The 1,153,433-nt window shown below is 34.3% G+C and overlaps 1 protein-coding gene and 1 pseudogene across 10 annotated transcripts; one reads left to right on the top strand and one right to left on the bottom strand.

Annotated features, from left to right (window-relative positions):
* Positions 1 to 322,467: 322,467 nt before the first annotated feature.
* On the bottom strand, positions 322,468 to 1,124,322 carry PCDH15 (protocadherin related 15). Of its 10 annotated transcripts, none has more exons than XM_063103017.1 (36): positions 1,124,232 to 1,124,322; positions 991,969 to 992,034; positions 847,243 to 847,403; positions 838,538 to 838,693; positions 812,503 to 812,622; positions 799,429 to 799,539; positions 786,337 to 786,507; positions 719,679 to 719,787; positions 697,391 to 697,503; positions 678,508 to 678,714; positions 667,997 to 668,131; positions 666,365 to 666,514; positions 646,798 to 646,991; positions 627,786 to 627,918; positions 599,957 to 600,036; positions 590,244 to 590,337; positions 571,325 to 571,453; positions 537,886 to 538,191; positions 535,254 to 535,478; positions 519,562 to 519,678; positions 488,510 to 488,650; positions 486,108 to 486,220; positions 462,841 to 462,950; positions 460,715 to 460,855; positions 426,761 to 426,888; positions 384,386 to 384,601; positions 375,675 to 375,763; positions 356,152 to 356,328; positions 345,485 to 345,703; positions 343,270 to 343,278; positions 342,272 to 342,427; positions 333,177 to 333,195; positions 331,426 to 331,464; positions 327,347 to 327,417; positions 326,359 to 326,467; positions 322,468 to 323,016 (listed from the first exon to the last, which is right to left on the bottom strand). In XM_063103017.1, the coding sequence occupies exons 1-36, from the start codon at positions 1,124,320 to 1,124,322 to the stop codon at positions 322,468 to 322,470; spliced, it is 5,154 nt and encodes a 1,717-aa protein (XP_062959087.1). The 10 variants fall into 10 exon arrangements, with proteins under 10 accessions (XP_062959087.1, XP_062959088.1, XP_062959089.1 ...); XM_063103015.1 differs by lacking the exons at positions 322,468 to 323,016; positions 327,347 to 327,417; positions 331,426 to 331,464; positions 333,177 to 333,195 and adding exons at positions 324,496 to 325,377; positions 340,087 to 340,092; positions 673,263 to 673,283; positions 992,552 to 992,566; XM_063103018.1 differs by lacking the exons at positions 327,347 to 327,417; positions 331,426 to 331,464; positions 333,177 to 333,195 and adding exons at positions 340,087 to 340,092; positions 992,552 to 992,566.
* Positions 767,144 to 767,902, top strand: LOC134382616 (small ribosomal subunit protein uS2-like; annotated as a pseudogene).
* Positions 1,124,323 to 1,153,433: the final 29,111 nt, after the last annotated feature.

The following is a 1,153,433-nucleotide window of genomic DNA, read 5'->3' as shown; positions in this document are numbered from 1 at the left end:
TCCTAGAGGATAATAAGATAACCTTAATATATCCATTACTTTTTTCTCCTCTACCAATCATCATAAAATAGTCATTATGTGTCTTTTGGCATACGTCAGTTCATTTTATAAAATACAGGCTTGTCCTATTTCTAAATGTCTTAAATATTCTAGTTAGTTTTTGTTATAATTTAAGCTCTCTAAATGTATATTTTTTCACAAGAGACATGACTCTTTGCAACTTAAAACAAGTTTTAATTTAAAAAGTTAGAATTACATTGTTATTTATGAAGGAATGTGGAGTATGAATAAAGCAAATGTACTTCACAGGGCCTGGTTTTCCAAAGCCTCACAGTTTCAAATATTGACCTTGCAAAGGACAGCAAATTTTTCCCAGGCTATAGTCTCTGTTGTAAGATAAAGAATTGTAACACAGTGAGGTTGCTGGCTCAAAGACAGACAGGTTGTGGCTGATCTTGTACTCCCCTGCCACAGATAAAATATTGAATGTTTTATCAGGTATAAATATCTTCTACAAATATTAATGCTTATACAAATTGTAAGAGCAATTACTCTACAGTATCTTCAGTAATACAGTATATTCATTTACTTCATTTGACATGAGAGTCAAACATCACTGTAGATTCAAGTCAATAAACATTTTCTTGAAAAGTATAAAAATATAGTAAATGTCAAGCAAATTGCTCCTCTTTCTCACATAATTATTTTTTTCTTCATAAAATTAGAGGAGATATTTCTGGAGCTATTAGTATTGACCCTTCCTCCCATACAATTTCTAATAGATCCTTGAGGAGAACATATGCTACAAGCTGCTTGAACTTTATGGTTTTGAGAGAAATGAAAGGTTTCTGAGTAAACAGTGTGTTGTAAGTAGATTCATTCAAGTGTCAGGTGTGCTTTTTCCATTACTAAATTCTAATTGTCCCAAGACAGCCTCCCCAAATAAGAACAGCTCCTCAGGCAGAGCATGCACATGAATCAAAATGCATAACCTACTCTAGATTATTACATTTTACTTCATACACACATTAACATGGAAAAACATATACTTAACTTCACGTTCTATAGATGTCTATTTTTACAACATAAGTATTTTACTGCATTTATTTTCATATTTATCTCTATAAATTGAGATTATGTTTAATTTTACATTAAACTTAACTCATCCAGAGAGGAATTTTGGTTATTATGTCATGAGGAGGTCAGTAATTCTCCTCTACAAAAAATGAGAATAAAATTGGGGGGAAAAAATGTCAAAAGAGGCACTTCACAGCACTGGAAATTAACTAAAGGCAGAAAACAATTTGAGATTTAATTTTTAAAAGCTGCAAAGGCATCATTTAGGAGTTACAGGAATCTGGGGATGCTTGCCTGGGATTGAACACATTTATTCTCACATTCTCTTCTAGGTCAGTAAGAAATCTAGTATTAACAAGCTGGAACTGTAGCCAAAAACTAGTAATTTTGTTGGTAAGGATTTTACTCAATTCTGTGAGGTAGGTGAAAATCTATGGTTTGGACAGCTAAAAGTGTCCAACTTATTTGGAAAAAAGTCCCTGAGGACTTATTTGGAAATAAAAAATAATTTATTTGGAATTAAGCCCCTCAGGTTTGTTAGCCCAAGGCATGATCATGGTATAAGTTGAGCAGCAGAGCAATCAGAAGTGTAATGAAAGTGAAAGACTCATTGAAGATCTAATATAAGTTTTCTACATATCTGTGGCTGAAATGAAAATATACATGAATGGGGAAGATGAGAGTGACCTGGTAAGAAATAATAACATCACTCATTTTCTATATTTACTTCTAAACTTTGTTTTTGTTAAGTATAGAAGCAAAACAAATGAAATAGAAAGTTAAGAAGAGCCTTCAGAAATAGAGTCACAGTGATTAGAGATCAAAGGAAAAAATGAGAGCAGTGTGGGCATCCCCCTCCCAACAGATGGCAGGAGCACAGGACTGCAGGAGCTGAGGGCAGCTCCCACTGCCCTGTAGATGGCCCACTACTAAACTGCATTGACAGAAGTAGAGCCATCAGTGGAGCCTGAGGGAAGAAGTGAGCAAGAACACACACACACAATCAAGTGGTCTGATTTACAGAAGGAATTATGCAGCCACACATGGTAGCATGCCCGGGAATTGGAGGTACATTTGCAGCCCACACGACTGCCTTCATCCAGGGAGAGACACAGGTAGAAATCCCTGAGAGTGTGGAAACAAGGATACCCAAATCGAGTAAAGAAGAAAATTCCCAATCACCAGCAACCCATCTCCCAACCAGGGGAAGCAAGGACCCAGAAGTCATCTCTGCCTGTAGGGAAGAGGAAAGAGAAATCCCTCCCAGGGTCAGTCTTTCAAACTGAGAAGCTCCAGTATACCCCCAGGGTCACAGTATGATAGCCAGGGTGCCAACAAGCCCACTCAGGGTTATCCATGCCAGCCAAACAGCCATAGGGCACCTGGGTGAATCTCTCAAGAACTTGAGAGCTTTACCACATCCTTGACAAACTAACACAGTGTCAATTACCTGAACAAGGAATCACTAAGTTCCCAACTGCCCAGAACGTGGAGGCACTCACTGGCAACTCCAACAGTGAATACTGCCATAATACCCCTTTAGAGACTACAATACTGCATCTACGTAAAAGCAATACTAAAACACCCTTCTCAATGGTCAATATAAAACAGATCTACAGGAGGAAGTGTCTCTCCTCAAAGCCAACTCCAGTGTAATAGAAGAAGCAACCACTCCATCAGATAACTAGACATCAACATGAGATACTAAAAACAAGAAAAAGCAAGAAAATATCACACCACTGAAGGAATACAATAATTCTCAAGTACCAGGCCCCATAGAGCAAGAAACCTTTGAAGTGACTGAAAGGAATTATAAGCAACAATCTTAAGGAAACTTAATGACATACAAGAAGATTCAGTTAGCACAACAAATTGAGAAAAAGTATCCAGGATATGAGGAAGGAAATTTGCAAAGAGATTAATACCTTCAAAAAAGAATGTAGCAGAACTCCTGGAACTGAAAGATTTATTCAACAAAATAAAAAACAAACAAACAAACAACAACAACAAAAAACACAACCAAGATCTTAAGCAGCAGGTTAGAATAAGCAGAAGAAAAAATTGCTGACCTTGAAGACAGTCTTTCAAAACAACCCAGGAAGACAAAAAAAAAAAAAAAAGAAGAAGAAGAAAATAGTATTTTAAAAAATGAAGAAAATCTAAGAGATTTAGCAGACAACCTTAAGAACACAAATACTAGAATCAGAGGTCTTCTGGATGGGAAGGAGAAAGAAAAAGGTATTGAAAACTTACTCAACAAAATAACAGTGGAAAACTTCCCAGGTATAGAGAGAGATGTAGAAATTCAGATCCAGGAGGCTCAAAGATCCCCAAACAGATTCTATCCAAAAAGGTCCTCTCAGAGACACATTATAATCAAAACTGTCAAAGCTCAAAGACAAAGAGAGAATCTTAAAAATAGCAAGAAAAAAGTGTCAAGTCACCTATATGGGAGTCCCCATTCTACTAACAGCAGACTTCTCAACAGAAACTCTACAGGACAGAAGAGAATGGGATGATATATTCAAAATACTAAAAGGAAAAAAATTCCATCAAGAATACAATACCCAGCAAGGCTACCACTCAGAAATGAGGGAGAAATAGTGTATTTCCTAGAAAAAAAAAATGTAGGAGTTTACCACCACACCACCACACAATCGGCCCTACAAGAATACAAGAAATCCTCAAGGGAATCCTCCATCAGGAATCAGAGAAATGGTAACCACTAGCAAGATTACACAAGAAAGAACAAAACCCACTAGTATAGCAGATGTACAATGAGAAGGAAAAAGAAACTATACCTTACCACCTCAAAAAAACAACAAACACCAAAGACAATCAATAAAAGGGGAAGAAAGGAAGAAAAAATATTTAAAATAGCCAAATGAAAGTCAATGAAATGCTGGAGTAATACAATACCTTTCAATAACAGCCCTAAATGTAAATGAATTAAATTCACCACTGAAAATACACATGATGACTAATTGTATTAAAAAACTAGACTCAACTATGCAGTATCTGTAGAGAGCACCAACATTTATGGAGCAAATGTACTTCACAGGGCCTATTTTCTGGAGCCCTGTAGTCTCAGATTTAGCCTAACCTTTTGAAATTACATATAGAAATGTTAACCTTGCAAAAGACAGGAAACTCTCTTCAGGCTAAGGTCTCTGATGTGGTTGGAGAGTTGTGGCACAGCACGGTTGCTGGCTCAAGGACAGACAAGTTACTGATTGATATGTAAAGATACTGGGAAATTGCTCTAGGGAAAAACAGTGTTTGCTAAGATCAAGCTTTTGTTGGTGGATTGACTTAACCTTTGGAAACTGCATTATGGAATGACACTTTGCTTGTTTCACTGAATGTTACCAGCTTCTACTGTTAAACTATAATTAGCAATAACCACACCTATGTTCTTTTCCTGTAACTTCCTGGTCTAGAGAATAAATGTGGGGTGAGAACTCCAATTCATGGTTAATTTCCCAAAAAGAAGGAATATCTCACTCTTGAGGGTTCCAGGAGATTAACCCCTTCAGGATCTCTCACTGCTTGGAAGAAATAGGCTTTGAATAATCCTTTTTGTAGCTCCATCACCCAGCAGAAAAGAGGTGACAAATCCATGGGAGGCAAAGCAACAGTATCTTTAAGATACTCACCTCACCTGTAAAGACACACATAGATTAACAGTGAAGGGATGGAAAAAAATGTACCATGCTAATGGAAACAAAAACAAGCAGGGGTAGCTATTCTTACATTGGAAAAAATAGACTTTAAATCAAAAACCACAAAAAGAGACAAAGAAGGCCATTATATAATGATAAAGGGATCTATTCAGCAAGAAGACAAAGCAATCATAAATATATATATACCCAACACTGAGGCACCTAGGTATGTGAAGCAAGCACTATTAGAAGTAAATAAAGAGATAGACCTCAGTACAATAATATCTGGGACCTAAACACCCTTCTCTCAGCATTGGACAGATCATCCAGGCAACAAATCAACAGAGAAACACACGATTTAAAATACACTTTGAACCAATTGGACCTGATAGATATATACAGATCATTTCATCCAACGACAAACAGAATGTACATTCTCATCAGCACATGGGATATTCTCCAGGATAGACCACATAGTAGGTCATAAATCAAGTCTCAACATATTTTTAAAAATTGAAATCATTTCAAGTATCTTTTCAGACCATGACAAATTAAAACAAGAAATCAATAAAAAGCAAAACTTTGGAAACTATATAAATACATGGAAATTAAACCACATGCTCCTGAATGACATGTGGGTCCAAGAAGTTAAACAGGAAATCTAAAAATTTCTTGAAACTAATGAAAATAAAGACACATCATATCAAAACCTGTGGGATACTACAAAGGCAGAACTAAGAAGGAAGTTTATTGAGATAAGCACTTACATCAAAGAAATGGAAAGATTTTAAATAAATAACCTAATGCTACACCTCAAAAAATGAGAAAAACAGGAACAATCCAATCCCCAAATTAGCAGATTCAAAGAAATAATTAAGATCACAGCAGAACAAAATGAAAGAGGACCCCAAAAATGATACAAAAGAGCAATGAAACAAAATGTTGGTTTTTTGAGAAGATAAGCAAAATAGACAAACTGTTAGCTAGGCTAACTAAAAAAAAAAAAAAAAAAAAAAAAAAAAAAAGAAGAGAGAAGTCCCAAATAACAAAACAGCCAATACCACAGAAATACAAAGAATCATTAGAAACTATTATAAACAACTATACACCAACAAATTTGAATACCTAAAAGAAATGGTTTAATTTCTGGATACATGCAAATTACCAAGACTTAACCAAAGAGAAAAAGAAAATCTGAACCAACAAGTAATGAACAATGAAATTGAAGCAGTAATCAGCCATCTCCAAACAAAGAAAAGCACAGAACCAGAAGGCTTCACTACTGAATTCTACCATACCTTTAAAGAGGAATTAAAACCAATTCCTTTCAAACTGTTTCAAAAAATAAAAACAGAGGCCATGCTACCAAACTCATTGTATGAGGCCGGTATCACCCTAATACCAAAAGCAGACAAAGATACAACTATAACAACAACAACAAAAAAACTACATGTCAAAAAATCTAATGAACATAGATGCACAAATCTTCAACAAAAGAGTAGCAAACAGAATACAACACCACATCAAAATATATATATATATATATATATATATATATATATATATATATATATATATATATATATATATATATATATATATATACACACCATGATCAAATGGGATTCATTCCAAGGATGCAAGGATGGTTCAGTATATGCCGAGTCAATAAATGTGATACACCATATCAACAGAATCAAAGATAAAAACCATATGATTATCTCAATTGATGCACAAAAGGTATTTGACAAAATTTAACATTGCTTCATGATAAAGACTCTCAGCAAATTAGGTAGAGAAGGAAATTATCTCAATACAATAAAAACCATTTATGACATACAAATTGTCAGTATCATCCTGAATGGGGAGAAGTTGAAAGCTTTTTCCCTAAGAACATGAAGAAGACAGGATGTCTACTCTCACCACTCCTATTTACATAGTATTGGAAATACTAGCCAGAGCAATCAGGCAAGAGAAAGAAATAAAAAGTATACAGACTGGAAAAGATGAAGTCAAATGTCCTTGTTTGCAGATGACATGATCCCCATATATAGAAAAACCTAAAGACTCTACCAAAAACTCTTACAGCTGATAAACAATTTCAGTAAAGTTGCAGAATACAAAATCAATGTGCATAAATCAGTAGCACTTTTATACTCTAATAATGAACTAGCAGTAAAAGAAATCAAGAAAGCAAGTCCGTTTACAATAGTCACCAAGAAAATGAAATACCTGAGAATAAATTGAACCAAAGATGCGAAAGATCTCTATACAAGAGCTACAGATCACTGCTGAAAGATATTTAAGAGGACAGAAAAAAGATGGAAAGACGTTCCATGCTCTTGGATTGGGTGAATTAGCATTGTGAAAATGTCTATACTACCCAAGGCAATGGCTGTATTTATTTCTGAAGCTGGTAATAGAAGATAGTGGCAGTGGTTTAAGGCCATTTTAGAATATTGCTTCAATTTTCTGAAAATCCCATTAAACTCATAGTTACTAGAGGTGGGAAAGGGGGAAGGGAAAGGGGTTTAGGGAGTAACTGGATAAGGGACACAAAGAATAATTAAATTTGTTGTGGCATGCTAATAATATTGATTTGATCATCACATACCATACACAAATATCAAGAGTCAACTCTATACCCCATAGATATGTATAACCAATTATGTTTGAATTCAAAAATTAATAAAAACAAAATAAAACAAAAACTGTGTATACAAAGATCCAGAGGATTTTGTGTTTTCCTTAATAGAACATTAAAACATTGAACACTTCAAAGACCTGTTTTATTATCTGCTATTATAGACTGAATAATGGCTCACCAATGATGTCCACCTCCTAATCCCTAGAATCTGCTAATATGTTACCTTACATAGTAAAAATAACTTTACACATAAGATTAAGTAAAGCATCTTGAAGTAGGAAAATTATCCTGAATTATTCAGGTGGACCCAATGTAATGATAAGGCTCCTCATGAAAGGGAAGCAGGATAATCAGAGTTAGCAGTAGGAGATATGACAATGGCTGCAAGAAGTTGTAGTGATGTGGGGAAATTTCCAGAAGCTAAGGAATGCTGGTGCCTCTAAAAGCTGAATAAGGTAATAAAATGGATTATCCACTTAGTCTCCAAAAGAAACCAGTAGAGTTAAAGCCTTGACTTTAGCCCCAGTAAGGATGATTTTGAACTTTCAACTTCCTGAACTGTAAGATAGTAAACTTGTGTTGATTTAAGCCATTAAGTTTGTCTTAATTTGTTACAAAAGCAATACGAACCTAATATATCTGCCATATTCATGATTTACTCTGATTAAACTTTAGCTTGAAAGATGACATGGTATGAAGGCTAGAAGAGAAAATCAGGGCATATTAAAGATTTCTATTCTCCTGCTTTTCAGGATTCAAATAGATTCCCGTAGACCATTCAAACAGCTACCTTAGAATCATTAAAGCCCAGAATTTTAGTTTGGAAGAAATGTGAAGTATATTATATAAATGTTTTATTTCATAGTTGAGGATACTGAAATCCAGAAGGGTGAATTGATTTTTCAAAAGACACAAAGAGCTGCCGTAGATTCAACAATCAGTGTTGCAAACATTTAGAATGACCAGGTGGTGTCTCCATTGGAAAGAACAGATGCTAATTGGCAACCTCAAATATAGTCTACTTGAAAATTGTATTTCCCCTTTAATTTAGTCTTATAAATATATATGATGATTGTGAAGATTAAATAAAATGGGGATTTTAAGTGTAAGTATTTATGTAAATTTTAAACTATAAAGCCGCTGTTAGATTCAGTATTTTGATCTGTAAATAGATTTTTCAGCTCCTGATTTGATAATCACATATTGCACACAAATACTGATAGTCAACTCTGTACCCACAAATATGTATATTCAAATATATATTGTTTCAATAAAAAATAAGAAAAAAGAAAGATTTAATTTACGTTTAATTTACAAAAACTTTTTCCCTTTAAAAACAAACTATTCTGTAAAAGTAAGTCATTTTTTCTTGGGAATAGTTTGCCCTTTATTGAAGTGATCACTATACTCCTATTAGTAGCTAACACATTGTAGACTCTGAGACTTTTGTTGACTATCTCCTTCCACTCTCTTATGATTCATCTATTTATTCATGTGTGGTATTAAGTCTCAAGATTGTAAGTTGTAGAAATATTATGCCTTTTCTTTTCAGATAAGGGATATTTGTCACATTTATACCTTCTTTTTTGGGTATCTTCTATGCCATTAAAAGATGGTTGTCATTTTCTGACAATGTGTTTTAATCCAAATAAAACTGTGAAAGTTCATAATATGGATGCCAACCTAGTTTATTACTCTGCACTGTGAATGAACATTTATTTAACTTACTGAAAATGCTGTAAAAAATCTGCCACATTTAATCTTGTGCTGCCCTACTAGGTTAACTGAAAAGACGGAGCTTGAAGGAAATGTCAACTTTAGATCAAACAAAAAAGGATATTTCAACTTACTGTTGACAGAATGTCTCTAAACCCATTTAAGAGAAAACAGTGTCAGCTCTCTGAAAGTGGCTAACCCAATACTTCTAGCTTCTGACAAATGAAGAGTAGGACCTAAAAAATTGTAAAAAGAAAAAAAAAATTATTTTTTCCCAGAGCGCTCACCCTTTTCTGGTGAAATGTCCAGAGATATTTGCATTTATATCTCTGTACACCATCAGAAATACGTATATAAATATATACGTATATAAGTATATGTATATATTATATAAACATGTATGTGTATAATTACATTTAGCTCGTGATCCAACAATAATAATGTGTATGCATGCATGTATGTGTCTGGCTATATTGCAGGAGTCACAGGCTAAACGTGTACAAAGGCCAGGCACATAATAGTGAGGGAAATGGCTAGAATATATATGCATTTGTTTGTGTGCTTTATGAGTAATAGAAATTGTGGCAAAATCAAAAGTCAGACAACATGAATGCCTGTGCCGTTTGAATCAGGACACCATTTCTCAGATACCTCCATATTTAATAGGGGGCAATATGTTGCCAGACATAACACTTGGTAAAGAGAGGCTAGAAATTAGTGTTTTTATGTAAAGTCTCCTGGTTTTTAAATGTGGACCTAGTTTTTTACAAGATATTATTCTGGGCACTTAAAGTGTTTCTAACTGTCAAATTCTGCCAAACTGCCAGCCAATCTGACACCTTACAAAATTAAATAAAATTATATGTTTACCAAAATAGCTTTATAAATTTCATTTTATATGACCAAGGCATAAGGTGTTCTCGTATCCTTTAGTAGAGAAAGCTAAATTATTTAATTTTACTAGGACTAAAGGAATGAGTAATGGTAGAATTGTGTATACAGGAAAATCTTCAGCCCTCATCCATATCATTCAACAAAAGTGACTAATTTTTATATTATTCTTAAATCCAGTGCACAGTCTTTAAACATAAGAACCTACTATAAACATAAGAATCAGCCTAGTTTTAATAAAAGAAAATAGCATTCTTGCTTTGAGCTGATATGTCTAATGTTATTGTAATAATGACTAATGAAGATAAAAAGCTTTAAGTATGTTTATTTGTTCCTTAAACATAGTAAATTCATCAGAATTAGGTTATATTTATATTGGTTGTTCATTGATATAAGAAAATAGTTGCTTATTTAAATCTTGATAAAATTATTTCAGGCTTAAGATTTCTTATGTATCCTTAATTTGCAGCAGAGAAAAGATATTCTTCATGAAACTTGACAGTATTGTAAAATTTACTAGTTTACTCAATATGATATAGATATTGAAATTCTAATTATTTCTGACTAATTAAAATACTAGGGTTTTTCAAAATGAGTTACATTTTTCAGAATTCTTAGAAAAGTCATGATACTTTCATAGGAGTATTAATTATGTGTATTAAATTCCTTTATTAGTAGGCCAACTCATTGTACTACACTATGATTCAAACACTTTTTGTTTAAACAAATCATGTTTTTTAACAAAGATTTTCCTGTATGATAAAATTCAAAATTGAGATTTATCTCTATGTGAGTTACTTCTTTCCTTCATGACAAATAGCTATGATAAAACGATCATTCTTATAGTGCATAGATTTTTTAAATGGTCAATAATTTTCAAAGATGTACCTACAATGATCTTAACTACTGAAGGTGCAAATTTGGTGGCATTATGTTTCAAAGTAAATATTTAATCTTAGTTTTAATTAATTTTTATTTTTTTGGTCATGATTTGTTCTTAAAAATGGTACTTACCCTGGAAAGGTATTTTTCTTTTTATTTTTCTCAATCCGTAGCATAATGTAATACTATTTAGATGCTTGGCGAGTAAGTAGGGATGTGACCAAAGATAAAATGATCAATTATCATAGACATGTAATAATTAAAATGTTGGAGAAAAATTCAATAGTATTAAAGATTGTCTTGGAAAATAGAGTGGCACATTATTATTCACAATGTAAGTAAAAAAAAGTAAAATTATTATTATTTCATTATTACCGGCACCTGTTTTTCTTTGTAATTTATTTATTCATTCATTTATTTCACAAATCTCTGCCTAAATAGTGTAGTGGCTTCCCCTACATACCGACTATACGTAATATTACAAGGTGTGAAAATGATTTGGCTGAAATATACAGTTTAGCTCCATGAATCCAAACTCTGCCTCCGTGAATGCTTCATTGAATTTGCCAAGATCATAGGTACAACAGTTGAAATGCATTTCTTTTTTACTTTGACAAATGCAATGTTAGAACTTTGAGACAATGTAATTGGTTTTCGACTCCAACTGAACAGTTTTACATCAACTACCTTAAAATAATGATGATACTATAATTTTCAGAATGTGAGGATATTGTCAAAAGTAGACCTTCCTCAGTGAGCTTGTATATCACTGAAAAACTCATTTCAGCCACAAATAGACATAATCATTAGACACATGCAGAGAGAGACTCAAGGCCACTTCTTGGAGCTGCCCCTGCCTTCTTTTGCCTTCAAATTTCTTTCTTGCTTGCTTAAAGACTTTTCCACTCCTAATTTTTGCACAGGTTCTCCATTCTGGAATTGTTCTTTTTGGCATTTAGAACAGCAAGCTTTTTAGAAGTTTCACCAGAGTTTTTGTTTAGATTAGGTAACAGCTCATTCTATAGTCATCTGCAGAAGATGTTCAGGTGGTGGCACACTTTTAGCTGTGTTCATTACAATTTGAAGGAGTAAGTGACAGATATTTTAAGGACCATAATGAATTAGATCATATGTCACTTGGCTGGGATGTCCAACAGAAATTTCTTAATCAGGCTGCTTGTCACTGAAGGCAACTGGTTGGGTCTGAGACTGAGGCTGCCTCAGTGGCAGGTAGGAGGAATTAATAATCATTTAAATTCATTAATATTCATTAATATTTAATTAAAATTGAAATCTACTCACAGACATCTGATCTAGGTGCAGTCTGAAATTAATACACAGAATACTTCTTCTGAGCCATCTTTAAGCATTCAAAATATGTCAAGAAAATAGTTTTCATTATTCATAAATATAGATGCATTGCATTTTGCACTTATTTTTGGTATTTTTAAAAATCTTTCTTTGTTTTTTCCTGTCTTCTGAATTCATAGTTATGGGCATGAAGCTTAATATGTAAAATCAATAGTATTTTATTTTCAGTGAATTTTTAAATGTATTCTCTTCATTAGCTTGTATGCAGTATAAATATTTCAACCATTTGCTTCCAAGCATTTAGTTCTGGTTTCTGAGATATGGGGGGTGTGTGTGTGTGAGAGTGAGTGTGTGTGTGTGTGTGTGTGTGTGTGTGTGTGTGTGTGTGCATGCACATGCATGTTTTGGGGAAGGCATCTTCCTGATAGATAGAAATAACTTAAGCTAAGTTTGTAAAACTCAGGTGAGTCCATTTTTATCTATTCATTTATTTTTGTTAGATAGAAAAGATTCATCAGATGATCCACTATCACAATCATCTGCAGAACCTCTTTTTTCTCAGTAGAAAACATGTAAAATGAGTCCATCCATTTGAAGATGTTCTGTGCGTATTTTTAAATTATCACTTCAAAAAAGTAATACGCTATTTACCTCCTATCTCAATTTAACATTTCCAAGTATTGTTACATGTAGCGCTGCATTCTCCTTCTAATATATATTTATTTGGTCCTTTAAAGTGAGTGACAAGTTTCTCAGCATTAAGACATTTTAATAAATAGTGCAGAATTTCTAGTCAGGAAATAAACATTTCTTTCCCAAATAATTAATTATGAAAATAGATCTAAATAGTATTTACATAGTCTTACATTTTAAGAATAACACTTCTGTGACAAAGCTTTAATACATTTTATTACCTAAATTTCTTTTTGATATTATTTAATCCACAAAAATTATTTTTAGAAACTTTCTTTAAAAAGATTTGTGTCTTAGTTTTATAATGTTATCTTTATCCAGCCTAATTAAATTAACTTAAGGTGGTCTTAATTAATATTGTCATAATAATTATAGTGAGCATGATGCCATTGATGCCTTGGTATAAAAGATTTTCTAAATCCGAGATAACAATACCATACCCTACAATTGATTTTTTTTTCATTTTGTTTAACCACTGCTTATCATTACCATTTTAGCAGTTTCAAAAACCTCAGCTCTCAAATTAAGGAATTGACTGGGACCTCTAATTCTAAAAGTCTAATCTGTTTGCCAGATTTTCTTATTATCAGGTTGGTTAAACTGTGAATTGTTTCCTAGAATCTGTTTCTTGTATATTTCTGGGTTATAGTTGTCTAAAAGAGGAACTGTGCAAAATTTGGGAGTGGGAAAGACATCAGAGATCTTTATTCACTGAAGTTATCTGTGATCAAGTACAGTGATGGACAGATACAGAAATGCCTCCTGTGGAGATTACCCTCACTCCTGCTCTTCTTTCAGGTGCTGTCTATACTGATCGACCGCAGCCCCAGGCACCACAGATGCAAACCATGTGGTCCAGGAAAAAGTAGGCTGGCTGGACAAAGATTGTAGCACTTGCCAAAACCTGACAGGACACCAACTTTCACTTTGAAAAAATCAGCTTCTCTAAGATTGCAAATTCCCATATTTATAAAATAAGGGTAGAATGACTACCTTATAATTTCCTTTAGAATTAAATGCTAGTTATTTGAGAAAGTAACTTATAAACTACATCACAATGAAATTTATGTAACTGGAGTATTTTCTGACTGTTATTAACTTCACACCAACATATTACCCATAATAAAATCAGCTATTTTGCCTAAGTTGCAACTTTTTTGATTCAAATTTTCCAATGTATATTATTTGTATTAGGTTATATTCATTTACTGAAGCCTATTCTCTTACATGAGACATTTCATTTGACATAACAGCATGAGACTTTTTTGCCTGGCATGCTTCCTACTGTGACTTGCAAACACCAGAAGGATAAAAATAGAAAGCAGCATTATAAATTAAAGACAGGGTTTCATTGTGTGGGGGAGACTGACAAAGCCACCAAATAAGCAATAATAACAATTATAATATGACATCATAATATATAATACAATATAATATAATAATGTAACTTTAAGTCAGTGTTGTGTATTAAATTGTGTCTCACAAAAAAACTATGTTAAAGTTCTAACCCCTGTATCTATATATGTGACCTTTTTTGGAAATAGGTTCATTTTAGATATAATCAATTTAAAGGTGATATCATACTGGATAAGTGTGAGCTGTAATCCAGTGACTATGGTTTTCATAAGAGAACGGAGAGGGATTTTTTGTTTTGTTTTGTTTATTTATTTATAATTGACAAATAACAATTGTACATATTTATGGGGTACAGAGCAATATTTCCATACATGTATACAATGTGTATTAATCAGATCAGGGTAATTAGCATATCCATCACCTCAAACATTTATAATTTCTTTGTGTTGGAAACAGTTGAAATCCTCTCTTCTAGACATCTGAAAATATACAATAAATTATTGCTAACCATAGTCACTTAACACTGCTGTAGAACACTAGAACTTATCTTTCTATCTAGCTGTAATTTTGTACCCATTAACCACCTTCTCCCAATCCTACTACCCTGTCCATACCCTGCACCCAGCTACAGTAATCACTATTCCACACTCTACAGCTATGAGCTCGACTTTTTTAGCTCCCACATATGTATGATAACGTGCAGTATTTATCTTTCTGTGTCTGACTTATTTCACTTAACATAATGTCTTTCAGGCTCATGCAGTTGCCACAAATGAGAAAATTTCATTCATTTTCACAGCTGAGTAGTACTTCATTGTGTACGTATACCACATTTTCTTTATAAATTTATCTGTTGATGGATGCTTAGGTTCATTTTGGCTATCTTATAGTGCTACCATAAACATGGGGGCATAGATATCTCTTCAGTACACTGAATTCCTTTCCTTTGGCAATATTTACATACAGAGACATAGGTAAATAGGGAAGAAAACTATGTGAAGACGGAGACAGAGATTGCAGTTATGTTGCCATAAGCCAAGAAACTTGCTGCCAAGGATCAGCAGTTACCATCAGGGACTAGTAAGAGCAATGAAGGATTCTTTTGTAGAGCCTTCAGAGAGAGTGTGTCTCAGCTGACACCTTGATTTCAGTATTCTAGTGTCCAGAACTGTTTGAAAAAAAATTTCTGTTGTTTTAAGCTCCCGGGGTTCTGATATATTTTTGCTACAGTTCTAAGACACTAATACAGCCAGTTTCTGCAAAGAATGCTCATTAAAGTACTAGATCTGTGGCATTTTAATAAATTACCTCAGAGAAAAAAGTTTGTAGTCAAACAAATTTGTAATATTGTAGGTTTTATTTATAAAATTGAGTAGATTTAATTACTGCATTATAATGTATGTGTATATTGTTAAATTTAAACAGAATTTTCAAAGCCATTTGGAATAGGAAGAAGATTTTAATATAGCATTCATAGGACTGGATATCCTAAATGATAAACTTCAGAAAACACTGCTATAAGCCAAACTAGATTGTAAAAACAAAATGTATACCAAAATGATATTTCAATATAATAAGCAAGGTTTATCCAGGAATTATAAAGTTCCGGTAGAATACTAGGTAATATTTTACTGATAAGAAATAAATACATAAATAAGAAAATAATTAATTATTGTAATCATGAGTACACTGAAGACAATCAACAGAATAAATACAACACAGGTTTCTGGCCATAAATTATGTAAGAACAAGAGAATATTCATTACAAAACTTAAGAACCATTTTACTAATATCAGGAATATAAAAAATTTCCTATCAATAATTTTTTATATTTATTGTTAAATATTGGCCTAAACATTTTAGTCAATGCAATCACCTAAAACATATTAATAGTTGTAATTATTCAAAATAAGAAGATGAACTTATCATTAGATGCAGAATACATACTCTACCTATACAACTTAGAGACTAGTAAAAAATAATGAAATGTAGTTATTAAAATATTTTATACATTTAGTGATATATTAAATTGTTCTTTATATAATAAAAAAGATACAAACCATATGTGATACATAAGCAAATATATAACATAGCATATATTGAATGTATGAAATATATGAAATGCATGTTTTATATTAAAAATATCTCAGGAGAAAAATACAAAAAAATCCAAACTTTCAATATTAATCTTTTTGTTAAATAGAGGTGATTTTAAATTTCTTTACTAAACATTTTGGCATTTTACAATTTTTTTTTAATGAAATACACACTAATTATATATACAATTGCATGAAATAATATATATGTTTTTGCAGACCATATAATTACGTATTTAGAAAACTGAAAATAATCTATGAAAACACTATTGCATAAACAAAATAATTTACTAAGGTTAAAGGTTGTAAAATAAATATATAAAAACAAGACCCTCATTATATAGAAGCAAAAACTGATCGGGAGAAAGAAAGCAGAAGGAATAATGTAGAAAAAGACACACCACCAACCACCATTTAGCAAACATAAGTGGTAACAGCATACATTAAATGCAAAACAAACAAACAAATTAGCATAAAATTAACAAAATAGGAAAAAATAGAGAATTGTTCTGAAGCACAGGAAAGTAGACTTAAACAGTGGAAGCCCATATTACGCTCTTAGATAGGAAGGGTCACATCATAAAGATGTCATTTTGGGGGCCAACCCCATGGCTCACTCAGGAGAGTGTGGTGCTGGGAGCGCAGTGGTGCTCCAGCGCTGAGGCCACAGGTTCGGATCCTATATGGGGATGGCCGGTGCGCTCACTGGCTGAGCACGGTGTGGACCACACCGTGCCAACGGTTGCAATCCCCTTGCTGGTCAAAAAAAAAAAAAAAAAAGAGAGATGTCATTTTTTTTCCAAAAGTAATTTATAAATTTAATTCAATTCTAAAAATTCAATTCTAAGCCCTGTTTTCTGTATGGAATTGGGTAAGAAAGCTAGCACGTTAATTTGGAAGAAAAAAAAAAAAAGTAAGACTATTTAGGGAAATATTGAAAAAGAACTAGCTTTATCAGTAATAAAAATAGACTTTTTTTATAATTTAAAACCATTTTTTTTTGGCTTGGATAACCAAGTAGAATAAAATATACAAAAACTGGATAAACACATGTGGGAATTTAGTTAATGATAAATAAACACATATTCCAAATCTGTGGGAAAATAGGAATTTTTAAATAAATGGTATAGGGATAGCAGAAGAGCCATACTCAGAAAGGTAAAATTCTCTGCATTAATTGGTGCTGCTCTTTAGAATTGGAGCATTTCTTCCTCCAGCCTCTTGCTTGATCTTCCTTCTGTCTCCATTGTCTCAGCACCTAGCTCTGCTGAGGGATCCCAATTTTGTTACATCATCTACCTAAGTACATTGCTATTCTCAGTAGGTAATGCTGTTATTTGAAAAAGTATATTATAAGCACTTTTGTCTTTTTCAGAATTTTTTTTCCTTACCCTAAAATAAAGTGGTTTATTAACAAATAACTTTGAGTTTGAATGAAATGCCTCAGCTTCTGGGTATCATCATCAGTGCCACACTCTTTGGTTCTGCATTACATTTTGTTAAAACAGGACTGTTCTGGGGTTGTCTACTTTAAAAATAGTAAACAGTTGAGGAAACAGAAATAGGGGGACTTGTAAAAATTGTAATATAATCACACAATTTTTAACATTTTAGATATTTTCTCCCACTATTTAGGGCCCTAGGAAATGCAAACTACTTCATTCTTCAAAGATCATACCCGTCTTTTGGATTATTTTAGTTTAAAAGAAGCTTTTGTTCTCAAGGCTGGTATTGAATAAGGCCAGTTTTCTTTCATTCTGCATCTTAGACTCACTTTGCTCAGCAGGCAGTTATCTGTATGGTGTTCAGACCCCCAGGAGGCATCATTATGTTGCATTGAATGAGATGCTAGCTATGTGCAAGAAAGTAGTCTAACCTAATGTTACTAAAATAAAGTACAAAGGGGACTTTAAATTTCTCTTCCTGAACTTAATACAAGCTTAATAGGTAACACTAGTACTTGCAACGAATAAGCCCAGAGGGTCTTGTTTAGTATAGTAAAATTTCGTGAACAGACCTCATACATTTTAAAGTTATATCAGCATTGAGTATTGCACTTTATTCTTGCTTTGCCTATGTCTTTTTGTTCAAAAAATATTTTTAAAATATACAAACACATACTTTCATCAATTTTAAAAAGACTTGGTTATGCTGTAGAAATGAAATGGAGATACACCAACACTAGACTACGGTGCATTTTCTCAAATGAGAGTAGCATACTAGCTTAAAAAATACTCACTTTGAACTTTATATCATCGTCATAGAAACTAGGGAGAATTTAAAATCGTATTTTAACTGTTAATTATAGAATGGAAAATAATTTTAAATAACAATGTATGATTCCAATAAATTTACCTTTTTAAATAGAAGTTTATATTAAATAACTTTATAGTAATCAATATGTGATTCAATATTGTTACCAGGGCCACTCAATTCCTGGCTGAGGTTCCCCAAAATTTGACACCAGGTGCGTAGGCCCTGCTGCCTGGCCCCAGACAAAAACAAACCATTCAAAAGTCAAATGTTAGTGAAAACAGAAGTCAGGTTTTATTCAGAAATACTGGTGACCTGAGGAGCGACGTTAGGCTAACCCATCTCTCTGGTAAACCTGAAGTTGAATGGCCAGGCTAATGCCATCTCCCAAATACAGATTTACCGAGGCCCCAGCGAGATTCTTTCTCTCATGAGTATATCCCTCCCTGCACTTATCTCCTAGGAGGAGATAGAGAAGCTGTTCCTCTTCTTCTCCCTGGAGGTAGACGGGGCACTTTACTCTCTCCCCAGGTACGTGAGATCTCACTAAGGGACGGTGCACCAATTGTTGGACTCAGTGGGAGGTTGGACGCAGAATTAACTCCTCTAGTCCTTGGGCCCCTGAGACATCATTGAGCCCATTGGTAATTTGGATTTGAGACTTGCAAGTCAATAGGAATTGTGTTTCCGTGTTTCTTGTTCATCTTTGTCATTGTGATTGTTGTGTCTGTGGCTATCTTAGAGTAATGGGTCTGGTTGTTTGTTGTTGTGTGTCATTAACTGTGGTCCTGTATAACATAATGGGACAAAATTCTTAGTCTTTGGTGTCCTGCCTGTTATTTGTTTGTTTCTGTATGTCTGTCATCATTGTTGTTTGTAACCAAATGGAGCAAGCGCCATCTCAGCTGATTCACATGGCAGGCCCCTTGAATGCATGATTTCTAACTTTAAGTATTTCCCTGAGGGCAGCAAATGTCAGTCAATGGATGTCAGTCAACCCATTTGATCTCCAAAAATTCTCTGAACTTGACTAGCCAACTTTCAATGTTGGGTGGCCCTCATATGGAACTACTGATTTTCCAAAAGCTTACCAGGTCCAAGATGTTTGTCTTGGGCACCCTGGACATCCTGATCAACTGCCTTACATACAGGTTTGGATTGATATAGTCTCTGACGAGCCATCATAGTTAAAAAAAATGTCCTAAGATGAATGGAAATAGAACACCATCTGTGCTTTTTTTTTTTTTTTGAACGGTAAGGGGATGAGGTGCACCGGCCATCCCTAGCCGCACTCTCCCAAGTGCTGGCCCCCAACTGTGCTTTTAACTAAGCCTTCTCTTCCAGCTTCTCCAAAGAAGCCTGCAGCCCTTTCAGTGACTCCTGTCCTCCCTGACACCTCTAAGACCCTGATCTTTCTCCTCTCCCTGCTGTTCCTCCAAACCCTGCACTCGCTCCAACAGGCTCCCTTGCCTCCCAGAACTCCTCAAGGCCAGGCTCCCTTCATGGTTTACAACTGGAAAACTCAAAATCCTTCTTTCTCAAAAAAATCTCAGGGCCTCATCTCCCTCCTGGAGATTGTTTTCTTTATCCACCAGCCTATGTGGGATGATTGTCAGCAGCTCCTGCAGACTCGCTTCACATCAGAATAACACAAGAAGATCCAGAGGGAGGCCCTGAAAACTGTTATCAGTCATGATGGCTGACCCTCTGATGATCCCGTTCACCTTGAATGCATGTTCCCCTCTAACAGACCTGGGTGTGACCCAAACATGGACCAAGGTAAGGGGGCTCTCGACCTGTATTGCCAGACTCTCCTTAGGAGACTCCACACAGCAGCCTGGAAGCCCACTAACCTATCAAAAGTAAGTGAAATTATTCAGGGACCAAACAAAACCCCTGCTGCTTTCCTGGAACACCTTATGGAGGCTTACAGAACCCACACTCCTGTGGACCCTGAGGCCCCAGAAAGCCAGTGGCTGATAAATATTGCCTTTGTTACTCAGTCAGCCCCAGACGTTACGAGAAAGCTTCAAAGACAGGAAGGATTAAAAGGAAAAGTGTTATCTGAGCTGGTTGAAATTGTCCAGAGGGTCTTTAACAACAGAGATAGTCCAGAAGAGAAACAAACCAAAAAGCTAGATATTATGGATACCTTCTTCAGCCTCCTGCTGGCCGAAGTAAGCCAACCTCTCTTTGCCTTTGAATGGACTGACCCTGGGGGAGGATATTCTGGACAATTAACTTGAACTCACCTTTCCCAAGGATTTAAAATTTCCCCAACTTTATTTGATGAAGCCCTTCACCCTGTTTGTTGCTGAAGTGTGAGGTATTGCCAAGGGGGTGCTCACCCAAGCCCTGGGACCGTGGAAGAGGCCTATAATCTACCTCTCCAAGAGGTTTAACAGTGTAGCCACAGGATGGCCATTCTGTCTCCAAGCCATGACAGCAACTGCTTTACTAGTAAAAGAGGCCAACAAGACATATGCTTAGTGGCCCCCCATTCTGTACAGACTCTCTTACAAAGAGCACCTGAACATTGGCTCACCAACTCTTGCTTCACCCAGTATCAGGCTTTACTTCTAGATCAGCCCTGAATAAATTTCCTAAAAACCATGGCTCTAAGTCCGACTACCCTCCTCCTGGATGACTACCCAACTGAGCCTGTCCATGACTGCCTCGAAACAATCGAGACTCTCCAAGGCCTCTGGCTGGACCTGACTGATGTGCCCTGGACAGAGCCTAATGAAATGCTGTTTACTGATGGAAGCAGTTTCATCTCCGATGGAATCAGGTATGCTGGGACAGCCATGGTAATTTTAGATTGGGTCATTTGGGCTCAAGCCTTAAGCCAAAGAACATCGGCTCAAAGGGCTGAACTCATAGACCTAACACAGGATTTAAAGCATGGAAAAGATAAAACTGTTAACATATATACTGAAAACAGATATGCTTTGCCACTGCCCATGTTAACGGGGCCTTATACAAACCGAGAGAACTATTAACATCAGAAAATAAATAAATAAACAAACAAATAAATAAATAAATAAACAAACAAACAAAGCAAAAATACTAGCTCTCCTTGAGACCATATGGTATCCAAAAAGAGTGGCCATCATACATTATCCGGGACACCATAAAGATAACTCGTTTGAGACCCAAGGCAATGCAGCTACAGATTTGCCTGCCAAAGAGACCACATTAAAACCAGTGGGGCCATTTGATTCTTTAATAGTCGTTTCAGCACCTCAATTGCCAACGACCCCCATTATACTAAAAAGAAGTAAAACATGCTAAGACCTTAAAAGCCTCCAACAATGCCATGAATTAGAAAATTCTGCCAGACTACAGGATTTATTTGCCACAGGCTCTAGGCAGATTGCTGATTAAACAGATACATTAAGGAACACACCTTGGATCCACAAAATTAAGTGAACTTTTAAAACTATTATTACATCTAAGATCTTGACAAAATAACAAAAGACATTGTTACCAGATATGAAATTTGTTCACCAGTAAATCCAGGGCCAAAATCAAGGCTTCCCATTGGAACCAGAACACAAGGAACCAACCCTGGTGAACACTGGGAAATTGACTTCACCGAGGTAAAACCTGGACAATATGGGTATTGCTACCTTTTGGTGTTCATAGACACTTTTTCTAGATGGGTAGAAGCCTTTCCTACCAAAACTGAAACTGCTCAGATAATGCTAAAGAAATTGTTACAAAAAATTGTCCCCAGATTCGGGCTACCTGTAGCCTTGGAGTCTGACAATGGACCTGCCTTCATGGCACAAGTATCTCAATTACTAGCAAGTAGCCTAAACATAAATTGGAAATTACATTGCATCTACAGGTCACAGAGTTCAGGTCAAGTAGAACGTATGAATAGGACATTAAAATAAACTCTAACCAAACTTACTGTAGAGACTGGCGAAAATTGGGTGAGTCTCCTTCCTTTCGCTCTCCTCTGAGCACACTGTACTCCATATGTCTCAGGTCTCACTCCCTTATGACCGATCCCAATGTTACACAAAGTTGCTGGCTGTGCTTAACCCCAAACCCCCTTATTATGTGGGATTAACTATAGACAATATTAATATCTCCACCTCTTTAAGTCATAATTCCTCCATTAGGTACTTAAACCTAACCCATATTAACCAACATCAACTTTGTCCCTGGGGTCGAACACCTAAACTAACACCAGGTGGCATCCAAGGCCAAGGACTTTGCTTGTATCCCCCAAACTATGCTTCCTGTCTAACTATCCCAGGGGTTTATTCCTAGCAGGTAGGAATATCTCTACTGGGTCAAGTCTGGTCATTTCAAGAGGATGAAAGCCTCAAGTGTGGGAATTTCCCCCATTCCCTGGATGTGTGCACCTAGCACACTTCCTTCCCCCACCCCTTCTTAAACCCTTTTTACAAATCAACCCACTTACCTAGTGGCCCCAGCTCACACTTGGTTTACTTGTTTAATGGGATTAACTCCTTGTATTTCTACCCAATATTCCACCTTTTCTAATGTCTCTGGAATGTGTGTTCTGGTATACATAGTACCCTGAGTATATTATTATAAGGGAGAAGCAGGTTTCCACCATTTTATTGCCAAAAGAGCGGCACCAATCCTAATCTCCATATTAGTAGGCTTAGGGGTAGCTGGGTCTACCACTGTAGGGACAACAGCCCTAATTACAGGAAGGCAGAACCTCCAAGAACTCAGTCAACAAATAAATATCGATTTAGGGGAATTAAAAAAATCTGTCAATAGATTAGAAAAATCTTTAAACTCTTTAGCTAAAGTAGTCCTTCAAAATAGATGAGGTTTCCTTAAACAAGGTGGATTATGTGTAGCACTCAGAGAAACCTGTTGTTTCTATACCAACCATTCGGGTATTATTAGAGACAGCCTTACATTAGTCAGAAAACACATTAAAGAAAGAGAAGAATCATATAGTAATAATAAAAATTGTTTTGAAAATCTTTTTTCCTGGTCACCTTGGTTAACAACATTAATAACAGCAATCTCTGGTCCCCTAGTCCTCCTTCCCCTCCTAGTTACTATTGGGCCCTGCCTAATTTCCTGCCTCACTAGCTACATTCAGAATGAGTACAATCAGTCAACCTCCTTGTTTTATGTACTAAGTACAACAAATTAAGTATTAATAAATCAATGGTTTGATTCCTTCCTAAAGAGGAGTTGAAAATGAAATAGAGCTCCCTACACCCTCATAATGTATGCTATCTGCTTCTGTGTAATTGCTTACTTAACCTAAGTAACTCCATTTTACCCCCTGTCTGACCAGCAAACTACCCCCCCCGACATGAGAAGCCATTGACCTTCTCATAGAAACAAAAACTGTTGCATAGAAATAGGAGCCATATACAGTAAACTATTACATGGGAACAGGAACCATACACAGTGAAAATTAGTATGCTTGCTTGCTCTAATAGCTCATTTTTGGCTTCTGTAACTTAGCTACCTAGCTTGCTTTGTGCACCTGGACAAACCTGTGTGCCAACGGGATGGGGTTTTTGCCTTTAAAAACCCCACAAGACCAAAGCCTGGGGCAGTTCTCCCTTGGTTGCTCCTTGAGAGACAGTTGCTGGGCTGGCCAGCTGGAGTGAAAGAGAGTGAGGCATAGCTCCAGAGACTGAGCAAGGCCCATGCCAAGTTTAACACAAAAGTAAGAAATACATGCTTACAGTTTAGTACACCGTGCAAGTTGGCTCAAGAGAGTGAGCAGCCACCTTCTAAAAGTAAGCTTAAAACAAAAGTAAAGCATACCCACCTCAGTGGCAAAGTTTAGGTCGGCTACTGGAAAGTGAGGAACATCCCGACCTTCTGTCAGGATTCAGTTTTTATAGTTTTGCTACCTAATGAATATTCAATTAAGGGGTGGTTCTCAGTTCTGTAACATTATGTAACATAGTCTTGCACATGCTCAGTGGGTCTTGTTTTGGAGCATACTCAGTTGGTCTTGTTTTGGAGCATACTCAGATGGTCTTGTTTTGGAGCATGTTCATCGGTTAAATCTTATCACATGTACCAGATATATTCAAGAATGACATCCTAGTGGAAGGTCATTCAAAAGATATGGGATAAACTCCCTTCCACTGAGCATGCTTGGCTACCAGGGTTATATAACTCTTCTTCTTTACCAAGCATGCCCAGCCACTGGATTTGCACAAGCCAGCCCCTTGGGGACTCAATTTCCTTGTGCTGGTACCCAAAATAGGTGTAACTAGCAAGAGTAACTTTCCTTTGGGGAAGGGCCTAGAGGAGGGGTCTGAAAACTTGGGGAATGGCTTGAAACCCAGAGATGTATCCTGTAATCTGAGGCCAGGAAAGCTGAGCACTTCCTATCTCAGTAACTTGATTAGTATAGTGAGTGTGTTAACACATGTAGATTAGTAGTATATTTACCAGAATAATTTTCTGTGACAGCAGTGTGATCTGAAATAATCTTCCTAGACTATGACTGGCAACTTAAGCTTAATGATACATGTAGTAAAAGTCAGGCACAAATGTATACTGGTGTTTTCTCACCATCCCAATTAAAATTCTTTTAATTAAGAATTATATCATTTAAAACAATTTTTCTGCATGAAAGTCAGCTGGCATTGATGGACATTGTTCTATGAAGCACTTCATATCTGGTTCTGATTTATCTGAGAGCCCAGATTCTGATTGAAATATTCACATGGGTTTCCATTGGTATAAGTACCTGTGCAGTGCTAGGGCTATGTCTCACGGACCCCTCAAGTGCACTGTCCAGACTGGGTCACAAAACCCTCCACATGCAGGTCTGTGAGCTAGGTAATAGGAAAAGGTCCTGGGAGCCATGGGTGAAGAAATAATAGGCTTTATTCAGAGCTAGGAGCAGCTGCCCTAGTGGCTTCCTAGGGTGTCTTCAAAAGTGCCATGTGTCAGAGCCCTTAGTCCCTTATATTCAAGTCCATAATCCAAAACACCTCTGGTGGTGGCTGCATCCCAGAATAGAAGTGGTCAGAAAGGGAAGGTGGAGCCTCAACATGGCCATGGGCCCTGCCCACACCGGATACTCGGCAAGATTCTGAATACCCTAGGGGTCATGAACATTCTTCTATATTTTCCCAACAACTGTGTACAATAAGACATAGATGGGTCTTTACTTCAGGATTATGGTGACATCAGTATTTTCAAAGACTGATTATATTAGGAGCTAGAATTTACTATAGGCTCACAGTAAGCTAGGCATTGCAATATTTATTACCTATGTGTTAACATGTTCCATCCTCATAAAAACACTCTAACATACCTACTATTATTCACATTTATGGATGGAGAAACCAAGTCATGAAGAAGTTAAGTAACTTACTGATGTCACACATTTTATATGAATCACAGTCAGAATTTTATCTGAGGAAAAATGACAACAGATGACTCTGCTAATATGCTGAAAAATGAATCATATTCCATTGATCGTGCAATTAACTGAGGTAATTAATTAATTAATTTAATAATTAACTGAGTTAATTATTAAAACAGTGCAAAACATCTAGGATCTGATGTCAAATTTTGTTCTACCTTCTGGAAAACTAGAGAGAATATTTAGCCAGTGTAGGGTAAAAGCAGATTTTTGATTTAGTCGAGTCAAGCTTATTGTTCCTGATTCTATAGTTCCTTTCCTGTGGGTAAATCAAGGTTTTCAAACAAACTGCTGAAACCTATATATTTATGTCTCCAGCCAGGATTTCCTTCCTGTACTTCAGAGGCATATGTCCAAATGTCACTCCAATACCACCATGTGTAGTCTTTAACAGCAATTTCAATTTTAATATCTCAAACTGAACTTGCAATTTCCCATTCCATTGTCTTGCTCATCTCAGTAAAATACAACTCCATCCTTCTAAATGCTTAAACTTGAACTCATACTTAAGACTTCTCTCTCTTTTGCACTCTACATCCTGCCAGTTAGCAAATCCTGTCAGCTGTACTATTAAAACAAATTTGAAGTCTGATAAGTTCTCACTGCCTTCGGTACTACCACTCTCTTACAAGCCAAACCACCCCCTGGATGATTACACTAAGCTCCTGTCTTCCTTAATTTCACTCATCCTTCTTTCTTCTACCAGTTTATTTTAAACCCAACTGCCAGAAGAGTCTTTTATAAATGTCAGATTATGTCGCCCCTCTGTTTGAAACTCTCTAATGACCTCCTATCATCCAGGATAAATGAAGAAAGTTCTTAGAATAGTGTATTAATCTGTTTCTATTGCTTGCAACAAAATACCTGAAACTGGGTAATTTGCAAGAAAACAAAATTTCTTACTGTTCTTGAGGCTGGGAAGCCCAAAGTCCAGGGGATACTTTTGCTGAGAGGCTTCCTTGGTATTAGCTTCAGCAACACAAGTTATCACAGTTCAAGATGGTGGAAGCAGAGAGACACTAACCTCCTCAGTCACTCTCCTTTTAAAGCCACCAGAACTGAGATAGGAGGTGCTCAGTTTCCCTGGGTATGGGTTTCAGGCCACTCCCCTGGATCTCAAACCACTCCCCTAGGGCTCAAGCCCCTCCTCCAAGCCCTGAGTTACTGCTGCTTGTTGTACCTATTTTCAGCACCAACACTGGGAGACTGAAACTGCAGGACACGGAATTACGTACGTTCAGTAGCTGAGCATGCTCATTAGAAATGAGTTAGCCCTTGAATGACTTTCAAGTGGGGGCACTGGAGAGCACCAAATACACTTTAAGTAATTTACAGTGTGTATGTTGGAAGTTGACCAGTGAGCATGCTCCAAAGAGACCAACTGAGAATCTACAAGGCTACCTTGTTATGGAATGGACTCGACAGAGAAGTGGTTAGCACTCAGAAGGTTAGAAAGTCAGGTCAGGCTCAGATGAGCTAGTGCTCCAAGATCTGATCTCTGAGTTTAGGTCTTATGGGGTTTATAAATGCAAACTCTTCTGGGTTCTTTTAAGTTTTGTTTTCCCAGCATTCATGTAACTTGTGCAGTAGTAATTTTCATTTTCCTAGCATTCAGGTAGCCAGTGCAGTACCCATTGTGTTAAGCAAGCACATTTACAAAAGCAGGAGTGCAAGCAGTTGATTATGAGTAAAGCTGATATAATAAGCAGGTTCTGTTTTAAAGGCAAAACAAGCTACTGAAAGAATTAATTTTGAATTTTCACAACATTTTCCCCCTTTGATGCTCTCTCTAAGCATTGGAATGAGCATCCATCTTCAGAGTTTCTGTTTTTGAGGGGTAATAGAAAACATTCTTTTGTGTGCTCTTAGGTTCTACTTTGAGGTTAGGACAACCAGGTCTCTAGTAGTTATGGCAGGTGCATGGGGGCAAAGAAAGGCTTGTTTTTAGAAGGCACACTGACACCATGAGATGGCTAAGAAACATTCTGTTGACAGGAGATAGAGAAATATTAGCAAAAACTTTTCTGTAGTATTCCAATCCTCTGGGGTTACTGCTGTCGGTCCTATAGCAAAAAGAAAAACAAGCAACACAATGAACACGAAAGTCAAAGGGTGACATATGCTTATAATTTCATAAAAATAAATCAGTGTGCTTGTCTCACAGCAGCAAGATCCTCAGGCTTCAGCCATGCATAGATCAGCCAGCCCACGAACTGGCTGAAGCAGGGTTCATCAATTCCTCAGTCTTCAGCCTTGCACAGACTGGTCAGCTTCCAGTGTGATGAAGGCAGGGTGGTGACGATTGGTGGGGCATCTCTGGAACTGGATCTTGAGCAGGTCAGAGGGATCAGCCTTCATGGACCATGAGATGGCATCATCTGAAGGAGCCACCTGTTTTACCCATGTGTGCTGGATCCAAGAAAATAAACCTGCAACCTTAACTGCAGTAGGGGTAGTTAGTATATGTGGCCCTGTCCAAATAAATTTTAAGGGATCCTCTTTCCAGTCTTTTACCCATACTGTGTCACCAGGTTGGAACTGGTGTGCCCAATTTCCTAAAGGAATGGGAGCTCATTTAAAAACTGTCGTGATTATCTGTCCAAAGGTCCTGGCCAGAGACTGCAAGTATTGATATTTGCATCTCCCCAACTGGTGGGGATCCCCCTGAAGTCTAGCTACAAGTGGGGGTGGTCTCCCATACATGATTTCAAAAGAGGAATATCCTGTTGGCCGCAGCATACATCGGACCTGTAACAAAGCTAAGGGAAGCATATCTTTCCAGGGTAGCCCTGTCTCCTGCCAAAGCTTGGCTAAAGTGGCCTTTAGGGTCTGGTTCATGCATTCTACTTTCCCTGAGCTCTGTGGCTGGTATGCTGTGTGGAGCTTCCATCATATCCCCAGCATTTGGCCAGTCCTTGAACAAACTCTGCAACAAATGCTGGCCCATTGTCTGATCGTATAGTTAGAGGGAGTTTCTATCTTGGGAAAATTTCTCTTAAATGGGACTTCATGATCTCCCAGGTTTGCTTGGAACATGTGGGCAGTGCCTCCATCCATCCGGTGAATGAACATATCATTACTAACAAATATCTGTAACCCTTGCAAGACTTTTCTTTAGTGAAGTCCACTACCAGGTCCTCAAAGGGCGATGTCCTGACTGTCTGGACTTGGGGGGGCCGGCTGGAGCCCTTGCTTAGCATTGTTTTGGATGCAGGTCGGGTATTGGAAGCTGACCTGCGTACAGAGGGAAGCCAATCTTGCAATGAAACAGTAATGACTCAAAATGGCCTCCAGGGCCATTGTTCCCCAGTGAGTCAGTATGTGATACTCCAGGACTAGTCAGTGGGCCAGTTGTTGAGGAATCATTAGTCTGTGGTCTGGGAGCTTCCACCATCCTTCAGGGGTTTTCATTCTGCTTTCTTTTTCTGCCCATTGTGTCTCTTCCTTTGTATACTTTAGTTGTTATGCCATCTCTGGCACCAGCATAATTTTGGTAGTCTCATTCTGGTCTATGGCAGGCTCTGTTTGGGCAGCTGCTTTCTTGGCTGTCTGGTCAGCCAGTTGGCTTCCTTCAATGATCCTGTCAGTCCCATTTTGGTGTCCTCTGCAGTGTATAACAGCCAGTTGGGTGGGCGCACGTACTGATTCGAGGAGCTGGAGAATTTCTTCCTTATTTTTGACTGTCTTTCCCCGTGTCATCAGCAGACCCCTTTCTTTTCATAGGGCCCTATGGAGGTGTAAGTTTGCAAAGGCATATTTAGAGTCAGTGTAAATGTTAACCTGTTTTCCTTTCAAGAGTATGAGCACTTGGATTAGTGCCCATAGCTCTGCTTGCTGTGCTAACCAATCTTGTAGCAAGGATTTTGTCTCTACCACCTCTTTGTGAGTTGTTACCAAATATCCGGATCATTGTTGTCCTTCCTGAATGTAATTGCTCCTGTCTGTAAACAGTTCCATGTCTGGGTCAGTCTGGGTCAGTCAAGGGCAAGTCCATCAAATAGGGCCTGCTGGAGTATATTTCATCCATTAGTTCTTCACAGTCATGGCCTGGGGAGCCAGACTCAGCAGGTAGGAATGTGGCTGGGTTCAAAGTCTGAACTATTTCAAGGCAATTGACATTTCACCAGGATTCCAGCTTCTTGTAACCAGTGGATGTGTTCTTGGATTCCCAGTTGGATTCTCCTGGGGGATTGGGTATTGTTTTACCCTGACCAGTGTGGACCCTGGTTTCAGTTCTATAATTATAGGGGCATGGTTCATTACCATAACCAGAGGTCCTATTTCCACCCAGATGGAGGGAAAGTCTCTAAAGAAGCAGTCGTTTAAGTGATCCAATGGTCGTAGGTTTGAGTCTCCTTTGGTCTTGTTGTATAGGCACCACTCCTCTTCCCTGGGCACTATTATAGCCATTACTAAGGTCTTCTGGTTATTTAAGTTCAAACAGGCTGCCTCCCTGGGTGCAAAGATTACTTGTGCCACTAGTTTTCCAGCAAATCTCTTCCTAGTAGGTACTGGACAGTCAGGCAAATATAGGAATTCATGAGTCACCATGTGACCCCTGAAGTGACAAGTTCTGTCCCTGCAGAATAGCTAGTCCACTTGTGTCCTTATAGCACCAATAATGGTGGCTTTTCAGCCTGAGAATGGGGCCACTGGGCTGGTCAGTACAGAGTGTGCTGCCCTAGTGTCCACTATGAAAGTCATAGGTTGGCCCCCTACCATCATTTTGACCATGGGTTCCTGGGGGACCATGAACAGGAAGCCCAGTCTCCCCTAATCTGAGTCTGTCTCTGCAAAGCCAATGAGGTCCTGGAACTCTTGGCTCAATGGTTCAGGCTCATATTTTCTTCCCTCAGAGTGTGTCTTTACTTGGGGCATCTTGCCTTTGGATTTTTCTCCCCTTTTTGGACATTCCCTTTTCCAGTGGCCAAGCTCCCTACAGTAAGCACACTGGTCATATTGTAGGGGTGATCATCCTTGTCAGCAGGGGTTCTTCTTAGATGCAGAGTTTTGGTCTAGATTGAGTGCTGCTGCTAAGAGTGCCACTTTTTGTCTTAGAAGTTTATCTTCCTCCTTTTCGGCCTCCCAGTCCTGATTGGCAAATACCTTTTGGCCACCTCCAGGAGATGTGTGGCATTAATCCCAGCAAAACCTTTCAGCTTTTGAAGTTTGTGATGGATGTTGCCACAGTCTGCATTGACCATCCATTGATTCTCAGCTGCCTCAGGAGTGAATGGTGTGTAGACCCAGAAGGCCTTGAATAGCTTTGCATAGAATTCTCTGGGTGGATCATCCAGATTCTGGGTCATGATAGTTTGCTTTGGGTTTTCTGGCCCCTGCTCTCAGCCATTGGAAGAGGGCCTCTCTATATTGGCAGGTCAATTTTTCCTTTCTTCTTTGTTGAAGTCCCAGTTTGGTGCAGCATACAGTGCTGCATCATTTGCCCAGGTCTTGGGATCCAGGGTGGCTATAGGCACCTGGTCTTGTAACCATTTCCTGGCTCCTTAGAGGATGTTTTGTCATTCCTCAGTATTGAAAAGGGTAAGGAAGCTGATGACAGTCTTCCCAGGTGGGCTGATAGGTGAAGAAAATTGACTACAAGAGATTTATGAGAGCCTGGGTTTTTTCTGAATATGATGGGGTATGGTGTTTCCAATTCAGGAGATCCATAGTTGTAAAGGGCTGGTAGTAGAAGAGGGGGCACCTGGCTGGATGCTGCCATGTAGGTTGATCTGCTGCAGGCCTTGGGTCTCCCACAGAAACATCTGGAGGCTGGGACATGTTGGGCAGAGCAGAGTCACACTCCCATCATTTCAGGACTCTCTGGTGGTGATGCCAGTGGGGCAATGGTACTGAGGCCGGAGGGCTTTATAGCAGGGAGTGCCTGGATATAGGCATCCCTGAAGGAGCAGGATATGGTGGGGGCAAGTGTTCTTCATCTGGATCTCCTTGATATAGAGGCCTTTTTGTTTCTTGCTGACTGCTTTATGACATTCAAACTGCCCATGCAGTGAGAACCTTACACATTCCCTTATGAACACAGAACTGGATCCAGGGCAGCAGGGTCAGAGCTGTTGCCAACCAGGAGTGTATATATGGAAATTGGTCCAGGTGCCCTAATTCCCCTGTTATGACCTCATAAACTGCTCAAAACTTTGGGAGGTCTAGGGTCCCTTCTGCAGGCTGCCTGATGCCAAAGGTGAGCCATTCCAATTCACATAGGGTCCTGAGCTTCCTCGGGGTCATTTTAATTCCATACTTCCCAGAGTAGCCTTTCTTTAACATATATTCAAGGACAGTAGGTTTTGAAGCACTTGTTTCCATATTTAGCTTTAGCCTCCTGCACCTGCCTCAGGCATTTATATCCAAAATAACATTGGTGTTGCCATCGAACAAAGGTCCAGATCTCCCAAATGGCTCTCTCATAAACTGGTGTAAGTCTGTGGGCAGCTAGGGACTGCAATGAGGAGACTGTCCTGATTTTATGTGCCAGATGGCAAGGTTTCCAGGCATAAGGGAAATGAGAGCCTGAGTCTTTTGTTACCTGGCAGTCCAAGTGGATTTGTAGGGTGTACACAGAGACCAACAGCCCATAGACTTGGGCCTCCTTGCCATAGGCAGTTGACCAAATTCTGGGAGAATAGAGGTGGACAGAGAAAGTTGGACAGTGACAGAAAGGTGTACTAGGGTATGGCTCCAATCTGGGTTCCCTTCTAAGTGGTTGAGTGGGGGTTTCAACCCTGGGAATGTATGGAACTCATGCATGGGGAGGGAAACTCCATAGCAGAATGGGCAACTGATCTCCCAGAGTAAACAACACAAAAGGATGTTTCTCTCCTTGAGAGTCAAGTAAATGTTGCCTAGGTCTGAAAAGAAGTGTTTATTTCTCTTTTGGAGGCACTAGGGGTCATTCGGACATAAACAAAGGCTTTCCCTCTGCTATATGTGGGACCTCTCCTAGATCCCTCCCTACAATGGAGGCACAAATAGACAAAGGGTGGGGAATTCTCTCTCCCTTTTGGAAAGGGAAACAAACTGGCATCCTCCTGGCTGCATCCCCTGAGGGACTTTAGATCCATCTTGGCTCATGTATATCCATATAAAGCCCAGATCTGGTCCAGTCCACCAAGGACTGGAATCACCATTATGCCATATGACATGAACATGGAACCACAGGTTAGAACCCACTCAGAAACTGCAGCATAGCCTTGGTTCCACACATAAACATTCAGACCACATTCACACTGAGGTCAAAATACTTTTCCCTCCCCCAATCTTGACCTGATCTGAATAGATGGACATCTTTAAACAGACGGACCTCACTACAAAGTCCTTAGACAGATGGTCATCCTTAAACAGACAAACCCTCAGGGAGGCCCTCTAGGAGGTGATTAAGCTCCCCTTCCACCTGGACGCAGGCCTGAACGGAGCTGAATATGGTGTGTGGGGGTGGGGTCCTACCTGTCCTGCAGATGGTGGGGGTCTGACTGGTCCTTCCCTCCATTGAGTCCAGCTGGACAGGCACTCCCCAGGATCAGTAAGGTCCCATTGTTCAAGGTTCCAACAAAATGGTCGGGTGATGCCTCTTCAGTCTTTCACAGCACTGACTATCTACCTGGTCATCCCACCCAGACTGGTGGCTCAAGGGGCCAGTCCAAATAGCTTCTCAGCCAATGCAACAGAAAACGTTATGGAATGGACTCACAGAGAAGCAGTCAGTTCTCAGAGGTTTGGAGAGTGAGGTATTTTATTACACCAGCGGGCCCAGATAAGCTAACGCTCTAAGATCTGAGTCCTGAATTTAGGTCTTACAGAGTTTATACAGTCAGACTCTTCAGGTTCTTTTAAGTTTTGTTTTCTCAGCATTCATGTAGCTAGTGCAGTAGTAATTTTCATTTTCTCAGTATTCAGGTAGCCAGTGCAATAAGCAAGCACGTTTACAAAAGTGGGAGTGCAGTTGATTATGAGTAAATAATAAACAGGTTCTGTTTAAAAGGCAAAACAAGCTACTGAAAGAATTAATTTTGAATTTTCCCAACAATGTTTCTTAACCAGTTACATAACTGGGGACCACCCCCTCAGTTGAATATTCATTAGACTATATGAATATGTATAGAATAGGTTACTGTATAAATCAAGTATGTGATTTTTAAAAATCATAAAGTTAAAATATTCTACATACAAAGTAACAGAATTGAATTAACTTTACCCACTTTTCTTCTTTTCAGCCTTTTATATTTGGAGCTTATACTATAAAGTAAATGGGAACTTAGGGTTGCCACATTTTCTTGATAAATTGTCCATTTATTATTATGAAGAAGCGTTCCTTGTCTATAGTTATGCTTATTGCTTTAAAGTCTATATGGCCATAAATTAGTAAAGCTACAACAGTTTTCCTTTCTTTTGTTTAGTGTTTAAATGATATATCTTTCTTGTCTTTTACTTTAAATGTTTTCTATCCTTATGGGTCTCTTATATGGATCATATAATAGGGTCATTTTGTTTTTTTAAACCAATAGATAATCTTTGATGTAAATAGTAATGTGTTTGGGCTTAAACATATTAAGCCCATATTAACATTAAAACATTTCATTTTGTATTTGTTCTGCCTATTATATGTTCCTTTTTATCTCCTTTTTTCCTTCTTGCAGGTAAGATGCCTTTTAATTCTTTTTTTCCTTATTTACTTGTTAGTTTTACAGTATTTAGCAATGATTTCTTGTTGTTTGAGACTACACTAAGAATTACAACATATTTTTTTTTTTTACTGTAAATTAAAGCTTTTAGCGTTTCTCGCAAAACACAGACAAAAGGAAAAGAATGGGTCGCTATATCAAAAATAGCAAATATTCAGTTCTCTTTGCTGCTAGTGAAGCCAAATATTGCTCTTATATTGAAGTTCACATCTTTACCACATTCATGAAGCACTGGTCTAAAAGTATTATGACCTATGTGTCACTTAAAATTAAACAATTTTTTGATTTTTTCTCATAATAAAAGTAATTTCAAAATATTAATTCATCTTTAGTCAATAACTTTTTAACTATTACTTATATATTTCCAGCCTATAAAATGGTTTGAATTCTTATACAACACAAATGACACCATACTGTTTTTTTTTTTTTTTCTTTTGCTATTTAGATAAATATGTGCCAAAATCAGGTGGCACAATTCATTTATTAGCATTTGGCACACCAGGTAAAATGAGAAATTTGGAAGACTATCTAGCAGCATGGGGCAATTTTCATTCTAGAACTTAGGGAATTAGCTATGTGATTCCCGCTGGTTTTAATGGGAGTATTGTGAATAATCCATAAAACTATAATGTATTCTTTTGGAAATTTCCACAATGGATCAGCACAACATTATATAGCACAGGTGTTTAATTGGTGATGGATGTAACATCAGGGGTGAATGCATTAAGACCAAAGAATAAAAAATCAATTATTTGCAAAGTTAGGAAGGTCTTAAAAATAAAATGGTTGCATTAAGTTTGGCACAGATTTGAAATTTGTTACTAAGACGATCAGAGGTGACTATCAAGTGAAACTAATCTGCATATCATTACAGTGGCCTGGGTGTAGATATGTTTCTTCTTTTGCTTAGTAGTGATTTAAGAAAACACTTTTAAAAATTCATTGTCAGTATTTTGGCACATGTATAATTCAATTTCCATAATAATTAATTTTCATTTTAATAAGTCTTATAGAACTAAAAAAAAAAAAGCCCTCACAAATCTCAATTTTAGATATTTGAGTGCGAAACTTTCTTCATCATTATGTTAACAATAAGATATTCCTAATACCTAGAGAGGTGTTCTTCAGGAAAAGAGAATGAACTGTTATTTTTTCTACTTTTCAGTGAGATAGCAGGACCATTATCTTGCCACATAACACAAATAAGGCTAAGAAACAAGAGCTGCCTAACAAACTTAGGTTAAATTTCTCTAGTCATTTTTATCCAATGTTTTTTTTTTTTTCTTTTTAGTCAAAATGATTATGCAGACATCAGCAAGATATGGGATACCATATCTTAGCTACTCTAGACAGAAATGTTTAGTTAATCCTTATTTTACAACACGGTAATAGGCATATCAAAGTGAATGCATTGCTTACAAATTTATTGTCAAGACTACCATATAGTTAGTAGGGCAGAAACTTTGTTTTCAGAATATAGATGTTACTGCATTGTCTATTTTTTTCATTTGTCTGGGTAGTTACACATATGTTTTAATGACATGAAAACAATCATGAACTTAACCATTTGAGATATGTATTTGCATATTGCACAATGTGCACTGGGAATGAGGAATACCAACTTGTGCTTCAAAGCTAATCTTTCCATTCATTCAAATACCTGTTTTTCCACTTTAAATTTTTGTATGGCTATGCATTGCATAGTTAAACAATCTCTCCGGTTGTGTGTAGGAGACCAGAATTTATCACCTTAAAATATATCTCTTTGGAATAAAACTAATTTTGAGCTGATTATTTTGAGAAACAGTAGACACAGGAGAAACTCTGAAGACAGAGCATATGCTTCCCACTTGTCAGGGAAACTTAGTTATAATGGAATCTCCATTTATAATGGTGTCTCCCTTTCTGTACCAGGAAGAGAAGGATGACTGTTAATCCCATGAGACTCTTACCAATGGAGAAAGCATTGACTTAAATCTTGCCTAAAAACCTTATCCCTGTTTTTCACACTTTTCCTGTTACCTCATGACTTGCCTCCCTCACCCAGAAGCCCCAAATCCCTTTTCCTTTAGTTGAAGAGAGTATATAAACCTAAATTCGAAAGATCCCTTTGGGGTTACTTATCCCTGAGTTTCTCTCAGGTGTAATGAGATGTATATGTTAATGAACTTCTGTTTTTCCTTTGTTATTCTGTCTTTTGTCACAGAGACCAAGACAGGAACCTAGAAGGGCAGAATGAAGTTTTCATCCCCTACAGATGCAAACACAATTTTAAAATACTTATTTAAAAGTCATACAATGTAAGATAAACTATTCTATCTGAGCTTTTACTTTATGATCTTAGAGGGTGTACTTTAAAGATTAGGTGATAATAGAAGACGAGCAGTACACATTCAGCATTGGAGCAGTAACTCCTGATTGTTGTGTTCTCTTCTGCCTTTTGTCACATTTTCATGAACGTTAAGAATCACCTGGAAAGACTGTTAAGCACACATTGCTATTGTCCAGACCCCAGAGATTCTGATTTGATAAGTTTTAAGTGGGATCTGGGAAACTGCGAGTTTAATAAGTAGTCTCTATTGTGACTCTAGGGTATGTGGTTCCTGGGTAATAATTTGAAAAATGTCACCATAGGGACTGAGATGATGCTTTTATTCGGAGATAAAAGAAAGAAAGAAAGAAAGAAACCTAGCATCGTACAGATTCTAAGAAAGTTGTAAATTGTCCTATTATTTGTAAGGCAGAAAGAAAAATAGACATTTAAATTATATTTTTATAAGTACAATTTGTACTGAGTTCTCATTAACAGAGTCAGAATTTTTGCATTCTTCTCAAAATCTCCAATCTTTCAATTAATCAATAAAAATACAATCAGTTCTCCATCACTATGAGAACCTATTGTTTTGTTTTGTCTTTGGTATGGATTCAACATAATAATTCAATACATATATTCATTGTGTAATGACCAGATCAGGGTAATTAGCATATCCATCACCTTAAAAAATTATCATTTCTTTGTGATAAGAACATTCAAAAACTTCTGGAAAGGAAGGAGGAGGGGTTGATAGCAAGAGACAGGTCAGTGTGTACAAAGCCACAGTTAAATATGAAGAATATGTTTTGTTGTTCAATTGTATGGTTGGATAGTTAGAGTTAACAACATCGTAATGTATATTTCAAAATAGCTAAAGACAAAGTTATTTTCTAATTAAATGAAAACTACAGTATTTTTCATGATTTCTCACATGTAGTGTAGTCTAATAATTTTGTTTCTAAATATATACATGAATTAAACCATTATTTCCATGCTACTAACATTGCTTTTTCAAGTTTGAAAGAAAAACTTTTGTCACCTCATGTTCACTGTTAAAAATTTCTAATAAATTTTATACAAATAAAATAAAAATAGATCAAATACAAAAAAGATACAAATAGATTGTGTGCAAATAAGGCTGTTCATACATACATAGAACACATACAATAATGCACAATTTAAAAAAATACCCGAAGTATATTTCATGGAAAAATCTCCCTAAATTATTAGCGATTTTAAAAGTATAAAATTATAATTTTTTAAAAAATATTACTATCTATAATATGCCTCTTTTTTAATTAACAAATTTAGCAGAAAAATAAAACTCATAAGATCTATGTGGCATCTTTAGCATTAGCGCATCAAGATGAAAGTTTCAATATGGAATATACAGTCGCTTAATAGAAAGATAAACATTTGAACTAAACAAATGTTCATGTTAAATTCTCTTTGATTGTTTTAATATATACTGAAAAACCTGAATATAGAAATTATGAAGTTATCTTGACTGCTTAGGATACTGAAACACAAATTCTAGGTAGCTGTTAAATCTAAATACTCAGATTCTGCTTTCTGGTTAAGAGAAATGTTATAAATAACATACATGTACCCAGCTTGGAATGGTATTAAAAATTGTTATACTAAATGAGTATTGGGAGACTTAAGTTGTCTTGCTACTTTGTCATGTAAAATCAGCAAGTTTGTGTTTGTCAAGAAATAAAAAACTTAGCTATTCCTTTAAAAAATAAAGCAAACAACCTCCATTGCTTATATGTGTTTAACAAAATGTAGGATCTATTTTAAATTATTTTATTATGTATTAAGATTTTAATGTTTTGATAAACTCTTAATTGATTAGCATATTTCCAGAGGGAAAATGAATTTATTCTCTTTCATTCCCATGGTAAGTACAAAACCCCTATACATAATTTGCCTTGGGATGGTAACTCTAAAATAGCTGTGTGAGTATCCTGGGAAATATTCTCACCAGAGAAACAGTGATAAAAATGTAATAGATTGTTTAAAATAACTATTACGGTATGGAAGTTTACCAAAAGCCATCACTAAATTGAGAAGAATTTGTTAAAGAATATGTACTGGATCTCAGTAAGGACAATGGGAAACTTTGATTTTTAAGTCAGTCTGTTCCCCTTCCTCCTACCTCTATGTTGCAGAAGTTCAATACTTTGCACCTAAGGTATCCCGTGAGGATTGGCAGCTCCTATATATCTCACAGTTAAAATCCATGTTGCAGAGGTTCTTTCCAGAATGGATGTGGCAGGCTATGAAGATTGGTGGTCTGTGGTATTGCCCAAGTGGGCTGACTTTACATGGAGAAGAGCATAGAAAATTTCACATACAGGGGTATCGTTGCAAACCATTTAAATCACAGTGGTAAGAAATATGGGGAGGCAGATTTTTCTATGATATTACTAGAGGCACACAAAATGGCAATACAGCCAGAAATTTAATAAGAAGGTCTAAGGAGCGAAACAGCCAAATAGGAACTTCTTATAATCTCAATCATCTCTAGTAGTCCAGAAGAGTGCATGCGAGGATAAGGTAGCACCTGCTTAGTACTTGCAAATAGGTACTTGAAAGCCGCTAATTTCTGGCTGAATGTGCAACAGATTTGTAAACTTCCTGAACTATGAATGCATTCTCCATCAACACACAGATATAGTGACAAAGCATGGAAGCTGCATTGACTTAGCAGTACTAAGCAAAATGTCAGTCATTGGCTGATCACTAATTTAAGCTGATACAGAGATATGAACTGTACCGACATGCACATAATGAGAGTTCCAAAAGAAGAGGAAAGAGAGAAAGAGGCGAGAAATATCCATGGAAATAAGGACCAGTACTACCAAATCTGATGAAAAATGTTAATCTACATACCCCCAAAGCTCAATGAATTTCAAAGTTTATCTGATAAAAACAAAGAGGTCCACATCTGGACACAGTGTAGTCAGACTGCAGTGAGCCAATGACAAAGAATAAATCTGAAAGCAGCAAGAGAAAAAGAGCTCATCATGTACAATGGAAACAAAATAAGATTAACCTCTGAAATCTCATCAAAAATTATGGAGGCCAGAAAGTTTCTGTGTAGTTTGTCTAATAACATATTAGTCATATGTGACAATAATAACACAAAAGAGAGAAATAGAGCTATATTGAAGAAAATGTCTATATATTACTGGAATTAAATTAGTGTTAAATTTAAGTAGATACTGATAAATTAAAATGTATATTATAATCATTAGAGCAGCCACTAAGAAAATAACTCAAAGTATATTATCAATTTCAACAAAAGAATGTACTCAAAAATAGTATACAAGAAAGTATTCCTTAAACACCAAAACATCAGTAAAAGAGGAACAGAAAAAAAAAAAAGACATGAGACACATAGAAAAAAATAACAGAACAGCAGACTTAAATCAACCATATCAATAATGATATTAAATGCCAGTGCATTAAACACTCCAATGAAAAGGCACGAGGTGTCAGACTGAAGAAAAAATAATGTCCCAACTATAAGTTGTCTATTGTTAAGATCTGAAGATGCAAATAGCTTTCATTACAGTAAAGAGATGAAAAAATATACATACCATACAACAGCAACTGTAAGAGAACTTGTGAGGCTATAATATCAGACAAACCATACTTCAAAACAAAAATGTTACTACAGATAAAGAGGGCTACATTCTTATATTAATAAAAAGTCAATCTATTAGGAAGATATAGTGAGCATAAACATGTGTGCGTTTATTAACAGCACAGCAAAACATGTGAAGCAAGTACTGACAGAAATTAAGGGAGAAAAAAACAATTCAGCAATGGTCTCTGCCCACATGGAATTAAGTCAGTAATCAAAAACAGAAAGAAAAAAGGACATTCACAAATATGTGAAAATTAAACAAACCCTTAAACAACCAGAGGGTTATAAAAGAAATCACAAAGGAAATTAGAAAGCAGTTTGATCTGAATGAAAATAAATTAGAAAATGCATCTAAAGCAGTGTTTAGAGGATATTTATAGCTATAAACCCTTATGTTAAAAAAAAAAAAAAATCTCAAACTAATGACCTAAACTCCCATCTTAAGAAACTACAAAAAGAAGAGAAAACTATACCCAAAGTAAGAATGAAGAAAAACAGAGTACAGTCAAAAATAAAGAGAAAACTAATGAAACCAAAAGTTGGTTGTTTGACAAGATCAATAATAGTGTCAAATCTCTAGTAAGACTTAACAAAGAAAAAAAAAAAAAAGACAAAAGACATAAATTATTAAGGCCAAGAATAAAAGTAAAGATATCACAATCTTATAGACATAAAAAGGTTTATAAAGAAATTTAAGCACAGCTGCATGCCAACAAATCAGACAACTTAAATGAAATGGACAAATTTTTAGGAAGACATCAATCATGGGTATTGTTTTAAGCCAATGTGTTTGGTATGATTTGTTGTGCAGCAACAGGTAATGAAGCCTAGGTACATCCCTCGATCATCTGGAATGCATTCTAGTGTGTGATAAGGATCTTATTTAATCTTTTTCACAGGGCTAAGCATTTGTCCCAGAAATTGTAATAAAGAGTCCATCTTTGAGCAGTGATTTGAGATATTATCTTTATATCTTATACTAATTTTTTATACCTAATTGGCACGTTTTTTGTTTGTTTGTTTGTTTGTTTTTTGCTTCTCAACTGGTCTGTTTTGCTATTTATGCTCTAGTATCATATTGCTTTAATTATATATTATTATAATTTTAATGTCTGGTACGATTAATCTTCACTTCAAAATTTTTTCAGGCTACTTTACATGTCTATTTTTTATATTAACTTTAATATCAACCTGTCTAGCTTAATTTTTACTGATTTAAATTTTATTTTGGATATTATTTTTTGCTCGTTACACTTATTTACTTATCTATCTATTCATGTATTTATTTATCAACCTACAATAACCTAGCCATTATGAAAATAATATAATTTGCACACTAATTTAGCAACTTAATAATTCTACCCACAACTAAATAAAATTTACTGTTTTTTAATACATCTTTGAATTCTTAAGGAAAATTTACTTATCTGTTTGGTAAGAAAATTAAAGTAAAAAAAATATACCATATGATGATTAATTTTATGCATCAACTTGACTGGGCCACAGGTGTCCGGATATTTGGTCAAACATTACTCTGGGTGTGTGCATGAATGTGTTTTTGGATGAGATGAACCTTTGTATTAGTAAACTGTGTAAAGCAGTATGCCCTCCTTAATGTGAGAGATCCTTGTTTTATCAGTTGAAAGCCTGAATGGAACAAAAGGCTGAACCACCCATGAAGAAGAGGAAAGTTTTGCTGCCTATTTGCTTGTGACTGGGACATCAATCTCTTCCAGCCTTCAGAGTCAAACTAAGATATTGGCATTTCTTGGGTTTCAAACCTGCCAGCATTTAAACTGGGATTTACAACAATGTCTTTCTTGGTTCTCGGGCCTTCAGACACATCGATTGTCCCTGTTCTTTAGTTTGTCACTTGCAGATCTCGAGACTTCTCATGATTGCATACACCAATTCCAAACACACACACACACACACACACGCACACGCACACGTGTGCACGCCCTATTGGCTCTGTTTCTCTGGAGCAGCCTCACTAACTCAGATATTGTCACTGAGAAGTGGGATGCTACTGTAACAAATAAGCAACGGAAGAAGATTTGGTATTGGGTAGAGGCTAGAATAGTTTTGAGGTGCATGCTAGAAATATGGATTTTAAGGGTGATTGTAGTGAGATTTCAGACAGTAATGAGGAACATGTCATTTAAAACTAAATGAAGGGAGATCCTTGTTAAAAAGTAGCAAAGCATGTTCTCACTCATATGTGGGAGCTAAAACAAAAACGAAAACAAAAAACTAAGCAAAAATTTTAAATGGATAAATTAGTAATAACACGTTGAAATTTTAGAAAGAGTAGAACTGTGGCTACTAGATGTAGGAAAGAGGAGGGAAGGGAGATAGTAGGAAGTTCGTTGATGTACACAAAATTACAGCTAGATAGGAAAAGTAAGTTCTATTGGTACACAGTCAAGCAAGACATCTATAATTAACAATAATTTACAGCATGTTTTCAAATGGCTAGAAGAGAGGAAATCAAATGTCCACATCACAAAAAGTGATTAAGTTTTGCAATGATGAATATGCTAATTATCCTGATTCAATCATCACAAATCATATACATGTATTGAAATTTAACTCTGTACTCCATATATATGTATAATCAATATGTTTCAATTAAAAAAAAAGTAGCAAAGAGCTTGGCTGAACTGTTTTCTAGTGTTTTGTGATTGCAAGCAATGAAATTGGATGTTTAGCTAAGGAGATTTTTCAGCAAAGTGCTGAAGGAGTGGCTTGGTTTCTCCTGACTGCATATCGTAACATGAGAAAGGAGAGAGATAAATTGGAAAAAAAAAAAAAAAAAGCAAAAAGGGACCATATTTTAAAGTTTTGATACATTTTCAGCCTATGTATATTGTGAAAAAAGAGAAAACACATACTAAAGAGAAAATCAATGGTGTGGCTGGACTATCACTCAGTAAATAATTTATGGGATTATATAAGCAGAAACATTGACTGAAGAGAAAGGAGACAGGATGAAATGAAGAAAGGTTGTTAGACTTCTAGGATCTGAGACACAGAATGATAGAGCTATTCAGCTACAAATGCACTATTCTTCAAGAGGAGGAAAAAGTAACCCAAAGGCAGTTGAGAGATCATCAGAACCACCAACTTTGTTTCAAGAGGCCAGATGGCCTCTGTCTGTAGCCTTGGGGGATTGACTGCTCAACAGAGCCTTGGGTGGGGGACCCTGAGCTGGAAGTGCTGCATGGATGGGACTCTTTCCTTGAGCCATGGAGGTGACACTGCCATCCCAGTGGGCTTGGAGGGCAGAGCATCAAACCAAAGAGAAATATTCTTGAGTCTTCAGATCTAAAGGAATTTGCCTTGCTAGGTTTTGGACTTGTTTGGGATCCATCACTTTTTTCTTCCTTCTTATATTTCCCTTTTGAAATAGGAAGTTGTATCCAATACCTGTTTCATCACTGTATTTTGGAAGCACATAACTTGTCTGGTTTTATAGGTTCACAGGTGGAGAGGAATTCTGCTTCAGGATGAATGGTACCTTGTATCTCTTCCATGTCTGATTGAGATTGTATTTAGATAAAACTTTGGACTTTAGAATTTAGACTTAATGTTATAATAAATTAAGACTTTAGGGGCTGTTGAAGTGGAATAAACATATTTTATATGTGTTAAGGACATAAAGTTTGGGGGGCTAGAGGTGGAATTTTAGGGACTGAATTGCTTTTACCCAAAATTGTTCTATGTTGACTCCCTGAACCCCATGTGACTGTATTAGATATAGGGCCTTAGAGGTAATTAAGGAGGTAATTAAGGTTAGAGGAAATCATGAGTGTGGGATCCTAATCTTACAGTATTGGTAGCCTTAGAAAAAGAGGAAGAGAGAGAGAGACCTCTTTATGTGATGCAGCAAGGAAAGGCCATAGGAATACAGAGAGAGATGCCAGAAATAGAGCCCTCATAAGAACCCAACCTTACACCCTGATCTCAGACCTCCAGCCTCCAGAACTGTAATATATTTTGGTTGTTTAAACTACCCAGTTCATGGTATTTTGTTATGGCAGCCCAAGCTGACCAATACATACTGATAGGTTCTGAACATAACCGGTGCCATTTTAGGTAAGGCCAAGCACAAAATGGCCCCAACCCCCCCCTCCCCCCCACCGATCCCTTTACGAGAAACCTCATGATTTCTGAGAAACAGAAACCCTTTTGCTTCCGCAAGAGTGCAATTCTCCACCCTGGTCTGCATTAGCATAATGTCCCTCCTTGATGGTATCAGCCAGCCCTTGGTGCCCTGTATAAGCTCTCTCACCCCCACACCTGGTGCTGTCCTCCATTTTGAGGGTAGCCTGGCAGATTCTTTCCCTTTAATAAAGCTTGATTGGTACCCAGCATCTCAGCTCTACTTTCTTTCACATACCACATTTGAAGTCATTGCCATTTTTTGTTGCTGAAAACAATTTATTGTAATCAGGAGTATCTATTTTAATATCCGCCTATTTTGTGAACCTAGAGAATCTTGTAAATTCTCTTTGATCCTAGACCAGACCCACCTATTGAGGCAATTAGATCAAATTACTGAAAGTGCTTTTAAATTCCGATATTACATGAACAAAAAGTTCTGCATTTTTTTTTTTTTTTTTTTTTTGTAATTCATGAATGTTCATGTTAATGACTGTGTGATACTTTTACCATGTTAGAGTTGATTCAAATGTCTGGATCAGCAGATATTTTCCATTTTGTTAATTTAAGCTGACATGTAAAAAATATGGTCTTGAATAAAGTCTCACCAATGTTGGCTTACTTTGATTTTTTTTTTTTTTCCTTTGGGTAAGCTGTTAATATAGTAATACTACCTGTGAGACACTTATAGCCTTAAAACTCAAGAAAGTAACAACAAGATGTGCTTTAATGTGCTTTTATAGAATCATTGTGTTTCCCTTTGGCTCTTGACTTGATTTTAAAAGCAATGACCATACTACCACTTTAAATACAATTTCTTAAATTTAAGCATTTATAACCTCCTTTTTCTGAGAATCTATGAACATTGGGGGCAAAAGTAGGACATAAAGCCTGCTTGCTTAGCTTTACAGAAAAATTGAGTCTTTGATTACTAGGCATTGGCACAGATTTCCTCTAATTAAAACAGACAAACTAAAACATGGTGAAATATGCTTGAAAGTGATACTATGTAAATTAAAAATTCTCTAATAAGAGATTCATTTTGTTCTTTGTCATCTTTGCTTTTAATAAAGATAAGCCATATTTATGACTCACTAAGAAAACTTGGACTTATGAAAGTCTCTTATTTTTTTAAGGTCTAAAAATCCAGAAGAAGTTTGGGATTTGCATAAAAAATAATTATCTTTTGTTATCACGCAAGTAAATCATTGCTTTTGTAATTATTTGTATAATGTCTGTTTTTCTTGCTCTACTGTAAGTTATATGAGTGGAGATGTGTCAGACATTTACTTTTGCGGTCTATGTCCAGCATAGTACCTGGCGCATAATAGATATTTAATGGCTTATTAACTAAATTAATTACTGAAATTACTAAATATTGTGTGTCAATTGCCAGTGTTTCTGAATATCAAATACATTTTGCTTTTTCTGCATCAAAATGATTGCATCATATTTCAGTCCAGATATATGTATTTTAGGAAAACTTTCAAGGTTTTATAAGGGATAATCCAAATCAAATGCCTTTGAACAAATGACATATCTTTTTCTGTTGGTTTTCAAATGACTGATCATGTAAGTATTTGCTGGATAGCAAAGATGTTTTCAACAAAAATAAACATTTTGCATAAGATCCATTTTTTGTTTTTCTTTGTCATCAGGTATTTCATATTAATCTTTACAATTCTCATTCTAATATTTAATAAAATTAGGTTTTTTTCATGATCTACACAAGAATATTTTTTTCATATGCAGATATTAACAGTTAACAGTAACTTTATTTCATTTACACAAAATCTTAGATGTCTGGTAAATCTTTTTTTTTTTTTTTAAACACTGGCAGCTCACCGTTTGCAGAACTATTTTGGTTATTATTATAATAACACATGTTCACTTTGCACAACACATTTGTCCCTAGGATACTGTGAAATTTGGGATGAAAATGTGATTTTGCAACATGGACTTAAAAATTAAGCGAAGAGGAATTCATTAAAATATGATCTATTCTTGATGTATCTTATCTTGCCACAATAAATAATGCATGGATATGCATCTGCTAAGGAATAACATGATTTTCATAGGCCCACATTTATTTCTTTTATAACCACATCTTGCATCATAATATTTAGTTTCACTACTGTGTTCCCAAATTCCCAATGTTGGACTTTAATGTCATGTTTATTTGAAAAATATGCAAATATTGCTGTTTAGTATGCATCCTAAAAATATTTTTTAGGGTAGGTAATAGAAATGGGAAGAAGATCACAAAGTTACCTGACCAAGCTCTTTCTCTGAGTAACTTATAAATTTTTGAGGAGATAGCATTACTTATATAGAATAATTAAGAAAAAATAAAATTAACCATTCTTTAATAAAGTACTAAATTTAATAATTCTAATATTGATTAGCAGATGCAATGATTTTTAAGATAGAATACTCAAAATTTTTACAATATTTTCAGCCCATGCTTTCTAATGACAACAAATTGCTTAGCTTTGATTTCTGTTCTTGTTCCTGTCCAGTTATAACAGAGAGTCTTTACATATAGGGTGATGGGTATGAGATTATCTGAATAGAAATTAGGGTCTTTGGCAGGAAATTATTACCTAAGTACAGTAGAACACATAAATCTCTAAGATTTTAATAAAAATTGCTGTTGAGATAAATTGATTCTCTTATATATGCTTGTTTACTTCTAACTTACATATTTATTGTTTAAAAATCACCTTAAAACGTGTGACATTCGATGCTCTGACAGATTAACCTAAGTGAATAGCTGTAAATTCAATTTGAATTCTAATTAAATATAAATCTCTTTTAGTAATCTGAGCAGGGGGCGGGGGTGGGGTGGAGAGCTAGTCACCAAAGAAATAGAGTTTGAATGCTCAAATCACTTTATACAGAAAACTATGTTTATTTTCTCAGCTTTGATGATGAAAGTCTTTGCAAACCAATATTACCTAAATTACTGTCAAACTGTGGTATTGTTTCAAAAACTTTTTCACTTTCTCAAATATTGTTTTCTTTTTTAAAGCAGTTGACATTGTTAATTGTCATAATTATTCCTTTGTTAACTGCGGAAGAAAACTGCTAATAGAATCAGAAGGAAAATAAATACTAAAACACTTTCCTTATTTTTTTTTTCATTTCTGTAACTTTATACAACATAGGCAAGCAATCCAAATGGTGTTTTAACAAATATTTGATCTTGGTTACAATCATGGAGATAAATTAATAATCTGAGTTAGATACATAGATTATTATATCCACAATATGTGTTAGAGTGCAGTTACTATACAATAAATTATTGTCTTCTTGCTATATAAAATGGAAACTTTGGGCCATCCAATTTTTTTTTAACAGACCTGATTTTGTGCTTCTCTTTCAAAATGTGTCTCAAACATTTTGAAAATGTGTCAAAGGAAAGATACTACAATTTTCCAAAAGCCACTAAGCCAAACATGTATGCAATCACACTCTTCAGCCATCTTCAGCAATCACGCTCTTGTTAGATATTATTTAACAAGAACACTTGTCATGATTGTTTAAAGTTCTGTGGGTATCATGTCAGAAACTCTATAATTTTCTTTTAGATAATTTGCTTCAATGTAAATAATTCACCACCAGTAAAACTTCCTATGCTTTCATGTAACTAATGCTTAGACTTCTCCAGGGCACACTTAACTGAAAACGGACAGTTATCAATTTTACTTAATAATGCTTTTAAATAATTAAAAACATGACTTTGTAAAATCTAACAATGGAAAAATAACCAGTTTTTGAATTACAAATTTTAAAAGCTGGCATAATTCTGAGAAATACATAAATATATGTTCAACACATAAGTATCTGTTCATAGTAGCATCTATACGTACATTAATCAGAGTTTTTTTCCTGCTAGGGCTCACAGGCTAGCCAGGAAAAAAGGAGTAGAAAAATGAAAATGATAATATGCAATACATAATAATGAAAACATATAGAAAAATAGCAAGAGAATGCAAAAGGAAAAAGTCTTTAATCTTGATGCAGAGGTTGGGGTAGGCTCCTCAAGAAAGTGCTATCTGATCTGAATCTTGGACATAATGAGAAAGCATTCCAAGCCCTGCATTTACATGCTATTCTTTAAGGTATAAAAGATTGTTACAGTGGAAACAGGCTTGAGATGGGGGAGAGGAGATGTTAGAATAAAAAGTTTTCATTTGGGCATACAAGGTTTGAAATATTTACCTGTTACCTAAATGGAATCATAAAATAAGCAGTTTCGTATCCAATTCTGCAGCTCAAAGTAGAATTCAGTTGTACATACAAAATTCATGGATGTGCATGGTATTGAAAGACATAGGAAAAGGCCAAGGGTTGACAATCCCCCTGTGAAAGGCCAGGTAGTAAATCTATTAGAATATGAAGGCTTTACAGTCTCTCACAACTACTCAACTTCACCACTGTAGTAAAATTATAGCCAAAAATGATACATAAATGAATAGGCATGACTGTGTTCCAATAAAACTTTATTTATAAAACCAGTCAGGGGTCAAATTTGTCATGGGTCATAGTTTGCTGATATTTGGTTTAGACATAAACTGTCACAGGTTATGTAATGACCAGCTCCTATTACTTGTCATACAGACAAGTATGCTAGCTTTCTCACTTATCTATCTGCTCTCAACTTTATGTCCCCACAATTTACCCTAGGTGTCAGCAAACTATGGTTCAGGCATCAAATATCCTTGCCATCTCTCTGTATCTTGGCAGAAATAAAGGAAAATATTGATAGAGGTAAGTTGATTTTGGTTTTAGAAAACAAACAAACAAACAGAAAAATAAATGTAGAGGGAGAGATTAGAATATAAAAGGTAAAATACAAGAATACTTCAAAAAGTTTGTGGGAAAATGGAGTTCAAAGATTATATGAATCTTTCCATGAGCTTTTTGAAGACATCTCATACGTAATCTCTAGGTTAAATTCCTGAGAGGAAGGAAAATGTATTAGTCAGGACACTTTACAGTGCATAAGAAGAAATTCAAATTAAATTAATTCAAAAGCAAATATTTGAAAATACTGTAAAAGAAAGAAATATATTTGCTCACATTATAAAATTATAAAAGGAATTGAGATTTTTGTAATTTAAGAATATGGAAGTATGAGGCTAATAAAGAATCAGTGATGTCAGTAAAGAAATGGGACTAAACTTTAATTAGGGTAAGAATCTGGTGTAGAAGAACTAACAAGATCTTTATTGGCTGATATCTAGCCGATATCCTTTGGAATTGCTGTAGTAGTTTTTAAAATGTTAAAATGTGTTCATGCTCTTGGTAATAGGAAAAAAAAAAAAAAAACTTCTCCCAGGCCTTAAGGACCTCTTGCTGTTACAACCTCCCTGCATCCTCTCTTGCTATCTCACAACTCTGTCAAATCAAGGGTTACTGCAAAACAGGGAGCTCTAGACTCCAGCTCCAGCTCCACGTTCTGCACCATCTTGACAGATCTATATTGAATATTGAAATTCTGAGTGTGTTGAATACCATCCTAGATTCCACCAAGACAAGAAGCAATGATCCAAGGGTTTAAACACGGCTATGAATTGGGGGCCTTATTCAGCTCCCCTGGAGAGCCCACATTCATAAAATAAAGGCCAAGTGTTCAATAAAATTGAATACAGAAAAAATATGCCAATTTAGTTAGTGACCAGAAACGCAAGGATTGTAGAGACTAGAGGACAGTCAGATGAGATGTTGTATAACACGTGTGTGGGAAGATGCAGACAACTTATCAGGTTATGGCCTGGGTCCAACCAAATCTTTTCTGACTCCTTTGGGGTTACTGAATAATGTCACTTCTAAGCAAAGGGAGTCTAAACCAGATTTATGGAATTTGTTGAGACCTATTAAAGGCTTTTTTTACCTATAGAATATCAAATAGCCATTATATTTTACACCTTCTCCATAAACTTCAGCCAGATAGAATACTTATATTAAAATTACAAAAAGACACTCTCCCTGGGGGAATCAAAACCCAAAAGGAGCCCTCATCATGAAACAATAGAGAAATGGCTCGCTTCCTTCAGGCTGGACCCCCATGATTGAGACTCACAAAGAGGATGGGCTGGATTTCAACATTTGCCTGCCACCTTAAGACTTTGGCCAAGCATTTCCATGCAAGACACAGACTACACCTTTATACCAGATTCTGATGAACTCATTTTATTCACAGCATTCAGTGTTTGGCTGAGTTAATTATACTGATTAGTTACCTTGACAGAATAATCCAGCCTACGTAAAATGTCATATCTTAGCAGCTGTGGAGAAGCCAGGGCAGAATTCACAACTTTTATTTGTATGTATCCCATATTTTGCTAAGCACACAAAATTGCTCATATTGCCTTTATTTCGTCTTTGCTGTTCTTAGTTACACCCTCATAATAAATATGTAAGGTTGAATCCATAGGCTTTAGGCTATGAGCAGAGCAGTCTCAAAACTTATTTTTAAAGTTAAAGAAAACACTTCACTATATCATTTCTCCCTTATGGTAGTACTGAACTCTTATGAAACTGTTTCTCCTATGCTCGTATATACTGCTTAAATAAATCTCCTAGACCGTAATCACACTCCATCTTGTTCAGTGTGTCTGCCCTTTACTATAAGGTTCTTTCCTCCAAAAGTTGGCTAAGTTTTCACATATATATATATATATATATACACAATACAAGAAAAATGAATTATTTATGAGTTTGGATTGCCTGAGATTATAGCTCTCATAGACACTCATTGCAATCTTAAAATGATTAAGGAAAAATTGATTTTATTCTTCAAATAAGCCCATGGCCTGGCTTTTGAAGTGCATTCTTAGATTTCCAAGAGAGTGTGAGGGTGCAATACATCATGCAGAAAATGACTCTCTGGTGATTGTTCTATTTCAATACATCACAGGTACAATGATTCTATAATAATATACTGCCAAGTGTCACATATCAAAGGAGCACTGTGGAGCAGTCACTTTATTTATTTATTAATGCTATCCATCATTGAAGTCACTAGCTGATGCTCAGGGTCATGAACCCAGATAGGAGATTCTGCATCATTGTCATTATGACAAGCAATATCTTTAATGCCAAGTTGAATATAACTGAGTTCACCTTGTGGATACACAACTGTGAAAACTTTGGTGGGGAAGCAAAAATTGTTTATGTTGTCAAATAACAAGTAGAAATTTTAATACAAATTTCATTTTAATAATTTGTAGTTGTTATTTACAACTCTATTCACACTATATAATAATTTTAAACTTCATAGTGTATTTGATTATGAACAATGATTAGCTTATTTTTTAATGATTTAGATTAATATGCTTATTCCTTTGATTAAGGAAATTTTATATACTGTATAATGACACATTTTTGTTAACTTGCTATACATTTCTTTTTTTTTTTTCTCCTAAGTTTGATAATGCAAAGCCTACGCAGTAAAATTACCCTTGGAAAAACTCATTTAACTTACTTACATTATTTGCACAATAGCTTCTCCTTATAAAATTATTTATTTACATTAATTCTACAATACTCTTTCCAAAGGACCAGTTTTTATCTTATATAACCCTAGAAAAACTTGCCTTATGGAATAAAGGAGAAACAAATATATTTCAATCTTCCAATAGAAGTTATATTATGACATTTTTGTTGCAGTCTCTTGAGACCAATGCAATTATTCTTATTTTACCAAAAGAGTGCTTGGAGGAGATATATACTCTCAAAAACAATTGAAAGCAATACACCATTCAAGTAAAGAATATTTATTCTTGAAAAGCAAGAGACATCCTCTGTTCTGAGAAGAAATCTTTCCATGATACCATGTCTATCCTGAGGTAAAATAAAGTTCATATAAAAATCATGATAATAATAAAATAGGGGGAAATTATATTGTAATTGTTTCACACTAATAGGCATGAGCAATAAGTCCTTCCACTGAGATTCAGTATGGATTCAAATAGTGCTGCTCAAACTGATATCCATATATTTACTTTTGCAAGGCATCTAATGAAAGAGCCACCTTCTCTTTTTTCCCTCCCCTAGCCAAAAGGAATGTTCTAGGGTATCCATAAAATTTTTCTAAAATTTTGAAAGTTTTTGTATTCACATAAATATTCTGCATAATATTAATCATTACATTACAGAATTATATTTATATCACAGAATCATACTATGCATATCTTTGCCCAGATTCGTGTGCTTATAATCAAGCCTGTGCTTTGACATTGTACACTGTACAAAACATCAAAGGGCAGGCAGCCAATTCAAAACAGTAGAATTGATACTGGAGGAGAGGATCTGAGGAGGCTCTATAGCCAACCTCAATCCACCCTGTCCTCTGACGAGGTTGTTCACTACACCACAGGAAAGAATTCAAGAGCACAGTCACAGTAGAAAGTGAGAACAGGTTTAATTTAATGACATCAAGACATACAGGCTTCACAGAGAGAGTGCGGCCTAGCTCCAGAGGCTGAGTAGGGCCCACACCAAGTTTAACACAAAAGTAAGAAATACACATGTAAAGTTTAGCACAGAGTTCAAGTTGGTTAAAGAGAGTAAGCAACCACCTGCAAAAAGTATGCTTAAAACAAAAATAAAGCATACGCACTTCAGCTGGCAAAGTGCAAGTTAATCCTAGGAAAGTGAGCAACAACCCCGCCTTCTGCTGGGATTCAGCTTTAACAGTTTTGTTACCTAATACATATTCAGGCTATCTAATAAATATTCAACAAAGGGGACGGTTCCCAGTTACATAACATAGTCTTGCACATGCTCAGTTGGTTTCCTTTTACAGCATTTCGTTGTTCAAATTCTATCACATGCACTAAAAATATTCAAGAATATTCTGTGCTCTTTGGGGCCTCTAGTGGAAGTTCATTCCAACAATAAATTCCCTTCCACTGAGCATACTCAGTCCCTGGGGTCATATAAGCTTCTGTAAATTCGTTTTACTGAGCACGCTCATTTACTAGAATTTTATAACTCCTTTCTACGGAGCACACTCAGCCACTGAATTTGCATAATTCTGCCCCTTGTGGTTTCAATCTCCCCATGTTGGTACCTAAAATAGGTCCAATAAATGGGGGAGTGGCTTCAAGCCCAGATGTGTCCTGAAATCCAAATCAATGGAAACTGAGCATCTCCTGTCTTGAAATGAGATGAAGTGCAAGAAATCATACTTATCTTCCTACCTTAAATAACTAGACATATAGCCAAAATATATGAAACAAATTATTTTTTAGACATTAGGGAAATAAATAAAGTGAGCCTAAACAAAGTAGAAGCTCTTGTCTAGAGGCAGTTGCCAGCATAACAGTAAAGTTGAATCCAAACAGAATCTAGCATTCTGGATGAGTTGAGTTTGATTTCAGAAATTCCAAAAGGCAGGGAAGCTAGAATTTGTGGAGCAGAATATTAGGGAAGAAAGAGAGCTACATAGAAAAAGAGCTCCAGAGACCTGCATGAGGGTACCCTTTAGTCTTTGGCTCAATATTGACATGTGTGTGGATAAGAAAGAACCATAGAAAGCAACAGGCAGAGCAATTTCTGCAGCTCACAGAGGCTGAGAATATTTTATCTTTCTACCAAACAGGAAAGAACTTACAATAGGGAATGTATCAGAAAAAAATCATCAGAAGGGTATTTCCTAAGTAGGCTGATGAATACCCACCATAACAGAGCTTAATAAAACCAGCCTCACAAGGATCTAATTCCAAGTCCCTTAACTCTGTGCCAAAATAAAATCTAACACTATTTAAAGGAACACTACAAAATGAAGCAAATAATATAAAACGTATGATGTCTAACATCCAAACAAATATTATCAGCCATGCTATAGTTTGAATGTGTCCATTACAAAATTCAGGTGTTAGTATTAAGGGATGGAGTCTGTAAGAGGTAATTGGGCAGTGAAGGTTTCTCCCTCTTGAAGGGGATTAGGTGATCTTAAAAGGCATTTGATGGAAGTGTTTGGTCCCTTTTGCTCTTCCATGCTTTTGCCATATGAGAGCACAGCATTCTCCCCCTATGGAAGACACGGTGTTTGAAATACTATCTTAGACACAGAGACTGAACCCTCACCAGGAAAAGAACCTGCTGGTGCCTTCTTATTCTCGGACTTTCCAACCTTCAAAAATGTGAGAAAATAAATGTTTGTTCTTTATTATAAATTACCTAGTCTGTGGTATTTTGTTATAGCAGCATAAATGGACTAAGAAAAATGCAAAGGAAAGCAGGGAAATATACCCAATAATCGAAGATAATTGATAGATATAAAAATCATAGAGTTGATGGATCTAGCAAACAAAGACATAAAAAAGCTAGAAACATAATTATCAATATATTTTATATGATTGAGAATATAGAGGGAAACTTGAGCAACATCAGGTAAAAGATGGATGATTTAGCTTAAAAATGGAAATGATGGGGGAAAAAAAAGATACCTGAAAAAAATGCACTGGATAGACTAAAAGAATATTGTAGACAAAAAGATCCATGAACTTGAAGACAAATCAACAGACCTATCTAAATTAAAGAGGAAAAAAAGTCTTAAAAATTTTAACAGAACATCAGTGACATGTGGGAAAATATCACCAACCTAAAACACATATTTGGAGTCTCAGCAGAAGAAAAGTAGAAATGTATTAGAGAAAATAATTATTACATTTTTCCAAATTTGATGAGAATTATAAACCTGCAATTACAAGATGCTAAGTGATTAAGACACAAATTAAGCATATAGAATTTTAACAAAGAACACCACAATCAAATTACTTAAAACAAGTGATAAATAGAAGAGTTAATATCAGAAACAGAAAAAAAAAAAAAAGAAAGCACGTTATGCATAGAGGAACAATGGTAAAAATAGCAGCAAATGTTTGTCTGAAATCACGCAAATTGGAAGACAATGGGAAGACATCTGTAAATTTCTGCTGAAAAAGTCAACATAATTTTTTTTCTTTTTTTTTTTTTTTTGTCTTTTTGTGACCGGCCACACTGCGCTCAGCCAGCGAGCGAACCGGCCATCCCTATATAGAATCCGAACCCGCGGCGGGAGCACTGCCGCGCTCCCAGCGCCGCACTCTCCTGAGTGCGCCACAGGGTCAGCCCAAAATAATTTTTTAATACAGCAAAATAATCTTTAAAAACTAAGGCAAAATAGACTTTATAAAACAACAGAAGTGGCAAAAAATCTAGATAACCCAATGTCAGCAGACCCATGCTATGTGTAATATTAAAAGACATACCTAAAAAAGAAAGAAAAAACAAAAAATGGTGCCAGATGAAAATTTGTATCAACCCAAAGGAATTAAGAGCATTTTATATAATATATGTAGGCAAATATAAAATAAATGCTCAATACTCTGGTTTCTCTTCAGATCGTATAAATCTTTCGCCTTTTACTAAAATAAATGATCATTTTTACATGTTTTAAAATATAATTGTCTATTTAAAGTAATAACAATTATTATGTCATTTATGGCACACGGAGAAGTAAATAATAAAAAAAGGATGAGGAGAAATAAAAATTACATTACAAGTATCTCAAATTTTACAAAAAATTGTATAATTATATCTGAAAACACATTGTGATGAGGTAAAAATACACATGAGGGGTCCTCAAAAAGTTCATGAAAAGATTCATTTTTCCAAGAACTTTTTGAAGTATCCTTGTATTTTAAACTGTGTAGTATGCAAACACACACATCCACACATACAAACAAAAAATATTTATAGCTGAAATATTTATTATGTGCACACATACAAACAAAAAATATTTATAGCTAACATATCAGGATTTAAATTAAAATATAATCATAAAAACTTCATTAATCACAAATAAAGTAGGAAAACAGAAATAAGAACAGAAAAACCAATGCACAAATATAAAAGAAATATAAAGTTTGCAGTTTAAAACTTAGCTATTTTGATAATTAAATTATCTGTAAATAGTCTAAAAACCCCATCTGAAAGGCAGAGATTTTCAGATTGGATGAAAACAAGATCAAAGCATCTGCTTTCTAGAATGTAATTTTATAAATAAAGACAAATGTATGTTAAGTGCAGGTTAAATGCTAAATGTAAAACAAACAACAAACAAACCAACAAAAAACCTTACAAAAAAACAAATATCTGTAGTGGTTATATTAACATCAGACAAATTAGATTTTGTAAAAAGACCTAAGTCATCAGGTAGGTACTTCATAATGACAAAGAGCTTAAATATCATAGCTGGTAGAGCTGAAAAGACAAAGAGACAAATGTACAATTATAGTTGGAGTAGGAACACTCATCTTTCAATAATTTATAGAAAAAGGAAAGAGAAAATTAATATAGATAACAACACTTACATGACACTGTCAACCAAACTGATCTAATTGACATTTTTGGAATGCTTCACCCAGCAAGATGACAATATATATTTTTGCCAAGTACTCATACAAACAAAATGCTTACCAAGATAGGCCATATTCTGTACTATAAAACAGGTGAATAAATTTAAGAGAATGGTCATACAAAATATTTTTCTGACAACAACTAATTAAACCAGAAAATAATTGCAAAATGACAGTTCCAAAATCCCCAAATTTATGAAAATTAAAAAGCAAACTACTAAATATCACAGATCAAAATATAATTAAGACGTAAATTAGAAAATAGGTTGAATGGGATGAAAATAAAAGCTCATCATGCCGTAATATAAGCAATGAGGCTAACACAGTACTTAGAGGACTATTCATAGCATAAAATGCTTGTATTGAAAAATAACTAAAAATCAATCATCTCAGCTTTCCCCTGGACAAATTAGAAAACAAGAGTAATTTAAGCCCAAAATAAGTGAAAGAAAAAAATAATAAAGATATCTGAAGAAAACATTAAAATAAAAAACAGAAAAAAACAGAAAATAAGTAAAATTAAATGCCGATTCTTTGAAAAGATCAACAAAATTTATAAACATCTAACTCAAATGATGAAGAAAAAAGACAGAAAACAAAATTACTAATATCAGGAATGAAAAAGTGACATGACTGCAAATCTTACAGAAGTTAAAAGTATAATGAGAAATATTATAAATAATGTTATGACATTAAATTTGACAATTTAGATGACATAAGCTAATACCTTGAAATACATGTATTATCAAATTCATTCAAATCTAGTCTGAATAGCCCTGTCTACAAAGAAATTTATAGTTAAAAATCTTCTCACAAAGAAAATTCCAGGTCCATACTAATTCTACTAAACATTTAAGAAATAAATCATGCAAATTAATATCTAGTAAATATTCAAGAAAGTAATATTATAAATTCTATATAGATTTCCGAAAAATTGAGCAGAAGACATCATTTCTGAACTCATTTTATGAGGCTTACTTTATTCTGACACTACTACCAGGTAAATCTATTAAAAGTAACTACAAACTAATATACCACACAAGCTTATGTGAATAAATTCTTAAGAGCATTTTAGTAAATCAAATCTGTCAATAAATTAAAAATAAATGATATAATACATGATTACCAAATGGTGTCTATCCTAGGAAAGCAAAACTGGTTTAACATTGTAAATCAATCAATGCACTTTACAATATTTACTACAGAGCTAAAAATGAATATCCATATGATCATCTCAACATGTGTAGAAAAAACTTTGACAAAACTTAATACAGATTCATGAAAAGAACTCTCAGCAAATTAGAAATAATAGGTGTCTTCTTCAAACCAATAAAGGGTGTGTATAAATAAAACTTTGCTAATGTTATGATTAATCATGAAGACTAAATTCTTACCCCAAATATCAGAATCAAGGCAACAATATCCACTTTCACTACTTCTATTCAGTAATGCATTTTATGTCCTAGCCTACACTATATGCAAGATTTTTAAAAATTCCTGAAGATAGAAAACAATAAATTAAAACTGTCTTTATTTGCAAAAAAATCATGTTAGTCTATGTAGATAAGCCTGAGAAATCTACAACTCACTACTGGAACTAATAAGTAAGTTTAAGAAAGTCACGAGACACAAGATTAATAAAAGTGAATTATATTTCTCTTTGCTAGCAACAAAAATAGAAGATTAAAAGTTTAAAAACACATTTTAAAATATCTAACAGTACAATATCCTTCAGGATAAATTTAACAAAATAAATGCAAGTGAAACCATCCAAAACTAGCTGAAGCTGGTTTTGTTTCCCTGTCTCAACCTGTTTTACAAATTATCTTGCAGAATGCAAGCTGAGCATAGGCAGAGATAAGGACCTTGAACTCCAGATGACCACAAGCACCACAGGAACCCAAAAATTTTCTGCAAAAGGACTGGATTCAGGGCCAACCAATAAGCCCTTGCCTGTGTCATGTGGCCTGACCCAAGCTCAATCAATTACTCTTTGCCTAGTCATACAGTTTGAATATGAGGCCAGCCAATCTCCAGTCCCTGATCCTTCCCAATCCTTTGAAAACCTGATCAAGCCCTGGTTTAGGGAGACAGATTTGAGATGTGCCTCCTGTCTCCCTGCCAGTTGAGCTTGCAATAAAGTCTTTACTTCCATAAAAACTGGTGCCATTGTATTGGCTTCTTTGTACATTGGGCAGTGAGCCATTGCTTGGTAACACAAGTATGGCAAACAGAAAACTACAAGATCTGAGAGAAAATAAAAAGGATCTATATGCAAAGATATAGATTGAAAGACTGAATGTTACTAAGATGTTAATTCTCACAAAATTGTCTGCAGGTCTAAGGCAATCTCAGAAGTCTGTTACTGTAGAAACCTAAAAGTTAAACCTAAAATTTCTATAGGAATTCCAAGGAACTAAACTAATAAAATAATTTTGAAAAGAAGTAGCCAAGTCTATGATTTACCTGATCTAATTTCAATATTAAGTAAGAAAAATTATAGTAATCCTGGCAGTTTGGTTTTGACATATGTTTAAATATACAAATCAGTGTAACAGAAAAGAGTTCAGAAATAAACTCAGGCATATATTTTCACTTGATATTATTTTATAAATGTCCAAGGTAACTCAATGAGAAACATATATAGTCAACAAATGATTGTAGATCAATTGGAAAATATAGTCCTTACTTCCTTCTGTGGAATATACTATAAAGCATATGTACTTCACAGGGCATGGTTTTCCAAAGCCTTGCAGTTTCAAATATTGACCTTGCAAGGACAGGAAATTTTCCTCAGGCTATAAGTGTCTGTTGCAAGATAAAGAATTGTGGCACAGCAGGTTGCAGGCTCAAAGACAGACTAGTTACTGATTGTTATGTAAAGATACTGAGAAATCACTATAAGAAGGAATGTTTGCTAAGATCAAGCTTGTGTTGATAAGACCACTTAATTGCCTTACTGGAATGTCATCTGGCTTGATTCACTAAAATTTACCAGCCTATGTTGTTAAACTATAACCCCACCTTTGTTCTCTTCCTGTAACTTCCTGGTAGGGAAAATAAATGCAGGAAGAGAACCCCAATTTGGCATTAATCTTCCCAAGGAAGGGATCCATCTTGCTGGAGGGTCCCAGGAAAGTTAACTACTTTGGGGCTTCTCACTGCTCAATAGAGATGGGCTTTGAGTAATCCTTTGTGTCTCCATCACCCAGGGGAAGTGTGGTGACAAATCCATGGGGGGCGAAGCAACACAAAGCAACATCATTCCCCAAGCAAAAATTTATTAGAAATGTATTATAGACAAAAATGGAAGAGCTAAAACATAAAACTTCTAAAAAAAAAAAAAAAAACACAAAATTTATTCCACTAACTTAGGGTATGAAAAGTTTTCTTAGGGTACAGAATAAAGGTGCTGCCAGAACAACAACAAAAAAAGTACACAGCACTTCATTAAAATTGAAAAATACATTTTCAAAATGGCACTGTTAGAAAGAGTAAACTGCAACCTACCAATGTAGACTTTTCATTGCAAAATATACATCTGCTAAAGAATTGTTTTCAGAATGTATACAAAACATACAAAACAATGCAGTATTTAAAAGACAGTTACAATTAGGTAGAAGGAATATGTTTTGGTGTTCTATTGTATAGTGGGGTGACAACAGTTAGAAGTAAGGCATTGTTTATTACAAAATAAACAGGAGAGCGGCTTTTGAATGGTCTCACCATAAAGAAATAATAAATACATGAATTCATAGATACACTGAATATCCTTCTTTGATCATTATGGAACATATATGTATTGAAATTATACCCATAAATATACAGTTAAAATGTCAACTATATTTTTAAAATAAATAATGAGATATAAACCTGATAATAAAAATGAGTAAATATTTGAATTTTTATTTGACCAAAGAACATTACAAATGTCAAGAAATTTCTCATTAAGGAGATGAAATTAAAACCACAATTTTTCCATATATCCAGTAGCATGTGTAAAATAAAAGAATTATCACAATACCAAGAGTTGAAGAGATTTTAGAGCAAGAGAAACTCTCATACATTGTTGTTGAAAATGCAAACTGACACAGCCACTTTGGCAACAATTTGTAGATTTTTATGAAGTTAACGTACAATAAGGCCCAAAGAAATAAAAATAAGTTCATACAAAAATGTTTATGCATATATGCATTAAAACTTTATTCCTTCAAACCCAAACCAGAAATAACTTAAATTTCCATCAGCATGTGAATGGAGAAACAATTGGGGTATACAATGGATTGCTATTCAGCAAAAAGGAAAGAAAAGGAATAAAACACTAATACGTGCAATTGTTCATACATGCAATAACATGGATGAATCCTTTAACTATTAAGCTACATGAAAGAAGCCAAATACAAACCATTACATACGCTCTAGTTTAATCTATAATAAGTTCTAGGAAAGCCAAACCATAAAGACAGAAAGCAAATCAGTGGTTGCCAGGAGAAGGGAGCAAAATGTAGGGTTGACTGCAGAAGGGCACAGAGGAATTTTCTTCCTTTTGCCATTATCTAGTACTCTCGCACGGATTTCTTTTTTCACTGGTTTATAAAGTAAATAAAGTAACCTTTTTCCTAACTCTTTCATTCCTAAAGGAAACATACAGTCCCTTTGCACTCTTCTAGGGCAATATTATTCTTTTAAAGAGTAATAATAATGACGTACAATGGCAATTATAATTGTACAATTAGCCTAAGATATATAATATTTTTTAAGATGACTCAGAAGTCAAAGGCCACCCATATATGCTAATGAGCAAGAGGTATATTTAAGTGATGAAAATAGATGTCTAAATTAAGATTCAGTTGCAATGCTTTCAGTTTCTCTACTTTATCTTTCCTGGGATTTTATTGCAGTGTCTAGAGGGAGAGTTGTGAAGTGACGAGAGCGTGGGCCTGAGGCTGTGCACAGGGACTGGCTCGGTGGGTGTAGGCATCATGGTGATGCATGGGAGGAATGGTCCAGAATACACTTTACCTTTGGTGCATGAATGTCACCATCCTGCACTGTAGCTTCCATGGTACAGTAATCTAATTTCAAGTAAAGTGGGAAGCAAGTAAGAGTTCAGGTTCAGACAGCAGCGAGCAAAAGAGATCATGAAAAGTACAGCTTAAAGTAACTCTAGATAAAAAGGAATTTCATATTTCCTGAGTGTCTTAGTTTGACTTCTCAAGCAACGCCTGAGTCACGGATTTGGGTTCAGCTAGTTTTTTTGGAACTTCATCAAAAGAAACAATAAGAAGGGATCTGAGAGAATTAGAGAGGAAAGGAGTATGTTTTACTGAGAACAGTATAGAAGGCATCCCATTTATATTATGCCAGGACCTCTAAGAAATTTATACACTATCTCCCTATATGATCCATCAAGTTGATGGGAAGTTGAGAATTGCCCCTGGTAAGTTGCCTCCTGTTTACAACCTGTGCTTTTGCATATGCTAAGCATCTCCATGGCTTCCTTCAGAAAAGGTCCCTAGAGGAAGAAAAATGGAAGGTCAGGTGCAGGACCATGGTGGATTCGGCCACTCAGTCAGTATGACTAAGAAGCACCTATCACAATTTAGCTGAAAAGAGAGAGGAGCCAAGAGGATGTTACTCCACCTGTGATGAGCTTCCCTAAATTAGGAATTGTCTGTAATTTGAATGCCAAAAGATTATGAGGTAACAGAAATATAGCCCAAATTATTTGGTTATTTATTTAACCTATATTTATTAACTACTTATTATATATCAGACGCTGTTATTTGGAAATAATACAAGATTGGTGAGCCCCTACTTTCTTGGAACTCATAGTGCAACAGGCACAGCGGAGAAGAATAAAGACAATTAAACCACAGCAGGATGTCACATATACGGTATAAATGGAACACAGGTAGGTTTGTCAGGAACTGAAGTGGCTGGCATGTGATTGGTTGGAGGAATGACTTCTAAACTAAGTATGAAGATTCAGTTGGAATTACATAGGCAAAATAAATAAATAAATACATATAAATAAATAAATAAATAAATAAATAATAAAAAGATGAGATACTTTCCAGTTTGGAAAAAGATAAAGCTTTCTGATTACTGAATGATAATTTATAGGACTGCTTTTATATTTTGAATCTAGTTCTGAAGTGGATCGGCACTTATTTACAACAGAGAATACTTAACATGAATTAAATATTCAATAAATGTTAATTTTATTATCAACACATCATCATCATAGATATCTTTTGCACCTTAAAAGTTATCCCAGAAAATGCCAAAATCCCAGAACCCCTTTCCTAGAGGGGTATCCTAAGAAATTGTAGAAATAAGAGCTAGCACTCATGGAGATTGACAAGGGCTTGAGAACTCTGTGAAAATGACACAATGAAAACTATCCGGTTGCTTAGGTTAGTGTAAGACGATACTTTAATACAAGGAAATGCACTATAAGAGAATGTTAAAATTTATTATCAGAGAGGTTTGGTTTCAGCTGAATCTACATTTATCAGCTTCATGATTTTTAACAATAAAGCCTCTCTATGCTTTATTTTCTGAAATTGCAATATGGATATATTAATTACATTCAGCTCATGAAGTAGTTATGAGGGTTAAATAATGTCATTCATACATAGCAATTAACATAATGCCTGAAACATCTTTAGTGGTAAATAAGTGTTAATTATGATTATCTTTGTGTTTTTAAATACTCAAGTGAGGTGACTAGTCAGTCAAACTATTAAGCATATTTTCAGGATGGTATTTTCCTTTGGTATTAAACAGGACTGTTTCACCATTCTAATAGTCATAATATCAGCTACGTTTCCTGCAAATTGTTTTTAGTACTTATTCTCTTCATGTGTGTTTGTTTGTTCAAGTTACAACCACTTTAGACATACATAAAATTGAATTAGATATGAGCTCTTCGTATTGAAGCAATTCACAAAGTGACAGAAGCAGGTACATTCAGTTGGATTTGACTAAGGATATCCTCAAAGTGCTTAGTCAATTAGTGCAGAGTTAAGATTAGTCACCTACTCTAATCATGTTGAGAATAACCTTTTCAGATTAAAGATAGCATGTGTTTTGTTCCTTGGTGCTGAGAGGCATGCTGGAAATCAGGCAGCAACATCTAATAATAATGCTAAATCACTTTTCTACTGCCATTGTTGGGGGGCTAATTTTGTTATCAGTGTGAACATGTTCCAGAGAGAAGGGTACAAATATGCTTATCAGGCAACATAAATTATACAAAGGGATGGCAGTTACTCTGATTTAAGAGGAAACAGTTCTGCCAATTCCTTTCATTATAGGCCACAGATTACTTTGGTATTTATTTTCAAATAAAATTACTCCTTTTGTCCAACTTCTTAGTTGTGATCTCAGCAAATCTCTCCTGATCAGTCTCACCACAGTAATCAGATACATTTACACAGTTCAATTTAGACAATGTCATTGACCTGTTCAGAATCCTTTAAAACTTCCTGAAATAAATGCCCATCATTTAGGCTGGTATTCACAGTCCTGCACAATCTGACAATACCCAACCTGCCATTTGTCTTCTTTCCTTACCCCTCATATTATGTCTTACATATGACACTGCTCTATGATTATTTCTCAAATATGCCACATAATTTCATACCTTCTATCAAAAAATTTGAACATTAATTTTCTTTACATATGAATAGTCTGCTAATCTTTGCAAGCCCACCTCAAAGGTCACCTTTGCTACCAATCAAGGGCTCGCTGCACAATGTGCATACAAGCCAATACTACGACACCAGTTTTTGAGAAAAGAAAAGGCTTTATTGTGAGTTTGAGCAGCAAGGAGATGAGAGGCAAGGCTCAAATCTGTGTCTCTGATTTAGGGTCTGGGCATGTTTTAAGAGGTCGGGGAGCACGAGAAAGAATAAGGAAGTCTCAAGTTGGCAGAGTTAAATTGGCTGGTCTATACACTATACAAGTCCATATTTGGTCTGTGCACCAGATCTTCCTTGTTGTGGGACCCGTCACTTCAAATTGGCTTCAGTGGTTAAGTTTTTAGCCTTTTGGGTTCTGCTAGCAAGGGAGTGTTGTTCCTGCAGTGTTCAAAGTCATGACTTTTCTTTGTAAGCTTGATGGGTTTTCTGCAAAACAACATGCTAGAACAAAAAATTAAGACTAGTTCAAACCAGTAATGCAGTTTCACCTTCTCCATACAAATTGTGCTGCCATAGGCAAAAAAATAGAAAGAAAGAAAAAAGAAGATAAAACGAAACCTTGTTTCCTCAACACTGTGCCTAAATCTTTTATTACAGCACTAACCATTTGCCCTGTATAACCAAATTTGGTGCATCCCAATCTAAATTTTCCATTTGATTATTAACTGTTGATGTTAGAGACCATATCTGATTCATTTTGCTAGCACCAGTTCTTCAGTGTAGCATGCTACTTTGCATATATTAGGGACTCCAACAACAAGATGTTTGCTAACACAGCTTATCATTTAAATAAAATACTAATTCAAATTATCTTCAGCTGAATCTATTCAAAATATTTACACATATTGAAATAAATCATCTGAGATGTAATTTTACATTGCTGAATTCTGTGTGGCTCAAAGAGATTACCCTGTCCCAGCAGAATACCATCATGCCAAAGAAACTCTGACCAGGGACCCCAAGAAGACTGCAGAAACAGACTTTCAAGGATTTTAGCCAACGGAGGATTCCTTGCTATTATTATACTGAAATATCTAAAAATAGACCTACTTTTATGCAAAAAGCATTTTTTTAAAACTTATTTGACTTTATTCTAATTCTAGAATCAGGCAACACGTTATTCCTTAAAATTGGATAAGTGTTCCAATGAGCCAAGCAGAGGAGGTTGGTTTTATAAACAGAAAAAGGCTAAGGAGAGGAGAAACAAAAAACGAAAAATGGACTGGTCATTTCAAAGTTACTTTCCTTGAAAAGGAAAGAAAAAAAAACTCAGACGTCAGATGGTTGGTGTTAGAAAAGCAGATGTATTCAGCTGAAGGAGATGGTAGGCTATCCTATCTCAAAGATTTACATTTACTGAGGGGTTTTTAAAGGAAGGCTTGAGGGAAGGGAATGTGGGAGGTGAAAAGTAGGAGAGCAGGAGATGTGAGTTACGAAGGATCTTTTTCTATGGGTCAGGTACAAAGTCTTGCCAAGGCCTCACCTGATTTCTGTTCTCATCTTCGCTGTTATCTCAGGACCCTGCAAGATTTTGATTTGTGCTGTTGTACTTGGCTGGTGCCCAAGGTCAGCTTCAGTCACTTGGACTTGAATATTTCTCAAAATTCTACAAGTCTCAAAGAAAGAACTGTTAGCTTTGCAAAGTACTAATTAGCTTCTCAGCCTTGTTTTTCTACTTAGCAAGCGAGATAAGAAAGTTAGGGGATGGGAAGCAAGAGTGGAGTGAAAAAAAACTGTCCTTTTTAAAATCCTTCCCCCCTAAAAATCCTTCCCCGCTAAAGCCCAGGCAGCTTTAGGTCCCAACATGGCTTCAGTCCTGCTCACTCCAACAGACAGAACAGTAGAAAAATAACATCAGGTTACTTCAGGTTGTCTCTTTTGTGTAAGGATTAAAGCAGAGGGAACTTCAAACCTATAGAAGATTTAAACTGGCCTGCTCAGGAAATTGGCTATCTTCCTCCCAACTTCTCAGGTCAGACCACAGCCTAAGTGATATGGAACTCAGCAGTAGTGACTCCATTTTGATGTTTAGTCTGGTCTTTTGGGACCTAGTACAGGAACTTAATCCAGAACAATTACCTCTTATTTAACACTGCTTAATTTTGATTTCACATCTCTCATATCCACTGTAATCAATAGAAGCTTCTCTCACAAAAAAAGTGTTGTTAATTAAATCAATAAAATCAATGTTGTGGTGCTCCGAATAAGAAAAGCATATTCCTTTATTTCCTTGTGAAAGATATTATGAAATTTAGGCATCTGAGTTTTACTGAAAATGTAGTAAAAAAGAAAATATAAGAACTCATCCAGCTCAGAGAACCTCCCACTCAGGTTTTAAGATTCTAGTGTGCCCAGATCATTTGCAATGTGTCAGAATAAGTTTGTTACTAACATAGAACTACTGAAGTTTACAAATAATATATCTTTTAATAAATAGGAAACCATACCATTCCTAAATCATTTGTTTTGAATTTCAAGAAACAAAGGATCAGTGTGTTTACACATAAACAACTGCAAAAATTCTTTACTTCCACATAAAAAAAGTATTGAGAAATACAGGTGTTATAAAACTATGTAATTACTTTCAGGAGACTACTTATGTATGCACAATCAAATTACCAGAAAACTTATTGAACAAATACTTCGTGGAGAGAATTGTTTTAAGGAGAATTTACAAAATTGAAAATATCTTTCTCTTAGTAATTTATGTAAAGGTGGAAAGTTGGAAAGTCATACATTACAAAATAATATACATATTAGAAATGTAGATAAAACATAACAAAATTATATATGCTATAAATATTATATACATAAATATTTTATATACACAAAAAATAAAATATAGACTTGATTAAAACTAAATAGTATACCCAAGACATCTGGACTATTCTGGTTGATGTCCACCCATGGACAAAATGAACAAACAGTAACAACAAACAGAAGGAAGAGGAGGAAAAACGGGGAGGTAGAAATATAGAGTGTTTATAACAACATATTTTACATCTGAATAAATCATGACAGCTTTGGGAAAATTATTAAATCTATCCTAAAATAGGAGCTTTATGAGGGCTGCAGTGTTAAATATTGTGATTTCTTTTGTATGGCTAAGACCAAATATAGAAGCGGATGATCACTAAACCATTGTTGAGTGAATGAATAAATTAATAAATTATTCCCCTTACTGGTCCTCCCTACTCTTACTTTTATCTTGTTACACTTGGCTGGGGCAATATAAATATTGAGTTTGGATTCTGTTCTTCCAATCTGCTCTTTAATTTCATAGTATAGACAGGATCAATATACATATTGAGGGTTTCAACTTAAGTTGGAGATTTTTTTTTTATTACTTTCCTGTAACTAGTCCAAATGTAGTGAATGATTACCTCAGTTTGATTTTCCTCTATTACTTAGCTTCTAGCCTAAAACTAAAAATCTATATTTAATCATCAATTGCTGCTGATACTTGGACATATACAATCTCACTAGTGATTTATATTTTCCATCACTATAGCCTTTCTTGTATGATTGAATTAGATGGTCATTTATCAAAAGTCCCATGTAAGAAAAATAATCCAAACAACACGTTGTAACAGAAAGCCCTATATACCTGCTTGCTATAGGGCATTCACCGTAATTTTTGTGGTATCTCAAAATAGTTTTTTTCTCATTAGTCTAAGCATTTTGAATTCTAAAATATTCCAAAAATAGTGCTTTTAAGATAAAATATCAATCTTTCATAGATATAAATTAATGTATTCTGAGCATGATAGAATGAGCTATGAGAAGTCTGCAAAAAATCTTCATCAAAACTTAAATAGAACCTTGGTCAAGAGATGCTTGAAGAAATGAAAAATTCTGTGTTTTCCATTCAAATCTAAGAACAATTGTAATTTCATAATTTCATTATCCCCATTTTAAAAATGAGAAAACTGAAGATTGACAAGTTTAAATAAATTTTCAAGTGTAAGTTAGATATAATAATTTGGAATTATCATTGTAACATAGTATTTTTAAAAATTATTATGGTAAAATCAATGTTATTACTGGTACAGGCATATGGAAGTCAAGAAATAAGTTGAAAGCAATGTGGGATGTGTAGTATCAGAGATTTTTTTTTTTTTCCTCATCAGATATTTTATTTGTTATTTTGGTAGAAATCATTCAAACACAATTGAAGTCACTTATCCTATCAGATTCCTTGCTCTCCCTCCCCAGATAAAATCACTCTTCTGAAGTTGTTCAGAATCCTTCTTATTCAAACTTTTTTTTTCAGATTTATTTATTTTTTTATTTTTAATTGACAGATGAAACTATATATATTTATTACATACAACATGATGCCTTGACACACATATAATGTGGAATGTGAAATGTTTAAATCAAGCTAATTAATATATGCATCATCTCACATAATTATTTTCATGATGAGAACACTTAACATCCATCCACTCTCCTAGCACTTGTCAACAATACAATATATAGTCACTGGGTACAATAGGTCTCAGAACTTATTTCTTCTTACTGCAATCTTGTATCCTTTAAGCAACATCTCCTCCCCGCCACTGCCAACTATCCCAGCCTCTTGTAACCACCATTCTATTCTATTTCTAAGAGATTAACTTTTTTAGATTCTACGTATGAGAGAGCATGAGGTACTTGTCTTTCTGTGCCTGGCTTATTTCATTTAGTATAGAGTGCATTCATTGTTACTGCAAATGACAAAACTCTTTTTTTAAAAAAAGCTGAATAGTATTCTGTTGTGTATATTCACATTTTCTCTATCTATTCATGCATTGATAGACAGTTAGGTTGACTCTGTATCTTGGCTGTTGTGAACAATGCTTCGATAAACATGGAATTTCAGATATTATATTTAAGCTTAGTCCATTTTGAGTTGATTTTTGTATATAGTGTAAGATAATTTTATTCTTTTGCTTGCAAATACCCAGTTTTCCTAACGCCATTATAAAAAAGACTGTTCTTTCTCCATTGTGTGTTCTCAAAAAATGTACACTGTGTGTACATAAAAAAAAAAACTTCTGTAAAAATGAAATGGATTTATGAGGAGCAAGAATACATTTTCTCATTCAATCTAACCTTCTCTCAAGTACATTTGCCACCACACACTATGTGTTTCACAGTGAGATAAATATTTTTTCCCTAAAATATTTTAGCCAAGAATTTCTGTATCCCAGGATTATTTATATTTTTGTCACAAACTAGAGTTAATTTTTGAGTTGTGTTTTTATTGTTAATAACACATATACGATGTTTTCAAAGGTCAGTAGGCAAATTTAAAACATGTGGTTTTAAAACTTAAGGTCAATGAGTATTTCAATCTTCCTTATCTCCTGGTTAAATTTCACATGGACTCTTTTCTAAGTGGTCTTTCTCCTTTATACACAAAGGATGCTAATCTACATACTTTTGATTTGTAAGAAGACTGTTAGATAACTAATCAGATGTCAGAGAAGAAGGGTCTTATTATTCATATTACTCAAATACCACATTTTGTATTTGTGGATATCAAGAAATGGAAAAGTGAAGTGATTTGGCCAAAGGTCCACAGTGATGAACACCAGAGTTTGGAGATGTGTAGAGCAATTATTTTCCGAAATTTTTGGAGGGTTTTGGTTTTCTTTTTTTTTTTTCTTTTTTTTTTTCCCTGCAATTTATTTTCCTAATTTTCTGAACACAGCCAATAATGAGAAATACAGTTTGTATCGCAATGTAGCATGTGACACACCCACCCCACCACTATCCGCCCCAAACATGCATAACTAACATGTTTTACAAAGAGATACTAATCATTGTTATCCACGGTCCACTCAGATATTTTCTTTCTTTCCTTTCTATTATTGTTCTTTCTGTTCTATTTTCTTCTGCTCTAAGAAAACACTCATCTGCTACATTGATTTTATATCCTCTAATGTAAAGCTTTGAAAAATAATACAAATTTCAAAATGTTTTGAAATCAATTTAGTTAGTCTTGATTACAATAAAACATGAACTGTAGTACTAGTTTTTAATTTTGATTTGTTTTGTTTTTGTGTGTTAGTTCAAGAGTAAAATATATTTACTTTGAAGTACATCAAAATATTCTGAAAAGTCACTGCACCAAGGGATAATAACAACCCATTTAAAAAACAGATTTACTGTGTTCATCTTTTCCATTTTCTTAATAAGAGGTAAATTTCAATGTTTACTTCAATTAATCAATATGAGATTTAAATAATTTTTGCTAAGTGCAATCTTCAGACAGAAATGATGGTTTACCACATTATCAATCTAATCTGATTAGTCTTAGTCTAAGTTATTTATATATATATATATATATATATATATATATATATATATATATATATATATATATATATATATATATATATATATTCAACTAAAAATCAACCAACATGTTCAGTGCTCAAGGGCACACATTACAATATTCATTTTTCACTTTCAGTATCTAAACAAATTCAATTAAGAACTAAAAAATAAATGTAGAACTAATTAATGAATGTTGTTATCACGAATGTAATCCCTTCACAGAAATTGTAATTGAAAAAAAATTACGTTGTTAATATAATTTGATTTAAATATGGTATGTGTTTCAATATCATCCAGATATAGCTAATGAGTCTGTGTATGTATGTGTATGTCTATATATACATATACATATAGACACACAAAGGTATATATATTTTAGCATTTTAAACATACAAAAAAGTATATCAGAATGTTGCAAATTGTGTTTAAGTACAGAAGGTTCTTGAACTTTCATTGACGTTATTAATGGCTCTTGACTTTGCTGACAATGAAGAGTTCTACAGTTTATAGAAAATAGTTTAAAAACTATCGCACTTAACTAAAAAAAAAAAAAAAACTCAAACACTTCTCATGCCAGCTGACCCCCCTTTTTCCACAGCTAAGAAAGGCAGAATGCTGTGTCACTATATATAACAGCAAGACAACCTGAAGCTAAGTGGATGCCCACCACAGTGTCAACAGGTCCAGCCTCACAGTGCACACCCCTCCAAATGGCACCTTCCCTCAATGCCTCAACGCCAAGCAAGGAGAATCAAGAGTTTGTCTTGGTTGATCTGTTCTTTTTACAAACTATAGATATGTACAGTTGATAACTCAGGATTTCTAGTCAATAACCATAGAGTTAACACCACCTTACACATTTAAAAAAAAAATGCCCAAAATATCTTTAAATGCCTTGTCACACTAACAGCCAAGTGCACAGAGTGAGAACACAAGAGTGCCTTCTCATTTTAAAAATGTTTGGAAACACGTACAACTTTGATACCGTTTCAGTGTGCTCCAGACACCCATGGCCACTTCATGTAAACCCCTGACAATTTCTAGAGCACTTTGAAAGACTGCAATATATATAGACACGCAAGGATACTTCAAAAAGTTCATGAAACAATTCAGATTATTTTTCAATTCTATTTTTCCAAGAACTTTTTGAAGTAACCTTGTATACATATATATGGATTATATATAACATATTAGAATAATAAAAACCAAAATATAAAATTATCAGAAAATGCTTAATAATGTGCTCAGGAAAGACACTCTTTAGTCAAAAATTTTCTATTATATCTGTAAATAAAGCTGGCTGTAAGATAGTAATACACTAGTAATACACTAGTAATAGTTTAATATACTTAAGATATTACTTCAAAAAATAAGACACATTCCAAAAGTCTTTAGGTTACAAATATGGGATGGAAAATAACCAGAGTAAAAGTAAAGCTAATTTACCTAGCTAAAATTAATTTGAAATGCAATTTTAATGGTAAGAAACATTTAAGGAACTCAGAGGGAAATAAGTTTGATTTAATCTCATAATAGCAAGAGAAGCCCAATTATTAATGTAAAAATAAACAATCAACAATTATATTAACCTCACGAACTAAATTATCACTCTTTGCACACATAAATCCATATGCTACTGTATACTAAATGACCGATTTTAATCCAAATAATTTATCCAAGAAATAGTTACCCTAGTTGTGTTAGGATACAGATATTTATAAGGGATTGATGCTTTTATTCTAGCAGATAACCTTTAAAATGAGAGTTTGGTTTGGTTGTTTATTAGTTGTTCACACACGTGTGTGTTTTGTCGTCCCTGTCAAATGCAAAAAAAAATTAAATACACCAAATACTCAGAAGATGATAAGCACTTCCTAGAAGAAAAAAGACCCCGGACTCATTAGCAAGAAAATAAGGAGAAATGTGCCATAGACAGGGTGTCCAGCCGGAATCTCAGATCTTTCTACCCCTTCCTGTGCAGGCCGTGACTCAGGAAATTGAAAGAAGATTCTTGCAGTTTTATGCAAGGTAGACATACTTTATTCTTCAGGATGTGAGCTTCACAGACATGCTTTATCCTCAGGCAGGAGCTCTGCCAGCCAGCAGTTCAGAGCAGTTAACCTTTATACTTTTAGTACACAATAGTTGCCACAAGCCAAGCATTACATAATTACAAAAATCATGCTGAATCAGTAAATGGGCACACATGCCCATATACACTACTTTTACAACTTGTTTCTAGTGAATGTGCTGAGTCTTGCCCATTTGTAACAGATGTGAGGAGAGAGATCCTGACTAAACTTTTTCTACTTTCCTTACAGTCCAATCCTTCAGGGTCACTCGCCATACAGTCTACGCATTTGATCTTCCATGTTTCCTTACAGAGGATAACTGACCCTTGTATCCAGAGGTCACAACAGCTATATAGACTGCAGCAACATGCTACTAAAAACATTCTGTTCAAACCATATTACTTTCACTCAGGGAGGCCAGGTAGTCATTACCCAAGGTGAGACTTGCAAGTCTTCTTCTAATCCTCTTCCCGAAGTTCCAATTAGGCCTACCCAGCATACATGTGGGGCTTCTATTTTCCATGGCCATTCCCATTGTACTGTCTGCCCCTGTTGCAAACAGGTTGGGGCTGGTAAGTGAATATTTCAATTCTTACTGTATCCAGGTTTCAGGAGATCATCTTTAGCAGTAACCTGTAATTGAATAGGTGCTGCAACTCTGTGCAACAGAGCCTCCACTGGAGAGGGCCCATACTTGCGAGGTCTCTCATTTCATGATTCTGTTGGCCACGACTGATTGTGTCCACCCCTCATGGATGGGGATTGAGCAGACAGCTTTAATCCCCTTTTCAAAAGACCATTGTAACATTCAATCATTCCCGCTGCCTGGGGTTGATATGGCAAATGTAATTTCCACTGGACAGACAACTGAGAAGCCCACCTCTTTACCTCATGTGCAGTACAGTGAGTTCCATTATCACTCTCTGTTACTAGAGGTTGACCAAACATGGCCATAAGTCTATTCAATGCCTCCACAGTGCTTACCTGGTCTGGGGCCCCACAAGACCATACAAATAGAAGACCAGTAATTCTCTGACTTTGGCAGTGGTCCCATAAGATCCACCTGCCACTGTGTCAGAGGCACTCTCAGACGGGTTATCTGTCCATCCGCATGGGGTACCTGTCTGCTCATCAGGAGCACATTTGCCCATCAGGGGCATTCTTTCTCGAGTTTTCTGCCTATCTGCATGCAGCACCCAGTGGTCCATCAAGGGTACATCTGCCCATCAGGGGCACCCTTTCTTGGGTTTATGTAGCACCCAGCATTCCATCAACCACATGTCTTGCTGCCAGCACGCTGCATTCGTCAATGCAGCCACCCAGCTACATCAGCTGCTGGAGCTCTCTCCAGCCATCTTACCTTAGCCAGTGAGTCAGCTTCATTATTGCCTAGACTGGCTAAAGGGGAATGTCCTGTGATATGGAAAACAGTTATTTCTTTTTCCTGTCCCAATTGCCACAACTCCTGCCACATGGCTTGCCCTCACAAGGGCTGGTGACCTACCAGACACCATTGAAACTTCCAAGTAGAGTTCTAAAGGGTCAAACCCTTGAATACAGTACAGATGGTTAATGGCCCAGGCTCATTTTTCATCACCATCCATACTGTTCTCAGTTCAGCCCACTGGCTGCTTTGCCCTATACCGTTCTTATACCATAAGGTATCAGTTAAGGGCTGGACAGTAACAGCCATCCATGATGCTGAGGGTCCCATGCTGGATCCATCTGTATACCAAGTTGGCTCCATAATAGGTCTCTGTCCCTCATGGAAAGGTGTGGTTTCCACCTCCATCGGTATAGGTTGTGTCAAAGTTTCCTCCACAACCTCTGCTGGTCCTAACACAGTTTGTAATTCATTAGAGAAAGGACTTGTAGACACAGTACTTCCCTGCTCTATATATGCTCCTGGGATGACTTGTGTCTCACCCAACCAAACAACTCCCCAAAATTTGACAAACAGCACAGGGCCTTGTACTTTGGTTGTGTTCACAGCCCACCCATATTGTTCCAAGTGGCCTAGCAGTGTCAGAGCTGCTTGGGTTAAATCTTCAAGAGATTCAGAGGTGTATCAAGACATCATCAATATAATGAAACATTGTAACCATGCTGGGCCTAGTCCACTTGGCTAGGTCCCCAGCCACCAAACCATGACAGATAGTTGGGCTATGCAGATAACATTGGAGTAACACTTGAAAAGTTCATTGACTTCCTTCCCAGGCAAAGGCAAACTGATCTTGGCTATCAGCCAAGAGAAAAAAGCATTTGCAAGGTCCAGTACAGAATGACAAGTTTCCAGCTGGTCATCAGCCGACCCATTAGATAGTGAACTGAAGGCACAGCCACATGCAAAAGAGGCACTATTTTGCTCAGTTCTTGATAGTCCACAGTCATTCTCCAAGTACCATCAGGTTTTTTCACTGGCCATACTGGGGCATTGAAAAGAGCTATGTGCCAGATGAACAATGCCAAACTTTTCCAACTCCGAGATAGTGGCATTTATCTCTGTATGTCTTCCCAGCAAATGATACTGTTTCACACTGACTACACGTCTTGGCTTGGGTAATACCTGTGGGTCATGTTTCACATATCCTCTCAACACAGGCTTCACTGTCTAGATTTGCAACCAGAATTCTCCAACCATTGTTTGCAGATGCAAACCATAAAGCACATCTATACCCAAGATGCACTCGGCCACTGGAGACACATACACAGTATATATACAAGGGTGCAATCATGCAATGCCCAGCCACAAAGACTTTAACAGTCTGTCCTCCATAGCCATCAACATTCACTGTGGCCCCTGGAAACTTATCAGGGTTGCCACGTATCAGGCTACATTCTGTGCCAGTATCTACCAATGCTAACACATGCTGCACACCTGCCATCCACCCCTAGGTCCCACAACAGTAGGAGCCAATCAGCTAGGAGTTCATTTTCTGATGTACAACAGGTTGTGCAAGGAGATGCACAGGTTCTTCCGTCTCATCCTCAGGGTTGTCATTGTCCTCAGCTTCAGAGGCGGGGGTGTCCTGTTGCTGTACTTCAGCGTCCAGCATGTCCGCCTTTTGTGTTGGCTCTTGAAGCCATGCTGTGTCATGCAGTGCCAGTTCCATATTGGTTCATAGTGCAGTGAGCCACAGCCAGTCCATCCGGCCAGCTGCACACCAAGACTCCTTATCTTTCACCATGGAGCTCAATACCCTGAGAGCTTTCTCTATGCTTGTGGGGATCCATCCACTTCGTCCCACATTTCCAGTGGAGCCTAAGTCCACAGGAACAGTGTCACCAGGTACCACATGCTAGAGGGCAGCCACATCTCTTTTCCCTCCTTAGGGGCTCTTGGCTCCCTTACCTGCTCATCTTGCCAGACTACGCCGATTGTCGGTCAGGAATCTCAGATCCTTCTACCACTTCCTGTGCAGGCCATGACTCAGGTATTTGAAAGAAGATTCTTGCAGCTTTATGCAATGTAGACATACTTTATTCTTCAGATGTGACCTTCACAGACATGCTTTATCCTCAGACATGAGCTCTGCCAGCCAGCAGTTCAGAGCAGTTACCTTTATACTCTTAGAACAAAATAGCGGCCACAAACCAAGCATTACATAACTACAACAATCATGCTGAATCAGTAAATGGGCACACATGCCCATTTACACTACTTTTATAACTTGTTTCTAGTGAATAGTGAATGTGTTGAATCTTGGCCATCTGTAACAGTTGTGAGGCGAGAAATCGTGATTAAACTTTTTCTACTTTCCTTACACAGGCTCAGGAAAAAATAGGTATTTCCACAAATGTTTAAGTTTTTTTGTGGGCTAGCACAATGTCTCTATCCACCTGCATTTGGCTGTAAACTCTTTTTCTACAATGAGTAGGTTAATATTCCAGAGGCTGGGACCATGACACTAAATTGTATAGGGCCTGATGAAGCCTGGAAACAAGCAAGGAGATCTGAGAAAAATCCCTTGAAAACCCATAAGATTTTTGCCTGGGGTAATACAGAGGCTGTGAGGGCTGAGGCTTGGGCAGAATTGTGAGAAATCATTCCAAGGCTCTCCAGGCAGCCAATGAGTGCACTCCAGCAGCACTCCAATGGCAGGCAACAAGGAAAGCAAAATGGAAAAAGGTATTCTGACATGCAGATTGGCTCCGGAAAGCCTGGAGAGCAAAGAGAAACCCACAGTGACCCAAAGGGCTTGAAAGTTGAGAGAAAGGGAGAGCTGGAGGGAGGGGGTGTGAGGGGGGGGAGAAAGAGAGAGAGAGAGAGAGATCTGCCATAATTAAGAGAGATGATAACTTGGCTACAAAGCACAGAGACCTCTGAGGTCTTGTAGTGGCCAGATCCAAAGTCTCTTGAAGGAAAGCTCTTAATCCCATGTTCAAATTATTTGAAGCCAGAGGTAAAATGAATCTGACAAAATCTACGATAAAAACCAGAGTCAGTTCTACCACAGCCCATCACCCTTACAGAAATTTACATAACTGTTGTGTCCTTGTCTGGGGGTAAATATCCTTCTCTTTAGTCTCCATAGTTATTCTATACAGAATGTTTGGCATACATTAAAATTTTTGAGGAATCACAAAAAGAAAAAAAGGTTGGCTTTCTTTACAAGAATCATTGAATGAAGCAAATCTAGAAATGGCTCAATATTGAAATTATTAGACAGAGATCTTATAGAACTGTGACGAATGTTTTATGGAATCCACTGGAGAAGATATGTTAAAAAATGAGAAATGCTAGCAAACAGATAGCAGCTATAAAAGTAAGTAAAGTGGAAATGTTAGAAATAAATAAAGTACTATTAGAAATGAAAAGTCATTTGATTTGCTTATGAAGAATATAGACCAGAGGAAAAGATCACTGAACTTTAATATAGGTCTGTAGAATAAACCAAAGTGAAATACAAAAGACACAAGAATAAAAATACAAAGAGTGTTTAAGTATTCTGAGTATTCAAAAGTACTGAGGGAATACCAAATGTCCCCACATATGAATAATTAAGTGTTCTGAGGAGCAATATCAAATGTCCCTACCTATGAGTAATTAATGTTTTAGAAAAATAAAAATAATGGGGTAAAGAAACCTTTGAGGTGATGTTAGTTGAAAATTTTCTAAAATTTATGAAAAGCATCAACTCAAAGATCCATAACTTCAGTGAAACCTAAGCAGAGCATAGAGGGTAAGAAAAAATAAAATAAATTTTAAAACATCCTTGAAAATCAGTGAAAAAACATTATGTTAGTATGGAATATCTGCACCCTGCATCCATGAAGGGTGTTTACAACATCTGCAAGTCCCTTTCCATGGGGTTGCAATGAATACGGCACAAAGAATAATGGGGCAGAGCTGGAGAGCAGAGAAAATCCCCTTTTGGTGACTCGAGTATGCAGGAGGTGAGCAGCTCCTGCTAAGAAACAGGGATTGAGCACAATCCATTTCCCTGAATACTTCTGTCTCATAAACTAAACTCTTAAGACACTGAAGAAGTGTCAGCAAATCTTTTCATCTTCAAGTCCAAGGCAATAATCTATTTTTTTCCGGAGGAGATGTAGAAGAAAAAATCCATCTGTTTCTGAGAGTTGAGATATGAAACTTTAATGCTTCAGTACTCAGGAAAAGATCCATTGTTTTTGGAGAAAAAAATAAGCAAAAAATTTGACCCAGGAGGTCAAGAAAACCTCCTGGACTCAGGATTTGGCATAAATTTAAAGCAGAATTCTGCTGCCACTTGAGGAGGCGTAAGAAAAAAGATCTCACACAAGATCTTGCACATATACAAGACATAATTTGGTTACTATAAAGAGGGGCACAAGTACACCGAAAATGCCCTATGTTTAAGGTCGAGACCTATTGGCACTGCCAAAAACTTGGCTGGACCAGCAGACAAGAAAGTCCTCTGCGCCCACCATAATCTTAGTATTAAGTAGCAAGCAGCGGCAGAGGGAGGAGCATTGAGAGAGACTGTCTTCATTGCACAGGCCCACAAAGATTAAAAACAGAGGGTGAGACAGAAATACTCTAAACAATTCTTCAGCACATCAGGCCCTTTCTAATCATGAGTCACAGCAACCCACTTCTAAAGGTGATGGCAAAAACAAAATCCAAATGCAGCCCAACTTCTGACTAGATCAACTCAAGTCTGCCACTAATAATCTGATAGAGGAAGACTCATGCTCATTTTTAGGCATAAATAATATTTACCACTGTTACTATTGATCTCCTACAAATAAGCTTGGACACAATTAAAAAATATATGACAGAGACAAAAAAGCAAAAAGAAAACCCAACACTGCAATCAGGTAAGCAACCAACAACACAAGAGCCAAAGATATCAAAATATTGAAAATAACAGAGGCAGATATTCCAATAACTATATTGATATGGATAGCTATTTAAGGGAAAATGTTGAAAAAATGCATGAACAGATGGGGAAATTCAGCAGAGATAGATAATATAATAAAGTCACTTTGAAATTCTATAAACACACACACATACTCCCAATATAAGACACGAAGAAATCCTGCAGGGGAATCATCAGCAGAATGGACAGCACTAAGGAGAGTATCATTCACCTTAAAGAGAGAGCAAGAAGAAGTATTCAAATTAAAACAACAAATGAAAAAGTGAGGAAAACAAAACAAAACTAACAAACAAACCAAAACCAGAACTAGAAACACAAAGAGAACACCTAAGGGCTTTGCCACTCTATCAAATGGTTTAACATGTACATATATGTAAGGGGACTCCTGGAAAGCAAATAGAAATAGAGCAGAAGAAATATTTAGAAAAAAATAGTTAAAAAATTAAGCTAATTTAATAGTAGATTTAAATCCAACCATATCAAAAAATTTATTAACGTAATGGTCCAGACACCCTGATTAAAAATCAGAGATTTTCAGACAAGATAAATATATGCTGTCTACAGCACACTTACTTTAACTTTAAAGACCTAGTTAAGTTAAAAATAAAAGATTAGAAAAAGGTATCTCATACTAACACTAATCAAAAGACAGCTGGATTGGCTATATTAAGGTAGGTCAAAGTAGACTTTAAAATTAGGAGTATCACCAGGATAAAGAGGAGGAATACATATTAGTAAAAAGATCAATTCACCAGGAAAATCCACCAATCTTAAATTCTTATGTATCAAATAATGCATTTTAAAAATACATTAAGCAAAATTATAGAAATAAAAGGAAAAATCGAAAAATGTTTTAAACTGCCTTGGTATATTTTACCTTAACTGAAATGATAATATTATGCATACATAGTGTTAAAGAAAGTATATTATAAAAACTAATTTTACTTTTATGTTTTTACTGTTTTAATGTGGCTACTAGAAAATATAAAATTACATCTGTAGCTCCTGTTATTCATGTATTTTTAAAATTTTTGTATTGAAACATATTGATTGTGCATACCATGGGTACAGAGCTATATTTCAATACATGTATACAATGTGTGCTGATCTATCCAGAGTAATCAGCACATTCATCATCGCAAAACTCAATCATTTCTTTGAGATGTGCACATTTGATCTCCTATATTCCAGTTATTTGGTAACATGCAATAAATAATTGTTAATTATAGATTCCTGGGTTGACTGTACACAAAACAGTATTTATTTTTCCTTTCTAACTGTAATTTTGTCCGTTTATATTTTTACTGGGCAGTGCTACATTAGAGCAACTAAACAGTGGTGCATTAGAGTATGTTTGGCTAGAACATATGAACAACAATCAAATTCTGGGGTAATCTCTTCATTTGGCACTCACTGCCTTATGTTGTGAGTCAATCTATACACAGAGACCAAAGAGATCATAATACAGAAATATATGGAAAACTCTTTCCCCAGGATTACAACAATAGTATATAAATCATTTCTGTGATTGCCATAGTTCTTCAAGTTCAATATAAACACAATTCGAATGACAGTAAATAAATAATTTAAAACTTGAATTGCATTACGTATTTTAATTGATCACTTTAGTTTTAAAAAATGGCTGGTGAGTTCCGTAAGATTGTATGTTTGTTTTTTAATGCCTCCATTATTTCAAAAAATACTTTGTGAGTTTTAAAAATGAAAAAAAGTGAGATAAAAAAATATTTGGAGGTGAGGTGGGGGGACACAAAGAAAGTATAGATTTATATATCAGATAAATTTAGTAATAAAATGTAGCCATCAAGGCACATGTCAGAAGATTCTCTAACTTGTCAACTGTAAGTCAAGATTGGGCTTTTTATTTTTTAGACAACTTAGAAAAGATAAAAACACATTGACTTATAAGATCCATGGTGTAAAAACACAAACAAAAAAATAAAACTCACTTGGACTATTATTTTTACTAAAACATACAATAAGATATTTCCTTGTTTCTTATAGGGTGCTATGTAATTAGGAAACATGACAATAAAAATTTTAGCATAAATACGTAAACCAAACTGTAAAGGCTGTTTGCTAATACACTCTCCCATGTAGGTCTTTTGTATAATAGAAAAGCTAAATAATTCTTTTTGAACACAAATGCTGTAAACTGGCATAATGTAATGGTAAATGGTAAAATATTTTTTGTAAATGGTAAACTATTTACACAAAATGATGAATTTCAGAAGACACAGGCAATTCTTGTATTTATCTCTGAGCCTAAGTGTTTAATTAGTATTAAGCAGCATAGAAGTTGCAATTAAGAGTGACCAACAAATACCTAGCAGTGACACCATTTCAGTTTGCTCATTTGTTAAAATGGAAGTAGAATTAACATTCTCTAATGGAAATCAGAAACATCTGCCAGAATAGTTTACCCTGACTCCACTAAAGAGAGATTGGAAGATGAACTGTGAATAGCAATGCATATATCTATTTGCAAAAGCACATTTATTTTCTGACAAACATTTGATACTTTGAAATATAGTATATATTTGATCTTTGCCCTTGTGCTTGCCCCTTTCCTGGCATACAACTTCTAAAATCCTTAGAATCTCCATAGTGCTATTCTTGTATGCTAATAAGTTGACTGATGGATGGAAGATTCTAGGTAGCTTTGGGATGGGGGCTGCTTGTTAAAATAACCAAAGCAGGATTACAGGGTTGGGAATTTCAGCCCCATCCCCTGGCCTTCGGGGAGGAGAGAGGAACTGAAGGTTAAGCTGATCACCAATGGCCAGCAATTTAATCAGTCATGCCTATGTAATGAAGCTTCCATAAAGACCCAAAAGGACTGGGTTTGGAGAGCTTCCAGATAGCTGAACACGTGGAGGTTCCTGGAGGGCACTAGCAGAGGGCATGGAAGTTCCACGCCCCTTCCCCCAGATCTCGCCCCATGCATCTCTTCAGCTGTATCTTTTGTAATACTTTTTATAATAAAATGGGTAAGTGTTAATTGTTTCTCTAAGTTCTGAGAGTCGCTCAGCAAATCAATCAAACTCATAGGGGTTGTAGGAACCCTGATTTATAGCCAATCTGTCAGAAGCAAAGGTAAAATAACCTGGGGCTTTTGTCTGGCATTTGAAGTGGGGGGCAGTCTTGTGGGACTGTGTCTCAAACTGTGGAATCTGACACTAATTCCAGGTAGACAGTGTCAAAATTGAATTAAATGGAAGGACACCCAACTGGTGTCCACGGCAGAACTGATTGCTTGCTTAATGTGTGAGGAGAAACTCCCACACACCTAGTGTTATGAGTGTCTAGTGGGGAAAACTGAACTGAGTGTGTTGTGTTTTTCCACTCAATCATATTTTAATGATCTTAATTAAAAATTCTAGTGTTCAACAACGTGAAATGAAAATAGAGCGCACACTGGAAATACTATTTTCTATTGTTTCACCTATTTAAAAGTTGCCACAAATTTAAAACAGAGTCCTCCTGTCCAGAATGAACATTGGTTCATAATTTGCAATGTGGAAAGATTCCAGAGAAAAACAAATACTTGAGAAAGAAGAATGTCTCTGGAGGCATTCTATAGAGTGGCAAGTTACGGAATTTAAAAAAGCATTTAAAAGTCTAAAGTACCAACATTAATTACAATTTAATGTAAATTTACAAATTATAAATGAAGTCAGTTTTAGGGCTTTGAATAAATGAAGTGGGACAAATTATTTGTTGCAAACTAGTTTTGTTGTATTTGTGTTAAGTACATTTAACATGCATCATGGACCTCTAGCCTCCAATTAACAAGCAGCACTTGATTACTGATTCTGTGTTATTTTTTGCTTTGAATGATTCATTCTTATGAAACTGGAATATGTAGAATAAAAATATTCCTATGCGATGAAACATTTTGATATCTAGTTTGTATTTTTAGCCACCTGCTATGTTCAGAGCATATAAATAATTAAATCGTCAAAATAGGCTCTTCCACAAATACACCGTTTGTGTCTCTGCTTCTGGACAGGCCGTAACTAAATCATTCTAACCTCAGACCGTCATCTGTTCGTGGTGCTCTTATATGTATCCCTCAGCTCTGAGAAGATCTAGGGTTTTCTGTCAATGGAGATAGCTAATTTATAAGCTTAGGTACAAAACAAAGCATAATGTTACCTGATGCAAAAATAGTTAGGTAATAACTTCACAGAAGTAAAATAAGTTTGGTAGAGAAATATAAGGTTCTTATAAAAATATTCATAATATTTAGATTTTAATTCACTTTTCTTCAAAAAATGTTTAATACAGAGAGTATCAGATTTTATGATTTCAAATTAATTTGGGTACCCAAAAGTTTCTGTAACGTGGATTTTTTTTTTTTTTCACTGAGGATACAACTAACTGACAGGGTGAAATTTCAATTTGGCTTCAGACTTCAGAATCATATGCAGTAGCTGACAGAAAAAAAATTGGGAGAGTTATTTTTTATTATTTTAATAAATAATTTGTATTAATATATAGGTTGAGTATCTTTTACCCAAAACACTTAGGATGAGAAATGTTTCAGATTTTGGATTTTTTTGGATTTGGATATGTTTGCATATATAATGAAGTGTCTTGGGGACAAAACCAAGTCTAAACACAAAGTGCATTTGTGTTTCATATACACCTAACACACATAGCCTGAAGGTAATTTTATAACAAAATTTTTAATAATTTTGTGCATGAAACAAAGTTTGTGTACATTGAACCATCAGAAAGCAAGGGTGTCACTATGTCAGCCACCTGTATGGACGATCTGTGGTTGGCTGGCATCACCATCATTCCCGACTCTGAGTTTATATGCTACCGATAAACAATGATTTTCTTACACTTATTCACACATAAATACTTAACAGTATAAAATATAAAATACTATTAAAACAGTGAAAATATAATGTGTTCAGGGTAACTAAGTGCACAGCAGCATTTCAGATGACCTGTATCAGCTGCTGAACAACAACAAACAGCTAGTCTCTACATATGATATGGTGTTTAATGTAAAAGGTTACTCTACTCTGTATTTATTACTTTAGGTGAGAAGAAACATGAGAAGCAGTTGAGGGATGAGGAGGCATTCTGCTGGATGGCTTTTATAAATGTTTTCTCCATCTACCTCATTAACAGTGGTTTTTGTCTTTGGTTGTATGGACTAACATGATTTCTTGTTCTGTTATGAATGAACATTGCTCTAGTCCTTCAATAAGCCTGTCACACATTTTCACCATGTTGTATATCGGCACTGTTTCTGCAGTGTTAATTTCATGATCTTCATTGTCACTATTATCACAATCATCTTGTCTCAGAAAAATTTAGGCTATTTCACCCTTGGTCAATGAATGAACAACCAGAGCCCCATTACTGATGTTAAAAGCTTGTTGGATAGCCAATTCTTCCAGCTTACTGATGAACTCTTAAGGTATATTTTTTGCATATGTGAGGAGGTCAGACATTATTTTTTTCTCACTTGATATAAAGTTTTAATTAATGAAGGTTTAAATACATCTTGATATCTATCTGGAATTATAAGTTCGTCAGAATTGTTCTTCTACAAGGAATTAAACTTAGTGTTGGTACTTTGTAATTATAGAGAAATACAATTTATCTTTATTGTTATTCAAAAAATATTCTAATGGGATTTTTGATTAGAATTCAATGTGTCTATAGATAAATTTGTAGAGAATTTCCATCTCTATAATACAAAGTCTTGCAGATTCCTCTGTATTAGTTTGTTTCTATTGCTTAAAATGGAATACCTATAACTGGGTAATTTATTAAAAAGCAGATTTTTTTTTTTTTTTTTTTTTACAGTTTTAGAGTCTGGGAAGTCCAAGAACCACGAGGTACATCTGGTAAGGGCCTTCTTCTTGGTGAGAACTCTCTGCAGAATCTTGTGGTAACACAGGTTATCCCATGGTGAGAACAGCAAGAGCACATTTCCACCTGTTTTCTTCCTCCATTTACAATGCCACAGTCTGCTGTGATAACTCCTTAAACAGTAAGCCCTTACTTTATGAATTCATAAGGACTAAGTCCTCATGATTCAATTACCTCCCAAAGACCCCACCTTTCAAATACCATAGTTTTCCCACCCTTTTAACTCCATTACAATGGGGATGAAGCTTCAATGGGTTTGGGGGGGGCATTCAAACCATAGCACCCTCCATTTTCCTAAGTATATTTTAATTTCTTTCTATAATCTTTTGTTGTTTTCATTATAGAGGTCTGTGTCTGTCCTATATAGTCTAAGAATACTTGCAATTTTTATTAAGAGAAAATTCAGTGAATATCTGAGCTTACTTCTCTATCCCTCTATTGTACCAGAATTTTAACTTATTGAATCCCTAATTTTTTGTCTCATTGGCCATGTAAGACTGGCAAGAGCTTAATTAAGTTTTCCTGCCTCTTACTACAACCTCTGCTTGGGCCCTTTGCCCAGATATTCAGCTTCCTCCCCTGCACCCTTAAAATCAGCAAAGGCACCACAGGAAAAGCTGCTGTCTCACTCCTAAACAAAATGCTCTCTTCTCTGGAATTTCATCACCTCATTTCCTGTTTTTTTTTTTTTTTTTAATTATCTCTCTAATACCTCAATATGCAAGTTTAGCATACTTTCTTTACAAATAAAAAAAAGAAAATAGAGACTTTAAAATACTTAAATTTAGGAAGATACCCTCACATATGGCTTTCAACCAAAGGACAAGGCAGTTCAGTAAAGAAAGACTAGTCTCTCAACTAGTCTCAATTCTAGTCTGGCACTAGAATAACTAACTGAGCACTCATATGCAAAAAAAAAAAAAAAAAAAAAAACCAAAAACAGGTGAATCAGTGCTTCAGCACTTCATACCAACTGAAAAAAAAAATCACTCAGAACAGATCATAAAGTAAAACCTAGAAATATAAAGCATTTAGAAAAAAATATAGAATACATTTTTTGTTATCTTGGGTTATGTAAAGGTTTCATAGATACTAGGGTACTTCAAAAAGTTTGTGGAAAACTAGAATTAAAAGATAATACAAATCCTTCCATGAACTTTTTTGAAGTACCCTCGAACTACACTAAAAGCATGATACATAAAAGAACAAATGTATAAGTTAAACTTTATCAGAATTTTAAAATGTTCTGCTTTTTAAAAGACACTGTTAAGAGAACAAGACAATTCACGGAAATGAAACGATTTATGAATCACATATCTAAAACTTCTCATAACTTAATAATAAGAAAACGAATAGTCCAATTTAGAATATTAGCAAATGTTTTGACCACACACTTTGTAAAAGATATACAGGTGACAAGCAAGACAAATTAGCACATGAATGCTGCTCAATATTTTTAGTCATTAGGGAAATGTGAATTAAAACCACAGTGAGATATCATCACACACCTGTCAGATGGCTGATATAGATTTTAATAAAACAAAAAACTATGTGTTTAACATTCTGCTTTTAGGCCGGATAAAATTTCTAGTAATTTCTATCTAAGAGAATTATGTGAAAGGTATGTTCAGATGACACAAAGAGTATTGACAAATTTCCCAAAATATGTTTCAGGAATATGTTAACAGACATTATAATCAAATACCTGTTATGGGCTGAGTGTTTGGTGGCATATGACCATCCCAAATTCGTATGTTGAAGTCTTAACTCTCAGTACCTCAGAATGTGACTTTATTTGGAGATAGGGCCTTTAAACTGGTAACTAAACAGGTAATTAAGGTTAAGTGAGGGTCATTAGGATGGGTTCTCATTCAATATGTCTAATGTTCTTATAAGAAGATACAGACATGCACCAAAAAACCCAAGTGAATTCAGAGGAGTAAGACTGCCATCTACAAACCAAAAGTAGAGGCCTCAGAAACTGGAACTGTGAGAAAGTAAATTTTTGTTTAAGCCACACAACCTGTGGTACGTTGTTACAGCAGCCCTAATGAACTAGTACAGTTCCCATAGATAAATTCATTTAGAAACGCGGAAGCAAAATTAATTGGCTTCATTTATTCTAAGACTTCTAAGAGCTTTTACTTTGTTAACATTCTGAACAGCAGAAAAGGGGAAACATATTCTTTAGAATTTCAGAAGCTTATTTAGTTAGGATTCTCTTTCTATACAAGACCATCTTAAGAATCTAAGATTTGACAGAAACACTTTGGTGAATAATGACCTAGGCTATGATAATATTCATGAACAGAAATACAAAGCCAGTAGATTTCAACCTCATAACATCATTAAGAAGGACTTTGCCTAAATCCAAGTTTTATAAAAAAAAAAGTGTCAGATTAACTGCATAATTAATGATATTCAATGAAGATAATGGGGATTACGATAAAAATTGTTCCAAAGCAGAGGTATCTGAAAAATAGTAGTCCCTTAATTCTTTTGTGAATATGTATAGAGTGCTTTAACATTACTTAGTGTTCTATTCAGTATTGTTTCAGCCTATTTTCTTTCTTATTTAAAATCAACGAGTATGGTGAATTGTTCTTCTGGATGAGATGGAATTTTGCAGTAATCCAATCAGAAAAGATTAATAAACTACTAAATAAAATAATTTTGTTGAAGCCATCCAAGATCTATTATAGCAAGGAACACTTGAAGGATACAATAAAATTCAGAGGGAAGGATACTGCTTTTTGCCAGTTGAGCTGAAATTATATCTGTACATATACACACTGAGGAAATTTGTTAATAGTGGGGGTTCACTAATGTTGAGAATCTAGGCTTAGCCCAAATACAGAAGAATTTCTGGTGCAGAGAAACTAACATAGTGTTGGTGGCTACACTAGGCTGGTTTGGCAAAATTGGCAAGTTAAGGATCATCAAAGTGAAAACAATTTCCTCAACACATTTGTCAAGTTCTTTAGCTGAATAAAGCCAGAGGTGAAAACTAAGCTACAAAACAGAATTTAATCTAACAAAGCCTTTCAGGGATAAAGAAAAGAAAACAGAAGGCTCTCAACTGAAAGTCTGGCAGACCACGTCCTAGGAACACAGGAAAATTGGAGAGAGACTGGGCCTTAGCAGAACTACTATCTAGCCTCTGTCCACTGCAGTTCCTCGATATTGAGGTTAAGAAAAAAAAAAATATATATATATGGACCTCTCAGGAGGAAGGTAATATCAACTAGAAACTCTACCACTGAGTTGTTCACAATTTATGGCATACAACACAAAAATAACGCAAATGTGAATAGGTAAGGTCCTGAGACCAATAGGACACAGAATTAAAAAAAAAAAAAAAAAAAAAAATGGAAACAGAGCCACAGATTATGCTGATGGTAAAGATACCAAGGTTTGATTTTAAAATTATGATTTATTTCTCAATAAAATAGAGAAAAGGTTTGACAAAATAACTGAGAGGATGAAAAAGTTTACCCGATATTGGAATTCATAAAATAGAATCAGATCCTAGAAATAAAATATAAGTGATTGAAATTTACAATAAAATATACAGTTAAAACAGCAAAGAAGGAGCTAAAAAACCATATGTGAGATAAATACAGAGAAATCCACAACTAATATAATAGAGAAATTGCTGAAAACTAAAGGAATTGAGAAAACATTAAAAGTGGCATAGAAAAAAAGTACATTTTCTTCAAAGAAACAAAGAGCAATTAAAGAAAAGTGATTCTCAACAGGGTTGATGGAAGCTAGAAGAATTTAAAAAAGGGAGGGACAATTTTTAGGTACTGAAAATGCAAAATGTCTAATTATAAATATATATCCAATAAAACTTGTTGGGAGATATTTCTTTATGGGTCTCTCAAGTTTCTATATATCTTCTAAGTAGAGACATTAGGGTTCATTAAGATATTTTTTCCTGGACTATCTTTTGAAAGATGTTTGTATCACAAACATCCTTGAAACACAGATAGTGTCTTGGGGAAGAAGGCAGATTTTTTTGATGTCCAGGATAATAAGGATCCTGTCTGCCTGCAAAGACTGTGAAGGTTGCTGATTAAAATTTCTTAAGGTTTAGTGTTCTCAGCTGTATCATAAATCCACCATATGTTCAACATCCAGTGGACCATTCCACATCACACCTTTGGGACTCACAGTGCAAGGAAAACTAGTGTAAACATGATTCTCACGTTGCCTACTATGCTACATAGAAAAACTCTTTTATCTCTGACTCAGTTCTATGTCTTCTGCATCTATGGACCTGTGGTGAACAAACTTGTTAGATTGTAAAGAGAGTAAATCCAAGAGCTTTCACAATTATTGGCAAAAATATCCTTTGTAAATGGAAGCAAAAATAAACACTATAAGATAAAGGAAAACTAAAGTCTGCATTTGGTCTACACCTAAGAAAATACTAAATGGAGTTTCTGAAGCAGAAAAAAATGATTCTGTAAAGAAACAAATACATGAATGGAGGAATAAAGAGCACTAGAACAGGTATAAATTTGAATAAATTAAAATTAATATAGTCCAGAAAACAATCTTAGTAATATTTCATAAAGTTTAACATATATTTTAAATTGAAATACATAGCACAATAATGAAAAAGTGAAAAAGTATATACTGAATAAAAAGTTTTTAAGATACTTGACATCTTACAAATTAATGGCAAAATAATTATTTATTGAGTATAATAAATCATGAATGTGTGCACTATTTTATGGTAACAACTATATAGTCAAAAATATAATTAGCAAGTAGGTTAAAGGAAAAATTTAATAATAAAAGAAAAAAATAATTTTAGAACTTCGGAGAAAGAGAACAATGGAAAATAAAAGAACACAAACTAGTCGGAAGATAAAAATAAACTCCAAAGCATCTGCAATTACATTAATATAAACAGGATAAATTTAAATGTATGAGTAAAAGACTAAATAAATGTTTAAGGCTGCCAAAATCGACTACAAATATATGATGGTTATAAGAGACACACCTTGAATATAAGGAATCAGAAGGGCTGAATGAGAAATGATGAAGTAAGGTGTATCCTATAAACACTAAACTGATGAGAACTGTTGCTGAAATATGAATATCAGAAAAATATTTATATTGAAATATAAATATCAGTTTTTACAGCAAGAAAAAAATATTAGAGATTAAAAAGAATATTTCAGAATGATAACAAAGTTAATCTAATATGAATATTTCAAAATCTTAAATCTGCATATTCCTAATAACATTATTTCAAAATATGTATGATAAATAATTGATAGGACTGTGAGGAATTATAAACAAGTTAACAGTCATTGCTGGAGACATTAATATAACCTTCTCAGTAACTGAATGGACAAGATAGAAAATCAGTAGGAATACAAAAGATCTGAACATCCCCTCAGGTAATAGAGTTGACTTAGTGGTCATGATAGCAAGCTGCACCTAACAACAGAATTCTTTTGAAATGTACATAAAACATTTATGAAAATGGATCACATCTTAGGCCTTAAAACAAGCCTTAATATAGTTCAAAGTATTAACTTCATTTAGAGTATGTACTCTATTCTCAGTGATACTAAGCCAGGAAAAAACAAAAAAGTCACCAGGGTGGACTGAACTTTTAGTTTGGATGTGAAAGACTTTTCACTCTCATGGTACTTCCCAGAAAAACCGAGACATTTTTCTGTGGGGCTATTGATGAATGGCAGTTTCAAGGAAGCCTTGGATGTCTGAATTCCAGAGAGAAGCAAGCCCTTCAGAGATAAGCAGAGAGCTGATGCAATTCACAACCTCATTGGGGTGGTGTTAATATTTGTTTTGGAGGAGAGGAGAGCCTTGTCTGGGCATTGGCAAGCTCCTCCAAAAAAGAGACATTGTATAGAAAAGGAGAAACCAGTAGAAACTTAGATGAGTGTAGACTGCAATGATGATTGGAACATAAAGATGCCAAAAAACCAAAAGCAAATACTCCTAGCACAACACTTGATCTTTCTGAAATTTTTCTAAGAAACCAAAGAGAACTGAAAAATAGGGAAATTTATCAATTCTCTCTCCCCCACCTTTTTTTTTTTATTTAGTGATTGGTCCATAGAGGAGTTGAATAAACAGGTGAATCAAACATATTGGAAACTTCAGCTTAAAGCCCTTCTAATTCAAATACTAAAAAGAAAAAGAAAAAGAAAAAAAGCACGGCATGGGAATTTTGAAGGTGGACTAAACACAGGGTAACTCAGTTTATTTAAAACAGAACTAGCATTAGCCCAATCCTTCTCTAGCAGGAGTCTGAATGACCTGCTGCTTATGCTAACTTTTATGCATAGGAAAGAGTTTGCATGCTTTGGAAAATAAATTAAAGGGGAAAATTATATTTCAGTCTCATGTTATTTTTATATACAATTAATGGAATATAATAAAAATGCAATGCATGAGAAACAGAAAAATGTGACCCACAATATAAAAGTAGAAGCAAATTAACAGATCATACAATCATTAAAACTAGCAGATGATGACTTAACTATGGAAAATACATTATGAAATATACCAGAAAAATTAATATGTATGGTAGAAAATAAATATTTTAAGAGATAAATGGGACATCTACAAAAGAACTAGAAAACACAATATCAATAAAAAATATCATGGGATAGACTTAAAAGTAGTTTGTACAGTACAAGAGAAAGAAGCAGAAAATGTGAAGAACAGATCAGTAGAGTTTTTTTTAACTGAGGCAGAGTAGGAAAAGGAGTGTGAAAAATGGATAGAATCAATAATATGAAGGAAAACATCAAGTTGTCTGATGTAATTGTTACTGGATGCTCATGGAGATGAGCAATACATTGGAGTAGAAAATAACTGAAGAAATAAAGAGTAGAAATTTTCCAAATTTAAACAAATAGAGCAACCTACCAACATAAGAAGCATGGCTCTTCTTTAGCTACGGGTAGTGACATGAGATGATGTGTGGGTCATTTCAGGTTCATTCTGCTGAGACTCACCTACCCACCCATTTTCATGTACTTCTGCTGCACCGAATCCTTCAGTGAACTCTAGATCCATGTCAAGATCCTGTGCTCCAACTGAAAAATGAGGACTCATCTACTCTATTTACATATCTTCCACTCATATCTTGTAGTGACACTCCCACTTTGAAAGTTCCTTAAGGTGTCATGTATCAGGGTTATTCTTAAAAACTCACAGTAGTATATTATATTCTCTCTATGTTTATCTTCTGTACTCCTTTTCTGTGGGAAGGTGGAAAAAAAATGCGTACCGCTTATCTCCTGATTTTTTTCAAAGCTATTCTTTTGTAGAGCAAAAGTCAAACTCTTGTAATGAACAAAACGAAACAAACATTAAAAAAAAAAAATCCTTTACTTTTGTTTAGACTGCTTTCAGTGACAACAACCATACAATACTCATATAGAAATGGGTAGTGTGGCTAGCTTGGTATAGCAGAGCTACAGTTTAGACGAGCTCTTGTTGGAGACTCAGTCTGTGTAGTAAGCTGATTTTCTGTATCAGTGTGGTGGCTGGGATGGGAGTTGCTGATGAAGTGTAACTTAAAGTCACCCTTGACCACTACCACTGCTATGTTTTTGATTTGTCTTCCAGACTTAAAGAACAATAACAAAATGCCGGTTATAAACAAGAAATTGATTTATATGTCCTGGGTAAGTGCAGTGTTTTACTAACTGAATCTACATTTGCATGAGAATGATTCCCTTTTACTTTTATTTTACAGTTTTTCCTTATCTTTTTCTTTTTTAAATACAGGCCTCAGAGTAGCTAGTGGCCATGGCATAACTAATTACTTTTAATGTTTCAGAAAACCTGGGACTATCCTTGGTTTTATTGTGTCAAAGAAAAGAAAAGCTTAAATTCAACCCTCGCTTATATTTTTTTCACTTTGTACGTGTTGTCTTTTCTCATATGTGCTCTGTGTTTTGAACCAGAGACAGGTTTTATTTGGTTGAAAGACATCCAGTAACCGGTGCAGAAACTCTGAAACACTAGAGAATTATCAATCACTTCAAGAAAAAGTAGAGGGAAAGGAAGCCTTCTTCACTGAACAGAACATAATTCATCATCACAAACCATCACAAGTAGTTTGTTCATAGGAAATCAATGCAGTCCTCAAGCCAATACCTCCCTAACCTTATCTCTACTCTATTTCTTCCAGAAAACAAATTACTTGGGACTATCAGAAACCGAGAATGGTACAAGGAAAAGAAAGTTCACACTGTAAAAGAAACTGGTTTATTTAACTCAGGATTCTGTTTTTATAATGCTGTTAGGAGCCAAGTTTGAGGAATATGAGGAATATGTGGTGTTTTTTCTTTGACGTGTACTTAAAAATACTACTTCTTATGGTAATCAAATTGCTTAAGTATTTTGCCTATAGAATGGACAAGAATTTATGGACTGCCTGATCCTGGTGCCTTATAAACTAATTGTCACTCAATAAATATTTTTATAAATAAAAATTAAAACTATAAATAATTTTTAATCATATTTTAGTTTTAGTTTTGGTGGTAATTTTGGTTTTAGAGAGCCTCAGCTATGGACAAATGCATTCTGAGGAATGTAATTTTTAAAATAAAGATAAGCTACAAGTGATTTTTAGTCATTGTTATGGGACAAATAGAGTAGGTCACTATTACTAAACTAATCAATTCATGTTTTAGGTTATCAAATAAAATAATGTAATTTCAAATTAATTGTAAATAGTTATAATTGAATACAGTTTAAAAATACAAGTACCCAATAGAAAAAAAAAATGGTAAAAGACTTGAACGGACACTTTACAAAAAGGATATCTAAATGACCAATGAATATATGAAAAGGTGCCCAATTTTATTAGAGATCAGGAAAATGACAATTATGAATAAAATTTAGTATTACTACAAGCCTAGAAAAATAGTTCACATGAAAAAGACAGAAAATACCAGGTATTAATGAGTATGTCGAGCAAATGGAATTCTCATAAACTTCTGGTGAAAAGGACAAATCGGTACAACAACAACTGTAAATTGTGTTGCTGATAGACTGGAACCAAACAGCTAGTACATTCCCCATGAATTCAATTCCATTCTTAGGGTTATATCCAACAGAATTTCATACTTACATTTACCAAAAGGCAAGTAATAGAATGCTCATAGCAGCAGTATTCAATATTGCATGAAACTAGAACTGAACAAATGCCTATAGACATTAAAATGTATGAATGAGCAGGTTTATGTTTACCCAATGAACTATCATGCATTGTGTAATAAACATTGGTGAACTGTAGCTACAACCAACAATATGAATGAAACACACAAGCACAATGTTGACTGAAAGGAGTCATACACAAATAAGTAAATACAGTATGATTCCATTTACATAACATTCACAAACAGTATATACAGTATTAAAAGTCAGGATAGTGGTGACCTTGGGGAGGAAAAATGACTGAAGGTTTCTGCACTGCTGGCAATCTAAGTTCTGGTTACATGGATGTATAACCAAAAATTGCACGTGTGATCTCTTTTGATATATATTACAAATCATTAAACTTTAAAATAGGTAAGCATCTAGCAAAAGTTAAGCCATTCACTTTTGTATGGAAACAATTATGTTCTTAGTAAAATTTTCTTTTCTTTCTCTTTTTTTTTGGTTTTTGCACAAAGATAATAGAAGAAAAAATTAGTCATGTCATATGATTAAATTCACCACATTCACATTATAATTTAACTATAAATGAATTTAGAAAAACAATGAGTTTGCACATTATCTTCTGTTTGCATGCTGAGAAAACACACTGTGATACAGCACAAAAAAATTAACAGGTAGAAACACAACAGGTTGCAGAGAACTCACTATTTCCAATCACAAATTTGCTTTCAGCAATATTGTCCCAAGTAATCATTTCACATTATCTTGCCATTGGTAAGGAATTAAGTACAAGTGAGTTATGGACCAGTGAATTGTGTACATTGCTAAGTTGTAGGCTTAACTATTATGCTCATTAATATATTATTCAACCGGTTTGTTGAGCACAGTTGAACTGCCTGTGGTAAGTGATGGAATGATAATTTGTTTTTTATAGTTAGTTTTCAATACCAGATTCTTAAATTTGTTGCCCCAAGGGCTAGACATGTGGCACAGACCTCTTTTGCTAGGCCCTCAAAGTATTTTAAAGTGAACAAAGGAAGCATTTTTAAAATCTGGGTTAACACTGGACAATTCCAACTACATGATATTCTGGAAAAGGCAAAACTATGGATACCGTAAAAGATCAGTGTTTGTGAGGGGTTAGGAATGGGAAGAACAAAAAGGTGGAACAGAGAGGATTCTTAGGAGAGTGAAGCTACTCTGTACGATACAGTAATTATGGATACGTGTCATTATAAATTTGTCCAAACCCTTAAAATGCACAACACCAAGAATGAACTCTAATGTAAAATATGGACTTTAGTGACAATGATGTGTCACTGGAGGTTCATAAATTGAGACAAATGTCCCACTCTGGTGCGGGATGTTGATGATGGGGAGGCTGTGTGTAGGGACAGGGGTTACATGGGAACTCTCTGTACTTCCTGCTCAATTTGGCTATGAACCTAAAACTGCCTTAAAAAATGAAGCTTATTTAAAAAATCATAAAAAAAACAAATCTGGGTTATTCCCATTTTTAAAAAGATTGATAATTTCTGTCAGTGTTGAAAGAGCAGACAGTTTAGCATCACTGGGTCCACATTCCCAGAAAGCAAAAGATGTTTAATATGAGTAAAGACTGCCCTCTTGAGAAAGTGCAATTCACATTTCATTTCAAGACATTCTTCAGCGTTACTTATTACTTAATTCTAAATTCTTCAGTAGTGATGCCAATAATCCGTTATTATTTATTGTTTTTCTTGAACGACTACATTTTTTATGTTAGGAAAGCATGTTTTCTTTAACAATTTCCTTATCACGAACAGAAAAATAAAATTCAGACTTAAAGCCTGTGTATTTCAAGGAAGGTTGGTGAGCACACTTTCTTTTTTAGTTTCAAGTGAAGACTTTCAAAAAAATTTGATATGCAAAAAAAGATGTCATTTATCTTAAACTGTTTCACTCATTTGTAACCCACGTGGCTCCTAGAAAGAGCTCAATTTCTTATTTTTGTTCTGAACAAATCTTTTATACTTCACGAGAGGTGTTCTTGTTCTAACTCAAGTTTATATATATATGTCAATATATGTACATGTGGGAGAAAGAGCAATCACAAAAAATGTAAAATGCCTCCCTTGTGAAAGGATGAAACATAAACAGGGATCTGGAGCAGCCCAGAGACATCCAAAGAAAATAGAAGCATGTCCACAAATGACTACAGGGAAAGAGCTGCCTCAATTTGTCCTTTAGAAAGAACTCATATGAGAAAATGCAACCTAGCACATAAGCAGAAGAATACAAAGCCTTAAAAACAAACTCTCAATTACACAAGTACCTTGTATCCACATACAGGACACTACCCTAGATCTCCAAAGATGCTAAGCCCCGGGCACTGATTTCTGGTTAGTATCTTTACATAGTTAACTGTCCCTTGAGCTTCTCAAATTCAACCTGCCCAACACAGAACTTATTTTCTGTCCCTAAATGCCCAACTTCTTCCTGTTGTGTTTCTTATCTCAGATAAAGTCACCACCGTCTACCCAGTCACCCAAGCCAGAAACCTGAAAAATCAGTCTGGACTCTTCCCTCTCCACCATTTCTAACTCCCCAAACATCCTTCAACTCAAATACCAGATCCATGTCGGTTCCACCACCTAAGTGCATGTCATATCCGCACCAACCTCTTTCCACCACTGCTTCCCTTGCTTCACCATACCTCACCTGGGCTCTGCCTTGGGTCTCCTTGGGAATAAACACCTCCCACACAACCCTGCCACCAAAGTGACCTTCAGAGCCAGGCAGGATTTTGTAATGCCCAATATTATTATGGGAACCAGTCCTCTACTCTTTTTAAAACATGTGGTTCAGATAAATACCCTCCTTTGCCTAAACTCCTAAGTGGGGCATGTGACCCAGATATAACAAGAGTTCCCCATACCCCAGTCACTGTGATGGGTTCAGGTATAAGAAGATAACCCAAGGTGGACTAATCAGTACCTTCCTTCAGACTTTTTACTAAAACCATCAATAAAGAAGCACACAAAACGTTTTAGTGAGATCGCTGCTGCCTGTGAGATCGGTGTATCTTAAACCAACAGCATTTGTCACTGCCCCCACATGGCTGCCTGAGATTAAACCATTAAAGAGAAAATTGGAGCTGGGAGACAACAAGCAGGAGACACAGCTCTGATATTTTCCCAGGATCTAATGAAGCCAGAAGTTCTGTATTACATATGTAAATACAATGCTGTCAAAAAAAAAAAAAGAAAAAACCTCAAATGAAATCACTGTTATATATAGGCATACACAGGACAAAGTTACGAAGTTCTCTGCAGGAATACAAGGAAGAGAAAAGATGAATATTAAAGTTTGTAAGAGTATGTCTTGAAAGCTACAGTCCACTTTTTGTCTTCATGTATGGTGATAAGGTGCCACAAACGTACTTCCTCACATTTTTACTTTGACCTAGAATTACTGCACAAATGAATTTAGTGTGACTGCCAGGTCTGGCAATCAGAAACCTGTCAAAGTTCTGTACCATGGGCTTCTATATTGACCTTAGTTAAAAGCAATCTCAGAACCTGAGTGTAAATAAGCAAGTTCTAGGGCTCTGGGGAAAACAGTTGCTCATTATGTTAGGACCCATTGTTTAGGAACATGCCAATACAAATAATGATAATGATGATAGTAATAATAATAATAATTCCAACAATAACGTTAATGTTACTTTAGGTATAGTAACTTGCTGAAGCCTGGCTGAAAATTGCTTTTCCAATTGTATTTAAATAGAAGAAAAGAAAAAGATTTTCTGACAAATTATTTGAGTTAATTCGAAATAATGCAAATGTTTTAAATCACAGTTTTCAAATCTTATTTTGCATGTCTTGTGCTGGTACCAAGTTAAACTTTGCCCAGGGTTCCAAAGAAAGCAGCCAGGGAACTCTCCATTCACATGTAGGACTTTCCATCAACTGGGAATTGCTTTATTGGTGTCATTTTTGGTTCTTTTGCTTTACCTGGATAAAGAATGAAGTACACAATGGTAATGGGATGCAAAGAAGACTTTTGTCTTCTGGGCATTTCTTTATCTAGATTCCAGCGTAGGAGGAAAGTGATTTCTTACTGAAAGCAGGGCTTTCATGATAAATTATGTACTTGGTCAAAGCAAAGAAAAGCCACAGTGAGGGTAGAGTCTAGAAGAGAGTAACCTGATTTCTTTGATAAAAGCGTATGAAAAATTACTATAAGACTGATGGGAGAAGTAAATTTATATTTAAATTTGATCAAAGCACTGCAAGACCAGCCTTCAAAGGTTATTCCATGCTGGTTAACATTGACTGAATCTTTCTAAATTATCAGAAATCTTATTTAATATCAAGACTACAGTAACTGTCCCCCTTATGCACAGGAAATACATTCCAAGACACTCGGTAAGATGCCTGAAACCAGAAATAGTACTGAATCCTATAAATACAATGTTTTTTCCTATACATAAGTACCTATGATAAAATTTAACTAATTATCACAATAAGAGATTAACAATAACTAATAATAAAATAGAGTACTTACAACAACATACTCTAATAAAACTTATGTAACTGTTCTCTCTCTCTCTCTCTTTCTCATTCAAAATACTGTAATATTTTCAAACCACAATTTATCACAGGTAACTGAAACCATAGAAAATAAAACCATGGATGAGGGAAGACTACTGTATTATGGATTTATCCCCTAAAGCATTTATTAATCTATGGGTAGGAATTGATATTTAACTTGTTAAAGCAAAACTTTCTCTGGACAAAGTTAAACAGGCAAGAAAGACTTTATTCAAGTCTATTACAATAAGGGAGAGAGTCCAGAAATGACACTGAACTCTACTTCACTGAAACAAGGGTGGGATGCTTTTTAAAAGCCAGGGTGAGGGAGAGATAAGCCATCTGTGCTTACTAATTGGCTTTAACCAAAGGGAAAGTAAACTTTCTCATATCTTCAGCAAAGGAGATAGTTTTACAACTTGAAGCTAGGTGTCTTCTGTTGTTGGGCTCCTGTCCTCCCACAGAAACTGGAAGACAGTGGTGCTGTTTTATGTAATGATTGCATTGTGAAGGGACAGCTTCCATGTCCTTGAGAAAGGCAGTCCTGGGTTGTAAAAGTGGCAAGAGACTTCTAAAAAGAGTTACATCTCAAAGGGCAGAAAAGGACTTGCAATTTCAAGTTTTCAAAAATAAATACTCTAAGAAAAGGGAGGTCAGGGGCCATAAGTCAGGAAGGAGCTTGTCTAAAATTTAGTCAAGGTGAGCAGAATGTCAAGGCTGTCTTGGTCAGACTCCAGAAGCACCAAGATTCAACATTTATTATTCGCTTAACTTCACAGAGCCTTATCATTGTTTCTCATTGCTCCCATGAACACATCAAACAATAAAGCATCTACTGAGCGTTTTTAAATGCTCGTACCAGTGCCAAAGGAGCATGCTGTAGTTTCTCTTCTTAAAGTATCACAATCTAATTGGTAAAACAAATTTTACAAAAAGGTATTTGAACTTTGAGAACTAGGATTAAAGCCTCGGCTCTTTGTTTTACTAGTCAAGTTGCCTTGGATAATCTACTAAACCAGTTTAGTTTTCTCATCCATGAAAGAGGTGGTGTTTATACATGTTAAGTAAGATAAATTGGATAAAAAAGAGGTACTCCTAAAATCCTTTCTTTTGGGAACTGTGGTGGACAGGTTCTATAGAGTCACCACATTCCCCATCCCCCATGATCCCCACCATGATAGTACTCATGCTTTTGCACCATCTCTTCCTCTACCCCTTGGGTAGGATGGGTGACTTGCTTCTAACCAGTATGGCAGAGATGATCAGGGTGATTGTGAGACTCTTTTTTGCTGGCTTCATGAAATAAGTGGTGATATGTCAAGGAATCGTGGCCTCTAGGTGTTGAGGGCAGCCTCCAGTGATGGATCTGGATTCTTGTGCATCTCCTAACTAGATGTGAGACTGGGTATATGTGACTAGCTTGCTCAGCCCCAATTTACCCCTCCTCAAACACCCCCCGCCCCACCTCACCCCCATGTCTAGTATTCTGAAAGTTCAAGGAATTGTTTAGGTCTTTTCTTTCTTCCATTTTTTTCTTTCTTTCTTAGCACGCACTTATAAGTGAGAACATGCAGTATTTCTCTTTCCTTATTTCTGGCTTGTTTCACTTAATTTTCTCCAGACACATCCGTGTTGCTGCAAATGGCAGAATTTCATTCATTTTTATAGCTGATTAGTATTCCATTGTGTGTGTGTACACACACACACACACACACACACACACACCACATTTCCCTTATCCAGTTGTCCATCAATGAACATTTAGGTTGCTTCCATATTTTAGCTGTTGTAAATAGAGCTGCATTAAACATAGGAGTGCAGGTATCCCTTTGACATGATGGTTTCCATTCCTCTGGATATATGCCCAGTAGTGGGATTGCTGGATCATATAGTTCTATCTGTAATTGTTTGAGGAACTTCCATACTGTTTACCATAATGGCTGTACTAATTTACAGTCCCACCAACAGAGTAGAAGAGTTTCCCTTTTTCTGCATCTTCACCAGCATTTGTTGTTCTTGTTCTTTTGGATAATGGCCATTCTAACCAGGGTGAGATGATATCTGTGTGGTTTTAGTTTGCATTTTTCTAATGACTAGTGATGTTGAGCATTTTTCATATACCAGTAGGCCATTCATATGTCTTCTTTTGAAAAGTGTCTATTCATCTCCTTTGACCATTTTTTAATTGGATTATTTGGTTTTTAATGTATAGTTATTTGAGTTCTTTATATATTCTGGATAGTAATCACTTGTTGGATGTATAGTTTGCAAATATTTTCTCCCATTCTGTAGGTTGTCTTTTGCTCTGTCAATTGTTTCTTTTGCTGTGAAGAATCTTTTTAATTTGATATAGTCCCATTTGTTTACTTTTTTGTTGTTGCTAAAAAAATAAAATCCCTAGGAATCAATTTAACCAAGGAGTTGAAAGATTTCTACAATGAGAACTACAAATCACTATTGAAAGAAATTAAGGAGGACTCAAAAAGATGGAAAGACATGCCATGCTCTTTGATGGGAAGAACAAACATTGTGAAAATGTCTATTCTACCCAAATAAATCTACAGATTCAATGCAATCCCCAGATTCAATGCAATCTCCAGATTCAATGCAATCCATATCAAAATACCAATGTCATTCTTCAAAGAAATAGAAAAAGCAATTCTAATATTCATCTAGAACTTCAAAAGACCATTAATAGCCAAAGCAATTCTGAGCAAAAATATAAATAAATAAAGTTGGAGGCATAACACTACCAGACTTCAAATTATATTACAAAGCCATAGTAACCAAAACAGCATGGTACTGGCATTAAAAAAAGCCAATTGGATCAATGGAACAGAATAGAAAACCTGAGAATCAACCCACAGACTTACAGTCAACTGATCTCTGGCAAAAGCAACAAGAGCATAAATTGGGTAAAAGACTTCCTATTCAATAAAAGGTGCTGGGGAAATTTTACTTCTATATGTAGAAGAATGAAACTGGACCTACACCTCTCACTGTATACCAAAATCAACTCAAAATGGGTTAAAGACTTAAATATAAGACTCAAACTATAAAATTACTTAAGTAAAACATAGGGGAAACACTCCAGGAAGTGGGACTGGGCAAAGACTTTATGAATAGAATCATAATTTTATTTCATTCTTCATCAATGTTTTAATAAATTTTGATTTTAAAATAGTTTTTTTTCCAAAAATGTTACAAAGATAGGATGGAATCCCTGTATACCCTACAGTTTAACCTATTATTGTCTTATATTAGTAGGGTACTAATGAAACAATATTGATATATTATTAACTGCAGTCTACACAGTACTCTACTCATTTTTTCTTAGTTTTTACCTAATGTCCTTACTAAGCCCAATATTCCATCCAGAATACCACACTGCATTCAGTTGTCATGACTCCACAGCCTATACTTGAGTGGGGAGTAATACTTCATTATCCAGAGGGCAGAGTACCTACATAAATTATATGGAATTCTTTTTTAGAGGAGATTTATCTCTACTCCCTGTTTATTCATTTATCCAATCATTTATGTATATCAGTATCAACCAATGAGTATTTTATTTTATAAATAATACCATAATTATCATTTCTTCTTTATGTATGAAGAATCTGAGACCGAGAGAAATTGAATAGATGCTAAGACCACTAAGGTATGGGTGGATACAAAAACAGCATGATTTCCAGTTTAATATTTGTTATTTTTAGTTCACCATCTCTGAGCAGTTGTAATTATACAGCTTATCTTCCACTCTTGGTCTTGTCTGTGAATGTGTGCTTTCTATTGAGATTGCTATTGAAATTAAGTTCATGATCCAATAATAGGTAAGGACTTTTTAACTTTCAAGTAACTTGTTTTTAATCACCAAAGATAAAATTAAAAAATTTAAAAAGTTGATGGGGTCAAGAGATGATGGAGTGTAAGAATTTTACTTTTAAAGTGTTATTTAATGCCTTCCAGTATATTTTGATTTTTAAAAATTTCTTCTTTGCAGTATAAAATTGAACATATTTCTACATAAATCTTGCTATCTCTTATTTCCATAATGTCTCCACCTAGAATTTAGCTTTTATATCCAACCACCAACTGTAAGGAATGGCTTAGACCCTCTCACCCAGTTTGCAGTGTCTTATGATGAAGTTCTCTTCCAGCTTACTGTTTCTACAGTTTTCATTCTTTATAATTTATTTTAAATCAGTCTTGGCCTTCATAAATAAAAATTATTCCTTTCAGTACTTTACAATAGCAGCTTCCCTCCCAATCCACACACTCTTTTAAAATTCTATTGTCCACCTTAATTGATTGATATTTACTTATACAGAAATAGGAAACTAAAGTTATGTGTGAATGGCAGTGGTTGGAAGGTTAGAGTCATACATGCATGCATTTGAAATTTTATTCAAGTCCTAATACTGGATAGATTTGTGATATGGAGTGACTTGACTTCTAAAGTGAAATTTAGGAGGAAGGGATTTCTGCTTATAATTTTTCATGGAAAGTCTTTTAGGTTACTTTGCAGATCACTTCCTTGAGCTCTCTGGTTCAAATTCCAGATTTATTATCCAAGTTATGTTTGTGCACTTTGGAGTAAAAAAAAAAAAAAGTCCCCATCAGTAAACACTATAGGAATGGAGTTTACATTAACAAGTATACTGTTATAATCACACTAAGCAGGATTATCCAACACTTTTATTTAATAGTAAAGAGCCCATGCATATCCTAACCTGTGGAATTGGAAATTAAGCTTGTGAAATGATTTTTTGATACTCATAAAACGGCTTTACCCTGGAATTTTCAAAATGTTTTTACCAATACTAATCCTTATAATACCTCAACAGATTATAAGTGGATTATAAGTGGAACTTTCTGAAAATAAGAGATCATCCACTGGTGCCCCAAATTGCCAGAACTTGTCAGCACCACGCTCAGCCAGTGAGCAAACCGGCCATCCCTATATGGGATCCGAACCCGGAGCCTTGGTGTTATCAGCACCGCACTCTCCCGAGTGAGCCACAGGCTGGCCCAATTGCCAGAACTTGAAGGCAGCATGAGAAATAATTTTTTTTTTTTCTGCTCATTACTCCCTTGAACTTACTTTCATCAGTGGGGTGCAGTGTTTTTAGTAAATGCCAGCCATCAGTGTGTGACTGTAATTCAAACACAAACATTGAGAAATACAACCTTTCTTAAAAGAAAAACAGGTAATGTATGAGACATAAACAATGGAATATCTTCTCAAAAATCCAGGGGTACATTGCTGTAGAAATGTTTGTTTTGTAAAATATTTAAAAAATAATTTAACAGAAAGTGTCTTCAGGATTCACAGCTGTCATTTACACTGATTATTTTATTTATTCTTGTGATTATCAAAACAAGGCAGTGAGCTATTTCCATTTCCATTTCACAGGGCGGAAGTCAAGACTCTAAAACATCGCATATGTTTCTCAGTGTCTTGGCTAGTGAGTAGTGGATCTAAGGCTTAAATCCAAATCAGCTTAACCCAAGATTTGGATTCTTTCATTCTACCATTCTGCCTTTCTATGGGAATATTCATCCTTTATCAATTTTTTTTAAAAAGCTTCAGCACTCAGTATCTACATGTTCTCTACACCGAAACTCGATAGCTTAAAATGAATAGAAAAAAGGAATCACAACTCTTGCTCCATTCTCAGAAACATTCCAGAATACAAAATTTAAAACATATTATAGAATAGTGGTACATCGCATTATCTAGAAATTATCTTACAATATTACATAACTGAGCAAAGCAAATAGCTAGTAAGATAGCCAAACTACCCCCAAGTAACCAAAATTATTGTCATCAGACTCATGTACTAAAAGTACACCAATTGCACATTTTGAAGGAGTCTCCATTAAAACAGAAGACATTTGCACTCTTTCATTCTTCATCATGATCTAATTTTTTCACCATTTTATGGCAGTTTAGAATCATAACTTTGGGGAAAAAAAAACAAGAACACCATTCTAGGTAGTGAAGAGTGAGAGTTTATTTGCAAAACTGGAAGGAAATTTATAAATTATATATAGGAACACTCATCTATATTTTATTTGGGAGCTTTTCAACAGAAGACAAAGAAATACACTGATTTTACTAAAATTTATGAGCATCACTATATAATAGCAAAATTTATTATGAGTATTCCTGTAGTATTCAGAATTCTAAGACCAGCAAGATTTCCCTCCTTATGCTATACATTGTCCTGTATAATCCCTGGGTCTTCTGTAGACATGATGGTTTTGCTCCTGTGATTAGGTTACGTTATACAGTATAGTTGACCATAAAATGGAGAGATCATGCAGCATGACCCAATCACATAAAATAGAAGCTTTCCTCCAGCCAGCTGAGAAAGAGAAAGTCAGAGAGACATGATGACTGACCCCGAAGAAAGCAAACATCCATGTCTCAACTGTCTAAGGGGCCACATGAAAAGAACTTTAAATAGACTCCCTCTCCAACCTTGGAGCCTCTGCTGGCTGATAACCACCAAGGGAGTGGGGACTTCAGTCTTACAACCCAAGACTAAAATTATTTCAACAAGATTGATCTTGGAAGTGGGCTCCCCCTCAACCCTCCAGAATAAAATTCAACCTGGCTGAAACCTTGACTTCAGCCTTGTGAAGTACTGAGCAGAAAACCCAGTCATGCTTTACCAAACTTCTAACCTACAGAACTGAGAGCTAAAAAATGGGTGTTGCTTTAAACTGCTAAATTTTCAGTAATGTTTTATAGCAATAAAAAAGTAATGAGATTTATAATAATGATACACATTACATTATTTGTAATAAGAATGTTGACATCTTTATGTGCCTAAACACCCATTTGTCATCCAGAATGATTTATACCCTGAAAGGTATGGATCCTCAAAGAGGTTGTATTAGAGATTTTTCATGTAGAAATGGATAGGAGGTACAAATTTAAAATCTAATAAATCCTTATTACTAAATATGAATCTCAGTATTCCAATTAGATTCAATTTGTTTTCTACTTGATTAATATAAAATATTTGTATTGGATTTAATGATTAAATAAAAAATTACATGAGAAATTTAAATACTTAATATAATGATGACTATTTGTAACATACAATTCATTCTACAAAAAGCTTGATTAATTTTGATTTCAACAAATATATTAATTATAATTTCTGATTGACCTTATAAAGCAATTTTTTCCTATATTGTTGTAAAGCTATTTCAAAAGACATTAGGCAAATGCAATTAAGATAATTTAGCATTTTCTTAATTCTGAAAGATTTTGAACCTTTTACTAGAGGTGAACCTTTTACAAAGAAAAGGACTAAAAATCTGAAATTAATGTGTATATTTCCAAATACTGTTAGATTATGAATTGTTAAGGAGCAAAAAAACCTTGTAATTCATTGTGATCCAGTCCCCCAAAGCTCAAGAAAGCTTCCTGGGGTGGAGGGAGTCTCAACTGTATGTACCCCACTTGCTCCACAGCTGAGGGACCCCAAAAGGAGCTCATCCTAAGTTATATACCTCAGGGCAACGTGACTTACTAGACTAAAGCTTTGAGGATATCATGATTCCAGGAGAAAGAGGAGCAAACTCTGGACTGTCCTAGGCAGTTCCTCACTAACTTAAGATGTTACATTCATGAGGAGGAACATGAACAAGGCTGGGCTGTGTCAAGCAGCTCCTCCCTATCTAAGGATGGTGCATTCCCAGCACATTCTACAGTTATTCTTGAGAAAAAAAGCAAACAAGTGGAAAGAACTTGGTCAATCCAAGACCACCTGGAGAACCGTCCTCCATCATGTTTTGATTTTTCCAACTGAGACTAGAAATATGTATTTCTAGATGAAAATGTCTATGCTTAAAAACACTTTATAAACCAAAAATATATTTTTAAAAAGTCAGTAAAATTCATCTGTAACTGGATATAGTATAATTTATAAACTACAAACATGCAACTTAATTTTCAGTGATTTTACTTTCTTAAGAATTTATTACAATGTGCAATTGTTATGTGTCTATTAACAAAAAGTTTAAGAGACTTCAGATCAAGATGGCAAAATAGATGGTCCCCAGCATCACCCTCTCCAATAGTCAATCAATTTACAACCATTAAAATGCAACAACTGTCAAGCTGGGGCTTCTAGAACTCAGGGGAAGAGGAGGAGAGGCCTGTGGAGATCATGAAGGCAGGAGAAGTCACAATGACAGAAAGAAAGGACTGCTCTGAACATTTCAAGCCCTGACCACTTCAAGGCTGGAGCTGGTGAGCACACAGAGCAAGAGCTGGCAAAAGCCACTTCTGTGCCCTTCATATGAAATTAGTTGGTGACTACAGGGGACAACATGGCCCCCAGGCCAGCAAGACTACTGGCAGGTTTCCCGTGGACCCACATAGGGGCAAGAGGCCACAGACAACTAAAGAAAAGGAGCCACTCAGAGGCCAGTGAGTCATCACAGGGGACCAGCACATGGCCCATCCCATGGAAAGTGTTTGGATTGCAGGGGCTGGAGGAGACTGGCCCACCAGGGGCACATTGGAGCACAGCATGGACAGTTGATCTGCCCTCCCATCAGCACAGGCCCACTCAGTGGAGACTGGTCAGTAATATAGAACTGCAGGGGGTGCAGTTTGCTGAAAAGACTGAGGGAGAGACCAGAGTTTTCACACATACCAGGTGTACCAGACCTCACAAGACCTACAAGTGCTTACAAGGTCAACAATTAAAACCTAAGCTGCACAAAGAGCCTTCCCCAGAGAATCAGCAGCAAAGCAACAATTTATCTCAACTACAGAGCTCAAGTGCTGTTTCCCACAGGAAGTTCCCCATTTTAGAAGTAAACAGAGGGCAAGAAATTAGTTCCAGTGCAGAATTTAAGTGGTGGAATGATTCAACACAGAACTGAAAGAAAAAAAAAAAAAACCCACAAATCAGAAACAAAGTTCTGATATCAACCAGTAAAGTTCTAACACCACCAAAGAACACCTATAAAACCTAGAAGAACAAGAAAATCCCCAGGCTCCCAAGCTGGTGTGGGAGGAGGGCTGAGGGCCTCAGCTATGCCTAACTGATGTCCACACCCAGCTCAGAGAAAATGACCAAGCTGCTGCCAGAAACACCCTCTGGCTCCCATGTGTGGGGGATGTAGGGCCTCAGTCATGGTCCTCCTAAGTGTGCATCCAGCCCAGCCATGATCAAGCCACTGCCGGAAGCTCCCTGGATTCCTCTGCCAGAATGAGGGGGGTGCCACGGGCCTTGACCATGCCACCCTCCCTCCTTTCTCCTCTGCCTACCCTATCCCCTTCACCTTTCCCCCTCCTCACAACTGCTCCACAACATCTTGGAATGTTTAAAATAATAATAATAAATAAATAAATAAATACATTTTTAAAAATTATAAAATTAAATAAATTTTATGCTTATTAAAATAAATTAATTTTAAAATTTAGATTGAATAATTTCAGCAGTTACAGGATACAAAATCAACACACAAAAATCAGTAACATTTCTGTACTCCAACAGTGAACATGCAGAAAAAGAAATCAAGAAAGCTAGCCCATTAACAATAGCCATGAAAAAAATAAAATACTTAAGAATAAAGTTAAACAAGGATATGAAGAATCTTTATGATGAGAACTATGTTGAGAGAAATTAAAGAGGACACGAGAAGATAGAGAGATATCCCATGCTTTTGTATTGAAAGAATTAACAGTATGAAAATGTCCATACCACCCAAAGTGACCTACAGATTCAATGCAATCCTCATCAGAATTCCAGTGACATTTTTCTCAGAAACGGAAAAAACTATCCTGACATTTATATGGAATAATGAAACACCACGAATAGCCAAAGCAATTCTGAGAAAAAAAAATTAATCTGGAAGCATAATACTACCTGACTTTAAACTATACTATGAAGCTATATTAACCAAAAACAACATGGTACTGGCATAAAAATAGACACACAGATCAATGGAATAGAATAAAGAACCCGGAAATCAGCCTGTACACCTACAGCTATCTGATCTTTGACAAAGGCAGCAAGTCTACACACTGGAGAAGAGACTGCCTCTTCAGCAAATGGTGCTGGGAAAACTGGATATTCATATGCAGGAGAATGAAACTAGACCCGTACCTCTCACCATACACCAAAATCAACTCAAAATGGATTAAAGAATTCAATATATTCCCTGAAACAATAAAACTTCTTAAAGAAAACATAGGGGAAACACTCCAGGAAGTAGGATTGGGTACAGACTTCATGAATACAACCCCAAAAGCATGGAAAACCAAAGGAAAAGCAAACAAATGGGATTATACCAAACTAAAAGCAAAAGAAACAATTAACAGAGTGAAAGACAACCAACAGAGTGGGAGAAAACATTTTCAAAATATACATCTGAGAAAGGATTAATATCTAGAATATACAAGGAACTCAAACAACTTTACAGCAAAAAAAAAAAAAAAAAAAAAAAAACCAAATAACCCAATTAAAAAATGGGCAAAGGAAGATATGCAAATGGCCAACAAACACATGAAAAAAATGCTCAACATCACTCAGCATACGGGAAATGCAAATCAAAACCACTTTGAGATACCACCTCACTCCAGTTAGGAAGCTAATATCCAAAAGACTGAGAATGTTAAATACTGACGAGGTTGCAGAGAAAAAGAAACCCACATATAGTGTCAGTAGGACTGCAAAATGGTGCAGCCTTTATGGAAAATGGCATGGAGGTTCCTCAAACAATTACATACAGATCTACCATATGACCCAGCTACTCCACTGCTAGGAATATACCCAGAGGAATGGGAATCATCAAGTCAAAGGGACACCTGTACTCCCATGTTTATTGCAGCACTATTTACAATAGCCAAGAGTTGGAACCAGCCCAAATGTCCATCATCAGATGAGTGGATACGGAAAATGTGGTATATCTACACAATGGAATACTACTCTGCTATAAAAAAGAATGAAATACTGCCATTCACAGCAACATGGATGGACTTAGGAAAAGTTATATTAAGTGAAATAAGTCAGGCACAGAAAGAGAAATACCACATGTTCTCACTTATTTGTGGGAGCTAAAAATCAATCAATCAATAAATATACAAACAAATGGTGGGGGGATGGGGAAGAAGGCACAACAAAAACAACAATTCCTTGAACTTGTTAAGACAAGTGAACAGATATGATGTTGATGGGGGGAGGGTCAGGGAGGGGGTAAGAGGAATTGGTAAAAGGACATGAAAATCAACTACATTGCATATTGATAAATTAAAATAAAAAAATAGATTTAAATCTATAGATCACCACCATTTATAATTAAAATATAACTAGTCATCTTCATTACCTTACTTTTAAAAATTTTACATTTCTGGAATTAAAATCCCTTGGGCCCCATTTTTTCTAATTTATATGACATAAAATAAAACCCAAAATTTTATCCTTTAAAAAACAATTTTTAAGAAAATAATTTATTACAAAATAATACAGTCAATTGAGAGTGATGAGTAACTGAAAAAGAAATGAGTTATCCTATATGAAAAGACTAGTTTTTGTCACTCTGCATTTGTGTGGAAAACTACTTGGATTTAGATACATTTTTCAAGATTATTTTCGAACCAGCTCTATTCAATCAGATTTTAGATGCTAAACACAACGCTGAATCCTATGTTACTGCGTTAACCAGTATAACTTCTGAAATGACCTCTAACTTCTATAAACACATTATTTACATTTTGCTTTTCAGAACTGATGCATTTTCTGTTTTTAATGATACACGGAACATAATGTTTGCATACAATATCCTTTCTTTTCTGTCAGTCTTGGACAATTTAGAACAGAAATTACAGGGGAAAAATCTACTGATGTGATTGATCAACCTATAGATTCTTATAAATAATAAAATTACTATTAGGAAATGTCTATTAACTTTGGAAAGTAAGCATTGATAGGACAAATAAGTGTGCCTGCGTCATGCAAATTGATACATGATAAAATACTGAATTACATTATATCATATATTTAATTGTAATAAGATTATGCACATGAATGAGCACTCACAGTAATGAATTGATTACCAGTCTTAAGGAAACTAAAAGTTAATGCTACAATGGTTTTATGTCTCATTTTTTCATATGGATGAAGGTGGGGAAAGGATTGCTGGTCTCAGTATTAGCAATCAATAGCCACAGGGAATAAAACAGCTGCTCTCTCTTGACATTTAACTTAGCAGCATTAAATTTTACAGATGAGTTGTTTATTTAAATAGGAATCAAATTCAAATTAAACTTTGAATCAAACTTAAGAGACTTGATATCTATTGATCATAGATTTAAATTTGGTTAAAATCAATAAAAATCTGCAAAACATTAACCATGGAACAGAGATGAATCAAAATGAAATGTTACTAATTTTGAGAGAAGAATTAAAACTTAGATCTTAGTGAGTTTTGATAACTAATTAATATTTTGATAACTGAGATTGAGGTCGTCTTTGTTTATTCACTGATAGACTCCAGAAGTTTTGTTTGATTGCATATTTGTTTTGTTTCATGTGTTTACTTAGATCCAGGGACAGGACAGAACACAGAAGAATAATCTATGACAAGCCAACACAGGGTTTTTGGCCATAAGCACAATCTGAGCTTTCTCACAGAAGGCTCACTGCATCTTCATACATAATTCCACTGAATATTAATAAAACATTCTGCCTAAAGGTAGAGTTTTAGTTTTCCTGTCAGGAAAAAAGACAACTGCCAAGTATTGTTAGAAAGTTATTAGCCATCTCATGTGCAATGATGGCTGTACTTTAAAACAAACAAAAAATAAATTACTTAGGTAAAACATTTCTTATGTAAGGAAAAAGTAGACACTGTTACATATTCTGTTGTTGAAACACTCTTCAACACATTTGAAAAAATATAAAGAAATTTCGGATTAAAATGGATTAATTGCTACAGAACTCTGACAAGATACTTTGTATAACTTCTGAAAGTCACTTGCATTTCTTATACATTTAAAATTTAAATTTGAGTCAGGAAAACCTGAAGACTGCCAATTTTTCCCAAAATATTATTCTTTCAAAATTGTTTTTTTCTTTTTCCACAAAATAAAAGCTATAATTCCCTAGATATATAATCATCACGTGAATTAGAAACATGAATGCATATCTTAACATATTATCATAATTAAAATTACTTAAAGCTTACTAATATTTATTTCTGGAAAAGCAAAATTGAAGCAGTTTTTTAAATAACAAGCTATATAAACTATAGAAAACAAATTTACTCTGTTGATAGGCTATATGCTGTCTCAAGGCTAAAATAATATTTACACTGTCTGCACTCTTGTGTTCCTTCACACATATATATTGCTCCTGAAAAATTTCTAGAAAAAATGATGTCTGTGTATGATTTTTAAAGTAAACAATATAAAAAGTTTCTGTTAGTATATTTGATAATTTCAGTAATTTTGTATCTTCCCATTTTAAAAATATTATAGACCTTATTTTACCAAAATCATTATCTGTCTCTCCACTTATATCTAGCTAATTCAAAAAAACATACTTTAAATCACTGTCCACTCATTTATTATTGAGTAGCATAACTACTCAATAGCAGAGTTAGAAAAAAAATCTGTACATTTTTTAAACCTTTCATAATACTTCTTCTTTTGACTTTTTGTAGAGTTTTACTAGCTTGCTCTCCAGCTGTAGTTTATAATGGCACATTTCTCCCACTTTTTTTCCTTCAATGAAGGGAAAGAAAGAGTCTTTTTCGTAGTAAGTAGAGATTAGAAATCTATTATCTTTGCTAATCTGATGGGTAAGAATTGTTACCACATTTTAATTTCATCATTTTATCATATTTTGTGTATGGATTAAAATACATGTTTTTAAAACCTGGGTTTGTCACGCCATGGTCACCGCTGTATTCCAGACCCTTGAATGATACCTGGTAAGTAGAAGGTGCTCTCCATATAATATTTGAATGAATCGGAATTGAAGATGTGTGAGGCAAAGTCAATTCGATCATCTCATAGAAGGTGCCAGATACACAGCTATGACTAGAAGGAAGACCTGATGGCTGAGAAAGGGGACTGGTATATTCCTTTTCCTCTTGTTTCACTAAGGCAGTTAGCTGTGAAAAGTGACAGTGATTGAATAGGACCTACCCAGCATGGAACATGGCAGTCTAGAGGCTAGAAGCCAAGAACACAACCCATGAGACGTGTCTCCTGTGAGTGTGATTCGGTCATGCCAGGAGTCCTCTGCAGTGATTCAATATGATACCTCATGTCGTTGCCCTGTAAGGACCTAGAAATGTGTTACTCCAACACGAGGAGCCTGGTTCAATGGGAACAGGGAGGACACCTAGGACAGGAAGAGATGAGATGAGATGCGGCAATGAATAGGTCAGGCTACAAAATGGTCAGCATCCCGGATTAATGTGGCTTTTTATGAGTATGATCAAAAGCTCATCAGGATTTTGAGAAGAGAACTTTAGTGATAAGTTTTGCCAATAATGGCTTTAAGAAAAAACAAATGGTCTGCCTGCTAACTTTGAGGTAACTCTGTGCCTTGCAGAAATGTCTTAGACTCAACACTATGGTAGTAAACACTGCCTGTCAAGTTATTTTTGATTAGGAAGAAGAGTGAAACAAGAAGAGGATACAAAGGCCTTACACAAATAAAAATAAAATTCCTCCCAGTTTTTTCTTTTTGATGCCATGATATCATTACACTTACAGCTAGTATAATTCTTAGTTGATGTAAATCTACTTTACTAAGTTAAATTGGATCCTTTCTTAAAGTCATCTGAGTTTACTTCTTGAGTTTTCATTGATTAGTGCATTACAAACACCTCAGAACTCAGTGGCATACAGCAGTAAGCACTCGTGATGCTGCTTACACATCTGTGGGGCAACTGCAGCGGCTCTGCTCTCTGTGTTTCTTATTCTACAGGCAGAAGCAGCTACACAGAGTGTATTATTCTCATTCTGATGACAAAAAGGCAAGGGAACAAGTGTATGTTAAACCTGTGCTCAAATCACATCCACTAACATTCCATTGACTAAATCAAGCCAAATGGCTATGCCCAACATTAATGAGACATGGAAGCATTCTCTGCCCAACGCTGGAGGGAGAGGTGAGGAAATAGTTGCTGATAAATGATTCACACTATCATAGTTACAAATCAGGTTATAGTGGCTACCTGAAATTACATAATTCAAGTGTTGTGCAGACCAAGGACACATAACACTGGAAAGAGAACTGTTTTATGAAAACTTAAGTCAATACTATGAGCTTACTCAATAAAAACAAATAACCATAAAAATAAATTCTGTCGAATAGGTATGGATGACTTTGTTGTAAAATATTGGGGAAGGGAACAAGGAGAAATAAATTTCTAGGTGATTCTGCCCTCAGGTTGCTTTGCAATGTTCTTTTAACTTCTCACTCTACTTCAAAGAAACTAATTTGTAAATGATGAATGACTCTAGTTAGTGTAAAATCATGTAGCACTCCCACCGGGGACTTAGAGCCCTCGAACGGCCAAGGCCATACATCTAATGTTATGTTTGTGTTTGTGTGTGTGTGTTTAAATTTCAAATAGAACTTTTAAAGTATGTATGCATTTTGAATTATGATCTTTTAGATTAATTTGATCTTTCAATTAACTGAAAAATGACTGGCCTTGATCATATAAGAGACAAGGACCTCCTAGTATTAAAAGTGGAGATTTACTGATTAAAGGAAAAAGTAGAACTTAGTATTTGTTTACATCTTTAGCTAAGTACCAAATCTTCAGAAACTCACTTGACTCTTTTCCTCTTGATGACAGGGTAGTTAAATTAGAATAACAGTTACTAGTGAATGATATTCCTAATGAGATATGTAACACTTTGATCTATTTATTAGTCTGAAATCATTAGCAAAACCCCATTTTTACATGTCTTCTTTTGCTAGATCATCTTTTAATCAGTGTGCTCAAACAAAGGCACTGTTCAAAATAATTAATCAGGTCATGTCGTGATTTATGAGACTCTTACTTATGACTGAAGCTTTTTAATCATTTAAATAATTTAATAATAAATAAATAATAATAAATAATAAATAATTTAATAATTATTTAATAAATAATTTAATAAAATAAAATAAAAATAGTAATACATAATAAATAATAAATAATTTAATAATTCCCACATTTTATTTTCTCTATGCTAAAAACCAACAGGTTTAAGGGTCACTTTCTACAAGCTTCCTGCAACGTCCTGCTCTTCAAAAGAAGTGGTTTCCTTAATTCTCTCTGTGTAACTAAACTGCTTTAGTACAACTAGTTATTTTGAATAAAAAACTACAAATTCTTTATACAAGTTTTCATTCATTATTTACTATTGAATTGAAGATATGATTTCTGTATTTGCACAAGTAACTTGTGTTTTCCAAGCAAACAAAACACTATGCCTCCATTTATTTAAGATTCTTCAGTTTCTCTTTTTTGCTGATAGATCATATAAGATAATTCAGACAGATAACTACTTTCTTATACACTGTCACTTTCACTTTACTGAATATAATAACGCTACTAATATGCATATTTCATCCAGGAATCTTCTATTGCAGTTCCTTAATACTGCTATTAAATGCTTTGAAAACATATAGTCTTAAATTATGACACGTTGATTAAAAATAGACCTGCCATTATGAAGAAAGCTTTTCACAGGCCCAGATAGCATGATGGGCTTACATATTTATGTTTACAAATCTATTGTCTTATGTCATCATAAAACTTGTGATAAGAAAAGCATATTTACAATGAAAACTTTATGGTTATTCACACACACACATACACATATACACAACTTTTTTCCTAATTATCCTAAAATGATTACCTCAAAAAAAAAATTATTTAGAAAGACTTTGAAATGATACTCTTTATCCCCTACCTGTAGTACAAGCTTTTTAAACTTATGAATAGAATTGGTGAGGCATTTAAAATGGATCAGGAAAGAATTGTACTGGTCTATATGGCAATTCAGTTTTATTTGTTTTCTCTAAGATATATTTTAGAAGTTAACATACACAACCAAAACTTTTATAGAAATTTGTGGTGTTCCCATGTAATACTAAATTTCTCAGAAATTTGTCTGGGAAGTGGAGACCTGTGTTCTATGTTTTAGGAACTTAGCCCCTACTGTGACTGTTAAAAGGATGGGGAATCCTATTATCGCAACTGAAAGGTGGGGCCTTGAAGAGGTGATTGGATTGTAGGACCGTGCAGTAGTGAATGGATTAAAAATGGTGGTCAGGGCATGGTTCTGAGGGCTCTCTGCTCTCTCTGCTTCCACCATCTTGCAACGTGAGACCTCTGGGTCACTGTCACCATCACCAGATGGACTTTGGACTTCCTAGCCTCAGAATGCAATTAATTTCATTTTCTTCATAAATCACCCAGTTCTGTGTATTTTGTTATAAGCAACAGAAACAGACTAATACAAGACCTCTCTATTTAATTTTCACTACTAAGTTAAAAATGTTTTAACAAGATCAACCAATTATATATTACAGACTAAAAAAGAAGATTTATTTTTCTTTTTTTTTTTTTGTAATTAAGATATAGAAATCTTCTAGTTACCCAAGGTGTTCATGCTAACCTGGAAGTTCAGCTGCTTTGAAGTGAATGTTAACTGCCCCTGAAACATGACACCAGAGGGAGCTCTAACACCGCTTTGTGCTTTGTTAGTTCGTTCACTGTGGATTTAAAGAAGGCACTCATTCTTATCTTAGTTGTGGAAATGAATTCTTAAATGTGATAAGCCTACAAATGCAGTAGTACCACCAAAATGAGTGTGCTTGATAAAAGTACCAAAGTAACACTAAAACTGATAGTGAAACTTGTCCACCATTTTCACAAAATTCATCTTTGGAAAACTGTAATTTCATGATTATTCAAAACCTCCATGAATTATAGGGATACAAGATATGTGTGTGTGTGTTGTGTGTGTGTGTGTACATTTTCAATTAAAAAGTAAAGAAGCTGAATTTCCAGCACTTTTATGGTCTTTCAAAGTGGTCACAAAAGCAAATTTATTGTCTCTAGTTGGAGTCATTTTCTTCCATTTTTTGTTAGGATTCTTTTCAATATGGTTTAGCGTAATTCCATATAGAATTTATCCAAATATTATTAAAATGGGAATATTGTTTTTCAACATATTATTGTGTAAGTGTGACCATAGAAAGATTAAAGGAGATTATCTCCAAGAGCTAAAATCTTACATATCTCGATATATTACAGAGGAATCCATCACTAGGGATCAAGATAAACACTAAGATGTCAAGATAGTCATTTCTTATGTTTTTATATTGAAACCTTGCACATGAAAAAGAATACATGTTCATTCAAGCAAAAGTATAAAAAATAATTTGTGAAGTTTTCCATATCCTTTCCTTCGTACTAATCCCTAATTATATGTTTTATATAATGTTCATTGCATAAAACATGTAATAACGTTTCATATTGTAGCAGGCCTTATTTTGCCAGCAAGTTTGTGTATCCCTCCTCTAAACTTCTCTAATCTATGCATATGGTTCACATTAAAATGCTGATTCTGATTCAGTAGGTCTGGAGTGAGGCTTACACAGTTACATAAAAGCACTTAGGGGACTGCTGCTGCTGTACCATTGACCTTGCTTAGATGTAGCAGGGAGGTATACCATATCCAAGCAGGGACCGTCTAAATCTCTTATGCACCAAATCTCTATTGTCCTCCTTGCCTTTCTGTCAGCTAAACATGACTATGGAAGCCATGTGTTTAAGATGTGGAAACTTCATCAGCCTGGGTCTCTGTATGACTGCACTGAACAGATTTCTCTAATGCTGATTGAGAATAACCAACTGAATTTACATGATATGGAAATAAACTTTTATTGTGTTACACTATGGAAATTTAAGGGATTGTCTACTACATCTTCTAATCTTATTTTACCAATAAATATGTATTGACATTATTTTCATAAAATTCCTTTTTACAAATAATGGTACATTAGCACTTTATACTTTTTGGTTTTTACACGAATTACAACAAGATAAATTCTCAAAGTAAAATTTCGACTCACAATGGAATACAAATTTTAAATGACAAATATTAAGAAATTGCAACTTTAAAAGATTGTAGCAAGTTCAGCATAGGTAAACATCAATTTTCCAAAATCTGGATCTCCGTTAGATAAACTGAATAATTTTGGTGTGTGTTTATTTTTTTTATTTTTTTTTAATTGTGGTAAAAAGAACATAACACTAAATTTGCCATCTTAACTATTTTTAAGTGTATATAGGCATACCTCGTTGTATCACATTTTATTGCAGATAATTACTTCTTCACAAATTGAACATCTGGTGTCAACCCTTTATTGAGTAAGTCTATTGGTGCCATGTTTTCAAAAGCACATGCTCACTTTTTGTCTCTGTGCCACGTTTTTATAATTCCTGCAATATTTCAAACATTTTTATTATCATTATGTCTGTTATGATCATCCATAATCAGTAATCTTTGATGTTACCATTGTAATTGTTTTGGAGTGACAAAAACCATGCCCATATAAGACGGCAAACTCAATTGATAAGTGTGTGTGTTCTGACTGTTTCATCAAAAAGCCATTTCCCCATCTCTTTCTTTCTCTCTCCCTTTCCACGGGCCTCCCTAGTCCCTGAAACACAGTAGTATAGAAATTAGCCAATTAATAATCCTACAGTGGCCTCTAATTTTTCAAGTGAAAGGAAGAGTCACATGTCTCTTACCTTAAATCAAAAGCTAGGAATGATTAAGTTTAGTGTTTTAGTCCATTTTGTGTTGCTATGACAGAAATACCTGAGACTGGGTAAGTTATAAGGAAAAGAGGTTTATTTGGCTTATGATTCTGGGACAGCTGCATCTGGTGTGGCCTCAGGCTGCTTCTACTCATGGCAGAAAGTGGCAGGCAGCTGGTGGGTACAAGCAGATCACATGGTGAGAGGAAACAAGAGAGAGAGAGAAGGTGCCAGGGTCGTTTAGCTCTTGCAGGAACTAATCCTCCCCTTAATCCATTCACGAGGGATTCGCCTCCATGACTCAGTTTCCAACACTGCCACACTGGGGATCAAATTTCCACATGAGGTTTGGAGGGGACAACACATCCACACTCCATCAGTTAGTAAGGAAGGCATACTGAAAGCCAAAACAGGCTGAAAATCAGGCCTCTTGCACCAGGTAGCCAAGTTGTGAATTCAAAGGAAAACTTTTTGAAGGAAATTAAATGTACTACTTGATAAGAAGGCTGGACAGTCTTATCACCGACATGGAGAAAGTTTTAGTAGTCTGGACAGAAGACCAAACCAGCCACAACAGTCCCTTAAGCAAAAGCCTCCGCAATTCTATGAGGTCTGAGAGAGGTGAGGAAGCTGCAGAAAAAATGTCTGAAGTCAGCAGAGGTTGGTTCATAAGGTTTAAGTTAAGAAGCTATCTCCACAACATCAAAGTGCAATGTGAAGCAGTGAGTGCTGATGTAGAAGCTGCAGCAAGTGATCCAGAAGGCCTAGCACATGTCATTGATGAAGGTGGCTACACTAAACAATGGATTTTCAATGTAGGAAAAACTGCCTTATATTGGAAGAAAATGCCATCTAGGACTTACATAGCTAGAGAGAAGAGGTCACTGCCTTGCTTCAAAGCTTCAAAGCATAGCTTGACTCTCTTGTTAAGGGCTAATGCAGCTGGTAACTTTAAGCTGAAGCCAGTGCTCATCGACCATTCTGAAAATTGTAAGGCCCTTAAGAATAATGCTAAATCTACTCTGTCTGTGCTCTGTAAATGGAACAACAAAGCCTGGATGACAGCACATCTGTTTACAGCACAGTTTACTGAATATTTGCAGTCTGCTGTTGAGACTTATTATTCAGAAAGAAATATTTCTTTCAAAATACTACTGCTTATTAACAATGCACATGGTCACCCAAGAGCTCCGATGGAGATGTACAAAGAGAATAATGTTTTCACTCCTGCTAACACAACATCTACCCTGCAACCCATGGATAAAGGAGTCATTTTGACTTTCAAGTCTTATTTTTTAAGAAATACATTTCATAAGGCTACCGCTGCCATAGATAGTGATTCCTCTGATGGATCGGGGAAAAGTCCATTGAAAACCTTCTGGAAAGAATTTACCATTCTAGATGCCGTTAAGGATGTTTGTGATTCATGAGAGGAGGTTAAAATATCAACGTCAACAGGAGTTTGACAGAAGTTGATTCCAACTCTCACGGATGACTTTGAGGGTTTCAGGACTTTAGTGGAGAATGTAACAGCAGAAGCAGGAGAAACAGGACAAGAGCTGGAATTAGAAGTGGATCTGGAAGATGTGACTGAATTGCTGCAATCTCATGATAAAACTTTTATGGATAAAGAGTTGCTTCTCATGGATGAACAAAGAAAGTGGTTTCTTGAAATGGAATCTACTCCTGGTAAAGATGCTGTGAAAATTGTTGAAATGACAACATAAGATTTAGAATATTTCATAAAGCTAGTTGATAAAGCAGCTGCAGGTTTGAGAGGATTGACTCCAATTTTGAAAGAAGTTTTACTATGGATAAGATTCTATCAAACAGCAACACATGCTGCAGAGAAATCTCTCATGAAAGGAAGAGTCAATTGATGCAGCAAATTTCATTGTTGTCTTAGTTTAAGAAATTGCTGCAGCCACACAAACCTTCAGCAACCACCATCCTGATTAGCCAGAAGCCACCTACATCGAGACAAGACTGTCCACCAGCAAAAAGATTATGACTCACCAAAAGCTCGGATGATGGTTAGCATTATTTTAGCAATAAATTATTTTTTAATTAAGGTATGCACACAGCTTTTTAGACATAATGCTATTTCACAGTTAATAGACTACAATATAGTGTAAACATAACTTTTACATGTACTGGGAAACCAAGAAAATTGTGACGTGCTGTATTACAGTATTTGCATTATTGAGGTGATCCGGAACCTAACCTGCAATATCTCCAAGGTATGACTGTAGTTCAGTCGTGTTAAGTACCAGGGTACTTCAAAAATTTTGTGGAAAAATAGAATTGAAAGATAATACACATTTTTTATGTACTTTTTGAAGTACCCTTGTATATTCACATTGTTCTGCAACAGATCTTCGGATTTTTTCATTTTACAAAACTAAAACTCTATACCCATTAAATAACTCTCCAGTTTCCCCTCATCCCAGCTCCTAGTTACCATCATTCTACTTTCTGTTTCTATGAATGTGACTACTTTTAGGTACTTCATATAAGTGGAACCACACAGTATTTCTCTTTTTGTGACTAGCTTATTACATTTAATGTAATGTCCTTCAGGTTCACGTATGTTGTAGCAAGTGACAGAACTTCCTCCTTTTTAAGGCTGAATAATAGGGAGGTATTTCAAAAAGTTCATGGAAGGATTTGTATCATTTTAAAATATTTTTTCATTATCTATTATCTGAAGTACCCCCACATTTTATTGTATGTAAATACCACATTTATCTTAATAATTTTTAAAATTTATTATATTGATAACTACAAAACAATAATTTTAATTTTATTAGCACACATTTTTTTCATTGGTAAATATGCCTGTATTTTTACCAGTATCATACCATATTAATTACTGTAGCTTTGGAATATATCTTGAAATCAGGAAGTGTGATGCCTCCAGCTTTGTTCTTTTTCAAGATCACTTTGACTATTCTGGGTTTTTGGTTTAATGTGAATTTCAATATTTTTTTTATTTCTGTAAAAATAGGCTGTTGGAATTTTGATGGGGATAGTATCACATCTGTAGATCACTTTGAGTAGCATGAACATTTTAACAATATTAAGTCTTCCAATACATGACCACTGGATGTCTTTCCATTTATGTTTTTTTATGTTTCCTTCATCAATGTTTTATAACGTTTAGTGTATCACCTCCTTCGTTAATTTGTTTTCTAAGTATTATATTTTCCTTTTTTGTACTCTAGGAAATAGGATTGGTTTCTTAATTTCATTCTCATATGGTTTGTTGTTAGTGTATATAAACACAACAGATTTTTGTATGTTTTATATCCTGCAATTTACTGATTTCATTTATTAGGTTTTTTATATTTATTTATTTATTTATTTTTGCCTGTTTGCTCTGGCTGGGACTTCCTTCCAGTACTATGCTGAATAGAAGTGGTGAGAGTCAATATCTTTGACTTTTTCCTGATCTTAGAGGAAAAGCTTTTAAATTTTACCACTGAGCGTGTTAACTGTGGGGCCTGTCATATATGGCCTTTATTTTTTTTATGTGTGTTTCTTCTATACATAGTTTGTTGAAAATTTTTATTATAAAACTGTGTTGAATTATGTCAAATGCTTTTACTGCATCTTTTGAAATGATCGTGTGATTTTTAACCTTCATTTTGTTAATATGATGCATTACGTTTGTTGTGTTTGGTTTGCAAATGTTAAGCTATCCTTGCATCCCAGAGATAAATATCACCGGATCGTAGTGTATGATTCTTTAATGTGCTGTTGATTTCTACATGCTAGTATGTTATTGGGGATTTTTGTATGTATGTCGATCAGGAATATTGGTCTGTAATTTTCTTTTCTTGTCATGTTTTTATCTGGCTTTGGTGTCAGGGTAAGATGGTCTCACAAAAAGTGTTTGGAAATGTTCTAGCCTCTTCAACTTCTTGGAAGAATTTGAGAATGATTGGAATTAATTCTTTTTTAAATGTTTGGTAGAATTCACTAGTGAAGCCGTCTGATCCTGGGCTTTTCTTTAATGGGAAACTTTTTATTACTGACTTTATCTTATTATTGATCTGTTCAGATTTTCTATTTCTTCATGATTTATTCTTGATAGGTATTATGTATTTAGGAATTTGTCAATTTCCTTCAGGCTATCAAATTAATTGGTATATAAATGTTCATAATAGTCTCCTATGATACTTTTTTATTTCTGTGGCATCGTTTGTAATGACTCCTCTTTCATTTGTGACTTTATTGGAGTTGCTTTTTTTTTTTCTTTTTTCTTTTTAAGCCTAGTTAAAGGTTTGTCAATTTTTTTTTTTTATGTTTTCAAAAACCCAACAAACATTGATTTTTCTTTTCTATTGTTTTCCTTGTCTCAATTTCATTTATTTCTGCTCTAATCTTTATTACTTCTTTCCTTCTGCTAACTTTGGCCTTAGTTCTTTTCTTTCTAATTCCTTGAGGTTTGAAATTATGTTGTTTATTTCCTATTTTCCTTCTTTCTTAATGTAGGTATTTACCACTATAGCTTCTCCTTTTATCACTGCTTTCTCTGCATCCCATAAGTCTTAGCATGTTGTGCTTTCATTTTTATTTGTCTCAAGATAGTTTCTGATTTTCTTTTTGACCTCTTTGATCAATTGGTTGTTTAGAAATGTGTCATTTAATTTTAACATATTTGTAAATCTTCCTTCTGTTACTGCTTTCTAGTTTCACTTTGTGGTCAGGAAAAAAAATATTTAGTGTGATTTTAATCTTAAATTTGTTAAGACTTGTTTTATGGCCTAACATGTGATCTGTTCAAGAGACTGTTCTATGTGCACTTGAGAAGATTGTGTATTCTGCTGATGTCAGGTATAATTTTCTGTATGCCTCTTAAGTCCGTTTGGTCTATAGTGTTGTTCAAGTCCACTGTTTTCTTATTGGTTTTCTATCTAGATGAGCTATCATTCTTGAAAATGAGTTATTGAAGTCTCCTACAATTATTGCATTCTTTTCTATTTTTCACTTCAGTTCTGTTAATATTTGTTTTATATATTCAGGTGATGTTGGGTTCATACATGTTTATAATTGTTATATCTTCCTGATAAATTGATACTTATTATATAATGAACTTATTTGACTCTTGTGACATTTTTTGACTTAAAGTATATATTTTTTCTGATATAAGTATAGCTACCTCTGCTCTCTTCTAGTTACCATTTGAATAGAATACCTCTTTCCCCTCTTCACTTTCAGCCTGTGTGTGTCCTTAAATCTAACGTGAATCTTTTATAGACAGCAGATAGTTGGATCTTGTTTTATTTTATTAGCCTTCCACCCACTCAAGGTCTGTTGATTGGCAATTTTAACCTGTTTACATTTATGATAATTATCGATAAGACAGAACTTAAAATTGGGATTTTGTTAATTGTTTTCTGTCTCATTTGCAGTTCTTTTGTTTCTCTTCTCTCTTGCTGTCTTTGTGTTTCACTGATTTCTTTGTAGTGATATTGATTTCTTTTGCTTTTTATTTTGTATTTCTTCTGTAGGTGTTTTTTATTGTGGTTATTATGATGCTTACATAAAATATCTTGCAGTTGTAACAGTCTATTTTTAAACTAATAGTAAATTAACTTCAATAATATATAAAACTCTAAATTTACTTCTTCCCTCTTCATACTTTATGTTATTGATGTCATAGTTTGCATCATTTTATATTGTGAATTCATTAACAAATTTTTGTGATCATAGTTATTCTTAACATTTTTGCCTTTTAACTTTTGTAGTACAATTAAAAGTGACTTATACACCATCATTACAGTATTATTTTGTATATTGTATCTGTTTACATACTTACCTTTAGCAGGAAGTTTTACACTTTTAAATGTTTTCATGCTGTTTTTTAGTGACCTCTTATTTCAACTTGAAGAACATTCCTTAGATTTCTTTTAAAGTTTGTTTAGTTGTGAGGAAGTTCTCCAGTTTTTGTTCATCTAGGAAAAGTTTTATGTCTCATTTGTTTCTGAACAAAAAGTTTTGCAGAGTATAGCAGAGTATAATATTTTTGATTGGTAGTTTTTGTTTGTTTGTTTTTTCTTTCAGTATTTTGGTTATGTTATCCCACTGAATCTGTCTTATGGAGTTTCTTCTGAGAAATCCACTGCTAGTCTTATGGAAACTTCCTTGTACATGACAAGTCATTCTTCTATTGTGCTTTCAGAATTCTCTCTTGTTTTTGATTTTTTTAAAATTTATTTATTTTTAATTTGCTCATAATAATTATGTGTATTTATGGGATATAGTGTGATGTTTTAATGCATGTGCACAATGTATAATAATGAAATCAGGGTAATTAGTATATCTATCATCTCAGATATTTATCATTTCTTAGTGATGAAAACTTTCAAAATTCTCTTTTCCTATTTTTAAATATACAATATACCATTGTTAACCATAGTCACCCTGCTGTGTATTGAAATACCAGAAATTATCTTTCCAACCTAACTGTAATTTTGTACCTATTGACCAACCTATACTTATCCCCTTGTCCCCCACTCCTCCCAGCCTTTGACCCATTTTGAGTTGATTTTTGTTTGTGATGAGGGATAGGTGTCTAGTTTCATTCTTCCACATGTGGCCATTCAGTTTTCCCAGCACTGTTTATTGAAGAGAAGTATTTCCCTTATACTATGTGTCTTTGGCAGCTTAGTTGGAGATGAGATGGCTAAAAGTGCATAGATTTATTTCTGGGTTTTTGTTTTTGTTTTTCCATTGGTCTATATGTCTGTTCTTTATGTTTTAAGTTTTGGCAATTTGATTACAATCTGTCTTGGTGTAGATGTTTTTGGTTTTCCCTAACTGGACTTTTTTGGGCTTCAGGAATCTGGATGTTCATTTTCCTCTCCAGATTTGGGAAGTTAGGATCATTATTTCTTTAAATAAACTTCTGGCCCTTTATCTCTCTCTTCTCCTGAAATTTCTATGTTGCATATATTGGTATATTATGCTCTATAAGTTTTCTTCATTCTTTTTTATTTATTCAGAGTAATATGTATATTACTCCTCTGATTAGATAATTTCAAATTGCTTGTCTTTAAGGGCTGACTAGTTAGCTCAGTTGGCTAGAGCATGGTGTTATAACACCAAGGTCAAGGGTTTGGATCCCCTGTACCAGCCAGCCACCAAAAGAAAAAAGAAAGAAAGAAAAGAAAAAAGTAGAAAAAAGTATTTACAAATTACTCGTCTTTAAGTTTGCTGATATTTTATGGCTTTGTCAAGTCTGCTGTTTAAACCATTAAAATTTTCAGTTCAGTTATTTTATTCTTCAGCTCCAGAATTTCTGTTTGGTTCTTTTTTTATGGTTACTATTTCTTTGTTTTTACTCTAATTTTGTTCATAATTATTTTTTTCTGATTTTGTTTAGTCATAGCTTACTATTCTGTAGAAGGATTATTTTGAATTCTTTGTCAGTCAAGTTCATTTCTTTATGATCACTTACTAGAGATTTATTTCACTTTTTTGGTAGTGTCATATTTTCCTGATTCTCACCAAGCTGTGCTGGCCACTATAAACAACCTTCCCTTTCTCCCTAGGGGAGTGCATTGGAATACTCATAGGCTGGATTCAAGCTTTACCTCTGTCCCTCCTTCCTGAAGGTCAAGTCTTAGGGTTGTACATCTCTCAATATCACAATGCCATGCAGGCTTGAGAGCTCCCCACCCCTTTTCCCTAGGAGATTGCACTGGAATACCAGGAGGCTGGGTGCAGCTCTGCTTCTCTCCCTTGTTCCTGAAAAAGAAATCTAAGAATCATACACTTTCTTTCAATACCACAATGCCACACAGGCTGCTGAGAGACCCTGTCCATTTTCTTTGTTGTTAGCTTCCCTCAGGCATTCTAAGTATACTGGCTGTCAGACTGCTTTTAATTAAGATGAAAGTAAGTCTACTGGGGAGCACCCAGAAGGCTGGGGATGTCAGATGGATGCTTCATTCCTGAGGGAGAAATCATGGGCTGATGCCATCTCTTTTGTTACCGAACTGGAGTGGCTTAGGAAAGGAGTTAACAAAAATAAAGGGAGATTGATCCTCTGGTCTATTTCAAAGAAGTTTGTCTAAATTTTATGCTTCTCTGGTATTATGTAAACTTTAAACTGGAATATAGGGGTATCATAAAGGTATTTTGGCCTAAACATTATCGTTTTTTGGTGTTTTTGTGGGTTAGTGAGGACTGGGGCTTCCTATTCTGCCATCTTGCTGACATTACCCTCCAGCACACATTTTTACTCATAATGATTACAGGATTTCTTTTTTTATAATAACTAGAAATTTACCAATTCTTCAGCTAATTTACCTGGGTTAGTTTTTATTTTTGCTAAGTTTTCCTGTTGAGCATTTTTTGATTTCTATAAGCTCAGTATTTGATCATTGATTCTAGCCCTTTAGGTGTTATGTAATACAGTAAATGAGATTCTGATTTGTTTTCAGCACCAATATTTAGAATAAATGTGTATTTAAGTTTGGCGATCTTTCACCATATGACTTCTGGACAACAATTTCTTTGACTTAATTGAAGAAGGGAACTTAGGCTCAATGATTTGATATTCAAATGAGCCCTGAAATTGGACATTACAATATAGAAGAAATCTTAACAAGCTATATTGTATCATGAACTATATTTAGAAATTCCTAGTTACTGTTTTACTCAACCACACACGCATATTTTTCAAAATGTCAATTTTTAAAAAATATCTGTCTTGTGTCAGATGTAGAATCTCACTTAAAAGAAGATTAGTAGTAAAGGCTTGGTTGCTCTCTTTATGTGAAGTTTAAACACAGTTATCTTTGATAATGGCATGACTGCTTGGTGACTTTCTGAGTGTGATTTTATGATCTCCTATATTGAGCTTAAACCTACTTTTCTTGCTTCTGAGCCTAAGGAGAAGAGAGGACATCTGGCCACCAACATCCATATAATTGGCCTTCATATTAGAAGACTAAAAGATTTGCCTTTGCCTGCTTATCTTGAGCCATTAAAATTCAATTCTATATCTTCTTGTAACAAAACGTTTAAGAACAAATTCTTCTTGCCATGAAGGCTTGCTATATGTAATAGTAGAAACAGATTGTTAAGAAATAAGAAAGATCAAACCACAAGGGATTTTTTATACCCAAACTTAAACCCAAAAGCAATGCATATATTGTACATCTGCCAAGAGGCTCAGATTTAAATGTAATGAAAAGTTCCAATAAAAAGAAATGTAAACTAAATTTGATTTGTGATGCCTAAAAAATTCTACAGAGAATAGAAAATGTAAATATTGCCATTTCCAAATTTCTCTGCTATATAACACACAAGAAAGATTTATTCTAAAACTCTCTTTTTTTATTGACGACTGAGATCTAAAGGTAAAAATTACCAAAAAAATAATTTATGAATACATTCAGGCCTTCTGGCATTGGCAAAAATTGCAAGCAGAAAGTGATTTCAGAGTACCAAATATTTGAAATAAACATTAGGCGGCCTAATTAAGCCAGTTTGATACATGAACAAATACTGAAAATCAGAATGGAATGAAAAATGTATTTCAATGAAGTGCTGTTCCAAGTATAATGTAGTTACTATGCTATATTAAATAAAATATTTGATAATAGAGTTTGTTTGGTAGAAAGCTTGCTTGGAGAGAAATTATACTCTAATAAGCTTGCTCTAGTCAATTGGGGTCCCTGAGAAACAGACTCTAAAATAGAGAGTTCTATGAGGAGTGTTCTTAAGATCAACATCTATGGCAAGGAAAGGAAAAAAGGATGGGTGGAGGATGAAGTGAAGCAGTGATAAGGTAATAGTGGCAATCTCATCCAACCTCGTGGTTAATCCTCAAACTGGGATAACCCTCCAAAGCCATCACAGATGGAAAAAAGAGTCAAGCATTTGTACTCCCATATGGATAGGCTATTGGATACAGGATGCCACTGGAAAGGGAACTGCCTCAGGCAAATCCAAAGGTGTATGGGGGTGTGTTGTGGGGGAGGTAACAGCTAAGGTCACTATAAATAAAAAACAGGAAATATGTTCTGACAATGGTAAGCAACTACAGTAGTCCATGTTTGGGATATAAAATCCAATAATATTTTTTTCTCAATTTTTTGGGGGGCTTTGTAATTAAATTCTGCATTTGTTAACATGGCTACTTTTAATTTTTTTCAAAATTTATTTATTTATTTTTCCCAGTGCATTTTAAAGAGAGAGTATTAAAGACCAACAGAAAAGAGACCGTTTTATAAGTCTAGATTAAGGCATTTTCTTAACCTGAAAAATGCAGAGGTTCCAGTCTAAGGCTAAGAGGGTCTGTAGCATGAACTGGAATACGTAGTCTCTGGTTTGGCCAGTAGTTCTGGGATAACTTTGTGGCTGGCCCACAAACTGAGGTTCAAATCATCAGTAGCTGATCTTCCAGCTAAGGTAGACAATTTAGAAATTAGGCTGAGCTTAATTTCTAAATAAATAACGGAAGTGCCACTTAATAGCTGTGTAGTTTTCCAGATGACTTAAATTGTAAGCATTTCATGTCCTTATTTAGAATTTGGCAATAATGATTCTTCTTTTACAAGGCTGAAGTGAACTTTGATGACAGTAACAAGTAGAATATTCAGCCAAATGTCTAATCGTTAAAAGAAACTAAATAATTGTTAGTTATTCCTGTAAAGTGAGCTGACTAAGGATTATGAGAGCAACAAATGACAATAGCTAGCATTTTTTAAGTCTTTATTATGTATCAGACATGGTGCTAAGTCACTTTTTAAAAAGTATTAACACATTTAAGCCTTGTTACAACCCTATTATATACCCTATATTATTATATATTTTATATTATCCTATATTACAATAATTATATTATAAATAATATAATGTAATATACAATATAGGCACTATATAATTCCCATTTATAGATGAGGAAATAAAATGCATAAAGATTAATTAATTTTCCAACATTTACAATGCTTATAAGTGGTGGACCAAGGATCTGACACAAATAGTATGGCCCCAGGGTGCACTTGTGGAACCACTATTCCATTTTTTCTCACCAATGGTAAATTCTCTTCATTACTTAGGAGTGTGATGGAAACTAGCCACTTCTTTAACATAAAATCATACAATTAGACTAAAAAATTGTGTTCAAGTGTTAAAAATGGAGTAGCTTATCTTGACAATATTTAATATGGAAAAACATATAGTTACAAGTAATGGTTTGCCATAATTTAATATTAGCCAGCAGAATAACCTGCTTGTTAACAAGAAGAAACTGTCTGAAAGGCATTAATATGTTTGGGATCCATATCAAAGAAGATTGTAATCATATAAAATTGTGTGCTAGCCTTACAACACCTAAGATACTTTATTTTAGCAAAACCACCACCACCAAAAACATTTCTAAAATGTGGGAACCAGGAAAAGAAGAGTCTTTTAAGAACAACTAAAAAATAAGCAGGGGAGTAATTAAATATATCAATAGCTGGCATGTAGAAAAAGTAATAGCTTTCCATTGTACTACTGTACATAACGGAAGTGGACAAGTGGATAAAAGTTATGTAGGAGCTGATTTCAATATAACATAAGAGTTTTCCTAACAAGTGTTATTCAACATGGTATCTTGGAAGGAGTGGCCTTCATGTTCCTGTCATGTTCAAGTAGAGGGAAGATCACCATCTTCTCCAAAAAATCTACATAATATAGTTAGATGAAGACCCTCAACTAAGGTTCAAATCATCATCAGCTGATCTTTGAGCTAAACTAGACAATTTATGTCTAATTTCCTCTTAACTCTAAAATTGAGTGATACTAGGATTCTAAGATTACTATAAGAATGCACACATACACAAACACACAGCACTGTATGCCAGGCACTGTGCTGGTAAACATATATCTGCTTTGGCTTTTATTAACTGGGATCTTGAACCAGTAACTAAACTTCCCCAAACCAGCATTTTTGTATATATATAGAATAAGAATATTAGAAATGTCCACACTTTCAGATTGAGTTGTGTTTAGTGAGCATTTAGTAAATATTATTGTTGTCTTTATTGTCATTATTATTAGAAATGCAAGTATGACTTTTAGTCCACAATAATCATGCATATTCAAAACTATATTTATGTTCCGTTTTTATAATAAAATGTATCAGAAACAAATTATATTACTTTCCAAAGTTCATTCAGCTCCATCCACCTGAAAACCCCTAAGCCAACTGCAAATGCCTTATTTCCCAGGACCATCAGTTTATTCCGCATCTCATGCTGAGCAGAGGCATTAGGAATCCATTCCTTCTAAAGGTCTCCTTTTTTTCTCAGGCCCTTAAAACTTCACTAGGGGCCACTAAGTTTATGGATGAGGAAACCAAAATTCAAGGTTTAAATAATTTCTTTAAACTAGAATGCAGATGGAACTATATAGTTTGGTTCTAATGACTTATCTCCTCTATATGTACTTTAATGCCATATCATTAGATACTGCTAATGTCATTTTTGGTTTTGTTCCATTAAATCCCAGATGCCTAAAAGAGATGATCTACTTCTAAAAAGGTCTTTAAATAAATAGACTAAAGACAGAAACATTTTTACCTACAGGAAGAAAAAGTTTCTCTCCTTTAGTTTCAGTCTCCATAGGATTTTTAATCAATGATGTCACAATTTCAAAAACAGAGGATATAAATGCCAAGCAGTGGATATGCAGAACTTATCTATAGAAATGGCTCAAGAGCACTAAATGTGTTAGAACAAAACTTAAAGCTGCACTCACCTGATTCCCTTTGTGAAATAGTAATGTTTATACTGATTAACTTATAGAATAATTCATTATTAGGGGATCATGAGCAGAATAATTTTAACAAAAGGGAATAGGATTGAGGAATGAATGCATCACACGTTTTAAGAGCGAGCACTGGTTACTGGATAATATTTACTTTGTTTATATTTTTATTTTGTGTATGTTGGGTGGAATATTTATCTAACGCTGCATAACAAACTGTCTTCCAGAATAATGATTTAAAACAGTACACATTTATTAACTTGCAGAAGATAACACCATCAGAATTTTGGAAATGACTTAGGTGGGCGGTTCTGCCTCAAGGTCTCTGACAAGATTATAATCAGGAGGTTGGCCAGGGCTACAGGGATCTCGTGATTTAACTTGTACTAGAGGATCTTTTCCAATCATTCACGTGGCTTTTGACAGCAGGCCTCAGTTTCTTACAATAATGCAACTGGCTTCTTTCAAAGTAAATGATCACACGAGAGAGCAAGATGGAAGTCTCAATGTCTTATGTGAGTTAGCTTCCGACAGCACACTCCTACACCGTTTCCTGCTGATTATACAAGTCATCCCTGTTTAATGTGGGAAGACTACGGAAGGGTGAAAATACCAGGAGATGGTGACCATGGGGTGCCTTCTTGGAGGTTGTCTGTCATGAAGGGTTACAAGGTAAAATATTTTCCTTACTATAAGTAACAGTCAAAATCAGCTTGAAAAAGTATACAGCCTTTAGAATCAGAAGCCTTCAGTTTAAAAACCATCATGAGTAAATCATTTAATCTTTGAGTCTAATTTTCTTATCAGAAAAATGGAAATAAAAATATTTTGCCTTTTTTTCTGAGTTGATGATGATAGTGTGAACCAAAATTGAGATTTAAATTAGTTCGTTCCTTTATACCCTCTAGAGTACTATGAGCTCCATTAATCCGTAAGCAAATTTTAAGTAAAACTATCATGGAGGACACATATAGCTTCATTACTGCCTTGAGGATTGAATACAAAACACAAAATTTGTAGTTTTATGGATCGGCAACATGTGGAACCACGCTGTTTTTCAAGATCCAAATTTCATTCTTTTTATTCCTCATCCTGCTGGGATTCTCATATTTTTGGTACATCTGATTTTATGTCCCAAATAAAAATCTGTTTCTGAATTTGAACATTTTCTTTACGTGGGATATGATGAACATGTTAGCATTCATAGGTACAAAATCTATTTACTTATGCCTGAACCAGTGATAAAATGTATATCATTATATAAATATTTAGTTTACGAAAATTTACTAATACTTTGTGGCAAGTAAATTAGCAAAGTATAAAATAGAAAGAAAAAAAGAGCCATAAAGAATTGACATTTTATGGACAACTATGCCTGCTATTTCCACCAGTGACTCCCTAAATTAGCATCTATTATATAGTATAAAATATTTCAGTATAATCAGATTTATAAGTTAATTTGAATCTATGTCCTAGGGCAAGCTATTTAGCTTTCAGTTACTATTAGAAGTCCACTTGGAGGCAATCCACACTAAAGAAGTGTCTAAAGCAAGATCATAGGGTCTTTGATCAACAGAAGAAATGCCAGAAATTATTTATTTTATTTTTATCATTTATTTTTATTTATTTCTAATGAAATAAATGATATTCAAAAAATGTGATTGGGAAGAATGTATAATCCGTAGGACCTTTCAGAGGCTGTTACCTCTACTTGGAATGTTCACCATGACTAATTTCCTCATATCATTCAAATTTTTTTTCAAGAGTTATTTTCTGTATATAGGAGACTTTGACCACCCTATTTCAAATCCTAACACCACTTCTCCTTTTGGTCCCCCTTAACTAGTTCTGTTTTCTTCTCTTTTCCCACATTATTTACTGTCTTTTAACATGCTTTCTAGCTTACTATGTCTGATTGTCTGACTCTTTCCTATAAGCTTCACAAGGTCATACATCTTTGCTTTTCTTTTTAATGACGACCCCAGTTTCTAGAACATTGCCACTCAATAAGTGGTTACTAAATTTTTTTTGATAAATAAATGAATAAGTGTTTCTTTCCTTTGTTCTTCTCCCTTTACTATTCCATCCTTTTATACCTAAAGCTGTATGCATTAGGCAACTGTAATTTGTGGTGTTTTCTTCTTCCACTTTAAAGCTGTCATTTATTATCACTGTTATGACGAATTTTCCTGGTTTACAATTATGCTTGAAGATGAAGGACGGTCATTGAACATACAATGTTCTATCCCATAAAACAGTAATTCTTAAACCTCAGTGATAAGAAATAGCAGGCTTCTGCCTCCTAAAATTGCAGAATTTCACATCAAATCCCCCAAATTTCAATATAGTAAATCTGAGGAGGGGCCTAGAAATCAACACCGTAAAAAGCAATGTAGGTAATTTAAATACAGGTGGTCATTTGATAAAAATTTGAGAAATACTTTTGGGCTGCCCACAAATTGATGATGGTGAGCTCTCTGACTCTGAGTGATAAACACCCTTACAGATTTTTAACTCATAAAAATGTAACACATTTTTAGTTTGTTTTACTTGGATGGATTAAAACAGTAAAAGACAAATCATTTCTTTATTTCTGGTGCATTTATTTATCCAACATATTGATTTATGTTAAATGACCATGTGATAATTAACCAAATAATTTCTAGTTTAGCTAGAAATTTTTCTCTGTCTTGGCTGATTTTCATCAATAAATAAAATTTAAGTTGTACCTTTAGGAGAAAATCTTGTAATTACTTCCAAATGGCGTTATTTAGATATGGTAATTAAAATGCAGTCATTCATTTTACAGATAATTGCAATGATTCATAATTCAATCTAAACATATTCCTGTCAAGACTGCATTAGCTATATTACCAATCCATAATCATGTCTCAATTTATGTTACTGTTTGCGAAGTTATTATGCTCTACTTTTTTAGGCTAAATTTACTTTTATTTGTAGCTGTAATTATTGTAACCAATCTCCACAGCAAGTTGCAAATAAATCTATGGCAAAAGACAATTTGCCATTCCTGGTATACACAAACTCTATGTATCGCTCTCAAATTCATTCATCTCTACAGAAATTTTGTACTACCAATAAAAGATAAATAATATAAGATATAATAAAATAAAAGCAATTTAGGGTGGTATAAGTAAAGCATGGGCCAGATCACTTTCCATTTTTGTGTCAAGCACCCTCTTATAAACTTTTTGACTATTTCTTTAATAAAGCTTCTTAAAAACATGAGCACTATTGAATTAGTAAAATTTAAAAATAAGGAGTAGATTCTAATTTTTCAAAATTGCATTGAAGACAGGTGTGAATTGACTTTCTTCTGGATATAGACTTGAAGACATTTCTACAAAGAAAAAGAAAGAACTGAAATAATTCTCTCTACAATTGAAGACAGAAAAAAGTCACTTTTATCTTAGATTGTGTTAGAGATGTATTTGAATTGTTCAGATTATCTCAATAAATATTCCATGTAACTCTGTGTTTAGACTCAGCGTAATATAAGTCACTTGGAGATTTTAATCATTTTAGGCCTGGTTCCTCCATCTCTCTGTAGATGGGCACATTAGTTTGGAATTTAATTCTACAAGCATTTATTGAGCACATACCATCTAGAAAACATGTGTCAAATGCTGGCAAGGAAGAATAAGATCACAGGTAAGAGAAAAGACCCTACAATAAGGGTCTTTATCAAACTAAGTGATAGAACTAGAATTAAAAATGATTTTGCTGACTGTTGCTTCCACACAGATAATTATAATTATATAAAGTCTCAGGAGGCCATCAATCCCATCTTTAAAATGGGAATGAGTTGGTTAGACTACAAAATCAGTTTTGTTTTGTTTTGTTTTTTCTTTTTTTTAACCCTTCAAAGAATTTAAGGACTTCAAGCATACTACTGTTTCCTTCCCTTACTGTTTGTCAAATTTTATGTTGAATATTAATGCATATTACTTCAGGTGTTGCTAATGTTTGTTTCATTCTCATTCCTTTTAAATATTTATCCTATTTTGCAGGGGCTGAACATCTTGGAATCAATTGTTCTAGTGGGAAATATTTGCAAGAGATTTGGAAAGCAAAAGAGAAACAGAAGCTATCTTTCTCCTCCTACAACCCAGGGTACAGATGGCCTAGCTTGTCAGATGCATAGTTCTGCAGTGGCCTCAGATGTGTTGGTGGAAATTACTTCTCTTAGGGTTGCAGGCACTGTGACAACTGGTACTCCCTCATCAGGAAAGCTTGGGAGGCAAACCTAAGTGTGGAAGGTGACCTTCCCTAATTTTTGTTCCTCCATCCTTTTATAAAAGTTTGTAAGCACTTAATTCCTTGTTCAAAATTTCTTCTTTAATAAATCCTGGGTGATTTTTGTTTTCCAGATTCTGCTTGACACTGATTCTTATAAACAATGTGTTGTCCTCAGAGTATAGGCATGTCTAGACCACATTCAGATTTAATCACGTAGACTTTCCTTTTCCTCTTAAAAATCCACAGCACCAGCATTATCTCTAAGACAAAGAGAATGTAATAAATATATACTTAACTTCTGGAAGATCAATAAGAAATAATTGACATGAAGTGGCCTTTGGTATTGATAAAGGGGCCTTAACCGCACTAAGTCAATATAAAGAATGGTGGAACACCTTTTTTAAAAAAAATTTAAATTTTTTTGTTTTTATTGTACATACATACAATACAACATACAACGTTGATTTTCAATAACTGTAGAATGTGTGGTAGTTGGATCAGTATGGTTAGCTTATTCATCATTACAATACACAATCATACTTTGTGTCCATTGAACAATTCCTCATTAGACCCCCTCCCCTCCCCTTTTCCACATCTAGTTTTCTAAAAGTTCAACATATTACTCTGATTGTTGTTTGTTTCTTTCTCTCTGTCTCTCTTTATTGTTTGTTTGTTTGTTTATAGATTCAGCTCCCAGTTATGAATGAGAACATATGATCTTTCTCTTTCTGTACCTGGGTTGTTTCACTTAGTATAATTTTCTCCAGGCTCATCCATGTTGTTGCAAATGGTAGGTTTTCATTCTTTTTTATGGCTGAGTAGTATTCTGTTGTGTATATATATCACAATTTCCTTATCCAGTCATCCATCAGTGCACATTCAGGTTGGTTCCATCACCTAGCTATTGTAAATAGAGCTGCAATAAACATGGGAGTGCAGGTATCCCTTCAACCTGATGTTTTCCAATCATCTGGATACATTCCCAGGAGTGGGATTGCTGGATCATATGGAAGTTCTGTTGCAGTTGTTTAAGGAACCTCCATACTGTTCTCCATAAAGGCTGTACTGATTTATAGTCCCACCAACAGTGCAGGAGGGCTCCCTCTCTCCACATCCTTGCCAGCATTTGTTATTCTCTGTCTTTTTTATAATAGCCAGTCTGATCGGGGTGAGATGATAACTCAAAGTGGTTTTGATTTGCATTTCCCTGATGATTAGTGATGTTGAGCATTTTTTTATATACCTGTTGCCCATTTGTATGTCTTCCTTTGAGAAATGTCTATTCAGCTCCAGAGGTGGCTTGGTCATTGCTGGGCTGGCTGCAGGTGTGGGGGGAGTGTGGCCAAGGTCTTTAACCCCACATCATCCCAGCTTGGGAGAGCCCAGGGCACTTCCTGTGGCAGTTCAGTGGTTGTCACTGGTCCTTTGCCCTTTTATAAATTGGATTATTTGGTTTTTGCTGTAAAGTTTTCCGAGCTCTTTGTATATTCTGGATATTAATCCCTTGTCAGATGCATATTTTGCAAATGTTTTCTCCCACTCTATAAGATGTCTTTTCTCTCTATTGTTTGTTTCCTTTGTTGTGCAGAAGATTTTTAGTTTGACATAATCTCATTTGTTTATTTTTTCTTTTGTTGCCTGTGCTTTTGGGGTGTTATTCAAAGTACTTAAGCAATTGCATAAACAGATTTGCTTTTATTTTAACAGTTTATATAAAAAAAATTTAAAAACTTGAGAAAAATATTTCTAAAGATAATAACACATTTTTTTTTGGTTTATGTTAAGTTACAACAATTCTTCTCCATAGTCAGTATGCAGAGTTTTGCCAGCCTTTAGATATTATATCCATAGGTCCTTTTGATCTCTTCTGCCAACTGTTATCTGAGGATAACAGTGTACATTCTATCTGAGTAAATATGGTAGAAGAGAATCAGAGTACAGCATATGTAGAATTTATTACATTTGATGGAGATGGAAACTCTAATTAAAAAAATTAAAACTTTAATACCTACGATATTCTATTTTTTGGATGGTCTTGCTTTTGTTTATTTATTCTAACATAAGTGTGTGTAACAGCCAATATTGTCTAAATACTTAATGGAGATCAAATATTTTCAAAGTTCTCATTTTCTTATTTTATAGCCTGACTTAACGAAGCTCAAAGAACCACATTCCCTTAGACATTGTAATGGTTAGGATACAAATAATTTGACAGCTTGGTCATATAGCTGTAGTAACATGGATAAGCTTTGTTTCAACCCATATCCAGGATGTATAGCTCCATCAGACTAAGAAATGGCAGTAATATAAGAACATGTGCTGTAAATGCGGCAGTTTAGCAAAGCATTTAATGACAATTTTGTGGAGATTGCAGTAAAGGGAACAGAAAGTTTACATATCAGGCCTGCAATGCTCTTTCTTGTAAACATTTACAAAGACGTGATTAAAGGAGCATTTCCTCTTTATATCTGCCATTTCACCATTTGAGGCTTTGAACACTAATTTTTAGCAGCAAGTGATTATGGTTCAGAAGACAACTATCTTTTATTTTTTGTAATGAATTTTTAAGGGAAGGGAAGAAGGTAATTTATCCATGGTAAGTGTAACCTTTTGAAACTATTTGTTAGCTAAAAAAATCAGATTACAGTCACTAATCTGAGGTATGCATAAGTCAAACTTTGCATTATTAATGTAAAATACCTTTATATGTTAAAAACTATATTTGTACTTTTAATGTTAAAAGAAACAACTTCAGTATCTTAGTTAAATATTAGGTTTGCAATCATTGATTAAAGCCACAGAAAATATAAATATATAACTTAAAAGAATATATCTAAAACAGCATTTGTTGTAATTTTTATATCATTCACTATTTGTGAGTTACAGCATATAAAATACAATAGGTAGCTAAATCCACTGCATTCTAAAACTTAATGTGGCCTTTATGTGTGGTGAATGCTTTCTTATTTAGTGAAAAAGCAAAATTCAGAATTGAATCTCCAAAGGTATGTGTCTATGTATATATAAAAGCTCAAAGATTAGAAGGCAAGCCCATTACTCAAAGTGATAGCCTAAGTGAAGTCTCTTAAAGGTAATGCCCGGTGGGAGTCAGGGGTGGAGAAATGGGTGAGACCCATAAGATCTTCATAGTTGAGGAGGTGGTTCAAATTAATGTGGGGATTGGCATTCTCTTATGGAAAACAAATAATGAACATGTGTAGCAAAGGTCTGAGGTTTTGGGTATCAGTATAATGCCATTTTTCAGAGTAAAAGACATGATATAGCTGGTTCCTAGTTCAAGGCAGATATTATACTATACCAAATAAAGGCCAGGTTTTTTAGACATAGATATATATATTTCATTAAGAACAGAGAAAAAAAATTCAGGATGGCCGTCACCAGTGATGAAATAATAAGTGAAGTGCCCTTGGCTTAGAGCTACATTTTCTGGAATGATTTGATAAGCATGTCTTGTAGGAGCTGGCATAAGAAACCAAACCATATTTTGTCTGAATATGCATCTTTGACTTGGCAGCTGGTCCTCTCTCCAGAAAGATTTCTTCCTGAAGCACGAGAAGTAATCAGGTAGTTATGAGTTAATTTTTAAAATACGAGAGTTTTGGGGATTTTTTTCAATATTTTTCTCCCATTCTTTAATTCTGTACTTGTGTATTTTAACTTCCTCGGGTATTTCTTGATTTTTCTCTCTAAATTCTTTTCTGGAATCTGTTTTGGTAGAACAGCCATGGCTTTCTGAAGGTGGTGGTGGCCAAGCCTCTCACTTGGGTTACAACATTGAAAAGATTAAGGGCTTGATTCTTTCTGTCCCTTGGGTTTGCTTCATATAGGACTCTTATTCTTCTGAAAGTTTAACAATATCCTCAAAAAAATTTGTAATATTTTGGTTGAATTCTAGCTTTCAATTATTTTTATATTGTTTTCTTTGTTCTTAAATTGACTTGGAGATTTTCCTTTAGAATTTTTTTTCAAGCTCTGTTAGTGTTTGCTTATGTCTACACTTTTCCTCATAAGCAATATTTTTTGATCCGTTTTTTTCAAAATCGATCATTACTCTTTGATCATTTACTCATCATCTAGAGTCACACCACCGTGCTCCTTAATTTGTTTTAGATATTTTGAAACTTATTTCTCAATGTGTTGTTCACTCAGATGATAAATTTTCATTATTGTTAAGAAAAAAAAGTCTCCAAGAAATAAATATTAATAAATATGGGATCTCAGAAAATTCAAGAAAATCAGGCCCAGCCATTGGTGCCTAGGATTACATTTTATACCTACCACATATTTCATCATGTATTTTAAAATTCAAATAATTATATTTAAATATGTTATGAGGATTTGATTTCTCTTGGTCTATTTATATCAAATGGCTGAATTCTTCCAACATGTCTATTTCTTTAGATATTTCCATTTTAATATTATTACTAAATTTTAATATTATTAATCACTTCTCTGGTAGCCTTTTTGTTTTTTTTTCTGTTGAGTGGTATATCTCATTTCATTTACAATGGCCTTCCTTTCTTGTTGATCGATGGGTGTCACATGGTAAATTCTTTCTCAGTTACCACAACTGGCAAGTGAGTTACTTTCTTCTAGTGACATCTGTTTCTAAGTCACCTGTGGGGCTTTATCTGAAGCACAAAAATGCCACATCTTTTATCTGCATGGTGGATTCCAACTCTGACCACATAGGTGGTGTAGTAAAGAGATCTTCAGGCTGTGAACAAGTGATAAGAAAACCAAGCTGAAAACTGAGACAGAGAGATGGCTGGACCTTAGAAATGCTAGGGCAGCACCACAGTAGCCAGTGTGGTAAAGCCTTGTCTGAACCTGAGACCTGACTTTCTTCCTTAAACTCAGTGGTGAGTGCTCAGTCAAGAGACATAACCAGAAATACAATAGATACATCAATATAAAATACTATGAAATATTCCAAATAACCCAAAGAAGGAAGTTGAAAGGGAAATTAAACAAACTGGAAACAAATAACAACAACGCAAAAAAAAAAAAAAAAAAAAAAGAAAGTAGAGAGAGAGAGAGGAAATAAGCAGCAAACAAAAAATAATATGATGGACCTCAATCCAAACATATCAATAATGACTTTAAATGCAAATTGTCTAAACACAGTAGTTAAAAAACTGGCACTGTCAGATTGGATAAAAAAAGCAAGACCCAACCATATATAATCTACAAGAAACTCACTTTTTAAATGATGTCATAAGTAGGCAACAAAAAAAAATAGGGAAAAAATATTCCACCCAAATATTAGTCATAAAGCTAGAGTGGCTCTATTCATATCAGACAGATTAGACATCAGAGCAAAGAAATCTAACTGGTGTAAAAAAGCATATTACATAGTGATAAAAGGGTAAGTTCACCAGGAAGACATAACAGTCCTAAATAAGAATGCACATATATACAGAGCTACAAAATATATTTTTAAAACTGACAGAAATGAAAGGAGCAATATAATAGTCCATAACATTAATTGAAGACTTCAAGACTTCTCTCCTAGAGATAGAACCAAAACACAAAAAAATCAGCAGGGATGTAGAAGAACTAAAACCACCGTTGCCCAACTAGATCTGACGTTCATAGAACACCACACCCACCAATAGCAGAATATTATACTCGAGTGTACTTAGAATATTCACCAAGGTAGACCTATCCTAGATCATAAAACAAACTCTGAATTTAAAAATAATTAAAATTATATAAAGTATGCTCTCTAACCATAATGGAAATAAACTAGAAATAAATTATATAATATCTCCAGATGATTGAAAATTAAACATACTTCCATATAAGACATTGATCAAATATGAAGATTCAAGGAAAATTAAAAATATTAAAAAATTGAAAATAATTTGAGCTACACAAAGAAATGAAAATATGGCATATCAAACTTTGTAAGATGCATCTAAAGCAGTGATTAGAAGGACATTTATTGCATTAAAATGCTTATTTTTGAAAAAAACATATTCAACAAAAAGTCTGAGCTTCCACGTTAAGGCACTAGAATAAAGAAAAGCAAGATAAACCCAAAGAATGTAGAAGAAAAGAAATAAATATAAGAGCAATATGAATAAAATTGAAAACAGGAAAACATGAGTAATTGAGAAAATCAATAAAATAAAAATATGTTTCTTTAAAAAGACCAATAAAATTGATAAACCTCTAGCAAAATTGACAAAGATAAAAAGAGAGTAGATGCAATTAGCCAATATCAGATATGAAACCAAGGCTATCACTACAGATCCTGTGGCCAGTAACAGAATGAAAAGGGAATACTGTGAAAACCACACATTACCAAAACTGAATCATATGAAATAGATGATCTGAAAAGTCTTATATTTATTAAAAAATTTAACCTGTAACTAGAGAATGGGATGGTAGGTTAACCGGAAGTGATATGAGAGGGAATCTAGGATGAACATTGTTATTTGATAATGACTTAACCAATTCTTATACTGCTATAGAAAATTAGTAGAAAATAATAGATGAAAGCTGTATATATGTTTTTATATCTGTGTGAGTAACAATTTTACTCTTTTAAAAATTATTCTTAAAGAGCAGCTTTAATCATTAAAGACCAAAGCGAGTTAACATAGAGAGTTGTGAGGATGCCCAGTCCAATGTGAATTTGAGAAAATAATGAATAACTTTTGAGGATAAATATATACCATGGGACATCTGTGACATGTACCAAACACACACACACACACACACACACACACAAATCAAAAACTTGAAATTAAGGAGAATCTGCTAAAGAACAAAGCTCATTATAAATTATTTCATCCAGCATTTTCAGGAAGTCCAAAATTTAAAAATGATCTATCTGAGAATTGTTCTATTTTTAACAGAAATATAGGATAGCAAAAAAAAAAGCATTTTTTAAAATACTTATTAACTAGTCTTGTTAACATTGATGAAATTACCACCAAACACAAATTAAGAATAAAACATATTTAAATTCTGGAAGAAGTGCTGCTACGTAATAAAAATCAAGAAGTAGACAAAAATAGCTATTCCTCGGCTATAAATCACTTTACAATATCCGGAAACAAATGACCGTATCTGACATCTATTGTCAACGTCTGATGTTGCAGAGATACAGCCAAAGAATGTTTTCATGTATTTTAAATGATTTATGATAAATCATCTCTCTTAGTTTCTAGTTCTTTGTGGTCACTCCCTATTTCCTGAAACTGATGCTAAAATGAAAGATCCTGCAAGTCTTTTAACTTCTTTTTAGGGAAAAACAACCACTTAATAAGTCATAAACTCTGTTTCTACTTAGATGGTGCACTCTCTGAATAAGTGAGTTCATGAGTCAACAGCTCACTCTATTCATTTATTAAATAAGTGGGGTGGAGTTCTTTCTGAGTTTCATTAATGGAGGCTAAGAAATAACATCTTAGGGTGTTAAAAAAGCCACAGAATAAATATTCATATTATCTTTTAATTCTATTTTTCCATGAACTTTTAGAAAAATACCCACTTAAATCTACTTCTCTTGTCAGTGGCTTACAATCTGAATTTTGATGTAAGCAAGCTGCCAAATGTAGTGGTTTGTACTATGCTTTCTAACTGAGTTTTACTGGTAAACCATAATTACTACTAGAATCCTTTTTCTAATTATGCAGACGCAATTTTCAGTTTGCATTAGAATGTTCTTATAAATGCAGGAGAAGCATTCCTTCTGTTACAATTTAGATGGTCAATTAAGTTAGGAAATGGCTTATTGTGGGGTCCTTACCTCTTACTGTTCTAATGGAGTTAATGCATAGAACTAAGTAAGGTATTTCATTCTATAATTAAAGTTTAAAATGTTCTAGATTAAAATGACCAGTCTATGCTAAGTATATGACACAGATCAAGGTCCCTTAATTCTCTGAAATTGTAAGCAAAATACATGCAATTGACTGTATGGAATCCAGAGATTAATTGTCAAAAGGATTCATAAAATGTTTTTTAAAAATATTAGAGTTCTCAAGAACTCTTTCAAAAAGAAATTACATCGAGATTCAATTGGTCTGATTTGGGGAATCCCTGAGAGTGACGAAAGTTTAAAAGTATAAACCAAATTACTTGAGAGCCTCTCTGTACTAGCAATAGCTTACCACAATGACTGAGCATTTCAATGGTGGACAATTCTGTTAAAGTCAGTATTGGGAAAATAGAATAGTTTGGTCAGGGCCCTCACTTGGGGTCCAGTTGTGTGTGTGTGTGTGTGTGTGTGTGTGTGTGTGTGTGTGTGTGTGTGTGTGTGTGTAGTTAGTACCGTGCATGCCAATCTGTCTTTTTAGTTTTGTTGCTATTCTTATGTTATTGAGAGAGAGAGAGAGAGAGAGTTAAGCCTTAAAGAATTTACTCATCTATAAACCAATGAACTTGATTCTAACTTAAGGGAGAAAATGTAAGGCTGGGAACTAATCTATTATGGAAGATATGATAGAAAACAACAAAATAAAAGAAATCAATCTCTCAAGCATAAGTTTACAACAGGGTGAATCACATAAGTTCTCTTTCCTACAAATTTTGAGCTGAGATTCTTAAAAACAACAGATCTGGAAAAAAAGACTAGCCTTATAAAAGATCATTCAACTGATTTTGGGTAGTTGTTGGTTTTCTTGAGTAAAGTATTCTTGTTTTAATTGCTTATTAATTTTAGACAAAGACCTAATTAGAACTAATTAAAGATGTACCTAAGTATCACCTGAAATATAAAAATTGTATGCCTTTAGTTTAAAATATGAAGCAACCATGGAGCATTGACGTACATTTGATATTTTGATATAAAACAGGAAAAGGGAATACTATATTTAATATAACGTTTTCACATATTTTAATAATATGGTTTCTATGATTCTCTTTTTTCTAATTAGAGAATAATAAACTAAATATTAAATATTTCTGTTCATCTTTAATTATTTTAAACCAAACTTTTCACTCATTTCATCTGTGCAGTTATGGCTAAAGAAAACTAAGAGCAACATTACCTCTCCTTTGCAACTTATGGGTGCATTACAAGAAATCATTGAAATCAAAATGTCTTGGACAAATATTTTTATTATACAGCACAACAGCACTTAAAATTGTCTGGTATCTATCGCCTTTATCAACCCATTCTTAAGCCAATTTTCAAAACATAGGGATCCCAAAGTAGTTAACTTTCTAGTCATTTTTCCTCTAAGTCCAAACTCTTTTAACTGTGTATTATCCTCAGTGTCAATGTGATGAGGTTGCCAGTGTTTTCTTTAAACATTTAAATAGTATAGCATTACGTATGTTGGCCTTTGCCCACACATTTACCTGGAATGTGAACATAAGATCTGAATCATCTTCATTCTGGAATGAGAGAAGCTAGATAAACAGAAAATAGCTGTGGGGTGGTGGTGCAATTTGACAGCAATGAATCAAAGAAGGCAAGGACAGAATGAGCCCTTCGACTCATGTGGGCCAGCTTCCTAACATTGCATGGGTAGATGCCCTGAATGGCTAAAGCAGGTAGCTATCTGTTGCATTTATAATATGGAGCCATCACACAAAGTGCATGTTCTCACAACTCTTGTGAATCTGGAATTTTACATCTTTATCAGAATCTCATCCCTAAAGAGAGCAATTTTGTTTGTACTCTAATTTTCAGACAGCATCCATGCATACTATCAAATGTATTGTGACAGCAGAACTGTATCTTTTAACTCTTTGTATCCTTATTGCCTGGCATGCGATAAGTACACTACAATTTTTTGTTTATGATGACAGAATATACCTTTTTTTTTACATTATAGCTGATTTCACATGTGGGGGACTGAGAGGGAATTAGCCTTGTTTTTTTATGTGACTCATAGCTTCCATTAAATTATTATCTGGTGGCAAATTATTCTGTGAATTAGAAGAAATTAACATACCACAATATGGCATTAATTTTTTTGTGAGTTACTTTAGAGTTTTGTTTTGCTTTTATTCTTATCTTTAGATAAGAAACTGAGAAAGCCAAGAGCCTGGACTGCCTGCCTTTGGCCTCTTACCATTTATCAATGGCATCTTTTATGTCTTTTACTCTCTCATCTTGGCTGCTGAGCTACGTTGCAAAGGGAAGAATCAGAACAAGTCAGTGAAATAACGGAGCATGGAAAAGGTCAAAGTTTTACCATTTAGTGTTATCTTTCAGGGGACATATGAGGCCATAAAATTCTAAAACCTAATTTCTGTGACAAAGCTTGTTAAAAAAAAAAAAAGAAAATAGTGCATCATAAATTCAGCTCTCTGCCACTGACTGGAGGAGAAGGGGATCTGGTACAATTTAATTTGCTTTAGTTACAAGGTTAAGGATTTAATCTTGTGACATGCAGTCCTACAATCAGGATGAAGCTTCAGTGTCCTTCAAATAAAGAGTTTTGTGATAGAAAATTATACAGGGGATTTCTCAAGCAACCTTAATGTCCACTGTATTGTTCTAAGGTTTTGATTGAGGATTTTCAGAGAATCTCTGAGATGCAATAAATCTAAATTTGGAGAATTAAAAATTTCTAATTATACGAGAAGGTATTGCAGATATAACATCTAACTACAAATGTAAGGATGAATTTTACTTAATTAACCTTACTCTTTAGGTTTTTATAATTGCAAATGTTTTGAGAAATCATGTATCAATTTATGCAGACATAAGTAGGAATTATTATGGTTAGATCAGAATTGCCTGAAGAACTTTGCTCTTGCCAATGTTTTTGTTTGTTTTTTACCATTTTTGCTTCCCAACTGAAATGATTTTCAGTCAAAATATGTCTTGTTCTCATGTAAATGATCAAAACAGAAGCTTAGTATTTAACTTATTCTCTTCCTGTTAGTATTTAATTCATTCTCTTGCTTACATATATTTTTCACCTTAGAATCAAATAGAGGGCTGTGCACCATAGATTAGGTTATTTAGAAAGAGAGAAAGAGTCAGTCAGTAGAGTGTTGGGCTGTCAGGTGGCTGGTGTGCTGGAATTTCCTTACCTGGTTTAGGACACTCAACACAAATATAACTACATTTTCTGTGTTGTTTAAATAAAATCAATATTCTACCTGTGGCAGATTGCATTTTCCAAAAATGAGCACACCAGTATTCCAGTTCTTTATGCTGATCTAGAATCTTGCAACACCTCCATACAAAGGGAGAGTTTATTTATGACTCTCAATGAATTTGTGCAGTACTTTGTAACCATCTCAGAATGACTCTCAGTGACTTTTGAGGCCCCTGATTCTCTTCCATGATGCTTGTGTTTTGAACCCAGCTACCCTGTTGTGAGGAAGTCCACATCATGTGAAAAAGCCACACGTTGACGTTCTGTCAGACAGCGCCAGTAACAGTCTCAGCAGAGAGCCAGCATCAACCACCCTACATGTAAGTAAAGTTTGAGAAGGTTCTACTGCCCAGCCTTCAAGTGGCTCCAGCTGATGCTGAAAAGAGAAGAGTTGAAATATTCCCAGTGACTTGTAACCAAAAATTACAAATTTGTGAGTAAAATAAATGACTTTGCTGTTTTAGGCCACTATGCTTTGGGGAGGTTATTTGCACAGCTATATAGAACTGGATTATTGTTATAATGTGAATGGAGAGAGCAAACAGCAGGAAGAGAGAGAACAGGGAATGAAAAGTAATGAGAGAAATAGCCAGATTTCTTCTTGCTGTTTTGAAGGTCCAGTTTCAAATATCAAATATGATATCACTGTCTGCTATGGATCAAGTGTATCGTCCAAAAGTTCATGTGATGGAAGCTTAATTTCCACTGTAACAGTGTTAAGACGGTGGGAAATTCAATTTAGATATTTGAAAGAGGGAGCCTTTGAGAGGTGATTGGATCATAAGGACTGAGCCCTTGTGAATAGATTAATGAGTTATCATGGGTGTAGACTGGTGGCTTTATAAGGAGCACATGAGAGAGTTCTTGCGATTCTCATCATGTAATACCCTGCCTTGCCACAGGACCCTGCAGGGAGTTCCCACCCAGAAGACCCTCACCAGATGTGTGCCCTTGACCATGGTCTTCCCAGCCTCCAAAACATTAAGAAATAAATTCTATTTCTTTTTAAATTACCCAGTTTTAGATACTCAGGTATAAGCAACAGAAAAAAAAATGATACCCTGTTTTATATTCCCTATATCTTAAAGTGAGAGAAGGGACCAATGCCCTCTGTCTTACACAATGCCAATTCCAGACCATTATTTCTTTGTCCTTATGTAGTGCTCCTCCCCTTTGAGTCACAGACCACTGTCAATACCACCTTCCACTCCTGCTCATCACTTTCATCTACAGACATTTAGCCATTCCTGTACATATCAAGTTCTCTGCCAAAAGTGTTATTCTCTTTCTTACTACCAGGGATCCCGTTATTTTGGTGCCTATGATGTTGAAATAAAATATCAAAAGAATTTAGCCTTTTTATTTCTCAACCCTCTAATTGACAATAAATTTATCCTGTAATTCACTTTGGCCACATATTCCATGGCCACTTGATTGGGCTTGTATCTCCTGGAACTGACCCACTTATGAACTATGTTATACAAATATCCCACAACAGGTTATCTGTCCTGATTTTCACTGATTTACCACTCCTTTGCCTGTTTTTTCTTTCTTTTTTTTTTAAATTCAAAGTGACTTTCAGTCTTCTGTTCACTGTTCTATCAGTCCTCTTCTATTTTTATTTGTTTTCTGATCTAGACTATATTGTATGATCCATCAATTCAATTACACTCTTGTAAATATGCTGTTTTCTCATTCCATTATTTTCCCATCATGAGTGCCTAGAGAATCTCTAGGACCAGTTCAACTTAACTGTCAACGTTCTCTAAGCCTATACTAAGTTGCTGAGTGATGTGTGTGTGTGTGTGTGTGTGTGTTTGTGTATTCTTGTATTTATGCCACAATATATTCATACATTTTGACATTACTTGACCCCCATCAGTGCCAAATAGTTTTTTTCCTACCTAATGAGTAATCTTCTAGTTTCTATAGAAGTTTCTCAAAATCTTTTCACTTTTGCTGTCTTGTTCAGCTGTATCTTCTCTACCTTATTTTCAGTGGATGACTTTACTTCCTATTTTAAGGAAAAAAATATATAAAATAAAAGCCATCTTATAACAGCAACCTCAAGTTCCTGCCGTAAAACCTTAGTGTTCACCTGAACCCACACATGTGTATATCACTGTCTATACAGTTAAAATAGGAGAGAAACCCCTTCTTTTTTTTTTTAAAGCTAACTCTTCAACTTGTTCTGATTCCGTGCACCTTTCCTTTTCATTGCCGGCTCTCCTTTCCCCATATCTGAAACTCTTCTCATTTTTCTTTGGCTGCCTGCATCTAGTGTTGTAAAATCTTTTTTTTTTTTTTTTTCTGTTTTTATTGTAACAGTTGACTGTACATATCTGGGGGTACAGAGTTGAATATCAATTCCTGTGTGCAATATATGATGCCCAAATCAGGATACTTAGTATATTCAACATTATACAATGTAATTGTTTTTTGTGGCCTTTTGCCAATTTCTCCCTTATCTCTCCTGCCCCCCCCTCACCCCCCACCTCTGGTAACCTCAGTTTTCTCTGGAAAGTTCAATATATTATTGTGATTGTTGTATCTTTCTTTCTTTTTTAAAAAACGTATTTAATTTTTAGCTCCCACTTATGAGTGAGGGCCTGTGAAATTTGTCTTTTTGTGCCTGGCTTATTTCACTTCATACAATTTTCCTTAAGGTCATCTATGCTACTGTGAAGGCCAGTATTTCGTTCTTTTTATGGCAGAGTAGTATTCCATTTTGTGTATATCTTCCTTATCCAGTTGTCTGACAATGTACATTTAGGTGGTTCCAACTCTTGGCTATTATAAATTGAGCTGCAATAAACATGGGGGTACAAGTATCCCTTCATATCGCTCAACTTTCTATCCTCTTCAGTCACTGTCTTTCTCTTTCTCTTCACAGCTAAACTTCTTAAAGACTTGTTATCCATGTTCATTTCCACCTACAAGCCCTCCTATTACTATCTGGTTTACCCTCAACCACTGCAATGAAACTGTACTTGCTATGGTCACTAGAACCTCTGTGGCAGGAAAAACAATGGTCTCCTAAAGATGTCCACATTCTAGTCCATAATCCACAGAACACACAAAAATGTTACCTTAGATGGCAAAGGGGAATTTGCTTATGAATTTAGTTAAAGATCTTGAGATGGGGGGGTTATCCTGGATTATACCATAGGCCCAATAAATGAGAAGGGTCAAAGTCAGAGAAGGAGGTGTGAGGAAGGAAGCAGATGTCCTAGTGGTATGGCCATGAGCCAAGGAGTGCAGGTAGCCTCTAGAAGCTGGAATAAGAAAGAAATTCTTCCCAGAGCCTCCAGAAGAAACACAGCTGTGCTAAAATGTTAATTTTTGCCCAATAAAACATATTCTGGACTTGTCAACTCCAAAACTATAGACTGATAAGTTCGTGTTGTTTCAAGTTACTAAGTTTGTGGTAATGTGTAACAACAGCAATAGGAAGATATTACCAACTCCTAATTGGTAAAGACAATATTTTATATCTTTCTGCAGCAATTCCACCTGAAACTGTATTTTCCTTCCTGAAACACCATCTTCCCCAGGCCTTCTGGATACTACATGGTTGAATATTTTCCCTTTTTTGTTTAGGTTGAGCCTTTTCAGTTTCCTTTAATGCCATTTCTTCCTCTTTCTATTTCAAAATTTTGAAATCACTTGAAGTTGTTTTTTGTTTGTTTGTTTGTTTTCAATTCTGAGACTACTTACTTTATCTCCAAAGGGGATCTCATTGTAATTTTATCTATTTCCACGACCTTTTTTTTTTTTTGCCATTTCATCACTCTAAAATCTATCTCTTAATCATATATTCATTCATCCCCAGAATTACATATAAAATTCTAGAACACTGACCTCCTTATATTCCATTCACGTAATTCACTTATTATCAGTGAAGGACACCAACACCGGCTCAGTTGCCCAAGAAACAAACTTATAGTCATTCTTGATACATTCTTATTCCTCACTACTCAATCTTATTAATTACTGAATTCTGTAACATGCACCTCCTAAATATTTGCTAAATCAGTAAACTAGTTCCTATCACCACCACCCCACCCCCACCACCATACTGCAGGCTGCCATTGTCTCCTGCAGAAATTACAGCAATAGCCTCTTAATTGATCTTTCCCTTATACAATCCAGTTTCCATGCTGAAATGGGAGGGTTATTTTTGCAAATCTGAACCTGCTCACTTCTCCAGAAACACTTGCCATCACTCTGTCTCACTCCCATATTTATGTTTCAACTACACTTAAAAAAAATCTTGGAGTAAGCCTTTCTTTTGCCTCTAAGAAGACCTGGGCATACAGCTCTGATTATATTTAGACTGTTTTCTCTCCATTTTCCTTTTCTCCTTGTTGCCAACTTCACCTACTTGCATTGTGTAGTATATTTGCTACAATTGATGAACCAATATTGATATATTATTAATGAAAATCAATAGTTTATATTAGTGTTCATTCTGTGTTGTATAATTCTAGGAGTTTTGACAAGTGAATGATGTCATGCGTCCACCATCACAGTATCATACATGACATGTTTAAAGTGCCCTGTGCTTCACCAATTCCTGCCTCTCTTCCTTCCCTGGTGCCCCTGACAACCACTGTTCTTTTTACTGTCCCTGTAGTTTTGCTTTTTCCAGAATTTCATCTACTTCAAATCATATAGTATGTAGCCTTTTCAGGTTGGTTTTGCTCACTTAACAATATTCATTTAAGGTTGTTCCATGTCTTACAAGGCCTAACAACTCATTGCTTTTCATTGCTAAACAATATTACATTTTATGGATATATGATAGCTTGTTTATCCATTCACATATTGATGGATATCTTGGTTGCTTCCAAACTTTGGCAATTATGAATTAGGCTTCCATAGACATTTTTATGTGGACATAAGTTTTCAACTTATTTGAGTCAATACTAAGGAATGTTATTGTAGGATCTTATGGTAAAGTACATTTAGCTTTGCAAGAAACTACTCAACTGTCTTTAAAAGTGCCCGTATCATTTTGCACTTCCACCAGCAATGAATGAGAATATGGCTGCTCCATATTCTAGTCAGCATTTGGTGATGTCAGTGTTTTGGATGTTTGCAATTCTAATTGGTGTGTAGTGGTTTCTAATTGTTTTAATTTGCAATTCCTTAATGACATACAACATAAGTATCTTTTCATGTGTTTATTTGCTATCTCTATATCTTCTTTGTGAGATGTTGATTCAGATCTTTTTCCTGTATTTTAATGAGGTTGTTTTCTTGTTGATAAGTTTTAAGGGTTCTTTGTACATTTTCTTTGTATAGTCCCTTGTCAGACACGTTTTGCAAAGATTTCCTTCCAGTCTTTGGCTTTAATTTTAATGATGTCTAACTTAGTGATTTTTTAAATGGATCATGTTTTAGATGTATCTAAAAAGTCATCATCAAACTCAAGGTTACCTATGTTTTCTCCTAAAAGTCCATCTAGGAGTTTTATAGTTTTGGATTTTACATTTAAGCCAATGATCCATTTTGTTTTCATTTTTATGAAAACTGTAAGGTCTGTGTCTAGATTCCTTTTTTTTTCTCTGTGAATGTCCAGTTGCTTTGGTACCATATTTTGAAGACTCTCCTTTTTCCATTGAATTACCTTTGCTTAATTGTCAAAGATCAGTTAACTATATTTAGATGATCTATATCTGGAGCCTCTATACTGTTCCATTGATCTATATGTCTCTTTTTTCATCAACAACACACTATCTTGGTTACTGTAGCTTTATTGTAAGTCTTGAAGTTGAACAATTTCAGTTCTTTGACTTTCTTCTTCAATATCATGTTGCCTAGTCTGAGTCTTTTGCCTCTGCATGTAAACTTTGGAATCAGTTTGTGATATTCATAAAATAAAGTGCTTAAATTTTGATTGGATTGTATTTACTCTATAGATCAATTTATATAATATATATATATATCAATTGGGAAGAACTGACATCTTAATACAAGTTTGTGTGATATTTGAATTCAATCAGCTAGAAGATTTACATCCAGTCTTTCTTTTGGGGAATAGAGTAATGCATGAAGGAATCATAGTCTGTTGTCACAAAGAATATTTGAAATGATTTAACGGGATTCATTTTTTAGAATTTTAGATTTGCAGAAAAAAAAAAAGAAAATAGTATAGAGAGTTCCTATGTAGCTTCTACTCAGTTTCCACTATTACTAATGATTTACGTTTGTTTTACGCATTGATTACAATTAACAAAACAATATTACTTGTCATTATTAACTCAAGTCCAAGTTTACTTAGATTTTCTTGTTTTTGTTTTGTTTTGTTTTGTTTGTAATGTCTTTTTTCTGTTCCTGGATACCATCTAGGGAACCATATTATGTTCAGTTGTCAAATCTCTTTAGGTTTTCCTTGGTTGTGGCAGTTTTTCAGACTTTCATTCTTTTTTATTTCTGACAATTCTGAGGAATACTGGTCAGGTATTTTGTAGGATGCCCCACTAATGGTGTTTGCCCAGTGTTTTACTCATGTTAAAACTGGGTTATAGGTCATCTGCAAGAATACTACACAGAGATAAAGTGCTATTTTTCTCTCATCAAATCACGTTTATGTACTATCAACATGGTTAATGATTTTTCTGTTGACTTTGATCACCTGGCTGAAGTAGTATTTGTCAGGTTTCTGCAATGTAAAGTTATTCTCCCATATCTCCCTCTCCCCCTGCTACTTTTTTCATACTGTGCTCTTTGGAAGGAAGTCACAATGCACAGCCAATACCTACTCTTCCTGACTTTTTTTTTTTTTAAATCAGTTTTCTAGAACAATGAATCTCAAATATTTGTCAAAGACCAATGTAAAATACAACAAAATCATGGATATGTTTAAGGTCCATTCAAAGTTGAAGTGAAATAAATTTAATGTAATAAAGCATGAAAAGTTTCTTGATATGGTTTTAGTTCCAACTAATCTTTAAGAAACAACTACTTGTTGAGTTTTGGCATATTATCAAAGAAATATACCCACAATTATTTGAAAAGACTATTAAAATTGTCTTGTGTTTTTTAACTATATAGCTCAGTGAGGCTGAATTTTTCTTATATACTTCAAACAAAACAACTTATCTCAAGATATTGAATGCAAAAGTAGATATGAGAATTCAGCAAAGTGATGCTACTCTTCTCAGTGTTTTGAGAAATATAATTTTTGCAGAAATGCAGTATTTAGGTTAATATACAATGTTTGTTATTTTAAAATTAAATAATATTTAATATATTTTTTAATTTCTCATTTTTTGTTTCAAATATGGTAAATATAAATAGATACAGTCCAAGTAACAAAGTCTTTTTTGGATCCTTAATAATTCTTGGAGATCAGAAAATTTGTAGAACACTGCACTGACCCAAACCAGTTTGCTTAAGTCTAGGGAAGGTTTGAATCCCTGGGATTTCTTCATAACCTTCAAAGAACTACTGCTTAATGTTTTCTTTGAGCATGTGCTCATGAGCTATCCTTTTAACCCTGGATACCAGAATTCCTGTAAAGGCCTGAAAGCCACTTCTCTAATCCCTCTAGTTGATTGCTAAAGCTAATCCTTAGAGGCTTCATGCTCTCCTCTTACTCACTTTTATCATCTGCTCTATTTCATTTGTCTGAAGCCTGTTAAATTATTTGGTGGCTGTTGTTATTGTTCTTTAAGACAAATATATCTTTAGATTTAACTACTTTCCTCAGAGACTGTTTAAGACAACATATGCTTAACCTCATAGCCATCTATATCCTCCTATAGACTTCTAAATCCTTTTATCTCTAAATGTCTAGTCCCTGTTTGGTTTCCCACTAAATTTCTATTTTCAATCTGTCTTTTGTTTGTTTGTTTGTAGCTTACATGGAAAATACTTGCTGATTTGAATAAATTATGAAAACTTTTGGGGGTTAGAAAACCAGCTCAATAATTCTGAAGCTGCTGACATTTGAGATCATAAAGAACGTGTGCTTCGAACTCTTGTAGACATAATCCTGGTAGGTTTTATGTTGATTTGAAAATATTATGACTGGACTCCACACCATTCCATTTGCCCACAGCCTTCCTGCATGTTAATGCTATGATGTCAGACAAGGAAGGACAATATTAAAGTGAGATGTATCATATCATATGTTTTTACTCATGTTTTAAATATCCTGTCATCTTCCTGATTTAGGGACTGGATTGTAGATTCACTTCTAAATATCTCCAGATAAAACTCCATTTTAAGAATAGATTAAAAACAAAATTCTGATCAGGTCAAAATCATGATTAAGATCCAGGAGGAAACTATCAAAATAAATTTCAAACTTTTCAGTTCACTGTAAGATGGCCCTTTATGTTTTGGTCTCTATCAGCATTTTTCAGCTTTATTTCCTATTATACCACAATGCACATTGTAGGTTATGACTATTCTAACCTACTTAGACATGCCAAAATATACTAGGCATTCCTTTGACTCTGAACTTCATTGTCTGATATATTCTTTTTTGACCCTCTTCCTTCACTGGCTACATAGCTCTTCACTATTTAGTCAAATGCCACATCTATTTTGGAACATTTTCTAATCCTCTTTCATCTCATCCTGAATTATTTGCCTCTCTAAGAAATTCATCAAAATCTTCTAAATTGCTCTAATTTATTATTTATTTACCTTTTTAAAAAATCATTGATCTTCTGTGAACCCCACCACAAATGCTTGCTTTTGAGATCAGAAGCTGTGCTTTGTTCATCTCTGTGATTCACCCTTTGTTTAGTAGATCCTGATATACAACAACTTTCCCACTAATATTTATTGTATATATGAAAGTAAGACTATTTTTATAATAATATTTAACAACTAAAAACTAACTGCAAATATTGGCTGATTGCAGTAATTTTTTTATTGTGACAAATATTAATTCATATTTTGTATACTACAGGGCAACATGTATGTTTCAAAATTTATTTTGCATAATGAATATAGATTTTAATATAATGATAAAAGGAGAATGTCATTTGCTAAATATGTATAATCATATCAGATGAATTAATTACTCTCTACTTGATTCAATAGTTTTAAAGTGATTGTTCACCTTTCAAATAATATTTGTGATATGAATTATACTTAACAAGGAATTTTGTATCCTTCCCTTATATATTTTTTTAAGAAACTCCTTTATTCATTTTAAATGTTTTTTTATAAAATTAAAGATACATATCCAATGAGATTGTACAAAGGACTTTCAATAGTGGTTTGCCGTGAGGCATAAGCTAAAAGACAGTAAAACATTAAATGAGGCCATTCTCCTTTCAATGATCCTTGAGGTAAAATGTTCTTTAGAAAAAAGTCTACTAAATCTATAGCCTCCTAGATATGAAAGCAAATTCCTCTTTCAATAATCCATATCTCACTTTCTTCTCAAGATATTGCTTTTACTGGAAGTGAATCAAATTAAAATTATCTATAAGATGTTTTTACAAATTACTATAGCATATTACACTCAACTGGCAAGAAAAAAAAAGGATTTCTTTTTACAATATCTTGAAAGAAATATAACTTTTAGTTTCAATCTTAATTTTTTTTTTTAATTTAGTAATTATCTGTGGTTATATTTCATCCTGAGGATTCAATGTGCTTCAATATCAGTCCTTCTATATAGTTAAAATTTCTTTGTATAGAAGACACTTTTAGTTTGCTGTATTATATGGGTGAAGTTTACCATGTATTTAAATAATACATTAAAAGTGTCTGCTATAATTCTTTGCAAATGTGACTTGTCTTTTCCGTGTTACATCCTGGCCTAGGATCTCATCTTGCCATACAATTGACTGCTGTGACAAAAAAATATTTTGGGATGACCAACTGATTTTTTTCTTGCATTTTATATGACCTTTAAACCCTTGGTCCTTGCTTGCATACATCTTCACCAACATCAGACCAAGTTCCAGCCCTGTTAATCTATATACCTTGCCTCAAGGGGAGGAATGTGAAAACAAAAACAAAAAAAGAGGACAAAAAAAATGATATTTTCAAGTTCTTTAAGAAAGCTAGGCTTTCCAAGGGCATGTAAAGATTTAGAACAAAGACAATAGAATTGAAAGAGGGGCACATGTTGACAGATGAGCAGTGCTTCTCATCCCCAAGTGTGGAAAAGGTGGATTCCCTAATGTGGGGGGAGTTGGGAAACAACCATACAAAAGCAAAACAATGAGAGATGTGTTCCTCTTTGTCAGGCTGAATTCCAGAGTAGGAGAAAAATCAACCAAAGAAATATTCAGACACACCTTATAGTAATCGTCTGCATAGCCCTTATTCTCTCCCACTTCTGACACCTAATCCCTTTACCCAAATCAGTTGATTTTCATAGCATTTATAAACAAAAATTTACAAATTTATTTTTATACATTCTATATTACAGAATTATTACTGTAATACAAGCTCCATGAGAAAAAGACTTTCATCTTTTTTGTTAAATGTTTCTTTTCCAAACAAAAGAGATGCTCAATAAACGTTTCTTGAATACTAATAAATGATCTTTTTTGTTATTATTAGTCTGTTCACTTATTGTATGCATCACACTATTAGAATTTAGGGTCTGCAAGAAGATTTGTACTTCCTGTCTTTAATTTCAAGCCTATGAAACTTCAGCTATCTTCTGCCACATATAGGCTCAGTATTTATTTCAAACATAGCAAACATAATAAGTACTCAATAAGTATTTGTGAAATTATGCATTTAACTTTGATTGGAGTGAACAGTTGTTTTTTTTTTCAGTTCATTTTCATAATTCAGAATATACTTTTCTTGCCTCACTGCAAACTGGACAGACCCAAAATAGTCTTGGTTTATCTGAGGAATTAAAAGTTCATTTTGGTAGCTCTTTCGCAAATTCATCTATAAACAATTATCAGAAATTTTTTAAAAAATGACAGCACTTAAGGCTGGCAAGCTTGTGTGGAAAAGTTAGTACTGGTATATCATTAAGAGAATGTAATAATTGGCTCAATCTTTATAGAAAGCCTTTTATATAGTGTGCATTAATTTACAACAACATTATTCATGGCATGGTGAGTATTTCAGGTACCAAAATAGTTTTACATCTTTCAGTAACAGAGACAGTTTTAATCAGTGCCTAAAGATTGTATCTTAAAAGAACTATAACTTGGCAGTCACCACAGAAAATTTCCTGGTCTAAAATCCCAACAGAAGGAAGAGACAAAGAAAACAAACACAATATACAGAGAAAATATGTACATTTAGTGAGGGTAAGTAGCCTTAAGTACTTCAAGAGAACATATTTCTTGGTAAATAACAGCCCTATAAAATAACCTGATAATAAAATTATAGTGAATAATCAGAATAGAAAGCTAAATAGAATCCATGGACCTTGAGAAAGTTTTAAAATGACTCATATAAATGCTTTGAGTAAGGGTTGGCATTTAAATTGTGAGTTTCAGTTACCTAGATAATTCAATAATGTAGAAAAACAAATTTACAAATGAATCTATTTGATTATATTAATGTAAACAATCATGCTAGGATTCTGTGCCCTTTCTTGAAACAGGAGGTAAAAGTAGTTAACTTTTACCAAAATTCTACTGGCATTTTAACAATTGATTTAAGTCATCTGTCATATTTTTTATTTATATATTTATTTATTTGTTTTTTTATTATTTATTTATTTTTAATTAAAAAAAAATTTTTTTTGACCAGTAAGAGGATCGCAACCCTTGGCTTGGTGTTGCCTGCACCACGCTCAGCCTGTGAGCACACTGGCCATCCGTATACAGTATCCGAACCCACGGCCTTGGCGCTACCAGTGCCACACTCTCCCGAGTGAGCCACGGTGCTGGCCCCATATTTTTTATTTAAATAACAACAATGCTGAAGAAGTAAACATACCCTATATTGACTCATTGTATTTCTATTTTGTAGTAGCTTAAGAAGTACATCTTTACAATATATCATTGAAAACTATTCCTGCTGCTTTAAGCAGCAGAGTCTTCTAGCAAATAAAAAATAAAACTTAGTTTACCTTGAGGGCAGATGCTGTCATCCCAAGGAGGAGCTTTGTAAGCCTTGTCTTGAGGGCCACAGCCCTTAGGACGAACCCGTACAGCATTAAGAATGATGCTGTCTCTTGCCTTAAGGTAATTCCTTCATTTATTTCTTTACATCGTAAACTCTCAAAGTCCTCTATAACTGAGAAAATATCCAATGGAAATAATTTATATTTCAATAAATTAATATTCCTTGAACAGCCACTACATATGTGCCATTTTAGTAATGATCATAAGACACTATTAGGAATTTGAGAAAAAACTTGTCTTATTAAAGAAATCAAACTTCTCTACGCTTTACCTTCTGGGAAAACATGAACAGTGCATTTCATTTTTCTAATTCTACTTATCAGTTTAATAGATAAAGTATTTTAACTTTTAATCTCTCTGTATGCATTATATGAGTATGTGTGTGTGTATGTGTGTGTGCATACATTTATAGATAGGAAGGTAGGTAGGTAGGTAAACAGACTGACAGACATATCCATTAATTTCTTACTGTATCTAGATAAAGTCATTTAACACACGATCTCTAAACTCTATTGATAAAACAGCCCCTGCTACCAAGCTTCTCCTGTAAGGCTTTCTAAATAATATGGCTTAATGGTAAGGGTAGGAGCAGGTATGAGGGCCAGGGACATGCATCTGACATATAAGCAAAGCCACTTTCTGTGGCTTTGCCATCCCTATTATGCCCTCACTGAGCTATTGATGTTGGTGCAGGATATCACCTTCCTCTTTCATTTCTAGAGCTTGGCCCATGTGGGGAGGCCCTCCCTCAGAGGGGTTCCTCATGCAGTCAACAGACAGTGTTACCTCATGGCCCTCACCTTCCCTGAATAGATACGCAAACCAGGTTCTGGGACAGATCGAGTTCATACAACAATCTCAAACTGGACTCGGGACAAGTAAGTCCTTTTAGATTATGCCAATTCCTGTTTTGCTATGGGAATTTTTTTTTTTTTCTTTAGGCTCTACTCAAGGCCTGGGGCCTATATATTGGTGCTCTAGCTATGATTAGATACTTTAAATCTGTGCTCCAAAGTAACATATACCAAAATGGCAAAGTTGTATTCAGTTTTTAGAAATGTATTGTATTATATTGCTTGTAATATAAAGATGATTTTGTTTTGAGGAAATTTTCTTTGGATTAATTCTCCTAGATTCAAACTCTTTTTTGTTTTGAATTTCAGAAAAAAAAAATTTTTTTTAATTATGTGATATTATCTTTGGGAAAATATGTCACTCTCCAAAGTTATGATATAGTGTTCTGACGTTTATACTAGGGCCCTTTAAAATTTTTACTCTATTTGACTTAAACACTCTCAAAATTGTCTGCTTTAATTAACTATTGCAAGGGGAATTATGGCACACTGACACCAACTAGTCACCAGTAGAAATGGCATTCAAGCCCAGTCTCTGTGATTTCATAACTAAAACTGTTTCCCTGACCACATAGCACCTTCCTTGGTAACAGCACTGCCTTCGAGAGCTGTGTTTGTTTCCTTACACCATATGATTTCCATCAAAAACAGGGACTGGCATGCCAGACAGTGTGTTAAGTGAACATACTGCATCAGTTTATGCAATTCCACAATGGAACTATTTTATTTCTTCAGAGAGAGTGCACACAGGTTGACCAAGCTCATACGATTTCTGAAAGATTGAGCCAGGATTTGATTCAGGTGGTCTGCTTCTAGACCTTTCACCTTTGCCTATTCTGCTGTTCTGCAGGGGTATTATAAGTACTGTGTTGTGGGTAGTGATACCAAGCACATATATGTACACACAAACTGGATTTTATTTTGAAATCAGGTTTGGGGGGAAATGTAGCAGTTTTAAAAGTTTAAACATTGTTTTTCAGCAAATATTAAGGACTAGGATATGAGACTTTATATTCACAATGTGTTTCAAATAGGAAAATTGTCAAATGCTTTCTGTAGCTTAAACCAAATAGCCCATTTTATTCAAACCTGTCAAGGACTGTGACATCATAATCTACATGGCCATGTTAGGGGTCCATGAAGACTTCTTTAAGGATAGTGGACCTGCAAAGGGGCCATTTGAAACCGGGACTTGAAACTGAGAAGTCCAACACCCTGAACAGTTAACAAGCACCAAGGAAACTTTAAATGCCCATTTTAATGTCATTTCCAGATGTTTACAATATAAAAACCATGTTTTTCATTTAGACCAAGACAACCACATTGGGTGGAGAACATTTAACCTTGAAACATATATACTGTATGGCAATAGTACATTAATTATGATATTTCAGTGCAACACATCTTTAAGACTTGAGGAGAAGTTGTGAAAACCAAATGAGAAATCCAAGGATGTGTCTAAATGTGGGTTTCTCAACACTGGCACATGAACATTTAGGGCTGAGTAATTCCTTTGTGTGGAAGGTTGTCCTTCCTGCAGGATGTTTAGCATAATTCTTGGCTCTACCCACAAGATGCCAGTAGCATTCCCCTCCAAGTCATAGCCATAGAAAATGTCCCCAGACCTTGCCAAACATCTCCTGGGGGAAAAATCACTCCAGGTAAAAAATCCACTGATTTAAATGTTTACATCTATGCAAACATTCATCAAACGGTAACAAAAATTATCCCATTAAAAAAAAGGTAACAGGTTCATGGGGGAGTTCTCTCTGAAATTATTAGCCCTAAAGGGACAGTTAATATTTTACTAAAAATCATTGATAGGATTTATATGTAATATACTGTTATAAATATATATGTAATATATATAGAGAGAAAATAGTTATAACATAAAGTAATAAAAGTGTAATTTTATTTGAATATATTGATGGAATTGTTTTGTCAGACACATCAAAGGCTTTATTTCCTTTCTCCATGTAACTCAGATTTCAATTTTGCTTCCATTTTTAAACCAAGATTATATGTAGTGTTTAGAGCATAAACTTCTAGGTAGAGACATAGCTATTTTAAAGAAGATAAAAGTCAAAAAAATCATTAATTTACTTAAATATCAGAGAGGTAACTTGTCCTAGGGAATTCTTTATACCTAGTTGAATGTATTTAAATTTAAACTGTATAATATCTCGTACACAAGTTAAACTCTCATCCAGAATGCTTGACTTGATAAAATTCATTGAAATTTTGGCCGTGAATATTTCAATATCCTTTTCCTCCACTAATTTTCTCTTTTTGTTTGATATAAATGATACATTAGCAGCCCAAGTCTCTGGTCTATTGAATCGCTAGTAAAAGACACTTGATTTATGTTGATCATGCTTTATATTACAGTCCGGTTGTTCTCGACCAGATCTTGTCCTGATGCCTACCTCAAATGAAAAACTCTGTTTCTCAATGTCATTTTGTGTCCTGCCTTCACTATTTACAGCCCTAGCTAGGTAATCTCACTCTTTATAAAGAAGATATTTCGAGTAATGGATGTGCTAAATTTCAACTCAGTATTTTAAGCAGAGAGAGCACAATGTTTGTAGGCTTTGAAGAATCATGTCAGACGTGGAGGTTCCTCTGTCACTGCTGCAGATCATTAATGCTTAAGCTATTGATTCTTCAGTCAAACTGTTGTTTGCCCGAAGTTTGACAAGAGGTTCTTAATAAATGCTTCCTAGGTAGAGAATTTACTCTTCTTGTTTGCTTCTGTGTTTGTTTCCTAAGACCAGTGGATAACGGTTAGCCTTTAAATGTCAAAAAAACTATATATTTACATACAGAAACAGTCAATATATTCTTGTCATTTTTCAACTAGTCAACAGTTTTGTCAATTTCTTTTTTTTCTTCTTACTTTATCATATTAAAAAACATTATCTTAATTAATTCAGTGATTATTAACTTTCCTAGAGTATGCTATAGGGCATACCCTACAATGTCTAACATAGTATGTGAAAAATATAGTAACCAGTAAATATTATATGACTAAACAGATTTTAAGAGCAAATATATATATAAGTATATAAGTATATATATATATATATATACTTATATACTAGAGTATATAAGTATATATATATATACTTATACATATACAGGTTTTGAAGACTGTGCTAGTTTGTCAACCACAGAATATGGCTTACGTATAAGAGCATGAGGCCAGGTTTTCAGAACATACTGTTGTCCATCAAAGTAACTTTCAACATCTAAAGGATTGCCACACACATAGTACTATGTTTTTTGAAAACCCTAATATTTTTTATGCTGTTTAAAAACATGTTCATAATCCTCTGCTATGAATTGTTGTTCTCTACAATTGAACAATTTCCAAATTTAAGCCATCTAAATTAAAATAGTACAGCCTTTCATTTCACCTTTGATGGATTTATTCCTCCAGATAAAATGATCAAACTTATATGTGACATTCTGCAACCTCAGTACAGGTTTAATGGAAGACTTTGTTAGTTTTAATTCCTTTTTCAACTGTAAACAGAATGCTAATAAATTATGTTTCACACGTCATCCAGGAAGTCATCATAAAACTTTAAATTATTTAATTAGTCTATTATGTTATAAGCTTATCCTTGGTGGAGAAAAAGTGTGAAGGGCAGCCAGTATTTTATGCCTCTGGAAGGCATTTATCAGACTAAGTATGTGAAGTGCCTCTGCATGTGTATTATTATAGTTGATAAGGAAATTAAGATAATTAAAAAGGAAAATGATACACATTTAATGCAGGCTTCTGCGGGACAGAAAGCAGCAAAAAGTAAACTCCTTGCAAATCTACTGCTGCATTAAATGATAATTTAGACATGTGCATGCATAAAAGTAAAAAATGCCCTGACAATGTATTTCATCAGATTTTAGAAACAAGAAGCATAAAATTGAGTCAAATTACCTCATAGAAGAGAGGGAAAAGACAAAAGCAATTTTATCATTTTTTTATGCTTGAAGTTAATGAGGCTTAATGTGTTGACATAGGCAATATCATTCAGCATTCAGCGACCCTAAAATAGACTCTGCCTCTTGTGACTCTTGGTTCACTGATCACTTTCCATACCAATATGGAAACTGTGGTCAATAATGCTGAACTTCTGTGCATGAACCTTAAGATACAAGACAATTAAAGTGCTCAAACTTCAATGTATAAATTGTCACCACTTTCTAATAAAAAGCTGTATTTTAAAATAATACTTTATTTTTTCAAATTATAAAAATACACACACATAAATTTAACCTGAAATCACACTGATATTTGGCCATATAGCTTAAATGCTCTAGAATTAAAGAAACTGAGAAAAAATAATCCCTTGATCTAAGAAGAAACTCTCTACCCATTCATTGGTAAGCTCATTTAGAAATATTTTTCCTTAATGTAATATGTGTGTATGCTCTGCTGGCTACCATTACCTGTCCTAAAAGAGAGTTTACTCACAGTTTTGCAGGTCATTTTACTTTGACATCAATGTAGTGTGGTATGTTAAGAATTCGGGCACTGGAGTCTGGAAGATCTGGGAGGCTCTTTGCACCACCTCTATTTAATGTGACATTTTAATCTTTCTCAGCTTCAATTTTTTTCATCATTACAATGTGGATCATTAACCCTGTTTTCTGGTTTGTTACAGAAATTAAATGTGTCCTTTTATATAAAGCCCTCAGGATACTACTGCAATTCATGGTAATAATTATTAGCATATTATACTGCCACTATCATTATTACTATAATAACTAATAACTAATTTTTTGTAGAATAATTGTTTCTAAATATTGGGTAGGGGAATATAATCTCCTTTTGTAATCTGATAAAAGCTTTTCATTCTATTGTTTCTTCCCAAAAATTAACACAGAGACAAAATTATGGAGACTATTTGGATACCACAAACTTCATTTGATATTTGCAGTTAGGTCCATAGACATCAGGCTGAGAGTCTCTGTACAAGAACAAGTTTTTACTAAAGGTGAGAACATGGGAACTTTACATGGATTTCATTAGAAGATAGAAGGAGTTGAAAAGCTGCCTATAACTCTGAATATGAAGAACATGGCAATGTGTAGATGAAAAAGCATGGATTTAGAATCCAACAGATATGGGCTGCAATGTGAATGATGAAACAGGATGCTCATATGAACATACATCAGATAAAATTTAATAATTACATTCCGCCCAGCCAGCTCCAGAACAATCAAATTCTGTTCTTGACCAGTCGTTTCTTACCATATAGCTTTTGAGGAATACAAGTATATGTATAGAACCATAACAGGGAAAGCAAGCCACCCCTGTTATTATTCAGGACTCTGGCCTCAAGAGCCAATAGTACAATCCGTTGGGATAGGCTAAATTGGATTCTTTTAACTTCCCTTCACTTATGTAGGCATGTTCAGCCTAGTCCTGCTCTCCAAACATATTGGAAAGAGAGAAGATATTTTTGTTTATATCCTGATGTTGGCTGTCTTAGCATGAAGACTCAAAGCCTTCTCAAATCAAGGAAAATATGTGGGCAACATTACTTCTGTGCATAGGTAGTTTCTGATTTTTATTTTTGTCAAGGTTATTAAAATTCTGTTTGTTGTTGAGGGGTCTTTATATAAGTTCATGGAAAGATTTGTTTTATCTTTCAATTCTATTTTTTTATAAACTTTTTGAAGTATCCTCATATTTGTTGATATTGAGGAGGAAGAGGTTTGAGGTGTGTTTATATGTGGGTCTGTGCAAATGAGGAAAGAAGGGGAAGGAATATTAAGTATTGGTTCTTATCTGTGGACTGGGCTCTACTCACTGACTAAATGTGGAGTGGAGGAAAGAAGACGACATGCAATACTTGCTGATCTTTGACACTTTTTAAAATTCTCACCTTTAGACACCTAGACAATATCAGTTATCTTCAAATTTTACAACCTATCTCCTTCTTACCAATAGTGCATTTTGCCCTAGATTCAGACTTACTCCCTTCAAGAAACATAAGAGAATTGGAGGAAGAAGAGAAAGGAGTCTTGAATTTCTCATTAAATGCAAGTTTAAGTCATCTGCTTATTACCTTGGAGAGACTGAGCATTTTATCTTCACAAGAGATACAGCGAACATACCACAACAAACACTGTGAAAATGGAGTATAGCATAAATGCATTAAAATTTAGTTACAAATCTCCAAAGCACCTATTACAAGTCTTGCACAGGATATGCACTGAGTATGCAATTATATATATTTTCCTTTTATATTGTACCTTTATGTTGACTCTTTATACATGTTTTAAATATGAGAACCAGTTGAAGAATGGTGATGTGTAAATACCATTTCATACACTTCTAAAATAAAGATTAAAAGTAATGGTAAAAGTTTGTTGTACAAAGACCCTATTTGGGTGGCTTACAGTCAAGATGGCAGAATACATGGTCCCCAGCATCACTCTCTCCCACAAATCAACCAAGTTACAACTATTAAAAAGCAACAACAGTCACTCTGGGGCTGCTAGAGCTGAAGCAAAGAGGAGGAGAGACCTGTGGAGTTCACGAAGACAGGAGAAGCCATGATGAGAGAAAGAATGGATCGCTCCCACCATTTCAAGCCCTGACCACTTCAAGGCTGGCCCTGGTGAGTACACAGAGGAAGAGCTGACAAAAGCCACAGCTGTGTCCTTCGTATGAAGTTGCTTGGAGGCAGCAGGGGAGGACTTCGGGCCAGCAAGATCACTAACAGAGCTCCTGTGAACCCACATAGGAGTGAGGAATCACAGCAACTGAAAAAAGGAAGCCATTCAGAGGCCTGTGAGTCATCGCAAGGAACTGGCACATGGCCCGTCCTACGGGAAGAGTTTGGAGTGTAGGAAGTAAGGGAGACGGGCCCACCAGGGCAACGTTGGGGCACAACATGGACAACTGATCTGTGCTCCAGTCAGCACAGGCCGACTCAGTGGAGACTTGTCAGGAATATAGAACTGCAGGGGTGCAGTTTGCTGCAAAGTCTCAGTCCCAGACCAGAGTTTCCACACAACCCAGGTGTACCAGAAGTCACAAGACCTGGAAGTATATACAAGGTAAACAATTAAAACATGGGTTTCACAAAAAGCCTTCCCGAGGGAATCAGTAGCAAAGCCATTTAGCTCAATCACAGGGTTCAAGTGCTGGTCCCTACAGGGATTTTTCCCATTTTAGAAGTAAACAAAGGACAACAAATTAGTTCCAGTAGAAAGTTTAAGTGGTGGGAACAGTGAGTAATCCAACACACAACTGAAAGAAAAAAACAAAATACGCACAGGCCAGAGACAAAGTTTGATAGTAGCTAGCAAAGGTCTCACATCAACAAAGAACAACTATAAAACCTAGAAAGACTGGAAGCCTCCTTGGCCCCCAAGCTGTGGATAAGATAGGGCTGGGGACATAAGCTATGCTCTCTGACACCTGCAACCAGCCAGCAATGACCACTGTGCCACTGCAGGAAGCACCCCAGGCTCCTGAGTTGGGGTAGTATGGGAGGCTAAGGGCCTCAGCCACGCTCTCTGACACCAGCAACAACCACTGAGCCACTGCAGGAAGAGCTCCAGGCTCTTGAGCCAGGGCATTGAGGGACTGAGGGCTCCAGCCACACTCTCCTGACATCTGTATTCAGCCCAGCAATGACCAAGCCACTGCTGGAAGCCCCCTGATCTCCCCTACAGGAATGAAGGGGGTGCCATGGGCGTCAACCAAGCTCCCCCACTTCCTACTCCCACCCTATTTCCTTCCTCCTTCTTCTAACCCCTCCCCCCAACTGCTCTGCAACATCTTAGAATGTGAGAAAATAATATTAATAAATAAACTTAAAAATAAAAAGAAATATAAATAAATAAGATAAAAAGACCCTATTTGGCTATTGTCTAAAATTACTGACTACAGGTTCCACTAAACAATTCTCTAGCCACATCATTTGTGAGGGTCTTTTTTTACATGACATATGGACTGAACATGGTGAATTCACTAGAGTAAAATTATTATTTAGGAAACAGTAATTGTAAAATGCAATAGTGTCATTCATGCTTAAGAGGCAAAGATATATTAAGATAGAAATACTTTCTCCTTATTAATGTTAACATATAATACAATATTATTTACAGAAATCAGTTATGAAAATTTGCTCATAAAATTGTTATAAAAATGCATAGAACAATGTCTTGAAAATTCTCAAAGAGGACGTTAACTACATCTTAATTTCCTAAATTATTGATCTTGAGTATAACGTCATCAAGAGGTCACCTCAGATGTTGGAAAAATGACGATTTCTTAAGGAAGTTGTACCATCTCGGGTGTCTTTTTTATTAAATTCTTCATATTAAAAGGAATTCATTACAGTTCATGTAACAGAAAACCAAAATAATAATGGCTTACATATAATGTTTTCCTCTACATAAAAGAAGTCCACTAGTCAGCAGGAAAATAAATATCCGTTCCATATGGCACAAGGGTTTTACTCCTAGGTGCCATGCTTTTCTCTTCAGAATGCTTGCTAGAAGTCAGGGAGAAGGAGAAGGACACGTGTGTTTATGCATGTGAGCATGCATGTGTACGTGTGTGAACATGTGAGCACTGAAGGAGGCATAAGAATGGACTCAGGCACTGTCCGTCTGGATTCGCAGCCATTCTTCCCAACAATTTTATTAAAATTCATTGTGCAGAATTGTGTTAAACAATCATTCCTAAGTGCCAGGTAATCTGGTAAATTTAGTTTTATAGCTGAATACTGGGACATCCCTAAGAAGATTAGGCTTCTTTAGTGAGAGGAAGCAATGCTGTCCAGACTGCATTTTTATTTGCATCTTTTTATTATTATGTTGATGATTACTTTATTATTATTATTACTAGAGCATTATGTATTCCTATGGACTGAATTACGTCCTTGCATTAGAAGCACTAAACCCCAGTACCTCAGAATATGGCTATATTTGAAGATAGGATCTTTGAGGAAGTAATTAAGTGAAAATGAGGTCGTGAGGGAGGGCCCTAATTCAGTATGACAGGACTTAAAAGAAATGGAGATTAGGACACAGGCACATGCAGAGAAAAGACCATGTCAGAATAAAGGGAGAAAATGACCACAGACAAGCTGGGAAGAAAGACCTCATATGAAATCAACCCTGACATCCAGAATATGGAGAAAATTAATTTCTATTGTTTAAGCCACCCAGTCTGTGGTACTTTAATATAGCTAAGATGCAAAGTAATACATGTACTAAAACAAAATCTATATTAAAGAATTGTATAACCACAAAAATAACAATATCCTATAATCCTGAGTGCCAAAAAAAAAAAAAAAAAAAAAAAATCAGTGTGAATTGTTTTATGTATGGGTTCCTGGAATTTTTTTTCTAATGTGTATGTTGTAATTTTAAAAATTAAAATGGGATTAAACCATGCCTATTTCATCTGCTTGACTACTATTTCATTAGTGAATTATGTTAATAAAATTTAGTTATGTATTTAATCCCTTATCCTTATGCATGTGTGTTTTTTTGTTTGTTTGTTTTTCTCTGTTAATTGCAGGGTTTTGTTTTATTTGCTTTTGTTTTTGTTTTGTTATATACTATTACAAAAGAATGATGCAATAAACACACATAACTCTATTTGAGATTCTATAATCATTATTCAGGGTAAATTCTTAAAAGTGTAGTTATTAGGTCAGATAGTTGGGTCTCACAGGAAATGAAAGTATTTACCCTTCACTTTCAACTTATTTTAGACATTTTGAGATATTTAATAATGGACATTTATTGAATGTCATTCATAAAATGACATTTAAACATTGTTCTACTCTGAATTAATTTAATATTAGTGAGTTTTGCAGGAAAACTAATTTAATTCCAGCAGATTGTAAGGATCCCGTATAATCTAATGCTTACAAACATTGTTCATGAACCCATGACTATTTTTTTTTTTTTTTTTTTTGGTGGCTGGTTGGTAAGAAACATTTTTCATATGAGGGTATTTCATGGTCATGCTGGTCCTGAAACATTAAAAACTGTTAATATGTATTTCAGTTCGAAAGAGGGCAAAATTGTTTTGAATTGCCTATATGTACGAAATATTTGAGAAGTTGCTGAATTTATAAGACTGTATTAAAGAAGTACAAAATTCAAAAAAATATTTATTTAGGATATCTGTCAAAATCATTTTATGTCTACCACACAATTTAAAATCTAAATAAAAATAAGTCATGTCTCCCCTAAACAGCAGATAATACAACTCAATGCACTGAGAATTAATGCAATCAAAATAAAGTGCTACAGATACACAAAAAACAGAATTGCTGAGGTGATTCAGGGCAACCCGATTAGTACATGAAGAATAAACTTCAAAATTTTCTCTAGTACTGGCTATAAACTCTCCCTTCTGTTCCCAGGACTCACTCACAACACAGTGATTATAAAAAGAAGTGTGATAAAGTTAATCATTTCTTTCTGTAACTTAATGACTTCTTTAAATTGTGGATGATAATTTCTGCCCTGACTCTTATAGAATTGCGTGTAATAAATACAAATGTCTTCAGTATTAGTATTTAAATTAAAAATGCTCTTCAAATTCCAGGTACTATTATAGTCTAAACAGCATAACTTTGTTGGATGTCTCTGTACCAAACACTGTGGTTTTATTATAATGATGCTACCTCATAGCATTTAATATATGATCTGCTTTTCTACTTAATAACCAAAACTGAGATTTTATCAACGTTAACTTAATATATGCAAAAAAAAAAACCCTAGTAAAACATAAAGTTACAAGACTTTCAAAAAAAGACTTTTACATCTTTATGTGTCTCTTTCCATTACCAGAATTTTATTTTTTTTTAAATGTGCATGGGCTGATATCTGGCATGGAATTTCAATAATGCAACAAAAATTTCAATCAATAATATATGAACCGTTTAATGCCTTTTGGATTTATTACAGTATGATTAATTAATAAAAAGTCCCCATAATTAATAAAGATTTTATAAGATTTCCCCTTAATATTTATTATAATCATCATTAAACCATGTTTATTTTATCCTAAAGAACATAAGCATTTCTATATTTGTTTTTTCTTTTTTGTTTTCTTTCTTTTCTTTTCTTTCTTTCTTTTTTTTTCTTGAATCAGCTAAAGCATATCATGCTCTTGTAGAAAGTTTTGGATAGTAAATTTAAATCACACAGTATGTGACAAACAAGTTAAATTCAAGATAGTTTCCCCAGGATAGAACATTGACTATGAAACCAAAGGCAGCAGTGTAGTTGAGAAAAATACTTTGGCACATCCAGCAGTGACTGTTGGCATTATAGAGTGTAAATAGTTTGCAATCTGTTGCTAGGAAATAACTTCAGGAAAAAAAAAAAAAATCAGAAACACCCAAGCTGATTCAGTGTGCTGCTAGCATCAGTTTCTATTCAATAGAACTACAGATTGGAGCCTTGGAGTCAGGCAGAGTGAATTAAATAAAGAAGGAATATTACTGTCAGAACAGCCCCATCTTACTATCAACACTGACAGTGGCTTCCTTCCTGCTCATATCAGAAGAGATCGGGAGTCAGTTACCTTGAATACAGTTTAGATAAAATGGTTTCAGATGAACTTCCAAAGTTAAAATTGGAGGATAGCAATTGTTTATTCTAAAAATAGAGAAACTGGACTAAATTACCATGCACAATAATGATATGTAGTTAGAATAATGTACGTCTCACAGGCTTAAGTGTGATGTATTGGAGGTTTAAACACATTAACATTTAAACATTATTCTAAAGGATCATTTTTCCCTTCCATACTGACCCATCATTTCTTGTGGAATATATTTACCTTTTAAAGTGTGTATGTTTGTGTTATATGTTACATGTATGTTATGTTATAGAAGGTGCCTTTAACTAAATACTATTTTGTGTCAGGTTCTTATATCTCATACTATAAAACAAATGTGCAGAATAGATATCCTTATCCCCATTTAAGAGGAATTTTAATATACTGAGGCTCAGTTACCTGACCTGTAAGTAGAAGAGTCATCATTTGTCAAGTTGGAAAATTATATTTTCCATATAATATGAAAGCATTCAATGACATGCCCCAAGCCACAGAGTAAGTGACTAATAAGCAGAATTAAAATTTTGGGCTTTGTCTGTGAGTTCAACACATAGAGCCGAGTATTAGTGATCTGAGCAGGTTGTGTGGCAACAAAGCATTTTCTGCAGTGGAACAGAAATAATTAGGTAGATGGGTGTGCCTATTCGAGAGTGTCCCCATGTGTAACTTGAAACATCCATATCCAAATAAATTTTTAAAATTCTGTGTGTACGCATGTGCATATATATGTAGTGTTTTAATAGGATCACCTTTTTTTTTTTTCTTTTTTGTAACCCAGTTTATCCTTCTGTAGGAAAATCACTCTCCCTGAATAGAGTAAATTTGAGCCTTGTGCATGAGGAAATTCACCAGATTGCAAAAAAGAAATCAATGCTTTCTATTTCTGAGGGCTGTCAATATTTCGTCTACCACTTATTGGAGGAATAAAGGTTACCATTAAATTTCACCATCCGTCCATCACTACCCACGGAATGGATTGATTAAAGCTTGGGCAGTGTGAAATTGCTACATATCTATCTGTCTATAAATTTATGTCTGAAGAATTGAAAAAATAAGAAAGCTTGTTACAGAATATGATCTGGTTGATATTAGTTTTGGCATAGAGACTATTTTAGCCATATAAGTAATCATATAGAAAAATAGATGTCTCTGTGTGGTTTATAACTATTAAAAAGTTCCATGAAGATTCATCAAAGATGTTAATGAACATGTGAATAGTTTATGTAAAATAAAATAGATGAAAAATGATGCTGAAAACTAGCCAGGGGTTTACCAAGCAAGAAAATAAAAAGATGAAGAACAGGAACAAAGAGTACAAGTGCTTTTAAGGTAATTCTTAGAGTCAGTTACAATATGGAATTTTAATAACATATTGAATCTTCAAACAGCCATTGTATTACATGAATGATGTTACAGTGCCGTTTAGTGCACCTCAATGGGAAAAGTTATCAAAAAGCATCAGAAAAGATGTATTAAGTTGCTCGTGTAAAGAATGATGTGTTACTAAGTACATGAAATAAATATACATAGCGTTAAAAGCAAGCAAACAATCAAATAAAACATTCTTAAAACACACACATACAGTTGTACCCTGGGATTTTGAATCTAATATTGGGCCAAACCCTAGCCCAACTAGACAGACCTATCACTCTAGCAAGGCTGACTGCCTGGAGAATATTCTAGGTATACGTTAGAATCGCCTATTTTCATTTTCCTGCTTCACTGCTCAAGGACGTATGATTTCCCCTCCTCTCACCTTTTCTGGTATCCACAAGAGTCTTCTGGTCATAATCTACATTCTTTTCATACTGTGTAGGTTAGTAAGCCATTCAATTAAGATGAAATAAGACTGAGTTGTTACTGGGTGTGGGAGACCACAAAAGTAACTTGAGGGTAGCACATGGTCTTGATGCCTCTCCCAGAATAACATACATATTTCAATAGAATCACACCTGAGTATAATTTATACCAAAAAAAAAGAGAAACTATTTTTCTTTAGGATATAGATCAAACAAGAACTTTATAAAAATGTAGATATGTGAAATAAAAAAATATTCAGAGGAAATGAAAAATAGATACATCTATATGCAAGTCAAATATTTTTTTAACATAAATGATGTAATTAAAGTTATAAAAAGAAGACTGCATTGAGGTAATATGTTTGCAGAAAATGCAATAGAGAAACCATTATTATCTTATATTTCTAATTTCAAATTAAATTATTAAAATATCATTAATAAATGAAATAGACATATGGCACAACATGACTCTTTCCACAAGAAGAAACACAAGTAGTAACAAATACAGCAATAAATATTTAACTAGAGTTTATATTAAGAAAACACAAATAAAAGAAAAATGAAAACACCCATCAAACTCATAAAAATGTAAAATAACACTAGTATTTGCTTATTAGAATATACTGAAATTCTAATATTATATATTACAGTAGTATAAGTAGTTATAATACTTTTGGTGACTACGTTGGAAATGTGCTAAATTTTTTAAAAATTATTTATTTATTTTTGACTATTTGTAGATGTAAAAATTTGTCTCAAGGGGAACATTCTAAACAAGAGAAAAACTTTATTCATAAAAATAATCGTTGTCCTATTATTTACAATGAGAGAATCTTGTATACATAATGAAAAAGGAATATCATATTAACATCACGGAATTTTATGCAGACTTTCAAATACTAAGTTTATAGGTGATGTAGCAAGGCAGCTTCTTCAATTGTCCCCTCAGTCCAGAGCATGTCAGCTCTCTCCTTCACTGCCTACTGAAATTTCTGAAGACTGCAAAGTATGAATTGTAAGAAACAAAACACCATAGACTTTTCAAAATATTTTGCCATTTTATTTACACATCTGCTCCCCAATTCTCTCTGACATGCAAAGGCCTGCCCTATGTCACTCTGATCTTACCCCTCCTCTAACTCATCACTTGTCTTTTCTTCTGCTCTTAGGTCACACACACACTTTTGTAAATCTAGTCTCCTTTAGATGATCATACTCAGAACTTTACCCATCGATCTATACAGGTACAGAAAGGAGTGGATGTTTCTCAGTATTTACCTTTCAATATTTTTATTTCTATCACATATATTAATGATATAGATTGAATTGTGTCCCACAAGTTTTATGCATTAGAAGCTTAATACCCACTGTACGTGTTGAGGATGGGAAATCCTATTATGGTAATTTAAAGGCGGGGTCTTGAAGAGGTGATTAGATTGTAGGACCATGCCATAGTGAATGGATTAAAAATGGTGGTCAGGGATCTGGTTCTGAGGGCTTTAAAAGAAGAGCAAATGAGAGTCTCTCCCTGCTTCTGTCATCTCGCAATGTGTTAGAGAACCTGTGTTGCTGAAACCATCACCAAGGAAAGCATTCACCAGATGAGTTCCTTGGACTTTGGAATTCCCAGCCTCAGAAACTTTCTGAAAGCAATAAATTTAATTTTCTTACAAATTACCCAGTTCCTGGTATTTTGTTATAAGCAACAACAACAACAAAAAAGGCTAAAACAATGAGAATAATTTTAGTTTAAACCTGAAGATCAGGTTACCAAGGTAAATTATACTGTGGTCTTGTTTTACAAAGGAATAAGTCAAAAGTACTGCTTTATTTCTACTATTAAAACCAAAAGAATAATATGTAAAGAGAAGGAGAGATTGCATGCAAACTTTCATAGAATGCCAGGATGCATAGTTTTCAGAACATGAAGAATAATAAATTGAGCAATAACTTTGTCTTTTGTATTAAAATTCAAAACTTACAAATATAGGGTTATGGAGTTACTTTTTTCTACAAATGATCTTGGCAAATTTGGCAGTTTGTGAAAATGTAAAATCAACTTTGCTCTTGATAACACAGACAAAAATAAACTTAAAATATTTAAAAAGGAAAGGAAGTATTTTAAAAATTGAAAGAAGCAAAGGAGAATTATTATTTTAAAATGGTAGTGACTTCTTAAACATGAAGGTGACTATTACCAGTGATGGGTATTTTAGATCAGTAAGTTAACAAATATTAGAATAATTATTAAAGCAAATGTGAGACTGGCAAAATTTCTTTGGACCAATATCACAGATAATAGTTCAAAATGAAAAATATGTGCAGAATTACTATAAGTAAATAAAAAACATACTAATACCCCATGAACATAAACAGACAGTTCTTGGAAAGAAATACAAATCACTTAAATACATAAAATTTTTTCATTCTCATGAACAAAAAAAAAAAATATTAATACATGTTGCCTTCTTAATACCTTAAATTACCAAATATTTCTAAAGGGGAATATTATAAAACATCAATACTATGGAATTTTAAAGTAATAATTAATAATTATGTATCAAAGTATTTTTATAGATGAGAAAGGTTCATAGTATAATATTGAGTGCAACTGGGGGCAACATCCAACAGTTTACATCTTTGCTATGTTTTTTAACTTATATTATTGTTATTAAAATGTCTGTCAGTCATTTTTGTCTTGTCATTTTTGCTTATCATGTATATTAATGTAAATATTTGCTTATATCATTTAATTGACCCCCTTTTTAACCTTAAAATATTCTTTTACATAGAATTTTTTAACATTGTTATAATTGCAAGGTGAGTTTTATTGATTGAAAATGGAAGTACACAAAAATAAAAATGATGGAACCATAAAAATACTAGTATAATAAAACTATGGTAGTCAAGGCAAGGTGATACTGGTAAAAGAATTAACGAATTGATCAGTGGAACAATAAAAAGCCTAAAAATAGACTCATACTAAATATAACTAAAAATTTTTTTACAAAGAAGCAAAGGTAATACAAAGTACAATTTCAACAAATAAACTGTATGATATCAGCTATGTGACATTCTGAAAAAGGCAAAACTACTGAGAGTATAAAGATCAGTGGTTTCTAGAGGATGGGGGGAGGAAGAGATAAATAGGGGAGAACAGAGAATTTTTAGGGTGATAAAACTATTCTGTATGATACTATAATGTGGTTATATGTCATCATACATTTGTCAAACCACATAGAATGTACAACACCGAGAGTGAACCCCAAAGTAAACTATGTACTTTGAATAACAATAATGTGTCAAAGTAGGTTCATCATTTGCAACAAATGTACCACTCTGGTGGGGGATGTTATAGTGGAGGAGGCTTTAGGGATGCAGAATTGTGCACTTTCTGCTTAATTTTGCTGTGAACCTAAAATTGCTCTACAATCTCTATTTTAAAAAAGAATACTGTTACAATTTGAGTAACAGTCACCTACCAAACAAGCCAAGACGGAAGCTATTTACATGGTGTTCCAAGGGTGATTATTTCAGAAAATTGCTAAAAACAAAATAGTATCAAAAGGTTTAAAAATGAATCATAAAGTATCTTTCTCATGACATGATGCATTGTTAAGTGCCATGTCCCTAATCCATGTGACATCTCCCATCTGTGGTGCACATCTCACACTTTGTAAACAGTGATTTTTGTCATATACACGTATGTATATGTAAATATGCACCCTTTATTTTGTCTCTTTCTGTGTTTTCTAAGTATTTTGGAATAATTAGTAAAGTTTAACAGGTGAACTTATGTCAAGGTGGTAGTAAAAAAAACAAAGTGAAGAATGTATAAAAAATATTCTGAAAATTATAAAACACACTTGACATTTAAACTTTTAATTTAGGAACTTATGATTAGTAGTGAAAGATAAAGACTCAGAAAAAGCGAGATTCAAACTCCAGCTGTTCCATGGAGCTTCAGCCACGTACTTAATCTCTCTCACCTCAGAATTTCCATGTCTAGAATGCTGATGATGGCATCTATTTTGTGGGCATGTTACAGGGGGCTGGGTGGGGAGGAGTGTTCAGGACGATCCCCAATCATCCTGCCTCCCGGTATTCACACTTAGTGTTGTCCCTTCCCACACTGCACCAGAGTTAATCTGTATAATTAAAACTATATGATAGAAGTGTGGTAAATCACTTCCAATATTAAGCTATGAAAATCACGATGTTCCTATCCTAGTTTCTCTCTCATCACATATTCTAAAGGAAGACATGTCATAAGCATCCCTTTACAAGAAGCCCACAGTGTGAGGAACTGAAGCCTTCTGCTGATGGTAAACAAGATTTGAAATGAATCAATCTTTCAGCCAAGTCTTCAGAAACTGCTGCCCCAATCAAGAGCTTAACAGAAATCTCTCGAGACACCCTGAGCCAAAACCATCCAACTAAGCCATTCTAAGGTTCCTGACCATAAGAAACTGTGCCAGATAATAAATCTTTATTACTTTAAGCTACTAAGTTTTAAGGTAATCTATTATAGACTGTAATAGATAACTAATACAGAATAGTTTGAGGATTAATGAGAATACATATTAGGCACTTGAAACAGTATTTTTGGCATTTTTTATATAATAGATATTCAATAAATTATTAGCTACAGTTCCTATTCTGTGGTACGACTACAACATGTCCAAGTTCCCAAAGAAAATGAGCTAATAAAATTTTTTTAAAAATAATTTCATTATCCAAGACTGATCCTTCCTTCTTGAAATGGCCTCATATATTGTCTGAATATGGTAGCTTTTCAATGAATGTTGAATGAAAAACGATATTTTGCTGTGTTTTTGAAATATTGAAAACAGAGCTATTTTGCAGCCAGTTTGAATGGCTTGTAATTTAAATGTTTCTTACAAACAGAAAAATGTACACAAAAGTAAATTTGGGTCTACAGTGTTAACAGTTCACAGAAATGTGTGTCAAGAACAGGAACATACACAAATTCCTCTGGAGGTTTTTCCTAAAACGAGTTTGTCAAAACCTCACTTTCACCTTAAGTTTTAACTATTTTAACTATTTTCTTCTTATAAAAACACAATTAATATTTTTATTCAATTGTATCCAAAGTAAATTGCCAACTATATGTATATAATAATCTTTGGCAATCTTTATAAATCCTCTAAACCTGTGTGTGTAATTTTGATTTATCAGGATATCAAAATGATCTGTTAGTTAATTTAACTTTCCTGAGCCCATCTATTTTAATTAAACACACAATTTGTTCATATACATCCCCATCCTCCAAACTCATCTCCTCCTTTTGTTCTCTCACATGCCTACACCTAAAATCTGTACAAATTATCCATGTGAAAAGCGTTCACTAATCAAACTGTGCTGTGCCAATCCAAAAAAGTAACTGAGAAGCTTATAGAAAAGAATACAGCCCAAGAAAGAGTCAGAGACGAATGTTCCTACACAGGATTGCTAACGTATCTCTGCTTTAAACTGGTCATCCTTTTCTGTATATACAAAAACAATCTCATGTCATTGAAAGTTTTCCTAAATGATCTAACCAATTTCCCATTCAAAAATAACTACTAAATCATGAGGATCTAAGTCACGACAGGATGAGAAGATGGCCTGTAATTGAAACCCGCACTCAGACAGATGATTTAGATACAGCTAAGGAAAGAAATGAAAATTACATTAAACTTAATAATAGCTGATGCATAAAACTCTATTAAAAGAAAAATGTGAAAATTACTTATTTTTTAAAAAAAGAAGAGAAGTAGGGTCAATTCTGAAGGCAGACAATTAAAGTATTACTATATAAATATTAACAAGACAGTCAGAAAAGTGAGCTGCAGAAACAATACCAAAAAATAAAGTATAAATTGTTTACACTAAAATGTGAGAACAATCAGTAATAATACATTTAAGATGAGTTGAGATTAACTCTTCAATTGTTGTTGTTTTTATCAACTTGTTTATTGTTTTACAGTTACTATAAATAAGTAAAAAAAATTGAAAAATAATGTGTGTAGTTGAAGAACAACAATTTAAATAATCTGAATTGGGAACTGTAAAACAAAGGTCCTCATGTAAAGGAAGTCACATTAAAAAATATTGACATCTGAGGGGCTGGCCAGTAGCTCAGTTGGTTAGAGCGTGGTGTTATAACACTATATTAGTCCATTTTGTGTTGCTATAACAGAGTTACCTAAGCCTGGGTAATTTATGAAGAACAGAGGTTTATTTGGTTTACGATTCTTTTTTTTTTTTTTTTAATTTTATTTTGTCGGTATACATTGTGGCTGATTATTGCTCCCCATCACCAAAACCTCCCTCCCTTCTCCCTCCCCCCCTCCCCCCCAACAATGTCCTTTCTGTTTGCTTGTCGTATCAACTTCAAATAATTGTGGTTGTTATCTCTTCTTCCCCCCCCCCCCGGTTTGTGTGTGTGTGTGTGTGTGTGTGTGTGTGTGTGTGTGAATTTATATATTAATTTTTGGTTTACGATTCTGGTACAGCTGCATCTGGCATGGGCCTCGGGCTGCTTCTACTCATGGTGGAAAGAGGCAGGTACAAGCAGATCACATGGTGAGAGGAAGCAAGAGAGAGAGAGAAGGTGCCAGGATCCTATAAACAAACAGCTCTCATGGGAACTAATAGAGTGAGATCTCATTCATTAATCCCCCCACCCCCAGGGAGAACATTAACCCATTCATGACGGATCTGCCCCCATAACTCAAACTGCCACACTGGGGATCAAATTTCCACATGAGTTCTGGGAGGACAATACATCCAAACTCCATCAAACACCAAGATCAAGGGCTCGGATTCTCATACCTTCCTGCTGTCCCCCACCCCACACACACAGAAATTAATATCTGAGCAAAGTGAGCTAAATTTGATGACTCAGTTCTATAATATAAATGAAGAACTTCATTAAAAACAGACCTACAAGGGAAGAACGAACTGCCCCAGTGAGTTACACATATCAGGAAGTCTCTGTCGATCCTTACTACCTTTCTCTCTTTTCTGTTTGAAATATAATTGTCTTGGTGCTTCTGTCTTTTTTCCAAGAAGTCCCATTGACAGCCAGAGTGCTCAAGTATCAATGTCTCAGGAAACTCATCAGCGAGACCAGCAGGTCTAGAGCATTGCTTTCCTGTGGCAGCTTTACCATATTCTGTCTTTCTTCTTTAGGACATCTCCAACAAATCTTTGGTTATTCATCATTTGATTAGTACCCCAATAGTAAATTCTTCCTTCTGCTATGCTTTTCCCTCAAATTTTTGTTTATTCTTTAAAGTCATAATAGTCCACCTCTTGTCTACCTCCAACCACTTCTGTCTTGCATATCCCAGAGTGTCAGTGGGAAGCTTACCTTTTTGATGCACCTTCTCCTTCATTAGAGTTTGGCCTTCTGACGTGGGCCAGACAGACACAAATCCCTGCCCTCATGGAGCTTACACTTTAATAAAAAGTGGTATCTTTGACTTTACATTCCATGAAATATTCCTTATTACATATCAACATGTCTAATTTCACCTCACTAAAAAATCTGTAATATATAAGGCTGTTAATTTGAAATAAAATAAAACCTGTCATAATTCTTACAGAGCCATTATATATCATTGGGGTTTTCTTATGGTTAATTAATTGTTCTTTAAATTCCCAATTCTTCTAGGTGAAAGTTGAAATTTCTTGCATGTTCTCACCTTGCTCTATGCAGGAATTTTCATAATTTTTAAAATATTACTTTTCCTGGACCTTGAATTTGGGGGCATGTGCCTTGAAATGTTTAATCTGTGAGTATTTGTGTATGTGTGTGTACATGTGTGTGTTTTCAAACGTCTTAGAATCACAATCTAATATCTTCCTACATTGTGTGAAAGAAAGTTTCTTTAATTCATGGTTCTTCACTCAGTTTAACTATAAACATCTTTCTTCAAATTCAATACAATTTATCTGTCTCTCAAAGCTGCAGTTTCTTCTCAGTTTTATCTTAGGTGAATGATAATGTCTGTCCTACATGCGCCTGAATTATTTTTTCTCTTCCATTTTTGTGAGATTTTTATTTCTTTAATGCTTTCTTTGAACTCTGTTTTCCAATTGCTTTTGTTTACTCAACCAAATATTAATTAATTTTAAATAAAGTTTTACATTTCTTTATTTATATAATTAGTACTTGGTTACATTAAGGGGCAAAATTCTTGTTTATCTCAAGTTATTTTCTAAAATTTATCTCCTTTTATTTTTGTTTTCTTCATGAAATTTGTCAGTCATCTCATCTGAGTCCTTACTTGTTTGTTGCCAATTTAGTGTTGCTGCCACAACCTTCTAAGTTCTCCTCTTTACCTAAAGGAAAAACAAAGAATCAAATTTGCAAAGCCTTTTGCTTGTACAGTTGTTGCCTTTAATTTGTCAAAGTTTTGTGGATTTGAAAGGCATAAAAAAAGGTAAAGAAACTATTCTCCTAACATGGATGCAACCAGTGAATAGGAATATGTGACAATCAAGTCTTCACTTTGTGAGAGATGTATAATTATTGCTAATGTTCCATAGTGTATGATTTCAATAACATTTACTTCCTTATGCTTTAAAAGAATATGTCCTTTATATATGTCCTCTTCTCCAACATATTTGTCCTCACATGTTATCTCTTCTTGTTTAATAAAGAGGATGCTTTTCTTTATTTATTTGGTGGCTTTTCCATTTCTAATTTTATTCTGGACTGTTTGTGCTAATTTTATTTGTAGTATGATGTGACCAATGGACACTTTTTGAACTTTGATATCACTCTATATAATAACTTAAATAAAAAACAAAGAAGTGTCTGTCTTCATGTGTGTGTCAGTTGGTGAAGGTAGAGCACACAAAGAATTTTAATTATGATACCATACAGAAACATGTAATTAAAACAGAGTAGAAAGAGGAAGAGCAAATTAACCTGTTAAGACCAGGGAAATCTTCAGAAACAAAGTAATATGTGAAGATTAGTTAGTGGCACATAGAAGATCACAAACTGTACAGTTCATCCTTACCTGTGAATGTGACATGAAATTATCTCTTTAATTTTTTTTTAGTCATAATTGATTATACATATTTTGGGGGTTCAATGTTAACATATGTTGATCAAATCAATATTACTTGCATATATATTGTTCCAAATCATTTTTATTCTTTATGCCCCTTGTCCAATCTCTCCCCATCTGTCTCTCCCTCCCCACTTCCACCTCTGATAACCCTTGATTTCTTCTATCCTTTGAAAGACTAATGGTTACTCTGTTGATTTGTTGCCTAGATGATCTGTCCAATGCTGAGAGGTATGTTCAGGTCTCCCAATATTATCATAGAGCAAATGCTTCTTCTGTCTCTCCGGAATGGGCTTTGTGGAGGGAGACATCTGTGTCAATGCAGTCTAGTTGCTGGTGGACCATTGGCACAGTGGTTGTGGCATCTAGCTGCTTTCATGGCAACTGTGGTTATTCTGGTGACTGTGGTGGGCCACCCACATGGTGGTCATGTTTTTGGCATGCTCCTTACCTAGTTGCTGGTGGCTCCTGGATCAATGCCTCAGAACCCCAGGTGGGTGGGCCCCATGGTGCTGACGGTGTGCTTGGTTGAGGGAGGAGGGCTCAGTCCCCTGTCTGTATGCCTCAGGACCCCAGGCGGGCCCTGTGGCACTGGGGGTGTGCCTGGTTGTGGGTGGAGGGCCATGTTCCTAGCTCCATGCCTCACAACAGGGTCCCAATGGTTATGTTTTTTCTTTCAGTTCTATGTAGTTCTCTGTTGGATTGTTTGCAGTTCCCACCACTTAGACTTTGTGCTGGGATTAATTTGTTGTCCTTTGCTTACTTCTAAAGTGGGGGAACTTCCTGTGGGGACCAGTACTTGAGTTCTGTGGTTGAGCTAAATTGCTGCTTTGCTGCTGATTCCCTGGGGAAGGATTTTTGTGCAGCTTAGGTTTTGATGGTCGACTTTATAGGTACTAACAGGTTTAGTGACGTCAGCTGCACTGGCTTCTGAGTGGCTCCTCTTTTCATTTGCTGTGGCTTCTTGGTCCTATGTGGGTTCACAGGAACCCTGTTAGTGGTATTGCTGGCCCAGGGGCCACTAATTACCTCTTCTCCCCTTCCACCTCCAAGCAACTTCATCTGAAGGGCACAGCTGCAGGTTTTGCCAGCTCCTGCTCCACATGCTCAGCAGTTTCAGACTGTAAATAGCCAGGATTCAAAATGGTTGGAGCAGTTTTTTCTTTCTCTCATTGTGGCTTCTCCCACCACCCTATACATCATAGGTCTCTCCTCCTCTTCCCCTGAGCTCTAGTGGCCCCAGGTAGGCTTTCATTGCTTTTTAATAGTTGTAAATTAGTTGAATTGTGGGAGAGAGTGACGCTGAGGATCATCTATTCCACCATCTTGATCAGAAGCTGAAATTATCTTTTTTAAAAAATCGGTAAATCCATACATTTCTATTCCACCTACTATATGATTTGTGCAATGAAGAATATGCTAAAAACTGAGCCATGAAGCATCATCAGAACAGTGTCTCCCTGTTATTTTTAGATACATTCATGGAGCTTGAAAGGAATTTGGAATTGAAAAAGATGGTGTTATCCAGAAAACTTCTGGCTGCTTGATTATTTCTAATTATTTAAAAAGGGAAGCACTCCTGTATTTACATGCATAGATATTTTAGAAGGCAAGGAGTTGAATTACACATGTTAGTCTTCTATCTTATTTCTTAGATTATTTGCCATAATTTTACCATGAAGTTCAAATTTTTAATATTTTCATTTAAGGTTATAGTAGCATTTGTGTAGCATTAAAAACAAATCATATGCTTTCTTCCTATAGAACAAGTTTGCTTCAACAGGCCATTTCCCTAAAGTGGAAGCTATCTCCAAGGCAAACCAGAGTAATTGTCCATTTAACTTGGCATTTTCTAGAACATTAGTTTCCAAAACCAAGGCTTTTCTAATTAAATTCAGTGGCATTTGTGTCCACAGATTTTCCCAGGGGATTGCTTGCCTGCTGTGGAACTGGGTTTTGAGCCAGCCAGTTGAAGTAAGTTACAGATCCAAGCCTACTTTCTATACTAAACACATTGCAGTCCACTCAACAACTCTCTCCATTCAGTGTTCTGATTCTCAGAAGAGTTCATTGAGTCATATCTGACCTTCACACACAGAAAATGATAGTCTGAAAAGAATCTCAAAATGTCAATGCGGTAGAATGAAGGTGCACAATCCCCGCATTATATATATTATATACATTATTTATATGTTATAATATATTATATATTTTTATAGGAAATAGTGACTGTCTTAAGGAAAAAGTCTTCTTTTAACTATTTAATGATAAATATATGAGGGTACCTCAACATGGAAAAATAGAACTGAATATCAATCTTTCCATGAAGTTTTGAAGTACTCTCTTATGTACATTTTTAAAAATTTAGTTACGGAGTTGACATAACTTTTTTACTGAATAAGTTAAAAACGTAAGTTCTGTTTTATTACTGTTAAATTCATATTAGTTTTCATTTTAATCATGTAGCAATGAAGCCAAGATTTGTCCCTGTATTACTCTGGGTATATATACTATAATAAATATAATACCTATAAGAAAGGTCAAAGATGTTTATTATCAAAACTATTTGATTTGTTTACATTATAAAATATATCACTTAATATGTAAGCTTTTTCTATAGTACTGGAAGAAGTTTTCTATAATGTCTTCTTCTCAATTTGTGATTAACTATATTCTCACACCTTCTACCCACACACAAACCTCATGTCTCAACATTTCACAAGGATGAAAAAAAATGTAAGTATAAAAAGATGATAGATAACATAAAGAATCTAAAATGTAAACTGTAAAAGGTAAGAAATCAAATATGTACACTGTGAAGCATAAGTCACAATTGCTTTTATAATAAAAGATTACATAATAAAAGATTACATAATTTTTATCAATATAGAAGATAGCTCAGAGAATGGTCTGCTACTTACCATACCTTTCTACCTCTGGTTGTCAACGAGAGAATGAATTATAAATGAGGGACACATATGCAGGAATGAAGAATAATACTTTTTAAATATATGTTTAATGATGTAGAGTGCTGTTATATCAAATAAAAGGAAACTTACATAACCATATGTGAAGTAGAAACTCAATTGTATAAATATCAGAAAAGGAAAAAATAATTATGTTTCTTGGATTTCCCAAAGTCTCCTATTTGAAAATAAATGCTGGGAGGGACAGAGCAAGAAGACCAATTAGAAGACTCTACCACTCATCTCTCCCACAAAGGCAGACAGAACGACAAATATGCAACTACACTTGGGTGAAGGTAACTAAAGTAGAGCCCTGGAATACATGAAAAGAGTAACAGAAGTGCTAGTGAGCGTAGACACTCAGGGTAGCCATGTAGAGAATGGAAGAAAATACCCTGCTTCCACCACCCCATCCTCCAGCCAGGAACAGCAGGGACTCCGGAGGAAATTTTGCCTGCAGGGGAAGAGCAAGGGAGAGATGTGCCAGAGACATCTGCAATCCCAGCTACAAGGGAGGCCCACAGCACTTGCAGATTGTGAGCTCAACATGGGGAGATTCTGGGAGCCAACATGACTTCATTAATTTAGGGAGGGAGTTCACTCTGAGGCCCCCAGACTCCCTGGGTCCTGGGCTGCTGCAGCAGTTGCCATTTTGAAATCAGAGCCAATACTCTGGTGTATATTGCCCTGTGGCCCAATAACCCTAGGCATCTACATAGCCCTGAGGCCCCTTCATCATGACGGGGATTTGACACCCAAGGCCATGAAAGGTCCTGCACCATGGGAACACGAAATTCAGCACATTGTGGAGGCCACCATTAGGACAGGGGGAGTCAGTGCGTGCACCTTCTGGAGCCAGACAGCTATACAAATGGGGCATTCTGCCACTGCTGGCTGCCATACTGTCTTCAGAGGAGCATCCATGCACCTCTCAAAGCAGTGCCGGCTCCCAGTGCAGCTCCAAGAAACCCACCCAGCCCACACACTCCAGCTGGCAAACTGTGGCATACACACACACCTCTATCAGGGGTGTATGCCTTACCTCCAGTTCCAATGATCTTGACCAGGGGCACCTGTCCAAACTGTGGAGCTGGAGGGAGACCTAGAATCACTCTTGGGCATACAGGGGCCCACCTGGAACCCTACTGACCTTGTGCAGAGTGGCACACTCCCGCTAAGGTGTTTCAGTGCAAGCCAGTGCCTCTCTTAGGGTTGCAGGGGCCTTAGAAACATCATCCAGAGTGGCTCATTCCAGCTGAGGAGCTGCAGAGTGATGCAGTATCACTGTTAGGAGCACAGGGGCCTGCTCAACACCCCATTGGCCTTGCCCAGAGTGTCCCACATTGGCTAAGTAACTGCAGAGAACTCCAGAATCTTTCTTGGAGGTGCAGGGTCCCACCCATGACCACAGTAGCCTTACCCAAAGTAGCACACTTCAGCTGAGGAGTTGCAGAGAGACACAATGTCACTCTTGGGCACACAGGGTCTCACCCACTATTGCAACAGCCTCATCCAGAGTAGCCCACTGCAACCGAAGAGCTGCTGAGCAATTCATTATCTCCTTCAAAGTACAAAGTCCTAATCTTGATATCGATAATTTCACTTAGGGTCACTCATTTAAGCTGAGCAGCAGCAGAACATTCCAACACTTTTCTCAAGAGCTCCAGACATTGTCCATGACCCCTGTGACTCATCCCAGTATTGCCCACTTTAGCAAGGGGCTGATGAACATCTCAGCACCTAGGCCGCAGAGGCACCCACAGACAACTTTGATGTTAAATACGCTTGAAAAAATCATATGCAGACTACACTATGGAGTTTACTGCACTATGGCTTTCTCTCAGAACCAAACCTACAACACCCCACCCAACTGTCACTAAAGAACAAAACTATGATAAAAAGTCTCTTCCTTCAAAAGCTAATCCAGGGAATTTGAAGTGATGGTTCCACCAGATGCACTGACATCAAGGTAAGAATATAAGAAACATAAAAAAAACAAGGAAACATGACATTCCCAAAGGCATACAATAATTCTGGTAGTAATCCAGTTAGACCAAAAAGAAAAAAAAAGAAAAAAAAAAAAAAAAAGAACTAAAATAAATAAATAAATAAAACATATGAGACCTTTGGAATAATTTTAAGCATACAAATATTGTACTATGAGTGTTCCAAAAGGGGAAGAGAAGAAAAAAAGCATTGAAAACATATTTGACAAAATAATAGCTGAAAACTTCCCAAGTACCAGGAGAGATATGGACTTCAAGATATAAGAGACTTAAAGATACATATTTAATATAAAAAGATCCTCTCTGAGACATACTTAAATATGTCCCCCAGACATATTTAATATAAAAAGATCCTCTGAAACATACTGTAGCGTAATTGTCAAAAGTCAAAGACAGAAGGAATTCTAAAAACAGCAAGAGAAAATTGTCAGCTATAAGGGAATCCTCATCAGACTAACAGCAGATTTCTCAACAGAACCTTTACAGGCCAGGAGAAGGTGGCGAGTATATTCATAGTGCAGTGGGGAAAAAACCAAAAAACGAACAAACAAGCAAAAAAAATACCTGCCAGCTAAGAATATTATACCCATCAAAGGGAGGAGAGAATGTGTTTTTCCCAGACAAACAAAAACTTCAGGAATTCATTATCACAAGACCAGACCTACAAGAAATCTTTAAAGAAGTCCCAGTAAAAGAACAATACCAGCACGATAACAATGAAGGAATGAAAGAATGAAGCTTATTGCTAGAACAGATTTTCAAATTAAACAACAAGGTATCAATTGTCAAGGTATTACAAAAGCAAGAACAATCCACCCCCAAATTTAATAGACAAAAATAATTAATAAAGATCAGGGCAGAACTAAATGAACTAGAGACCACACACACACAAAAAAGGTACAAGAATTGACAAAATAAAGTTATTTTATTTTATTTTATTTTGTTTTAAGTTCCCAATATCCATTGTAGTTGATTTTCATGTCCCTTTACCCATTCCTCTTCCCCCTCTCCCCTGTCTCCTGCTCACACTACATCATATCTGTTCACATGTTTTAACAGGTTCAAGGAATCATTGTGATTGTTGTGTTTTCTTCCCCCCATCCTTTATTTGTTCGTATATTTATTTATTTATGTATTTTTAGCTCACCAAAATAAGTGAAAACATGGTGTTTCTCTTTCTGTGCCTGACTTGTTTCACTTAATACAACTTTTTCTGAGTCCATCCATGTTGTTGTGAATGGTAGTATTTCATTTTTTTTATAGCAGATTAGTATTCCATTGTATAGATACACCACAGGTTCTTTAACCACTCATTAGATGATGGACATTTGGGCTGGTTCCAACTCTTGGCTATTGTAAATAGTACTGAAATAAACATCGGAGTACAGGTATCCCTTCAGCATGATTATTTCCATTCCTCTGGGTATATTCCCAGTAGTGGAATAGCTGGGTCATATGGTAGATCTATCTGTAATTGTTTGAGGAACCTCCATACCATTTTCCTTAAGGGCTGCACCATTTTGCAGTCACACTAACAGTGTATGAGTGTTCCTTTTTCTCCACAACCTCACCAGCATTTATCATTAACAGTATTTTGGATATTAACCATCCTAACTGGAGTGAGATAGTGTCTCAAAGTGGTTTTGATTTACATTTCCTGAATGCTGAGTGATGTTGAGCATTTTTTCATGTGTCTGTTGGCCATTCATATATCTTCCTTTGAGAAATGCCTATCCAACTCCTTTGCCTTTTTAATTGGGTTATTTGTTATTTCGCTGTAAAGGTGTTTGAGTTCCTTGTATATTCTGGATATAAATCCTTTGTTAGATGTATATTTTGCAAATATTTTCTCCCACTATGGTGGTTGATTTTTCACTCTGTTCATTGTTTCTTTTGCTGTGCAGAAGCTTTTTAGTTTGATATAATCCCATTTGTTTATTTTTCTTTTGTTTTTGGGATCATATTCATGAAGTCTGTACCCACTCCTACTTCCTGGCGTGTTTCCCCTATGTTTACTATAAGGAGTTTTATTGTTTCAGGATGCATATTTAATTCTTTAATCCATTTTGAGTTGATTTTGGTATATGGTGAGAGGTATGGGTCTATTATCATTCTCTTACAAATGAATATCTAGTTTACCCAGCACCATTTGCTGAAGAGGTGGTCTCTTCCCAAGTGTGTAGACTTGATGCTTTTGTCAAGGTAAGATGGCTGTTGGTGTTTGGGTTGATTTCTGGGTTCTCTACTATATTCTATTGATACATTTGTCTGTTTTTATGCCAGTAGCATGCTATTTTGGTTATTATAGCTTTGTTGTATAGTTTACAATCAGGCAGTGTTATACCTCCAGCTTTATTTATTTTGCTCAGGTTGCTTTGCCTATGTGTGGTCTTTTGTTATTCCATGTAAATGTCTGGATAGTTTTTTTTTTTTTCCATTTCCAAGAAAAATGTCACTGGATTTCTGATGGGGATTGCATTGAATCTCTGGACCACTTTGGGTAATATGGACATTTTCACAATGTTAATTCTTTCAATCCAAAAGCATGGGATAGCTTTCCTTCTTCTTGTATCCTCTTTAATTTCTCTCAGCAGTGGTTTGTAGTTCTCTTCATACAGATTTTTCACATACTTGGTTAACTTTATTCCTAACTATTTTATTTTTCAGTGGCTATTGTAAATGGACTAGCTTTCTTAACTTCTTTTTCTGCATGTTCACTATTGGAGAATAGAAATGCTACTGATTTTTGTGTGTTGATTTTGTTTCCTGCAACTTTGCTAAAATCATTTAACAACTCTGAGAATTTTTTTGTAAAGGCTTTAGGCTATTCAATACATAGGATCATATCATCTGCAAACAGGGACAATTTGACTTCATCTTTTCCAATCTAGAAGCCCTTTATATCCTTCTCTTCTCTGATTGCTCTGGCTAGTACTTCCCACATTATGTTGAATAGGAGTGGTAACAGTGGGCATCTATGTCTAGTTCTTGTTCTTAAGGATGCTGATGTATGATAATGGCAGTGGGCTTATCATATATGGCTTTAATTGTGTTGAGATACTTTTCATCTATATCTAACCTGTAGAGAGTCTTTACCATGAAAGAATGTTGAATTTTTTCAAATGATTTTTCAGTGTCTATAGTGATGATCATATGGTTTTTTCTTTGCTTTTGTTGATGTGGCGTATCACATTTATTGATTTGCGTACATTGAACCAACCTTACATCCCTGTAATAAATCCCACTTGATCACGGTGTATAATTTTGTGTATGTCTTTCTGTATTCTGTTTCTATCCTTTCACTCTCAGTCTATGTGTGTCTTTACAACTGAGTCACCTCAGTCTCTTGAAGGCAGCATATTGTTGGTTCCATCTTTTTAATCCAGTCAGTCAGTCTGTGTCTATTGAGTGGGGAATTTAATTCTTTTACATTTAGAGTTATTATTGAAAGGTGTTGATTTACTCCTAGCATTTTATTGATTTTTGTTTAGATGTCTTAAGTATCTATTGTTCCTTTCTTTCTGATTTTCTGTCTGTCTTTTGTGTTTGTTGGTTTCTTGGGACAGTAGATAAACTTTGTTTTTTTCTTTTTATTGTTAGCATTTTTGTTTTACTGGTAGGTTTTGTTCTTTCTTGAGTATTCATGGCAGTGTTGGTTGTTTTTCAGGTATCAAACCCAGTACTCCTTTAAGAATTTCTTGTAAGTCTGGTCATGTGATAGTGAGCTCCCACAGTTTTTGTTTGTCTTTGAAATATACTATTTGTCCTTCATTTCAGAAGGATAGCCTTGCTGGGTAAAGTATTCTTGGCTGGCAATTTTGTCCCTTATTATTTTGAATATATCATCCCATTCTTTTCTGGCTTTTAGGGTTTCTGATGAAAAATCTGATGTTAGTCTGATTGGGACTCCCTTATAAGTGACTTGCTGCTTCTCTTTCACAACTTTTAAGATTTTCTCTTTGTCTTTAAATTTTGTCAGTTTGACTATAACATATCCTGGAGAGGACCTTTCTGAGTTCAATATGTTTAGGGATCTTTGGGCCCACTGAATCTGAAGATCTGTGACTTTCCCTATACCTGGGAAGTTTTCTGCTATTATTTCATTGAATATGTTTTCAGTGCCATTTCCTTTTTCTTCCCCTTCTGGAATACCCATGATTCAGATATTTGAGCACTTAAGATTGTCTGTTATCTTTCTTAGGTTTTCTTCAGTTTTTAAATTCTTTTTTTCTTTTTTCTAGTCCACCAGTTAACTCAAACTGCCTGTCTTCAAGGTCAGAAATTCTCTCTTCTGCTTGTTTTAGCTGGCCAGTTAGACTCTTTGTTTTGTTTTTTATTTTGTTGAATGGATCCTTCAGCTTCACAAGTTCTGCTATGTTCTTTTTCATGGCATTGATTTCTTTGTACATTTCTTCTTTCAGGTCCTGTATATATTTTTCTCAATTCATTGTGTTGTCTAACTGAGCTTTCTTGTACCTCATTTAGTTTCCTTAGAATTTTTGCTCAAAATTCCTTGTCAGTCATTTCAAGGGCTTCCTGTTCTATAGTGTCTAGAGCTTGAGAGTTATTGTTTTCCTTTGGTGGTGATGTACTGTCTTCATTTTTCATATTTCTGGTATCTTTCCTTTTGTGTTTAGTCATTGGGGCAGGGGTTATTATGGTCCACTCTTTCCACTCTGATGTCTGGCCTGGATCCTGCAGGGGCTGCCAATTCTTGGCAGTGGGGACTAGCCTGGACTGGGGGTCCCATGGCACCTGCCTCTTCCAGCATGGCTGGCTCATGGCTTGTGGGCCTGGTGGCTCTCATGCCTCTCTAGGTGGCAGGGACTAGTCTGGGTTGGGGGTCCAAAGGTGACTGACCGTTTTGGCACTGCTCCCTCATGGTGTGTGGGCCTGGAAGTTCTCAGGCCTCTCTGGGCAGGGGGGACTGGCCTGGGCTGGGAGTCGCACAGTGCCTGCCTGCTCCAAAGTGGCTGATTCATGGCATGTGGGCCCAGCAGCTCTTGGGCCTCTCTCAGCAGTGGGTATGCTGCTGTTATTTAAAGTGTATGAAGTATTAGGAATCTTTACTGAGAGAACATTTAATAAGTAGTGTCTATTTTAAAGCCCAAGCCATGTAGATTGTATTCTTTTTTTCCTGTGGCAGAACCAAACCCTGATGCTCTACCACAAAGTCCTCATGCAATAAACAATGAGAAACAGGAACACATGCTCCAGGCACTTAATTACTTCCATCACGCATGCACACACACACACAAAGTTGTTTCTTTGAGAAAATGAACAAAATTGACAAACCAGGGGTGGAAGACCCAAATAATGAAAATTAGAAATAAAAAAGGAGACATTACAAATTATACCACAGAAATACAAAGAATTATTATAGACTATTATAAACAACTATAAATCAAGAAATTAGAAAATCTAGAGGAAATGGAGAAATTTCTGGACACTTAAATCCTACCGATACTGAACAAGGAAATATAAAATCTGAATAAGACCAATAATGAGCAACGAGATTAAGTCAATAATCAGAAGTCTCCTAACAAAGAAAACCCCATAACCAGATGGCTTCACTGCTACATTCTACCAAACATTTAAAGAAGAATTAATACCAATTCTTCTCAAACTAGTAAAAAAAAATGAAGCAGAGGCTATTATCCCAAACTCATCCTATGAAGACAGCATCACCCTAATACCCAAATCAGCAAAGACACAAGGTAAAAAGAAAACTACAGGCCAATATTTTTGATAAACACAGATGCCCAAATTCTCAACAAAATACTAGTAAACAGAATCCAAATGCACATCAAAAAGATTGTACACCATGATCAAGTGGGAATTATCCCTGGAATGCAAGGATGGTTCAACATATGCAAACCAATAAGTGTGACACACCACATTAAGAAAATGAGACACCGACCATATTATCATCTCAACAGATTTAGAAAAAGCATTTGACAAAAGTTAACATCCCCTCATGGTAAAAACTATTAACAAATAAAAAGAAAGTTTCTCAACACAAATAAGAACATGATGACAAAGCTACAGCTAACATCCTCCTGAGTGGGGAAATGTTGAAAGGTTTTCCTATAAGAACAGGAACAAATAACCACTCATATTTAACAAAATACTGGAAATTCTAGCCAGAGCATTCAGGCAAGAGAAAAATAAAGACCATCTAAATTGAAAAGGAGGAAGTTGAATTGTCCCTGTTTGCAGGTGACATGATCTTACATATAGAAAAAGCTAAACACCAAAAAATTCTTAGAACAAATGAATTCAATAAAATTACATGGTAGAAAATCAATAGACAAAAATCTGTAGTGTTTCTATAAACCAACACCAAACTCACAGAAAAAGAAAGTTATCCCATTTACATTAGCTACCAGAAATAAAATACCTAGGAATAAATTTAACCAAGCAGATAAAAGGTCTCTACAATGAAAACTAAAAAGCATAGATAAAAGAATTTAAAGAGGACTCAAAGAAAAATAATGGAAAGACATTCCATGTTCATGGATTCATTCTAAGAATCAATATTGTCAAAATGCCAAAATATTCGCAAAATACTATCCAATGCAATCTCTATCAAAACACCAATGTCATTCTTCATAGAAATAGAAAAAAGCAATCCTAACATTTATATGAAATCACAAAGACCCTAAATAGCCAAAGCAATACTGAGCAAAAAGGAATAAAGCTGGAAGCACCTGACTTCAAAATATACTACAAAGCTACAATAACCAAATGGCATGATACTGGCATGAAAATAAACACATGAACCAATGGAACAGAATAGAGAACCCAGAAATAAATCCAAACATTTACATCCAACTGGTCTTTGACAAATACCCTGAGAATATACTTGGGGAAAGGACATACTCTTCAATAAATGGTGCTGGAAAAGCTATATGTGCTTGTGTAGAGGAATGAAACTGGACCCCTGTCTCTTACCATTTACCCAAATCAGCTCAAAATGGATTAAAGCCTTAAATGTTAAAACTTGAACCTATAAAACTTGAACCTATAAAACTGAACACAGGGAAAACAGTTCAGTACATAGGACTGAGCAAAGATTTTATGAATAAGACCTGGAAAGCACAGGCAACAAAAATAAAAATAGACAAATGGGATTATATCAACCTGAAAAGCTTCTTTACAGCAAAGGAAACAACAGAGCAAAGTGACAACCTGAAGAATAGGACAATATATTCGCAAACAATGCAGCCAAGAAAAGATTAATATACAAAATACACAAGGAACTCAAACAACTCAAAAATAAAAATAAATAAATAAAATAATAAATAAATAAATAAATAAATAAATAAATACTCTGGATTTAAATGTGGTCAAAGGAGCTGAATAGACATTTCTCAAAAGAAGAGATCCAAATGGCCAACAAGTATATGAAAAAATTACTCAGCATCACTAATCATCAGAGAAATGCAAATCAAAACCACATTGAGATATCATCTTACCCCACTTAGACTGGCTTTCTTCAACAAGACAGAAAATAACAAATGCTGGCAAAGATGTGGAGATGGGGGAACTCTTATATATTGTTGTAGGATTATAAATTAGTAAATCCATTATGGAAAACAGCATAGACATTTCTCAGTACCTAAAGATATAACTACCATATGACCCAGCAATCCCACTACTGGGTATATACCCAAAGGAAAGGAAAGGAAAGGAAATCAACATATCCAAGGGATACTTGCACTCCCACGTTTATCACACTTCTATTCACAGTAACCAAGATTTGGAATCAACCTAAATGTCAATCAGCAGATGACTGGATAAAGAAAAAGTGGTATATATACACAATGGACTACTCAGCCATAAAACAGAATAAAATTCTACCATTCACAGCAATATGGATGAAATGGAGAAAATTATGTTAAGTGAAATAAGCTAGGCACAGAAAGAGAAATACCGCATGTTCTCACTCATATTTGACAGCTAAAATAGTAATAATAATAATAATAAGTTGAACTTTTAGAAGTGAGGGTAGAACTGTGGTTGCCAAAGTTGGGAAAGGGGAGAGGGGAAGGGAGATAATCATTGGTTGGTTAACAAATGATAGCTATATAAACAAAAATTATAGCTATAATTTTTGCTATAAAAAATTATAGCTATAAACAAAATTATAGCTATATAAAAAGTAATTTTTTCGTGTACAGTAGGGTTAGGCATCTATAATTAATAATAATTTATTAATATAATTAATAACTTATTAATTATATTATCATTATATTATCATTATATATATATATATCATTATATATTATCAAATGGCTAAAAGAGAAGAGCTTAAATGTTCTTATCAGAAAGAAATGAAAAAATTTTGTGATGATGAATTTGCTAACTACCCTGTTTTGATCACTACACATTGTATACATGTATTGAAATATAACTCTGTATCCCAGAAATAAGTACAATCAATTTGTTTCAAATTTTTTTTTAAGAAAATAAATATGAGGAAGGGCTGCAAATTTTATTTCTTTTGATAACTACTTCATACTAATTAAGGCTATTTTAAAAATAACAAATGAATTTTCTACTACTTCTCTGTCCCTCATTTTTCCAAAAAAACTGCTTTGGTTTTTTTCACCTGCCTTCATCTCTGTTTCATTTTGAAATAAATGAATGACAAAAATGATAAGAATTTAGGGGACCTTGTTCTCCACTCAGGTTCACTGAGGCTTTTAGCAAACCACACAAGCACTCTGTTTCCTTTATTAGTTAAAATGGAATCAGTGCCATGTTATCCCATTCCAACTGGCACTCAGGACATGAGGAATATATTAAATAATGCATTCGAAAAGAATGACTATATGGACACTAATTTATGATTTCTATGATTTCTCTTTTTTCTCTTTATGTGTCTTCATTATTCACTTCATTCTCTCTCCTCCATTATACTAAAATGATTACCAAATATAGACTACATTTCAGAAACCTATACTTCCATTCTTTTTCCACTGGAAAGATATGATAAGACCAGACTTTTCAGAACTTAGAATTCCCTGCTGGGAATAAAAAAATCCTTCCACTTATCCTATTCTAATTTCTTATTTAAACCTTGGTATAAAGGGACTAGATGATTTGGAGGATTGTTTAAAAAAAGATGCCCAGCAGTACTGCAGGTGCAAGAGGGTGTAAACATTGTAAACTTATGTATATTTATGTGCATTTCTAAGTTTGAAGAAGAAAAAAAATGTTTACCACATGTGCATGTGTCAAAACTTGTTTAATCAGATAGCTAATTTGAATTATATATATAACAAACAAATCATGATTTGGGGTCTATTTGGGCTTTGAAGTGCTCCTTTCATACACAATTTTATTTTGCTTTTTCTAATAAATATACTAGCCTGTATTTCTCTAAATCTGACTTGTTTATACATCTTCTGAGACATATTTCTCAAAATGTTTCACAGACTCAGAAGTTTTTTACAAATTCAGATTGAGTTTTTGTTTCTGTTTTTTTTGTCTTTATTACTCTGAAAAGTAGAACAGTATTTGATTTTGTTGTTCCAGAACATAGAGCAATAAAGCCTGTTGAGGCAAAACAATTTTATAATCCCATAAAATTTGTCTTTTTAATTTTGTCTTTATAAGAAAATCATTATCAACAAAAGCCAGATCAAGTATACTTTGGCCGTATGGTTGATATTTAATTTATATCTTTCTCGCCATCTTCACCTGGTTATCCATTTTAATTATAGTTTCTCTTAACAGTCAGATTCTTCTTTTTCCTTTGTTTTCTCCTTAAGAAAACATTCGAAGTAGTTAAAATAAACATACTGACTAGAGAGTCTCAAACCAATTAACTGCCCTACTTAAGGAAATCCAGCTTAAATCTTGCAGTTGAAACAACAATAGAAATGATGTGACAAAATGAAACATAAATGGATAGATTACATGACCATACACAACTATAGTAATTTTTTTCATGATTTTTACAAGAATAGAACACAGGAGGACCATGTAATGTAACACAGTAGGTTATATATGTATTAACTGAATCAAATATTCCTAGAAGTATTACATAAACTTGTTTTAATGTTAGATTTTTGTTATGTAAAAATGTATTCAATATTCATTATGTAGTATTGATATTTTATTATTGACAAGATAATGCAGAGTTTCTGGATCTTTCACAGAATGTCTGAGGAAAAGGTTCATTTTAAGCTTAAATTTCAGCTTTAATCATCAAGGTTTTCTACATACAGCCTAGATCCACTAGATAATTGTCACATTCTCAACTTATTCCTCTTATGAGGATGCAATTCAACATTATCTCTTCTTTCTAGAATTCTAAAGCTGTAAAATTTATAACCATTGATATGAGAGTACCTTAAAAAGATTGTGGAAAAACAGAAATGAAAGATAATACAAATTCATAAACTTTTTAAAGACCCCTCTTATGTTATGTGTGATAATTCAATGTGAAAGAAAATCACCTTTGATATTTTAATGTATTATAAGAAATACTTGCCCGCATGTACTTCAAATTTCATAATCTTGATGAGGTTTTCATATAAATTATGTGAAACTTTTTTGACCATCTGCTATGTCAGATACAAAGGGCTAAGTGATTGATTCATGGTCCCAACTTTCCGTCTAGTAAGTTATTGGACACACAAATAAAGTTGGATCCTCTAGCTAAATAGTGGCCTAATTTCACCTTAATTTTCCTTGGGGAAAGGCATTCCATCAAAAGAGGTGGTAAAAGCCATCAAAACCACAGCCATGACCACCATAAAAACCATCAAATGGATTAACCCATTCTCTATGGCATGGTCCTCATGATCTAATCACCTCTTCAAGCCCCACCTTTCAATCATCGTGATAGAATTTCCCACCCTCAACAGTTACAGTGGCAATTAAGCTTTAATGAATTTAAGGGTGCAGTCAATCCACAGAAATCTTCTAATTAAATCTAAGCATTTTCCTTCTTTTAATAAAGACTGCTCTACTGTGTCATGAGTACATTGAGGCTGCTTCTGTGATTTCACTATTCCATTATAGAAAATAAAAATCAGAAACCTTAAAATATAGGTTCCTCAGAAGTCAGATTGAGCATATTAAAATAAGATATTACATGCTTCCTATAATCCAAAGACCTTTTAAAACCATGTCTGTACAATAATCCAACACAAATCCATTGCATCTTTTTACAGAATTCCATGAATTAATACAGATGGCACAATCTTCAAATGAGAAAATCAAGTCAATTTTCCACTGTAGTAAAAATTTTATAAGCTTGACAAACATAGACCATATTGAGTTAAAAGAATGCTCCTATAGTAAATTCTGAAGAATCTTTTCCAAAAGTGTTTTCATTCAGGGTGTTACCACGTGAGGAGTTTGAATTAAATTAACAACTAGTTCAAAAGACAACACTCTGTCCAGTTTCTGGTTATGTGTGCTGAGGCACACACTCCCCCTCTCTCTTCCATGCTGTACCTATGAGAGCTAATGGCAGCTGTAGACGTTTCCTTTGGGAAATATCCATTTATGGATATATCAAAACATTTTCTGTGCTACAGATTTTAAGGCTCAATTTTTACAATAAAAAGCCCCAGCAACGTTTGTAAACTCAAAGTGAATGCTGTATACGAGAACTTGAACATGATTGTTTGAATCTGTGGATGAAATATTTTTACATGGAATAAAAATTTGTTATAAGCATAGCAGTTATTTTGTTTTCTCTTCATAATAAAAACAAAAGTTTTAAAAACTTTGTAGAGTGTAATTAGGAAACAAAGAAGATTACAAAATGTTAATGGACCTTTAAAAAAGTTGAGTAAACAACATATGTCAACTTTTTTTGCAAGGAAATGCTGCTAATTAAAACAAAATCATTCTATTAGGACATACACCTGCTGCTGTACAAGTGCTTCATTTCTTGCTGAAAATATTAATTCTTGAACAGGGCTAAATCTCCAGTGTATCCCCTTAAGGAATGTCCATTTCAAAATTCCCCCTTAGTGTTGCCTGTGTTGATTACTGAGATCTCTTACAGTAATCATGACTGGGTACCAAAGAGAAAACCTAGTGTTACCTCAGTAGTTGTCTCTGCAGTCTTTATATTCTTAAGTTTTCTTCTGGTGGAAGGAAAATAAAAATCAGTATCTTCTCAAAACAATCAGAACCCAGTTATCCACTTTTTCAGGTCCCAAAATTTTGTTAAATATTTCAAAGCACAGCCATACTACCTTAGTCAACGTAGGAGAAGAATAAATCATACATGCCATTCCTTTCATCTGGAGCAATAGTCACCTGGCATTTTGTTTAAAAATATTTGAAAGACCACTTCTTTCTTGAAATCTTTACCATGTGAAAGGAGGTTATTTTTCTCTCACTTGTTCAGTACTGTGCCCTTTCTACCCATATTCCAAACATTGGTGTATACTGTGGCTTACTATAAACAACAGTAATAATAACAATAACAACAAAAGAGTTAAGACATGTAGAACACGTATTCTGTACCAAACGCTATGCAAAATACTTTGTTGTTTGTATGCATATATGTATGCTTATTTGTTTGTTTTTTTCTGCTAATATAATCTTCTTCATTTTCATTCCTTCATATAAAAGTCAAAAACTAACAAGTGTGTTTCTCAACTTATAGCCAATCCCTGACATCAGTCCTATTAGTAATATATCCAATTTTATAGTATACAACTAGAGTACATACTGGATTTTTATTATATGCTAATTACAAATGGAATAACATTTCCTTGCCTTATTCAGTTAAACAATGATATCATATTTATATGGTTAGAAAAATCAAACAGTATGCAAAGGTACAAAATGAAACGTGAGAGCCTCTCTTTTCAATTCTTTAATATTAGGTAGTCAAAGTTTTGGTGATTCTTCCCATATTAAAAAAAGTTGCAAATATTTGCAAATATGCAGCTTTTAAAATTATTTTACTTAATCATGTCTCTTTGCAAATCAGCAAATAAAAATCTGCCATTTGTGTACTAGCTTTATAGTACTATTTAGTTTTCGTGGAGTACTAGTTAGTTAAATAGTTGCTTATCAAGGCACTTTGCCTTCAGATTTCACCATAGCCAAACTGCTGCAATGGTCATATGTGTGACCGACTATGCGACTATGCTGTAGGTACCATTGTAATTCCATTTAACAGAGGATGAAAGGAAGGCACTCAACATTTAATAGCTTTTCTGAGATCACTCACTTGCTCAGGGGAATCAAAATGCAAATGAAGGCAGATTGACTACAGATTTCAGGCTCTCAAATGCTACTGCACATATTTCTGGTAGGCAAGGTAAATCTACTGCGGCTTCATTGTCCAGTATTTCAAGACCAGCCCTGAGTTATTTCATAAATTTCAGAGCGTTTTATTCCGAATAACATTATATGTAGTAAACATTCGTTCATAACTCAACAAATTTCATATACTCCTTGTCTACTTAGAATGAAAAGAACAGATTCCTGTCATTTTCTGCGGAAGATTGAGACACCAGAATTAAGATGCCTTTGTTTAGCAGAAACATTAATGAATTTAAGGAAATTCAAATGTGGGCATACAGCCAGGAGTGGAGTTTAATGGCTCTTTAAAATAAGACAGGAGGAATAAAATTTGAGGGAGGAGAAACCCAAGGGAAGAGGAACGAACCCAAGCAATAGGACAGGGATCTGGAGCCTAGGGAGAAATACAGGATATCCTGGAAACAATAAAAATTCCATGTGTGGATTGGCAAAGAGAAGAATACAGACAGCCACAGGAAAAGCAGTACAAGTGAATTGAGAGTTCAATAACATTGGAAACTTAAAAGGGGATAATAAAGGTAACTGCCTCCCCACCTCCTTCCTCCACACACCTCCCAGAACTTGAAGAAATCGTACGTACAGTGTTCCGTTTCCTACAGAACCCGAGAGAACTCTTGAAAACTTATTTAGTTACCTAGAAAGACATCAGCCTCTGCTGACATCTAGTTACAAAAGATTTAAGGGATAGTTTAAGAAAAATAAATCTACAAAAGAGAGAAAAATACAGCCAAGGAAATACAGCCAAATAGGAGAAGCATTTGTAGAAAACACAGAACAGAAGAAAAGGTCAGCTAAGTATTCCTCACTTCGGTTTCCTTTATTAACATTTTTGACATAGTTTTGGAACTATAAAAAATATGGAAGAATAGTACAAAGAATTTCCAGATGCGCTGTTCCAGGTTCACTAAATGTTAACGTTTAGTTACTACTTTTACTACAGATGTTTATTTATACCTCTTTATCTACCTCTAGATAAATACATATGTAAAAATAGATTTATGTATTATATATATTTTCTCTGATCTGATGAAGAGCAAATTGCAGATAGGATATTCCTTTACCACCCCCCACCCCCCAATATTCTGTATCTATTTCCTATAAACAAGGAATTTTTTACATAATCACAGTATGATGACCAAGTCAAGAACTTATTGATTTAATAACATTATCTAATCCTGGGGGTGGAAAACTTATTCGGTTGAGTCAGATACTAATTATTTTAGGCCTTTCAGAACATACAATCTTTGTTGCAACTATTCAATTCTACTGTCTGAATGCAAAGGCAACTGGAGAAAAGATGTAAATAAAAGTACATGGCTGTGTTCAATATAAATTTATTCTCAAAAGTGGGTAGTAGGATACCTTGACTCATGGGTCATGCTTGCTGACCCCTGGTCTAATATACAGACTTTATTCAGATGTTCCTAATTGTTTATATAATGTCATTTACAGCAAAAGAAAATCCAAGGTTATGTGCTGCATTCAGTCATCATGTCCATTTAATCACATTTAATCTTGAATTATTCTTTTATTTGTAATATTTTTGCAGACTACTGGCCAATTATTTTTTAGGATGTTCCTCTTATTGAATTTATATGATTCTTTTTCTTCATTAAATTCAAGATAAATGCTTTTGTCCTGAATAAGATGGAAGTGATAATGAATATTCTCAGTGCATCGTATCATACGCACATACTATTGATAATGCCATTACTTGCAACTTTGATAATTCAGCTAAAGGGTTGTTTGCCATATATTTCCAGTCTAAAGTTACTACTTTATGCTTCATAATTAGTAAATGTTTTGTTGGAAGCTACTCTGAAAGTATATAACTATTCTATCACTCCTCAAATTTGTACTCAGTAGTTTCAGAATTTATTAATAATTCTTGCTTGAGTCAAATATTATGGTGGTTGTCAAATGGTGACTTCCTAGTTGTATCATTTCTTCTACATCTGTTGGTTGGCTTTCTACTATAAAGACCCCCTCCATTTGTTTGGTATATAAATTTGAATTTACGGATTCTTTATTCAATACACTACAATAATTTAATATTATTTATTTTGATGACAGTCTCTTCAAACTGTCTTCTAAGTTTTTTTAATATGTCCCATTCATTGAGTGCTTTCATACTTTCTTTTTTTTTTTTTTTTTTTAAAGACTTACTGTAATTTTTATTTTTTTTTTATTTTTTTTTTATTTTTTCTTCATCATAACAATTTTATTTATTTATTTTTTCTTTTTTTCTTTTTTTCTTTTTTTAATTTTATTTTGTCGATATACATTGTAGCTGATTAATGCTCCCCATCACCAAAACCTCCCTCCTTTCTCCCTCCCCCCCTCCCCCCCAACCATGTCCTTTCTGTTTGTTTGTTGTATCAACTTCAAATAATTGTGGTTGTTATATCTTCTTCCCCCCCCCCCGGTTTGTGTGTGTATGTGTGTATGTGTGTGTGTGAATTTATATATTAATTTTTAGCTCCCACCAATAAGTGAGAACATGTGGTATTTCTCTTTCTGTGCCTGACTTGTTTCACTTAATATAATTCTCTCGAGGTCCATCCATGTTGTTGCAAATGGCAGTATTTCATTCGTTTTTATAGCTGAGTAGTATTCCATTGTGTAGATGTACCACATTTTCCGTATCCACTCATCTGATGATGGGCATTTGGGCTGGTTCCAACTCTTGGCTATTGTAAAGAGTGCTGCGATGAACATTGGGGAACAGGTATACCTTCGACTTGATGATTTCCATTCCTCTGGGTATATTCCCAACAGTGGGATGGCTGGGTCGTATGGTAGATCTATTTGCAATTGTTTAAGGAACCTCCATACCATTTTCCATAGAGGCTGCACCATTTTGCAGTCCCACCAACAATGTATGAGAGTTCCTTTTTCTCCGCAGCCTCGCCAGCATTTATCGTTCAGAGTCTTTTGGATTTTAGCCATCCTAACTGGGGTTAGATGGTATCTCAATGTGGTTTTGATTTGCATTTCCCGGATGCTGAGTGATGTTGAGCATTTTTTCATATGTCTGTTGGCCATTTGGATATCTTCCTTAGAGAAATGCCTACTTAGCTCTTTTGCCCATTTTTTAATTGGGTTGCTTGTTTTCTTCTTGTAAAGTTGTTTGAGTTCCTTATATATTCTGGATATTAATCCTTTGTCAGATGTATATTTTGCAAATATTTTCTCCCACTCTGTTGGTTGTCTTTTAACTCTTTTAATTGTTTCTTTTGCTGTGCAGAAGCTTTTTAGTTTGATATAATCCCATTTGTTTATTTTTCCTTTGGTTGCCCGTGCTTTTGGGGTCGTATTCATGAAGTCTGTGCCCAGTCCTATTTCCTGAAGTGTTTCCCCTATGTTTTCTTTAAGAAGTTTTATTGTCTCAGGGTGTATATTTAAATCCTTAATCCATTTTGAGTTGATTTTAGTATATGGTGAGAGGTATGGATCTAGTTTCATTCTCCTGCATAACGATATCCAGTTATCCCAGCACCACTTGCTGAAGAGGCAGTCCCTTCCCCAGTGAATAGGCTTGGTGCCTTTGTCAAAGATCAGATGGCAGTAAGTGTGAGGGTTGATTTCTGGATTCTCTATTCTATTCCATTGGTCAGTGTGTCTGTTTTTATGCCAGTACCATACTGTTTTGGTTATTATAGCTTTGTAGTATAGCTTAAAGTCAGGTAGTGTTATGCCTCCAGCTTTATTTTTTTTGCTGAGCATTGCTTTGGCTATTCGTGGTCTTTTATTGTTCCATATAAATGTCTGAATAGTTTTTTCCATTTCTGAGAAAAATGTCTTTGGAATTTTGATGGGGATTGCATTGAATTTGTATATCACTTTGGGTAGTATGGACATTTTCACTATGTTGATTCTTCCAATCCAAGAGCATGGAATATCTTTCCATCTTCTTGTATCCTCTCTAATTTCTCTCAGCAGTGGTTTGTAGTTCTCATTATAGAGATTTTTCACCTCCTTGGTTAACTCAATTCCTAAGTATTTTATTTTTTTGGTGGCTATTGTAAATGGGCAGGCTTTCTTGATTTCTCCTTCTGCATGTTCACTATTGGAGAAAAGAAATGCTACTGATTTTTGTGTGTTGATTTTGTATCCTGCTACTGTGCTGAAATCATTTATCAATTCCAACAGTTTTTTTGTAGAGGTTTTAGGCTGTTCGATATATAGGATCATGTCATCTGCAAACAGGGACAGTTTGACTTCATCTTTTCCAATCTGGATGCCCTTTATTTCCTTCTCTTCTCTGATTGCTCTGGCTAGTACTTCCAACACTATGTTGAATAGGAGTGGTGAGAGTGGGCATCCTTGTCTAGTGCCTGTTCTTAAAGGAAAAGCTTTCAGCTTTTCCCCATTCAGGATGATATTGGCAGTGGGTTTGTCATATATGGCTTTAATTATGTTGAGATACTTTCCCTCTATACCTAACTTATAGAGGGTCTTTGTCATGAATGAGTGCTGAACTTTATCAAATGCTTTTTCAGCATCTATAGAGATGATCATATGGTCCTTGTGTTTGAGTTTATTAATATGGTGTATCACATTTATTGATTTGCGTATGTTGAACCAACTTTGCATCCCTGGGATGAATCCCACTTGATCGTGATGAATAATTTTTCGTATGTGTTGCTGTATTCTGTTTGCTAGTATTTTAGTGAGGATTTTTGCATCTATATTCATCAAGGATATCGGCCTGTAGTTTTCTTTTTTTGTTATATCTTTACCTGGTTTTGGTATCAGGATGATGTTTGCTTCATAGAATGAGTTTGGGAGATTTGCGTCCATTTCAATCTTTTGGAATAGTTTGTAAAGAATCGGTGTCAATTCCTCTTTGAATGTTTGGTAAAATTCTGCTGTGAATCCATCTGGTCCTGGGCTTTTCTTTGTTGGGAGCCTTCTGATAACAGCTTCAATCTCCTTTATTGTTATTGGTCTGTTCAAATTTTCTACGTCTTCACGGTTCAGTTTTGGGAGCTTGTGTGTGTCCAGAAATTTATCCATTTCCTCCAGATTTTCAAATTTGTTGGCGTATAGTTGTTTATAGTAGTCTCGAATGATTCCTTGTATTTCAGATGAATCAGTTGTAATATCGCCTTTTTCATTTCTAATTTTTGTTATTTGAGTCTTCTCTCTTCTTTTTTTTTGTTAGCCATGCTAATGGTTTGTCAATTTTATTTATCTTTTCAAAAAACCAACTTTTTGATTCGTTGATCTTTTGAATTGTTTTTTGGTTTTCAATTTCATTCAGTTCTGCTCTGATCTTAATGATTTCTTTCCGTCTGCTAACTTTAGGATTGGATTGTTCTTGTTTTTCTAGTTCTTTAAGGTGAAGTGTTAGGTTGTTCACTTGCCATCTTTCCATTCTTCTGAAGTGAGCATTTAATGCAATAAATTTTCCCCTCAATACTGCTTTTGCAGTATCCCACAGGTTTTGGTATGATGTATCATTGTTTTCATTAGTTTCAATAAACTTTTTGATTTCCTGCTTGATTTCTTCTTGGACCCATATGTCATTAAGTAGAATGCTGTTTAATTTCCATGTGTTTGTATAGTTTCCAGAGTTTTGTTTGTTATTAATTTCTAGTTTTAATCCATTGTGGTCTGAGAAGATACATGGGATAATTCCAATTTTTTTGAATTTATTGAGACTTGATTTGTGACCTAATATGTGATCTATCTTGGAGAATGATCCATGTGCTGATGAGAAGAATGAATATTCTGAGGTTGTTGGGTGGAATGTTCTGTAGATATCTGCCAATTCCAATTGGTCTAGAGTCCTGTTTAGATCTTGTGTTTCTCTACTGATTCTTTGCCTAGATGATCTGTCTAATATTGACAGTGGAGTGTTCAGGTCCCCTGCTATTATGGTATTAGTGTCTATTTCCTTCTTTAGGTCTAATAGAGTTTGTTTTATAAATCTGGCTGCTCCAACATTGGGTGCGTACATATTTATGATTGTTATGTCTTCTTGATGGATCAGTCCTTTTATCATTAAGTAGTGTCCCTCATTGTCTCTTTTTATGGTTTTTAGTTTAAAGTCTATTTTGTCAGATATAAGAATAGCCACTCCAGCTCGTTTTTCTTTTCTGTTTGCATGGTAAATCTTTTTCCATCCTTTTACTCTTAGTCTGTGTGAATCTTCATGGGTGAGGTGGGTCTCTTGTAGGCAGCATATAGTTGGGTCCTGCTTTTTGATCCAGTCAGCCAGTCTGTGTCTTTTAATTGGGGAATTTAAGCCTTTAACATTAAGAGTTGTTATTGAAAGGTGTTGATTTATTCTTAGCATTTTATTGGTTGTTTGGTTGTCTTAGGTGTCTTTTGTTCCTTGCTTTCTGATTTACTGTTTGGTTTCTTTGTTTGTTGGTTCCTTAGGTTGTAGATAGTGTTTTTGTTAGCTTGTTTTCTCTTCATGAATGCCATTTTTATTGTACTAGCGGGTTTAGATTTTTCTTAGGTTTTTATGGCAGTGGTAGTTATTTTTCAGGAACCAAACCCAGTACTCCCTTGAGGATTTCTTGTAAGGGTGGTCTTGTGGTAGTGAACTCCCGCAGTTTTTGTTTGTCTGAGAAATATACTATTTGCCCCTCATTTCGGAAGGATAGCCTTGCAGGGTAGAGTATTCTTGGCTGGCAATCTTTGTCTTTTAGTATTTTGAAAATATCATCCCATTCCTTTCTAGCTTTTAGGGTTTGTGATGAAAAGTCTGATGTTAACCTGATTGGGGCTCCCTTATAGGTGATTTGACGCTTCTCTCTTGCAGCTTTTAAGATTCTCTCTTTGTCTCTGAGTTTTGCCAATTTGACTATGACATGTCTTGGAGAAGGCCTTTTTGGGTTGAATACGTTTGGAGATCGTTGAGCTTCCTGGATCTGAAGATCTGTGATTTTTCCTATACCTGGGAAGTTTTCTGCCACTATTTTGTTGAATATGTTTTCAATGGAATCTCCATTTTCCTCCCCTTCTGGAATACCCATGACTCGGATATTTGAGCGCTTGAGGTTGTCTGATATCTCTCTCAGATTTTCTTCCATGTCCTTGATTCTTTTTTCTTTCTTTTTGTCTGCTTGTGTTATTTCAAACAGCCCATCTTCAAGTTCAGAGGTTCTCTCTTCAACTTCGACAAGCCTGCTGGTTAAACTCTCCGTTGTGTTTTTTATTTCGCTGAATAACTTCTTCAGTTCAGCAAGTTCTGCTACATTTTTTTTCAGGACATTGATTTCCTTGTATATTTCCTCTTTCAGATCCTGTATACTTTTCCTCATTTCATCATGATGTCTAGCTGAGTTTTCTTGTATCTCATTCAGTTTCCTTAGAATTATCACTCGAAATTCCTTGTCAGTTATTTCAAGGGCTTCTTGTTCTACAGGATCTAGAGTATGAGATTTATTAACTTTTGGTGGTGTACTTTCTTGATTCTTTTTTTTGGTGTTTATTCATTGTGGCAGGGGGTTTCACAGTCCACCGGTTTGAGAGTAATGACTAACTAGGATGTTGCTGTGGTTGCCAATTTGGTATGTCTCCCGCCGTGACTGCTCAGTTGGCCTCTAGTGTCTTGTGTGTGTGGTTGCCTCGGGTCTTGGGCTTCTCCGGGGATCCACCTTTCTTGTCAGCTTGTACTCTGCTGGGCTGGTGGATCACGTACCACAGGGTGTGTGATCTCTGTTGAGCTTTCACTTTCTGTACAGGACTTCTCCCCGTTCAGTGTGCTCTGGCCCAGGCTGTTAGATCGTGCAGTGGCGACCCCACCGGGTGTGTGGTTTCTGTCGAGTCTCCGCCTCCCTGGCCGCACGTCTCCCCCCTCTGTGCACACTGTGCTGGGTTGGGGCGTGTCTTCTGCACCCCTCGTCTATCAGCTGGGCCTTCAAGACCCTGCTCAGCACCGCCTCACCCAGGAAGTCTACCAGGTTTCTGCTAGGCACAGACGACCAGTCTCTCTGGGTGCCTTTGTAGCACTGTGTAGATCTTTCTCGGGTCTTGTTCACCTTTGTATCCCCCCGGTATAAACCGAGTCTAGTGCCCGCCTGCAGCCTGCTCTCCGGCAGGTTCAAGCAGACCTGGGAACTCTCCTACCACACTATTCCCAACCAGAAATTCGTTAGGCTTTTTTCCAAACTGGTGGTCGCAGAGATGGTATCTGCCTCCCAGTAACAGGAAGTTTACCGGGGCCGGAGTCCAGGGTGTGGTGGAGTGACAGTCGGCCCGCCCGTACTTCCTAGCCCTCCCAAAACTGGTCGGGACGCCCCACACCCCCAGCCCTGCCAGAGAACCGTGGAGGGAGTGGGAGAGGAGGTCGGCCCGCAGGGTCCGGAAAGCCCCGCGCCAGGCCAAGCAAATGGGCTCAGTGATGGCCGAGCAGGGCAGAGCTGCCCGCACCTGGGAAAATGGAGGCAGCACCGGGACAGTGAGTGGCCTGGTGGTGCAGGCGGGGAGCCGCGTGGGCATCCACCCCCCGAACAGAGCTGTGCCAGGGATCACTCACAGTGCTGTGCCAGGTCGGGCGCTCGCTCTGTCTCTGGTTTGTTGCCTTCCGTGTTCTCGGCGCTGCCGCCTCGGGCAGTTCAGTCGCGGTGCCGCTCGGGTGCTCCCAGGAGTCTTCTTTAATGCCGGCCTGAAACCTCGAATCCTGGATAGGGCAGCTGGCCGCCTTCATTGCGGCCCCAGCCTCCGGGATCCTGGCTGCATCCACAGCAGCCCTGGCGCCGTGTTCCCTGTTTCAAGACTCACTTTTGCAGCTAAGAATCAGTTCTTTTCCTGCTCCACCCTTCAAAGCTGTTGCCTGTAAATGAGGCAGCCTCTCCTGCCGGGGGCAAAGTGGCGTTGAGCCCCCACGACCGGCCAGCAGCAGCAGTCCTCCCTTAAGAGATGGCCAGAGAAAGGTCCACAAGTTTCCCGGCTGCCTGAGGCCCAGTGGCCACCTTTTCCACCTCAGCTACTCCGCGCCAGCCGCCGCAGCCGCCGCCATCTTGAAACTCCCTTTCATACTTTCTGACACATCAAGATATTACAGCTTTATTTTATCCTTGCCAGCTCTGGACTTAGGATCAGTCATTTCTCTAGGTTCTTTTCAGGAGAGAATATTATTTAAAAACCAAGATATACTGCTACCTGGGAAATATAACACACATACATATGAATATGCACATCTATATCCAGGCACATACACAGATACACATCCATACACATCTCTTATCTATATCTATATTCTACATTTTTTAAACCTAAGGACTTCACTCTGACATCTCCAAATCCAATCCAACATGATCAGATTTATTCTATCCTCCCTTCCATATTTATGATTCTCTGATAGATTAAATCTGGCTCACATTATCCATAATATATTTGTGTATTTGCTCAATTCTGGAATATACAAAAGTACTTTTAAAATTGATGATACACACCTCTGAATAAAAAAAGAATTACTAATTAGAATTGTTTTTGTCCTTATCCTAAGGACGTATAGTCCAAAAACTGCTTCAGAGTTACCTGGGGTAGTTCCTTCCTCACAATATCACTTCCATGTGGTTATATTAATCTGTTTCTGTTTGTATTTAATATTGAATTTCTCCCCTGCCTTTGCTCTAGAGGATGTGAAACATCATCATGATTTCAAAAGTCAGAAAGTATATTTCTGTGCCAGGAAGTATATTCAGAAAGTATTCTTCTCTTCCATCCATTCCTCTACCCTTTCCAGCACATTCTCACCGATGCCCTACAGGTAACCAATCTCCTTGTTCATTGATTTATTCTTCTAGTATTTATTTTTGCTTACATGAGCAGGCACTTGCATATTTATTTTTATTTTTTTATTTCTACTTTTCACTATGAAAGTAAAACAGTATGAATAATTTATCATATTTTGCTTTCTTCATTCAACAATATAACATGGAAATTACTCCATATCAGTTCACAGAGATCTATTTCACTATTTTTTTACAGTTGCCTGGTATTCTAATTTTGGATTTATCTCAATTTGTTTCTTAGGTATAGGCATTTAGGTTGTTTTTAATATTTTGCAGTTACTATCAAGGCTATAATGAAAAGCCTCTGCATATAATTTTCAGTGTCAGAGGTGCAGTTTTAGGATAACTTCTTAGAAGTGAAATCATAGTGTCAAAAGACAAACAAAAATTGTACTTTCTCTGCATCTTTTTAGACAGAGATCTTACTTTCTCTCTTTAGCAGAAGTGATGCCATCTCTTCTACTTCATCTGTGCCATATTGGGCATATAATAAGGCTATAGTACATATTTGCTGAATGAATAAAATTCTGCCAGGTGTGTGAAATCTTATGACAAATAAATCTACCTGTCCTAAAATCCTGATAAGGAGAATTGGTTGAGAAAGAAGCTCCTGGAGAAAAAACATTGTGTTGACATCACAGAAAAAGACCAAAGGAGGCAAAGCTCTTGAAGAGACTGGGCTCAGCTGCCAATGATAAGAGCCTGTAAACAACCCTTGAGCAGAAACAGGACACAGGAGATGGGGAAGCCACCATATTCAGTTTTATTGGAGCCCATGTGAATAACATCTGTAGCAGAGATCTTCAGATACCAAATCACACACGCACACAATCACCTACTGAACTTAAATGCTTTGCAGAAGATAACATGATAGCAGCATATGTAAATTTCTGCCAATTAAGTGGATCAAAAAAGGCAAGTTTTGAGTTCATTTGAATGGATTTTGTGCCTTTTTTCCTAAGGAAAATTATTAAAGCAGTATAAAAGCCATTCATAAAAGTTGGAAAGACTGTTACTCCTTCACCAAGAGAAATCAACAGAATAGTAATGTAATGTAATGAAGAAATAAGGCTTTAATGGATTCTCATGGAAGTGACGTGTGAATTCAACCCCAGTCTGTACTCAGCTTTGAACAAATCTATAACAAGCTCCTCCTTTTCATCACTTTTCATACTCAGTTTAGATTCAAAAAAATGTGATTAATGCATAAGCTCAAATGTTCTCCCATTATGGTAACACCACTGTGAAGCTGCTTTCTTTGGTAGCTACATATTGTTAAGAAGTCTCTCTCTGACCTTGCACCATTTCTTTCTAGTAAGATGTTTGCCCCTTTTTTAAAAAGTATTTTACCCTTAATTTAAATGAACATTTAAGTCTATTATGCAATAGTACGTCAATCAGATTAAATTCATTTTTTAGGTTAACTCAAAGAGCTGAAACTCAAATCAGAAGTTATTAATCTCAGAAAGAAAAATTGCTACATCAATGTCTGGCTGCAGCTGGATGCTCCTCAGATTATTATAGTAATAAAAAAGCATTAGGTTTGGCAACTTATTTTTTACCCACTTTTTTGAGATATAATTAATATACAAAGAACTGCACATATTTAATAGGTACAATTTGATGAGTTGGGACATATGCAAACATGTGCAGATACCATCACCACCATCAAGGTAATAGACACATCCAACACCTGCAAAGTTTTCTTGTGTCCCTTTCTTGCTTGCTTGTTGTTTGTGTGTGTGTGTGATAAGAACTCTTCACATGAGATCTATTCTTCTAACAAATTGTGAAGTGCACAATCCTGTGTTGTTAACTATAGGTACTAAGACTTGCAGCAGATCTCTGGAACTTTTCGTCTGGCATCACTGTAACTTTGTAACCATTGAACAGCCACTTCCCACTTTTCCCACTGGAGCTCATGTTAACTACTATTGTATTCTCTGTTTCTATGAGTTTGAGTGCTATAGTACGTCATATAAGTAGAATCATGCAGTATTTCTTCTTCTGTGATGGGCTTATTTCACTTAGCATAATGTGCTCAAAGTTCGTCCATGTTGCCACAAATTACAGGATTTCTTTTAAGACTGAATAATATCCCAGTGTATGTATTTATCATTTTCTTCATCAGTTCATCTGACAATTGACATTTGGGCTATATCCCTATCTTGGTTATTTTGAATAATGCTGAATGTGGGAATGCAGATATATCTTTGAGATCTTCATATCAATGCTTTTGGATATATAACCAGAAGAGGGATTTCTGGATAATATGGTAGCTCGATTTCAATTTTTGAGAAATCTCCTTAGTATTTTCTGTAGCTGCTGCACCATTTCCCATTCCCACCATTGGTATACAAGGGTTCCAATTTCCTCACATCTTTGTCAACACTTGTTATCTTTTGATTTGTTGATAACATCTGTTCTAGCTAGTATGTATTAGGGCTCTCCAGAAAGACAGGACAAACAGAACAAATATAATACAGTATTAGTTTAATCGAGCTGCTGTAACAAAATAAATTAGACTGGGTAATTTATAAACAATAGAAATGTATTGCTCACAGTTCTGTTGCCTGGAAAACTCGAAGAACAGGCCTCCAGCAGATTCAATGCCTAATGAGGGCTCACTCTCTTGTGTGAGTGAAAAATGTGTATCATATTTTAAATATGCATCACATTTTAAAGTTTCACCCCCTCTTACTACCACCACATTGGGGATTATATTTCAACATACAAATCAACTCAAAATGGATTAAAGACTTAAAAGTAAGACCTGAAACTATAAATTTACTGGAAGGAAATAATAGGACAAAAGCTTCTTGACATTGGTCTTGGCAATGATTTCTTGGATATGACACCAAAAACACAAGTAAGAAAAACAAAAATAGACAAGTGAGACTACCTCAAAATAAAAGACTTCTACACAGCAAAGAAACAATTAACAGAATAAAAAGGCAACCTATGGAATGGGAAAAAATATTTGCAAACCATATATCTGATAAGGAGTTAATTTCCAAAATACATAAAGACATACTACAACTCAGCATCAAACAATTCAATAACCTAATTAGAAAATGGGTAAAGACTTGGGCAAAGGACTTGAACCTACATTTTTCCAAGGGAGACATACAGATAGCCAACAGGTATACAAAAAGGTGCTAAACATCATTGATTATCAGTAAAATGAAAATCAAAACTACAATTCTGTCCCTTTTTAAGGCCAAGGTCTAAATGTATGTACTGTAAAATCATAAGAACTTTACTTCCAAGCACCTAAATTTATTAAAATACTCCATAATTTTGACAGTTTTTTAATAATAATTTATCACATGTCCTACTGCTTATCCTATTAGTTTATATTTATAAACATTCTTTAGGTACTCAGTATGTGCTACCAGTTTTAATTCCATTATTTAATTAATCCTCTTAAAATCTCTGGCATAGTTACTATCATTATCCGCATTTTGCAGGTGTAAAAATTGAGGCTCAGAGAGATTCAGTAGCTAATTCATGATGACAAAGTTAAAAGGTGACAGAACTGAAATTTTGATGTGTCACTGGGGCCCACATTTGATAGCTCCACAGATTTGTTACCCCAACTTGTCATTTGATACTAATGTTGAATTTACAATTATTTTTTTAAGTAAGCCAAACTATGACAACCCAATATTGAGTAAGGGCAACTTAAGTATCACTCCCCTAATTACCATTACAGAAATTAAATGACAGTTGCATTTAAGAGGTAAAAGTGGAATTCTTTGTATACCATTCATATCAAAAGGCCAAATGTAGAAAATTCCCAAATATAAACTTTTATGTATACCCCACTTTTAAAATATTTCACATTTTGTAAGAGTTCATACATATATTGAGTTCATGGTACACATCAAGCACTTAACTATGCTTTATAAGTTAATGTCACTTAGGCTAGATCACGGTCCAAACCCCAGATGTATACATTTAGCTTCCTACTTGACATTAGCACTTACATGCCCACTAGTCACTTCTAATTGTGTATATTCAATATAAAAGATTTTCCTCCTTTGTGACGACCTGTTTTTCTCTACTCTTCTTCATCTCAGAATTGGGCATCAAGACTTGCCAATTGCTCAGGGCAGTATCCTGGGGGTCAGACTTGAGTGTGTCATTACCCCTGTCTCCTATATCCAATTCATGCTTACATCCTGCCAATTCAAAAGTACAAAATGTACCTTAATTCCACGTACTTCCCTCCATCTCCCATATCAACCCCTTATTCACATCCCATTACCTCTTGCTGTATCTACTGCTTTTCCTCATTACCACTTTCTCTGCCTTTGATCTTGATTACGTCATCTCAAGGAAGAGTAAGTGGTCTTTCAAAAACATCTATGGATAATATCTATTTCTTGCTTTAATGTCTTCCCATTTCTTTTCAATTTAACCCCACAGTCTTTACCAAAACCCCTGCCTAACTCACCAATCTTATTTCCCACAGTTCTTCACCTTTGCTCATTTCGTCCACACAAAATGTCCATTTTTCAGATTGTTGAATATTCCAAGATTTTTTCACAGCAAATAAACTGTGTATTTGATTTTCTTTTGATGTGAAACACTTTTCCCACCAAGGTTTTCAGAAAGATGGTTTCTTGTTTAGTCAAACGTTACCTTCTCAGAAGGTCTTCCATGATGATCCTATATAAATGATCTTCATTTACTCTGTTAAATTACAGAACATATGAAAGTACTTCAAAAAGTTCATGGAAAAATAGAATTAAAAAATAATATGAATCTTCCCATAAACTTTTGAAGACCCCACATACAGTACACATCATAATCTAGATATATATTGTTTATTAATTTGTTTATTAGCTATTACCATAAGCTAAAATACAAGCATATGACAGAAGAGACATTGACTACAAATGTGCATAATACAGGTTAGCTATTAATAAATAGTGGTGCAATGAAAGGATAAATCAACTACCCTGTGACATGTAAGTTACTGTAACTCCATTTTGGAGGCTAAGAAAATCAAGGTTCAGAACATTACAGAAAACTTCTGAGGATCATAAACCTAATGAATGACAGTGTCGTGGTTCAGACACAGGTCCGGCTGACTCCTGAGTCCAATCTCTAATCATTTACATCATGTGTTCTGCTTAAATTTATCCTGCCCCTATAATAAAGGACATTGAGCTGGTATTTTTTGACACCCTTGGGTTGGACTTAAAATTGGCTTGTAAATCAGTTTGTGAGGTGGGGACATTATTCCAACATGGCTCAATAAGGTCATGGGATCTAAGCTTGTTACTTTGAGTGTCAGTTAGCATCCAGAATGAGCCTGTAATGTCACCACCTCTCTTCAAGCAGAGTAGAGAGTTCTGGAATGGCCAATTTATTTGCCAGGTTATTAGTAATCTGGGCAGCCTGAACCTGCAGGTAGCATTGATAGATCTACTTGTCACAATAATGAGTCACTTTCTTAGAGTAGCACAGATTAAGGGGAAAGTGTTTTTCCACTAAATCTTTAAGGAAGCAATTTCTAGAGGATACACAATATATCATTTCAGGTTTTAATAAATCTTTTAACACCACAAAATATCATAGTATTTGACTAGCTATAAAACTACATTTCTCCCTACTCCTACCAAAGATGGAATGATTTGTCAACAAGAGTCCACATAGAACTTTTCTTAAAAAGGTGTAAATAAACTTTTTTAAATGGTATAAATAAGTTTTATAAATATATTTTTTAAAAGTATTTTATAACAACTCATAGGAAATAGCCATTCTTTATTGCAAGCCATCCATTTGATTAATTTTCCCATATCTAATTTTAAACATTTATTGGATAGGTTCTATAGAAGTTTTTAGAAAATCATATATATATGAAGAAACTTCAAACAGTTGATGGAAAAATGGAATTGAAAGGTAATGCAACTCTTTCCATAAACTTTTTGAAGTACCCTTGTGTGTGTGCATGTGTGTGTGTATAAATGAGTGGGAAGGTGAGAGGAAGTAATCTTAAATTTTTCCACCTCTATTATTTTTTCTAGGTCAAGAAGGAGGTATTTCAGGAGTCCTAGATTTATTCTCCACTCTGTTGGTACATAGTTTTCAGCTCTTGGACAAGCAATAACTAATGTGGAAATCAAAGACTCAGGTTATAAAAGTGGTGGATATGAACATGACTTGCTTTCAACTCAATATGCATTTTATGTTATTTTTCCAGTTGCAGTAGTGACCCCCTGAATTGGATAAGGTTCTTGACTGCTGTAATCCCTTCATGTACAAACTGTACTTAAACTTACAGTAAAACATGCTATGCTATACTAGATTACAGTTGCCTATTTCCTTGTCTGTGTTACCCGCTAGATGCTTAGTTCCTTGAAGGTAGAGATGCATCTTTGGGACTGTTTAGTTCAATTGGCTTCACTTGTAATGTCTGGCACCAGTTCTGCAATCATTTGTTAATGATTGGATGAACACTTTCTCACCTCTTCCAATTCTGGTAAATATACATGTGGCAAACATTCAGTAAATGTTAACGGATTTAAGTTTTTAGTGACAAAGTGAAAAAGTTTGTTGTTTAAAAGTAACTGGGCAAACATGACCTCACTGACACTGAGTTGAAATTATAGGGATTATTTTACCAAATATATGCTAGATAGTGGCTTATGATTGTCTCCCACATCCTACCTTCAAAAAACTAAGAACAAGTTTATATCTGACATTTTATGCTATGTACTGAGTGTAATACCAAAGGGAGCCTATTTTACCCAGTAAAAGGGAGTCTTAGATCAAGTTTTAGTTGAGCAAGGCATTTTCTCACCATTAAAAGTGTACTCTATGAAATACAATTTTCTTAATGAGTAAACTCATATGATTAATTCATTCAATCAGCCTGGTTTAGAAAAGTGTAATATCAAAACAATCATAGTGTTTGACTTCTTAAAGGCTGTCCTTCAAAAACCAAATCTAGAAGAGTTGGTATTCTAAATAAAAGTGAGTATTACACAGAAATGGTATCTCTCCATTTCACAAGGGAAATAATTTACAGAAAACTAAAAGGTAAAATTTTATAACTCAAGTGTTTCTTCACATCTAAACCAGAAATAAACTCTTACATCTTCAGGAAACAAAAGGTGCAGCACTGAAATTACTAAATTACTGGCAAAAAAAAGCACTGTTGATTTCTTTTTTCATTTTTTACATCTAAGAAAGAAAATAGTAAACCATTCTTTGAAATGAGTTTAAAGACATCAGATTGCTTTAAAAAAGTATATTATAAATTTTAAAAATTTTAAAAATCGATACATAATAGTTGTACATATTTGCTCAGTACATGTGATATTTCAATACATGTATATCATATGTAATGATCAAATTGGGGTAATTAGGATATCTATCACCTGAAGCATTTTTGAGATGTGTGTGTAAAAGGATGTAGAAACCTGATGTGTTTTATCTTTAGGGAATGAAAATTAAACAATAACTGGTGGATCTGACAAGTAGGTATGTGTAATTGAAAAACATGAATAGCTGGGATTCATCCCTGAGCTCGGATTATTCATGAATTGTGTCACACACTTGGAGGCATCCTGATGTTTGGAAGGCAGGGGAACAGAAGTATGTGTGAAGTGTCTCCCTCCCTAGCTTACATGTCATTGTCCAAGGTAGCACTTGTACATAATGCAGACATTAAGCAGATTGGTATTCTACCTGCTGCTGACCTGACAGGAAGCGTCTGGGAGGAAGTCAGAGCAGCACCTGCATTATGTGCTAAATAGTCTCTTTGTCCAACAGTCAAGTCATATGACTGAATTTTGTTTAATATTCCATGATTCTCTTCATGACCCTCATGGTGAAGATATTATGTGTATTAACTCATAATAAAGAGAGATCTCTTATTGTTTCCCATACTTAGATGAGGAAACTACAGTATTGAAAGGTCAAGTATCCAGAAGCCCAATTAGTGGCAGAATCATGATTTAAACTCTGGCCCCAGAATCTGTGTCTAACACCACTCCATGCCAAAATAAAATAAAATAAAATAAAATAAAATAAAATAAAACCCTTTATATGGTCATAAATCTCAGTAGATAAAGTCCATGTTGGAATATTGAGGAGGTTACATGACAGCAAGATTCCATAAGAACCTGCTGGAAAATCCAGAGTTATCTTTTCTCTCATTTTGTATTTATTCAAATCAAACAAATCAGTCAAACATATAAAGAAACTGAAAACAATCAAATTAAAAAAAAATACAGCAAAATAAACTCTACATGCCTTTATTTTCTTTCTTTTTTTTTTTACTTAAAAAAAATGAAAACAAAACAAAACAAAAGTCCTGCCATGTAGATAAAATCATTTATAATTTATAAAGACTTTGTCTATATTCCGAATGTAGGTTTCTGATTTGGGAAGAGTATACTTGTAAATTGAATTTGCACCCAGAAAAGTTGGGAAACTACGTTAATGGAGAAATTGTTTCTGTCCTGCAGTGTCCTATATAAAAACATCCATATCTCTTCTATAGAAGTGAATACTTTCTGATGCATAGAATAGCAGTGTTCAAAGATGCCTAAGACACCTTGAGCAGTGTCCAAGTCAGCCTTGATGATGGCACATTGAAGCCTTCCAAGGTCTACAAGTAGTTTCTGTTTAATCACTTTTCCACAAGTGTAAGGCATACATGTATTGTCACTTTAAATGCAATTACATAAATTTATATTCAGTATTTCATCAAGGATTGTTTAAATGCCTTTTCTCTTTTCATTATTAAATGCCTTTATGTATTGGCAACAGTGTCATCGTACTGTTTATTTGAATAAGTTGTGTTTTAACTGATTAATATCTTTGACACGCCACACCACACATACACAGATTTTCATTGTTCAATCCTTTCCTTTTTTTCACATAAGCCTATTCAGACCTTTTGTATGTACTGAAATTAATAGCTTTTGAAAATGCTAATTATAAGTAGTGTCTTTTTCTGTAGTTTTCTTTTTTATTCTTTAGTTTATACATCTATAACTCTTTTCATTTTATAAAAATAAACTAGACAATTATGACCAGAATAAGATGGTTTACATTGCTGCAAATATTTTTTTTAAATTCTGAATTTGCACTAGCTGTTTCATTTCTTATTTTTATCATTGAAGGATGGACTCCTATTATTAACCTATAAACCTCTAGGGACTGTGTCTTTTCCTGTACTCCATCATAACTGGAAGCAAAAGTTCTTTCTAGATCTTTTCCGAACACATGCGAGGTAATGGAAAAAAAATATTTCTGGTAGATTCTATGTGGGCTTTAAATAACTACACTAGGTAAACTCTAACTTTGTAATACCACATGATCATGTAGTATCTGAATAACACTGAAAATACCACCACAGGATGAGGTCCTAAAATATTTCGAGGACATCAGGATAAGTGGTGGATGTTAGCACTTTCTAGGCTCTGAATCAACCTGCAGTCTGACCAACCTGCAGTCCTCCTGCCCTCCCTTGTCTTACACACATACAGACCATAAGCGTGACATGCCCAGGCGTGATTCTATGGCCTACCATCACTCCTATTCGATAGAGTGTATTAAAGAGAAGTGAGAGAGAAGAATGGTGGTCTACAGATAATATTATAGACAGTTTTAGCTCATAGATTTTAGAATTAGACGGCCTGCCTCTGACTAACTTGTACATTTAAACTTTCTAGGCCTCAGTTTTTTAATTTGCAAAATAATAACAATCATGGTATCTAATTGGCAGCTTGTCAGTGATAATTAAAATGGAAAATAAACCTAAAAAGCCTTCATGCAGGTTCAGGCAAGAACTCAGTATATATTGTATGTGGTTTTATTGTTTTCATTTTTAATTAATATAACTAAATAATATATTATGTGTTCTAAAATTGGTTTTGATTTCTCGCACTCTTTCGTACTATTTTATTAACAACTCATTATCGGAATGACACAATCACAGATGGTATTAGAAAATCTCTGATTTAGACAGTCAAACCTTTCAAAGGCCTTATCTATACAATAGCAGGATATTTTATTTAATAGAAAGATATACCATGAATTAAAGAAATGGCTAGGTTATTTGAAATAAAATTGCAGAAAAATTTGATTTATCAAAGTCTATCTAGTTTTTTTAGGTGACTGATGATTTGTCTGTTTAGCTATTTACTGTAATTGTTAAAATGACTGAATCAGATGAACAGTCTACAATTCCTCATAGACCAGGAGTTAAGAGTCAAGGGTTCTATTTTCAGACTGGTCACTAACTAGCTAGGATCTTGAGTAAATTGTTAATTCTTCATCCGCAAAATGGGATTATTTTACTAGATGTGCACTAGCTTAAATGAATTGATTTAAGCCTCACAGTTTCTATTATCAAGTCAGAATAAAAATTTTGAAAAAATTCAAGTCAGAAGGGATCTTATATTACCTAGATCAAAGATAGGAAATTGGAATGCCTACAGAGCCATGCAAGTAATTAAAATGAAGAAAGTGTAACAACCATAGCTCAAGTAAGATGATAAATGGGATGTAAGAGTCAGTACTGTGGGTGTAGGAGAGAATGTTTTTATCTATGGTTATTAGAGGCAAGAAAACCTGTTTAAAGGGGGCAGTAACTCCTTGCCTTCTATTTATTTTTGCCACCGACAACAAAGTGCAATTTTGCCAGATTTTCTGATGGTCAAATAAATGACAAAAGATATTCCAAGAGACTCTGTAAATTAATATTCTTATGTGAAATATTCAGGATTTTGTAATTTGGCAACAAATTTATTTTTAATACTATTTTACTGTCACACAAAGAGACCACCATGCTGCATTCAACCAAGAACCAACCAATTGTCACCTGCTCAAATACAGTTTCTCATTTGATGCTTGAATTATTCTCCACAGCATTCTTAAGAAATGATCATTAAGTTTATGTCTATACAATTTTATGGATGATATGCTCATCACTATCACGGTTAACTGTTCCTATGTTTGATCAGTTTTGATAGAAAGTTACTTTACTGCATTGTTTTTGCTAAAAAAAAAAAAAAAAATAGTATCCATCATTCTCTTAAAACCATGATAAAAATCTAGTAAGCTTATTCTTTTACCTACTGAAGAAAATTATCACATCCCTGCCCCACAATAACACCTAAATCTTTTCTTATTTCAATTGTTTCACATAGACTTGTAGTTTCTTTACCCTTCTGGTTAAAGATGTGCAGGATTCATACAATCTCTGTATTCTTAGAAGTGTTCAGGGCAGAGTTAAATAGTGTAGTGTCCATGTGACCCACCAGCACAGTGCCAGTGACAGAGGGCTATCCCTTTACCATGCCACTGTAGCACACAAAATTCTTTTTGCTTCTGGAATTACTCCACTGTGCAAATTAAACATTGTAACCACCATATTATCACTCTCCTTTTCATTTTCTGAATTTTCTTCATAATTATGCCACTTGACCAATAATCATCAGGTTCTTACATCCAGTAAAATTTTCCAAGACTCAGGCTCAAGCAATACCATATTTCCCAAAAGTTGAAAAGTTATTTTTGTCACTGTTTATATTTTTATAGTATTTTATTCATTTCATATGTGTTTTGGGTCATAGTTTTGGACGATAATCTACAAGATTATTTTGTAGCTTTTCTTTAAAAATCAAAAACATTTATTAAAAGATTATTTTGGAATTTTATATTTTTAGAAGTCAAAAATGCTTATTGCAGCTATAAGGATTACACTGACAGTTTTCTTTCAGCTCTCTAGGAACTTGAGATAATTTGCATTTATTTTAGAAAGTGGCATAGAGCTCCTGAGATCCCAAGTATGCAATTTGGGATAATATTAATAGCATATCAAAGTCAAGTTTTCTTTCTGCTCTAAATCAATGTCATTCTGCTTGAGAAAAAGTCTTGGCAACCAACTTGACAACAGCCAATTTACCATTGTCGCGGCTCAACAAGTCCCTTCTCAATGGATTTTACTTAATTTTAATTATTTTTATCTTGCTTACTTATATTCTATATAGTCTTAATTTGAGGGAAATAATCAATTCATCTCTAAGATTTAGGCTCTATTTTCTGATTTACTAACAAGTCATTATGTAAGTCTATCACCCTGCCTAGTACATAAGGATCATTATTACTTGTCAGGTGGTGAGGTAATGCTACCCCTGAGTGAGTCATATAAAGTGGCATTTTCAGCCCTCAGCAATGTATCATGCACGTCTTCCCTACATCTCTGTGTTAAGGGCCTCAGGAGGTAATTTAGGGGCATGCAGTTTCAACCACAACTTTAAGCAGTATTCATCACTATCTAACTTCACGTCAAAAAGTTTTTCTCACATATTTATGGAGAAAATACATGATATGTGGGCTGTTCCTTGAGTTATTTCAATAGATTTACATAAGTCTATTGTGGGTGGTGGGGAGAGGCAATAAGAGACAATAGATTTAAGGACCCCTCCCTGGTTTGCTGGATGCCTGAGTTTGGAAAGACAGAGTGATGAACTTTCTCCTATAATCCCCATGAAGTACACATTCATGGTAGGAATGTTCGTTCCCAATCTAAAAAAAAAAAAAAAAAGCCCAAAGTTCAGTACCACAGCTCCCTAGACATTTGCTTCTTCTTTATTAAATTTCCATTTGAACTTATTCTCAAATCCAGTTTCTCAGGACCTCCATATTTTTCTAATCAGTCAGCATCCAATTACCTCAGTTCAATATCTTTCTACCACTTTCTTCCAGCCAAACCGCAAGTCAGAATAAACATTTTTGTCCCTTTTCCCCGCTCTTGTTCTTTCCTACTGAACGTTTCAGGAGAAAGTTGCATAGCTTTGATGAATGGCTTTATTCAAGTATGTGATTTTTTTAAACTTTATCTATGTAAGATATTTTTGTTTATTAATGTATATTTATTTACATGATTTTTTTTTCATGTCCCAAACCATTAGTCCTTTTTCTAAAACTTGCCTTATTTCTTTTAGTATTTTTGGTTTGTTTCAGTTTTTTTATTTGTAATTGGCACTAATAATTGTACATATTTTGGGGGTACGGTGTGATGTTTTGCTGCATGTATACATTGCATAATAATGAAATCAGATAATTTTGAAGTTCATCTTGAGCTATAATTTCTCTCTATTCTCTTGAATAGAATAAAACATGTTTTAAAATCCATAGCAATTTTTTCATTTGCCTACAACTGTAGTTGTTATAATAAAGTGTTAATTTGTTCAACAGGAAACTAAACCAAGGAAGTAGGTTTTCCATTTCCTCTATACACTTCTGCAAGTCCACTGGTATATGATAGCTCTTTCATGAGTTCACTCCTCAAGTTGTACCCTTTGCTCTTTATTTTTAATGCAGAGTTCTAGTATCTCTACTCCTATCTTGTTGCCTTTCATAACTCTCTCTGCCTATCACTTTTGATACATTCTTCCTCTTGGATTAGCACCTACTAGGGGCATTGTATTTCAGTGAAGTGGAGTGTTAAGAATGGGTTCAAGGGGCATAGAGCCTGGAATAAAAGCCTTCGTGAACTTGGACAAGCTACTTAATGTCCCTAAGTCTTAAATTCCTCATTTCAATAGTTGAAAGAAACCTAATATAATGAGGACTTTTATTACTTTTCTATTGCTCCATTGCAAATTTTCACAAAATTAGCAGTTTAAAATAACACAAATCTATCATCTCACAATTTCTGTTGGTCAGAAGTTTGGACAAGGTTAACTGAGTCCTCAATTGAAGGGCTTAACAAGCTGAAAACTAGGTGTCAGTCAGGGCTACAAATTCACCTGAGGCTTGGAGTCCTCATCCAAGATCATTACTAGTAGCTGAATTTAGTTCTTTGTTGTGATGAAGACTGAGGTCCTTGCTTGCTTACTTGCTTGCTTGCTGTCAAGCAGGAGCAGTTCTCAGCTCCTGGATGCACACACCATTGTCCGTACAAAATAACACTCTGCTCCTTCAAGGCCAGCAGAAAAATCTATCATGTTTTGAATTTCTCTCATCTCCTTTAATGACTCACCTAATGGGACCAGGCCCACCCTGGATAATCTCCCTTTTGATTAACTCAAAGTCAACTAACAACGCTAAGTACATCTGCAAAATCCCTTCTGCTACATAAAGTAATGGAAGTAATATTACATCTAATTTCTGAGTCCTGCTCAAACTTAAGGGAGGCGATACATGGAACATGAACACCAAGGGGTGGGTATCTTGGGAACCCTCTTAAAATTCTGCCTACCACAGACATTTAATTCACAAAATTACTATGAAGGTTAAACTAAAATGTACTTAACATATAACATTAACATTGTTCCCGACATCCTAGGCCTTGATAGTCAAAGGATCAGAAAGCAGATTATTGATTTTTGAATTTTATGATTTAGGTCTTGGTAGCATCTGATCTGTTTTCTTAAAAACGACAAACCTGTTGCATACTCTCGAAATTTGAGGAAGGGCAAATCTCTGTTATATGTTCTAATGAAACAATGAACTGTTAGCAAAATACAACTTTATAATATTAAAAATCACTTGAGCTACTGTAGTGAAAATCTGGAAGAGTGGTACTGACTAAAAGTGAGGAATTTTAAATGCGGAGCAGTGTAGTAAGCTGGAAGATGGAAGAGACAGACAATCTTTGTCTTGTTAGTGATTACTCTGAAAGCTTCCTTTGTATATTTGCAATTTTATGGCTTCCTTGAGTTGCTTTTGTACAAAGATTAAGGCAAATCCACATGATTAGTATTTTTCACTTCTACTTGTAGGCATAAATGAAAAGTTTGTTTGGGGGCTGAAAAGCATTTTTTTCTCTCATTTTTTACATCAGGGTAGCTGTAGGTCACAGCTGAAACACTTGGCAGGCCACTTCTGAACCCTCCTAAGCATTCTGAGATAGATTGTTACTTTCAAAAAAATTACTGTTATTTTCATACTCCAAACTGCCAAACTTCAAGTCTTGTAATCTACAGACAGACTTACAGTGGCCTCAGCAGTCACATTCTGTCCTTGACATCTAAAGCAGGAAATTCCCAAAGAGAAGGCAGGTATCTGTCACACAATATTTCATCCCATGTACTCAGTAACTGACACTTTTTATGGTTGGTAATGTAAGTGACATACTGAGCTTAAGCTGATGAATTTCCATTCCAAACTGCACAGACACATTTTTTTTTTTCCTTTTTATTCAGCACTGAGCAGGTGGTGTTTTCTCATCATTTATGCTCAGTTCATCTGCTGTCATGAGCAACAGGGATCAGAGATGTGTGCTGTTGCTTGGGTGGTAAAATGATGATGAATAGAACAAGGTTGTTCTTTGATCAGAGAAATATTTAATTTAGAATCCATGGTAACAAAAGTGTGGGAGGAGGGGGTGAGAGCTCCTCCATTGTGAAGAAGTAATTCAACATCACCCAGCAATCCTTCAGCTTGGTTCTTGTCCCTGTTGAGAAATGATGAATTAGAGCACAGAATCAGCAGTAGAAGTGGCAAGGCATTATCTCTGGTTAATGGAACAAAGTTCCTCTTCAGCAACTGGAAATTCATTTCTAAAACTGAGCTACATGTCTGTCCTCTGTGCTGCCAAATCACTTCATTTTAATCATTATCATAATCCTTACTTTTCCCGAATTAAATGTCTTTTAACTACTTATCTCCTTCACTAGATTAATAAGATTTTTGAAGGGCATATCACTTCTACTTTGCTTCTCTATTACCTTGTCTGATACTTGAAAGCTGGTAGGTAGTCAACAAATGTGTATTTTTGAATAGAATAGACTAAAACACAAACACAAACAATGCCCTTTCATATTTTTCTTAGGAATTTCAAAGCTGCCAAATCATTGGACTGTAATATGCTCAGTCATGTTGATACTGGAGGAGAGGGTCTGGGAGGCACGATAGCCAGCCTCAACCCACCCTGTCCTCTAGCAGATTCTTGACTCTGCCACAGGAATAAATTCAACAGCAGAGTCACAGCAGAAAGTGAAACAGGTTTAATGTAGCAAAGCAAAGAACACAGACTTCACAGAGAAAGTGTGGCCTGTCTCCAGAGACTGAGCAGTGCCCACACCAAGTTTAATACAAAAGTAAGAAGTACACACTTAGAGTTTAGTACTAAGTGCAGGCTGGCTCAAAAGAGCAAAAGCTGCCCATTAGAAGTAAGTTGAACACAAAAGTAAAGCATACATAACTCGCCAGCAAAATGTGGGTTGGCACCAGGAAAGTGGGCAACAACCCTGCCTTCTGAGAAGATTCAACTTGTATCTAATACATATTCATGCTATCTAATGAATATTCTACTAAGGGGGTGGTTCCCAGCTATGTAACATAGTCTTGCACATGCTCTGTTGGTCACTTTTAGAACATACTCATTGGTCAAATTCCACCACACACACCGAATATATTCAAGAATATTCGGTGCTCTCTAGCAGCCCCAGTGGAAGGTCATTCAAGGGGTAAACTCCTTTTTACTGAGCATGCTCAGATACTGGAGTTATATAAGGCTGCCCCCTGTGGTCTCAATTTCCAAGTGCTGGTGTCAAAAATGGGTAGTGCAGGCCTCCATAGCTCAGGACTCAGAAGCTGAGTTTGAGTCCCAGGGGAGTGGTTTGAGGCCCAGTGGAGTGTTCTGAAATCTGACCCCAGAGAGACTGAGGACCTCCTATCTCAATTTCAGTAATTCTTAATATCTGCCTTTATGTTGAACAGGTCAATAAATTTTGAGATGTTCTATTACAGCTATAATTTTATATACATTAAATTAATAAGATACAGCCAGCAACCTTTTGTTGGAACAGCTTTTACAATTAACAATTTCACTATTCTTTAAAGCTAAACTGACAGATAAATAGAAACCACTTTTTCTTCAGGTGTATAGCCACTTTACCCTTCAGTGTTCATATTTGAGGCAAGATACTTAAATTTAAATATCTTAAATTTTCTTTAAATTTAAATATCTAAAATTAAGGTTAAGTACACAACTATGTTAACAATTGGAATGAGACATTAGGGGAAGTAGCTACCAATTGAAAATTTATTCAAAGTGCAAGAAAAAGGGTAATTAATATAATAGCAGTTTCCTAAAATAAAATTAATATTTGCCAGCAACCTTCGGGATGCATCGGTCACAATATAAACAGTTAATTGCAACCATGTTTTTACTCATGGAAATTTCTTAGTTAGTGTCCATTCATTTGTAGAGTGTAAACTAATAAGTAAGATAGAAAAGTAGACTTGTTTTTGAGGTAAAGAAAAAATCTCCTTAGAGCTATGAGATAAGACTCCGTAACAGAAACCAGCAGATGGTTAAGACAGATGTATTCTCGGTAGCTTTTTATCCTATCTGCAAAATCAAAAGTATCTTAAAGTTCAATAATTTGTTTGCATGGTTACTGCAAGGTATGTAGGGATGTTAACAAAAGCAGAATGTTTTCTAAAAGCAATTGCGATACCTAAAAAGAAAACGAAAAAAAACTATGAATATAATTCTCTTTATGTATGTTAAGCTATTTTATAAGAGAAATCAGTTAGCCACCTTGTACTGATTATCCTCTGCAATAGGTTCTTTGGCAATTTGGAGATGATGAAAGAAAAAGGGTTCTTCTCTCAAGAACATGAAAATTTATTTCAAGAAAATAGATAGATGGAAAGAACATATAAACACACCATTCAGTGGAAAGAACATATAAACACACCATTCAGTGTATGTAAATGCAGTTCAAAGGTTGAGAAGACCTGAAGTTTAATAACTTCTGAGTCAGATGGAATAAGGAAACGCTTTCTTGAGAACCAAATTATTTTTAAGGATCTCACAAGGGCAGAAGCACACATTGGGGGAAGAAGGGAACCAAGAATAAAGGCATTTTGAAAGGCAGGGGCAGCATGATGAACTGAGGTCAGTGAGACACTGGCTGGCAAGAGCCCAAGGGCCACTTGAGGGAATAAAGTGACATGAGATTAATGAACTGTAGCTGCTAAGGAGGCCTTCACAGAGCCACGTGCTTTCTATAGTAGAAGCGCTTTATGTTCTTGGGCAGGTGAGTGAAATACAGAAGAAACTTTTTCACAATGATAATAACAGCTAACACTTTTTTGAATGCTATTTACCAAAAAATGTACATCTTAACTGACTTCCTATGGTAAACCTATTAGGTGAGTACTATTCTTAGCTCTTTTACTAGCTCCATTTTACAGAAGAAGAAATGATACATCGAGGGATTTCGTAACTTCCCTAGTCATAGCGATAATAATGATACAGTAGAGATTCTAAATACAAATGCCATGAGTAGACACACTGTTAACAGTCACCATGGCATACTGCTGCTCAAGGTAATCACTCTAGTAGTCTGCATAACAATGAAAGGAAATGGGTCAAATCTCATTATAATGAAATCAACCTGAAGCTCAAGGTAATCCATTTTCATTAGAAATAGCCTTCAGAGAAGAAAAAAAGAAAAAGAAAGAAAGAAAATCTAAAAAATCTTCTTTACCCCTAAGTTACCACTACCTCCACCACTAAATTGATGCTTATCTTCATCATAGTAGAGAATTATTCATTCATACTCAGAGCTGCTAGATCGAAAATAAGATATGGTTCAAGTCAACACAAGAAAAAATTCAGGGTGCATGTGCCAGCTAGGAATTCTTCTCGATATGGTAGTATCTATTCTCTCCTTGGACATAGACATATATAACCCAAAATTAGAAATGGCAATGATAATCACCAAGAAAGGGTGCTCTCTAGAAGAAAACCTGGACACAGGCAAGAAGGAAAACAAGAAGTTCAATGGGGAAAACTGTTTTGGACAGGAGACTTTTTGTTTTTACGTAACTTAAAGTGTGACCTATAAAAAATAATTAAATGCCTGCTATTTTTCCGTTTTTAGGGAGACAAGATTGCTTAAGTCCCTTCTCTGCCATGCAGAAAATTGTATTTCAAAAGGATGACTGTACGTTCAGTCATGAATATCTCCTTTTAAATATCAATAGTAATAAAACTTTAAAAAGGTACATTTTTTTATTTTGAAGTTTATGATTGTACTTTTCACATTGATTTTTATGACTTTCAAAATAATCTAAGCCACTTGCTCTAGTCCCTTTTCATAATACAGTCCCCTGATTTTGGTTCTGTCTTCTTCTGCTTTCTATTCTTATTTTATTTTATTTATTTTGTTTTGTGTAATTAAATGTGATTAAAGTGATAACATGTTTTAATTAATTTAAGCATAAATTATGTGACAGTCATCGTGAGAGTTACAACAATACAGTAGATTAGGGCTAGCTGGTTAGCTCAGTTGGTTAGAATGCCACATTATAACACCAAGGTCAAGGGTTTGGATTCCCATACTGGCCAGCCCCCAGTAGCCATTTGATGAGTTAGTGCTAACTAGGTAGTTAGATTCTTAATTAAATCTCTTGGATGAGAAGGTATTCTGGCTAGTTTTCAGTCCATCTGACTCATTCATCTAGTTAATTCTCAAATTATCAATTAACTGCTCTTGTCTGAACATGTTAATTCAGCTTTAACTTCTGCTTTTAAAGTTAAAAACTGGAACATTTATTCAAAGACTTTAATTCAGCCATAGTTTTTCCCTAATGATTCAACTTTCCAATAGTAGTCTGAAAAAAAAAAAAAATTGGTAAAAGACAATGACAGCAAATATAAAAGACATTATTGAGGAAAGTACAAAAGTAATATCAAATGCCATATTGCTCCCTGCTCAATCTTTAAACACATTGAAATACGAAATTATTCTTCAACTTAAATCAGTTACATTTTGTTTATATATTTTGATTAATCCAGGGCCTACTACAGAAAAACATTTAATAAAACATTATTTAGTGAATGAGTAAATGAATGACTTAAAAGTAGATTCTAACATATCCACATACATTTTCTGTGATGTTTAGTTTTATGCATCAACCCAACCAGGCCTAAGGGAAGCCCAGAGAGCAGTTTATAAAACATTATTTTGGGTTGTGTCTGTGAGGGAATTTCTGGGATATCAACATTTGAATCAGTAGACTGAGTAAAGAAGATCCACCTTCACCAGTGCTGGTGGGCATCATCCAATCAATTGAGGGCCCCCATAGAACAAAAAGGCAGAGGAGAGGCAAATACTCTGTCTCTTCCTGAGCTTGGGAAATCCATCTTCTTCTGCCTTTGGGAATCCCCCCTCCCCCCACCTTCTGTCGGGCCTTAAAACTAATGCCACCTTAAGTGACATTACAAGCAGCGCCATTATGGGCACACAAGGGCGTATTAATGTGGCAGCCTAAGACGGCAGCGCCGGGAGAAAGTAGGGTGGGGGTGTCTGCAGGAACCTTGCCTTAGCCCTTATTGGCCAAATATGCTGCTTCTGTGCTTGAGGTTGCAAAAGCTAGGCATTGAGACAGGATGCATGCTCTCTTGACCTTTAAGCTGATAAGATTATGTAAAAATCCTCCCTTCCCCATTTGCCTTTAAAAGCAAGTGCTTGTGTGATAATAAATGGAACTGCTCGACAGAACCCCCACCGTGTGTCTGAGTGTCCTTTAACTGGGCTGGTTTGAGGCTGGCGGCTATGCGGCTGTGCTCACCTCTCTTCACAGCTCTCTTCTCCTGTCTCCTTCCAAAGGGAACAGGAGGGAAAGAGGAATCCTGGGCTGTTTGCTTGCCCACTGAAAGGAAAAAGGCTAGGGCTGTTCGGGTCGGCCGCCAGTGGACCCGACAACCTTCTCAGGCTTTCAGCCTCAGACTGATTTACTGAATTGGTCTTTAACTTGGAAATGGTAGAACATAATCACATGAGCCAATTTCTATAATAAATCTCCTCCTATATATCTACATATATCCAGTAAGTTATTTTTCTGTAGATAATCATAATACAAAGACTTACTTTATAGAAATGTAAATTTAAAATGAAAACATTTAATGATATCTTTGATTACTAAACTTCTGTAAATCCCAGTTTCCTCATCTGTAAAGAGAGGGTCAAAATAGTACATGCTTCTCAATTCTCTTGTGATGATAAGCACTTCAAAAAATGTTTTCTTTTATTTCAGATATCTCTATATTCATTTTTTATTATTAATCTTCTAAGAATGATAGGCACTGTGACAGTTGTTTTTATTTTATTTATTTATTTGTTTATTTAACATTTTCTCGTACCTATTTGTGGGGTAGTGTGTTGTTTCAATACGTATGTATACCACATAATGATTCACTTTGGGGAGATAGCATAGTTTTATACCCATTAGTCCACTAATTCTCCTCCCCACCACTCATTTCCCCTCCTGGCCTCTGGTAACCACTATGCTACTCTCTACTGCTATAAGAACCACTTTCTTTCTTTTTATATTCCACATATGAGTGAAATCATGCTGTATTTGTCTTTCTGTGCCTGACTTACTTCACTTAACTTGGTGGTTTATAGTTCCATCCATGCTGCTGCATTTGATAGGGTATAATTTCTTTTTATAGCTGAATATTATTCTGTCATGTATACATCCCATATTTTTGCTTTATTCATTCATCATCAATGGACATTTAGGTTGATTCCATCTCTTGGCTGTTGTTAATAGTGTCATGATGAACATGACAGTGCAGGTGTTTTTTTGATATATTGATTTCATTAACTTTTGGGATATATACAGTAGTGGGATAGCTAGATTGTAAGATAGGTCTATTTTTAGTTCTCTGAGGAACATACATACTGTTCTCCACAATGACTGTATCAATTTATATTCCTGTGAACAATGTAGGAGGGTTCCTTTTTCTTCACATCCTTGCCAGCATTTTTTATTTTCCATCTTGTTGATAAAAACTATTCTAACTGGGGTGAGATGATATCTCATTGCGTTATCTCAATTCCCTAGTGATTGGTGATTTTGAGCATTTTTTCATGTGCTTGCTTGTCATATGTATGTTTTATTTTAAGAAATGTCTGTTCAGATCCTTTGCCCATTTGTTAATTGGGTTATTTGTTTTTTTGCTATTGGGTTGTTTGAGTTCCTTATATCATTTGAATATTAGCCCCATGTTGGATGTGTAGTTTGCAAACACTTTCTCCAATTCTGTAGTTTCTGTCTTCACTTTGTTGATAGTATCCCTTGTTGTGCAGAAGGAGGATCAACAAGACAACCAGAAATAAAGGAATAAAATAGCAGTACAAAGTCCCTACAAATCAATAATAACTCTAATTGGAATTAAATTTCCCAATAAAAGATGCAGAATGGCTCAATGGATTATAAAATAAGCACCAACAATATGGTGCCTATAAGAAACTCACTTCATCTGTAAACACAAACACCATCTGAAAGTGAAGGGATGAAAAAAGACATTTCATAAAAATAGAAACCAGAAAAGAACAGGAATAGCTATACTTATGTCAGATAAACTAGACTTCAAGCTAAGGAAATTAAAAATATATATATACAAGGGAGGTCATTATATAATGATAAAGGGATCAATTCAAAAAGAGGATATAACATTTCTAAATATATACATACCCAACTCCAGAACACCCAGTTACATAAAGAAATTACTATTAGACCTAGTGGGAGAAATAGACTCCAACACAATAATAGTTGGTGACATTAAAACCACACTTTCAGAAAAGAGCAGATTATCCAGACAGAAAATTAGCCAAGAAATATCAGAACTAATCTCTACTGTAGGCCAATTGGACCTAGTGGACATATATAAAACATTATTCTAACAGGTGCAGAATACACATTGTTCTCAGCAGCACATGGGACATTCTCAAGATAAAATTATATATTAGGTCACAAAACAAGTCTCAGCACATTTTTCAAAAATGAAATCCTATCAACTACCTCTTTTGACCACAATGGAATGAAACTAGAAGTCAACAGCAAAAGGGAAAGTAGAAACCACATAAATACATAGAAATTAAACAACATGCTCCTAAACAATGAAGAATCAAAAAAGAAATCACAAGAGGAAATTAAAACATTCCTGGAGACAAATGAAAATGAGAACACAACATACTGGAACTTATGGTATGCAGCAAAAGCAGTTCTAAGAAGGAAGTGTGTAGCAATAAATGCCTACATCAAAAAAGAAGTACTTCATATAAACAACTGAACATTACACCTCAAGGAGATGGAAAAACAGGAACAAGCCAAGCCCAAAATTGGTAGAAGGAGAGAAATAACAAATATTAGAGAAGAAATATATGAATTAGAAGTTAAAAAAAAAAGCAATACTGAAGATCTAGTAAACAAAGAGTTTGGTTTTTGAGACGATAAACAAAATCAATAAAACTTTAGCTAGACTAATGAAGATAAAAGGAGAGAAAAAAGAGAAGACTCAAATATATCAGAAATGAAAAAGGAGACATTATAACTGATATTACAGAAATGCAAAGTAGCATAAAAGATTACTATGAACAACCATGTGTGAACAAAATGGAAAACCTAGAATAGATGGATAAATTCCTGGATAAATAGAACCTACAAAGGTTGAATCGTAAAGAACCGGAAAACCTAAACAGACCAGTAACAAGTATTGAGATTGAAACAGTAATAACAAGTCTCCCAACAAAGAAAACCCCAAGACCAGATGGTTTTACTGCTGAATTCTACCAAACTTTTAAAGAAGAATTAATATCAATTCTTCTCAAGCTCTTCAAAAAAATTGAAAAGGAATGAATACTTCCAAATTCATTTTGTAAGGCTAACATTAACCTTATACCAATACTGGAAAAAAAGACGCAACAAAAAAAGAAGCACAGATGTAAAGATCCTCAGTAAAATACTAGCAAACAAAATCCAGCAACACACTAAAAAGATCATTCACCATGACCAAGTGGGATTCATTCCAGGGATGCAAGGATGGTTCAAAATATGCAAATCGATATATATGATACATCACATAAACAGAATGAAAGGAAAAAATATGATCATTTCAATAGATGAAGAAAAGCATTTGATAAAATCTGACACCCTTCGTGCTTAAAACACTTAACAGATTAGGTGTAGAAGGAATATACCTCAACACAATAAAAGCCATATATGACAAGCCCACAGCTAAGATCACACAGAATAGACAAAAAGTGGAAGCTTTTCCTCTAGGATCTGGAATAAGACAAGGATGTTCACTTTCCCCAGTCTTTTTCAACTTAGTACTGGAAGTTCTAGCCAGTGCAATGAGTCAAGAGAAAGCAACAAAGGACATTCAAATTGGAAAGGGGGAAGTCAGACTATCCCTACTTGCAACGACATGATCATATACATAGAAAACCCTAAAGACTATACCAAAAAACTACTAGAAATAATAAATGAATTCAGTACAGTGGAAAGATACAAAATTAACACACAAAAATCTATAGCTTTCCTATATGCCAATAATGAAATAGCTGAAGAGGAAATCAAGAAAGTAATCTCATTCACTATAGCAACAAACAAACAAACAAAAAACCAAAATACCAAGGAATAAATTTAACCAAGGTGGTGAAAGACCTCTACAATGAAAACTATAAAAATAGTGATGAGAGAAACTGAAGAGGACATAAATAAATGGAAATATATCCCATATTCATGGGTTGGAAGAATTTGCATCATCAAAATGTTCAAATTAACCAAAGCAATCTACACATTCAATGTGATCCTTATCAAAATACCAATCACATTCTTCACAGAAATAGAAAAAATGATCTTGAAATTTGTACAGAACCATGAAAGACCCCATATAGCTAAAACAATCTTGAACAAAAAAGGCAAAGTGGGAGGTATCACACCTCCTGACTTTGAAATATCCTACAAAGCTATGGTAACAAAAACAGAATGGTAGTGGCATAAAAATAGACAAATAGACCAATGGGGCAGAATAGAAAGTCCAGAAATAAGCTCACACACTTACAGCCACAAATGTGATTTTTCACAAATGTGCCAGTATATAGTGGGGAAAGGACAGCCTCTTCAATAAATGGTGCTGTGCAAACTATGTATCCACATGCAGAAGATAGAAACTAGACTCCTATCTCTCACCATGGACAAAAATCAACTCAAAATGAATTAAACAGTTAAATTTAGGACCTCGAACTATGAAACTACTAACAGAAAACATAGGGAAACACTGCAAGAAATGGGAGTGGGTAGTGCTTTTTTGAGCAAGACTAGAAATGTGCAGAAAACTATGCAAAAATACACAAATGGGACTATATGATAGTTGTTTTTAAACACTTTATATCTTAACTTTCAGTATTAAAACTTAACCTTAACAATATTGTAGCCTTTATAACCAGCATAATTAGAAAACTGAAATTTGTCTTTATTCTACAGGTAGTATGATGAGCAGTTAGAATTCAAACCTAAATGCCCAGGATCCTAGGCAGGAGCCTAGGACGGCCCTCTCTGTCTGGAAGCAGTCAAGAGGGCAATACTTTGGGTCCAAGGCAGGAGTCAAAGGCAGCCCCCTGCCTTCCAGAAGCAGGCAAGAGAGTATGCTGAAAACACCACTTCTGCACAGATGGCACACCACAGCCACAACCATAGTCAAGGCTGCTGCAAAAGCAGCTCAAACCACAGCAGAAGGTACAGCCACTGTGCAGGTGGCTCACCAGGCACTCCACTGCATTGACACAAGAAGAGTCATCAGCAGAGATCAGAAAAAGAAGATGTCTCTCTCCTCAAAGCCCACTCCAAAGTAAGAGAATAAACTGTTCTACCCGATGACCAGACATCAATGCAGAGATACTAGAAATACAAAACCCAAGAGTACAGTAATTCTCAAATACAAGACCCTATAGAGCAAGAAACCCTTGAAATGACTGAAAAGGAATTCTGAGCAACAATTTTCATGAAAGTCACTAAGTAACAAGAAAACTCTGACAACATAATGAAATGAGAAAAAAATATCCAGGATATGAAGGAGGAAATTTACAGAGATTGATACCTTAGAAAGAAATGTAGCAGGACTCATGGAAAGATTCACTCAATGAAATAAAAAACACAGCTGAGAGCTTCACCAGCAGGCTAGAACAAGTAGAAGAAAAAATTTCCAATCTTGAAGATAGTCTTTTGAAGTAACCTGGTGGACATAAAGAAAAGGAAAAAAAGAATTTAAAAAAACAAAGAAAATGTAAGAGAGCTAGCAGACAACCTTAAGCACAGAAACATTCAACTCAAACTCAAAGACAAAGAGAGAATCTTAAAAGAAGCAAGAGAAAAATGTCAAGTCACCTATAAGGGAGCTCTATCAGACTAACAGCAAACTTTGCAACAGAAACTATACAGGCCAGAAGAAAATGGGATGGTATATTCAAAATACTAAAAGAAAAAAGCTGCTAGCCAAGAATACTAAACCCAGCAAGGCTATCCTTCAGAAATGAGGGAAAAATAGTGTATTTTCCAGACAAAAAACCCCACGAAAGTCCACCATCCCATGACCTGCCCTTCAAGAAATTCTCAATGATGTCCTGCCTCTGGAATCCAGAAAGTGATAATCACTACCATGAATACACAAGAAAAAACAAAACCCACTGATAGAACAAAAAAGCAAATGAGAAAGAGAAAGAAATCAAATTTTATCACCACACAAAAAACATAATGACATTGTAATAATGCCCCTGCTTTATATCTGATTTTAGTAATTTCAGTCTTCTTTTTTTCTTCGTCAGTATAAGTAATGGTTTACAAATTTTGTTGATCAATTTTGAAGAATCAACTTTTTAAAAATTTTCTCTATTGTTTTTTTATTCCCTATTTCATGTATTTCTGTCATAATATTTGTTATTTCCTACTTCTATTTGCTTTTGGTTTAGTTTGCTCTTATTTTTCTCTTTTCTTAAGGTAGAATTTTACATGACTGATTTGAGATTTTTCTTATTTTTAATATAGGTGTTTAAAAGTATAAATTTTCCTCTAAGCACTGCATGAGCCCTATATCCTATAAGTTTTGATATGTTGCACTTCGATTTTTAACTCAAAGTACTCTGTATTTTTCCTGTGATTTTTTTCTTTTTACCCATTGTTTACTTAGGAGACTATTTTTTAATTTCCACACATCTGTGAATTTTCTAAATCTCCTTCATATTGTGGTCAGAGTACATATTTTGTCTTTTTAAATGTATTAATACCTGTGGCAAAAACAAAACAAAACAAAACATCTAAAATAAAATAAGAATTCAAACCTAGCACTTTTAATTCTATGCCTAGGATTCTCCCTCCAGTATATCACACCACTATTATGTACAGTTAAATTAATCATCTTGGCTTCTTCTATGGCTACAAAATGCATATCAAGTAGAAATTGGGAAAGAGAGTATGATGGATTTGTAGTACATTAATTCATTCAACAAATATTGTGTTTACTATGTGAAATGCACTGCTGAGGGTAAAGCACCAAACAAAACAAAATCCCTTATCTCATGGATGTTTTATTGGAGAATGGGGGACAGCAATTTATATCTATAAATTAGGCTTGGCAGGCTAAGGGGACAGACAAGGTTTTACTTTAAATGGGATTCTTGGTAAAGACCTCTCTGAGGATGTGAAAATTTAGCAGAGAATTAAAGGATGTAAAGAAGCCAGCCATGGAAATACTGTGCTAAGGAGCTGAGGGAGAAATATACGTGATGCACTTGAGAGATAACAAGAGGTCATATTCTGGAACACCCTGAGACAGTAGGAGAGTAAAGAACAGGGACAAAATCATCTTGCACACCTCTGTAAGGAACTTGGATTATATTAAATCTGAACAGAAATTCCTGTAGGGCTGAAAAGAGGCATTGCATGCATGGTATGATTTTAAATTTTAAAAATATTTTTACTCTGACAAATAAAATAACATGTTTTCCTCTTCTGATTCCAAGTACAAAAAAAAAAGTGCAGAACATTACTATCAAAGGCACTTTTTTTAGCTACTTACCAAGTGCTTGGCTCTGGCATAAGTATTTTACACTAATTATCTAATGTAATCCTTATAAAAATATTGTAACATAAAAAGTATATTTACCCTCTGAGGATGAAGAAGTTAGATAATTTCCTTCAAGTTTACAAGAGTGATAAATGATAAAGGGTGGATTTGAAACTTGAACTCCCTAATTTCAAAGTCAAACTTTAACCACCATACCAAAATCATTAATACTGATAATTATCACATATAAGCACACATGTATCAATAAACAAAAATAAATATTTTGATATAAACACATTATGATAATCAATACTATAATTCAAGTATTCAGCCAAGTTAAAGAATGTATAAATTGTTCTAATTTCTACTCAACTATGAAATCTTTAATAATTTAATTAGTCACTGAAAAGATGCAGCAGCTTCAAAGATAAAGATTTGGCATTTTAAGTGCAATTTTCCCCAGAATTTATCTTCAGGTTAGTCTATCCTGGCCCACACGGTTTATCTTTCAAGATAGTATTAAGCTACCAATGAGTAGCAGTTGTGTTCTCACTTAGTTGCTCATAGGTAAAATGAGCACAGGGTGTATGTTTCCTTGATGGGACGAGGGTGCTGCATCAAGAGGTCTGACCCAGTCTCACCCTCACACACTCAGAGCACAACCAACCAAGCATGACAGAGAGACTGTCCATTGCCTGCTTTAGGAAAACAAATTGCAGTGCAGAAATTCTCAAAATAGAGCATATATAAAAGACAATATAAGCACACATAAAAATAGCTGCAAATAAACAAGGCCTCTCTGAACTTAGTAGAAAATATGGAATGTCATTGCTGAGAATAATCAGAGAACACAGAAATAATTTTAACCTCTTGAACAAATGAATGCTAACCATATAAACCTGACATACCTAGTAAGGTTAAAGTAAACGCTGGCGCTCTTTCCTGAAAAAAGAGTTAGCCTTTAGTATATGATAGTTCCAAGTACTTTGACCATTGGTTATCTCTGCATGAATGTTCAACCTCATGAATTAAATATATGCTTGGAAAGAGATTTGTACAACTATTCAATAATTTTAATGAGCACATGAGCCCTGGGGACCTTAGATAACAACTAGCAACATTAATTAGAACTTAAATGAACTGTCTTTTGCCAAGAGCACAGCATCTTCTTAATGGTCACATTGGCTGTCAGCTTCTGAAGCAGCTAATATTCACTTCACCCCCTCCCATTTTTTTAGGCCAGTAGTGCACACATGTCTCTACGTTCTCCATATTGCACCTTCATTCTCTAGAAGACCCTAGGAGAGACAATTAATAATAAAGGTTAATAATTATATTGATATATTGAAAATGAATATTATATGGTTGAACACATTGTGTTGCTTTTTCAAACCTCACAGACTAAATACCAGAGATTGGTTAAAAAGAAAAAAAAAAGGTAATAGAGTAATTCTGCAAATGAACTCTCAAATTCAAGTCTCATATCACCTCCACACATTCATATAAACACATGGATATTCTATCCTGCTTAATTCAGTCAATACCACTGATTATGTGTTGGTAGTCATTTTTCTGGGCAATCTAAGACGTTTTTTCTGAGTGAATATCCCCTGTACCATCTCAGGCATTAATTCTGCCATGGGTCAAGTTGCATTCACAAAATCCATGTAAATTTCTAAACTAACCCAGTAAAATTTTTATTTTTAAGATCCAGCTACTGTAATGTAAATTGACCAAGAAATGTGTTAATGCATTTGATAGAAAATCAGAATTATTTTTGGAACACCCATGACCCATTTTCTCTTCATTAATGTATTAATTTTCTCAGAATGCCATATCATAACAAACTACCCCAAACTGGGTGGCTTAAAACTACAGGAATAAGTTCTCCTACAGTTCTGGAGGATAGCAGTCAGAAATCATCATGTCAGTAGGGCTGGGGAGGAACATGCATTCCGTATTTCTTTTCTATCTCCTGGTAACTGCCAGTATCCTTGATATTCCATAACTTACAGCTGCACCACTCCAATCTCTGTCTCTGCCTTCTTATACCTTGTCCTTGTTTTTCTGCTCTTTTGTCCATGTCTTCTCTTTTTCTTAAAAGGGCATATATCATTGAATTTAGGTCCAACCTGGTTAATCCAGAATGATCTTATCTTGAGATTCTTAACTAATTAAACCTGCAAAAACCCTGAATATTCGAGAAAAAAAAATGACTATCTTGTGTTACCCAGACAGAAGTTATTCTAGGAGATTCAAGTTAAAACAATAAAAGCTTTATATTTCTTAATTAAATGTTTACTGTCAACTTTACCCAATTTGATATTGTTTAAACAGTTACATTTCTTTTTGAGAGATAGTTAGTTACTCTTGGATGACAGGAAAAAGAAGAAAGATATATGGCATGATAACTGATATTTTATTATTAAAGGGCAATCTATTTATATCATAGGGATTTAATAAATATTTTGCAGTAGGTATTTTGCTCGTACTGAGAATACAATAATGAGTATGACACAGTCTGTGCCCTCAAGAATGTATTTTACAGCAATCAGTCAAGTGAAAATAACTGGGAGCATGGGAAGAGCTATATGGGATTTGGTGGTACAAAGACTGTTTCAGAGAAACCATACCCTTATAAACTGAGAGGTAAGAGTTCTTACGGAATTAATATTTTTAAAAAATCGTTGACATAATAAGCTAAATAACTGTCTTCTTATTAACTTTTAATATACTCAGAGATAAGGTAATTAACCTAGGCATTTGATTGTATTGAATTAAAATTCTCAGGCGTGGGGTTTTAGAAAGATTGTAATATTTTATGTGTAAATCAGAGCCCAGTAGGAGAGATAAGACTTGCATATCTAATTCTTAGTGAATTGATGTTTCTCTAATTCCTTATTTCTTTCCCTTGCTTAATTACTTTCTTGGTAACTTCTAACATTTTATTTCAAGAAGGATTATGCTTATAAAGACTGTCTATCACAGAATGTGATCTGAAGTTTTAAAAAAATAACATTAATTTCCTTGTATTGAATTGCTTTTAAAGTTTTTTCTCCATTTTTTCATTTTATGATTTATAATCACCTCATTACTTTTACTATGTAGTTATTTTACTGTAGAAAATTTAACTAATTCTCATATAATTGAGTATAATTTTTCCCTTATGAACTTGATATGTATTTGTTATTTGCATTTAAAATAATTACTTTAATATAGGCTTTTTTCCCTAAGCAATTTGAAAATTGGTGCCCTGAAGACTGTCATTGATATTTCTCCTGCAGTATTACAATTCTAAAGGGACTAATATATTTTATTCAGTGGGCCTATTCATGTCCATTGGATGAGGGCAGAAGATTAAATTCTCCTGGTCTTTTATCCACAAGGAAAAAGAAAAAGCCAATTTAGTAACATCCTGCCACCTATGAAACCTTGTTTCAGTGTTTCTCAAGAATATCGGGCCTCAAAGGCAGAAAACTCTGCTTCCTTTTTGACTTGCGAATGCTCATATTCTCCGGTAGGTTTTGTCAACAACTAGATGTCCACCAATCTCTCTCTCTCTCTCTCTCTCTCCTCTCTCTCTCTCTCCTTCTCTCCCTTTCTTCCTTCTTCCTTTCCTCACTCCCTCCCAACATTTTTGCCTCAAAAGCGAGAATTCAAGTCAGCCTTTTCTGCAAGTTGTCCCTTCATTACGGTCAAAACTAGTAAAAATTACAAGTTTAACCTCAGGCCCATCCCAAGTTCTACAAGTCACTTTTTCTCCAGACAAATCTGCATTGAGATTTACTGAGCAGATTTTTATCTTGTGTGGCTTCAGTATTTTTATTATATTCTTTATTTGATAGAACTCTGGAGAGAATGATGGATGAGTCTCAGACCCTTAATGTCTAATACAGTATGATTAAAGAAATGTATTCATTAATTTGGACAGGTGAACTAACACAATCAACAAATATTTGAATGTTTCTTCTATGTCTACCTCTGTGTATTCACAATGGAGCTAAGTAAATTGGGAAGAATCCTGAAGCTGAGGTTTATCAAGTCATTTGAAAAGGCAAGGATATACCTGAGGAACAACAAAAGCTCATGCAGGTTGATGCAGAGCTGGAGTTAGGGGATATTTCTCACCAAAATGGGATTTCTGCTGGGACTTGAAAAAATGATCCAGAGAAATAAGAGGATAATCAGTTTGGGAAAACTGGCTTAAAGTCCAAGGAAAGTTCTCCTTCAGAAAGAAGTTTGATTAACTTTGAAATAGTAAGTATGTAAGGTACGATCACAAAAAGAAATATATGAAATATCATTGACTTTTTTCACTGGCTAACACTTAATTGACTGGAGAAAATATCTTCAATTAACTTTAGAAAATTGGGTCCACTATCCTTGCATTTATCATACATATTCAATTAAATGACATTAATTAATCATGAACTAGTTAAAAATTAGCTTATTCTAGGAAGCAATGTAGTACAGAGTGATCTTTAAGAATGTCCATTCTGCTATATTTCTAAGAAATTTAAGGATAGGAGAGTTTCATCATTGAAAGTTTTCTCTAGGCAGATCCTAAGATAGTGGAGGCAGCAGCGGTTGGCGTGGAGTAGCTGAGGTGGAAAAGGCGGCCACTGGGCCTTAGGCAGCCGGGAAACTTGTGGACCTTCCTCTTGCCGTCTCTTAAGGGAGGACCGCTGCTGGTGGCCGGTCGTGGGGGCTGACCACCACTTTGCCCTTGGCAGGAGAGGCTGCCTCATTCACAGGCAACAGGTTTGAAGTATGGAGCAGGCAAAGAACTGTTTCTTAGCTGCAAAAGCGAGTCTCTAAACAGGGAACACGGTGCCAGGGCTGCTGTTGATGCTGCCAGGATCCCGGAGGCCAGGGCCATGCTGAAGGCGGCCAGCTGCCCTATTCAGGATTTGAGGTTTCAGGCCGGCATAAAAGAAGATTCCTGGGAGTGCCTGAGCCGTGCTGCGGGACTGAGTGAGTAGCTCGAGGCGGTGGCAGCCGAGAACGGGGACGGTGACAACGCAGAGGCAGAGAGGGAGCCGCCTGGCCCGGCACAGCCCCATGAGTGACCCCTGGCCCGGCCCTGCTCGGGGGACGGACGCCCACCTGGCTTCCGCCTGCCCTACAGGGCCACCCACCGGCCCCGGGGCTGCCTCCGTTTTCTCAGGTGGTGGCAGCTCCAGCCCGGCTCAGACAAGCCTGTCCTCCTCGCCCGGCTCGGCTCCTCAATGAGCCTTCCCACGTGCTTGCCCCGGCGCGGGTCTTCCTGGGGCCTGCGAGCCAGCCTCCCCTCCCACTCCTTCTGCAGTTCTCTGGCGGGGCTGGTGGCGTGGGGCATCCCTGGCCAGCGTCGGGAGGGCAAGGAAGTATGGGCTGGGCCAACTGTCACTCCACTGCACCCTGGGCTCCGACCCCTGGTAAACTTCCAGTTACCAGGAGGCAGATACCATCTCTGGGGCCAACAGTTCGGAAAAACGCCTAACTGATTTCTGGTTAGGAATAGTGTGGTTGGAGAGTTCCCGAGTTCTCTTGAACCTGCTGGAGAGCTGACTGCAGGCGGGCACCGGAGTCGGTGTGCGCCAGGGGGGATTCAAAGGTGAACCGTGTGCTGCGGGCTCCTCCCCCAAGGAGCTCACGCTCTGGTGTGGGAGATAAGACAAGTACACAAATAACCACGATACCAGGAGGAAGGTGATAAGCCCTGAGAAAGATCTACACAGTGCTGCAAAGGCACCCAGAGCGACCGGTCATCTGTGCCTAGCAGAAACCTGGTAGACTTCCAGGGCAAGGAGGTGCCAAGCAGGGCCTTGAAGGCCCAGCTGATAGACGAGGGTTGCAGAAGACACGTCCCAGCCCAGCCCAGTGTGCACAGAGCCAGGAGACATCTGGGTAGGGAGGTGGAGACTCGACAGAAACCACACACCCTGTGGAGCTGCCACTGTGTGATCCAGCAGCCCGGGCCAGAGTGCACGGAACACCGAGAAGTCCTGCACGGGAAGTGGAAGCTCAGCAGAGACCACACACCCTGCAGGACCGCCCCGTGATCCAGCAGCCCAGAAGAGTCCAAGGTGACCAGAGAGGTGGCTCCCCAGAGAGGCCCAAGACCAGAGGCAACCACACACACAAGGTACTAGAGGCCAACTGAGCAGTCACGGAGGTAGCAATACCAAATTGGCAACCACAGCAACATCTTAGTCAATAGTCCCAAACTGGTGGACTGTGAAACCCCCTGCCACAATGAATAAGCATCAAAAAAAAGATACCAGAAATACAAAAAATCAAGAAAGTACACCACCAAAAGTTAATAAATCTCAAACTCTCCATCCTAAAGAACAAGAAGACCTTGAAATGACTGACAAGGAATTTCGAGTGATAATTCTAAGGAAACTGAATGAGATACAAGAAAACTCAGCTGGACATAATGATGAAACAAGGAAAAGTATACAGGACCTGACAGAGGAAATGTACAAGGAAATCAATGTCCTGAAAAAAAATGTAGCAGAACTTGCTGAACTGAAGAAGTTATTCAGCGAAATAAAAAACACAATGGAGAGTTTAACCAGCAGGCTTGTCGAAGTTGAAGAGAGAACCTCTGAACTTGAAGATGGGCTGTTTGAAATAACACAAGCAGAGAAAAAAAAAGAAAAAAGAATCAAAGACATTGAAGAAAAACTGAGAGAGATATTAAACAACCTTAAGCGCTCAAATATCCGAGTCATGGGTATTCCAGAAGGGGAGGAAAATGGAGATTCCATTGAAAACATATTCAAAAAAATAGTGGCAGAAAACTTCCCAGGTATAGGAAAAATGAAAGATCTTCAGATCCAGGAAGCTCAACAATCTCCAAACGTATTCAACCCAAAAAGGCCGTCTCCAAGACATGTTATAGTCAAATTGGCAAAACTCAGAGACAAAGAGAGAATCTTAAAAGCTGCAAGAGAAAAGCGTCAAATCACCTATAAGGGAGCCCCAATCAGGCTAACATCAGACTTTTCATCACAAACCCTAAAAGCTAGAAAGGAATGGGATGATATTTTCAAAATACTAAAAGACAAAGATTGCCAGCCAAGAATATTTTACCCTGCAAGGCTATCCTTCCGAAATGAAGGGCAAATAGTATATTTCTCAGACAAACAAAAACTGCAGGAGTTCACAACCTCATTAACACCCTTACAAGAAATCCTCAAGGGAGTACTGGGTTTGGTTCCTGAAAAATAACTACCACTGCCATAAAACCCCAAGAAAAATCAAAACCCACTGGTATAATAAAAATGGCATTCATGAAGAGAAAACAAAGGAACAAAAATGCTATCTACAACCTAAGAACCAACAAACACAGAAACCAAACAGTAAATCAGAAAGCAGGGAACAAAAGACACTTAAGACAACCGAAAAACCAATAAAATTCTAGGAATAAATCAACACCTTTCAATAACAACTCTTAATGTAAAAGGCTTAAATTCCCCAATCAAAGGACACAGACTGGCTGACTGGATTAAAAAGGAGGACCCAACTATATGCTGCCTACAAGAGACCCACCTCACCCATAAAGATTCACATAGACTAAGAGTGAAAGGATGGAAAAAGATTTACCATGCAAACAGAAAAGAAAAACGAGCTGGAGTAGCTATTCTTATATCTGACAAAATAGACTTTAAACTAAAAACCATAAAAAGAGGCAATGAGGGACACAACTTAATGATAAAAGGACTGATGCATTACGAAGACATAACAATCATAAATATGTACGCACCCAATGTTGGAGCAACCAGATTTATAAAACAAACTCTATTAGACCTAAAGAAGGAAATAGACACTAATACCATACTAGCAGGGGATCTGAACACCCCCCTCTCAATATTAGACAGATCATCTAGGCAAAGAATCAGTACAGAAAAACAAGTTCTTAACAATACTCTAGACCAATTGGAATTGGCAGATATCTACAGAACATTCCATCCAACAACCTCAGAATATTCATTCTTCTCATCAGCACATGGATCATTCTCCAGGATAGATCACATATTAGGTCACAAATCAAGTCTCAATAAATTCAAAAATTTGGGATTATCCCATGTATTTTCTCAGATCACAATGGATTAAAACTTGAAATCAATAACAAACGAAACTCTGGAAACTATACAAACACATGGAAATTAAACAGCATTCTACTTAATGACATATGGGTCCAAGAAGAAATCAAGCAGGAAATCAAAAAATTTATTGAAAATAATGATACATCATACCAAAACCTGTGGGACACTGCAAAAGCAGTATTAAGGGGGAAATTTATTGCATTAAATGCTTACCTCAGAAGAATGGAAAGATGGCAAGTGAACAAACTAATATTTCACCTTAAACAACTAGAAAAACAAGAAAAATCCAAACCTAAAGTTAGCAGATGGAAAGAAATCATTAAGATCACAGCAGAACTGAATGAAATTGAAACCAAAAAAACAATTCAAAATATCAATGATTCAAAAAGTTGTTTTTTTGAAAAGATAAATAAAATTGACAAACCATTAGCATGGCTAACAAAAAAAAAGAAGAGAGAAGACTCAAACAACAAAAATTAGAAATGAAAAAGGCGATATTACAACTGCTTCATCTGAAATACAAGGAATCATTCGAGACTACTATAAACAAGTATATGCCAACAAGTTTGAAAATCTGGAGGAAATGGATAAAGTTCTGGACACACACAAGCTCCCAAAACTGAACCATGAAGACGTAGAAAATTTGAACAGACCAATAACAATAAAGGAGATTGAAGCTCTTATCAGAAGGCTCCCCACAAATAAAAGCCCAGGACCAGATTGATTCCCAGCAGAATTTTACCAAACATTCAAAGAGGAATTGACACCGATTCTTTACAAACTATTCCAAAAGATTGAAACGGACGCATATCTCCCAAACTCTTTCTATGAAGCAAACATCATCCTGATACCAAAACCAGGTAAAGATATAACCAAAAAAGAAAACTACAGGCCGATATCCTTGATGAATATAGATGCAAAAATCCTCACTAAAATACTAGCAAACAGAATACAGCAACACATATGTAAAATTATTCACCACGATCAAGTGGGATTCATCCCAGGGATGCAAGGTTGGTTCAACATATGCAAATCAATAAATGTGATACACCATATTAATAAAGTCAAACACAAGGACCATATGATCATCTCTATAGATGCTGAAAAAGCATTTGATAAAATTCAGCACTCATTCATGACAAAGACCCTCTATAAGTTAGGTATAGATGGAAAGTATCTCAACATAGTTAAAGCCATATATGACAAACCCACTGCCAATATCATCCTGAATGGGCAAAAGCTGAAAGCTTTTCCTTTAAGAATAGGAACAAGACAAGGATGCCCACTCTCACCACTCCTATTCAACATAGCATTGGAAGTACTAGCCACAGCAATCAGAGAAGAGAAGGAAATAAAGGGCATCCAGATTGGAAAAGATGAAGTCAAACTGTCCCTGTTTGCAGATGACATGATCCTATATATCGAACAGCCTAAAACCTCTACAAAAAAACTGCTGGAATTGATAAATGATTTCAGCACAGTAGCAGGATACAAAATCAACACACAAAAATCAGTAGCATTACTTTTCTCCAATAGTGAACATGCAGAACGAGAAATCAAGAAAGCCTGCCCATTTACAATAGCCACCAAAAAAATAAAATACTTAGGAATTGAGTTAACCAAGGAGGTGAAAAATCTCTATAATGAGAACTACAAACCACTGCTGAGAGAAATTAGAGAGGATACAAGAAGATGGAAAGATATCCCATGCTCTTGGATTGGAAGAATCAACATAGTGAAAATGTCCATACTACCCAAAGTGATATACAAATTCAATGCAATCCCCATCAAAATTCCAAAGACATTTTTCTCAGAAATGGAAAGAACTATCCAGACATTTATATGGAACAATAAAAGACCACACATAGCCAAAGCAATGCTGAGCAAAAAAAATAAAGCTGGAGGCATAACACTACCTGACTTTAAGCTATACTACAAAGCTATAATAACCAAAACAGTATGGTACTGGCATAAAAACAGATACACTGACCAATGGAATAGAATAGAGAATCCAGAAATCAACCCACACACTTACTGCCATCTGATCTTTGACAAAGGCACCAAGCCTATTCACTGGGAAAGGGACTGCACCTTCAGCAAATGGTGCTGGGATAACTAGATATCCATATGCAGGAGAATGAAACTAGACCCATACCTCCCACCATATACTAAAATCAACTCAAAATGGATTAAGGATTTAAATATACACCCTGAAACAATAAAACTTCTTAAAGAAAACATAGGAGAAACACTTCAGGAAATAGGACTGGACACAGACTTCATGAATATGACCCCAAAAGCACGGGCAACTAAAGGAAAAATTAACAAATGGGATTATATCAAACTAAAAAGCTTCTGCACAGCAAAAGAAACAATTAAAAGAGTTAAAAGACAACCAACAGAGTGGGAGAAAATATTTGCAAAATATACATCTGACAAAGGATTAATATCCAGAATATATAAGGAACTCAAACAACTTTACAAGAAAAAAACAAGCAACCCAATTAAAAAATGGGCAAAAGAGTTAAGTAGGCAGTTCTCTAAGGAAGATATACAAATGGCCAACAGACATATGAAAAAATGCTCAATATCACTCAGCATCCGGGAAATGCAAATCAAAACCACACTGAGATACCATCTCACCCCAGTTAGGATGGCTAAAATCCAAAAGACTCTGAACAATAAATGCTGGCGAGGTTGCGGAGAAAAAGGAACTCTCATACATTGTTGGTGAGACTGCAAAATGGTGCAACCTCTATGGAAAATGGTATGGAGATTCCTCAAACAATTGCAGATAGATCTACCATATGACCCAGCTATCCCACTGCTGGGAATATACCCAGAGGAATGGAAATCATCAAGTCGAAGGTATACCTGTTCACCAATGTTCACTGCAGCACTCTTTACAATAGCCAAGAGTTGGAACGAGCCCAAATGTCCATCATCGGATGAGTGGATACGGAAAATGTGGTACATCTACACAATGGAATACTACTCAGCTATAAAAACGAATGAAATACTGCCATTTGCAACAACATGGAAGGACCTTGAGAGAATTATATTAAGTGAAACGAGTCAGGGACAGAAAGAGAAATACCACATGTTCTCACTTATTGTTGGGAGCTAAAAATTAATATATAAATTCACACAGACACACACACACTAAAAAAACCCTGGGCGGGTGGGCGAAGAAGATATAACAACCACAATTACTTGAAGTTGATACGACAATCAAACAGAAAGGACATTATTGGTGGGGAGGGAGGAGAGGAAGGAGAGGGGGTGGTTTTGGTAAGGGGCAACAATAATCAACCACAATTTATATCGATAAAATAAAATTTTAAAAAAAGAAATAAATAAACTTAAATAAATAAATAAATAAATAAATAAATAAATTTTTAAAAAAGAGAAAGTTTTCTCTACTGAGAAGCAGATATAAAATTATAACCCAATTTTCTGGGTTATTGAATGATATTATATGTCTGTCTCTAATGGATCAGTTATTTATAGTGACGAAATAAAAATTTCCTTCATCTCATTACAATAATCATCTTGGATCAAGTGATAGAAAAAGCCCTGTTACCCCTGTGTTATAAGAAATCGTGTGATAACTAAAAGTAGGTTGTATGAGCCCCAACTGAATCAATGCAAGATTGGGCTAAATACATTGTTTTCCAGTTGGTCAAGTTGCTTCATTAAAGAGTGTTTGCAGGCACGAAGGAATAGAAAAGAAATGCAAGTTGCTCTTCTTTTCAGAGATAAATTGCCTTTGCCAAATGTTTTTATTCAAGAGCAAATGTTCCTCGTTATTTCTCTTACTAAGTAAAATTTTTCTTATATTCTGAAGATTAGCCTTTTTGGAAAGTGGCTTTCAATATTCACTGTACATTATAATCACATGGATAGACTTTAAATTGAATGCCCAGGCTGCAGCCTAGACCAGTTACATTAGCATCTGTGCATATGAGGCCAAGGCACCAGTAGTTTTTAAAGCTCCCTGATGAATATCCAAACTTGAAGACTAGTTTTTTTTGAAAGTACAAAGGCTCCCTCAATTACCAGTTATTTAAAATAGGAATTCTCAATAATGTCTCTGAGGGTGTTTTTAAAAAATGCTTTTATATCTTACCCTTAAAATAGCACGCAAACATTTCATACATGTATAAAGTGACCTTTAAAAATAAACATAAACCAGTCTCTCTCCTGGAGATAAATGTAAAAGAGATCATCTCCTCTCAATCCAAGACAAAGATTTTCTGTACCTTTGAGAAGCAAAACTACCTGGCTTAATTTCTCACATGCCCTGAGGACTCTAAATTACCAGCAGCTGAGATGTGTTTTCCTACCACAAAACTGGGGACCTTTGAAGGTGGAAATACACTAACATGGTTAACAAAATAGGCTTCACTATGACATATAACTTGACCAGCACTTGACTTGACATTCCTCTCAGAATGCCTAATCTTTAGCAGGATTGTCTCTGAGTATAGGCCCTTAACCTTCTTTTGCTTAGAACATTTACTTTAGAAAACTTGCAAGTGTCAATTCTTTCTCTGACTCTTTGGAGTATATGCAAATCTTCTCCCAGCCTCTCTGCAGTTTTACAACCCAAGTAATGGCTTTCTTGAGGATCTGGGAACCATTTACTTGAGATGAAAACATCAAAGGAGACAGCACCTCTGTTTTGCGGTCTCTGTGGAAGGGTAGGAGCCTAACTTCTATGAGCACCCAAGAGCAAATACAGGTGGCCTAATTACAGGGAAAAACATTGGCAAACTCATTGTGCTCAGCACAATCCATTGTCGACCTCCTCCCTTCTCCCTCAACATCTCTAGCACTTTTACATTAGCTCACCCCAGAACTTAAAATCCTCCTGTTTTTTTGTTTCAGTTGAGTAGAATTCAGTCTTTCTCCTTTATTGCAGTAGTCTTGAATAAAGTCATCTCTGCCCGTTTACCTGTGTCCAGTGCAATTTTTACTTTGACACCTTGCATTTCATACCTACTCAATCACTTACTAGTAGGGAGACGCAAGGGTAAAGTGTCTCAATTCCACAAACTTTTTTTCAGTAAAAAAAAAAAAATAAAAAAAAATCTTATGCATCACCTCATAGAGCTGTTCTGAGAACTGTATCTGTTAATGTTCTTAGTGATTTGTTTTAGGTCATGTACTCCTCACAAGACAAGGCATGTGAGGGCAAAGAGATTTGCTTCCAAAGCAAAATCCGGGTTCTATTACCAGAAAAAGAAAAATAAAGTATAAGCAGACAAAAATGACATGTAAAGTTAGTTATTATTGATGTCGTTTTTGTTGTTGTTGTTATTACTATTATACTACCAGTAAAGAGTGATTATTTCCACAAGGCTTCACGACTTTGTTTACATTAATCACCCAACCATATGCACAAGACACATCATAGAGTGAACTATAAATAACTTTCTGGCTATTTAAGGCTCAGCTACATTGTAGCCAGTAATTCAAGAAATTCAAAGCTACTGAAAATCAATCCTGATGTATTTTTTGACTCACTGATATTTGGAAATGTCCAAGGGGATGCCCTGGTGCATAAGTCAGGAGCTTTTTGTTCAAGGACTGCCTGTCGGTCAATCTCTATGTGTGCTTGAAGAAGTTATTGATATACTCAGTATCAAAGCCTTTATCTGTAAAACAACAAAGTTATAATAAATTATATGTATTAATTATATGTATATTGCCTTAGTAGTTTTGATTCGTTCTCTTTAGGGTACATTCACATTTACCAAAAAGGTTAGACGCAGAGCCATGTTCATACCCAAAACCTTTTAAATATTTTTAGTTTAAATAATTCATAAAAATCAGTCACGGGTAAATGGTTTTGATTATCCATTTTTAAAAATCAATTATTAATTTCTATAAATTTCAGGATGATTGGTTTTTCATATCTCAGAAAATTTGGCAGGCTGCATGCTTCTTATCTTTCTACTATGTTTCATCTCCTTGATCAACATTTCTGGTTGCTTTCATCAAAATCACTGAAGTATTTTATGTTGGTTTGTTTTGCCAGTTTGTGCATGTAGGCAAATGATGAAATAAGAATCATCTGGTTGACAGAAAAAACAACAACAAAAAAATAAAATGTTATTTATTCAAACTGAGTATATAATAATTCAAACATTACAAGTTTACACAACAGATTTTGGTCAATGTTTGATGATAGCACCTTCAATTTATCAATCAACCACTTATATTTTTATTTTAATAATTATATGCTGAGTGCATATTGTGTGCCTGGAACTAGGTAAAACATACTTCTTATAATCCTCATGGTACTTGCAGACTAACAGAGAGGCAGAGAGCAGAAAAAAATAAAGCACAGGTAAGTATTTAATTGTAATTGTAATAAATGATATAGGGATCTACCTTAGAGCCCACTGAAACTGTTTTAAAAAGGTCATAAATCAATTAAGCATAGGAAAAATACTTTTTTGGGGGAATTATATCTGAATTTTTGAGCTAAGTAATTATGATCATACATACACAAACAGATACACACACACAGGTGTATTTCATTAAATTAAAATGTGTACTGAGTTTCCATGTTATCAGGAGTAAGAGATTCAACAGGGGATATTAAAAATATTCCTGTATTCAAGGCATTTATTATCTAATCAAAAGAGAAAGGAAGCCTATTTGAGACACATAAAATTTCAAGACAGTCTATTACAAAGTGTCAAAATAGTAGGGCAAGAAGTGTAGTTCATTTCAGAAAAGAGACAGCCTAATGTATGCTGATGATAGCAATTAGATGTCTTATGGTGGTGGATGGAAGAGGAAGTAGCTGTGGAGAATCAACTGGATTTTGATTACTGGTAAAAAGGTAGAAAAGACTAAAGTAGGGCTTATAGCTGGCAGAAAAATCTGTATTGGAATCAACTATAGATAGGAGATATTTCCCAGAGATTGTTAATCTGAACGTTTCATTGTGAAACTTTATAGGCCTAATAACTATTATCAATTTCTGCTTGAATGTTTCAGGTAAAACCTGACAAGTCCTTAACCTGTTGTAAAATTATTGTATTACAGTTTGTCGTATACTACAGTCAGAAGAAAAATCATCACTAGGGAGAGAGCTTGTGTAGCAAATAGATGGGAGGCAGACTTTCTAAGCAATATGTTTGTTGGCCTGCTTTTGGAAAACACATTAAAAATTGATGTGTAAAAGGGGAAAATATGCACTATAAATGACAAGTGCTTTTTGAAGCTGCACAAGGAAAACTTGTTCAAATGCCAACTTTTGCCCTTTACCAAAAGTAGCCTTTAGAGATACAAAGCTTTGATAAATCTTGCTCGCCAAGATTTCTGTAAAGTAGTATGCAAGCCTCAGATGAGAGTGAAGGCATGTTTAAGCAGACAGAAATGCAAGGACTGACTATTGATGAGAGAAGCCATTTACACAACAAAGAATATCAGAGTTGCAGAGGCCTTTTGATGTGAAGCTAGTTTCCTGTTCTATTCAGTTAAGGTAATTCTCTTTACTTGCTTGTTTTAGAGGAAGTTGTGTCTGCCAGTGAAATATGAGAGGAATTAAATTATTATAATAATCAACCCCTATACTCTTCTTTCTCCAACATAATAAACCCAATAAAGCAAACAAAGTTACCACTTCTGCAATTACATTCATTGCTTTTTTGTAATACAAGCATATGAGCTCATTTTAATTACACTAATATATTAGATGAAAATATAAGCGAACTACCATAAACTCCGAATATCATACTGACTTTATTTGTTTTTATGTTTGCTACTTTTCTGCCTATTATAATCATGAACTGGTCGTGCTTGGATTTTAGTTTGTGTATGGAAATCCATTCTGATTCAGGCAGTTGCTTTTCTAAAAATTGTCCTCATTTAATAAACCTCATATCATATTTTTCTCTTTAATTTATCTTTCCCAAAGTCATACAAATATATCACATTTAACTTTTTTTTAATTGTCTGTTGATCTCACATTTCCTTGACAGCAAATGCACTAGTTATCCATAACACTTTAGACTTAAAATTTGCAAATAAATTCTCTGTATTCCCTGTCTCCGTAGCCTCTCTTTAATTTTTTAAGTTCACTCTAACCAGACTTCCGCCTTCACCAATCAGTTGAAATGGCTCTTATTAAGGTTCACAGTGACGTCCAGTTTCCAAAATCAGTTGTCAACTGTCAGGCTTTATCTTACTCCTTCTACCAGTAACATTTGACACACTTGATATTTCTTTCTTTTTGGAACATTTTTTCATGTAGGCACCCAGGTGAGCATTCTCTTGTGATTCTTCTCTGTCATTGGCCAAACCTTCTCAAACTTCTTTGCTGGTTTTTCTTACTCTTTAAAAACCCGCTCATTTCATGTTATTTTCAAGAATATTCACATGAATGTCTAAATGCCTAGAATTTAATAAGATAACATTTATAATCTACAATCCATTTAAAAAATACAGGGCATCATTATATAATCCATAATGATGAGACAAGCTAATCAACTGAAACTGACTCAGAACAAATACTGATGCTGGAATTAGAAAACAAGGATAACAGTAAAGTTATTGTCCGGTTCAAATAGGCAGTGGTGAGTAAAAGGAGCCAGGCAATGGGTTTGAGGCAAACTTTAATGGAAGTGCTCTCAGGCGAGGTTCTGCTGCTCAGAATGCAAGGCAGTGAGGCCGGGGAAGTCACACCCAGGGTGGATACGAGCCGGTATTTATAGGGGAGGGCTGTTGGTGAGTTTTTTGCCAATATATGGTATGGAATTGTGCAGGATTCAGTTTCCGGTTCCACCTTCTGGGGAGGGAGGGGGGAGAGGGAAGGGGGGTGGAGTTAACAAGATGGAAGCTCCATTGCTACTTTGTTGCCACTTTCCGGTCCTCCTGATCCCCCTGGCCCAACATCTCAACCTTTTTTTTGTTGTTATAGGGCAATGACTCAGATCTGGCTACTTCCTGCTGAGTAAGGGGTATTGCAGGAGTTGTTGGAAGTGGGCACGTGGGAGTAGGAGTGGAGCAGAAGCTGGTTGATGGACACCCTAGTCACCTCTCGAATTCATTCCTGAATGGAGTGAAGGAGACAAGGGTCCATGGTTAGCAATATCCTGAAAATAAGCAGTGGGCTTAGTAAGGGTAGGAGTCATGTGGTTAATGGGGTCTGCCACCACTGAAGTGAGTTAGGGTCTCCCAGGACTCACTAACTTTGGCAAGAGTGTGGAGATTGGTTTCAACCACACCTGTTTCATTGATGTAGTAACAGCATTCTTCATTGAGGAACATGCAGGTGACGCCTCTATCTGCAGTGAGGAGGTAAAAGGTGCATCAGTTCTGGAGGGCTACTTGGGCTACTGAGGTGATCTGGCACTGCAGGGAGGCTAGAGATTCTGCCGGGGCCTTGATAGCTACCTGGAGTCTTTCAGAAAGGTCTCTGGTGGAGTCTACAGATCAGTGCCCCTGTGCCCAGCCTTGTGGCCACCAGGGAGGAGGCCAGGGGGACTACAAGGACTAGGGGGAGAAAAGCCACACATTTTTGTTTTTCTGGGGTATTAACTAGGGCAATAATTTTGGCTGGCTATAAATGGTAAGCTGGGGGACCAATGAGACAGGTAGGCAGAGGAGGGAGGCAGAGGCATTGAGGGATTTGGAGAGGGTGCCATAGCATCAAAATAAACCTCCAATGGGGGTGCATTGGCTGGTGGCATTTCATTGGGTTGTATTGCAAAGAAAAGAATTAGGGAAAAGTAGCAGAAGGGCAATACTGGAGCTTGGGGGTTAATAAACAAGGGAATGTTTTGGAGAAAGGGTGAAAACCCCTAAGGAGTTAGAGTGGGGGGGATAGATTAAATGGACCAGGAAGGGGGACAGCCACCAATAGGGATTTACCTAAAGCAGCACACAGAAAGCAGTGAGACAAGTCACCCATTGCTGGAAAGATTGACGATGGTGGGATCCACTATCAGAAGGAACCCACAAGGCCCAGAAAGGAGAGGATGTCATTGGCACTCTGGGGAGGTTGGAGATCCTGGAAGAGGCAGATATGGTCCCTGTAAGAGACTTGGAAGTGGGGGTTAGGGATATGCCTACATAAGTAACTGTGGGGGTGCAAAGTTGAGCCTTGAAAGGAGTGACCCGATAACCCCTAGACCCAAGGAAATTGAGAAGAGTGGCAGTATCCTCTCAGGAAGAGGATAATGAGGAGCTGCAAAGAAGCAGGTCATGCACATATTGGAGGAGGGTGCTGTACCTTAGAATGCAAAGTTTAAGATCTTTGGCTAAAGCCTGGCTGAAAAGATGGGGACTATCTCTAAAGCCTTGTGGCAAAACAGTCCAGGTGAGTTGTTGCAAAGTATGTGTGTCAGGGTCCTCCCAAGTGAAGGCAGAAAGGAAATAAGAGTCTGGATGAAGGGGGACAGAGAAGAAAGCATCTTTGAGATCTAAAACAGAAAAGTAGGAAGTGGTAGAGGGAATGTTGGTGAGCAGGGTATATGGGTTGGAGACAACTGGATGGAGTGGAACTACGGCATCATTAATAAGTCTTAAATCCTGCACTAGGCAGTAGGCTCTGGTGGGCTTTTTCACCGGGAGGATGGGGGTATTGCAGGGGGAGCTAATGGGTATAAGGAGTCCCTGCTGGCGGAGCCGATCTATGATGTGTTTGAGTCCTCTTCGGTGGATTTCTGAAATGGAGAATTGAGGATGGGAAGGAAAGGTGGTTTGATCTTTTAATTGTATTTTTACTGGGGAATGTTGAGAAGCTACTATTGGCTTAGAAGAATCCCAAACTTGGGGGTCCGCCGACAATGGGAAGTGGGGTAGTTGGGAAAGGTCAGGTGAAACTAGGGCCAAAATAAGGTGGGTGGAAACAGTGGGTGAGGGGGAAAGACAAATAGTGGCCTGGAGCTTGTGAAGGATATCGTGGCCAAGGAGGGGGATGGGGCAGGAGGTGATTATTAGGAAAGAATGAGAAAAGGGAAACCCATCCAGGTTACAGGAAAGGGGTGGAATGGTCCATGGATTAGAAGAGGTGTTGTCAATACCCATGACCACCACTGGGGAGGGGAAGCTGGTGCCAGAGTAGGAAGGCAGAACAGAGTAGGTAGCCCATGTGTCCAACAGGAAGGAAATGGACTTACCCGCTACCTGGAGCATGACCCTGTGCTCGGCATGGGTGAGAGGGGTTTCCGAGTCTGGGCCCCATCAGTCGTCATCCAGGCCAAGGAGCTGGAAGGCAGGACTTACTGGCTCAGAGTTTCCTCTGTGTGGAGGCATCGGGGATCCTCTGATGCCGGGGCAGTCAGATTTCCAGTGGCCCATCCTCCGGCACTGAGGTTATGGGTGCATTGGTTCCTCTGGATTTGGACATTGAGAGTCCCAGTGTACATCAGCGCCACACTTGAAGCAAGCTCCCAGGGGGGTGCACTGGGTTACCCCTTTCCCTTGGTTCCCAGAGCCAGCCAGCTGCAGGGCTGCTACCAAGGCTTGGGTTTGGAGTTGGACTTTCTGCTGGACCAGGGCCTGTCTTTTAAGTTTGGCCATTTCCTCCCAGGCATTAAAAATTTTAAATGCCATTCTCACCAGGTTGGGAATGGGAGCTTGAGGGCCCTCCTCAGCCTTTTTAATTTTTTCAAATATCAGGGGCTGACTGAGAGATAAAATGGGTGGCTAGCACAGTAGCTCCTGCTGGGGTAGAGGGGTCTAGGCAGTATACTGAAGTAGGACTTCAGTGAGTCTATTAAGGAAAACAGCGGGATTTTCATCTGGACTTTGGGTGATTTCCAGCAGTTTGTCATAATTGACAGCCTTATTAGCAGCCACCTGCCTTCCCGTGATGAGGCACTGAACCATGGGGTCACGGCGGTGGCCATTCTGACAGTCCCACCCAGAGTCTGTGGCAAAAACCACCTGAGCCCCATTTGGGATAGTTGGATCAGTTAAATGGAACTGATCTGCATGTTCTTGGGCAGCAGCCTGGATGCATTCCTGGTGAGGGTAGTAGTCTGGACAACATGTAAGTCGTGACATGTTAGGTCATATGCTTGGGTTAAATATTGGAACTCCTTGGTATAGTTTCCTGGGTTAGCAGAGTAGGAACCCAGCCACTTTTCCATTTGGGAGAGGTCTTCGAGTGAGAAGGGTGCATGAATTCAAACTACTCCTTCGGCACCAGCAACCTCCCTTAAGGGGCAGACCAAGTCAGAGGTAGGAGGGATTACTCAGAACAGTGTCCAGGCGGAAATGGGAGGTGAGCCAGGGGGTGAAGGTTTGGGGGTGAAGTACTGGGTAGGCATGAGGCAATGGGGCAGGTGCCAGAGGACCAGGGGAAGGGGGAGAAGGAGACTCTGAATAGGGAGGAGGAAGTTGCCAGGAGGAAGTTGCCCCCGAGCCGGTGGACGGGCCAGGGTTTCGGGGGGGTTCCAGCAGAGGAGAAGGGGGGAAAGATTCAGGGTTTTTTAGAGCAGACAGAGCCGATATGGCCCTGGTGAGGAGGACTTGGGAATTGGTGGGTAGGTAGGGAAGGGACGTGAGCACACGGGAGGCAAGGCTGCCACGGGAGCCATATCAGAAACAAGTAGGAAGTCAGAGAAACAGGTAGAGAGGGTCGGGAGGAACAGGTTAAACAGATAGGAAGTCAGAGCTGAGCTCCAGGAGGTCAAAGGAGGAGGAGGAAGTTAAAGTTGAATTCAGAAAGGAAAAGCCAGTTAATTCAAAATGAAACCCAGTCCGGTTCCAAAGTGGAAGTAAAACAGGGTTAACAAGATGGAGGCTCCATCGCTACTTTGTTGCCACTTTCCAGTCCTCCTGATCCCACTAGCCCAACAGTTATTAAAACTGTCCTCTTTAGAGTGAAAAGTTTGAGAACAGATATGGAAGATTAAAAAAAAAAAAATCAACTTCTATAAATAAAAACTTGAATGTGCAAGACAAAAAGTACAATGGATAACATTAAAAGAAGATTAGAAAATGAAGAACAGAATATTAATAAACTTTGAATACACAGCAATAGTAAGTATCCAAACTAAAACATTTAAAGAATACTTTTTAAAAAGTAAACAGAGCTTTACCAAGCTATGGGACAATATCAGTGGCCTATTGTATGTATAATCAGAGTCCCTGAAAAAAAAAAAAAAAATTAGCAAAGGCTGAATAATATTAGAAGAAATAATGGCCTATTATTTGTTCAATTTTATGGAAAATAAAGCTCCAATAAGTACAACAAATATCAAACAGAAAAATATTGAAGAAAATTACACCAAGGTATATCATAATCAAATTGGTGAAATCAACTCATAATGAGAATTGATTGATCTTTCAGTCAATCAGAGGAAAACAAATTATATACAGAAAAATGAAGGTAAAGATGGCAGCGGATTTCTCATCAGAAATAATGCAACTGAGAATGCAGGATAGATTTCAAATTACAAAATAAACAAAATAACATTTGAAAAGCAAACAAAAAAACTGTCAATCTAAAATTCTATAGTCAGAAAAAACATCATTCCAAAATGAAGGTGAAATAAGGAACTTATTAATCAAACAAAAGTTGAAAGATTAAGTCAACAACAGAAATATTCCAGTTACAAGCAGAGATAGTCACGTTGGATCAAAAACACACACGTGCACACAAGAACCACTACATTCTGCCTACAAAAAACTCACTTTAAATATAACAACAAAACTAGCTTAAAAGCTAAAGGATAAAAACATGCCATGCTAGCACTAATCAAAGGGCAACCAGAATGGCTATACTAATATTTGACAAAGTAGATACAGAAGAAGAATATATAGTTACAGTGAGTAAAAATATATCCAAAAGGAAATATTGATGGAGGTAAATCAAAGAAGCACAGGAGCCAACTGAAAGAGACCCAGTGACCAAAACTGGAATAATTTGAGTGACAAAATAAACAAAATAGTATTCAATTGTAACCCCAAAATATAAAATAAATATCTCTGATTCTATTCTGATAAATATACAATTAAATATATATAAATAAATGGAGAGAAGAGACAATTCTCCCGTACAGAATTTCAAATAACTTATGTAGATAATCTGCCTTCACGGAGGAAGAGCATACTCCCACTTCTTAACTCTGAGCTGCACTCAGTGACTTTCTTTCAAAGAGTACTATATGGAAACAGGTATAAAAAAGATCACTTAACAGTGAAGAAACCTGACAAACAGTACTTCAGCCAGGTGACAAAAGTCAATGTCAACAGTAATAAATCATGTTGATAGTATGTAACTGTCATAAACTATTTGTGCTGCTATAACAAAATATTACAGACTAGGTAATTTATAAACAACAGATATATTTTCTCATAGTTTTGGATACTGGGAAGTCTAAGATCAGGTGCTGTCAGGTTCGGTGTCTGGTGAAGGCTTCTCTCTGCTTCCAAAATGGCACCTCGTTACTGCATTCTCACATGATAGAAGGTGGAAGAGCAAAAACAGGCTAACTATGTAAAAACCTCCTTTTAAAGGCATTGATCCCATTCGTCAGTGCTCTGCCTAACCACCACCCAAGGGCCTTGTCTTCTAATATTGTCACATTGGGGATTAGGTTTTTCACATGAATTTTGGAGAGGATGTAAGAATTGAAACCACAGCAGTACTCTTGTTATGACATGATGAAAGTGGTATATTATCTCTTTGATCTTCTTCCCAATATGATCATGAGACAAACACAACATAAATTCTTTTAGAGGAGCATCCTACAATATACTTGATCAGTACTCTTCAAAGCTGTTCAGGCCAAACAAAACAAGGAAATTCTGCATCCCTGTGCTCATCACAGCTCTATTTACAGTAATCAATACATGGAACCAACCTAAATGTCCATCGATGGATGACTGGATAAGGAAAATGTGGTGTATATATATATATATATATATATATACAATGGAATACTACTCATCCATAAAAAGAATGAAATTCTGCCATTTGCAGCAACATGGATGAGCTTGGAAAGAATTATGGTAAGTGAAGTAAGCCAGGCATAGAAAGAGAAATAGTGCTTGTTCTCACTCATAAGCTGGAGCTACAAAAGAAAGAAAGGAGACAGACCACAATAAAAAATGAACTTTAGGAAGGAGAGAACAGTCCTGTAGTTACTAGAGATGGGAAAGGGGGAGAGGGAGGGGAGTTAGGGAGTAATTGTTTAAGGGATGCAAAGAATAATTACAATTTTGTAATGATGAACATTCTAATAATATTGATTTTATCATCTCATACTGTACACAAATACTGATAGTCAACTTTGTACCCCGTAAATATGTGTAATCAATTATGGTTCAATTAAAAAACAAAAACAAAACAACAACAACAACAAAAAAGGAAATTCTGAGCAACTGTCACAGCCATGAGGAACCTAAATGTAAAAGTTCTAAAAACTAAATGACAGTAAATGTAAATGTAAAGATGGGATCCTGGAACAGATAAGAGGCATTAGGTAAAAAAACTAAGAAAATCTCAATAAACTATGTACTTTAGTTCATAATATTATATGAATATCAATTTAATAATTGTAACAAATATACCATGCACATATAATCTATTATTAATAAGGGGAGCTGAGCACAGAGGTGTAGTGCAGCTCTCTGTATTTATAAAAATATCAATCAATACAATTTACCACAGTAATTCACTAAAAAAAAAATGTAATTATCCCAATAGAAAAAAAGTCATTTGAAAAATTCAGCATCTGTTCATGATAAAATTATTAGCAAACTTCCAGAAGCAGAATACCATATAAATATTTATAAAAACTATCAGCAAACTAAGAATACAAGGGAACTTCCTCCTCTTATGAACAGCATCTAACAAAACAAAAACCTAGTTAACAGTTTACTTAATGGTGACAACCTGAATGCTTTTCCTCTAAAATCAGGAACAATGCAATAATATCTTCACTTACTGTTTTTATTTAGCATTTCAATAGAGCTTCCAGTCGATGCCATACAGCAAGAAAAAGAAATAAAAGACACCCATATTGGAAAGAAAAAAGTGGTACTCTTTTTATTTATGTAGAAAATCTGATGGAATCTACAAAAAAACAAACAAAAAACAAACCAACAAACAAAAAAAAACTACCAGAACAGACTACATGAAAAATAATAATGTATAATAACATGAGTTTAGGAAAGTTGCAGGATATAAGATCAATATACAAAAATTAATTATGGTTTTGTATACCAGCAATAAACAATCAGGAACTAGAAACTTAGTAAAGCAAAACCATTTATAAAAGCATCACGTTTCAGCAATGAATATATGATATGGCAAATAAGTTAATGAAAAGATGCTCTACACCGTTAGTCATTAGGGAAATGCGAACTAAAATCACAATGAGATACCACTAAACACACATTATAAACACTAAATTTGACTATGCCAAGTATTGGTGAGGATAGGAAGCCACTGTAATTCTCATAAACTTCTGGTGGAAATGTAAAATGACACAAACATTTTGCAAAACTTTTGGTACTTTTTTTTCAGAAAATTAAATGTATGCCTTCCTTTTTCTCTAGTGATTCTACTCCTAAGTATTTACCAGTAAATACTTAGCTACTCTACCAGTACCTAAGTACCCAGATATCTGAAAGTACATTTTATAAAAATATTTTACACACACATTCATAGAAGTTGCCTCTGTAATAGGCAAAACCTCAAAACAACCCAAAGGCTGATCATTAGTTAAACAGGTAAACAAACTGTGCTGTATCCACACAATGGAATACTACTCAAAAATAAAAAAAAAAAATGAAATACTGATAAACAGTAAAACATGTATGATTGTTAAAATAACTTTGCCGAATATAAGAAGTTAGAACAGTATATAAATTCTAGATAGTATCAATCAATGTATGGTTCGTCAGGGGCGAAAGGAGGCATGCAGATGTCAAGGGTCATAAAGGGGCACAAGGAAACTTTTAGAGATAATAGATATGTTAATTATTATGACATAAGTATGTTGATTATTGTGAAAGTTTAAAGTATGTGTACATGTGCGTACAAAAATTTATCAAGTTGTGCAATTTAAATATAAAAAATGTATAAATGCTAATAATATTCACAGAGTAGAGATGAAGTAAATAAAATCACTCTTCCTAAAGACAAAATAAAGTGAGTAGATTGGAACCAAATCTTGTACAAGCAATTTCCTTGAATAGGTTTCAAATTCCATTCTCAAGATTGACTTCTAGCCTTGGAGCGGCTATATCCCTATGATTCTTACAATTATCTCTTTGTTCCACAAGTGACTCTTCAAATGACAGAATATTCATCACATTTAAAACTCCCCTGCAATTTAGTTCTAGAGAAAATTAACCTGGCAAACATAGTTAACATTTATGGGTTGTTAATTTGCTCTGCGTAAAGTACGTGCTCACTTTAAAAGGCTTGCTTAAAACCCGTAGTTGCTTTAGATGTGAAAAATCAAAAAATATTCTATCAGCAAATTCATTTGCTTAATATGGTTTCCTGCATCTGGATATCATCTCTTCCTTCGAACCAATTTTCCATCTGCATTCAAGCAACTTAGAATTCAAAACATCCTTATGGGGGCTGAGGGGTTAGGGAGAGTGGGAAATGCAATTAATAGTGGCAACATCGAAAACAGACTCATATGAGACAAACAACAACAGAATAATTATAATGTGGAAAATCTTTAAACAGATATAAACACACTGAAAAATAACCTGCATGCTTATTACAATAATGCAATAATATACTGGTAAAAGATAATAGCACACAGTGATATACGTGGTTTCTAAAATGTGAAGTAGTGATTTTTTTGTTTAACGAAATATTAGAGCCACAACATGACATAATTACATCAGTGGATTTGCTTGTTAGAGTTTTTAATTATATCAGTGAATTTGCTTGTTAGTTTGTGATATTTTTCATTTTTCCTGTAAAAGAATTTATCAACAATTCACTTTATTAAGATATTTATTGTGGCAGAAAGATTCAGAGAGGTGGAAGTATGAGGACCAGGTAGTACCTGTCTTATAACTTAAGTACACTGGCACCATGGTTTTGAAATAAGAGAAAAAAAAAAAATCTTTTTTTTTTTTTTTTGGCAACTGGCAGGTACAGGGATTTGACCCCTTGACCTTGGTGTTATAACACTGTGCTCTAACCAGCTGAGTTAACCAGCCAGCTCTGGGATAAGAGAACACGAAAATGTAGGTACCAAAGACTTTAAGCACATCACAATATCAACAGTTATACTTCTAATTTTTCTGCTGTTAAGTGGTAACAATAGAATCTGGCAAAGAAATAAGTAAGTGGAATAAGAAATTATCCACAATTGAAATAAGAATTTTATTAGTACATTTGTCATGAGTTTTTCTATTGTATTAGTGTTCAGCATTAAACTATTAGTAAAAAGTAATGACTGTTTAGTTAAACTGCATTAAATCTGTTAAAAATGTTATGTATTCTATAAAATATTATAAGGACCTATCTGAACACTATGTCACATCCTGGTTTCCAATGGTTAACCTGTGCTGTAAATATTCCTTTCAATGGATGTTAAAGAACTAACAAAGTTAAGAAGAGCGTTTGAAATGATTAAGTGCTTCAATAAGTAAAAAATGCCATATCTTTATAAAAAAGGATTAACTTATTTGATTAATAAACACTCATAACTTAAACTGTATGCATTCTCCATAATAATTGTTTAAGTGTTTTAGAAAAAATGAGTTAAATGATCTGCTTCAAGACCTTCTTTTATCTGTTCGTTTTTTGGTAATACAGAACCAATGTAAATGCTAAATGTCTGTCTTAATTTCTCATATTTTAAACTTATTTGGTGAAAATAATTAAGACGCAATCTTTTAAAAAAGGATTCTATCATTTATGCATTTATTCTGTGTCAAACTTTTTAAATTTAAAGTAAATGCCTAAAAAAGAGAAAAGTGGTATTTTTCTCTTAAATTATCGGTCTTATAATTAAGGGGTTACGGTGCTGAAGTATACAGTAGGGTATAAGGTTGAATGCAGTAGGCATTTACAGCTGAATAGCTGCAGAGGAAAATGTGAAGATGTGAATAAATTTGCAAAAGCAGCTTAAAACAGATGAAAACAAAAGATTTTATGCCAAATTTTATACTAAAAATTAGTACTTTTAGAACCTTGCTGATGTTGACATTTAAATGTTGACAGAGAGATAATTTACTTTGAATCAAATATACCTGTAAGATGATGCCATCTTCAGTAAGTGCTGTTAGTTATGAAAAATAAGAATTTTTTTACCTAATGCCAAGATCAGTTTTGCAAAGGAAAATTTTGATTTATAAAAATGTTGCCTTAATTTGATAATCTAAGTCAAAATTTGTGATTATTTATCATTAAAAAGTACACACTAATTATGGACATTTTCAGCAAGGTCAAAAACCTCTAAGGTGTTATTCTAGTTTTATTAAGACCAAGGACACCTGATAAAAATAGTTTCTCTCTCTTGGAAAAGTTGAGGACCCTGACCTTGGTCAACTCTTTCATGAATGCCACTTATTGATCACAAGGGGGTGCCAAAATGACTCAGTCAGTGCAAGTTACTGTATATTCTGCAAAGACAATGAAGCAAAGTACTAGAAGATGTTCTTATATCTCCAAAGTACATACAAGGAATGCTTGTTAGTTAAGACCAGGTGCCCTGAGTCAGAAAAATCTGTGTCCAAATTCCTATTTGTTTACATTTGACATATAGACAAAGTTTTGCATTTTTTCAGATTTAGAAATTGCTATGGAACTTTAATATTTTTTGACAATTTATAAATAATCTTTTATCTTTGCAAAAAGCAGATAATAAGAGCACTTATCTGAAAAAACTAAAAAGTATTTTTCCTACATTTTTGAAAAAGAAGAAATGGAATAAAAACTGTGCCATATACATTAATTAAAAAAAAATAAACTAATATTGTTTCTATGAAAACACCTTTGATTATCTAAATAATTTGATTAAAGTTGAATATTGGTAATTATATTGAAGATGCACCTGTTTTAGTAAAACATTGATGATAAGAAATTTAATATTTTTAATTCAATGCCAGGAAATGTAATAAAAGAAATTTGCCATATATGAGCATGAAGAAACACAATTTAGTTTTACTTTCTTATCTGTCCTGATAAGCTAGCCAGTGAATTCATTATTTAACAACCTGGGTCTTGTGTACTTTATATCTTTAACTCCTCTTATCAGCAAAGAGAGGTGTTTTATAATATAGAGTCTGAACAACGAAGCTGTTGTAAGTCTGTCTGATTTGTTTTATAATTTCTCATTAATTAAAACTGATTCCATGCTTAAAGTGATACTCATTTTTCTGATTTTATATTTTTCTTGATCAAAGGGGAAACAAATATAATTTTCTATTTAAATTTTCTTAAGAGAAGTAGCAAGTAAGGTTTACTTCTGCAGCCACTTACTAATTGCCTGACTATGGGCAAAATATTTAATCTGTGTCTCATTTTTAATATCCTTAATTCATGGATAGTAATAGTACATATTCCAATGCAGTTTTGTGAAGATTAAGTAAAATAATCCTACAAATAAAGTGCTTAGCATAGTTTCTAAACCATGGGGGGGGGGGAAGCAATCATGGCTATCATTATTCTTGTGAACTATAACACACATGCCCATTTTTATAAGAATTTTGGATTTCTGTTAGTCTTAGTATTATGTGTACAAATATTTTTTCTTGAAAAATGTTTCCTCTTCAGTCTTAAAGCATACAAATTATGTTATTATTACTGAGATTTACCTGGGCACAAGATATTTTAGAGCAGTGGTTATGATCTATGATCCATTTAAACATATCTGTATTTATCAGAATAGTCCAACTTATGCTTTAGTAGCAAACAGTTTCTAAATTTTTGTAGGTTATTTTTTAAAAAATATTTCTAGCTCATACAAAGTTCATTCACGAGAATTTCCAGGGCAGCATTCTTTCATGTGTTGGCCCATCATTTCAAGATGCTTTGATTTCCTGACACCTTCCTGATGATCTCTGTGGCAATGTAAGCGAGAAGGAAAATCATAGACCAGCTTCTACATGCTTCTACCTGGAAGTGACATACATCCTTTATAATCACATTACGTTGACTGATGTCAGTTATTTGGCCATGCCCAATTTTCAAGGGGACGAGGAAGAACAATTGTCCCTTGTGCTAAGAAGTAGAGGTGAACTGAATATTCATAAATAGTAAAGATGCCAAGCACAATTATAAAATTGTTGATAAAAAATACTTCGCTCTACTTTATGTCTCTTTCTTTTTTAACTCTTACATGTACTTCATACCAACCAACTTACATCATACATTTTAAATCATTCTAGAATAATATGAGATAGAACGAATGTATCTTCAGAGAAGAGAGCTTTGTCTTGCTTGCAGTAGTCACAGCACCTGGAACAGTGCCTGACAGTGGTGGATATGTATTAAATTGTTATATTAATTAGCAACAAATATTATCAACAGGTACATTTTTAAAAATAAAAATAACCACTGACATATGCTTTAAAATGTTTTGTTTTCTGTATTGTGTTTTGTACATGGATAGAAAAAGAAAAAAAATAGACCTTTGATCACATGGTATAGCAGTATAGCACATGCAGCCACAATCAAGTGATCTCATAACCTAGTACTCTTATTAGGTCACAAATTAAATAAGTAAGGTGGAAGGGAGAAAGGAGTAAATAAAAGAAGCAGAAGTAAAGACTTCTTAAAATGATACTGTCTTATTTCCAGGTAAGTGACAAGTAGTCCATGCATTTTTTATTGGAAATATAAAACATGTTCTCCTTAGTGCTAACATCGTAAGAAAAGATGCAAGCATTTCCACTTCAATTATAACATATACAAGAAGCATATAAATAGATTTTACATTGAAATGAAGAGTTTAGGTGTAAAAATTATGCATATGCATGTCTGTGGCTCTTGAACTTAAAAAATGATTTATGGGGGTTGAAGTACCAGTAAGCACTAAGCTCTGAGCACTTAGGAAAATATAAAATTAGTTTTTAAAAATCACTATAAGGAGTGCTAATAGTAGTGGAAGAAATATATTTAAAATTACCAGCAAACATTGTCCCTTCTGTGGAAAACATCATTAGATATTCTCATTCACTGCTGTAATATGATTCAAATGTGTAATATTCTATTTAATTTGGTTGGCATGGAAAGTACTGCCATCCAGAAAAACAGATGCTTCTTCAGCCAGCGGATGAAACAAGCTATTAAAGTTATCTATGTCTGTGGGATGTACCCACTGATCAGTAAAAATTGAATTAGAATTTTTTTGAATTTATATACTGCACTAAAACCAGGTCCTTCAATATTATGAAACAAACACTGAATTCAATAATATTCCACCCTCCTCCTCCTACCACACCAAAGATGCTGTATGTCATTTACTTAAATGCAGATATAGAGGTTTTTCCTTTCCTTTCATTTTTTTATTATGGTATAATTTAAGTACAGTAAAATTCACCTTTTATTTTATAGTTCGGTACTCTTCCCAGTTGTGGTGCTTTTCATACAGTTATGCCAAAAGGCAGAACAGGCAAAGAAATATAGATATGCAACTTTATGATTTATTACAAACATCGATTTGAAAAAAACAGTGGGAGGAACGAGCAGAATTCAGAAACTCTTTCAACATTCTGGCTCAGTTTGATTCTCTTTTATATAACTCAGATTCTTTCATGTACTTACTCAGTTTTTGTTATGGCACAAATGTCTTGTTAACTTTTCCCTAGAACATCCTCCAGGCTGGACCTAGTTGGACCACACATGATCCCAGAGTTAGTTCCTATTTACCAAATTTGAATGCTTTTTTCCTCATCATAATATCTTAACATAAAACGGGGGTCTCATTGCCAAAACATGGGAGGATGTATGAGTTCTTTAAATCCAGTTACGTGCTATGCTCAATTTGTTCAGCTTCCAACTCTAATCTCGGCGTACTTCATTTTTGTGGTCCCAAAAATATAAACATTCTTTAGGTCCTCCCTCCTGATATTGCTGTATCTCCATAAGAGCGTGTGGATCTGTACACATTCCCCCTGAATTCTAGTTCTACTTGTGATATTTCCTTAGTCTTGGTAGTATTTCTTGTAATTCAAGACTAATACATTCTCTTCAGCAACTATCACTATTTTTGTTATTAATCACTGGAAAAAACTATGGAAGTCAAGACTTATTTTTCCTTTGAGGAACCTTGCCAAATGCACTAAAATAAATATGTTTTTAAAAAAATGTCAGTTAGATTTCTGCTTATAATGTTTCTTCTCAGGTTTGCCAGTAGTAACAATAAATTTTAAAAAGCACAGAGAAAAAAATATAGTAGATTAAACTTATTTTTATGTATTTATTTTTTTTAATTAGGGAAATTACATTTTAATTAGTATTAGTAGTGAAATGCAACAGTTCAACTCACAGAATAACAGTATTCTATAAGCATAAAAATTAGAAACTGATAGAATTGTTAGCTCTTGAGTCGACCTATGTATTATCTGCTACAATTAGAGCCATTAAATAGTATTTTAATGGCTATACATTAAATCAATTGTACCTAACCATAAAAATACTAACAATTACTTTCCAATAATCTACATATATCTTTTTGACAAAAATTTTAATACAATTGAGTTAAGGGTTTCAGGCTGATCTATTGATTAAAAATAGACCTAGAAAACAAAAAAGAAACACAACATCCTCGTAAAAACATTGTGCCGCATGTAGAAATGTGTAGGCATCATATAAATGCGATTAACCCAATGTTCTCCTATGCTAGCTGGATATCTCAAAGATCTTGGGAGTCAATTTGTGTGCATATAAATTCAGAAAATAATATTTTTAGTTCTGTGGTATATAGTCAAGAAATCTTTATCATGGGAGATTTTAGTGTACTTCAAAAATACTAATGTAATTTAAATTATTGATTTTGAACAATGTTTCTTTTTACCGTAGATAATATGAGGGTACTTTATCAAGTTTATATGTTGCCACTACAGCTTCATCTGGTACAATCTTGCTATTTATAAAATAAAGCAATTTAATTAAAAAAATCACTGGACAAATACACTAAGAAACTTCACAAGATTAAAGTTTGTGAAAAGACAAACATTTTTAAAGAACAAATAAGTAATTTAAGTGTTGAGATTCTTAGGGATAGTTTTTGAAGTGAAATTTCACATTTATTGAGAAGTATTTATTCCGAAATGGCTTCCACTATTTCTAATGTGAAGAATAGCAAAGAGATTATGTTGTAACTGCATAATTTGAAGTACTTTCACTTTCTTGATTTTTTTCCATCAGCCTATAGGCAACGTGAGTGCCTATCAACTGACTTTTGAATTTATACAGTAAAATGGGGTATCTGCTATAAAGCCACAACCAAGGTGGCTAAAATGGAAACTTTAAAACCAGTCTGTGACTAGCACAGTTTCTAAAGCTCATCAATATAGCTGTTTGTATCTTTTATGAAGACAGTTTGTGAGACCACAAATATAATTATAATTTGCTTCAGCAATTATCCATAATGGTACAGTGTTAAAATTATCTTTTATTGGCACTTGCAGTGTACCAGTATTATGCCACAACAAATCACATATAATTTTATATACCTCTTACAACAGCCCACAAAGCAGATATTAAACATAACATTTAAAAGATTAAAAAACAGCAAAAACAAAATCCTTAAGCTGTGAAAGTTCTTATGTAACTTGGCCAAAAATTATATAGATAGAAAGTGACCGATCAAGGGCCAGAGCCAGGAATTGGATTCCATACCTAAATGTCTTAAATATTCCCAGGTAGATAAATGTTTCTCTGATCATATTTTGTTCTTAAAATGCCAGACATGATTTCAGAAAACAACATAGTGTATTATTTTTATTTTATATTCAATTCACTTGAGTGATTTCCCTTCCTGAACTCCATAAAGGTGTTCCAGATGCAAGAAAGACATAACTAAGTTAATTTACATAAATCATAATAGCAAGTGACATTTTTAAATAGTCAATATGGTAGATATAATAGGCTATTTAGGAGCCACTGATGTAAAGTCTAGTACCAGTTTTGGGGGCATTTTCCATTTGTATCTTTAAATAAATATAGTCTTAAATTCAAAGAAATATTTAATATAATTACATAGATCCATTTCATACAGTTATTCAATTTATTTATAAGGAAACAAAAAATTCCCTCACAGTAGAATTATGTCTGAAAACTGTGCATTAAAAACATTTTTCAAAAATATTATCAAAATTCAGATGTGATGTTGCACAATGTGCATGGTGCAAGGTGCATTAATTGACATATGATAAGTTTATTAAAACAGCTTTTAAGCAAAGTGCATTTGAAAACACACAATTCTTGAGAGTTCATAGTTATTCTTTTGGTGGTGTTTTTGAGCAGGTAGAGCTAGACATGTTGGTAAGAGTACTCCAGCAGGAGGAATCTCATCTTCACACTGTTTTATGTATTTATACTCTGCATGTAGGGACAGTAGGTTTCTCTATATAGCCAAGGGAACAGTCACACAAAAAACAAAATAGCTAGAAATCAATTTAACCAAGGAGATGAAAGATCTCTACAATAAAAAGTACCAATCACTACTGAAAGAAATTAAAGAAGACACAAATGATGGAAAGACATTCCATGCTCTTGGATTGGAAGAATTAACATTGTGAAAATGTTTATACTACACAAAGCAATCTAAGATTCAATGCAATCCTCATCAAAATACCAATGACATTCTTCACAGAAATGGAAAAAAAAAATCAACATTCATATGGAACAGCAAAGGACCCTGAATAGCCAAAGCAATCCTGAGCAAAAAAAAAAATAAAAAATAAAAATAAATAAATAATAAAGCCAGAGGCATAACAATACCTAACTTCAAATTATACTGTAAAGCTATAGTAACCAAAATGGCATGGAACTAGCATAGAAAAAGACACTCAGACCAGTGGAGCAGAATAGAGAATCCAGAAATCACCTCTCAGGCTTACAGCCATCAGATATTTGACAAAGGAAAGATTGCCTCTTCAGTAAGTGATGCTAGGAAAATTGGATATCCATATGTGGAAGAATGAAACTAGACATGCACCTCTCATCATATACTAAAATCAACTCAAAATGGATTAAAGAGTTAAGTATAAGACCTGAAACTGTAAAATTACTAAGGGAATATGGGTGAAACACTTCAGGAACTAGGTCTGGGCACAGACTTTATGAACATAAGCCTGAAAGCACAAGCAACAAAAGAAAAAATAAACAAATGGGTCTATATCAAACAAACAAGCAAAGGAAACAATCAACAGAGTGAAATGACAACCGACAAAGTGGGAGAAAATTTTGGCTAACTATGCATCTGACAAGGGATTAATATCCATAATATACAAGGAACTTAAGCAATTACACAGTAAAAAACAAATAACCCAATTACAAAGTAGGCAAAGGAGCCGAATAGACATTTTTCAAAGGAAGACATACACATGGCCAACAGGTACATGAAAAAATGCTCAACATCACTAGTCATCAGGGAAATGCAGATTAAAACCACATTGGGATATCATCTCATCCCAGTTGGACTGGCTATAATCAAAAAGACAGAATAACAAATGCTGCTGAGGATGTGGAGAGAAGGGAACTGCTCCTACACTGTTGGTAGGATTGTAAATTAATACAACCACTATGGAAATCACTATGGAGTTTTCTCAAACAACTACAGCTAGATCTCCCATATGATCCAGCAGTACCACTTCTGGATATATATGCAGAGGAATGGAAATCATCATGTTGAACGGATACCTTCACTACCATTTTTATTGCAGCTTTGTTCACAATAGCCAAGACATAGAACCAACTTAAATGTCCATTGATAGACAATTGTATAAGGAAAATGGGGTATATGTAGACCATGGAATACAACTCTGCCATAAAAAAGAATGAAATTATCCCATTTGCAACAACATGGATGAGCTTGGAGAAACTTATGTTGAGTGAAATAAGCAAACTGCAGAGGGATAAATACCATATGTACTCACTCATGAGTGGGAGCTAAGAGAGAAAGAAGGAAGGAAAGAAAGACCACACTTGGGCATTGGGCTTGTAGAGGGAGAGAACACACCTAGGGATACAAAGCGGAGTGGGGAAAGGGGGATGGGATGGTGGGTCTTGGATAATTGGGGGGATAATTGAGTGGGGGGTATGGGGTATAATCACAATTTGTGGTAATGGACATGCTGCCAGTATGGATCTGGCCATCACATCTTAGGCAAAAGTGGTGACAATTTACTCTGTACTCCATGAATATTCATAACCAATACAAATAAAATTAAATAAAATTAAATTAGAAACAAAAAGGGTGTTCTTAGCCAAGGAAGTAATGCTGCAGAGCCTCCATTGCTCAACCAGATTATTATACCAACTTTGTAACTGTTAGTGGCTTCTCTTCCTCCTTTCCATTTTTTCTGTCTTCTGTGACCTAGCTTACTCCAGCAAAACAAACTCATATCAAGAGCCCCAGAAAAGAGAGGGAATGAGCCCCTGTGGTCGTCAGGTTGTTTTTCCTTATGTAAAAGCAATTGTTGTTATTATTATTATTATTATTATTTTATTTATTTTTTTTTAAGTTTTATTTTGTCGATATACATTGTGGCTGATTATTGCTCCCCATCACCAAAACCTCCCTCCCTTCTCCCTCCCCCCCCCAACAATGTCCTTTCTGTTTGCTTGTCGTATCAACTTCAAGTAGTTGTGGTTGTTATATCTTCTTCCCCCCCCCCCCCGGTTTGTGTGTGTGTGTGTGTGTGAATTTATATATTAATTTTTAGCTCCCACCAATAAGTGAGAACATGTGGTATTTCTCTTTCTGTGCCTGACTTGTTTCACTTAATATAATTCTCTCAAGGTCCATCCATGTTGTTGCAAATGGCAGTATTTCATTCGTTTTTATAGCTGAGTAGTATTCTATTTGCCTCTTCAGCAAATGGTGCTGGGATAACTGGATATCCATATGCAGGAGAATGAAACTAGATCCATACCTCTCACCGTATATTATTTTCTTTAAAATATTTTCTTCCCCTGACTGCTCTTATGCCTGATATTTCACTGTTAATTCATTCCTTTGAGTGAAGGCATAATATCCAAGAGGTCTTTGTTTAAATGCAAATGAATCACACATTATCACCTACTGACCAGCTGCCACCTCCCCCCCAAAAAAAATCACACATTATCATATTATTTTATTTTAGTTTACCAGGCACTAGTATTATGAGTCCCCACTACTCTACTGCCCCCAGGCACAAAGAAAATCTTTTGTAACCTGTAAGCTTAGCTCTGTCATTTCTCATTCTTTCCTTCCTTCCTTCCTTCTTTTGCTTTTCTAACTTAACAGCTCAACTTTATCTTTTTTTTATTTATTATTTATTTATTTATTTATTTACTTTTATTTTATTTTGTCAATATACAATGTGGTTGATTATTGTGGCCCATTACCAAAACCTCCCTCCCTCCTCCCTTTCCCCGCTCCCTTCCAACAATCTCCTTTCTGTTCACTTGTCATATCATCTTCAAGGAATTGTAATTGTGTCTTCTTCCCTCTCTCTCCCCAGGTTGTTTGTGTATTTATTTATTTTTAGCTCCCACAAATAAGTGAGAACATGTGATATTTCTCGTTCTGTGCCTAACTTGTTTCACTTAATATAATTCTCTCTAGGTCCATCCATGTTGTTGCAAATGGCAGTATTTCATTCTTTTTTTATAGCAGAGTAGTATTCCATTGTGTAGATATACCATGTTTTCCGTATCCACTCATCTGATGATGGACATTTGGGCTGGTTCCAACTCTTGGCTATTGTAGAGAGTGCTGCAATGAACATTGGGGAACAGGTATACCTTCGACTTGATGGTTTCCATTCCTCTGGGTATATTCCCAGCATTGGGATAGCTGGGTCATATGGTAGATCTATCTGCAATTGTTTGAGGAGCCTCCATATCATTTTCCATAGAGGCTGCACCATTTTGCAGTCCCACCAACAATGTATGAGAGTTCCTTTTTCTCCACAACCTCACCAGCATTTATCATTCAAAGTCTTTTGAATATTAGCCATCCTAACTGGGGTGAGATGGTATCTCAGTGTGGTTTTGATTTGCATTTCCCGGATGCTGAGTGATGTTGAGCATTTTTTCATGTGTCTGTTGGCCGTATATCTTCTTTGAGAAATGCCTATTTAGCTCTTTTGCCCATTTTTTGATTGGGTTACTTGTTTTTTTCTTGTAAAGTTGTTTCAGTTCCTTTTACATTCTGGATATTAATCCTTTGTCAGATGTATATTTTGCAAATATTTTCTCCCACTCTGTTGATTGTTTTTTTAACTCTGTTAATTGGTTCTTTTGCTGTGCAGAAGCTTTTAGTTTGATATAATCCCATTTGTTTATTTTCCCTTTGGTTGCCCGTGCTTTTGGGGTCATATTCATGAAGTCTATGCCCAGTCCTACTTCCTGAAGTGTTACTCCTATGTTTTCTTTAAGAAGTTTTATTGTTCCAGGGTGTATATTTAATTCTTTAATCTATTTTGAGTTGATTTTAGTATATGGTGAGAGGTATGGGTCTAATTTCATTCTTCTGCATATGGATATCCAGTTATCCCCGCACCATTTGCTGAAGAGGCTTTAAGCTTTTCCTTTAAGAACAGGAACTAGACAAGTTCTTGAACATGTATTTTGATACATGTATACACTGTGTGATGACCAAATCAGGCTAATTAGCATCTCCATCACTGCAAATATTTATCATTTCTCTGTAATCAGAACATTTAAACTCCTTTAGTCATATTTTCTAGTCATATGAAAATATACAATAAATTATTATTAATGGTAGACACCTAGAACTGCTATAGAACACTAGAACTTATTCTCCCTATCTCGCTGTAATTTGGTGTCCATTAACTAACCTCTTCTTATTCCCCTGTGCCCCTACCTTTCCCAGTATCTAGTAACTTCAGTTCTGCTCTCTACCTATATGAGCCCACTTCTGTTAGATCCCACATATGAGTGAGAACATGTGGTATTTATCTTTCTGTGTCTGTCTTATTTCACTTAACATAATGTCTTTCAGGCTCATCCATGTTGCTACAAATGACTTAATTTCTTTCTTTCTTTTTTTTATGACTGAGTAGTATTCTATCATGTGTATGCACCACGTTTCCTTATCCATTTAACTATCTATGAACACTTAGGTTGATTCCATATCTTAGCTATTGTAAATAATACTGCAATAAACATGGGGATGCAGGTATCTCTTTGTTCTACTGATTTCCTTTCCTTTGGATATGTACCCACTTGTGAGATTTCTGGGTCATATGGTAGTTCTATGTTTAGTTTTTTGAGGAACCTCCATAATGGCTGCATTAATTTACATTTCCACCAACAGTATATAAAAGCTCCCTTTTCTCAACCTCACCAGCATTTGTTATTCTCTGTCTTTTTGATAATGGCCAGTATTAACTAGTGTGAGATGATATCTCAATGCAGTTTTGATTTGTATTGCCCTGATGATTAGTGATGTTGAGCATTTTTTCATATACCCATTGGCCATTTATATGTCTTCTTTTAAGAAATGCCTATTCCATTCTTTAAATAGTAATTATTTAAATTACCTTACAATAATATCACATTTTTCTCCTAATCTTTGGCTTTTACATTAATATTCCAAAAAGAAATTGAGTAACAGCACAGATGGTGACTAGAATGGAAAGACAAACAAGAGAACTCATATAAGATAATGTTGATATGGACTACTAATAGATCAATGTATGGTTAATCAGTATTAAACAAATTAACAGCAATTCATGAATGTGTTAGAACTTTGAAAACTTCATTTTCTTGTTGAGTCTACTTGGATTGTGATAATCAGACCTACTAAAATTCATTCTGTAAAATACACTGCACTTAATAGCAGCAATTCTTTAAGTGATAGATTCCATGGAAATATCTATATAAGCCTAAACCAAAAAGAGAGACACAACCTGATAAAATAATATTAAGGTGTGACATACATTGAAGGTAGGAAGAAATATTTATAGGAGGAAAAAAAAGCAAAAACTGTGGAAAAGGATATATTGAAAAAAAACAATAAATTTACTTTAAAATTAAAAGGCAAATCTCCAGTTAGAAATAAAAAAAAATAAAGTCTCTATTCTAAATATATGAATGCTGAAAAAATTAAGTAAATTATGAAAGTCTTAGCAGAAAAAAGACAAAATATTTAACAAAGAAAAAATAAACTTTTAAAGAAGTGGTATTAGGATTGTTGTATTATTCTCTGGGAAAGAGATATAATTGTTTCACTTCCTTACATTGTACCCTGGTTTAAATTCCAAATAAATTAGAATTTTAAATGTAAGTATTCATATTAAACATAGATGAACAACTATAGAACATGATAGTTAAAATGTATTTTAACTCCAACTCCAATAGTGATGGTTAATGATTTATATAGATGATTACTTAAACTAAAAAAAAAAAAAAAAAATACCATAGTAAAGAGGACAAATAAGTAACTGGTGAAAATATTTGCAACTCAATTACAGAACAATAATTTCTGACAACAGAGAAGAAAAAGACCTGGATAAGAGAAGAGACATGATAAAGCAGTTTAGAGAAAAATAAATGCAATTCACCCAACAGAAGAAAACTATGAATATGAAACTGTACAAAGACATCATTTTTCACAATCATTTGGCAAAACATTCAAAAATTGGTAATATACTACATCATTGAGTCTCTGTGTATTACTGATGGACACATAAAATGGAACAAATCTTATAAAGAGACTTTAACAATATTTGGGAAAATTACTTATGCATTTACCCTTTATTTCAATAATCCCACTTCAGGAATCCATTTGCAAAAATACACAAGTAGACATACAAAAAGACAGAAGAATCAAGATATTCTTGGCAACGTTACTTATAATAGTGAAAGACAGGAAGGAAAAAGTTATTCAAAGGAGAATTATTTGAATAAAGTATAGTGCATTCACACAATGGAATAAAAGTATTATCTCTACATACTGCTAATGGAGTATATAATACTGTTTGGTTAGGAAAAAACAAGAAGCAAAGACAAATGTATATAGTATGTTATTGTCTATCTAGAAAAAGAGATGGGGAACTACACTTTTGAAAATAGCTTAATTAATGGAAAATATAAGCTAAGAGCTTCAAAAATGTTCATATATAGTGAGGAAGACAACAGGGTGGTGAGGAACAGAATGGAATCTAAACTTTTCTCAGTATACTTTGGTTTTTATATTTAAATTTGGTACTATGTAAATAGCTAACATAAGTATAAAACAAAATTAAATCAAATTATAAAAATAAACCTAAAATTTTTAAATAAAAAAGTATAATAATCAATTTACCTATGTATTGAGTTGTTGGTTTAACCATACTGACAGGAATTAACTATACTTATCTAGTGGGAAGTAGACACAGCCACCCAGACTGCATATATAAAGGAGTAAATAAGGAAATAAGTCAAAGAAATGAAAGAAAGAAAGAAGGAGAGAAAGAAAGACGGAGGGAAGACGGAAGGAATCAAGGAGGAAAGAAGATAGAAAGAAAGGAAGGGGGACGACTTACAACTATTTTCATTAGCTATGTTATAGTTTTATTGATGTTTTTATTATAATATATTGATATTTATATCTATATTTATATATATATATTTATATGACACTTGGTAGGTATTCATGTTAATGTAATTGGGAATCAAAATTTCAGCATGAAGGAAAACAAGAAAAGAGAGACCATAAAGGGAGGGTTCCTCAGTTTGGGGGTCAGTCCTGAAGTTTTTTTTTTTTTTTTTTTTTTTAAAGATGACCGGTAAGGGGATCTCAACCCTTGGCTTGGTGTTGTCAGCACCATGCTCAGCCAGTGAGCCAACCGGCCATCCCTATATAGGATCCGAACCCGTGGCCTTCGTGTTATTAGCACCACACTCTCCCGAGTGAGCCACGGGGCCGGCCCCCAGTCCTGAAGTTTTTATGCAGGAAACAAGAACCCAGGGCAGAGCAGAACTAACGCAGTCCTGCAGTGCTATAAGCTACAGTGCTACAGAAGAGCATAGAAAGGGAAAAGCTCGGTAAGATTTCAAGAGCATCCAGGTGCTAGAAAAACAGTACTTCAAGCCCTGTCAGTGAGAGCAGTTTGGTAAATACCTTGGAGTTTCCTTGAAATCCCAGAATATTCACATCTTAGGAATAAGGATCACATACCAGAACTGTACTACACCCCAGGACTAAGGGAAACATACAAAAAAGATAAGATGGTACAGCATGGATGACTTTTCCGTCTGGAGTCTCAGCCGAGGAGACTTGACAGTTGAAAGTGACTTAGAAAATAGGAGATGAAATTAATTGAAGGCATCTTTACCCGTAGGTTTAGAGGTTGATGCTAACTATTACTAGGACCTAGGCTGGGACTTTTGATTAGAGCATTTACTTACGGCTTTTCCATGTGACCTGGGCTTCTCAAGAATAGAGAATGCCTCAGGGCTATTGGATTGCTAGCACACTGACTGAAGATTTCAAGTATTCTAATGAACAAGATGGAAGCTGAATTGCCTCTATGACCTACCAGGCTCAAATTTCTAAAGGTGCGTATCCCAGCAAATAAGTGAAAATCTTCATCATTTATTTCTGACCTAGTCTCAGAAACCAACCAGCATCAACTCATATTCTGTTGGATAAAAGGAAGTAAAAATCCTACCCATATTCAAAGGGAGAGGACATAGACCACAACTCCAAATGGGAAAAGTAACAAAGAATCTCAAATATGTTTAAACATTGAAAAAAGCAAGAAACAAAGCTTCTAAAGCTTTCTGGTGATCCAACAGTAATTTTACTGTCTACTAATAAAGGTATTCAACATGTTTTAAAAGAAAGAACATATTCCAGATCAAATAATAGACTCTACAACATATCATCTACACAATAAAAATAACTACACATTTAAGTGATAAAAATGGGAACCATGGTCAAGAGGGGAAAAAAAAGAGAACTTTTTTGGAAGTAATATAAACTATAAAATATCTATGAATATATGCTTAATGACTTATAGGAAAAGTTAGATATAATGAATAGATAATAAAAAGATTAGAATTAAATGAAAACTAAAAAAAGAAAATGTAGAACTGAAAAATACAGTGTCTTATATAAAAAGTCATCTAATTAAAGAGTAAATTGTTGTACACAGAGAAAAGATTAGTCAACTTTAAACACTGCAACAGAAAATATTCAAACTGTGGCACACAAAGAATAAAGACTAAAAAAGAATGGATAGTATCATATGGACCAACATACATGAACATGGTGTTCTAAAAGTTGAGAAGAGAAAGAATAAGCCAAAAATATTTTAAGAAATATTTTTTTAATAAATTTTAAATATTTTATTAAAAACATCAACATACAAATTTAAGTACTGCAGTAAAACCCAAACAGAATAATTATAAAAAGAAAACATATGCAGTCATTTTATAAACAAATTGCTGAGAACCAAAGAAAAGACAATAGTTTAAAAGCATCCACAGAGCAAAGAAGTGACAATAAGAATCACAGCTGACTTGCATCAGAAACAATTGAGGCCTATCATTGATCATATTTTCTCAAATTTCTATCACTTTCATTCACTGGGATAAATCACTCAAGTAATTTTTTGGTATTTTTCTTTATTCTAATAGTATGGAAGCAGGAAACCTATATTTCCTTTAACAGTGAAGAAACAGTAATAATTGAGGATCTCATGATGGACTTACCTAAGCATAAAATTCTCTTAGCATCATTTTCTCTTTCTTACTGCCCTGAATAGTTCATTAAGATAATCATAAACTGGGCTGAGCCTAAATCCTGGCAATGTCATCTAAAATTGCAAATATGAAAACACACATTACCTGGAAAGACACATAAAATGGCCATGGTAGTTTAGATATGGTTCCAGAAATGCATTATGATTAATTAGTTTATAAGATGAGCTAATTGCTGACAGGAAAGTCACAGAGCACATGGCTGTATTTGGATGACATTCACAAAAGGACAGACTCAATAATGAGGTTTATATTGTTCTCAAAAGCCTTGGGGAGGTAGCATGGTGCACTGGTAGAGATAGGCAAGGGGGCTGGATGCCAAGATACCTGGGGGATTGCAGGGACAGTGGTGAAGAACAAGCCAAGGACTATCGCTGTCTATCCTAAAATGTCACTTGATGGCTGCCAGAACTATCCCTTAGACATTATAATCCATCCTATGAACACATAACTTTAAAACGAAACAAAACAACATATGTATCCCCTTAGAGATCTGAAAACCTTTTTACAAAAGGCAGGTGAAAAATAAATTAAGACATTTCAAAAGCAACAACAAAACACACCCACAAGTACACAAATATTTCCTTTATTAAAGCAATTTTCTCATTGCTTTTTTTCTCTCGTTTTCTCTCCTACTATCTAAATGACATCAAGACAGGAAACAAGAGCTGACACAGAGAAGGGCTGAAAAGAAAAGAACATAGAAGAGGTAGGACGACTGATGGGACAGAGTTTTTTAATAATACATTTTTGCAGCATTTGTCTATTGCAACAATAATTTTATGAATTCTAAATAGTTTCTGATCACTCATAACATTCCACTAAGCTGTCCACATCTTAATTAGTGAGAAATACAAAATCTTTTCAGAAAGGAGATGTACATAGAGAGCTGACACATAAGAACCTTATCACTGCATAAACTCTCCTGGACAGTCAGAAACCATAAAGGGGGTCACACTTGTGCTGCTGTCACTGTCAGAGCAGGGGACCTCTTAATGAGCTATGGAAATAGCTCCTGGTTCCTCACTGACTTTCTTGTTCAAGTTATGCACTATCTTTGAGGTAGATCTTATACAGACAATAGTACTCTTTTGTTTAGTGGGATTATTTACACATAGCAAGATCTCTTAGTTCTTGAATATCATACTCAGTATCAGTAAGGGCAGAATCTCATCTAAGAGAAAGAAAGTCTGTGCTATGGTGAGCTTGAATAATACTTCTTCTAGCGTTGTGCTCAGTGACTCCACAGCCTACCCCCCAACTTTAATACTCTTTCACCTGGGTAAACATACTGAGATGATTTCCAATGCCATGATCACAGATCTGTTTCCCTTACAGGTGCCTTCTGCAGATCTTAAAATCATCTAGAGACTAAATATCCAAATTTTTCACTGTCTGGTCCTTGCAACTTTTCTGGGCAGCACATATTATGGCCTTTGCTCCACAGCACATTTTTATTGTTTTTGCTCTAGTAAAGCCTTTGTTTACAATAATAAAATTTACTCAAATTATATTTTAAAAAATGTTGTTTGGAAATCAATGACTAGGACAGCAATAAAACTGGTCCTAAAAACTGGGAAGCTATTGTGATCCAAGGCAGATGTAAGCTTACTTAGGCTCAGATAATTAAAAGGAGTCACAGACACCACAGAACATATTCATGTAGGTCTTTGATAGAGGTAAAGAATATGGTAGAACAGGACAAAGAAAGGACTGATGCTATGGTTTAACTGAAGGTGTCCCCTTCAAAATTCGGGTTGAAATCCCCAATGTGACAATATGAAGAGGTGTGGCCTTTGGGAAGTGATTAAGTCATGAGGGCTCCACCCTCATAAATGGAATTAGCACCCTTATAAAAGGGCTCTAGGTTGTAGGGAGCTCTCTTTTGCCACCCACCTTCCACTACATGAGGACACAGTGCTCCTCCCTCTGGAGGATGCAGCAACAAGTCACCATCTTGGAAGCAGAAAGCAGTCCTCCCCAGATGCCAATTTTACTGGAACTTTGATATTGGACTTCCCAGCCTCCAGAACTATGAGAAATACATTTCTGTTCTTTATGAATTACCTCATCTCAGTATTTTGTTATTGTAGCACAAATGGACTAAGACAACAGGCAACCACCAAGGGCCTGAGAGCCTTCTAGGAGAGTCTCTCTAGGATCTTATTCACACAAGACACACTTTGTCTCTAGAGTATGAACTAGCAAGTTATGTGAAATGTATTTTGGCTTCAGGGGAAGTCAGATGGAACTTTTCCAGCAGGATCTTCTGTACTCTGCTAGTCACATATGCAAGTCAGGTTATGAGTTAAATGAGATGTAAGCCATCAATCTACACATTGCTAAACAATGTAGACAGAACAGCTAGTTCTAAGTATCTCTAGATAATTTTTAAACTTTAAATAACACAATAAAAATCACTAGGTTGTCCCTTCTTGCCCTTATCATGGGAAATGATGAATAGCTGTCCTTGAGGGATACCCAAAGAGAAATCTGGTGTTATTTCAAGGCAGCTATAGAATAACTTTATCTTACACAGAACTGCTTTGTTTGTCTTATTCTAGAGAAATATTTTTTCTTTCATCTCCTTTTACTTGAATATTCTCTTTCTTAGCACTCTCTACTTGTACGTAGCCGAATATGTCCATATTTGGACATACAGATTCAATAATGTGGCCAGCCCTAATTAAATGACTTTATTGCTCTAGAAGTGATTATCAACATAAGCTTTATCTTAGAATTCCCATGTGAGGGAAGTTTATTGTTTGCTGACCAGCAAATTCATTGCTTCCATTTGAGTTGGTATTCATTGACAGTCCATTCAGCTGTTGGTGAATGGATCAAGATCTCACAGTAAAAACTGTTCACAGAAAGTTCTGAAAATGTCCAGGCTTTCTTTCATATTGCCATTACCATATGGGTAATACAAAATAGTTATTTACAAGTTGCTTTGTGAGGGCCATGGGTGTAACCCAGTGGCTGGGTAAAATGACATGTAGCTGAGGTCTGGGATACTCAACTCCCAACTTCTGTAGAGAACTCCTCCACTTTTATCAATTTTAAATTTTAAAAAGTTAAAAAATTATTGCTTAAAATTTAAATATAACTCCAAACCCTCCTCAGCAATATATAAATTCTTTTAATAGATTAAAGCAAATTTGAAAAGTTGTATATTGTGTTAATTAAAAATAAATTAACTAAAAATTAGAAAATGGATATCAAACTACACAGAGAAAATTAGGACTAGGAAGCAATAACTAGATTTCACAAACAGGGTATTGTAACAACAATGGAAGGATTTTAGTGAAGTGATAGCTCATGATTTAAGAAGTGAACAGCAAAAGAAGAATTAGATGTTAGGAGCCAACAGTGCTTTCAAAAAGCTTGCCTATGAAGACAGTCAGTAAAATAATGAAATCACTGGAAGCAAGCACCATAAAGGGAGTAAAAATGAAACACTTTAAAGTTAAAATTATTAAAGTAAAGGAGTAATGGCTGGTATATAATTTATTCGGTGGCTACCATTTTATAGCTGCATCACAGTCATCATCTCACTTACTCTTTGCAACATTTGATAAAGCTGATGATATTAAAAACAAAAAGGAAGAGGCTGAGGTTATACAGCTGTTCACAGCTGCTCAGCCACTGCATAGAAGGATAAGTGCCTCCCGTAGAACCTGGGATACAGGGCATCCTCAAGAAATATTTGTTATAAGTAAAAGAATGGATACAAAACAGAGAAAGAGAAGCAACAGAAAGAAATAAGTCTCTTTGAGTATAAAGTTCATACTCTTTTTCTTATGCCATTTTGTATGATATACTTAGATTTTTTTTTGTAGGAAAAAGGGCAACTTTGACCCTTCAATTATGTATGTTAAAGTAAATTTTAAAAATTATTCTAAAATATTATTGCCTCCTAAATCACGTTAGCATACACAAATGTGCTAATGTATAGTGTAGAAGTGAAAAGTCTCTTTCCCTTGTATACAGTTTTCCTTCTAACAACACTTAATCTACAGATTAAAGCTCCTACTGTGAGCTTCAATTAACACGCACAAGACTGATTCCCTCACCCTGAATCCCACACTACAGCAACTGGAGTTTAGGTTTATAATGAGATCAACAGCTTTGTGAAAAGATAGAAGCTGGGATTATGGCAGCTCAGCTTTACTCATTAAATATTATAATGAGCATATGCTGTCTAGGTTTAACAAAGAGAGTAAGATAAGAAATAATCACTTTCAGCTCTTATGTATTATTTTATCTTCTTTCATCTTCTGTAATTCACAAAGCTATTGATAGCATTTTGGGAGTTTATAGGCTTAAAATTATAACTTGTATAATTTAATTGCAAGTAACTGGGCCATCTCATTTGAATTCTCGTTACTTTGACATTTTCTAAACTCATGGAGTCCTTTGAGGTTATCTTAGTTTTCCAGAAAGTTATCAGATATAGTTTGGATACATTATAAAAGTTTGAAAATTATTACCGTTGAGATTCCCTTTTTTATTCGGTAAAATCACTGATGCCGAAAACCTTCAGCTGTTCACTTTGTATCTGTGTCTTTAACATTTTTTGACATCAATCTTAACACTGTAACCCAGATCTATGGAACTCTCTGATCCCTACATTGAATATTTCTCTGAGAATAAAAGAGACTCATTGTACTCAAATAGCAAAGCTTAATTTAAACTGAGGATTACTGTTTGATATATATATATATATATTTTTTTCTTATTTAGGGCCTATCAGAACTCTTGCTCTCATTATTATTCATTAATACTCCTTTGATATTAGTGATGAAAGAATTGCAAGAAAACAGTTCCAAGATGTCAATATGGGAAAAGGAGAGTGGCTATAATTAGAAACAAGAATACTATATTTTCAGCTTCTACTTTTTGAAATACAGCTACAAATACTTTTTTTCGGTGACCCAATTGTTTTGTTATCAGCAGATAAACAATCTAGTCCTTTTCCTACCTGATGCACAGTGACTGACTTGCAGGTTCACTTCTCTCACTTAAATCTTCATTCTACTGCAATTGGCTAATGATAAGATCCTGCATTGCAGATCTCCGTGTCCTGCACCATGCTGCAAAGGAGTTGAATAGACATTGCGCCAAAGAAGGCAAACAAGTGGCTAACAGGTATATGAAAAGGTGCTTAAAATCACTGATCATCATGGAAATGCATATCAAAACCATAATTAGATATCTCTTCTCACCTGTTCAGATAGCTATTATCAAAAAAATTTTAAAAATAAATAACTGTTGGAAAGAATGTAGAGAAAAGGGAACCCTGTACACTTGGTGGGAATGTAAATCAGTGTAGCCTCTACAGAAAACAGCATAAAGGTTTCTCAAAAAATTAAAAATATGTCTATGACTTGATCTAGCAATCCACTTCCAAGTATATATTCAAAGGAATTAAAATTCGTATCTTGAAGAAATATATGCACTCTCATGTCATTGCAGCATTATTCCCAATAGCCGAGACAACCTGAATATCCAGTGATGGATTAATGGATAAGGAAAATGTTACATATATGCTGTTAAATTAAATAAGCAGGAGGCCATTAGCCTGAGGTTGTCTCCTTACTTTGAGTTCCTACATAAGGACCCACAGCCTAACTTAGCACATGAACACCTGAAACCTAACTTAGGAGTGTAACATACACCCTAGCTTCAGGCAGTCACAAACACCCAAGCTCTAGTCAATTACAAGCAGCCAATTGATAAGACTGTGTCCAAATAAGGCAAATACCTAACTGTGGCCAAACAGGTAATTTCTTTATTTGTGTTCAGTCTATTAAAGTTCACTGTTCATGCTGGAGAATGGAGATCTTTGTAACCTCTGGCTCTGAGTGCAGCATGAATTACGAATCATCCTTTCCTCGAATGAACTCTGTTAAATTTAATTTGTCCAAAGTTTTTCTTTTATAGTACACACAGTGGGATACTATTTAGCCTTAACTTTGGTTCAATTTATCATTTCAATTTTGATCTAATATCTACTTTTCTACCTGTATTAACTATAAAATCTATCCTCGAGTTTATACAAGGAAAATACACAAAAAGTTGAATTTAGACTTCAGAGTCTAAAATATCCCTTCAATGGTACATCTTCTTGCTTTTACACTTTGAATGATTCTTTGAATAATTACTATTAATTATTCATTTTGAATCTCTTATCTACTCATTATCTTCATTACTTCTACCCAGGATAAATAAAAAATAAACATCAATTACACAATATTTCTGATAATTTATTCATTTTAATTTATTCAGAATAGTGTTAACAAGCTAAATTCATTAAGATATATATATATATATATATATATATATATATATATATAGTGCATGTTTACTTACTTTTGAAATTGTGTTAATTGGACTTAAGTGACAATTTCTCTTTTGTGTCTCACAACCAGAAAAGCTAACTAACTGGCTTTTATGCTGTCACTACAAAACATCAATAAGGGCACAGTCTAACTTTTCATCGTTGTGCTTGTCAAATTATTAATATTATAACATTTACTTTATTAAAGGAAAAATGTAATATTTATTTTTGTCTCATGCATTTATATTAATAGATTACATTACTAGAGCCCCCATTTTCCAATGTATCCATTTTTTTGGACGCAGATAAAAATCCACTACTTTCATGAGACTTCCCAAAGGCCCCCTTACAGTTATTTGCCACCTTTGCTGTGATCCGCCAGCATTTGTTTAATGCTCTTATATACACACTCGGTAGTACAAAATTCTGACTACTCCCCCAGTATAAGATAGCATCCTGTGGGGTAAAATCCTTGTTTTTATTTTATTCAACAACCATGAATTCTTCAGCTCCTCCTATATGTCCAGTGCTAAGTAAAGTGGGTATGAAGATGTGTGCTTCTCTTTCACCAAAAGGTCATAGGTTTCAAGTGAACATGATAACTATTATCATGTTCTATATCTTTATTATTATCAGGTGACATATCAGAGCATCGATTTCCTCAAATTCTCAGGACTTCCACTTTATAGTATGCTTCTTTTATATTTTACTAAATATCTATGTAATCATCTGACACTACATGGCCGAGAACAATTGAACTTCCAGACATATAGTCTTCAGCTGAAGGTCAGAAAACTTAGGTTACAGAAGCATTTAGTAATGTATAGGTAAGCCATTCTACTGAAAAGCAAATATAACCTCAGATTCTCACTACTTCATTGTAAGGATCAGGTGATCATAATATCCTGCCTTCAGTCTTTCCTTCTCTGATACGTTTTATGCTATACTTGTCAGGTCAGTATTAATTTCTATTATTGCTATTCCTTTCTTACATGCAAACACTTTTCTTGAAGATTTCCCTCTTTTTTGGGATGCTTTCCTTCTTACTCCTTCTTTAAATCTAGTTCCTACCCACTTTCTCTATAACCCTTCCCCTATAATTGTCACCCATGGGGCTACTCCTTGTCTGAGTTCTTGTGGCATAAGTACCCCTCCAACACTTGGTTACATGTAACATATGTTCTCATGTACTGTTTTTTGTTTATATACATTTCTTATATCCCTACCTGGATTAACCATGTTAAAAGCTAAAATTGTAATTGTTTAATTGTGATTGTTTTCTCTTTATGTTCCAAAGTTATTAGCACTGTATCTTCATCAAATAATGAACAATATTGTATTCAAGAAAGATTTGGTGCTATCATTAAAAATGATATGAACAGTCAGAAAGTATTTAAGCATCTTTAAGATATTAAATACTCAACTCCTCAGTACATTATTAAATTCTATATATTTTTAGTCTTTGATTATAATATGATACTGTTTAAATGATATATGAGTATTTTCCTTTATATATAAAGACATGACATGAATGTGATCATTGGGAAAGAAATACATTAAATTGTTTAACTAAATTTCAACTAGAGGTACAAAAAATTAAAATATAAAAGAAGGTAAATTTTATCATTGAAGTTTCTAACTACATGTAGGTATTTCTTACAAGGTGATTTAATGGTATATTTGATATTGAGAGAAAAAGGAAAGCCGATGAATGATGGTCATTTTTCCTTTGGTGATATGGACAAGAGAAACAATCTATTTCAGGAGAGACTAATTTATAAACATTAAATGTATCTAATTCTGTATTTACATCGCACAAATTCAAAGTGACGTAATTGTCTCATATGCATGATTAGCCACATAAGTAAAATGAAACAAAGATACCCACGTTGAGACTAGCCTTACCAGGTGGCAGGTGAGTCCAGAGGTGAGGGACATTGGCTCTGAGATTGTCATTTGAGTTCTCATTCTACCAGCAGTAGGAGCCTGGCAGAGACATCTATCTTCTGTTTCTCTGTTCTCTCACATAAAATAATGGTACAATAATATTTATCTTATAAGTTGTCGTAAGAGTTAATGAAATAGTACATAAAGTATATATCAAAGTAGCTGAGTATCATTTAAAAAATGCGAGTAATTATTTTCAGGTAAGTAACATGAAATCCCAAATTTCAGTATTCTCCTAAAGGGTTTGGGTCTAACAGGGAGGTTCTGTTCCGTTGTCTATTTCATCTAAGTGTTGCCTTCATTAGGAAAACTATATTTGATCAGATTCAAAGGAGATATATCACTGAATAACTTTTTGAATTTTGCTGGTGAAAAGAGATAGCGTTCAATGCAAAATGAAACCTCGGAAAAGTATATATTTATGCATTAATTTATTTAACGTTTCATTAACTCAGTCATTCCACAAGTAATGTCTTCCAAATAAATTACTATTTCTTTATGTCTTATCGTGTCCACAAGAGATATGTTTCTAATAATATTTTATCAAAGTTAGTAATACATTTCTGTGTTTTTATCAGTTATGCATCAATTATAATTGAACTGGGTACTCAAAATGATAATTGCTGGAATTTTTAACTCTAGGAATTTAAGGGTCACAGGAAAAAAATTCTATTGGAAGTACATACGCAATTTAGTGTCAGTAAATTGTGATGAGGTGATCAATAAAATACTTTCAAACATTAAGTGGTATGATAAAATTCTGCGGGGCAAATATAATAGATATATGACTTCAAAGAAAAAATAGTGTATATTATTAAATGTGAAAGTAAAAGTTGTTCGAGTATTTTTGGATGGCTGATGGGTATCAAATCACTACATTATTTAGGTTTTACTGAAGAATAAATATATATAAAGAATGTAACAGTTTTTAATACTCAGGATTTATATTGTGTTCTACACATGCCCTTTGCAATATTCTAAATTGTAAATGAAAGATTTTTTTTTTTAATGACATTTCAAAAGGGTATAAGGAAGGACATAATTTCACAAGAATATTTCAGTGTTACAGAAACAAAATTTTAAAGACCATTGGTCTTCTGTACTCAATGAAAACAATAGAGTTAAATCACATGAGGACTAAAAATAGGTTAATATTTCAGCAAATAAGACATTATACCTTACCACCCGGAGAACAATTTTACTGAAGTGTTAAAGAAAAAGTATATTTTAATGGGTTGAGGAGTGAATGAGTCAAGGAAACGAGCAACTCCAAAAATAGATCATTCGTTTTATGCATATAACATTGGAAAGCTTGTTGAATTATTTATTACTTGAATGAAAAATGAATTATCTAATTTAAATGACTGTAAAAATATGATGTTTTATGATTATTTACATAGTATCATAGTTTCATATCTTTAGGATTTGTTTAGTTGTAAAATTCTAGAAAAAACAGAACATTTCTTAAAGTAGGTGGTTTGATGCTTTTTTAAAGAAGTCAATTACATATGAAAAATTATCACAATGTAAATCAACTAAATTTAGATTCTAGTTGGGCAGCATTTTATTGTATAAAAAATCCAGAAAACAATACTGCTATTTAAACCTAGTAATGGAACTAGTAATTTGACTAGGGCTTCTAAGGTGTGAGGCAGTATAATTCTCTACCATGTTTAGAGATTACCAAAGCAGAGTTGCTAGTAAAGATAGCTTTGAAAATGATGGCTATATTTTGAATAGCCGACAGTCATATAAGTTGAAATTCAAGGGTCTGAAATACTGTTCTGAAATGTCTCACATACATGTTAACCTAAAATACTTAGATATAAACTAAGATTTTAATGCCATCTTTATAAAGGCAGCTGTCTAAATCTAGCACAGCTGATTCTTCTTAAGAGAGTTCATACTGTCATTTAATATCTACATATTTATTCAGCACCTACTAGATGCTTTGTTCTAACACTGGAAATACAGGGGAAAGAAAATGCACATTTGAAAACTCATAGACACCATATATATTTGGTAAGCTGTTTTTTCTCTCCCCTGCTCCATCTTTCTTCTTAAAGTTTAACTCATAGTCATTTCCATTTCTAGTCCAGGCACAAGCTAAAGTTAAAATTAAAAAGCAAAAAAGTAATTCTATCAGCAATGTGAAGGTTCTGATTGTCTTAGTAATGCTCCACTCATTGGACCTGAAGACATTTATCCTGTCCTCTAGTGTTTTACCTCCAACCTGGAAAAATCACTCATTGTGGAACTGGATAAAACTGAATACAGAAAATGAAAGCTGAAACTTAAGGGATGTGAAAGGTATGAGAGAAACTGAAGAATCTAGAAACCATGGTGTTATGGGCTGAATTGTGTCTGCCCAGAATTCATATGTTGAAGCCCTAACCCCTAGTACCTCAGAATGTGACTGTATTTGGAAATAAGTCATTTAAAGAGGTAATGAAAATGAGACTGGTGGGGCGGGCCCTAATCCAATCTGAATGGTGTTCATATAAGAAGAGGAAATCTTAGACTTTTAGCCTCCAGAAGTGTGAGAAAATGAAATTCTGCTGTTTAAGCTCCCAGTTTGTGTTATTTTTCATAGCAACTCTACCAAGCTAATATATGTAGAAAAAAAGTTGAAGAAAAAAAAGGCCTATGAGAGAAAAGTTTTGCTTCTTCTTGTTTTTGAAGAGTCAGCTGTGTAGGACTGTCTTCATAAACTGCAGATGGGACTGTCAAAGTTCCTGGTTCTTACCAAGATGGTGATTCATCATGGCTGCTGGCTGCTTCTCCGATGTCAAGTTCAGAGAAAATACTATAGAGGGAAACACCAAGATGAAAGATGTGGAAGAAATTGTGCGGCATCCCTGGGGTGAGGACACATTTTTTAAATAAGTATGTTTATATAGTGATGGCTTTGCCCTAGAGCAGGAAGTCATCCAGCATGTTTATAGGAGGATAAAATAGAAACAGTAAATTTGGAGCTCTGCTTGTGCTCTCTCTATTGCTTTTTTGATCCTCGGGATTAAAATTTGGACGTTGAAGAATCCCTATAGGATTAGGAGCTGAGAAAACTAACCATAATTTCTTTTTAATTCCGTTTTCCAATGCCACATTTAGTGCCAGTTTCTAAAGCCAAACGAAACAGTAGCTCTTTCTAATAACACCTGCCCCCCCTTGAGTGTCAAAGAGTGAAGCTCTAACACGAAAAATTGTTTTTGTTTGTTTGGTTGGTTTTTGTTTTGTTTTGTTTTTGATGAAGTCTGATAATTGATTAGTATTTGCAGGTTTCTGAGGCCCTCTACTTGTTACTACTGAGATGCTATGGGCTAATATGGATTACAGGAAGATTTCCCCCAATATGCTCTGCCAGACAAAGTGGTGACACCTTCAGTGAGCTCACAGACCAAAGTAATAAGATGTACAAATATTTCAAAATAAATTCTTATATTTATATTGTAAACCTAAGTTGAAATACTAGAAAAAAGTGAGAATTTAAAATTAGCCTAATAAATACACTAAAAGCAACAAGATTAGCAGTATGTTGCCTGTGCCTTTGTAGTCTTGTTCAAAAAAGTGCTGCACACAGGCAACTAAAGAAAAAATAGAAAAATGGGATTACATCAAACTAAAGTTTCTTCACAGCAAAGGACAAAATCAACAAATTGAAAAGAAACACACAGAATGGGAGAAAGTGTTTGCAAACTACACATCCCACAAGCAGGAACTAATATCCAGAGTATATAAGGAACTCAAACAAGTCAACAACAAAAAACCAAATAACTCAATTTAAAAAATGAGACAAAATAAGGCATACAGATGGCCAACAGTCACATAAAAAAATGCTCAACATCACTAATCACCAGGGAAGTAAATCAAAACCACAATGAGTTATCATACTTCAGTTAGAACGGTTGTTATCAAAAAGACAGAAAATAACATGTTGGTGAGGATGTGGAGATAAGGGAATATTCCTACATTGTTGGTGAAAATGTAAATTGGTACAGCCATCATGGAAAACAGTATGAAGGTTCTCAGAGAACTAAAAATTGAAGAATCTTGTGACCTAGAAATCCCACCACTGGGTATATACCTGAAAGCAACAAAACCAATATATCGAAAAGACACCTGCACTCCCATATTCATTGCAACACTATTCACAATAGCTAAGAGATGGAATCAACCTAAATGCTCATCAGCTGATGAACTGATTAAAACAATGTGGTGTATATACGTATAATGGAATACTATTCAGCTGTTAAAAAAATGAAATTCTGTCATTCTTAGCAACATGGTTGGAAGTAGAGAAGGTTATGTTAAGTGAAGTAAGCCAGGCATGGAAAGACAAATATCGCATGATCTCACTCACGTGTGGAATCTAAAAGAAACAGAAAAACAAAAAAGTGATTCTCACAGAGAAAGAGAGTAGAATAATGGTTACTGGAGGCTGGGGGTAGGGGTAGGGGCAGGGGAGAGGTGGGTTAGTGGTACAAAGCTATGCTATCTACCATAAGTAAATCAATGTACATATACGGGGTATCCATGTACTGAAATGACACATTATACCATAAATATGTCCAAATAAATATTGAAATTTTTTTAAAAATAGAAGAAAGTAGTTCAAGACAGTATTTAGTTGGGGGGATAATAACAGATGGGGTGTTCTTATATTTTGAGGTTTATCTCTGAGTTTAAAGATTTTTTTATGATTACACTAAATAATAAACATATTTATTCACATGGAAACAAAATAAAAGATATCAGTATGAAGCAAGAAAAGAAAACATAAAAAGAACTAAGCAGGAATATTACACATGATATAAAAGTTAATTTTTTTTAAGACATGGTAGCTGAGGAAAATAGAAAAGTGAAAATTTCTTTAGTAAGTTAGGAGACTAGATTATGGACATTTCCTAGATGGAAGACCAAAGGAATAGGAAATATAAGAGAAAGGCTAATTAATTGAGAAGTCACAAGTAAAAATGCTAAAACCTGTATTAATAGGATCTCAGAAAGAGAAATACATATAAGTAGGAGGAAATATTTACTGAAACAATAAAAAAAAACTTCCCCGAAGTAAGTGAAAATAAGAAGTTCAGATTAAGAAAACAGATGGATGTATTCTAAATATTTACAGAGAGAAAAGGCAGATTTTTCTCTCTCTAGGACAGGTCCAGGGATGGTTACTTCAGCAACAGATTAACATTATCAAAGGCCCATTTTCTCCTCAATGATCCCAAAACAGTGCCTTGTCTTCTTGGACTGTTCTCCCTTCATAATGGCAAATGATTATTGAAGCTCAAGGTATTCAATGCGGTCTAAAAGTTCAGAAGCAGATAAGGTTGAAGTAGAATTTTCAACATATTGAGTAAAATAAGATTAAAACACAGAATTTTATATCCAAGCAAATTGTTATTCAAATATAGAGACACACTAATACTATACTCAGACATGAAAGGCCTCAGAAGATTTGCTGCACAAATTCCATTAAAAACTTTTTCATAAGAAGTACTTAAATCAGAGAAGAGACAAATACAGGAGATTTTGCAAGACATCTATTGAATAAAATTGATCAAACAACATCATAAAATCTGTCTTAAAAAGTAGCAAAAACCAAAGAGTCTGAAGGTAAACAGAATAGCCTAAGAGCCTGTCCCATATGCTCTAGGCCCTGTGTACTATTGATGATCTGGAAAATACCATGTACAGGTGTAATACCTTTTTCTATATATTCTGGATTTTGTAGGTATGGGCACCTAATTAAATGATTGCTTATCAATGGGCCATATATCTCCTTCTTTTCCTTGATAAAGTCATCTTTCTGAGGTTACATATTATAGATCTCTGGGTACTTATCTTACACAGACCCACACAGAACCCCAACACACTGCACTGCAAAAAAAAGCACAAATTCAAAGCCTTTGTCCTACTTTAACTATTCCTACACTTAGCGAAATAGCTGGCATATAGTTTTTAATATTTGTTTAACTGATTTGCAGGACTGACACCAAGGAAACTGTGAAGTCTTTTGGTTGGTTGGTTTGCTTTGTTCTCCAATCTTCTCTTTTCTAAAGGGTACTTAAAGAAAAATATGATGCCATATTTTAAAGTCAATATGTCAAATTCACACTCTATGTACAGTTTTTGTTTTTCATTATGATTTTGGTGAAAGTGTTTCTAATTCTTATAAGTCCAGTGGGGTAGTTTCTGGATGAATGAAGTTCCTGTCCAGGCTCACTATAGACATTTACCCAGCTATAAGTCATATCAGTTATACTAATAAAGAAATGAACTCTTTACTAACTAGCATTTATAATTTTGACATATGAACACGTGCAAATGTATAATACATAGAATCTCTTTGTCAATAAAATTCAATGAATGATTAGTGAACAATAACTATTTATCTAACACTTTGCTAGATGTCAACAGAAAAATGATAATACAAATGTCAACAAAACAGATGTTGTATCTTTAAAAAGGCTCATGATCTAAAGAAAATAGTGGGATGAACACCAAAACACATGTGATATCACTTTTGTAGCTATGTCTATATTTTTTTCTTAGCCATATTCCCACTAGAATGAAATCTTCATTAGAAAAGATACGAGGTCTTACTCATTGCTATATCCCTACCTTCCAGTGCCTGACACATAGTAGATATTCAATAATATATTTATTTATTTATCTATCTATTTATTTATTTATTCTGATGTTTTCTCAGTGAGTGATGGCTTTTCTTTTTAAAAATATTTATTATGAACATTCATGAGATAAAAAGCTAATTGTCACCTCTCGTACCCATGATGTGAGGGTCAGGTTCATAGTGGGGGCATACTCATTAACAGAAATTACTTTTGCACCCCATGTCCCCACCCAATTATCCCCCAACCTCCATTCCCTACCCGCCCACACTCTGCTTTGTAGCCCTAGGAATGTTCCCACCCTCTGTAAGACCAATGCACTATTGTGGTCTTTCCTTCCTTTCTCTCTTAGCTCCCACATATGTGTGAGCACATGTGGCATTTATTCCTCTGTGCTTTGCTTATTTCACTCAACGTAAGTTTCTCCAGGTTCATCCATGTTGTTACAAATTTCATTCTTTTTTATGGCAGAGTAGTATTCCATAGTGTATATATCCCACAGTTTCCTTATCCAATCATCCATTGATGGACATTTATCAGCACCGCACTCTCCCGAGTGAGCCACAGGCCGGCCCCATTGATGGACATTTAGGTTGGTTCCATGTCTTGGCTATTGTAAACAGAGTTGTGCTGAACATGGGAGCACATGTATCTCTTTGACATGATGACAATGGATGAATGAATGAATAGTGATAAGTAAAAAGAGCTATGAATGTGTAGAGGGAGAGACATTTTTGATAGAGTTAGTGGAAAAAATATTTCGACAGAGGAAATGAAGTTTGTGCTAGAACTTGAAACATAATCAGGAAATTGCCAAATAGTAAAAGAGAAAAGGAAATCAGACTGCTTAAAAGGTATAAAGCCAGAGAAGCAAGAGAAAGTAAAGCGTAAGGTATATCACATGCCTTATACATATATACAAATACACATATATTGACAAAATCATGTATGCCAAATAAAGTCATGTTTCAAAAGCACAATTTTAATTTGTTTTGGAAATGCTCATTATAGTTCTATTTCTCTTCACCTCTGGCTCCCTCCTAGTTTAGGACCTTATAAAGGAATGTTCAAGAGTTTCCTAAAATGATAAATGTACACTCTCACATAATGAGCTGCCAGCTTGGTTCATCAAGAAAAATATGGCATCATTGTACCTCCTAACCACAATGGATGGTATTTTTGAGCAAGAACTGTGATGCTTTTCCCTGTACATCTTAAACATGAATTCTAATCTCATTTGCCTAATTTGATAGTGAGACATCATAACAAAGACAATCATTTGCCAGCATGAAATCTGCTATTTACCTCTTGTAAAAGGGATTTGTCTCTTGAATACAGGCAAAAATTGTTATTTCTGGTATGCAAATTTAAAGACTTTTTTTCTGCAGAAGGGAATTTTAACTAATGAAGTTGGAAATGGGAATTAGAACTGTCAAGTATTTACATTTTTTGGTACAAATTTGAATTACATTACACTAGCGATTTAAACATATTTATTCTCAACATAACCTTAAACTTCTACAAGATTAATTAGCCTATTTAATCAATAGAATCTGCAGTTTTATTAGAATGTATTTAATTCATTCTTTCTCATTATTATCATTTGGTACTAATGTAGTAAAAGGAAGAGAAATAGGAATATATCTAAAACCAATCTGCATTATGTAATTCCTCTGTTCTCATAAATTTCTCCTCTATTTCCTTAAAAGGATGTTAATATATTATTGTAAATGTTAATGGATTCTTCTATGTAAGGACAAATTTTACATCTTATTTGTTCTGGAATCAATAAGATCCCTACTGTTGGTGGGACTGTAAATTAGTGTGACCATTATTGAAAACAGTATGGATATTCCTCAAACAACTACAAATAGAATTGCCATATGATCCAGCAATTCCACTGGTGGATATATACCCAAAGGAATGGAAATTATCATGTCAAAGGGATACCTGCACTCCCATGTTTATCACAGCTCTATTTACAATAGCTAAGAGTTGGAACCAACCTAAATGTCCAACAATGGATGACTAAATAAGGAAAATGTGGTATACACAATGGAATATGACTCTGCCTTTTAAAAAAGAATGAAATTCTGCCATTTTCAGTAACATGGATGAACTTAGAAAAAATTATGCTGACTGAAATAAGCCAGACAGAAAAAGAGAAATGCCACATGTCCTCACGCATAAATGGGAACTAAAAAAAAAAAAAAAAAGGAAAGATACAACAACCGCAATAATTCATTGAAATTTCAAAAGGAGGCAATGGAACTGAGGTTACCAGAGGAAGGAAAGGGGGAGGGTGAGTTAGTGAGAAATTAGAAAAGGGCCACAAAAAATGATCACATTGTGTAAAGTTGTATATACTAATTATACTAATTTGTATTACATATTGCACACAGGTATGGAAATTCAACACTGTACTCCACAGAAATCAATTTTGTTTCAATAAATAAAACATTTAAAATAATAAAATAAAATATTTGGAATGAAGAAATAAAAAACCAGAAATTAATATAATGAAAACAAAGGTTAAACTTTGTGTCACAAATTGATTCTTTTAAAAGACTAGTAAAATTGATAAACCTTTGGCAATATCAATTAATTTAAAAAAAGAAAAAATATTGGAAGAAACAACCAATATGAAGAGTAGAAAACTACAGATTCTACAAACATCAAAGAGATAATTTTTAAAATGATGATAAATTTTTGTGAGTACATTTGCATATTAGAAGAAATGAAATAATTTGTTATATAACATTACAAATTAGAACTTTACTTGATACCTAGTGGTGGGGTGCTGCCGTACACCTATAATTTGTATCATTGTCTTTGGTACCAGATGACAGTCCAGTGATAGAATGGACTTAAGTGAACTGTTAGAGAAAGCCCAATGGGCCTGAACAAAGATGACCATGAGATCTTAATGTGAGGAAAATGATACTGGAAGGTAGAAAGTCTTGGAAAGTTTACTACAACCTTCCCATGCATTTACGTGAAAAACAGAAAATGTGACTAAAATAAGCTGATGGATCTGGCTAAGGAGATTTCCAGGGAGAAAGTGTCAACTTGTTTCACTTAGGAATGTACCATAAGGTATAAATAGAAATGAGCCAAATAATAAATTATTTTGCAAACAGACTAAAGAGGAAATATAAAGGTACCAGGACTTTTGTTTTTTAACAAGAAAACTGCTATCCACGCCCTGCCTCTCCAGATGGAAAATGACTCAGGCAAACATAAATTTGAGGGCATTACTGGTGAAATACTTCGCTGAGATCTACCTTAAGGAAAATAAAAAAGCTTACAGAGACATGAAGGGTGTGACTCTAGAGTTGCAAGGACTTCTAAGAATCTTAAAGGCTTTGTCCCTCAGTAGCCTTGGGAATCTGTCTAATTGAGTACTCTCCAATAAAATTTATAGTAAACAAAATTTTTTGATAATTTTACTGGTGGAAGCACCATGTGCTCAGAATAAAACAATCAGAAAGTACAAAAAAAAAAAAAAAAAGAAAGAGAGAGCTTTTGGATCTCAAACCTTTCATGAGTAGGAAGTTGGCTGAAAAAAACAAGCTATCACCTATGGAAAACACAAGATGACAGACAGTGAAATCAGAGACAGATCAAGAAAAACAGAAGAAAAAATCCCAGAGAATAAAAGTGTTCTTTCTTTAAGGAAGATGAATGAATGGTTATCTACAGAAGCTGACACTTAACAATCTAGATTTTGCATTATCTTTGCACCAGTGGTTACTAGGTGCCTCCTGTCCCACCCATTTTTGAATTGGAACTTCTATCACAGCTATTGTATTTCCTCTTCATCATTATATGTTAAGCATGGTGGACATATAATTTGTCTCTTTATTTCACGGTTCTTCTGATAGACAGAAACTGGACATGAAGAACCATGTTTGAGGAACCTCAATTAAACCTGGACCTGATCTAGATGAAGAGATTCTGGATCTCAAGTTTGAATTTTGCGCCATAATGGAGTGAGATTTTTTAAGGGTGTTCAGACGGAGTGAGTGTAGTTTGCATGTGGAAGGAATAAAAACAATTTATGGTCAGATGATAGGTAGCTGGGGTTTAAAAAAAAATGGCTGCAAAATTCTTTGACCCTCCTCCTATTCAAGGTAGGGTTCTAAGTTCTCTCACCTTGAACTTAGTGACCTTAGGATTGTATTTTTGCAGGATGTGGAAATGATACTATGTGACTTCTGAGACTAAGTATAAAAAACAGACAACACAGACACACACACACACAGACACACAGACACACACACAGCGCAGCTTCCATCTCCTTGAATGGAACACCAAATAAGATGTACGTCTGCCGGGAGGCCATCATGCTGTTAGCAAGCCAAAGCCACCCTTTGGTCAACAGTCTCAGCTACTCCAGCTTTTGAATCACCTCAGCTGAGGCACCAGATATGTTAGTGAAGGAACCACCAGCTGATTCCAATTCCCCTCTGTCAAGTTGAAATCAGTTTCCCGAAACTTCTATGCTAAGATTTAACATCTTAAATTTTGTTACTGTTTCCCTTTTATTTTTAATTCTAATAAAATTTTGCCCCCACACAAAAATGTGTGCACTGTTATCTGTGGAAACTGTCATCTATCTATCTTTATATTTCTAATCTATTTATCTATCTAGTTGTGTTTTTTTTATTTCTTTTATTTTTTATTTATTTTGGTTAAAACCAAAACAACTAAAACTAGAAATGGGTTTCATCTCTCAACTTTTCATCATTTGCTTAGTGTTCAGTATTTTTTCTTGTGACATTTGACAGACATTTAATATTGGAGAAGGACAGATTTTGACTTTCATTTACATTTAATACCTATGCTTACAGAGAAGTATTTATTAAAAATGTAAAATTTGTATTAGTGTAGTGTGTTTCTTTTCCAGGGGTTTTATAAAAAGGGTTTAAGTAAGATATATTTTAAATAAATAAATGGAATAAAAGTTAATCACTACAACACATCCTGAAATAAAGTAGTTTATGTTATTTTATTCACAAAATTATATAGCTGATTTGTAAACACTCAGCTCAAGTGACTAGAAGCATTATATGGAGAATACAAAAATCTCTGTCAAAATAATTTTATGAATTTTACAATGAATTTCTCATTCATTCAGTCATTCATTCAACAAAATGTTTTCAGATCCCACTGCACATGCAAGATGAATATGATATAATTTATCCCCTAGAAGAGCTCTCAGTCTGATGGCAGAAGACAAATATATAAATGAATAATCATAAAATAAGGTGACACATAGTCTCATAGACTCATAAGGAAGAAAAATTCATTATTTCCTCTAGTCAGAGAAAGCTTTTCAGCAGTAGTGACACTTTGAATGATTAGTAGGATGTAAGGAAAAAGGACACCTTCCTGCAAGGTAGAAGCATAAACAAGCACACTTATCAAACCTCTCATACATTCTGATGTTCTTTCAAGATTAACAGCCTAATATAAAAATGCAGGTAAGAGGAAAACAGGAGGAATGGAGACTTCAACACTGGAAACTATGGAAAATACCAATTTCCCAGCAATTTTGTCCAACTTTATGATATAGTGTGGGGAAAATGTCTCAGAATGGACTACAAGGCAGTGAGAAGTATCTTACACAGACAACTGTAGATGGCAAAAAATATTCAGCTTAGATGCCCCAGTTGCAAAGATGATTGTGTTGCCCACCATCTTCTCCCTATGCCAATGAGTAGGTGAAAATATTCCAGGAGTAAAAAAGAAGGGACTTATGATTGCATTTTTTTTTTTTAATTTCTCATGGTGTAATGGATAGCCTAGTATATAATTGACCAATAAATATTTACAGTTAGTCTTCAAATTTGCTGATGATTTTAGCCTCACTGTCCAGCATGAAATCAAAAAGATCAAGTTTAGTTTGTCATTCAGTCCACAGGAGATGAATTAACTCTAAGCTTGTCGGAGGGTCTAATAGATACTGTTTTTCCTTCTCTAGGTTTATTGCTGCCAGCTTCTGTGTGAATGCACAGTCTAACACTGTGAAGCTCGGTTGCCACAAAACAATTTACAAAACTGCTTCATTGAAGATTTATTTATTTATTTATTTTTTTCGTCTTTTTATCGTGACCGGCACTCAGCCAGTGAGTGCACCGGCCATTCCCATATAGGATCCGAACCCGCGGCGGGAGCGTCGCCGCGCTCCCAGCGCCGCACTCTCCCTAGTGCGCCATGGGCTCGGCCCCTCATTGAAGATTTATGATGGTTGTCATAATCCTACCCGACAGTATGTGAAAAGATATACCTAACAAATCTCCTAATGGTGTGTAAGTGTCCAAATGCAAAAGGAATACAAGACAAAAGAAAAAGGAATACTTTATTTATATTTCATGAAGTCAGCCTGGGCCTTACTGTACTTTTTCCAGACAGTCCTAGGTGAAGTTAGACAGGGGGCGCCCTTGTAGTGGAAATCGCTAAACCAGGATGCCCATTAATGGGCTAGAGTCACTCAGTGGTAACATACGTATTAGCTACAAGGCATTGATGTTACCCACACAATTATCTGGAAGAGAAAGGTGTTCATGAGATTTTAATCCTTATAATATTAAGGAGAAAAATATGAGAGCAAAATAAAAATGTTACAAATAACATAGGAAAGGAATAGGGTACAAAACATTACTCATCTGAAAATTCAAGGTATTGACCAATATTATTCTTATTTTTTAAAAAAGGATGAATGCCAGTTTAAAATGGTAGTCTTAACTGATGAAAGAATGAGCATCAATTCATAGACATGAAAATTTCTTGAAGTGGGTACAATAAAACTTTTTATTTTATACAGACTATACATATGTTATCAATAAATGTAAAATTCCATTTTGGTGGTATATCTAATCAGCACAAAAATCTGGCACACACCACTAACCAAGGTATGTTGGACTGGGTCTGTGTGATAATGAATTCCTAGCTGACAGCCCATCCCCAGAGCACAAGTTGCACTGATAATGCAGAGGTCCTGAAATACAGATTCTCCTATGAACTATGGTAATTAGTACCTGGAAATTCACTGTCAAAGATCCCCCTTCCCCACGCTGGCCCAGGACCACATTTCTCTTTTAGCAAAATTATTTATACTCAGATTCTGGAGTTAGATCATGTGCTTCCAAATTCTTGCTTCACCTCTAAGTAGATACGCAATACTGAGTAATAAACATAACCTTGTATTCCTCTTTTAGCTCACACTTATAAAATATAAATAATAAAGAGAACATTATCATAGAATTGTTGTAAACATTTTATAATTTAATGTGCAAAGAGTTGTAAGTTATTGTATGTCCAATAAGTGATGGCTATTGTTATTAGTGATAATTTAGCTTACTGAAAAATGACAGCCACAGTTAATCTTAAAGCAGTAGAATCTAGGGGTCAGAAAGGCAGGACCTGAAATATTTAATGAGTAACAAAAATAATACAAATACTGTGAGGTACTTTTCTAGAATGCCCACAGAAGGGAGGAAATTTAATGAATACACTTATAATTATGGGAGTAAAGTACTCCTGAGTGGAGATGTAATGCATGAGAGGAGCCATCAGAGAAGGTGATCATGGAATAGATAATGTACTATTACAGATGTTGGTAGATGAATGTTTTCTTGAAAGAAGTAAATAAGCTGCCAGGCTTCAGTATTTGGCTGAATTTTGCAGAATTTTGCTGCCCCTGCATTCTATTCAAAAGTGTGGCATTCAGGAAGCCATCTGAATAGCCATCCTGGCACCCTAAGTGAGGCAATTGTAAGCACCACTTTTAGAGACCCACCTTATCTCTCTCGAATACTTCAGTGAATATTTTCAAGGAAATTTGAAGGTTTTAAAACAATAGTATTTACTAGTACAAGTGAATTCATCATCACCTGTGAATTTATTCTTGCTACGACTATAAAGTTTATGGCTCAGAGGTTAGTGTGATTCTCTGTGTGAGAGACAGATCATTCAAAAGTCAATTGTGTGTTTTAAATAAAATAAATGTTCAATTGAATTGTTCTTAGCCACAGAAGCCTGGCACTTCATCAATCAACCAGCATATATTTGACACTTTACCTACAAATCTATTCATCTTCCCCACCTCAGTGTTGGATCCAAGTTGATAAATAAACATGTTATTTAAGTCGATTAGATTTTGGAGCATGATTGGTGAAGGTAAAAAGTACTCTGCTAAAAAAATTTAAAAAGAGGGCACAAATAGAATGTCTATTCCTAAAAATGGCACAGTAGGTATATATATATATATAAAAGGGCAGAATGTGTTTTTGAAATTTTTACAGAAAAACTCTTTTCACACCAACTTAACACTCAAAATTTTATTGAAAGTACAAATTTTATATGTTTTTGAAAAAACTTTTTTTTTTTCTTTTGTAAATGGAGAGACCATTACTGTGGTTCTTAGGAACATTTATACAAAATTTTTGTTTAGAGTATAGGAGTCCAAGGGGATAAGTAAATATATGAGGTCAAATAATTTATTTGGAAACAGAATAGAAATGCAAAAACAAACAAGAAGCATAGCAAACCTCAGGTAGATGATAATATTGGAAGGTCCCTTAAAGTTAATCAGAAGCTTCTATTTGCTTATCAGAGTGAAGTCAGAAAAGACTCTTAACTCTATATTTCTCTTCACCTCATTTCAATGATTTGTTTTCAGAAACCCTCCAACATGTATAAAACCCAATTTATCTCAGGAAATCATAACTATTTCCAACATTTTTTAGAGCAGATTCCTCTCTTTAATGCTTTGTAATTCCGCTCTCTGAGTCCTTGTACAAAATCACATGTGCCTGATTATTGTATAACTCCTCTAGATATGCCAGCCCTCTAGCTGTCCTGTAGCTTCCAGCCACCGCATCTTACTGAACTCAGCTTTCTTCTGAAGAGCAGAATTCATAGTTTTTTCCTTTAATCCATACCAGAAACAATTCACTGCTGTGTAAGTGTTGTCTCTATTTTAATCAAGATTGAGTTTTCAAATGAAAGAATAGGATCATGATCATTCGTTTTTTCATTTGAATGTCTTCATTCTACGATTATAGAGTTGAAAACTTTGAGAGTAGAAATGCCCTTAGATATACGCAAGGTGGGAGATTTGCCTTCAAGTGTTTTCTTTCAAATTTCCTAAGTCTCTTTTGGTGCCTTGGATCATGAGCAAGAACACCTGAGTCTGGACCAGAATCCACAGGGGCTGAGATTCCATTTCTCCCTTTCAGGAAACATTGTGATGCTCTATCCTTCCACTATATGGGGTTGCCCAGATGCCCCCCAAAACTCTCAGATGTATATCCATGGTAGATTTTTCCTATAGGCCATTATCTTATTCATTTTGAAGGATATCATAACATAGAGTAGAAAGAATAGTAACTGACAGACTGATGTGCGTGATTCACATTATTTACATAGTGATCTCACAAAAAATATGTTCCTAAAACACCCCCACACACCTTAGGGAAGGCTCTGTTTGAGATTACCTAGACTTAATTAAAAAAAAAAATACACACACACGAACACATACACATACACGCATGTATACGTATTAGTAATCTAAAGCCCTGAGAAAGTAAACAGTTTCCATGGTCATATCAGCAAAGGCAGAGCCCAGAACAAGACCCCAGTCTGTTGACAAATCTAGTTATTCTCCTCACTTAGCCACATTGAATCATTTTTCTGTCTCCTATTCTAACAGACACCTAAAGGCACATATGTGAAAAAAAGATTCAGTGTATTATGAATCTAATTTTTAAGATTAATATAAAATTTAGGACAATATTTGTTTGAATTAGGGATAGAGTAAATCTTTGGAAGCAAAGACAAAAAAATAAAAAAATACATGTTTAAGAATTATATCTTTTAAATTTCATGGTGAAAAAGTCTATAAGCACAATTGAAAGATACACTGCGCCACAAAGTAAATAGTAACACCACACATGACAAAAATTTAATATTCTTCGCATAAAATATATATTTAAAAAAAATAGAAGGGAAAACCAACAAAATTGGGCAAGATATACAAACAAAAAATTCGTGGATGAAGTAATGCTAGATATTTCATTAAAAGACAGGTTTTTCTGTCTTCTAGATTATTAATTAGAATTTTAAATATGTTCATTTTCCAAAGAGTACTCCCAGGGAAACCCATTAGCACCTTTGTTTTGTGAAAGTTCACTTACAATGAAAAGATTTATAACCAAAAAACTATATATTTTTTTTTATTCAGGAGAACAGTGACCAAAATTTAAAAACTTGATAATTCTATCTGCTCATCACATTTAACATAAATAATATACATATATATATTTGAGGGATTTTCAAATAGTTCGTGGAAAGATTCATGTTATCTTTTAATTCGATTTTTCCAAAAACATTTTGAAGTACCCTCATATTAATATTATACAATGTGCCTTTCATTATCTATAACAGTGAGACATAATAACGCTTCAATGTATTATTTATAATGTTGAGGGGGGAAAATTCTGATAGCTATACTACAGGTACTTAAAGTACTGTATTCCCAAAACACTCACGTCTTATTTTCAAGCTACTTTACAGTTTGTTCAATTAGATCAACTCTTTTCTAATGGCATATATACTCTTTTTTATATATATATATTTAAGCTTCTCTTTCCTGATTATCAAAAACCATACCAACTATTGTAGAAATTTTGAAATGCATTAAATACAGACAAGCAAATGAAAAAATGAAACTACTGCAACCTAAGTAGAAAACCATTAAGTTTCAATAAGCAAATGATTACTACCTGGATGAAAATACTTTGATAGGAACAGTCCATCATTAATTACTTTTTCAGCACAGTCCACACAGCAAACCCGACATTCAACTTTAAGTGACAAAGCTTTTTAAAACAAAGATATGAGAATCAAGTTAGACCTCTTGCTGGTGCCATGCTAATCCTGTTATTAAGTATAGCAGGGCATCATAATAAGGAGAGATTGGCTAGTAAAGAGAACTCCAATTAATATAACAGCAGGTATAATGCACAATACAATAGCAGTTATGTTAAATATATATGAAACATGTAATATACATTACCTCTAAAGCTGAGAAAGAGCACCTGAGGAGGATTCCCCCCTCCTCCCCTAGTCCTGAGATTCGGATCATATTGGATAAAACATGACCTTGGTTCCCTAACAGTGGAAAAGTTGTGATGTCACATTGGTGATATGCACTAGAAATCTGCTATCTGAAACTTGCTGTCAGTCTGCCCTTTAAGGAGCTGGTGAAAGGTATTCATAGAAAGGTGTTTCACTAGAAATACTCTGCTATAAAATAGGCTTAGAGGGGATACTAAGAGAATGCAAAGCCCTGACTGCTCTTTACTAGGCCATTTCTCAGGGTTGGGTTGCAGTGAACAATTTGAAAGATGCTTAGGTGGATTTCCTTTCTCAACAATCTACTCCTATGTCTAATATGTCCTTGACTGAGTTAAAAAATCACAGGAGCATGCCACTACATTGGCCACTGTAATTAATCTGACTAACAGAGTCTGGGACTAAATGTGTCATATTGCAATTAAAGCTATTATCAACTAAATTCCAAACATCATGATGAGGCCAGTCTTCAGTTTTGCCCACAATTATGACTCCCAGGGTCCTGAACTAAGCCAATTGTGAGTGAGTCCCAGGGAAGACCAGAAGGTCTCATTTTAGATAGCCAAGATATAGTCTAAGGACAGGCCATTCTCTATCTTGCCCTGTGCAAAGGAATTTAGATTGACTTGCTGATCTTTGGTATCATCGACAATAATCAAGGGGGCAACAGATAAACTAAAAAGAACCCAGTCTTTATAGAGATATTCTGTGGCTGAAATTCACTCATGCAGAAACACAAAACTCACATGGGCACAAGGAACTCTGGAACTTGATGTAAAATGTGATTCAGACCACCATCCTATTATATGAGTGAAGAAACATAGGTAGCATCGCCAAGAAGTTGCAGACTTGATTGTATGGATTCAGGAAGAGCAGAATATTTAAGACCTGCCATGTCCACATTCATTTTTCTGTTTTTATGGCACATGGAAAGTTTACAAATCCAGCAGTAGGTCAGAGTGCCAGGTGCAGTTGCAGTGTGACTTAGGCAGTGGTGTCCCTCCCAGCCCCCTTTTAACTTGGATTCAATGCCAGATCCTAGGGTTGATGCTCTCCCTCCACCACTGTGAAATTGATGTGTACCATTTTACTATCAATAATATCACGTTTTCTCTAATCACCTTTTATTTTCATCTAGACCTTTTATCCAGAAGAGTCAGGGGTAAGAGGGACAAAGGTATTCTTAATCCAGATGGCTAAATTAGAATTAAGTATAAATCTCCCAAGCTCCTTTGGTCATGCTGTCATCCAAAAGCTGTAAAACCAGGTTGGCCTGGGATTGCTTTTATGGGAAAGAGAGAAAAATCAAATTCAAGAATTGTTAAGGCAAAACATCAAAATTTAAAATGTAATCCCCCTCCCATCTTTTTTGTTTTATTTGTTACTCAGAAAGCAACCAAAAGGAGGTGATCCTTTGTAGAGCGGCAGCTTCATTTACTAACCAAACTGTTTCATTAAGGTATGTGAGATAAAATTGAGGAGGTAAAAGAGATAAAATTGGAGGCTATCCCAGTGCTCAACCATTTCAGATGTCTATGCGTGGTAGGGAGTGCAGATTGTTCATCAAATACCTTGACTATTGGGCCTTTGTTGGATAGTTTTTCAAAGAAAAGGTACAGCATTTTCAGATTGTGAATAGTACAGAAAACCTGGAACATGACATAGATGAGTTTCAAGGAATACAAAGTTGTTTCTGAAATAGACTTAGGCTGGAATAATAGCACCATAACCTCAAAAATGTCAACAGTAGAGAGACCCTATCTATGGACCTGAGAGGGGACTGAAAATATGATGTAATCAATTTGTGAGACATGGGCAAAGTTGTTGCCCTATAAACTGTGGTCTCCTTCATGGCAACACAAATGGAGCAACTTTGGATAGAAGGCAAGGCTGACATACAGCAATGAGTTCTATATCAGGACTGTCACTCATCAGAAAATGGAACCAGACACTCGATATCTTAGGCTAGCTAGCCAGACAATCTGATCAGCAGTGCATTTGTTTCCACAATTTGTCATCACAAAGAAGGGTGTCTTTCATCTTCTAGCCTATAATTTTCCTTCTCAAGAATCAGTAAAAATAAACAACTCTTGTTAAGGGGAGTGTCGGCCACAGTTATGATAATGACTTTGAGTTCTGCCCACCAAACTGAGTGACCACATTAATTTTCAGTCTTGTGCATAGCTGGCACTGAGTTTGAACAGCTGCAGCAGCCCACTGGGCACTGTTGGGTTTCAGCTGAACTTCAGTGAACAATGCCCACACATTTATGGGAATCTCTGTGAACTGACGGCCTCACTGAGCCAGGGCCTTTGTTTCAGGTGGAGGAATGAGGAATAAGATTTCCTTCAAGAAGGTAGTTGCTATTCCTTTGTGTAAAACCAGGATGGCACTAGGGCGCGTCTGTTGGATGCACCATTTTTGTTTGACTAGCAAGACCTGTTGAATTCTTCCTTTGTTAGTCTTCAAGTCTGAATGGAGACGTTAGGCCAGAAAATCACAAAGCCTTAGTGGGTTAGGTGTTCAGTTACCAAAAAGTAAAGGAAAGAAAGAAGAAAGGAAATACATACTGTACTTGGTGCTTGGAACCTGTGTCAAGGGCAGGTAGGTGGTGCTGCTATACTGGGAAATAACCTCTCTGAAGCTTGCAGCCACCAAGTCTCCGTGTAAAGTTCTTTTCCTTTTCCTCTCAGATTCTGTATTGTTCTTGATAGACCATATGAAAGAGGTCAGGGATCACCTCTCTACATGCTCAGTCCCTGAAGAGAAGTATCTGTTCTGATATTCTTTATGAATATTTACAGTAGAACCATGTAGGGCACATTAAAACCAGTTATATATTTCTACACAATAACATACTGAATTGACCTAGAGTCTCCCATCCACACATCAGGTACAATTCAGGGACAATTCAGGTACGATTTCTTTTTGCAAGTGGGAAAATAGACCCCTCTTGTGTGAGGGGGTTAAAATAGCTGCCGAGATATTGTGCTGTCCCCTGGCTTCACAAGAAAAATATGACTGAGAGTTAGGGGATGAGGTTTGTTGGGTGGACTAGAGGGGAAGAAAAAGCCTGGAAAACACAGCCGGGGTCTTGGAAGGCTTAGAGTAACTACATAACTTATCTACCATTCAAATGAGTATATTTTAGAGTGCAGTTAATGATTGTGCACAATTATTAATAGCAACCGGCATAAACTTGAACTAACCCAGGCCACTTAGTATATGTTGCCACCTCATTTATTGAGCAATAGATGACAGTTTCCTTCAGGAAAGAAATTAAAGTTGACATTTTCAATCATAAAAGTCAGCGTTAACAACACCCCAGAGTAATGTGTGGCAATGTATTTTTGTTGTACTTGTCTTTGTTTGCAGCAGTTGCCCCCCTGGATGGTCTATTGCTCCACAGTTTACAAAGAGCTTTCTTGTAGATAACCTGATTTGATGACTTAAACCTATAAGGCAGGCCAGAGGGAGGTCCCATTCCACTTGTGAAATATATCCATTAGCCTCTCCCTTCAAAATATTTATAATGCTTTTATAATGGAGTTGACTATAAACTCCATGAAGATTTTTCTTGCTTCACGTAGAGCTATATCCCAAATAACAAATGCAGTACCTAGCTCTTAAGAGCAATCGGTTAGTATTGAATAAATGAGAAAATTAAATATCTACTATCATTTTGGATGCTGTCTGAATGCAAATTATATATTTGAGTCTCAGGAAGGCTTTTTAATTCATGTCATTGTATTTTTGATTCTACTTTTGGGATAGGTATTTCTGTGAAGGAACAAGAGCAAAGATTTGGTGAATAAAAGCAGGAAGAAACCTAAAATTAGATTGTGTTGTAGTACCAAATGCGATTATGAATTTTGAACATGTAGAAGAACCTTAAGATAATTATAAGATGGTAATCTAATCTTTGAAAGTCCTTAAGTCTACTGTTTGGAAACAGATAAAACAAAAAGCTATACCTTCCCCCAAGATTTCTATAGCACAAATATGGAAAGAAAAAGTGTCCTTGTTTTTCTATATCTGATTTAAACCTTTTTCAAAATCCACTAGCCAGAGGCCCAGAAGAAACATTTAAGCTTCTCAATTAACAGTACCTCAATCTTTTCTAATTTAAATAGTCCACCTTTTAGTGAGTACTCAGATATTCAACTCCCTCCTTTCCTCCTTTTCCAATCCAGGATGGTGTCTGGATACTGCAGAGTTACTTCCTGTTTCCTCATGATAATATGGAAGCAGGGTCTTGGATGCAAGTATGGGTATTCCTGCTCTATGAGTCCTTGCTGACTTCTGATGATGGTTCCCCTTGTCTTCTAACCACTGTTTTGCCTGTGGATATATGATGCTAAAATCTTCAGATAGTGAACTTTCTCAGGTTGATCTATATATTGCGGCCTTCCCTGATGACTGAGATACATCTCAGTTTCTCCCAGCACTATACATTCCCTGGAGGGCTCTCTGAAACATTTGTCTTCCATCCTTTGTAACACTTGATCCTTGCCATACTGACCTAACTCAAGACCCACTAAGGTTGCACCCTGCACCTTCTCTTCCCTTCCACATTCTTGTGCAGGACTTATGGAAACATCTGCATATCTTCCATAGATTGTGAGATTGAGACTGGACTCCAAGAAGATAAGCTCAGGCCTCTGTCTGCCTATACAGGTACAGATTTTACTCCAATGTGCCTTTTAGGTGGCATAAAGACCTCTATTAAAAGGTCCCCAGTGCCTCAAACAAGGGCCCGGATGTAAAACTCCTGCATTCTAACTTGTTTCATCATTCATAAATTCAGGGGCAAGGTTGGGGAAGGAAAGCATAAATCTCATTGCCCACATTTCACCATCTTCTCCTTCTCACAGTGTGCCTGGAAATGAAGTAAGTTTTCTAATTGTTCTTTCTTTCTAGATGAGACTTCTCCCTAAGTCTATCTCTTTCTTTCTTGAAATGACTTCCCCTGAACACTTCTGTATGGAGTGTACTAACATTAATAAAGCAAATGTATTTCACAGGGCCTATCTTCCAAAGCCCTATAGTTTCAGGTGTAGCCTAACTTTTTAAAATTACACAGAAATTTTTAAAATTACATAGAAATGTTAAGCTTGCGAAAGACAAAAAAAAAAAAAAAATTCCCCAGGCTAAAGTCTCTGTTGTAGATAAAGAATTGTAGCACAGCAAAATTGCTGGCTCCAAGGGCAGATGTCCTTGGTGCAGCCAAACCTAATGACTGTTGCCATGACAATTATCTTACTGTTCTTTTGTAACCACCTATGTTCCTTTTCTGCAACTTGCCTGCCTAAAGAATAAATATGGAGAGAAGACCAGAATCAGTGTTAATTTTCAATTTTTTGAGGAGGAATGCCTCTCTTAACATTTCCTGAAAATCAACCCCTTCAGGGCCTCTCACTGCTCAGAAGAAATGGGCTTTGAGTAATCCTTTGCATCTCCATCACCCTGGGGGAGAGGTGACACTTCTCTTTGTGTCATTTATGAAGTGTCTACTACATGACAGTGTTGTTCTAAAATCTTTACAAAAGTTAAGCAATTTAATTCTCATAACAACCCCCAAAATAACTATTATTATCCCCACCTTTCAGGTAAAGGATTTAGCTGAGTACTGGCACAGGCAGAATTTGGTCTGCTCAAGTCTAAGCTTGAACACTACACTCAGCTTCTTCTGTTAGGTTGTTAGATGGAATGACTGTGAGAAAACATAAATTACACATGAATAAAAGATTTGTTAATATTTTAAAAATATTATTTAACTCCTTTTTTGTTATGGTATAAAAATTAACGAGAGGATCTGAGAAGACTGTGTAAGTCTTGAAGACAGTGAGAGATGAAATGGGAAATTCACAGTGTGGAAATAGGTGGTGCTAACTTAAACAGGAAGAAGAGGAAATAACGTTCAGGTATGGTCTTTGGGCTTAACAATAGAAAGGCTAATTTGTGTATTAATTGCTAAAGTGCAGTTCAAATTCAGGTCTTCTATGCAGAAATTTTCTCTTTCTGTTACTCACAACTTGTTTCTTATGAATCCTGACTTTCGTCTTATATACAAAATTTATTAAGTGATCTTCTCTCCTGTTTAGTTTTAGTTGTTGTTATTGACCATTGTCTATGGGATAAGCTGGAAATAGGTTCAATAATGATTTAGTTCTTGCCTAACATCTAGGTTTCTCTTTTCACTATCTGACCCCACTCCACTTCATTGCATTTCATGAAAATGTGAGATCAAATTATTGGCAGTTTTTTAAAATACATAATTTAATTATCTTATATGTCTGGCCTTTAACAAGATGATCTTTCCACAAGGTGGTCTTTTCCACATCTTCCTGAATTTTCTTGGCTTTTCTTCTTCCCCCACTGGATGCAAAGACTTGTCTCTTGGATCACTTTTTACCATTTTTCAGGAATCACTCTTTCTGTAAAGCCTTTCTTCACTTCCACAGAAAGTCTCTGCTGCTTTTTCTTGAGAGTGGAAACAGGTGCAATTAATAATTTTCCTAGTACAACACGTGTAAACCACTGAGTACTAAATTTTCAAGAATTTGGCAAGCTGGTTATTTATTAAGCCATCAGCAACTTGAAATCAATGATGGTAGGAGTATTTACATCATAGAAATCTGAAAACATGACAAATAATTTTTTTTTTGTTTCATTTTTCTGGAGAGCTGGTTTTCCAGCACATCACTGAAAATAACATCTACTGTGTCTACTTTTGTTCAAATATGTGAGTTTAAAATGCTAATGTGCTAGGCATAATTAGGATACGTTAGGCAAGCAATTAAGGTGATGCCATATTTTTCATATTTTTACCTACTTTATAAGAGACAGTTTCATTGATCTAAAAAATGTTTCCTAAAGTCAGGCTTGAGCTTCCAGGGGAATAAGAAAAAAATGAATATGTCTGTATTTTGAAGAAATAGGTCTGTGTGTACATCATCAGCAAACAGTGCAGTTATCGCACTGTAAAAGTTGCAGACCTTTACAATCCAGCCTTTGATTAATGACTTAATTAAAGTGGGATTAATATAAACCTGTTGGCAAGAAAGGATGTTAGTGAAAGTAGAAAATATTCTGGCAATCTACCCTTCCCGCAGTCATCGTAGGAGGCATTGATAATAGGGTAACAGAATCTGCAACTTAAACACTCGAAGATCTCCTGGAGTAAAGGCTGACGTTTGCAAGCTATGCAAGAAGAAATTGAGAAGAACACACATAAAATTTGAATGACTACAACTAAGCTAATGCATCATACTGTGTAAAGACTCTTAGAAAAAAATTCTTTCAGGGTTTGGTAACAGACAAATCTGACTTCTCTTCAATAATTGTGTGTGTTTTTTTAACTTTATGCACACTATGAATCTTGTAACAAATCCTATTTTCCCTTTTGATCTGACAGCTAGGAAGATTAGAGCCATATTTGTGACCTAAATAACTAATGCATAGAACGATGGGTGCATAAGTCTGGGTGCTAATATAAGCCTTACATTTACTCTTCCCTATCTTTATTTTTCCTTTGTCTCATTCTTTTTTGGTTGAAGAGACAAACACTCCTCTTGTAGTCTATGCATTTTTGTAAATCAACCTAAGACCTTTCTGTTCTGATATATATATATAAATAACAGTCAGGAGATGAGTACGGCAGCTGGTTCTGTAAAGCACAGTCACAATTACAAATCTTTCTTGTTTCAACATAATATTATGCCCATTACTTCAGCTTCTACTCAAAAAGGCTCTAGGACACTTGCATGCAAACTAATTCTGTAGTTATGGAAACTGAATCAGAGTTTGGGATGTGACCAATATAATGCAATAATGAAGGAATTATTGGGGCCAAGATTTATCCTCCAGACTCCCCTGTAGATAGGAACATTGGCAAATGACTGGATAATGATATGTTGGTAGCTTAGGACCCAAATTCTTTCAGCCCTGATGTCAAGACTAATGGTTCTGTAGGTAAACTTGTCTCCCAGGAGCAAGAAACTGATATTAACCTAATGATGCTCTTTAGATACTTATTTCTAGCCTCTACTTATTACTCACAAATCAAGGTATAGTTGTGATATCTCAATTATACATGTTAGCATAAAGAAGTCTTTAAAGGATAATTAATAAGGCATATAATATGCATGCCTTACTTTGAAAAGAGATATACATTTGTTGTATCAGAAATACACACCTTTAGGCACACTCTCCCCAGCCACACTCCAAAACAAACAAACACACACACAAACAAACAAACAAACAAAAAACCAAAAAACTGTCTTAATATTATATGAATGGGTACCTCTGGGGAAAAAAGGTATAGTGTCCAATATTGATTATTAGTTCAATTGTATAAATAAAATATGACATGTGAGAGAATAAAAAACAATATCTTGCTACTAATATACTGTTGTATTCATATGAATTTAAGTATGTATATGTAACTAATTTAAATACTCAAATAAGTGGATATATATATATATATATATATTTCTAAGCTAGCTAAATTTCCCCTTTCTCTCCTTATTTAACTGTAACTGATGTTCTTATAAGGTTAGAGAATTCAGAATTCTTTATAGGAAATGGCAAAGTGCTATGGGTTAAATGTGTCCCCCAGAGTTTCATGTATTGAAAACTTAAACCCCAGTTTAACAGTGTTAAGAAGGTGGGAAATCCTATTATGGTAACTGAAAGGTGGAACCTTAAAAAGGTGATTAGGTTGTGAGGACTGTACCATCATGAATGGATTGATCCTTTCATGGAGTAATGGGCATGGTTCTGACGGCTTTAGAAGGAGGGCAAGTGAGGAGATTAGCTTTCTCTTGCTCAGCCCATTTGCCATGTGGTATCCTGCATCTCCGTACAGCCATCATCAAGAACAAGGCCCTCACCAGATGTGCCCCCTGGAATTTGGACTTTCCAGCCTGTGAACTGTAAGAAATAAATTTTATTTCTTTATAAATTACCCAGTTTCAGGTATTCTGTTATGAGCAACAGAAAACAGAAAATGTACAAGGTAAAGAAATTCGATGGAGCAGAAAGTGAAGGGGATAAAAAACCCTGAGTTACAGATATAAATGTTTCAGAACCACCTCTCTACAGTGTGCTCATTTATGTAAAGTATGCTGTTGCAATTAGGGAGAAAGAACAGCTAAGTATAGCTAGATTTTGACAAAAATCTAATCTCTTTCCCCCAAAATCCAAAAGAGCCATTGTTAATTCAGAAATTACTCCATATTAAAGGTGTATTTAGGGTAAGTATTTAAATTGAAATGTGACGTATTTTAGAGCAGACTTATAAGCATTCCCCTGTGTTCACAGATATTAAACCACTGAATGGTCTTCCTTGTAGCCCAGGCTTTGTGTGATGCTCTTTAACAGTGCTTTCTTCTTTAAATTATGCAGAAGCCCAAATAAGAAGACAAAAAAGACATCCAGGCCAGCAACGGAGCCAGCTGACGCACCAGAGAAAGGGCCAGCCCTGCATCTGCCAGCAAACAGATCTTAAAAGGTGTGTTTCTTTGGGGTTTGCTACTTATCTGCTAATGTACTTCACCAAACTTCTGCTTAAGCTTTTCTAAGTCATTATTAAGAGTTCTTTTTGCAATAAGGATGTTAATCCTTGTATTTTTATTTTTTTTCTTTTAAGTAGAGAGTAGAATAATGGTTACCAGAGGCTGGGAAGGGTGGGGGTGGGGGGGAGGTGGGCAGGATGAGGGATGAACTAATGGGCACAAAACTGTGCTATCTACCCTATGTGAGTCATTGTGCAGTATATGCGTGTATTGAAAGAACACACTGTACCCCACAAAATAAATTTAAATAAAATTGCATTAAAAATAAAAAAAAATAGCTATAGGCTCCTTTTATTTTTCCTTCAAAATGTATCCCTTTATTAGTACCATGGGGGGAAAAACTTTATTTTCTTATAACTTGAAATATCTACTATGTGGAATAGGTCAATAAAATCTACACTGGGTTTTAGCCAGTCAAATATTAGAATCTGGCAAAATCTGTGAAAAAGAATACAAAGAGAATTTTTCAGTCTTTTGTTCTCTATATATTACCACTATAGAGATGGCAAAATATGTTCAAATTAAATATCTGATTTTATCCCTTAATTGAGGTGGCTATTATTATTGCCATTTTCCAATGGGATAAATTGCAAAATGATGTGCCCAACATTACACAGTGACAGGGCTAGAATTAACTCATTCTATTTAATGCGATATCTTTTCTGAACAGCTGTTGTTTATACAGAGAGGTGTGCTGGGCACTAGAAATACAGGGATAAATACAATTCTTGACAAAGTGCCAAGAATTCTGTGTTCAAGATGGTGGTTTTGGAAAATTTATTTCTTTCGATTATTATTGCTTAAGATAAAAGACAATTGATATTATTCTATCATTAACTGCATTAGAAAGTTAGGTAAGCTGTATGTGGCCAGGGAAATATGGGCACACTTCAGATAGATAGATGGATAGACAGACAGATAAATAAATACATAGAGATATAGGTATATAAACGGTGAGTCTCTGAACCATCAACCTCGACCAGGGTAAAAGATATATAATTTCACGTTGACAATGCTTGACACATTTATGCTGTCATTTAGCATTTCTGTGAACATGACTGACTGATTATATATAAAAATAGAGCATCTATGTGTTTGTAAAAATATTTTTATAAATGAATAGGTGGTATGTTAGGAAACACAGCCACCAATCTCCTTAAAACTTGGTGGCATGAGTATCCAAATGGACACTCATGAATGAATAAATGGATACAGAATGAATAGGAATTTTAAAATACACTTCTTTTCTCCACATTGTTCGAAGATAAGAGTTTGCAAAGCAAGCTTTTATTTTTATTATACAATTGAAGTACTAAACACATAAATGGGAAAATAGTTACTGATTTTTATCCCCACCTGACAGAATAATGAGAAATCAGTTTTTCAAATGGAAATTTATTTATGAAACACTATGTAGTGAATAACAATGCATTTTAACTTAAATTTTCTAATTCAGATTCTTCATACAGCAACATAATATTTGATAAGGAAGAATAGGTGCTTGAATAAAGAAATTGGGAAAGCAGTGAATGTGCTGATAATTCTTTAAACTACAGGCAATCTTCAAGCTTTTTATAGATGTGCTTAACTTATAAAGTTGATTGAAATTAAAAAGAAAAAATCTAAATGTAGAGCATGTTAGCATAGAGATCAAGGTCAACTAATTTAAAAACAGGAGAAAAATTAGAACAAAGAAATTCACATATCATTTGAGAATAGCGAGAAACTCTCAATAAAAATTAGAGGTCCTCAGTATAGCATTGAACCTACCCTTCAGCCTTATCACTGTGTTGTTTGCAGGCACCAACAGGCATCTGCCCTGAGAGCAAATTATTAGCACTTTCTGCCTATTTTACTAATTAACTGAAGTGGTATATAAGTCCCACTTATGGTATAGAGTGCAGAAGGTAAAGCAGAACAAGAGAAAAAGCAAGGCTCATGAAATAAAAGAAAAAATATTTCTCCCCTCAAGAATCAATAGTCAATTATTTCTGGCTCTGTGATAATAAATGTTATTAACAGTAATTTAAGAATAACTATTGTATCCCATTTAGAAGAACCACTCAGAGTAAATAACATGTTTTAATATCCCCATCAGCAATGTAGTCTAATAACATGAATGACATACCACATATAAAATTCAAGGCAATTTTTTTTTCTGTATTTTAAAAAGATGCTTTTGGCCAACCAAAAGTTGTAATTCTATGACAACTCTGAGGGTCTGTAGTTAAAGAAAAAAAAAATCTAGACAGAGAGAGATCAGCATCTGTGATTTGATGGTCATTGAGTCACAAAGTCCTGTGTCACTTTGACAATATTTTCTTATTCTTCCTCCCCTTTCCCTTAATGCCCCTAAGACCTTCTAAAATCAACAAGCTTAGCAATATTACAGTCATATCAGTGTTCTCTCATCTTAATCAGCCAAGATCTGCTGTTTCTTCTGCCTGATTGAAAGCTGGTGCTGATTAAGAACAACAAAATTCCTATGCCTTCTTAGGAAAAATAACTACCAATATCTTTATAAACATTTACATAGAAACATCACTTATACGAAGCATTCTTAAGCTAAACATACTGGGGTATCTTCCTGGGTTCCACAAGTTTAATCCTAAATTAGGGATTTTATAGAATAGTGAAAGTGTTATCAAAATAACAATTCAATTGGTCCAGATTCATTTAATTAGTAATATTTTTGCAGCTCTGTATACTTCACTCCACCATATACTGACCAAATACTTGATTAGGTCGTTCTGTGCATTTACTGCTTATTTTTATATTACCTCCATGAGCTAAGGAAAAGGTTAACTTCATGATCATTTTCCTGAAATGATCAACTTGAAATTGCTGAAATACGTGTAAGTGATATGTAATATTTTGCATATTTCCTTGTAAAAATTATACTTTTAAATACAGTGATGTATTATATATAAGGGCATTAGTCTTCTGCCAACATCACATTTCCAGAACAGTGCTCAGATTCCACTAGAGACCACTGAAAGCCTCTGAGAATCACAAAGTTTTGGCCTGAATCCACCTTTCTGATCCCCATCTTTCATTTAATGGTTTTTCAATAACAACAAGCAAAACAAACAAAAAACACAAACTTTCCCACCAGGATATTAGAAGCTGTAAACCAGAAGAAAAAAATTTGAGAAAGGCACAGCAGCAAAATAAACTAAACTCACAGCTAGAAACTGAAGGAAGAAAAAATATATAAATCTGTACACAGAATATCATGGGATGCTAGTTGAGATGAACATGAGACACAAGAAAATACTGAATTATATTCAGCGATCTCTGATTGAGCTAGTAGTGAAATATAATATGCTTAATCTAACTTCCATACAAAATATTTTATACTAAAAATAATTACTTTGGTGATTGAAGAAGTAAGCCCTGGAGTTCAATAGCATAGATCATTGCTTCTCAAAATTTAATACGCATACAAACCACCTTAGGGTCTTATAAAAATGTGAATTCTTGTTTAGTAGGTCTGGGAATGTGGGCGTGATTCCATATTTCTAACAAGTTCCTAGTTAATGCTGACAGATTTTCTGGTGAGGATATACAATGCATTAATTTCCAATAAAATTAGATAAATGAGATGTCACTGTATTTGATCTCAAATACTTTTGGAAATGTAAAATAAAAATGTACTACTCATATAAATTGGCAAGATTATGTTAATACAATTCATTTGCTTTGAAAATAAGGAAATATCATTATAACAAAATATTTTTAAAATGTGAAAACATGTAAGAGGGGAATAAATAATAGTACATTATTCAGTCCTTCAACCATATAATAAGCATGCATGAGGGAATTTCATTAAAATCTGAACTTGGTCAATACTGTGCAAAATTTGAGGTGAGCTATATCTGTATCATACTGTCATATTCAATATAACTCTGAATTCTCTTAAACTATATATTTTTCATTCTTTTTATATGTGCAGAGTATGCGACACACAAGGCAAGTTTTTTGTTTTGTTTTGTTTTGTTTTTAAAAAATGATATTTTGTTTCATTTTTATTAATGGTAAAACACTGTGCTTTGTTCAATGGTAAAAAATCAAGACTGCATTCTTTGATAAAAAATGTCCAGGCAATCATTTTCTGGCTCTGGACTTTAGGCACATGCATATGTGCATTAAAATGTCCTATAAATAAACCAGAGCTGGGAGAAGTTAAATAAAATAATACATTTGAAGTTATGGATTTATAGCCTTTATAGGCATTTCACATATTATATAAATTCTTGACCCTACCAAATTCCTTTATGCTGAGTTTATAAAATATTCATGTCTCATGACATTAATGTGAGACTTCTCTGACCTTACCAAATCTTCCATACTGAAGTTGTGATTCTAGATGCATTATTGCCTATTTAACCCTTTCCTACTTCTCAGTAAGCTTTTGTTGAGCATTAGATTTCTGTGTTGTTCCAAACAATTGCTTAACTTCAAGTAGCTAAAAGAAATTATCTGTTACATTTGATATGGATAGAGTGCTGAAGAGGCAGAGGGGGGCACCAGAAAAAATTGTAAATGATATTGTTAAAAAGAGATATGCCTTCAAGTGTTCTTTAAAAGGTCATGTGTGTGTGTATTTGTGTGTAAAAATCTAAGAAACTTTATATTGGACAATAAGGAAAATAAGCTCATGATTCAAAATAGCTCACATGTGATCTCCACATTCACTATTACTTTGTAATTCTATCTTTCACTTACAAAATCAAGACAGTATAGACAGCAACTCTATAAACCTGTTACTCGTAAAAATCCTCTACTATTTTTCTTCCCATTTGCCTATAGCAAGCAGAATTACATGTACCAAAAAAGCGCTGTGAAGCTAGAAATGAAGTGTAATCCATGATAATCAACAAAATATAAATGATTACTTAGTAAATTATTTCCTGTTTATTAAAATAAAAAAATTCAAGACCCCCCCAAACAGCTAAATGTTTAAATGATACGTTATTTAGTGAATTGAGAGTCTGTCCAAAAAGGTTTTCTGGGAAAAACAATTGATACAAATGTAAGTGCAAATCTGTCTGTTTATAAATTTTAAAGCATATTGTTCAAAATTTTAACTTGTGTGCATGATATAAATCCCATACATTGTTTTCTCAGTGACAATAAAAAGCACAGTTTATTAAAAACTGAAGTAAAAATTAAAATAACTTTTAAAAAATTAGTCACAGTTTTGTCATTGGTATATGGAGGTTGTTCCAGGGGCCCATCCAAAGTTCTTCCTCATCCGACTGCGTGTGGTCACTATGGAACTCCAAAGCCTCCTTGTTCTTACTGTCAACCCTGGACTCTTGTTCACCTGTGCTTTTCAGCCTGTTTCCCAATGGCTTCACTGCTGTACTGTCAGTCCCCACAAGGCAAGGGGCAAATGTAACCAGAGTTGGTCTTGTGTTTATTTTCTCTGCAGAAAATGGCCCCTTTGATAATGTGTTCAGGGGAACATTCTCCTCATGTGTCACTGCCAACTTGTCTAGTTTCTTAAAGTGCCTCCCCAATCGGACAGGGGAAGTAACTTTTAAGTTATCGGTGAGGCAGGCACGGCGGGTTCTCACCACAGAACCATTCTGTGCAATATAAACATTGCCATTGATGTTACTGTGGACGTTAGGATTGTGAACACGGGTTCGCTGACATTCAGGAGCGCTGTCTTCTCCAGTGGAGCTAGTTTCGTACTCTCGATCAACGACTAACTTGATCATTCTTTTTCTTGCCCACTGGTAGAATAAAAAACAAACAGTATGTGAGTCATTAGCAAAGGAATTAAAAAGGTAAAGATAACAATGCCTGTGAAATCCAAAACAATGACATTTAGAAAGCAAAGATCATTTAAGAAAGGTAGAAGAAAACAAGTCTTTATTAACATTAGTTTCTTTTCACCAATCCTTCATTGGCTTTAGAGCCTAATAACATTCGAAAAGAAGAACTGCAGAGTTAAAGTAGACATTCCAGAAAGCACATGTATTCTTTTAGATAAAACTACTGCTCTACATAAGAAGAAAAGGAAATTATTTATATTTAACTAAGGATCTGATCCATTGTTTGACGGCTGCTATACTGTTCAGGAAAGAAAAATTGAAAGGAACGGAATGCGCTAGTATATTCTGTTAATATTAATGCTTCTATTTTTAATATTTTGAAGAGGTTTTAAAACCCATATGATTCTAAATTTCTAATTCATTCTCCATTGTTAGCCAAAATTTTTGTAAAGTTTAATGCATTTATTCACTTGAAGTATCCTGCTTTTCCAGGTCATCCCATTTAGACACAAGTTAACTTAAAAGAAAGGACTTCCCAACCTGCATAGTTCATTTTGTAATGCACAAAACTGAAAGCTAATTATTCTAAACTTTCCTTTTGTAAGCAACTGAAACACAATGGACATTTTCACCAATTCACTTTTCTTTTACCAACTGACATTAGAAATGGCAAGGAGCAAAGGATAAACAATACTGTTTTTCTCAAAATAGTATTGCATTTTTACGATATGTGAACTATCAACATTTTGAACTGAGTAAGCCATGGTTTTTGATATCTAGATATACATTTCAAAAACGTTGTGTTTATTTGCCCAGAAAATATTTTATAACTGTTACAATTTTTTAAAATCCACTTTAACTCATATCCACAACAGAAAATAAATGTTAACAAATTTAATTTTTAAAGTTTTACTTCATTTAACTCCTAATATTTGAAAGTGGGAGATACAAACCTATTTGAATATATTCATGATGTCTGTTATAATACCTTTGCCAGATGAAATGTACATATATGCAAAAGTAGACTATTTAATAGAGATTTCACTTGTTGCAGCTTGGCAGTATTTATTTTGTAAAGGTGATAGTGGTTTTATATATAAGTATATAATCTATTCCAATAAGCAGGGTATCACTACTAATGCATAAAGTCACATTGTATTAACAAAAATCCTACCAGGCAATAAATATTGACTAGCTAATTGTGTATGTTCTGATTTACTAATCTGGGAAAGATCAGTCATTTTTACTCTAATACATTCTAATATACAAATCTATTTGGATAGCATATATATTCACTTGTCTGGCATGCTTCTGGTCAAGTCAGATCAAAATCTTGATCAATTTCCCCCCCTTCAAGTGTCACTTCAGAGAACACACAGAAGGCACTGCACCCAAGAGCACTCATCACTGCACACCTCCCACCTACTGTGATCTCTTTTAAAGCGCTGTGTTGTAACCTTCAGAGTTTACTCCTGGAGACTTCTTTTGCTTTACATTCTTGCTTCTGTCATACTCTGGTACCTGGAAGCCCCATGGACCTCCAGACTGACTTTCACTACTGCTACTGCTACTACTGCTGCTGCTGCTGCTGCTGCTGCCTGATTCTGATTCCTCCTCACTTTCCACTCCCCCTTCCACTGAAGCTGATTCTGCACTGCCCTCCTCAGGGACGCCTTGAACTTCTAGGTCTCTGCGTTCTTCCACCGGCCCCGGTTCCCCTGCCTGTCCTCCTTCTGGGTGCTCTTCTTCCACCTTAGGTTCTTCTTGTTTTTCAGGTGGCTCCTCTTTTCGACCTTTGACTTCCTTGATCTCCTCCACCATGGGCCTTCTCCTTGCAAACACAATGTCTTTCCTTGCTTTTTCTCCTTCTGACTCTGCGGATTCAGATTCTTCTGACTCAGGGGTCGAACTCTCCTCCTCCCCAGAAGGTGTCTCGGACTCGGATTCCTCTTCTGTGGTCTCAGACTCGCTGAACTCGGACTCCTCTTCACTGTATTCAGTATAGTCGCTTGAGGACTCCTCCGCCTCTGATTCTACGGTGCTCTCTGTGGCTTCATCTTGGTCCAGAGTTAGTTTCAAATAGTCTTTATCTTCTTCCTCCAGGCGTCTCTGCCACTCTTCACCCTCAAGGTCAGGGATGCCTGTCTTATCAGCTAGTCCTCTAACTTTCTTAAAAATCATTGGGAATATCCTGGCTCGCTTCCGTGTTGTGTACGTAGGCTCAGCGGGTGGAGGTTTTTCAACAGTTACGACTACTTCTTCCTCCTCACTAGGCTCTCTAATTTCAACTTTTGGCTTTATAATTTTCTTTGGCTTTTCCTGAAAATTGTGAAAATGCAAATTGAAGTGTCAGCTTGGGGATAGTTATGGTACGAGCTTGTCCCTCATTAGTCAAACAGAAATGAAACTGTAGGGTGACAGCTTTATGCAAGTCATATAACAATGACAAAATTCTCTACTGTAGGACACAGTGTGATTAAGAGACAGTAAATCATTTTACGTGGCTTGTACTTTATAAGACCAAGATTTTCCCATTTTTTCTTATTCAACATTTATTTTCCATCTTAGAACAAAGAAAAAAAATAATAATTGCCTCTTTCCTCTCCTATTCCAAGTCTTTGATTAATAAATTCATGTATTTATTGTAATGAAAGTATAAGAATTTTAAATACTTGTGAAAATATAGTAGTTTATGTGAAAGGTTATGTGAAATTTGAGTATTCTGTAAAGTTTTGAATAGGTTAAAGCTATAGTGACATTCATTTGTTGTTGATGCTATTTTTGGATAAATTTGCCAAGTAAATATTGCAGGTAAAGTATAAAAATTTGATAGAGATGACTCATGCTTATGTAAACGTAAATTATATTATCTCTTCAAAAATATTGCTGGAAATACTTTATTTTCCTCTGATAATTAAAAGATGAAGACTAATTTTTTAATGATTGTTAGGTATGCTAGATAATGTGGGAATAAAAGTAAATATTGTGTTGCAAAATATTTTTAATATATTTGATTATAATATCTATATGGAGCAACATTTAAAATTTTAGAAAACAAATTTTTATTGTAGCTTTTTCAGGTGTTTACCATTCTATAGGAGGAAATAAATTAAAGTATTAAAAATTAATTTTCCTCAGTAGGCAAGGCAATGAAATGGCCAGCATTTTTAAAGTTCTATGGAAAACACGTACTAAACGAATAGAATTTCTGAAAGTTGAAATGTACTATAGCTTATGAGTAAAGTAGAGTTAAAAACTATTCTTGGAAAATTATCTCACATAATAAATTATATTAATTACCTTTTCCTCCTCATATTCCTCCTCAGCTTCACCAACCACCTCACCATATTCCTCTTGTCCAGCTGGTGGCAGCAATCGGCGGCGACTTCCATATTGAGGCATTTCATACCTGTAATGAAAACTTACAGCTTTAAGCATATTATCATGTGGTCTGTGTAGCCTCTACAATGGATGATTTGTTTTCTTCTTTTCCTTCATCATTCAATAAACAGATATTTATACTGCACCTATTAGGCTCCTCGCAAATTAGTTACAAAACTTTAGGGTAAGAACTACTACCTGATGACCAATGATTTTTGCCATAATGGTAGCCTGGAATAACAATAAAGAGACTTGAGTTATTTCAGATATCAGTTTTGGGAAAGACTAGAATGGGAAAGAAGCATTTTTTCCTTAATTAGCTGAAGAACCCAGGACACAAAACAGATTCTTTCTAAAAGTGTAACAGCTCATTCAGAACTTAAGTCTATATCTTTATAGTAAAAATTTGCTTCAAACATATTCTGTAATGGTCTTTACATTTTTTGGCAGTATTTTTGAAGGCAGTTAACTTATGTATGTAGAAGTAACTTCTGAAGTACTTATTACTGGATTATAAAATACATTTTCTTCTTCATAATTGCTCTTGGGTAAAACATAAGGCTGACTGATTAGATAAAATGTCAAACATCTCATGAAAGTAATGGTGAATTCAGGAATTGAGCAAATACATTTGACTTCTATTTTCCATTTAAATAATTTTGAATAATTTTATTACATTACTAGAATTGCAATCAATGTCAATAAAAAAACATCAGTGCAGAACTCAATATAGAAAAGTGGTTAAAACTTGATTAAAATTAAAGCTACATATATTACTCATTTTCAAATATAAAACTAACGAAAAGATATTTTTTAAAAAATTGTTAATAATAATATTAATTTAGTAACTTCCTATTATTCATATGATATTACAATAGGATTCTGAATAAAAAATCTGAAGATGTACCCATGCTCATAACTGTAATAATCTTGTCCATATTCCTGGCCAGGATCAATTCCAGACTCCATGGATAACTCCTATTGTTCAAAAAAAGAAATTGCATTTGAAAACAAATTCTTATCACATTTTAGCTCAAAATCAGATTTCCACACCTAGAAATCGATGACTCTCAAAACACTCCTGCCAAAATAACTTTAATTACACGTGTTAAATAAACATATTCAAATATATTTTTTTTCTGGCTGTAACTATTTTATGCAAAATAAGATTACGTTATTAGACCTGAGGTGGGAAAAAGTAAATTTTCCTAATGGTAAATCTGCTAAAAATTACAAATGAGCATTTTTACTTACTCTTACATAACTTTTAAGATTATCAATAGACAGTTAATCTTTAAGTCTATTTTAATTTATATTATTAACTAACTTTTATCATTAAAGAAAATTACGTTATCTTTGGCACTTTTTCATCTTCCCACTAACAGTTTTTTAATACCCAGCATTCTTCTACTCATTAAAACTATTCCTATAAAATTATCTGATAACAATACTTTATACATTAAGGAGAATTTAAGTTAATGCACGATATCTCCCAATGATATTTACATTTTAAAACTTACTGCTAATTCTGGATATAAGGGCTTTTATTTTTTTCTTTGTTAAAATAAGGATTGGTTAGAGTAGAGGCCCTTTCAAGATATCCAGTTTCAAACTCTAGGAAACACTGATTTTGGTTGAACTCTATTTTTGTAGAATCATGTTTTTCCTGAGATACACATATGAAAACAGTATTAAATAACTATTTAATGCAATTTCTTTATATTTCCATTTTTAATTTTATTGTAACAGGTTAATCAGGTTAAATGAAAAAGGTTAACCAAATTAATTTTGCAATAAAGCAAGAGAAGAAAAGGAGGAAAAAGTACAGGTACCCAAGGAAAAAGGGTCAGTCCTTATTTCTAAGATCATCTATTAATTATGAGAATTAATTTTGTTGCTCTAGGTACAGTTATGAGTCAAAGAAAGAACACCCTTCTCTGACAGCACAAATATATTATTTTAAAAGTGTGTAAATTCACAGCCAGCATGATGAATATGGGCAATGACCCTCAGTTGTGCTTGGTTTGGTCAACATCATTTTAAAAACTGAATTAGTTGCCAACAATTCTAATCATAAAATGCCATCAAAAACTGAAATTTTTGGCTTCTCTTGAAAAATAAAAAGATGGCAAAACTAGGATCATATTTTTACATGTCAAGAGTCTAGTAAGTGGTACTACTCATTACAGCAGGCAGGTTCTCTCCTGGTTGCTACAGTATCTCCAACCACACTGTTCTACATCTATAGCCACAGTTGCCATTGAATCTGTCATCCACTATTGTTTGACACCTAATAAACTCCATTCATTATATTACTTCCCTGGATCCTGTAGTTATCTAAATTTGTAATCCCTCTGATATATTATATACTATCTGATGGCTTTGCATTTACAAATACTTTATGAACCAATCTCAAAGGAATCCAATTTTGATGTTAAAATTCATTTAGTTTACCCACCAGAATGACTTAGAATAAAAAAAAAAAAAAACAAGAGCAGCAACACCACGTGTTGTCAAGGCTATGGAGCAACTGGAACTCTCACACACTTCTGAAGAGATTACAAACTAGTAAAACACTTCGGAAAATTTTCAGGAATAGTAGTCAAGTTATATATATGCAAACCCTCTTTCACAGAAATTCAATCTACAGTTGAACACCCAACAGAAAGATGTACATCTGTGCACCCAAACACGTTATTCTTAACAGCCAAATAGTGTGATCCAGTGCTAAAGTCCACGAGATAAACACACTACTAGATGAATCTCCTAAACAGAATGAAGAGCAAAAGTGATCAGACACAAAAGAAACATACTATGTTATTCTCTTTATATAAACTTCAAAACTAGACAAATTAATATGTGTCTTGCAAGCTAGGTGAGTGGTTAGGGGAACCAGTATCTGGGTGTTGACACAGAAGGCCTTCTGGAGAGCTGATAGGGTATGTGCACTTTGTAAAATTCATTTACCTCTACAGTATAATTTGTACATTTTTTTTTATTGCAGTAGGTTGTATTTTGACAAAGAAAAATGTTTATTACAGGAAGATTGAGGGTGGGGATGGAATAACTTAAGGGAGTCCAATAAGAAATCGGGACAAAGTTAAAGTCTAGAATTCAGTTACTCAAACTAAATACTTTGAAAAAACATACATGCTTCATGTTGGTAAGCTTAGATTTTTGAGACATTGAAAACTCAACATAATGATACTGGTTTAAATAAAGCAAAGAAGTCTCAGAACTAATACTCTTAAACCGCTTACCAATGCATGTTTTATCTAATATATGCAGAGACTGAGAAAAGAATTTCAAATGGTTTTGAAATGGAATTTTAATATCTTTTGGTAATAGTAAATACAGAAAATAACATATTTAAGTAAGTATTTATAGAGACATAACACAATTGAATGAATTTCAGATTTTAAAAGTCAGAATTGAAGAATTTTCTTTACACTTACGTACATTTTTCCCCCTAAATATAGAATAATGTTCAGCTTTTGCTAGCTACAGTATATATATCTGGCATCAATTACTTTAAAAATATAATAGAAGGATAGAAGGGACTGGGACAGGAACCCAAGCAAATTAGCAAGATAGTCCTTGAGTCAGTCAGTCCACTCTGTAGTTCTGAGTTGGTTAAGGAGGGACAGGAACTAGCATAAGGGAATAATCTGAAGGGTGCCTCTTGCATGGGTACATCAGTCATGAAAGAAGAGTGAAGTATCATCCCGTGGGGAAAAAATCAAGGAAGGACCTGATGACCAGTAAGATCCCTGAGTCGGCTTAAAACAGACAATAGAATGCTGGCTCTTTTTATTGTTCCACACATTTCCTGTTGATATTTCCTTAGCTAGTGAATCCCAGTTTTAGAAAATCATGTAAAGTGGCATAATAAAAAGTGACGTTATGGGTAGATCAAACATTTAATGTTATTTTTAAAATTCATTTTTGCTGACCTCACAGAAAAGGCATAGAGATAATTAACTTGGCATTTTGTTACTTTAAAAATTTATACTGATGCAAACAAAAACAACAATATTAACTATCATTTACCAAATTTCTTCCTGCTACATTCCAGATGCTGAGCTAGGAGCTTATAAATTAGATATTACTGCCAACATTTTATAGTAGAAATTGATGTTAGGAAGGACAATATCTTGACTAAGGTCTTGCATCCAGTAACTGGTATTTTGATTTTAACCCTGAATTTTCTGATTTAATAGCCTATCGAGCCCTCTACATGAAAAATTTTGCTAAAAACCTAAAGTTGAATATTCCAACGCCCAACCTCCATATTTTGGAGAGTAAATTCTAACCAAGAAAAGTTTCTCTTTAGCCAAGTTATGATTCTGTTCTTAAAGAAAAGGAATAATTTTTTTATATGTGGAGCTTATAAAATACTAAATTTCTCAAAGAAGAGAAATATTTAAAATTAGCATCCCTTAATTTACAATTTCAGCAGTATGTAAACATGATAAATAAAAATTATATGCATTTTTTATATAACTCTGAATATCTTTTTCACATTGCAGAAGAAAATGTCATAGGCAATTTGAAATAGACGTGTTCAAAGATAGTATTTTGAATCACGTGAAATGATATTTCAATACAGATATTGGCATTCTTCCTTAAACTTTCTAATCTATCTGATCTCAGGAATAGAACTCACAAATCCAAATTCACTAAGGCAGTTGACTACTGATCAGGTTTATGGTCTTTCATTCAATGGCAGCTTATTTTTAATAGCAGCCAAGGCCTTATCTGTCTAATTTGCAGAGAATGAAGCAAAAATTTTAGAATTTGGGCCACCTGCAAGCAGTGGAAATGTGATTTGTTTATTTACTTCATTCATTTTAACCTAAAAGCATCTTCTGTCTTTCGTAAAATTATGCCACAATGGCAGCCACCCACTCTGCCTATATGTAAGATGAACCACAGAACTGTACTGTGAAGATTCAGTGATGTTGAAAAGAAAAAGAAAACTGATACCTCTGGTTTAAGAAGAGAAGGCCTCAGCAGTTGTTGTTGCTGCCAAAGGAAATTAAAATAGAAAAAGATTTAGAAAATAATTCAGTTGGGAAAGACAGATTATGATTGAGAAGAGAGAAAAAAAAGGTGACAGCTTAAAACTGGGTACCTTTGGATTATGATTTATTATTTATGTGATAACAACCAAAAGCATTAAATAATATTTTGACTAATTCTTTATATTGGAACATAAATGACAGTAATAAATAATGTATTTGTTTTAATTAGCATCAAATTTAATAACCATAATAAACAGAATTCTACAAAGATTTTTTGTTTGTTTGGTTTTGGTTTAAGATTCATAGTCCAAAGAATTATTTATGCTCCTAAAAACACTTTAAATATCACCCAATTATTTTTTACAAGTTTAACCTTGTTTTAAATTACTCCTCTTTTTTTTTTCTCCTCAATCACATTAAATATAATCAGATTCATTAGGAAGAAAGGTAGAACACACAGAATGATATAGTTGTAATGTATTCATCATCATATGAGTATTTAAGACATACTCCCCATTTTTCTTCCTTCTTAACAAAATATGGATTGCTTGCACTCAAGCATTAAGCATGTTTTTATAAAATTAACAGTGATTAGGAAAAATGTCCTTTCTCAGATTTTGTAGGGATTGCTTCATACCTCCTCTCACTTTCACCCAAACTTTTTAAAAGGAAAGTGTCTATTGGTCTGTTTCATGATAATGTAGACTTTAACCAGATAGGAGCAAGATAACACAATTCAAATTTTGGGTTATCAACTCTTTGGAAGGAAATAGTTAAACAACATGTATCTTAAAGTAAGCACTGGAGAGGTAGGTAGAGAGGCTCTGGAAGATAATTCCACCAAGTAACCAACTGTCTGAAATGACCAATAGAACAATTATTTGTCTGAAGATATAGACTTTTTTTATGAGAGAGTTGTTAGGAGGGAAGTTTAAATTAGAGATACTCTGATTCAGTCTGTTACCTATTGCAATCATCTCTGAAAACCAGTTATCGTAGAGATATTAAACTTGATTTCACACATAATCCAGAATTTATGCATTCTAAACTATAAGCTAATTAGATCATATACTTATTTTATTCTCTTGATTAAGAAGGTGTATGCTAAATTGCACTAGGTTCACAGTGACTTCACAGATAGCATAATTTATAACATAGCTAGGCAAATACTATTGGTAAAAATGCCCAGTATGTTCTATGTAGACTGACAGTGAAATTAACACAAATTAACATCCCAGAGCTTTTTAATAGTCTCATTATTTTTTGTTTGTTTTAAGTTTTAAGATTCCAAGCTCTGTTATAATGATACAATAGACTACACTGGTCAAAAAAAAAAATAATAATAATAATAATAAATAAAAAACAGAGTTAAGTGATCTTACCATTTCTAAATTAGACTTATAGCCTTAGAAAAACAAATTTTGAGGAATGTCACAGTATTGAGTAATAATAATTAAGAACAAAAGAAATTGAATCTTGGAAAGGTAAGCAGTAGATCCTTGTTCATCTGTTAAATAATAGACTTTACCCTCCTCTCCACCAAAAAAAGAGAAACAACATATATAGAAGAAAATAAAAAGCAAAGCATACTTATAAGTTTTTGTTGAAATAAAGGAAAATAACCTAGTTTCAAAAGAATATGCATTAGTCCTGCCTATTACACAAATATTTTCCTCATAACCTTGACATAACATAACACCATAAAGCCCTTACCTCTGATGCATAACCTCTCCTGCAAGGCAGAAATAAAGAAATCAGTATTAAACATCTTGGAGTTTCAGATTATATAAAATTGTACATACGGGCTTTTAAAGAAAATCTGAGCAAAACTAAGAAGATAATTTTTACTAAAAACTATCTTAGTGGAAAATATGTTTATGGTATTATCAAGACAGGAGGATCAAGGTTTCATGCTTGAATTACTAAAATAAAGTTATCATCCAAGACCCTCATTCCATATGAACAAGACAAAAACCCTATTTTATCTCAATAGTGTATAAAAGAACACTTTGACTTTGTTATGATTAATTGAAATAAAAATTATTCCATGCAATCTCTGCCCTATGCAAGTCTTAATACATGGAAGGAAGAGAGGTGTTTCATACTTGAAGAATGTAATAGACAAAGATGAAAAATAATTTCCATGACTAGAATATATTCTTCTAAATAATAAGTTTTTTTTTTCTGTTTATGTCAACTTGATTCTAAAAATAATGAATTCAAAATACTGCCTATTCTTTAAGGGTCAATTACATTATTAAAAATGAAATGAAAAAGGTTTTATAGATATAGTAGCAAAGTATTCAATATTATTTAAAGATTTATAAAGTTCATGAACCACAAGTTGATGAAACACAAGCTGATGAAACGATACTTGAGACAGAAAAGAGCATAGAATTTTCAATGTTGAATGCCACTAATTCTAAAATTTTCTATTTATTATTCATTAAACGGTTGACCTAAAGTATTAAACTGATGCTGTTGACTATGCTATATGGAATTAAGAAACAACTGAAATGAAGATTTATTATGAAGAGGTACATACATTAATTTTTAAAGTCCAACAAAACAATCTCTGTAGAACATTTTTTTTAAAAAAATTCACAAGGTCTTCACAAGATAAGTCTACTTATCTGAAAGCATCTTAAGTGGTTAATGAATTGTTTGTTAAAGCTGTTGGTAATGAAGTTACTATAACACTTAATCATATCAACTACTTAATAATGGAAATGGTTCTGTAGTGAATTTTGCAGAGTGATTATTTGGTTCTGTCAATATTTATGGGAATGATAATCCTTCTAGAGCTTTTAGAAATTTAGACATGTCCAACTTTTACTCAATTTCTATCTTTTAGAGATAAAGTAAACTCATATTTAGGTTTCAATAATGACAATTTAGTCACATATATCATATAAAATATTCAACCAAAGCTAGACTTTGTTTTCTAAGATATTTCTACTGCTGCCTTTTATTAGCATTATTTTCTATAAATGTAGGAAATAAAATAACAACAGATGAAATCTATGGTTTCCATTAACCCTTTTGTTACCTTTCATTTGTTTATTTGTAGTGCTTGTCTTAGCTCAAAGGCAGAGCATTACTTAAATGAAGTACATAACAGAATCAATATTTGTAATTATCTGTATGTTTTCAAAATTTGACTGTTGATACTTATAAAACCAGTCATATGACATTGATGCATCTTTTTATGCAGCTTATATACAAGATGTATTAATTATTCATTTTACACCATTTGTATGAATTATGGTTTACTTTTCACAGTAGACTATGTATGGTAATCTTGTTTGTGTCTTTTTAATCATTCGTTAGGCATTAATTGGATCATAACAAATGCAGAGAACAATGCATTCCTTTTTTAGATGCTGGCTGTCAGGTTGTGGGGAATTAGGAGTTGAGAAAAAGAATACAAATTTTGGTTTGTGCACAAAATTATTTTTTATGTCTCATATAGAAGATATTTTAACTGACTTTTATCATGAGTCTGGAAACTCCAAATATAACTTGTTAACATTAGACTGGATTAAATATAAAACATGGGTATAGATGTTCGTTTGAAAAATATAAAATACTAATAAAATTTTTAGATTATGCATATATTATACAAATGATATAGAAAAGGACAAGGTAACAATTTATTAAGGCTATCGGTCCCTAGACAAAAATGGCATCTGTATTTCCTGTAATATTTCTTTGGTTGCTATTTAGAGATTTCATTATCAAAGAATTTTAAATTTGACATTTGCAAGATGTTTGTAGAAATTAGCTTAAAAAACATACACTCTCATTAAAGGCTTACACAACTGTAAATAATACCTTGTCAGAGTCCGTCAAATAGCACAAGTTCTCATGCATATGACCAGCTGCCAACAAAAACTCCAAAGTTTTTCAGTGAAAGAGAGAAAAACATCATGTTCAAGAAACCCAGGAAAGAAATTACTCTTGATTTGGATGAAAAGAATCTGAAGCAGATGAGCTAATAGAAGTAATTAGACTTATAGATTGTTTTTTATCTGATCTTGTTAATCAGAAATGCCAAATCAAATTCCTGAAGAAATGTCACATAACATAAGAGCTGAACAAAACCTTTGAAATAATGGATTGTAGGGCCCTCAACCTATATTAACATACTTACAATTCATTATTAAGCATAACTTTTGCCTGTATTTTGGAATTATACTTTTCTCTGTGCAGCCTTATATCTTCTAAAATATTAAAACTCCAGTGTAAAACAAATAACTATACTTGTATTCAAAATGGTAATATCCAGTAAATAAAATTTAATCCATGTGTTTCATGGAAAAACAAAGCAATTACTTGATAGTCACATATTACACATTATATACATATATATTTTCAAGCTAAAATTGAGCTCAGTGGAAGTGTAAGTTTCATTCAGAAGGGAGGAAGATAGTACTTAGCTTAGCTGATGCTGGTAAGAATCTAACAAGCTGAGCTCTAAGATTCTAGAACAATTACTACAGCTACGGAAATTTCTTTCCAGAGTATAAATTTTTGTCTTCTTTGTCTAAAACAAAAAGCAAAGGCCTATATAAAACTGGCAACAGTTCACCAAATATAGTCCCTCTTGACTGTCTATTTAAAGTTTTATATTTTAATTATTAAACTGGAGATAAATGAATATTTTCTTTGAAGGAGAATCTTATGATAAAATTATAATTAAGGAGTTGATATAACAACGTGAACAGGCAAAATTAAATAGCACTTTAAACATCTGTGGAAACAATGAAATGTCTTTACAGAAGTTGAAAACTCAAGATTTATTTTCCTTATAAAGAAGGGAAGGGAAAACACAATAAGAAACAAATAGAATAAGACAGCAATTGAAAAAGTAAAAGATTTATCAGATCCATAAGCATATAAGTAAGATAAAAGCAAGCCAGAGTAAAGGATGTTCTTATTAGAAAACAAATATGTCATAGCACCTGGGATTTATTTGGGAATACCTTATGTCTGTCATCTCCTACATTTCTAGGTACATAACATTTCACTTTGGTAGTATATCTTCTTACCAAATACACAGGCTTCAAGGAAGTAATAGAACCTGTGATACCACTTTTAACTTATTTGTTACAGTCTGTTCTTTTCCTGGAACGTCTGTATAAATCTTTGATCGAAAAGTAAATATAAAAGTCACTGTATCAACATGATAAATAAGCCCTTGGTTTAAGTTGAATATTTAACTTGCATGCCCATCTATCCCCGTTAAAAATTGGATTAAATTTACTTACTTTTTAAATAAAGTAGGACAAATAATGCTACTTTGTAGTTAAGAAAATTAAGGTAAATCTATTATATGAGTTAGTAGTGATGAGGTTAATACTCATTTAAATTAAAAATGAGGAAAAAACAGTATTGCATTGAGTTTGGGGTAAAACAATGGAATCTTCTCTGATGTTCAAATTTGATGTTCATCTTGAAGATTATGATCAACAAAAGATTTGCCCAATGAAAACAGGAAAAGCCACATTATAGTGAAGTAAATTGACTATGAGATTGTTTTTCAATTTCCTCAACAATATTTTTCTATTTCTCCTGGTTTTGTTCAGATGTGATTTCCATATTTATCTCCGAAGGGCAAATTGTTTGAAGCTTTGAGATGTTTGTGGGTCGATAGTTTTTTTCTATCTGACTGTACATGTTAGCGACTGACTTTTCAAGTTCTGCTAAGTTTTTCACATGTTTGAGGACGCCTTTTGGTTCTCTTTGAGGGTCTGCATGGCACACTGTCATTGATGTTGATAGCTGTGTCCTAGAGGATTGAATTTCCTTGGAAGGTGCTGTGATGGTAGTGAATTTAGCAACAGGTATACAAACACACTCTGTAGATGGAAAGGAAGCTGAAGGAGGCGGTGGGCAAGGGAGAGAAGGGGGTGAAGCAAGAGCAGGAAGTGAAGGTAGAAGAGCAGGAGAAGTAGGGGCAGCAGAAGTAGGAACAGAAAGCGGAAGGAGGGAACGAGGAGGAAGAGGAGGAGGAGGAGGAGGAAAAGGAGGAGGAGAGGGAGAGGGAGAGGGAGGAAAGATGGTTGCTGGATGGGAAAATTTTTCAAAAATGTTCCTCTTGGTTTCCATGGCTAGCATACAAGTGGGTGTCTGTCCCCTAAAGAGTGGAGAGTCTACAATGCAATGCCTTGGAGGAGAAAGTTCCACAGAACAGTCAGCAGGGGGCGTGGTGACAAGAGGTTCTGATTTGAGTCCCACAGTCCTTGAGACAGTCGGCAAAGTGGAGAATGAGAAATGAGGCCAAGGGGGAAATGCAGAGTCTGAAGACAGAGATTTCAGCTGTTCTCTTCCTTTTATCATCAGTGATTCAACTTGACTTATTTCCTCTTTTTCTGCCAAATTTGCATCTTCAGGGGTAAGCAGTGAATTGCTGCTACCTCTTTTATTTGAGTAGCTTCCAGAGCTTTCATTTTCAGCTTTCTGCCTCGGGCCGTACCATTGCTGCAGATCTAGGATTTCTGGTCTGTTTGGAACTCTCCTCATCAATCTCCCCGGAAGGCTGACTGGTTGATTCCACATCCTCTGAACCTTTTCTCTTGGGCCCCTCAGAGACTCACTCTTGGCTTGTGTTCTGGGTAAAAATGGGTTTACAAATTCTGTACTCAGTGAAGAGTCTGACTTTGTTGATCTTTGATCTATATTTTCCGTATAAAGGGGATTCTGGGTACTTAAGACATCCTCATCAGATAGAAATGGGAATCTCCTTGCAGACTTTGCTTGGTTGTTCTTAAGTGATCCATCTATGGGAGCTGGCTTGTAAACCTCAATAGTATTGGAAGAAAAGGGCATCACAACTTGCTGATGTTTCCTGTCTTCTGAGACTGAGTTATTTCCCCTGCTTTGTTGAAAATGGTAGAGAAGGAAAAGACTTGAAAGAAAAGAAGATAATGAAATGTAAGGAAACAAGTTGTGACATAGCTCTCATGAGAAAGATGTTCTTACAGTTCTCATTACTAAGTAAAAACATAAAAGGCCAAACAGCACTAATCTATGGAAGCATGACATTACTATCTAGTCCCTATTCTCTAAAAAGTTAGAACAGAAAAATACTGAGATGTGAGTAGCATGAGAAATTTTCATTTAAAATGCATGTGTCAATCTCTAGACTGTTTCTGCTTGTTTCAGGTACTTTGATACAGTAAAGTATCCATGTCCACACATAACAGTTCACTCATGTATAAATCACAATCCTCCAAATTACAGACCAACTTCTTGGCTACTGATTTCATATCCTCTGCCTTGCTTGAGGATGCTCGCAGCTGACTGTTACGGATAAAAGTTCCTGAGCTGTATCTGGCTCAGTACCTGTTCATGCTCTCTCATCTCAGTTATCTAGTCTAAGAGCTAAAAGTACTCTCCTGAGAAAATTTGCAAGAGAATCAAGAAAGGGATATTCCATTATCCAGATTAAGAGAATTAAAGTCCTTAAGGACAGATGAGAGAGTTTTTCTCATGGAGTTCATAACCACAATTAAGAAACTGAATTAAGAATCTTGACAGATTATTTTCTTCTGTTTAAATTTTACACTTTTAAATTTTAAAACATTCCAAGCAATACCAATCAGAAGTAGTGCAGTTGGTATTTTCTTGAAGATGATCTGGACCAAATTTTGGACACGACTCACTTTAATAAAAAGGTTTATGTTAAAATACCATTGTTTTCACAAAACTGAAAGATATGGCCATGTATGAACAGTGAGTCACAGGTGACTGTGAGTCATAAATAAATTTGAAGTGAGTAAAGGAGCATAAATTAAGTGCATGTAATGAGAGCATTAGGACACTTCTCCAGAAAAGGTTGGGTGACATGTGGTTTTGAATATGTGGTCTCTCATTAGGTTTTGCTCTCAAGCCCAAAAAGAATAAAATATTTATTTTAGTTACTGTTTGTTATTTCCCACTCAGCAAGAATAAGATGAAAGGAAAATATTTTGAATAGAAATTAAATAGCCACACTGAAAAATTAGGGTGATAGGTTAGGCAATAAAATAATACATAAAGGCAAGGTTGTTAATGTGTCATTTGGCAAATATACAGACTCTAAAAAAGAATTCTCACAGGTGGACCTAGACTATTATTCCCATCTGAATAATTCAAAAAGCTCAGACAATTTGGATTAAACAGATAGCAAACCCTTTTTACCTTTCCTGATCTTGAAAAGTCATTTTCTACATGTCAAGAACCACAGGGCATGACATTACATGGCCATTGTTTCTGTGTAGATCTGTTCTTGGCTTAATTTTTTCTTGGAAAAAAAAAAACAAAAGTGTTTGATGATACCACATCACTTTTGATCAAAATAAGTCTATAAATATTTTTAACAAATTAAAGGAGAAATTTATAGTAGAATTTTGAAACCCCTCTCAGTAGGCACGAGTGCTATCACTGGGGACACTTGTTTTAAGCTCATGACATTTCAAGACATCAAAAGGAAATTGAGCGTGGAACAGAAAACATCCTTTTAAAAGTAAATGATTATGGTAAAAGAAGATCACTGTATTAATGGTGAAATATCACTTAAACTATTCTATTGCATCTTTTTTTCTAATGCTCTTGTATTAGAGTGATATTATTTACTTACTTATGCCTATGTATCCACAGGTGAGAAAGAGAAAACATGTGATAGAAAAAAAAATGTTTAACTATAGTTAATTTGAGATTATTATGAAAATACTAACACCAACTTGTTTTAAATACTTAGTACCTATATCCAAACAAGAAAATGCATGTTTTTATAGTTTCTTTGTGTTCATTTATAAGAATGATATCAAATAATGTTTTAGATAAAATTATCTGGCATTTATTTGAATATCTTATCACATCAAATTATATCTACTTACTATACATAGGTAAAATTTACCTCTATTAAACATGGATGATTTCGCTCCTAAAATAGAAATTTTAAATGAGAATCTAAGAATTACTTCTATGTCCTAACTCTGAAAAAAATGCTTAGTGTGCACTGATTTATAAAGAAGATATATTTTGTTAGCAAAAAAGTAAACTTACAGGTATAGTGATGACTATTACAGAATAACTACTGAATCTATATCAAGTTATTAATTATTTTGTGATGTTACTTTTTTCAGAATGACTTTCTCCTTTTAAAATAATTGATAACTCATTAACAGCTCGTTCATTTTCTATATTAGAATCCCTGTAAAAAGTTTTTGAATAGATAAACATCATAAAGATATTTAAACATTTATAAGTTAAAATATTTCAATAAAATCATGTATTATAATTGCAAAACCTTCTACTAAGTCCACTACACTTTTCAAGTAAAAATGGTCTGTAAGTGTTGCTATTTGAAAATTACCACCATCAAACTATATTGATTCCAGATGATGTTACAGTAAACCTGATTTTGTTAAATTAAAATGAATATATATTATTCACTGTTTTCATACATAAACACTCTTAACTTTACACGTAATGCTTTTTTAGTTTCTAAACATCTTTGCTGGAGAGATGCGGTTAACATAATTAAATAGAGTCAAATCACATTGGGTCAATTCCTGCATTCACCAATAATTTTAAAAGAGACCATCATACTCAACTTGAAAAAAAAAAAAAAAAAGGAATATTTAAAGCATGAATCCTCTATTTTATTATTTTAGAAACAGAATGTCATTCATTAAACTATTTTAAATTCAGTTTTAGTCTTAAAAGAATAGCATTAAAATAAACTTTAGCATTAATAAAATTATTCTAAACATAACCTGGCATAATATTAGTAATATGACAAATAATATTAATACATCTGTTTAAATTCGGTTATACCACTTAAAGATGAATTTCATGATTTTTGAGGTTTGCTTTATTCCTAGTAGTAAATGCTACAAATGTAACATGTAAGAACATGTTTTTGTCCCTCTACTCTGCCAAATTCCAATTTATAAAAGGTTTCTGGATTTAACTTAGTCATATTAAAAATTTTATAATATTCTTGGCTGTTTTACATATCAAGTCCAGACGTAGTTACTCTTGAATTTTTAAAATAAAGATAAATTAAACATCATCAAAAGGAATCAGATTATGAGGGTAGCATCATTATAGAATCAGCTATGAAGTCTTTTAACAGTAAGTTGAATCTCTTTCAAAAATATATGATTTAAAACTGCTTAGAGATACCAAATAGTGTAGGGGAAATATTAAGTAATAATAGCAAAGAGTATATAATGAAAAGAATACGCTCTAAGGAGTTGGACATTTAATATATGATTTGTTTATTTTCATTCAGCTTTTAATTACTGTGTTATATAATGTCCTAAAATAGTATCTTAGAAGAGTCAATGATTTTTAAACCATCGAATTTGATTTTGATTATCAAACAGGGTTTGGTTTTCATACCAAATCAGGAATTAATTACCATTTTGTGATTGTGCTATGTTCCCCTAATCTCCTTTGTGGAAAACTTTTATTTTCAGAGTCTATTCATAATTTTGAAAAAAAAAAAAAAAGTACACGACCCCAAAGATTGAGATATTAAATATATTATCCCAGCTATAAATCGGCAATTGTCTCCTCAAATTGAATACTGCTTTGCTTTGTTTTTTTTAACCTTTTTTTTTTTTTTTTGGTTGTTACTTTTCATTTTAATTTTTGTGTCATGTTCTCATCTTAGCAATCTTCTGTGTTTAAAAAATAAAATACTCCAGTCTGAAAGCTGCATTTATTTTCACATCACGTCGAAATTAAATACTCACCATACAGCATCCATTAAAACCCCTCTACTTGTCAACGTTCCTGAAAGGTCTACTTACATGGAGCTGTCTCCCAGTTCTTCATAGAGATGTGCACCCGGAGGTGGCGGCGGCGGTGGCGGGGGCGCTGCCACTGGGGCGGGGGTGGGCGCTGCTGGTTTAGCTGCGGGTAAGGCGGCTTGAATTCGTGCTGTCTTGGTGCACTCGGTTTGGCGTCTTGGATAAAGTAAAGACGTCTTGTAAAACTCATCTTAGAAATAATATGCTTATCAATAGGCTACCTTTTAATAGTGAGGTCCAGTTATCAGAGGAACCCACTTAAAATCTTTTACCCAGATTTTGAACTCATAAACTGATATAATTACGAAAGCGCCTCCACAGGGTCTTATTTAACTATAATCCCCCCTTAGTTATTTAAAATATTTACCCCTTGAATAGGGATTGAATTCAATAGAAATATTTGTAAATTAAATTAAATGATAATAGGAGAATGCAAAAGCTTTATAAAAATGTGATTGATAATTCGTAGTTTAATGGATCTCTTTCAAAAGGTGAGGTATGTGGAATATTAAAAAACCCCCCAAAACCTCCATTATTTATCTCTAAAGAAAAGGTATTTCATTTAAAAATGATTTGAAACATTTTGACATTAATTTACTGAGTCTGTGTAGCTGTGTACGTGTAGGAGGGAGATCTGATTAGTTTTTATATCCTTTTGGTTCCTAGTTATTATAACTGGCATTCTTCTGTTAGAGCTAGACTGCTGTTTTTGAATGTCCTGGACATTGACTGTTAATACCTTCCTCAAATCCAAGATCTCAAAGTGTGGAAACTATTCGAACAAATTGCCTTTTTCACATTTATGCCAATTATATCCAATTGTCTACAATCAGCTCAATTCTACATATATCAAACCAAAAAGTGTACAACTATTACAAAGGCAAAACACACAAATAGTACATGCTTCTGTGCAGAATGCTTATTTCGTCAATATGAATTTGGGTATTTCTTTTATTATTACTTAAAATCATGTCCAAAATATTAGTAATTATACTTACACTTTAAATCTGTTTGGAAAAGCAATGAGTGAGTAGGAAAAAAGAGAAAGCCACATTAGAAATACTGCATTCATTATATCTTAGCATCTGATTGATTCTAAATTGTAAATAATTTACTGGTTAAACTCATTATGACACAGAGTTAATGGCATAGAAGGAAAACCAACTATTTCAATTCGGAAAGTGAAAACTGTTGAGTACTTTATTATTACTGTTACAGTCATACAAGCTGTTAAAACACTCATTAGAGGAAAAGAAAGAAATGAACTAAATAGAAAAAGAAAAACTGGATTAAAACATGGATATGTAAATTTCAACTCTAATGGGGAAATAATGATCTGATCTTTATAATTAGCTTCTCAGTTTACTCTGCTTGAAGACTTAACAGAAAAGAGTCATGCAGCAACCCTGATTATACTCTTAGATCATGGTGAAGCTAAGACTAGAATTGGAAGGTGTCACTCCTGGGCAATGCATTCATGACACTTTTTTCATGTTTGCCTCTTAGTTTTCCATACATGGCAAATTTCAAAGATTCATCATTATACAAAAGAATAGCCAGCCATTCCTATCTTATTTACAAGTAGAATATGAAGGTACATGTGTTAGATCTGTAAATATTAAAACTTTACTTTGACATATGAACAAAGTGAAACTCGTTTTATTTAATTCCATTAATCTTCAAAAGCAGTAAATAAAATAAACTCAAAGTATTGAACTGAACTAAAAGAGAATTAAATAATGTATCTACAAATTGTTCAAATATTAAGCATCTAATTTTTTGTTAAATTTCACACCACTGATTATAACATCCAGAGTGCTTTAGTTCTGATCATTGCACTGTGTGCCAAATATAAGAATTTTTCTCACTAATTTTTTTGCTAGCAAGATGTAATAAAAATCCTTTGGGAAATAGTTAAATGAAAAAAGATAACTGGAATTACAGAATAGATTTAACATGAAAATTAATATTGGGTCGATGGCTTAATAATTTGAAACAATTTGTCCAGTATTAAGTTTGTTCATAGGCCTTAGAATTAGCACATTGATTTGTTAAGGATATATTAAGCTCCAATATATCAAGCTAAATGTTATATTTGCAATTTCACATTGCTTTTGTTATAGAAAATATCCCCATAGTGTCTTCATGCAGGGAATACTTTGGGGTTTCGGGTTGTAATTACCTTACCTTATTCAACTCAAAAGAAAATTTTCAGTGTTTGAGAACAAAGATAACAGTTTAAGAATATATAGGACTATTTTAGTACTTTTCTTGTAGGTAATTTAAATGATGAATTGCAATTGTCCCATTATTTCCTACTGTTTCTTTTATCAAGTAATGTATATGATTTATGATTCATATCTGTTATTTATTTTTTGTGTGTTTGGCACTCTCAGGGATACCCTTCTTTTAACTTGTTCCTCAGTTATTTCAAATCACTGGCAGTAGGGATATACTTAAAATTTGTAGTCCTCTATCACAAAGGTTTTCCATACCCAGTGTCAAATAAAGAATATATTATTAGTCTATCTCAAATATAGATGTTTAAATTATTTATAATTATTTGACTATATTGAAGGGCCTAAATAAAAGATATATAGGTATTATAAATTGCTGTATTTGACTATAGGAACTGTAAAAACTAAGAACCTGCACAGCCAAAATATGCAGTCAGATATTACAATGTACGCTCTGGCAAGGCTACCCGGGAAGGAAGAAATCACATGGAAAATTAAATGTGGTATTCTATGATTTTTACTAACACTGTGATCATCTGCACAGAGATAAATTTAACAGTACGGATAAAAACCTATTATGACAATATAGTGAGGTTACAGGACTTCTCTTGGAACTGGGCAAAGTGGGTATCTGCATTTGACATTCCACTGCCTTTTTCCCAGAATACCTGCACTTTCTCTCCCTAAGCTCTTAATCAAAAACCGAGCATAAACAAAGCCACAGGAGCTAACCTAATCCTCCTATCAGATGAGACCATATTAGGAGCATAGGAACACTGAGCCATCTGCAAAAAAAATGTATTTAAAGTTTGCATTGTTTTTCCCTGGAAGAAGGTGATTTGGTACAAGAAGGATAAAGCAGTTCCCGAATGGCTGCATCATTAGTATTTCACAACTACAAGCCATGTTACCAGAAATGATTTTTTACAATGTCTTCTTGAGAACCTATCCATATTTAGCATCTTTGCATACTTACTGTCTGTAGCTCACCAAAACCACCAAGATGGCAGGAATGCAGCAGAGGATGATGATGAAGGCCAGAGCCAGCAAGGCTCCTTCTGTGTACCCTAGACTTTCTCCTCTCTTTTTAATGCTGGTCACTGCCTCTGGAGTCCGGATCTCCAGAATGCGTCCTCCTTCCCCATAAAACGGCTGGAAATCTTTATTGATATCGAGCAGTTTGCCATCCAAAAATCTTTATTTTTAGATAAACACCAAAATTAATAATGTTAACAGAGAAAGACCTTTTAAAAAATAAAATTGTTTTTGTAACAGCTTTAAATATTTTATTTATTTGAAATGCAAGCTGAGTCAGAAGTCCTATGGATAAGAAAAACACATATAAAAAGAATGAGCAATAAAGAACAATAACTGCACACAAATATCAAAGATATTAATAACAATGACCCTTAATTGCTACGGTTAAAGACTTAAAAAAAAATAATTATCAGTATCATTGAACTTGCTATCACTGTTGAGAAAATTGAGTTATTAAGTTATTTAGGTAGAATAAATACAGTATTCTAAATTATATAGCATAGTTTAAAATTATATTCACGCATTTTTATCTCCTTGGGTTCTCAGAATAATTCTGTAAAAATGGATTCTGATTTATTGCAGGCCAGAAAGCTACACAATTATGGAGACAAATCTAAGACACCAACTTAGGTCTTCAGACTCAAAGTCTATATTTGTTTTCCACTACTCTACCTTAAATTTCAACCCTCTCAAATCTCAAACCAAAACAATGTTTAATGAGCAAAAGGTGAATAAATTAAAAGTTTTTACTTAATTTTATTAGATTGATAAATTGTGTTACACATTTCCTACTTGATTAGCAGGTATAATAATAAGTTTTTTTTCCAAAATTCCTCAGGAATTTTAAGGAGTGCCTTATAAATCCTACATACTGATACAACAATTGTGTTCTTAATACCAAAAAACCACAAAATATTTGTTTGTTTAAAAAATTTTAAAAGGTTTTTATTTATAAGGTCATATGTCTTACTACAGAAAATTGGAAAACACAACATAGTTCAAGAAAAGCAAAATGATTTATAGTCTCATGATGCAAAGATGACCATAATTAATGCTAAGTTTGTGATATAGTCGAGTCCAATCTTTTTTCTTTTGGTACTGATAAATATTTTAATAGACTTATGACTTATACAACATATACAAAGTGAAAATATTATTTTATAAATATATTTCTTTATATAAAAATACTAATGTTGAGAAAGGTGGAAACACAAACCATCAAAATATAACCATATTCCATGCTTGTACATTTTTTACAGACCATTTTATGCCTTTTTGACACTTTCCATTCTAATTTTCAGAGTGACCATGCTGATTTTAAATCTAGGTAACACACTGTTCATATCTTCCACATAGACAAAATAAAGGGTTGCCTGGTATCAGATATGAATTTCACTGGGTAGTTCATTAGTCTTTCAATTTATGAAATCCAATAACTCACATAGTTCAATTTTAGTTTTAAATCTACATACTTTTTCCCTTAAATTTCCATACTACAACATAAGTCAATGAGGATGTTTTTTAATATAAGTCTGCTTTTGTATGTGAAAAATGTACATTTTTTTTTTTTTTTTGACCAGTAAGGGGATCGCAACCCTTGGCATGGTGTGGTCTGCACCATGCTCAGCCAGTGAGCGCACCGGCCATCCCTATATAGGATCCGAACCTGCGGTCTCGGCGCTACCAGCGCCACACTCTCCTGAGTGAGCCACGGGGCCGGCCCCGCAATGTACCTTTTATAGCAATTTTCCTAGATAATTTTTAGACCTGTTAAAAACTATAATAAAGGTTTAACCATTGTTACAAGTACTAGAATAGAATACTAAAACAATTTTGTTTGAAATGTTTATCAGATAAAGAAAGAAATTCTAAATGAAGTATAGATGAAAAATTGCATCACAAGAAATATTTTATTAGTACTGTGAAGAATCGGAAAGATCACAATTCTACTGGATTCCTCAGCTTCATGTCCAAACTACCTAAAGAAAGATTTGTTAGTGTTTTTACATTACAACTGCCTTGTGATTTAGATATCTATTTTGGCTTATTCCTCAATTCAAGTAATATTAATTGTTTACTTAGTAAGTAATTGCTTATTAGGAGAGTTGATTACTGTTGAGCCTGCACCTGATCTAGAATAGCTTTCTTTTAATTTGTACATGCAAAACAATTTGCCTAGGCAAAAATTCTTGCTTCATAACATTTTTCCTCAAATGTGAATTTGGCTCCGTTGCCTTTCAGCATTTTATCATGCAAATGAGATATATAGGCTTATCTACTTTTTGTTCGTCTATAAGTCATTTTTATTTCTGTTGCAGTGATTTCTAAACATATTCAGATACTTTTCAAGGACACATGACCACCTTTTCATTGATTTTTGCCTGTAATGTAATGAACCCTTTAATTATATTTTCAGTTTTTGTTTCTGTTTTAAATATTGCAAGTTTCACCTCAGAAATACATGTAATTATTATCAAGTTTATCTTAATTGCCTGTAGATATGTTTTGCTCTCTTTTATTATTTTTAGCTCTTTTCTCCCCATAATATTCTATGATCTTTTTTATGTATATACTTCATATTGCCAATTTATTTTTCAGATGCCTTCTCATTTCAGGCAGGGTTGAACTCCAGTGCTCAATTGATTTTAGGAAAATTTTCATGAGGTAAAAAAAAAAATGGCCTCAAGAAGCTTCAACCTTTTGTTTAAGACTTTTTCTAATTTCAGAAATAAGAACTCCACTATCTCCTAACATCGACATCAATCCTTGAAGAAAGAATTTACTTGGCCTCTCTGGAATGTGTGCTAACCCACACCTGGTCAACATGAGCAGAGGGATGGCTTACTCTGTTAGGCTGGAGGGGGAGGAACTTGATTAAAGACCACCACCATGACAGAGGGGGCCCGTTCTCACAAGAGAAAGTGCAATTCTTTTACCAGAAACAAGGGAAGGATTCAGGGCATGTGAAACACACACACCATTTTACTAACCCATGCTATCTTGCTTTCTACAGAAAATGTTAAAGTGTCTTTTGATGGTTCCTAATAGGAGAACATGTCCAGTTATACAGCCTACCTCTGAATTACAGTATGTTTTTTCCTCTATTTTGTTTTTCAGTATTTACTACTGAATTCATTTCTTCCCCTGTTTACTTATCCTAGAAAGGAGATAGATATGTCTAGATTCAACATCAATGAAGAAATGTTTTTCTCTTTATTCTCAGCTAACGTCTACTTAGTTGCTGTTTAAAAACCCTTTGTAAGCTTAAGAGTGAGGTACACAGGCTCCTTCCCAGTATTTAGCCAACATTAATTGATTACTGCTCTTTTTATACTGTGATGAGATAAAATTCTAAATCACTATTGTATTAGTCTGTTTCTGTTGCTTATAACAAAATACATGTAACTGGGCAATTTATAAGAAAACAAAATTTATTGCTTACAGTTTCTGAGGTAGGGAAGTCCAAAATCCAAGGAATACTTCTGGTGGTGGTGACAGTGATCCCTCACATTGCGAGATGGTGGAAGCAGAGAGAACAGAGACTAAACTCCTCATTCACTCTCTGCCCTCAGAACCACACCCATGACCACCATTTTTAATCCATTCATTATGGCATGGTCCTGCAATCTAATCACCTCTTCAGGGCCCCACCTTTCAATTACCGTAATAGGATTTCCCACTCTGAACAGTTACAGTGGGGATTAAGTTTTGGGGAGATATTCAATGCAAGGCATTCTGCTGAGCCCCCAAAACTCATGTCATTTTCACTTACAAATACATTCATTCCATCCCCAAATTCTTAACTTGTTTCAACCCAAACTTCCAAAGCTCAAAGCCCCATCTACAAAATCAAAACAAGTTATCTATTTCCAAGATACAATGATGGGACAAGCACAGGGTACATATTCTTGTTTGAATGGGAGAAATAGACCAAAAGAACAGGATAACGGGTCCTGAACAAGTCCAAAACCCAGCAGGGCAGGCATTAAATCTCAAAGCTGGCTAATCATGTGCCTTGACTCCATGTTCGAACTCTTCTGCAAGCTGGTATGGGGGTTGGGTCTCCAAATCCTCAGGAAGCTCTGCTCCTATGGCTTTCCTGGTCTCAGGCCACACTTCAACTCTCCCAGGCTAGCGTTCCACTCTGGTAGCTCCACAATTCTGGGGCCTCTGTTGTGGTCCTGCTCCCACGGCTCCACTAGGCATGGAGCTGATGGAGTTTCTCTGCTGCAACTCTGTCCCCACATTTCTGCTCGGCATTGCTCTAGCGAAGACCCTGTGGTGAATCTGCCCCTGCAACAAATCTCTTTCTGGGCCCCCAAACTTTTCCATACATCCTTTGAAATCAGGGTGGAGGCTCCCAAGCCTTCAGAGATCTGGCGTACTGCAAGCTTGTAGACCTAGCACCATGTGGGCAACAACAAGGCTTCTGGCTTGTATTTTCCAAAGCTGCAGGTCCAACCACATATGGGGTCAATTTAGCCACAGCTGGAGTAGCTAAAAGCAGCTGGGGTGCTGGTGTGGGGAGCAGCTTCCCAAGGTAGCCTTGGTCAGTGAGCCCGTGGAGGGTGTCTCAGGCCTGTTCCCCAAGACCATTCTGTCTCTCCAGGTCTTTGGGCCCAAAATTGAAGATTTGGCCCCAGAGGCTTCTGTAATGCCTTCAGGGCCTTTTCCCCCTTCTCTTGATAATCGCTTTCTTCTGTATTAATCTTTTAGAGCCATTGCATTTTTCTTCTGAAAATGCTCTCTGCTTCTCTACCACATGGCCAGGCTGCAAATTTTCTAAATCTTTTCATTCTGTTTCCCTTTTCAACTGTAGCTTTATGTCATGCCTTTGCCACCATAACTCAGCATGGGCTGTTGTAAGTAGCCATTTTTAATGCTTTGCTGCTTAAAAATTTTTTCCAACAAGTACTTTGGCTCACAGCTCTTAAGTTCCAACTTCCACAAAGTCCCAGGGCATGGACACAATGCAGCCAAGCTCATTACCAGTTCACAGCAAATGTGATCATTGCCACAGTTTTCAATAAGCTCCTTCTCATTTACATTTGAGGTCTTCTCAGAATGGCCATATTTCCATAAGCATTCTGGTCACCACCATTTAATCAGTCTCTAAAACATTCCAAACTTTCCCTGGTTTTCTTGTCTTCTTTTGAGTCCTCTGAACTCTTCAACCTTTGCCCAACACCCAGTTCCAAAGTTGTTTCCATATTTTCAATATGTTATAAGCAACATCCCACTTCTCTGGTACCAATGTTCTTCTGTATTACTCTGTTTTGGTTGCTCATAAAAAATACATGGAACTGGATAATTTGTAAGAAAACAAAATTTATTGCTTACATTTTCTGAAGCTGGGAAGTCCAAAGTCCAAGGGCCACTTCCGAAGTCCACTGTGCCATCTAGTCATGGCAACAGTGACTCCTCACATTGCAAGATAGTGGAAGCTGAGAGAGCGGAGACTAACCTTCTCATTCACTCTCTTTTTAAAGCCCTCAGAACCACACCTGTGACCACAATTTTTAATCCATTCATTGTGGCATGGACCATCAAGGCCACACCTTTTAATTACCATAATAGGATTTCCCACCCTGAACGGTTACAGTGGGGATTAAGTTTTGGGGGGACATGTAACCCAAGGCAAACATCCTGTCTTCTGATTCTCTCAACAGATAGAGCACCCTGGACATGTATTCCTGGTTCCATTTACTGGTATGGAACATACCTTTCAGCATACAATGCAAAACCACCAGTCTACCCTGCATATTACCTTGATGACTGTTTACCTCAATGGTGATGATTTTGGTGTTGTAGTGTACACATGGATGTAGAAAGAAAAAGAGAGAGTGAGCAAGAGAAAGTACTCTGAACCTCAACCACACCGATACAGTAGAGGGCAGTTGCTTATTTCCCTCATAGGTACATAATCTGAGTCTCAGAAACAGTATTTACAGAGTGGGTTAATATTTATCCACATTCATTCTATTGGATAAGGTTTTTGGTTCAGTGAAGCAAGTCATGAGTAGAACACCAACTATTTCCTCTACACAATCTCACAATTATTTTAACTAAATTCTAATAATTAGGTTTCCATTGATTCAAATTTTCAGTATTCTGAATTTTTATGTTTTTTTCCAGGACTTAGAAAGTTGAAAGAGGCTTTATCAGAGCTTGGTAGTCAAATCTGTTTTTAAAGTGTAAGTGTGTGTTTACACACTGTATTTTTGAAGTCAGTTTCTAGAGTATATAAACTTTCTGTACCTTTGTCTCCATCTCTCTGTCACCATTTGGACATACTATTATTGAACAGGCTGAACATATAAAAAGGTGCACAAGCTAAAGTTGTGTTAACTTATTTTTTAATATAATTAAACTTTATAAAGTATCATCATCTCTTTTTGCTTAGGATGAAGAAAGCTACAAGAGAATGTGGATCCCATCCTATAAGAAAAAAAGCCAGATAAATACTAAAATCATAAATTTTCTTAAGCCAAGGTTATAATGCAAGCAAAAAACCCCCAAATTCCAAAAAGTAACAACTATCTCCGAGGTAAGATGAGACCATGCATTATTTCACTTTTAGCAAATAATAAGCTAAAATTTTAATAAATTTTTAAAAGCTACATGTGTTAGTCTATTGATGCATGTAAGTTTAGGATAGCAGCGACCCACAAACACAAGGGACATTTACACTCACTCAGAAACTCTTTTCCATGGACCTCCATATGTTAGATTGGGGATAAGGCAGGGGACGAGGGAGAAATTCCCTTCCTAGTGCAGGAACAAGAGGTCATCAGCTAAAGTTGGGGCACAGGCACAAACCTCTCTGCAATTCCCTAAGCTTTATCTCATTCAAAGCAAGAGCCTTAAGTCACAGAGGGGGAGGAATGTACTTCCCAGTCCTAGAGCTCAGGCAAAGGCCCAGTGCTTCTGGGAAAGAGGCATAAGAAAAAACCCACTACACCTAAGGAAGGAGAACAAAGTCCTCTTGGGCCTAAGATCTTACACTAGCACAAAGTAGAAGTTTATTAATGGCTGGGGAGGGACAGAAAACTCTTGCACTCAAGACCTACCACAAATATGAAGCAGGGTGCGGCTGTCATGAGAAAGAAGGGAAGAAAAGCTGTGAAAATCCCACCCCAGGTTTAAACACACGGACTAGACAAGGGCAACAGAAACCCCCCACCCCATACCCCATACCCCAACCCCACCTGAAGAGTAGAACTGAGTGACGAGCAAGAGCAGAGTATCATTGTGGGAGAGAGCAAAGCATGGGGAGAAGCCCCTTCTGTGGCACAGGCATGCAGGGGACACTGACAGCTGAGGGCTAAGCAATGAAATTGAGAAAACCTGATAGCTCCCCAGCCTCTATTTTAAGAATGAGGTGGCAGCAGTCCACCAATAGAAAAATTCAAAGCTGTTGCTGATTGCAACACAAAATCCACAACTAACTCCTGCGTAGATTTAACAGAAGAGTTAAGTCCATTTGCAGGCATAAACTATTTACCTTGCTGTTCTTCCACACCATGTCTGACATTCAATCAAATATGACATAAAAAGGCTAGAAAATAATAACATCCTATTTTCAAGAAATGAAGAAACAGAACCAGACAGAGATAACTCAGGTATTGAAAACGTCAGACAGGAACTTTAATACGACTGTGATTAATACATTACAAAATCTAGTAGGAAGTGGAAAGCATGCCTGAACTGATGGGGAAATTCAGGAGAGTGATGGAAACTATACGAAAGAATCTAATGGAAATGCTAGAAATTTCTATTTTAAAAGATATCAAGATAGATAATTTCTTCAATGAGCTCATCAGAAAGCTAACACAAATGAGTCAGTGAACTTGAAATTTAGGGCAATAATAATTACCCAAACTAAAATACAAAGAAAAAACAGGGGAGGTTAAGGGAGAGGGGTAGTGGTGCCGAACCAGAACACGGCATCCAAAAACTATGAGAAAAATTGAATTATAATTGAAATCCCAGAAAGGGAATAAAGACAAAATGGGCATAAGAAATATTTGAAGAGATAATGTCCGAGAATATTCCAGAAAAAATAACAACAGTAACAACAAACAAAAGCAAATGAACAATGCAGACCCAGTAAGTTCAGAGAATCACAAGGAGATAAAAGAAGGATAAAAGTAATATACATACATATATATATATATATATATATATTTCAGAAAATATAAGCAATTCAGACAACCAAAAATAAAAATCAAAGTACTGATAAGCTTTCAAACAAAATAAGTTTTTAAGATGTCATTAAAAACCTTTCCAGTCTTCTCTATATATTTATGAGCTTTTTTATTTTTTATTCATTTAAATTCATTTTTTTTTAAATGGAGGAGGGAGGGAGGTTTCAGTAATTGGCCATGACAATCAACCACATTGTATATTGACAAAATAAAATAAAATTTGGAAGAATAAATAAATAAATTCATTTTTTAAAAAAATCAAAGTAAATCCCCTGAAGGAATTTATTACTATTTTTGTTTCTAATCCACTGGCCTGAAAATTTCAACATCGTCAGAAGCTTATATTTTAGGACAAGGGGAAATTGAAAAATACCCTGGTTTCATTGGCCTGGGAATTAAGCAACAATGTTAATGTTCTGGGTGATAGTCAGTATTAAAAATGAAATTTTCAACAACTTTCATAACTACAGAACAGATAATAATGCCTGTGCATTATCAGCCTTGAATTATTATATACAAGGGTACTTCAAAAAGTTTGTGGAAAAACAGAATTAATATAATACAAATGTTTTCATGAACTTTTGAAGTACCCTCATATACTGTGTATATATAATACATAATATATATACACACACATATTGATGATTTCATTAAAAAATATTTCAAGGAACTATTCTAGGGTTTAAAATATACCAGTGTTTCTCAGCTACTAGTTTGAGATTTATATACTTTCTCTATTCTTCCCTTTCTCTCCTGGCTACAATAGTTATTCTATTTAATTTAAACCTTTATTCTCCACAATATAATTTTGGTTTAAAAAAACATATTTAGAATGAAGGATGTCGATCTTGCATTTCATAGTGTCAGTCGTAACTCAAGTGGCTTGTTTTCAAATATTTTATCTTTAAAATGTTTGCCGTTGGGATTCAAATTATAATTAGCATCATCTTAATGTTTAAACCCAGGCAAAAATCCTAAAAAAAAAATACGTGTTTTTATATTTAGGAAAAACACCCTAAACGCAATCTATCATCAAGTTTAAAAATAAAATGAATGTATGTAGAAAACACAGAAGGCTGGTAGTTTTAAAAAGAAACAGAAACTGTTAATACTAACAATTAACAGAAAGAATGTACAAATCACTTTAAAAGTCTATTCCTAAATATATTTTTACATTAATAAAATATGCAAAAATTGGCTTTGTAGATCTAAATGTTACTTAACTTGTGTGGTAATTATAAAGCCTGAGAGAGCTATTACTTCAGTCATCTATAGTTCCCCACAGTGATTATTATACTGTCTTGCGTGTGCACTAAATATCTGTTAAAAATAAATTGATGAATAACATACATAATAACTATGGCTCTTTTAAAAATTAAGTTGATATTACATCATTATTTTATTGTTACTAAAATATGAGCAGTGAAATTTTATTGATGTATAGCTTAAAAAAACCCTAAATTCAGAATTTGTTAATTTTAATTAAAAATGAATAAATAGATATTTGCTAAATAAATAAATGTACACACACATATATGCATATCTATGTAAACTGGTATATAAATTAATTCATATGCTGTATAGAATGTATAAACAAAAAACTAAATTCAGAAATTATGGATTTTGATATAGGTGTGCATACAAACATATAAATCATTTAGAATATATATATATGATTTTACAGTATATCAATATATATATTTTTAATTAAAAATGTGTTTCACTTAGATGGAATTTTATTCCAAGAATCTGTTGGACACTAGGTGTCGCTGGAGTAAAGCAAAAACAATTAATATATATACATATTTTTTGAAGTCTCAACTGTGCTAGAACAACACTCAAGGGAAAATATGAGGCAGTTTTTTTTTTTTTTTTAAGATTCTGCATTTTCTTTGTTTTTAGGATTAATAACTCAAATATGCAAGTTCACACGAGGATGAAATATCACATAAGATATGGACTTAAATTGGAATGATTGTCCCTTCTGCCCTCTACCCCCAAGTCGAGGGAAAAAACAGATACTAATTTTCGCTTCTTTAATAGACCTGAAAAAACTGGATTTCTTCTTAAAATTCAAGCCTATGAAAATTGCTGCAGGCAACACTGACACTAATCTGTATTTTCCTCTCCATAGGAGCTGATGTGAGGGTACCTCATGGAGCTGTTCCTTTCTCATAAGGATAGACCCTCTGAAGCCACTCTAGCCCATTCTTGGGCCTGGAAACTTTGAGGCATGAGTACCTTAAGTACTGTCTCAGATTTGTTGCTTACACTTCACTTTCAACAACAATTTGGTGTGTTTTAAGCTTTCAGAACTTGTACTGGTAGCTTTAAATCAGGGCTATCTATGGGTGCAATTGTAACCAGAGAGCTGTTAGAGACAATGAAATGTACTTACTTAAATAGCTCATTTCTGTCGATGGCTCTGTTGGTTTGGGGGTCGATTGCATAGACAGTCAAGTCACATTTGGTATAATCCTCTAGAGAAAAGGCATCTCCATGACGTCGAGCGCCAATGGATTCCACCACAACCTTGGCACCGGGAATTTGCTCCTGAACATAGCGATCCAGAATCCTATAAATCAAACAAAAAACAAACAAGACATCCTGAAGGGCTTGCTGGAGGGGGGAAAAAAATCACCCTCAACTTGAAATGACATTTAGTATATGAAAAATGAGGACAGACTGTTTTTTGCTAATATGCACAGAATATGAACCCTTAAAAAAATTTGCTACATTTTTTTCAGCATTTAAATCCCAGTGGTGGTGGAAGCTAAACAAGGTAGAAAGAAGTCATCAACCATGTCCTGTTTAAGTCCAGACTTTTTGAATTTATGATACCATTTGAGCTTTTTATGTGGCTCATGGGAAATGCCAAATACGTTGTACATATAAAGCTGTCTATGCTTTATAGTAGCCTTGGGGTCTTAGAACTCTTGACTTCATATGGTTGGTCTGTGATACATGGCACTAAGCTATATGCTAAGATGCAGGATTAAGATGCCTGTTTTCCTGAGGGCATAAAGATCCTTAGAATATTATATCAATGGGAGAATATAGAGATATTTTGCAATGGCAGGTTCACTAGGTGAAGATATTTAGGTGAATACAAACAACTACAAGATAAACCATCTCTTACAGAATCAGTAATATTCACCAGAAAAGACTGGAATAATGTCAATATGTAATTTTGGGGAAAATATAATTTTGTCTAATTGCATAACTGGATTTTAATTGAAAGCACAAATTATTACCATATAAGGATTTATTTTCTGTGTTTCTACAAACAACAATTTTCTTAATGTCCTTACGTTATGAACCCTTGTAGACAAATATTAGAATGCACATTAGTAAATATTTATAGACATTAAAATGTCAATAAATTAATTTTAATAACTATGCATGGCTAATATGTTTAAATTCATCTATAGATTCAGTGCTCCTTTGGGAGTCCATGCTGTGAAGTATATTTGGGGGGGGAAAGGTAACATATTTAAAGTCCTTTCATACATCAGAAAATAATTTTTGCTCCAGACATCAAAATTGACCTATTTTCTGCTCTGTTAAAAACACGTTACCTTAAGAGTCTGGTGTGTGCTTGGTTTGCCCTTGTTACAAGAGCAATCAGGATACTTTAGAGGCAATGGCTATAGCAGTGCATACCAGGGGACATTGCTAATGTTAATGAAATGATTTGGGTTTTTTTGTTTTTAGTATTTAATAGAGCAGCACAGTTGAAAGCTGTCTTATTGAAGTACTATATATTATTTTCCTTTTCTCTCATCACCCACACCCACTGGTCTTTCTGACTTACAGAGTCTTTTCTAATGAGATTCTTGCAGAAGAATAAACAAAAGATGATGTGGAAAAAAGAAGGAGGAGTAAATCCACTTGGCAAATACCAGTTAATAGTTGAATGCAGCCTTCCTGGCAACCTGAAGAGAGCAGATGTACTAGGAAACATAGACTAGTCTAACATTGTTCAGCCTGTGTTTGGGATTTTTTTTGTTGAGAGATGTATGCTTACTTAATAAAAATAAGAAAAGGCCTCAGAGTCAAACCACATTATACTCCTGACATTTTTAAAGAGGAACAAACAGTAATGACACAGCATTGAAGAGCACAGAGGTTTGACTTCCATTTTTAATTCCTTTACTTAGCAATTGTATAACCTCAGACAAATAATTTTAAGCTCTCAAAGTCTCAGTTTCTTTATATACAAAAGGAGAAAATTATCTACTACTTGGAGTCTTGTGTACATTAAATGAACTGGTACTAGTATGATTGCTATTACTATTAATTTGGCTTAAATGTCTGCATTAATATGCTTTTCCTCTGCCTCTAATTCATTCAAGACATTAATTAATTTGTGGCATTATTAAGAAGGCATATTTCTCACTAGTACTATTAGTACATATACACACACAAAAAAGAGTGAGTATATGGTTAAATACACTGTAGAAGTTGGCTATTTATCCCAATACTTCAATTTAACAATTTATAACTGCTCCAGTGCAGTTAGGCAATGATTTGACACGTTCCAAGGAAATCCTTCATATGTGCATAGATTAACAGTATGCTGTCCTACAATAAAGAAGCATGTCTATTGAGCCTGTGAATTTTGCTATATTTCTGTGCAATACTGCAGAGTCATGTGTGACTAAAAAATTAGGTGCAGAATGAAATATAACTGTACTAATTTTCTTCATGGTAGCAGACAGTTATAAATCAATGAAGTCTAGAAGTAAATTATGTCATTGAAAACATGTAAAGTCTTCTCTCTGAACATTTTTTTCTTAAATGTTTAGACATCTTTTAGAATGAAATATAACTTTGATAAAGATAAATGTGTCCTAAATTTTTTCTGTATCTTTTTCTAATAAATGTATCTAAAACTGAATTTAAAACTTTTTAAATAAGAATATATTTTGTAAAAATATATCTTTCCACCTATAATCTATATCTATATACCTAAGCATTTTCTACGTCTATCTCCATTATATATATGTATATATGTATATGGATTTCATTACATATGTGTGTGTATATATAAAGAGAAATCCACAATTATGTTTCTCTAACCTATAATATCTGTAGTATACAATCATATACACACAGATATCAAAAAAGGTGTATATAATGATAGTTACATAATACTAATAATGCTTAGACCGAAGTGGCATGATTTTGACTTTATTTTTATATATTATGCTTCTAGAATTTTCCATAATGGCCATAATAAAAACAATATAGTCATATTTTTTAACCAAACTCTTGACTCCCTATTCCCTCTTCTCCAACTTCTTGAGAAAATAAATCTCCACATAAATTTAAATTTTTCAAGTGTGAAAATGTAGAAAATTAAGCTTGACTCAGAGCTGCCTAATACAGTTAGAACAAAACTCAGGTTAAGTGTTAACTGGGAATATTTTCATTTATTCATTTATTCATTCATTCAGCAGGTATTTATCAAATGCCTACCATGGACCAGATACTGTTCTAGATGCATGGAATATATTAGTGAACAAAACAAAGATCTCTGACATCAGAGACTTTACATTCTAATTGGGCAAGACAAACAACAGATTTAAAAAAATATATAAAATTGAGAGTATTCAGGAAAAGCATCATTGAGAAGTTGATATTTGAGCAAAGACTTTAAGAGACAATGAGCAATGTGGATATTCTGGGAAAAAGTGTTCTAGGAAAAGGGAATTGCTAACTGATTCTGCAAATCCCCTGATGTAGTGGTGTGTGTCTGTAGCACAAAAAGTCAGGGCCAGATCACATGAGGACTTTGAGGACTGTAAGGGCATTACCTTTTGTTCTGATTAGAATAAAAATCCTTTGCTGGGTTTTAAATATTGAGGTAATAAAATGTGCCCTATCTTTAAAAGAAGCACCTTGGCCACTGTGTTGTGAACAGGCTCAAGTGGGGGCCGTGAGCAGAATCAGGAAAATTAGTTACTAAATATTTTAAGGAGTTGAAGTATTTGCTGAATGTTCAACCTACTCGGTAATTGGAAGAAGAGAAGACACAACCTAATTCTTGACTATTAGCCATTTATGAGCCATACAATTGTTTTATTATGTGCATTAATGTTATGCCTGGTTAAATATCTACCCATTTGCAAGCAGTATAAACTTGTAAAATAAACCAAGTAATGCAATACTTAACTGAACAAGAACTATATTGATTACAAGATGACCTAGATAAATGCTGGCTTTTTTTGGTTATTCATTTTAAAATAGGTCGATTTTTAGAGATCATTCTCTGTTTAAAAAAACATAAAGGAGAGACTAAAGCTTAGAGATCAATTTAAAGTGCTGTATTATCTTCCTTGAAGTATGTATCTAGAGGTAGATGGCTTTTAAAAGAGGGCAACGTCTTTTCAGAGTTCAGGCTGCTTATTTCTATTGTCTTTTGTATTAAATATGGAGCACAGATCCCTTCATTGCTTCATCTCAGATACTTTGAACTATCTAATTGTTTCCTTGTGAAGTCCAGTGTTTTGTATTTGAGGAAAAGTTCTCATGGTGGCAGTGCTATAATGACAGGACATGGCATTCCAACATGGTGATAAATCTGGCTAACATCTCAAGAAAAGCAGAATTTATATATGACCGCTTGGTATTACCAATATTGTTTGATGATACCTTAGGACTATACTGTGGAGACAAATGCATTCTAATGAAAAATTAATGTTAATGATAAAGACAGAAGTATTTGCTAAATGCAGAATTCTGTGAAAAATCCCTAAGGTTTGGAAATTTTCTACCATAGAAAATTCTACCATAGTCCACACGTCTGGCTCCTGCAGGTGTTCCTCCCCACAGGACTTTGGAACCTACCTGCTCCTCCGCACCCCTCTTGATTACCCAGACAATGGCTGCTAATCCATGAGAACAATCCTGTTCTCAAAACTAGCTGAACTTCAGCCACCCTCCTCCTGCTAAAGTCCCACAAAACATTCTGCTCCCCTCCAAGGTCCTTGGGAGACTTCCCATGCGTGCTTTCTCATGCCTTGCATTTACAAATGAAAGTTTATGCTAAGGATGTTGTTACTGATTTTGTTTCACAATCCTTCCTCCCTTTCCCCCCAGCTTTGCTGAGGTACAATGATATACAAAAACTGCACATAATTAAATGGGTATAATTTGGTGTTTGGACAAATGTATGCACTCCTGTTACTAACACACCACTGAGATAATAAACATGTCCATCACTTCCAAAAGTTGCCTAATGATCCTTTGTTTTTCTGTTCATTTGTTTGTTATTTTTGTGGTAAGAACACTTAACATGAGATCTGCCATTTTAATAAATTTTTAAGTACACAATGCCTTATTGTCAACTATAGCTACCAAGTTGTACAGCAGATCACTGAAACATACTCATCTTGTATAACTGTAACTTTGTGTAGTTATCTCATTCCCTCATGCCCAGGTGACAACCATTCTATTGTTTACTTCTATACCTCTGACTATTTCAGATGCCTCATGTAAGAGGAATCGTGCAGTATTTGTCTTTCTGTGCCTGGCGTATTTCAGTTAACATACTGTCTTCCACGTCTATCCGTGTTATCACAAATGGCAGAATTCCTTCTTTTTTTTTTTTTTTTAACCTTCCTGGAGAACATGAGATTTTGGTTCAGGCAATACTCCCCTTTTTACACTGGGCAATGTTGAATTTTACCTGTGTACTGTGTTCCTGGAAAACAGATGATTAAGAAGTCCCACTCCCTTTTGTGTTCCAGGAAACTGCTTACTGTGCAAAGAGCCACCCTTCCCCTGACTTAAATAAGACACACAGATGACCGCTGGTTTACCCACAAGAAAGCCAGACACAGACCCTCAAATTCTTATTCTTTCTCTCATAAGTGATTAATTAAACTGTTTTGTCTCTACTGATCAATAGCACCCAAATGTTAACCAAACTTTAGTTAATCTTCTATCCTCCCTCTGGGCCCTGAAGTTGACCCAGGCTTACTTAGTCTGAGACCCCCTGAAGTCCCTCTTTAAGGGAACACCCCGGAGTAGGCTGACGTCAGGGTAAAACACTCCTCTGATCTACTGTACAATCATCCCACTTTCCACATCAGTTCTTTCTAGCCTTGTTTACTCCTCCCTATAAAAAAAAAGTCCTTTTCTCTGTAACCTTTGAGACACTTGCAGATCTCTTGGTCAGAGTTCCTCCTGTTACAACAGGCCTTCTCCTGCATTGTTCTTTCCCTTTTTCTTAAAATATTCTTTTCGAATAAAGTCTCCCCTCTCAAAAATCTAGATTTCTTTTATTCGACACATAGTACAGGTAGACAGCTAAAGGAATTTTTTTTCATGCTCCTATTTATTTCACTTACATGGGTCTGTGTATTACCAACCAAAGCGGGTGATACTCAAAGAATTTTTATCAAATCATACATAAAACAAAATAATATTCATTATTCCCTTTCCTATTCTCACCATGTTATGAACTTAGGGTTTGTGCTGTCCCACCGAAACTCAAATACTAAAGCTATAACCCCCAATGTGGCTGTATGTGGAGATGGGGCCTCTAAGGAAGTGATTAATGTTGAAGTCATAAGGCTAGGGTCATGACTGAACAGGATTAATGTCCTTATAAGAAGAGACACCAGAGAGCTCTCTCACTCCCTTTCCATATGCACAGAGAGGTCATGTGCACACATAGTGAGAAGGCAGCCATCAGCAACAAAAGGGGAGAATCTTCACCAGGCACCAACCTGCTGGGACCTTGATCTTGGACTTGCAGTTTCCAAAACTGTGAGAAAATAAATTTCTGTCGTTTAAGCCACCCAGTCTATGGTACTTGTTATGGCATGCCAAACTGACTAACAAGTAGTGTGGAATAGTCAAGGGGCCTCAAATTCTCTGATCATATTTGTCACTTTCCTGTAAATTAATATGTGTTAATACAAGTCAACACTACTTGATTATAATTAAAAACTGTTCAAGTGAACTGTAAAATCATAAGTAATGTCTAAAAGTTTTCTTTTTCTGCCACTAAAAATAACAATAACAAGAAAGCCATAATCAACTGAAGTCTATTTTTCTCCCCACTTTGGTAATGAAATGCCATCCTGTGATCCCGCGTACTGCCTACTCATTGTCCAAAATCCATAGAATGTACAGTTTCAAGAGTGAACTCTAGTGTAAACTATGGACTTTGGCAATAATGATGTGTGCTATGGTTTGTATGTGTCCTTCAAAAAACCTGTGCTGGAAACTTAAACTCCAATGCAACAGTGCTGACAGGTTGATTGCTGACAGCGTTGATTGCTGACAGTGCTAATGAGAGATGATTAACCCATGAGGATGGAGCAAATGGATTAATGCCATTATCACAGGAATGGATTCCTTATGAAAGGGGCGGTTCAGCCCCCTTTTATTCTTTCTCTGTCTCTCCATATCTTTGTCCTTGTATCACAGGATGATGCAGCAAGAAGGCTCTCAACATATGTCAGTCCCTCGATTTTGCACTTCCCAGCCTCCAGAACTGTGAGAAATAAATTTCTGTTTATTACAAATTACCCAGACTGTGGTATTCGATTATGGCAGCACAAAGCTGACTACAACAATGTGTTAATATAGGTTCATCAAAAGGCACAAATGTACCACTGTGGTGGAAGCTATGCATGTGTGGGTGCATAGAAGGGAGGGGATAGAAGGGAGATCTCTGTAACTTCCTCTCTCAGTCAGTTTCTGTTGCTAGAATACCTGAGACTGGGTAATTTATAAAGAAAAAGCTTATTTCTTACAGTTCTAGATGCTGGGAAGTCTAAAAGCATGGCATTGACATCTGGTCAGTTTTTGGCAATGGCCTTGTACTGCTCCATAACATGAAAGTGGAAAGGAAAATGACTCTTGAGAAAGGAGGAGACAAAGTGGACGTACCACTCCATAACAGCCTAATCTCTCTCAAACTAACCCAGTCCTATGAAGACTGCATTAATCCCTCAATGAGAACTAAGGTCCCATGACCCAAACACCTCCCATGAGGCATCACCTCCCAACACTGCCACACTGAGGAAGTAACATAAATTTTGGAGGGACACACTCAAATATTAGCATCTCCTTTTAACTTTTCTGTGAATCTTAAAATACTTTTAAAAAATCTTTAAAAAATCCAATAGAACCAATGTAGTGATATTACAAGAATAACAGTTCACCGACAGTATGAGATGTCCAAAGGCAGGACAAGATGAATTGGAAAACTATATGCAGCAAGATGGTCCAGGAAATGGATGCTTTGAAGTTGAAGAAATAAGCAATTATCATGAGCTAATATAATCTAGAAAACACTCTTTGAGGGTGGGAAGATTTTATATTAAACAAAGGGTAGCATACATTTAGCAAAACAAATTCCACACGAAGGAAGAATATGTGGGGGTCACAGAGCACAAAGTGTGTTTGCATGTATAAAAAACAAATGGATGGGGGAAAAATAGCTAAAAATAGTAGTTTTAGACCAAACTGGGGGGTAAATTCATTCACTCACTCATTTATCAGGCATATATGTCGAGTATCCAATGTATGTTAGGCACTGGTCTAGGTACTACGGATACACAATGAACAACAGCAACAAATATATCCTGACTTTATGAAGTTTGTGTGAATAATGCAAGACTAGCATAGGACAGTAAATGTTTGATAGCACTGATTATCCTTTGTGGGGTGCACAGGACATTTCTCTTCTTATTGTTTTTCATTTGTGCACAGACAGGCAGAGATCATGGTATATATCCTTTTTAAATAAGAGCATTCGTTCAAAGTGTTAAATAAATAAATTCACACACACACACACACAAAAACCGGGCGGGGGGGAGAAGACATAACAACTACAATTCCTTGAAGTTGATACGACAAGCAAACAGAAAGGACATTGTTGGGTGGGGGGGGGGAGAGGGAGGAGGGAGGGAGGTTTCAGTAATGGGCCACAATAATCAACCACATTGTATATCGACAAAATAAAATTTAAAAATAAATAAATAAATAAATAAATAAATAAATAAAAATTGGATACATTGATTTTAACTTAAAAAAAAAGTGTTAAAAATTCAACAACATTGTTCATCACCATGCACACAGGTTTTTGACAGCATTTGTTACATTGTTCCAGGTAGTTTTACCATTATACAGATTTAACCAGGGAGAAAATTAATAAAAACATAATGATTGCATTTACTTGAAAAGAAAGGATTAAAGGTGACTGAATGCCAAGAAATTCCTCTGACTCTAAATTTTTGGTAGCAGTATGTCTTCTTAAAATACAAATAATACAATCAAATCTATAGTGGAAAACTATCTGATTATGGCTAATGTTTTCAAAACAGAGAACTGACGTGAATGATCTTTTAAGAAGGGGATAATGTGCAAATAAATTAGGATAATAATTATAATCATTGAATAAAAATTAAATTTTAATTTAAAGTTTTATTATTCCACTTCAGTTTAAGCACTCTATAATATCCCCCAAATATATATGAATATATATAATTGCCATCAGAAAGTTATAAAAACTTAAAACTTCTAAGAAAATATGTTAATATAGATGTTTTTGCACCCTACCACATGTTAATTAATGTCCAATTCAAAAGTTTATCTAAATAGCTTTCTTAGAATAAATGTTGAAAGGCATATTTAATTGGAACATTTTTTTTTCCTATGCAGATAGCAGGGTTTTTCAAAATCAAAAACTGAGGTTGTCAATTAACAACTGGTTCACTTAACTTATTTATTCTTGAACCATATTATTTTTGCTAGATGTCTCTAAATTTTAATTTATAACATCACCTTATCCAGTTACCTACATGTACATCTTCAATTATTTCCAACTAAAAATTGCACTATAAAAAATGAAATTGTAAGGGTTTCTGAAATACTTTTATGGCTAAGACAGTTATTTACTCATGGTTGTTAGCTTTTACTTTTTTTTTTTTTTTTTTTTTTTACACTAAAATTAGTACAGCAGCCATTTTCTCAATTACCTATATGTCTGTGTGAAGAGCTGAGTTAAAGTTATCGTTTGACAAGAATTTCTGGCCTGGTATGCTCAGCTCACTCCCCAGAAAAATAGGTTGGATTTTAAATTAGGTTTGCCTCCTGAGAAGCAATGTGACAGAGGGAACCCAGTCTGCTGCTAGCTGCTAGATGTAGATTCAAATTAAACCTCCACTACTAGCTAAATATCTTTGTCTTGGTGGCAATCACTAAACCTCTCAATGTTTTAGCTAAATCATCTGTACCAGGGAGAAAGTAATCAGACCTACCTCAAATGGTATCTGTGAGGAGTTAATTAGATAACACCCACTAAGTGCACAAAGCCCAACAAACACGAACGGTGCCATAAATTTTGGTTATTTGCGGGGATGGTTACAGAAACTGTTCAGATTTCATGATTGTACACTTTAGCCTTTTATTGAAGTGAATGGCTTATATTTAACTAGCAATGTAGAGAGCTTCACCCCAGATATTTGTCAATATTTTTTCAAAAGCCTGGCTTAAAGAATCAATAGGCACTGCAGATGGCCGCAGGCATATGCAATACGGGCTCTCCTGATACTCTGAACTTCTTTCTTCCATTAATACAGACCCGAAGTGATTCTACTCAGATCACCTAAGTAATGCTCCAGGTGCCACAGAACATTTTGTTCATTACATTATGTGGTAACCTCTCCATGATATCCCACAGGATAAAACATTTTCCCCAAATCTGAAAATAGACTCAGAAATAGCTCTGCTTTTCTACCAGAGTGGTTTGGTTTTGTGATTTTTTTTTTTTTTAACTGATTCTGTTTTTGTTTTGTTTTGTTTACTTGTTTGTTTACTTCTTTTACTTTGGCCAAAAAAAAGTGAAAGCCAAGTTTGTGATTAGTCTCTATGGACTCTTAGAGGGCTTTGTAGCATCTCTATTACTATTAACTTTCACTCTGATCTCTTTATTAATTTATTTCTCTTCTGTTTGCTTTATATTTTGAAAACTCATTTTCAATGTTTTTTTTTTATCTTGTTTTACTGTTTGAATCATTGTAAACTACTTAAATTCTCTTTGCAATAAGGTGGAATATTAAAAAAAAAAAGAATTTCACTTAGCCTCTAATATACATTAGATATAAATGAAAGCATTCAAAATACCATTTATGACTTTGCTGATGCAAATGGACTGTTTGCATATAAACATGTGGTTGAATTTATTTCTCACATTAAAAAAGAGCAGCAGAGACTGAGGTAAATTGTAAATAAATTGAAGAAACTTAAAAGAATTATTATAAATAGTATTAAGAGATTAGAGAGACTGACTCTTGCTAATCGGAGCAGCCTCTTAAGGAAAAGATGTATTTACCTCGTACCATGGATTGGGATGAAATATAAAAATAATAAGCTATTCTGTTTGGCAAAACTTCTGAATTATAAAATGTAAAGGCATATGTTGCTGTATTACTCATTCTATTTAAAGTTTATGAAGAGAGAGAGAGAGAAGGAAGAGAGTAGAAAAAGAATTTTGAAAGGAATGAATGTCCACTGTGTACTTCACAAATTTCTATAAAGCAACTGTTTCAAATATTTTAATAAACAATATTCAATAATGTCCTTATTTTTACACTGCACCTATTCTCCAGATATTTTCTATTTGGTGCAAACAAAAGCTCTGAAAAATAAACGGAACAGAATGAGGGGATACCTGAGGACAGTAAAACAGAGATTATGATACTATTTAAGATTACCCTACCCACTCTCTTTCTACTTCTTTATCCAATTTCCATATTTTTTATGAAAAAATAAATACAAGCCCAAAAAACGTTTTTTTCTCATTGTTTTATGAATGAATTCTGCTTTTGAATATGAATAGTAATTTACCCTCAAATCACAGGAAAGAATATACACATATTAATTATCATTTCTCCATCACATGTTAATAATGAATTATTTCAAATGCTTCTCAAATATGAAGCATTATTCCAAAGTTAAATTAAAGATATTAGAGTCAATACATTGGCATCTTCATTTTTATTGTCTTATGAAACTGATTTTTCTTCTCCTCAGTCTATCTCAATCTATCCTTCAATCATGCTATTTTCTTAAACAAAATACTTGCCCCAACACTCCTTATCTTTTCCATGCCTGTACTAGTCTCACAAGGCAAACAAAGGCAATGTAAGAATTCCTCTATTTGATTTATGAGTCAAAAAATAGTGCTTTAAATTAATCTTCTATTAATATATATATTTTAGTGTAGAAAATTCCATTATCTCTTCTTGAAATACATTGGCATCTTCATTTTTATTGTCTTATGAAATTGATTTTTCTTCTCCTCGTCTATCTCAATCTATCCTTCAATCATGCTATTTTCTTAAACAAAATACTTGCCCCAGCACTCCTTATCTTTCCATGCCTGTACTAGTCTCACAAGGCAAACAAAGGCAATGTAAGAATTACTCTATTTGATTTATGAGTCAAAAAATAGTGCTTTAAATTGATCTTCTATTAATATATATATTTTAGTGTAGAAAATTCCATATATCTCTTCTTGAAAACAACAGCAGTAATTCAAAAATTTGTCTTTTTTTTTTTTTTTTTTTAACTAAAAGCAAAGGAAGGCAGTAGGACAAAAAAAGAAAAAAAAAAGAAAAAAAAAAAAGAATCTACCTAACTCTCACCATAGACAAAAAGCAACTCAAAATGAATCAAGACCTAAACTCAAGACCTGAAACTATGAAACTATTAGAAGAAAACAGAGGAAGCACTACATGAAATGGGAGCGGGCACTTTTTTGAGTGCGACTACAAAGGTACAGGCAACTAAAGCAAAAATACACAAATGGGTCTACATGAAACTAAAAAGCTTCTGCACAGCAAGGGACACTACCAATAAAGTGAAAAGACAACTTACAGAATGAGAGAAAGTATTTGCAAACTACCCGTCAGAGAAAGGGCTAATATCCAGAATATATAAGGAACTTAAAATAAACAGCAAAAAACCCCAAATAACCCAATTTAAAAATGGGCAAAGAACCTGAACAGATTTCTCTCAAAAGAAGACACAGAGATGGCCACTAGGCACATGAAAAAATGCTCAACATCACTAATCATCAGGGAATTGCAAATGAAAACCACAATGAGATACCATCTCATTCCTGCTAGAATAGCTATTATCAAGACCTAAAAGAACCAGTTCTGGCAAGGATGCAGAGAAAAAGAACCCTTCTACATTACTGGTGGGAATATAAATTGATAACAGTCATTGTGGAAAACAGGCTAGAGGTTCATTACAGAACTAAAAATAGTTCTGCCTTATGACCCAGCTATACCAAAGGAAATAAAATCAATATTTCACAAAGACACCCACAGTCACATGTTCATCACAGCACTATTCACAATAGCCAAGAGACGGAATCAACATAAATGTCCCTCAACAGGTGAATGAATTAAAAACAAACAAACAAACAATGGGCTATTATTTAGCTATAACAAATGATATTTGCAGCAACATGGGTGGAACTGAAAACAGTGAAGTAAGGCACAGAAGGACAAATACCTTATATGTGGAATCTAAAAAAGAAAGAAGAAATAGTTCCCATAGAAGTAGAAAGAAGAATAATAGTTAACAGACAATGGGGGTGGAGGAAATGGTAGACTAATGGGTACAAAACTAAGCTACAATATCTTAAATGAATCATTGTGCAGTGTATTCAGGTATTGATACAACACACTGTAGCCCACAAGTATGTACAGTAAATGTTAAGATATTTTGAAAAGAAAAAGAATAGTGAATTATACATTGAATATTAAAAAGTAGGGTTTTATTATTACATTAAGAATTTGTGTTATATTTTCATAATAAGCTTCAATTTATTTTTACAGCTATTCCATGTCTATTGCAGAAAACATTCCCCAAAATTGTACTATTAAAATGGCTGTTCTCCACTATCTGACAAAAATTAGATCATTCATGCCATTCTCTGTTGATACCTCCTCACTTTAAGTACATTTTTGTGCTAACTAAACTTAGAGAAAATTAGTACATGATCAGCAATACCTACAGCAATTCAATTTTAGAATACAGCATCTAAGACTATACAACTAAAGGAACTCTTAGAGCAGCTAGTGGCTACCATACAAGACAGACAGGTCTAAGGACTTTCCACGTTAGAGTAAAATTTGTAATCCTCCGAATGACTTATGAGGTTCTATACATCTCATTTCCTGTCTTGCTATCTATACCTTGATATGCCAAGCATGCTCCTTTATCTGGGTTTTCATGTCTGCAGTTCTCTCTCTCTCGGTAATTGTGCCTCTCCTTTCATAAACACGTCCTGCTCCCTCACTTCATTCAGGCTTCTGCTTGGATTTCACCTTATCAGAGAGGCTTTCCTTAATCTTCCTCTTAACAAAGATTTCATAATTTTATATTTGCTAATTGTATTATTTTTTTCTTGCAGATTATATATTAATTTATTAATATTATTTTATATGCCATTTTATTGATTTTTACTTTTTGCAATAGAATGTAAGCTTCATGGTAACAAGGACTTTGCTTTGTTCACTGCTAAATCTCCAGTGCTTACAACCAGTAACTATTTTTTTTTTTTTATAAATAAATCCCCAGCTTTAAGATGTGTATAATAGGACTCAAAGAGGTTTTTTTTGGCCCAAGACTTCCTAGCTAGTCATTGGTGGGCTGGGTCTTGAGCCTAGGTGCTTTAAAATCAAAAGAACCTTAATCTCTCTCCTCAAGATCAAATCCTTATTACATTAATTTAAGGAACTATAAGTTCTGGCATTTATCATACACTGTTTTATAGGTTCACTTCCCAAGAGACTTGGGATTCTCATCCTAGAAATAGTTATCTTGGCTAGATTTCTATGGTATGTTTTGTAACCTTAGTTCCAGGAACTATAAATTGATTACACAGACATGTTTCAGGAGTTATATAAATATTTCACGGAAATGAGGCTCTTTCACACCAAATGAATAACTACTTCAATTAAGTCTGACTATAATTTTCATACTGTATTTGAAAGTAAAAAGTGTTTAAGCAACTCTGAGACCTAAATTATCAGTTCCAATTCCCGTTGTAACACAGTATGAGTATATCTAAGCTATTTAGTTTATACTTTTCAAAAATGACTTTTCTACAGATTCTCAAGGATTTAAGTTTTAGAACCCCGAATTTCTTTTATTCATTTGGGTTTCATGATGAAGTGGAAGGAGAAGGGAAAGGACATGAAATGACAACATTTCTTAGTTTCTTCTTTAGATTCTATAGCAAATTATTTGTTGGGTATAGTAAGTTGACCCTACTCATCCTTACAGGTGTTTCTCTTATGCCTTAAAATCAAGAATTTATAGGTAAAAGAAACACAAAAATTAAATTGTAAAATCATCCTAAAATACTCCAGAGAGTAGATATGCAAGTCTACCTGTAGGGAATTTAGATCCTCACTGGAATTCGTTGAATACATTAATCTAATTAAAAAGGGATATGTTTCATTACCAAAGGAAGTTAGGTGGTCAATTTTATAAGCATAAAATAGTAAAAGTAACATTAAAATTCCAGTAGGGCCATTTCAGCCCATTCCAGGGAAGTGAGCAGTAATCATTATCATTATAGCAGCTAAGATTTACTACAAACATTCTATTTTCCAGGCTCTGTGCTCTCAGCCATCAAAGTGTACCAATCTTTGTAAAATCGTCCCCTTTATAAAATGTATAGATCACATCACTAATTTTTCCTTTTATCAAGTCTCCCAATTTGTACTGATTTCATGCCCACCAAGGGAACTTTGGATTATGTTCTGGCCTCAAATATGGGTCTACCTCGAGGAAAAAATAAAACTGTTGATCACATGGAATTCAAGTTTTCACTTCATAAGATAGGGACGTCTCATGGGCAATACAAAAAATGGCTTTAATGGGGATGTGACTTGTCACCTATGAATGCTCACAGGGAATAAATGTGCTGATTAGTCTAGTCACTGGAGCAATAAATTCTTGCATTTAATTAACTTTTCGCACTCTGCTGTCTACCTGAGTTATGTGTGTGTTTTCACTGCTCACCCCTAGACACTAATGGGGTGACCACTTGGAGCCTCACAGTGCTGAATCGGGTTCAGCGGTCCAGTTCTCATTGCTACCACTTCATCTACTAAAGTAGATCTCAAAAAAAGAACAGGAACATTTCAGTTAAGAAAACTCCAAATTTATATAGAGTTTTAAAAAGTCTACAGAAAGGAATCAGGCATGGAAAGGGCAATCTCTTCAACAACTAGTGTTAGGAAAACAGAATACCAACTATTAAAGAATGAGGTTCGACCCTCATCTTACACCATTTACAAAAATCCAAAATGGATTAATGACCTAACTTTAAGACCCCAAATTATAAAACTCCAAGAAGAAAACTTATGAGTAAACTTTCTTAATATTGAGTTTGGAAATAATTTATTGAATATGATGCCAAAAGCACAGGCAACAAAAGCAAAAGTAGACAAATGGGACTGATCCAACTTAATAACTTTAGCTCATTAAAGGACACAATCAGCAGAGTGAAAGGCAAATTATGGAGTGGGAGAGAATATTTGCAAATCATAACCCCTGATAAGGGGTTAATACAAGAATACATAAAGAACTTCTACAGCTCAACAACAAACTAAAATACAAACAACCCATTTAAAAAATGGACAAAGGACTTGAACAGATATTTCTCCAAAGATGATATAGAAATTTCCAATAGCATATGAAAAGATACTGAACATCACTAATCATCAGAGAAATGCAAATCAAAGTCACAATGATGTACCACCACACACCTATTATAATTACTACTATAAAAAATAAAATAAAATAACAGGAAACAGCAAGCATGGACAGCATGTGGATAAATTGGAACCCTTGTGCATTGTTAGTGAAATTATATAATGGTGCCATTTCTATGAAAAAAAAAAAGTAGGTTCCTCAAACAAATTAAGAAATAGAACTGTCATATAATCCAGTAATCCCACTTCTGTGTATATATCTATTCAAAAGAATTGAAAATGGAGTCTGGAAGAGATGTTTTGACACCTATGTTCATAGCAGCATTATTAACAATAGTCAAGAGGTGGAAGCAACCCAAATGTCTAACAAAAGAAGAATGGAAAAATAAAATGTTGTATGTACATGCAATGGGATACTATTCAGACTTAAAAAGGAAAGAAATCCTATTGCATTCTATAATGTGAATGAATTTTGAGGAAATTCTGCTAAGTAAAATAAGTCAATCACAAAAGAAGAAATATTGCATGGGTCCACAATATTTTGTGATGTATTTAAAGCAGTCAAATTTATAGATACAGGAAGTAGACTGGTTATTACCAGTGTCTGTGTATAAAGAAAAGATGGGGAATTGTTTAATGAGTATAAAATTTTAGTTGTAAAAGACAAACTTATGGAGAACAACAATGTGAAAATACTTAACACTACTGAAGTGTACACTCAAAAACGGTTAAAGTGTGAAGTTTATAATATGTGCTTTTTACTACAATTTAAAAAAGGAGTCAAGCAAATATGGGCCTCCTATGCGTACTGCACTGGCAAATTTATATTTAATTCTTTAAAAACCAACACAAGATAGACATCTTTATTCTAATTCTCAAAATGAGAAAGTATGGCCCAAAGTGTTAACTATCTTGCCCAGAGGTCACACAACTGTAATAGAATTCAAACTTGTACGCCTGAATCCATAATCTGCATTCCATTCTAAATTACGCTCTTTTAATAAAATGAGCAAAATCCCTGGCATCTCTCTGCCTAAACCTACTGACTTTGCGCTGCTAACCCCATGTACATAGAATATTTAACATTCATTGAATATTCATAATTTCCATTGTCCTAGATGCCTTATATAATTTAGTTCTCATAAAATCATGGTTTTTTTTAGCTCTTACTAATAAACGGTAAAAGTGAAGCTGAAAAAATTTAAGTTATTTGCCCAAGTTCATGCTTCAAATTCAATATAATGTGAAGATAAAGCGTCTTTCACAATGATACAATACTCTCATGACCTGAAAAGTGCCTGATTTTTTTCACTCGTATTATCATATAAACATAAGTGGCAGTAAATCTTATTAAATTCTACAAAATCATATTTGACTGTTTGTTTCATAAATTTTATCTCAATATGAAAAAAAGGCATCATAATTTGCTTGTACAAAATGTCCATTCAATAAAACGCATCAAGTGCCTGCTATATAACTGGAATTATAAAAGTAAAAAAAAAAAATCCTACTTTCATGGAGATTATATTCTAGTGGGAAATTGACATAGAATAAAAATATTATGTAATGTTTTGAAAAAAAAAATAAAGCAGAATAAAGGGTAAGAGATGTTAGATAATGTAGTCAGAGAAAGCCTGTCTCTAGGTGACAATAAAGTGGCTAATCTGCTAAACTTGATGGGCTTAAAAAAAAAAAAAGGCCGCTAAGAGTTGGGCATAATTCTAAAATTTTTTCAGGTATAATCAGCTATTATTTTGATAAAAGTTAAGTATACATAAACTACTTTTGCAGAAGTAAACATGAAACTGCATGATTGATATTTCATGCTTAAAATATTGATAATCACCTCCCCCACATTTCATGTGACATCAACAGGTTGAATTTGTGATATATCCCAAAATTGTTACAAAGCACTTATTCTTTCCTTATAGGAAAGTCATTTATGCTTTAATGAGTGCCTGTTGTATTTTATTTGGTATATAATTACTAAAAGTTTACCTATCTGACTATTTGAAGTTTCTTCTGGAAGTTTAGAAGTGGAGATATTTTGATAGAGATTGGCAAATTGATAGTGATAGCTTACTTCTGTCAACCAGAAATCAATAGAAGACTCAGAAGCACATAAATGTCAAATATTAAAATTATAAAATGATGGCAGGGTAGATTAGGTTAGTTAACAGTGTAATAGTAAAGATATTTTAGTAATACTTGATTGCATTAGAATGTTAGAGAACAGCAGCTTAATAAATAATCACAGCTATAACTCAGTCAACAATAATATGTTCAGCCATGCTTAGTGTATGCTGTTAAGAAAGCAGAGGGGCATGCCATATATTTTAGAAAAATTAAATATATATATTGCTTACAATTTGTCCTAACTTGATTTTAAAAGATAAGTTCTAGCTATCTAGACACATCACTTTGAGAAATAACATATTTCCTGGACTAACTAGACCACATTTAGAATAATTTAGAGCCACAAAATCAAGGGATATATTCAAATGGCTAATGCTATTTCTTATGTGCAGAATTTTGAGGTTTTGTTGATACGTCAATCAAAGTATTCTGAAAAATAAGATCTCACATCTAATTTTCATTCTTCTTTGAAGATACTCTCAGAATCTTCACATTTCCAATGAAGCTATATATTTTTGAAAAAGAGTAAGCTAAATTATTATTAAGACACTGCTTTAAAATATATGTTTAATACTGACAAGGAAGGAAAGAAGAAAATAAGAAAATAAGAAAAGAAGGAAGGAAGGAAGGAAGGAAGGAGGGAAGGGATGAAGGAAGGAAGGAAGGAAGGAAGGAAGGAAGGAAGGAAGGAAGGAAGGAAGGAAGGAAGGAAGGAAGGAAGGGAAAGAGAAAGAGAAAGAGAAAGAAAGGAAAGACAGAAAAAAAGAGACCACAATAATACGTTGAACTTGCAGAAGGAGAGAGCAAACCAAAGGATACTAGAGATTGGGGGGAGGGAGGGAGTGGGTCTGGGGAGTGACAGGTCGGGTAAAGGGCATAAAGAAAAATCACCATCTGTAGTAATGAATATGCTAATAATAAATAATACAAATTTAAAACTGTAATAATTAAAATGATGTAATCCAATTAAAGCTACAGTCATAGGAAAATAAATATGTAAGTAAACGAAATGCATTACTCTGTAAGATCTTCTATTTTTTTTTCCACTAGAGTCGGGGGCACATTAGAAACAATGACTTGCATATCCAGCTGATTTACCACAGAGACCTGAAAGAAGAAAAAACAGAATTCATTTAATTTTTACTCAATAAAATTCATTGTATTGGTCTGTTTTCTATTGCTTACAACAGAATACCTGAAACTGGGCAATTTATAAAGAAATGAAATTTATTTATTACATTTTGGAAGCTGGGAATTCCAATGTCCAGGCGATACATCTGGTGAGAGCCTTCTGATCTTGGTGGGAACTCTCTACAGAGTCCCTTGTAAGGCAGGGTAGCACATGGTAAGAATGGCAAGAGCACTTTCATGAACTTTCCTTATAAAGCCACCACTGTGCACCCGTGATAACCTACTAGACCATTAATTCATGAGGACAGAGTCCTCATGATCCAACCACCTCTCAAAGGCTCCACCTTTCAGATACCATAATTGGATTTCCCATCCTCTTAACACTGTTACAATGGGAATCAAGTTTCCAATACATAAACTTTTGGGAGACCCATTTTACACATAGCATTTCAATAATCAAAAAATAACATTATTTACTCCCTACTATACATAGACACAGTGTTATTTTATTATTTAATTCATGAACAATTTTTTTTTAATTATATGATCTCCATTAGATGTTGGAGATCAACCTGGGAAGGCTGAGAATAATCACCTATTTGTTTTTAACTTAGAAGTTAAAATTTCTAAGTGATTTCAACTAGTTTTGGTTTTGTGTATGGTTTTTTTTTTTTTTTTGGTAATTTACAGAGACATTAAAAGCATCATTTTTGTTTGTTTTTAATTTGGTAACTAAAAAACATTCAGGATAATAAAAATTTATTCATTGTGACTAAGAATCTGAAATATGACTGGTTAGAATTATTTGTTCTAGGGCCAACCCTGTGGCTCACTCTGGAGAGTACGGCAGTGGAAGCACAGAAGTGCTCCTGCCACGGGTTTGGATCCTATATATGGATGGCCAGTGCGCTCACTGGCTGAGTGCAGTGCGGACGACGCCAAGCCAAGGGTTGCAATCCCCTTATCGGTCACAAAAAAAAGGAAAAAAAAAAATAAAGAATTATTTGTTCTATGAGATCATCATATAATCTTCGTGTCTACTTTATCCAACTTTATATTGTGTAGATAGAGAGCTATACACATGGAAATTTATATATGGGGCTGAAATTACCTAATTTAACGAATGTTGATAAATGTGTCCTATTCATCTAACATATGGTGAATTCCTTTCATGTTGTTATATAGAAAAATGGAAGAAAAATAATAGCATTTATCCTGTGTTTACATCATATCATTTACTTTCTTTCTCAGTCCTCTATAGGCTTTAAGTCTAATTCTAACAACAACTATATCAGGTAATTATCATTGTCATTACAATTTTAACAGTAAAAAACTGTAAATCAAAGAGATGTTTAATAACTTGACCCTGACTAAATGCAAGCTGTTAGACTTCCGTGCTTGTGCTGTTTACTCTTACCCAAAACTGATATAAAAAATGTAGGGTCAAATTGCATATTTTCCTGCATGTACATTTACACAGTATTCAAATCACCTAAATGAATATATATACACCAGAACCATGAATTGAATACTGTAGATTAGGTATATTTAGCACCATATATCTCAAGTATATTCTAAAGTAGGACGTAATTTTATGTTGCTACATATTTTTATATAGGTTCCAAGTTCTTTATTTATAAATACTTCTATCAGGGGTCACAAACTCAAATGCCGTCAGGAACCAGGCTGGTAACTTAAATGTGTGAAATAGTTAAAGTCTGGAATGACAGGGAATAGCCCACCAAGTGGAATTGCAGTCAATCACAGAGCACACGACTCAACTGAAGAAATCAGCTACCGTTTAGCTCCAGTGTTTACTGCCATGTGAATACAAGGTCCAGATTTGCAGGATTTTTCAGTTTTTCATGAGAAAAAGCAATCTGAAATGTTTACAACTAATAAGAAATATGTCATTCCATTATGTGAGCCTTATGAATCATATCTAAAGACTATATTAAACCAGGGAACTGTGTGATTACCACCTCTGAGCAAGCAGTTTACACTGGCAGTTCTAACTCTGTGCCCCTACTTCATTATAGGTGTCTCAGACCAAACACCTAAATGTCCCTTAAACATGAAGATAAAACTTCATTGTCTCTTTACAAAAAACATTTAACTTCATCATTAGGAAAATGTATTATCATAGGTTTTTCTTATTGGTCCTGAAGATTTAGAAGTTGCAAAGAAGTTTTTTCTTTCATTATTTTTGAGTTTTTAGTGGTAAAAATATATGGTCAAAATCTCTAGAAGTATGTATATGAGACTTGTGAAATTGTTTCCTTCCTTTCTTCCTTCCTTTCATCTCCTTTTTCTTTTTTCTTTTTTTCTTTTTTTCTTTCAACAGTGGACCAGGGAAGGTTAAATATATATATATATTCTGGTCAAAAACAAATAGCCTAACGCAAGTAGTAACCATAGCATTTTATCTAAACGAGAAGTACAATCACCATGTTTCATTGTCTGGTTCCTGAGGCTCTCCCGTCATCTCCTCTAACTGCCCATTCCCCTAGATTAAGAGGTGCTAGAGTCATGGATTCAAAGCAGAGGAGCAATCCTCATGGATTGGTGCTGAGGCCATTCCTAATTCCACTACTTTTGGGGAGGAGGCTTGGGGGTGGTGACATGGGTTACGGACAGGATGATCAGTTGGGAGCATCAGTATGATACTGGAGAAAGGAGGAAAATGAGTAGGAGTAATTACTCCTCATTTCTAGTTCCTTCAATACAGGGTTGCCATGGCTCTCTGTTTTGCCATACTGTCCACTATTTACAGTTCTCTGTCTCCTGGTTCTGGTAAGCACGTGTTTCCTCTCACCTTTTCAGGCCTGCCGGCTATAATGGACCCCTGCTATTATTAGCCCCAACATCCTGCACGATTTCTAATTTCCCTACATACATTCTGCCCAGGCCCTTATAAACAGACCCTTCGTTAAACCCTCTTCAAATTATCCAACTTGAATGTGCATGAATTTTCTGCCAGGTTCTTACTGATGCAGATTCAAAAAATCACACAAGCAAGTCTCAGGCTGTGTGTACTACAAAGACAGCAAGCACCCTTCACAAATCTTAACATTAGCTGTGAATGAGGATATAAGTAGTCAAGGAACTAATTAGAGGATAATAGATTCATCAGCCACACAGGACAACCAAGCCTACGCCTACGTAGAACAGAAAGAGGATTTAATCATGGAACTCTCCCACCCCCGGGATTGGGGAACTACATTATACAGACCCAAGGAAATTTCATAATTGGCATGAACTAGTGACTGCTGTGCATCTACCATTCTTGCCCTCTTCAAATAGGAGTTTCTGCTGGATATTCTGTATCATCTATACTGGCTGAGTATGTTTCTCAGATCACTGGACCACCAGGAATTCCCTCTGGAACTGATAAAAAAGATGTGAAAACACAACACCTGAGATCCAGGTATGACGTTTAAGTTAAATGAGACTGTTCTATGAGTGGGGAAGAGAGTAAAATGAGTATTTGATAATCAAAAGTTAGTTGTTCATCCAGGAGTTTCTGTCCTTCTACTGGGAACACATTAAGAATAGATTTCTTAGCCTCTTTTGTATCTCTTTAGTGAAGCCATATGATAGACGTTTGACCAATATAGAGTTTGTGGAAAGGAAGAAATAAATGTCATTGAATCTCTCCTATGCTCAAACTTCCCCTTTCTTTCCCAATGTGCATCTAAACAAGGAAGCCACAGAGAAGGTCAGAGACAAGGGATGGAAGAAGCTGGAGTCATTGAACCTCCACATGTAGGAGAGCTACCAAGAATACCGGCCAGACGTGTACACTCTTACTGTGTTGAGTGAGAGAAAAGGAAATTTGTTAGATTACTGAAATTTTGGAGGGTTTTTGTTACAGTTAGCCTACCATGACAAATGTCCAGGGAGTTATTGCCACATGGCTGCTAGAGTATTACTAATTATAGGGCAATAAAAAACTAGAATATTTGTTGTATGTGGGTCCAAGAAAGTTGTAGACTCCCCTTTGCATTAGTATTTTCTGATTTTCAGCAGCTGATTTACAATCAACCTTTTGGAATGTAGTTGGTTTACACATCAGGGATTGTATTTAAAAACAAGATTTGACCTTCCAGATATAAGTAACTCCATCATTTGTCTTATAAGGACAGTCAGTACTTTCTCCTCTCTCAGAAGGATAAATTACTTATTCAAAGGAGTTTTTAAGTGAACTTTACTAAAGTCTGATTGAACTAATTAGGAATTCTAAAGAAATTATGATTTAAGGTCTTCTGGAATATATACATTTTAAGCTTACAATTTATCAAAAGGATTTTCTGATTTTAAAGAATTTTGAAAAGATACTTTTGTATTCTTACGATATAAAATAATAAATGTTTAGTTCTCATAAATTAAAAGTCAGAGTGCATTTAACTTCAAAAATGGTTGTCTTAGACCTACTTCAAAATAGTGATTTTAAAAATGTTTAAATCTCCTGCAAGTGCTAAAACCTAGTTTATGTAGAACATACACATTTTTGACTATGCAATTGAAGAGAATAAGATATTACGGTTTATATTTGTTTGTTCAAAGAAATACTACATTATCATTTTTTCGTTTCTTATTTCATCTATAACAAAAATATTTAAATATTTAAAATTACTAGATTCTATATATGTTACTTTTCAATGTAGCCTCTATGTAAATATTTCCAGAAATTCTCATGTCAGTTTATCACACCAAACATTGAAAATTCTCTGTATAAAATTGCTTTATTTAACTCTTTATAGCCTGAATACTAATGAAAGCTTTTTAAATATATATTTCTATTGCTATTGGGAATTGATCTTTGCAATGATTAAAATTACTAAGTGTGGGTCAAAAATAAAAAGAAGAAACATTAGTGAAGCACAAAATTCTAGTAGCAAGGGTTACCAATTAGCCTACTTTATAATTCCTAAGTTCTTTTAATTCTTCCTTATAAACTTTTTATTTTCCTTTTTAATTTCCCCATTTGTTCCCATAAAGTTTAGATAGTGCAATCCAATAGCAATATAATGTAAGCCACAAATATATGCCACATATGTAATTTTAAATTTTTTGGTACCCATATCAGAAAGAAAAATATAATGAAATTAATTCAGTAATACATTTAACCTAATACGTTTAATGCAATAGCATCCTAAGATGTAATCAATATAAAACAACTTAAGGAGAAATTTTACATTTTTTATCTGTCTCTGATGTCCAGTGTGTATTTTATACTTATAGCACATGTCAGTGTGATCTAGCCACATTGCAAGTGTTCAGTAGCTACATCTGGCTGATAGCTAGCATACTGGACAAACCAGCTCTAGAGACACTTCTATCACCTGCTTGAACTGGTCACTGTCTCTCCTAACTGGTATCTGTTGTAAACTCACTTTTCATAAAATGAAAAAAGTGTTTTAATAGTCTTTATAGATAATTGTATATTTTCTTCTTTGATATTACACCAAAACTCAAGTGGTAATTTCTTAAAGGTTAGTTTCAGAGTGAAATCAAAAACCATGCTTAGTTACATTAAAACCCATTTATCTCTCTTGTACTTTAAATGGTTCTTTTACCCATGAATGATTTTTTTTAACATCTTTCATTGGTTATTTGGAAAATATAGGGTCACTGAATAATGCAGGCTTTTTCAAATGTTGATTCATTTTATTACACAATGTCAAGAAAAAAAAAACACATTTTCTAATATGACCACTGACATTATCATAAAAGCCTTTAAGTAATGGGAAACAGTCATGCTCACAGAGTTAGATACAGACTTTCCAATATTCTAATTTGTGCCTGAAAGCTTTAATGGTATCATTAGCAATAAATACTGTCAGTATTTTTGAAATGACAGACTCACTTCATCTTTGTGTAAATGCTTACCAAATATTCAAGTTTGGATAACCATAGTTTGTCTCTAATGAAAAAAAGCAGCTAGTTCAGCTTGCATAGTGCTTTTCCTTGAGATAACCATCTACTTTCACATGCAGCAGAACTGCTTTATGCATACATCCTGTGTCATCACACAAAAGACCGAAAAGTTGTTTAGTCATTTTTTATAGATAGATAGATAAACAGATAGATAGATAGATATAGATAGATAGAGACAACAGTATTTGCTGAGAAAATGAATGTGGGGTTTAAAAGAAAACAGAGTTAAGAAATTTTTTCCTAAGGAACTCGAAGATGATTTATCATCAGGTGAAATTAGCAAGACAATAGGTGGAATAAATGTGATGAGGAAGAGGAGTTCAGTTTAGGAAACATTAAATAGTTATATTTATTAAATATTCAAGTGGAACTGTTGCATGTGCAAATAGATATATGGGTCTTGTGTTCAGGAATGAGGTTTGGGGTAAAGATGTAAGTTTGAAAGTTTTTAGAATGTCGATATTTTAAAGTTATGGGATGAGTGAGTTCACCAAGTTAATGTATACAGATAGAAAAGAGAATTAATGTCTTATCCCTGAGAAGCATCAATACTGAAAGGTCAGGAGAAAAAAAAAACAAAAACAAAGGAGGTAAACAAGAGAGGATAGTGGGTCTGAAGAAAGCCTGGAAGCCTGGTGAGGGGAATAATCAGTCCTGTGTTGCTGATGGTTTAAATAAGACGGACTGAAGTTAGCAGTGCATTTATTAACATGCAAGCAGTTGGGGACATTGACACAAACAGTTTTGGATGAGTGCTGGGAGTGGAACTATGATTAGAGAAGGTTAAATAGAGAAGAGATGGTGAGAAATCACAGTCAACTGTAACATGAAATTTTTCTGGAAAGAGGAACATGGAAATGGAGTGGTGGTTAGAAGGAGATATAGGTAAAGAGGGCTTTTATTATTTTTTGAAGACAGAAATAAAAAAAAACTGGTTGTGGGAACAATCAGATAAAAGGGGTAACTTGCTATTGATAATGCAGAAAAGAAATGGGAATTGGATCTATTGTACAGGTGGAGGTACTGGCTTCAGATAAAAGAATATAATTCATTTAAAGGAGCAGTAGAGAAGGCAACAAATATTGGTGTAGATCCCAGTAGCTGGGTAGATTTAGTGGTGGGAGTCGTATAACTATCTATCTAAATGTTTTAATTTTATCTTTCAGTGAAATAGGATGTTAGTTAATCAGGCAACAGTAAGGATGAAGAGAAGGTATTGGACTGGGAAGAGAGTAGAATGGGAATGTAAATGAACCAGAAAATATAGCGATTTCTTTGAATTGAATTTCTATCTTCGTAAATATATTTTGGAGGATTTTAAAGTACATCTTAAGATTTCTACACAATAGTTATGGAGTCCTAATAAAACACCTATAAACTTCACATGGATGTCTTCCAAAAGTTCATAGAAAGATTCATATTATCTTTTAATTCTATTTTTCCACAGACTTTTTGAAGTACCCTCACTTATAAGTGTAACCTATTTAATTATATGCTGGTGTTCATTTTAATGATATTTTAATTACATTTAGTTCAGTGATCTTATTATTTAGCCTTTAATCTCCATAATGTGAGTGTCTTAAATAACAGAAGAGAAATGTCATTGTCTTATACAGGTTTACAGATCCTAATTTGATCAAACATCTATGTGAACCTTAGTATCTTCTATGTCAAAAGCTTCTTGGCTTAGATTGGCTTTTTTTATTTTATTGCAGCTTAACTGTTACAACTGAGCATTGTTGCTGGCGGACTGTTCTGACCTTCATACCCACCACAGTCGTGGTGATTGCTTTTCATCATTATCTAAGAAGAAAAATATTTGGTCATTAATATCTGCATGTATATGAAGTTTAAACTTGTCCAGAGTACTAAATGAGGAAAACTGAAAGATGAAGATTTATTAAGATGTAATGAACAAAAGATGAATTATACTTGTCTCTGTCTTTATGTGACAAATAATTTCAATAATAACCCTACTTATAATTGCTATTAGATTTATCAGAGAAAAGTCCAAAAAATAACCCATTATTCCAAGTTGGCAGAAATTCCACAGAATATATGCACTGGTGTTAAATTCTTTGAATAAAAGTTAGTATTAAACTGCCCTTGGAAATGATCTACCACAAAACTTGTGCACAGCTTAAGTGATAGAAAAGTAATACAAGATCATGAGTATTACCAATGAGGATTTTGATAAAACAAGGAAATCATATATTAGACCATAATTTTGTCCCCAAACACTTCCTTTTGTTTTCTCAATTACAATAGGCTAAACATAATTTAAACTATAATAACAATTCATACATTTTAATTTCTACATCATAACTCTGAAATATTTAAAAATGTTTTGTAGCTCCAGCCAACTGTATATTAAAAATGAAATCTACAAAGCAAATACAAATGCAATGCTTACACCACTGCTGTGACAATTATATATTAAAAATATTATGATGCATTTCCCAAATGTAAGGAAAAAAAACATAAAGCAACAATATATATATGTAAATGTTTCTACCTTAAACTATAGCAATATAGCAAAAATTTGGATGAAAATTAATGACATTTATGTTTTAGAAGAACTGTTGTAAATTAATCTCAAAAGTTCTGTGAGCTGAAAACACTGACCCCTGGCTAGTATTGCATGTTTTATCTACTTACAAGTACATCTGCTTTGCCACTCAGTCCCTTCCCATAGTTGTCAGTTGCAATAACTTGGAACTTGAAGTAAGATCTCCTCATATTATGGAAAAGCATAGCAGTTTTGATCAGCCCTGTGTATGTTTCCACCACAAATCCTTCTTTTCCCTCTTTAATTGGTGGTATTATGAGTCGGTATGTCATGGCACTATAATTTCCAGTATCTTTGTCAGTAGCCTAGAAGAATAAAAAAAAAGTAGAGATTATAAATAAGCAGGAAAAAAATATATATTTATATATAGGCTTATTTTTGTTTGTAAGACTGATGTTTCTTACGTAATAATAACACAATAAAGCTCTCCTACAAGTCTGCTTTTTGATATTGTTATGTAGATTTATAGACCTTGTGCCCACGGTGTTGAATGGTTGTTATTAGAATGATAATGACTACTGAACTGTGCATACAAAGAACATAGACACGATGGAGACAATAAATCATGTTTTTTCATTGACATGTCTGCTGAATCATCTCTGGGTTGTGATCCAAATTGGTTGAGGGATGGAATTAGTTGTTTAGCTAACCATTGCCTTGGTGTAATAACCTATACCATGTGATTATGTTTTGATTTAACATATAGACTCAAGAAGATAAACATAAAACACCAAAATAAAATACCTCAAATGACAATAAGATAAATCAAAGTTCAGAGCTTTTAACAAATACATTTAGAGATGCATAGAGATCCTAATTACTTAAAACTGTACCATAATTAGAAAGTATTAGAATAGTAATTTAACTTCTTTTTTAATCATCCTGTATTGTGATTCACCAAATGCTTTCCTGGTGGTAGGTACTTAGGATCTACTTGTTAAAGTTTCCCACCATTTAGAATTAAAAAGGGGTAACTAATTGCTTAGCATTTTTCTGTTTGTTTTTACATACAGTTATGAGCAGAATACATTAAGCTGGCTCTATGACTTAAGGGAAATTTTTTAGAATGACAATTTGAGAATTATTTTATAGTGAAATATTTGGAAAAGAAATCATGGATAGGAGAGTCCTAGAGAATTTATAGATATGTAAGTTATATATTTATTATTATTATTGTCTGGTCAATCTTATTTTTAATAATACTATTATTATTAAACATCATATAGAAATCATTTATGATTTACCATTACAATGCTAATAATTGTACAAAAAAGAATATTATTTAATAAGACAAAAAGGTACTCTGAGGAATGTATTGTTTTAATTATATAAATTTGTGCTGTCCAATAAAATTTTCTGGGATGACAGAAATACTCTACATCTGCTCTGTCCCATACAGTAGGCACTAGTCACATATGACTATTGAATATTTGAAATGTTTATCACAGCTCTACTTACAATAGACAAGATATGGAATCAACCTAAATGTTCATTGACAGACAACTGGATAAGGAAAATGAATATATACACAATGGAATACTAAGCTATAAAAAAGAATGGAATTCTGCCACTTGCAGCTATGTGGATGAGCTTGGAGAAAATTATGTTACGTGAAACAAGCCAGGAACAGAAAGAGAAATACCTCATGTCCTCATTCATAAGTGGGAGCGCAAGGAAGGGAGGAAGGAGGGAGGGAGGGAGGGAGGGAGGGAAGGAAGGAAGGAAGGAAGGAAGGAAGGAAGGAAGGAAGGAAGGAAGGAAGGAAGGAAGGATCACAATAATGTGTTGAACTTTCAGAAGGAGAGAAAAATGCTGTGGTTACTAGAGGTGGGAAAGGGGGTGGGGGAGGTGAGCTAGTGAGAAATTGGTTAATGGACACAAGGAATGATTACATTTTGTGATTATAACATCATGCTATTAATCCTGTTTTAATCATCACACTTTATATACAGGTGCTGATATTCAACTCACTACCACAAAAATATATTTAATCAATTATTTTTCAATAAAATAATTTAAAAAGACATTGATTCTAAGTTTAAAAAATGAGGCTAATGTGACTAAGGAACTAAAATGTTAATTTAATCCAATGTTACTTACATTTGAATAACCAAAGGCTACATAACAAGTGGTTAAGTTGGGATACAAATAATGACAATAATAAATAATAACAAATGTAAATTAAGGTATACCATGAGCTCGACTCAGCTTCATATTCTTCAACTCCATATATGAACCATTTAAAACATTTCAGGAAAACCCTATCTATGAGTTAAACAGGTAACAGACTAAACAACCTGGATATTTCACTTCAGGATCAAATATGTTCAGAATTTTCTAAGGAGTTAAAATTCTCCACTTTAGAAGAGGATAACCTCACACTACCAGCTCATCTCTTTGGATGGTCTGCATGCTTTACATAATGGCCGAGCTCAGTTTAGGCATTAGAATAATGGTAATTAGATTTCAATGTTAGGTCACATCCTCACTCAAAAGGAAAAGAAAAAGAAAATGAAAAAAAAAAACTTACCAAAATTTTTCTTTTTAAGCTTTGAACTCTAAAGTTTTTACTCATTTAACAAAAGATAACATAAGAATTATGTTATCTTTGCAAATTTCCAAATAAAATTAAAGACAGAGTCTGAATCAAGTAATCCAAGACATTTCTTCTACATAAGTAAATTTGAGATTAATGCCAAATAAGACAAAAATTTGGTTACATATTATCCTTTAACTTCTTATTAATGTATACATTTCCCTTGAAACAAACTTTTCTGTTAACATAAACTTTATTGAGGTATAACAAATAGGCAAAAAAGTATACGAATCATTAGTGTATAGCTTAATAAAATTGTGCAAAATATACACATCCATGTGACCAGCAACCACATGAAGAAAGAAAACACAACCAGCGTTCCATAATGCACTTCATGCCCTTCCAGTAATACCCACCTTTCTCAAGGGAAACTACTATCTTGATCTAACATCATTGATTAGTTATGCAAATTTCAATTTCATATTGATGGAATCATAAAATACATTCTGTTTTCTTTCTGACTTCTTCCACTCAATTTTGTGTTCTGAGATTCTAACTCTTTATATTTTAAAGTAAATCCTATATAACACCACAGTCATCTTTAGAAAAGATAGTTACCATAAATCTTAGGGTTTGTTTGGTACATTAAACTGCTTTACACAGTTCTTACTGATTAACTTTTAATTACAATATAAGTAATTTCAGTTTACAGTATCTTTAACTTATTAAATTATGATAACAAAAAGTCTTATTTTATTAAAAAAGTTATGTTGCTTTTTTAAAATGTGTCTTTCCTGAAATAAATAATCATTTAATGCAAAAGTTTGCATATAGAATTAATCATTTAAATTCAGAAATATCTATTTTTTATAGTATATTTGTAGCAAATGGTCAAAAATTTGATACAATTTTTTAAAAAAAATCATGTTTAGTTAACTTCTTAAAAAATATAAAACTCTACTGGCATATGTACATAATGCAGTGATGACTCCATTTTAATTTCTATTTATTTGAATGGGATCTCAAAGATCTCATTTCAAAAGATCCTCATTGAGAATGGCTGACAGAATCATTAGCATTTTTCAAATCTCTTCCCTCTCCCTCAAGTGCGTGTAGTTAAGTACTGGTAAGTTAAAGAGTGAATGATAAAAATTCCAATAGGTGCTGTACTTGAGAATTTTTATATAATTTTGCAATTTAAGAAATTTTTAAGTATAATTTTGAGTCTACTCAATTTATAACAAATTTGATTTAGGACCTAAACCTATCTATAAGACATGACCCCAAAGTATGTGGAGTGTATGCATTACAGTCATACATAGAAAATAACCAAGTGTTATTTTTATGAAATGATATGATATATTTAAATACACACCAAGACACACCAAAGATCAATAGCAAAATTTAGAGCACAATTTGAAATCTGCATCAAGACGCAAAAAGTAAGTTTCAGCACAGAGTGTATTGTATCTATTTGCTTCCTCCTTTTAATAATTTTTAATTTATTTATATTGCTGTCTGTCTTTTGCATTGTGTTTTGGAATGAAGTGGACTCCAAATTCAGGTGTGACTGAAAAAAACTAATCACTCAGAGTTTTAGATTTGCTTATTCATAGAATAAGAAGAATAATATCCAAGAAATATTATTCTAAGATTATGTGTGTGTGTGTGTGTGTGTGTGTGTGTGTGTGTGTGTGTGTGTGTGTGTGTGTGTGTGTGTGTGTGTGTGTGTGTGGCCAAGCACAGAATAATTATAATTATCTGAATTATTCTCATAATGTTTAAAATGTTTAACATTTTCCCATATCATGACGTTTAGCGATGAATATACAAATTTAAGCACTCACTCAATTTATACTCATTACCTCAGACATATTCTAAAATTGCAATTTCCTTAGCAAAACAATGTATTGATCCATTTTTTTCTTATAGAGTTCAAGATGCATGTACTTTGTTCTCATTATATGTGTGTGTATATATATGTATACTATATTTGTAAATATATATATATATATACATATATATATTTCCTTTTTTTTTTTTGCAGGTCTTATTGCTTCCAGATAACTTTTGAATCAACCTTTCAAAACCCCCTCCTCAATTGAAATTCATGCACTTAAATACAATGCACACTCTACCCTTCCTTGTTGTTAAACATAGTGAGGATGTTAGTATCTAGCTCTCAGTCTACCTGTCGTACTTCAACTTCCTCCTCTACCTTGCATTGAATTTGCTCAAGTCAGTGATTGATGCTGGACCTGGTCTCAGATCAATAGCCAGTCCTGTACTCTTTAAACTACAAAGTGCATTTACGATATTTGCATAATGTTCTTGATGCTTCTGCCATCTGCTAACTTTTATTGAGCACTTACATTTGACAGGTGCTAAGCAAATACTTTAGATATATTATCTCATTATCACATAGCATCCTTCCCATTGAGTACGTTCTATCGTTATTATTTTACAGGTGAAGAAATGGAGGCACAAATAGATTAGTAATTTACTCATAATCACACAGATGGTTGATAGGATAGTTGGGTCTCACTCCAAAACCACTACATTCAATATGTCAGAGTAAGTACCAGTAATACAGTTCCAGTGAAAACAACAGCAAATGATGGATAAAATATCCAAAGAATTCTTCCTAGATGAATCAAATAGATGGAAAGAAAATAATAAATATGCAGGTCAAAAACTAAGTGCTATAGACTGAATGTTTACGTTCCCCCCAAGATGTATATGTTGAAACCTGTTCCCCAATATTATGGTTTTTGGAGGATGGGCCTTTGGGAGGTGATTAGGTCACGAGGGCTCTGCCACATATGGGATTAGTGCCCTTATAAAAGAGGCCTTGGAGAGTCCCTTTGCTTCCTTCTGCCATGTGAGGCAACAGTGGAAAGCCAACCATCTGTGAGCCAGGAAGCCAGCCCTCACCAGAAACAATGTTGATCTTGAGCTTCCCAGACTCCAGAAGTGTGAGATATAAATTTCTCTTGTGTATGAGCCACCCAGTCTGTGGTATTCTGTTATAGCAGTCTGAATGAAGTGAAGGCAGGAATACAAAAATCTTAGTACTGATGGTGTCTTTCAGTTAGATGGTTTATTTTTCCCCGAACTGAGTGAATTTAAAATTTAATTTAACTGGTCTTGAGTGGCTCACACAAGAGGAGAGAAGGCCCAAGGCCCAATCATAGAGGTGAGTCTAAAAAGATTCCCCTCCCAAGAAAGCTAGACTCTCACTGTAAGGGCAAACAAGAAACTTATCTCTCCATCCCAGCTGCTTCTGCCCCCAACACCACAAAATTGTAAGAAAAAATTGTCTGGCCTGAACATTGATACTGAGTGAGTGCAGTGGAGACAAAACTTCCTTGAGAATCCAAAACCAAACACAAGATTTCCTTTGAGTTTGCAGCATTTATTCATACACCTCAGTTTGTCCAATCAAAAGAGAGATGAGAACATTTTGAGTTTGTAAAGTCCAATAATGTTGAACTCTACCTGAATGAACTGACAAATCACAACCTGAGAATTTAAGAAAAGTAATCTTTGACTGACATCTCAGCCTCCTGGCAGAAAAAAGTGCTTCTTCAAAAAACTCACCTTTAAATCATGTCTAAAGTAATTCTAATACAGTCCCAAGAAAAATGAAAAGTTAGAGTAAAACAATTCTCAAAACAAGAAAAAAATATCATGAAAGAGTCTGTTGAGATAAAAAATTAAATTAATACCCACAAAGACATTAGATATTTGAGTTAGTAGATTATAAAGCACATATGTTTAATATGTTTCAGTAAATAATAAAGATCTTTAAAGTCTGCATAAAAAAAAGAATAGGTAAAGAGAAATACAAAGCATCTTTTAAAAATGGAATTAAAAACTCAGATTAGGCATATCTGATTAGGGAATTAGTGAACTGAATGACAGGGCAAAAGAAATGATCTGCAATACTTGACAGGGCTACAGAGATGAAGAAATCTTTGATAAAACTTTGAGATGCAGAATTTAGAATGAGAAAGTTTGGCAAACATCTGATCAGAGTTTCAAAAAGAGAGAAGGGAGAACAGAACAGAATTTTCCAGTACTGATAAAAGACAGCTATCTACAGTTTAAGAAACGCAATAAACTGCAAATGGTAAATAATGAACGACCCACACCTAGAACCCCCCCCACACAGAACATTCTCTACCCCACCCCTAGCCCAGAAGTGGGGTATTAGAAAGTCTTTGAGTGGTAGATGGATAGTTGATTTCCCAACAGCAACACTGAAAGGGAGATGATAGGGAAAATATATCTCCAAAGTGCAGAGAGAAAATAACTGTCAATATAGAATTCTAGATGTGATAAAAATGTCTTTCAAAAACAAGGGTGAAATAAACACGGTTTCAGACATTGAAAGAGTTCCCCATGAAAAGAACGCATGGAAAATTTTAAATGAAAAGAATGTGATTCCAGATGGAAGAGCTAAGATTTATAAAGAAATAGAAAAACAGGGCCGAGCCCGTGGCGCACTCGGGTGAGTGCGGCACTGGGAGCGCAGCGACGCTCCCGCCGCGGGTTCGGATCCTATATAGGAATGGCCGGTGCACTCACTGGCTGAGTACCGGTCACGAAAAAGGCAAAAAAAAAAAAAAAAAAGAAATAGAAAAACGAAGTGGCAAATGTATGAGCAAATCTACATAAGAATGGCCTCTACAATAATTATATTGTGTGTAGTTAATAAAAAGGTAGAGTAAGGCTGGCTGGTTTCTCAATTGGTTAGAGCATGGTGCTGATAACACCAAGGTCCAGGGTTCCATCCCTGGACTGGCCAGCTGCCAAAAAAAAAAAAAAGGTAGAGTAAAATATCCAAACACAATAATCTATAAATTAGAATGGGACTGACTGCAGTTAAATGTTCAAGACTTCTGACATTCTAGATGGAGACATTGATATTTTTAGGTCCGAAATGTGTTAACATTTCTAAAGTACCTTTATTTAATAGAAATAGAGTGTATACCTCTCAAATACACTAGAAACACATGGGGTAAGAAAAAAATATCCATCCAAAAAAAGATTTCAAAAGGAGAGAAAAAGAAATATAGGAAAAAAACAAAAACAAAAACACAACAAAGAAAAACCCACATTAAATAATAGTGGGTAAAATTTATTATATCTGTAATTACTCCAAATGTCATTCAGTCTTCCACTTAAAAGACCAGGTTAATAACACAGGATAAATTACACTCTACTGTATAAAATATTATGCTTAAAAGAAAGAAAGTGACTGAATACATAAACCAAAATTCATTTATATTTTAATTTAGAACACGTTTATTTTCAGATTGAATTTTATGTTTCTGGCTTGGGGGGGGGCTTAGTGAGGGAAGAACTTATATTTTAAAATTCTAGCAATATTGGAAGTTAGGCCTGATGCATGCTGTGTGGCAGAGAACCAGTTTGAAAGGAAACTATTTGCCTAAAATGTAATTTTTTTTTTTTTTTTTTTACCGGTAAGGGGATCGCAGCCCTTGGCTTGGTCAGCTTGGTGTCGTCTGCACCGTGCTCAGCCAGTGAGCGCACCAGCCATCCCTATATAGGATCCGAACCCGCAGCCTTGGCCCTACCAGCGCCGCACTCTCTCGAGTGAGCCACAGGGCAGGCCCTAAAATGTAATTATAGAACTTAAGCATAAATAAGGCAAAACAGCAATGTGGATTCTTTTAAATTCTAGAAATTGTTATGAATATAACCAATATTGTTTTCTTAAAATTTGGCGAAAAGAATAACGATATTCTAGTAAAGTCATAAATAAATAAAAATCCTAAATATACTTCAACATTTATTGGATAGTAACAAAGGGACATCTAACAAGCCTGGTTAAATTAATGCCTAAAAATTAAAATTGATTCACCATGGGAACACTAAATGAATCAAATTTACTAAAGAATCAATGCCATTTTACTAATTCCAACAGCTGTTTTATAATCAAAATTTGTATGGGGTTTATGACGTAGTCATTAATATCTGGGAGAGGTGACCCTGAAAGATTTGATTCACTGTCTTTTATGAGCTTCCATTAGTGAACAAAATCAGGAAAGTTATGTCTAGAGTTGTTTTAAAAGAATAAATGTCAGAAATGAAATAATATTATAATTATACTTGACTATAACTTTATTTTCAAATGAAAGCTTAGATACAGACAACCGCTTGCCCATTTCTGAGACCTCATTTGGAATGTTTCATGCACACAGGTGCCCAACATTAAGAGAAAATCACCAAATAATTGCCTCCCTCATACAGTGGAGTAGTTGAGACCATTAATTTTCTAACAGCCTAAATAATTGTTTCCCTCTGTTGCCTAAATGGATAACATGAATGCAGAAATATTAGTGGGATAATTCGTGATGTCCTAAGAACTTCCAAACCCATTAAAGTCCATTAATGCTAAGTTTAATTTTAGTTTCTCAATTAGAAACCTTTTAGCATTTAATAGCACTGAAGTCTCACTTTTTCTGAAACAGAGTGAAGGATTTTAGAACGTCAGGGTAAAAATACTCAACTCTCACATTTCCACGAATAATGTCAGTATGTCAAGTCATGCTAGTAAGGTACAAAGAGAACAGAGCTTAGGCTTCTCAGGACTGCTTTAACTTGATTCTTGTGTTTCTAGGAACTATAAAGAAATGTTCATTTTAAAGCCTTTAAAAATAATATGCCCCGTATGTGATCAAATATAAATAAGGAAAATGGCAGGTAGATTGATCTGTTCATAAGGCTATTCGAGACTTGCAAAAGCAAAAATATAAAATAGAGAAAAGAAGCAAAACATTTTAATAAGAAAGCTCCATTTATGATATTGCATAAAAATATCAAAGGGACTAAAATGCAATATTAATAATTACTCATTTCAATATATCCATTTACAATTTGTAGAATTAATTAAAAGTCTAACATAATTCTGATACATTCTAAAGAGTAAAATACAACTTGATAGAAACAACAGTGTAATGACAGTATGTAGAAACAGGCCATGCACAGTTTGAATCACAAAGACCCTTACAGGGATATGTTAGAGTTAGAATTTGTAAAAGTTTACTCTTAAAGACTGGTGCCAAAAATCACAGGGTAACATCTATTTGAAAAATCAAAGAAATAAACTGAACTGAAGAAAACCAAAATGGTCCTTTTACGTATTTTTTTTAAATTTATATACTGTGATATTCTGTATTATAGAAAGCATAAGAGTACAAAATAAGTAATTCTTGTATTTATGTAATAAGTGAAACTTTTTTCAGTTTCATTTTCCTTTCTTTATAAAATATTGTGGAAAATAAATATTATTAGTTCATAAATCATGTTTTTTGTTCTTTCCCTCATTATTGCAAATATAATATTAATATAAATCCCTCAAAGATGCTTTCGAATAAACTCTGAAATCATGTGTTCTAACTTTTTGTCCATGTGGAAAAGAAATAAATTGTGCTCTATTTAGTAGACATATTAACAAATAAAAAAACATGTACAATTTGAGCCCTCTATGGGAGAGAGGAAACTAGTTTTAATATTGATTTAGAATTGAAAGATGTAATCAATTTTCACCTAAAGTTTACCTATGCTTAAACCATTTAAGAATGTTATACCTTTTGCAATAATTCCATAGCTATACATCCCAAACCCTTCAGCATTCAAAGCAAGTTAAATGACATTCTCATGACTAACTCCTTTGTCCTTAATTACAGCAAGTTCAACCAATCTGTACCAAATTTTGTTTCCTTTTCTTGGCTTTGTCATGTCCCTCTTCTGACTACCACACTTGGTCCTCGGTCCGTATTTCTTTGCATGGTAAGGGCATCACCATCTGAGGATTAAACTGAACTAAAAAGTCCCAACATTCTTTTCAGCTGTTTAATCTCACTCCCTGGCTCTCTACTTACAACCCATCTGCAAGTATTCTGCCTTCTACCTCTACAATATTTCTCAGTTCTGTTACTTTCTGTCAAGCTTATATGGCCTAATTTCAAGTCCTCATCATGTCTCACCTTTTACTCTAGCAATAGCTTAAAAATGACAGATAGCTTCCCACTTGCCAGAAGATGAATGTTAAGACAAATCCATGAAATATTCTCAATCTGATCCCAGTTTATTATTCCAACTTCTCGCCCAGCATTTACTCTATTTATATTTCCCCAAAACCATATAACTTATTTTTTTGAACAATCTATATTCTTTAAGGCTTCCGACCCTTTGTACATATTGTTTTATCTACCCTAATTGGAATTTCCCTTTTCTGCTAGGCCAAATGATGTTCATTCCTGGACTATACTTGATCTATATATTTTTTACTGTAGCAATTGCTGAGGCATATTACAATTATGTATCTTCATTACACATCAATTTTTTCTGTTTATGTTTCTTACTGTAGTATCATGTCTAGTAAGTGGTTGGATGATGTTTAGCTTAAATATCTGCAGAAGATTATCACAGCAGTTCAGATATCAATATTCAGATGTGAGCTCACTTCTACCACTTAGTAATTATATGAGCTTGGGCAACTAACTCTCTGGGATTCATCTGTAAAATGAGGAAAATAGGACACAGTGAATAGACCATCTGTGAATATTCACTCAAGTGTAAAATACAGTGCTTGGTATAAAATAATACTAATCAATATTAATAACTGTTGTTACTACTGTTGGCATCTTCTTTGTGAATACTTTGTAGCTGTCCAGCTGATATTTTCTGTTTCATATTACTTATTGTACATTTAAAGGCATCTATCACATTTTTTAAATGTGTAATAATATACGTTTGTATAGTTGACTGTTAATTTTTTAGGAGAGGACTATTTTCTTTTCTTTCTTTTTTTTTTTTTAAATTTTATTATGTCGATATACATTGTAGCTGATTATTGCTCCCCATCACCAAAACCTCCCTCCCTTCTCCCTCCCCCCTCCCCCCCAACAATGTCCTTTCTGTTTGCTTGTTGTATCAACTTCAAATAATTGTGGTTGTTATATCTTCTTCCCCCCCCCCCCCGGTTTGTGTGTGTGTGTGTGTATGTGTGTGTGTGAATTTATATATTAATTTTTAGCTCCCTCCAATAAGTGAGAACATGTGGTATTTCTCTTTCTGTGCCTGACTTGTTTCACTTAATATAATTCTCTCAAGGTCCATCCATGTTGTTGCAAATGGCAGTATTTCATTCGTTTTTATAGCTGAGTAGTATTCCATTGTGTAGATGTACCACATTTTCCGTATCCACTCATCTGATGATGGGCATTTGGGCTGGTTCCAACTCTTGGCTATTGTAAAGAGTGCTGCGATGAATATTGGGGAACAGGTATACCTTCGACTTGATGATTTCCATTCCTCTGGGTATATTCCCAACAGTGGGATGGCTGGGTCGTATGGTAGATCTATTTGCAATTGTTTAAGGAACCTCCATACCATTTTCCATAGAGGCTGCACCATTTTGCAGTCCCACCAACAATGTATGAGAGTTCCTTTTTCTCCGCAGCCTCGCCAGCATTTATCGTTCATAGTCTTTTGGATTTTAGCCATCCTAACTGGGGTTAGATGGTATCTCAATGTGGTTTTGATTTGCATTTCCCGGATGCTGAGTGATGTTGAGCATTTTTTCATATGTCTGTTGGCCATTTGGATATCTTCCTTAGAGAAATGCCTACTTAGCTCTTTTGCCCATTTTTTAATTGGGTTGCTTGTTTTCTTCTTGTAAAGTTGTTTGAGTTCCTTATATATTCTGGATATTAATCCTTTGTCAGATGTATATTTTGCAAATATTTTCTCCCACTCTGTTGGTTGTCTTTTAACTCTTTTAATTGTTTCTTTTGCTGTGCAGAAGCTTTTTAGTTTGATATAATCCCATTTGTTTATTTTTCCTTTGGTTGCCCGTGCTTTTGGGGTCGTATTCATGAAGTCTGTGCCCAGTCCTATTTCCTGAAGTGTTTCTCCTATGTTTTCTTTAAGAAGTTTTATTGTCTCAGGGTGTATATTTAAATCCTTAATCCATTTTGAGTTGATTTTAGTATACGGTGAGAGGTATGGATCTAGTTTCATTCTCCTGCATATCGATATCCAGTTATCCCAGCACCACTTGCTGAAGAGGCAGTCCCTTCCCCAGTGAATAGGCTTGGTGCCTTTGTCAAAGATCAGATGGCAGTAAGTGTGTGGGTTGATTTCTGGATTCTCTATTCTATTCCATTGCTCAGTGTGTCTGTTTTTATGCCAGTACCATACTGTTTTGGTTATTATAGCTTTGTAGTATAGCTTAAAGTCAGGTAGTGTTATGCCTCCAGCTTTATTTTTTTTGCTGAGCATTGCTTTGGCTATTCGTGGTCTTTTATTGTTCCATATAAATGTCTGAATAGTTTTTTCCATTTCTGAGAAAAATGTCTTTGGAATTTTGATGGGGATTGCATTGAATTTGTATATCACTTTGGGTAGTATGGACATTTTCACTATGTTGATTCTTCCAATCCAAGAGCATGGAATATCTTTCCATCTTCTTGTATCCTCTCTAATTTCTCTCAGCAGTGGTTTGTAGTTCTCATTATAGAGATTTTTCACCTCCTTGGTTAACTCTATTCCTAAGTATTTTATTTTTTTGGTGGCTATTGTAAATGGGCAGGCTTTCTTGATTTCTCCTTCTGCATGTTCACTATTGGAGAAAAGAAATGCTACTGATTTTTGTGTGTTGATTTTGTATCCTGCTACTGTGCTGAAATCATTTATCAATTCCAACAGTTTTTTTGTAGAGGTTTTAGGCTGTTCGATATATAGGATCATGTCATCTCCAAACAGGGACCGTTTGACTTCATCTTTTCCAATCTGGATGCCCTTTATTTCCTTCTCTTCTCTGATTACTCTGGCTAGTACATCCAACACTATGTTGAATAGGAGTGGTGAGAGTGGGCATCCTTGTCTAGTGCCTGTTCTTAAAGGAAAAGCTTTCAGCTTTTCCCCATTCAGGATGATATTGGCAGTGGGTTTGGCATATATGGCTTTAATTATGTTGAGATACTTTCCCTCTATACCTAACTTATAGAGGGTCTTTGTCATGAATGAGTGCTGAACTTTATCAAATGCTTTTTCAGCATCTATAGAGATGATCATATGGTCCTTGTGTTTGAGTTTATTAATATGGTGTATCACATTTATTGATTTGCATATGTTGAACCAACCTTGCATCCCTGGGATGAATCCCACTTGATCGTGATGAATAATTTTTCGTATGTGTTGCTGTATTCTGTTTGCTAGTATTTTAGTGAGGATTTTTGTATCTATATTCATCAAGGATATCGGCCTGTAGTTTTCTTTTTTGGTTCTATTTTTACCTGGTTTTGGTATCAGGATGATGTTTGCTTCATAGAATGAGTTTGGGAGATTTGCGTCCATTTCAATCTTTTGGAATAGTTTGTAAAGAATCGGTGTCAATTCCTCTTTGAATGTTTGGTAAAATTCTGCTGTGAATCCATCTGGTCCTGGGCTTTTCTTTGTTGGGAGCCTTCTGATAAAAGCTTCAATCTCCTTTATTGTTATTGGTCTGTTCAAATTTTCTACGTCTTCACGGTTCAGTTTTGGGAGCTTGTGTGTGTCCAGAAATTTATCCATTTCCTCCAGATTTTCAAATTTGTTGGCGTATAGTTGTTTATAGTAGTCTCGAATGATTCCTTGTATTTCAGATGAATCAGTTGTAATATCGCCTTTTTCATTTCTAATTTTTGTTATTTGAGTCTTCTCTCTTCTTTTTTTTGTTAGCCATGCTAATGGTTTGTCAATTTTATTTATCTTTTCAAAAAACCAACTTTTTGATTCGTTGATCTTTTGAATTGTTTTTTGGTTTTCAATTTCATTCAGTTCTGCTCTGATCTTAATGATTTCTTTCCGTCTGCTAACTTTAGGATTGGATTGTTCTTGTTTTTCTAGTTCTTTAAGGTGAGGTGTTAGGTTGTTCACTTGCCATCTTTCCATTCTTCTGAAGTGAGCATTTAATGCAATAAATTTTCCCCTCAATACGGCTTTTACAGTATCCCACAGGTTTTGGTATGATGTATCATTGTTTTCATTAGTTTCAATAAACTTTTTGATTTCCTGCTTCATTTCTTCTTGGACCCATATGTCATTAAGTAGAATGCTGTTTAATTTCCATGTGTTTGTATAGTTTCCAGAGTTTTGTTTGTCATTAATTTCTAGTTTTAATCCATTGTGGTCTGAGAAGATACATGGGATAATTCCAATTTTTTTGAATTTATTGAGACTTGATTTGTGACCTAATATGTGATCTATCCTGGAGAATGATCCATGTGCTGATGAGAAGAATGAATATTCTGAGGTTGTTGGGTGGAATGTTCTGTAGATATCTGCCAATTCCAACTGGTCTAGAGTCTTGTTTAGATCTTGTGTTTCTCTACTGATTCTTTGCCTAGATGATCTGTCTAATATTGACAGTGGAGTGTTCAGGTCCCCTGCTATTATGGTATTAGTGTCTATTTCCTTCTTTAGGTCTAATAGAGTTTGTTTTATAAATCTGGCTGCTCCAACATTGGGTGCGTACATATTTATGATTGTTATGTCTTCTTGATGGATCAGTCCTTTTATCATTAAGTAGTGTCCCTCATTGTCTCTTTTTATGGTTTTTAGTTTAAAGTCTATTTTGTCAGATATAAGAATAGCCACTCCAGCTCGTTTTTCTTTTCTGTTTGCATGGTAAATCTTTTTCCATCCTTTCACTCTTAGTCTGTGTGAATCTTTATGGGTGAGGTGGGTCTCTTGTAGGCAGCATATAGTTGGGTCCTGCTTTTTGATCCAGTCAGCCAGTCTGTGTCTTTTAATTGGGGAATTTAAGCCTTTAACATTAAGAGTTGTTATTGAAAGGTGTTGATTTATTCCTAGCATTTTATTGGTTGTTTGGTTGTCTTAGGTGTCTTTTGTTCCTTGCTTTCTGATTTACTGTTTGGTTTCTTTGTTTGTTGGTTCCTTAGGTTGTAGATAGTGTTTTTGTTAGCTTGTTTTCTCTTCATGAATGCCATTTTTATTGTACTAGCGGGTTTAGATTTTGCTTAGGTTTTTATGGCAGTGGTAGTTATTTTTCAGGAACCAAACCCAGTACTCCCTTGAGGATTTCTTGTAAGGGTGGTCTTGTGGTAGTGAACTCCCGCAGTTTTTGTTTGTCTGAGAAATATACTATTTGCCCCTCATTTCGGAAGGATAGCCTTGCAGGGTAGAGTATTCTTGGCTGGCAATCTTTGTCTTTTAGTATTTTGAAAATATCATCCCATTGCTTTCTAGCTTTTAGGGTTTGTGATGAAAAGTCTGATGTTAACCTGATTGGGGCTCCCTTATAGGTGATTTGATGCTTCTCTCTTGCAGCTTTTAAGATTCTCTCTTTGTCTCTGAGTTTTGCCAATTTGACTATGACATGTCTTGGAGAAGGCCTTTTTGGGTTGAATACGTTTGGAGATCGTTGAGCTTCCTGGATCTGAAGATCTGTGATTTTTCCTATACCTGGGAAGTTTTCTGCCACTATTTTGTTGAATATGTTTTCAATGGAATCTCCATTTTCCTCCCCTTCTGGAATACCCATGACTCGGATATTTGAATGCTTGAGGTTGTCTGATATCTCTCTCAGATTTTCTTCCATGTCCTTGATTCTTTTTTCTTTCTTTTTGTCTGCTTGTGTTATTTCAAACAGCCCATCTTCAAGTTCAGAGGTTCTCTCTTCAACTTCGACAAGCCTGCTGGTTAAACACTCCGTTGTATTTTTATTTCGCTGAATAACTTCTTCAGTTCAGCAAGTTCTGCTACATTTTTTTTCAGGACATTGATTTCCTTGTATATTTCCTCTTTCAGATCCTGTATACTTTTCCTCATTTCATCATGATGTCTAGCTGAGTTTTCTTGTATCTCATTCAGTTTCCTTAGAATTATCACTCGAAATTCCTTGTCAGTTATTTCAAGGGCTTCTTGTTCTATAGGATCTAGAGTATGAGATTTATTAACTTTTGGTGGTGTACTTTCTTGATTTTTTGTATTTCTGGTGTCTTTTTTTTGGTGTTTATTCATTGTGGCAGGGGGTTTCACAGTGCACCGGTTTGAGACTAATGACTAACTAGGATGTTGCTGTGGTTGCCAATTTGGTTTGGCTCCCGCCGTGACTGCTCAGTTGGCCTCTAGTGTCTTGTGTGTGTGGTTGCCTCGGGTCTTGGGCTTCTCCGGGGATCCACCTTTCTGGTCAGCTTGTACTCTGCTGGGCTGGTGGATCACGTACCACAGGGTGTGTGATCTCTGTTGAGCTTTCACTTTCTGTACAGGACTTCTCCCCGTTCCGTGTGCTCTGGCCCAGGCTGTTAGATCGTGCAGTGGCGACCCCACTGGGTGTGTGGTTTCTGTCGAGTCTCCGCCTCCCTGGCCGCACGTCTCCCCCCTCTGTGCACACTGTGCTGGGCTGGGGTGTGTCTTCTGCACCCCTCGTCTATCAGCTGGGCCTTCAAGACCCTGCTCAGCACCGCCTCGCCCAGGAAGTCTACCAGGTTTCTGCTAGGCACAGACGACCGGTCTCTCTGGGTGCCTTTGTAGCACTGTGTAGATCTTTCTCGGGTCTTGTTCACCTTTGTATCCCCCCAGTATAAACCGAGTCTAGTGCCCGCCTGCAGCCTGCTCTCCGGGAGGTTCAAGCGGACCTGGGAACTCTCCTGCCACACTATTCCCAACCAGAAATTCGTTAGGCTTTTTTCCAAACTGGTGGTCGCAGAGATGGTATCTGGCTCCCAGTAACAGGAAGTTTACCAGGCCGGAGTCCATGGTGTGGTGGAGTGACAGTCGGCCCGCCCGTACTTCCTAGCCCTCCCAACACTGGTCGGGACGCCCCACACCCCCAGCCCCGCCAGAGAACCGCGGAGGGAGTGGGAGAGGAGGCCGGCCCGCAGGGTCCGGAAAGCCCCGTGCCAGGCCAAGCAAATGGGCTCAGTGATGGCCGAGCAGGGCGGAGCTGCCCGCACCTGGGAAAATGGAGACAGCACCGGGGCAGTGAGTGGCCTGGTGGTGCAGGCGGGAGCCGCGTGGGCATCTACCCCCTGAACAGAGCTGTGCCAGGGATCACTCACAGTGCTGTGCCAGGTCGGGCGCTCGCTCTGTCTCTGGTTTGTTGCCTTCCGTGTTCTCGGCGCTGCCGCCTCAGGCTGTTCAGTCGCGGCGCCGCTCGGGCGCTCCCAGGAGTCTTCTTTAATGCCGGCCTGAAACCTCGAATCCTGAATAGGGCAGCTGGCCACCTTCAGTGCGGCCCCAGCCTTCGGGATCCTGGCTGCATCCACAGCAGCCCTGGCGCCGTGTTCCCTGTTTCAAGACTCGCTTTTGCAGCTAAGAATCAGTTCTTTTCCTGCTCCACACTTCAAAGCTGTTGCCTGTAAATGAGGCAGCCTGGAGAGGACTATTTTCTGATTCATCTTTGTATCTCATAAGTATCAATGGCCAGTATATTGCATGCAGAATCTAATTTGAAAATATTTTTTGAATAAATCAATTTGCCACTGAGGGAAGTATATTTACTGATGTCTTTTTAATGAGTGTCATATTACTAATAAACAGCACAGTACAAGTGCATAAATAGAACATTTTATTATGATGTTCTTATACTAAGATCCTTATCAAACATTAAACTTGTCATTGTGGAAAAGTTTTATTGATAAATTACTGGAATATTTAGAAATGCAAATCAAATATATATTAGGCATATTACAGATAAAAACTGCACAATTCAAAATAAGCACCTATTTTGAAATTATATGGCCATAGATAAAACCTATGAGCTCAAGATTTACAATAAAGAAGGTTCACTTTTATTTTAATATATAGGTCATTGACCTATAAATAAAATGATTTAATATTTTAAAAATACAAGGTGGGGGCCCGAGCCCGTGGCGCACTTGGGAGAGTGCGGCGCTGGGAGCGCGGCTACGCTCCCGCCGCGGGTTCGGATCCTATATCGGAATGGCCGGTGCACTCACTGGCTGAGTGCCGGTTGCGAAAAAGACAAAAAAATAAAAATAAATAAAAATAAATAAAAATAAAAATAAAAATACAAGGTGGGTAAGGCAGGCTTGATCTTGTATTCGTTTTAAAATTTTAATTATCCTTAATTATTTCATCTTGTATTCTTATTATTTATTTATTAATTGAAACATATTTATTAATTGAACATATTTATGGGGTACAGAATTATATTTCAATACACATACACAGTGTGAAGTGATCAAATCAGGGTTGTTAGCAAATTCATCATCACAAAAATGTATCATTTCTATGTGATGAGAACATTGAAGCTCCTCTCTTCTAGCCATTTGAGAACCTACAATAAATTATTATTAATCATAAATGCCTAGCACTACTGTATACCACTAAAACTTATTTTCCCTATCTAGCTATAATTTTATGTCCGCTAACCATCCCCCATCCCCACTTCCCTTCCCAGTCTCTAGTAACCACCATTCTACTCTCTACTTCTAAAAGTTCACATTTATTTATTTATTTTTAGTTTTCACATATGAGTGAGAACATGTAGTATTTCTCTTTATATTAATGCGATGTAATGTCTTCCAGGATCATCTATTTTGCCACAAATACTAGTTATGGATGAGTAGTATTCCATTAAATGTGTATATCACCTTTTCTTTATCCACTTATCTGTTAACAGGCAGCTAGATTGATTCATATCTTGGCTATTTTGAACAGTGTTGCAATAAACATGGTGCTACAGATGTCTCTTTGGTATGCTAACTACCTTTTCTTTGGATAAACACATAGCAGTGGGATTGCCGGATCATATGGTAATTCTGTTTTTAGTTTTTTAAGGAATATCCATATAGTTTTCCATAACAGCTATACTAATTTACATTCATACCACTGTATAAGAATCCCTCTTTCTCTGCATCCTTGTCAGAATTTGCTATTTGTTTGTCTTTCTGATAATAGCTATTTTAACTGGGGTAAGATGGTATCTCAATGTGGTTTTGATTTGCAAACCTATTAGTGATGTTGAACATTTTTTTCCCATACCTGTTGGCCATTTGTATGTCTTCTATTGAGAAATGTCTATTCAGGTCATTTGTCCATTTTTAAATTATATTATTTGTGGTTGTTTTTGCTGTTGAGTTGCTTGAACTCCTTGTATATTCTGGATATTAATTCCTTGTCAGATGAACAGTTTGCAAATATTTTCTCCCATTCCAGTGGTTGCCTCTTCATTCTGCTGATTGTTTCCTTTGCTCTGCAGAAATTTTTGGTTTGATGTAATCCCATTCTTCTATTATTGCTTCTGTTGCCTGCTTTAGAAGTCTTCTCCATGAAATTTTTGACCAGACCAATGTCTTAGAGTGTTTCTCCTATGTTTTCTTCTCGTAATTTTATAGTTTCTAGTCTTACATTTAAGACTTTAATACATTTTGAGTTGATTTTTAATAAATGCTAGTAGATAGAGGACACATTTTATTTTTCTGCTTATGAATATCTAGTTTTCCAGCACCATTTATTGAAGAGGCTATACTTTCTCCACTGCATATTCTTGAAAACTTTGTAAAAAAAATCAGTTGGCTTTAAGTCTGTGCGCTTATTTCTGGGCTCTCTATTCTGTTCCATTGGTCTGTTTGTCTATTTTTATGCCAGTTCCATGCTGTTTTGGTTACTATAACTTTGTAGTATATTTTGAAGTCAGGAAGTGTGATGCCTCTAATTTTGCTCTTTTTGCTCAAGATTGCTTTGGCCATACAATATCTTTTGTGCTTCCACACAAATCTCAAGATTGTCTTTTTTCTATTTCTGTGAAGAACGTCATATTAGTCTGTGCCTGTTGCTTATAACAGAATACCTGAAACTGTATAATTTATAAAGAAATAGAATTTATTTCTTACAGTTTTGAAGGTTTGGAAGTCCAAAATCCAGGGGACACATCTAGTGAGAGCCTTGTTCTCGGTGGTGGCTATACCATGACACAGGATGTCATATGGCAAATGGCTTCAGCAAGAGAGAACTAAGCTTCTCACTTGTTCTCCTTATAAAGCTGTCAGAATCATGCCCATTACTCCACAAATGAATCAATCTATTCACAAGGGAACAGTCCTTACAATCTAATCACCTCTTAATGTTCCCACCTTCCAATTACCATAAGAGGATTTCCCACCCACTTATCACTGCCACAATGGGGATTAAGTTTTTAATACATGAAACTTTGGGGGGCACATTCAACCTATAGCAAATGTCACTGGTATTTTGATAGGGATTGCATTGAATCTGTAGATCACTTTGGGTAGTATGGTCATTTTGACAATATTAATTCTTCCAATCCATGAATATGGAATGTCTTTTCATTTTTCGTTTGTCTTATCTAATTTTTTTCCTTAGTGTTTTGTAGTTTTTATTGTAGAGATCTTTCACCCCCTTGATTAAATTTATTCCTAGTTGTTTTATTTTTTTTTTGTAGCTACTGTAAATGATATTGCTTTCTTAATGTTTTTTCTAATAGTTCATTGGTAGTGGTATATGAAACCATTAGTGATTTTTGTATGTTGATTTTGTATCCTGCAAATTTATTGAATTCATTTATTAATTTTAATATTTTTTGTGGCGTCTTTAGGTTTTCTATGCATAAGATCATGTCATCTGGAAACAAGTATAATTTGACTTCCTCTTTTCCAATTTGGATTCCCTATATTTCTTTCTTTTGCCTAATTGCTCTGGCTAGAACTTCCAGTGCTATGTTAAATAGGACAGTAAGAGTGGGCATCCTTGTCTTGTTTGATTTTAGAAGAAAAGCTTTCAACTTTTCTCTGTTTAGGATGATATTAGCTGGGGGGTGGGGGAGGCTCATATATGGCCTTTATTGTGATGAGAAACATTCCCTTTATACCTAATTTGTTGAGAGTTTTTATCATAAAGGGATATTGTATTTTATCAAATGCTTTTTCTGCATCTATTGAGATGATTATATGTTTTTTCTTTTTTTATTTTGTTGATGTGGTTTATCACATTCATTGGTTTGCCTATGTTGAGCCATCCTAATGTCCCTGGGATAAATCTCACTTGATCATGGTGTATAATCTTTTTGATGTGCAGTTTAATTCTGTTTGCTAATATTTTGTTGAAAATTTTTGCATCAATGTTCATCAGGGATATTGGCCTGTAGTTTTCTTTTTATGTTGTGTCCTTGTTGGATATTTTTATCAGTGTGATGCTGGCCTTATAGAATTAGTTTGGAAGAACACCTTCTGCTTAAATTTTTTGGAATAGTTTGAGAAATGGGATTAATTATTCTTTAAAATTTTGGTAGAAGTTAACAGTGAAGCCATCTGGTCCTGGGCTTCGTTGTTGGGAGACTGGTGATTACTGATTCAATCTTATAACTTGTTGGTCTGTTTGGGTTTTCTATTTCTTCCTAGTTCAGTCTCGGGAGGATGTATGTATCCAGAAATTTATCCATTTCCTCCAGATTTTCCAATTTTTTTGTGTATAGTTGTTCATAATAGTTTTTAATGATTCTTTTTATTTCTATGGTATCAGTTATAATGTTTCCTTTTTTCATTTCTGATTTTTACTATTTTAGTCTTCCCTCATCTTTTTATAGTCAGCCTAGATAATGGTTTGTCCATTTTATTTACCTTCTCAAAAAACCAACCTTTTGTTCTGTTGATCTTTTGTACCTTCTATTGGTCTCTGTTTCATTTAGTTGTGCTCTGACCTTTATTACTTATTTTCACTTACTAATTTTGGGATAGGATTGTCCTTGCACTTCTAGTTCCTTGAGGTGCAACATTAGGTGTTGGTATGATGAGCTATTTTCATTTGTTTTATGAAGTTTTTTTTATTTCCTGCTTAATTTCTTTTGATCCATTGGTCGCTCAGAAGCATGTTGTTTAATTTTCATGTATTTGCACAGTTTCCATGTTTCACTTATATTTTTTCTATCACTTGATTTCTTGATCGACTAGTAAAATATATTTCAAAACTAAAAATTTAAAATATCTGGCATGTTTCAGGAAAAAAAATAACCTTCTTCAAGGCTTAATTTCACTTTCTGTCTTTAGGTTTAACAATGTCCTTCACTTGGTGAACTTGTACAATCTTGCTTAATAGAGATTTGAGGGTTTTTTAAAAACATTTTATATATATGTATATAAAGTTATGTTAAAGCACAGTTAATCTTAAAAATAAGTACTGGAATTTTTTTGTTACTGTAAAATGGCTTAGAATACGAATAGTGTGTAAGAGGTCTACTTATCCTTCAACTACTAAACTTAATAAAAACATGAAGAGTATAAGATAGCAGAGCTTTTGAAAATTAAATATAAATGTTGAATCTTCTTTAAATATTTTCTGACAATGTTTTATTGGCTATCTGCTAAGTAATTAACAAATACAAACAAAAAGCTTTACTACAAAAAGAAAAACCTTTATTTATCATCAGTTTTAAAGAAAAAGAGTATGTCAAGGCAAGTATAATTTAATTTTTAATCCTTTTACTTTGGAAAATAAACTGAGAACTTCCAAAAACATTGAATGTAAAGTGCCAGAAGAAAACTATTGATTATTAGAAGAAATGCCTTTAGTATTGTTGAAGTGACATCAATTTTAAAGAAGGTTATATTTACAGATTGAAATGGTGCTATTTGCACAAAGGACTATAAAATTTGTCCCAATGAATGTATTATAAATTGCACCATTTTAATATAAACAATGCATTCAACAAAAACAGTGGCTCTCTGCAATGTCCTTCATTAAATTGGTGGTGTTTTAGAGCTCTTATACTTTTTTCTATTTTGTAACATGGTGTATTTTTTGTCTATGAGCAACAACTAACCAGTTTTCTAAGAAGAAACAGCTGAAACCCTAAACTAAAATTCCTGTGAAATAGTATTTTGTTGGACACAACTACACTACCTGAAATCCAGGATTTTTTAGAGACATTCAAGATCCATTGATAAAAATTTCTTATCTTAGGCAGCAAAAAGTGATTGGGCATGACCAAAAATCCTTATGCAAATAATTTAGAGCAAACTTAGAAAAATAGAATACACATAAGACAGCTTTCCTTTGAAGTTCATATCTGATCAACCCTATTTTACTAAATTATTGGACACCCATAACTTTCTTTAATTATTAAAAAAACAAGCAATGAAGTATTTATATTTGTAACCATGCTATTTCTAAAATATGTATTCTAGACTACTTTTGTCTATGTGATATATACATATTTATTTTTGTCATATTCTTTTGTCATACATTTTAATATTTGATGTGGTTATAAAATATACCAGAAACTAATATACAAGAGTAAAATTACAGGGATCTGATTAGGAAGGAGATGAGATTATTATGGCAACACGGATTGTCAAAGATTGGAGGGCTTTATCTGAAAAGAATTGGTTTGAAAGCAGGGTGATCAAAATTACAATATCATCTTTAGATAATTTGGTAAAATATTAGTATTCCCAATTACTGTTTTTATAGTAATATGGTTACTTTCTGACAACCATATATGGAATTGTAATAACTTATAAATATGTTTTTGCAAAATTATTAGAATGTTTTTATCTTCCTTGCTTTTCTTTTTAAAAATTCCTAAATCATTTACATCTTATTATCCTCGCTCTGTATTATTTGTAAAAATGAAAAGTTATGGAAATTGAAATGGCCAAAAGACTTTTATAATGTGTTTAATATTTAAAATGGCTTATTCCTTTTTGCTTATTAGAGAAATACCAGAAAATGTAAATAAACCAAGCAATATTAAAAACTCTATACTTATATTCATTAAGAGGCATTATAAATATCTTGATGTTTGCTCTTTTATATATTTTGGATGAATGTACAAACGCATACATATATATATATATACACATATATATACATATGTGTATGCATGTGTGTGTGTGTATGTGTGTATTTTCTGCAAACCAGAACCATATCATTCTTATGGCAAATAACCTACTATTTTGGGTTATTAAAGCGCAATTGAGGGATTTGTTTGTTTCAACTTTTTTCTATTTCAATATCACACAACAGAAATAGAATAAAAAATTATAATGAGTAAAGTTATTTAAAAAGAAATGTTTTATTTATTTACTTTTCTTTGCATCATCATTTTTATTTTTATTTTTATTTTTTTATTTTTTAGATCTTTTTTTGTTCTTACAAACTCTTGTGTGGAGGGCTGACTTTGAATAGATCACAGCGAGGGAGATAACTCTGCTATGTAGGAAACCCTGACCCAGAAGCAGTTTGTCTAGGAATGGTTTAGCATCAGGTTCCCCAAAAGCGTGCATTGCTTGATGGGCAAAAAAGAAATAGTTTTAAATGGATACATAAATTTTTATAAATTGTTGTAAAAACACCCCAGACAATACCAAAATTACCAAAGCTTGAAAAATAGTCTCTAGATAACATTCATATTTAATAAAATTGATTTTTTTTTTTTTTGGTTTGATTGTTTTGTTTTGATTTGGAAAAAAGAAAAAAAAAAAAAAAAAAAAAGCATGGCCAACATGCCTTAACCTGCTCTAACGCAAATAGTTCTTCAGCCACATCTCCAGGGTCTGGCATTGACAATAATTGACCTGATTAAATTCAGTTTGAGTGTTGTTACTGAAAAGGAATAAGAAACAGAAGACTGTATTTGAGTAAGATCTGAAAAAATCATTAGAAATAAACTGAGTTTATCCAGTGTCCTGCACTGGTCTAAACACTTAATGAACAGTGTACAATTTAATCGTATTAACCCTTAGGTAAATAGAACAAAAGATTCTACAGATGCCATTTCTGAACCATGGAAGACCTCAAATGATTCCAAATCACTCAGCTGATGAGCAGAACATATAATTTTTTACTCCAAGGCCCATGCAGGATTTGCCAATAATTTGATTGTACTGAGAGAAGTCTGTGGTGGGCTGAAGTTTATTACCAGGTTTATTACCAGGTTCCTTGCTTCAGAGGCAGATGACACCTGTACTGAACTGAAAGATTTCATTAAAAATTGCAATCTAAATTTCTCATTTTTTTCCTTTTGTGCAGATACTATTGGAGTCCAGTACGAATTAAACTAAGACAGGTAGTTTCATCTCTACATATCTTTTCTAGGACAAAGCAGAACACAAACACTGGCAGAAAACAGAGTTGTTTATATTCTTATTAATGAGGCTGCTCCATTAAATGACATGTTGAAAGAGAATTCAATGTTTTAATTGCATCTAGTGCTAATCTGGCCCTTATAAATATAGGTGAGATACACACTTTAATTGTGTTATTTTCCTTTTCTCATTAGTTATCCCCAATTTTCATTATGATTATTAACATACCACACCATTAATATGCTCAGAAGGTGTCTGAAAAGATTATGTGTCATGCTGTGATTCATTAGCACCAGAGAAAGAACTGCTTCATTTTTCAAATTTTTATAGATAATGCATTTTATAATCTTGAATGATACATTTTCTGCTGTTCAGAACTTTCTATTAATACTCATATTTTTACTATGAAAAATGGCAATTTTGACCATATCTATCTACAAAGGGAGATTGAAAGGATTTCTGTAAACATTCTTAAATTGCTGAACTTTTCCAGTCTGGGATTATTTTTATTTAGAGTTAGCTCCTTCCTTCTATAGAAACTTACTTAACAAATATGATTTTCTTTTCAGTTGCTTTTCTATTTTACTTAAGAGAATGTCAAGATTTTTTTTCCCCTTTCATTAGACATCCTTTAATTGCTATAAGATAACCACACTCATTTTTATGATATGCTACGGGATAATGTGATTAGGACCTAAAAATTTCAATCTTTCCTTTAAAAAAAAATCTATATTCTTTAAAAAACTGTTCTTTGGATAAGTTTGTACTGATACTACCTGAACACTGAAATCTTTCCAAGCTGTGCTGTTAGGGTTTGTTTCTCAGAATGTCATACCTGTATATATACAGATGATTATTTTTCATAAATTCTCTGTGGCTTCCTGAAATAAAAATACCAAGTCATGGATAACTATTGACAAAAAAAAAAAAAAAAAACCTATACAAAAATACTTCATAATATAACATTAAGAAAGTACTACTCATTTAAAACATATAGGCTAACTGTTTAGCTCAGTTGGTTAGAGCACAGCCTTATAACACCAAAGTCATGGGTTCAGATCCCCGTATTGGCCAGCTGCAAAAATAAATAAATAAATAAAACATATAAATATGCCTCATAATTTTAATCTTATAAATAGTCATAAAAGAGAACCATCTATCCCATTTAAAATATACAACAATTTGGAAAAGTTACATTGATTACGCCTCGGTGGGATAATATTTTAGTGAAGATAATACACTAAAGTGTATCTCAAAGACTGAATTCACCTAGTCAGGATATAATAAAGGAAACTGTTCATACACTAACTTTCAGCTTCTTATAATTATTCCTTATTTCACTATTAAGATAACAAAAAAATTAGCATTCTGTATTAATGCTGAAGGTGAATTCTAGATAGGCCCACTATTTGGTTTCAAGGGAAATGATAAAATGCCTGCACATTCAATAGAATTGCACTTTCAATAACTCATATGCATTGTGCATGCTGAACTTAGAACATTTTGATTTTGAGATTAGTATTATTTTGTAGGTAAAAAGAACTACTCAGATATAACAGCTAACAATGACTGTGAATATTTATTGAGAGATTTCAAGGAGGAAGGAACTGTGTTCAATGCTTTAAATGCATTTTTTTCATTTACATTCATAAGAAATTAATTAGATCATATTGTTATCACTTTGCAGAACTGATGATTACAAAAATTAAGAAAGTTGCCCAAGGTTACACAGCACATTCCTTGTTAAAAGATAAAAATCTATGTTTGACTTCCTCATTATGCTTTTAAAAAAGAGATATAGACTTAAATACAAAACTTTAATTTCATGTCTATTATGTTTTGGTATTCATTAACCTTATTTTTCATGATCTTGGGATTTAGCATATTTATAATATTTGATTAAACTTAAATCAACACTGACTTGAATGAAAAGTTCTCTTAGTAATTTCTATCATGACTTCATATTTTTGGAGCAGGAGGTACTATTCATTTTCTGCCCACAGGCATGCCTTTCTTTTCTTTGGCACCACTGGGGCTCAGCCTCCACTCACTCTCCAATCTTAGCTCTCACCCAGAGTAGTAAACCCATAAAGAGCCCTCCCCTCAAAAGTGGTGTTTCAGTATCAACTAGTGTTGCCCTATTCAGATGTTATTGAATCCTACAGTGAGCATGTTCTGAGCTCATTGCCAGGGCTTTCTGGGTCTGGAAGACTAAATATTCATCTTCCTTGTGATATCTGTTCTCTGGTGAGTGCCTAAATTCTTCCACCTGGCTCTTCTAAGATTCAGACTGTCCCCTTTCACTTACAGTTTTTGCTCAGTTTGAAATCTTTATCAATACCTGTATTAGTCTGTTTGTGTTGCTACAATAGAATACCTGAGACTGGGTGATTTATAAAGAAAATGAAACTTATTGCTTACAATTTCTGAGGCTAGGAAGTCAAAAGTCCATCTGGTGGTGGTGGTGACAGTGACCCAGGGGTCTCACATTGCACGGTCTCCACTGAAGCAGAGAGAGAGCAGAGAAAGAGAGCAAGAGACAGACTCTCCTTTTCTTTTAATGCCCTCAGAACCACACATCTGACCACCATTTTTAATACATTCAATACTGCATGGTCCTACAATCCAGTCACCTTTTCAAGGCTCCACCTTTCAATTACCATAATAGGATTTTCTACCCTCTGAACAGTCACAGTGGAGGGCTAAGTTTCTAATACATAAAACTTGCGGGACACAACTCAAGCTTCAGGGAGTTTTGAGGGGGACATAATTCAATCCACTAGATTAACCCTATATCATAAAACACAGCAAGTCCTCTTCTTGTGCTCACATTTCTTGGAAGGATTTATGCATCTGTTTCTGACCTGTGGACAAGACTACACAATTTTCAGTTTCAAATTTCACTATACTCATTTACAATCCTACATTCTGAAACCAAGAGCTGTAGTTAGCCCATATGCGTGTTCATACTGACTTTTGTTCCTCATGCCAACCCCAATTTTCCAGATACAACCTGCAATACTTGATTACTGGTATCTCTCAACCACTGCCACCAATAATAAGCATTACATCATTCTTTCTTGCTAGAAATCATAAGAATACTATGTGACATTGTTTCACCAATCAGTAAAAATAGAGAATTCCTTAATATTAACTGAACAGAGGAATAATATTCAAATTGAAGTGTAGTAAACTATGTACACCAATGAAAAAAATATGAACCTGTCCACTTTATCAGAATTCTTTTGTTATATCTTCCATTGGAAATAGCTTAAGATTACCAGAAAGTTGAATAAACTTCTTCCTTTTGTTTTTCTGAGTTTCAAGCTTTTTAAACATTTCGAAAATTTTGATTTCATTTTTAAAAATATGTCTAGAGCTTTACTTATCTTTTTTCTTTTTCTCTCTATATGATCCTCTCATGGGATCTCAACTCTCTTCCTAACATTCCTTTAAACTCATAAATCATGGGTAACAAGAAAACTTAGGATCCTCAAAAAAATTATAAACTACAGAAATGTTGAAATGACCTGACTTTTAGGATTAATTTGTCAATGCTTTGCACCATGGGTTATAGGAAATGAGAGAATACATAGTAAAAGATTATTAATCCTTTTCTTCAACCCAACCTACATACAACCTACTTCTGCAGTTTATTTATTTATTTTTTTGAAGAGATTTAGGTAGTCTGGATAAATCTAGACAAAAAAATATGCTTGTCACTGCTCAATACTGTAAAACTGGCATTCTCCCCAAATGGATGGGTAGATACAACCAGGCTCTAATAAATATTCCAACGTGTGTGTGTGTGTGTGTGTGTACGCACACATTTTTTTTTAACTTGTGGAAGTTGATAAGATGATTCTAAACTTTATATAGAAATGAGCACACAGGGCAAAGAGATGCCAACACAATCTTGAAGCCAAAAAACTAAAGAGAAGATTTACACTACCAAATATCATAAAATTATAGTAATTCAGATATATAGATTATTGATGCAAAGATAGACAAATAGATCAATGAAACAGAACAAAGCATCCAGAGAAAACCCTTTACATCCATGGTCAGAGAACACCTCACTGCACTGGAGGAAGAGTGTTCTCTTAGAAAATGGTGTTGGGTTAATTAAATATCCACATGCAATATTTAAAAAAAAAGAAAAAGAAGAAACCAAAAACTTGATCCCTACCTCACTCCAAACACAAAAAGCAACTGGACACAACACAAACAGACTGTAGAGCTAAACATGAAAAATAAAATAAAATTTTAAGAAATAAAGAAATGTATTCCTATTCTTCTGTTAGTCAAAGGTTTTTAAACAAGACACAAAAGGTGCTCAGCATAAAAATATATATTGTACTGTATTAAGAATTACTTCCATAAAATTGCATCATAAATAGAGTGAAAAGGCAAGCTGTATGTTAGGAGAAGTTATATGCAATACATATATCTAATAAAGATATCTAATCCAGAGTATATAAAGAAGTCTAACAATTTAATAAGAAAACAAAACAACAGATATCCCAAGAGAAAAAAAAATTGGAATGAGACTGGAATTGGCACTGCATAAATAGGATATAAAAGTTGGCAAAAATATATAAAGAAACATTTAACTTTATTAACTATTAGGGAATTGCAAAATAAACCACAAGAAACAACATTTTCATCAGAACGATTAAAACAAAAAAAGACAGCATTAATCCATTTCTGTTGCTTATAACAAAATAGCTGAGACAGGGTAATTTGAAAGGAATGACATTTATTGCTTACTCTTTCGGAGGCTGGCAGTCCAAAGTCTAGGGAACACATGTAGAGAGGGTCTTCTTTGGTGGTGGCCTTACAGCAATGCAGGGGTCTCAAACAGCAAAAAATGGTGGAGCAAAGTGAAAGAGACTTTCATGTGCTCTCTTTTTAAAGACCTCAGAACCATACCCATGATCATTATTATTAATCCATTCTTTAGGATATGGTCCTCAAAATCTAATCACCTTTTCAAGGCCCCACCTTTCAATTACCATAATTAGATCTTCCACTCTCTTAACAGTCACAATGGGGATCAAGCTTCTAATACAGAAAACTTCAGGGACACAATTCGATCCATATAACAGACAAAATCAAATTTTGATACAACTGAAGTTTTCAGATACTCCTAAGCGGATATAAACTGCTACAACATTTCAGAAAAGAGTTTGACCTTATCTATTAAGTCTGAACATATGCATATCCCCTGACCCAGAATTTTTACTCCTAAGTATTCACCTAACAAAAATGAATACATATGTTTATTTAAAGATACATATGTAAAAAAAAAAAATTATAGAGGTAATATTTGTAATATCAAAAACCCCAAAACAACCTAAATATCCAACACCAGCACCTAGGATACATTAACTATAGTATATTGGCATGTTGGAATATAGTATATAGTATATTGGAATTTTATATAGCAATGAGAATAAAATTATTGTTACATCCAACATGATGTACTTCACAAATATCACATGGGCAAATAAATTCAGACAAAAAATACAAATTGCCTAAATCCATTTATATAAAGCTCAAAAACAAGAAACACTAGTCCATGTTGGAGGTCACAATAGTTGTTATTCTTGGGTCTAGTGGACGGTGAGAGTGGGGACTGGTAATGCCCTATTTCTTTATCAGAGCACTGGTTACATTGGTGTGTTCACTTTGTGAACATTATCTAGGATGAAACACTATAAAAGAGAGAAATATGTTCACATAAACTAGTGTAGCTACCACATCAAGTTTCAGGATCTACTTGATGGAGATCCCTCATTTAGATTTTATTATTTCTGTTCACTAGAATAAATAAATCCATACATTCCTTTGCCTGTTTTTGAATCTTTTTGTAAAAAAAATCTCTTGCAATTCTCAGATGTATACTGATTTATGAACTAACCAATGCAAATTACATTCTTTTTACATGTAAAATTACATAAATTATATTCTCTTTGTGTATAAAATGAGCTTTAAAAGCTAATTTTTCTCATTTTTGCTTAGATTGATGTTACAGGTCTCATATGTCAGGTCAGTACACCACAAAGTTAAATGATGGTTTAAGAAATTACAGGATGTTTTCAGACAAAGCTAATTCATTTTTCCTAAATTATCTTTAGAATTGTGTCTTGCAATGCAGTCTAATCTTTCAAAAAATATCCTAGATTTTAAAAGGAGAACCAAGTGTCAATATTCCTGCCATGTCTACTAGGTGATAGAGGATATGGTCCTTGAAACATAATATAGGGGAGTACACACAATCATCACTGCTCTAAAACACATAGTCTCCTAAAAGAAAATGCAAGCTTAACTCAAAAAATAATATTTCACACCCATATCCTGGATAGTTACACATTGAATCATCCAAGAGATGTGCAGACATTAAATACATTTTTAATCCCACTAGAGTGCAATCAGACTTTGAAATATATGAGCCACAGTGAGTTTAGGAAAGGCGAAATGATTTGGCCATTCTTCATGTATCATATCCAGTGGCTTAAAATCCATAAAAAGTTCCCAAACTCTTCATGCTTAAGGAAATTCCCAGTTATAAGAACTAATTTTAATACATATTTTTAATATCCAGACTTGCTCTTATTTTCCAGACAATTATAGTCTGGGAAAAGTAGTCCCATTTCTATTTTAAGCAACAAAAATGAAGGCAATTCTTAATGAAATTACATTAAAAACAACAAGCATAAATTGAGTTTCTACTAAGTGAATAATGATTTTTGGTCTTCCTTCTGTGACAATAAACAGATTAATATATGTAGAGAGGGAGAAGACAGAGAAAGAGGGTACAACATTTGCAGAATTATTTTATTGTATACAATTTGTGTCTACAAAATAGACTTGGTCTTTTCCATTTATATTAAAAGCAACATAACTATAATATTTTACTTGTTCAGATCAAGAACAGATGTTATGTATCAGAAACTTGTGATGGTTTTTCATGGTTCTCAACTTGTACAGGGGAAAAATGCAGGCTTAGAATGCACAGGCAATTAGAATACAGAATTTCAGTTAAGTGGAAGTAAGTTCAAGGTATCTGTTTTATAACCTGGTGGTTATCGTTAAAAACAATGTATTGTATTCTCGAAAAATAAAGTTAAAAATACAATAAAGAATGCTGTGTAGAAACAGAATAGATTTCAGTAATCACCTGTCTGCATATACCCCATGAAATTACAAATTGTTATGAGGTCTTTCTAAAAAATGCATAAGTTACAATAATATAAAAATGGTTGAAGGGAAAGATGATAGAGAATAAAGGCAGAATATTTAAAGAAAACCAGAGAGAATGTTAGTATGCCATAATTTGTATTGCATTTACTTTCTAAAACTGCTAAAGTTGGTTTAAATATTTGACTTTGAGGTTTCAAGAGAGAAATCAAAAAGAAAACTTTATTTGATGACATAATCTGTGACCATATAACAAAAACTGATCATTGTTCAGGAAAAAAACAAAAAACAAAAAAACCCACAGTTTTCGTAATATTTAGTTGCTCCAGTGGGGTTAAATAAATAGAAAACTATGATAGATGTACAACATTCACAAAGATGTCAATGAGTCTAAATCCCTTTTTTTTTTTTTTTTTTTTGGTCGCTTGCCAGTATGGGGATGTGAACACTTGACCTCGGTGTTGCAAAACCACACTCTAACGAAATGAGAACTGGCCAGCCCCCTAATATTGACAAAAAGTGAAATCTTCAGGGAAGTCAAGGGTCGTGTTACTCTCAGTGTTGTAGTTATGCGGGAATGAGTTTAATGTGAAGTGTATTTTACTAATTTGAAAACTGATCGTTAGTGAAATACATGGACAACCGTCATCAAACAGGCTAAAAGGGAAGGGTTATATGTAAAAATAAATAACTAAATACAATTTTAAACAAACAGCAATTTGAAATACTAAGCACAATATACAATATTATAAAGTTTGAGGGGAAGCATGACACCTGCATAGACGGAATTTAAATTCCTTTAGAGAAAACAGGAACACAGATAAATGCTAATCTTGCAATTTGTTTCACTATTAAACTAGACATATAGTAATTCAATTATAGGAAAATAGTCAAGAAGAGAATGAACCTTCAGGAGCCTACACACATTTACTTTGTTCAAGGTACAACCATGTCAGGTCAGATGTCATGCCCAGTCTTTAAGGAAACCGATGACTAGTTAGATCTCCTAAGAAATGCCCTTCTCTTGAAACAATAAGAGACATTTAAATAAGGCTGGGCTTCCTCCATAGTTAGCAAATAACCAAAAGTCATGTATTATGAGGTTTTTACTTCAGGCTACTACTTTTTTTATATCTGTATATTTTATAACTAGGGAGAAAAATTCCCATAAAATAACCCACTAGCTTTAAGTGACATAAACCACAGATACGTTGAAACACAGTGATTTGGATTTTAGAATTAAGCAATTTAGACTATTTGGCCTTTAAAATGGATCTCTCAAGTATAGTGGTTGACATTGTAATGGTAAATAACACATAAACAAGCAAACCATCAGAAACGAGAAAAGACTTTGATGGGCACCTGGTTCTAAAGCAAATCTGCATGAGAAGCCATCTGGGACCCAGAGTGATGGAGCACAACGTCTTAGAGAGGTAATCGCAGACCAAGAACTGAATCTAAGTGGTTTGACCCTCAGTCCAATGCTCTTCCATCTGAAAGGCCATAGGGAACGGTCTCCAAATCAGAATACCTGGCTGAGAATTTTGGCTTCACTACTGACTACCTGTACAACTTGGAAAGGTTATTGACTGCTTCTGGGAGGCAGAGTTCTCATCTGTAAATGGAAGAGATGCCATACTGGGAACACCCACTAAAACCCTTAGAAATGGGCTGGGGATGCTTTCTATCACACTCAGGTAAGCAAGCACAGGGCTGAAGACCAGGAGCCCTTGGAAGCCCTAACTTCTATCTGGAAACAAATTGTGTTTCTCTCTGCACTGTTAATCTTGCATATCTCTATACCTTTTGCCACTAAGGAAATTTGCATCTTCTGATTGTGACCGTGGCTTTTTTCTCTCGAACGTATCACTCTGATAAAACCAGTTACCCCATTTTGTGCTTTAGAAAATGTGATAAACAATTAGCAATCAGAGTGAAAACTTTTTTCTTGCTGCTACTTCAAAATATTATTTTCTTTTAGTCCATACATTTTTAAAATCTGTCATCTTTAATAATTGAAAGATACAATGTTCAAAAATCTTTTTGACTTGCTGTAGACATCAAATCAATGTTATAACAATTTTTCTGACACTGAGTTTTTCATATTTATGACTTGTAGAGAGAAAGAGATTAATTACTACTGCCTTGACTTCTGGAAAATATCTGCATACTTCGGACTTTTTTAAAAATAATTTTGATCATATTTAACCTCTCCTTATATTTGCATTAAATGAGACAATTGTTGAACTTATAACAACATGCAAGAAACTGGAAAAATCAGTTAACTTGAAAGGTATTTCTAAAATCAGATCTTACTTGTTACCTTAATAGAGGGAGGCACAATTCACAGAGGCCATCTCAATTTGAAAAGTAATTAGTTGTATTTTTAATTACCTCTAAATTTTCATAGAAACTTAATATGTTCTGTTATTGTCTGCCAAGATTCAACTGCTCAGTTCTCCTGGGAACTAACATAATACAGTGGTTACAAGAAAAGGCCTTGAACTAAGGTTACTCAATCTTACTGATACTCATTTTTTCTCCCAACAATGCAATAAGGAATATTTGCAACTATCTCATAGGTAGGTGCTTTATATTTTGATGTTGTTGTTTTGCTTTATTTTAATTTACTTTTATCATTTTAATTGATTTTCCTTTATTTATTGATTTATTGATTTAAATAAATTCTTCAGGCAAAAATATGTAAATGTCTTTTCAAAGTTTCCAGAAAAACAATGACAAAGAAATGACAGCTACTGTTATTAAATAAGGAATATTCATCCATTAACATTTTCTCTTAGCTAAGGAGAAAGAAAAAGTTAATATTTAAAGAGTGAACTTAATCTTCCCTACCTCACACAGAAAATTGTGACTGATATTTGACAAATATTCATGACTTTTTCAACCTTGTTTTTATTGGCTAAATAGTTGCTTCTAAAAGTTGTTTTTATATTCTGGATATGATTTCTTGAAGTTTTTTAAAATTATTTATTTTGTTTTGTTTTGTTTTGTTTAATATATGTCACAAGTATTTGCTTTTAGCTTATTAATTCCCTCTCAGTCATTTATGGCATCTTTGTCACAGTAGTCTGTTATTCTGATGAAAACAATTTTATTAAGTCATTTTTCATTAGTGTAGGACATTTCAGTGAGTAATATTCAACTAATGTCCTGCCTCCTACAGGTATATATCAGAATTTCCAGGAATTTTTTTCAAAATACAAGGTACTATAGATTCTGATCTGTGCTCCTTGCTGACTGAGAAGAGGAGTTATATCCCCAAAATGAGTCTCCCTGTCATACTGTTGCAAGTGGTATTGATATCACTCAGGATGTATTGCGTAAAAAAAAAAAAAAAATGTTTAAGAATATGGTTGTATAATGAAAAAAATTGACAATTACAAATCTTTACTTATGTGAACATAAGCTTCACATTCATATCAACTTAAGGGGAATGGCACTAAAATAATAACTTGGAAAAGAACAGTTTTCATATTCTGCCAATAAAGATGATGCCTCTCCCCTTCATGGTTATTTGTTTTTTGGTGGTTTTTTTTTGTTGTTGTTTTTTTTTACTGTAGTAAAATATACATAACATGCAACTTACCATTTCAACCACTTTCAAGTGCACAGTTCAGTGTACACACTAGCATTGTTCTGCAAACATCACTGACATTCATGTTCAGAACTTTTTCATCTTCCCAAACAGCAACTCCATAGCCTTTAAATAATAGCTGCCCATTTTTCTCTTCCCACCCCCAACTCCTGGCAACCACCATTCTACTTTATGTCTTTATGAATTTGACTAACCTAAGAACCTCATATAAGTGAAATTATACAACATTTATCCTTCTGTGTCTGGTTTATTTCACTTAGTGTAACGTCTTCACTATTTATCCATGATGTAATGTGTCAGAATTTTCTTCCTTTTAGGAATAAATAATAGTGCATTGTATATGTAGTCTAATTTTTTTTTATTCATTTACCCACAGAGGAACATACGTGTTGTTTCCACTTTTTAGCTATGAATAACTATGAATAACACTGCTATGAAATGAATATGGATGTACAAATACCTGTTTCAGTCCTTGCTTTCAATTATTTGGATTATATTCTAAGAGTGATAGTTTTAACTAATGTTAACTGTGTGAGTTAAAAACTGAAGAGAAAAATTACCATTGGATTTTCTTTTTGCTCTCCCTTCAATTATAACGACTGATTTTTTGCCACCAATGGAAATCAACTTAGTGGAACCAGTTGTGACATAGATATCATAGTAAATGTAAATCATTTTGTTCTCTGTCTTTTTGACACAATCCAAGAAATTACTCGAACATGACATGAGCATTCAAATTATTGAGCCAGACACCAAGTCTCTACATATCTACATAAAATGCCTTTGTTCTAGAAACTCTTCAGGAGACCTCCCTTATCAACAATTGTTCAAAAGTAGTCATATATTCATGTCCAAGCCAATCATTTGCAGGGACAACAGGACAAGCATGACTGGCTCCTATCAGTCCTTTCTCACCACCTTGGGGTAGGGTTTCCCTCTCCTAAAGCACATGATTCCCAAGGATAATCGATATCCAAATGAAACTGCACTTCTATTAAGCTTGAGGAAGGGAAAAAAGTCAACTAATGCTGTCTACTACATTTAGACAATGTGAGTAACTGAAAACCAAAGACAGTTCACTTAAATTATCCCAATGTTGCAAATAAAATAATTTAAAACTTACCTTCACCTATATTCCAGATGATTATATTATTTACCACTCAGTATGCTATATACTGAACTGAAACTATGTTAGGTATTTTGTACATTCAAATTTAATTATAACTTATGTAATGATTTATTTACTGGGGCGGAGGGACTTCTAGTTCACTAGAATGTTAACTCCACAAAAGCAAAAGGACAGTCTGTTTTGTTTGCCTCCGTAATTTCAGCATATAGTAGGAACACAGTATACATTTTTTAAACGAATTCCTAACAAGTCTTTAAGCATATTAGATATGCACTTCAGAGAAAATATACAGCTTAATTTATTTTACTATCACTTATATTAGATAATTCATTTCAATAACATTCTTATTGTATTCTTTCTTTTATCATATTTTTAATAATGCCCTTAATCTGCTATTCATATCTGAAGTTAGTATATCTTTCTTTGATCTTTCAAAGTCTCATCTTACGTTGCCTATCCTATTCTATGCAGCATTTCCTTTTCTCCTTCTTGAACACAGTACATTTTTTAATTTAAATTTTATCATACTACATTTCATGGTGAACTAAAAAAAAAATAGTAACTTGCATGCATGGGAGATGAAATCTTATATTACCTAATATTATACAGTAAGTGGTATAAAAGCCTCTTTCACAATCATGGATTACTTCCCCATTTTTTACATTATCTTTCTTTCAAAAACCACAGCTTGGCTAGCCTTGTTGCAGTAATGTTTCCAATAATATTTTCATTGCTCTAAGTATGAATTGAGAACTGCTTAACTCACTTGTACTCTGATTGAATTCTGTAAAGAAGAAGATTCCAGGCTTTGAGTACAAAGGCAGCAACTGAAAATGCTGAGTGCTAAAGATTTATTACTCCCATCACCTCCAAAGTCCCTTGCCTCCTGTCACTGCTCTGCAGACATGCTCTGCACTTTATTTTTTTCTGTTTTTTGTTTTTTTGTTTGTTTGTTTGTTTTTCTTTGTTTCCTCTGTTTAGACTGTCCTCTTTATGGGCTGAAAACTTCACTTTCAGGAAATATTACCACCTTTCAGTACTAGCCTTAAATTCTTCATTCTCCAGGAAAACTTTAATGTTCTTTCATCCATTTAAATGTTTTGTCCTTTGAATCTACATGGTAATTTGTGCTCTCCAAATTAAATTGATTATTACAGCATTGCTATGGGTCAAATGTATTCCCTAAAACTTCATGAATTGGAAACTTAATCTCCATCATAATAGTGTTAAGAGGATGGGAAATCCAATTATAGTATTTGAAAGGTGGGGGTCTTTTCAGAGGTGATTAGATTGTGAGGACTGTGTTCTCAAATAGACTGATCTATGCGTGGAGTCATGGGCATGGTTCTGATGGCTTTATAAAGAGATCGAGTGAAGAGGTTAGCTCCCTTGCTCATACCATTCTCACCATGTGATAACCTGGGTCTCCACAGGACTCTGCACCAACAAGAAAGCCCTCCTCACATGATGTATTTCCTGGACTTTGTAATTCCCAGCCTCCAAACTCTAAGAAATAAATTTCATTTTCTTACAAATTACCCAGTTTCAGGTGTTCTGTTATAAGCAACAGAAACGGACTAATACAAGCATATATTGGCATCAATGCATTGCTAAACTTTCTCTTTCTCTCTCTCTCTCCTCTTGATCACTCTCACTCCTCTTATCACTCTCTCTTGCTTAAGATATTACCTTGCATGAATTTGGTTTCCTGGAAAGAACTCCTTTCCCTAACCTGAATAACCCACTGTTAGATTGAGGGTGGAGGATTCCACAAAGTTCTCTTGAAGAAACAAAGTAGTCTTGAAGAAACTGTCAATCCCATGCCTGTTTACCTCATCACAAGAAGTCCACGTGTTCTTTCCAGGGCATATCTCACCACCCAGACATTTGTTCCCATGTAATTCTTTACACACCTGATTGTATGACAGTTTTCCACTTCACCTTTATCCGCACCTCCAAACTTTCCCCAGGATCCCTTGGAATTCATAATCCACCATCAGCAAAATCTCCTAAATATTCAATCTGTTAATATTACCTACACTTTATGATTCCTTTCCCTTCCCTGCATCCTTCTTTAGAGAAGACACTGCTTTTTTGTAGCTCTCTCAAGTATAGGCAGTGACTTCCATACTTTATATTGCACAGAGCCTAGAGATAGAGGGTAGGTATCCTTCTGTCTCTCAATTGCTGCTTGTAAAACATTAATCTGTTCTGAAGTAAATGCCATCAGGTATACCACCCATTAAATTTCCTTGTTATATTTATCTACAGACCTTTGGAATAATCCCCTTTATTAATAGAATATTTGGACGTTTGGCTTATTTCTTTTCTCCACCACAATATCCCCCTATTAGCATAAGTGGTGATGTAAAAGTCCACAGAGGCATTCTATTCACGGCACCATTTGACAGCAGATCACTCTCACTTTTATCAATCTTGTTCTTTATGTAGCACACAGACCTTCCATTTTTCTAGTGTTCCTGTTACCTCATTGCAGCAACTTCTTAGTATCTTTTGATGGATATCCTTCTCTTTCTGATTTCTGAATGTTGAAGTTCCCAGGGCTTATTTGAATTTTTCTGTGAACCCCATTTTCTAGGTGATTTTATCTTGGCCCATGATTTCTCTCTTAAGTCTACATCAGCATCTGCAACTGCCTTGCCAAGAACTATGCTTGCACATTGAAAAAGCTTTACAAACACAGGAGACCTGCTCAGACCAAAAACTTCAGTCATTCTTGATTGTCCCTAATGCACCACACAGAATCTGTAAGCAAATCCTTTGGGTCCTACCTTTTGAGTCCCTTCTCACTATCTCCACAGCCCACCACCATGGTTGAAGCTATCATCAAATTTGTCCTAGACTAGAAATGCTTTAGACTGTGCTCTTACTCTTGCTTGAAAACACTGTGTTATCCACTCCCAACCGACATGCCGAGCAGCATCTAGAATAATCTTTTTATATTGAACTGTGCCATACTTCTGGTCAAAATCATTCAAAGACTTTCTTTCTAACACACTTAGGACAAATTCTATCCCCAGGCTACATTTCCAGTCTCATCTCCAACCAGTCTTTTTCAACCACACTGGTCTTCAAGCTCCCTCTAACTTTAGGGGCTTTATAAAGGAACCTGCAGAATACTCCTCTACAAATCCACAATTCTTGCTCTTTTCCTTTATTTAGGTCACTGTTTAAGTTTTGCCACCAGAGTGAACTCTTTTTACCTTTGTATCAGTCCATTTATGTTGCTTATAACAAAATACCTGGAACTGGGTAATTTATAAAGAAAACAATATTTATTGCTTACTGTTTTTGAGTCTGAGAAGTCCAAAGTCTATCTGAAGATGGCAACATTGACCCAGGAGTCTCACACTACAAGATGGTAGAAGCAGAGAGAGCAGAGAGAGAGAGAGCAAAAAAGACTCTCCTCTTCTTTTAAAGCCCTCAGAACGATGCACTGACCACCATTTTTAATCCATTCACTACAGCATGGTCCTATAATCCAATCATCTCTTCACGCTCCACCTTTCAATTACCGTAATAGGATTTCCCACCCTGTTAAGAGTCCCTGTGGGGGCTAAGTTTCTAACACATAAAACTCCGGGGACACAATTCAAGCTTCAGGGAGTTTTGTGGGGACATAATTCAATCCACTACAACCTTCTTATCTAAAATGGCACCATCCCCTTACCAAGCTATTCCTTTTTTTTCTTAGAATTTATCACTACATGACTTAATGATCCATTTGTTTCCTCCACTAGTTTGTCTGCATTATTAGGGTGAGAACTTTATTTTCTTGTTTGTTTGATTGTTTTTTCAGTTGTTCTATATCCAACTTCTAGAACAGTGTGTAGTATACTGTAAATACTCAAAAATATATGACTAAATGATTGAACTGAATTAATCAATGGTTGAAGGAGCTAAGTTGTAAAATAAGATAAAAACCAGTGGCAAAATGCTGTTACTATTAAATGATAATGTGATTTGGATATATTGTAACTGACAAATTTCTGTTAGTTATGACTGGTGATTCAGTACTTGGCATGGTGAAAGAGCTATTTTGCAAGAACAACACACACGTTTTATTTTTAAAAATTACTATTAAAATACTTTCTGAAAAATAATTGTAGTTGAGAATCTAAGATGTTCTAACCTCTAAACTTTCTCCCAGTGAAATGCAATGTTCTAAAATATATTTCTTAGTAATAAAACTATTGCAAGTGTTTGTATTGTCAACCATTTAAAGTATCTTTATTATGTTTTATAATTACTAGTTAAACAAAAATTGAAAATTATCAACTTTAGTCTTAGATATTGTTTTTATAACTAAGTAATTTAGAAAAAATTTCTGACATATCAAGTTATTTTAACTTTTAATAAAGTACTAAACTTAGTAGTGCTATTTTTTACATTTATTTAACCAGTATTTTAAATTTAAAAAAATATTGAAAACAAATTATTACATAATTTATTACATTATTCCTTCTATTAGAAGTGGTAATTTTGTATTTGCCACCAGAAATTCCATTTTGGGAATCTTTTGAGCTATGTTGAATTAAACGTATTGGACATAAAAACCTTCTAGGAAAACATACACATTTAAAAAACATTCTTATTCAATGAAACACATCATAAGTAATTTGTTCCCATTTTTATAGTTAAAAAAACCAAAAAGTCTCTTAGTGCCCACCTCTTTTAATTAATCTGTATTTAGTTTGGATAATTAAATTCATATATCACAAAGTTTCAGGCTTTGTGTATTTAGCATGAATAAGTATGCAGTTAATGCAAACTACAAGGTTATAGTTTTTCGGCAAAACCTGAGCTCTTTGCTTTTCCTTTACTTCTGTATCTTAACATATTTTCACATACCTTGACTCTGAGCACAGAAGCAAACATTCTTGCATCTTCAGATACACCTCCAATGTAGAATTTTTTCTGAAACACTGGGGGATGATCATTTTCATCCTCAATCTCAATGTACACTTTTGCTGTATTACCTGGAAGACAAGAAATAATATATATTTTCACGGGTAGTTATTTATTAGAAAAAAAATCCACTTGAGTGAATACTTGTACTTTTTTTTTTGAAACAATGAAAATAACTTAAATCAAAAAGTCATTCCTAGGTGGCATGCCTAATACCCCCAAATGTAGAGGACACCGATAATGATGCTTCTGTTGTAATCATGTTAAGTTGCTGCTGTTTCCTTTCACTACAGTGTCCTGGCAATTCATTTTCCTTGATTTGATAGACACTAAAGTGTTGTGTTCTGCTAATTTTAGTGAAACAACTGTTCATGTTCACGGACACTTCACACACATCACTGATTATACCAAAGGGACACAAATATATAAACTCCTTACGAAATAATATAAACTTCCGTAATCTAAGGCATATATATTTTGTTCTTAAGTATAAAACCAGCAATGATATTCTCTCATCTTAAAAGTGTACTACAACATTGTTATTTTAAGATTAAAAGTAGGCAATGATTGAGCGAGGTGCTTATTTGTCCAAAGGGAGAAGTTTTCGTTACGCATGGGAAACTATCAGTGTTAGAGGCTAACATTAATTGAAAAAAATATAGCTAGAAAGATGACCATCATAAGATTCATAAATGCTATATTTTGTCAGTTAAATAACGTTAAATACACCATAAAGAATATAAATCATGATCAAATGTTAAAACCTACCTCAAATTATCACACCTTTAATGAGAAATGTGGCACTTGATACTAGTCCAAGAATAGCATTTTATAAAGGATCTGATGTATAAAAATAACTTACAAACCAGACAAAATGGAAAATAAGTGCTTTATTAATTTTAAAATTCACATTCAAGTAACTATTCTAATGCATTATGTAAGTGAACTTTTCAGATACATTTCAATTATAAGCAAGTATATGGCAATTGATCTACAAACTGTATCTCAGGAACATCTTTATTTTTGTTTTATCCTGTGTATAACGCCTCTTGTTAAACTTGAACTAATTAACGTGAGCCTACTGGCACAGCAGGTACATCATAGGTATACAGTGTCTGTGCTGATTAAATAAATGAATGAATAACTTGCCTTGTCCTAGTAAGCACTTAATAATAGCTGCTTTTTGTTACCCTGGGAGAGGTCAGAAGAAAAGAAAGTTAACTCCAAGTTTCTGCCCTATCCTGCTGCTGTTCACTTAATTTTCTTCCTCTTTGTTTCTTTCCCATCATCCCTGAACTGGAAGAGCTAGAATCAAGGGGGGAAAAGTGCTAGGTCAACAGAGAAAGGTACCAGCAGGGAAGTAGAGATAATGGCAGGTTATGCTTTTCCGTCCTACTGTGCCAGGGCCCTTAATTACACCCCAGTCAGCTACCACCAGAGTTCATCCAAAATGAACCCATTTTTATCTTAGTAGCAGACCATTTTTATGTCTGGAATCAAAAGAGCCAATAACTCTAAATTTAATATTTTAAAAAATGAGGAATCTTAAATTATATCCCTTTCCAGTAACTTATTTCCTCTGTATTCCATTTAGAAATACATAAAATTTATACCTGCAGCCCCTTTTCAGAACTCTAAGAATAATGGAGGTCTCAGAAAATACACTATTTAATGATGTCATTCTTTTTCATTAAATGCGGAGAGGCATTTAAAATGCAGCAAAATTTGCAAAGAACAAGAACTTAGCCATGACCCTCTTCCCTTGCCTCCAAACCCTAACTTCATATCCAGTTAGCCACCAAATTCTATATATCTGCCTCATAAACAAGTAAGTAAATGCTTATTAAATATTTCCTGTGTCATTTTTCTCTCAACCCTGCAGTTGCCCATATATTAATGTCTCTTGGTGTCTCATCCATGTGATTACATATCTTCTGTGCAGTCTGATATCACAGTTGCACTACAAAATGCAAAAATGATACATAAAATCAAGTGTTAAACCATCCGTCATTCAGTTGTACATCATATCATTTAATCATTTATGCAAACATGCAATGTAACTTTAGAGGGCTTGCCATGTGTTAGCCACTCTAGTTACTACTGTGTGGAATGAAAAAGTGTATAATCTTAAAAACAAAAAGAATTTATAACAAACAATCTAGCATGGAATACATGGCTCATAATAATATAATATGGTTATTTGATTTTGTTTTACTGCCCTTTGAACTTTATCACCACTGACAGATACTGTGAGAAGTTTTTTCGGTATCGTTGCGGATGCACATGCACAGCCCCCGCCACCCATACGCACACACACAAACGGTACACCAGTCCCAATCTGATGCCATTCCTTCAAACACCATGCACTTTCACAGGATTGTTGTGTGTTCCTTTCTTTGCCCAGTATGGGACTACTCTTCTTATCAGGCATACAAAGTCCTGAAGAGTAAAGAAGTGTGTCACAGAGCATGTACCCTATTACAGGAAGAACTTAAAGGAACTCGTGATTATGAGCAAAAAAATTGCTCTTTCCTTTCAAACAATACAACGTTAATCCACTTTTTGATATTTAAATTATGATAGTGTGGTGGATTATTCACTACGTCCTCAAAAAATCTGTACTAATAGTGAACAACTTGGTGGTATGTTCTGTAGAAGAATAAATTTATTAAACAGCGGTTTACTGAAATTCATGTGTTTATTTAGTAATTCATGTGTTTTATTCAGTAATTCATGTGTTTATATGTTTAGCTAAATGAGTACTGAAGATTTAAAAAATATTATTTGTACGTACATGTGTATATATAAGTAAATTTCAAAAAGCTCATGAAAAATAAAATTAAAAGGTAATATAAATCTTTCTATGAAGTTTTGAAATACCCTCGTGTGTGTGTGTGTGTGTGTGTGTGTGTATAATTTGTGCATATACGTTTAAGATTCAAATCCCAAATTGTTCCTATTAAGCCTCTTTTGGTTCCATGGCTTGTATTGGTCATTGAGTGGTTTGTGGAAAGAGGGCCAATGGATAACCCAAAATTTGATTATATAGCCTGGAGATAATGGTAAGAGGTGGTTGCCTATATTCATTTGTGATATTTTAATTTAATGATATTTAATTTTATAAATATACAATATTCTAGAACACTTTACAACAAGCACACAAACAAAAAAACTCAAAAACATTGCTTAAACAAGTACTTATACATTTATTTAATAACAAAAGATGAGACAAGTGATTTTCACAAAAGAAAAACAGCTATATGGTGACTTATAAATTAATATTGCATCATGATTTTGAAATTTATCATGTTTGCTATATAACTAATTGTGTAAGATTATTCAAAATAATCAAACAAAATTATTTTTTTTCCAGGATCAATATATTTATTTATTTATTTATCTATCTATTTATATATTTATTTCAATTAATTAATTAATTAATTTTTATTGGTTATGAATATTCATGGAGTTCAAAGTAAATTGTCATAACTCATGCCTAAGATGTGATGGCCAGATCCATACTGGGCAGCATGCCCATTACTACAAATTGTGATTATACCCCATGTCTCCCACCCAGTTACCCCCCCCAATTATCCCCGACCTCCCTCCCTATCCCCTTTTCTCCACTCCACTTTGTATCCCTAGGTATGTTCTCTCCCTGTACAAGTCCAAAACACTACTATGGTCTTTCTTTACTTCCTTTTTTCTCTCTTAGCTCCCACTTATGAGTGAGTACATACAGTATTTTGCTTATTTCACTCAACATAAGTTTAACCAAGCTCATCTATGATGTTGCAAATGGGAGAACTTCATTCTTTTTTTGATGGTGTAGTATTCCATGGTGTATATATACCACATTTTCCTTATCCAATCATCCATCGATGGACATTTAGGTTGGTTCCATATCTTGGCTATTGTGAACAGAGCTGCAATACACATGGGAGTGCAGATATTTCTTCAACATGATGATTTACATTCCTTTGAGTATATACCCAAAAGTGGGATTGCTGGATCTTATGGAAGATCTCTCTGTAATTGTTTGAGAACCCCCCATACTGTTTTGCCTAGTGGTTGTACTAATTTACAGTCTCACCAACAGCATAGGAGTGTTCCCTTCTCTCCACACCCTCGCCAGAATTTGCTATTCTCTGTCTTTTTTATTATAGCCAGTCTAACCAGGGTGTATGGTACTGGCATAAAAATAGACACTTGGACAAGTAGAGCAGAATAGAGAAACCAGAAATCACCCCTCAGGCTTACAGCCATCTGACATTTGACAAAGGCAAAACAAACAAACAAACAAACAACAACAACAACAACAAAAACATACATTGGGGAAAAGACTGCCTCTTCAATAAGTGATGCTGGGAAAATTGGATATCCATATGCAGAAGAATGAAACTAGACATGCACCTCTCACCATATACTAAAATCAATTCAAAATGGATTAAAGGCTTAAATAGACCTGAAACTGTAAAATTACTAAGGGAAAATATAAGTGAAACACTTCAGGAACTAGGTCTGGGCATAGATGTTATGAAAATGAGCCTGAAAGTAAAAGCGATAAAAGAAAAAATAAACAAATAGGACTATATCAAACTCAAAACCTTCTGCACAGCAAAGGAAACAATCAACAGAGTGAAATGACAATCTACAGAGTGGGAGAAAATGGTTGCTAACTATGTGTCCGACAAGGGATTAATATCCATAATATACAAGGAACTCAAAGAATTACACAGCAAAAAAAAAAATAACCCAATTAAAAAATGAGCAAAGGAACTGAATAGACATTTTTCAAAGGAAGACATATAAATGGCCAACAGGTACATTAAAAAATGCTCAACATCACTAGTCATTAGGGAAATGCAAATCAACCAAAATTAAATATAAACTTGTGGAACAGGTGTTTTTCCTTTTAAGTTTGTGGTTTAGATTTTAGAATAAAATTAATCAACTTTTTTCCCCTATTGTAAAATAGACTAACCCAACTTCTTTATTCTTTTCTTCTTTCCTGATAATTTTAGGCAGATGGTATGCTTTTCTCTTTTGAAACTCTATCACCCATTAAAAATGTTTCCATTTAGGTAGTTTATAAACCTTTAAATTTTTTTGGGCAGCTGGCCAGTATGGGCATCCTGACCCTTTACCTTGGTGTTATCAGTGCCTTGTGTTTTTCTATATAAATAAACTTTTCACAACCTACTTGGCATTGCATTTAGTTACATATAACCATGTTTTTTATTCCTATTAGATTCCAAGGTTCTCAAAGATGAGACTCATATTTTGTACATGTTAGTATTATAAGGAATGCTTTAGTTGGCTGATAATTTTCCCAATGTCCTTTTATGTTTTCCTCAGATACTTTTCTAGCTGATTTTCCTTTTTTTTTTTTTTTTTTCCTACTGAAAAACAAAATTGACAGTTAATCAATTATGTTTCTTTGGTTGTAAAGATCAGGTTCTGATTAACTGAAACAAAAGGTAAGTTAATTCTCAGCAGGATATGAGGGAGTTTACTAAATCATAGTGAAGTATATAGAATCATTTTGTATCCCCCAAAACTCAAGAAGTTCCAGAGTCTTGGCAGCAGATGTTCAATTTTCTTACAGATAACTGCAGAGTAATAACTCAGCAAAACGTGTCTTTTTCTGCTTTTGTTATCCTACATTCCCCCTCTGCCCCCCAACCCCCGCTTTGTTCTTTTCTTTTTTTAAACCACTAGGCTTGAGAATTTGAGAATAATCTTCCAGGGACACAGTACCTAAATGTCATGTGCTTGCCTCTTGTATAAGGGAAGAGAAGCCACCAGATTATAACTATCCACTTGAGAAGTCATTGGAAAAATTGTAAGGGAACGGCAGTGTGTCTGATCAAAAAACACAATGTAAATGTTGGCCAGTAAAAAAAGAAACACCAAAGTGTACACCTCCAGTTAAATCACCAGAACAGCACTTATTTGGATTTTTTTTAATTTATTTTTATTTATTTATTTTATTAATTAGTGCACAATGTGTTAGACCATTGATTTCCTTGACTCAGACACTTTCCCACTAAGGAGTGTATCACGTTCTTCCACCAAATTTGAGTTTTGATTATTTCAAGGCAGAATGTTGGAAGCATCTCTGATTTAAAATCTTTTAAGAAAGGCTACTTTTTAGCTCCTTGAATATTTGCAAAATCTTTTTCTTTCTTCTTATTGTATTTTGTATTTAAGGTACATATCAAACATATAACAAAAGATAACAATGCTAAAAAAAAAAAAGAGAAAAGCAGTGTTGATAAAATGAACAGGAAAATACTGTGGGGAGAACACGAGTGCCTGACGTCAGAATGTTCTTCAGTCTCCCTCTGGTTGGGTCAAACAACTTAAGTATTGAAAGGATCGCCACAGGGACTTGAGATTACAAACAGGAAAAAGATTTATTTCTCAAGTGCTTTGGTAAAAAGACATCATAATTATTCTATGTGATTTGGGGCCCAGTGCCTCATTTTTCTTCCTTTATTGATATTGTTTTTCTCTAATTTTATACAAGAGAACTGTTTCTTTAGTCAGCACCTTTGGCTTTAGTGCACGAGGAAGTTCCAGAAGTGATCCCTGAGGCTAGGAAATGTGAGGTACTTTCTTGAGATTTGTTAGTTTAAAGAAAGAGAAAATAGAACTTCTAGGTAGTCAAATTAAGAAAAGTAAGTAAAATTGAGTGCAGATTCCTCCTTGAATAGCACTTCTGTTCTATTTTTGACATCTTAAACATGGCAGAAGTTCAGATGAGTAAACGATGTTCAAAATACCATTAACTTGAACTCGACTCTGTCCTTAAAGACCAAGTTTATTTTAAAGATTTTTTCCTTCCTCTACTTTTACTAATCAATTCTGTGCTGTCAGTTTTCTCTTCTAAGGGAGCCCCTGTTATTCTCAAGATGAATCTAATTCTTTTAGCCACATGACAGACTTGGTGCCTGCACAGTTCTGCATTCACACACAAAAAGAGAGACTTGCTGAATCAAGAGCCAAGGAATTAAAACACTGTTCTCAACCATGATCAGCATTGCCCATCTTCAGACATTTTTGGTAGTCACAAGTGCAGAGGGTCAGGGGAAGGCTCTGCTATTGGAATTTAGTGGGCAGAGGCCACAGATGCTGAGAAACATTCTGTGATGAACAGGACATCCCTCCACAACAAAAAATGATTCATCCCAAAATGTCAATTGTGATGAGGCTGAGAAACCCTAAGTTAAATTAAAAGACAGAGAGAGGAATTAGAGGAGCTGAGATAAAATGGAAAGTTTGTGTAAATATACAGTAAATATACACCCTTTTCTGAATCCATCTCTATGCACATGGCTTTAATGTGGAACTTATGAAATGTGCCGCAATTATTTGATAACACATTGGTCATTCCCATACTAACTGTGCTTTATAAAGTCAGGGCTCAATCCTGCTCACCTCCACTCCTGTCCCTGCCTGCTGGCCTCTGTTCCTGATATTCTCTCCATCTCGAATGCTCTTAATTCCAACCATATCTCAAGTTATTGCTGGCATATATACATCAAAGAAATATTTAATGTAGGTGTCTTAGTCTGATTAAAAATCATACACTAGATTGTAAAACCTTAAAGGTAAGGACTTGACAAACTTCTTTAGTGTTAAGTGTTCTTCATGGCTGAACACATTGAATAGTTTTTAAAATTGTATCATAATAATGGTTAATGATTTATAGATTCTCCAAACAATCCTATTGCAGAAAATTTTCAAAACACTTGGAATACTGAACTTACATTTGTTACTTTGCTGGTAACAGGAGATTGAAGTCAATTCCTCATTTATCAAAAACACAATTTTTTATGCTGTTTTTCCTCTAAGAATATTTTTAAATATACTTTACTTGCAAATTAACTCTATAAGCACTGTGACTTCCACATAGTCGATGTTTAATAAATGTTGAATTAGACTGTAATTGCTACAACTCCCTTCCCTCCAAGTATCCACTTAAGTAAAATGATTCGCTCTATTTTATTTCCATAATTAGATATGATAGCACATTTAAAAAAAATTGTTAGCTTCATTTATTTCATTTGGTTTTCAATTTCGGGATTTCTTTGTGGTTTCATACTTTTGTATTTTTTTATTGTTTTATTTTATTTTATTTTTTTAGTTTAACATCTCAATAAAGATTGTAGTTAATTTTCATGTCCTTCTACCTGTTCCTCTTTCAACCCCCTCCCTTTCCCCTCTACTACATCATATCTGTTCACTTGTCTTAACCAGTTCAAGGAATTGTTGCAATTGTTGTGTCTTCTAACCCCCTGCCACCCTTTATTTGTTTGTATATTTATTTATTTATTTATTTTTAGCTCCCACAAATAAGTGAGAACATGTGATATTTCTCTTTCTGTGCCTGACTTGTTTCACTTAATATAATTTTCTCTAAGTCTATATATGTTGTTGCAAATGGTAATATTTCATTCTTTTTTATAGCACAGTAGTATTCCATTGTGTAGATATACCACTCTTTCCTTATCCACTCATCAGATTATGGACATTTGGGCTGGTTACAACTCTTGCTGCAATAAACATGGGAATACAGGTATCCCTTTGACATGATGCTTTCCATTCCTCTGGGTATATTTCCAGCAGTGGAACAGTTGGGTCATATAGTAGATCTATCTGTAATTATTTGAGGAAACTCCATACCATTTTCCATAAAGGCTGCACCATTTTGAAATCCCACCAACAGTGTATGTGAGTTCCTTTTTCTCTGCAATCTCACCAGCATTTATCATTCTCAGTCTTTTGGATATTAGCCATTCTAACTGGAGTGAGATAGTATCTCAAAGTGGTTTTGGTTTGCATTTCCCAAATGCTGAATGATGTTGAGCATTTTTTCATGTGTCTGTTGGCTGTTTGTATATCTTCCTTTGAGAAATGCCTATACAGCTCCTTTGACCATTTTTTAATTGGGATATTTGGGTTTTTTTTGCTGTAAAGTTGCTTGAGTTCCTTGTAAATCCTGGATATTAATCAGGATGTATAATTTGCAAATATTTTCTCCCACTCTGTTGGCTGTCTTTTCACTCTGTTGATTGTTTCTTTTGCTGTGCAGAAGCTTTTTAGTTTGATACAATCCCATTTGTTTATTTTTCCTTTGGGTATCTATGCTTTTGGGGTCCTATTGATGAATTCTGTACCCAGTCCTACTTCGTGGAGTATTTCCCCTATGTCTTCATTAAGGAGTTTTCACGTTTCAGGGTGTATATTTAATTCTTTAATCCATTTAGAGTTGATTTTGGTATATGATGAGAGGTATGGGTTGAGTTTCATTCTCCTGCATATGAATATCCAGTTTTCCCAGCACCATTTGCTGAAGAGGTGATATCTTCCCCAGTGTGTAGACTTGGTGCTTTTGTCAAAGATCAGATGGTCGTAGGTGTATGGGTTGATTTCTGGGTTCTCTATTCTATTTCATTGATCTATGTGTCTGTTTTTATGCCAGTACCATGCTGTTTTGGTTATTATAACTTTGTAGTATAGCTTTAAGTCAGGTAGTATTCTTCCTCCAGCTTTAGTTTTTTGCTCAGGATTGTTTTGGCTATGTGCAATTTTTCATTATTCCATATAAATGTCTGGATAGTTTTTTCCCTTTCTGAAAAAAAATGTCATTGGAATTTTGATGGGGATTGCACTGAATCTGTAGATCACTTTGCATAATATGGACATTTTCACAATGTTAATTCTTCCAATCCAAGTGCATGGGATATTTTCCCATCATCTTCTGTCCTCTTTAATTTCTCTCAACAGTGATTTGTAGGTCTCTTCATAGAGATTTTTTACATCCTTGGTTAACTTTATACCTAGGCATTTTCTTTTGTAGATGACTATAGTAAATGGGATAGTTTTCTTGATTTCTTTTTCTGCATGTTCACTGTTGGAGTATAGAATTGCTACTGATTTTTGTGTGTTGATTTTGTATCCAGCAACTTCACTGAAATCATTTATCAACTCTAAGAGTTTTTTGGAGAGGCTTTAGGCTGTTCAATTTACGGGATCATATCATCCACCAACATGGACAGTTTGACTTTATCTTTTCCACTCTGGATGCCCTTTATTTCCTTCTCTTCCATGATTGCTCTGGCTAATACTTCCCTACTATGTTGAATAGGAGTGTTGAGAGTGGGCATCCTTGCCTAGTTCCTGTTCTTAAGGGAAAAGTTTTCAGCTTTTCCCCATTTGGGATGATATTGGCAGTGGGCTTATCATATATGGCTTTAATTATGTTGAGATACTTTCCATCTTTACCTAACTTTTAGAGAGTCTTTATCATAAATGAATGTTGAATTTTGTCAAAAGGTTTTTCATTGTCTATAGAGATGATCATATGGTCCTTTTGTTTGATTTTATTGATATAGTGTATCACATTTATTGATTTGCATATGTTGAACCAACCATGCATCCCTGGGATGAATCCCACTTGATCATGGTGTATAATTTTGTGTATGTGTTGCTGTATTCTGTTAGCTAGTATTTTATTGAGGATTTTTCTGTCTGTATTCATCAAGGATATTGGTTTTCTATTTTTGTTGTATCTTTGTCAGGTTTTGGTATCAAGGTGATGTTTGCCTCATAGAATGAGTTTGGGAGAATGGCCTCTGTTTCAATCTTTTGGAATAGTTTGTAGAGAATTGGTATCAATTCCTCTTTGAATGTTTCGTAGATCTCTGCAGTGAACCTGTCTGGTCCTCGGCTTTTTGTTGTTGTTGTTGTTGGGAGCATTCTGATAGTAGCTTCAATCTCTTCTATTGTCATTGGTCTGTTCAGATTTTCTGTATATTCTTGGCTCAGTTTTGGTAGTTTGTATGTGTCCAGAATCTTATCCATTTCTTCCAGATTTTCATTTGTTGACATATAGTTGTTTATAGTAGTCTCTAAGGATTCCTTGTATTTCTGAGGTATCAGTTGTTATATCACCTTTTTCATTTCTAATTTTATTTGTGTCTTCTCTCTACTTTTCTTAGTTAGCCTTCCTATAGGTTTGTCAACTTTATTTATCTTTTTTAAAAAACAACTTTTTCTTTCATTGATCATTTGTATCATTTTGGGGGTTTCTATTTCATTTAGCTCTGGTCTGTTCTTTTTTTTTTTTTTTTTTTTTTTTTTTTTTTTTTTTTAATTTTGTCATGACCGGCACTCAGCCAGTGAGTGCACCGGTCATTCCTATATAGGATCCGAACCCGCGGCGGGAGCGTTGCCGCGCTCCCAGCGCAGCACTCTACCGAGTGCGCCACGGGCTCGGCCCCTCTGGTCTGTTCTTAATTATTACCTTCCATGTACTAACTTTGGGTTTGGACTGTTCTTGTTTTTCTAGTTCTTTAAGATGAAGTGTTAGGTTGTTTATTTGCCATATTTCCATTCTTCTGAAGTAAGTTTTTAATGTGATAAATTCCCTCCTTAGTGCTGCATTTGCAGTATCACACAGTTTTTGGTATGATGTGTCATTATTTTCAGTAGTTTCAAGAAATTTTTTGATTTCCTGTTTAATTTTTTCTTGGACCCAAATGTCATTAAGTAGAATGTTGTTTAATTTCTATGTGTTTGCATAGTTTCCAGAGTTTCATTTGTTCTTGATTTCTAATTTTAATCCATTGCGATCTGCAAAAACACATGGAGTAATTCTAATTTTTTCAAATTTATTGAGACTTTCTTTGTGACGTAAGATGTGGTCTATACTGGAGAATGTTCCATGTGCTGATGAAAAGAATGAATACTCTGAGGTTGTTGGATGGAAAGTTCTCTAGATATTTGCCAAGTCCAATTGTTCTAAAGTGTTGTTTAGATCTTGTGTTTCTCTATTGATTTTTTTGCCTAGATAATCTGTCCAATGTTGAAAGTGGGGTGTTCAGGTCCCCCATGGTTATGGTTTTAGTGTCTATATCATTCTTTGGGTCTAATAGTGTTTGCTTATAAATCTGGCTGCTCCACTTTTGTGTGCATATACGTATATATAACATATATAACATATATATATATATATGTTTGTTATGTCTTCTTGGTAGATAGGTTCTTGGTAGATAGATACTTTTATCATTATATAGTTGCCTTCATTATCTCTTTTAATGGTTTTTAGTTTAAGGTCTATTTTATCTGATATAAGACTAGCTACTCCAGCTCATTTTTCATTTCTGTTTGCATGGCATATCTGTTTCCATCCTTTCAATCTTAGTCTATGTGTTTCTTTACAGCTGAGGTGAATCTTTTGAAGGCAGCATATTATTGGGTCCATCTTTTTAATCCAGTCAGTCAGTCTCTATCTTTTGAAAGGGGACTTTAATCCTTTTACATTTAGAGTTACTATTGAAAGGAGTTAATTTACTCATAGTATTTTATTGATTTTTTTTAGATGTCTTCAGTATCTTTTGTTCCTTTCTTTCTGATTTTCTGTTTGTCTTCTCTGTTTGTTGGTTTATTGGGATGGTAGATAAAGCATTTTTTCTCTTTATTTTTAGCATTTTTGTTTTACTGGTAGGTTTTGTTCTTTCTTGAGTATTCATGGAAGTGATGGTTGTTTTTCGGTTATCAAATCCAGTACTCCATTGAGAAATTCTTTTAAGGTTGGTCATGTGGTAGTGAACTCCCACTGTTTTTGCTTGTCTGAGAAATATACTATTCGTCCTTCATTTCAGAAGGATAGCCTTGGTGGGTAAAGTATTCTTGGTTTTTGTCCTTTGGTATCTTGACATCTACAACATTTCATTTTCTTTTTTCTGGCCTTTAGGGTTTCTGATGAAAAGTCTGATATTAGTCTGATTAGGGCTCCCTAATAGGTGACTTGCTGCTTCTCTCCTGCAGCTTTTAAGATTCTCTCTTTTTCTTTGAGTTTTGTCAGTTTAACTATAACGCGTCTTGAAGAGGACCTTTTTGGACTGAATGTGTTTGGGGATCTTTGATCCTCTCGAATCTGAAGATCTGTGACTTTCCCTATAACTGGGAATTTTTCTGCCAATATTTCATTGAATATGGTTTCAATACCATTTACTTTTTCCTCCCCTCTGGAATATTAATGATTCGGATATTTGACTATTTAGGATTGTTGCTGATCTCCTTAGATTTCTTCAGTTTTTTAAATTCTTTTTTCTTTTTTCTGGTCTACTTGTGTTAACTCAAACAGCCTGTCTTCAAGGTCAGAAATTCTCTCTTCTGCTTGCTCTAGCCTGCTGGTTATACTCTCTGTTGTGTTTTTTATTTCATTGAACAAATCCTTCAGCTCCAGTAGCTTTGCTACATTCTTTCTTAGGGCACTGATTTCTTTGTACCTTTCTTCTTTCAGGTTCTGTATATATTTTGTCATTTCATTGTGTTGTGTAACTGAGTTTTCTTGTATCTCCTTTAGTTTCCTCAGGATTATTGCTCAAAATTCCTTGTCAGTCAGTTCAAGGACTTCCTGTTCTATAGCATCTAGAGCTTGAGAGTTATTATTTTCCTTTGGTGGTGATATACTTTCTTGCACTTTGATATTTGTGTTATCTTTCCTTTGGTGTTTAATCATTATGGTAGGGGGTGTCATGGTCCACTCATTCTAACCTGATGCCTGGCCTGGATCTTGAAGTGACTGCCAATTCTGGGCAGCAGGGACTAGCCTGGGCTGGGGGGGTCCCATGGCACCTGCCTCTTCTGGTTTGGCTGAATTGGGGCATGTGGGCCTGGAAGTTCTTGAGCTTCTCTGAGTAGTGGGCACTGGCCTGGACTGGTGGTCTCACAGTGCTCAGCTCTTGCCTATTCCAGTGCAGCTCTTGGGCCTCCTGTTTTTGCTTTTTAATAGTTGCAAGTTGGGTGATTGGTGGGAGAGAGCAATGCTAGGAACTGTCTATTCTGCCATCTTGACTGGAACCAAATGTGATAGTACATTTTAAGCACTTAAAGTCATAATAACAAACACATGCATGTTATTTTTATGATTAATAGCAACTCTGAAAGATAACAGATATTTTTAAAAGTTTAATGTTAGAAAAGTATTATTAAATCTGAGCCATTTCATGATTCTATGGGTTATTTGGAAATATCTTGAAAATTCTTGGTATTTATACTATTAATAATTTACTGTCTGTTCATTGGCACCAGCTTACATTCTAGATAAATGACTGGTTCTATAGAGAAAGTAATGTTTGAGAACAAAAGGCTCATCTGAGATAAACTCTTAATCCAATCTTACTAAGGAGTTTATTTACTGAAAAATAAAGTAGAATTTGAGAGAGAAGAAAGATTGTGGGAAAAATATTTTATAGTGTATCACTAGATAGTATTAGCAGGAATATGCTTATAAAATATTTGGGAAATAAATTATTAAAGATATTAGAATGAGAAAAATCAATGGTTCTTATTTCTCAGCTTTTGCTCTGCAGGGATTATACTTAGTTATATTTATATATACTACTTATTTTCAGTAGCTAGGCAGCAAGAGAGAATGAATCTTTTGAGGTTCATTTTAGTAGTTTTGCAATTTAGCTTTGATGTTGATTTAATTAGCTTTTGTATGATTTTAATTGCTTGTATCTAAAATATACATTTGTGTATGTATTTGAATGAAAGGTTAATAACTGAATTAAGGAAATAATTGCATGTAAATACTGGCTCCAAAAGCTGACATTCAGATTACTATAATATGTAATTCTTGGGTTTTAGCTAAGTCTTTTAATGAAGAAAATGACAACACTGACTATTTTACTATTATAGTGATGAGGAGATAATCAGAAGAGTAATATTCTAAATATTAATTAAAGTTTGAATTTGCGTCCGTATTAACATTTTTTTCTCACTGGGAAAATTTTATGAACTAAGTTTCTCTGTAAATAGTAACCATCAAAATAAGACTGAAGGAGGCAATATTATTTGCTTTCATTGGTATTGCCATATATATTTTTACTCCTGTGAGATCAAACAGATACATTTAGAAGACTTTGCAAAGGAATGATTGTGACATTTAGTTCAATCTATATACATTCAGATAAAAAGGATACTATTTTAAATCATTTGTATTTATTAAACTTCAGCTCTCTTGACAAAGCTGCTCAATATGGGAACCATAAGGATCAGAAAACTTCTGTACAGTAGTTATAAACTGGGCAGTAAAAATTTAGGTACAAGCTTTGGAGCCAGGGCCATATCAAGTACCAGCAATACCACATATATGCTGTATGACCTTATACAGCTTATTTACCCTTTCTGAGTTAAAGTTTCCTCTTCATAACATGATAGCAATCATACATAAATATCTAGATTAAATGAGTAAACACATATAAAGCATTAAATACTTGATGGTTTTATTATTTCATTATGTCTCAGAGCTTTCTGACTCTCAGGGTAAGAGGGAAAAAATATAAATACTATATATATATATATATATATATATATATATATATATATATATATAAATTATTACCATCATCATTATTATCAGGAGGAGGAAAAATAGCAATACCATGGGATCTAAAAAAAAAACTTTTGTAGTACTGAATTACTAAAAACATTATTTTCACATGAGATATTATATAGGACATATCAAATAATACAGTGGAAAATACATATATTTGTTTTGCAAATAGAATAATTTTAATAGTAATGAAATACTATTGGAAAACATACTAAAAGTACTGTGACTATTAAATATCCATACTTCTGTTTACATGACAGGACTAAAAATTTACAGAAAACTAATTTTAAAAAAGTAAGTCTGAGAAAAATAGATGCTATACCATGTTTAATATAAGAATATTCTGCTGATGTTAGAAGACTAATAGTAATCATTTTATCCTAAATTGCAGAACAACAACTGAGAAAAAAAATATGTCTGAATAGACCATTAAATAACCTCTGAATTCATTGACATAAAGGTAAAAACAAAAGCATATTTTGATCCCAATAGCTATCTTATTTAAATCAAAGTAATGACTGATAAATTTGGTAAAATATGTAAGCAAGCAAAAAACAAGCCAATAAACAAAAAGATTGTGTCTTGAAAATGCAATTTACTAAGCACATAAAAAGATACATTGACTGTAGTTACTAATGTCACATGGGTAGTCTTGAATAGTCATATACACATCTAAACACAGACATGCATGACACACACATGCACAATCACAAAATATTACAATTTTCTTCCTTCTTGAGACTGCGAAGGAGCTGTGTCTAAAAGATTAGAGAAAAATCTGTAGAGAGGAAATTAACAAGCCAAATATGATTTACCATGTTTTATGGAAGGGATGGAAGTGCATTACTATTTTTTGAATAGTTTCTCTTAGTCCCTCCTCATTGTTTACAATTTATCTTTAAAATGTTTCAACAAACTCATGAAATAGATATTGCTGTTTCTGCTTTTCAGATAAAGAAACTGGGACTCAAGGAGGTGAAGTAACTAGTCCACTATTACATGCAAGAGCTAGACTTTACTTACAGACATGACTAAAATTCCTACCCAACTTTCTCTCTTAACAAAAATAAGATTTGAAATAAAAGCAAAGTAACTATCCATTAGACACTAGAGCGCACTTTCTCCCAGTTTCTAGAATACAGATAAGCAAATAGTAGACACTGAATAATACTGATGTATAAACAAAATCTATTTCAAAGGACAGACTAGTACAATCACCCCTTTTATATCTGGGTATCAGCCTAAGACTGATGACTAATGATTTAAAGAATATATAAATGTCTATGGCATTGCTGAAGGAGGAGAAAAACACAGCATTTCAAATAATATACTTAAGTATTTAACAGCAGCTCAGATAGTTGTCTCTGTCCTTTAATGCTATGTGTATACTTGTGTATATATTAACACATATTTACACACGAGTATATGTATGGCATTAAATGAACTGTGTGTGTGTGTGTGTGTGTATGTGTGTGTGTGTATGGGCATTACTTCAGTTTCCTATTGCTTCTGTAACAAATAACTACAAAATTAGTAACAACACCAATCTACTATAGTCTGTAAGTCAGAATGGGTCTCATTGAGCTAAGATTAAGATGTATGCAGGTCTGCATTCTTTTCTGGAGACTCTAGGGCTGTATCTGTTTTCTTGCCTTTTCTGACTTTTAAAAGCTGCTCGCCCATGTTCTTTGGCTCTTGGTGCCCTTCCATTTTTTAATTTAGCAATGGCCAGTTGAGTCTTTCTCATGCTTCATCACTCTGACACTGATTGTCCTGTCTTCTTTCACTAATAAGCACTCCTGTAGTTGCATTGAGCCCACCTGGGCAATCCAGAATAATTGTCCTATCACAAATCCTTAATTTAATCACATCTGGAAAGTCTTTTATCATGTAAGGCAACATATTCACAAATTCCAGAGATTAGAGCATGCACATATCTTGGGGGAGGGATTATCATTCTGCCTTCAACAGATATAGTCTTATTTTTAATGTAAAATTCCAAGAAAACATTGTATTTAAAAAACAGAAAACCTTTAGGGTGTTCCCAAATGACAGACTTAAGAAAAACAAAATTCTGTTGTACAAATATGGGAGCTTCTGTAGCTCTCTTTCATGTGTAAACAGCATCACTGACAGTTACATCTTTAATGGTGATACTAATTATTGATAATAATTGAGAAGTTTCTAGGCTAAGTGCTTCCTAAGTATTATTTCAATTTGGTCCTGTAATAACACTGTAAGTATTATTGATTATCCACATTTTATCAATGAAGATAATGGGTCTTGGAGAGATTAAACATCATGTCTAAAATTACTCAACTAGGAAAAGGCAGAAGTAAGATTCAGAACCAAATCTCCGAGAACATATTTAATCATTTTACTTATGGTCTTCAACTTGACTCATTTTTAAAATTGAAAGTATTCTTAAGCCTCTCTAAAATTTGTGATTTATGGGCATAGGGGGCAGGGCAATTCGTGTCAGTAGCAATAAAATAAATGTTATTTATATTTGGTTATTACATATTTAGGTATATGTCTATGCCTAAAACCACAGGAAGAACTAACATTGCACTGAATAATTTCTGCAACTTTGTTAGTTTTTATAAATACTCTGGAGAATGTTTATTTCATTGATAGAATAGGGCCAGGAAAAACAAATCTACACTAAACTGCATCAGGAAAATTGTTTAAAGACTATGTAGATAACCTGGTTGAAATTAAAACTGTCCAGTGGAAATGTTTCTATGAATCCCCAGCTGAAAATATCCCTTACCCTCACCTCATGAGAGCATGAGGTGGAGCAGAAACAGTATGCATGTAAAATGAGAAATCTCAGTCTCATATATTTCCATATACTTGAGTACTTTTTGACTAATTTTGGACAAGGAAGTTGATTTCAAGGTCCAGCTTTTTCAACTCTAAACTGTAGACAAACAATTGGATTATATTGATGATTAAATGTTATAATGAACAGGTATGTGGTTATAATCATCAAATAAACCAAAAAATGTTTTGGCATACATGCTATGTTCTTACCATTTGCATATTTTAATGGAAATTGTGGGTAAGTTAAGTAAAAGGATATATATATATATATATATATATATATATACACTATATACTATATATAACTATGCATATTTAAGTATACTAAATAAATATATATTAGGATATTAACAAACTTACAACATGTAAATGTGTTAGAAAATTTGTAAGTATAAATTAGTATTCTAGCAAACTCATTTAATCAGTATAATAAATTCTTTGGAAAGAGAAAAAAAGATATCTACAGGTGAAAACTGAGTAGTTGAATGTAACTTATTTCAGCACAAAGATAGGTTTGAAGATTTTTACTAAAATTATGGACTATATCTCCATAAAAATAACTAGTAAGCATATAAATAAAGATTTTTCACTGTAGAATAGTCATGGGCCAAAAGAATCTCAAATTAAGAAAAACTGCTACTTTCAAATGCTACTGATAAAACAAACTAGATTTTCAGTAATATGGGAAGAAGTAAATAAGTTATGATGGATCCACATGTTAGAATATTAAGCGGTCATTAAAATGATGTTTTTGAAGAATAAAAACATAAAAATAAAAATAATGACATAAAATATCTTATATAATACTGAGCGGAAAGAAAAAGCCCAAGATTTTAAACAGTGCACACATGATCAAAATTTATGTGTGTGAATACATTTGTGTGTGCGTATCCACAGGAAAAAGTAATAGGAAGAAAATACACAAATTTTTCAAAATTCAAAAATATGGGACTATAGATTATTTTCATTTTATTTTTATATATTTTCTTTAATTTTACATAATGATAGATACTAATTCTCTAATTAAAAATGCTAATGTTAATATCATAATGGAAGACCAGAGGGGTAGACAAAATAGAAGTTACAAAGTGCAGTACACACAATAGTAAAAAATCTTGAAATGAATCTCTCCGGTTCCTTTCTATACCTTTTGTAAAATAACATCTATGTCATCTAAAGAGCCTGTGGAGATACTGTGTGAATCTTTACTTTTTCTTCATCAACATGTCCCAGCTCATACTGGTAAAGCATCAATTTTTTCCCTTAAAATAAGAATTTTCTTGTTTGTTTGCTTGCTTGTAAGATGGTATTTCCCAGGTCTATGTGATTGACTTCTGAAGATTTAACCAAGGGACAATGACTAAAGGGAGAAGTGACACTGCAAAACATGACCCAATTAGTCTTTATCTATGGATCTTTGCTTCCTTTTTCAGTTATCTGATACACAACAGTGATGGTTAATTTTAGGTGTCAACTTGACTGGATTAAGGAATACCTAGAACTGGTAAAGCATCTGTGTATGTCTGTGAGGGTGTTTCCGGAGGAGACTAGTGTGTGAGTCAGTGGATTAGGTGGGAAAAATCCACCCGCATGTGGGCTGGCATCATCTAATCAGCTGGGGACCTAGACAGAACAAAAAAGGAGAGAAAAGGATGTCCCAGAGCTGGGACACTCTTTTGCTCCTACACTTGGTTATCCAAACTCCAGGCTCTCTGGCTTTGGAACTCCAGGACTTATACCAGCATCCCTGTGGGTTCTCAGGTTTTTGGCCTCAGACTGAGAATTACACCATCAGTTCCCCTGGCTTTCGGAGTTGGAGTGTGCCACGCTACTGGCATATCAGGATTTCCAGCTTGCAGACGGCCTGTCATAGGATTTCTCAGCCTGCGTAATCTTGCAAGCCAATTCCCGTAATAAACACCTTCTTATGTATCTCTCTACATCTATCTTTATTTCTATCCTACTGTTCTGTCTTTCTGGAGAACTCTAATAAAACAACATTTTGAGTAATGAGATTTTAAAGACATTTTAGAAGCAATATAAGGTGAAGCAATTTAACAATGACTATTTACTGCAATAAACATGCTAAGTTTAGTCCTTGGAAAGTACTTAATAAATGCTTGTCAAATAGGGGTTCATAGTTCTTGCAATATGTCATTAACTACAAACATTATCGTTAATTCTTTCCCAAACTTCTGTGAGGAAAAATTAATTTTGAATCCATATAAATCTGTAAATTTTCAAAAGTTCAAGTAAATAGCTACTTATATTTTTGAGCACCAGTCATAGTAAAAATGGAAATTAAGTTTTTATCATGATAGAAAATAAAAATCTATACTATAACTTCTATCTAATAGGCCACCCCCAACCCCCAACACAGGCCACCATGCTGCTCACCCAAGAATTTCATTTAACCACATTTGGTTTCTAATATAATTTTTGAAAAGGTAAAGTAGAATTTTTTTGATTTGCTTGTCCAATGTCCCTTCTTTATTTTGGCCAGAGAAAATTCACTTTTCCCCTTGGGTTACTATTACCTTCCTATTCCATGTGCTCTGAGTGAGGCTGTCAATTACGCTCCTCTTCACTCCACCCTTGGCCAAGAGTACATGACTCACTCAACTCAGGCTAGTCGATTCTCTCCTCCTCTTACACTTGACCCTTGAACTGATTGCCACTTTCTTGAATGTCATTGACCCCAGCTGTCTTAATGGCACTGTCCATAAAAAGAATCTCTGCTTGAGTTTCTGAACAAGATTGCTGAAGCTCCTCTGATTTTTGTTCTCTCTTAGACCCTATTCATCTTTTACTTTGACTGTGCAGGTTACCAAGTATTCTGCTGATAAGTTTTTCTTAGTATCTAAATCAATAAGAAGTGTTTTTTGTTGTTTCCAACTAAATAACCGTTCCAAGAAAAGTTAGGAATGACCAATTTAGTACATATCAGGGAACGGGATCATATCTCTGACCTACAGAAAAAAAATTGGATTTTCCCTCCCAAGGCACCAAAAGACACTATAAAATGCAAATATTTAATTTTCCATTGCAGCATTTAATCAAGTATAACATTTTATCTTATTTTCCCTATTATTATTATGGGCAATTACATTAATTTGACCATTTTGGGGGGGTAAGGCAATTGTCTATTTCTGTACATACATTATTTGATTGCTAATCAAGACAGAGGTATTCAAATCTAAAAGGTGGCCAAAAGATGGCCTGACTGTTTTTCTAACATGTTGTAAACTATAAGCACTGGTTATACAGAAAACTCAGAGGGAAACGTGGAATCTGTACATGCAGGAGTCTAGAGGAGCACAGTGAGCAGTTTTAGTATGTGATTGCTATGTTTTTTTTTAAGTGTGGTTCAAAAATATCATAGCCAATAGTAATAATAATAATAATTACTTTGTTACTGGGTGTTTCCTATGTTCTAATAAGTTATGTACTTTGCCGACATTACTGTGCTTAAAATTCTCACTCTTTGAGCTGTAGAAATATTTACCCTAATAGAAAACTGAGGATTCTAAAGCTTAGAAAAGTTAGAAAAGATCAAAGCTGAGTATGGAACCCAAGCTTCTCTTATACAAAGTCAGTGATCTTAAACAATTTATGTGTATTATATAAAATTTTTAGGTTATCTGCCTTTCCTCTGCTGTTCTATTAAGGAACTTTTGAATGTGAAAAATTTAATTGTCAAGTGATCTGAGTTATAATTTTTCCTATTATATATATATTTTTTCCTATTCAATGCTTTCCTTTAAACTTATTCATATCTCAGCATTTATGGAATATTGTCTAATGGGGACTGTCCATAAGCAAAATTGAGCCACTAGACTGGTTAGAGTACCTAACTTCCTTGTGTCTTTGAATAAAACAAACTCAGCAATCTCTATCAAGTAATCTTGATGGCAAGCATATGCTGTAAATACATAACTGACAACAGACTTTCAAAATTGAAAGTGACAGCATTTAAAATAATGACTTTCTTTAAATTGCTTGTCTGTAATTATTTTTCAGATATTACATGGGGAACTAATTAGGTACGAGATATGAAGAGGAATAAAAACAGGGACAAGATTGATTCATTGAACTTATAAAAGTTCCTGGGAATAAAAAATGGATTAGATTTGGAAGAATTGACTTCCAGATTTGTGTTGTGATTATGATTTTTTAAATGACAAGTTAAATTTATGTTTCTTCTCTGTATCATAAAAACCTTGGTTTCTGCCTTTGAATTGATACAATGTATAAACTAAATTGAAATGCATGCCTCATAAAACTGTAAACATTAATAAAATCCGGGAATGTTTCAGCATAAATTAAATTCTAAATGTGTCTATTGGGCAGATAAAACCAAGACATTTTTTTTACCTACACAGTTTCCCTGTTTTCTTCCTCATACAAGCCTTATTAAAATTTGACACTGACTGTAGTCACTGTGAGGTCCAACTCAGTGCCATCGAACTTATTTTCTTCAGTCATAAGTTTTCTTGTGTATCTGCAAAATGTGACCTTTTAGCGATTCTCTTTCTTGAACAGTCCTCTCTTATGGCTGACAGGTCATCATTGCACAAATTTTACTTTTCTTCTCCACTGGGCTCTTCAATGGCTGTACTTTCTTCTCAGTTACTAAACAGAAGAACTTCTCTCAAACTCAGTCTTTTGTGCTTCTTTCTTGCCGGTTCTCGGAGAGGCAAAGCCAGATCGGTCCTGGAGGTGCAATGATTCCCCTCTTTTGACAGCTTTACCAGTAACCAGGTCATTGGATCTCAGCTAGCTTAATGGATCCAAATAGCACTTACCCCGGACATAAGATACTAAGCGTCATTGACTCTGCTGATTTAAGATCATTTCCTTGACCACAAAGTTCCCATTTTTACTTGGTCAATGAATTTTTTCTTACTCTCATTTTCATATTCCCTTTAAATAATATAGATTAGTACTGTTTCAAATTCCTGGCTTTGAGCCCTTTCTATAGTGTGTTCAAGTAGGTGCAAATTAAGTTCTTCTCTCTGTGGGTTATAAGAGCTAAAGAGATGCATTTTTCCCTTGATGTTTTTTGCGTGATTTTTTCAATTAAACCTCATTTTACATTTATACCTTGTTAGGCTAGTGACCCTTTGCATAACACTCCTTGACTTAAGTAACCATTCAACATGACGTCTTCCAGAATCTATACGTTCAGTCTTGAACATCCTTTGGAAGTCCAGTTCCTTGTTTCCAACTAGTTTCTATATCTAATTTGTGTCACCCATGAACAAAAGTATAAAATCAACTTCAATGTATTTCTTTCTCTTCATAACCAGTCATCAAGTCCTATCAACTTTTCTTTTGCAAATGTCCCATATCCTTCCAATCTCACTGGCCCTATACTAGTTCGGGCATGGCCTATTCAATTTTGGCATTCATTGTGTCTCTCTTCAAGCTCTTTTTCATGCTGAACTAACTTTTCTCATATTAATTCTCTGCCTAAAACAAATAATAATAATAATAATAAATAATAAATCTACAAGGAGTTACACTATACATCAGTATGTCAAGTAGCTGTGAATAAACAAAAAAGCAAAAACCCACTGAAAACATGGTAAATATTCAGATTTCCATTCTCTATTTCCAGATATCTTAATTCAGTAGGTTTGGGGAAAGACAGTACAAAAATATATATTTTATTTTATTTTTATTTATTTATCTTTTTTTTTTCAGAGGGAGAGAGCATACCTAGAGATAAAATGTGGAATGGGGGAAAGGGGGATGGGGAGGGAGTTTGGGGATAATTGGGTGCGGGACACAGGGTATAACCACAATTTGTGGTAATGGGCATGCTGCCAGTATGGATCTGGCATGCATGGTGACAGTCAGCTTCGTACCCCATGAATGTTCACAACCGATAAAAATACACACACACACACACACACACACACACACACACACACACACACACACACATAACTACATTTGATCTTAGCCAAAAGGCTGAGAAGTGATGTGTGTGTGTGGGGGGGCAGGTTGTGTGTGTGTGTGTGTGTGTGTGTGTGTGTGTGTGTGTGTGTGTGTGTGTGTGTCTGTGTATTTTAAAACAAGCATCTCAAGTGATTAACATTAGGTAGTTCATTGAGAAACACTGCTTTATGATCTACCTCCCATTTCTCTTCTTGACTAATTCTTTGCTACCATTGCGGTACTCACTGTCCTATGAAATCACTTTAAAAATTCTCTCCCCCAAGCTTTTCATTCTAATTTTCTTCCTCAATCCATTCTCCTTCCATTTCCCACCTACCCTAATTAGAATGGATCAGCTTAAGCAAAACCAGTCATAGCTTCAAGTAAAGTTTCCAATTCCCATTTATTTCAATCAAGAAAATAGTTCACTGCAGCAATCTATTCTTTGTAATCTCAACTTATGCATGTCTGTGTCTTTCATATGTCAATTAACCACATACTTCTCCATACTGCTACTTATTTTTATACTAAGGTGTCATAGCTTCTCCACTAGAATATAAACTCTTTGATGACAATGATCACGTCTTGTATATACTTATCCCCTTACAACACTTAAAAAAATGCTTGTGCCTATCAAATATTTAATATATATTTGTTAATCTAACATTTTTAATGATCCCCATGGCATAAAAATAATACTTTAGGGAACATGTGACAGAAACAGAATCATACTAGATGTGTCTCAAAAATTAAAAAAAACATAGCTGTTGCAAGAAAAATAATAACTTTATGTGTGTTTATGTGTGCATACACACAAACCATAATAACTGGTTGGTGTACCTTGTTCTTACAAATCTCTCAGTGCACATTTGTCCAGTAATACAATTTAGGATATTATTCTGAAAAATAAGGTATACATCTTTATTTCATGATTAAATATTAAATATGGTCCAGGTCTTCATGTCTCATATAAATTATCTTGACTCTCCATAATTGGAATTAAGAATACCAGCATTCATTAAAGAGTAATAACAATTAGAAGAGGACCCACAAGGCTTTTACCAATCCAGGTAATGTAATCAAAGGTAATAGGTGATATCACATTTTAGAATCAAAAGAGCAAAGTCCCAGTAACTCTTGCTATACATATATTTACTACTTCTACCTTGGAATGTACTAGATTCTGTTATTTGCCCATGTATTAAATTTTTTTCATCACTTCTTATGTTTAAATCATCAAATGTCTTTGTAAATCTGATACAATTCACAATTCACTTAGAAGAACTATAAAATTATGGTGCTATTAATTAGTCCAAGTTAAAATTTCATAAATTTTGGTTAAAGTTTATTATAACAAGATATGATTAAGAACAACATTATCTTTTATGTCAATTATAATCAAAAAGGTAAAGTTGAGTAGAACAATAGATAACCTGACAGCATTTCTTTGACAGAAAACACTACAGCGTGTCATCAAACATAATTTATTAGACAAATTTTATATTGTATGGACAAAGATGTATTTACTATTTTCCTCTAAAATAAATCTTTTCTACCTCCATACTGTTATCTCTACTAATCTATCCTTCAGAATCTATATCAAATGTTATCTTCTCTGAGGTCACCCACATAGCATCTGTGTTACTATAGGAACAGGAGCAACACAAAATTAAATAATATCGCATCCTTGCTTTTGAGGAAAACTCACAGATCAGATATATTTATTTCACACGTGATGGGGTCAATGGAGGATTAAGGAAAGTTTCAAAAATTAGATGACTTTTAAACTAAGTCTTGTAGAATAATTAAGAGTTGATGTGGAAAACAATGAATGAAAGACATTTTAGAAAGAGAAAGCAGTGCAAGTGAAGACACTACGGTGTAGCTATTCCTTGAGATTAGGTGAAAATAACTCAATCAATATGAAAATTGAGAAAAGCAGTGGCTTAGGAGATGCCTAGCAAAACTGAGAGGCCCACTGAAGTTGAGACAATAAAATCTTCTAAAGGTTCACTCTTATTTATATTCCTTTGATGAGGGCATGGTACTTCCCTCCATATTTCTCTTTATTATTTAAACATAATGGTAACATTTATTTTTGTCTAGTTAATGGGAAGTTTTGTTGTTGTGGTTCTCACAATAATCGACCAGTTAATTCAGCTCCTTGTTAAAGTTGGTTGAAATAAAATATTTCACAAAGAGAAAAAAGTGTTCACTATCCATTGGCCATAAGGAGTAAAAATAAATAAAAATCAGTCTAATGGCTGCACTAAATTTTTAGCAAATTATTAAAGAAAACTGGTGCTGCCTTACTTTACAGCAGAGACCTGACTTTGATTATATAACAGACCATGGATGGCCAATGTCTGTATCCATTAACAATAATGAAGCACTAGTGTAATTTAGTGGAAAATTCTGACAATTCCCCCATATTTTTAAAGGCTAAAATACACTTTATATTTATGTTATCCAGATAGTTGCTTCAGTTTCCATGTCTGGAAACGCTGATAGTTCTATAACATACATGGTTTAACAAATTTCACTATTTCGTGTATAGTTTCATGTGCATTTAATAGGGCTTACTTCACATCAATAGTTTCTCATTGATTTTCTGAAGCATGAGGAATAGAGTTTTTATTGTGTAGTTCTGAGTCCTCATTATTAATCAAATGATTGCTACTCTCTGAAAGAATGACTAGTCTACATTTTGAATCCCAATTTAAATTTGGACTAAAAATATCTAGAAAAAAATTTACATTATTAAGTATTTTAATTAGAAAGAAGCTCCCCAAAATGAAGAAAATTATATTTCCTGTCTTTAGACCTCAGCTCAGTCTTAGGTACAAGTAAAGAGAATAATTTTATGCATCCCTACTCTCCAACTTTAATTTTAATTGCTTATGGAAGCAATATAAAATGTTTTTCTCATGAAACATGGTTTTTCTTTATATTGTATATGCAGAAATACATATTATAATCTATACTTTAATTTAGAAAGTTTGATTACACATTATTGCCATTAGTTCAGCAAAGCAATTTTGGGGCCAATGGATGAGCACTGCCTCAGTGCATTTGATTTCAGAAATGTATTAATAAAATTCCATAACCATTTTTAAATCACTATTCCAAGAAAATCTATTTTTCACAATGCAATTGTTTTCTTGGACAGGTAATTTTCTACCAAGGGTCTCCTGGAATAGATTTTTGCTTTGTTAAAAATATAATTGTTTCAGCTGCCCATTTATGTAAGATGCCTAGAATACTTGAGACAAAAATAACATAACTGATATTATGCTATTAATTTTAATTAGCTGGTCTCCAAGTTTTAAAGTAATAATTATCAGTAGAGTTTTAAAAACTATGGCCATATATTTATAATACAAATAGAAGACCCTGATCATAGTTTAGATTTTTAGGAATGAAAAAATAACATGTGACATTCTACGATATTGTTACCCAGGTTATATATGGCATGCTTTTGTAAGTCAGTCAATCACAAGTAAAGAGTCATTAGCATTATTTGTCACAGGCCTTCTGTTTGTAACCAGAAAAGCCAAGAAAATGAGATGCATTACAAGCTTATACCCTAAAGCAAAACCATAAAATGAAATCAATAGCATTTGAGTTGTTTTATTACCAGTTTAAGGTTTATCTTAATTGTGCTGTCATTTATTGCTGATTGAAAGTCTAGTTATTGAATCAAAACACAATGACAGATTTATAAAGAGCTATAGCTTTCTTTTTTCACATTTAAACATAATTATAATTTTACTATAAAGCAAAAATTGCCACTTCAATTATGGAATTACATAAATCAAACTAAGCTATAAAATTGCACATTATTGCTTGTGTTCTACATAAAAATAAAAGAATAAGGAAGAATTTGTGGCAATAATATTGACTTAAGTTTTTGTAGAAGTTCTTCTGGACCCAGGCTCCTTGAAGGCTCCTTGGGGCAAAATAACATTGTATCCTGAAAACTCAGGAGAGATTGAGTTAGTCTGGAGAAATGAAGAAAATGGACAGGAACAAAAAAAGACTCATAATCTTGAAATAACATATTGTAAATAGCAGTGCATTTACACATGTCTTTCCTTTGTAAAATAAAGATAATTATTTGATCAAAAATAGTGGTCAGTATTGGAGCCACAAAGGAAAATATGAATACCTGACAGAATGAGACTAGCAGAAGAAAAACAAACAAACCACCACCACCACCACAACAAGAAACAGGAAGTCTAGTGGTGAAGGAGGAATAAGAACTCAACACATTTCCAGCTATATTGGAGGAAGAAAAATCCCTCAAAGCTTTTCACAGTCCCTGAAAAATACTGTGAGGGAGCTCCTATGTACATTCCTGTAATTAAAACAGTGTGCTCGATCCACCTGTTATAGTGACCACCCAAATTGCTGTAATGAGACTACAAATCCAGCATTAGTGAGATAGAGATCAAAACTAGTGCTTAGTCAGCAAAGTCAGCTATCACGTGGGTTGCAGTAGTGGTATGCATGCTGCATATTTGCATGCTGTTAGTCTGATATTCGAAAACCTTCACAATCTGGCTTTAACTTTCCAGACTCACTCATGCATTGGACAAATCTTTATTGAGCATATTTATGTGTTCTACATTTTAGGCTATTGGATGCATCAATAAACATAAAAGAGAAAAAAAAAAAAAAAAAAAAAAAAAACCTCTGCCATCGTGTGGCTTAATTACATTATAAGTATTTCCACTACTTTCTTCTCCAACCATACTGAAATGATATGCTTAATATAGACATAGAATACATAAAAGTCATTTTTTTTTTTCCTACTAGCCCTTCTATCTTGCTGATTTTGGATAGTCTTTTTTTCTGCTATTGAAAAAAAGCTCAAGAGATCCAATAATTTAAAACGAAACAAAATCAATTTTAGTTCACTAAAAGTACTATGATAATGGTAAGAAAAAAGAATGTAAAAAAGACTCACTAATTCAATATATTAATCAATACCTCCAATTCCATATAAAGTTAAAACCTTTCTCCCACCCCAGCTTAAATATGTTAATGAAGGTTCTCCTGCCTTTGAAGAAGAGATTGTAAGAGACTTTTTTATTTTTCCCTTTCATTAATCACCTTCTCCACTATTCACTAAGAGTTGATTTTTAACACTCAGACTGCCGTAATCTGAACTTGGAGGCTGAGGAGAAAAGATAGGTAAGGAAATAGGAAAGTTCCTACTTAAGTATTACTGTTGTGAAATGGTTGAATACTCTGTGTCCGACCTGAGTTTAATACAGACATTGTCAGTGGGATCACTTCAAGTACTGGTATGCTCTCCTGCAGAACTTAATTTTAGCAGCACATCTTAAGTTCTAGCTTGTCATTTAGTAAAAATTCAGCAGTCCATCTCCAGTTTTTGCCTTTCGTATTGTCATCACTCCTTCAGGTGATCCTACTAAACAGGATTTAAGAAAACTGACATTCACGTGCCCCCAGTCTGGACCCTGGGTAGCATTCACAGCTTCTCTGCCTGCATGACTGCAGGAGTGCAGGCTTATCTAGACACAGCTGTGGTCTCCCTCTGCTGCAGCCACCATAATAGCTTGTTTCTCCGTCTTTCTCCCCTCTAGATTTATGGATTATTTCTTAAACATGAATTCACTGTGCCCTGCCACCAGAGGGACAAAGTGTTTTTACTGTAGTTGCCAACATTAAACCTGAGATGGAAATGAATTTGAGGGTAATTCAAAAAGTTCAAGAAAAAATAGAATTAAAAGATAATATGAATCTTTCCAGGAACTTTTTGAAGAACCCTCATATATTCCCACAACCCTCCTTTACAAGATAAGTATGTTGTGTGGAAGAGAATTCAAGTGTTACTTTGCTACTGTTTTTTTTTCCCCCCAAAGGAATATTTCACACAAAATAATGTCTAAATTTCCCTTTATTTGACTGTTTTTAATTCTCCTTGAGAGTAAGGGCTTTTAGAGGGGTAAATTCTTTGTTTTTAATATTTTTGATAATCTGTATCTATTTCTTTGTTTTCTTTCTTTTTCTTTTTTTTGTCTTTTTGTGACTGGCTGCACCGCGCTCAGCCAGTGAGCGCACCGGCCATCCCCACATAGGATCCGAACCCGCCGCAGGAGCGCTGCTGCACTCCCAGCGCTGCACTCTCCCGAGTGCGCCAAGGGGTCGGCCCTGTATCTATTTCTTACACATGTCTTAGCAATTTTAGGTTCACTGTACTACTTTTGTCACAACTTCCAATTAAATATTTTCTTTTCTATCATTTCTGGTTTGTGCTTACTCTGTTTGGAATTGCTGTTTCAAACCTTTTCTATTCATTCTTCAGGAAACAGCACAAATGTTAAGCCATTTGAAAAGTCTTCTCTGATCACCATATGTTAGTTGTTTACTTTTCTGTGCTACGTGCCACTATGTACTACTATCAGCCATCACTCTTGCAATATTGTCACTGTTTGTGTCTGCATTGCATTGAACAAAAGATCTCAAAGATAGGAATTTTCTTTCTTTATCTTTGTGTCCTGAAATCCTACTATAGTGCCTGGTATAGTATAGATACTTAGTAAACTATCAAGGCAAAAAATGGTGTAGCATCCAAAGAAAAACACAAATCTCTGCAGGTCCTGGACCAGTGATCGAAAATGTGCTAAGCCTAGAGGTTGTTGTCGAAGGAGAAAAAAAGAGGACTAGTTCATATTTGTGACTTATTAGGATACATTTTTTATCATTACTACTTTTATTTTAGCTAATGAGTGAGTAGACAAAAACTACTTAAACTTTCTCTTTAAATTTATTATTTAATTATTGGGAAAGTTTGCTCTTTATAAAATGTTTTCTGTTAATTTGAATTATTTTCTTCATCATTTATTCATTCATCAGATTATATATTTATTCTACTACCCACTACTTCCAGAAATAATCAATGAAGTTTAAAAGATGAAAGCTAGTAGTTAAGAAAGGGAAAATATATATATATATATATATATATATATATATATATATATATATATATATATATATATATATATATATAGAATCTCTAGATACAAAATCTAAAGTACCTGAGTGGAAATTTAATTCTGTATTTGGTGTCAGCAGCACCTGAGAGTTGCTGCATAGCTCCCATTCTCTCAAATTCATTAACTGGGATAACATTTTCACTCATTCAACAACTACTGTTGATATCCATGGATTGAAATATGAATACAGGGATTGGAGGAAGAAGATTGGGAAGGGTATATAGTTTTTGAATCTCCCTGAAGCCCCCTCATTGCAAACAGATGGCACTTTGGATAGGCAAGTGTTGGGAAATTGTATACTCCTGCATGCCAAGACATCTTGCTGAGTTCACTGGAGTTGCAAGGCCCTAACCGTTTTTTCACATGGGAGGGATACAAGACTGTTTATTTAACTGGCATTTCTGAAAAATGGGATAAAGTCTGAAGTGTTTTAAATATTTTTAGTGGTGAATTTATAAAATAATCTCTAAAATTTTCTATTTTAATTTTTAACTTGCCTTTTAATATTAAATTCATTTGCAGCATGCTTGTAAAACTTACTTTGAGAATGATTTCATTAACAAATTCTTCATAAAGAAATCACAATAAAAACACCTCTTTAATGAGTTAAACTTATTATTATACTTTTATTTATATGATATGCAGTAGAGCTAACGATGACAGGGCAACTAATTCTGAAGCAGGGATGAACCTTTATACAACTAATTAATTAGCCTCAATTTACATAATGTCATTATTTGCATAGCTAATGGACTGGAGATTGATTATAACCGTTATTAGCAGTCATTAATAAATGAAACAATGTTTGAAATGCATGGGCTTATATTTCAAACTTAAGAATCAAAGGTCAATCTTGAAATGTTAATAACAATTTTCAAAGTATCAGGCATTAAAACTAACATTTACCTTTTAGACTTCATGCTTTTCTGAGAGGATAATTTATGAATTTGTTAATTGATTTCACCTCTAAATGCATACTGGGGCACATACAAGTATGGTCATGTGCATTAGATAATCTTTTATTAGCCTAACATTTATGTTTAAATTACAGTAATGGGAGCTAGTTGTATTATATTCACACATGAGAACTTAATGTATCTCTATTCCTGGAAATCACAGGTTTTTCTTGAAAAATACCAGGTTTTACAATCTAAATATTTAGCAAAATTTTCTCTCCAAAATCAACTGTTCCTTTGTCTCAAAGAAAGACGACAACTGTAGTTTTCAATTAATCTTTCCCATTTATTTGTATTTGTGATAAGATAGGTTACGTTATGTAAGTTAGAGCTACTCCAACCTTTCGGCTTCTCATTTAGCCAATTCAATTTGCAATTTAAAGTATCTTCTATAGTTTTTTTAAAAATGTAATTGTCAGCAGTTTAAAGATTTTAAAAACTCAAAACTTAATTAAGCAATTTAATTATGCTAGAGATGCATAATCATTGAGGACAATGTAGTTTCTTTAAATTTAAGACACTGTGTATAAGCTGATTTTTCAAATGATTTGGTTGTTCCTTTACAAGTAACTCTACACTGGATCAGGGTGAGGTTTGCAATAAATGAAAAGGAGTGTTTTATTTTCATGATCATCAAATGCTGAACTGATACAAAAAAAAATCTATAATGCATCTTTTGCTTTTGCTTTCATTTTCCTCTCCTTTCTTTCATGCTGCCTGGGCTCTCTCATGCTCACTCTCGTTCCTTGTTCTTTTTATTCCTCTCGGTCCTTCTCGTGATGCTGATTGATGTAATGCTATGATATGACCCATAGGGATGATCCCAAGGTAAAGATGAATGCTTAAGGTCCCATTACCCACTTCACATTCTATCTGGGCGTCTAGTCTACTAACAGTTAAATTAAATCTGGTTTTCTTGGGTCTTCTAGATTTTAAAAGGGTTGCTGTGATTACATAAGGATGGATTACTTACATGCAAAACAGTATTACCTCAATGGATGGAAAAGAATAACATTTATCCCATTATTGGTAACATCTCTTAGCATCTGTGTCAGCCCCTTCACAAATTGACTTTTAGTTGCTTCTCTGTGTGGATAAACTATATTATGCTGAAAAGCTGAAAAAAGATTTTAGAGTCTCAAGATGTCACAAGATGCTTAAATCTCTGACTGTTCATTTACTGTCATGTATTTAAAATCACTTAACCTTTTCTTATTTTGTCTTTGTAAAATGGTAATAATTCTCATCTCAGAAATGTGTGTGGATTCAGTATGGTGCTACATGTAAATTACAATAAATATTAGTCACTAATTTTCAGATGCTTTTTCTCTGCTCTCAGAAAATATAAGTACAAGAAGCCACACAATTCAAGCAATGTCTAGCAGTAATGCATCCATTAACAACATATATTCCAGAGGGTTATCCAGAGCTTGACAGCGGGATTAAAAATAACGTTTATTACTTAACATACACAGATAATGGTGGTGTTTTAACAATATTGTACACAAAGATTGAAAACAGTGTTTTATAGCTCTGACATTTCAGGAGTATGAAATCACTCCCTACATTGTTATATATCAGCTGTTAAAATGAACGGGAAATCATCTCCAAGTATTAATGATCTTCTTACATTCTCTACTGAGAACTTCATTTGAGATATATATATTTCATTAGAAAATCAGCAGAAACACCAAAAATTCTTATAAAACCCATAAGTGATATAACTTACTTTTTGAAGGAACTCGGAGATTGGCAAGGACCACTTCCAGTGAATCAGCTTGGACTCGAAGTACATAGCTCGTCCTTGTCTCATAATCCAGTGGGGCATTCACAAAGATAACACCTGTGATGTTATTAATTCCAAATTTATCTAGAATTTAAAATATAATTCCTTGGTCATTTTCTTCACACTGTAAGGAATAAATTCTCTTTAAAAGGCCCAGTGATCTCAAAAACACTAGAGACACTGTAACAAGAGCAATGCAAAAAAGTGACAAAATGCTGGCTGCTGCAAACTATGTTACAGCTCTTGAAATGATCAACATCACTGTTTCCCTATGAAATTGTAGATTTTGTTTGTTTGTTTTGTTTTCTTTTGAGATTCTCTTAGAAATCAATATTTCTATGGTCGATTACTTTTGGGGAGCACTGAATAATATACCCCTCATCATAAATTCAGATGGTCTTCAACCATACTAGAGGCTTTCAGAAACTTTGTTTCAAAGAAACTAATTTAATTTTGTTTAAGCAAGTATCTTCTTATCTTACTATGCATTGTTATAGTCTTTATAATTTAATGCATCTTATCTGGTACGTTTAGTGTTCTGCTATAAACACATAAGAAGTATGTTTAGTGTTCTGCTATAAACACATAAGAGAATAAACTACACTTTAAATTGAGTCAACTAAAATTTAGAGAAAAACAATGCATTATTCTAAATATCTTAAAATATTTGCCCTGATGTCTATTTTTTTACTAAATTTGTACACACATATTTAAGTTAAAAGCAGAACACATTGGTAAACATTATAATATCCTACCACTTGCACTCTCCATATCATTTCTTCACTTTATTTTTCTCCATAGAATTTATCACCACTTATAATACTATATATCGATGTGTTTAATAATTTTTACTGTTTACCTTGCCTTATCAGGCTGTTAAATTCTATGAGGGCAACCATTATCTATTTTGTATACTGTTTTATCTCTAGTGGCTGTAAGAATACTTGGTGCCTAACTTGTGCTCAATAAATATTTGTTGAATGAATTAATAAATAAATACCTTGAATGTAAAATAGTCATTGTGAGGAAGAGAGGTTAAGAAATAGAGCCACTTTGCTGTCTTCAAGGAAAATAACAGATGGAATCAAAAAGAGAAAGTATCAGAACAGATTGAAAAATCATAGCTTTAGTCAGATGTTGGAAGTCCAAGGAAAAGGAAGTTCAGTTGCATTTAAGGAAGAAGCATAGCAACACAGTAGAAACAAAGAAGAAAGACAGTAAAATTAAGATATTGAGTACTTGCTGTAGTGGCAGCAATTTCTAATAAGTGTTGGTTGTTGAAATGCTTTAAATATGACTTTATGATTTCCTTGCAAACTGCCTAGTGGCATTAACATCCATTTATTTATTAAATATTTAATGTTAATTTATCTATTAGATATATATTAACAATTTCTTTAATACCTACAATATGCTAGGCTATTCAGCATATCAAAAGAGAAAACAGAGGACAATTAACCTATGGATAATAGGTGAAACATAATCAATGAGAAAGACTGAACTATGAGATTATCCCAGATCCTAGCAAACTGCCATGATTCTTGTGAATAGCTGACAAAACTAAAATTATTTGTTTACTTATAATCAGTAACTGTATGTCTACTTTGGCTGCTTGGAAATCATATTATATAATATGCAAAGTTTTTAATGTAAATGCAGTTGTTTTGGCATTCACAGTTATTTACAATTCTAAAATTTCTTCAGTATGAATTAAGGTATGACATGTTGCAAGGGTCATGGAAAGTATAGATAGTGAGGAGAGACTACAGTAGGCAATAATCATGACTAAAAGCTGAAAGTACGATGCATTAATGCTGAAGAAATGTCATTAAAATACCACCAAATGAGGGGAAGGAGAAGGCTTCTAGAATTAGATATTTAAGGGGGAAAAAAAATCACTTTGGCTAACATAACTGGATTTTCCATCAAGTTCAGCATATATAGTTACTAATTACATTTAAGATGGGAACAACTTTATTAGAATAAAATAGGATAATAATAATTCAATCTAAAATTAATCCAAACATAAGTTTATTGGTTTATGGTGAAAACACAGACTATCTACTCACCTTCTTCATTTCCTGAAACAATGGAGTACACAATACTTTGATTGATGGCCGCAGCAGAAATAACACCAACCATGGTCCCTCTGTTTGCAAGTTCGCTTACTGGAGGAGGTCTGCAGTTGTAGAGAAGATGATTTATTTATTTTTTTAAGGTTATTTTTAAAACCAACTTTAGGTGCACAGAGAAATTGAGAGGAAGGTTAGAAATTTCTCATATACTCTCTGTCCCAACACATGCATTGTCTCTTCCGTTGTTAATATCCACATTGTTATATTTGTGGCAATAGATAAATCTGCATTGACACATCATAATCACACAAAGTTCATAGTTTACATTAGGCTTTACTCTTGGTGTTGTACATTTTATGGGTTTGGAAAAATGTATAATGACATGCATCCACCATTATAGAATCATACAGAGTATTCTCGTTGTCCTAAAAACCCTCTGTGCTCTTGTTATTCATCCTTCCCTCAATCCACCCCCTGGAAACCACTGATCTTTTTACTTTTTCCATGGTTTTGCTTTTTCCAGAATGTCATATAGTTAGAATCACGTATTATGTAGCCTTTTCTGATTGGCTTCTTTTACTTAGTAATATGAATTTAATGTTCCTCTATGTCTTTCCATAGCTTGATAGCTCACTAGCTCATTTCTTTTTGTGCTAAATAATATTGCATTGTCTAGATTGTACCACAGTTTACTTCCATAAATGAAGACATATTGGTTGCTTCCGTGATTTGGTGATTATGAATAAAGCTGCTATAAACATCCCTGTGCAAGTTTGTGTGTGACCATAAGTTTTCAACTCCTTTGGTTAAATACCAAGGAGCATGATTGCTGGACTGTATAGTAAGACCATATTTACCTTTGTAAGAAACTGACAAACTGTCTTCTAAAGTGGCTTTACCATTTTGTATTTTCTCAAGCAATGGATGATGAGAGCTAAGTAAAAGAAGCCAATCAGAAAAGGCTACATAACACATCCTCATCAGGATTTGGTGCTGTCAGTGTTCTGAATTTTGGTCATTCCAGTAAGTGTGCAGTGTTTTTTGTTGTTGTTTTTTTCTTTTTTATCATCTATTGTATAATGATTGAGTTTTGAATTTAATAATAGAATGTGTTTAGTGTTATGTGTGTATATGTGTGTGTTCATTTGAATAGTACTATTATCTGAAATTTTCAAGGAAGTACCACCTTTAGGCTCCAGCCCTAGCAAGCTGTGTTCAACATCATGCAAATACACTTGGTTAAGAATGTGTTATCACCAACATCATTTTTAATTGTGTCATATGTCATACAGAATTCTTTTCACTTGTCTACAAAGCACCAACTGGACTAAAATCAATAGATGGATACAATTTTCTACCTCAACTTGCTAAAATTAAACATTGCTCTTGTGTTGTTGATTTAACATATCTAAGCAAATGGTCTTCACATGTTTTTTTCTAGCCCTTATTCCTGACTTACTGCAAAGCCTAACTGTATCAAAAGTATTTGAATGAACAAAAATTCACATTTCCTTTGAATTCACTTATTTTCTTTAATTGTAGCCATATTATGGCCCTAGAAGTATCGTATCTACCTAATTTCAAAAATGTATTTTTAACAATACATTATTTTATTTTCAAAATATGTTTTATTTTTATAATATTGGTTACTATAACTAGGCTATTATAACTTCATCTTCATAAATTAATACCAAATGATCTCTTCTAGAATTCACATGTATTTTGTCATCCCTCTGCAGTAGATTTAGAAAGTTATTAAATACAAGATCTTAACCACATCTCTAGATCTTTTTCTAGTCTAGTCCAGTCAATATCACACATCTGATTTCTGTAAACTTTAGCCTCTATTCTCAAGTTGATAAGACAAATCCCATTGCCATTTCTTTCACATTTTTTTAGTATCCTTTTCATATTACCTCTAATTTTTTCTCCATCCTTTCAGTTCTTCTATTCTAAATTTCATTGTGCAATTACATTGTGCTTTCATTAAAACCTTTTATAACAAATCTTGAACTACAAATATAGTCTGAAAAATTGTGTACAACTCTTTATAAACATCTAGTACAAGTCACTTGGTTTTGTTTGTTTGCTTTTTTTTTTTCTTTTTTCTTTTCTTTTTTTTTTTTTTGCCACTGTAGTTCATATGCTTGGCTTATTAGGTTAACTGAATGCAAGGTGATCTCACTTACAGATTTTCTAGTACTTATTAACCATCCGTATATTCATTGCATGCCTAATAACTATTTCTTTCTAAAGAATAAGAACCAAACTATATCATTTTTAATTAAAATAATTAAGTAGATATTGATTTATTTAACTTATTTAACTTATATTATTTATTTATTTATTTTACTCCCCATGTTTACTGCCTTCTTTTCAGAACAACATCCAGATATTGTTTTGAATAATCATGCCTCCTCCATTCTCAGTCTAAGTTGTTTAAGTAAGGCTGACCCAATCCCAGAGTGTCTACATGGATAGACACATTACTCATCTCTGACTAATAAGGACACTTTATCCTTTGCTCAGTGTTCATGTGTGGTATATGTTTCATGCAAAACCAATAAAATTCCTATCCATAAATTTTATTGTAATTATTAGAAAATAAAAGTATTCTCTTTATTTTTGCTAGAATTTTAATATTGGTAACCTAAGAGAGGGTTCTTTTTGATAATACCAACACCAATAAATGAGCAAAAGGTTGAAAATAGATCCTCTGTACTTTGACTAGTATTGTAAATACAGCTATACCTGAAGACAGGTAAGTTCATTTCAGTTGCTGAGACAATAAATTCTCTTTTATTTCTCTGTTATCTAGAATCTCTATCACTTCCAATCAAGAGTCTCAACTAATTAAAATAATTGTTTAGATTAGAAAATGATACAGTTTGCCTAGGTAGATCTTTCTAAAATGATGTATTTATAACATGATTATATTCCATAAGCAATTTATCTAGACATTATCATAGTGTTGGTTCACTGAAAATCAGGATGTCATAGGTAAACTTTAACCTAAAATAATAGAAGTCTACCCCCAAAAGGAAGGCACTTAGAAAAGTGACACTAGGTTAGTTTTGATGGACTGCTTTGATTATGTACAGATAAATTTTTGTCCAATATTACAGATTACAAAGATACATTAAGACTATTTGCTTCTGTTACATTGCTTATTGGATGACCATGGTGATTTTAAATCATTAAACCTGGAAAGATTTAAAATTAGAGAGCTATAGAAATAAGCTGGGGCAGAGTCCTAAGAGGGGCCTCAATTATCTCTCCATCCTGTCTTCCTGCACTTGCGTATTTCTCTCCTCTTGCGTGAAGGTCACATCACAACTTGCTTCTGACCAAGAGAATACTGCACAATTACCTCAGTGATTACATTACATAAGACTGTAACTTGTAACTTTAGTAGTGCTGGCAGACTCTCTGACTTATCCCTTGTTGAATTTGATGAAGTGAGCTGCCATATAGTGTAGTCTACAAGGCAAGAAACTGAAAGTGAAGCCTGGCTAATAGCCAGCAAGGATCTAAGCTCCTCAGTTCAACGTCCCACAAAGAACTGAATCCTGCCAACAATCACTTGAGCTTGGAAGTGGACCCTTGTTTCACTGAATCTCAGATGAGATTCTAGCCCTGGCCAACCCTTTGATAAAAACCATGTGTGAAACCATAAAACAGAGGACACAGCTAACCCATGCCTGGATTCCTGACCTACAGAAACTTTAAAACGGTAACATGTCATCTGAACCCATTAAGTCTGTATTAATATTATTACACTGCAATAGGTAGCTAATAAACATGACTTAGATATTAGAGCAATGAATTGTTAATTGTCTTATGTCAGATCAAATTACATACATCTTTTCAAAATGTTCAACATAAGAAAAGATATGTTAGTCATATCATCAGGTAATTTTTCAAAAACTGAAATCTTTTATGTGGAAGTAGACATTGCTTAAATTGTTTGTCTATTTTGTTAGTGCGCACATGAGATAAGAGTTAATTTTTTTTGCTTTCCATAGTTAATCTGTTTACTCATTCTTATAAAGTACAGAAATATGATGACTGCAACTAATACACCTTTAGCTTTAGCTTTAACATTAGAAAAATGCCATCGCATTTTGAACATTAAAAATAATATTTTGTGTGCATTTTTGCTACCTCAACTCTATGATCAGGATGAAAATAATTAATACTGGAAAAAAATAACTGGCATAATATAAGAAGGCATTTAAATCCTATGCATACCACTAAAACACTTAAAATTTTATTTGTTAGTAAATGTTTACAGCAGAATTACTTCTAGACTAAATATCTTCTCACTAACCTTTGTGTTAATTGTTCCTGCACACTTCTTTCTACCAGAATCAAAACATACTATAAAAATGCAATTTTTTCCTGGCTAGTATTAAATGAACCTCTATGATAACATGTATTAGATTACAAAATCTCAATTCCTTTCTTTTTATTGCCGGGAAGAACCAATTTTATTATTGTTTTATGCCCTGGAAAGTACCAGGTACATGACTGGGGCAAATTACATACTCTCTTTGGAGGTACATGTGTGTTGATACAAAATAAAGGAGTTGGTATATATATCAGGATACTTAAAGACAAATGGACAGAGAAGGTAGAAACAACCAAATTGAATAAAGTGGGCTGGGTATAAATTAAGAGAAAGAGGAATGGAAATAAGAAATTAGATACTGCATAACTACTATGCAATAATGCAAGTCCAGTGTGATTTTTCAATAGACAAACAAAATTCAATTTTTTATGTGAATTCTACAAACTTTAAAATTTTTACAGCCAATAGAAATTTATTTTTAAAAGCAGTGGGTGACATATTTGATTTCTAGCCACATGGTTTATGATTTTTAGAGTAGATAAATGATTTCTAACGTTTTCCAGTTCAACCACTCTGAGTCTTATAAAATGTGATTTATCATTCCCTCTTTTCTTGCTATTGTGTACAATCAAAATCTATTGCTAAATTTCAGAAGCAATTAATTATGGCCAAATAAAGGATTTCTCAGAAGAAAGGTTTATTTTTTGTATTTATTCATTTATTTGGAGGTGGCTGGCCTGTACCTTGGTGTTATCAACACAGTGCTCCAAGCAACAGACCTAACTAGCCAGCCCCTTTTTCTTTTTAGAAAACAAATCTCTTCTCTCACTTTTAATTCCTATACCTGCAATTCATCCATTTATAATAGATAATGCATCACTAGTCCTCTTCCAATTGATTGAACTTTTTAACACCTGATTCAAAACAAATGGTTGCTGGGTGTCTGAAATTCTAGAACTCTATTTTTCAAAGCTAGATTTACTGCCAGTATCATTGACAAAAAGCACTCTTAAAATAAAAGGAATACTTGAAACAGACAGGGTTTAATAATGGAACTATACAGTTTTACTAATGAAGCATAAGAGTCAAGGGACCAACTAAATTCCTATTCCACAGACAAGGATTGCTAAGAGCATGGTAAACTTTTTAACAAATATGGACCTCCAACACTGTAGAGACTAATGGTTTTACACTTTATCAATGGCCTCAGTAAGGGCCTTCATCTAAGGCTCTTTCGCAAGGCTTGATCTGAATTGGGTTTGGTGCCGCTGATCCCATCACTGGTTCCTGTTACCCCCCAAGGGGCACACTTTGAACTTTATTGGCTATTTTAATCAAAATCCACAGGTTTTGACTAGAATTCCAAAATCACTTAAACTAATACTTAAATAGAAGCCTAAAACATTTCAATTAAATAAAACACAGTTATGATAAATACCAAATTTAAATTTTATTGGTTCATTAATGCTACTATTTGCATTCTTTGTACCACCCTAAATTTTTCATGTAAAACGGCTGTGTATTTTTTAAATTAATGGACTTTTTTTTTTCCCAATGTGATTGATAAACAAGTTAAAATAACTATACTCTTCTATAATGCCCATGCATTCCACTATTTATAACTCCTTCCCCCAAATCTTGGGGGTCTATGAATTCTTTTTTATTTCCTTATTTTCTTATCATTTATTTATTTTTTAATTGACGATTACAGTTTATGTGTGTGTGTGTGTGTGTTTGTGTGTGTGTGTGTGTGTGTGTGTGTATTTATGGTGTACAACATGATGTTTTGAAATATATATATACGCATTGTGGAATGGCTAAATAAATCAACTTAACATTTGTATTGCTGTTAGCAATTTTCAAGTATACAATGCATTGCTATTAACTATAGTTACCATTTTGTACAATAAATCTCTTGAACTTATTACTTCATCTGAGTGAAATTTTGTATTTTTTGAATATCTCCTCAATCTTCCACCCACCCCAAACCCAGCCCCTGCTATTCTACCCTCTGTTTTTATGAGTTCAACTTTTTTAGCTTCCACATATATGTGAAATTATGCAGTATTTGTCTTTCTATGCCTGGCTTATTTCACTTATAATAATGTCCATCAGGTTTATCCACATTGTTGAAAATGACAGGATTTTCTTCATTTTTAAGGATGAACAATATTGCATTGTGTATATATACCACATTTTCTTTATCCATTCATCCATTGATGGACACTTAGGTTGATTCTATTTCTTGGCTGTTGTGAATAATGCTGTAGTGAAGATGGGAGTGCAGACATCCCTTTGTCTAATAAACCAGTTAAAAAACTGGGAAAGTACCTAAATAGATACTTCTCAAAAGATGACATAGAAATGGTCAATAGGCATATAAAAACATACTCAATATAACAAATTATCAGGAAAATGCAAATTAAAGGCCACAAAGAGATATCACCTCACACCTGAGAGAATGTCTATTAATAAACCCATTTCATATAACTTCATATAACTTGTATGTGAGCGTAATCTGTCTTACTGGACTCAGGAGTTAGTAACACTGCAGCCCAGGATGCAGTGTGAAAGTGTTTGGACTCCTTTCCTGCTGGTTGGCACAGTGACGTTCTCTGCTGTCCTCCACACAGGGGGAGTCCTCCCTTGAAATGGGTTATTAATGAACTTGCTTCACTCTGACCTAAAAATCTCCTGTTCTTCACCTACTCATCTCTCTCCTTGCCCTAAATTTCTAGCAACCATTGATCTTTTTTACTGTCTTTATACATTTTCCTTTTATAGAATGTCATATTGTTGGAATCGTAAGGTATACAGTCGTTACAGACTGTCTTCTTTCCTTAGCTGTAAGCATATAAGGTACATCCACATCATTGCGTGGCTTGATTTCTCATTTCATTTTATTGCTGAATAACATGATACTGTATAGATGTACCCAAAACAGCTGCATTTTAGTAGGAAGAAAACTGATTAAACTAACTGAAATTCTTTTGTTTAAAAATAAATCTTTGCAGATAAAGTATGAACCAGAAAAGTTAACTTCTTTGAAATTTATGTGCAAAATACTTAAAAAATAATTTTCCTTATGGAGATATAAATAAATTCATAAATATATTTTTAACATTTATAATTGCTTTTCAAAAAAATGATTGCAAGAAAACTTTTAATTAAATACACTTTAACAAATCTGAGTCATCCAAGTAATGACTATTCTAAAATAACATAATTTGAAGTGTCCAAATGTTAGATCCAATTTTTACAGTATAAATATAGATGAAACAATTATTCTACAATTTAAAATCTACTTTTATTGCTGGGTTCAAGAAGCAGCAATAAAAGTAGATGTTACGCGTGTGACATACAGCTCCTAATTATTTTAAATGCTATGCAGTTTAGGATATAAAAGTGTTTGTAAATAGATACTATAAAATTTCAATGGGTTTCAATCTGGCTCTATTGCTTTCTTTCTATTGAGACAAATCTAATTCATTTTGATATGTTCAAATTCAATATATTTGTAATTCAGTATCAATTAAGGAATGGTTTTTGTATTTATTATGAGGGAACTTAATGAAAATAGAAAGAAAAAAAATCACCCACTAGAACTATTATTGGTAACCTTGCAGTAGTTTCATCAAAGAGATCTAATTTTACATATTTCACTAAGAAAAACAGCTTTAAAAAGACTTGAATCAGAAGAGAAACACCAGCTCTCACAGAATTCTTAGGATGACTGCAGATGAGAAAATAAGTAAAGCACTAAATGGTTAGGCACCGCTTTTCACATCTTTTCCAAAAAGTGCTTACCATCATTAAGAGTTTTGCTTCTGTTTAGATCCATAAAACATCCTCATCTTGAAGATGTAAAAACTGAAGTAAACAACTTCTCAAACTATTTGAAAGCTGAAACTGCAATCTAGGCTGTTTGTACGTTCACTTGCTTATTTTTCTCATTAATAGAGTTTATTCTAATCCCTCTTAGTTACTGGCTCTCAAACTTTAAATCTGTAAGAATCTGCTGGAGAAACTTACTAAAATTTTCATATTTCCTGATACCATGTTCAAAAATTCTGATATAGTGCGCCCATGAGATAAGGCTTGATAATATGATTTGTAGAAGTTTCCAGGTAATAAAGATAGTAGAGGTTTGAAAATCGTGCTGTTGAAAAGCAATTCCACTCATATGTGGAATCTAAAAAAAGAAAAAAAAGTGGTTCTTATCAATGTAGAGAGGTAGAGAGTAGACTAATGGTTACCAGAAGACAGGGATGGGGAGTTGGGGTAGAAGAGAAGTGGTGGACTAATGGGTACAAAACTATGCTATCTACCCTAAGTGAATCATTGTACAGTATATGCATATATTGAAACAATTATACTGTACCCCACAAATATCTGTAAGGAAATGTTAAAATATTTTGAATTAATAAAAAAAAATAAAAATAATAACTTCTCGCTCCCTTTTGCCTTTCTCCTTCTTCCCTTTCCTCCTTCTGTCCATTTACCAAGCTTTAGTCCTTACAGCCACAGCGATAGATGCCCTTTCAACAAATTAGAATTAAACTAAGTGCTTCCTCTGATTCTAGAATGTATGGATTTGAATTCTGGCTTTGCTACTTACTAGCTATCTGAGTTTCAGTACAATTTTAGCCTGTCTGACCTTTTCTGTTTAACTGTAAAATGGGGACATTATTTACTAAGTCTACTAAAGGACATTATGTGTACAGTAAGCTTTCTTTATGCCTAGCATACAATAGTTGCTCCCTAACTTATGGCCATTATTAATATTATTTTATAAGCTCTCCTTCTGGAAATTTAGCTTAAATATTATAATGATATATAATATCAGAATTGATATTATATATTGACAGTAGGAACATTGACAGTAGGAACAAAAAATCCTTGAACACTTTTAATCAGTAATAGTCATCTTGGCTTAAATATTGTAAAGTATATCTTCGGTACTCTTATTTTTTTTTTTTTAATTCTCAAGCATGTATCAATTTTACATCTGAAATGAGATACTATTTTCTTTTTACTGTTTTTACAATTTATATCTATAGACAATTTTTTATGTCATTCAAAAACAACTACCAGTGTGGAGCATACTAACATTTATAAAGCAAATGTATTTCACAGGGCCTAGGTTCCAAAGCCCTGTAGTTTCAGGTATAACCTAACTTTTTAAAATTACACATAGAAATATTAAGCTTGCAAAAGACAGGAAACTTTCCCCAGGCTAAAGTCTCGGATGTAGATAAAGAATTGTAACACAGCAAAATTGCGGGCTCAAGTACAGATGTCCTTGGTGCAGGTTAACCTAAAGCTGCTTTATTGTAATATAAAAATAATGAGGAAACTGCCATAGGAAAAGACAATATTTGCTAAGAACAAGCTTTTGTTGGTGGATTGACTTAACCTTTTGCAAACTGCATTATGGAATGTCACTTTGTTATTTTACTGATGTTACCAGCTTCTATTATTAAGCTATATTTAGCCATAACTCCACTATGTTCTTTTTCTGTAACTTTCTGGCCTGGAGAATAAATACTCGGAGAAGACCCCAGTCTCGTGTTATTTTTCAAAGGAGGAATGCCTCTTTCTTATGGGTTCCTGGAAAATTAACTCCTTTGGGGCTTCTCACTGCTCAGGAGAAATGGGCTTTGAGTAATCCTTTGTAACTCCGTCACCCAGGGGGAGAGAGGTCACAAAGAGAGTGCAACATACCAGAGGGGAAGACTGGTATAGGTAGAGGTTATCTCTGAAACTTATAAACAACAACAAAATACAGTGATTTTACTTATAGAGGTTTACTTATTCATTCAATAACATTTATTGAACACATACCATATGCCTGGAATCTACTAGGCAATACAAATACAAAGATCACAGAAGTTGATCCCAGATTCATAGAGCTTATAGCCTCACAGGCAAACCAGAGAGTGCACAATTATAGTAAAATACAGTAAGTGCATTAATGCTAGAGTCGTGGTTAGAAGTTCAGTAGTAAGCATGCACTGTTTCTATTTTCTGTTCCTAAATAACTACAAACTAACTGAGTGGAACCATGTGGCTGCATTTTTAAATGGAATTGCTAGGCATATTCATTCCTAGGTGACTCATTTATCTGCTTGCTAAAAATAGGCTATAATGTATGAGGGTACTTCAAAAAGTTAGTGGAAAAATAGAATTGAGAGATAGTACAAATTTTTCCACAAACTTTTTCACAACTTCTTGTAGGTATTTATACATATAATATATTGAATTGAAAATAATTTTCTATTTTAGCTCATTTATATTTTTCTCCTTATACATTTGAATTTGTGCATTTGATCTTTTCTAAGGTCACTATAGTAAACTTTTGAAACAATCTATTTAATGCTTTTATTTGTTATTTTCTATTGATTATACTATATTCTATGCCTGTAGGTATGAAATAGTCATATGAGAAATTGCCATAGAATCTTGAAATATATTAGTGTAGTCATACAAATAACATCAAAAGGAAAAAAAAATACCTCGATAAAGCATCTTATACTTCAATTTATTCTAAGTTAACAGTTGAATGTACTAGCTCAAAAATAACAATAAAAATAGACATTGTTTTCCTGCCAGAATTTTAAAAAAATAGGGATAAATTAATTTTTCTGGTGTTATTCATACTTTAGGAAGATTGTGAACATTTACAATTATGACATTAAGAGAGCTAATATACAGTCAGTACTCAAGACCTTCACATAGACAAATTCATTACTACTTGAAGATGCGAAGGTACCACATTTTCATTTATATTTTTGCTAATAAAGTTTCAATTAATGAGCAGGGAAGCTTTTAAGGGAGGCTGGAGGAATGGCGAATAAACTGTTGGTGGAAGCCATAAAGATGATGACAAAATAATTATTCAAGGCTAGAAAAATGACAACTCATGTTTGGTAGTTGCAAAACGATTGGCAAAATTGTCACCTGTGGTAACTTGGAAGAGATGAGCGTGTAAACTAATGAAGTTGTCGGTCTGGTTAGGGAGATTTCCAGACAGAATGTTGAAAGGATCTACCTGCTCCTTCTAGATGCACATGATAAGGTTTATAAAAAAGAGAGAGAGATGACCAGAAGTGTCTGTTATGATTCTCCTGTTATTCCGTCATTGCATTTTAGGCAGATATCTTGTGTTTAGTTCACAAGTGTTTGAATCAAGGTAAACTCCACTGGAGGAACCTTGTCCACATTCGGACTTGCCTTAAAGGATGCGATCTAGAACTTTAAGCCTGATGCCATAATGGGACAAAACTTTTGGAAATCCTAAGACCATAATGTTTTTGCTTTGTTTTGTTTTAATTTGTGCATGTGAGAGAAATATAAATAGTTGTGGACAGAAAATAGAAATTGGTTAATTAAAAATAGGCATAAATTTTTCTATTTGCCTATCCTATCAAGAAGTGGAGTCTACTTTGCCCCCCCCATTGAATTTGGCCTGGCCCTGCAAATTACCTTGATCGACATAATGGTGTGTGTGTGTGTGTGTGTGTGTGTGTGTGTGTGTGTGTGTGTGTGTGTGTGTGTGTGTGTGTGTGTGTGTGTGTGTGTATTGGTGGTAACATTTTGTGACTTTAGACCTTAAACTCAAGAAGCCCTGAGGATTCTACTCTGCCCTGAGGCAGCATGTGAAAGTCACCTGGTTTAACTTCCTGTAGGGTAGAAGACTACATGGAGAGAAAGGCCCATCTGTTCCCTAGATCTCACCCACCCACTAGCTAAATGTATATTGAACAAGGTAACCTTAAAGCTCCCCTCTGAGAAAAGTTTAGACAGATTTCTTCCCTACTCTAGGCTCTTAACCTCCCTTTGAGTTTTTACTCTTGAAAACTTGCAAACGTAAAATCTTTCTCTGCCCTTTTGAGATGTAAATCTTTTTTAAAACTTCTTGTCAGGTTTACAACCCAAGGAAATGGAAGCCATCCCTTTGAAATGTAATCATCAGGAAAAATAGTGTCCGTATCTTCTGGTTTCTGTGGAAGGGAACTCTGATGTCTAGTCATGAAGATAGGCAGACATTTAATTTTCTTTTGGGTAAAGCCAATTAGCAAGCACTAATGGCCTATAATCTCCCCACCACAGTTCTTAATAACTCTCTAGACCTTTGTTTCAGCAGAACTGAATTCAGACTAAGTTCTGGCCTCTCTCTCCTATCGCAATAGTCTTAAATAAAAATTTCCTTTCCTGTTTAAATTTGTCAGGTGCCTTTTTTGCTTTGACAGCACCATAAGTGAGTCCAGGTGAGACCAGCAGCAAAACCACTAAGCCAAACCACAGAATCATAAAAAAAAATAGAAAACTATTGTTTTAGGCCATTAAATTTGGAAGGGTTATTATACAAAAATAAGTAACTGATACACAGAGGAAAAAAAATCTTATGCTGAATAAAACTCCAGGAACAAATATTAGACCAGTAGGTCACCAATTATTTACAGAATACTTATCATAAACCAAGTATGATATTTAGAGGTACCAATGATCGTATGATTCAGTTTACCTGTGATAGTCCCTGTTTGTACTCCTCGACCTAGTATTACAGAGTGTACCACTTTACTCTCCAAATTCCCTTTTTTGGACAACAAATTATATGATCTTCACTATACTTAATACTATATGGATATAGTAAAGTAGAAAATTTTGACTTCTCACTTAAGAAATTTACAATCTATTTAGTGAGACAGACCATATATATAATAAGAATTTTGTTCTGAATTATAGATTATTTGACATGAAGATAGTGATTTCTGCTTTCCCTTGTTTGCAATTAAATATTTCCTATCACTCTATTTTTGTGCATGTGATTTTGGTTTATATACATTGTTTAATGGCACAGAGCCATGTGTGAAAAGTTTACCCAAAATAAAATGCAGTATTAGAAGAAGATGAAGTAAATGGCACAGCTATTAAGCACCAGAGGAGTTTGGAGATGAATGACCTTACCGTTACAAATTGGTGGTAAAAATATCATGATTGCAAAGAAATATTTAAATTACGTAAAAATTTACGATCTGTACAGAATGTAGAAGCATCGAGTGATCTCCCATACAGAACCTCTGCAATGTCATTTGCCTGTTTAACACCATTCAATGTCTTCAAATTTCTCTATGGTAATGAACAGGTCTTTAATACGGCTCAATAAGTTTCTTCACAATCTAGCTCTACCTATTTCTCCAGACTTATCAACTTAAGATTCTAATTCATATGCTATTTCTCCTCAAAAATATGTTGCATTAATTACTAATAAATTAAAATCAGTGTATCGTATTATGTGGTTTACTTGAATCAAAATTTCCCACATATATGATGCAATGAAAGAAGAATGGGCCATAAAATCGCACTCTTTATATTGAAAAGGCTGTCCTAAATTCTGAACAGTAGATTCAAAGTGAATTGTTTGGACCTGAGTCCTTTGTTACTGGAAGGCTTGTTTCACTCTGCTAAATAAAGCAAATGCCAAACCATGCATAACCTTGAACATGTGAAGGAGAAATTAAATTCCATTTGGGGACAGAAGGCCTATGAAAGTTGTAGTGAAGAATTGTCAGTCATTTTTTCAGTGGTTAAACAGGCAAAACATATTGTTTGAGGGATGATTTTCATAGCACCATAAAAAGGCAGGAAAGGTTATTTTCGGGTAAAGTCAGCTCTCATACTGAACAATAAATCTAAATTAAAATAGCAAACAATTTTAGCAATCAAGTGATGCTCTCTGCATATGAGTTTGTTTTATATTATATTAATACTTTTCAGATAGCTTCTTTTTTATTTTACATTTTTTACAATAAAGACCAATGGTTCTCCCTAAACTATGGTCCTCATTGATTAAAAATCTTTCCTTGGAATCCCCAAGTCCAAACTTGTATGGTTTGTATAAGAATGATGCCCGTGTTTGTCAGTGTAAGGTACTGTTAATTCTTTACAAAATCTACTCTCATTTTATTCTTCAATATGAAGACTTGTGAAAAACTTATTTTAAATATAAATTCTATACAACTTTTACATTGTTATTTATCACAAAATTATTTTTTTATTAATAAGCAAAGTACAAATTTTTTACTTTAATAGGAAAACCAACAGGATTATTTTTTGATTAAAGAGTCTTTAAATTTTTTAAAATGTCAAGAGGTTCATACGTACAATATTCTTACTTTGAATTTGAAACATTAAATGATAGAAATTAAAAATGACTCCCAATATTTTCTCCAAAACTCGTAAAGTATCCTCTTGTTCAAGAGGTTAACAAAAATACCTGAGGGATATTTGCACTTTAGAAAAATTTCACTTTAAAATACGTAATTCTTTAAAAACGAATATGGTTTTAAACCACGTAAATCCTTAATAATCAAGGTTGATACATTTCCCTTTTAAATGACTATCAAAGGTCTATCTATATAGGGAGCTTTTTTTGAATATTTGTAAATAATTGTTTTTGAGAAATATTTTTGGATAAATTGTGTGTGACACCGCATTTTCCAACCAAAATCAATATTCGCATTTAGACATGATCTATTCCAGAAGTGTTGACCTTTCCATGATATTTACTTCTAAACTTGAGCTACAAGAGTCTATCTAATACCAAGTGATATGATATATTTGAAGTATTATCAGGATTTGGGTCTTTCTGTGTAGGTTAAATGAAGGGCACATAAAATAAATTTACTGACTTTGAAAATGTCATTGTTTTTCAGAAGATTGAGTAGGTAATTGTTTGAAAACCTCTTGTCAAACATGGGCATGTGGCAGCAATAAGAGTATGCCTCGCAGACCTTCAATTTTAGGAAGCAGAATTGATCAAGAAAACTTGCAATTGTAAATTCTCTGCCCCTCTGAGATGTATATCTTTTTAAAAACTTATTACCAGGTTTACAACCCAGGAATGTCCTTGTCAGGGACATGGGAGCCATTCCTTTGAAATGTAATCATCAAGGAAAATAGTGTCTGTCCCTATCTCCTGGTTTTTGTGGGAGGGTAGGAAACTAACTTTGTTGCCAAACCTTGGTCCAAGTTGCAAAACTACCTCTCCTGTGAGCATAGGAGGAAATTTACTTTTCTTTTGGGTAAAGCAATTAGCAGTTGCTGTGTTTTGAAATCTGTGTTTGTACACAGGACATATTTCCTAGGAGCTGCTTGCAGAGATAATGGTTGAGAATAGCAGAGAGTCTAAGGCAGGTCCCTTGCTAGAAGACACAGTACTTTTCTGACATTTGACTATGATTTGAGAACTACCCAATTGTCTTGCAAAACCATACATAAATGACCCAGTTGTCTAAGACGTTTCTACCTAACCTTCCCTTCCTCTTCTTTACTTGGGTTGAGAATGCATTCTGGTCTGAAGTTTCTCCCAGCCTTACCCTACTTGTTCCCCAATTCTCTCACACAGATATTTCCCCTAATAAAATACATGCTTGTTAAACCTCATCTTATTGCTGGAGGACCTGAACTAAGACAGTATTTTAAAGGGATTAACATTTAAAAGGATTGTTAGTATTTTGAAAAATACATGATAAATTTAAAATATTCATGAATGTAAGGACAAAGTTTTAAGGAAAATAAAGATAAAAAAATTAATAGATATTAAGATAGAATTTTAGTATCTATTAAAATAGGTCTTATATTTATATTAATATGACAATGAACAAATTGAATACATTTAATATGTATATATTTATGTATAGATAAAAATTTTAAAAGGAAACCTTGAGGGATAAAGTTAACTATTATTTAAATATAATAACAATGTAGAAGAGCTTGCCATATGTTGTAGGGTGCATTAAATTAGCATGAGGAACTTAAATGAACATTTCTTTCAAGTCAGCAGCTACACATGGTTACTATCACTCTTTTGTTCCACATTAATGACAGACACTATCAGTTATGCAGTTTTCTTTCCTAAAAAGAAAACTTGTCAGGATGCCTGTTAATACTTAGGAGAACATTTTTTTTGTCACTCCCTCAAATAGTGTGTTTAAATCAATTTCAGTCATACTATTTGAGAGAGAGAGTGAATGCAAAAAGTGATGAAGGTTCAGAAAATAATGTGTAGAAAATAATTTAAAAGAATAAATACAGTAATAATAATTTTGGCATAAAGATTAATTTCTCAACATTCATGCCTTTGCAAAGATTGAAGGGGGCAAGTTCTTCACAATTCTAAGATTTTGAAAGAGCCTAGTCAACCTTGTAGCAAGGATATTAGATAAATCAAGTATTGAATTATTAGGTCAACTAAATGGTCTGTATGATCTGTTTAATTTATTGTGTGATATGAGTCTCAGAACAGAATTTTTATGAGTAAGATTAACCTATTTTTCTCAATTCCAGTGAAAACCAAATTAGGAAAAAAGGATTTAAATAAAGATATGATATTGCATACATATGCAAATAAAGAAACTTTCTAATCTCTTGAATGGTAATAACTTAACATTTATGGTTACAGCATTTACGTGAAGTAGGGGCTATTACCTGGATTTAATTCATTGCAAAAAAGGAAAAAAAAAAAAAAAAGAAAGAAAGAAATTGAAGCCAGTTAGACATGATTTTGAGAAAAGGGAAGCAGAGGATGTTTCAACAACAAAGAGTAAAAAAAATGTCATTAACTCTTTAAGAGATTTGTTTCAAGGTTAGGAAAGGAAGAACAGAGAAAGATTACATAGGACATGTAAACACTAAGACACTAATATTATTGATATATCCTTATATGTCAAAAAGAGAAACTGAAAGAACCAAATAAATGTGAAACTGCGTGAGAACACAGATTTGCTATTTATATATTTTTGGGGGTTATATGTATTCTAAAATATATGGATGCTTGTTTGCGGTTGCAGAAAGGACTACTATACAGTCTGAATAGAATGTATATTTGAAAAGTTTTAAGAACTCAGTGTTTTCTAGATTTTGCAACTGTTCATCTAATCACAGAGGAAGCAGATGATGCCTTGATCCCCCATTTAATCTAATTAAGTGACTCTATGAAAGACTGGTTTGAAGGGGTCATGAAATTAACAAAACTTGTCTGTTTCAGGTACTATAATAGCCCCAGGGAGCAAAGAAAATCAAATGAATACTTAAGAATTAATGTAAATCTGGCCATTATAAAAGAAAACATATATCTCTACGGGACAAATTGCTTTCCATTGTGACATTCCTCCTACCCTTAAAAATTACTTGAAGCCAACACATCAGGAAACAACTTCAGTTCACAGAATTTAAGGGAAGACAAAATTGAATATTTCTCCAATACATATGAAATATTCCCATATTATATATTATAAACAAGAAAATAATGTGTGCAATTTATATTTTAATAATGCCAACCTAAATTATTTTACCGAGTAAAAGGTGGCCTTTGTAAAATCCTTGAATAATTTTACAAATTTCATTATTTCTTTTTCAAAGAACCATTAACAGAAAGTAAGGAAGTTTTTAAATATGAAAGGGAAACAGAGGCATAACACAATTAAGTATGTGAAAGGAGCGTTAGGGTTTTTATTATATTACTACTTTTATATAAGTCAGATAACCTACTAATTATCTGTCATCAAAAACTTAGCTGGCAACCCAGTAGGTTTTTCTTTTAGTAAATATTAAAGTACTTACTATAATGTTACTATTTGTTGCTTGCCTATTATTTTGTGCTTTTATAATTTTAGAAGAAGATAATGATAGGTCTATTGTTATACTCCAGCAACCAAGCAATTACCAGTTGCTCAATATTTTAATGCTTTTTATTCTAAAAAAAAGAAAAATGGATTTTGTCTCTCTGTCAAGATAGGACTGGTACACTGGAAAATGTTATGCCAAATACTAAATACCATCTCTCAAACATTATTGATGGTCTTCATAAAGCTAGTTTACAGCTCATAACTCTCATTTACACATTACCGTAATGTTTTCTTTTTCTTTTCTTTTTTTTTTTTCCCCACTTTTGTGATCAAGACAATTAGACCTAGAAAAATGAAGGAGGTAATTAATTGTATCAAATTGCTAAATTTTATCTTGATGTCCAGAAAGATTTGGTTAGGAATATTTGATATTAATACTTGATAAACTGAAATCAGAATGTTTATCTGAGACTTGCTTTGAATTCAAAGAAAAGAAACATTCATTCTCTTATTATTTTAAAAACAATTTTATTTATTTTACCATACATCTTTAAAAATAAAAGTTTGTATTCTCTCATATCATTACCTCATGTGCCCCATTGTACATTTAATAGAAACCAGTCACTTAAAAATGACTAGTATACAATTAAAACCTATAACTTTTCTAAAATTACATGTTGAATGTGCTTTTCACCAACACCATATTCTCCTTTTGCTCAATAATAGAGGTGGTGCTAATATAAAGTTGCCTAGCTCGGAACAGTATTCCTCTACCCTGTTTTATCCAGGTGTGGACATATATCTAGATTTTTAAGATGAAATGTGAGCTGAAGTGAAATTTGCAATTCCCACCTCACCTGGTTAAGGAAATCTCTTGATTTGGACTGGCTGAAATGGCAATGACCGGAGTTATTTTGCAACAGAATGTTAAAGATAATAAACCCTTATTTGGCTCAGGTCCCTGGATGTCTGCATGGAAGACTGCATAAAGAAGAATTACTGTCAGCCTGAAATACTCACCTTACACTGTCATGTGAGCAAAAGTACATGGTTTTTAGTTCTTTAAACCATTGAAATTTGGGGGTTTCCTTTTACTCTATCTAATCTGATTATCCTAAGATTTAATGATTTAATGGCCACTGCAAAATAAATAAGACAACTGGGTCAGTTTTGGGAAGGGCAGAAGAGGTATGTGTCAAGAATTCTGCTTAAAATTTTAAGATAAATTAATTTTTTTTTCTTATAAGCCTCTCTAACACCTAGTCTTTGTTGAAAACTATTTTTTTCCTAAGGAGTTCTAATGTCAATTTTGAAACGAAGACATTCTTGGTATGTAAAAACCATGTGTACCTCATCTCACAGTGCTACTTAGCCTAGATTACCACTTTCCATTTGGAAACTATGAGTATCCTTATCCCCATACCTTACTTAAAACAGAAATCTTGCACTATTGTATGGTGTCTTCCCCAAATTTGATCAGAGGAAGTAGAAGTTTTCCCACCAGGAATAATCCCAACACAAGGAATCATTCTGATAGTCAAAGTTAATAACATTGTTTAGCATCTCTCAGATTTTTGTGCATGCAGCTTAGGCAGTGAATGAATTTGAAAAAAAAAAATATGAGAGGGAAGGAAGCATATGAAGTCTTCAGAAACCATTCTATGATTCATTTTTTTTTTTTTTTTTCTGTCAAGGAAGGAAACAGTGTTGGTCTTTACAGCAATCTGAAATGGCATCGGCATATTTCCAAAGTTGATGATTGAACATATGAAAAGAAAATGCAAGAATAAAAATGTTCTGCTACAAATACGATTTTAAAAAATAACAAACTGGGAAATATTGCAACATAAATGAGAAAGATTTGTAATATGATTAATATATTATGTGATTAGTTGTTTCCAACCAATAAAATATTGAACAACATATATCAATTGAAACAGTAGTAGCTAATATAGTAGACAAACCCTAAATTCCTTTCTCACATAACAGTTCATTGAGGGTATTCTTAGTTAGGTAGCTGTCCTCCAAGGTGGGATTTAGGGGCTCAGGTTCCTTTTATCTTGCTTTTATAATTGTCATCATTTGATTCCTATGTTTCCCTTGGATATTTTCTCCATTTCAGTCATCCGTAAGGGAAACAGTTAATAAGCCTGGCCAGGAAATGGTGGAGATCATTTGGTTCCACATTTTATTGGCCATAACTAAGTCACTTAGCAAGTGAGGTTAGGAAATGTAATCTAGTGATATGCCCATGAGATGGAGGAAAGGACTTAGGAGGCATCCAGACACACTGCTATGTGCTTCTTCAAAAATCTTCAAAATAATAGCGAGATAATTGAAGAAGAAAATCATCAGCTTTAAGGATTTTTTTTTAAAGTTCATTCCATATTTTAGTTCAAATTTAAATCTACTTAAGCATTTAAATTCAGCTATTTGCATTTATCCAAAAAGGAGTGTCATCTGCCCATATTTGGTATAATTTTTATATTATTTAAATTTTTGGAGTGTCTGAACAAATCAAAACAATCATTTCCAGTACCTGAGTACTACTGAATCCATATGACAATGATATTGATTTTTCCATAGGATTCTATCCATAAATACTAGGATTCAACAAGATTACCAAATTGCCTTTATAACTCAGAATAACAAGTTAACAGGGATAATCAAGAGCAGTTTTGGAATTGTTAGAAAAGTTCTGGAAGGTCAAAATTCTCCTTTATGTGATTGCTGTTAATTTTAGCATCAAATAATTGGCTAGTTTTTTTCATTAAATTAATAAATTTATTAATATAATTTATTTGCAGATAGTAGTAATATGTAGAGATGGTATGAAATGGTAAATTAGTCATTGAACAAAACATTTTTATTTCTAAAAAGTTGCATTAAACGAGGACCCTTTAAAAAGAGAACTAAATGAACAATGTCTTGATTTGATCCATGACTTGGCTTCAGTGTCACAATATTTTAGCTAAGAGAGATAATAAGCAATGTGATAATTTGAAACATCTGGAAGCGTACTTCTATTAATAAGGAAATGATGAGCTGCAAATGAAAGCCCCTCCCCCCCCAAACAGGACACCACTTACTGAGTTTATTTAAAAAAGAAGTGTTAAGCATTACACCTTTTTTTTCTTCTTTTGGGGCTCCCAAGGAATGACTAGATTTGGGTTAACAATTTCTGGAGAACTAAGGTGAGAATTTTGATGGGCTGAAACTAGGAGATTTTTTTTTTTTTTTTTTTTTTTTTTTAGCTAGTTTAGATACTAAGCAGATTATTTTGTGATTATCTGATCTAGAACAGTTACTTAGAAACACACCAAGTGAGTTTATATCCATCTTGGTTCTCAAGAACACCAAAGTAAACACATCCAGAGAAGTTCTCCAAAACCAGAAAACTCTATAGCCCATAGCAAAGAACTGGAGTCCACAAGTTACCATGCCAATAAGAAGGAAGAAAATTGGTAATAATGGACATGGGAGAGAGAATGACTTTTAAATCAGATTGACCAAGGATTCTTATTTTGTTTACATATAGTTTACATCTCAATTATTTACATATGTGCTATGAGGGATTTTCTGGTAATTATATTACATAATTTAATTATGTGCTAGAGTATTATAAAGACAGCTTTTTATAGAAGAAGAAAACTACTTGGTTCAATGTGGTCAGTGTTCCCAGTTAAGTCCCTCACCTACCTCATCCTGCAGTACCTCAGCCCCTGCTGCAGATTAAAATTCTTAGTTATATCTTAGAAATTATAAGTACTATAGTACAAATTCTAGAACTTGATAAAATCCTCCATTATCCAAAGTTGTTATTTTCTTGAGCCTCAAACAGTATCATTGTCCAACTTCTGATTTTTCTCTGGATATACTGAACTACCAAACTATTGTGGAATTCAGTGTATTCTCACAGGCTTTGTTTATACTTCTGTATATTGCTGATACTTTGGTGTGAAACATCTGTTTACATTTTTGTGGACAGGCTGAACTCTACTTTTCTTATAGCTCAAAACTCTGCTGATCATGTTCAAACATAGCTAAGTGTCTCTCCAACATGCTTCCTCAGTACTGTGATCTCCCTGTTATTGTGTTTTCATGGTATATTGCATTTTTCATATAGTTCTTTTTTTCCACCCCAGGGCAGTGAGCCTCTGGAAGTATTTATTGAAAACACAATTAAATTAAAATTTCTGTATTTCATAATTGCTTCATGTTTGGATAGTAGTAATAGCAAGGTTTATAAAACTCTTCTGCAAATATATATTATATATTATTATACATACGTATATATGTATGTATGTGTATATGTATTTAGAGAGAGACAGAGATACAGATATCGATGTTAAAGCCCTAATCCTTAATGGGTTGGTATTTGGAGATGGGATCTTTGCGAGGTACTTAAGTTTAGATGAGGTCATGATAAATGGGACGCTTATCATGGGATTAGTGTTAAAAAGAGACATCAGAGAGCTTGCTTTCTCTCTCCATCATGGGAAGACACAGGCAGAAGGTGGCTGCCTGTAAGGCAGTAGGACAGCCTGAACCTGACCACGCTGATACCCTGATCTTGGACTTTAGACTGCCAGTCACCAGAAGAGTGAAAACATAAACTTCTATTGTTTAAGCCACACACTTTATAGTATTTTGTTATGGCAGTCTGAGTTGATTACCTGACTGAGATATATATATATATATATATATATATATATATATATATATATATATATATATATATATACACACACACACACACACTATAAATTTAATGTATAATATAGTATGCATGTGTATAAATAAACTTAATATATTATATAATTTAACATATTATATATTATAAATTAAATTTATTTATACTCACTGATTAGATGGAAAATATTATTGCAGATTAAACATCAAAATTGGATATATTCTACCTGACAGTAAAAAGAAACTAATAGTCTACTTCCCACCATTGAGATCATCAAGCAGTTAAAATTTAAACCCAAACATATAATGTATTTTTCAAAGCTTGCTTTAATCATTTTAAAAGGATCCGTTATTCATCAAAGCTTTGCTGAAACAGGTATCTTTTATCCTAAATATGAAGATAGTCATATTAACTATCTTCAATTTTAAAATAAATATAATGTTATGTTAATTTAGTAAAGCTTAAAACTGGAATTGGCAGCCCACTTTACTGATAAATTCACATTATATTAATGTCGAGAGCCCCCCCTCCCAAAAAACAAACACTAAACACTTTATGCATTTCAAAATCTGATAGCAATCAATACCTATATTCCTCTTGTGTGAAACGTGGGATTTCTCCAGGATGTAAGACAAGAATTTTCACTGTGGCACTGCTGGACAAAACAGGCTCACCATCATCAAAAGCAACAACCACCAACTTAAAAAGAAATAAAAATTCATGTTAAAGATTACAAATATGAGGAAAATGAAAGTATCATTTGTATATGTATGATTTTAATCGTTGCTTTGCCTTTAGCCATTGGTTCCAGGACAGGGAGAAGTGATCATTTCCTCACTGCCTCCCACAATGATCCAGCCAGGTAGAGATAAGTATTCTTTTCATTTGCCACATGATAAAACTCAAAGAAGTTACCAGCTCTATGACTTATAAAAAAAAGCAACTACATGCACCATATATGATACTACATCTCTCTCCAATTATAGATTCCTTTGTCTTCCACAATTCCGTTGGTGCTTACAGTAAAAATCATGTGTTTCTATAGTACCAACACAGTTATTTATAAAGTGTTAAATTCAGTCACATCAATAGCAAAAATCTAATTAGCATGCTTATAAAAAGAAATTAATTTGTCCAGTGAATTAATTGTTTGCAAGATTATAGGCCCCAAATACTTCACCCTGGAGGATAAAATTGGAAATCTTTATGAATTAACAAACTATGGCTTACAATCTCTTAAAAATAATTAAACTATTGTTCATATGGTATAGAGGAAATTGTTCAAATGATGCACACTAAAAAAAAGCTTGAACCTTAGTATATAATATCTGTATATTATTTAGTACTACAAGAGCTTTTATAATTGAGTATTTTCTTTAATAGCCTATAACACCAAGAAGAATTCTAACATTTATTTAAAGACATCTTAACTATTTTTAAAACTATGTATTTCTCCAGAATGTATACTCTTTTGGAAGCTATAGGTTATGAATCTAAACTAATTCAATCCAGATCATAGAAGACCATGACCGAGGATTATCTTGACAGCTACAATTTGCCTTTGGGTTAATACTAGTTTACAGACGAAACAGTTATTCTAAACAGTGATAAAATCATGTGAGACACAGTGCTTACTGATATTTACAAGATTAACTGACAAAAATAGTTCCCTAGTGTAGAGTCAAGGACTTTATTCACAGTGACAAAAATTATTCTAAGTAACTATAAAAAATGGAAATGATCAAACATTTAATAATGGATTATGATAATAGATAATATGTTTTAAATATTTTCTTGACATGTAGAAACAAGCATTATTTTGTCAACTATATTTTTAAAATACATTAAAAGTGAAAGAAGTAATATGTTCCCTTCCATGCGTAGTTTTATAAAAAAAATAAAATTTAACAAAAATCAAATCGCTATTGCTGTTTCCGTAGAAGACATGTAAAGATTAAAAATTATAACAACACCCAGGTTTGAATGGTATTAGAAAAGTGGGTACTCATAAAATATGGAGAACATGCAGAAAGGGGTAATTTTTTTCAAATTTTCTTGAAGTGTAATATATCAAGAGTATATAAGCTTTATCAGCAATTCTGCTTGTAGGTTCTTGTCTTAAAGAACAAAATTAGCAAGTGACAATGTATATTAGCACAAGAAATTTCGTGACAGCAGAATTTACTGTAACGGAAAACTGGAAACAGCCTAATTATCCAACAGTATGGAAGTAGATTAAAAGAGAAAATATAATGGTATACTCATATTGTAGAACATCATGAAACCATTAAAATAACAGCATTAACAGTATTTATTGGCATGGAAAATATATTATCAAGTTAAAAAAGCAGTATGAATAATATGATTATGTTATTTTAGAACATATATTTGTATAGCTGTTTTCGTATGGGATGTCATAAGAATAGAGATCAAAATGGCAAATTCTAGTTATCTCCAAGTGAAATATCAAATGATATTTTCTTTTTACTTAACTGTATTTTCTAAGTTTCTATGAGAAAATGATGTTTTATAATTTTAAGAAATTAAAAAGGAAAAAATAGTAGAAAAAAAAATAACAACTGTCATCTGTTAACCCAGAATCGTGGTTACTAAAGGCTGGGAAGGGAGTAGGGAGAGGCAAAGGTTAGTTGATGCATACAAAATTACAGCTCGATAGAAAAAATAAGTTCTAGTAGTGTACAGCAGGACTAGGCATCTATAATTAGCAATAATTTATTGTATGTTTTCAAATGGCCAGAAGAGAGGAGCTCAAACATTCTCATCACAAAGAAATGGTAAATGTTTGTGATGATGAATATGCTAATTACCATTACCCTGATGTGATTATGACACATTGTATACATGCATTGAAATATAACTCTGTACCCCATAAATATGTACAATCAATATGTGCCAATTAATAAATAAATAAATTTATTTTTAAAAAGTCAAATGTCAAGTAGACCCATAAGAAAATGACACACTGACCTTAAAAATTGTTGTTGGTTCTTCATTAAGATTGACTCGAGTTATTACTCTTCCAGAATCTTCTTCCACATCAAAAATACTGGCAGGGTAAGGAAACTGGACATCGTCTACTCTATACCTCACGCGACTTGCAGGTAATCCCTAAAATGAAATTATATATTATTAACTTATTGTCACAAGATGAAAACAAAGGGTAGTGATAATGTTCAACTGATTTTTAAAATGTAGGTCTTTTTAGAAGTGAAAAACCATATTTTATGATTTCATACTTTCAGGGTGGAAATGCAGCAGAATCTTTATTTCTAAAGGATAACTTAATCTGAGTTAATGAAGTGTCTTTACTACAGGTTATTTAAAAATGATTTATGTGAGAGAGACAATTAGTAGTTGCTTTGAGCATCTTCTCTTCCACTTTCCTTTGATTATATGAGTCACATCTGCCTCCCAAAACATCTAGTGTGTCCTTAATATTTTATCTTCAGAGGCAATTATAAGTTCTTTTAAAATTATGTTTATTTGAACTCTGTGATACTCAGAGAATGATAAAGTGTGGAAGATTGTGGTAAAATAGAGGAAGGGACATAGAAGGGAAGGAAACAAAAATTATTTACTATCTACATTTTGCTGACTACCATGCTAGGTGTTTCCATAAATCTTTTAAATTAATCCTTGCAACAATCCTCTAGGATAGTATTAACAATAAAGATGACAGCAATGATAGCAAAATAATGATTTCTGACATTTGTTGAATGCTTATTGAGTGTAAGAACTGTCCTAAAGATGATGCATGTGTACTCCATCACCCATTTTATAGCTTATATACTTGAGGCTTATAGGGAGTTAAAGAATGCAGAATTGTTCCAGAGATAGGCCAAGATAAGTTGGAAAACCAAACAAAAAATTAATTTTTAGATAAATAAATTAATATTTGATCACTTAAAAAAGAGTCTAAGTGACTATAATGAAAGTCAAAATTTTGTTAAATATTCTCATTTATATTAGGGTTTAGATTGGTTTTATTTGGAATTATATAGGGTGACATTGGGGTGAGCACTACAATCTTTTCAGTGCTTAGAGTTTATAAATCTGCAAAGTCCCAGAAGTCAAGTAAACAACTTAGTCATGGAACTAGTTTGTGGTAGAGTTTGACTTTAAACCCAGACACCACATTGCACCATTAAATTCTATGGAGGAAATAAAACCAACCAACCAAACAAACAAAAATCCTTCCTCTATTTGTCATTGTTCTCCTGCAGAAGAAATAAGGACATTGCCCTCACAGGCTGTTGATTTGGTTGGACTTAATGACATTTTAGTGTAAGTATGGTTTTGAGAACATTGCTCTTTGTAATTTTCATCTTCATGACTGTGAATAGAATTTGGCATTCATGTTGGTTTCTGAATCACAGTTGGGCTGTAGAATAAATGTGTTAGCCTTCAGGACTTGTACAATTCTCTAATTATTATCTGTAATTCCAGTCCTTTTATACACTACACGTCACAGTTGATTACCATCTCCTTGAACACATTCTTTATTCAGCTTTTCTCACTCTTCTGCCTTTCCTTCTTTCTATCTGCCTGCTCTGCCTCAGACTCTTTGTTCGATCCCACTTTTCTTGGCTACTAAATGTTGGAGTTTCCAAAGCTTTGTCACAAGCACTTCTATCTTCTCTTTCTCTACTCTCGGCCCCTTAGAACCTTTCCAAGTCCCATGCCTTTATATATCTTTTATTTGTTTATAACTCCCAAATTTCAATTTCTGAGTGAACTCTCAATCTTTAAAGTCCATACTAGTATATATAATTGTTAACTAGACGTTATATATTCAACTCAACATATCCAAAAACAGAATCTTCATTTCCTTTCCCAAACTTGTACCTTCTCCTCTCTACGTGAGAGGCCCCATTTTTTACCAAGGTGTCTTATCTGCTTGGGGTGATCATTGATCCCTTCCCTTTCTTTCACACTCTGTAACCAAACGATCACCGTGTCCTGACAATGCCTCAGTGAAAACAGGCCCTCATGTCTTCTCTAAATACCTATTTCCTGTAGTGGACTCTTTCTTAATTGGTTCTCTGCTTCCATTCTATTAAATTTATCTTTTAAAAATATAAACTTTCTCATAAACTTTACTTAAAACCCTCCAATGATTTCCTATGGTACACACTAATTAAATCCAAATTCCTTACGGTGGGCTGTCAGATCCTAAAAACATCTAGTTTCTGCCTATCTGTGTAACTTCATCTCTCTGCTCATCCCTTTTCCACATTGTCTTTGTTCCTGCTTCACTGTCTTGTCTTTATTCCTGCTACACTTGTCTCACAAGATTTTCTGCTACTAAATCCACCCTCCTCTTTCCCAGGCACTCTCTCACACCTCCTTCTAAATTATTTTTCTTCAATGAACCTGCCTGAAATCATAGCATATATTTGATGTGTTTATTTGTTTACTGCTTGTCTCCCACGTGAGAATACAAGCTTCACAAGGGGAGAGACTCTATCTGAACACCTTGACTGGTTCTGAACCGTATAGGCACTCAAAAGGAGCATGCAACTGAACGCACGAGTTACTAAACAACAATATGTCAAGAATGCTCACGTGCTGCAGGACATAAACATATATAAAGGATGCTCAGACACTGCAAATGATATTTAAAATATTTACATAATTCAAGATTTTGGAAATACAGAACACTGGAGAAATCTTAAGGGAATGTTAGAAAACTGTCAGTTCTGGAATAATATTTGCATATGAAACACTGATTTCACCTAGTGGTGAATGGTCATTTTAGTCACTATGGAAGTATGGAAAAGAGACATATTTATTACAAAATTCATTTTCAACTTAGACAAAGTCTGACCTGTTATAATCACAGCAATGGCAATGTAGCTTGCATTTTAATAATAATGATAATGAAAAGAGTTGTTGGCTATTGATTTGCGTGCTTCACTATGTATCAGACTATGTGCTTACATGCATGCTCACATTTATACTTATAAGAAATCCAAGAATTGAACATGAATAGTGCCCATGTTTTGCAAATCATGAAATCAAGCCTTTAAGCATTAACTCATTTCCTAGAATTTTCTTAGTTGGAAAATGGCAAAGTTACTACTTGAATCAAACTTTCTTCATACTAAATCACAGGTCCTTAAACATTAAACCAACAATATTTATCTATGATGTCTGAAAAGCAATAGTACTTTAAAATAGAAAACCATGTGAGCAAAATTACTAGAGAGAGATGCTTTAGAATGTGATGCCCTAGTAAATCTTGCCTTTGTACACTGTCCAGGAGGGTATGCATCACATACTTTTTGTTGCCTTTAGATGAAGAGGCAAATGATAAAAGAGCAAAATTACATCATAAACTGTTTCAAGAATAAATTTTCAGAGTTTCAGCTAGCATTAGTATCCATTTGTTCTGCAATATAGTAGCTAAAATTACTTATGATGATTACGAATTAGCTATCAAGACACTTATGATACGCTAATTATAGGCATCATGCTGTCTTTAATAAGGCCAAGGTATTTGGAATTATGCCTTTAATTGACAAACTAAAAAGAGAAAATGTTCTTGTCTTATGGAATCTTATTTCTCAGATGCCTAAAATTTTTGCTATCCAGAACATCCTAAGACTTTCCTAAAAGACAGTCACAGATAAGACTATATGTATATGAACATGAACATACATATTATATGTTAGCTACATTGATCAACATTTTAGTCTATGATTTGAGTTATTCTATAAATTGCCACAACACCATGAAAATTTGGCCCTTATAGGACTTGGATAGCGTACAAGAGGCATTTTAATGCCTCCTCTTTCACTCTTGTCATCAAGGCACCACATTTTATTTTATATCACCTGATATAATAGCTAAAATAAATATCTGAGATAATTTAGACTTTCCTTTAAGCATATTCAAAGCTTTTCCCTCCTTCTCTCCTGTCTTTCCTCCCTCTCTTCTTTCCTTCACTTTTTTCCCAGCCTCCCTTCCTTCCTTTCTTTTCTTCTTTTCAGATTCATTTAAAAACAGTCTTGCTTTTATAGTTAAACATTTAAACCATAATACAGAGAAAGATAATCGGCTTTGGGAAACAGCTTCAATCAATACTACTGACATTGTCCCTATTACATTTACAACATGAATCAGGTCAAATGCATAGTTTCAAAGTCATAAAAATTACTGTGGCTTTGATCTTAAAAAAAGAAAAAAAATGACATTTTTAAACCCCAAATTTCAAGCATACTAAAAAGAAACAGAATCACTATAAACTTGATTACTTAAAATTGTTTATCACTAGTATTTATTAAATATTTTTTAATACTTTATTTCATTAAAATGTAACAGATATAGTCAAGGTATCCTCAAGTACTAAATCATCCATTAATTATATCTTTAAAACTAAAATAAAATAGTCCATTGAACTAAAAATTATACATTCTAATAAAATTTTAATATTGTATAATGTATGTGACATATACATTCTCAAATAATCATTAAGATAAGTATTAATTTACCAAGCTTTTGTTTTTATTTTAAATTATACTAATAGAGTGATCCCTCTTTTCACACACATATTCCCAGTAAGTTGATATTTTTGCAATTGTCTACGTTAAATTTTAATCATATTTACTTTTAAAAGTAAGTTAAGTTATAAAAGCACACTTAATATTGGGATGAAAGTACTTATAATTTTTTGCTTTAATTTATGATAATATATTACACATTATACTGTACCTCTATCTATCTATCTATCTATCTATCTATCTATCTATCTATCTATCTATCTATCTATCTCTCAAAAGAGATACTATGAATACTGAGGGAAGAACTATTTTCTTATGAATAAGTCAATATTTAAAATTTATTTAGAGCTGGCCGGTTAGATGCCAAAATAAATAAATAAATGCAATTTTAGTTTTATGGAAATAGATTTTGTTTTCTATAGCATTTTCAAATTGTGATAAAATCATTCTAATATTAACACTAAAAGCAGTTTACAAAATTGTTTTCTTAAAGTTCTTACTAAACTGAAACGAGGCTGTGATTCGATTTATAATTAACAAGCAAATGACTTCTTGGAGCTGCTCTCTAATCGGCCAAATTTATTGATCTTTTTATAGGTCCAGAGAAATCTTGAGGTCATTCATTGTTTCTCTGTATTCAGACACTAACACCAGTATACCACAGTATTCAGATAAAATTTTTAAAGATTTAAGTAAGGAAAATTCACAACCGTTATAAGAAATCCACCATAACATTTAAGGATTTTGCCAATCAGAAGGCTCTTCCTCACATCTAAACAATTACTAATAAGACAAATCTTATTCTGTCTTCAGCAAGATACAACATAACTGTTTCTTTTTTTCAGGACAATATAACTCCTCATAGTTATGAAGACCAGTGTTTCATCTGTGGGCTCCACTTTATTAGGATAGATATTTCTAATTACTATATTTTTGTACCACCCTAGGCATTCTTTTCTTGCCTTAACATCTGTTCTTTACACCCTTTTAACATATTTAAATTCTGGATTCGAAAGAATAAAATAAGTTTTCTGTTCATTTTATGTCATCATCAAGGAAAACAATATGGCGTTTTAGTTCAACTGGCTGAATTATAGTGTCTCTACCTTGGCACAGATATTTTAATACTATGGGGTAAAATATATTCAGCTGTTTCAGACAATACAAAATTTCAAAAGGAGACTATAAAATAGACTTCCATTCAACATAATTTGTGGAATGCTGGTAGGTAATCCCATAACATACATACATATATAAATATAATATCACATATAAAGGGAGACTTTATTTAAATAATTTGGCAATCTATTCCATTTGCCTAACCATCATGAAGAGGGATTATCAATGTAAATATATTGCAGAAAAAATTAACCAAGACATAAACATTAATTTAATAAGAAAATGGTGAAAATTGCCTACAAGAATTCTCTTCTCAGAAGACAGTTGTGGCTAAAATGGAGTTTCCTATTATTCTGACACTTGGAGTCTTTTGAAGGGTAAATACAATGAATTCCTTCTTTAAGTTTTTATGGAAACTGAGGACATGTGAGAAACATAGCCTGACAGCTTTTTTGAAGCTTCATTTACCATGACAGCTATTTTTATAACTGAGCCTAGCCAATCTACCAGAGTAAGCATTACTTCAGGTAACAACATTTTTAAAAGACTGATAAGGTTCCTGTACAGCAATCCTTCTTTATGTCAACTTCCATTCACCAAAGCATTTTTTTCATATTTTCTGGAATTTTCAAATAAGTGACACACTCTACGTTAGAGGGGAATATTTTCTTAAGTAAAACATTCAAACTAGACCATGATATTACTTGAAGTTTAATCATTCAAGGTGTGCCAAAACCTTGACAACATAGACATGACAATTGAAATTAACCACAATTTAGAACAAATCCCTAAAAACTTTTTGTTTGCCATTAGATAAAACATATTTAACTTTAGTTTAAAACTAGTATCATAGAACTAAATAATAATAAATTTATTTCATATATATTTTAAGAGATAAATTTAAAAATTGTATAAAATCTCAGCAATGGAAAAATTTGCAAACTACTCTCTATTACCCTTGCTTATATTAATTAGTTCATTATATATGGTATTCATTGATTCATTCATTCATTTGTTCATTCACTGAACACATTTACTGACTGGATACTGCTGGGTCATAGGAGTACAAAAATTAAATAGCTCATAGACAAGGAAAGGAGACTGAGTTCATCTCATATACCTTTCTTCCTGCCACTCATTAGCAATAACTAGCCATACTGGCCTTTAAAAACAGCAAGCTCATTTCTACCCCAGGACTTTGTTATTAGTTTTCCTCTGTGACTGCAACACTATGGCATGGCTATGGTCTTTTAACATTCAGGTCTCAACATACACCTCCTCTGCATATACCCATTTATAAATTACTCTGAGTCAATCCCTGTCTTATTTCTTTTTACAATACATATTTTTATCTGAATTTATGTTACATATTTAGTTGTTTATATTTCAATATCCTGTCTTTGTCTTTTGTCTGTGAGCTTCATTTAAGCAGATGTCTCTTATCCTGGCTTGTCATTATTTAAGAGGTCAATAATAATTTGTTGAGATAATACTTAAAATACAATATGATCATGCTTACATATATCTGTATCCTGATCTGCCAGGATGCACAACTCTAAGGTTGTGCATGTCTATCATGTCATATCTATAATGTATGTAGATTTGACAGAAATGGCTATGTGTGTAATTCCCACTAGAGTTGTAAATGTATATAACCTACATTCCTGCTTGTGGTAGCTACATGGAAAAGTTTTGAGAGCAGAAAGGAAGAAAAGATCTCACTGGTTTGTATTTTGAAAAGGAACTTCACAAAAGGGATGATAATGGAATCTATGAAAACATAGCTTCCCCAAAGTATACAAATATAAGACAGGAGTAGAATAAATATTGTTTCAAAAAGATTCCTGAGTACGGTATTAGAGAAATGAGACCATCTATCAGCCAGAAAGTTCTTCCCCCCCCCCCCCCCGGACTGGCTGAATATGAAGCACTATCTCTTTCCTAATTCCCAGTCTCTGTCCTTATATCATGGTACTTCCTTAATTATATTTAATACATTGTTGTTAAGCTAATCCTTTAAAATGCATGTCATAGCCCTCTGGATTTTTTCTAATAAATGAATAATCATAGATCTATATTAACAGGATATAGATGATGTTTTCATATACTAACTTAATTGCACAATGCATTAAATCTGAGTTAAGCTGTAGGTTAACCTACAGTTGAACAAGATCAAGATTTCCAAATAATATTTCTGGTTATTGCAAGAATCATAGTTACACACTGGTAAATTTCTATACAGTTTAAGAGGACCTCTAAGAATTTACTTACCTCAAAATGTGACTAGATTGTTGGCAAGTTTTCAATTTACAACCCACCTCATTCATAGATACTCGTATTCATTTCTCAAGATGGCAGGCAATGATTAAAAAGACATATGCTTCTGTACTTAGTGGCCTCATAATTGGTCCTTGGGCAGACAAAGGCACACAGAAAAACACAACTATTTACCAACAATTCTGATTAAACTATGAAGGAGAAGAATGATTTGCTATTGAATGAAGGTGCTAGAACTAGAGCATAGACCTTAGCATTTACAGTCAAGTAGATTTTATAATTCACTGTGCAGACAGTCACGTATTACAAAATAAGTAAAGTGTATTTTGATGTATATAGATTATAGTGATTTTGTTATATGTGGTGTTTGATCTGGTATATCATTTGAGTATGAAAAGAGCAAACTAAAATTAATTTTAAGCAGTGGTGCAGCTTAACATGAGCATTAACACTGATAGAAGCTCTTCTGTACAAGAAACAATCTGCTGCCTACAGATATACTGATTTCTGAGCATATGCCCAGTCTGTCTCCTCCCAAGGTGAGAGGATAAACAGGAGAAAAAATTCTAGAAGCTGAAAAGTCAAAGATCAAGGTGCTGGTCTGATTCATTTCTTACAGCCACCACAGCCTTCCCTGTATAGCTTCTACTGCCAGAGTGCTCAGCTGCGTGGCTGCAGCCTCTGAAGCCTGCCCTGCAAGGCTTCTACCTACAGAGCACAACATCTGGAGCACAGCCACAGTGGCCACAGCCCTACCTTGCCTAGCCACAGCCCCTGGAGCAGCACACCATGAAGCCACAGCTGCTCTCACCTGTAGCCACAGCCATCAGAGACCCCAGACTATTGAGTCTACCCAGAACTACAGAGTCTACCTGGAACAATTGAGCCTACCTGGAACTACTGAGAATATATAGAGTCTGCCCAGAACCAAAACTAAAACATTCTACTCAAAAAGTGACATAAAACAAATCTACAGGAGGGATTTTCTGTCTTCTAAAGCCACTCCAGAGTAATTGAAGAAGCAACTGTTCCACCAGGTGACCAGACATCAATGTAGAGACACTAGAAATGTTATAAAAAAACAAGAAAATATGGCATTCCCAAAGGAATACGATAACTGTCAAATACCAGACCCCAAACAACAAGAAACCCTTGAAATGTCCAAAAAAAAAAAAAAAAAGAATTCCAAGTAACAATCTTAAGCAAACTCAGTGAGATACAAAAAGACTCAGATGACACAACTAAATGAGAAAAAAGAAAAAGAAAACAAATACATATGAAGGTGGAAATTTACAGAGATAAATGCCATAAGAAAGGATGTAGCAAAGTTACAAAATTAAAACTACATTTGGAGAGCTTAATTACCAGGCTAGAGCAAACAGAAGAAGAACTTCCTCAAAGATAAAGTTTTCAAAATAACCCAAGCAGACAAAAGGAGGAAGAGAAGAAGGAGGAGGAGGAAGAAGAGGGGGGGAGGAGGAGGAGGAGGGGGAGAAGGATGGGGAGGGGGAGGGGAGGAGGAGGATGAGCAAGAGGGGGAGGAGGAGGAGGGGGATGAAAGGGAGGAGGAGGAGGGGGAGGCAGAGCAGGGGGAGGTGGAGGAGGACTAAAAGGAGGGGGAGGAGGGGGAGGGGAGGAGGATGAGGAGGAGGAGGGGGAGGAGGAGGGGGATGAAGAGGAGAAAGAGGAGGGGGAGGAGGAGCAGGAGGAGATAGAGGAGAACTAAAAGGATTGGGAGGAAGGGGAGGGGGAGGAGGATGATGAAGGGGATGGGGAAGAGGAGGAGGAGGAGGAGGGGGAAGAGGAGGAGGAGGGGGAGGAGGAGGGGGAAGAGGAGGAGGAGGAGGAGGGGGAAGAGGAGGAGGAGGGGGAGGAGGAGGGGGAAGAGGAGGAGGAGGGGGAGGAGGAGGGGGAAGAGGAGGAGGAGGGGGAGGAGGAGGAGAAGGGAGAGGGGGGAGGAGGGGAAGGGGAGGAGGAGGAAGAGGAGGGGGAGGAGTGGGGGAGGAGGAGGGGGAGGAGGAGGGGGACGGGGAGGAAGAGGAGGAGGGGGAGGAGGGGGGGAAGGGAAGGAGGGGGAGGCAGAAGAGGAGAAAGAGGAGGGGGAGGAGGTGGAAGAGGAAGGGGAGGGGGAGGAGGGGGAGGAGGAGGAAGAGGAGGAAGAGGAGGGGGAGGAGGGGGAGGAAGAGGAGGGGAGGAAGTGGAGGAAGAGGAGGGGAGGAAGTGGATGAGGAGGAAGAGGAGGGGAGGCAGTAGAGGAGGAGGGGGAGGAGGAGGGGGAGGAGGAGGGGGAGGAGGGGAGGGGGAGGAGGAGGAAGAAGAAGAAAAAGAAGAAGAAGAAGAATTTTAAAAATGAAGAAAATTTTCAAGAGCTATCAAACAACCTCAAGTACACAAATGTCTGAATCCTGGGTATTCTGGAAAGAGAGGAAAAAGGAAAAGGCATTGACAACTCATCCAATGATATAATAGCAGAAAACATCCCAGTTTGGGTAGAGACATTGACTTCCAGACCCAAGAGTCTCAAAGATCCCCAAACAGATTCAATCTAAAAAAGGTCCTCCCCGCGACACATTTTAGTCAAACTGTCAAAAGTCAAAGACAGAGAATACTAAAAACAGCAAGAGAAAAGCATCAAGTCACCCATAAGGGAGTCCCCATCAGACTAACAGCAGAGTTCTCAGCAGAAATCCTACAGGCCAGAAGAGGATGAGTTGATATATCTAAAAGTACTAAAAGAAAGAAAACAAAACAAACAAACAAACAACAACAACAAAAATCTGCCAGCCAAAAATAACTATACCAAGCAGGGCTTTCATTAAGATATAAAGGGGAATAGTGTATTTCCAAGACAAACAAAACTGTGGGAATTGAACACCACATGACCAACTGTACATGAAATACTCAAGGGAGTTCTGCATCTGAAACCCAAAACACAATAATCACCACATGAATACATGAAAAATAGCAAATCCCACTGGTAGAGCACATAGGAAAAAGAGAAAGAAAAAAAATTAACTATATCATACCATTTCAAAAAACCAGTGAACACCAAAGACAAACAACTGGGAAAGAAAAGAAAAAAGATATTTTAAAAAAACATTAAAAAAATGACAGGACTTAGACAACATCTTTCACTATCAATCTTAAGTGTAAAAGGGTTGAACTTCTCAGTCAAAAGAGATACAGTGGCTAGGTGGATTAAAAAACTAGACCCAACTATATGCTCCCTACAAGAAAACCGGCTTACCTGTAAAGACTCATACAGACTAATAGTGAAAGGATGGAAAAATACATATTATGCAACGGAAACCAAAAATGAGCAGGAGTAGCTATACTTATATAAGACAAAATAAGACGTTAAACCAAAAACTGTAAAAAGAGACAAAGAAGGATATGAAATAATGATAAAGGGATTTATCCACCAAGAAGACATAACAATTATACACACACACACACACACACACACACACATCATAATTACAATATATATGTATACCCAACATTGGTGCACCCAGATGTATAGCAAACACTACTACACCTACTGAGAGAGATGGACCCAACACAATAATAGTTGTGGACTTAAACACCAGTCTCTCAGCATTGCACAGATCACCTAGGCAATGGATCAAAAGAGAAACACAGGATTTAAACTACACTTTAGACCAATTGGACTTGGTGGACATTTACAGAATATTTCGCCCAACTAGAGAACATACTTTCTTCTCGTCAGCACATGGAACATTCTCCAAGATAGATCACATAGTAGGTCATAAATCAAGCCTCAACAATTTTTTAAAATTTAAATAATGTCAAGCATTTTTTCAGGCCATAATAGATTAAAACTAGAAACCAATAAGTGAAACTTTGGAAACCATGCAAATACATGAAATTAAACAACATACTCCTGAATACATATGGGTCAAAGAAGAAATTATGCAGTAAATCAAAAAATTTCTTGAAGCTAATGATAATGATACATCATACCAAAATCTATGGGATACTGCAAAAGCAGTACTAAGAGGAGAGCTTATTGCAATAATTGCTTACATCATGACTTCAAATAAATACCCTAACCTTATACCTCAAAGAAATAGAAAAACAAGGTCATTCCAATTTTAAAGCCAGCCGACAAAAATAAATAAAATCAGAGAAGAACTAAATAAAATAGAGACCAAAAGTATGACACAAAAGATCAACAAGACAAAAAGTTGTTTTTTTGAGAAGATAAAAAAGTAGGCATACCATTAGCAAGACTAAAAAAAAAAATAAGACACACATAACAAATATGAGAAATGAAAAAGGAGGCACCACAACATGTGCCACAGAAATACAAAGAATCATTAGAAATTACTATGAACAACTAAATACCAAGATATTTGAAAACCTGGAGGCAGTGGATAAATTTCTGGACACATACAAACTACCAAGACTTAAACAAGAAGAAATAGAAACACTGAACAGATCAATAATGAGCAGTGAGTTGAATCAGTGGTCAGAAATCTTCCATCATAGAAAAGCCCAGGACTGGATGGCTTCACCACTGAATTCTCCCAAACTACTAAAGACATTTTAATACCAATTCTTTTCAAACTTTTCTAAACAAGTGAAGTGGAGGCCATTCTCCCAAACTCATTCTATGAGGCCAACATCACCATGATATCACAGTCAGGCAAAGATACAATAAAAAAAGAAAAAAAAAAAAAAAAAAAAAACAGATCAATCTCCTTGATGAACATAGACACAAATATCTTCAACAAAATATTAGAAAGAAGAATACAGTAGTACATCAAAAAGATTATGCATCATGATCAAGTGGGATTCATCTCAGGGATGCAAGTATGGTTCAATATATGCAAATCAATAAATGTGACACACCACATCAACAAAATCAAGAACAAAGTCCCTATAATTATCTCAATAAACACAGAAAAAGCATTTGACAAAATTTGACATCCTTTCATGATAAAGACTCTCAACAAATTAGATATAGAAGGAAGATATTTCAACACAAGAAAAGCTATATATGACAAACCCACTGCAAATATCATCCTGAATGGGGAAAAGCTGAAGGCTTTTCCTTTAAGAAAAGAACAAGATAAGGATGACTGCTCTCACCACTCCTTTGTAATATAGTATTGGAAGTACTTGCCAGAGCAATGAGAAAAAAGAAAGAAAGAAAGGGCATCCAAATAAGAAAATGCAAAGTCAAATTATCCCTGTTTGCAGATGACATGATCCTGTAAATAAAGAAACCCAAAGACTCTACCAAAAAAACTCTTAGAGCTGATAAACAAATTCATTAATTTTGCAGGTTACAAAAGCAATATACAAAAATCAGTACCATTTTTACACTCCAACAATGAACTACCACAGAAGGAAATCAAGAAATCAAGCCCATTTACAATATTCAGGAAAAAAAAAATACTTAGGAATAAATGAATTCAAGGAAGTAAAAGATCTCTAGAATAAGAACTACAAATCACTACTGAAAGAAATTAAAGAGGATACCAAAAGATGAAAAGATATTCCTTATTCATGAGACAGAAGAGTCAATGCAACTAAAAATTTGTCCATACTCCCAAAAGCCATCTACAAATTCAATGTAATCCCCATCAAAATACCAGTAACATTCTTCAAAGAAATGGAAAAATTAATCTTAATATTTATATGGAACAAGAAAAGAACCCAAATAGCGAAAGCAATCCTGAGTGAAAAAATAAAGCTGGAGGCATTACACTTCCTGACTTCAAATTCTATTACAGAGCTGTGGTAACCAAAACAGCAGCATACTGCCATAAAAACAGACACTTGGACCAATGGAACCGAATAGATAACCCGGAAATAAGCCCACGTATTTACAGCCAACTGATCTTTGACAAGGGCTCCAAAAACATACAATGGGGAAAGGACAGCCTCTTCAGTAAATGGTGCTGGGAAAAACAGATATCCATATGCAGAAGAATGAAACTATACTCTCCATACACCAAATCAATTGCATGAGTTATAGGCTTAAATATAAGACCTGAAACTTTAAAACTTCTGGAAGAAAACATAGAAGGAACACTCCAGGATGTAGGGCTGGGCAAAGATTTTATGAATAAGACCCCCAAAGGACAGAAAACAAAAGAAAAAAAAATAAATAATGGGGTTATATCAAACTAAAATTGTTCTGTACAGCAAAAGAAACAATCAAAAGAATGAAAAGTCAACCTATAGAATGGGAGAAAACACTTGCAAACTATAAATTCTACTGAGATTAATATTCAGAATGTAAAAGGAACTCAAACAACTTAACAGTAAAAAACCAAATAATCTGATGAAAAAATGGGCAAATGAGTTGAATAGGCATTTCCCAAAGGTAGCTATGCAAATTGCCAACAGACACATGAAAAAAAAAATGTTCAACATCGCTAATCAGAAAACTGCAAAGGAAACCACTTTGAGATATATCTCACCCCAGTTAGACTAGCTATCATCAAAAAGAGAGAGAATAACAAATGCTAGTGAGCATGCAGAGAAAGTGGAACACTCCTAGACTGTTGGTGGGACTGTCAATTAGTACAGCCATTATGGAGGTTCATTAAACAACTATAGATGGAATCACCATATGATTCAGCAATCCCACTACTGGGTATATATGCAAAGAAAAGGAAATCATCATGTTGAAGGTATACCTGCACTCCTATGTTTATCACAGCTCTATTTACAATAGCCAGGCTATGGAATGAACCCAAATGTCCATCGATGGATGACTAGTTATATGGAAAATGTGGTATATATACAATGGAATACTCCTCATCCATAAAGAAGAAGGAAATTCTGCCATTCTCAGCAACATGGATGAACCTGGAGAAAATTATGCTAAGTGAAACAACCCAGGTGCAGAAAGAGAAATACTGCATATTGTCACTCATAAGTGTAACCTGAATTCATAAATAAATGAGAGAGAGAGAGAGAGAGAGAGAGAGAGAGAGAGAACAATCACAAGAATATGTTGAACTTTTAGAAAGAGAGAACAGAACTGTGGTTCCTAGAGGTGGAAAAGGGCAGGGGAAGAGAGAGAGAGGTTAATGAGAAATTAATGAGAAATTGGTTAACAGACACAAAGAATGATTATGTACCATAATGATGAATAAGCTAAATATCCTTATTTGACAATCACACATTATGCACTACTATTGATAGTCAACTCTGTACCCCACAAATATGTGTAATAAATTATCTTTACATAAAAAAATTTGATTAAAATTTTTGAAAAATGAGAAACCTTTATTCTCTCATGTTACAATGCCATAGAAGAGATCAGAATTACTTCAGGAGTCTAGGCATTGATATCTTAAAGTTTACAATTGATGAGAATATAAGCACTGTCCCAAACCAGAGGCAAAGTTAAGCATGTTTGCTATTGTACTGGAAGTGAGGATGAGGAGGAAACATCAACTGACATCTATGTGCCTAACACTGAGAGAGTGCTTTCAATCTCCATTAAGCCCAAACCACAATCTAGTGAAATAGGTCTTATTATTCCTATATGGAAATGAGGTTTAAAGTAGTTAGGTAAATACTATACAATATTATCTTTCCTAGTTAAACACAAATGCCAACACTAGTGACATTAATCTGTAGTTTTGAGGGACTTGAGATGTTTGCCAACATTAATGGCCCTCGGGACTTAATTTATGACATCTATTGATAAAATAATTAATTAATTTGGTTGTTTAGAATACATACCATATGTATGCTAAATATGGTATGAGTTCATATGTGACTTATTCAAAAATTATTTGGTTTCCAAAATGTGTAGGAGATGATATCAACTTTGTGATGCTCTTTCATCGGCTAAATTTGACATGTATAAAAGTCAATAAATATTAATATGAACAATACTACTGAAACAGACTTTGATTTAGTATCATATAGTGATATAGTGAAACAATAAGCCGGACAATTTTTCTAGGCTGTTTGTGAACATGACAAAAATATACTTTTACCATGGTGCTCACATCAGACTTTTAAAATCAAAAACCAATATAAGTCTACATCATAGCAGGGTGGGTATAATTAATGTAACAGAATAAGTGTAAATTTATATCAAGAAGAGAGAATGCTAAGATTTCAATTATTTTCTTTATTACACAATACATTTTTACTTTTGATTTCTATTCTTATAGTGATATTAAATATATTTTGACTTAATGATGGTGAGAATATAACTAATTACTTCAGAAGGTAATTGCAAACCTGTATAAAAGATGTTCCAAATTTGCAAAAGTAGGGAATTTCAATGAGACTATAATGGACCAAAAATAAATAGGCTCTTAATATAGGGGTTATCTTCATTTAATCTTTTTTCTTAAATACATAATTATCAAGAAATTACTTACTCCAACCCATATCATTTTCTTCATAATAATGACAATCACATTATATCAGGGAATATGAAACCTATTATTATCATTAAACATAACCCTTAAGTAATTTGTTTTCAAGTCCACAAAGATTTTTCTCCCTGACAAGGTTTCCAAAATTCTTTCTCCCAGAGTCCTTGAATGCAGCAGCCTCTCTCCTTTTTTTGTAACAGTGTAATTCACAAATTTCTTAAATATGATTTACATTGGGAATTACCATAAAATTGTTTGCACTATTTTTTCCTGCCATATGATTTAGTTATTTTTTAGAGGATCTAACTGGATGCTAAGATAACCTTACAAGAAAGAGACTAGGAAAAACAGCAGGTCAAACTCTCCATGCAACCACTGAGAAGATCATGTGATTTTTTTCTTTCTCCTCCCTGCTCCCATCCTTAACACCTGGAGTGACTAATGTGTTTTAACAACATAGTGAATTAACACTCTTACAGACAAGTTTGTTATGTCAGATGCCACTTATTTAATATAATATGTGTATATAATTCTGTTTCTACAGATACACTATTAACATATCTATTAAAGAACTAAGAAATATTTGCTTTAACATTACTTACCACTAAGTCTTTCGTGAAATATATTTTTCAAAGGTAAACATAACAGAACTACGAAAAACATCAAATAACAAATAACACATTCCTTGCAAAATTTCATTTAGACACAGTTGTTAAAAGTTTATAGAGATAACAGGGGCACAATTTCAAATGCCTCACCCAAACCAACTCAGATAATCAAAGGAATTTAAAAATCGGATGAACCTGTACCAGAGCTAGTGTTTAGTGATCCTGTTCCCTCTGCCTTAAAACCCTACGAGTTTTCTTGGGATAAAACAAGAATGCTTAACACTGTCTTCATGATTTACCAGACTCCAAATGATTCAACTCAGATTTCCCCCTCCAGCCTGCTGAAAAATAGCATCCTTTTGGTTTTAGAAACTTATTTTCTCCTCCTCCTTTGCAGCCTGATACTTGTGTCGTGCCACTTCGCTTTGGCATATCCTTCAGACCTCCGCTTAGAGTCACTTACTCCAGAATCTTCCTTGACTCACTAGATACAATCTGGCTCCCTCTTAGCTGGTTTCAACATTTCTTTCTTAGAGCTTTTCCTGATTTGTCATTTCTATTTACTTGATTGATTTTTGATTACTTTCTATCTCTTTAAGTTTGAAATTCTAAGGGTAGGAAACATGACAGTTTTAATCCTCGTTTCTTAACCCAGGGTCTCTTATATAATAAATGCTCTTTAAATAATATTAGATGCACACACACACACACACACACACACAGTAAATATTGAGAGATTTTTTATTTTGTTTGCACCTCAGAAGCAGAGGTTCGAGTTTAATACAATCTATAGTTTATGGAACATTATCAGCATTGGTTCTGCAAGGCATATTTATTTACTCTTTTATCTCCTGTTATACTCCTACCTCTCTCATTCTTCCTTTTCCACTAAAGGCAACCATTTTAATGTATTTAAGGAGTATCTTTTAACTAGTCTGTTATGGTTTAACTAGTCTGTTATATTAATGTTAAACAAATATCTACTCCCCTTTCACCACTTCCTGTCCCATTGATTTTGGGCTAGAGCAAGTGACTTGCTTTGGTGAATGGGACGTGAACGACTGTGACACTTGGCCTGAGGCTTTACAAGTGATCATGTGATTAGGCAAGTTCTGTTGTGATTCTGTACTCACCATGTGAAGAGCTGGCTTAATGGGTCCCTGAAGGAAAAGACAGGTGGAAGAGACGTGAACACAACCTGCAGCTAGATACCAAGGACAGCCAACCCTTAGTTGCCTCACAGACCGATAAATAAAAATATCAGTCTTTGCTATTGTGAACCAGTGAGATGTTGGTGTTATTCACTAAGCAGTATTTTTGTAGGAAGACTTGACTGATGCTATATGCATAAAAAACCCCAAAACTTTATGTAATCACTTTCTGTTTTCTCACTATTTTCACTGGATACTAGTTCTTACACTCTGTTCTTGTTGCTATGTGTTCATCAAATCCTGCTCTGCTGGAAGTTCACAGGATACTTCACACTAAATAATGATCACAGCTGTGTGGAAATCTCTCTAATATATTGGAAAGTCACCAATATAACAGATAATTTTCCTGATACTAGAATTTTCTCAAATGCTTTGAGACTCTTGACTCTGTGGTAAAGATGGCTGGGGGTTGGGAAACAATGGGGTGAAGGGTTCTGTATGATCATGGTGGGTGGAAGAGCCAGGTATGAAGCCAGAAAAGCTGCAGCATGTAGCTACAAGGGTTGTCTGGTCAAATAGAAACCTGGATACAGAACACTCAGCTCTGATACTTACATTCAAAACAAACCCGGAGAAGAGATCAAGTGGGGAAAAAGTTGTCATGATGATGATGGAGAGGCCCATTGCCTTTCTCCTGCCCAATACCTTATACTACCCTGCCACCCAAGCCATGCTCAGGTTACTGGACCTCTGACCTTCACAGGATTTCTCAGAATGCAGAGAAAAAAGACAAAGAGAAGGAAACAGATTATAAACAATAAGCATGGAAGACAGATCTCAGAGACTCAAAGCATGAAAAAGACCAGAGTAAACATAAAAACAATGACAGTTAATATTTATTGAGTATTTACTGTACTGTCGGTACCCACTGCTCCACATAAATGACACAACTTAATTCTCACACCAGTCCTACAAAGTAAGAACTATTTTTATGTTTATTGTGGTAAGAACACATAACATGAGATCTACTCTCTAAAAAAAATTTTAAGTGTACAGTATAGTACTGTCAACTATAGGCCTAATATTGTGCATCTGATTGCTAAAACAATAGCAACAAAACAAACAAAACACAACAACCAAATAACCCAATTAAAAAAATGGGCAAAAGATTTCAAGAGACATTTCGTCAAAGATGACATACAAGTGGCCAACAGGTATATGAAAACATGTCCAACATTACCAGTAATCAGGAAAATGAAAGTCAAAACCACGATGAGGTATCATGTAACACCTGTAGGATGGCTATCATCAAAAAAAAATCGTAAACAATGTTAGCAAGGATGTGGAGAAATTGGTACACTGTTCATGGGAATACAAAATAAGGCCACCATTGTGGAAAACAGTAGGGAGTTTTCTCAAAATTTTTAAAAAAATGACCTAGCAATCTCATTTTTTGGAATTTATTAAAAAGACTTGAAATCAGGATCTCAGAGTGATATTTATACTCCCATGTGCACTGCAGCATTATCCACAATATCCAAAAAATGTGAAAACCACCTAAAGGTCCATTGAAAGATGAGTGGATAAAGAAAATGTGGTATATACATAGAAAGGATTATTATCCAGCTTCTAAAAGAAGGAAATACTGCCATCGTTGACAACATGGATGAGTCTAGAGGACATTCTGTTGAGTGAAATAAACCATTCACAGGAAAAATACTGCACGATTCCGCTTATATGAGGTCGCTAAAATAGTCAAACTCAGACAAACAGAGAGAATAGTCAAATTCAGAAAAGCAGGGGCTGGAGAAAGGGGGAAATGGGAGGAAAAAGGGAAAAAGTTTTTAAAAAGGTAAAAAGTTTTAGCTGTGCTATTTCTGTTTTCATTTTCCAGATTCAAGAACTGAGGGGCACAGTGACTAAAGGAATTCCCCGAGGTCGCGAGGCTAGTCAGTGGAGCTTTTGGAGTTGAAACCAGACAGACTCTCTCCAGAGCCTACACTCCTGAAGCCAGTAAAACTTTCTTGAACTCATAGACTATGCAAGTTTGCACACAAGGGGCCATCATATACCAGACATAATTAATACGGAGAAAAGAATACCTTAGTATATGCTAGCAAAAACCTTAATTTAAAGAATGGAGATTCTTACAAGCAAGTAAAAACAACATGCCTAAAAGTAAAATAATAATAGTAATGATAATAATAATAATAATAATTATTATTATTATTATTATTTTACCTCACACTTCTACATTTCTCTTTTTTTCTGGTGCCTGGCTGGTATGGGGATACAGGTGTTACAACACCACACTCTAGCCAGCTGAGCTAACCGGCCAGCCTTTGACTGTACACTTCTATAAGGTTAAATAACAGAAATTAGTGGAAAAGCATATGTATAGTTTTAAAGGGCACACGTTTTAACTCAAGACTCTTATGTTCCTGTCAACTTGCATGTTATATGCATAATCAAAAGAAAATTTCCTATAAGAATTCACAAAGAATATATCCTCAAAAAATTAAAGACAGTTACCAATAAACCAAGAGATGCAACAAAACGAGTTTAAAAATGAATGGGTTAGAACATGAAAGCAATGTCATAAATCATATATAGGCTTAAATATGGAAAGAAGTATAAGCTGTTGTAAATGTCTAGGAAATATAACTATGATGTTATAAATAATTTTTATAGAGAATGTACATAAGTAATTCTTCAAAGAAAATATAGTAAAAATAAACTGATAGGGTCAAGACAAAAATAGTGACCCCTAAATAAAAGTTATATCCCAAATAACTCAGACTCATGAAAAATAAAAGCATAAGGAAGCAGCATCAGGAAACCAGCAGCCAATTTACTATGAGGTTATCCATGAGTTTTTAATCAATAGAACTCATTTATTTAGACTTAATTTTCTTTGCCCTCTCCGCAAAGTTCTTCACCACTCATTCCTTCTCTTCATTGTCAATATCTTTTCATCTGCACCACATCACTAGCAGATTTCTCTTCTGCCTTCTCAGTCCTGCCTTTCTCTTCTGCCCCTGAACTTTCTCTTCTGCCCCCAAAATCCTCTGAGGGTTTATTTCCAAGTTTTTACTTATCTTACTATTTTTTTTTCTTTTTATTGGAGAATATACTTACTCTCATAGCTTGAACTCCTGTTTTGTTTTTTTTTTCTTTTTTGTGGTTTAAAACTTTCTAATTTAATTATTTTTAATTGAAACATAATTGATGGTACATATCTGTGGGGTACTGCACTGAATATCAATATACGTGTGCAATATGTGATGCTCAAATCAGGATCATTACTATATTCAACATTACACAATTTCATCTTTTTTGTGGCCCTTTACTAATTTCTCACTAACCCACCCAGCCTGTCTCCCTCTCCCACATTTTATATCTCCTTTTGGAAGTTCTATGTATTATTGTGATTTTTGCATTTATCTTTCTTATATATTTATTTATTTAGCCCCCACTTATGAGTGAGGGCATGCAGTATTTCTCTTTCTGTGCCTGGCTTATTTCACTTGACATAATTTTCTTAAAGTTCATCCATGTTGCTACTAATGGCAGAATCTCATTACTTTTTATGGTAGAATAGTATTCTATTGAGTATATATACCGCATTTTCCTTATCCAGTTCTCTGTCAATGGTCATTTAGGCTGGTTCCAACTTTTGGCTATTTTAATTATAGTTGTGATACACATGGTTGTGCAGATATCCCTTTGATGTGAGGATTTCCATTCTTTGGGTATATACCCAGCAGTGGAATTGCTGAATCATATGGCAGTTTTACTTGGAGTTGTTTGAGAAATCTCCATACCGTTTTTCATAATGGCTGCACAAATTCATAGCCTCACCAACAGCATAGGAAGGGTCCCCTTTCTTTGCATCCTTGCTAGCATTTGTTATTCTCTCTCTTTTTGATAACAGCCAGTCTAACTGGGGTGAGATGATATTTCAATGAGGTTTTGATTTACATTTCCTGATGCTTAGTGGTGCTGAGCATTTTTTTATGTGTCTATTGGCCATTTGGCATAACTTCCTTTGAGAAATGCTTATTCAACTCCTTGGCCCATTTTTTAAATCTAGTTACTTGTTTTCTTATTGCTTAATTGTTTGAGTTCCTTTTATATTCTGGATATTAATCCCTCGTCCAATGCATAGTTTGCAAATGTTTTCTCTCATTCTGTAGGTTGTCTGCTAATTGTTCCTTTTGCTGTGTAGAAATTCATTAGTTTGATATAATCCCATTTGTTTATTTTTTTTTTTCTTTTGTTGCCTTGCTTGTGGGGTCTTATTCATAAAGTCTTTGCCCAGTCCTACTTCCTGAAGTGTTTCTTCCGTTTTCTTTTAGAAATTTTATAATGTCAGGTCCTATATTTCATACTCTTTAATCCCTTTTGAGTTGATTTTGGTATACGGTGAGAGATGCAGGTTTAGGTTCACTCTTCTACATATGGATGTCTAGTTTATCTGGCACCATTTATTGAAGAGGCAGGCTTTTCCCCAAAGTATGTTCTTGGTGCCTTTGTTGAAGATTATTTGCCTGTAAGTATGTGTGTTGATTTGGGTTCTCTATTCTGTTCCATTGATTCCAGTGTCTCTCTTTATGCTAACCATGCTGTTTTGGTTACTATAGCTTTGTAGTATAATTTGAAGATAGGTAGTGTAATGTTTTTGGCTTTTACTGTTATTTTTATTTATTTATTTATTTATTTATTGCTCAGGATTACTTTGGCTATTTGGGGTATTTTGTTGTTCCATTTGTTTCATATGAATGTTAGGATTGTATTTTCTATTTCTGTGAAGAATGTCATTGGTATTTTGATGGGGTTTTCATTGAATTTGTAGGTAGCTTTGGGTAGTATAGACATTTTCACATTGTTAGTTCTTCCAATCCATGAACGTGGACTATCTTTCCATTTTTTTGTGTGAGTGATTTGTAGTTTTTGTTACAAAGATCTTTAACCTGCTTGGTTCAATTTATTCCTAGGTATTTTATTCTTTTGGTGACTATTGTAAAGGGGCTTACTTTCTTGATTTCTTTTTCTGATAGTTTGTTGTTGGAGTATAAAAAGCTAATGATTTATGCATGTTGATTTTGTATCCTGCAACTTTATTGAAATTGTTTATCAGCTCTTTGAGGTTTTTGGTAGAATCTTTAAGTATTGATATATACATAGGATCATGCCATCTGCAAACAGGGACAGTTTGACTTTATCTTTTCTAATCCAGGTGCCTTTATTTATTTCTCTCGCCTGATTGCTCTGGCTAGTACTTCCAATACTATGATAAATAGAGTGGTGAGTGTGGGCACTTGTTTTGTTCCTGGATTAAGTGATTTCACCATTCAGGATGACATTGTCAATGGGTTTGTTATATATGGCTTTAACTGTGTTGAGATATTTTCCTTCTATACCTAATTTGCTGAGAATCTTTATTATGAAGAGATGTAGAATCTTGTCAAATGCTTTTTCTGCATCTATTGAGATAATTATATGTTTTTTGTACTTAATTTTGTTGATGTGGTGTATCACTAACCCTAACCCTAATTTCTATTTGGGTGACTCCTATGTTCACATTTCTTTTCTAAGCCCTTAGTCTGATATTTTCTGTCTGTTCCATCCCTGGTCCTTTAAATGAAGCCAGATTGTCCAGGCATTGGATCACAGAAGCTGTGATAACCCAATATCTCAAGTCCTCAAGTCCTCCTCATGGTGTTGTTGACTTGTGCAAAGGAGATCTTGGCCCCATACTGCCATCTGCCTCTAGCCTCTTTTCAGAGTTAGATATCATTTGCTCCTTGGTTTAATGAACCTGTAACTCTGGGCAGGAGATAAGCTTCTTGCCAGCCCTGCACTATGGTTCCTGGATAGATCTGCCAAGTATCACTCCTTTACTAGCTATGTCCTGACTTAATTTTTCTCCTCATCCATGCTAATGGTGGGGGTGGGGAGATGGGAGGGAGGGAGGTGGGTGAAAATTGGGCAACTTCTTTCATTCTATAGATACTTGCATTTAGATATTTTGAAGTCATTTCAAATTTAATTTGTCCTAAAAATGGTATCATTATTTTCTCCCTAAAATAGCTTTCTCTTCTATCTACCTTATTTCTACCAACTACTGTCATGACTATCTTTATCACTCCAGCTAGAAGCTCCTGATTCACTTTTGATTGTGCCTTTATTCTTTCTGTGATCTTCAAACCCTCTTGCTTGATCACTATCAATTCTACCATTTGAATTGTTTTTAAGTATTTTTTAATTTCTCTATTTCCATTGCCCATCTTGTTTTTTCATAGTTAAATGAAGGCAATAACTAGCCTCCTGGCTTTGATTTATTATCTCATTCAATGAAGACTGCATATTACAGGAATTATTTGTTACTAATATGTAGTTTTGAGTTTGTCACTGCCCTGTTTGTAAGTCTTTTGTAACATTACATTTTCTGTATAATAAACAGGGTCTCATAAAACCATACTTGTCACATTGCATGTCTACGAACAAGCTTCTAAACACAGATCTAATATGTTCTTTTAAATAGCCAGCATTTATTGAACTATAAATAGTTCAAATCATGTTACATAAATTCATGAACATAAATGTTTTGACTACAATTTTTGGATATATTTCCATTCCAATTTCTTCTATACTCACTTAAATTAATTCCCTTATATTTTTATTATTTATTTATTTATTTATTTATTCATTCATTCATTTATTTATTCATTTATTTATTCATTTATTTTGATTGTACATACTTATGGAGTACAGAGTTTACTGTCAGCATTTATGTTCAATATGTGATTAGCAAATCAGTACTATTAGCACTTTTGTCATTATCCATTCTTTGTGATCATAATTGTAATCATTCTTTGTATTTCTAACCCATATTCTCCCTAACACCCCTCCCTTTCCCTCTTTCCCACCTCTAGTGGTGAAAGATTTGCTCTCTCCTTCTGAAAGTTCAATGCATTGTTGTGATTCTTTATTTTCTTTCTTTCTTTCTTTCTTTCTTTTTATTTTCTTTCTTTCTTTCTTTCTTTCTTTCTTTCTTTCTTTCTTTCTTTCTTTCTTTCTTTCTTTCTTTCTTTCTTTCTTTCTTCTCTCTCTCTTGCGCTCTCTCTCTCTCTCTCAGCTCCCACTTATGAGTAAGGACATGCAGCATTTCTCTTTCTGTGTCTGGCTTATTTCACTTAATATAATTTTCTCAAAGGTCCATGTTGCTGCCAATGGCAGAATTTCATTCTTTTTTAATGGCTGAGTAGTATTCTACTGTGCATATATACCACATTATCCTTACCCAATCATCCACCAATGAAATGGGATTTCGTATCTTGGCTATTGTATATAGAACTGTGATGAGTGTAGGAGTGCAGGTATCCTTTTGACATGATTTCCATTCCTTTGGACATATACTCAGTAGTGGGATTGCTAGATCATATGGTAGTTCTCTCTGTAGTTGTTTGAGAAACCTCCATACTGTTTTCCATAATGACTGTGTTAATTTACAGTCCCACCAACAGTGTAGAAGGGTTTCTCTTTCTCCATATCCTCACCAGCATTTGCTAGTCTCTTTTTTTGGTAATAGCCAGTCTAACTGTGGTGAAATGATATCTCAATGTGGTTTTGATTTGCATTTCCCTGATGTTTAGTGATGTTGAGCATTTTTTCATGTACCTGTTGTTCGTTTGCATGTCTAGTTGGTGTTAGGCCTATGTTTGATTATAAATTTACTGCCTAAACACAACCATCATTCAGGAATATGGAAGAATTGCAAATTGGATAACGTTAATGCCAAGAGCTACTACTGGCTTAGCTTAGAAGGGGTTAAGGCCAGGAATCTACGTTATGAGAAACCAAGATACCGTTGTTGAGGTTACGTTCTTATTTCTTCTGATAGGAAATCAGAGTTAAAGCACATCAGTAAATCCATAAGGGAGGCCTAAGGGTAAGCCCATGAGAAAGCCTATTATATTTTACTCAGTTCCCTTGGAAACCTGTCTTGTTTACATGCATTAGAACCCTGATGCCATGAGGTTTATACCCACCAAAAAAAAAGAAAATATGATGTAAACTATTGACACATTATGGGTTGTAGGTTGACACTTTTGTAAAGGTTAAAACAACCTTTGTACACATTTCCATTTTCAGTAAAAGAAAAACACCCTTTTAGCTCTGGTAAGCATGGCAGTTTTTATATTAGAAGAGCAATATTTACATCTGAAACAGTTCATTCTGATATTGATCTCAAATAATATTAACAATGTAATTGTACTTGACTATGCCACCAAAAGGAATCAAATGACCCTATTTTTGCAACACTTATATAGTCCTTTTATAGATGTTAATCATGTATAAATCTTATAAACCCTTCTCTTTTGCACCCATTTACACTTTCAAATCTAATTATAACCCATTGCCATTTTAAAGATCAAGCCCCAACTGTTTCCTAGTGTGCTTTCTTTCTAATTAATTATTTGAAACCAAAGGGACTCAGCCTGGGCCTCCATCATCTCAGTTTTCACAAGCTGACATTCATGATGAAAACAGTTCCTGATTATTTCCCTAACAGCTTTGATGTGAAGGGAAAAAACAAACAAACAAACAAAAAAACACACAAAAAAACCCACTAAGCTGTGTACATTCCCCCCTCATGCTCCAGGGTCAGCAATCATAGTTTGTAGCTGCTGATCTTTAAAATCAGAATTTCTGCTACATTCCTAGCAATAACCTAAATCTATACAGCATAACAATACAAGCCAGTATGTGATGAGTGATAAAAAACAGATCAGTAGAAATATTAATGGAAAATCATACAGAAAAGCTATATTATCCAGAAATTAAAATACAATCTTATCAAACTCCTGGGCCTGCATTGTTTTAACTATTGCTCACAACAAGCAAGCAGCAAATTATGGGTGAAGGTGGTTGCTACTTTCGTTCTACTATTTTACCCTATGCTAATAGATTACAACAGAAAGATCATTTGGGAGTTAAGCATTTTGAGAAGATGGCTATCCTTACCTGGTATTATTCGGTAACATCATGACATCTTAATAAAACATGAGGTACCTTTTTCACTCTCTAGAGATCAACAAAAGTTTCCCTGAATGATTGAGAGGTTGTTAAAAGCCACATGTGAAAACACTTTGCAAATAATTCCTCAGGTAGCTTTTCTGAATTCTGAAAGACTAAGATAACTCTCAAAATCTCAACAGAGGGAAAGAAAATACTTCATACTTGCAGTTATTGTCTCTTTATAAATGTACTTTCTGACAAAAAGTAAAGTGAGAATACTCGCAGTATTTAGGAACTGATTTTAAAGCCAATTACTAGTGAGAACTTACAAGATCTTTTTTTATGGTGCATATTTATTTCATAAATCAATATCATTAACTGAAAAAAGAAGTCTTAAATGTCTACATAATTTTCACAATATTATATATGTATGCAAACTAGTTTGTCAAAAATACTAACATTAAACATTTTCCAATTACTGCTTTACTTTAAACAAGAATCTTATAAAAATAAAAAAGTCTCAAAAAAAGTATCTTATAAAATCTTGAAATGCATTAGTTGGAAAGAAAGGTACAATAATGAAAAATTAAGCCTTCATGGGTTCCCATACTTTACTTCCTGGAAATGAGCAAAAAATGAACTTCATTTGTTTATCCCAATGTTCCTTGGCCACACACGCACAAAAGGCACTACTCTGTCAGTCATTAACCCCTGACCACAAAGAGAACTCCCATATCTTGGGGTTTGGCCAACATTTTCAGAAAGAACTAAGATGTGCAAATGGAAATTACACTCACAGCTTTGTTTTTTGAAAGTTTGGAGTGAGAAGTCTTTGGTGAGCAGAAAGAAAAGTTTAGCAACTTTTAATATGTAAAGTTGTCAGTTATTCAGTACTCACATCTCATGTGAACTATGTAATGTCAATGTTGTCAGAAAAGCCAGGCAGAAAAAAACAAGTCCTAACGTTTTAATTCTTTGGGTGTAAAGAGAATCCCTGGAAGATTATTTTCTTCCTCTAGAGCACTTTAGTTTTCCTCAAACATGCATTTTATAATTCTTAATTTATATTCAGCAGCATTGCTCTCTCTCTCTCCCTGGCTTTCAGACCCTTACAAGTTTCTCCATCTGAAACTTCAAAGATTTTTGTTGTTGCTATTCTCTAGTTAAAATTGGTAGTTCCCACTTCATTCCAAAGGAGCAGGAGACCTTGAAGAAGATGTGTGTGGTCAACCTCCCTAGATGAAAACTATTATTGCCGAATAGTGGTAATATCTATTATATGAGGGTGCAGAAGCTGTGCTAAGCATATACAAAAGTACTTCAAAAACATCTAGGAGAAATAGAATTAAAAGATAATACAAATCTTTCCATGCATCTTTTGAAGTACCCTCATATCTGTGTCACCCCATTTACTTCTTTTAGCCCTAAAATGGGCAAACTAAAGCTTGAAGGCATTAAGAAAATTTTCCAGGGTCACAAGTAACTAAATTTCTGAAACTCATACATTTGATCAATTCCAAAGAATATAGAATTAATTTATTCAATTATTTAACAAATATTTTCTAGCAGACTACTAAGAACCAGGCTTAGAATTAGCTGTGAAAATACAAACTTGAATAAGGTTTGACTTCTGACCTCAAAGACCTTACATTCTAGTTTGGAAGAGAGACCATTAAATAAACATACAGTGTTCACAGCTCTAAGTAGTCAAACTGACACAGGAGCCCTGAATGACATAAAATTGAAAGTATTTTCTTCTATTTTAAAAAAATTTATAACAGTATCAGGTAGAAAACACATGGCAAGCCTATCAAAAAAATACTTACTCTGCCTTTATGGCACCAACAAATATTACAGCAGTAAAAATCAATAATAATTTTTTTTTGAAAATTATGTAATATAGTATTTATCTTCTGAAAATATTCATGGAATTGAACTTTTATTTCAGATTGGTGTGAACACAGCCAAGCTACAACTATGCTAATTTCAGAGACCCAATTTGCTGCAGTGAGTCAAAAGCTCAATTCTGAATAATAGTTATACCAAAAGATTGTTAGTGTTTCAAGGATCAAAACTAAGTCTGATAAATATATATTCAGTAATTGAATAAAGCATATTCAGCATTTCAATTGAATGACTGGCATCTACCTTTTATCTATTGAAAAACCAGCATCAGATATTAAATGTTAAAAATTACGACTGGAAATGCAGAATTAAAAACTTCTTTCAAAGAAATATGAAATTGAAGCCTAGTAAATTTTGTAAAAGAGCTTCAGAGTGTAAAGATAGGACCTTATCTCTAGATAAATACTCTAGATAAGTAATTTATCTTCTTTACAGAACAGACAACAGACCCAGACAACTTCTCTCATATTGGTGGATGTGATCTGAATGTCAAGCTTGTACAAAAGTCACAGATGCTGAAAGTGAAGTAAGAATTTCATCATCTATACTAAGACTTTGAGGTCTGTCTTACATAGGTGAACAGCAGTGCTACTTTTAGTTTCTTATTATTAATAAACATAACACTACCTTAAATTCTATGCTAATAAAAATTTCTTAGAAATCTGCGTATACTAATATAGTGTGTTTGCTTGCACTCATTTAATATGGTATGTTATACTTTCTATTTGTAGTTCTGTGTTGCCTCTGAGATTGCCAGTTTCTTGAGAGAAAAAAAAAAAATGCTGGGCACAATGACCAGTATGTAGTTGATGCTCAAAATACACGTGCTGAATAAAATTAAATGCAAGTCCTAATTTTAAAGTATTTTGTACCTGTGACACTTTACTTAAAAAACAGATAAATAGCCAATTTCACATTCACCATCACTACTGGCTGTAAAATTTTGCCTATCATATTTCCCAAGATGCAATAAATCACTTTCAAAGACATTTTAACACACATAAGAGAAGGAGCTTCTGAGTTAAAGGTCATCACTTTCATGTTAACATTATTATTTTTCAAGCCCTTAAAGTCACAATAGAGTTTATACGGCTTGTCACAATTGTAGTTGAAAAATGTTATGACTGCCATTTACCATTTATTCAATAAACAGCATTACAGAAATGCCATTTATATTAGCAACAGGAAACAGAACTTCTGAATCACTTATAAAATTCAGTTTTTTTTCTATTTTCTAACTCTTTCAAAATAGTTCATTTTATTATTTTACTTACATTTTTCTAGAATTTATCAGCCACCGACTTACAGTGTGAACTCACTCAAAGTAAAAATTTAAATATTCACCTTTATGAGAATAATAATTAATATTTATATGGCACTCAAGATATTTATCGCAAGCAATTTTATATAGGTACTATTACCTTCATATACTATTTTAATACATTAAGATTAAGAAAAATTTGCATCCCTTCCGCTACAATATTTTAACTGCAAACCCTCTGCCATGAAAAATGATTTAGGATACGTCAAAAGAGGCAAAATTCTGTATAATAAAAGAATCTATTAAGTATGTTCTGAAAGCAATATTAAGATTTTAGTTTACCAAAATAAACACGTAAAAGATAAGTTTTATGTCATGTGTTGATTTAGAGTTTGCTAACAAAATTTTAAAAAGTCATATAAAATGGAAAATACATAAATTTAAAACCTATTCAGACTGAGCTAAACTTTCATAGTTCTAAATAAAGGGCCCAAATAATAGTGATTCCAAATATAGACCATTCTTTCCACATATACTTATTATTAGTGTTAGATAAATTGGTGAATAGTAAAATTTGAATTCTGGTAAAGCCAAAAGCATATCCCTAATTGCCAAGGTTCAATCATTCAGAATATGCTTGATACTTGTGGATACAGAGAACATAGCATGAATGAGTCAATAGAGTGAGACTCGCATGGACCACCTTTGCTGTCTGGGGAACTGGGTTATTAATGAGTGTTAAAGATTTGTCTCACTACAGTTCAGAGTATCGATCAATGTCTTCTACTTACAGGAGGGTCCGCGTCTTCAGCATATACTGTTGTGATAGGGGTACCCTTCACTGCATCTGGAGCCACCATCCCTTTGTAGATTCGTTTACTAAATACAGGAGGATAATCATTCATATCCTGTAAAACACAAGTAAGAGTTGAGTGCTTCAGCTGAAACTGGTTTAGAGACAGCTACTAGATTGACTTCTGCTCTTTGTGTCACGCAACCCACTCGCCACCGTCAGCCTCTCATCTTCTCAATTCCATTGCTCTCACTTCAGACTCTCACCCCAGAGGAAACTGCCAGAGCTCCTATGCGATATTCACCTGTGTAGTATCAACCAAAGGCCATTCCACTGGAATAAACAGTCTGTCACCCCTAAAAAATACATCTTTCAGAGACTGAAGTGACTCTTGATATTTTCTCCAGGAAAATTCTAACGGTATGGCATAAAATTTAACCCTTTCAAAACAAGTAGGAACAAATTTCTGAAAGAGTGCCATTCTATGAGGCAGCAGTAAAAGACAGTTTAAAAAAAATATTTTGTAGTTGCTTTTTTAAAAAGCATTTTATATGTTTCTGTAGCAACTACTAATTACTTTATATACTTGGCATAATTAGAACATTTTAAATGCAAACCGTGAAATATTCTGTGATGCCAATTTATATTTTTACAAATGTGGCATGTTGAAAGAAGGTTCTCCCTGCAGCACACTACAACATGGCATTTAAGATTAGATGTACTTATAGACAGAAAACAATGTTAATTTACTTAAGGATTTTTTTCAAAGCAATTTATATGCATCTTATTTTATTTGAACAATTTGGAGATAAATTTGCATTGTTACTCATGTAGTGTCACTCATTAAATAAATATTCATCAAGTCCCTCCCATTTTTATGGGTCAGGGGTAGGCATTGGGGATACTGAGGTGATTCAAGAAAAAAATGTCCCTGTCTTCGTGTCACTGAACTGCCATTTGACTAGTAAAGACATCGATCCACAGATAGGTTAGTGATTTTGACTAAATTAATCTACTTATTTGGAAGAGCCGAAATAATAAATAAAATTCCCTGAGAGCAAGATGATTTTTTTCTGAACCATTTTACCTTTTATAGAGAATTGTATATCATTTTTTTCTCAGTAAGTAATGCTGATTAACATGGCTGACCTTTTTCTTAAATAATCATTACACATTGCAGTATTTTGGGTACTTCATGTCAAACATTTTTGGGTACAAAACTAAATTTCTAAATTATCTATTCTTCCCCTCTAAGTCACCTTTTTTCTCACGTATTATCAAAAACGAAAGAAAATAATATTCTAAATAGTCTGGTATTTGTTCAGATGCAACAATTTTCCCATGCAGCACACATCAGAAACACAAATTAACTGATAGTAAACTTTTTTTTGCAAAGAGGTCAGGACGATTATCTCTTATAATCAAACATAGCTTTCTTTATGTTCACAATAAAGTAGACTCCTGAGTACTGAATGTGAATAAACCTGCATACTCTAATAAGAAATGAGGTCTCAAATGTTAAGCGAGACTAAAAAATAAAACATATCATTTTCTCTGTTTTGGCATGCAGTGCTTACAACCTCTTCTACGAAAAAGAAGACTTCCTTTCTAAATTATTGACTTTAGAATCTGAGCAAGTGAATGAACCCAGGAAGCACTGGTTCTCTGTAACCACGAGGGCTGTGTAAGATATTGATCTTGAGGTTCCAGGCAGAGATTAAATACATAAAATATTTGCATGCAAACTTTGTCCTGTTTTTTTTCAAGGGTGCAATTAATTTTATGAGTGGATCTTGTAACTAAAGAGTTGAAAATCCTCTTGCACCCTTAAATTGCAACTTCTGAAGGTTAAAAAAGGAGTCCAACATTGCAATTTTTCCTTGTATGAGTTACCAAAGCTCAACACTCTCAATATGTTCCTATGAATTTTCTTCCTCCTCAGCTCAGGAGAAATTTAAAACTTTAATGTTACAATGTACCTTTTGAAAAATTTGATTCTTAAGGAAAAAAATACATATATATGCTTTTCCAATTACGTTAGTAGAGCTCTTTACAATGTTGAATACAGTACTTCCTTGCTAGGGAAGTATTCAATAGAATCACCTTCTTACTGAATGCACTGTGGATGCTTTTACAATCTGGCCTCACAAACTGATTAGATGCGAACCTGAGGTTTTAAGTAACTGAAGACCATTAAAAGATTGGTACTCCTCTCCCTTTATTTTGCTTGTCGTTGACAGGATGAAGAATAAATCAATCTAGTTATTGTAACAGTATTTCTTTTGAAGTCATGTTGTACATATTTGGGGATTATAATCTTTTATTGTGGCTAAATTATGCAGCCAGATGCACATAGTTCTTCCACAATGCACTATTTTGAGTGAGAAAATTTATTAAAATGCAATGTCAACAAGCATAATCAATAGTTCATTATATATCTGCTTCAGGGACATCTGAAGAAAAATGTACATAAATCTGCTTGTGCAAATGTTCTATTATGTTGTAAAGATAAGCTCAACTCCCCAAGCCATACCCATTTCTATCGCCTATTATTCCACTAGAGGGTAGTATTGGCAAAAAGAAACATTTCTGTTCAATTTTTTTACCATTAAAACCCATAATAGTTTGCTTCCTGTGGTTATAATTTTTGTTGGTCTGAACAAAAATTAGTTTTCATGTCTCAAAAGAGTATTCTGAATGTTATCATGGTTTTCAACTAGGACACCATGCTTTTCTTTAAAAAATGTTGTATTAGTAAGGATCACAATTTGTTTTCATGTATCAAACAAATAAAACTGTACCTGAAGGTATAGTTAGCTGGCAGGAAGAAAATATGAGTTTCATTTATTTATTTTCTAAATTTAAGTCAAAAAGAATTACAGAAACCATTTCTACTTTGGCAGACTATAAAATAGACAAGGAATATTTTTAATGAGCATACCAGGAGACAAGAACTTGCAGGCAAATTTGCAAATAAATGGCAAGTTGAAGTTCCACAAAACATAAAGAGAAACAGATGATAAAAATGTGATTTTCTGTAATCACAGGTCAAAATTGCTCTGTATAAAAAATTTTCTATTTAGAAGATAAATAGGAAGTACTAACCAGTATAGCTTGATAATCTTTTAAAAAATGATGAAAATACAGCAAATACTGGCCCTCATCTTAAAATCAAACGCATGCTCTGTGAGGAGACACTGATGGTATAAGGCAGTAGGTGGCTTCAGCTGTTTCTGTAGTATTGTCTAGTGTTAGCAATACCCATATTGAACTATTTGGCTGTCCTGTCCTCCAACATCCCTTGAGGCTTATAGAACTGATACCTACTCTTCCCTGGCAGACTATACAGTTGATTCTTCTTCCTGTTACTGGCTTTGTTTTCCACTACCAGACACTCTGTATTTGCTGTTTCTCATTTTATCAGCCTTCTGCTCTTTATTTCCTCTTGGCTTCTCTACTTGCCAAACAAATTATTTTCTGTTTTGCATGGGTCTCTCTAAACTACAAGTTATCAAATTCTTTCATCTTTTTTTTTTTTTTTTTAAATCAAAACCTGCACTGGAAGCTTCTTTCTTAGCTGCTTAAAAGGTTTCTTCTTAATTTCTGGATTTGAAGTTATTCTAGACCCTTGGGGGTAGTATATCCCTGATGTGGATATAATGGAAGTTACGCTTTGCCACAAACAGCAAAGTGTACACAATTTCTCAGCATCACAAATATTAATGGAGCTCCTACTGGGCATCAGGCAGTAACTTAGATGCCAGGGATATTGTTACAACCCAGAAAGTCATGATGCCTGCTGGTACTGAGCTTACAATTTAATATGGAAAGCAAAAATAAAATAAATAATTTCAAGTATGACGGATAATTTCAAGTATGAAGGAGGAAGTATAAGGATATGATGGGAGCATATAGTAAGGAATTCAACTAAATTTAACACAGGATGTCTCAGTTACCTGAGCAACGGCCCCAGTCGCTCACGAACTCTGGCAGGTAAAATAGTCATCGAAAACAGATGGCTAAAATAGAAGAGGGCAACACTGTGCAATGTTGACAAACCCACTAATTTAATACAGAATTCCATTCCTCATGTGGTTTCCTTGTGCTAGAAGAGTAATGTGGGAGAAAGGAGTTGATAAATTTTGGGACTTTTTTTTCTGATTTATAACACTATGATCAATTGGGAGAGTATGTGCTTACTCTGAGCATAATCTTTGAGCAGATTCTATTTAATAATCACTGGATTTCAGACTTTCTTAAAAGGGCACAATAGTAGTGCTGTGTGTGTGTGTGTGTGTGTGTGTGTGTGTGTGTGTGTGTGTGTGTGGTTTATTTTTACCGTATGTCTGGCATTATGCTAGGCATGTTAAATGTATCATCTCAATGTGCCTGAATATTGGCTATTATTTTGTTTATTATTATCCATATTTCAAATATGAAAAGCTTAGAGAAGTTACTCATGGTTATCCAGGTAATAATACATATAGATATGATTTAGTTATTTTATGTCAGATCTTAAACACATGATTCTGATATTTGGAGATGAAGAAAAAGGAAACTAAAAAAATCATCAGAATATTCTATATAAGATGCCTTGAGTAGAATTTTCACTAAAAAATTCATGGGTAACTTTTTAAGTATCTCTTCCAAAAGTATTCTTACATTTTTTAAAGAAATTGGGAAGTGATAGGTTGGGCAAAAGGCAAAAAGAAATGTCATGATTTGTAATAATTAATATGCTAGTAATAAATTTTTTTTAAAAAGAAATTCTTCCAATTGAACACTATACTTTTGTCTTGGAAACCTGATACGCTTCTAAACATTGCGTAATGCTAATCTATCTCCCTGAAATAATTTTTATAGTTATTTACAATGTTTTTTTCTTGATAAAAAGAGAAAGAGTTGTAGCAGTTGTGTTTGCATATTTAAAAACCTATTCAATATTTACACTCTGCAAATGTTTATTATCACTAAAATCTAGGAAAATTTTTCCCAAATAGCATTCTTTGGAAAATTAGTCCTACCAGAGGCTTCACAAACAGAAAGAATTTCATGACCAAATATTCTTAGGAAATGTGGAAAACTGCATTTTCTTTTCTTAAGAATCACAATGTGCACTAGCATACTAAAGACTCTTATGGAAGCCTGCAGTGCAGAAATCTGTTGATTTTTGTATAGCCCAGTGTTTCCCAAATTTATTTGTCTATGATTTCTTTTTTTTTTTTTTTTTTTGTATAGGATACACCCATGGCCATTTTGAGGAACTAATGTTCTATAAAATATATCCTGAAAGACACAGACTTATTGATATTGGAGGCACAGAATATCATTGTTTGGAATATTGTATGACTTGAGTGAATTAAGGTCTTCAGAGAATATACTGAAGATTCCAGTACATCAAGAGTGCTCCTGAGTGTGTGGCAGCCAGTTCATCAGACTGGAGAAAGCAGCTACAGCAGTGGGTGGATATGGCCATCACAACAGAGCCTTTTGGGAAATGGTGACAATGCGTAGCAATAACTGATAGCAACAGGGCTATCAGCATCCATTGCCCCCACTGTTAGGCTGTTCCATTCTGGAGACTGTGGCAGTAGCAAGTCTGGTCTCATTTGCCTTGGCAAGTACGGGCAAATGGGATAATCAGTGAAGGTTAAAAGGACTTAATCATGTACATGAGTAAGGCACTTTCTGAGGACTACCAGGAATCAGTAGGTGATATTTACGGAGCCATGAAAAGACCCATAGAAATATCAATTGTTACTGCTTATGAGATTCTACTCTTAACCCTGGGCATGTACCTTTTTGAGTGTTTCCTCCAGTTTGGTTCTTTAGAGGAAATATGGTACATCTTAGTCCTAAAGCTTTAGAAGAGTAGAGTTTGAGGATATTTTAAGACAGTCTGATTCAGCCTTATGGCCTGCCCTCCCTCTATTCACATTCTTTAAACTTGGTGATGAATATATTAGAAAGAACACATTAATAAGAATCTGACAGTGCAGAATATAATAGAGGGAAATATATGAAAGTCGTAGCTCAAAACAAATATTTCCACCAGACCAAACAATCCCAAGGGAACAATTAGCAAGTTGTAAAAAAATAATGATAGATCTACTAGACTATCTCCCCACTAGGTGGTTCACTGAGGTCATCTTTTGTTCAATTTCCTCCCTTCAGACAGGGAAGGAAGTATACTGTAAATCTTGAAATGTCCAGAGTTCCTGTTTTGTTTGAGTCCTGGACTATCTCCTGGTGTCTCAAGCCACAGCTCCTCTGACCAGATGAAAATCAGGACTCCATCAATCATGTACTGCCGTGATAGAGCATCACGGGCACATTACTGCCTCTCGAGCGTCCATGGTTTGGTAAGTGTTCTCTTGGTACTGGGCACTGAGGTTCCATTTATAAAAGCTATCTTCTTTTTTATGTTCTGTGGAGTAGGAACATTTCTTTCTAGGTATGATTTTCTCCTCTGAAAGATGAAAAGCTAGCTCCTCTCCCAAGACCCATTGTATTTCATAATAGCCTCAGCCCCTGTGGATGACCTTTCATTCCTGATTCTTCCACCCATCCCTGACTACTCCCACACCTGCACGCTCTAAGGCAGGCAAACACAACCGAGCTTGTCGTTTTTTTTTTTTTTTTTTTCTCGTGACCGGCACTCAGCCAGTGAGTGCACCGGTCAGTCCTATATAGGATCCGAACCCGCGGCGGGAGCGTCGCCGCGCTCCCAGCGCAGCACTCTACCAAGTACGCCACGGGCTCGGCCCCAACCGAGCTTGAATCCAGTCTCCTTCCTTCACAGAAGTGCCTCCCTCTCTCTTCTACTTCTAGGTAGCCATTCTTTTTTATTTCTAGTCAGTGCTTCCTCGATGAGCATTATTTTTGAGTTTTTGCTTTTGTTTTGTTTTGTTTTGCTTTTTTACAATTCATTTTTTAATTGAGACATAGTTGATTATATATTTATTGGGTACAGAGTTGACTATCAATATTTGTGTACAGTGTATGATGATCAAATCAATATTATTAGCAAGTTCATCATTACAAATCATAATTATTCTTAGTGTCCCTTACCCAATTACTTCCTAATCCCCATCCCAATCCATCTTTTCCAATTCTAGTAACTATACATCTGTTCTTTCCTCTGGAAAGTTCAACATTTTATTGTGGTCTCTCTTTCTTTCTTTCTTTTTTTCTTCCTTAGCTCCCATTTGTGAGTGAGGGCATTCAGAATTTCTCTTTCGGTGACTGGCTTACTTGAGTTAACATAATTTTTCTCTAAGTTCATATGTGTTGCTGGCAAATGACATAATTTTATTCTTTTTTATGGCAGAGTAGTATTCCACTGCCATACCACATTTTTCTTATCCAGTCCTCTCTTGATGGATTTAGGTTTGTTTCAAAGCTTAGCTATTGTAAACAGCTGTGATGAACATGGGAGTGCAAGTATCCTTTGGACATGATGATTTCCATTCCATATATATATATATTCTATTATATATATAATAGAATATATATGTACATATATATATACACACACACTCAGAAGTGGGATTGATGCATCTTATGGTAGTTCTATCTGCAGTTGTTTGATAAACCTCCATACTATTTTTCATAATGGCTGCACTAATTTACTGTCCCACCGACAGTATAGAACAGTTCGCTTTTCTTCACAACCTTACCAACATTTGTTATTCTCCGGCTTTTTGACAATAGCCAGTCTAGCTGGGGTGAGATAATATCTCATTGTGGTTTCGATTTGAATTTCCCTGATGATTAGTGATGTTGAGCATTTTTTTCATGTGTCTTTTGGCCATTTGTATGACTCCCTTTGAAAAATGTCTATTCAGCTCCTTTGCCCATTTTTGAATTGGATGATTTGTTTTTTTTACAGTGAAGTTGTTTGATTTCCTTCTGTATTCAGCATATTAATCCTTTGTTCACAGATGACATAATCCTATATATAGAAAAATCCATAACCTCTACCAAGAAAACTCTGAAAGCTCATCAACAAATTCAGTAAAGTTGTGGGTGATATGAAATCAATACACAAAAGTCTGTACTGTTCTCATGTATCAACAATGAACAAGCAAGTAATGAAAGCAAGAAAGCAAGCTCAAAAGAATAAAATAACTAGGAATAAATTTAACCAAAGAGGTGAAAGATCTCTACAATGAAAAGTACAAAACACTGCTAAAAGAAATGAAACAGGACACAAAAAGATGGAAAGAAATTCCATGTTCATGGATTGGGAGAATTAATGTTATGAAGATGTCCATACTACCCAAAGCAGTCTACAGCTTCAATGCAATCCCCATCAAAATACCAATCAAATTCTTCACAGAAATAGAAAAAGTCTTAAAATTCATATGGAGCAACAAAAGACAGTGAATAGCCAAAGTGATACTGTGCAAAACAATAAATAAAACAGGAGGTATTGTACTACCTGACTTCAAGCAATACTGCAAAACTATAGTAACCAAAACAGCACGATATTTCCATTAAAAACAGACACTTGGATCAATGGAACATAATAGAGAACCCAGAAATCAACCCAGGCACTTAAAGCCAATTGACCTTTGGCAAAGACACTGAGAACTTACCATGCTGCCATTCTATACAATATTACAATCAGCAAAATGACTTGGGTTATCTGTTTATCTTGGACAAGTCCTTTATACCCCTTTTAATGCTGCCTAGTATCATACATATATTTACATAAGTAACTTTTCTGATTTGTATTCAATTTTCTGTTTGCTGTAGAACAGACATTTTCTTTCTGTGTATACTCTATATTATGTTAAAATTCAGATTGTAAACCAGATTTATATTACAAATCAGTATGTAAGATTAGATGCCACTCAAGATCTTAGTTTTTAAACTCGTTTTAAACTGTTTGGAATTTTGTTTTTATTTTTCAGAGATTAGCAATATTGCCTAATTTATTACACACACTCAGTTCTTCTAGACATTCAATAAAAATACAAAATAAAATCAGCCTTGTTTTATCAACGTTCTACAAAAACTTTGCTACAAAAATATCTATTATTTGTATGATTATCACTGGTTTTGTATTGGATCCTTGAATTTTGACACTAAGAAAGATCTTTGTGGATGTCTTTGATAAACTTCTATATTATTTATTTTTTCTTCCAAATATCACTTCAGTTTTCCCATTCTCACTTTAATGTTAAATACATTTGATGGGCCAGATATTAAATACTTAATCTTTTTTTTCCCTTCTTTTTTACAAAAGAAATTATCTTTCTATTTATTTTCAAGAAGAGAACTTCAAGATGCTTTTCCTCTGGTGACTGTTTCAGGTACAAATATTTCTCAGCAAATACCATGCAATTATGTCATCAACAAAACAATTTGTCACTACTGCAAGTAAATAGACCAATAGCAGAAAATTTGCAAGCTTGGGTAAGATCTATATCTGTGAAGAAACAACAATTGTGCTCTATTCTTCTCTTCAAAAGAAACAAAGATAATGTTTTTATGAGCCTCAGTGGTATGTAATAGAGTTATAAAGTTCTGTTTGTGATAACCTCACTCTGAGTTATCAGAAAAAAGGAAAGTAAGTGTCAGTCTGCATTTGAGGAATTTTCCTGAAAATTTTTTTATGCTTTTGTCAACTTGGAAAAGAATAAAAGGTGGTATTGAATATGTCTAAAAGTAAATGTTTACTAAGTTTTGTTTTAATGTATAATAAATAAGAAATAACTTTTTGTATGGATGAGGGAGCCTTGACCAACAGGATGGTCTGACTTATCTAAATAAGATAAAGCAAATGAGATAACAAGTATTAAACTAACACTCTCCCATATATGAGGAAAAAATGAGCCCATCAGTGAGCAACTCCTTCCCAAATGCTGATTTAGAAGCCTTAAGTGACATTCCTATCTTAAAATAGAGGGGTGGCCAGGGAACATAAAGAACTTTTTAAGAGGTTCAAGTCCCAGGTAGTGAATGAGGCTTATTTAGTGCACATCTTGCTTTTTTAGGTGATATTTTTGAACCCAATTTGATTCCACTTACTCCTTCCATCAAAACAAGCCAAACAAATGAATTTAAACTGAATCCAAAGCAACCAAGACTGGCTCCATGAGTGATTATAACTATTCATTATCAGCCACTTCCTCCTGAGAGAGGCTATACCATTCGCGTATCTTTCTTTCAATCTGAGAACTGGGGGAAGCTCATTAACAGAAAGTCTTTTCTTTCCCTCTTTGCCCAAAACCAAAAATTAATGAATCATTTTTCTATTTTTAATGTTTTAAGTGCTCAATTCCACCAAACCATATGGGTAGACAAAGATAGACCAGAGTAAGATAGCCTAAATTTATCAACTGGTCCAGAAGCCATTTTGCTTCAATTAGTTCATTTAGATCATGCTTGTATTAATCTTTTCCATCTGCTTACCTATCAGGACATCTTCATAACTACCAATATTACCATGTTCCTTATTGTTTTTGTAAACAGATTTCTAAATATCTGAAAGTCATAACACAACAGTGTGACAAAATAATATTTCAAAGTACAGATTGAAGTCCTCCCCCCACAGGCTCTCCATGATTTTGTAGTGTCCCTTAATACTTTCCCAGGTGACTAGAGTACTGAATGTCACTGTCTGAGGAAAGAGAGATACAAAGAGAAAAGCAGGTCACCCAAGAAAAGATTATTATAGTTTGAGTTCCTATTCTCAAAGAAATCTTAGTGCTGACTGAAGTTTTAACTCCCTGAAAGAGATACCTTTCCTACCCCCTGAAATAGACAGTTTTCAGGATAGAGAGACACAGAATGGAAGAAGTAAGTGTATAGTCATGTGGACCCTGAAAAAGGAGAAACCCAGATCCTCATAACACACTCCAGACAGGTTTAGGGTATATGAGGATGGAGGGGACTAATGGTATCCTTTCTAAGGTACTTTAGAGATGGCAGCTGTAATCCAGGCAAAAAATGGCATGAATGTATGCTGGTATATTAGGCTTGGTCAAGTCTGAGGAAAAGGCAGTGGAATAATTTTTGTGGTTCACTACAATTGCAGGATTATCTTAAAAAAAACAAACAAAAAAATCCAGACCTGAAGATCCTGTGGTCAAGAAAATCAACCTACAGGAGTAATACAATTTTGCTAATTATATATTGGTGAAATCTTTAATAATCTTGTATGTTTTCATATCAATATTTTATTGTCTAAGAAAAACAATAGCATATACTAGTTATTTATCAGTTAAATAATCAAACAAAAACCCAAGAAAAGTAATTTTTCCCCCATCATTTATACATTGCAGTGTACTATAATAAGAAGCATTTTAGAAAAGTTGCCTATTGCCTTTTTAAATGTATAACTCTGGCTATATATAGTCCTCTACTGAAATCACCCATCAAGAATTGGAGTCATCCCAGAAACTAATGTTCTCTTATCCTAAGCAAACATGTATCTGTACCTTTCTACAGTTTCAGGAAGTCAAGAAGAACCAGAAGATATAAAATAGTAATTTATCATAGGTAAACTCTGCTAAACAATTCACCTTAAACACATTACAGATTATTGTAGAATATACTATAAAGCATATGTACTTCACAGGGACTGGTTTTCCAAAGCCTTGCAGTTTCAGATATTAACCTTGCGGAGGACAGGAAATTCTCCTCAGGCTATAAGTCTCTGGTGTGAGATAAAGATTTGTGGCAAAGCAGGCTGCTGGCTCAAAGACAGACTAGTTACTGATTGTTATGTAAAGATACTGAAATTGATGTTAAGAAGGAATGTTTGCTAAGATCAAGCTGTTGTTGATAGGACCACTTAATTGCCTTACTGGAATGTCATCTGACTTGTTTCAGTGAAAGTTACCAGCCTATATTGCTAAACTATAACCCCACCTTTGTTCTCTTCCTGTAACTTCCTGGTCTGGAAAATAAATGCAGGAAGATAACCCCAATTTGGCATTAATTTCCAAGGAAGGGATCCCTCTCTTGAGGGTTCCAGTGGGAGATTAACCACATTGGGGCCTCTCACTGCTCAGAAGAGATGGGCTTTGAGTAATCCTTTGCGTCTCCATCACCCAGGGGAAGTGAGGTGACAAATCCATGGGGGGCAAAGCAACACAAAGCAACAGATTATAACTCTAGGCACCTCAAAAGAATAAAAAAAAAGAACTCATGGGAACAAATACAATCTGAAAATGTAATGGTGGCAAAGCTTAAATGAACACAGGTGCCTATGGTTTTCTCCATGATCTCCAGGATTAGATAAACTAATTTTGATCCCCTTCCATTGTTATATATTTCTAATGACTGCAAGAAGTACAAACAGCTCCACTATATGGTAGACCAATGTGTGATTGCCAAAGATTGTATTTTAATCTTACCAAATGAACTTGTAAATAAACTTTAATTCAAAGTTTATATTTTTCCACATTTTTTCCCTAAGCTTTAGGAGACTATTTTTTTAACAAGAAAATTTGATATCTACTATAACCTGGTAAAATCAGAGTCATGATCATCAATCATACATTTCTTTTGTAGAACATATTTATAACTGTAAATAACATTTGAATTAAAATATAATTAAGATTAAGATAATTAAATCATTTCTTAATTAAGTACTCATATTCATCTATTTTATTCATGGACTTATGGAAACATGCTACGCTATAAGATTCTTTATGTTTTATTTATTTTCCCAAAGCTAAAACCATAATTCTTTTTTTTTTAGATAAAATTCAAGGTTTTAAAGTGTATAATTGGTGTTTTTTAGTGTATTCACGATATTGTGTGGCCATCTCCACTATCTAGAACATTTCCATCACCCCAAAAGGAAACCTCATACTTGTTAACAGTTGTTCCCAATTCCGTTCCTCCCCTGATCTGCTGGAAACCACTAATCTACTCTCTGTCTCTATGGACTTGCCTCTTCTGGACATTTCATTTAAATAATGGGACCATATAATATGTGATCTTCTGTGTCTGGCTTCTTTCACTTAGCATAATGTTTTTACGATTCATTTATGTTGTAGAATGAATCAGCATTTTACTCATTTTTATGGCTAAATTATACACATAGTCGCCAATTTAAGACGGTTCAACTTAGGATTTTTCAACTTTATGATGTAGCAAAATGCATTCACTAGAAACCATACTTCAAATTTTGAATTTTGATCTTTTCCCAGCCTAGCAATATGTGGTAAAATACTCTTTAGTGATGAGGGTCAGCGGTGGTGAGCCCAGTCAGCCATGCAATCACAAAGCTTAACAACCAATAATCTTCAGAGTACTGTCTTACCAGATGATTTTGCCCAACTGTAGGTTAATGTAAGTGTTCTGAGCATGTTTAGGCTAGGCTGGGCTAAGCTATGGTGTTCAGTAGGTTAGGTGTATTAAACGCCTTTTTAGCTTACAATAATTTCAATTTACAAGGGGTCTATTGGGACATAATCCCATCATAAGTCGAGGAGCACCTGTATTCCACTGTATGGATGTACCACATTTTGTTTATACATTGATTGGTTGATGGACATTTAGGCTGCTCCCACATTTTTACTATTATGAATGCTGCTGCTATGAGCATTCATGTACAAGATTTTGTGTGGACCTATGTTGTCAGTTCTCTTTAGTATATGCCTGGGAATGAAATTGTTCGGTCATGTGGTAACTGTCTATTCAACTTTTGAGGAACTGCCGAAATGTTTTCCAAAGTGGCTGCACCATTTTACATTCCCACCAGTAATGGTGATTTCTACACATCCTCGCCAACATTCATTGTTTTCTGAGTTATTATTTATTTATTTTTCATTAAAGCCATTCTAGTCGGTATGAAGTAGTATCCCATTGTGATTTTTATTTGCACTTCTCTAATGAACAATGATGTTGACCATATTTTCATGTGTTTTTTTTTGGCGGGGGGGGGGTAATTTCTATATCTTCTTTGGAGAAATAGCTATTCAAATCTTTAGCCCATTTTATAATAGGGTTATTTTCATTTTTATTGTTATGCTGTGAGACTTCTTTATATACTCTGGGCACTAAACCTTTATCAGATATATGATTTGCAAATTTTTTTACCAATTCTGTGGTTTGTCTTTTCACTTTCTTGATGGTGTTCTCTGAAGCATGAGTGGTTTTAATTTTGATGAGGTCCAAGTTATTTTCTCTTTGGCAACTTGAACTTTTGGTGTCATATTTAAGAAACTGTTGCCTGATCCAAGGTCATGAAGATTTTACACCTACATCTTCTTCTAAGAGTTTTTAGTTTCAGCTCTTATACTTAAATTTTTAATCCATTAAAATCATAATTCTTGAAAGCTAAGAATTTCAATTGCAAGGTTTTGGATCTCCATAGCAGCCAGCTTAATTTTTTGAGCATCAAAAGATCAAGGATTCAGATTAGAGAATGTTTTCACTGAGAGCTCCACAGGAGGTGGGGGACAACCTCCGTGCAAATATGGTCACCCTAAGCTTCTTTTTAAAGTGTGTTATTTGTCATATAGATTTTCTATTTTTCTACTTTCCTTTCCCTCTTTCTCTTGCTCTGTGTAGATGTATATGCTTCTTTCTGACTAGCTCTGTCATTTTAACCATTCAAACTCTGTTCAGAGACCCCCTTCCAAAAAAAAAAAAAAAACTTTGAGAAGACAGCTTCAAGCTTTTATTTTCTTCCTTGAGCGAAACAATTTTTTTCAACATACCATGATTATGAATACAGTTTTATTTTATTTATTTTACACCTAAGAAACAAATGCCGTTTAAAGCCATTTTTTTTTTTGTACTATACTCACTTTGTAAAGTAACTCAATGATTGTTTGTATATGTATATTTGTAAGTGAAGCATGTTTCTCAGCATGTGTTATTCTGACATCTGGTACAAGAATTATCTGTGTACTTTTCTAAAATGCTGATGTCTGTGATGGTCCCCATTGAAAAGTGCTTATTTGTAGATGGAACACAGGAATCTGAAACTTTAGGATGAAGATCAGGTGATCTTTATATGCACTACTATTTGACAACTAATGAACTTTTATGACTTTTTTTTACATCTACTCTTAAGGTGTACCTTAAAAATTACTAGAATCTCAAAACGTTAAAGATGCCATGCTCTCGCAGGCAATCATCTGGCACAGGGTATTATAATAAATGAATGAGATAACAAATCCACAAAGTTTAATAAAATCCCCAAAGTCACAGAGCTTGAAAACGTTTGAGCTAGAACATAACCTCAATTCCATCTGACTGAAGGCAATATCATCCCCGAGTCTTGGGTTTCCAACCTAAACCAAACTAATTATTTGTGAAGCCTATGAATTCAACATTTCAGAGTCAGTTTTTTATAATCTAATTTTTTTAATTGAAGACTTTGGGCAAAGTTTTTATCCCTGGTGCTGTAGAATTTGGACTAAACCGTAGTAGACAAGTTGTGACTTAAATGAAGTTGCAGCACTAATGGCAGACTCAAACAGCCACATTCTTTGAACTCATACTTAGTGCCTCTTTCAAATTTGTCTCCTAGTTAGAAAATATAGTTATTTCTCAAGTCTTCATAAATACTTCATATTAAAAAACTTATGTTCTGGGTCTGGTACCACTGTGTTACTATAAATTATTGCCAAACAATACTATAGATATAATATAAGAATCAGAAGCTACATGTAGACCGAGCAAAGCAGGCAACCATAAGTCATCTCTCTCCCTTACCTTTACTATCACTGTGACAGTAGCAATACCAGGTGGCATTGTTCCATAAATATCAAAGGCCTCCACCAGAAAAGTGATACTTGCTTCCTGGTCTGGAAAAGCCTCATAATCCAAGCTCCTTAAAAGGGATAGCTCTCCTGTGAATGGATGCAGTGCAAAAAAATGCTTCACTTCTGGGCTTCTGATCCTATAAGACACATTTGCTCCAAGGTCAACATCTTTGGCCTGTAAAAAATTAAGCAGAAGAATGGTTACATCAGTGATGTTACCAAAATAGAGAAAGGCAGGACTGATGGATATCATGTGTCAGTGGCTAGGACAGCATGCATTTAACGATGACCAAAAGACAAAAGTGCTTATAGAAAAGCACATTTGTTACATAATTTACTGGGGAGGAGAGAAAAAGAGAAATTTATTCATGAGATTTTGTCAGTGTTGATCTTATTACTGGCATCTATTTTTCTTGAAAAATCACAGATTAAATGAATCATACGACAGTAAAGAAATAAATATTGTTATGAATGATTGTTTATTATTTTCTGTTGATTTAAAAACCATGAAAATAATATTTTAAATAAAAATATATATTATTGAGTGATTTCTATAAACATAACAGAATGCTAAAGGTCTATAAGAAAAGTAAGGAAATGTAAGTAGCAATTCTTTCTCATAGGAATTTTATAATATATTCCTAGAGATTACTATTTTGCTTTCCTTCATTTAACAATATTTGAGTCATTATTATGCACAAGGTGCCATAGACAGCACCAAGATGAATCAAGACACAATTCCTGCTCTCCAGTTATGGTCTCAAAAACGAAATGACACAAATATCAAAAAAAAAAAAAAAAAAAAAAAAAGGAAAAAAGTTCTATGTCATCTGAAAGGTGTTATGAATCGGGAGTGACATTCTTTAGCTGAAAGGACAGGTTTTCATGAAGGTCTTGTAGGACGGCTGTTTCATTCAGTAGTACAGACTGCCAAAAGCACCTCAGAAAGAGGAAATGGAATGAAGCCAAGAGTGAAAATGGGAGGATAAGGATGTGTCAGATGGTACATTCATTAATGCAAACATCTAGGTGAACTTCGGTTTTGGCTTCCTTCAATCAATGTCAATGTGATGTCAATACAACACAACCAGAAAGATACTGTTAAAGCATAGATTTTACTATGTCATTTTCCTGTCTAAAATCCTTATTGTTTTCTGTCCCATTTTTTGTCCACCCTGATCTCCTCAGCATGCTGAGAGGGACTAACCTATTTTCTGGCCTTGCAGCCCCTCACCTCTCCCCGTCTCCTCTCCTACAGGATTTTGAGTGGATTTTTATTACTGCCTTGAATAATCTTTCTTCCCTCTATGCCTGAATACCTCTCACTTGCTCCTGAGGTCACAATTCAGAAACACTTTCTTCGGCAAATGTTCTTTGCTCTCAGATTAGGTTAGAAGCTTCACGGTGATACCCAAGGACCCTTGCATTGAAGACCTCTATTTTAATTACGAAATTTTCTGTTTGCTAAACCAGACTGAAAACTCCAATAAGGCAACAAATTTTTCTTGTTCACATTTGCATCCCTAAAGTCTAACAGAGGACTTGTAACATAGTAGATACTGAAGATATGCTTGCCTAATAAATGAATTAATTAATTGATAGATGGATGGATTAATGGAGAAATAAATGGTCCTTTCCCTGGTCAAGACTGCCTTATTTTGATTAATGAAAGTTTATTAACATAGTAAATAATTGTTGAGTTGAATTTTGGAAGTAATACAGATTCTTGAAAATTAAAGTTGTGGATTGCAGGTGGAAGAAAAACTAATATATATATTTTTAAAAATATACTTCATAGACTACCTGTGTCAAAATTAAATGGAGTTGTTGCTAAAAAATGCTGATTTATGGGTCAATCCAACTTACTAAATCAAAGTATCTGATAATTTTTAGTTGACAACTGAAACAAACAAACAAATAAAAAAACCTGGCCATGGAGATATTATTAAAAAGGAGAGTCAGACCCCTGGAAGATGCCTGCTGTGTATTGAATGTGAAAAACAAAAATACTACAGAATAATGGGTATAACAATATCTCTCAAATATAATGGGAACAATATCTGTAAAATATAAGGGGAACTTATATATATATGTATGTGTATACATATACATATGTGGTATATATGCATATACCCCCCACATGCATATTTACATATAAGTAAATATTTGTTTGATATTTGTGTGAGCACAAAGATAAATGTGAAAGAATACACATAAAAATTTAATAACGAATACTTTGGAGGCACCACGTGAAAGACTGTTAACTTTTGCTTTATAGACTATTGCCAATTGTTAAATAAATATGCAGCATTACCTTTGGATAAAAAACTATTAAAAGCTGTTGTTTTATTTCTTACAAATGTACCTTTTTTTCCCCTTATTTTTTGCGATATGCCTAAAGTAAGGTTGTCACATAAAATAAAATATGTCATATTTGAGACATACTAAAATTTATTCATTGTTTATTTGAAAATGAAATTTAACTGGGTGTGTTGTATTTGGATTTGCTAAATTTGGTAATCCTATCCTAATGGCTAATTTTATAATGTAAAATTTATCTAATTAATGCTTCTTCCACACACCTCTATTTTAAGAAAGGTGGTCCCAGCTGGCAAATTCTCTTCAACAACAACAGTGTGTGTTGAGTTGGTGAACACAGGACTATTATCATCAATATCCAAAACCTTAATGGCCAGTGTTAGAGTTGAATGACGAGGGTGTACTGCTCCATCGGTTGCCACAACAACAAGTTCATAGTAGTCTCTGACTTCTCTGTTAAGCTTCACTGCTGTGTAAATGCTCCCATTGGATGTGATGCGAAAAAGATTATTGAAGTTACCCAAACTGTAGTGCACTTGGCCATTTATTCCAGCATCAGGGTCTGTTGCCTAAATAAAATGAAAATAATTCACATAGTAAGTTTTGGTTATACTGTTGATAAATGTAGCCTTATCATTAAGGGATAATTAATGAATTCTGACATTTTTAAACATTCATTTTTCCTCTAAGGAGAAAATTTAAAAGATCATGACAATGTAATGCAAAGTTTAAAACATGAAAAGAAATATACTGCATATAAATTAATATTCTTCATTCCAAATGAGCATAATGTAAATTGCTAATTTGTTTAGCAATAACAGTATTATGATAGAAAATTCATATTATGAAAATTTTCAAGTATTATTTTTTAATATATTTTGAATTCTAATGAAAAAACATTTAGGTTTTGATTAATTCAACCTAATTTATCGAGTGGCATTTTAACATTCTGTAGTTGTTTTATGTTCAAGTGCCTTATATATTTTCATCTTTATATAGCTCAATAATAATATTTGTTATATTATTTTTATAACAAATAATATTTGCTATATAAACAATACTTATAAATATTATCTTATTTAATTTTCAGGATGTTCTTATGAGTAAACATCATTGGTCCCATTTTAAAAATGAGAAAACTGTGGCTTATGGAATTTAATTATATTGCTTAGGTTTACACAAGAAATAAATATCTCATAAATGCCACAGATTCTCACTCATACATGGAAGTTAAAAAAAATTGGCCTCATAAAAGTAGAGAGTAGAATAGTTGTTCCTAGATGTTTGAAAGCATGGGAGGAGGGATAAGGAGAGGTTGGCCAACACATACAAAGCCCCCTCTTTCCTCCACCTCCAACTGCTCTGCAACATGTTAGAATGTAAAAATAATAATAATATTAATAAATAAATAAATTTAAAAATGAAACATGAGTAATAGTAAAAAATAAAAAGAATTATAGCTAGATTGGAAGTTCTAGTGTTCTCTGGCACTATAGGGTCACTATAGTTAACAATAATTTATTGTATAATTTCACATAGCTACAAGAGAAGATTCTGAATGTTCCCATACAAAGAAATGCCAAAGTTTGAAGTGATAAATATGTGATGTTATTTACTCTGATTTGATAATTACACATTGTATACATAGATCCAAATTATCACATTGTATCCCATACATATGTACAATTGTGTGTCAATTAAAAAATAATAATTAAAAAAATAAATAAAAGATAATACAAAAAAGACAGGAATATCTCAGTGCCCCAGTTCTTAGTAAAATACCTCACATATAAAACTATTTAATAAATATTTATGGAATTAATGAATGTTACAGTAAATAAATATATGGAACTGACATTTGAAACTATATCTCTTCCAAAAGCCAAATGGAAATAAAAGTACAGTAACTATAAAGTATCTGCAAAGGGCACTTCTTTAATATTAGCACACAAATTTCCAAATCGTAACTGAGAATTGTTGAGACTATAATAGATGTATATTCACTGAAAAATTTTTGTCACATAAAACCACTTTGAATCAAATAAAACAAGTGAATTTTGAATAAATATTTGTCTAATGGAATATTATAAGAATTAATCTTATCTTAAACTCAATTGTGATACAAATTCTAATGCTCACTATCAAATACTGTACATTTTATGTTAAATCGTTCTGTTATTTTTCTTCAATGAAACTTGAATAAATCTTAGGAGCTGTAAAATATTATAAAATTATGCCCCAAACTATCATTTAAAAAAGGAAGGAAAACAAGCCAAGTGTCAAGGGACACAATAATCACTGGATATCCACAAAGCCTGGAATGCAACATGATGTATTTTAACAGCACCTATGCCTTCATATATCCAACTTTACAAACACTGATGAGGCATGAAGTGTGGGGTTGTTGAATGCTTGTGTTTTGTTTGAAATGGTAAAGTCCAAAATGTGAAAATCGTGCTTATATCTGTGCTCCTTCTATATGTCATTAATATGTGTTGAATATTTGTCTCCTCCAAAGTTCATGTTGGAAGCTTGATCCCCAATGTGGCAGTGTTGAGAGGTGGGGCTTTGAGAGATGATTAGATCATGAAGACCGTGCCCTTGTGAATGGATAATCCATTCATGGAGTAATGGGTTAATGTTTTAGTGGGTTGTCATGGGTGTGGACTGGGGACTTTATAAGAAGAGCACATGAACATACTCTTGTTCAGCTCTTGCCATGTGATACCGTATGTCACCCAAGGACTGTGCAGAGTCCCCATCATGAAGAAGGCCCTCACCAGGTGTGCCCCTCAACCTTGGACTTTTCAGCCTCCCAAACTGCAAGAAATAGTTTTCACTTTCTTATAAATTACCTATTTTCAGGTATTCTGTTACAAGTAACAGAAAATGAACTAATACAGTCATAATGCCAGACACGTCAGCAAGTTTTGACTCGTCAAAACACAAATGCCCACAGGAGGTTAGCATCTCTTGAGGCTTAGTTCTCAGGAAAGATGAAAGAAGAATTGCAGAAATGCCTGAAGAGCGAAAAACACTGCAAAAAATGGTTGAGGAATTTCTGTTGACATATCTCTTACTTTTGCCTAGAATTTGCCTTACGAGTTATGGACCTTAATATATTAGTGAAGCTGGTCAATGTAGCAGAAAAAGCAAACTCTGCCTACCTGCCTTGCCCACCCCCCCCCCACATAAAAAAAAGCTGTGAACTTTATTCTTTTGGTCTGAAACCACTGATCGAGTAAATAAAAAATAGAACCTGATAATGAGTATCCATAGATCTTATATCATAGCACCAACACTCTTGAAATTTTCAGCCACTTTTTCTGTCTGTGGGATATCTTAAGATCATAAAAAAACAATCACTTATACAATTAGTAGTTTAAATGACTCTTGCTCAACTTATTCTTATTCATACATACAATTGAAGATTTATTGTGATATAATGGTTCTATTTGACTAATGTGACTGTACGTGTGTATGTGTGTGTGACTGCCTGTGTGTGAGTGTGTAGGGGAGGGTGCTGAGTATGTGCTGTTCTATATTCATAAAGCTACTTAACTGAAATATGTACTAGAACGCCTCAAACATATCTGTATTAGCTTTCTATTGCTTCCATAACAAATTACCACAAATTTAGCAGATTATACAAGTTTATTATCTTAAAGCTAAGGATTTTAACATGGTCTCACCAGGCTGAAATCAAAGTGTAGGCAGGGCTTTGTTCCTTTTTGGAGGTCCTAGGGGGAAACAATTTCCTTGCTCATCCAAGTCATTGCCAAATTCAGTTGCTTTAGGTTGTAGGATTGACACTCCCACTTCCTTGTTGATTGTCATGTGAGGACCAATCCCAGTTTCTAGAGGCACCCATATTCTTTGGCTCCGGGCACACTTCCTCCATATTTAAATCCAGCAATGGAGGCCAAATTCCTCTCACATGTTTTGACTCTCTCCTCCTCCTCCTTCTCTCATTTCTCTGATCCACTCTTCAGCCATTCTCTTTCCCTTTTAAGTGATTACATTAGGCTCACCTGGGCAATCTCAGATACTCTTCCCCTTCTCAAGGTTCTTAACTTTAATCACACTTTTTGCAAATCTATAGCAATCTGTATTTTACAAGGGGATCATGTGGTGAGACAAAGTATCCAAACAGATATTTAACAAGGAGACTAAAAGTAAATGTTCAATGGAGCATCCTCACTGATAAGGTTTCCTAATGTTTTAAATCAGTTTAAATTAGTATAAAATACAAGTGATATGTAAAGGTATGCATGCGTGCGCGCGCACACACACACGCACACACACACACACACACACACACACACACACAATTTACTACCATTTAATTAATGGAATATCTAGCTACCATGGAAGGAAGCATCATTGCTTATGGAATAACAGACTGTACAATTCTGAAGAAAATTACTCTGAAAATTTAAACGTTACTCAGACATACACTTAATGGAGACAAACAGTCTAGAATATTTGTAAAGTGCAGGGCTGTTTCCTTCCTTTTTCTATCTCCTAATTGAGAAACATAAATAAAGTCATATAAGTTAAGCAATGTGATCTGGCTGAGCAAGACAGTTTAACTTATTTACTATTACAGATGAGTATAGATATTAGACAAGATAACCAAATATAGAATCTCTTTTTATCAACAGTACTGTCAAGAACTTTACATCGATGTTTAATATGTAGCCAAGCAGCTCAGTGTGTGATGCTATAATGAAACCATTTATCTTCCTAGAAATCAATTAAAAGTTAATTAAAATTGTTGATAAGAAAAAATCACACATCTCTTCTTTCCTTGCACTACTTCAAAGCAATAAACAGTAATAGCTGCAACTTTATAGTCATTTGTCTATGGTTAGCACATTTTTTTGTAATATACACCTTACTACATGGCCTGATCTGTGGCTACTAATTGGTGAATGCATATTGCTGGGAAATTGGTTGATAGTCTGTAGTTAGATAAAGACTTCACTGGACATAATTTTGAATATTTGTCAGAAACACTACTGGCAAATCTTAATCATTAAAATCAAAGTGATAGTATATTAAAGACAACTAAAGAATTACTTAAGAAGTTAGATGATGTACAAGGAATTTATTGAACAAAGGTTTTTGGAATAGTTGTTGAGCACTCAATTTATAGCATGCCACTTGAAAAGACAGCAGGGAAATAAATTTCTTAAGTGATAAATTTATCCCCCACCCCTATTTTTCTTTTTTTTCTTATTATCTTTTTAGAGTGGCCTACTACACAATTTTTCCCAGTAATCAAAGTGGAAGCCTATTAACCAGGATTCTTACTCTGGGGGCTACCAATCATGTAAAGACTTAAAAGCAGGCCTGTATGGGTGGAATATATTAGGATAAAAGCTCAAAGGAGAGTCTGATGTTTGCAACCCTTCCATGGAGAAGTCCCTGGGTGGATTACTTGCACAATTTGTCAATGATTAATTTCAATTTAAGATACACTTTTATACTTATACCCATTCAGATTAATTATTTTAAATAGAAAATCATTTGTTTATTCTGGCAGAAATCAGCTAGAAGCAAAGAACTTTGAGAACAAAAAGAAAAATATAAAGGTGTGAACTACCCTGTAGCACCTAATCAGCACAGTGTGAAGCTGAGAGGGATCTTTGCTCTACTTTTTGCTTGTCCTTTACAGCGATTTTAAGAGGTTGTACCCTCCTTTCTCACCTTGAAGTAGGAGCCACAAGAGTTGTTGAGCAGGGAGGTCAGGTGGAGAAGTTGGGCAATGCAACCTTAATGACATTAAGAGAGGAAATACATTTTTAAATTGTCTACCAATTTTAAAAAGATATAAAATATGTGTTGTCTTTATTACTTTAAAGAAGCTGAATTATTTCAAGGGCTGTAATTATTAGTGTAAAAGGAGAGAAGCAATTTAATGACTCAAGATATGACTAAATTTTTTTTCTCTTCACATAAATGCCTCATATTCATTATTGAACAATGTCGAGCGATCTCACTGGCCAGAGTGTACCAAGCATACCGACATTCAAATCACTAAAACATAACCAGAGTAAATAGTTTTTCATCAAATTTCAAAACTCAAATATTCAATCTCTAAGAATCTAGAAAACCTTTATGTAAACTAGTGACTTCTCAAAGGCCCAAGCTCTAGGTTAGAAGCCCAGATCCTTCGCATACTGACTCAAAGGCCTTCAGTGAGTTAATCGATATAAGCTTCCATCCTTCATCTATAAAATGATGATAATAACTAGTATTTATCTCACTACCTCCAATGAGGACAGAAAACAATTAGCAGCATACTTGGGTCATATTAAACAATGAACAAAAATTGTCTTTGCTTATTGTTATTGTGGTTTTTAATGTCTACTTAGAAACTACAGAAAAAAAAATCAATTCTGTTCTAAAGTTTTAGAGAATATTTTTTGGTGGAACAAACTGGCCTATTTTTATTGGATTTTTTATACATTTCATTTTCCTTAGGGTCATGTTTCATGTGGTATAGTAAGTCTATTAGGTTCTATTAACATCGTTGTGAAGATTTTCTGAGAATTTTGGTGTCTGTATTAATTAAAAAATTCATATCTGAAAGATACCTGTCCGCCCAGTATTTTTAGTTAACAAACAGAAATATAAAGGAAATTACATGATCAGATGATAAATAGCAGAAAGGAAAGAGAACTTTAATTACTACAAGAAACAAGGCTGAAGATGCAAAGCCTTTTGATGAATAAATTCAGGTAGTATTAGATTAAACATGATAGAGTACGTTCAATGGAAAATATATATCTGATGGTTTTATAGGTATTGCCACACTAAGAAACATTTGCCATGTTTGGCCTGAAAAAAAAAAATCAGTTCTGAAAAATGCATTCCATTTGAAAGTAGAAGAGAAAAGATGATTGCATTTTAAGGTAATCTCATCATGGCTTGGGAAACAAACGTATGTCAATGGGTGACTGATCATGACCTGATCATAAATTGTGAGGCTCTTAAAATCATTAAATTGATACCTGAAAGGAGTACATGAGTTATTTAATACTAAGTATTTCCTCACTTGCAACTACCGCCAGCTGTAGTTCCAAATCTGAAAAGATAAATTCTATCAGAGAAATAGTATTTCCACGCATAACAGGTGTGACAGCTACCCACATTTTTTTTTTCCAAAGCTATATCTTTTTTAGTGTTCTTAAATTCTTTCCATTCTACCGTGGAAAAATCTCAATAAAACTGCCTGTAAGGGGTGAGATATTTCTCTGGGATGCCTTCTTTGGTTCCCCCAGGTCAAGATTGCTATCCTTTCACTTAGACTCCCTGTTATCCTACATTCACAGTATTTAGCTCCATAACATACTGTAAGCAGGTTGCCTGCTTGTCTCCTACACTATATGTCAAACAACTTGAGGATAAGAAAAATGCATTGATTACAGTTGACATAACAATGCCTACTTTTAGTAGGTGTTCAATGAATATTTATTGAATCAATAATTAAGGACTTCAGTTTTACAAAGCAGTGGATACTTTGGCTGAATCTATCAATAGCTAAAGCCATTACTCCAAGTTACACAATAAATTACATGTTAGCCTGGTATTCAAGTCTCTGTATGGTCCTTCTAACCTGTCTTTATGCATTTATCTCCCACAACTAACTTTCTGATATAAACTCTATGTTTTAGTCAAAGTAGTTTATTTATTGTGTCAGTCACTTCCAAGCAATTCCAAAATCTTAGTGGTGTGTTACCACGGTTGTATATTTCTTCTCCATGCTGCATTCATCATGAATTCCCTGCAGCTTTAGTCTATATTGTCTTTACTCCAGAAAGGAAGGTGAAGGAGCAGTTTTATTGGAAAATGATGCTCATGTGACAGAGGAAAAAAAAAATGAGATAATCAAGCTGCAGCTCTTAATACTTCTGCTTGGAAGCAGAACACATCATATAAACTCTCACTTCATTGGTCAAGGAAAAGCACAGGACCAAATCTGATGTCATGGGGTGGTGAAATAGCACCCTCTCACAGAGTGAGACAGCAATAAATTGGAAACAATAATACAATCTACTACCCTGGTTTTCCTCAAAATGCACCATGCTCTCCCTCACCTTCACCGATAGGCCTTTTCTTTTTTTAATCCAACCCAAATCTTCAAAAACTAGCTTCAGTTCCACTCATCTGGAAAGATTTTCTTTCTACCTACCCTTCTGATTCCTCTTGTACTCAGCACAAACCACTTTTTATTGTTATTCATGTGGATTGTGCAATTAAATATTAGTTCTAAAAGGCCATACCTCATCCATTACATAATGGGAAGCACCATTAGAGAAAAGAATCTGTGAATTGTTTGGTGAGAGAAGGTACAACATATGAGAAGTGGGAAGTTGGAGCAGGGATAGTAATATAGAAGAGAAGTAAAAAAGACAGTAAGCAAATGGAAATAAACTATTTTCTTATAGTTGGGTGATATTTATTGCAAATGAACTGAGGCTGTCAAATTAAGAAAGATATTTAAAGCTGTTACAACATAGCCTACAGTTTTCTTAATGAGTAAATCTTAGGAAGAATTCATGTAGTCCCACATCATTAAAAATATTTACGTGTTCAGTCATCATAAAATGGTAAACACTCAAAGATTATGACTTCAATGCTTTAGGAATAGGGTTGTTGTCAGGTAAATATTCACTCAACAAACAAACAAGACAATGTCATTTCACATTCATTAAGTGTATTTACATACTTCTGTAGTAAGGCTTTTTCCTCTATCACATATTCCTTATGGTAGGGAAAAGGAGAGTAAAATCTGAAAGGACACATTGGATGATTTTCCTAATTTTCCTCTGTTGCTTAGTATTTGATGATTCTGCACTATAGGTTTATTGCGCATTATAGCATTTTGTGTGATGGCAGAGAGTCATATGTTGAAATTATCCTTTATTTTCTCACCTCTTCTTACTTCTACTTCTCCAACTTCTTCGGTTTCATCTTGTATCTGTGGACAAACATGTTCTAAGCCCTAAGTCTAAGTGTATTTTGCCAAACTAACCATGCTGTCTCATGCTGTGCCTGCTTTATTCTATCATACAGCTCCCCATACTCCGGTTCCCAATCTGACTATTCTATTATTTTCTTTTATTTTAAAATTTTTATTGGAACATAGTTGATTGTACATATCTTTGGGGTACAGCATTGAATATCAATACCAGTGTGCAATATGTGGTGTTCAAATCAGGTTAATTAGTATATTCAACATTACACAATGTAATCTATTTTCATGGCCCAGTGTCACCTCTCAGGAGCATCTGAGTAAGTTAAAAGCCTCATCCCTATGCTCCTGAAAGTTATTGTACATATCTTTAACAAATGCCTTATTACTATTTCCTGTAATTCTTTTATAGCCCCAGTGAAATTAAGAGTTCTTAATGGCAGGATCGCTGGTTCATAACATGTCATGCCTATTCTTTTTATTGAGTTGTGGTAGCTATGTAAAAATTTCTGCAATAATTTTATCTGAAGCTATTTCTATCACACTTTACACATCATTCCTACCCCAATTGCCCAAACACATGAAGAAGTAAAAACTGCCATTCAGTATTTATACTATTTTCTTGAAAGCGGTTATGTTTTTCATATGAGGTATAAGATGATAAGACACATTTCCTTTTTTAGATAAAAATTGAGTGAGCAATCACATCAACAATTATTTATTCTTGAAGTTTGTTCTTATGTTACTGTTCAATTGCTTTCTTATATTTCATTTTGTGACCTAGAATTATTTAAGGAAATCTATATGTAGTTCAGTTTAAAAATAAGTGTAGTACACATACCTATTTCTTATGGAATTAAATGCAGTTGTTTAGCTTTTCAACATTGTATTCCAGTGTTGCTCAACTATTTTTTTATCATCTCCTTAAAGAGGCTTTTTAGATTTCTTTCCTGATTGACTTCATGAAATTTCATTACATAGAGAAATATATTGTATATCTGTTTATGTATGTATATGTATCTGTGCTTTATACATAAAAAGGATTTTTTTTCTTTCCAAGAACAACAACAACAGAAGAAACAAAAATCCCCTCTTAGGGGATGATATATCCCTGCTGAAAATGCATGTTTGAGTCAAAAGGGAGGCCCCTGTAACTTCCTAATATACTATAAACATTTTCACATAAGCACTATTCCTCCAACACTCATTACAATAGCATCACTTTCTAAATTATTTGCCCACACTACTATATAGGATAACTCAGGACATTTCTGTAGTTGTAGCCAATACTCACCATTTTTTAAGAAATGAAGTAAGAGAAAAATAACATCACCATGGACTGCATTTTATGTGATCATCTGCTTGGCCCAGCCATTTCTATTTATTTGTTTGTGCTTGCCTTTCCTGCCAAGTTCTGACACACGGTATTCTTTTCTTTTCTTTTCATTAAATAGTTTCTTCTATGCTTATTCAGATGTAAAATTGTGCTTACCAGATGCCTTTCTGGTCCTATATACTAAGCCCAAGTTTTAATTATATTTTTATCCAATTTTTTTATAAAATAAAAACATGCCCATACCTTTCCCTAAAAAGTCAAGAATGATCCACGCCTTAAGTATTGTCTTTCTGTCTGTCACAAAGCTTTTTGTTAAATCATGTTGTTTCACAAATGATGCTTGTATCAGTGCTGCAAATATCATAACTGGAAACTGGGGAGAATGTGGCTGCCAGATTAAATTCTTTATAAAATTCTCCATAATTGAATTTTATTTTTCAAGTATTAGATTGAAAGATGAGTATATAAGGCAGGAGAAATTGGCCAATATGCTATCTCTTTAATGAGAGAAAAATATCTCCCAATTTTCAAATACTATTAATAAGGGCTTTCTCCATTTTGTACACATTGCCACAGTCTTGATAAAGTCATTGGGACAGAGCTGGTTTTGAAAAGTTTTGATCTCTTACTTTTTTTTATTATCACTCATTCCTTGAAGCAGGCCTAAAATTTACTAATTTTCAGCCGCGTTTCATGACCTTAATCTGGGATGTCGGTCACTAAATGGGTTGATTTAGAAATGTGTGATCTATATTCACTCCTCTGCCAACAATTCACTGGAGGTCACATTTTCTATAGTTTTGTCCAACATGTTCACTTAAATTAGAGAAATAGAACTAATTTGAAGGAACAACTTATCTTGCCTTATTCACCTTGTGGGTCTGCATTCACGTGTAGAGGGAAAGAGCTACGATGTATAAAATGTAGAATTACCTTTTGAATAAGAACTTATGGATTCAAATTCTTCTGTGCTCCTTCTTTTTTAGCTGCCTTTCTTCCAATATACCTTCACAGCACATTCCTATGTGCTACTGATTGTGTGAACAGTTGGTAACTACTTTAGAATTACTATGAAGTAAGCCTTATGCAAGATGTTGCCAGGTTATTTTTTTAATTTTGGTGTAAATGGTACTACTGCTCTCCTTAATATTAAATATGTACATAATGTTTTTTAAGTTACAGATTCATAAATAAATCATTTTATCAACATTGTTAAGTTTTTCTGGCAAAGTGAGAGAAAATTATTCAGTTTAGAGAATAAAAAGTGGATGGAAACTTCGGATATACATTTTTTTTTAATTGTCAGTATATAGTTTATAAGAATAATATTTTAATGTCAATTGTCCCAGCAGAATTTTTCCCTGAGCATAATGGGATTGATTCTATGCAATGCTATTTTTATGTAACGTGAGTGCTCCACAGGAGCAGTCTAGTCAGTAGAATTAAGTGATATAATAGAACTGGAGTCTGGAATAAAAGAACAAATAGAAATTTATGTTTATTTTTTTAAAAAGTATATTACCTTAGAAACCAAAACTCTATAATCTGTCTACCAAGAAACTTTGCAGATAATAAAGAAGAAAGTTATTGACTTATTTCAAACTTAAAGTCTGAGGAATCTAAATGGAGGCCAAAACGACCATCTCGCATGACAAGTGTGAACCATTTTGATTTGGTTTGCCGGCAGGAAACATTACTCCTGCTACTTTCATAAAGACTGGTCACTTTCAACAGCAATCTGTCTGTGCAGACTCAGATGAGTATGATACTAAGGAGTCATAAAACCATTAGAAAAGACTGTGGGCTCAGAGGATTTCCTCAGAAAAATGTTCAGATAGAAGGAATAAGACAGTGAAAAAGAGGCTGCATTCACTATATATCCACGTTGTGAATTATGACACACATAGGGAATATTTCCAGTCCCGGGTTTCAAAAATCCCAATGAACTATTTCTTCTGAGATATCATAAACTGAATAGTGAGAAAACAAGCCAAGGAAATATTGCCTACTTGCCTGCTTTTATTTATTTTGTAGACTGTACCTAGATTTAAAAATAAAATAAAAAGGGCCTTCCATTTTTGATTCTTGTGTGACTTGAAAAAAAAGCTATGCTATGTAAGAATCTTTGCAGGCTGGATTTCCTGGGAAGCAGAGAGACAGAGATTAATTGCAAGTGTTTTACTGAGGTGTGCTTTTGGGATCAACACCTGTGGAAGGCAGAAGAAAGCAGGATTGGATTGGGGAACAAGTCTAACTACTATGAAGACCAACTACCACCTTGGCCAACCCTAGAAGGAACTTTAGAATTAGAATTGCTCATGATTGTTCTGAACTGGACCAAATGGTCAGGGATTAACTCTCAGGCATCCTTCATGATACAGATTACATTAGGAAGGGTGTGACCTCAGTCCAGGCAGCCCACTGCAGCTGAGGTAATCCCTGAAGTGACCGACAGCTGAAGGATACCTGCTTATATTTAAGGAAGACATTAAGTTCTGCATTCACTTTTCATTAGATTATAAAAATTTTGTTTAACAGAACATAGCAAATTTTACACACACACACACACACACACACACACACACACACACACACACACACACAGAATCATTACAATATCACAATCACTCAATGATGTCAAAGGATACAATCAGTTACATTATGGCCTCAAAGCTGTAAAAATCTAGAGTTTGATTGTTCAGACCAAAATTAATAGTTGTCTTTTCCCACCCTTGTACCTAAAAATGTGGCTCATGTTTTCTTGTTGAATTTGATTCCCATGTAAGAGTAGAAGTCCTGGATAGGGTGAGCTTTACATCCCCTCTCTCTTTTAGTTCTTACAAACACCCAGAAAAATAGTTATTGTCTACATTTTAAAGATAAGAATATTACAGAAAAGCTAAAAACTACTTCTGGTCCTACAGTTGGCAAATAAGAGAATTTGGATTTAAATTTAGGACATTAATATGCCCTCCGTGATCTTTGTGCAGAGATGCAGTCTGTTATAGCTGGGGTAGCACTGTAAATTATTCTATCTGCATGATAGATTGGAGATCAGAGACAATTGGCTGACTTGGAAACAATTAGGCATTCATTCTGAAATAGTCTACTTATTTTAATTATGGAAATTAAGAGCCATATCACAGATACACATACCTTGGAGATTGTTATTACAAAGCAACTCAGAATTTACGTGTGTTTAATTAGAAAAATAAAAACATAGGTTACAGAAAATTGTCAGTAGTTTCCTTCACATTCTCTCTTACTTTATGGCAAGCTAGTCTGAAGTAACATCAGAAGGAAAAAAATAATCCAGAAAAGTCAATGAAGTCATACCATTAAATCATGGAAGATACAGTATGTAATATACCGAGGGCTATGAATTTCAGTCGTTATTTTGAAACGTGGAGGTAATTGCTCCAAAATATATCTATAAACCATGCAATATCTGTACCTGTCTTCTCCGTTCTCCTGCTACTGACATTAAAAAGAATGTCCATCAAAGGATGCCATTCCCTCTTACAACTACAGGGGCAATGCTCATACAACCATGTCGTCTCTACTACCAACATCTCCACATCCCTCTTTACTGCATCTATGCCTATCAATTTTCAAATCTGCTGAATATTTATCATTACAATAAAAAAAAGAAAGAAAAATAATCGCTTCCTATTGTGCCTGTCTTCCTACAATCCCTTCACAGCCCAATCTTCTAGGGAGGAGCTCTTGGCTTACATAGCATATCCTCAAAAGGGTCTTTCCTTAGCCTCTTTCTTTCTTTATAGGAGAATTCCCATTATACGTTGATATGGTTTGGATGTTGCAACACCAAAACTCATGTTGAAATCTGATCCCCAATGTGGCAGTGGTGGGAGGTGAGGCCTCGTGGGCGATGTTTGGGTCACGGGGAGCAGATCTCTTATGAATAGATTAATGCCCTCCTTCCCTTGGAGGTGAGTGAATTCTTGCTCCATTAGTTCCAGACAGTTGGTTGTTAAAAAGAGTCTGGCACCCCCTCCCCTTGCTTCCTTTCTCACCATGTGATCTCTATGTACACACCAGCTCCCCTTCTGCTCCTTGCCACGAGTGAAAGCAGCCTGAGGCTCTTGCAAAATGTAGTTGCCCAATCATGGACTTTCCAGCCACCAGAATTGTGAGCCAAATAAAACTCTGTTCTTTCTAAATCACCCAGTCTCAGGTATTCTGTTTTAGCAACACAAAACAAATTAATACATACAGACCCATGGTACTCTATTTTCCTTCACAGTGTTCAGACAATTTTACTTTTGTATTGAATGGTGTGTTTATTTATTTCATGTGTGACACTTCACTGATCTGTGAGAACCATGAGGTCAGATACCCTTCTGTTTGTTCCAGCACTGTGTTCCACAGATAATAGACACTTTATAAATATCTACTTATGGAATGGAAATACAGCATAAAAAAATGGTCAGAACCATGCACCTAATTTAGAAGATATATCACTGAAATTAATATTAAGTAGAAAAATATATTGACAAAATCCTGCCATTTCCTCCTTCATAACTGAAAGAGCATCTAACTCTTGAAGGGGAGGCAGAGCAGGATATTATTTACTCTATATCAGAAACACTCACACATTTCATATTTTTGTTGGTTGACAATCAATTTTCTGATCATGATATTCTTATAGTTCCTAGATTTTTATCTTAGCAGAGTGCAGTTAAAAGAATACTAAACTTTTGTTCTGAAAACTACACTTTTTTTTTATTGCCGGTACTTTTACTCTTTAGCTGTGTTACAAGGATCACTCATTTACTTTTACCTAAAAGGCCATGCCAGCAAAATGGGAAAATAATTTAGGTCCTAAAGTGCTCCACAAACACTTATCTGCTACACATCATTGTTTGCAATTAACCTGCAAATTTGAAAAGAAAATTCTTGACCTAATCGGAGGCTGAAAATTGTTACATTGCATTTTGTTCTTAATATCAGAACTGTCACTTCAATTATTCATTTTGCCAGCATGTATGAAACATGTCATATTTCTCAGGCGTTATGCTGGGTACACAGAAGCATAAATATGTTCTCAAATCCTATCCACTTAATCGCTCTTAAAGAAATCACAATTATTAATTTAAAATATAAAACTAAAATATGATGTGTGATGTCAAGTCTTTGCTATATTCAGCTGCTAAATGTGCTCTGTGAATAAAGTTTGGTGCTGAGAGCAGATGCTAATGTAGTGCTATGTGCCAATTAGATGTAATTATGTGTATGTGTACACATACATAGCAACTGATATTTGTTTAGTACCTTGTAGTTTAAAAGCTGCTTTTATGTGCATTATCTCATTTAATCATCACATCGAAGCTGTAAGGAAGTTGTTATGATCTCCTTCATTTTACTGATGGGAAAATTGATGTTATAAAACTTAAATAAATTGACCAATTTGTACAGCTAGTAAAGTAGCAGAACTAAAACTCCAGATTTTTCCACTATAAAACTTTTGTATTTCCCACCAGACCAACTTTTCTCCTCCACACTTTCATTCTTGCTCTCTCTTTCCTTTATATACCCTTATCCAGATGGTAACTAACACATTAAGAAGTGTGTAATACCATACCATACATGCCTCATGATAATCTACTCAGATGACCTAAAATTGACTTCACTGAAAATTAATATAGTATGAAGCAATAATTATAAATTTTGCTCAACTAAAAAGTAAATGAATTTTAGTCTCAGATATAAAGTAAAATTAATTTCCATGTATCTCAACAAAATTACTATTGCATCTAAAACAAACCAGGATAATCTTATGTTTGTTATAATTGATTTTATGCAAGTAAATATTTTACAAAAACATGGTCTTTCATGATATCCTATAAGGTTCAGAGACACAATGGAAGAATATGACCACTAGAGATTCACATTTCAAATCTGGATTTTGAATTTTATGTAAAATTGTCAGTTCTTTGCATTCAGCATGTCATGCACATGTGTCCAAATGTAATGGCAAGTTTTATAAAAGCTGGCTGTGTCAATATATGAAGATTTGGATGTAATTTCTTGCTTTAAGACTTAAGCAATGTTCTGTTGTGGCAGGAAACTTTCAACTTTCTGGGTCTCATACAAACTGAAACTGGAAAGAAATCTATCAACATTGTTTGAAATTAGAAAGCCTGTGCTTAACATACTAAATTCAACAAAGAAAGAATGCCTGTGCTTGAGTATATACAAGGAAGAATAAGCACTGAAAGCATAAAGAGACTGGAAACTTTTATTCACCTTTCAGGAAAGCATGTTATAAAATAACATTTTCTCAACAGAGGACTTTTCTAAAACATAGTTGTGTAGACACAGAACCAATTTTTTTTTCAAGGAATAAAACCAAATGAACAATGGTAAATAAAAAAAAAAATCTTTATCTAATCACTTAAATGCTGAGAGTTAAACTGAATCAGTTCCTACTTTTTCCGGATCCCATGGTGCTTTGCACATGCCAGGCTCAGCACTTTTACACTGCATTGTACGTAATTATTTGCATTTACACCTCTGCTATGTAATGTACGTTCTAAATGGAAGACTGTGCACCTTGTTCACATTAATGCTTTAGTGTAGACCTGAGTTTGCCTCCTAGGAATATTAACAAAATTGTTTTGAATAGTGTTATTTTTTCCACTCCTGTATTAGAAAAAAAATATGTCAATGCATAAAAATACAAAATAATTATAAATTTGATTTAAGTCAGCCATACACACTTTGATCTATTCATGTATTCATCCACATTTACTGTTGACTTTAAGCTTGACAGCATTTTAGGGGCTGGGACTGCAAGAAGAACAGGACTAAAGTTCTCTTTGATCTTATGCCACATGAACTATAGTGGAAAAAAGTAGATATTAAACAATAATTGTCTTTTAAAATTACTCCAGTTATAACCTTGAGTAATAAAGTAAAGATGCATTCTACAATAAGGGCATGTAGCAGGGCATTTAACCTGTACTCCTGGAAATTAATGTGGAGGATAAATGTTAAAAAAAGAAAGTCACAGAAATAAACAATTTTGAATTTTAATGAGCGTTATAAAAAAATACAGTGAAGTATAAGAGCACATGAATAGAAGTATTTAATCCAATACTGTAAGTCCAAAAAGGAAATGGTAATCAAGCCATTTCCATAATTCTTAAAGTGTAGCTTCAATACAGTCAGGAATTTTAGAATCCCCATGATGAATTTCACATTGCTTGTACGAAGTACAAGTCATGAGAAAATAATTGCATTTTCCCCTTATAATATTTATAAATCTGTGAAATTACAATAGATATAGTTCATCTTGACTTCAGAAAAATTCTTGAGATAATTTTTCATTACATTTTAGGGGTTAAGATAGAAAAAAATGTTTTTGACACGAAGGCATAATTATTTAGATTCTGAGCTGACTGAAGAATCATCCCTAAGTTGAATGTCAAACTGGAGGAAAGTTTGATGGCAAACAGCAGGCTTCTATAAGTCATTAGTGATGGGTGCAACACTGTCAGACATTTTTATGAAGGCTTGGAGGTATAGATTCTCTCCTTTAGGTATTATAGAACTGTATGAACCTACATTCTTTCTATTTCATAGATGAAGTCACTGAGTTTCAGGTGGACTAGATAATTTGACCAAAGTCATAGAATTGCTAAGTGATGCTGCTAGAATTTGAATCCAGACTATCTAAATAAATACATACTGCACTTTCAGGCAGCGACAAATGCAGTAATGAAAATCTAATTCAGGTAAGGAGAGAGAAAGAGTACCAGTTCCAGGGAGACGCTGAGGGTGCTATTGAAATGGGGTAACAGGGAAGACATCCTTGCAAAGGTGTCTTTTTGAATGAAGGAGTGAATCACACAGAGAGTTAGAAAAAGAATGTTCCAGGCAGAGGTAATAAGTACAAAATTCATTCGTAGGTAAGTAGGAGTATCGTGTTGGAGAATAGCAAGAAGCCCAGTGTGGCTGGAGTGGACCTATATAAATGATGTTTGAGAGAGAGGGAAAAAGGAGTCACATCATGCAGAGGTAAATAGGCCACCGGAAGGAGTTTGGATTCTATTTCTGATTGACAAGAATCCACTAAAAGATTTGAACAGCATAATGAGTGATCTAATTTACATTTTAAAAATATCTCTCCTGCTCTCTAGTGCAGAAAGGACCATAAGAGAGGAGTGGCACAGGTCAAGAAAACTATGAACATAACCTAGGGGAGATGTGATCGTGGCTTAGGATAGGTGAGGAGTGCTTGCTTTTGAAATAGGTTGCAGAAGAATTTGCTGATAAAACAAGGACCAGAAGTGGTCCTAGGAAGCCAACACTTAAGATGAGATGCTAGAATTGATAATTTGCTGGCCCATTGGCAACACAGCACCTTTCCTACTGCATAAGAGTTGGGGGTAGTTCATGGCTTGAGACCTTCACCAGCTGAACCTGGATGGCATACAGAGGCGTCGAGAGACATTGGCTAATGCCATATCTCTACAATTCGAGATTTATTGGTAATTGATTAAAAAAATTTGGAATTGAGTAATTACTGGTAATAGAAGTGTGGGGGGTGTCAAACTACGAAGCTCAGAACCACAGATATCAATTCGAAGTAAGGACTCAAAATCAGAGGTCTCCACTGTAGCATTTAAAGAAAACTCATCTCTACAGCTCAGACCATATTCAGAATCATGCTTGGGATATAATTACAAAGAAAGGCTCATCCACAACCCCGACATATGTCCCATGCCAAGTCAGAGTGCCGACAAGGAAGGAGAGCTGGGATGGGCACTTCAAAACCTTACCCATCCCAATTCCAAGAAACTTATAAATTGGAAAATTCACTTTCTCCTTATTACTAGAGGACAGCAGTTTCCCTTACCTAGAGATTATGCAGTGACTTCACTTAAAGTAGATACCTTACAAGGTGATGCGTGCCCTTTTTTCCTACCTCCCTTTATTGCTTCTGGACCTATAACCAAGGTCAAGTTGCAGCATGTTCTAACTGTCTCTGCAATGGAAAGAAAAAAAAAGTTCACCAAAAAGAGCAGCAGGATATGTATAGATATTAGCAGGATCCAGGAGAACATGCCTGAGAATAGATTGTGATTATGCTGGAAGGGGTTGGAGAGAGCAAAATATAGGTCTTAATACAAAAGGTTTATTGTTATGGAGGTACTTTCTCAAGATTGTGGTAGGACACCTGGAGCTGATCGTAAGGCACTGTTGGATCATTTCCTGAGTCTTGTGAAAAACAGTGGGCTGTAACAGACAGGGTGTGGATACTGGAACTGTCTTGACAGGGAGTTGAAGAAAAGGTCAAAAGCTCAAAGAAGTGGACATTTTAGTATGGGTTTATTTTATAAGACCAGAGAAACCATCACTTAACTCTGCTTCCTGGGAGGGCCTGGGTAGCAAACACCCCTTCTCTGAAGCAATACAGAATTGTTCAACAAAAGGAGCACGCGTTCAGTGCTGACTTCACTCTTTAGGCCAACATAGAGGATATCGAATTCTGTGATGGAACTGTTTCTTACTGTTGATGTGGATGACAGAATTTTGGATTCCGGACTCGAAATCCTGGAGAAAATACATCAGAAGTAGAATGGATGACATATATCATAGCAGTCAACAAGGAACAAATGGCAGCTAAGGTGCTATGAGGTGTAGGAATCTGTGGGGATGGCTAGTGAACCATGGTCCTCCTGAAGTTGAGATAGAAAGACAGCCAACAAGGATATTGTGTGGTTTATATAACCTAAAAACATCAAAAGTAGGTGACCTAAAGGGTCATATTTAACATGATCTTTATTGTGATTTACACATAGTCTAAATATTGATTGTTTTTTTTTTTTTTTTTTTTTTTTCTGTAGTGCTTTGGCCAATATCAGTATCTGAGGGCACTAAATATCTGATTTATTTTCCATGAGATCTCACATAACATCATTTCTGACCAAAGGGCCATTTTATGGCAAAGGAGGTATATCCATATGCATAACATACCTGGATCTGTTAGCCCTAATAGTACCACCAAACAATGCTGACCTGGTAGAATACTGGAGTAGCCTCTTAAAGAAATAGCTATGGACAAATTTGGGATGACTTTCTGAGGACTAAGGAAGCAATGACCATTACATGGTACCTGTTTCTCTATAGAAAGAATAGATGAAAATAGCAATCAAGGGTTCAAGGTAAGGATGGCCTCTCTGACCATCATCCTGACTGACCCACTTAGGAAATACATGCTTTCTGTCCTTACAAAGTTAGCCTGTGCTGCATTGAAGATACTGGTTTTCTGGAGAGAGTGATGATACTTTCACTAAGGGGACACAGTAGGAGTCCCACTAGCACTATACTTATGGTTGATCAGTAGTCATTTTTGAATTGTTCTGCCAAAAAAAATCACAAGGTACAGAAAAGAGTCACTATATGGAGTCACTACGGAAATAGGAAAGAATTGATAATAATTAAAACTCTTTTGAGAAAAAAGTGAGAGTTTCTCTACCAGATGTCAAGACTTACTGTAAAATCATTGTAATTAAGACAGTGTGTTATTAGTGCAAAAGCTGACTAATAAACCAATAAAACAGAATAGAGGGCCCAGAAATACACCTACACACACTGGATTTCTGATAATGTTGTACTGTAAAGCAATAGGAGAAAGATTGTTTGTTAAATAAATAGGTATTTATACAGAAGAAAATAAAAGTGTATTCCTGCCTTACTCCATACACAGAAATCAATTTCAGATGTTAATAAACCTAATTCAAATGAAACAATAAAGCTTCTTAAATAATATGGCAGAATATCTTCATGATCAGAGGATAGCAAGATTTTTTTTAAGCAAGACCAAAAACAGCAGTAACCATTTAGAAATGGTGGATAAATTTGACAATCTTTCAGTTAGAATCTCTGTGTATCAAAAGACATCTTTAAGGAAGTGAAATGCAGCCCCACAGTGGGAAAAGATGATTGAAGCACATACAACAAGAAAGGACTCAGATCTAGAATATACAAAGAATTCTCATGGATGAAAAAATACATTAAAGAAGAAAAATCAATGGCAACCCAATAAATAAATGGATAAGACACTTAAGTAGGTACTTTGGAAAAGAAGAAATTCAAAATAGTAAGTAAACGTATGAAAAAATGCTCAATTTCATTAGGGAAATGCTAATCAAGACCATAATGTGATACCGCTAAAACTAGACCAGATTGGTTCAACTTAGAAAGACTGACACACCGAGAATGTTCACATACAATTCTTGGCACAGTTATTATGAAAAACAATTTAGCATTTCCAATAAAATTGTATATACTCATAATCATTACACAGAGAAACCAGGCACATGTGCCTCAGGAGAAATGATATAAAAGTATTCACAGCCGCAATGACAAGAACGTCCTCAAACTGGAGACCACGTGAATCCTCATCAACAGTAGAATGTGTGAATGAATGGTGGCTTAGCCATATACAGCAAATCAAATGAGTGAATAAACAGGCAACAATGCGGTTGAATCGTAAAAACAATAAAGATAAATTAAAGAAGGCAGATACTAAAGCATACACCCTGTACAATTCTGTTTATATACATTTCAAAAGAAAAGGTAAAACTAAACTGTATTGTTTATTGATACTTACCTAGATGGTAAATCTGTACAACAATAAATTACCCTAGTGGTTAACTTTAGGTGGAGGAAAGTGATTATATACCCAGATTGTACTTACATGTATGTTTACCTTATAATAATTTACTAAATTGTATACTTGTGTGCAAAGCACTTTCTGTATTTTACACATTTTTTTTTTTAAGTTTAAAGGAAGAGTTGATTTAGTAAAAGGCTTCAGAAATAGTTGGAATCCTTCATGTAAAACCAAAAGTCGATTGCCAAGCTTCTTCCACAGTTCGGCAGTGAAGTCAGTGTGAGTAATTGCAGTGAGCTATATAACATTTGTAGAATGGAGAACTGAATCCAACTAAGGTGAAAAGGCCATGAATTCTCACCATCTATAAAACAGAAGTGCAGTTTGTATAACACTTGATCTCATAAATAGGTAATGTAGCATTATAAGGTATAGATGGACGAATGGAGCAGGGGTTTGTGAGGCAAAAATATTGGTATTTCTTCTTTGACAAATATTAAATAATGTAAAGGAAGTATATATTTTATAAGAAATGTATTTATTTTTAATTGAAATATATTGATTATACATATTATGGAATACAGAGTTGTATTTTAAATACTTGTATACAATGTGTGATGATCAGTTCAGGGTAGTAAGCAAATTCATCTTTGTAAAAATTTATCATTTCTTTGTGGTGAGAACATTTGAGCTCACCTCTTCTAGCCATATGAGAACATACAATAAATTATTGTTAATTATAATTGCCTAGTACTACTGTAGACCACTAGAACTTATCTTTCCTGTCTAGCTATAATTTTGTATTAATTAACCAACTTCTCACTATCCTCGCCCCACCTCCCTTTCTCAGCTCATAGTAAGCACAATTCTACTCTATTTTTAAAAGTTCAACCTAATTTTTATTTTTCTAATTTTTTTCAGCTTCCACATAGAAATGAGAATATGTGATATTTATCTTTCTGTCCCTGGCTTATTTCACTTAACATAATGTCTTCCAGGCTCATTCATGTTGCTGCAAATGACAGCATTTCATTCTTTTCCATGGCTGAGTAGTACTTCATTGTTGTATATATACCACATTTTCTTTATCCAATCATCTATTGATGGACACCTAGGTTGATTCCATATCTTGGCTATTGTGATTAGTGCTGAAATAAACATGAGAGTGCAGATATCTCTTCAATATGCTGATTTCCCTATCATTGGATAAATACTCAGCAGTGGGATTGCTGGATCATATGGTAGTTCTATTTTTAGTTTTTTGAGGAAACTCCATAGTTTTTTATAATGGCTGTACTAATTTACACTTCTACCAACAGTGTATAAGAGTTCCCCTCTCTCCACATCATTACTAGCATTTATTATTTTTGTCTTTTTAATAATGGCTATTATAAAGAGGTGAAATGATATCTCATTGTGGTTTTAATGTGTATTTCTCTGATTATTAGTGATGTTGAACATATTTTCATATACCTGTTGTCCACTTGTGTCCGGGGCCAAAGAGCCCGGTCATAGCCTGCCCAGGGTCATGACGCCCTGCCAATAGCCCTCTGGCACTAAAGATATAAATGCTGTGATCTTTCTGCCCTTTTCTCCTTCTTACTGCTTGCACAGCCCTAGGAGTAGATCAAAGCTGCATTGCTATAGATAGCTGAGAAATGTTCCGTTTCCTGGAACGATTTGCCCTGTGGTTTTTCCCAGAAAACATCTGCATACTTCCTTATCTGCTGATTCCCTCCTGCTGGCTCTATAAGCTGTGACCTTCTGGCTAATAAAGGAGACTTGATCAGAATACTGTCTTGTCTCCATTTCTCATGTCTCTTGTCCCATCCAATTCCCACTCCCCCCTCCAGGGTCTGCATTGAATATCCCGTGGGTCGGGACACACTCATATGTCTTCTTTTGAGAAATGTCTATTCAGGTCATTTGCCCATTTTTAAATAATATTATTCGATTTTTTTGCTATTAAGTTCCTTGCATGTTGTGGATATTAATCCCTTGGCAGGTGAATAGTTTGCAAATATTTTCTCCCATTCTGCTTGCTGCCTCTTTGCTCTGTTGATTGTTCCTTTTGCTGTGCAGAAGCTTTTTAGTTTTATGTAATCTCATTTGTATTTATTATTTATTTATTTATTTATTTATTTTTTGCTTTTCTTTCCTTCTCTATAAAATTTTTCCCCAGACAAATGTCTTGGAGTGTTTTCCCTATCTTTTCTTTCAGAATTTTAATAATTGGAGGTCTTATATTTATCTCTTTAATCCATTTTGATTTGATTTTTGTATACGGTGAGAGAGAGGGGTCTAGTTTCTTTCTTCTGTGTATGGAAATCCATTGTTCCCAGCACAATTTATTGAAGAGGTTGCAATCTCATTTACAATAGCTATCAAAAACAAACAAACAAACAAAGAAAAAAAACAATACCTAGGAATACATTTAATCAAGGAAGTAAAAGATTTCTACAATGACCATTACAAAGCACTGATGAAAGAAACTAAAGAGGATACACAAAAATGGAAAGACATTTCATGTTCATGCATTGGAGGAATTAATGTTGTCAAAATAACCATACTACCCCAAACAATCTACAGATTCAATGCAATTCCTATCAAAATATCAATGATATTCTTCATAGAAATAAAATAAATAATTCTAAAATTCATATGTAACCTCAAAAGACCCTGAATAGCCCAAGCAATCTTGAGCAAAGAAAAAAAAAAAAAAAGCAAAGTTGGAGACATTACACTACCTGACTTCAAAATATACTACAAAGCTATTGTAATCAAAACAACATAGTATTGGCATAAAAATAGACATGTAGACCAATGGAACAAAATAGAGAACCAAGAAATAAATCAATGTTATCTACAGCCAACTGATCTTTGACAAAAGTGCCAAGAACATACATTGGGGAATGTAATATATATTTTAAATGGGTAAATGGAAAATACAATTCTAAATATGTGACCAAACAGGCTAGTAGCATGTCTGTTATACTTTTCCTCCATGTAATCTTTATACCTGGGAAAATCCTTCACTACTGTTGCCCTGTCCCATGTGTAGGCAAACAGACATATTATTTTGTCATGTACCAACTATGAACTTCAATTGACCTTTACATTAACCACTATTTTTAAAAAAATCAACTGTATGTGTAATATTCTGAATAAAAATAGATAGATATCCTGTATCAAAACTTTTCTCTGCTTGGGAGGACTTATTTGCTTGTGTATATGCTTGTGAGGTAAACCATATTTGTGTATTTAGATGTTAACATATATGCCTTGTCTTTTCACAACATTTATAAATCTTCAGTGTACAACTTTACTTTTACATTATTTTAGTCCATTAAATCTAATAAAATCTACTGTCTTCTAAGAGTTAAACACTGGGCTAGGTGGTGAAGTTTCTAAAATCAGTACAGCACAGCCTCTGATTTCAATAAATTAGTAAGTGCCATCAGAAAGTTGTGCACAGTATAATATGAGACCATGAGTACTAGACACTTAGGACATAGAAAACTTCAGAAAAGAATTGAACTCTTGGAGGAGATTATGTATGACTAGAGTTATTCAGGAAGAGTTATCCAAATAAAGAATGGGGAAATAAAGACAGAGGACATGAGCAGAGGCAAAGAGACATAGGAGAGTTGTAAGAACATATATTAATAATTACAAGAGGGTTAGTATGACTGATGCAAAGTAGCAGTGGGCAGTGGGATGTGTGTCTTATTTGCTGCATGAGGAATCAGAACTATTTTTTGTAGCTGACCTATGTTTTTAGAAACAACATCCCAGCAGCTGCATTGAAGATAATTATGAGGTTTCACGACTAGTGTCAGGATAACCAACTAAGAGGCCATAACAATATTTCAAGTGAGAAGTGATGACAGCATTACTATCATTACTAGGAGAGAGAAGGGGAAAATGTGACAACAATTTGCAGCATGAAAAACTACCAATATTGGTCATTGATTGGATATGGAGAGTAAGGGAGAAAGACAGGACTTAGGCGGCTCCTCAGCATTTGGCTTGGGGGATAATTAAGTGAAATACAGAATTTAGGAGAAGGATCCCTGTCTGGGGAAGGAGCAAATAGTTCAATCGGAAACATGTTGAAATTGAGATGTCTGCAGAACATCCAAGTGGATTTGTTTGACCGATAAATGTCTGTCTGAGGCTATAGCTTAAAAGAGTAAAAGAGGCTAAAGATAGAGCTGTGGGAAACAGCAGCATTTCAATGTAATTAAAGTTGTGGGCTTTCATGTGAGTGGGATTTCCCAAAAAGTATGCTTAGAGTCAGAAGACCAATGTAGAAGATACTTCGAAAATCCAAATCATTTTGTTTAAAGTGGAAACAGACAAGGGGAAGGCAGAAAGGCTGACATGCTTAAATATGAAAATCAGAAAGAAGTAGGTAGTAGAGTCTCAAAAAGGAGAGAGAGAGTTCCATTTCAAATAGAGAAGTGAAGCTATTCAGATAAAGGTAACATTTACAATAAAGAAGTCACTGGTGACCAATAAAGAGATTGCTCTATATCTGGGATTGTACAACTATGAATATTTATACCTACACACACACACAAATGCATGCACATATATTTTTTCTAATAGCTGATGGAAGACTAAAAACTACTGAAAGGGCAGGCCATAAATAAATACTATCAAAATGCATTCATAAAATTTTCTAATCTATTTATAAACTTCTAATTGAATATCTGAAAGATCATCAAGTTTCAAAAATAGTTACAAACAATATATAAATCTCCATTTTAAGTATTTTTTGGGTAACAGCATTAAAATAGACATCACAGATTTTTCAAATTGTGTGGGTTTTTTTCTTTACTCAACTGAGTACAGTGTTAGCATTATATAGTTTGACTTGACGAGAGAAACCGTAAAATTCCCAACCTGTGAGCTACTTGAAAAAGAAGTATAATGGTTTCAGGCACTATTGAAACACGCTGAGCTACAAGAATAAAGACAACACCATGAAGCTCCCCACCTTCATTTCATTTTTAGAACCTCACACAGAAAGACGATACTACATTAATCAGAGACAGACCACTGAGGTTAGATTTATTTTATTTAATATTAAATTTTATAGTTAAAAAAACATCGATTTCTTTTTTAAATGAGTCTACCACTACCCTTTTAAACACTGCAGTTTACTAATGATGTTAAAACTGCCTTAAGGTTTTAGAACTGAATCACTACTACCACACCTCAGTTAAGATGTAGCCTGCAGATCTCACATTGGGAATACATTTGTGTTTCAGGTTAAATAAACTCAGCCTCTTTTGTTTTAGAATTAGAAGAAAATTTTGTTGACTCAGGGCTCTATTTCTGTTACCTAGAGCTAAAAGAAGTCAGTTCAGCATCAGAATTTCTGTAAGGCATTAATTGGAAGTTTTCTGGGAAGTGGTTCACCCTATATTTTATACAATGCTGAAAATCTTATTTAAACTTTACAAGCAGTGTTGTTTTTAAATAAGCCTTCTCTAATGCATTTGTGTATACGTTTATGCACAGGATTACTCGGAAAAACAGAGATGAAGAATTTCATCCTTAATCTGGAGAATTCTGGTTCTTAACAATTTCCTTAATGAGACGCTCCCGGGAAGGTTAGACACCTCTGCTATGAGTTTCCTTTCCCCCAATTTCCGTTCACCCCACACATCCACACAAAGATGAGCTGAAGCAACTAGTGTGGCTGTATGCACAGGTAAAAAGACTACCTCGTTCTTCTATATGCTAAAAGATGTTAAACACAAAGCAGTTCTTTTTGTGAGCTTGTAACTTAGACAGCATTTACTGAAATCTTCCTTTAGCTTTTCCTCACTCTCCAACCCAGGCTCAAGATTGAGTCCATGGGACATTAATTGAGAAAACACACGAAAATGGCAGGCATCATGATTTCCTACTTCTGAAGACCCAGGATTTATAGTGGGAATGAACTCATCTGGCTGAGTCTTACCCATTAGGATGAATTATTCCTAGCAGGTCCTTCAGTTACAGGCCTATGTCACAATCTGGGAGGCAGACCCAGTCTATTGTTGGGATGAGGCCATTTTTAAGCAAAAGCTTGATAAGAACTTGATTTACTTATTATTGTTCTATAAGGTAGTTTATTGTTCCGTAAGGTAAATATTTAGGTAAATATTATTTTTATTATTATTTTATACGTATATAAATATTTTATATAAAGATGCTATATAAGATAGTTTAGAATTCCAACAGTAGACCCAGCTTTATCCTAAACTATTTATAACAATAGTAAATAAATCATACATACATAAACTTTTTAATACATCTTTTCTCTACTTCATAATCATTCTCACTCGCACACAACACACACACACACACGTGCGCGCACGTACACACACATCACAGGTTAGCATAAATCAAAATCAATGTCAGGTCTTGCTAAAACACAGATTCCTGGTCCCCACACCAGGGTGTGTGATTCAGTCTCTGTGGGATAGAGTCAGGAAGTCTGCATTTCTAAGGAGTTCCCACTAGTGCTGATGCTGGGGCTGCTTGTCAGATTAACCACACCTTGGCAGCTACCTATTGCTTATTCTTCCTAGTTCAGTTAACTTACATGTGAGCAAATCAATAGGAAGTATGGCCATAGAACAATCCTTCATAGTATAATGGTTAAGACTACACATTTGGGAGTCATACCAATAGGAACTATAAAAAGCACTTACTAGAGTTCATAGTATATAATAACAGTTCAAAAACTGGTGGCTATTATTATTAATTTTGTATTGTAGTTTGTGGCCTATCCAACATGCCTCTTTCAACATATTCCACATATTCCACTAGCTGGTCTTATTTTAAGAAAAATACACACACACACACACACAAACACAAAAATCAGGATTGTAACCAAAGACTCCATTTTGATAATCACAAATATTTTTTTATTTCCTTTCAAGTTCTAAAGCATTGTTCAAGTGAATATATGCACACACATGTGTGTATACTATATATAGATTATATATAGATTAGTGTTTTTGTTTGAACAAAGTCCAAACTTGGGCTAATACTCCTGAAAAGCAAAAATGGTGTTTGCAAACTGACTGACTATGCTTTTGTTTACAGTGATGATGTAAAAAAGAATCATTTATCAACTTAAGATTTTATACTTTATTAAGAACAGTTATTCCATAAAAGTATTCTTTATACATGGCAATATGTTGGAAAATGCAAGAGTATAACTCACTTATAACTCAGAAAAATTATAAACAGTTGCTTGCATTTAGTTCATAGTATTGTTAAAATATTAGGTTCTATAATACTATAGGTAGCCATGCTTCATAAATTAATGATTTAACCTAAGTGCATATTAGTTTCATGCATTCATGTAAACATTGTACATATATTACATGCATGTCTTAATCTTTCCAATCACCACATGAAATGAATTCTATTATCATCCCCATTTTGCAGATAAAGAAACCTAAACCCAGAGAGTCTAAATTACTTATCCAAGATCATATTTGTAATTTTGGTAAGTGAGATTTGAACTCAGGTAGTCTGATTCCACAGCCCATGTTTTAACCTGTTTATTAAGTTCAGTATTTTGTTGGGAAGCTGGGTCTGGACTTATTGAATTATATGATCTAGTGAGAAGATAAACCAAGTGACCAGGGAGTGCTGTTCTCCTCGTGGTTATGTTGGAGGTATAAGAGGTGAGGGCTGGTAGGTAAGATGAGAAGTTTGGGGCTACTTTGTGGTGAGTCTAGAAGTCATGGTTCAGCATAAAGCAGGTTAAAGTAAAGTGGATAAAAGCGGTACATAGGTTTAGAATCAATCTACCTAAAGGCTGAATGGCCCTTCACAGAGGTTATGTCATGCTCTGCTGTTATAAATTCCAGACTAGCAAATGCTTGGTCTTTTGTGCAGAGCTCCAAGAGACCTAAGGCCAGGGCTGCAGAGTTAATCTATGACTGCATAGAAACATATAGGGTCTTCTGCTGGCATCTGCTTACCCAAGGATTTGGGATCATCTGAGAGTTCTGCAGTAGCTAGTATGAGGCCTCTCATATCTGAGACCCATTCTGAAGATGAACTATTGTCATGAAGTGGTCCAGAGTCAGGATATGCCTACAGATCCTACAGTTCCTATCTTCCATGAAATACTATGAAGTCACTATTCATTAGGCCCCATCTGAACCCACCATGTTTTTAATCAATTTTCCAGAACTTCTTCAAACAAATCTTCCATTATTGTCAGTAATATGTCAAAAACCACTGGTGATCTGCTTTTGCCATGACTTCTGACCTGGCCACCTCAGTCCATTATAATGTTTCTCATTCCTTTCAGTAAATAATTTACATCACACATTGAAACTTGACATAGAGTATATTCTTACTGTGTTTACTAGGTTTTATACTGCATGCATATTTTTTCTCCTACTATTTTGCTACTGCAAGTACTTTGAGAATATTGATAAGATTTTCAACTCTAAATGAGGTACTCTATACCTTGTGCATAGTAAGATCTATATTAAATAATTGCTCGTTGGTAGTTTATTTTTTAAGACTCTGAATAAAAGTTTCTTGCTATGTATGATTCATAAATATTGCTACAGAACCATTCCTTAGTTAATATAGTTTCTTACTACATACTGCCTTTTACAAGTAAATAAAAAGTCCTTTGAGCATTTGAATCCAAATATTGGATTATTCATATTAAAATACCATTAGAACATAAACACAAAGTCGATAACTCAAATTCAGTACAGTAGTTAACCATACTTATCTTGGTTTTAAGTGTGTTTTAATAGTTTCTGGTGACAATTAAAATTAAATTTTATAAGCGAAGCATGATTCATTTAGTGAAATTAATGTATTATATAATTATCATTAGGTAGCAACAGGAGACCGTAATGATGCATCAAAATTCCATTCTGTGAACATTACAGCTTGTCTGAAACTGTGCAGAATCAGTTGGATGCAGCCTGCTTTGAATGCTTTTCTCTGTACTTTCAAAATCGTTTTAGTTTTTATGAAAGCATAATATTGCCTAAAGACCAGGCCAATTATACTATATCTAATCACGAGTGGTAAGGTTCCTATTTCAATTTTTAAAACTGAAATAAATTATAAAGAGCATTTCTCATCAAATTTAAGAACTAGAAGGCAAGAAGAAAGGATAATGCAAAAATTTCTGCATGTACAAAAATCACTAGGAAAAGTTGCAAAAGGGAAAGAAAAAAGAAAATTAAAAACTAATCATCATGTTGATGTCTCCTTGTGTGTTATTAGTTGTGCATTCCATGTGGGCTTTATATCTCCATTGCTAAATATATTATGAAAACGTTAAAGATCATTTTTTGTAAATGATTTTATTTTGCAATGCAAAGAATTTTATTATTTTTTTCCATTGCCAAATACTCTTTTTAAAAAAATTTTATCATTACACAATGAAAACATAATTGATTTCACTACCTGTTTGTTTTATTTGAATACTTGATAGATGCGACTAAATGAAATTTTTAGTTTTCTCAGTATGGCACTGTGGAGTGACAAATGTCATGTGATTTAATAATCATTATGATTAGACTATTACATTAGTTCAAGCCTCATATGCCTGGGCCATTTCACTTGCCTCCTGTTTCAGCTTTCCAGATTTAGAAACTCCCATTACAGTCTACTCAGGAATAATCTTTCCAAAAAAGAAATCTGATTTTGCCATACCTCAGACCCTTCTGAGGTTTCCCCAGCACCTTCTACAGCATGGTATAGAGATATGTGAATGATGTGGCATATGTTATTTATTGTAATTATGACATGTCACATTCTCATTTCTCTATATCTCTACTTATGCAATTACCTTTCCCTAGACAGCTCCCAACCTCTCTCAACTTTCCTCTTAATGAGTCAACTTCAGCATCACCTTCTCTATTATCTGCACACACCCTTACCATAGCTTTTATCAATTTGTTTGCTTGGTGTAGCAGAAGTTGTCAGTGCCCTATGCATGTGCCTCAGAGCATTTGGTATCCTCTGGCCAACTTCCATCTACTAGTATCTACAGTCTGACTTAATTCCCTTATATCAGATTGGCAGAAGGAATTTGGCTACTTTCTTGCTCTGGAGGCAAGAAGATCTCCAAATCTGTCACACTACTCCACAGTGTTTTCATCCAAGACCTCTCAGGATTTAGAATATATATTTTCAAGTTCCATCACTTATCAGGAGAGAAAATTCTGATACATGAGTTTGTATCCCTTCCTAAAGTTTGCCATTGGGATTAAGCTCCAGTTCTCCTTCTGATGGCTGGTTTAACAGCAACCCCTCTATTGGCTGCCATCTCTTCTTTTCATCAGTTCCTCATTTTCATATTAGTGTCACCTAACTTATCAAAGACAACAACAACAAAAAAAACCCCAAACTATTTATACCTGAATCTTTGTCTCCGGGTTTTGTTTGTTTGTTTGTTTGTTTTTTGTTGTTGTTTTTTTGTGTGTGAAGAACCCACAACACACAGTAAGATATTTGATACCAGTGCTATTGCGGGGGCAGTGGAGTCTTTGGATGGGATTCTGTAGTTGAATCGTTTATTGGCCAGTTAACGTCAAGGCCCCCTGGCATGTTCTAAGATCACAATGAACAAGATTTTCCCCCATGACAAACGGGGATGGCATAAAAGTGTAAGTGGATGTATGCCTTATACAATCTCTCCAGGACTTGAGAGAGAGAGTGACAATGCTAATGATGATGACTGTGGAGTTGGTATTAAGTATTGTCAGTGCTGTGAAGGAAAAAAATGAGATGCTCAAACTAGCCAATCAAAATCTCAGGACAAGGTGTGAAATTCACAAGATCTCTATGACAGCAATTAAATAAACCCTGTTCTTTTGCAGCCAGAAATGGTTGGACTAAAAACTACACCCTGTATCTAATTGCATGCTATGTATCAGAATCGTGGAGAAGGCTTATTTCACAGCACTAGCAATCATTCTATACCAAAGTCAGGGCCTTAGCAGGGAAGGGGTAGGACGCTGAAACATGGATATGGGACACCTGCGTGGCTCACTCCTTACAGGAGGAGGATTATTTACTTGCCTGGAGACCACATAGATGCCCCATCTGAGATGCTTCAAAATATGCACACCTGTCTCAAATTTTTTTCTCCTGTCAACTTCCAGACCATTAACTACACTCAAGACCTAGCATGACCCGTCTGAGAAAGTACTATCCTTGTTTAAGAATAAAGGAATTATTCATCAAAAGAACTGCAGAAACTGCCTAACATGCCCAGGAAGTTACCAGGAGACCATGCCTCAAAAATGAATCTTCAGAATGCTGGACAAGGGGTTTGTGTAATGTACAACACATACATGCCAAAGACGTGTTTACATAATCAAGTGAATTCACATCTAAATATGTATTTTGAGGTATGAATGTCCACTTCCATACTTTATGGTATACATATTTCTCTAAAAATAGTTTAATTCCAGAAAATATAAATATATATTAAATAATAAAAGAATAATCACACATTAATCAATGTTTAAATTACACAATGATCATAAAAGGAAAATCAAAATGATCAATAAGTTAAATCCAAACATATAGGATATGATTTAAAAAAAAATCTTGAAGTGTACCCAGTAGTCATTTAACGTATTACATTAGCTGTTTCTCTTTTCAAAATCAAAACGTAAAAAACGTATGCATTTAAAAAAATACATTTAAGATATATATAAATTTTTCACTTACCCTTACTTGACCCACAAAGGCATTGGCTTCTTCCTCCACCACAGATAAATTTCTAGGCAGATAGGGATCAAACACTGGAGCATTGTCGTTGACATCTGTCACTACCACATTTACTGTGGCAGTTGAAGTCTTAAAGAAAAACAAAGGATTAAATATAAAATGAGCTTTTTTTCATTCTGAATTCAGTTAGTGGTCATCCTGGCATATGTCTATCTGAAAACTGTCTCATTCTTGATCCTAGTCAAAAAAAAAATCAAAAAAAGAAACAGCTTGCAATTTTCAAATAGATGGAAAAAGCAAATGATGATATTAAAGGGCAAATATCTTCTTGAAAATGTCAAATATTTCCTGGAGGCTTACTTTTAGAAAATAATTTTACCTTTATTTTGCTCACATTTTACAGATGTCAAGCTTTTGTTTATATACATATTCACCCCTTTATCTCTGAAATGTACCATTTCTGTAGTTTTCACCACTTTCATTTTTCATAGTTTAAAAATAAAACTAGTGCATTATAAAATAGCATGGTACATCAAATGGGTATGTTCAGGCAAGCTAACACTATTATAAAATACTATGTTACTAATTTTCTAGGTTTACATCTAAACCAAGAGTTTGACTGTTATACCCTCATCATGAAATGATTACCCTGTGGATATGGTAAGTAGGTAAACTTACCAGTAGTATGTGCTATCTAGTTAAAAGGTAAATCCCAGGCCTGCTCCAACCAGAAAATATTATGTAGGTCAATGACTTTTGCACAATCAAAGAACATCTTCATACATGACTCAAGCTGGCATCTGCTCTCTCTAATCAAAGCCTAAGTACAGCACATGACCTGTACCTAGTTCTGCCACAGTATGGGGCAGATCGCAAAAGGCTGAGAGCAAAGACAGAAAAAGAAAGAACCCTATTCCAGAAAGTAAAACATCCAGTATGCTGTAAAATTAAAATATTTGATAAGACGTAAATAAAAAGGAAGAGGAATAAAAAGGATGAAACTGTCAAGAGAGAATTATCCAACTTTTGTTTAAAAAAATACAGATACAGTTTTTACTAATCTGTAAGTGATTTAGAGTGAGGCTAAAAAGCTGAGCATAAGGTAGTGACTTCAAGTTGAGTGGATTTGAAGAGGTTTTGCAGCAGTTGTGGGCCTGAGGGGTAAAAAAAATGGATTTCTTAGCTACCAAGGAGAGAGGTCCTGCTAAATATCCCTTGCTTTCTGTTGGATCACTGAAGTTCTACACTATATGAGTAATGGTGCATGGGACTAGCCCAGGTCTACTCAGATTTAAACCCAATGGTCCAACTCTGATTAAAGTGATATGCACCTATTCTGATAGAAGCAAAAGAAAATTCTCTTTTCAGCAATATAACTTTCTCCCAAGCCTCTATAATTTTTTTTATACACAATGTCCAGCAGTCATTAAAAGATTACCATGCATAACAGGGACTTCTTGGGTATTGTTAATGGCTTATTTATCTGTGTACTGGTTTTATCAGTGGGCTTATCCTTTGAAAATTCATATAGCTATTCATGTATGATTTGTACATTTTTTATATTTAAAGTTTAATAAAAATTTTATTTAATGATATGCACAAAGATGGCCAGAACAGCATGATATAGCTCAAATCTGGAAACCACCCAAATGTCCATCAATAGTAGATGGTTATATGCATTCTGTTTTATGCACACAATGCAACAATATTTAGTACTAAGAATAAGCATACTACTGCTATAGGTAATCACTTGGATGAATTTCATGAACATAAGATTGATTGAGAGAAATCAGATACAGAAGTGAACATACTATATTATTTCATTTATATAAATATCAAAGACAGGTATACTCTCTTCATGGTGATAGAGTCAGGATAGGGGTCACTTTGGGGAAAAAGATTATGAACTGACATAATCATAAAATTGGGCTTCTAGAGTGCTGATTAATTTCAGTTTCTTGTTATGAGTAGTGGTTATATAAGTGTGTTCACTATGTGAAATTCATTAAGCTGTATAACTATGGTTTGTGTACTCTTCTGTGTATATTTCCATGAAGTCGTCTAATTTAAAAGATGCATACACACAAACATATACATATGTGTACATGTATGTCATTATGTATAATGGAATTCGAATAGCTTCTGACTAGATGGAATACAGATGGTTTTATTTTCTCCTTATAACTTTTATACACTTGACAAATGTTTCCCAAGAAGGCTACATTGCTTTTATAATAAAAAAATATTTTAACAAATGTTATTTCTTTAAGAATTGGGTTAAAGTTAAAACCAGTAAAATAAGATGTGGTTTTACAGCTGCAGTATTTTCCAGTTTGCCTGATGGTGAACAAGAAATTGACAGCTTGGAGCTAAAATCTGAGTGGCCACATTAGGGTTTACTGGCTTTTCTTCAATCGGCCTGCTCCCCTTTATGTCAGCCTATGTGTATTTCCTTCTCAGTCTACTGTATTGTTTCTCCCATTTAAAATTCCCATTCTTGATACCATGTAGCAGGATGTTTTCAGATTATCCTGGATCTTGAGTCAAAAAGACTGTGAACTGCAACTGGGTAATGAAGAACAGAACTGGATCACTAAGTAAACTAAGAAGTTAAATAAACTAAGAAGTTAAATAACTAGTGCCCCCATCTTGTGCTAATATGGGCTGATATGTATGGACTATGTAAGCAAATTTTGCTATGTCTTAGTGAATTTTACATGAAATGAAAAAGTTCAGATCTTTGGCTGAAATATAGAAGCACACATGTAGTGCTTATTTATTTTAATTTACAGCTTATATATTTCTTGAAATGTCTGAAGATCACTTGCATCAGAATCACGAGGGTAATCAATAAAAATGCAGATTTGGGGGCTACACATTAGATCTATTGATTCTATTCTTTTGAATCCATGAAAATAATTATAGATTTTTTAGTTATAAAACATAATCATGTAAATTTTTTGAAGTGGTTCAAAAAGATGGCAACAATATGTTTCAATGTGGATCTGTGTCCTATAGAATGTTTATGTATCTTATTAAGAAAAGATTTTTAGTTATTTAAGTTTAAATACTAGCAAATGAACATACACAATTTTAATTAAAGTAAGAGAACAAGATAATATGTTAGCTAATACATTATCATAACACTTAATTTCAAAAATCAATTGAACTTACATCATGTTTATTGCAGCTCTATATACAATAGCCAAGAGTTGGAATCGACATGGATAAACTTAGAGAAAATTATGTTAAGTGAAATAAGCCAGGCACAGAAAGAGAAATACCACATATCCTCACTCATAAGGAAATGTGGTATATATACTTAATGGAATATTACTGTCATAAAAAAAGAATGGCTCTGCAATAAAGACACTAACACAGCATTTTTTTTTTGGTATAATATAAAAAATGAAATGTGAAATCATAATCAAAGAAACAATGTACATTCATTTACACAAAGTATTTTTTTCTAATTCATGAGAACATATTTATTTAAAAGTATTTATAATCTTTCTTTTATATTATGAACTTTGTTGAGCTTATCAAGCTAATTTCTTAAATTATTAGGAACTGGATTTAGAAGTATAATCTTGGATAATTAATATACTAAAAATTTATTCATTCTGCATTTGCTGAAGATGAAAATATTATGATAGTTCTCTATTGATACAGTTCTAAATGAAAATATATACTTATAAACTGACAATCAAAAAAATGTGTACTTTACATAACTGAGAAATAGAGAATGGAATGATGTATCTGCTTTCATATTTTGTCAATACAGAAATGTATCCAGAGACATATCTATGCAAACTTTTAAAAAAATTTGTATAAGCAGGTAATGTTCAAACTTTAAAAAAGTTGCTTCAACTAGGATATACATTGTGTATAATAGCATTAATCGAAGAGAGGAGACTTTAGATTTCACAATAATCTTTCTTACTATGAATGAATATTAGAACGGTTTTTGCTTTGGGAAATGGCATACATAGAAGAGTTCTGTAAAATATAATGACTATGTATACATTTATAAACACACAAAAACATAAGTATATGAGCATTTCTGAATAGCAAAGCATGCAGTGAGACTAAAACACAACTTAAATGGTATCATGATGCCAACGTAAAATTCCCAAAATGAAAGAAATTTTTATTTAATGTATTTTGTCAATTTAACCAACGTCTGCATTTCTAAATGTTGGTAACATAAATCTATTTTAAGTGAAATGTAATTTAGATAATATTTTTAACACCAGTAATGATAGTGCCATTAACCTACATGAACTCATGTTATAGGCCAAATAAAAATTTTATTTATTTCAATAATTTTATTTTGAATTCTAAGTGGTCAGCCAATCACCCTGTTCCAATAAGCAGCATAAAAGCTATTAGGAATGACTGGGTGAATCCCCTGATAAGACCAATGGTGCATAGAGAAACACGGAGCTCTGAGTGGTTGTGAGTGCTAGGATGGGCGCTAACTGTCCTCTGGTAACTTTATCCTCATGAACTTCCACTACCCTACATGCAAAATAACGAATCTGAACCTCATCTTTAAGATCTCTTTCATTACTAATATTTTACAATTATAAAATATAAAAAAGCTCCTGTCTCAAAATTTAACACACACACATACACACACAAATACAACATCTAACCAAATGGAACCTATGCAGATAATTAAAGATGTGAAGAAATCAATACTAATTCATTGTTTTGGCTAAAGGTTTCTTTCAAAACAATAAAGCATATTAGTTTTCATAAAATGGTTTACAAAATTTCTTCTTCATCATACAAATGATGTCATCTTAAGCAATGTTATGCCTCAGACAATTTTTTCATCTGTGTAAATAAATATAAAAGAAATATACTCAGCTACTATCAAGAGTATAATCATAAATGAATACATATATAAACTTTTATTTGTAGTGTTGATTCTCCTTTTATCTACATTGTATCTTTTAAGAAGTTCTCATTTATGGTATTTTCTTTCTTCTACCGATTTTTGAATTGAAAAATAATTGATTATATTTATTCGTGGGGTGCAGTGGTGAATATCAATAGATGTGTGCAATATGTGATGATCAAATCAGGATAATTAGCGTATTCATCTTTACAAAATGTAATCATTCTTTGTGACCCTTAACCAATTTCTTGCTAACCCTACTCCCCCTCACCCCTTCCTACCTCTAGTAACCACAGTTCTGTTCTCTTCGTTTGAAAGTTCAACATATTATTGTGGTTGTTTTCTCTCTCTCTCTCTCTCTCTCTCTCTCTCTCTCTCTCTCTCTCTCTCTCACACACACACACACACACACACTCACCTCCCAGTTATGAATGAGGACATGCTGTATTTCTCTTTCTGTACCTGCTTATTTCACATAACATAATTTTCTCCAGGCTCATCCATGTTGCTATGAATGGCAGAATTTCATTCTTTTTTATGGCTGAGTAGTATTCACTGGGTGTATATACACATTTTCCTTTTCCAGTAGCCCACCACTGATATTTAGGTTGGTTCCAACTCTTAGCTATTGTAAACAGATCTGCAATGAACATGGGAGTGCAGGTATCCCTTTGACATGATGATCTCCATTCCTTTGGGTACATACCCAGTAGTGGGATGGCTGGATTTTATGGTCAGTTCTATCTGTAGTTTAAAGGAACCTCCATACTGTTTTCCATAGAGGCTGCACTAATTTACAGTTCCACCAACAGTTCTTCTTCCTATTAATTACACACTTTAAAGTAATCCATTTTAGGCAATAGGTATATTTGTTTATACAAAAGTTACATATCCAGAAGTGAGATTCTTAGATCATTTGGTAGTTCTATTTTTAATATTTTGAAGAACTTCTATACCATTTTTCATAATAGCTGTATTAATTTCCTTTCCCATCAATTATGCACAAAGGTTGCTTTTTCTCCACATTCTCACCAACACTTATCTTTCATATGTTTGATAATAGCTATTCTAACAGTTGGGCGGTGATATCTCATTGTGGTTTTAATTTGAATTTCCCTGATGATTAGTGATGTTGTGAATTTTTACATACATCTGGAATCTCAAAAAGTCAAACTTACAGAAGTAGAGAGTACAATGATGGTTACAGAGGCTGGGAAAGGGGGGTGGGTGGGGAAAGAGGAGGTATTGATCAAAGGGTACAAAGTTCCAATTAGACAGGAGGAATAGGGGTTAGTGGCCTACTGCACAGAATGGTGACTATAATCAATATTGCATTGCATGTTTAAAAGTTGCTTGAATGCTGGATTTCAAATGTTCTCATAACAAAAGATTGATAAGTACGTCAGGTGATGTGCATGTTAATTAGCCTGATTTAATCATTCTACAATTTAAATAAATATACATCAAAATATTATATTGTACCCTTAAATATATACAATTATTATTTCTCAATTACAATTAAAAAAAATAATAATACATACTGAACATTCTAACATGGTGGCCTAAACAGTCTTTCTTGTTATTGTGATTTGGATTTTTATATTAAAGTTTACTTTAATAATATGTGACACAACTTTTTTTTTTTTAAACCTATGTTTTTAAGAAATACTCAGAACTTTGAAAGTAAAGAAACAAGAATTTTAATCTGGAGTCGAATGGAGGATGAATTAAAACGAGCAGAGCTTAAAAACATGTAGACTGCTACTTCTCTTCTGGGATTTTCCATCTCAGGAAATGACATGGCAAAATAATTTTTGATGTTACTCTATCTCTTTTCCACAATTGACTTTTACCAAGTCCTGTGAACTTGACTTTATAAATTGGTTTTGTGTTAGGCAGTGATGCAACAATAAATAAGTAATACAATTTTCATTTCCTTGAGTAAATAGCTATAAGTGGGATTACTGGGTTTTATGATTAGTGTGTGTTTAACTTTGTAAGGAAATAAAGACTGTTTTGTTCAGTAATTTAATGAATCTTTTTAAATTCATTTTCTTGTTAATAAACTTAATGAACACTTTGAAAAAGAGAGTGTAATATTACAAATTTCATAAACTATTTTTGAGTAAATACTAGAAAGAATAAGAGTATGGGTTTTCACTAAGCATTTAAATCATACAAAAAATTATTTGTCTTTTAATCATTTGCGTTTTATAACTTTTGCCTCAAAATTTATTAAATAGCTCATGGTTTAGAAATGATTTTTTCATATATTATGAGAATCTCATAGCACAGCCATTTGTTCTGTGCTCTTCAGGATTGAAATTCAAGAAATAGTTTAATAAGCATGTATGCTTAGAATTTATCTGAGCAGAGACACATGGTCTGCACAGGAATCAAGCCAGAAATATTTCCATTTGTTTATTAAGAAAGCACATAACAGTGCCAGAGAAAAGGTAATCTTTCACATATGGGACACTTATCATTAATCTATTTCTTAAAGAAGAAATATGTCTAATCTCAAAGGTACAATTGCTTTACTATAGTCTTTCATATCCACTAAATATTCACAGAATTATTATGTTTTGATATTTCAATATATAGGTAGAAATATTCTTAAAGATGAAAAGTTAAATAGGGTAATTTTTTTTAAAAAAGTTGTCCCATTGCTACGAATTTTTAATAGATTAGAATTATTAAAACTTGCTAATTTTCATTTTGGAAGTAAAAGGCAGGAGGTCTTCTTCCGAGATTATATTCCTTGAAAGTTAGAAATGTGTCTATCATGTCTACCCATGGGACTAGTCATCAACGGAAACTCAATGAACACTGTTAAATGCTTGCTATACTTTTTTATATGAAAATAATTATATTTTTATATGTTGAAATAAATTACCTTCTAACTTATTTCTTCTAAACACCTGAAAAAGAGGAAGAGCTGGAAGGAATAATGAAAATTTTCATTAGCAAAAAAGAGCAAAAAATGCCATTTCTAGAACACAAAGTTTTCCCATCTGAATAAAAATGTTTATCAGTGTATCTAAAATTCCCTTCAATATAAATAGAGATTTTGAAGTTTGGGACAATGAGTAAATATAGTTTAGGATTTGATCATTTTTGATTTAAGCCTGTAAGACAAGAAAAATACATATATTCAGTAATGGGCATATTATTTAGAGAATACTAATATAAAACTTTTTCATCCTTAAGTATAAGACATCTTCTAGCAACAACATCAAAAGCCAAACCAGTCTCATTTACATCATAGCATTTCTTTCAAGATGTAGAGAGGGTGCCTGTTCCACCATCAAGAATGAACTGGGAGGTTTTCTTCCCCTCTGAGAAAAACACACTAAAAATGCAGAGTGTCTTCCAGAAAGAGAAAGGAGAAGTGTTTCCTAGTGTAGATTGTGAGAGGGAGAAGAGGAGACACAGAAGAGACAAGGAGGCAGGAGGCAACTGTTCTCCTCCTAAGACCCTACAGCTGCTCTGGGCCACACCTTAAGAGAGGAGGAATTATGTAAACATTATGGGGAAAGGGAGATAGGTATTGGGATGATAAGAAAAATTTGGGTAAATTAGTGGCAGTATTTCTCTGGAGCATGTAAGCCTCCAGAGAATTTTCGTGAGTTCCATAGAAGGCCACACCTAATAGGAAATGGCAGTGAATATACATCAATGGCAGAGAGAGGTGGCCCAAGGGAAAAGCTTGGTTTGTGTGTACATAGCTCCAAAAATCCTAAAATTCCCAAAGGCCCTCAGGCGCTGAGAGATTTGCTATGTGAACAACACCTTGGGTCAAGGAGACAGGATCTTATCTGCTAAAGTTGACTGTAGCATCAGCACTCAACAGTAGTGGACACCACTGAATGCTCAAAACACCACTAAGGCGTCTTATTCATAAAGGCTTTGCCAAGTCCTATTACCTGGAGTGCTTCCCATGTATTTTCCTTTAGTAATTTTATAGTTTCAGAACTTGTATGTAAGTCTTTAATCTGTTTTGAGTTGATTTGGGTACATAGTGAGATGTACAGGTCCAGTTTTACTTTTTGTGCATATGGATGTCCAGTTTTCCCAGCATCATTTACTGAAGAGGCAGTCTTTTCCCCAATGTATGTTCTTGCTGCCTTTGTCAAAGGTCAGCTGACTATAAATGTGTGGGTTGATTCCTGGGTTTTCTATTCTGTTCCATTGATCCAAGTGTCTGTTTTTATGACAGTATCACACTGTTTGTGTTACAATAGCTTTGTAATATAATTTGAATTGGGGTAGTGTTATGCCTCTGGCTTTATTTATTTATTTTTTTGTTTGATGAATAAGACCACAAAAGCACAAGGAACAAAAGAAAAAATAAGTAAATAGATGGTATGATATCCGTAGAGGGTTAGAAATCTTGATTCTCATTTGATTTTCAGAATCAGTTTTTAGGTAAATGTATGTATGGGACAAATAGCCTTGGATAGGAGACAACAGTCCACAGATAGCGTGGCAACAGCCTATCTAAACAACTCTGATCACTGCTTAGGTATGGGATTGAATACTTTAATAATTTTAGAGCTAACAGGTGATTGTCATACCTATCCTGTTAAGAGATTTTAAGAACTGCTGAAGGGAAAGATGTGAAAAAAATGTTTGCTAGGGGCAAGCTGTCTGTTGGTGGAAACTTTAGGGATAATTACACTTAGATTTATATCATTTAAGGAGAGGTTATAGTTTAGACAATGATTACAGTTTGACCAACTTAGCTTTTCACAAATTGTACTTTGGAATGTCATGTTGTTAATTTTACCGATGTTCCTAGTTTCCATTGTTAAACTATACTTAGCCATAGATAACTTTTGTAACACTGCACATGTCTTTGTGTCCTTTTGTAAAGATTGAGTCAACTGATTTTTCTTGTGAAACTTCCTTTTCTTTACAATAAAAAACAGAAGCTAACTTTGAATTGGGGCTGTACCCAGTTTTCTTCTTCTAACAGAGGAGCTGCTGAGGTGCAGTCCCTTCAGCTTTCTCGTCACATTCATGGTGCATTGAGTAATCTTTTTTTCATCTCTGTTACACATTATGGCTCTGACTTTTATTTATTTATTTATTTATTTATTTATTTATTTATTTATTTATTGCTTGATGATTAAGTCCCCAAAAGCACAGGCAACAAAAGAGAAAATAAATAGATGGTATGATATCAAACTAAAAAGCTCCTGCACATCAAAGGAAACAATCAGCAGAGTGGAAAGACAACCTACTGTCTAAGAGAAAACATTTGCACAGTATACATCTAACAAGGGATTAATATCATGAATAGACAAAGAACTCAATCAACTACACAGTGAAAAAACAAATAGTCCATTTAAAAATGGGCAAAGGAGATGGATAGACACTTTTCAAAGAAGACATACAAATGGCCAACAGATATATGAACAAATGTTCAGCATCACTAGTCATCAGAGAAATGCAAATCAAAACTACATTGAGATATCATCTCACCCCAATTAGACTGGCCATTATTAAAAAGACCAAGAATAACAATTGCTGCTGAGGATGCGGGGAAAGGGTAACTCTTCTACACTGTTGGTGGGATGGTAAATTAGCACAGCCATTATGGAAAACAGTATGGGTGCTTCTCAAACAAGTACAGTTAGAGCTATGATATGATCCAGGAATCCCACTACTGGGCATATATTCAAAGGAATGGAAATCATCATGTCAAAGGGATACCTGCACTTCCAAGTTCATTGCAGCTCTATTTACAATAGCCAAAATATGGAACCAACCTAAGTGTTCATGTACGGATGACTGGATAAAGAAACTGGTATATATACACAATGGAATGCTATTTAACCATAAAAAAGAATGAAATCCTGTCATTTGCAGCAACATGGATGAGTCTGGAGAATGTTATGGTAAGGGAAATAAGCCAAACTAGGAAAGAGAAATACCACATCTCACTTATAACTGGGTGAAAAGAAGAAAGAAAGAAGGAAGGAAAGAAGGAAGGAAGGAGACAGAGAGAGAGAGAGAGAGAGAGAAGACTACAACAATTCATTGAACTTTCAGAAGGAGAAAACAAACCTAAGGTTACTGGCGATGATTGGAGGGAGGGAGGGTGTTTAGGGAGGGACAGGTCAGCTAAAGGGCATAAAAAAAAAAAATCATGATTTGTAATAATGAATATGCTAATAATAAAAATAAATACATACATACATAAATAAAAATTTTTAAAAAGGCCACTAAGGGATGAGACATAATTCAGAAGTCAGCAGTCAAGAGACCAAACTGGACATACAATACACAGCAGAGACCAGCAGAAATGAAGGGCATGGTATATGAGATGGTTGCCTTCCTGCAGACATTAAGGACTGATAAATAAATGCTACAGCTAGGCAACAATTTTAAAATGAGGTCAGGGAGGAGGAGCATAGCACTGTTCAGTTGACAGTTTATCAGGTATTTATGTTGAAAAAATAGACTTAAAGAGATCTGAGATACTGTTCTAAACAAGTTAAATGTGACCAAAACTACACCCGCCACCACCTGCCCAGACACATATTCACACATTACTATCCAAGTAACAGGTGGGACTCAGGAGGAAGATTAGAACAGGTATAAAAAATAAAAAACCTTTTCTTTCTTTTTCTTGCCTAACTGCTCTGATTATGAACTTCAGTAAGTGATGAATAGAAGTGGTAAAAACAGCATCCTTGCCTTGTTCTGAATCTTAAGGAGAAGGTTTCAGTCTTTCAACATTGAGCATGACGTTCACTGTGGGTTTTTCATATATGACTTTATTATGACAACTCAGTTTCCCACTATTCCTAGTTTGTTGAGTTTTTTCACCATAAAACATGTTAAATTTTGTCAAATGCCTTGTCTGGATTGAGATGATCATGCTTCCCCCCCCCCTTTCATTTATCCTATTAATGTGATGTATTAGATTGATTGATTTAAGTATACTGAATCCTTCTTTCATTCCAGGAATAAATACCACTTGGTCATAGTCATTGATTATGTTAATATGCTGCTGAATTTAGTTTGCTATTATTTTGTTGAGAATTTTTACATCAATGTTCATAAAGGATATTAGTCGCACTCTCTTTTCTTGTATCTTTGTCTGGCTTTGGTATCATGGTAAAGCCGACCTCTAAAATGAGTTGCATAATGTTTCCTCTTTTTCAATTTTTTGGAAAAGTTTGAGAAAGATTGGTGTTAGTTTTTTAAACATTTGGTAAAATTTATTGATGAAGCTAACAGATCTGGGGCTTTCCTTTGCTGAAAAATTCATGATTACAGATTCCTTCTCACTAGTTACAGGACTATTTAGATATTTTATTTCTTCAGGTTTGGTCTTAGAAGGCTTTAGGTTTCTAGAGATTTGTACATTTTTTCTAGTTTATGCAATATGTTGGAATACAATTGCTCATAGCATTCTCTCATAATCTTTTCATTTCATAGAACTGACAGTAAGGTACCCACTTTCATTTCTGATTTTAGTACTTTGAGTCTTCTTTCTTAATTTTCTTAGTTCATGTAACTAAGAGTTCATACATTTTCTTGATGTTTTCAAAGAACCAACTTTTGATTTTATTAATTTTTCTCTATTGTTTTTATATTGTCTATTGTGTTTATCTCTGCTGTAATCAGTACTATTTCCTTCTTTCTGCTAACTTTTGGTTTAGTTTTTCTTTTTCTAGTTCCATAAGTTGCAAAGTTAGGTTACTGATTTGAGATTTTTTTGTTTTGTAATATGAGTAGCTATCTATTTTCCCTTTAGCATTATTTTTGATGTGTTCCATAATTTTTGGTATGTTGTCTTTATTTTCATTGGTCTCTAAGTATTCTCTAATTTTCTTTTTGATTTCTTCTTTGATCCAGTGGCTGCTTAAAAGTGTGTTGTTTAATTTCCACAAATTGTAAGTTTTATAGTTCTCCCTGTATTATTGATTTCTAACTTTAGCCTATTGGGGTCAGACATTTTGTATAATATCTATCTTTTTAAGTGTTTTAAGATACTGAGAATCTGTGGCCTAACATATACTCTATCTTGGAAAATACCTCATGTACACATGAGACGAATTCATATTCTGTTGTTGGATAGAGTGTTCCGTACATGTCTATTAGATCTAGTTGGTTTGCTGTATTGTTCAAGTTCTCTATTTTCTTACTGGCTGTTCTATCCATTATTCAGAGTGAGGTTTTGAAGTCTTTAATGATTATTGTAGAACTGTCTATTTCTCTCTTTAATTCTGCCATTTTTTGCTCTATATATTTTGATGGTCAGTTATTAAATATGTAAATGCTTATAATTATTACACATTCTTGCTGTATTGAACCCTTTATTAATATACAATATTCTTTGGCTTTTGTAAAATTTTGTATTTAAGTCTATTTAGTCTGAAATTAGTATAGCCAATAATAATAGTCTTCCTTTGGTTATTATTTGCATGAATTATCACTTTCCATCTTTCCATTACAACCGATTTGTGTCTCTAGATTCAAGTGAGCCTCTAGTAGACAGCTTAAAATTGGGACATATACTTTTATGCATTCTGTCAATTTCTCTCTTTTCATTGGAGAGTTTAATTTATTTATTTTTAAAGTAATGACTGATAAAGATAAAACTTACTTTTGTCATTTTACTGTTTTGTATATGACTGATAACTTTTTTGTTGATTATTCTCTCCATTAATGTCTTCTTTCATGGGTTTTTTTTTTTTTGAATTTTAGTAGAAAATATTTAAATTCTTTTCTCATTTTCTTTTATGTATATCCTATAGCTATTTTTTTGTGTGTGACTATCATGAGGATTGCATCAAACATCCTAAAATTGAAACAGTAATTTGAATTTACACAAGCTTAACTTCAAAAACATTCAAAAACTTTGCTCCTTTAACAGCTCTTTCAGTTGCTCAGGTCACAAAATTTACATCTTTATACACTGAGTCCAAAAACATAATTTAATAATTTAAATATTAATCTCTTAAATTATGCTGAAAACAGAACGTGGTTACAAACCAAAGTTACCATAACACTAGCTTTTAGACTAATATATTTTTTAAATGTATTGGTCTGTTAAATAATGTAGAAAACAAAAAGTAAAGTTTCATATCATTGTTACACTAACACTAGCTTTTGTAAATTCCCACATATTTACCTTTACTGAAATCCTTAGTTATTTATTTCTTCATACAGCTTCAAGTTATTGTCTAGTGTTCTTTTATTTCAACTTGCAGGCTTCACTTTAGCATTTTCTTCAGTAAAGGTTTACTGGTAATAAACTTCCTCATATTTTTATCTGCGAATATCTTAATTTCTCTGTCAACTGTGAGGAACAATTTTGCCTGACATTTAATTCTTGATTTTTTTTTTTTTTTTTGACACTTTGATATATTAGCCCATTGACTTCTGGCCTTCAAAGTCTCTAATGAGACATCTGCTTATAAACTTACAAAGTACTCCTTGTATGTGATGAGTTGCTTCTCTCTTGCTGTATTGAAAATTCTGATTTTTAACAGTTTGATTGTAATGTATCGCGGTTTGAGTCTCTTTGAGTTCATCCTACTTGGACTTTGTTGAGCTTCTTGAATAACTGTTTTCATGTTTTTCATCAACATTGCAAAGTTTTCAGCCTTTATTTCTTCACATATAATTTCCTCCCATTTCTGTTTCTTTTCCCCTTCTGGGACTTCCAAAATGTCTATGATGGTCTGCTTGATGTTGTCCCACAAGTCTCTTAGTCTCTCTCTGTTCATTTTTCTTCAAACTCTCTCTTTTTTTTCTTCATTTCCAGACAATAATTTACATTGTTCTTTCTTAAAGTTTGATGATTCTTTCTTCTGCCTGCTCAAATTTGCCATTGAATCTCTCTAGAAAATTTTTCACCTTTCATTTCAGTTGTTACACTTTTCAGCTTCAGAATTTCTTCCATTAATTCATATTGAAACTCTTCTTTTGGTATCATTTTAGGTTTTCCCTCTATGTTTCCATTATGTTTATACATCTTTTGTCTTTTTCCATATCTTCCTTTATTTCCTTTAGCATTTTTAAGACAACTGTTCTGAAGTTTTTGTCCAGCAGATGCACCATCATGTTTTTTCAGGGACAGTTTTTCTTTGCATGTATTTTTTTTTTTTCCTTTGAATGAATCATGTTTTCGTGTATTCGTATGCCTTGTGATTTTGTTGTTGAAAGCTGGATATATGAATCTAATAATGTGGTAACTTTGAAAATAGATTTCCCCCTTCTTCAGTGTTTGCTGTATTTTTTTTTTAATTGTTGTAGGCTGTCTCTTTGCTGCGGATAGGACTGAGGTATAAATTTAAGATTTTCTCCAGTCTTTTCCAAACCTACTCCTTCTCCTGGATATGTGTGATGACTTTCTAAATTCCCCAATGTATATGATTACTTTTGAATTTTCTAGTCTTCAATATGTGGCTCCCAAAAGGGGAAAATGAATAAAATAAAGATGGAGGGATGCATCATCCCTTTAAATTCTCTGGAAGTCATTTCAGACAGAGGGGGAGAGGCTTTCAATAATGGTAGGAGGTGCCACAACAATGGCCCCTGTCTCTTTGCCTGCACCTCTGTGATCAGAAGCAGCAATCAGTGATCACAGCATAAATCCCCAACATCTGGGGGACAGGGTCCTTAGTATCTACCCTCACTCTTGCAAGATGTGTACAGGTTGTCCCAGGGGAATGTGCATAGCTGCCTGCCATGGTGCTGGGGGTGGAGAATGGGTAGCTGGTATTGTAATAAGAGTGGAAATTGAATGGAATTAAGTGTAATGTACTATCCAAGCATTCCCCTGAAATTTGCAAGCTTTCAATAGACTCCGGAATTCCAAAATAGTTATATCAGACAGATTCTCCCAGTACAATGGTTGTTAAGATGAGGAGACAGATTTCTGCTGCTTCCTACTCTGCCATTTTCCCAGAATCCTCTCCTAAGTTTCTTTTTATTTTGGATAAATAAGCTCTCCTTCACTTTTGCTACTATTGGCTAGGCTTCTTGTTACTTACAGTCACATTCCAAAAGATTAATGCTGTTATTGACTGTTAATCAAATTGTTGCATAAAAATATAATCAAGTTTGCCTAGATTTTCCACTAAAATGTTTTTTTAATTCAAATTGGTTTGACTTGGTTTAGTTCATAAGCAAGGACTTTTACATGGCACCTTCTAAAAAGAGAAAGTATTGTACATATTACTTCAAGTGAAAAAAGAAATATGAATACTGAGGGGTTTTCTATAAGCTATTGTTATAAATAGATTAGGCAAAGTGAAAACTGCTTACAAAACTAACAACACATGCAATTTTTAATAAAAACCTATTTTAGCTAAAATGTAAAAACATTGGAATAAAGAATGATGGCAGCTTGCTGAAGGAATTTGGCAACTTGAAAAATTTGCAGTGACTTCAAATATATTTAAATATTTATTAAATAAAGATATGATTTTATCTGTACTCATGATAGCTAAGGAAATACAATTATTTATTTATTTATGTATTCTTTCATTCATTCATTCAATCATTTATTCTGGCAGCTCTCTGGTATGTGCATTTGAACCCTTGATCTTGGTGTTACAACACTACACTATAAACAAGTAAGCTATCTATCCAGCCCTAAACATTTATAACAATAAATTACATGATATATTTAACTTATATAGACTTTTCAACTATTACTGGCAAACTAAATTTAGAAAAACATATATGAAAATCAGATTAAATTTCCTCAAAATTTTCTACCAAAAAATTAACAATGACCAGTAGAATGTGAGCTTTTTTCTTCCCCATCCCCATTTTGTGGTAGTAGGGGAAGTAATTTTTCATCACAAAATTTTCAAATCTATCCTGGCAATTAGTTTCACACAAATTGATGGTAAACATTTTGATTCAAATAAAATCCATCCACCTGTGGTCTGTATTCATTAAATATCTATCTGTCTTGAAGCCCGTGATTATTAAGGTTAAAAGACTAATTTTACTATTATTCTTCAAAGAATACATAATTCTTCAAAAAAAAAAAATACATAAATTTAAGTATTTATACAAGAGAAGTGCTACCAGAATGTGAGAATATCACTTTTATGTCATCACTTTCTTCTTCAGGAATCAACTATATATTCCCACATATAAATATATCTCTAAAATTATATTATAAATAATGAAATAAATTAAAGAAAATCATTTGTTTGAAAAATACATGTTTTGGTCTCTACTCGTATTCTAAATACTCCAAAATATCAGAATTTTAAAGCTTAATGACACCTTATTGATCATAAGAATGAGAAAATAGGAACCTAGAAATGCTAAGTGACCTGACGGAGGAGAATTAAAGTACATCAGGAAACTACTGAAAAAATGCCTTAGAAAGAATGAAAACACTAGTTATAACACAGAACTTATCAGTAGATTGTGAGTATGCTAGATATCTAAGTATACTATTTATTTTCCATCTGTTCCCTTGTTTTATTTATAAGGCCAGACTTAAAACAACCTAGCTAACATCATTACTGATTTATTCAGTTCTGATTTGTAATATGATATGTCTCAAAGCTATGTACTAACTTTTTTTTTTTTTCTTTCTTAATGGTTGGTCTGAATGTTCCTTCTTAATTTCACTTCACTCTAATTATATCCCTTATTCTATGCTAAACAATTCCTCCTCCTCCTCAGATATTTTCCCCTCAGTTACTGTCTAGCCAAATTACACATTAAACTTTTGTTATAGGTCAAGTTTTTCAATTATTTCCTTCTAGAGGATCTCACTGACTTCTTTACATACATCTAACACAGGCACACTGTAATAATCAGAGGTACTGCATATATACCAATTCATCATAGGTTTTATTTTTCTTCATTCTTCCATTATCTAAATATCTTATATTAGCTATTTCTTAAAACTGTTTAGTATATTTTATTTTCTACGTATAGTTCTTTAATGTCTGAAAAATGTTAAATAGTTTATTATGGCTAGATCATAATTATCAAATTTAATTAATTATCCCCATTTATTTTATCATTTTTAATTCAGATTATTAAGGAATCAATCTTCTATATTTTTATTAAGATAATTTTTTTTTCCAGAAATCCTCCTCAAATTAATGTGAGGGGTACATCATCATATGCCCCTAGCCAAGGTAATATATATATCAAAGTCATTTCAAAATCATGCACAGGAGATATGTTGCTATTTGAATTGGGTGAACATTGCTTATACATCTACACTATATCTGAAATTATTTTCAGACAGCAGCACTAAGTTAGCACATAAGCACTTGATAAATGAAAAAAATGCATAAATCATGGCATAGAAACTATGAAAAAACAATTACTAACAACCAAAATAATACAATACATAGAAATCAGGATGCTAGTAGTTTAGAACAGGGAAGTTTGAAGAATACAGACCAATGAATTTAAAACACTCTGGAATGAGTAAAAACTTTATTTATTCTTAAAACTGATTTTAAGATCCAGAGGAAACAGAATTAACCTTCTCTTGAATTATGGGCCTATTACACCACTTAGATCATCAAGGATTACTCAGGATTCTGAGCGGAATCAATCAAATCAGTGTCCTAAGTGCTTAAAGATATTTATCCACAAAACCAATTCCCTACTCCCACCTCCACAAAAGTGACATCAAGGAGAAGAGATTACAACATAGTAAAATTTCCAGAACGCATCTCATAGTGCTGTGTGTGCAGATGAAAGACACAACGGAATACTTACTAGAATAAAGTGATTTCATTTCCTACATCAATCGGGTAAAAATGCTGACCACAAATATCTGTTGTGTCAAGTCAAAGGTTGCAATGTTGTAACAGAGTGTAGGTGCCTAAGAGCCCTTTGAGAAAAGAGCACTTCTCCTAGCAATTCTAAGAAGTTGTTCCAGGTGAGAAAGATTAATTCATGACTGTAATAAATTGTTTTAGAGTACAAGACTATAAGACTCTCTAAGTTTCTTTAACACGATTTTTATAAGCCTGTTCCAGAGAGCATACTCACCCCGTCCGGTCTGCCATCTGAAGCTGTGATGATCAGAATGTAGCGATCAGTGCTCTCCCTGTCCAGTGCTTTGCCTAAGGTTAGAATCCCAGTACTAGTGACAGAGAAAACGAACAAAGAAATAAGACACAAAAAGACAATATGTCACAAGAGAGTCTTCATACGATAGTGAACTACTCTTGATAGGTTTGTCTCCCTCAGCAATCATAGTCTGAGTATTTAAGATGGATGACACCAGGATTCATACTGATAATTGAGAAAACTTTCAAGGCTGTCAGGCTTCTTAGCCATAATGATAAATTGCAAAACTGAATGAGATAACTGAGTTGATTCTCTAGCCTCCAGGGGAATAAAAAATAAAATAGAACAATAAAAAAACACACATGCACAAAAAAATATGTTTAACTCATTCCAGAAAGAATGGTATCAATCATGTTTGCGACTATTTCAAGGTAAAAGACTCCATTTTTCTTTAGCAGTCTCAAAATATTCTTAGTCAACGAATGCTTTCTTATAACTAATCTGTATCAACTTCCAGTTCATTGTTACACACATGTCCATTATGGAAATACAGACCATCTAAATTGCATCTTTGACAAAGCCCGTGGATAAAAGCTTATTTTTTCTTCTTTCCTAATTTCAAAATAATAGAAGCTCATACTGAAAAATTAGAAAATAAAGAGAATTTTTTTGATTATAGAAATTATGTTTATTTTTGTAATATTTCTTTTTGTTCTATTTTATAACGACATTTAAATATATAATTGTTTTCATAAAAGGAATCAGGCTGTATATTTTATATTCTTTTGAAGAAAATATAATTTTATTAACACGCACTCTCTCATTTTATAATTTGTAAAGATGAACTCTTTGTGAAACACTAACAATATTATCATTTTGTTATTTTTTTGAGATTTAGGCAGTTCTTAATTTAACTTATATATAATGGGAAATGAACATTTGGCCAAATTCCTATACTTAGAATATTTTTATTACTATTCCTTATTCATTACCATGAATACATGCTTCCAGATATTTATTTTCTTTGATAACAGTTTGATTATTTGTATTACTCTCTAAAACAAGTTCAATAAATACTTATTATATTTTACAATCTGACACTCACTGTACATGACATTTTAAATATGCCCTAGCAAGTGTCTAGTAAAATATTTAGTATGAACTAAAATATTTATCAAATATAAAAACGTAATTTGTTTCTGATTGATAAAAAGCTCTCATTTTAAGGTAAGTGCTTATATTGTAAAGGTGGAAGTTAAATTCACACCCCGCATATGGTAGTTAAGTACAAAGAGGTAAAGCCAATGAATCAAAGTAAGAGTCACAGTTACTCCATTTATTTAATTTTATTGTTGATATTGACATGGACATTAAAAAGTTCTAAACATATGGTATGACTGAAAAAATGACTTTACTTCTTGTATATTTTAAAAATGTTTTGTCAAATAGCTGGAAAAGAATTCCCAGAGTATGTTTACAACTATAAGGTTTGGATCAACTTCTTACACTGCAGATGGTTCATATAATCTCATTTTAAAATGACATTCAAAGAGAAAAGTAAGGCATTTCTTGCTACTGAGATTTACTCACAAGCAACTTAAGAAATAGGAAATCTGAAAACAGCTGCAGTAAAATGAAAGAAAGAAAATCGGATTATTGTTTCCCCCCCATTAAGGTCTCTATGTTCCTATATTCCTCCTCTATATTCTTGCATATTAAATTGGAAAATTATTAAAAATTTGTACAATATTCCTTTTTAGGGCCATATTACACATACACTGCCAATTTTTTATGGTCTGATGATTATGATGTATATACTCCATTGCTTGAGATGATATGTGCTTTGTGACTCAATGTACTAGCAATTACATGGGATATCTGGGACACAAGAGAAGGAGGAAGAAATTAGGTAGTGCGTTTTGCTATTCATAGCTGAAAAACTAGTTTATGAGTACACATGAGCATTTTTTCACAAAATCCCAGAAATAACTGGCAAAGAGGAGTCGTATTATTGGCTGAGTAGAGGCTATCAGGCCAGGATTCATTGGGCTACATTTAGAAATGCAATAGATTTTGTAAGTTCATATATTAAAAGTATATAAGTATCATTTCTGATAAAACATCAATAATAGTGTTACTTAAATTTTATGGGATTGAAAATATATTGCACAGGAGTGATGTCAGTGAAAATGTTAAAGTAGACAGCTCCAAGAGACGGCCTTGTCACAAAAACATTGAAAAATAAAAATCAAGCAGGTAAGGTAAGAACCAACTTTGATGGAACTCTGGAAAACAGTGAAAGGTTTACAGCATTGAAATGAAGACAGAATACAAAAAAAAAAAAAAAAAAAAAAAGCAGCTTAGGTATGGTAGAAACACTATGTGGTATTTTTACTTGTCTTTGTTCCACCCTCTCCCTGCCTCAGGTTGGTCTTGAAAATGGTAGTCAGCATTCCCAGTGTGGCACTCTGGTCCCTATTTCTGGAGGAAGCAAAGCTAGAATTGTGGTGGTCTATTCTAACCTACCTGGAGCATGTCTGAAAAAATGGTACTTTTTTTTGTTTTGCCAAACTCAGAACTCACACAAGGCAGAAAAGCAGTGGACATTCCTCTAAAACACTGAAAGGCAAGGAATAAACCACAGCCACCTGAGGCAAAAGATAAAGACTGAGGCATATCACAGAGAGCCAAAAACGTGGTAGGAAAGCCTGGGTAGAGAGTTTCTTGGAAATTAGAGCATCTGAAAGTGTACTGGGGAATATATAGGCCACAGAATTGAGAGTCCACAAATAAACCCGTATATCTATGGCCAATTGATTTTCAACAAGGATGCCAAGATCATTCAATAGGGGAAAAAAAAAATCGTCTCTTCAACAAATAGTGCTGGGGGGCTGGCCCCATGGCGCAATCGGGAGAGTGCAGCGCTTGGTAGCTCAGCGGCGCTCCCGCCACGGGTTCGGATCCTTTACAGGAGTGGCCAGTGAGCTCACTGGTTGAGTGCGGTGTGGGCGACACCAAGCCAAGGGTTGCGATCCCCTTATCGGTCACAAAAAGACAAAAAAACCCAAATAGTGCTGGGGCAATTGGAAATCTGCATGCAAAATAATTAAATTAGACTACCTTTCACCATATAAAAAAATTAACTCAGAATGAATCAACAATCTAATTATAAGAACTGAAACCAAAAATCTCGTAGATAAAAACATAGGGATAAATCTTCATGATCTTGTATTTGGCAATAAATTCTTAGATATGACATCAAATGCACAGGGTACAAAAAGAAAAATAGGTATATCGGACTTTATCAACATTTTTAAATCTTTTGTGTATCAAAAGATATTACCATGAAAGTAAAAACACAACCTACACAATGGGAGAAAATATTTTTGAATCATCTGATAAGGGTTTGGTTTCCAGAATATATAAGGGACTCTTACAACTCAAGAACAAAAAGACAAATCGGTTAAAAAAAGTAGGCAAAGAATTTGAATAGACATTTTTCCAAAGAAGATATACAAATGGCCAACAAGCACATGAAAAGATGTTCAACATTATTAGTCATCAGGGAAATGAAAATTAAAACCACAGTGAAGTACCACTTCATACCCACTATGAAATTTATAATTAAAAAAAAACAAAGAAACAAACAAACAAACAAAAAATAGAAAAAAAAAAAAAAAGGGGCTGGCCAGTTAGCTCACTTGGGAGAACATGGTGCCAATAACACTAGGGTCAAGGGTTCAGATCCCTTTATCAGCCATCTGCTAAAAAAAAAAAAAAAAAAGAAAAGAAAAGAAAAGAAAAGAAAAATATTGGTAAAGATGCAAAGAAATTGCAAACATGTGTCAGTTCCTCAAAAAGTTAAAACACAGAATTACAATATGCTCCAGCAATTCTACTCCCGAGTATATACTCAAAAAACAAAAATGAAAATGAAAACAAAACAAATCTAAAAACGGGCACTTAAATACATATACATATATATGTTCATAGCGGCAGTAGAAAAACAGTCCAAATTCCCATCAATTTATGAAAGGGTAAACAACTTGTTGTCTATTCATACAATGGCATACTATGCAGCCATGAGAAAGAATGAAGTGCTGATACATGCTGCAACGTGGATGAATTCTGTAAAATTAGGCTAAGTGAAAGAAGCCAGACACAAATAGTCATACATTATATGATTTAATTTATAAAAAAAATATCAAGAGTAGGTAAATCCATAGAGAGAGAACACAGATTGGTAGTTGCCGGAAGCTGAAGGTACGAGGGAGTAGAGAACACTTTCTTAATGGATTCAGGTTTGTTTGTTTGTTTTTTGGAGTGATGAAGATATTCTGGAACTAGATAGAATTGGTAGTTGTATGACATTGTGAATCTACTAAATGCTACTGAATTGTTCACTTTAAAATAGTTAATTTCATGCCTTGTGAATTTCATCTCAATTACATTAATTATATTGCACAGAATATATATAATTATATTGCACTAAACTTGAGGGCTACATTCCTGAAATGTATTGTGCTTGACAAAATCAAGCTCTTTTAGACAATAAGATTTGCATAAGCATAAAAATAGTGCTCAAAATTTGTTTTAAAAATTATTTAAAAAATGTAAATAGAAAGTAGTAGAGGATATCTAATTCCAAACCATCCAAACTGCCAGAATTTAAAGTCTGCTTCTATATGTAACCATTTTCCTAAATTGCATTGATTACTAGGAAAAATTACAGCAGCATTATTACAGACTGAGAGAGATCACCTCATATTTTATGGTATGTAGGCTATGCTTCCTTTAAACTTTGTCAGTAAGTTCTACAAGTTGTGTCTTAACATTGTTTACACTTGCAAGAGTCTGAGACTTCACATATTTATCACGTTGCTTTGGACACCATGTTTCGGGCCTTGTAATGATATTTAGAGGTGTTAGAGTGTACTTCAGAATATGAGGTGCTTCAAGTTTGGCATGGAATTCCATGTTAAATAGTGATTGATGATTAATAAATGCAGACCAATAGAGCTAAGTATTGATAGCAATTTAGGGAAAAGATGATGGTTGCATGAACTAAAATGGCAGAGTAAAAAGTGTGAGAAGTAGTTTGATTCAAAGATATATTTTTAAAGTGGAAGTGAGCTACTAGGAAGGAAAATGCATATTATCTTTCTTATACATTATTTAAACTTCAACAGGATCATAAAATTCAAACTGATTTGAAAAACATAATCAAGCTTTAAATTTAATGTCAAAAATGAGTTAGTTAACAGTAGAAAACAATTAAAATGTCAGTGAAGAAAAAAATTCCTCAAGTAAAATTTGAATAAGAGACAAAAATAATTTTTGGAAATTCTCTTTTTTAGCATTTGGCTTTCAAGTGCTACATCACATACCCTATGCTACAATAATGAAAATCCAGAATAATCTGAGAGATGGCAATTTCTCAGCCTCCTGTGATAAATAACTTACATATTTTGCCACCATATTTATAGGGGAATTTACTTTACATTTTATTTAGATGTTTACTTATTTATGGATGTTAGCTAAATAAACATTTGCTGAATCATATGCAACTATTAACCCAGATACTATGAAAAGTTATTAAAATAATGTGTTTTACCACAGAATCATACAGATTATGATACAGATTTGGACTTTTAATATGTAGTAGTACTAAATGATTTTATAACCAATGTTTATGTTTTTTAAAGAACCAAGGCCTTTTTTTCAGAGTGAGTTCTTTTCTTGGCTATGTGAATAACCCAGTTTATTAAAATGTATAACAATCCAGTATTTTGTGAAACCACACTAATATTGACATGATTATTCATCACTACTAATATTTTTTTTAAAGAGTTACAGGAAACATTTTGGCATGGTTTTATTTCAATGAAAGAAAATAAAATAGTGGTATAATGATGCTTATTACTAGCATTTGCAGTATGGCATAAATAATATAGTAAAGTAAATAATAAATATGCAACTTTTTTGGTTTGTTTTAAGATGGAAAATGTAAACGAAACACTATCTGTATGTATTGAAATATCTGATAAAGTAGAATATTGTGTATTTTCTGTTGTTTTCTGAGAGAATACATAATTATTTAAATCCTCGAAAGTTACAGAATAGTGGTGCAAATTTGCATGAGAATCCCGGAAGTTTCAAAGAGGGTGGCTGTTGAAATGTCAGTGATTTTTGCCAATTTCAAGTCACTGAAATGTATTGCTAATGATCTAGGCTAGCCTATTAATGTCACTGGGAGTAACGGAAATGAGATGGCCGAAATAAAATGACCATAAAATAGAAGCAATGGGCTCAGTGTATTGAACCCTGAATCAAGGATAATCATCATGGGATCATGCAACCATAGCAGAAACCTGCCCTGCTTTAGCTTTCCTGGAAGCAGTTTGCATCTTAAAGAGATGGCTTTCTGAGGTGACCTAAGGGCTGTAATGTTAAGTACTGTGGTCAATTTAGACAAAGAAGATACTGCACTGACATCTTGTACACCTTGGAGAACTTCTGTGACCCAGCCAGTATCTTTTTCATTTCAAAAACAGAGATGAAAGAAACACTAGAAAAACACTTGCCAGGGAAGAAGCACAAATAGAGAATTTCTTTGGTAAACTGATGTCTCATTAGATTTTACAACCAGCAATTGGAAAATTCTTCGGCATTGAGGGAAAACTATATAAGAACAGGAAGGGGAATCCTTAAAAGAGAGAAACCTGGCTTCCTGCTTACCAGGGCAGGTGAAAGCTTCATTGTTGTCTTTTTCTCTTTTTTTAAACAGCTTTATTAACATATACTTTGCATACCATAAAATTCACCCATTTGAAGTGTACAGTTCAATGATTTTTACTGTATTCACAGAGTTGTTCAACCATCACCACAATTAATTTTAGAATATTTTCAATGTTGTTTCTTTTCGCAGTCAATCCCCATTCTCTCCCACCCCTCATTCTCAAACACTAGCCTACTTTCTGTCTTTATAGATTTGTCTGTTCTGAATATTTCATACAAATGGAATCCTACAATATATGTTCTCTTGTGAGGGACATTTCACTTAGCATAATGTTTTCAGGGTTCACCCATGTTGTAGCATGATTCAGTATTTCATTCCCTTTGATTGCTAATTAATAATTTATTGTATGAGTACACAATATTTTGTTTATCCATTCATCTGTAATTGGACATTTCAGTTGTTTCCATTTTCTATGCTGTCAGGCCTTAAAAACTAACAGCCATCTTAAGTGACATTACAAGCGGCGCCATTATGGGCCCACAAGGGCGAATTAACATGGCAGCCTAAGACGGCGCCGGGAGGAATTAGGGTGGGAATGTGTGCAGGAACCTTGCCTTAGCCCTTATTGGCCAAATACGTGCTTCCGCACTCGTGAACACTGTGTGGTTGCAATAGCTAGGCATTGAGACAGGATGCATACTCTTGACCGTTAAGCTGATAGGATTATGTTAAAACCTCCCCTCCCCATCTGCCTATAAAAGCAAGTGCTTGTGCGATAATAAACCGAACAGCTCGACAGAACACCCCCCCACCCCCCGCGTCTGAGTGTCCTTTAATGGGCTGTTTGGGGCCGGCGGCTGTGCTCACCTGTCTTCACGGCTCTCTTCCCCAGTCTCCTCCCAATGGGGACCAGAGGGAAAGAGGAATCCCGGCCATTCGCTCGCCCATCAAAAGGAACGAGGCTAGGGCTGTTCGGGTAGGCCGGCAGCGGACCCAACACTATACTATTATAAAGAATTCTGTTATAAACACGTCTGTGCAAGTTTTTATGTAGACGTATGTTTACATTTCTCTTGCGTAGATATGAGTAGAATTGCTGGGTTATATGGTAACTCTATTTTTAACATTTAGAGGAAATGCTAAACTATTTTCCAAAGTGCATGTTTTATATTCTCACTGGAAATATCTGAGGATTCCAATATCTCCACATCATCACCTATACCTGTTATTGCCTTTCTTTTTTATTATAGTTATTCTAAGTGAGTGAGAAGCAGTATCTCTTCATAGCTTTAATTTGCGTTTTCCTGATGACTAATGACTATGAGAATACTTCCATGTGTTTATTGGCCATTCATATATCTTTTTAGAGAAATGTCTACTCAAATCTTTTGCTCATTTTGTACTCATTTTTATTGGGTTATTTCTTTTTTTATTATTTTTGAGTTATAATAGTTCTTTACAGATTCTTGATACATGTTATTTATAATGTTATTTTAAGATACTTTTTCTCAATGTGTGGGTTGTCTTTGACTTTAATGATGGTGTCCCTTGAAAAACATTTTTTTTTAAATTGATGAAGTCCAATTTATCAATCTTCTCAGTCACTTGTGCATTTGGTGTGAGATAGAGATCCAACATCATTCTTTTGTATGTTTTCCCAACTTCATTTGTTGAAAAGACAATTCTTTCCAGATTGGATCATCTTGGCTCCTTATTTGGAAATCAGTTGATCATAAATGTTAGGAGTTATTTCTGGATTCTTAAACCTATCCCAGTCATCTATATGTGTATTCTAATGTCAATATGACACAGTCTCCATTAAAGCGTCCCTTTAAAAAATTTTCTTTCTTTAATGGTGATTATAAATTGTAGGAAATTCATGATTCTGATATCCCCATTGGGGAAAATTTTAAATAGTTAAGCTTTTCCCTTTTAAAATATCACTGTGTTTATCTTTAAAATCTAAATGTCTGGGAAATACTGTTTTTGTCTAGGTTTCCCAGGTAGTACTAACTCATGGTTGTGAAATCTTATTCAGTGTAAAATTGCAGGTGTTCCTCAGAAGACCAAATGACCCACGCATGGTTCTCTTGATCTGACATTATGTACCATGTGTTCCTTAGACTGAAGAATAACTTACTTGTCAAAGCTTTTACTTTGCAATAATCATGGGCCAGGTTTATATTTCCATTCTTTCTGGAAGTAAAATCTCCCATGATTACACAGAAAACAGCAAAGCGGTAGGAAGCACAGCTCTTTAGCAACCAGCCACCTGTAACAGCAGAACAGCTGCCTTGCTATTGCAGAGGGGAAGCAAATGATCTCTTTAGAAACACAAATATCTTCTTTTAATGCCTGCTCCCATTATTTCTGATATATATTTATATTTCACATTATTTCTGATATGTTCAGAGATATAAGTAGAATGATGTTGATCTATACCCCAAATAGGTTTAGCATGGACATGCATTTAAAAAAGAAAATGCTTTTACCTTTTTTAGAATATACCTACATTAATCAGAAATTGAAGGGTGGACTTTATGCATCTTAAATGTGTTTGTAACACATCTTGCCTTACAAGATTCCCTTTGAATGAACAGTTTAGTGCTAAGTTACTCTTTGCAGAAATGCCCTTGTCATTATGAGTAGCAGACAACTTTAAAGGGATCTAATTAATCCCAGGTTATGCCTGCAAATAAAATGTTTCCACCTCAGTGGATTTTACCAAGTACAAATGTTTAAAATAAATAAATAGTCTCCCGGGTAAGATTTCCAGGTTCAGAATTATCTCCCAGCTCTCATTAACATTCATAGAAAAAAAAAAAAAAAAAGGTAAAATAAAACTACAAACAGCTGAAAGCCTCTGATTAGAAGTCTGTTCTTTTGCTAATAATACATTGTTTAACATTTAAAAAGAGAAAAAAAATCAAATTAGAAATCATTTTTAACTTACGTTTCTGAAAGATTAAAAACTCGCTGAGGATCTCCATTCTCAATGGCATATGTTATTGGATCTCCCTCTCGATCAGTTGCCTTCAGAGATAAAATATAATTCAGTTGTCAAGTAATTGATGTGGTTTCTATTCAGTACAGAGTAATACAGAAACCTGAAACTAACAGCACAGAATATCCATGATACTTTTAAAAAATAAAGACCAAAACATGGCCTAATGGCAAGATAAAAAATAAAGAATCTCATATTTGATTCTGGCATTTTGAATATACACATAATATTAGCTGGTGGAGAAATACAGTAATGGTTTTCCCAAGGTCTACTTCTTAAATGTAATGTAATGTAATTAATTAATTTTATTTTACATTTTATTTAATTTTATATGAGTCTATCTTGATAATTTAAACAAATGTGTTAAACTCTACTCTACATAAATGTTTACAGTAGCAAAAGGTTTGAAGCATATTGTTTTGTTTTCTGTTTAGAATATATCAAGATAATAATTCAAATCAGCAAAACTTTCTGGTTAAGAATCCTGAATCTGGAGCCAGAATGACTGAATTCAAAATTGGGCTCCATTTACCAATTGTGATTATTTCTCAATTCCTTCATTTATAAAGTAAGGAATATAAAATTACAAATGTTAATAGATGTTGAGTGGTTTAGTTGAAATAATTTATGTCAAGACATATAGAATAACATCTGGTACGTTGCAAGCTTTATATAAATATTAACCTTTTTTGTTGGTGTTTTCTTCTCTCTCTTGCTAAAGCCAGAGAAAACAAAACCTACAGCTTCTGACATTGAGTTCTGGGTTTTTCTTGCCCAAAATAAAGACATACATCCTACTTTGTGGCACTGGAGTCTGGGGTTTGACCTCCAAAAACATCCAATAATTTCCTTTTCCAATGAGTCATTGAATCCACTTATGGAAGACACAGATGAAAAAAAAAAAAATCTGAATGCTGTGTGAGGGATATGATGTCAGAGGGATCTCCCTAAGGATGACCCTAGGAGTAGAGGAAATATCTGATAAAGGGCTAGATTAATTTTACTTATAGGTTACTGGCCTGCCAGAAACAACAGTCTCTGCATTGACAGGCAAAGCCCTGGAGATGGCAGGACCTAAGAAAAGGGTAGTTGTGAGTGTTCCTTTAGGTAACTGGACAGTAACTGTCCCAGCCATAAGAACCTAAGTGTGAAATCTCATATCCAGATGGGCAGGAAGGCACTGTTTCTACTGGTAGATCAGATGGCTTTGACATAGATTACATAGCCCTGGTCATTGAACGTCCTTATTAGCTACCACAATGGATTGGTGGCCAGAAGCCTCTCTTGGACCACATAAACCCAGAGTCCATGGACAACTGAAAGTAACAATTCAGTTAGTAATAAACTACTGAATATTTACTACATGCCAGGCTCTGTGAGAAAAGTGTTGCAGGATTATTTATTTAATCTGTGCCTCACAAAAGTGCCCCATGCATGAAATACTTTCTTCACGTGGCTCCCTTGACATTATATTCCCCTGCTTTTAATCTCACATTATTGGAAAATCTTCTCATTTTCCTTTGCTGATTTCTCCTCATTTATAAGGCTTTTGTACATTGGATTGCTCCAAAGGTTGCTCCTTGAACTTCCTATATTTTATCACTTCATCCAATAGTTCAGCATTAAATACTATCTGCCTGCTGAAGAATCACATTCTCATATCTACAGGCCAACCCTTTCCCCTGAGTTTCAGACTTATACCCAATTGCCTACTTGAATCCCCAGTTAGATAAATAATAAGCCTTCCCATTTAAAATGTTAAAACCCCAAGTCCTGATCTCCTCCCAACCCCAATCCACCATGAAAAAGACAAAACAACGTGTTGCTTTCACAAGCTTCACGAACTCCACAAATATCAACTCCATCGTCCTACTTTCTCAGACCTTGTATCTTGACTCCCGCTGCTTACTCTTACTATCCAATGTAACCCATCAGCAAATCTCACTGGATCAACCTAGAATAGTTGCTGTAACTGGCTGCATCTGAATTCCTTCCTACCATCTTCCTCTTGGATTACAGTAATAGCCATTTTACTAGCAGCCCTGTTTTGTTCCTTGTGTCCTCACTACAGTCAAATTTTAACAAAACAGACAAAATGACCATTTTAACCAGTCAGGGATTTTATTTCTTTTGGGTAAAACCTATTTCATTTACCTACACACAATTTAAAAAATGCACACAATAAGATTGATAGTTGATTCTTGTTAATTCCCTCTTGTTTTCTGTTCTTTGCTAGATATAATGGAACTACAAATTCTGATAGCGAACTTTTTGAAGAAACAGGATTACACTATATCTAGAGACTATATTTTATCACTAAAATGCTTACCATAATTAAGATTTGATTATGTGGGTATATGTGCCCTAAATATATTTCCACATGCATAAATTTTAAAATAGTTTTCTACATATGAATTTAACCAAACATCTCAAAATAACTGCTTACTATGTGTCAGAAACTACATTAAAATTGTGCATGCCTTGCCTCGTTTAAGCCTTACAGTAGCATTATTGGTAAACAGAAAATGTGAAAGATTGAAATTATATTTCTATTTCCACCACCATTCCTATTAGAGTTCTCTACTGTTTACTCAATTAAATGAATTATTAATTATTAAATAAACTTAATTGTTATCTAGAGATAATAATCACTGTTTCATCTTGAAAAAAGAGATTATAGTGTGATTTAATGTTTTCAATAATATAACAGACAGGAACTACTCTTCCTTGGTGCAAAAACATTTCTTATATCTTCATTTTTGATAAATTGAGTCAAATCCAAGCCCCTTCTTCAAGGTCTTAGAGAAGTACGATAGCAGGATAGCAGTTATCTTCTTTGGGCTTATCATGGAGTTTACCAGGCAGTGTCTGGAACCAGCTACTTAAGTTCCAGACCCAGATGTACCATTTCCTATCAGGCAAGGTACCTTATTACAAAATGAAGATAATAATAATAATAACACTTACTGTATTCACTCATTAATTCAACAAATATTTATTGAACATCTACACTATATTAACTACTGGACCTTCAGCAGTGAACAACACAGACAAAAATCCTGCCCTTATAAGGCTTACATTGCCATGGGGGAAAAAAAGAAATAAATGAAATAATTAATTCACATATATTTTTATCAGATCCTTATAAGTGTTGCTAAAATATAAAATAACTCACAATGAACATATAGGGAGGGCAGGGTGAAGATGTGCGCTTTTATAGAAGTGATCAGGACAACTGTACTGAAAATGTGAAATTTTGGCAAACCTTTGCAAAAGGTGAGAGAGCAAGTCACATGGGGAAGAACATTCCAGGTGGAGAGCACAGCAAGTGAAAAGGCCATGAGGTGGAAACTTGCCTAATGAGTATGAGGAACAGGAGGAAGTTTAGCAAGTGGAAGACTAGCTATTCAGTTTTTTTTAAGATTTTTTTTTTTTTTGGAACCTGGCCGGTATGGGGATCAGAACCTGTGACATGGTGTTATAAGGCTGTGTTCTAGCCAACAGAGCTAACCAGCCAGCCCCACTCCTTAACTTTGTTTGGCCATTTAAAAACCGCAGATTAAATAACTGAATTATGCTTACTTTGGATAGCTGGCAAGTAATGGAATTTAGCCATTGGTTTGCTGATAAATGTGTAACAACATGATTGAGGTTAAAGTTAGTCTTTCCTTTAATTTTTGCTTGAAGGACAAGTAATACCTTTAAAAGTCAAAGCAACTACTTTTTCTAGTCTAATCAGATTATTTACTGCATTTGAATTTGAGTCAGTGATTTTTCAAAAGCACCAATAGGAGCACAAAAGTATTTATACAAGGATGCAATGTTCTTAGACAATGGAAAATGGAAATTTTGAAAACAAAAACAAATTTTCTCTAAACTAATATTCTGTTCATGTTAAAGATGACCACAGCCATCAAATGCCATCTGGTAGAGCACACTTTATGCTCACAGAATGATTCTATACATTTCACAGGACATCAAGACAAAGCACCTAACCTTAGGGATTCTAAAATAGGTAAAAGTCAATGGATTTAGATGATCTTTTCTTTTCTCACTTAGGCAAACAAGTTCTGATTTATGTTATTAAACTACTTGAGAGCAAGAACTGAAGCTTTCAATTTGGTACAACAGTGTTTCCAAAAATATGTGTGTGTGCACTACTGGTGTTAAATTGTTGGCCCTTTAAACAAAATGTTTTTTTGTTTGTTTTTTTTTGTCTTTTTTTGTGACCAGTAAGGGGATCGCAACCCTTGGCTTGGTGTCGTCCGCACCGTGCTGAGCCAGTGAGCGCACCGGCCATCTCTATATAGGATCTGAACCCGCGGCAGGAGTGCCGCTGCACTCCCAGTGCCGCACTCTCCCGAGTGAGCCACGGGGTTAGCCCTAAACAAAATGTTAATATTTATGAATATAATTAAATGTTAATTAATGCATAATTCTATTTATGTCAACTACGCCATTTTGTCATTCATAATTTGGATATGACATTTCATTTTTGAAATAAGTTCATTTAAAAAAAAGTCAGTTTAATCAATATTCAAAAAAAGTAAATAATATAATACATAATATGCAAATATAACATATCTAAACATGTAAATTTAGCTAAATATACAATGACAAAAATATACAAATGATTCAAAATGCAAGGATGTTGGGAAATGACATATGAGAAGGTCGTAGGTCTCCAAACACCTCCTTTTCAATGTTGGTATTGATTAATCATCTTTTGCTCAAGAGGCCAAATAAAATGCTTTATGTTAGGAGTGCATAGCAGAATCTCTGCTGGCTGTGTCAGAAACGACTTTACATCCAGAGAAATTTGTGTAAATTAAGAAAACTTTATAAGCAAACGTACCTGGACTTTGGCTAGATTTAGGGAGAATCTATGGAAAGTCCAGTCTCAAAAACTTTTGTTGCAAAAGTGGGTAACCTTGAGACACAAAGGGATTTAATCCATTCTAAAATGGGCCTGCAGCTCTAATTTCATCCAGGACCCAAGAAACAATCAACAAAATAAACTTAGAACTAATGCACATATTCAGAGTAACCCATTCAAATAATGACAGTTACCACTTTTATCCCTATTATGTATTAGGCACTGTACCAAATCTCATTTAATCCTCAAAACAATCTTATCTGGTGAGCACCATGATCCCTTTTTTACAGATGATAAAATCTAAGCTTAAAAAGTTAAAGAATTTGTCAAAGTCTACACACTATTAACTATAGAAGCATAATTCAAACACTCTGCCCTCTGGAAATCAATTTCTATCATGAGAAAAACCCTCTATATCCTAAACTTCTCTCAACGTTCCCTTCACTTTCTTGCTTGAACCAAAACCAAGCTCTCCATGAAAAGCCTAATTCCCCTACATCATTTCTAAGTGGTGAGCCTCACAATAGCTTTCTTGTTCTTCATTGCCACTTCCAGATCATTCTTCTGAAAACTTCCCAGCTTTGACTCTCATACCGTAAGGATTAGGCTATATTAATTGCTATACTTTCCTGTTAAAGTTGTATTCTACACTGTTTATTATCCCTCTCGTGTTTTCTCATTGTCAATCTCTTTCCAATGTCAATGTTTTAAATAGTACTTAAATGTTCAAGACTTCGGTTGTGCATTTCTAGCCCATACCTCTTCCCCAAACTTACATTCAACTGCTTAATCAATAGCTTCTATTGCATTTTGCTACAAGATGCTAAATAATGGAATACCATTTTCTCACACTCTGGAGGCTAAGTCCAAGAACAAGGCACTTTCAGATCCCGGGGTCTGGTGAGGGTGCCCTTCCAGCCTTGCAGATGGTTGTCTTCTCAGTATTCATTCACATTTTGGATAGCAGAGAGCTCTGTTTTCTTCATCCCCTGTCATGGTACTAATACCATTAATACCAATTACCACCCTCATGACCTAATTATCATGCAGAGGACCTATCTACAAATACTATCACATTGACAATGTGGATTTCAACATAAGAATTTTGGAAGGGCACAAGCATTTAGTCCATAGCTGATGTCAAGAAGACATTTCAAATTTAATAGGACCGAAATTGAATTACTCTTCCTCTGGCAGACTTTTTATTCTGGTTAATGGTAATTCAATCTTTCCAGTTGCTCAGATTATATCTTAATAGACATTCTTAACTTCTACCTCCTGTCCCATATCCCATTAATAAACAAATCATGTAGTTTCTACCTCCAAAATAAAGCCATATTGAAATCACTTCTCGTCATTTCTAGAAATATCATGATATAGCAAATACCATGACATAGCAAATCATTTAATCTCCGTAATTTCTCACATGCTTCCGCCATAAACTATTCTCAATGTGGCACACAGAAAATTTTAAACTTAAATTTTAAATTTTAAGTTTGTATATGTCACTGCTATACTCAAATTTTTCCAGTGATACCTAATACCAATTAGAATAATTATATCCACTCCTCCCCCATTGATGGATGACTTCATTCCTACTACTCTTCCCCTCTATTACTTTACTCCAGTCCAACTAGTATCTTTGCTTTTCCTCAAACAACCTAGCAAGTCTGAACTTCAGGGACTTGCCCTCTTCTCACCTTCTTCAACTCTTTGCTCTAATGTCACGTTCTCTGTGAAACTATCACTGATTAAATTATAATTCCTCATGCACTACCTCTCCACTTTTCCTCCTGTATTATTTTCCAGTGCTCTTAACATCTTATACAATTCCATATAACTTATTTATATATTTTGTTAATTTTCTTCTTTCCCTACTAGAATGGAGGTTCCACGAAAGCAGAGAATTTTTGTCTATTTTGTTTACTAATATATCCTAGCATTTAGAGTTGTCACAGTAGGAACATAATGTGTATTCGTAATGCAGTCCCTGCAAAGTCATTAATCTTAAAAATCAAGTTATAATGCGGGAAATGGACAAGGAAATGCTAGAAAAGTAAAAAAGGAACGTAGAGAGAAGATACAGGTCTCTCACTTTTCACGTGTTCATTGAGAAGCATGAATCTTCACATCCCAGAAGGGGAAGGTATAATAAACTCTGGCTTCTTCCTGATTCATGAGATTGAGAGAATAAACTGAGCCTAAGAGACTCAGTCCTAACTCTGTTCTGTATACACACGTTCTTTTCCCCAGGGTGTTGAAAGACATGCCTTAGCACTTCCTAGGACTGAGAGAGCAAATTTAAGGCACTGAGGGAAGAATAGCATCCCAGTTGTCTCTTGTAATTCAGTCAACTGTATTTATAGTAAACAAAAATTATGCTTTGTTCTTCATTGTACATACTTCATATCTCTCTCTTAATTGCTTCCAAACTTGAAATAGAAAAGGAGGTGTGTGTGTGTGTGTGTGAATGTGTGTGTGTGTGTGTGTGTGTGTGTGTGTGAATGTGTGTGTCTTATTTTACATGAAGAATACATGTCCTATTTCAAAACACATTCCAAAGAGGGTAGTAGAGAACATTTCATTCAGGGCACACTGATATAAATACCTCAGTTATCTTTATCTACAACTACCCAAAGATTTCCTTATTACTCTAATTATTATCAGATATGAGTATTCATTGCTAAAATGAATGGCTCAAAATAAAATGGATTATATGAACAGAGTGTATAAAAACAGGGACCACTTATTCATTTGAAATGGTGACCACAAATTGGTTCCATAAGTGGGGGTTCAACCCAGTGATTCAGAGTCTTGTATTGTCCAATTCAAACTATAACATTACTCTGAGTCCTGTCTCTAGAATACTATTTAGTTTATTTAAAGTGAACTTAAATGTAAAGTGTTGGAAGGTACATAAAAGGACAAAGCTTCCTTGCTACTAAATAGATGTGTATGTAGTATAATTTGGCCAGAGACATACTTTTCTAAGCCCCTACCAAGGTTGTGGCAGAGAATGTTAGGCCTCTGCTCACTCTACATGTCTTTGGCTACCAATAATTGTAGAGAGAATCTAATTATTATGGAAAGAAATTTGGCTTTAGTCAGTTTATAATGCTCAACATTTGATAGTAAACCAAGTAGGTGGAATTCAGAGCAACATTTTTAAAGTTACATTATAGCTTTCTATGAGATGGTTCTTCTTCAAGATTATATAAATCTTTTTTATTAGACCTGTGGAAATCAGAGACTTACAAGGGCATATATTTAAATTCATGGACTTTAGTTCAAAGGTCTCTCAAGCCCTTCCTCAAATCCTACTCACTCTTCTAACTAGTTAGGCTTCCCAGTCTTCAGCACATGAAAACCAGTTTTCAAAAGAAGTTGAGTTAACTACAGTCAAGCAAACAGAATGAAATAAGTATATAGCCAATGGTTTGACAGCATTGAGTGAAGTAGACAGACAACGTACCTTAAAAAAGATAGACAAGATAAGCATAGTTATTAGAGGTTAATGGTCTATTAAACTTTCCCACATCACAGCACTGTCTGTGGATATAAATATTGAATCCAAATTAGGAACTACCAGTTACACAGTATATCGAATTCAACAGACAAAACCAAAATGAAACAAAAGAAAACATTTATTGAGCACCCATCTTAGACAAAATATTTACTTCTAGGAATCAGGGATGATAAGAGAGTTCTTCAAAAAGTTCATGGAAAGATTCATATTATATTTCAATTCTATCTTCCCATGAATTTTTTAAAGCACCTGCATATAAAGGTATGCAAGACAGTCCCTACCTTTGAGAAAATTGAGCCATTTGTGAAATTAAAAGTGAGGAAGAGTTAGACAGGGTTCAGTGTACTCTGGTTAACTAGCACTTGTAAAAATAACCCAGGGCTAGTAACCATAAGATTCAGGGCCTAATCCTTATTCTCTTACTTTTAGCCACCTGAACGAGGATATGTCATTATATCTATTTTCTCAGTCATATAATGGGGCATATACTTTATGTAATTGATGTAGAATCAGATAATAGATGTTTAGGAAACTCTAGAATTCTATTCAAGGAATTAATTTAAGTTGATAGTTAAGATCTTAGAAGTAAAGCTATTTCTTATTTGACTGAGATTGCTCAATTTAAATTATAATTCTTCAGTTAAAAAATAGTGTAAAAGTAGGTATAAGGTTTAAGTAACACGAAATTTGAGCAAAATTTTAGAATAATGCTAAAGAATATGCTATATTTATATTTATAACCATAGATACCAATAAAAATATCTTCTGCAGACACAACAATCACAACAACAACAACAACAACAAAAAAAAAAGATCTTGGGCTTTGGAACAAAGAAAAAAAGGAATACAACCGGGCTCTGTTACTTAGTAGCTATGTCGTTTTGGGCAAGTAACTTAACATATTTAAGTTTCAGTGACTCCACCTGTGATGTTGAAATAAAATGGTATTCAACTCAAGGATGTCATGGTAATTAAATAAAATAGTGCATGTTTAAGATGCAGCTTAGTGCATAGTATGCACTTAATAAACACTTACTATTGGTGTTAATATTTAGAAAGAAGAAAATGCACAGCAGATTTAAGAACCAAACCTATTTGTAAAGCAGTGTTTCTTAAAGAGGGTGTTTCTGTTATCCATAGACCTCACTATTATGGAAGACCAGGCAATGTATGGTGAGTCAGATAATTTCATATCAGCACGAGGTAATTCATCAAAGTTTCTCCTATCCACTTAAGGATTCATTGTTTTTCCTATTCTTAGATGCAAAACTTTTCATTGACAAGGTTGTCTGGATACTTTAGCACTGCTTGCTCTCTATCTGCGTTTTAGTTCTTGATAAATGTGGAGACAGATGTCCAGCCAAGAACAGAGAAATGTGTGAAAGATAGCTAGACCTTTTGTCAAGTGATACATTGAAAAGGCAGGGAAGGGCTGGGGATGGGGTAGGGGCATGGGGATGGGTTGGGGGGTGAGACCATAACAACAGCTATAAACACTTGGAGCTAAAAATGACAAATACAAGGGTACTTCAAAAAGTAAAATTAAAAGATAGTAGAAATATTTCCATGAACATTTTGAAGTACCCTTGAACAGTGAAATACACAATTCAGGACAAATATATAATATGTATTATTTTAAGTCAGTAAACAAATATAGATTATTCTCTTAATATATTTTTTGGAGTTGATATTTTCATTTCAAAACTAAGCAGGAATGAAGCACATGATGGAGACACTTCTGCAATGGCAAAGTGAGGAGTTCTGTGATCAATTTCCAGCAAAACAACCACAAGTGCTAAAAAATTTTTTCAAAATAAAAGTCCCTGGAAATTGTTCTAACGGCATGCAATAACTGGAGATTTATTTACTCAAAAAATTTTACTAAATCTCAGTAAGAAGAGTGAGGGTCTGTGGCATTTGGGCAACAACCACTCCATCCCCCTCCAAAAATCCCATTCAGCACAGAATAATGTAAGTACAATCAGGAACACAGGACCTCTCCCCACTCCACAGCTCCAGTGTAAGACTAGCATATCTGCCCAGGTAGGAGCAGGCCAACAGCAATTCTTATCACATCAACTCCATGTCGCAGTGGCTGAAAAGTCTGAGGCTCCCTTTCTATGTCCGCAATGGAATAAAATTAGAAATCAATAGCATAAAGAAATTGGTGAAATCACAATACAAGGAAGTTAAACATGGCACTCCTAAATATCTTAATAAAACTATTAACAATAAGCAAGAATTATTCCATAGACATGATGTCCTTAATGCAGCTCCCATGCTCTCCATATTCAGTTCCAATCTGCTTGTTTTCTTGAGCTAATGAGCTTCTGTGGCTTGCAGTCAGAAAAACCAGAGAGAAACATAGAAAGTGTCAGTTCAAGGAATAGCTTAGCACACAGGTATAGATGTATTCCTAGGGGAAATGTTAACATACGTAAGTCCTACAGGAGTGAGTCTGGTCTTCATGGATCTGAAGAAGTCAAGAAATAGCTAAATAGAATGGGAAGAGTTATTTCTGCTTTTGAAGCTGAGAAAGTACAAGAAGCTTTCGTTAAAAACACAGACTTGCTTCAAGTGGTTTAGGATTAGAGCAGGTCCATAAAATACTCATAGAATAGCAAAGCCAGGAGTAGATCCATTATACAAAAGAATTTTTTTTTAATGACATAGTTTGTATGACTAGTTGGGAAAAAGTAAAATCTTTCATATGTGGTGCTGCTGCTAGAGTTTATCCATCCATAAGAAATTGAAATGGATCTGAAATTTCATTACACAGAAAAACAAATGTTAGATGGTGTAAAAAGGTACATGTATAATCCAGAGTCAGGAGATCTTTTTATTCAAGACAAGAAATTCTTAACTATTAATATAAAGATATATTTGACTATAAACCTGAAGACTTTCTTTCACTCTTTTGTTCTTTCTTTCATTGTTTTTTCTTTGCTCCTTTTCTCCTCTCTCTCTCTCATCGATCTATCATCTACCTATCCCCAAAGCTAGCAACAAAATGTTCATATATAGAATTAATTTTCATTTCCTTATTACAGGCAATGAATTCTGATATTTTCTATTTTGATATTTTCTATTCTCTTTTATTCTACTCTATTTCATTAACAAAAGATCATTCTTGATACACCTAATTGACTTTGTGATCCAAACTACTGGCTGACTGTCTGCTATAGAGACTTTAAACTTTTCCATTTCATTAGCATGTTAAATATATGTATACTTCCTGACTCTTTGATTTCTGAAATTATTTTTAAATATTTAATTTCAAAAGCCATTGTATGTGGCCTAGCAAGATAGCTCTCTGCACCTATTGCAGGTGTGAGCTGTGGTCTGGTACAGAAGCTCAGAGCTGCCTGTAGAAGAGAGAAAAGTGTGGTCATGTCTGGAACAAGATGAGGAAGTGTTTTGGGAAGCCATACGTGGTAGTAATGACTCTGATTAGGATGAGAAGGGCCTGCCTGTGGGTCAGGTGGCAACAACAGTACAATTTCGGATGTCCTAGATGGAGCAGCATGAGGAGAATATCTGGGCAGGGTGGGGTAGTCATACATGGCAGTGACCAGTGTAGACAGCCAAAGCCAGGGTGGGGTGTTGAAAGCTAAATGGAGTCAAGGGACCCTTTCTTGGAAAGGGCTTGCCACAGAAGCCTGGGGAATCCAATCCCAAGAGGGGCAAAAGAGAGCTTGAAGATGGCTGGAATGTAATGTTAGAACTCGTAGGGGGTAAGCAGAGGTTTTGCGAGAGGAACAGGATGGGAATGATGGTCTGGTGTAGTTCCAAAGCCTAAAGATGGTTATAAGGGCATTCGCATAATCTGTTGTGCAGTGTTGCATAATGGGGTAATCATGATGGTTGCATAGGAAGAGTGTGTGGGACAGCAGTCCTTAGTGAGATGCCAGAGCACCAGTGCAATGAAGAAGGTAATGGTTTGGGCTATGGTTTTAGCAGGACATAGTGTGATGTGTTGGTCCTTGAACTTGGTAAGGAGGGTGTCTGCATGATCCTGGGCAGGATGAAGTATGAAGAGTACACTTAGGTTGGCATGCAGCAGCCAGGCATGTGGTGTCAGAACATGCGTGGAGTGAAGGCAGCATTGGTACAGGGGTCATGGGAGATTAGTTGTACACAAGAACATTTATTTACAAGTAAATATATTGAATATAAGAAGCAGGTTTCTCATCAGCAGAGAGAAGAGTTAAAAATATAAAAAAGGAAGAAAACTAGAGTAAACTTGTGGTGTCAGATAGGAATTGGAGTTATTAGTGTGACCTCATTGTTATATTCTATCGTTTAAATTCCATTCTACAATCAAAAAAAAAAAAAGCTTCTTAAATAAATGACTAAATTGAAAAAATATAAAATGAGTCTTTAACATCTTGTTGAACCAGAAAATAGCTGATGATGGGATAGGGTAAAATGACACAGAGGATTTACCAAATGTCCTCATCAAAATCAATTCTGGGATAATTTGGGCATCAAAATAAATAATGATGATAATGGTATTATGTACTGAATGTTTGTGTTTCTCCAAAATTCACATGGTGAAGCCCTAACCCCCAATATGATAGTTTTAGGAAACGGGGCCTTTGGGAGGTAATTAGGTTTAGATGAGGTCATAAGAGTAGAGTCTCATGATGGATTAGTGTCCTTATAGGAAGTGGACGAGGCACCAGAGCTTCCTCTCTCCCCCCTGTGAAGACACTTCAAGAAGGAGTTCCCTCACTAGAACCCAACCATGCTGGCACCCTGATCTCAGACTTCCCGGCCTCCAGAAATATGAGAAATAAATACTTGTTGTTTAAGCCACCCAGTCTATGTTTCGATGTGGCATTTTGTTTTATTATTTTGTTATATGTTATAGTATTCTGTCATAGCAGCCCAAGTTGACTGAGACAAATGGATTACTATCCTTTGAATTAAATTAAAATCCATGAGTTCATATTTTTTAGGAGTTCATACTGATATCAATAGATTAGTGAATACATACATGAGAGAGAAAAGAAACGTTTTTTTTATCATCACAATAATTAATTCAGCTGAGAAATGTTAACATGTTAAAAATCATAGGTGAAACAAATGAGATGAGAATATTTACATAGTCTTAACTTATAGCAGTAGGTACTTTAAGGCACAAACAAACAAACAAACAAACAAAAATACCAAACTTTGATCAAGCTATTGACAGAAACGTTTCCTGTAATGGGACAAATTAAAACTAGGTACATCAATAGGATGCCGTAAGATATATGAAAATCACTTCAGTATTATTCAAAAAAATTAATAACTTAAACGTAATTACGGAGAAATATCAAACAGAGCAAGTGGAGGGAAATTATACAAAGTACCTGGCCTGTAATCTTCAAAAGGGTCAAAGTCATGAAAGTCCAGGAAGGATTGTTGCAGATTAAGGAGTCTAGATTTAATTTCCATAGCAACTAAAGGTAATATGCAAGCCTGGCCTGGATTGGATCACCTTGCTAACAAGGCTGTTATTTGGAGATTTGGTGAAAGCTGGATATAGTCAAATGGTTAGACTGTAGTAATGTATTAATGTTACGAGGGTACTTCAAACAGTTCATGGAAATATCATCTTTCTATTCTATTTTTTTCCATGAATGTTTTGAAGTACTTTAATATTTCCTGATTTTAATGGTTGTGTTGTGGTTATATAGGAGACAAGGCTTTTTATAAGTATTATAAATTGAAGTATTTGGTGGTGATGGAACATCAGGCTGGTAACTTATTCTCAAAGGATTTTGTACAATTCTTTCATCTTTTCTGTAAGTTTTATATTGTTTCAAAAGAAAAATTAACATGCAATAAATCTGCATATTTATGATAATGGCAACACTACCTATATGTGTATTGTGTGTGTGTGTAGTCATGTGTGAATATGTAAACATATATGAGTACATACACATATACATGCCTTACATAATTATATATGGCCATGATGGAGAAAATATGAAAAGACATATACCAGCTGGTAAACATGGTCATCTGGAAAGGAAGGGCTGGAGATTTAAGTGAAGAAAAGGAGGAAAGAGAACCAATGAGCAAAACAAAAATGAAAAGTAAAAGTTAAAGCTGCATAAAAAAGTAATATAATGTGTATGATATGATCACATTTATGAATATATACATATTAGTTGTAAAAATAAAACTAAAAAGGGGGAAATAATGTAAACATCTGTGTCTTTTTGGCCTACTATTTTTGGCATTCATCTTTGAATTTTCAATCTTGACTCACAATGACAGCTTCTGATTCTAAATCACTCAGCACACAGTGGTTAAAGTAGGATAATTGTAGTGACAATGAAATTTTGCTGTTCTTTTTAGCCATTTGTTTATCAAAATCAAAATGAACTATTATTTTTCTGGAAGAAGCAATAAGAAATAACTCTGTTGAAGAGCTGAGCCAATTTTTATTGCTAGATAATTCTGCCTCGGTCTCTGAAATCTGTGTTTTCTTAATCTGGAGCTTCTTTAAGAAAAAAAAAAAAAAGAAATATATATGTATGTGTGTGTGTGTATATATATATATATATATTTATTTATTTATATATTTATATATATATAGTGTGTGTGTGTGTGTGTGTGTGTGTGTGTGTGAGTGTCTGAGAAAAGCATGTGTGTAAGTGGGAAAATATCACAGAGATGAAGACTTTTTTCAATATATATATATTAAAGCTGTTATTAAATTTTGTGAATCTATGCTTGAAAAAATGTATTCAAACTCAGAGACATAATTTAATTCTACAGTTTTCTTAAGTAACTACCAATGCATTTATTCTTGGTTTATTTTTTATCTAAAATAACTTGTTTTCTTAGCTTCAAATCAACTAAATCCTGGTAGTTAAGTGGAGAAACACTGTAGGCTCTTCTCAAGATCAGTTAGGTCTCCCGTTGTTTTCCCTAAACAGCTAAGACCTATTAACTGTTGAGTACACCTCAGTAACAGGGTTTTTGTTCCTTTCTATTTATCAAAATCTCAGGTAAATAATAACATTTGCATACTTAAACTTTAATCAAAAATAGCTGGCAGTATGTGAAGCAATAGACAGCTTCAGGACATGCAATAAACTGAGGTTTATTTACAAAACAACACAGTGAGAATCATTTATCGCCAAGTTACTAAAGGTAATAGTGATTGCTGCTATTAAAATAACAGTAGCTTTTAAATAGTTGCCCAAGCAAATATTCTACATTGAAACCCAGAATTAAAATTAGTTCTTTTGTCATTTAACTTCAAAATAGCAGTGTGGTTTAATTATGTTTAATTAAAAAGGAAAAAATCAAAGTCAAGCAGGTTGAGAAATTGTAAGCTTTTCTTTAGATTGTAAAATGGTCTGCTAAAATAGAGCAAATAAAAGTTCTCACTTTCTACTGTAGTCATAAATTTTGTTCAAAAATCATTTATAAGAAGGAGTAAACAGAATTGGTTCTCTATCATTTCCACAAAGATGGATTAAATGCTACCAAGAAATATCAGCTAACTATAATTTAGAAAACTGGAAAGAATCCTTCACGGCTTTCCAAGAGACATGGCAGAAATTTTAAAACACAGCAGTAAGTAAAGCAATAAAGGTCTGTTTGAAGTGGTTTTTGTCTATAACTACAAAATATAACTTCATTATTATATACAATCCCCCAGTAGTTGTCCGTAAAATTCCATTAAAGATAAAGATATCGTATTCCATCTTACTGCTCTGGTGAACATATTCCTTTAAGCCAGAGTTTCCGTTTGGTACTACTGACATTTTGGCCTGGATAATTCTTTGTTGTGGGGGGACTTTCCAGTGCATTTTGGATGTTTTGCAGCATCCCTGGCCTCTACCCATTAGCGGTCACTAGGATCTACTTCCCAGCTGCAACAAACAAAAATGTCTGCAGATATTTCCAGGTGTCTCCTGGGGGGCAAAAATTGCACCTGGCTGAGATCCACTGCTTTTAATCAATCTCCGAATGCATCATTGGCACCTAGTCCAATTAGGAAAAGAACTAAATATACACAGTTCTTAAAATAGAGACCATCCCATGAAATCTGGGACATATGTTCCCTGCAGTCAGAGTTACCGTTACCAGAGGTTTCTTACTCATCTCAGAACACACTCACTGATTGCTATAGTCTTCTCCTGCTCTGCTGATTTCGTTTTCTAGGTACATGGAAACACAAATTCTATGTATTATCTAATGTATCATTTCCTATGACTCTCAAAATGTTCTCATTACAGGCTACACATTTTACATGGCAGCGTATTTCAGGAGAAAACCTCCCACAATTTTAAATTAGGAGAATATATTTACAGCTAATCTAATCTCTGGAGAATTTTGGTACTATGAAACCCAGGGTTACAGCTGAGCTTCAGTTCATGAAGTTTCATGTAAGTTTGAAACCTTGAAGGAGTGCACTGTTGCCAATTAAGTATTTAGGCTCAAGTTTTTTTCAGTTCCTTAAGAAAAGTTTTGTTTCACTTTTTGAAAGTGATTTAGAGTTTATGGGCAAACAAAACAAAACTAAAAACTTTTCCTAACGTTCCAAATCCTGATATCACAGATTTTGCTTCTGATTTTAGTATGTGTTGGGCTGCTTAAAGCCGTTTTAGAGGCTGCTACATGCCAGGGAGAGAACTTAATTTACGAAAGTTTGGTCCTTGGAATAACTAGGAACTGGACATGCACTGGAATGAATCCAAATTCAAATATTTATAACGATAATGATGGGAGTTCATATAAGAATGTATGTTTAAAGCAAACTAAAGTTGAAATGATACATTTTATTATATTTGTTGTATAAAAGCAGAAATTCAATTGCTGAGGATGTTTTGCATACTTCAGATCACATCTAACAATAATGAATTCAGCAGGTCTAAGCATTCATCTTGATTCTCCTCACTTTTCAACATCACATTCCTTTCTGGAGCAGTAAAACATGCATACCCATTGGCCCCCTTAGGACAGTCTCTGTGCCTTAGAACAGTGTAAACATGCTTTGAGGAATCTTTTTGTGGCATGGGGAAAGGTGGCTAGAGTTTGTTGATTTGTTCAAGTGCGCACGCATATGAAGAATTTCTCAAAGAGAGACTCCAAGAGTTCCCATCAACACTCTCCTACATAAATCTTGCCCTGTTCAGACTTTGTTTTGCATTATTCTACTTACCTCCAAACACACACACACACGTATGCACACACATACACACAGCCCTTAGTTTAGAAAAGAATACCAATAAATCATTTGCAAAGTCATGCAATTATTGGAACAGCAAAAAATCTCTGAAGAAAATGTTAAAATGAATCTTCATAAAATTTGTTCTTACACTTTCAAGTACAAGAGTACTTCAAAAGTTTATGGAAAGATTGTATTATTTTTCAATTCTATTTTTCCACAAAGTTTTTGAAGTAGCCTGATATAGTCAAGCAGTTTTTGTTTTTGTTTTTTTAATTATGGTTTTGTGTTTTGTTTTGTTTTTTAATTTCCAGGGAATATTTATTAAATTTCATCACTTGGGTATCTTATCTGCCATTCCCTTTACCTCATCTAGAGGATGCATGACCCTACATTTTTATTTCAGAGTTAATCAAGAAAAATATAGTTGTTAGCATCTCTATTTCTTCATTATAGAGGCTGCCTGACAGTAAAGTCTACACAAAACTAAGCAAAAGAAAGTGTGTGGGGGGAACAGAGACTATTGACCCTGTTCGAAACCTTAGTTCTGACCTCTCTTAAAATCAGATGCACATGACAGTCAATAAATCTTTATTTATTACAAAGTATATCCCAGACACTGTTCTAGTTACTAAAGATACAAGAGTGAATAAAACAAATCTATGTGATTGTGGACCTAATATAATATTTGGCATAGTGATATAAACAAATAAGGGTACACATAGGGTAAAAGTAAACAGAATAAATTGTACAACAAGCACAGAAAATTGAAGTGCTATTTTTTATAATGTGGTCAGGTAAGACCACTTTGCTCAGGAGAAAAGCAAGCATAAACCTGCAGGAAGGGAAGAAGTCAGTCATGTGACTGTCTGGGAAAGGAGTGTTTCAAGCAATGGAAATAGCAAGGCAAAGGTCCCTGAGGCAGGAGCCACCTAATGTGCCAGGAGACCAGCCAAATGGAGTAGAATCAATTTAAGGATGAGAAGTAAGAGAGGAGATCAGGTAGTATCAGAGCGGCATTTGTTTTTATCTTAGGTGATTCAGAAAGCCACTAGAGGATTTTCACAAAGAAATGAAGTTATCTTAGATAATTTTTAAAAAAATTACTCTGTCTGCTGTGTGAGTAGATGACCATAGAGGAGTGGGCGTAAGTCCAGAAGGGAAGCTATTGCAATAATCTAGGCAAAAGGCTATGGTGGCTAGAATCAGGGTGAAAGCAGTGGAAGTGGTGCAAAATGGGGATATTGTGGAAATATCTTGGGACCAACCAGATTTGCTGATTAACTGGAAATGAGAGGAGACAATGGGAAAATAGAAAGATCAGAGATTACTTTAATGGTTGGGGCCTGAAAATTTGGAAAGACAAGATTGCCATTCACTGGGCAGGGGAAAATACGGGAAGACTAGTTGTTTTCCTTGGGAAAGAGTGAAGTAAGTTTCAAGTGTTGCATATGGCACATATTAAATTTGAGATGAGACTTTGGAAATGCTGCCTGCTGAAAGGCTTCAGCTATTAGTCTTTTTCAGAAAATGCCTCATCTGAAGAAAGCCACCATGCCCAAGGTCAAGCTGCTTTCTAAGGCTACCTGCATCTAATAAATCATCTATGCAGATATATTAAGGGCCTATATCCTTGTTCCAACCTTACAACTCTGAAGGGTCATCTCAGCTCTAGAGTTTTCAGTGGGGTCAGATGAAGGCTTTATTGGGACTTTGTTCAAGTTCGACTTCTCCCTAAATCTAATCCTGCTTCCTTCCTCTCCCTTCCACAGAAGTTGATTCCAAAAACACTCCCTAATAAAGATCTTGCAACTGAATATCTCAAAGTCTATTTCCCTGGAAACCCAACCTAAGACAGATGCTTATTTAATACCCAAAGAAAAATACTGATCTTACAGTTGGACATGGGTTTAGAGTTTTAGGAAAGACAGCTAAACTGAGATATGTATTAGAAGACATAAACATAAAACAATTTAAATCCATTAGATTAGATGAAATAATTTTAGGAGTGAATGTAACTAGGAAAAGAAGTTAGAAACTTGAGCCAGGAGCATTTCAATTTTTAAAAGTCAAAGAAACGAGGATAAACTATCAAAGAAGACCAAGACAGAGAAGCTAGGGACAATGGGAAAAAAATCCCAGGAGATTGGAATGTACCTGAAGTCAACTAATTTTTTTTGTTTTTACTTTTTTTGTTTGGTCTTTGGCAGCTGGCCCGTAAGGGGACCAAAACCCTTGACCTCGGTGTTACAAGGTGGCACTCTAACGAACTAAGCTAACTGGCCAGCCCTAAATACTTTTTCAAATAAGGAAAAAATATCGATTTTGGGTAGAGTAAGAAAAGGAATTGATTTGCCAGTGGAAGGGGCATTGAGGCCACCAAAGGAGCCATTTCAATCGATTAATGTGACTGAAATCCTGGTCACAATGGAGTCAAGAGAGAGTAGTAGGAGGGAGAATGACCAAGACTTTCTCCAGGCCAGTAGGCACAACATATTTGAAAAATTTCTGCAATGAAGGAAAGCACAGAAATGGGTAAGGAGTCAGAAGGGTTTGGGATCAAGGAAGATTTGCTGTTGTTGCTTTACCTTTAATTGCAAGATGTCATCTCAGATTTGTATCAGAGGCTTTGAGAAGCATCGATCTAGTCTGCAAGTGAAGGGAATGGTTCAGACAGGAAAGACGACTGCTAATTTTAATTGCAGAAGTAGAAGCAAAACAGAGGAGGACGGGAGCAAAGAGACTGGCGGGTATAGTGGTTTGAGGTTGTAAAAGTCTTCACTCAAGTGTTTGATGAAAATATGAAGCAGGAGATCTGCTAAAATGAAGCTATTCTTCTACAGTGATCTCTGCCTGAACTGAATACAAACCATAAATTATCATCTACGTCCACCTGTCCAGCCAGGCACAGAACTCCTACTCTATGTTCAGTGCTATCAAAAAAAGACTACTTTATCTTTATATTTTTGACCCTTAATTGTTTTCAAAAGAAACTAGAGAATATGACTATATCTTGCACCATATCAAGTTTTCTAACCTACCAGTTCTCTTGGAGTGGAAAATAAGATCATTTTTGCCCATTTCCTCTGAGCCCTACTTAGTGTTAAAGTGTAAGTCAGAAACAGAAGTAAAGCCTAAATTCATTAAAGCAGGCATTGAAATCATAGCCTGCATCTCCTATGGGGCAAAATCTCACATATTTTCATCATGATTATTTCCTCCTTAAGAAAGGAAGGGTCAAGGAAAAAACAATTTAGGAAACAGCAGTTTTAAATGTACCAGCCATAGGGTTCTTCTTTCTCTAACCTCCTTGACACTTCTCTGGTTTTATGCCTATGAGCACATTTTTTGTCTATAGAAGATTTACACAGGGCTAAGTTATTCTTTGGGGAAATCAACATACATATATATGAATAGAAGATACATTAAAAATATGTTTTTCCACTTTTGACAGATTTATATGCCTAGAGGTGAAAAATTATACCTAGATAATGTATATCCCATAGTGTCAAAGGGATCAAACTTTGTTTTTCTGTTTTTTGTGTTTTGTTTTTAAACTTGGTCATATAAGAACATCTGCTTTAAAGGAAAAAAAAAATCACACTATGAATCAGATTTATTTTTGAAAGGAGCAGGTGACTGGCACTGTGAGGCCTCTCTCTCTTTCTCATGAACTACCTATCTATCTATCTATTCATTCTTCATACCAAATATAGATTATGCTTTGGAATATGGCAACTAATATCATTGTTCAATGTATTTCAACTTCTTAGATACATTCATGATGACATTATTCTTTTGAAATAATATTAATGATAAAAGAGCCATCTGAAATCGAGTGCAAAGATAAGAAAACATATTTTCCACCACATGAACTGAAAACGAAGAGGAAAATTAATGAGACTTCCATTCCTCACATATCTCAAAATCAAAATAACCTACTAAGTAGGACAAAACGTGTATTAGGTAATTTAAGGGGAAATATCCATCTTTTAGTACAATTCACACTGTTAGTGTTAATTTGTGCAATAATCCTTAAAAAAATCAAAATGTTGCAAAAAAATCTTCTTTGCTTACAGAAGAGCAAATCTCTAAGTGAAGTATACACAATAATTCCCATAATATAAATGACATTGTAAATTCTAAGGTACAGAGCTTCTGATTCATGTATGCTGTACCTGAACCAGCTGTGAAACATCCATGAATCACAAACTCCTGTATCATCTTCAGGGTAAAAAAACATCCTATTTTACAAGAAATATTCATTGGAACAAAAAAAAAAAAAAGAAAAAAGAAAAAAAAGAAAAGAAAAGAAAGAAAGAAAGAGAAGGAACCCCCCCCAGAAACTTCTAGAATATTTCAAAGATGTCAGAAAAACAAATAAGCACCTCTGACAGGTCCTGTTAATGCAGAGGAGCATGCTATAAGACAGCTTGCATTTAATTCAAGCTGTTCTGGAAAATGTTCAATTCTGTAGTGAGATCAAGGCAGCAGGAATTTTTCTTCAGGGCTAAAAATAATAATTCCTTGAGGCATACAGGTTAAATTCCACAGCATTTGAAACTATAAAAAATGAGAAGAATGGATAAAGATGAAAAGAAAACACATTTTGCATGCTGGCAAAATACCTTCTTACAGTTATACCCAAGTAGTTCATTAGTGAAATGCATAGATTTTTTTTTTTCTCAGGTAATCAGAGGTGGCAACATCCATGTTCTTGGTCTGCTTCTCACCATTTTCTGTTTTCTCCTGCTACTTGTCTCTGAGCTGTTTCACCTGCTATTGCAGTTTCCAGCAAAAAGAAGCCAGAAAAAGGAAAGAGGATCAAATTGTCAGAGCCTGTCAACTCACTGATAGGTGGAACCAGAGGTTTATGGCAGTGGCTTAATTAAGTTTTCCCAGTGTCAATGGACATTATCTGTATAATATATTTCTTCATTCTTTTAAAGAATCATGAACTGACCATAAGAAAATAAAATAAAGTCTGATCAAACAGACCTTTGTAAGAAAAATAGTGATTTTCCTTATGGGTAGATCTATGCCACTGAAGAGATTGCTGGTAAGTGTGAGCAAAGCTGAAGGGACTAAGCAAATCTCAGTCCTTAGGATCTGCAGTATAGAATAGAGGTTAGCGCATAGTCTCTAGGGTTAGGCAGCTTGCGTTGGAACCCTGCTTCAGCAGCAGCTTCTATTTGACATATAAAAAGTCACTTCACTGCTTTGTTGGGAGTGTTAAAAATGTGGAAGCTTCCAAGTGCTTGGTGTAGCTCCTGGCTTGTAGTAACAGTCAATTAAAATTAAATGTTGACCCTGTTATTATAAATATTGATCTCTCAGCCATCTGTGTCTTGGGCTTCCTAAGTGTCACTTTGTTCTCTAAATTGCAAATGATCATTCCTTCCTAATGAAAGAGCTAATAAGAAAATAAACTGACTGAAGATATTCTTTGTAACATATTCATTCCCCCATATTCTTTCACATTTCAATTTCCTATTCATTATTCAAGGTGCCCAGTATCTTCTTGCTTATTTTAAAATCCCAAATTTTAAATGAGATAAGAGAAAAACAAGAAAGATAATTTTCTTGTTGAGAAACGACTAACTTTCTTGAATGAGAATAAGAACAAAAATAACTAACATTAACCCTTTTTTTTTCATTTGAAGCACTATGCAATATACATGCTGTCTCATTTAGTCTCCTCTTTCCTCCCTCCTATTTCCGAAGCTCAAAATTCTGACTTCTCTTCATACCGAAGGAGTACTTCTGCACCATTATTTTATCTTAACAAATATTAATTGAATATATAACCTTGATTACTAATGCTGCTTCTGTTTTTGGCTAGCTAATGTGAGATCCATCTTTGACACAGTTAAATGAATGATCCCCTAATTCAATTTAATATAATAAACCAATGCTAAGTTTTAGAGTTGCAACACTATTTTTTATATTCTTTCTCTTTTAGAGGTGGCTTTATACTTTATGCAAACATAATGGACACTTTTTGTTTGATTTGGAATGTTACGTAATGTTATACTGAAGCGGTCAGCCAGCTTTGTAAAGGGGCAGGTGTCAAAATTTTATGCTGTGTGGGCTTTGTATGGGACGCTGCATATTATTCTTTGTTTTTGTTGTTTATATGTTTTTAACAAACCTTCAAAGCTGTAAAAAAAACACATTCTTTGCTTATCAGACACACAAAAATAAGCCACTTTCATCATGGAATACAGTTTGTTCACCTGTATTACTCTGTACTTCAAAAAAAAAAAATCAGTATTGACCTATTTCAAGTAAATTATTGTTTCCACTACTACTTATTTTCAGAAATAAGTCCATATGTCAGTTTAGTAGCACTTATTTTCCCCCAAATCTACCTTTTTCCCCTAAAGGAACATATTATGTGAAAAGAGGGTCATACTTTTACTCGATTCACTATATATGTGCATTTGTTACACGTTTTGCAAATTGTATTTGAACTTTCCTTTAGATGACCTCACCAGCAATAGGTGAATGAATTGCTTGAGTCAACACATGTTCATATGACAATGATGATATGGGAATTCCAAGTCTAAGAAAGGAGGATTTTGCTACCGGAGGTGGGTAGGTTGACGGAAATGTGAGCTTATATGTAAGTGTAATTTGGAAGGAAATAATGTTCCTGTGAGGAAAAGAAAAAGACTTGCGTATTTGAGTATAATACATCATACTATTTGGTAGTGTTGCCTCATCATTAGTGTGACAAAAATAGATTTAAAAAATCAGAGAGAAAAAAAAAGGAGAAAGCTGTTGAAGTCAACAGATTTTATTGATTTAAATACTCGAGGAAATGAGCTCCATATCCAGTGGTGTGCTGGCGAATGCCTTACAGCCCACCTACGGAGTAGAGGGCACTGATTGGTTGCTTTTGCCAATTTCCATGGCATAAAGATGCCCACCAGGGCCAATGTCCAATGTCAAGCTAATAACGTGACATGACTTGACTGAACACAGAGTTGGGAGGAGGTGGACACAAGCAGCTCTCATGATCTGGCTCCATACACCACTGTAACAATTTTCATTGATAGGTCAGAATTATATATAAGCATGCTTTTGAGCAAGATCTGATGGACTCTGAAGGAAAATATCCAACCTAAAGCTACTCTGGATTTTATTTTTTTTTAAACAATAGCCAACAGATGGAACCAATGTAAATGTCCATTTGACAGATGACTGGATAAGAACAGTGTAGCATACATAGACAATGGAATACTGGTCAGCCATAAAAAAGAATGAAGTTCTGTCATTTGCAGCAACATGAATGAGCCTGAAGAAAATTATGTTAAGTGAAAGAAGCTTGGCATAGAAAGAGAAATACTGCATGTTCTCACTCATAAATGGGAGCTAAAAAATATAAATAAATAAATACATCACCAGTTATAATACTACATTGAACTTTCAAAAGGAGAGAACAAAACTGTGGTTACTAGAGGTGGGAAAGGGAAATGGGGGAGTTAGCAAGAAATTGGTAAAGGATCACAAAGAGTAATCACATTTTGTAATGAAGAATATACTAATTATCATGATTTCATCATTGTGTATTATATGTAGATATTGATATTCAATTCTGTATCCCACAATTATGTATAACCTATTACATTTCAATAAAAAATATTCCTAATAATTAGAAAAAAACAAAACAAAACAAAACAAAACAAAAACAACTAATCCTGATGAGCATAGGAGGTTTGAGAAAGCAGAATTCTGGGTGACATTTTCCTCCACTGAACGCCATTGATAGAGGAGCCAGACAAACAGAAAATCACAATTCCCCAAACAACTTTTAGATAGAATGAAAGGAACATACTTAAAAGGGGAAAGGGGAGGGAGAGAAACAATGATGGTTGTCTAAAACAAAACCACTTTGATCTCAGTCAAAACAGATTATTCTGACACCAGTCTGCTGCTATCTTTGAACATACATTTCCCCACAAATCTTCTGTCTTTTTAAATTGAGCTATGAGTCAGCAGTAGGTAGTGCTGTGTGTGCAAAAAAGGACAAGGACGGAGGACATGCAGGCAGCCAGGGCACCTCCAATACTTCCTTGTGTTAGAAGTCTTTGCAAGAGTAATTTGATGAAAGTTTTTCAACTTTTAGGTCGCTAGTTTAAATTCTGTCTCCATTGATCATGAACAAAAGTGGGTGGTTGGTAGCATAGAAAAAACAGGAAAAATTCCTTGATGGTTTGACCCTAGTTCTTTCTTACAAGAGATGTCACTGCAACTGCCGTTCTTGCTTCTGCCTCGACCAGAAGCACAAAGGGTGATAGAAATGTCATTACTTCACGTATTTTTTTCGGCCTTTGTACCAGAGAAACTTGAGATATGAAAAAGACCAACTCCTTTCATCCTTAACTCACAGGTAAAATGATTAGCTATAATATGGTTCCTACATCTCTTAGGGATTTATTGAAATGAAAACGGAGCCACCTTACAAGTATCATGTACTTTTACATAGAAAGTTAAATTATATAAAGGCACATTCTTTAAAAATATGTAAATGTAGAATATATATAATTTCTTAACCTGAATCTTATAAATCTAAGATTTATTTTTTTCTGTTTCTTCTAACAAATGAATTCCCATAAATGTAAGGAAAAGAATTTCCATTATTTTATTAAATGCATGTGTTTTAATATTTTAATTCCTTTTCCTCTAATAAGTGAATTCCCATAAATGTAAAGAAAAAAATTCCATTATTTCATTAAATGCATGTGTTTTAATATTTGGTTTTTCCATTATTTATCATCATAATAATTTGACTAGTTCTTTTCTTCTTCCTGAAGAAACTGTAGTATTTTTCCCTTTTAATTATCCACAAAAATCCTCCAAATTTCCTTATTACTAATATGCTTCCCTTTATGTAAATTTGTTTTCTATACATTTTAATACTAAATGAACAATAAAAGCAAACTTTCTCTAGTTACCTTGACAAAAGGAAAAATAAAACAAGTATCAGAGCATAAGCCCAAAGAAGTACTCAGTCATGCCAACCAAATTTTGGCATCCTTAAATAATCAGAAAGAGCTAATAGAGATAGCCTCACTTTAGAAGAAAATTCAATCAACTGAACTTAAGCATCAGTTAGTTTCTATGGGGTTCACTTTCCACATTTGCAAAATAAGGTTAATATGTTTCATTATTTTTACACCATTTTCAATACAAATATTCTATAGAATCTTCACTTTTACATCATCAGGATTTGAGTGAGGGTATCAGGATTCAAACGGGATTTGAGCAAGATGTAGCTGTGCCTTTTGTCATCTCATTAGATGGTAAACATTGATGCCGGGATTTTCCTGGGTCAGTCACATTGAAATCTCTCCTAACTTTCAAGGCCGGCTTTCTGAATTCTTATATCAGCAGCTCCTGTCATTCCCATGTAGCATCAGGAGAAGATAAACTCTCTGCTCTGAACATTCACAGGTAAAATAATATGTCATGTTATGGTTCTTATGATTGTTACAGCAAGTGACAGTTATCAGCACCATATTTAGCACAACTGGAAGCTGCATATTCAGCCAAAGATATAGCCTTCTCTGGCCAAATGTGCTCTCGTCAGGAATATATAAATAGTGAGAATCAAGCTGTCCTCCTGCAAGTAACTCATATGCCCATGAATCTTGAACTGCAAATGGAAATATTGGCTAAACCTACACACTTTATCTAAATGAATAAACCAAGGCACAGAAATTACAAGATTTTTCCTATGGCCATAGAATGAAGTCAGTTCTGCCTCAGAATCAGAATGCCTACCATCAGCCTTTGAGTCTAAGGCTATTTCCTCTGTACAACACTGTGGCAAAAAAATACATGCAGCTGGGGCAAAGGGATCCAAGACAGAAAATAATAGTCAGCTGCAGACTCTTTGGATGCAAAAAACAAAATATTCAAGTGAATGTTTTCAATCCCTTCATTTTCTCCTGTAATGATTGCAGCTAATCCCTGCCAGCCAAACGTTAGTTCTTCAATCATGGCAATCAATAGAATAGAATAGCCTCAGAAACCCTCCATTCATATTACCCTTGCTTTCCTTTCCAGATGGGATTTTCATTCACTAGAGTGTAAGCAGGAATGTGAGGATTTTTTCCCTCATACACAAATATAGACTCATTGCTCTTCAAACTTGTCACTTTAGAACTTTATGTATATAGCAAGAGCATACCTGCAGATTTAATAAAACAGCACCAATCCTCATGGCTTCACTGATTTCAAGGCTATACATCAGCTGTGGGAAGCGGGGAGGGCTTTGATTATTTGGAGGAAGCACTTCAATGTACACAGTGCAGATGGAGTGCCTGCAGGGAAAGAGAAGTGAACAAGATGCTTAAAAATCTACATCACATTTATTGTTAGACTACATTCTTGATTCAGTTGTTGGGTTCACAGGAGAGAAAATTTCCAAATTTTATAGAAAATAATAAAATCAGAATGAAAGGATGGAAAAAATAAAAGCTACCACCAAAATATAATGCTCTTATGAAATTATCTTATTAAAAGAAAGGAAATTGCTTTCAGTATCTATTTTTCCTCCTTAGATTAACAGTGGAAATTAAAAAGGAGTAGCTGTACAAATAAAGCTAATTAATTAACTTGCCTTGACTTCTGAATATATTTTTTAATGCTCCTCTAATAGCAAAAGCATTCTATAAAAATCTGGTAATAGGAGCTGTCCTTGGGGCTTTCTTCCTATTAAACCAGCAGAGGGAGTATTGATTAAAATAGTACAACAAACAAATTATGAACTGAATTTTATTAGTTCTGTAGCTGACATCAATAGCTATTGTAAGTGTATGTTAAGAGTCAGGATCATAAAGTAATCCTTGTGCAAAATAGTTGCAAACAAAAGTAAATACATTTTAAAATCGTCTTTAAAAAACATAATATGAACAATGAAAAATTAGATTTAATTAAAACCTTACATTTACAGGGAATTTTCTTGAAGAATAAGAAGATACTTTATTATTATAAGGAGAAGAATACCACTGGCATAATCAGCTCCTCTGATACCTCTGAACTTTGAAATTTCTTTACAAAACTAAAGCTGAAGAAGCAAGATGTTCAAGGTTTGTAAAGAAGAAACATTGGCTAAAATATATTAATGAGAACTGGGAATTTACAAAATTAGTTCACTGTCTTGATATATATATATATTGTATATAATATATATGTAATAAAATAATATAAATAATAAAATAAATAATAAAAATTAAAAAATATTATTTATATATAAATAATAAAAATAAAATAAATGATAAAATAATAATATATATATAATACATATATGTATATATGTATACATGTATATATAATTTTATACAAACATACCACCACTGCTTGATATGTATGCTTTAAACTTTTTTAAATCATGTTATTTTTGTTCTAAACACACTAACACGTTTGTTATAATTTCTATTTGTAGGCTAGAATTTTCTTAAAGTAGCCCAAAACTCTTTTTAATAAGTGCTTCAATTAAAAGATGTGGTCAACAAACACATTCTTTGGAGATTATTAACTAAACCAATTGGATTTTTGAAAAGCTTATTTTAAGAGAAATTCAGATCATGGGCACTGAAATTTGTTTGTACAGCTTTTCACATTATTAAATGCCTGAATTCAAGTTGTTTCTGAGCATGTCCTCAGTAGACAGTTATATACCTATAGAAAATTAAGCATCTCTAAATAGCTGCAATGACTTTAAAGAATTTCATATTTATATTTATTTCATTATTGTTCCAAGGTAATCTCATTTTAAATTAAAATATTTCAGACTTTTAAAAATCAGTTAAAATATCTGTATTCATTCTTGCTTCTGATTTTATCACTTTATTATTAAATTTTGCCAGTAAAATTAATCAAATTATAATTATTTATCTTCTCTTTATATATATATATAAAACTGATCCTTTAAGGGTAGAGAGTTTAAAATAGGTTAAAATGAATAATGAGGTTTTGCTTATAAATTTATAGGTATATAGGTATCAATCTGAAATCAAAAAAACAAAAGTTATTTTTTACAAAAAGGAAGTTACAAAATTTAATGTACATTTCAAAGAGCCCACTTCCTATGTTGTGAACACACAGGAATTGTTATTTTGAGGTAGACCTACTATCCTCACAGGGAGTGATCTGGCCCCAACAGCAGTGCTGGGATGTACATTCTCCCTTACATTACCCTCAAAGATCCTGGCTAATTTTAGGGTCTGTTATTCATCAACTCATTCAAACATTTCATAAATCTGTTTCTTTTTTTTCTGACAGCACATTCTCTATGCATGATAAGTCCTGTAACATTATTGATAATAACTGTCAGTGAGTAATGTTCGGCACAGGATTTGTAACCAGACATTCCTGGGTTAGAATTTTTTGTGTGTGTGTGTGACCGGTAAGGGGATTGTAACCCTTGGCTTGGTGTCGTCCGCACCACGCTCAGCCACTGAGCGCACTGGCCATCCCTATATAAGATCCGAACCCACGGCCTCGGCGCTCCCAGCGCCGCTCTCTCCTGAGTGAGCCACAGGTTCAGCCCCTGAGTTAGAATTTTGATGTTGCCATTTTGTGATCTTGGGCAAATTACTTATTTCAGCTTCATTATTTTCATCTGATAAATAAGAATAATAACAACATCTAAGGTTAGCATGAAAATTGAATAAGATTGCATATATATGCGTGTGCATGCAAATGTATGTGCATATGTATATGTACACATATGTAAAACACATTTATCATTTATCACTGATAAATTACTCAGATTAAGGCTTCTTATTCTATTCTATGGATGTGGCAAACTTATTTATATCTTTGCAATATTTTAGATATTTTAATTGCATCATTTCACTTTTCTAGGCTAAATACCTACAGGGAAGGTAACCCGGCTCCCCTCTACAGTATGGAGTTTGATGGTGTTGGGGTTTGAACATATTGGGTCAGTATCTTTGGGGTGAGATACAAGAATCTACATTTTCCACAGATTTCCAAGGTTTTACTTACATATGCTAGATTTTGACAACCACTGCCCCAGAACCTAGTGGAGGGTATAACCTGATCCTCCACACACTGACCTAAAGTTGTCCTCAATAGATTCAAGAGATTCCTCCTCGATTAACATTTTTTGACCTGAAACAACCTGTACTCCAAATTCAAAGCTTCCTTTAAAAGAGCTAGGCATTTCCTGCTTTTGATATTCTTTAGAGCTTCAGCTTACTGGTCTGGAATACAAGAATAAAGTAAAGACTTTACAAGAATATTAGTCTTTTGAGGCTTGTCAAAGTACAGTTTACTCTAAACTTATTCCAGTTCATATATATATAGATATATCCTTGTTCTTTTTCCATTTCTCTATTTTCCAGAATTAGAGGGCTAAACTGTTTACACCCAAAATACTACAATAAGAAACTCTAACTCATATGAGGCTCTTTGTATTTGCCATGGAGAAGAAAACTTCAAAGTGCTCAGAAGAAAAGAGTACGAGACACCAAGGCAGAAGACTGAGAGCAACTGTGGTCCAACGTGATCTTCCTCATTTGCCCTTACACCTATGCTTCCTCTGCTCCCTGCCCCAGTAATTCAACTGCTAGAATTGCTCATTGTTTTTTTTTTTTTGTTTTTGTTTCCCCTTTTGAACTTGGATCTTAGAGTTATTTGGGGAAGATTATATTTCAAGGTCTTGCAATTTTTCATCCTCAACTTTCTGGCACTTTCCTCCAATGTGTTTAAATAAGCACCAGCCTTTTTGAGGGTTATTGCCTTTAAAATATTATCTCTTTTTTTATCCCTAATGTCAGCATACTGTCAGGGCTAGCTTTCCTGAAATTGAATACCAATAGTATTAACAGTAAAATTATAATGTTAATGCTGTAATAAATAGTAGTAATTTAACAGCATCATTTAAGCACGTAATAAAACAGGCAGTCACTAGAGAAATAACATTTTATACAAGAATTTTGTATTTACATTTTATAGTTAGTTTTAAATGCATAAAACTAAGCATGTGCATAACCCAAATTTTATTTTTGTAATATAACCAATATAATGCAGATAAACCTCCATTTCTAAAACTGAAATTCATAAAGCTTTGTTCTTTCTCATTTGGTAATGATGGTCAGAATAGAACAAAAAAGGTAATTATTTTTTAAATAATCTTTTGATTTTAAAAGACCCTTGAAACCATCTAAATTAATTATCTCTTTTTTTTTTTTTTTTTTTTTTTTTTTTACGAAAGAGGGTATAAAACTCAGAAAGATTAAGTGACTGAATCAAGGTTACTAAGTCAATTAGCAGCAGCAGATGAACTCCAAAAGACAAGGCTTCTGAATTCAAAATCTGCCTGCCCTTTCTCCCCACACCTCACAAGAACAAATATGGAAAATAAATAGGATTTTTTTTTTATCTGATGTGTGTAAATATAAAACATCCTTGGTTTATAACAAAGGATGTTACCTTACATGAAACCATAAATGATTTCAACTCCCGGGCTCAGACAATGTTATTTCAATTTTTAATTATTTATACCATGAATGAAACTTCATCTCTAGCACTTACTATCAGAACAAAATAAAACATGAATTAAGAAGAGTCTGGTAAGGTAGATTTAAGATGCTTTAACTTTGGAAACGGTATAATTAAAAAGGATAAAAATATGTTTTTTCTGATATGACACTGATGTTGCTGGCATTTAGAAGATTGTACAATCTGTATTGCAATTTGTTATTAAATATGTCTATATATGCTACAAGCTGTCCATTTATAATTCTACATTTCTATTTTGTTTCTAAGATAAAGGTTACAGGTGTTTATATTGCTTTTCCTAGTAGACTTAAGACAGACAAAATTGTATTTTTTCTTTATCTTTCACCACTATTGTGCTAGAAAAGCAATATTTACAGTTTAATGACCACAAATTCTATTCTACTATTTTGGAAGTGCATGTTGCAATCTATATCAGCAAAAACTTCAGATTTATAACCTATGTAAGAGGTCAGAGAAAACTTCTCAGGGGAATTTACAGGGGCAGGGTTTTAAGATGCAAGATGTATTCACATGTAAAAACCACAGGGCATTACAGACAGAGAAAAACATGTGCAAAATCACAAAGCAATAAACAAGATAATTATGTTTTGTACCACTAAAGAGAAGGGTCTGGATGGGGCAGCCACAGTAGGTAAGATTAGAGAAGTAGGACACATGTGCTACACCTGTTAATAAAAAGTTCATCGTGACAATGGGAATGGGTTGATAGATTTTAAGCAGGTTAGTAACTAAACATGCCAAGTCATTTATAGTCCCATAACAACACACTGCTTTCTTGTGTTCCCTCGTCTTTGCTCGTTTCCTCTACTTGGCGATCCCATTCCTGTCCAAGTGAATCTGCACTTGTATTTATCCACTACCAATGTCCAGATTTACCTGTGCCTCCATCTGAATGTCATGAGGGCAGAGATCTCATCTTACTTGTCTTACCTTTCCACTGTCTCCCCAAGAGACTAAGATTTGTGGGAACTAAGTAAACTTTTGTTAGAATAAATAAATAACATCATTATTTATTTATTAACATTAAATACAGCATGTAAACTTATTTAAAAGAAGGTATATTTAAAATAGAAAAATAATTTTATCTGAGAATGAATTACTTAATCTTGTGTTAATTAAATACAGATTTAGATTTGATAAAAGAAAAAATGTGGAAAAAAGTATGCTATGTCATGCATCAATCATTTCATCATAATTTTATTGTCAGCTATTTGGGGACAGAGATTGTCTTTTATTCTCTCTGTCTTCTAAATACCTTAGAACTTGCTTTATTTATATTATAATTAAATAATTATTTATAATTTAATTGAATTAAATAAGTACAAGATGACCTACATACACCACTAGAGTAAATAATATCCCCAAATATCTTATGACATTTTTTATCTTTTGGTTTTTAGCTCTCCTCTAATGCTTATTAAAGTCAAAAAAAAAAAAAAAACCCAAAAAACTATGAACTATTCTCCTCTCACTGAATCTTTAGCAAGTTTACTAAATTAGAATAACAAATACATAAAGAGTTAATTCATATCTGACTTATTTTGAGTCAATGCTATTTAATTTTATGAATTTAAGTTGCCAATCTCAAAAGAATAATATGAAAACTTGCCCAAGTTCTGAATGTCACTGCCATTGATTTTGATGTTATTATTTAATCAGGTGTATATGCCACTGTTTCTGGCTTGGTAAATTTGTAAAGCATATCAAAATTTATATTTTTACATTTATAACTTTTAAATGGCATCTTCCTTCCAAAGGAAATACTGAAAGCAAAACCTCACAACTCTTCAGTCCATACATTAACTCAGTTTGAAGGATTAATTCCCTCCAGAATATAGCAAATGCCTTTATCCTAAGGTGAACATGACATTATTACAGCTGGCAGAAAGGAACTATACTGATTTTAATCTCGGCAGGTCCTATTCAATGTTTGACCAAACATTATAAGGTGATCTTTTAGTACCCAAGCCATAGCCTATAAAAAACAAAACAATGAGGCTAGGCCAAATAAAAGTCTGGTGTCACTGAAAAGATCTGTATACTCAGATTCTGAAGATGGCACTTTGTTTCCTGGTGTGAGATACAATTCTACTCTAGTAAAAAACTATTATTGTATTGCTAATATAGACAACAGCTTTTCTGGGCAAATCAGTGATATGACTTGCAAATAGTAACTGAATAAAGAAGGTTATAAAATCTCAATCAATGAAATGATTCAAAGCACTTCAATCACAATAATCATAATATATCACTACATATAGATAAGAACAGATCTATTTATCATAGCACTATCTTCAATGAAAAATGTATATAATAAAATAAATTGATATTGATGAATACTGATGGATTTTAATGAAAGTTTAAATAACAAAAAAGGTTACTTTGTTTTTATAACTAGCATTATTAATACTGCTATTAAATAATTGTAATTTTTCTCCAGAAGGGTAACTACAAAGATAATGGATATGGAACAGAGGGGAGGAAAAAAATTTTAGAATCTCACAGCCTTGAGTTCAAACTATGATCCTACCGCTTGTTTACTGGAGGGCTGGGGATGAGAAAGAAGGTAGCTTAGCCAAGTCAATTATTCTATTTCAGCCTCAGATCTCTGGTCTGCAAAAATAAGTATAATTATGAAAAAGTCACAATGTTGTTAGTATTAGAAATTATGTATGTAAAGTTGCTAGCATGGTGTCCAGCCCTAGTGAGCACTCAATAAATGGCATCTGGCTGGCTTGTTAACTCAACTGGTTCAAGTGTGGTGTTGTAACACCAGAACCAAGGGTTCAGATCCATGTACCAGCCAGCTGCAAAAAAAAAAAAAAAAAGAAAGAAAGAAAGAAAAGAAGAAAATATCCATAGAATTAAATAGAATCAATCATCTTTAACTCCTCTTCAGAATAACCCAGCATAAATAAAGCTATTACTTGAAATTGGTTCGAACTTTATTTGAATCTTATTTTAGATTCTGTAACTACTAAGTATTTAAAAGTATTGTATACATTTCTTCCACGAAACAGCCCTTAACCATTTTCTCAGGTTCAGGCATACATATGTATTTGCTTTTCAGATGTATGAGGGTACTTCAAAAAGTTCATGGAAAGATTTGTATAATCTTTTTATTCTATTTTTCCGTGAACTTTTTGAAGCACCCTCATATTAACCATAGCCACATCTAAATAAATGTCTCTAAAATTAAATTCATGCCCTCATCCAAACCAGGTGCACCAACTTGACATCATCAGCACCGGTTACCTTAGACAAAAACCTAATTTTTTAAAACTATTTTATCTCTCCATTCTGTGACATGGCTTTTAACTTTCCAGTCCCTCCTTGAATCGATTTATGTACTAGTACCACTAACTGGCTAATGGCAATTATACATCAACACACAGCTTCTTTAGACCTCTGAGGCTCTGTAAATAATGTTTCATACTTTTTTCACCTGGCAAACCTCTACTTTTTCTCCTAAACTCATCTTAGGGGGACTTCTCATAATTCCTACATTATGATAAGTGCCCCTCATCAATGTCCCTGAGAGTCCAAAACTGCCTTAAACTCAAAATTACCACGCTAAACTGAATTTAAGTACAATCATGCTTCATTTAATGATGGGGATTCATTCTGAGAAATGCATCATTAAGTGATTTTGTCACGTGAGTATCATAGGGTGTACTTACACAAGCCTGGATGGTATAGCCTACTCCAGATCCATTATAATCTTATGGGGCCACCATTATATATGGGGTCTGTTGTTGACCAAAATGTCATTACATGACACATGACTCTATTTATATTCTTCTTTCCATTTTTCACTGTATTTTTCTTTTGCCTACAAATGACAGTACTATGTTTATCAGTGAATTCTAGAATGTGGTAAATGGTAGTTACATAATAAATGGTTTGTTAGACTGAAAAAAAAAAAATCCAACTGTCACAGACACCTGAAGGAAATGAGGTCCTGGGGAAATCTGAGAAAAGAGCCATATAGGCTGAAAGGAGATGAAACCCACGTTCAAAAGTTTGAAAGGTAACTGCGATCCTCAGGGGCAGAGAGAAGACCAGTGCAATGACTGGAGTGGATTGACAAGAAATTCAAGCAGAAGATAAGGTTGGTATGAGTTGGTGACAGAAAGGGGTGTCCTACAACTGCTGGTAGCTGGAAAACTGTACTAGGACCCACTGGCTTTTTAAATGATTTTGCATTTTACTCAGAAGTGAGATGTGAAAGACCTGGAGAGCTTGAGTAAATAAATGAAAACTTTTCCATGTTACCAGGATAACTCAGGCTACTGTGCTGAGAAGAGAATGAAAGAGGCACAGGCAAAAATCTAGTTAGAAGAGGATTTCAACACTCTAGAGAGTTCAGTGGCTTAGACTGGTATGTTAATAATCAAAGTGGCAGGACTTGTTGGTATATATATTTCTGAATATATTTTGAGGGTAGAGCTTAGAAGATTTGTTGAAGGTTATGTTTTGAGTTTGAAAGAAAAAGAGGCACTGAGGATGACTCCAAGAGTGTTTGATCAGAGTGAATGCAAGATTGGAGATGCTTTAAACCACATATTGGATACAGGAGTCACCAAGAATTATGACAGGAGTGCTGTTGAAGTGAATGTCACAGAGGCAGAATCTAAACTGTTCCAGAGTGACCTGCATGTCTGTAGATGACAACAGTATATGAGGTTAGAGAGAAGAAGAGATAATGGGAAGGACCTTGCATCTGTTATTGACAGTGGTATGGAGGAGTAACATTTATTGTGTTTTTATGACATGAGATTTAAAGAGAGAATACTAAGAAGGAGGAACAATATTCTATAAATATCAGTGAGAAACTACCAAATCTCCATGATTAATGGTAGAAGGGGTGTGGAGAGAGAAAAATTCCCCATGCCATGCGTTGTAGGTCAACAGTGGCCTTTTCTCTCTTTTGGGAACTGCTTACACGCATGGGAACGATCCACTCTTTAAAATTCTGTTCCAGTCCTCCTGTCAAGCTACCTGGATCCGGTGTAGTTCTGGGTAGTACTACTTTAAGAATTTCCTGTATTTCCTCCATAGGATTGGTCTCAAGATTTTCTAGTTTTGGGGGGCTCAATTTTGGTAAATTGTGTCTTCCTTAACAATTATCGATTCATGGTTTTTTAAAAATTTTATCTATGTTAAAACAAAGTCTCATGAATCTTTCGATTTCTTCTATTTATGTGTTATTTTCCCACAAGAATTCATTATGTTAAGTTGAATTTTCTTCCTTTTTTGATTATTTTAGTAGTGGTTTATCTATTTAATTACGTTTTTATTTTTGTTGGTTTTTTTTCAGAGTACCAAATTTGGATGTATTTATTAATTGTAGAGATGCTTCTAACTCATTCATGTCTGCTATTACACCTATTGATTCTTTTTTGTGTCTTCCTGTGTTTTTTATTTGTTCTTTTTATGAGTTATTATAACAACTGTACAAAATCTTGTTAAAATTTCTCAGAAAGTACAGAATAATTTTACAAAATAAAAAATCAACAAATATATTACACAGTTTATTTCCAGAGTAAAACATCATGACCCAGTATGATTCATACCAGGAATGTAAAATGCATTTATTTTAGTTTCTATATAAAGACTAATCGTGCAGTCGGCTCAAGAAGAAAAGTCTTTTCCATTCTCATATATGATGGATACTTATTTGACTTGATTAAACCACCATTCTTATTTTTAAAATTCAATAAAAAGGGAAAAAAATCAATACTTTCTTAAGGGAATAATATACCATTTTTAAAACCATAACCCTTCAAATAGGGAAACATGGAGGTGTTCTCACTCGTGTCAAAAGCAAGACAAGCATTTTTATTGGAAGTAAGCACTAGCAAATGGAATTAAAGGAAAGAAAACAAAAAGAAGGATATAAAATTATCACTATTTATAAAATATATTATTGAATAATGTGAAACAATCAATGGCAAGCTACAAAAACATGAGAATTAAATAAGGAAGTAGATTAAAATTTAATGTAAAAAGATTAATAGCTTTCCTGTATACAAACATCAACCTGTTAGAACTTACAAGAAATGAGTCAATTTACAATAAAAACAAAAGATATAGAAATAGATCAAAAAGGAAATGTACAGGACTTGCATAAAGAAAACAAACAAACAAAAAAAACTACAGAAGACACAAAAGAAATGATGAACAAATGAAGAGACAAAAAAGTCTTGGATCAAATGATTCAATGTCAAAAGTACATAATATTTCCTAAGTAGTTAATTTATAGATTGAATGTGTTCCTAAAAAAAAATAGTTAAAAACAAAAACAGCAACAACAAACCCACTGAACTAGCTTATTTAAAGTCAAAGGGAAAAATTAACAGAAAGATTATACAGGAAAATTTTGGAGGGAAAAACAGCATTTAGGTAAGTTAGTACCACCAGATGATAAAGCATAGTATAGAAACAGCAATTATAATAACAAATGTAACATGTCCAATTAGTGAAGAAAAGATGAGCTATCCAGTATGTTATGTGGGGACAAGAGGGTAGTTGATTTAAAAAATGTGGCTGGATTAATATCTCCTACTACACACTAGCATAAATTCCATATGTAAAAAAGAATTAAATATACAATATGAACCCACAAACATACTATTAGAAAATGTAGAATAATTATAATATGAGCTTAATATACTAATAGAAAAATGAGTAAATGTTATGAATACAGAATTCACAGAAAAAATCATAGAATTGGCTCTTAAATGTAAGAAATATACTCAAACTCACTAATATCCAAAGGGATAAAAAATAGATACCATTTCTTATCAGATTGGCAAAAATCTAAATATTTGATATTACACATGAATGGAAGATTGTATAGAATTAGCCATTCTCAGACTGTGTAGTTGGAATTGCAAATTATAGTTGTTATAAGCCCTGCAGAAGGCAATTGAGCAATTACTATAAAGCTTACAATTGTATACGCTCTTTTATCTCACATCAGGGAATGTACTGATGTACTTGCACACATTCAAAATAAAGCATTTCCTTTTTTTTTTTTTTTTTTTTTTAAATTTTATTTTGTCGATATACATTGTAGCTGATTAATGCTCCCCATCACCAAAACCTCCCTCCCTTCTCCCTCCCCCCCTCCCCCCCAACCATGTCCTTTCTGTTTGTTTGTTGTATCAACTTCAAATAATTGTGGTTGTTATATCTTCTTCCCCCCCCCCGATTTGTGTGTGTATGTGTGTATGTGTGTGTGTGAATTTATATATTAATTTTTAGCTCCCACCAATAAGTGAGAACATGTGGTATTTCTCTTTCTGTGCCTGACTTGTTTCACTTAATATAATTCTCTCAAGGTCCATCCATGTTGTTGCAAATGGCAGTATTTCATTCGTTTTTATAGCTGAGTAGTATTCCATTGTGTAGATGTACCACATTTTCCGTATCCACTCATCTGATGATGGGCATTTGGGCTGGTTCCAACTCTTGGCTATTGTAAAGAGTGCTGCGATGAACATTGGGGAACAGGTATACCTTCGACTTGATGATTTCCATTCCTCTGGGTATATTCCCAACAGTGGGATGGCTGGGTCGTATGGTAGATCTATTTGCAATTGTTTAAGGAACCTCCATACCATTTTCCATAGAGGCTGCACCATTTTGCAGTCCCACCAACAATGTATGAGAGTTCCTTTTTCTCCGCAGCCTCGCCAGCATTTATCGTTCATAGTCTTTTGGATTTTAGCCATCCTAACTGGGGTTAGATGGTATCTCAATGTGGTTTTGATTTGCATTTCCCAGATGCTGAGTGATGTTGAGCATTTTTTCATATGTCTGTTGGCCATTTGGATATCTTCCTTAGAGAAATGCCTACTTAGCTCTTTTGCCCATTTTTTAATTGGGTTGCTTGTTTTCTTCTTGTAAAGTTGTTTGAGTTCCTTATATATTCTGGATATTAATCCTTTGTCAGATGTATATTTTGCAAATATTTTCTCCCACTCTGTTGGTTGTCTTTTAACTCTTTTAATTGTTTCTTTTGCTGTGCAGAAGCTTTTTAGTTTGGTATAATCCCATTTGTTTATTTTTCCTTTGGTTGCCCGTGCTTTTGGGGTCGTATTCATGAAGTCTGTGCCCAGTCCTATTTCCTGAAGTGTTTCCCCTATGTTCTCTTTAAGAAGTTTTATTGTCTCAGGGTGTATATTTAAATCCTTAATCCATTTTGAGTTGATTTTAGTATACGGTGAGAGGTATGGATCTAGTTTCATTCTCCTGCATATCGATATCCAGTTATCCCAGCACCACTTGCTGAAGAGGCAGTCCCTTCCCCAGTGAATAGGCTTGGTGCCTTTGTCAAAGATCAGATGGCAGTAAGTGTGTGGGTTGATTTCTGGATTCTCTATTCTATTCCATTGGTCAGTGTGTCTGTTTTTATGCCAGTACCATACTGTTTTGGTTATTATAGCTTTGTAGTATAGCTTAAAGTCAGGTAGTGTTATGCCTCCAGCTTTATTTTTTTTGCTGAGCATTGCTTTGGCTATTCGTGGTCTTTTATTGTTCCATATAAATGTCTGAATAGTTTTTTCCATTTCTGAGAAAAATGTCTTTGGTATTTTGATGGGGATTGCATTGAATTTGTATATCACTTTGGGTAGTATGGACATTTTCACTATGTTGATTCTTCCAATCCAAGAGCCTGGGATATCCTTCCATCTTCTTGTATCCTCTCTAATTTCTCTCAGCAGTGGTTTGTAGTTCTCATTATAGAGATTTTTCACCTCCTTGGTTAACTCAATTCCTAAGTATTTTATTTTTTTGGTGGCTATTGTAAATGGGCAGGCTTTCTTGATTTCTCTTTCTGCATGTTCACTATTGGAGAAAAGAAATGCTACTGATTTTTGTGTGTTGATTTTGTATCCTGCTACTGTGCTGAAATCATTTATCAATTCCAACAGTTTTTTTGTAGAGGTTTTAGGCTGTTCGATATATAGGATCATGTCATCTGCAAACAGGGACAGTTTGACTTCATCTTTTCCAATCTGGATGCCCTTTATTTCCTTCTCTTCTCTGATTGCTCTGGCTAGTACTTCCAACACTATGTTGAATAAGAGTGGTGAGAGTGGGCATCCTTGTCTCGTGCCTGTTCTTAAAGGAAAAGCTTTCAGCTTTTCCCCATTCAGGATGATATTGGCAGTGGGTTTGGCATATATGGCTTTAATTATGTTGAGATACTTTCCCTCTATACCTAACTTATAGAGGGTCTTTGTCATGAATGAGTGCTGAACTTTATCAAATGCTTTTTCAGCATCTATAGAGATGATCATATGGTCCTTGTGTTTGAGTTTATTAATATGGTGTATCACATTTATTGATTTGCGTATGTTGAACCAACCTTGCATCCCTGGGATGAATCCCACTTGATCGTGATGAATAATTTTTCGTATGTGTTGCTGTATTCTGTTTGCTAGTATTTTAGTGAGGATTTTTGCATCTATATTCATCAAGGATATCGGCCTGTAGTTTTCTTTTTTGGTTATATCTTTACCTGGTTTTGGTATCAGGATGATGTTTGCTTCATAGAATGAGTTTGGGAGATTTGCGTCCGTTTCAATCTTTTGGAATAGTTTGTAAAGAATTGGTGTCAATTCCTCTTTGAATGTTTGGTAAAATTCTGCTGTGAATCCATCTGGTCCTGGACTTTTCTTTGTTGGGAGCCTTCTGATAACAGCTTCAATCTCCTTTATTGTTATTGGTCTGTTCAAATTTTCTACGTCTTCACGGTTCAGTTTTGGGAGCTTGTGTGTGTCCAGAAATTTATCCATTTCCTCCAGATTTTCAAATTTGTTGGCGTATAGTTGTTTATAGTAGTCTCGAATGATTCCTTGTATTTCAGATGAATCAGTTGTAATATCGCCTTTTTCATTTCTAATTTTTGTTATTTGAGTCTTCTCTCTTCTTTTTTTTGTTAGCCATGCTAATGGTTTGTCAATTTTATTTATCTTTTCAAAAAACCAACTTTTTGATTCGTTGATCTTTTGAATTGTTTTTTGGTTTTCAATTTCATTCAGTTCTGCTCTGATCTTAATGATTTCTTTCCGTCTGCTAACTTTATGATTGGATTGTTCTTGTTTTTCTAGTTCTTTAAGGTGAAGTGTTAGGTTGTTCACTTGCCAGCTTTCCATTCTTCTGAAGTGAGCATTTAATGCAATAAATTTTCCCCTCAATACTGCTTTTGCAGTATCCCACAGGTTTTGGTATGATGTATCATTGTTTTCATTAGTTTCAATAAACTTTTTGATTTCCTGCTTGATTTCTTCTTGGACCCATATGTCATTAAGTAGAATGCTGTTTAATTTCCATGTGTTTGTATAGTTTCCAGAGTTTTGTTTGTTATTAATTTCTAGTTTTAATCCATTGTGGTCTGAGAAGATACATGGGATAATTCCAATTTTTTTGAATTTATTAAGACTTGATTTGTGACCTAATATGTGATCTATCTTGGAGAATGATCCATGTGCTGATGAGAAGAATGAATATTCTGAGGTTGTTGGGTGGAATGTTCTGTAGATATCTGCCAATTCCAATTGGTCTAGAGTCTTGTTTAGATCTTGTGTTTCTCTACTGATTCTTTGCCTAGATGATCTGTCTAATATTGACAGTGGAGTGTTCAGGTCCCCTGCTATTATGGTATTAGTGTCTATTTCCTTCTTTAGGTCTAATAGAGTTTGTTTTATAAATCTGGCTGCTCCAACATTGGGTGCGTACATATTTATGATTGTTATGTCTTCTTGATGGATCAGTCCTTTTATCATTAAGTAGTGTCCCTCATTGTCTCTTTTTATGGTTTTTAGTTTAAAGTCTATTTTGTCAGATATAAGAATAGCCACTCCAGCTCGTTTTTCTTTTCTGTTTGCATGGTAAATCTTTTTCCATCCTTTCACTCTTAGTCTGTGTGAATCTTTATGGGTGAGGTGGGTCTCTTGTAGGCAGCATATAGTTGGGTCCTGCTTTTTGATCCAGTCAGCCAGTCTGTGTCTTTTAATTGGGGAATTTAAGCCTTTAACATTAAGAGTTGTTATTGAAAGGTGTTGATTTATTCCTAGCATTTTATTGGTTGTTTGGTTGTCTTAGGTGTCTTTTGTTCCTTGCTTTCTGATTTACTGTTTGGTTTCTTTGTTTGTTGGTTCCTTAGGTTGTAGATAGTGTTTTTGTTAGCTTGTTTTCTCTTCATGAATGCCATTTTTATTGTACTAGCGGGTTTAGATTTTTCTTAGGTTTTTATGGCAGTGGTAGTTATTTTTCAGGAACCAAACCCAGTACTCCCTTGAGGATTTCTTGTAAGGGTGGTCTTGTGGTAGTGAACTCCCGCAGTTTTTGTTTGTCTGAGAAATATACTATTTGCCCCTCATTTCGGAAGGATAGCCTTGCAGGGTAGAGTATTCTTGGCTGGCAATCTTTGTCTTTTAGTATTTTGAAAATATCATCCCATTCCTTTCTAGCTTTTAGGGTTTGTGATGAAAAGTCTGATGTTAACCTGATTGGGGCTCCCTTATAGGTGATTTGACGCTTCTCTCTTGCAGCTTTTAAGATTCTCTCTTTGTCTCTGAGTTTTGCCAATTTGACTATGACATGTCTTGGAGAAGGCCTTTTTGGGTTGAATACGTTTGGAGATCGTTGAGCTTCCTGGATCTGGAGATCTGTGATTTTTCCTATACCTGGGAAGTTTTCTGCCACTATTTTGTTGAATATGTTTTCAATGGAATCTCCATTTTCCTCCCCTTCTGGAATACCCATGACTCGGATATTTGAGCGCTTGAGGTTGTCTGATATCTCTCTCAGATTTTCTTCCATGTCCTTGATTCTTTTTTCTTTCTTTTTGTCTGCTTGTGTTATTTCAAACAGCCCATCTTCAAGTTCAGAGGTTCACTCTTCAACTTCGACAAGCCTGCTGGTTAAACTCTCCGTTGTGTTTTTTATTTCGCTGAATAACTTCTTCAGTTCAGCAAGTTCTGCTACATTTTTTTTCAGGACATTGATTTCCTTGTATATTTCCTCTTTCAGATCCTGTATACTTTTCCTCATTTCATCATGATGTCTAGCTGAGTTTTCTTGTATCTCATTCAGTTTCCTTAGAATTATCACTCGAAATTCCTTGTCAGTAATTTCAAGGGCTTCTTGTTCTATAGGATCTAGAGTATGAGATTTATTAACTTTTGGTGGTGTACTTTCTTGATTTTTTGTATTTCTGGTGTCTTTTTTTTGGTGTTTATTCATTGTGGCAGGGGGTTTCACAGTCCACCGGTTTAAGACTAATGACTAACTAGGATGTTGCTGTGGTTGCCAATTTGGTATGGCTCCCGCCGTGACTGCTCAGTTGGCCTCTAGTGTCTTGTGTGTGTGGTTGCCTCGGGTCTTGGGCTTCTCCGGGGATCCACCTTTCTGGTCAGCTTGTACTCTGCTGGGCTGGTGGATCACGTACCACAGGGTGTGTGATCTCTGTTGAGCTTTCACTTTCTGTACAGGACTTCTCCCCGTTCCGTGTGCTCTGGCCCAGGCTGTTAGATCGTGCAGTGGCGACCCCACCGGGTGTGTGGTTTCTGTCGAGTCTCCGCCTCCTTGGCCGCACGTCTCCCCCCTCTGTGCACACTGTGCTGGGCTGGGGCGTGTCTTCTGCACCCCTCGTCTATCAGCTGGGCCTTCAAGACCCTGCTCAGCACCGCCTTGCCCAGGAAGTCTACCAGGTTTCTGCTAGGCACAGACGACCGGTCTCTCTGGGTGCCTTTGTAGCACTGTGTAGATCTTTCTCGGGTCTTGTTCACCTTTGTATCCCCCCGGTATAAACCGAGTCTAGTGCCCGCCTGCAGCCTGCTCTCCGGCAGGTTCAAGCGGACCTGGGAACTCTCCTACCACACTATTCCCAACCAGAAATTCGTTAGGCTTTTTTCCAAACTGGTGGTCGCAGAGATGGTATCTGCCTCCCAGTAACAGGAAGTTTACCGGGGCCGGAGTCCAGGGTGTGGTGGAGTGACAGTCGGCCCGCCCGTACTTCCTAGCCCTCCCAAAACTGGTCGGGACGCCCCACACCCCCAGCCCTGCCAGAGAACCGTGGAGGGAGTGGGAGAGGAGGTCGGCCCGCAGGGTCCGGAAAGCCCCGCGCCAGGCCAAGCAAATGGGCTCAGTGATGGCCGAGGAGGGCGGAGCTGCCCGCACCTGGGAAAATGGAGGCAGCACCGTGGCAGTGAGTGGCCTGGTGGTGCAGGCGGGGAGCCACGTGGGCATCCACCCCCCGAACAGAGCTGTGCCAGGGATCACTCACAGTGCTGTGCCAGGTCGGGCGCTCGCTCTGTCTCTGGTTTGTTGCCTTCCGTGTTCTCGGCGCTGCCGCCTCGGGCTGTTCAGTCGCGGCGCCGCTCGGGCGCTCCCAGGAATCTTCTTTAATGCCGGCCTGAAACCTCGAATCCTGAATAGGGCAGCTGGCCGCCTTCAGTGCGGCCCCGGCCTCCGGGATCCTGGCTGCATCCACAGCAGCCCTGGCGCCGTGTTCCCTGTTTCAAGACTCACTTTTGCAGCTAAGAATCAGTTCTTTTCCTGCTCCACACTTCAAAGCTGTTGCCTGTAAATGAGGCAGCATCTCCTGCCGGGGGTAAGGTGGCGGTCACCCCCCACGACCGGCCAGCAGCAGCAGTCCTCCCTTAAGAGATGGCCAGAGGAAGGTCCACAAGTTTCCCGGCTGCCTGAGGCCCAGTGGCCACCTTTTCCACCTCAGCTACTCCGCGCCAGCTGCCGCAGCCGCCGCCATCTTGAAACCCCTTCCCAAAATAAAGCATTTCCAATGTTATTTATGTCTTCATTGTAGGTAAAATAAAGATATTTGAATTTAAAAGTCCAGTAATAATGGGCTTCTTAAATATACTTCTTATATATATAAAGAAATATTATATAGCTATGAAAAAAGATTTGAGAGTTATCCAGTATTCATATGGAAAAACCACAAGTATTGCGAAGGAAAAAAAAAAAATACCAGCAAGGTATTCATATTCATTCATACTTTCTTGAAATTTATACTGAAAATCTGGAAATAAACAATTAATAATAAGGATTATCTCAGGTGAGGGACTAGAAAAATGCAGTTGTAATAGTAGGAAGTCTTTTAACTGTGTGTGTGTGTGTGTGTGTGTGTGTGTGTGTGTGTGTGTGTGTGTGTGTACATACAATACTTATATATTATTTTACATATATATTGCAGTAATTACTCATACACTGAGAGGTGGCTTTAAAACCCTGAAACATTGCGTGCCACTGACACACCTGTGACTTTGAAGAAAAGAGCCTTTCTCTCACTGTCTGCAACCATGTTTTTCGTAATAAATTGGAAACAGGCTTCTGCTATTTCCCAGTTCCCCCACTAGAACTGAGACCTGCATCCTTCTGCATCTGTGAAATCATACTTAATTATTTTGCGGTTTAATCTTGTCTTTATTGTCCTTTTCCCACAATTTAACCAAATCACAATATGCAATTTCTGAGAATCCGGTCTCTCTGATTTTCTGATCTAATTTAGATGTTTATAGGATAAAAGAATGCTTGCTGCGCTTCTTAAATTTAATTACAGGGTTAAACGGGAACGATGGAAAGTCTGCACTGGTTCTAATATAAATTACCTTCTCTCTGCAGGAGGAGCATTATCCGCTGCTTGGACGGTGAGTGCGTAAGTCCTCCCGACCATCAATTCTACCCCTGGAGCGACGGTGATGAGCCCTGTCGTTTTATTGATGATGAAGTCTCCCTTAGCCCCGACCAGGATCTCATATGTGGTCTCTCCATTTGACCCTTCGTCTGCGTCAACTGCAGCGAGCTGGAATTGGAAATCACAACATAAGTCCTCTTGGGACTCAACTTCTCTCCATCAGTGTCATTTTTTCCCCAACGAAAGGATCTTGCTTCCAAAGACAAAACATAAGTAAAGAAAGTTTTCTTGACATATATACTCTGTTGTCTTGAATTGAGGCTACCATGTTCTGTTATGATACTGAAGCAATCACAGAACGAAGAATTTTTTCCCTCTTTTCTAGTGAGAGTGATGAGAAAAAAAGTTTTTGGGTCTTGAAGACCATCTTTATTTAAATTTAATAAAGGATAAAAGAGGAGAATCTTATCATAAAATCTAATATCTCTATAGGAAATTTAATATTTTTCTCTATCTTGCCTCTTGTTTTTGACACATAAACACACATTACTACAGACTGAGATCTGGAAAAAAAATGAAATAGGCAGTTTGTCTTTATTACTCCAATCCTTACTTTTGCTCTCATTTTTTTCATTCATAACGCTCTCTTTCCTGTCTCCAAAGATTCTCTTGTCCTTGTGTCCCTTTCATTTATACTTGCTCTAGAAAAAAAATTCATACAATCTTGTTTACACTGATTTTAAAAAGACTGATAAGGCCTAGAGTATTATCTTTTCAAAATCAAAGAAATGCATCTCTAATTGTACGATATCAAGGCTAATGTAGCCCAAGAAATGTATTTTTGAGAATGGGAATCTATTCAGAGTTCCTAAAATTATATCACATAAATATCTAGAGAGCTAATTTGCACATGTTAATAATTATTTTGAGGCAACTAGTACCTTACAAAGAGCATATTTGGGTTATTATGTGTAAAGAAAATAATTATGATTAATTTCATAAAGCAACATTATATAATGATTTGTTGTTAAAATAAGGCTTCTTGACTTAGTGATCAATATAAATTTACTTCACGGCAGACAAAAGAGTAAAAATATATTCTGGTGGGAAATCCTATAATATGAATTAAATTTTTTAATTTTTTAAATTTTTCCCCCTCTCTCTACCCCCTCCTTCCCATCGACATCAATATGCATTTTATATACATTCACAGAATTTTCTTTTTTCATCCTACTACCAAAATTCATAGATGGAGGAAAGAAAAGTGGCCTCAGTTTCCACATACAAGGAAAACAATTATAAGTTTTCTGTCAAATAAACACACATAATTGCAATAAATTAACCTGTAGAAAAGTATTTTCATTTTCGATTAGATTGTCTCATGTACTTCCAATATCCATGTTTTACTTCTATAAAGTCGTATTTTTTTTAGTTCACAGACTCCTTTGGGAATCTGGTGAACACTCTGGCACACCTACTTTGATAAAATGTGAATGTGACCTATTCACCTTGAAATTTGAATTCAGTTTCAGGGATGCCATGTTAATTAATGGCCCTTTCAAAGTTCCATGTTTAATGTTCTCAAAAAAGGTAAACAACGTGCTTTATTTATCCCACCATGCTTAAAGTGATATATTGTGAATATTCTATTTCTATTTTTATTACATGCTGCATTTAGAGTGATAATGTGCACTGAAGCAGAAATTTAAGAGACTGGCATTAACACAGCTACATCCTGAGATTGGGTATTTGGTGGTGGACAGATGCTGTTGCCAGAAGGAAAGGCATTTGATGACATGATTCTGGACTTATATGAGCATGACAGACATAGTCCTAAAGGCAAAGGAGAAGAAAACTATTTGCAGAAACAGTCAAAATGAATGATGTGTATTTAAAAAGAACTATTCAAGCCAGACAGATTATTTTTGTGTGTGTGTGTGTGTGTGTGTGTGGAGAAAATCAGAGGATAGAGGTAGCAGAAGAGATATCAATTTTGATTATGATAAATCTCTTAAACAAAATGTCTCAGGAAATCTTAATTAAAATTTAGCTCAAATTGGATTCTATATTAACGTTTTTCCTGGGACTTAAACTGGCCAAAGGAATTGAATGATAAATGGCAATGCACCAAGTTAAGAAGTATTGAGGAGTGCGCTTCAGCCGTGTGACGGCTGGTCTTATTTAACATTTTCATAAACGATGTTGGTAGGGAGGAAAAGCTGGAGGATAATTAAATGGAGGACGTTACCCACCTGCAAGGTGCTATAAATACCAAATAGTGCTGCAAAGCACAGGTGATAGAAACACCCCTAAAATTGCAGAGGCAGGCAACCACAAACAAGCTAACATATTCAGGGAACACAGCTAGCTCCACAGAAACCATTAGCAGGTAGAAAATTTAACAAATAAGACAAAAGTGAATTATATGTTTAGGTTACTTATATAGTTTTATACTATTTTTCGGTCATTTAATACTAAATAATAAAATAGTAGATTGAGAATCAATATAATGTTGTTTGCGCACATGTAAAAAAAAATAACTTAAAGAAATTATTTGTGGTCCAAGATTAGAAAAAAAGGAGCTGACATACTGACTTGGAATAACCATCCAGTAATAGTTTCGGTGCAAGACCCTGAAAACTCAAGGCATTTATTTCAAACCTCAATGACACTATGTAGTAGGTGCCCCTTTCTGAAGTCTATTATATGATGTTAAATATAGCTGTAGATGCTACTCATTTACAACTCAATGAATGTGACCAGTGTCTACTAGATCGAAGTATGCATATGAAGCTCACTTCTTATTTAGGGGGCATGAATGAGGGGTTGATTTACTTGGGGAAGCCAAAGAGCTGCTTAAAAGTTTCAGATGAAAGAAAAATTAAATGCATGGTTTTTATTTGCTTTATTTGAACATTATGATATTTAAATGGTAAGAAACACTGAGCTATCTGTTAACGTATTTCTTTCCCACAATGTATTACAGCCCTTTTCAGCAAGTTCAGTCTTACCCTCCCACAATTCTTTCCTCTCAGTATTCTAATGTGTGAATATTCCAGATGTCTCCAGCCATCCCCCACCCTGCAAAAGAAAAAAAGAAAAAAATTCTGGTTTGCCCCTACTATTCCCTTCCTATTTCTGGCTGCAGTTTTCTTCTCTCTTCGATCACTCTTTCCTGGTTCCTGGACAGTGAGAATTATGGCTTTATGTAAAAGGGCAAAAATAAAGAGTGTTGCATCATAAGCTGAACAAAAACATTCAAACTGAAATCTCAAAAATGGCACAGGGATTGACTAAAAGCCATAACTGATATAGAAATAATCCCAAGACTACAAATACAAGAGCATGAATATAATATTTTTATATGAGTAAATACATTTTCACTAAAAATTAATTATTGCTTAATTGCTAGTGATTATGCATGTTGACCATTTGGTGGTTTTTTGCCTCCTGGATATCCTGGACTCTTGCTTCCATTAAAAAGCCTCTCATTTTCCTTTGGGGAACCATTCATCCCTTTCACAGTCTATGTTTGTGTGTGGCTGATACCAGTGACAGGAGTGAGACTTAGGCCTGGACACTGGTTCAAGATAAGAGTTTGAACTAAACAAATAATGAAAGGATTAACTTATATTTGATGTTCAATATGTATAGTAGTCTCTGCATTTTTCTTTTTCTCCTTTTGTTGTTGTTTTGTGTTTTGTTTCGCAGGCAGAAAGAGCTGGGGAAATAATATAATTTTAGATAAGAAGGTTACAAGAGAATGTAGGTGATTTATTTTAATAGTTCTTACTTATAATAAAAACTATGACTGCTGGTCTCTAAAACATGAACTGAAACATTTCACACTTGATTTAGATGACAAAACAGATTTGGAGACAAAAATTTTGATCGACAACATGTACACTAATCAAACAAAGAATTGAAGCCGTGTTGTTTTCTATGGTACACACAGGTTACATCAGGAACATAACCTTGAGCTGTTAGGGAAAGAAAGTTTCTGATTTATACAGACACAGATTTTGGGATTATTAATGATAAAATACAGTTATTCTCTAGAAATCTCATCATCTAAATATTTGTTTCAATCTGATGCTTTTTATTACTAGGGGGGTTATTCTATTTCTAAGAGATTTCTTTGTATTCTTTTCGATGAATTTCACCTAGAGAGTCTAAAGGGTGAGAGAAAGTGCTAGGTGCGGATTTCCTTAAGAAATATTTACTGTGAAGATATTCTATGCCCTTTTCAGCATCTCATATAGTGTCTGGGGCTTTGTTTATCTTGATATTTAGCCAGGATAGAAAAAAGACTGCACTGTGTTTTTTCAGGACATTCACTTCTGTCTGTTTCCTAATGTCATGCTGATTCCTTTCATTTTGTATTTTGCATTTAATAAGGTGATTTGTTTTGTTTTTTGGTTTTTTGGTTTGTGGAATTTTTTTTGGGGGGGGCCTATTTGGGAAAATATAAAAAGTACAATTCTAATTCTGTTCAGACAGCAGTTTATTTGGTTATTTTAATTCAACGGAGCAACAATTAGTATACCAGCACACTATCGTCTTATAATTTTTATTAGACATATAGATTATTGCCTAGTATAAAATTTAGGGTCATAAAATGAGTACATTTGCATAATAGTGAGGTAAAAATGCATGGGATTTTCCTTTTATAAAAACAAACTATAATCCATAACTTATAATTGATTCATGAAAATATTCATTTAGATTACTAGAGTAAAAATAAACAGCAGTTTCCCCCAGTTACTACAGAGTTTATTTAATTTACTCTATTTGGGCTAGCCAGTTAGCTCAGTTCGTTATAGCATGATGCTGATGACACCACGGTCCAGGGTTCAATCCCTGTTACCAGTCAGTTGCCGGAAAAAACTACTACTGCTAATACCTAAAAGCCCTAATTTACTTTATTTGCTTCCTTCCACTTCATCATAGGACTTCCTATTTTCAAAATTCTGCCTTTTCCTTTATACTACACATCTCGTCCCATCACCACCACATGACTGAAATTGCTCTTTTAAAATGGCAAAGATGGGTGGATTAGAAGCAGGACTTCTGGCTTTGGTGGTTTAAGTAGATCTAATCATCCTTTGTCCAAAAAATAAGTAAACATCTAAGTAAAATTGTCAAAAACAATATTTAGGGCTTTTAAATTTCACTAAAACAAGCAAATTAAGAGGCATTATTGATAAAGAACTGCTATAACTTTAGGTAAGAAAAGCAAGAATCAGTGCCCTTCTTATTTGCATCTCATCCCATACCGCACCACTCCCACCCCCAAGCCCAGTTGGCACGTAAGGTTTATAAGAGTAGTGCTGGCCATGAAAAGCAGAGGATTTGCTTCAAGAGAGGACAGACTCAATTTGGCACTGAGTTAGCAAAAGCATCAATCACGGTAGGAACTGAATGGGGAATAAGATTAGCTCTGCCAATAAGAGTTGCTTTCCCAGTTGGGATAATCTGTGAGCAAGCTGGAAATTTAGTGGAAAGAGCCAGAAAATGAGAGCCCATTAGAAAGGCTAGATAAGCTATCCACATATCTCTGAAACTTCAAACCTGTGCAGATGTGTCAGGAGAAGGCCCAGGGGAAGGTCAATGTAAAGGGAGTCCTGAGAAGTGCCTGAATGCACAATGCCCCCCTCAACCCAAACGCAGGTCAACTGGCAGAAGGTGGAAGCTTTATGTGCCTGAGATGTTTTATGCAAACCTCAGCCCAAATCACCAGCTGACATTGAGCTATACAGAAGCAGGAACAGCCCATTAAAAAGCCAGGTAAAAAATAAACATAGGAATCAAAGCAATAACCGTTCAGAGATGTTAGGAGCTGCACATGGAGGGGAAATATATTTATCAGATGAAGTCCAGACATGTTATTAAAGAAAATTAAAATCCTGATATTAAAAATTCAAAGTCCAGAGTTATTATAATCTGCAGTTAAAACAAATAAACAACAAAAAAAATAAATCTAAAGATTGTTAAGGAAAACATTATTCTGAGACTTGTATACTTGTTAAAATAGTGAGAAGACTCTATTCATGACTATTGTGGTAAGTGTCAAGATTACCACAACAGGGAAGAGAGATCAGGCTTAACTCAATTCCAAATACTGTCAAGACAGCTGGATAGCCAAGGAGCAGAGGGAGGGGGTCAATAGATAAAAAGTTACTAACAGAAGACATCAAGGGTAGGGGGATTCTTGCTAAACTGACTTAGAATTCTTGCTAAAGCCAGGCCAGGGTAATCAGATATCTAAGGTGGGGGAAAGAGGGTGAAGATTTTGATCACATATTCAGGGTGGGAGATTCTCTTTAAACTAATTTAGCAGGTTTATTGCTAAAACTGAGCTAGGCAGGCTGAAGAAAGGACCAAAGGATGAGGCCTAGATGAAAAAAGGGTCATAGGACCTAACTAAAGTTTGGTCAAGGAGAGAGTCTTTGTCAGGATCCAAGAGCTTAAATATTCCAAATAGTATAAACACAAAAATATGCACATAGGCACATCATAGTCAAATTGCTGAAAGACAAATAATATCTTGAAAGCAGCAAATTATAGACTTTTCATGAAAAGAAACAACATATGACTCATGGCTGACTTCTTATCACAAATAATGAAAACCAGGAGGCACAGGCAAAACATATTCAAAGTACTGAAGAGAAAAATAATCACCATCACCTGTCAACCAATAAACTATAGTCAGAAAAACGATTTTTCAAATTAAAGGTTAAATAAAGACATTCAATCAATATATGTAACCTATCATATTAATGAAATAAAGAACCACATGATAATCTTGATAAACACAGAAAAAGCAATTAACAGAACTCAATATCGATTTATCATAAAAAGTTTCAACAAGACAGGATTAGAAAGGAACTTCTTCAACATGATAAAAAGCATCTACAAGCAAACCTACAGCTAGCATTATACTTAATGATGAAAGGCTGAGTGTTTTTTCCCTAGCATCATAAACAAGAAAAGGATGCTCTCACCACTTCTATTCAACACTGCACCAGAAGTTCTATCCAGTGCAATAAAGTACTTAAAGGAACGACAACAAAAACAAAAAATCCTAAAATTGGAGAAAAAAAAAAACCAAGTAAATCTGTCTTTATTTTTAGAAGATATGATCATCTATGTAGAAACTACTAAGGATCTACAAGAAACTAGTGGAACTTACAAATGACTAACAAGGTTAAAGAGAATCCATTGCACTTCTACACGTTAGCAATGAACAATCCCAAAACAATCAATTCCATTCATATAACATCAAAAATTATAAAATACCAAGGAACATATTTAACAAAAGTAGTACAAGATCTGCACACCAAAATTTACAACACTGCAGAGAAAAATTTAAGAGTATGTGGAAAGACATTGCATGTTCATTGATTAAAATATTCAGTATTGATAAGACTGAAATCCTTTATAATTTATTTGATTTATAGGTTCAATATAACCCTTATCAAAATCCCACCAGGCTTTCTTTGTAGGAATTATGAAGTTCATCCTAAAACTAATATGGAAACACTAGGGACTTAGAATAGCAACAGTACTTTTAGAAAAGAAAAACAGCAAAGGAAGATATAAACCGTCTGATTTCAAACCGTTCTATAAACCTACAGTAAGAAGGACAATGAGGTTTTGGTTTAAGGCAGACATATAGGTTAATGGAATAGAAATCTAGAAATAATCCTTTATGTTTATGGCTATCTGATTTTCAACAAAGGTGCCAAGGTAACTCAATGGGGAAAAAGACATTTTATTACAATAAATGCTTCTGGGACAATTATATATTCACATATAAAAAATAAATAAAAAATAAAATGAACTGAGACCTTTAACTGATGGCATATACAAAATTAACTAAAAAATGGATCACAGACCTGAATGTGAAAGCAAAAACTATGAAATTGGTAGCAGATAACATAAAAGAAAAATTTTGTGAACTTAGATGGGCAAAGATTTCTGAAATATGACATCAAAAATGTACACAAGAGAAAAAAAATGATAAATTGAATTTGATGAAAATTAAAAGAGCTTTCGCTCTTCTGAAAACTCTAAGAACATGAGAGAGAAAGTACAGATTGTGAGAAATCATTTGCAAATCATATATCTATTAAAGGACTGGTATTCAGTATTTATAGAAAACACCTATACGTCAATAAGAAGACAATTTTTTTAAAATGGCAAAAGCTTTGAATAGACATTTTATGAAAGAAGATCAACAAATGGCTAATAAACATATGAAAGTATCTCTACATCATTAGTCATCAAGGAAATGCAAATTAAAACCACAATGAGGTACTGCTAGGACCCTGCTATAGTGGCTTTAATAAAGAAACTGACAATACTCAGTATCAGTGAGGAGGTGGTGGATATTTAAAATGATGCAATCACTTTGGAAAGCAGTTAGGCAGTTTTTGAAAAGAGTTAAGTATATACTTACAGTGTGACCTGGCAATTCTACTATTAATTATCTATATGCACATAATAGAAATAAAAATATATGTCCATAACAGACTTGTACATAATATTTACAGGAACATTTTTCATACTTTCCAAAACCGGCAACAGCTTAAATGTCCACCAACTGGTGAATGGATAAACAAAACGTGGTGTTTTTATAGGATGAGATACTATTTAGTAATTCAAAGAAATAGAAATATAGTATTGATTCATCCTACAGCATAGATGAACCACATAAACATTATGCTATGTCAAAGAAGCCAGACCTCCTCCAACAAAAAACCCACCACATACTGTATAATTTCATATTTTGGAAATTCCAAGAAAAGGCAAATTTTTAGAGACAGAAATCAGGGCCCTGGTTGCCTGAAGCTGGAGATGGGAGTGAGTGTTGACTGCAAGCAGGCATGAGGAAACATTCTGGGGTGATGGAAATAAAGACAACTGAATTGTGCTAATCGTTGCACAACTGTCTAAATTTACTAAAAGTCATTGAAATGTACATTGTAATATATATTAGAGCATGTAAATTATATCTCAATAAAGCTCTCAAAAACTAGAAAAAAAATACCACACATATGATTTTTTTTAACCATCTCTATTCATTTTATCTTCCTACTGCATTAATAGGACACCATTCAGGCTAATTGTTTACATGTTGTTTTATTATTCGATTCATTTTTCTCCCTTCTTCCTCCCTTCCTACACACTTTCCAAAGTTTAGAATTTGGCTGTGTGTTTCTTTCTGTTTTAAACCTTTGTACTTTCCTCTACTTTCAGCAAAGTGACTATCAGCTTCATACCAATCCGTGCCATCTTTTTAAACTTATTCCTTCTTCCTAGGACTGAACAAAGGAGGAAGCTTTAGCAAGCAAGGAAGCACCAGCCCCCAAAATGAAAAGTAGAATAGATTCAGCAAATCCCACCCAGGGAGGCTGAGTCTGTGTTAAGAAAAGTAGTAATAGGAAACAAGGTAAAATTGTAGAATGTATAATGAGGAGCCCGTGAAAATTTCCTGAAAAGATACCTTCCTGTTTTCCTCTGAAAGAACATTTCAGAGCAAGAGTATCACCCTCTTAGCCACTCCTCTCAGATACGATGTTGAGTTATGGCCAATGCTGGAGAAGTGCTCAGACTTGGCTTTTGCATAAATCAAGGTATTTGATATGCCTGAGAACTCTACTGGGATCTTTAGTGATCAATATGTTCTCTGATGACATGTTGGAATATTAGGTTGGAATGTAGCACTTAAATCTTGTTTTATTGGTTCTGTTTATTATATTATTAAATATGAGAAAAATCCTAACTTTGACCTAACCTGATATTCTGTGGTTCCCATCTGTCGCTCATACATGCATAGATATGTTTCAGAATGACACGACTTTAGGCTTTTTCCCTGGTTTCTATACATGACAGAGTCTCCTTTGCTCTTTTAACTCACCAGATGTGGTTGACAGTGTGATGGAATATAATCAAATGTTTATGGAATCAGAATCTTGCCCAGGAAGGTGAATAGTAAAGTTACATGTTGCTCCCGTATCACTGATTATTTCTTCCTAGAAATCCACAGGGGATAATTATGGGAAGCCTTTAGCACACTCAAGTTGAACTGCACCTAGAAGTTGAATATACCAAACCCGCAGTCTTCTGAGAGACATAATACTTTTTCACATACACAGTAGCCTTCAATTGCATTCATATTCTATGTGCTTACAGGCAATGATCCTTGTGTCAGCTTAATCAACACTGGACCTAAAGAATTAAAAGGAAGTTAGAGACTTGGGAACTGGAGTTAGTTTATTGAATCAAACAGAGTTGGATTTTAGGCAAACTTGTTAACACAAATAAGCAAATTAGAGAACATTCTTTTTCAGTAACCTGGGATTACTCAGGAATGACTTACTGACACAATTATTATAATGAAAAATGATGTTTTAAAAGGGTTGTAGTTGGCTCTACTGCAGGACCAAGTCAGAGGAGAATATTTGTGGGAACTATAGCCAGTCAAGCTATAAGAAGATGCCATTTATAACTACAGTTGTTACCCATGTTCATTCACAGTCAGAGTTTCATGAATTAGAAAACAAATTTACCTCTTCCATGGTACTTTTGGTGAGGTTTGGACAGATTAAGGATCAAGATTGTGGTGCCTCATGAGACACAAATGGCTGGTGCGCTGTAATGGTACCCAGAAGCTTTTACTAGAGAAAATTTATACCTAGGGAATGGTGTATGGTTATTCTGCCAGACCAGATGAAACCCAGAATTGTCCGGCAAATAATCTTCAATGACTACTCTGATAATGTAAATACATGATGTGTGAGAATTAAAATACCTGTTTTTTTTCTGGGAAAGTAGAGAAAATAATATGGTAATATTAATTAAATCATGTTATGCTAAAATTTAATCTCTCCTCAGAGCTATAATGTAAAAAGAGATTTTTGATTCACTTAAGCAGTTACACATAAATAACACTTGAGTATATATTGATCTATAGGAAAGAAAGACTATTTGGGAAGGCAACCTAAAATTCATAAGGTAGGTAATATCTGTGGAGAAATATTGGACAGAGGAAGATGTTAATTTATGGTTAGAACACATACATAGTTAAATGTCTCTATCAATACTCATAAAAAGTTATAAGCAATGGAAGATTAGTGGAAGAAATAATCTTTTAAATGTTAAAGAAATATCAGGAAACTTAAGAAAGTCTGTGGTTGTTCATTTGTTTTGCAGAGAGAATTCCAACTCCTTACTGGATGAAATACATCCTGGTGATAGCCACTGTTTTAGTAAGTCTATTTTTATGCACTAGATACTATAGAAGTTGGTGTAACAAAATTTTAAGATAACACTTAGATGTTTAGAAAACATAAGAAGTTACATTTAGAGGTCATAAGACTTCCACTCTGCTATTGCCATAAAAACTGTATTGTTGCCTGTTCTGTTTCCTTACTTATGGCTACATAAATCTGAAGGTGGGTAGGTCTATTGGGTATCTCAAGGTTGGCAGACAGTCTGGACTTAAGACCTCTCTTGCAGTCAAGCAAGAGGCATTGCAAACTTATTTATTCCCAAATTTATTCTCTCAGGCCTTAATGTGAACCAGTGATGCTTTAAAGCTAGAAATTGTGCCAGGCTAATGGTTATCCCTCTCTGTTCAACATATCCAAGAATAATCCAAGATGATGGGCACTTCAGGAAAGTAGATGGTAGGCAAATGAATCTCTCAGGTGTATAATTCAGAAACATGTATCAAAACCATTAATAATAACATCATTATTAATTTTTTATAGACCATCAAAAAGGTTCTTACTGGAGATAGCTTCCCCATCTCAGGGTTCCTTTTCCTGATAAAAAGCCAAAGAGTAAAACCACAACAAGAAGACTTTAAAGCATTTCTTTACATTGCCTGAGAATTTTGAAGGCTTGCTTCTTTTTTTGTGTTAACTTGGTGCTCCTTTTGTAGGGGTTCAGTGATTCTCAATACTTAAACCCTGAGACTGGAAACTGGAAACTTAAATGCTCTAACACTATTGCATTATCTCACACCCAGCTTATACTCTATTACCTTAAGTAAGGATTTCCTCCATGTTGGCTTCCATCAATTTCTAGCTCAGCTTTAACCCATCAATTTAAGGACCCAGTATTAAATACTCCTATTTCTTCAAGAAATTGTATATTGTCTACACAATGCCAAATCTAAACTACTCTGCTATGCAAGATAGTCCTTTTTAAATTAATTGATAAATAAACTTTCCATTGACTCAAACCTTAAGTTGTCCCAGAGGCAGGACTCTGAAAAATGCCAAATACAAAAGACACAGACAGAATAACTTCTGTCAAACAGCAGGTGTTCTGTTTGACAGGACAGAAGGAGAAGGAGATAGGAAACAAAAGCATCTTTAATAGAAGTGCTATTTCATTCATTTTTATAGCTGAGTAGTATTCCATTGCGTAGATGTACCACATTTTCCGTATCCACTCATCTGATGATGGACATTTGGGCTGGTTCCAACTCTTGGCTATTGTAAAGAGTGCTGCAACAACATGGATGGACCTTGAGAGAATTATATTAAGTGAAACAAGTCAGGCACAGAAAGAGAAATACCACATGTTCTCACTTATTGGTGGGAGCTAAAAATAAATAAATAAATTCACACACACACACACACACACACACACACACAAACCGGGAGGGGGAGGAAGAAGACATAACAACTACAATTCCTTAAAGTTGATACGACAAGCAAACAGAAAGGACATTGTCGGGAGGGATGGGGGAGAGGGAGGAGGGAGGGAGGTATCGGTAATGGGCCACAATAATCAACCACATTGTATATCGATAAAATAAAATTAAGAAAAAAAAAATAGAAGTGCAGAAGAATAAAAAGACATTACAAAAGTACAGAAAAGCCTGTAATGACAAGGGAGCTGGACGAATAAGCCAACATTTATCTGACTTAGTAAAAGAAAAGCAAATCTTTTACTATTCAGTTCCTCTACTCTCCAGTGACAGTCAAATTGGTATCCTCAATGCCTTATGAAATCACTATGCCTCTGACCATATCATTTCATCTCCAGTAATATCATATCCCCTTCACCAGCCTACCTAAGTACTAAATATCTTGATAGGTTCATGAAACTCTAATCAGCAACAAAGTCTTCCCAGCTATTCAAATGTCCATCCCCCCACCCACTTTTTGATGAACTCTCATAATACTTTTAGTATTTTTCATGGAATTTAACAATTTGATAATGGTTTGTGATATTTTCTGATTATCTTGCTGTGAATAAGGATTATCTCTTGAAAAATAAATTAAACTCCTCAAAGATTAGGATCATATCTGATTAATCCTACATATTTTTCAGAGCACCTAGCTTAGTATCAAGCATATAAAAGCTGTATACATAACAGTATAATTTGACCAAGAAAATAAATATATAATATGTATTTGAAATATGCATATATATTGGAATTGTGCAGTGGTGATTTTTTGTTTTTTGTTTTTTTTCCTTCACCAAACTGAATGAGCAACTTTACTAGACTTCCAGGAAATCTCTACTGCTCTATTTAAATGTTGATTTTTTCCTTAAGATTTCCTGTATTTGAAAAATCTCAAAATCCAACTATATTCTTTAACTTAGATGACTATGCTTTGACATTGTAACAAAATTTACTGGAAGAGGAAGTTGAGAGGAAAGCGAGGCTTTTTTGAAACAACAGCTGAAGAAAAACAAATTCTTTGGAAAATGTTTTATTTCTGTCAGTATAGGACTTACAGTAAAGAAAAAAAGTATAAAATATTTTGTAGACTTTTGTTTCTTCTAAGGCAGTACCAAATTTCAAGTCAATTATCTGGTAAACCAGAAATATCTAGCACTGTAATAATGAGAAAGAATATTATCAAAATTAAAATGCACAGCTGATTATAAAAACAATCACATACTAATAACCAAAAGCTTCATAAACATGCTGGAACCTAGGCATTGATTACTGAAACAGGACCATGGACGACCTTCACTATGTCAATCCAAAAACATGTTAGATGAATATAAGAACAAGTAATTGAATTGTATTTAAAAATCTATGTTCTGTGAAAAGCTGTGCTTCTAAATATATCATGGAAGGGGGATGATGTCTGAATAGTAATATAAAAATCAAATATTCTTATTTATAGTTATACAAATTCAAAATTCAAGTGTCCATGATTACTACATTGATATCATTAATATTTTCCCCTAGTTAATCAAATGAGAAAGCTTAATCTATACAATACAACTATTAAGGTCTTAAGAGATACTTGCATGTTAAAAATTTCATGTTTAATTTAATTGTATTCCATATTTGTCATGCCTTTCTTTCTTAGTAGTTTAGTAAATACTTAAGGTCAGGAAATAAATGTTAGAAATCTCCTTAATCCCTGTGATTTGGCACAGTGCTTAGTACTTTAGACACTCTACACAATAAATGATTTCAAATAAAAGTGTTAATTATTCAACTTTGCCTCTCTAACAGGATATATCATTGAATTCACAGGACATGTTTTTTCAGTCAGAGTGTTTAGCCTTTCAGAGCTTTCATTGAAAAAATTCTTCTGTACTATCAAGTTTGGTAGTCCTACAGTCTAGGAATACTAATATGTCTGAAGTTTAACTAGTTAATTTTTAAAAAATGCATTACCCTTGGAATATATGTAATTTTCCAGTACTCATACAAAAATTTCTCTTATTTTACTTCCATTCATGAGTTTTTTAACCCATTTTTCCATTTAGCAAATATTTATTAAAGGTCTACTATGTGCCTCATGCTGTGTAATATGCTGCATATACAACAGTGATGGATAAAACAAAGAAGCGGAGAAACTGACAAAGGTTTTACTCCATTTGAACTTATAATCTAAGGGGCAAACCAGATAGAAATTTTGAAATTGCTATGAAAGAAAAAACAGAATGCTCCAAGATAATAAAAGGGGCATAATTTAGAAAGGGGGTCATGGAAGTTTTCTTTGAGGAAGTGACATTTAAACTGAGACCTAACTGATGAAGAGCATGTGAAGGAGTTATCTAGTCACAGTGAGAGCATCATAACAAGCAAGAGGAAGGTGAATAGTAAAGAATGAAATTGGATACTAATCAGGAAACTGGGCATGCAAGATATAGACTGTGGGCTTTATGTTTATAGAAGTGGAAAACCATGATATCATACATGCATACCCCACGGAAAACAAAATCATTACTTGAAATAAAATAAATTGTCAAAAGTTATTAAAATACTATGTAGGTTTATCCTAATCTTATTTCATATGTTATGTTTATGTGTCCTCAACCGAGCACTAAATAATACACATGACACAAGGAGATATACACAGATATGGTAGCAAGGGATATTAATAACTATAAGTGCTCTATATAATTAACAAGAATGGTACAATAAAAATAAAGATGTAACACATATATATAACTTGCTAAATGCACACATGATAGTAGTTTATATAACTAATTTAATGGTAACAGCAACTTTGTAAAGTTGGCACTATTATTACGAGCATTTTAAAGATTAGAAAACTAAGATACAGAAGGTTATACTATTTGTCTAAGTAGTACAAGGGTCCAAAGTGGCTGCAGGGGACAAAACTAGCTAGTCTGGCTCCAGATTCTATTGTTTTTAAGTTAGATTCAGCATCAGCTCTGCCACTTGCAAACTTTGTGAATTTGGACTAATTATTTGTCATCATATTTACTCAACTTTTTTTTATATATAAAATTAGGCTGTAAGCAAGAAATATTTTCAAAGTCATACCTAGCTCTAATATTCAATGACCTATGAAACAATATAAAAAGAGAATTATATCAGGAATACAATTTTTTTCTGTGTTTTTTATTTAAAATCATTTTCTAGGGCCGGCCCCGTGGCTCACTAATACACAGGTCAAAGGGAAGGAATCAGCAGAGAGGAAGAGATTGCTATAGTGAAAGAAATGGAATATTTAGTGCAGTACAGGGATGGGAAGGAGTGGATACTAAAGCGGTGAAGAAGAATCAGACGCATGACAAGAAGATAAGGAAGATTGAAGAGTGAGAGAAATGGAGAGAGGTGGGGTGAGAATCAAAAGATTCAACTTCATATAGGAATTCATCATAATGACTTAAGAGATATGATTATTTAGAGTTACAAAAATATTGTTCAAGTTTAAGGCAGTGATTCTCAAAATTAGCTGCTCTAATATAGAGCTGCTTCATTTTCTTAAATAAAATCTCCTCATGTGACTCTATTATAGGTGGCCAGATCATGTAAACGAAAACATTTCAGGGTGGAGTGAAGACATCACTACTTTTAAAAGTTTTTCAAGTAGAACTCTTATATTCGATTAGGATTGAGAACCTTTGATTTAAGAGAATTGCAAAAGTTTGTAAATAGTGTCTACAGAGTACGAATTGGGTAGTTTGCACCCAATAGTTAAATCTACATCTTCAGAATATTAAAATAGTATATTAAAATCTGCAACTTTGATATAGGGCAATTAGTTTTACCAGAAAACTACCAGTGTGTAAAATGAGACCTTACGACAGTAGAGCATGATGTCCATTAGCATTGTTGTGTAAGAGTTCATCGATGGCCACAAAATGGTCTTTTATGCAGTATAAAATAGGCTGCATGAATAGAAAACAAAACAAAACAAAACTTTTTTCTCTTGCTCTAATAATGTGATTACACTTTAGTTCCAATTATGGAAGTAAAGATGATGCTTGAAGATAGTACTCCTCTAAGTGTGGTTCGTGAGGCATATCTGTGAGAATCACTCTGCTCCCTTTTTCAATGATAAACATAAGAGATACACATAAAGTCAGAAGTCCAATTTATAACTGAGAACTTTTAACAAAGACATGGTTACATCTTTATAATCAACCTGTCTACTTCTTGTAGGAAAGGGTAGCTACTTCATAGTAAGAAAATAGTGTCCTCAAATAATTGAGTATATACTCACATAAGGCCCAAAAAGTCTGATGGCTATGTTGAAAATAACATTATAATCACAGCTTTCAATTAAACCTGTTATCTGAGGTTCTCTGAGCACTCTGGAGAGTGCTCATTGTCACCTTTGTTTCTAACACATTCACCCTTTTTTTTTTTTTTAAATCAAGTTACTAAGTAAAAAGTTAACTAATCTTCTCTTGGGTAAATGGGGAAAGGTCGAATTGATGAGGGGTTGGGGGGGTGGAGCATAGGAACCCTTGAAAGACATTTGAAGATCACATTTCTGAATAATTTTTCTTTGTTTTAAATCTTATCTCCCAATGGGATATTTATTTCTGCTTATTTCTAGGCTCTTGGAGGATATTCTGTAGCCAAGCCATTCTTTCACCACATACTGGGAATAACATGAAAATACTAATTCTAAAGCTTCATTTCTTGGTTTTAAAATAATTTTAAGAATTGCAGGCATATAGACACAAACAAAAATCTCTCTTCATAATCTGCATAGTTCAGGGAAATATATACAATATAAACCTTTAAAAGCAAGGCAAGATCGGTTTTACAAAGAGGTACATAAGGGAAATTAACTTTTGTAGCATGCAAATGCCAGAAATAAGCTTTTGATTCCCTAAGGCAAAAATTTTTGAGATAAAGTTACACCACATAATTGCTTCTTTTTCCTAGTTACACTTTCCAGTTTCTTGCTGGCTTATTTTCTATATAAACTTACTTTCATTTCTAATTATGTTATTATAGAGATGAGAATCAGGTCTAATTAAATAAGAACATGACAATAATTGACATTCCTTTATCTGAATGAACTATACTTCTTTTACCTATGAAAGAGCGCCTCAATAAAGAAAAATGTAGTTCTCTTTGTCCATCAATTGACTAGATATAAAGGTCAATATATTTACACCTTTCCATTCACTCATGTCTTCATTCACTCATTCCTGCTTGTCTTCAGGTCCTCTTTTCTTTTATCCTAAAATAACTATCTATTAAGCATCTCCTATATTAAGCATCTACTCTATGTCAGGCACTATGGATAGATACAGAAGCTATGGATACAGAAATTAATCATAGTTTTGCCCTTAAAACAAATTGAGAAAAACAAATAAATTTCATCAATGCTTCAGATTTCATACCAATATATTAATAAAATGTATTGTGGCAGTTTAAAACCTTTCTCCCCTATTACCACACATACTGCAGAGGATATTCACAGGATATTCACACATGGGATGAATGTTCAGGCGAATTCTCAGTCCCTAGGCTATTATGGCAACCATTTCCATATAACTCAAGAAAGCCTATCTTAATTCATAAATAAAACAGGGATAGCATTGAATCATTTCTAATTTACATTAACAATTAAATGGTGCAAAGTTGGTAATAATTTATCTCCTGAATAAATATTTACTGCATAGGTAATATGTCCATCAAGTGCTGGCTTATAGTGGCAGACAAAGAAGACAGTTGCTGAACTATTGGAGTTTTCAGTTTGAGGTGAGGGAAAGAAAAGTATAAGATAATTTCAGATTGTTATAAGGGCTATGATCTTGATGAGAGACTGATATAGAAAAAGAATGTGTGTGTGTGTGTGTGTGTGTGTGTGTGTGTGTGTGTGTGTGTGTGTGCGCGCGCTCCTGTGTGAATGTGTGAGCTGGGGGACTATTGACGCCAAGCTGTTAGGGAAGTTTTCTCACTATATCATGTTTTGGCTACAAACTACTGTGTTACTGCTCATTTGCAAGTACAGGAACTACTAAGAAAGAATTACGAGGAGCTACACTACCTGCCAAAAACTACTAAGAGATGCTTTCTTTTAAGGAAAATAATTTAGAAGGATAAAAAGCAAGTAATTAAGCCATACATAGAAGGAAAAGAATTGAAAGCAGAGTAAAAAATTAAAAAATGAGAAACCATGCACATTTAGGTAACTGGAATTAGTTCAGTCAGACTGAACTTCTTTGATTTATACTCAGAACAGTGAGAATACAAAAAGATTTTGTGCTAACTTACAATTTATTTAAATGTAATAAGTATAGTTAATGGTAAAAGTAAGACAAATCAAAGACAAAGATTTTGCCTGATTTATATGTTTTCTAAGGCATGATTTACTACCTAATCAAAATTTTTCCTGCTATAATTATTCTATTTTATCCAGGCAACCAACATCAAATGGGATTATCCACTAACTTATTAATGCATCTTTATATTTATCACCAAGAGAAATTTAATCAATTTCTAAAATAGTGCCAAGTAATTTGAAGATTTAAAATACATGTTCAGTATACTAATTAATCATATTCATTATATTAATTTTTTAGGAATCATTTAAACAGGTCAATTAGCTATGTTTATATCTAATAACTAGTTAAGACAACTTTAGAATTCATATTGATATACTTTTTATTTGAAAAGTAAATATAAATGTAAAGCTTTTTAAGCTAAATTATGCAATGCAATAAGTCTGAAATTCATTTTTATTTCTAAAGCAATTTCTTAAGGAGTGCATTGTGTGATGCCCTCGGAAATAACTGCTTTGAGTGTATCCTCATGTGACATGGGCAATTACCTGTATGACACTGTCCCCAGGGCTCATATCTGTGTAAACATAGACATCGTAGGATATTTCAGGGAAAGTTGGAGTGTTATCATTTGCATCCATCACTCGGATATTGATGATAACTGGATCACTTTCTTGTACACCATCAAACGCTGTTATCTTTGGGGATAGAAAAATACACGGAATAGAGAAGTCGTGCAAATATAAGCAGTACAGAATTCACTCTTACAATTTAACAAGTTTCTTATATGTAATTAACAATTTTAAAAGGGTACTAAAATGTTTTGCTGAAAAAAGAAAGAAAAATATAATACTACATACTTTAAAGGTGTTCTGATGTGCTAAGAAGCAAGTATTGAGGATCTTATTCTACTCTTAGTGTATTCAACTCTAGCACATTTTACATAAGCAAAATGTCTTGGAGGTTTAAAGTGGGTCAAAATAACATTGCTGATTCTTATGAGTTAACTGCAATATAATTGTAAAAAATTAAAGTATTCTTTGTTTTTACAGGTTTTTATACAATATAATAGCTACTTGCACAGTCAACATGTTTTTATCAGTCAAGAAAGTAGATGCCCTAGATATATAATATCTTATCCTAGTAATTCACAAAATGGCCATTTTTAGGGACTCATTGGCATTAGTTAATAGGGATATCTTAATTACTTTATCAACATTTTAAGAATGCCTGACAAGCAAAATCAGTGCTGCGATGCCATCATTCTTGTCTAAATGACTTCTGAAATCCACTGTGTACCTAAGTTTTAACTGTCACATAAGGTTTCCTGGAAAATCTGGTCTTCTGCTGTGTAGTCTTCTCTAGAAATAACTCCTATGTAAATCCCACAGCTCGTGATTTTCTATCAGCTCATCTTTCTCCTATATCTGATTTAAGAATTTGGATATAGTTAAAACTTCCTTTTTAGCTGTGTTTACCTCTCAACCCTACTGTACTAGTTGTATATTTTTTCCTATCTGATGATAACTATTTACAATCACACTTTACATTTTCCCCTTTGATTAGCCTAACCCAAGATTTCTCTACCTAAGTACTACTGACATTTTGGGTCAGATGATTCTTTGTTGTGGAGGGCTGTTCTGTGTATTATAAAATGTTTAGCAGCATTCTTTATGTCTACCCACCAGATACGAGTAGCATCCCCTCACAGTCTGACAACCCAAAATGCCTCTAGACATTGACAAATGTTTACTGGAGGAAAAAATTATTCCCTGTTGAGAAACACTGGCTTACCACTATGACAAAATTTAAAATGCAGTAGCAACAACCACAAAAAAAATAAATAAATAAATAAAGGAAATAATTCTGTATTTTGTGGATTCTAGTTTATATCTCAATTTAAGTCATTTATGAGTCCATGGTGAAGAATGAAATTCCCAATTCATTGTTTTCATACTGAAAAGCATGTTTCTTCTGTGGGGAACAATGTTCATACAGCTATATGAGCCCAAACTTAGAAAAGTAGAAATACATGCGAAGTCTTTTTTGTTATTGATATTCTCTCTGGTATTACTTGAAAATATTGTATTTTTCTCCTGAAGACATTGACCTTTTTAGTTTTGAACAGACATCTCTTTCAGTTACACACATCCATATATATGAACATGAAATCTCCTTACCGAAAAGGTATAAGTTTGCTGTTCTTCCCTGTCCACTGGTTGAACTAAGGTGAGGTAGCGAGTGATACCAGTCTGTGTGACAGTGAAGACTGAGGTGTAATCATTCAGAAACAGGTGAAGCTCTGGGTCTTTTGTCTTCAAGAAAAAAAAAAATGTCATTATGTAACATGATGAATAAATCATGCAGCTATTTAGTTCATTACCTGAAAATTAATTTTTGAAATTTAGTACACAAATATACATTTGTCTAAAGAACTTCTAAAGAAAAGAGAGGTTTAAATAGATATTTACTCATAAATGAGATAAACTATCCAAAAGACAATGACCCATATTGTGTAATACAAAATAATGGAATAAATATTAGTACAAGGAGTCTCAAAGAGTTCATGGAAAGACTATTATCTTTAAATTCTATTTTTCCACAAACCTTTTGAAGTAGCCATGTATAATTAATGTGAAAAAGAGGAGGAAAAAGAAAGAAAACAACCCAATTGAATATGTTCTTACTGGTTGTTTAATATCAATATTTTCTAGAACTTTACTGGACTAGAAAAATAATAAATAAAAACAGAAAAAGAAAATTGGAGCCCAGAATTTTAGCTATAGGATTTTATAAGTCCTTCATTTATAGTAATAAACTGCACATATGTATGTTACCATCCTGTTCTCACTTATAATGCAAAATAAAAATGAAATTGCTTATGTATATTATTCATTACCTCTAAATATCAGGCATGATCTTTCTCATTTTAATGTTGTCAAGATTCTCCAAAGGGAAACATAGCGTTTAATTTAATTAAAATATTTCAGATGATTTGATTGAAAATACACATGAATTTAGCACATGTGCCTGATAAAAGAGTCTAGATAAAAGTCATAATACTTAAGCATGAGAGGATTTCAAAAGTTCAGACTAAGAGATAATTAACTCAACATTGGAAACCCTTCATTGCACCCCTGAAAGATAAGACATTATTCTCTGCAATTCAGAGAAAGAGCAAAGACAAATTAGGATGGTATGGATTGGTGTGTGCATAATGGGAAAGAAAGGTGGTGGTGCAAGTAAAAAGGGAATATTGAAAACAGCAGACTATCAGGAAGGCTATGAAAAACAGAAAAAGAGATTATATGGGAGGTAAGGTGTTTTTATAGATTATGGTACCTTTTAAAATATGATGCATAGTATGATGTGAAATGCATTTTAACATTATAGGACACTTTTCTATTTGTGGTATCAAGGGCTGAGGACAAAACTGAGAGTAGAAAATTGTTAAGCATGTGTTAATTTGAAAAGAAATAAAACATTTTAAAAAATTTCTATGTAAAAGTGAGAAAGCTGAAATGGCACTACTATAATAAAAAGTGGACATGATTTGATCCCCATTATACTTAAATGCATACATCTTTTAAAAGCTGCAATACGTGTACATTTCAAATAATTTGAATGCATGCTTTCATTTGAACCTGAAACAATTTATGTATTCATAATATTCTGTGGTAGCTTCCGTGTTCAGGATTTTGATTTAAAGTCAGTGTGTTACATTTATCTTGAACAATTAAGAAAATAGGTAATAATTTTCACTGGTCTTTTATAAAATGGTCAAAGATATTAAGAGATAAAAGTCAGGAGGCTTTACACTGATATTTTCAGAAATTTCAGTTTTCATTTCACTGTCATGAGCCCAATTACTCAGAATGATTACAAAGTGGGGTATTTTGGTTAATCAAATATGTTAGTTAATAAAAAATTAAGTTATTTGTCCATAAAAGGAAGTTATAAGATGCATATAACTAAACATATTTTGAACCACAGTTTTGAGGATTCTTGTTATTTTGTTACATTTTAGATTCAATTCTGATGAAATTTGAATATGACTTTAGAGATGATAAAAATGTTACTTCACATGAAGTTTTAGGCAATAAAAAAAGTAGGAGTGTCTGCCATTTTTTTTTTTTTTTTAGTGTTTATCCTTTGATTTTACCCAGTCACTAAGCTTTTCAATTCATACGTTTTTTTTGTTTGTTTGTTTGTTTTCTCTCAGTGTACCAGCGATGATGCCATTTAAGATGTATTGTTTTGCACATACCTTTAGGCCCTAGTAACACAAGCTGAGCAAATTTTACTATGTGACTTGCCTACCAAATACTTATTTCTTTTCTTTTGTTTAAATCCCTTCCATCATTCTCTATTTCCTTAGTACCTTAATCCTTTCTTAGTTTCTTTTCTTCCACTTAACTGTAGGTGTATTCATTTATACATTCACCATATTTTTAAGCATTTTTGTATGTCAGGGTATTGTAATGTAATCCTGCAATGACTGTTGGGACGTGAACCAGCATGTACATATGTGACTATATTATAATAGCTTGTGTCACAAACAACCCATTTTGTTTTACCAATTTTATGAAAAGTCCCCAAATTTTTCTTGTTAAATGCTTCCTTTTTGAAGGTGATATACACATCGATACTCCATAAACAGACTCTGTCATATTAGATAACTAAAGACATTAAAGACTTTTTGATAGCTTAAATGTATCAACCTCTTGAGTCCTTTTATAATAACTAGCTGCAGACTAAGATAACATTTCCCAGACCTGCAGATTATTTGTTTAATGTGGAGATAATGTATTACATAAATCTAGCACTATAGCTGACATATTATAGTTCATCATAGTCTGTTTTGCACAGTTAAACTTGATTAAAAAATAACTCTTCGAAATTTATGTTTATCCACTCATCTGATGATGGACATTTGGGCTGGTTCCAGCTCTTGGCTATTGTAAAGAGTGCTGCGATGAACATTGATATGTAAAATGTGGTACATCTACACAATGGAATACTACTCAGCTATAAAAATGAATGAAATACTGACATTTGCAACAACATGGATGGACCTCGAGAGAATTATATTAAGTGAAACAAGTCAGGCACAGAAAGAGAAATACCACATGTTCTCACTGATTGGTGGGAGCTAAAAATTAATATATAAATTCACACACACACACACACACACTCACACACACAATACCGGGGGGGGGGGGAAGAAGATATAACAACCACAATTACTTGAAGTTGATACGACAAGCAAACAGAAAGGACATTGTTGGGGGGGAGGGGGGGAGGGAGAAGGTAGGGAGGTTTTGGTGATGGGGAGCAATAATCAGCCACAATGTATATCGACAAAATAAAATGTAAAAAAAAAAAAAGAAAAAAGAAAAGAAAAGTCAAAAAAAAAAGAAATTTATGTTTATTTAAGTTCATAGCCTTTTATATGTAGGTGAGGACACTTCAAAAAATTGTGGAAAATAGAATTAGATAATATGAATCTTTCCTTGAACTTGTATATAACATACATGTTGGTGAATACCCTGGTATTTCTTTAAGTACTAAAATTCAAAAAGACATATTTGAAAGCGTTCAGCAAATTATCACTAAGTGTTTAATATGTTTATTTATATTTATTTTTTATTGGAACATAGTTGGTTATACATACCTGTAGGGTACAGCATTGATTATTAATACCTGTGTGCAATATGTGATGATCAAATCAGGATAATTTGTACACTCTCCATTATAAAATGTAATCAATTTTCATCACCCTTTACCAATTCCTCCTTTTCCCCCTTTCTCCTTCCCCTTTTCTTCCCCTCATAACCTCAGTTATGAATACGTTTCCTTCTCTTAAAAGTTCAACATATTATTGTGATTGTTGTATCTTTCTTTCACTTTTTATTAATTTTTTTATTGTTTTTTTTATTAGCTCCCACATATAAGTGAGGATATGTTCTATTTCCCTTTCTGTGCTTGGCTTATTTCACTTAACATAATTTTATATATGTTCATCCATGTGTTAGATTTATTTCTAAGGATAATATTAATTTTAGATATAGTATGAATATTCAAAAAAGTACACCATATAATTTTATACATTTTATGAAAATTTTATGTAATTTCAACGTAAAATTTCAATGGACACATGTAAATACCAACAAAACTACTGTTTTGATTGACAATATTTACAGTTAAAGATTTTGCTGTTCTTGACAAACAACTTCAGGTATATCAAATTTTTGGTAAGAAATAATGGGCATATCACATTTCCTTCTCATAAATTTCTTTTAAAACTTAAATTCTGTCTTTGCCTACTGCCTATACAGTATAGATTTCAAAAATCTATTTGAATTTTACATTACTATAATTGAGAACTCAAGTTCAGTCAACATTTCTATATTTGTAAAACCTCTCATCTTGTAAGAGTTCCGTGCTCCTAAGTTTTATGGACTAGAATATGAATGACAAAAATGCTTTGGATTAAAATTCTAATAAAGGCAGTATCTAGTATGCAGTCACTGTATTTATAAATTTATTTAAAATAAATATTAGTGTTCTAAATCAATATGTACACAGAGAATTGATTAACAAATGTTCTTTTTTTTCCCTTGGCATAAAGTAATACCTATTTTACCCTAAAATATCATTCGGGAAGTATGGTATATTACTTCAGATTACTACGGTATTTTCTGAGAGTGTAAAATAAACTCTGATATACAGTCATAACAAAGAACAAAATACATGCAAAAGTAAATGTATACATAAATAGAAAGAAAATGAAACTTATGAATGTAAAACAAAAATATCCCATCATATAGAAGAGCTTTGTACAAATATGGCAGTCTACTGGATTTGAAACCAATTTGAAACTTCTAATTTGAATAAAAATATGATATAACACACACAGAAATCATATCCATGCTCATATATGCATCCATTTAACACAGAAATATATACATACGTATACACACACACATATGTGCATATATATATGTATGCATACTTATGTGCATACATATAAATAATAAAGCATACCCAAAAAAAGAACACAAAATTTCATCTTGTCTGCCAATTTTAATTAATTGGCAGTAGTTGCCTGATGAACTTAGCTCAAAAGGGTTCAACCCCAAACACAGAATTGTTTAAAAAGAATGCCATAATGAATTACTAAAGTCTGTCATAGACTAAGAAAGCATTTAGTAATTAAATCATCTTTGTCTAAGTTCACAATGAAATTTGGATTCTACAAAATTTCAAGTACTATAACCAATAATATGATGTAAAAATATTTCAGTTTGTATAAAGTAATTATAGCTGTTTTACAAGTGATAATAAAGTAATGATTACTTGTTTTAGTGGAAAACAAAAAGAACAAGGAAATGAACCACAGCAATTAACAAAGGAACAATCACAAAATTAATGCCTAGTACCTACAGGAACTCCACCAGATGGAACCTATATGAAAATTAGACGTGAAATAAAAACAAATATAAATGATCACAACTGTATATATGACATATAAATGTATAATAGTAGAAAATTTTTAAAATAACTATTTTCTAGTAGATTTAAATTATTAACTTTTTCCAAAGTGTATATAATAACTTTTTGCTTAATATTTTGACATGCATAGGATGAAATAATAATATTCATAAAGCAAGTACATAATACCCTTAAGAGTATATGAAAATACATTTCAAAGATTCCTTTATTTTGAAACAATAACACTCTATGCAGGGAAATTAATTGACACGGAATTATAAGTAAATCATTGTTTCTTTACAAGCCAAATGGATAACTTTTGTTAATTATTGTTTCCTGGTTATTTTTTGGTAATCGGAATTCATAATCAGCTTTTAGGGACTTTGACACTGAAAACATGGTTGTATCCGATATGTCTTTTAAATACCTTGTGCATTTCCTACTGTTCTTATACTGTGAACTATTTTGAAACTATGATGTAGTAAGACTACCTTGAAAAGCAGATAAACGTAAGTGATGCATATGTATATATACACACATACATACACATATCTGCATATGTGTATATCTATATATCCATAAAAAAGTAACATTGATACAAATGTTTCTGTGTACTTTTGTTTTCAGTTTTACTGTGACCCTTATGATTTCTTCTTACTCAAAATCTATACTGCAAATAACATCACAATTAAGCAGTCCCGGCTACTAATTCTTAAATCTTTTTCCCACTTTCCACTGAATTGAAGGAAGAAATACAACTTAATTTTTGGACAAATGGATCCATATTGGTCTCCTTCTTGTCATGTTCCTTCTGGCATAGCTAACCTTGAAGTAACTCATGACAGCCAATCCATGCAGTGATAATGCCTCTTTTCATGCTTGAGTCTCTTAATCTCCATTTCTACTGGTGACACCTGTATAAGGTGACATGTCAATGTCTCTTTATGCTGATTATTTTCACTATTATGACTGTCAAATACAGCTAGATTTTACCATGTAACACAAATTATGCCTGTGAACTATAAGAGCCTTGAAATTTTCTTTTGTTAATACAGATCTTTAAATACCTTAGCAACAAACTCTTCTGCTATATAAAAATAAAGAATGGCAGGCCTGGAAAAAGAGATGATTCAGAAGAAGATAAATCCATCTTCAAACATATTAGTGACTATTTCACAGATTTTTTCTGGGTGCGGGCATATGGAAAAGTTAAGGAATAACGAGTGAGTTACAAGAAGGCTGGTTTCAGCTCAGTATGATGAGGAGCTGTCTAAGAATTAGAGTTAACCAGCCAAGAAATGGGCCATATTGTGAAATAGTTAGTTCAGAATCATTAGAATTTTTGAAGCATATGTTAGAGATCCTTATGTCTTCAATCATATCTGAATTTAGTAGTTCCTGAAGAATTACTAAAATCTATTAAACGCTGGTAAATATGTTAGGTATTCAGGATACAAAAAGTATTAAGATACACGGCCTATCCTCAAGAGATTTAAACTCAATGCAGGAGAAAGGTATATATTGCAAAACTGGAAGGATAACATTAGAGTAATTCACAGAGGTGGACATGTAACTCAACTTAGACAATGAATACTTCAGAAAAGATTCTTGAACGAGGGAATGCCTGACTAAATTCTAAACACTAAGTATAAGTAATCCAAGCCAGTCTGTGTAATGAAAGATGAAAGATTTCAAATCATAGAAAATGTCCCAAAGATAATTAGGTAAGATGCACCTTGGCATATGCAGAAAACTGCAAGTCATTGCTAAACGTAACAGGAGAAGAACGTTTTGGAAATTAAGGCCGCAAAAATGTTCAAGTACAAAGATACAGAAAGCCATGTACCTAAGTCTGAATTTTCTCCTGTAAAGAATTAGGCACAAAAGTATATCAGGCAGCAGTGTGATATAGTGAGATTTGAGCTTTTAAATAAATCATTCTAGTGGCTGAGTGAAAAATGAATTTGAAAAGAAACAAAAGGTAACAAACATATCCAGAGATAATTCTAGTAAAAGACTGTTAGGGTAGTGGTTTTAAAGATGAAGAGGAAAAAAAAGATTCAAGAAACAAATGGGTTACGAAACAAAAGAGCTTGAAGATTTCTAAGTTGTGGTGAGTAGAGGACATAAAAATTAAGGAAGACTCCAAAGTTTCTAGCTTGAGTGTCTCAGTGAAGTGTTACATCAATTTCTGGGGAATTAGTTTTAGGAGTACATTTTACATATAGTAGGAAGATGAATAAAACTATCTCTAATATTCTATAAATTTATTTAAATTACAGATATACAGAAACTGTATAAGATATTTTAGAAACCTTTGTCACTAGGAGATTAGATGTACTTGTTCACTTTCTGGACACCTAATGATACTCATTCCCTATAGATAATTTTAGAAAGAAGTTGGGTCTATAATAAACAAGTGACCAGATGTCTAATTACTGGAAATTTTTACCAAATATTTTAATCATGCCACTCTCCATATACATGACATCGTCTTAGTGAAATGATCTCTCCATGCATGTCTTCACTAGCCCCAATTGAACATGAGACCAAGGCAGCAATGATTGCTACCGTGTAGCTGATTGAACTAGAGGGGCACCTGGTGAATATGAGCCTCACAATGTAACACAGCTATTACATGGCAGAACTAGGAGTCAAACCTAGAGCTGTCTTAAAGTCCTAAATCCTAACCACCCATCCCTTGGAAACATCTCAGAGCATTTAGTAGGCATTGCAGATCTCCAAGAGTAGAATTTCAAGTAGTGTTTCCCAAAAGTTTTAGATCCAAAATTTCTCTCCACTCCAGTTCATCATTGCCTGTGAGCCCTACTGTCTTTTATAAAGTTTGTTAGATCACAATTTAGCATTTGTAATTTTAAAGTGAAGAGACAATACAGACAAGTAAGTGCCCATACGAGCAAGCATCAGCCTTAGTGTGCAACCATTATATAACATAAATACATTCAGCAAGTATAAATACATAAGTTTTGCTATTGTGTAAAAACGAAAACTGCATGACTTTAGGATTTGGCTTTTTCTAACCACTGTGTCCTTGAAGGTATTACGTGTACTAGCAAAACTTTCAATTTGACCCATCATTACTTAAAGTATGAGTATATATTCAATTGAAAAACAAAATAAAATCCACACCAAAATTTGTGGGACGTCTCCAGGCTTGCAAAATGTATTAGCTTAGCTTAGGATAAAACTTATAAAGGTGTCTGTGGGTGTTTTCTAGTGAGGATTCACTAAGTGAAAGATTGTTTTTCCTTGTGACTCATGAAACCCATAAAATTTGAGGGGATCCCTAAACCACCAGAGCCGGTAAATAAAATTGTGTGTGTGTGTGTCTTTCTAAGAAGAAAGCCTATAGAGTTAATCAACTATCATTATAGTCAGATTATAGTCAGAGTATATAAAATATGTAGGATAGGGGCTATCTAGACTAATGCTTAATATCAAGGAGTTTGTTTCCCGTAGACCTTGGCTCAATGTCCGGCTCTACCATATACTAAGTCTGTGATCATAGTAAGGCATTTAAAATAGCTTCAGTGTTCCCTTCTGTAATATGAGAAATTGCATCTGTTTGCTGTAGGATTTAAGAGAACTAATGTAAGACAAAGCATTTACTATATTGTCTGGCACATACTGAGAACTCAGTGACAATTAGCTATTGTTAAAACTTGTGATATGAGAAGAGATGGAAAAAAAAACAACAACAACAGTGAGACTAAGAAGGACAAAAAAGGTGGGATAGAAGAAGAAAAGAAAAAAATAGGAGCTTTGAAGAGTAAAATAAAAATCTGGTGGGAAGAGATGAAATGCCCAAAATACCCACAAGAGTTGCCACAGCCTCTGCTCAGGGTCACAACATTTCTTCAGAAAAGCAAAAAAAAAAAAAAAAAAAAAAAAAAAAGGAAAGAAAAAAATCTGATCTGAAAGTTCCCTCTTAGTTTACTAAAGAGGTGATAAAGCTCTGTGTGATGAGATATTCGGGATGTTCTAGAGTTGAGTTGTCCAGATAGAAACATGTGACTATTTATATTTAAATTCACTAAAATTAAAATACAAAATTTATGTTTTTAGTTCTTCGCATTTCAAGTACTTATTAGCCACATATGACTAGTGGCTGCTGTATTGGACAGCACAACAACAGAACACTTCCATCATCACAGAAAGTTCTATCAGACCCAGCTGTTGAAGTGGGAGAAATCGCTGTCACTATTATTTTAAGTTTCCAGTGACAGAAATAAAACAATGCAAAAAAATTATATGTGTACACACACACATGTACATGTATGGAAATACTGTGGCAGTCTGCAGAATAAAAAGCAAATCTTTAGGGATTGGAACAGCTCTGGGTTCATAATTTTAAAAACAGGGACCCAACAGGCCTGTCTTCTCTGCGTGTGTCTCTCTGGCTTCATTCTCTCCCACTGACAATGGCTTTCTCTGTGATGTCAGCAAACTTGGCTACAAGGGCTTCAGATTTATTTCTACTTCTTCAATACATCAAGTCGAAGTCTTCCAGCTCCTTCTCCACACCCCCTTTCCCAATACATTTCTGGTAGGACTCAGGCTGGCCTGGTATAGATTTTCTGTCCACTCTTGCTAAGGATGTAAATGCTCCAATGTTCCCATCCTGGACCATTTCCCACTCATGCAGGTAGTGTTGATAACAACAAAAACAGAGGACAATGATGTGTGAAGGACTGTCAGCATCAGCACAGCCACTGGCACAAGTGTGAGTGAGTCAGCTGCCCCTCAGTGTGTTTTCTTTAATAACACACCACCAGACTGAATGAAAAATCTGCCAAGAACACACTGCAGGGCTGCCTCAAAGATTTTTATACTCATTTAGCAATGCCATTATTTTGTCCTAATCAGCAATTATATAAAACAGTTTTCAACCTATAATAATACAAAAGATTGCCCTGGTGATTTAGCAAACCCCAAGTGAAACATTCATTTTCTTCCATTTACTGAATATCTGAAAACTGAAAAAGAACAGTTATTAAATTCATGCATTTTTTTTAATATCCTTGACATGGAATTAAATTATAATACTAAGACTCATTTATACTGACTTTTTTCATTATTTTAGTTTATGTAGCCATATCTTGTAATAATTCCTAGTAACATAAATATAGCAATAGATGTGTTAAAATAGAAGAGCAAAAATACATGTTTAACTTACGTCTTCTATGTCTTTGTCCAAAGCTACAATTTTTAAAGGAGTGGTCAAATTTTGACTGTCAGAAATGGTTGCTCCCACTGGGGCAGACTCCAGGATATAGCCTTGATAACTGGGCTTTGTAAAATATGGGCTCTGATTGTTTTCATCCAGTATTTCAATATGCAGACTGGCAAAAGCAGGAAGAGGATGGCCATTGTCCTGTTCAGCCTAAGAAAGAAAAAAAAAAGGTTAAAAAATTACATGTTATGGAGTCCTTTTGGAGCATCAATTTTCAAGTTATATATAGGGAGTCTCTTTTTAGCTACTATCATTACAGAAAGAAAAATGCTTTAAAGGGTCATTATAAAACATAAATGAGGAAATGAAAATCCAGAGAGGCTTAATCAATTGCTTGATCTCCTGTCTTCAAGCTCAATGCATATTTAAAAAAAAAATACTGCAATGAATTATTGCAATTGTTATTGCACACAGTAAGGAGAGAGAACTGTATTCAAATAGTTAGACAAAAAATAAATGAGGATATTTGAGTGAATTACTGATAAAATATTTAAATAAAAGATGAAGACAGAAAAAGATTTATAACCCAAATAAAGTCTCTACTTATTTTTGTCTCTTTTATGTCTTCTCATTCCACAATCTCTGCTATAGTCTGGATGTTTGTGTACCCTCAAAGTTCATATGTTGAAATCCTAACTCCCAAGGTGATAGCATTAAGAAGTGGGGCCTTTGGGAAGTGATAAGGTCACCAAAGCAGAGCCTTCATGAATGGAATGAGTGCCCTAATAAAAGAGTCCCGAGAGAGATCTTTTGCTTCTTCTTCCACCCTGTGAGGACATAGCAAGAAAGACACTTCTAGAAGGAAGTGGGCTTTTACCATAAACCAAATCTGCCAGAGCCTTGATCTTGAACTTCCCAACCTACAGAACTGAAACAGATGTTTGTTGTTTATTAGCCACTCAGTTTATGGTATGCTGCTATAGCAGTCCAAACAGACTATGACAATACCCAAATAATTCATAGTTCTATAAAAAGTTAAAAGATTAAGTCTATATTTATTTCCCAATGAAAGCCCCTAAAAGCATCCTATAAAGGACAAAAGTAATTTCATTGTAACGTTTTAGTAGCTATGGGATTTCAAATATTACTTAACCAGAAATACGCTACTGAAATAAAATTAATATTCATGTATTATTATATGTGTGCCTTTTTTTTACCTCCTCCGATGTTTAAGACATTGATAATAATTTCTATTTCTAATAAGTTTTCTTAGGAAATCTATCACATGGTCACATTACGAACGGGGAAACACCAACCCTAGACTTTCTGTTTCTTAAAAAATGTATCTTACTATATAAAAATTAAAAAGTTTCAGGGAAGATTTTATCACAACTAACTTCTAGAAAATTTCCTCCAAGCTTTAAGAAAAACCATTAATAAAATTCAATAGTATATATATTTATTGAAATGGATTCGAATTATCTGTCATTAATTTTCATTCATATGCTTTCACCCTTGTTAGAATATCATCAAGTCGAAGGTATACCTGTTTCCCAATGTTCATCGCAGCACTCTTTACAATAGCCAAGAGTTGGAACCAGCCCAAATGCCCATCATCGGATGAGTGGATACGGAAAATGTGGTACATCTACACAATGGAATACTTACTCAGCTATAAAAACGAATGAAATACTGCCATTTGCAACAACATGGATGGACCTTGAGAGAATTATATTAAGTGAAACAAGTCAGGCACAGAAAGAGAAATACCACATGTTCTCACTTATTGGTGGGAGCTAAAAATTAATATATAAATTCACACACACACACACATACAGACACACACACACACAAACCGGGGTGGGGGGAAGAAGATATAACAACCACAATTATTTGAAGTTGATATGACAAGCAAACAGAAAGGACATTGTTGGGGGGAGGGGGGAGGGAGAAGGGAGGGAGGTTTTGGTGATGGGGAGCAATAATCAGCCACAATGTATATCGACAAAATAAAATTTAAAAAAAAAAAAAAAGAATAGCTTTATTTTTAAATCAACTCAAAGTAAAATACGTTATACTAAATTCTGTAGTGCTTTTCTAGATGAAACAGTAACATGTTGGCTATGAAGGTTTATAAATAGTTCAGTTAGATATCTCCAATTGTTTAATCCAGATGCAAGAACGTGGGCCTCTAAAAGATAATTTTCACTTTCTTCTAATTGTAATTTAACATTTTCATCAATTAAGAAGGTAGGTAATAGACCACAGTGATGTTTGGCAGAATTGGTGACTTTGTACTAAGAAAAATCCTCATATATTTGTGCTCCACATTATTATTCATATTGAAGATACGTTGAAATATTATTATACTAATTAATAATATGAAATTACGATAATTAATAAACCCATAATGAAATAATGCATGATAAAAACTACTTTTATTTGTTATTTAATATTTTGATATCTCTATTTCAATTGTAGATTTCCTTTGTGATATTATGTAGTTTATTTTATACAATTAAATTATTTGGCAGTCGAATACCAAAATGGTGCACAGCACAAAATGTTTATGAGCCCCTGCTCTACACTGAGGACGACAGTACTGGAAAAGTATATGGCCCTGTCTGGAATTATCCTTCTTCACACAAAACCACACTGACACCATCAGTATGGATGAAATCTTTCTGCATCCAGCAATTATGATTAATTTGTGCTGAGCCATGGATGTTCTAGTGACTTCCCTCTGTGACATACATCAGGTTTTCTAGAGACAGCTGACCAGGGCAAGAGGTACATGTTTTTTTCACTGAGTGAAACTAATTGGTCCATATGGGGTTCCAACCCTACGACTTTGATTTGTGTAAAGCAGGGATGCTCTGCCTGACTCTTGTTTGAGCAGTTCATACAGGCAAGTCATTCTGAAAAGATCTCTTTTTCTCTCTCTTTATTTTATATCTGATTATTCTAATAGCCATGTCACATCCAGGACATACTAATAATGTTATGAAGAGTTGCAAATTTTATAATTTTTCCCCTTCTCTCAACCATCACAAACAAACACACAGTATACTCGCATGGGTGGCAAGGAGGGAAAAAATAAGGCAAAATTATATAATAATGGAAGAAGCTTACATGTTATATTCAGCACGTATGTCATTAATTTTTACTGGCAGCTACGAAGCCAGTAAAACACGTATTATTTGCATGATGAAGACAAAGTGATCCAGTGAAAAGAGAAATAAAACTCATATTGGATCCATAGAAACAGTCTAATCTTTATCTTCCCCATATCTTTTAAAATAACATATAAAATTTCTGCCTGTTATTACCCTAACATTAGTTTGTTGTTAATAATGACTATAATGACTAGCATTTTTGTATGGCTACTACATATTTTGTCCTATTTGAGTTGTTTTGGATTGTTAACCAGGTAACTATCTCCAAAGCCTTCATTCTTGTTTTTTGTTTGTTTGTTTGTTTGTTTCTTAAGTGTGAGCAGAAGAGTCCTGCAAAGCCCACATTCTTAACTCCTATGTCATTTGAATCTAAGTGTAAAAACATAAGCTTTTGTACTTATGGAGAAACAGAAAGGTTAGTTTTATGATCAAAGCCACACAGCACATAACAGACACACTTGGGCACTCCAACTGAGGCCTCCTGATTTATAAGAGGCTGCAGAGGGAAATTCACAACTTTCTCGAATTAATAGAAGGCAAACGAATATCCAAAAGTAAAACTGATGGGTGAAATTAGTTATAAGAAAGAATATTTACATAAATATTCTGATTGGATTAGAGTTAAGATACAGAAATTAAAACAAATTAATATTATACCTTGATCTTTAGTGAGTTCATGCATCAATTCTCTCATCCATTTTTTTTTCCTTCTATATGATATAAATGAGTTCTCAAATACCTGACTTATTCTAGTCCAGCGTAATCAGTAGTGAAAGAGATGAGGAGTATATAAAAGCAGATCGAGTGCAACAAGGTGGTATTTCAAAAAAAAAAAAATCATTTAATCTCATAAGATAACCTTGTTTAAATCTATAAAGTCTGTGGTTACAAGTTAAACATCATATTTAAAAATCAGGTTTTGTCTGGAGAAATTCTGGGCATGAATCCTGTTTTTACTAATGGGACCAAAGTAAAACTAATGCCAAAGAAAGCAGAAGTTTAAAAAAACACATTATTTAGTTACTTTGGAGGAGAAATCATTGAAAAAGACAAACCACTCCATTTTCAATACTAAAACAAGCAAATCTTGATAATCTCTATTATTATCTTGCACCTGGGGACTGAGATTACAAAATAACTTCTTTTCTGCTAGCTCAGTGGCAGGTAATTGTTTAACAAAGTCCACTGTTTCTAATATGAAACTTTTCAAGTAAATAAAATAACTATAATGAAGAAAATGTGTAAGAGAATAAAGACATTTAAATAAATCCTAGGAGAGAAGAAGGAAATCATTTTTTCTAGAAAGTCAAGAATTACTTATTGTGCATATATAGAGACCACTTTGTAGATATGTGTTCTCTTTGACACTCATTCCTCCCAATTTTTCTTTAATTCACTTCGAATGGCTCTGCCCCCACCACTCAAATACATGGGTACTTCAAAAAGTTCATGGAAAAATGGAATTAAAAGATAATACAAATCCTACCATGAACTTTTTGAAGTACCCTTATACAGCTGTTCTTGTCAAAACCACCAGCGACTTCTACATTGCTAAAAGCAGTATTTATTTTCAGTCCTTAACTTACTCGACCTACGGTGAGCATTTAAAACATTGTTCACTAGCCTTCCATGACAACACTCTCTCTTGGTTTTCTTCCTATCTTAATATCTTTTTTTTTTTTTTTTATTCTCCTTTGCTGGTTTCTCCTTTTCTCCCCAGCTTCTTAAGATTGGAGTCAGATCTTAGTCATCTTCTCTTCTTTATACTTAAAATCTCGTCTAATCTCATGGCATTAAAAATGTCAGTACTATAATGACTCCTGATTTATATCTCCAGCCTGGGCCTCTCCTCCAAATTTCACAATCTAGACCCAACTGTGTACTTAATAATTCTTCTCGGGTATCTAATACTCATTTCAAATCTAATCTCTGTAAAAAGGAAATTATTATCTCCCCTCACAAACCCACTCTACCCACAGTCTTTTCCAATTTAATGGCACCTACACACTTCTAGTTACTCAGGCCCAAAACCTTGGACTCACCTTTCCTCCTTGCTTCTTTTCACACCTCACATCTAATTTCTGAGGACATTTTATTGAGTACAACTTTAAAATATATACAGGATCTAAATACTTCTCACCTACTCTGCTGCTACTACCTACTCTGCTACTACTACCTTGATCCAACCTAATATCTGCTGTTACCTGAATTATTTTAACTTCTTAGTCAGCTGCTAACCTTGCTCATTCTTATAATTGAAGCTCATTGATTTTATTAGATGATAAACAGATCATGCAACTCTCTCATTAAAATCTTCCCAGGATTTTCAATTTTTCTCAGGACCTACAGGATCTGATTTCTTATTGCTTTTATCATACTACTCTCCTCCTTTCTCAATGTGCTCTGGACATATTTTCTTTCCACTACTCTATTAAAACCAGGTGTATTCTTGCCTTAGAAACTTTTCATTGACTGTTCCCTCTGCCTCAAATGCTGTTCCCACAGATGTCCACATGGATCAAATATCTTACTCAATATAGTCCAGTTTGACGGCCCAATTTAAATTACATCCTTCCAACTGGAAATTCCATTTCTATAGCACTTAACAAATTCTAAAATATTACAAAATTTGTTTACTTATTGATGGAGTTTGGATGTGTTGTACCCTCCAAAACTCATGTGGAAATTTGATCTCCAATGGGGCAGTGTTGGAAACTGATTGGGTCATGCGGGCGGATCCCTCATGAATGGATTAATGCTCTCCCTGGGGGAGGGGGGATTAATGAGTGAGTTCTCGCTCTATTAGTTCCCGTGAGAGCTCGTTGCTTAAAAAGACCCTGGCACCTTCTTCCTCTCTTGTTTCTCTCTTGCTTCCTCTCTCCATGTGATCTGCTTGTACCTGCCACTTTCCACCATGAGTAGAAGCAGCCTGAGGCCTGTGCCAGATGCAGCTGTCCCAGATGCAGCTGTCCCAGAATCGTAAGTCAAATAAACCTCTTTCCTTTATAAATTACCCAGTCTCAGGTATTTCTGTTATAGCAACACAAAACAGACTAAAACACTTATTATATTTGTCATTTGTTGTCAGACTCCTTCTACTAGAATATAATTTCCAAGGAATCAAGGATGTGTGACGTTTTTGTTAATGTTGATTTCCAGATCTTGTAACAGTACGTAATTGAATAGGTCATCCAAAAATATTGAATAAATGAAGGCACTTTTGGTAAGAAAATCATACATTTTTGAAAAAGCAAACATTGCACTGGTGAAAAGGTGGCTTAGACACAGCAATGTTCATCTCCCAGGCTTCATACGACCAATTTCACAACACTTGACAAGTCCCTGAATCTCCCCAAGTCACAGTAAATTACAATTTGCAGGATAATTTTATAATATTGTTATTTGTTTGTAAACTATATAACTGCATAACATAATATATTCAAAATACTTACAATAATGAGTTGCAAAAAATGTTTTTCTCAATAACTGTTAGCTGCATCACTGTTATTTAAAAAGTTTAAAGAAAAACTCCTGTTTAGTTGATAGATGTGGGAAAAGTGGAAACCAGTTTTTTAAAATAATTAATCATTTTAGTTTCCATCTCTTATTTGAAAATACATAATTAATGTCTTTTATATGTCAAGAAATAATCCATGTCAGTAAAATTAAGATGAAAAAAATATACTCATATAAATTTAGTTAATTATGGTATTATCTTGCTTAAACATTAAAAATGTTAAAATAAAACCAAATTTTAATGCTGATAATTTTTATAGATTTCTACTTAATTTCTATGGTATCCTATTGTGTGCAGAATAAATTCCCTTGTAATTAAGTGTCTGAACATCATTTTCCACTAGACTTATAAATTCCATAAGAGCAAATACTATCATATTTGCCTGTCTTCTTTATTGTTGAATGTTTAGCCAGTCCTCAGTATATGGAAAAAGCTAAAAAAACAACATATTTGGTGTGAATTTGGGGTATTTTTAATTTTAATAGGCTATACATTGGACATTGTCTATAATGCAAGTCAAATGAATATGCCGTAATTTTAATTTCCATTTGGCAGTTATTTATGAAGTTGTTTCTTTTGTGTGTGTATTGGGGGGACAACTAAAGCAAAAAGGAATTTATCTGACTGTTCAACATAAACACCTTAGGTTATAGACTGTCTCTATTCATGCATTTAAAGGTTTTTAATATCTGCAACAGGTTCACCTAAAGATAATTCATATTGATGCACATTCCTGCCTCACCCCCTCCCACACTCACCTCATGTGGTTCTCTCTATATATGGTCGAGTGCTGTGAGTAGGTTGATCTATAATATTCCTGAATATTTTATATGAATTTATATATAACACTTAAGCAAATAAGTTCTTTTTTTTTTTTTTGGTGTTTTTTAAATGGGCAGTGAGTGGTTTGAACAAAGAGATGATTTTTTTGAGGTACTTTGTTCTTTACTCAATGCATGACTTACATATATTTTCTTATCAGACCAAGGCAAATTGAGAACTTTAGCAGGATTCTGACTGAGTTCTTATGGTACACTTAACACACTTTGTTTTATTTGCCAATTAACTTGCTTGTCTCTTACTAAGCTACAGTTTTTAATCCCTGGTTGTTAGGACTTGCTTGACCAATTTTCACAAACAAAAGATACCTTAGGAAGGAAAGATAGGAGGAAGAGAGGGAGGGAAGGAAAACAAATGGAAATGCCATTTCTCTTTTTACCAGAAGCAAATGACAGTTAATTTTTTAAAAAATCATGGCATCCACATAGGGCAAACATCCTCAAACTTTAGTGTGCATAAGAATTAGCTGGAAAACCTATTGTAGAACAGATTCCCACACTTTAGCCACAAAATTTCTGATTCATATGTCTGGCCTAGAGACAAGGAATTTCCATTTTAACAATCTCTCACATGGTTATAATGTCAGCAGCTTGCACTTTGAGAGACACTATTCTGGTCATCCAAAAATATTTTCCTAGAAAATCCTTCTTTTCAGCCCTATTGGTAAGTAAAGATGACAAAGTAAGGATCCTAGATAATATCATATACCCATGAGCCACTGGTGCCATGCCAGCTGACTTAGATGGGTTCTAGTAATTGAGGCTGCGTATAATTATACAATTACCAACCGTTCAGCCTGAACTCCACTAAAATTGTCTTGCATGATAAAGGACTGCCTATATATAAATGTAATGTTCTACAAATAATAAACTCAGTCTTAGTCACTGTTCATATGTCAAGGTCAAACTGTCTTAACATTTTACTGTTCTTAGTTAATAAATTAGAATTTCATTACATGTGTCAATGTACTGTATATGCGTACGTATGTGTATATATAGTAGCATCAATATACTTAAGTGAAATTAACTGTTTTTTACTCTATTATTTTTATTATTTTTAAATAAATAAAAAGGAACAGCAAATTGAAAGGAAGACAGAAAGAAATTAATTTGTTCTATAGAAAGTTTTTAGTATTTACCCAGAGAAAAACAAGTGCATATAGAAAAGTACACTGAAAGCAGACAATGAAGTTCTGAAAAGTAGAATGATGTTACTGGAGCCAGAAATTCTCAATACAGGATAAAAGGCCACTGCATAATTCAAACTCCTCTGTCTGTCCACTTACAGGACATCACATCCCTTGCTAAATACCTCTGTACTAAAGCCTTTAGTATACAAAGGATGTAATTTTTCAGTTTCCTATGTTAGCAAAGTACAGGATGCTTATTTACCTTCATAGGAGTCTGACTCTGAAAAATTGGCAGATCCCCAGCTACGAAATGTTCACCCATATACTTTTATTCCTTTATTTCCTATTTTAAATTCAGCTCTCAAGTAGATGATAAAAAGTGTTTGGTTTGGTGAATTTTGCTGGAGGGCTAAATAATAATTCCATTCTCTATTTTCAATCAAAAATTACATTCCATTAACATTTTTCCTTATCAATTTACTTGTTAAAATATATTTAAGATTTCAACTAATTTATTCGCTTATTGGCATTAACAATATTATTAGATTATAACTTTCAAGTAGCCATTTAGATATATTTGTCTAAACTTTAACCCAATTATAAAATGTTCCCTCAAAAAGTGACAAAACTAATCTATGCTGTCAGAATCATATACTGGGAGTTCTTGGGTATGTGTGTATATGTGGGGGTAGTGAATAGGAGGGGGTGAAGGAGACAGCTGGGATATTTGTAATATCTTTTTTTTTTTTAAATCTGGATGCTGGTTACATGATTACCCTCACTCTGTGAAAAGTCATCAAGACATATACTTTTCTGTATGTCACTAAGATTTCAATAAATATGTTACTTTAAAAAAAATCTGTGAAGTTGCTCACAAAAAAAATGCACATAGACTACCTCTCTCCCTCCCACCACAGTAAAATAGGAATAGACAGTCAAGTGATGGCCACTCAAGTCCAAACGGTATAGTTTAAGAAAGGCTGCTCTAGGAAGTGTCTTGAAAAAACAACTTATTGAAATATTCAAACATTACAAGTGCTCGCCTCTTCAAAGATATGTATTCATTAAAGGCAGATTCCAAAAGTAGATTTAGCCTTTTGTACTTTTCCAAAGCCCTGCTTCTTGTCTGCTGCCTTAAAATCACTTGAGGTGATTGCTAAGGCAGATTCCCGGGAGCTGAATCACAGTAGATAATATGGATTTCTTTGGGCTTTTGTTTGTTAGTTTGTTTTCTTCATTATTATTTTCATTTTATCCTGCCTTCCCAGGTTCCCAAGTGATTTTAATACTGCACAGTTAGTGTCCTGAAAATCACATGGATATTTTGATTCAGCTGGGTGAAGCCCTGAAGACTGCCTTTCAAAGTAAGGACATCACATGATCCTAATATGTATTATTCTTTCTCACTTTGAGCAAAGTCTCAAGTTTCAATTTGGACTTGAGGAGTGGAAATAGAGGAGCAAAACCTCATCTACTTAAGGAAATTCTCTGTAGGGTCTTGCCCAGCTTAGTAAAGCTCTACAAGGGCTTTGGGGCCAAAGCAGCAGCACTTGAGAAAAGGTTACATTTCCTTTTGTTCTATGTACATATATTTTTCTTTTAAAATGTCTCAGGGAGAGATGGCTGTGGCAAGCCTGTGCTCTTTGGGCCAAAGATAATGTAAATATTACCAACTAAGTGATAATAAAAATAAGTATATTTCATTGCTTCTTGACCCTTATTGTAAAATTACACTGCCTAAAACCTACAGAAACCTCTTTTTAAAACTTTTATCCTATAGAAATTAAAGAATGCCTAAAGTGTTTGACAGTAAGCCTATTTATGACTGTTGCAAAAAATATTCAAGAAATTACAAAACCATGTAATGATTTATCAAATAAAATGCAAAGAATTGTGTTGTATTTTGTAAATACAACGAAAGAGTACTTTCTTGGTAAAAAATAAATGCCCTTTTTTGTTTGACAAAAAGGAAAAGATATGTTCACTAGATAGAATATAGTCAGACACTCTCAAAAAGGCCTTATAGCAACAAAATAATATTGACACATTTCCCACTTAGGGAATAATTTTAGTCCAGTAAAATATATTTTATTTTCACTTTAAGTAAGAATATCCCCATTTTGTTTGTAATTTATTACATTGAAAACACAGATTCTCAAAGGCCTTGTATACCTTTCAATAATAAAAATCTTTCTCTTTGCTGGGAGTTGGAGATATGAACCGATACTAGGATGACTGAACAATTTTGAATTATTTAAAGAAAGAAACCACAATCCCTCTGGGGAAGCCACCGATTCAGAAAACTCTCACTACTCTCAGACATGTCAAACTATTTGGCTGGTGTTTGGAATATGGGAATCAACTTGGCAATAAACAGCAAGGACAGCCAGAGACAAAATTATGATAGTGATGAAGTAGTAACTTTTTTCTGGAACTGTTCTAATTCTTGTTTTAGTCTCTTTATTTTGCCCTGCCTGTTGCTTCCCCTTCCAGCAAAGCGATTTTGGTCTGTGCTGGATTCTGATCCCATTCCCACAGTTTTCTCTCAATGCTATGAGTTAAATGCGTTCTCCTAAACTTCATGTATTAGAAACTTAACCCCCATTGCAACAGTAGTGTTAAGAGAGTGGGAAATCCAATTATGATATTTTCAAGATGGGGGTCTTTAAGAGGTGATTAGATTATGAGGACTGTGACCTTGTTAATGGATTGATGTATTCATGTAGTAATGGGTGTGTTTCTGATGACTTTATAAGGAAAAATGATAAGAAAATTAGTTCTCTCTTGCCCAGCCAGTTCTTGGTATGTGATACTCTGCATTGCTCTAAAGAGTCACCACCAAGGAGAAGACCCTTACAAGATGTGCCCCCCTGGACTGTGGACCTCTCAGCCTCCAGAACTGCAAGAAATAAATTTCATTTCTTTATAAATTTCCCAGTTTCAGGTATTTTGTTACAAGCAACAAAAATGGACTAATATACTCAACTAGGAGAAAAGTGCCTTCTGAGAATTGTCCAACTGGAATATTCCATCCTGCAATATTTGCATTTAAAAAAAATCAACATCACAAAACCCTGATCACTAAATGGGCTTTTTTGTGGAGTAAGATTGTAATGTGGGCAAGAAATTGTTTCTCCTACGTACTAGGCTGTTCCTGGGGGAGACAAAAAAACAGACCTATTTAGCCTACAAGTTTTCTAAAATGCTCTTTCATTTTTGTTTTTTCTATGCAACAACCAAGAAGCTTATGAAGAATGATTACTTGGGAACAATCACGTGGGAGGGCTGAGGAAGTTTATGTGTGTGCAGGGGTGCAGAGGGAGGAGATGTGGCAAGACTTCACTTGAAAAGTGGCTTTTGTTTGAACATTTTACAATATTTGGACTTGATGTACTCCTACAATGACCTCTGCAGACAAGAGGGCCTTGCCAAAATCAAGGTACTGTGACCAGAATGGAAAAATTGCTTTTCTTCTTCCATGCAGTTTCAGGTCACATTGGGAGGAAGGAAAGAGGCCAAGAAAAATATCACCTCTGTGTGTCTTTTGTCAGCTTGCACATTTGGACTGCCACTGTATTTTATTTCTGTTCCCACTAACCATGCTAGATGAATATCAATGGTATGAGACAAGAGGACACCACACTTTCTTTCCATTTATTAATTTCCGTAATTGGCATAATAGTCAATTAATTTAGCATAGTGCTTAGAATATTTAGAAACATACCAGGAGGAAATAAAAGGACACCGTGTTCTTGTTGAAGAAAAAAATAATGTTTTATGTGACAATCTAATAGTAGAGGCTGGCCAGTTAGCTCAGCTTATTAGAGCATGGTGTTATAACACCAATGTCAAGGGTATGGATTCCCAAAATAGCCAGCTGCCAAACCAACACCAAAAAAATGTAGAACATAAAATTAAAATAAAAGATATAAAAGATGAATGTTTACCACTGTATCAAATAGGTCAATGCATTTCAAAAATTTATTTACTATTTATTTAGAAATCCATGGATGATTTGCTGTTCCATTACTAATAACCACTAATGCCTGAAATTCCTGTGGAATGATTTTCTCTAAAATGTATAAAGGACTTTCACTTTCCCTCACTTTAGAATCCTTACTATTGGGACAGTAGAAGTAAACTTATTGTTTTCACTAACCTGCTAAACTAAGATGTGGTGTGCAATAGACTTAATGTTTGTGTCCCCTGCAAATTCATATGCTGAAATTCTAACCCCCAATATGATGGTATCAGGAGAGGGGAAATTTGGGATGTGATTAGGTCATGAGGGTGAACTCCTTATGAAAGGGATTAGTGTGCTTATAAAAAGGACCCCAGAGAGCTCTCTCACCCTCTTTCCTCCAAGTGAATATACAGGGAGAAGTCAGCAGTCTGCAACCCATAAGAGAGGCTCACCAGAACCCAACCATGCTGGCACCTGATCTTGGAATTTCAGCCTCCAGCACAGTGAGATACATATCGGTTGTTTGTAAGCCACCCAGTCTATGGTACTTCGTTATAGTAGCCTGAACTGACTGACTAGGTACATGTGTGTGCTTCATTCTTTCAACAAGAAGCCATGTGAATAGGACTAAGAGTTCATAGCTAAAATATTTCCAGAGGTATGAAGGTGTGTCCATCCATAGCATTTGTCTTGCTTCCCGTGGCTGGGTAACAGCAACCCCGATGTGTTTTTGTTTTGTTTTGTTTCATTTTTTTATCTTCTTTCAACCCTCAGTCACTGATGGCTCCTATTCAATTTCTCCCCCCAAAAAGTATAAAAGCCTTTCTTCTCTCCTCTTTATTTCTCTATTTTTTGATAAACTGATGATACACACTACAGAAGAAAGAATAGTAACTTATATTTGGCAATGTTCTAAACAGATTTAACAAATTTTGATAGCTCTTCAGTTCTTCCATTTTCATGGGAGAGTCTCCCCTTTTTATTTTTTGAACTGGTGCCTGATGATCTGTGACCTACCACCTATGGTTTTTCAACTCCACAAAGTTTCTGTTGGAAATTCATATAGGAGGCAAATTGTAAACTGGCTTGAAGGCCATATGCAGCAGTGTGACATATTTTTGTTGCTGTTTTTTCAATACTCTATTGGCAATGTGGAAATATGGATATGATGCAAGGAAAAGCAGCTAAGTTCTGAGATGTCATTTGTGTGAGATGATGGGCCATGAGGATGTGAACTGGAGAATTCCAGTGGGCCTGGAGAATTGGGAAGATATTCAAGAGAAACTCCAGCAGTATCTGGGTGGGATTTTTATAAGTGGCTGGATCAAGAGTAGAAGGCTTGAGATTTTAAAAGGATGTGCACAGTTGGCTACATTTTTATTTTCACACAATTGTATAATACTAGGAGTAGTTACTAAACCAATAATTGGAAACATGAATGTAGACATTACAAGGGCAATACATATAAAAGCATAATGTCCATATTATTGACTTCTTTGAGGCAGACCTTATATAGTTCTGTCTCCTCAACACCAAGCAAAATACCAAGAAAGGCACCTAATACACACTCAAAAAGCATTTGGCAAATTGAAAACTAGGCAATGCTGTATGCTTTAAAAACATTGAGTCTGGGTTTTCCACTGAATTTCAGTGAAGTAAAGTATAATTGATATCATTACTTAAATAGAGGCTAAACATCTTCTAGAGCTGTCGGATTAGAGATTCATGTAAGGTCAGGGGTTGTAGTAGCTGTTCTCTTAGGCCTCAATCATTACTCAGATGCTGTTTTCCTATAAATCTCACATTATAGAAGTAAAAGCACATTGCCAGAAGAACAAGCACATCAGCAGTGATAGTCAATCTCACTAGTCTCAATTCCCTGGTTCATTTTCTATGTCCAAAAACCCCACAGTTTTAGAAGAAACACATTTTTTTTTTTGGATGCAAACAAAAATAGTTTTATCTATCCTTTACCGTAAGTCTAGCATTTTATCCAAGCATTGAATTTATTTGATAATTCAACTGCATCTTTTTTCTAAACAGAGATGCAAGGTAAAACTGTATTAAATGCATACACTTTCAAGTGTATGTATTTATATAGAGTGAAGATGTAGGTACCTAAACTCAGCAGTCACAAAAGATTTACCACACCAGGGAGAAAATCATTGCAGCAAATGCTTATTGAGCACCTTCCATATGTTGTATATAGGTAGGGTCAGGGCACAGGATACAATTTAAAGAAATATATTACAATCTTCCCTCTTGTAAAGTTCAGAATAAAATGAACAGGCAAATTCAATATAGAGTGATCAGAGCTTCTATAGGGGCAAACAAGCTGCAGGGAGGGGCTTCCAATCAGTGACTTTACCTTTCCAGAGCAAGTGTCTTTGTTGGAAACTGGAGCATCAATGTGAATCAGATGTAGACAAGAATAGGGAGGAACAATTCGGGGACAGGGACAGCATCTTCAAATGCCCAGATGCTAGAAAGAGCATGGTGAGTTTAGGGCACTGCAAGTAGTTCAGTACAGCTGGAAAATAGTGTGCAAGGTGACTTTTGAGAGCTTAGGGCTAATATGCCCATAACTTGGAAGGAAAAGAAGGTAAAGGCCAGCTTGGTAGACAGTATAAGTAGGTCAATGAGTAGCAACATGAAAATCAGAGGGACCATGATACAATGATGTTTGTGATTTCATTGTGATCCTTGTTATTAGTTGTTATTCAAAGGGATTTAGATTTAAAAATGCAATTATTCTTTGAGAAACTGAGAATGAATTATTAAGAATTTGCCCATTTAATCTATTTTATTAGTTAAAAGATAGTAGCTGTATATTAAATGCTTGGAATATAAATATATCAACTATTAATTTTTAAAAATACTGTACTTATAATATATGAAAGTGAATCTTCTGGGCTTTATTATACATGCCTTCACACATGAACTAATTCACTATCATCTAGCATCTCAAATGTGCTTTTACCTTTCTACCACATAGGTGTTTTATGCTTTATGTATGTCATGATCACATAACTTATCATCCAAACTGGGATATTTTTGAAAGTGAAAGTGGTTTTATGAATAATTATACAAAGACAACAGGCATAAACATAAGCTGTCCTGGACAAACCAAATGTGTCATTCTTGTTCAAAATGTGTATCACATTTTAAAGTATGCTTAAATGATTACAATTATTTGAAATTTAGAATAATGTTTTGAAATGAAACATTCTTTTTCAGCTGGACATGTTTTAATTCTTTAATATCCTAAAGTTTGTGACCTACTTTATTTGGGGTTCCTACCTTCACCTTTACATTTTAACTTGTCAGCATGCTGAATAAATCACTGGCAGAAATAGAAAAATATGGAGATGATAAATCTCTAATTTGTGGCACTTGCCAACTATTAAATTCACATATAAATTTTGAAGATTTCTTCTTCAATGTCTAGAAAAAGATACTTCATTTTATTTTATTTTTTCTCAGCTTCTAAAACAGAAATTGGGATCAAGTCCAAAAAAAAAAAAAAAAAAAAAAAAAAACTTTTATGGCCAGTGAAAAATAAAGCATTATTAAAACAAACAAAAAAAAAAAAAAAGGAAGAATTTGAAAGACTTACTAAAGAGGGAAACTGCCAGATTGTAGCATTTCAATGAATCCCTGAGCAATGCCACAATACCCAGCTATTATTCAAGCAGGTGGCACACTATTATTCTTACAGAGTGATACCTTTGCTTATTATCCTTTTGACTACAAAGAAAACACAATAATTTGAATCTAATATTGTTTGTAAAAACTTCCATTAATAAATAAAATAAAGTGTTATTAGAACATTAAAAAAAAATCTGTGGCCTGTCCTAATTGATTATTTTTTCTATAATTGATGGACTGAGTTACACCATACCCAGGTACACCAAGACAGATAATGTTGATAATAAAGGAAAATGATTGATTTCTGGTTTCAACTGTGGCCATTTGGAAACAGTGCTTTGTCAAGTTTCTTAACTCCCACAGAGAGCAGCACTGCAGGACTCCAGTTAGAGCCACAGTAGACAATGGATATACATTTCTGAATTTTATGTAGTCCCCTGATAATTGAAGTAAAATAGTCAATGCAAGAAAATGAATCTCATGCATGGCCATTTCATGCAAATGGTAAAAGGAGTGTTTCTTCACTGGATGACTCTCAAATATGCACTGAAACTGTGGTCATCCCTAATGCTCTCTCTGTGTTCTGACTCTCTACTTCATTTCCTCATTAACTGCTTGCAGCCTGCTACGTTATGCCTCCAAGCTTTTGCTTCTGCTCTCCCTTATGTTCCAACATATTTCCCACTTTTATTCATTGGCCAAACCCTTTCAATCCAAAAACACTTAGCTTGGGGTAATCTCCAGAAAATCTTCCCTATGTCTTGAGATTAATTTAATGTCTTTATTCTGTGTTTTGTTAGCACTTTTTATGTGTTTTCTTGTTAACACTCAATGTATTATATCTGATTATCTGCATGTATGATTCTTTCCCCTTCCAGACTACAAGTTCTTTAAGAACAAGGCACCACTAAATAAACACAAGTTGTGGCATGTAGATTATAATTGGTGCTAAGAATATATCCTAATTTGAGCTAAAATTAAATGTATCTGTACATATTTGTTTGCAGTAGAACTTAACAGATAGTTAAACCAGGCAATCATTTCTAAACAACTCATATTCATGAAGTGAAAACAGCATGATAGATAAAACTACATTCGAATCTCAGTTCCAACCTGTATTTGTATGGAACTCCAAGCTAATCACTCACTCTCTCTGAGCTTTAGTTTCCACATTTTGTACAAATGAGAATACTACTAAGGCTTTGGCAACAATTCAGTGAAAAATGTACATAGAGCAGCTTGTAAAATGTACATACTCAATAAGCTTCCTTCACTTCCTTTTCCTCAAATGCTTTTAAATTAAAAAAAAAAATAAGAAAAACATTATAGGGCTGCATTTCTAGAGCTATTTTTGTTTTATATGGGTACATGTGAAAAAGTCATTTAACATGTATAGACCTACTCTTTGTCTTTGCTGTTGTCTTTATTTATAATGCCCTCCTTCTCCCAGTCCCTGTCTCTGCTTGTCAAATTTCTTCACTGCGCAACTTAAATTACTGATAGAGTTTGGATGTGTTGTCCCCACAAAACTCCTGTGGAAATCTGATCCCCAATGTGGTAGTATTGGGAGCTATTTGAGTCATGTGCTCGGATCCCTCATGAATGGATTAATGCTCGCCCTGGTTGGGGGGGAAGGGAGGGGGGTCATGAGTGAGTTCTTGCTTTATTGGCTGCTGGAACAGCTGGTTGTTTAAAAAGAGCCTGGCACCTCCCCTCCCTCTCTCTTGCTTCCTCTCACCATGTGATCTGCTTGTACCCCTGTGCTAGCCTGCTGTTTTTCACCTTGAGTAGAAGCAACCCAAGGCCTGTGCCAGATGCAGCGGTCCAAGAATAGTAAGTCAAATCAACCTCTGGTATTTAGACATTACCCAGGCTCAGGTATTCTATTATAGCCACACAAAAAACGACTAATACAATTATCTTCTCAATGAAGTTCATCAGAATTAATTTCAAGATCATCTGGGTTTCCACCGTTTCTCTTACATGATTTCATTACAATATATTAAACATTATTATACCAAAATTGTCAAACCAATTGTCAAATATTGTCAAATTGTCAAATATTATGAAACCAAAATCATTAAACCAAAATTACGCTAGTTTTGAGAATTTTTCAGGTCTAGGATAATTTTTCAACATAAAGAAAATAGTGAGACATATATTGAAAGAATCTGAGGACAAGCAAGGCTTTTCATTTGTACATTAGAAAGAGCAGCAGCATTTAAAAAAATAACACATTTTTAAAATAAAAAGTATAAATCATGTACATTTTAGATATATTCATTGGTTATGCTTTTGTGGTCAAAACCAAATTCCTTTTGGTAAAAAATTAAATGTTAGAAGATATAATAAATTACATAGAATTATATACACTTGACATTTGTTATATATAAAAATATTTAGTATTTTATTGCATAGTACTATAAAAAGTTATTTTAGAGAAAAGTAATGCAAAGAACTTCATTCGTTCTTTTTTAACACAAAAAAATTGGTTGATTACTGTCCATATTAATTTCAATTTTTATGACATAAAAGTGCCTACAGTAACCTCCACAGATTTTTTTGATTAGTAGTTCATAAATACAAGGAAATAAGACATTAGTTTAATTTACCTTAATAACCAAATCAAATTTCTGGTGAAAGTCTCTGTTTACTGGCTCCAGGAGACTAAGTTCTGCAGTCCTAGGATGCATGTGGAAAAATCGTGGGTAATCCTCAGGAGTCCCTGAAAGACATTGAGATTTCAGCACATAATTGAGAACAAGAAGAAATATGTGTATGTACTTTATCTGTTTCCCTTCATTAACTGAGGAACAAAATTATAATTTCATTAGTAAATTAAGTTTCAGAATTATGCAGTCTAGAGAAAACAGACACAAATGTGGTCTATAACTAAATAGCTTATGAGTAAGAGAATGAAAAATATTTGTTCAGATGATTTTCCAAACATTTTTTATTATGAAGCTCTTTAATTAATTTGAAACTTCATCACATGAAAAGGGATATTAAGTGGAGAGACAGCAAATTTGGGGTTATAAAATTGTATCTTAATGGTGCATACATCTTAATTATAGCCTACATGGTCTTTCAACATATCTTGTAATAAATAACAAGTAATAATTTGTACCAAATATCAAGATACTTGGAAATTAATATGAATATATTCTGTTCCATCTGGGCAAATATTTTTCTTAAGATAAGTACTGAGCTAATGATGCCAACCACAGAAGATTAAAATGCAGGTTTTGATGATACTCTTAATGTCTAGGGAGGGTACTTAAATTCAGGCATTTTAGTAAGTTGAAATACAGTGCTTCTTACAGAAATTCACTTTAATTGTATCATCTTTCCTTGTGTATTGCAACATTACTTTTCCCAGAGTGAAGAAAAAGTAGAAGTCAAATCATAGAACTGTATGGTACATGCATTTGGCAAAACATTGACCATACAGTAAAATAATATGGCTTCCAATTATTGAGGACTACTCTGTGCTAAGCGCTTTATATAAGTAATCACCAATAACCCCGTAAAATATTTTCATTTTACAGATGAGGACTTAGAAGCTTTCAGGGATTTATCCAAGTCAAAGAGACAATCTGAGACAGAGCCTGAATTCAAATTCACTCTGCGCTAAATAAAACATATCCAAAAATGGGCTTATTGCTACTACTCCCTTGCATCAACTCTGAGACAGGAAGCAAATTTCTCTTGGACATTATATGAGGGGGAAAAAATTACATCTTTAAAACATACTTGAAAATCCAGAAATAGTCAATATTATAGATGAACTTAGTACACAATAAAGGCATTATCTCTCCTAACAGAAGAGTCATAAAATGATAGAATTGTATTCATTCTTTATATACTATACTAGAGTAAACCCCAAATGAAGATATTTGTGGGTAATAAATAATAAAACAATGCAAACACTAGTTATAAATGAAAACATGAATACAGTTTACTCTAAAGTGAGAATGTTAAATCTTCCCTAACTATGGCTCAAAGTAAAGAAGGAATAAGGGGAAAAAAAGAGATAAATTTGATTACATTACAAAATTCCATGGTAAGACACAATAGAGTAAAACCACAAGAGACGAATTGGAAAAATAGTTGCAATTTACAGCAGAGACAAACAGTTCTTATCTCTATTATATGCAGATTTATAAATTAGATAAGAAAAAAATATCAATGCATTAAAAAAGTTTGAGGCTTGAGAATGAAGAAGCAGTTCTCAGAAAGAGAAAGGCAAATGACTCGGTCATATACAAAGATGCTCACATATATACATAAGGAGAAAACTACAAATTGAAAGTACACTAAGATTCCATTTCTCATTTGTTAGATTAGCAATAGTCCCAGTTAGACCCCATACTCTAGTGGTGAGCCAGAAAGAAAGGCACTTTTGGATATGTGTGGTATTAATAAAAGAGTGCTACAAAACCTATGAAAAAATTTCAGCATGATCTATAAAAAATCCCATCAGTGTTTACTTTATTACCCAGAAATCCCTCTTCTAGGACATTTTTGCATAATAATAATGAAAGATAAATAACCACTTAAATATACATCAGCTGTTGCCTGGAAGAATAAATGGTGATACATCCTCAAGTGGATGATAATTCAAATGTAAATAGGAATGATAAATATCTTTATCTATTACTATAGAGTTGTCTTCAAATATGTTAAGTGTAAGATGTAATTTGGAAAAATGGTCTATAGTAAACTAACTTTTCAGAAAAAAGAACACACACACATATTTAAAAAGGAATAATATGTATTTTTAAAACATCAAAGATAAACCATAATATTTAAAAAATGATTCCATGTGAGAGAAAGAGAGGATAAGCATTAAAGCCAAAGTTCATTATCCAGATCACTCTTTATTTGGGGGCCATATAAATGTTATCTATTACTATAAAACAAATTAAAATTTAAAGACATACCAAAAAATAAAAAGTAAAATCACTCTAAATGTGTATTCTATTGGTGGTATAAGCACAAGCAGAAAAAACAATTCCAGATAACTCTAAAAGATAACGACTTGACATCACATCCTTCCAGTAATATAGTGTGAGAACAATAGAAATTATACCCCCAAAATTAAATTGTTTATGGTAATCATATTACTGATGGTAGTGTTGGTGGTGTTATTCTAAGATGATGTGAGAGTATTTAACAATAACTTAAATGAGTAATTATGTGGTATTCTAATTCCATCATTCTCAGTATTGAAATCTAGATTCTTGGCTGGGGAAAATAAGGGGATACAAATATAAGATTAAAGAAGTTAAATAAAAACACCTACAGTGTGGATCTTGAATTGGCAGTGTAAGTTTAAACTCAAGTTGTAGCTTATCTTAAGGATCACAATACATACTCTGTAGCTCTGATCTTTGAAACAAAGAACTAAAATTATTGGCCAACTTAGAAGCAATGAACATCCCTAGTGCTCAGATTGTAGTTTTGAAATACTATTACCACTAAAAGTAATTAATGGTTCTGAAAGAGATAGATGATTCCAGGTCTGGAGGAAAAAATCAACAAGATAACGGTGAAACACATCGTCCCACCAGATAGCAAGACAGATATCCAAGACTACTGAGCTTATGTCAAAGTTTTCAAGAACCAACAAGAAAAGGTTTTCTCCAGCTGACGATGGGACACTTTGAGCATCAATAAGAATAATAGTTGTAATGATTTGAAACAGATCGATATGTTGAAATTTATAAATTTATAATAATGTTGAAAAAAAGAGCATCTCATTGGTCATCTTTGGAGAATGTTCAGAAAACATTTCAAAATAAAAAAAACAACAGTAAACAGTTTGCAATTTGGGGCAGTATATGCTTTTTGTATATTTGATATATAATTGGTATACAGTAAAGCAAACATATTTAAAACGTGTAATTTGGTATTGATCAAGATACCACAACTATGTTAAGATAATGAACCAATCCATCATTACCAATAGATTTCTCATGACTCTATAATCTCTCCTCTCCACATCCATACTTCACACCTGCATGTAACCACCAATCACTTTCTGTGAGTATGGAAAAATTTGTATTTTCCAGAAAATTATATTAATAGAATCATTTACACGGATGTACTCTTTTGCAGGGGGGTGGAGAGTGGAATCTGGCTTTTTTTCATTTAGCATACTAATTTTCAATTCATGTTGTTTTCTGTATCAATACTTCCTTTATTTTTTTTGCCTGAGTATTATTCCACTGTTTGAATATACCAAAATTTGTTTATGTATTCACATGTTGATGGGCCTTTGAGTAGTGTCAAGTTACAAATAAAGCTACTAAGAACATTCTAGTACACATCGCTAAATTGGTTTATGCTTTCATTTCTCTCGGTAAATACCTAAGAGTGAAATAACTAGGTCATGTGATTGGCATATGTCTTATTTTATTGACCTTTTTTTTGGGTGGGGGATACAGTTTCATGAATTTTTGGATACGTGTAGTTTTGTGTAACCACCACCATAATCAGGATATGGGATGGTTTTATAATCAAAGAACTCCTCTGTATTTTCCTCCCCAATGTCTAATCCCTAGAAACCACTGACTTGTTTACCATCAATATTTTCCTCTTTTTGAGAATGCCATTTAAATGGTATTACCCCTCATATAGACTTGGGGACTGGCTGCTTTCAACTCAGTATAAAGTATTAGAGATTGACCTGAGTGGGTGTCTATCAATAATATTTTCTTGTTATTGTTGACTAAAATTCAACTTTTGCCCATTTTAAGAAAATTTTTACATTCTTATTTGCAGTTTTTATATCTTCTATGATAAGCAATTCATTAAAACTTTTGCCCATTTTGTAATTGAGTCGTTAGCCTCATTCTTATCAAATTGTGTTTTCATATATTCCCAGTGCTAGTCCTTTGTTGGATATATGTTTTACAAATTATTCTCCTTTACGTTTTGTCTTTTCAATCTATTATCAGTGCCTTTTGGTCTTTTGAAAAGTAAATTTGCATATTGATGATGTTAAATTTTTAGTTTTTGTCTTTTATAAGTTTGCATTTTGCTCTACTTAAGAAATTGTTACCAATTCTGAGGTCACTCAAATTTTCATCGATGTTCTCTTTTAGATGCATTATAGTTTTAGCTCCTACATTTAGATATAAGAAGTATTTCGAGCTAATTTTTGTAGATAGTGTGAGATACGGATTGAGGTTTATTTGTTTGCCTATGGTTATCCAATGGATCCAGCATCCGTGGTTACAAAGATTAACTTTTTTCCCATGAATTGCCTTTGTGCTCCATATTAGTTCTTCAAGTAATTATAACAACAAAATTTTATTAGGAGCCATATTTATCCATAATTTATGAGCGTAGTACTTCTGACCTTCTATCAACAGCTGATTAGATAAGTGTGGACTTCTGACCTAAAATGTATAATTATCAGTTCTTCTTTCAATAATTTTCACTTAGAACAAAAGATCTAAAAGTGAATGTGAGACCTGAACCAGCACAATAGCAGGCCTTTAGAGGAAAAGATCCTTTAATACCACCTGTTGAAATTCCTGTTCCTGCTTTTTAAAATGCTATATTTTTCAATAGCTCCTTGAATTCTGGAAGAAACTAAAGTCCTTTCAATACATTTCCTTTACTGCCAAGGTGAACACAAGTTCACTTGGCTATTTTTAACCAACAGAGTTCCATCCAAGAGGGCATTTGTTTTTAGTGCTTGACACGTTGGAAAATGTGCATATAATATATTGCAGAGGAGCACTGATCTCAAACAAATACAGTGCCAAAAATGTTTTCCTTCTCCACTAAAAATGTAAATCTTCATGTATAATATTTAATTAGTAATCTGCTACACTCAGAAATATAAGAGAATCCTGTTTACTGGTTGCCATGGAAACTTACAGAAATGTATGGTTATTCCCCAAATTTTGACATTGTAGATATGTAGAAATTTGTGATCAACCTCAGTCAAATGTCACAAATTGAATACATCCATAATTTCCATAGAATGAAAACAATTATAATGTGTAACTTATTTTCAGATGATTTTCTATGAAAACCTTTTCAGGACCCCTGAATGCTGAATACCTTTTAGAAGGCAGGGTATTTAAGTATAAAAACATTGTCCAAAAACAGAAGTATATATCTAAATTAAAATCCCCTACAGATTCACTTAATTTACCCCATTTGGAAAATGTTTTGAAAATTTATTCCATCTACAAAAGCTTGGTTCATCTAAAAATGTTACCTCTTCCAAAACAACTCCAAAGTTCAGGGTTGTCTCTATCTAGTCCTTATCTTATTTAATCTTGGGGTAAATTGTATTAATATTCCATTCCTCTGATATTCAATTTAACTATCTTTTTTATATAACTAAAAATTTGTTGATAATTTCTACCATATATTCTTCTATGTCTTAAAAAGGCATTTTTTTGTATTAAATTATCCCTCGGTTCAAGTCTGCATGATATATATTACCTCTAATTTTTACTATTCTCTTTCATTAGTTTTAACTTTAGCAACATTTTTCTTACCAGATATTTCATTTTCGTGGTACATTCTTCCCTAATTCTATTTGCAAACAGTAAACTATCTTTGCTCCACTTCTACATGTTCTAGGTCCTCAGCTCTAAATCTCATTCCCCTTGCAAAACTTCTTTTTGAATTCTTTCTGAAAATAACAAACTTTATTTTCTCATCCAAATATTATTAATAATTCTGTAATTCCCTCCCAAAATTTCAAAGCTCCTTTTACTTGTTTTTTGAGACAACTAAAAACATAAAGGAGAAAAATAGAAAACATTTGACTTGAAAAAGGGTTAGTCTTCAAAATGGGGATTTTAGTGCTATACCATAACAATATAAAATGCATGAAATAATTTCTTTTTAACTCTTAGAAAAGAATCATTTTTATCATCATTGGTTTCCAACTCTAAAAATTATTCTGGAAAAGCAAAAATTCTTTTATGTAAAAATATTCTTAATTGGGCTATTTTTTTTTTTTTCACATATGTACACACTGCACTTCTCCCATAAAGTTCAATAGATGGCAGATGATGATGGTCAACAAACTTTATATGCTTATAAAAGTTTTACTCATATTTTAATAAATTGCCTGGAAATCAATCATTAATTGATTCACCAACATGAAATAACAAGTAAGTAGGAAACATAGGATTCAAATTCAAGTTTACTTGCTCAAATCTCACCTATTGTTTTTAGTGCACTACAGCATCCTTGGCTATAATTTATTTTTGGAATAAAATTCTAAGCTAATTATAGGATAGATTCCAGGAATTTTCTTAATTTTGAAGGCATTAATTTACTTATTATTGAAAATATTTTTGAACCTTTTAAACAGTTTATATGTTGAATTATAAAATATTTATATTTATTATCAACTATTAAATTTATAAATAATTTTGTAATTATAAAGTTATAATAAATAAATATAACATTTAAATTACAGAATAATTATAAAATATATCTATATTTTAAATCATTAAATTTTCCTCTTTTTAATCTTCCAACTGGTTACAATTTGTTCTGTTTTCCATTAGCTTTGAATTTCTAGGTTTATTGGTTTCAAAATATGTAGCAGAATTAGTTCTAGTTCTTGAAATTTATCAAAATTTTCTTTAGACCTAATATACAATCAATTTCTAAGTAAATATTTCACGGGCTTAAAAAAAAATTAGGAAACAAGGAGTATTTTTTTTTCTTTTTTTTCAATATAAAGACTCTTAGTCACTGAATCCTTATTGTTTAATTAATTTTCACCAATCTGATCTGTCAAGTTTAGAAGTGGTTTTGAAGTCTTCCACTATAACTGTTTAATCAGAATCTCCCTGTATTTCTGATACTGTTTTTTTTTTAATATGGATTTCAAACATCTTTTATTAGGAAAATGCATATTTAATCCTGTAACAGAGTTGAATTTTGACAAATGCTTTTTTCTACAAGTGATTATGGTTCCCCTTTCTGCACAATTTTTTTTTTTTATTAATGTGACATATTACATTGATTGATTTTTTCATAAGTAAAATTAAACTTCCATTTCTGGGATAAATCCCAGTTGTTCACAGTGTATAATCCTGATTATAAACTGCCAGATTTAATTTTCTAATATTTGAATAATGAATTTTGCTTCTATGTTCATAAGGGATATTAGTGTATAGCTTTCTATTCTTGTGATATGTTTGTCTAATTTTGGTACCAAGCTGATGCTAGCTTCATAAAATGAATTAAGAAGTATCCCCTTCTATTCTATTTTTCAGAAGAGTTTCATAAGAATGGCTGTCAAATCTTTTCTAAAAGATTAGATTACCAGTAAAGCCATCTTATCCTCGGTTCTTGTTTTTTGTGCGAAGTTTTTGATTACTTATCAATTTATTTTCTTATTATAGGTCTGCTCAATTTTCTATTTCTCCTAGAGTCACTTTCAGTTGTTTATGTCTTTCTAGAAACTAGATGTCCATTGCATCTAGTTGGCATAAATTGTACATAATATTCCCTCATAACATTTTTATTTCTATAAAGTCAATAGTGAGGTTATCTCTTTCATTTTAAAGTTAGTAAATTGCATCTTATCTCTTTTATTTCTGGTCAGTCTGGTTAAGGGTTTGTCAATTTTGTTAATCTTGGAGGCAACATCCAAGTTTATTTTGTCCTGGGGCCCAATAACCCCCAACATCTCCACAGCCCAAAGGCCACCTTATCACATCATGACTCTGGCACCCAAGCACACATGGCACCTTGTGAACCCAGGAACAGGTGGTCCAGTGCAATGCAGATGCTACTCCTAGGACAGAGGGACCTAAAGCTCTCACTTTGAAGAGTCAGAGAGCCAACCAATTAGGGCTTCTGCTATTGCTGGGAGTCCTGCTCTCTTCAAAGGAGCATCTGTGCACCACTCAGAGGTATGGAGTCCCATCTGTAGCTCTGACAAGCGCACCCAGGACCACTCTCCTCTGATGGGGTGCTGCAGAGTAACCCACAGAGTAACAAAGAGCAACCTTGGTGGCACAAGGGCGTGCCCCAACCACAGCAACTTTGCACAGGGTGGTCTACTGCAGCTGAAAAGCTGCAGAGCAGCCCAGGGTCTCTCTTGGCAGCATAGGGTCCCACTCATGACCTCAGCAACCTTGTCTACATTGTACAGGGCCAGCAACTCCACTGACCTTACCTAGAGTGGCCCACATTATCTATGAAGCTGAGGAATTCCCTAGCATCATTTTTGGGGTAGCAGGGTAACACTCATGACCTGAGTGCCTCACCCAGAGTGTCCCACTCCCTCTGACAAGCTGCAGAGCTCCCCAGAATCTCTCCTGGGGATACATGGGCCTGTGCATGACAGCAGTAGCCTTGCCCAGAGTGGCCCACTCCAGCTAAGTGGCTGAAGAACTCCACAGCATTTCTCTTTTGGGTACAGATTTCTACTCCTACACCAACAACCTTACACAGAGTGTCACCTACTCCATCTGAAGAATGACAGAGCTCCCCATCACCTCTATTGAGGGTGCAAGATCCCTCCCATGACTTTGGAAACCTAGCCCAGAGAAGCCTGCTCCATCTGGGACACTGTACAGCATCCCAGCCTCTCTCTTAGAAGCACAGAGTCCACTCTCAACCCTAATGACCTTGCCCAGTGTTGCCCACCTCAGCTGAGGAGCTGAAGAACACCTCAGTATCTCTCTTGGAAGTCCAGGATCCCAGTGGCTGCCCAAGTGACCTCACCTAGGGCCACTAACTCCAGCTAAAGACCTGCAGAGTACCCAGCTTATCTTTTGAGAAAACAGGGCCAAGTCTGAAGATCCGGTGAGCCAATCCAGAGTAGTCCACCTCAGCTGAGGATTTCTTGGGCACTTTGTCATATCCCTGAAAGCCCCAAGTCCTGCAAGTAAACTCAACAATCCCACCTAGGTCTGCCTATTTAAGCTAAGGAGCTTCAGAGCACCCCAGTGCCTCTATCAGGATCCTATCCAGAGCAACAGCAAGCCCTCCCATGTTTGCTCACTTCAGCTGAAGAGATGCAGAGCACCCCATTGCTCCTCCCAAGAACCCAAGACCTTTTCCACAACTCCAGTGACCCAGCCAAGTGTCATCAACTCTAGTAAGGAGCTGCTGAGTGCCCCAGCACTTAGGCCATGTAGCCATTCACAGACAATGTTGACACTGAGTACAGTCAAAGTAATTATATGAAGACTACCTTACTGTGCTCACCCAGAACCAAAACTAAAACACTCTACCTGACTGATGCCATAGAATAAATCTACAGGAAAAAGTTTAGCCCTTCAAAAGCTACTCCAGAGTATTAGAAGAAGTGACTGTTCTACCTCATGTCCAGACATTAATGTAGGGCTATGAGAAACATAAGGGAGGGGAAAAAAAAAAAAAAAACCCAAGAAATCATGACACACCCAAAGGAATACCATAATTCTCCAGTACCAGACCACAAGGAAAAGGTCATTGGTGAAATTCCTGAAAAGACATTCCAAATAATAATCTTTAAAAAACTCAGTAAGATGCAAGAAAATACAGACAGACAGCACAACAAAATGAGGAAAACAATTCATATTCTGATGGAGAAACTGAACAAAGAGATAGTTATAAAAAAGAACAAATCAGAAATCTTGGAAACAAAGAATTCAATAAATAAAATAAAATAAAATAAAATAAAACCAAAAGCATAAGCAGAAAGCTAGATCAAGCAGAAGAATGAATTTCTGAACTAGAAGATAGGGTTTTTGAAATAACCCAATCAGAAAAAACAAAAGAAAAAAAAGAACTTAAAAAAAATGAAGAAAGCCTACAAGATCTATGAAACTATTTTAAGCATACAAACATCCATATAATTACTTGCATTTTAGAAGGGGAAGAGAAGGGAGAAGGCATCAAAAACTTTCTTAATGGGCCGACCCTGTGGCGCACTCGGGAGAGGGCGGCGCTGGGAGCGCAGCAACGCTCCCACCGCGGGTTCGGATCCTATATAGGAATGGCCGGTGCAATGCCGGTACACTCACTGGCTGAGTGCCGGTCACGAAAACGACAAAAAAAAAAAAAAAAAAAAAAAAAAAAAAACTTTCTTAATGAAATAATAACTGAAAACTTCCAAAGTATTGGGAGAGATATGGAATTTCAAATTCAAGGGGCTCAAAGATCACCAAACAGTTTTAACCCCCAAAAGTTCTCTCTACGATATATTGTAGTCAATTTGTCAAAAGTCAAGTACAAAGAGAGAATTCTAAAAACAGCAAAAGAAAAGTGTCAAGTCAACTATAAGGGAAGCCCCACAAGACTAATAGCAGATTTCTCCGCAGAAATCTTATAGGCCTGGAGAGAGTGGGATGGCACATTGAAAGGGCTAAAAGAATAAAATGGTCAGTCAAAAACACTATACTCAGCAAAGCTAGCCTTCAGAAACCAAGGAAAAATAGTATCTTTCTCAAACAAACAAAAACTGAGAATTCATCACCACTAGACAGACCCTACAAGAAATCCTTAAGGGATTCCTACATCTGGAAGCAAAAGTATGATAATTCCATCATCAGAACACATGAAAGAATAAAATTCATTGGTAGAGCTGATACACAATTGAGAAAGAGAAAGAAATTATATCTTATCACTATAAAAAATCACCAAATAGCTGGGACAAACAATAAAAAGAAGAAAGGAACAAAAGTGTATAAAACAACCACAAAAAAATTAACAAAATATTAGAAGTGAGGCGAAACCTTTCAATAACAAACCTCAGTGTAAATTGAATAAATTCCCCATTTAAAAGATATACACTAGATGGATGGATTAAAAAACAAGACCCAACTATGTGCTGCCTACAAGAAATTCACTTCACCTTAAAGACATGCACAGACTAATAGTGAAGGTATGAATAAAAGATATTTCACACAAATAAAAATTAAAACGAGCAGGAGTAGCTATACTTACATCAGTTAAAATAGACTTTAAACCAAAAAATATAACAAGAGATAAAGAAGGACATTATATAGTGATAAAGGGATTAACTCAGGAAAAGGATGCAAAAATTTTGAATGTTTACGCACCCAACATTGGATCACCCAGATATATAAAGCAAATATTAGCTCTAGTGAAAGGCACAGACTCCCAATACGATAATAAATAGGGACTTCAGCAGCCCACTTTTAGCATTATACAGGTCATCAAGACAAAAAATCAAGAAAGAAACACTGAATTTAAATTGCACTGCAGACCAAATATACTTGACAGACACTTACAGAATACTTCATCCAACAACTTAAGATTACACATTCTTCTCAACATCACATGTATTATTCTTCAGAACAGACCATATTAGGGCACAAGTCAAAGTCTCATCAAATTAAAAAAAAAAAGATCAGAGTCATATCAAGCATATTTTCAGACCACAATGTTATAATACTAGCAAATAAAACTTTGGAAACTGTACAAATACATTGAAATTAAGCAACATGCTCCTGAATGACCAATGGGTCAAAGAAGAAAATAAACAGGAAATTAAAAAAAAAAATCTCGAAATATATGAAAACATAAGCACAACATAACAAAACCTATGGGATACTGCAAAGCAGTAATAAGAAGGCATTTCATTGCAAAAAGGTCTTATATCAAAAAAGTAGAAAAAAATTTCAAATAAAAAACCTAGCATGGTTGCTCAAGAAACTAAAGAACAATCCAGTTCCAAAAATAGTAGATGGAAAAACAAATACAAAACAAAACAAAAAAACAATAAAGGCAGAACAGAACTAAATAAAATGAGGCAACAAATAAATAAATAAGATTGAAGAAATAAAGTGTTGATATTTTGAAAAAATAAACAAATTTTGAAAATCACATGCTAGGCTAAGATAAAAAGAGAAAAGACCCAAACAACAAAGTTCAGAAATGGAGAAGGAGATATTACAACAGATACCACAGAAATACAAAAATCCTTAGAGACTAGTATGAACTATATGTCAACAAACTGGAAAATCTGGAGGAAATGGCTATATTTCTGAACACATGCAACCTACCAAGAATGAACCAAGAAGAAATAGAAAATCTGAACAGACCAATAATGAGTAATGAGATTGAATCAGTAATCACAGCCTCACAACAAAGAAAATCTCAGGAGAGGACAGCTTCATGGCTGAATTATGCCAAAACTTTAAAGAAGAATTGATACCATTTTTTTCCAACATATTCAAAAATATTGATAAAGGATATTCTCCCAAACTCATCCTGTGAGACTAGCATCATCCAGATATCAAAATCAGACAAAGAAACAACAAAAACAGAAAACTATGGGCAATCTTCCTGATGAACATAAATGTAAAAATTCTTAACAAAATACCAGCAAACAGAATCCAGCAGCACATCAAAAGATTATATACCATGATCAAGTGGGATTTATCCCAAGGATGCACAGATGGTTCAATATATGCAAAGCAATAAATGTGATACAACACATCAAAAAAATGAAGGACAAAAACCATATGAACATCTCAGTATATGGAGAAAAATCATTTGAAAATATTCAATATCCCTTTATCATAAAAATTCTCCACAAATTAGGTATAGAAGGAAAGTATCTCAACACAATAAACACCATTTATGACAAACACATGGCTAACGTTTTAATGTTAAAAGATTGAAAACTTTTCATCTAAGAACAGAAGCATGGTAAAGATGTCCACCCTCACCACTCCTATTTAACACAGTACTATAAGTTCTAGCCAAAGCAATTAGGTGAGAGAAAGAAATAAAGGGCATCCAAGCCAGAGAAGAGAAAGTCAAATTGTCTCTGTTTGCAGATGGCATGATTTTCTATTAGCTAAATCTAAAGACTCCATCAAAAAAAGTCTTAAAACTTATGAATAAATTCAGTAAAGTTGCAGGATACAAAATAAACATACAAAACCCAGAAATGATTCTATAAGCCAAAAACAAATTAGGAGAAAAAGAAGTGAAAAGAGTAATCACCTTTACAATAGCTACCAAAAAGTTAAAATACCTAGGAATAAATTTAACTAAGGAGGTGAAAGATCCTTACAATGAAAACTACCAATCACTGATGAAAGAAATTAAAGAGTACACACAAAAAATGGAAGGACATTCCATGTTCATGATTTGGAGGAATTAATATTACCAAAATGATCATATTACCCAAAGCAATCAATACAATCCCTATTAATATACCAATGACTTTTCCACAGAAATAGAAAAAAAAAAAATCCTAACATTCATATGGAACCATAAAAGACCTGAATAGCCAATGCAATTGTGATCAAAATGCACAAAGCTGGAGATGTGACACTACTTGGCTTCAAAATATACAACAAAGCTATAGTAATCAAAACATCATCATACTGGCATAGAAACAAACACATGGACCAATGGAATAGAATAGAGAACCCAGAAATAAATCCACATATTTAAAGCCAACTAATTTTTGACAAAGGTACAAAGAATATACACTTAGGAAAGCACAGAATCTTCAATAAATGGTTCTGGGGAAAGTGGATATCCACATGCAGAAGAAAGAAACTAAATCCTTGTCTCTCACCATGTTTCAAAATAAACTCAAAACGATTTAAAACTTATATATAAGACCTAAAAATATAAAACTAGTAGAAGAAAACATACTGGAAACACTCCAAGACATTAATCTGGGCAAAGATTTTATAGAAAAGACTTCTAAAGCACAGGTAGCAAAAGCAATAATATACAAATGGGATTACATCGAACTAAAAAGCTTATGCACAGCAAAAGAAATAATCAACAGAATGAAGAAGATATCAGCAGAATGAGAGAAAATATTCGGAAACTATTCATCTGAAAGGGGGTTAAGATCCAGAATATACAAGGAACTAAAACAGCTCAACACCAAAAAGTAAATACTCAAGTTTAAAAATGGGCAAAGGAGCTGAATAGATGTTTCTCAAAGGAGGACATACAAATGGCCAACAGGTATATGAAAAATGCTCACATCACTAATCATCGGGGAAATGCAAATGAAAACCACTTTGAAATATCATCTCACCCATTTATATTGGCTAGTATCAAAAAGAGAATAATAAATGCTGGTGAGGATGCAGAGAAAGGGAAACCCTTCTGCACTATTTTGGGGATGGTAAATTAGTACAGCCATTATGGAGAGCAATATGGAGATTCCTTAAACAATTATAGTTTGAACTACCATATGATCCAGCATTCCCACTGGTAGGTATGTGCCCAAAGAAATAGAAATCATCATGTTGAAGGGATACCTGCACTCCCATATTTATCACAGGTCAATTTACAACAGACAGGCTATGAAACCAATTTAAACATCCATTGATGGATGACTGGATAAAAAGATGCAGTATATATACACAATTGAATGCTAGTCAGCTATAAAAAAGAATGAAATTCTGCCATTTGCAACAACATGGATGAGCCTGGGGAAAATGATGCTAAGTGAAACAACCCAGATCCAGAAAGGGAGATACAACATGACCTCACTCACAAGTGGGAGCTGAATTCATAAAGAGAGAGAGAGAGAGAGAGAGAGAGAGAGAGAAACATGATAATACATTGAACAGCAAATGATCTGAATAGACCTTTCTCCAAAGAAGACATAAAATGGCCAACAGATATGTGAAAAAAGCCTCAACATCACTAGTCATCAAGGAAATGCAAACCAAAACCACAATGAGATATCATCTCACCCCAGTTAGAATTGCTATTTTCAAAATGACAAAAAATAAAAATTGCTGGTGAGGATGCAGAGAAAGAAAAACTCTTATACACTGTTGGTGGAAATAAATTATTACAGTCATTATGGAAAATTGTATGTAGGTTCTTCAAAAACTAAAAATAGAACTACCACATGATCCAGAAATTCCACTGCTGAGTCTTTATCCAAAGGAAAGAAAATTAGCATATCAAAGCGATATCTGCATCCCCGTATGTACTGTAGCACTATGGCAATAGCCAAGATATGGAAACAACCTAGCAATCCATTGATAGATGAGTGGATAGAGAAAATGTGGTATATATACACACAATGCAATACTACTCAGCCATGAGAAAATGAAATCTTGTCATTTGTGGCAATATGGATGAACTTGAAAGACATTATGTTAAGTGAAATAAGACAGGCTTAGAAAGATAAATACCACATGTTCTCGCTAAATGTGGGAGCTAAAATAATGAAAAAAAAATAGGTTGAACTTTTAGAAGAAGAGAGTAGAATTGTGGTCACTAGAGGCTGGAAAGAGAAGGAGAAAGCGAGGTAGTGAGAGGTTGGTTAAGGGACACAAAATTACAGCAAGATGGAAAAAAATAAATTCTAGTGCTGTATTGTAGTGCTAGGCAGCTATAATTAACAATATTTTATTGCATGTTCTCAAATGACTGGAATGGTGAAACTTAAACGTTCTCCACAAAAAAACAATGAATTTTTGTTATGACAAATTTAGTAACTACCCTGATTTGATCATTATACATTGTATACATGTATTGAAATATAACTCTGTACCCTATAAATATATAAAATAAGTTTGTTTCATTTAAAAATTAAAGAAGTTTTTTAAGCTAAAATAATCTTTTGATCTCTTCAAAAAATCAACTTTTGGTTTCATTGATTTTCTCTATCATTTTTCTAACATCTGTTTCAATAATTTCCATGGTAGTCTTTATCTTTTTTGTCTTTCTGTATGATATGCATTAGTTTGCTAAACCTATTTTATTGTCTTTGTGTGAAAGATTACATTGCTCATTAGAGATTTTTCTTTTTTTTTAACTGTTGGGATTTACAACTTTAAATCTCACTCTGAGTATCACTTAAGCTGCATCCTTTAAGTTTTGTTACAATGTGTTTTTCTTTTTATTTATCTCAAAGTATTTTTTAAATTTCTTTTTGATTCCACTGTTAAGCCATAGGTTATTTAAAAGTCTGTTATTTACCTTCTATTACTTGTAAATTTTCAAGATTTCCTGTGTGATTGTTTTCTAATTTTATTCCATGGGGTCAGAGAATATAGTTTGTACAATTTCAATCATTTTAAATTTAATGAGATCTATTTTATGGCCTAGCATAGTCTATACTGGACAACATTCCAGTTGTGCTTAAGAGGAATGTGTATTCTACTGTTTAGGGTAAAGTGTTCTATAGATGTCTGTTACGTTTAGTTGATCTACAATGTTGTTGAAATCTTCTGTTTCCTTGCCGATCTTTTCTGAAGTTGTTTTGTCCATTATTGAAAATGGGGTGTGAAGTCTCCAACTACTATGTTTGAATAGTCTATATGCCCCTTCAATTCTGTCAGTTTTTTTCTTTATGTATTTTGTTATTCTTTTGTTAGATATATATGTGCTTGTAATTTTTATATCTTCCTGATGAATTTACTCTTTTATCATTATAAAGTCCATCTTTATCTCAAGTAAAAATATGTGTCTTAAGTTTATTGTTTCTGCTATTAGTAGTGCTACTTCAGCTCACTTTTAGTTACTATTTGTGTGGACAATATTTTTTATCCTCTTATGTTTAACCTTATGCTTTTCCATACTCTTATGTCCTACCTATTTACATCTTTCAATCTAAAGTGTGTCTCTTGTAAAGAATATATAGTTGGATCATGGTTCTTTCTTTTTATGCATTCTGCCAATCTCTGCTTTTTAATTGAAACATTTAATCCATTTATATTGATTGTGATTACAAAAAAGATAAGATTTATATCTCCATTTTGCTATTTGTTTTCTGTATATGTTTTTCTTTCTTGTTTCTCTATTCCTCAAATACTGTTTTGTGTTTAATAAATATTCTTCTTTGTACCATTTAATTTTTTTTATTGTTTCTTTCACTACTTATTTGTTTAAAAAAATAGTGATTGCCTGTGAGATTATAATTGCCATCTTAATTTATGGTTATGGTGATCTGATTTGGACTAATACCAACTTAATTTCAATAGTAAACAAGTATTTTGCTCCTATGGAAAACTATTTTCCCTTTCTTTTACATATTTATGCATTGTATGGCAATCAACATCAATGTGTAATTATTGCTTTATGCCATTTTATTTTTATCAAATAGGAGAAAAAAGTTACTAGCAAAAGAAATACATTTATACTGTCTTTTATACTTATCTATGTAGTTATTTTATAGTGGTCTTTATATCTTCATGTAGATTTGAATTACTGTCAAGGGTCATTTTACTTCACCTGTAGGCCTCACATGAGAATTTCTTGTAGGACAGATCTATTATTAATAACTCTTGATTTTTCTTTATCTGGAAATGTCTTGCGTTCTCATTCATTTTTGAAGGATATATTTATTGGTTAATCTGTATGGAATTATTGGTTGACACTTTTTTTTCTTTCTTTCATAACTTTGAATATGTCATTCTTCTGCCTTCTAGCATCAAATATTTCTGGTGAGAAATCAAGTGCTAATTTTACTGAAGATCAACTGTCCATGAAAAGTTTTTATTTTTTATTGCTGTCAAGATTCTCTTTATGTGTGACTTAGTATAATTAGACTGTGTCTAGGTATGGATCTCTTTGAGTTTATCCTAATTGAAGTCCATTGAGCTTCATGGATGTGTATATAAATATTTTTTCTCAAACATGTGAAGTTTTGAACCATTATTTATTTATTTATTGTTTCTACCACTTTTTCTTCTCTCCCTCTGGGACACTCTTCCAGAACTATGAGAAATGAATTCTATTTCTTTATAAATTCGCCAGTTTCAGGTATTTTTTTTTTATAAGCAATAGAAAACAAACTAATATACACATGGAACCAATAAATGTCTTAGTTTTTGCTGAGAAGCTGTTTGTTCCTGTTGGATCACATCTTTAGTCCTCAACCCTTCTGTTTGTAGCTCCATCTTAACCCTTGCTTACTGCTTTTTCAGAGCCTTAGTGTTAGCCAGAGATGAGAGCTTAGGGCTTTTTCGGATTTTCCCTGAACATACACACAGCATGGTTCTCGCTGTTGCCTTTCTAGATTCCCAGAAATATGTTGAAGATTTTTAAGTCCCCTATGGATATCATTCTCTACCTTTTCCTTTAAAGCTTTTCAGGTAGTCTATTATTTGCCTCAATTATTATCCATTCCCTTAGGCAGCCACAAAGTTAAAACTCTTGCTTATAATTGTTTTTGACAAATGCCCCCATAGAAAAGCTTTTTGCATTGGATGATCCAAGTCAGCTTTTCTTAAAAAGGTTTTCCCAGACCATCAGCCAGGTCAGATAATGACAGTTCCTTGGGAATGAGGCTTTAAAAGAGCTCCATCTTTGTTCTAACCCTTGCAATTGCTGCCAAGCTATCCTGGGAATGCAGACTATCATATTTCAATGGTACTGCTGAGCCGCGGAACAGGGGCACTAAATGAAAATGAGTAAGTAAGAAAGCTGTTATTACCAAGCTGTTTTTCTTAAATAAATGCTCCTTGGGTTGCTGTAAGCCTTGGTTAATTTCCAGAATTCTGATAAAGTTTATTTGAACTATTTATTTTTTTTACCATTTTTATTGCTTTTATGAAGGGTTGAATTTTCAGAGGTCTTTAGTTGACTATGTTTGTTGACTTCATGTGAGATATATCCTTAAATCTCTAAACCTATCGAATTTCACAACTGTAGTGATTTTACTGTAGTAAGAACAATGATCTTGAGGGATTTCCTTAAAGGTATAACTCAGTATTTTTGAAATCATAAGTACCCAATCAAAATCAATTCAGTACATCTAAATTTATATTTATTTTATGGAAAATTTTAGTTCACCAGAAAATTTTATTTTGTACTTATCAGTTGAGGGTTTATTGTGATTTTTTCTCTTGTAGTACATGCTCTAATTTAAACGTAAAATTCATCCTCCTAATAGTTAGATGTGAAAGAACCACTGGATGGAAAATCTATCAGTGTTTTGCATACCCCCCCCCCAAAGTCACCCCATTTGGAGATAAAGTAATCTCCATTTTAAGACATAAACCAGTTTGGAGATTCTGCTTGTGCTCTGAGCATCTTTCACTCAAATTATCACTGCCAATCCCAGTCCACCCACAGATATAATGTTATCGTTTTTTTAGCAGAAAAAGTTAGTGGACACACCATAGGAAATAATGTATCAAGGTGACAGGGTTTGTTTGGGTTTAGAAGGTGATCAGTAACAGTAGCAATAATTTTAGCATTAATGATAATGTTAATGGGACTGGTGTAGAGTTTAACAACCACCTTTGGATTATATTTTCACAGACATTAACCTCTATCAACGTGGAGGTTGACGTCTATGAAAGCTCCAGTTTTTATCTCAGCCTAGAAAGTTTCCCTCACATCTAGTAAACAGAGGCTATCCATAATGTGCTAGTAGCTCTAAGAAACACATACAGTCAGAATTATTTGGTTGGATTTAAGGAAAATTTAAAGTTTTGGCAAGATAGGTGAAGGGAGAGCCATGGAAATCCTGGCGTGTGTGTGTGTGCACGTGTGTGTGTGCATGTTTTGTTTTTGTTTTTGTGCTTCTATTCAAAGCATTCTGATATGACTTAGTAAACATGCTTTATTTCTCTTTCTAATGATAATAACATCAACTAACATTTATCGAGCACTAACATTTCTTCCAGGCACTGTTAGATACATTTACATGTATTAGATCGCATCCTCAAAATCTTTTTATAAAAATGTCTACTTTTGTCAACCCTATTTTAAAGAGTAACAATCTGAGGTAAAGACAGGTTAAATAACTCACGTTGCAATATATGTTCAGTATGTGGTAAAGTCAGGGTTTTAATATGGACAGCATAATTCCAGGGGCTATGTTCTCAAACTCTACAATGCTCTGTTTTTTAAAAATGCAAATGCCACAAAATGATATCATCTTATTTAACTTACCAGTGAAAGCAAATTTAGTATAAGAAGTTATATCCATTGTTGAATAGTTGTAGACTGATGGAGCTTAACATTGTATCATTTTTCTGCTCAAATTCCTGCGCCGGTTCCTCATTTCATTTAGTGAAATGACAAAGTAGATAAATAACCTACAGGATTGTATAGTTTCTGGCCCTTTCTTATCTCTCACCTTTCTGCTTTTACCTTATTCACTCTATTACAGTACTACTGACTACCTTGATATTTCTGAAACCCACCAGGCAAGCTCCAGTTTTTATCTCATCCTAGAAAGTTTTCCCCCAGATACGAACATGTATAACTCCTACAGCTTCCGTAACCCTTTGATAACATCTTACCTTTTCAATAAGGCATATACTGATCATCCTATTTAACAACACAACCTTCCTTCTGTACTTCCAAACCCACTCATCCTGCTCTATTTTTTCCATAGCACTTGCCACTTTCTATCTTCTATAATAAACACTTATGAATTATGCTAATTGTTAATTGACTCTTCCTGCTGCCAGAAAACCAGCTTCACAAAGTCAGGCATCTGTCTTACTCCACAGAGTAGGTGCTTATTTGTTGAAAGAAAGAAAGAGTGCTGTTTTTAAAAGTAAAAGAAACATGAATATCAATGGATGCCGGCCCACCCATCTGTCCTTAAATTTCATTCTTTGGCCTTAGCACGTGCTGTATCATCTATCTAGACAATATTTCTCCCATTTTCCATATGGAAACCCCATTCTTTCTGCTAAAATGACTCCTCCTAAGCAATTCTCTTAGAAATGCTTGACGATCTCCTCTCATAAGCCCATATGATATATAGTTCGAACTTATTTATAGTGTCTAAAATTATGTGCTAATTTATCTTTCGACATCTGCTTAGCCACAGACTTCATCCCTCCCTAACCAAAAACACTTATCTTTCATCTTTGTATTTATAGCATCTAGCTTAGTGATTGACATATCTTCAAGCTTTGAGTTAATGAAATAAACGATGACGATTTCCTGTTATCTCTGGCAAGACCACCATAGACCTAAAAGAGGCTTAGGTTCATAAGAGCTTTACAAAAATTTAATAGTCTCATTTCTGCAATTGGTTTATGATATGCGTGTTGTTCTAAAGACCAAAGGCTTTAAACAGAATTACTTGGATTTTCTTCACAGAAAGCATTTCTAAGTAGGATACAGTATAATAATTTGGAAAATGTCTAATGTCTGTTGGTTGTCGTGTGTGTATACATACAGGCTGAAGGAAAGGGAACAGAAAGGGGCTGAAGGCTAATGTTGAACTCCATTGAAATTATTTTTCAAGCACATTTCAAAAGCAGCCCCTTCTTCATTAAGAGATATACAGTCTGTCTCACATGCATCTGTCTCTCTAGAGGCTATAAACGATGTGAATCAGCAACATCCATCTTTTAGCAAAAGCAGTTTAAGAAGAGCAGCATTACCAATTTCCCGTCACTTTTGCTTTTGGTAAAATTTGCAACTTACGCATAGGGATGCGTTAGGACAGCTTCTGTGGAATTCGTCAAGAAAAAATTAGCCAAGGGTATAACGTATCATGAGCCCTTTAGCTAATCATGATCCTTCTTCTCTCAAATGGCTCCAAAAAAGCCCTTATTTAATTCAGTCATATATATTCAGAATTATGTACAGCATCCAACCAATGATAAAATACCAGTAGAGCAAATAGTGTAAGATTTTCATTTGATTTTTAAATTTGTTTTTTAGTGAAAGCTTTATAAGTCAATATGAAGAAAACTATTAATATGCAGATTAATATTCCACTATTTTAAGTTGTTTTCCTTCTTTAAGAAAAGCTTTTTCATTTGTTCCTGTGCACATTTCACTGAAACTAATTGTGAGAAAGAAAAACATTTAAGTTATTATTTTTAAATTTGTTTATGCATAAAAGTAACAATCATTTTCAATAAGAAAATCTTTGTTGTTAAAAGTTTTCCCTTTGATTTGAGAGAATATTTTTTGACATGATTCGAGAGTGATAACTGATAGTATAAAATGTTAGCAGATACAAACCAACAAGGATGGAATAGAGGATGCCTGGCCGATCTGATGGAGGCTGAATATTCCGGTCCTGATCAATGGCTTGGATTGATGGGGTAACAATAATGGGGTTCAGTTCTTCCTGGAAAAAAAATCAGACAGTTTAGTTCAGCTGCATGACTAATATCTTATGGAGAACTGACACTCAGATACTGTTATTTGGACAACTAGATGACATCTGAGCCTGTAGTTAAACTCAAGTTTCAAGATTCATAATCTAACATCTTATTGTAGTTAATTTTGAATCTGAAGAGGAAGCTAGATGTCCTCGAAGTCAAAATGAAAAGACATTGCAGTTAGATCCATAAAAACTTTATGTAGGAATTGTTCCTAAAAGGAAAGCAACAAGAAAGATAACGATACCTTTCAAATCTTCGCTAGAGAATTTAATTGAAAGAAATATAAGGTTATCAAATAGTTTATGAGGTACAGTTTTTCTCCTTGCTTTAGACAAGATTTGTAAAAATATTCTTCCCAAATCATTTTTAAAGTTTCATATAAATTAATTACATTAAAATAAAAACTTTTAAAATAGATGCTTTAATTCAATAGAAATCAAAGCCACATCATTGCAATTTCATATAATTAAAATTGATTATATATTATGCAGTTATATACATTTGATTTATAGTGATCTGCATGAAGATTCTGTTTAAAATTATAATACATTTCTTTAAGTAAGTGTGTCCTAATTTGATGTTCTATGGTACTCTGTTGTGCTATCAGGATTGGCAAACTTTTTCTGTAAAGGACCAGATAATAAATATGTTTAGGCTTTGCCAGCCATATGGTATATGTTATAGCTACTCAACTCTGCCATCATAGCATGAAAACCACAAGTGGGCATGACTACAAAATTGTATTTACAAAAACAGGTGGTGAGTGTCACATAGTTTACTGACCCCTGTGATCACAATAGGTAAGCTGGAAAAAAAATTTTTTTAAAAATATGTATGCTGGAAAAAACGAATAAAAAGCTTCTCAACACAGATAAGCTTGGGAAACATGATATTAAATAAAGTTTAGAAAAACTAATTTACAGGTTTTTTACAGATTTACATTTTTTACTGCAGGTCTTTTCAGAAACTTAAGAATGCCAATTTGCATAATGACTATCTAAGAAGGGGATATCATTTGCACATTTTCTAGAAATACCTATTAACATCTCCTTGAACTAATACCCTTAGAACACAGTTTGGGAAATACTACTTTAAATTTTTGCAGCCCGCAGCCCAAATATATAAGTGGTAATTCTATAGGGAAATAAAGTCTGTCTCAATATCTGACAACTTCATATTCTAAGGAATTATTGCAATGTTCTTTTATATTATTTCTTCTCAAATGACAGAACATTGAAATATGCCATGTACTCTTATTCAAAACCAGTAGATTTAATTCTCAGCAGAAATGTATAGTGATAGCATGCTGAAAATAAGGAGAAATTATATTAAACTATTATGCATAATACTTAACTTTGTATTGAAACTCTAATAACTAAGGGTAATTGTTTACCAATAATTTGGACACCACATACATCTTAGAAGCTCTCTTGCATTCATTATCGCTAGTAGGCTCCCAGTGGTCTAAAAGCTATCAATATACCCCTGAAAATAAAAAGCTATGGTAGTAGCAACTTACAAATATTCTATTCTCTTCTATAAATGTGAATTCAGAAACAGGAAAATATCAAACTATATCAAAATTACTCCACTGAATTCAGATGATTATTGTTCTTCTCACATAAAACATTTCCACTAATCTCTTCCTTTCACTTCCTCTCTCTCTCTCTCTCTCTCTCACACACACACACACACACACACACACACACACACACACTCACACACACACAAGCCTTCCCAATAGTCAGTTTACTTCATATGTAATACTTCTATTTTTCCCTAACCTCAAAAAATCTGAGGCTCCTCCAAGTTCATATGCTTGAACATAATCAGCTATTTACAGTAAAAGGAATCTGATTGTATCTACCAAAGTCAGTTTACAGTTAAGCTACTTCATTCATAGTTCAACTAATCACATCTGTGGGTGCTTTTCCAAACCTTTGGCTGTACTCAAACCCTGTGAAGGCATTTTAAATCTGAAGACTTTCTGCAGTCCCATTTCTGCTTTCTGTGGTCAAAGAAATATACCAAGGGATCCTAAACCATCTCTGGCTTTTTGAAATAACTTAATTCCTTACCTGGAATTTTTAAAAATTTAATCTGAGCTTTTCTGTGCCAGTGCTAAATATGAATAGATCACAATATCTGAGGGTATCCCTGCTGACCAACTTCACTCTACTTATTTCTGTAGAGCTGCTAAGTTAACAACTACATAAGTAGTTTAGCGTTGGTAATTAGTTATGTACTTTAAAATTCTTTTTCAGTAATATGTAGAGGAGTTGTAATGAGTAATAGAGTTTGAATTATATTAAAGTGATACAAACAATTAAAAGATGAAAATAACAAAGTAAACAAAACCAAGAGGGAAGGGGAAGTTCTAACTAAATTTCCCATCTCACATAGTTGCTTGTTAATAAATACCATATAGTGAAAACAGGAGAAATAAAAATAAATGCGTGTTATTTAGAATTTTGTTAGTAATCATCAAAAGAATTAAAAGTGGAAGTAACAAAATGTAAATATCTGAGGAGACCTGGGTCTAGAAGTGAAGGTAGATTGAATGAAAGATATTTTACTTAAAGCCATCCAGTGTTATTCAACTATGCCAGTAGCATACGCTGTACTATTATTAATATTATAAAGAAATAAATTATAGGAGAAAGAATAAAAAAATACATTCTCTTGGTAAAGGCTTCAACAAGTTTCTGGAAATTTGGGTGAAGTGGTTTTGCTCAAATAACTTATTAGGAGTGACTTTTTGTATTTTCGTGTAGAGAGTAGCCACTTATCTTAAGAGAATTATTTTTCTTCTGCTACCATTAATGAGTAGGTTAGAAAAATCTAGGATTAAAGGTGAAAAGAATGGATTCTCAAATATGATGTCTACCGAAACCTCCCAAGTAAGTTATAATATTTGATTCTTAAGAATTTTTAAAATTCCTAATGCATAACATTAAAGGATACTAAGAATTGTGTTTTACGTTGACACAACTTATACTTAATATAATGTTTAAAAGATAAATAGCATTTAAGTCAGAGTTAGAAAATTATATATGCATTTATTAGATGAAACAATATGAAAAAATACATTATTTCTGAGCTTTTGTCTTCCCCCCAAATATCCACGGGTGATAGAACCAGACATGGGAGGGTATGCGTATAAATAAGAAGAACACGCAGGAAAACAATTTCTTAGAATAAGTAAAATTTTTACAGAGAAAACAGAGATCAAAAACTCGCTTCTATATAAATTGGGAAATACTCTGTAGCCAACAACGTATACAAACATTTAGTAAAATTAACCAGGTACTAAGTGACTAAAGTAATCCAACATAATACATAATTCATTTTAACCAAACTACATTCTCTGACCAAAATGAAATTAGAAATCAATAAAATAATATTTTTAAAATACCCTGAAGAAACACCCCATACATTTGGAAGATAGCACTTTTTAAAAGTAATTTCTGAGTTAAAGAATAAATGCTAAATGATAAAATATTTAAAAGTGAATGAAAATGACATCCTTAGATATCAAAACGTGTGAGATACAAGATGAACAGTGCCTGTAATGCATACAGTGGGAACTGCTACAAAGAGTGATAATAAATAAGCTAAGCATTCATTTGAAGTATTTTTTGAAAAAGAGAACAAGGTAAATCCAAAGAAAACTAAGTAAAACATAATACAAGTGAGGTTTTTCAAAAAGCAATATGCCGTAGTCCAGTATGTAATGCTGATGAACCATAGAAACAGGTAGGAGAGAAAGTCTTTGTGCTCATGTTACCAAGTACCAGCACATCACCATCCCAGAATTTCCTGAAACAACAGCATTCTTATAACTAACCCCTTTTTCTCTAAGATATTTTGAGATAGGTATATGGACTTTGAACTTAGAATATTAATCTATATAAACGGGTCTAGAAAAGAGTAGCAAATGGTATGTTGACTCTCTTAAAGACATTTTACTTACTTTCCCTTTAACCTTCTAAATTCTGTTCAACAAAGAGAACAATTCTTCTTGCCTGCAAATTTGAATCTGTAATCACTTACGGGATTTGGCAAATGGGCAGATTTTATTTTATCTATTTGTTTATTTATTTATTTATTTATTTATTTATTTATTTATTTATTTATTTATTTATCTATCTATCTATCTATCTATTTATCTATTTACTTATTTACTTATTCATTCATTCATTCATTTATTTGCCAATTTGTACTCTGTGGAACTATCCAATTTGGTAAAAGATCATTACCCTCAAGTAGACTTTGTAGTATCCTCTACCAAGAAAATAGTCCATTGTTGGCTAGTATAAGAACAATTCCACAGCTCTTGTGAAAGGCAATCAATTCTGAGATGTATATCTTCTGAAGAATAGATTTTCTTCAAGTAGATAGTAATTACTGTTGCCTATTTTCCCCTGGTCTTCCTCATTTCTCTTAGCTACTGATTTGACTTTCTGGGTTATAGAAGAAGCACATGTTCAAAAAATTAGAAATGCCCCCATAACTCAAATATGCTTGAGTATTCTTTATGGGAAGGGTCAAAATGTTCCTCTATCATAGCATAATTGCTATAATTAGTTCTTTACTAAAAGCTTTATCGGCTTTTGGACAGAAAATATTTCATTCATGTTGATAATCTTCAGCCTAATACCTCACAGTTTTCAACAAATTTTCATAATCAAGTTGAGTTCCAGGAGACACATTAAAAAGCCACCAAACTCATCACTCAGCATCCGGGAAATGCAAATCAAAACCACATTGAGATACCATCTAACCCCAGTTAGGATGGCTAAAATCCAAAAGACTATGAACGATAAATGCTGGCGAGGCTGCGGAGAAAAAGGAACTCTCGTACATTGTTGGTGGGACTGCAAAATGGTGCAGCCTCTATGGAAAATGGTATGGAGGTTCCTTAAACAATTGCAAATAGATCTACCATACGACCCAGCCATCCCACTGTTGGGAATATACCCAGAGGAATGGAAATCATCAAGTCAAAGGTATACCTGTTCCCCAATGTTCATCGCAGCACTCTTTACAATAGCCAAGAGTTGGAACCAGCCCAAATGCCCATCATCAGATGAGTGGATACGGAAAATGTGGTACATCTACACAATGGAATACTACTCAGCTATAAAAACGAATGAAATACTGCCATTTGCAACAACATGGATGGACCTTGAGAGAATTATATTAAGTGAAACAAGTCAGGCACAGAAAGAGAAATACCACATGTTCTCACTTATTGGAGGGAGCTAAAAATTAATATATAAATTCACACACACACACACACATACACACACACAAACCGGGGTGGGGGGGGAAGAAGATATAACAACCACAATTATTTGAAGTTGATACGACAAGCAAACAGAAAGGATATTGTTGGGGGGGAGGGGGGGAGGGAGAAGGGAGGGAGGTTTTGGTGATGGGGAGCAATAATCAGCTACAATGTATATCGACAAAATAAAATTAAAATAAAATAAAATAAAATAAAATAAAATAAAATAAAAGCCACCAAACTCTAAAGCAAAGCTGCTTTCTTTGCAGTCTGATTTGTTTCTAAGAAAAAGTAATGTCTCTTAAATTCTGTTCCCGCTGATTGATGTACATTAGAAGTGCATAGAGTAGTGTTCCATGTACAGAGATTATTTTGGTCCATGTACAGAAATTCATAGTGTGAAGATAATCATACAAACTATACTATAAAACAATAAAAAAAAAAAGTCTCCTGTAAAAATTCTGTGTGGTTCTATAATTATAAAACTCGGGACTATTCCATTCGGAATACCTACTTCATATCAGTTAGTTTATTTGGAGATGTATGTTCTCTTTTGAACGGATCTAAGACAATGTTTACTGTTTTTTAAGTTTGTCTATTTACTAATATTATTATTATTTTACATTCTAAGACGTTGTTGTGGAGCAGTTATGGGGGAAGGGGAGAGGGGAAGGGGAAAGAATATAGGGTGAGAGAAGGAGAAAGGAGGAGGATGTCATTGAGGCCCATGGCACCACCCTCGTTTCTGCAGGGGAAGCAAGGGGACTTCCAGTGGTGGCTCAGTCATTGCTGGGCTGACTCCAAATGTCAGGAGAGTGTGGCTGAAGCCCTTGGCACCCCGTCACTGTGGCTCAGGAACCCAGGGTGCTTCCTGCTGCAGCTCGGTGGTCATCACTGGGCTGGTTGTAGATGTTGGGGTGGCATGGCTGAGACGCCCAGCCCTTGCTGTTCACTGGCTTGGGAGCCCAGGGGGCTTCTAGTCCTTCTAGGTTTTATCGGTGTTCTTTGGTGGTGTTAGACCTTTACTAGTTAAACTTTGTGTCTGATTTGTGGGTATTTCGTTTTTTTCTCTCAGTTCTGTATTGGATTATTTGCTGTTCCCACCATTTAAACTCTGCACTGGAACTATTTTGTTGTCCTTTGCTTACTTCTAAAATGGGAGAACTTCCTGTGGAGACCAGCACTTGAGCCCTGTGGTCGAGCTAAATTGTTGCTTTGCTGCTGATTCTCTGGGGAAGGGGATCTCCCTGCTGATTCCCTGCTTTTTGTGCATCTCAGGTTTTAATTGTTGACTTCCAGGTCTTGTGAGTTCCTGTACACCTGGGTTGTGTGGAAACTCTGGTCTGGGCCTGAGACTTTTCAGCAAAATGCACCCCCTGCAGATCTGTATTCCTGGCAACTCTCCACTGAGTGGTCCTATGCTGATTGGGGAGCAGAACAGCTGTCCATGCTGTGCCCCAGTGTTCCCCTGGTGGGTCCGTCTCCCCCAATGCATGCACTCCAAACACTTTCCATAGGACAGGCCATATGCTGATCCCTTGCGATGACTCACCAGCCTTTGAGTGGCTCCTTTTTTTCAGTTGTTGTGGCTCCTCGCCCTTATATGGTCCAGGGAACCCTGTTAGTGGTCTTGCTGGCGTGTGGGCCACCAAGGCCCTCTTCTCCCATACTGCATCCAAGCAGCTCTTGCTCTGTGTGCTCACCAGCTCCAGCTTGGAAGTGGCCAGGATTCAAAATGGTGGGAGTGATTCTTTCTTTCTCTCATGTGGTTTTTCCTGCCTTCATGAACTCCGTAGGTCTCTCCTCCTCTTCTGCTGAGCTCTAGCAGCCCCTACTTGTCTGTCATTGTTTTTTAATCTAAGACAATGTTTTCATGCACGACTATTATATCATTCTAAGAAGGTAACACTAGGAAATTAAAGTTTTGGGTTAAGTGAAAGACAGTTACTTCTCATACAACTTCATTACCAGATTGAAAACGGAGTTTCAGTCCGAATTTTGTTATATATACATAACAGATAAAAATGTATTAGTTAGTAATCACAAAAGAACAATTTGGAAACCTTTTCTACAGGTTTGAGAAAATCTCAGCTCTCTGTTCTTTCAGGTGTTCAAATCATTACCTTGCATAAAAGGTACATTCAAGGGAAACACAGATTTCAGAGATTAGATACTTTTGCCATTTTAGCTTTCTTGCATCAGGCAACCAGGAGTCATGATGCATAGAACTATAAGATTCAGCCTATTAGTGTCATCAATAATGTTAAAAGGATACATAACTCATTTGATTCTTAAATCTGTTTCATGCACGGGTAGACATCCTTCAAATAATTTTAGCCAATCCTATGTCTTAACTTTTTTTATTCACCAATGGAAAATAATATCTGTCATTTATAAGTCAATAGGTCAGTCAATTTTAAAAATAAAAACCGATATTTGACATTTAGCAGACTGACTATTAAAGCCTGCAGGCTTGACCAACATACAGAAAATAGAAGCACTGTTAAAATACTAAATATCCTTCAATTCAGCATTGGAGTGAGGTCTTCAACTTAGTAACATGTGCACGATAGTACTCTGAACCTCCCAAAGTATTTAAATTTAAATAAGACATCTTGGCAATCCTCAAGGCATTATAACAATCCTCAAGAAAAAAATATATTTGGATACAACACTGGAAAGGAAAACTGAGCTCATACAACACCACCATTTTCTGCCATAAAAACCAAACGTGAATGTTACTTTCAACTAGACTTCTTCACTTTAAGTGTTTAAAATGTCCAACCTTCTATTTATATAATACTGGACTCATTATTGCTTAGATCTATGCTCCATATCTTAATCAAGTAATAATCTTACAGTATTTGAAAAGAGGAAAGTTACACTTAAATAGTAAAAATGTCATGTTACAAGTGTTCCAACATTGATAATTACATGATTTGTAGTCATAGCGACTATGTAATTTAATACCTAAATTATTAAATTTATTATTAAACTACTTTCATTAATTTTATGTTTTTTACATTTAAATAGACACTGATCTTTTTCAATATCTGCTATAAAAAACCTTAATATTCAATTTGCATTTTAAATCTATTATACACTCTCTTTATCAAAAGAACATTTAGACTACATGTAAGTCATCAGGTATTATTATTTTCATTTCTTCTTAGATTGTAAATGTTCTAGTGTCCTAGAAGGTTTTGAAAGTGTTCAGCTAGATTCTTGCTTGTTTCTATGTGTTAACTAACACAGAAAGGAAGAATAAATCAGATACGATTTTATACACACACACTCATACTGACCTAAATACACTTACACATTCCTTTAAGAGGCCAATCATTTGTGTTTTTACTTTGCTTAGTTTTGCTTTTTTCAAGTGGCAGAAATATGAGATTGTTTGAAGAGTATCTGATATTTTGGAATGTTCTCCTCCTTGTGAATATTTCAGACAGAGTAACTAACTAGGGTGAGTAGCATGGGCTAAGCTGGTTACTTTGGACTCTTTATATTGTTATCAAGGCAACACAAGTGAAACATTCACATACAGCTTTGAAGCTTATACACTACAAGCTAAATGATGTCAAGTTTATGTCAAAATCTCCCAAAGAGCTTTGATAATTATCATCCCGAGGAGCAAAGAGCACATGTGAAATATTTGCATGGCTTACCCATGAAAATCACATCAGCCCCTGCCTGATCATTGGAATTTTATATCAAATATTAAAACAAACATAAAAACTTTGTTTTATTACTTCCATGAGCAAACTTTATGAATTCTTCAATATTACACTCCTTATTCTAGTGTGTGATTTTTTTCAGATATGTATTTACCTTATATACTGTGACTGAATTTGTTTTCAAAGTGTGCATTGGAATACCCTTTCAATTGTACATTTGAACTTTTACTGATAGTCCCCTTGTTTTCAAAATGCTTCTTTGAATCTCTTTGCCTTTTAAATTTGTTTGCTTGAGAGCATGTACCTCCCTCCCCTGTGGATCTTCCAGTGTTTCCTAGACAGGTAAGAAAAAACCCGGCTGGTGGTCAATCCTCTTATTATTTCCTACGAATAAATTATAAAAACCTATAACACATTTTCAAGGCTGTGGACTTGTTCCACACTGTCCAAGGGGACAGAGTCTCAAAGCAGTGTTATAATTAAAGAAAGTGCATTCACCTAACAAAAATCAATGTCCAAATAACTCAAATTTGAGGGCATGAACTTCAAAGACATTGTAAAGAGGATACATAGATCATAGAAATATTTCTTTTAACCTTTTTTGGTATTACTATCCATTTCTCTAAAAGCTATTCCTGTTTCTACTCTTCACACTGCCTATGGCCTCGCTCACAATCTTTAGCTTTCTTTTCATTCCCACCTTGCATAACAAAAAATCCTCAAAATGATTTTGACAAGGCATGATCCACTTTGAATGTCAAGGAAAGAAAGAAACTGAGTGGGCAGAATTTGCTTTATTATGAAGATGAAGAGAAAATCCTCGGAGATCTTGTTTGTTATATTTTGGTCTTATCACATCTGCATAGTATTTCACTTATACGAATGATATAACTCCCACACTGTGCAGTCAGGAGATATATATTTTTGTGATGATTTCAGTTCATAGTCAAATCACAATTCTATTCAGGACTTCTTATCAACAGGGACTTTGTGAGCTTTCTCTGGAGTTTTCACCCTCAGTCTCTCTATCTCAGCCTTCTTTACTCAATAGGAAGGCTTAAAAATAAGGACAACACATATATAGCACATATAACAAAGTCGTCCTTTTTATTGATTTGATTTTGGAGAATAAAAAGTCTTTCAGTTATCAGATGCAGTATATAGTTTGGGGAAAGCATACCATTTTTTATTTAGATCAATGAAGCAGAGTAACTTGCATACAGTTTTCCCAAGTGATTTTATCAGTTTGTACTCCCACTGAAGATAAGTGTGGTAAACATAAGTGCTCAAAACAGTGGGAGAAAATGGATGGTTATTTTTGTAAGGAGTGATTAAATATTGGCTAGCAGCTTGTAAGAAAAATATTATGTTAGATATTGGCTTCATACTCTATGCCAAATTAGTTTTTTTGTGGCTCAGAAATGAATGTAAGAGAAAATAAAATGAATGTAAAAGAAAAAAAAAACACAAATGTATTAGAAGACAACATAGGTGAAATTAAGAAAAGTAAATGGTTAGTAAAAAATACTACAAATATTTGCTCATCAGATAAATCAGCAATGATTAAAAACAATTCCAATACTTAGAATTGGTTAAGGCATGGGAAAGAAGAGCTCATAAATTCGTGACAGAAAAGTAGCAGGTTAAATTCCAGGAAATAATTTGATAGTTGGCAACAGATTTAAAAACGTATACAGCTTAGACTTAAAGATCTCACTCTGAGCTGTTTATCTTGCAATACTGAGAGATGTTCAGAGACGTGTTTAAAAGGATATTCTTTGCACCACATACAATTTGCTGTTTAAAACTTTTTATCGACTTACCATATATGAGATAGCATAGTGTGATGAATTATCACAGTTATATTTCATTCATGTAACCATCACTGATATTAAGAAATAGAATATTGCTAGTGCCTCGGAAGCCCACTTTTTATTTTCTCTACCAATCACTCTCTCTCATTCCATCCTAGACATGACCTGATTTCTAATATCATAGATTACTTTTACTTGTTTTGAATTTGACATACATCGAATTACATAGTATGTATCCTTTGATAACTGGCTTTTCCCATTCATTGTTATGTCTCACATAAAATACATGCATGTGAGATTCACACACATCAAGTGCTGTATTAGTACAGTCATTTTAATGACATATACTATTCCATTAGATAATACCATAAACTTTATGTATTCATGTTTTTTAAACTGGTTATGGATGTTGGATTTCTTCTAGTGTATGCTGTTATGACTAATGCTACTATTAATATGCTTGTGTATGCTTCTTACACATATGAATGCACTTGTGTTAAATTTAAAATTTAAACCCAATAAAGTTCAACTCAATAAAATTTAACTCAATAAACTTACTGAGTATATGTTCTGATAGGATCAATAATCACCAGTTTTCTAAAGTGGTTGCATCGGTTTATATTCTATCATAGTGTGGGAGAATTCTAATTGCTCCACACCCTTGCCAATGGTTATAATTTCAGTATTTTAAAATTTTAACAATTCTGGTGGGTGTGTTCTGTTATCTTGTACTGGTTATAATTTGAATTTTCTAGATGACTAATATGGTTTAACAACTGTTTTACGATATTGGACATGTGTGAAGTGCTGGTTCACGTCCTTGTCTATTTTTCAGTGAACCATCTATGTTTTTCTTAATGGTTTGTAAGATTTCTTTGTATCTCAGAACATGTCTTTTGTCAGCTTAATGTTTTGAAAATATCATATCCCCTATGGCTTATATTTAGACCCTATTAGTGTTTTAATGTTATCTTGTTGAACACAAATTTCTAATTTTAATACTTACTAATTATTCCTTTCTCCTTTAATTTATATTTAGCTATTTCCTCTACCTGTACACATATTCTGACAACCTGAGGTATAGCTGATAATTTTCCTTACCTATTTCTACAGAGAAAATATCATGCTCATCCATATGAAAATTTTGTCACACACTTATATTAACTGTATGTCTGAGTTGCCTTGACTATAATTTTCTTGAAAGCAGAGATATGGCCTGTTTTCTTTTGTATCTGTAGCACCAGATAACACATGTGGCTCATAGGCACTCGAAAACTGGGAATAAACAGCTTCTAGGGTGAACATTATTTAGAGTATTCTTGAGGCTCGTGGATCCTAGCTTTGTTCTCTGTGTTTCTGTAAGACATACAAATACAAAAACTAATATTTTTTAAGAATCTCTTCATAACTCTGAGATCTTTGAGCTGACGAAGTTGCTTCACTCAACTACAGAAAAATAGTGTTTCCACAAGTGTGTATCAAACTACACAGATGGAAGCTCAGCTTGCTTCACTAAGATGGCCTTTTTAGGTAGTACAATAAACAGTCTCACCAACATTCCCACAGATTGAGTAGTGAACTACTGTATCCTACAACAAATCATGCCAACTGTGCTGAGTACCAATGTACCTTTTCAATAAGCTGTTTAATCTCTCAGAGGTTGAATCTTTGTTTTCAGTACGAGGTTAATAATATCTACATTTCATGACTGGTATGAGGATTCACGAAAAAATGTCTATAAACAAAATAGCAAATGATATTTTAATATATAGAAATTATTATAGTTAGCATTATTAAAATTAATAATTTTATTGTTTTTAAATTGTGTAGTGTAGCCGTTAAAATTACATTCAATTGTAAGAAGAAGATAGAAGGAAAAGTTTTAATCTCAAGCTAGAAACTCATTTGAAACCATGCCCTGTACACCTTCTTGAAAACATGACACTGATAAGAATTTTGAATATTTTATTTAGAATTGCACAATTGACCAAACATTTGAGGAGATGAAAAGGAAGTACCTATCATTGCTATTTAATTTTAAGCCAAGCTTCAGATAAAAAACCTGTTAAACAAATTATTTAATGATTATATAACATAATTTTATGTTAAAATTAAAAATCATTCTAAATTCTAATTTAAATTATCTATTGATATTCTAAATTATCTATCAGAATAAATCAACAATTTATTTCACTTTATTAAAAGGAAGGCTCAGTGAAATTATTTTCTACAGACACAGATACATGACAGATTTATATTCAATTTTTAAAGGAATTCCCCACATTTTGATTATAAAAAGTTGAAGTGATAATTCCTTAATTAAGATTTAGATGAGTTATATAAATGTATTTAGCATGTGCTATGTACAAAACTCTCTAGTAATTGTTCAAGCAGTATACAATAAATTAGATAAAAGTTTGTTTGGGAGACATAAAGAAATTCAAGTAATGGTGATGGAGACTCAAAATACATGTACCACAGGTTCATTTAGAAAATGTTTTATAAGGACATTCATCAATAAATGATAATAGAGAGTTCTGATAGAAAATGAATGTGTTTAAGTATTACGGGTGCATTATTCAAAATAATAAGAAACAAATATTCAAGTATTTATTTGAATAACAAATATTCAAGCTTGAATGAATTAAATTTTGATCTAGGTTTCAATTGTGAAATTGATATAGATAAAGGATGTGCTTGTCTCTGATAGGGAGGGGCTGAACAAGGGAATGGGAAAAAAAGGTAAATAGATAATCATCTAGGGATATTTTGAGTTGTTGCAGCATCTTAAAAACAGAACATTTTAATTTTCATGTAGTTGCTAATGGAAAACTTCTATGGGTAAATAGTAAAAATATTTATTGTCCTTCTGGTTTAAAAATCATCTTAGAGTATCTTGAAAATACAAAGATGTGCAAAAGATATTCATAACCCTACAACCCACTGATATTAATTTTAATATTTTAAGATTTTCTATCAGAATTTATCATCTATGTATCTACTGCTTATCTACCTCTTTATTTATGTATGTGATATTTTACTAGACTGCATATATAAATTTTTGGTTGATTATTTTCATCTCATATTTTATCATAACACTGTTCTAAGCCAGTAAATATGCTTCAAAAACACAATTTTCTATAATGTGTAACATCCACTAATGTTTGAAATGAATTAGTCTCTATATTTAGACATTTTAAGTTGCTTATATTCTTTTGGCAACATAAATAATGTATTAATTACTGTGTTATATCATTAATTATATTCCTAAAATGTAGAACTTCTGCATCAAGCAACAAGAATATGTTGAAATATTTTGTATGAATTGCCAGATGGCTTTCCAGAAAGATTGTCATGATTAATTTCCTCCTCAATAGTGTGTGAATGTTTATAACTGCAGATACTTTTTAATACTGAGGGTGATATATGTCTAGATAATTGCTAAATAAGTGTGAAGTTTAATTTTGCATTTCTTTGGTTGCTAGAATAATTTATCTGATATATTTATTTGTGTTTCTTCTGTTCATTTACTTTGTCTATTTTTTTTTAATTTGAGCATTTTAAAATTGTATTTCCGTGGCATATGTGCCTAGCAGAGAAATCAGCACCTTATCATCATTCTTACAAATATTTCTGATTTGTGGTTTGCCTATTAATGTTGTTTGTTTATCATTTTTCTGTATTTTAATATATCTCTTTTCTTTTTCCTGTTTGATTTCTGCTTAGATAGTTTTACACCATCTGAAAATTATATAAATGCTAAATAATATATTTTCAGGTACTATACTTTCAACATTTAAAATTTAATGCTTCAGTCAGTCAAGAAAGTTGAATAGTAAAAGACTTAAAATTCACCAAATTGTATCTGGAATTTTAACTTCTTTTTTTTTTTTTTTTTTTATAACAGAAGTAAAACTAGTTTGAAAATCTCTGCTATCCCCCAGCTTCTCTGTCTTAAATAGGCATCTACATAAAATTTCATCACTTTTCAAAACCCAGTGAAGTTATGCTTCTATACTATTCTGTTATAAATCTTAATTTCTCCATGTTTATGATGATTTAAAATAGAAACTCAGATTTTCTGTATTATATAACAGCTACTAAGTCTAGAATTTTGTGTTCGTGTGTGTGTGTGTGTGTGTGTGTGTGTGTGTGTGTGTGTGTGTGTGTGTGTGTGTGTGTGTGTGTGAAAACTAGATATTGGAAAGACATACAATGACTTAAAATAAGGAGTTGGGCTCCAAATAATCTGAATTTACAGAAAACTAGCCTCAAAATTAGTGGAGATAAGAACAATGAAATGCCAAACAAGAAAAGACTATCTAATTGCATTTGTTAATGTCTCTACTTTGTTACACATGCACTTCCTAATCCCAAACACATACTTGCAGACACCACAAATCTACTGCCCTTATTAATAAAATTTGAGAATTAAGAATTAGATTATATATTTCACATATTTACCTTTACTTTAAGATTTATTTTAGACTCCTGCATTCAGTTGTAAATATATATTTAGATTAAATTTATTATTTTGGTTTATATTTAGATTTGATTGTTTTGTTTTTACGCTAAGCTATAAATATTTATATCATGATTTACTTATTTTTTAATTATTTCTATGTCTTCAACTGTCAACTGACATATGTCTTTGAGTGTTTTTTTTCTATCAGAACATGTGAATCTTTGTATATACTGATAATGTTAAATGCTTGATAACTAAATTAAAATTTGACTAAATTTTAGGAACTCTATTCATAAACATATACTGTCAATACACTGCAAATTATACCTAATATTCTGGTTCATTTATGTTTTTTCTTTAACCATTTGGAGGAATTTGCTTTTATCCTGAAATAAACAAAGTATATTAAGAATTTTCTAAGTATTAGTTTCTTTGCCTTAACTGTGTTCTGTACTCTGAACACTCTCAGTTTTGCAAACATAAGTTCCTTATAAAATCCTAAAGTTTTTTTTTTTTTTTTCCTTATGTACCTTTGTTATTGCACTTGCTTACTTTTCCTGGTTTCTTTATAGACAAATTAAATAAATTTGTATTTGGGTCTCTGATCTTCATTGTTTTATTCTCCTAGTCAACTCTTCTTCTGTATGGAAGATTTCTCGAACATGTAAGAAAATACTGTAAATGATAATAGCATTCTTTAGTTAATCAGACTGATGCAGACTGAGTCTTACCTCTTCAGTTAGTGTCTATGAGCTTTACCCTTCCCTGGCTTATAAAATAAAGAGTAATGCCTCTTTTACAAAAAGGTTTGGTTATTAAATGAGGAAATGCTTGTGAAATACCTAGCACAATCCTCCTATCAATTTCCAAATAAGTATTAGTTATTATTAGTTATTAATAGTACTGCATTCTTTTTTTACTGCAACTTCATTTCTATTGTGTCTGCCTTTAATCTCTTCAGTTGCATTATTTCATTCCTATTTTCTATCAGTATCTTTATTTCACTTTCAACCTCATGTTTTATATATTTCATTCTTTTTGAATTTTATTTAAAATCAAACTTTTTAATAATTAATTTGTGTTTCTCCTAGCAATTCTTATCAAAGACATGCGTTTTCCCCCTTCTGATCTTGAGTATAAAATTTTCTTCTTTAATGCTGCAGAATCTTTCGTAGAATCCATGTGTATTTGAATCTATGTACAGGTGGATGATTGCTGCTTTTGTGACTGCAAAGTTCCTGTCTTTCTGTTAGTAGGGAGACTGAAAATCTATTCTTTATATTCCTGACTATACTTTTTTTTCTCTCCTTCTTTTAAGACTGCAGTAATTTTTCACTAGTCTTGGCAAAAAAAAAAAAAAAAAAAAAAAGACTCAGATCCCTTGTTTACAATGTTGATGCAACTTTTCATCTCTTTTTGTATTTCCCCAAGTAATTCAATTAGGCCATGGATAAAGATAAAGGAGACGCCAGTCATTGCAATTCAGACCTACTGTACTCATTTTAATCCAAACCTATTCTAGGTTTAAAAGCAAAAAAATGACGAGACAAAAAAGATGTTAGGTAAAACTATGTTTTCATCTGTGAATAATATTAGCACTTTGAGCGAAAGCCTTCTTCTCTAACTTTTTAGACAGAACAATAATTTATCTTTTGTCATTATTCCCATGTTTATATGCTTTAACTTGCACCGAACTATTGATCAGAAATCTCACATTCTTAGTACATAATAGTGTATTTAGAGCAGTGTAGCTAACAGGAAAGCAACCGCCATCAGAGCTAGAAAGACCAAGGTCTGAAACTATGCTCCGGAATTATTTACTATGTGAAAACTTACGTCTTTCTGAACTTTGGCATTGCAAGTGAATAAGAGTAACATTAATTTACGTCAATTTACATATCAAATTGTTTCAATTAATGCCCTATCAATTTAATCACAGAGCTTTTCTCAGGATGAAAAAAAAAAAAAAGAAAATTTTACTGCATCATATAGTGACTGTCTTAGGTGAACATTCAATAAATATTATTTTTAAATTTCTTATTACTCTATTTATGCATAAATTTCTTTCTGATCTAAAATACAGCTCCATTGAAGAGAGTGGCCATTAGTATTTCTTTCAAGTTAGTGCCTTACTTGGTGCCTTACATATTGTAGATACTCAATTACCACTTACTGAATTAGAAAACCAAGTTTTGGGCTGTTAAATAAAGTCTAGGAGGAAATTCATGAAAGCATGATGGAGCTGGTAGTTAGGAAAATTCAAAGGAAGAGACATATCTTTGAAAAAAAAGCACTGGTGGTAACTTTTACTGGGGATTGGACCTACTAGACAAAAAGGAATTTTAAATTCGTAATTCAGAACTGGAGAAAAATGGAAAGAAGAAGAAATAGCAAAAAATGAGTGAAACTGATTCTGTGCTTTTTGCTATTACTTTTCAGATATTGATTGGACTTTCATAATGTGTGAGAATATCAAAGTTATTGCATTTTCTCTGTGTCTTTTTGGATATATCTTATAACACTGAAATAACACAAAGTAGCATTACTGTTAGAATATTCAAGTACTACTAATAGTACTAATAAAAATACCACCTCGTTTTAAATTTTACTGTTAAAGATGCTTATTGTGAATTTGTAGTTATAGAGAAAACAAATTCAATTCAAAAATAATTTTATGATTGGAAGCCTTTAAGAAGATGGATATGTTTGCCATAGATATTTCTCTATGTATCTTCAAATCTTTTTTTTTCTTTTTTTTTTCTTTTTTTTTGTCTTTTTCGTGACCGGCACTCAGCCAGTAAGTGCACCGACCATTCCTATATAGGATCCGAACCCGCGGTGGCGGCGGGAGCGAGCGCCGCACTCTCCCGAGTGCGCCACGGGCTCGGCCCTGTATCTTCAAATCTTAAGAGTAATAAATTGCAGCATCATTTTGATATTTGGATACTGTATATTTCTTCATACAGTATAAGCTATTACCAAATGGAGCCTTCTCAAGAATATGTTATCTTATTAATTGAAAACAGAAATATTAATTAGTTGTTTTTTGTTATCTTCTAAATCTTGAGCATTGAAAAAGAGATGTTAGTGATTAATGATTTGTATTTATATATACAATTTAAACCTTAGTAATATTCATTAAAATAATTTTGCCATCTCACTATATTTATATTGAAATATGCATATCTTCATGTATGCATAACAAATTAAATAAATAAATTTTCCTTTTCAAAATTGGTTTGAAAAACATTGTTTTAGTGCTTATTAACCTGGATTTTAGATCTCAAATGCTGTATTTTTGATTTGATAGACCATTACCAGCTTGAGAAAAAATGTTAATGTTATTTTTGTGTGATATTTAATCTGGTATAGAAAATTTTAAACATAGAAACCATTTGTGCATCAGCTTTAGAAAAAGTATACTGGTAGTAACTGTATCCTTTGCAGAAACATTCTTCAAAGTAACAAAATATACACAAGGAACATAAATAAGTCATTCTGGATGACCAGTATTATTATTTACATTGTATCCCAGCCATTTCAAAGACTCAATTTATGCTCCTGGGTGGTGATTTGGGACACAAAATATGTCAAGCTTTTTTATCTGTTTCTTGTAATTGAAGGCAAAGAATTGGGTGAAGAAGAATAACCATCCTTTGTTACCAGCAGGACCTGCGTCTCACCCCAGGGTTATTCTGTATGACTTAAGCAGCAAGGATAAGAACTTGTCGAGATTATGCAAGCCTCACCTTGAGAAATAGAAAATTCATAAAACAACAGCACTTAAATGAAAATGCACTCCAGGATACACTAGCAACATAAGGATTTAATGCTTTATAGAGCTCACACAACCTAAATTTCCTGAGAATACAAGGGAAGCAAAAATAAAGATTTATTTTTTGATAGATAGGTTTGGTGGGATTATGTTTGCCTCACCGAACAGTATAAAACATTTGGCGAACTTGTATAATTGCCAATCTCATGCTTCTCCACACGCTCTAACCCAGCTCCCACAGTTAGTTTCTGAGTCACAGACAGGATAGGAGCTTCCCGAAAACTAAACCATTAGCAACATGTAAATCCCCCAGTATACTGAAGGACCCTGAGAGATTTTTTTTTTTTTTTTTTTTTTTTTAGTGGACGGGCAAATGAAAATACTTATTTTTAATGTTTGAAAGATGTATGACCCACAGTTGTTTGCAAACTTCTATTTTGTTCTTTCAATAGATGCTACTACTTTAGACTTCAGCATGGGAATTGTTGGTAACTCTGAATGCTGATGCCTGTGGGGCACTGGTAGATGCTTTATAAATCTTTTTCAAATAACATTCTTGACATTTTCCCACAGAGTCTCTGGAAGTATCCACTAAAATGTTCCATTTTTCTTAAGAAGTTCTACACAATAGTTTTTTTCTCTCCTGTTCTCTCATTGGTAGCAATCCTGTCTTCCACATAAGGTGTACTTATTTCCTAATACACTGATGCCTTTTTTAAGTGTGGGTGTCATTACACTTGCATCAGAAGCATTTGTTAAAATAATCACAACTGTTGGGTCTGTCTCCAGAAAACAAATATAATAATAAAAGTCAAAAGACAGCTCTATGTAATCTGAATTTTGGACAAACACCTCAGGAAATTTTTATGTACAAGAAAGATTTATGGAAATGATTTTATACCCTTCTAATCCTTTTTGACAAGTTTTTCTTCTTCCTGACTTTCATTTCTTTCTTGCATTTATTTCTTTCTCCACACAACTGCAAAAAGAAAGATGATGGACAGTGTTGCAAAGGATGTAGCATAAGCACGTCACTCCCTTTGTAAATTTCACTGAGACAACTCTTTGCATTGCATTAGCACTTAAACTGTACTGGCCAAGTCTCTGTGACAACAGGACCTAAAAACCCTGACTGCTGGAGAGACAAGATCACCTCAGCTCAAATGCTACTGTCATGAACCTTAAAACAAGGCTTACCTTTACAGGATTAGCTTAAATCCCTTTATGAAATATACACCTGATGACTGACCTGGACTGAAGACAAGTAAAAGAAAGGGGAAAGCATCCCCCAAATTCTGAAAATGGTCTGCAGACAAAGACCCTGCCACCATCCACCTCCCGTTGTCTGCCTAGTAAGAGCACTACCAGGATAAACTGCTTGAGCATCACACGGTACTTAAGACTCACTCATCTTTGTCACAAATTGGACAAAAGGGGAAAAGTTACCCCTGGAGGAGCGGATCAACCTGAGACCCCCTGAACAAAATGAAAAAGAATCTGAACTATTTCACAATGATCTAATGAAAAACAAGGAAATTAATAAGTTACTTTTTAAAGGTGAAAAGGAATCACGCAATCAACTTTACTTAGAAAACATTTGAGATAGGTTGTCCTAATCGATTAACCAACAACCACTTACTTAAAGAGAGTTGGGAAAATTAGGCAAATGAGGAGATTAAAAAATTTGCTGCTGTGAGTATAATATGCACAATGTTTGATGACATTTAGCTTGTTGAAAGCATCACAGATCAACTTTCTAAAATAAGAATTTTTGTGGGTTTATATATATATATATATATATATATATATATATATATAAACACACATAGGGATGGAGAATGTATGTATATGCTTTCAAAACATTCTAGTAAATTAATACAGCTAGAATGAAATGTCATACAAATATATTTGACCACTGATTTAAAAATAAAATCATATAATGTGTTTGTTTTTGAACAACATACTTGCCAAACTGACTTACACACGGGTATGAGCCCATATGTAGCCATTTTATTTGTGCAGACAATTAGTAAAAAAAAAAAAAAAATTGCTGAGAAACAGCTTCTATATTCACAGTCCTCTGCATGAGGCCTGGCCTAATACATATTCAATTGACCTAGCAGATGGTATCAGTTCAGTATTAAAAGAGCCTGGAGACTTAAAAAATCTCAGATGTTTCACATGTAAAGGATAATTAGTAAATTGGTAAATTCACAGTCTCTCAGTGATTCTTTTCCCTTTTTGAGACATCCTCTGTGCTCTGATTTTTGCCCAATATTCCAGAGCCATTTCTGTCAGTGATGAAAAATTGTACATGAGGTTGCTTAGATACAGGAAATCCTGTATAGCCAAGGGGATGCTGAAGGTCAAAGAGTGAATTATATTGATGTCTTGTTCTTGTTTGAAAACAGACTTATTTGTTTCACTGACAGAGTAGGAAAATATGGACAGTCAAGGAAAGGAAAATATATTATTTTGCTGTATAACACATCTGTGAAGAAACAACAGATACAAGGAAAAGCACAGTGAATATTATTATAGAAATAATCTACTTAGAACAGACTGTGAACCTCAACATTTGCTATTTATTCTCTCAAACTAATCAAGTGATCATTTCAAGTACAGAAATATCCCAATCTAACCTAAATATAGATGACTGCTAGAGGGCAAGCAGAGTGACATCATGATATTCGTTTAAAGGCAGATCCAGAAGTATGATGAGGCTAAGTCCTGAGCTCTCTGTAGAAAAAACAATCTTTGTATTTAAAGTGAACAACATAGGTATCTCTTTAAATTTATTTTCAAAACACTTGTTTCTATACTTGATTATTTTCTAATAAAAACAAAATCATTTTCTAGATAGAAAGAAACAATGAAATAATGACCAACCTGACTAAACTACCAACGCTTAATGTGAAAATATTTTTCAATAACTACAATAACCATATTTCTCCAAAATCTGATTTAGCAAATAATACTGTGGAACATAAATTTTAATAATATAGCTAACAAATAAAAAATCTTGATGTGGAACATAAAATGCCTCTTTATTTTTCTTTTAGCATTTGTGTTTCTTATTTTATTGCAAAAAAATGTGTCCTCTCCAATATGAGCAAATTAAAAGGATGCTTTTCCTTTTGCCATGTACACTTTAACACTTTCTAATTCATTTTCAATCTTATAAAATGTGTGAATTTCAGAAAATCTTCTTGAAAAATTATAGAACTTCTGCATTTGAGGAGATTGTGACATAAAATTACTTTTAAAGTAAATTTCACCATAATGTAATGCTACAGAAATGCTCAAAAGTTTCAGTTCTGATAAATGCCTGGCATTTAACAGACCAAGTCTAATAGGCCACAGCCTCAAAAAGAAAATTACTTTCGACACTGGTCCTCTTGCCAATGTATTGACTTCTGTTATGAGTAAACATCTTCTACTCGCCCCTGTCAGAGGTCACCTTAGGTCTAGCTGGAGCTGTGTCCTAAATGGATTCAGAATCAGGTGCAACTTGCTTGTAGTGACAGCATAGAGAGATGAGAAGAAACCATCATGAATAGAATGGTACAGGAGAGTCAAATCAATGAAAGGGTGAAATGAATGTAACTGGATCACCGATCTCCAACATACTAGATGAAGAGTATAGTAACCAACAAAAGCCAAATGACATGGAGACAAAGAAGAGATAAGAGAAGGAGACAAGCAGAGGAATAGTCCTTGAATAAAGTTCGGCAATGTTTTTATTATAACTTCAATGACTCTGTCCAATAATGTGGTAGGCCACTTAAGCAAGCCAAAGTGTCATAGACCAGGGCAATGGATTAATGGCTATAGATTAATTCCTCTCTGTGGATTTCCTGAAACTTAGAGAAATCTATGGGACATAAACTCAATTTTGTCCTAGAAATTCATTTTCTACGTTCTAGTCTTGTAAACTCTACCACTTGCTAGAAATCTCTGGTCCAAGACAAAATAAACCTAATGAAAAATGTCTTGGACCTTTCCAGAAAAGAGATCAAGAAAGCAAAATTATGATTATTTCTGTATGAAATGTAAATATGACCTTAATCTAGACTAAAATAAAAAATTTTTCCTAAGAACCGTAAGAATTGAGAGGTTTTTCTGTGGCAGTGTCTGGAGCATGGCTGCTAAATTCATGTCATTAGAAGCAAGGAAGATCATGGAAAAGATATAAAAACCATCAACTTTGATTCATTTTGAAAAATCATTACTTATGTCATGACAGTAATGGTATATCTCATAAATAAAATTAAATTGTAATAAGCTTTTAAACAAACTTTAGAGAATAAAAGAATATTTAAAAATATAATGAATATCATATTACCATAATTTTATCTGTTAAAATTCATTATAATTTTGTCTCTATAATGGTTAGAAGATTCATACATGGACTGTTACTAGAAGACACAGTATAGAGGATGTCTATTAACATTTTTATGTTTAGTGCGTATAGAGCTAAGAGTTACTAAATGAGGGTCACTACATTCTTGTTAAATCTAATATAGTAGAATTTTTTATATGTTCAATATATCATTTCATCATTGCCAGATTTTGCCTTTTTTTCTGTGTTTAAAAAAATTATTTTTATTTTTCTGTATCAGTGCATTCATATGAATTTAGAAAACAGTCATAAAGGGCCGAGCCCGTGGCGCACTTGGTAGAGTGCTGCGCTGGGAGCGCGGGGACTCTCCCACTGCGGGTTCGGATCCCATATAGGAATGGCCAGTGCGCTCACTGGCTGAGTGCTGGTCATGAAAAAGACAAAAAAAAAAAAAGAAAAAAAAAGAAAACAGTCATAAAAATGGTTTTAGAGGGCATCTCTGTGTTCTTAAGTCTGTAGATGATTTTTGGTTTCATTGTTTATAATATGTCTTCATGGTTTTGACAGCTAAACGTCATAATGTCTAAGCAGTTACTTTATTTATGAAAATCCTTTTTATTTAACAACTGGCAATTATTGTGGTCTTAGACTTTTAGAGACAAAAAATCTATAAAACGTTTGGAATCTATTTAGAGAAAAAACATAATTTTAGAAGAAAATGTATATCACTCTATAAAAAATATAAAATCTGTAAGACCTTATTTGTGGTAGGATAATCAGTAGCTATTAAAAATACATAGAGATTTTAAATTGCATGAAAATTTAAACATTTGTATGAAAAAGCTAACATTAATACAAACAGTTAATAAATGAAAAATTATGGAGGAATATTATCTATCAGAATAAAGCCTAATACCTATTATAATACTAATACAAGGGACTTCAAAAAGTTTTTTTTAATTGAATAAAAGATGAAAGTAAAATATATAAAGTTTATTTGTCAACATAACTTGCATCAAGTTCATGCCTCTTTTGTAAGCAAATACCTACCATTTGTCCATCCCTAAAATACTTATGGTTCTGGTAATTTAACCATGTTAACACAGTCTTTTTCACATTATTAACTAAAGAAAAATGGGTGCCATTTAAGAATTTTTTTGAGATTAAAAAACAAAAAGAAGTCAGAAGGAGCCAAACCAGGACTGTAACGTGGATGCCTAATGATTTCTCATCCAAACTCTTACAAAATTGCCCTTGTTTGATGAGAAAAATGAGCAGGAATATTGCTGTCATAAAGGATTCTCTGGTGGAGCATCCCTGGGCATTTTTCAGCTAAAACTTTGGCTGACTTGCCCAAAACACTCTCATAATTAGCAGATGTTATTTTTTGGTCCTCCAGAAAACCAACAAGCAATTGCCTCAAGCATCCTCAAAAATTGTAGCCATGACCTTTGCTCTTTCCTGGTTCACTGTTTCTTTGACTAGACCTCATCCACCTCTTGGTAGCCATTGCTTTGATTGTGCTTTGTCTCCAGGGTCATACTACTAAAGCCATGTTTCATCTCCTGTTAAATTCTTTGAAGTAATGCTTCAAGTTATTGATCTCACTTGTTTAAAATTTTCATTGAGAGCTCTGCTCTTGTTTGCGGCTAATCTGGGAGCTAAAATTTTGTCACCCATTGAGCAGAAAGTTTGCTCAAATGTAATTTTTTAGTCAGGATTGTGTAAATCGAGTCAATTGAGATACTTATGGTGTTGGCTATTGTTTCTGCTGCTAATCGTCAGTCTTCTTCAATTAGGGCATAAATAAGATGAAGTTTTTTCTCTCAAATTGATGTGGATAATCTGCTCCTTTTGACTTAACCTTCAATATCACCTTGTCCTTCTAAAACAAGTTATCCATGTGTAAACTGCTGGTTACTTTTGGGCACTGTCCCCATAAGCTTTTTGTAAAGAATCAATGATTTCACCATTTTTCCACTCAATCTTCATAATAAATTTGATCGTTTTTTTCTTGCTTCACTTTTAGCAAGATTTACATTCCTCTGATGGGGCTCTTTTCAAATTGATGTCATATATTTCCTAGTGCCTCAACGAGATCCTGTTTAGACATTTATAACAAGTTTCTATGAGCTTATTTTGCTGCAAAACTTTTTTTGCAATCCATGCATAGTTTTTTCATAATACACATTTTCTGTAACTTTTTAAATTCCCCTTGTATAAATTAATAATAACAATCATAATAATACTTCAAATAAATAAGAAGCATACCAATAATTGGAAAAATTGACAAAATTATTTATAGATAAATCATGAATAGTAGAATATATATGGCCTACACACATTTGAAAAAAAATGCTCAGGTTCATTAGGTTTTTGAATGTATTGGCTGCAAATACATTTTTAAAAAAATACATTAGATATGTACTTGAAGACCTATAGGAATTTTCAGCAAGATTTTTTTTGTTTTTGTTTTTAACAATAGCAAGATAATTAAAAATATGTATCTAACTATTTTATTCTTAAGAAACATTTACACACACATTACATGTGTTTAATTTTCATCATATGAATATTAAGAATTGAATTTCAAAATACATACCAGACAGTGTTGGAGGAAGAGAACAAGGAGGGAGAACAGAAAGTAAAAAGGAAAATAAGCACAAAAAGAGATTTTCATGAATAAAACAGCAGATATGAATGTGTGGAAAATTATCTAATAATCACTATGAGGAAAATAATCTAATAATGTTTTCATAATTGCATAAATGAAAAATAGCTATCACCATGGTAGGATTTCAAGAAATTTTTATTTCTTTTCTCATAACTGTATGCATAATAAATATTTATAATTAATATTAACAAGGAATAACATGGTATTGAAATAGGTTCCACCCAGAAGAAGGATCAAAGTATTTAAATTGTCTCCCTATTAAAGTTACTTATTAGACACACCGCAGTTATTTACTTTCTCTCCTCTGTGTGGGTCTTAGGAATCCATATCCAGAGACTATAAAGCACCTTCCCCCCTTCCTATTACCCTGGCCTTTATTTCCCATCTCGGGGTAGAACAGAAACTGATGAGAAGATAATTCTTCTCAAACAGACAAGAGAGAAAGATGAAAACTTTGAATTTTCTGAGCCTTAGAAACAAATTGAGACCTTCTTATAATTGCTCATTATTTTGTTTAGCATGCCATCCAACCTGTCATGATATTGGACACTGTCCTGAGAGCAGTTCGTATATTCACCCTGTCTGGATATCGGATGTAAAGCTGAGAACAAGCCCCTCTCAACTAAAGCATGAGAAAGGAGGAGCTACTCATGTCTATCAGTGCTGCCAACTGGTGAAAATCAGAGGAGGTGGGTGCCTTGTGGGAAATTAATGTCATTGGTATTTTTAATTCTTTCTCTATCTTTAAGTCTAATAAATACCCTGTATTAATTAAGTTAATGCTTATTGCTATAAAAGATGAATATCCAAATCTCTGTGGCTCAGTATAACAGATGCTTATTACTCACTCAAAGAAAGTTCAAGGTCTCACTTAGTGACCCAGACTGACGGACATTCTCCCATTTTTTTTAATGCATGTCTTCCCCGATTGCCCCTGGAAGAGCAAAAGATTTTATCGGAGATTGGACACAAGAAAGAGAACTTAGTTTCTAGTAACTCAGTTCCTGTATACTCATTGAATAAACATTTGTGGAGTCTAGCCTACTAATCACTGAGCTGGATGTTGGGACACATGAGAAATCTTTAAGGCATGCCACAGCTTCTTATCAATAATGTTTTATTGAGTGAAAGAGTTAAAAACACCACTAGTTAACAATATTGTAAATGGAAATACGATTCCAAGAGAACACAATAGAGGAAACAGCAATTTTGTCTGATGGAGGAAGAAATCAAAGAAATCTTCATTAATAATCAGATATATCTTGATTATTAGGATTTTCCAAAAACTATCAGGAGAAGAATGTCTATGACATTTTTAAAGAGCATTTCCCTACCTACCTTGCATATGTGACACTTTCATTTCCTATCTGCCATAGATACAATATAGCACCTGACTATTTCCAAAGATCCTTAAAACATACTCTGCACTGAATTGGAGTCAGTAGTTTTTCTTGTACTGGCAATCATAACCACATTCTTTCAATATCATAATCATGAAAAAGTGAGCAACTGGAAATTTAATTTAGAAAATATGTAAGAAACATATTCAATTAATTGAAGTTGTTGTTAGGCAGCCTATGTTCAGCTTTCAGTGAAGGTGAAAAATGAGGATAAATGAGAAACTGAAAGAAAACAAACCAATATGTGTTTTTTAAGAAACAGTATTATTAAAGAGCATGTGTTTCCCACCAAACAAAAACAACAAACATTTTCCTAAAATTGGTAGTTAGTGAGGTGTATAAAAACAACTTTGTAAAGAAAGTGAAGAGAGTTTAATCGATCAGCGTGAAGAGGGAAAACATACTTTATTCTAGCGAGGAAATCACAGGCATTGAAAGTTACAAAAAAAAAAGATAAAAAAGAATTGCATAGGTATTTGATCATGGTGTTATTAAATTGCTTTTCCTATATCTGACAAGATTTACAGAAATGTCTCCAATAGAATAACTGTGTTGAAAGCCAAATGAAATGCATTATGAAATATGATTTTTCACTTGGTATGCAGGTATAATCTCATATGCAATTCAGGCAAAAGTGAGGAATTCAATTTGAAAGTTCCATTTCTTACAATTTGATGATTGTGATTAAAGATCCATAAACATTTTGTCTTTGACATTTCATTTTTCCTTCACAAAAGCAGTCTAGAGCAACTTTTGTAGTTTCTTTTTGTTTTCTTCTGAACTATGTGACCTATAAATCCTGGATTTCTCTTTTTTAAGGGTAATGAACCTACAGTCAACAATTTTTGGAGAACCACTTCATCTTACCAACAAGGGCTGATAAATATTTAAAAAATTCAAAACATTATATAGATATTTTTAAATGAGGCACATAAGAAATCTGCATAAAGTAATTATGTTTATGTGCATAATTATGCCCATAATTTAAAAATATGTCATCCGAGGTGAATTATTGCACATTTTTGTCATGGAAGTGTTCACTTCATCTTTGAACTCTTTTAACACATTGTACTATGTGATAATATAATAGACTTCCTTAAGGAATAGTCATTTACCTTGGTTCCTACATTATTTACTAGATTGTTATTCCATTTAGAGAGGGGTCTTTATCTCTATGATTTTGTCCCCCACAGCAATCAGCACATTGCCTAAAACCTAGTAGGTGTTCAGTTATTGACTACCGAATATATGAATACATTCTAAATTCTGACAGTCACTATTCTTGGTGTCTCAAAACAAACACTTCCTGAATTGTATCTACTATTTTCTTAGTAGCCCTAGGAATTCTTTGAAAGAGGGTGAGGGTGGGTGCAGGGTGAAATTATAAAGGCGCTGGTTGTCCTCCTAACATTTCTTCAAAGTATCTCCACTGTTGTTTGTTTGGAAGGACCGCTAGATATAATCTAGTAAGAATTGCATCAATTTGATTTTCTACACTGATTCTAACTTATGTGGTACAAAAATAATGTTACATTCTATCTCTTTGTAAAAAAAACACAGACATTGTAAAGGATCTGATTTTTCTCTCTCCTTTCCCCCTAATCATTAACTCAACAAAGAATTATCTGTTGACTATTTAGTGCAAGGCACTGTTTTAGGTACTTGGGCTTTAATAGTGAACAAAACGGGCTCTGCACTAATGGAAAGTTCATTTTATTGAGTTGTATGGGTGGAAGTCAAAAAATAATGACAAAAAGAAGAACGTGTCAGATGTTAAAGAGTGCTCTAGAAAAAAAAATGAAGGGGGAGTAAAAGGCTTTAAATTATTATATATGACAAATATTTTCAATATTCTCATAAATTATGTTACATGATCGATACTATAGAGAGAAATGAAAGTTGATAATATTTATCTGTGAATTCCTTGCAAATAGCTAAGTTTTCCAGAAAGTCAGGCACTGAAAAAGGAATAGACAGGCAACAGATGTTGATTTGACCTTGTCTTACAACTATAGCTAAGACAGGCTTTTATATTTAATATAATATTTTAAATTACTTTATTTCATTCACATTACCATGCAATGTCCTTACATTTAAAAATAAGATTTCAGTCAGACTCCCATCTCCTAACCACAAACGTTGTACGCTTTTGCATAGGCACTCGATTTTGTTTTTATTCAATGCTGGACTTAATAAGTGTTATTTAGCAGTTCATTGTATTTACCCACTTAATCAAGAAAGAAAGTATATAAGAAACAAATAAGTAAAATGCAGTGACTGTCATACTATTTGCTCTTTCATTATTTACTAATTCAACCATACACTGTGTTTATATTCCCAGAATTTAAATAGAAGGGAAAACTAGGAAAATTAAAGAAATATTATATATTTCATACATCATTACCTTACAATATTCTAGGGGCACAGACCTACAGAAATAAAATCCTTTGTGCTGATAAGTGACCAGGGCATAATCTGTTTATTATCCTTAGAGACAGAATGTACCATTCTTATTCCCATATTAGAAAGAAAACATGCTACTGGTCCTCCTACCCAGTAGCAAAGAAACATGAATCTTATTTAAAATCAGTCCTTCTGGTGTTCATGGCACTTAAGGCACCAGAAGCACTGAGGATATAATTTTAATGTTGTTTAAAGCCATCTACAGATATGCATTCTATTTATAGTTCACTCTGACTCAATTCTGCAGCCTCTTATTTGATTAATTGTACAGCTATCAAGTCATTCAGAACTCTCAATGTTTCAACAACAGCAGTGGAAAAATATTATTATGTCCCCGTTTAAATGTAGTTATTTGTGGCCTGAATTAATACTCTAGCAATTTATACTGGAATTAAATTTATTTCTATCAGATTTGGTAATTTGATGACAATGGATGAACATGGAAGTGAAGACATATTTTTAGGAAGAGAGGACAGTTTTTGTGAACTTGATGACCATGCAAAGGATGTTATCAAGTAAACATTCTGTAGAACTGTATAGAAAGTAGAATCTACAATTAAAATAATTTGATAATGTAGTAAATGACCTCAGTTTTTAAAAACAGGATCAGTTTTCCAAAATAGGGCATATAGATAATCATGATATTTCATACTATAATGTATCCTAAAACACATCAAGGTCTTTCCTTGACTGCCTTACAAAGTACAGGAAATCTCTACATTCCAGGGAAGCAATCTGTATCCCAGTTTATACACCATTCATAAAACCACACTTAGTAATGCAGTACAATTGTGTATAAACTCACTTACTGCTTTTAAATTTTACAAAGTATTAATAAAAATATTCTTGGAAATTATTTTTTAATAATGTTGACCAGAAAAGGAATGAATTGTACTACATAAGATAAAACATCTTGGTTAACAAATTGATTGCCAGAATGTGTTAAATTAGTGAATTTAGCAAAACATACACGGGTCAAAATGCTATATTGCAATGACTATATTCTCTGACATAATATAAGACTGAACCAACAAGAGACACTAGATGCTGGTATGTTTGTAAATTTAAATAAATGCTTGCATATAATTTATAGCTCAAAGAAAATTTAAAATGGAAATCATGCTATATTTAGAACTTGATGACAATGAAAATGTACATAAAAAATAAGTTGGATACAGCAAAAGCTGAAATTATGTAAGGAATATAAACACACATATTAAGTGGCAATAATGATGTAAGTTTATAGGTTTATTATTCATAAGAATCTCTTTTCTCTCTTTTCACTAGCTGTTGGTAGAGAGAATTTCCTAATTTTGTCCTCTTCATCTCTGTCTCCCTACCTGCTACAGGACATAAGACCCAGAATAATGATCCGCTTTGTCCTATTCCATGCATAACTCCAGTTCTTCAGGACCTGGGTCTTTACTTGACTCTCCTTGACTAGTAAGATCTTCCATATTCTGACTTTCTTTATCTCTTTGAACTTCACCTGAAAAAAGCCAATTTTGTGAAGCGGGTTTGCCCTAGAATAAAGTACTTAAGAATTGTTTAGCTGTTGATTGTTCATATAAAAAATGGAAATAAGTATTTAGATTGTTGAATTGTTAGTATTAAAACTGAAAAATGAAACGTCACTTTTAGCGAGAGTAGATGTTTGGAGCACTTCTTTTTCAGTGCATCCATTTATTAATGAGGGGTGAGCAGGAGCTTTGTGAACATGAGGCTTTATTTATTTAAAAAAATTCCATTGGCTTTCAATTTACATCATAACTATTTTATGTGGTTAAGAAGTGTTTATTCTGGATCTGTAATTAATTTAATTGTAACATCTAAAGGACTGAAATTTTGAAAGACTTTCACTCCTGATTGCCTATTATTCACATAACAACACTGAAATAAAGTGACACTATGATAAATGGAAAAAAAAAATGTAGGAGCAGAAATACATGAAAGAGAAAAAATATATAATAAAAGGAAAGGCAATTTTCTAAAAAGAAGACTAATTAAATGGAATTTTTTCCTGTCAAATTGATCAAGAAAAGAGAAAACAGGGGTAAAAGACAGACAGCAGGACACAATATGATGACTAAAATAGGGCCATAACTAAAGGTGCAGCAGAGATTTTTTTAAAACAATGGGCATGAGAAAACTTTATCATCAATTACTTTTCAATACATAGAATAAAGACACATGTATAAAAAAATGAACAAAATGACTCAAGAAGACTTTGTAAAAGTTAGTGTATATGTGTATACACTGTACATATATATTAATATATGTAGACATATATTACCAAATCAATCAATCAATAGTTAAACATCTACCCCTCCAAAAGTATAGGCCTGGATAGGTAAACTTCAACCACGTTTTAAGCAAGAACTCTGTCTTAACTGCTTGTAATTTTAGAACACACCAGCCACACTCCTGATTCAGAGCTTTGCACTGGGTATTTCCTCTAGAATACCCTTTTCCTTTGTCCTGCAATCTTTGCTTTACTATCACATGCCCATTGAAGCCTATTGTGACCACACATGTAGTATTATAACATTTTCCCCACTATTTCTAATTCCCTTAACATAGCCCATTTTCTACAGCACTTTTCATCTTCCACCATGATGTATAACTTATGTATTTTTCATGTGAATTTTTATCCACTCCATTGGAATATGAGTTCTTTGACAGCAAGAATTGTCGTGTGCTTTGGGCTCACTGATGTATCTCCAGAGCCTAGAACAAAGTCTGAAACATAATGAGCAATAAACACCATGTGATGAATATTTTGGAAGAAGCATGCATACCTTTGATCCTAAAGCTGAAGTAGAGAGTAAAAGAAATTAAATTATAGGCCAATTTCACTTCAGTTTATAACTATAATCTTTTAAATAAAATATGAGCAAACTCAATTCAAACGTGTGTGTGTGTGTGTGTGTGTGTGTGTGTGTGTGTGTGTGTGTGTGGAAAGTCACCATAAGCACATACTTTTTATCCCCACAATGAGAGGTATACATATATTCAAGTCAAATAGGGACATAAGTAAGTCCAGTAAAAACAAAATAAACAGGTAAAAGTTTCAATGTTCCTATAACTTTGCAAAAATGAATTGAAAAAAAAGTAAAGATTAACATTGAGAAGCAACAAAAATATACAAACGCAGTGCTTATTATGTGCCAGACTCTGGTTAAAGTGTCTTACAAATTTAGCTCATTTAATCTTCCCAGCAACCCTGTGAGGTAGATGCCATAGTTTTTCCTATTAATAGATCAAGAAACTGAAGCACAGAGAGTAATTGACTTGTCTAAGGTAACAAGTTAGTAAATGGCAGAGGTAGAATTCTGACATAATAATCTAGATCCACAATTATGTGCTCATAAACACAAAATGCCATTTCTCTAGATACTGTGAATAAATGTATCCATGTGCAAGAATTTTTGAGAAAAAGTATTTAAACTATTGTATGGATTGGAAATATCGAGGTCATAAAGAGACTAATTTTTCCCAAAATTAATGTTTAAATGTGGTGTTTTTACAACTAAAATACTCAAGAACTGTACAAGACAATTGCAAAGTTGTGTGGAAGAAAACTCAATAGTATTTTGAGTAAGAATAAAGAGCAGGGACTATCTCTTTCTAACACAAGACCTATTGTATTTAACACAGTCTTACTGAAATGCTGTAATATTGGAGATAGCACTGAAATGGGCCAAGCCAGTACAAATAAAAAAAAAAAAAAAGGTCCGACACAAACAGGCCCACATATGAAAATTTCTTTTATTGCATAATAAATTATATGGAAAATAAGAAAATATAAAATAGTTGAGACAACTGATTATTTATGTGGAAAAATAAGTTTGAATTATTGCCTCACACAGTACACAAAAATCAATTTCAGGTGTACTTAAAAACACAAGGCAAAAAGCAAAACTTTAAAATATTTAGAAGAAAATATAGGTGACTATCTTACAGTGTCTAAGTAAAGAAGCTTTCCTAAAAAAGACAAAAAAAAAAAAGCTAAAAGCTAAAAACTGGTATTTTTGATGATGTTCAAATTTTAAATTTTCCCCTATGAAATAACATCAAAAGCAAAGTACAAAGGAATCTTCAGAAATGTCGTAGAAATTACTAACATATATAACTAATAACCAATTTGTGTCCAGAACACATAAGAAAAAACAAGTCATCGGTAAAATATGGCAAACAACCCTACAGCAAAATGAGAAAAATATATGAATTGGCAATGAATTGACCCAAAGAAAACCCAACTGGATAATAAATATTATGAAAAGTTGTTCATCTACTCAAATTATAAGAGTAATACAAACTAAGTCCCCAAGTTCAAACAAAATTATTACCATCATACTGGCAGCAATTGAAAATTATGAATACCAGATGGTAGTAAGAATGTGAGTAAATGAGCATATATAGCAGTTTGAGTAGAAAACTGAGGTCATGTAACGCAGTTGAAGATATGAGTATTCTATGACCCAGAAATTCCACAGCTAAGTGTCTATCCTAGTATCCTGTACCTAGCAAAGCTGTCCTTCAGAAATAAAAATTAAATAGAGTTTCCCAGACAAACCAAAGCTGAGAGTTCATTGCCACAAGACCTGTCTTACAAGAAATGCTAATGGTAGTTCTCCAACTGGAAAAAAAAAAAAAAAAAGATACTAACGAGTAACATGAAAACATCTGAGAGTATGAAACTGGCTGGTAAAAGTAAGTACACAGTCAAATGGGATTACTGTAATGATGGTGTTTAAATAACCTCTTTAGTGTAAAGGTTAAAGATAAAAATACTAAAATAGTAATAAGACAATAATTTGAAGACTATGCACTATAAAAAGATGTAAATTGTGACATCAAAAATTCAGAATGTGGGGTGTATGGAGTAAAAGTCTAAAGAGTTTTTTGTTTGTTTGTTTGTTTTTATATATCAAAGTCCAGATGTTATCAGTTTAAAATAACCTTTTATAACTATCAGATTTTTTTTTATCAGCTTCATGGTAACCACAAAGCAAAAGCCTATAGTAGATACCAAAAATAAATAAATAAACAAAAAGCAACGTATTAAAATACACCACTAGAGCAATTCACTTAACCACAAAGGAAGACAGCAAGGGAGGAAGAAAGAAACAATAAAGCCACCAAACAAGTAGAAAATAATTAGCAGAATGGCAGTAGTACATCCTTACCTATCAATAATTACCTAGAATATAAATGAATTAAATTCTCCAATCAAGAGACATAGAATAGCTGAATTCATAAAATTATATGCTTCCTACAAGAGACTCACTTAATTTAGGGACACACATAGACTGAAAGTAAAAGGATTAAAAAAAAAATTCCATGCAAAGGAAAACCAAAGAAAGCATGAGTACCTATGCATATATCAGATAATATAGATTTTAAGTCTAAAACTATAGAAAGAGATTTTTAAAAGTATTATAATGATAAGGGATAAATTCAGTATGAAAACATAATAACTGTAAATATATATGCAACCAAAATCAGAGCACCTCAATAGATTAAGCAAATATTAGTATATCTAAAGGGAGAGACAGATTGCAATACAATGATAGTAGTGAACTTTGGCACTCTACTTTCAGCAGTGGACAGGTCATCCTGACAAAAAATCAGTAAGGAAACATAGGCTGTAAACTACATTTTAGAACGAATAGACCCAGCAGACACATACAGAATATTCCATCCAACAACTGCAGAATACACATTTTTTCTCAACTGCACATGGAATATTATCTAGGATCGACCATATGTTAGGCCACAAAACAAGTCTTAAAATCTTTAAGATTGAAATGATATCAAATATCTTTTCTGTCTACAATGGTATAAAACTAGAACTTGATAATAAAATAACAAGAGGAACTTCAGAAAATTCACAAATACATGGAAAATAAAAAAACATGGCACTGAACAACCAATGTTTCAAAGAAGAAATTAAAAGGCAAATTAAAAATTTCTTGAGACAAATAAAAATGGAAACACAGCACACCAGCACCCTTGGGATATAGCAAGAGAAATTTAAGGGGAAACTTTATATCAACAAACACCTGCATCAAAATAGAAGAAAGATTTCAAATAAAATTGTACCTCAAGAAACTAGGGAAACAAGAAAAAAAAATAAGCCCAAGGTTAATGGAAAGAAGGAAATAATAAAGATCAGAGCAAAAACAAACAAAATAGAGACTACAAAACAATAAGAAAGACAAATAAAGTTGGTTTTTTGAATAGACAAACAAAATAAAGAAACCCTTATCTAGACTAACTAAAAAATAAATTAATAAAGTCATAAAGAAAAAAGGAGACATTAAAACTGATAAAACAGAAATGTAAAGGATTATAAGAAACTATTATGAACAACAAATTGAATACAACAAATTGAATACAACAAATTGAATAACCTAGAAGAAATGGATAAATTTCTGAATACACACAACCTACCAAGACTTAATTATGAAGAATTAGAAAATCTAAACAAATCAATAATAAGAAAATTGAATCAGTAATAAGAACTCTCCTATCAAAGAAAAAATCAGGACCTGGTGTCTTCACTGCTGAATTCTACTAAACATTTAAGGAACTAATACCAATTATTTTCTAACTCTTCCAAAAATCTGAAGAGTAGGGAATACTTCCAGACTCATTTTAGAAGGTCAGCATTACCCAGATACAATAGCCAGACAAGGACACTGCAGAAAAAGAAAACTTAAGGTCAATATCCCTGATGAACATAGATGCAAAGATCCTTAACAATGTACTAGCAAACTGAATTCAACAGCACATTAATAAGATAACTTGCCATGATCAAGTGGGATCCATCCCAGGGATGCAAGAATGGTTCAACATACATAAATCAAAAAATGTGATTCATTACATTAACGGAATAAAGAACAAAAATCATATGATCATTTTAATGAATGCATAAAAAGCATTTGACAGAGTTCAAAATTCTTTTATGATTAAAACTCTCAAAAATTAGGTATAGGAGGAATGTACCTCAACACAGTAAAGGCCATATATGACAAACCCACAGCTAACATCATACTCAACGGGAAAAAGCTAAACTATTTCTTTTTAAGATCAGGAAAAAGACAAGGATGCCCACTCTCACCACTTCTATTAAACATATTACTGGATGTCATAGTTAGAGCAATCATGCAAGAGAAGAAGATAAAAGGCATCCAAACTAGGAAGAAGGAAGTTAAATTGTCCCTGTTTGCAGACAACATGATTTTGTATACAGAAAGCTTTATATACTAAATATAGATTTATGCATATATATAATATACTAAAGACTTTACCCCACCAAAATCTGTTAGAACTAACAAACAGATTCAGTAAAGTTGCAGGGTAAAAAATCATTAGACAAAAATTAGTATCATTTCTATATATTAACAGCAAGCTATCTGAAATAGAAATTTAAAAATCCCTTTTATAATAGCTATAAAAAATTAAATACTTAGGAATAAATTTAACAAAGGAGGTGAACAATCTCTGCACTGAAAACAATAAAGCATTTATTTAAGAAGGCAAAAATAAGTGAAAAGATGTCCTGTGTTCATGGATTGGAAGAACTAATATTATTAAAATGTCTACTCCAAATTATCTATAGATTCAATGCAATTCCTATCAAAATGCCAATAACATTCTTCACAGAAATAGAAAGAAAAAAATCCTAAAATTTGTTTAGAACCACAAGAGACCCTGAATAGCCAAAGTAATCCTGAGAAAAAAGAACATAGCTTAAAGCCTCACAATATCTGACTTCAAAATAAACTACAAAGGTACAGTAAGTAAAAGTGCATGGTATTGGCATAAAAACAGATACATAGATCAATGGAAGAGAATACAGAGCCCAGAAATAAATCCACACATGTATCGCCAACTGATTTTTGACAAAAGAGGCTAAGAATACACAATGGGGAAAGGACAGTCTACTCATAAATAGTGTTGTAAAAACTAGATATCCAAATGCAGAATAATTAAATTAGACCCTGTATTAGTCCATTTCCATTGCTTATAACAAAATACACAGAACTGGGTAATTTATAAGAAAATGAAATTTATTGCTTACAATTTCTGAGGCTGGCAAGTCCAAAGTCCATCTGGTGGTGGCAACAGTGATCCAGGGTTCTCACATTGTAAGATGGCAGAAGCAGAGAGAGCAGAGAGAAAGCAAGATAGTCTCTCCTCTTCTTTTAAAGCCCTCAGAACCATGCCCCTGACCATCATTTTTAATCCATTCACTACAGCATGGTCCTGCAATCCAATCACCTTTTCAAGGCTCCACCTTTCAATTACCATAATAAGATTTCCCACCCTCTTAACAGTCACAGTGGGGGATAAGTTTCAAATACATGAAACTTGGGGAACACAATTCAAGCTTCAATGAGTTTTGGGGGGACATAATTCAAACCAGTACAGACTCTTATCTTACATCATGTATAACAATCAATGAAAATGAATTAACAACCTAAAGGTAAGAGCTGATACTATGAAATTACTAAAAACAAATAAACAACAACAACATCAAAAAAGGGGAAAAGCTTCATGATATCAGTGACTGGGCAATTAGTATATTGGATATGACCCCAAAAGCACAGGCAACAAAAACAAAAATAAACTAATGAATTATATCAAACTAAAAAGCTTCTGTACTTCAAAGGAAACAGTCAACAGAGTGAAAAGACAACCTAGAGAATTGGAGAAAATATTAGCAATATACATCTTACAATGGGTGAATACCTAAATATATAAGGAATGTAAACAACTCAATAGCAAAAAAACAAATAACCCAATAAAAAAATGGGAAAACGACTTGGATAGATGTTTCTCAAAAGAAGACATAGGAATGGCCAGTGGGTATATGAAAAAATGTTCGACATCACTAATCATCAGGGAAATGCACATTAAAATGACAATGAGATATCATCTTACGTGTTTAGAATGGCTATTATCAAAAAAACAAATAATAAGTGTTAGAAAGGGTGTGGAGAAAAGGGAACACTTGCATACTGTTTGTAGGAATATAAATTAGTACAGCTATTATGAAAACCAATGTGAGTTTCCTCAACAAATTAAAAATAGAACTAAAATGTGATCCAGCAATTCCACTACTGAATGTATATCCAAAATAAATAAAACCAGTACGTCTAAGAGATATCTGCACTCCAATATTCATTGCAGCATTATTCACAATGGCCAAGATATGGAATCAACTTAAGTGTCCATCTATGGATCAATGGATGAAGAAAATGTGATATATATGCACAATGGATACTATTACAATACTAATGGATACTAATACTATTCAGCCATAAAAAGGAAGGACATCCTATCATGCAAGACAACATGGGTGAACCTAGAGGATATTATGTTGAATGAAAGAAGCCAGGCACAGTAAGACAAGTACTGCGTGATTTCACTCATATGTAAAATCTGAAAAACATTGATCCAATGGAAGTAGCGAGTAGAAGGGTAGTTACCAGGGCTGGGGTGATGGAGGTGGGAAAGCTGGAGTTGGGTAGGTTTTGGTCAAGGGATACAAAATTTCAGTTTGGAGGGATGAATTCAACAGATCTTTAGCACAACACGGTGACTACAGTTAACAATATATTGTATTTTTGAAAAATGCTGAGAGTTAATGTAAAATGTTCTCACCACAAATTGATAACTATGTGAGGTAATACATACTTAATGAGCTCGATTTGTTCATTCCACAATGTATATATGCTTCAAAATATCATGTTGTACAAAATAAATATATACAGTTTTATCTACCAATTTTTAAAAAATCAAATAATAAAAGAACACAATGTTGAGTAAAGAAAGTAGGTTGCAGTAGACATGTTCAGTATAATATTATTTTCAAATTTACAAAATAAATACTATTATATTTTTACATATATGTGCATGAACAGTCAAAGTATAATCATGTAAAGAAAAATATACATCGATTTCCAAGACGGTTGTTGTCCCTCCTATCTGAAATTCGAAAACAAGATTGGGTCGTGTGGATGTTGGCTACCACTGTTCCGGTAATAAATCTCATTTAAATTAAAATGAGATATCTGACTTATAAGTACAAGAGCTGATGGAAGTTTAGCATATTTCTTTTATTTTCCCTTTGCTTCAGCAATCACAGAAGCATGGAGGTGTCGCTACTCTCCTCCTGGGCCTCTGATTGAGCACAACACAGAAAAATTCTCTAACTGAACTGGCAGTGGAATACGTAAGTAAAATAAACTTGAGTAAAAAAATAACTTTGAATTGTATTAAGGCACTGAGATTTATGAATTTCCATCGTCATAGCATATTTTGACTGATATGAAAATTCATGCCATGTATCCTAAAATATGTGGCATTGCCTAGTGATATTTTGGTAGGTAGCAAAGCAGTTGTTGTTGAGGCTGGAAGCATGGTGATCTATGTTCTTCAGTGGCAGAATACTTAGTAGATGTTCCATGCAATATTATATAATTATAAATAATTACAAAAGCTTATACTAAAGAAAAAAAAATTGTTTACCTGAAATTCAAATTTAACTGGGAATCTTACCTGAGAGCCCTACAAGGGTTATACAGTAGAAACCTAGCAATATCCATTTATTATTATTTAAGTTAATGACAAGATTTTATGAGGTATTATAAAGTCAGAGAAGAAGGGGACAAAACACTAGTAATTTTTAAAACATGGAGTTTTCTTTAATGAGATGGGAAACCATTGGAAAATTTTGAACTGAGGTGTGACATAGCTGATCTATGTTTTTAAAACATAGGATCCCATTGGTGACTATATACTGAGGTGAGGATATTGGCTTACCCTTAGGTAATATGATTTAGGTGGGTAAATTTTGGAAGTACAGTTGAACAGATGTGACAAAAGATTGTGGGGTGAGAGAATTATAGAGGAAGCCAAGATAACATCAAGACATATGGCTTCAAGAATTGAAAAGATGCCCATTATTTGAGATGGAGAAAACAGTAGACATACTTAATTTTTGAAGCTCATTAGACATCCAACTGGAAATATCAAATACATACTTGGGTATATAGGTCTTCAGGTTGAGAGGAGAGATTCAAATTGAAGGCATAAATGTAGACATTGTCAGCCTATAGAGGATAGGATACTAAGATAATAAAGATAAAATAATAAAAGCTATTACTAACCTTTTAGGTGTGAATCATTGAGTAATTTTTTTTTTTTTTTTTTTTTGTCTTTTTTGTGACCGGTATTCAGCCAGTGAGTTCACAGGCCATTCCTATATAGGATCCGAACCCACAGCGGGAGCGTTGCTGCGCTCCCAGTGCCGCACTCTCCCGAGTGCGCCACGGGCTCGGCCCTTGAGTAAATATTTTATGTGTTAACTCATTGAATCCCTACAACAACCCTATGTGGTCGATTCTATTATTACAACACTATTTAAAATATACTAAAAGGAGGAACTTAATCTCCTCCAAGTTTAGAAAGAAGTAAATTATCTCTTCTCCCTCATACTTCACTATTAACCATTTTATGATGGTAAATTAGCAGCCCAAGAGATCGTGGTCCTTCAATTGCAGAAGAAAAAAAAAATAGTAAAATGGAGTGAACTGAATTGACTAAGGAGCACATTCGTGACATTGTCATCCTGCGGACCTCTAAAAACATACAGGGATAAAAGGGTGTTGAGATGCTTTTGTCAACTACAGGAGGTTATTTTGGACATGAATCTATATGTGGAACCTGTGGAACCTTGCAACATGCTGTGTCAATACATTTTAGAATGAATTCATCTCCGACTGCACATTTTCTGATATTATTCTATTTGCTGAGCATGCTCCAAGATCTCTTTCCTACTTCTGCAAACCTGCACTTCGGTTCTTCCTAGTTTGAGAACCACTTCAACCTATAGTATTCTTAGTTTTCTGCACTTGCTTATTATATCTCTAGAATTACACATTTATGTATTATACACACAGTAAGAAACAATTTTGAACTTGCTTCTAATTACTCCAGCTTAAATATATTACTATCATCTCACTGTCAATGAGTATTAGTGGATGGCAAAATAAACAAAAAATAACAAATCAATATTAATAGGGGATATCATTATTAAATATTAACTTAATAAATATAGATAACATAAATAAAGGAATATTGAAATAGCTGGCATGCTAAATTGGGCAGCTCTTTTGTGCACATAATCTTATGATTTCAACTTTAAATTCCATGATATAATAGTATGTTCTGCTGGCAAATTGATTCCTTATTTACATAAGGAACTTATATATATTGATATTCATATGACATCAACTTCTAAATATGTTTTAAAAATAATTATTTTAAAGAATCTCTCATCTCTCCCAATAGAGTACAAAATATATAGTAGTGGCATATACTAATAATTAAATAACTTTGGAAACTCACAACATCTAAAAAAACAGTTCCTATTGTTGTGGAAAAGTTCTGTATTGGAGAAGGCTATGTGAATGGTATCAGTTTCAGATAATAAGAAAACTATTTTACTTTCCATCAATACTCTACTCACTTACCATCCAAATATAGGAGAAGAAGCTATCATTCTTAATAACCATTTCCAGATATAATGAATTTCTTAGAGGTGATGTGATACTGATTGCTCTCTCAAATCTACTCATTTTCCCATTACAATTAGCAGAAGTTTCTTTTAATTATCCCTGCCCTTCTTAGAGTAGTCCCAGATATATAAAAATTAATTACCTGCAAATCACATCTTTGTAATGTTAACCTTTTTATGCTTCACTTATTTACAGTGACATTTATTTAAAACACTTATCAGATAACTACATATGTAGACATTTGATTTATCAGAAATGGAAAAAGAAGAAAGAAATGTAGGACATTAAGATTTTTATGGTGCTTCGAGACTTTCCTAGAAATCATTAGCTCATTAAAACTTGTTTTAACATGGCTGAAAGACATATTAAAATGATATTAATGCAAGATCACTGTTGTTATTAAGCCATCACATCACATTATATATTTATGCTGAAAATGTGTCCAAACTTCTCATTTCCTTACCTTTTAATTATGATAAGAAACTTTGCAAATTATAGCCAGATAATTCAAAGTAATAAAATCAAGGTCACCTGCAAGGTAACAGAATTTAGTATAGTCCTGCTACCCATTTCCTTCTAAATACCTTTGCATTTTAGGAAGAAATGAAGACTACCTATTCATGTGAATTCATATTTTTGTTAGAAATTAATTAGCAAAATATCTAGCTTTTCTTTACTTCTATCTCTGCTCAGTGGAATGAAAGACCTTTTTCAGGCCATGCCTCTAGTCACAACTGGGCCTCTCTTATCTTAAAAGATATTTGTCATGTCTCTGGTCCACATGTAATTCTCTACACCATTCCTACTGTCCTCACTGAGCCCTGTTTTCTGACCCATGATACTGACTCTTGATCCTTGATTCTGAGAAGTCTTTCTCTTATTGCTAACTGTTGGAATGAGTGGTCTGCGATAAAACTTTACCCATTCTCCTTTTTGCTCTTCAGCTAGTAACACACTGTCATTGCTTTGGAACTTTATTCTCAGTGCCCATATATTACCTTCATGTATATGAGGACTTTGTTCTTTTCTTTCCTCCCTTTTCAATTTTCTATGTACTGTATTTGCATTTTCTAAAGTCCTCAGCTCTGTTGATTGTTCCTTTATCCCCCTCAAGGGGTCCTTGTCTTCTTTTTGTAGATGCTCCTGCTCAAAGATCATGCACTTTAGCATTTTAAATTAATTATCCTGTTTCTCAACTTCTCCTTGCCCATAGACCTAACAAGTATGAAAGTAACCATGGCAGGCAGAGTAAATTCTTTGTTTATAAAACCACAATGTTTGCCTAACAGAATCTCAATACAACCCCCAAACTTACATGAAATTGAAAAAACAATTAAAATTTACAAATACCTTTGCTTAAAAAAGAGCAGTTGCTTTTCTAACTTTAAAAAATATATATACGAGGCTGGCTGGTTAGCTCAGTTGGTTAGAGTGCAGTACTGATAACACCAAGGTCAAGGGTCTGAATACCTGTACAGGCCAACCACAAAATATATATACACACACACACATATGTACACATATACACGTATATGCATATGGAAACAAATATGCATACAGACAAATATATGTATATATACACATATGTACATATATTATTATATTATTACATGTATAATATACCTATATATGTGTACATATATACATATACATATATTATATATACATATTATTGCATAATATATATATAATATTATTATGTGTACATATAATAATATTAGTGAATTATTGGAAGTCTTATCCAAATTTTAACTTTCCAATATGCCCAAAATCTTGACTTTAAATTAATTCCCACCTGGAATCATTACTAAGAAATGTATGAAATTAAAATAGAAAACGTTTATGGATAAGGCAACAACTGTATTTGCTTCCAAAGCTTAATTTATGCTCTTCATTTTTGGCAAAGCTTAATTAAATGAACACATGAACATTGCTTTTTTTTGAAAATCCAAAACACTATTTTAACGTAAACTTATCTTTGGAATATTCTCTAAGAATAAACTTCATGTGGTCAATAACAATGTAAGCCATAACATTGTGTTCAGGGTACACAATGAAAGTAGAGACTGCTGCTAGGAAAAGCTGCCCCTTGGTTTTACAATTTGTTTAACAGTCTCTTCAGCGTAGTATTTTTAAGCCATATTTAGATGTAACAGGTGCCAAGAAAACTATACACCAGGAAGAATACTCTTAGTTCTACCATCTATAGAAGATATTAATAAATCTATAAGGAAGGCACTCTATAATTAAACTGTAACTCCTGCCCACACCAGCACAACATAACTGTTATATAATTACAGATATAACTATCAAGCCCTTAATTTAAAGTAGTATTTCAGATATTAAAGAAATAAAATATCTAGTCACTCATCAAAAATATTCTCTTACCAAGATACTAAAAGCAATAACAATCTGCCTGCATCAGTTAAAAGAGTATAATTCAGTTCTTTAAATGTGTTAGAACCAGAGTCTTAATGATTTAAATTATGCAGCCAAACATAACAGTTGACTTGGTGGATAGCCTGAATGCACTTTGACATTTACTATTCTAAACCTTTGCTAAGTTCAGACTGCAATAAAGCTCTTGCATTTACTTCTTTTATCAATGCTAGAAATTATCTAACTACTTATCTACAGCTAGAGAAGTGGTTCTCAGTTTGGTCTCAGCATCACCTGGAAACCTGCAAACTCTCGGGCTTCAATCCAGATTTACCGAATCAAAAACCCAAGGTGTAAGGCCTAATAGCCAATGTTTCAACAAGGTCTCCAAGTGATCCTGATATATCACAAAATGTTGAAAATCATCGGAAAAGCAAGAGAGAGAACTCCCAGACCATACACTGAACTAGAGATAGAGAGTAGAGAGCCAGGGCTTTATAACAGCCTCAAAAACTTAGCAATGAATTATGTCTAAGATTTGAACACAAGGGATGGGAGCCTACCAGTCCAGAGAGTGCCTCTGAATATAAACACCTGTTTCCTGCCTATGTATTATTCAAATGGTATTTCAATCTTATAATATTGTTCCACTACCAAGTAAAGCTAAAACATATTTAAGATGTCTTTAGTTTTGTATTTTCATGGGATTTAAACTAACATAGGCTTAGCTCAATTTATAATTAAGATGATGAGTCTATATTTGGGGCAGAAATAAATATTTTATTAGACTTTCGTGAATTCTGAATTTTTGGATTCTACTAAAAATAATTTTGAAAGTATGAATGACTGTTGACCAAAGATAGACCCAAATACCAATATAGTGGATGAAAGTTTTGATAAGATTCAGAAATTTTAGCAAGTTTTATCATGCTTAGTTCATGATTTTTGTGGATAACCAGCGGTCAGTGCCTTTGGGGAGTAGAATGTGGAAGAGATTGTCATATGATATTATAAAGAAAAATTTGTGATAAATAATTTTTAAATGATTAAGAGGACAAATCCTCCGGACAATGTTAAAAGAGGCAGAATTCACTAGAAAAATATAACAAAAGACAGAAAATATACAATTTAGCAGTTGAATCTGTGCAGAGTTCCCAAGATATTTGAATGTTATAGGTAGCCAACAGAGGTTGACGGTGTAGAGAAACTAGGGAAATATTTATGCAGTATTTTGGAAGACTGCAATTTCATTCCATTACCATCTGACAATATTTCAGCAAATCTGGACTCTTCGCAGTACTCTCATTCTGTTTGAGGAGGAATAGGAAAAGGACCATTTCTTATTCCATTGCAATAGCAGGAACCCCATATTTGATCATATTGGATCCTTTTCTCCTTGGGATGAAGCTGGCCTCAGCCATAGAGGAAGTTTGCAAGGCAAACTTGCTGGCTGAAGCTCCAGAAATAGGAGTACACTTGTCTTAGAGAATGTAAGATAAGCATAAAGGTTAGCTTAGCATGAGTTCCTCTGAGTTCTCTCTTTTCCTATGGTTTCTTGATATTTTGAACCTGGGTTACAGGGCAGGATGACATCATTTACATTGATGTAAATCTGTTTTCCAGTCAGCCTGGAGCTACAAACTTGCTGCGAGGTACATACTGTCCAGGCCATGGGAAACCAAGGATGACATCAGTAAAGCTATGCAAACTCTACCTTGAGGTAAATCAAAATCCTGCAGGACCCTAAGATAACATCAAGGATGAAAACAGAAGCCAGAAGGAGCCCTGATGAGATTTTCCACCTGGCCCCTTAAGCATCCCCCTCCCTCCTGCTTTTCACCCCCTCAACATCCTTCTTAAAAACCATTCAGTAAATCTGAGCCTTTGAGATGGTTTAGTCTACCATCTCCTTCAGGCTTTTCTGAATAAAGCTGCTTTGCCTTTTCACCAACATCTGATTTTGAGTTTTTTGTTTCTGTTTGGCAGTGGGCAGCCAGATTTGGGTTTGGTAACATTATTTTACTTTCAACTTCTCCCTGTTTACCATCCACTCTTCTTTTATGGGTCTTAGGAAATAACTAAACTGCACCTATAGCTTTTTCCATGGTTAATTTACTAGTTACACCTTGCAGTCACCTGTCAGACTATGTAGAAACTACAGGTAGTAGAAGTTTTACAAAAATGAGCTCAGTATAGTACGAAGTGGCCTTAGAAATCAAGTCTCACTGCAGCACTGAGATAGTAAGACTGTTCTCTCGGAAATGGCTATATATGTTGATATTTCTCAATAACAACAATAAAGACAAATAGTTGTTTCTTTGCATATTCATTTTAATAAGCAAAATATTGACTAGTAAAAAAAAACAAGGAAGGGCCTTTCCGTGCTACCCTGAGAGGGGTCCATATTCTGGATTCTCATGGTAACTTAAGGAGAACCTGTCATAATGTCCAGAGCCCTTAATTTCCTGCAAATGAAGGAGGAAGATATCCTCAAATTCCTTGCAGCAGGAACCCTCTTAGATGGCAGCAACCTTGACTTCTAAATGGAACAGCACATCTGCAAAAGGAAAAGTAATGGCATCTACATCATAAATCTGAGAGAGACCTGGGAGAAGCTTCTGCTGACAGCTCATGCCATTGTTGCCGTCGAAAACCCTGATGATGTCAGTGTCATACCCTCCAGGAATACTGGTCAGAGGGCTGTGATGAAGTTTACTGCTGCCACTGGAGCCACTCCTATTACTGGCCACTTCACTCCTGGAGCTTTCACTAACCAGATCTGGGCAGCCTTCCAGGAGGCATGTCTTCTGGTTGTTACTGACCCCAGAGCTGACCATCAACTTCTCACAGAGGCCTCTTATGTTAACCTACCTAACATTACTCTGTGTAATACAGATTCTCCTCTGTGCTATGTGTACATTGCTCTCCCATGCAACAACAAGATTGAAAAGGAAGAGCAGGCTGCCGCTGAAAAATCTGTGACCAAGGAAGAATTTCAGGGTGAATGTACTGCTCCAGTTTCTGCATTTACTACTATTCAGCCTGAGGTCGCAGACTGGTCTGAAGGTGTGCAGGTGCCCTCTGTGCCTATTCAGCAGTTCCCTACTGACGACTGGAGTGCTCAGCCTGCTATGGAAGACTGGTCTGCAGCTCCCACTGTCCAGGCCACTGAATGGGTAGGAACAACCACCGAGTGGTCTTAAGCTATTCTTCCACAGGCTCTTAAGTGAAATGGAATTTCTTTTTAAAAGGGGGAGGGGGGAATACTGACAAAAAAAAAATCCTACATACTCTACATACTGTAGTACACTAAAATAAAAACTAGAAACTTAGGACTTTCAATGAGATAAATGAGATAAGTGAAATGCCTCACTTGATGCTTCAGAGCCTGGGAGAACTGGAATAATGCATGGATTGAGTAAAGAAATGCCAATGTTAAAATTACAATAAAAGATTTTAAATGATCCTAACAAAATAGGTTAGAATGAACCAGAGAATAAGATGAGTAATTCAAAACTTCGAGGAGTGGATGTATATGTGTTTGGGTGTGGAGTTCTGTTAAACCTTTTTTTTTTTTTTATCAGAGAAAAAATATGGAAAACATTCTTTGAAAGTAGCTATTCCCTTATGTAACTATATTTATAAATAGCAGAATCTAGTTCTTCAGCAGTCTTTCATTTCAACTTAAGCCTTCATTATATTATGCATCATCTAAGACCTTTTTGCCTTAAAAGAGAGAGTAGAAACAATCAGAAGTGGAGTCTTCAAAAGATTCAGTTACCTGGTTTATTGGGTAATACAACCCTCTTTACCATCCAACATTTTAAGTCTACCCAAAGGCTCAAAAACTGAATAAAGTGATTGATACATGGCACCCCTCAAAATGGCACAAATAAAATATAGTTATATGTTGCTTATTAAAAATTTGTATAAAAGGAAGTGGTTTTGACATATTTTATTTAATAAAATTAAACAATAAATATTTTTCAACCAATTTTATCCAGTAAATGCTTACTGAAGACCCACTATTTTCCAGGCCCTGTTCTACCTGTTTGGAATTCATTTGAGAAGTAAACCATCTAAAATGTTATGACATCTGGGCAAGGATTTTTTGGATATGACCCCGAAAGCTTTGGCAATAAAAGCAAAAATAGATGAATGGGATTGCATCAAGTTGAAAGCCTTCTTCACAGCAATGGAAACAATTATCAGAGTGAAGAGACAAAGAACAGAATGGAAAGAAAAAAGAATGCAAACTATGCATCTTACAAGGGGTTAATATCCAGAATATATGAAATTCAACTCAACAGCAAAAAATCAAATAATCTGATTAAGAAATGGTCAAAAGATACAAACAGACATTTCTCAAAAGGAGACATACAAATAGCCAACAGGTTTATGAAAAAATGCTCAATACCAATAATCATCAGAGAAATGCAAATTAAGATGGCTATTATAAAAAAGACAAAAAAGTAACAAACGCTGGCAAGAATGTGGAGAAAGAGAACTCTTCTACACTGTTGGTCAGAATGTAAATTAGTAGAGCCAATATGGAAAATAGTATATAAATTCTTCAAAAAATTAAAAATAGAACTACCATATGATCTAGCAATTCCACTACTGGATATGTATTCCAAGGAAATAAAACCAGTCTGTCGGTGAGTATTTGTACTCCAATGTTAATTGCACCACTATTCACAATAGCCAAGATATGAAATCAACCAAAGTGTCTATGAACTCATGAATGGATGAAGGAAATGTGGTATATAGACACGATGGAATACTATTTGGCCATAAAAAGAATAAAATCCTGTCATTCATGGCAACATGGATGGTACTGGAAATCATTATGTTTAGTGAAATAGGCCAGGCACAGAAAGATATATACCACATGACCTCACTCATATGTGGGATCTAAAAGAGTTGATCTCATAGAAGTAGAGAGTAGAATAGTGGTTACCAGAGGCTGGGGAGGGGAGGGGGAACAGGGATAGGGAGAGGTTGGATAAGGGGTACAAAGTTGCAGTCCAGAGGAATAAGTTTTGGTGTTCTCTTGCATTGTAGGGTGACTATGGTTAACAATAGAGTATGAGTGGTCATCAAAATGTTTATTGAAAGATCCATATTGTCTTTTAATTATATTTTCCTATGATCTTTTTAAAGTACCCTCATATTGTATATTTCAAAATTGCCAGAAGGATTTTTGAATGTTCTCACCACACAGAGACAATAAATGTATGAGGTGATGGATATGCCAAATGCCCCGATTTGATCATTACACAATGCATATATGTATCAAAATATCATACTGTACACCATAAATATGTACAAGTATGCATTAATTAAAAACAAAATTTAAAAATAACCAAAACCAATCAAAAAAGAAGTAAGCCATTTATAATAAAAGTATCTATTGGCTTCTAGACTCATGCTTTTTTTTTTTCCATTTTGACAAACGTCAAGTTCTAAATAGTAACAAAAAAATAATTTTAGCCTTTCAAAATATTGTATTTCAATAGCCTCTGTAGACTCATCAAGCAGTGATAAAATAAACACAATAAAAACTTGAGTAGACTCACTGTTTCACAGTAGAAACTTGTACTTTCAGTCCTCTGAAAAATATGGCTCTGTGAGATTAGATGTGAACCTCTATCATTATATTTTCATTATATTTTTCTCATTCTTTTTGCTGTACTTAGCAAACAGTTATTCTTTTAACTGTTTTATTCTTTTAATTTTATTCTTTTATTTTTTTATTCTTTCAACTTTATACTTTTACCAAAAGCATAAGATCTGAAACAGATCAATATGTTACACATTAAATATTTGATTTGATCTGCGCTTAAGACTTCTAATATTACTAAACTTTTTTTGTTGAATATTTTCAAAATTTTATTATACCTTTGGTTAAATTTACTGACTTCTCAAAACTTTTCCCAAAGTTGTAATAAACTGTATACCCATCAATGAAAAGGAGAAAAGTAGTTTAAAATCTTGCCACCAAAGCATGCACTGGGCATCTGAAAACACAAATCAGGCTTCCCTCTGGTTATTAACAAGGGATTTTTATGACATATAACAATTCTACAATTTTGTTTATATGCTTGCTTTGTACTACATGAAGATATATTAGAAATATTAAAGTTCTGCATGGTGTAGCACATTCCATTAAAAATATTTTTTTAAATGTCATTTTTCTGCAAATCTGAATTCCATTACCTAATTTCTCTGTTTGTTAATTTGATGAGCCTGAAGACCTGCCCAGCTGAATATTGATGTTCTATTCATCTGGGGTCTTCGATAATGTCAGGAATCCAATATAACTTTTAGATATATTTTTACCTTTTTTTAAACAAAATTTTTTTTTTCCTATTTACTTGTTCTGATGTGAAGTCATGGCATGACTATTTAAAGGACTGAGGGTGAGAGAGAATGTTTATAGGTACTTTCCGTTGTTTATGTATTCATGCAATTCTGACAAGATTAATACACTAACTTCCATGTCATTAGTTTCTTTAACAGATGTTAAATTCTATCTGAATCTAAATGCCACATGAATAGAAACTTGGAATTTACTTCTACTGAAGATAATTGAAGTTCTCTCCAAATTCATACATAGGTGGGGTGACATACATACCATCTATTCTGGATAGAGATGGACTTTGGACACTAAATAAAATCCATAGGATTAAAAAGTGCCCGTAGAGCTCATTATCGTAGGTACTTTTCCACATAATGGTGTAAATTGAATGCTCTTGACAACTGTTTTTGAATAATTCATAATGATACCAGAGAAAAAGAGAGAGAGAGAGAGAAAGAGAGAGAGAAACTCCTTTTCTCAAAACAGTCACTGAAGGATTCTGCCATTATGTTAGAAGGTAAAAGATATTGACAGAGCCTCTAATAAATGAAGGAGTTGAAACTGACCTATCCTAAACTTTTCTGGCAAAGTTTAGAGATTGTTATTCTGCCTCAAAGGAACTTTATGCATATTACTAATTTATTAAGCAGAGCTCATTAAGATGGCAAAAAATACAAATCCACTAAATCAAAGGTATAATTACCAAGTCAGCCTGTATAATTGACGGTTTTAGGACATGACTAAGTACATGCTTGGCATAATTAAAAGATGGTCACCTGAAAGCAAAAGTAATAACACGCACACACACAATCACACATGTCAACCCATCAAAAATTACACAACATAAAAAAAAAATTAGAGTTAGCTCATTAGAATTATTTTGACAAATTAAAAATTACAAATTCTTAATTTAATTAATTTCATTTGTGATAATGGTGTTGTGGTACAGATATCATTTCAAGATACACACTGAAACATGTTCAGATAAAATAATATGATACCTAATATATGCTTTAAATAATTTGGAGTAAAGGATGAGAGGAACCAAGAATGCCAAGGATAGATAATTGTTGAATCTGGGTAATGAGTTCATGGGGGTTCATGATATTCTCTGTTTTTGTACTCATATGTATTAGAAAATTTCTATACTAAAATTTTTTGAAAATAAATGTTCCTCAACCCCATCCCAGACATATGAAATCGGAATCCCCTAGGGTTTACCTCAAATTCCCAGGCCTTATTCAAAACATGGAATGAAAATCTTCAAGAAAGAGTTGGATATATATTAACAAGCTCATTACCCGAGTCATAAAATCCAGATAAAATGCTAATAGATCGTGTCCACAATATACATGCTCTATCATTCTTTTGTACAAAATAAACTAACTTTCTAAAGTACTTCTTTAGGAACTGGTATAAAGAAGTTCACTCTGCTAGGATGGTTTCCTCAAAAGACTCTCAGAAAGATTTGTTTGTAGGAAATTTATAGGGGACTAAATCTATAAAGGAATTAAAGAAGTAGGATTGGGCAGAGGTGGGAATTTAAAAGCAATGCTGTTCAGGCAGACACAGCAAAACCACAGAAGATCTGGAGGGAGTTCCTTCCACAGCATCCCCACATTGAGGCCAGATGAATGGACCTTTATATACTCTCCCCGGCTCCAGTGACATCAGACGCTGATGTTCCCAGTGGATGGGGCATGAGGTTGGGGGAAGTGGTTCTCTTTGAATAGAGGTTAATTCCTCGAGGGGGACTCAGGCAGTATTCCTAGCACCTCGGGAAGGATGTAGTTGGGAGGGAGAATTAATTCATCAATCCCGAAGGGGATTTCTCATGTGATACTTTATAGCATCCACTGCATCTTAAAGGGCTGAAATATTTTTACTGAAAATTCTTTCTGATATTTCTTTATTTTTCCTTAGAGGACCCTTTCAAATCAACACAGAAATGCTGCAGTGGTGGTTAACAGAGCCACATTGTACTTGCTGGCTGTTTTTATTTAGTGCCTAAATTGAATATTATTCTTAGGAATAAAATGTAAAATCAATTTTTAAAAAATTTCCTTCAAAATCAACACTACATACTGCTTGTCTTAGAAATAGGAATACCATTAGCTGCTCAGATAATGATAATTAACAGTCTGGGTTTACAAATAATTCTATCTGTGGTTTATTTCAAGATAATATTTACTAGTTTAGGTACATGAGCCCTAATACCTAATCATCTACTTCCTAGAAATGTGTTTTTGTTCATGTTACTTAATGATGATAAAATCAGGTTGATAACTCATGCTGGATCCTTAGATCCTATGTGTTGTATACAGAGAAAATGTAACATACATAAAACACCAGTGAGACATATTTCAGTTGTTCTACTCTAGACTGAGTTCTAATTATGCTATCGTCTGAATGTTAGTGATCCCTCCAAAATGTAATGCTAATATCCAAGATGATGGTATTACGAGGTAGGAACTTTTGAAAAGTCATCAGGTCAATGAGATTGGTGTTCTTTATAAATAAGAGGTCTGCGAGAGAACCTTCATCTTTTCTACCATGTGAGGACACAGTCATCTGTGAGCCAGTAAGCAGGCATCAGACACCAAATCTACTGGTTCCTTGATCTTGGACTCCCCAACTCCATAACTGTGAGAAATAAATTTCTATTACTTATAAACCATCCAGTTTATGGTACTTTTTTAATAGCAGCACAAACAGACTAAGATAAATTGTTACTATGTTGTGAACAGAGAGTTTATATAACATACCTAGCACATTCTACTAGTTGGCTCTTCCCTTTGACTTCAGGCCTTCCTTTGGGAAATTTTACAACTTTATTTCGCAATCCTTTCAGTTTATTTTTAAAAGTAAAAAAAGGAGCAAACTTTATTTTCCCCTGTTTAAATTTAGTTCAACTCTGTCTCGGTAATAAGAAATAAAGAAAAACTTATTGGATAATGAGTTACTTCTATGTATACTCTCCAATTCTAGTATTAAGCCTTCAGATGGAAGTGGCTTTAAGAATTGATACAATTCTTATCCACTATCTGGCAGGTGAAATAGCACAGTACAAGGTCAGTTACGACTCAGAGAATTGCTGGAAGATCAACTTACTGCTGTCACTCCATGTTGAATCTGTGTATGTATTTTTTTTTCCAGAGAAAGATGCATATATATTTCTACAGACCAAGAAACGTTGTGACAAAAATGTTTACGTGTCCGAAGAGGTTTCCCTAATTGTCATTAATAACATCATCTCTAAGGTGAACTATTCCATATTCCAAGCAAATTATTTACAAATCAATTTTTGGATCACAATTACTTTGAAAGTAGGTGATCACCTTTACTCTCTTTTGTTCCCAGTATGTATACGTACCTAAATTCCTATGCAGATTTCAGTATGTGAAAATGTATTGCTATTCTATAGCAACAATAATTAGAACTCAAAATCTTGAGTTACACAACTAAAAATCATATCACATATACCTTGTATGTGAAATATTTTGCAATATATATAAGAAAAAAATATTTTTTAAGGACCAAATATGAGTTATTTGTCTGATAAAGTCTTTAAATACAGTGGTATAAAATTGATTCTGAACACAGAAAATATTTTTAACCTAAGTATACAATACAAGAAGTTCCTTATTTCTGATACTTAGTATCAAAGCAACCAGACTGCAAAATAAGCATTCTGAGTAGGAAGTACTATTTTAAATAAATCTTAAACCAAATGCATGCATGTCATACTGATAAGTGTAAACTCTTTTATATGACCCTCAAATCATATTAAAGAGGCACTTCTTTAAGAGCAAAGTCATACTTTAATCATTCTGCATTTCCTCCTTTTCCTCCTTTGTGAAAATACCACCTCAAGAGTAATTTTTCTAAAAATAAGTGTTCTTCATTTCATATATCTTCAAATAAATTGTCTGCCAAGGTAATAGTGATTGGAGATTCAGAGTCCTTTAGATGTTTATTACAATTATTTGACATTATCAGTATTAATGCTTATAGTACCTATAATAATTATTTTTTATTATCTTGACTTTTTTTCAGTTTCATTAAAATGAAAACAGCTGTCTTGTGTGTTATTTATTGACCTATATCATTGTTTCACTTCAAGTCATCAGCATTGCCATAAACCAGCCACAAGCTTCAGAGAAGTCTCACTGAAAATATAACGGAGCTATTATAAATTTTATTCACCTTTCTACAGCAACTGAAAACAAATGAAACCTTTCTCCTAATCTGTATGAATTTGTCACTTTTGTTTAAAGAAAATCTACATTAGGAAGAATTGTCAGAAATGAAGGATGAGATATTGTTTTCTGAAATCAGGATTTGATTGATAAGAATGTAGCAACCATTGGAAGGTCTAAGAACTGTGTTTTACAGCAGTGAACAAAAAAGCTTTGATAATGGAACAAACTTGAAAGGCCCAAGGAACACTATTTAGGTCCTAGTAGGAGAGCACCCAATAAGCAGGAATTAAATCATGTGTAGCCTGGTAAACCATATTCTGGTATTGGGATTTTATTCTTACCAAAACCAGAAGCCAGTGAAGTATTTTAAGCAGGACAGTGACTCGAACTGATTTATGCTTTTAAAAGATCACTGTGATTGCTGTATGAAGAATGAGCTGTAGGAAGCAAATGTAGAAGCAAAGACAGGAAGTGACAGTGGCTTACATGTAAGGTTTCCTCCAAAGGTCTTGAACGCATCATGAGTTAACATCATTTGGGAAGTAAGTAAATAAGCTGTTTCGCCCATAGTCTATTTATTTCCCTTCTTTGAGTATCTTTGCAGGAGATGTTAGTAAACAAAGTGCAAATCAGAGGGATCACTATTAGGCTACCTATAAATCAAATCAGTATAGTGCTATGGTATAGAGAAATAATATGCCATCAGAAAAAATTTTACCTAAAAGCCATCTCCAGCTATTATTTTTCTAAAAAAAGAAACTGTTTTTGAATAATCTTACAAACTATATTTATCACTTTCTCTAGTATTATTTACGTAATTGATTGTTTGGTGACCTCAGTGACTTCAGAACCATCTTTTGACCACACATAAGCCTCAACATAGTTAAAATTATTAGAATGCGTGATCATGTCCTTTATTATTCATTTTAATCAAGAAGAACTAAACAAATATGTAACATAAATTTGGTTCTGCAAAAAGAAAACATATCAGCTGAAAATGTATCTCCTCTAGAAGAATAAATTTTATGTAGGTCCTTTTGCTTTTTTTTTTTTTTTTTTTAAACAGTGGAGCATGTTTTTTGAAGTAACACTTTACATAGAATTCCAAAATTTAAACCAGACAAATAAATAAAGGTATATTCATACAAAGTCATAATATTTGGCTATTTTAAAAGGTAAAATATATATGCCTTGATAAGGAAAATTTCAATTTGTTTCAAATAAGTAAATATTTACTGAGCTTCCTACATTTGAGGCACTGTTCTAAAAGTTTGGGAAAAGGTGGCAAACAATATTGGTAAGGTCCCTGTTTGCAGAGTGTTTATATTCCAGAGGAAGTAGACAGACATTAACCAATTAAATTAATAAATGTATAAAAAATTTCCAGATAGCAAAACTAATCTGCAGAGAATAAAACACAGTTGCGTATTACCTAATTCCTGGGGAATCTGGCTAGTGAAGACTGTGTTATCAGGGAAGTTTATTCTCCGAGGTGGTAACATTTGAGCTGAAACCTAAATAACTAAAGGAGACAGGTACAGGAAAATATCAGAAGAAAGCATTCTAGTAAAAGGACACACAAGGGTAGAGAGCTGAAAGAGATGCACATTAAAGGACAGAAGGAAGGCCAGGGAGCAGGTGAGAGAGAGGTAGAGGATGAGGTTAATGAGACAAAACTGTGTAGGACCTTATAGGTTGTGGTAAAGAAAGATGATAAAATATGATCATCTGAGAAGCTATTATTGCATGAAAGCAGGGAAGTGACATGATCTGATGTCTGTTTTGTATTATTCTGACTAGATTTCAGGCAGACCTGAGAGACAGCTATCGTAGGACTCCAGGAAATAATTTGTGATGGCTTAATTATATATTTGCCTTCAATATCTGGATTTTCAGCTGCCCAGCATATATTTCCACTTAATATCTCTGTTTTGGAGAAATCATCAGGGACCCTGTACTGGTTAGGGCTCTCCAGAGAAACAGAACCAATAGGATGTATATATATGTGTATGTATGTGTGTGTGTGTATTATATATATTCATATACTCTAAAAGAGAGAGATAATTTATTTTATAAAATTGGCTTATGTAATTCTGAAGGATGGCAAGTTTAAAATCTGCAGGATAGGATGGCAGGCTGGAGACTCAGGGGAAAGTAGATGTTGCAGTTCAAGTCCAAAGGTGGTCTGCTATCAGAACGGCCTCTTTTTTGAGGATGTTAAGTATGTTTTCTCAGGGCTTTTAACTGATTAGATGAGGCCTATCGCCATTATAGAGTGTAATCTGCTTTACTCAAAGTCTACTGATTTAAATATTAACCTCATCTAAGAGATAACTTCACATCAACATCCAGATGTTTGACCAAATATCTGGGTACTGTGGCTTTGCCAAGTTAACATATAAAATTAACCATCACAGTCTCCATCCCCTCTAGTCTAGTCAGAAGGTGAGCATGTATTCAGTCAATCAATCAGATGCTCTCTCCCTGGGATTTGCATTTGAACAGAAGGACAAAGAAATACATCCCATCCCTATAGTCAGGTCCTGATCACATGATCACATGATACTGCCCCAAAGCACAGAATTGTGGCTTGTGCTTCCCAACCCTCAGCTCCCAATCCTTTTAAAGTAGTCACCAATAGATTCTGTGAGGCCACGGTGAACTTCTAATACTTTACTTTTATGTAGGCCAGTTATTTGTTTTGTTTGAAATAAACAACCACAACAATAGCATAATTGCTTTGGGTTGGCTGGTTTGCTCATTTGATTATAGCGTGGTGTTAAAACACCAAGGCCAAAGCTGATCCTGTACCAGCCAGCTGCCAAAAACAAAAAAAAACAAACAAAACAAACAAAGACAGAAACCCCCAAAGCATAATTGCTTCAAGCCAGGCTGTAGATATTTGAAAAGATGTGCACCAAATTGATAACAGTTATCCTAGAGATTGGGCTTTGAGGATTGAGATTTTCCAATTTATAATATGTATCATTTTCTAAGTGTGTCTGTATAATTTATAAACAGTAGCCAACCTTTTTATAATTAAAGTAATTCACGAAAAACTGTCTACATTAATGTGTAGGAAAAAGCAGAATTTCAAACATTAGAGGTAGTGGGAGTCCTATCTTTTCCTGCAGCAGAATCCCTGAGGCTCCTCTGCAGAATGGAAAGCTCTGTGGGACCATTTTAAAAACTTTACTGAAATTCATTGTTTTTATATTTGTGAAAAAATAAAGAAAGAGAGTAGGACGCTTGCTTCCCTGGCTGACATTTGATTCATTGATATATTTTTGGCTCACAGTATTACCCTGTGGCGTTTTTACATTGGCTACCACCTCTCCCCAGAGTGATCATAATATATTGCACAATTAATTCAGCACAAGCAGTGAGGGTACCAAATCTGTTTATTTAAAAAAGACCTCTGCTATTCTTCTGAATAAAGGTTTTGTATTCTTTTAAAGGGCCATAATCATACTGAATTAACTAAGAATAGTGCCGTCAGAAAAAATTAGGCAGCATCAACATATATATAACTCTGTTTTTAAAGCTGGAATCTCAATTAAAGATAGTTAGAAATTTAATAACAAGTATGACTTAGCTACTTCATCCCATGAGTTTCTGAGTAAACACCCATTCAGATGACAAAATTCCAATGATAATAATCACAGTAGCTAATATTACTAAATCCTTAGTATTTGCTAGGAACTATTTAAGTATGCTACAAAAATCTTCTTTTATAGTACTCATGAACATCAAATGTATTAAATATTTTTATTAGAGACATTAAGCAACATTCCCAAAGTCACCACGATTTCAACTCAGCCTCTGATTTCTTACCAACTATCCTATAGTGAGATAGTAAACACTTTTGCATTTTTTCCCACCTAATTTAGTAAGCCATCAGAGAGTTTTGGAATAAATGTTTAAGAAAAGCTATAAGCATAAAGCATAAGTTAAATGACTTTATATCTTGTACATTTATGTGTGTTTCATACAGAAACATGGCTCAAATGTTAATTTAAAATAATACTTTAAATAAGCTTTTCAATATGAAGTTAGACTTCAATCATATTATTCAGCAGAATAGGGACTTTGGTTCCTTCAAATGAATTTTTAAACTTAATTCCTCCTGTCTATTGTTTCTCATCCCTTAGTTGTTCCACCAAAAATTACAGATGTCTTCATATTATCTATAAATGGAGATATGATACAGTTGAACTTATTTAAATACATTTTGACCAGTAATGAAAAGAACGAAGAATTTTTTTTGCTGTCTTATAATTTTACACACAATGTTCAAAATCATGATACAATTTCATGCACAAGACAATGCTTGCTGATTTATTTATTTATTTATTTATTTTGGTGTAAAAATCATTGCTTTCCCAGCTTGAATCTGAAGTTTCTTTAATCGTTTGTTTGATTTTGGGGTGTGTGTGTGTGTGTGTGTGTGTGTGTGTGTGTGTGTGTGTGTTTGTGTGTGATTGTCAGTAGGAAGAAAAAGTAGCAGATATGCCATAAGTTGACTCTAGATGTATTATTTATCACTTGTCCCTTCAACACATTTTGAAAAACAATCTTTTAAAAGGTTGTGGGCAGTTTGGGAGCTGCCGACTGTTTCCCTCCTCATCCATCACTTTGCTGGCCCCAAAAAAGCTCCACAGGAAACATTTTGAAAATACTTGGCCTAAAGACTGAGTGAGGAAATAATTTAATATTTGGAACATTACTGAAAGGAAAAGGAGACATTATGAACAGTGTGCAGGGACAACAATTATAAACTGGAATTCTCTATAGGAACTGGGAAATGCAATTACTTTATCCAGACTACCTGTCAGACTCCTACTTGAGGGTCATCTTTGACTAGACAATGACCAAGTATGGTAGTGCTTGCTGTCACATTTTTAGTTGAAAACAATGACAGTGTATTACAAATTTTCTATATTGTGGCTAATATATGCATTTATATGAATTTAGTGTGATGATGGTTAGAGAAGGAAGAGACTGGAGGCTGGAGGTCCAGAGCTGAGATATGTCCTTAAGTGGGTATTTTGACAGTGGAACTAGAAAGGCACCAAACACATCTGAGCCAGATTTCCTAGGTAATGTAGAAAGTATCTTTGGAGATTGAGTTTGGGATAGGGGTCATTGATATCTAGGTTCAAATCAACAATAACCCAAAGGCAATAGTGGGTAACATTAGAGTAGTTGTAGATCTATTAAAATCAGTTAGAAAGGAGAATGAAGCATCTGTGGGAAATACAGGTAAAAATACCAGAAAAAGTGAGAAATGTATGCTTGGAACTCTGGAAAGATTTCAAGTAAGAATACATACCCACAATATACAAATAATCCCTATTTGAAAAAAAAAAAATCTCATTGATGTAGGTTTGCTCAGCTCGATCTTAGTGGAAACTATGGTGAGGAAAAAAAAAAAAAATACAGCAAAGGGTAGAAGCCTGGAAAAATCCCTAAAATTTAATAAGCAAAAAAGTAAAAATAAAAACGCAAGCAGAGAGATTCAATTATTTTTCTAAAAAAAGTAACAGCCATTAAAGATTAAAAGGAGAAACCCCAGGCCATCAAGGGAAAGAGAAGAAATAGTAGTTTCATAAAAAACCGGAGAGGAGAGTTCCCAGATTTTAACAAATTTAATGAGAGCACGAGCCAAGAAAGATTTATAAATGTTGTAGTTCACTGCAAATCACCACCACTCTTCTAATAACTGAGAAAGCTTCCCTGGAGGGAGAGAGCAGCAAAAATAAACCAGAAGAGCTATCTTTAACAGTTACACATGAAAAGTAGACTTCTTTATGGCAAAGGTTGTGGCTGAAGATTATTGGGATAGAATCCAAAGCTTTAAACAGTTAGAGGGGGAAAGACGACTATGTCTGGGGAGCAACTAATGCTGAAATACTGAAAATCACAAGGTGCAGTAATTGAAGGAAGGTATGTACTTGTATAGTAAACACATAGATAATATATCAATATTTCATAGTGTTTCTATTCAGGGATAAATTACTCAGGGGGAAAAAATAAAAGGCTAACCAACCAACCAACCAACCAAGCAAACAAATGTTCAAATCTGAAGAAACGTGTAGAGATTTATCATGTCTTTTTCTGTGCTTCACTAAAAAATAGAGAAAATAGAGCCATGGACTCTATACTCTAAAGTCTACATTTTTTTTTTTTTTTTTTTTGCTAATACTAGAAAACCTAAACTTTATAGGCATATTAATAAATTTAAGAGAGTCGGAAAGTGAGAATAAATTTCCATAATAATATATTTTGGCAAGATTTTTATCTCATTCTTGTTTCCCAGTTTCCTCAATTAGCATAGAGTTAGGCTTATATTAGGATTCAATAGTTATTTATCAAACAAATAATAAACATTTAGCACAGGACTACCAATTGCTTTAGTACCTTTGGGACACCAGGTTTATATATTTATGTATTCAATATAATATTAATGTCAGTGTTTGTGAAACATTAATTTTTGTTGAAGACAGTTTTCTGTAGTAGAAAAACACATGTAATCTATATTTGTAAAACAACTTTGTCTCTAAATATATGATTACTGACATTTTTATATAAAGCAGATTTTTATTTTTAATTATGTCCTAGTTTATTTGTTAAACATTATACTAGACTACATTTTTAAAAGTTTTTCTGAGTTGATAAATTCTGTATGTATTTTAATGAGGTTAAGAACGGTTTCTCAAATCAAGAATACCACTGAGGTAATTGGTGGAAAATTTCACATCAACACAGGAGGTGAGCAGGTGTCAAAGATTTCAAAATTTGAAGAATTAGTTTGAGAAAGGTTAGAAAGTATGTAATTAGAGTCAACATGTCCTGTTTAGCTGACATAAATGGTTAGTTCTGTCACTCTGAATAGCAAGATCTTACTTATTGAAATACCTTGAAATTTTAGCTGAATTTATAAAAGAAATGGAAAAAGAGAAAATAATGAAAGGACAGACTTAAACACAGCATTTGAATCTGAAACTCAAAAACTAATTTCAGTTTTTACCCCTAGTGATCCAGAATGAATACAAAATAACAATATAGAAAAGTGCATAAAAACCTGATGCCCCTACTATGGCTAATTTTATTTTCCAAAGATTACCATGACAAAATTTCTTCACCCACATGTTCATCTTATAATGTGACTTGGATACTCCACCCATAGGGAGGATGAGTGTTGTAAAGCTACATGACGACGCCAGTTGTCGTGGTCTTTTACCTGCCCGTAATCCTGCTGACTGGGCCAATTGTTGAGCTGGGACTGGGCCTGGAGCTCATAGACCCCTCAAGTCCATTGTCCAGACTGGGTCACAAACCCTTCACATGCCAGACTGGGTCCCCAGATCCCTCACTCCAGGCTGGGTCACCAGACCCCTTACACGTATGTCTATGAGCTAGGTAACTGGCAAACAGGTCCTTGGAAGCTATAGGTTGGAAAGCATGACCACGTGCTGCAGCAGCTGCCTGAGGCACTAGATGCCAGCCAAGGTGGCAGCGCCATGCAGTCATGTTAACCCCACCTACACACAACTTGCTTTCAAAGAATGATGCACCACCCCCAACCTGACTTAAGGCGAGAGGGCCTGATTAAATTATTCTATTTCCCCAACAAGTATGTTTCTACTCCTTGAACCTGGTAGAGATTTGACTATAGATGAAGTGACACTGCAAATTCCAGGGCTAGTCCATAAAACGTTCTGCCCAGTTTTCTTGGGAAGTTTGTTTCTAGAACCCACTGTCTTGATGTGGGGATGTCCAAACAGCCTATAAAAGGCCTACATAGAGTAGTAGAAAATGAAATCTCAGTCCTCAGCCCTGACTGAGCTCCCGGTAATGACCAGATCAACCTGCTAGCCACCTAAGTTAACCATCCTGAAAGTGGTACCCAGCCTTCAATTAAGGTGACTCAGCTAATGCTGCATGGAGCATAGATGAAATGTCCCCTCAAACTCTGCCAAAATTGCACCTTTATAAGCGAATTAAACCATTGTAGTCTGAAGCCACTAAGTTTTGGTGGTTGGTTATTCAGCAATTGATAATCAGAACAAGTGGCTACTTTTATAGGTAAACAAACATATTTAATTTTTTTTCTACATGGCAATAAAAATGTTTCTTTATTAATAAATATATGCCACAATTAGTTAAGTGTGTAAAGCTAACTTTTGCTTTGTTTTATAGAATGTTAAAGAATGGCTAAATTCATCTGCTAAAAAAAAGATGATAAAACATAAGAATTGATTGTTCTGGAATTCTTAGCATAACATTTAATTTGAGAAACTTGGTTATAAAAGAAAATACAAAGATACTTGTTCATGAAACTACTTATTAATCTTTGCTTGAAGACCTCTTTTTTAACCACCAAAGATCCACCATGCATGGGGTACCTAGAGCTCCTAGTTTAAATGTTATTTTACAAAATATTCAGTGCATGAGAAATTAATTTGTTGACTTGGCATCAGTAATTCATCATTTTCCTTATGTTAGGATATTTAATATTTACTATTGAAATAGCTGTGTCAATTGAAGACTGGATAAAATTTATCTTTAGACTAGTTTTATTTGGGTACTAATACTCAAAATATGAATATTATAGTACAACCATGAAGCTGGTGAAACAAAGGCACACCAAGCATTACCATGCCCATCTACAGACTGAATCTACAACTTAACCCAGAATGAGCCGTTACCCATTTTTGTATGTAAGGTTAGGCCTCAAATCTATCTTAATTTTATTCACTCTTCTCAATCCTGAAATAAATTTTAGTTTTTAAGCCATATATGCGTAAATATATTTACTTATTTATTTTCACTTACTAGCTGTATGACCATGGAAAGTTCCTTAAAACTCTTGACCTCCAAGAACTCATCTATAAAATGAGCTTGATGGCGGTCCCTATCCAAAAGCGTGCTTGTGTGTACTCAACCAGTTAAGATTTCTGCAGAGCTTAGCACAGTTCATGACAAACTGGACATTCTATAAAGCCTTTAGCCATTATTGTCATTTATATTATTACCCCAAATCTGGAACATGGCCTGCTCTCTAGCAATAAACTGCATAGGATGAGGGGGAGGCTCAGACTGTTATCTGGAAAAGAGAGAAAAGGATGCTCACGGTCCTTTATAACATTAAATCAGTACACTCTGCTTCTCAAGCAGAACTCTCCATCTTCCATTACTTTGCTCAATACACCAAGTACTATTATACAGTTATTAGACTGATTCACTGAATTTAATTATTGTGATATCAATATGTCCATTCTCTTGGGGTCTCACTGGTACACTAGCTACATAAATTAACTTAGAAACATAAAATAAGACCTATACTTACTAGAAATGAGAAAGGGGTTAGGGAGTAACTGCGTAAGGGACACAAAGAATAATTATGATTTGTGATGAAGAACATGCTAATAATACTGATTTGATCATCATGTACTATACACAAATACTGATAGTCAGCTCTGTACCCCATAAATATGTATAACCAAAAATAAACAAAAGTAAAACAGTCCTAAAAATATTGTCTTTTTCACCATTATTTCCACCAAGCTGTTCAAAGAAAAGTTTCATGTTTACCATCTTTAATAGTTTTCTTATTGGAATTCAACAAAATAATATCATGGTATACAACTTTAGGTAGTTTACATCTATTTGTCCAGACAAATTTTGATTAGCCTCTTTGTCTGCCAAATATTTAGCTGAAAATTTATATCAGTTTCTTTATTCAATGCACATGATAACATATATTATTTTTTCTCCAGCTTTTTTTGTTAATACAAGTAAACCGGATCAGTGATCATTTCTGCTAATAGACACAAAAGTGATTCTCAACCATTTAAGATGTACTACGAGTGAGGTATGTTGTAACATCAGACAAGAACTATTTGAAGTAAATAAAACATAATTTAAGGATGCCTGATTAAGTTCAGTTGGTTAAGGCATGTTGTTATTATAACAACAATGTCAAGAGTTCAGATCCCCATACCAGACAGCCCCCCAAAATAAATAAATAAATAAATAAATAAACAAGCAAGCAAGCAAGCAAGCAAACAAACAAATAATTAATTTACTAAATAAATAAAAAGAAAAGAAACTGAATTTACTTTATATTTGGGATAAAACATTCCCATTTTATTATTTAAGATCTTAAATACAAAAAAAGAGCCACAAAGCTACAGTTCTCACATGATTCCAGGAAAAAAAAAAAAATCTAATATCGTGAGCCATGTAAGAAAGCCAGAGAGCTGAATGATTTACAGAGAAACTGCAAAAATATTAGTCAAATAATTGACTCCTAGGAATCCAACTTCTCTAAAACAGAATTAATATATACAAGTATATTTTTTACTTTTAGGGGAAAAATTGATATGTTAGCCTTAACAGGATATATGTTTGCCTTACAATTCTTTCTTCTTAAATATGCATATCTATCATCTAGGGAGGTCCAAGGTATGAATTCCAAACTGACAGGAATTTATAGCTCCATTAGCATTTTTTAAAAGTACAGAATTGAGTGTAAAAAATATGCATTCAGTTTTCACCTTTCTGCTTCTTTAAAATACATCTTTAGGGGATAGTTATTTATATTCAGGATTTGTTAGTTCCTACCTCCAATCAACCAAGCATAATTCCCCATAGCATTTCAGTACTCTAAGGGGCTAAAAGAGTAGCAACCTGTTGACCTGTGTGTCCTCTGACTTAAGAGTACATATTTAAATGTAAATTTAACAAAATGCTGGATTTATTTCTTGGAGTTTCCCAGAATATGTTGGCAACGAAACTCTGCTGTGATTTATCGGTAGAAAATATAAAATAGTCAGTGTCAGAGGAATTGTTGCTTCATGACAAACTTTCCACTTTGTCAATGATGTAATTGTGCATTGTCACTAAAAATTTACCCATACTCTGAAAATAGTTTTAGACACAAATATTTCTCAACACTCACATAGTGAACTTTGTTATTATCCATCAGTTTGTCTGCAAAATACTTGAATAGGATCCCACTGGTTTTAAAGAAGTGTAAATGAAGGGGAAAGGATGAGCTCATATTTACCGGAGTTCTCAACTCAGGTATGGCAGCTTGATAGGTGAGTGGACGACAGTCACGAGTGTTTGGCACAAGGACACAAGGGAGAAACACTGGACCCAAATCGTCTCCATCCAGAACATCCACTGTGAGGGTGGTGGTGGTAGTTCGCCGTTCGTTCAGATTTTGTGCACGGTCCTGTGCAAGAGAATTACAAACAACAGGGAGGCTTATAGATGTTAAACACAATGTAGACTTTTTCTTTTTTTTCCTTTTCCTTTCTTTTTTTTTTTTTCTTTTTAAAAAATGATTGATAAGTAACTTGCTTAAACCAACAGTTTGAAGTGGTGATGCTGGGATGTAAACTGAGATCCACTCGTCTTCAAACCCACTTTCTTGAAAGTATGTTATAGTAGCTAAGCTTTTATAAGTTAGGCCTTTAAGTAACATTTCTCATTATTGAAATGGTAATAACATAATCTTGCAATGGGTTTGTCATATCCTTAGGAATTTGCTGCATTGAGTCCCGTTTGAGACAGATCATAACACGTAAAACTAATTTTTTTCTTGAATAATTCACTGGAAAGCTGTTCTGAGAATAAATGGAATCCTTTTGTCATCAAATTTGAGTAAGAACCAGGAAGGAAATATATAAATATTAGGTACCGTAGCTGTAAACTGTGGTAATTTTTTAAAATACATCTTTTATTTTGAAATACTTTTAGATCTGAAGAAAAATTAGGAAGACAGTATAGAGAGTTCCCATACATAGCAAACCCTGGAAAATCACAGGTTTGAGCTATGTGGATCCACTTATATGTGGATTATTTTCAATAAATAATATCGAAAAGTTTTTGGCTTGTGTGTCATGCACTCATCAAAGAGTTAAGTAGTCTACCTAACAGGAGATTATCAGTAGTTAAGTATTTAACTACTTAACTACTTCTTAAATAAGGACTTAGAGCCCTCTCCTGGGGGATGGGGGGGGGCCTTCCTGCTTGCTTGGGACACACCCAGAATGTACCTGACATCCTTAAGTATTTAAGTAATTAAGAAGCTAAGCTTGTGGGACGTCAAAAGTTAGATACTGATTTGACTGCATGAGGTCAATACCCCAACCCCTACATCGTTCAAGGATCAACTGTACCCTAAGCCCACTTTCCCCTATTATTAACATCTTACACATTTTTTACAATTAATGTACCAATATTGATATTGACCAATATGACCATAGTGTTTCCCTGGCTAAGCTAAACTTCATAAGGTCTTCATTCTGCTTCTAGGCTTCTGACCTCCCTGTCACTCTGGCCCTTAAAGATTCCACATGGCCTAACCATGAAGGTCCCTCTTCTCCCTCTTCTTAAAGTATTTACTTTAGAAAACTTGTAATTGTAAATTCCTTCTCTGCTCCTTTGAGATGTAAATCTTTCTAAAAGCCTCTTGTCAGTTTTACCAGCCTGAACTTTCTTTTTCAAAGACCTGGGAGCCATCCCTTTAAAGTGCAGTCAAGACAGGTATTGATATTTAACTCTGTGCCCCACTGATATATACAATCAACTATTTTACAACAACAACAACAACAACAACAACAAAAGTACTGGTCAAGGGACATAAAGCTCTCATTGGAAGCCTAACTTCCATAGGAAGCTTGCTCCAAGTTATAAATACAGGAAGTTTGTTTTTCCTTTGGGAAGGCCAATTAGTAAACACAGATGACCTACGATTTCTCCACACCCATACCCACCTCTGCTCTTAACAACTCTCTAGCCATTCTTTTCAACAGTTGAGTTCAGACTGCATTCTGATTTCTCTTCTCTAATTTCCATAGCCTGGAATAAAGTCTTCCTTATGCATTTAACTTTGTCCAGTGCAATTTTGCTATGACATTTTTATTAACTGAAATCCATAACTCATTCATATTTTCCTAGTTTTTACTTAATGTTCATTTTCTGTTCCAGGATCCCAACCAGGACAAAAGGAAGAAACAATGGACCCATGTCATCCAGAACATCCAGTGTTAAAGGTGGTGGTGGTAGTTCATTGCTCATTATGGTAGAATCTGGAAATGTTTTGGCTTTCAATGTCTTTAGTTATTATCCTGTAGAATCATTATGTTTTTCTGTTTTTTTTTAAAAAAATTATTCTGTACAACTCCAAAAAGTAATTATACTTATATACATGTTCATAATAGCACTATTCACAGTAGCCAAAAGGTGGTAAAAGTCCCAAATATCTTAAAATTATACTTAAAATGGATGAGTTTTGAGTATTTAGAAAATCTTCATTTAAGATAAATTTATGGGTTTATTTTAAGTTTTAGAAAAAAACTCACTAGTTCATTAAATCTGTTACTTTAAAATTATGACTGCTTATGATAAAGTTAAGTTTTAAAAGAGTGAAAATCTAAATTAAATTTAAGAAAAAATATTAAATAGATAACATTTTATGTAATATATGGATGTATATCTCAGAGAAAGTATCTCTACATTACTGTGCCACTCAGCCTTGTTCCATATGTCACCATCAAATCACTGTAATAAACAAACTGAAACATTTTTCTATCCTGCCTTTCTTCCATTTTTTTTAAGTTTTAAAGTAATTTTATTTGAAATTAAATGTAAATAAGTATCTGATCTTAAACCATAAATTCATGTATATATGTGTGTGTGTATATATATTAGTTTAAATGGCATGAAAACCTTTGCTGCATTCAACAGCATCTGTGCCTTTGGATAACATTCTCAGTAGTTTCTTTGCTGGTTACCCTGTAATGAGAGTGTATGAGACTGAGTGATTATAGTGCATGTATTGTAAGAACCAGCTTAATATTGCTTTATAATATTTCCATCTGCTGGGAAGGCCCTTTGTATTTTTCAAAGCCGTTTCATATGTCCCTCATTTAAGAAGTGACAACATTAGTTTCACTTTGTTTCAGAGGAGAAGGCCATCCCACTGGCATAAGCAGGAGAGAAGGGGCACACGAAACTCCTATAGGGACAGGAGTTGAGGTAGAAGGGTGAGGACTAGACTTTTTGCTAGTGTCACACTGAAGCAGAATGGGAAAGAAAGGCCAGGTAGGTTTTTTTTTTTTTTTTTTTTCTTCGAACGCATAGAAAATTGAGGGAAAAGCAATAATCATGCCATAATGTCAAACAATTATGTCAGAATGTATGGAGGCACTACGCAAAGTTTATGGAAAAGTTCGTATTACCTTTTAATTTTTTTTTTCATGAACTTTGTGAAATATCCTTGTAGTGTGTACTTCTGGGTTGTAGAATGATGGGTAATATATTTTTATTTGGCCACTTATAACATTCCTATGTTTTCCAAATTTTTCTCAAAGAGCTTTCTTTGCTTTTTGTCATAAAAATACCCTTTGCTTGCCAGTCAGAAAGAAGCAAAAGAACAGAGTACACGGGCAGGGTGGACCTGAGAAGTGGCAGACAAATGGTAGCCAAGGCTTGTCACAGAAGACAGAGGGAAAACTGGGTTACATGAAGGATTAGGCCTCCCCTGTGGGCAGCTGGATGTGACTGTGCTTCACGCATACTGGTGGCTCTTCAGTGCACTGACGGTTTAGGCCAGGTAAGCATAAGAATCCTGAGTCGCTTTTTATTCCATCTCCATCTTCATGACGTAGCTGTTGTGGCATTAATGCGTTTCCCTACAACTTTGTCATACTGTTTCTGTGTCAGCCACTCTTCTGTTATGCTTTTACCTTTTCAAATTTAGATAAAACAACTACAATATAGCCTTCAGCAGATGGCTTTTCCTAAAAAGGAGATGGGTTCTGGAGAATGTTTTCATTCACTTCCATCAACCATCCTCTAACACAGCTAGACGTGGCGTATTCTTCTCCATCTGAACAGTAAATCTTACACAGCGGTGCGAGTTCTGCTAGAAACTGCCCCTAGTTAAGTTTCCCAGGGACCTTGTCCTGAAGTCTGCTACAGTTAGTACTGATCTGACAGGAAATGCTCTTGTGTTTCCGCTTTGAAGAACTGGGTGAGATCCTGCCAGTGTGACGACACGTATTCAGTTAGAGTGCAGAGGTACACAGTGGTCCTCAAAAGGGTTTGCTTTGACAGCCGCTTTGTACCATTAAGGGTCCACCGCAGGCTTCTGGGCTCAGGCTTGGTAGCCATGGTGACTTGCAGCGCTATTGCCGCCCTCCTGACCCCAGCTTCCACCTGCCAGGCCAGGGCTGGGGGTGTTTGTCTGGCGTGTGGCTCCGAGTCTTTCTTTCAGTCTGTTAGCAAGGAATCTCACTATTACGTGCTTTTTCTGGGTCGTTGTCATTACTCCATAGAATGACTACAGGTGTATAGCAGGTTGTATAGTTCTAAAATACATTAAGAAGGCTTTTTTTTTTATATTGAGGAAAGATACTGCTTGCAAAATATTGATCTATAAAATTTGTATTTTTAAGTGAAAAAAAAAAACAAAAAAACACTTGGGAACCTACTATGAGCAGAAATGTAGCAATTAAAAAAAATAGCAATGTGATTTGCATACATGGGGGTGGTTGCCTCGCAAACTGTCACCCATATCTATATCTATATCTATATATATATATCTATATCTATCTATATATATATATATGGAAGATAGGAAAATATGCCTCATGCACCCGCATATCTTATGAGCCCATGAGGTTGATGCTAATCCATTATGATCTTCTCTCTGTTTAGAATCACATTTGATCTTAAAAATTCAACTGAAAGAAATTCCTTGGCAAATAAGATAAAAACCAAAATAATAATATTAAAAAAAAAAAAAACCTTTTGTTCTGTCTAGTAATATGATACTGCTCAAGACTGTTCTGGATAAAAGAAATAACATTCTAAAGTATGAGTGGTATAAAAAAGCATAATTATTTGCATAACCATTTTATGTGATTCTATTTAGTTTGCAGTTTTATTCATTGCTATGTGAGAATCCAATACATATTAAAAGTTACCCCCAAATTTTCCTTTCTTCCTCTCTCCCATTGTCTCTGTCCATTTCTCATCTTCCCGTTTGTTGGGAAAATAGAATAATTTAATCAGACCCCTTTGCCTGCCTATCCCTTGGGGGTGGTGCAGCGCATTCTTTGTAAACAAATTGTGCATGTGTGGGTGGAGTTAGTGCACAGGCACTGCGCTGCCAACTTGGCTGGCATTTACTGTCTTGGGCAGCCGCTGCATGCGGCCATGCTCTCTCAAACCTACAGCTTCCAAGGACCTGGTTGCCAGTTACCTAGCTCATACACCTGCGTGTGAGTGGTCTGGTGACCCAGCCTGGCATGTGAGGGGTCTGGTGACCCAGCCTGATGTGTGAAGGTTTTGTGACCCAGTCTGTGAAAAGGCTTGAGGGGTCTGTGAGTTCTAGACCCAGCCCTAGCTCGACAATTGGCCCAGTCGGCAGGATTATGGGCAAGTAAAAGAGCTCTACACCTTTTTTTCAAAAAATAAGATAGTATTTTAAAATTTTCAGTGCCTAAAAATAAGATAATATTTTATTAATTTAGTGAACTGTGACTACAATTGGCATGCAAGAATATCTCTTCAAGAAGTTACTCAAGTTCAACTGCTACCTATGGACTGAACCATGTCCTTGCAAAATTCATATGATGAAGCCCTAACCCACAATATGACTATATTTTGAGATATGGCCTGTAGGAAGTAATTAAAGCTAAATGCTGTCATAAGGATTGGGCCATGATGCAATCGGATTCGTATCCATATGAAAAGAGGCACCAGAGAACTCTCTCTCTTTCTCTCTCTCTCTTTCTCCCTCTCTCTACCCTCTGCCCCCACTTTACCCCACATAAACACAGAGGAAAGGCAATGTGAGGACTCAGCAAGGTGGCCATCTGCAAGCCAGGAAGAGAGCCCTCACCAGAAACAGACCCTGCCTGAACCTGAGCTGGGACTTCTAGCCTCCAGATTTAGGAAGAAAACAAATGTGTGTCAGTTAAGCCACCTAGTCTAAGCTACTTTTTTTTTTTTTTTTTTTTTTTTTAAGATGACCAGTAAGGGGATCTTAACCCTTAACTTGTTGTTGTCAGCAACACACTCTCCCAAGTGAGCTAACAGGCCATCCCTATACAGGGATCGAAACCTATGCCTCGGTGTTACCAGCACCACACTCTCCCAAGTGAGCCACGTGCTGGCACTAAGCTATTTTTTTATGGCTGCCCAAGCAGATTAATAAAACCACCTAATTTACATTTTTTCAATATGCATTATTATTTTATATATCATTTATACATTTCCTAACATTAAACATTTAGTAACATGAAAGCTTTAATTACCATTCATAAAAATGAATCACTATTTATTTAGCAGTTGTGAGTACAGCTAAAAGTAATGGATTGCAGGTGATATAAAAAATAATCCAACATAAAGAATGAGATATGGGAATTTAAAAGTATACACATATCATCAACACAGAATCAAGAAAGCCCTAAGAAATATTCAGCAGAGTATAGGATTTGACCTAGCTGGAGCATTTTGTCAAAGCCTCACAGGGATATAGTATTGACCTGGCTCCTGAATCCTCAGTATCTTTATGCAAAGTTTCCAATATTTTGGCTCCATGTGATGGTAATAAAAGGTGTAACTTTTCAGAATCATATTGTAACATACTGTCTGGCATATCAAAGACACCCTATTGGTTTTGAATGAATTCTTTACTAAACAGGCTGAAATTTGTATCAATACATTACAAGGAAGAATTTTTTTTTTTTTTTCTGAAAAAAGATATGTGCCTAGTAGAACTTCAAAGAAAGTTACTTCGTATAAATAGTTCGGAAATAACTAACTCATTATCTCAAAAAATGACAAATATTTCAATTGTGATAATGTTAAAGCAATAAAACACCTCTATTTCTTAGATTGTAAATGAGACTTTAATTCCTTTATCCCAATTGAAAGGCTTTCTTATCATAAAATAGTTTAATTGTCAAGTATTTTTTGATCGAACTAATGATAAATACTGATTTCTAGCAATCTGTACCCTCTGTTTAGCAGTGTATTAAGTGAATATTGGTTGTGTGAGGTGGGTCAGGGAGGATGTAGACTGTACCAAATAACATGAAATTATGTAAAACCTGGTTTAAAAATGAGCATAAGACAGACATGCTGATGTTCTGATTTAGTTTTAAGGCGATGTCAGAGGAGCGTTGGAATAGACTTCTATCATTTAAATATTCAGTATTCAAGTAGTTTGTAGTTTAACAAAATGGCTAGAAGCATCTACCAGAACTCATAGATACATTTACTAAATACTATTTCATTACTTTATCAGGTATTTGGAGTAGAGAAAGAAAAAAAAAGGGGGAAATAATTAGATTTACCCTGAGTCTTCTGACCCTGTGTCAGTTACCTAAGACCACAGAGGTCTTTGCCTTGCTTCTGATCATGAGTGATAGATGGAATATCACTGACTAAAGCTTTACAAATTTATCTTAGGAACTTGATTCTGTTAGATTTCTTTATTTAAAAAAGAGAACGAAAGCAACAAAAATTGCCTTGGTGTGAATCACTATAGAAGTGCAACCTTATCTCTTTTTCTTGAAAACATTTTTTTTGTTTAAGACATTTACCTAATTTTTCTTAATTTTTATACATACCAAAAGAGCGAATAGTATCATCTTTTACGTACCTGCTTACATATCTTTACAACTCAAACACTCTAAGTATTTTTTCCCTTAAACCATCAACCACCATTCTCCCATCGAGAATGGTACCCTCCATTTCCTTTTGATTAAGAGCTATTGCCTTCATTCCTTTCTTTCTAATCAGTCTTTCTCCTTTCCTTTCCTCCTCTTCATTAAACCATGCTGATTAGGTGAGAGAGTAACTTTGAGACAGCAATGGAGGCCAAATAGCTAGATACTCCAAACTGGTGTTGGCCAGATTGGGGAGTTTGAGCACCGGTCTCAACTCTGCCTCAGATTTCATCTTCTGAAGACACAGGTCAATCCCCTTTCATTTTAATCCTTAAGTCTGCACCTCCAAGAGAAAATGGGATGTATATAACATTTATAATGCCACGATAAACATGCATGCTTATCCCCACTTAAATACGTATAAAAATAACCCCACCCTTGTTAAATATGTATGAGTTCTTATAGCTAGACTCTTAAAAGTTGTTACTCCCACCTGCTCGGCGAGCTTGGTCAGTCATGAGACCAACCTCACTCCTGGCTTGCACAACCTCCCAAGCCCATATGTTTGCAATGCTTACACATTTTCTTTGAATATTCATAGCCTTTAAGAGAAAGGATGGAGCTAGGAAAGAAATAGTAATATTATATTTTTAGAAATCATAAGCATCCCTCTTTAGATCTTAATATTTGAGAAAACATAGAATAGCACTGCTATTCCTAAAATGATTCAGAAATTCCTCTCACTATGATTCTAAATCAAATATAAACGTTTTCTTTCTGACAATTTAGAACTCTTAAATATCAAAGTGTATATAGGATTTCACTCAGGATAACAGTAATACAAAAAATGAGTTGGCTTTGAAAAAATCTTGTGTGAAGAGATGAGTTTGATTCTTTTGTGATTTAGGGTCAAATATCAAAATTGGAGTTAATAATGAAAGAATATATTGGAAATTTCAACAAAAGGAAAATCCACTGATTTTTGTACTTCTCTGGACTTCTTTTTCTAGATATCTCTCCCCCTACCTTCCACACACAATTTTTTCTGGAATTGGTAATTTTTCTATTGTGTATCCATATTTAAAATAAACAGCATGGCCAATAATGTTGCAAATATTCTCAAGAAAACAAGTGCCAGGTTTTTTAAGGTGGGTGAGTCAAAACTCTTTCAGCTTAATTAAGAATTATAACATGGATAAAAAGAAACCTCCCTAGTACTTATAATTTGAATGATTCCTTCTGCAAATCAATCAAATCTTTGTACCATAAGCAAAGCCAGGTCAAAGCTGAGTAATGTTAAATGATTTGTCATTAGAAAGCTAATTAGCCTTTTAGAGACCATCTAAAGTCAAGTTGGTGCTCATATTTCAACTCTCCTTATAACTCCAAGAGAATATATTGGTTTTTAATGTTCATGGTTTATACGCCACCAATAAAATAATAAAAAAAACAAACAGAAATATAGAAGAACAATTAGAAAAATATTTTAAATATATGGGCATCATTGTCTTATATAAAGACTTAAAATATATGTATATGGATATTAATCTATGCAAAACAGAAAATGATTAACAAGTATCTCTCAGAGGTGAGAAGCCCTGATTTGCAGCATTTGTCACTTTCTATACTATAAATGCTCCCACCGTGGCGGCAAATGTGAGGTCACAAGTTGGAGTTAGGAAGAGACAACCACAGTTGGCCCTCAAGCATGTCTGAGCTGGCTTTCTAGCTCCAACAACCCACTGTGTTAAGCAAATTCTATGTTTAAATTATAGTGGAAATGGGCATCCTTCTTTACCACTTTTGGGAATGTGATGTGTTGAAATACCCTGGAAAGCAATATGGCCTTATCTACTAAGATTAAAAGCATATGTGATCATGTATCAGTTAATGACTGAGATATGTTCTGACGAAAGCATTGTTAGGTCACTTTGTCCTTGTGGGAACATAAGAATGTATTTACACAAACCTAGATGGTCTGGCCTACTATGTGCCTAGGCTCTATGATATAGCCTATATAGGCTTTTTAGAGTTTTTAAAGGTTTTCAGGCTATACCATAGGCTACAAATTTGTACAACATATTACTGAACTGAATACGATAAGCAATTATAACACAATGGTAAGTATTTTTGTATCTAAACATACAGAAAATACAGTAAAAATATGGTATTATAATCTTATAGGATCATTATCATCATATATGCAGTGCCTGACACATGCATACTTATATATATATATATACACACACACACACATATACTTACTTACTTACATATGTATAATTTTTCTCATAGTAATTCTATTTTAATTAGCCATTTTTAAATAATACTAGTTCCAGTCCTTAAGTGGTTTGTGTAATATCATAATGACATCACAATGTATTCCAAGCATTAGTCTAAGTAGTTTTTTGATTGCTAATTTGCTAAACCTTACCAGAACCCTGTTTGATATGTTTATGAATATCCCCATTTTACTGGTTAGGAAATTACCATACAAAGTATGTCCAAAGTCACATGGCTAGTAAATGGCAGAACTGAGATTTGAACACAGGCAGTATGGTTCCAGAGTTTGTACTTTCACTAGCAAACTACACCCACTGCCTCTCATGAGACTCACGAAGGTAGCTATCAATTTGGTGCCACAAAAAAGAAGCACAAAAACACTGTACACTTGAATCAACTGTAATGCATCTTTACTTTGATATATTACACAGCTATTAAAATTACATAATTCTGAAAGCCTTTAAAAACTCTAAAAAGCTTATAATCTCCTATATTTAACATTTACACTTTGTACTGTATGACTTAAATTTATAATAAAAACTATTATTACAGATAAATTCAAATCTTCTTTCAACTTCTCCCTAATCCCATTCCTTTCTTTTGATGAATTATATATATATATATATATATATATATATATATATATATATATATATTTATATACCATTTCTTAATTTTATCCCTGAAATAGTAAAAACTCATCACTCCCTCAAGTTACAAGAAATCTATCATTGGATATAAATTCTTCCAGATGTCTTTATAAATATTTTAAAATTAGACAGCAATTCAGAAGATTTCTTTTAGTTTGCATTTCTTTTTAAAAATTATCTCATTTAAACAGTACAATAAAATACTAGCTTAGAAATACATTTCATAGAAATCGGACTTTTCTGTAAATTTTGTTAAATATTCTGAGTCATGCAAGGGAAATTGTACCTTTTCTTCACATCTTCACTAAAATAGAAAAAAAAAATGTATTTTTGAGGAGCTCTGACGTGTTTCTTCCTAATTGATCCTACTTTTTCCCATATCTACAATTTTCACTATAGTCTCTGCCATTTGACACCAAAAAAAGAAAAATAAAGAAGTATATAAACTTAGGAAATTTTAACGAACATGCACAAATTTGGGTTCAAAAATGAGATCTACATCTCTATGTATCTACCTATTTACTTACCAATCTATCTACACAAATACACTCCCCCTTTCAGGTGAAATATCGCTAACGAAAGCAAGGAAATGGCAACTTAGTGACAACTTGCTGCATATGAACTTGCTCAGAACAGCTGATTGAGGGTGTTTTCCTTTTACTGTCCCCCACTATCTTTCTGTTCTGTTATATGAGTGAGATTACAATGCTTAGAAATTATTAAAGACACAGTCAGCTTCAGTCTATCTGCTTTTTTTAAAATAAAGACTTTATATTTTAGAGCAGTTTTAGGCTCACAACAATATTGAGAAGGAAGTTCAGAGATTTCCCATCCACCCTGCCTGCACACAAGCATAGCCTCCTGCATTATCAACTTCCCTTATCAGAGTGGCGCATTTATCACAACTGATGAATGTATACTGATTGACACATCATAATTCCCCAAAATTCATAGTTTACATTAGGGATAATTCTTGGTAATACACGTTTTCTGGGTTTGGACAAATGTATAATGCCACGTGTATCCACCTTTATAACATCATACAGAGTATTTCCACTGCCCTAAAAATCCTCTGTGCTCATCTGTTTATCCGTCTTCACCTCCCACCCCCTCATCCAATCCCTGGTGACCACTGATCTTTATACTGTTTCCAAAATACTTTTACCTTTTCCAGAGTTTCATATTGTTGAAATAATACAGTATATAGCCCTTTCAGAATGGCTTCTTTTGCTTAGGAATGTGCATTTAAGATTCCTCCATATCTTTTCATGGCTTAATAGCTCATTTCCTAACTGCTATTTCAGAATGTGACCCTATCACTTACTACATGACTTTTTAAAAATTAGTTGCTATCCATGGCTGGTCCTGTTAGTTGCTTGTTCAAATGCTAGTCCCATTCTTCTTTTTAAGAATAAAAAAAAAAAAAAAAAAAAAAATTCAGGTCATCATTGTATCCAGTCCCAGGGTATGAACCATAAGTGGTGTAATCCAGAGATGACTATTTCATTCCTTTGTTACACATTCAGACTTCCTTAACCTTCCTTCCTGCTGTGCTCACTCAGGTAACCCAGTTCTGTAAGAAGTTGGGTAGGAGAGGATTTTGAAGAGTCTCTTTTCAGATAAAAGGAGGGAGAATCAACAAGCATAACAAGAGTCCTAGTTTTGCTGCCCATTCTACCTCGTTACACTCAGACGTGAAATGAATTTGTGACGCTTATGTCTGTGGTACTGAACTGGCTCCTAGCAGATAATGCACTGGGAAAAAAGTCATATTTCAAGGAAAGGCAAAGTGTAAGGATAAGGGGAACTAGAGTCCTTGGTGGTATCCTTGAGCTGTCAAACCCACCCTTGAGCCATATTATTCCAGGGATTTGATTAAACTACTACTACTACCAGTAATAATAATATTATTAATAATAAAGGCCTATATTATGTAAGCAACTGTTTTTCAAGTTTTCTGGTATTGCTGTCTATATATCCTGATACATTTCAGTGCTTTAAACTTCTTTTATGGGCATAGTAGCAACTACTCAATAAATGATAGCCATGAAGATAAAGATGACTCATTATGAAATGGTTCTCTACCTTTATTGTACTTTGGAATCCCCTGGGGAGCTAATTCAAAATCAGGGATTCACTTCCATCCTTTGCAATTTTTATTCAGAATGTCTGAGGTAGGTTTCAGCAATCTGATTTTTAGTATGCTCCCAAGGTGATTCTGCTGCAGTTGTTTGGTGGGTCATACTTTGAGAAATACTTCAGCATTGGCTAAAAACAAATTATTGGAGTGTGGTTAACACACAGAGTGATTTAGAGGGTGAAGAATACAGTAGATGGAAACAATCTTCCCAGTCCCATCCCATCCTTTTCCCCATCTAGAAGAAAATAACTTATAAATTCCACCAAGGGTAGGGGTGCCCTGTTAAGGACGATAATTTATACTGAGCACTCTAACAGTATCAGATACACTTTGGTCCAGTTCTGTTCTTTCATAAGTTCACAGGAGAAATGTAAGAGAAATTGAATACTCACATTAGCTTGGATGATGACAAAGTAGCGAGTCTTATCTTCATAGTTGAGCCTCTTCCTTAACACTACGTTTCCAGTCAACATGAGTGGAATTTCAAAGGTGTCATTGGATGTCTGCAAATATTAAAGAGACACACTTCAGACCATTTAAATATAAGATGAATTAGATAACTCAATATTCCAATTTGGTCCTCTTGAAAGGTACATATGGCATGCTTATTATCTGAAAATAGAATGTGAGTATAAACTTCAGATTTAATATATTCTTATTTCTCAAAATGTTTCATTTTGATCAATGGGCTTTCCCAGAGTCCTTTGATAATAATAAACAGGTAATTTGTTTCCTGTCATAGTTTTTTTTATATATATATATATTATTAAAGTTATTCATCAGCAGTCTTGAAATAATCCTAAATCTAAATCCAGGTATCTGAAAATCTTCCTTGTTACCATATTATCTTTTCACCACTTGTTTAACTTGTTCAAACATCACAATATGTGATTTCTATGTAATATCACTTTTCAACATTGGTGCCCATTCTGTATTGTGGAATATGCATAAAGCAAATGTACTTCGCAGGGCCTGGTTTTCCAAAGCCTTGCAGTTTCTAATATTGACCTTGCAAAGGACAGGACATTTTCCCCAGGCTATAGTCTTTGTTGTAAGATAAAGAATTGTAACACAGCCAGGTTCCTGGCTCAAAGACAGACAGGGTACTGATTGATATGTAAAGATACTGGGAAATTGCTGTAAGAAGAGAATGTTTGCTAAGATTAAGCCTTTGTTGGTTGATCCACTTAACTTCTTGAAAAATTGCATTATAGAGTGTCACCTTGCTTTTCTTACTGAATGTTACCAGCTTCTACTGTTAAACTTGTTAAATTATACTTAGCAAAATCCCCACCTATGTTCCCTTTCTGTACCTTCCTGGTCTGGAGAACAAATGCAGGAAGAGAACCTCAATTCATGGTTAATGTCCCAAATGTAAGGAATGCCTCACTCTTGAGGGCTCTGGGAGATTAATTCCTTTTGCGGGGCTTCTCACTGCTCAGAAGAGATGGGCTTTGAGTAATCTTTGGGGTCTCCATCACCCAGGGGTGACAAATCCATGGGAGGCAAAGCAACACCATATTCTAAGTATTTTTAGGCATTAAATACAAGTATGAACTTGAAACAGTGTATCATGATTAAAAATATTAGTTATAAGTTATTTTTTTCAGACTCCATACTTGCTGCTCACTAGTTAAGTCTTGTACCCTGACAGGGATTGAATTTCTTCCTGGTAACATGCAGGTCAAAAGGGCAACTTCTAAAGAGACTTCAAGCACTACTGCTCTGGTATAAGCAGCCTTCAGTGTTGTATCACTCTTGTATTTTAGTGCCACTTTGAAGACTGATAAAATAGTTTCACAATTACTACAATAAATCACTTTTACTTCCAGCACTGGAACTCTTTTGTTTGTTTGGTTGTTTTGTATAGTTGTGCTTGTGCTTGTGGGCATAATATGAAATACTTAGCTTGGATCTACATTAGATTATTCTAAAAGGAGGTGGGGAGGAGGAGGAGGAGAGGAAGGGTAAAAGAGAGGGGAAATAGAAGAAAAAAGAGCAGGAAGGAAGGAAGGAAGGAAAGAAGGAGAGGAGGGAGGGATGGGAAGTATGTGTCTGTGTCTACACCTTCAACTCAGCGTAAGTGTGTTACTAAGAATCACTTAGGAAGTGAGACTCAGTGAGAACACGGCTGACGCAAATCTCAGGCTCAGTCATAGGGTGTTGTTAGATGAACCTTCCATGTCTAGAACATGATCTCACTCTCTCTCCCTGTCCCTCTCTCTCTGTTTCTTTTTTGCTCTCTCTCTCACGCACATGCACATTACACACTGTATATGATTGACATACAGTTTTAAATGATTCATTCTGTGCTCATGTGAATGTTTTTGCAAATCTTTCTTGGAGGCAGTTATTTAAAAGTAAAAATTTTAAACATAAATACAGGAAATATATCAAGAAGGATATTTACAATTAAAAACAGACATTTGACATTTTTCCTAAATTTTTGCCTATTTAAGTATTGTTTATATCTATGAGTGGGACTCTCACTTATGACAGGGGATTGTAAAAAGGATGTAATCTAAATTTTTAAGTGATTATGGGAAATACTTCAGTTAAAATTGCCATTTATACTTTAAGACATATCTTAATGCTTTGTTATAGTGTTATTACATTTTAGTGACTCAATAACTATTGAAACAAATATCAGTTTCTGGCATACATATGGAAGATACTATAGGTGTCTTATCCAAAAGCCACCTCATGCCTAGACTCAGACTCCAGATTAGTTCAGATACCTGCTGGCTTTGAGCCTCAAGGGAGGCTATGTCTCTAACCAGGTTGAGTCTTGACTAATCTAATCCAACCATGCTACTTTCATTCTCTTTACCAGGAATTATTTTGGAAATATACATGTGATCCAATGCTGGGTAATGTGGAAGAATTTCCCTTATTGTAAAAACTGTTCCTTTTCCTTCTTATAGATGCTGCTGTAAGGACATGGAACCTGGAACTTCATCAGTGATTTTGGGGACTATTGATAAAACTAATTTAGAGAAGTATCTAACATGCTAATAATGGCAAGTATAAAATGAAAAGAGCCTGGATTTGCACTGTCTTTGAATTGTTAAACAAATCCTGATACAATCTTATCTCTGAACAACCAATTTATGGCAGATAATAAATGACCTTTTTGATTAAGATATCTTATTTCTGTTTTCTAAGTTTTGAGGCTGAAAGCACTTAGACGATTATCACCTATGTGTCCTTACACTGTAGTCCTCTTTCCCATACTGGCCATGGTTTTCAAACCTGACATTTGCTCCAAATAAGAGCCTAAACATTCCATTGCTCATTTCTCTGTGTGGCAAATTTTGTAAATCTACTTAGTAGAACCTTCTTTGTTATAGAATTTAGGATTAAATTTTTAATGTGCTATTACATTTTTTTTTTTCCAAACAACACTTGTTATTTGTGTATTTTCTGTTTTGCTTAAGGAGCTTGGTCTATGATATACAAATACTTATCTTTTTTATCTCTAGCAAAGGAACTCAATGGACGTTTGTGATCCTTTATAGTAGTGTTAATAGTTTTCATTGGACAATTGTAGAATTATTACAAACAACAGAGCTAGTAGTTAATAATTTTATTCCTCTTCATAGCAGTTTTAAATTGAACTTAATTCTTATTAGCTAAATCCATATTTTACAGATATCTGAGATTTTCCTTTTATTAGATGTTTTATAAATACTTGTATTCCGAGAAACATAAAGAGAGTAGATGATTTATGATCAATGCGGCTTCTGAAATGTTGCATATGGAAGGTCTCTGTATTAAAATTAACTAATTCATTAATTAAACAAGAATTTACTGAGCATACATTGTCTCTAAAACATAGAATAATAATCAAGAATTAAAAGCAAAAGTGAATTATCTTTAGGATACTCTTTCTTTTCCCTTTAAATCAACCTTAAGTAAATGCCCTGATTTAATGATATTTCTAAAGCATTTACCTAAGGATTAAAAAAAGCTAAACTCAATGACAATGTAGTAGTTTTTTTGTATTGTTTTGTTTTGTTTTAAATATTACATGATAAATTCATGAGGGGATGGGACAATGATTCTGAAAGTTTAGAGTACATAAGGATCATAAACATGTGCCATTTAGATTGTAAATTCGTAACATCTATTCCCCAACATTCCAGAAATTCTCAGGAGTTTCATTTCTAATAAACTGACAAGGTGATCCTTATGAAGATGGTTCAGATTTTACTTAGAGAAACAGTGGAATAGGAGGTAACCCTAGGAGTGAGACTGCACTCTCTCTCTCTCTTCCTACTTTTTTCTTTATCTTTCTTTCTTTTTTTCTTTTTTTTCCTCTCATTTTTATAGCTTTGGTCCACCACAAAAGAAGAGTGTGGGAACAGATCAATGTTCAGTTCTGCAAGCAATGTAACATTTTTAAAGCAAGGCCATTTTCCCCCTTGTGATAGTCTGGACACTTCTCTGTAGAACACAAAACTGGTACTGGTTTCATTGGGTGATGGGAATTTAATTGCTGACCTCTACTTGCACTGTGTTAATAAAGGAAATCCAACTGTAGCTAAATCTCTAATACCCACAGTCCTCAAACGTCTGACCTCCACTAAGAAAGGTCCACTCACAACTTCCTGGCAGTTCAGGGACTTAACAGTTGTCAGACAAGGGATGATGTTCCGTTCAGTAAAATGATGGCAGAGGACAGTTAAAGCAATTCTGTCACTATTGGAAGGACAAGAAATAGGGTAGGAGGCAGGTGTAATGCCCACACCCCCACACATCCACACTCAAATCGGAAGGGAGGGGGAAGAAATGTTGACACTCTAGTAACTCTGTTTCCCCAGATGACTCCACTCCCTCATTAACCCTTTTTATTAGTATGTGTGAAGGAGGGTTAGTACAGTTTAGATAAAATGACAGCTCTCTGCAGGAGGTGTTAGGTCCCGCAGTTTACAAATATTTATATATATTGTTTGTAATATTCCCCATTCAACTGTAAGCACTAGAAATCCAGTTCAAAATAAGAGGTTTTTTTAAAGATACGCACACACACACACACACACACACACACACACACACACACACACACACACACACACACACACAAACTTCCTGGTTATCTAAGGATAAAACCAAGGTACAAATGTGCCTCACAAGGCCTATAACTGGGAAGTGGCGCGAATTCAGGTAACAAGGCTTCTCTGTCTCTCAGAGGTTATAAATTCCCTTATCTCTTACTTCCAATAAACAGCATCAATGTCCTAATCAGTCTCTATTTAGCTTTAAACTTGCCTCTGACTAAACCAGGCTACGATGCCATCAGCTGCTGGTCAATCTATAGGTTAGTTGTCATTGGTTGCGTGTCACTCCTAAGCTAATTACCTGAAGTGAAAAGTAGAGGAGTAAGCAAGATTACAGGGTCCTTGTCCATTTAATTGATACTGTGATTTGAGCAGGCAACATTAAATTAGTTCCTAATAGAAAGTACCAAAATTCTGATCATTCGTTCCGTGTTTCATACAAATTTATTCCTCCTCCACCACACAAAAACATGTGACCATATATGAGTGTTTAAGGATACATTAAAGATTACAATGAAGTTCATTTAACCTTGTTCTAAGCTCTCTTCCAGGAAATTGCATTTAGAAGTGCTAAGTTGGCTTCAGATGCGTGCATGTTAAAATGTTAAGAGGTCTCAGATGTGGAGTGAAAAGACCTAGGTTCAAAGCTTAACACAAAAAAGGACTTTAGACAATGATAACTAAATATAAGTGCTTATTGAAAAATGAAAATATTATGACTTCATGGGAACATGAGACTCTTATGATATAATGCACCCTGTAAAGCATGATTAGAGTATAATTTTCTTAGTAACCTACCTAAGAAAAACTAATCACTGTTTTTGCTTAGCCTGAAATATTTTAATAACATTGGAAATTTGGACTTTGATTTATATGCAAAACTACTTTAGGATGGTGATTTGTTAAAAACCTTTTGCATTTGAACTGTGGTTTTAACTTCCTGACTCAGGAAATTCAAATGTATTACATGCTTACACATTAAAAAAGAAATTATGGCTCATTTTTTCTCAATTCTCTCAAAGCTATAGGGAGTCAAGCACACTACAAAAGAAGGACAATCTACTCAGCAGGAGTTGTTAAAAGATGTTACCACTCACTGAAACACTTCTCTAATACCTCCAAGAAAGAAGCTGCCTATGCATATTGCTGAAATGTCCTCAGTGTTTTTCAGAGTGTCAAAAATAGTCAATAAAAATGCTATGCTGCTTCCTTAGTCCACTGGAGACTGCTACAAGAGATATGTCTTCAGTTTCCTCCTTATCACTTTAGGTCAGAACACTTAAAATACTGAATAAATATCATTCCAGTATGACATTAAAAAAAAGATTAAGATAAGCAAAGAGATATAATTTATTTTATGAATAGTTTTCTCAATATTGCTAACAATGAGTTTTAAAATATCAGAATAATACTTATTAGTTTTGTATTTTTCAATATAAGATAAATTCTCAGAAATGAAAGTTTCTGGATAGTATGTTCTGACCCATTTCAAAGAGGTTTTTTTTTTCTTTTTTCCTAAACTATCTATTAGTTCAATGCATTATTGACAATCTTACATTGTATTACCATAAAGGCATTAAAAACAAGTATTTTGCAATAACTCTGATGAGCATAGTACAAATCTCTTAGAAACCAAACTTCCCTCTTTAAAGGCCTGACAGTTCACACCGTTCAGTAGACATTTTCTATTACCAAGTCCCAATAGATGACTCAGCTTGTCCTTAATGAATAAAAGGTGACAGTGAGAAAATGGACTTTCGTCGTTCAGAGAAAAATAAAAAGAATGTCTCTTCTTCCCTTGAAGAAAAGGAGGAACTAACAAAGATTCTTTGCTTGACCAAAATTAGTCAGGTTTTTGAATTTTTTCCTAGGTCCATCTGTGTCCTTCTTCATAAAATTCAGTTTTAGCAATTGACACTGCTATGTTAGTTTAGTAATAACTCCACCCTTTATCTGATCACTCTTGATATCTGATCAAGTTCCTCATCTCCACCATCCCCCAGGTGATGTCTGATCATCCCAGCCTGTCTTTACACCAATCCTGACAGGTTGGTTTAACCAGAATCCCCCTTATCCCTGATGTTTCCTCTTAGTAATTTGCCATGCACTGACCACACACATATTATCATCCTTGGCTGTAAATTCACACTTGCCCCTGTTGTATGCTGAGATGACCCCAATCTCTCTCTCCCACTGCAAGACCTCATTGCAGGAGTCCTTATAACCATCATGATGGCCACGAATAAAGTATTTTCCTAACTGTGCTTACAAGTGTTCTTGAATATTGTTTTTTTCCTTTAACAACTGACTAGAAGACTTTTATAATGAGGTATTTGCTAAATTATTTTTTTCTGAATATACCAGCCAAGAAAGACAGCCTATGCTATGCTGTAGAGTCAATCCCCCTAATTTTTATGTCTTACTTAATTTACATATTTACACATCTCACACATATCAGCAGTTAGGCTCTGTTTATTGTTGTCATTCAGGTATTCAGGCTAATGTATGTTTTACCTCAACATGTTTTTCACCAAACACCACAGTAGTGGGAGAGGATATGATGACTTGTACATTGGTTCTTTGAGTTAACATTTCATTAGTAAAAGCAAGTAATTTCCTCCAAGTAAGAAAAGTGCATTCCTGGCATGTCTCCAAAGAGAGAGAAGAAATTATAGGTAAATAGCAAAATATTTTTGCTCTAAATTGGGTAAATCAATTCAGCAACTTTTTATTTTCAAACTTGTTCCATCTTTATATTAGAATATTATTCAGATTGCAATAAAATGAATGGCAAAAGAAAAGAAAATTTCCATTTTAACTATTCTGATTTTATTCACTGATTAAATAAAAGAGCTTTGTTATGGTGAAGTTTACAACATTTGGCTATATTTGAAATTTTATAATTTTGAATAGTAAAAATTCTGTGTCCTTTCTGCTACAGCTTAAATGTTCCCACAAAACACATATTGAAGCATAATTCCTATTGTAACATTATTAAGATGGTGGGAAATTAGTTAAGGTATTTGAAAGGTAAGGTAGGGCCTTTAAGAAGCAATTGGATCATGAGGGCATTGCCATTAATTCAGTCATGTATTAGTGGGTTAATGGATTAATGGATTATTAGGGAGCAGACTGGTGGCTTTATAAGAGAGAAAATGAACATGTTAACACACTGTCAGCCCTCCCTTCATGTTATTCCCTGCACTGCCTCAGGACTCTTCAGAGAGTAACCATTAGGAAGAAGGTCCTCAACAGACATGCTTCCCTGGATCTTGAGCTTCCCAGCCTCCAAAATTGTAAGATTATAAATTATGTTTCTTTGCAAATTCCTCAGTTTCAGGTATTTTGTTATAAGTTACAGAAAACAGACTAATAAAGAAATTGGTACCAGAAGTGGGGTGTTGCCTGATAAGAAATACCTTAAAATTTGGAAGTGGCTTTGGAACTGGGTAATGAGCAGAAGATAAAAGAATTTAGAGGAGCAGGCTAGAAAAAGCCTAGATTGTGGTGAGAGCTTAGAAAACAAGAAGACTAGGGAAAGTTTGAAACTTCTTACAGATTAGTTAAATGGTGGTGACCAGAATGCTCATAGAAATATTAATAGTAAAAGCCCTTATGAAGAATTCAACTCCTTGATTCCAAACTTGTGAGTGCCTAAGCAGAAGGTCCAGTTAAGTTGCTCCTGGATTATTAAGCCATAGAAACTGAAAGAAAACTGTGTTTTATTTTAAGCCACTAAGTTTATAATAGTTCGTTACATAGAAATAGATAACCAATACATTGTGCTATACCCTAAGACTTGTCTGAAGGATTGGTGGTGAGATAGAGTAGTGGTAATGAATAACTATTACATGTATTGAGTCTTCAATTTTATCATTTTGAGGTGATACTGCAGTTTGCTTTTCCCAATACTTAAGAAACACATTGGCAAGAGGATACCTTCACATATGTTCTTGAATTATCCCCTATTTATATATAGAGAGAGATTAACAGACACCTCAGTTACCAATGCTTCCTCTAATTCTGCCTTTCTTATAGAGAAAACAGCTTGAAGCAGACTTGAAATTTCAGTGTTTCTGTTTACAAACCAGTACAGGTGCCGAACCACCTGACAGCTCATCATTGCAGATCCACAGTTATGAAAGAAATAAACATGTGTTCTGGTTTTTTCATTAAATTTTGAAATGCTTCCACCATTGTTGTTATTTCCCAATATTTAGGAAAGTCAAAATGGATCAAAAGCAGAAATAAGTAAGAATGCTAGTCTTATAAAGATACATTAAATAAAGGAACTCATTGGAAATTAATAGTTCTTCTGCATTACTGATTAACTACATCTTGACTAGTCTTTCTACAAATAACACCTATAATCTCTGGACAAAATACAAAATAAATAAACAAATAAATAAAGATACCTGACATCCTTGGAAAGAGAAGCAAAGCACGCATATTCTAGAGGAAAGTGGAAACTTGGGAGGAGAGAAATCATAGGTGAGTTACCTGTTTTATGGCAGTTAGCCTGAGGGAAGGCTGAAATTACCACACTGGAAAAGTGAAAACTCTGATAGAAAGTCTAAAGTCTTTTTAACCTGAAGGATCAGTAGATTTTGGGACAACCAAAACTGATGGAAAGTAAGAGAGAAATGGTGGAATGAAGCCTAGAATGGAGTAGAAAAAATCCTACTTATAAACTTTGTTCAAATCTCTAGTTGATCTCTAAACAATACTTGCGTGGGGCAGAATACAAGCAGATTAACTAAGAAAAAGATATAGCGAATGGAGATTTGAGCTGCACTCAAGATAAACAGTTTTTAGTTTGAGTTCAACCAAATTGTCTGCTAAAACTACAGACAAACAAAAAGAAAACACTCCTCACAAGAATATAGCAGAATCAAGTGTCTCTCCACAACACAACATTTACAATATCCACGTTAACATCCAAAACAACTTGATGTGAGGAACCAGGAAATGTGGTCCCGTTTCAAGAGAGGAGACAGTCAAGGAAGACCAATGGTAGAACAAGCAGACAAGGATATTAAAGCAGCTATTATTACAGTTCCTGTGCTGAGGAATATAAAACAATATACTCATTATAAATGACAAGATGCAAAATCTGAGCAAAGAAATACAAACCATAAAAATACGGAAAATGTAGACCTGAAGAATACAATATGTGAAGTTAAAAAACAAAACAGACCATTGGATAAGCTTAACAACAGAATGATGATGGTAGAGGATGTAATGACCTTGAATGTAGATCCATAGAAATATCCAGTTTTCAGAAAAGTGATAAAAATGTATTATAAATAATTGAACAGAGCCCTAGGAACCTGTAGAACCATATCAAAATGCCCAAAAGGACTATAATTGGAGTCTGAGTTTGAGAAGAATCATGGAATTGTTCGAGAAAATGTTGAACAAATAATGACTAATAATTTCTTGAATTTGTGAAAGATGTATATTGAGAAATTTAAGAACCTCAGCAAACCATTCAAAAAAGGTAAGTATAAGAAAACTGCACCTTGACATGACATAGTCAAGTTACTAAGCACCCAAGATTTAAAAAAAAATTTGAAAACAGCGAGAGAAAAATGGCACATTACATACAAGAAATACGATTCAAATTTCCACTGACTTCTCTCATCAGAAACGCTGAAGGCCAGTGTTTAAAGTAATGGGAAAAATTAATTAGAAGTAATTTGCATTACTATAAAGAAGTAGTTACATTTGCAAATGTCTACAAGGATGAATCAGATCATGTAAGAGAGCAAAGCAACTGGGGTGTAAGTGTATTTACAGTACACACATTGCTTGAATTATAGGAGTGGTAGAGTTCAACTGTACCTGACTGTTGTGTTATTGGAAATCAGGACAGGTGTTCTCATATTTCTGTTTATCAAGAGAGGAGAGAAAGCTGGATTTGAATGTGAAATTGGCTCAGATGTTTAGATATTGGCTCAAATTTTGTTTAAAATAATTGGTACTCAAACAAAACATCTGTGAGTTGAATGAAACTCCAGGTCACTAATATGTGACTTCAGTAACTAATAACGAAGAATCAGATGGTAGAAACAAACAAACAGAGATTTTTAAGTAGAACAAACTAATCTACATTGTCCACAATTTACCAAACAGTGTAAAACTAATTTGAAAGAAATGATAATTGTAACAAAAGCCAGAGGTGACCAAATTTTGAAGTTAAATAGCATGTTTGTTACACATACAGTTTTGTTTTGAAATTAAGAAATAAGCAGAACATTATGATGCTATTAATATAAAAAGACTTACACAACCTTTTATAACAAGATTTAACAGTGGTAGAATCTAAAAATTGTCAGATATTTTCCTCAGAAGTCTTACAAGAAAATAAACTGGTACTGAGGTTTATCCTAAGTTTCTGTGATGGCTAAAGGTAGATTTTCTCCCTAAGGATGTGGCTGGTTTACATTTTCCCTTCCAGAATACCCTAAGTCAAGTGTTATGATGTCTTATTCTTTAGTCCCACTGAATCAGGACCATGCCCAGAGAATATTCTTTATTTATTCTACAGTGGTGCTACTTTGCTAAAACATATTTTTGTTTTTTCATAATTTTGAAACTTGTGACTGATTGGTTTATCCATTCTGTAGGTAGTAAAAGGTACATATTACCTGAGATGGCAAACCCACAAAATAAATTATTGCACAGCTAACAAGAAATTTTTGTCTCCCAAAACTTCTAACAGATAGCTTCTAAGTAATATATTTTTGTCTCAAACTATGTCTAAACCTTGGATAATTTTTTTTTTTTTTTTTTTTTTTTTTTTTAATGCAATGCAATAAGTATTTCCCTAAAGTATGTGAACTGACCACTCTGTACTTGCTGAGAGGTTTCACTTTCACAGCTTGGGGAGTAAAGATTAGGGATGACCTTCCTAAAGTGTAAGCTTGCAACATGGCACACATGTACAATGAATTCTTTAGAAAAAAATCCCTAAAGAGCAAACAAAATGAATGATTTAGAAATAGAATGTGCAGTCAGCCGTCTGTCTTTACTTTTAAGGAAAAAGTGTTTCTCTTGACCTTTCCTCCCCTGCTGTTTGATCCTTTCCACTTCATTTCTCGTATAATAATCCTTTATACTTACTGTCCTTCTCTGTCACATTCTCAGTATGTCCCCATCTCTTGCTTTTACTGCTTCTGACTACACACATATTGATATGCTCCCTTTTAGAGGAAAAAAGCAAGTGAATCAAAAAATTCCAAAACTTTTCCTTGAACCTGCTATCCCTATGAGCTTTTTTTCTTTTTTTAATTCTTATCCTTTAAATGTTTTGAAAATTTTAACACAGGTACTAGAACTATTTCATTAGAACACACAATAAAGTGAATGGAGTGCATGCTACTCTGAAGTTGGACTTAACGACTTTGTAATATCAGGCAAATCATTTCACCTATAAGCCTATTTTCTCCTCTATGCAATAGAGATGCTACTACTAACTGAGTTGTGAGAATAAAATGAGAAGATGCATTTATGAGTCACTTAATTCAGACAATCAATTCTTCATTGAGGTAGATCTTATTGTGAGTTCTCAGTCTCTGCAAATTCAACAGAGGTTTTTTTGTTTATTTGTTTTTCTGTTTGTTTAAAGCTTATATAAGACATAGAAAAGTGAAAAATAAGGACATACTGCTAACTCCATCTCTTTTTATATTCCTAATGTTAAGCATAAAAGAGAAGCTCACTAAAAATTAGTTTTAAAACTATGCTATGGGGAGACCATAGTATTCTGAGAAGCTGTGTTGGGAAAAGAGACGGGAGAATGGCAGATAGGACTTTCAGCACTTGCTTCAATTAAAACATTCTGATTTTGTCTCTCTTATGTGTAATGTATAACATACCGTTGGAAGAAATTATTTCACAGCCTAAAAAAAGAACATAGCAATCCTCTGGTCTGTTGCAAAAAAAAAAAAAAAAAAAAGTGTGGAGGTGGGTGGGGCTATAGCTAGAGGCTTTGTCCTGTACTACAGCTCAATTTTCCCATGTATTTGGTGTGTGTTTGTGTGGGGAGCTGGCAGTGCTGGTTTTAATTAGCAAGTTCCATAAAGCACACGCATCACAATGATTATATCATTTCCGATGTTTTGTTCAGATTGCTTAGGAGTTCACAAACATACTGAAAATTTAGTGAATATGACATACCTAAAATACATTTTAAACTTTTATCTACAATCACCACCAAAAATTAGCTTTTAAAATACAGAACACATATTTTAAAATAATGCAATTTTAAGACACTTTTTAATAATAGTATCATTGCTAATGTGCCTTCAGGAGCTGAGTAATAGAATAATACAGTATCAGCTGAAAGAAGCATTAATTATATTCCTCATCGTAAAATCATATTGCAAGTGGGTATTTACATACCGGATCATCTGGATTATACTGAATAACATATTCGATCTGTCCATTTGGGCCATCATCTATATCCGTAGCTCCATTGTCTCCTGAAAATCCTGTAAATATCGTGGTGCCTACTGGAGTGAGCTAAAAGGAAAATAAAAGAAAAAAGCTGTTCATTCTCATTTTGTCAGCTGCATACCAGAAGTGTTCCAGCACAAAAAAACCCACCCTTTATTACACAAAGAAGGAAAATAGGCTGCTGCCCACAGTACAAAGCTGATGCATTTCCAGAGAACACTTGTGAACTTTACATCCGTGTTTTTGCAATGTCTGAAATTTCCAACTTCATGGTCCTTGCTTAGGGCCAAGAAATAGAAGGCCCTGACTCAGTGTGAAGTGCATTTGGACCATTTCATAACCATTAGCATCAAAGAATCCATGGAGAAAATGCATTTGTTGTTCCTCCTTATAAATCTTGATGCAGTAAGTTATGTACAAGATAGAATTTAAATGATACGAGAAAGTTAGTTTCTGTCTTTCAAGATCAAAAAACATTTCAGAGAGAGCAAGGAAATCCAGTTTGGTAATTATACACAAGTGGCAAGTTTTCGGAAGTGAATTTGGGGGAATGAATGTCTTGTTTATCAGAGGAGAAAGCTGAGACTGTCTTCAGTGCTTATAATACCCGCTGAGTAGAAAGCTGTCATGTGACTAGAGTTGGAGAGATGGTCACATCTTTTCATTTTAGATTAAAACAAGAACAACAGAACTTAATATGTGTGACATATAAAACCATGACTTCGCATTCAACCTAAATGGTTAGCCTTAATTCTTACTGATCTGTACCGGAGAATCACTGTTAGTTTCTCTTACCTGTAGGTTTTTGCACAATGAACTGCTATAGCCAGAGCCATTTTTCTCCATCCTCCCTTCCCAGTTCTCAAGCTTTAGTTGGAACCCTGCTCATTAGTTACGTTTGAGTGTAGATAACACCTTTTCCTATACCATCCCTGATATAGCATTCCCCACTCCAAGCCAGAATATGGTGCCCTTTTTCTTGTGCTTACATTTTACACTTTACTTCTGTAATTATTGCATTATTACAATAAATAAAATCATTTTTGCAATAAACATAAGCTCTGTGCCTCTGCAGAGCATGTACTTATTAATTTTGTTTGAAGATTTGTTTTGCTAGTTTTGGAATGGGATTCCTTCATGGAGAAACAGTTCAAGAGAAAAAAAAAAAAGGTTGCCTCATTCACCTCGATTTTTATGGGCTACAACCTCAAATGTCTACAGGGATCCTTCAGGTAATGTGAAGCCAGCCTGATGGAAATGGTGGCAAAGGGGGAGGGCATACCCTCTCCAAGTTGATAGCCGCTACTCAGCCCCAGCATGTTCTTACCATAGTGGGATATGATGCCAAAGTTAGTAGGTATTCAAAGATTCTAATTTCATAAGGAATCTCTTGATTTTAAGGTTGACACCAGCTTTTAGAAAACTAAACTATGAATGGGACAAACAAAATATATCTATTTGCCCAGCAGCCATACTAGTTAGCAACCTCTAACTTATAAAATAATATAAATATGGTTAAAGAAATAAAACATATGTATAAGGAAGTTGGGTATTTATAAAGCCAGTCCTCCTGGCAGGCAATTTTAAAAGCAACTTTAGCGAGCAAAGACTGAGTGAGAAGAGATGGTTTAAGTAATACATGTAAGAACACTGAGAGACCATGGGGGATAGATTTTAAAAAATGCTTGTTAATTAAATGGCTTCCAAGCTGACATCATTTTTTTTTTTAAATGCATTCCCTGTTCCAAAAGACATCATTCTCTCTTATAAAGTTTCTCCCATTCCTACGTAGCAATGCTTTGATTTTTTGTCTTATTTTATTTATTTGAATTGACAAATATTGTGTGTGTGTATATAAATATATGTGTATATATATGTGTATATAAATATATATATATATAATTCATGTACAACATGTTGATTTGTAATACGTATGCATTGTGGAATGGCTAAATCAAGCTAATTAACATATCCATTACCTCACTTTTTTTTTTAATGGTGAGAACACTTAAAATATATTCTCTTAGTAATTTTCAAAAATATGTTGTTGTTAAGTATAGTCACCGTGTTGTACAATAGATCCCTTGAATTTATTCATCCTACCTAACTAAAATTTTGTAACCTCTGACAATCTCCAACCCCCCCAGCCCCCATCTTTCACCGCCTGGTATCCACCCTTCTGCTCTCTACTTCTATGAGTTCAACTTTTTTCCTATGTATTCATACAAGTGAGATCATGTGGTATTTGTCTTTCTGTGTCTAGCTTATTTCACTTAATATAATACCATCCAGTTTCATCCATGACTTTTAAATTATGAAATTTTAAAATTGGATGACAATGATTTGTTTCCAGATATCCAATAAAAGAAATTTAAAATATTTAATCGAAGATCTTGTTTCCAAAAAACATAATAGTGTCATGGAGTTGAACTAAAAAATCAAAACAAAGAAAACAAAAAACAAAATGAAACAAACAAACCGGAACAACTGTGAACAATATTACCTGTGCAAGTTTTCAAACAAAAAGTGTACTCATCCCTTTCGGTCTACTTACTGAAGCAGCTTATACTGTTGGACCACATTCATTTTAGAGTAAGATCCTTAAGCCAAGGGCAATACAATTGGTATTGTGTAGAAGAAAGAAGAAAGCCAGGGAGAACTCAGATCATATGCCAGACTATTAAAGATCAGTGAGTAGGCTGGAAGCCAGAGAAGCAACCACTTTACAACAAAAAGTGAATGGAAAGTGTTCTGTGAACAGTAGCAGTAATTTTCCCTACCTAATCAATTCTGCAGGTCCATTTAATATGTACCTTAAAGGACAATTTGCTATAATTTGTAACATTTTTAAAAATATATATATATCAACTCATATTACTAAAACCATTTATTTTTTTCTCTTTTAACAAGTTTTTTTTTTAATTGGAAGAAAGAAAGGTTGAAGAGGAATAAGGAGTCCCTCACTTATTCATTATGAAATATGTGACTTAAATCTGTGACTGTATATCAAAGAGCTATTAAAAATAAAATGAAGAAAGAAAAGAAAAACCTTATCACTCTCTCATCTGATAATTTCTCAATTGGTCTACCATTCTACTGCACTTTTACTACACAGCAACATTATTTTCCTTTGGAAATTTTAAGTTATGTAAAGAGAGGCTGAGTAAAGAGAGGCTGACAGTTTCTTTCACGCTGGTTAGATAATGTAAATTCAATTTAACTAAATATACGTAAAGCTTAAAGTGTTATCTATATATGTGGGGTGACGAGGGAGAACTAATCTGGCATGTGAGTCCCTGAATCAAGAATGTAAATGAAACCACTTGATTATTTAGTTAATAGAATGATAATTGTTATAGGAAAATAATTGTTTTTCATCAAGGAGAAAATAAATCATAATATTGCCAAATCTCAAAATCATTTTTTAATTTTCCTGATCTTATTCAATATTTATATGACAGAAGTTTGTTGGAATAAATGGTTTGAATGATTTTGCCTCTCACAATGCAGTATTTGCAAATCCAAAGGCATATTTGGAATTCAAAAACCCAAACTGTGAAAAAGATCTATAGCTTTCTCTAGAGCTCCTTTTATTATTATTTTTTTGAAACTAATAAACTGCAACATAAAATTACTATGGTGCCTTAATATATTACCATCAGTTAATGTTTTTCTTCATCACACATTCATAAATAGGTATAACTAATTTCTGATATCTAATCCTTCAATATAAACCCTGCATTGTATTTCTTCGATGGCCTTTAAAAAATACCCTTTTAAAAAAGTACAAAGTCCGTTGAAGATTGATGTGAGACTATAGGTAAAAAACAGGCTATGACAGTTTGTTTGTGGTTGCAATTTTAAGGTTAATCCAAAGAATAATTCAACTTCAATTGCTCTCATTTCAGGATTTGAGATTATTTTGGGTTGCCACACATAATTTTCCACAACAGAACTTATGTAGTCATACGTATTTTTATTACTCTTGCAAACTGCAAGTAGAAATAAGTTTCTACAATAAATTCTATTAGTTGATACCTTTGAATGGAAAATAAAAAAGAAGTAACTGCTTAACCATGGAATAGAGAAAAAAGCTTACCATTTCTAAAACATCATATAGAGGTGATAAATCATCTCTAAATGGAATTTTAAACTCTAAAGGGAATTTTAGGTCCTTTGATAATTAAATGAAAAGCACCAGCAGAACAGTAAAAGATTTCAGCATCTTCTTTCATTCATAGTGTTCTCCTTGTTTACAATTTCAGCAAAAACTAAAGATTTCTCCCCAATTTTGAGAATATCATATTCTGTTGTTGATAGTGGAGAATGGGCAGACTCGGGCCGTGTACTAAGTTATTAGCTCAGCATTTACACAGACTAGTGAGTTTTCCTCTCTCTTCTACAGTTGTACCGTTAGGCCAAACATCTTAGCACAGATTGTCCCTGTTTATTTCCACTACTAGAATACACAAATATCCACACACAGACATACACATGTAAAATGCAATACTAAAACGGATCAATAATTGGGCTGCACACATTTATTCATGATCTACCACTCAGCGGATCTGATCTGATATAGGCTAGGGTTTGGAATGCTCGAAACAAACATGGGACAAACAGCTGAGAACAAAGATTAGCATTATGTGCAAACATGGGAGATCTGAAGAGACTGAAGAGACTAAAAAGGCTCCAGTGAAAAGGCCTACACCAGACACAAACAAGCAGGAGAAAATAGGAGCCCAAAATTAGTTTTAAAAAACAGCAGATTTCATCATCCAATTTCATTCATTTTATTTATTTATATACCCACAAGAAATATGTTCATAACTATGGACACACACATAAACACATGTGTATTACATAAATAGAAATACATGAACACATCACCATTACTTATCCTCACTATAGGAGACATAGAACACTAGTGCTTTGTGAATTTCTGAATATTTTGTAGGGGTTGAACATCTTCACATGACAGTCAGATTGTCTATTATAGTCTGTGTTGCTCTATACATTATTATTCACAGTGTTCAAGGCACATCTGTCATGCAGATGGTTATGTTCTGTACCCTTTAACATTTCAACAAGTCTCAGAAATATAAATTTGGTTTTCTGAAGGGCATTCTATGCATGGGATGATGATTAGCTTGGGCAGCTGCCTGCGCGTGTCACTTACTTATTCTTGTCTTTTTCCATGATTGATTTTATACAGCTATTGGGAAGTACATAAAATGCATACATGAATTCAAATGTAAAAGTTAAAGAAAATCACAAGCAAGAAAGTTAAATATTTCAAGAAATTTCTAATAGTAAGAGAAATTAGAATGTGAATATAAAAGGTGAGTAGTTCTTTGCTTATTATCCAGTTATTTTGTGAGACTTACCTACTTAAGACAACTGCAAAATTATAAACAATCCTCCAAAGAAAGAATATTTGTCCTCACTAATCTTATTAACAACATTTTTTTTCACAGAATTATTGTATTTGCTGTTTCATATAGGTACAATCAGTTATCTCATTATGTGGTAATTATGCTTTGCAAAGTCATCAAGAACTCTAAATTAATGAATACTGAAACATTGCTTTTAAGAGGATTTGGTTCTTGCAAAGCCTCTGGTTACAACATTTTTATCAACTGATCAATATGTAACCTTGTTTTTCTTTTATGTGTTTCTGTTTAAAGACAACTTATTTACTGTATTTTTTTTTATTTATTAACATTTAACTCACACCTAACAGCACTATAACTCACACTTGAATGAAGTTTATCTGACACACGCCTTTTCTCCATAAGGCATATCACAGTCTTCATGTATTTATTCAGCAAGTCAGCACTGTGCTCAGAGGTCATTTTATTTTCTTTATTTTTTTTCTTTATTTTTTTCTTTCTTTCTTTTTTTATCTTTCATATGTTTATTGGCCATCTGTATATCTTCTTTTTTTCTTTTTAATTTTATTTTGTCGATATACATTGTGGCTGATTATTGCTCCCCATCACCAAAACCTCCCTCCCTTCTCCCTTCCCCCTCTCCCCCCCAACAATGTCCTTTCTGTTTGCTTGTCGTGTCAACTTCAAGTAGTTGTGGTTGTTATATCTTCTCCCCCCCCCCCCCGGTTTTGTGTGTGTATGTGTGTGTGTGAATTTATATATTAATTTTTAGCTCCCACCAATAAGTGAGAACATGTGGTATTTCTCTTTCTGTGCCTGACTTGTTTCACTTAATATAATTCTCTCGAGGTCCATCCATGTTGTTGCAAATGGCAGTATTTCATTCGTTTTTATAGCTGAGTAGTATTCCATTGTGTAGATGTACCACATTTTCCGTATCCACTCTTCTGATGATGGACATTTGGGCTGGTTCCAACTCTTGGCTATTGTAAAGAGTGCTGCGATGAACATTGGGGAACAGGTATACCTTCGACTTGATGATTTCCATTCCTCTGGGTATATTCCCAACAGTGGGATAGCTGGGTCGTATGGTAGATCTATCTGCAATTGTTTGAGGAACCTCCATACCATTTTCCATAGAGGCTGCACCATTTTGCAGTCCCACCAACAATGTATGAGAGTTCCTTTTTCTCCGCAACCTCGCCAGCATTTATCATTCAGAGTCTTTTGGATTTTAGCCATCCTAACTGGGGTTAGATGGTATCTCAATGTGGTTTTGATTTGCATTTCCCAGATGCTGAGTGATGTTGAGCATTTTTTCATATGCCTGTTGGCCATTTGTGTATCTTCCTTAGAGAAATGCCTACTTAGCTCTTTTGCCCATTTTTTAATTGGGTTGCTTGTTTTCTTCTTGTAAAGTTGTTTGAGTTCCTTATATATTCTGGATATTAATCCTTTGTCAGATGTATATTTTGCAAATATTTTCTCCCACTCTGTTGGTTGTCTTTTAACTCTTTTAATTGTTTCTTTTGCTGTGCAGAAGTTTTTTAGTTTGATATAATCCCATTTGTTTATTTTTCCTTTGGTTGCCCGTGCTTTTGGGGTCGTATTCATGAAGTCTGTGCCCAGTCCTATTTCCTGAAGTGTTTCTCCTATGTTTTCTTTAAGAAGTTTTATTTTAAACAACAGGATCACCAACAGAAGGCACAAAAAATGTTAAAAATGTGGCATTAAATAGACTGCAAAAAGGACACTTGTTTACAGTGTAAAAGCTGAAACAAGGTGGCAGAGCCTAACCTTGTTTGTCCTCATGTGAAAATACTCACATCCAGTGACAAATTTTTTACCACTCTGAGCTCATCTGCAAATGACCACAAGAGCACCACGAGTATTGATTTTGTAGTTATGAACATATTTAGCAAGTAAGATAATTTATAAATAAGGAATCTGTGCATAATGAAGATAGGCTACACATAACGGACAATACTAGCACTTTATTTGTAGTGTGGCTGAGAGACCCAATGAACCAGAAATTATGAGATGGAAGTTTGAGTATTTACCTCTGTGATCCCTGTTCTTTTACATAGCTCCTCTGAAACCCAATTTTCTTCCTGTCACCATTAAAGTTGTATTAAACTGCTCATGAGGCACCATTTTAGATCTGTATTTTGATTGTTTATTAAAAAATTAAATAAATGGAAAGATATACAATGTCAATAGATTTGCAAATTCAGTAAGGTGATGACGTCAGTTCTTACCAAATTTATCTATAGATATGCAACTGTATAAGCTAATTCTAAAACTTATATAAATTTGTATAGAAATGCATAGGGATAGAATAGAAACAACTATTCTATTCTTAGAAGGCCTAAGTTGGAAGATTTAAATGACCAGATTTTAATACTTAATTTTAAAGCTATAGCAAAGGAGACACTGTGGTACCGGCACAAGAATAAACAAACATACCAATGAAAGCAGTTTATTTGGTCCAGAAAGAACTTCCACAGATAAGAGTCATCTGATTCAAAAGAAATGACAAGAATTATGTGCAGCTGGAAAATGTTGTCCTTTTCAACAATGGTGCTGGGTCAATTAGATATTAATATGAAAAAAAATTGATGTTGATTCCTACTTCATTACACATATAAAACTAAATTCCAGTAGACTGTAGATAAAAATGAAAATTATAAGGTAAAGTTACTAAAAGAAAGCATAAGAAAATATCTTCACTACATTATAATCAGCAAAGACTTATTTAACAGGATATACAGAGCATAAACCATAAAGAAAACAACTGACAAATTGGACTACATTAAAAATAAGACTTGTGAAAATGCAAGCTACAGAATTGGTAGAGATATTTCCAATATGTATATTCAACAAAAACCTCATGTCCAGAATATATAAGAAAATGACAGACACTTGAACATGAAATTTATTTAATATATGTATATCTTTACAGCCAATAAAAATACACGAAGTGCTCATTTTCAATAGACATCAGGAAATCCTAGTTAAAATTCCAGTGGACTATTACTGTACAGCCATCAGATTTACTAAAATTAATAACAGTGAAAAAATGTCAAGTTTTGTCCAGAAAGTGGGACAACTCAAATTCTGTTATACTGCAGGTAGGAGTCAATTTACCTAATCACTACAGGAAATTCTTTGGTAATATCTGCGATTCTGATATTATATCTATCCCATGACTCAGAATTTCTTCTTAAAATTCTGCTGTATTTACCAAACAGGAATATCACATATCTGCACCAAAATATGATGCATCAGAATGTACCTAGTTGCAGTATTTATAATAGCCCCCAATTAGAAGCAACTCAAATGTTCATCAACAATAGAATAGCTAAATAAGGTGAGGGGTAATCATACAATTGAATACCCTACTGCTGCAGTAACTGTGTAGATGAATCATAATCGTAACGTTAAAAAAAAAATAAGCCTGACATCAAAAGTATACATGGTATACAATTCCGTTCATACTAGTGTTCAAAACTAGCAAAACTAATACAGGTATTAGACATCAGGCCACCCTTTGGAAGAAGATTCAGTGACTGGGGAGGTGGTCTTCTTAAGACCTGCAGTAGTGCCATTGTTGACGTGGCATATGAGTAAACTCAAGTGTTTGCTTTGGAAAATTCACTAGGGCAAATAATGATGGCCGGTTTTTTTTTTGTATCTATGTTATATTCCAGTAAGTGTGTAGTTTTATATTAGTTCTTATCCTTTAAATATAAATGCTGAAATGTTTACACATGAAGTGATGTGATGTCTAGGATCTGCTTCAAAATAATCTTATGAATATGAATGAAACAAGTCTGTCCAGAGCTAATAACTGTTAAAGCGGGATGATGGGTATTGAATATTGCATATATTTAGAATTTTATTTAATAAAAAGTGAAACAGATAATAACAACAACGAAACACTATAGAACTTTTTTATTGTTTTTTCTTTTGTTTATATAAACACAAATTTCCACTTACTTTTCTAATGTCAAGAAGATTAAAAATAAAATGTATGTGAAGTGTTTGGCAGAATGTCTGGCATAGTGCATATTAAATATTTTGTATACCTCATAGTAGAGCACTGGTGTTGTATTTTTATTCCCAGAAGCTGTCAAAATAACTTTTTTCTAGTAGGTCTCAATCTTTGCAAGAAAATTGTGGGTGTAAAAACAGTGAGGTTATGAAACTTTCTAAAAAAAATTTTCCCTTGGTTCAACTGGAGATAGAAATAGAAACAGAAAATTTTTTTTGAAATAACAAGTACACTTAATCATCAAGGAACAACATCCCCAAATCTGGCATTTCCCACTTGTTCAAAACAAATGCAAAATAAAAGGAAAAATCAATAATACCAACTTACTAAAAAATAGATTCACTTTACAGACTTCAAAATGTAGAAACAATTCTAAGAAATAGCATTCCATTTTAATGTAAACAGAAAACTGGTGTCACAGTAGGGGATTATATGTAACAATATTCTGCTTTTACACAGTCTGACTTTGCATTACAGACTCTAGTAAGGAAAAATAAAATTGGGTAAGATAATACAGATTAGTGGTTAAACATGAGAAATGTTATTGCTAATAAAATTGTGTAAATTATTTACTCATTGCAGCATTTTCTTTAAAATAAATTTTTGAGATATTGAATATGCCTGGTAACATTTTGAAAGGATATATATATATATATATTATATAATATATAATATATATATATATTACATTTAGATCTATTTCCTATTTTTAGAAAACTAGATAATGAGACCTACCCTGTGTTTGGTAGGTAAGAACTCTCACATGTTGTTTCTCAAAGCCACCAACTCCCTTAACTTATCTTTATGATAAAATATAAATAAAGAAAATACATGACAGAAAAGACATGCCTAAACTAATATTTGGTAGAAAAATTTAGCATAAACAACAAAATGTTAATAATAAACTGAGAGAAATAAAAATAATTTCTTTAGAGATCCTGCAGTCTATCCAAAAGTTCTGTAAGGGTAGACAATATGTTTTTCCTGTTTCTTTTATCTCATATGTAGCACCTAGTGCAGAAACTGGCTCATCGGTAGAGACGCTATTAATTCTTCTTATTCATATATAGTATTTATGCTTCTGAGTCTGAACCCTGTCCCAATTTTTCCACATTTTAATACACTAAATCCGCCACAAGTTCTGTATACTGGAACACCATTTCTAGTTCCCTGGTTTGCCTTCTAGCACCTGAACACCTGATTGCACTTATAGAAGTAACTCCCAACCATTCATTAAGCTGCTCATTGCAGCAGGATGACCAGAGGATGGGGCAGCTCAGTGTACACTTTTCCCTGCTTCCTGCACACTTTTCCTTGCTTCTTTGGAGAAAAAAAAAAGGCGTACATGACTATGAAATATGGTTCTTCCCATGCTCTTGCTACTTTTCCTACAAGAAAATCTTCTGCAGGATTTCAGTGAATAAAATATAACCATAATGAAATCCAATTACAACAAGCACATGTAAGTGGATCAACTTTATACTTCGCAAACAAATGATACGTTGTTCCCTTGGAATAAAACATTGAGAAATATGAATGGTAGAAAACACTCCACAAATTATAGTCCTGTATTAAATTTATATATTTGATGAATGAATAATGCCACCAGCTTCAAAGCCATTGTATTGGCAGATAACAACAATCTCCTGATATTTATATCTTGTCGTATATGTTCTGGACTTTCACCTAGTATATCTATATGAAGACAAAAATTTTGATAAAAAATAAAGTACTAAAAATAATTTCTGGATATTTAGAATAGTTTACAAATATATTCTGAATCAATGCCTTCTGATAGAATTTAATGGCTTTAACAATTAAAGAGAAACCATCCTAGAGTCCAGGAAAGGGATTATTTCACATAGCCAGTACAACTTAAACAATGTCACTTCACTTGGAAAACAATTGATACAAAAGGATGTTATCCAGTTTTAAAAACTTGCCGAAGATAAAGCCACCCAAGGATGATTTAAAATGCAATTGATTAGTTACTTTCTTATATGCTTCATCAAGAATTCAAATGTTTTCTTATCTCCTGGCCCTGAAAAAAACAGACTAGGGCTTAGTCTTTTTTTCTTTCTTCAGACGCTTTTTGTGCTGTAGATTAGATGCTAGTACCGTGTATTCAAAGAAATTGTGAATAAGGATGACTCTGAAGATCCAGTGATTTTTATTCCTTGGATAACTGAAAATATCCAGCAAGTTTCGAATTCCATGGGCCATATGTACAGAAAATTTAATTTGTATACAAATGTCACATAATTACATCTAGAAATTATAAAGAAAACCTGTACAAAATGTGTAAAAAAAAATACTTAACTCTATATGGGGAATCTGATCGTTATGCTTCATCATGAAGACCATCTGTGGTCTTAGATCTATCAGAATGGCTCTGATAAAAGCAGATGTTCAAAAATACACATAATAAGTGAAAGGAGAGATGTAATCATGATGAAACGTGAGAAAATGACAGAAAACTAAGAGAATTGGGGTGAGAAAATGGCAGCTCGCTATTGTCATTGTCAGAAAGAGCTAAAATCTCAATGATGTTCCACGAATTATGGCCTGTTTACAAATTTATCTCTGCATTTCATGTGTATAGTACCTCTTGGTTTTCAGATCTATCACTGTTTCTAAAGAATATTTCCAAGACAAGGATGCCTTGCAAGAAAAGATGGCCTGAGCCTGCACAAAATACTTTAAAAGCTTTATCTCTTTTAAACCTCAATACAGGTTTATGTCATTATGTTTTGTTATTATACTTATTTTACAGCTAATAAATTACAGGCTAAGAGAGACTGTGCCTGATGTCATAATGTTAATATTTGGCAGATAAGGTCTGTAACACAGAGTTTCTTATTTCAAAGTGTTCATTCTTAAACAATTTACAATATATTATTTGAGAAATTTCATAATTCACTATTAATATTCTTCAAAAAACAGAGAAATATATGAGGAAATCAATAAAACTTGGAACATAACAGAAGATTCACATATAATCTGAACAGATGAAATCTGGATGATGTATTCCATCAAAGAGAAACTATTTTAAGCCCTAAAGAAAAATGCTTTTGAGTTATTTTACAGAAACAGAAAGAAATTCATCTTAGTCAGTACTTAAATTTTAGAAAACTCATTTCAAGTAATTATTACCATTGAAGACAGGTTGGTTCTTAGTAAGCAAATTATTTCATAAATTCCAAAATTCACGATGATTTCAGTATGCTAATCTTTTCATCAGTAATCAAATCATTATTTCTGGGGAACTGCATGAAGCCTGAAAAAGCATTCAATAATAAATGCTCAAGCAGCAAAAAGGGAAAAAAATATATCCAACCACAGTAATTTACATTTTACTTAATAGTTTTTCAGTAAATTAATAATTTATATAAACCACTAATAAAACTTTGGGTGAAATCTTGATGAGGAATGAGACATTTACAAAGTTTTAAAGTAGTTACTCACAAAACAGGGTTAATACTTATTAAGCATTAAGTACAAAGTAATTAGTAAATACACTGTAGAAATCTGGCACTATCTTATCAAGTGATAAAAGCTACTGGTACCAGTAACAGAACAAATTGACTTCAAGTGGCTCCTGCATTACGTACTTTGAAGAATATGGTGTCACTTTTGTAGCATTCCTAGACAAAGTCTATTAATCATGAGGAAATATCATACAAATCTACATTCAGAAAGATTCTATAAACTGTCCCACTCTTGAAAATATTAAGGTTATGACAGTCAGGGAAATACTAAAGAACTGCTCAGATTAGAAAGACATAACATCTAAGCATAATCTATGAATCTAGATTGAATCTTTGACCTATACAAGACATTACTGAAAACTCAGCAAAATTTAAATGAGGTCTGTGAATTATACAGTAATATTGTATTAATGCAATTTTCTGATTTTGATGGTTATATGATGGATATGCAAAATAATTCTATTGTTTTTAGGAAATACACACTGAAGTGCTAAGAGTTTAAGGGCTTTCATATGTACCTTTCACTGGTATAGAAAAAATATTTATATATATATAAATATAAGATGCATTATAAATGACTATATGGTAAATACACACTTAAGCAATATATAGCATAAATATTTATATTCTATATTTGTGCTACATACACACACGTACATATCTATGTCTACATATATATGTATGTACATATGTATGTATGTATCTACCTACATATTAGAAAGAAAGATTATCTGACCAGTACTTTTCAAAACTGTCAAGTTTTGTCATCAAAATCAAAGAAAGTAAAATACTGTCACAGTATAAGGGAGACTAAAGAAACACAGTGACTAAAAGTAATATGGTTTTCTAGATGGGGTCCTGAAACAAAGACATTAGATAAAAACTAAGGAAATCTAAATAAATTGTGCATTTAAGTTAATAACAATGTACCAATGTTGATTCACTAGTTGTTAAAAATGTACTATACTAATGTAAGATGTTAACAGTAGCAGAGCTGGATGTGGGTGCATGAGAACTCTATTAAAATACTATTTAGGTCTTAATAATTCTGATATTATTTAAATAAATAATATAAAATATGATTATAAGCAGAACATTGCTATGACTGCTTTCATTATAACAAAGTCCAGAACTTGAACATATCATTTTTATAAGAAAAATATTTTTAAGGATAATAGCATTCTTTTTTATTTATATTACATTTAATTCTTATAAATATAATGTGCATTGAACCAACTCTTTGCCAAATAATTAAATAAGACATACGAGAGAGAGAGAGAGAGAGAGAGAGAGAGAGAACGAAAGAGAAAGGGATTCTTATGCTTTTTGTGGTTTAATTTGGCTGAAGTTCAGCTTATAATTCCTGCTGACTGATAAGATTATTAAAATGTTTTTAATCATTCCCATAAATTTTCAAAAAAAAGGAAAGGTAAAACATTTTAGAACTCGTGTTGTTTAGCACATTGATGCTGTGGACATTGTTGAAGGACATAATTATGCCATGTCAGGAGAAATAAGCATAAGAACATTTAAAGTAAAGTAAAATAAAATTCCTAATTAAATCAGCACATACCAGCTAATAGGAAATACCCTTTATGGTATGCCAACTATTACATATGTAGTTGGGCAAGATGTTCATCTTGATATGCATGCCATTCCGTTACCTTTGAGATTTCTTTATGAACTGCTGATTTTCTATAGAAAAGTTATTAAAGGTTATATTTAATATATCGATTATAACTTTTTCTTTTTTCTTTTGAGGGGGGAGGATGCAGCTGGCTTCTACAGGGATATAAATCCCTGACCTCGCTGTTACCAGCACCACACTCTAACCAAGTGAACTTCAACTGAGCTAACCAGCCAGCCCCTGATTATAATATTTTATAATTGCATTATCACATGTGTTTTTCTAACCATCCAATTTTAAAATTTTGGTAAGAAAAAAAGAAATAGAGAGTAAAATAGTGGTTACTAGAGTCAGGGAAAGGGAGAGGGGAGAGAGGGCCAGGGAAATCTTGGGAGACCAGTGCACGGATAAGGTTAGATAGGAAGAATAATTTCTGGTGTCCTAAAGTGACAGTAGCTAGTAATATTGTGTATTTCAAGATAGCCAGAAAAGAGGACCTTGAATGTTATAACCACAAATAAATGATAAATATTTAGGAGATAGATATGCTAACTATTTCTGCTTAGATTATTATACAATATATGCATGTATTGAAATAACAAAGTGTACATGATAAACACGTACAATGAAGAAAAATGAAGAACAAGTTCAAAATTGATCTGGTATAAAATAAGTTTTTAATGAGTATGCCTAATAATAAAAGGCATGTGTAAAAGAATTATTAAAATTATTATAAATCTAAAGTTTGTAGACGTCGAAGCCATTAACCAGGTCATAGTTTGTGATATATGTAATTGCAATATTTACAAAACAACTTGATTGTGCCTTTATTTCAACTGCTAATATTCACCTTCTAAATTGTATTAGGTATAAAATACCTAAATGGTATTTTAAATTTAGATTTATGAAGCACCCTATAAAATTTCTGGTTATTAAGAACTGAAAGAAATAGAACTTGATCAAACATAAATTTTTTAAGGTGACTGCGAAGCTCTTAGGACCATTTGTATTTAGCCTCATAAAGCTGTGCATTTAAGAAAAACAAAAGGGACATTTGGTCAAAGGGGAATCATATTAATGTTGCTCAATCAATATGACTCTAGTTTTTCTGGGACATGAAAAGTAGGGTAAAAATTCTCAAGTCACATAATGGTCATATCACAAATAAATACATAATTCCCCTCTGGAGTTATGTAAAAAGCATCATAATTCACATAGTTCATATTTACTGAGTTTTTTTTTTGTTGTTGTTGTTTTGTTTTTTTAAGTGTCTTTCTTTGGTTGCCATCACTGTTGTTTTAAACTACGTAATTTATAACAATTACACAGAAAGCTTGTACTTGTTTATTTAAAAATTTTACCATGCGTGAGCTTCTTTCCAAATTTAACTCAAAACAAACCCTTACTTTCTATCTCACTCTTATCTCAGGCAACTTCAAAGTGAATATACATGTTAACTAATATTCTTCTGTTTCATGATTGTGCCATTCTTAATTCACTGACACGTCTACTTATAGAACTTCTACACTGTGCCAGGCACTATTTATTCTAGTCAATGAAAAAACAAACAACCCCCCCCAAAACAAAAACAAAAAAACCCCAACAACAACAACAACAACAACAAACAACAAAACACAAAGGGACAGCATTAGTGCAGATTAAATTCTAATAGAGTAAATATATAATAAACAAGCAAATACATACATAATATCAGATGTAGATAACTGCTATAAAGATAACTAGCTTCAGATTAGCTGTTTAAAAAGTTACAAAACATGCAGGTTATATGTTATACACAGAAAATTTTTTTTTTCTTTTAGTTTGAAAATGTATTATGTATAGTCATTAAATTCTATGTGGTAGGTGTTCCAGTACTATCATTTTTATTTTCAGGTGAGGAATTTGAAACATAGAGAAGTTTAAACAAAATGTTTTTGAAAGGCAGATACAGCTAACAAATATTAAGCTGGCACTAGCAACACTGGACATGTGGATTGCTTCCAATTTTGGACTATTATGGAAAATCTTCTGTCAATCTTCTTATGCATTTTTTTTTAATATTAGTATATATGCACCAATTTCTTTTGGGTATATACAAAATAACAGAATTGCTGGGTCATAGGGTTTCTACTTGTTCAATTTTTGTAGACATTACAGATCTCCAAAGTAATTGAGCCAATTTACTCATCCACCAACAATATATGGAAGTCGTGGGTACTCCATATTGTCACCAAAATATGGAATTGAGTTTCCTTTCAGTTAAGAACTTAAAATAAATAGGTATAATTAAAACTCAAAGGCCGTCCCATGGCTCACTTGGGAGAGTGTTGTGCTGATAACACCAAGTTAAGGGTTAGGATCCCCGGTCATCTTAAAAATCAAACAAACAAACAAACAAAAAACTCAAACAAACAAAAAAACTTCATTTTGACAGATAACTTTTTAAAAATTAATTTTCTGTTTGTTCCTGGTTTATAAAAAATATTTTAAAAAATATTGACCTTATCTCCAGCAAACTTGCTAAACTCACTCTTTAACTGTAATTATTTATCTTTAAATACTGCTGTTTGTACATATACAGTAATGCTATTTGTGAATAATGAGTTTTATGTTATTTTTAAGTTTATAGGATGTTTCTAGTTTGTTTACATTGTTTTTATTGATTTTAAGCTCAATTGCACCACATTTTGTGTAATTTCAGACATTTGGGATATGTTGATACTTACTTTAAAGCAGAGCATTTGGCAAATTCTTGAAAATGTTCTTGTTCTTGTAAAGAATGAGTTCTGTAGTTGTTAGGAAAGTGTTTTATAAGAACCCACCAGGTCAATTTTGCTAATTTCATTGTTCAAATCTTTTATTTCCTTGCTCTTATTTTTTCCTCTATTTTGTCAGTTATGAAGAGAACTTCCTCAATAGTTTTCTATTGCTACCATAAAAATTATCACAAAGTTACTGGCTTAAAATAGTGTCCATTTACTCTCACACAGCTTGGTCAGACAGAAGTCGGAGACAGCTCTCACCAAGTTAAAATCAAGGTGTCTGCAGGGCTGTGTTCCTTTCTGGAGACTCTCGGAATGAATCCACTTCCATGCTCATTCAGATTATTGACTGGTTTTGTTTTTTTATTTATTTAGCCACTGTAGAGCTTAAGGACCCGATTCCTTGGTAACTTTCAGCTGGGGTTACTTCTCAGCAATTTGCGTATGTTTGCATTCCCAGGCTCATAGCTTCACTCATCTTCAAAGCCTGCAACAGCAGCTGAATCCTCTTCGATTCTCTTTAATCTTCCCTTCTGCCTTATCTTTCAATGGTTCCTCTTCCTCTGAGTTTCTCTGATTGCAGGCAGAGAAAGTTTTTTTTTTTTTTTTTTTTTCCTTTTAAGGGCTTATGTTGATCAGATTGGGCTCAACATGGTAATCCAGTATAATCTCTCTATTAACTTCCATAACCTTAATCACATCTGCAAAGTTTCTTTTGCCAGATTAGGACATGGATATCTTCCAGGGGTTTCTATTCTACCTACCACAGATTTTTAAATTTCTCTCTATAGTTATGCATGTTTCTATGTCTCCTTTAATTCTGTCAAGTTGCTACTTTATTCTGAGACCATGTTATTAGGTACAAATGAATTCATATTTGCTATAACTTTCTGGAAATTGAATCTTTACCATTGTGAAAAGTTTCTTTTATTTTCTGACAGTGCTTTTCGTCTTAAAGTCTATTTTATTTGATAATAATACAGCTATAACAGTTTTTGTATCGTTTCTGTTTGCATGACATATCTTCTATCCTTTTATATTCAAATCTTGGATCCTTATATGTAATTGTATTTCCTGTCAACTGCCTACATTTGGCTCTACTTTGAAATCCAGACAGAGGATTTTTGTCTTTCAAATTGAGTGTTTTGTCCATTTACTTTTAAAGTATTAGTAATAAATGTTGATTTAAATCTATATTCCCTTTCAAATGTTTATATTCTGTTCTGCTATTTTGCCTATATTTCTTTTTCTCTATTTCCTTGCCTGACTCTGATCAATTGGGTAAAATATATATTATTCATTATTTTATTTGCTTTGTAGGTAATGGAGACTTTAAAACATATTTATCAGTTATCCATTGATTTGTAACTATAATGTTCTTTTATTTTTATTATATACCCATATATCTACATGTGAAATATATATATATATACTTATCAAAATAAAGCATTACTAATGTTTTATGTAGTCAATACTTATTCACATTTACTCACATATACTCACACTTTTATTTTTCTTTATTTTTTATTAGCTCTTTGATGCCTTCAAGTATATGTATTTATTTTTATTTTCATTGTACTCGTGCATTATTTGTTCATTTGCTCATCCATTTATTTATAATTGATTAGTTCTAGTTATCTTCAGGAGAGCCAAAACTGCATATTTTATCTCATCAGAAGCATAATGTTTTTATGTTTTATAAAACTGGAAATGATGCAAATTAAATGAACCTAAACCTCCCCAAATAACAACATAGGACCACTTCCCTACATAGGGTGGCAAAAATCCCAAGGCACATACAAACTCTTTTTATGTTATTCCTGGCAACAAATTGTTTTTTGTTTCCCAGAAGACATGCATACAATGTATAGAGCGTCTAAATCCCAGTAGAACATTACTTTATGTATCTCTATGAGAATCTGATGAAAGCCACAACTTCTTCTCTTGAAAATTGCATATGCATAAATATGGAATCTGTATATTTTTTCCTCCTTAACCCTCGGCAATCAACTAGTCATCCTTTCCCATGAAGTTATCCACCTAAAATGCTTCCTATATGTCCTCTTTTTTCAGTTACTCCTTTCAAGACTTTTTTTCTTGTATCACTATTTTAAGCTCATCTTTTCCAAGCATTCTCCATCCAACTGTGGGAATGAGGTAATAAAAATGCAAATCTGAATGTACTTTCTATTGCTTTAAGCACTGACTAGTTCCTTACTGCTTATGATTCCTTTTTAAAACAGGTGGTACGTTTCCAGATCTGTTTCCTACCTTGTTCCACATTTTCATCTCCTCCTCTTCTGCTCTTTGTTATTTTTAGCTAGATATAAAAAAACTTCTTATAACTAAGTTTTCTTATGTTAAGCTTATTATACAAAATTTCTTAGAATTTAGTGCCAATTCAGGAAAATAAAGTCTAAGTTAAACAAAAAATATGTGATAATGAAAACTGTTCACCAAGTAAATTCAAATTACCACCTGGAGACAACAGTGTTACTAATAAACATAAAGTACACATTTCTGACTAGAACAAGATTATGAATAAATATTGCTATAATACAGTGGAACCAATTTTTTTAATATACATTTTATTATATTGAATCTTAACCAATTTTCATTGGTTTTATAGGACAAAATTTTTTTAACATTGGCAATTTCTTTGGTCTCAAACTTTTATTTCCTTCTGAACTGTATTTCTCCAAGTCTCTAGTTGAGATGATTATATATGTATATACACACACACACACTTACATGCACATGCACATGCACATACAAAAACATACATGTATGTAATATTCTCTACAGCTTTTCGATATTTTAATATATCTCAAATAGAGTGATAACAGGATTCAGCAAACTTTTTCTGTGAAGAGCCATATTGTAAATATTTCCAGCTTTGGGGGCCATACTGGTTCTGTTGCAACTACTCAAATCTGCCATTGCAGCATATATGCAGTCACAGACCATAGGAAATGAATGGGCATGACTATGCTGCAACATAACTTTAAACACTGAAATTTGAATATTATATAACTTTACATGTTACAAAAATCTTATTTTTCTCTTGATGTTTTTTCAATCATTTAACAATGTATAAAACATTTTATTTCATGAGCCATACAAAAACAGGTGGCCATGGGCCAGATTTGGCTTGTGGACCATAATTTACTTAATAATATAAATACCAAAATGTCGGCCCTATAATCACTTAAAGCTGATTAGGAGAAAAAAAAAGCAGATATTTTGGCATCAATTTAAGTCCTCCATTTTAACAAAATATGTTATATTAAACACCATCCTTAGAAAATTTGTATATTCTGTAGGCGAGATATCACCTCATTATGAAAATTTTGGAAATAATAAAACTTTAAAAAGTCACCCATAGTTTTACAACCCTAACTCAACCACTGTTGACCAAAAATAATAGGAAAATTTTATTATACATATAACTTTTTATATTTTAAGAGTAATATTGGAAGCAAAGGTATTATTAATTATTAAATTTATTAAATGCGAGGTCATTACCCCTAAAATATTTACTGAAATAGAAGAATAGTAATCCAAATATTTATTGTAATTGTTTAATAAATTATATAAGAAACTATATAAGGACTAAATAATCAAAATAAATGTTTAAGGAATGAATATAAAGAATAAATCATTAAAATAAATATAGTAAGAAAATAAAGTATAAGAATACATTTTATATAATATCACAATTTTTTTTAAAACTGGATTTTTTTATTATTGATATTGGAGCCTAAATAATGTAACAAAGTAAACAAAATGAAATTACAGAGTAATAAAGCATAATTAATCTAAAGAACATTACAAACAAGTGAAAAATGAAGAATGGTCAATGTTCAAGAAAATATAGTCTACATCTGAACTAAGCCTTTTCCCTTCTGAAGCTAGAAGAAAGAATAATTAAATACAGAACAATTAGCTTCAATTTGAGGAAAAGGAGAGAAAAATATCAGTCAAATAGAACATACCCTACATAATGCAATCAAATTGTGTACTACTTTTAATCTATTAAGAACTATAAAATCTAGTGTAGTGTGCACATTTTAAAAGCAAAATCTAAGAAAATGTACAGCTTATCTAAACTGTAGATAACAGGCCTAAAATAATTCAAAATTTGATTTCTGAAAAGAGAAACCATTGGTTGAAAATTTACCATTAAAGCAACACAATTCTCTAAAATACGAACATGGCACAGCTTAAACTTATAAAATAAAGTTCAGTGTACCTGTTAATAATTTTGAAATCTAATATTATGAATACTTAATGCCATCATCAATAATTGATTTTTATTATGATATATATGTCATATATCATAATCATACATAATGTAGATGGAACTACAATTATTTATTAAAAAGGCATATGGGTCAAAAGATCTATTAGTAGTCACAGTACTATAAATATTGCTCTGACTAGGTGCTTACCTGTAGATAACATTATGTTTACACTTCAGTTGAGAGTGTGCTATACCATGGTGGTTATGGGCACATTTTCTGAAGTTTAACAAATCTAGGTTAAAATCTTAATTTTATCATTAATTGAATGCACTTAGAAAAGTTATGTGACCTCCCAAGCCTCAATTTCCTCATCTATATAATAGGAAGGGCACATCCTTGTAAGACAACTGTAAGGGCTAAATGAGGTAGTGTGCATAACGAAGATCTTATCACAACACTAACTACATAGAAATAACCCAATAAATGTTAAATTTCAATTGCTTACTGCAATATATTATAACTAAAACATACTATTAAAAAAAATTCATGTTTCTTTCCTGCCTTCCTTTTTTACCTTCCTTCCTTTCTCTCTCTCTTTTTCCTTTTCTCTCTCTCTTCCTCTCTTTCTTTGACTATAAGCCACTTGCTTGTTAAGAGAAATGCAAGAAAATATTCTCCCAGGAAGTGGCAACCAATTATGTTCAAAAAATCAAATCATATCACAGCAACAAAGTACATTTAAGGTGATATTCAAGGTGATAAAAATACCAAAATAATATTGACTGAAAAATTGCCCCATCTGTGAAGAGATCGTTAAAGACCTAGAAAAATATAATCTCTATATTAACTTCAGATAAATTCTTCACAGGCCAAAGGAAACATTATATCCACCTTGACTTGCCCTTTCTTATTTTCATTACATTAAAAAAAAAAAAAAAAATGGGGGGTGTGGGATGCATGTATTATTAAAGACATCACTGTCAGGAAAGATTTGCCTTCCAAAAATTACTAAAGAATGATCAGCAACAGCAGTCAAACCAGCCAGACTAATTACTGATTGATACAGTTGCTCAAAATTGAATGATAATCACCAATTACCCAAAGAGATAAAAGGACCTGTAATTTCTTATGCCTTGCTCATAAAGAATTATAAACCTTAGTATAATCCTCGCTTGGCATTTAATACTTTGGTGAATTATTGATACACTAATAGAAGAACATGTTGACAAAGAGAGCAAAAGGCCTGCATTTAATGTTTATAAAAGTGCTTCTTGTGATTATAACACCATAAATATAATTTCTTATATTTATTTATAAAATCAGGTACATGACATTGTTTATAATTTAGCATATTGGGATACTGATTAATAAGTAGAGAGTGGGTGATTGAACCAAGTACTTGGGTTTTATTCCTAACTTTGTGCCCAATTTACTGTGCAACGGTCAACACATGCTATTGCTCCAGGTCAGTTCATTCACAGCAAAGGAGAAGAGTGACTAGTCAGGGCTTTGAGTTTGGAAGCTAAAACCTATGATAATGGCTTTATACCTGTCTATTTAATTTTAATGAAGTGTAAAATAGTTTAGATGCCAACAATCTATTAAACCCTGAATGAGGTAGGGGGCTGTTTTGTTGTTATTTTTTTGTTTTTTTTTTTCTGAAACATATTTAAATCTTACTGGTAATAACGGCATGAACTTCATGTCTTATACTAAATGGAGAAATTAGTAGGGAAAGTATTCTGCAATCCTGCAAAAAGTAAAACACATTTATTTAATTTTCTTTTACACATGGCATTGTAGATAAGGGAGACGAGGGTGTACAAATATACAAGTCATATATACATATACATACATACATATATATATGTTTTTTCCCAATGTAAATATGTATTTATGTAAATTCAGGTCAATTAAACTAAGAATTACCACTATAGAAGAACTACACAAATAAAGAAAATAAAAAAAGTTATATTTTATTTTATTTTCCTTGTGCTACTGTTTTTAGATTTAAGCGCATCTTTGATTCTTTTTTAAGAAAATAGATATGAGACAGTATGGGCTAAATCTAAGAGGGAAATATGATGCTCAAGTACACATATCATATGCAATGAAACTATGGAAAATATGGCCATAGTGTCAGTGGGACAGGATTGCCTCAGTTGGCTACAGGGAAATGCATTGAGAGAAAAGTATTGGTTTAACCATACATGGACAGCTTTGAAAAGAAAACGGAGCCTCTCAAAATAATGTTTAAAATAAAATATTTAACTTTTCTGTAAACTTATCACTCTAATCGACATTTAACCATGCGTTGTAGGAGTTTGGCGTTTGGGGAAATTGAAGAGAAATAAATTTGAATAGTCAGGATGACTTCAAGAAAATAGGTCTTGGGCTAAATTTTAAAATATAAGAATTAAATTTGGAGACTTGCAAGATGGGGGAGATCCTATTCTAAGTAAGATGAACAATGTGAGCAAAGCCTAAGAATTGGAAATATTTGTGAGATAATATTTAATCTGAACAAAGTGAGGCATTACCAAAGAGAATTTAAAGTTAAGAATACATTGACAAATAGTTATACTATGGAAGACATTGAAAGTGTGCCAAAGGAAGTGACTTTTTCTTAATGATCATGAGAAATTATAGCATTTTTTAACAGCAGAGTGACATGATTAAAATGGCATTTGAGAAAGGTTATTTTCAACAAGGCACTGAAAAGATCGGACAGAGGAGTGGAAGTAGCAAATTCACATAGGATGCTTTGCAATTCGAATTGAACATTACAAATTTCTGTTAAAAAAAAAAAAAAACATATTCAGGGATCCAGGAGCAGTTAAACATGGTGCAAAAACAGATTTTAGAATTAGGTCTGTTGTCTAAGATAATTCACCTATCATTTATACCCAAATGAAGTTAGCACTCAACCAAACAAAGCAAAATCTAATTCAAAGAGTACACTTCAGATGTTAAAATAAGACAATCTATATTTATATCTATACCTGTATTTACATATTCAAAACTTTATCACATGATGGTTTGTTAGTATCTATCATTAAAGCAGAAACTCCTTTAACAAAAGTGGCTCAAAGAGGTTAAATATTTATTCATCAGTAACGTGTCCTATCAAATTTAAAACAGTAATGCAAGTATAATCTAGGAAGTCTCAGATTGTGTGAAATGTAATTTCTTCGAATTTTTTATGAATTAAAGAATATTGAGATAAATAAAATATATTTACGTGGAGGTTGAAGGTGCAATGCTGTGTTTAATATTCAAATTATACTGGTTTTCTTCTATAAAGTAGGTATGTATTTTTTAAGATTAAAAAAATTTGAAGATAAAAATGATTTGCTAAAATATGGATGATCACATTAATGCAATGTTTTTCATATGTCTAAAGTACACAAAATAACTCATTAGAGGTACTCTAGAAATATTTTCTAGCTTAATGAACTATCAAAAATTAATAGAGTATTTGCTGTATTTAAAAAAAAACATAAAAGGTGTCTTTATCTCATGGATTTTGGTTCAAAGGGAAAACAAAATAAAGCAAGACAACAGACAACAAAGAAACAATTTTAATAAAAGCAAAACTATTGCTTTGTAAATATTTTTCCTAATTTAATCAGTATTGTTATAAGATTTCAGCTGTGATTTATATTTGAATTGTTTTGGCTATTCCAGAACTTTATTTTTAAATTGAGAAATAACTTTAAATTAATAGACTCTCAGATAGATTTATTTTTCCAGTATCTAATTAGTACAACCACCTCAGAGATACAACGACATTAGTTCAGTGCCTTACAATGAGAATAAATAAGTCCTGTTGTATCTCAGTAAGCATGTATGTGGATTCAAGCAATAAATTTTCTAAGATGATCAAAAATAAAATTGTGTTTGGTCATTATTATAAATAAATTGAGTTTTTCCTGTAACAAAGTGAATTTCTGAAGTTGTATCAGAAGTCACCCAGAACATGTTTCTTCTAAATACTATACTTTAAATGTTTCCCTGGTATTTTTTTTTTTAACAGTTAAGCCTATTATTACAAAAGAAACATTTATAAAAATTTATAGTATGTAGTTTGCTACATATTGTCAGCTCTCCATACTCAAGGGTTCTGCATACTTATTTTTCTTAACAATATTCCTTAAACAATACAGTGTAACCATTATTTGCATAGCATTTACATTGTATTAGATATTACTACAAGCAATCTATGGATGATCTAAAGTGTACAGAAAATGTGCATAGGTTATATGGAAATACTATGCTATTTTATGTATGTAACTTGAGTACCAGCAGATCATGGTATGGGGGAAGGGTGTCCTGGAAGCAATCCCCCCACAGATACCAGAAGACGATTGTATCAGCAAGATTAGCACACAGAGCAAATAGATAGACACTGACCTCATTCACTGTGGCATAGTAGCTTTCATGTTTGAACTTGGGTGAGTTGTCATTCCTGTCTCTTACCACGATTCGCACTTCATGGTAGATAACAGTGCCCACTTTTTTGTTGATGCACTGGACTTGCACCACAATGGAGTGTATGTTCATTGGTGGCTGCAATGTAGAAATTGCATCTTTTTAAAAGAAAAAGTAATTGAAACTAAAGCTTCTTACTATCAACACATTTGTTCATTCAATATAATTTTCTATACTTGTTCATTTTTAAATTGTAAAAATCTGGAAAAAAGTGATAATTTTTGCACTATTTTAAGGACAAGAGAAAATAATTGTAATTATTTCAGTTTTGAATTTTGTATCTCACTACATAGGGCTTCAGGTAGCATTGTGCTCACAGAGAATTATTGATAAATACAACAAAACCAATGCTGAGATTTAATGAGATGAAACAAAGTTTGTCCCATGAAAGGTTAAAAACACAATGATATGAATTTCTAGTTCAGAATCAATTTGTTATTTTGTAAATCCTTGGGAAAGAAAGATTGTGTAACTTTCATGGTTGTATTGTTTGCTAGAATATTATATGTTCATTACTGATAAAAATTAAAATAAGTAATCAAAAGAAAATCCACTCACAATCCAATGAATCAAACTTATTCATTCTATACATTTAAATACTTATTTTCCTAATCTTATTCTCCCTCCAAATATACATCTGTTATACACGTACACATACACACACTCACACACAGTGACTATCATCTCATACTTGGAAATCTAGATTTACTATAGCATTTTAGTACATAGTACTACAAAGCTATGTTATGTGATTTAATAGTACTGCAACATAGCATATATTTGTCTAAGTAAAACTTCATAATGAAATGTATCAGATTACCAACGTTTGTCATTATTCTAAACAATCCTTCAATACATAGCATACATAAATATATTCTCACTTGCCTAATTATTTTTTATGACAAATTCCTTGAAGGGGATAAGAGTCATCAAAGAGGTGCATACTTATCCAGGTCCCATTGTTAGCAGTTTGTAAAACTGGATTCACGCCTATATCTGTTTAACTCCAGAATCAGAGTACTGAACAGTATAAAATAACTCTTTGTGATTTTCTTTATCTCTGTCAAGCTTATAAAATTTCCCCTGTAAATATATCATTTTATTGGAATGACCTACTTCAACTTAAATAGTGTGTCTCCAGTCTGCCCCCTCCTTTTAACTTTCTCTCTCATTATTTATTTTTATTTCATTTTCATCCACCACTCGGCATATTATATATTTTATATATTTGTTTTAGTTTGTCTCCCTTCATTAGATGTAAAGCCAACAGGTTCAGTCATGACTATATCTCTGTACCCAGTATCTAGGACTGTGCCTAGGACAGATGAGTGTAAACTACGTAGAATCAAACTGCTTGGCTTCTAGTCCTAGTTCCATAACCTACTAACTGTATGACCCAGGAAAAGGTGCAAAATCTCTCTGTGCTTCATTTATTTATCTCTGAAAATGAGGATGATAATTATGCCAATGTGATAGAATCATTGTAAATACTACAAGGGATTATCCCATGTTGGGCATATATTAAACACATAATGAATGCAAATTATATTTATTTATAAAAAGCAAAATTTCCAAAAAGAAATTAAATTAATTAAATATGAACTACTAATTTTAAATTATAAGATAAATGATGAAATGCTTGGATTAAAACCAATTAAAATATACAGCAATAATCATTGGGCGGTAGAATAGGTTTCTTAAAAATGTTGTATACCATATTTGTAAATGAGAAGAATGCTGTAGAAACTACATCTAAACTAATGCAAAATCATATTTAATCCAATGATTAACATTTTTTTATGGCCAATAAAAAAAAAGACAGCTGAGTTGAATTATGCCTGTCTGAAAAATTGCACCTAGAAAAAGTAGAGGCATCCTTAATGTATGAAGGAAGGTCTCTAGTGAAATGACACACAGATCTGTGTTCTAATATCAACCCTACTGCACTTTTAGTCAGTGATGTAAATGAAGACATTAAAGTCAGGTGTATAAAATCTGTGAAAGTCAAGATGCTCAGAAGTATATATAATACATTTAATGACAAAACACAAGGTTTAAAGTGATCTTAGTAAGTCAGAATAATGGGTTAGAAAAATGATAAAATTTTACAATAATAAATTTAAATCCCCTAATTTGTAATAGAAATTTTTAAAAACTCAATCACCCAAATGCAATAAATGGCTACAAACATTAATGCGAACATAAAATCTTGAAATTTTAATGGCTAAAAGCTGATTTTACATGCCAACACTATACAAAGGCTATTGGAATAGTAATGGAAACTGGATATTCATTAATAACAGCAAATGCAGAAATGCGTGAAGTATAACAGGTACTATTCTGCAGGTGAATAGGAAGTAAAGTCTGAACACATTGAGAATGTGTGATAAAAACTGAGTATGTTGAAGCTAAAGAAGGTAAGATTTGCCAAGCAACTAAATGGCTATTATGAAAAGATCTCTTAGTTTATTCATTGTAGTTTCAGCAAGTAGAAATAAGAACAATGCATAAAAAATATTACAAAACATTTTTTCAATGGATATAGAGGATTTTTCTTCATCCAAAGTGGCATGTAATAAAAAGTACTATCCTATAAAGCAAGCTCCATCACTAAAATCTGCAGCTTGAGTATAAAAAGACCATTTTAAAAGACTAGATCTTAGAAGTTTTGGGGAAAGAATTTGAATTAAATGACCTCCATCTTTACTACCAGTTTTAAAGGGTTTGCTTTAATAGACTTTTTAAGGGAGCTCCTGTATATTTTAATTGTAAGGTAAAAACAATAAATACATGTACTATTAGCCCTTGGCACACCTCTTGGAAGACAATCAGGTGAATTACGTTCTTCTAAAGTTATTTATCTTCCAAATATTGCAAGAGAGACCTATAAAACCATTTCATCTCAACTTCTAATTCTACACTGAGTGGTAGCACTGGGATAGGTCACAATCTTTTAAAATAAAGGATCAAATGTGCTGTGCATTGAGCCCCACTTAGTCCTGCTAAGTACCCATAAATTAGATATATCCAGGTCACCTGAAACTGTTGTCACTCTCAACTTTAGCTCCCTGTGCAACTGTTAGTTGCATGGATAGAAGTTAGAGGGCAATAAATCCTAAACATAATGGATCATGCTGAAGGCAAGAATTCCCTGTGGCTAATATATAACACACATTGTAATTTTGCATTGGAACAGATTCTATTCTGCTGTATAAGAAGGTCATAAATACATCAAGTACAGCCTACTAAGTCGATTAGTGAGAGTTTAGGGACTCCAAAATGCTTAGGAATATGTTAGGGAAATTTTGGTTTATCTTTCATAACTGGTGGCAAAAATAAATTATGGCAATTTTATCTTTTCTACTTCTCTTTAATTGCTTCATTTATTAAATAAAAAAGAAAAAGAAGAAGCTGTGTATAAATTGTGTTGGGGTAATTATTCTAAACAACTACCTTTTGTATATACCTAGATATGCAAACTGTTCTCTCAATTTAAAAACCAATGCTTGAAATAATTCTCTGAAGGTACATACACTTGCATAATTGTATGTCGGTGTATGTGTTTTGATATGTGTATCAAGAATGATACACATGAACAGTTAAAGAAGAATATCTTTGAAAACTTGTATTGGGAGAGTGAAGTAAGAGGAGAAAAATTTCCAACAAATGCATATAAAGTTTGTAATTAAAAAAACAGAAATATAAATTAGAATATTTTTTTCTGTGAGTTTCTCAGACAATCCCTTAAGATTCAATTGCAAAGTTAAGTTTTTATAAAAGATTTATTAGTGTGAACAGCATACATTATAGCACACATATGCACTCTAGAGCATTTGGATTTTTCTAGACACCACATTATTGGGAGGTCTTAATGATTTAATGAGAAGTTTTTTTTAGCAAAGCTATAAGAATTGATTTTATTTTGTGTTACATATAGGCAAAGTGTATTAAATCCTCACAGGAATAAGTGGTTTTTGCCATGATTTATCTCATATGTACTTGCTACCTTTACAAAGGTGAAGACTCTTCATTATTTCACAAATAAACTAGAGAGGCAGTAAAATGAGACACTGTGTTCTGGAAAGAATTTTTAAATAGAGAAACAAACAAACAAAAAAATGGCTGGCCAGAGTAGTGAGTGTCCTTCACAAATTCAACTTTCACAATGAATAATACTCATATTTATAGAAGTTGCCTAAGGAAGAAAGTATGAATTTGAAAATATATTTAAGTATAAGTAATATTAGATTTTTATGAGTTATTAAGGACAGAATTTTTTGAATAGTAGGTATTGTTACATGCAAATTTCAATGTAAGTTGGGATTAAAATGATGTAGTTTTTTGTGTACTTAGAGAAAACTCTATAACACTAATATGAGATGAATATAAATAACTATAATGCAAGTCAAAAAAGAGTATTGAAGGTTATGAAGTTTAGAGCAAGGTGTGACATACCAGCGTTCCCAATAGGAAATATTTTACGTATAAAGTAGCATTTAAGTACATAACATGTAACTGATGGTACTGAATAAAAGTGATTTCAAAGCGTAGGTTCAAAAGAGTATCAGGGATGGCATAGTTAGGTAAAATTAGATGGTATTTAGAGGTCAGTTTACCTAAATTATAGTTTACTTGTATGTTTCTAAAGAAAAGAAAATGATATAGACAAGGTGCAGCTTGAATGTAGAAAATCTCGAGAGTCAAATAAAACAGTTTGCAATTAAAAATGATCTAGTATTAACAAGTTCAGAACTCTGTTTCAGGGTCCTGAATCTAGAACAGGCTAAATCAAGAAAGATAGTAGAGAGAACAATTAGGATATTGTCCAAATGAGAACTAAGAGGGCTTATATCGAAGTTAAGCTGATATCTGGATGCAGGTGCAAGATAAAGTGTGGAGACAAAATTACTAAACTTAGAGTTAGATGGATATTGATCAACCTGGGAAAAGGGGTCAAAGCTCTTTGTGCAGCTACCCCCTTAGACTCTAAAAGAAGAGAAGTTAAGATGTTCGGTGGTGTCATGAGCACAGTTTATCTCTGTCCAAAAGCTTTTAAAATTTTGTTCAAAGTTTTGAGATAAGTATTGTAGAATTGTAACAGAATCATATTTTTCTACCTATTATAATTTAATTATTGGTGATATTATTACCATTATTATCTTATACCCAGTAGTGATTAGAGAATATTGGCCAAGTGAGACAAGGTGAAGCTCCTTCATTATTGAGACTCTTTATTTTCCTACCAGCCATCACATTTTGGTACTTTTATTATTCTTGACTCTTAATTTTATACCTTATATTTTTATTTTTTTGAGTGCAGGAAATTTATGTAACTATAGTGAACAAAAATAAAAATAAGGTATAAGAAATGATGGCCATCAGGGCAAGACCTATCTATGAATCAAGCTTGAAAATTGTTAAGCGGTTCACATTCATACAATCTCATATTTTTTTTTCTAATTAAATACAAATATTTGGGGCTTGGGTATTTTAATGTTTTGTTTTTATACTCAGAAATTTCTATGAAAATCATTAGTTTCTTAGCTTATTTTTGTAACACTTAATGTTAAAAATATTTTTCTTTATATTAAATTTGATTTTAGTTCTATGCAGCTATACTTGTTTAAATGGTCCCGTTAAGAGATAGTTTATGACTTCAATAAACAAAGTGTAGAAAACATAATTTGGAACACTTTGTCTGGAAAATACCCTTTCTCCTAACTGCTGCTAAAAAGGCAAGTGTAATTAAGGAAGGATCTACCATGTGACTCCACCTCTCTTTTCCTGGCTATAGTTAATTCAAGCCAGTGAGTATTTAGGTGTTGTTTAATTAATTTGAAAATTAAACAAACAAACAAACAAAACAAACAAACAAACAAACAAACAAACCCTGTGACTATAGTCACTCTGTAATAACCATTGCACTGAAAGAAAGTTTCACTGAAAGGGAACTAACATATAGCAAATATCAGAAAATGAAAGCCAAGTGTGAAACAAGGAAATGGGGGAGGAAAATTACAAGTGTTCAGAAATCTTATCTACAGGAAAAATAATAGCAAATATACACAGGGAAAGGTAGAGACTAGAGACTTATGTGGCCCAGGACCAAGTAATTTCCTCTGCTTCTGGTAAGCTTACAATTTTTCTAAAATAAGTTATTTTCCATTTCTATGGTATCAATATTCTTAATACTCTCCCTCATCAACTTGAACTCATTTGAAGGCATTTTTGTATTTTTCTTATAAGCCAACAACTTCAATTAAAATCAGAATATTCTTAGAAAAAGCATCACTGCATGCCAAGGACTCAGCAAATTTTTTTTTCACAACAAAGATGTTCAGAGAAATTTTTCGCCAGGAAGGATTAAAATAAATTTTAAGGCAGTGATCATCATATGAAGATTTGGCAGTTTTTCTAGAGTCAGCTCTGGGTTGTTGGCTCTGTTTTGCTATTCAGAACATTCTTTATTACGATTCGTTATGTTACTAAAATGAACAACCCAAGCAATTTGGGTGACAACCTAAAGGTAGATATCCAATATTTTAAAAGAAACTACAAATATTTGAGTATTTATTCTTAATAATACAGCTATTTAATAATAATGTATATTTTAGCTTTTTACTAGATATGTATATGTTTTAAATTAAATAAAATTTAAGACATATGCATATATATTAACATCACAGTATTAATATATATTAAGTTTATACTGGACAGCACTATTTATAAATGCAATCTCTATAAGAAAAATGGGCACTCACACCTTTTTCAAATGAACTATCTGCTATTTTTTTATTTTGTAGAAAAATGTTAAGTAGGAGCAATGAGAGCATAATCAAGAAAAAAAATCCTAATCTAAATCAATATAAATAACGTTTAAACAATAAAGTAAAAACAGACAACAGCTCTCCAAATAGGCTAAAGTGATTTCAAATGTTTAAATCATATTATTTTATATTAAACATCCAATTATTTAGCAATATTTGTGTAGAAGTATATAGCTACAATATATCTAAAGGACTACATGGTAAAATTCGTATAACTCACTATCCCAGTAATTCAATGAAGGTAAATAAATTGAATTTTTTTTAAATGGACAAATGTACAAAAATGTATGCACAAATATTCCCACTTCAACACTTTTGTAATCATTAAAAACTGCAAACAAACTCAATGTCCAAAGTAAGAGACCAGAAAAATACCCCTATGAAAAGTGATCATGTAAATGCACATTCATTCTTTTAAATATGTGTATTAAAATTACATGAAAGAAGGCTGAAAGCATAATGTAGAGTGTGATCCAATTTCAATTAATAAGTACTATATATAAACCAACACACATATATGCTTCAAATAATATGTGGCAGGGTAAATACTAAATGTTATTTTCTGTAGATATGTTTACCATAAGCTTATATTATTTTATAATTAAACTATAATTTCCAGCTGTGATTAGATTTGGATTAAAAGCACTGATTTGCCTCATACTTGTCTAACCGCAATGGTCCCTGCTTCACACAAAACAGATGGGCATTAGGTTGAGAATTTTCATAATAAAAATCTTTACGTTTTGATAGATGAAGACCTAAAAGCACTGTGGATGCGGAAAGAGCAATTTGCAAGAATTCAAAAAATTCAAAAGTAATAAAGGACATAGAAAACTACCCTAAAGTAAGTGGCAAATTGAAATTTATTAAAGACTCCAAATTTTAAACATGAAATAGATTAGGCAATCATGGATTCCACAACCTATTGTAAAGTAGATAATAAACCCCGAGAATAATGTGAGATGATTCAAGTTCACTAAGCTGTATATCTGACCTTTGGATTTCATAAATTTGGAACTGGGGGGTGGGCATGTTTAGATATACAGTACTTAAAGTTTTCCCAGGGACCTGTACGATTACTGGTTATAATCATCAACCCTGCTCTCCTCTGCTCTTAGGAAACACTGGGATGCTTTAATTAAGTGAGAACAAAATTACTTTAGAGAGCTACTTAAATCTAGAAGATACAATTTTTTCAGAAATGAGACATTCAACAACTTTGGTAATTTAGATATTCTTAATAACAAAATGCTTATGTCACGTTGCCTGAGAACTACCAGACTGGGAAATTTCTAGGAAACTTCTGCCCATCTTATTTTTCTTTTTTTACAGTTATATGAGCACATGGCTACAGCCTTACCCTTTAACCAATGCTTACTCCTTGTAAGAGCAGCCACTTGTGAGTGCACCCACCAAACTCTTTGTCCTCAAGCCAACAGCTGAGTGCCATTCTCATAATTTGCCATTGCAGGAGAGAAATGGATCACAGCCATGCTTGTTCTGCTTTATCAAGGTTATCCACCTCTTCTTTCCAAGCTTTCTGTTCTCTTCTTGTTCAGAAACATGACAAGCTTTCAAGATATTAAAAGGAAAACTATAATGGTTTTCTCAGACACAGTGTTCCCTTCTTTTCCTATTCTTCTTTCAAGGAGTTAAAAAAAACCTTTTTGTTGTTGTTGATATATCCAGGGAATAAACTCATTATATAAGATAAACCTAATGTCATATTAACAAACACATGTAGACATTTAAATTATAATAAAGTTATAACACAGGGGCAAAGAAAAACAAATTACTAACATCTCTATCCAGAACTCTGCCTGTGCTGTTCAGGAAAAGCATTTGTTTAACAGGATCCAACAACACCCAGTAATCCACATTGTCCTTTAAGGAGAGTTCTATGGTGGGGTCTGGTCCTCCAGCAGTCCCTTTGATCAGCATGTTGTCCACCAGAATCGTACCTAAAACCAAAGAAAGTTATTTGAAAACATATTCTACTCATATGCATTCTTTAGCAAAGAACATGATCTTAAACCCTGGCTGGATTACAAATGTGTTTTCAAGCTTAAAATACTCAATTGCATATCTAGCATAAAAGAGAAAATGTTTTTTTGCTAAAAGGCAAAACCATCTTTATTACACTATTTATAAGTGATATTCTGGGGAGTTGATGGTGGGAGGCAGAAATTCCAACACTTGGTGAGTTTCATCGTCTGTTTCTTGCTTGCCTTTAAGAACACGAATCTATTCCCCTCTTCATCCATCACTTTTCACAGGAGTTATCATTGAATTTTATCCTGAACAAAAGGGAATGCCTACAATTACAGAGTCTGATACTTCAATTCACTCAGTAAGACTTCCTATATGAAAAGAGATATCTCAAAAATAAGAAAGAGGAACAAAAGGAAAAGATAAAGTAGCCGAGTCTCCCATGGTGAGAACTGCTTCTTTTATCTTAGAGCAAATCCATAAAACATAAATCTTAATGTGAAAGGCAAAACTAGTGTGCAGACACACAATAAAATCCATTCCTTTTTAAGACAAGTCTGGGGTACTCAACTAGAACAACACACTACTTTAATATAACAGTTTGATGCTTGCTTTCTTATTTTTCAGCAGGTTGAATCACAGACAGTTCTTGAATAAGACTTGAAAAGAGAATATGTCTCTCATCTTGCCTACTCTGTTGAAGGTCCTATGCATTTTACAAGTTGAATGCAAACAGCACTGATGCAAATCAAAACCCATTTCCCCCATAACAACGATCTCTTTGCCAAACAATAATGTGCCACAGCTTAGAGCAATCATTTTCAGCTGATTCATATTATGGAACTGATGGCATATAGAGGAGATGTGCCTATGCAAATAAAAATGTGCCCTCCTAAAGATGCTAGAATAAATGGCAAATATTTAGTAAATGCATTGCCTTAGAGTAGAACACAGAATATATAGACAATTCATAAATATGAATCTGGCTTGAAGAATATGATGCAAAATGTATCACCTGCATTTTCTTAAAGCACAAAATTGGCCTAAATATAATTACTTAGTTTTAATAATATGATAAAGAAATATTAAAGACAATTATTATCATTTTTATTAAGTTGCTGAGAAAACCTTCCAAAGAGACCCTTCCCTCCTTTCTTTGTTTAGTAACAAAAAAAAAAAAAAAAAATATTTGGCCTGTATTTTAACATATAATTAGGAAATTAAATGGGATTCTATTTTCTGATCAAGAAAAAAAGAGATGTACAATAAGCAGTTCAACTAACATTGACATTTATGTCTTGACTCAATAGTGCATAACAGCAACAAGAGCAAGTCTTTCCGTAGTATACACACACACCAAGCAAGCACAGCAGGAGAAGGGGGCACTGAATTCTACAAAGAAATGGTTTATAAGCAGAGAGAGTTGCATGAGTTGCTTTTACTACTATTAAAGTAGTCAAACAAAAAGACTGCATCTGAACTTATATTTTATTTAATCATTTTTATATTCATAGAGAAGATCAAAATATTTTTCTTGCTGTCAGCTTACCCCTGTGCTTTTCAATGACTGAAACTCCGCAATAAGTGCATCTACTGTTACTGTGCTGAAAAAGAAGAAGAAGAAGAAGAAGGAGAAGGAGAAGGAGAAGGAGAAGGAGAAGGAGAAGGAGAAGGAGAAGGAGAAGGAGAAGGAGAAGGAGAAGGAGAAGGAGAAGGAGAAGGAGAAGGAGAAGGAGAAGGAGAAGGAGAAGAAGAAGAAGAAGAAAAGAGCCCTGTTTTTTTTTTGTTTTGTTTTCCACCAGAATACTTCATTCATATTGTGAAAAATCTCTCAAGATTTTCATATGCCATATTGATTTAGACCAAAAGTTTGGGGGAGAAAGGGAAGACAGCACAGCTAAGACAGACATGATGCAAGAAACAATAATAATAATAATAATAATAATAATAATAATAATAATAATAATAATAATAAATAACCTAGTTACTCACTATTGCTTGCCTAGAAAACGCTGTCCTTTCTCCTCTCTCCAGAAATATAGGCACTAAGGTAGAAACCCTATCTTCTCCCCAGTAGTAGGGATTGCATCTTTCCACAGGTCCTAAGATTTCTAGATCTAGGCAGCTGGTGTCCTGGGACAATGCTGGTAAGTGACTAACCAGCAGAATTCCCTGGGCATATTGACAGAATGTGGTCCTTTACCTCTTCTCTTGTTTTGTAACTCTCCCTTTTCACAAGTAAAAACTTCTGCTTAACTTGTTCCAAGTAATAGTTAAAATTCATTTCCATCTTTGACTCCATTTTAAATACAAAGACACTGATAACTGCAAAATCAAAAAATAGAATACACTGTGCAACACTAATAAAAACGCTGCATGGCTCTATTAGCATCAGCATGAACCAGAAATATTAATAAGGGTAAAGAGATATATTTCATGATAATAAAGTGATTAACAGGTATTAACACTGAAGAGACCAGCTTTGCAGAATAGGTGGTATTCAAGATGGGATTTCCCTTTACATGAAAATTTCTTTTAATCATAATAAAAAGTGGTGGCAATCAGGAAAAAGAAATTAAATTTAGTTTTATACTCATATCACAGAAGTTAAGAGACTTGGCCCTGGAATTGACAGACTTAGAATTCCATCCCGGATCAATCATTTACCAACCATGTGAAAATGGAGACATTATTTAACCCCACTCACCCTTAACTTCCCTCTTCTATCATATCAGTACCACAACAGAACAGGAATTTCTACTATAATACCATATGTATATTTCTGAAAAAGACTTGTGTTCTTGTACCTAGACACTAACAAAAACTAAAACAATCACAATCACAATAAAAGTACTAGCACAGTTAAGTATTTCAGTGATTTTTCACCAAGCATTTCATCAGTCTTTTACAGTCTTAAATATCAGGGTTTGTGCATCTTCGTTCAAGAAGTAGGCATTCAGGCTCATTTGCTTCTAAATGGAGGTCCTTTTCATCAAATTGAAAACTTGCTTCATCATTTAGCCTTTTTATTAACCTATTATTTTAATTGAGAGAAATAACTTTGTAGCTCTTTCACCTGTACTTCCAGGTTCTCCAGAGATATTAACATATTATCAATCACAGGTGTTCATGTAGCCACTAATGAACTTTACTTGCAGTAAATAAAGGTGCTTCAGTAGAATTTCAATTTTTTTCTTAAGATCTTGTATAGCTAAGCCTTTCTTTTTAATTGTAAAAAAAGCTTGTGTAGATTACATCAAATATAAACAACTTATAAAACAATAAAATAAAAACATATGCTTATGAATAAACTTAAATAATTGAAAAACAACTTATGAATCAATACAACTTCATTAAACCAACTTCATTTGCTTACTTGCCTATTATACAGAATGCAATTTGCATCAAAAAAGAGCCTGTTGGGTTGCTCTGATAACTACATGAGATGACCCATGTGAAGTTGCAGTTCCTGGCAAAGTATGTGAGTTATCTGATTGTCGCTGGCTGATGTTATTAACTTCATATTGGAAGGAAGTGCATTTGAGTCTAAAGTAAGATGACCTATTTTATTTCACAGAAGTCTTTACAAACCAAGTCTACTGTTCATGTCACAATGCTAGGGTTGCCTTGTTAGGTCAGCACATAGGTATAGCAAGCAGTCTGGGAAAATTTATACTGATTGAAAAGATCTGAATACAAAATCATCATTACTGGAAGTTAGAATTTAGGGACAGAATGCTTGCTCGAGATACTATACTAACGAAGACCCCAAGTCAATGTGTGTCAACTGACAGGCAACCCATCCAGGCCTGCTCTCACCAGAGAGGGATCCCCACCCTTCCCACTTCCTAACTTCAGACAATCTTGAATTTTCTTATAAAAACTCTGATTGGATAGCAGGAAAAGGTCTTACTCATCAACTTCATACCGATAGCGATCTCTATATTGAATACTTTTTACACTCCTAAGCAAAATGTTTGGTTCTATTAGGACTACACACACACACACACACACACACACACACACACACACACACACACACCACACATATACTATAGATGTATATATGTTTATGGTATTAATCATAACTGGATATTTAATGTTTTTCTGGAAAAGTTATTTGCTTCTTTAGATAGGCATTGTAACACAAATGCATTACTCTCATAAAATGCCGTGGAAGTGGCTGTGAGGAGGGGAGTGGGGGGTTCATTGCCTTTCTAATTAACCTAATTCCATGAAGCTGAGAGAGTAAATTCTAAAGGGAGAAAGAGTAATTGACTACTTGGGTACATTCCAAACATTAAAACAAGGAAAATCACTCCATGCATAGAAATGAGTACTTGGTGCTCTAAAACAATTAATTATTCAAAGGTGTATAAGCAATATGAATTGCATAAAATTTCTCCAACAATCTTTCCCTACTTCAAGCCAACTGGAAGAATGTTTAGCTACATCACAAAACTAGAAATTTCCATTCATTCTCTTGTAGTTACTCCCTGCAAACAAAAACAAAAACAAAGCACCCAAATGTACATTATTTGATTAGAACAAATTTAACTTTAAAAAGTGAAAAAGCAGCTAATATGTAGTTTCCCAATGACGATAAGTAGTTAGCCACGATATAGTTGGTATAAGTAAAATTTAGATTCTAAGATTATCAGGCTAAAACAAGACTCTTATCATACTCAAATTCGCTTCCTTATCAAAATGTTCCAGGAACTTCCTGGAAGTAGTCTTTCTCTTCTTTGATTTTTCACATCTCTTGGGTTAGAATTGTATCAAGTGTACATTTCAGCTATGTATACGTACAATTTGTATCTAAATAACTACTTGAAAAACATCTAGATAGAAGGAAATATATTGTGTGTGTGTCCAGCAACTTCATAAGGAAAATAGAAATTTTAGTTGGGCTGTGTTTGAATGTTAGGAACATATTAAGCACATACAACTCTTGATAAAGTTGAAAAATGATACCCAACAAGTCAACAATATTTAAACAAAACTTGAAAAACTGTGCTGGAGTTTAAAATTTAAATTTTATTTACATCAAAAGAGCAAACCATTATAAAATGAGAGGCTTTGCTAAAGTGTACTGTGTTTATATTATTTAGGTAATAACATTTTTATTTACTTATTATTTTTAATTCATGATATATGGTAGTTGATATGTCAAGCTTGGTATTGAAATATGAGTATAAAAGTTCAGGAGTAGAGATTTTTCTTCTATTATTGGCTTTTTCTTTATAAAGTGATTTTAAATACCTTAACATTTAGGCAATTGCTAATATTTATATTCTGTTGTGAACAAAGTATTAAGTAAATGCACATAAATTATGTATTTTGGCATAGAAGCTATGTTTATTTTGTTTATATGTCATTTATCCAACTAAAAATTCAATCATAGAATTTTAGAAGTAGGAAGAAACTTAGCATTCCTCCTAGTATCTTTATGGAACATAAAGCAAATGCTCTGATATTTCTACATTTCCCTATTTCAAGACTTAAAATGACCTGACCAAGGTGAACTAGCTAGTAAAAGCAGATCCAAAACCAAAGCCTGGTTCTAATACTTCACAGTTTAGATCTCATTCCCCTATATCTTGTTATGACCTTGGAAACATACAAATATATTTTCAAAATATGAAAACATACAGACTTTTTAGTTTAGTTTTGAGTTCTTGGGAAACTTACACAAAACTTCTGTAGATGTATAATTTCACTATGTAGAATTTCATGCTGTATAATCTTCTTGACAAATGTTTAAAGGATTGAAATGAAAAAGCTCTACCATACCACCTCAGAAAACCAATGAACACCAAAGGCAAACAATAAAAGTGAAAGAAAAGAACAAAAGATATTTAAATCAACCATAGGAAAAGGAATTAAAAGTCAGGAGTAAGACAATACCTTTCAAAAACAACCCTAAATGTAAATGGATTAAATTTCCCACTCAAAAGACACAGAATTGCAAATTGACTTAAAAGCTAGACAAGCAACAAAAGAAAAAGTAAACGAATGGGATTATAGCAAACTAAAAAGCTTCTGCACAGCAAAGGAAACAATCAACAGAGTGAAATGACAACCTAAAATGTGGGAGAAAATATTTTCAAACTACATATCCCACAAGGGATTAATATCCAGAATATATAAGGAATTCAAGCAATTTCACAGTAAAAAAGCTAGATAACCCAATTAAAATATGGGCAAAGGAGCTGAATAGACATTTTTCTGAGGAAGACATACAAATGGCCAACAGGTGTGTAAAAAAATGCTCAACATCACTAAACATCAGAGAATACAAATTAAAACCACATTGTGATATCACCTCACCCCAGTTAGACTGGTTATTATAAAAAAAAAAAAAAATGGAGAATAGCAATTACTGATGAGCATGTAGAAAGAAGAGAATGTTTCTACAGTGTTGGTGGGACTATAAATCAGTACAACAACTATGGAAAACAGTATGGAGGTTACTGAAAGAACTACAGATAGATCTACCATGTGATCCAGCAATCCCACTACTAGGTATTTACACAAAGGAATGAGAATCATCATATTGAAGGGATACCTGCACTCCCATGCTCATTGCAGCTCTATTTACAATAACCAAGATATGGAACCAACTTAAATGTCCATCAACAGATGACTGTATAAGGAAAAAGTGGTGTGTGTACACACACACACACACACACACACCATGGAATAATTCTCTGCCATAATAAAGAATAAAATTCTACCATTCACAGCAACATGGATCAGCTTTGAGAAATTTATGTTGAGTGAAATAAGCTGGGCACAGAGGGAAAAATACCCCATCCTCACTCATAAGTGGGAGCTAAGAGAGAAAGAAGGAAGGTAGAAAATTCACAGTGGTGTGTTGGACTTGCAGAGAGAGAGAGAGCATACTTAGGGTTTTGCAGTGGGATGGGGGAAGGGGACAGGAAGGGAGGTCAGGGATTAATTGGGTGGAGGACATGGGGAATAACTGCAATCTGTTTAATGGGCATGCTGATATTATTGATCTGGCCATCACATCTTGTACACAAGTGGTGACTATCAGCTTTGTACCCCATGAATATACATAACCAATAAAAAAATTACTTGTCAGAAAAAAAGAAAGCTAGATCCAGCTATATGCTGCCTACAAGAGACTCACCTCATCTGTAAAGACACACACAGTTTAATTATGAAAGGATGGAAAAAGATTACCATACAAATGGAAAGCAAAATGAGCAGAAGTACCTATTCTTATATTGGACAAAATATACTTTAAACTAAGAAACATAAAAACAGACAAAGAAGACCATTAAGTAATAATAAAGGGGCCTATCCAGAAAGAAGACATAACAATCATAAATATACATGCACTCAACAATGGAGCACATAGATATATAAAGCAAGCACTGTTAGACCTAAAGAAATATATATACCTCAGTATGATAATAGTGGGGGATCTGAGCATACCTAGGCAACAAATTAACAGAGAAACACAGGATAAATTACACTTTAGATCAATTGGACTTGTCAGATATCTACAGAACATTTTATCCAACAACTAGAAAATATACATTCTTCTCATCAGCACATGGAACTTTATCCAGGACAGACCACGTTAGGTCACAAATCAAGTCTCAACAAATTCTTTTACAAAATTGAAATAAATTCATGTTTCTCTCAGACCACAATGGAATTAAAGTAGAAATCAAAAAGAAGAAAAACTCTGGAAGCTATACAAACACATAGAAAATAAACAACATACTCCTGAAAGACCTATGGGTCTAGGAAGAAATAAAAGAGGAAATCAAAAAATTTCTTGAAACTAATGAAAATAAAGGTACACCATATCTAAAACTGTGAGATACTAAAAAAGCAGTATTAAGAGGGAAATTTACTGCAATAAAATCAAAAGAATGGAAAGATTTCAAATATATAATCTACACTACACCTCAAAAAACTAAAAAATAAAAAAGAACAATCTAATCTCAAAATGTGTAGAAGGAAAGAAATATGTTCAGACCAGAACTAAATGAACTAGAAATCCAAAAGATCAATGAAACAAAAAGTTGTTTATTTTTTTTGAGAAGAAAAAAAAAATAGACAAACCATCAGCTAAGCTAACTTAAAGAGAAAGAGACAGAGAGACAGAGAGAGAGAGAGACCCAAATAATAAAAATTAGAGAGGAAATGGGAAACATCACAAACGATACCACAGAAATACAAAGAATCATTAGAGACTACTATAAACAATGATACACGAACAAGTTTGGAAACCTGGAGGAAGTAGACATTTCTGGACATGTACAAACTACCAAGACTGGACCAAGAAGAAATACAAAACTTGAACAGGTCAATAACAGGAAATAAGACTGAAGCAGTAATCAGCAGTCTCACATCAAAGAAAAGCACAGGATCAGATGGCTTCACTGTGAAATTTACCAAACCTTTAAAGAAGAATTAATATAAATTATCTTCTAATTATTTCCAAAAATGGAAACAGAGGCCATTCTCCCAAACTTATGCTATGAGACCAGCATCACCCTGATACCAAAACCAAACAAAGATAAAACAACAACAAAAAAGAAAGCTACAGGTCAGTATCTTTGATGAACATAGACATAAAAATCTTCAGCAAAATAATAGCAAACAGAAGAGAGCAATACACACACACACACACACACACACACACACACACACACACACACACACACACACACACACACACACATGCACATACACCATGATCCAGGGGGATTCACCCCAGGGATGCAAGGATAGTTCAACACATGCAAGTCACCAAATGTGATGTAGCAGCAACAAAATCAAGAAACAAAAAACAAACAAAAAAATACAATTATCTTAATAGGTACAGAAAAAACATTTGACAAAATTTAACATCACTTCATGATAAAGACTCTTAGCATTCAGGTATAGAAGGGAAGTATTTCAACACAATAAAAGCCATATATGACAAGCCCATCACCAATATTATCAGGAACAGGACAAGGATGCCCACTCTTGCCACTCCTATTTAACATAGTATTAGAAGTACTAGCCAGAGCTCCCAGGTGAGAGAAAGAAATAAAGGACATCCAGATTGGAGAAGATAAAGCCAAATTGTTCCTGTTTGCAGATGACCTCATCCTATATATAGAAAAACCTAACAACTATACAGAAAAACTCTTATAGCTGATAATGATTTCAGTAAAGTTGAAGGATGGAAAACCAACACATAAAAATCAGTAGTGTTTCTATACTCTGAGAAGGAACTAACAGAAAAAGAAAGCAAGAGAGCAAGTCCATTTACAATAGTTACCAAAAAATTAAATACCTAGGAATAAAGTTAACCAAGGAAGTGAAAGATCTCTCCTTTGAGAACTATAAATCACTGTTGAAAGAAATTAAAGAGGACACAATAAGATGGAAAGACATTCCATGCTCTTGCTTTGGAAGAAATAACATTGTGAAAATGTATGTACTACACAAAACCATCTACAGCGTCAATGCAATCCACATCAAAATACCAATGATGTTCTTCATGGAAATAGAGAAAATAATCCTAACACTCATATGAAACAACAAATGACCCCAAATAGCCAAAGCAATCCTGAGCAAAGAAAACAAAGCTGGAGGCTTTACACTACCTGACTTCAAATTATACTACAAAACTATAGTAACTAAAACAGCATGGTACTGTAATAAAAATTGACTCTCAGACCAATTGAACAGAATAGAGAATCCAGAAATCAACACACACACTTACAGCCAACTGATCTTTAACAAAGGCCATGAGAACATACACTAGGGAAAAGACACCCTCTTCAATAATGGTGCTGGGAAAACTGGACATCCATATGTAGAAGAATGAAACTAGACCCATACCTCACATTATATACCAAAATCAATTCAAAAAGGATTAAAAACTAAAATATTAGACCTGAAACTATAAAACTCTTAAAAAATATATAGGGGAAACACTTCAGGAGGTAGGACTGGGCAAAGATTTTATGAATATGAACCCAAAAGCACAGGCAACCAAAGAGAATAAATAAATAAATAAATAAATAAATAAATAAATAAATAAATAAATGGGATTATATCAAACTAAAAAGCTTCTGCACAGCAAAAGAAACAACAGAGAGAAAAGACAACCTACAGAGTGGGACAAAATATTTGCAAACTATGCATCCTACAATGGATTAAAATCCAGAATAAACAGGGAACTCAAACAACTAAATAGTAAAAAAATAAGTAGCCCAATTAAAAAATAGACAAAGAAGCTGTGCAGGCATTTCTAAAAGGAAGATATGCATATGACCAACAGACACCTAAAAAAATGCTCAATATCACTCAGCATCAGGAAAATGCAAGTCAAAACCGCACTGAGATACTATCTCATCCCAGTCACATTGCTATTATCAAAGATAGAGAGTAACAACTGCTGGTAAGGATGTGGAGAAAAGGGAACCCTCCTACACTGTTGGTGGGGCTGTAAATTAGCACAGCCACTATTCAAAACAGTATGGAGCTTCCTCTAACAACAACAGATAGAAATGCCACATGTTTCAGCAATCCCACTACTAGGTATATACCCAAAGGAATGGAAATCATTAAGTTGAAGGGAAACCTGCACTTCCATGTTTTTCACACCTCTATTTACAATAGCCAGGAGTTGGAACCAATCTAAATGTTCCTTGACAATGACTGGCTAAGGAAAACTCGATATGTATACTTACTCTATGGAATGCTATTCTGCCATAAAAATGAATGAAAGTTTCCCATTTGCAGCAGCATAGATAAACTTAGAGAAAATTGTGTTAAGTGAAATAAGCCAGGCACAGAAAGAAATACGTGTCCTCACTATTGAGTGGGAGCCAAAGAAACAAACAAATTTTAAAAAGACAGAGGAAAATAGGAAAGAAAGAAACAACAATCACAATAATACATTGAACTTTCAAGAGGAGAGAACATAATTGAGGTTCCCAGAGGTGGGAAGGAAGAAGGGAATGGGGATTAGTGAGAAATGGGTAAAAAGGTAAAAAGGCCACAAAAAAATGATTATTTTGTGCAGCGCTGAGTAACCTAAATATCCTGAGGGGAGTAGGAAAAACAGAAAATTCCTTTAAAGTAAAATATGGGAGAATGGTACAATGTAATTTATCAATGACCTGACCCTAGAACCCATATCCATAGGTCATAGATAAAGAAATAAACATATAGATATAATCTCTGCTATTATAGCTTGCTACTCATAAAAGAAGATAGTGGGCATTAGGAATGGCCCAATGAAACTGCAGGTCAGATTGGGAGTATCAGTTTAAGAACTGAACACACTGAGCTACATTCAACCATGATACTGATAACAAAATTAGCATCGATCTGGTAAAGATACCTAAAATGGAGGCGAGAAGCTATCTCTGCTTGTGCTTTAGACACATCTTATCTAGGGTGAATTTGTACTGAACATTTGCAGTCAGTCACATTAATTTTGCATTCACATAATCACAGCAGACAAGCTTTGGTAAATCCCAGGTTGCCAACTGGTCAAACGATGCCCAAATTAGGCAAACACAGAGTTGTAACCAATAAGTTTGTTTTTGAATGTCGCTTGCTTTTCTTTGGCTACAAATATGACCTGCACATGTGGTGGGGTGGAGCATTCTGAACCATTTTTGGTCTGGACTGCTGCCTGATTTGAGAACCACAATTAAAGCTAATTAATACCTGCAAAACTAAATTTGTTGTAATATTGTTTTTTTTTTAACAGTATTTCCTATCAACTGTGACAGAGAGAACAATGCTGAACACAGAAGTTGGGTTCTGAGTTTAGAGAAGCTAGAAAGGCTCCACGATGTACAGACTCTTAAGGTGTCTTCCATGACACCCGCCTCCTAGCTTTATGCCTTGAGTGATTCCCTTCCCTTCGTTGTGGGTGGGACCTGTGACTTGCTTTTACCCAAAAGAATATGTCAAAGGTGATAGGAACTCATGTTTCCATGTCTGTGATTATGTGGTTACATTATATAAGAGTCTACTGATGTTCTTGTTGAGTCTCTCTCTTCCCTTGCTGGCTTTGACAAAGCAAAGCTATTGACCATATTGGGAGGCCCACTTGACAAGAAACTGTTGGTAGCCTTTAGGAGGTAAGGGTAGCCTTCAGGTGATAGCCAGTAAGACACTGAAGACTTTAGTCCTTCCACTACAGGGAACAAAACACAAAACAACCTAAGTGAAATTGGAAGTGGATGCTTTCCTAGTCAAGTCTCAGATGAGACTGTAGCTCTGTCAACTCCATGATTTTACTCTTGTGAGATCCTAAGAAGAGGAACTGGCTATGCTATGCCTGGACTCCTGACTCAAAGAAACTGTAAAATAATAGATGTGTGTTGTTTTAAGCCTCTAAGTTTTCATTATATTGTTATGCAGCAATAAAAAACACATACAGGCTTTAAAGTCAACAGGTCTATGTTCAATACCTTGGTACACTACATACTAACACTGTGATCTTAGACAAGTTCCCCAGATTCTTTTAATTAGTAATGTAAGTTATTATGAGGAACAAATAAGGTAATGCATATGACAGAGGTGCACAGTTACTCAGTGAATAATACTTACCATTCCACTACTACTGGAAGTTCATATAGATGTATGAAGAGGTTATTTATTTTTTTCATTAAATTGGGGACATTATCCAAAATATTTTAAAAATGTAATAAAATTTTCTTTACAACAGAGATAAAAGAAGCACAGAACATACAAAGAACAAACAGGAAAAAAATCATGCATATGAAAAACAGAAAACTAAAAGGGGGGGCAACAGTTTATTCACAGTTATCTTTGAAAATTTGTCATGAAGTAAAAGGCCATTCCTTGCTGGCAAAAGTGAAAATGAACAAGAAAGCAAGCAAGGATGGTTGTATTACTGAAGTCAAAGTGCTTATTAGCATCTGCTTACCTTATCAGCTGGAATAGGTGATGAAATATAAAGACTCTAAGTGAATTACAATGTATCCAGTTCACAGACATATAAAAATGGCAAATGTTCATGCCCTCAGAATACTGCGAGATTTTATTATTTCAGACCACCAAATTGATGCAGTTGAAATCGAAAAGGCTATACCATGTATAGATTTTATTAATCTAATGATTACAGACAGGTGGTTAAAAAACTATCCTGATCCCCTACTCTCTTCCACCTTTAGGAAGATTGTAGAATCTAATCAGGTCATAACAAAAATTTTAGGGATTAAAATCAGAGAAATAAATATTATTCAAGATACTGTTTTAAAATATAGGACTGGCCATTTAGCTCATTTATATAGAGAGCAGTGCTGATAAAATGTGTGTGAGGGAGTGATTTGACTTAAAAAGATGGAAACTAAAAAGGCCTACTAGATGAAAAGGCCCAACCTCTTCATCTGTGGCTCCATTAGAATCAATTAGACACCTCAAATCTTGGCCCTCTATTCAACTCAATAACTGATAAATTAAATCTCTAGCAAGATAAAGATCCCATATTTTTCACCAAAACATCACTTGAGATTGTGAATTTGCTTTTTTTAATGAAAACGCAACTGTAGGAAGTTTTTGTTGCTGTTAGATATGTGATTTTAAATACAAGAAGTTTGACTAAAATACAAGGTACTTAAAATATTTTATTCTGTAAACTAATCTGTAAAATAGCAATGTTTTTTTTTTCAGTTTTCTAGGAGAATTTGGTGTTGTCATAATTCTAATGCTAAATCTGTTTCTCACTTCTATAATAAAAAGAGAATGAATAACAAATACTGGCAAGAGTGTGGGGAGAAGGGAACCCTCCTACACTGTTGGTGGGTCTGTAAATTAGTACAACCACTATGGAAAACAGTATGGAGGTTTCTCAAACAACTACAGATAGATCTTCCATATGATTCAGCAGTCCCACCTCTGGGTATATACGCAGAGGAATGGAAATCATCATGTTGAAGGGATACTCGCACTCCCATGTTCATCACAGCTCTATTTACAATAGCCAAGACATGGAACCAACCTAAATGTCCATCAATGGGTGGTTGGCTAAGGAAACTGTGGTATATATACACTATGGAATAGTACTCTGCCATGAAAAAGAATGAAATACTCCCATTTTCAACAACATGGATGAGCTTGGAGAAACTTATATTGAGTGAAATAAGCAAAGGTCAGAAGGATAAATACCACATGTACTCACTCATATGTAGGAACTAAGAGAGAAAGAAAGAAGGAAAGAGAGACCACAGGAGTGCTGGACTTGCAGAGGGAGAGAACACTCTATGGGCTACAAAGTGGAATGGGGGGAAGGGGAGAGGGGGAGGGAGGTTGGGGATAATTGGGTGGGGGACATGGGGTACAAATGCAATTTGTGGTTACAGGTATACAGCCAGTATGAACCTGGCCCCCACATAATGGGTGCAAAGGGTTACAATCATGAATATTCATAACCAATAAAAATATTCAAAGAAACTAATGCAGTAAACAATAGGCAAGGTTCTTTAACAAAAAAAAATCAGATGGGGTAAAGTATAAAACGTAAGGATCTTATGATTATACTAAATGCCAAGTAGAAATAGATTACAAAAAAATGTTTTATTTCAATAGGTAACTTGCCTCTGAGTACAATTAATTGGAGGACATATTGAGTAACGTTTATAGCTCAAGCAAAGTTTGTTTTTTTAATATAAAAGTAAACAAATATAAAGATAGCAAATTCTGCCATTTTTCTATCACAATGTATAATAGAAAAATAAATAAGCTTAAGTTTGATAATTACAGACCCTTAAATGTACTCAAATGCTAAAACTTTTCTGACAGGTGCATCATACAAAAAGCTGAACCACATAAACAAATTTAATTTAGTGCACTTTTTAACTACATATGAAATCGGCTTTCTACGACTTATCCTTTTCCCATATACAGGTAATTGCCCTTTTTAAAGAATCAAATAAATAAACCAAATAAAGTTAAATCAGCTTCTTTCAGATATTTTTAAGGGTTACTTTATACAATTGTACTCTGATATGATGAAAATTGGAGAAAAGCATTTTATGCATTGAAGAATCTATTTTAAAACCCTGATATGGTGTGCTTCTTTTAGAAATATTTTGTAATTTTTATTGTGCAAGTCTTTCACCTCCCTGGTTAAATTAATTCTTAAGTATTTTATTCATTTTGATGCTATTGTAAATGTAACTCTTTTCTTAATTTCCTTTTTGGATTGTTCATTGTTAATATATAGAAATGCAACTTATTGCTGTGTTTTGATTTTGTATCCTGGTACGTTGCTGAATTCAGTTATTAGTTCTAAGAATTTTTTAGCTCGTGAAATTTTTAGAGTTTTTTATATATAGTGTATTAAGGGAGAGGATGTTTGTTCAACTTTAACTAATATTAATCAGAGATTTTGTCCAATATTTTATCAGCTTCATCAACTTTGTACAACACTAATCCAATATTAATGAGAGAACCATGAGAAAGTGATTGTTTACTTTCTATATATGGTTTATTGCCACTATAAATAAGGCATTACTTTCCAGAATATATAGAAAACTCCTAAAACTCAACAAGAAGACAAACAAATTGGTAAAGGACTTGAATAAATATTTCTCCAAAGATTTACAAATGGCCAAAAGCACACAGAAAGATGCTAAACATCCCCAATCATTAGGGAAATTCAAATCAGAACTACAATGAGATACCTCCTCATATCCATTAAGATGGCTATTATAAAAAAACAAAACAAAACAAAAAGGCCAAGTGTTCCCGAGGATGTGAAAAAATCTGAACCCCTCTGCACTGTTGGTGGGAATGTAAAATGGAACAGCCCAAAATTTCAGTTACAGAGGAGGAATAAGTTTAAGATATCTATTGTACATCATGATGACTATAGTTAATAACAATATATTACTCTTGAAAACTGCTGAGAGAAGATTTTAAGTGTTCTCACTACAAAAATATATATATATATGAAATACTATGCATGTTATTTTGATTTAGCCATTCTGCAATGCATACATATATCCAAACATCATGTTGCGCACTACAAATATATACAATTTTTATTTGTCAATTAAAAAATAAAATAAAAAATAAAATCTTACAGCCACTCTAGAAAACAGCTTGATGCTTTCTCAAAAAGTGAAAAATAGAATTACCATATGATTTAGCAATTCCCCTTCTGGCTATATATGCAAGAAACTTGAAAGCAGTCTCTCTAAGAGATATTTATATACTGATGTTTATAAAGCCTCATTCACAATAGCTAAAATGTGGAAGCAACTCAGGCATCCATTAATGAATAAATGGACAAGCAAAATATGGTATATACATTACATAGAATACTATTCAGCCTTAAAGAGGAAGGGTATTCTGATACGTGCTATAACATAGACATATCTTGAGGCCACTATTCTAAGTTAATAAGCCAATCACAAAAAGGCAAATATTGTATGATTCCAGTTATATGAGGTACTTAGAATAGTCAAAATTATAAAGATGAAAAATAGAATTGTGGTTGCCAAGGGCTTGGGGAGGAGGTAATGCAGTTATTGTTTAATGAGTAAAGAGTGTTAGTTTTGCAAGATGGAAAGAGTTTTGAAGATGGATGGTGCCGATAATTGCACAATATAAATATACTTAATACCACTGAACAGTGCACTTAGAGAAGTTTATGATAATAGATTATATGTTATGTGTATTTTAGCACAATGAAAAATTTGAAAAAAAAAGATGTTAGCTAAATAAACACCTCCATGAAACACTTAAAAAGCAAGTGTTTGCATTTACTCTGAATTTTATGTTATTTTGGATTATATTTGGCAAATTATCCTCATAATATCACACACCATAACATGGTACCACTGTACCAACTAGCCCTCAAATGCCCAAACTGGTCTTCTCTTTATTCACCAATATGAGCCCACTGATCATACACTAAGTTGTCACTGAACATTGCTACAAATGTTTCTAAAAGTCTAATCACAATTTTTATACTTATCTCATTGTACACCTATAGAAAACAGCTCATGGAACATCCCAGGGATTCCATACACACTTTTAATAGACTTTGCCCCTTCTACATCAGGGCACAGACAATAATAGATGCAATAGAAAGTGAATTTGGAAGGACAAATACTAGAAAAAATTTGGGCTCTCCACAAGAGGACATATGAAATCACATAAGCTACCACATCATTATATTCACTCTATTAGTCTGTTTTCTTTTGCTTTTAACAGAATACCTGAAACTGGGTAATTTATAAAGAAACAAAATTGATTTTTTACAATTTTGGACACTAGGAAGTCCAAGATTAAGGGGCACATCTGGAGAGGGCATTCTTCCTGGAGGAAACTGTCTGCAGAGTCCCAAGGCGGTACAGGGCATTACATGGTGAGGGGGGCAAAAGCAAGTTACGGTGTGCTCACTTGCTGTCCTTATAAAGCCATCAGTGCCCCTCCCATGATAACCAACTCATCCATCAACCTGCTAATCCATTAATTTATGAATGTAAGGGTGTAGCCCTCACAATCCAATTACCTACTGAAGACTCTCAACACTGCGAAACTGGGCATTGAGCTTCCACAGGAGATTTGGAGGGGACAAATATTCAGACCATTCCACTCCCTAAAAGTTAGCTATTACTAGTGTTCTTCATATCAGAATGAATAATAAAATAAGGGACAAGGCAGGAACTAAAGTAAGGGAAAACATAGTTGTGACAGTCCCCATTTTGTAGCTGGTTGAGAGGCCTAAGTTAGTAAACACACCACTCTTTCTATCTTTTTCTTACCTTCTTTAAGCACCTTAGTTGAATGGAGTTCTTTATCTGGCAGGATGACCCAAATCTCCCTTTGTGTATGATCTGTTCTTGGTGGTCTTGTCTTTAGTGGCTTGCCACATTTTCCATTGCCCAGGATTTGGGGCAAGGAAGAACTGAGGTCAATCTCCTGGGTTTACACCTGGTCCTCTTGCCTCACTTGTCCTTGCTGTATTTGCCCAAGGGCATCAGACTAATTATCCCCAGCTAGTACAGAAAGTTCTTTCTCTGCCTAGATGTTCACCTGCAAGAAGAGTCCACAACTGGCCAGAGGATGGTGTGAACTTTCAATTCATCAGAACTATGACTGAGTTTCCTTGTGAAAGCATTCATCCTTTGCTCCTAGAACTCACATCCCACACAGCCAGAGGTCACAGAGAAAGACGCAAAATTCTTCATGCAGAATATTAAATAAGGTAGTAAGAGAGATCACTTTCATCTTCATTCCATGGTTCCAGGCTAAGACTTTTTAGCTACGGAGGAGATGGCATAATATAGAGACCTCTAATTTAAAACATATGCCATATACTACAGGAAAACCATCAAACCTTACAGAATATCATCTCCTAGCTAGTCCTGATTTGAGAATTCAGTGGCCTATTTCACCATCCTCTCATGCTGGCAGATTCACAGCGATGGTACATGGTGGTAACACCATTGGTTTACCATGGGAAAAAAGACTGTGAGCTCTCTGCTATGTTCCTTTGCCTTAAAATAAATCCCCTGGTGGGAAATAAGGTTGTAGTGCTGCCATGAAATGGTAACAAGCATCAGAAAAGGAGTTTGTTGAGCATATGAATGTTGGTTCAGGCAGAAGCTCTCCTAACAAGTAACACAAATCTATACTGAAAAATATCTATCTCTATCAGGACAATGTGCTATCTCTTCCATGGTAAAAGAGGATCAAATGCCACTGGGAAGCCAAGTGGTTCCCCTGGGGAATGACATTGTATTAAGTGTTTAGATTTGGCCTCTGTTTTGGCATGTTGAGTATTCAGTAACAGAGGTTGCCAGATCAGCCTTGGTAAGACTATCTTACTGAGCCATTAATTATTCCCGTCCTTGTCACTATGCTCACTTTGTACATAGGGTCACTTATTTATTCCTGTTGAGATTAGGAAACCCATTTCACTAAAGCATGCTTCACTGCTATCCCTAATCTAGAAAGAACAGTAATAAGAGCTCTTCAAGGAAGCTGGATGCTCCCTTTATCAATACATTTCATAAACCTAGCTGCTGTGTGGGTCTTCTGGGCACCTTTGACCTGCATGAGTAAAGGGTGGCTTCTCAGCTTATACCTAAAAATAAATTCATTTCAGATTTGTATCACTCCAAGCTTTTAAACTCCTCTAAAGTAGTGCTTCTCAACTTCAGTGTGCATATGAGTCACCCAGGAACCTTGCTAGAATTACAAATCCTGATTTAGTAGATATAGGATGATGCCTTCTAGTTGATGGTTGATGCTCCTTGTCTGTGTACCTCAATTTGCATAACTAGGCTTTATCACAATGTCTCTCAAAGTTTGGTTCCCAGACAGAAGTATCAGCTTCATGTGGGCACATATTACAAATCTGTATTTGTGGCTCCATGCAGTCTGTGTTTTATCAAGTCACCACCCATGTCATTCTGATGCCAAAGTTTGAGTCTGTGTTTTATCAAGTCACCCATGTCATTCTGATGTCCATGTAAAACATATTGTTTTACAATATGTTAGGGAAGTTCAGACATCTTAACTTCACTAACTGTAAGCTACTTTTGAGACTTGGGTTCAATTGGCCAATGTTGCAGACCGTTAACACCACTTTTAAGTGGGCTAGCCAACACATTACACCCTTAATCTGGGGCAAATGCACTCCTGAAAAAGAATTCAGTCTTAGCAAGTTTTCTATTTCATTTTTCACTAACACCTTTAGAATTCACTCCCATACATGCTCTCTAGCTACCTATCAATAGAGTTTGACAATGTCCTATACTTATTTTGGTGTGTGGGCTATCTTGTTCTGGAAAAGACCTTATTTTTCTGTCCAGGCTAGGAGCTAACATATCTCATGGGCCTAGGGGCAATTACGGAGGGTGGAGCGTGGGGGTCTTCTGAGAAGTATCATCATCAGCTTGTGAGGAAACTGTCTAAGTACAGCTAGCATAAGGCTATTAGCAGAGAAGAGCTAATTCTCTGGGGAGTAGAGAAAGAGAGTAATATGGGTTAAATGTGTCCCCCAAAAATTCATGTATAAGAAACTTTACTCACATTATAACAGTGTTAAGAAGGTGGGAAATCCAGTTATGGTATTTGAAAGGCGGGGTCTTTAAGAGGTATTAGATTGTGAGGACTGTGCCCTGGTGAATGTCTTGATTCCTTCATGAAATAATGGGCATGGTTCTGATGGCTTTATAAGGAGAGTGAGTGAGAAACTTAGTTCTTTTTGTTGAGCCCATTCCTGCCATGTGATACCCTGAGTTGCTGTAGAGACTCACACCTCCAGGAAGGTTCTAACCAGATGGGTCCACTGGATTGTAGACTTCCCAGCCTCCAAAACTGTAAGAAATATATATATTTTTCTATTTATTACACAGTTTCAGGTATTCTGTTATAAGCAGCAGAAATGGACTAATAGAAAGAGAGAGCCTACTTTCACTGGCAAGACAGGTTCACGTAATTCAGAGGTTCAATGTTCTCAGCCTCATCATTTTTCCATCTCATGTTTCAATGTCTCTCTTTTTCCCATTGACATTTTTTAATGTCATTTCTTTGGCTTAAGAGACCTGAAAGGTTTGAGAATTCAGGTGGCCCTGCATCTCTCCAACACTTACAGTTACAAAAAGAAGTGGGGCTCCTTCAAAGCTGCCATGGAGAACTTCTGGTTCTCCATGTGTGTTCTCATTGTATTTCATGGCTGTTAATTTCACGTTTTTCTTATGTCCATTTTCTAGAGTTGTCAAGGGAAACTAAATGTAGTTATAATTACTACTACTGACATAATCATTAAATGCTTCAGTTACTTGATCATTCAATACTCTACATCTGCATTTCATACCATGCCACCACAGGTACTAATTTGAGTAACTGTGATGTCATACTTAGCATGGATTAGCCATATGCCATTTGGATCCCCCATCCCCAGGAAAGGAGGTTACTTTTGCCTCCTCAAATATTTGCACAATCCAGTCTAAGAATCTTATTATGATTTTGTTTTTCCTGAATATAACTCAAGTACCAATTACTGTATTAGCTGGTATACAAGCAAAAAATTGTCACCCTCAAATTAGGCTAATCCAATGATGGTTTAGTAAAGAAATGCTTAACAGAGGTGTGGGTAGGGTATAGGGAAATTATAAGGGGTAATGTCATACAACAAAAAAACAAGGGATACAGAAGGAAAATGCCATGTAATGAGAAAAATAGTCAGAACCCAAAAGAAGAACATCACATAACAAAATCCACATTTAGAGAACAAGCAGCCAGCTTGAGGAAAACCTACAGGAAATAGCCAAAGCAATACTTACTTTCCTCTCTCCCTTCATCTTCTCTTTACTTTGCCTGTAAATGGAAACCAAAAGAAAGCCAGAGGGCTCAGGAGCTTTCCAATGTAATCCCTATAGCACCGAGCAGGCGAAGGGTAGATGTAAAGGGCAAATGGACTATATCTGCCCACTGATCTACCTCATATCAAAGCAGTCTCTCCTGATTTGCTCTTATTGAGAGAATCTAAGGCAATTAATTATAGAGCATAGATAGGTTCAGGTGGAAATGAGGAGAAATTTGTCAAAACCTGAGTGATTGTCTTAGTACAGCAAGGGCCATATAGCATGAGGTATGATAAAGTTGTGTGGCGTTTGACATTATTTACTTATAATTTTCTTTACATGTCTGTGTAAAACCAGCTTTTGGTTATCCAATTAACATATACATTTTAAAGCCTAGCTATTAGTTTCTGTAAAGCGCATGCTTCTATTGTCAGCATGAAAAAATTATACTTATGTGTTTAGAACTTATTGACAGCATTTTTGTAACATTATATAATCATGCAACAGTTTGCTCCAACATGCCATAGACATCAAATACCTCATTAGGTTATTTTATAAGAATATATAATATTCCATCTAACAGTGCTGATATTCAATTTTCTAAAATTAGGAACAAATTCACGAGCTACTCCTAAAACAGTCTCTCTTCCCTTGTGAATGTCATTGAGAATGTTCACTTAGTTGATGCTTAGACCTACTCCAGATCAGCGCAATGGAGTCAGAAGTCTGTAGGCCTATCTTTCTGAAACGTAAGTTAAATAGATCCCACTTTAGTCCACATTACTTTGGCTGGTCACATGTGGAATGCTCCCCACCTGAGGAAATCCTTTTTCTCAGCTGTAAACAAATCCTTATACAACTTCACTGTGAGACCCAGTAAAGGTCACTTGCTCTATAAAGCTGACGAAAAATGACATTAAACTAAAAAACACATTCAAAACAAAAATATCCATCATATGACAATGTTAGTCATTGACAAATTTTCCCTTCATAGAAAAACTCATCAAGAGAATTGCTCACACACCCTCCTCCACTTTCTTGTCTCACATGCTTTTGAGGACGTTCCAGTCTGGCTTTCATCCCAATGTCTCACCAAGAAAGCTCTTGTCTAGGTTACCAGTGACCACCATGTTGTTAAATTTTGTACTCAGCTCTCGATCTTCAATTTACTTAATCTATCAACAACATTTTACATGGTTAATCACTGTCTCCTACACATACTTCTGTGCAGTTACTGGTCAGAACACTATAGTCTTTTGGCTTATTTTGAATTCATTGTTTGCTCCCTCTTGGGCTGCCCTGCTCATAAAGCCTTGTCTCCATGAATTTTCAGTGTATCTTCTTTCTTTTTGATTGTCTTATTCAGTCCCATCTATACTCTTGCTTTATGACTGTAGAACTTTAATCTCCAGTCCAGACCTTTTTCCTGAACTGAAAACACACATCCTAACTATAGTTTCCACATCTCGACTCATATGTCTTATAAGTAACTCAAATTAAGATCTGATCAAAACGAGCTCTGGTTTTCTCCATATACTTCCGTGTCTGTTCCTTTTGTTGTTTTTTCCCACATCAGTTAAAGGAACCTCCGTTTTTTCCAATTTTTCTGGGCAGAAAGTTTACTAGTCACCATTGTCTCACTTTCTCTCATGTCTATTAGAAACAGAATATATCCGGAATTGGTTCCTTTTTTAACTGCCTCTCTTGATATCAACTTGGTCTATGGCAGTGTCACCTCTTACCTGAATTAATTCAATAAATTCCTAAATGATCTTCCTGTTTTAGACATCACCCTGCCTCAGTCTGTTTTCAACAGAACAGCCAGAATCCTTCAAAACCCTCTAATGGCTGTCAATCTCCCAGAAAACAAAAGCCAGATCCTTATATTGTCCTGAAATGCCTGATACAATTTGTTACTTTTAGCTACTAGCCTACAGCTATTTCTCAAACACACCAAGCACTCTCCCAACTTAGCTCCTTGGCCTTGTATACTGTACCTCAAACCTCCTTCCCCAGAAAACATAAGGCTTCCTCCCTTACCGCTTTCTGGTTTGTACTCTAATATCACTTTCTCAGTGAAGCCTTCTCTAACAACTCTATTTAATGATCTAACATATCATGTACATCATACTCCCTCCAACAGGTTTCCCCCACCCTAGAGAAACCTCTTTGATTAATTCCCGTATAATTAATTAAGAATTGTAGTTCTCTTAAGTAATGCATTTATTTTAAACTTATGGACATTTTGAAATTTATGGCTGGAAATATATATCTTTTTTTACTGGCTCTTTTAAAGCTAATATTTAGTTGCACATCTCATGGTTAATGGGTGAATACATTATCATAATATGCATTTTAGCCTCAGACATAACTCCATATTATCTCCATCTTCATTTCAATCTTTCACCTCGGTTTTCATTTGTGCTATTATATAATATTTTGTACATATAAAATTATCCAGAACAAGTGTGATATAAATACATGAATACAATTAGGCAAATGCACTGCTTTTTATTTTGTTATTGTTGTTCTTGTGTATATGGCCCCAGATATGTAATTAGCTTTTTCAAAAAGGCAAAATTATGATAAATTCAAAGCACTGAAAATAACTTCTCAAATACTGTTATGCATCAAAGTCATCTTATTATTTCACCTGCTCTGAGAATTAGTACTTAGTATAACCAGACATATCTTGTATCAGTCCAGTGTTCACTGTTAGAACTATCCTCCCATTACATGTTCCATTTACACCGAGAATAATTTAGATACTAAAACATCATTTCTCTCTGTGACCCAACAATTTTACACCTAGGTTCAGACTGAAGAAAAAATCCTATACATGTATATCGAAGGTATATATATATAAATATATACACACACACACACACACACGTGTGTGTGTGTGTGTGTGTGTAAGTCTGGGGAAAAACATTTTTCCTGAGTTTTGAGAAAAATGAACATGTGTACATATACATTTGTGTGTATTATATTAGAAACACAATTAAATGCACAAAGAGCATTTTCTGTTTGGAATGTAGAATTTAACAATGGGGTAAATTTAACAATGTGTAATATTTCTCTCTCATGTCTTTGTAGTTGTCCAGAAGCCACCATTTTTCATAGGATGATCCAATATTCACAGAATCATTTGATCATTATCATCTGGCACAGCATTTAGCAATAAGAGAGTTCTGTCCTAGAATTGTGAATGGGAGTCCCAGAAAGAAAGATCAGTTTGTTTTCATGTAGCTATGGCTTAAATAGAAAGCTCAGGTATTCTACTTTTGAAGAAATTTGTCTTCAAGGGAAAAAACAAACAAACAAAAAAAACTAACATGCATGGCAGTATGTAATAGTAAAGGTGTACTAGTATTAAGTGGTGGAGATGAAAGCTGGAAAGAAGACATCTGTATTAGTCCATTTCTGTTGCTTATAACAAAATACTTGGAATTGGTAAATTATAAAGAAAATGAAATGTATTTCTTACAGTTTCAGAGTGTAGGAAGTCCAAAGTCCAGGGAACACATTTGGTGAAGATTTTCATGATGGTGAGAGTGACCAGGGTCTCACCTGGCAGAAAATGGTGGAGCAGAGACAGACTAACCTCTCATGTGCTCCTCTTTTAAAGCCTACAGAACCACACCCTGACCACCATTATTAAGCCATCCACTACAGCACGATCCTACAATCTAATCACCTCTTCAAGGCCCCACCTTCTAATTATCATAATAAATTTCCCATCTTCAACAGTTACAGTTGGAATTAAGTTTCTAATATTTGAACGTTTGGGACATAATTCCATCAATCCATGGCATTCCACCTCTGGCCCCCAAAGTTCATGTCCTTCTCACAGGTAAATATATCCATTCCATCCCCAAAGTCTTAACTTGTTTCATCTCAAAGGTCCAAAGTTTCAAAGACCTATCTATGAAATCAAAACAATTTACTTCCAAGAATTAATGGTGGGACAAACTCGGAGTACATATTCCCATTCCAAAAGGGAGAAATAGATCAAATGAAAGGTGTACTAGGTCACAAACAATTCAAAACCCAGCAGGACAGGCATTAAATCTCAAAGCTGGTGAATCATGTACCTTGACTCCATGTTTGGCATCCTCGGTACACTGATTTGGGGATTGGGTTCCCATGTCCTTGGGAAGCTCTATTCCTATGACCTTCCTGGTCTCAGACCACACTTCATCTCTCTCAGGATGGTGTTCCACTCTGATAGCTCCACAGATCTGGGGTCTCCATGGCAGTCCTGCTCCCATGGCTCCACTACGCATGGCACTGTTGGGGTTTTCTACTGCAACTCTGAGCCCATGATTCTGTTTGACATTGCTCTGAGAAGGTTCTAGGGGGTGAATCCACCCATGCAACTGATCTCTTCTGGGACCCAGTTCAATCAATCCACAGCAATGCCATAACACTTTTTGAGACTGTAGTTCCTGTAGTTCATTTTTGGGCTGGGTAATTTCTTGTGATACTTCTGTTTCCTTCCACCAGAGTTTCATTTTAACTTAGGCATATTTGTGTTTATACTCCCAGGAAATATTTTGATATTTATGAAATAATTACAAAAAAATACTGCTTTTGTAATGTACATTAAGCTAGGAGTTGCCTGTTTGTAAGCATATTTAGTCAAATCTATTTGAAAGTTCCTTTATATAATGTCCACTAGAAATTAAATGAAAGAAAAAAAAACAATAAGATGAATGAGAAAAATACACTATAAACCACATTGCTGTTTTTTATAAGCTTTATCTACAGGAAGAACACAAAAGATTGAGGAAATAGTAAATAATAATGCTATTCAAGACTATTCACATCAAACATAATTTAAGTTCCTTAACCTCAGGCTAAGCATACTTTACTCAAACAATAATTTCAATATAGCAAAGGACTAGAAGGCCATGTAACAAATGATGGGAGTTACTTCTACATGGGAAGGGCTTTCCTTTCATTGGCTTTTGGGGCTATTCAATGACATTCACTTCTATATTACTCTTAAATTCTACCTATTTTCCTCATTTCTGTCTTCTAACATTTGAGATGTGGGTGAACATCATTACAATGATTGCAGTCTCAGAGTTCAACACTACAACTCTGGACTCCCTGTCTTTTATTATTTCCATTCTATTCTTATACCTTTACTCCTTTACCTTCAGTCAAGGAAACTCGTTCCATAATGTAAAACTTTAATGTTAATATTAATTTTCTTCTATCCAAGCTTTAAACCTATACCTGAACATCAAATATTTTGAGTGTACCATACTCACAGGATATAGGTGTCACAGCTGATATGTGGAGAAAAACATACACATGTACACATATTGAAAGACAGAGAGAGACAGAGATGTGAGAGAGAATACTGAAAATCAAAGAGACCTAAACATCTTTTCAAAGCAAAAAAGTATGAAATGTGAATGTCAGCATGGATGGCAATGTGACTGAGAAGGACACCAAAAGACATGAGTGGAGTTTCCTCTTTCTCAACATGGTAGTGAATATTCACTGACATACTTACAGTCTCACTGTTATCTCAAAACTTTGACCAGGCAGAACTGTTCTTATTGTATAAACGAGGAAGCATCAGCAGGATAAAAGTGAAGATATGCTTTTCTGTATGAACTTAATCACTTTATAAAAATCTTACCCTTCTCTAGTTCTGTAAGGTCACATGCTACCCAAATTGACTTTTTTTATTCCAAAAAAATGGTGACACATAGGATACTAAGACATTTCTCTTGTTCCCATTCTCTTATTCAATATAATGAGATGCATATCAAAAAAGTTAGTGTTGTTGCAAAATGAGAAAGCTGCTAATCCAGCCAGAGTACAGTTAAGAGAAGTGCATCATAGCTTTTTATTATCAATATCTGATTGAAATTCTTAATATAATTTTTAAGTTCTGAGAGCATTTAAATTACTAATTTAAGATGTTTGACTCATTTCCATCTGAATTTAGATTCAAGTATTCTGCAAGCCTGGGTTAGGCTCTATAACTTAAGATCTATGTAAAATCAGCCTCACTACATACAAGCTGTCAGTAAACTCTCTGCTCTAATCATGCCAGAACTATGAAGCTAGGATAATTTCTAGCTAAACGTAGTGAACTTATAAAGTTGTTGAATGGGACAATACAAACATCTCTCCAATTGTTTATTGTAGAAATTGAATTGATTATCTTCTAAACTACAATGTTGGGGGGCAAGGCTTTCTTTCTCAGGAAAGTTTCTGGTAAAATACAAATCTATCACCAGGAGATACCGTAAGTTCTTTTCACTTAAAAAAAATCATTTGTCGGATGAGAGACTCAAAATATAATGACCACGAAAAGCAGTGAAACAGTAAAATCTGAATAAAATGGAACACAGGACATACATTTTATATTTGGGGGTGAATTTTAGGAGAAAGAGGTAGAGGAAAATATATTGACTCATTTTTCGAGCTTTAGTTCCTTCATGAAAGTTTGTATCCACAACCTTTTCAAACTAGAGAGACTCCATGATATCTTTAAAATGTAATCAGTATTTTCTTATCATAAGACCTTGAAATAATGTTCTATCCACCAGCTGTGGTCCACACAATTGCTTCTTTCTTCATCAAGCTTTGCCTCGTAATTTCAGTATAAAAAGCCCCCTCTCTTTGAGGAGAAGACACAAATAATGCATCAGAACAATTCTTAATGCTCTTATTACATACAACCCTGTAGCTACAAATGCACATGTCATTTCCATTTCTAGGCAGCCCAATTTTGATGGACTGATCTGGTCTAAAGTATGGTTTTGTACTTCTCGTATCACCTAGTCTTACGCTGGTACAATCTAGCTTAATGCATGTTCTAGGAAGGGAGAGGAGAAAGAAGGAAAGAAGGAAGGGAGGAAGGAAGGAAGAAAAAAAGGAAGGGAGAAGTAGGTGAAGGAAAGAAAGAGGGAGAAAAAAAGAAAAAATGGAAATATGAGTAATGAAATCTAGAACCTAGATATAATAAAGCTCTGCAACAGACCTTTGTTGCAGCATAGTCATAATAAACTTTTTATAAAGAAACTGAAAAATATTTAATTATTTTGCTGGAATTTTAGCCTATGTAGCAACTGGTAAGTCTAAGGTTGAGACAGAGAATTCTTGCCATAAATTACCTGAATTACGTTCATTTTTACATTCTTTTTATAATATGTGATATTAAAATATAAGATATTACATTACATGGTATGCCGACTTTTAGAAGATACTGAAGGAAACCAGGAAATTTCTCTGAAAATATGAAATTCTGGTGTAATGAGAATTTTAAATTAAAGACCCTTAGTGAACAGCAGATGTTGGAAGAAGCTCTTCCCTTTTCTGCACAGAACCTGGGCCAAGGGGAGCAATTGTTTCCTGTCTCATTATCTACCACAGGATAGGTGGCTGAGGAATTCAGCTGCACCTGAAGTGACCTTTCCACTTTAATGTCTGTCTCTCTGGCCCATTTAATTTTCCAAGAAAATCACTCAGAAGTTAATCTTTGTTTCCTTGTTGCCCCTCAAAAGAATTACCCACATTGCACAGGCCCCCTCCCTCCCTTTCTCAATCCTCTATCATTTCTTAAAAGCACAGGATGAAACTGTTCTGTTATTTACCTAAAATTGGGGCCTGACAAGGAAAAAATTACATATAATCCTTTCTCTGATTTTTCATTAACTCAATTAATATTACAGGCAGGAAATCTGGAGTCTGTGAACACAACTGGACTAACTCTTGTCAGAGACCATTGTCTTCTATTTCTGTCCCATTCAGTATTTTAACCCTTTACCAGTTGTTCACTGCTCTGAGCCACCAGACTTTGTCCCAGGCCATTGTATGTTCTCCCAGACTCACTGTGACCCCCTCCATAACAATCTTTTACTCCTACTTCCTATCTCTCCTTCCCCCTGTGAAGATGGGAATATAAGCTTTTGTAATCATATTGGAAGTTGGGTGATACCTCTCCTGTGATTGTCTCCCATGCACATTAAATAAAATTTGTTGTCCTTTTCCTCTTATTAATCCGTCTTATCAAAACTTATTATCAGTTGATTTTTCAGTGAAGCTTCAGAGGCCAGAGGGAAGTTTATCTCTTGGCCCTTACAATACACATAAATACAAGAAAAAAAATAAAAACTGCTTTTAACTTGCGGTGAATATCTTTCCTATCTATCTGTGTGTGTGTGTGTGTATTACATACACACACAGTCGCACACATATATATTTTAAGATATGGTTATACAAAATATACTGCCTTGTAGTAAGTTTTTTCTATCTTGTAATAATATATGAATACATTTTTCAATGCATTTAATAATATTGTACTTTAGGATATGATTTATTAAATATCATAAGTATATCAGATACCTTGCAGAGTATGTGTTCAACATATGATTGTAGATAGATTCTATAAAATTGGGTGTGTGGGTAGTTGGGGGAATCATTTAAGAAAATATTCTTAATGAACACATATATTTGTGGGAGACCAGAACAAATTACCCCCAAATACACCTCTTTGACATAAGGATTGTTGAGCTGAAGGTGATTAAGAAGCAGCAGATGCAGGAAAGCTCTTATGGTTCTGGAGATGGCAGCAGAGAAATCTACATTAACGAGCTTTACTAACTAGCCTTTAGGTATCATTTTTTTGGCCTTCCCCCAAGTTGCCGGACTAGGGACTCAAATCCTTTTCCTTTGTTTTGTTCCTTATCTAAAAATATACTATTCTTTGTTAAAATGCTTTGTTGAGGATGCTAGAATTCAAACCCACCTCTTTGACAACTACTTATTCCCTGGGTATCTGCAATGTATATGAAAAATAGGTAAATAAACATGTTTTTGTTGTTGTTGTTAATCTGTCTTTTGTTACAAGGGTTTCTTCCAACTAAACACTTATGAGGATTGCATAAAAAAATATTTTCCCTACATATGTATTTAATATTTTCCTGCTGAGAGCATAATGGTATTGACACAGAGCTCACACTTCACTCTCTTTTCCGCACTATTCTTTTGTTGACGTACTTTAATGATAATTCTTAAAAATTAGTTTTCCTAATGTTAGAAGTTGACATAACATATAGAGGGAAAGCAGCACTGTTTAAATTCTGGAAGTTAATTTACTAATATAAAGTAGAAAAAAGCAGGGACATATCTTGAAATGTATTGCATGTCAAGGACAGACACATCCTAATAAATTGTTAAAATCAAGGAATATTTAGACTGGTGGAATGATAGTGTTCAGAGTTCAAAACATAGGATTTGAAAATACAGTTATGGATATGATAAGACTCCATTCCAATACGTTCTTTTCAAATATTCCCCTCAGCTTGACTAAAATGTAGACAGGTTTCTTCCTGACTGTAGGCTTTTACCTTCCCTTTTCTTAGAGCATTTACTTTAGAAAACTTTTAATTGAAAATTTTTTTCTGACTCTTTGAAATATTATTCTAGCTTCTTGACAGTCTTACAATGCAGGCATGTCTTTCTCAAGAGCCATTCCTTTTACAAGCGATCATCAAGAAAGATAGTTCCTCTTATCTCCCAGTCTCTGTGGAAGGACAGGAGCCTGACTTCCACAAGCAACAATTAGTGAACATGGATGGCCTCATTGCATGGACCAACCTCCCCCTAACTTCCTCCATTACTTTATTACTAGTTCATCCCACCATGTAAAAATGCTCTTGCTTTTTGTTTGAAAGAATTGAGTTCAATTTCTCTCTCCTATTGTGATAGCTTTGAATAAAAGCTCCCTTGCCTGTTTACCTATCTGGTACAATTTTTCTTTGTAAGAACTTTACTTAGTCAAGGCTTGTTTTGGAATTGAGATTCATTTTGGAACCTACTTTCATATTATAAAAATAGCTAAATGATCACAAAAGCAAAATAAAATACAAATATATGTGTCTATCAGCATTACATGCATCAAACCAGGCACATAATATCAAGAGTTTAAACAGTCATAACAATTTTGTGTGACTGGAGTTTTTATAGATGCACTGGATATGCTGACATTTCTAAAATAAAAATTCCTTATACATTGGCCTGAAGATATTTCTGCAAGACAGATATTTTAGTCATTATTGCAAACATTTCAGACTCTTCAAAATTAAGATAATCTGTTTGAAAGTTTGTGTACAATTCCCCCTAAGTCCTTAAAAGTTAGGGGCAGGTTTCATGGTGATCTATTCAAGAATCTGTTGCTTCTGCTATTTCAAATACTCAGTTGAGTCAGATTTTAGCAAATCAACTTGGCTTGGTATTTCAGTTGGTCATAAAACTGAGTTTTTCTTATTACTGAAAATATCTTACTCATTGCTTACTAGAAATAATTTTTAATCTTAGCCCAGGCATAAATTAGAAAGTGAGATTTTTTAAAAGTGATTATATGAATGTTGGGTTTACTCCCATATAACTACTTTTATTCCTATTTAACCATATTTCACATGTGGAAAGCAATTAAATATTTTTTTATATTTTTTCTAAAATAAAGAAAAAGGGTGCTTATGATTTTAAAATTTGGTTTAGTTTTACGTTATACTTCAACCTTAACAAATACAAAATTTTGAAGAAAATAAGTCTTTAAAGGATTTATATTATCCTTTTCAAGTTGATCTATATTACATAAACCAAAATTTGTGAGAACACAGCTTCATACCTCTGAATCTCAATATGGATCAAAAAATAGCAACAAAAATGCTCAGGAACACTAACTAAAATTTTTATTTCTAGCAATTTTATGCACAATGCAATTTTGCCAACAGTGATAAACAATATATTACAGTTCAGGTGTGAAATGAACAATGATAAAATACACTCAAATAGGGCATTTTTAGAAAAGGTCAAGAACACTTAGGTGGCTGCACCTTCAATTTTATTTATTTTATTTTATTTTTATTTTGGGCAGCTGGCAGGTAATGGGATCGGAACCCTTGATTCTGGTGTTATAACACTCTGCTCTAACCAATTTATGTACCTTCAATTTTAAACTTATAAAAAGTTCCATGTGGAATTTAATCCCCCAGAAAGATTTCTTTCCCCAGAGGAACTTATCCCTCCTATGCTACTTGAAACAAACAACAGAACTGATATCAGAACTTGCCTTATTTTATCTGCTGCTGATTCATTTCCTTGTTTGTTCGTTCTAAGCCAGAAAACAAGCACATCTTCAGATAACTTAGATATATAAAGAATCAGAGATGAGGACTGAATTATAAACTAAGCATAAGGTAGAATTAAAACAGATACTGCTAAAATAAATGGACAATTTATAGTTTTCTTGTATACAAAGCTTAAAATTCAAATAGTTTAGTCTATTCAAAAACATTTTTCAAACTGTAGAACTTTATACCAAATAATGTGTTCTGTCACAGTAAAATGTCTCTGACTTTCTAAAATTTGCTAGTCATTTAGATTGGACTGCAAATTATTTTGTCATATGCAATGATATATATTTTTCCTTGCTGATTTTCTCAGCAATTCTTTCTTAAAGGAAAAGCATTTTCTTTAAAATAAACATTATATGGTCACATATATTTTCCCAACACATATATAACAGCATATTTAAAAAGATACTGTTTCAGCTGAAACTGAGCCATGTACTCTCACAGAGAAGAAAGTGACAGACAACTTTTTCAGGTCATGAAAAAGAAGTGACTGCAAAACAATGTGTAAGGTTAAACTCCTTGCCTCTTAACAAAATTAAAAAAATAAACATGAGGGCTGGCTGGTTAGCTCAGTTGGATAGAGCAGAGTGTTAAAACACCAAGGTCAAGTGTTCAATTCCCTGTACTGGCCAGCTACCAATCAATTAGTTAATTAATCAATCAATAAATAAATGCATATGGGAGACTCAGAGAGCCTGAAAACTTGAGGATTGAGAGAAAAGGGATGTTCAGGTGTGCTGAGTCCACCCTATCATGAGAAAAGCATCAGACTATTTGCATTTTTCCACAAGCTTGATGAGAAGTCCAAGTGCTCTTACTGAGAAGAACCGAGTTTACAGGAGTTCAGAGAAATCAGTTGTCTAGTTCCTGTTTTAAAGGGTGAAGGTCTAGATTAAGGACTTTTACAGGAGATTAACGGCCTGCAGTAAGGAAAAAACTGCACTTCAAGCAGCAATCTCTGAAGCAAATGTTTCCTGGCACCAGATGTGGGCCATGAAAAAGAGTTAGCAAAAAGGAGATAATCTTAAGTCTGACTCAACAGAGTCACCAAGGGGAGTGAGGCAACCTCAGCTGTAAGATGCTGGGCTCTGCAGCCGTATCCAAAGCAAGAGAAAAAGGAAGTGACTGGATGGAGAGTGCTCCAGCCAGTCAAGAAATGGCTGGGAAGCCATCTAAATTGGGGGTCTCCAAAGAATCTGCCAAAGTGTTCCACAATCTCAGGAGATGCCAAAACCAGATCAGGATAATAAGGCAGTAATAACTTTCCTTCCTTTTTTTCTCTCTCACCTCTCCCAGTGTCAAACCTGGAGGGGCTGAAAAACAGCATGTAGTGAGTTGGAAGAACAGACAAAGAAGAATCAGTCAGTGAGACAGCAAAGCTGTCAAACTTCAGAATCCAAAGTAACAGGGAAGAATAATGCCCACAAAAGGGGTATTCATGGTAGAAATCATGAGGTTGATTTCTATCAACATTACAAGTCCTATATATTTAATGTATTTTGGAGCAGGAGATAACATTTTCATTTGATTAAGGAGTTAGCAAGAAAATCTAGAAGAAGGAATACATGTTTAATGACCAGTAAAAGTCAGTGAGTCCTCAATCCAATGGACCCCAATTTGATAATAAATGTGGAGCTTTTTCACCAGGTAACTTTTAAAAATATTATAGAGGTAGAAAATATATTTCCATTGCACCAACAGGATGGATAAAGCCCCATCTGCTATCTTTTCAATTTGTTTTCAGTGTGCTAGCCCTAATTGTTTCATTACAAATTCACCATCACAACCTAATGCTACACTTAAAAAGTAGAAATATAAGAACAATCCAATCCAAAATTAGTAAATGGAAAGAAATAATTAAGATCAGAGCAGAACTAAATTAAATAGAAACCTGAAAATGAAACAAAAGATTAATGAAACAAAAAGTTGTTTTTTAAAGAAAATAAACAAAATAGACAGACCATTAGCTAGGCTGACTAAGATAAGAAGAAAGAAGGCTCAAATTTAAAAAAAAATTAAAAATGAAAAAGAAGATATTACTACCAATACCACAGATATACAAAGAATCACTAGAGATTATTATAAACAATTATACACCAAAAATTTTGAAAATCTGGAGGATATGGATACATTTCTGTAAAAATACAAACTACCAAGACTGAACCAAGAAGATAGAGAAAACCAATAAATGAACAGACTGATAACAAGCAATAAGATTAAAGCATTAATCAGCAGTCTCCCAACAAAGAAAAGCACAGGACTGGAGGACTTTACTGCTGAATTGTACCAAACTTTATAAAAAAGAATTAATACCAATTCTCTTCAAAGGCTTCCAAAAAAATTAAACTGTGGCCATTCTCCCAAATTCATTGTATGAGGTCAGCATCACCCTGATACTCAAATCAGACAAAGATACAACAAAAAAGGAAACCTACAGGCCAACATTTTTAATGAATATAGATGCAAAAATCCTTAATAAAATATTAGCAAATAGAATACAGCAACACATCAAAACAATTATGCACCACAATCACATGGGATTCATCTTAGGGATGCAAGAATGGTTCAACATACTCAAGTCAATAAATGTTATACACCACATCAACAAAATCAATGACAAAAATCACTTGATTATCTCAATAGATTGAGAAAAAGCATTTGACAAAATTCAATATCCCTCAAGATAAAGGTTTCATCAAATTAGGTATAGAAGGAAAGCATCTTGAAACAATAAAAGCCATATATGACAAACCCACCACCAGTATCATCCTGAATAGGAACAAGGCAAGGATGCCCACCATCACCACTTCTATTTAACATAGTATTAGAAGTACTAGCCAGAGCAATCAAACAAGATAAAGAAATAAAGGGCATCCAGACTGGAAAAAGATGAGGTCAAACTATCCCTTTTTGCAGATGACATGATCTTACATATAGAAAAGCCTTAAGATTATATATATATATATATATATATATATATATATATATATATATATATATATATATATAAATATAAAGAAATTATATATATATATATATATATATATATGGAAAGAAAGAAAGAAAGAAAGAAAGAGAAAGAAAGAAAGAAAAAAGAATTCTTAGAGTTGATAAACAATTTCAGTAAAGTTGCAGGATATAAAATCAACATGCAAAAATTAGTAGTGTTTTTATACTGCAATAACAAACAAGCAGAAAAAGAAATAAAGAAAGCTAGCCCATTTACAATAGTCACAAAAAAAAAAAGTAATAAAATTCCTAGGAATAAATTGAACCAAGAAGGTAAAATATCTCTCCAACAAGAATTAAAAATCACTGTTTAGAAATTAAAGATGACACAAAAAGATGGGAAGACATTCTAATCTCTTGATTGGAAGAATTAACATTGTGAAAAATGTCCATATAGCTCAATGTGATCTACAGGTTTAATGCAATCCTCATCAAAATATCAATGTCATTCTTCATAGAAATAGAAAAAACAATCCTAACATTTATATGGATCAAAGAAATACCCTGAATAGCCTATGAAATCCTGAGCAAAAAATAAATAAAGCCAGAGGCATAACACTACCTGACTTCAAATTATGCTACAAAGCTATAGTAACCCAAACAGCATGGCACTTGGCATAGAAACAAACACTTGGACCGATGGGACAGAATAGAGAATCCAGAAATGAACCCACAAACTTTCAGCCAACTGATCTTTGACAAAAGCACCAAGAACATACATTGGGGAAAAGACTACCTATTCAATAAATGGTGATGGGAAAACTGGACATCCATATGTAGAAGAATGAAACTAGACCCATACCTCTCACCATATACCAAAATCAACTCAAAATGGATGAAAGATTTAAATATAAGGCCTGAAACTATAAAACTCCTAAAAGAAAATATAGGAGAAATACTTCAGAAGTAGGTCTGGGCAAAGAGTTTATGATTATGATCCCCCAAAGCAAAGGCAACTAAAGGAAAAATAAACAAATGGGATTATATGAAGCTAAAAAGCTTCTGTACAGCAAAAGAAACAATTAAAAGAGTGAAAGGACAACCTACAGAGTGGGAGAAAATATTTGCAAACTATACATCTGACAAAGGATTAATATCCCAAATGTAGAAGGAATTCAAACAACTTAACAGCAACCCCCCCCCCAATAACCTGATTAAAATATGGGCAAAAGAACTGAATAGGTATTTTTCCAAGGAAGATATACAGCTGGCAACAGACACATTAAAAAAATGCTCAACATCACTCAGCATCAGGAAAATGCAAATGAAAACCACATTTAAATATCATCTCACCCCAGTTAGATTGGCTATTATCAGAGACTGGGATAAACAAATGCTGATCAGTATGCAGAGAAAGAGGAACCCTCCTACATTGTTGGTGGGATTGTATATTGCAAATATTATGGGAAAAGGTATGGAAGTTTCTCAAACAACTACAGATAGAACTGCCATACAATCCAGCAATTCCACTGCTGGTATATACCCATAGAAATGGAAATCATAATGCGGAAAGGATTCCTGCACTCCCATGTTTATTGCAGCTCTATTTAGAATAGCCAAGATTTACAACCAACCTAAATGTGCATCATCAGATGAGTGGATTAGGAAAATGTTCTATATATACAATGTAATACTATTGTGCCACAAAAGAGAATGATATACTGCCATTCACAACAATATGGATTAACCTAGAGAAAATCATGTTAAATGAAATAAGCCAGAGAGAGAATGAGAAATACTCCATGTCCTCACTCATAAGTAGGAGCTAAAAAATAAACAAATAAGAAGAAAAATGAAAGAGAAAGAAAGAAAGATACAATAATCACAATATTACATTAAACTTTCAAAAGGAGAAAACACAACTGAGGTTACCAGAGGTGGGAAATGGGAATGTGGATGGGGGCTAAGGAAAGGAATCAGTAGAGGGCCACAAAAAAGATTACATTGTATAATATTGAATATACCAATTATCCTAATTTGAGCATCATATATTGCACACAGGTAACGATATTGAACTCTATAACACACAGTATGTGAAATCATCTATGTTACTGTTACAATAAAAAATAAAATAAAATAAATAAAAATGAAAAAGAAGTGTCATCTGGCTTTAAACAGTCTATCTTCAGGTAGTGAACTCACAGATCTCTCTTCAGATTGCCAAACATCTCAAAGGAGCCTGATATTCACACCAAAAACTAACTTATCAATATATTGTGTAAAGAGCTTATGTGTGGCATCTATATCTATGCCATACACTGCAGCTGTTTCTTCTTGACTACACTGCAGGAATATCTTAGGTTTCTATTATGGTTTTTCAAAGAGTTGCAATATATATTCTCTATATTTGACTTTGTATAATGGGATACTAATAGTCACATCAAAAGTTGTTTTGAGGATTAAATAACACATTAAGTGTCAAACTCAATGCAGTCCACATGATACCACTCTGCACTATTATCCACAGTTTTCAGATGAGGCCTGGAAATTGTAGGTTGCTCTCTTGGATTATGTGTCTAGTAAACTGGAAAACTGACACTTGATCTCATATTTCTGGCAACAATTGTTCATTGTTCTTTCCATACCAATCTTTTACTATAAAAAAACAGTCAATTGATAGATATGCATATATTTTGATAATGCATGTCATATGTATCATAAAATTTGGTTATACAAGTTACCCTTCATTATTAAGTCATATTTTAGTGAATATACAGATGCATTAGGCTATGAATATGTATCAGAAATTAATATTCTGAATAATGTGCACTGTTCCAGTTCTCTTAATAAGGCTGCAGTAGGTGTCTGATATAATTTGTTATTCTAGCACAGTGAAAGTTAATCAAAAATATTTATTTGTCATCAAAGTATCATTTCCATGACAAAGACTAAAGGAAAACAAACAAACAAACAAATAAATAGATACTGAGTCCAGATATCTTCCAGGTATCTGCTAGGAAAAAAGTCAACAAAAATAAAAAAAAAAGAATTAAAAAATGAGAGAGAGAAAATACATACATTTTACACAAATAAAGGTGAATTAAATCCCTAATTCATTTTCATAGAGATCATGTATTGTTTATTCAGTAGTAAAAGAACAGTTATACACAAGGAGCTGTCATTAATGAGAATTTGGTGCTTAGAAGTATTCAGTGATTTTCAAAGCAGGATATGTATTTCTGAAAGAATTGATAATCAAGAGCTTAAATGCATTTTAGTCAAAATGTGAAAAATGGAAAAACATACTACAGTGCCTTTAATTCTCAGAGGTATTGTCTGAATTTTATAGATTCCTTTTGCGTCTATAACATGTTAAAGCCTTGCTTTATCTAAAAATAACTTTTCCTCATCTTATACTTTTGAATATATTTACCCTGTGTCTTGAAACCATGGAACACTTACTTATTAGTTCTAACAGTTACTTTGATAATTCTTTACAATTGTATACGTAAGCAATTATGCTCTCTGTAGGTAGGAACAGTTTTCTTCTTTGTGTTAATCTATATGTGTTTTATCCCTTGCCTTATTGCAGTGGCTAGGATTTCCAGCTACCATGATGAATAAAAATACTGAGATTGGTTACCCTTACATCCTCTAGTTGTCAGCTTTAGTTTGTGGGCCATACAAAACAGGCCATGAGTCATAGGCTGGCAATTCCTGGGATAGAGCCAAGAAATAAACCAAAAAAATACCTTTTGACAAACACTTCAAAAAAGCTCAAAGGAGGGGCCGACCCCGTGGCTCATCCGGGTGAGTGCGGCGCTGGGAGCACAGCGGTGCTGAGTGCGCCGTGGCCGCGGGTTCGGATCCTATATAAGGATGGCCGGGGTGCTCACTGGCTGAGCGTGGTGCGGGCAACACCAAGCCAAGGGTTGCGATCTCCTTACCAGCCACACACACACACACAAAAGCTCAAAGGAGCAAGGAAAATCTTCTTAATAAATGATGCTGGAATAATTGGGTATCCATATGAAAAAGAAAATTTAACCTCAATTCTACCTCCTAACAAACACAAAAATTAATTCAGAAAGAATCAAAGGCCTAACTGTAAAATCCAAAACTACAAAGCATCAGAGGAAAACAGAAAAGAGTATCTTCGCAACCTGACATTACACCACTATTTTCAGACAGGACACAGTAAACAGCAAACATAAAAGAAAATTTGAATAAATTAGACTTTACTTGCAATTTAAACTTTTGTTCTCAAAACATACCTCTACATAAACCATAAACTGGAATAAAAATATATGCAAAACATATATCCAACCAAAATTTTGCATCGAAAATACACATGAAGAAATATGTACAAATGGCTAATAACACATGAAGTGCTCAATATTCATTGGTATGAAATTCTTAAAGCAGGCACAGTTAATCTATGGCACTAGAAAGCAAATCAGTAGTCATTTGGAGAAGGAGGTGGACAGGGGTTGACTGGAAAGAGGGTCCTGGGAACTCTTTAGAATAATTTACATGTTCTATTCCCTGATTGGAGTAGTAGTTAGATGTGTGTGTATACATTTGTCAAAATTGTATAGTTCATTTTGGTGCATTTTAATGTAGGTAAATTTAACCTCAAATATCCATAAAAATAATTACATGGGAGGTGATTCCCCAATAGGTAAGGTATAGTTGAAAAATATCAGAATATTTATTATTTGAAATCTAGGTAATGAATAGATAGTTTTTATTATGGCATTCAACTTATACGGTATATGTTTGAAATTTTAAGACTCCTCAACTGAAAAACATTTGTCACGGAGTTTTGCTGGAATATTGGTTTCTTGTAGCTTTTCAGTTAATTAAAGAAGACTTCTAAAGGTGATTTATTAGGAGAACTGCAGGGCTTCACTTGTGTCAGTAAGAGAAACACGAGATCCACGAGAGTCTGCTTCACTATTTTTTTTTTTTTTCTTGTACTCAAACTGGCTTCTAATTCCTTTTGTTAAAGAAACAAAGGAGGCAAAGAAAACAAGAATCTTACTTTCTGGAGGATAACTCTGAGTAGTTTTCTTCCTTATATTTAGAAACATAACTAGCCATGTTTAAAAATAACTCATGCTTACTTGATTTTTCTATGTATGGAACTACATCACGTAGAGGTTTTAATGACACTTACAAGATGACGATGTTATCCCACAATAGTACAATTTCCTCTCTTACAGGTGCTGTCATAGAGATGGACTTCACATAATGTCTAGATACATAGGGATAAATATAAATTTTCATTACAAACCATAAGAATGATTATCCCATTTCTGTAAAGTAGTCATTGGCATCATTTGGTACAAAAACACAGGTTGTAAATTTAATGTTAATAATTTACTTTTATTTCACAGTCCAAAATGACTTAGAAAAGGAAAACTACTTATCACTGTGAGTTCTAACATACTATGGCATGCTACTTGGATTCTACTTTCTTCACCACATATGAGAGAGATCACAACATGTCAGCACGTGACAGGTGTACCAGATGCAGTGGGTCAGTTCACATATTATTTATTTCAACCACCTTCTTTGCACATGTTCTTGAACTGCAGAAGCTGGGAAGCTAAAAACTATATTTAAAAAAATCAATTGCAGGTAGGATTCTATGCATGATTTAGGCTACTCTGAGAAGATGCTTTTTGCATGAGACATTGTTCAGAATGTACTATGAGGCAGGGGGTGGGAAGCAGATGTTCAACGTCCATTTTTTGCGGGTATGAATCACGGCAGAAGTACTGTGGTTCTTAAGTTGGCAACTTTGGCAGCAGCTTTCTGACTCCATACTTCTGGAACATGACAAAGGCAACATTTCCTATGACTACTTAGTTATGCTATAGTTTTACAGCTTGTTTCTGAAAGGTCAAAACAGATTCTATCTCTTCAGACCTTTCAACAACATGTGAGCAATTTATAGCACTTAATCCCTTCTGCTTAAAGAAGAAATGGATTCCATTTTTTGTTACTAAGATCCCTGATGAGTATTGCAGACTTCACATGAAACTATCCTGTTGAAGATGAGCAACTGGAGGTAGAATATTCTTCCCTCAGGGACATATGACATAAAACAAACCAGCAATATTAGCAAAGAACTTGATTCCCAGGGTAGCTGGCCCCTATTGTATGTATTACTAACTCCTTACCCAAAATATTATAGCAGTATTTACTCTTATAACCATTTACACTGTGTTCAACTGTTTTCTTACAGTTTTAACAAAATCATCTTCCCATCTCACATGCAGTTTTGTCTACACCTTATGAGAATCTCACAACTCTAATCTTTCTGCATAAAAATAGAATCTAGAAAAAAATTCAATCATTAAAGCAGTCAGGGGAACAAGGATGTGTTAATAATAAGGCCATGAACTTTGCTGCCTCTGAGAATCTGGGAAGGAATAAATTTGATGAGTTTTTCTGCTTGCATATCTAGTTTTTGTTTATATACACACAAACCTGAAGGGGAAAACTGGACTCATCTTTCCTTTTTGATTGCTTAAGAGCACATCTCAACTCCCTAGCTTACCTTTCTTAACAAAACAAATCAGGATACAGAATGATCATAACTTTGAATTTGGCTATGGCTTTTCATTTCTTTCTTTTAGACTTTGACTGTGAAGCTCTGGAAGGCAGAGTTCAAAGGCAATCATGTGTTCAAAGAAAATACTTAGCTGGATATTTTATAATAGAAATCAATGGATTTAATAATTCTTGTAGATATTATAAAAGCTTTTGAAATGCTACCATTTACGTAAATAATTGCAAAGAAGCACTCTTCTTTTGAACTAAATTACTTAGAGTTCCATTTTTATCTATTTCCAAATAATCTTGTTCACTTCTTGATGAAACTCACAATATACAAAGTGTCTGAGGAAAATGAAAACAGGAGTCCTGAAGATACAATAGTATGATTACTTTTACTTTCAGACCTTGAAGGTAGGCTCCTGCAAGTTAGGCTAAAATGTAAATTTTAGTGAGGATCCTATTAGGAATGCACAGGCGACAGTCACTTTCACAAATGGCAGACCGACTGTGAGCAGATAATGAGTGTGATTGAGCTGGCAGTGTTGAAACAGGGCTCTGATTTGCTGCTCAACGGTTCTCTGCAGTCTTCAATTATAGGAAAAGCTGAAATAGTACTCCTGTACGTTATTACTGGTAGAACTTGCAAAGAAATGTTATATAGAATCTAAGTGTGTGTGTGTGTGTGTGTGTGTGTGCGCGCGTGTGCGTGTGCGTTGTGTGTGTGCGCACGTGCACACATGTGTGTGTGTTCATGCGGAAATTATGGGAAGAGAGTGATTCAAAGGAAAAGCACCTGGCCTTCCCATAAAGTGCATGATCGAGGCTGAATCATGCTGTTTGTGGGGGTACTGGGGCGTTAATAAAACATTTAACTACAGACATGCTTATATTCCAGTTATGTAAAGGCCCGCCACCCTTCTGAACTGTACTAGAGTCTTTCTTTCGGCAAGTTTAAAACACCAATCTCCAAAATATGTGCAGAATCTTTTTAGTCACATAATCAAAAATTGAAAGAAATATAAATGACAACTATAGTATCATTGATTTTTTAACAAATTAAGTAAAAAGACTAGTATAACTGTAGGGAATAGTTTAGAAAATATTAAGCCCTTGAGATCTGGAATCAGACTGCTTAGTTTGAATTATAATTCTCTTAGTCAATAGTGATGCGATCCTGAGAGGGTTACTTAGTTTCTCAATCCCACAGTGTACAGTTTATGACCTGGGAATGATAATATTTATTTTATTAAATTAAATGATAAACTACAGATATACCTTTTTGCCCTGTGTCTGGAGTATAGTAAACACAAATACTTAATAAGTGTTGGCTGTTGCTATCAGAATGATCAGTATATTTCTGGATAACTATCAATATTTATGGTTATAAGACTAAACAGTAAAAGGGTACTTCACAATGTCATGGAAAGATTCATATTATCATTAATTCTATTTTTCCATGAACTTTTTGAAGTACTTTTGTAAATTCCTGGATTACAAGGGCTGTGTCTTACTCACTTCTGGGTCCGTACTATCCAACAAAATACCCATCACACAGTAGTCACATAAAAAGCTTAGTAGAATTGACATAACTTGTCAGAGAGACCAATGTTGAGCTCCGCATGACCATATCCTCAAGCTTACCCTCATTACTTTGACTAGATCACTTACGTTATTCCCTTTTTCTCCTTTCTACTTCTACTTCACTTAAAGGTAACAGGGGAGTATATTACACTGGCCATTCAGATCTCTGGGGCTACCTCTGTTGTTCAATTATTTCTAATAGCAGCCTGCAGGCATGCTTAAAGTGATTAAAGAAGGCAACTTCCACAGTGGTAAGCAGAGGAATGTTTATTGAGAATTGAAGGCATGTGATGGGCAAAAGAGACTGAGGAACTGAGAATAGATTGAGGTCAGTAACCGAACTGAAGGGCAAGCATAAGTGAAGGTGTTAGAGAAAATTAAAAATAGAAGTGTGATAAAAATACATTTCTTAAATAAAAGAAAAATTACCAAAGGAACTTTCACTTTTGTAAGTCTGCTTTCATATCATATCTTTCAAACAGCTTTCACCTTTCACTAAAGTTGTACTGCAGAAAACTTGAACTTACAGATATTATATGTGTAGTAGATTGAACTATGCCCCCCCCAAACTTATTGAAGCTTGAATTGTGTCCCTCAAGTTTCATGTATTAGAAACTTAGCCCCCACTGTGACTGTTAAGAGGGTGGGAAAACCTATTATGGTAATTGAAAGATGGAGCTTTGAAGAGGTGATTGGATTGTAGGACCATGCAGTAGTTTCTGCATTAAAAATGGTGGTCAGGTTGTGGTTCTGAGGGCTTTAAATGAAGAGGAGAGTCTGCCTCTTTCTTTCTACTCTCTCTGCTCCCAATTTTTTGCAATGTGAGACTCCTGAGTCACTGTCGCCACCACCAGATGGACTTTGGGCTTCCCAGCCTCAGAAACTGTAAGCAATACATTTCTTTATAAATTACCCAGTTCCATGTACTTTGTTATAAGCAAAGAAACTGACTAATATAATAGTTTTCTCTAAAAGGTACTAAGAAAAATACTCAGCAAAGCATTCTATACAATTTCATGCTGGGGGATTTGGATCTCGGTTCTCTCCAATCCTCAAGGGACATGGACTAAGATTGCTTTTGATGGGTATTTTGCCTGCTTAGGGTGAAACCCTTCCAGGTCTCAGGTTATCTATCCTCTGTTAGCCTCAAACACAGCACTCTGAAATTCTAGCATTACTGTCTGTTACTGAAAAAAAAAACTTCCTTTAATAAGCCACTTTACCCTTGTCTACCATCCAGGTTTCAGCTTCTAACATTGTCTTGTTACACTGTCCACAATCTACATCGTAAGGATCAAACCACACTTACATGCCATCATATTGCATGCATGTAAGGATAAACATCTATTGATGTGCACCATATGTTTCAGGCCAAGAAAGGACCAAGAAAGGTGAGCCTGGCCATGGACCAAAGACTTGCTTACTGTTAGTTTAGTGAGCGCAAGGGCCATAAGTACAGATTCACCAAGAAACTTAGAGTCTAGGACATTACCTGGAACACAGAATGTGTTCTACTTATTTGTTGAATGAATAAATGATCTTAGTACAATTTAGCAGGTCTCTCTTAACTAACAGCAAATAGCATTGTTAATAGAAAAATAATGAGGGGTCTTCTCATTTAAATGAGAAATAACATATGATTGGCTAGCTATTGTGGTTCCTTGTAACTGGAAGCCAATGTGTCTCAAAGTCAAGTCTAGGAACCCTGCTCAAGGGTCACCAGGGTTGCTACTTAAAATTTCAGATTCCTGGGACCCTCTCCCTTCCACCTTTGTCTCTGACAATAGTACCACCAAATCTTCATAAGTACCCTTCTAACACAGTGATTTTATGTATACTAACATTTCAAAACCTTTGTGCTAGTTTATGCACTTAAGTGTGCAAATGAAACAAGCTGTAAATATGTTCAAAAAGGGAGAGATCAAATGATCATATTTACAGATGAAATTATTTTCTATTTGGAAAATTGAAGTAATCAGCTCTTTTTAAAAAAAGCCTTTTTTTGGACTCAGTGGTCACTCTATAGATAAACATTAGTATCTTTATTATACAAGAGCTTAAGAATCAATAGAAGAAAACATGAATAGTCCGATAGATATTGAGGAAATAAAAAAAATCAAATGCTCAGTAATTTTTTGTGTGTTCAGACAGAGAAGGAGGAAATAAAGAATGAGAAAGAGTAAGGTAAGGAACAAAGGAAGAAGAAAAGATGGAAAGAAGAAAATAAATACCCCATGTTGGCAAGACAACAGGAGACCTCTAATTTTAGCTATGAGAACACAGACTAGTACAACTTATATCAAGAATGATTTGGCAGTAATTCTTTTTGTAGAAATTTAGAAAATAATTAAGGATTTATGCAAAGTTTAGATAAAATAAAGTCTACTGAAGTGATATATGTTAGAAAAGAAAGTTGAACACAATTAAAATATTTAAATGATGCTAAAATTCATTATCACAATCTGAATACCAGCACATTATATGGCCACTAGAGATGGTATAAAGGTGTATTTACTGTTATGGTCAAAAACTGAAATGTGTAATAGAAATAGTGTAATGGTGTAAACACTGAACATGTTTAGTAGAAATAGTGTAAAGGTGTCTCTAATGGCATGGATAAACATAAAGCAAATGACATGCAATTGATCCCAGTTGGATAAATGAAAATCTATGCATGTGACTGTCCTGTGCATATGCTCAGTATGTTAACCTGTGATCTACATGGTGTTTCCATTGACAACTGAAAACCTAAAGTGAGAAATATATGAGTATATAATATTAAAAAAATTGGACCTTGCAAAGTATTTAAAATGCATAAATGTAAATAGTAACATACTATTTAATATAATTTATAATATACATAATTGCATATGTATGATGAGCTATGGCCTATCAAGTACATTATCCTATTGACTTTCATTATGGTCAAATAAAATCAAAACTTTTAAGTTTTATTCACAGATGATGCTATTAAGAAATAACCTCATAGCTTACATTTGTGTAGATCTCTTGAAAAAGCGATGTAATGATTTGCATTTATTCTAATTTGACTTTTCTTAAAAAATTGGGCCTATTGTTCACAGAGAAGTCTGGAGATCTTAGCATAGTAGTAAAGGGTAAAAAGAGAGTAATACAATAGAAAACAGAAAAGGGAAGAAAAAAATTAAAAATTAAAACAAATAACTGCCTGGATCTTTCACGTGGTCTTACGTTCTCAGTCACAAACTATGTTCTCACTGAATAATGATTCTTTTCTTCTTACTGTATGGTGGTATTTAATAACATTTACCATTTCATACTATAAGCAAAATGAGAAAAAAACCTAGCTGTAATAAATTTATTTTACCAGATTAATTACCAAAGATAGAGTGAGATAATATATATTTATGTTCATAAGCATTTTAATGTATTATCATAAATATTAACAACCTTTCAATAAAATTTCCCTTTGGTATTTTAATTCCTGATAATTACCCCTAATTCATTTTTGAATATAAGTACAAAAGAAACATTAGATTTATATACAAAATAAAAATTCAGGTATTTTACCATGCTATAACTGTATTACATAATATTACAGTAATATTTTACTATCTTATTTTCTCAAGGCGCATATGTACTCATGCTATTTTTTAAAATAAATCTATTAAGTGACTGATTAAAAAAATTAAGATAATACTTTTGAGTGGAAGAATGGAAATTCAGTTAAGACAGGGTGCATAGAGTACTTGAACAATACGGACAGAATTTTATTCTTTACACAGGGTGGTGAATATATGGGTATTTAGGAACTAGTTATATTATTTTTACTATTTATGTCTCATATATAATTTAAAAATAAAAGATAAAGAGTATAAATTAAAGATATAAATAAGCATGACATTAATTTTTTTATTTAAATACAGCAAAGATTTGACAGTTTTTAAATATCTGCAGTTATTCCTACAATGCCCAGAACCTACTTTGAGGTATAGGAGTATCACTGTTCATTCAACCATTCATTCACTCAAATCTACTCTTATCTAAAGTTTGTAACAGAAGTAAAATTACATTCTGTATGACAGAAGATAGGATTAGAATATTGAAAACAATATTCATGAAAACTTTAGCATAATTTTGTGCAATCATCCATTTTATTATTAATCATTTTGCAACAATTTACTTACTTAACGTATCTCAAGGAAAGTCAAAACTGATTTAAGAGTTTCAAGATGGCGGCGGCTGCGGCGGCTGGCGCGGAGTAGTTGAGGTGGAAAAGGTGGCCACTGGGCCTCAGGCAGCCGGGAAGCTTGTGGACCTTCCTCTGGCCATCTCTTAAGGGAGGACTGCTGCTGCTGGCCGGTCGTGGGGGCTCAACGCCACTTTGCCCCCGGCAGGAGAGGCTGCCTCATTTACAGGCAACAGCTTTGAAGTGTGGAGCAGGAAAAGAACTGATTCTTAGCTGCAAAAGCGAGTCTTGAAACAGGGAACACGGCGCCAGGGCTGCTGTGGATGCAGCCAGGATCCCGAAGGCTGGGGCCGCACTGAAGGCGGCCAGCTGCCCTATTCAGGATTCGAGGTTTCAGGCCGGCATTAAAGAAGATTCCTGGGAGCGCCCGAGCGGCGCCGTGACTGAACAGCCCGAGGTGGCAGCGCCGAGAACACGGAAGGCAGCAAACCAGAGACAGAGCGAGCGCCCGACCTGGCACAGCACTGTGAGTGATCCCTGGCACAGCTCTGTTCGGGGGGTGGATGCCCACGCGGCTCCCGCCTGCACCACCAGGCCACTCACTGCCCCGGTGCTGCCTCCATTTTCCCAGGTGCAGGCAGCTCCGCCCTGCTCGGCCATCACTGAGCCCATTTGCTTGGCCTGGCGCGGGGCTTTCCGGACCCTGCGGGCCGGCCTCCTCTCCCACTCCCTCCGCGGTTTTCTGGCGGGGCTGGGGGTGTGGGGCGTCCCGACCAGTGTTGGGAGGGCTAGGAAGTACGGGCGGGCCGACTGTCACTCCACCACACCCTGGACTCCTGCCCCGGTAAACTTCCTGTTACTGGGAGGCAGATACCATCTCTGCGACCACCAGTTTGGAAAAAAGCCTAACGAATTTCTGGTTGGGAATAGTGTGGTAGGAGAGTTCCCAGGTCCTCTTGAACCTGCCGGAGAGCAGGCTGCAGGCGGGCACTAGACTCGGTTTATACCGGGGGGATACAAAGGTGAACAAGACCCGAGAAAGATCTACACAGTGCTACAAAGGCACCCAGAGAGACCGGTCGTCTGTGCCTAGCAGAAACCTGGTAGACTTCCTGGGCGAGGCGGTGCTGAGCAGGGTCTTAAAGGCCCAGCTGATAGACGAGGGGTGCAGAAGACACATCCCAGCCCAGCACAGTGTGCACAGAGGGGGGAGACGTGCGGCCAGGGAGGCGGAGACTCGACAGAAACCACACACCCGGTGGGGTCGCCACTGCACGATCTAACAGCCTGGGCCAGAGCACACGGAACGGGGAGAAGTCCTGTACAGAAAGTGAAAGCTCAACAGAGATCACACACCCTGTGGTACGTGATCCACCAGCCCAGCAGAGTACAAGCTGACCAGAAAGGTGGATCCCCGGAGAAGCCCAAGACCCGAGGCAACCACACACACAAGACACTAGAGGCCAACTGAGCAGTCACGGCGGGAGCCATACCAAATTGGCAACCACAGCAACATCCTAGTTAGTCATTGGTCTCAAACCGGTGCACTGTGAAACCCCCTGCCACAATGAATAAACACCAAAAAAAAGACACCAGAAATACAAAAAATCAAGAAAGTACACCACCAAAAGTTAATAAATCTCATACTCTAGATCCTATAGAACAAGAAGCCCTTGAAATAACTGACAAGGAATTTCGAGTGATAATCTAAGGAAACTGAATGAGATACAAGAAAACTCAGCTAGACATCATGATGAAATGAGGAAAAGTATACAGGATCTGAAAGAGGAAATATACAAGGAAATCAATGTCCTGAAAAAAAATGTAGCAGAACTTGCTGAACTGAAGAAGTTATTCAGCGAAATAAAAAACACAACGGAGAGTTTAACCAGCAGGCTTGTCGAAGTTGAAGAGAGAACCTCTGAACTTGAAGATGGGCTGTTTGAAATAACACAAGCAGACAAGAAGAAAGAAAAAAGAATCAAGGACATGGAAGAAAATCTGAGAGAGATATCAGACAACCTCAAGCGCTCAAATATCCGAGTCATGGGTATTCCAGAAGGGGAGGAAAATGGAGATTCCATTGAAAACATATTCAACAAAATAGTGGCAGAAAACTTCCCAGGTATAGGAAAAATCACAGATCTTCAGATCCAGGAAGCTCAACGATCTCCAAACGTATTCAACCCAAAAAGGCCTTCTCCAAGACATGTCATAGTCAAATTGGCAAAACTCAGAGACAAAGAGAGAATCTTAAAAGCTGCAAGAGAGAAGCGTCAAATCACCTATAAGGGAGCCCCAATCAGGTTAACATCAGACTTTTCATCACAAACCCTAAAAGCTAGAAAGGAATGGGATGATATTTTCAAAATACTAAAAGACAAAGATTGCCAGCCAAGAATACTCTACCCTGCAAGGCTATCCTTCCGAAATGAGGGGCAAATAGTATATTTCTCAGACAAACAAAAACTGCGGGAGTTCACTACCACAAGACCACCCTTACAAGAAATCCTCAAGGGAGTACTGGGTTTGGTTCCTGAAAAATAACTACCACTGCCATAAAAACCTAAGAAAAATCTAAACCCACTAGTACAATAAAAATGGCATTCATGAAGAGAAAACAAGCTAACAAAAACTATCTACAACCTAAGGAACCAACAAACAAAGAAACCAAACAGTAAATCAGAAAGCAAGGAACAAAAGACACCTAAGACAACCAAACAACCAATAAAATGCTAGGAATAAATCAACACCTTTCAATAACAACTCTTAATGTTAAAGGCTTAAATTCCCCAATTAAAAGACACAGACTGGCTGACTGGATCAAAAAGCAGGACCCAACTATATGCTGCCTACAAGAGACCCACCTCACCCATAAAGATTCACACAGACTAAGAGTGAAAGGATGGAAAAAGATTTACCATGCAAACAGAAAAGAAAAACGAGCTGGAGTGGCTATTCTTATATCTGACAAAATAGACTTTAAACTAAAAACCATAAAAAGAGACAATGAGGGACACTACTTAATGATAAAAGGACTGATCCATCAAGAAGACATAACAATCATAAATATGTACGCACCCAATGTTGGAGCAGCCAGATTTATAAAACAAACTCTATTAGACCTAAAGAAGGAAATAGACAATAATACCATAATAGCAGGGGACCTGAACACTCCACTGTCAATATTAGACAGATCATCTAGGCAAAGAATCAGTAGAGAAACACAAGATCTAAACAAGACTCTAGACCAATTGGAATTGGCAGATATCTACAGAACATTCCACCCAACAACCTCAGAATATTCATTCTTCTCATCAGCACATGGATCATTCTCCAGGATAGATCACATATTAGGTCACAAATCAAGTCTCAATAAATTCAAAAAAATTGGAATTATCCCATGTATCTTCTCAGACCACAATGGATTAAAACTAGAAATTAATAACAAACGAAACTCTGGAAAATATACAAACACATGGAAATTAAACAGCATTCTACTTAATGACATATGGGTCCAAGAAGAAATCAAGCAGGAAATCAAAAAGTTTATTGAAACTAATGAAAACAATGATACATCATACCAAAACCTGTGGGATACTGCAAAAGCAGTATTGAGGGGAAAATTTATTGCATTAAATGCTCACTTCAGAAGAATGGAAAGATGGCAAGTGAACAACCTAACACTTCACCTTAAAGAACTAGAAAAACAAGAACAATCCAATCCTAAAGTTAGCAGACGGAAAGAAATCATTAAGATCAGAGCAGAACTGAATGAAATTGAAAACCAAAAAACAATTCAAAAGATCAACGAATCAAAAAGTTGGTTTTTTGAAAAGAAAAATAAAATTGACAAACCATTAGCATGGCTAACAAAAAAAAGAAGAGAGAAGACTCAAATAACAAAAATTAGAAATGAAAAAGGCGATATTACAACTGATTCATCTGAAATACAAGGAATCATTCGAGACTACTATAAACAACTATACGCCAACAAATTTGAAAATCTGGAGGAAATGGATAAATTTCTGGACACACACAAGCTCCCAAAACTGAACCGTGAAGACGTAGAAAATTTGAACAGACCAATAACAATAAAAGAGATTGAAGCTGTTATCAGAAGGCTCCCAACAAAGAAAAGCCCAGGACCAGATGGATTCACAGCAGAATTTTACCAAACATTCAAAGAGGAATTGACACCGATTCTTTACAAACTATTCCAAAAGATTGAAACGGACGCAAATCTCCCAAACTCATTCTATGAAGCAAACATCATCCTGATACCAAAACCAGGTAAAGATATAACCAAAAAAGAAAACTACAGGCCAATATCCTTGATGAATATAGATGCAAAAATCCTCACTAAAATACTAGCAAACAGAATACAGCAACACATATGAAAAATTATTCATCACGATCAAGTGGGATTCATCCCAGGGATGCAAGGTTGGTTCAACATACGCAAATCAATAAATGTGATACACCATATTAATAAACTCAAACACAAGGACCATATTATCATCTCTATAGATGCTGAAAAAGCATTTGATAAAGTTCAGCACTCATTCATGACAAAGACCCTCTATAAGTTAGGTATAGAGGGAAAGTATCTCAACATAATTAAAGCCATATATGCCAAACCCACTGCCAATATCATCCTGAATGGGGAAAAGCTGAAAGCTTTTCCTTTAAGAACAGGCACTAGACAAGGATGCCCACTCTCACCACTCCTATTCAACATAGTGTTGGAAGTACTAGCCAGAGCAATCAGAGAAGAGAAGGAAATAAAGGGCATCCAGATTGGAAAAGATGAAGTCAAACTGTCCCTGTTTGCAGATGACATGATCCTATATATCGAACAGCCTAAAACCTCTACAAAAAAACTCTTGGAATTGATAAATGATTTCAGCACAGTAGCAGGATACAAAATCAACACACAAAAATCAGTAGCATTTCTTTTCTCCAATAGTGAACATGCAGAAGGAGAAATCAAAAAAGCCTGCCCATTTACAATAGCCATCAAAAAAATAAAATACTTAGGAATTGAGTTAACCAAGGAGGTGAAAAATCTCTATAATGAGAACTACAAACTACTGCTGAGAGAAATTAGAGAGGATACAAGAAGATGGAAAGATATTCCATGCTCTTGGATTGGAAGAATCAACATAGTGAAAATGTCCATACTACCCAAAGTGATATACAAATTCAATGCAATCCCCATCAAAATTCCAAAGACATTTTTCTCAGAAATGGAAAAAACTATTCAGACATTTATATGGAACAATAAAAGACCACGAATAGCCAAAGCAATGCTCAGCAAAAAAAATAAAGCTGGAGGCATAACACTACCTGACTTTAAGCTATACTACAAAGCTATAATAACCAAAACAGTATGGTACTGGCATAAAAACAGACACACTGACCAATGGAATAGAATAGAGAATCCAGAAATCAACCCACACACTTACTGCCATCTGATCTTTGACAAAGGCACCAAGCCTATTCACTGGGGAAGGGACTGCCTCTTCAGCAAGTGGTGCTGGGATAACTGGATATCGATATGCAGGAGAATGAAACTAGATCCATACCTCTCACCGTATACTAAAATCAACTCAAAATGGATTAAGGATTTAAATATACACCCTGAGACAATAAAACTTCTTAAAGAAAACATAGGAGAAACACTTCAGGAAATAGGACTGGGCACAGACTTCATGAATACGACCCCAAAAGCACGGGCAACCAAAGGAAAAATAAACAAATGGGATTATATCAAACTAAAAAGCTTCTGCACAGCAAAAGAAACAATTAAAAGAGTTAAAAGACAACCAACAGAGTGGGAGAAAATATTTGCAAAATATACATCTGACAAAGGATTAATATCCAGAATATATAAGGAACTCAAACAACTTTACAAGAAGAAAACAAGCAACCCAATTAAAAAATGGGCAAAAGAGCTAAGTAGGCATTTCTCTAAGGAAGATATCCAAATGGCCAACAGACATATGAAAAAATGCTCAACATCACTCAGCATCCGGGATATGCAAATCAAAACCACATTGAGATACCATCTAACCCCAGTTAGGATGGCTAAAATCCAAAAGACTATGAACGATAAATGCTGGCGAGGCTGCAGAGAAAAAGGAACTCTCATACATTGTTGGTGGGACTGCAAAATGGTGCAGCCTCTATGGAAAATGGTATGGAGGTTCCTCAAACAATTGCAGATAGATCTACCATACGACCCAGCCATCCCACTGTTGGGAATATACCCAGAGGAATGGAAATCATCAAGTCGAAGGTATACCTGTTCCCCAATGTTCATCGCAGCACTCTTTACAATAGCCAAGAGTTGGAACCAGCCCAAATGCCCATCATCAGATGAGTGGATACGGAAAATGTGGTACATCTACACAATGGAATACTACTCAGCTATAAAAACGAATGAAATACTGCCATTTGCAACAACATGGATGGACCTTGAGAGAATTATATTAAGTGAAACGAGTCAGGCACAGAAAGAGAAATACCACATGTTCTCACTTATTGGAGGGAGCTAAAAATTAATATATAAATTCACACACACACATACACACACACACACACACAAACCGGGGGGGGGGGAAGAAGATATAACAACCACAATTATTTGAAGTTGATACAACAAGCAAACAGAAAGGACATTGTTGGGGGGGAGGGGGGGAGGGAGAAGGGAGGGAGGTTTTGGTGATGGGGAGCAATAATCAGCTACAATGTATATCGACAAAATAAAATTTAAAAAAAAAAAACAAAAAACTGATTTAATAGTTTTGCCTTAACATATATATTTTATATCAGAAAAATATATATTTAAAATTAAGATTTATAATAAATATGAAAATATAAAACAAATACATTTTATATATATCCATGATTCAATAATTTTTCAAAAGGTCATTATTCAAAAAAATAATATTTGGATAAGACGACTTTTTGAAAAATGACCAAATATAGAAATCATACATAAAAATGATGCTTGATTTAAATATAATTTTAAAAATTTTACAGTGAAAATAGAAAAGTAAATAATCTTTATAAAGCAAGCTAAAAGAACATGATCTGCTTTGGGAAATACTTGCAACATTTATGTCAAGGGTTTATGTCCTTAAGAAAGTTTTACAAATTGATAAAAAGTTTGAAAAGATGACAGGTATTTGCTATGAGAGACAATTTACAAACACACAAAAAGCAATATTAAAACTGTTTAACTGGTGAGTACATAAATTAAAAAATTACAATAATAGTTATCGCTTCACCTATCAAGTTAGAAAAGTTTAATATAATTGACAATATCCTAAGTAGAGTACAGTGTGGGGAAAGGACTTTCTCATACACTTCTAGAGATAAATATATGATGATGATATATTTTTAGAGGACAAATAAATATATACTTCCTTGTATAAACCAACACTCTTTGTCAGATCGATTTAAGTCCTAGACTTCCAGAACACACATACATGCATACATATACACAAATATATACAAATATATTAATAACTCAAGTCTAACTCCGATCCTTTCATAAGTTGTACTTTGTCCATCATACAAATTCCTCCCAAATTCTTCTTTGCTTTTCTTCAATGTAGAGGCAGCAATTGTACATGAGGCTCCATCCCTAATTCCTTCATCTGTGTTTCCTTCTTCCTTTCGACTCGTGGAGCAAATGGGATTGATGGCTGAATTATCTTAACTAGACTCACTGCTTTACTTGGTCAGACTCTGCATATTTTGCTCAACTCAATATTGTGGGCTCAAGAATTTAAATGTGAATTCCTATTCCTTATCATGAAAGTGTTTCCCCAAAACTTGCTGAATTCCTGATTTAAGATATTCTAGTTAGTAACACATTTCTCTCCCCAAATACAATAGATTTACCTTTTACTAAATACTGCCCAACCATGTACAGTTATTTCACTCCAATCATCAATTCTCCTTAAGCAGAATTTTGCTAAAAACAGCTTTATTCTCCTGGGGATAATCAGGAAAAGTGATAATTGGAGGACAAATTAAAAAAAAAATAGTAAAAGCAGATGGCAGAGCAGAAGTGCAGATTTTTACTACAAATCCTTGGAAAAGAAAAAGCAATTTGGGTAGAGTAAATGTAGAAAAGCCCTTCTGGGGCTGTTAGCGGGGAGAGAGCAGAGGTGTATTCAGGAGATGCCAAGAGTCCAACCCTTTCCAGCTATTTCTCTAGGACCTTAAGGGAACAAGAGGTGCAAGTCAACCACTCTGAGTTAAAAAAAAAAAAAAAAGGGTTCTGAATAGAATATGACACTGAAGAATAAACTCTTTTAATATGCATGTCATTTACATGGAAATCTTGAGAATTTTTCAGCACACAACAGGTGGTAGGTACATAGAAAATAATTGCAGTTGCAGGAAAGGTATGAAATTAAGATGTTCAGTGTTCCTTCCATATTTTAATTACTTAATTTATTGTCTATAATGCTGTATTTCAGAGATTGCCTTACTTTAAAAATTTATTTTTGTAGGTTTTTCTACAGCCTCCTTTCATGGAGCTTATATTCTACTTCATGAGAGATGCCAAGGAGATATTTCAGCTGAAATCTCAAGAGAAATTTGACAGAAAATTTGGGGAAAGGATGTTTCTGGCATAGGAAACAGCTAGTGTAAATGTCTTAAGGCAGGAATGAGCTCAAGACATTTGAGGGACAACAACCAAAAAGACCATTTGGTTGGAGCAAAGTGAACTGGGAATAGAGTTGTAAGTGATGAAGTCTGAATAGGGTTCACGGTTACTGGTCACCATAGGGAGTTTAGGTGACATTCTAAGTGAATGCATAGCATGAGATGGTTTAAAGCAGAAGAGGGGAATGATTAGACTTATGTCCATAAGAAATTTCTGTGCACTATGGAGAACATAAAGGAGCAGAAATGGAAACAAAAAGAGATAGTAGGAGACAACTGCACGTTTATAAGCAGGAGATGATGTTGGACTCTGGTTGCAGCAGTCATTGAAGACAGGGCGAAGTACTGGGAAGTGTTGACTGGATTTGCTAAAATTCTCAGTGTAAATGAAAAAAACAAAAACAAAAACAATACTTTTTCTCTCCAATAGTTACATGCATAAATATTTTTAAATGAACTCTGTTCTTAAATCACCAGTGGGACATACATATGCTTCAGGAAAATTGCCAGTATAGCACCATACAAATGTGATCATCGGTAGACATGGGATTTAATAGGCATTTGAGTGTTTCTGTCAAATCATAATACCATACAAAAAGGTAAAGCTCTTTGCTTCTTATACTGCATTACTACTGTACCCTGTAGTTTTCTGCAACTTTTAGTTACTAAACTTTGTGTTTTTCCTCACTAAATAATACTGCTGTCTGTTGTTATATTTATTGCCATTATTATTAAAGTTTTGAACATCAGTATCACATGTAAAGGGAAGCAAAATTTTTGCCTGCTTTTTAATTTAAGAAATGAGATTACCAATTTAAAAAAAGCTAAAAATATCATAGTATAATTTAAATTGAATGAAAGTATATATAATATACTTAGAAAGCATCTTGCAGTTTTTCATAACTACAATATGAAATCAATAATTGTACCCCAGCTGGAGTTTGCATCTAAAAATTATAAAACAAAAGAAAGTTTAGTATTATCATTTAGGCATTAATGTACAATGACATACTGGACTATATAAAATAAACTATATTTTATTCAGTATTTAATTTTTACTTATGGATATGAAAAATAAATATAGTAGCAGATATTGCAATAAACATGAAATAAATACACTTTTAAAATTATTTCATTAGTGTAAAATGTCTACAGACACACATGCATAAATTTTTATCCTGTGAAATTTAAGCTTTAATGATTTGAGCTAGGGGCTATATTTTCTTTTTTAATCTTATTCTTTATAAATATGAATTAATTCAGACTTCAGAATGTTGGAAGGAATTCCTTATCCTTTAATTTAAAAAGCAACCTAACTTTGCAGATAAAGTTTGGTGAAACCATCTATGGTGAAACACTACACAGTGCATAAAACTCTTATTTTTCTGAGGAGCTCCCAGGATTATGAATTATTCTACAGTTCGAGATTTGCATAATTCATTTTCTTAGAGTTTCAAGAGCATGGGAGGAAGTAAAGGGAAATAATAAGCAGAATTTCACTTTCTTTACCATAATGGAGTGGGGTTCTGGAACCAAATTGCCTGGCTAAGAGTCCCCAGTCTATCATTGATGCGCTATGTGATTGTGAACAAGTTAGCTCTTCTGCATTTCAGTTTCCCCTTCTGTAAAACAGGAATTATAGCATGGACTATTTTATACTATAGCGAGCTAATTATAGTACAGCGAGTTACATTGAGTTAATGTATGTAAAGTTCTTAGAATAAGGTTTGACACATAATAAATTCTCAATGAAATATTGTTTACTATTAATTATGTGACAGCCACTTCACACATAATATTGATCGAATAATGGAGTAAGAACCATTTAGAGCACAACTTCTCAACGTTGGAACTATTGATACCTTAAGCCTCATTGCAGAGAGGGCTGTATTATGCATTGTAGGGTGTTTAGAAGCACCTCTGACTTCTACCACCTGGATGCCAGGAGTGTTCCCCTTCCTCTCAAATTATGACAATCAAAAATACTTCTAGACATTGCTAAATACCACCAGGAAGGTAAAGTTCCCTGGTGAAAAGTTGGGATATAGAGTAACCATGCAAAGATTACATCAAACCTTTTTTTTGAATTTGACTGGCATAAGCTTAAGCGACTACCCTTGATTTTGCCACTACAGTCCTCCAGTTATGTAAATACTGCATATGTGCTAATAGTCTCAGTATTATCAAAACATTCATCTTTTGCATCTTATTCCTAAAAAGTTGGAAAATTTATTAAGGAGCAACAACAGAATAATTAAGCACAAGAAACTTTTGAACATAGATCCCATTTGCCTAATGTCTTCTTTTTCAGTCCTGCTTTACTATATAAGTCTTCTATACTTGGCTTCACAGATAGAGACATTTTTTTTTTTCTCTAAGCCTAAGGTTTATTCTCAAATTTATGATGGCTTATGACTCTTCCAAGTTTTTATAAAGGTTCAGCAACCAGCAGCAGGTTTAAATTTATTGATACTGTCTTATTTACCAGGTGATATTTACAAATCCAGGCATTAACTTGCCTGCACCAGATGCCACCCTGCCACCAGATCACTAGGAGATATTGCACTCATTTCCCTTGCTTACTAAATTAGCCAACAACTCTCTGCTAGGGAGAGAGGAAAGTAGGATGGTGCAGTTTATTATTTACCTACTATTACTCCCTTATTCTTTACCATTATGCTCTTTGGAAGAATCAGGTATCTAACATAAATAATGCTTGCTAAAGTAAGGGGAGAAGGGGAGAGAGAAGGCAGAATGGAAAGGTGTACAGAAATGTTTGAAGAGATAGAGGGTATTGACTGGGGTGGGTGGGTGAAAAATTACACTAAGTGATGGATCATTCTTAACGACTTTCCTTAGCTTGGAGCAAATAGACAACAGTGAAAGTGCTCAGCTTGTACATTAATTTCCTCTGCTCAAGGCACCTATTCCTACACAAACTTTGGGAAAAGAAACATTTACAAACCTTTGTTCTCTTTGTTTGTTTGTTGGGTTTGGGAATATTAATGGAAGTTGATAGATAGATTAAATTAGGCTTGAGAAAGTTATCAATGTGAGTTGGATTATCTACAGCCAGGCTGAAAATGTGCTATAACATTTACAGTACCAAATGTAAACATACATATACAAAATTAGAGAGATTTAACTTTCATGCTCTTGTCCACATCTTTGTAAACTAGAATTAGATATTTAGCTCCAACATGCATGTATTTTATAGTTTCACAGTGGTTTGGTTTTTAATTCCATAATGGATGGGTGTCATAATCTTTCAGCATGTAGAGCATCTAAATATCTTTGTCTGGCATTGTGACAAAGCAGAGTTGAAAATGGGTACTTTTTGGGCCACATGACCTTACCTTTTGGTTACAGCTCAGTGAAATAGGAATGGGTGCTTGATTCAAAGAGAAGCAAATAATAGATGAAGGCTTGATTCAAAGAGAAGCAAATAATAGATGAAGCTTTTCCTCAAAAATTTGATTTAGGAGACCAGATATTCTAGTGTGTTAATTACAGGCATTTCTACTGAGTCATCCAATAACATTGGACCAGAAGTGGTTCCACAGCGACCCAAAACTATGAGTAAACTTAAGCTAAGGGGAGTAAATACTAAAAGGCGTGCATGAGAATTCTGTCTCAGAGAGGGTGATAAAATAGATAAATGGAGACTAGAAACCATGTAAACCCAGGAACAGAGATAAAACAAACAGCTATCTAATAATGTTCTATTTCCTATGAGTCCAAAAAATTCTTATATCTTCACAATCCCTGTTTTACTAAAGCAAATTTAAATGTTTCTGTCTCTTGCAAGAAAATGACATTTAACTCATCATATGATATAAAAATAACATCTTCATAGCTTATGACTGCTTTAGCTATGCTTTACTCTATAACATTTCCACACCGATCATGACATCATGTCTCTGACAGCCTGTCTTTCAGGTCTACTGTTTGTCTCAATTAAAGTCTGGCTATCTGAGTAGATTATTATATTTTTAATTGAATTTGAATATTTTTATGTTTAGAATACAGTCTTCACTTCAACATAGTCCCTATTATTTTGTCATACCTGTCTATCCTGGGAGGATATTGACTTTGAATTAATTTCTTCTGTTTTAGGACAATTATTTTATTTTCAATTATCAAAGCATATCTATGTTGGGGTGCAGAAAACTGTTATCCCGCAATATGGTGCTTTGATATGCTGGAATAAATAAACAGCTTCAAGGTCTTTCTGATTCTCCCCACCCCTTCTGTCTCTCAGTCCTCTGTCACTCTTCATAGCAGGAGATGAAATTGTTCTATTCAGCCTAAAGTCTGGACAGCCAGAGAAGACAATTACCTCTGATCCTTTCCCTGAGTTTTCATTAACTCAGATGACAGGAAGGAAGACTGAAATCTGTCAACACACCTAAACAGACTTTTCACAGACCATTGTCTTCTATTTTGGTCCCATTATTTTGAAGAGAATCATTTACCAGTCATTGTCTGCTCTGTGGCTGACAGACTTTGTTCCAGGCCATTGTATGTTCTCCAGGTCCACTGAAATCCCCTAAGAATAATTTACTTATACACTCCCAATCTCCCTTTTCCTATGAATATGGATATATTTGCTCTGTACCTCCTGAGAAATTGGGAAATTACTCTCTTATGATTCCCCCATGCATTTCTCCCTCCCCAAACATTAAAATAATAAAATTTGTTATGCCTTTTCATCATATTAATCTCTGTATACTAGTGGATTTTTCAGAGAAACTTCAAAGGGCTTCAAGGGGAATTTTTCCCTTGGCCCTTACATCTACTTTTAGGTACTTTAACTTGATAAAACATAGTAAACAATTACAGAATATTTAAAATAGTTTTTTCACACAAGTATAATAACAATACAAGGAACAACAGAAGCAACTGTTGTTAAATATTTAAAAGTTCCAGGCAATTTGCAATGAGCTTTCCATTGAATATTTGACTAAAAAGGACTAAATAAAAGGTCCTTAAAAAGTTCCATTTCTTAAAATTAACAACCATATAAGTATAAGCCTGGATTTTATATCAAATTATCATTTCTGAGAAAATAGGCCTTAGCTGCTCTACAGAATTTCATCAAACTTGAGTGTTCACATAATGGAGTATCTGGAACATTCCAGAGCTACCAAGTGTGTGTGTGTGTGTGTGTTTTGTTTTGTTTTTTTCTTTCTCAAGTAAGCTACCCTCCTTGTCCTTATTTCTTCAGACTTGCTCTCTCATTTCTAAGGAGATGTGAAATTAAGCCTGCTATGCAAATACAGTCTAGGGTCAATTAAAAAACAATTTTTATAACAGGTGTCTTTGCACATAGAAATATTGACTTTTATTTTTCTCTTATCTATTTTACAATAAAAGGCAATAATTATAATACCTTTTACTTTCACACAAAAAAATTCAATAGACAAAATTGCATAGAGGTGCATTTTTATGATTATTATTTTTTTACTTAGCAAAAGCTAGAGAGGAAATTAACAGATCTGCAACATAACCAGCACCACTTTAGACAAGCCCAAGTACAAAACGGTGCCTCCCACCTCCTCCCCTCCCCTCCCCCCTTCCCTCTACGAGAAGCCTCCTGACCTAAACAGAAATCCCTTTTGCTTTCTCAAGAATGCAGTTCTCCACCCGGATCCACATTAGCACAATGCCCTTCCTTGATGGTATCACCCAGCTCTTGGTGCCAACATACCAATATAAGCTCTACCACCCTGACACCTCGTGCTGTCCCCCATTTTCAGGGCAGCCCTGGGCCCTGTGCCACTCTGAGCACAGCCCAGCAGATTTCTTTCTTTAATAAAGCTTGAACGGTACCTGGCATCTCAGCTCACTTTCTTTCAGAAATCTTTCAAATAATTTGGCATAAATTTCCTTTTCTAAATTGTAATAGTCATCAGGAGCTTCAATTCCTCAGTTTTTTTATAGGAAACACAAAAGTGGGAAAATTAATTGTTTATGGAGCAAAGTCATAACAACAACAACAAAACAAAATGAAAAAATATTAACTAAACATCACTGTGGAAATTGACCTAAGAGAAATTATTGTACCAGACTCCATCATCCACCATACAGATCCCCTCTTCACAGGAGCACATCCATTCCACAACAACAGGGAATATCAATAGCTGACTGTTTACATTTGTATCCCTCACTAAATATTGTTGTAAGTCAAGCAAAAAGGAACTAACCCACCCAGAGTTGTGCATTCTTCCAGAAGGCAGCCATTAGCCCATGGCTGACTAATGTAGGGATACAACGATACAACCCTTATGCATCAATTTGGAACAACCATGAAGGGATCCCAGTAGAATTGGAGAAAGCCGGAGTTTATGGTTATGGTTGCCAGGTAAAATACAGCAAGCTCAAAATCTGTAGTATAAGTATGTCCCATGAACTATTTAGGAATTACATAAAATAAACATCCTTTGTCTATATGAAATTGAAAATAAACTGGGCATCCTGTATTTTTATTTGCTAAATCTGGCAACCTTACCTCAGTTGTGTCTATATTATAGGTAAGCATCTCTTTGCCCAGATGTGCCCTCTTCGCTTCCTTACAAAAGCATTCCAGTAAAAATTTAGCATCCTATTTCCTAAACATCCTTTTTTCTAAATATTTAGATCCTACTTCAAAAGGACCCAATATAAGATAGAATATTTCTCAATACAGCTCAGATAAAGGCACTTTTAAATATTTGTTTACATTGAACAAAACATCTGCTGTTATGCTTACATTTTAATAGCAATAATTACACCTTAACAAATAACATAAACTATAACACAAATGCTGATGCTCTAAGCTTTATTTGTTACATTTTATTTCTTCTTCTTAAAAGTAGAGTAAGAATTGGAATAATAAAAATAACGCTGAGTTTGTTTGCATACACACATTTACCCCTAAGTCATGATATCTGGCCATCTTACTTATCTAAGCTCAGTCTTCTGAGAACTTCCCCCTCTAGAACAAAGTTGAAAGGTGGATAAGTAAAATGATTTCTTAACACAAAAATTACATCACAATATGTAAAAAGAATCTCATAAAAATTACGTCACAATTTTCTTGCAGGTTTTACTCTGTTAGGTAAAAGATTAAAAACATATTTTTTTCTGGTGAACCAATGCAATTAATTGATATTACTTGGGGTACCATATGTATAGGACTCCTGTGAATATATGTGTTTTAGTAGGAAAATGTTGACATGAACAATTGAAAATATCTTCAATAAGATCATATTAAATAGGAAAGAGGGACAAGGAGGTATAATATATATATTACTTGCTTTTCCTCTGCTTTTCGCAGCTTGTATGCCTTTTTTTCCCTTTTTTAAAGAACTACTTAAGATTTTTCACTTATTTCAGGATTAAGTATAAAATCTTTACTATGGATTGCAGATCCTTGAGTAACTTATGTAACTTTTCACCCTTCCTACCTTTCCACTTTTATCTCACACGATACATTTGTTAGCTGTCTATGTCCTAGCCTTACCAATCTTTTAAGGAGTATTTTATACATCATAAAGCCTTTAACCATACAGTTTTGACTGCCTGGAATTTGCTCTCCCCACTTTTCTTCTTCTAGATAATATTTATTCACTCTTTAGATTTCAACTGAAATATTACTTCCTAAAAGAAGCTATACCACACGATCTAAATTAGACTGGGTTTCATAACACTTCTGGGACTTCTCAGCATTGTGATTAACCATTAGTTTGACTTCTGTTGTTTGTACTATCTTGTAAGCAAAGGATAGATTCTGAATGCAGCTTGCCCAACAAATATCTGCTGAAAAAATAAGGCATTCTTTATTTTAGACCTCTACTGTGGGTCTTATTAACCCGGAGTTATACACAATTCTTCCAAGCTTATTTATCCGATTTTCTAACCTGAGGCAAACTAGAAGAAGCAAACAGACACAAAGGAGAAAAGGAATAGTAGAATTAGGTATAGCAATGGAAAAGAGAGTACATCATAAAAATGAATTAGAGTGCAAAATCAAAAAGAACACACATCCTGATTTAATGAGGTTTTTTGGGGGGGAAATTTAATTGAAAATAAAGTCACCCTGGCTTGTGATAAAGTTAGATATTGTAAGAAAAGAAAAGTCAGTGACCTTTAGGTGCAATGCGTTTTGGTCTATTCATAAGATAAAATATTTTATTAACGAACAAACGAAAAATCTAAAAATAAAAGGAACATATAGAAAAATCTAGAGCTTAGCAGCATGGTTCTCTGAAATATTAATAAGATAAGACATATATACCAATAAGTAATGATTTGAGAAGTTTTACTCCAAAGACGATTATAGCTCTGGAAATTCATAAAGGATTCATTAAAATTTCAAGCATACAAAGTAGCTAATTTAATTGATTTTTATGTATGATTTTCACCTTTTATGCTAATTCTGACTTTCCTTAATCTACACAACAAATACGCTACAATGAAAAGGGGAAAGCTAATATATATTTTGCTTCCCAAACGTAAAAGAAATGTATTTATCAAGTTCCTATTAAGGTCCAGGTACAATTTGTGGCACTCACCACATATGGTTTTATGACTAAATAGATAATCTATTACAAAACCTCTTTTTATTTTTGGAAAAAAACAAAGTCCAGTAATTTAAGATATTAACCAAAATGCACTCTGTCTCTGCTATAACGACTCCCAACCCTGGTTTGCACTAGGAGACTTTGGTTGCCAGATGATTCACAGAGAATGGTGTTTGAAAACAGACCAATGAACATTTATGTTAACCGTCATGAAGTCCTAATTTAAGACATGAAAATTTGAATGAGGCCCCCCTTGTCACACCTGGCTAGGTGAATTCCAAATTGAGGAGGGAAACTCCAGAAATAAATTTTGTTTTATCCATAAAAATTCGTAGCCTTTACCAGCAATCACAGGAATATATAATCTTCATTTGAAACAAGGTTCGTTCTCTTTCACCAGGATAGCCAATGGACATCGTTACCCATATCCTGCAGAGCTAATAGGCACCCAAAGCAAAGGATACAGGAGTTGTTAACTGACAAGAATGGCACAAATCTCTAAACATCAAATCAAGAACATTCAGCCAAGATGATGAACAAATTATTTGTAGGGGGGATGCACATATTAGTAAATTTGGAGTGAGGGGTGGGGTTCTACAGACATGAACCACTGCTTTAATATGCAATATCCTAATCCAGTCACCTTGATAAATTTAATGGTTTGCTTTCAGCAAATTCATCACTGGTCCATGAAACAAGTTTCCTGGTTTTCGCCATGAACTAAAAACAATTTTCAAGATGGCTGACAATGGGGGAAACACACACACACACACACACACACACACACACACACACACACACACACACACTAAAATTTGGCTTAAGGCTGGCTAGTTAGCTCAATTGCTTACAGTACTGTGTTGTAACACCAAAGTCAATGGTTCTGATCTCTGTACCAGCCAGCTGACAACAAATAAAAGAAATAAAATAAAATTTGGCAACATTTCTGATTACAATTTATTACTAGTTACCTCAACATCATAAATAACCAACAAATGGTTTCTGCTTCTCACCCTTCCTACCTTTCCAGTAGGGGACAAAGAAGGAAAAACTGTTCTAATTAATGCTTTAGGTGGTATTTAAAGTCTATTATTTGCCAGGTATGTAACAGTTTTTCCCTCGGTTTGAGTACCTCATTTAATATGTGTAAATGGATTTCTATCTTGCAGCTTATTACATTTTAATGTATGTCAGACTAAAACCATGCCTGACTTGGCATTAGAGGCACTTTTAGTGAGAAAACATAAGCTGAGACAGTGCAAACGGTCAAAACCAGTGTAAAAACCGATTCCCATTTATAATATTATCCTTCTGTAAATGTAGGCTCTATGGTCCAAAATTTAAAAGAGTAAAACAATAATAATACTAACAGATGGCATTTACTTGGTACATACAATGTGCTGACACTTCTAAGCAACCTTATACATATTAACTCTGTCAATGCTCAAATAGTGATCTGTTACTCCATTTTCAGATGAATAAATTGAAATACTTAAGGCCAAAGAAAGTAAACAAGGGCCATTTTAAGAAATTAATTATTTAACATATTTTCGTTATCTATGCCTACCATTGTCTAGATACATGTCATCTCTTCTCATTCTCTTGCCCAGGACAGCCTGAGTTTGGAGAGGGTACCAGAATCCTTCCTAGCACTGAAGTTTATGCATGTCTCTATTAATCAGAGTAGTCTCATAGAGTATAATCTATTCATCAAGACTATTCATCAAGGCTGTTTTAATTATTCATCAAGGAATAATTATTTATTACCTTTTTTTTAAAGCGGTCTCTATAATCCATGTCCTAATAGATGAAAAACAGAAGCTTTGGGGTTTTTCCTGAATTTGACCAGTGAGCCTATTTTGAGTCTTGTGGTATCAAGCGGGTGATGAAGAATATTTCTGAAAAAATATGGAAATTACAGGCCTAAAATGTGACCATCAGAATGTAGACAATGGGAAAAACCAATTGTCAGAAGCTCCAAGAATATACTTTTTTAGAAACAATTAACACAAATGTTTATATTATTTGTTAGATTTTCTTTTGTTTTCTATGTCACGTCTTTCTACAAACTACTCTTAAACAAAACAATATAATGTTAATGTTACTCTGGTGCTGAAATGCCCTCAGGTTCTCAGAAAACTTGAAAAATAGATTGGAAAATATATTTAACTAAATTATATGCAATTGCTACATAATTTCCACAACTATATGTCTTTTGACTTGATTAGGCATAGCCATTAAGTCTATAATTTTAAAAGGCGTCTGTGAAGAAAAAAGTTTTAAAAGATCTGTTAGAAATAAAAGGTATCTTTGGTTATAATGCAATTCTTAATTTTTTCAATAATGTATAATCTCAAGTAGAAAATTTACCACATCATTGTAAAAGCAATCCGAAAACTAAAGCATTTATTTGTAAATGAAATGTGTGTGTGTATTTATTTATTTATAAATAAAAAAATAAATAAAATATTTATTTATTTATTTGTTTCTTTGTTTGTTTGTTTATTTATTTATTTATTCATTCATTCATTCATTATCCGGAAATAGCTTGATTTCAGAGCTGACTTCCAACTTTCTATTCATGGTGAAAGATCTTTCTTGATTTTGTGGGTCAGTTAAATATCAGCAGCTAATAAAGCATGAGACATTTAAAATTGGCTACTTGTTTTGTAAACCAGCTTGTTTGAGGAAAAATGAAAAATATTTGACTTTGCCTGGAACTGGAAAATATGACATAAGTTCCAAAGTCTAAAGTAAATAAGGCCTTATTTTTTTTTCTACCAGTTGTTGGTGTTACTGTTGTTGTGAAACCATTATGTAAAGGTAATTTATCTTTCTCTCTCTCTCTATTTTTTTTTCCTGAGTTTGATATCTCGTGTTCTGCTCCGGAGTCACTTTTAAATTATAACTTGCTGCTCAAGTTTCTATGAATGTCAGTTACATGGTTTGTTCTCAACAGACATAATAAAATGAATGTGAAATAAAGATCATGAAAGAATGGACTTGACAGAATGAGGTTGTGGTATGAGTGAAAAATGAAGCAAAATTGCTTTGCATTTGTATAACAATTTTTACTTTTTATTTTTTGGTGGCCAGCTGGCATTAGGATCCATACCCTCCACCTTCGTGTTATATAACACAGTGCTCTAAACAAACTGAGCTAACCAGCTGGCCATGTAGAACAATTTTTAATTTGCCAAATCCTACATACATTATGTCAATTGAACTTTCTTAATAACTCTGGAAGTCTGATAAGGAGTAATAACATCACATTTCACAAATAGGAAACATTAAAAAAAAAAGAATAGGTGAATTACATTAAAGTAACTAAATTTAAGGAGATGGGATGAAAAACAAGCTTTTATATATTAGTTTTTTTTTTTTCTCTCTTTACCAAACTCAGGGAACAGTCAACAAGTCTTGAAAAAAATATATGGCTTTATTATCTTTATTAGGGGATTGTTTTCATTTTATCCTCCTGAAAAAAAAAAATCCTACTCTGACTTGTTTTCTCTCTTGCTCTTCAAACAATACAACTCTCACTCTGCAGTGCCAATTTTCATACTTCAGCCAATTAGCCTTCTGCTCTACACACCTAAAGTTTCATTATACTTCTATTCATCTATTTCATAATCTTTTCAGGGCAATTCCTAGGATCCTTAGTTGATGTGGATGCCACAAAGGGAAGAGAAGTAAATAAAGCTACAGAGAATTAGGTTATCTTATTTATTAGTATAATTTGGACCTCCTTGTAAGCCATATATTTTCACATCTGTAATGAAAGCAAGCTTTACTTAATTTTTAAAATTATTGTATCTTCTGTATAACCAATTTGAAAACAATAATCAACAAGTTCTATATTTATTTCCCTAATTAAATTGAATAAATAGATTTTGCACGTATCTTTTTGGGGAATTTATCTCCCAAGGCACAGTTTAATTCTATAATCCATAAATGCTATAACAACAAAGCACTACTGCTGCATATACACACAAGCACACAGATGTCAGACAAACATAACATGTGAGAAAAATGGAGATTTGTTTCAGCCTGGAGAGATGAATAAAAGTCATATTCATATCCATGGCTGAGCTGTTCATTCTGTTTGTTTTCTCATTGTTCTGCAGCTATTTTAGGACTTTCCTCAGAAAGTAGGTGTCCATTGGATTTAGATTCTAATTGCTCGTCATTAATAAAAGGGTTTTCAGGTTGTATGTTTACCATACATATGGGACACAAATAAGAAATACAAAGAGAGATCATTCCCCCAATTTGAGAAAGAAGACAAAACCATCTTTCAAATAATGTTGTTAACGAGGCATATGTTTGAGAAGAGAAACATGACTAAAGAAGTGAGTAGGTACTGATTAAGTATTGATTAAGATTTTCATAATTTTTATGTAGCAGGTTTTAAGAGTTTATCAGGCATGAAAGAAGACATTTTTTAACCCCCTGCACTCCCCCCATCTCTGCCTTCAAACACGCTCATTGTAAACTCTTTTCCACATCTCTTGACAATAACTTCAACCAATCTCCAGCTATCTAGGAATTTTCAAATAAATTTTCAGGAAAATTGATAGTTACACAATAAATTTAATTTTGGTAAATTTGACTTATTTTTAGGTTTTAGAAGGTCTAGTTGAATGTTAATCAAAGTTAGAATCTTACAACCAAATCTAAACATTCTCCCCACCTGCTCCTGAGCCCTGGTTCAGAACTGATATGCAACAGGAAGTCCTGTGGTCAGTTCTGCCACTTTCCCTTGCTTATCCCAGTCTCTCTCGTTTGTGCTTTATGGGTTCCTCAGGATTGTAGCAGAGAAAGGTGGAAGATTATAGCAGGAAGCATTGAAAGCAAAAAGGTAGAAAGCTTTTTGAACTATGGGCTTTGTTTCTCATGAGAGGCAGACACTCAAATGCTTGTCCTGTCATAGAGTGCATTTGTAAGTTCTTCGGAACTCTGAACCAACATGTTCTATGACCTGAGTGATTTTCTCTCCTGCTGACTTCTTGCAAGTGCCTGCCAGTGGGGTACCCCAAGCCTCTTACATCTTCTATGTCATGTACTTGGTCTATACTATATTCACTCATCCAAAATGTGGAAGTATAATCTGATAGCTTTCCTCTTTCTTCATGCAGCCATCAAAAGCTGTTTCAATGAGCATTTAGCCTACAGTGTTTTGACAGCAAGAAGCAAGTAACAGGGTCTGGCCATGCTTGGCTCCATTCTCAAACTCTTGAGGCTGTGTATCAAATTTTCCCAAAACTGTCTCATCTTGTACAGTTCCATCACATGACAGGTGTAATGTTGGGTGTCTGCAACACAACAAGAGAACTGGGGATACCCTATTCTCTCCTTCTTGGAAATTGCCCCCAATCTCTTTGAACTCTCTTCCTGCTTGACAAATAGGCTAGAAAGTATTTAGTTCTCCCCTAAAGAGAGGAAATGTTTGAAAACACTCTCACTTAGGCAAACAACACAGTACATGATTCCTCTTAGAATTTCTAGTTCTCTCTTTTCATAAGAGCACAGGTAATTGGTGTTAGTGAAGGCTTAAGAGTCACAGAACTGGTCTAGTGGCTTTTTATTAAATTCTGCAAAGACTTCCCTGTTCTTTAGAATTTAGGAGTATCTATCACCTATTTGAGAGTAATAAAAAATTTTGAGACATAAGGAAATATTTAGTATACCTCTTACAAAATTATAAACTATAGATAGAAAAAGATAGGTTATAAAAGGAGTTAATATCAATTTTCAGGTGACATTAAACTGGGAAAGATAGACAAGAACATAAACATGTATAAAGATTCATCATAATCTCAGTTTTCTGCATAGGCTGAATAAACTTAAAGAAGTTCAAAGATAATAAAGAAAGAACCCAAATTTAGAAGAAGTCTGGGGACAGAAGTATACATGTTTTTGTTAAGTTACAAGTACAGTGGAGAGCAGCAGTTTTTTTGTGGTTGCTAATTAATAAAAAAAAAAAAACTGTCATATCATGAGGCTGTATCAATAAAAACAACCAAATCACAAAAGCAAATAGTCTTTTTATATTTTATGGCTGCACTTAATCTGGTAAAATACTTTAATGAGGTATGGCCTTTTATTCCATTACAAGAAAAATTGGCTGATGTGTATTCTAGTGAATTTTTATACAGCTTCACTGAAAGATATTTCCAAAAATCTGTGACTAATTATTCTATTTATAGGCAGCTGTTTTGAAGGCTTAACGTAAGAGGATGATGTCCATTTGGAAGCACTGCTAAAATGCTAATACTAGGCTATGAATTTTATGAATGCTGTAGCTGTTCTTTATTCTTCAATTAAATATACTTTTTAAATGCCATACTTTGTAGCTATTGCATTTAAACTGCCCTCATCCTCTTTGTCCAGCAGAATGCCATTAAGATTTTCACTCAGATTGATTTGAGATTCTTCATAAAGTCAGTAATTTGCTGTGTATTTTTTTTTAAAGAGTAGAAATTACTTTTCAAAGCAAATGCTCATTTCTGATATTGCAAAATTATCCTGCCTATAGTCACTATTTGAACATTTATGGGCAATTGGGAATTGAGAGAAGATTTACTATATAAATTATGAATAGATTTATCCTTAGATTAGCTAATAAATGTTTTACAACCAGAACTATAGAACCTGGTCTCTTTTGAAAGTCTTGGTTGTTCTGAAAGATGAAATGCAATTATAGTAAATGGCAATTTGACTGGAGTGGGGAGAGAACCTCTCATTTTTTTAAAAGAATGGATTCTGGCAATTGAATTTCTACTGTTTATTTAAAGCTTATAAATCAGCAGCCAGATGTGGCAGAAAGTTGGCTGATTCTTCATTTATAACAAAAACGGTTCTGTGCTTCATGAATGGGCATTTGTTATCCCAGTAATAAGTAAAAAGAAGATGAAGGCCCTTGTGTTTTATTCCCATGCAAATAAACTATTTGCAGGTGGCTTTTGGATAAGAGGTAAAATATCATTAAAGAGCTGGTTAAGTTTTTGTATGATTAAAAAATTAGCAGCTTCAGGAAAACCTCCTTAAAGTTTATTATGCTATTTTTCAAGTAAATTGAGTACTAAGTTACTTATGCTTTAATAGTTCAATTACATATGAAAATTCTTCCGCTTATAACTTGATAAATAGCTTACAAAATTTTAGAGGATTCGAGATATATTTCTTCAGCATCTATTTCCCTAATGTGGTATCAAATTTCGCATACATTCTTTAATTTAGAGAATCCAATTTTTTAAATGGCATTAAACATTTAATTTACCATGCCCTCTTGAACCATGCATCTTTTTTCCCAAAATTTCTTTTATATAGATTATCCATTAAAACAAAACAGAACAAAACCTTCCCATTTTTGTAAATATTTATGATCACTGCTCATCACTTTGGTCCATACTTTTTGTTTATTGATCTATTCAATTAGCAATAAAAAAATATTACACTTTGAAAAAATAATGACAAAGCCTGACATCGTTCTAAGCCAGAAAAAAATAATAATAATTAAGAGGTTTATATTAAAAAACAAAACAAAACACATGATGAGAATCACAAGACCGTTGCCAGATTTCCAGCTGTGACATTTACTCTCCATGAAACCTTACATATCTTACTCCCTTCTTTTAATCTTTCTTTCATTACCTATAAAAAGAATTTGTTATTAAGAAACCTTCTAGCTCTAGCCACTCTGAGTATAAAATTAAGCACATAATTCATGAAGTGTGTTTGAGTTATACTGGAAACATTTTGAAATATCAATTAATTATTTAATAATACAGAATCGTCTAATCATTTTCTGAGATAGTGTTACATCCTTAATCTCCTTTCACTCCCCTGTCTTTCCCAAGGCTCACGTATACACTGGAGTTCACAAAGGATGTTTATATTTAGCAATTCGATTTTCTCATTTATGCATCTGTTAAAAGGGCAAAAGACACTGAAGATATTTTTATCGCAATACTTCTTCCATTCCACCCCAATCAACAACAAATCCACCTAAATTATAAGAATACCAGCACTGCTATTTTTTAGAAACTGAAGACATAAGAATTACTATGAAATTCAATAAATCCTTTATATACAATGACTCTCTGGCCAGTCTTCTAGAATCACTGGTCTCCAACATTCTAATCAAGTTCTAGCTTGATATGTGAGAAATAGCCATGGGTGAACCATTTACATCTTGGCATTGTGATTCATGATTCACTAGATGTAACATCTTCAACATGTTATTAACATACAGGATTATGACCACAGAATTCAGTGAGATGAACTAAGTAAAAAAGACCTGGTGTCAATAAATGTTTGCTAAATCAGAATTGTTAATTGTAGAGATCCACATCTTACCAAATTTGAGAAACCTTATCTTCTCAACAGGTATTTTTGAGTTTCTAGAATATGTTTAAATGAGGAAACATTACTTCAGGCAATATTTATTACAATAAGATGAAATAATAAGCAGCAGTGATTGAGAGACAGAGAAAGGCAGGGAGACCTAGAAAAATAAATGCAGAAGCAGATTAATTTATTGAAGAAATAAGCTCGAGTTAACAGGGGAAAAGGATATTATATTTTCCTCCATGTCTGTCTCAAGGATGAATACCATTTCATGACCATGTAGTTGGCTAAAGTATTCTCCCAGTAGAAACTTCTGAGATGTGGTATTTGGTGGGGTGCAGAAGGCAAAGGATGGGGTGGGATGTCAAGGTACTTTGATTGTGAGCCCTGACTTTATTGGATTTAGGATCCTGGGAGTCTTGGGAAACAATAAGGCACTGAACACTTCAGAAAGTCTTGGTTATAAAGTAGGTAGAAGCTATAATCTGCTTTTGAAGGGATAGTATTTGTTATTTTTTTCTAATAGATACTTTAAAGATCATGTGTATATGGAAAGAAAAAATAAAAACCCAATTCTAATTCTGAGATAGGGAATTTCTGCCTAATTGTGTAAATAGTTGCCTTCCTTCACAGTGGAGTTGTATCTCTGCAGATTGTTTTATTTTAGGAAAACAAAATCTTGTTTTGTTTTTGTTTCTTTGATTAACTGAAAGGTTGGAGGCTTAAACAATAGTGGAAAACACAGACCTAGTCTGTGTTGTCATGAAGTTTAAAGGTCTAGTAAGAGAATCGGGTGTTAAATAATACACAGTTAATTAACTGTAACTACAGTAAGTGCTTAAAAGAGAAAGACAGCACAGTTTGTTGACATTTGTGGAAAAAACACAAACTTGTGGTAAGGAAATATTATCATTTATTATAGCTGAATTAATCAAGTTTTATCATGCACTATGTTTCCCGTTATCAACTCATCTTTTTCAACTTTTGAAATATTCCTTGAATTACAGGTGAGAAACCTGGGCACTACATTTTCTAGTATCTCTTGGCAGCAGAGTCCCAAGTGATATTATGCTAATGAGGGGTATTGGTGTGAGATGCTGGCAGCCTAGAGAAGACGTTAGAGCATTTCTTTGGTGATCTGTTTAGGTTTGGCAGGCACCTGAAATCAATGGCAGCAACTTCCCCACAATTTCTGCATTTACAGTCTTCATGAAAACAGCAGCATTCAATTTTTGTTTTTTTGGGTTTTTTTGCCTTTCTTCACCCACAAACACATTCCAATCATTAGATGCTGTCTAATCCCTATATTAAATAACTCTTTACTTGAAGTACACAGTCCAGGATCGTTTTATGACCTGTACCTGTCTGATATATTCTTCAACTCTAAGACGAGTCTATGCTCATCCTCTTAGGTTTCTTGGGGAATGAAATGTTTTTCAGATTTGATATTGAAACAGATAGAAAACTATCATTTCACGAACATCAATGCACCGGGAAATGTATCAGGCACTTACATGTCTTTTTGGTGTAACCATTCAAATGCATCAACAATACAACAAAACTCCTCTCCTATATGAAATTATTATTATTATACCATATAGGAAGAGGAAACAGACTCACAGAGGAGGATAACCTAGCCCTTGTAAATAAAGGACCCAAGAATTAAATCTTCATCTATATGACTACAAAGCTCTTTCTCTTTCCATAAGATGCTACTTTTTCTCCTGCTTCTAATTTACTTATCAAAATCGGTCCTCTATTGTAATTGGGTCTTTGGCTGGGTGGTGACTCCTTGACTTCTGTTTAGATAATCTCCTAGATTATCTTCTTATTTATTTTTGTACAGATATTTATTGAGAGCTCTAATTTTTCTTACTGCTTTAATTTCCATCAGCTCATCATTGTCTCTGCCACAGCTCAGAATTTTAACAAAGCTCTAAGCTCTGTCACACCCTGCTGTGTTCCATCAGCCTCTTTAGATGCAAATGACTCATGTCTGCCAAGTATACGCATGTTGAAAATCTTCTCATTGAATCTATACACAAAGTCCTAACGAGTCTTTCTCCTTGAAATTATAGAATCCTGGGGAAAAACAAAACAAAACAAACAAACAAAAACCTTCACATCATTTACAACTAATTCAGCCTATGTAGATAATCTAGTAAAACTTTGCTATGATAAGAAATGGGGAAATATTTACCAGATAATTCTTTTTCTCACTATCATTTTTGCTCTTTATAAAAATGATAACTAAACAATTTTTTGCTGTAAAAATAAAAGTATAGAGAGTACAAAGAAAAAAATTTGCCTTCACATGATAACCATCACCCAGACCACTGTCAAAAGGACAGGTTGTTCATTGTCAAAGGGCAAGGAACCATTGACATAGGCTATGGTGTGTAGGGCACACGTTAGAGTCCCCATGGTCTTATCAGCCTTCATCTCTTTCTAGACACACACGAATCATCCTTGCTCCCTTACCAGGAGTAGTATTAATTTAATAAAGGGTAGTATTAATTTAGTATCTTTCTTTATATGCCATTTTCTAGGTATTTCCATTATACAGTCCTTCAGATAGAAGGGTTTTATTCTATAACTGGATCACACCATACACGTTTTTGAAATCTGATCATTTTAATTTCAAACAAACAGTTTCAACTTTTTTTTTTTTTTTTAAAGATGACCGGTAAGGGGATCCCAACCCGTGGCTTGGTGTTGTCAGCACCACGCTCAGCCAGTGAGCTAACTGGCCATCCCTATATAGGATCCAAACCCGTGGCCTTGGTGTTATCAGCACCGCACTCTCCCTAGTGAGCCACGGGCCGGCCCCAAACAGTTTCAACTTTGAGAAGAACCTGACAAACTGACCTAGCTTTGTTTCTCTAAACTAAATCACTCTAAAACTAAGCACAGAAGGTTATCATATCATGATACTTTTAGCCATTTCTGTAAATCATGTATCCACTCTTTCCTTTAACATCTATTAAACTTGCATTTATTCAAGATGACCATGAGCCTACTTTGTGCTGGTGATGATATGAGTGCCCTGCTCTAGCCTAGTGTCTGGCATTTAACAGGACCAGTTTATTTCCTTTTCTAAACTTAGAAAGCAAGTTTAGCTCTTGGCATATTTTTGATTAGCAAAGTCTTCCATGCTTAGCCACAGGAGAGAAGTGCTCTTCCTCATATTGCATTATATGTCTTCATATGGCCACAGAAATCCATACTTTATTTGTCAAAATATATACAGCTTTCTTCTGAGGTCAAGGAAAGAATCCTTCTCTGCTGTTTCCATGGAGATGTTTCTCCTTTCCTTAAGTGTCAATTGTCTACTCTGTGCCCTGGATCCCATCTTTACATATTTCATGAGGATTCTCACTCTCTCATTCCTCTTCTCAAGGACCTTGGCCTTTCAATTTTCAATTATTTTGTTAGTGAGATTTTTTTTTTTTTTTTTTTTGTAAAATTTATTGGGAGCCAAATGTTAGGACAGACCTGGGAAACACCATCCCACACAGAGAAGAGCTCTGAAGCTGGACAACTTGATGTAAATTCCGAGTGAAAAATTTTATGCCTGCTGTGTGAGCACACTGAAAATTCCCCAAAAAACCCCAGATGCCATAACCAAAGACATTCAAACTATAAACCAGGATGAGAAATTGCTAACTTAATGCTGTAGACAGCTTTTTCCCAATACCATGGGAACAAGAATTCCTATCATAATAAAACTCTTACTTCTCTTAATTTTTCTTACTTATGCCTTCTTCTTTCACTTGGCAGGATGATGCCATTGTAAAAATTTCAAAGTAGGTGGCTTCTGTGGGTAACTTGCAAATTGCCATGCCCTGCTTCCATCCGGTCATGGAATGCTAGATTACCTACTAACTGAACAAGGAAGAGTCTGTGCAGTTGCTAACACTTCTTGCTGCATGTGGATAAATATATCAGGTATTGTAGAGACTCAGTTACAAAAAAAAAAAAGAAAGAAAGAAAGAAAGAACAGGCCACTTGGTAATGAATGGACTACGTGGTTGAAATGGGGAGACACCTCTCCTGCCTATTCAGTTTCAGCTGATTCTGCTCATGGGGATGCTGGCTAAGGAGCATACTCCAAACCCTTGGCATTGTCCTCCTGATAGTCACAATAGAAGCTCATTCTTAATTATTTCCCTACAATTTTTCTTCATCCAAGTCTTAAAACCCATGCACCTCGTGTCCCTTATTTAAATTCTGGGATAATTTTATCTAACCTTACTTGCTCTCTTGGGCTTTTCCCTGAAACCTTTTTATTGTGTTCCTCCACTCCATCCAACTTATCTCTTGTCGCTTCCATGGATTTACCTTCATTAGCAGGTTGCATTCCTGTTTCTTTAGTGCTTTTTTAGAAAATGTATTTTACTACTTCTGCCTTCAAACTGTATATAATTTGATGATCACAAGTCTTTTTTTTTTGGAATTCTCTGCTCCTTTGGGACCCAAGGCAAAGTGAGAGTGTGTTTTCACCTGGCTCGAATGAAAAACCTTCATTTGTTTCTCCTCTGATTCTTCTTAGGCCCAGCATTTCCATAAATCAGCTAGTATGAAAAACATTAGGTATGAGGATACTTCATCAGGATCAAAGATAGTATTCGTTGCCTTCTATCTATTTTTCTCCTAGAGAAATCGCCTGTTATTACAGTTTTGACTATTCACTACATGTCAATACATTCCAAATCCAGTTTCCAAACTGTTATTTAGATACATGCTCTTGTATCCAAATGAGTCCTGAACTCTTTTCTGCTGCGTCTTCAGATAAATATTTACAAAATTAGATTATTCATATTTTTTTCTTTGCCAACTTTCAAGATTCTATCAAAAGATACCAATGTTTATTAATTTATTTGTGTTTAATTATTTGAAACTACATTTTTTTTCTATTCTTTCTTCACCATTTCCTGCTATCTCATCTTTGTGATGTTTCCCATTTTTCTTTTTTAATAATTTTATTAATTGACAAGTAAAAATTATGTATATTTGTGGTGTAAAACATGATGTTTTTATATAGGTGTACATCATGAAATGGCTAAGTTAAGCTTTTTAACATAGACATTCCTTCACATACTTCTTAATTATTTGTGGTGAGAAGGCTTAAAATCTATTCTCTTATCAACTTTCAAATAAAATCATATTGTTATTTACTATAGTCACCATGATGTACAATAGCTATCTTGAACTAATTCTGTCTAACTAGAATTTTATGTCCTTTGGCCAACATCTCTTAATCCTCCCATCCCCTATTAACCTCTGTTAACCACTATTTTACTCTCTGTTTTTATGAGTTTGACTTTTTTACACTCACATGTAAGTGATATTATGTGATATATGTCTTTCTGTGCCTGGCTTATTCCACTTGACATAGTATCCTCTAGGTTCATCCATGTTGTCACAGATGACAGGATTCCCTTCCTTTTTAAGGCTCATTAAACTTTCATAGATCTGTTAATGAGACAGTCCAAGCTCATTGGAAAATTATATACTATTTGAATAAGTTGAAACATGGCAGCTTATAAAGTGTCAAATGGTAGTAACAGTCTGAGAAACAGCTTTGGAGAGTACTGGTCAGAGTCTTCTAGGTGTGAACTCTTGATTACTTAGATTTCATCAAGTAAACTATAGAAGGATAGTCAATAAATACTTTAAAGTTTTGAATAAATTTTGATTTGACACGAATCACTGTGAAGATAAAGTCAATATTATGTGTAAAGCACCTGATGGAAAAGGATATATCCTTAAATAAAACCTTGAGAAAGTATATTATTTGAATGTTTTTCTACAGAAATCCCATTCATAGTAACTAACTATAATACTTAATTGAACAGAAAACCTTTCCACTTGAGAAAATAAGGTTAAAAAGTTTGTAATGTTAAAGAATTTCTCTCTGATGTATACAGAATTTATCTAACCTTCAAACAATACTGTCTTGTCCATTATTAATGACAATTGAGCCACACGGAAAGCATGCATAATTAAAACATACCATTTTCTATTTCCCTTTATATGAGTGGCATCTGCTTTCCCAAAATAACCTCAAACTATGACTGGGACAGAGTGTTTGAAACATTATTGTGGTTAATTGCCTCATCCATGGTCTAAGTTGAACATGTGCTATGACATGCCCACAGGAAGGTTATCAGAGTTGGGAAGAGAAGAGGCAGGTTCTGGAGTGTTCATTAATCATGCTTTAGATAGTTTATCATGTTATTACTCTCTCAAGCAAGTTGAGGGTTGCTGATATTCAAACAATCATTTACATGTCAATATACAAACATTCCATTTTTAAATATAGCAGAGAGAAGTATGTTTTAAAATAGATTAAAGAAATCACCTTCATTCCATTCTAGTGTCCATAATTAAGATAAACTTAATAAAAAATATGAGGTTCTAAGTTCCTTGCAGGAAACAATCAGAACTTTAGAAACTATCTCACATGAAACTCTGACAAAAAAGGAAATTATATACCACACTGAGATACCATCTAACCCCAGTTAGGATGGCTAAAATCCAAAAGACTCTGAATGATAAATGCTGGCAAGGTTGCGGAGAAAAAGGAACTCTCATACATTGTTGGTGGGACTGCAAAATGGTGCATCCTCTATGGAAAATGGTATGGAGGTTCCTCAAACAATTGCAGATAGATCTACCATATGACCCAGCTATCCCACTGCTGGGAATATACCCAGAGGAATGGAAGTCATCAAGTCGAAGGTATACCTGTTCCCCAATGTTCATTGCAGCACTCTTTACAATAGCCAAGAGTTGGAACCAGCCCAAATGTCCATCATCGGATGAGTGGATACGGAAAATGTGGTACATCTACACAATGGAATACTACTCAGCTATAAAAACGAATGAAATACTGCCATTTGCAACAACATGGATGGACCTTGAGAGAATTATATTAAGTGAAACAAGTCAGGCACAGAAAGAGAAATACCACATGTTCTCACTTATTGGTGGGAGCTAAAAATTAATATATAAATTCACATACACACACACACACACACACACACACACACAAAAACGGGGGGGTTGGGGAAGAAGATATAACAACCACAATTACTTGAAGTTGATACAACAAGCAAACAGAAAGGACATTGTTGGGGGGGAGGGAAGAGAGGGAGGAGGGAGGGAGGTTTGGTAAGGGGCAACAATAATCAACCACAATGTATATCGACAAAATAAAAGTTAAAAAAAAAAAAGGAAATTATAGCAATAGTATTTATTCTTGAAACTGAAAGTTACAACAATATTATATCTGCTTGCTGTCTGTAATCCTCTGTAATCTTCAAAGGCAAACAGGGATAGTAACCATCTTTTTATGCACTCTAAACTTTCTTCTCTGAAAGGCTAGAAAATGGCTTGTATGTAGCATTCACACTGTCGTTTAGCCAAATTGAGTTTCTATTCTTCTTTAACTTCTCAATGAATGGATGCTTTCTAGCACAATATGAAATTCTTAAGTGTTTGGAGATCACATCTCTTAACCTATACAAGTTACCTTCCAAAGAAAGTCTGTCATTTAGATACACTTTGTATGTAGCCCCACATATTATTAATATGGCTTCTTGGATTTCAGAGGATGATAGAATCTCAGAAGCAGACTGATCTTAGTCTTCCTTAAATTAACCCTGTCTCTTCAACAGACCATAGCTACCAAAGACACACATAGGTAATCATAACTCACCTATAAAGTAATGAATAAGATTAACAAAGAATGTTTCCTCAGATCTATAAAAATATCCATAAGGAAGGGGATCTAACTAGCTCCAATAAAAGAATAAATCTTATGAAATCTACAAGACTTACTTCTGTCTTCTCCATGTTCAAAGGAAAATAGAATAGACTCAAATTATCCACATATTTAATCGCATGTTTTATTTTACTAATACTCTGTAACCATAATACCATTCCATACAATACAACTTAAAAAATAGCGACACAAGTCTGCCAAGGATGCATTCCAAAGTTATTAGTTGTATTTACTAATAAAGAAAAATGAGCAGTCTAATGTGAAGTTTTCCTTTACTGAACATACAAAATCTTGCCAAATTTAAATTATTCAAAAGATACCTAAATTTACTTGATAACTCAAAAGCCTAGAATTCTTATATGCATTATCTGCAGATGCTCACACACAAAAATATAATTTAAATGTTATTTCTAACCATGTAAAATTCATCCCTATCTTTTTCATTGCCAAGATCCCACTAGATTAAAAAGAAAAAAAACACATTAAATCAGGTGTGATATAATCATCTTTTTCTGTTTTACTCCATCACTGGCATTTATTGGCACTTGGAAACTATTTATAACCTTGTATTCTTACTGCTAACATCACTTATTATGCAAGTAGTTGAAATTTTTACAGACTTTTTATAAATAATGTATAGAAGTCTATAGACTTCAGCAACTAGTGAGCAGTATCTTTTGAGATTTATAAGTACGGAGTACAGAATAAGGTACAGCTTGGATGGTTCTGAACAACAGTTGTTTCTGTTTTATGAATTCTGGTCAAATTATTTGGAAAGAGTTTTATTTATAGAATTAGCATTTGTGTTTTGGAAAGTTAAACTAGAAATTATTATGTCATTTTCTCCAATTGCTTGGAAACAAAGCAATGCTGTCAAATTGACCTTAAATAGAACTGGGGATACTAGAGATGTTCTGAATGAGTCTGGATAGTTTTTCCATCTGTAGATCTTTAACACTAATGTCTAATAGTTAAGAAGAGTTAACGTAAATTATAAAGTTATTTTACCTCTAAAGGTCTACGATGTAAATCTATCATTTATATGTTATCTTCACACTTATTTTGTTCAAAAATATTCCTTAGGTTTTGGAAGGGATTTCAATAAGAACATTCCCCATCACATTTTATGAAACTGAAAACTGATTCTGGAACTTATTCATAGCTCTAGAGCAAGTTGAATCCAGTAATTTTTGACAACCTTCAATTATTTAATAACTAAGAAGTATTCCTTTAAGAATTTTTCTTTCCAAGTTAGATACTTGCACTTCCTTCACATGCTTGTTACATTGTTTTATGTCAGGAACTCTAAATTATGTAGAACTCACTTTATTAATGTCTATCATAATATTGGATGCATATATAACATTTTCTTTCCTCAAAGTCTGATAGTTCAATTTTATGCCACCCAGAGGCATATTCTGACTTAGCAGAAAGAGAAGATTAGGTAGACCACTCTCCTTACACTGAAATAACTAAAATACAATTGGGGGAGGGGAGTGGCTAGGACATACACTATTGATCCTTGCTTATCTTTCAGCCAAAGAAAACACTAAAAAGTAATGTCACATGTGACCCAACAAAATGCTCCTCTTCCATCCTATATTTGAATCATCAAAATTTTGAGTTTATGTGCAGAATTTCACATTTGCCTTTATCTTGTTAGATTCAGTAAATGCTAACCTAGCCACTAGCTTTCTATGTTTCATTTGTGATAATTGATAAAATTTGACCTATATTTTATCCAGCTATATTTTAAAGAATTAATATATACTCCTACGAATACATGATAAAGAAAATCTCAGGAATTAAGTCATTCACCAAAAATTCCTTTATTTCCTATCTTTTCCTTCACTTTTGGTCTTTCACTCTAGGGCCAATGCACAGGAATCTATTGAACACTTAGATGGATCTTTCTGAAGTCCCTCAAAGAGTTCCTATTTATAGGGGCAATGAAGATATAAGAGGGCCACAATTTTTCAAGGGTTTGATTCTTTTTTGTGGGGGGACTCAAAGTAGACATAAATATAGACTAGATTGGAGAGTAGGACTAGATTTTTTGAGTCATGATTAAATAATGACTTGCACAACACGTACACATTTAGATGGTGTGCCTGGTTGAATAGTGTTCCCCCCAAATTTGTGTCCATCTGGAACCTCAGAATGTGAGCTGATTTGGAGATAGGCTTTTTGCAGATGTAATTAGTTACGATGACGTCATACTGGGGTAGGGTGTGCCCTAAATCCACTGATTGCTATCTTCATAAGAGGAAAAAAAAAAAAAGGCCAATTCAGACACAGGACACAGAAATGCACAGGAAAAAGTCATATGGAGAAGGAGGCAGAGACCGGAGTGATGCAGATTTAAGGCAAGCAATGCCAGGGATTTCTGAGAGTCATCAGAAGCTTGGAAGAGGCAAAGAAGTTTCCTCCCTCTAGAGCCTTTAGAGAAGCATGGCTCTGACAAAACTTTGATTTCAGACATCCAGCCCACAGAAACTATGAGAGAATAAATTTCTGTTATTTTCAAACACCAGGTTTGAGGCAGCCCTGGGAAAAAATCCTTTCCCAACTATTATCCTTAACAAAATCATTGGTCTTAAGGATATATATGTATACACACACACACACACACACACACACACACACGCTTATATAAATAAATATAAAAATTAAATTAAAAGAATTTATATATTTGTACCTATAAGATATATCTATATACTTTTATAAATATACACATATATAAATTTAATTTTTGAATTACTATAATTTTTCAAATACAATTCCAATTAATAAGGCAAACACACAATGACCAAAAAAGATAATTCTTTTTCTTTATCATTATAAAGTAATAATACTGCTTTTCATCTATTGGTTATAGAGACTCTGTAGGCAATTAAATAAAAACTTATCAAGAAATGGTATAGTATTCAATATATAGCATTCAGACATTATACGACATGTATTGTTTTAAGTTATTTACCATATTATAGTTTATATAAAATGCAGGATTTTATAGTCACACTTCAACATACTCAAAATTATTGAAATATAGCTTTTTATTTCTAATAGATGAAACCCTCCTGCTTTCTAAAAAGAAACACAATTCTAACCACAAAGAGAGCTATTATAGTACATTTACTTTCTTTTGTCTTTTGACCTTTCAAACAGCACCTTGCAAGGATATCTAGGCTACATTTCATTAGTGTAAAAATACTTTAATATGTTTTGACAATCTCTGTTCATATCTTTTTCAGCTTTTCTTTCTTAGAGATGTAATTCAAGTAAAGGCAAGAATAATGAAGTATAAATCAGCCTTACAAAGACATATAAATCATGAATTTAGCAGCAAATTCAGACCACAGTATCGTGTATGGTACAAAACGATCTATTGCAGATGACAAATTTCAATTCCAACTATCAAAGTGACAAGAAAATGAGCTATCAAAGTCAACCTTCCTTACAAATGTATGCATTATTTTACTGACAAACAGTAACAACTAAACAATGAGTAAAATTAGGAAGATTGAAACACATAATATAAGGTAATGGGTGACAGCCAAGGATTTAACAACATCCTCTCCTTTCTGTTACCTCTGGATAATTTATTCTTTAGTTAACTTTTGTGCCTTCTGAAAAGGAGATAAACTTAAGTGTTGAGCCACACAGCTCTCCTAATTCTTCACACCCCATTTCTAAATTGGACCATTTCAGAATTTCCTGTCTCACAGTTGGAATGGTATCAGATATTCCCCAGTGTGTGGACCACCTGCTGTTGCTCTCAGCTCATGTATAGAGAAAACTGGTTTATCTAAACTTTTATTTTTTTCTTCTGGTAAATGAAAGCTAATTTGCAATGTGTTTCCATGCAAAAATTTTAGGCGTAAGAATTATATAACCACATCTAAAATTGCTAAGCAACATATTAAAAAATATACTTAAAATTTAATGATAAATCATGGTTGTAAGCACATAAAATGAAGCAGTATCAAAATGATCATTATGAACACAAAAGTGTGTGCTATAGGGAAAAATGTAATTCAAAAGTTCTCAAACACTCTACAAAGTCTATAAAACTTATGCATTGAGTTTCTGCTGTGCATTTAGCACTGTTTTATGCACAAGCATAATACAATATTCCTGTCTCAAGGCAAATAGTTTGGGCTGTATGTGGAATGTTGTTATCATGTATCAATGGCCACTGAGCAACTCACATTCTGTTTTCATGAAAGAATGCTTGCAATAACTACTGCCAAATGAGGATTTAGTTTGACAATAATATGTGCATTTCTTATGTGCGTTAGGGACCTCTGTTATTTAAAGGATGTGTCTCCTCATGTGCTTTTCTCTTATTAGGGTTGCAGATTCAGTTCTCCTTTACTTTTAGACAGCTAACTTTTATCATTTACAGACTCTCTCCATCTGTTTCTTATTAATCAATGTTGCACACGAAGCCAGGTCTAACAGCAGCTCTTAGTAGACAGAGAATTACTTTCTTCCATATTACCGTAACAGTTACCGTCTTTGAAAATTCCAAACATGTGAATGTAGTGTTTAGAAAATGTTAATAATTCTACATTGCCTTTGGCATTAAGATTAAATAGCTAGCAGGATATATAAAGCCTTTCACAATCTAGCCTAACACAAGTTATCTTTTTCTTCCAGTACAATTCACTCAACCTCAAAACCTAACACTTCATATCTGTTCACTGCTCCTTGCCTTGTCCTTCTGTCACACTATCTCCAACTTGTACTTAGCATTTGATAGACTGTTCAAATGTCATCTCTTTGATAACACTCTCTCCGATGCTCACAGAGTAAATCTTCTCTGTTTCCTTTTTCTTTAAATTGAAACATAGTTGATTGCACATATATATCTGTGGGACACAGCATTAAATATCAATACCTGTGTGCAATATGTGATGCCCAAATTAAGGTAATTTTATATTGACATCTGTCATAGATTATTTCATGATTTTACTCATTTATTTACAATGCAGGATTCACTCTTTGAAGACAGACATCCAAAGTACATGCCTCCCTCTTGCTCCCTTCAAAATATAATTCACACTGAGGTCCAGAGTTTGATGACTGTACCATCCAGCCACCAAAGAGAAAAGCAAATAAACAAACAAACAAACAAAAAACATACTTCAATACCTGAATTCAACAGGCAGTGTTGCCTAATTGTTAAAGCATCACATTCTGGAGCCAAGATTCTAGCCTTTAGGTGCCAGGGCCATGTACTAGCTACACTGATCTTGAGCAAGTACATAACATTCCACTGTCTTAGTTTGCACAATGGCATACTCATAGTGGTGCATAATTATTAAGTTATTCTGAAGAAAAGTGATTTAATGTATTTAAAGATCTTATTATAGAGACTGGCATGTAGTCAGTGTTTTATAAGGATTAGTAGTAACAAAAAGAGAAACAGCTGGCAGAATAGAAATAAGAAAATGAAATATAACATACACTCTTCCTAACAGAGAATAATTATTTTTGTATATAATCATAGAATTTTAGTATTTCATACAAAACTTACTCTAACCCCCAGAGGAAGAACTTGAATCCCTATAATGTCACACGAGGAGTTTAGAAGCAGATTTAGGACTAAATTACTATTTCGGTGTTCTCTTCACCCAGAAACTCTTGCATTATCCTTGACTAATATCTGCAATATAATTTATTTGTGGTTGTGGCAAGTCTTGCTATTAATACTTAAGGCATTTTATGACCCTTTGTTGACCACTTGGTTTAGCTGTCTTTATTTACATTTATTTCACATTTATATTACAAGCCTGCATCGAAGTCTTTTAATATAAAAACATTCAAGTGCTGTTCCTTTTCCACAAAGTCTTGGGGAATAATAAAGGAAAAATAACATTATAATAATATAACTAATCTTAATATTGAAGGAGAGATCAATTCAACTAAAACAGAGGAATAAAATAGGGTATGAGGTATCCCAATTAGACATTTATGATTCCATACTGAACTGTTTGGGAATTGTAATTTCTTGACTAGATTTATTCATTTATTTAATGAACTCTTACTGCACAGCTCCTATATGCCTGGCTCTGCTGTGGATTAACGAGCAAGATAGACATGATTTCCATACTCATGTGTTGCTTTGCCTCACACGGGGTGATGGAGATGCAAAAGGGATTACTCCAAGCCCATCTCCATCACCCCATGTAAGGGAAAGCAAAAAAATAGTGCCCTATGTGGGGAATTCTTGTGCCCAACGTGGGGCACAAACCTGTGACCCTGGGATTAAGAGTCCCATGCTTTACTGACTGAGATTTTGTCACTTTGTCTCACATGAATTTGTCACCTCTCTTCCTCTGCGTGAGCGATATGCAGAAAGGATTACTCAAAGCCCATTTCTTCTGAGCAGTGAGACACCCCAAAGGGGTTAAGTTCCTGGAACCCTCAAGAGAGAAGCATTCCTCCTTGGGAAATTAACCCTGAACTGGGGTTCTGTCTCAGTATTTATTCTCAAGACCAGAAAGTTACAGAAAAGGAGCATAGGTGGAGTTATGGCTGAGTATAGTTTAACAATAGAGGCTGGTAGCATCAGTGAAATAACAAAGTGACATTCAATAATGCAAATTGCAAAAGTTTAAGTCAATCCAACAACAAAACTTGTTCTTTGCAAATACTGTGTTTTCCTATAGCAGTTCCCTCAGTATTTTTACATAACAATCAAATAACTTTCTTAACATATCAATCAGTAGGTTAACTTGCTCCAAGGACGTCTGTCCTTGAGAGCCAGCTACTTTGTTGTGTTACAGTTCTTTATCCACAACAGAGACTTTATCCTGCGGAAAGTTTCCTGTCATTTGCAAGCCTAACATTTCTATACGTAATTTTAAAAGGTTAGGTTATACCTGAAACTACAGGGCTTTGGAAACTAGGCCCTGTGAAATACATTTGCTTTATAAATGTTAGTATACTCCGTACTCATGGAGCTTACATTCTGATAGATACTTCATAATAAGACTAAAAACTTTAAATTGGGACAACATATAGGTGTTAAAAGACTTTTTAAAAGCAAATAATATAATCATATTTGAGGTTTTAAAATATCATTTCAGAGAATGATTTAGGGAGGGTTGGGAAGAAAGCAGAGTACACCCAAGGAGGCAAGTGAAGGTGCTAATGGAGAAGTACACAAAATACCAAGAAACAAGCCAATGAAACATGGCTTTGGGAGAAGAGAAAGAGAGGAGCATTGAGAGACACCCAGTAGGTGTAATAAACACAATGTCCTAATGCATTTAATGTGGGGATGAGGGAATGGGAGACATCAGAAATGACATGTTTGGCTTGAAACTAGGTAGATGGTGGTGACATTTAAAGAAACAGGTAAAGAAGAGGAAAATATTTTGATTGTGGGGCAGGGGGTTAAATGATGATGTGAATTTTGAAGAAACGGGTTTGAAGTACAGTTGAGAAATCCAATGTGGGGGTGTCAAAATAAATTTTATACACACCTCTAGCCAATGGTAATCAGCAACATTCACTGAAAAGCATATTTCTATGACAAAGGGTGAAGTTATATCATAGAAGAAATATATTTAGAATTAATACCAGCTATAGCAGTGACTAATAAACATATGCAAGGTGTCTAAATGATTCCTTCTGATAAATTATTAATTCATTAGTTAAATGATGTTATAACATACAATTGCTACTTAAGATCACCTCTTACATGAGTGACAAAATAATAGCTACTAGCATTCATGCTCAGCTATGCATTTAGGAAGGTATATCAGAGAATTTTTTCACTATATTCATAAACTCTCTCATAAACGAATAAATAAATAAATAAAATGTAATGCCTGGCAGCATCTTTCAGCAATTATTATTCTACATAGAATGAGTACATATGTGGGCTATTTTAGCACTAAGTGCAACCTAATTAACTCATTAAGAATTTAGGCACAATAGCCTATGTTTTATACACTGCAGATCACATCTATTTTCTTTATTATTTTGCTGGGTTTTTACACAACACTAGCAGAAAGGGGGTAGTATGGTCCTTAGTATTGCTGTTGATCACGTTCATGTCCATGTGAGTTTCTCCATGTGAGGTTTAAACCCTTGAAATTAGAACACCTCTTGGGTTTATGACTTTGCCTAGAATATTCAAGCTGCCACAGGTCTTTACAAACATACATTAAGAACATATGTCAACAACAACCGCTTCCACGTTGAATAGGTGGGGGCCTCTGGAATCAGACTAACTATGTACAAATCTTAAATACTTAAGACCTTGAGCAAGATTTTTTTCAACTGTCAGTGCATCTATTTCCTAATCTCTAAATGATAACACAGAACCTCTCTCCTAGGAGTATGGTAAGAATGAAATATTTTAGCAAATGCAACGTTCACTGACTGGCATATAATAAAAACTTAGTAAAGGTTAGCTATTTTTATTACACAGTAGATTGCTTAATATATAAGCATATTACCTGAGTTAAGATACTTGTTAACACAAGTATAAAAATAATCTTGACTGGGAGTCTTTTATGTTATTTGGTTTCCAATGTTTCATACTCTCTCAAAGCAAATATAGCGAGAAGTTAACTTTCAGGATCTGAGAAATCCTCTCCAAATATGTGTTAGAGTTGTAGGTAATGTTGGCAAGCTCTACGTCTTTCTGTGAAGCTGGTTTTTAATGAGCTGAACTGTATTTAACATTTATATCCTAATTTCTGGCAGAAATACACATACACATACACACACATATGTGTGTGTATGTGTATGTGTGTGTGTGTGTATGCATAAATATGAAAGATGCTATTTTATCCACACTGAAACTGCACATTGGATGCATATTTGGCATGTGTTTATTTTGCATTGACAATGTCAACTTTTTTCCATTGGAATACAAGTCTTTCACAATACTCTTTACAGCTAGGTTCTTCAACTCCTATTTATAAACCTTGGGGTTATATATTAGTTATTTCGGTTGACACATATTTTTTACATGCTCATCCTTCAGCTTGCATTGTGTTAATTTTTATTTTTTTTTCATAAAGCACCAAAACTTCTTAGAGCATTTTTACACTTATACTGAACAAAAAAACAATATTTTAAGAAGCTTAACAGTAGTTTCCACACACATTGAGTATTAATAAAAACAAACAAGGAAATTTGTTTAAAAGTCAGTCTGGTTATATCAGAACTCAATGAAAGGAGAAGAGACATGTTTAACTCCGCTTACCCATTAGATAAGCTTGTAAAATCTATTTCAAGTAAAGAAAGGTTTTATAGATGAAAAATTAATATATTGAATACAAATAGCTCAATAAATATTAATTTAGAAATGCTTTAAAATGTTGCTTTGATCTTACTAATTTCCTTTTATATATTGTAATGACTTCCACTTCCTATTAGGATAAATTTCAAACTATATAATCTAACATTAAATGTAATTTATAATCTGAACCCAACTACTAAAAATAATTATTTTGTACCAGCTATGTTAATAATAATAGTATGACCTAAAAGAATACCTACTATTTATCAATGAGAAAACTGAGACCTAGTAAGGATAGGTAATTTATCCAGGATCACGTGGTTAGCTGGTCAGAGCCAGGAGTTGAGCCAAGGTGGTCTGACTTCAGAATCTTTGTTCTAAGCCTCTAGGTCTGTTTACAGCAAAATGCGAAATCCTTGCCAAATCTAGGAAGGACCCACTGTCTTCTAGTGGAAAGCCAAGCAAACACATACTTTTAATAAAACTAAGTATTATTAGAGAGGCGTAAACACTCCTATATGACAGTAAGCTTTACACCATACTGAAAGTTCCTCAAGGGCAGGAATTATGTCCTACTTGATGTTTTATTCCCAGAGCCTCCCATAACACCACACCTCATTAAATTTGTGTTATTTCTTGACAAAGTGCTGATAAAGCACTCATAGAGCTAGAGAAAGAAGGCTTTATATATACATGATGTGACATTTAAACTCTGACTTCAAAAATAAACATAAATAAATATCTGTTTCTTCAAGAAACAGATTAAGGGGACAGAAAATTTGAGACAGAGAAAACAATATGTGTAGAAAAAGACCTGAAGTGGGAAACACTTTATGTTGCTAGTTAATGGGTGCTTGGGTGTGGGGGAAGCCAGAGACAGTATAGAAAATTCTGGCCAGGGAGTTGTGGCAGTTTAAGATGAAGAGCCTTTAGCCAGGTGAAGGGCCTCCCTGCACAGCCTTGCCCAGCCCCGCTGCACTGGGGTCAGCTGAGAGAATACGTACAGTTTTAGGAAGTTCTCCAAGAACTGGGCACAGCCCTAAGTCTACCTCATTCGTGCCTCAGTGTGATTAAAATTGAGTCTCTCCACACATAAGCATTGCAAATTTGAATAAAATGTGACAAGGGCACAGTTGGGAGGAGGTTAGAAATGACTACCACAAAAGGGAAGATTTTAATGTCAAATTAAATTTTCAATGAGTTTAAAACAGGGCAATTACATAAATATAAAATTAATATGTGACTTATTTATTGATTTATGAATAAGAGAACTTGTCAGATAAAAAAATCTGATTATCTGGTTTCAAAGGCACTTAGAAGAACTGGATATTTATATGGATTTGGGAGGAAAACATGTTTGAATAAGATTTCTGTGTTAAAAACAAAAGTATAATAGCTTACAGGAAGTAAGACCATAACCTATGGGGTTATTTTCTCTACTGGACAGAAATTTATAAGTAAACATATACATTTAAAGTGTCTGGGCTGTAATCAAATAGTAAATGGTAAAGTCAAACTCAGGTACATATAATTTAATAATCCTTGCACAGGCCTCTTAAACAGTGCCCCAAGGTGATATTAAAGGACCATGTCATCCCTCCCCACTTGACCTTATTTCCAAGGTTGAATATCTATCTATCGACTTTTTTGTTTTTTTAAGACAGGATAATGCTTGTCACAGAAGAAAGAGATAGTGAACAGTTAAGAAAGATACTTTGTTAAGCTTAATGAAGGAGAAGGCTCTAAATTTAGGTGTTGGGGATTGAGGTTACCATGCAAGGTTAACAAGCTAATATTCTCTGACTTATGTCATGAAGTCTAGTTTTAACATTTCTTGCTTCTGTACCCCTGGACCCTATCACCCTGCTAAATTTCTCAGAAATATCCTACCCTTACCTCTTTTTTCATTCATCATATGTTCCATTTCTTCTAAAAATACTTCCCAGACTATCCAAATTTTAATAAAAATTTCTTTCTTTTAACTACTTTAGCAATTATTGCCCATACAGTTATGTAGCAATCACTCATGTGGGTGTCTTGTGACAATTTCTCTTTTATGTGAACAGCTATTTATTTAAATTTACTTTTGTTTAATTTTCTGAAATTATTCAATGAATGATTTTATACTCTTGCTCACAGTAGGCATTTTAAAAATGGTTGATTCATTGAAACAAGAACAGAAGCTGCCTTTTAAAAAAACTCACATATTGATCCAACAATCCCATTATAAGGTATTTATCCAAAAGGAAAAATTCAGTATGCTGATGGGCTGGCCAGTTAGCTCAGTTGAGTAGAGCGTGGTGCTGATAACACCAAGGTCTGGGTTTTGATCCCTATACCAGTCAACCTCTAAAAAAAAAAATCAGTATGTCGGAGAGGTATCTGCACACCCATGTTTATTGAAGCACTGTTCATTATAGCCAAGATATGGAATTAGCCTAAGTGTCCATCAACAGATAAATGAATAAAATGTGGTATTTTACACAGTGGAGTACTATTCAGCATAAAAAATGAAATCCTGCCATTTGCAGCAACATGGATGAGCCTGGGGGACATTGCATTAAGCGATATAAGCCAGCCACAGAAAAACAAATACCCCATGTTTTCACTCACACATAGAATCTGAAAAAAGTTGGTTTCACAGAGGTAAAGAGTAGAATATTGGTTACTAGAGGCTGAGAAGGGTAGTGTGGAAGGAGGGATGGGAAGAGGTTGGTCATTGTTAGATAGGAGGAATAAGTCCTAGTGTTTCATTGCACAGTACAGTGACTATATTGCTTATTTCAAAATAGTTACAAGACAGGATTTTTGAATGCTCTAGCCACAAAGAAATGATAAATGTCTCAAGTGATGGATAGGCTAATTTCCCTAATTTGATTATTACACTTTGTATACATGTATTGACACAGCACACTGCACTCCATAAATATATAAGATTATGTGTCAATTAAAAAAAATAAATAAAACAAAAATTGTTTGCTAAAGAATATGGTTTCCCACATATTAATCATAAAAACATGAGGTATGATAAAAGAGTACAGGGCTGTGTTTATAATTAATCCTTAAAACAATGAATCAAGTATAAGTCAATATTTCCTTAAGTATTTAGGTAAATATTGCAAAATATGTTTTTCAATTGGTTTTCTATATTTTTAAACATCTTTTTTCAAAAAAGTAATTATGTTGTTTCTTTGGAATAATGCTCAAAAACATAAAATTTATAAATAAAACATAACATTTATAGCACAATCTGGTTTATGACAGCACAAATTATTTTTCAGAATTAAGCCAGTGAAATCAGGAAGGTCACTTTCCAAATATAAAGACAGAGAGGAATAGAAGGGTAGGCAACTTAGTAGATGATGAATAAGGTCTAAAAACTGTGTGATCTTATATTTATCTCATAAAAATAATTTAAATTGTGAACTGTTATTACAAATCTGAAATGTGTTTTAAGATAGATTCTACATATTATCCTGCTTAAAAAATATTCTATATCGACATGTTTTCCCTAAACTGTGTAACCTGAAACTAATATATATATATATATATATATATATATATATATATATATATATATATATATATATATATATTTGGTTGCTGTTACTTACACAAATAACATACAAAGAATTGACTTGATAGGAAAACTAGCCAAATCAGCCACTTGTTAGGTTTATTAAGAGTTTTTACCTAATGTTTGTTACCTTCACTAGTTGCAGCTCTGTGAGCATAAAGAAAGGTTGCCAAAATGCCATAGTTCACATTTTCTTTCAAATCATACATCCTCAAGCACTAGCCAAAAACCACTGTGCCTTAAGAAAAAGACCCGTGTATGAGACACAAGAAATTCCTTTAACAAATAATTATCATCATCTGTTATGTATCAGCCAATGTGCGAGTCATGGGAACCCTTAAGAACTTCACAATCTAAAGAGAAGATATAATAGAAATAAAATGAGAAAAGTAAAAATTTAAAAAATGTGCGTGTCAGTGACAGCAATAGGCACAGTGGTCAGGAGAACATGGGGTCAAGAGAAGCTTCCAGGAGGAGATAATGTTTCACCACAGTTTTAGATAAGGAGAGGGTGGCAGAAAGGAGTGAACAGATGTTCATGCAGAGAGGCGCATAGGCAGAGACATGGGAAGAAAGGAATGACCAGATGGTGAAATATATCATGCACACCAAAGAGTGTATAAATTATCTGTACAGTTTAAAAGAGTAAATTTTAAAATACACTCCCACGTAACCACCACTTTCAGAATGAAAAAAAAAATGTTAATAGATGAGGGGAAATACAGACTTGTTTTACTCTAATGCAGGGGACAGGTACACCTGGGTGAGGTGGTTTTCTTTTTGTTACTCAGAATTTTTATAGATCAGTCTCAGGTAATGGCCATAGGAGTGATTAAGAGCCAGGAAATGGTAAGAAGAGATAGCACTAGTTCTAAGTGAATGAAAATGCAAATAGTGTTTGAAATTTGGCCAGGTATATGTCAAAGATATCTTTTGAAGTGGAAGTTCTAAGGAAGTAAAAGCATAGTAAGCATGAATTTCTTTTTCTCAAGTAAACTGCAGTCAACAAAAACATACTCAAAGATACTGTCTTTGAGAAATGTTTCAGAAATTTGTTTTAAGACTGAGAAACATCAGGTCAAGCAGAAAAGAAAGCGCAGGAGACAAAAAAAGTAATGGTCATTCTGTTTGAGACAAGATTTTTTTCCTAAGCACAATATTACTTGGATGCAAGTATTTTTTTGTACTGAATTTTAAAGTTTTATTTCTGCTTTATTGTTAATACTTCAGTTCTCACTAATATGCTTGGTAAAATAAGTGTTTTAGTTACTTTCCTGCACATTCAATATTAAAATACCATGCTGTCTTCAATTTATTAGAAGACTTTTAGATTCTCAAGATACTGTGGAAAATCACATAACAATCCACTGAACGGGTATCTTTAAATAATTTGTCATTAGGTTATTATCTTATCATCTCCAAATAAACAAGGAACTTACATATGAACCTTTGTACATATAAAATATGCCTGGAAATTTATAGGAAATCTATAAACATAAATTCTAATTAATCATTTTTTCATATATGAGTATCAAATTCCATTAAATTTTCTGATGTGTTATATATTTAGTTATTTTTAAAGTCACTATAAACATAATTGTAAAACTGCTTTAATCAAATAATTAAGTACTCATGATAATTTGCAAGCTAGCAAGAGAATACATTAAGTACATAAGCCTTTCAAACAACTAAAATCTAAGGACAGATTCTTGCCAAAGTAAATTTTTTACAAACTGAAATACAAAGAAACGAAACATTTCTGTGTTCAAATTGCTAAGAATTTGTCAGCAATAAATATGCTATTTGTATTGCTTATAAATTATGGTCAAAAAACATCTGCTGAACATATCACTTACAATAGTATCCTGATTTTTCAATCTTGGGGATAAAAATTAAGTTTAGAGAATGACCAGAGCTTAGATTCTTGGAAGTGAAGAAAAAAGATAGTATCAAATAAATCGCTATTTCACAGATGAAGAAAAATAGGTTCCAAAATGGTGAAGTGATTTGTCCCAGGTCACTCAAGTAGGAATTTCAGGGTTAGAACAAGAAGTGGGATCTTTGTGTCAAATCCTATATATATGGTGGCTAAAGCCACTGAGTAAGCTTTTTTCAGGTCATTGAGTCATCTATATGAAAGTATTTAGCCTAGTTGTTCACAGGATGATAAAGCTTTTTAACTCTAACCAACTAACATAATATTCCACAAGGACAGAGTTGAACATGGCAGGTGCTCAGGATAGGCTGCTGATGAATAGAGAAAAATCTAAGTGTAGATGAGAAGGAAGAACATTCCATGGCTGATATATTAATGAACCAATTATAACCTATAGATATTTATTCTATACCTTTGAAATACATTATTAACAAAACATAAAGTAAAACATAAACATCTGTCAAGCAACAAATGACAGATGGCAGAAACTGTGGCATACTATACTAAATAGATTGCAGAACGGTTAACGCTGATTTTGACAGGGTGTCCCCAGTTTCTTCATCAAGGAAACAATTGTTTTAAAAAGAGTGAAAATGCAATTGAATTTCATTTTAAAGATTTTATAAATATATCCAGCCTCTTTTACGTGGAAGACAGTATAAAAGTAAGCTTATATTGGTGTGTTTTCACAACTTCTAATAACCTAGAAATTATTCTTCTGAAATGGTCTTTCAAAAATACAAGTTAAACTTTGGATTGGGCTACTTACAACACAGAACATTGTCTTATACATTTTTTTTCCAAAAAGTTGCTATAAGTGTAATTAGGTTTCATCATGTAGATTCAAGCTATATTATAACAATTAAGTCAGCTTTGAGCCATCGATTCTACTTATTTAATATTTCAATAACAATTAATATCAATGTTATTAAACTGTATGAAAGTTGGAAATTAAATAATTATAATATTCACCATTTGTTTTCAGTGGAACCTAAACTTTATTTAAGGACATGACTAACCATCTAAGTTTACCTCCTAACTACATCATTGTTTTAGCTATACATGATTGGACAATTTATTTAATATTTTTAAGCCCTATTATCTTTATTTTTAAAATTCTGATAACAATCATTACATTCTTGTATGTATTATAGATAATTCATGTTAAGCAACTAGGAGGTTGGCACCAAAATCTTAATACACTCTCATTCTGTTATACTGGATCTATGGAGATATTTAAAAATCATAGCAATTAGAATTATAAAATACTTGTTCTTAACTATATCTTATTTACACATACTTAGATAAGCAAAAAGTAAGTCAATCAGCAAAAACAAAAATCAGTGTTATATATTACCATTTCTGCATTGTGTCAGAGAAGAAAAGACTTCTAATAAACAACTGGTATTGGTGATATTTACATACATAGCTGTGGGTAAAGATGCTGATTTTTTTATTATTGTCAAGGAATGCAATGGGGATTATTTCAAAAGTGGTAATAAACTTACATTGATCCATTTGTATGTAAACTGTCAACAAATTCCCTCAAGGCCAGCCCTAAACACAATATATATGCATAGTGATAACATTTATAGGGCATTTCCAGGTCCTGTGCTAAATGCTTTAACACTTTCACTCACAATGTGTTATATGTTATTTTCATAACACTATGAGGAGGCAATTTTCTCTACCCAGTAAATGAAGTACTTAAATACCTGGTTCAAGATCATACATAGCAGAAGCAGATTCAAACACATGCAGTCTGACTCTCTGTGTGCACTTGACTGCCCCTCACGCTGCCTCACATGGCTGTCGTTGAAAGGACACAGGTAAATGTAAGCCACGATGTTTGTGTCTCTAGTTCTTACATCTCTGTATTCTGAAATCAGCAGATTATCTAAGGGATCAAGAAAGCATAAATTTCTTCCTTGGTGTAGACCCCAAAGTTTTTCTACAATCCAGATTCTCTTTTGCGGTCATCTGCACTTGTCTTATGGTCTGTGGTCATGTATGAAGGAACAAACCTCCAGGCCCGCCATAGTGACGAACTTGTAATCTTCATTCCATCACGACTCTTCTCTCCCATCTTCAATCTATCATCAGTTCCCAGAGATATATTAAAATTGCCTACTTCTTTCTATCCACAAGCTGTCATTAATTTATTTCAGAAACGATTTCTCTTTCCCTGGTTTTGGTAATGGGCTCTGACTTGCTTGTTCATCTCCAGCCTATCTCATTTAATTTGTTCTCCTTCGTGCTATGCAGTGAGCCTTCCAATCCACTGATAGAGTCATGTTACATGCCTGATAAGCCCTCTGCATGGTCTTCATTATTTTCGCAATAAGATGAGGCTCTTCGTGGTTCAATTCTACCTTATCTCTGTAGCCTTATCTCTCAGAACTTATGCACGTGAATACTTCAACAGAGTTCACTGAAAAACCTGCATTTTTCTTAAAGCACTTTCTATTCCATTTTTCTGAATACAGTTTCCCTTTTTTTCTTCCTCACACATAGTCCTCTTTGACCAATCCTACAGGGCCTTCAATTCTCAGCTGAGAAATCACTTTGCTTAGGAAGACCTCTTGGATCTCTCAAGTCTGGGTTGGAGCCCCTGCTAAGTGTTCCTTTGATTTTTATGACTGTTCCTGTAACAGCACTCATCACAATGTGTTATAATTGCCTCTTTACATGTCTGTGCCCATCACTAAACTGTAAGTTCTTTGAGAACAGTAACTATGTGTCTTGCACTCAGAATGTAGCATAGGGCCTCTTGTGTACTAGATTCTTCTAAAGTATTTGTGTTGGATGAATGAACCAATAAAAATAAATAGAAAAAGTGAAATGTTCACTTGGCAGAAACCACCTACTCTTATGCAATCATTGGTCAGGTCCGCTGCCAGCGACCCGAACAGCCCTAGCCTCGTTCCTTTTGGTGGGCGAGCGAATGGCCCAGATTCCTCTTTCCCTCCTGTCCCCTTTGAAAGGAGATGGGTGAAGAGAGCCATGGAGAGAGGTGAGCACACCTCCGGCCCCAACCAGCCCGGTTAAAGGACACTCAGACGTGGCCGGGGTTCTGTCCAGCAGTTCCGTTTCTTACCACACAAGCACTTGCTTTTAAAGGCAAATGGGGAAGGGAGGTTTTTACATCCTCCAATCAGCTTAAAGGTTACGAGAGCATGCATCCTGTCTCAATGCCTACCTATTGCAATCACGCACTGTTCAGGAGCACAGAAGCACGTATTTGGCCAATAAGGGCTAAGGCAAGTTTCCCGCAGACACTCCCACCCTACTTCCTCCCGGTGCCATCTTAGGCTGCCACCTTAATATGCCCTTGTGGGCCCATAATGGCGCCACTTGTAATGTCACTTAAGGTGGAGTTAGTTTTTAAGGCCCGACAATCATTATATCTTCCTTAAAATCTCAGACTATTTTACAAAAGCTTACAGAAGTGGACCATTTATTAACCACTCTCCACTGCTCACCCAAAGCTATGTAGATTAACAAAAACATCCAGTTTCCTTGCTTACAGCAAGGCCACTGATTACCTAATTTTAATGAGAAATTCAGATTGGCAGGCACATGCAGATTTAAATTATTTTTTGAAAGAATAAAATAAAATATTTTAAGGTATAGGCTCTGTAGGAAAAAAAAAAAAAAAAATTAAAACACGTCCTAAGGAATAAGCCTTTGAAAACAGTAATCTAGTAAACTGCAAAAGTTAAATGCCCCCAAAATGTAATAATAGCTAGTCACACCAAAATTCAGTCTGCTATTTATGTTTTTTTTTTTTTTAAGTAAGAAAAAATGTTAGAAGTATATATTGCCAAGTTTAAAATATAAAAATCTATCTCATTCTTTTAAGCCTAATCTCCATAAGAAACGGAATTCCAGCTTCAAAAGAAAGTGACACAAAGCCCATATTTAACATAAAAATAACTATTTGCCTAATTTCAGGAAAATAAGCCATTAAGTCATTAGTATAAGTAGAGCTTCACCCCACACTCTTTTCATCTTTCCATCTCTTTCCATCTAAGAGCAAACCTAACAAGCAATTTTGAAATAATTGAAGAACTAAATTCTCATTGGTGGCATCATTTTCCTTTTTCACCCATGTCTTCGACAGACTTATTCTAACAGTTTCATTAATACAGCTGTTGCGAAAAAATGAAAAAGCTGTGCAAATGATATATTATAAAATTAAATGATAACATATTGTGTTGCTTGGGATCACAGTCAAGTCTAGAGGCAAAACAGAAATAACAGATGCACTATAAATGCACAGTTATGATGTGTGTCATACTGAAATCCACTCTCACAAAATTAGCACATTATGCTCTACCTAAGGAAAAGCTAAGGAACGAGAAGGAATATCGCGCCAGCAACATAATTGGAGACAGCAACATTTGAATCGTGGTTTGACAATGAATTTTGAAAACAAATTGCACACTAATTGGATTTCTTATTAAAATTTTAGTCAAAGATAAATTTCTTCTTTATTAATAGAACCTCCAAATTGTTTTTTGAACCATGAGATTTCTAGCATTTCCTTTTAAATTAGTGAATTTACTAGTTTGAATGGGCCTAATTAAATTGTACTCTAAGGCTATTTATAGAGGTGCTTCTTTATTTTATCAGTCCCTTATTGGTGTTGCTGGTCTAATTTTGGGAGAAACCTAAGGCAAATACATTATATTTATGGTTTAAATTGAAATGTGTATGCATAATTTATCGGATAAATAATGCAATGTAATATCTCTAATACTATAACTTATTTATAACCTAATTTATGTGTGATATATCATATAATCCAGTAATGCTTAAATTTGTTTTGAATTGTAATCCAGAAGAAATTCTCTCTATAGTAATAACTCCTATTTTTACATGAAAAAGGAAAAGATCCCCTTACGCCATGTAAGAAAATATATATATATATGTCTAAACCATGTAGTTTTTGGTAAGATTGCTGGCTCCATTTATTCACCCCCCCCACACAAATATCAACTTTATTAGAATCCAAAACTTATATCAATGCTCACTGAGAGTGGATATTTTTGGTTATATTCCATTCCCTTTATCAAACGTAAATAGAGGATTTCAAAGCTAAGTACTGGAAATTTGTTATTATTATTAGCTACAGAAGTCTTAGTTAAACTTTTCAGGAACAAGTGATTCTTTAACAGCTTCATAGAGTTAAAAACCAAATTAAAATCAAGTAACTATGATTATTATGAAGACAGGCATTCCTTTTTTCAAAGAAATATATAAGTGTAGGCTAAGTATGAGAAAATGTGAATTTCTGGTAAACATTAGCAAGTATTAGACAGTGATTTTCAACTTTTTCTATTCACAGTGTAAAAACTGGGATAGAGGTATGAGAGTCTATATTGTTGATACATGAAGACTAACATCTCTTGTAAGAAAAAGTCTACGTCCTTTCCAACTCTAATAATCTATGATTCTATAATTTGATATTAAACTCTGATTCAGTTTTACATATTTCCTGGATTAAAAAAGAAAGTTAATAATTCTCACCTACTGACTTAGTACTTGACTTCCCATAATATGAATAGAATAAAGTAGTCCTATAACTTATAATTGAGCCAAGTTCATATTGGCCTAAGTATTTTTTTTAAATCTTTTTGTTTCACAAAAATTCTGATATAACATATATTTTTTGCACTTTAAATTTGTCTGGTTCCGCTGTGAATTTCTTCATTTAAAATTACAAGGAAATTAACATTCAATAATAGGGTTCGGCTGAGTTAACCATATTTATTATATAAAAAAATGCTACTCATACATAAGAATAACTATAAAATACAAATTAGCAAAAATATTAAAATATATATTGAGAAAATGAAATTAATACACATGCACAATATATATATATATATATTTATTTTTAATTTTGTCAGTATACAATGTGGTTGATTATTGTGGCCCATTACCAAAAACTCCCTCCCTCCTCTCTCTCTCCCTTCTCCCCCAAAAATCTCCTTTCTGTTCACTTGTCATATCAACTTCAAGGAATTGTGATTGTTGTGTCTTCTTCCATCCCCCGCCCCGCCAGGTTGTTTGTGTATTTATTTATTTATTTTTAGCTCCCACAAATAAGTGAGAACATGTAATATTTCTCTTTCTGTGCCTGACTTGTTTCACTTAGTATAATTCTCTCTAGGCCCATCCATGTTGTTGCAAATGGCAGTATTTCATTCTTTTTTTTATAGCTGAATAGTATTCCATTGTGTAGATATACCACATTTTCCTTATCCACTCATCTGATGATGGACATATGTGCTGGTTCCAACTCTTAACTATTGTAAAGAGTGCTGCGATGAACATTGGAGAACATGTATACCTTCGACTTGATGGTTTCCATTCCTCTGGGTATATTCCCAACAGTGGGATCGCTGGGTCATATGGTGGATCTATCTGCAATTGTTTGAAGAACCTCCATACCATTTTTTATAGAGGCAGTGCCATTTTGCCATCCCACAACAATGTATGAGAGTTCCTTTTTCTCCACAATCTCGTTAGCATTTAACATTCACAGTCTTTTGGATACTAGCCATCCTAACTGGGGTTAGATGGTATCTCAGTGTGGTTTTGATTTGCATTTCCCGAATGCTGAGTGATGTTGAGTATTTTTTTCATATGTCTGTTGGCCATTCATATATCTTCCTTTGAGAAATGTCTATTTGGCTCTTTTGCCCATTTTTTAATTGGGTTACTTGTTTTTTTTGTTGTAAACTTGTTTCAGTTCCTTGTATATTCTGGATATTAATCCTTTACCAGATGTATATTTTGCAAATAGTTTCTCCCACTCTGTTGGTTGTCTTTTCACTCTGTTAATTGTTTCTTTTGCTGTGCAGAAGCTTTTTAGTTTTGATATCATCCCATTTGTTTATTTTTCCTTTGGTTGCCCATGCTTTTGGGTTCATATTAATGAAGTCTGTGTCCAGTCCTACTTCCTGAAATGTTTCTCCTATGTTTTCTTTAAGAAGTTTTATTGTTTCAGGGTGTATATTTAATCTTTAATCAATTTTGAGTTGATTTTACTATATGGTGAGAGGTATGGGTCTAGTTTCATTCTCCTGCATATTGATATCCAGTTATCCTAGCACCATTTGATGAAGAAGCAGTCTCTTTCCCAGTGTATAGGCTTGGTGCCTTTATCAAAGATCAGACGGTTGATTTCTGGATTCTCTATTCTATTCCATTGATCATTGTGTCTGTTTTTATGCCAGTACCATGCTGTTTTGGTTATTATAGCTTTGTAGTATAGTTTAAAGTCAGGTAGTGTTATGCCTCCAGCTTTATTTATTTTTTTATTTTTGTTTGCTCAGAATTGCTTTGGATATGCATAGTCTTTTTTTATTCCATATAAATGTCTGGATACTTTTTTCCATTTCTTAGAAAAATGTCTTTGGAATTTTGATGGGGATTGTATTGAGTTTTTATATCACTTTGGGTAGTATGGACATTTCCACAATGTTGATTCTTCCAAACCAAGAGCATGGGATATCTTTCCATCTTCTTGTGTCCTCTTTAATTTCTTTCAGCAGTGCTTTGTAGTTCTTATTATAGAAATTTTTCACATCCTTGGTTAACTCAGTTCCTAAGTATTTTATTTTTTTGGTGGCTATTGTAAATGGGCAAGCTTTCTTGATTTCTCTTTCTGCATGTTCACTATAGGAGAACAGAAATGCTACTGATTTTTATGTGTTGATTTTGTATCCTGCAATTTGCTGAAATCATTTATCAACTCCAAGAATTTTTTTGTAGTGGCTTTAGGCTGTTTCATATACAGGATCATGTCATCAGCAAAAAGGGACAGTTTGACTTCATCTTTTCCAATCTGAATGCCCTTTATTTCCTTTTCTTCTCTGATTGCTCTGTCTAGTACTTCCAATACTATGTTAAATAGGAGTGGTGAGAGTTGACATCCTTGTCTAGTTCCTGTTCTTAAAGGAAAAACTTTCAGCTTTTCCCTGTTCAGGATGATATTGGCAGTGGGTTTACCATATATGGCTTTAATTATGCTTAGACACTTTCCATCTATACCTAACTTGTAGTGAGTCTTTATCATGAATGAGTTTTGAATTTTATCAAATGCTTTTTCAGCATCTATAGAGATGTTCATATTTTTCTTGTGTTTGATTTTATTGATATAGTGTATCACATTTATTGATTTGCATATGTTGACCCAACCTTGCATCCCTGGGATGAATCCCACTTGATCATGGTGTATAATTTTGCATATATGTTTCTGTATTCTTTTAGCTAGTATTTTATTGAGGATTTTTGTGTCTATATTCATCGAGGATATTGGCCTGTAGTTTTCTTTTTCAGTTTAACTTTACCTGGTTTTGCTATCAGAGTGATGTTTGCATCATAGAATGAGCTTGGGAGGATTGCCTCTGTTTCAAAATTTTGGAATAGTTTGTAGAGAATTGGTGCCAATTCCTCTTTGAATGTTTGGTAAAATTCTGCTGTGAATCCATCTGGTCCTGGGCTTTTCTTTGTTGGGAGCCTTCTGATACAGCTTCAGTCTCTTTTATTTTCATTTCTCTGTTCAGATTTTCTACATCTTCTTAGCTCAGTTTTGTTAGTTTGTGTGTGTCCAGAAATTTATCCATTGAAGGTTTTAGGCTGTTTCATTGAAGGCAGCATATAGTTGAGTCCTCCTTTTTAATCCAGTCAGCCAGTCTGTGTCTTTTGATTGAGGAATTTAATCCTTTTACACTTAGAGTTGTTATTGAAAAGTGTTGATTTACTCCTAGCATTTTATTGATTTTTGTTTGGATGTCTTAAGTGTCTTTTCTTTTCTTTCTGATTTACTGTTTGTTTTCTGTATTTGTTGGTTCCTTGGGTTGTAGATAAACTTTTTTTTTTTCTCTTTATTGTTAGCATTTTTATTTTACTAGTGGGTTTTCATTTTTCTTGGGTTTTTATGGCAGTGGTAGTTATTTTTCAGGTACCAAACCCAGTACTCCTATACCTGGGAAGTTTTCTGCCACTATTTTGTTGAATATGTTTTCAATGCAATCTCCTTTTTCCTCCCCTTCTGGAATACTCATGACTCGGATAGTCGAGAGCTTAAGGTTGGTTGATATCTCTCTTAGATTTTTTTCAATGTTTTTAATTCTTTTTTCTTTTCTTTTCTTTTCTTTCTTTCTTTTTCTTTTTTGCTGCATGTATTGTTTCAAAGAGCCCATCTTCAAGGTCAGAAATTCTCTCTTCTGCTTCTGCAAGCTTGCTGGTTAAACTCTTGGTTGTGTTTTTTATTTTGTTGAATGAATTCTTCAGCTTGGCAAGCTCTGCTACATTCTTTTTCAGGGCATTGATTTCCTTGTACATTTCTTCTTTCAGGTCCTGTATACTTTTCCTTGTTTCATCATGCTAGCTAGCTGAGTTTTCTTGTATCTCATTTAGTTTCCCTAGAATTATCACTCGAAATTCCTTGTCAGACATTTCAAGGGCCTCTTGTTCTATAGTATCTAGAGCTTGAGAATTATTACCCTTCAGTGGTGTACTTTCTTGATTTTTCATATTTCTGGTATCTTTCCTTTGATGTTTAGTCATTGTGGCAGGGGATTTCATGGTCCACTGGTTTGACATGTCTGGCTAGGATGCTGCTGGGGCTGCCAATTTGGTATGGCTGCCTCTGTGTCTGCTCAGTTGCCCACTACTGCCTTTAGTGCGTGGTCGCCTTTTGTCTTGGGCCTCTCTGGGGAGGCCCCTCCCTGGTCAGCATGCACTCAGCCGGGCTGGTGATGGAGTCGGGCAGCGGTGGTGGCAAGGCCTACCTGTTGGGTTGTGCTCTGGCACCACAGGGCATGTGGTCTCTGTGGATCTTCCGCTTCTCTGGCTGGGTGCCTCTCTGATTGGCTCACACTTGGCTGGGCTGGGGATGGAGTTGGGTGGTAGCAGCGAGGACTTAATTCAGATTTCAGGGGGTGCTCTTGGAAATGGACACTGATGGAGTCTGGATGTGTTGTCCCCTCCAAAACCCACGTGGAAACTCAGTCTCCAATGTGGCAGTGTTGGAAACTCCATATTCACAATATTATTATGATTTTGTACATCTTTTTTGCCAAAAATGTAGTCTTGCAATAATATCTACTTTTAAATGGGAGCTCACTAATCTACAGCTTACTCTAATAGTTGCCATATAATGAATGCTTGTCTTATCTGTAAAGATATACATTTATATGTGAATATTGGTAAATTCTGGGTAATAGGACTGTAGTGATTTTATTTTGTATTTCTTGATTTTTCCTCAGTTGAACAAACATTATAACTCATGATATTATGATGTTATAAAAATAAAATGATTCTATTTCTTTTTTGTTTTTATTGTTCAATAGTTGTGAATTTTTATACAATCTTTGGTAAGTGAGTGACAGCACCTCCATTGCATTCTTAAGATTTCAGTGCACAAAGCAAGTCAGTCTATACTGCATAGATACAAATTCCATCAGTTAGGATTTAATGTTAATGCAGAGATAAATGTCAATACAAAGGAAAAATAAAACATCCTATTTAGAATCTGAGTTCAAAACTCATACAGCATCAGAAAGGTCACCATTGCATTGTTAACACAAAGTCTTCCTAGGTAAAACAGTTGTGTTTCAGAGTATGACTTTCTGGAAATTAAGTGATTTTTGGCAATGAAATAATTCACTTTTGACTTTAAAAATAAAAGATGAAAATGTGAATATCATTTGAACTTGTAAGACCTATTAAAGAAAAACATTATTTAAACATTTTTAAAATTTTTGGTGAAGAAACGTAACTCTATGCATTCTTAGATTTATTAGAAAATTATTGCAAGAAGAATCTCATTTGAAATTTAAATATTCTCCTCAGTACACAAAATACTGGAAAGGGGAAGCACAATGGCAAATTCATCATATGAACAGATGTTATAGTCTAGAGAAAGCATGAAAGCAGGTTCAAGATTTGATAGAACAATTAAGATTGATACCACAATTAAGTTACAAGATTGCCTTAACATTATCATAATTTCCAATAAAATAAAGGATAACTTCCTAAGCTTATTATAAGTAGATAAGCAAATTGTTTACTTATTCAGATGCATCCCACTGATGTCCCTGTAAAAATTCAAGTCATTTAATATGGAGTATGACTACAAAATTATAAAAAGAATACAAGCCACCCACTAGGAAAAACAAATTCAACACTACACAATTCTAATAACCAGTATAGAGGTTCTGGAGCAGAAAACATTTCAGTTTGGTGGAAATTTACCCATATACTCTAGCTCTACCTTTTATCAATAAACAAATGTACAATATATTTATTTTCTGAAATTAAAGGAAAAATGCACAATAAAATCACTTCAGCAAACATAAAGTAAAGCAAAATACTTTCTGGTGAATTCCCAAATCAATATCACATTTCAAGGGTATGTGCCATGTTATGTAATTAATATCTAATAAATAAGTTAAATATAAATAAATGTTGTGAATACCAAGGCATCAAAGTGTACCTTTTTTTAAAATCACAGAATTTAATTTATAATAGTTTCAGATGCACAATGTTTAAAGAATTATCCTCCTGGTGTTTCAGATAACATGAGATATTGATGTGTACCTATCATGATTCCATCAGCAAGTCTAATCTAAAGGAATAAAAAGATCTAACTTAGTAAGAAAAAAGGTACCAGAAAAGAGATATTAGAGCTTGATCGGTGTCAACAAAATTTAGGAGGATGAGAGATAATGAGTGTTTAAGGGACTTAGCAGAGCTGAAGGAACTGACATCAAAGTAACTACAGTGATGAAATCACCAAGAAGCAACACTCCTTGCACCTCAATTTTTCAGAAAGGTCTCAGGAACAGAAACCACCAAGAACTTCAGCAGGCAGTGTGGGTGAGGTTGGGATTACAATAAAACAAAGAGGGATTAACTGAAACACTTGTAAGAAGATTTAGACATCCAAATCCTCTTTTCTAAATCAGTCATCTGACTTCACATTTGCCCATTACTGCATATTTCCCCTCACACAAAGGGATTAGAAACAAATACATATATAGTGCAGGGGAGAGGTATAAGATGGTGAGGTAGTTTGGTGAAGGTAGACCAGAGGGATAGCAATTTGTTATATATCCACTGTGTGTTATAAATGCACAGCAAGAAAGCTGTATTATTACCCATGACTCTCAAATGGGAAAACAAAAGCTCAGGGAGATTAAATAACTAGACTGAGATCACATAGCCAGTGTCAGCAGACCCAAAATCTGTACATGTTCTGCAAAATAATATTATTTTCGAATATGTCTGCTAAACACATGTCTTAATGTATAGCTCCACATTTCCTGGTAAAGTAGGAACAGTGACTTTACTGGGGCATTTACAGGTAAATAACACAATGATTATCTGGAAGCATAAGATCTGAGTTTATGTTGAACAACATGAATTGGAGATAGAACAATCTCACATGGACTCATCAACCTCTGCAAACATTTGTGGCCCAGAATCAGAAATGCCAGAAGTAAATCAGAGAATAAAGTTTTCATACTGGCTGGCAGGGGAACTGAACAAAAGTGTAAAATATAAATTGCTAGGTAGGAGCCAGAATCAAAACAATGATAAGCAGGTATATATTTCATAGCCATCAGAAACATGCATGGCAAAGATTCAAGGCAGAAAGGCAGGCAGATTAATAAAAGACATCAACATCGGATATAATAAGGGGAATATAGTAACAAAGGATCTGCTAGATTGCTACATGTGAGAGAAAGTCTTCAAGGAAAGAAATAAATATGGGAATTATAATTTAAAATGATTCTTGACTCTGAAATATAGTCAACAAGAACACAAGGGTATGGGCAGGAGCAATAGCAGAGGTAGTATCCACAGGATTTATCTAGAATCAAGAGAATTTGGAACTGGAACATGGGAGGAGTCGAATGCCTAGAAATCACGTTATAGACAAAGAACAAGTTACATCGGCATGGGATTTTGAGCAAAACTGTAGTTCTTCTGAAGGGAGAGAACTGAACTTTAAATTTTAGTTCAGGCTTTCCATTTGCAGGAATTTATGAATTTGCATTTTATGAAGCTTCCACTGGGTCATGCCAGTTCCTAATAACTTCCATCCTTTTGGGACATTCATTTTTAATGAAATTCCTGGATGGTACTACAACTGAGAGTCTCACTAGGGTCATACTATAGTGGAGGGGGAATAGCTCCACAGGAAAATTATGATACCTTTATCAGAAGATGATAGGATTACAGGGAAGGTAATACAAACATACATATGAAATAAAACAAACAGAAAACAACAAGAAAAAAATGCTACACTTTGGTTCTCTCTATTTTTTCCTTTATTTCTCACACTTTCTTAATCTGAAATGTACCTTTGTAATTCCAAAAATGTGGGGAAGGGGATGCACTATTTACTGTTTTAGTTTTTGTTTTATGCCAGGAGTAAATATTTTCTGATTTACTCCTAACATCCTCCCCATCAAATAAATATTATCAATCTGTTTTGACAGATAAGGAAAATGGCATTCAAATAAGTTAAATGATGTAGTAGTAAGTATCGGGGCTTGTATCCACATTTAAATATGACACATTTGAAAAATCTATGCTATTTCCTACATACCATGTTAGGTTATAGATGATTCCCCTACTGTCTAAAACTTTTTTTTTTTAAGTCCTCCATAATCTTCAGAAATCTGCCCTTCCTTTTTAAGAAGGAATAAAAGAGTACATAATTCATACTTGTAATTTTGCTCTTTCAGTGGAAGCCAACTAGTGATGCCAGCACGTTGAATTGAATGAAAAGGTAGTGATTTTTTTTTTTTTTTAAGAGAGAAATAAATGCACACCTCTGTCATGTGAACAGGGCATAATAAGTGGCATTTTTGCAATCTGGCTGGTTGACAGTACCTGGGTGGAGAACTACTGAAGTATCCTTTTTTGAGCATGAAGCAAAGAGATTGCTTTTTCTTCTCACACACTCAAGGGACTCACTGAACACCTAATAGTGCTTTTCAACCTCTAATGCATTCGTAATGGAATTCCTCAGTTGAAGTGTTTTCACTTGCCTGGGTAGAGGCTCCAGCTGCAGCCTCTACAAACACTTTTTTTTTTTAATACTGTTCACATGAAAAGAAAAGCCGGAATACCTCAGATGGGAAATTTGCAAGCAGCAGCAGTCCGGAAAGCACAGAGTAGAACAGTGAATAGCAGCTATAAATCAGATACAAGTGTCATTAATGAATTGAGATAAAAAGTGTGAAATAAAATCAATTCTAGGTCCTCAAAGAAGAAAGAAAGGGTTTCTTTTAATCTTGGGATGAATTTCAAATCAATATAAAAGTGTAATGGACTCATAACCAGAAATCACGTGACAATGCAGGGATTAGAAAAAAAATTAAAAACAAAGAAAAAAAGTTTGCCTGTTTACTTCAACAGTCTTTAAGTTCCAAGAAGTCTTATTTGATAGTGTTAACTGCATCCATATCCATAATATGCTCATAAAGACTTTTAAAACAGCCCATCAAAAGCTGCACAGTTGCATGTGGCCACTCAAATAGTATTTGATCATTGTGAAGAAGAATGTGTATAAATAATAATCTTGTAGGCCAAACATGTTAGACATAAAAGTCAAGCCCACAGGAAAAGTGAGACTCTTCTCTGTGAAGACATTCCTAATTAGAACATTAATCACATGAGGCTGACACTAGGCAGGGATCGTGAGATTCTAAAGTAAAAGAATAGTTCTTTTTTTCTCCCATAAATTTGGTTCAAAATATTCATTTTTGGAATCAAGTAGAAGTAATTCCTGCCAATACTGCTCATGATATGTCAGAATTTTTGAGTAATTAAAAAAAAATTCTTCTAAGTTTATATGCCAGAATCTTTTATTTTCTCTGTTACCCTAGGATATCAAAGGACTTTATTAACTGAAAATGGGTTTCTAGAAATGGTTTCCAAAATGTTTGATATGGGAGGCAAGGTCCTCAGGCAAGCAACTGAACGTCTTTTCCTTTTGTAAGCAGCACATCGAAGTAAGGCCAAAGTTGCATATTGAGAAAGGAATGGTCAATTCTATCTAATATTTATGAAAAGAAAAAAAAAGCAAAATTACACCCTGCTTGTTACATTTCCTATTTGTCTCCTCCTAGAGGGAACTTTATTTCTGCTACTTGAAAAATAAAAACAACAGGTCACTTGTCTCCATTTTTCATGAAGCTTGATGTTAGCCAGTTGCTAGACGTCAACTGTGATACATGCATAAGAAGAAACAAGCTGGAGAATTTCAGCCTGGAGAAAACAGAACAGATGGAGTTGCTTTTTTACATTTTTACAGACCATGAGTTTTTAGCCATTTACTTTTTAAAAGTCCAGTCCTCAGCGTCCATATGAGTGTGTACTATTTAAATTCAGTCCTGAAATGCAACTATCTATTTGCTCATAAATTTGGCAAAAAAAAAAAAAAAAAAAAAAAAAAAAAAATTCTTTAGGCCTGTCCTGACAGCAAGGAGCTTGAAGAAATCCTTGAAAGCTCCCTTGTAGTAGAATGAAATTGCCGGGTAAGACAAAGTCAAAGCCTTGCGAAGTGTAGATCTATAATGGTTATATAAGAAGTGATTTCAATATTTTATCAGCTGTATCAATTGCAAAATCTCATCAATGATGTGGCGCTGTAGATTGGAGTTTGCTGATTTAAGTCTTCCACAAATAGTCAGACAAATCAGGCATTTGGTAATGTAAATCTAGGCAATACAGATGGTGAAGTCACATTGACTTAGCAACAATAAACGGGACTTAGTGGGTCCCACCAGTGTCACAGAGAAAAATCCAGTCAGTAGCTTGGTCAGAGTCTTGCTGGTCATTAAGAGCTCCATCAAGCTGAGAAGGCAACTGCAACACAACACATTGCTTACGGAGGAAAAAGAGTAACACTTAGCATGCTATGAAAATATTCCTTAAAGAGTACTCATCTTTTTCCCTGAAAGATTTAGAACTGTGTTTATAGGTATTTAAAGAACCATATTCAAGTACTGATATTTGTAATCTGTTGATATTTGTTATTTTACATTCTTAAAACATTTAAGATAATTTTGCCTTTTGAATCACATTTCTATTTTGTGATGAATAACTAAGTAATTGATTTACACTTAAAATTCACCACTATGGCAACTTTAACTGTATTAGCTTTATTAGGGTTATTTAAGTACAAATTAATGATCTTTCAGTTAAAGTAATTACAAAAGCAATTTTACATATATATATATATATATCAATTACTTTTAAAGATAGTTAACTAGACAAGTTTCTAAAAGGATCCACTTGTTAATGAGAGTTCCTTTCCTCTATTAAATTCATGATCAAAAGTTTCTAAAAAGTCCTAGATGTATAAGTACATAATATGGTTTTGTAGGTTAAACACAGAAAATAAAGGAATTGAACTTGTAACCCTTAAATGTGTAAACCTATTTTTTTTTTTTTTTGGAAAATAAGAACAATGCATATGCACACAAAAATGTTTTATTATGGAAAATGCTATCAATAAAGCATTTTCCTAAAATAAACCAAAGTCTCATAATCAAAGTGAATCCTTTGACAAATCAGACTAGTTTGATAATTTGGGTTTTAAAACAGCTGTGTCTCTTTTCTTTGATTTTAGAAAAGAGCAGCAAAAAATAACTATATATTGTATTTTATTTTTAAATATAATATGCATTTTTCACATTAAAAGACTAGATGATTTGAAATTCCTTATTTTTGTTACCAGTAAATTAAGCTAACATTACTCCCACATAGGAGTATAAAAAATGCAAAAAATTATGTGTTCAATCAAATTGAATTATAAATCTAATAAATATTTTTATATTAATAGAATATAATTTTAAACTAATATTAAATCAAGTCAACTGGAGACATGATTACTTGGATTGTTGGATATTTGTATTATTTTTAAATGAGATAGCATACAAAAATATGGTTAACATGCATATTTTTAATATACATTACTTTGATTCTTATTTTTCTGTATTATAGAGTACCTATAACTTTGGGCCACATTTTCAGATGTATTAATTTTTGCCTATGTTAAAAAGTTAAAGAAAGAATGTGTGTGGCTGTCAGGTGTCATATATGTGTGCTCATTACCTTTGCTAGTATGTTAGACTTAAATACCGTTTCACTCCATTATGTAGAAGTTAACTACTGAAAGTCATGTTAAGCTGGGTGATTAACAATATCACCCATATTTAGATCAGGGCTGGCCGGTTAGCTCAGTTGGTTAGAACATGGTACTAATAACACCAAGATCTGGAGTTCTATCCCTATACTGGCCAGTTGCCAAAAAACAAAAAAAAAGAAAAAAGAAAAAATATTAAGATCAGTATTGACAAACAAAGAAAATGGTATATGCAAAGAGAGAAAATATGCTTTTGTTTATTGAAGACTAAAGCAAGTAGTTTTATCCTAAAGTATCTGATGTTTTCAGATGGGAAATAAGTAGTAAATGATAAAATCTGAGTATATAAAGAAAGTTTAGATTTTTGTAAAGATAATTTAATTACTTTAGATAATAATCTCTACAGATAATGAATCCAGGAGGAAAAATTAGTGCAATGTGTTAAAATTTCCCCAAGACTATTCAGTTTGGCTGGTTGGTCAGTTAATATCGAAAGCATTTAAAGGAGCTTGTGAATCTTTTATTGCCAGATATTAATAGCACAAAATTAGATTTTTTTCTATCGGAATAATAAATTAATCTTGGACTATTCATTCCAGTATTAACAAATATAACTTGAGGTTATTCTTCACCCTACATGCAATCATCTCAAATAGCTCACCGGAATAAATTTCTGTGCTTTGTGCTGAATTTGTTATCCCCTGGATCATTCCCTCATTTCTAAAAAAACTAAGATATCTTAAAATTGTATTACTGTTTTCTACATTTATTTAAAATATTGCATTGTCTCTTGATCAACTGGTAATCAAGTTACAACCTTTCATTATTTTCAGATGTTGATGCTCCTATCTTAATCAATTGAATAAATATCCTCCAATAACTCTTCTGATGTCTTCCCAAGATTAGGTTCTAAATTTAGAAAAATATAATTTTCAAGGTGTCTTTTATACCTAATGTTGTGTTATCTCAGATGTACACAGGAAAATCTGAGATGTCTTACTCTATAAAAAAAGAGTAATACTGAAAATAATTATACTTGTTTGATATGCTCTACATTTTATACACAGCTCAACATTTTAACAACTCTTCACTTGAAGCTCTTACAGTTAAATAAAAGCTTTCCCTAAGATAGTTTTGTTCAGGTAAAATGTATATTTAAAAATCTCTGGGGAATACAATCTCTGAAATACAGACATCACACATACATACACGCACACATATTTGAGAGATATATAGATATACATATTCTCTGTACATGTATAGGTTTATTCTCTGCATATACAGAAATATAGATATTCCATAGACTGAACACTCTGGAGGTTTATAAACATCCTTACTATGTACTCGTAACCTCAAGGAATCAAGGAATCATAACTAAAAATCTTTATGAATAGTTATATATTATACCCTAGTAGAGGATCTCACTGTTCACTCTGATATGTTTGGTTCTCAAATAAACGTACCACAGCTATTCAATCTTGTCCTCAACAGGTAAGTTTGTTTTTTTTTTTTCATGCTTTTCTAAAAGCTCAATTATAAGCAATAGGCTAGAAATTAACCTTCAACAAAGTATAGTTTCAGGACTTCAGTGGAAAGAATGCTACAAATTGAGTAGAAAGAACCCAGAGGTGAATATTGGATTATAATATCCATTTGACTACTGAGGAGGAGGAGAAGCTTAGAGAAGGGTGGTTGAGATTTGGAATCTGCTGGAATCAGGCTGATATCTGTCTGCCGCTTGTTAATGAATGTGAGCTTGGGCATTCTCTCAACAATTCTCAACTTTGCTAGCCTCGTTTTTCTTTCATATCAAATGAGGAAAATAATATCTACAAAGTAATCTAGGTAAAATGTATAATTCAGTAACGGACATACGATAAGAATTAAATAAATTATAAATCTGATCTTAAAAAAGAAACTCAAGATGGGGAAGCATTAGGATTATATCTCTGTTACTCTAACATGTCTAACACTTTTTACACTTAATTACAGAGAAACCTTGAGGGCTCAGGAGCCTGAGGGACAAACACAACTGTTAATATCAAAGTGTTACTACCCATGCATCTTTACTTCTAACTCCTCATATAGGGAACTTTAAAGTTATCATATGACATATACCAGAATAAGCTGTAGAGTTTTAAAAAACAGACACGGGTCATCCCACTCCAGATCTGCTGGATCAGAATGTCTGAAATAGAGTATTTTTACAAATCCCACCAAAGAATCCAATGCGTAGTAAAAGTTGAAAGACTGATCACAGGAGGGGGAGGGAGATTAACAAGAAATTGGTAAAGGGTCACAAAAAATGATTACTTTGCATTATGTCAAACATACTACTTATCCTGATTTGAGCATTGCATATTGCACACAGGTATTGATATTCATGAGGTACAGCACAGATATATACAATCAATTATGTTTAAATAAGAAAAAAATGACAATAATATCTGCGCTGTTGGTGTTGAGGACTGAAAAAGAAAAAATAAATAATTTTTTTATGCAGGAAAAAAAAAAGACTGACACATTAACTAAAGATTTCATATGAAGGGTTCATTGCAGATTCACTCATTTTCTAGCTTAAACAAATGAGTTTGTGAAGACTTAAAATCAGGAGAGAATAATTTACCTAGATGCTCCCAGAATGGCACTTTTTCCAAAGACAAATAGTGAAGTAATGCCCCAGTACCCAAGAATTGCACGACACTCCAGATGATTTGCCTTCAGTGTCATTAAATGATGGTTTTATTTTTAGTCCCTCCTCGCCAGGTATGAACGATTCTGGCGCATCCTAGCCAGGGATGTTTCCTTAGTGACAGCAATATAGTCTCTAGCAAAGTGTGAACTTTAGGATATACATGTACGTATAAAAGAAAGAAACCTCTCAGCAATCAGTCTTTGCTAGAGTTAAGTACAGCAAATCAAGCTAGATGTAACAGAACTCCAAAGTGGTAGCAATTAAGAGATGACTTTAAAGTTACCAGAAAAAAGATAACTTGCAGAACAAGTTCAAAACTGTGCAAGTCTCTTTGTATTTTTAAAACTTCTTAATAAAATCCACTGGTAAAGTATTGTTCCTATGGTAGCTAAAAAAAAAAAAAAAAAAATGACAACCTAAGACATTTGTTCAAGTTTACACAATTGGCAACTGGAAAATTCCAGATTTAAGCTTAGCTTTTATAAGTTCTTAAGTTCTTTCAACAATACACATAGTTTTAAGAAGTGTAAACTATACTAACTAGTATCTTCTCATGTTACATTTACAGAATAGATACTTATGAAGTAATATGGTTGTAAAAGATTTAGAAGAGAAAATTTTCACATTCCTCTGATACTGCTAGGGGAAAAAATAAGAAAAGCGGTGGTGATAATTCCTTGTAATTGGAACCAAGTATAATATATTTATTTTTTCATTCTCAACAGCAATATAAAGAAAATTTGACAACTTATGTTCTGGGAGTGATTGCTTTTTACCACTTTAGAAACCATTTTGCTTTAAAAAAAAGCCCTTTCTTAAAGACTCCAAGTCTTCAAATGCTCATATGGAAATAGGTAAATCTCAGGATCCCTTTCAATATAGAATGTGATTAAATTCATCAGTAAAAATAAAAGTGAAACTGGCTAAGCTTTTGTGACATTTTCTGGGGAAAAAAAAGAAGCCAACATTCTGGTTTTTGTTATCACTTTCAAAAATATATTTTAAAACTTTTTCTATTTGCTCATGACTAGTTCATCGGTGAGGAATTAGTCTCATTGAGAAATCCCTTCTAAACAATTGAGAATCTAACTTTACATGTTTGGAAAAGGTTAACTATAAAAGCACTTAATATAATCTGGACATATATTACACATGCCTGATTATCAAATTTAGAGTAATTTGTCATTTATTACTTTCTGATATCTAGTGTTACAACTCTCTAATAACAACTGTTTCTATTTCCCATTAGGAGCAGAGTAGCCGCAATAACAACAAAACTGTGTATAGTAAGTGCATTGTAAGACTGCAAGATGAGGCCTATGTTAAGTAGCAGCTTAAAATGTCAGTATCATACAGAGAGAGCCCCTTGAATAATGGAAGAGTCAAGATGTGTCAACATGAACAGAAGTTCATCTCTATGCACTGAAGTGAGAGATAGAAAGACCCCTGCCACTCCCAGTGGAGAGATGTGCTGAGGCATTAGAGTGTCAAAGATACTTAGCTGTTAGAGGCAAATACTATGAGGCCTCAGGTCTCAGTAAATCACTTTCCAGCTGTGCATGACTCAAAGTGAAATTTACAGAAGGGTCATAAAGAAACAAAAAGTGTGGTGGATTGTAGTAGCTATTGTCTTTGGCTGTCCAGCATAATTTATTATATTTATTTTCTTTTCTCTGGGAAAAGAAATTTTAGAAGGGATGGATTCTGGCGCCTCCCACTCCTATCCAGCCATGTGTGGAACTAGCATTTTACATCATAGTTCTTCATTTTTACTGAACATAGATATTGTCAAATGGAAACTTGGCATCTGTGCATAGAATTTTCTAAATTAGAAGAGGATGGATAGATCTCTTTTGCTCTTTGATTGTTAACTTTAAAGTATATACCTGGGGAGAACCACTACAAAGAGAAAACACCTAGACTAGGAGATGGCAATGTTAAACTCTACCCAAGTCCTGTGATCCTGGAAAACAGTGAAGGTGGAGAAACTCCCCACCCTTTTGTGTTCCAGAGAATGGCTTACTGCAAAGAATCCCCCTCCCCAACATACCTTACATAAAACCCACCTATGCCTCCTCTCGTTTACCGAAAAGGTCAGCCACAGACACTCCAAATTCACATTCTTTGCCTCAGAATGATTAGCTTAATGGTTTTATCCCTACTAATCAATTGGAGCAAAATACTTGTTATCTAAACTTTGGTTAAGTTTCTCTCCTTCTTCTGGATCCCTGAACTTTGACCCATCTGCAGTCTGAGCCAGCAAACAACCCTTCATGAGAACAGCCAGGACTCAGAGTAAAACTTTCTCTGGCCTACTATTCAGTCATGCCACCTTTTTGTCCCAATTTTTACCTGTTTAATCCTCCTTATGAAAGAAAAATCTGTCTTGCCTAACCCTTGTGAGGCTTGCAGGTCTTATGGTCAGACCTTTCTCCTTATTTTAACAGTCTCTTTCTTCTCCTTGCAATAATCCTTTTGAAAAGTAAAATAAGTAATCCTTTTGAGAGGTAAAAGGAGGGGATCTCTTGGTGGCACTGAACCCATGGTTCAAGTCCTGAGCCCTTAGTTTCTGAAGCCCTACAACTGTGTAATCCAAAACTTTCAACCTCGGTGGAGAGTTCATACTCCTATAACTTTCAGCTCTACCAGCCACTCTCTCCTCTTCCTAACTCTCTGCTTTCCCTGTAGGTACTGACAATTTGTATTTCAGGTCTGAAACTTTCCAAATGTCACAAATTGAGACTCCTTCTGTTCTAGCACAGAGTCTGAGAGTCATGGGGAAAAGTGCTAATAGTACTCTATGATCCCTAAAAAGGAATTTCTCTTTGGATGCACTTTTCACATTCGTATTAAAATTTAGAGATGCTTTTGTGTTTAATAGATCATCTACAAAAATGCGAATATATGTGGGTATGTATGATACTGTATGTGAAGCAGTACAATAGAGTAAGAAGGACACATTTTTTGCAGCACTGGAAATTTGAGTTTAAATCTCTGTTGTGAGATCTTTTCTAAATGACCACAACCTCTGTAAAAAGGATTGTTTTGATGATTAATTGAAATAATGTTGAGATGTTTTGCATGGAACTTGGCATAAGCACTGAAAAATATTTGCTATCATTATTAGCATTCTTTGTAAGATGAAGAGTAGCACTCCGAAGTAAGACAGCATATTGTTAAATTAGTTGAGAAGGATGCACATTAAAATCTGTTTCCTCCATAAAGATAATAAAAGTTCTGGAGAAGACAAATGGGGTGTTTTCTTTTTTCTATTTTTCACTTTTAAACTTTGATATCACATATGACTTCTCTCTCTCATTAGTCATCTCTGCCTGATCTCTTCCCTGTTCAGTATTGATTAGATCTAGTGAGATCTATGTTCAAAACTTTTCTTTACCTCTCCAATTTTTTGGATCAGTCTCACATTATCTAACTCTCTATCATCAGGATTTTGCAATAGTCTTCTACTCGGTCCTTTTCAAGTCAGATTTTTAATCCACACTCTCCATTAAATGTGCTTTCCTCGTAATAAGAAATCTGCAAGCACTATCTATTACCTTAAGAAAATTACTGCCAAAATGTTAACAATAGGACCGTTTTAGATAAGGGTAAAATTCTGGACTTTGGGTGAGATATTAAAATTAGATTGGATTTCAGGACATTGTTCCTCACAGAGAAGGTAGAATGGGAGGATTGTGCATGCTTGTGAAGAAGTGTGCTTAGGGATGTTGTATAGCTGAAGGGACAGCCTCTGATACCTACTGTTACTTGCTTACCCAGTCAATAAAAGGTCACCAACTTATGATGGTTTGACATGATTTTTCAACTTTATGATGGTGTGAAAGTGATATGCATTCAGTAGAAACCATACTTAAAGTACCCACACAATGATTGTTTTTCACTTTCAGGACAACATTCAATGAATTACATGAGATATTTAATACTTTATTACAATATAGGCTTTGCGTTAGATGATTTTTCCCAATTGCAGGCTAATGGAAGTGTTCTGAGCATGTTTAAGTTTACGATAGGCTAGGCTAAACTATGCTGTTCAGTAGATGAGGTGTCTTAAATGTATTTTCGCCTTACAATATTTTCAACTCAGATATTTTCAATTTAGGATGGGTTTATCAGGATATATCACCACCGTTAAGTGGAGAAGCATCTATATATTCTTATTTTCTTCTTCACTATTATTACTTTGATTTGATTGGGGATAGCAATTTTTTCAACTTAAAAATTTCCTTTTCTAGATCCCCTGTAGGTCGGGGATTCCACGTGACACAATTCTGGACAATGAAGCTGGACAAGTCTGCTAGTGAGAGTTTTGTTTTTTTTATGTAGGCACTAGTCTTCCTTTCCTTTTTCCTCTTAATGCCTGAAATGCGGGTGTTGTGTTTTGAGATACAGGAGCCATCTTGTGACCATGAAGGCAAAAGTCACACGATAAGGACGGCAGAGTACAAACAGAGAGGGATGCTAGGACATTTGCAATATCGTTGGACCAACGCACCATGCCGAACTGACCACTTCCAGACTTCTTTCACTTATGAAAAATAAACCCTTATTTGACTAAACCACCATTTTTGAAGGTTTTCTATTTGTGCATTTTGTCCTGATACCAAGGGATACCCTAATAATTCTTTTTAGCTTTTCTCCAACATTTTAACTAAGCTCAGTCCTGAACACTATAATGATTAAAATTTACAAGGGTTTATTTCCATCTCTCAATACTTCTGTCACTTCCTTTACCTTTTAACTTTTTTAAGGGAAAATTTCACACATATACAGAAGTAGCAAATACTGTAATATGCTCTCATTTATTACCCAGGCTTAAGATTTTCCATTTATAGCCACTCTTGTTTTGTCCATAATTTCACCCACTCTGTATTATTTTACTTAGAAAGGGTAATATGTATATAAACACATTAGCAAGAAACACTTAAAACTATTAACTCAAATATCATTTACTGTCACTTAGAAGAGGACAGGAGGCTAGAATAAGAAAATCCCCCAGCAAAGATTCCATTTGATACAAACACAGATCAAAGCAAGGGTGGGTATAATGGAAGAATTACACACGGAAAGTTCAGGAGATAATGCCTACAATAGTCTTTAGAATAGTGGGAAATTACAAAAGAAATGATGTTCATAACAGATTTAAAATATCTCTCTAAGTTGCCTTGAGCAGTCTGTAAACAAAGAGTGTTTTACCAACAATCCACAACTAATTATTCCACTGAAAGTAATTATCAATTTTCACCATGTTTAACCCACAACCTTGAAAAGAGTCTCACAGTGCAGTTTGATGCCAGAATCCTTATGCTTCTTTCCACTTTTTGACCAGTATATGTTTTATAAACATGCCCAATGACAGATGAGAGCAAAGGTCACTGTGTTTTACATTCTCCCTTCTACTCCTTTAATTTTCTATTTTTAATTTCTTTCTTAATATGGTATTTTTCAACTCCTTCTCTAGAAATCTTCAATATTATTAAAATTCGATGTGTATTCTTCTCCACAATTTTACATGTGCAAGTATGTAAGTATATATGATTTGTGTGATTTTATTAAATAAACAAAATAATTCTATGCATATTAGTCTATGATTTGCTTTTTTAATATGTTCTAATTTTCCCCAAGGGTAAGCAAATACTTATGTTTTCCATTTTCTGCTTGCAATCATATCTATACATAATTTTGCATATATCGGAGTATGTAACACATGCTAGAATGTTTTTCTTGGTGTAATTTTTTAGATGTTTTCTTCCCCCTTTCCTCCTCTTCTTCCCCTTTTCCTTCTCTTCTCCTCTTCCTTTTCCTCTCCTCTTCATCCATCTTTATCTTTGTCTTCTTTAAGTTGGAGCACTCCTACTTCTGCTTGACAACATCAGGTTCAGAATCAGAATGCTTAAATTCACATCTTTGTTCTACCAGACATGTAGCTCACAGCATGAGACCATTTCCTCACCTGCAGGATGGGATACTAGTAGTCCCTACCTTATAAGGTATTGGGAGTAAATATTTATATACAAAAGCATAATATAAAGCCTGGCACATAAAGAGAATTTAATCAATGTGATTAGTTACTAACTGTCCCTGCTTACCTTTCCAGCCTTTCTTGTTACATTTTTCACCTGTACCACAGTGTTCCAGCCACAATGTCCTTCCCTGTACTCCTTAAACTAGTCAATCTTTTTCTCGCCTTAGGGCTATTGAACTGGTTGCTTCACTCTTTGGTACTTTGCTATCTATGCATCTTTTTTTCTCCTTTATTTTGCCAACTAAATATAAGTTCTACAAGAGCAGAAAACTGGGTTGTCCTGTTTCTACTGTCTCTAGACCCTATCACATAGGGCACAAAGTTACTGGTTTATCATGTACTTGTTGAATGAACGAATGAATTATTTCGTCTGGTAGACTCAGGGAAACCCACAGAGGTAGGTAGTATTTTCACAATTTTATAAATAATGAAAGTGAGACTGAATTCTTTCTCCAAAGTTAGTTAGATGTTGAATTGGGCTTGAATCCACTTTTCTGTATGTCACGTTCTTTCCACTGTTTTGTAAATGTTATTTCTCCTTTTAATATACACACATTCAGCCTCTTCGAGAGATTTTAAATCTCTTCAAATCATGCATTTTACTGTCTCTAGTCTGTATAACACCGCTTAGCTTACAATAAGTAAACAAAAAGCATTTGTTTTTACTAATGATTCTCTCTCCTTCATGGGTTTATGCTTTTGCCTCCTGTAAAATATACGTAAAATGTATTTTTCTATGCTTACTCTAAAATCTTACTAGTTTATGTAGGTGCTGGTAGTCAAAATTAATTTGGCAACAAGTATGCAAGAGATGTCTATGACACTCTTAGGAGACATTAATGGTTTTTGAACCTTAATTGGCATCGCAAATCAGGAGTGAATCTCAGGCAAGGAAATGTAACAGGAAGAGAACATTGTTAATACTATAGCAATTCAGGAGCAGGAAACGGTTATTGCTTGTAAAGTAAGGGACACCTGGCCAAGTGCTGCACTGGGCAATGATGACCAAATGGACTTTAGTGGGATCTTTTAGCCAGAAATAGACAAGGATAGAAACAAAGTAGAAAGAATTAAATTAAACAACAACAAGAACAAAACCCCAGAAAGCTAGTGCTTAGAATGAGCTTGACTCAGAGAGCTGTACTGAGGTAAAACTAAACCAAGAGATCACTGAAAATTTTCTCCTGAGGTACACAGGAATGTGTCCAGCTGTATACAGCATGCACCTTTTAAATAATTTGTCTGGCAAAACTAAGACATTGAAAGTCAACCCCTCCTTATCTTTATAGCCAGAGAAAAACAAAAGAGAGCTGTGTAGAATATGAGGCACCAAGTGGTGAAAGGTTCTTTGTATGTTTTAACACTTAAAGTCCTGGCCTGTCTGTCCTCCTCTCTCCATTCCTACTACAATAAATCACACCTTAGTCCTCATCATTTATTCCCTGGTCAAAACAGCATCCTGATAACTTATCCATCTGACTCCAGACGTCAACCCACAGTCTCTGAAATTATCCTCTGAAGTGCGAACTGACCATAGGGAACTAATGCTAAAACCCCCCTGCAGGTTCTTGGGGCAGAGCAGTTAGTTCTTGGCTTCCGTCAAGTTTATTTTCAGCAGCTCACATAATCAATAGTTGTCTTCTACCCTTAAAATACATATGACTGTTCAGTAAGTATGTAAAAACGCACCTCTTTGGTTCTCAAATTTAAAGTTTCGAATTCCATACTTCTGGGGAGGTATGTGCCAATTTAATTTTTAACATGCCTCAGGAAGTGACAAAAATTACTATATAGCAATGCAGAACAACTCAGATTCCCTAAACACCATGCTATTTCATGACTATATCCTCAGAGTGTCTTCCGTCCCTACTCCAATTTTTATCTTGGAGAATTTCTATAAATTCTTCACAACCTTGTCAGGTACTGCTCAGTTGCTGATCCTTCCTCCAATCTTTCCTTCACCCAGCCTTCTCTCTATCAGATGGTTATGCAGTACCTTCTCTGTGCCTTATACGTAATTAATGCCTATTTCATATTTTTATTCTATCTTCACAAATAAAGTATGAGCTCTTGAAGGATTGATAATCACCTTTTGTTATTAGTGGTTAGCAAAGTGCTTGACACGTGGTAAAGAATGAATGATTGTTGATCCTCAGCATTTCTTATGCTGAAACTGAGAGTCAGGAGGAAATATTGGTTCTATCTTTATGTATATATATGTGTGTGTGTGTGTGTGTGTGTGTGTGTGTGTGTGTATTATATATATGTATATATTATATACACATTATATATGTGTAAATACAAAAAAGTGTGTGTGTGTATGTGTGTGGAGATATATATATATATACATATTTTTTTTTTTCGTACATTGGGTTCTCCTTACACACATCTTAGGTAGAGAGAAGAAAGATCTTGAATGGTTAAAAATGTAAAGCTGCCATCTTCTCTCTGTAATCCATGATTTTTTTGTTCTAGAAAAATATACCTATACCCTCACCATCAATAAATAAACTAGGAGATTCAGCTGAGGAGAATCACTTATGATATACTGATTTATAATACAAAGTAAATTATTAACTTATACAGTGAATTCTTCCTTTCAAATGGGGAAGTTGACTTGGGGATTTTAAAAATGCAGGCTGTATGGCAAATCGTAGTATCACAGAAATGAAGATGACTTTAAAACAAAAAAATTTACTTTGTCCCTTATTTTTTCTAAGTCTCTACTACTTTTATTAGCCATTTTACCAAAACCATAAAGTTAGAATGATAGCCCAGTAGCTTCAAAATGAAAATTTGTAGCTACATTCTAAAATGAGTTGCTTTAAGAAAATTATTTGTATCTTTCTTCCTTATCCAAAGTCATTTGCTCTTTATCAAGGGAACTCCACATATATCCCAAAGTTCCTTTCAGTTCTTCTCATGCATGTCAATATATAGGCAGCTCCCTATCGATAGCTAAAAACATCTTTAGGAAAAAATGAAAAGGAAGAAAGAATATTTCCCTTGTTCCTAAGTACAAAACCTCTTTTGCCTGTGTGGAATATGCACATCTTTATATACCATCTGGATGATTTTCTTCATATGCCAATATGTTTTTCCCCTCTAATATCTATCTGGTTTGATCATACAAATGTAATTCAAGTAATTTTCAACAGTTCTTATGCATAATAAAAAGAGGAAAGACATTTTGTGGCTCTAAATTACTTTTATGGCCATAAAAAAATAAATTGTGAAAGTTGACCTAACCAAGCTGCAGCAATAATATAATTCTCAGTGACGAGGGAGGTCCCACTCCCCCAACAGTGGTAATATTATTATTTAACATAAACATTATTCAGTGATGACAACAATTACTTTAAAAGCATATTTGGACTGCCATTTGCCGGAATTTTTCTGACACTAAATATTAACATGTGTCTCATATTGTTAAACATTTTCCATCTTACATTGTCCATCACAGTATTTATTATGTCAAATGCACAGCTCATTTTTCAAATAAGCTCTTTTAAATACCCTATAAATCATCATTTATTAAACCTGAGACCTTTGCATGAAGGAATCAAATCTGAGCCACTTGAAGTTTTGAGAGAATAGTGAGAATTCAGGACATTGATTTTGTCTCCTCAATCCAAATATAGCATATTGAAAACATGCAGGTTGGCTTAAAAAAAATCATTTCTGTAAAGTCAGTGTTTTGGTGGATCACAGTCCTTTTGACCTATCCACCAAATGATTACTAAGGACTAAGGAAGAAAATATGATTAAATTGGGTTTAAAAGTTTAAAAACTTTGAGGAGAGTTGTTCTTTGAGATATTAAACAGAAATTAAGTAATTTCCATTTTAATACAAACTTATGTGAGAAAGTAATGATATTTTGTTTTTTTAAAAAATATTGAAACAATGTGCCCCAAAATGTAAAAAACGTTTGACTTTAAACCTAGTAAGTAATATTTAACATAGAGCTTAACTCTTGTAATAAATGCCATTGCTCTGCCCTAAATTTTAAACGTTGAGGGAAAACACCTCAGTGTTAACACCATTGGGTCTTGCAGAATAACAAAGTAGAAATAATCCTAAGGTATTTCTTAATTGACTAAACTATCAGTTAATATTGAATTGCTTACTAAACTGGACCAGAAAAACAATTTTTGCATGTGAGTAAAGTGAATGTTGGAAATATAGCCAATAATTAACTTATCAGGATTCTGCAGCATTACTTTCAAAGGGTAAGAACAAAAAAAAGATGAAATAAGAAAGTACATAGAAGTTTATGTTTTTATTCTAATGATTGTGTATAGACGTCAGAACAGAATAACATTTGGAAACAAATATGTAGACATATATTCAGGAGACAGATTTTTTTAAAGTCCAAAACATGTTTTTTTATTGCCTGATGTTAAATAAAATAAAATATATCAAAGCAATGGTTATTTCCAAACACCCATAGGCTTTTTGTTAACAGGGACATAATTCTAATTCAAGCCTGTGGGATCCTTTTAATAATGACATGGCTAATAAACTATTACTTCTCCTCATGCACATATAAAGAAAATCACCATTTCAAGGTACTACTGGAAGCATTTGTTTTGCACTATACACTTGCAAAGTGCTTTAATGATCTCGCATTGTTTGAAATTCCAATGTGCTTTTGAAGTAAATCTAGCTTTTTCATTTTACAGATTTCCATTTAAATAAGAGTAATAAAATATTTTTATTTCTGTATAGAGTATAAAATGTGTATGTATGCTTATATAATATATACACATACCAAATGCATGCGATTTAACACTTTTACATTTTTTAAATAGAATTTTATTTTCTAATTACTGCTTTGTCAAAACATACTTGCTTTTTTTTTAAAGAAATGTATTTATTTTTTAAATTGAAACATATTGATTGTACATATTTATGGGGACAGAGTTATATTTGGATACATGTCTAATGTGTAATGATCAAATCAGGGTAGTTAGCAAATTTATAAACGCAAAACTTTATTGCTTCTTTGTGAAGAGAACATTTGCGCTCTTCTCTGACTTTCATTTTGAAAGCTGTGCTTCCTTCAGCTACTAGGAATATGGTATGGTGCATGGAGTGGAAAAATGGGACACTTTTGATGATACTAATAAATAATATTTATTAGATTCTTTTTGTTTCATAAAGCATATAACAAATTTACATACGCTTATTTATATCCCTCACATCAAATTTGAAGATTGATATTACTGTTCCCGTTTTAGAGATGAGGGCATTGAGCCACAAAGAAGGTAATTAAGTTTCCCAAGCAAGTAAGCAAGTAAAGGAGTCAAGATTTGAAACATAAAGATGCATTTTTAGAGTCTGGTTTTTAAGCCCTGGGTTAATCCACTTCTAGTGCTAGTTTGGCAATAAATTTTCATTTTGACCTTTGAAAGTCAGTTCCTCTCTCTGAGCCTCAGGTTTCTGATACAAATGCTGCAACTTTTAGAATGCTTACAATAAAATATTCTGCCTAGATGAGTACAGTCTTAGTGGTGTGAGTAGTAATGCTAATAACAATTGTTTCCATTTACTGAGCACCTACAGTGTGCCAGGAGCAGTAAGGAAATTATTTCCACTAATACTCATAACAATTCTCCAAGACAAACATTGCATCTTTCATTTTATAGTTAGGAAAATTCAGGGCCACAGAGATTAAGTAATTTTTTCAAGATAATGCAACTAGGAAATGAAATATCTGGTGTTAAAATTCCACTATATCTGACTCAAAGGAATTTGTTCTTATTTCTGTTTTTGTTTACATTTGTCCTGATTGTCTTTCTGCAGATCCCTCATCATCATTAAAGCTGTGAAAGTGACTATGGTGTTTCTTACTAAGACCCTCAACATATTTTTCAAAATCTAGATCTGAAGGCCTGAAAATTCCAATTCAAATGTAATATTTACTTAGGGTTGTCAAACATTCTGGTTTGCTCAGGATGATTTAAGGTTGCTTTTTTTTTTAAATTTGTTGTTGCTGTTTTTTATATTTCTCAGGTAAGTTCATCAATAGACCTCCATTTTGCCTCCTTGTGTGGGATTTGTTCCAGTAGATTAAATAGTCTTATTCCTGGCAGAAACCTTCCTTTGGCAGATTCCTATACACATGTCACAACACATAACCTTAGAAATTTGTAGTCAAGTTCTGACATTTTCTGCAGAAAATTAGTTTCATTTTGAGAGTGAGCTTCTGGATTGCCATTGGATCCTTGTAGAATGTGTGCACTTGACCATGGGCCATCATGTTCTTATAGGACCTGAGCTTCCTATCACGAGTGAGGTGTTGTCTGAACCCCAACCACAAAGTTTGTTGTACACAGAAGCTATCTACCACCAAACAAAAGTGATATGTATGAAATCAGGCTTGGTCAGGTTCTTAAGGCAGAAATAAATTTTATGAGTAGATAACTCATGACCATGTTTCCTACTTTTGCTACATCTTCTCTTCTGTCTCAATTATCATTTGTGGTCTCATGGAGAGACACTTGTGGCCAGTTGACTGAAGAAAAAAAAAGTGGCCTGTTTTAGAGATGATTCTGCATGATGTGCCAGCATCTGAAAGTGAGCATCGACAGCACTGCAGGTCCATTTGAGTAGCCCCGAGGATAGCGGTGAAGGAAACACTTGACATCAGCAGAACTTTGAGCAGCGTATCCGGTTCTTCATTTTTCCCAAAAGGAAAGATAGCCAAAGTACGTATCTACACTGATGCATGGGGAATAGCTAATGCTCTGGCTTATAGTCAAGCAGACATGTTAAAGGTAGTCGCAGATGTGGGTTCCAACTTTTGTCCTCGTGGATTCCAGTTTGTCTTTGTGGGTACCAGTTTGTCTCTGTTCTCCTCTGCTTCACACCAGACTTTCCCCCTTAACTGCCAGCCTGGGTGACGTGCAGCTTCTTCATGTCTATCACCCGCAGAGGTGACAGCCTTCCACAGATTTCTTCATCAGATCTCACAGTTCTGTAAAGTTTATTTCCTTTAAGAAATCTTATTCCATATTGACTATTGTAGCTTCTGCTTTCATGTTAAGTCACAACTGATGCGTATAGTTTATATAATAAATTATACGGTCATTTTATATATAATTTATATTTTTATATATAAATATATATTGATTTTATATATATACTTTTTATATATATAATATGGTCACATTAAATTTGAAAGGGACTCAAATTTAAACTCTTTGGGTTTTTAACTCTCCGCCTCAAACCAAATACATATTTAAGCTCACTTTCTAAGATATGATTGAAATATATCTATAATGCTAATATACTCTCAGGTCCTAATTTTCTACATATTTTTTAAAAGCAATGTATATAATACAAGTCTCTGTATACATTTACCATGACCCTAAAATGCTATGAAATTATGGGTAAAATAAAACAAGGAAGTGCTTAAATATATTTTTTCTTGAGAGTATTTTCAAATGAATTTTTAGGCCAAGAATGAATTCTGATCGTGTGCTTATATCATATCGTAACTCTTATCTTTACTTTATAAATGAACTAAAACCTGTAATCAAGCTCAATATGTTAAAGCCTAGAGATGTCATTTTTCTGATCCCAAGTGGATCTTTGCTATTGTTGTTTATTTTTTTCAAAACCAATGGTTAGATTTTTTGTTTGTTTATGAATATTCATGAGATACAGAGCTGGTTTTCACCCCTTGTGTCCAAGATGTGAAGGCCAGATTCACACTGGTAGCTTGCTCATTACCACAAATTGCGTTTCCGGTATCCCCCATCCAATTACCCCCCACAACCCTCTTCTTCCCCTTTCCCCCTCCCACTCCACTTTGTATACTAAGGTATGTTCTCTCCCTTTGCAAGTCCAAGGCACCACTGTGGTCTTTTTTTCCTTCCTTCTTTCTCAGTTAGCTCCCAGTTATGAGTATAAACAATTCTGTTTTTAATGAGAAAATTCCCCTCATCTTTTCATGGGTTCTTTACCCCCAGATAAGTTTCTCCTCACCTGCATGCCAATAAAATACAGTTTCCATGATATGCATTTAATATGAATTACTGAAATTTGAAAACGAGATCTCATTAAGTTTAAAAATACAAAGAATTCTTTCTTCATTTGCATATATGCAGGTAAGCATTCAGGAAATCTATCACAGCCTGAATATTTTTAAACTTTGTTTCTTTTCAACATGGTACAGACATTTCTGACATTGTGTGTGTGTGTCATATCATTGATAGGATATACGTATCTGTATAATCATTTTCTGCACCTACCATATAACGCTGTCCTACAAAAGTGGCATTAAATTTTACTTTATTTTATTTTACTGAAGAAAAAGTTATCAAAAATTAGGTCCCGTTTCTAGAAATTTAATTTTATTTTTAAACCACTGGAAATGTCAAATCGCAAACGGATCTTTTTTTTTCCATTTAATAAACTACAAAACTCACATGGTATATTGATGTGTTTTAAATATTTTGTAGTTTCTTAGAGAAAGATTTAGACAATAAATATTTACTTATACAGAATAGTTTTTTTTTTTTTAATTACTGACACATGGGGAATACATAGCAAATTACAAACAAAAGTATCATTTGAACCTCCATTATTTTCTTTAATTCAAAATTTTATATTTTGCCTAATTATGTTCTTTAAAAATGTCACCCCATGAAAGACGTGTCTAATTTATTCAACTTTCTTTCAAGGATAAGAGTCCTAAGTAAAGTCTTTACCATCAAGAGTTAAAAACAAAACATAACATTTTCCTAAAATTAGATAACATTTTTACTTAACTACCTTGATATCATACCAAATAACTAGGTTGATAAATTTCAACTGCTACATGAAATTATATAACACCAAAAAAATAATTAAAATAAAATATACTTTTGTAAATTTAGCTAATTAGTTTTTCATTTTGTGAAATACTCTTAAATTGCAAAAATTAGAAAGTACGAATACATGAAATATGTATGTATATTTCACACTTTAAGATGTAAATATATGAGCTTTTAAAATACTTTTAAGTCAGATTTATTTTTACTTTGATTTGAGCTAATATTCAATGTGATTATATACAAACAAAAGCATTTCCTTGCATTTGAATATTATTATATTTACCATTAAGATAAGATCCTCTTGAACACAAAAAGTTTATCTCATTATTGCAGACATGGTCATGCAAGCAAAAGAACACTTGAAATTAAAAAGAGACACAATATCCATTTTTATATGTGCACAGTGAATTTTGATTAATTTTGGTTGATTATGCTGAAAAATCTTTACAATAATGCTACTACAAGCTCTCTTAAATGGAAAGGTAAGTGATGGCAGCTGATAAGTGTTTGTGGGATTCATGTTGATGTTAATAATTTATTTAGTCAAAAAATAGTTGTTGAATGCCTACTATGCACTAGGCACATTCTGGGCTTATAGTAGTGAATCAAAACATACAGTCTTTGCTTTCATGGAAATTGCAACCTAATATAATGATTCCAGTTTTCCCCATTTTGAGACAGAAGGTGCTGCCAGTTATTTGCAGAAAAATACAAGGGTCTGGGCCGGCCCTGTGGCGCACTCAGGAGAGTGCAGCGCTTGGGCACGCAGCGGCGCTCCGCGGGGGGTCGGATCCTATATAGGAATGGCCGGTGCACTCATTGGCTTAACGCGGTGCGGGCGACACCAAGCCAAGGGTTGCGTTCCCCTTACCGGTCACAAAAAGACGAAAGAAAGATAGAGAGAGAGAGAGAGAGATAAGACTCCTAGAAGACATTTCTCTCACAGCAGAACTATTTATGCCATGTCTGAATGACTACATCACTGAATGAAAAAGGCACATCTTCTTGTAGCCTTCATTTTAACTACTGGTGAATAATTTAAAAATTAGAATGTAAGTTAAAGACAGACATGCCATATTGGAAAATGCCAAATTCACATTAATACTTAAAATACGACACACCACCTCAAAAATATTAATTTAAGGTACATGCTTTTATAAAATTGAAGCCCAAAAGATGATTTTTGAAGGCTTCTAAAAGAAAGCAGATATATAGTCATAAGAATGCTTGCACAGTTTCCTATTGATGTTTCATTTGCCAAAAATAACATTTCTATATCTAAAATAGTGATTTTTAAAATTCAAATTATGTTGATTTTATTTTGGTTTGAGAATAGTGAATATTATTGGACTTTTAATTTATTTTAATTTATTTTTTAACCTTGCTGAAATTCTGATTTTATTTACTTATTTATTTTTATTGAAACAGAGTTGATTATACATATGTGTAGGATACAGAGTTGAATATAAATACCTATGTCCAATATATGATGATCAAATCAGGATAATTACTATTTTCACCATTACAAAATGTAATCATTCTGTGAGACTTCACAAATTTCTCACTAACCTCCTCCCCCTTTCCCATTCCTAGTAACCACAGTTCTGTTCTCTCCTTTTGAAAGTTCAACATATTAAAAGTAATTGTTGTGTCATTCTTTCTTTCTTTTCTATTTATTCGTTTGTTCTTTAGCTCCCACTTATGAGTTAGGGCATGTGGTATTTCTCTTCTTGTGCCTGGCTTATTTCACTTAATATAATTTTCTTCAAGCTCATTCATGTTGCTGCAGATGGTAGAATTTCATTCTTTTTTATGGCTAAGTAGTATATATACCACATTTTCTTTATCCAATCATCCATCAGTGGACTATTAGGTTGGTTCCAACTCTCAGCTATTGTAAATAGAGCTGCAATAAACATAGGAGTGCAGGTGACCCTTTGACATGATGATTTCCATTTTGCTGGGTATATACCATGTAGTAGGATTGCTGGATCATATGGCAGTTCTATCTGTAGTTGTTTTAGAAGGCTCCATACTGTTTTCCATAATGGCTGCACTAATTTATAGTTCCAACAACAGTGTAGGAGTGTTACCCTTTTTCTATATGCTGGCCAGCATTTGTTATTGTCTTTTTGATAATGGCCAGTCTAACTGAAGTGAGATGATATCTCAGTGTGGTTTCGATTTGCATTTCCCTGATGATTAGTGATGCTGAGCATTTTTTCATGTACATGATTGACACCTGTATGTCTTCCTTTGAAAAATGTCTCTTCAGCTCCTTTGCCCATTTCTTAAATCAGATTTTTTTTTTTTTACTATTTCTCTGATTAGAAATCACTATTTCCTAAAATTTTCTAAAACAGTGATTTCTAATCAGAGAAGTACATAAAGTTAGCAGATTAATTTGGATTATTTTGGAAAACAATAATTATCTCTTATTCAATTTCAAATTGATGGCATTTTAGTCAACTCAGTATTAATCATTAGTTGATTTGCCACTACTGAAAAAGTAAAGCAAGGAGCAGCATATAGTATGAAGAAAAATAATATTTTGTGAGATTTAGCTGGCATTTTGAAACAGGATGAAATCATACTGAAATAACTGCTTTTCTCCTGGGACTCCAAATAGACTTAAAGAAAATAGTATTAACTGACAAGAACCTATTCATCATAGAATATAATTTAAAAAGTATTATGATTCAAGGTGTCAAAATAATGTTCAAATCATATGAACTAAATATCTATTTTCATATTTGTGACTCATTATAGTATGGAAATTCTAGTAGAGGTATTAACTGGCTATCAGTAATGAAAATTAGAAAGAAAAGCTTTGCTTATAACTATTTCTCAAAGCTTACTCACTATAAAGAAATTTTAGACTGTTTCTAAGATTTGGGATAGAGTCTCAGAGTTGCATTTAAATTAACCTCTTACTGGCTTTAACTCATTTATAACTTTTAATCTGACTGTTGTCAATAAGAGTCCTCACATTCCTAAGTAAACTCTTTTAAGAATAGCAAATAAAATGTAGAGATTATTGATGGAATGCTGCTTCCTCACTAATAATGTCCACAGTTTACTTGTCCTAAAGTACTAAGATAAAATCAAGCACATTAATCAACACTTTTGCCAAAACATGTTTCTATAAAGATGACAGTTTTATCAAGGAAAGTGAATATGTTTGTAAGGATTTCTCTGAAATGTGAATATACTAGTATTGAGTCCTCCCTATTTATTTATTTGTGTATTTATTTGTTTATCTGTCAGCTGGCCAGTAAGGGAATTTGAACCTTGGTGTTATAACATTGCACTCTAACCAAATGAGCTAATTAGCCATCCCCTTCAGTCTTTATTATTGATGTTTTGGTTGTAATATAATATAACAAAAAAACCACTGATTAATTTTGATGGCACCACACCATCAAACTTTCAGACACTCAGTATTAATTTATGATTAAAAACCAACATATTTACATTGACCTTTGGGGTAATTGCAGTAATGCTCTATTATGTGTTAAATGAAGCAATGATGCCACCAAGAGAAATTGGATAACTTAATGTACTTTATGATTTTTTTTTATTGGAGCATATTTTTTTCAAAGGATAAGATTATCTGAGATTATAAACAAACATACATAAACACATAGCTGTGCATTTGAATTTTGAATTATGCAAAGCTTGAACATTGGGTGTGAGATGAAATGAAAAATTATCCTTTGTAAATTATGCTAGATGAGCTCACCATCAACTAACTTGTTGGCAAATCAAAACTCAACTTAAAAACTCAAGAACATTTGTGACTAATCATCAACTCCCATCTCCTCTGCTTCTGCAAACACATTTGCTATTGCTCAGCTTCTTCAGTCAACTTCTCACCATTTCTTAAACTTACCAGTCATATTCATCTGTGTAGCCTTCAAATTTGTTTTTTTCTCTGTCTTTAATGTACATTTCCTGGCTCACATCTTCAGTCTCAACTTTGTACAAGGCTTTACTCAAACGTGGTTTGTTCAAATAAACAGACTACCTGAAATAGCACCACTGCTTCCCTGCTATTCTCTCTCTCTCCTTGTTCCCTTGCTCTGCTTTACTTTTTCTCCTTGGAGTTACCTGCCTCTTCTTCCATGTGGGGAGTGATTGTGCCTGTTTTCTTCCCTAATGCATCCCTAGTGCTAAAACAGAGCCTCACACAGTGTAGTGTGATAAAAAAAATCTTCTCTGACCAGGTCAACTAAATTATAGTGTCTTGAGGATCTGGGATGAGTCAGTAGTCATGTCCACCTGTCCTAGAAAACCTTATCATAAGACTATTTTTAATTACAAGTAGAGGTGATAGCACCAGAAAGTCACAGAATAACCTAAAATGCTTCTTGTACCTAGATCCCTACATGTAGGATGTCACTGAGTAACAATCCAAAATCTGTATGTCTTGTACAACTGATGAAGTGATAAGCTAGGGCTTTCTTTTCTCTCTCTCCTTTGATCCTTTCCCTTTCTTGTGATTCTAAAATGCTGGTTCTCTTTAGAGCGCATTTCTCTGGGCGAACTGACCTATGTGTTTCCCCAGGTGCAATCATCGTATTGGCTCAACAAATCTACGCTGTATATGTTCAGCCTCAGTTTATTTTTAGGTCAGCAAGTGTCAGTCACTATATCTTAAATAAATGACTGCATAAATAAATGGTTGAATAATGATTGCACAAATGAGTAAGGAATTGAAATAACAACAACAATATTAGTTATGCAGTGGGCATCCATCAGGGCTTGTTTGTGATAGTGAAGAGAGAACTGTGAGTGGGTGGTCTCCTCCACATACGTTCTATTGCAGCCACTTTGTTATAAAGTTGAAGACAGAAAGTTGGGAGGATAATATTACTAGTATGTTTTGAATAGACTGCTAGCTATTCCTTTCTTATTTAAAACCAACTGGAGAAGCCATCCTCTTAACTACACACACATCGGACAATTCAAATCATAGTTCTGTAGATTTGTAAATTTTCAAAAGCAAACAAGGAGAAAAATAGAAGCAAAAGCCTTGTTTCCAAAGTGTCCTGAGTTAAATAAAAAGAGCTTAGTGCCAACCAGCTCAGCATTTGTGACTTGAGAACCAAGAATCACTGTATGGAAAAATGCAGAATCTAGAAAACAAAATAGGGACTAACTAAAAAAATCTTGCCTCTGGTCATGAATGGTATAGTAGTTGTCTTTTGGTAGTAGTTTTCATTTTCAATAAAATGAAAGCACTTTTAATGCATTAGTATATCTCCACATTCTGTTTAATAAGCCTGTTTGTATCTTAGCCAAGCTTACTTTAATGGTGCATAACCTATAACAATTCTTCCAAACCTTTTATTATTGAGTGTAATTAAGAGATGTATTTTTATTTATTCTGAAAAGTGTGTATGCAATCTTTGCTTAAACTGCACCACCTAGTATGAATATAAAATAAATGCTAGTTTTAGTTCACACTTCAGAGTTAAATGAAGTAGACACAAATGAAGGGATACCGAGTACTTTCATATTTATTAATCCACATAGCATACTTACGTTTACTTGAATTACATTAGCAATTTCCTTTAGGAATACTTGGCATTTGAACATATGTTTTAAAAGCTGCTGTTGGAGGTATTTTAAGTCCAACAAATGTTTCAAAAAATTTTGGGATTACTATTTTCATCCAGTGATTGCTCAGAGCCTTTACTCTGTTGTTTATCGCACTCTATTCAAAAGTGAGGGCACTGATCCATTTTAGATTTCCAGCATTTTAACAGAAAAAAAAAAAAAAAAAAACCTCGCAGTCCAATTTCCTCAGCAAAACAAATCAGTAATCTAACAACCAATATTTGATCCCAAGGAACAGAAGTAGTGATAGAACTGTTAACGCTAAAAGGAAATTTGGAAAAGGAGGGCCTTGGGGGACGGAAGATGGTAGAATCTAAAGCTTCAGTAGAGTGTGCATGAGGAAGAAGAGATGGATAAGCATTGCTTAGGAAGGTCTGTACAGAGAAAACCCCAAAAGAACTTTATTCCAAAGCCAGTAGTTGAACTTTGGTACTTTTTCTACCCCACCTCTATAGTTCTAAATAATTTCCACCCAGAACTCACTCCTCAACTAACCTTAAAAAATTACACAATCTAAGTGTAAACACTGTGCTGGATATGCAAAAGAAGCTCAAAGCCAAGTCCCCTCACTCCCTTTGTACAAAAATGAAACCCTATGGGAGATCCTTCCACCACGTGCAGGAATCTCTGCCTTTTACATAATCCTATTTCACTTCACTTCTCTCATCCTTGTTGCCTAAATTAGAGTCGAAATACTGGTGACCCATGGTAACCTGAGGCACAGATTTCTTTTTTTTAATTGTTATTGGTTATGAATATTCATGAGATACAAAGCTGATTGTCATCCCTCGTGCCCATGATGTGAGGCCAGATCATACTGGCAGCATACTCATTACCACAAATTGCATTTGTACCCCATGTCCCCCACCCAATTATCCCCAACCTCTCTCGCCTTCCCACCTTCCCCCACTCCACTTTGTAGCCCAAGGAATGTTCTCTCCCTCTTTAAGTCCAATGCACCACTGTGATCTTTCTTTCTTCCTTCTTTCTCTCTTAGCTCCCACATATGAGTGAGTACATGCGGTATTTATCCCTCTGTGCTTTGCTTATTTTACTCTCTCCCATATGATCCAGCAATCCCAGTTCTGGGTATATACCCAGAGGAATGGAAAACATCATGTCAAAGGTATACCTGCACTTCCATGTTCATCGCAGCTCTGTTTACAATAGCCAGGATATGGAACCAACCTAAATGTGCACCTATGGATGATGGGATAAGGAAACTGTGGTATATATACACCATGGAATACAACTCTGCCATAAAAAAAGAATGAAGTACTCCTATATGAAACAACATAGATGAGCCTGGCACAGATGTGTTTTGTTTGGCTTACAAAAGAAATTAAAATTTAAATTTGAATGACTTATCTTTAATATGTACAGGTACTTATTGTTGTGAAAAAACTTGGAGAATCTGCTTTTCTACAAGGCTACAAGTGGATGAACCCTAACAGACCTGCGTTCCTTACACGATACAGCCTCATTGTTATTGCCCTTCATGTTCCAAAAATCATTTGCAAATGAAATCAATATTAGCTTCCGTCCTTTACCTTAATGACCTATGATTTAAATATTCTATTTATAGAAAAAGAGTGCATTATAGTAGTGTCATTTGAGATTACGTGTATATGTGTGTCACATAACACTATATTATTCAAGACCATTTCTACTAGACATGTGGTTAAAGATTTAAACAACAATGAAAAATACAATTAGAATAGAATGTCTTTTTTCCTTCAGTGTGTTCATTTTCTTAGAAAGCAGGGGTTACTTCACACAATTTAATATCTTCATGATTATTAATAACATTAGCATCATGAAATTGAAACAGTAATTGAAAGACCACTAACTTTTATAGAGTTGTTTTTTCCTTGTATAAAGTGCCCTAGAGTGCTGATTTTTTTTATTTTTATTTTTTTTACTTCTGTCTGCTCTGTGTACTTCTCTTGCTCCTTGTCTTATGATCATTCTATTAGCTCCGTCAATCCCATTGCATATTGGGTGCTATTGAATCAACAAACAGGAAGGGGAAGATCAGAAATGAATATAAAATATAGGACTAAATGTCAATAAAATTCCAGACTACTTGAGGAGATAAGTAACAACCTAGTTCCTTAATGCTTAGACACTTTACTATTTATTTATTATTTCACAGTTATATATTCAGAAGCACTGCAGCTGCTGAACTTTAGGAATGATTCTTTTGCATAAATAAAAAGAAGCAAAATGCATTGTTGCATATGTTGCTTCACCAGTAACGAGCATAGCCGAATTGTTTCCTATTACAAAGAGTTTTATAGTAACAATAATAAGAGGATTAAAATACATGAGGAGTTGGACATGATTATTTTTTTTTTACATTGACTTAAAGTCTAATATTGGGAAAATACATTTTGGATAATTTCATTTACTTCCTTCATAATTTATGGAAAAACTGTACTTCCTCATCAATGTGTACACCTTTCACAGGAAATAAGTCAGAATGAATTGATGATGACTTGGAAAAGGAAACAAAGGAATGACAATAAACGAGTATGTAATCATGATTTTGATCTATGCAATATCTACAAGCAATTCTTCCTAAAGACCACTAATGTCTTTGCTATGATTTGAATGACCCATCCAAAACTCATTTTAATATTTAATGGCCATTGTGATTGTATCACGAGGTAGTTCCTTTAAGACGTGATTAGGACATGCATTAATGCTGTTATCGTGGAAGTGGGTTTGCTATCGTGAGAGTGGGTTGTTATAAAAGCGTTTGGCCCTCTCTCTCTCTCTCTCTCTCTCTCTCGTATCCCCTTGCCCTTCTACCTCCCACCATGGGATAATGCACCAGGAAGGCTCTGAAAAGATGCCAGCACCTTGATATTGGACTTCCCAGCTTCCAGAACTGTAAGAATTTTTTTTAATAAGTTACTGTTATGTTATTACTGTTTTCTGCTATAGTAGCATAAAACAGACTGATACAGTCTTATAAAAGGATTTAATTTTTTCAGCAGTTAAGAATGGTGTTAGGGTTTTATATGAAAGTGTAGAACAAAAGTAAAATGTTTTTCCTGTTGTTACAGAAAAACAGAACCACTCTATTAGGCTAATGGTTATTTGCTTGAAGTCAACATTGATAATCCTGCATGAACTTGTAAAAAATATTTGTCTTGTATCTTGTAAGCTTGTGCAATCATTTTTAGTTTACCTAAATATGGCTGAACTGTGATTGTTAGAATCGCTCTGTTCCATAAGTGTACAGGCTACTGTACTAAACCAGATTTTCTTTCATTCGTTTAAATTTGCTTTTTACTTTCCATATTTCAGAGGTAACAACGCTTCGATCTAAAATTATTCTTGGTTTTGGTCACAAAAAATGTCAAAAAAAAGAGAGACGATTTTTACCTTAGCGATAAGACAATGATGCAGAATAGTAGGACAGAAGTGCCTACAGGATAACTGCTTAAAACCAGCAGTTAGAACTATCCCTTCCATAAGGCATATATACTAGACCCCTCCCTTTTTCTCTCAGTCAATTCTATACATTTTTTTCAAAAGTTTAATATCTATGAAAATATTCCTTTTATTCTAATTTTATTTAAATGTGTAAATTATATAGGCAACATTTTGTTATGTGCCTTGTTTGAAATAACCAAAATACTTACTTATCATAGAACTGAGAAAGAGAGAGAGAGAGAAACAGAGACACAGACAGGGAGACTGAAATTAAAGCCAGGAACACCTCAAACCAGTGCCCTAGTTTTGACACATTGAAAGAACCACAGCCTGAGGACAGGTTCAGGTAAGAATTTTAATATTTAATAACATCTCTTTCAAACATTTATAGCAGCCAGTGTTTGTCCATGGCAACTATTATTGCAGCATCTTCCATCTACTGTATATCCCTAGCACCCACGATATCTTGGGGGTCTTTCACATTACCTGGTAAAACACCATCTTTCAGTCTGCCTGATTCTTGATTCTTGGTTCCTTAGTTTCCTCTCTTCTCAGCACTGTGCAGTCTCACATTTGAGGTGATAGTCATGTCATATGTTCTACTCTGAGCTATTCCATAAAGTCTACTCTTCCTTCACTCTGACTGTTTTTGAAAAACATTCGTGCTAGTTTAGACCTTTCTTTCCAGAGAATGTGGGAGGAAAAAGATAAATTGGAAAAAAAGGGAGGATTTTAAACACTTGGATGTCGAAAAAAATTATCACATCACACTTTATTTAGCATTTGGTAATTTTTATAAAGACATGTTGAATATGCTGTTGATGAGTCCAAAGCCTCTTTTACTAGGAGTGTACAACTACATTTGGAACCCTTTGGAAGTGTGCAGGGCAGAGTTTAGCTAACTCCTTCTTATACATCTAAGGATTACATAATTGGCAACTATAAGGAAAAAAAATCATCAACAAAACATTTAATCTCCTACTACTCCAAGACTTGTGGTTTTGACAATGGAAAGCAAAGGATGCTGGGGAGCAACTCTTTAATGCTCTTCAATATCATAATTGCTTTTTTTTTTTGTCTTTTTCGTGACTGGTACTCAGCCAGTGAGTGCACCGGCCATTCCTATATAGGATCTGAACCCGTGGCGGGAGCGTTGCTGCGCTCCCAGTGCCACACTCTCCCGAGTGCGCCACGGGCTCGGCCCTCATAATTGTTTTAAATGAAGGATCAATCTCTACATTCATTCCCATCCTCCACTAACCACATGCTTGGATCAGAAAAACTCTGTGGTCAGAGATATCAGCTACATTCAGTGGAGGCATGGAGGGATCTGAAACCCTTAAACTGGTTCACACTCTGGCTCTGGAATGTACCCTGACAAGGAGTGGGAAGCTTCTTCGTGGAGTTGGCTGAGGTATCCTTTGTGGATGCTGCTTTCGAGTGATGGAAAAACCTCAGAATCATCTTTCATTTCCCAAACTTACTGATTGTCCACAGTACCTTTTTAACTTAAATCCATAAAGGACCCTTAGGATGGGCCTTCTAATCTCTCATGTGGTGACATCATTTTGCCTCTGAATATGTCCATTTTGTACAATCACAGTGGTATGTTTTAACCATAACATAAGATCATTTTCTCCTCCTTTTGACACAGCACTGCCTATATTCTTATGCAGATTCTGAGAATTAGTTTGAACCAGTGGTTCCAAAACCTGTCTGAATGTCAATCTATTTTTGTTGTAAAGCAGCTAAGAACACTGATTTGGCCAGCATTCAAAAACAGGTGATAATCCCAAATAGTCCCAGTGTAACTGCCCTTGGCCTCTCTCCCTCCAATAAGGGTTCAGTGCCATAAGCACCTCAGAGCTCAGTGAAACTAGAGAATGTATTTCCAAAAAGCATTTTTAGGCATTCTCATTTTATTAAATGCAAATATGTTCTAAGTCTTTTTTTCTGTATGTAGTCTCCCCTCCAAAAGTATTTACACACTAAGGATGCTCTGCATGCTAGCTCAAGAGCTTTCTGGTGGCTGTCAGGAACCAGTGTACCTCTTTGTGGGTTCACTTTGTCTCTTTACAGTGTGAGCTTGATTTTCTGGTAGTTTTGATGAAAATGAACATCTGGTTCAGGCAGAGGATGATATAACAAATTTGTCATCAATGTGCTGCTGAGCACAAAGACCAGGGAGGAGAAGAATCTAAGAGAGTCTGGGTAAGAAAGAAATTTACGGATCTCCACCTGTTAATTTGTAATTCTTTCAAATATATACACATGTGCAAATGCATTTAGCATACATATTCATACAAAAAGGAAATATTTCCAACCCACAGAGTATAAAAATGCTGAAAGATGGAGAAACGTGTGCAAATATAGATATTCTATAAGTGTAACTAAGTGGCTCATATAAGAAAATTAAGCATAAATTAAATATCAACAACCAAAACTAAGCAATTTGGAGGCTATGTTTTAGTGGAGGATGTATTTAGCAATAGAAATTGTTTAGTAATAGACATCAATAAAGTCAGCCAAAGGCAATTTGTTTCACAATAAACTTACTAGTCTGGCTTAATAGGGATTTATTATGTCTTTCTTTTATAAGCCCCCAAATCTTTAAAACCGAGTGCTCAACATACTGGTAAAATAGGATACCTATGTGTTTTATTACTACCAATTAAAAAATACAGGAGAGGAGAAATTTAGAGAGTTTAAGAGCAGGATTAGAAATAACTGTAATATTGGGAAGTTTCTTAGATTGCCAAAAGTAAAATATAAAAAATATCTTCATGGATTGTTTTCCTTAGACAAGGATGATTATACACTACATTATAATATCTGGCAGAGGTTTATTTGATCACCATCTTTTTAGAAATTTAATGTAAGAGAAAAATGTAAAACCTTTATTCTCTAGATTGGTATTTACACTCCTTGAGATGACACTCAAATAACTTTGGCAGCATTCTGAGTAGTTGGCAGTTTCCAGAAAATATGTCAAGTAAGGAGCACATCACTACTCTACATCGTATCACAGTCTTCTAAAACACAAATATTGAACTTTCACCACATGCTGTTGTATAGCACTGCTCTGGCAACATCTTTGTAGAGTTCCTGAGCTCCTTTGAAAAGTAGTATCTAATTAGCACAAAGAGAGATAAAGTGTCATCATCACTGTGGCTATAATGACCTGGTTGGCAAAAGAAGCTCTGTACTAAATGTTTTACTTTAGCTCAGTTTTTATGTTCAAGGGAATTGGTTCACAATAAGGAAAGAAAATATAGATTGGCTTCCTATCACATTTATTGTTTTTGTTCATTTCTGTTTAAAAAGGTACACTGTTTTTATCATAGAACATTTAGAAAATACAGGTTTGTTATATATAAAATTGGTTAACCACAAGTAGTCCATTAATTCTACATGAGACAGAACCTTTTTCTGTTATAGTATTTTAACATTTTTTCTTTTCTGCAGACACATTTAGGATTTATTTCCAACTTATTAAATGCATCATAGTAACTAAACTCTATATCTTTTCATTATCAATAGGGATTGATTTTTTTTTAAATCAAAATACTCACATTTTAGCGGTTATTTAATGCCGCAGAAATTTAGTATAGACACTTAAATTTGTTGAAGCAGAGTCCAGCAATGCTGCAGACGTTTTTGGCTGATTCCAAAGAATGTTCAAGAAAATAAAAGTTTTTGACAATTCCCTAAACAAGTAAAAGGAATGTGTGTATTGCAGCACAATAAATCCATGACAAAGTGAACTGATGCAGGTATTACATATATTATAAAAGTTTTTTAAATATGTGTATGTTGAATTGCAGGAAAAAGATCATTCTCTAATAAGCCACTTGACAGAATTCTTTTCTTTAAGAAATGTAAAGCTGGAAAACACAGTGTTTAGAGTACAAAAGAAGTGCAAATCAAACAAGCCCAGTGGAGGTTTCATCATGGAATTAGTAGACAAAATGAGCCACAGACCACATTCACACAACTTAGAATAGTTTGAAATAGAATCAGAGACCCAAGACATAACCATTTTACTGCTACCTAATAGAGGAGGAAAAGCTTTAAATACTCATACACTAAAGGTCAGAGAGGATAGGAGAGTGCTGCAGAACAAAGACGCTAATGATATTTACTTTTGGTTTTGATAAGGAAAATTATGTTTTTGAAGACATTGATATAAGATAGGTATTAGCTATTAATTACTTCAGACAGCCTAAGTGAAAATTCAGACTTCTACCTCTGCTCTCAACCTTTCCCATGTTCTCTCTTCCCAAGCACACTCAGTTTCCGTGTTAAACATACACAATTGCCATGTCTAACAGGCTGTGGATCTTAATCCTTACCAGATTACAACCAACTTAAATTGGTAGTGTAAAGCTTACCTTGTGGTTCATTTGAGGAATATATTGTGTTTCAATTAGAGGGCTATATGCATGATAGTCAACTCTACCTACTGACAAAGAGAAATTCTGGACTACGTCTGGATGCCTTCTTTGGCTGATTCTGAATCAAATAACTTTCTCAATCAAAACAAAACATTTTTATTCATTAAAAGGGTCTCTCATAACATAATCCAAGTAAAGCATTTCCAGGGAATGGTGTAATTTAAACCCACACAGGGGAGAAATTAAGGGGAACTGTCTGTAGATTGTGATTGAAACTTTCATTCAGTACCTCTGCTTATAACAAATCAATGATTTAAAAAAGAAGAAATCCCTTTTAGACAAGAAATTTATGAAACATAAAGCTCACTCACCATTCCGGCTCTCTTCATCAATAGCAACTATGGTAGCTGGTGGTCCTCCCCTAGCTAGTTTACAATCTAAAAAGGGAAAATAACCAAAGGTAAGAATTAAAATCTACAGGGGCACTTACCTTGAGATCAAATTCATTGAGAATGTACATTAATATTTTTTAAAAATTCTATAATCAAATTAATATGCATTATTTCTTTTAATATTTTATTATTTAAAAAAATATTCCATGAGAACCACACAGATCCCTTACCACATTATAACACAGTCACATTGAACATCACAAAACTATTCAAATCTTACTGAGGAAACACCAGCAGAAACCACTGGAGAGTAGAAGTCCTACAGGACAGAGATAATGGCATGGTAATTTAACCCAAAGAAATAACATAAAGGAATAATTAACAAGGATAAATTGTAATTAAAGCTTCATGACAGAAACAAACATAATTGGACTTTAATTGTGATAAAGGGTCTAATTAAATAGAGTGAATAGAATTTTAATACTGTTCTAAAGAGAATAAAACAAAGACAGACAAGCAATGCTCATGAGGTTGTTTGGGATTTTTATTTTTGTCATCTTACCCTCATATTGCCAGTCTGGAGTCAAAAGTATAGAGTCATCAATGGAAGCAGATCGGAAAAATGAAAGAAAGAAAGGAAGAAAGAATATACGTATATATTTAGTGAGAGATTTAAAGATATAAAAGGCATTATATAATAACAGATACATCACCAAGTGATTTGTGAAAATGGAATTTGTAAAACAACTATATCAGATTTTGTAATTCGAATATAACATTAACACATTAACTTGATAATACATATCATTAGCTTTTTAAAAACTCTCATGAATAGACATGAAAATAACATAAAGTACATATGTTTCTTATGAAAAGATAAAAACAAATTATTTATGAACTTTCTGTTATCCCTATGTTGAAAAAATCTTAATAGTGCCTGTCAATCAGTGTTGATGACGAATTTGTTATTTCAAACACTGCTAATACCCTGCCAAGTATCATATGGTAATGAACATAAAAATAGTATCACAAGCTACAATAGTCATTACAATAACAGTGTGCAGGCTTTGCTTGCAAGATGTCAAATATCCATTTCTGAGACATAAAGCAATCTCCCAGGAGATGCTCAGGAAGGCTGTTAGGGCTGTGTTATGTAGTTATACATACAAGGCACACTCCTGTAGCAGCAGCAAAAATGAACATTGTTTTAAAGCCATCCAGATATGGGTCTTATTTGGAAGGTGATTTCAAGTTTTATTTGCTTCTTTACTTAGGTATGTATTTATTTATTTATAATAATTCTGCTATTTATTATGCATATGAGTGTGAATAATAGACCTTTGGCAAGCACTGTTCTGTTTTGTAAGATATGTGCTCCCTCATATGAAGTGAAGAAGCTCAGAGCTCTATAATTTTCCTCTCTTCATCCTTGTCAATATTGAAGGAGTTCCATGTCACAACATTTTCAGATCTAAAACATCTCATTCTCATTACAATCCTTCCTTTCCTTTCAGTATCCCCTGGCACAGCTCAGCTCCTCACTATTTGTCACCTCCACTCTTGCAATAGTTTAATCATTGGTCTCCCCAAAGCCTTATTCTCATCCTGCATTCATCTTTTCATTTCACAAGAATTATCTTCATGCACCCAAATCAAAAATAAAATAATGGCAGTCCTCTGCATAAAAACCTTATGTATTTCCTTTGGAGTAAAGCAATATTTCTTAGGATAACATTCAAAGTTTTTCATGTAATGGGTCCAACATCCTTTATTTAGAATTTAGCATTCTGCCCTTCAGTCACATGAAATCACTTACTCTTGTTGGATTGCATTTTTAGGGAAGTTTTGTTACCTAGATTCATTTTTGCCTGGCAAGTCTCTGTTCCTCTGTGGAATTAGGTATTTTACCTATTTCATAAAACCTTGACCCTATGTTCTCATATTTTGTTTATCTAGTTTTTCCTTCCTTCATGATTCAAAACTTATTCTTACATGCAGTCAAATTTGTAAATTAATTACTATGTACTAAATATAGGAATAAAAAAGTCAACAGCTCCTTTCTTTCGGGATCTTGAGTGGTAGGGGTGGAGAACAGAAGAACAAAGACACAAACAATTTACAGGTAAATGTACATGTGTACCACGTACAATGTGGTATAGGTGGAGTCAGTTCTTTAATAAATTTACTAGCAGTGCAAATGACTAAAATAAAAAAAAGAGACAATACATATGGGGAGTGTACATAGGATAGCCTGAAGGCAGAGGTGATTTGTGGAGAAGAGAAAAAAGGAAACCTGATGAGTTCTTAAGCAAATTCTTGGATTACCAAATATCTCTTCTGTTGGTATTTTAGAGAGGAGATATAATTATACTGTTATTACTATTCCTTCTATCTCTCTTTCTCTACACACACAAGAGGGTACTTCAAAAAGTTCATGGAACGATTTGCATTATCTTTCAATTCTATTTTTCCATGAAGTCTTTGAAGTATTTATGTACATTTGTGTGTGTGTGTGTGTGTGTGTGTGTGTTCACACACATATATATGAATATATGGAGGGGATACTTTCTGTGTATACAGGTATATATACAGCCACTCCCTCCGTATATCCGTACACACACACACACACATATATATATATGCCCACTGCCTTAGTTGAGACCACCATAGCTACAGAGGGTAGATAAAAAAAAGTGTGTAATTCAGTATGAATATTAGTAGAGGAATAGATATTTAATCAGTAACTCTATGGGCAGGCAGAATGAAGGAAAAAGTATGGGGCAGAAGTTAAGCATATTTTAGAATCTTTTACCATTTGGTTGCTATTGACTTTAAGGATAGACTTTCTCTATATAGCTAAGCCACACAAGACTCTGTTTCACTGTCCTGCTTAAAATCCCTATTTCTCATTCATGTAGTTCATTTGTCAATCATATCAAACCAAATTTATGTTTGCTGTACCATCTGCAGAAAAGCACTTTCTCTTTTTCCTCTGGTTAATTTTATTCCTCTTACAAGATTCTGCCGAGGCATTATTTCTCCTAGAAAATCTTCCCTGTTGTCATTTTGGATTAAATGCTTCTTCTCTGTATTTCTGCAATACACATTGTATTCCACTGGATTAATTACCCCATTGAGAAAATGTTGAGTCTTTCTCTCTCATAAGAGCTCCTTTAGTTCAAGTCCTTGTCCTATTGGTTTTGGTAATCTAAGAATCTGACAAGAGCTGGTCCCAAAATAACATTTGTTGAATTTTTCTGAATTGCAGTCTGCCCAGCTACAAATTGAGCCCCACTCCATGAGAGCTGCTCAGAAGTCTCTGTCCTCACTAGCATAAACTGTCCCAGGAGTAGATGCTCAACTACATTTCCTCCCAGGCAGACCTATTCAGATGACTCCCACTAAACTTTATTCCTCTTGCAGGTTCCACACACCCCCCATAAGATATTTTCATGTACAAAAGATACTTTTGGATCAAAAATATGGCAACCACCAAAAAGAAAAAACAAAAACAAGACAAAACAAAAATTTTAAAACTTCTTCTAGACTTACGGCACTAATAAAGAGAGGTTAGTCAGACACATAAAAAATAATCTGTTAATTACATTGTTCATAAGAGCCAAAGTGTTTATTTTGAAATGATGCATTTATGAAAGTATAATTAATTAGTTTTGAAATGCACAAAAACATTTTTAATAACAATAAGTATATTCAGAATTGCCTATAAAAAAAGTAATTTTGGGGCCGAGCCTGTGGCGCACTCAGGAGAGTGCGGCGCTGGGTGCGCAGTGACGCTCCTGCCGCGGGTTCGGATCCTATGTAGGAATGGCGGGTGTAGTCACTGGCTGAGTACCGGTCACGAAAAAAAAAAAACATAAAAAAAAAAAAAAGTAATTTTGGATGAAATAGCCAAGGATGTATTATGTATGCAAAATGTTCAAATGGAGATCAAAGTGAAGTCTAGAAAGCAATTTAGGGGAATGGTGATCCTGTTCTCTATGGTCTATGGATAATCTTCCTGGCACATGAAAGACAGGTTAGCTGCTGACGCTTGTACCTTGGAAATGGACTTCCTTATTCTATTTAATTTCACCCTTGACTGTCCTGGTTAAATCACAAATTCATTGTTTTTCATGCCTAAAATTTCTAACTTAGGCCCCTACCTGTTTCTCGTATCCAATTTGTTATAAAGTGCATGATGTGAATATGAATACCAGAATGCTGTGTGACTTCTTTCTGTAAATTTGTCATCAAGCTAAAAATAAGCCTTATATTTTTAAATAAACTTTGGATTCAAAACTCAAAAAGAAGTATTAGAAAGACATATAATGACCGGTTTCAGAGATACTAAATGTATGGTATTTTGTTCTTATCATAGCCTGAAGTCTAAGAGCATGTTACAGACAGGTCAGACAAAGGCAGTAAGACATAATTATCCAAATATGTGCATTCCTTACCAAGAAGAGGGAGTAGTCAGGAACTACAACCCTATTTCCATTTTAGTCTGTTCTTAAAATTTCCTTTTAAGGCTAAAGAATGTGCTTTCAAGAAATTTCAAAACTATTCACTTTTTCACTTGTTAAATGGCAATTACCACTTATATGTCAATGATTTGCATGTTGTATTTCCTACCCAGATCTCTCTTCTGAGTCTGGGTCCCATCATCTGGACACTTGCACTTGCAAACTCAAAGTTGTCTTACATGTGGCACACCAAAATGGAATTCCAGTTGGTACCCCAGCCCACACCTGGCCACTTCCAGTATACATTATTTCAGTGAATGGAAAATTTTTGTACCAAGTTGCATAAACCAGAAACCAGGCTGTCACATTTGACTCTTTTCCTATATTAAACACATCAGTAAGTCTTGAATTTAATTCCTAAAGAAAAACTTCTCATCTATACCCACTGCTTTCAATCTCCAGTGGCACCAAGCTAATTCAATTTATCACATAACAAAGTAAGTTTTCCTAACTACTCTCTCTACAGGCAATCCTGACCCCACTTTTTAATTAGATTTTCTATCTTTAACCAGAGTGATCCTTTAGAAATAAAAACTTGCTTACCTTTTAATCATCTGCCATTTATTTTAGATTAAAAACTAAAAATATTTTTGTGATCTACAACCCACTGCATAATATGATTTTAGAAAGAAAACCAAAATATTTTATATGGCCTACAAAGTTCTGCACAATATCACCCTGTCTTTCTTCTCTAGGCTCATCTATTTCCTTGCTTCTATTTGCTCCCAGCCTTTCAGACAGATTTTTGCTTTCTCTTTGGAACTCTTGTGTTTAATCCTGAGCTACCACAAGACCTTTAAATGTTGTCTTATTTCTTGTTCCTAATCATTACATCCAATCTATCTTTCATTTAAATATCCTTTAGATTTTAGCCTATGCCTCACTTTCTCAGTGAAACCTTTTTTTTTTTTTTAGATAATTTATTATACATACACATGGGGTACAATGTTGATTTTCAGTAATTATGTACAATGTGTGGTGGTTTGATCAGTAGACTAGGTAAGGTTTCCTGATATATACTTTCTTAATTCTCTGCATCATAGTATCAGTTCAGAATTATCGTATTTCCCACTGACAGAAAACTCAGTGGCAACCCAGACCATGTTTCCATTCTCATGGTATTGACCCCAGGTCGGATTTCCTTACACGTAGTTGATTCTGAGCAATTATTTATTAAATGCAAGAATTTATGATTTCAACCAAATTTGTAACAATAAAAAAAAGTACTCTATAGCTTAATCTTCCTTTTTTCTTTTAGTCTTTGAAATGTTCTTCTCGAATACAAGCAATGGGGAAAGAATGGGCCACAAATTAGTTATCTAAAGATCAGTTCAGGGGTACTATCTCAGCAAAAGTGAAAGGCTAGCATTAAATTAAAGAAAGGCTAGCATTAAATTATAGACAATTCTGCAGGATTTGGGGCTATTTGAAACTAGTTATCAAAGATTATGACAGCTCACAATAATAGGGAAAGCAGGGAAATGAAAAGAGATGGAAGAAGAAATTTTCACTTGCTTCAAATTGTCAGTCGTTTCTGTTAGAATTCCACATTCTGATCGTCCAATTGACTGGACTGAAGAAATGTTATGGAGTAAGACTATTCCAGTGTCCTATTAACAGTGAGGATGTATTCTAAGCAGTTTCATGATTTTATCCAATTACATCTTAAATAAATAAAACTCAAAGACCTCAGATATTGAAGCTCTTGTGATAACAAAGATTGCAAACACTTTTTCTGCCACCTTAGAATTCTTACTCAACTATTTTCTTACCAGCTGCCTATAATTATCAGTGAATTATTCTAGCACCTAGCAGAGTATTTGACATATCGTAGTCATTCAAGGTGTTTGTAAAATTAGAGAATATCCTCCATTAGGGTAAATGAATAAAATAAATAACCTACCAGTTTCTTAGCATTAGTCATTCCAAATCTTTTGGAGAAAAGTTTTAAAATGTTAAAGAAATTGATTCCTAGTATAGTACAGTAGTTAAGAGCATATGCTTTGAAGTCAAAAAACCTAAATTCAAATCCCAAATTTGGTTTTTAATAGTTGCATGATATTGGACAAATTATTAATCTCTTGTACTTCTTTTTGCATAAATGAAGATAATAGTAAGCATAACAGTTTTATATATCTTACAACAAGGATTAAATGAGCTAATCTATGGTAATTTCTTAGAATAGTGCCTGGTAAGATGTGCAGGCAGAATAGATACATTTTTACTTTTTTATAGTGTCATTCTTGTCATGAGGATTACAATTGGAGAATCTTTCCTATTTTTTTTCCTTTGATCCAAGAACAGATAGTTAGAGAATCCCTTTGCTTTCCCTGAATATTCAGTGAGGACGGATCTTATTTATGTATGGTATTGTGGCATACATTCTTAAAAACAAAAGAATCACATGAAATGTAACTGATGGTCTGCATGGACAGAAATCTTCTGGAATTCCTATCCCAGATTCCTAGAAACACTGAACTGAATTTATTAGAGAAGAATGGAACCCTTAAACCCGAGGTTTAAAAAATGAATAGGGTGCTCACAGTCCTCTACTGGTTCCACTGTAGCCCTGAAATGATTGGGTACGACAGAGCAGAAAGATAGAGGAAGAGTTAAAGGTTTTCTATTCCTGCCAGCATTTCTCTATTATCAGTTTGGAAATTCAGAGTAACCTGGTCTTTCTTGCCCAGATGTTTGCATTTTCACACATGCACACACTGAATCAGTTGTTCAAAGCAATTTGGTCTCACATTCAAAAGCGTACTGCTTTCTTTAAATTACATGCTGCACAAACATTTTATATTCAATTTGCATGTCACTAGCAGTAGCAGTGGGACTGTGCACATTTTTTTCTGTTTGTCTTTGGTATATTCATTTCCAGAAAAATACACACAGGAGTGAAATATTAAGACAGGAATTCCTTGTTTTACATTTTGACAGTCTCATCCAAAAGAAAAGGAATTTGATCTTGAAATTTCTAAAACCAATGGAGCAATACTTTAAGGCATATCATCTAAAACTTTACTCAACAAACTCATAGAGTTAGACCATGACTGAAGAAAAGTAAAATGAACTGAGTAAACTAAAGGACATAACAAGTAAATCATTTTAATTCAATAACATGTGTTGGGAAAATACAATAGTTTGGTCATGGTCCTTGCCTTGGGTCCCATTGGGTGTGGTTTTAGCACATCCATTATAAGCAAATTGTGTGTGTGTGTGTGTGTGTGTGTGCGTGTGCGCGCAAGCTGGACTTAGTGCACATGTGTGCCAATGTGTCTTTTTAGTTTTGTTGCTATTCTGGTGTTCTTCAGAGGGAAAGGGAGAGGGAGAGAGGAGTTTTAGTGAAGCAGGCAGGTAGGAATCTGCCTCAAGCGTCCACCTGGCATGGCCATACTTTCCAACCTGTGGCTCCAAGGACCTTTTGGCCAGTTACCTAGCTCATGCGTGAAAGGGGTCTAGTGACCAAGGCTGGCATGTGTGGGGCCTGATGACCCAGTCTGTGAACAGGCTAAAGGGGTCTGGGAGCTCCAGATCCAGCCCTAGTTCGGCAATTGGCTCAGTCGGCAGGATTACCACCAGGTAAAAGAGCCTGACAACTAGCATGGTCGTGTAGCTAGACAATTGGTTCTGTGAGCAGGATGCAGACATTAGAGCTATAGCCCAACATTTGGCATAGTCTGCAACAGGATTCTGTGCAGGTACAGGAGCTGAAAGTCCTTGGAAGGAAGGAGGAAATGTGGCTATTTGTGAATATGTTGTGCCCTATGGACACCTTCCTGTTGACCAGGATCTGGTTGCTGCACAGTGTACTGCAAGGCAGCAGAGACCAAGCACTACAGCAGAAAACCCCTTGGGAGGGGGAAGAAATGTGGCTATCCTTGAGCATGTGGTACCCGGTGGCCACTTTTCTGCTGAACAGAGCCTGGCTGCTGCTCACTATACTGCAAACTGATTGAGATTTTTGGAAGAAAGCAGAGTCCTTGGAAGCTGTGATGCATGTCCTGGAGGACAATGTGCAGCGACTGGCCCCTCCTGCCTCTCACACCAGGGAGGACGACCAAACCAGTGATGAGTTGGGAAAACCGTGCGTTTGCAGGCATGACCTGTTGCACATGAGAAATTGAGACAGTAAAGCAGCAGAAACAAGGAGAGCCCCTGGCTGCTTGGCTGCTACAGCTATGGGATCTAGAGGTGGATGGTGTAACATGCTCTAGAGACTATGTAGTAAATGCATGTTGCGTTTGTCTGAAGAAAAATGGCTTAGAGGGTTCCACTTAAATCTGATGGCTGGCCAGGTGCCGTAAAACCTGAGAAAAGAGTGCCACATGCAGATGGGCAGATGACCCAAGGACGGGTTCCCCTGCAGAATTTCAAGTATGTTTTCACCTGGTGAAAAGGTGGAAAAGTTAGTTTCCGTTACTAGGCGCCTGTCTATGTGGCAGCAGTTTCAGGAAAGCCACAGATATGCACAAAGGTGAGGCAGCCACTCCTTGATGGGCTGCGTGAATGCAGCTGTTTGAACTGTGTGGGTGAATGCTCCAAAAATCTGCCTGAGACTGAGTGAATAGCCCGCGTAAGCTGAGCTGATTGAAGTAATTCAAAAGCCAGAATGTAAAAGCAGAGTTTAAAGATTTGGAAAGTTTGCAGCCTGGCCAAGTAGTAGAGAAACTGAGAGCAGGAGAAAAATGCAAGGGTGAAGTAGATAAACTTTGCTAAAGACATTATCTTGGAGGCGAGGCAGCCAGATGCTAAAAACCAGAACAATGGGGAAAAAAGCCCTAAACTATTTGAGAAGTCTGGAAGGGTGTCCCACCCAACACAGGCCCTGAGGGCATTTGAGAAGTTTGGGAAAGCACCCCTCGCATCCTAGGAAGACTGAGTTGTCCTGGAGGGCAGGCCTGAGGTGTCATTGCGCTCAGCAAACTCCTCCGTGCATCCCAGCCGCTCTGGCTGGAGCAATCCTGCCTCAGCACCTCTGAAGAAAAAAAGCGGAAAACCTTGGTGGCCTTAAGGTTGTGTTGAGTTTGCAGGCCAGCAGTATGTGAGAGCAGTGGAGGTGTGGCAGCCTCCACCTAGATTTTGGAAGATGTATGAAAAAGTTGGGGGACTCAGGCAGAGACCTGCTGCAGGGGTGGAGCTGCTGTGGAGGTCATCCATGGAGCAATGTGGAGCAGAAGAGTGGGGTTGGAGCCCCCACAGAGAACCCCCACTGATGAAATGTCTAGTGGAGCCAGGATGGCGGGACTGCCACTAGGATCCCAGAACCTTGGGGCTGCTGGCAGCATGCAGCGCTGGCCTGGAAAAGCCATAGGCACCAGGCAGCTCAATGGTCTGCCCTTGGCAGAGCTGTAGGAGTGAGGTTGCCCAATGCTTTAGGGGTTTTGGTGCCCCGGAATGCTTAATATTTGCCCTGTTTGGGTTTTGGATTTGTTTGGGGACTGTTTTTCCTTTCTATTCCTCCCTTCTGGAATGGGAACGTGTACCCAATGTCTGTCCCACTGTATCTTGGAAGCAGATAAACTTGTTTTTGACTCTTTACAGGTTCGCAGCTGGAAGGACTTTTGCTTTTGATCTCAGATGAGACTTTGGACTTTTATGTTGGTGCTGCAACAAGCTAAAGACTTTTGGAACTGGGATGGAATGTGTAATGTGTGAATGTAAGGGTTATCTTTGCTTGCTAAGGGAACATTTGGAAAGATTCTGAATGTGTAGATTGTATGGTGAGGGCCCTGAACGGGTGGATTGTTGGGAAAACAGAATAGCTTGGTCAGGGCCCTTGCCTGGGCCCCGTTGGGTGTGGTTTTAGCACATCCATTGTAAGCAAATCGTGTGTGTGTCTATGTGTGTGTAGACTGAGTCCACATGCGTGCCCATGTGTCTTTTTATTTTTGGTGCTATTCTGCAGAAAGAGAGGGAGAGGGAGAGAGGAGTTTTAGTGAAGCAGGTGGGTGGGCACCTGCCTCATGTGTCCGCCCAGGCCAGCCATGCTTTCCAACCTATGGCTCCAAGGACCTTTTGGCCAGTTACCTGCGTGTAAGGGGTCTGGTGACCCAGCCTTGTGTGTCTGCGGTTTGGTGACCCAGTCTGTGAATGGGCTTGAGGGGTCTGGGAGCTCCAGACCTAGCCCTATCTCTGCAATTGGCCTTGGAAGGTAAAGAGCCCAACACCTAGCACAGTCGTGTAGCTAGACAATAGGATATGCTATTTATGATTACTCTGTCCACATCATCATTAACAGATTTTAAATTTCACCACGGAGGGAGCAAGTTACATTTTATGATGTTTTAATGTCATCATTAATTGAATTACATAACTTTATTAAGACTTTCCAACAACCTTGTCTAGTAAAACCCATTGTAGTCATTAATAATTATTGCTCTACATCACTGCTTTCATCAGGACAATTTACTTAAGAAGCTATGCTCCCTCAGTCTGTATTTTGTCTAAATTCCTATTTACCTCATTTTTTTTTCTAATTGATCTATCAACAATAGTAGACTTGTACATAGACACATTTATTGAGAGAAAAGATACCCATTCTTATTCTTACAACATTGACAGATTGAAGTAATCAAAAGAAAGATAAAAAGGGGCTTTAGGAAGAAGACAGGACCAAAAATAAATTATCAGTAGAAGACTGATCAGAAGATGAAATAAATAATTTTAAGATTGTTTTTGTTCACTGGGAATATTAATGTACTTTATTATTTTGTAATTTCATGTAAATCCATTACGTGTTAGTCTTTGCTATTGTTTTCTCACACATAATTTTCTTAGATATAATTCATGCTCCATGAGTTAGAAGCTTTTTGATTTTCCTTCCATTGATGGCTACAATTTTTCCATCCTTGTCTAAACTTTTCAGCAGCTGACTGTGATTACATTTGAGAAACTTAAGATCATGAAATAATTCTTGGTCCAAAGTGTAATACAACCACTAACATCAGAAGAGGCACCACCGAGTTGTGGTTAAGAATACAGCCTTTATGGACTGACTGCCCAGGTTCAATACTAGCCACATTTTACCACTTGCTCACCTTTAATACCTTTGGAAGTTACTTAAACTCTCTGTGGCTAAGTTGCATTATTTGTCAAACAGACGTTGTTTTACAGAGTAGTGCCTGCATATAGAAGTACTTTCTAAGTTATTATTAGGTAAAATTTGATTTTAATCAAATGAGCTGAGCACATACAATCACATAGCTCTACCATTTTAAAACAATGACTTCTACATATTTTTGAATATTTTGGTAGCAATTTCTTACAATTTCAACATTCAAAGAAAAGTTATATTTTATTAGTAGATAAAATTAGGCTTGGGGTATAAGTTAGCATTTTTTATGTGTATTTAATGTAGTAGAGTAGTAACTCGATACATTTAACTATATGCCCACAAATTGTTAAGGATATATATAATCACCAGAGGGATTTTTACAACTAAACTAAAAATAAATAACTCTGTTTTGATAATCTAATATAAAGTAGTTGGTATATTCCTTCTAAAAGCTCTTGCTAAGATCTTGCTGTCAGTAATTCTAAAATTTTTCTAAAAGGATTTTTCTGTTGTTTGGCTTGTTATATAACATTATCCAACTTGTCTTTCTGTCTTATAATTAAAATATAAAGGAGAAAGAAAGGGAAAAGTGTTAGTGTCCATAAGGAAAACAAAATTATTCAAGAAATATTTGATGAAAAGTAGTTAAAGAGCTTATGTCCACGTTGTTTCTGAAAGCTAATTCGTTATTTTATTTTCTAATTGTTCTTAATGAGGAGGCTCAGAGGAAATTCTCAAGTATGATTCTTAATGTGATACTTGACAAGGTCAAAAGATAAAAGTTGCAGCATCAACATCACTGTGCAAAATAGCATTCCTCAAACAGAAAGATTCTTAGTGAATCTTTGTTTACAGCTTACTTTGCCTATTTAAATAAAACTCTGGCACAATCCAATTATGGGTACTTAAGCTGCCAGTAAAAAGGCGAAGTGTGGATTAAATTATAAAGCGAAAATTGTAAGCATTTAATTACTTATAATATTAAAGATCATATCCATGTAAATATTGCATCTGTTTTCCAGGCGTGACATACTTCAAAGTGAAACAGAACCGCAAGATTTAAAAGATACAATGTGTTGAAGTAATTTTCTGATTTAAGTGAAATAACATAGGCTTATATCTCTATAGCCTACAAAGCACTTGCTAATGTTTAACTTTCTGTGTCATCATCTAGAATATAACTATTTTTCATTTATGTACAAAGCAGAGGAGTTGTTAGACGGATCTGGAAAAAGAACATGGTATCACGTCGGGCAGAGAAAGTTTAGATATTTGAATAAATACAAGTAGCAGGAAATTTAGCCATATATTTCCATTGCTTTTTTTTAACCTTATTTCTCCATGCCATGGAGAGAGTTAGAGGAAAGTCTGAGGGTGAAATGGGTAGGAACTTGGGCTGAGAGTTATGGAAGAAGAACTTGAAAAATAACAAAAGACACAAAACAACCACCTCCCACTTTCTTCATACATCTCATCTTGTTTTCTAAGAGCTCCCTCTGAGACAACTGCACCTACTAATAAGTTGCTTGCGGTCATGCAGCCAGAAGTCATTCCAAAGGAAAGTTGAATGTTGATCGGCAAGCCAAAGTGAACCTGTGTTCTTTCTGTTGTTTGCCAGTGAAGATGAAGGAATGGAGGGTAATTTCTACATGTGCCAACTTTTAAAAAAATAATGTTATTTTATTTAACAAATAATCCCTTTCTGCATCAGAAACATTGAAGAGAATAATATCAAAGCCAGTAATATAAAATCAGGTTAGTATTATGATCAGACACATCTTAGGCAGAAAGAAAACTTTTGTTTGCAAGTTTGGCAGAAGGCACTCTTATTGCCCCAGGTTGAAATATGCATATGTACAAATTAATTCCTACAGGAAAAGTGTGCTAGGATGACAGTTTTGACTTGGACCATAAGAATAAAAGCATATTATTTATAAGTCAAGTTTTGGGGGGCATGGAAGTTTTCTTTAGAGTTCTCAAAAACTGGAAATTGTAAAGTACTGAAGACAAGTATTTTACCACCCTTCGCATTTGGAGATGAAATTTTTGATAGTTTGCTATCCACATGTACAACACATGATGAAGACAGCTTTATGTCTTGCAGAGTTTAACACTCGCAGGCTCATTTTTTTCACAATCCTCTACACAGATGCCTGTAGTTTTGAAGATATACTGCTATTTATAGGACCATCTCCAAGGTGAGACCTCATATTTTATTTCTTTGTGTTTGCTTATATCACACATTTTGCCAAAAGTAAGCCCAAAGAACACTTTATAGTTGATAACTGCTTCCTTTGTTGCTTTCCAAGCTATATCACTTCTTATTTTACAATCAGCCTTCCATTCTCAGTATTTTATGTCTAATGGTGTACACAGCAGTTTTCTCTATGATATTCAAAAAGAGGGCAACATTATAAAGAGCAGAAATCAATCTTTTCAGAGTTTCTGTTACATTTATGGCGTTTTATTGTATCTTGCCTCAATTTAATTTACTTGAATATGGTGCTGGGCTTACTATTTTGTTTTTAGATTTTTTCCCCATAAACAATGATAATATTTCTATCATCGGTAGGGTTTTTTGAACAATTTTAATTATCGTAATAAGAGACAAGAACAAAGAAATGAGATCAATATGGTCCCCACAATCCCAAATGTCAGCACTCTAAATCTCAAGAAGTTGACAAGTAAGGAAAGCCCCAGAATGGATTAGAAAACACTAATGTAAGTAGAGATTTTATAGAAAAAAAGAGACATGGCTGGAGGAAGGCACATTTTCAATTTGAGTGCAAGAACAGAGAGTAGAAATTATTAATGTAGATAAAAGAGCTCACAAAGCATAGCTGTCTAGAGCAAATAATGTCTTTCTCTACTAAAATAGCTCCAATACTGCTTTATGGCCCACTGTAGTAATTAAAAGTTATGGTAATGACCTTAACTTCTCACCATAATATTTAATTTATGCAAACTCTTAATAGAACAATTATACAATATTTTAGAAAGATTTATATCTATGGGGTTTATAATAAAAACAAATGCTAATTAAAATGAAGTGATATTTTTGTTCCTTCAAATTGTCAAATTGTCAAAAATTATATTAAAAGAATAATAGCTAGTTTTGGTTAGGTAGTAAGGAAATAAAAATTATTCAGTGATTTTGGTGGAGCTATAAATTAGATTTTTAAGAAAGAAAGGAAGGAAGGAAGAGAAAGAAAGATGAAAGAAAAATTTGCAAGGCAATATAGAAATGATTTTAAGAAAATATCCTTTGACCCAGAAATTTTATTTTGGGGACTCTATCAGTATAGAAATTATTGAACAAGTACATGTCACTGCTAAGAGTACTTATAATAGTAAAGCATTGCATAATTTTACTAAATCATTATGATTTGAAAATTCTCTGCAGATGTGACAGATACTGTACACTGAACCATCCACTCCAACCCCTCTTCTTGTAGGTTTTTTGTACTACCCTGGCTGGGAAGTTTAAAACTGCATTTCCCAGACTCATTTGCAAGACTGGATTAACCTTGTAATCCACCGAGCAGAACATACTCTCATGACACATGGAAGAAAAGAAAGGAACAAGTGAGCCAAAAGGAACTCAGTTCATCACACTGCAAGAAGTGTGTGGTTCTTTGAGGACAGCTATGGTAGAGAAATTATTGTCAGGCCCAGAGTATCCTAGGTGCCATGCTGGGGGGTGCACCACTAGGGTTTCTACTAGAAAATTCAGAGTTATAGTTGAGTATTTCTCTGGGTCTCTTGATCTTGACCCTGCAGCATTCAAGCTTAGTTTCCTGAACCTTCTAAGTCACCTGACACACATCAATAAATTCATTCAAGGTGAAAGAGGCTTTTTGGATTTTATCATTTGTAATGTGAAGTCTGATGAATGAATCCACCATTAACAATACATATTCATGTTGTAAAAAAAAAATTTGATGTAATGACCAAAGGTTATAAGAAATTAAAAAAATAAAAAAGCATGAGCTGGCCAGTTAGCTCAGTTAGTTACAGTGTGGTGCTCATAACACCAAGGTCCAGGGTTCAATCCCTGTATTGGTCAGCTGCCAAAAAAATTAAAAAAAAAAAATACAAAAAAAAAAAAGGAGTTCCCATTAAGATGGCAGAGTAGTCAGTTCCTGGTGTTACTCACTCCCACAGTACAACCAATTTGCAACTATTAAGGAGCAACAACAGAAGGCCTGAGATCTGCGCTAGAATAGGCAGGAACCGTGCACTGTGGGACCCCAGTCCATGTTGCTCCCCAATGTGTAGAGAGACTTTAGAGCTTCTGGGCCTGAACACCCCAAGCCAGCCACACCAGAGTGGGCAGGTGGGGTAGGACCTCCAGCCCAGGCTGGTCCCTGCCACCAGGAGAGACTTAAGAGCCTCTGGGCCCCCATGTCCTGAGCCACCTGTTCCAGGACAGGCAGGCACTGTGAGACCCCCAACCCAGGCTAGTTCCTGCTGCCCAGAATAGGCAGTCCCTTTAAGATCCAAGCCAGACATAAGGGTGAAACAAGCGGACTGCGATACCCCCGCCACAATGACAAAACATGAAAGGAAAGGTACCAGAAATATGAAAAATCAAGAAAGTACATCACCACCAAAGGAAAATAATAACTCTCAAGCACTAGATCCTACAGAGCAGGAAGTCTTTGAAATGACCCACATGGAATTTAGAGCAACAATTCTAAGGAAACTAAATGACATACAAGAAAACTCAGACAACACATGAAATGAGAAAATATACACAGAATCTGAAAGAAGAAATGTACAAAGAAATCAATGCCTTGAAAAAGAATGCAGCAGAGTTTGTGGATCTGAAGCATTCATTCAACAAACAAACAAACAAACAAACAGATAAAAAAAACCCCACACAACAGAGAGTTTAACCAGCAGACTAGAACAAGGAGAAGAGAGAATTTCTGACCTCAAAGAAAGGCTGTATGAATTAAAACAGGTGGACTAGAAAAAAAGAAAAAAAAAAAGATTTTAAAAAATTGAAGAAAATCTAAGAGAGATAACAGACAACCTTAAGCACTCAAATATCTGAATCATTGGTGTTCCGGACGGGGAGGAAAAAGGAAAGGACATTGAAAATATATTCAATGAAATAATAGCAGAAAACTTCCCAGTTATAGGGAAAGTCACAGATCTTCAGATTCAGGAAGCCCAAAGATCCCTAAACACTTTCAACCCAAAAGGTCCTCTCCAAGACATGTGATAATCAAACTGGCAAAACTCAAAGACAAAGAGAGAATCTTAAAAGCTGCAAGAGAGAAGCAGCAAGTCACCTATTAGAGAGCCCTAATCAGACTAACATCAGACTTTTCATCAGAAACCTTAAAGGTCAGAAAAAAAATGGTATGATATATTCAAGATACCAAAGGACAAAAACAGCCACCCAATAATACTTTACCCAGCAAGGCTATCCTTCCAAAATGAAGGCCAAATAGTATATTTCTCAGACAAACAAAAACTGTGGGAGTTCACTACCACATGACCAGTGCTACAAGAAATTCTCAAAGAAGTACTGGGTTTGATACCAGAAAAACAACCATCACTGCCATGAATACTCAAGAAAGAACAATACTTACCAGCAAAACAAAAATGCTAACAAAAGAGAAAAAAGAATAGTCTATCACCCTAAGAAACAAACTAATACCAAAGACAAACAGAAAATTAGAAAGAAAGAAACAAAAGGTACTTAAGACATCAAAACAAAAATCAATAAAAGGCTAGGAGCAAATCAACACCTTTCAGTAATAACCCTAAATGTAAAGGGATTAAATTCTCCACTCAAAAGACACAGACTGACTGACTGGCTTAAAAAGATGGACCCAACAATATGGTGGCTTTGAGAGGCTCACCTGACCTGTAAAGACACACATAGATTAATAGTGAAAGGATGGGAAAAGACATATCATGCAAACAGAAATGAAAAATGAGCTGATATCCCACTGTTGGGAATATACCCAGACGAATGGAAATCATCAAGTCGAAGGTATACCTGTTTCCCAATGTTCATCGCAGCCCTCTTTACAATAGCCAAGAGTTGGAACCAGCCCAAATGCCCATCATCGGATGAGTGGATACGGAAAATGTGGTACATCTACACAATGGAATACTACTCAGCTATAAAAACGAATGAAATACTGCCAATTGCAACAACATGGATGGACCTTGAGAGAATTATATTAAGTGAAACAAGTCAGGCACAGAAAGAGAAATACCACATGTTCTCACTTATTGGTGGGAGCTAAAAATTAATATATAAATTCACACACACACACACACACACACACACACAGACACACACACACACACACACACAAACGGGGGGGGAGAAGATATAACAACCACAATTATTTGAAGTTGATACGACAAGCAAACAGAAAGGACATTGTTGGGGGGGAGGGGGGAGGGAGAAGGGAGGGAGGTTTTGGTGATGGGGAGCAATAATCAGCCACAATGTATATCGACAAAATAAAATTAAAAAAAAAAAAAAAAAAAGAGCTGAAATGGCTATTCTTATACTAGATAAAATCGACTTTAAAGCAAAAACCATAAAGAGAGACAAAGAAGGCCACTATATAATGATAAAAGGATCTATCCACCAAGAAGATGTAACAGTCTTAAGTGTATACACACCCAATATTGGAGCAGCGGGATTTATAAAGCAAACACTATTAGATCTAAAGAATGAGATAGACACTAACACTATAATAGCAGAGGACCTGAACACCCCACTCTCATCATTGGACAGATCATCTAGGCAAAAAATCAATAGAAGAAACACAAGATCTAAACAACACTTTAGACCAATTGGACTTGGCAGATATCTACAGAACATTCCATCCAACAGCCTCAGAATATTCATTCTTCTCATCAGCACATGGAACATTCTCCAGGATAGACCATATGTAAGATCACCAAGCAAGTATCAACAAACTCAAAAAAATTATAATTATTGCATGTATTTTTTTCCAATTACAATGGATTAAAATTAGAAATCAATAATAAATGAAACTCTGGAAACTATACAAATGCACAGCAATTAAACAACATTATACTTAATGACATGTGGGTCAAAGAAGAAATTAAACAGGAAATCAAAAAATGTCTTGAAACTAATGAAAATAACTACACATCATACCAAAACCTGTGGGATACTGCAAAAGCAGTATTAAGGGGGAAATTTATCACACTAAATGCTTACTTCAGAAGAATGGGAAGATGGCATATAAACAACCTAACACTTCACCTTAAAGATCTAGAAAAACAAGAACAATCCAAACCCAATATTAGTAGATGGAAAGAAATAATTAAGATCAGAGTAGAATTAAATGAAATTGAAACCCAAAAAACAATACAAAAGATCAATGAAACAAAAAATCCATGAAATAAAAAGTTGTGTTTTTTTTTTTTTAAGATGAATAAAATCGACAAACCTTTAGGAAGGTTAACGAAGAGAAAAAGAAAGCCTCAAATAACAAAAATTAGAAATGAAAAAGGTGATATTACAACTGACACCTCAGAAATACAAGGAATCTTTAGAGGCCACTATAAACAACAATATGCCAACAAATTTGAAAATCTGGAGGAAACGGAAATAAATTTCTGGACACACACAAACTACCAAAACAGAGCCAAGAACATGTGGAAAATTTGAACAGACCAATAAGAACAAGAGATTGAAGCTGTTATCAGAAGGCTCCCAACAAAGAAAAAACCAGAACCAGGCAGGTTCACAGCAGAGTTTTACCATACCTTCAAAGAGGAACTGAAACCAAATCTCTAAAAATTGTTCCAAAAGAGGCCATTCTCTCAAATTCATTCTAGGAGCCAAACAGCACCCTGATACTAAAACCAGAAAAAGATGTATCAAAAATAGAAAACTACAGGCCAATATCCTTTATGAATATAGAAGCAAAAATCCTCAATAAAATACTAGCTAAAAGAATACAGCAACACACACGCAAAATTATACATCGTGATCAAGTGGGATTCATCCCAGGGATGCAAGTTTGGTTCAACATATGCAAATCAGGGCCGAGCCCGTGGCGCACTTGGTAGAGTGCTGCGCTGGCAGTGCGGCGACGCTCCCGCCGCGGGTTCGGATCCTATGTAGGACTGACCAGTGCACTCACTGGCTGAGTGCCGGTCACGAAAAAACGACAAAAAAAAAAAAAAAAAAAAAAAAAAAAACATATGCAAATCAATAAATGTCATACACCACATTAATAAAAGCAAAGACAAAGACCATATGATCATCTCTATAGATGCTGAAAAAGCATTTGACAAAATTCAACATTCTTTCATGTTAAGACTCTCTACAAGTTAGGCATAGATGTAAAGTATTTCAACATAATTAAAGCCATGTATAATAAGCCCACTGCTGATATCATGCTGAACAGCCTAAAGACTCTATTAAAAAAAAAAAAAAAAAAAACGAAAGATGATAAATGATTTCAGGAAAGTAACAGGATACAAAATCAACACACAAAAATCAGTAGCATTTCTATACTTCAACAGTGAACATGCAGAAAAAGAAATTGAGAAAGCTAGCCCATTTACAATAGTCAGCCAAAAAAAAAAAAAAAAAAAAAACCCAACTTAGGAATAAAGCTAACTAAGGAGTGAAAAATCTCTACAAAGACAACTGCAAACCACTGTTGAGAGAAATTAAAGAGGACACAAGAGGATTGAAAGATATCCGATGCTCTTGGATTGGAAGAATTAACATTGTGAAAATGTTCGTATTACCCGAAGTGATCTATAGATTCAATGAAATCCCATCAAAATTCCAATGACATTTTTCTTAGAGATGGAAAAAGCTATCCAGACATTTATATGGAATAAGAAAAGACAACACATAGCCAAAGCAATATTGGGCAAAATAATAATAATAATAATAAAGCTGGAAGCATAACACTACCTGACTTTAAACATTATTACAAAGCTATAATAACCTAAACAGCATGGTACTGGCATAAACAGACAAACAGATCCATGGAATAGGATAGAGAACCCAGAAATAAACTCATATACCTACAGCCATCTGATCTTTGAGAAAGGCAGCAAGTCTACATACTGGGGAAGAGACTGCCTTTTCAACAAATGGTGCTGGGAAACATGGATACTCATATGTAGGAGAATGAAACTAGACCTGTACCTCTAGCCATATACCAAAATCAACTCAAAATGGATTTAAGAATTAAATATACATCCTGTAACAATAAAACTCCTTAAAGAAAACATAGGGGAAACACTCCAGGAAGTATGATTGCATATGGACTTCATGAATAAGACCCGAAAAGCACAGGAAACTAAAGGAAAAATAAAAAAATGGAATTATATAAAGCTAAAAAGCTTCGGCACAGCAAAAGAAACCATCAACAGAGTAAACAGACAATCAACAGAGTAAATAGACAACCAACAGAGTGGGAGAAAATATTTTCAAAAAGGATTGATGTGCAGAATGTACAAGGAATTCAAACAACTTTACAGAAAAAACAAAACAAAAACAAATAACCCATTTAAAAAATGGGCAAAAGAGCTGAATAAGCATTTCTCAAAGGAAGATATACGAATGGCCAACAGACACATGAAAAAATGCTCAACTTCACTCAGCAGTCAGGAAATGCAAATCAAGACCACTTTGAGATACCATCTCACTCCAGTTAGGATGGCTAATATCCAAAAGACTGAGAATGATAAGTGCTGGACAGGTTGAGGAGAAAAAGAATCTCTTATACGCTGTTGGTGGGGTTGCAAAATGGTGCAGCCTTTATGGAAAATGGTATGGAGGTCCTCAAACAATTACAGATAGATCTACCATATGACCTAGCTATTCCACTGTTGGGTATATCCCCAGAGGAATGGAAATCATCATGCTGAAGGGATTCCTGTACTCTAATGTTTATTGCAGCTCTATTAGCAATAGCCAAGAGTTGGATACAGCCCAAACGTCCATCATCAGATGAGTGGATAAGGAAACGGTGGTATATCTACACAATGGAGTACTACTCTACTATAAAAAAGAATGAAATACTACCATTTGCAACAACATGGATGGACTTAGAGAAAATTACATTAAGTGAAACAAGTCAGGCACCAGAGGAGAAATACCACATGTTCTCACTTATTTGTGGGAGCTAAACATAATAAATAAATAAATAAATAAACAGAAACAAATAAAGGGTGGGGGGGGGAAGAAGACACAACAATCGCAAAAATACCTTGAGCTTTTTAAGTGAAGTGAACAGATACGATGTGGGGGGGGAGGGGAGGGATTGGAGAGGAACGGGTAAAGGGGAATGAAAATAAACTACAATGTATATTGAGAAGTAAAATCAAATTTAAAGAAAACAGACAAAAATCAGATTTTAGAGCTGTATGTAAATTCTGATCTTATTTTTAGGTACATATATATTGATGGAGTTTGGATGTCTTGTCCCCTCCAAAACTCATGTAGAAATTTGATCTCCAATGTGGCAGTGTTGGAAACTGATTGAGTGAGTCATGGGGGTAGCTCCCTTATGAATGGATTAATGCTCTCCCTGGGGGAGGGGGGAGTAATGAGTGAGTTCTCACTCTGTTAGTTCCTGCGAGAGCTTGTTGTTTATAGGACCCTGGCACCTCCTCTCTCTCTCTCTTGCTTCCTCTCACCATGTGATCTGCTTGTACCTTCATGGCTTTCCGCCATGAGTAGAAGCAGCCTGAGGCCCACACCAGATGCAGCTGTCCCAGAATCGTAAGCCAAATAAACCTCTTTCCTTTATAAATTACCCAGTCTCAGGTATTACTGTTATAGCAACACAAAATGGACTAAAACATATATGTGTATAAACTTTCAATATTAAAGGCTAAATAAATGACAGTTATTATTGTTATTAGTGCTTTCCTATTGCATAGAATTCCTAAATTGTTCATGCATTGAGTTTATAATAAGAAAACTTGTAACAAATACAATTTGGGGAAAAAAAATAAGGACCATCCCTTATCTGGAAAAATACTTATAGTGACTATCACAAAGATCATACATACATATAAAATAAAGAATACTATAATATGAAATCTGTTATGTTAGAACACATTTAGATTTAAAACTCTTTAAGCCATGGGAGGTGCCTTCCTGTCACCTTACCACACTGAAGACCTTCAGAAGCTGCCATTTCACCTGCTAGATGAAGAACAAAAATTATTCCTTATATCTCCTTCAACACATCATGATCTTTACCATTTCATATTCTGAAATTTGACACATGGCACTGATGATGGCATGACAGAAAGGATCTCAAAGAGTCAGTAACTTCGAGTTCACTTGGACAACTGAGGTACAGTCCCCTATTCCATGAAGTCTGTCATGTCATAATGAGAAAGCCATAGGCAAGAGCTCCACATTCAGATCAAACATGAATATATAAGAGGGAAGAGCCAGCCTCCAATAAATATTTGTTGGCATTTACTATATTTCAAATTTTCAACCATCTTCCCTCTACTTCTATTCTGTTTTTCTTCCATTCATTTTACAGTGAGATAAGTTCCACCACGAGCAAAGTAAACTAATAAGATTTTTGAAAGAGTAAATAAAAAAAACGAGCATCCAGAAGTTTAATATGACTTTTAACACTACTTATTTTTCCTCAGTTGTTTTATATTTACAGCAAACTGTCTTGCCATCCATCTTCTGTCACTATTCTCTTTGTGCACTATTATTTTGTTTTTTCTTTTCTAAGATGTTGAATATATGTTGCATAAAAAGGGTACCTGATATATTTGTAGAGTTTAAAAATCAAGAATATTAAAATGAAATGAATATTTATTTTTACACCACTCACAATGAGAAATGAAATATTTATTGCCCACACCTTAAAAATCTTCTCTGTGCCTTTAGGTAGAATTTTTCAAGATTTGGAACTTTGTGTAACAGAATTCTACTGCATGAATTCTTCTGCAACTTGCTTCTTCCTCTCCATTAAAATCTTTTGAGATTAATCCATCCTGATGCATATATTTTTAGGGACCTCATGCTATATTCGATAATATAACTAGACCACACCCCACTTACCTGCTCTCCTATATGTGGGGTTACTATTGCAATAAGATTTCTTTTGGTATTATGAGCAAAATTCTAATGCATATTCTGGCATATTTCTCTTGGTGCACAATTGGAAGAATACTTTAGGGCATACTATTAGAAATTTGCTAAGGTAATATCAAATCATTTTCCTAAATGGCTATACCATTTTTATGGTTACCAACAACTTCAGAATTCCTCTTTCTTCTCATATTCTGTAATACTTGGTATTAATTTTTTTGTCACTTTGATTATTGTAACATAGTATTTCAATGTCCATTACATTTTTTCTGACTGCATGGAAACTTCTCATGTTTAATGAACATGTGTGCCTCCTGTGAAATGCTTATTTGATATTTTAATGTTTTTTAAAATTTTTTGATTCATATATTCTTGTGACAAATCAATCATTAACAATATGTATTAAAAATTCCAGAATGACTTTTACCATTTTGTGAAATACATTGCCATCCTCTTTCAGGTCTTTTAACAAAGACAATTCTAATTTTTAATGAATCATACTCATACATGTTTCTTTTATGTGGCTTATTTAAGGAAATCTTCCTGATCATACAAAAAAGATATTTTTCTAAAGTTTCTTTTAATGGTTTCAAAATTTTGTCTTTCACGTATGTCATCAATTTGTTTGGAAATGACTGCTGTAATTATTTAATAGTGTTGATGAATCCTTTCTGTTTTTATATGGGAAGTCAATTATCTTCGAACAATTTATGAAAGAGTTAATCATATCCCCATGGATGGGCAAATGCCACTTGTTCATACTTCTATTTATCCATGGTATATTATGGATCATTTTCTGTACGTTTCATTTGGTTTCTTTGATCTATTGGTCTCTCTGCACTAACATCCCATTGCCTTATTTACTACAGCTCTAACAATGAGTCTCTGTGATTGGTAGGAAAAATGTACCCACCTCATTCTTTTTTCTTAGACATTTTTTGATGGACCCTGATTTCCCCCGCAACCCCATCAGAAAATAACTTTTGAAGTTACATTTTATTTGTATATCATTTTCTACATTGACAGCTAATGGTATTTCCTAGACGGTGTGAATATTATGTATGTCTCTTCTTACATATATTTAAGTCTTCTTTAATGTCTTTCAATAAACATTAATTTCCATATTATGATATTGCTCATTTTTGATTATTTTTAGGCAGCTTATGCTTTTGGTTGCTATTTTATTTATTTATTTATTTATTTATTATTCATTTATTTATTTATTGCCTTGTAATAGGGTGTATCTATCTTTTTTATTGGTTATGAATATTCATGACGTACAAAGCTGATTGTCCCCCCCTCGTGCCCTAAATGTGAAACTCAGATCCATATTGGCAGCATGCCCATTACCACAATTGCAATTGTACCCCATGTCCCTCACCCAATTAACCCCAACTTCCCTCCCCTTTCTTCTTTCCCCCAATACACCTTGTATCCTGAGGTATTATGGGATACAGAGTTGATTATCAGTATTTGTGTACAGTATGTGGTGATCAAATCAATATTATTAGCACGTTCATCACTACAAATTGTAATTATTCTCTGTGTCCCTCATCCAATTACTCTCTGACTCCCCCGCCCACTCTCCCTTTCTCACTTCTAGTAATTATAGTTCTGTCCTTTCCTTCTTAAAGTTCAGCATTTTACTGTGGTCCTTTTTTTATTTCTGTCTTTCTTCCTGTGGTTTCTATTTTAGATGGAATACTTTTTATTTATCATATTTTGTTCTTATTCCTGTAAACACACACACACATTGACACACAATTGATTTCATATTAATTTTTTATCCAGTCACCTTGCTTAACACCTTTGTTAATTCTGATAAACTACTGGATTTTTTAAATGTAGAAAGTATATCTGCAATAGTAAGTACTTACTCTTCTTTCTGAACCAAATGATTTTATCTTTCTTGCCTTAATTCTGTAGCTAAGCTTCTAATCAAATGTTGAATAAAGGGTGTGAGAGATAACATCCTCCTTCCTGCTTCTGAAGTTAATTATTGCATGGGTTTATTATTAAAAATCTTGGTGCTTTATTCCTTTGTAGATATGCATTATCAAGTCAAGGAAGTTATTTTCTATTTTATTAGAGTACAGTTTTTTTAAAAATATTTTTCAAATAGCATTTAAATTTTTTTAAGTACATTCAGCATACTTATTGAGATAAACAATGTAAACAATGCTTTTTTTCCCTTAACTGGTGAATGTGAGAAATTATGTTGATAGATTATCTTATAATAAAATGACCTGAATCTCCAAAATAAATCAAATTGTGTCTGGAATGCATTATTATTTTTGTAGTGCTGTATTCACTTTATTAACAAATTATTAGGAAATTTTTTTTTCCTCTCTCTATGAATAGGAATGGTCTGTAATTTTTCTGTCTCATATTTCCCTTCTATGGTTTTGGTGACAATATTTTCTTGGTTCTTTCAGCACTAGAGCAACATTGTAATTTTCTGTTTTCTAGATGTTTCTTGGATCTCTTCTGTAAAAGCTTTTGAGCCTCATGGTTTTCTTTGTAGGGCAATTCTAATGCTGATTCTAGAGTTCATGTTTTCTATTTTGTCATGTCAAAGTTTACAATTAGTGTTTTTCTAGAAATGTGTCTATTTTTAATGTTTTCAAGTTATTAGCATGTGTTTTTCTTATTATCTGTAATTAAAAATCTTTTCATCTCTCTTGCAACTATAATTTCTTCTATTTAGGTTTTAATAATTTTTATTGAGCTTCTTCTCTCTTTTTCTCTATTTTTCCTTGCTTGTTTTTAATCATAAATTGATCAAATAACCATTCCTTGGCTTTGTTGATTCTGTGTTACTGTGGTATCTTATGCTCTTTATTATTTAATTTTGTCTTTGGACATATTCTCTTTTAATTACATGCATACACACACACATTATTTCAGATGTATTCTTGTCCATTAATTTTCAGCCTTCTTTTCAAATATAAGCACACAAGACTATAAATTGTCCCCTTAATGCTTCTAGAACTACATTCCAAAAGATTTGAAAATTTATTTTTGTTGTCACTTAGTTATAATTATCCTCTAATTATGATTCTGTTTACCCATGGATTATTTAGAAGATAGCCTTAAAAATTTACAAATGTATTTATTTTCTATTATTTTTGTTAGTGAATTATTAACTAACTAATGTTGATGTCAGAGAATGTGGCTATACTAATAGATTATTATTGAAATTTGAGACTTGCTTTAATTCCCAGCATATGACCAGTTTTAGAATTCTCCTGGGTTACTAAAAACAATGTACATTCTACATGTTGAATGCAGTTTTTATACATGCCCATTAGAAAGCTTAAATATATTTTTAAAATATTCTATATTCTATTGAGCTAGTGTCTATTGATCTACCAGTTATTCACAGAAATGTGTTTAATTCTTCTACTATGATGGTGTGCTTGTTAATTATTTTTGTCTTTTCATATATATATATATATATATATATATATATATATATATATATGTTTAAACTTTGCCTTTAAGTACATGCATATTGAACCTTTTAAATCACTGTATAGTGGCCCTCTTTATAGTTAGTAAATTTTTGCTTTTATGCTTCATGGCCTATTCAGCAGCAGATTTTATCTACTAACTCCTATAAATGCTTAAAACTCTTAAAGTCTTAAAATACAGGATCCAGATCACAGACACTTTACAGGTCCTCTAAAACAAATGTGGAATTTAAAGCTTGGTTACATCAATAGACTCATGTGTTCTTATTTTATTTGTTCTCTGGTTGACTCCATTTCCTTCCCCTATGTTATCACCACATTTTAAAAGGAGTTTTGTTTTGTTATATTTTTGTTATTATTTTTCGGGGGTTGTTTTCTGAAATACCAGTTAATTAAAATATAGAAAACCCACTGTTATTTCTGACAACTTCAACTACACAATTTGTCTCTAGCTGAAAAAAGAGTATTTCTCAGTACCATATTATAATCTTCATTTCTGTTAAGTCAGCTCATGTAATTAGAATTAACACAACCTAGATTTTGTAAAATGCTCCTTAGCCAATCTCCTCTTTAATCTATGAGTTCTCATTTTTCCCTGTGTCTTTTGTGTGTATCTGTGTGTGTGTATGTGCGTGTGTTTTTGTTTGCTTTCTAGTGAACAGAGATTAAACTTGAAATTTAAAGCTAGTTACAAGAAAATTATTTACTGATGTAGTCCAAAGACAGAATGCTACCTACATCAGTTTTCTATGAAAAAAAACTTATAAGTGTTAGATAGCTGAATTATTCCAGCATTTCCTTCAGAAAATATCAACATTTTTTAAAGTATTTAATTTTTATAAAATATGTTTCTATTTATGGTCTTTTAATGCAATGTGAATCTATATGAAGCATTCAGTTTGTGTTGGATAGTACAATTAAATAGGCATTTTAAGAGAAAACTCAAAATTTCTCTTTTTAAGACAAGTTAACATTATCATCAAAATATTGCTTTTAATTTCACAAGTGTAGTAAGCATCAAATTCTCTCAATGCCAAAATAAATGAATAAATAACATATGCACACAAAAATATAAATATGCAGCAGGGACAAATTTACGTCCATATTAGATCAAGGCATTTATATAGCCTCTGCTCAAAAACAAGATGCACTAAACCAAATAAAAGAGATGATAATCTAGAAATTAAAATGTATCATACCAGCTACTTTTAATATATAGATGTTTTGGGCATAATGGGATTAGGTAAACATTTGTAAATCATAGCAGGAAAGAAGCTCATTAAATTGTAATAAACTTTCCCAAATGGAAAATGATGTAAAATAATAATTTGGGAGCAAGATACAGAGGTCTTCAAAAAGTTCATCGAAAATGCGTATTATGAATAAGCTGTACATGGACTACAAAAATTTTTTTTGCACCAAAATAAACTTGTACTAACTTGTTATAACATTTCTGAACAGGATCTAGTTTGAGGCACTAAGAAGGATAAGACATCAGTTTGGAAAGGATCCCTGTTAGAACAACACAAATTCTGTTAAAATTGAAGCAAGAACAAAAATCAAATTTATAGTGAAGCTTGGGGGAAATCATTGATGCTTTATGGAAAGTTTATGGGGACATTGCCTCAAGGAAATCAGCAGTTTACAAATGGATAACTCGTTTATGGGGACATTGCCTCAAGGAAATCAGCAGTTTACAAATGGATAACTCGTTTTAAGATGAAGCATGCAGCAGCAGAATCCACATCAATTTGTGAGGAAAAAAATTAATCTTGTTTATTCCCTAATTAAAGAGGACCAGAGATTAGCAACAGAAACAGTAGCCAACACTGCAGACATCTCAATCGGTTCAGTTTACATAATTCTGACTGAAAAATTACAGTTGAGGTAATTTTCTACTCATGGGTGCCAAAGCTGTTGCATTTAGATCAGCTTCAAAGAGCAGAGCTTTCGATGGAAATTTTAAACAGGTGGAATCACCATCCTGAAACATTTCTTCAAAGAATTGTAACAGGAGATGAAACATGGTTTTACCAGTATGATCCCGAAGACAAAGCACAATTGAAGTCTTGGCTACCGAGAGGTGCAAGTGGTCCAGTCAAAGCAAAAGTGAACTGATCAAGAGCAAAGGATATGGCAACAGGTTTCTGGAATGCTCAAGGCATTTGCTTCTTGACTTTCTGTAGGCCCAAAGAACAATGATCACATCTGCTTATTACCAGAGGATTTTGAGAAAGTTAGTCAAAGCTTTAGCAGAAAAATGTCCGAGAAAGCTTCACCAGAGAGAATTTGTCATGACAGCAATACCCCTGCTCATTTCTCTCATCAAACAAGGGAAATTTTTTGAGGGTTTCAACAGGAAATCATTAGGCATCCACCTTACAGTCCTGATTTGGAGTTTTTTAATTTCTTTTTTTTTTTCCTAATCTTAAATAACTTTAAGGGGTACCCATTTTTCTTCAGTTAATAATGTAAACAAGACTGCATTTGACATGGCTAAATTCCCAGGATCTTTAGTTCTTTAAGGGTGGACTAAAGCGCTGGTATCATTGCTTACAAAAGTGTCTTGAACTTAATGGAGCTTATGTTGAGAAATAAAGTTAACGTTTTTTATTTTTACCTTTTAATTCTATTTTTAAACAAATCTTTTGAATTCACTTCATGTAATAAGAAAAAATACTTATATATTAGAAAAGCTAGCCTCTAAAATTCAGTTTTTACTTTGGTATATATACTACAGTGCCTCAACATTCTGACTAGCATATATTCTTTTCTCTTGTTTTGAAAACTATGCATACAGTAATTGACTTAAAAGTATATCAGACTTGGGCCGAGCCCATGGCGCACTCGGTAGAGTGCTGCACTGGGAGCGCTGCGACGCTCCCGCCACGGGTTCGGATCCTATATAGGAATGACCGGTGCACTCACTGGCTGAGTGCCGGTCACGAAAAAACGACAAAAAAAAAAAAACAAAAAAAAAAAGTATATCAGACTTTCTTTCACTACTTTGTTTACTTCGATCAGAATTTTTTAAAAATTTTATCCCTATTGTTGGGAATCAATTTCCTATAATTCTCCTTATTTATAGCCACCTCAAAGATAGTATGCTTTCTTAGAAAAATATAGTACAGATATATTTTAAACCTCAAAAAAAGAATTTGAGCTGACCTATAGCCCACAAATGGAAATTAGAAACTCAATTGTTTTAATTTATTTAATTAAAAAAAAACCTATACAGCACATTATTAAAGAGAAATATAAACATGCTAATTTGAAGACTAAGAAATGATGAAACATCGTTTAAATTCTCCCTTTCAACCACATCAATTAGAGCTTCCACTAAATCATTTAAAGATTTATATAACTGGACCACTTTGACACCTACCGCTATTCTCCCATGTTCTCCAGTATGTTTATTATACTCATATTAGACATACTTCAGAATCTCCTGAAGATTTTGGCTTATACACAATGTTAGGTATTTGTTTAAACTTTTCCCTTCAAGAATGTTTTGCCTTCTGATCTCTCTAGGATCACAGCTCATCTATTTTTCATGTACTAGCTACATTATGAAATTTCTCAAAATTCCAGAAAAGTAGACAACATTATTCTCAGTTTATAGTTGAAAAAAAGGCAACTCATAAAAGCAAATATTCCACTGTCATACCAATTACAAATGGCAGACAAGTCAAACTTCTATACGTAACTTTTTTATTATGAATATTCATGAGATACAAATGACCAGAAATTGCTTTCATACCCCATGTCCCCACCCAGTTGTCCCCCAACCACCTTTCCCCTTCCATTCTCCCCGCCACACTCCACTTTGCAGCCCTAGGAATGTTTCCTTCCTCTGTAAGACCACTGCAATACTGTGGTCTTTCTTTCCTTCCCTCCTTTCTCTCTTAGGTACCACATATAAGTGAGCATATGTGGTTTTTATCCCTCTGTGTTTTGCTTATTTCACTCAACATAAGTTTCACAAGGTTCATCCACGTTGTTGCAAATAGGAGTATTTCATTCTTTTTTATGGTAGAGTAGTATTCCATGGTATATGTATACCACACCTTCCTTATCCAATCATCCATCCACGGACATTTAGGTTGGTTCCATGTTCATCACAGCTCTATTTACAATAGCCAATATATGTAACTCTTTAATGTCAGTGTCAGTTCTCTGTTGTCTCCAAAACTTAAATAGCATTATTCATGTGTTGGAGGTGTTATGATGCAATGATTAAGAACACAGCCTTTGGTACTAATTTCCTTGGGTTTGAATCCTAGCAGATGACTCCCTCTTTCCTTGTTCAGGAAGTGATTTATACTTTGTATCTCACCTTCCTTATTAAAAAAAAAAATACACACACACACACACACACACACACACACATCTACCTCACTGAGTATCTGCCTCACACAGTTGCTGCAAGGATTAAACTACATAGTTGTAAAACTCATAGGAAAATGTCTAGTGCATTGTAAGTGCCATGTGAGTGTTGAGTATTAGTTTCTTTTATATAGATTTGTGAGTTGAGGTCAGCTGATCAGCTGAGTCAACATGACTCAGTAAGAATTCATAACAATAATTTAATTGTTAATTACAGGAAATGTTTGTCCATTAGTTTATTGTAAACAATAAATAACTTCACTATGTTTATTTTTCCATGAAATTTCTACAGATCAATTTATTGAAGGCAATCGTTTGTGCATCTGAGTGAACAGTTCACTTAACAAACAATAGTTAATTTTTCAGGACATTCACCACTCCATGTCCATCAATTCTAAACTGCTATGTTATGAAATTTTCCCAGTTCCAATTAGTTCCTTGACTTGAAAGATCTGCATTAGACCACTTGAGCCTAGACCCCAAATCTCTATAAATATCTCATTCTGACCTCTCTGAAACACCGCTAAGATTCTATTAAGGTGGTGTGCTCTCTTATTACAATATATTCTAATAAGGTTAGGTACACTTTACTTACAGATTATCCTGGTGATATACTGAGGAAATGAATGAACTGTAAGCACCACTGTGTTTCCAAGATCCTTGATGTGGCCCAAGATCCTTGAATTGGAAATATCATGCTCCACTGGGAAATCTTTTGGGGAGAATCTCTTCAATTGCTATGGTAGGGTCTAAATATTGATACTGAGTCTTAACTTTGATTCATTTTTGTCAAGCTTCCAAATGCTAGTTGTGTTTATTAGGAAATAGGATCTATTTTAGAACTCATTGTGTGATATGATCAGATTTGGAAATTCTAATGCTTGATGGAAATCTGCTTTATTACTAAATTACTCATTGTCTCCTTCTGTCCTCATCATTGTTATGAGTCTATAGGAGGAACTTTATAGGGAAAAAGCCAGACATTGATCCTGATAAGTTGGTTCCTAGAGCCAGCCCTGGAGCAGATGAGTTCAGAAGGTTCTTCCTCAGACTTGTACCCTTTGAACAAATTTTGCTGAAGGTCATTTTTCAAAGTCTTAGTGAATGTTTCTTATTCTTACTTTGTTCAATCAGTGAGAATCTTGTTTTGTACGAAATCTACAAAAAAAAGTTTCTGTTCACCAAGAATATCAGATTGTTCAGCCCAGAATTTTAATTAATTATTTATTTATTTTTTAAAAATTTTTTGTCAGCTGGCCAGTGAGGGGATCCAAACACTTGACCTCATGTTATGACACTGTACTCTAAAAAATTGAGCTAACTGGCCAGCCCCAGTCTGGGATTAAAAAAAAAAGCCAAGCATTAACGTGGGGCCTGAGAAACAACATGCAAAACAAGACTTTCTGCCAACTGTAGCTACATTCTCATAGCTTTGTGACATTCTAAATCTAAATTTGTACCTCTGCAGCTTGGATCCATGCCTTATTATATGTGTTTACATTATAAATTTAATTTACATAACTAACTTTCAGAAAGGCATAATTTCGCCAAGGATAATTTAAAATTACGGCGACCATTTTGTGAAATTTTGATGTAAACAAAATTGTTAATTTGAGAGGAGTCTTAGAATAAAAAGTAGGTAAAATTCCTATTACAACTTGAACTTAATGGCCTTTTTTCTACTCTTTATCTTTCCTTGTGCATTGTTCCTCATTACTCTCTGCCTTTACCTTCTTTTCTGAAACACTCCCTTTACCTCATAGCCAGCATGAAATTCACAAATCTCAATTCCCTCTTAAAGCTAAATCCTCTTCAGAAATGGATAAACCCTTTACAGATTATTTTGAGCCCTTATCTCATTCTGAACTAAGAATTGTTGTGAAAGATTGTCTGAAGTCTAGACAAGGTACATAAAAATTTACAGCAATTTTTAGAATAGTTTCAACAATATATATTCTAAGACTCCCAGATCTACATAATTGCTTCATATGTTAGCAAAATAATTATGTAAAAAAATATTGGATGAAAAAAATGCAGTTTAAGGATAATTCAAAGATGATGGAAAGACCCTAACTTTTACAGAAAACCAAAAGTATTTAGGAAAGCTATTCATAGTTGACAACATATTTTTGAGGCTACACCAAAGGTTCCCTGTGAAAATAAATTGGACTCTCATCCAATTCTGAAAAAAGAAAGAACGAGTCCAAGAAACTTTATGAATAGTCACTTTAACACCTTTAGAAAATATTTAGGAGTAGATCTTGAAAGAGATACAACCTGAACTCTCTCCTCACTTTTGGCAAAGAAACCTAAGCCAAAATTGCAGTATGTAATACCAAAACCTGGAATGTAAAATGGCCTCATTGACAGACAAAATTCCAATTCCTCACTGAACATTTTGAAAAAAGCCTTGTAACAAAATCAGAATAAGACTTAGAATAAATTAATAGCCTTACAGATGAAACAACAGGATATTTCCACCCAATTCATCAAGCTCCAGAGAAGGAAACTTCCTGAATAAATACATCAGCAAATAATTGTAAGCAGAAAGGATATTGAAGATATATTAATTAAGAACATTGAAAAATCAGTTATTCTGTATGGATTATGAAACTAAAGGGAAATTTTTAAAAGAATATGTGATCAGGGAAGTTGATGCTGTTCTGTGGGGTAATTACGTGGCAAATTTCCCATTTCGCCCTTAAGGTCAAAAGGATAAATTTCTCTAAATATTAAAAGACAATATTGAGGTTTTTATTAACTCAGACACAGTAAAATAATCTACAGATTCTTACTCAATCATACAGTCTCTCTTTCAGAGTCAATAAAGTACTTAGGAGATGGGTATCTGCAATAATCCACACATTATTGTGTGTCACTCAGTAGCTTTTACCCTCAGGCTTTTAACATCATTTCCTCCTTTGTGACAGCACACCCACTCACTTAATAGGTAGGGATGCACTATGTAAACACATTTGGCAACTTAAATGCTCTCCTAATGACCTTTCTCTCAAGATCCCTGAAGCCTCTCCCATTTATAATCACATCATACCTAATTTGGACAAGGTATGTAATCTGGTGCCTAAATAAAGCCCAAATTGATCATCTCCAGGAGGTGTCAACTATTTGAGGGGAGAAAAAAAAAAAATCTCTCGATATTGGCAGAATTCTTGGAGTAAAATCCATTGCATTTCTGATTGAACCAGCTAAATCTTTATCTATCTCTCCCCCCAAGAACCAAAAAGCAAAGGATAAGCACTAGCAGTAAGAAGTCTAAGAAAGTATTAACCACCTTGTATCAGTCCTTATAATACTCCTACTCTCCAAGTCAAGAAATCCAGAAATAAAATATTTAGTCCTGTTTTTTCTGAAGTGCCAAACCTGTATATTATTTTAATTTCTATGTCTCTGAGATTATGTATTAGCATTCTAAATCCATGTTCTGCTTTCTCTATTGTACCTTTTAGACCAACACAGTAAATAATAATTATTATTCTCCTGGAAAAATCAGCAATATACCTGGACGGTTTTACTCCAGGGTGTACTGATGAATCCTACTACTTTTTACAAGTCCTCAACCAGAATCTGAAGGACATTGAATCTCTCTGTACTCCTGCTCTTATCCATAATGCAGAAAATTGTGGTTATGTTATAAAGATGAAATGAACTTTGAGACCGACTCCAACTACTACTTATAGCTCAGAGAGCATATAAAGTTTCTGAAAAAAAATTATAATTTAGAGGAAGAAAATGCACTGTTTAGCACATAATTTATCCCAGAAAGACAAATCCATTACCCTGGAGAGATTACAAGCCATTCAGAACCTTTCTAATACTGTTAAGGGCTAACTGGTTAGCTCAGTTTGTTAGAGTGCAATGGTATAACACCAATGTCAATCAAGGGTTCAGCTCCCCTATACTGGCCAGCCACCAAAACTTTTCTAAGACTGTTAAGATTTCTTTTAAAACATATATTTTTTAAAAATATGTTTTATTTCATAAGTTCTGGTATGCAATAAATGTGTCCCCAACATTTCTGAAATTACTGCACCTCTAAGATTTAACTTAGTCCCTAGTAAATCAATCCCCCTGGATTTCTAAACATAATTAGAGGTGTTGTGTGTGTGTGTGTGTGTGTGTGTGTGTGTGTGCATGTGTGTGTGTGTGTGTTTGTGCTTGCATGCATGACAGAGAGAGTGAGAGAGAGAGAGAGAGAGATTTAAAAAGAACTCTTTGGCCTTCCTAATTATTTTAAATCCTTTTACCAGTTCGTACGTGGGCAATCTGGACAATCCATTGGTGTCCTGACTTAACGTTGTAAGAATCTTTAAAGGCCTGTTGGCAAAAGCCCTCTTCCCTTGTCTAAAGTCCACAGTGTCAGCAGCCACTCTACTGTAGACTTCTTCTGACTTGGTTTCTCTTGCTATGCAATCTTTGTTTTTGCTTTTGTTTGTAATGAAAAAGTACATTTCTCAGGAGGTAGCTTTACCTCCTATACACTTTTATTTATTTAATTTCTCTCTTTCAAACCATCACTGTAATATTTTTAAATCCTACGACTCTCTTCCCCTTTAATAAGGGGAATTCCATGATTGTCTATTTCCTGCTCAAAAAATGACTTTGCCTTGAATATGTTTATAAGAATCCCCACTCCATGAAATTTCAGGTTTAATCTTGTTGTATTTTAAGATTAATGTGGAAAAATTACAAGTTGAATGTAACATTACAGATACCAGTTTACTCCTAGAACATTCCTTAATCAGGGATAAAATCATCCCAGGTGGCAGAATTTATCACAGTTACCTGAGCTTGTCAATTAGCAAGTGCTAAGAGAGTATACAGGTATACCATTGGAATGGTCCTTGATTTTGGAATGCTATGGGAACAAAAGGGCTTTTGACCTCAGCAGAAATCCCAACTATAAGTAATCAACAAACAGTTTAATAAACTTCTTAGGGAGGTAGGTATCATAAAGGTAAGATCTCATACAAACGGCAATAATGTAGAGGCTGAAAGAAATGCCTTAACTAATATTTAGTTACATAGGCTAGTTTGTGATCTCAACGGGTTTTATAGGGATTAATATTCTGATATTTCTATATTATTCTCTACCTTTCCCCTAATTATCTCTGAATCACACCAAACCTGTACAATAAGTTTTAGTCACACAAGGAGGGCATCTTGACCAATTATGTGTTTTGGGTAGACTCCAACAACAGGTATTAGATTGCAAAACAAAACCCCATTGACTGTGGCCAATAAGCTGTACAGAATTTTGTTATCTTGGTTAACTGATAACTTTTTCAGGATAGTACCTAATATTATTTTGCCACATTACCCCCTCACACCCTTGGAAAAGATAACTAGATAATTTAGTTCAAGACAGAGAAAAACTGGACCTCAATTTAAAATATAAAAACAACAACTCATGTCTAATTGTGCAGAGTTTCCTTCTGTCTTTAACCCCCACTATGGTTGAAATATTGTCAGGAGCACTGAAAAATTTCAGGAAGGCCATAGAATTCGTCATCTGAGGATTTGATACTATTGCTGAGGTGTTGCTACAAAACAGAAATAATATTGGCCTCTCAGGATGAAACATGAGGCAATTTAGGGAAAGAATGTTCTTTTTATATACTTGTAGATCTTTCTTATGTCTTTCATATTACTAAGAAGATATGAAAAATTTTCAAAAAAACCCATAAAATAAGTAATTTAACTAATATCTCTACATCTGATTATTTAGGCTTTTTAGTTTGAGCATGGGTTCATTCTGTTGCTTTTATTTGGGCATTCTTGGATCCTAGCTTAGGAATGCAAAATACTGTGGTCATAATCCTTCTGTTAGTGTCTGTGATTCAGCATTCAAATATGTGATCTCCATAGTATTTAATGGTTCTGTCTAACCACTGCTCTACGGCACCAAATGATCTTCCAGCAAACAAAACAAAACAAAACAAAACACACAAGCAGAAAAAACAGAAAACCCTGATGTATATGATGATTGAAATAATCCCCACCAGAAACTTGATATGCAGTCACTACCCTTGAAACAGTGGTTTGGGATTGATCATGTATTCAGATGATAATTGTTTATCCTTCTGCTCTGAAAAATCACTGTAAGAGAGGTTTGAGAAATAAGAAATACTCTACGTCAGCATAACTTTTCCTGGTTTGCTTTGCTTCAGAAAATCTTGTCCATGGCAAAACAAGACCATAATCCAATCAATTGCTTTACTGTTTGCTTCAAGAAGTTCCCATAGATTAATTTATTGGAGATGACACTATGCTCATTTGAATAAATAGTTTATTCATCAAACAACGGTTTACTTATCAAGTCTTGCTTCAAGACCCTCATCTCACTATGCCCACCAATCTTAAACTATTATATCATGAACTCTGCCCAATCCCAGTTAACTGCCTGAATCACATGATCCACCTCAATTCACTTTACCCCACTTCCGGAGCCCTTAAGTATCTCAGTTCTGAATTCACCGTTCTAGAATATTACTATGCCTTTGTCAAGGTGTTTACTCCCACCTATTGCAGTAAGTTCCAATACATTTAGATTTGCTTAGCATAGCATCTGCCTCAGTTTAAACACTTAATTAGTTATTATTGTTATTTCTATTACTATTTCTATTTAGTATTACTATTACTATTTTGGTATTTCATTATTTACTGTAGTGGGAAAATATCAGAAAAATAATCTGTATATATTTTACTCACCAAAACTACAGTATTAGTCTTTTCCATACATATTTCCAAAGATTGCACACTTTTATAATCTTTTAGAATTATTTTATAAGCTATTTTGTATATATTTTTTTCCCTCCAGCATATTTAGTCCATTTTTTTCTCTTTTAATCTTTACTATTTTAGAATTTAATTCAAATAAGATACAGAGATAAGGTTAATTTCTGGTGGCCACAAAATAACTGTGATTTTTGTACAAGAGGATCTCAGATTTCTCTTGATTTTTCGTTTAAACAATTCTACGACTTTGGAGAAGACACTTAAAGTTCACTGAATCTTACTTTTCTTTTCTCTAAGCTGAGAATATTATCTACTATCCACATTATATGTGAAAATTAAAATATGTAACCAGGAAAGAGTGTAGCACAGGACCCGACACATCCTAAGGGTTCAATAATCCTCATTACTTTATGCTCCTGTGAAGCCAAAAGATAATGCATTGAAAGCTCCTAGTAAGTACACTGCAAACAGGAGATATTAACCTTGTTATTGATATTAATATTCCTTGGGACCCAGGTGGATCAACAACCTTTGTATAAATGGAGCCATCTGCAGAGGTCAGTTTTCGAAATATTCCACAATAATTCAATGATGCATCTTTAGCAAGAACAAATCCTATATCTTAAAATGCTAAGTACAAGGCACTGAGTATGTGTTTGTGTATGTGGTCTGATTATTGCTCTGATGATAAATTACTAAGACCATGTATTCTGAATACACTAAAGGGAATAAAGTGTAAGACTGAATATTTTTTTATATCAAGAGTGACTAAACAAATGTGGATTTGGTCCTAAAATGAATGCCTTCCAAGATCACAAATGAGAAATATCACTTTATATGTACATAGTTTAATGATGACCTTTTCCTGAAAACAAAAAGAACATGCTTTAGAAAAAAGCAGTTTCTGACTTTAGAGATGATTGGCTTAAATGAGAATTCTGTCCTGGCTGCAGTAAGTTTATTCAACATCCCAATTTGTCTACAATGAAAATAGTTGTTTGCTTTCTCTCCCCATGGTGTTAAGGCAACTTAAATGAATTCTTTAAGTGAAGTTTTGTCACTTTATACAATGCTGCACGAGTCTTATTATTTATGTCATAATATCTACCGAAAAACAATCTACCTATGTGACCCAATTTGTTGCCTTTAGATAAATGCATTATTGCATTTGAGCTGGATATTGGTTGCTTGAGCTTTTGGAATTTAGGCTGACTCATCACATCAACTTGTAGAAATCACCTTCTCTGGGCCTCTGCTCTAGTTTTTCTGCTAATGGTTCTAATGTCTTCTCATAAAAGACTTTTTGCACATAATGACCTTTAGATCTACAATCTACATCAGAAAATACTTAAATTACCATAATATTTTTCTCTCCAAATTCTTAACTATTATTAACATTGTTTATGGAGATTTCTAGAAGTGAGTGCTCGTTCCTTAAAGTGTTATGGATGATAATTTTCAAGTGCATAGATATAAAGCTAACTCTCGAAGATTATTGCATAATGTTTCATAATATTAAACTATTTCCTGTTGATGAATATTTAGATTCTTTTCTACTATTCTCTAAGAATATGCTGCAAGTTTTTGTTTTTAATGTCTATCATTCTTTGACCATATACAAGTAGTTCTATAATAAAGATGCCTAGAATTGGGCTTTTTATATCAAAGAACATATAGATATAAAATTTTGTTAAAAACTTCCAGTTTGCCTTCCCAAAATGATGTACATATTTAATTTTCACCAATCATATGTGAAAGTGTCACCTGTATTTTTATAAGCTTAAATGAAAATAACTGCTACTAACTAGTTTTCACTTTTTTCATGCTATAAAAGAAAACATGCTCTAACTTATTTCTGGAAAGAATTTGCCTTGCATACTTAATTTAAAAATTTACATGTTAAGCTACTAATAAAACTAACTCCACTCTCATCTCCCAAATAGGCAAGAGATATTGATTTTTTCAAAATTTATTCACATGAACTTCCAGTAAAGTCATGGCCTGAGTTACCTATGTTTTCTTGCCAACTCTTACATATACTGTAAAATCTCTAAATCAATTATCTTCTGCACAATGTTTCCAAATAAGCAACTGTATGCATTGCTTTCTTCTTCACTGGTTTAGAAACCCTGATAATGTAAATACAGTCAAAAGTAATAAGATCTTGAAAAAAAAATAACCTGTGAAAATAAATTTGCAAGCTAAGTTTTATAAAAGAATTAAAAGATGTTTAAAAATCTTAACTAAAATCCCAACCTACCTGTTATAGCTGCTCACCATGTGTCGTTATAGAAACAATCCAGAGAAAAAATTTTGAGGACACTCGTAACAAATCAAATCCACACCAACTTTATTTTCCTAATATGCGATGGCTTTGATATTTAGTACCATTATTTGAGGAGGGCAAAATGCCATGAAAGGAATTTTCCAAGTTGGGGCTTGCAACTTAAAAGTATTTATACATAAAACTTTAATCGTAGATATGCAATCTAATAATGAATGACACAAGGTCAAAAGCAAGTGAGCCCTGAAACAAGCATAGGCAGCATTTGTAATCTTTATCAATAGAACTGAAATATCTGGTAGGAAAGATGACTTTAGCTAAGATAGGACATCTGCCTTAAAGAAAGCAAAATTGGCAGATTGAATCAGATTCAAAGTAACCTAACGTACTGTTTCATTTGATTTGTTTCTCCAGATATATGCATCAGTCATTAGTGATTAAAATTGGTTTTAACTCTGGTAAAAGGAGTTGGTGGAAGGAGAAAGGACTCCTTTAAACTGATATTATTAATTTACTTCCTGGGTTTTATAACCTCCGTAAAAGCACCCCTAATTTAAATTGAAAAGTCAGCTTATTATTCATTTTGTGCAGTAAATTAAATACAAAAGTATGTAATTAAATTGTTTAGTATTTGCTACCATTATTTATCAAGTTTTGGTCAGTGGCCCTTTTTCCGAATGAAAAAATATTAATTCTGATTAAAAAAAAAAAAAATCTGGTGGTGATTTCTTATTGCATCACGTAAGAATTGTATCATTTCATTGAATCTTGTAAAGATGGTAAGGATTCAATGAAATGAGTCAGAATGAAATCCAGAAATTCAATATTGGATGTCAAGAAATTAGAAAGGAAATTAATACATCACGCACAATGAAGCTAATTATTACTTTCATAAAAAGTACCTAATGGTTTACAAGGTCACAAGATGCAGAGAAGCACATCTCATTTCTTAACATACAATATGACTAGGAGAGTTTATTTTAAAAAATGAGTATGAGGATATTAGTTTCACAACACACACACACACACACACACATATGTATATATATAAACACATATATGCAACATATACAGTGATAATATACAGATCTCTATATATGAAACCCTCTTTTCTCTTTTCCTGTCTAGGTATATCATACAGAGAGAGAAAGAGAGATTCATATAGAGAGATAGCTATATATAACTCTGAATGATAGAAACTTAATCATTTTAGGTAAAAAAAAATGTAAATAAGGGCTTTTTTCGGTCCAGATAGTTCAATATTATACTCACCTGTCTTTATGAATTTGTCTACATGAACTTGTCTCTATGAATTTCAGAAAAGCAATACCCGAAACCCTGATATTTGTTAGAATAAGGCTTTTAAGAAACAATACAGAAAATTATTATTTGTCATTTACTTCTGTAGCAGAGAGATAAGATTAACGTATTAGGTCTTGGCAGACTTACAAACTCACTTTTGAGATCAAAGGTATTTGTCAAAATTGATAAATGATACAGGGGAAAAATGTGCTATGATGATGGATTTTAAAACAATTTGCATTTTGGTTACTTTTTGATTTTCCTTTTCATTGGTACCTTTTTCAAATAACTAAATCCGTATTATTTTTCAGAGTTTGAAGTAAGCCCCGTTACTATTAATGCCACCAGCCTAAGGCTGGGTCTACTGTGAACTTAAAGTCACAGACTGGCAATCCACAGTCCCGGGTTCATTTGCTTTTGAAGCATTTTTCCTCTAGTAGGTTTGTACTTGCATTTGAACAAAACCATGGGTTTAAATGTGTAATTTCATTAGCATGTAGATTTGCCAGGTGTCACTGACAGATCCAAATGCAAATCCACTCAAAGTACAGTGTTACTTTTTCAGACAGAGAAAATACATAGACCATGAGGTATCAGGCTATCGGCAAAAGAGTACCAAAGGTATCTGCAGTTAGCAAAAGAGTAACATTAACTGAACAGTGTAGACAAAGTTTCAGACAGAGATTCTCTGGAAGTAATTGTGGCAAGGTGTCATTACATCAGTGGGACGTAGCTCAATTAGCGATACTTTTTTTTTTTTTTTTAAATTTTATTTTGTCGATATACATTGTGGCTGATTATTGCTCCCCATCACCAAAACCTCCCTCCCTTCTCCCTCCCCCCCTCCCCCCCAACAATGTCCTTTCTGTTTGCTTGTTGTATCAACTTCAAATAATTGTGGTTGTTATATCTTCCCCCCGGTTTGTGTGTGTGTGTGTGTATGTGTGTGTGTGAATTTATATATTAATTTTTAGCTCCCTCCAATAAGTGAGAACATGTGGTATTTCTCTTCTGTGCCTGACTTGTTTCACTTAATATAATTCTCTCAAGGTCCATCCATGTTGTTGCAAATGGCAGTATTTCATTCGTTTTTATAGCTGAGTAGTATTCCATTGTGTAGATGTACCACATTTTCCGTATCCACTCATCTGATGATGGACATTTGGGCTGGTTCCAACTCTTGGCTATTGTAAAGAGTGCTGCGATGAACATTGGGGAACAGGTATACCTTCGACTTGATGATTTCCATTCCTCTGGGTATATTCCCAGCAGTGGGATGGCTGGGTCGTATGGTAGATCTATGTGCAATTGTTTAAGGAACCTCCATACCATTTTCCATAGAGGATGCGCCATTTTGCAGTCCCACCAACAATGTATGAGAGTTCCTTTTTCTCCGCAGCCTCGCCAGCATTTATCGTTCATAGTCTTTTGGATTTTAGCCATCCTAACTGGGGTTAGATGGTATCTCAATGTGGTTTTGATTTGCATTTCCCGGATGCTGAGTGATGTTGAGCATTTTTTCATATGTCTGTTGGCCATTTGGATATCTTCCTTAGAGAAATGCCTACTTAGCTCTTTTGCCCATTTTTTAATTGGGTTGCTTGTTTTCTTCTTGTACAGTTGTTTGAGTTCCTTATATATTCTGGATATTAATCCTTTGTCAGATGTTTATTTTGCAAATATTTTCTCCCACTCTGTTGGTTGTCTTTTAACTCTGTTAATTGTTTCTTTTGCTGTGCAGAAGCTTTTTAGTTTGATATAATCCCATTTGTTTATTTTTCCTTTGGTTGCCCGTGCTTTTGGGGTCGTATTCATGAAGTCTGTGCCCAGTCCTATTTCCTGAAGTGTTTCTCCTATGTTTTCTTTAAGAAGTTTTATTGTCTCAGGGTGTATATTTAAATCCTTAATCCATTTTGAGTTGATTTTAGTATACGGTGAGAGGTATGGATCTAGTTTCATTCTCCTGCATATCGATATCCAGTTATCCCAGCACCACTTGCTGAAGAGGCAGTCCCTTCCCCAGTGAATAGGCTTGGTGCCTTTGTCAAAGATCTAGCGATACTTTTAAAGGACAGAGCACAAGCTTGTCCTACTAAGGGAGAGTAACTGTCAAACTGGGGCTCTAGCTTGAGGTTTGGTTCTGAGGCAGCTACTGCCTGGTAGGTGTATTGTAGTAATCAGGAAGGCACATAGCCCTACCACAGCAAAACAGTTTTAAAAATACAACTATCACTCTGCGAGATTAAATTTGTAACAGATCTTGTTCCTCGAGTCAGTGTTGAGGGAAAACAAATATTCTGCTGGTTACTTCTCAGGAACAAAAACGTAAAAGCAAAGCAAAACAAACAAAAAACCCCCAAAGAGACTAAATGGCTTGATCTCAGAAACACAGAGAGAACATAGTAGAGAAGATGAGTGCTGTTGCGTAATTACAAATTAATTAATTAAAGCTGAGTCACCCACAGTAAAACTCTAAATCACTGCAGTTTTTATAGATTCCTTATTTTTTTCCACATGCTATTGAATCCACCGAAATTATCACCAAAGGCTTAAAGCTTACTAAATTGTTTTATTTATTTATTCTAAATTATTATATATCAGAAAAGATCTCCAACAAGATACTAACGTGAGTAACACATTTAGATCTGGAAGAATTAGGAAATCTAACTTAAGGCAAAGATGGAGTTTATATCACCTCACTGAGAGGATTCAGAAGTATGGCTAAATAGGAATTAAGGTAAAGTCGGCGTAATCTTTACATTAACAGGACTAGAATTGTTTCATGTTGAAAACAGTGGAGGACAGTCTTTTCAATGTTATTTCCAGATTTACCTTTAGAGTAATCGATAGAACAGTTGAAAATGCTGTTATGATATCTGCAGAATTTTCTAATTATTCCAAAAAGATTACATACTTTATCAATAAATACATTTCTACAGGCAGCAATAAAGAAATTAAAATGGGTCAAGACATTCAAGTAATTTTATTATGATGTCAAGAAGCAACTGGCAGAAAGTGAAGAAATTATAGTGTTGTATCATGTAAGGCATTCCTGCTGTACTCTTTCCTTCAACAGAAAGAAGCCTTCATCCTGTAAGTCCTCTGGCATCTGCTGAGACTGCTTTGAATAATTCTATGTTGTAAAGTTATCTCTGCTATATACACTTATCTGAACACATAGTGCACTTATAAAAAGTAGAGGCTTGTGACAACTTAGAATGATAAGTTATATTACATAAGGAGATAATTAATTTTGTGCACTTTGGTTCATAATATATTGTGAACATTTGAAAACATATTTTTCAAAACTTTTTTTTTTTTTTTTTCCCACCACTCAATTGGCTTCAGCCATTTTGCTGTAACTTAAATAAGATCGGCATTTTCCCATTTTAGTCGAACCTTTTAATTTCCCCCTGACTGAAATCTTCTTCTTCCAGATGCCTGAATGTTTCAGGGACTCATTTAGTTCCTGTCTCTGTTCATGTATTACTTTCTCCAAGAATCCTACTTTGCCACTCTGTCTGAAAAACCCACTACCTATTCTCTCTGGTCTTACCTCCTCCCTTTTTAAATAATACACATCGCTACCTGACATACTATGTATTCATTTATTTATACAAAAAATGGACCTTGAAAACCTCAAAAATATTAGTTTAGCTCAGCTGGGTAGAGCACAGTGTTATAATACCAAGATCAAGGGTTTGGATTCCCTTACCGGCCAGTCATCCAAAATAAAAATTAAAAAAAAAAAAAAGAAAAAAGAAAGAAAGAAAGAAAAAAAAATCAGTAAAATACAGTTTTCAACTAAGAGTATGTTTTGTTTGTTTATTTTTTTATTGTGGGTTAATTTACATATAGTGAATAACATTGACCTTATGTGTCACTGTTCACTGTTGTGACAAATGGGTACACCCATGATCCCAGAAACTTCTCTCCTGCTCCTACTCAGCCAATATCTCCCCCATGCATGAAGGCAAACCACTAGCCTGATTTATTTCACTATATTTTATTTTTGTCTGTTGTAAAATTTCATATAAATGAAATGATACACTACCCTCAGCGTATCATGTTTATGCTACATGTATATTTTCTATTGGCAACATTTTCTACTTTAATTAAAGAGATATTGAAAAGAAAATATTATGACTTTAAATTTATCATTATTTTACTAAATTATAAACTAAATCATTAACGCAAATTAAGATTTTAGTAAACATCATGAACCATTTAAAAAAATCCCTACTGAAATTTTATAGTCTGTAATATATAATTTATTTTTTCTTCATATGGGACTCCGAGTTGAAATCTGGTTTTCAAGAATACTCTGAGATAATACATTGATCTAATGTAATTTTAAATTGCTTTTATATTGGAACAATCATAATATTTGCAGGAAATGTGGAATTTTAACACAATATCCTAAAATTAAAATGAGAAACTAAAAATAAAACTATATATGCTGAGGTAGAGTTAAAATATAGTAGAATAATTTAGTATGAGTGCAGAAATTTTCACAAAATTGAAATTTACATGTAAAAATGCTAGAAAATATACTAAAAATTGTACTATGAAGAAAATCTTTAAAGCAAAATTTATGCTCAATAGGCCAGTCAAATATCTGGGAGTTTTAAACTTATTTTTTATTTGATCTTGCTTGATGGTCATATAAATTTTCACTTATTTTCTTAGAAAGCTTTTGTGATAAAAAAAAAAAAACTTCCTAGAATAAACATGTTTTGCATATCTGTAAAAGAACAGAGATATTTATTTTTCCAAGAAATTAATATCAATCATATGCAAGAATTATTACAATGTTAGTTAATTTATTTTAAAGTATTCAATTCCAGTAATCAAATATTGCGGAAGTTGCAATTGGGATAAGATAATATGCCAAAATAAATTCTTAACAAATTTTATACAAAGAGAAAAGAGTAAGTGTTTCACCCCAGAGTTGGGCTCAGGGAATTTTCAGACCAAGTTAGAAGTCAAAGACTTGGACGACAGGTCTGATTGGAATCATTTCTATGTCCTGGAAACACCAGTGTGCTGGCAACACTGAAATTAGGAATCTTAAAAAAGGAAATGAGAGTTGTGCTATGAAATAATCCATCACGTACACCAAGATTCAGTTTCTTTCCCAAGACATTAAGAAACAAAATTTTGCTGTAAGATTTCTTGTAGTTGGTGATCTAATACACACTAGAAGTCTGTGTGTTAGAAATCTCCAACAACTCAGAGATTTTAGTTCAGCTCTAGAGTTTAAAAGTAGTAACCAGACATTTATATGAGGGCTCAGTCAGGTTAATTTTTCATAAGCCATAGAGTCACTAGGTCTTCTTCCTCCTATCTAGTTGTAATTTTTTTAATCCACTTACCAACCTCTCACTACACTTCCTCCCTTCTACCCTTTCCAGCCTCTGGTAACCTCCATCATATTCTATACTTCAATGAGATCAACTTCAGTCTTCCACTTATCAGTGAGAACATGCAGTATTTCTTTCTTGGATCACTTCTCTTAATATAATGTCCTCCAAGCTCATCCATGTTGCCATAAATAACAGGAATTTATTCTTTTTTGTGTCTGAATAGTATTCCATCATATATATGTCACAGTTTCACATATTCTTTATCCATTTGTCTGTTGAATGACACTTAGGTTGTTATCTTGGCTATTGTGAATAGTGCTGCAATAAACGTGGCTTTCTCACTTTCATTTGAGAGATTTGCTATGTTTGACAATTTCTCTTCATCAAGATTTCAAATAATTTTTGTATAACTTCAAATAACTGATCCTGTCTTTATTTAAGATTTTGATAACTGTTTCTTATAGAATTTTTGCATGACTTTTTTATTTTTTAAATGTTGCATCGAAACAGAATTTATCTTGATTTTCAAGTTTTATTGCCATTTCTCAAATTATGTACTCAAAGTAATTGCCTCACTCTCTTCATCTAATTACAGCCCGGATAATTAGTTCTAAGGTTTGTGCATGGACAGTAGGTATCCTGGGTGCCCCAAAGGCCATCAGAAATGAGATTAAGAACTGAAAGCCCAATGCCTTGAACAGTTGAACAGAGTATCCATGAAGATAGTAACGGCATAAGGATTATTACAGAACTTGATGTAGAGAGGAAGAGCTTTGATCTAGAACTTTGGATGAGCAGGGACTACTGGGAAGTTGATGGATGCAGGCAGCAACAAAGTTTGGAGGAACATGGGGATCAAAAGAGCAGAGATTCTAACAAGTGGGTAGAGGAGGAGGATACTATTCCCACCTCCTGGCTCTGATGTGCAGGGAGTATGAAAGAACAGCTGAGTTTGAAAAAGCTACAAAGAAATGGCTTCCTAGAGGAAAGTGTGATTGAACTAAATACAATTAGCTTTCTGTTAAGTATTTCAGTGTCTGCTAGATCTCATCATTAGAGGCACTGCAGAAGATTAATATATTACCCTCACAATATCCTCATTTACAACAATTATAACACCTGTAAGACAACATACTAACCCATTAGGACTCACTTAACTCATCAGTATGGTTTAGTGAACTCGACCAAGCTTTAAAAAATGATGAAATGGGAAATAGTGAAAGTTATGATTAATAAGCTCTTCAGAGGTTAAGAAATAAAATGGGATTCCTGAGTAACCAAGTGCAAGTAAATGGGGATAAGCTTGGTACCAAATGAGAAGGTACAGTTTTACTAAATGCATACTTCATCTTTTTACATTTTACTAGAGCTGGCCTCAGAGGGAGCTGTTATATTAGTTCAGACAGAAATACTCAGGCTATGGGCCCATGCACCAATTTTAAGAACCAAACGTTCTAAAAATTTTCAGAGTGAATAATGGCAGAACTTCTCAGTGGGTAGAAAAATGGAGGGTACAAGTTGAAGAACAGTGTTTTAAGGACAAAGGCTGTGGAGTAAGACACATGTGGTCTCAAATAGTTTCTGAAACTTATTATTTGGGGATTTGGATGAGTTACTACCAGTCCTGAAACCTCTGTTTGTTCATCATTAACCAGGCATAATAATGTTACTCAGGTTTATTATGAGAATTAAATGAAAAAAAATGTTATGTTTGTTGTATAGGAAGATGTAATACATTTATTCATTTACTGACAATTATTTACTGAGTGACGACTATGTATTAGGATAAAATAGTCCAAAAGCCAGACCAAAATTCTTCATTTTTTGGCTTTTACATTCTAGCAGGTGTTAGCTGTAATTAGTAATAATATTAATTACATCAAATACTAGGAGAATCACAGAGAGACTACTTTACCTCATAGTTTACCTTCTAGAAACAGAAGAACTGAGTAATCCTAATTTCTATAAAGTAGGTGAAGGGATTCAATTTGCTGCTTTTAGAGCTTTCCAAAGAAAGTAATTTGAAAGGGAAGCAAAAAGAAGGGATTTAAAGAGAGGTCATTCCCTCTGCAGATACCTAGTCTTGTCAAGTTCTCTTTAAATTTGAGTGGAGGTATCAGGTACTCTGCTTATAGAAAGGCATTAAATGTGTTTTGATGACAATTTCAATGACCTTAGTAGGCACGTCCAACTAGAATCCATTATGCTGCTGATTCAAGTATTATTACAATGAGGTTTAATTCCTTTCCTATTTAATAAATGAATAGGTTTTATTCTGTGGACTGTAGGAAACACATTTAAAATTCACAATGAGGAAAATATGAGTTCAAGCAAATAACCAGAGCAGTAAAAGAGAAAAAGAATTATTGACTTCTCTATTGTAATTCCTGTGTTTTCTACATGTGGGATTAGAGCCAGCAAAGTTAGAAGAGACAAGTAAAAGCTCAACCCTGGTGCTAATTTTGTATCCTCGAGGAAATCTCATAACTCTTCATGTTTTAGCTCTTCATCTGCAAATCAGATTATATCATGACCTCATACTCTAGTTGGCTGTATTTATATACTAATGCTTTCTTTCTTTTCCTTTTCTTTAAATTATATCATGCCTTGCTTTTCCTGGAATTATATACACACACACAAACACACACATATAAAAGTTACATGTAAAATTTTATAATTTTTGCAGAATCTATATGTACACTTTTATATATACATTTGTATGTATCATATAATATAATATATATATATAACTTTTCTACCAATTTTAAGACTTGATAAATGAAGTCTCTGATCCACATTTTTGCCAAATCTACTCCCATGAGAAGTTCTGCCCCAAATACTCCAAATAAGAAAAAATCATATAGGTAGAGTTTGTTTAGTAAGAAAGAATATGTCCTGTCTGTCCTTTATTTTTCTTGATTTTTCACGGTTTTTAATGAAAAAAATGTGAACGCTGAGCTAAGTCTACAATAAGCTATATTTCTTTTACTTCTCCTCTACCATCACACACAGGCAAATTTTGAAGAAGAAAAAAATAAGATTAGGTAATGCCAGTTTGGTGCTCATAAAGATGCAATATTCAGTATTAATATTTTCAAACCTAACAAATCATGTATTCTGAGTAATTTCCTTGGACTCATTTTCCCTAAAGGTGAATTCTGATTTTTAGGCCATTTGCCTCAAAATAGCTTCTAACTCTCTGCCTTGTAGTGAATTTTTCCAAATCAAGAAGACATGTAGAATACACTGTAAACAATTACACAGCCTTCACGAGCATATAGGTCAATGTCCAGGTCACAGCTCCTATTAGGTGCCCTTTTCTTTATATATTTCTCAAACTCCATGTTCTGGTAATGAGGACATGCCATCTCCAGGTTATAGTCCTGGGTTACAGAATGAAAAACTGTCCTGCTAATACTAGACTCAGATACTGACAGCACCATCCTTTGTAGTGGTCCCTAAATCTTACCTTTATATGGTAAGTAATCCTCTTATTCAAGTAACCTAAATTGGTCTATTTTATTATTTTCTCTCTTTCTTGTCATGTGTTTGTTTGATATAATACCTTAGATCAAAACCCATTATGATGAATTCCTAAATATTAGCCAAGTTATTTTATTGAAAATAAATGTTATAGCTAAAAATGTCTGGCTTCAATATTTGGTCATAATTTTATAATATGTAATTATAAAGAAATTATATTGTACTCATGCTTGTGGTAATGACATTTAGCAATATATCTGAGAAAGTGAAACATTTTATTAAACAATATACTGTCTGAAAAATTTATTGAACAATATATTGTATTTCCTTTAGTTTTTTAAAGGATCACCTTGAATGACTCACTGTATTGTGCTTGTTCTCCAGTATCTTTAGTTCTATTTATAATACCTCAGTAGAAAAAAAAGAAGGCAATGAAAAGAAAAGAAAAACGGAAGAGAAGAAATATGTATTAAGGAACAAGTCAACTGCTTCTTGGAACTAGAGTTCTAAAGTAGTTCTCAGACACTTCCACATGAGACTCACATAAGACTTCTTAATTTTCACAAGGGCTGGCCCTGAAGCAATGACACATGTTTTTGTGCCACACTTAATTCCACACAACTTTGGTTTTAATGGGACTTGCTAGGGAGTAATTACACAGTTTTGCCCATGGTTGTTAAAGTTGCTACAGCATTTTTGTTGTTGTTTCTTTTGTTTTGTATAATTTTTATTATTTATTAATTTTTTCACTATAGCATTTCTGTAGGAGTCAGAGAGTCAATTCATTGTCCCTGCTGATGACCAATTAGAAAGTTAGGTAAATACCTTTTCCCTCATTATTTAAACAACAAACAAGCCCTGCTTTTCAAAGTGAGTTTGTTAAATTTATAATTATTTATTCCATTTATTCATTTATTTTACTTACTATCTCTCGCTGCTGTAGAACTGTTTTTCCATTTGTATCTAAGGAAAGTTGCATGTCAATGCAATAACCTCTTTTGAGTGGTCATTATGTATAAATTTGCTTTAAAAATTAGCATTGGGCCTTTAGATTTTTCATTTAGTTAGCAAGTAGATTTAAGACCAGAACTTGGACAAATAAATATTGATCTAGGATAGAATTCACTAAGCAGGTGACACCCTCCTCCAAAATTGAGACCATGTCCTACAGAACGATAATTGATCATTTAAAGATAATTTGTTGGAAATCAAAGAGAAATGTGAATAAAGCCATATGCTGCCATGCTTCAGGGAAAGATCTTCTTTGGCTATATTCTATCTTGTGTTTGTTTGGGGGAAATTCTCTCTATTAATGTCATGAAGTTATCAAAAAAAGAGTGATAAAGTGATCTCAGGATTTTAACAGTGCTTTTCCTGAGATTTTTTAAGTGTAGGAAATTCAATCAGACTTAGTCAGTCTTAAAAGACATCAAATATTGGGAGGTTGCACCTGGACTTGAGAAAACGTTGGGCACTGGTTGTCACAGTATGGTCCACATTCTTGACCCTCAAAATTCTAGTGTGGTAATACATTAGAATATTTGCCAGAAATGTTCAGTAGTTTTAGTTCCTTTAGTGATCAAAGTGATCTTAAGCCTCTTAGCCTCTCTCCTTCCCTACTTCATCATCTCAGATCAAAACCTGAAGATATGTTCCTTTAGCCTAAAGATATGTTCCTATGCATATAAAAATACAGCATAATCAGGAATTTATACTTCAGTGTAGAGAGTGCATCCATTCTTTCAAGTAATATTATTGAATGTACACACCATGTCAGTAATTTTTCAATAATTACATTGGTAGTCTTATCTTTGAGGAGTTTGCAATTTAGTGACGTCAATTGGGTTGTTTTCCTACTAGAAATTCTTATGCAAGGATGAAGAAAACTGTTTAGATTGATGGCTGAAAACCCAGGAGACTGAGATGCAGCCAAGATGGAATGGGGCACAGAAAGCAGACCTGGAAGATCTAAAGAAAGCTTTTAATTTTCTTGAGTCTGGTTTCTTACTCTACTCTTTGCTTCCAAGAGTAATGTGGAGGCAAGTTAAGATGCAATGTCCAAAGTTCTCATGTTAAGAACCCCGGGCTAAGTTTGGAGAGAATATATAAAAAAGGAAAAAAAAAAATGTAAAGATTAATCAATCACATTAATTTCATGGTTTCACTCTATGGAAACCATGTAACCAGTTACAGAGATGAAGTTCAAAGCCAGACATTCCTGTAATGATTTCTCACCATAATTAATTTACTAGTTATGTCTCTTACAGGAGCCAATAACCAGGTTAGATTCCTCAACCATCCGCTTCCTGACAGTTTCTGAATAAGACCCTGTCCTCAAGGCACTGGTCTTCACCCAGAAGAGCTCCACTGGTGAAGGGATTCTCTGTCCTCTGGCCTCAAAAACAGTTCCTCTTCGAAGGATGTTCCAGCAGTTTACCCCAAGGACCTAATGGGTTCTTCTAAAGAGCATACCATAATTAAATTAAATTAAGCCAAATTAAATTAGTTTAAGATAAAATCGTACAGCATTGATTCATGCATTGTCTTGGCTGATTTATAGACACTTGGAAAGTTTTATACTTAATTACAATGGTTCAGAGACATTAGTGCATATTGGAATTATCTATGGAACATTTCAAAAATATAGGTTCATGTTACACCATTTTTCCCTGTGTAATGGATATGAAGAAAATAATTACATGAATATTCAAGCAGTATGTATGCATTGAGGCCCGGAATGACCGCACTTCAGAAATTTCCTCATTATGAGGGGCAAAACTTAATGTGGCAGCTGCCTTCCAAAGTTAGCCTCTCCCTTTCTGTGCCCCATCCATTGTAAAGACAAGGAAGTTTTACAAGAAAATTCGGTTGATTTAACCATTACAAAAACACAAGGATATCAGTAGAATTATGGCTAACAAATGGAAAACTAGTAACATCATTAAAATAAGCAAAGTGGCATTCTATAATGCAATTTGCAAAAGGTTAAATCAATCCACCAACAAAAGCTTGATCTTAGCAATCACTGTTTTTCCCTACAGCAATTTCCCCAGTATTTTACATATCAATCAAATAACTTGTCTGTCCTTGAGCCAGCAACTTTGCTGTCTTACAAAGACTTTAGCCAGAGGAAAGTTTCCTGTCTTTTGCAAGATTAACATTTCTATATGTAATTCCAAAAGGTTAGGCTAAACCTGAGACTACAGGGCTTTGGAAAAGTAGGCCTTGTGAAATACACTTGCTCCACAAATGCTGGTATACTACACAGATTCACATACTTCTTGTACTTTCTGAAGTACTTTCTGAATCCCTGGACTAAACTCTGGCATGTATTTCTTGGAAAATCTCTACAGGAAGTTTTATGCCCATCAAAGACTGAGAACCACTAGTCCTGGGCATACCAATCAGCCCATGTTTTAATTAATATGGAATTGTCAATCATTTCCACAAATGTGAATATCAAACCCTTTATTTGTAAAGGAACTGCTCATAATAACATTCTGATATTTGGAAAATATGATTTAGCATTCTGTGTTTTAATGTAATGGAACTTTTCCAGAACAATTAACCTTATAGGGAAACCCTAAAGGGAATAATTTTGGCAGATCTTTTAAATGAACTTCTCCTGCGGTTTGAGAAATAACCAGCATGGTTAAAAATAATAATAATAAACATAGGAATTTTAAACCAAGAAACTACTCTATTTAGTCCTTTCAAATCAGTTAGGTACTGTCAGCTTCCTGGTCAGAAAGATGAAAGTGTATAATAGTTTTGTGTAGCTCCTTTAGCTGTTGATGGCTAATGGAGAAAGAACAATTAAACTATTTTATAAGAACTTAATCTAACCCATTTTTAATCTGAATTAAGCCTGCTCTTTGTCTCTACAAAATTAGAATGGCATAAATTATTTAGAAATTCTTAAATGAGAACTTCTATTATAAAAAGCTAAATGGCCATGATAAATCCATTTGTGTAGTAAATTCCATTCCTTTTGGAAGATATCATTGATTTTACCTGTTGACCAAAGATCCTGATTGGAGAAGAAACAAATGTTTAAAATGATTTGAAATTTTAAGTGTTTTGATTCTGCTTTGTAAGTGTAAATCCAAGTAAGAAGCTGCCAAACTCAATCTCAAGAAGTAAGGAAATCTATATAAAATCAATTTATAGCATTTTTAATCTCAAAGGGATACATTTTACAGTTTGTACAATTTGTGCTAGTACTACAGTACTTAGGAAGGTTCTGGTCATCATAATTGTGAGACTGGAGAAGACCTGACTCTGAACCAGCTTTCATGTTGGAATAATTCAGGAATGCCTTCTTCTGGGCTCTTCCGAGAAGCACAAATGTCCTGCCATATAATAATTATACCTGTTTATGCCGTATTTCTGTATCTGAAATCAGTGCCTTTAAAGCAGATGCCATATCACTCATTTTTGTTAAATATTAATGCAGTTATTTGGTCAATCAATAAACATTTATTAATGCAAACTAGCTGTCAGGCACTACACAGAATGAACAATAGATGGACCTATTTAGACACTAGCACATTCCCTGAAGAGCTTGAGTTCTACTGAGAGAGACAGAGAAGTCACCAGATCAATTTAATATGGTGTGTACAGTAGGAAATCTTCAAAATAAACCCAACTCATAAACAGTGCAGGGAGTGATTGATTAAGGGGAATTGAAATTGGAAAGTGGTGGCTGTAGAAGGCATCACAACAAAAGTGACTCATCTGAGATTAAACATATAAATCAAATTCCCCCCAACCCACTATGAGACCAACACCTCTCAAATAGGAGTGGAGGATGGATGAATGAATGAATGATAAAGCAAAATCAATTGAAAAACTCAGTCATAAGGTTTAAGGAAATTTAAATCTTATCAGGTAACCCTGAGGAAACAATGAGTCCCCCAAAATTTAATGTTCATATTCAGCAATATACAACTTAGCCAAAGAGAAATACCAGAAGCCAAGTGGCTGCCGGTGTGTTCCCACAACTCCTCATATTGTCTGCCTACACTTAAGTGTAGTCCTGCTGCTGCTACATTGAGTTTTACAAGGTAGACTGCTATTCTGGACTTTAAAAAATATTGACTAGTCTTATAGTATAATCATGAAAAACATAAGTATAAGATTGCTGATCTGCTTAAAAATACAGGACAAAAAAATAAAATATTCCTAAATTCCTATTCTAAGCTCTTTTAACACAGGTACTCAGGGACTTCTCACTGTATAACAGTCACAATTTATCACAAATTTGCTTTGGTTGTATAAAAATACTATGCAATATTTATGGAGTAAAAGGAATTTAGAGGTTAACTAGCTGCTCTGTACATTTTGCTTTTTTAATAATGTCAAAGAGCAGTCGCTCACCATCTCACTTGTGCATGATGCACAGATATATCTGACTATTTTCCCCCAGGTGAATCATGAAGAACTACAAAAGGAAGGAATAGGAAAAACTGACATTTATAGAGCATTGATCATGATATAGAAAACAACATATTTGAAAAACAAATGTAAAATTATTTTATTTTATTTTTAGCTACTCCCTCTTCACAAAGAGGGTTGTTAGTAATTTTTCAAAGTATTTATTATTAGTTGTTTCCCATTTTTGTTTGTGCCTCAGAAGACAAAAAAAGGTTCTAATAATTGAAGACACATTGTAAAATGTGGGAGGTTCACTGGCCTCTTTCGACTTCCAAATTCCTGTTCTCAACTGGCCTCATTTCTTGATACAAATTTAATTCACTTTTTTGATGTCTGACTCAGGAGATTGAGCAAAGCAAATCACCTGGGTAATATAACAAATAAAATGTCTTTATAAAGTCTTTAAAATGTATGGGTTCATAAAAACCTGGAGTTAAATGCATCTTCAGAAGTAATTTAATCTAGTTTATATTTGTACCTTCATTCACTCATCACATATTTATTGAGTGCCTATTATAAATAAAGTTTTGGAAAAAAAATTCCTGCCTTTATGGAGCTTATATGATAGCTTTGTCTTGAGACTGAAACAGTTTGAGTCATATGTACTGCCGTAATTGTCTTTTTATTTATTTATTTTTTTCCTATTTTCTTCATTGTTTGGAAAATAAGTTTAACAAAATAAATAACTAAAGCAAATCCAATAGACGAAGAGTTTTTAATTTTTAAGCTTCCCATAAGTCATCTTAGAGGGAATAAATAAATCTTTGAAAAAGTGATGTTGAAAGATCTATAGTTCATTATTAAAAAGCTTTCTTTCTAGAGTTGTCAGGTTAAAACAACCACAACTGAAATGACTACAGAAATCTCTTCAAAAGATATTTCTAGGTCTATTTATGTCCCTGAAGGATCTCAACATGGATCTTTATAATTTGATCTTTAAAGTTTGATCCAATTGCCATAAAACACAGATTATTATATCAAACAATTGAGGAATTAGACTCTTTTTTTTGAGATTCTTTTGCTTATTTTTACTCGTGCCAGTTGCAAAATTGCTCTTTTCCTCCTTTTTACTTTACCAAGTGGGAGATCAGTTTATGTTACCCTTTCATAGTCAGGTCAGAATTAAAGGTATTTCAAAGCAAGACTGGACTGTAGGTGTGGGCATGTAGATAATACTAAAATGAACATAAGGAGGGTTATATACTCACAAGGGATATTACAATAGCAAATGCTTTTATTTTTGATCTACAGATGAGAAGGGACATGAAGAAATGTAGATGTAATAGTATCCTAATGTGTAGGAATTTGAACATAAAAGCATACAGTAGGTGAGATCATTGGTTCTCAAATTCCACACACACACACACAAAAAGCCTATGTGCTAATCAACCTCATCAGTTGCTTCAGTTACAAATCTCACTTACAAGACTGGAAGGAAAAGAAATTGATTTAGTTTTCTACTATCATAGTGAAAATGTGTGAAAATAAACACTCCCTAAAATGTATTCAATACCTGCACAATAACCTTTCTAACATAAATCAATTTAGCTACAGCTGTTTACTTAAAGTTAAAATGGTACACAAAAACTATTGCCTAAATGTAAGTAACTGTTTTATTCTTTTAAATTAAGATTAAACTAAAAGATCAGTAGGAAAATATTTAATATAAAAAGAAAAGTGTACCATATATCCTTTTATCTAGCATAAAAAGACAAACAAATTAAAAAAAAAACAAAAATATACAAGTTTCAGAAGGGAAATAAAGGCTACACTTTTAACTGTGGGATATATCAATCACCCCATTATTACATAAGAAATTATTTTCAGAATAAAATTGCTTCTGTTAACAATGTTGCAAACACTATCAGTAATATTTTCTCAAAGTTGAGACACATGGTATAATTTTTAAAATTTCGTAATGTTCATAAAATTATCCCCTAAATCTTCCATCATGGGTAATATCTTTTCATACCTTTTTTCTTTTACCCCTTAACTATTTTCAACTGCTTCATCAATTTGTATCTTTTTTATTCTTTTTTAAAAAAATTCATGTCTAGTCCTCTTTTCCTCTAATATTCTTCTTACATTTTTATTCTCTATTTTCTTTAACCCAACTCATCCCTCTAACCTCCTATTCACCATCTCCCTGCTAAAACAGAAAGCATAGCTGTGCTGGGCGTCCTAGAGTGGAATCTCTGTAATCAAGCAGTACATGAATACATGTTAAAATTATGGCTGTAAATAAATTTGGTGAAATGCCCATTAAAAGTGACAGTCAAGTCATAAAAAAAAAGTGTGACTTATTTTCAAATATTGAAGCTAAACAAAAAAGAAAGAAGAAAATGTCAGGAGCAGTTAAAAGAATAAAAATATATTGACCGAATGGTAGGTTTGCTTTCATTATATGAAAATTTAATTAGCAAATATCCATTCTGTAGCATTAAAATATGAAACATAACAAATTGTATACCTAAAATTTTTCCAAGAATAATCTGTAAATATATTTTAATATAAGAGCTGGTTCAAAAAAATCAGTATTCAGAAACTCTAGATATATAGATTCTCTAAATTTCTTAAAAGCTGTAAATGACCTAAAAGAATTGGCTACCCTAAACGTTTAGTTTAAATAAGTCATCCAGTGCATACCTCCACTACAAGCTGAGCTGCTTTAATTGGGACATCAATCTTTTGAGGTTTACATTTCTTGATGTTGGTAATCCCCAAATAACAATGTCCTGTGAATTACCATTTCCCAACTAAGAAATTCCCAATTTCTTTAGAGAGCTGAATATTTTTAAACTTGGCCTTTATTAAAGTTTGAACAAAAGTTCTAATCAATCTACACTTCATTAAAGGCTGACCCCCTACCTTACAGCAAGGAGAGCTTTCTTGCAGTGATTAAAGCTAACCCTCAGAACAGTTGTTAATAACCAGAGGAAAAAAAGAACTGTTTTTATTTATTTATTTCTACTTGTCTTCTTTAATAGCAATCTAACAGCTGTAGGTCAACCAGTAGCTTCATTTTCTTTTTATCATTACTATCAGTCCTCCTAGTAATAGTATTTTGAAAAAGGAATTTTAAAACGTGGAAGTATCACAGCTGAACAATTACTAGTCAATATTTTCCCACTCATTGGTATTATTAGCTTAACAGATAACATCACAGATAAGAGGAGCAATCAATTTCAACAGGTTCCCAGAGGCAAGCTCTTACTTTTTGCTGATTAGCTTCATTCAATTATGTCTTCTTAATTGTTCTAAAATTTGCAATTGTTTAATTGTGCTAAAGCTCATTAAATGAAAAATAATACTGCTTTTCTGTGGGTAGGCCTCTTGAGATTTGAAAAATAGCCACTTCATCTCTGCCTCAGAGGCACAAGTGAGTTAATCTGATGGTATCTGGAAGAGCTTAATAGATTTTTGCAGATAGTCCTGCCCCAAGAAGTGAAAATAGGATTAATAAAATTGATTGCTAAACAAAGTCAGAAACAAAATTACTCCCAGTTTTTACTTTAAGGCTAATTTTCAGGAAAATTAGACCCCTTTTTGTAGTAATTGATTATGCTAACACATGTCATATAATTTTCATCTTAGGAAGAACAGTTATTGCTGTTCCATTACAGATTGGATGTGGAGGTGTGGAGAGGAATATATCTTTAATTTTACTGAAAATAAATTTTGACAGCTTAAGAAAAAAAATGTATCACATATTCTATTTTTTTATGAACTAATCTGAGAGTGGAGAAGGTAAGGCTCATTCACGTAAAATAGACTAATTGAGTGCCTGTTATTTTCCAGTCCTTGTGCTATGTTATAGGGATACAGCCATCCCTGGCTTCAAGAGGTTTACTGTCTGGGGAATAGAAATAATAAAACAATAATAATCCACTAGCTAACATATATCAGCCATTTACTATGTGCCTATTAAATACTCGATCTATATGTACCACCTTACCTAATCTTTATAACAATCTTATAATATAGACCATGTTGTATCCTATTTAACTAAGGCTTAGAAAGATGAAGTCATGTCCTGATGTCACATACTACTAAATACCAAAGTTTGGATTTGAACAGGATCGGCCCTGTCGGGCTGGATCTCAGATCCTTCTTCCCCTTCCTGTGCAGGTCACGAGTCAGATAATTGAAAGAAGATTCTGGCACCTTGTTGCAAGGTAGACATATTTTATTCTTCAGATATGAGCTTCACAGACATGTTTTATTCTCAGACATGAGCTCTACTCTACTCCACTGACCCTCTGTGATCTGCCAACCAGCAGTTCAGAGCACTTACCTTTAAACTGTTAGTACACAATCGCAGCCACAAGCCAAGCTTTACATAATTACAACAATCATGCTGAATCAGTAAATGGGCACACATGCACAGATATACTACTTTTATAACTTGTTTCTAGTGAATGTGTTGAATCTTGCCATTTGTAACAGATGTAAGGCAAAAAATCCTGACTAAACTTTTTTCTACTTTCTTTACATGCCTTTGTAGTATGCACTCCCAACTACAAGCAGTCTTGATATTGCACAGATCCCATATGCACAAATTTCATTTATCACAGTTTAGTTAAATTACACCAGTTACACAACAATGGGGTTCAAATTTCAGTTACCACAGTATATTAACTTTGAGTAATTATATAAGTACAAACTTTACTCCTTTCTCTTCAGCCCAAAATCATTATGTAAATAACAGATGTGCTTCAGGATCAGTGGCTAATCACATCACTTCTTTCAAAGTCTGGCAATGATTGATCACTGTACATTTATTATTCAGTTCATGTAAACAAAAAACTGTTCAATTATGTTGTCTCCTTGTTTCCACCAATAAACCCAAGTTATGTTTTTTTCAAAAATGGGGATAATTGAGGGAATAAGACAGAAAAGATGAAAGCACAGCAAAGAGACAAAAAACTATAAAGAATGAAGTAAAATCTAAGTTGAATGAAAATGGGACTACCGGAGAAATACCTCACTGTGGGAATATTGGCACTGCTATCACCCAGCAGTCTTTAGATTTGCAATCAGAGAAATTTAGTGAAGATGAACTTATCCACATAAACGAAGAAAGTGATTTTGATGAAAAGAATGAAGACGTACTAGAGTGATTCCAGCAAATTCTCAAAAAAATTTAAAAAAAAATCATACATTAAAGGAATTCACAGAGCTACTTCACAATATTAAAAGTACCAAAGGATAAGTGTTGGAAGCTGATCCAAATTGAATTTAATGACAATTTGTCAAGGCATAGCAAAGTTGCTCACTTCAGATTGTAAGAAGAAAGCAAGCTCTATTCAAACTGTTCTTAAAACATTTTTTTAAAGAAGTTTTATTGTTTCAGGGTTTATATTTAATTCTTTAATCCATTTTGAGTTGACTTTAGTGTATGGTGAAAGGTGTGGGTCTAGTTTCATTCTCCTGCATATTGATATCGAGTTCTCCCAGCACCATTTGCTAAAAAGGCAGTCTCTTCCCCAGTGTATGGGCTTGGTGCCTTTGTCAAAGATCAGATAGCTGTAGGTGTGGGGGTTGATTTCTGGATTCTCTATTCTATTCCATTGAGCAGTATGTCTGTTTTTATGCCAGTACCATACTGTTTTGGTTATTATAGCTTTGTAGTATAGCTTAATGTCCGGTAGTGTTATGCCTCCAGCTTTATATTTTTGCTCAGCATTGCTTTGGCTATGCGTGGTCTTTTGTTATTCCATATAAATGTCTGGATAGTTCTTTCCATTTCTTAGAAAAATATCATTGGAATTTTGATGGGGATTGCATTGAATTTGTATATCACTTTGGGTAGTATGGACATTTTCACTATGTTGATTCTTCCAATCCAAGAGCATGGGATATCTTTCCATCTTCTTGTATCCTCTCTAATTTCTCTCAGCAGTGGTTTGTAGTTCTCGTTGTAGAGATTTTTCACCTCCTTGGTTAACTCAATTCCTAAGTATTTTATTTTTTTGGTGGCTATTGTAAATGGGCAGGCTTTCTTGATTTCTCGTTCTGCTTGTTCACTATTGGAGAAAAGAAATGCTACTGATTTTTGTGTGTTGATTTTGTATCCTGCTACTGTGCTGAAATCATTTATCAATTCCAAGAGTTTTTTTGTAGAGGTTTTAGGCTGTTCGATATATAGGATCATGTATCTGCAAACAGGGACAGTTTGACTTCATCTTTCCAATCTGGATGCCCTTTATTTCCTTCTCTTCTCTGATTTCTCTGGCTAATACTTCCAACACTATGTTGAATAGGAGTGGTGAGAGTGGGCATCCTTGTCTAGTTCCTGTTCTTAAAGGAAAAGCTTTCAGCTTTTCCCCATTCAGGATGATATTGGCAGTGAGTTTGTCATATATGGCTTTAATTATGTTGAGTCACTTTCCCTCATAGAGGGTCTTTGTCATGAATGAGTGCTCAACTTTATCAAATGCTTTTTCAGCATCTATAGAGATGATCACATGGTCCTTGTGTCTGATTTTATTAATATGGTGTATCACATTTATTGATTTGCATATGTTGAACCAACCTTGCATGCCTGGGGTCAATCCCACTTGATCGTGGTGAATAATTTTACGTATGTGTTGCTGTATTCTGTTTGCTAGTATTTTAGTGAGGATTTTTGCATCTATATTCATCAAGGATATCGGCCTGTAGTTTTCTTTTTTGCTTATATCTTTACCTGGTTTTGGTATAAGGATGATGTTTGCTTCATAGAAAGAGTTCGGGAGACTTGCATCTGTTTCAATCTTTTGGAATAGTTCGTAAAGAATCGGTGTTAATTCCTCTTTGAAAGTTTGGTAAAACATAGGAGAGACACTTCAAGAAATAGGACTGGAGAGAGACTTCATGAATACGACCCCAAAAGCACGAGCAACCAAAGGAAAAATAAACAAATGGGATTATATCAAACTAAAAAGCTTCTGCACAGCAAAAGAAACAATGAACAGAGTTAAAAGACAACCAACAGAGTGGGAGAAAATATTTGCAAAATATACATCTGACAAAGGATTAAAACCCAGAATATACAAGAAACTCAAACAACTTTACAAGAAAAGAACAAGCAATCCAATTAAAAAACGGGCAAAAGAGCTAAGTAGGCATTTCTCTAAGGAAGATATACAAATGGCCAACAGACATATGAAAAAATGCTCAACATCACTCAGCATCTGGGAAATGCAAATCAAAACTACACTGAGATACCATCTCATCCCAGTTAGGATGGCTAAAATCCAAAAGACTCTGAACGATAAATGCTGGCGAGGTTGTGGAGGAAAAGGAACTCTCATACATTGTTGGTGGGACTGCAAAATGGTGCAGCCTCTATGGAAAATGGTATGGAGGTTCCTCAAACAATTGCAGATAGATCTGCCATATGACCCAGCTATCCCTCTGCTGGGAATATACCCAGAGGAATGGAAATCATCAAGTTGAAGGTGTACCTGTTCCCCAATGTTCATCGCAGCACTCTATACAATAGCCAAGAGTTGGAACCAGCCCAAATTTCCGTCATTGGATGAGTGGATATGGAAAATGTGGTATATCTACACAATGGAATACTCAGCTATAAAAACGAATGAAATACTGCCATTTGCAACAACATGGATGGACCTTGAGAGAATTATATTAAGTGAAACAAGTCAGGCACAGAAAGAGAAATACCACATGTTCTCATTTATTGGTGGGAGCTAAAAATAAATAAATAAATACACACACACACACACACACACACACACACACAAAAAAAAAAAAAACCGGGGGGGGTGGGAGATATAACAACTATAATTCCTTGAAGTTGATACGACAAGCAAACAGAAAGGACATTGTTGGGAGGGAGGGGGGAGAGGGAGGAGGGAGGGAGGTTTCGGTAATGGGCCACAATAATCAACCACATTGTATATCGACAAAATAAAATTAGGAAAAAAAAAACATTTTTAACAAAGAAATAAATGTTATATCTTTAGTTTCAATGTTACCAAATGAAGAAATTGGCCTGCAAATAGGGAGGTACAGCAAAGAAATGAAAAATAATGCTGCCAATAATAATGCTGGAAGTAAAATTTGAATTGAAAGTAAAATAGAGTTATGTAAATAAATTGCCAACTTCAATTCTTCATTTTTCAATGTAAATTTCAGTGTGCTGAATACATATTAATTTTATTATTTTTAAAATAAATTTAGAACTTACCATAATTTTTAATGTGAAATAGTTTTTAAATTAAAAGATTTTTTAATGTTTTGACAAAAATTTTAAAGGTCACTGAGCAATTGTAGTTTTTCATAGTGATTATTAAGATCGACTCACATGATTACATCTTGCATTATCATTTTTATGTTTCTACACTACCATGCAAAGCAAAGATGGCCAGTACTTATTTACTGTCTGTTTTACAGTGAAAGACACACAGTATATTATCAGTAGGAAAATATTTAAGAGGAAACAATACTAAATCAATTTTAAGGTAGGATTTTATTAAATATGTTTCTCTAACATCTTGCTAAAATCCTCTTTAAAAACGATATCCCAATTGGTGGTATAATGACTTTTAATAAAAGTAATGATAATATATTTATTCATCAATTTAAAAATTATCACAATGTGTCTAGTAGGGCTGCATTGCTCACTGTTACATGACCTAGGTCACCTTGCCAGTGTTCTTGTGATCATACCCTTCACTCACTCTACTCCAGTCATATTTATTTCTTTGCTCTTTATCAATGCATCAAACATTCTAAGACCTTTACATTGCTGTTCCCTCTGCCTGGAACACCCTTCCCCCAGAAATAAAATTATATCATTTCTTTACCTTCTTCAACCTGATGCTTAAACATCTCCTTCTCAATGAGGCCTAGCTGAGAATCTGTACTTAATGTTCCAATTTTCCCTATGCCCTCTCTCAATCCCCACTGGCTATTCTGTTTTGTCTCATTCATAATACCTATCACCTGTTGGCATATTATATAAATTCTTTGTTTATGAACTCATTTGTTATCTTTCTTGTTTATTATCTATAACTCTTAATAAGATGTGAGCTCTAAGAGGGCAGATTGTGTTTGTGTGTGTTATTCACTGATATTCCTAGCTTATAGAAAAGTGTCTGGCATATAGCAAACATTACTAAGTATGAATGAAGAAATATCCCTTTGAGAAGAAATTCTGGATGTTGGAATAATATATATACCACAGCAATGGGCATTTGTCATTATCTTCATTGGCAGTAGTTATATTTTCCCAGACAATGAAAAAAGTCCAGGTATGAAAAGGGCTGCTAACCACTTTCCCAGTTTGGTCATTATTTATTTATTTCCAGATGAAGGCATTATTAAGTGATAATGTAGTAATTTTTGCCATTTAGTGCACTTTTAAAAAAATCAAATGCCTTTACTTATGTTATTTTGCACTCACACAACACCCAAGTGTTATCATACCACATTATACATAGAAAAATTCAAGCAGAAAGAACATAATTGACTTGCTCAAAGTTATATAACTCAGGGGTAATCAAACTCTAAGTTGAAATACATTTGCATGACTCCAAAATTTGGGATGATTCTACCATGCCTCACTGTCTGCTAAATCTGATATATGAGTTAACTTAGGTATTTTTGGTGACTTTGGTCATTTTCTGAGTGTCATCATTTATTAGCTGTAATACAGAAAGAATAATTTAGAGTGTAGAGATTAACGTGTATACAGGGCCAACATTGCAAAAATGGCTTAAATATTTCTGGCTGCCAAATATCATCTTTGGAGAATTAGATTCCCCAAGAATGTTAATTAGGTACGCAATAATAACATTAGCAAAAAGTCACACATCATTAGATGCTGTGTGACTGTGAGTAAGCCATATTTTCCTATCTGTTAGATCAGTGAAAGATCCTAATCTATTAAAAGCAGAGAGGAGAGTATAATAAAACTTGTTTTGTCTCCCTCAATGGATTTTTGTAATAATATGATGGAACTTTGTGCCCTCTAAAGCCATGCATTTAATTGTGACTCCCCCATATAAAATCAGCATTATCATCTTCCAGGAAAATAAAAAGACACAAACAAAAAAGCATCTTCTTCTTATTACCTCATTAGGAAAGATAGCTAAACATTCAGAAAAAAATAGTATTTATATGTACACACAGTTGGTAAATATTCAATGGCATAACAAGTAGAATTTAAAAAAAAATACCATTGATGAAGGGGAATGTATGTATATTTATGCATGTATACCTACATACTGGATTCTTCTTTATTTCAGCCCTGGAAGCCAGTCACTAGGCACATGCCTAAAGCCCCAAGAACCCAAATGTCTAGTGTGGTAAGCAGAATAATGGTTGCCAAAATGCCCATGTCCTGATTCCAGGAACCTTGTGAATATGTTACCTTACTTGGTAAAAATAACTTTGCAGATGTGATTCAGCTTAAGGACCTTGAGATGGGGAAATTATCCTAGATTATCTGAGTGAGCCTGATGATGGGTCTTTAAAAGTAGCAAGTCTTTCTTGGCTGTGCCCAATGAGAGTGATGGGACAGCAAAAGAACGGTCAAGGAAATGTAACATTGCTGGCTTTGAAAATGGAGGAAGGAGGCCAGCAGTCAAAGAATATGGGTGGCCACCTGAAACTGGAAAGACCAAGAAGACAGATTCTCTCCTATAACCTCCAGAAAGGAACATAACCTTGCCAACACCTTGCCAACACCCAGTCAGACTCATGTCAAACATGTGACTTGCAGAACTTTAAGATAACACATTTATATTGTTTTAGACCACCAAATTTGTGGTAATTTTCTGCAGCAGCAATAAATACCCAATACAGCTAGGAAACATTTTTAAAATAAGTTTTAAAGAGAAATCACAACATGCCAAATTCTGATGTGTAAAAACCAAAACTGTGATGAAAAATTAAAACAGAACGTAAAGTTTTCTTATCTTATATTTTTGAGAAATTCAAATTATTTTAAATGCTATGAAGGTTCATAGTCTGCCCTCAAAAATATGATGAAACAAATAGCTTATCTAGTCATCATTTGCCTAAAACCAACTCTTAAAATCCATCACGTCCTTATAAAAAGTGATATAAATATGTCTTAGTCCCAACTAGACTCAAGAAACCCAGTCTTGTCAGAACTCAGTTTAAATCTCCAGATGGGCAGATGCTACACAGAAAGCACAATGGCAATATACATTCACAAAGAGAGCTATGACCTGCACTTGAGCCTGTCCCTAGAAGAATCAAATCCTCATAGCAGCAGTTTCCACTAGTGAAGAAGGTGAGAAATATATTGTATACAAAACTTTGCATGGGTATTTTCTCCTGTTGTTAATAAAAAGGGATGATGAATAACTATCAAAAGTGATATTCAGGATATCAATGTAGAAGTTAAAATTAAATGCATAATGCACAGAAAGAAAAGTATTTGTTTCACTTTATATTTTATGTTTCTTTGGGCATTTGTCCTTCCTTCCTTCCTTCCACCAGCTTTATCGAGGTATAATTGAAAAATTAATGTATACATTTAAGGTATACAACTTAATGTTTTGATATATGTATACATTGTGAAATGATCACAATCAAGCTAAATAAAGTATCCATCACTGCACATGGTTATTCTTTTCTGTTTCTTTCACCAGGTTTCTTTCTTTTCTTTTCTTCTTTTTCTTTCTTTTTTTTTCTTTTCTTTTTATCTTTTCCCTTCCTTTTTTCCTTCCTTCCTTGGGCCTGATGGCAGAAAGCAGACAAAGACCAGTGGTGAGTGGGGTCTCAGAGAGGGAAGGTTGGTAGTCTTCCTTCTTTCCTTCCTTCCTTGTGTTAAGAATGCTTAAGATCTACCCTTCTAGCAAATTTCAAGTGTACACTACAGTATTATTAACTATAGTCACAACACTGTACATTAGATGTATGGGTGTAGTCACCATGCTGTATAGTAGATAAATGCCACAGTTTCCTCATCTATTCATCTGTCAATGGGTACTTAAGTTTTTCTTTCTTATGGCTATCATGAATATAATGCTGCAATGAACATGGGAGTGAAGATATCTCTTCAAGATAGTGATTTTATTTGCTTTGAATACATACTCAGAAGTAAGATTGTAGGGTCATATAGTAGTTCTACTTTTAATTTTTTGAGAAGTCTCCACAATGTTTTTCATAATGGTTCCACCATCAATATATGTGTTCCCTTTTCTTCACATTTTGCAAAAACTTATTCTCTTTTGACTTTTTTGTAATAGCCATTCTAATAGGTATGAGGTAATAACTCTTTGTGATTTTGATTTGTATTTCCCTGCTAATTAGTAATGTTGAACAATTTTCATCTACTTGTTAGAAATTTGTATGTCTTCTTTTGAGAAATACCCATTTTAAAATTGGGTGTATTGGGATTTTTTGAGCTGTTAAGTTGTATGAGTTTCTTGTATGTTTTAGGTATTAACCTTTTATCATATATATATTTTGCAAATATTTTCTCCCATTCTGTAGGTTAACTTTTCACTATGTTCACTGTTTCCTTTGCTGCACAGGAGCTTTTCAGTTTGATGCAATCCCATTTGTATATTTTTGCTTTTGTTACCTGCACTTTTAGTGCCAGACTCAAGAAATAATAGCTAGGACCAATTTCAGGAAGATTTTTCTTGATGTTTTCTTCCAATAATTTAAAATTTCAGGTCTAAAGTTTAAGTCTTTAATCCATTGTGAGTTTATTTTTGTATATGGTGTTAAGTAAAGGTCTAACTTCTTTCCTCTGCAAACAGATATCCAGTTTTCCAAGCACTATTTAGTGAAGAAAGTACCTTTTTTCCTACTGTGTGTTCTTGGCACTCTTGTCAAAGATTGGGTGATTATGAATGCATGGATTTATTTCTGAGCTCTCTACTCTCTGCCATTGATCAATTCATATGATTTTATGCAAGTACTATATTGTTTTGATTACTGTAGCTTTGTACTATATTTTGAAATCAGAAAATGTAATGCTTCCAGCTGTGTTCTTCTTGCTCAAGATTGCTTTGCCTGTTTTACCTATTTGGGTTCTTCCATAGTTCTGTATGAATTTTAGGATTGGTATCTGTGAAGAATACCATTGAAATTTTGATAGGTATTGCATAAAACTGTAAATCATTTAGATAATATGTATATTTATTCAATATTATTTCTTTCAATCAATAAACACTGGATGTCTCATGTATTTACCTATGTCTTTAAAAAAACTTTTTAATCAGTATTTTATAATTTTCAGTGTATAGGTCTTTGCCTTCTTTCGTTAAGTTCATTTCTAAGTATTTTACTCTTTTTTGTTGTTATGCAAATGGAATTATTTTATTAATTTCCTTTCAGATAATCTGTTGTTACTGTATGGAAACACTACTGATTTTTATTTCAATTTTGTGTTCTGCAACTTTACTAAATTTGTTTATTAGTTTAAACAGTTTTTTTCATTTATTTTTTAGAGTTTCCTACGTATATAATTATGTCATCTGCAAGCAGAGATAATTTTATTTCTCTCTTTCTGATTTGGATACCTTTTATTTCTTTTTCTTGTCTGTCTATATGCTCAGGCTAGCATTTCTAATACTATGTTGAGCAGAAGGAGAAAGAGCAGGAAATCATGCCTTGTCCAAGATGCTAGGGGAAAAGATTTTAGGTTCTCCTCATAGATTATAATGTTAGCAGTGGACTTTTTAATGTATGGCCTTTATTGTGTTAGAGTAAGTTCCCTCTATATCTATTTTGTTGGGAGTTTTTATTATGAATGAATATCAAATCTTGTCAAATGCTTTTTCTGCATCTGTTGAGATAATTGTATTCTTTTTTATCTTTCATTCTGTTAATGTACTGTATCACTTAAATGATTTGTGTATGTTGAAACATCCTTGCATCCCAGAGATAAATATCACTTACTCATCATATATAATTATTTTATTGTGTTGTTAATTTCAATTTGCTGGTATACTATTGAGGATTTTTACTTCTGTATCCACCAGGAATATTGGCCTGTAGTTATTTTGTGTGGGTGCTGTCTTTGCATAGCTTTGTTATCAGACTGATGCTTGCCCCCTTCAATAAATTTGCATATGTTCCCTCTTCTATTTTTCAAAAGCGTTTACGAAAAACTGGGATTAATTATCTTTTGAATGTTTGACGGATTTCACCTATGATACTGCCTGGTCCTGGATGTTTCTTTATTAGAAAGTTTTTGATTACTGACTTAGTCTCCTTATTTGTTATTTGTCTGCACAGGTTTACTATTTTTTTCTTCAGTCTTGGTAGACTGTATGTTTCTAGAAATTTATTAATTTCTTCCAGGTTATCCAATTTCTTTATTGAAGAATAATTGATTATACATATTTGTGGGGTACAAAGTTGGCTCTCAATACTCAGATACAATATGTAATGGTCAAATCAGGATAGTTAGCTTATTCGTCATCACAACATGTAAGCATTCTTGGTTTCATTATCCAATTTGACAACATATAATTATTTATAATATTCTCTTATGATTTTTTGTTTCTGAAGCATCTGTTGTAATGTTTCCTCTTTCATTTCTTATTTTATTTGTTTGAATCTTTTCCTTTGTTAGTCTAGCTAAAAGTTTGTCAATTTTGTTTATCTTTTCAAAAAACAACTCAGTTTTGTTGGCTTTTTCTGTTCTTTATTTACTTCTGCTTTAATATTTATTAATTCTTTCTCTCTAGTAAGTTTGGGCTTAGTTTGTCATTTTTTTAGGACTTTGAGGTATAAATTTAGGTTATTTTTTGAGAACTTTCTTCTTTTTTAATGCAGGCATTTACAACTATTAACTTCCATCTCAGTACTGCTTTTGATATATTCATATGTTTTGGTATGTTGTATTTCCATTTTTGTTTGTTTGGAGATAATTGTAAAATTTCTTTTTGACTTACTCTTTGACAATATGATTGCTCAAGAATGTGTTTCATTTCCAAGTATTTGTAATTTTTCCTATTTTCTTACTGATATTAATTTCTACTTTTAACACCATTGTGGTATAAAAAGATACTTGATGATATGATTTCAATTCATCTTAAATTTGTTGAGTTGTTTTGTAATCTAACATATAACCTGTTTTGGAGAATATTTCATGTGCCCTTGAGAAGAATGTATATTCTTCTGTTGGGTGAAAAGTTCTGTGTATGCCTGTTAAATCCATTTGTTCTGTAATGTTGTTCATATTAGCTCTTTCCTTATTGATTTACTGTGTGGATATTCTATCCATTATTAAAAATAAAATATTGAAATAACCTAGTATTTTTGTATTGCTATAAATTTCTTCCTTCAGTTCTGTTGATATCTGCTTTACACATTTAAGTGCTCTGATGTTGAGCACATATATGTTTACAACAGTTATCCCTTTCTTTGGAATTAACCCTTCTTTCACTATGTAATAACCTTCTTTGTCTCTAGAGACAGTTTTTAACTTAAGGAATTTTTTATGTGATAGAAGTATAGTCAGCCTGTTTTCTTTTCATTAGCATTTGCATGAAATACCTTTTTTCACCCCTTTAAGTTTAACTATGTGCACTCTTAAAGCTAAAGTGAGTTTCTTGTAGACATCATAATGTTGGCTTTTAGCATTTACCCTTTCAGCTACTCTAAAGTTGGGAATTTTTACCATTTACATTTAAAGTAATTATCAATAGGGAAGTATTTACAATTGTCATTTTGGTAAATGTTTTCTGTTTTTCATATTGTTTCTTTGCCACTCTTTTGATTTCTTGCTGTCTTCCTTTGTGTTTTATTGTTTTTTTTTTTTTTCTTGTTTGATAGGCTTTTATTCCTTTCTTTTTCTCTTTTGTGTAAATTCTATAGTATTTTCTGTGTAATTAGTAAAGGGATTACATAAAATATATTATAGTTATAACAATATATTATAGTAGTAACAGTCTGTTTGAAGCTAATAACCACTTCACTTCCACTTAAAAACACTACATATTTTTCCTCTCACATATCATATGTTATTGATGGCACAATTTATATCTGTTGATATTGCATATCCATTGACATTTTTGCTGTAGTTATTTTTAAGACTTATGCTTTTGAACTTTGATACTAGAATTAAAAATGATTTATTCACCACTATTACAGAAATAAAATATTCTTTGTTTATATATATACCATTACTGCTGAGTTTAATATTTTCTTGTGATATTTTATTGCTGATTAGTATCCTTTTTGTTTCAACTTAGATAATTTCCTTTAGCATTTCTTATGTGGCAGGTCTAGTGGTAATGAACTTTATCAGCTTTTGTTTGGTAAATTCTTTATCTGTCCTTTGTCATTAAAGAAAAAGAAATCTGGATAGACTACTCTTGATGTCAGTGTTTTTGTTTTTTGTTTTGTTTCTTTTAGTACTTCAAATATATTAACCCACTTCCTTCTGGCTTGCAAGGTTTTTGCTAAAAATCCACCAATTTCTAAGAGTTTCCTTATACATGACCAGTTGCTTTTTTTCCTGCAGCTTTCAAAACTCTCTTTTTTTCTTTGACTTTTGCCATGTTGACCATAATGTGTTTTGATATAGATTTCCTCAGATTCATCTTATTTTGTGAACTTTAGACTTCCTGGACAGAAATTTTTCAGTCATTAATTCTTTAAATAAGCTTTTTCCCATTTCTCTTTCTTTTCTCCTTCTGAGATTCTTATAATGCTTATATTGTTGGTCCACAAGATGGTGCTCAAGAGGACCTTAAGCTGTCTTCATTCTTTTTATTCCTTTTTTCTTTTTGCTCTTCTGAATGGATTACTTTCAATGACTGGTCTTCCAGTTCACTGATCTTTTCTTTTGAATTACCTAGTCTATTGTTGAAGACATCTATTAAATTTTTCAGCTCAGTTATTATATTTGTCTTTTTCTGATGTTTTGGTGTTTCATTTTTGTGTGTTTTAATGTTTTTCGATCTGTATGTTCAAATTCTTTTTGTTTTGCATTGCTCTCCTGATCTTGGTGAGCATCTTTACATCTTTACAATTATCTTGAATTCTCTGTTGGGAAAATCACATATCTCCATTTTATTCAGTTTAGTTTCTGTAGGTTTATCTAATTCTTTTATTTAGAATGTATTTCCCTATTTTTTCATTTTGCTTTACTCACTGTGATGGTGCCCACTAATTAAACAGCCACTTCTCCCAGTCTTCATAGACTGACCTCATACATGAAGAAACCCCACTCATTAGTCCAGCCAGAGTTTCTGGCTATCACTCAAACCTTTGTTTGATCCAAAATGCTGTCTTTCGTCTTAGTGACCCCAAGGAGTCTAGAGTATGCCGAGTCTGATTATTGCCCTGAGACAGGTGAGATAGAAACCAATCCCTTTAGTAGCAGGTGGAAACATTGGAGCACCAGCTGTGTAGTCGAATTCTTTCTCTCCTCAGGGAGGAGCATGGATCTGGAGTTTATTTCCTGCTCCTGCTGAACTGAGCTGGGGAGATGAGCTATGGAGAAATGCCTACATGTTCATTCAAACCACACTCTTTTGTACTACTGTTTTGCTCTCTAACTTTTTGAGGATTAGTGGATGCTGGGCTTCACTGGCTCTCACAGATATACTTGTTAGATGCCAGTTTTCAGTAGCAGCTAAAAAAGTTTAGGAGCTAAATTTATAGTTTAATTCCTTCCAAGGTAAATCTGTAGACTCAATGTCATCACGGGAGTGAGCAGGTAGGAATAGTTGTGGGAAGTGCCCACATGCACATTTAAAACCAATACTTGTTTTCTCTACAGCTTCCATGGAACTAGTGAATGCCAACCTCACCAGCACTCCAGAGGCAGGTGAGTTAGAAACTAGACCTCAAATAGAAGCTAAAAAAGTTGGGGGTTGAGATTTGTAATCTAATTACATCCATGAAAAATCTGTAAACTGAGATTTATTGCTAGAGCTCGTTAAGGAGGTGGCAGAGTGGGCTGAAGAACTTTGAGAAGAACCCACACTTTTGCACATTTATTCTTAACATACTCTCGTGTGTCTGTTGGAGCTGGCCACAGTGGTGATGATTTTAATTCTTGAGAGTTGTAAACTGCTGCCAGAGAATGACTTTCATGGATGAGGAGGTAGAAGAAGACAGACTGAGGACTCTGAAAGCAACTACCAGAAACCCTTCACAGAAGACAAGAATCATCTTCAATTTTGAGATATGGGAGATTAATTACAACTCTCTTGGATAGCACTCATATACTGCCTGGAAATATTCGTCTAGTTTTTGTCTTGCTTGCTATCAGGAAGACAGAAGGAAACAAGAAAATAAAACAAAATTTTTGGACCTGTATACTGCCTTAGACATGGAAGTAATGAATCAGAGTCAAGATTATAAGGAGAGGCCAGAAAAATTAGGAATTCCCTTCAGTAGATTCATCAACTAAGCCTAAATGTATGTTGGGGCGGGGGGAAGGGGACTGTCAGAAGTTAAGCAAGCAGAGAAGTCAGGTTAGACTTGTTCAGAAAGCAAGTAGCAGAGAGCACAGATAGATTGTTAAATGGATTGTCAAAAATCAAGCCAAAGTCACATCAAAACCATAAGACACTGAGAGTAGAGCTGAATTCCTAAAGGCAGAATGAGAAAAGGAGCAGAGATACATAAGAACAGCCTTAAAGAAAACTGCTGTTTTTAGTTTCACAGAGGCTGACTAGTCTAAAGCTTTAAATTACAATTCCTGAGTGTTGTCATTCTGAGGCCAAATGGTAGGTGGTGGCAAATACCTATAAAAATAGTAAACTAAAGAAAAAAAAAAGACATATTAATCTGGGTTAGCTACAAAGATTTATTAAGATCAGCAATAGGGTCTTTTAGCTATTGAGCTCATTTGTATTTATTTAGTGCAATTTCTAAAAATTAAAATAATGTCAAAAATATTTGTGAAAATAATGGGCTGTTTTATGTATTTACATCTAATAAATTGACTTTTTTTTTTTTTTTTTTTTTTTTTTTTTTTTTTTATTAGTGGATGGCTGGTGCAGGGATAGAACTCTGGACCTAGGTGTTATCAACCACACTCTAACCAACTGAGCTAATTGGCCAGCACAAACTGACAATTTTTTTTTTTTTTTTTTTTCCGTGACCGGCGCTCAGCCAGGGAGTGCACCGATCTGAACCCGCGGCGGCGGGAGCGTTGCCGCGCTGCTAGCGCAGCACGCTACCGAGTGCGCCACGGGCTCAGCCCACAAACTGACAATTTTTACATACAGCAAATCATACAATATGATGCAATATAAACTATTCACAAGATATTTACAGGATTAAAATGAATTTATGTGTCCTACATGTGGTATACATTAAAAATGGGATATAAAATTTATATAAATTTAATAATTTTCTTAATTGAGGATCCTGGAACAAATTTCCTGATTCTCCCTGTACCCCACCCCTGGTAGGTATAAAATACTATAGTTTGTGATATTACTAACTATAGAAAAAGAATGGAAGAATGGCAGAAGTTGCATTGGGAGAAGACAGTGGAAAACATATATAAAATGCAGGTCTCTGTCCTCAGAGACATTGCAATTTCTAGCGTATTTTTATTTTTTGCACATTATGCCTATCTGCATGTCAAATTTATTCTACGTTTAAGTTAAGAGTAGAAAATAACCTCTGGTACTTAATATAAGAATTGCTTTAGCATAACAAAACACTTCATTCAGAAAGGAAATATAACAAACTAGAGGGTAATGGAGTTTAAAAATTTTTATTATCTTAATATATGTATTAAAATGAAAATTAAATCATCTCAATAAATCAAAAGTAATTTTAAAACGTTTATTGTCTATGGCAAAAAAAAAATTCTTACAGGTATTTAGGAATGATGGTGGGGAAAAGATGCATTGCTTTAAGGCCTACTGTGAGGCAAATCACTACTAATCATGCTAACTCTGTAATCCACATGTATATCTTTTTGGAAAGGCTTTGCCTATATCATTTCGGTTTTTGAGAGAACACTTGCTGCTGTAGATTGAATTTCCCCCCAAACTCAATGAAACTTAATCCCCACTATATCAGTGTCAGGAGGGTGAGAAATCCAATTATAGTAATTGAAAAGTAGAGCCTTTAAGAGGTGATTAGATTTTGAGGACTGTACCTTTGTGAATGGATCAACCCATTGACGGTTTAATGGATGGTAATGGGCTTGGTTATGATGGCTTTAAAAGAAGAATAATTGAGAAGATTAGCTCTCTTGCTCAGCCCATTTGCCATGTGATGCCCTGAGTTGTGGCCCTCATCAGATGTGTTCTCTGAACTTTGGACTTCCCAGCCTCCAGAACTGAAAGAACCAAATTTTATTTCTTTACGAACTATCCAGTTTCAGGTATTTCCATTATAAACAACAGAAATGGACTTTACTTGCACAAATATTTGATTTTTTTTTAAATAAAATTTCTTACTCGAAATACCTTTTTTTTTGATAAATCATGTAAAAGTGATGGAACTAAAAAAAAAAGGAACAGGCACAGCTCTGGCCCCTGAAGGGCTGTCTACATAAAAATTTCACTCAAAATAAAAGGAGAAAGTCATCAAGTAAAACAGTGGTATGTGGTCACATTATGTCCTTTAGAAATTCAGGCATTTAAGTCCTCTAAAAAATACAACTTTCACATTGAATTAAATTAAGAATGGCTTTAGAGTACTTCAGTCAAACATAACCATTTGTTTTCTGCAGCTATTTCTCTCAGTTAAAAAAAAAAGAAACATTCAATCCTCAGATAGAGATTTTAAAAGTCAATAATGTTTGGGAAATGAATATATATTCTGAAATAATATACTCATACCCAAACTTTTAGACTCTATCATTAGAATCAAGATGAACAATAATCATGCATTACAAGCCTATGAATAATGTTAGCCTGAAAGGTACAATAAACAATTATTCTATGTGAAACAAAATATTGACTGTGACAATTACTAAAACTCTCACCACTGAATTCCCAGTATATTAAACATTATTAAAACATTTGGAAAATATAAATGGGAACTTCTGTTTTTGTTCATTTTTAAAAAATGAAAATTATTGGGTAATGTCTAACCTGAAGGCATTTATTCATTATAATAGTCAAACATCATAACATGAATTTCAAATGTTATGTATTCTACATAAATTGCTCAGGAGCAACAACAAGTAGGCTCATAAACTTGCACGCAAGCAGAGAAATATTTCTTAGGGAAAAATTGTATGTTTAATACATTCCACACTAATGGCTCAGGAAAAGGCCTTTGTAGCATACTGCTGTATTACCTATGCTTCATAAAGAATGAAGCTATCTAATTTAATTTAGCTGTGAACAGATTCCTTAGCAGCACAATTTGTATTTTGAGAACATCTCTTAAGAATCATAGCTTGCAGTGTATGGCGGTTCAACGAAGAATAATCTGTAAACAAAACCTCCATCTATCAACAAAGGCTGTTAAAGACCATAAAGCAACCCATCCTTGACTGATTAATGCTGCTACTGAAAGAATTTCAAGCTATTAACATCCAGCAAATATACTGCCACTGTGGTTGCTTTTATTATATAAATCACATAGTTATATGTGTTGGCATAAAGCAACCACCCAAATTAATTTCTTAACCATCTCCCCCCACCCAAATTAATTTAGCATTTTTATAAGAAAGACACTTTGATGAATACTATATATCTATAGGAGGTAAATAACTCCATTTAATCCCTAGAGAAAATGTGTGAAGGCAGGGCTGTTTGTAATATATTGGATAGCTAAATATTGGTTTAACACTTCTCATGCATACTTCGATTATTTACATACATTTATGTCATTAAAATTATTTCTTTAAGTGTTATAAAAACAAAACTTTATTTCCATTTGTAGTTATTGATAGTTTCATTAATAATACTGAGAGTGTTTCATGGATAAAATAACCACCAGACATTTTAGTTGTTATCTTTATGTTTATCCTACTCTGTCGATTTTGTTGTCGCTAACACGTCTTTCCAGGGGATGTGAATATAGTCTGGTCAGATCAAAGCCTTAGAAAATGAAGAGACTCTGTCCACTGGGGCAGATCCTATTGTTTCAAATGATTTCTTCAGAAATTCTATCTGTTAGCTTTTACGCTTTAGAACCTACTGGCTTGTATTTGTCCAACACCCTTGACATCTCAAAAATATTTTCTTATATTGAGTGTTTAGCATGTCTAAACATTTCACTCACATTATCTCATTCCATATTTATCATCCTCATGAGATAGGATGTTTTACCCACTTTACAAAAGAAACATTCAGATTCAAGAGACTGACTAGCTTTTCCACGTCACATAGGTAGTGTATTGCAGAGTAGGATTCAAACCCAGGTCTGTGTTGGTCTCAAAATTGATATGGTTAACTGGGTATTTGTCCTACCCTGATTTTTGAGTCTCCTCCAAAATCCAATAGCACTTCCAGGCTTACCTCTCCCTCTCTCTATTAAATATTCTGGTGTAGCCTACTTAATCTTTGCATTCTTTCGTCCTCTGAGTAGAGTTCTGTGTAGCTGTACTATTTTGGGGGAGTTTCTGTAATAATAAAAGTAATAAGAAGAAAGTAGAAGAATGAGAAGCAATCAGGCTTTCTGAAGGTCTGGGTGAAGAGAGAAGGTTTTCTTAAGATTTGAAAAGAATGGGTTAAGGGATAAGCATCTGTGTCTCAAGCCAATGAATGGCAAAAAAAAAAAAAAAATGAGAAAGCATCACAAAGCATCTGCTGACAGTACTTGAGAAATACATATAAAAGGCATGATTTTTCGGTTTTGTTTAGTTTCATTTTGTTTCTGTTTTTTTGTTTGTTTGTTTGCTTTTTGTCACTGCAGTATGCTTCTTTTAATAGCAACATTGATCCAGTATGGAACGACGACGACATGAGTTTATGACTTAAGATTTTTCTAAATATCATTTTATCAAAACATCTAAATGATCTAAATACCACACAGTTGTAAGACATAGGTGACCACAGTAAAGGACACACAAAATTCAAGAGAAAATAAACACAGTATAGCATGAAAGGGAGAACATTTTATTTATTTTTATGATTGAGGAGCGACTGGACAGTAAGAGGATCTGAACTCTTGACCTTTGATGTTATAACACTGTGCTCTAATCATCTAAGCTTATTGGCCCGCCCTAAAATTTTATTTTGAATATTCGTAATTCTCACTTTGAACATTTATAATTCTCTGTGCTAATTCCCATTTTCTTCCCAAGCTATGTGTCCTTCGACACTATGGAGTTCCCTTGCAAACATTAGCAAGGAAGTGATAATATATATCAGGAATATTGATGTGTTTATGCTCTTGTAAAAAATCTATATAAGTGGATAGAATGAGAGTGATTGAAATAAGAACAAAGGACACAAAAGCATTTATCTTCAAAACTATCTCTTCTGATGTCTTGAGAATCGTTACATGTACAATAAAAATCATTTTTAAAATAAAAATTTACACCAGCCACTTAAGCTTATTTATACCTAGGGAGAATTATTTTGTCCAGCTATTAGATCCACATCCAACTCTGTAAGCTGAGCTAATGGCACACTAGCCAATAAGGAACACATATGTTAATTTCACCAAAGAGTAATCTACTCTTTATGTATTTTCTTAATAAAGGTAACTGTTTCTAAATAAAGAAAACTATTTTATCCATATGTAAAGACAAAGCACGTAAAAAATCATCAGTAAGGAAATTAGTAAGCAATACATAGCAACACACATACATATACACATAAACAAGTATACACACAGTATACCTATATACTATCACTACATATATGTAATTATAACAGAAAAAAAATCTTGAAAAATTTTATACGTGACAATGAGATTACTGAACCATTACTAACCTAGAGGGGCTGAGAGGTCAGAAGAAATTTTGAGTTTTACCAACTGTTGGATTATTCAAGCATTTCACAACTTCCTGCCAGTACCAAAACTGTGTCATTTTGCTTCCTTCAAAAAAATTTTTGACAGATAATAGACCTGAAAACACTTGCAAATGTTGAAAGTTTTATTCATTTTAAGGAGTTATTATTAAGGCAATATTGCTCTTTAAAGGAATTTTAATGGCTTAAAGATTAAGGCTTTTGAAAGTCAAAAACTTTATCCTTTTGGAAGTTTTAGGAAATTTAAACTTGAATAATGTCCACGATCAAAATAACCACAGAACTATGGTTTTATATTATGATTTTACTTGCACTATCTGACTTAAATAGTAAAGCTTTAAACATAAGAAGCACTAACGAAATGCTCTGTCACTACAAATGAAAGTCTTGCCAGGGTGTTATTGTTATTCCTCAATCTTCTCCTTGTACTTTCCTGACTTCTTTCATGCTTGTACATAGAAATCCCCAGCGCAAAATGCTGCGTATAAGACGAGAGTTCAGAATCAAAGTCGGACATTCCATCCCGAGCTCTGCCAGTTACTACCTCTTCCTTAAAACTATGCTTTTCTCCTCAGTAGAGAAAAAATAATAATGTCTAAGAGTTGCAGTGAGCATCAACTGAGATATTGTGCAGAATTTTCTTACTCAAATAGGTAAGAAAACAACCGACATATAAGTACTCAGTAAATGGTTGTTTCTGTTATTGCTCACTTGGATTTGGATTTGGATTTGTTTATTTTGGGTGCCGGATATGTATAGATCCACTTGCACAATGTTTTTCTAAATGTTCATCATATTTGTTAAAGTTAACGTTGAAAGCACACTGGAAGGTGGTTAATAGCTAAAAGAATAAACATACATTAGGTAAGTGGTTATATAATATAAATTTACTGAGAATAAAGATGCACTAGGTAAGTGGTAAAGTAATACAGATTGAGTACCTCCAGTAGAAAATGGGTGGGGGTGGTTACTATTGGTAGCAATAAGGCTAAAGTATGTTAGGACAGGAGATCATAAGAGCAGGACCCCCGTATTTGATCATATTTGATCCTCTTCCCCTACCACTGGAGCCTTGGAGGAAATTTGCAAAGCAAACTTTTTGGCTGAATCCCCAGAAATAGGAGTATGCTTGCCTAGCAGAATATAAGATAAGCATAAAGCCTAGCTTAGCATGTGTTTCTCTGAGTTCCCTCTTTTCTCATGGTTAGTTCATATTTTGAACCTTGGTTATGTGTCAGGATGACATTATTTACATAAGTGCAGAGCTGTTTTCCAGATAACCTGGAGCTGTAGCCTTGCTATAAGGCACATACTGTCCAGATCCCGAGAAAACAAGGAAGGAATTAATGAAGCTAAGCTTACTCCACACCAAAGCAATTCAAAATCCTGCAGGGCCCTAAGATAACTTCAAAGATGAGTACAGAAACCACGTAGATCCTTGGTGAGATTTTGCAACTGGTCCCTTACACATCGCCCCCCCACCTCAGGTCCCCCTTCCCTCTTGCTTCTCACTTCCCTCTTCTTACCACATAAAAACCCTTGGTAAGCTTAAGAATAGGAGATGGTCTTGAGGACATTAGTCCACCACCTCTTCAGGTTGCTGGCTTCCTGAATAAAGCTATCTTTCCTTTTCATCAACACTCACCTCTCAAGTCACTGGCTTTTTCAGGCAGTGAGCAGAGGGACTTTGGTTTGGTAACAAGATAATTCTTCTGTACTAGATACACTGTTCATGTAGATGTATGCTCAATAGATTTTTTATTCTGTGCTTAACTAAAAAATAAATGTGTGGAAATTATGGAATGGGACAAGGAATAGAAGGAAGAGAACATTCAAAAAACAATCTAACAGTTGTGCAATAGATTGAGAAGTAAGGCCAAGAAAATAATAAAATAATTGGAATTATGCAATCTACAATGTTGATATAAAATTAAAAAACAATTATATCAATCAATGAATATGTTCCTCTATTGTAAGCCAAACCCTTCACAGTTAGCTTGGTACTTGGGACACAGAGATGAATAAGACATCATCTGTATTTGCATAAAGACATTATAATTTTCATTCTAGTGTAAGAAAAAAATACATAAAATAGGAATTATAAAACCAAGCACCTACAGATGACAAGTGTGTGAAGCTTTTAAGGTTTATAAAATAAACACATGAAATATTGTCTCTTTTATAAAAAATTATCTCCTTCATTTATCTTGAAATATGCAGCTTTTTTTTGTCTAATGTTATGGTCCACAATTCTTTATAGAAATATAAATATAGAGAGGGGTTTCTCAATAATGAAATTTTTTTCCAGTGAAAATTGGCCATAGATACTTGGTTTCACTGTCAGTGAGATTCCAGAGAGTAGTAGATACTGGTAAACTGAAAATATCAAGCTCTGTTTAAAGCAGAAGGATTCTACTCAGAAAATGTTGCTATATACAACTGAAGGCTCAGCACTACCAAATTATCTTATATTTTTTCAAGAAAAGAAATAAATCTAGATTTTTATATGCAAAGCCTTTAACAGTTGGTTTAATTCAAAAACAATGAATAGGCAACAAAAGTAAGTTAAAATATAAAAGATAATCATAAAACTTTCTCAAAATTATGTCTGTGGTAGAACCAACTTTCTGTTTTCCAGTGATTTATTGTGAGTTAAAGGAATTATAATACAAAAGGGAAAAATGAAGGTGAGCTTTGTGGAAACTATAGAAAGTTTGAAAGTACAGAAAGAACACTGAGCAAACAGCAACTCCTTAAAATTTCTATCCAAAATAAATTCAGTAACAAAGAAAATATTTCTAGATAGACGGGAAACTTTTAAATCAGTGAAATCATAGAATCATTTTTTTAGAGGCCCTAAATTTTGGTCTTTTTGAGATTAAAATTTATAAATTATACACTTTGCAAGTGCATCCTGTTTTTCAGAGCATGTTTTGTGGACTCTTAATCAGGGATTGCCTGACGTGGTTTTTAAGATGAATGTTCCCAGACACCACTCAGATTTACAGAATCAAATATTTGTGGTTGGGTTCAGAAATCTGAATTTTTAAATAAATGCCTCTAACTAATTTTAATACAAGGTAAATGTTGAGAATTATATCACCAGGCTCACAGCCACACAGACACTGTTTTATTTAGAGAATCTGAACTCAACTTGGACTTGCAGAACCTCCAGGAGATCTAAGAGATCTGTACTTCTAACAAGTTTAACTTGGTGATATTAATGTGTGTTCAGATGCATAAGACTACATTTTATCGCATTATAGTCTTCAGTCCTATTTTTAATTTCTCTTGGATGGCTATTTTTACTAATAAAATCGGCCATTTGAGAGCATATTACTTCTTTGTAAAATGACATTTCTAGTCCTATTGAGTGGTTTAAATTTTGCATAAAAAAGAAAACCTAGTTCATAAGCAGTGCATCATTATAGAGCACTGATGTTTATAATAAATTTCCTTGCATCTTTAAAAACATGAATATCTGATGAAGATCATAAATGACCTAAAAGTATTGCCAAGATTATTTCCAGTGTGATGGTATCCACTGAACAAATCATGGACAAAATTTTAGAACTTCAAGATGACATACTTAGCAATTTCTTAATTACCTAACATCTCTGATTCTGTCCTTGAATAATAGCAAAGTTGTGTTTTATAAATGATCTTACTCATAAATGCATCATATTAATATAAGATCAAGAGAACATTAACTTTTACTATATACATGGAAAATGACTACATCATAGCTTCTTTTTAATAGATAAGATTTTGTGACTTGGGTACCTGGATTTCATCTGAGTCAGAAAATGAGAGATTAGAATCTCTACCATTGATGAACAACAATATACAATGTTACTTGCCATTATTATATATTATAAAGTAGAATTAAAAGAAAAAGGAGGAGGAGGGGAATAAGAATAGGGAGAGAAAGAAGAGGATGAGGAGTCAAAGAGCCACAGATCATCCAAATAATCATCTGAAATGAGAGTCTGGAGCTCAACTATAGCTTTCAGTTTCAGAAGGTATTTCAAAATTGGGATGTTCTTCTATCTATGCTATTTCTCAGTTTATTATGTTCTAAAGACCTGTTTTTTAAGTTGATATAAGGAGAGGTAACATATAGTTTGATATCTCTAGTTTTGCATAGGCAAATTGTGCATATTAACTTAATACATGAGTATTAAGGTTGAAATGTGTCTATCAAAATGACAGATAAGCATATGTTTGACTGCAGCAATAAACATACCCATCCTTCCTAAAGTGAAATTTAAGCTATAACAAAAACCCCATTAAGTTTCATTCTTAATGGGGTTTCATTCCTTCCTCATTTGATACATTTCCCACACACAGATACTCAGCTAGCCTCATGCTGGGACATATATTGTGAGCAACGAGCAGGGAAATATTTCAGGTAAACTCATTCTTAATAGTGATGAGTGGTAATGAAGCTGTATTTCATCAACAAGATTGTTGTGAGTACCAAATAAGAAAATGCAAGTAGCTTGGTTAGCATAATGTCTTGGTTAGCAGAGTAAGAACTCAACAAATATGAGTTACTATGATTGTGATCATTATTGTAATTTCATTAGACATCCATGTATGTAAAAAAATGTATATTCTAATGACATATATTTGTATTATCAGCTTGAACATGTGCATGTGAGCGTGCATGCCAATGTGGAATGCTTTAAATAGTGACTTGGTACATGTTAGTCATTTCTACCATTAGAATAAGGGATTATGCAGAAATAACAGTACCTTACAAAATAAAAAAAAAAAGATGTGCCCAAACAACCTAGCTCTAAAGCAATTTTACATGAAGAAACACAGAGGTGGCTATATGGAAACATCAGCAACATGTTATACTATGTGAGAAAAAAAGATCTGTCGATGAAGGGCACTCTAGGAGGATATCAAAGTGTCAAGTGAATTCTTTCATTAAAAGGAAATATTTAGTATGGAGATTTTTTTTTTATTTTCAGTTCCTGCTGTTAATGATTACTACTATTTTTAATAAAATGTTCTCTTTTGCATAGAGGGGAAAAAAACAAGTGCTGATGTTCAATATTAATAGTTAAGAGTCTGAAAGCATTTCACATTTCATCTTACAGGCTTAATCCAATTTAAAAGATAAAATGGTTAAAGTAACAAAAATTAAAAGTGAAGCCCCCTCCTGGAGAAATTAGTGAGGATACTACTACTGGCCCCACCTCCTCAGAATCTATATCTTGAAAGAGATTTAAAAATAATAAATCATCAACTCTCTTGCATGGCAGACTGTGATGACATCTGTTAAGAAGGATCAAAAACTTTTAAGTACAGTAATTTAAAAGAAGGAGGGTTGATAATTAATTGATAGAGGTGAGAGAGGAAATGATAAGAGAAACAGGGATGGTTTTGTAGTGGCATCAAGAGAAATCTTTGAGGCTGAGGGAAGAATTTAATACAATTATTACATGTAGTGAAATTGATGGGAAACACATAGCTTTCCCATTAGTTTTTACCTCTTGTGTACTCTCGTAATAGGTTGTTCATGTTTTAAGTACCAGGCATAGGGACTGGTGATGGCAGGAATGGTGGACAGAGGAATTGGTCCCCACCAAAGACACCCTAAATAAGCATATAATCTGAGTAAACAAGACGTGCTTGCTTTGCAAAATGTATGTCAAGACAAGTATCTAGCTGCCGCCATTAACGCTATATTCCACTTATAACTGGATTTTCATCATTAATTTTCTGCACTACCACACATAAGTCTCCCTTACCTGAAAATTATGGAACCATCACAGTGTGGACCACGTTTATAATATTTCTCTATTTCATATTTGTATTCTCCCAAAGCTCTAAATCTATATCCTTCTAATGTTGTGATCGAGCTTCTAAGAGTAGGTTCACTGATTATGTCACTTAAGACAGGGGTTGGTAGGCTGTGGACCACCGTCCCACTACCTGATTTTTATACAGCTGACAGGATAAGAATGGTTTTTACATTTTTAAATAGTTGGAAAAAAAAAATCAAAGGACAAACAAAATTTTTTAACATGTGAAAATTATATAAAATTCAAATTTCATGTCTACAGTCTTGCCCATTTCCTTACATAGTGTTGATGGTTTTCATGATACAATGGCAGAGTTGAGTAGCTGCAACAGAGACCATCTGGTACGCAAAGCATAAAATACTTGCTTTATGATCTTTACAGAAAACGTTCCCTGACCCCTGCTCTAGGACATTATTTTGGATACGCATAGGCTTGTATATACTGTGAGCAAAATTGTACTGTGAACAATAATATAATTAGAGAGTAATGGGAAAGCTATTTAGGCAAAGCTTGAGGAAATATCCATCTTATTACTGTACAATCACACATCACAGAGAAGAAATTTGATATAGTGAATTTAATCTATTAGGTGATGAAAGGATTCTGGTATTTCTAGTCTTATGAGTAAAACTGAGACTAAATGAAACTTTTGGGGAAAATAATCATGGAAAACACATTATATGGGTTGGTTTCTAAAATGGATTAGTTTTAGTCTTCACTGAACATCAAGGATACTGAATACGTGAACACACCTTCAGAAAGAAGCCTGCATCAGCACACTTAAACCGCTGAATGTCATCATTGCTTCTTTCTGGTGAAAGCTGATAACCACATTTTACGATGGATGACACTGAGAAAGTGAGGCAGACATTGTTTTTATTAGTATATAATTACAACAGTCAGAATAGCTTTTACTATAAAATTCTGTTATCTATGTGTTTTCTACATACCCCGTAGCACTATCTGTATTTTGCAATAGAATTCTGTTTGCAAGAGAAACAGAAGCATTCTGCACTAATGCCATCGCTGTTCTGAGACTTATTATCCACATGATGCCTTCATTAATTCCCTCTACTGAAAACCCGTGCATAAAACATTCTACCATGCTTTCCTAAACATAAGGAAAAAGTTTAGTACTAATTTTACTGAACAAGTAAAAATAAAAATATTCAATCTCCTCATATTCAACAGAGATAAAATATATCCTTTTTTTAGAGGACATCAAAATAGAAGGCTTAAGTATATTCTGTTCCCTAAGGTTTACTCTGTAGGTAAAGACAATTCTATTTCATTTAAAATTATACACTTGTAGTTCATTTCAAGTAAACCCTGTGGACATAAATCTGATTCACATATAAAAGTTAAATTTGCTTGTAATTATTTGCTAAACAAAAGCGACATCATCTAAAATGGATTAATACTAGGATTCTTATTTCAAGTAAATGAACATCTATTGATTAGTGACCTTCAAAACCCTGTGCAGCAATAATTACTGTTATTAATAAAATACATCCTCTAGTACATATTAAATGATTCAATTTATTAAATATGCTTATCTCTGCATAATTCTCCAAGATTATTGAGCAAGGAAAGTTTACTTTGGGTGATAAAATAAAGATGACATATGCAAACACTAAGCTTACTAGGACTTCACAAAATATGAGCCTCACAGGAGGCCCATTTTTCTGAATCCTTTCACTGCTGAAAATCATTTAGAGTGGAGGACCCAATCTATTTTATTCAGAAAACAGGAAATATCCAATATCTGCCTCTGAATACCAAGTCTCTACCCATTTTTATCTCTTTTTAATCTAAAAGAAGAATCTTTTTTTATTTTTAAAAGTCCACTCTTTCAGCATTGTTTTTACTTCCAAACTTCATATTGTTTCTCCTCAAATCTCAATCTTCTCTGCACAACCTCATCCTTCCTGAACACGAATCACTGTTGATTAAACAAAGAGTCAAATAGGAAATGCCAGGAATGCTAAACTGTTGAGGGAAAGAAAGAGAAGGAAAGGAATGTTCTTTAAGAAAGAAAAGAAAACAGGACATTTGACATGGGTGCTGCCAAGGAGAAGATAAATTAGACAAAGAGTGTTTGATTGACAGTGTCAAATGTTCTAAGGAAAGGAAAAAGAGGTACTGTTTTTCAGTTAGCAAAAGAGGAGTCATTTCTTAACTTTGAAAGGCAGCATTATTACTGAGGGATGAGGATTTAAGTTTTCTATGTAGTTTTTTTGTTGTTGTGGTGGTGTATTGAATCACCAGTCCTTCTCATAAAGTAGATAATGTTGGCTAAGTAAGGATGAGGTTCTGTGGGGAGAGTGAACAATATACTTGATGAAAAAAGAGATAGTAACGGTGTACCTCCTTGTTGCAGAAAGAGACTACTTTTTAGATTTGTGAGGGGGTGTGTGGATGTCAAGGTCTGTCGCTATGCTGTCTGTATGCACTAGAGACAATTTATGTGCATGTAGAAGTTTATTATGAGAGGAGGCAGTTCGATATCAGACCTTCCTGGTTTTTCCTCTCTCTGAAGAACTGAATCGTAGCTTCAAGGTAGCTGAATGCTGGAGAGAGTGCTCACTTTGACTAAATAAAATAATTGGTAAAAAACTTTAAATTCTATTTTCCACATGTCCTATGTCTTCTGTGTATAGATATTTTCTTTTCCTCTTGCAAATCCATGAGTTAAGTCAGTGGCTATTTTCTGTATAATATTTTTCATGTCTATAAGTTCCTTTCCATTCCTGTTTCTACCAGTGTCTCCCACATTCTCCCTTTTCTTTGTGATTTCTTTCAGCTTCTTTAATTTTAGTCTCCCAAGACATGCTGTGTCTTGCTTAGTACTATCAGATACAGTAATTCCCCCTTATCAGTGGTTTTGCTTTCTGTGGCTTCAGTTACGGTCAACTGCGGTCAAAAATTATTACATGGAAAATTCCAGAAATAAACAATTCACACGTTTTAAATTGTGCACTATTCTGAGTAGAGCGATGAAATCTCGCTCAGTTCCACTGAATCCCGTACAGGACATGAATCATCTCTTTGTCCACTGTGCCCATGCTGTAGATGCACATGGAAAAAAAACAGGACATAAAGGGTTTGGTATTATCTGCTGTTCCAGGCATCCACTGTGGGGTTTTGGAATATATCCCCATAAATAAGAGGAGACTACTGTACATTTTCATTAAACACTACATTTCTTTTGTGGTTAGTTTAAGTGAATGCCTATTTGATTCCCATTATCTCAGAATAAAGTCTGATCTCATCATCCTAGTTATTCACAATTTGGTTCAATTGATTTTACTTTCGTTCCTGATTTTCCATTAGTCTATTCAAGGTAGACTAGTTTCTACCATTGTGTGGACTTCTTGCCCTACAAACACTCTTTACAACAGCTCTACCCATCTAAGTAAATGACACAAACTATTGAAGTAAAACACATCCCAGGTTGTCTATTGGCCTTCTCTGACCCTTCAGGTGCTTTTGTGGCAGAAGCTCTGCTAACTACAGTCTTGCCTAGAGAGTGTTATGCAAACCAACACAATAATTAAATGTGTCAGATTACGGTTGTTTCTACATATTTTGTGCATACTATCATTATTAAGAGGGAGAAGATATTTTTTAGTTTACTCTTGTATTTTATATAATTGTATCTATTTCATAAAATATAGTAAGATTAACTGGGTTTTTATAAATAATATGCTTAGAACTGTGCCGAGAAAAATACACATGCTATGACAGTCTTTAATCCATTTTGAGTTGATTTTTTGTATATGGCAAGAGATAAAGGTCTAGTTTCATTCTTCTACACATGGATATCCAGTTTTCCCAGCACCATCTGTTTATAAGGAAGAGGCTATTCTTTCCTCCATGTATGTTTTTAGTGCCTTTATCTAAGATCAGTTGGCTGTAAGTACATGGATTTACTTCTGGGCTTTCTATTCTGTTCCATTGGTCCATGTGTCTGTTTTTTTGTTTGTTTGGTTGGTTTTGCCAGTAACATGCTATTTTGGTTGCTATAGGAACACTGTATTTCAAGGCCAGAAATGTCTTGCTCACAATCTCTGCTTTGTTCTATGCTATCATGTTGTCTCTCAATAAGCTGATATTTATGTGTTATTTGCTTTACATTTTTGATAAAATGCCAATTATTTAGCTAAAATTAAACATCTTAATTTTTACAATCACATTTAAATATTGGAATCATTTAAATTGCATTTAAGTATTGGAATCATTTAAATTGAGTTGTTTCTATCAGTTGCACATCTGTTTTTATCATATCATATACCACTGCATCATCGAATATTAACTGTAGTCACCATATGGTACTATATATCTCCTGAACTTATTTCTTCCATCTAAATGAAATTTTGTATCCTTTTTTTTTTTTTTTTTCTGTGTGTGTGTGTGTGTGTGTGTGTGTGACCGGTAAGGGGATTGTAATCCTTGGCTTGCTGTCATCTGCACCGCGCTCAGCCACACCACCATCCCTATATAGGATCCGAACCCGCGGCCTCGGCGCTCCCAGCGCCGCACTCAGCCTAGTGAGCCACGGGATGGGCCTGAAATTTTGTATCCTTTGACCAACATATCCCAATCCCCTCCACCCACGTCCAGCCCCTGGTAATCACCTTTCTACGCTCTGCTTCTTTGATTTTAACTTTTTTTAGATGGCACGTATACAGTAAATGAGATTATGTAATATTTCTTTTTCTGTGCCTGGCTTATTTCACTTAATATAATGTTTTCCAGATTCATCCCTCTCGTCACAATTGAAAGAATTTCCTTCTTTTAAAAAGCTGTATAGCTGTCCATTGTATATATATAACATGTTTTCTTTATCTGTTCATCTGATGATGGATACTTATGCTGATTTCATATCTGGGCTGTTGTGAATAATGCTGCAATGAACATATTGCTTTAACATACTAATTTATTCCCTTTGGATATACATACCCAGTTGTGGAATTGCTGGATCATATGGTAGTTCTATTTTTAGTTTCTTGAGGAATCTTTAGGCTGTTTTCCATAACAGCTACATTAACTTACATTCCCATCAAAGGTGACAAGTGTTCCCTTTCCACCACCTCCTTGCCAACTGCATTAGTCTGTTTTGTGTTACTATAACAAAATGTCTGTAACTGGGTGATTTATAAAGAAAACAAATTTATTGCTTACAGTTTCTGAGGCTGAGAAGTTTAAAGTCCATCTAGTGGTGACAACAGTGACCCAGGGGTCTCACATTGCAAGATGGTGGAAGTAGAGAGAGCAGAGAGAGCAAGAACAGACTCTCCTTTTCTTTTAAAGCCCTCAGAACCAAGGCCCTGACAACAATTTTTTAAACGATTCACTACTACAGGGTCCTACAATCCGATCACCTCGTCAAGGCTCCACCTTCCAATTACCATAATAGGATTCCCCACCCTCTTGACAGTCACAGGGAGGGGACTAAGTCAGTTATACATAAAACTTGGGGGACACAATTCAAGCTTCAAGGAGTTTGGGGTGTACATAATTCAATCCACTGCACAACACTTATCTCTTGTCTTTTTGATAATAGACATACTATCATATTTGAGGTGATATCTCAATGCCAAAGCAATCTTGAGTAAAAGCAACAATGCTGGAGGCATCACGCTCCCTGATCTCAAAATTACTACAAAGCTGTAGTAATCAAAACAGCATAGTACAGTGTGGTACTGGCACAAAAACAGACATATAGAACACTGGAACAGAATAGAGAGCCCAGAGATTAGTCCACATTTCTTTTATCTATTTTTTAAAATTTCTCTTCCTTTCCTCCTGCCTTCTTTTGCTTTTTCCTCCCTTCCCTCTCTCCTTCCTTCCTTCCTTCTTTCATTTGTTTGTTCTTTCCTTCCTTCCTCTCTCTTCCTATTTTCTTCTTTCTCTTTCGCTCTCACTCACTGTCCATTTTTTGGGAAGATAGCCTTTGATTGCCCCAGCTTTCTAGGAGGTCTCATATTTAACCATATTTTATTTGGGCCTAAGGTCTCTTTCTCTCTGTATACTCATTTAAACCCAAATCCCTTCATTATGGTAATCAGAGCTTTTGAAATATTGGCTTTTCTTCTCTAATTAGTTTCCTTTTAAAAGGAAAGCATTGCTGTCACTTTCAACCAGTTTTATCCAGGCATTTATACTAATGTTTGTTACAGCTTATCTAGAATTTCTGAATATCTGAAAGTGGGAAGTATGTTTTGTTTTTATTTTTAGTTATACATCTAACAACAACAACAAAAAAATGCTTTTTTTTATTGCTTTTTTCTACAAAAATACTCTTTAAATCTCCAATGTCTCTAAATATCACTGAAAGTCAAGAAAATTTGAGAATTATTGCTCAAAGTATTATTTTAACATTTCTATAAAAATAAATTTTTGACTAGCTATGACTGACTATTTGCATAATAAAAATGCATCCAACAAGAATAATAATAATAAAAACTATCAAAAATATGTTCCTAAAATATTTGATAAAATTGGAAAGCTCCTCAGGCAGCCAGAACTTTGGGATCAAGATTCTAGATAGAAGGAAACTCTAGAGATGTGAGCCAACTTCTCTGTGCTTTCTTTCCTCTTGAGTAATTTATTAATTCTTGGCATGGGAAAAGGTTTGGAATTCAGACAGGAGCTATTTCTCATAGGTTTATAAAACAAAACAACTGAAGTAATCTATATTTTTTTTCATACACAATATCTGGCTATCCATGAATAATTTATAGACATACATAGAAAGGAGATCAAGAGAAAAAATACAAATATAAACAGAACCACAGATTACCCATATATCATAATTATCATATATGGAATTTTAAATATGGGTGATTAACAAAAAAAATCAAACCTGAAATTAATTTTTAAAAATAACTAAAATTGTGTACACAAGGCAGAAGAGAGAATTTGTATTGATTTATGACCTATTAAAATATTAGTAAAATATATTTTCTAATTCACTCACAAATTTTTTAGTCATATATTTTACAACTACATAATATGTTGATTAGAAAGGTGAATTTCATGAATAGCTTTATGGAACTGATTATATTTTTAATTTTTTCAACTACATTTTACACTGTCTTGAAAAGAAACTACATTTAGCTGATGTCTTAGCAGAAATTAAAAAAAAAAAAAAAAACTATGGAAGCACAGGAAAAATCATGCCCCTTTAAATAATCTACACTATTTATAATGTAGAATATATTTATAAATGGAGAAGGGAAATCAAAAAATAAGGAGGTGCTATCACAAGCTAAAAAATAAAACTTATTTTATGTGAAAGAAAATGAGATTTAGAAATTCATAATACAATTTATAAAAATAAAACATTAAATATGTAATGCTGAAATTTACCTGTAAAATTCAAATAAATTCCAAATTACAACTGAATAAATGTAAAAGGAGATAACAGTTAAGAGTTAAATTAGAAATTTAAAATCATTTCTCATTTGCTATATTTAATAGATGTGGCAAAAATTAATATCGACAAAGAACTTTATTTTGTAACTACTAATTTATGCTTTTGTTTGCTTGTTTATTTATTGCCAAGAAATGTAAAAAGAACAAAATAAGGAAGAATAAAAGAAAGAGAGGAAAGGAAAGAAGGAAGAAGGGAGGAAGGCAGACAGGCGAGTGTAACAGATTGGTAGGCAAGGAGAACTGCATTTGCAGTGCTGTGCACTACAATACCATGGGCTTTGGAATGAGGTGCACCTGCACTTGTACCTTGGCTATCTCATCTAGAGACCTTGGGTTATTTAGTCTCTATAAGCCTGAAGTGCTTATAATATTTAATGAAGATTAAAGTTAAAAAATGTGAAGTCTAGTAAAAATCCTTTAAAAATGAGTAGTTTTTGATCATTTATAAGTCCTATTATCATTGCATTTTTACGTAGTAGAGTGTGTGGCAAAATATAGAAGATATGTAAGTGCCTGTTGAATAAAGCAATTAATAAATTAATGAATAATAATTAATAAATAATTAATGAATAATATATAGCTGGCTATTAAATTATTAAAGTTTGTGAGAATCCATCGTTCCTAAATAAATTTTGTGATATCTTCTTATGAAGTGTTTAATTTGTAGGAGATAATTTTATTCTCCTTTTCTGTTGCTTTCCCTACATTTGGAAAATTATTTGTGTGTGTCTGTGTGCGTGTATATACACACACAAACATACATATATATGCATGCATATGTATGTATGTTTCTTTCATAGAACTAATAGAACTAGACTGGTTTAATTTTTTTTTTAAATTATGAAAATTTATTTCTTGTCAACATTAATAACTACTTAACCTGAGTTTGAGTGGAAGCTCTAAACAGGTAGGCATCCATTTGGGGCACATCTTAGCAGCTTCTTTATTAGTCCTTTCTTAGAATAAGAAGTCAATTCTAAGCTATAAATCAAAATTAACTGCCAGATCTATTCATCCTATTTACCAAATTATTGGGCTTTCTTCAATATAATTAAGAGTTTTATATTTTCACAGCATAATAAAATTTTAGTATATCCATTAGAGAAGGATATGAGTTGGCAAAGTAGAGATTAAAGTTTTTTACCTTGAAATCAACATATTCTTCTAAAGTATGGAGAACACGACATTGGGTGGATTCTGGGTAAACAAATGTCTTTCTTTTTAACCTATTTGGATTTTTTTTGGCAATTTTTTACACTGAATATATGTCATTACCTATCCTACTTTTGCTTAGAAACCTACAAACAAACTTGATGGTATGGTTAAAAAAAGTCCAAAAGCTTTTTGTGCCAGTGCTCTATGGCAATGGGAGTTCTTTCCTCCTTTCTTTGGTGATAAAAAGCATGGAACTGCTTTGCATGAAATTGGGTGTATTTCTTTCCCTATTCCAATTAGCACCAGAGACAGCTCTTCTTTCTGAGAGGATGTCAGGAACTGATGGCCAGCATGTTAGAACAAAGTGAAGAGAACCTCCCATTGACAAGGTAAAGATGGTTCATTTTTTTGCAGCATATCGATACCTAAGCACAATCATTTTTCCTTTTAGAATGCTAATACTTTGCAAAAAGTCATTGGTTTCAGTTAACTGGAATTTTTCTTTTTTTTAAAAAAATTTTATTTTATGTATATGTGTGTCTGTGAAAGTCAAACCTCTGTCTTTAGGTATTGTTTATGTATTTATTTATTTTCAGTACTAACAATGACTAGACAAAAGAAGAAGAAATTAAAAGTTGGTTGAAAATATAATGATAAACTCATAGAATTTTATTTAAATTAACTGTCATTTGTAGGGGAGAAAAACTGTCAAAACTCAGCAAAGAAATAGATCAATATAAGGACATTACAGCAAAAGATATGTGAGGGAAAACCCTTAATGTTTTGTTTTACTATTATATTTCAGTGGCAAATAGCAACACATTTTTATGAGAACATTTACTGTCATTTTCCTCACAGACAAGGCTTCAGACAACTAACATCAACTTTGATTACTTATTATTGTTTGTTATCTGCCTCAGTTTTTGAAATTTCATAAAATATGTCTTAAAAATAAAACTAGAAATTTGATGTTTGTGCAGTTTTCTCTCAAAAGAATGGATGAAAATGTAAACCTTAGAATCTAAATGATTTATACTTCATGTATGAGAATAAAGGGATTTTACAAAATGAAGAAAATAATGTTGTTTTCTGATTTTAAAAAATATTCAGGCATTAAGGTAGTTTTAAGCAAACATATTTTCATTTAACCATTAACTTATTTAACATATATTTATCAGTATACTTGTGGATATGCAATTTACCCACCCAGCAATGTGGTGAGACCCAGGCTTAATTTTATCTAGGTATAAAAATGGATATATGTGACCAGGCTGGGAAGACAACACTGGCAAACTCAAGAAAAAGGGAGACCCTACATAGCCATGTCCAAGAGAGCATACCAGGAATAAGGACAGAATCCAAGTTAGAGGATCTATTATAGAACACAGGAACAAAAAGCAAGTATCCAACTATCCATCCATCCAACCATGGAGATTGTCTGAAACAGATAGAAGAAATCTTTAATAAATTCTGACAGCCAAGCCCAGAGGCAAAATAAAAAAAATTTAAAAAAGGTAGTCCCTAAAGTCAAACTACAAAATATTCACATGTAGAGACAAGTAAGACTCAGTTCTTAATTTCAAGGTTTTGATAGTCTGGTTAGGGAAAGAGACGAATAATTCAGTGTGACATCTTATTCATGAGCCTTGCTAGGTGCATACAGCGAAGAGTGAGTAACTCCACAAGGGATAAAGATGAAGGGAAGCTGCTAGGGAAAGATGCCTCAGATGGCTCTTCAAGGATGAGCAGGAGCTTTTCAGGTGAGTTGATGGAGCAGCTCTACAAAAGATACCAAGTTATAAAACACATGTTCTGTTTGAGTAACTCTAAGTTGTTTGGCATGTTTAGTAATAAGGTAAGAGTTGGCAGTAGTAAGTTTGAATAAGAAGGCATGGTAAATTTTGGAATAGTTTATAGGCCTGGCAAAAGGGTTTGGCCATTTTTTGAATTACTTTTTAGTGTGTATTTATTCCTTAGAAAAAGTACTCTGGGAAAAAATTGCAGGTCCATTGAGAAGGCAAAACCATTTAGTTGTAGTTGTCAGAATAATGGAACATAAGAGTCTCTAATCTCAGGGACACTAAGCTGTGAGTTGTCGCTCATACAGCAAGGTATGTGGAGGAAGGAACGGATACAATATGTAACTAACAAAGAGAATCAATAGAACTAATGTATAGAATGGGTATAAACGTATGAGAGGTGATGCAGAAAGAAAATCCAGTTGATTTCCCAGAATTTTGTCTTGAGTGATTAAGCAGAAAGTAAGTTAAAAAAAAAAAAAAAAAAGAAGTGTGGAAGAAATAATGATTATTTAATCCAGGAGATTAGATTGAATGTCTATAGGACAATTTCAAATGATTGAAAAGAGTCTCAAATAATTTTAAAATAAAAAAAAAACAACAAACTAATCCACAGAATTTCAGTGAATTGTCTATCAGTTTCTATTGTACTTGTATTTCTTTAATTTTCATTAATTTTCTGTTACATTCCATTATTTATTTACACATAAAAGAGCTGACACTATCACTAGAGTGGATAAATACTATCACTATGTGTTTTAAGAAAACAATGGAATTTCTAATGAAATATATTATTTACATGTTAATCAAAGAAAATTATATAGTCAATAGCTACTTGAAAAGCATTCTGTAGAATGAAATTCTAACATCCTAAAATAATTACAAAGGCACACTTACATGTTATTGTGAACATTCAGGTTATGAGGTGCATGAACTTGTTTAGGTCCTTTTGGTTTGCTATTGACTGTCATGAATTATTACTGGTTTTCCCACATCTATCACAGCCTTATATATGAGCTATGTACACTGGGAAATAAGTATTTCTGATCTAAATAGTCCATTACAAGCCACACCCACCTTCAAAGCATGGCTTTAGATCTACATATTTAGGCAATAAAGAGAAAATAGTTAAGTGGAAGTTTATTTTGAGGATCCACATATATTTTCTTCCTGCACCAATATATATTCATTTGGCACAAATTCTTCAATTCCTCACTTCTTTCATTATTTATTTCTTCTCATCTACCATAAAGAAGCAAATAAAGAATAAAATCATAATTTAAAATTTTCCTTATATTCTGTTTGGATATGTAATAAGTCTTAGATAATAGTGTGTACTTTTATTACTATTATTTGTTTTTGTTTAATAGGGGAAAATGTTGGCCCATCTATTTCTTTGGTGAGAAATAAACAATGCCATGTTTTGGGCTCTTAAAACCAAGTCTCAATTCTCAACAATACTAAACCGTATGAGTTGACCCTCGTTAGTTAAAATGTGAATCACATTAAAAATCCATTTTCTTAATCAGGCTGAAGCTGATATTTTGGTTTCCAAATCATTAAAATTTTCATGAACAATTATCTGTAAAAGCATTTACTTCTGGTATAGTTAATTCATATTTATGCATCTAATAAATATTAACAGGCTCCATTAGGTACCTGCTTTTATATTTGCAGTTACAAACATTGGAAGATTTGGAAACTGTTGATGGTTTATACATTGACTATGCAAAGTACCTTCATCCCTCTATATCTGTGGAGGATTGGTTCTAGGACCTTTCTAGGGTACAAAATGAGAAGATGCTGAAGTCCCTGATATAAAATTGCACAGCACTTGCCTATAAACTATGCGCATCTTTCCATATACTTTCAATCATTTCTTGATTATTTATAATATCTAACACAATGTAAATGCTAGGTAAATAGTTGTTATACTGTATTGTTTAGGAAATAATGACAAGAAAAAAAGTCTGTACATGTTCAGTGCAGAAAAAAATTGCTTTATCGAATATTTTCCACATGAGATGGGTTGAATTCATGAATATTGTATCCACAGATACAGAGGACCAAAAAATTAATTTGCCAGTATGTATCGTAGTGATTTCAAGGAGGGGATGGAGGGTGCATGCTTGAGACACTCAAAAGTATTTTTTAAAGCCCAAAGAAAATCATGTTTAGATTATAAGGAAACATAAGGTAATATAGCATTTTTTGTTCCTGTTGGAGATCTATTAACTAGCTTGATAATATGGTTTCTCTATAGAGTTATTTATATTTACATGTGTTTGGCTACTTATAACAGGGTGAATAAACTATATTGCTCTAAATGAAATCTGGAATACGTCATCTTTTAAACTTGGGGTTTAAAGTGGAGGAATTAGAGAGAAAAGGGAACTGTGGTAAGAAGACTGAGAATAATTTGTGTAGAGTTTAGTTGATATTTTAAAAGAATAAGTATTTAAAATATTACAAAATGTAAAACTGCCAATAACTTTCAGTTTGTTACTTGATCACTGGCAAGTTTCAAACATTTGAAGTGTCAGAAAGAAACAAAACTAGACACTTATTAAAAATGTCGAAACAGATTTTATTCAGATATGGCAGTGTGGGAAGAAAACTTCAGCATAAATTGGGCTCAACTCTGCTGAAACAAAAAGAAAGAGGCTGTTTATGTGCTGGAATGTGCTATAAGAAAGTACTGAAGGACTTTAAGGTGGATAGCGAATGTGATCAAGCCACCTGTGTTTGCTAACTGATGCTGATCAAAGTCAGGTTCCTACCCTCCCACAGAGACTGAGAGACAGAGGCCCTATCTTCCTAGATGATTAAGTTTCAAAAGGAAATCTCCCAGGTCCTTGAGAAAGACATCCATGGGTTGTAGAAATTGCATTCCAAATGCACAAGGAAAGAATGTGCACTTGCAAGTTTTGTAAAGTAAATGCTCCAAGAAAAAGGTGGTCAAGAGCATATAATCAGGTTGTGGTTAGGATAAACAGTAAATTCTTTTGGTATTTCTCAGGCAGGCATTTGAGAGGGCTGGGTTTATTAACCTGGGAACACAGCCTTGAGCTGATCAAAGCTATGCTAGTGTTTGTTCAAGTTTCTTAGTGTGTTGGGGCACGGGGGTAGTTTGCACAAAATCATTTTTGCCGAGAGCCTGCAGTTCTCATAGGCCAATGTTGAGGCCTATTTGAGAGATAAATGCTCAGAAGAGCCTGACTAAAATCTTGTCAAGGGAAGAGTCTTTGTTACAAAAATCTAATAATAGTATCTGTAGACCATTAACAATGTGTCATGCACTTATCTAGTAATTTACAGCATCATATTTAATTCTCACATCACCCCTTGGAGGAATATACTAGGATTCCTGCCTTTACTGGAAATGGGCTAACAGACTAAGAGAAGCTAAGTAAACATTAAACAACTTTTTGATGAAATAATGTTGTCCTCATTTCTAAAAATGTATTTTTGTAAATTAGCACTACGTATAGGAACCAAGGGAACAGGAGTAGAAGCTACTAGAATGTGAATATGTGGGCAAACAAAGAATGACTGAGCACACAGCATCCACTCAGAGTTACTGTGCATGAGGAGGGGCAGGAGGACGTGCGTCCCCCTCTTGGCATTATATTCTTCACATATGACTGTATATTAACCTGTTCCCTGATTTTTTTCAGGTTTCCAGAGGTTTACCAACTTGATCTTTTACGTGCGGTTCTCTTATTCTGGTCTTTCAGTGAAATAGAACAATTCCTCTTATCTCATTGTCTTCAAAAATCACACAAATGCTGTTTTCTCAAATCGTGTTATTAAACTCTTTTCTAAAGGTCTTTACTTAAAAGCTACAGGGAGGTAGACAACTTGGTGATATGTGGAAAATCATGTTATAGGAATCTTAGAAGGTATGCTACTAATTAGTTTAAATTTAATTGTCAGTTGGAATATGTATAACAATTATGATTCTTTACTTTAAGTCTTTCATCAGTACCAGGTAAATGCCCCTCATGCCTGCCATGGGCCAAATGCTGTACTGGGTATAAAGTGTAGAGCAAGAATATGACTTGGTTCCTGATCTCCAAGAGATCACAGGTTTGGTTATGGCTAGAGATTGGCATTCGTGAATAGATTTGTTAAAGACAATGTGGCACAATCTTTGCTCTTACCAACACTCTCATCTCAGTTCTTTAATTTCCCCTTTGCATCTATTATGAATAGTCTAGATTGGGTAGACCAACTAGAGGTACTAATTAGGGAGCACTAAGCTTATAAATTGGGCAACATGGAATGGAATACAGAGGTCCATTCACCTGACAATAGAAATTCCCACTTTTTTCCTTTTGATATTCTTGCTGCTTCAGAAAATAGGGACACACACACATTTGCACACCCATGGACACACACACACACACACACACAGGCTTTTTAAGTGAAAGTCAAAATTCACACCATTTCTCAAGGTCTTAAATTGGTGAATTCTTGACTTTTATCTATTTAGTGTTCAATCTGATAAAAGTCCTGCTCTTCAAAACAAAAATTTAAGTGCAAAACTGCTAAGCAGTACTCTGAGAAAATATCATTTTTGTACCTGGAAGTCAAATAATTAATCATAAAATTCTAGCTGATATTTGTGTGTGTTGCATTTAACTGAGCATTAAAGCACTTTATAGAAGTATATTAAGAGGAAAGAAAGGAAAAAATATAACAACTGACAATTAAAGAGAAATATTCAAAAGTAGTTTGAAGATAATCATAGCAACTATATCCTTATTTTTCTTTCATTCTGAAGAAGACCATAAAACATAGGCACTTGTGCCTGCCCCAAGATTGGATCAAAAGGCGAGGAGAGCAGACATAGGTCTATTAATCACTTATTCAAAATTTCCAAATCCAAATATATACCATAGATTCTAAATTCAAACTTGGATTGTACCTCAGAAAGATTTGCACAGTAAGTTTCAAGCAAAAAAAATATTAATATAGTTTTTTTTTGGGGGGGTGCAGAAGTGTATGTACTTTGTAGGTCAACTAGGATAGTCATGAGATAGCCTCCACTCTCACTAAAGGGAACATTAAAAAAGGAGAGTATATGCTCACCTGCACAAATGAAATTATAAACCAATGATAATCCCCACTTACCAGACTAAAGCCTGAAACTTGACTTCAAATTCCAATTGGTTTAACACTATGATGATGGAGTATGGAGATTGAGAAAAAAGTCCTAGTAAATAAGATGAATTTCTGTGGCATGAATCAGGTCATATATTTAAAAACAAAGTGACCTAAAGAAGGGAGCCTGCATGAATCTGATAAACCAAGTAAAGAGTGAAGGGACATTTACTGGGGATTTTTCTCCTCTGAATGTTTTGAATTTTAGGTACTTTCTTTTGTGATATGCAAGAGATATTGTACTGCAGACAGAACTTTAACTCCTTTTTCTCTAAACTTCTAATGCTTTTCAGAAGTTGCTCTAATTATTTCAGCAAAGAGATTTTCATGATTGCAAAAGTTGGGGAATCTGTTTTGTAAAAATTAAGGAACAGCGGTGTCAAAGAGCAAACAATGAAGGTTGGTTGTTGTATTGGTTCATTTCTGTTGCTTGTAACAAAATACTTGGAACTGAGTGATCTGTAATAAAACAAAATGTATTGCTTACAGTTTCTGAGGCTGGAAGTCTAAAGTTCAAGGAACACACATTTGGTGAACGTCTTCTTTGGTGGTGACTTTACGGCAATGCAGGGGTCTCCCATGGCAGAAAATGGCAGAGCAGAAAGAACTTCTCACGTGCTCTTCCTTTAAAGCCCTCAGAAACATGCCTCTGACCACCATTATTAATCATCCATTCACCAAGGCATGATCTTACAATCTAATCACCTCTTCAAGGCTCCACCTTTCGATTACCATAATAGGATATCTCCACCCTCGCAGTCACAGTGGGGATTTAAGCTTTAATGAGGTTGGGGGTGGGCATCCAATCTACAGCCATTGTTTTGCCACGTTATTTTTCTAGTTCCGGCAGAAATGGAGAGCAGCAAACTGTGTGGGCCATGTCTGAGTTCAAAGAGGAGACTAGAGGGAACACCCAGCAACTGACAGTTGACAACTCCTTGACCCTGGAGGATAGAAGTGTTTATGTGGGGACAGATATAAAAGGAAAAGCAATGATACAAAACAGCATAAATTCTCAGTATTTCCATGAAAATATTGCCCCATTGAGGGAAACGGAGTCTCTGCGATCTCCGATGTTTCAGAAAATAAGTAAGTATAAACAAATTATGTCCCTAACCCAATGCTAACAAATGCATTCACTGTGGAGAGATCTTTCTAAAATCAATATGTAGACCAGAACAATTGAACTTAATCATAACAAGGGTTTAGACACATACTAGAAATGTTCAGAAGTCAGTGTCTGTGATAGAGAGATTTTATGAAAATTTAAAATTAAAGCAGCCAGAACTTGCCATGACCCCATGCAGTACTTGATATTCGAGGATGTCTACACACTAGCCATGTATCTGTCTCCTGCTCTGGGAAACATTCCTCAGCTTTACAAATCCCTTTCATACTTTCAGTTCCCTGTGTCCTCAGCCAAATGACTAAGTTTAGCTTTCATATATTTGTATCAGGAGCAAACTTTATTCTTATCAAAGATAAAACCATACTGAATTTCAAGAGGATGAAACTTCTTGTAAGTGAAATTATGAAATCCTGACTCTCCTTTCTTTTTTTTTTTTTTAAAGATGACTGGTAAGGGGATCTTAGCCCTTAACTTGGTGTTGTCAGCACCACGCTCACCCAGTGAGCAAACCGGCCATCCATATGTGGGATCCGAACCCGTGGCCTTGGTATTATCAGCACCGCACTCTCCCGAGTGAGTCACGGGCCAGCCCTGACTCTCCTTTCTATGCTTAGGAATGTTATATATAAATATAAATGTCAATATAACACATACTTTTTTTGAAATGATTAAAATCTCAGAACATTTCTTCTTACTGTCAGCAATAGTTAACAATTTGTTACAGCTAGGGAAAATGAGTAATATTTTATTTTAATTTTTTTTAATTCTTGAAGGTCATATAAGTCACTGGACTTATTGTATTTTATTTGAAAATATACATTTTCATTTAGAAAATGGAAAATTATTTATTTATTAATGTAAGAGGTGGCTGTGCATTTTATAATGTGTAACTCGGAGTCTGTAAATTTTCTTACAAGAGGCCGAGGAAAATGGAAGACAAATCAAACAGTAGGAAAAGAGACTTAGGAGAAAATTTATATATTTAGTTTTAACCTTGGTAATTAAGTGAGTTGACAGAGTGACATCATCAAATGTCAGAATAGATGATTTCAAGTGTTGCTTTTCCCCACAAGTAGCCAATTTACAACTATTAAAAAGCAAAGACTTCCAACCTGGGACCACTGAGGGTGGGGAAGAGGAGGAGAGACGTGGAGTTTTTGAAGGCCTGAGAGGCCACAGGGAGAGGAGGAGGGATGGCACCTATTGTTCTGAGCCTTGGCTACTTCTGAGACATCCTGATGCAAAGGTGCAGAGTAGATAATACACACAGATCAAAGCCAGAAAAAGCCATAGCAGCACCCATTGTATAAATCTGCTTGGAGTCTGCAGGGGGGAGGAATTCTTTGTAGTGCACCTTAGCAGCCCACAGGCCATAAAGACCCCTGTCAGGATTCCCCTGGGCTTACACAGGAGCAAGCAGCCAAAGCCAACTGGAGAATGGTACTGACAAGAGGCCAATGAGTTATTGCGGGGGATGCTTACACGGCCCGTCCCACAAGAAGTGGTTGCAGTGCAGGTAAAAGGCTGGCCCACTGGGGTAACATTGGATGCAGCATGGGCAGCTGGTTTCAGTGGAAATTGTTTAGGGTTATAGAACTGTAGAGGACACAATCTGCAGGGAAGACTCAGTCCCCAGATGGAAATTCCACACAGTCCAGACTTGGAAGTGATTAACTATCCTCACCAAAAGCCTTCCCCAGAGAATCTACAGTAAAACAACAAATGAGCTCAACCACAGAGCTCAAGTCCTGGTCCCCACAGGAAGTTTTGCCAACTCAGGAACTAACCACAGGACAGCGTATTAGTTCCAGTGCAGAATGTAAGTGGTGGTGGTAAGTATTAATCCATCACAGAGTGGAAAAACAACAAAACAAAACAAAACAAAACAAAACAAACAAACAAAAAAACACAGAAGGCCACAAAGCTTTGGTATTAACCAGTAAACATCTAACACACCAAGAAATACCAATAAAACCTAGAAGAGATAGCAGTCTCCTCAAATGCCCAGGCATCAATGTAAGGACACAAAGATCAAGAAAGAACTGATAAACATATCATCACAAAAGGCAACAAACAAAGCACCAGCAATGGATGCAGAGGAAAAGCAGATCTATGAAATGTCAGGTAGATAATTCAAACTCACTCTATTAAGGATGTTCAGGAAGTCACAAAAATGACAGATAAAAAATTAAATGATGTCTGGAAAAAAATTCAGAAGCAAACAAGAAACTTGGCAAAGGAATAGAATCAGTTTAATAAAAACAAATAGAAATTAACACATTACCTGAATTTAAAAATTCCATAGAAAGCTCCAACTACAGACTTAATCAAGAGAGGAAAGAATTAGTAAGATTGAAGATATAACATATGCAATTATACAATCAAAGGGGCAAAAAGAAAAAAAAAGAGAATAAGAGAAAATGAAAGAAATACAGCAAATATGGACTCCTTCAAGTAAAATAACCTCTGATTAACTGGCACCAGAAGAAGAAAAAGGGAAGGATGTGGAAAGCATATTCAAGAAATAATGGCTAAAAATTTCCCAAGTATAAATAAAGATGACAGCATTCAGGTAGAGTAAGCTCAGAGGTTGCCGATCAAATTCAATCCAAGGAGGAACACCACAAGGCACATCATAAGCAAATTATCAGAAAACAAAGACAGAGAAAGAATGCTGAAAGCAGCGAGAGAAAAGAAACACGTAATATTCAACGGAGCCCCAACTCATCTCTCAGTGGATTTTTCAGAAGAAATCCTACAAGCCAGAAGAGAATGGGATGATAGATTCAGAGTGCTGGGGGGTGGAGGAGTGGAGTGGGAGGGACTGTTAGTCAAGAATTCTCTATTCCGAAAAACTAACCTTCAAGTATGGAGAAATAGTCTTCCCTGACAAATAAAAGCTGAGAGAATTCATCAACACTAGACCCACCTTACAAGAAATGCTAAAGAAAATTCTTCTATCTGAAAAAAGACAGCACTAGTCAGTAACAAGAAAACATTTGAAGGTACATAACTCATTAGTGAAGTAAGTTCACAGACAATCTCAAAATACTCCAAGATTTTAAGGATTGTGAATAAATTGCTTACATTCTAGTATGAAGACTAAATGACAAATCTAACAAGACATTAACATATACAACAATAGCATAAGAGAAAGGGAATACTAAAAGTTATGATTTGAAACAATTATGACTTGAAACAACAAACTGTCAAAAATTACAGAGAATGATGCCAAAGCAGTGTCAGCTTTAATTTTTTTCTTAGATATCAAAGTTAAGTTATTATTAGTCTAATTTTTTTTTATAACTATAGCATGTTTTTTGTAAGGCTCTTGGTGACTGTAAAATTAAAACTTAGAAGAAACATTTTAAAAATAAATAGCAAGAAATCAAAATGTAAAGCTAGAGAAAACTTCTCAACCACAAAGGAAGACAGTAAAACCAGAAAAAAGGAAGTACAAAACAATCAGAAAAAAAAATAGCAAAATGGCAATAACAAGTCCCTATATATGAATAATAACTATAAATGTAAGCAGATTAAATATACCAATTAAAAGACAGAGTGGCTGAATGGATTATAGCACAAGAACTGATAATATTCTGCCTACAAGAAACTCACTTCCTACTTAAATACACACACTGGCTGATATTGAAGGGATGGAAAAAGATATTTCATGCAAATGAAAACCAAAAAAGAGCAGGAGTAGCTATATTTATATTGAGTAAAATAGACTTCAAGCCAAGAAAAAAAAAGATAGGGAAGGTCATTATATAACAATAAAGAGATCATTTCAACAAGAGGATATAACAATTCTGAATATATGCACACCCAACTCTGGAGCACCAGTTATGTATAGTAATTACTATTGGATCTTATGGGGTGAGATAGACTACAACACAATAATTGTTGGGGAATTTAATACCCTATTTTCAGCAAAGAACAGATCAACCAGACAGCAAATTAACTAGGAAACATCAGAATTAATTTCTAGCATAGGCTGACTTGACCTAATAGACATTTAGAGAATATTTCATCTAACAGCTACAGAATACACATTCTTCTCAGCAGCTCTAAAATAAACCATATTTGAGGACACAAAACAAGTCTCAGCAAATTTTTAAAAAACTAAAATCACATCAACTACATTGTCTGGCCACGATGGAATAACAGTAGAAACCACCAACAAATGAGACACTAGAAACCATACCAATGGAAATTAAACAACATGTTTCTATATTATAAATGGGTCAAAGAAGAAATGAAGAAGGAAATTTAAAAATTCCTAGAGACAAATGTAAATGAAAACACAACATACCAGAATCTAAGGGATAAAGCGAAAGCAGTTCTAAGAGGGAAGTTTATAGCAATAAGTGCCACATCAAAAAAGAAGAATGTCTCCAAATAAACAACCTACTGTTACACCTCAAGGATCTGGAAAAACAAAAACAAATCAAACCCAAAGTCAATAGAATGAGAGAAATAACAAAGATCAGAGCAGAAATCAATCAATTAAAGATTAAAAAAATACAAAAGATCATTGAAACAAAGAGCTAGTTTTTCAAAAAGATAAAAAAAAATTGATAAGCCCTTAGCTAGGCTGATAAAAAAAAAAGACTAAAATAAATATATCAAAAATGAAAAAGGAGACATTACAACTGACACCACAGAAATACAAAAGATCTTACAAGACTACTACCAACAACTTCATGTGAACAAACTGGTAAACCTAAAAAAAATGGATTAATACCTGGACACATACAGCTTACCAAAGTTGGATCACAAAGAACTTGAGAACCTAAACAGACCAATAATGAGTAAACACATTGAAGTAGTAATACAAAGTCTTTCAATGAAGAAAACCCCAGGACCAGATTGCTTCACTGCTGAATTCTACCAAACATTTGAAGAAGAACTAATACCATTTCTTCTCAAGCTCCTCCAAAAATTTGAAGAGGAAGGAATGCTTCCAATCTTATTCTATAAGTCTAGCATTACTTTCATACTCAAAATGGAAAAAGGTGCAACAAAAAAAGAAAACTGGAGAACAATATTACTAATGAAGACAGATGCAAAAATCCTCAAGTAAATTCCAGCAAACAGAAGCCAGCAGCACATTAAAAAGGTCACACACTATGATGAAGTGGGATTCAAGGATAGTTCAACATACGCAAATCTGTAAATCTGATAATGTCACATCAGCAGAATGAAGGAAAAAAAATCATCATTTCAATAGATGTTGAAAAAGCATTTGACAAAACCCAACACCCCTTCATGATAAAAACACTCAACGAATCAGGTATAGAAGGAAAGTACCTCAACACGATAAAGGCCATATATGTCAAACCAACAGCTGATATCATACCTAGTGGGCATAAATTGTAGGCTTTTCCTGTAAGATCTGAAATAAGACAATGATGCCCACTTTTCCGATTCTTATTCAACATAGCACTTAGAAGTTCTAGCCAGTGCAACAAGGCAAGAGGAAACAACTAAGGGCATTCAAATTGGAATGGAGAAAGTCAAACTATCCATATTTGCAGAGGACTTGATCCTATACCTAAAACCCTAAAGACTCCATCAAAAAATTATTAGAACTAAGAAATGAATTCAGTAAAATGGCAGGATACAAATCAACACATAAAAATCAACAGCCTTCCTATATGCCAATAATGAAATAGCCAAAGAAGAAATCAAGAAAATAATCCCATTCACAATAGCTACCAAAAACAAACAAACAAACAAACAAAACCGCAAAAACCTCAGAGTAACTGCAGCCAAGGAGGTGAAACACCCAAATAATGAAAACTATATAGGATTGATGAAAAATAATTGAAGATAATACAAATAAATGGAAATATACTCCATGTTCAAGGGTCAGAATAATTAATATCATCAAAATGTCCATATTACCTAAAGCAATCTACACTTGTATTTCTATCCCTATGAAAATACCAATGACATTTTTCACAGAAATAGAAAAAAAATGATCTTAAAATTTGCATGAAACCACAAAAGACTCCATATAGCTAAAGCAATCTTGGACAAAAGAACAAAGTTGGAGGCATCACACTTCCTGACTTCAAAATATGCTATACAGCTGTAGCAAACAAATAGCATGTAATGGCATAAAAACAGACAAATAAACAATGGAATAGAATAGAGAACCCAGAAACAAACCTGCACATTCACAGCCAATGGATTTTCAACAAAGGTGCCAGGAAAATACAGTGGGGAAAGGACAGCTTCTTCAATAAATGGTGCTGGGAAAACTGGATATCCACATGCAGAAGTTTGAAAGTAGACCCCATCTCTCATCACAGATTAAAAATCAACTCAAAATAGATTGAAGACTTAAATTTAAGATGTGAAAAACTATTATAGTTCTAGAAGAAAACATAGGGGAAATGCTACATGAAATGAGAGTGGGCAGAGCTTTTTTGAATGAGACTACAAAGGCACAGACAACCAAGGCAAAAATACACAAATGGGACTACATCAAACTAAAAAGCTTCTGCATGGCAAAAGACACTATCAACAAAGTGAAGTGACAACCTACAGAATGGGTGAAAGTGCTTGCAAACTTCCCATTGGACAAACAGCTCATATCCAGAATATATAAGGAACTGAAACAACTTGACAGCAAAAAGCAAATAACCCAACTTAAAAATGGGCAAAGGACACCTGAATAGACATTTCTCAAAAGATAACATATAAATGGCCAACAAGCTCTTGAAAAAATGCTCAAAATCACCAAATACCAGAGCAATGCAAATTGATTCCATAATGAGATATTATTGCACCCCAGTTAGAACGGTTATTGTCAACAAGACAGAAAAGAACAAATGATGGTGAGGATGTAGAGAAAAGGGAACCCTTCTGAATTGGTGGGAATATAAATCGGTACAACCATTGTGGAAAACAGTTTGGATGTTTCCCAGAGAACTAAAAATACATCTAACTTGGTACAGTTTGGATGTGTTGTCCCCTCCAAAACTCATGTGGAAATTTGATCTCCAATGTGGCAGTGTTGGAAACTGATTGAGTCATGGGGGCAGATCCCTCATGAATGGATTAATGCTCTACCTGGGGGAGGGGGGATTAATGAGTGAGTTCTTACTCTATGAGTTCCAACAAGAGAGCTCATTGTTTCTTTCTCTTGCTTCTTCTCTCCATGTGATCTGCTTGTACCCACTGGCTCCCTGCCACTTTCTGCCATGAATAGAAGCAGCCTGAGGCCGGTGGCAGATGCAGCTGTCCCAGAATTGTAAGTCAAAGAAACCTCTCTTCTTTATAAATTACCCAGTTTCAGGTATTCTGTTATAGCAACACAAGATGGACTAAAACATACCCTATGGATCCAGCTATCCCACTACTGGATATATACACAGAGAACATGAAATCAATATGTCATAAAGACAGCTGCACTCCCATGTTCATTGAAACGCCATTCAGAATAGATGAGATGGAATCAACTTAAATGCCCACCAATGGATGAATAGATTAAAAATATTGGTATAAATACACAATTGAATACTATTCAGCTATAAAAAGAAATTATATCCGATCATTTGAAGCAACATGGATGGAACTAGAAACCATTATGTTAAGTGAAGTAAGTCAGGCACAAAAAGACAAATACCACATATCACTCATATGTGGAATCTGAAAAAAAAGAAAAAAAAAAAAGTGGTTCTCATAGAAGTAGAGAGTAGAATAATGGTTACCAGAGGGCAGGAAGCATGAGGGAGGAAAAAAGTGGTGGACTACAGGGCACAAAACTATGCTACCTACACTAGGTGAATAATTGTGCATTATATGCCTGCATTGAAACAACATACTGTGTCCCACAAATATGTACAAATAAATGTTAAAAGTTAATCTATATAAATTAATTAAATAAATAAATAAGAAGACAGTTAATTATAAATATTCCTGTGTATATATGCTATCTTCCGACTATTTTAGTGGTGGATATGCTAAAAGCAACATTTGAACCTCAACAAAATAGAAAAGACACATGGTTAAGCTTGGTTACAATTACAAAACTATAATTCATTCTTATGCATGGTCCTACAATGCCTTATATCTGGTGTCACTGCCTTGAATAACAAACTGAAAATAAACAATTGTTTTCAAAATTGATAATGATTTTAAAAAGCAGGTTTCTAGGTGTATATGTCCTCTTCAGGAAGAGAGCAGTAAAACTTATTAGATGTATTTTTTGTACAACACACATTTCCACCCATTAACTCATCATTGAACTTTTGCAGACATTTAATATCTCTCCTGAATTTTATGATTACCTTTTTCTTGTTTTTTATAAAAATAACATATATAAATATAAGTATGCTGAAACAAAACATTGTATAGTTTTTGCTTGTTTTTGAGTTGTATAAACATAGTTTTCTATTTAAAATGAATAAATCATTCTGGGACTTGCTTTCCTGACTCATATTCGCATAGTCAAGACAAGGTTGGAATAAAAACAATTATTTAAGAAACGTATGTAAAATCCATGCTTATTTAGCTGAGTTTGGCTTTAACAACTCAAGTAATAAAAAATAACTTCAGGCAAAAATTGGTGACAGAATTTGTTTAATGCCACTTGATTTATTAATTTGGAACATATCAGGAAATTTTCTAATCTTTGCTGTCACTAAAATTTATTTATTCTATCTGGCATTTTGTCAGAGCTTTATAACATAAAAATGGAGGAATTCTTAAAAAATATAACTACCATTAAATGTTAATTACATATAATATGTTAAGCCTTGTGTTGGGTGCTCCCATTATTTTACATTATTTAGTTTAATAAACGTTTTTAGTATAGACAAAGATATGCTATAATAAAAAATAAAAAATAATAGAGACTTCAAACAACCAAAATCATATACTCTTGTTCATTCTCCACGTCTAAAACAGTTCTGCTATCATGTATGCTCAAGGACACAGGTTGACAAGAGCTGATAATGACGCACTCAGCAGAGGGATAGAAATTTGGTGAATTATCCACTGGATCTTAAAGTTTTCATTCAGAGGTGACCTGCAGAAATTCACTTTTGATCACAAATATCATGGTTTTGCATCACTTAAAATGAAATAAAAACAAAACAGAAAAAACAAAACATTAAAGTATAATCTTGATATATGCCTGAAACGAGAACCAGGAATAATTGGTAACAAGACTTATGACTAACCTCCTTCAAAAAAAATAAAAATAAAAACATGATGAGAGAGCCATTACTAATATTTTAAAAATAAGGAAATTGAAGCTCAAAGAGATGAAGTAAGATTAATTGCTACAGGTTTATTAATCCAGTAATTCTAAAAATCAAATAACTGATCTGTTTCTAAAGCCATTGTTTTTTTCATTATTAACATTTTAAATTGGATCTTACAGGTACATTATTAGATTAATCATAAGCAATTTATGATGCACTATCATCATTAATAAATGAATGGTGCTTATCTTAAAGGCATTTATTTATATAATGTAATGAATATTTCAAACTCGCCTAAACCAAGAACTACAGCATCACCGTTACTATGCATCTGTGGGTCTCTTCATTCCCATTTCCCTCTCTTTTCATCCTAGACTTAATCACTTTTCCAGAGTCTGGACAAGAGCTGACCTTGCAAGCAGACCTTTCTGAGCACAGTATTCTCAGGTCTCCTTTTTGCTCACTGTATAACTAAATTGTATTTAATTTAGGTATATCACATTTTCCCTCCTGATCTGAAACTTACAAATGTCATAAGTGATATTGACAAAGCATAAAGCTACTTTATATAAACACATTTTCTAGAAGTCACTTGTGATAAATGCAGTGGACCTTAAGATGTTAGATTAGGTCTCTGGAATGTACAAAACAGGAAGAAGGGGAAAAGAGCAAAACTGAGAGAACAGAGTAAAGGTGTCAGGTCACAGTCTAGCATTGTTATTTACCTACATAGAATTAATGACTGATATGATAGAAGGAGACAAAGAATCTCAAGTCTATAAAATGTAATATTTTTAAGTATGTATTTTTATAACTTACAAATATATTATAGCCCTATTATTTTCTAATGCTAGAAAACAGGATCAATTCTCTGTATGCTTCTCCTAAAGTCATGTCAAAGTGAGCCATGTCTATATACAGACATACTCATGGTGTAATGAAAATAAACAGAGTTTTAGGAAGTTATGATTCTTCCAAATATATAAAAGTTTTTTAATGCTTTCCATCATAGCATATGTTATTTTATTTGCTTGAGCTAACTTGTTCTACCTTATATCACCATATCTGTTTCTCTACCTATCCTACTCTTATTCAAGATTCAACTCAAAATCATTCTTTTAAAAAAAACTATCAGAGTTAATTCAAGAATGATTTAGTTACATATTTTGACTTCCCATAAAATTCTGTGAATGCCACTTAGACAGATATATGGGTTTTCTTGTTTGCACCCCTCACTTTGCTGTAAAATCTTTAAATAATGTGTCCATTTTCTATCAGTGTTGTAACAACCACCACAGAGTGCATGGTTTAAAACAACACAAATTTATTATCTCATGGTTCTGTGAGATATGTCTCACTGGCTTAAAATCAAGGTGTGGACAGGGCTGTATTTCTCTCCCTAGGTCCCAGGAAGAATGTCTTTTCTTATCTTTTCCAGCTTCTCATTCCTTGCCTCATGGTCTGTGCACCATCTTCGAAGCTACTAACAGCACTCACTTCTTCCGTAGTCGCATTTCCTTCTGACTGTGAGCTCATCTGTTTACTCTTTTACTTTTAAAAACTCTAGTGATTGCATTATATTTCAGAATAATCTTTTAAGGTCAGCTGATTGACTAAAATAATTTTATGTCCAATCCTAATTCTCCTTTGCCCTGTAATGTAACATATTCCCAGGTTCTAAGAAGTAGAAAATAAACATCTTTATGGTGATAGTATTCTGTGTACCTCAAGAAGCATAACAAATTACCTGGCGTGTGTCATGAACTTAATAAATATGCCATTGAAACAATCTAGTTTCAGGACATATTTTTCTCGTTCTATTCAGCACCTTGGACAGCAAATGGGGGGGATATTAAGTTTTTGAACATCTGAAACAGATGAAGACTTTTTATGTGGATAATATCCAGGTCTACTCGACTAATCAATTAGTTTAGCACAAGAATCTATTGTTAAACCATTCAGATAACAGATGAGGAAACTTTGTCCCAGACAGGGGCAGTGATTTTTTCTATGTCCTTCATGGAAATAAGGAGATTGCTCTGTATCTCCACTAAGTGTCATATTTTATAACTTGCACAATACAAAAAAGCTGCTTGAGCTCTGAAGACTCAGGGTATCTCATGAAAAATATCTTTTTTTCAGCTTCTTATGTTCTTATTTTTTAGGCATACATTTATGAGACTAGACCAGGGTACCAATTTCAGGGAGAAATTCTATGCATTTTACCCTCGCATTTTTATTTGATTAAATCTAGTGAATAAGTTAAGGAAAGAAGAATATGGCCTACCATGTAATTGACAGAATTATAATTAAGATTATTCTTTCAAATTCAATTTTTGGGTTTGAGGAAATAAATCTCCCTGAGGAAGTGCCCCACATTGTTGCCGTATCTAAAGTATATCTGGTTACACTCAGTTAAGGCATTATAGTTAAATTCATGATAAAATCCTAAAGTCCTTAGGCAAAAATAATAATTAAAATAATAAATAAAATCCTAAAGTTCTTAGGCAAAAAATTTAACCAAATAACGCAATAAAGAAAAAGAAAATAATAGGTTGCTGATGGGATTAGGATAGTGCCTGGTTTCCATTCTTCACACTTGTACCCTAACCTATAGACCTATTGACACATTAATCTTATCTTCTGTATTTCACGACAAGGACCAAAACTCTCAGGTGAGTGTTACTCTTAGTCTTCCAAAATTAACAGGTGTGTTTGATGTTTTCATATAGAATAACAAGTGGGCCTGTAAAATAATGCATGGTCACGCCTTTTAATTTTTTGCAAAAAATATATGTTTATGAATAAATGATAAATTCAAATTTTTTATAATGTACACGTGTGGAGACTACTATATTTAACATTATTTTCAACTTCCATAGTTTGTAATGTGATATAGAGATTCAGACAAACGTGACATTAGAAGTATCTATAAGGAGGAATACATATGCTTTGGCTCTAGATTCTTAAAAAATCTTATTTTGTAAGAATTAAGAGGTATTTCTTGAAGCAGTGTGCAAATTTCTTCATTTTTATAGTATTTAAAACAGATAATAAAGCCCCCAAACTATAAATTTTTGAGAGAAAATATTCTACATTCTAAAATTCTAGTTTGAGGATTCTTTATTTCTGTATAATTCTACTTAAAATAGTTATCTTAATTAATTAACTAAAATACAAGATATTAATGTCAAATTGTGAGACAACAGAGCAGTTGTACATGGGGCATTCCTGTTTTCATGCCCTTAGTTTAAACTACTCTCATCTCTCCGTTGCATTATGCCAAAGCTGTTTATCTCATCTACAATGTTATTTTCTCCATCAGTCCTCACACAAATCCATTCTCTTCACTATAGTGAGTCATCTGTTTTAGAATAAAAGGGATCATGTCATTACTTTTTTCCCCCACTCCACCTCTGTTTTAAAAACTTTGTTGGCTTCACTTAGAATTAAGACTAAAATTACTATCATTAGCCAGGAAACCTTGATTCTGACATATCTCCTCAGTTTCATTAGCATTTGATATATCCTGGCCTCCATTCAGATTTGCTGTAGACTGAATATTTGTGTCTACCCAAAATGCACATGTTCAAACATAACCTGCAAGGTCGTGTTATTAGGAGATGGGGCTTTGGGAGGTGATTAGGTCATAAGCACATAGTCCTCACAAGTGGGATTAACACCCTTACACAAGAGACCCCAGAGAGCTGCCCTTTTCCTTCATCCATGTGAGGCTACAGAGAAATGATGTCTGTCAATGAACCAAGAAGCAGGCCCTCACCAAACACTGAATTTGCCAGTGCCTTGATTTTGAACTTCCCAGCCTCTAGAACTATGAGAAATAAATTTCTGTTGCTTAGTAGGCACCCTGTTTATGGTATTTTGTTATAGCAGCCTAAACGGAGTAAAACAAGACTCTTGATCATACCTTGCTTACTACTCAGTGAGCCTTACATATTATTCCATCTGAAGGAAACTCCTTGCCCCAACACCTTTTGTAGCACCTGGTATATAGTGGGAACCCTATAAAAGGATGTTGAGAGAATAAATAATTAAACAAATAAATAGTGACCAAAATAAATTAGTATATTAGTGTATTATATATGCATTACGGAGATGCAATGATTTATAGAAAAGTATTTTTCTCTTTCTAAAGCAATTATGATTATGTCATAAATCATAGTCGGTCAGTTGGTCAGTTTCGAGGTAGAAGCTTATTTTACATTATCCTTATTCCCTTACACTTTGAAGCAAAATCAATTGAAAATAACTAAATAAGCCAAATGTTCATATCTGGCAATAAATGCCCCAAATATATGTTATATAAAAAGTATCAGTATCAATCTTTACTAAAATGACTTTAACTCAAGTTTATTCTTTACAGACATCTGTTGCAACCTTTCAGTTTGAAGAAGGAGGATTAGTGACGTTTGATAAACCTATTCTAACATATTTTATCATTTATTTTAGTAGAATCTTCTCAGTTTTTTATCTTAAACCTGTTCAAAATGATTTCCAAACCTCAAATCTGAAAGGAGGTTTACCAAATACTTAAACGTACTTCAGAAGTGCCAGTGAAGATATTTTTTTTCTAGTTGTACAAAATGAAATTCAACAACAGTATTCAATTGACAAATTTAGTTTGCTAATATATTTAAATACACGCATTGCCAAACTTGGAATACATACATTATTGTGAGAAGAAGCTCTATTTTGAGATTCTCTGAGGTTAGATTATTATTTGGGGTTTTGTTCATATTTTTGAAATTCACTTGCTCCTAAATAATTTTAATTTACAAATCATGTCACATTTAAAAAAAATACACACTTTTTTTCTCTATTAGAGCAATATGTCTTTGTAAACTGGTGTAGAGAAAGAAAAAAAAAAAGAACAATTTCCACTTATGATTTGGGTTTGGGAATCACATAAGCATACAATCCTGAATGTGATTCAGCTATTTTCAAAGCTTAGGGAATACGTAATTTTTGTTTTTTTTATGCTCTAAGTTATCAATTTTTAAAAATCCACCCATTATTTGTTTTCTCTAAAAAATATCAGCCATTTCTAAACTGCTGCATTTCATATCACAGTACGTTTTTCTGAGGTCAACAAGGGGTATTGTTAGTTAACACTTTCCTGTCTTGTGGGACATGTTTGAACATCTTCTGTTTTCAAAGTACTTTTTCTTAAGTTTCCAGTTATTGTTATTAGCAATTCCATCATTGGCCAGTAGTTACTTCCATTAATCTTCTTTAGTGATGTGATAAGGCTAGTAAGAAGATCCAGAATTAGAGTTTGCTTGCAAGAGTATTTGCATAAGGTATCTTTTAACATTAAGCTGTGGTTTGAATGCTTGTTTCTTCTCCAGAATTTATGTTGAAACTTAAACCTCAATGCAACAATATTAAGAAATGGGGTCTTTGAAAGACGATTATGTTATAAGGGATCTGCCCTCATGGATGGGATTAGTATCATATAAAAAATCTGGAGACAACTACCTAGGCCCTTTTACACTTCCACTATGTGAAAACACAGCATTTATCTGCTCTGGAGGATACAGGAACAAGGTACCATCTTAGAAGCTGAAATCAGGCTCTTACCAGACAGCAAACCTGCCAGTGCCTAGATCTTGTACTTACAGTCTCTAGAACTGTGAGAAATAAATTTCCATTCTTTACTAATGACCCAGTCTCTGGTATTTTGTTATGGCAACAAAAATGACTAAGACACATAGTTTGGGTATTATATTCAGAAACTTTTAAATAAATTATCAGTGTATGAAAGCTGCTTTTCATATTGTTTTTAATATGTAATTTAGCATGTCTGTGTATTTTTTGTTTATGCCAGGAAATGAAGTAGTTAATATTACACAAACACCACAAACAGAAACACATCATAATTATCTTCAAATGCCACATTTTTGGTGGCCTGCTCTCAGTTTTAAACTGGCTGGAGAAAGGTGCTGCTGCTGTCACATTTAATGGATCCAGGGAGCTCTCAGTAATGAATACATATTGCACACAGTGGCCCAAATCCAGTGTCAGTAGTGCATAATCCACTGCACAACACTGATTCTAGTTTTCTAAGAATATATTTCACTTTCTATTATCAGATGAACTCCCATGGAGTTGATATTTAATAAATGCAAGACCAAGGTACTAGTTTGAAATTTAGAGAATAAATTGAAAGACTTTTCAAACTTCATTATGATTGGGAAGAAAATTGGATGGCATCTCAGTGAAAATTCTCCTTATCTGATGACAGAAGGAAGCTTTAGAGGTATGGAAATATGTGTGTGCGTCTGTGCGTGTGTGTGTCTCTGGAAATGTGTATATTATAAAAACGCACTCTGGGAACTTTTAAAAAATAATTCTATCCTAAATCCTTCTTGTATCAAGGGATGTTAAGAGTTCATGTAAGATTAACTTCTTAAAATAGAGCCTGGAAAAGTAGAGTTAGAAATATGAAGTGCCTGGATCCAGGAAAATACTTATTGTTTTATGGAATTTAAATTAGTTAAGGGGAGGCAGATAACAAGAGCTGAGCAAGTGCAGAGAGAGAGAGAGAATGGGGGGGGAGAGGAAGGGATGGAGAGAGGAGGAGAGAGAGAGAGAGAAGGTAATTTATAAATGAATGAAATTTATTTCTTACAGTTTTGGAAGCTGGGAAGACCAAAATACAGGGAACATTTGGTAAGGCCCTTCTTCATGGTGGGGGCTCTGTACAGAGTCCCATAGTGACCATGATGACTAGGACATCACATGTGGAGAACGGCAAGAACTCTGAAACATGTTCACTCACTCTCCTTATAAAAAGCTACTAGTGCCACTCTTATAACAATCCACTAAATCATTAACCCATTAGTCCATAAATGGGCTAATCCATTCCCAAGGGCATGTTTGTCACAATCCAATCACCACATAAAAGCTCCACCTTTCCACACTGCCTCGGTCTGATCTGCCCCCCCCCCACATTAACAGTTACAATGGGGATCAAGCTTCAATGAGTTTGGGGGGAACATTCAATACACAGTACCCTCTAGTTGCGGTGGTTGTTTTATTATATTGTTAGATCAGTAGGACCTGAAGGTGGGGTTGGTGTTCTTGCTCCTTACTCTTACCTTCCTATAATCACTGCCAGTCTTCTTAAAAATAAAACAATAACAAAAACAAAAACACTTTGTATCTTCAAATTTAGACAAATTACCTTTCTTTATTCTCTCTTAAACCCGCCCCACTTTCACCCTCAACACTGCATCACAACTGTTCCTGTCAAGGTCACCAATAAGTGCCACATTGCTAATACAATATTCAGTTCTTATGGGTAACCTTTTTTGACCAGACCAGACTCGTCTGATCAGTTTCTCCTTGAGATGCCTTCTTTACTTGATTTCTAGTAAACCACTCTCTGTTGGTTTTCCTCTTAGTAACTGTCTGCATATATCAACATCCTTGCTGATTCTTTCTCATCTTCCTGGACTCTTAAGATCAGTATTTGTGTGTGTGTGTGTGTGTCTGTGTGTGTGTGTGTGTGTGTAGCTCAGTTGTAACTACATTTACTTCTTTGAATATGTTGGTCATTCAATCTTTCCTGATGCTCAGAACAAATATATTGATAATAAACCATAAATCCTATCTTCTTGCCTTCTTTATGTCCAACACACCTTCAAACCCTGCTGACTGTACCTTCAAAATACATCCACAGCTCAACCGATTTTGCCACCTCTGTCATGAACACTTGGTCTAAGCAACCTTTATTTTCTGTCTGGAGCATTATAATAATTTTCTCACTGCTCTCTCTGATTTTGACTATCGATTCTCAACAAAAGGGCCAAATTAATTTTAAGACTTAAGTGAAATCATTTATTCCTCTGTTTCAAACACTCCAATAGCTTTCTTTCTCACTCAGAGAAAAAGACAGGGTCCTTACAGTTGACTACAAAGCCTTGCACAGTCTGCTTTCCCCCATCACCTCTCTGGTCACATCTCCTACTCTTCTCCCTCACTCAACATTCCAACCACCACGGTCTGATTTCTACTGTTATCTTCACACACACCAGGCATGCTCCCATCTCCGGGCCCTTCACTCACTGTCCCCTCTGTCTTCAATGATCTGCCCCTACAAATGGCTTTTCCCTTCATCCCCTTCAAAACTTTGTTCAAATGGCAACTTCCCAACAAGTTTATTTTTTACACTTCCTATTTAAAACTGTATTTTCCTAAGTACTCCCTTTCCTCCTTTCATGCTTTATTTTTTCATATAATCCTTTTCATATACTAATATACTACATCATTTTCTTATTGCTTCAGATTATTTTATCTCCCCGACATAAAGCAAACTGCACAAGGATGAGCATTTTTGCCTGATTTGTTGTCTGCTGTATTCACAACACCTAGAACAGGGCTTGGCACCTAAGAAACTTAATACTATTTGTATAAAACTATGTAATCTGTGTAACTGAAACATAATGATATCTTTGTTATGTATATTACATATAAATATACAATGTGAGTAGAGGAGAGTAGGTAGTATTGGTAAGGTGTTTGGGACACAAAAGTCACTCAACAAATGTTAGCTATCACTATTAGAAACCTGATGTGTGCATAGCAAATATTACATAAATACTTGCTATATTTGAATGAATGAATGAATAAAATTACTGAACATAATACATTATTAGTATTTGTTTAAAGTGCTGTAGTGTTCCCCCCCCCATGGAGATATCACCAGAATTGCATTCCATGTATCCAGCAGTCCAAGAGTAGATGAATCCTGGATATAACCACATAAAATATGGATGACTGTGTTAACAGTGTTCTTTTTATACATTATCTAACTCTAAGCCTGAACAGCTCTTGTCAATATTCCAATAGTTCAATAAAGACACTTAATAAACTCAGACTAGCTGAACAGTCTTCACTGAGCAATTCTAATTGGTTGTCCCTGATGGGCAGTAGAGGATTCTACAAGAGTAAGGAAAATTAGTGGGATGAACAAGACCACTGATCTCAGGAACAGCCACTGCGGTGAGATCCACCAGCATTATGAACAAATACCCAAAACAGCAGATAATAACAGAGACAGAAAACACACCTGAAGAAAGCAGGGATTCAGTTTGAGTTTTCTACAAAGACTTTTCTAAATGACTCACTATCAAGGGATAAATACTAATTGAATCTCTAAAAATTATATTTGTATAATTTACATAGACACTATCTTCCCAACAGAATGCAAAAAGGTATTCTGTGGGTAATATCTCCATACCACATGTATGCATTGATTGCTTTTGTCCCTACATCACTGAGCAGTGTCATATAAATTAAACTTTCATTAAATGTTTTAAATTGTTATGTGAAATCCAGCTATTATGCGAAACCTCACCAACTTGAACCTATATTGTTAAAAGAGGCATTTTATCTCTCAAACTATTTTTTATTCAATGCTTATTTATTTCAATAACCAATAATTGGGTCATTCTGCCAGGTGCTGAAGGAAGCAAAAGTAGATGAGACAGCTTCTGTCTTCAGGATTTTATAATTAAACATGAAAATAAACATTACATGGCATGTCACAAGACATGCACAAGAAGAATTGACATTAATTTTGGTTGGGTAATATTAGTAGCAACATTAAAGAATAATGAATAAATTAGTATCAAGGAATAAGTTGAGTCTGAGTAAAATCCGGTAGGATAAGATTTTGTTAAGATTTTGACATGATATAATAGCTCAGCATGTGGTTATTGCATATGGAGCTGAGATAACAGGTTTGGTTTCAGTTTTGCCGCTTAATAGTTGTACCACAGTGAGAAAGCAACTTAATTTTTCTGTGTCTCTATAGTTTCCTTATCTCCAAGCTAGGTATAACAATAATAAAATTATAAGTGATTACTTATATAATCACAAGGGCCTTATGGAGCACTTGTGAAGATTAAATAAAATAATCTTAAAATAATATCAAAGGCTTAGTTAATTAATGCTAAGTAAGTGTGAGTGGTTATTATTGACTGCTATTTACACATAAAATATTGACCTGATTCATAATTTCAAGAAACTTTTGTTGAAAAGGTAGGTATAAAATATGTAGGAACATTACTTTAGAGTATATAAGAAGGTACTGAATGTAATCAATGACAAAAACTGAGCAATACAAGCACTCAAGCAATAGCTTGGGGGGAAGAGGCAGGAGGTATGATTGCTGTTACCTGGAGTTCCATGAGGAAGGTGAGCTTATAAATAAGTCTTGAATAGATGGCGAATGAGAAAGGGGTAACAGAGGAGGTGAAAGGAAGATAAGAGAGGAGGAGTGGACAAAGAGGGAAGGCACAATAAGAAATACAAAATGCCAGTTTGAAACAATATAGAGAGAAGTTCATGAAAATTTCACATCCCAGTAATGGAAACCAATACAATACAAATAAGCGTTTGGTATACATTGAGAAATTCTGGGAAATGATATGGCTAGGCAAAGTGAGAATGTATCACAATGGGCCAAGAAAGCTGGAATGTGAACATAATCAAGTAGCCAGTGGAAGAACTGTTGGGAAAAACTTGAAAAAGTACTGTTTTAGGAAATCTTGATTAGCTAATTTATTAATAATAGATGGGATAGGGAAGCTGAATCCCTTAAGGGAGTTAAGCTGGGGTAGCAAACGGCCTCTTAGATCCAAGTGAAAAAGGTATTTATTTCTCTCCCACGGTGCATATCCATCATGGGTAGGTGGGAGCGGGGGAAGGGAAGATTCACTCCACTCAGGGACCGTCTTTTATATCTTAACCATCTGTAATGCAAGCTTTATTAGTTGTTTGGGCAGAAGAGAGATGGACTGCCCATCAGCCAACAATAATACATCAATCTTGCTCACATTTCACTGCTCAGAGATAGTTATGTAATCCTGCTTAATAGCTAACTGTTCAAACAATTCAACCTAACAAGTTGAATGTTTACCAAGTGTTATTGCTTCTTACAGATGCAATGTAATAAAGGTCTGAATTATTTATTTATTTATTCCAGAAATGCATGTGAGCTCCAAATATGAAATAGGCTACACAATTTCAATAACAAACAATAACCAACATGACAAATACAGTTCCTACCTTCACAGTCCCTATATTCAAGGAGTTTAACATCTAATTGCAATTTTCATTGAAGAATCTAGAATCAAACTCTCAGGAAAGGGGAGTGAATGTTGGCAGAAAATGCCAAGAGAAGTTCAAGGCATTTTTTCACAGATGCCCTTGCACTGCCCCATATCTTGTCAGTCACTGTGCTCTGAAGTGCTTCTCTGGTCACCTTTTATCTTCTACTCATACCAGCTGCCCTCTGGACCTTTCTTTCCTTTGTCGTTTTTTCAGAGGTTTTAGCCGTTCTGCCTTCTGCCCACCTGAGCTCACTCTTAGCTCCAATCCTGTGACTCAGATGGAGTCACTCAGCATTGTTCAGTACCCAGGGCAACTGAATTAGGGCAAGGACAACCGAAATTGCTTTGCCCTCAACAGCAGGTGGGATCTGATATAAGCCATATGCCTGCAGTGTTGGAGGGTGAGAACTAAGACTCCTGAGTATACCTAACTGGTCTGTCTTCACCCCATTGTTATGGACTGAATTATGTTCCTCCAAAATTCCTGTGTTGAACCTCCTAGCCCCGGTAACTCAGAATGTGACTATATTTGGAGATAGGACCTTTGAAGTGATAGCTAGGTTAAAATGAGGCCTTTCAGGTGGATTTTATCCAATCTGACTGGTGTTCTTATAATAAGAAAAGATTAGGACACACAGACATCAGGGGTATGCCTGTACAGAGGGATGACCATGTGAAAACGCAGCAAGACGGTGGCCATCTGCCAGCCAAGGAGAGAGAACTCAGAAGAAACCATTCCCGCCAGCACCTTGATCTTGGATTATTCCAGTCCCCAAAACTGTGAGAAAATAAATTTCTGTTATGTAAGACATCCTGGCTGTGGTATTTGATTACAGCATAGCTAGTAAACTAATAGATTTTGTGTCTTTGTTCCTGATTAATATTTTAATCCCATGGTAGAACAATGACAACCTACCTAATCTTTGCCACGTTTCGCCAATCATTTTTTGTTTTATTAAGAATATAAACAAAGTGAATTTTACATAGTTTTCCATATAATAATTTATTAATGCTATTTCTACTCTTCCTAGTCCCAATTGTATCACACACAGACAAATGTTACTAAATATGTAACATTTTCACCTTTTGATGTACCACAAAATGACATAAATGTGTCATATGCTTTCCCTCATTTGAACTCACAATAACCCCAAGAGTATCCACAGGTAGTATCTTTTTTCCCATTTTATAGATGAGGAAAGATGACTTAGAGAAATTAAGAAACTTAAAGTTGGTCACATACATGGTAATGAAGGAGCTCATACAATGAACACCGTGATATGTTAGGAAACAATGATGGTGAAAGCAGTGGACAGAGTGCTCAGTGTGACCATGGTTTACCTAAGTCCTTTACATTAAATAGTTTAATACAACACTCCTACAAGGTAAATACTGTAAGAGCCACGTGTTGCAGATGAGGGAATTTATGCAAAGAGAGAGTAAGTCTTTGCCGTAGCTACATAGCTATAGAGTTTTGAAACCAGGATTAAGATCTAGGCAGTCCAGCTCCAAAATGTGCACTTTAAAAAGCCACACTGCATTGCTTCTAGAAGGCAGGAGCGGGTGTAAAGGATATGGTGATGGCTGCTGATGGTAGCTGTAAAACTCAGGCAATGGCTTCTGCTTTGTATATTTTTTAAAAAATGGATGGAAATCACAATCGCCCAGTACATGCTATTTTGTTGCCTTTGAATACTTTAATATCTAGCCTTACGTGATTGGGGTTATTAAACAACATGTACGATCTCCAATGCTGCACAGGGATTGCTATATACATCTTAAATCAGAATACCAAATCAATACTCTTCCCAGTGTTTCTGAAATTTCCTTATGCTCCTCAAGTTTCTTAACATGAAAACTCAAAATTCTTACCGAAAACATTTTCTGAGCTTGTGCACAACACATTTTTTCTAAATTTTTATTTATGTTTTAGATTTTCAATTGACAAATAATAATTGTATATATTATATATTTATGGGGTACAATGTGATGTTTTGATATGTTTTTCATTGTGTAATGATTAAATCATACTAGTTAAATCCATCACCTCACAAAGATAATGTTTTATGGTGAAAACATTTAAAATCTATTCTTCTAGTAATTTTGAAGTATACAATGCATTATTATTTATTGTAGTCACTATTCTGTGCAGTAACTCACTAAAGTTTATTCCGCCTCTCTAACTGACACTTGTACCCTTTGACCAACATCTCCGCTTTTCCTGTCCGACCCCCTCTCCTAACCTCTGGTAACCACCATTCGACTCTCTACCTCTATGGCTCATTGCAGCATTACCCATTCCAAATCATTCAGCAGATATTCTATTTGTATTTTCCCAAAACACATATGCTGTACTTGATTCTGTCATTATATAAATCACATCATATTGATTATCTCCCTCATATTTATAAGAGAAAGCAGAGACCGTCTTATTTTTGTTTCCCTAATATATTTTTTACATAGTTTGGTATTCAATAAAATGTTAACTAATGTTTCCTAAAGAGTTGAAAATATGCACAAGAGAAAGAGTGACAGTATATACAGTTGATATGCAGTTAGAAAAAAGGAAATTGGAGGGGATAGAAAGTGACAAAGAGGACCTTGATTAATTGTCAGAAAATATCCAAATTTGTTTATTATAGAGTATGACTCCTTATGAAAATATAAACAACAATGGGACAATTTTGAAATCACTTAATAGAAAAAGGTAGACTATTCACCAGAAGATGGAGTAGAAGTTCTGTATGCAGACACACAGAAAAGGTCAATACAAAGAACCTCTGAGAGAAAGAAAGTTGCAGGAAGTGTAGATCAATAATGCTGTTTGCTGAAATGCTAGAAAATTACAGGATTTGTCCAAGGAAGCAGTCATTGGAGGCCTTAGAGATGCAGTTTCAGTAGAGTTGTGAGAAAAACCAAATTACAGAGCTCAAGAGAATTGGTGAAGAAGTGGTGGTAACAGGTACAGAGATTGGACAGGAAAAGATTCAATGAAGAAAAGCCATTCCATTATGAGTTGTAGGAATCACTGATGACTCAAAGCCACGCAAAATTATAATTACATTTTTTGCTCACTTTCAGTTTCTGTTAAAAACATTAAAAACGAATTCTGCCTTTTCACACTATCAGGTTATGAGCATTTTATTTTTTCAGTGGTTTCAAATGTTTCAGTTTTTCAGAACCAAAAAGAGGATCACCCATCTTGCCAGGTGTTATTAATTTTATCTGAATTGCTTGGCCACTGAATTAGACCTTTTATTTCTCTTTCCTGTCTCAACAGGATAAATGAGAGTATCTGAAGTATCAATACCTGGCTATTCTGTTACCTCACAAAAAGCCTCTTTGTGTGTGTTAGTGTGTGTGTGTACGTGTGTGTTAGCAGAAAGAGAATCTCCTAAGTATAATACTTGGTCTTCTACTTATCAGAGCCCTATTTTCTTCTTTCTCTTTTTCTATTGTGCTTTCCAGGATATACATATGGACTTTAAGAGAGCCTGTTACTCAAATATACAAAAGGTATTGAAGTGATCTCTCTAGGTCAGAATTTAAAATCACAGTTTATATTTTGGAAACTGATTACTAGGCAATTGTTGCTAAAACAAGAAAAGACACATGCTTTCAAACCTTTACTCTAAAACTAAATCTGTTTTGGAGGTACAAGGATCCACAAGTTTACTCACTGTCAGAAAAGAGCAGACAAGAAATGCAAGTGTGGATACAACCTAAAAAAAGGACACAGCCAACCTTTCCTCTGGAGATGAAACTGAGACTGTTTAGAAAATTTTTATTGGAGTCAACATTGAAATTAACAATGTTCTTTCTTGTCATACCATTCTAAGTGGCATATATGGTATGTAATCTAGACAGTGTGTGTGGGGGGGGGTATAGGTGTGTATATATGCTTACAAAGTTTCCAAAAAAAAAAAAAAAAGACTGTTAGGATTTTAGATTAACATGTAGGGAAGCGAGAAGTTACTCTTAAAACTTCAATTTAACCCCTCAGAATAAAAATACACTCTACAATAGGGAGTAAGTGAAAGGGGTAGATAATGAAAGATGTCTAAACTATATTAAGAAAAGACAAATTTTGCACAATATGTTCTATGCATGATTTTTTAAAAAATGTGCATTACCTATGTATTACAAATGTATAATTATACTAGGGGTCTTCAAGAAACTTATGAAAATATTTGTATTACCTTTTAATTTTATTTTCCAGTAATTTTTTGAAGTACACACACACACACACACACACAAGGGAAGTTCAAAAAGTATATATAAAAGGTAGATGTATTATATATATTTAATAATACATACATATGTGTATGTGTGTATTTGCTCTATTTCTATTTATGCTGCCTTAAGAAATCATATTTAAATGAGTTAATAAGTTTCAGGGCCAACCAAGTTCATTGAAAATTACTTACGTATAGTCTCCAATATTCATCGTTAATACTATAACTGAAACAGACTCAAAAGAAACTATTGCATTGTAATACATACAGAGGAAGATAATCTTAACAGGACGAAGATATTGTAAATTAATCTTAGAAATAGGAAACTCAAAGAATGAGAGATATTAAAGATATATCCAGCATGATCCAGGAGAGAGAAGAACGTTCCACAAATAAGAGTACTGTCGTTTTTGAGGCACAGGTCCCTATGTGATAATCTGTGATAGCTTCGAAGCATGAACCATTAAGATTATTTAACTTGTCTTGCAGAACTAGTATGCTTATGTAACCATCTCTTCTTAATGTGTCTAAAGAGGGGAAATATCTCACTCAAAACCACAAGTATTTTGGTTCTTTGAGTAGCTACATTTTCTTCACAATTCTGTTACCAGCATTGTGATTTGTATGCCATTCTCTTCTAAGTTTAATTAGTATAAGTCAGTGGCACTCTACCTCATGACCTCTGGAGCCATTGATAAAAATGAAGTTTCCAGGCATCTACATTTCAGTGTCAGATCTTAGAACATGGTTACATTCTTAACTGATTGACATGTCTATCATTTCCCTGCCCTTCCATGGATTACCTAAGGACAAGCAAGAAAACGAACCTAGAAATGTTCCTCAAACTTCACTTGAAGTTTCACGAAAATCAGTAAGCTCTCCAAGGAAACAGTACCATTATTAATGCTTTTAAGAATAAAATATAATTTACAAAGTTAAGCCTTGAAAGTGTTTGGTAAATTTGGAATGAAATAAAGAAAGAATATACACATAGGAGTATATGTGCACAAGAGCATGAAGTAGTCGTGCATTTATAAAAAATATGTATATTTATAAAAATAGTTATACATATTTTTTATAAAAAGTGAGAAATAATAGTAAAAGCAATAAAGATAGAAATTTTTAATGTACACTGGCCATATGCCAGATGCTAATCTCTGTAAAACTGAGTTTCAGAGAGTTATTATTTAGAAGGAAATAGCTTCAGGAAGTGTTGTGACTTTTTGAGGATACAAACTTTTCGAGGGTCTCTTCATATAGTTCTTCTGGTTGTCCACTATACAAAGTTTCCATCCAGATCATAGATACATGCTAATTTATGTAATAGCTCAAGGGCAAGATGAAAGATTTTTGGCTTCCAGGCTGAGCAGCTGGGGAGAACCTCCTGATATGTTGGCAATCATGGTAGGCACACACTTAGGGAATCTCTCTTTCTCTCTCTTTCACTGTCAAACACACATTTCTCTCTCTCTCTCTCTGTCTCTGTCTGTCTGTCTGTCTGTCTGTCTCTCTCTATCTCTCTCTCACACACACACACACACACACACACACACATACACATGCATATACTCACTGGTACACAAACCTTGTAAAAATTCTAACACTTTGGTTCAAGGTTTCCTATAAAGATATAATTATTTTAATAAACACTTTTCTTATCTGATTATAGCAGCATTATATATTCAATATGAAAAGTTCGAAAATGCATATAAAATAATTAAAAAATAAAAATAAAACATACTCATTACCCACAAATCATATTCCCTTCATCTTCTCTCTCCTTTCTTTTCACGATTCATTCATGTACTCAAAATCAGAACAAAATCAACAAAAACATAAACCCAGAGCACAACTTAGTTTATTCACCTCAATATGAAAAGTATGTTAGAACAAGGGCTGTGCTTTACGTATCTTTCATCTCCCACAACATGCAACTTAGCACATGGCCCTGTTCTCTCCACTTCCCAAGGACACCTCCCTCCCAGTCTCCCTACACTCAATTTGACATCAGGACACATGTTCTGATTTAAATAAAATTGTCAGGATCGGTAACGCATTATAAAATAGGTTAAAATATCAATCCTAATGCTCTCTTGTGGGGAAAAAAAAAACCATAACGAAATCCCACAAATTACAAATCTTTCATGTCCTCTAATGTTTCAGTAGCACTATCAGTTAGCTAAATTCTGACTTTTAAAATTTAATACAGTACTATCAACCTCATGTATGTTATTAATGCTTGCTTAGATAAATAGCCATCAACCAAATTAAATGTCCATTATGGAATAGGCCACCTACAAATGTTATTACTGCATCTAGAAACTTATCTCAGCAATTCGAATGAAAGACTTTAAAAAGACTCAAACCTTTGCCAAAGTCTTCAACTAAAAATTAGTGTTATAAAATATTAAAACAATTATGCAATATATTTATATAGAAAAAATTCACACATTAGAATAATATTCAAATATTATACTTCTGGAAAAATATTTATTAAATAAATAGTATACATTTTTCCCCTTCAACTCCCTTATGACTGAGTAAGAAAATACACAGAAAAGCATAAGAAACTATTCTTAATAGAAAGTCCAGAAGGCATTATTCTTTAAAATGATAAGAAAAACCTAGACTGTTACACTAATAGTCTTATGATAGCTTAAAATTGTTCTCCTTCATTTTTTCTCTGAAGCTCCTTACTAAGTATTTAAATCCATTGTTAACTATCATAATGGGTTAATCCAACTAGTGGATTATTTGTGGCAAAAGTGTTCTTTTCATACTAACTTTATGTCATATGTTTCTGTCCTATTTATAATCATCACCATTGCCTTCCTTCAATTTAATCACATCCCTGTGTCCCCCATCATTTGGATAAAAAAAATTGCTTCAAGATATTCATAGCACATATTCCAACTCAGAGCTATTTTGTGTTAGCCACAATTTCCCTAGTTGTGATTTTATTCCTGCATAGTATGAGTTCACAATTTTGTATGAAAAAAATTTTTAAAAGGAGCTATAAAAACCATTTTCAGTCACACATAAGTGAACAATTGAAGAAAACTAGTGTCAAAGAGTACCTAATTAAGGGAGTTCTGCAAGAAGTAAAGAGTTGGGGGTAGAAGTAGGGGTAGGGAGAGACCCAAGAGAGAGAATGCATTGTTACTTCTGGGGGCATGTTGGAGGATAGAAGGGTGGAAGGAATGTTGAAATGCATATGCAGTTAGGAAATCTCTAGAAATCACTATACAAAACTTAAGTTTATCTTCCCCAGTTCTAATACCTTCAGTCTTCCTAAGAATTGAGTCACTTACCTTCAAGAGGAGAGACCTGAAAATACTTTCTAACTGTGACTGATGGGGGGGTCCTCCCGGAGTGCAGTACTTTAAGCGTTAGCCTTACCGTACATTATCACTCGGCAGGTGTGAAGTTCCACTCTGCTTCAGGAAGTTGACTATGTATGTGATGGCCGACAGTGACCTAATAAATCTTATATTAAAGGCTATGCAAGTACATTTACAAAAGACCAAGAGCTGTAATGAGCTTATGAAGGAAACGAATCTACAGCATTACAGGTTAAACCAAGAGTGATTTTCTCTAATAACTTAAATTACATTCCTAAAAAGTACATGGTTTTTGAATGTCTAATGGGAGAAATGACAAAGAATACCTTCTGCTCAGTGTGAACACTAAATATGAATAAAAATAGAATGTCTTATGACATAAAGAAATACCAATACACTGATTTGTCTTCTACTCCTGGGGCAAAATTTAAAATGCATACCTTTAATATAAAGGCATGCTCTTTTTAATTCTATTGATTTTTTTGTTGTCGTTGTATTTAAGTAGAAGTAATATTATTATTCATTTATTGCTACATTTTAAAACTTGATTTTAGTCTGGAGATTCACAATCTCCAAAAATGGCAATGAAGTGAACATTAAATTTAGATACACTGGAAGTAAACACTGCTAATTAGCAGAACTATCCAGAGGATTAAGCTGGTGAATTTTTGAAAATAGTTACTATTGTGAATTATTCTGCATGTTCTAAAAGAGGTCTATCTCTCTAACTATTGATGTCTGAGAATGTCTTAATATGTGCACAACTTGAATACTGCTTGGTTAAAGTAAAACTAATTAATCTATCTTCAGATCAATCAATTCAGCCAAGCCAGGCACAAAGGAAATTTACTTTTTTTGCTGTTACTAAGAGCAACTGTATAACAGGGCAACATCGGTGAGGAGATAGTTGCTTGTCTGTGGACCTTGAATGCTAAACAAATGTTGAGTAAAAACAGTGAAAAGTAAAAAAAAAAAAAAAAAAAAAAAAGAAAAGAGAGAGAATGAAACAGTTTTCCAGAATAGAAAATTCTAGGGAGGTAGTTTTTTCCATATATTTTTTTTTCTCTTCTATTAAACTTAAAGTACTATGCACATCCTAACTCTCATTATGTAGTATTCAGGACAGATTTCTCCAATGTTGAAATATCTAATGAAGGCACATTTGGGCCACTGCAGGTATAATGCATTAAGTGGACCCTAAGGAGCTGGAAGACTAATACATCGCTCTAAAGTGACTGACTTACTATTATGGAATGACTTAAGAAGTCAAATACCAGCCTCCACAATTTTCACTCTTTCCAAATAAAAGAATGGGGGATAAAGTAATGTAATGCCCAATTAAAGAATTAACTCCAAAGTTACTTATGGCTTTTATTTTTGACCCTATTCAGGGATCTTGTTTCATAGGAAATTCTGTTGTCTTTTTTATTGCTGGCTTTATTCGAGACCTTCGTTTGTGTTTATTCAAGGGTTAGTAAATAGAATTTAATATTTTTCTCTGGAATTTGCTTGGTGAGGATAAGTTTTCAAACAGAGGTGTTCCACTGGATTTTCTACCATATTGAAACCCTTATTAAGAAGCAAAGCACATCTGATGCCACTGTTGTAAGCTTATTTTAGTTAAGGTAAATTGTTGCACAGAGCTACTAACCTTTAAAAATAAAATACAAATTAGCATTATTCATTTCTGCCGTGTGCTTCATTTTTAATTTAATAGCAGAAATTCTGGCTAGCTCAAAAGATCAGACTAAAAGCAGACTTACCATCATCATACTGGCCCAAGCAGATTGTGAAGAGAGAGCCAAGAACGATCCCTGAAGCTAAATATTTCCAGAGATAAAACCGTTGAAACATCTTCCATCAAATTCCACTCAAGGCTGATCTGAAATAACATAAGGGAAAAAGAAACATTTGACATATTCATTAATCTCTTACAGGTAAACACAACTGTCACAGCACAGAAAAACCTTAATGACTTCATAGCTAATTACCTGTGCCACGCTATCCATTAACAAAGTAACACACTTGTTTAATGCACTGGATCTCTTTATCCACATGAATTTGCACACAAGTAATCTCTAAGGAAACACAATTTTTTTCTGTTTTTTAATTTGCAGTCAAGTAGATTGAGAAGTTAACATACAGTACTGATAATATCAGAAGCACACCCTCTTTAAAACTGAAAATCAAATGTTAATCAATTTAAGTTACTAAACATGTCGTACATAGCATAATTCAATTATAGAGTGTAAGTTGCTCTGCAACAATTTAAAACGGTAAACCAGTTGTTTGCATCCTACATGAGACTGTCAATGGAAATTTGTCTTATACTATTAAGAAGAAAAATCCATAATTAAAATGCTAATTTCTTTCTAGTAGAGTGATAAGAGATCGATTTAACTATACCAATAAAGACTGAGGAGAAGCCATGAGTTTTATCACATCTGTCTTTCAAAGTATTTGAATTTCAATTCATTTTAATTCCTCTGTTTTGCTGTGCAACCTCTCAGTAAGTTAAAAAAGGGGGGGGGGGAACTGATTGAGAAGTCAGTGGCACACCAGAAATTCTTATTAAAAGAATGACGTTCTCAGTTTCTTTGTAAATTGAGGAAATTATTCACATGAATTGCTCAAAATGACCTCCATTATGGATTGTGGCAGAACAGGGTTCAAAGCTCTGTTTCTCTAATTCAGAGGTTCCAAACTCAAATGTCTATAGAAGACAAGCATACAAAAGAAAAGAATTAGCCTAAAGGGACAATAGGAATGGTGGACGCTATGATAAACTGTGGAGGACAAGATTTGTCCAAAGAGACCAGCTGGTGCTAAACTTCTGTCAATGGTGTCAGGTGGGAATGCAAACCAGTGTTGCCAGGTTTTCTGATTTTCCAGGCAAAGGCAGAAACCCAATTTTCATGTGATTTTCCAGTGTTTAGATGATTGTTCAGTCGTTTTTATAAGACTAAATGATTCTGGCAGGTCAAATTGACGTCTGAGGTCGTCCAGTTTCCTACTCCTGCCCAGGATTTTCTTCCGTAAACTAGCTGTGAATACAGTTCATCATAGGGTACAAAGGATTTTTTAAAAATTTTTGTTTTTTATTTACATTTTATTTCATCCATTTTTGTTTTATTTGTACATTTAATGAACAAATGCTTATTTGTACAGTAGCATATATAAAATGTATGGTTTATTTTAAAATTATATTAAAGGTGTAAGCTCATTTTTTTTTTTTTTTTTTCTTTTTTAGTGGCTGGCCAGTGTGTGGATCTGAACCCAGAACCTTGGTGTTATAACAATACACTTTAACCAGCCAATCTAACTGGCCAGACTTCAATTTTTTTTTTTACTCATGGTATGCACAGGTCTTGAATTTCAAACATACTGCACTAAATCACACACGTTTTAATAGGGAATCCATTGTTTTGTTTTTTTACCTAAGAGAAAAAAAGAAGCCTTCTTTGTTACCTGGCTAGCCCTCCCTCATTATTTTTATAACTAGTAAATTGCTCAGCTCCTGCTTTTATGACTTTTAGGCACAGATAGACCAAAGAAGAGCCCACCATTAGATGCCAAGAGAGCATAACAATCCACACTTACCTATAGGAAAAAGAAAAATAAAATTGACCAAGGCTAGTGGTTGTATAGAATAGTGGATAAGAGTATGGCTTCTTTTTAAATGCAAGCTCTTCAACTTACGAGCTATACAAATTTGAAAACATTAACTAGCATCTCTGTCTCACTTTCCTCATCATTAAAATGGAGATTAAAAGTACCTACCGCATTACATCATTTTAAACATAAGCCAGTAAACACAAATACATGCTTAGAACAGTGTCTCAAACAGAGTGAGCACCTCCTAAAGCTTAATATCAGTTTGTTGACTCAGCATCTATGAACTCTTTAAAGTGCATAAACATACATACATACATACATATATATATATATATATATATATTTTTTTTTTTTTTTTTCAGTTTGCCTTCAGCAAAATCTCTAATGTGGGTATTATTATCCCCATTCTAAGGAGAAAGGTCAGGCTCACAGAGGATGTCACTCGTTCAAGCTTACAAACTGGTGAGTGGCTGAAGAAGCTATTAAGTTGTGAGTCTGAAACCTTTGCTCATTCCATTATGGAAAAGGACTGTAAAATTTCCCAGAGAACACGTGGCTTGGAAGGTTTCAAGGGATATGGAGGCCTAAGCATGGCTTACTGTGTTGCTTCCCTTAAACTCTAAGGGAGAGATAGTCCATTACCTTGCTCAAAGGATTATATCTCTACTAAGACTTATGAAAATCATAGCTTTGAGTCTTTTTTTTTTCAAACATGATAACATTAAGAAACAAAAAAATGGTCTGTAAAACTAAAAAAGATTTTGTATCCTACAACTTTACTGAAATCATTTATCATCTTAAGAGGTTTTTGTAGTCTTTAGGCTGTTTTATATATAGGATCATATCATCTGCAAACAAGGACACTTTGACTTCATCTTTTCCAGTCTGGATGCCCTTTATTTCCTTCTCTTCCCTGATTGCTCTGGCTAGTACTTCCAATACTATGTTGAATAGGAGTGGCAAGAGTGGGCATCCTTGTCTTTTTCCTCTTCTTACCATTCAGGATGGTATTGGCAGTGAGTCTATCACCTATGGCTTTAATTGTACTGAGATACTTTCTGTCTATATCCAACTTGTAAAGAGTCCTTATCATGAATGGATGTTGAATTTTGTCAAATGTTTTTTTCAGTGTCTATAGAGATGATCATACAGTTTTTATCTCTGATTTTGTTGATATGATGTATCACATTTATTGACTTGTGTATGCTGAACCAACCTTGCATCCCTGGGATGAGTCCCACTTGATCATGGTGTATCATTTTATGTGTGTGTTGTTGTATCCTATTAGCTAGTATTTTATTGAGGATTTTCGTACCTATATTCATCAAAGATATTGGCCTATATTTTTATTTTTTTGCTGTATCAGGGTGATGTTTGCCTCATAGAATGAGTTTGGGAGAATGGCCTCTGTTTCAATTTTGGGGAATAGTTCATAGAGAGTTGGTACTAATTCTTCTTTAAATGTTATTCATATGGAATAACAAAAGACCACAAATAGCCAAAGCAATCCTGAGCAAAAAGAATAAAGCTGGAGGCATAACACTACCTGACTATAAACTACATTTGAAAGCTATAATAACCAAAATGCATCATACCAGCATAGAAACAGACACATAGTCCTATGGAAGAGAATAGAGAATCCAGAAATCAAACCTTACACCTACAGCCATCTAATTTTTGACAAAGGCAGCAAGTCTACACACTGGAGAAGAGACTGTCTCTTCAGTAAATGGTGCTGGGAAATTGGACATTCATATGTAGGACAATGAAACTAGACCTATACCACTTACCATCCGCCAAAGTCAACTCAAAATGGATTAATGAATTAAAAATATGTCCTGAAACAATAAAACTCCTTAAAGAAAACATAGGGGAAACATTTCAGGAAGTAGGGTTCAGTACAGACTTTATGAATATTACCCTGAAAGCACAGGCAACCCAAGGAAAAATAAACAAATTGGATTATATCAAACTAAAAAGCTTCTGCACAGCAAAAGAAAAACTTAAGAGGGTGAAAAGATAACCAACAGAGTGGGAGAAAACATTTGCAAAATGTACATCTGGCAAAGGATTAATATCCAGAATATACAAGGAACTCAAACAACCTAACAGCAAAAATTTCAAGTAACCCAATTACTTGATTGGTCAAGGGAGCTGAATAGGCATTTCTCAAAGAAAGATATATGAATGACCAACAGACATGTGAAGAAATGCTCAACATTACTCATCATTTGGGAAATGCAAACCAAAACCACACTGAGATACCATTTCACTCCAGTTAGGATGGCTAATATCCAAAAGACTGTGAAAGATAAATGCTGGTGATGTTGTAGAGAAAAAGGAATCCTCCTACACTGTTGGTAGGACTGCAAAATGGTGCAGCCTTTATGGAAAATAGTATGGAGATTCCTCAAACTATTACAGACACATCTACCATATGACCCAGATATTCCACTGCTGGGTATATTATACCCAGAGGAATGGAAATCATCATTTCGAAGGGATACGTGTACTCCCATGTTTACTGAAGCACTATTTACAGTAGCCAAGAGTTGGAACCAGCCTAAATACCTATCATCGGATGAGTGGATAAGGAAAATGTACTATATCCATACAATGGGTTACTGCTCTGCTATAAAAAAATTTTTTAAAAATGAAATACTACCATTCTCAGCAACATGGATGAACTTAGAGAGAATTACATTAAGTGAAATAAGCCCAGCACAGAAAGAGAAATACCACATGTTCTCATTTATTTGTGGGAGCTAAAATAAATAAATAAATATACAAACAAAAAAATTGGGGGGAGGGAAGAAGACAGAACAATCACAACAATTTCTTGAACTTTTAAGACAAACAAACAGATATGTTGATGGGGGAGGGGGAAAAGAGAGGAGGAAAAAGGAGGAATTGGTAAAGGGACACAAAAAATCAACTACATTGTATACTGACAAATTAAAATAAAAAAATAAAAATATCAAAAAATAAAAATAAAAATAGGAGAGAACACTGAAAGGTCATTTATTAGAAAAAAAATTAAAAGAAAAGCAATGTCTTAGAAAAGAACAAAAGAACACAGTTGTGTTCTTTTGTGGTTTTCTCCTCGCTCTGCCATTGACTTCCCTCTTACTAGTTGAGTTTTTAGTATTATTCTCTCACAAATTATGCAATTTTCTTTTATTTCTGACTCAAACCGATTTGGTTTTATTTAACAGCCTCCAAGATAAAAACAACCTGACGGGTCATCATTTTAAAGTCATGAGTGCCACTGCTATTATTGTGCCTCCAGAAATAGAACTTCTTGATCTGTGATAGTGTACATTTTCATTACAGGATCATATGTATGCCTCTGCAAACATCACAATAGAAACTTCCATAACAATTCATTTAGAATAAGTATAGTGCTTATCACTTAGAATGAGATAATTTCGGAAAATGTGTTAGAGTCGTTTGTTTTTGAATAATGAGAAATAATAACTTCTGTATTTTTGTTTGTTTTTTTCTGTTTCATTTATATCTGCATCATTTCCAAGGATATTTTAGTTCCTTCAGTGGGCTCGATATTTACAGAAACCTGAAAGAAAGCTATCACTCACCATGTCAACCTGATACACAAAAACAGCACATATTTTCTTAACGAGAAAACATGCTTCCAAGTAAAGGTATACTGAGAAGATACCTCTGAGAAAAAGGCTGTGCTTCTCCAAACAAAAGGCTGGTCAGTTCACTCATTGTGCCGATCAGCTGATAGTGCACTTTACAATGGCATTTCTGCCATCAAATAAGTTGGAACAGATCAAACACTTTAGACAAGAGACTGTTTTATTACTAGCTTTACAATCTCTAGAACTGTAAGAAAAGATCTTATAGGAAATGAAAATGAAAATCTTGCTAAGTGATTATAGGCAAATAAAAGACATTTCAAGCGACATCTTCATTGGAACATTGTACCTTTATTATAAATCCCACATCACACTCCTGCCACGTTCCCTGAGTACAAATTTTCCCTCTAAATCTCCTTGGCCAATAGTATTATTCTCTAGAAAACCACAACATGCCTAGTTCTAAAAAAGGAATGTAGGTGACCTACAAATAATTAATTGTACTCACTTTACGAGAGGTAATTTAATTGGTGTATTCGACATTCTGGTATAACTAATAGACAGTTTTGCAATAGTGATTTGGAAACAGTATTCCATCATCAAAATACTGGGGAAGGGTGGCTCTTCCAATTGTGTTATAATCTTGCATATAAGTAGTTTGAGTTTCATGTGTAATTTATATTTTCCTTAGGCTTAAGAATATTTTACTACAATTATCCAACACAATATACCGACTTTAAATTTTATATCATTTATATTGCCTTCAAGTTAAAGCTCATTTGAGTTTCTCTGGCATTAAACATTCTCAAAAATTCATTTACTCAACAAGCACTTATGGAGGGATTACTAGGTACCACTGACTCTTCTGGGCAGTTGGAAAATCTTCAGTGAACAAAGCTGACTCATTTATCTGTTCTGATGTTCACAAAATGAAAATAGACAAATGATAAGCATAAATATAAACTTTAAGTTCTCCTTCAATTACAAAAGCATCCTTCAGTTATTGGAAACATTTTGGTTGCTTTGTGCAATCTTACCTCCTTTACTGGATGAGAATTAAGTGTAAAGTGATATTATAAATTTTTGAAAATTCTAGCTGGTATTTTTCCTGTCATTTATCTTTTTAAACATGTTCTATAACTTATTTATATTAATATTTATTGTTTGTCTACCTTTATTTTGTGAACATGAGAACAGAGAAATGAGTCAGCTTTTTCACTGACATTTTCCAACTGCCCAGAGTCAATGGTACCTAGTAATCCCTCCTGAGACCACCTGTGATGGTATCTACTGCCCAGAGGACATAATTCTCTTTATCTCTTGGAAGGAGAATAAAGGTCTTTTAATGCCTTTCCCTTTTGAGTATAGATCCAAGACTGGCAATACACAAAGCTCTGCCCTTTACATGTTCATCCCTGCTCCCGGCATCCAGGGTGGCTGTAGTGACACATGGCAAATGCAGCCAAGGGCTTACACCACAGCAGTCTTCCTTCAGATACATTTTTGACAATATTAACTATTTTTGTAGCTTCTTTGCCTGACTGCTATGTGAAAAACCACTAATTTTCTGGTGATGTTAGTGCATGGAGCTCATAGCCATTACTGTGATGAGAGATCCCACAGCACTGCTGTATGAGGAAGCAAGCTGGAGTCTCACAGGGAAGTGGGAGCTGTGCATACGCGATCTGCCCTTAAACAGTCTGTTCAGTCAGACCCCTGATACTTATCTCTGGCAGTATCTAGATAGTGCTATAAAAATAAAACTTGTCACTACTCTGTATTCCCTGTGAGAAATATATGCTATTCTTTTCAAATAGCTAACTTCCTTTCAAAACAACCTCAACTATCAAATTGAAAACATGAAGCTTTCCAGAGTCACCATATCTCACCACACATATCTCACCACAGTTAAGAAAATATGAATCTTCATAACTGACTAGGTGGAAATTTTTCTTCTACTTTAGATTGGTGGGAAACATCAATAATGTCTTCATCACTACAGAGACTAGTTATTACTCTTAACCATGAACTGATGAATTATCTTTTCTTTTTAATCCTCGTAACATAAACTTCAGGAAAATTAAATTTCTGAGATTTTTTAAGATATATATTTTTCTTTCTAAAGCACATTATATTTTCCCTTACTATTTATTTACACACAAATTAATATTATAAATTCATCTATAAAGAAATCTATTTATATTTATAGACAATTTTATATTACATTTTGTATGCAATGCAATGTTTATATTTATATATAACTTTATGTTGCATGTTTACACATAAAATTATGTAAAGAAGTCTACTTATATTTTATTAATTTTTTTATTATAGATAGATATTAATATTATCTCTCACTTTATTATATTTTTCTTTAGGTAATCAATATTATTTTCCACATTATTATCTTTCTTTTTCTTTAGTTACGAGTTTAATTAAAATTCCAGTATAGAAATGGTCAGGGGCTTGCAGCTTGTTGACATGCTCAATGTATGAATGTGACTTGGCTGCCACCTTTAAAATTTGTGTTCATTTGCTTTTTGTGTCCTTTCTCCTTAGATAGATAGATAGTTAGATACATAGATACATAGACACATAGCTATAGATCTACCCTAAACATGATGAAATAAAATAATGTTGATGGAAATAATTTCAAAAATACGAGAAGAAATCCATAAAAACTAATTTGGCCATCATTGCAATCATTTACAATGTGTCCCATTTCAATTTTTAACGTTTCAAATATATAACCAACAATTGTAAACCTTAAATGAGACTGATTTTACTATGAATATATTTCTCGAAACTGTGTGATACATATAACGCATGTTCAAACTTAGACATTCTTCTGCTACAAATTTTGGAGGACACCTGAAAAATTCAAATCAGTACCTTAACATGTCTGCAGGGGTCTCTCCTTTATAAAATGGTAGCTGAATCATAAAATTTTATTTTTTTACTTTTTTATTTTAACTTCTCAATACATTGTAGTTGTCTACAATGTACATTTTTGTGTCTCTTTACCCATTCCTCTTCCCCCTCCCCTCGCCCTCCAACTACATCATATCTGTTCTCTTATTTTAGCAAGTTCAAGGAATTGTTGTGATTATTGTGTCTTCTTCCCCTCCCCCCATTTATTTGTTTGTATATTTATTTATCTTTTTTATTTTTAGCTCCCACAAATAAGTGAGAACATGTGGTATTTCTCTTTCTGTGCCTGACTTGTTAAATTATATTAATCATAAAATTTTAAATAAAAGAGGAACATTGGTTTTCTTTTTGGACAATACACCTCCTGGAAAAATTAATAGCTTACAAATACAATTAGGCTATTTAACTTACATTTAAAGATTGTGTCCTATTAGAAAAAGGTAATGTTCGGGCCGAGCCCGTGGCGCACTCGGGAGAGTGCGGCGCTGGGAGCGCAGCGAAGCTCCCGCCGCGGGTTCGGATCCTATATAGGAATGGCCAGTGCACTCACTGGCTGAGTGCCGGTCACGAAAAAGACAAAAAAAAAAAAAAAAAAAAAAATCAACATTTTTTAAAAAGATGAAAATTAGATAACTATGTTCACTGTTGCTATTCTATTGAATATTATTTTTAGTATTTATACATGCATTTACTTAATAAGAATTTACTGTGTATTTAGTGCATGTCAGACACTCTGCTTTTACCGCAGAAATAAATTGATTCGGTTTCCTCACAATGACTTTGCTATTGAGCAAACACAATATTTTATATATGTTTACTTAATATATCATTTCAAGATACTTTAGCAAAATGATTTCAGTTTTGTGGAGCATTAAATATTAATTGCCAATTTTATGGGATTTCTATTCAATCTATGTTTTCAGAACTTTCATATAATTACTATTCTTAGATATAAATACATTACCCACAATTTCTTAGAAAGAAAATCACAGGAAAAAGCTTAGTTTGAAAGGACTGAAATCTCTGAAATGGAAAAAGCCCATGTATTATTTTATCTTTCAGGAGTTTAACTTAAAAATACAAGCAAGTACATTTAAAACTGAGTTTTCAATTTCAGGAAAATGCATACTTGATTCTATTCTATTTTTTATGTTTTTTTAAAATTTATTAATACCAGATAAATTCATTATACATATTTGTGGGGTACAGAGTTGAGTATCAATTTTTCTGTACAATGTGTGATAATCAATTCAGAATAATCAGCACATTATTCATTATAAAACATAATCATTTCTTTGTGTTGAGGACATTGAATCTCCTCTCTTCTAGTCATTTGATAACATTCAGTAAATTAATGCTAATAATAGGGGCCTAGATCAACTGTACACCAATGGAACTTATTTTTCCTAACTAGCTATTTCGTGTCCATTAACCCATTTCTTACTATCCTTCCTCCGTTTCCCCCATCCCACCTCTAGTAACCACAGTTCTGTTCTCCTCTTCTGAAAGTTCAACATAATATTATGATAATCTTTCTTCTCTTCCTTCCTTCCCTCCTTCCTTCCTTCCTTCCTTTCTTCCTTCCTTCCTTCCATCCTTCCTTCTTTTCTTTTTTTTTTTCTTTCAGTTTTAGCTCCCAGTTATGACTGAGGACATGAGGTATTTTTCTTTCCGTCCCCAGCTTATTTCATTTAACATAATTTTCTCCATTGAAAAATACTATTCCACAATGGAGTAGTATTTCATTGTGTATACATACCACATTTTTCTTATCCAGTCATCCATCACTGGACATTTAGGTTGGTTCCATATTTTAGCTGTTAAAAATAGAGCTTCAATAAACATGGGAGTGCAGGTATCCCTCTGACATGATGATTTCCATTTCTTTGGGTATATACCAAATTGTGGGCTTGCTGGATTGTATGGTAGTTCTATCTGTACTTTGAGAAATCTCCGTACTGTTTCCATAATGGCTATACCAACTTATAGTCCTACGAAAAGTCCCACATCCTCAACAGCATTTGTTATTCTCTGTCTTTTTGATAATAGCCAGTCTAACTGGGGTGAGATGATATCTCAGTGTAGTTTTGATTTGCGTTTCCCTGATGATTAGAGATATTGGACATTTTCTCATGTACCCATAGGCCATTTGTATGTTTTCTTTTGAGAAAGGTCTATTCAGCTCCTTTGCCCACTTTTAAAAATTGAATTCTTTGATTTTTTACTATTAAGTTCTTTGAGCACCTTGTACATTCTGGATATTAATGCCTTTAATATCCAGAAATCTGCTGTTTGCCTGATCAGGACTCCCTTATAAGTGACTTAAAACACTTTTCTCTTGCTATTTTTAGAATTCTCTATTTGTCTTTGATTTTTGGTGGTTTGATTACAATGTGTCTCTGAGAGGACCTTTTTGGATTGAATCTCTTTGGGGATCTTTGAGCCTCTTGGATCTAGAAGGCCATATCTCTCCTAATAGCTGGGATGTTTTCTGCTATTATTTCATTGAATACATTTTCAATGCCTTTTTCTTTCTCCTCCCCTTCCAGAACACCCATAATTCAAATGCTTGCACAAATAAGTTTGTCTGATAGCTTTCATAGATTTTCTTTGTTTAAATCTTTTTTCTTTATTTTTTTTTCTTGGTTCACCAGGGTTATTTCAAAAAGACTGCCTTTGATATCAGAACTCCTTTCTTTTGCTTGCTCTAGCCTGTTGCTTAAGCTCTTGCTTGCATTTTTTTTTTTTAATGAATCTCTCAGTTCCAAGAGTTCTGCTATGTTCTTTCTCAAAGAACTTATCTCTTTGTACAATTCTTCTTTCAGAACTTGGGTTGTTTCTCTCATTTCTTTGTGTCATCTATCTGAGTTTTCTTCTATCTCATTGAGTTTTCTTAAGATTATTACTCGGAATTCCTTTTTGGTCATTTCAAAGGTTTCCTGCTTTGGGGGCCTTATACTAGAGAATTATTGTATTTCTCTGGGGCTGTCATATTTTCTTTCTTTTTTATTTCTTTTTCATATTTTTAGTATACCTACATTGATGTCTGGTTATCTGGTGGAGCAGTTGCTTCTTTTAATACTCTGGAGTGGCTTTTGAGGATAGAGACTCCATCTTGTACAAATACATTATATTGGCCATTGAGTGGGGTATTTTAGTTTTGGTTCCAGGTAGACACAGCAATGTAGTCTCAGTATGGTTGCTTTGACTGTGTTTGATGTTGGAGTTGTCTGTGATTGCCTTCATGGTCCAGGCTCTGGGGCACTCAGTAGTACCTTGCTGAAGTGAGTCCCATTGTTTTGGGTTGTTCAGGTCACGGGTGAGATTTTGAGTTCTTGGAAGAAGCATCTGGGTGCCCTGTCAGTCACTGGCTGAGATGAATGACCTTGAGTGGACTCCCTGGCAACCCAGCTAGTGTCCCATGACCTTCATAGGAGGACTGGGGTGTTCAGAAGCTCCTCAGCTTGAATGGATGAGCTTGGACAGAATTCCTGGGCATCAAGATTAGAACCATAGGCTTTGAGGGGAACAGTGAGGTGCTCAGCAGCCCCTCAGCTTCAGTGGGTGACTCAAATATGTCACTGGGGCTCTGGGAAGAATCCTGTGTCCCCAGAGGAGGCATTGGAGCACTCTGTAGCTTTGATGCTGAAAAGAGCAACACTAAGTGAGTTACTAATTAGATTGGTGGGTGGGGCCCTGTACCTTCAAGAGGGGCACTGAGTGAGTACTGCCCTGAAATACCACTGTTGATCTGGGCCATTTTGGGAGACATGTTAGCAGTATTGGGTGAGACCCTTTGCACCCCAAGAGGGATGCTGGGGCCCTCTATAGCTGTTTAGCTGGACTAGCTTTTTTGAGCAAGGGCACTGTGGTTGTGGGTAGGCCCCTGTGACCTTGGGAGATACGGGGAAACTCTGAAGCTGCCTTATGTGAGGTCACTGGGGCTGTAGGTGGGCTGCTGTGCCCCCAAGAGAGATGCTGGATCTCTCTGAAGCCCTCCTGGTGGTGTGGGCAGCCCTGGGTGGGTTTTATAGGTGTGGTCTGGGCCCAAGAGAAGTGTGCAAATCCTCCAGCACTTCCTTGTGCCTGTAAGAATTGCAAGGTGTTTCACCAAGAAGGTGGGGCTAGAAAGCAAGCAGTGGCTAGAGGCCACAGTGAGGCAGCTTTATCTTTCTGTAAAGTGTGCACACCAATCCCCTCTGTCTTGAGGGTGGCACTCTCTTGCACTGGATCACCTGTTCCCAGTGTGCAGGACCCCACATGATGTAGGCAACACAGTGCAATGATGTGGCCTACATGTAATGCCCTTGGGTGCTGGGACAGATCCCAAACTGCAATTGTTTGGTGTATCAGCCTGGGACCTGGGTGGTGGGGGTGGCTTTACATGTGTCCCTCCCCAGGTCAATTTAGTCACACATTCTCCATGAGTAGTTTCTATCACTGAGTATATGACAGCAGCACAAATTACTTGATGGGTTGGGCCACTGGCTTCCTGGATTGCACCTGCTCACCTCTTTCCTATAGGCAGAGACTCCTCCTGTGTTCTTGCTGCTCCCTGTTGGGGGTGGTGGTGGCTGGGAATTTTTTCTGTACTGTATCTGGCTATCCTGAGTTTCTACACTCACTAGCATCTCCACTGCTCTTTTGATATATTCCAGCTCTCTCCCTTCACTTTTTCATCCAAGTGTAATTGTATATTCGATGAATTCTCTCTTTGTGGGATGAGTGATGTATCCTTCTAGTCAGCCATCTGCTCTGCCCCCTCCCAGGCATGATTTTAAAAAGAAGCTTGTAGGAGAACTCTGTACATTGTCATTCTCTGGCATAGGTAACACATTCTGACTAATATTCTTATTTAATAAGGTTATGCATCTAAGAAACACAGATAAATTAATGAATAAACCAGTCTTCTCTTAAGACAAATCCATTAGCAAAAATCAAAATATTAAGTCAGTCAAGAGAGATTAAACTTAAAAGTGTGAAAATGCCAGTGACTTCCCTGATGTGTTATAATAAAAGTCCTGGTGCTGGAATAAGAATCTCTTGTGTCATGTTCCTAGCTCTGCCATTTTTTTTTTTTTGGCCACATCATGGTAACCTAGTAAAAACTTGTGAAACTCAGTTTAAAATTAGGACAATAAAATCTATTTTATTATGCTGTAATAGGTAGATGAAAACTTGTACAATAATAAAATAGGAGCAGTTAAGAATATTCATTTGTTTATTTACTGCATAAGTGTTTACTGAGTGCTGATTCTGGGCAATGCTCTTTGTAACACACAGAGGCTACAGAAATGTGAACAAAAGTGCATAAAGTAACAATGAATAAATAAGTAAATAATCATCCATATAAAGTTTTCAGTCTAAGAGAATGTGACAGCCACACCCTAAAGTGCCCCACCATGAATCAAGCCCTTTGTAATCCCCCTCCCATAGAGTGCCGGTGGAATCTGTAAGTTGCTACTAACCAATAGAATAGGTACTAAGATGTTATTCCGTTTATTCAGTTAAGTTAATATAAGACTCAGTGTTAGGACATTAAAGAGAGAAAAACATTTTCCTGCTGGGCTTGAAGAAACGAACATTCAGGTTGTAAACTACCTATAGAGAGAAACATAGACAAGGAAGTTCCAGTGACTTCTTGGACCTGATGGTGGCCTCCAAACAACAGCCTTCAGTCATGCAACCAAAAGGAAATGGATTCTGTCTACAATCTAAATGAGCTTTGTAGGGGATTCTTGATTGCAATCAAGGCATCTTGATTGCAGCCTTGTAAGATCCTGAGCAGAGAACCCAGCTAAGCTGTGCCTAGAGTCCTGAGCCACGGAAGCTGTGAGGTAATCAATGTGTGTTTTTTGTTTTTGTTTTTGTTTTTTTGGTGGCTGGCTGGTAAAGGGATCAAAACTCTTGGATGTGTGTGTTGTTTTAAACCACCAAGTTTGCAGTTATTTGTATGAGGCAATAGAAAATATAGGGAAGGATCTGATAAAACTAGGTATGTAAAATGCTGATGAGTTTATTGCTTGTTCTAAATCTTTAAATGATGGTTACTTAAGGGATTGAGGATAGCACTGAAAGTACTGAAGGGAATTAAACTCAGAAATATACATTCAACAAAAAAGAGAGCGAACCTGCACAGACCAGCAGTTGTAGTATGAAGGAAATAAAGGGTATAAGGAACACACTATTCAGCACTGTGGTACAACAACTAAACATTCCTATAAGTGTTGCCTTTAGTCAAGTAATCATAGAAGTCTCATACACAAACACTGTTTTCCTGGAATTGTGAGATAAAGACACTAAAGAATAAAAATGTCAAAAATTGTTGATTCTAACTACATTACTGTATTTTCTTGAGTCTTGAATCAAGTTCTTGCAAGATGTTCATTTCAAAAGCAAATAAACTAACCAGAATGCTGTGACTATGTTTTTAATATTTTTACTCTCAAGTGTCAATCTTTTTAGAGTAAAATGTATTTTTAAATTTTTAAATTGTACTTATATTCTAATAACAATTTTAATTATAACAGCAATACTGCAACTTATAAGTATAAAATAAAATAGGAAGTATAAATATGTTCCCTAGTGCTAGAGTTAAAAAGTGTAATGTCATAACAAAAAATTTAGACGAATAATACATGCAAATTACTATTGTATTTTGGACTTTGAAAACTTGAATGAGCATTTCTATTACTTTCATAAAACAAAGTAGTGTTTAGATATATAAATTTGTAAATCTGTTTACTGAAGGTAACTATGAACTAAAATAAAGTTAGAGATGATACAATTAAGAGAATTCTTAACTTAGAAAACTGCATTTTATATTATTGATTGCAGTTTGAAAAGAAACATAATTTAAACACTAAAATGCTGAGATTTTAATTATTTTATATATGATCAATTACACATAAAATTTGTTTTTCTAGTAAATCTATTTATTATTTATTATTTCTCTTTCATTTTTAAATTTAATTTAATTTTATCAATATACAATGTAGTTGATTTTCATGTCCCTTTACGGAAACCTCCCTCCCCTCTCCCTCTACCCCCTCTTGCCCAACATCATATCTGTTCGCTTGTCTTAACAAGTTCAAAATGTGCAAGAATTCAGTCATATTATTTTACTTCCTTTAGACATTATTATGGCTTGGTAGAAAATATGGTTTTAAATAATAGTCTTTTTTGTTTTATTTTTTTAAAAAATTTTTCCCAGCAGTTAGCCAGTACAGAAATAGAATCCTGAACCATGGTGTTGTAAGCACTGTGCTCTAACCAACTGAGCTAACTGTCCAGCCAAATAGTCTTTAAAGTAAGTGATAGATTTAGGATAAAAGATTCACAACAGTTCTAATATTGAGAAATAATTGCAAGTGTTTATTAACATATCCACCACTAGTATTTAAATTTTTCATTTGTTCTTCTAAATCTGCATGTGTTAAAACCATGTGAACTCAATGAGTAAGGCATGTCATTTTTATTACATAAAGTTAATAAGGGGAAACATAATTTATAATATTTATTTGAATATCAAGATGTATATAAGGATACTAGAGTAAATAATAATAAGAAAACAAATTCTAATTAGCCAGATATTTTGCTTACTATACAGTTTCAATATATACTTTGTAAAATTTACTTGTAACTTTCATTTAAAATGAATTGAATAGAAAATGTGTATTCTACATACTTTGCTAAATGACCTGTAAGTAGAATGAATGAAACTGAGTTCATCTTCCATTGCCCCTCTTCTTATTATACTGGACTCAAAGATCAGACAGGTTCTGGACTTTATTTATATGTCCGATTATATGCAGGCTAACTAGGACTCATAAAGTTGTATACGTCAATGCCAATGCAGAAACAGCACACTCTACATAGCACTTTTTATTGCCTTTGCAGGATTTTTTTAGGTAAGGTCCTCAGTAAACTCAACTGGAACTACTTCACTTATGATAATTTTTAAATTGCAAAATTCTGTCGAGCTAAATCTGTATATTTGATGCTAATAAAAGTGATGTTAAAGATAAATATTTGGAGTATGGTAGATGTTGCTATTATTAAAATCATTAAATGAGTTTTATTAATTTTGATAACTGAGTGGTAGATTTTTCTGTTAAATATCACTTTGTGTTTTACTTGTTTACACTAAGAATTATACATTAAATTTATAGTCTGGAATATTTGCAAAAATATCACCTCAAAAACAGTTACTCAAACAACAATCTAATAGAGAAATATATAGAGAGAGATAAGAAAACATTTTTACAAATATTTATAAGGTTTATTTTGACAAAATTATTTTAAGATTTTGCGTTTTATTTTATCTAAATGATTGAAAAAGTAATGAATTTTCTAACCTGGCAAAAATGTGAAGATGAATAATTTGACTTAGAAAAATAACTAATCATGTAAGAGCCATGTAATCCCTTCATTTATTCTATAAATCCATCAAAATCACTATGATTTTTCTTAAGTGGACTAGATTTTAATGTATTGCTGTGTTTTATTTGATTATACAAAAGGCAGGAAATTTTCTAGAGAATAGCAAAAAATCATAATTCATATAATTATATATTCAAAAATATCTAATTTGCATGTGGTTGAAATAGCTGAAAGAGAGATATAAGATTTAAAATATCTTGAACACTTGGATGTTTGAAAATCACAGCACCAAACTGAAGTTTTGCATATTTAATTGTTATGTTGAAAACAAAATGCATAGATATTAAATTAGTGTTATGAAAAGACTTATAAAGATAAAATAATATTCTATTTTCAATTGAATAATATGTTGTAAGTTTCTTAACAGTCATTAAAGCACTGTGGCAGATTTTTTTAAATGACAACAATTTGAGAATTACTAGGTTGGAGAATAAAATATATACCAAATATAATGAATAGTATATACAAGTAAAGATGGTTCTTTAATAGGAGGACAGATGTTTCACACATCTTCAGTGTCAAAAATTATTTCATTGTCTATAAGATGAATGAATAAATAAATTATGGTACACATTTACAATGCAATATAATTCAGCTGTAAAAAAAGAAGGAAATCCTGCTTTTGGGGACACTGTGGATGAACCTGGAGCACATTATGCTAAGTGAAATAAGCCAGGCACAGAAAGACAACTATTGTATGATCTCAGTTACATGTGGAATCTAAAAAATGAACTCATAGAAGCAAAGAGTAGAATGGTGGTTACCAAAGGCTGGGGGTTGGGAGAATTAGGAAGATGTTGGCCAAAGAGTACAAATTTTCAGCTATAAAATGAGCAAGTTATGGAGATCTAAAGCACAGCCTAGATGTGTCAATTTTATTGTGGTAAACACTACAGAATGTATGAGGGCACTTCCAAAAGCTCATGGAAAGACTTGTATTACCACAAAACTTTTGAAGTACCCTAGCATATATATATGCTTTAATTATAACAGCAATACTGCAACTTATAAGTATAAAATAAAATAGGAAGCATAAATATGTTCCCTAGTGCTAGAGTTAAAAAGTGTAATGTCATAACAAAAAATTTAGACGAATAATACATGCAAATTAATATTGTATTTTGGACTTTATATATATATGAATGATACCGTAAATTAAAAAAATAAATATTTTTCATGAGGATAATAGAACTGGAATCTGAAAAAAAAATTAGATGGGAAAAAGAAAGGGGAAAATGCACTCAAGTAGGAGATACAGAGTTTAAAAATGGACAGAAAGATATTTAAAAATACAAAGAAAAAGTATATAGAGATAGTGTCTATATAAAGGACTATCAGGTTGTAAGTTTGAGAGGATATATACTAATAAAATCATATAGGACCAGAAAATCTAGGATAACAAATTTATTTTTTCTATGGTAATAGTGATGTATTGACATGTTTTTGAAAGTAGATTCATAAAGAGGGTAATATAAAGATTGACTTGGTAGAAATATGTAGAATGGTTTGGAGGGGAGAAAGATTAATAAGAGGAGGACTCAGTGCTATTGAATGCTATAATTATTTCAGTTATACTCTCTATTTAAATACATTGAGTAGAGTCGATTAATATTTGTAGAGCAGAGAACCAAAACAAGAGCAACATCAATTGCTCACAGTGGTCTCATAGCATTCCTATTTATCATTGATAACATAGTATAATTATCAGATTTTATCTTTGAGGAACAGAGAGATTTTAAATAATGTTCTCCAACTCATAATGGGTATGCTTCATGGATAATAAAATAAGCAAATGTGTCTTTTCTTACAGATATGTAATTTTATAGTGAATTCTTGCATTTCAAAGTTACTAAAAAAAAAAGCAACCATTCTATAGTGTCCATGTCCATTACATGTATGACAAAACTTAAGAATTCAATTTTTCTAACTTAAAAAAATTAACTTATAAGTTAGTTAATGAGTTAATTTTAGTTTCTACTATATAAAATAAATACAAACTGTGTAATATTCTTTATCCTATTAAAATGATATAGACATTAAATGGTATGAACATTGCACTGATCATTTTCTACTTTTTCTGTACTCTTAAAATAAGTTGTTATATGTCCCTCGAGGTTGGTAATCATTCTAAAAATATTTTTCTACTTATTAATTTTCCAAAAGTTCAAAAATTGAAAATATTTCGGGCCAGCCTGTGGCTCACTTGGGAGAGTGCGGTGCTGATAACACCAAGGCCACAGGTTTGGATCCTATATAGGGATGGCCGGTTTGCTCACTGGCTGAGCGTGGTGCTGACAACACCAAGCCAAGGGTTGAGATCCCCTTACCGGTCATCTTTAAAAAAAAAAAAAAAAAAAAAAACTGAAAATATTTCCCAACAGACCATGGTAACAGAATATATAAATACAAGAGGTAGTTTTATTTCAATCTTTTCAATTCCAGAGCTTTTCATGTGTTCTTCAATTTGAACTAATTCCTGGCCCCCTATAGTTATTATCATCACCCCATTTTATTATTTTATTTTATTTTAGTTTATTTTCAACTAGTTTATTATTTCTGCCTAGCCATTCTCTCCTTTCTATTTCAAGTATGTTTTTCTCATGTAAGAGTTCTCTGAGAAGTCCCTCTTCCCTCAAGCATAGGTCACATTAATCTGCTATAACTTTCCCAGCCTTTTACATTTATTCAGAGAACATGTCTTAGCTTGTACTTTTGTGTTTGTCAGTGGGTACATTGACAATGTTTGCGTTTCACCTTGTGCCCCTGAGAAGAGAATCATTATTACCCAAACTCTGATGTCAGCTTTTTATCCCAGAGCCCAGCACAGTGCTTGGCCCAGATTAGCATTTTCTCAGTATGTGTTGAATGAATGACTTTTTAAAATTTAGAATTTTCACACAATGACCTATTATTTACATTAATTAAAGCTAATTCTTCCTGGTCACACCTGTATATATGTGTGAAATTAAAATTTATCAATTATAAATGGGGTTTCAAGATGGCGGCAGCTGCGGCGGCTGGCGCGGAGTAGCTGAGGTGGAAAAGGTGGCCACTGGGCCTCAGGCAGTCGGGAAACTTGTGGACCTTCCTCTGGCCATCTCTTAAGGGAGGACTGCTGCTGCTGGCCAGTCGTGGGGACTCAACGCCACTTTGCCCCCGGCAGGAGAGGCTGCCTCATTTACAGGCAACAGCTTTGAAGTGTGGAGCAGGAAAAGAACTGATTCTTAGCTGCAAAAGCGAGTCTTGAAACAGGGAACACGGCGCCAGGGCTGCTGTGGATGCAGCCAGGATCCTGGAGGCTGGGGCCGCACTGAAGGCGGCCAGCTGCCCTATTCAGGATTCGAGGTTTCAGGCCGGCATTAAAGAAGATTCCTGGGAGCGCCCGAGCGGCGCCGCGACCGAACAGCCCGAGGCGGCAGCGCCGAGAACACGGAAGGCAACAAACCAGAGACAGAGCGAGCGCCCGACCTGGCACAGCACCGTGAGTGATCCCTGGCACAACTCTGTTCGGGGGGTGGATGCCCACGCGGCTCCCGCCTGCACCACCAGGCCACTCACTGCCCCGGTGCTGCCTCCATTTTCCCAGGTGCGGGCAGCTCCACCCTGCTCGGCCATCACTGAGCCCATTTGCTTGGCCTGGCGCGGGGCTTTCCGGACCCTGCGGGCCGGCCTCCTCTCCCACTCCCTCCGCGGTTCTCTGGCGGGGCTGGGGGTGTGGGGCGTCCCGACCAGTGTTGGGAGGGCTAGGAAGTACAGGCGGGCCGACTGTCACTCCACCACACCCTGGACTCCGGCCCCGGTAAACTTCCTGTTACTGGGAGGCAGATACCATCTCTGCGACCACCAGTTTGGAAAAAAGCCTAACGAATTTCTGGTTGGGAATAGTGTGGCAGGAGAGTTCCCAGGTCCGCTTGAACCTGCCGGAGAGCAGGCTGCAGGCGGGCACTAGACTCGGTTTATACCGGGGGGATACAAAGGTGAACAAGACCCGAGAAAGATCTACACAGTGCTACAAAGGCACCCAGAGAGACCGGTCGTCTGTGCCTAGCAGAAACCTGGTAGACTTCCTGGGCGAGGCGGTGCTGAGCAGGGTCTTGAAGGCCCAGCTGATAGACGAGGGGTGCAGAAGACACGCCCCAGCCCAGCACAGTGTGCACAGAGGGGGGAGACGTGCGGCCAGGGAGGCGGAGACTCGACAGAAACCACACACCTGGTGGGGTCGCCACTGCACGATCTAACAGCCTGGGCCAGAGCACACGGAATGGGGAGAAGTCCTGTACAGAAAGTGAAAGCTCAACAGAGATCACACACCCTGTGGTACGTGATCCACCAGCCCAGCAGAGTACAAGCTGACCAGAAAGGTGGATCCCCAGAGAAGCCCAAGACCCGAGGCAACCACACACACAAGACACTAGAGGCCAACTGAGCAGTCACGGCAGGAGCCATACCAAATTGGCAACCACAGCAACATCCTAGTTAGTCATTAGTCTTAAACCGGTGGACTGTGAAACCCCCTGCCACAATGAATAAACACCAAAAAGAAGACACCAGAAATACAAAAAATCAAGAAAGTACACCACCAAAAGTTAATAAATCTCATACTCTAGATCCTATAGAACAAGAAGCCCTTGAAATAACTGACAAGGAATTTCGAGTGATAATTCTAAGGAAACTGAATGAGATACAAGAAAACTCAGCTAGACATCATGATGAAATGAGGAAAAGTATACAGGATCTGAAAGAGGAAATATACAAGGAAATCAATGTCCTGAAAAAAAATGTATCAGAACTTGCTGAACTGAAGAAGTTATTCAGCGAAATAAAAAACACAACGGAGAGTTTAACCAGCAGGCTTGTCGAAGTTGAAGAGAGAAACTCTGAACTTGAAGATGGGCTGTTTGAAATAACACAAGCAGACAAAAAGAAAGAAAAAAGAATCAAGGACATGGAAGAAAATCTGAGAGAGATATCAGACAACCTCAAGCGTTCAAATATCCGAGTCATGGGTATTCCAGAAGGGGAGGAAAATGGAGATTCCATTGAAAACATATTCAACAAAATAGTGGCAGAAAACTTCCCAGGTATAGGAAAAATCACAGATCTTCAGATCCAAGAAGCTCAACGATCTCCAAACGTATTCAACCCAAAAAGGCCTTCTCCAAGGCATGTCATAGTCAAATTGGCAAAACTCAGAGACAAAGAGAGAATCTTAAAAGCTGCAAGAGAGAAGCGTCAAATCACCTATAAGGGAGCCCCAATCAGGTTAACATCAGACTTTTCATCACAAACCCTAAAAGCTAGAAAGGAATGGGATGATATTTTCAAAATACTAAAAGACAAAGATTGCCAGCCAAGAATACTCTACCCTGCAAGGCTATCCTTCCGAAATGAGGGGCAAATAGTATATTTCTCAGACAAACAAAAACTGCGGGAGTTCACTACCACAAGACCACCCTTACAAGAAATCCTCAAGGGAGTACTGGGTTTGGTTCCTGAAAAATAACTACCACTGCCATAAAAACCTAAGAAAAATCTAAACCCGCTAGTACAATAAAAATGGCATTCATGAAGAGAAAACATGCAAGCAAAAATGCTATCTACAATCTAAGGAACCAACAAACACAGAAACCAAACAGTAAATCAGAAAGCAAGGAACAAAAGACACCTAAGACAACCAAACAACCAATAAAATGCTAGGAATAAATCAACACCTTTCAATAACAACTCTTAATGTTAAAGGCTTAAATTCCCCAATTAAAAGACACAGACTGGCTGACTGGATCAAAAAGCAGGACCCAACTATATGCTGCCTACAAGAGACCCACCTCACCCATAAAGATTCACACAGACTAAGAGTGAAAGGATGGAAAAAGATTTACCATGCAAACAGAAAAGAAAAACGAGCTGGAGTGGCTATTCTTATATCTGACAAAATAGACTTTAAACTAAAAACCATAAAAAGAGACAATGAGGGACACTACTTAATGATAAAAGGACTGATCCATCAAGAAGACATAACAATCATAAATATGTACGCACCCAATGTTGGAGCAGCCAGATTTATAAAACAAACTCTATTAGACCTAAAGAAGGAAATAGACACTAATACCATAATAGCAGGGGACCTGAACACTCCACTGTCAATATTAGACAGATCATCTAGGCAAAGAATCAGTAGAGAAACACAAGATCTAAACAAGACTCTAGACCAATTGGAATTGGCAGATATCTACAGAACATTCCACCCAACAACCTCAGAATATTCATTCTTCTCATCAGCACATGGATCATTCTCCAGGATAGATCACATATTAGGTCACAAATCAAGTCTCAATAAATTCAAAAAAATTGGAATTATCCCATGTATCTTCTCAGACCACAATGGATTAAAACTAGAAATTAATCACAAACAAAACTCTGGAAACTATACAAACACATGGAAATTAAACAGCATTCTACTTAATGACATATGGGTCCAAGAAGAAATCAAGCAGGAAATCAAAAAGTTTATTGAAACTAATGAAAACAATGATATATCATACCAAAACCTGTGGGATACTGCAAAAGCAGTATTGAGGGGAAAATTTATTGCATTAAATGCTCACTTCAGAAGAATGGAAAGATGGCAAGTGAACAACCTAACACTTCAACTTAAAGAACTAGAAAAACAAGAACAATCCAATCCTAAAGTTAGCAGACGGAAAGAAATCATTAAGATCAGAGCAGAACTGATGAAATTGAAAACCAAAAAACAATTCAAAAGATCAACGAATCAAAAAGTTGGTTTTTTGAAAAGATAAATAAAATTGACAAACCATTAGCATGGCTAACAAAAAAAAGAAGAGAGAAGACTCAAATAACAAAAATTAGAAATGAAAAAGGCGATATTACAACTGATTCATCTGAAATACAAGGAATCATTCGAGACTACTATAAACAACTATACGCCAACAAATTTGAAAATCTGGAGGAAATGGATAAATTTCTGGACACACACAAGCTACAAAAACTGAACCATGAAGACGTAGAAAATTTGAACAGACCAATAACAATAAAGGAGATTGAAGCTGTTATCAGAAGGCTCCCAACAAAGAAAAGCCCAGGACCAGATGGATTCACAGCAGAATTTTACCAAACATTCAAAGAGGAATTGACACCGATTCTTTACAAAGTATTCCAAAAGATTGAAACGGACGCAAATCTCCCAAACTCATTCTATGAAGCAAACATCATCCTGATACCAAAACCAGGTAAAGATATAACCAAAAAAGAAAACTACAGGCCGATATCCTTGATGAATATAGATGCAAAAATCCTCACTAAAATACTAGCAAACAGAATACAGCAACACATACGAAAAATTATTCATCACGATCAAGTGGGATTCATCCCAGGGATGCAAGGTTGGTTCAACAAACGTAAATCAATAAATGTGATACACCATATTAATAAACTCAAACACAAGGACCATATGATCATCTCTATAGATGCTGAAAAAGCATTTGATAAATTTCAGCACTCATTCATGACAAAGACCCTCTATAAGTTAGGTATAGAGGGAAAGTATCTCAACATAATTAAAGCCGTATATGCCAAACCCACTGCCAATATCATCCTGAATGGGGAAAAGCTGAAAGCTTTTCCTTTAAGAACAGGCAGTAGACAAGGATGCCCACTCTCACCACTCCTATTCAACATAGTGTTGGAAGTACTAGCCAGAGCAATCAGAGAAGAGAAGGAAATAAAGGGCATCCAGATTGGAAAAGATGAAGTCAAACTGTCCCTGTTTGCAGATGACATGATCCTATATATCGAACAGCCTAAAACCTCTACAAAAAAACTGTTGGAATTGATAAATGATTTCAGCACAGTAGCAGGATACAAAATCAACACACAAAAATCAGTAGCATTTCTTTTCTCCAATAGTGAACATGCAGAAGGAGAAATCAAGAAAGCCTGCCCATTTACAATAGCCACCAAAAAAATAAAATACTTAGGAATAGAGTTAACCAAGGAGGTGAAAAATCTCTATAATGAGAACTACAAACCACTGCTGAGAGAAATTATAGAGGATACAAGAAGATGGAAAGATATCCCATGCTCTTGGATTGGAAGAATCAACATAGTGAAAATGTCCATACTACCCAAAGTGATATACAAATTCAATGCAATCCCCATCAAAATTCCAAAGACATTTTTCTCAGAAATGGAAAAAACTATTCAGACATTTATATGGAACAATAAAATACCATGAATAGCCAAAGCAATGCTCAGCAAAAAAAATAAATCTGGAGGCATAACACTACCTGACTTTAAGCTATACTACAAAGCTATAATAACCAAAACAGTATGGTACTGGCATAAAAACAGACACACTGACCAATGGAATAGAATAGAGAATCCAGAAATCAACCCACACACTTACTGCCATCTGATCTTTGACAAAGGCACCAAGACTATTCACTGGGGAAGGGACTGCCTCTTCAGCAAGTGGTGCTGGGATAACTGGATATCGATATGCAGGAGAATGAAACTAGATCCATACCTCTCACCGTATACTAAAATCAACTCAAAATGGATTAAGGATTTAAATATACACCCTGAGACAATAAAACTTCTTAAAGAAAACATAGGAGAAACACTTCAGGAAATAGGACTGGGCACAGACTTCATGAATACGACCCCAAAAGCACGGGCAACCAAAGGAAAAATAAACAAATGGGATTATATCAAACTAAAAAGCTTCTGCACAGCAAAAGAAACAATTAAAAGAGTTAAAAGACAACCAACAGAGTGGGAGAAAATATTTGCAAAATATACATCTGACAAAGGATTAATATCCAGAATATATAAGGAACTCAAACAACTTTACAAGAAGAAAACAAGCAACCCAATTAAAAAATGGGCAAAAGAGCTAAGTAGGCATTTCTCTAAGGAAGATATCCAAATGGCCAACAGACATATGAAAAAATGCTCAACATCACTCAGCATCCGGGAAATGCAAATCAAAACCACATTGAGATACCATCTAACCCCAGTTAGGATGGCTAAAATCCAAAAGACTATGAACGATAAATGCTGGCGAGGCTGCGGAGAAAAAGGAACTCTCAGACATTGTTGGTGGGACTGCAAAATGGTGCAGCCTCTATGGAAAATGGTATGGAGGTTCCTTAAACAATTGCAAATAGATCTACCATACAACCCAGCCATCCCACTTTTGGGAATATACCCAGAGGAATGGAAATCATCAAGTCGAAGGTATACCTGTTCCCCAATGTTCATCGCAGCACTCTTTACAATAGCCAAGAGTTGGAACCAGCCCAAATGCCCATCATCAGATGAGTGGATACGGAAATTGTGGTACATCTACACAATGGAATACTACTCAGCTATAAAAACGAATGAAATACTGCCATTTGCAACAACATGGATGAACCTTGAGAGAATTATATTAAGTGAAACAAGTCAGGCACAGAAAGAGAAATACCACATGTTCTCACTTATTGGAGGGAGCTAAAAATTAATATATAAATTCACACACACACATACACACACAAACACACAAACCGGGGGGGGGGGGGAAGAAGATATAACAACCACAATTATTTGAAGTTGATACAACAAGCAAACAGAAAGGACATTGTTGAGGGGGAGGGGGGGAGCGAGAAGGGAGGGAGGTTTTGGTGATGGGGAGCAATAATCAGCTATAATGTATATCGACATAATAAAATTAAAAAAAAAAAAAGTTAAATGGCACTTTTTAGAAACATATATATTTCTCCAAGGTAATAAATAATATCTTCAAAAAAAAATAAAATAAAAAAATAAATAAATAAAATTTATCAATTATTTCTGCATTTGCTGAATAGGCAATGACAGATAATTGATAAGTCCTAAAGTTTTATTTCCTCAGAAGTGTTTATAACGTATTGATGGAGAAAGGGCTATGAATATTGTAAATCCCCCCAGAGAATATGGACATATTTGTATATAAATATATATCTATTATACAAAAATATACGAAATTATCAACTTTAAAAAAATGTATGCTTATAAGAGATAAGAATGGAATGTTTATGAAAATGGTAAACAAGTACCAAATTCTAATCTCTAAATTAAAATTTATGGTTTATATGCAATAGAAGCTGTGAAGCCCATTTTTGTTTTTGTGAGCCAATTAAATAAATCTGTTCTCAAGTTTCCTATGCCTGCGTACTCTGATATTGACAGGGCTGTCTGTAACCTAAAATAATTTCTATTTTTAATATAGGTCTTCATAGAAAAATCATCGAAAAGAAGTGAACATAATCCACAAAATACTGTTTTACTATTTCAGTTGAAATGGCAAAAATAAGGAAAATTGACAAAAAAGTACCTCCTTTAAAAAGAATTTTCAGAAAACAAACCCAAAGGCTTGAACAAAGCATATGTGAAAATATAAATTATGGGTTTTTTCCACTTAATTAGCACTCTTGTCCAATTAAGCTATAATTACTTTAAAGTGTAATGCTTTTCCCCTTAGAATTATTACTGAAGTTCAAAGTTTCAAATTTTCAATTACTATTCATAAAGCATGCAGTGTAACTTTCAAAACTATGAAAAGTCCACTATTTTACATGATTCAGCAAGATATTTCTCTTGGAAAAAAAATTAAAGAGTGCTAAACTTCATACGAATTAATTGCTAGAAACTTTTTCCTCTCGACTTTCCAGTTTCAGAGATGGATGAAAAAATCAGAATCAGGGATTTTTTTGTGGATGAAAGGAAGAAGGAGTCTTAATATTAGAAACTTACTAATGTGACACAGTTGGGCAAAGATAAAATCAAATATTACAGATGATTTTGAAGTTTGCAGTTTTAATAGTGACAAAGGTATGATGAAAGGGAGAATCAAAGATGAGAGATTTATGTTAATGGACATAAAACAGCTACATAGGAAAAGTAAGTTCTGTCGGTGCACAGTCGAGTTAGGCACGAAATGGCTAGAAGAGAGGAGATTGAATGTCTTTATCACAAAGGAACGATTGTTTTGTAGGATGAATATGCTAATTACTTTGATTTGATCATCGTACATTGTATGCATGTACTGAAATATAACTCTGTACCCCACAAATGTGCATAATCAATACATTTCAATAAAAACCAAAATAAATAAGAATAAAATTTTAAAAATGAGAAATATTTTATTCCTCTTCCAATTCCCACCAACCCATCATGCATTTCCAAAGTATATTCTGCTAATATCTTGTAAACAGTGGCCGATGAAGATTTTAAAAAATTGTGGTGAGATGTGCATGCATTAGATTTCATGTATTATTAAGTTTATGTGGCAAGGCTTTTCAGGAAGGGTTCATAGATGTATGAGGCTGTTATAGGTAAAATGTTCAGGAAGATGCCATAAATAAGTGAAGCTGACTGAGAAAAAATGGGGAGTTCTGAAGACTGCTGAATTAAACTATTAGCTTCTTTGTTCAAGTGTAAATCCATTTTTAAAAGTCTTACCATTCAATTTTTTAGATAAAGCATAATGTTTAGATTTTAACACAAAATTATACAATTTTAAATTGGTTAAATTATATTTAACATACAGTATTGGCCAGAGAAAACACAGCTGCTTTTGCTTTTCAGGACATTGTGCAATAGTTTGAAACCTTGGGCTTAAGGGTCCATCAGTGGACTGCCAGTTATGTAATCACAACTATCTCTCTATGTTTAGGACCACAGTATTATCATCATGTCCCACAAAACCTCTTCTCATATTCACATTCTTTGAGAATAGACAGAGTTTGGATATGTTGTCCCTGCCAAAACTCATGTGGAAATGCGATCACCAATGTGACAGTGTTGGGAGCTATTTGAGTCTGGGGGTGGATCCCTCATGAATGGATTAATGCTCTCCCTGGGGAGGGAGAGCTATGTGAGATCTCCCTCTATTAGTTCCCATGAAAGCTGGTTGTTTAAAAGACCCTGGCACCTTCCCTCTCTTTTGCTTTCTTTCACCATGTGATCTGCTTGTATCTGCCACTGGCTGCCATTTTCCACTGTGAATAGAAGCAGCCTGAGGCCCACACCAGGTGCAGCTGTCCCAGAATCATAAGCCAAATAAACCTCTGTTCTTTATAGATTACCCAGTCTCAGGAATTCTGTGGCAGCAACACAAAACGGACTAGTACAAGACTTATAACAAAAATTTTGGAATGTCTTTCTGCCTGGACAATCAATCTCAGTAATATACACGATAGCTATAAAGATGATGTCCTAGGTGGAAATTTTAGTACTGCCGTTGTTCAAAATTTTCTCAAAAGAATTTGTCAATTTTCAGAAATGTTATGTAGTTACTTTAAAAAGTAATGTACATATGTAATACACATGCAT

The sequence above is a fragment of the Cynocephalus volans genome, chromosome 7 (genome assembly GCF_027409185.1).
Source record: "Cynocephalus volans isolate mCynVol1 chromosome 7, mCynVol1.pri, whole genome shotgun sequence".
NCBI classification, from domain to species: Eukaryota; Metazoa; Chordata; class Mammalia; order Dermoptera; family Cynocephalidae; genus Cynocephalus; species Cynocephalus volans.
This window is presented reverse-complemented; position numbering and strand designations above follow the sequence as displayed.

Excerpts from the sequence above, each read along its gene's own strand:
- PCDH15 (XM_063103012.1), bottom strand. The coding sequence starts at position 1,124,322 with ATGTTTCAACGGTTTTATCTCTGGAAATATTTAGCTTCAGGGATCGTT. Across the intron at positions 697,504-719,678 it reads CCTCTATTCCATCCTTGTTG|GGACTCCTGAGGATTACCCA; the intron begins GTTTGTATCTGC and ends AATGTCTTTCAG. Across the intron at positions 375,764-384,385 it reads GTGGCAAAGCAGATGTACTT|GTCTCTGTGGTAAATCAGCT; the intron begins GTAAGTAGATAA and ends TTCTTCTTTCAG.